Raw genomic sequence first — 1122976 nt, 5'->3', positions numbered from 1 at the left:
CTCCCCCAACACCTGCCTCCGTGCCCACTTCAGCCAACTCCTCTCCCCCAACACCTGCCTCCAATGTGCCCACCTCTTCAGTCTATTCCTCTTCCCCAACACCTGCCTCCAACGTGCCCACTTCTTCAGCCTATTCCTCTCCCCCACCACCTGCCTCCGTGCCCACCACTTCAGCCAACTCCTCTCCCCCAACACGTGCCTCCAATGTGCCCACCTCTTCAGCCTATTCCTCTTCCTAACACCTGCCTCCAACGTGCCCACCTCTTCAGCCTATTCCTCTCCCACAACACCTGCTTCAAGCAAGCCCACCTCTTCAAAATATTCCTCTCCCACACCTGCCTCAAACAAGCTCACCTGTTCAGCCTATTCCTCTCCCACAACACCTGCCTCCAACGTGACCACTTCTTCAGCCTATTGCTCTCCCACAACATCTGCCTCCAACGTGACCACCTCTTCAACCTTTTCCTCTCCACCAGCATTTTCCCAAACACTCTGAGGGGTATATTCAATTGGGCGTGAGGTTTAGCGAGGCTAAAACCTCGCGCCCAGTTTCAGAATCCCGCGGGTATGCGCGCTCCCGATACCCCCGGAATTCAATTAACAAAACAGTGGATGCGGGGTTTTCATCAATGCGTCGCGTAAATACAAAAAAAAAAAAGTCACTTACCTGCTTGGGTCTCTGCGGCTCCCCCTCTTCTCTTCTTACTGGAGAGGGGGCTGCTGGGAGATGTAGTTCTCTCAGCGCCCATTCCGGGGGGGGCCACACACTCACTCATACACACATACAGCACACACACTGACATACTTACCCTGCTGCAGAAGAGCCGGCTCCCGACGCTGGATACAGAAGACAGCGCTGAGGAAGGTGAGTAATTAAGGACTAATTAAGCTAATTGGATACTTTCAATTGCTTAATTAGTCCTCAGGGGGGGTACTGCTGGTGTGTCAGCAAGTCCCGTTTTTTTTTCCTTAAATTGATTTTCGGAAAAAAATCACGCTTGCTCAGGAGATGCGTGAAAAAAAACCTCCTGGTGCGTGCTTTTTAAAAAACCAAGCACCTAATAGAATAGCAAAAAACCCGCACCTGCAGGAAAAACCTTGCAGGTGTGGGTATTTTTTTTGCTATTCTCACACACAATTGAATATGCCCCTTAATGTCTCTCCTATTCTCAAACACTTCTCTTGACCTTATCTGCATTTCTAACTATGACCCAATATCTACCCTCCTCCTCCAAGTTACTTGAGCAACTTGTCTTTTACAGCTTGACCAGCTTTCTCTCCGATAACTCCCACCTTGACCCTTTCCAATATGGCTTCCACCTACACCACTATATACAACCCGCCTAGGCCAAAGGTAAATTATTTCCATCAAGTCCTGAGGTCACTTCTCCATGCTTACAAACCTTAGACCTCTTTGTGGCCTACGACACTGTGGACCACCCTTTTCTACTATGCTCCCTTCACTAGTCATCTCATCTCTCCAACCATTCTTTCATTGTTTTTACATCTGGCTCCCTTTCCCCCCCAACCAATTGGAGTCCTTTGGGGCCTTGGCCTCTTGCTCTTCTCTCTGCATAACTCCTCCCTCAATTAACTTATCAGCTTCCTTCAGTTTGCCAACGTCACCCAACTTACCTCTCCTTCTCCCATATCTTAGGAGTCTGTCTTTCTCCTAATAATCCTGGATGTCCCAATATTTTCGCAAACTCAACATATGCAAAGCTGAAATCAGTATCTTCCCATTCCCTCATCTAGGGTCTCCATTCCTCTCCACCTTTCCATCACTGTTGACAGCATCACTATCTGCTATGTTCCTTGGGTCTGCTGCCTGGGCATCATCCTCGATTTCATTCTCTCCTTCACTTCAGACATCCAGTCCCTCTAAAAGTCATGCTACTTCTATCCATTCCATCCAGTATCACTAGAATTTGAAGATTCCTCCTCCATGATGCCATTACCAATATTATGTGTCTCTCCCTAGACTATTACAAACTCTTCCTGTCTGGCTTATCTCACACCCACTTTTCCATCCCTCCTTAATGGAGTGGCAAGACTGATCTTTCTCTGTTGCTGTTCCTGCATCTCCAATCTTACAAACCCTATGCTGACTCCCTATACCATATAGAACACAATTTAAACTCCTCACTCTCACCTCCCCCACCACATCTCAATCTCCTAGGGTTAGGCTAGGGGAAGGGGGGTTAGGCACCCCCGGGGGAAGGTTAGGGTTAGGCACCCCCCCGAGGGACTTAGGTTTAGGCAGCGGGGAAGGGGGGGATTAGGGTTAGGCACTGTGGGGGAAGGTTAGGGTTAGGCACCCCTAAGGAGGGTTAGGTTAGTTTGTACTTACCTAGGGACGATCGGGATTTCCAGCGCTGTCGGGCTGCCGCTGCCGGGAATCGAACTGCCGGCCATGCGTCAGCCGGTATTTCATACCGATTCCCATAAAAACAATTCTGCCTTAAAATTCTAACACTGAAAAATATTTTTTTATGACATTTATTATTCAGAGGTACTATATTTTTCCGATTATCTTAGAGGTGCTGACAACAGATAGGTATAATTAATAATGACCGGAACAGCCCATGGTGCGTGGCCGATCATTGTGGGGTGCCTGACTGTGTCACAGAGGGAAATGGCCACAACCCATGCCCCTTATCCCCCTCAAATGACAATTTAATTCTCATTGGTGCATGGTGGCACCCACTCACTGCTGCTCTCCTATGTACGGTCAGTGGCTACTGATGGTTCCAGCACTTTCACTGAACTGCTGGAGTCACAGAAAAAATATTGGTGTCCAACCAATTATTATTATTATTCTCCTTTATTTATATGGCGCCATAAGGGTTCCGCAGCGCCTAAAAAAATATAAATAATTGAGCAGTACAAGAGAACAGCGATAGCGTTCCCGCTAGACTGTTTTAACGGGGAGCCGTGCCCTGCCCTATTTCTAAAAGGCAAAAAGCACCATGCCCTCCGGCGTGGCGCCCCACTGAAACACACTGCAGGTGACGTTCCCACCCACGGGTCACAGTGTCCGTGTAGCGGTAACCGCGGGTGAATGGATACATGCGCCCAGCATCCATTCACACTGATAGCTGCGGTTGGGGGCAGCCCGACATGTCCTTAAGTCCCGGGCACGCCCCCAACAGTGATGAAAAGGGGACGTGTCTTAAAGGCACGCCCCTATTCATTGGCCATGCCCCCTTTTCGAGCACACGCAGATGTGCTCTTTCCCTAGAGTGAACACTAAGTGACTTACAGTACAAGACAATGTATAACAAGTACATGGTATATAAACATTGCATTGGTCATAACCCTCAAATAACTGCGCAGGTTACTTGCTGTGACTCTACCTGCCTTGAACGCTTGAGGGGAGGGTAAAGCGAGGAGCCCGCTGTGCGTGGCGCTGTATTAATATGCTGGTTAAATTCAGGCTAAACAAACAGCATAATCTGTTACATGCCCAATTATAATCATGGCAGTTTACCGACATGATCAATCGAACAAACATTTAAATTCTTTATATTCATATTGATTTATACTTATTTAATGTCAATAAAACAGGTTGAAGGGCCCACTGGGGGAATACAGTGACAAGTCCCATGAAATACCGTCTGCGCACATTGCTAAAGGGCGTGGCTTGCCACCAGAAGGGGTGTGACCAGCCACTAGACAGGGACAGAACATGGCTCTCGCCTAGAAAAGGATAGGAGTGTGTATCCCGGTGGACCAGTCCGATCCTGCACATTACTGCCAAACTATGAAGTAGAATTCTGTTTATATTTTATTTTAATATGCATGTTTGCCAATAATACGGATTTGCACCGTGAGGCACACTTGTGACCCACCCTGAATGCCCGGGAGACTCCCTAAAATGGTGGTAATCTCTCCGACTCCTAGCTTGAAGTGGCTAGCAATCTCCCAGAGTCCGGGCGCAACACGGTGATGACGCCATAACTCTCTTCCCATCATGTAGTAAACACTGGGGATAAGAATACGCAGACCGTGTGCTACAAGAAAATGGCCACCACTCTCCAGCATACTGATGGCAATATAAGCGCCTGTGTGTCTAAGGATGTGTGATGAAGTTGTGCTAAGTGTCCACCAATTTCTATAAGTTCTCTTACACAGAAATTCCAATTATTCCTCTTCCATAGATATTATTGTCTTTTATTCTAAATAGGTGACCTTCAAATAACGTTTTTATATCTCAAAAAGACTAAAGATAGAGCCACATAGTATAATATTGTCTTCTATCAAATAACAAATGTATTCAAACAATGCACTCACATTTTAAAGATAAAAATAAACATATATCACCATATCCCAGGTGCATAACACAGGGCCAACGGTCTTTTCACAATCACCCTTCCATGATGGATTTAACTGGAGTAGGTATCCACAAGTCCCGGAAACTTGTTTCCTCACTCCTGGTCAGGTGATTGTCAACACCGATGCCACACAGGGATCCTCAGCTTAACGCGTTCGGACTTTATAGCCCTTCATCAGAAGCATTCATTAGAAGTGATGCTTCTGATGAAGGACTACAAAGTCCGAAACGTGTTAAGCTAATCCCTGTGTGGCATCGGTGTTGACAATATTATCGCCGGTATGTATCTGATAAGAGAGCAGAATGTACAGCATCGGTGTAGTACACTCGCTCTTCAGCGCCGCGCGCATAGGTGTTGCTTTCTCAATATCCCTGAAACCCTCTTTCAAAAGTAGGTAAGTATACAATAATGTCCTGCTCCTGTTTATCCCTATTCATTTTACTCTGCAAAGACCTGGGGCGGGATGTACTAAGTATCGCTTACATCCCCCCCTGAGTCCGGGTACATACCGCAGTTCATTACCGCAGTATGTACCAAGAATTTCACAAGGACAGCTCTCCCGATAAGAGCTGTCCTTTGTGATGCTGCCGGGCAGAGGGACTTCAGGATTGAACACCCAGAAGTCCTTCTGCGCATACGCAGATGGCCGCGTACCACGGGGGCACCGATGTGGTATGTGAGAGAGACAGTAATTAGATAGACAACAGATGTTAGACAGTCAATAGTTAGACAGGGAAAAAAGTTAGACACAAACAAAAGTCAGACACATTAAAGTTAGACATGTAAAATGTTCGACAGGTACAAAAGGTCGTCAGGGTCGAAAGTTCGACATGAAAATGGTCGACAATTATTTGTTTTTAGCCCTAATCTTCACCCTAACCCTCCCCTTGGTGCCTAACCCTCCCTCCTGGTGCCTAACCGTCTGGGTAAGTGCCTAACCCTAACCGTGGGGGTAAGTGCCTAACCCTAACCCTCCAGTAAGTGCTTAACCCTAAAAAAATAATAATACAAAAAAATGTCGACCATTTTTGTGTTGATCTTTTTCATGTCGAACTTTTGACCATCGATCTATTGTACCTGTCGAACTTTTTACATGTCTAAATTTAGTGTGTCTGACTTTTGTCTGTGTCGCACTCTTATCCTTGTCTAATTAACTGTCTAACATCTGGTTTCTATCTAGACATTGTCTAATTAATTACTGACTGTCTATAGTCCGGAACCTGGGGGCTCGTGGGAGGGATCCAGTCGGATCCCTCCCAACCAGGAGCGCCGCGATAAGAAGCCCATAGGCTTCTATTGGGTCACACCACCTGAAGGTGGCGTTACCCAGGGATGCAAAGCATTCTGGTGCATAGTACATTTGAGGAATACGGTAAAACCCCCCAAAACTGCATTTTTGGGGGTTTGACCGCATTTTCCCCTTTAGTACATCCCGCCCCTGGAGTGAGTATATACCAATGAATTGATTCAGCCCAGGGAATTAAAATTCATCAATAATTGGGAACCAGAATGACTGAGCTGATGTGTATATACACTGACTACAGGATATATAATACTACATTGCTAGAAGAAAGGTAAACCCTCCCCAATCACTGTAGTACATATGGCTGTGCTAAATTCAAACGCAATGATGACTGAAGAACTGTTAGGAGTACATTTACTAAAGTGAGAGTTTTAAAAGTTGCCCAGTGATGTTACCCATAGCAACCAATCAGATTGTAGCTATTATGTTCTAGAAGGGGCTAAGTAGAATCTGATTGGTTGCTATGGGCAACATCACTTTTAAAACTCACTTATAAAAACTCTCACTTCAGTATATTTACCCCTTAGAATACTTAACTCAGTGATAATAAGTAATAGAAGCTGCTGGAAGCGGCAGCTAATCCCCAGTGTAGGCCTAAGCCAGGAGAAGTGCTGCTGCACATAGGAGGCCTCTATTAATGATTAATGCCCGGCGACCCCCTGAGTGAGAGCAGCTGCTCGGGTACACAGCGCTGCACACAATGCTGCTGCAGCTGCCTAGAGCGCTGCGCCCGGCCCGGGGATTCTACAGAGCTGCGACCAGCCGGCACATGCACCGGAGCCTGGACATCTCGGGAATCTACCCGCCAATCTCCACACCCTTCACCACCGGCGAGAAGGTGGACTACGGCCGGCTGGAGGAGAACCTGGGCAAGTACGCTGGCGTCCCGTTCCGTGGTATGTATCATCATAGATTGCGAGCTCATCTGCCAAGGCAACACGTGACGTGACTCCTCCGCTGCTGGGGAACAGCTCCACAACAGGATCCCTCCCTCCCCCGCATTAGGGGGTGAATCAGCCTCATCATGCGCCAGAGGAGAGGGAAAGAAAACTTTACATTTATATATTCTACACTACAGTCTGTTATTTGTTTATAATAGTTGTTGTAACTTCTACAAGTTAGGTAACATTGGTGCCTGGTTCAGACTTGTATGCTATGCCGATGTTTACAGAGTTGACTGCGATAATCGAATGACCTGCGACAGATGCTGCGCCTTTGCAGCGGCGACATTAGCCTACAACACCGGATCAAGCCCATATTTCCCCGATTTATTTTTGCATTGGCGAAAAGGGGGCTATTAACGCTTCTCTAAAATGAATTAAAAGGCTGGCGGTGGAGCCGCTCCTTAGGCTTGTGTAAATCACGCCATCCCTGCATAGCCACCTGTGGCGGCGAAGCATTATGGGGCACTTACTAAGCGACTAAAAGCGGAGCTTTTCCCATAACACACTATTCAGACATCCTCACACGTACACAGTTCTCCCGTAATGGGAGCTGGCGTCCTCATCTGTAAGGTATACATTACGTGTAACAATATCCTGTAAAAATATATGCTGTATTGTGACATTTTATGTGGTAACGTTACTTTATAGTGTATATTCCAATTAAAAAGTACGTCATTGTGTGTCATAGTGGTAACGACCACAAGGGCAGGGATGGCCATCACTATAGAGGGTGCTAAACTGCTCCTTATGGGCGAGATGCACTAACATAGTGCTCCACTTACCGCAATTTTACTGACCGCCTATGCACTAACATATGCGATCAGTACAGCAAAGGAAAGCTCTTCCCATAAGAGCTGTCCTTTGCTATCCCTGCTGCCTTGTGGACTTCCGGGTTTATGACCCGGGAGTCCATCTGCGCATGCGCAGTGTGACACAGCGGCCGCGGGGCATGCTGGGAGGGATCCGATCGGATCCCTCATAGCAGCGCGATGCGGTAGAAACACATAGGCTTCTATAGGGTAACACCAGCAAAAGCCCGGCGGCCAGCTGATTGATGCATACGGAAAATGCGGTAAACGGGTTTTACCGCATTTTCCGTTTAGTGCATCCCGGCCAATGGGAGGACCTGAGAAGATTGGGGTGTTCCTTGTTGCACTAATGCACCTTTGATGTTTCTAAATGCAAAACATGAGTTTGGCTGGTGTTCCCGACTAAGGGGCCTATATATTAATAATCGTGGCACCAGTGATCGCGCTGAGCGAAAAAAATTGTGGGTCCCAAGGATAGTTTCTGCTTCCCATCACATATTAGGGGAGGGGAGGGCAGGCAGCAGTTGAGACAGTGCTGAGGGCAGGTAGCAGTTGGGGTAGAGGGGGTTAAGGGCAAGCAGCAGTTTTGGTAGAGCTGGGGGTACAGGCAGGGAGAAGTTGGGGTAGAGCTGGGGGTACAGGCAGGGAGAAGTTGGGGTAGAGCTGGGGGTACAGGCAGGGAGAAGTTGGGGTAGAGCTGGGGTATAGGCAGGGAGAAGTTGGGGTAGAGCTGGGTGTATAGGCAGGGAGAAGTTGGGGTAGAGCTGGGGGTACAGGCAGGGAGAAGTTGGGGTAGAGCTGGGGGCATAGGCAGGGAGAAGTTGGGGTAGAGCTGGGGGTATAGACAGGGAGAAGTTGGGGTAGAGCTGTGGCAAGAAGGGGAGTAAGGAAAGGCAGTGCCACATGTAGGTGAAGACAGCAGCTGTGACAGTGCTGGGGGGCAAGGAGGGAGCTAGGGCAGGCAGTGCTGGGAGTAGGGAGGGGCGGCAAGGGTAGATAGCTGGTGCAGTACTGGGGGGCAAGGAGGGGGTTAGGGGCATGCAGGACTGGGGTTAGGGAGGGGGCAAAGGTAAATAGCAGCTGGGGCAGTACTGGGGCAAGGAAGATGCTAGGGGCAAGCAGTACTGGGGGTAGGGAGGGGGTAAGGGTAGATAGCAGCTTGAGAAGTATTGGGGTGCAAGAAGTGGGTTAAGGGCAGGCAATTCTGGGGGCAGTGCTGGGGGTAGGGAGGGGGTCAGGACAGGAGCTGGGGCAGTACTGGGTGTAGGGAAGGGGGTAAGAGATAGCAGTTGGGGCTGGCTACCTCCTTCCTGATGGTGGCCTCCTGCTTGCAGAGAGCTGGGATGGAGCGCAGATCCGCACTGGGAGAGAGGGGGTCACTGCCCCTCTAGTAGTCGGAGTAGGGGGTTAGGAGATCAGATGGAAGTAAATCTCCTGTTTTGATTGGTGGATGTTGTCTGTGGCTTTATCCTGGCTAGGACATCATTATTAGCTTTTGGTTTTACATCCAGAGATGCCCCCTCTGCTAGTTCTACAGTCATTGCAGGGGAGCACAGCCGAAGCCATTCTGTGACTCACCCCCCCCCCCAAATAAACCCCCCCAGAGATTCCAAGCATGTACAACGCTGTGTAGCTTTTATTCTGGCACTGGCTGCGCTGGCAGGCAGGGAGGGAAGCAGGTGGTGGTCTACGGTCAGTGACAGTGATGGGTGAGACGTTGCCGGCGGCGATTGGTTGAGAGAGAGGGCCAGCAGGACGCGCTGTGTGTATCTGCTATGTCCGCAGCAACCAATCACTGCTGGCAGCGTCTCCCGAACCAATCGCTGCTGGCAGTTATTGGCTGCTGCAGACACAACACACACACACAGCGCGTTCTGCAGGACCCGCTCTGTTTTAAAACTGGGTCCCAACTGCCTGTATCGCGTGAATACGCGCTGTAGCAAGTATTTTGCGATCACTGTGGCACTGCATCCGTACAGTGTCAGTCTTCGGGACTGGCCGGATGTTGCGGGAGAGGGATCTGAAGATTTCTCTCCTGCGAGTAAAGCCTCCATAGGCTTTAAGCTGTTGAACCCCGAAAAACAATGCTTTTCGGAGTTTGGAACATAGGCGTCAGATCGTAGGGGAGGCAATCGGGAAGCCGACTGCCTAAATACCGGCAGCCGGCTTCCCGACTGTCTTATCCCGGCATGGGTGAAATGCCGGGCGTCTAGATATAGACGCCCGCATTTCCCCGACGCTGGGAGACCGGCGCCCGGCATCACGATCGTACTGATGCCGGGCGCCGCGAGCGGACAGTCGCGTGGGGGGAGGGTTAGGTTTAGGGCTCCCGGGGGGGGACTTAGGGTTAGGCACCCCCCCGGGAGGGTTAGGGTTAGGCTAGGGGGAGGGAGGGTTAGGGTTAGGCACCCCCGGGGGGGACCTAGGGTTAGGCACCCCCCCGGGGGACTTAGGTTTAGGCAGCGGGGAAGGGGGTGGTTAGGGTTAGGCACTTAGAGGGGGGAAGTTAGGGTTAGGCACCCCTAAGGAGGGTTAGGTTAGGTTAGTGGATACTTACCTATCCACGATCGGGATTTCCAGCGCTGTCGGGCTTCCGCTGCGTCGCACTCTGCTTTTGTCGGGCTGCCGCTGACGGGAATCGAACCGCCGGCCATGCGGCTGACGGTATTTCATACCAATTCCGATCGTAGTCCCCATAGTTAATAATAGGGGCTGCGATCTGCAGCGTTATTTAGCCTTCTGCAGAAGATTTCTGTAAAATCTCCTGCATTAGGCTATTAGTACTTAACAATTCATAAAATTATGCAGAAACAATAGTTCCTACATCATTTAAGCTTGATAAATAGGCCTCTAAAGGCTTGATTCTGAGTTGGGAATGAAGCAAGAAAGAGCAAGCAACTGTGCACCTTGGTAAAACCATGTTACACTGATTTAGGGGATGGCCATTGACCATTGATGGCTAACAAACATCGATGGTTAACCACCAATGGCTGATGGTTTTGCCACCGAGGGCAGAGATCCGATGGCAGAGAGCCAAGTGATTTTTTTTTTTCTCCATGTTCCGGAACACAGCTTCCCCCTCCCCCGACTTCCTGATTGGCTGGCTGCCTGGCCAGTACTAAAACAAAGATGACCATCGGTGGATGAAGGCATTGATGGCTCACATCTATCTATCTATCTATCTATCTATCTATCTATCTATCTATCTATCTATCTATCTATCTATCACCAACCCATGACATGTCACCTCTCCAACTGCAATGTCACTACAAGTCACAACACATACAGCTGACAAGGTGTGCTGAGACTTGTAGTCTCACTGCTGTTGGGTGGACAGATACAGGGAATTGACACTCTCAGACTTGCAGATCCCCAGTCTGCTCACCTCTACATGCTTCAGCTGCTGACTGGACACGGTCACACAAATGACTTTCATTCCTACAGCTACAGGGCTGGGCTCACATAACCCATGCTCAAATGTGGTGACATGCACCATGCGATGCATGTATAACATGCTGCTGCTGCCTGCCAATAGGGGGAGGAGGCGGGACCCAGGGCGTGTGCAATATTCTCAGCCCTGGCGCCCAGCCGGCCAGACAGTTCGCTGACTCAGGGCCTGATTCAGAGCCGCTCGTAAGCGGCCGCTCGTTCGTTCCGAGCGATGTTTGCCCAACTGCGCATGCGTACGGATCGTAATACGCATGCGCGAACCAGTCAGTGCGGCCGAAAATCGTTTGTTCGCTAAATAGCGAATGCCTGCTATTTTGAGTGACAGGAGGAGGCGTATGTGGGTGGTAACAGGGGAAGGTGCTTGAAAACGGGGAGTGGAGATCAGAACGCAGGCGTGCTTAAAGGTCAAAACGGGCGTTTTATGGGTGTGCATAATTAATACAGCAGCGTCATTGACCACGTCACTGGGTTATTTTATAGTCAGAACTGCTCGCAAGATTGCGGTAGGAAAAACCAACCACAAGAATAGCGAGCAGTTCATACGCTGGTCGATGTACTCGATTAATCTAATAAATAGCGGACATGATGTAGGATACGAGCGGCCAGGGGGCGTAGTTTCCAAAAAAATGACCGCAAGTTTTGTTCGCTCGTTCAGACATAGAGGCGTGAACAGACCGCAAAGAGCGAACGGTTCATTTGAATAGCCACCCCTATTTTCAGGACGAGCGAGCGCAAATAGCGTCCTGCTCTGAATCAGGCCCTCTATCTTTTCAAAGGAATAGGAGGAGAGAGTCTGGGGTGGTCTCTCATTCTGTGTTACACAGCACATGTGAGGACTTATTGCTGACAGCCCGAGCAGCCACAGCACTGAGACCAGCTGCTGCTGGCTATGTGTGAGGTGAAGGTGATGACCTGGGTCACAGTGGGGTCGGACGGGATGACGGCTGTGCCCTGCTTACAGCCGGTGGTTTCAAACCATCAATGCAAACCACCAATAGTACCATCAATGGTTAACCTACCAATGGCCATACCTACACTGACTGCAGGAGGCAGGTTTAAAATGTGCAGAGAGATTTAGATGTGCGAGGTCAAACCAGTCTGAAATCTAAATTGTAGTGTAAAAATAAAGCTGCCCAGCATCTGTGGGCTACATGCAAGAGCAGCCAGTATTTACCCTGCATGCAAAAAAAGTATGTATTTGCCCCCCTTGCAGTGCTACATGGCTTGTCCAGGTGAAAAGTTACTTGCTCATTGCTGCTTTATTCCCAATTCAGAATCTGACCCTAAGTGGGTGACCCCGGACTGTTTTTTTTTTTTCCCTGCATTTTTTCCATCCTAGATATGGGTCTGGCCTATACAGGTCTCCAATATCCAAAATGCTTGGGACCAGGGGTATTTTGGATATCGGAATATTCCGTACTTTGGAATAATTGCATACCATAATGAGATGTCTTGGGAATTGGACCCAAATCTAAACACAGAATGCATTTATGTGTTATATACACCTTATACACACAGCCTGCAGGTCATTATATACACCTTATACACACAGCCTGCAGGTCATTATATACACCTTATACACACAGCCTGCAGGTCATTCTATACACATTATACACACAACCCGCAGGTCATTCTATACACATTATACACACAGCCCGCAGGTCATTCTATACACCTTATACACACAGCCCGCAGGTCATTCTATACACCTTATACACACAGCCCGCAGGTCATTCTATACACCTTATACACACAGCCCGCAGGTCATTCTATACACCTTATACACACAGCCCGCAGGTCATTCTATACACCTTATACACACAGCCCGCAGGTCATTCTATACACCTTATACACACAGCCCGCAGGTCATTCTATACACCTTATACACACAGCCCGCAGGTCATTCTATACACCTTATACACACAGCCCGCAGGTCATTCTATACACCTTATACACACAGCCCGCAGGTCATTCTATACACCTTATACACACAGCCCGCAGGTCATTCTATACACCTTATACACACAGCCCGCAGGTCATTCTATACACCTTATACACACAGCCCGCAGGTCATTCTATACACCTTATACACACAGCCCGCAGGTCATTCTATACACCTTATACACACAGCCCGCAGGTCATTCTATACACCTTATACACACAGCCCGCAGGTCATTCTATACACCTTATACACACAGCCCGCAGGTCATTCTATACACCTTATACACACAGCCCGCAGGTCATTCTATACACCTTATACACACAGCCCGCAGGTCATTCTATACACCTTATACACACAGCCCGCAGGTCATTCTATACACCTTATACACACAGCCCGCAGGTCATTCTATACACCTTATACACACAGCCCGCAGGTCATTCTATACACCTTATACACACAGCCCGCAGGTCATTCTATACACCTTATACACACAGCCCGCAGGTCATTCTATACACCTTATACACACAGCCCGCAGGTCATTCTATACACCTTATACACACAGCCTGCAGGTCATTCTATACACCTTATACACACAGCCTGCAGGTCATTCTATACACCTTATACACACAGCCTGCAGGTCATTCTATACACCTTATACACACAGCCTGCAGGTCATTCTATACACCTTATACACACAGCCTGCAGGTCATTCTATACACCTTATACACACAGCCTGCAGCTCATTCTATACACCTTATACACACAGCCTGCAGCTCATTCTATACACCTTATACACACAGCCTGCAGCTCATTCTATACACCTTATACACACAGCCTGCAGGTCATTCTATACACCTTATACACACAGCCTGCAGGTCATTCTATACACCTTATACACACAGCCTGCAGCTCATTCTATACACCTTATACACACAGCCTGCAGCTCATTCTATACACCTTATACACACAGCCTGCAGGTCATTATATACACCTTATATACACAGCCTGCAGGTCATTCTATACACCTTATACACACAGCCTGCAGGTCATTATTATATACACCTTATACACACAGCCTGCAGGTCATTATTATATACACCTTATACACACAGCCTGCAGCTCATTCTATACACCTTATACACAGCCTGCAGCTCATTCTATACACCTTATACACAGCCTGCAGGTCATTATATACACCTTATACACACAGCCTGCAGGTCATTCTATACACCTTATACACAGCCTGCAGGTCATTCTATACACCTTATACACACAGCCTGCAGGTCATTTTATACACCTTATACACACAGCCTGCAGGTCATTCTATACACACTATACACACAGCCTGCAGGTCATTCTATACACCTTATACACACAGCCTGCAGGTCATTATATACACCTTATACACACACAGCCTGCAGGTCATTCTATACACCTTATACACACAGCCTGCAGGTCATTATATACACCTTATATACACAGCCTGCAGGTCATTCTATACACCTTATACACACAGCCTGCAGGTCATTATTATATACACCTTATACACACAGCCTGCAGGTCATTATTATATACACCTTATACACACAGCCTGCAGCTCATTATATACACCTTATACACAGCCTGCAGCTCATTCTATACACCTTATACACAGCCTGCAGGTCATTCTATACACCTTATACACACAGCCTGCAGGTCATTCTATACACCTTATACACACAGCCTGCAGGTCATTCTATACACCTTATACACACAGCCTGCAGGTCATTATATACACCTTATACACACACAGCCTGCAGGTCATTATATACACCTTATACACACACAGCCTGCAGGTCATTCTATACACCTTATACACACAGCCTGCAGGTCATTATATACACCTTATATACACAGCCTGCAGGTCATTCTATACACCTTATACACACAGCCTGCAGGTCATTATATACACCTTATACACACACAGCCTGCAGGTCATTCTATACACCTTATACACACAGCCTGCAGGTCATTATATACACCTTATATACACAGCCTGCAGGTCATTCTATACACCTTATACACACAGCCTGCAGGTCATTATTATATACACCTTATACACACAGCCTGCAGGTCATTATTATATACACCTTATACACACAGCCTGCAGCTCATTATATACACCTTATACACAGCCTGCAGCTCATTCTATACACCTTATACACAGCCTGCAGGTCATTCTATACACCTTATACACACAGCCTGCAGGTCATTCTATACACCTTATACACACAGCCTGCAGGTCATTCTATACACCTTATACACACAGCCTGCAGGTCATTATATACACCTTATACACACACAGCCTGCAGGTCATTCTATACACCTTATACACACAGCCTGCAGGTCATTATATACACCTTATATACACAGCCTGCAGGTCATTCTATACACCTTATACACACAGCCTGCAGGTCATTATTATATACACCTTATACACACAGCCTGCAGGTCATTATTATATACACCTTATACACACAGCCTGCAGCTCATTATATACACCTTATACACAGCCTGCAGCTCATTCTATACACCTTATACACAGCCTGCAGGTCATTCTATACACCTTATACACACAGCCTGCAGGTCATTCTATACACCTTATACACACAGCCTGCAGGTCATTATATACACCTTATACACACACAGCCTGCAGGTCATTCTATACACCTTATACACACAGCCTGCAGGTCATTATATACACCTTATATACACAGCCTGCAGGTCATTCTATACACCTTATACACACAGCCTGCAGGTCATTATATACACCTTATACACACACAGCCTGCAGGTCATTCTATACACCTTATACACACAGCCTGCAGGTCATTATATACACCTTATATACACAGCCTGCAGGTCATTCTATACACCTTATACACACAGCCTGCAGGTCATTATTATATACACCTTATACACACAGCCTGCAGGTCATTATTATATACACCTTATACACACAGCCTGCAGCTCATTATATACACCTTATACACAGCCTGCAGCTCATTCTATACACCTTATACACAGCCTGCAGGTCATTCTATACACCTTATACACACAGCCTGCAGGTCATTCTATACACCTTATACACACAGCCTGCAGGTCATTCTATACACCTTATACACACAGCCTGCAGGTCATTATATACACCTTATACACACACAGCCTGCAGGTCATTCTATACACCTTATACACACAGCCTGCAGGTCATTATATACACCTTATATACACAGCCTGCAGGTCATTCTATACACCTTATACACACAGCCTGCAGGTCATTATTATATACACCTTATACACACAGCCTGCAGGTCATTATTATATACACCTTATACACACAGCCTGCAGCTCATTATATACACCTTATACACAGCCTGCAGCTCATTCTATACACCTTATACACAGCCTGCAGGTCATTCTATACACCTTATACACACAGCCTGCAGGTCATTATATACACTTTATACACACAGCCTGCAGGTCATTATATACACCTTATACACACACAGCCTGCAGGTCATTCTATACACCTTATACACACAGCCTGCAGGTCATTATATACACCTTATATACACAGCCTGCAGGTCATTCTATACACCTTATACACACAGCCTGCAGGTCATTATTATATACACCTTATACACACAGCCTGCAGGTCATTATTATATACACCTTATTCACACAGCCTGCAGGTCATTTTATACAATATTTTTAATCATTTTGATCCTTAAACAAAGTTTGTGTACATTCAACCATCAAAAAGCGAAGGTGTCACTATCTCAATCATGCTAAAAAAAAATCTGTATTTCGGAATATTTGCATATGGGAGACTCAACCTGTATTTCTTTTGCACCATCCATATGCACATTATATTGGAAGGCGCTTTTACAAACCCACAGTCCCAATGTAAAAGATCAGTGTCTATTTTCAATCCTGCAGCCTGCATGCAATTCAGGACAAAACATTATGGGTCACTAACACAAAAAGTTATTCAATAAATAACCTGCAAAACTAAGGGCCTGATTCAGAGCCGCTCGCTATTTGCGGTCGTTCGTTCTAAAACAAGGGGTGGCTATTCAAATGAACCGTTCGCTAATTGCGGTCTGTTCACGCCTCTAAGTCTGAACGAGCGAGCAAAACTTGCGGTTGTAATTTTGAAAAATACGCCTCCTGGCCGCTCGCATCCTACGTCATGTCCGCTATTTATTAGATTAATCGAGTACATCGAACAGCGTATGAACTGTTCGCTATTCTTGTGGCTGGTTTTTTCAACCGCTATTTTGCGAGCAGTTCGTAGTAAAAAAAAACCAAGTGACGTGGTCAATGACGCTGCTGTATTAATTATGCACACCCTTAAAACGCCCGTTTTGACCTTTAGGCACGCCTGCGATCTAATTCCACTCCCCCGTTTTCAAGCACCTTCCCCTGTTACCACCCACATACGCCTCCCTCTGTCACTCAAAATAGCAGGCATTCGCTATATAGCGAACAAACGATTTTCGGCCGCACTAACTGGTTCGCGCATGCATATTAAAATCCGTACGCATGCGCATATGTGCGAACATTGGTCTGAATGAGCGAGCGGCCGCTTGCGAGCGGCTCTGAATCGGGCCTTAAGTCAGCCATTTGCTTCATAATGTGCGCTAGATTTCTATTTTGTTGATCTGCAAATTTTGTGTGTTTTTTTTTTTTTGATAAGTACCAATCTGATTTGTATTAAATTGGGGCATGTTTTCCTTTCCAGTAATGTAAATGATGTTACAATAGACAGGTACTGGGGATTGATCCCATGTCAGCATGTGAGATTTGGTAATGACTATAATTAGCCATCATTTTAATGAGTGACAAGAAACCACGTACTGTATATTCACATTACCTAATTCAATATGGAATCATGCTGACATGAGGTATTAGCAGTATGGTGTTATCGCATTATCACGTTGCACAAGTACAAATTAGATTTGGGCTTTTGGCCAGGTCTCCTGTGAGCAAGATTTAATATGATAGGTGTTAAACCACCTTCTCTTATAAATATATATTGCAGATCTCGGAAAGATGCATTTTTCAGGTCATTTCCCACTATCCTAGTCCTGGAATACCCAAGTAATATGTTTTAAAAAACAAAATCCCGTAAAGGGGTGCAGCTCGCAGCTCTTTATCTTTTTTTATTTCCCGTCTATTCTAGATAATCTGCTTATTATATGGTGAAATCATAAGCTACCATAAAGCAACAATCCCATGAACAAATGTGTTTTGCTAACATAAATCTTCCTTCGTCCCTTCAGTCTAATATTATCTATAATTTTGCACAGCATCATGTGACCTCCATGGCAACCAGTGACCAGCATGGATGGTGTAATGGTTAGCATTGCTGCCTCACAGCACTGAGATCTTGGGTTCAATTCCCACCATGGGCCTGATTCAGTAAGGATCGCTTTTGCGATCGCAATAGCCATTACGCACGAAGTCTTACTGCGAAAAAATGTTAATGATCGCAGTCACAATGCCGTCGCAGCCAAACATAAGGTCGCCCCTTTACTTTACACACATCCGTAATGCTTAGCAAGACTGCAAAACCATCGGTAACATCGAGTACAATCACAGCCTCACGCACACTTGCACAAGGTCTGACCTTACCCAAGAATTGCTAACCTCATCGCACGCAGTGAAAGCTCAAGCTGTGTATGGCATCGCAGTGGCTAAATTATACACGCCCCTGTAACAGCGTTCAAACGCACTGGCACACCTGCGTTTCGCCGATTACCCCGTCGTCACCCCCCAAACGGTACTTCCTGTCAATCACTCTGCAATTTGTCTGCGCAGTCACGATCGCAGTGAGGGTTTCGCGCACTGCGATGCATGCGTAAAACGCATCAATCGGCCGATTGCATGCGTAATTACAGTTGCAATCGGTAGTGAATCAGGCCGCATGTCCCCAACTGTGTGGAGTTTGTTTATTCTTTCTGTGCTTGCGTGAGTTTTCTTTAGTTGTTCCAGCTTCCTCTCACACTCCAAAAATATACTGGTAGGTAATTGGCTCCTGACAAAAATGAATCCTAGTGTATATGTGTGTGTACATATATAGATTGTAAGCTCCACTGGGGCAGGGACTGATGTGCATGACTGACAAATTCTCTGTAAAGTGTAATATGTGTGCGCTAGATAAATAACTGGTAATAAATAAATGATGTAGTAAGCAGAAAACACTGGGCCTGATTCAGACCCACTCGCGAGCGGCTGTCCGCTCGCAAGTGGGTCGATGTTCTGGACTGAGCATGCGCACGATGGAGGGAGCTCCGTCGTGCGCATGCGCCAGACGCGACGAGCGAAGGAAAGTCCTTTGCTCGTTGTGTCTGATCAAAGGGGGCGTGCTGTCGATGTTGATTGATAGCACGCCCCCTTTGGTAGGCGTGCCGGGGGCGTGCCTCCCATCAGAAGCCGGCCCACTGACATCACTAGTGATGTCAGTGGGAGTGATTTTGGCTCTGATAGAGCCAAAATCACTCCGGAGCTTGCGGTTGAAAACCTCAACCGCAGGCTCCGGCTCGCAGTTTCGATGGTCGCGATGGTCAAGACCATCGCGGCCATCAAACAGCACGCTCGTATAGCCTGTGGGTGGTGACCCACAGCTATACGAGCGTCCAGGAGGACGCTCCATTTTCATGGAGGCCGGCCCTCATTCAGAGCGTGCGCTCTGCTCAGAGCGTACGGCTCTGAATGAGGGCCACTGTACTCTATAAAATTCTCCCCCTCTGCTGTCACATGCCGAAGCCTGTGGTCTTGTGTGTGACTGGCAGCCATACCTTGCACCCTTCCAGAGAGATTTGAAAAGGAGATAATGATTTGTAGGATGACAGTGAAGAAAAATGACTATTGGATGGATGGATGGAAGCTTAAATGGTACTTAACCTGCTTTTAAAGAGAAATAACTATATGTCTGGTATCTGCTTTAAAGGGATTAAAGAGAAACATTATTATGGACTGTTTGTAATGCATGGAGTCTCTGTTTGTGTCTGGAGACTGTAGAATTCCAGGTAACAGCTGCGCCATGGGAGAAGTCTTGAAGACATGAGCAAGAAGAGAGAAGGTTATATGAGTAGAGGAGATTTGGGGGTATATTTACCAAAGAACATTTTTTTTTAAAACCGCCAGTCGTCAAAGGCTGGATTTAATAGGGCAATAGTAATACATGCAAAATCAGGCTAGCTTTGCATGTATTAATATTGTCCTTTTTAATCCAGCCCTCAAAGCTCCCGAGAGTTGGCGGTTTTGAAAATACGATCTTTAGTCAATGTACCCCTTTAACTCTATGGGCTAGATTTTACTAAGTGGCTTAATAACGTTAAATGCAAAATCAGCTTTGCTTTGCTTTGCATGTAATATTTTTTTGCCATTATTAATATCGGGGACAAACGACAGCTGGCAAAAGTCGCAGCAAAATAAATCTTTTCCCAAATGATAATCTACAGTACAATTTATTTATTCTTTCACTCAGTGCGTGGTAGATAGATGATTATTGTATTTAGATGATGAAGCAACAAGACCTGTTTTTACCATCATACACTGTACAGTTTGGTGCCTGTTCCAGTGCTATTGAAGAGATTCTAGGGGTCAGAGGGCAGAGAGCAGGATGTCAATGGAGGTTAGATATAGGATTGATCACCGATTAAGCTCCCAGATGGTCATCCGATCAATAATTATTATTATTTTAGAAATACGATCATGTTCCGCATTTCTGTACGCTATGTTTGATTTTTTGTATTGAGTCACCTTTTGGAACTATAATAAATGAAGGAGTGTCTGCTCATGTACATACTGCACAATAATACTCACCTGTCCTTATTGCAGGAATTGTCGTCCAAGGGTCAACTGGAGAATATGCTTATCTGAGCCGGGAGGAGCGGCTGCAGGTCGTGCGCAAGGTCCGCCAGGTGGTGCCCAAGGAGAAGATTCTTATTGCGGGGTCGGGATGTGAATGTATGTAACATGGTGTATACCGTTATTCTTAAACCATTACTAAGTTATTATGATTAAGAACACTATGGAGGTTATGTAATAGGCTCCGAGATGAAGGGACTGGCTGGTTTTCATCGAGTTTGCGCTGGTTCCTTCATCTTGGAATCTATTGCATATCCCCCTCCATGTATATATGAATAAATGGTCTAGTGTTACTTGGGATTCTATGATCACATTTGGGAGGGTCAAGATGTTTTATATTGTGCCTTTGGATACATAGAACCTGATGATATGTAGTCATGAAGCCGGTGGTCGCAATGCCGACCGCTGGCTTCCCGACAGTGAGATTCCGGCATGGGACTAATGATAGGCGTGTAAATACCGACGCCTATCATTAGCCCCACCGCCGACATACCGATCGTAGGTAAGCTGGGCGTCGGGAGGGGATAGCCGTGTGTTAGGTTTAGGGTCTCCTGGGGGGACTTAGAGTTAGGCACCCCCCAGGAGGGTTAGGATTAGGCTAGGGGATGAGGGGGTTAGAGGCAGACACCCCCGAGGGGAGGTTAGGCACCCCCTTGGGAGGATTAGGTTTAGGGTGCGGAAGGGGGGTTAGGGTTAGGCACCCCTGGGGGGAGGTTAGGGTTAGGCACTAGGTGGAGAGGTTAGGGTTAGGCACCCCTAAGGGAGGGTTGTGGGGGGGAGAGGATTAGGGATAGCCTTTATACTTACCCTGTCGGGATCTCCATATGCCGGCCTCCCGGCGTTGATATTTCATCCGCCGGGCTGACGTCCGATACCGATTCCAACCTGATTCTGTGTCACGCACAAGTGCATGCAGCAGCGTCTATTGGCAGACTTTATGCAAATGCAGCCGAATGTGCAAGGACTGAGACGCCCACGTTTAGCGCCCGTGCATGCTGTACTACCGATTGGTGCATCCTTAGACGCCACATCGGTTGCACCATTGAAAAATGCACCAGCCCCATGGAAGGTGCAGTTTCTCCGTCTGCCCACGGGCCCCCTATGCGTGCGGTTGTACGTCTGGGAACGCAGCCGCTTACACTGACACACTCGCGACACTCCCATAACACGCCCACTGAACCTCCCCACTTGTGCGTGCGCTACTAGCCACCGCCCATCAGTTTTCTGCCACCTTTCTGATGCCGTCTGAATTGATCAGAACAGCGTCTCTGTGCCCGCTCTCTGTGTAAAGCAGGCGTCATAGGAGCGTTCAGAATTGTTCGTCCAGTGCAAATTATCGCTCAGCTGCCGGAACATCGCCGTTGCGTGCGGACTGCGCCCGTCTCTGAATTAGGCTCTTATTTTCTTTGGAGCTAGTGGGTTAAAGAAGGTGTCCCCTCATCTGTACCCTAAGTGCAATCTCCCCTAACAGGGCACAATGAAAGCATTGCTATTAATGTTCTCCTGATGTTGCACTGCATTAATAATCCGTTTCTATCTAGCCTATGGCATGTTTTCCTATGTTTTACATGTTCCTTATTGCAATATTCCAAGCTACACAAGCCACCGTGGAGATGACCGGTGAGATGGCCGAGGCTGGGGCAGATGCCGTTCTTGTGGTGACCCCTTGCTACTATCGGGGCAGAATGACCGGTTCTGCTCTAGTGAATCATTATACTAAGGTAACGCCATATGTATGTACCATTATCTAGTTAGTAACACTCTCCCGTAAACATTGCAAATGGCTAAAGAAGGAGCCTAAAGCCGGCCACACACAGGCAAGCCATAGGATTATTGTAGAGTTTGGCCGCGCTAGGATCGCTCCTGGTTTCATTAGGGGAGAATTCAATTCTTCGACATTGGCGCAATGTGCCACTCTTCAAATGCACATCGCGTCTGCCAGCGGTGCAATTTTTCCCTCTCACCCCAGAGAGATACAAGGTAAACTTGCAATGTAGGTACTACCGTAGCTGCCTGATATATGTGCGGCGGCACTGCGGCAATACCTGGCGGCACAATGCACAGGATTGAGTTCCACCCCTTGCGTCATGTTAGCTGTGTAGGATGACACGCACATGGCCAATAGCCGCCATCTTCTGACTGTATAAGCCATCTTGTTTGTGCTGATGAGGTCATTATCCGGCTTTGCGGTCATATTGGGATCCGCACACTACGATGCCAGTTGAATAATATCATCTGCAGTTTAGCAATTTGTGTGACCGGGATTAGTGTCTCTTTATGTTCATGGGCAGAATTCCAGGTATACTGTATAAAACAATGCTTGCTACACTAAGCCACAAAAACAACATTGTATACACTGTATTAAACTTGGGAGCCAAAAAGTCACTTCTAGTAGTGAGCGGGGGAGTCTAGACATAAACGTCTAACCATCAAATCCAAGTATCCAAAATTGACTAAGAAGAAAACGACAGCAAATTCAAAGCAGTAACAAATACCAAGAATGTGAGCGGTGTCTATAAATAAATACAAAAGACCCCAACTTATTTGGTATGTAATTATAGCTGAATTTATTAGATTTGTTGTTGTTGTACATATCTAATCCGCCCCACCTTTATAACAGAATGTAGTTACCATGCCGACAGGCGGGATTCTGGCGCTCAGAATACCAACCTTAGTCGGAATCCCCGGCGCCAGTATCCTGACCACCAGCATCCCGACGGTAAGTATTAGGGTTCGGGGGAGAGTTAGGTTAGGGGTTAGGCTGTTGGGGGGTGGGGAGGTCGGAGAGAGGACTGTTCCGCTTCATATACAGACTCAGTCGCACACAGATAATATGCAAGTGTCACATATCAAATTAATCAGCACAGTTTCCTGGTGCGCCCTAGTCGCATCGCATGGCAACATAGACGTATTTTCGTCAAAAAAGAAAAAGACGCCCAACGCTAGCACTGGACCTGGCGACTCACTCACAGCTTGGCGCAGGGCCGGACTGGTCATCGGGCACTTCTGGCATATGCCAGAAGAGCCGATGGCCTAAGAACCGACTTGAGGAGGGGGAAAGCAAAAGTCCCCCGCCCACCACCGCACGGCTCCGGATTGACTATAATTTCACAAAGACGGAAGGGGTGGAGGCATGGATGGGCCGGCGGCTGCTGTGCTGGGCCGGAGAGAGACGGGGGCGTGACTCGCAGCCCCCTTGATTAAACCACGCCCCCCTTTACACACGAATTCATGGCCTGATTAAGACCCGCTCGTGAGCGCTCGCAAGCGGGTCGATGCTGGCCCTGTGCGCATGCGCACGACAGAGCCGGCTCCGTCGTGCGCATGCGCGAGACCCGGATAGCGACGGGCAAGCTGTCACTCCGGGTCTCGTACCAAAGGTGTCGATGGTGAGTGACGGCACGCCCACCAAAGGGGGCGTGCTGCCACGGGAACGCCTACCGTCTGGGGCCAGCCCCACTGACATCGCAAGTGATGTCAGTGGGAGTGATTTCGGCTCTGATAGAGCCGAAAGCACTCCAGGGCTTGCGGAAACGAGACCCTACCACAAGGGTCTCGTCGCAAGCCCGATGGTCGCGATGGTCTTGACCATCGCGACCATCTTCCTGGCCGCTCGCATCTTCCTGACCACCCACAGCTATACGAGCAGCTAGGAGGCCGCTCTAAAAATTAAGACGGACGGCCCTGATTCAGAGCGAGTGCTCTGTCAGAGGGTCCGGCTCTGAATCAGGGTCTCAGGGCGGACTGCCAAGGCTGAAATACAACCCCAATCCATCCCTGGCTTGGCGTATTGAGGCTAGGTGTATGAGGACACATCTGTACGTTACTTTTTACATGAATTTCTTAATCGATAGTGACCATCCGCCTGCCTGATATGAGATAAACATGATTTGCTATCGTTTATCCTGGTAGAAGAAACAAATAAATGTAATGTACTGGACTATTTTTGTGTAATAGTTTGTACAGAGGGCCTGATTCAGACCCGGTCGCAAGCGCTGAGCGCTCGCAACCGGGTCCATGGTGGCCCAGAGAGCATGCGCCCGACTGAGCCGGCTCTGTCGCGTGCATGCGCGAGACCTGGATAGCGACGGGCAATCCGTCGCTTCGGGTCTCGCACCAAAGGGGGCGTGCTGTCGATGTTGAGTGACAGCACGCCCCCTTTGGTGGGCGGGCCGGGGGGGGTGGGTGGCTGCCCAGACGGAGGCGTTCCCATGAGAACGCCTACCGTTTGGGGGCGGCCCTATGACATCACAAGTGATGTCAGTGGGAGAGCTTGCGGCCACGAGACCCTATCACAAGGGTCTCGTCGCAGGCCCGATGGTCACGATGGTCTTGACCAACGCGACCATCATCCTGGCTGCTCGCATTAGCTGTGGGTGGTAACCCACAGCAATGCGAGCGGCCGGGAGGCCGCTCCATAAAAAAAAAAAAAGACGCCCTGATTCAGAGCGAGCGCTCTGTCAGAACGTCCGGCTCTAAATCAGGGCCAGAGATTGATCCTGTTCTCTCCTTTAACAACAAATACCGTGACACATACAATACATTTGTGAATCCTATTCCGTGTGAAGAGTGCGATGTGCCACTGCAACGGCTTTAAAACGCAGACAACGGACCGGAACATTGCCCAACTCTACTCTGAATTCGCCAAATTTTGCTCGCAGCCCTATTTCAGCAAAATTTGACGAATCCGGGCTGCCGTAAAGTGCGAGTTCATCCCCCGAAATAGGATTGATCCATAGTATACTGATAAAAAATAACATAAACATTCAGAATAAGTAGAGGACTAATTATCGGGATGGATGTTTGGGTGTACTGAAATCGCCCTGAGCGGTGTATTCTGCAGATATTTAGACGGTTGAGTCATGTGGTTCTGGTTTAGTCACCCACAAGCCAACACAATCTGGGCAAATATTGTAGATATGATATAATTTTGTTGGAAACCACCAAGGGCCTGATTCAGGCCCGCTCGCGAGCGCACAGCGCTTGCAAGCGGGTCGATGTTCCCCCACTGCGCATGCGCCGCCTCCGGCATGCGCATGTGCGAGCCCCAACAAGCGATGGCAGCTCCGGGGCTCACTACAAGACGGTGCGGATGTCGATGTTGATTGACAGCTCGCACCGTTTTGTAGACGGGGAGGGGGGGTGGCTGCACAAACGCAGGAGTTCCCTTAGGAATCCACTCGTGATGTCAGTAGTGGACTTCCTGCTCTATTAGAGCAGGAAGTCCACTCGGGCTTGCGGGAGCCGAGACCCTCCCGCAGGGTCTCGACGCAAGCCCGATGGTCGCGATAATCGCGAACATCGCCAGGCCGCTCGCAGTAGCTGTGGGTAGTCACCCACAGTTTGCGAGCGGCCTGGAGGCCGAAACAAAAAAAATAAAAAATGCCCTGATTCAGAGCGTGCGCTCCCAAACAGCGAGTGCCTCTAAATCAGGCCCCAAGTTTGCGATCTGCAGTGTAGAGTTGGGGGCGAGCTACATTTATTGCAGTAGGTAGTGGTTGCTCTCCAACTGACAGTCCTGATACGGTTTCCTTCCAGGTTGCAGACACCTCTCCGGTGCCCGTTATTCTGTACAGCGTACCCGGGAACACCGGCCTGGATCTGCCCGTGGATGCTGCAGTTACCCTGGCACAGCACCCGAACATCATAGGGATGAAGGACAGCGGGGGAGATGTAAGTCACTCACTGGATAATGGTTCTTGTCTTCTCACATCTTCACATCTGGGACACTGCTCTAATGGTATCTGATGCAGGTCAGAAAACTTACACTGCTGTTATATGACCTCATTAGTCCTGTCCCTTTTACTGATTTACCAATCCGCACTGTACATTATTGCAAAGCACATTGGACAATAAAATTAGCAGGGTTCTTTATCAATGTTTCATATAAATAGGGATTGCCATCGATGATTCATAATCATCGATGGTTTATGGCCAATGTCGAATGTTTTTACCATAGACAGGGAGGGAGCCCAAGAAGGTTTCCCTCGACACCTGCGAAAGTCCCGCCCCCAGGTTCTGATTAGCCCATGGGCCAGTCAGTTAAAGAACAGGGATGAAAATTGGTTGGTGAAGTCATCGATGGTCATCCATTGCATAGTTGCTAACCATCGATGGACACTTTCTCTATAGTAATCGATGGTAACCACACCGATGACCATCCCTTTACTTAAGTGACTGATTAATTGTATAAAAAAAGGTGCTACAGTTCAATTAAAGAGGATTGGTCATCTCTGAGGAAGGTCTTTGTTTACTGGATGCTACTACTCAGCCTAATCCGGCACTCTGATCCACATGCGTTCTACTTACTGGTCCAGAGCACTGAGCAGGGCTAGCTTGCTAGACAGGCTAATTAGTATGCTAACTGCCTGAGCATCCCGCACACAAAGCTGATTTTTTATGATAAGGCTTCGCTTAGCATCTAATTAACAAAATTGCTTCTGACTCAGAGGTTACTGGTCCTCTTAAGTATATATCTGCACATGAATATGGGTCAGATTAATGAGTCAATGGAATATCCCTAAAACTTGAGCCGTGGGTGACTAACATGGACTAGAGTTCAGAAATCCCAAAGTAGCTATGTCATCGATATTCGTTGACCTTAAGATGGTCACACAATTCTTCTGTACCTTAAATATCCTTTATTCCTTTATTACAAGTTATCCTGAGTAGAGCAAGGTAACAAAATCTGTATATCTATTAAGGATACTGAATTTGAACCTCTATACGCTCCTACCTATACCTTCTAAACCCTGCCTATAAACCTCTAAAATTTACGCTATTTGCGTACGCAGTCATACAGTAAAATAAAGACTTTAGACCTTGAACATGTGTTTCCAAAGCACAAAGTATTATTCAAGTAAAGTACAGTCAGTTACACGCTGTGATCTAAGTACAATTTAGTGCAAAGAATTATACAGACCGAAGATACAGTTATACTTACGCACGCGCTCTGGACCAGATACCGGCATCAGCAAGAAACCTCCGTCAATCAGCAATCAGCAAGAAGACTCCAGACTGGGGTCACAACACACACATTTATACCCTTACAGAAACAGAAAACACAATAGAGAGGTTTGTTGCTGATCCCATTGGTTCCCAGTGCGGGTGCATCTGTTACAGGATATTTAGCAGGTTGATTCAAATGGACACAGAACAGCCTCCGACAGCCTATTGTCTCCTCTATTCCCCCTGCATGCAAATCTAAGCTGTTAGTTTCACAAAATACATTTTGGTGCTTTATATCTCTACGGTCCATAAGTTGAGAATGCATATTGCGATCTTCACACCGATGATACCGGAAAGCTGTTGAGAAAGTGCAGATCAGTATAATACCAAACACGGCTTACTTATCACGTATTAAATCTTAGATACCAAAATAGCCTTTATTTCACAGCATTTGTAATAAGTGAATAAAACTTGGATCTTATACTTTAAAGCTATGGAACCTTTTATGTGAGTGTGCATTATGTAAGTATTAGGGGTTTGGGAAAAGACACTAGTTAGGTTTATCTGATTTGGGGCAGATGTGCACGCATGCAGCTAATAAACAGCGTTCGCATGCAGGATATTGCGCATTCGCTAATGTGCGTCATGTTAACAGCGCAACTGTGCGTAATGTGCGGTGTTTATGCATGAGATTCTATTTATGATGGATTTAATAAATATATAATATATTTCTCACTAACATTTTCAAACTGCAATGCAAATGTGTTATGGGCAGTGAGCTTCACTCTCAAACAGGGTGGAGACCCCCAACCGTGCTGGTGCCAGCCTGTCTGACAGTGAGTTTAAAAGAGCAGATTTCTTACCATTGTTCATTCAGTCAAATTCAAGTGTCTGGGCCATATTACAATTGCCACAGCTACACCTGTCCACATGTGGGGTCTCTCCCTTTACATGCAAAAACACCCACAGTTCCTGGTGTATTGTTTTTTTCTAATTCCTTTTCCCAGGGAGCTGTTTTTCTAGTTGCTAACTGATACTGTGTTTGTTTTGGTATATTTCTATGCAAGGTTGTCCCCAGAATGGGCCTGTCATGGCTTCTAAAGGGATTATCAAAAACATTGCCATCTGTACTTAGTTCGTGAGTTGTAACTTAAAATGGCGCTGGTCGCAAAATGGCGTCTTGCAGATTCTTATTTTTAAGATGGAGTCTGGTTGCCATTCGCAAGATGGCGTCGCTTCAAGCTAATTTTTCACTGATTCTGCCTCAGCCACTAAACCAGGTTCGACACTATCTATCTAGACTAGATGGGCCAAGTGATTCTTATCTACCATGAAATTCGATGTTTCTAACTTAATGACTGGTGTAAACAGCTATCGGACAGAAACTATGGGGGAGATGTATCATCGGCGACATCGCCGATGCAGTACATCCCCCCCGACTTCGCGTACATACCGCTGTTAATTACCGTGGTATGTACCAAGAATATCGCAAAGAACAGCTCTCTCGATGAGAGCTGTCCTTTGCGATGCTGCCGGGCAGAGGGACTTCCGGGTTTAACACCCAGAAGTAGTTCTGCGCATGCGTAGAAGGCCGCGGGGGCTCATGGGAGGGATCCGTTCAGATCCCTCCCAGCCCCGAGCGTTGCGCTAAGAAGCCCATAGGCTTCTATTGGGTAACGCCACCTGAAGGTGGCGTTACCTAGCAACGCGAAGCTGCATTCTGCTGCTTAATAAATACGGGGAATGCGGTAAAACCCCCGAAAACTGCATTTTCGGGGGTTTTACCGCATTTTCGCCAATGATACATCTCCCCCTATAGTCCGTCTCAGGCTGAAAAATTGTTTGGATCATTTAGTTTAATTATCAAACCTGTCCGATCCACCCGACCGTTGTTCAGCCAACTTCAGACTGTGACTGGAGATTGCCTCTGTACACCGTGTAGTGTATGGAGCTGCTCCCACCCTTGTGGAGTCGGCTCTTCCCCTACCCCTGCCGGCTGTTCTGCCGCACTTCCTGGGGTATGATCCTAGAGTCAATGCTATGACTGCTTAATATGAAAGCCTTACACTTAGAGGGTATTCCAGGGCCGGATGGATCACAGAAATCAGACAGCTTGGGATCGGCCAAGCCGCAAGCCGGGAACCAGAAGCCGCAATAAGTGACTGTTACACCTGGGCTTTGTGTCGCCAAACCAGTGATAGTGGGCATAGATCTGCCACGCCATTAACCAGCATTGAATAAAAGCTTGGCTGTTCCATTCATAAATAAATATCCTTTAACGCTGGAATTATTCCTGGGAGTTTTTATTAAGTCTGCTGTAAAACTGAAAGTGTTAAGTTTACGAGGTAGAGATTCTTCCTGGCCTATAAATAGGAAAGTCTGAACGGACAACCTGGCTTAATAGACTGTACTCTCAATGTGGACTAGCTATTAACACGATCTTAAAAAGCCTATTACATGTCTCCTTATCACGCTGTGTTGCATAGAAAACATTTCTTAGACTGTCTGCATCTTGTACAAGTCCCGCTGAATAGCAAACGCTCCATCTTCTCTCCTCTGTGTTTATACCATTGTTCTTCTGATGCATTGGAAAATAGTCTTATGTCATTCTTGCAGGGAGAAATTGCTGCCTGTTTTACCTAATCTACCTGGCCATTGTATGTATTCTGATTTTTGTCATGATCCCCTCAATGTGCTGTACAGTGCAATGTAAAATGACAGCGCTTTGTAAATAGCGGATGATGATGATGATGATAAAATAATAGTGATACTTGGCTCAACTTGCAAAACTCATCTTCAGAGCTCTGTTATACGTAAGACACAAGGAATGACCATTATTACCGTTAGACAATCTAGGCAGATGTCTAGAGCGCCAGCATTTTGTGGGTCATAAACGCTGGATGAGTAAAGTTTAGACGTCACCTGGGACGTGGCGTGGGTTTTGCCAGCAAGCGGAAGGAAGAGGGGCGCACAGAGACTGCACACGGGCCTCCTCCTATCTTAATCTGGGTACACCCTTTTCGATATATCGTTCGTTCAATCGACGAACTATATATTGTGGGTGCATCGGCGAGTGTGTACATCCGATATGTCTGTGAATGATGTCGTTCACAATCACATACATATCAGGTCGGCCATGTTTCACAGCTGATGTTGATATATCTTGAAGATATATCGGTACGTCTGACTGTGTGTGCAGGCGACCTGCCAACCGCCCGTAAACTGACTTCAGGGGCCCGCTGACACTGACATCACAACTGGGCGGGGAAATATAAATGTCCGCCAAGTTGTGATGTAAGGCCAGACATATCGAACGGCCAATTAATAAGTGTGTATAGCTTACAAATCGGCCGCTCGGATGGTGGATCGTTCTGCTGACCGATCCATTGTTTAAGTGTGTTCCCAGCATTAGGCTGTCCCTGCGTCCAGGGTGATTAAGTTGACAATGGGGAAGCAGTCAGTCATTATATTCAATCACATTTATTCTCATGTCGGTGTTCCACGTTCTCTATCATCTCTATTAGATTTGGATTGTTGGACAGTTCTAGAGAACAAGGGGATTGTCATTGTAATGCCTTCTAATATTACATGCTGTATACTCTATATGTCTAGACGTAGGGGCTCATGCTGAGTTGGATACATACCTGTGAGCGTAGTGTCAAATAAGCACATTTGTACTGTGCATGGCCACAGAAAGAGGTGAACACCGACCTCTGGGCCTGATTCAGAGCCGCTCGCTCGCTCGCTCTGTGCATTCGCAAGTGGCCCGATGTTCTGCGTACGTGCATGCGCACACTTCGTTCTGCGCGTGCACGAAATACACACTGCGATCGCAACCCTCTCGCTCGCCCAGCAAAGGCAGCCCAGGGTAATGAGTGACATGAGAGGCCGTTTGTGGGTGGTAACAGGGGCAGGACACTAATAACGGGGGGTAGGAGATCCGAACGCAGGCGTGTCTGAGTGTTTCAACGCCGTTTTAGAGGCGTGCATAATTAACAGGCAGCGTCATAGTACACGTCACTTGCCTTTTTTTTTTTTTTACACTGATTTCCTCGCAATGCTTGCGGTAGGGTAAAGCAACCGCAAGCACTGCATTAGCATCCGATGGTGCTCGATGTACCAATGTTTTAATACACTTCCTGGAGATGACGTGTTGCTGGTGGGCGGCTCTGCCTGTGTGATTGGGCGTATGCTCAGAAAAAGTGGCTGCTCGCTAAGGCATGGTGGGCGTGCTTATGCCTTGGCGAGCGTTCGCTTCCCCTGGAGTCACTTTGACAAATTTGCATACACATCCAGCGAGCGTACGCAGATAGTGAGTGGGTCTGAATCAGGTCCTCTGTATGCTGATCTGATGCTTGTGCCTCATTGTGTTTGGAGAGCCGAAACGGGAGGGAAGGGGCCGGCAAACGGAGACTGAGGGGCTGATTCGGCAAGGTACGCAGTTACTAATACGCACGCAATCTTGTTGCGTTATGCGAATGCATTGCAATGCGTGTGCGCAAACCAGTCACTGCGATCGGGACTGCGATCGCAGTGACTACACAGACCCATCGCAGAGTGATTGACAGGAAGTGCCGTTTAGGGTTGGTGACAGGAGGGTGGTCGGCTGAACGCAGGCGTGCCGGTGCGTTTGAACGACGTTGCAGGGCTCTACACAGCCTGAGGCCTGATAGCGTGCGTTGAGATTAGCAATTTCTGAGTAAGGCCAGAACTTGTGCAAGTGTGCGTGAGGCTGCGATGGTTCTCCATGTTACCGATGGTTTCACAGTCTTGCTAAACATTACGGATGTGTGTAAGGTAAAGAGGGCGTCATTATGTAGTGCTGCAGCGGCATAGCGATCGCAATGGATTAGCATACTATCGCAGTTGAACTGCATGCGTAATCACTGTTGCATTCACAGTTGCGATCTGTAGTGAATCAGGCCCTAAGTACGTTACAGAGTATTTGCATTGTGTAACAATCAACTGAGACAGATCCTGCAGTAAAGCCTATACGCTGGTCAGTGGTCGCTTCCTTGCAGGTGCATTTGTGTCCAACTCGGGAGTCCCTTAGTATCCGTCTTCTCATAAACCATTGTACCCAGGAAAGAGAAGATCAGGAACATTTATGTTGGGGGAAAAAAGGATAATTTCTTTTTTATAACTGGACTCTTTTCCGCTTTAGGTCACACGTATAGGGCTCATTATCCACAGAACCCAGCACCTGGGCTTCCAGCTGTTATCCGGGTCTGCAGGCTTCCTGCTGGCTGGTTACTCAGTGGGTAAGTACTGCAGAGAGACTGCTGCGTAGATTGCACCGACTCTGTAATTGTTGATATTGTAATATCAGTTGATGTGTAATACTAAACCAATGCACATACAAGGTCTGTTAGTGTGCAGCCTCTTACTGCCATCTACACTCTCCAATAAACCCGGACACGTTTCCCTGTGGGAATAGCACAATGTGCATCACCTGGTTTTCAGCCTCTGTGACCGCTATGGGCCATATGGCGGGTTTCACACACCGGCTCATTTGTGTCAATGTCATGAGAAACCTAAACCTCATTTTATTTCACTTGCGGTGTTTGCAACATGTATGTACATTAATGCTCATGTGTGCAGATGCCGAATATGGGTATATGTGTGTAAGCGCGGCCCTGGACAACCTTCCCACCAGTTTAGGTCAATGTGTTATGATGGTTAAAATATACATGTTGTATCTTGGAAAACAATGAAAATTGTTGAGATTGTCCCACATACAGGTATTTGTATGGTAAAAAACATTTATATATATATATATATATATATATATATATATATATATATATATATATATATATATATATAGTAGATATGAACAGTTCGGTTTTACTCGGTTACGTTCGGATCTTAAAAACTGCATCTTATTGACTATCCGGCTCTCACATGTTTTGGATAGCCAATAAGATAAACCCTCTGGTTTGGGAAAAAGAACCAAGTAGATTCAAATCGCTCAGCTCTAATGCAAAGCTCTTTGCTGATTGGTTGTCACAGTTTAATGTAAATTTGCACGTTTCTGTAGAATTTTTTATTTTTTTTATTTTATACAGTATGTTTTTCATCTTTTAAAATAAATGATCACAATTCGGATTCAAAATTTTTGCAGCTTTTAGCATGTCGTGTTAAAAACATATTGTCCTATCCTGTCAGAGAGAGGACACGCTGCTCAGGAACTTAGAAGCAGAGGCGTAAAAAGCATTTCACAGCGAGATTCCCCAGTGACTAAACCGTGTTCCAGGGAAATAACAGGACTTGATGTTCCATGACAGGCTCGCTGGGCATGACGACCATCATGGGAATGTCATTGTAGAACTTGGACTTGTGTGTGTCCAGCACAGGACAAGCGATCTGCCTGGATTCCGACAGACACAGTGTCCGAGCTTAGCATGCGGGTATGTTATCCCTGGAATGGAATCTCTGCAGTCATAGTCCGTGTGTATCAGGGTCACCTCTGTACTGACAGGCGCTGGCTGTGCGTATGGACGGCTCTCTGACTTGCCATATTTCGTCAGGGGCACAGTTATCTCTCTTTAAGGATTTAGTTGTACCTAATTTGTTTTGCAGCAGCTAGTGTTGGAGGAAGTTTTGTTGTGACCCCATGGGGGCCCTGGGCAATATACTGGTTTGGATCTCCCACCCTAATCCGTTTATCCAGATATATACACAATAACTGGTTACAGTAATCTGGGCCCCTCGGTGCCCTAAACTGGAGCCGTTGCTGCACAATTGTTCATTCGGCTGTTCGCCCATTCGCTGCATTTAGAACTATGTGACGCTGCTTTCTGCATCATACATGCATTCCTATAGGAGCCTGAGCACAATCCATTTGTAGCCGTGTCGGATGTACCATAGAGGCGCATTACACAGGACTTGTCATGCTGTCCTGCCCCATAGCGGGTACATGGGCTGCTGTGGCTATAGTAAAGTCCTGTATTTTTGCCATTTTGGATTCTGTAGAGAAAGGTCTATGTATAATGCATATTCGTGTTTAGAGGGGTGTCTCTCATCATTCTGCATTGTGATACTATATTATGCCAATATTATGCCTTTTAAACTGGAAACAGGGACAGAAACTGTTAAGACATGCAGGGTTAGCGGCTGTAGTGTAGTGTGTGCAGGGAGCAGGTGCAGGGTTAGCGGCTGTAGTGTAGTGTGTGCAGGGAGCAGGTGCAGGGTTAGCGGCTGTAGTGTAGTGTGTGCAGGGAGCAGGTGCAGGGTTAGCGGCTGTAGTGTAGTGTGTGCAGGGAGCAGGTGCAGGGTTAGTGGCTGTAGTATAGTGTGTGTGCGGGAAGCAGGTGCAGGGTTAGCGGCTGTAGTGTAGTGTGTGCAGGGAGCAGGTGCAGGGTTAGCGGCTGTAGTGTGTGTGCGGGAAGCAGGTGCAGGGTTAGCGGCTGTAGTGTAGTGTGTGCAGGGAGCAGGTGCAGGGTTAGCGGCTGTAGTGTAGTGTGTGCAGGGAGCAGGTGCAGGGTTAGCGGCTGTAGTGTAGTGTGTGCAGGGAGCAGGTGCAGGGTTAGCGGCTGTAGTGTAGTGTGTGCGGGAAGCAGGTGCAGGGTTAGCGGCTGTAGTGTAGTGTGTGCAGGGAGCAGGTGCAGGGTTAGCGGCTGTAGTGTGTGTGCGGGAAGCAGGTGCAGGGTTAGCGGCTGTAGTGTAGTGTGTGCAGGGAGCAGGTGCAGGGTTAGCGGCTGTAGTGTAGTGTGTGCAGGGAGCAGGTGCAGGGTTAGCGGCTGTAGTATAGTGTGTGTGCGGGAAGCAGGTGCAGGGTTAGCGGCTGTAGTGTAGTGTGTGCAGGGAGCAGGTGCAGGGTTAGCGGCTGTAGTGTAGTGTGTGCAGGGAGCAGGTGCAGGGTTAGCGGCTGTAGTGTAGTGTGTGCAGGGAGCAGGTGCAGGGTTAGCGGCTGTAGTGTGTGTGCGGGAAGCAGGTGCAGGGTTAGCGGCTGTAGTGTAGTGTGTGCAGGGAGCAGGTGCAGGGTTAGCGGCTGTAGTGTAGTGTGTGCAGGGAGCAGGTGCAGGGTTAGCGGCTGTAGTATAGTGTGTGTGCGGGAAGCAGGTGCAGGGTTAGCGGCTGTAGTGTAGTGTGTGCAGGGAGCAGGTGCAGGGTTAGCGGCTGTAGTGTAGTGTGTGCAGGGAGCAGGTGCAGGGTTAGCGGCTGTAGTGTAGTGTGTGCAGGGAGCAGGTGCAGGGTTAGCGGCTGTAGTGTAGTGTGTGCAGGGAGCAGGTGCAGGGTTAGCGGCTGTAGTGTAGTGTGTGCAGGGAGCAGGTGCAGGGTTAGTGGCTGTAGTATAGTGTGTGTGCGGGAAGCAGGTGCAGGGTTAGCGGCTGTAGTGTAGTGTGTGCAGGGAGCAGGTGCAGGGTTAGCGGCTGTAGTGTGTGTGCGGGAAGCAGGTGCAGGGTTAGCGGCTGTAGTGTAGTGTGTGCAGGGAGCAGGTGCAGGGTTAGCGGCTGTAGTGTAGTGTGTGCAGGGAGCAGGTGCAGGGTTAGCGGCTGTAGTATAGTGTGTGTGCGGGAAGCAGGTGCAGGGTTAGCGGCTGTAGTGTAGTGTGTGCAGGGAGCAGGTGCAGGGTTAGCGGCTGTAGTGTAGTGTGTGCAGGGAGCAGGTGCAGGGTTAGCGGCTGTAGTGTGTGTGCGGGAAGCAGGTGCAGGGTTAGCGGCTGTAGTGTAGTGTGTGCAGGGAGCAGGTGCAGGGTTAGCGGCTGTAGTGTAGTGTGTGCAGGGAGCAGGTGCAGGGTTAGCGGCTGTAGTATAGTGTGTGTGCGGGAAGCAGGTGCAGGGTTAGCGGCTGTAGTGTAGTGTGTGCAGGGAGCAGGTGCAGGGTTAGCGGCTGTAGTGTGTGTGCGGGAAGCAGGTGCAGGGTTAGCGGCTGTAGTGTAGTGTGTGCAGGGAGCAGGTGCAGGGTTAGCGGCTGTAGTGTAGAGTGTGCAGGGAGCAGGTGCAGGGTTAGCGGCTGTAGTGTAGTGTGTGCAGGGAGCAGGTGCAGGGTTAGCGGCTGTAGTGTGTGTGCGGGAAGCAGGTGCAGGGTTAGCGGCTGTAGTGTAGTGTGTGTGCGGGAAGCAGGTGCAGGGTTAGCGGCTGTAGTGTGTGTGCGGGAAGCAGGTGCAGGGTTAGCGGCTGTAGTGTAGTGTGTGCAGGGAGCGAGTGTAGGGTTAGCGGCTGTAGTGTAGTGTGTGCAGGGAGCAGGTGCAGGGTTAGCGGCTGTAGTGTAGTGTGTGCAGGGAGCAGGTGCAGGGTTAGCGCTGTAGTGTGTGCAGGGAGCAGGTGCAGGGTTAGCGCTGTAGTGTGTGTGCGGGCAGCAGGTGCAGGGTTAGCGCTGTAGTGTGTGTGCGCGGGGAGCAGGTGCAGGGTTAGCGGCTGTAGTGTGTGTGTGCGGGGAGCAGGTGCAGGGTTAGCGGCTGTAGTGTAGCGTGTGTGCAGGGAGCGAGTGTAGGGTTAGCGGCTGTAGAGTAGTGTGTGTGCAGGGAGCAGGTGCAGGGTTAACGGCTGTAGTATAGTGTGTGCACGGTTAGCGGCGGTAGTGTAGTGTGTGCAGGGAGCTGGTGCAGGGTTAGTGGCTGTAGTGTGTGTGCGGGGAGCAGGTGCAGGGTTAGCGGTTGTAGTGTAGTGTGAGCAGGGAGCTGGTGCAGGGTTAGTGGCTGTAGTGTGTGTGCGGGGAGCAGGTGCAGGGTTAGCGGCTGTAGTTGTGTGCGGGGAGCAGGTGCAGGGTTAGCGGCTGTAGTGTGTGTGCGGGGAGCAGGTGCAGGGTTAGCGGCTGTAGTGTGTGTGTGTGCAGGGAGCAGGTGCAGGGTTAGCGGCTGTAGTGTAGCGTGTGTGCAGGGAGCAGGTGCAGGGTTAGCGGCTGTAGTGTAGCGTGTGTGCGGGGAGCAGGTGCAGGGTTAGCGGCTGTAGAGTAGTGTGTGTGCAGGGAGCAGGTGCAGGGTTAACGGCTGTAGTATAGTGTGTGTGCAGGGTTAGCGGCGGTAGTGTAGTGTGTGCAGGGAGCTGGTGCAGGGTTAGTGGCTGTAGTGTGTGTGCGGGGAGCAGGTGCAGGGTTAGCGGCTGTAGTATAGTGTGTGTGCAGAGAGCAGGTGCAGGGTTAGCGGCTGTAGTGTAGTGTGTGCAGGGAGCTGGTGCAGGGTTAGTGGCTGTAGTGTGTGTGCGGGGAGCAGGTGCAGGGTTAGCGGCTGTAGTTGTGTGCGGGGAGCAGGTGCAGGGTTAGCGGCTGTAGTGTGTGTGCGGGGAGCAGGTGCAGGGTTAGCGGCTGTAGTGTGTGTGTGCGGGGAGCAGGTGCAGGGTTAGCGGTGGTAGTGTATGTGTGTGCAGGGAGCAGGTGCAGGGTTAGCGGCGGTAGTGTATGTGTGTGCGGGGAGCAGGTGCAGGGTTAGCGGCTGTAGTGTAGCGTGTGTGCCGGGAGCGAGTGTAGGGTTAGCGGCTGTAGTGTAGTGTGTGCAGGGAGCAGGTGCAGGGTTAGCGGCTGTAGTATAGTGTGTGCAGGGAGCAGGTGCAGGGTTAGCGGCTGTAGTGTAGTGTGTGCAGGGAGCTGGTGCAGGGTTAGTGGCTGTAGTGTGTGTGCGGGGAGCAGGTGCAGGGTTAGCGGCTGTAGTATAGTGTGTGTGCAGGGAGCAGGTGCAGGGTTAGCGGCTGTAGTGTAGCGTGTGTGCGGAGAGCAGGTGCAGGGTTAGCGGCTGTAGAGTAGTGTGTGTGCAGGGAGCAGGTGCAGGGTTAACGGCTGTAGTATAGTGTGTATGCAGGGTTAGCGGCGGTAGTGTAGTGTGTGCAGGGAGCTGGTGCAGGGTTAGTGGCTGTAGTGTGTGTGCGGGGAGCAGGTGCAGGGTTAGCGGCTGTAGTATAGTGTGTGTGCAGAGAGCAGGTGCAGGGTTAGCGGCTGTAGTGTAGTGTGTGCAGGGAGCTGGTGCAGGGTTAGTGGCTGTAGTGTGTGTGCGGGGAGCAGGTGCAGGGTTAGCGGCTGTAGTTGTGTGCGGGGAGCAGGTGCAGGGTTAGCGGCTGTAGTGTGTGTGCGGGGAGCAGGTGCAGGGTTAGCGGCTGTAGTGTGTGTGTGCGGGGAGCAGGTGCAGGGTTAGCGGTGGTAGTGTATGTGTGTGCAGGGAGCAGGTGCAGGGTTAGCGGCGGTAGTGTATGTGTGTGCGGGGAGCAGGTGCAGGGTTAGCGGCTGTAGTGTAGCGTGTGTGCCGGGAGCGAGTGTAGGGTTAGCGGCTGTAGTGTAGTGTGTGCAGGGAGCAGGTGCAGGGTTAGCGGCTGTAGTGTAGTGTGTGCAGGGAGCAGGTGCAGGGTTAGCGGCTGTAGTGTAGTGTGTGCGGGAAGCAGGTGCAGGGTTAGCGGCTGTAGTGTAGTGTGTGCAGGGAGCAGGTGCAGGGTTAGCGGCTGTAGTGTGTGTGCGGGAAGCAGGTGCAGGGTTAGCGGCTGTAGTGTAGTGTGTGCAGGGAGCAGGTGCAGGGTTAGCGGCTGTAGTGTAGTGTGTGCAGGGAGCAGGTGCAGGGTTAGCGGCTGTAGTATAGTGTGTGTGCGGGAAGCAGGTGCAGGGTTAGCGGCTGTAGTGTAGTGTGTGCAGGGAGCAGGTGCAGGGTTAGCGGCTGTAGTGTAGTGTGTGCAGGGAGCAGGTGCAGGGTTAGCGGCTGTAGTGTAGTGTGTGCAGGGAGCAGGTGCAGGGTTAGCGGCTGTAGTGTAGTGTGTGCGGGAAGCAGGTGCAGGGTTAGCGGCTGTAGTGTAGTGTGTGCAGGGAGCAGGTGCAGGGTTAGCGGCTGTAGTGTGTGTGCGGGAAGCAGGTGCAGGGTTAGCGGCTGTAGTGTAGTGTGTGCAGGGAGCAGGTGCAGGGTTAGCGGCTGTAGTGTAGTGTGTGCAGGGAGCAGGTGCAGGGTTAGCGGCTGTAGTATAGTGTGTGTGCGGGAAGCAGGTGCAGGGTTAGCGGCTGTAGTGTAGTGTGTGCAGGGAGCAGGTGCAGGGTTAGCGGCTGTAGTGTAGTGTGTGCAGGGAGCAGGTGCAGGGTTAGCGGCTGTAGTGTAGTGTGTGCAGGGAGCAGGTGCAGGGTTAGCGGCTGTAGTGTGTGTGCGGGAAGCAGGTGCAGGGTTAGCGGCTGTAGTGTAGTGTGTGCAGGGAGCAGGTGCAGGGTTAGCGGCTGTAGTGTAGTGTGTGCAGGGAGCAGGTGCAGGGTTAGCGGCTGTAGTATAGTGTGTGTGCGGGAAGCAGGTGCAGGGTTAGCGGCTGTAGTGTAGTGTGTGCAGGGAGCAGGTGCAGGGTTAGCGGCTGTAGTGTAGTGTGTGCAGGGAGCAGGTGCAGGGTTAGCGGCTGTAGTGTAGTGTGTGCAGGGAGCAGGTGCAGGGTTAGCGGCTGTAGTGTAGTGTGTGCAGGGAGCAGGTGCAGGGTTAGCGGCTGTAGTGTAGTGTGTGCAGGGAGCAGGTGCAGGGTTAGTGGCTGTAGTATAGTGTGTGTGCGGGAAGCAGGTGCAGGGTTAGCGGCTGTAGTGTAGTGTGTGCAGGGAGCAGGTGCAGGGTTAGCGGCTGTAGTGTGTGTGCGGGAAGCAGGTGCAGGGTTAGCGGCTGTAGTGTAGTGTGTGCAGGGAGCAGGTGCAGGGTTAGCGGCTGTAGTGTAGTGTGTGCAGGGAGCAGGTGCAGGGTTAGCGGCTGTAGTATAGTGTGTGTGCGGGAAGCAGGTGCAGGGTTAGCGGCTGTAGTGTAGTGTGTGCAGGGAGCAGGTGCAGGGTTAGCGGCTGTAGTGTAGTGTGTGCAGGGAGCAGGTGCAGGGTTAGCGGCTGTAGTGTGTGTGCGGGAAGCAGGTGCAGGGTTAGCGGCTGTAGTGTAGTGTGTGCAGGGAGCAGGTGCAGGGTTAGCGGCTGTAGTGTAGTGTGTGCAGGGAGCAGGTGCAGGGTTAGCGGCTGTAGTATAGTGTGTGTGCGGGAAGCAGGTGCAGGGTTAGCGGCTGTAGTGTAGTGTGTGCAGGGAGCAGGTGCAGGGTTAGCGGCTGTAGTGTGTGTGCGGGAAGCAGGTGCAGGGTTAGCGGCTGTAGTGTAGTGTGTGCAGGGAGCAGGTGCAGGGTTAGCGGCTGTAGTGTAGAGTGTGCAGGGAGCAGGTGCAGGGTTAGCGGCTGTAGTGTAGTGTGTGCAGGGAGCAGGTGCAGGGTTAGCGGCTGTAGTGTGTGTGCGGGAAGCAGGTGCAGGGTTAGCGGCTGTAGTGTAGTGTGTGTGCGGGAAGCAGGTGCAGGGTTAGCGGCTGTAGTGTGTGTGCGGGAAGCAGGTGCAGGGTTAGCGGCTGTAGTGTAGTGTGTGCAGGGAGCGAGTGTAGGGTTAGCGGCTGTAGTGTAGTGTGTGCAGGGAGCAGGTGCAGGGTTAGCGGCTGTAGTGTAGTGTGTGCAGGGAGCAGGTGCAGGGTTAGCGCTGTAGTGTGTGCAGGGAGCAGGTGCAGGGTTAGCGCTGTAGTGTGTGTGCGGGCAGCAGGTGCAGGGTTAGCGCTGTAGTGTGTGTGCGCGGGGAGCAGGTGCAGGGTTAGCGGCTGTAGTGTGTGTGTGCGGGGAGCAGGTGCAGGGTTAGCGGCTGTAGTGTAGCGTGTGTGCAGGGAGCGAGTGTAGGGTTAGCGGCTGTAGAGTAGTGTGTGTGCAGGGAGCAGGTGCAGGGTTAACGGCTGTAGTATAGTGTGTGCACGGTTAGCGGCGGTAGTGTAGTGTGTGCAGGGAGCTGGTGCAGGGTTAGTGGCTGTAGTGTGTGTGCGGGGAGCAGGTGCAGGGTTAGCGGTTGTAGTGTAGTGTGAGCAGGGAGCTGGTGCAGGGTTAGTGGCTGTAGTGTGTGTGCGGGGAGCAGGTGCAGGGTTAGCGGCTGTAGTTGTGTGCGGGGAGCAGGTGCAGGGTTAGCGGCTGTAGTGTGTGTGCGGGGAGCAGGTGCAGGGTTAGCGGCTGTAGTGTGTGTGTGTGCAGGGAGCAGGTGCAGGGTTAGCGGCTGTAGTGTAGCGTGTGTGCAGGGAGCAGGTGCAGGGTTAGCGGCTGTAGTGTAGCGTGTGTGCGGGGAGCAGGTGCAGGGTTAGCGGCTGTAGAGTAGTGTGTGTGCAGGGAGCAGGTGCAGGGTTAACGGCTGTAGTATAGTGTGTGTGCAGGGTTAGCGGCGGTAGTGTAGTGTGTGCAGGGAGCTGGTGCAGGGTTAGTGGCTGTAGTGTGTGTGCGGGGAGCAGGTGCAGGGTTAGCGGCTGTAGTATAGTGTGTGTGCAGAGAGCAGGTGCAGGGTTAGCGGCTGTAGTGTAGTGTGTGCAGGGAGCTGGTGCAGGGTTAGTGGCTGTAGTGTGTGTGCGGGGAGCAGGTGCAGGGTTAGCGGCTGTAGTTGTGTGCGGGGAGCAGGTGCAGGGTTAGCGGCTGTAGTGTGTGTGCGGGGAGCAGGTGCAGGGTTAGCGGCTGTAGTGTGTGTGTGCGGGGAGCAGGTGCAGGGTTAGCGGTGGTAGTGTATGTGTGTGCAGGGAGCAGGTGCAGGGTTAGCGGCGGTAGTGTATGTGTGTGCGGGGAGCAGGTGCAGGGTTAGCGGCTGTAGTGTAGCGTGTGTGCCGGGAGCGAGTGTAGGGTTAGCGGCTGTAGTGTAGTGTGTGCAGGGAGCAGGTGCAGGGTTAGCGGCTGTAGTATAGTGTGTGCAGGGAGCAGGTGCAGGGTTAGCGGCTGTAGTGTAGTGTGTGCAGGGAGCTGGTGCAGGGTTAGTGGCTGTAGTGTGTGTGCGGGGAGCAGGTGCAGGGTTAGCGGCTGTAGTATAGTGTGTGTGCAGGGAGCAGGTGCAGGGTTAGCGGCTGTAGTGTAGCGTGTGTGCGGAGAGCAGGTGCAGGGTTAGCGGCTGTAGAGTAGTGTGTGTGCAGGGAGCAGGTGCAGGGTTAACGGCTGTAGTATAGTGTGTATGCAGGGTTAGCGGCGGTAGTGTAGTGTGTGCAGGGAGCTGGTGCAGGGTTAGTGGCTGTAGTGTGTGTGCGGGGAGCAGGTGCAGGGTTAGCGGTTGTAGTGTAGTGTGAGCAGGGAGCTGGTGCAGGGTTAGTGGCTGTAGTGTGTGTGCGGGGAGCAGGTGCAGGGTTAGCGGCTGTAGTTGTGTGCGGGGAGCAGGTGCAGGGTTAGCGGCTGTAGTGTGTGTGCGGGGAGCAGGTGCAGGGTTAGCGGCTGTAGTGTGTGTGCAGGGAGCAGGTGCAGGGTTAGCGGCTGTAGTGTAGCGTGTGTGCAGGGAGCAGGTGCAGGGTTAGCGGCTGTAGTGTAGCGTGTGTGCGGGGAGCAGGTGCAGGGTTAGCGGCTGTAGAGTAGTGTGTGTGCAGGGAGCAGGTGCAGGGTTAACGGCTGTAGTATAGTGTGTGTGCAGGGTTAGCGGCGGTAGTGTAGTGTGTGCAGGGAGCTGGTGCAGGGTTAGTGGCTGTAGTGTGTGTGCGGGGAGCAGGTGCAGGGTTAGCGGCTGTAGTATAGTGTGTGTGCAGAGAGCAGGTGCAGGGTTAGCGGCTGTAGTGTAGTGTGTGCAGGGAGCTGGTGCAGGGTTAGTGGCTGTAGTGTGTGTGCGGGGAGCAGGTGCAGGGTTAGCGGCTGTAGTTGTGTGCGGGGAGCAGGTGCAGGGTTAGCGGCTGTAGTGTGTGTGCGGGGAGCAGGTGCAGGGTTAGCGGCTGTAGTGTGTGTGTGCGGGGAGCAGGTGCAGGGTTAGCGGTGGTAGTGTATGTGTGTGCAGGGAGCAGGTGCAGGGTTAGCGGCGGTAGTGTATGTGTGTGCGGGGAGCAGGTGCAGGGTTAGCGGCTGTAGTGTAGCGTGTGTGCCGGGAGCGAGTGTAGGGTTAGCGGCTGTAGTGTAGTGTGTGCAGGGAGCAGGTGCAGGGTTAGCGGCTGTAGTATAGTGTGTGCAGGGAGCAGGTGCAGGGTTAGCGGCTGTAGTGTAGTGTGTGCAGGGAGCTGGTGCAGGGTTAGTGGCTGTAGTGTGTGTGCGGGGAGCAGGTGCAGGGTTAGCGGCTGTAGTATAGTGTGTGTGCAGGGAGCAGGTGCAGGGTTAGCGGCTGTAGTGTAGCGTGTGTGCGGAGAGCAGGTGCAGGGTTAGCGGCTGTAGAGTAGTGTGTGTGCAGGGAGCAGGTGCAGGGTTAACGGCTGTAGTATAGTGTGTATGCAGGGTTAGCGGCGGTAGTGTAGTGTGTGCAGGGAGCTGGTGCAGGGTTAGTGGCTGTAGTGTGTGTGCGGGGAGCAGGTGCAGGGTTAGCGGCTGTAGTATAGTGTGTGTGCAGAGAGCAGGTGCAGGGTTAGCGGCTGTAGTGTAGTGTGTGCAGGGAGCTGGTGCAGGGTTAGTGGCTGTAGTGTGTGTGCGGGGAGCAGGTGCAGGGTTAGCGGCTGTAGTTGTGTGCGGGGAGCAGGTGCAGGGTTAGCGGCTGTAGTGTGTGTGCGGGGAGCAGGTGCAGGGTTAGCGGCTGTAGTGTGTGTGTGCGGGGAGCAGGTGCAGGGTTAGCGGTGGTAGTGTATGTGTGTGCAGGGAGCAGGTGCAGGGTTAGCGGCGGTAGTGTATGTGTGTGCGGGGAGCAGGTGCAGGGTTAGCGGCTGTAGTGTAGCGTGTGTGCCGGGAGCGAGTGTAGGGTTAGCGGCTGTAGTGTAGTGTGTGCAGGGAGCAGGTGCAGGGTTAGCGGCTGTAGTGTAGTGTGTGCAGGGAGCAGGTGCAGGGTTAGCGGCTGTAGTGTAGTGTGTGCAGGGAGCTGGTGCAGGGTTAGTGGCTGTAGTGTGTGTGCGGGGAGCAGGTGCAGGGTTAGCGGCTGTAGTATAGTGTGTGTGCAGGGTGCAGGTGCAGGGTTAGCGGCTGTAGTGTAGTGTGTGCAGGGAGCTGGTGCAGGGTTAGTGGCTGTAGTGTAGTGTGTGCGGGAAGCAGGTGCAGGGTTAGCGGCTGTAGTGTAGTGTGTGCAGGGAGCAGGTGCAGGGTTAGCAGCTGTAGTGTAGTGTGTGCAGGGAGCAGGTGCAGGGTTAGCGGCTGTAGTGTAGTGTAGTGTGTGCGGGAAGCAGGTGCAGGGTTAGCGGCTGTAGTGTAGTGTGTGCAGGGAGCAGGTGCAGGGTTAGCGCTGTAGTGTGTGCAGGGAGCAGGTGCAGGGTTAGCGCTGTAGTGTGTGTGCGGGGAGCAGGTGCAGGGTTAGCGCTGTAGTGTGTGTGTGTGCGGGGAGCAGGTGCAGGGTTAGCGGCTGTAGTGTGTGTGTGCGGGGAGCAGGTGCAGGGTTAGCGGCTGTAGTGTAGCGTGTGTGCAGGGAGCGTGTGTAGGGTTAGCGGCTGTAGAGTAGTGTGTGTGCAGGGAGCAGATGCAGGGTTAACGGCTGTAGTATAGTGTGTGTGCAGGGTTAGCGGTGGTAGTGTAGTGTGTGCAGGGAGCTGGTGCAGGGTTAGTGGCTGTAGTGTGTGTGCAGGGAGCAGGTGCAGGGTTAGCGGCTGTAGTGTAGTGTGTGCAGGGAGCAGGTGCAGGGTTAGCGGCTGTAGTGTGTGTGTGCGGGGAGCAGGTGCAGGGTTAGCGGCTGTAGTGTAGCGTGTGTGCGGGGAGCAGGTGCAGGGTTAGCGGCTGTAGTGTAGCGGGGAGCAGGTGCAGGGTTAACGGCTGTAGTATAGTGTGTGTGCAGAGAGCAGGTGCAGGGTTTGCGGCTGTAGTGTAGTGTGTGCAGGGAGCTGGTGCAGGGTTAGTGGCTGTAGTGTGTGTGCAGGGAGCAGGTGCAGGGTTAGCGGCTGTAGTTGTGTGCGGGGAGCAGGTGCAGGGTTAGCGGCTGTAGTGTGTGTGCGGGGAGCAGGTGCAGGGTTAGCGGCTGTAGTGTGTGTGTGCGGGGAGCAGGTGCAGGGTTAGCGGTGGTAGTGTATGTGTGTGCAGGGAGCAGGTGCAGGGTTAGCGGCGGTAGTGTATGTGTGTGCGGGGAGCAGGTGCAGGGTTAGCGGCTGTAGTGTAGCGTGTGTGCCGGGAGCAGGTGCAGGGTTAGCGGCTGTAGTGTAGTGTGTGTGCAGGGAGCAGGTGCAGGGTTAGCGGCTGTAGTGTAGTGTGTGCAGGGAGCGAGTGTAGGGTTAGCGGCTGTAGTGTAGTGTGTGCAGGGAGCAGGTGCAGGGTTAGCGGCTGTAGTATAGTGTGTGCAGGGAGCAGGTGCAGGGTTAGCGGCTGTAGTGTAGTGTGTGCAGGGAGCTGGTGCAGGGTTAGTGGCTGTAGTGTGTGTGCGGGGAGCAGGTGCAGGGTTAGCGGCTGTAGTTGTGTGCGGGGAGCAGGTGCAGGGTTAGCGGCTGTAGTGTGTGTGCGGGGAGCAGGTGCAGGGTTAGCGGTGGTAGTGTATGTGTGTGCAGGGAGCAGGTGCAGGGTTAGCGGCGGTAGTGTATGTGTGTGCGGGGAGCAGGTGCAGGGTTAGCGGCTGTAGTGTAGCGTGTGTGCCGGGAGCAGGTGCAGGGTTAGCGGCTGTAGTGTAGTGTGTGTGCAGGGAGCAGGTGCAGGGTTAGCGGCTGTAGTGTAGTGTGTGCAGGGAGCGAGTGTAGGGTTAGCGGCTGTAGTGTAGTGTGTGCAGGGAGCAGGTGCAGGGTTAGCGGCTGTAGTATAGTGTGTGCAGGGAGCAGGTGCAGGGTTAGCGGCTGTAGTGTAGTGTGTGCAGGGAGCTGGTGCAGGGTTAGTGGCTGTAGTGTGTGTGCGGGGAGCAGGTGCAGGGTTAGCGGCTGTAGTATAGTGTGTGTGCAGGGAGCAGGTGCAGGGTTAGCGGCTGTAGTGTAGTGTGTGCAGGGAGCTGGTGCAGGGTTAGTGGCTGTAGTGTAGTGTGTGCAGGGAGCAGGTGCAGGGTTAGCGGCTGTAGTTTAGTGTGTGTGCGGGAAGCAGGTGCAGGGTTAGCGGCTGTAGTGTAGTGTGTGCAGGGAGCAGGTGCAGGGTTAGCGGCTGTAGTGTAGTATGTGCAGGGAGCAGGTGCAGGGTTAGCGGCTGTAGTATAGTGTGTGTGCGGGAAGCAGGTGCAGGGTTAGCGGCTGTAGTGTAGTATGTGCAGGGAGCAGGTGCAGGGTTAGCGCTGTAGTGTGTGCAGGGAGCAGGTGCAGGGTTAGCGCTGTAGTGTGTGTGCGGGGAGCAGGTGCAGGGTTAGCGCTGTAGTGTGTGTGTGCGGGGAGCAGGTGCAGGGTTAGCGGCTGTAGTGTGTGTGTGCGGGGAGCAGGGGCAGGGTTAGCGGCTGTAGTGTAGCGTGTGTGCAGGGAGCGTGTGTAGGGTTAGCGGCTGTAGAGTAGTGTGTGTGCAGGGAGCAGGTGCAGGGTTAACGGCTGTAGTATAGTGTGTGTGCAGGGTTAGCGGTGGTAGTGTAGTGTGTGCAGGGAGCTGGTGCAGGGTTAGTGGCTGTAGTGTGTGTGCAGGGAGCAGGTGCAGGGTTAGCGGCTGTAGTGTAGTGTGTGCAGGGAGCTGGTGCAGGGTTAGTGGCTGTAGTGTGTGTGCGGGGAGCAGGTGCAGGGTTAGCGGCTGTAGTTGTGTGCGGGGAGCAGGTGCAGGGTTAGCGGCTGTAGTGTGTGTGCGGGGAGCAGGTGCAGGGTTAGCGGCTGTAGTGTGTGTGTGCGGGGAGCAGGTGCAGGGTTAGCGGCTGTAGTGTAGCGTGTGTGCGGGGAGCAGGTGCAGGGTTAGCGGCTGTAGTGTAGCGTGTGTGCGGGGAGCAGGTGCAGGGTTAGCGGCTGTAGAGTAGTGTGTGTGCAGGGAGCAGGTGCAGGGTTAACGGCTGTAGTATAGTGTGTGTGCAGGGTTAGCGGCGGTAGTGTAGTGTGTGCAGGGAGCTGGTGCAGGGTTAGTGGCTGTAGTGTGTGTGCGGGGAGCAGGTGCAGGGTTAGCGGCTGTAGTATAGTGTGTGTGCAGAGAGCAGGTGCAGGGTTAGCGGCTGTAGTGTAGTGTGTGCAGGGAGCTGGTGCAGGGTTAGCGGCTGTAGTGTAGCGTGTGTGCGGGGAGCAGGTGCAGGGTTAGCGGCTGTAGAGTAGTGTGTGTGCAGGGAGCAGGTGCAGGGTTAACGGCTGTAGTATAGTGTGTGTGCAGGGTTAGCGGCAGTAGTGTAGTGTGTGCAGGGAGCTGGTGCAGGGTTAGTGGCTGTAGTGTGTGTGCGGGGAGCAGGTGCAGGGTTAGCGGCTGTAGTATAGTGTGTGTGCAGAGAGCAGGTGCAGGGTTAGCGGCTGTAGTGTGTGCAGGGAGCTGGTGCAGGGTTAGTGGCTGTAGTGTGTGTGCGGGGAGCAGGTGCAGGGTTAGCGGCTGTAGTGTGTGTGCGGGGAGCAGGTGCAGGGTTAGCGGCTGTAGTGTAGTGTGTGCAGGGAGCAGGTGCAGGGTTAGCGGCGGTAGTGTATGTGTGTGCGGGGAGCAGGTGCAGGGTTAGCGGCTGTAGTGTAGCGTGTGTGCCGGGAGCAGGTGCAGGGTTAGCGGCTGTAGTGTAGTGTGTGTGCTGGAAGCAGGTGCAGGGTTAGCGGCTGTAGTGTAGTGTGTGCAGGGAGCTGGTGCAGGGTTAGTGGCTGTAGTGTGTGTGCGGGGAGCAGGTGCAGGGTTAGCGGCTGTAGTGTAGTGTGTGCAGGGAGCAGGTGCAGGGTTAGCGGCTGTAGTGTAGTGTGTGCAGGGAGCAGGTGCAGGGTTAGCGGCTGTAGTGTAGTGTGTGCGCGAAGCAGGTGCAGGGTTAGCGGCTGTAGTGTAGTGTGTGCAGGGAGCAGGTGCAGGGTTAGCGGCTGTAGTGTAGTGTGTGCAGGGAGCAGGTGCAAGGTTAGCGGCTTTAGTATAGTGTGTGTACGGGAAGCAGGTGCAGGGTTAGCGGCTGTAGTGTAGTGTGTGCAGGGAGCAGGTGCAGGGTTAGCGGCTGTAGTGTAGTGTGTGCAGGGAGCAGGTGCAGGGTTAGCGCTGTAGTGTGTGCAGGGAGCAGGTGCAGGGTTAGCGCTGTAGTGTGTGTGCGGGGAGCAGGTGCAGGGTTAGCGGCTGTAGTTGTGTGCGGGGAGCAGGTGCAGGGTTAGCGGCTGTAGTGTGTGTGCGGTGAGCAGGTGCAGGGTTAGCGGCTGTAGTGTGTGTGTGCGGGGAACAGGTGCAGGGTTAGCGGTGGTAGTCTATGTGTGTGCAGGGAGCAGGTGCAGGGTTAGCGGCGGTAGTGTATGTGTGTGCGGGGAGCAGGTGCAGGGTTAGCGGCTGTATGTGTGTGCGGGGAGCAGGTGCAGGGTTTGCGGCTGTAGTATAGTGTGTGTACGGGAAGAAGGTGCAGGGTTAGCGGCTGTAGTGTAGTGTGTGCAGGGAGCAGGTGCAGGGTTAGCGCTGTAGTGTGTGCAGGGAGCAGGTGCAGGGTTAGCGCTGTAGTGTGTGCGCGGGGAGCAGGTGCAGGGTTAGCGGCTGTAGTGTAGCGTGTGTGCGGGGAGCAGGTGCAGGGTTAGCGGCTGTAGAGTAGTGTGTGTGCAGGGAGCAGGTGCAGGGTTAACGGCTGTAGTATAGTGTGTGTGCAGGGTTAGCGGCAGTAGTGTAGTGTGTGCAGGGAGCTGGTGCAGGGTTAGTGGCTGTAGTGTGTGTGCGGGGAGCAGGTGCAGGGTTAGCGGCTGTAGTATAGTGTGTGTGCAGAGAGCAGGTGCAGGGTTAGCGGCTGTAGTGTAGTGTGTGCAGGGAGCTGGTGCAGGGTTAGCGGCTGTAGTGTGTGTGCGGGGAGCAGGTGCAGGGTTAGCGGCTGTAGTTGTGTGCGTGGAGCAGGTGCAGGGTTAGCGGCTGTAGTGTGTGTGCGGGGAGCAGGTGCAGGGTTAGCGGCTGTAGTGTGTGTGTGCGGGGAGCAGGTGCAGGGTTAGCGGTGGTAGTCTATGTGTGTGCAGGGAGCAGGTGCAGGGTTAGCGGCGGTAGTGTATGTGTGTGCGGGGAGCAGGTGCAGGGTTAGCGGCTGTAGTGTAGCGTGTGTTCCGGGAGCAGGTGCAGGGTTAGCGGCTGTAGTGTAGTGTGTGTGCAGGGAGCAGGTGCAGGGTTAGCTGCTGTAGTATAGTGTGTGCAGGGAGCAGGTGCAGGGTTAGCGGCTGTAGTGTAGTGTGTGCAGGGAGCTGGTGCAGGGTTAGTGGCTGTAGTGTGTGTGCGGGGAGCAGGTGCAGGGTTAGCGGCTGTAGTATAGTGTGTGTGCAGGGAGCAGGTGCAGGGTTAGCGGCTGTAGTGTGTGCAGGGAGCTGGTGCAGGGTTAGTGGCTGTAGTGTAGTGTGTGCAGGGAGCAGGTGCAGGGTTAGCGGCTGTAGTGTAGTGTGTGCAGGGAGCAGGTGCAGGGTTAGCGGCTGTAGTGCAGTGTGTGTGCTGGAAGCAGGTGCAGGGTTAGCGGCTGTAGTGTAGTGTGTGCAGGGAGCAGGTGCAGGGTTAGCGGCTGTAGTGTAGTGTGTGCAGGGAGCAGGTGCAGGGTTAGCGGCTGTAGTATAGTGTGTGTGCGGGAAGCAGGTGCAGGGTTAGCGGCTGTAGTGTAGTGTGTGCAGGGAGCAGGTGCAGGGTTAGCGCTGTAGTGTGTGTGCGGGGAGCAGGTGCAGGGTTAGCGCTGTAGTGTGTGTGTGCGGGGAGCAGGTGTAGGGTTAGCGGCTGTAGTGTGTGTGTGCGGGGAGCAGGTGCAGGGTTAGCGGCTGTAGTGTAGCGTGTGTGCAGGGAGCGAGTATAGGGTTAGCGGCTGTAGAGTAGCGTGTGTGCAGGGAGCAGGTGCAGGGTTAACGGCTGTAGTATAGTTGTGTGCAGGGTTAGCGGCGGTAGTGTAGTGTGTGCAGGGAGCTGGTGCAGGGTTAGTGGCTGTAGTGTAGTGTGTGCAGGGAGCTGGTGCAGGGTTAGTGGCTGTAGTGTGTGTGCGGGAAGCAGGTGCAGGGTTAGCGGCTGTAGTGTGTGTGCGCGGGGAGCAGGTGCAGGGTTAGCGGTGGTAGTCTATGTGTGTGCAGGGAGCAGGTGCAGGGTTAGCGGCGGTAGTGTATGTGTGTGCGGGGAGCAGGTGCAGGGTTAGCGGCTGTAGTGTAGCGTGTGTGCCGGGAGCAGGTGCAGGGTTAGCGGCTGTAGTGTAGTGTGTGTGCAGGGAGCAGGTGCAGGGTTAGCGGCTGTAGTGTAGTGTGTGCAGGGAGCAGGTGCAGGGTTAGCGGCTGTAGTGTAGTGTGTGCAGGGAGCTGGTGCAGGGTTAGTGGCTGTAGTGTGTGTGCTGGAAGCAGGTGCAGGGTTAGCGGCTGTAGTGTAGTGTGTGCAGGGAGCTGGTGCAGGGTTAGTGGCTGTAGTGTGTGTGCGGGGAGCAGGTGCAGGGTTAGCGGCTGTAGTGTAGTGTGTGCAGGGAGCAGGTGCAGGGTTAGCGGCTGTAGTGTGTGCAGGGAGCAGGTGCAGGGTTAGCGGCTGTAGTGTAGTGTGTGCGGGAAGCAGGTGCAGGGTTAGCGGCTGTAGTGTAGTGTGTGCAGGGAGCAGGTGCAGGGTTAGCGGCTGTAGTGTAGTGTGTGCAGGGAGCTGGTGCAAGGTTAGCGGCTGTAGTATAGTGTGTGTACGGGAAGCAGGTGCAGGGTTAGCGGCTGTAGTGTGTGCAGGGAGCAGGTGCAGGGTTAGCGGCTGTAGTGTAGTGTGTGCAGGGAGCAGGTGCAGGGTTAGCGCTGTAGTGTGTGCAGGGAGCAGGTGCAGGGTTAGCGCTGTAGTGTGTGTGCGGGGAGCAGGTGCAGGGTTAGCGCTGTAGTGTGTGTGTGCGGGGAGCAGGTGCAGGGTTAGCGGCTGTAGTGTGTGTGTGCGGGGAGCAGGTGCAGGGTTAGCGGCTGTAGTGTAGTGTGTGCAGGGAGCAGGTGCAGGGTTTGCGGCTGTAGTATAGTGTGTGTACGGGAAGAAGGTGCAGGGTTAGCGGCTGTAGTGTAGTGTGTGCAGGGAGCAGGTGCAGGGTTAGCGGCTGTAGTGTAGTGTGTGCAGGGAGCAGGTGCAGGGTTAGCGCTGTAGTGTGTGCAGGGAGCAGGTGCAGGGTTAGCGCTGTAGTGTGTGCGCGGGGAGCAGGTGCAGGGTTAGCGGCTGTAGTGTAGCGTGTGTGCGGGGAGCAGGTGCAGGGTTAGCGGCTGTAGAGTAGTGTGTGTGCAGGGAGCAGGTGCAGGGTTAACGGCTGTAGTATAGTGTGTGTGCAGGGTTAGCGGCAGTAGTGTAGTGTGTGCAGGGAGCTGGTGCAGGGTTAGTGGCTGTAGTGTGTGTGCGGGGAGCAGGTGCAGGGTTAGCGGCTGTAGTATAGTGTGTGTGCAGAGAGCAGGTGCAGGGTTAGCGGCTGTAGTGTAGTGTGTGCAGGGAGCTGGTGCAGGGTTAGCGGCTGTAGTGTGTGTGCCGGGAGCAGGTGCAGGGTTAGCGGCTGTAGTTGTGTGCGGGGAGCAGGTGCAGGGTTAGCGGCTGTAGTGTGTGTGCGGGGAGCAGGTGCAGGGTTAGCGGCTGTAGTGTGTGTGTGCGGGGAGCAGGTGCAGGGTTAGCGGTGGTAGTCTATGTGTGTGCAGGGAGCAGGTGCAGGGTTAGCGGCGGTAGTGTATGTGTGTGCGGAAGCAGGTGCAGGGTTAGCGGCTGTAGTGTAGCGTGTGTGCCGGGAGCAGGTGCAGGGTTAGCGGCTGTAGTGTAGTGTGTGTGCAGGGAGCAGGTGCAGGGTTAGCGGCTGTAGTATAGTGTGTGCAGGGAGCAGGTGCAGGGTTAGCGGCTGTAGTGTAGTGTGTGCAGGGAGCTGGTGCAGGGTTAGTGGCTGTAGTGTGTGTGCGGGGAGCAGGTGCAGGGTTAGCGGCTGTAGTATAGTGTGTGTGCAGGGAGCAGGTGCAGGGTTAGCGGCTGTAGTGTGTGCAGGGAGCTGGTGCAGGGTTAGTGGCTGTAGTGTAGTGTGTGCAGGGAGCAGGTGCAGGGTTAGCGGCTGTAGTGTAGTGTGTGCAGGCAGCAGGTGCAGGGTTAGCGGCTGTAGTGCAGTGTATGTGCTGGAAGCAGGTGCAGGGTTAGCGACTGTAGTGTAGTGTGTGCAGGGAGCAGGTGCAGGGTTAGCGGCTGTAGTGTAGTGTGTGCAGGGAGCAGGTGCAGGGTTAGCGGCTGTAGTATAGTGTGTGTGCGGGAAGCAGGTGCAGGGTTAGCGGCTGTAGTGTAGTGTGTGCAGGGAGCAGGTGCAGGGTTAGCGGCTGTAGTGTAGTGTGTGCAGGGAGCAGGTGCAGGGTTAGCGCTGTAGTGTGTGTGCGGGGAGCAGGTGTAGGGTTAGCGCTGTAGTGTGTGTGTGCGGGGAGCAGGTGTAGGGTTAGCGGCTGTAGTGTGTGTGTGCGGGGAGCAGGTGCAGGGTTAGCGGCTGTAGTGTAGCGTGTGTGCAGGGAGCGAGTGTAGGGTTAGCGGCTGTAGAGTAGTGTGTGTGCAGGGAGCAGGTGCAGGGTTAACGGCTGTAGTATAGTGTGTGTGCAGGGTTAGCGGCGGTAGTGTAGTGTGTGCAGGGAGCTGGTGCAGGGTTAGTGGCTGTAGTGTGTGCGGGGAGCAGGTGCAGGGTTAGCGGCTGTAGTATAGTGTGTGTGCAGGGAGCAGGTGCAGGGTTAGCGGCTGTAGTGTAGTGTGTGCAGGGAGCTGGTGCAGGGTTAGTGGCTGTAGTGTGTGTGCGGGGAGCAGGTGCAGGGTTAGCGGCTGTAGTTGTGTGCGGGGAGCAGGTGCAGGGTTAGCGGCTGTAGTGTGTGTGCGGGGAGCAGGTGCAGGGTTAGCGGCTGTAGTGTGTGTGTGCGGGGAGCAGGTGCAGGGTTAGCGGCTGTAGTGTAGCGTGTGTGCGGGGAGCAGGTGCAGGGTTAGCGGCTGTAGTGTAGCGTGTGTGCGGGGAGCAGGTGCAGGGTTAGCGGCTGTAGTGTAGCGTGTGTGCGGGGAGCAGGTGCAGGGTTAGCGGCTGTAGAGTAGTGTGTGTGCAGGGAGCAGGTGCAGGGTTAGCGGCGGTTGTGTAGTGTGTGCAGGGAGCTGGTGCAGGGTTAGTGGCTGTAGTGTGTGTGCGGGGAGCAGGTGCAGGGTTAGCGGCTGTAGTATAGTGCGTGTGCAGAGAGCAAGTGCAGGGTTAGCGGCTGTAGTGTAGTGTGTGCAGGGAGCTGGTGCAGGGTTAGTGGCTGTAGTGTGTGTGCGGGGAGCAGGTGCAGGGTTAGCGGCTGTAGTTGTGTGCGGGGAGCAGGTGCAGGGTTAGCGGCTGTAGTGTGTGTGCGGGGAGCAGCTGCAGGGTTAGCGGCTGTAGTGTGTGTGTGCGGGGAGCAGGTGCAGGGTTAGCGGTGGTAGTGTATGTGTGTGCAGGGAGCAGGTGCAGGGTTAGCGGTGGTAGTATATGTGTGTGCAGGGAGCAGGTGCAGGGTTAGCGGCTGTAGTTGTGTGCGGGGAGCAGGTGCAGGGTTTGCGGCTGTAGTGTGTGTGCGGGGAGCAGGTGCAGGTTTAGCGGCTGTAGTATAGTGTGTGCAGGGAGCAGGTGCAGGGTTAGCGGCTGTAGTGTAGTGTGTGCAGGGAGCTGGTGCAGGGTTAGTGGCTGTAGTGTGTGTGCGGGGAGTAGGTGCAGGGTTAGCGGCTGTAGTATAGTGTGTGTGCAGGGAGCAGGTGCAGGGTTAGCGGCTGTAGTGTAGTGTGTGCAGGGAGCTGGTGCAGGGTTAGTGGCTGTAGTGTAGTGTGTGCAGGGAGCAGGTGCAGGGTTAGCGGCTGTAGTGTAGTGTGTGCAGGGAGCAGGTGCAGGGTTAGCGGCTGTAGTGCAGTGTGTGTGCTGGAAGCAGGTGCAGGGTTAGCGGCTGTAGTGTAGTGTGTGCAGGGAGCAGGTGCAGGGTTAGCGGCTGTAGTGTAGTGTGTGCAGGGAGCAGGTGCAGGGTTAGCGGCTGTAGTATAGTGTGTGTGCGGGAAGCAGGTGCAGGGTTAGCGGCTGTAGTGTAGTGTGTGCAGGGAGCAGGTGCAGGGTTAGCGGCTGTAGTGTAGTGTGTGCAGGGAGCAGGTGCAGGGTTAGCGCTGTAGTGTGTGTGCGGGGAGCAGGTGCAGGGTTAGCGCTGTAGTGTGTGTGTGCGGGGAGCAGGTGTAGGGTTAGCGGCTGTAGTGTGTGTGTGCGGGGAGCAGGTGCAGGGTTAGCGGCTGTAGTGTAGCGTGTGTGCAGGGAGCGAGTGTAGGGTTAGCGGCTGTAGAGTAGTGTGTGTGCAGGGAGCAGGTGCAGGGTTAACGGCTGTAGTATAGTGTGTGTGCAGGGTTAGCGGCGGTAGTGTAGTGTGTGCAGGGAGCTAGTGCAGGGTTAGTGGCTGTAGTGTGTGTGCGGGGAGCAGGTGCAGGTTAGCGGCTGTAGTATAGTGTGTGTGCATGCAGGGAGCAGGTTCAGGGTTAGCGGCTGTAGTGTAGTGTGTTCAGGGAGCTGGTGCAGGGTTAGTGGCTGTAGTGTGTGTGCGGGGAGCAGGTGCAGGGTTAGCGGCTGTAGTTGTGTGCGGGGAGCAGGTGCAGGGTTAGCGGCTGTAGTGTGTGTGCGGGGAGCAGGTGCAGGGTTAGCGGCTGTAGTGTAGCGTATGTGCGGGGAGCAGGTGCAGGGTTAGCGGCTGTAGTGTAGCGTGTGTGCGGGGAGCAGGTGCAGGGTTAGCGGCTGTAGAGTAGTGTGTGTGCAGGGAGCAGGTACAGGGTTAACGGCTGTAGTATAGTGTGTGTGCAGGGTTAGCGGCGGTTGTGTAGTGTGTGCAGGGAGCTGGTGCAGGGTTAGTGGCTGTAGTGTGTGTGCGGGGAGCAGGTGCAGGGTTAGCGGCTGTAGTATAGTGCGTGTGCAGAGAGCAGGTGCAGGGTTAGCGGCTGTAGTGTAGTGTGTGCAGGGAGCTGGTGCAGGGTTCGTGGCTGTAGTGTGTGTGCGGGGAGCAGGTGCAGGGTTAGCGGCTGTAGTTGTGTGCGGGGAGCAGGTGCAGGGTTAGCGGCTGTAGTGTGTGTGCGGGGAGCAGCTGCAGGGTTAGCGGCTGTAGTGTGTGTGTGCGGGGAGCAGGTGCAGGGTTAGCGGTGGTAGTGTATGTGTGTGCAGGAAGCAGGTGCAGGGTTAGCGGTGGTAGTATATGTGTGTGCAGGGAGCAGGTGCAGGGTTAGCGGCTGTAGTTGTGTGCGGGGAGCAGGTGCAGGGTTTGCGGCTGTAGTGTGTGTGCGGGGAGCAGGTGCAGGTTTAGCGGCTGTAGTATAGTGTGTGCAGGGAGCAGGTGCAGGGTTAGCGGCTGTAGTGTAGTGTGTGCAGGGAGCTGGTGCAGGGTTAGTGGCTGTAGTGTGTGTGCGGGGAGTAGGTGCAGGGTTAGCGGCTGTAGTATAGTGTGTGTGCAGGGAGCAGGTGCAGGGTTAGCGGCTGTAGTGTAGTGTGTGCAGGGAGCTGGTGCAGGGTTAGTGGCTGTAGTGTAGTGTGTGCAGGGAGCAGGTGCAGGGTTAGCGGCTGTAGTGTAGTGTGTGCAGGGAGCAGGTGCAGGGTTAGCGGCTGTAGTGCAGTGTGTGTGCTGGAAGCAGGTGCAGGGTTAGCGGCTGTAGTGTAGTGTGTGCAGGGAGCAGGTGCAGGGTTAGCGGCTGTAGTGTAGTGTGCGCAGGGAGCAGGTGCAGGGTTAGCGGCTGTAGTATAGTGTGTGTGCGGGAAGCAGGTGCAGGGTTAGCGGCTGTAGTGTAGTGTGTGCAGGGAGCAGGTGCAGGGTTAGCGGCTGTAGTGTAGTGTGTGCAGGGAGCAGGTGCAGGGTTAGCGCTGTAGTGTGTGTGCGGGGAGCAGGTGCAGGGTTAGCGCTGTAGTGTGTGTGTGCGGGGAGCAGGTGTAGGGTTAGCGGCTGTAGTGTGTGTGTGCGGGGAGCAGGTGCAGGGTTAGCGGCTGTAGTGTAGCGTGTGTGCAGGGAGTGAGTGTAGGGTTAGCGGCTGTAGAGTAGTGTGTGTGCAGGGAGCAGGTGCAGGGTTAACGGCTGTAGTATAGTGTGTGTGCAGGGTTAGCGGCGGTAGTGTAGTGTGTGCAGGGAGCTAGTGCAGGGTTAGTGGCTGTAGTGTGTGTGCGGGGAGCAGGTGCAGGGTTAGCGGCTGTAGTATAGTGTGTGTGCATGCAGGGAGCAGGTTCAGGGTTAGCGGCTGTAGTGTAGTGTGTGCAGGGAGCTGGTGCAGGGTTAGTGGCTGTAGTGTGTGTGCGGGGAGCAGGTGCAGGGTTAGCGGCTGTAGTTGTGTGCGGGGAGCAGGTGCAGGGTTAGCGGCTGTAGTGTGTGTGCGGGGAGCAGGTGCAGGGTTAGCGGCTGTAGTGTAGCGTGTGTGCGGGGAGCAGGTGCAGGGTTAGCGGCTGTAGTGTAGCGTGTGTGCGGGGAGCAGGTGCAGGGTTAGCGGCTGTAGTGTAGCGTGTGTGCGGGGAGCAGGTGCAGGGTTAGCGGCTGTAGAGTAGTGTGTGTGCAGGGAGCAGGTGCAGGGTTAACGGCTGTAGTATAGTGTGTGTGCAGGGTTAGCGGCGGTAGTGTAGTTTGTGCAGGGAGCTGGTGCAGGGTTAGTGGCTGTAGTGTGTGTGCGGGGAGCAGGTGCAGGGTTAGCGGCTGTAGTATAGTGCGTGTGCAGAGAGCAGGTGCAGGGTTAGCGGCTGTAGTGTAGTGTGTGCAGGGAGCTGGTGCAGGGTTAGTGGCTGTAGTGTGTGTGCGGGGAGCAGGTGCAGGGTTAGCGGCTGTAGTTGTGTGCGGGGAGCAGGTGCAGGGTTAGCGGCTGTAGTGTGTGTGCGGGGAGCAGCTGCAGGGTTAGCGGCTGTAGTGTGTGTGTGCGGGGAGCAGGTGCAGGGTTAGCGGTGGTAGTGTATGTGTGTGCAGGGAGCAGGTGCAGGGTTAGCGGTGGTAGTGTATGTGTGTGCAGGGAGCAGGTGCAGGGTTAGCGGCTGTAGTGTAGTGTGTGCAGGCAGCAGGTGCAGGGTTAGCGGCTGTAGTGCAGTGTATGTGCTGGAAGCAGGTGCAGGGTTAGCGACTGTAGTGTAGTGTGTGCGGGGAGCAGGTGCAGGGTTAGCGGCTGTAGTGTAGTGTGTGCAGGGAGCAGGTGCAGGGTTTGCGGCTGTAGTATAGTGTGTGTACGGGAAGAAGGTGCAGGGTTAGCGGCTGTAGTGTAGTGTGTGCAGGGAGCAGGTGCAGGGTTAGCGGCTGTAGTGTAGTGTGTGCAGGGAGCAGGTGCAGGGTTAGCGCTGTAGTGTGTGCAGGGAGCAGGTGCAGGGTTAGCGCTGTAGTGTGTGCGCGGGGAGCAGGTGCAGGGTTAGCGGCTGTAGTGTAGCGTGTGTGCGGGGAGCAGGTGCAGGGTTAGCGGCTGTAGAGTAGTGTGTGTGCAGGGAGCAGGTGCAGGGTTAACGGCTGTAGTATAGTGTGTGTGCAGGGTTAGCGGCAGTAGTGTAGTGTGTGCAGGGAGCTGGTGCAGGGTTAGTGGCTGTAGTGTGTGTGCGGGGAGCAGGTGCAGGGTTAGCGGCTGTAGTATAGTGTGTGTGCAGAGAGCAGGTGCAGGGTTAGCGGCTGTAGTGTAGTGTGTGCAGGGAGCTGGTGCAGGGTTAGCGGCTGTAGTGTGTGTGCCGGGAGCAGGTGCAGGGTTAGCGGCTGTAGTTGTGTGCGGGGAGCAGGTGCAGGGTTAGCGGCTGTAGTGTGTGTGCGGGGAGCAGGTGCAGGGTTAGCGGCTGTAGTGTGTGTGTGCGGGGAGCAGGTGCAGGGTTAGCGGTGGTAGTCTATGTGTGTGCAGGGAGCAGGTGCAGGGTTAGCGGCGGTAGTGTATGTGTGTGCGGAAGCAGGTGCAGGGTTAGCGGCTGTAGTGTAGCGTGTGTGCCGGGAGCAGGTGCAGGGTTAGCGGCTGTAGTGTAGTGTGTGTGCAGGGAGCAGGTGCAGGGTTAGCGGCTGTAGTATAGTGTGTGCAGGGAGCAGGTGCAGGGTTAGCGGCTGTAGTGTAGTGTGTGCAGGGAGCTGGTGCAGGGTTAGTGGCTGTAGTGTGTGTGCGGGGAGCAGGTGCAGGGTTAGCGGCTGTAGTATAGTGTGTGTGCAGGGAGCAGGTGCAGGGTTAGCGGCTGTAGTGTGTGCAGGGAGCTGGTGCAGGGTTAGTGGCTGTAGTGTAGTGTGTGCAGGGAGCAGGTGCAGGGTTAGCGGCTGTAGTGTAGTGTGTGCAGGCAGCAGGTGCAGGGTTAGCGGCTGTAGTGCAGTGTATGTGCTGGAAGCAGGTGCAGGGTTAGCGACTGTAGTGTAGTGTGTGCAGGGAGCAGGTGCAGGGTTAGCGGCTGTAGTGTAGTGTGTGCAGGGAGCAGGTGCAGGGTTAGCGGCTGTAGTATAGTGTGTGTGCGGGAAGCAGGTGCAGGGTTAGCGGCTGTAGTGTAGTGTGTGCAGGGAGCAGGTGCAGGGTTAGCGGCTGTAGTGTAGTGTGTGCAGGGAGCAGGTGCAGGGTTAGCGCTGTAGTGTGTGTGCGGGGAGCAGGTGTAGGGTTAGCGCTGTAGTGTGTGTGTGCGGGGAGCAGGTGTAGGGTTAGCGGCTGTAGTGTGTGTGTGCGGGGAGCAGGTGCAGGGTTAGCGGCTGTAGTGTAGCGTGTGTGCAGGGAGCGAGTGTAGGGTTAGCGGCTGTAGAGTAGTGTGTGTGCAGGGAGCAGGTGCAGGGTTAACGGCTGTAGTATAGTGTGTGTGCAGGGTTAGCGGCGGTAGTGTAGTGTGTGCAGGGAGCTGGTGCAGGGTTAGTGGCTGTAGTGTGTGCGGGGAGCAGGTGCAGGGTTAGCGGCTGTAATATAGTGTGTGTGCAGGGAGCAGGTGCAGGGTTAGCGGCTGTAGTGTAGTGTGTGCAGGGAGCTGGTGCAGGGTTAGTGGCTGTAGTGTGTGTGCGGGGAGCAGGTGCAGGGTTAGCGGCTGTAGTTGTGTGCGGGGAGCAGGTGCAGGGTTAGCGGCTGTAGTGTGTGTGCGGGGAGCAGGTGCAGGGTTAGCGGCTGTAGTGTGTGTGTGCGGGGAGCAGGTGCAGGGTTAGCGGCTGTAGTGTAGCGTGTGTGCGGGGAGCAGGTGCAGGGTTAGCGGCTGTAGTGTAGCGTGTGTGCGGGGAGCAGGTGCAGGGTTAGCGGCTGTAGAGTAGTGTGTGTGCAGGGAGCAGGTGCAGGGTTAACGGCTGTAGTATAGTGTGTGTGCAGGGTTAGCGGCGGTTGTGTAGTGTGTGCAGGGAGCTGGTGCAGGGTTAGTGGCTGTAGTGTGTGTGCGGGGAGCAGGTGCAGGGTTAGCGGCTGTAGTATAGTGCGTGTGCAGAGAGCAAGTGCAGGGTTAGCGGCTGTAGTGTAGTGTGTGCAGGGAGCTGGTGCAGGGTTAGTGGCTGTAGTGTGTGTGCGGGGAGCAGGTGCAGGGTTAGCGGCTGTAGTTGTGTGCGGGGAGCAGGTGCAGGGTTAGCGGCTGTAGTGTGTGTGCGGGGAGCAGCTGCAGGGTTAGCGGCTGTAGTGTGTGTGTGCGGGGAGCAGGTGCAGGGTTAGCGGTGGTAGTGTATGTGTGTGCAGGGAGCAGGTGCAGGGTTAGCGGTGGTAGTATATGTGTGTGCAGGGAGCAGGTGCAGGGTTAGCGGCTGTAGTTGTGTGCGGGGAGCAGGTGCAGGGTTTGCGGCTGTAGTGTGTGTGCGGGGAGCAGGTGCAGGTTTAGCGGCTGTAGTATAGTGTGTGCAGGGAGCAGGTGCAGGGTTAGCGGCTGTAGTGTAGTGTGTGCAGGGAGCTGGTGCAGGGTTAGTGGCTGTAGTGTGTGTGCGGGGAGTAGGTGCAGGGTTAGCGGCTGTAGTATAGTGTGTGTGCAGGGAGCAGGTGCAGGGTTAGCGGCTGTAGTGTAGTGTGTGCAGGGAGCTGGTGCAGGGTTAGTGGCTGTAGTGTAGTGTTTGCAGGGAGCAGGTGCAGGGTTAGCGGCTGTAGTGTAGTGTGTGCAGGGAGCAGGTGCAGGGTTAGCGGCTGTAGTGCAGTGTGTGTGCTGGAAGCAGGTGCAGGGTTAGCGGCTGTAGTATAGTGTGTGTGCGGGAAGCAGGTGCAGGGTTAGCGGCTGTAGTGTAGTGTGTGCAGGGAGCAGGTGCAGGGTTAGCGGCTGTAGTGTAGTGTGTGCAGGGAGCAGGTGCAGGGTTAGCGCTGTAGTGTGTGTGCGGGGAGCAGGTGCAGGGTTAGCGCTGTAGTGTGTGTGTGCGGGGAGCAGGTGTAGGGTTAGCGGCTGTAGTGTGTGTGTGCGGGGAGCAGGTGCAGGGTTAGCGGCTGTAGTGTAGCGTGTGTGCAGGGAGCGAGTGTAGGGTTAGCGGCTGTAGAGTAGTGTGTGTGCAGGGAGCAGGTGCAGGGTTAACGGCTGTAGTATAGTGTGTGTGCAGGGTTAGCGGCGGTAGTGTAGTGTGTGCAGGGAGCTAGTGCAGGGTTAGTGGCTGTAGTGTGTGTGCGGGGAGCAGGTGCAGGGTTAGCGGCTGTAGTATAGTGTGTGTGCATGCAGGGAGCAGGTTCAGGGTTAGCGGCTGTAGTGTAGTGTGTGCAGGGAGCTGGTGCAGGGTTAGTGGCTGTAGTGTGTGTGCGGGGAGCAGGTGCAGGGTTAGCGGCTGTAGTTGTGTGCGGGGAGCAGGTGCAGGGTTAGCGGCTGTAGTGTGTGTGCGGGGAGCAGGTGCAGGGTTAGCGGCTGTAGTGTAGCGTGTGTGCGGGGAGCAGGTGCAGGGTTAGCGGCTGTAGTGTAGCGTGTGTGCGGGGAGCAGGTGCAGGGTTAGCGGCTGTAGAGTAGTGTGTGTGCAGGGAGCAGGTGCAGGGTTAACGGCTGTAGTATAGTGTGTGTGCAGGGTTAGCGGCGGTTGTGTAGTGTGTGCAGGGAGCTGGTGCAGGGTTAGTGGCTGTAGTGTGTGTGCGGGGAGCAGGTGCAGGGTTAGCGGCTGTAGTATAGTGCGTGTGCAGAGAGCAGGTGCAGGGTTAGCGGCTGTAGTGTAGTGTGTGCAGGGAGCTGGTGCAGGGTTAGTGGCTGTAGTGTGTGTGCGGGGAGCAGGTGCAGGGTTAGCGGCTGTAGTTGTGTGCGGGGAGCAGGTGCAGGGTTAGCGGCTGTAGTGTGTGTGCGGGGAGCAGCTGCAGGGTTAGCGGCTGTAGTGTGTGTGTGCGGGGAGCAGGTGCAGGGTTAGCGGTGGTAGTGTATGTGTGTGCAGGAAGCAGGTGCAGGGTTAGCGGTGGTAGTATATGTGTGTGCAGGGAGCAGGTGCAGGGTTAGCGGCTGTAGTTGTGTGCGGGGAGCAGGTGCAGGGTTTGCGGCTGTAGTGTGTGTGCGGGGAGCAGGTGCAGGTTTAGCGGCTGTAGTATAGTGTGTGCAGGGAGCAGGTGCAGGGTTAGCGGCTGTAGTGTAGTGTGTGCAGGGAGCTGGTGCAGGGTTAGTGGCTGTAGTGTGTGTGCGGGGAGTAGGTGCAGGGTTAGCGGCTGTAGTATAGTGTGTGTGCAGGGAGCAGGTGCAGGGTTAGCGGCTGTAGTGTAGTGTGTGCAGGGAGCTGGTGCAGGGTTAGTGGCTGTAGTGTAGTGTGTGCAGGGAGCAGGTGCAGGGTTAGCGGCTGTAGTGTAGTGTGTGCAGGGAGCAGGTGCAGGGTTAGCGGCTGTAGTGCAGTGTGTGTGCTGGAAGCAGGTGCAGGGTTAGCGGCTGTAGTGTAGTGTGTGCAGGGAGCAGGTGCAGGGTTAGCGGCTGTAGTGTAGTGTGCGCAGGGAGCAGGTGCAGGGTTAGCGGCTGTAGTATAGTGTGTGTGCGGGAAGCAGGTGCAGGGTTAGCGGCTGTAGTGTAGTGTGTGCAGGGAGCAGGTGCAGGGTTAGCGGCTGTAGTGTAGTGTGTGCAGGGAGCAGGTGCAGGGTTAGCGCTGTAGTGTGTGTGCGGGGAGCAGGTGCAGGGTTAGCGCTGTAGTGTGTGTGTGCGGGGAGCAGGTGTAGGGTTAGCGGCTGTAGTGTGTGTGTGCGGGGAGCAGGTGCAGGGTTAGCGGCTGTAGTGTAGCGTGTGTGCAGGGAGTGAGTGTAGGGTTAGCGGCTGTAGAGTAGTGTGTGTGCAGGGAGCAGGTGCAGGGTTAACGGCTGTAGTATAGTGTGTGTGCAGGGTTAGCGGCGGTAGTGTAGTGTGTGCAGGGAGCTAGTGCAGGGTTAGTGGCTGTAGTGTGTGTGCGGGGAGCAGGTGCAGGGTTAGCGGCTGTAGTATAGTGTGTGTGCATGCAGGGAGCAGGTTCAGGGTTAGCGGCTGTAGTGTAGTGTGTGCAGGGAGCTGGTGCAGGGTTAGTGGCTGTAGTGTGTGTGCGGGGAGCAGGTGCAGGGTTAGCGGCTGTAGTTGTGTGCGGGGAGCAGGTGCAGGGTTAGCGGCTGTAGTGTGTGTGCGGGGAGCAGGTGCAGGGTTAGCGGCTGTAGTGTGTGTGTGCGGGGAGCAGGTGCAGGGTTAGCGGCTGTAGTGTAGCGTGTGTGCGGGGAGCAGGTGCAGGGTTAGCGGCTGTAGTGTAGCGTGTGTGCGGGGAGCAGGTGCAGGGTTAGCGGCTGTAGAGTAGTGTGTGTGCAGGGAGCAGGTGCAGGGTTAACGGCTGTAGTATAGTGTGTGTGCAGGGTTAGCGGCGGTAGTGTAGTTTGTGCAGGGAGCTGGTGCAGGGTTAGTGGCTGTAGTGTGTGTGCGGGGAGCAGGTGCAGGGTTAGCGGCTGTAGTATAGTGCGTGTGCAGAGAGCAGGTGCAGGGTTAGCGGCTGTAGTGTAGTGTGTGCAGGGAGCTGGTGCAGGGTTAGTGGCTGTAGTGTGTGTGCGGGGAGCAGGTGCAGGGTTAGCGGCTGTAGTTGTGTGCGGGGAGCAGGTGCAGGGTTAGCGGCTGTAGTGTGTGTGCGGGGAGCAGCTGCAGGGTTAGCGGCTGTAGTGTGTGTGTGCGGGGAGCAGGTGCAGGGTTAGCGGTGGTAGTGTATGTGTGTGCAGGGAGCAGGTGCAGGGTTAGCGGTGGTAGTGTATGTGTGTGCAGGGAGCAGGTGCAGGGTTAGCGGCTGTAGTTGTGTGCGGGGAGCAGGTGCAGGGTTTGCGGCTGTAGTGTGTGTGCGGGGAGCAGGTGCAGGGTTAGCGGCTGTAGTGTGTGTGTGCGGGGAGCTGGTGCAGGGTTAGCGGTGGTAGTCTATGTGTGTGCAGGGAGCAGGTGCAGGGTTAGCGGCGGTAGTGTATGTGTGTGCAGGGAGCAGGTGCAGGGTTAGCGGCTGTAGTGTAGCGTGTGTGCCGGGAGCAGGTGCAGGGTTAGCGGCTGTAGTGTAGTGTGTGTGCAGGGAGCAGGTGCAGGGTTAGCGGCTGTAGTATAGTGTGCGCAGGGAGCAGGTGCAGGGTTAGCGGCTGTAGTATAGTGTGTGTGCAGGGTTAGCGGCTGTATTGTAGTGTGTGCAGGGAGCTGGTGCAGGGTTAGTGGCTGTAGTGTGTGTGCGGGGAGCAGGTGCAGGGTTAGCGGCTGTAGTTGTGTGCGGGGAGCAGGTGCAGGGTTAGAGGGTTAGCGGCTGTAGTGTGTGTGCGGGGAGCAGGTGCAGGGTTAGCGGCTGTAGTGTGTGTGTGCGGGGAGCAGGTGCAGGGTTAGCGGCTGTAGTGTAGCATGTGTGCGGGGAGCAGGTGCAGGGTTAGCGGCTGTAGTGTAGCGTGTGTGCGGGGAGCAGGTGCAGGGTTAGCGGCTGTAGTGTAGTGTGTGCAGGGAGCAGGTGCAGGGTTAGCGGCTGTAGTATAGTGTGTGTACGGGAAGCAGGTGCAGGGTTTGCGGCTGTAGTGTAGTGTGTGCAGGGAGCAGGTGCAGGGTTAGCGGCTGTAGTGTAGTTTGTGCAGGGAGCAGGTGCAGGGTTAGCGCTGTAGTGTGTGCAGGGAGCAGGTGCAGGGTTAGCGCTGTAGTGTGTGTGCGGGGAGCAGGTGCAGGGTTAGCGCTGTAGTGTGTGTGTGCGGGGAGCAGGTGCAGGGTTAGCGGCTGTAGTGTGTGTGTGCGGGGAGCAGGTGCAGGGTTAGTGGCTGTAGTGTAGTGTGTGTGCAGGGAACGAGTGTAGGGTTAGCGGCTGTAGAGTAGTGTGTGTGCAGGGAGCAGGTGCAGGGTTAACGGCTGTAGTATAGTGTGTGTGCAGGGTTAGCGGCGGTAGTTTAGTGTGTGCAGGGAGCTGGTGCAGGGTTAGTGGCTGTAGTGTGTGTGCGGGGAGCAGGTGCAGGGTTAGCGGCTGTAGTATAGTGTGTGTGCAGGGAGCAGGTGCAGGGTTAGCGGCTGTAGTGTAGTGTGTGCAGGGAGCTGGTGCAGGGTTAGTGGCTGTAGTGTGTGTGCGGGGAGCAGGTGCAGGGTTAGCGGCTGTAGTTGTGTGCGGGGAGCCGGTGCAGGGTTAGCGGCTGTAGTGTAGCGTGTGTGCGGGGAGCAGGTGCAGGGTTAGTGGCTGTAGTGTAGTGTGTGTGCGGGGAGCAGGTGCAGGGTTAGCGGCTGTAGAGTAGTGTGTGTGCAGGGAGCAGGTGCAGGGTTAACGGCTGTAGTATAGTGTGTGTGCAGGGTTAGCGGCGGTAGTGTAGTGTGTGCAGGGAGCTGGTGCAGGGTTAGTGGCTGTAGTGTGTGTGCGGGGAGCAGGTGCAGGGTTAGCGGCTGTAGTATAGTGTGTGTGCAGAGAGCAGGTGCAGGGTTAGCGGCTGTAGTGTAGTGTGTGCAGGGAGCTGGTGCAGGGTTAGTGGCTGTAGTGTGTGTGCGGGGAGCAGGTGCAGGGTTAGCGGCTGTAGTTGTGTGCGGGGAGCAGCTGCAGGGTTAGCGGCTGTAGTGTGTGTGCGGGGAGCAGCTGCAGGGTTAGCGGCTGTAGTGTGTGTGTGCGGGGAGCAGGTGCAGGGTTAGCGGTGGTAGTGTATGTGTGTGCAGGGAGCAGGTGCAGGGTTAGCGGTGGTAGTGTATGTGTGTGCAGGGAGCAGGTGCAGGGTTAGCGGCTGTAATTGTGTGCGGGGAGCAGGTGCAGGGTTTGCGGCTGTAGTGTGTGTGTGCGGGGAGCAGGTGCAGGGTTAGCGGCTGTAGTGTGTGTGTGCGGGGAGCAGGTGCAGGGTTAGCGGTGGTAGTCTATGTGTGTGCAGGGAGCAGGTGCAGGGTTAGCGGCGGTAGTGTATGTGTGTGTGGGGAGCAGGTGCAGGGTTAGCGGCTGTAGTGTAGCGTGTGTGCCGGGAGCAGGTGCAGGGTTAGCGGCTGTAGTGTAGTGTGTGTGCAGGGAGTAGGTGCAGGGTTAGCGGCTGTAGTATAGTGTGTGCAGGGAGCAGGTGCAGGGTTAGCGGCTGTAGTGTAGTGTGTGCAGGGAGCTGGTGCAGGGTTAGTGGCTGTAGTGTGTGTGCGGGGAGCAGGTGCAGTGTTAGCGGCTGTAGTATAGTGTGTGTGCAGGGAGCAGGTGCAGGGTTAGCGGCTGTAGTGTAGTGTGTGCAGGGAGCTGGTGCAGGGTTAGTGGCTGTAGTGTAGTGTGTGCAGGGAGCAGGTGCAGGGTTAGCGGCTGTAGTGTAGTGTGTGCAGGGAGCAGGTGCAGGGTTAGCGGCTGTAGTGCAGTGTGTGCTGGAAGCAGGTGCAGGGTTAGCGGCTGTAGTGTAGTGTGTGCAGGGAGCAGGTGCAGGGTTAGCGGCTGTAGTGTAGTGTGTGCAGGGAGCAGGTGCAGGGTTAGCGACTGTAGTATAGTGTGTGTGCGGGAAGCAGGTGCAGGGTTAGCGGCTGTAGTGTAGTGTGTGCAGGGAGCAGGTGCAGGGTGCTGGTGCAGGGTTAGTGGTTAGCGTGTGTGCAGGGAGCGAGTGTAGGGTTAGCGGCTGTAGAGTAGTGTGTGTGCAGGGAGCAGGTGCAGGGTTAACGGCTGTAGTATAGTGTGTGTGCAGGGTTAGCGGCGGTAGTTTAGTGTGTGCAGGGAGCTGGTGCAGGGTTAGTGGCTGTAGTGTGTGTGCGGGGAGCAGGTGCGGCTGTAGTATAGTGTGTGTGCAGGGAGCAGGTGCAGGGTTAGCGGCTGTAGTGTAGTGTGTGCAGGGAGCTGGTGCAGGGTTAGTGGCTGTAGTGTGTGTGCGGGGAGCAGGTGCAGGGTTAGCGGCTGTAGTTGTGTGCGGGGAGCAGGTGCAGGGTTAGCAGCTGTAGTGTGTGTGCGGGGAGCAGGTGCAGGGTTAGCGGCTGTAGTGTGTATGTGCGGGGAGCAGGTGCAGGGTTAGCGGCTGTAGTGTAGCGTGTGTGCGGGGAGCAGGTGCAGGGTTAGCGGCTGTAGTGTAGCGTGTGTGCGGGGAGCAGGTGCAGGGTTAGCGGCTGTAGAGTAGTGTGTGTGCAGGGAGCAGGTGCAGGGTTAACGGCTGTAGTATAGTGTGTGTGCAGGGTTAGCGGCGGTAGTGTAGTGTGTGCAGGGAGCTGGTGCAGGGTTAGTGGCTGTAGTGTGTGTGCGGGGAGCAGGTGCAGGGTTAGCGGCTGTAGTATAGTGTGTGTGCAGAGAGCAGGTGCAGGGTTAGCGGCTGTAGTGTAGTGTGTGCAGGGAGCTGGTGCAGGGTTAGTGGCTGTAGTGTGTGTGCGGGGAGCAGGTGCAGGGTTAGCGGCTGTAGTTGTGTGCGGGGAGCAGGTGCAGGGTTAGCGGCTGTAGTGTGTGTGCGGGGAGCAGGTGCAGGGTTAGCGGCTGTAGTGTGTGTGTGCGGGGAGCAGGTGCAGGGTTAGCGGTGGTAGTGTATGTGTGTGCGGGGAGCAGGTGCAGGGTTAGCGGTGGTAGTGTATGTGTGTGCAGGGAGCAGGTGCAGGGTTAGTGCCGGTAGTGTAAGTGTGTGCAGGGAGCGAGTGTAGGGTTAGCGGCTGTAGTGTAGTGTGTGCAGGGAGCAGGTGCAGGGTTAGCGGCTGTAGTATAGTGTGTGCAGGGAGCAGGTGCAGGGTTAGCGGCTGTAGTGTAGTGTGTGCAGGGAGCTGGTGCAGGGTTAGTGGCTGTAGTGTGTGTGCGGGGAGCAGGTGCAGGGTTAGCGGCTGTAGTATAGTGTTTGTGCAGGGAGCAGGTGCAGGGTTAGCGGCTGTAGTGTAGTGTGTGCTGGGAGCTGGTGCAGGGTTAGTGGCTGTAGTGTGTGTGCGGGGAGCAGGTGCAGGGTTAGCGGCTGTAGTGTGTGTGCGGGGAGCAGGTGCAGGGTTAGCGGCGGTAGTGTAGTGTGTGCAGGGAGCAGGTGCAGGGTTAGCGGCTGTAGTGTGTGTGCAGGGAGCAGGTGCAGGGTTAGCGGCGGTAGTGTAGTGTGTGTGCAGGGAGCAGGTGCAGCGTTAGCGGCGGTAGTGTGTGTGCAGGGAGCAGGTGCAGGGTTAGCGGCTGTAGTGTAGTGTGTGCGCGGGGAGCAGGTGCAGGGTTAGCGGCGGTAGTGTAGTGTGTGTGCAGGGAGCAGGTGCAGGGTTAGCGGCTGTAGTGTGTGCGGGGAGCAGGTGCAGGGTTAGCGGGTGTAGTGTTGTGTGTGCGGGGAGCAGGTGCAGGGTTAGCGGCTGTAGTGTAGTGTGTGCGGGGAGCAGGTGCAGGGTTAGCGGCTGTAGTGTAGTGTGTGCGGGGAGCAGGTGCAGGGTTAGCGGCTGTAGTGTATGTGTGTGCGGGGAGCAGGTGCAGGGTTAGCGCTTGTAGTGTAGTGTGTGCGGGCAGCAGGTGGAGGGTTAGCGCTTGTAGTGTAGTGTGTGCGGGGAGCAGGTGCAGGGTTAGCGGCTGTAGTGTAGTGTGTGTGCGGGGAGCAGGTGCAGGGTTAGCGCTTGTAGTGTGTGCGGGGAGCAGGTGCAGGGTTAGCGCTTGTAGTGTAGTGTGTGTGGGGAGCAGGTGCAGGGTTAGCGGCTGTAGTGTGTGTGCAGGGTTAGCGGCTGTAGTGTGTGTGCAGGGAGCAGGTGCAGGGTTAGCGGCTGCAGTGTGTGCGGGGAGCAGGTGCAGGGTTAGCGGCTGTCGTGTAGTGTGTGCGGGGAGCAGGTGCAGGGTTAGCGGCGGTAGTGTAGTTTGTGCGGTGAGTGGGTGCAGGGATAGCAGCGGTAGTGTAGTGTGTGTGCGGGGAACAGGTGCAAGGTTAGCGGCTGTAGTGTAGTGTGTGTGCAGGGAGCAGGTGCAGGGTTAGCGGCGGTAGTGTGTGTGCGGGGAGCAGGTGCAGGGTTAGCGGCTGTAGTGTAGTGAGTGCGCGGGGAGCAGGTGCAGGGTTAGCGGCGGTAGTGTAATGTGTGTGCGGGGAGCGAGTGCAGGGTTAGCGGCTGTAGTGTGTGTGCAGGGAGCAGGTGCAGGGTTAGCGGCTGTAGTGTGTACGGGGACCAGGTGCAGGGTTAGCGGCTGTAGTGTAGTGTGTGCAGGGAGCAGGTGCAGGGTTAGCGGCTGTAGTGTAGTGTGTGCGGGGAGCAGGTGCAGGGTTAGCGGCTGTAGTGTAGTGTGTGCGGGGAGCAGGTGCAGGGTTAGCGGCTGTAGTGTGTGCGGGGAGCAGGTGCAGGGTTAGCGACTGTAGTGTGTGTGCAGGGAGCAGGTGCAGGGTTAGCGGCTGTAGTGTAGTGTGTGTGCAGGGTTAGCGGCGGTAGTGTAGTGTGTGTGCGGGGAGCAGGTGCAGGGTTAGCGGCTGTAGTGTAGTTTGTGCAGGGAGCAGGTGCAGGGTTAGCAGCTGTAGTGTAGTGTGTGTGCGGGGAGCAGGTGCAGGGTTAGCAGCTGTAGTGTGTGTGCGGGGAGCAGGTGCAGGGTTAGCGCTTGTAGTGTAGTGTGTGCTGGGAGCAGGTGCAGGGTTAGTGGCTGTAGTGTAGTGTGTGCGGGGAGCAGGTGCAGGGTTAGTGGCTGTAGTGTAGTGTGTGCGGGGAGCAGGTGAAGGGTTAGCGGCGGTAGTGTATGTGTGTGCGGGGAGCAGGTGCAGGGTTAGCGGCTGTAGTGTAGTGTGTGCGGGGAGCAGGTGCAGGGTTAGCGGCTGTAGTGTGTGCGGGGAGCAGGTGCAGGGTTAGCGACTGTAGTGTGTGTGCAGGGAGCAGGTGCAGGGTTAGCGGCTGTAGTGTAGTGTGTGTGCAGGGTTAGCGGCGGTAGTGTAGTGTGTGTGCGGGGAGCGAGTGCAGGGTTAGCGGCTGTAGTGTGTGTGCGGGGAGCAGGTGCAGGGTTAGCGGCTGTAGTGTGTGTGCGGGGAGCAGGTGCAGGGTTAGCCGCTGTAGTGTGTGTGCGGAGAGCGAGTGCAGGGTTAGCGGCTGTAGTGTGTGTGCCAGGGAGCAGGTGCAGGGTTAGTGGCTGTAGTGTAGTGTGTGCAGGGAGCAGGTGCAGGGTTAGCGGCTGTAGTGTAGTGTGTGCAGGGAGCAGGTGCAGGGTTAGCGCTGTAGTGTGTGTGCGGGGAGCAGGTGTAGGGTTAGCGCTGTAGTGTGTGTGTGCGGGGAGCAGGTGTAGGGTTAGAGGCTGTAGTGTGTGTGTGCGGGGAGCAGGTGCAGGGTTAGCGGCTGTAGTGTAGCGTGTGTGCAGGGAGCGAGTGTAGGGTTAGCGGCTGTAGAGTAGTGTGTGTGCAGGGAGCAGGTGCAGGGTTAACGGCTGTAGTATAGTGTGTGTGCAGGGTTAGCGGCGGTAGTGTAGTGTGTGCAGGGAGCTGGTGCAGGGTTAGTGGCTGTAGTGTGTGCGGGGAGCAGGTGCAGGGTTAGCGGCTGTAGTATAGTGTGTGTGCAGGGAGCAGGTGCAGGGTTAGCGGCTGTAGTGTAGTGTGTGCAGGGAGCTGGTGCAGGGTTAGTGGCTGTAGTGTGTGTGCGGGGAGCAGGTGCAGGGTTAGCGGCTGTAGTTGTGTGCGGGGAGCAGGTGCAGGGTTAGCGGCTGTAGTGTGTGTGCGGGGAGCAGGTGCAGGGTTAGCGGCTGTAGTGTGTGTGTGCGGGGAGCAGGTGCAGGGTTAGCGGCTGTAGTGTAGCGTGTGTGCGGGGAGCAGGTGCAGGGTTAGCGGCTGTAGTGTAGCGTGTGTGCGGGGAGCAGGTGCAGGGTTAGCGGCTGTAGAGTAGTGTGTGTGCAGGGAGCAGGTGCAGGGTTAACGGCTGTAGTATAGTGTGTGTGCAGGGTTAGCGGCGGTAGTGTAGTGTGTGCAGGGAGCTGGTGCAGGGTTAGTGGCTGTAGTGTGTGTGCGGGGAGCAGGTGCAGGGTTAGCGGCTGTAGTATAGTGCGTGTGAAGAGAGCAGGTGCAGGGTTAGCGGCTGTAGTGTAGTGTGTGCAGGGAGCTGGTGCAGGGTTAGTGGCTGTAGTGTGTGTGCGGGGAGCAGGTGCAGGGTTAGCGGCTGTAGTTGTGTGCGGGGAGCAGGTGCAGGGTTAGCGGCTGTAGTGTGTGTGCGGGGACCAGCTGCAGGGTTAGCGGCTGTAGTGTGTGTGTGAGGGGAGCAGGTGCAGGGTTAGCGGTGGTAGTGTATGTGTGTGCAGGGAGCAGGTGCAGGGTTAGCGGTGGTAGTATATGTGTGTGCAGGGAGCAGGTGTAGGGTTAGCGGCTGTAGTTGTGTGCGGGGAGCAGGTGCAGGGTTTGCGGCTGTAGTGTGTGTGCGGGGAGCAGGTGCAGGGTTAGCGGCTGTAGTATAGTGTGTGCAGGGAGCAGGTGCAGGGTTAGCGGCTGTAGTGTAGTGTGTGCAGGGAGCTGGTGCAGGGTTAGTGGCTGTAGTGTGTGTGCGGGGAGTAGGTGCAGGGTTAGCGGCTGTAGTATAGTGTGTGTGCAGGGAGCAGGTGCAGGGTTAACGGCTGTAGTGTAGTGTGTGCAGGGAGCTGGTGCAGGGTTAGTGGCTGTAGTGTAGTGTGTGCAGGGAGCAGGTGCAGGGTTAGCGGCTGTAGTGTAGTGTGTGCAGGGAGCAGGTGCAGGGTTAGCGGCTGTAGTGCAGTGTGTGTGCTGGAAGCAGGTTCAGGGTTAGCGGCTGTAGTGTAGTGTGTGCAGGGAGCAGGTGCAGGGTTAGCGGCTGTAGTGTAGTGTGTGCAGGGAGCAGGTGCAGGGTTAGCGGCTGTAGTATAGTGTGTGTGCGGGAAGCAGGTGCAGGGTTAGCGGCTGTAGTGTAGTGTGTGCAGGGAGCAGGTGCAGGGTTAGCGGCTGTAGTGTAGTGTGTGCAGGGAGCAGGTGCAGGGTTAGCGCTGTAGTGTGTGTGCGGGGAGCAGGTGCAGGGTTAGCGCTGTAGTGTGTGTGTGCGGGGAGCAGGTGTAGGGTTAGCGGCTGTAGTGTGTGTGTGCGGGGAGCAGGTGCAGGGTTAGCGGCTGTAGTGTAGCGTGTGTGCAGGGAGCGAGTGTAGGGTTAGCGGCTGTAGAGTAGTGTGTGTGCAGGGAGCAGGTGCAGGGTTAACGGCTGTAGTATAGTGTGTGTGCATGGTTAGCGGCGGTAGTGTAGTGTGTGCAGGGAGCTAGTGCAGGGTTAGTGGCTGTAGTGTGTGTGCAGGGAGCAGGTGCAGGGTTAGCGGCTGTAGTGGAGTGTGTGCAGGGAGCTGGTGCAGGGTTAGTGGCTGTAGTGTGTGTGCGGGGAGCAGGTGCAGGGTTAGCGGCTGTAGTTGTGTGCGGGGAGCAGGTGCAGGGTTAGCGGCTGTAGTGTGTGTGCGGGGAGCAGGTGCAGGGTTAGCGGCTGTAGTGTGTGTGTGCGGGGAGCAGGTGCAGGGTTAGCGGCTGTAGTGTAGCGTGTGTGCGGGGAGCAGGTGCAGGGTTAGCGGCTGTAGTGTAGCGTGTGTGCGGGGAGCAGGTGCAGGGTTAGCGGCTGTAGAGTAGTGTGTGTGCAGGGAGCAGGTGCAGGGTTAACGGCTGTAGTATAGTGTGTGTGCAGGGTTAGCGGCGGTAGTGTAGTTTGTGCAGGGAGCTGGTGCAGGGTTAGTGGCTGTAGTGTGTGTGCGGGGAGCAGGTGCAGGGTTAGCGGCTGTAGTATAGTGCGTGTGCAGAGAGCAGGTGCAGGGTTAGCGGCTGTAGTGTAGTGTGTGCAGGGAGCTGGTGCAGGGTTAGTGGCTGTAGTGTGTGTGCGGGGAGCAGGTGCAGGGTTAGCGGCTGTAGTGTGTGTGTGCGGGGAGCAGGTGCAGGGTTAGCGGTGGTAGTCTATGTGTGTGCAGGGAGCAGGTGCAGGGTTAGCGGCGGTAGTGTATGTGTGTGTGGGGAGCAGGTGCAGGGTTAGCGGCTGTAGTGTAGCGTGTGTGCCGGGAGCAGGTGCAGGGTTAGCGGCTGTAGTGTAGTGTGTGTGCAGGGAGTAGGTGCAGGGTTAGCGGCTGTAGTATAGTGTGTGCAGGGAGCAGGTGCAGGGTTAGCGGCTGTAGTGTAGTGTGTGCAGGGAGCTGGTGCAGGGTTAGTGGCTGTAGTGTGTGTGCGGGGAGCAGGTGCAGTGTTAGCGGCTGTAGTATAGTGTGTGTGCAGGGAGCAGGTGCAGGGTTAGCGGCTGTAGTGTAGTGTGTGCAGGGAGCTGGTGCAGGGTTAGTGGCTGTAGTGTAGTGTGTGCAGGGAGCAGGTGCAGGGTTAGCGGCTGTAGTGTAGTGTGTGCAGGGAGCAGGTGCAGGGTTAGCGGCTGTAGTGCAGTGTGTGCTGGAAGCAGGTGCAGGGTTAGCGGCTGTAGTGTAGTGTGTGCAGGGAGCAGGTGCAGGGTTAGCGGCTGTAGTGTAGTGTGTGCAGGGAGCAGGTGCAGGGTTAGCGACTGTAGTATAGTGTGTGTGCGGGAAGCAGGTGCAGGGTTAGCGGCTGTAGTGTAGTGTGTGCAGGGAGCAGGTGCAGGGAGCTGGTGCAGGGTTAGTGGTTAGCGTGTGTGCAGGGAGCGAGTGTAGGGTTAGCGGTTGTAGAGTAGTGTGTGTGCAGGGAGCAGGTGCAGGGTTAACGGCTGTAGTATAGTGTGTGTGCAGGGTTAGCGGCAGTAGTTTAGTGTGTGCAGGGAGCTGGTGCAGGGTTAGTGGCTGTAGTGTGTGTGCGGGGAGCAGGTGCGGCTGTAGTATAGTGTGTGTGCAGGGAGCAGGTGCAGGGTTAGCGGCTGTAGTGTAGTGTGTGCAGGGAGCTGGTGCAGGGTTAGTGGCTGTAGTGTGTGTGCGGGGAGCAGGTGCAGGGTTAGCGGCTGTAGTTGTGTGCGGGGAGCAGGTGCAGGGTTAGCGGCTGTAGTGTGTGTGCGGGGAGCAGGTGCAGGGTTAGCGGCTGTAGTGTGTGTGTGCGGGGAGCAGGTGCAGGGTTAGCGGCTGTAGTGTAGCGTGTGTGCGGGGAGCAGGTGCAGGGTTAGCGGCTGTAGTGTAGCGTGTGTGCGGGGAGCAGGTGCAGGGTTAGCGGCTGTAGAGTAGTGTGTGTGCAGGGAGCAGGTGCAGGGTTAACGGCTGTAGTATAGTGTGTGTGCAGGGTTAGCGGCGGTAGTGTAGTGTGTGCAGGGAGCTGGTGCAGGGTTAGTGGCTGTAGTGTGTGTGCGGGGAGCAGGTGCAGGGTTAGCGGCTGTAGTATAGTGTGTGTGCAGAGAGCAGGTGCAGGGTTAGCGGCTGTAGTGTAGTGTGTGCAGGGAGCTGGTGCAGGGTTAGTGGCTGTAGTGTGTGTGCGGGGAGCAGGTGCAGGGTTAGCGGCTGTAGTTGTGTGCGGGGAGCAGGTGCAGGGTTAGCGGCTGTAGTGTGTGTGCGGGGAGCAGGTGCAGGGTTAGCGGCTGTAGTGTGTGTGTGCGGGGAGCAGGTGCAGGGTTAGCGGTGGTAGTGTATGTGTGTGCGGGGAGCAGGTGCAGGGTTAGCGGTGGTAGTGTATGTGTGTGCAGGGAGCAGGTGCAGGGTTAGTGCCGGTAGTGTATGTGTGTGCAGGGAGCGAGTGTAGGGTTAGCGGCTGAAGTGTAGTGTGTGCAGGGAGCAGGTGCAGGGTTAGCGGCTGTAGTATAGTGTGTGCAGGGAGCAGGTGCAGGGTTAGCGGCTGTAGTGTAGTGTGTGCAGGGAGCTGGTGCAGGGTTAGTGGCTGTAGTGTGTGTGCGGGGAGCAGGTGCAGGGTTAGCGGCTGTAGTATAGTGTTTGTGCAGGGAGCAGGTGCAGGGTTAGCGGCTGTAGTGTAGTGTGTGCTGGGAGCTGGTGCAGGGTTAGTGGCTGTAGTGTGTGTGCGGGGAGCAGGTGCAGGGTTAGCGGCTGTAGTGTGTGTGCGGGGAGCAGGTGCAGGGTTAGCGGCGGTAGTGTAGTGTGTGCAGGGAGCAGGTGCAGGGTTAGCGGCTGTAGTGTGTGTGCAGGGAGCAGGTGCAGGGTTAGCGGCGGTAGTGTAGTGTGTGTGCAGGGAGCAGGTGCAGCGTTAGCGGCGGTAGTGTGTGTGCGGGGAGCAGGTGCAGGGTTAGCGGCTGTAGTGTAGTGTGTGCGCGGGGAGCAGGTGCAGGGTTAGCGGCGGTAGTGTAGTGTGTGTGCAGGGAGCAGGTGCAGGGTTAGCGGCTGTAGTGTGTGCGGGGAGCAGGTGCAGGGTTAGCGGGTGTAGTGTTGTGTGTGCGGGGAGCAGGTGCAGGGTTAGCGGCTGTAGTGTAGTGTGTGCGGGGAGCAGGTGCAGGGTTAGCGGCTGTAGTGTAGTGTGTGCGGGGAGCAGGTGCAGGGTTAGCGGCTGTAGTGTATGTGTGTGCGGGGAGCAGGTGCAGGGTTAGCGCTTGTAGTGTAGTGTGTGCGGGCAGCAGGTGGAGGGTTAGCGCTTGTAGTGTAGTGTGTGCGGGGAGCAGGTGCAGGGTTAACGGCTGTAGTGTAGTGTGTGTGCGGGGAGCAGGTGCAGGGTTAGCGCTTGTAGTGTGTGCGGGGAGCAGGTGCAGGGTTAGCGCTTGTAGTGTAGTGTGTGTGGGGAGCAGGTGCAGGGTTAGCGGCTGTAGTGTGTGTGCAGGGTTAGCGGCTGTAGTGTAGTGTGTGTGTGCGGGGAACAGGTGCAGGGTTAGCGGCGGTAGTGTAGTGTGTGTGCAGGGAGCAGGTGCAGGGTTAGCGGCGGTAGTGTGTGTGCGGGGAGCAGGTGTAGGGTTAGCGGCTGTAGTGTAGTGTGTGCGCGGGGAGCAGGTGCAGGGTTAGCGGCTGTAGTGTGTGTGCAGGGAGCAGGTGCAGGGTTAGCGGCTGCAGTGTGTGCGGGGAGCAGGTGCAGGGTTAGCGGCTGTCGTGTAGTGTGTGCGGGGAGCAGGTGCAGGGTTAGCGGCGGTAGTGTAGTGTGTGCGGTGAGTGGGTGCAGGGATAGCAGCGGTAGTGTAGTGTGTGTGCGGGGAACAGGTGCAAGGTTAGCGGCTGTAGTGTAGTGTGTGTGCAGGGAGCAGGTGCAGGGTTAGCGGCGGTAGTGTGTGTGCGGGGAGCAGGTGCAGGGTTAGCGGCTGTAGTGTAGTGAGTGCGCGGGGAGCAGGTGCAGGGTTAGCGACGGTAGTGTAATGTGTGTGCGGGGAGCGAGTGCAGGGTTAGCGGCTGTAGTGTGTGTGCAGGGAGCAGGTGCAGGGTTAGCGGCTGTAGTGTGTACGGGGACCAGGTGCAGGGTTAGCGGCTGTAGTGTAGTGTGTGCAGGGAGCAGGTGCAGGGTTAGCGGCTGTAGTGTAGTGTGTGCGGGGAGCAGGTGCAGGGTTAGCGGCTGTAGTGTAGTGTGTGCGGGGAGCAGGTGCAGGGTTAGCGGCTGTAGTGTGTGCGGGGAGCAGGTGCAGGGTTAGCGACTGTAGTGTGTGTGCAGGGAGCAGGTGCAGGGTTAGCGGCTGTAGTGTAGTGTGTGTGCAGGGTTAGCGGCGGTAGTGTAGTGTGTGTGCGGGGAGCAGGTGCAGGGTTAGCGGCTGTAGTGTAGTTTGTGCAGGGAGCAGGTGCAGGGTTAGCAGCTGTAGTGTAGTGTGTGTGCGGGGAGCAGGTGCAGGGTTAGCAGCTGTAGTGTGTGTGCGGGGAGCAGGTGCAGGGTTAGCGCTTGTAGTGTAGTGTGTGCGGGGAGCAGGTGCAGGGTTAGTGGCTGTAGTGTAGTGTGTGCGGGGAGCAGGTGCAGGGTTAGTGGCTGTAGTGTAGTGTGTGCGGGGAGCAGGTGAAGGGTTAGCGGCGGTAGTGTATGTGTGTGCGGGGAGCAGGTGCAGGGTTAGCGCTTGTAGTGTGTGCGGGGAGCAGGTGCAGGGTTAGTGGCTGTAGTGTGTGTGCGGGGAGCAGGTGCAGGGTTAGCGGCTGTAGTATAGTGTGTGCGGGGAGCAGGTGCAGGGTTAGCGGCTGTAGTGTGTGTGCAGGGAGCAGGTGCAGGGTTAGCGGCTGTAGTGTAGTGTGTGTGCAGGGTTAGCGGCGGTAGTGTAGTGTGTGTGCGGGGAGCGAGTGCAGGGTTAGCGGCTGTAGTGTGTGTGCGGGGAGCAGGTGCAGGGTTAGCGGCTGTAGTGTGTGTGCGGGGAGCAGGTGCAGGGTTAGCCGCTGTAGTGTGTGTGCGGGGAGCGAGTGCAGGGTTAGCGGCTGTAGTGTGTGTGCCAGGGAGCAGGTGCAGGGTTAGTGGCTGTAGTGTAGTGTGTGCAGGGAGCAGGTGCAGGGTTAGCGGCTGTAGTGTAGTGTGTGCAGGGAGCAGGTGCAGGGTTAGCGCTGTAGTGTGTGTGCGGGGAGCAGGTGTAGGGTTAGCGCTGTAGTGTGTGTGTGCGGTGAGCAGGTGTAGGGTTAGCGGCTGTAGTGTGTGTGTGCGGGGAGCAGGTGCAGGGTTAGCGGCTGTAGTGTAGCGTGTTTGCAGGGAGCGAGTGTAGGGTTAGCGGCTGTAGAGTAGTGTGTGTGCAGGGAGCAGGTGCAGGGTTAACGGCTGTAGTATAGTGTGTGTGCAGGGTTAGCGGCGGTAGTGTAGTGTGTGCAGGGAGCTGGTGCAGGGTTAGTGGCTGTAGTGTGTGCGGGGAGCAGGTGCAGGGTTAGCGGCTGTAGTATAGTGTGTGTGCAGGGAGCAGGTGCAGGGTTAGCGGCTGTAGTGTAGTGTGTGCAGGGAGCTGGTGCAGGGTTAGTGGCTGTAGTGTGTGTGCGGGGAGCAGGTGCAGGGTTAGCGGCTGTAGTTGTGTGCGGGGAGCAGGTGCAGGGTTAGCGGCTGTAGTGTGTGTGCGGGGAGCAGGTGCAGGGTTAGCGGCTGTAGTGTGTGTGTGCGGGGAGCAGGTGCAGGGTTAGCGGCTGTAGTGTAGCGTGTGTGCGGGGAGCAGGTGCAGGGTTAGCGGCTGTAGTGTAGCGTGTGTGCGGGGAGCAGGTGCAGGGTTAGCGGCTGTAGAGTAGTGTGTGTGCAGGGAGCAGGTGCAGGGTTAACGGCTGTAGTATAGTGTGTGTGCAGGGTTAGCGGCGGTAGTGTAGTGTGTGCAGGGAGCTGGTGCAGGGTTAGTGGCTGTAGTGTGTGTGCGGGGAGCAGGTGCAGGGTTAGCGGCTGTAGTATAGTGCGTGTGAAGAGAGCAGGTGCAGGGTTAGCGGCTGTAGTGTAGTGTGTGCAGGGAGCTGGTGCAGGGTTAATGGCTGTAGTGTGTGTGCGGGGAGCAGGTGCAGGGTTAGCGGCTGTAGTTGTGTGCGGGGAGCAGGTGCAGGGTTAGCGGCTGTAGTGTGTGTGCGGGGAGCAGCTGCAGGGTTAGCGGCTGTAGTGTGTGTGTGAGGGGAGCAGGTGCAGGGTTAGCGGTGGTAGTGTATGTGTGTGCAGGGAGCAGGTGCAGGGTTAGCGGTGGTAGTATATGTGTGTGCAGGGAGCAGGTGTAGGGTTAGCGGCTGTAGTTGTGTGCGGGGAGCAGGTGCAGGGTTTGCGGCTGTAGTGTGTGTGCGGGGAGCAGGTGCAGGGTTAGCGGCTGTAGTATAGTGTGTGCAGGGAGCAGGTGCAGGGTTAGCGGCTGTAGTGTAGTGTGTGCAGGGAGCTGGTGCAGGGTTAGTGGCTGTAGTGTGTGTGCGGGGAGTAGGTGCAGGGTTAGCGGCTGTAGTATAGTGTGTGTGCAGGGAGCAGGTGCAGGGTTAACGGCTGTAGTGTAGTGTGTGCGGGGAGCTGGTGCAGGGTTAGTGGCTGTAGTGTAGTGTGTGCAGGGAGCAGGTGCAGGGTTAGCGGCTGTAGTGTAGTGTGTGCAGGGAGCAGGTGCAGGGTTAGCGGCTGTAGTGCAGTGTGTGTGCTGGAAGCAGGTTCAGGGTTAGCGGCTGTAGTGTAGTGTGTGCAGGGAGCAGGTGCAGGGTTAGCGGCTGTAGTGTAGTGTGTGCAGGGAGCAGGTGCAGGGTTAGCGGCTGTAGTATAGTGTGTGTGCGGGAAGCAGGTGCAGGGTTAGCGGCTGTAGTGTAGTGTGTGCAGGGAGCAGGTGCAGGGTTAGCGGCTGTAGTGTAGTGTGTGCAGGGAGCAGGTGCAGGGTTAGCGCTGTAGTGTGTGTGCGGGGAGCAGGTGCAGGGTTAGCGCTGTAGTGTGTGTGTGCGGGGAGCAGGTGTAGGGTTAGCGGCTGTAGTGTGTGTGTGCGGGGAGCAGGTGCAGGGTTAGCGGCTGTAGTGTAGCGTGTGTGCAGGGAGCGAGTGTAGGGTTAGCGGCTGTAGAGTAGTGTGTGTGCAGGGAGCAGGTGCAGGGTTAACGGCTGTAGTATAGTGTGTGTGCAGGGTTAGCGGCGGTAGTGTAGTGTGTGCAGGGAGCTAGTGCAGGGTTAGTGGCTATAGTGTGTGTGCAGGGAGCAGGTGCAGGGTTAGCGGCTGTAGTGGAGTGTGTGCAGGGAGCTGGTGCAGGGTTAGTGGCTGTAGTGTGTGTGCGGGGAGCAGGTGCAGGGTTAGCGGCTGTAGTTGTGTGCGGGGAGCAGGTGCAGGGTTAGCGGCTGTAGTGTGTGTGCGGGGAGCAGGTGCAGGGTTAGCGGCTGTAGTGTGTGTGTGCGGGGAGCAGGTGCAGGGTTAGCGGCTGTAGTGTAGCGTGTGTGCGGGGAGCAGGTGCAGGGTTCGCGGCTGTAGTGTAGCGTGTGTGCGGGGAGCAGGTGCAGGGTTAGCGGCTGTAGAGTAGTGTGTGTGCAGGGAGCAGGTGCAGGGTTAACGGCTGTAGTATAGTGTGTGTGCAGGGTTAGCGGCGGTAGTGTAGTTTGTGCAGGGAGCTGGTGCAGGGTTAGTGGCTGTAGTGTGTGTGCGGGGAGCAGGTGCAGGGTTAGCGGCTGTAGTATAGTGCGTGTGCAGAGAGCAGGTGCAGGGTTAGCGGCTGTAGTGTAGTGTGTGCAGGGAGCTGGTGCAGGGTTAGTGGCTGTAGTGTGTGTGCGGGGAGCAGGTGCAGGGTTAGCGGCTGTAGTTGTGTGCGGGGAGCAGGTGCAGGGTTAGCGGCTGTAGTGTGTGTGCGGGGAGCAGCTGCAGGGTTAGCGGCTGTAGTGTGTGTGTGCGGGGAGCAGGTGCAGGGTTAGCGGTGGTAGTGTATGTGTGTGCAGGGAGCAGGTGCAGGGTTAGCGGTGGTAGTGTATGTGTGTGCAGGGAGCAGGTGCAGGGTTAGCGGCTGTAGTTGTGTGCGGGGAGCAGGTGCAGGGTTTGCGGCTGTAGTGTGTGTGCGGGGAGCAGGTGCAGGGTTAGCGGCTGTAGTGTGTGTGTGCGGGGAGCAGGTGCAGGGCTAGCGGTGGTAGTCTATGTGTGTGCAGGGAGCAGGTGCAGGGTTAGCGGCGGTAGTGTATGTGTGTGCGGGGAGCAGGTGCAGGGTTAGCGGCTGTAGTGTAGCGTGTGTGCCGGGAGCAGGTGCAGGGTTAGCGGCTGTAGTGTAGTGTGTGTGCAGGGAGCAGGTGCAGGGTTAGCGGCTGTAGTATAGTGTGTGCAGGGAGCAGGTGCAGGGTTAGCGGCTGTAGTGTAGTGTGTGCAGGGAGCTGGTGCAGGGTTAGTGGCTGCAGTGTGTGTGCGGGGAGCAGGTGCAGGGTTAGCGGCTGTAGTATAGTGTGTGTGCAGGGTTAGCGGCTGTAGTGTAGTGTGTGCAGGGAGCTGGTGCAGGGTTAGTGGCTGTAGTGTGTGTGCGGGGAGCAGGTGCAGGGTTAGCGGCTGTAGTTGTGTGCGGGGAGCAGGTGCAGGGTTAGCGGCTGTAGTGTGTGTGCGGGGAGCAGGTGCAGGGTTAGCGGCTGTAGTGTGTGTGTGCGGGGAGCAGGTGCAGGGTTAGCGGCTGTAGTGTAGCATGTGTGCGGGGAGCAGGTGCAGGGTTAGCGGCTGTAGTGTAGCGTGTGTGCGGGGAGCAGGTGCAGGGTTAGCGGCTGTAGTGTAGTGTGTGCAGGGAGCAGGTGCAGGGTTAGCGGCTGTAGTATAGTGTGTGTACGGGAAGCAGGTGCAGGGTTTGCGGCTGTAGTGTAGTGTGTGCAGGGAGCAGGTGCAGGGTTAGCGGCTGTAGTGTAGTGTGTGCAGGGAGCAGGTGCAGGGTTAGCGCTGTAGTGTGTGCAGGTGCAGGGTTAGCGCTGTAGTGTGTGTGCGGGGAGCAGATGCAGGGTTAGCGCTGTAGTGTGTGTGTGCGGGGAGCAGGTGCAGGGTTAGCGGCTGTAGTGTAGCGTGTGTGCGGGGAGCAGGTGCAGGGTTAGCGGCTGTAGTGTAGCGTGTGTGCGGGGAGCAGGTGCAGGGTTAGCGGCTGTAGAGTAGTGTGTGTGCAGGGAGCAGGTGCAGGGTTAACGGCTGTAGTATAGTGTGTGTGCAGGGTTAGCGGCGGTAGTGTAGTTTGTGCAGGGAGCTGGTGCAGGGTTAGTGGCTGTAGTGTGTGTGCGGGGAGCAGGTGCAGGGTAAGCGGCTGTAGTATAGTGCGTGTGCAGAGAGCAGGTGCAGGGTTAGCGGCTGTAGTGTAGTGTGTGCAGGGAGCTGGTGCAGGGTTAGTGGCTGTAGTGTGTGTGCGCGGAGCAGGTGCAGGGTTAGCGGCTGTAGTTGTGTGCGGGGAGCAGGTGCAGGGTTAGCGGCTGTAGTGTGTGTGCGGGGAGCAGCTGCAGGGTTAGCGGCTGTAGTGTGTGTGTGCGGGGAGCAGGTGCAGGGTTAGCGGTGGTAGTGTATGTGTGTGCAGGGAGCAGGTGCAGGGTTAGCGGTGGTAGTGTATGTGTGTGCAGGGAGCAGGTGCAGGGTTAGCGGCTGTAGTTGTGTGCGGGGATCAGGTGCAGGGTTTGCGGCTGTAGTGTGTGTGCGGGGAGCAGGTGCAGGGTTAGCGGCTGTAGTGTGTGTGTGCGGGGAGCAGGTGCAGGGCTAGCGGTGGTAGTCTATGTGTGTGCAGGGAGCAGGTGCAGGGTTAGCGGCGGTAGTGTATGTGTGTGCGGGGAGCAGGTGCAGGGTTAGCGGCTGTAGTGTAGCGTGTGTGCCGGGAGCAGGTGCAGGGTTAGCGGCTGTAGTGTAGTGTGTGTGCAGGGAGCAGGTGCAGGGTTAGCGGCTGTAGTATAGTGTGTGCAGGGAGCAGGTGCAGGGTTAGCGGCTGTAGTGTAGTGTGTGCATGGAGCTGGTGCAGGGTTAGTAGCTGCAGTGTGTGTGCGGGGAGCAGGTGCAGGGTTAGCGGCTGTAGTATAGTGTGTGTGCAGGGTTAGCGGCTGTAGTGTAGTGTGTGCAGGGAGCTGGTGCAGGGTTAGTGGCTGTAGTGTGTGTGCGGGGAGCAGGTGCAGGGTTAGCTGCTGTAGTTGTGTGCGGGGAGCAGGTGCAGGGTTAGCGGCTGTAGTGTGTGTGCGGGGAGCAGGTGCAGGGTTAGCGGCTGTAGTGTGTGTGTGCGGGGAGCAGGTGCAGGGTTAGCGGCTGTAGTGTAGCATGTGTGCGGGGAGCAGGTGCAGGGTTAGCGGCTGTAGTGTAGCGTGTGTGCGGGGAGCAGGTGCAGGGTTAGCGGCTGTAGTGTAGTGTGTGCAGGGAGCAGGTGCAGGGTTAGCGGCTGTAGTATAGTGTGTGTACGGGAAGCAGGTGCAGGGTTTGCGGCTGTAGTGTAGTGTGTGCAGGGAGCAGGTGCAGGGTTAGCGGCTGTAGTGTAGTGTGTGCAGGGAGCAGGTGCAGGGTTAGCGCTGTAGTGTGTGCAGGTGCAGGGTTAGCGCTGTAGTGTGTGTGCGGGGAGCAGGTGCAGGGTTAGCGCTGTAGTGTGTGTGTGCGGCGAGCAGGTGCAGGGTTAGCGGCTGTAGTGTGTGTGTGCGGGGAGCAGGTGCAGGGTTAGCGGCTGTAGTGTAGTGTGTGTGCAGGGAGCGAGTGTAGGGTTAGCGGCTGTAGAGTAGTGTGTGTGCAGGGAGCAGGTGCAGGGTTAACGGCTGTAGTATAGTGTGTGTGCAGGGTTAGCGGCGGTAGTTTAGTGTGTGCAGGGAGCTGGTGCAGGGTTAGTGGCTGTAGTGTGTGTGCGGGGAGCAGGTGCAGGGTTAGCGGCTGTAGTATAGTGTGTGTGCAGGGAGCAGGTGCAGGGTTAGCGGCTGTAGTGTAGTGTGTGCAGGGAGCTGGTGCAGGGTTAGTGGCTGTAGTGTGTGTGCGGGGAGCAGGTGCAGGGTTAGCGGCTGTAGTTGTGTGCGGGGAGCAGGTGCAGGGTTAGCGGCTGTAGTGTGTGTGCGGGGAGCAGGTGCAGGGTTAGCGAGTGTAGTGTGTGCAGGGAGCTGGTGCAGGGTTAGTGGCTGTAGTGTGTGTGCGGGGAGCAGGTGCAGGGTTAGCGGCTGCAGTGTAGTGTGTGTGCAGGGAGTAGGTGCAGGGTTAGCGGCTGTAGTATAGTGTGTGCAGGGAGCAGGTGCAGGGTTAGCGGCTGTAGTGTAGTGTGTACAGGGAGCTGGTGCAGGGTTAGTGGCTGTAGTGTGTGTGCGGGGAGCAGGTGCAGGGTTAGCGGCTGTAGTATAGTGTGTGTGCAGGGAGCAGGTGCAGGGTTAGCGGCTGTAGTGTAGTGTGTGCAGGGAGCTGGTGCAGGGTTAGTGGCTGTAGTGTAGTGTGTGCAGGGAGCAGGTGCAAGGTTAGCGGCTGTAGTGTAGTGTGTGCAGGGAGCAGGTGCAGGGTTAGCGGCTGTAGTGCAGTGTGTGCTGGAAGCAGGTGCAGGGTTAGCGGCTGTAGTGTAGTGTGTGCAGGGAGCAGGTGCAGGGTTAGCGGCTGTAGTGTAGTGTGTGCAGGGAGCAGGTGCAGGGTTAGCGGCTGTAGTATAGTGTGTGTGCGGGAAGCAGGTGCAGGGTTAGCGGCTGTAGTGTAGTGTGTGCAGGGAGCAGGTGCAGGGTTAGCGGCTGTAGTGTAGTGTGTGCAGGGAGCAGGTGCAGGGTTAGCGGCTGTAGTATAGTGTGTGTACGGGAAGCAGGTGCAGGGTTTGCGGCTGTAGTGTAGTGTGTGCAGGGAGCAGGTGCAGGGTTAGCGGCTGTAGTGTAGTGTGTGCAGGGAGCAGGTGCAGGGTTAGCGGCTGTAGTTGTGTGCGGGGAGCAGGTGCAGGGTTAGCGGCTGTAGTGTGTGTGCGGGGAGCAGGTGCAGGGTTAGCGGCTGTAGTGTGTGTGTGCTGGGAGCAGGTGCAGGGTTAGCGGCTGTAGTGTAGCGTGTGTGCGGGGAGCAGGTGCAGGGTTAGCGGCTGTAGTGTAGCGTGTGTGCGGGGAGCAGGTGCAGGGTTAGCGGCTGTAGAGTAGTGTGTGTGCAGGGAGCAGGTGCAGGGTTAACGGCTGTAGTATAGTGTGTGTGCAGGGTTAGCGGCGGTAGTGTAGTGTGTGCAGGGAGCTGGTGCAGGGTTAGTGGCTGTAGTATGTGTGCGGGGAGCAGGTGCAGGGTTAGCGGCTGTAGTATAGTGTGTGTGCAGAGAGCAGGTGCAGGGTTAGCGGCTGTAGTGTAGTGTGTGCAGGGAGCTGGTGCAGGGTTAGTGGCTGTAGTGTGTGTGCGGGGAGCAGGTGCAGGGTTAGCGGCTGTAGTTGTGTGCGGGGAGCAGGTGCAGGGTTAGCGGCTGTAGTGTGTGTGCGGGAGCAGGTGCAGGGTTAGCGGCTGTAGTGTGTGTGTGCGGGGAGCTGGTGCAGGGTTAGCGGTGGTAGTGTATGTGTGTGCAGGGAGCAGGTGCAGGGTTAGCGGTGGTAGTGTATGTGTGTGCAGGGAGCAGGTGCAGGGTTAGTGGCGGTAGTGTATGTGTGTGCAGGGAGCGAGTGTAGGGTTAGCGGCTGTAGTGTAGTGTGTGCAGGGAGCAGGTGCAGGGTTAGCGGCTGTAGTATAGTGTGTGCAGGGAGCAGGTGCAGGGTTAGCGGCTGTAGTGTAGTGTGTGCAGGGAGCTGGTGCAGGGTTAGTGGCTGTAGTGTGTGTGCGGGGAGCAGGTGCAGGGTTAGCGGCTGTAGTATAGTGTGTGTGCAGGGAGCAGGTGCAGGGTTAGCGGCTGTAGTGTAGTGTGTGCTGGGAGCTGGTGCAGGGTTAGTGGCTGTAGTGTGTGTGCGGGGAGCAGGTGCAGGGTTAGCGGCTGTAGTGTGTGTGCGGGGAGCAGGTGCAGGGTTAGCGGCGGTAGTGTAGTGTGTGCAGGGAGCAGGTGCAGGGTTAGCGGCTGTAGTGTGTGTGCAGGGAGCAGGTGCAGGGTTAGCGGCGGTAGTGTAGTGTGTGTGCAGGGAGCAGGTGCAGGGTTAGCGGCGGTAGTGTGTGTGCGGGGAGCAGGTGCAGGGTTAGCGGCTGTAGTGTAGTGTGTGCGCGGGGAGCAGGTGCAGGGTTAGCGGCGGTAGTGTAGTGTGTGTGCAGGGAGCAGGTGCAGGGTTAGCGGCTGTAGTGTGTGCGGGGAGCAGGTGCAGGGTTAGCGGGTGTAGTGTTGTGTGTGCGGGGAGCAGGTGCAGGGTTAGCGGCTGTAGTGTAGTGTGTGCGGGGAGCAGGTGCAGGGTTAGCGGCTGTAGTGTATGTGTGTGCGGGGAGCAGGTGCAGGGTTAGCGCTTGTAGTGTAGTGTGTGCGGGCAGCAGGTGGAGGGTTAGCGCTTGTAGTGTAGTGTGTGCGGGGAGCAGGTGCAGGGTTAGCGGCTGTAGTGTAGTGTGTGTGCGGGGAGCAGGTGCAGGGTTAGCGCTTGTAGTGTAGTGTGTGCGGGGAGCAGGTGCAGGGTTAGCGCTTGTAGTGTAGTGTGTGCGGGGAGCAGGTGCAGGGTTAGCGCTTGTAGTGTAGTGTGTGTGGGGAGCAGGTGCAGGGTTAGCGGCTGTAGTGTGTGTGCAGGGTTAGCGGCTGTAGTGTAGTGTGTGTGTGTGGGGAACAGGTGCAGGGTTAGCGGCGGTAGTGTAGTGTGTGTGCAGGGAGCAGGTGCAGGGTTAGCGGCGGTAGTGTGTGTGCGGGGAGCAGGTGTAGGGTTAGCGGCTGTAGTGTGTGCGCGGGGAGCGAGTGCAGGGTTAGCGGCTGTAGTGTGTGTGCAGGGAGCAGGTGCAGGGTTAGCGGCTGCAGTGTGTGCGGGGAGCAGGTGCAGGGTTAGCGGCTGTCGTGTAGTGTGTGCGGGGAGCAGGTGCAGGGTTAGCGGCGGTAGTGTAGTGTGTGCGGTGAGTGGGTGCAGGGATAGCAGCGGTAGTGTAGTGTGTGTGCGGGGAACAGGTGCAAGGTTAGCGGCTGTAGTGTAGTGTGTGTGCAGGGAGCAGGTGCAGGGTTAGCGGCGGTAGTGTGTGTGCGGGGAGCAGGTGCAGGGTTAGCGGCTGTAGTGTAGTGTGTGCGCGGGGAGCAGGTGCAGGGTTAGCGGCGGTAGTGTAGTGTGTGTGCGGGGAGCGAGTGCAGGGTTAGCGGCTGTAGTGTGTGTGCAGGGAGCAGGTGCAGGGTTAGCGGCTGTAGTATGTACGGGGACCAGGTGCAGGGTTAGCGGCTGTAGTGTAGTGTGTGCAGGGAGCAGGTGCAGGGTTAGCGGCTGTAGTGTAGTGTGTGTGGGGAGCAGGTGCAGGGTTAGCGGCTGTAGTGTAGTGTGTGCGGGGAGCAGGTGCAGGGTTAGCGACTGTAGTGTGTGTGCAGGGAGCAGGTGCAGGGTTAGCGGCTGTAGTGTAGTGTGTGTGCAGGGTTAGCGGCGGTAGTGTAGTGTGTGTGCGGGGAGCAGGTGCAGGGTTAGCGGCTGTAGTGTAGTTTGTGCAGGGAGCAGGTGCAGGGTTAGCAGCTGTAGTGTAGTGTGTGTGCGGGGAGCAGGTGCAGGGTTAGCAGCTGTAGTGTGTGTGCGGGGAGCAGGTGCAGGGTTAGCGCTTGTAGTGTAGTGTGTGCGGGGAGCAGGTGCAGGTTAGTGGCTGTAGTGTAGTGTGTGCGGGGAGCAGGTGCAGGGTTAGTGGCTGTAGTGTAGTGTGTGCGGGGAGCAGGTGAAGGGTTAGCGGCGGTAGTGTATGTGTGTGCGGGGAGCAGGTGCAGGGTTAGCGGCTGTAGTGTAGTGTGTGCGGGGAGCAGGTGCAGAGTTAGCGGCTGTAGTATAGTGTGTGCGGGGAGCAGGTGCAGGGTTAGCGGCTGTAGTGTGTGTGCAGGGAGCAGGTGCAGGGTTAGCGGCTGTAGTGTAGTGTGTGTGCAGGGTTAGCGGCGGTAGTGTAGTGTGTGTGCGGGGAGTGAGTGCAGGGTTAGCGGCTGTAGTGTGTGTGCGGGGAGCAGGTGCAGGGTTAGCGGCTGTAGTGTGTGTGCGGGGAGCAGGTGCAGGGTTAGCGGCTGTAGTGTGTGTGCGGGGAGCGAGTGCAGGGTTAGCGGCTGTAGTGTGTGTGCCAGGGAGCAGGTGCAGGGTTAGTGGCTGTAGTGTAGTGTGTGCGGGGAGCAGGTGCAGGGTTAGCGGCTGTAGTGTGTGTGCAGGGAGCAGGTGCAGGGTTAGCGGCTGTAGTGTGTGTGCAGGGTTAGCGGCGGTAGTGTAGTGTGTGTGCGGGGAGCGAGTGCAGGGTTAGTGGCGGTAGTGTGTGTGCCAGGGAGCAGGTGCAGGGTTAGTGGGTTAGTGGCTGTAGTGTAGTGTGTGTGGAGAGCAGGTGCAGGGTTAGCGCTTGTAGTGTAGTGTGTGTGCAGGGTTAGCGGCGGTAGTGTAGTGTGTGTGCGTGGAGCGAGTGCAGGGTTAGCGGCGGTAGTGTGTGTGCCAGGGAGCAGGTGCAGGGTTAGTGGCTGTAGTGTAGTGTGTGTGGAGAGCAGGTGCAGGGTTAGCGCTTGTAGTGTAGTGTGTGTGCGAGGAGCAGGTGCAGGGTTAGCGGCTGTAGTGTGTGTGCCGGGAGCAGGTGCAGGGATAGCGGTGGTAGTGTAGTGTGTGTGTGCGGGGAGCAGGTGCAGGGTTAGCGCTTGTAGTGTAGTGTGTGTGCAGGGTTAGCGGCGGTAGTGTAGTGTGTGTGCGGGGAGCGAGTGCAGGGTTAGCGGCGGTAGTGTGTGTGCCAGGGAGCAGGTGCAGGGTTAGTGGCTGTAGTGTAGTGTGTGTGGAGAGCAGGTGCAGGGTTAGCGCTTGTAGTGTAGTGTGTGTGCGAGGAGCAGGTGCAGGGTTAGCGGCTGTAGTGTGTGTGCGCCGGGAGCAGGTGCAGGGATAGCGGTGGTAGTGTAGTGTGTGTGTGTGCGGGGAGCAGGTGCAGGGTTTGTGGCTGTAGTGCAGTGTGTGTGGAGAGCAGGTGCAGGGTTAGCGCTTGTAGTGTAGTGTGTGTGCAGGGTTAGCGGCGGTAGTGTAGTGTGTGTGCGGGGAGCGAGTGCAGGGTTAGCGGCGGTAGTGTGTGTGCCAGGGAGCAGGTGCAGGTTTAGTGGCTGTAGTGTAGTGTGTGTGGAGAGCAGGTGCAGGGTTAGCGCTTGTAGTGTAGTGTGTGTGCGAGGAGCAGGTGCAGGGTTAGCGGCTGTAGTGTGTGTGCCGGGAGCAGGTGCAGGGATAGCGGTGGTAGTGTAGTGTGTGTGTGCGGGGAGCAGGTGCAGGGTTGGCGGCGGTAGTGTAGTGTGTGTGCGGGGAGCAGGTGCAGGATTAGCGGCGGTAGTCTAGTGTGTGCGGGGAGCAGGTGCAGGGTTAGCGGCTGTAGTGTAGTGTGTGCGGGGAGCAGGTGCAGGGTTAGCGCTTGTAGTGTAGTGTGTGTGCGGGGAGCAGGTGCAGGGTTAGCGCTTGTAGTGTAGTGTGTGCGGGGAGCAGGTGCAGGGTTAGCGGCTGTAGTGTGTGTGCAGGGAGCAGGTGCAGGGTTAGCGGCTGTAGTGTAGTGTGTGCGGGGAGCAGGTGCAGGGTTAGCGCTTGTAGTGTAGTGTGTGTGCGGGGAGCAGGTGCATGGTTAGCGGCTGTAGTGTAGTGTGTGCGGGGAGCAGGTGCAGGGTTAGCGGCTGTAGTGTAGTGTGTGTGCGGGGAGCAGGTGCAGGGTTAGCGGCTGTAGTGTGTGTGCGGGGAGCAGGTGCAGGGTTAGCGGCTGTAATGTGTGTGCGGGAAGCAGGTGCAGGGTTAGCGCTTGTAGTGTAGTGTGTGCGGGGAGCAGGTGCAGTGTTAGCGGCTGTAGTGTGTGTGCGGGAAGCAGGTGCAGGGTTAGCGCTTGTAGTGTAGTGTGTGCGGGGAGCAGGTGCAGGGTTACAGGCTGTAGTGTAGTGTGTGTGCGGTAAGCAGGTGCAGGGTTAGCGCTTGTAGTGTAGTGTGTGCGGGAAGCAGGTGCAGGGTTAGCGGCTGTAGTGTGTGTGCAGGGAGCAGGTGAAGGGTTAGCGGCTGTAGTGTAGTGTGTGCAGGGAGCAGGTGCAGGGTTAGCGGCTGTAGTGTAGTGTGCGGGGAGCGAGTGCAGGGTTAGCGGCTGTAGTGTGTGTGCCAGGGAGCAGGTGCAGGGTTAGTGGCTGTAGTGTAGTGTGTGTGGAGAGCAGGTGCAGGGTTTGCGGCGGTAGTGTGCACGGGGAGCAGGTGCAGGGTTAGCGTCTGTAGTGTAGTGTGTGCCGGGAGCAGGTGCAGGGATAGTGGTGGTAGTGTAGTGTGTGTGTGCGGGGAGCAGGTGCAGGGTTGGCGGCGGTAGTGTAGTGTGTGTGCGGGCAGCAGGTGCAGGGTTAGCGGCAGTAGTGTAGTGTGTGTGTGCGGGGAGCAGGTGCAGGGATAGCGGCTGTAGTGTTGGTGCAGGGAGCAGGTGCAGGGATAGTGGCTGTAGTGTAGTGTGTGTGCGGGGAGCAGGTGCATGGTTAGCGCTTGTAGTGTAGTGTGTGCGGGGAGCAGGTGCAGGGTTAGCGGCTGTAGTGTGTGTGCAGGGAGCAGGTGCAGGGTTAGCGGCTGTAGTGTAGTGTGTGCGGGGAGCAGGTGCAGGGTTAGCGCTTGTAGTGTAGTGTGTGCGGGGAGCAGGTGCAGGGTTAGCGCTTGTAGTGTAGTGTGTGCGGGGAGCAGGTGCAGTGTTAGCGGCTGTAGTGTGTGTGCAGGGAGCAGGTGCAGGGTTAGCGGCTGTAGTGTAGTGTGTGTGCGGGGAGCAGGTGCAGGGTTAGCGCTTGTAGTGTAGTGTGTGCAGGGTTAGCGGCTGTAGTGTAGTGTGTGTGCGTGGAGCAGGTGCAGGGTTAGCAGCGGTAGTGTGCGGGGAGTGGGTGCAGGGTTAGCGGCTGTAGTGTAGTGTGTGCGTGGAGCAGGTGTAGGGTTAGCAGCGGTAGTGTGCGGGGAGTTGGTGCAGGGTTAGCGGCGGTAGTGTAGGTAGTGTGCGGGGAGTGGGTGCAGGGTTAGCGGCGGTAGTGTGCGGTGAGTGGGTGCAGGGTTAGCGGCTGTAGTGTAGGTAGTGTGTGCAGGGAGTGGGTGCAGGGTTAGCGGCGGTAGTGTAGTGTGTGCGGGGAGTGGGTGCAGGGTTAGCGGCGGTAGTGTAGTGTGTGTGCGGTGAGTGGGTGCAGGGTTAGTGGCGGTAGTGTAGGTAGTGTGTGCGGGGAGTGGGTGCAGGGTTGGCGGCGGTAGTGTGTGTGCGGTGAGTGGGTGCAGGGTTAGCGGCGGTAGTGTAGGTAGTGTGTGCAGTGATTGGGTGCACGGTTAGCAACAGTAGTGTAGCTAGTGTTTGCGGGGAGCAGGTGCAGGGTTAGCGGCGGTAGTGCACGGGGAGTGGGTGCAGGGCTAGCGAAGGTAGTGTAGTGTAGGCAGGGCCGTCCTCAGCGGGGACTGCCGGGACTAGAGTCTCGAGCCCGGACATAAAGGGGACCCGGCCGGCAGTGGAGTAGATAATTTCCGGGGGCATTTCGAAAGCGGCGCCGGCCATGAGCCAATCGTACCTCACGGACCGGCAGCCAATTAGGAGCAGCCACCCTCACCTTGCTCTCTCACTTTTACCCTCTCTCCCACCCTCCCCCTGCTCTCCCACTTTTACCCTCTACCACCCTCCCCTGCTCTCCTATCCTCCCCTGCTCTCCCACTTTTACCCTCTCTCCCACCCTCACCCTGCTCTCCCACTTTTACCCTCCTCTCCCACCCTCCCCCTCCTCTCCCACTTTTACCCTCTTACCCTCCCCCTTCTATCCCACTTTTACCCTGCTCTCCCACCCTCCCCCTCCTCTCCCACTTTTACCCTCTCTCCCACCCTCACCCTGCTCTCCCACTTTTACCCCCTCTCCCACCCTCCCCCTGCTCTCCCACTTTTACCCTCTCTCCCACCCTCCCCCTCCTCTCCCACTTTTACCCTCTCTCCCACCCTCACCCTGCTCTCCCACTTTTACCCCCTCTCCCACCCTCTCCCTGCTCTCCCACTTTTACCCTGCTTTCCCACCCCCACCCTACTCTCCCACTTTTACCCTCTCTCCCACCCTCACCCTACTCTCCCACTTTTACCCTCTCTCTCTCCCACCCTGCTCTCCCACTTTTACCCTCTCTCCCACCCTCCCCCTGCTCTCCCACTTTTACCCTGCTTTCCCACCCTCACCCTACTCTCCCACTTTTACCCTCTCTCTCTCCCTCACCCTGCTTTCCCATTTTTACCCTCTCTCCCACCCTCACCCTGCTCTCCCACTTTTACCCTCTCTCCCACTTTTACCCTGCTCTCCCACCCTCACCCTGCTCTCCCACCCTCACCCTGCTCTCCCACTTTTACCCTCTCTTACCCTCCCCCTGCTCTCCCACTTTTACCCCCTCTTACCCTCCCCCTGCTCTCCCACTTTTACACTCTCTCCCACCCTCACCCTGCTCTCCCACCCTCACCCTGCTCTCCCACTTTTACCCTCTCTTACCCTCCCCCTGCTCTCCCACTTTTACCCCCTCTTACCCTCCCCCTGCTCTCCCACTTTTACACTCTCTCCCACCCTCCCCCTGCTCTCCCACTTTTACCTTCTCTCCCACCCTCCCCCTGCTTTCCCACTTTTTACCCTCTCTCCCACTTTTACCCTGCTCTCCCACCCTCCCCCTGCTCTCCCAATTTTACCCTCTCTCCCACCCTCCCCCTGCTTTCCCACTTTTACCCTCTCTCCCACTTTTACCCTACTCTCCCACCCTCCCCATGCTCTCCCACTTTTACCCTATCCCACCCTCCCCCTGCTCTCCCACTTTTACCCTATCCCACCCTCCCCCTGCTCTCCCACTTTTACCCTCTCTCCCACCCTCACCCTCTCTCCCACTGTTACCCTGCTCTCCCACCCTCACCCTGCTCTCCCACTTTTACCCTCTCTCTTACCCTCTCCCTACTCTCCTACTTTTACCCTGCTCTCCCATCCTCACCCTGCTCTCCCACTTTTACCCTCTTTCCCACTTTTACCCTCTCTCTTACCCTCCCCCTGCTCTCCCACTTATACCCTCTCTCCCACCCTCACCCTGCTCTCCCACTTTTATCCTCTCTCCCACCCTCACCCTGCTCTCCCACTTTTACCCTCTCTCCCACCCTCCCCTGCTCTCCCACTTTTACCCTCTCCCACCCTCACCCTGCTCTCCCACTTTTACCCTCTCTCCCACCCTCACCCTGCTCTCCCATTTTTACCCTCTCTCCCACCCTTCCCCTAGTAGTGTAGTGTAGGTAGTGTGCAGGGAGGGGGTTGCAGGGCTAGCAGCGGTAGTGTAGGCAGTGTGCAGGGAGGGGGTGCAGGGCTAGCAGCGGTAGTGTAGTGTAGATAGTGTGCAGGGAGGGCGTGCAGGGTTAGCAGCGGTAGTGTAGTGTAGGTAGTGTGCAGGGAGGGGGTGCAGGGGTAGCAGCGGTAGTGTAGTGTAGGTAGTGTGCAGGGAGGGGGTGCAGGGGTAGCAGCGGTAGTGTAGGTAGTGTGCAGGGAGGGAGTGCAGGGCTAGGAGTGGTGGTGTAGTGTAGGTAGTGTGCGGTGAGTGGGTGCAGGGTTAGCAGCGGTAGTGTAGTGTAGGTAGTGTGCAGGGAGGGGGTGCAGGGTTAGCAGTGGTAGTGTAGGTAGTGTGCAGGGATAGCAGCGTTAGTGTAGTGTAGGTAGTGTCCAGGGAGGGGGTGCAGGGTTAGCAGCGGTAGTGTAGTGTAGGTAGTGTGCAGGGAGGGGGTGCAGGGCTAGCAGCGGTAGTGTAGTGTAGGTAGTGTGTGGTGAGCGGGCGCAGGGCTAGCAGCGGTAGTGTAGTGTAGGTAGTGTGCAGGGAGGGGGTGCAGGGTTAGCAGCGGTAGTGTAGGTAGTGTGCAGGGAGGGGGTGCAGGGTTAGCAGTGGTAGTGTAGTGTAGGTAGTGTGCAGTGAGTGGGTGCAGGGTTAGCAGCGGTAGTGTAGGTAGTGTGCAGGGAGGGGGTACAGGGTTAGCAGTTGTAGTGTAGTGTAGTGTAGGTAGTGTGCAGGGAGGGAATGCAGGGCTAGCAGCGGTAGTGTAGTGTAGGTAGTGTGCGGTGAGTGGGTGCAGGGCTAGCAGCGGTAGTGTAGTGTAGGTAGTGTGCGGTGAGTGGGTGCAGGGATAGCAGCGCTAGTGTAGTGTAGGTAGTGTGCAGGGAGGGGGTGCAGGGTTAGCAGTGGTAGTGTAGTGTAGGTAATGTGCGGTGAGTGAGTGCAGGGCTAGCAGCGGTAGTGTAGGTAGTGTGCGGTGAGTGGGTGCAGGGTTAGCAGCGGTAGTGTAGTGTAGGTAGTGTGTGGTGAGTGGGTGCAGGGTTAGCAGCGGTAGTGTAGTGTAGGTAGTGTGCAGGGAGGGGGTGCAGGGTTAGCAGTGGTAGTGTAGTGTAGGTTGTGTGCGGTGAGGGGGTGCAGGGCTAGCAGCGGTAGTGTAGTGTAGGTAGTGTGCAGGGAGGGGGTCCAGGGTTAGCAGCGGTAGTGTAGTGTAGGTAGTGTGCAGGGAGGGGGTCCAGGGTTAGCAGCGGTAGTGTAGTGTAGGTAGTGTGCAGGGAGGGGGTGCAGGGTTAGCAGCGGTAGTGTAGTGTAGGTAGTGTGCAGGGAGGGGGTGCAGGGTTAGCAGCGTTAGTGTAGTGTAGGTAGTGTCCAGGGAGGGGGTGCAGGGTTAGCAGCGGTAGTGTAGTGTAGGTAGTGTGCAGGGAGGGGGTGCAGGGTTAACAGTGGTAGTGTAGTGTAGGTAGTGTGCGGTGAGTGGGTGCAGGGTTAGCAGCGGTAGTGTAGTGTAGGTAGTGTGCAGGGAGGGGGTACAGGGTTAGCAGTTGTAGTGTAGTGTAGGTAGTGTGCAGGGAGGGAGTGCAGGGCTAGCAGCGGTAGTGTAGTGTAGGTAGTGTGCGGTGAGTGGGTGCAGGGCTAGCAGCGGTAGTGTAGTGTAGGTAGTGTGCGGTGAGTGGGTGCAGGGATAGCAGCGGTAGTGTGCAGGGAGGGGGTGCAGGGTTAGCAGCGGTAGTGTAGGTAGTGTGCAGGGAGGGGGTGCAGGGTTAGCAGTGGTAGTGTAGTGTAGGTAGTGTGCGGTGAGTGAGTGCAGGGCTAGCAGCGGTAGTGTAGTGTAGGTAGTGTGCGGTGAGTGGGTGCAGGGTTAGCAGCGGTAGTGTAGTGTAGGTAGTGTGCAGGGAGGGGGTGCAGGGTTAGCAGTGGTAGTGTAGGTAGTGTGTGGTGAGTGGGTGCAGGGCTAGTAGCGGTAGTGTAGTGTAGGTAGTGTGCAGGGAGGGGGTGCAGGGTTAGCGGCGGTAGTGTAGTGTAGGTAGTGTGCAGGGAGGGGGTGCAGGGCTAGCAGTGGTAGTGTAGGTAGTGTGCGGTGAGTGGGTGCAGGGCTAGCAGCGGTAGTGTAGGTAGTGTGCGGTGAGTGGTTGCAGGGTTAGCGGCAGTAGTGTAGTGTAGGTAGTGTGCAGGGAGGGGGTGCAGGGTTAGCAGCGGTAGTGTAGTGTAGGTAGTGTGCGGTGAGTGGGTGCAGGGATAGCAGCGGTAGTGTAGTGTAGTGTGCAGGGAGGGGGTGCAGGGTTAGCAGTTGTAGTGTAGTGTAGGTAGTGTGTGGTGAGTGGGTGCAGGGATAGCAGCGGTAGTGTAGGTAGTGTGCGGTGAGTGGGTGCAGGGCTAGCAGCGGTAGTGTGCAGGGAGGGGGTGCAGGGATAGCAGCGGTAGTGTGCAGGGAGGGGGTGCAGGGTTAGCAGCGGTAGTGTAGGTAGTGTGCAGGGAGGGGGTGCAGGGTTAGCAGTTGTAGTGTAGTGTAGGTAGTGTGTGGTGAGTGGGTGCAGGGATAGCAGTGGTAGTGTAGGTAGTGTGCGGTGAGTGGGTGCAGGGCTAGCAGCGGTAGTGTGCGGTGAGTGGTTGCAGGGTTAGCGGCAGTAGTGTAGTGTAATTAGTATGTGTGGGAAGCGGGTGCAGGGTTAGCAGTGGTAGTGTAGTGTAGGTAGTGTGCGGTGAGTGGGTGTAGGGATAGCAGCGGTAGTGTAGTGTAGTGTGCAGGGAGGGGGTGCAGGGTTAGCAGTTGTAGTGTAGTGTAGGTAGTGTGCAGGGAGGGGGTGCAGGGTTAGCAGCGGTAGTGTAGTGTAGGTAGTGTGCAGGGAGGGGGTGCAGGGTTAGCGGCGGTAGTGTAGTGTGGGTAGTGTGCAGGGAGGGGGTGCAGGGTTAGCAGCGTTAGTGTAGTGTAGGTAGTGTCCAGGGAGGGGGTGCAGGGTTAGCAGCGTTAGTGTAGTGTAGGTAGTGTCCAGGGAGGGGGTGCAGGGTTAGCAGTTGTAGTGTGCAGGGAGGGGGTGCAGGGTTAGCAGTTGTAGTGTAGTGTAGGTAGTGTGTGGTGAGTGGGTGCAGGGATAGCAGCGGTAGTGTAGGTAGTGTGCGGTGAGTGGGTGCAGGGCTAGCAGTGGTAGTGTGCAGGGAGGGGGTGCAGGGATAGCAGCGGTAGTGTGCAGGGAGGGGGTGCAGGGTTAGCAGCGGTAGTGTAGGTAGTGTGCAGGGAGGGGGTGCAGGGTTAGCCGTTGTAGTGTAGGTAGTGTGTGGTGAGTGGGTGCAGGGATAGCAGCGGTAGTGTAGTGTAGGTAGTGTGTGGTGAGTGGGTGCAGGGTTAGCAGTGGTTGTGTAGTGAAGGTAGTGTGTGGTGAGTGGGTGCAGGGCTAGCAGCGGTAGTGTGCAGGGAGGGGGTGCAGGGATAGCAGCGGTAGTGTGCAGGGAGGGGGTGCAGGGTTAGCAGCGGTAGTGTAGGTAGTGTGCAGGGAGGGGGTGCAGGGTTAGCCGTTGTAGTGTAGGTAGTGTGTGGTGAGTGGGTGCAGGGCTAGCAGCGGTAGTGTAGTGTAGGTAGTGTGTGGTGAGTGGGTGCAGGGTTAGCAGTGGTTGTGTAGTGTAGGTAGTGTGCGGTGAGTGGGTGCAGGGCTAGCAGCGGTAGTGTAGGTAGTGTGCGGTGAGTGGTTGCAGGGTTAGCGGCAGTAGTGTAGTGTGGTTAGTATGTGTGGGACGCGGGTGCAGGGTTAGCGGCGGTAGTGTAGTGTGGTTAGTATGTGTGGGAAGCGGGTGCAGGGTAGGGGTAGTGATGTGCATGGTTAGTGGTGTCCTGTACCCAACTGGTCCATGGAAGCTGTCTGCGACGCTGTAAGCTGGAAAAGAGACCAGAGGATGAGGACAGCGCTGCAGAATAAATCAATAAAAATCTAGAGCTTGCAAAAAAAATCAAACCCCGCACCCCGTGGGAAGCACATTGCAGGAGCGAGGTTTTTGGTAAACTCTCACAGACTTGAATATGGGGTTGATTCATTACGGATCGCTATTGCGATTGCAGTTACGCATGCAGACCCGCTGCAAAAATATGCTGATGACTGCTATCGCAAATGCCGTCGCAGCCTAACATAAGGACGCCCACATCCCCTTACTCACATCCGTAATACATAGGAAAATAGCAAAACCATCGGTAACATAGAGCACCATCGCAGCCTCACGCACAGTTACACATGGTCTGACCTTACTCAGGAATTGCTAACCTTGCCGCACGCAGTGGCAGCTCAGGCTGCGCATGGCATCACAGTGGCTGATTTATGCATGCCCCTGTGACGGCATTCAAACGCACTGACACGCCTGCGTTTCACCGACCCCCCCCCCCCCCCCGTCAACACCCCCCACCGCTCATTTCCTGTCAATCACTCTGCGATGGGTCTGTGTAGCATCTGCGATCGCAGTGAGACCTTCGCACACGTGCATTTCGATGCATGTGCAGAGCGCAACAATTGTCCGTCTACGTGCGTAATCGCATTTGCGATCGGTAATGAATCAGGCCCTATTTCCCCATCTTTACTAAATAGACCCCTGAATCTCTCCATAGACAGTGATAGCAACACTGACCTCTACAGGCTATAAAGCATATTGCGCAATATAGGGGGCACTAAAGCCTTGCTGTGTTATCACTGTTCCCACACCTATGTATGGGAATTCACCAATCCGCCAATCCTCCCCTCCATCCATGGCAAACCAACCACAGAGGAAGACTGATAGCTAGCATGGCTGAAATATTTAATTCCAGTTATTTCATGTGTATTATTCAATTCTGTAACGCACAACCATTGATTTAAGTGTCAAATATGGGCAGCTAACACAACATTGCCGTCATCATTTCCCATAAAATGCGATGCTAATTGCTGTTCCTTGTAATCGGACATTGTAGCTGAGCCTATTCTGTGCCCATGTGGAGTGATTTGGTTTCTGCAGACAGAGGGAGATTTGTGCAGAATTATCATGGAGGTAAAATATGTGATGTACTTTGTGCCCCGGCAGTAACATTACCACCAGCCTGTCCCTTCAGCCAGACAATTATCTCTAATGGAGTATAGCTAATGACTTGGTCGTCTTCCACAATATATGTTTGCTGTTCCCTTGTGTTATGCTCAGAGAGGCAATAATAGCACCCGCTATATAATGCAGAGAGTCCATTAACTGCATTGTAAATGTTTAAAAGCATTGTGTAGGTTTTGGCCATCTACTGAAAGTCCGTAATGCGTTTTGTACCTTCTGATTCCGTGAGGAGCACACTGGGCCTGATGCTGTGGTCGCACACGTGAAGTCGATGACCCGCGCAAGCGCCCGACGTTTCCGCTCTGCGCGTGCGTCTGGGTTGCTCTGCGCATACGTCTCGTCGGTTAAGTCGCAAAGACGCAGACTGAAATTACGCGCAGATCCGTGCAACTTTCGGTGGGCATTTCTGGGAGGTAACGGCAGGTGGCCAGCAAGAGGCGGGAGTGACTCGGTCAGCGACTGCGTCCAAGAATGCAGGGGCATTATCCTGGGTGGCTGGGAGTAGACAGAACATTGCACCTGCTATAGAGTAGGTGTAATCTGATGGCGTGACCGATGCGTCCAATAGTGCGTCTTAATACGCAGAGTGACGGATGAGCGCCGCAGCCGATTGACGTCCCAGTAGCAAGTCCATCTGCTACTGCATTAGCATAAAGATGCTGTCACAAGCGTCCAACTCCAAACCAGGCCCGCTGGCTGTACACGGTCAAGCCGTTTTAAAAGGGATGGCGAGTCATCGGCGAGCGGTACGCTCTGAGCAACGCATACGGAAATAGCACTGATGCTATCAATCACCTTAATGCTCATTCGGATGGACCAGTTTAATGGATGCTGTCCTACACATTCCCCATGTATGTCATAGACATGTCACAGTCAGGGCCGGCCCTAGCCCAAATTTTTTGGTAAGCGAGTATATTTTTTGGCGCCCCCCTATGCAGTGCCCCTTTTAAAGTGCCACTGGTAGTGGTCCTCCCTGTGCAGTGCCCCCAGTAGTGGTACCCCCTATGTAGTGCCCTTTATATAGTGCCCCCAGTAGTGGTCCCCCCCTTGTAGTGCCCCTAGTAGTAGTCCCCCCTCTTGTAGTGCCCCTAGTAGTAATCCCCCCCCCTTGTAGTGCCCCCAGTAGTAATCCCCCCCCCTTGTAGTGCCTCCAGTAGTATTCCCCCACTGTAGTGCCCCCAGTAGTAATCTGACCTTGTAGTGCCCCCAGTAATAGCCCCCCCTGTAGTGCTCCCAGTAATAGCCCCCCCCCAGTAGTAGCCCCCCCCTTGTAGTAGCCCCCCCTTGTAGTAGCCCCCCCTTGTAGTAGCCCCCCCTGTAGTAGCCCCCCCTTGTGGTGCCCCCAGTAGTAATCCCCCCCTTGTGGTGCCCCCAGTATTAATCCACCTCCCCCCCCGCCCCCCACAGTAGAGAGGTAATAATAAAAAAAAAAAAAAACACTTACCTGAAACCCGCTCCTGGTCCCGCCGCCATTAGCTCCTCCGTCCGCTGCTTTGCATTATGGGAGTGACGTCTCTCCCATTACCCACTGCGGGAGCCGGAAGATGTCCGGCTCCGGCAGTTGGAGCAGCAGCAGCAGATGAGAGTCAGACAGACTCTCATCAGCTGCTAAAGCAAACACACAGCTGCCGGCGCCGGCGGCTGTGTGTTTGTGCCGTGTAGCGCTGACCGAACTCCGTCCGGTTCAGCGCTACACACGCGGTGCAGCTGTGTCACAGAGACACAGTCTGCCCGCGGCCCGCATGGTATGCAGCTGAGGCGCCCTTCACTATGTGGCGCCTTACGCAGCTGCGTACCATGCGTAACGGGAGAACCGGCCCTGGTCACAATTGAGATTTGCCGCTGTGCAAGGCTCTTGTAGAGACCACGTGGACATAGGGGAAGTTATGAGAACGATGCACATGACAGAAGGGCTGTAACATTGCAAGCGGACAAACATTTCTTATTATTTTCTAAACTGCACTAAAACTTTACATTTTATTTGCCTTGCTCAGAATCTGCTCCAGAGTCCCCAATGATGGAGCTGTAAGCTGCTGGCTCAATGTTGGAAGCTTTCTGTGCAAGGAATGTAGCCCCATATGTCTTAAATAAATTAAAAGCACACACATCAAAATTGTTATCAATTACATTTGTCTAAACAAATGTTAGAAGTGTGTAGTTATATACGGATATAATTGGTAACAAATGTCTGAATTTAGGCCCTCATTCAGAGCCGGACGCTCTGAGCAGAGCGCACGCTCTGAATGAGAGCCATCCTCCATAATTATGGAGCGTCCTCCTGGACGCTCGTATAGCTGTGGGTCACCACCCACAGCCTATACGAGCGTGCAGTTTGATGGCCGCGATGGTCTTGACCATCGCGACCATCGCCACTGCGAGCCGGAGCCTGCGGTTGAGTTTCTCAACCGCAAGGCCCGGAGTGATTTTGGCTCTATCAGAGCCAAAATCACTCCTACTGACATCACTAGTGATGTCAGTGGGGCTGGCTTCTGACGGTAGGCGTTCCCTTGAGAACCCCCCCCGTCTGACAGTCACGCCCCCGGCACGCCCAAAAAAGGGGGCGTGCTGTCAATCAACATCGACAGCACGCCCCCTTTGATGAGACACTACGAGCGAAGGAAAGTCCTTCGCTCGTCGCGTCTGGCGCATGCGCACGACGGAGCTCCCTCCGTCGTGCGCATGCGCAGTGCACACCATCGACCCACTTGCGAGCGGACAGCCGCTTGCGAGTGGGTCTGAATCAGGCCCTTAGTGTCTATTTATTATCATCGGGTCTCCTGTAGCCTAGGTAACCTCTACATAAGCAAATAGACCAATAGCTATAAAGTAAAGCTGGGCGGCACACACTATACAATACATCGCTCTCGCCGTACACACTGCATGATCCGGTGTAGGACGGCGCTATATAGCGTTACATGCTGCATGTAGCAGCATAGCGTTGTTCATTGCCTCCTCCCATCCGCTGGATCGAGCGTACTCACTGCACCATCCGTATGATATCTTTTTCTAATCCTCGATGGAACGATATCGTATGAAGGATTGTATAGTGGGCCTGATTCAGCAATGTACGCTAACCCGATGGGTAGCGTACATCTCCGATGGTTTACTGTCTGCGCATGTGCAGAACGGGTCCTGTGAACTCTCCCGCAGACCCCCCCCAAGCTGCAGCATGCTGCGGCATTTGTGGGACAGAGTAGGGCCGTGACTGCTCACTTTTCCCGAAAATGGGGGCGTCGCCCCTCTTTTCTTGGGGGGGACGAGGCCAGGGTAAGCTTCAGCAACTGCAGCCTGGCCAAAGGAGCAACCACGTTGATCGCGGTCGCAACGCTGGGTTTGCAGATGCCGCACGGAGGTGTCTGTTTCCTACAGACACCTTCTGCTGCATTTGCATTTGAGATGGACGCAATTGCGCAGCCGCTATATCCAAAATATAAAATAGATTGATTTTTATTTTTTTACTACAATAATGTCTCTTTAAAGTGCACCACATACACACACAATGAGGTTGTTGGTTCAAGTTGCCAAACACTGAATCAGTCAGCAGTTTGGCAAAATAAATCGCCAAATGGCGCATACCTGGTCATGTGGACACCAGACAAAAAGCGGTTTTATTCCTTAGTGGATTATTGCATATGGCCGGTAGGCGCTACTGCAGTATAATGTAAACCTGTGGAAACTGAGTAACGCTTGTAGAAAACAACATAAATCGTATTATACATTCATCTGCAAGTATTTCTACCTGACAAATTCTAAGTTATTACGTATAAGCCACTTTTGCAAGCGGCTTTCTGCTGGGTCACATAAAAGCTGTACTAGGGAAACCCAGTGTTATAGTGAATAATAGAAAAGCCGCATCGTGGAAAAACTTGACACCAAATAATGGGGGGAGATGTACGAAGCCCAGAAGCGGTATCAGCGCACGTTATGTGCGCTGATACCACTTCTCCCCGATGTATGATCGGGGGTCTGGGCGGTAAATGACAGGGGCGCTATGCGCCCCTGTCATTATCGGCGCTGCTATCTACAAGATAGCAGCGCTGATAGCCTGGGCTATGTACGAACGGTCAGATCGTCTGACCGTTCGGCCGGCTGTAGCTGTCGCTATCGACAGCTACAGTCTGGCGCTAGAATATCCCCACAGCAGGGACAGCGCTGTCCCTGCTGCGGCGGCTACCGGCTCCAGGGCTCCACGCGGGGATCTCGCGATACTTGCGAGATCCCGCGCAAGCTCAGTGTAGCCGGCCGGGAAGAGACACAGCGCATCAGCACTAGGCTGATGCGCTGCTGTCTCTAGCGGGTAGCGCCGGAGGGGGGAGTTAACGCTCCCCCTCTCCGGCCGATGAGATGTTTATACATCTCATCGGTAGTGCTTCCTGCTTCGCCGCTATAATACATCTACCCCAATAACTAATAATAACTCCAAAAAGACAATCTGGGCAGATCACAAGTATGGGAAATGCGATCTGCTTACTAAACTTATGTGAATTGAAGGGATTGGAGTCATTTTTCCTGAAAACTACTCCAATTGCCCTGTAATAAATGTATGTGATACTAAAATAATGTGAAAAGGGTGTGAATACGCCAGTTTTCACATTATTTAAGTAAAATAATGTTAGTAAATATGCCCCAAAGTGTTGTTATAACAACAATGTATGAAGGAAACTACTACATTGATGTAGTGAGCAAAGAGGCTTTAGAATGCCCCCTTGTACGCTACCTATTCTGTACATGGTGATATCCTGTCCCCTCCTTCATGTCTGTCTTGCAGCCATACTTGTTTTCCTTCCTAGGAGATTTTGAAAAGGAGATAAAGATTATTAGGATAGTTTAAAAAAAAAAATGTTTAAAAGTTAATTAGCTTGCTATTTCAGTTTATTTTAAACCTGTGAGACTGCTGCTTTAAGTACTAATGTGCTTTATTATGGTTAATAGTGTTTAATACTAAACGAATGCCTCATATTTTCATTTATTTTATAACCTGCAATAAATGATGTTGTGAAATATTAATAGGGTGACGAGAGGTTATGGAAATCCCTTTCTAGGGAAGGGTGAGATCACCTTTACCTGCTCTTGGTTGGTTTTGTGAAAAGCATGATAAATGTGTATGTAAATATAGATGAAAATCACTTTGTATAACTTAGGTGATGGATCTGTGAACTTTAGAGGCTTCTAAGTAATTCTGCCTGGACCTGGGGTCACCGTGACAAACTGCTAACAGCTGAGGGCAGACTCCAAGGGCTTTATTGTGTTTTACAGTTGCTGAAATAAATACTCCAGGGCCTTGCCCCAGATGAACTTCACTTAGAACTTACTTGACGCTGCAGGGCGATAAGGTTTAAAGCCCAGCAGGGAGTACATCCAGCTGGCTGAGCACTTGTAAAGTCTGAATACCGTGCCTGATCATTTTCCCCTGCGCCTCTCCCATACACTCTAAAGCTTTTTGGTGGCTGGGAAAACGTTTGTGAAGATTCCACCGACAGAGTTTGGGACACATTTATCAGTAATCACATTGCAGTATGTGATTATTGATAGTCCTGCGCGTGTGCAGTCTACAGTACAGGCTCCTGCGCATGTTCAGTCTACAGACCACGCATGCCAGGGACTGTTCTGGATTCTACAGACCTGGGCATTGCCAGGGACGGTTCTGGCGGCTACAGCGGTAGATGGCGTTAGCTGTGGGGGCCAAACTACACATTCCGGCGCTTGGTAAATCTGACCGCTTTGCTTCCCCCATAGAAACCTTTGGGGCTTTAGGCTGCTGTTGGAAATGGAAATATTGCTGCAATCCCTCCATAGTGCATCTGGGGGATAGTTTGTACTTGTGGATATGCCCATATTGCCCACCCCAACGGGGTAAATTTACTAAAGGTTGATTTTAATCGATTAAAAATCAATCAGCATTGCTGCTGTGTTTCAGGTGCTAAATCACACATTTACTAACACTTAAACATCGATAGCAAAAAAATCGTCTGCTAGTGTGTGAAACACAACATCGATGGTTAAGCAATTTGTAATCGATTAAAATTGACCTTTAGTAAATTTACCCCTAATTCTCTGCCCCGCCATGTGTATAATGCATCGCTATATGAAAGATAGTTTATACATCTGTTGTGTAGTTCCTTCCTTATATTCAATACAAACCACTACTAGTGATGTTGTGCCTTTATTATATGGTCTTCAAACTCCTGGATGACTGTGAATTTGCAGTAGAGATGTATTATCCCATACAGGCCCGTACTGAGTGTCTCTCTCTCTCTCTGTCTCTCTCTCTGTCTCTCTCCCTCTCTCTCTCTCCCTCTCTCTCTCTCTCTCTCTCTCTCTCTCTCGTGCCACAGGTGCAGTTGGAGGGATTTGTGCTCTTGCCAATGTACTTGGTGCCCAACTTTGTGAACTGGAGACAATGTGTGTAAATGGCCAGTGGGACAAAGCCAGGGCGTTGCAGTATCGACTAATCGAACCAAACGCTGCCGTAAGTTTTCAGCCTGAAGGTGTCGGGGGCATTTCATGTATGTGTTGTTCTTGTGTTTGTATGTGAAAGTAAGCATGCGGCCTTCTACTGCAACTACAATACCCAGCATGCCTTGTGACTCATCTGAGTTGCACTAAAGTGACAGTGCGCCTGGATCTTGCGGATCTCAGCATACTGCGCATGCTCCAAAGAAAGCAGCAGGTATGCGCACGTGGACTGAGGTCGCTAGTGCGCACAGATTGGTCCTTCCATTGACTGACCACACTATCTGTGAAATGAGCATTTCTAGGCGGGATGTCATACCCAACCCCGGCTCAGAACCGGGGGTTTCGCTGATTTTGATATTTGATTCTTATGGGCCCACTTATTAATAATCGCATTTTGCAATAATGTTAGCGCCCATGATCACATTGCCGGGATGTAACAAAGAGCAGCCAGAGGGACGGGGGTTCTGAAAGGCGCCCGTCCCTGCGATGTGCTTGGGGTGAAGTGACCAAGTCGGCGTTCTCTTCACTCCTGTGCTGGGATTCCAGCCCATGCGCTGTCTACAGACCACCCGTGCACCATGGCCATTGCCAGGGGGGTTACACCGGAAACCATCTCCCGGTAATTTTTGCAATTTGTAGCTCATAGGTTACAGCAGCACAAGGCCTGAAATATAAAATGAATAGCGCTAAGGTATGTAAACTAAGAAATCATAAATGGTGTGTCGTCTAAAACATACATATAGATCTACACAGAAAAATAGCAACATTCCAAAATGCAATAATAAAATATATAGAAAATCTATGCAGCTTGATTCAAAAAGATCATTTTATTTCTATAGAGAGATGCAAATAATGAATAGATAAGCATGAATTCATATTACTAAAATATCCAGCTTGGGATAACCAAGGATGGAAAAAATATATAATATATATGTCTCCAGATAATAAATAAATAAAAATCTTTAAAAATAGTCCTGCAGTGAGCTAAATGGATGTTGGTAACAATGTTCACAGCTATGAAATAATGAAGGTATTAAACAATCTCAGTCCGATGACAATTTGCAAGGGATAACAACAGTCACAATCCTGTGTGAAAAAGGATATTATCCAGCTAAATATTACCAGACTTCATTGGGGTGTCCGCTGCCTGGAAAACATGCAGAAGCTCCTGCACTGGCGTGCTGACGTTAGGACAAGGCTGGACGACAATATGATGGTGCTGGTCCGGAATCAAATTCACACTAAGGGGGTCATTCAGACCCGGTCGCACAGAGCGTGCGGTCGGTCTGAATGAGGGGAGGACCTCTTGAATTTTCAAGATGTCCTCCTTTGCGGTGGTAAGGCTGTGGGTTAACACCCACAGCTTTACGACCGCCTAAGGTGATGGTCGCGATGGTCAAGACCATCGCGACCATCGGGGCTTACAACGAGACCCTAGGGTAAGGTCTCCCTTGTCGTAAGCCCCGGAGAGCTTTCGGCTCTGTCTGAGCCGGAAGCTCTCCACTGACATCACTAGTGATGTCAGTGGGGCCGCCCCCAAACGGTAGGCGTTCCCATAGGCTGCCACCCCCCCGGCCCGCCTTCCAAACGGGACGAGCTGTCAATCAACATCGACAGCTCGCCCCCTTTGGATCAAGACCCGCTACGACTGGCGCTGTTGGTCGTAGCGGGTCTCACGCATGCGCACGACGGTGCCGTCGTGCGGATGCTCTGTGGGGGGCCATCGACCCGGTCCGAGCGCATCGGCGCTAACGACCGGGTCTGAATGCCCCCCTAAGTTCCAAGTGCTGTGTCAAGTGGTATTGGGGTGCTAAACGCGTTTCGCTGTGGTAGGACCCACAGCATCCTCAGCAGCACAAGGCCATCTTTAGATCTTTGGCGTTAGCTGCGGGAGCCTCGCATCCCAGAGCTTAGTAGACCTATGGGGGTTGCGACTGTTTTCGGAAATGGAGGGACAGCAGCAGATATCCGAGGCATCTGGGTACATCTGGGGGATACTTAATGTTTGCGGTTATCCCCTGATAACTGGTGTTTTCAGGGAATATACTGCAAACGTTTAAATGATAATTGGGCCCCTTTAAACAGAGATACCATTGACAGACTTTTCTTTCTTCTCTCTGTGGAAATTGTCACATCTAAATAGACCATGTCCATGTCACACACCATTAAACAAAGTGAGAACACAGCATATTTATGCACTTAATGAACATTTGTTCCGATTATGTCCGGACCAAATAGAATTTTCTTTTTTTTTTCTTTTTTTTTGTAAATGGGAATAACTTTATTTACAATGTATTAATCTACCCAAACAAGATTTATATAATTTTTTGGGGGCGAAGACTCATTTGGTAGCAAATTGGAACTTTTTTTTTCACTATGTCATAAGCAATACATAAGGCGGAAGCAGGAAAGCAGGTAGGATTGTGGGGGAAAAATAGCAACAGCTTTTCCCTTATTATTTCAATACTTACTATGATGTGACTTAGATCAGGCCCAGAGTTTCATTGGCGTTTCTTCTTAATCATGTGTGTCAAACTTGCGGCCCTCCAGCTGCAGTGGAACTACACGTTCCAGCATGCACTGCCACCGTTTTGCTTTTAGGGAATGCTAAAACTGTGGCAAGGCATGCTGGGATATGTAGTCCCAACAGCTGGAGAGCCAGGCGTTTGACACCCCTGTTCTAAATGAATTGAGATCACGTGTGCTTAATTCAGCGTCTGACCTAGTTATGGGGCCCAATCCCAATTCTAGTTATAAACTTTTTTTTTTTGTCTGGTTTAGGGGCAACATTCATTCTGCCTGGCACTCGCACATTATTGTACGTGTTTTTATTCTGCAGGTGTTTCGGAGTGACTTGTTTCACCTCTCTGCTTACTTCTATTTAATGCTCATTGGCAGACCAGGGTATTGTACTCACCTAGCACTTCATTGGGCGGAATTCAATTGATTTCGCGGCCCGCATCTCCTGTCTAAAGTGACAGGAGATCGCGGGCCGCTATGCAATTGTGCCAGCTTTTCACGCTGATCGCGCCCATAGAGGTCAGGTTTAGCCGCGTAAAGCAGCTAAACCTGACCAAAGTGCTGGGCGCGATCGCGAAAAGTGATGTTTGGGCGCCCAAACATGTCACTTTTCGCACATTTCAGCTCTCATCGCCCAGGGGCTGCGAGCTGAAATGTAGCGCTTGGCAGCTAATTGCGCCCGACAGGAGCAAGAATAGAATAGCTCCGTCGGGCGCGATAGGGGCTGGAAAGAATTGAATTCCGCCCATTTTGTTTATTTGTTATGTACCCCGTAATAAATCTTTAAGCATTGGCTCAATTGGGGCTGGATTCTTGCTATGCATTGATTTTGCGCAGATGGGATGCAGTGGTATCCTGGCGGGTTACAGCAGTAGGAGGGCTGCACAGGAAAACTTCCCTAGTGGGACCCAAAGTGTAGGTGGGATCCGCATCACGTATACATATCCGAAAGTGTCAGACACAATAGAGCTGTCAGGAGAAGAGGGTGTGGTATGGACATTCATCATGTCGACATGTTCGAATGTCAACATATCATCCCTGTTGCCCCAGTGGTGACTTATCTGGTCCCAATGGCTGCAGCGACGTCAGTGTGGTGCCCGGGTCCTGGTGGTCATGTCACTGTCACTGTAGTCCCATAATCCCTACCCCTAACCTCCCCTCACAGCCTAAACCTGTTGACACCATGACTGTCGACATTGTGAATGACGACCTAGGACCGTATTCAATTAGACGTGATAAACTGTTTTCCCGCGGAAAAATATCGCGGGTGACGTCATTTCACCAGGCGGAAAAGTATCTCCGTATTCAATTCCAAATACTTTTCGCGGATGCGAAAACGCAATGCAATGTAATAGGCGAAAAAGATTCGCCTATGAATAGGTGGTGAAAAAAAAAGTGCAGAATTGCGGTTTTGGGGTGCAAACGTCGGGAAACCACTCAGCACCCTTGGGACAGCCCCCCAAAGCATAACTGCATAAAAAAAAAAAAAAGGAAGAACACCCCCAAAAAATTACTTTGAAAAAGGGGGCGAAAAAAAAATACTAGCGAAATAAGCTTTTGGGGGATCTGCAAGTATGGGGGAGGTGTTTTTTTGTATTGCAGGTGCTTGCTGAAGGTGCGTTTTTTAAAACTTCACTTTTTTAACCATGTGTGCACCCGTTTTCATGTACCCCAAATTTGCTGGGACTAGTTATTTTCTCCAAAAAAAACCTGCTAAATGCTATTCTCCACCATTTGTGCAAAGACGCTAATTAGCAGCTATTGAGAGCATTTAAGTACCCCGAATACCTTCAGCGGGGCTATTCGGGGGCATCTACATTGATCCCCAATGTTAGTGCATCTTTTGGGGAGTGTCAGGCTGATCTGACAGCACTTTTCGCCTGTTTGCACTTTGCCGGGTCCCATTTTCACGTCCTTCGCAATTGAATAGGGCGAATAGCAGGGCTGCGCACAAAAAGTTTTCGCCTCCAAAACACGCGAAGTTGGTGAAAAGTACGGCAGGCGAAACCTTTCCGACTTTTCTCGTCTAATTGAATACGGCCCCTAATGAATACATCCCGGAGAGGGGATGTGAGACTGAAAAATCAAAACAAACCTTTCTGCGGATATTTCATGATCGTACCCCTTTCTCCTCAGACAGAGTGTTCGGGAAGCCCCTCTGCAGTGACTGTGCGCGACAGTCAAAGATTCAAATAGGAGAGCCGCACCAACTGCCAGTGATGTTTGGGGTGGCAGTTGGTGTGGCTCCCCTATTCGAATTTCGGGCTGCGCGGCGCCATTGACTGTCGCACACTTAGCACACAGTCGCTGCGTAGGGACTTACCAAACACCCTGTAGTTTCAGAGCATTTTATTTTTGTCTTCATCAACCTTAAGACATTTCCATGCTGTGTTGGACCAGGATGGAGCCTGATTGGCAGCGTGATTGGCATTTTGCTAAGTAATGTGCAGCTGTCCCTTTGGCAGCCATCCTGGTAAAATAACGTAGCCGGTGAGTTTTGCTTGTGCAGGGAGATATGACAAACCTGTCGGGGTCATTCAGTCTGCAGAGGAGAAGGAGACAGAATAGGGATTAGCTATCGCTGCAGATAATGGATTTGTCACTGATTTACTACATTTTACATGTGACCTAAAGCGTAGTGTTTATCAAGGGGCTTTCCACCTGCTAATTACTTCTATGCTTGTTTGTACACGCCCTCCTGCACCATACATGTTATATCTTTCTGCTGTGTTCTTCATCAAAGCCTTTATATTCTCCACACAGACTCTGGAATTGTTCTGTAAATGGATTCCGCCCACAATTATAGTCCCGCTCAGTAATATTAATTTCTAAATGAGCGATATAAATGATTATATAGGAACTATAATAATTTTATTAAAAATATATCGCTCGTTTGAAAATCACTATTAGTGACTGGGACTCCACTTCATAAATTACCAGTTGTTACACTTTCTTATGCGTTATTGTAGGGTCTGACCAGCACAAGCTCAGTCTCTTTTTGCCAACTTTCCAGGATCGACATTGACGGACTGTAGATTGGCAAGATTGGGCTACTCTCTCACAGTCTACTGGGTGTGTCTGGTGTCCGAAACACTGTCTACAGTGCCTAATGTGACGTTCGTGGGGGCTTTTACTCTTGGTTCTAATGGGGCATCCCAATATCGCAATGGTTGAGACAATCTTAGACAGTTCAAGCCTCCCAACATTATGGGGAGAGGCCTTTCATATTCCAACATGATATTGATCATTCTGAAGTCGAGATGACGAGAGTGGAGGGACTGGACCTTAATCCAGTGCAACATTGGGATAAACTGTATATGGGCCAGGCCACCTCGCCCAACTTCTATGGGCCATCTCACAGATCCTCTAATGGATTGGCATCAAATTACCCATACAGGTTGTTAGATGCTGTCTACGTTTGTAGACCATATGGTTCCTAGATCATTTTGGAAAAATAGTGGGGTGTGATACAAAAGGTCGACAATGAAAAGGTCGACACCAGAAGGTTGACATGACAAATATTAGACAGGTTCAAATTGTCGACAGGTTAAAAATGACGACATTTTTAATTTTTTTTCTAATCCTAATCTTCACCCTAAGCCTAACCCTCCCCTTGGTGCCTAACCGTTACCATCCTCCTTGGTACCTAAACCTAACCATCCTTTTCGCAGCCTAACCCTAACTCTCCGGTAAGTGCCTAACCAACAGAACAAAAACATGTGTCGACAATTTCCTTGTCGAGCTTTTGAACCTGTCGACCTTCTGTGCTGTCAACCTTCCATGTCGACCAAATTACTGTTGACCTTTTGATTGTCGACTTCTCAGACGAAACCCAAATACTAGATGTTACTAATTGTCTCTAATTATTGGATAAACTTGTATTTTACTTTTTGGTAGTAAAATATCTCCTTTGTATAGTTTCCTTTAAAATGATGGCGCACAACTTAAGCGTCCGTGTAAGCAATAAAATGTCACTGCCATACATGGGCTAGTTAGTATGTAAGGGCAGCTGTTAGCATGTCATGAGCCGTTGTTGAACATGGAGAGAGTTATGTTGCAGCCAGTACGCTGACATTAATATGACAGAAGAACTGACATAATGTACCCTGCTAAAACCTTATCCACATATTCCGCATCCTAAGTCACACATCAATTGTCCAAGTGTATTTATAGGACATGGCTGGCTGTAATTAATGGGAGCAACGTGATGATGTAGAGGCAGCACAGCTGAATAATGCACAGAACTATTTACTACTGTAAATAAATAACTATTACTATAAATAATTTTAATTTGAAGTCTGGGAGTAGATCATGTATATTTACTGACATGTTAAATGCATTTCTTAGGCTAGATTATGGTTTTTTTTTTCTATGCTAACATCACATCATTTGGCTAGTCGATTATCCTTTTAGTATTACCTTACTTCCTTTTCCTTCTTAGGGCCGTATTCAATTTGAGGCGAAAAGTTCAGTTCCGTGTGTTTTTGGCGGAAACTTTTCGACGATGACGTCATTTTCGCCTGTTTGACTTTTACCCCGTATTCAATTTGAAAGACTTATCACCTAGGCGGAAAGTCAATGCAATGTAATAGGCGGAAAAGTTTCGCCTATGAATGGGAGGCGGAAAAAAGTGCAGAATTGGAGTTTTGGGGTGCAAGATTGCGGGAACCCCTGTGCAGCCTTCAGACAGTCCCCCAAAGGTAATCTGTGCCAAAAAAATGTAAAAAACCCCACTTAAGAACACCCCAAAAATGACTTTGAAAAAGGGGGCGAAAAAAATGTTGGGGTACAAACTTAAAACTAGCGAACTTGACTCTGGAGGGGTCCCCAAGTATGCCCCATGTGTTTTTTTATTGCAGGTGCTTGCGACAGGGGGATTTTTCACGATTTTTTCAACTTCACTTAAATATGGTGACCCCCCATTTTCAAGTACCCCAAATTTGCTGGGGTAAGTTATTTTCTTGAAAAAAACCTGATATTCTGCACCACGTATAGAAAAATGCTTTTAACAGCTATTGAGCCCGTTTAAAAACACCAAATACCTTCAGCAAGCCAAATCGGGGGGTACCATAGCTAACCCCCATGTCAGAGCATATTTTGGGGGGTCTCAGGCTGATTTCCCCAAAACTGACAGTACTTTCCGCCTGTTACAGTTTCGCCGGGTCCCGTTTTCGCCTACTTCCATATTGAATACGGGGTAAAACAGGGACGGCCGCGATACTATTCCGCCTGCAAAACACGCGAAGTAAGTGGAAAGTCTGGGCCGCGAAAAAGTATCATGGCTCGGCTCATATTGAATACAGATCTTAGTTATTATAGTTTTATAGTCTTAGCCGGGACACAGAGCAGTGCCTGTGAATGAATGTATCTTGGCCTAATGACCAGAAGCGACTTAGGGGTCTATTTACTAAGCTGTGTTAGGAGATAAAGTGAACGGTGATAAAGTACCAGCCAATCAGCTCCTGTCATTTTTCAAACACAGCCTGTGACATGACAGTTAGGAGCTGATTGGCTGGTACCTTACCTCCGTTCACTTTATCTCCTAACACAGCTTAGTAAATAGACCCCTTAGTTACGGTGTTGTTTATAGCACTGGATGGTAGAAATTGTCATCTTCAGTTAAAATGTTTCCATGGCCTGTTCAATTATGTCTTATAGAGCTGGTATTTTGAGGTTCGCTCAGGGCCGGGTGGAGGCACATTCAACCAGTGCGGTCGAACAGGCGCTCCACCCCATAGAGGGCGCACCCCTCCCAACCATTCCCGATTTCAGCAGGACAGTCCCGTTGTTCGGGCACTGCCACGCTGTTCCACCCGCGGGACGAAGTGTCCCGCGGGAGATTGGGCACCTCCACTGCCGCGGCAGTGCCGGCCCCTATGCAGAAAGAGGACTGGGGGCAGCCCAGCTACTGACATAGTAGTGGGCTCGCCCCCAGCCTGACGTTAACGGGAAGCGTGCCATATGGGCACACCCCCAAATTACAACATTTAGGGGGCATGGCCTATGGTAATTAGGCCACGCCTCCATTTTGACATTTGCATAAATCATAAGCTCCATGCAGTCTTGTGTACGGGGAAGGGAATTCTGTGTCTGACTTATCTTTTGCCCGTAGCACGTGCCAATATTAATGATGGCGGTTGCAGCAGCTGACATAAAATCAATGTGCGCCACGGGTTTCCGATGGCAGGCGTGCGATCCCCTGCATTAGCATAATATAGTAAACTACGGCCATTTCACGTGAGATGCAAAAGTTACTGTAAAAATAAACATTTTAAAAAGTTGCTCATCTCCTTTAGTAAATAGATATGCTTAAAATATTTGTCTTCTGTACAGAATATATTTTATTTGTGTATTTTAATTAAAAAAAACAACATAATAAAAGGACCTCTGGTTTGATGTTTACACTGATCACCTTTGTACATACTGAGCCCATCTCCCCTCTGGCAGGTGACTCGCAGGTTCGGGATCCCAGGCCTGAAGCAGGCAATGGAGTGGTTTGGATACTATGGAGGACACTGCCGTTCCCCACTTGAGCCATTAACAGAACCGGAGCTACAGGAGCTGAGGAAGACCTTCACGGACAACGGCTGGCTGGAGCCCCGCAATTAGTGTATCATCCATTATTTTCATTAAATCAATTCACTTTTTATTTTTTTTATATAATCAACTTATGCAGATCTATGATGAGCATACACTACTGTATACCAAGGCGATGGGAATAAGGAAAATAGGAAATATAAACGGAAAATAAAACAACAAAAAAAAACTGTGTACTGTAATGTTATTTTGGGTAAATGTTGCAAAAAAACATCAATTGTTAAATAAAGGTTGTTGTAAAATGGTGCATACACACGGTCCAACTTAAAAGAACGATATAAACGATAACAATATCGTTTATATCGTTCTTTTTTCAACCCCTCTAACGACCAAACAATGGTCGATGCACGGGCACGGATGATCGATATCGACCAGGTTAGCCTGTTTGTTCTAGGGACACGCGATCATTGATCATGGGAACGTTAAGTCGTTAGGGGGTTGGTGCATGTTGCTGGATGTTCGATATCGAACATGCAGGACAATCAGACAACGATATCTGATCGTTGTCTGATCGACCCGTGTGTACGGGTCAAAAGGGTGGCTCCATCCTCTATTATTTTTTTATTAGCATGCTGCCCTCATGCAATGAAAACCTTTTATAATATAGCTATGTCACTATACCCACAGATGGTCCCTTCCAAAGAGATTGAGGTCAACAGACATTTTATTTTTAGAAGTTTAAATATTTAAGGTTACATAGTATTTAGGCCAGGGGTATTCAATATGCTGCTGTGGAACTACACATCCGAGCATGCCGTGACCCATTTTTAGCATGCCTTAATAGCAAAACTGTGCCAGGGCATGCTGAAATGTGTGGTTCCACAGCAGCTGGATGGTCGTATGTTGAATACCCCTGAATTAGGCTGTCTGGGGTTGCCCTGCAAAATCAGGGGGTTAGAGGCAAAGAGACCACCAGCTCACTCTCCCTTTATGTCAGACACCCTATGACAAACATGCGTGTGACAGAGACACAGAATTTGATACTTAAAGTCGGGGGTGGAGGAAAGGTCAGGTAAGGTCACTTCCCAACATGTGAAAACACAAGAGGGCGGTTTGATGGCCACCGAGGAGACCTGACCTTGATTATTTTCTGCACAGGGGCACTGACAAACACAGCACAGAAGGGAAAGGTGGCTTAGACTGAAATATGAGCCGTGTGGTCAGGGGCAATGTAATGTTTATTACCTCTCCTTGTCTCTCACTGAGTTACATGGCTGTAATCCTGAATTGGGGCTGCAGTCTTACCTGGCTACTTGGTTCTTGTCGTATCTCTGCAAGACTCTAGGGCAGGGATGGCCAACCAGTCCGAAGCAAAGAGCTAAAAAAAAATATCTGTGGTCAAGTTGAAGAGCTGATCGCATGCGCGCGCGCTAAAATGGGGCATTGTCTAGCTGTCACAAGGTCACACCCCATTTTTGTGCGCACGCCTTTGGTATGACATTCACAGGAGCATGACCTCGTGTCACTCCCCCCATTTTTAGTCCCCCTGTAGCTGTGGCCCTTATGCAATACCCCCTGTAGCTGTGCCCATTAAGCAATGCCCCCAGTAGTTGTGCCCCTTCTGCAATGCTCCCTGTAGTCATGTCCCCTAAGCTAGTGCCCTCAGTACTAGCTCCCCCTCCCTGCCCACACCCCTATGAAGAAACGTACGTGTCTGGCCATGCTGGCCCCGTCAACGCCGTTAGGGCTCCAGAGTCCTGCCGTCGCTGCTGCCTGCTGTATCTAACTGGATCCAGCAGGCACACGAGCTCCTAACATGATGTCACCAGCGCACTCCATTACTGGGAACGCTTCAGAGGCTTCTTCAGTCTCTGATCACTTCAGAGACCAACGTTCTAAAGTACTAGTGGAGGCCACCCCTGCTCTAGGTTTATATTTACTAAAAGTCAATTTTGGTTGATTTTGTGTTTCAGGGTTTAAATCACACATTTACGATCATGATTGTTTACATCTTTTTTCTTCTTCAGGGTCCACAGGGCGACATTGGGGTGTTGGTGGGACCTGGAGGACCGGACACCAACAGCAAAGCTTTTCAATCCCAGGATGCTCCAGTCCTTCCTCCACAGCCTGAGGGCACTTCTGTTCCATTGGTGTCCGGCAGGAGCTGGACCACCATTATAACATAGGGCCACAATAAGCAGCCCAATCTTTAATTTTATAATTTCATTTACTTTTTATTTTTTTACCAAATGGGCGAGCAGCACCAGACTGTCCTCCGGACGTCTGTGCTGCCACCCCATACCCCTCTGCGGAGCTGTGACACCAAGCTTGTGCTAGGTACTCCTGGCGGGGCTCCGAGTGGGACTAACTAGCAGGTTCCCTGGACCCCAGACTGCAGCCCGGAATCCAGGGCACAGGTAAGGGGGCATCCCGTTCCGCGTCTTAGTGCAATCTTGTGCTGATGTGGACATTGGCTCGCCCACTACTCCACTAGACCTCCGGGGCATAACGATACTGGCGCAGAGGCATATTATAAAGGCCAGGGGACCCAGTGGTTAACGCTATCCAGAGGATAAGGCGCTCTTCCTGCAGCCCCTCGCCCAGCTCAGGGCGCCTGTCCACTGCTGTCTTGGTGTTCCCTGAGCTGCTCCTCTCTCACCCTCTGCCCCCTCATAGACGCGTGGCAGCCATTTTGGGCAAGCAGGTCTCCGGGAAACGCTGGGTCCAGTCTCCCTGTATACCTCTACAACGGGCCAGGTTATACAGCGCTATATCCTACCAGCCACTGTGGTCAGTGTAGTTGATTTTAGAGCCCATTGCAGACATGTAATGTTTTTTTCTGCATTTGTATGTGGCTTGTGCTAGCGCTAATCTCTATTTTCTATACTGTCAGTTTATACCTGTCCCTTTTGTATACTATACCCTGACATACTAAGGTATTGGGGGTTCATTGTACCTCACATGTGCTACTTAAGTGTGAGGACTATCACAGACTATATAGCGCGGTTGCACACTACACTGTGCCATATAAAGTGTGGTTGCACACTATTGTGCCATATTACACATACTGCAAGGTGTTCATTGCACTGTATCATATTGTGTATACTATTATTCTTGTGACTATGTCTGGCAGAGGAAAGAATAACAAGCAGCCTGATGCTGATCCTTCTACGCTGATATCGGGCTTAGCCACAGAGGATATATGCAAAAGTAGCCACAGAGGACCTCATTCAGGATGGTCTCTGTATTAATTGTTACACAGCCCCAGGCCAATCAGCCCTGGTGTCTCTCCCTCAGGACTCACCCTGGGCTGCCTTTTCACAAATGCTGGCAAAACTTGTGGACCAAATAGCAGTCCCCGTGGTAGCTCCCCCTATGGGATAGCCACAGCAGGTACCTCCTGCAAGTCCTTTGCCTCCCCCATGGGTAGACGTACTGTCTACCTCAGGACAGAGTTTGGCTGACACTTCTAAGGTTTTTCGGCAAATGCTGCAAAAAGATAAACCTTTACCTACTAACGTGCTATGGTATCTTCCCAATCCACACAGTTATCCGATTCTGACATATCATCTGGGGAAGCAGAAGATGCAGATCTTTCTCACTGTGACTCCGTCTCAGGGTAAGAGGAGCCACCCTCTAAACTAAATATACCTGCTCTTGTGAGAGCTGTTAAAACTATTCTACACATAGAAGAGGATGAACCCGCTCCTAAGACAAAACACGCTTCTTTTTAAGTGACAAAAGGTTGTTTTACCAGAGTTTCCTCACTCTGACCAGCTATCTGATCACATGAGTGAAGCTTGGAATGTGCCCGGTAAAAGGTTTCAAATTCCAAAACGATTCAGTTCCTTTTACCCTCTTCCAGCTCCTTATTGTACTAAATGGAAAGTTCCCCCAACGGTGGATTCTCATGTAACACATCTGGTTAAATAGCCACCTTACCCATTCATAATGCAACTTCCTTGAAGGAGACCACAGATAGATGTATAGAAGCTTGTCATAAATCTATATACTCTCTTACAGGAGCTATTATTCGTCTTGCTAGGGCTATGGCCTGGGTGTCAAAAGCCACTGAGAGTTGGGCCCTAGAAGAGACTTTTCCCCCAGATGCTTAGAGGGAACAGCTGTCCTACATATCTCACATTAGAAATGCAGCCTCCTACTTAGGTGAAGCAGCTATGGATACGGCTCTCCTGGCCTCCAGGATATCTGCCACTTTGGTAGAGGCCCGCTGTATTCTTTAGCTACGTTCCTGGATTTAGAATCAAAACGGGTTCTAGAGGCTCTGCCTTATGCAGGAGACGTCCTATTTGGTACATAATTGTATAAAATCATGACTACTTTGGCAACTAACAAGACAGCGTTCCTGCCCTCTGCATATAATACAAAGCCGCAGACGTCATCCTCTCTGTCCTTTCGCCCTCAAAGCCAAAGGTCAGTCCTTTCCACGGCAACAGACATCAGTCAAGGCCTCTGAGCCTAGGGCCAAACAAGCCTGGGCTACTAGATGTGCACCTGCCAAGTCTGAGGACAAGCTTGACAGAGTAATAATTCGGGTCCCCTCCTTACAACAGGGCAAGGGTATTATTCTACCCTTTTCTTAGATCAGAAGCCCAATGGGTCTCATCGGCCTATCCTCACCCCTTTTGGATCCTGGACTGGGCTCCAGGCAGTGTTGCCAATCAATATCCTGGCACTTCGAGCCATCTACAGAGCTCTTACTCTGGCTCAGAATATTCTGAAAAACTGGCCAGTACAAGTACAGGCCGACAACGCTACAGCTGTGGCCTACCTCAAAGGGGGCACTCGAAGTCAGTCAGCAATGACAGAAGTGTCCTGCATTTTCACCTGGGCCGAACGCAATCTCCCAGCCATCTCCACAGTGTTCATCCCGGGGATTCTCAATTGGGAAGCGGATTTCCTCAGCAGTCACGACGTGCATGCAGGAGAATGGTCTCTACATCCATATGTCTTTCAGCTTCTAGTGGATAAATGGAGTCTTCCGGAGGTGGATCTCATGGCCTCCAGACACAACAACAAACTTCCAAGTTATGGAGCCAGTACAAAGGACCCCGACGAGGCCTTCATAGATGCATTGTCGGTGAAATGGAACTTCCATTTGGTACATATCTTCCCTCCAATATCCCTGCTTCCTCGAGTGCTTCGAAAGTTCAGACGGAGGTAGACACAGTCATGTTAATAGCTCCGGCCTGGCCCAGATGTCACTGGTACTCCGATCTTCAAAGGCTCTCCATAAACGTTCCTCTTCAGCTTCCTCTACGAGTAGACCTGTTGTCTCAGGGCCCATGTCTACATCCGGGCCTAGCCCGACTGTCTTTAATAGCTTGGCTCTTGAGACATCCCTCCTAATGGCTAAGGGTTTTTCCAGCTCTGTGGTCCAGGCCATGCTAAAAGCATGTAAACCACCCTCAGCTAGGATTTACCACAGAATATGGCATTCATACTTCCAATGGTGTGCTCCAAGAAACTATGATCCTCAGGTCTTTAAGGTTTCTAGAATTCTTGCCTTTCTTCAAGCTGGACTGGATCTAGGCCTCCACCTAGCATCTCTGAAAGTGCAGGTCTCTGCTTTGTCTATCTGGTTTCAGCGCAGAATTGCTCCTATACCGGATGTTTACACTTTCATGCAGGGTGTTCTACGAATACAACCTCCCTTTGTCCATCCTGTGGCTCCATGGGATCAGTCAGTGGTGCTCCAAGCACTACAGCAACCTCCATTCGAACCTCTGGAATTAGAGGATGTCAAATGGCTCACTGCGAAGACGCTTTCTGCCTGTAGGGTATCGGATTTAGGGGCGCTTTCGTGTCGCTCCCCCTTTTTGATATTTCATCAGGACATGGCTGTTTTTCGAACACGCACAGGCTTCTTTCCCAAGGTGACACAAATTGTATAAAGTGGCGCTTAGTGGACACAAAACAATGTCACAATACAATATCCTGTTTTAATAACAATATCAAACTAAATAAAATACAGACTAAAAATATTAGTTACTCGTGTAAATGTAAAACTTCTAGTCAAATAAAAAGTCTCATGTAAGGCCTGAAAGGTATCTTTGTTGGCACAGAGGTCCTAATTCAGATCCGCTCACAAGCGGGTCGATGTTGGCCCAGTGCGCATGCGCATGAGAGGGCCAGCTCCGTCGTGCGCATGCGCGAAACCCGGATAGCAACGCCCAAGCCGTCGATATGGGTCTCGCTACAAAGGGGGTGTGCTGTCAATGGTGAGTGACAGCACGCCCCCTTTGGTGGGCATGCCGGGGGCGTTGCTGCCCAGACGGAGGCGTTCCCATGGGAACGCCTACCGTCTGGGGCCGGCCCCATTGCCACGAGACCCTACCACAAGGGTCTCGTCGCAAGCCCGATGGTCGCGATGGTCTTGACCATCACGACCATCTTTTTGGCCGCTCGCTATAGCTGTGAGTGGTCACCCACAGCTATGCGAGCGGCCAGGAGGCCGCTCTAAAAAAAGATGGCACTGATTCAGAGCGAGCGCTCTGTCAGAGCATCCGGCTCTGAATCAGGCCCAGAGTTCTGAGCACTCAACACTAATGTGTCAAAATAATAAATGCTTGAAATTGATATAGTAACAATTTGGCTCATGTGTAGCCACATGACAGTGATTAGACATCAATGTTGCAATAGTATTGTTGCACTTTCGATGTTAGGGTTCCAATGAAACAAGTCAAAAGGTGCATGTATGCTATATGACACTAAAATGCCTTTGACACTGTTCCACATTGCAGACTTAAATAAACTGGAAAGCATGGGATTGGATACAAAGATAGTTGAATGGATAAGATCATGGCTGCAAGATAGGAAACAGAGTTGTAGTAAACAGAGTGCAGTCTCAAGAGGGAAATGTTACCAGTGGAGTACCTCAGGGATCTGTACTTGGACCAGTGCTTTTTAAAATCTTTATTTGTGACATTGCAAATGGTATTGAAGGGAAACTATGCCTTTTTGCAGATGACACAAAAGGTATGCAACAGGGTAGACACAGCAGGATGGGTAAAACAAATGATTGATGATCTAGGCAGACTTGAGGAAAGGTCAAGAACGTGGCAACTACAGTTTAATGTCAAAAAATGCAAGATCATGCACTTGGGTCTCAAAAATCCAAAGGCTAAATATAGTATTAATGGCACTATACTGGGAACAAGTGAAGAGGAAAGGGATTTAGGAGTCACTATTTCAGATGACTTAAAGGCAGGTAAGCAATGCACCAAAGCAATGAGGAAGGCAAGTCAGATGCTTGGCTGCATAGGGAGAGGAATCAGTAGCAGAAAGAAAGAAGTGATAATACCACTGTATAGGTCCTTGGTACGGCCTCATCTAGAATACTGTGTTCAGTTCTGGAGGCCATATCTCCAGAAGGATATAAATACATTAGAGACTGTACAAAGAAGGGCAACTATAATGGTGCATGGCCTATATCACAGAACGTACCAGGAAAGACTATAAGATCTTAATATGTATAGTTTGGAGCAGAGAAGAGAAAGGGGGAACGTGACAGAAACTTTCACATATATAAAGGGTTTTAACAAGGTAAAGGAAGGCGACATTCTTCAAAGAAAGAGAGGTATTAGAACAAGAGGACATGTTCTGAAACTGGAGGGTGGTAGGTTCAGGGGAAATTTGAGGAAAAATTACTATACAGAAAGGGTAGTGGACAAGTGGAATAGCCTCCCATCAGAGGTGGTAGAAGCTAAGATAGTACAGCAATTTAAACATGCATGGGATAGACATAAGGATATCCTTCAGAAGTAAGGATCAATAAGGGTTGAGGTAACAATAGGTTTAAAAATGGGGCAGACTAGATGGGCCAAATGGTTCTCATCTGTCTAAAGATCCATATACTCACAGTCCTGGGGAAAAGAAAAAATGTATAGTAGGAGGTACCTCTTACAGCTGATGTTGGAGAAATGAATGTATGGCCATATCAGAGTTGTCTGTATTCCTAAAACAATGTGTAGCTATTTGATAATAGCCTCATTGTGCTCCAGCCGTCTGCAATGCAGGTCCAAAGCCTAGCTCTGTATTGCAAAACCCGGATTGCTCCAGCAATGGACCGGTGTCTGTGGCAGGTGTCAAGAGCAGTGTCCGCGACTGAACCAAACCGCAGTGGCAGATATAGAAAAGGGGTAGTGGCTGATATATGCTGTCTCCATCCTCACCCTCCGCTGCAGGGGCATGTAGCCAACAATTATACAGTTCACGACAAATCAGACACAGGTGAGGGATAGTCCCAGGTAGGAGAGGCTGCGCGTATTCCAATGTAGATGCCCAGCATGTGATACAGAGCAAGCTGATTCCCCGGTCTGATGAGTATCTAATTACCAAGCTCCTTTCTGTGTCCTTTAACGTGTTTCTTCTCACTAGGAGGCTTTTTCAAAAAGGCAGAAATGGCTTGTGGTCTGACTAGAGGTGGCTCCTTGCCAAGGTGCAAAAACAGACAAATCTCAGGTGCACAACTCCAAATTATTAATAATATATAAATGCAATAACATTTTGCAATCAATAGAGGTTTTTAGCATAATCTTGGCCAAGGTTATGGGCCTACCCACCATATCCAGGTAACCTCTGTAGGCTATGTCCCTAACATACTACGATTCAAATCCAGAGTGCAGGACACCCCCAAAGTAGCCCAGCTAAGCCGCCCCAGGGCACCGCCATAGTAAGAAAACTGCAGTGTGAAAGAGATAGTTAAGAGCTATTGCTGCATATAAAGAATGAAAATAAAAACTGAGGTACATATATAATAAACAAACAGTGAAGGGTTAAAATGTGTTAAAAGAAAAAATGTGTTATAATGGGGTGCCATGAAACAGATCAACAAAGGCAATCCAGGGGGACCCACGCCCCAAAGTTGCACTACAGTATATAAAACTTGTAGGACTTACCTAGAATTGTGCCTAATACTAGTGTGCATATTCATTACAAGACTCCATGCTTTTAAACCAATAAGGTTTGGGTGCTAATCCAGACTGAGGGCGTCTCCTTTCCCTCAGGTGTGCTATAAAGCACATTAAATGGAGTATATGGGAAAGATTTCTGGACTGCACACCCTGAATATATATATATATATATATATATATATATATATATATATATATAATGGGAGGTGCTACCTAATGAGACTAATTGCAGGCACAAAAACAGACAAATCTCAGGTGCACAACTCCAAATTATTAATATTCTATAAATGCAATAAAATTTTGCAATCAATAGAGGTTTCCCATATACTCCTTCCCAAGGTGGTTTCTTGTTTCCACATGAATGAGGAAATTGTGGTTCCGGCCTTTAATTCATCAGATCTCTCGGCAGGTGAGGCCTCTTTGGATGTGGTCCATTCTCTAAAGATCTACGTGGACCATACTGCTTCCATCTGGAAATCAGACTCCCTCTTTGTCCTATATGGATTCAACATGAAGTGATGGCCAGCTAACAAACAGACTCTGGCCAGATGGATTTGCATGACTATCTCACAGGCTTACATGCAGACTGGCCTTCTAGTGCCGGCTTCAGCATCTGCTCATTCTACCCGCTCTGTGGGTTCTTCGTGGGCAGCCCGGCGTGGCACCTCAGCTGAACAGCTATGCAAGGCGGCAACCTGGACTTCTGTCCACACCTTTCTTAGGTTTTATGCCTTTTATACATTTGCCTCTCAAGATGCTTCCTTCGGGCTTAGAGTTTTCCCATCCGCTCAGGAGCGTTCCCACCCTTGAACAACTGCTTTGGGTCATCCCCAATGTCTCCACGTGGAGCCCTATGGACCCTGAAGAAGCAAAGGAGAGTTATGGTAAAACTTACCCTTGTTAACTCTTTCTTGGAAGTCCATAGGGTCCACAGGGCACCCGCCCTGATGCACCTAACTTCTATGGGTTTCTTCTCTTGGTCACTTGTTTCCTTCTCTGTGTGAGAGTGTGATTCCTCAGTGTACCAGTCTTCCTTCTCTCCTATCCTGCTCCTGCCTTGGGCTTGTTAACAAAACTGAAATGCCCTCAGGCTGTGGGCGGGGAATAGGGGGAAGAACCGGAGCATCCTGGGATTGAAAAGTTTTGCTGTTGGTGTCCGGTCCTCCAGGTCCCACCTACACCCCAATGTCTCCCTGTGGACCCTATGGACTTCGAAGAAAGAGTTAACAAGTAAGTTGTACCATAACTTTTTACTCTGTTAAAAAAAAAAAAAGTTATGTAAATAAATAATTTTAGTAAATGTGCAATGTAGACCTTGAAATCCAAAAATCAACCTTTAGTAAATATACCCCTAGGTAAACAATTGCATCATAGACCAATGCCCTCTGTGCAAGTAAGAGTTGGCTAATGCAGAGACACTAAGGAAGGGAATTATGCGATAGGTACTGGCTCTCACTGCCACTGAGTCTATTTCCACACAAGACTGCAGAGGGGAAATATTTATAGTCCGAGGATGGCGGCTGCCAGGTCATTACCACATGGTACAGTACCCCTGCATTGCTTCCGGTAAGTACCTGCTAATGATAAAATGGGGTTCTGTAAAATTCATATACTTGCGATGGGCAGGGGTGAGGAGAGACTATCTGCTGGCTGCATTTTATTCACTGGCAATATACAGCCCGCAGGAGCAGCGGCGGGCACTGAGAACTCATCAGGGACTGCGGATGTCCGTATATATGGAACTAAGCAACTAATGAATGCATTATTCTAAGTAACAGAAAAGTAGTTTTGCTGGTAACATTGTGGGCTGCCTATGTGGTGGTCATCACAAGAGCCCGCTCGTACAATGCACCGCAGGGAAAGTAGCTGTACTCTGCGGCGATTAAGTGGTAATAGGGCAGAAAATCAAAGAGAAAAACAAATGCATCTCCCTCACCATCCCCAATTATTCCACTGCCACAGTTATAGCTGGATTCCAATCACAAAATTGTAGTAGGACATGTTGGGATGTGTAGTTCCACAGCAGCTGAGTGCCACACGTTGCCTACCCCAGGTGTGCATCTAGATAATAGGAGTAGAAAACAATAGTAATGAACTTTATCTCTTTGGGGTGACGGGGGAGTGGTTGGAGAAACACAGGCGTTCCAGTCCGTTTGAACGCCGTGGCATGGGCGTGCATAAATTAGCCACTGCAATGGCATATGTGGCTTGAGTACTCAATGCAAGCGACGAGGTTAGCAAATTCAAAGTAAGGTAAGAGCGGTTGTAATTGTGCGCGAGGGGCCGATGTTACTCGGTGTTCCCGATGTATACGCAGGGCTGCAAGGTATTACGGATGTGCGAAAGCGGTAGTGGGTGTCTATATGCTGGCTTTGGGCGTCTCTCTAATAGCTTTGCGATTGCAGTTATTTCCGTATATTCGCAGCAGACCTGCGTGCTTAATCGCAGATGCGATCGCAATAGCAATCCGTAATGAACCTGGCCCATTGTCCACATACAAAGCCAGCTTGTGGTCTACAGGGCCAACCCGGGTTCCCAGCTATATCAGGGCTGTGATGCAGTCTGGCTGCTAGAGGTACCATAGTTAAGGCAAACAAGAGAGGTGGAAGAGACAGCACTCTCGTGCCATTGTGGGTGTTGAAGGGGCAGTGGCTAGAATCGAGGCTGAAGGATTGATACACTGTGAGGCAACTCCACCAGGTATGAAGTCCCCATGGAGAGCTAAGGCTGGAAGAGTCTGGTGCATTAAGATCTTTCTCTGCGTCCAAGGCCACAACCAGAAAAGGACAATTTTTACAGGATTATTTTTAAGGAAAGACCAGGCTAGTTTTGTCTTTAATAAATAAAAAAAAAAAAACTCTTTTAAACCCCACTGCAAAACCAGAGATTTGGCCAGGTCCGAGCTCATACAGGTACCATTTTTCCTCCTGGAGTCCTTAGCAGAAACCCCGCAGAAATCCGAAAACAGGACTGGATTTTGGCTTGCGTGCTGTAATGTGAGTCACAGCAATGTTACACATTCTCATCCATCTCACATGTAGCGTTTTTAATAAACATTTTTTTAGGCAATATAGATGCAGTTTTTTTTGCATTGCCAACTCCCAAGGCGTCATTTGCTCTATACTGACCAGGACACACTCTCTTTGTAGCATGTATGTAGGTTCTCCCCATGTTTCCATGGGTTTGACTCACAAATATTTAATATCCCCCGAATGTATGATAGAGGGACTACTGCAGATATCTCCGATACCAGCTGCGATCCCGCCGCCAGCCGCAACCCATATAGGTTTCTATGGGTGAAGCAATGCTGCCGTATTTACCAACCTTCAGAATGTGATACATTGCGGAGATTGGCCCCCACAGCTACCGCCATCTGAAGATGAGGCTGATGCGGTCACTGCACTCGCGGGAAACATCGCAGGGACAGGCTCATTTTTGAGTCCGTCCCTGCATGTGCTTTTTGTTACATCTGGGTGCTATGATCGCATCCTGCAATGCCCTCATGGGCGCTAGTATTGATCATTACTAAAATGGGCCGCCAAGTACCTGATCTTACACTCGGGATGATGATCACGGATAGGAGGGTAGAATGTCGTGTTTTATGATGGGTGAACCAAGGTGGCAGCATCAATATGCCAGAACCTCGTGGCTCTTTCAGTCCTCGGATACCAACACCAGACTCTAATTTGAGAATGTGAATGAAATGTGAAACAAACTGAAAAGAAGAGTCAGGGAATCCGTTGGGTGCGATATTAGCATTCTCTACATACGTAGCTGTGTCCGGATCAATTCCATGTAAACTAAGGTGTAACGCTTGCATTACAGCCCCATCGCAGTGCCATGAAATCCTCCTAGAATTATCCGTGCCCTTTGGCCAGTGCATACCCTGGATGACTCCTGCCGGCCTGATCTCCCATTAGCATGGTGTATAATCTTACGCATCATGTGGATCCCGCAGGCTGATTTATGCCGTGTTTGTCAGACAGCGACAAAACTATCACTATCCAGGACGTCCCTTCTCCCAGACGTATAACCTACATATATCATTAAAAAGTACCGGGGAGGCTCAGATGATTTTGGTTGATACTATAATTAGTTGCCAGTGATACAACTATAACTGTAAATTGCTCAGATTACTAATATATATTAGCTACAATGCATTTATATAGACACTCCATCGCCCAAACCGATTATGCTGTAACAACGCTGGAGACAATGGGCCTGATTCAGCAAGAATCGCAACTGCAATTACGCACACACAAAACAACCAGTTGTTGCGTTGTGCACATTCATCGCAGTGTGCGATCGCCCAAATGCGATCTGGACTGCGATCTCAGTGACTACGCAGACCCAACACAGAGTGATTGACAGGAAGTACTGTTTGGGGGGTGGTGACGGGGGGGGGATATGGTGGGCGAAATGCAGGCGTGCCAGTGCATTTGAACGCCGTTGCAGTGACGTGCATAAATTATCCACTGCGATGCCATATGCAGGTGGTGTAGGTTACCGATTCCTGAGTAAGGTCAGAGCTTGTGCAAGTGTGCGTGAGGCTGCGATGGTACTCGATGGTTTTGCAGTCTTGCTAAGCATTACGGATGTGTGTAAGGTAAAGTGGGCATCCTTATGGTGCGCTGCGATGGCATAGCGCTCGCAGAGGATTAGCAAACTATCGTAGTGAGACCGTGCGTAATCGCTATTGCATTCGCTGTTGCGATCCTTACTGAATCAGGCCCAATGTTCATTTTACTTAGAGATCTGCACTAAACCACAAAGGTGTGGGATACTGTGGGAGCTGACTGGGGAGAGACTATGGGCATGGACTATTCAAGGGTGAGGCCTGAACAATACTGTGTGGCACATGGGCATCTGTGTGCTGCTCACAGAGCCGTAACTAGGCTTTTTGGTGCCCTGTGCCAGAAAGAGCATTGGCGCCCCCCTCATTTTTTAAAGGGACATAATGCACCCAAAAAAGGGCCATGGCTTCATGGGGAAGGGCCAGGGTAGAGATAGGAGAGGCCAGGAGATGCTGGGGGTGAAATAAGAGGAAGCTACAAGCAGAAATAATAATAAACAGAAATTTGACAGGGCCAAACAGCACCTCCTGCCCTGTGGTGCCCTGTGCGATGGCACCGGCCGCACTACCCTAGCTACGGCCCTGGCTACTCAAGCCATGGATGGGACCCCATTCCATATCCTGGGCCTGCCTCTAAATCGGATGCATCCACAGCCACTTGGCCACACGGCCATGGCAGCCTACATACTTATACTGATGGGAGAATCCGCCCGTGTATACTGGATCCCTGTGCGTCTGTCCATCCTGTTCACAGCTTGTGTCGGCACTGCAGCCATCGTCATTTCGTATCGGGACATGCACTGACCCCCATGCTGGGGGCAGAGGAACAATTAGAAACAGGAGTCCCTTCTGCGTCTGCATCCTAGGCTATCTATCGATGTACACCCCCATAGAGGGTAGAATGCTGGTCATCCAGCTGGGTCGTGAATGAGTTCCACCGACTGCAAATCAGAAGCTTTTCCTGGCACCTGCACAGACGATTCATTTATTAAACGTTACTGAAAGCGCAGCGTTCTATTTTATACCACCCGTAGGCAACCAGTGTCTGTACAGATGTGGTGGTACCACAAGTCTCAGCATGAAAACCGCCAATCCACAGCAGGGAGAGGAACATGTTGCCCAATTCTTCTATATACTGTACATATAGGGAGCAATATAATCACATAACAACATACCGGACGTTACAGAGACACAGAGAGAGAGAGGAGTATTCTGTATGTAACTTTTATTTCAACTTCAATTCAAGTATAGTAGAATTCAGACATGTGACAGCCAAGGCACAATTCTCAATACAGACAGATATTTTAGTGTATTTTAGACATTCATAGACTGTAAGTGGATATTAAACTACGCACATACGTTAAGCAAGGAGGCGATGACCACAGCAAATATCGCATTCTCCTAATGGAGAAAGATCACATTTACATCACAAACGTCTCAATACATTGGTGACCCCATTGATTGGCACACTGCTCCCAAGATATGCCCACTACTCTGAATTGGGGCTATTTCCACCCCGATGTCTATAGCTTTTATTGGTCAGCAGAAACAAATAAAAGATTTTCTAGAAGGTTAAAAAAAAAAAAGAAAAGAATTCAATTAAAATACAGGAAAACCCTGCGCATTAAGGGGGCGACTCAGGTGTGGACGCAGGGAAGCCATCGGCCGCAAGTGTCCGATGGTTTCCCTCTGGGCAGCTGTACAGGCCAAACCGCGCATGAGCTGCAATGGTTACTGCAGAGAGACGCAGATGGAAATTACATGCAGATCCATGCAATTTTGATGGGCGTTTCTAGGTAATGACTGGGGAAGGGGAGGAGGCTGTCAGTAGCAGGCGTGTCGGTGCCAGCGACCACAGACGCGGACACTGGCGGCCATGATCAGTCGGACATTCTGTGGCTGCCATAGGCAACTGCAATGTTCCAAGGTCCGGGCAATGGTCTGCCAATAGTACATCTTTGTACATACATCTATGGAAACGCGCAGCTGCAGGTGGGTGTCTCAATTAGGCACCCATCAGCCTTGGTATTACAATAAAGACGCCGTAGTGACTGCGCCAAAACATACAGCAACTACTGCAATTGTGTCCAACTCCGAATCACCCCCCACATGTTGCAATCTGGTTGTCAGGCACAGCCGGAAGACAACCAGATCAGAGACATGCTCTGGAACCAGAGAGCACTATTGTCTTCTCACTGCTCCATTTTCAAGCCGAACAACCATCCCATACACATGACAGATGCAAGACACGCAACTTTTATCAACAACAATTATCCAGCTTGCGGCTTGTTTTGTCCGGTAATGCATTTGTACACATGATGCTAAGAACCAACTGGGCTAAAGGACCTCTCTGGTGTCACAACCATGTGACCCTCGACGGCAGGGGGAGGGGCAAGTGGTCTAGCAGTTTTACTATCTACGTGGACATCTATTGGGATTAGTAACCTGTGGCGAGCTACCTCGTGGGTACACGTTGGGTCCCATGTTCTGAACTTGAGCCAACCTTGCTCCTCCCCCTGCTGTCGCTGGTCACATGGTTGTGACATCAGAGGTCCTTTAGCCTACTTGAATTGAGACCTAACCGTAGGGCACAACTGCTCTTATTAATAGCTTTGTGATTAAAGTACAAATACAGTTCAACTAATCTGCCCACCAGCATTAGGAGGAATAGCAGCTGTAGGATTAGCGTGGGAACAGTGGTACTCACTATTGGCATGATGCCGAGTACCACGCAACTCGGCCAGAGGTGCACTCGCATAGCGCGCAAGAGGAAAACACAGTATGCAAATTTGTACGCATCTTGTGCCTTCTGCGCTTGGTTTCACAAGTGGAAAGGCAACACAAATGCGCACGATCCTGCATCGCTCGCACTTGGGGCCTGATACAGACCCGTTCTCTAGGATGCGTTCACACGCAGCTATCAGTATGCAAATCCCGCGATCGCTAGCAAGACATTAGTACGCCCACTATGTCTTGTAGTGCGATCGCGGTATGTATTTAGACGCCCACCAGCCTGACACAAGACGCCCACTTTCCCTTAGTAACATACGTCATCTCCAGGAAGTGTATTACACAATCGGTAACATACGCAGCACTTGTGGCTGACCATACCCTACCGCGAGCACTGCGAGTGCTGCTGGGTGTAATTCAGCCATGTGACGTGTACGCGGACGATGCGTCTCCATTATGCACGCCCCTGAAATGATGCTCAGATGCACAGACACGCCTGCGCTCGCACCACCACATCCCCGTTACCATCGACCACCCGTCACCACCCACAAACGGCACGACCTGTCACTCATGCTTGCAGGGCGTCTTGTGTAGAGGGTGCGATCGCTTCGCAATATCATGGACTGTTTTGCGCACTGCGTCTTATACGCATGCGCAGATTGCAAACATCGTCAGGCTACGTGGGAACGCAGCCGAGGGAACGGGTCTGACTCAGGCCCTTGGTTCAAGAGCATGAGCAAAGCGAAAAGATAGAAGATACGCACTGCAATTGGGCATCTGCATCAGCCCCCCATACAGGACGGCCAAGACATCAGACACACCCAGGTACTAGATAGAGGGTGTGGTTACATGTGTAGGCGTGGCTTTGCCCCACTCTGCATACAATTCCCTATGAAGCACCAAATTGGGGCCGATGCTCCACCTCTCAAGCTGACCTGGGCCCCCTAGACAGGCTTGGACCCAGGAAATTTGTACCTACCCCACCCTCCTCTCAGACCCCCTGCCGCTTTGTAAGCAATGGGCTAGAGAAGACGTGATATGTCCCCTTCACACTTACATTACACATAGGTCATGGAATTCATGTATAAGTAAGTACTCTGGCTTGTGGTCATTTGCTATTGAGCTAAAATGCATCCAATGGCTACACAGATCATGCAGCTATAATGTAGCCAAGTCAGACGCAAGTGGAAACACGGCCAGATCTCACAGATCTCGGCACACTGCGCACAGGCTAAAGAAAGTTATCGGATTTTGCACGTGGGCCAGATCAGGATGTGGATTCGCTAGTGCATACGGATTAATCTGTCCGCTGACGGGTCACACAATGCATCAAATGGGTGGGATAGGCCTCCACATGCAGACGCACAGATTCTTAGTGCGCGCGGGAGGATTCTCATATCAGCATCAGGAAGTAAGTAAGCTGCCGCGGCCGAATGGAAGTGTCTCCAACTCAGAATCCGGTTCATTAGGAGTATGCAGCCTGTTATTGGACTGTATTCTCACTTACTATCAGGATGGTCATGAAATTTGGTTCAGCCCACAAAATGGCGGCCGTCACTGCTTTAGACTAAGGACGCATTTCAGTGCTCGAGTGCATACCGGTAACAATATAGTACCGGTACCACTATATGGTTGAATGGACGGGATGTAGATAGTTTGCCGGCGGACGGGATGCTGGCTGTTAAAATCCCGGCGTCTGAATCCCGTGACTTAACATAGGCGTCTAAATCCCGACAGCCGCCATCCCGATTGTAAGTATAGCAGATGGGGGTGGTTAGGCTTTGGCGGGCATAGGTTATGGTTAAGCCCCATTGGAAAGGGGGGGGGGGGGGGACTTTAGGCAGAACTGGGGGGTTAGGCACTAAGGAGGGTTAGGCTTTGGAGGGGGAAGGGGAAGGTTAGGATTAGGCACCACTGGGGGGTTAGGCACTAAGGGGGGACGGTTAGGTTTAGGCACCAAGGGCGGTTAGGGTTAGGCACTAACGGGTAGGGTTAGAGGCATAAGAGGGAGGGTTAGAATACTTACATACCCCCTGTCAGGGATATTGAGCATCGGGATGCTGCTGTCGGCATTTTGACACCTGGTACCAACTGCCGGTATTTCATACCCAACCCGAACGGACTACCCATTCTGCATTGCTAGATCCCCCCAGGAGGCTCAGGAGCCATGCTGCTGACTGCAGGCATGAACGTCTGGTAGTCAGACTCCTCTCACTTCTCGCCAACACTTGGGGAAAACATCATCTGTTAGTAGAACAATGCTGCAGTGTTAATCACACACAAAGCAGATTAGATTTAGTCACACTTTGTTAAACATAAGGCAGATAAACCTAAGGCTGTGTTCACAGGAAAGAGCTCAATGTCGCCTCAGGAGACTCTCAGAATCACATGCAAAAAAAAGAAGACGTGAGATCCAAATTCCACCCGTAACCGATTAAGCCAAACGGCGGCGTTACGGGAAACTGGGGGCTCGATAATGTCATGCTGCCGTGACCTTTGTTTTGCAGGACTCGTGATGCATGTCAGACGCAGCGTGACCTGGCAACACTCTCTGAATTGTAAAGACGTAAATCCAATTGCAATACTTGCCCTCCATAAAACTTTAATAAGCAATGGAAATATAAATGGGACGAATGCGTATGATGCATAGTAAACTGCTGTAATGGCGGTCCCTTGTCTCACTTATGCCATCTCCCCCTTTCCATGTGTAGCTTTCGCTCATTGGATTCAGAATAGCATCTCATTGCTCTATATCATAAATCAGATGTTATTCAATAAACTTTATTGGGCTTATTGAATGACGTAGTGCTATAAAGTACATGCAATGTAATGCACACCTGTCATCTCCTGGCTTTGATTTTCTAGACTGCAGGTGAAAAATGATACCGGCAATCCGATTGGTTACTATGGGTTCCATGCTCACCGCACCAGTGTACTAAATTAGCCGCTTTGCTGGACACAGCCAACTGAAATACAGGCACCAGTCATGTAACTGTACTTTAAAGTATACTAGCACTGCTCGCCCCAAGACTGTAAGTATGCAAACGCTACACATTATTGGGGGGGAATATTAGTTGGACCAGTCTAAGAAATAAAAAAAAAATAAAATAAAAAAATATAAATGTACATATTTAAAAATAAATTAGCACCGTAAAGGATTTAATTAGCGATTTGTTTACGTAAAATTATTTCGCATATTCTGCAACTATACAAGTGGTCTTTGGTCCTTTCCTGCTACTAATTAGGTAATATTTCTGACACTACCAATGATTAGTATGGAGGTACTCGTCGCAAGTGTACCAGATACAGACTTCGCCGACTAGCTTTGCCTTTTTTTTTTTTTAGTGTAACGTTTCACTAATAAACCCTGTGGCATTTCTTCTCCAATGACCCACTATTATTGAACCAATTGCCAGTATCGTAGCTTGTGTGGACAAAAGTAGTGACGGAACGTCGGGTTCTCATTCATTTTGCACACAAATAGCCCATATAGATTTGAACAAGGTAACAGTAGGTTTTGGCAGAGACTAAAGGCATGCAATACAATAAATAGCTTAGTAGCTGTCTTTAAACAATGAGGTGAAATATCTTATCAATACATGTGATACACACAGGACAGTGATGGAATATACATTCAACTTGTCTAACGAACAAGCGTATAATGAGACGATTACACGTCACTCCCACCTGGCGTCTCTTAGCCGATCTGCGCTGTGTACACTGATACAGTTCTCCCCAGAGATGCAAGAATATAGCTCTGCATAACTCCTTTTGTTTTCCTTCTAGAAGTTCCATATACCCTGTATGCATTCCATATACCTTGTATCTGCAGTGATCAATAGAACATTGTCCTGACAGATTTAGGTCAGACATAATCTAGAAATGCGATTTTTTTTTCAGAACTAAACCCTGGCATGTTTCCTAGCAGTAAGACCCTGTTCAGCCAACTCAGCAAATCTGATATTTGGGACCAAAGCCATTTGTAAGGCAATTAACCCTCTGCAGCCATCCATTCATTGGGCGCGAAGCACAAGGCGTCATCACAGCCAAAAATTCTAAATCTTCCTGCCGGTAGCGCCAGAACGAACCACCGAGTAGGTGGTGAGAGGATGTGGTAGAGACTCACATGAACTATGGCAGGCCAGGATATCCAAAAGGCTTCCCCAGTTTCTGCATGTTGCCTAGGGGAAGTTGGGCTTTAACTGGTAGAACAAAATACCAGTATTGAATACTTCTTTAATTTTACCAAACATATCCATCTTCTGATGAACGCTGTGCCTGCAAGCAATTTCTTACAGAAACTGCCACCCCTGACTATCGCACAATTAACCGGGCGCCACTTGGCTAGCAGCCAGTCGGTGATACCTCTTCAGCTGCAGACTTCGTACATTTTTACGGGCCCAGGCGGCATTAGAACATGCGTAATAAAACGTTTGCTATAACTAATACTGTAACATGCCCATTGCTGGCTATCTGTTCCGTTTTTATCAGACCTACATATAATATGGCAACATACAATGATTACCTGAACATTCGTTTGCCTGGACCTACTTGCCGTTTGCATATGGTGGTGTCTTGCTATAGCAAAGCGCACCTGGTTATTGCTCATTAGGTCTCATACTTTGTATCTGTGTAATGGATTCTGATGCAATAAATATTTTATGTCCACGTTTAAGTGAAACTTTAATTAACGGTCTTTAATTTTCTGTATCCCATGGATGCCAGGCTCCGTAAGGGCACATTTGCTCCTCTATTCTGAGAATGACATTGCATTTCGGTTCTTAAAATATAATCTCCATGCTATTAGCTTTATTACTGTATATAAGGGTGCAATAAAGAAAAACCCTAACGTACTCTGTGGAAAGAATTTTAGTGTTGTGGATTTATATATATTAATATCGGAATATACGGTTATCGATTCTTTTCATTACGAGATGCTATGAAGCAAAGGTCGGCTCTTTGTCTGGAGGCACTGTGTAAGTTCCATTGCACTTGGAAGGGCAAAGCGGCAGCTTATCCCTTTCTCTGACGATCATATATGGCGTCGTATACACACACATGCACCGTGGAGAAAAAGAGCTTCTGAAAGCAGCAGTCTGTCTGCTATTACCAGCAAGCAGTGTAAACAAACCAAAAGGAAGAGATGAGTGCACTTGTAGGATGTGACGGGGGGAGGGGGGGGGCGAGCCGGCCCTTGCCAGGCTGACGAGGCCCCTCTACACTTGGTTCACCGCCAGGCAGCAGGACGCTTTGGAGGCACTTACAGCCCGCTGGATCACCGCTTGACATTTCTCTTGTTTTACCAGCTTGTTATTCTCAAAGAGACCCTCGTTCCTCAGAACTCCATGGGAACCATCGGAGAACGTCAGCAGTCCTGTGGGTGGAAATCAGATAATGGAGCAGAGCTTATGCAAAGCACGAGAAAGATGTAGGCTCGCGTTCCGTTTATTTAGCAATGTAAATGATGATGGGGATATAGATTGAAAGAATTACATTAAGAACACTACACTAAACAGACATATCAAACCATAAGGGGTCTATTTATCAAGGGTAAAACCATGTGGAAACTACGCAATGTCGGAAAGGGGTTAAGTGATAATGACTGCTCACCTCTACGCCGGGAAGGGCCGCTCTCCTGGCGAGGGTTTTCGTTACATACCTTAATCACTGCTATATCCGGTGATAAGGAAGGTTCCCTGCCACCAATGATTGGCATCTATATCTGCTAAGGTCTTTCCCGTCTAGAACCTACGCACCCCCTCCAAACGGCTCCAGCTGTAGCCAGTGACGGGACAGACGTTCAGCGTAGAGGACAGAGACCCAGCTGGGAACAGGGAACGTATATGGCTGCGGGAGTGAGGGGGTAGGATGGATCGGGATGGGGTAGGAAGCGGACAGAGTGGTGTGACCCGGCTTATGCCGGGTCCCTTTCCTAGTCTTTAAATAAATCTACAATGAGATAATGTATTGCTAGAATTGTTAACAATAAAATACTTCCAGAATTTCCTGTAACTGGACTTTCAGACTGAAGTCATTACATTTTTTTGAGATAGGTGTTGCAAAATAAAATGATTTTTAGAGTGTTTGTGATAATATTTTAGTCTTGCATTCTACGCCATGTTGTTATCTCTGTTAATGAATGATAAGACTATTTTAACAAAGTAAAAACAGTTGTAGAAAAAACTCTGAAATGAAACAGTTACTAGTGATGGAAGACAGTGGCCAGCAGGTACAAGCCACACATCTCACATCACACGTCTCACTGTAGTGTTATTATTATTCTGCAGTTAGAAGACCAGAAGTTAAGAGCTTGATAAATATCAGACCAGTACAAGGCAAGATCCAGCTTACCATAACCATCAATCCGGCCCCCTTTAAATTCTCCCTCGAACTTCATGCTGTCATAGCGAGTGAATACACCCGTGCCCTGGAATTTTCCCTGAACGAACTCCCCTTCGTACCTTATTAACACAGGAGGAAAAACACAAGATTATTGCGGCATGCAGTATGCGGATTAACACATAAAAATACAAAACAAAAATACTCAACGAAAGCATTAGGAAATTGCGTAAGGGATGAGTCCTCTTTTCATCCCGAAGCAATTATAATTTAAATAGCAACAGCACCACCACCAGGTGCTTTGAAGAACTGATAAATTAAAGTTGACTTTCACAAGTGAACTGCAGAATGTAGGAATTCAATACAATGCTAGACAACGAGAGGCGGTCTATGATGTGCAAGGCAAAGTGGTACCTACAGTGTATTGTTTTCTTTATAACTAGTGGATTAATGAGGATAACTGTATTTGGGTGAACTGCAAACTTCCAAGGCCAACTAGTCCACCATCTCTGCACATCCCTGCCAATGTTAAACAGTAGCCGCTGCAATTTTGTGGGCTTAGCAGATATTCATGAGAGCATAGCCACCAAATCACTAGGAACTGAAGACTTTATAAGCTGTGTGCTCATGCCACATGAGAACTAGTCTGTGCCACAAACTGGCTCCGGCTTCCACTACCAGCAGGTGACGAAAGCACTTTATACAGTATACAACTGTCTCATTATAATTACATTTGTTTTTCCTTTGTACTCTTTCCCTCCAGTGCATTCTGACTCACCTTGAGCCATCTGGAAAGTTCAGGACCCCATAACCACTGAAAAGTCCATTCTCAAACTGTCCTATGTAGAGGGTCCCGTCAGCAAATAGTAACTGTCCAACGCCATGCCTCCGACCTGCAGATAGAGGGCAGCAGAATGCTCATTTCTCTGCTGTACTGTGTCATACCCTACACCTTTGTATGACACCAGCTATTTCTATTAGACATGGGCAAATAAAAGGGCAGCATAACTTATAGGATTCATTTTCATTGCAGATTATATACATGATGGTGAGATGTGGAGTTATAAATAGAGAGTACTGTAGTCACATCAATCATTCCCACATTAAACTATAGCGATATCTCTCTAAACTTTCCACAAGGCACTCTGGACCTCATTCAGAGGCGGTCGTTAGATGCAAGCGGTCGCTTGCATCTGGTAGTGCCACCTCTTGGTCGATCGCTAAGCTGTGAGTTACCACCCACAGCTCTAGCGACCGACCAGGGTGATGGTCGCGATGGTCAAGACCATTGCGACCATCGGGGCTTGCGACGAGATCCTAAGGTTGGGTCTCGGCACTCGCAAGTCCCAGGGAGCTTCCTGCTCTGATCGAGCAGGAAGCTCCCCACTGACATCACTGCTGATATCAGTGGGGCCGCCCCCAAATGGCAAGCGTTCCTTCGGGAACGCCTCCATTTGGCCGGCCACGCCCCCTGCCCGCCTCCCAAACGGGGCGAGCTGTCACTCACCATCGACAGCTCGCCCCCTTTGGTGCGAGACCCGAAGCGACGGAGCGCCCGTCGCTAGCCGGGTCTCGCGCATGCGCACGTCGGAGCCGGCTCCGACGTGCGCATGCCCAGTGGGGAAACATCGACCCGGTTGCGAGCGCTCAGCGCTTGCGACCGGGTCTGAATGAGCCCCCCCTGACACTCCAGGTTTTAAGGGTATCCTTGCTTCAGCACAGACGGTTAAATCAAAATGACTGAGGTACTAATAAAGGACCCGATTCAGAGATGAACGCAAGGGCGATTCCGTACGCAGATTGAGCGACTGTTTGCCATCGCGCATGCATGTAGGCCGCACTGCACGTGACGCTACAATCGCACTGCGATTACGGACGCACATAGGACTACAGTGCACAGTGATTTACAGGTTGTCAGTGTTTGGGGGGTGGTCAAAAAAAAAAATCGGCATGCCTTACCGTTTAAACGCTGTTACATGGGGCATGCATATGCAAAGGCAAGATGGCCGCTCGATGCGAGTCGATGTTACCGATATTTACGCAGGTATGGGGTCGTCGCACGCTGGTAAGGAGGCAGCAGTGGGCGTCCTTATGCTCGGGGTGATCTCTGCACACATTAGCATATTTTCGCGGCTGCGTTGCGTATGAAGACTCAGCTGTCATCGCGTTAGGGTCCGTCTCTAATTCAGGCCCCAAGTCACCTGTACTCAAGCATGGATATTCTTAAACTTGTTAGTGTGCCTGGAGGGCCAAATTTGGGAAACTGTACTAAGGCATCAATAGTTAAATGATTACAGAATAACATGTTGCTGGGGAACCATTCTGCAGAGTCACCAGTACGTCGGATTCATCAGTTACCCCTGTTGTTAAATAGACAATTGCTGGCCGTTCTGAGTGAGTAGCCCATGAGTGTGTATTTCTCACCTTCCCTCCATTCTCCATAGTACTCTTCCCCAGTGGAATAGGTATAAGAGGCTTTAATCAGCGTCATATTGCCAATGGCTTACAGGTGATGGTAAAACCTGCCACGAGAACCAAGGACATAAATGTATTATCCATCAGAAAACCAAAAATATAATAAATTGCAGTATGTTTTTTTTTTTATCTACAACTAAACAAGTCACTGTAAATAGGAATAACCCATGTTTTTGTAACAGAGACACGTGTAAAATTAACAAAAATGTAAAACATCCATTTACCTTCAAGAGTGAGTCTATATAGCGCCACCTGGTGGCTGTACAGTCTCGGTGTTTTTTTTCTAATTAGAGGCTGCAAAACTTACTAATACATTATTGAGCGCTATACCTGACATGTTTGATACTTTATATACAAAGAGCAATTAGGAACATTTGTCAAGTTTAGGTGTACAACTTTTTTTTACACTCTGCTGTGAGTGTGTTGGCTGCAGGTGACATTCTGCAAAATGTGGTGTTAAAACCGGATGCAATAGGATTAGTGAAAAGAAGCATTAGGGGCTCCCCTCCCGTGATCAGGACACATATTGAGAATATCATTCACAACAAATTAAAAAGTCCTTCGAGCCGGAATCGAACCAGCGACCTAAGGATTCCTGCACGGTACAACACTACAGTCCTCCGCTCTACCAGCTGAGCTATCGAAGGCTCTGTACAGCCGCCCTGACTGCAGTCCCCAAGTAGCGGCTACAGCATGTAACACTGTCTTCTGTCTGACCCTCTCTAGTCACCCACCCCAATACGCCCCCCGGCCACTGAGCACATCACGGGCTCTACAGATAATCATCACTGCTGAGCATGAGTCAGAAGAGCAGGCAGTGACACTATCAGTAATGGCAATTCTTGTCCAATACCAGTTTAGCTATCACACAAATGTATATAATAAAAAATAAGTCCACCCATAGTAACAATATAATAATGAAATAGAGTTAAGGGGAAAAAAAAAAAAAGATTTGGAGGATGCGGGCATCGATCCCGCTACCTCTCGCATGCTAAGCGAGCGCTCTACCATCTGAGCTAATCCCCCGGCCAGTGCTGCTCAGCAACACAGCAGCTCTTCAGGGTTTCCTACAGGCAGATCATAGTCTATCCTGTGCAAAGGAGCAGCATCAGCGTGTAACACCTTCTACTGTCTGACACCTCTCTAGTCACTCACCCCAATACACCCTCCTGTCCCCCTAACCTCTGAGCACATCATGGGCTCTACAGATAAAACATGAGCCAGAAGAGCAGGCAGTGACACTTAGTAATGTCAGCTCTTGTCTAAGGTACCAAAATAAATGTATATAATAAAAGAAGTCCTATATCCAACATATACTGTCCATATCTAACATATACTGTCCATATCTAACATATACTGTACATCTCAACATCTGCATATAAATAAGTCAGCTCACATCCAACCATGGGTGAAAGATGTATCATATAAATCCATGTCTCCTGGGAGAACCAGTGTGTGCTGGTCCAGCTGCCCATATGTAGTAACAGTGAAGGTGCCCACACACATACCGATGTCCTCACGATACGATTTTATGGCCAATTTCCTCATGAACTTTCACGGGAGCTCCCTTGCTGTCGTGATCACGATTTGGAGTTAAAAATGTCCAATCTGACTAAAGATCCATCTTGCAGCCAATGCATTGTATCCCAGATTGGCTAATCTGCCCTACAGCATCGGCATCGTGCTCGTGAGTATAAACTCACGATTTGTACCTTTTTTACCCGATTCGTCGTCACGATTCATCGAAATCGGCCAAATCGTGTAAAATGTCGCTATGTGTGTGGGCACCTTAAGATATTCATTGTTTTTAAAACATTTATAAAAATGAAGTCAGCACCTCACTTAGAGGCTGCATTAAAAGACAATTTATGAACACACACACACACACACACACACACAGCGTTCCCGCTAGGCTGTTTTAGCAGGGTGCGGCACCCTGCCCTCCTTCTGGAGGGCAAAAAGCACCCTGCCCTCACAGGCTGCGGGTGCAGTCTTCACCCGCGGGACGCAGTGTCCCGCGGGTGGAGAAAAGTGCGGTGACCCGGTCACCGCCGGAGAATAGATGGGGGTTGTGACAGGGGAGTGGTCGGCGAAACGCAGGCGAACCTGTCCGTTTGAACGCAGTTACTAGGACGTGCATAAATTAGCCACTGCGACGGCATACGCACTGCGTGCGACGAGGTTAGCAAATCCTGAGCACGGTCAGACCTGCTGTAATTGTGCGTGAGGGGCCGATGTTTCTCGGTTAGCGATGTATACGCAGGACTGCAAGGTACTACGGATGTGAGATAGCGGTAGTGGGCTAGTGTTCACTCTAGGTCTGGCGCCAGGCAGGGACCCAAAGAAAAAGCACATCTGCCCAAGGAAAAAGGGGGCAGGTCTGTAAGATGCATCCCCTCTTCGTCAATCTTGGGGGTGTGCCCGGCACTTACTGACATGCTGGGCAGCCGCCAAATGCTATCAATACGAATGGATGCTGGGCACATGCGCCTGGCATACATTCACAGGCGGTGACCACTACACCACAGTTTTCCCCACCCGCAGGACACCTCGACCCACGGGTGGGGACGGCACCCGCAGGCTGTTTCAGGGCATTGCGCGGCGCCCGGCTGAAACATCCTAGCGGGAACGGTAATGGGCGTCTCTATGCTGGCTGTGCGATGGCTTTGTGATTGCATTAATTAGCACATTTTTGCAGCAGACCTGCGTGTGTAATTGCAGCTACGATCGCAATAGCGATGTGTAGTGAATTAGGCCCACCATACAAAGAATCAATAGCTGTAGACAGTGTATCAATAAAAGAGTTTTGTCTATACATTCCTTGTTATAGTCTAATAATTTGCACACCTCTGTATATATTATTGAAAATATAAGTTCTCTAGGAAACAGTAAACATAATCGCAACTAAGTTACTTTGGGGACGACTCAATTCAGCGTGTTGTGGGAAGGAAGCTATTCAATTCAGCGCTCTTTTAAGACCGACTTAGGTCAGAGAATACCGGTTAGCGCGACTAAAGCTGGTTGTCTAGTTGCAAGAACCAGCATTCTCCAACTAAGGTGCCGGCCGCGAGGTTGTTAGCGCCCCGCCAAGACATCAAACAGCCTCGCGGCTGGCACTTTAGTCGGATTCCTCCTCGCGAGGGTGCGAGAAGAAATCCTTTAGTAGGCCTAACAGCACGCTGAAGTTAATAGATCTGGGAACTCCTTGCCGGCGCTATTAACAGCGCGCTTAATTGAATCGCCCCCCTTTGGGTGGTAATTCAATTGTTTCCGCGGTCCGGATCTCCCGTCTAAAGTGACGGGAGATCGCGGGCCGCTATTCAATTGTTCCTGCTTTTCGCGCTGATTGCACCCATAGTGGTCTGGTTTAGCAGCATAAATCGGCTACCCCCGACCAAAGTGCTGGGTGCGATTGCGAAAAGTGCCGTTTGGGCGCCCCAACAGGTAACTTTTCGCCCATTTCAGCTCGCACCCCCCTGGGGCTACGAGCTGAAATGGAGCGCAGGCAGCTGATCGTGCCCGACAGGAGCAACAATTGAATAGCTCCGTCGGGCTGGAAACCATTGAATTCCGCCCGTTGAGTCACACATTTATCTTTCGTTTGATTCTTGATTTTTAAACGTAATCGAAGTAAAGTTAGCCTAGTGCCATGCATACGGACATCTTTTCCACCCTCGCCTTCCTTGCATTGTGGCACAGTGGTCCTAGATTGTGCCCATAACCAGATTAATACAGAACATTTAGGGACGATGTAAGACCGCACGCCTCGGCTTACATCATGCATTTTCCTGCGCACCCCCAGGGGTATATTTAAGTGCGGGTTTTTAGAAGTGGAGATGTTGCCCATAGCAACCAATCAGATTCTAGCCATTATCTTCTCGAAGGTGCTAGACAAATATTAAGTTAAGAATCTGATTGGCTGCTATGGGCAACATCTTCACTTCTAAAGTAAATATGCCCCTTAGTGTTCACTCTAGGTGAACTTTTAGACGTGATGCATCGCTACAGTTACTGTAGTTGTAGCAATACATCAAGTCTACAATTTTGGCCTTCAAAATTAAAATATGCCCCCCTCACTGACCAGCACCCTGCACCTAGAGTGAACACTACACACCTATGAGGCTGAAAGGTATCGGGAACAAGATAGCGTGCGCAACACACCAGGTACTGACATCCCGATCTGGCCGTTGCAGGAGCGTTTGAAGCTGATAATCGGCTAACGCTCCTGCGTACACACTATCCAATTATCGGGTGGATCAGGCTGATCGGATGGATGATTGGATACTATGAGACCCTGTCTGGGGAAGGGGTTTTTAGTCTTGGGATTTAAAACAATAGTCGGATTACAGTGGTAGTATCTGTAGGTCAACATCTTGTAGGTATAGATCAGTGTTTACTGCTCAAATATCCCTCTTAAAAGAGCTTTTATACACCCCTTGTGCTGACACCCACACAACAAACAAGAAGAACACGAGCAAAAGCACTAACTTCTTATTGGATCTATTGGCACCAGTCATCTGATACAGAAATACCAGTGCTGATTGAATATACTGATTTTCTAGGTATATTGTCATTACTTAATGTCTCCATAATCCCAGGTGACTTAAGTTCTGACTATATAACTATATAGTAACTTCTAGATACATGGAATGCTGTTTAGGGTCTGTTTGTTTTAGAATTGTATTACTTTCATTGGTGTGGGTGAGGTTACAGGGGGGTGGGGTGCAATCAGTTACTACACATGTATGCTTCACTATATATTTAGTAGGATACAGGCCGCATGCATACATGCATAGGTATTTATTTCAAAGTGATATTACAGGCGGAATCAGGTTCAAATCCCGACGACGGCAGACTGGCAGTAGTGGAAATTCCGACAGGGGATTTAGGCGAGTATTACTAATACTACCCCCCCACCCCAACCCTCCCTTAGGGGTGCCTAACCCAAAGCTACTCCTCTAGTGCCAAACCCTAAACCCCCCCTAAGTGCCTAAACCTAACCCCCTCTTCCACGCAGCCTAAACATAAGTCTCCCGGGGGGGGGGGGCTAACCCTAACACCCCTTCCCCTAGCCTAACCCTAACCCTCCTGGGGGGTGCCCCCCGGGAGCCCCTAACCTAACCCTCCATCCCCCCGGCGGCTGTTCGCGCCTTCGATCGGTATGCTGGCTATCTGGCTCCCGGCATAGGTATAATGACAGGCGTCGGGATTTCGACATCTTTCATTAGTACCCTGCCGGGATTTGACAGTTGGGAACAGGGGCGGATTTACCGCTAGGCAACCTAAGCAGCCGCCTAGGGCCCAGCAGGTCCCAATGGGCCCGTAGCCGGGCCCCCCTGAAATCTGTGCCTAGAGAGAACCTGGCCCTGCTGCGCTGTTTCGCCCAGCACACACAGGCAGCAGGCAGTTTAGTATCAGCAGCAAAGGGGGGGGGGGGGGGGGGGGGGGGGAGAGGCAGAGTTACATGCCAGGGCAGGGGAATCTAGACACTACCATTGGGCTCACACTATAGCGGGGCGGGTGCAGCGATCAGGCAGTGTTCTGCAGAGAGTCTGAGACTGCCGTAGAGGAGCCACTGAAGAAGAGGTAGTGTCTGGATTCTCTCTGTGGAGAAGAAGAGCATCAGGGAGGGAGAGTGGACACCCTGAGAATGGTAAGGGAGGCTGCCTAGCGGTAAATCTGCCCTTGTTCCCGACTGTCAAATCCCGGCAGGGTACTAATGTAAGTGAGGCTGCTGCGCGGTGTGCTGCTGCTGGGCTGACACGGAAGTGCGTGTGTGCTTCTGCTGGGCTGACACGGAAGTGCGTGTGTGTCTTCTGAAGGAGTCTCTAATGCTCAGGCACGCCCTCTGACTCACACAGGTAGCTCCCCACAGGCTAGGCAATGTCAAAGTTATCAAGGGATCAAGCTGGGCTGAAGGACTTCTTATGTCACAACCATGTGACCCATGACGGCAAGGTGAGGAGTAAGGTCAGTGGGCTACTAGTTTTACTATCCACCTGTTAACTCTGTCCTGTCCACTGTGTTCTGTCCTTTCCCTGTCCCCTCTGTCCTGGCCCTGTCACCTCTATCTCCTGTCCCCTCTGTCCTGGTCCTGTCACCTCTATCTCCTGTCCCCTCTGTCCTGGTCCTGTCACCTCTATCTCCTGTCCCCTCTGTTCTATCCTGGCCCTGTCACCCCAGTTATTTCCCTGTCCTCTCTGTCCTGGCCCTGTCACCTCTATCTCCTGTCCTCTCTGTCCTGTCCACTGTGTTCTGTCCTTTCCCTGTCCCCTCGGTCCTGGTCCTGTCACCTCTATCTCCTGTCCCTTCTGTCCTGGTCCTGTCACCTCTATCTCCTGTCTCCTCTGCTCTATCCTGGCCCTGTCACCCCAGTTCTTTCCATGTCCCATCTGTTCTGGTTCTGTCACCTTTTTCCTGGTCCTGTCAATGCTGTCCTGGGCCTATCACCTCTGTCCTGGCCCTGTTACCTCTGTCCTGGGCCTATCAACTCTGTCCTGGCCCTGTTACCTCTGTCCTCCTGTACCTGCACCCCTCTCTCCTGTCCCTCTGTTCTATCCTGGCCCTGTCACCCCAGTTCTTTCCCTGTCACCTCTGTCCTGATCCTGAAAATATAGTGCTATGGATTGTTTAAGGGAGAAGGGGCCCAAAACCGTTATTTTGCTTAATGCCCTATGAGGTCTTATGGTGCCCACAGACATAGCGATGTTCTCACGATCAGCCGATGTGTACGATTTCCCTTGAAACTCTCCCCGGGGATGCGCATCGCATCGTGAACGTGAGTGGGGACTCACGATTTGGCCATATTTTACATGATCTGTAGTTCCAATGTGTCGGAATCGGCCAGATCGGGTAAAATATCGCTATGTGTGTGGGCAGCTTAAATACGGCTCTGGTTGGGAAGCCGGCGGTCGGCATTTCGACCGTCGGCTTCCCTTACAGGCACAGCATAATTTAAAGAGTAACACAGGAGGACAACAGGTAAAATAGAACTCTTTACAACTTTGAAACAATTTAACTTCTGACCTTCTGGAAATCCTGCTACTCAGCCACCAGCTTTCATTATAACCTGGACACACCTTTATCCAACACCCTGCTTCAGCATTGCAAGCAACTACCAGTTAGTTTGCTCCACTTTACTTTAAATTTTGTATGTATGTTTAAATCATTGCTGTACCACTGTCCATTCATCTCTATAACACTGTAGTATCTACCATTGTGTCACACCTATACATCTTTGAGAATACTTTATCCTAAATTGAAGGTACTGCAACTTTAACAACTACAAACACATGTTGATTATTATATACTACTGTAGTTCAGGCATTTTAACTGTACTGTTCCTGTATCTAACCCTCATCACTACTACGGCTGATCCCCCCCTATTCCCTCACCTACACTATGGGGCATATTCAATTAGACAAAATTTAATGGTGCGCTTGTTTGAAATAAAACACAAAATAATGCTAAAACAGGTTTTAATAAAACAATTTAGCAGGATATATGAATGATACAATATAAAATATAAATATCAGTGCTTAGAAAGTTGCTTTAAAGCTCTTTTATATTAATCCCAGGTTTATACCTTGGTTAATACCAAAAAAAGAGATCAGAAATCTGATAACCACAGTTAACTTGTACGTACAAGATATATTGGTGGGTATAATTATACTCACTATCCAGGTATCTGTGTTAGAATGGATACTAAATATGTCCTCTGCTCTGTTGGAATAAGATGGTTTACCAGAGATAAACGTTATATCTCCAGAGCTGTACACTGATGTATAATGCCTGTCGGAATCACACACTCACCCTAAACACTGTCCTTAGTTTGATCTGGAAAGGGCAGTGCTCTACCACCTGGCAGTGGGAGCGCAATCTCTGGGGGATATTGGCCGTCTAGATGGTCAAGTCTCAATCCTCAGTGCGCTGTCTACCCGCAGGTATGTGCCGGCTGAGTTGTGGATCGGGCACCAGAGCGCAAATCAACGTCCTTGGTATAATCTGTGGGGTGCGGCGCTCTACCGCTTGACAGCGGGAGCGAGGTCTCTGGGTGTGTGAGCTGTCCACGCTATCCGTCTCAGTCCCCAATGTGCTGGCCACCCGCAAGTGTGTGTCGGCTAGGCTGTGGATCGGGAACCAGAGTCCAGAGAGATTTACTGCCGGGGGAGTGTGTTGATGAGGAACAGGGACCCAATGAATGCAGCACTTCCACAGGTGATAATCGGGTAAGTATCCAATATGCAGGCAGTGTATCAGAGCTTTCAAAGCACTCCTTACTCCTTGACGCGTTTCTCCGGGTATTTGGGGCCCGGTTTCTTCAGAAGGTAAAGTATCCACTGAACCAGCATGGGGTTTAAATAGCTGTAATTGCTGCTCATTACTAGTAGATGTTTCTCAGCTGTTTAGCTTCTGTCAGTGGATTCCTATGCACTGTTTAAAACAGCCTCCGTTTTTTGGAGCATAGACCGAACATTGTTAATTGCATGACAAAACGCAGTATAGCACGACATTTTGTACAAGAACATGAGGCCAATCCGGAGTCACTCAGAGCAATAATAATAGAACAAATACCCATAACTCAAAGGGGAGGAGACCGCTATAAAAGGTTATGTAGGAGAGAGGCCTATTGGATCCATGCATTGCACACACTACTTCCATCTGACACCACTGCTCCTGCAGATATCTCCTTTGGGGGCCTCACATTCTTTCACACTCCCTGGCCTGGAGGTTGCACACAGTCTTGGTGTTGGGGAACATCTATCGTCTGGCCCCCCCACCAACTCTTACATACTAAACTCTCCATTTCATTCTCTCCATTTCATTCTCTCCATTTAATGCTCATGACATTCGCTTCTTCCAACTTCCTCGAGTAGATACCTTTCCTCATCCCCCTTAGCTCAAATTTCCTTGAAAAGTTTGTTCCCTGGAACCTAATCTTCAAATGGGCTCTCGAGACCCCTTACTTCCTCAAAGCTTTCCAGCGCTCATCCTAACCCACTACTCCATGTTCCTTCCTCATAATCCAGCCCATTCCTGTCACCCCTGTTTGTTTGCCCCTCCCCTTTAGAATGTAAGCTCCCACGAGCAGGGCCCTCTTCCCTCACGTGCTTCTTCTTCCCTTACTTATATTTTAATTTACAACAGCACCTAACACTTGGTTGCTGACACCCTGAATGCAGCACTTTGTATAGATCCTGTATTTGTCCTGCATTGTTTGTACTGTTAATAACTGTTGTTCTTGTGTGCTCATTTGTTTATGTACTGTGTAAGGCGCTGCGGAGCCCTTGTGGTGCCATATAAATAAAGGATAATAATAAATAATAATAATAAATAGACAATCATTCAAAAGTATATGTCCTGTAAGAATATTAATTAGTGGAAAGAGCCCATTGTGCCCCATATATCAAAGTGTATTTGAGGTAAAAACACCCATTTTCGGGGGTTTACCTCAAATACTAAGTATCCCCCGTATGTATTAAGGAGGGACCGCTGTGATTCCTCCATTACCGCTGGCAGCCACATCCCCCATAGGTTTCTGCCAAATTTACCAATATCCGGAATGTGATGCATTCCGGATATTGGCCCCTGCAGCCAACGCCATCTGAAGGTGGCATTAGTCGCTGTAGCCTATGGGCTACATCACACACTATAAGCTGGCGGAGGGATCCGCCGGAACCCTCCCCGGCTATGGCGGATGTGCAGTCCACGGGACTACGCATGCACAGCACCCCCTGCTCTGGCTGGCAGCTCTCCAGAGACATCGCAGGGACGGGCTCCTTTCAGTGCCCGTGTCCCTGCCTATCCCGTATGATACATCCGGCCGATAGGATCGCTTTTTTGCAATACGATCATGAGTGTTACAGGCATGCCCTGACCGCATTGCAAAAGCCATCATTGATAAATGGGCCCCTTTATGAGGGAAGAGAAAGGGTGGTCACATATTTCTGTTAAAAGACAAAATAATGTAATATATAAAAGGAGTGGGAAGACATAACGACATGCCACAAGCGTCTCCTATAACAGTAACCATGCAATGTATAAATAAAAAGGAGCTGCTGGTTGAACAAAAAAGTACTTAGGTATGATTAAGTCTAGACAGCAGGATCAGATGATTTAATAGTCTAATGGATTCTTCCACCCCTTCCTCACAAATGATGTCAGGCAGTGATTGCCTCAGTACTCCCATGGCACCACTTGTCTTAATAACAGGAAAGAATAAAACATGGGACGACTCCGCCTCTCTCATATTGCATCCCCCCACCCCCCCACCCACCTTCTGACACGGGCTCTGAGTTACATCATACAAAGACAAGTCAGGAACACGGATATTGTGTTTCCTTATAATGCACTCATTTTATAATAATAGATTTACTAAAATCTCCCCAAAATGGTAATATTGGCAACTGGCGATTGCTTATAATCAATCACCCCGCCGCCCAGTCTGGTAAATCAGCGTGCCGGAAGACCAAATCAAAACAGCGTGATCATTATTATTTTGAGTGTTTTGGAGTGCATGGCCATCTTAGGTTTCCTTTACCAAGCAGTAACTTTTGCACAAAGTGTTCTTGATACATTGACACATTTAATTTAACTGTACAAAAGAGATACATAAATTATTTAGCAAATTGTTGTCGCTTAAAGGGGAATCAGCAACTGAAAACTATTAGCTGTAGTGTTTTTGATTGTTTTGCATTAAAACTCCAAACTGAGAGTACACTGAGTGAAAACAAAACAAAGAAAACACTTTGTTTTTTCTCTCTATATTGAGAAAATGCTATGTAAACATTGCCTAAATGAGCCAGCAATTGCCACAAAGTGGAGGCAGACTAAGGCTTGTATTCAATTTGAAGCAAAAAGTCCAGACTTTTCGCCTCCTTCGCCTGTTTTCCAGGCGGAAAACTATCGCCCGCGTGCCCGCTATTCCCCGTATTCAATTCCAAAGTTGGCGAAATCGGGAACCGGCAAAACTTGGATCCGCAAAAAAAAAAAAAAAAAATCACAGGAATTTTCGGGAAATAATTGTAGAACCCCCCGAAAGATGTGCAGACATGGGGGATCACTATGGATACCCCCGTTTTTGCCTGCAGAAGAAAGTCGGATTTTTAAATAGCCGCGGCAGGTGCATAAATGCGGCTTGGAAGAAGGTGATGCAGAAGAGCATTTAGAAGGTTTTTTTGGGGGGGAAAATAACTATGCCCGTCAAATTTGAGGTACTTGAAAATGGGTGCAAGCATATTTTTAAGTCCCTTAAATGATTTTTTAAATTTCTGCAAAAAATGCACCTGCCGCTACTCCCGCAATGAAGAAAACACCTGCCGCATATAAGGGAACCACTCTGGACTCCATTCCACTAATTTAGAAGTGTGTTCCCTATATTTTTTTTTTTAAAACCCAAAATTTTAATACATTTTTTGGGGTGTCCCTAATTTTTTTTTCTTAAATCTTTTTTTAACACTGATCATTTTTAGGGACCATTCCCAATGGTGCAGGCTATTTTTTTTTTAAGCCTGCACCCCTAAACCCCAATTCTGCACTTTTTTTCTGCCTACTAAAGGGAAGCGAAAAATTATCCCCGTCTTTTTACATTGACTTTTCGCACCGGCGAAAAGTCAATGAAATTGAATACAGGGATATTGGAAATAGGCGAAAATGATGTCATCATCACGGAATTTTCGCCCCTTATTGAATATGGCCCATAATTTGTGCTGAACAGATATTAATTGGATTGCACTTTGTCCGTTCACTGGCAGACAGCAACATTACTTAAGCACGGTGCCTCATAATGCTCGGATAGAGCCCTGAAACTCTGCAGTAACTACATTCACATGAAAGAGAAAAACCATCAAATTCTACGATTCCAACATTATCTTTATATATAATGTGCCTACGTATTACACAAACAAACAAACTACATATAATGATATGAGCCAAAAGGTGACAATAACCCTGCCAAAAGGAGCTTACAATATAAGGAGTGTGGGGAACACTTAATTCAATATGTAGCAGAGGATACATGATGTGGAACATATAATTAACCAGTCTCTCACAGTCCACGATATTACAATAATTTAGGAATACATACAGTATGGTACTAAAAGCCAGGGATCCCACCCCCCACGTCAAAAAACACAATTTTCACTGTGTCAAATACATATAAAAACTTTAAGAATATTTTATAGCATGATAAATACATATAATTCAATATAGATGCCAAGCACAGTTCTGTAAATTACAATATTTAACAATTTGGGGCATTTTACTGAAACTTTATTATATAAAATTGCACAAAAAAAAAGTATACCCAAGCAATGTCGACGGGACAGCGGGGACCCAAGCAATGTCGACGGGACAGCGGGGACCCAAGCAATGTCGACGGGACAGCGGGGACCCAAGCAATGTCGACGGGACAGCGGGGACCCAAGCAATGTCGACGGGACAGCGGGGACCCAAGCAATGTCGACGGGACAGCGGGGACCCAAGCAATGTCGACGGGACAGCGGGGACCCAAGCAATGTCGACGGGAAAGCGGGGACCCAAGCAAGGTCTATGGGAAAGCGGGGACCCAAGCAAGGTCTATGGGAAAGCGGGGACCCAAGCAAGGTCTATGGGAAAGCAGAAATACAAGCAATGTCTATGGGAAGGCAGGGACCCAAGCAAGGTCTATGGGAAGGCAGAAATACAAGCAATGTCTATGGGAAAGCAGGAACACAAGCAATGTCTATGGGAAAGCAGGAACACAAGCAATGTCTATGGGAAAGCAGAGATATAAGTAATGTGCATGGGGGAAGAAATCATCAGGTATTTTTAAGCGGCTCACAGACAGTCTCAGCCGCGATACCATTAGTGGGACATCATAGTCGGTAACTAAGAGTCACTTCATTGTAGCAGTAGCAGCCTCGGTAGTGTAATATAATGTAATGGGGCCGTGTCACTCACTGCTCTGTGTCCGGGCCTTTGGGGCTCCCCATAGACAGCGCTCCCTGGCTCGGCGGCTCCCAGCCTTGTGGTCCGACTCCCGGCTCATTCCCTCCAGCACCCGTCTGCAGAGCCCGATGACCGTCGCTATGACAACGTCGATCACCGCCAACTGTTTTTGGCCGGTGCCGGCTCCTCTCTTCTTTACCTCAGACTGGATAGCGAGCGGCCATGTTCACTGTGGGCAAACCGAGTCCGGTGGCCCCTCGTTCTGACGGCCCTATTCTTACTTCCAGAGCGAGCAGAGGGGTGGCGGTTTGGGAAACACATCGATGTATATCGTTTATTACTGGTTTGTAAGCAAATGTCAGTTTGCTGTGGAACGTGCGAGTGAAGGCGCGGCGGCCATGTTGTTAAAGGTTAATCTGCCCTCACCTACTGTATGCGTATTGGTGCAGAAGTCGCAGTGGGCGGAGCTCACTGGCCCACACGCCACGCCCCCACCCCTTGCCATTGGCTCACGGTTCCCGGAAGTGTGTGCTGTAGCAGCGGGTGTGAGTAAGCGGATTGCTGTCAGCGGGCTGTCACCGGGTGTCTGCCCTCACCATGGACGAGAGCAGCCCGCTGGTGTCTCCGGTGCGGGAGCGGCCCGACCCCAGCGTCCCGAACCATCCCTCCCCGGTGTCCCAGGACCAGCCCAGCACCGCCGCCCGCCTCCCGGTGCTGCCCGGTGTGGTGGTGCGGATCCCGCCCTCCTCCCCGCAGTGTGGCCCGGTGCCTTCCCCTCCCGAGTCCCCCACCGAGCAGGAGCGGCAGCCGCTGCTGGATCGCTCTCGCCGCCGGGATAAGAATCGCTTCCCGGACGACCCTGAGTTTGCCGAGGTGGTGCGGAAGGCGGAGCGGGCGATCAGCCGGGGCATCTTCCCGGAGAGGATCTACCAGGGCTCCAGCGGCAGCTACTTCGTCAAAGACGAGCAGGAGGTGAGATGTTCCTTGGGTCCCAGGGAGTGGGGTGACGGGGCCATGGTCTGGGTCTGAGGTGCGGTGATGGGGGCCCTGACAGTGCCTGAAGGTGGGATGATGGAGCCCCTGATAGTGCCTCAGGGGGGCGTGGTTATGGGGCTCCTGACAGTGACAGTAGGTGAAGTGATTGGGCCCCTGACAGTGCTTTAGGGGGGGTGTGGTGATGAGGTCCCTGACAGTGTATGAAGGTAGGGTGATGGGGCCCCTGACAGTGCCTGAGGCTGGGTTTATTGATAGGGCCCCTGAAAGTGCCTGAAGGTGGAATTATGGGGCTACTGACAGTGCCTGAGGATGGGTGTGGTGACGGGGCCCCTAACAGTGCCTGTGGGTGTTTGTGGCCCTTGACAGTGCCCGAGGGTGGATGTCTTGCTAGGCCCCTGACAGTGCCTGAAGATGCGATGACGGGGCCCCCTGACAGTGCCTGGGGGTGGGTGTGGTGACTGGGCCCCTGACAGTGCCTGGGGGTGGGTGTGGTGACTGGGCCCCTGACAGTGCCTGGGGGTGGGTGTGGTGACTGGGCCCCTGACAGTGCCTGGGGGTGGGTGTGGTGACTGGGCCCCTGACAGTGCCTGGGGGTGGGTGTGGTGACTGGGCCCCTGACAGTGCCTGGGGGTGGGTGTGGTGACTGGGCCCCTGACAGTGCCTGGGGGTGGGTGTGGTGACTGGGCCCCTGACAGTGCCTGGGGGTGGGTGTGGTGACTGGGCCCCTGACAGTGCCTGGGGGTGGGTGTGGTGACTGGGCCCCTGACAGTGCCTGGGGGTGGGTGTGGTGACTGGGCCCCTGACAGTGCCTGGGGGTGGGTGTGGTGACTGGGCCCCTGACAGTGCCTGGGGTGGGTGTGGTGACTGGGCCCCTGACAGTGCCTGGGGGCCGGTGTGGTGAAGAGAGCACTGACCGTGGGTGTGTGCAAGTTGGCTGATGGGGGCCCTTGCAGCTCTTTTGGAAGAAGTGATGATGACTCCAGAACTGCATGAAGATGGGGTTACTGAGTTTGCTGACCCTGTCTGAGGATGGGATACTGGGTTGTCTGATAATTTGGCTGGTGCGCTATTGGTGCCTCGGCCCTCAGAATGAGAGTGGTGTTTGGCAATCTGTCACTGCCTCAGATGACGGAGTACTGTACATGGAAGGTCCTGCCTGGGGAGTACCAGTGTTTCCTGCCCCTTGCGATCTGTATCCTGTGCCCATGCGCCTACGCCACTATAACCTGTCATTAGACGGTATATCTAGATGTTGGGAAGTTTACAAATGCTCCATATCACTTCCCCAATGTCACTTCCCTAACCTGGACAAGTGTGTGATGGTGACACTAGGGCTCGTTCACTAACAATGGAAGACGTTTACAAAGTGCAAAAACAGCTTTGCTCCCACCGCGCACCTCCACTTCACACTAGTTTCCGCCAGAGAGCATAGGTTCTCACACTAGAGCAAGTTTTAAACTTGAATGCAGAGTTTATGAAGGAACCATGGTAAATCAGTTTTGCTCATTGAAAAAAAAAAAAGGAAGTTATTGAAAAACACACATTTTTGCCACATGACCTGAAATCACAAATCTGCATTCTTTTACAAGGCAAGAGTTACACTTTATGTGGTATTTTTGTTTTTTTTCCCACTTATTTTTTTTTTCCAACTATTTGCCACCAATACTTGTCCAAAATATAATTGTGTTCTTGTTCCTTTAGAGATCATCCCTGACACTAATATTTGCATATGTTGTATAACCTTATAATAAATCAGTACTGGCTTCCAAAGTATTAAGGGGTCTATGTACTCAGCCTTTGAGAGATAGATAAAGTGGTTGGAGGTAAAGTACCAACCAATCAGCTGCTAACTGTCACTTTACAGGCTGTGTTTGAAAAAATGACAATTGAGAGCTGATTGGTTGTTTCTTTGTCTCTCTCCAAGACTTAATACATAGACCCCTACCTGCAAGACAAAGTGCTCCATTTATCAAGAATACCAAATGCTGACAGCTTATTTAATTTATCATTATTATTTATAATTATTGTAATACTTGCAAATATGCCTCTGGTATTTTAAGTTCAGCTCCACCGTGCAAGGCTACAATCGGACCTGACGCCTAATTTAATTGACCCCCGTGAGTGTAAAGCCAGCTACACACGGTACAATGGTTAGCCGGACATGCGGCACACAATCCGACAGCCGACATTTCAGACGGTCCCCACACACAAAGCGATCCTCTGCTTGACCAGCCGATATGCCGGCCCCCCTCCCCAGCATAGACTAGCATGAAATCGTCCGTCAATTCTCCAGATCTCTTGTGCAGACAGAATGATCTGAAGGAGAGACGGACGACTTCGCGGGTGCGGGCAGTGACCGATTATCATGCCCACACACGGAACGATATATCGCTGCGATATCGTTCCAATCCGTAGGATCGGCTGCTATATATTTCTCAGTGTGTGGGGGCCTTTAGTATTCTCTGCCCTAAAATCTGGATAGAATAATGGCTTATTATTATTATATATTAGTATTATATCAAAGCTGCAGTTTTGGTGTCACTTTAGAATACAAACAGGCAGTAATCAAATGCCAAAGTCTCTGCATAATGAAATGACAGTATAGCACTGTACAATATCCTCACAGATGGTAATGGGAATTATTGTAAAGGGAAGACTTGCATTTCTGACGATGGAAAAGCATTTGGGATTGGTTAACACTTAATTATTTAGTTACAGTGAGAAATGCAATATCTCGCAACTATTTTAAGTCTTGAACATCCATCGTTTTTTACCTCAGGGCACATTATTAATGAGCACTAAACGTACTGTGATGCTAATAGTCTGATAATGGATGTAAGCTAAATGGACACACTCTGACCAATCACGCTGCAGCATTGAAATGCTTTCTATTACGCACATAATATAAGGTCCTTATAGCGTGATATGAACACTAGTTCAAAGTGAGGACAAATTGGATATTTTCCCTGTTGCGTTTAGTAGTTTTAAATACCCTGGCATCTATGCCCTTACATTTATTTTTCAGTACAACCTAATGTGTAGTGTTGTTAAACAAAATAAGTTTATGTACCGTTTGTTGAATAATTAGCGTCTGGGGATTTAATTGATCACTTGTACCCAAGAGACTCATTGCTACAACTTGTATGTTTTGCAAACATGTTGCTGTAGTTGAATATTAGAACAGCAGTCACTTTTGGCACCACTGTGGATAACAATAGGTAGAAACCACAGATCAGTCAGTCCTATGTTGATGCCTCATTTGCAGACAACTTTTATTACCTCAGGCTGACACAGTAACCTAATTAAATGCGGAAGATATATTTTCTCCTTTTTTAAACCTTGGAGTCAAAATAGGTTGGTTGGGACTGATACCGGAGTGATGTCACTAGTACATAATGACCAGTCCAATAGGAGTAGAGATTCATAGTCAGCACTGTCCACACTCTGCCCAATCTGGTTGCTATGGGCAACATCTCCACTTCTAAAAACCCGCACCTCAGTAGACATACTCCGTAGAGTTACTAAGGGGTATGTATACTGAAGTGCTGGTTTTTAGAAGTAGAGATGTTGCCCATAGCAACCAATCAGATTGTAGCTGTATCTTCTAGACCAGGGGTGGGGAACCTTTGTTTCTTCCGAGGGCCCTTTTGATATATATAACATTATTCGCGGGCCCAGTGCAGGCCACGCCCCTCCGTGTGACTAACACGGAGGCAGGTCCACAATCGCCGGTGATTACGGCAATGCCCGGAGCATCCTGAGGATGCTCTGGGGAGCTGTAAGGGCAGCGGTGTGACCGTCTGAAGCCTCCTTAGGACACCCCAGGCGGCACTGCTGCATAGATTCTGGCTGTGTATTTCTAGGCACCCTGCTAGCCAGATGAGGCTAGGAGAAAACTTTGAGGGCCAGACCAAATTATTCCAAGGGCCTTATACGACCCCCGGGCAGGAGGTTCCCCATCCCTGTTCTAGACAGTGCTGGATAAATTAAGTAGAATCTGATTGGTTGCTATGGGCTACAACTCCACTTCTAAAAATCTGCACTTTAGTAAATATACCCCTTTGTCTTACCTGAGGCTACCCATAGATCTTCCTCAGTCCTCTGTTTACTTTTAGACATAATGGGACATCAGTAGCGACGCATCAGCCAGTAAATACAGTACACAAACAAAAGACGTAATTACACAATAGTAGCAGTGTGTGCAACACCACCTGTCAACAATTGAGAATCTTATGATGGACATAAAATACATACAGACATAGGCTCTGATTCAGAGCCGGACGCTCTGACCAGAGCGCTCGCTCTCAATCAGGGCCCACCTCCATTAAAATGGAGCGTCCTCCTGGACGCTCGTATAGCTGTGGGTCACCACCCACAGCATATACGAGCGTCCAACAAGATGGTCGCGATAGTCTTGACCATCGCGACCATCGGACTTGCGAGGGAAACTCTGTGGTCGGGTTTCTCAACCGCAAGCCCTGGAGTGATTTTGGCTCTATCAGAGCCAAAATCACTCCCACTGACATCACTAGTGATGTCAGTGGGGCCGGCTTCAGACGGTAGGCGTTCCCATAGGAACGCCTCCGTCTGGCAGGCACGCCCCCAGCACGCCCACCAAAGGGGGCGTGCTGTCAATCAACATCGACAGCACGCCCCCTTTGGTGCGAGACTCCGAGCGAAGGAAAGTCCTTCGCTCGCCGGGTCTCGCGCATGCGCACGACGGAGCTCCCTCCGTCGTGCGCATGCGCAGTGGGGAACATCGACCCACTTGCGAGCGTACTGCCGCTCGCGAGTGGGTCTGAATGACCCCCATAGTTGACACAATACAACACAAACGGGTTGGATTCAGGATGCCGGGCGTCAAAATTCCAACGCCAGCATCCCGACAGGGTTACGATACCGACACCCGTAGATATCCTTACCCTTCTTCTAACCCTCCTCCCCACAGCCTAAACCTAACCCTCCCCCCCTCCTAATCTTTAACCTTATCCTTCCCTCTAAACCCACTATTTACCTTCGGGATGCCGGCGGTCGTGATTCTGACAAGTGTTGGTATTCTAATCGCCTGTATCCCACTTGCCGGGATTATGACCGTATCCCCACACAAACCGTGTTACGCAGAGTTTGTATGAGACAAGGTATCCAGGAGGCTAAACTCTTATCTGCAAGGTCCTGGCAACCCCCTTTCTGGTCACAATGAGACCACTTTTATATGTTTTCCAGAGTCATGATATTAGTGTGCAAAGTAGACAGTCCTGGGATAATGGTTTCTCTAAGGATTGTTTGACATACCCAGAATTCTCATATCTTATGCCACGTGACTATTTGCTCAGACACAGTACAAGTATCTGGGCTTTCGTGTGAAACCCTGTACAAACGGTTGCGCAGTGAGCAGTCAACTTAAGCAAAGAAACTCATTAATGCTTAATCTGTCTCTGAGGTGTGAACACAATGATCCAGAATTTGACAATAGCCACTTATTCAAGTGCAGATCTGGAATATCATGAGTACGTGCTTAGTGGGTCCAGACGCACACGAGCCGATGCTGCTGTTAGGCCAGAACGCAGAGCAGCAGGGAGACCATGGTCCAATGTGACCATGGGCGTATCCACATTTTTTTGGAAATCCATTCCTTTTATTAGTAGGACCCAGCAATGGTTGGTGACACTTGAGCCCTGCAGAGAGTATGACCACAAACTTGATGATTTTCTGCAGGTGCATACAAAGTAAGCAAGTTACGGGCCGCAGTGGGTGTAGAGCTTTCTTGAGGTCCTGTGCCGCATTTGCAGCGCTGCCCGCCATACAAATCATTATGCTGTGATATACAGTGTGTCATGTATAGACTTATTCCATGCTCCCAGAAACAGATAATCCCAGTGGAGTTTTCACCTGCTGCTAAGTTAAATGTTCTGTAGTGTATTTGTTATACTTAGGGGTATATAGGATCTCTGGTACTGGATGACTATGGTGGTGTGCGGCATTAGAGCCTCAGGACCTCATTCAGACCCGCTCGCTTGTTGCGGCCGCTCGCATCCTGCGAATGCAAATTTTCAAAATTGACGTCATGGGATGCGATCGTTCGCCAAGGCATAAGCACACCCACTTTGGCCGTGCGAGCGATCGCTCTGTGTATGCAGACGCCCATTAGAGTATGCAGAGACGCCCACTAGCTCACGTCATCTCCAGGAAGTGTCTTTAAACATTGGTACATCGAGCACCATCGGTAGCGATCTCAGCGGTTGCCTTACCTTACTGCAAGCACTGAGGACTTCAGTGTAAAAAACAGGCAGGTGACGTGCACTATGACGCTGCCTGTTAATTATGCACGCCTTAAAAACGGCGTTGAAACACTCAGGCACGCCTGCGTTCGCACCTCCACTCACCCATTTTTAATGGACTGACCATGTTGCCAGCCACAAACGGCCTCTCCTGTCACTCACTCTGCTGGACTGTCTTTGCTGGGCGAGCGGGCGGTATGCGATCGCAATGAGTAGTTTGCGCACTGCGATGCGTACGCAGACCATCGGGCCGCTTGCGAGCACACAGCGTTTGCGATCGGGTCTGAATCAGGACCTCTCCCATTGTAGGAGCACTTCTGGCTGCTCTCACATGACTGTCACATGACACTCCCTTGATCGTCACATGATTCAGTCTGCAGAATGTGACTCACATTAGCTTTGTTTTGCTGAAAACATTTTTTTTTTTTTGTCTTCATCATAGATAAGGATGCAGCTTACATCCTTCTGTGTTTTACTACAGACCAGGAGTGTAAAAGCATCAATAGAATCATTGTCACTTTAGATAAAACTAGGAACGATCGATCATTCAGATGAGCCGATTTGGAAATGGTAATGGTTCTAAGCTGGGTGACAGGGTGACTGCAGATGCTGTGCCCCTGTTGTCCTATGGATGCATGCTATATGGCTAACACCAAGGAAATGAACATTTAAGGGCTTATGTAATAGAGTCAGCGATACAGGCATGGGCGCAATTCTGGCGTATTAAATCGCCAAAGCATTTAAAGGCCACAACCAACCTGGTTTTGTCTTTTTAAATGATTGGCGCTTTAAAAATAAAGGCAGACCAAGAGTATTCAATCTGCGGTGGAACTACACATCCCAGCATGCCCCGCCACAGTTTTGCTATTAGGGCATGCTAGAACTGTGGCAGGGCATGCTGGGATGTATAGTTTTACAACTGCTGGAGGCCCGCATGCTGAATACCCCCCACTTTAGCAGGTCTCCCACTCTTGATTCATTTACCGCTAATAGTTAGAAAGTGCGTTGCTCTCTGTAGGACGGTATATATTTCTTGTGAGCGCAGATCCGTCCCTCTGTGCAGTAGTATGGAATAACAGGCTATACGAGCTTCCCTCCCTATCTCACTTTCTCCTATCTGTGGAGCAAGGAGTGAAAACGTTTCTTGTCTCAGATTCCTATCGGGCTTCTTTCTCGGCTGACCCGTCCTCCTGTTTCACCTTTGTGCTGTTATTGTGTCTTATATTATTGTTCATTGATCCGGGCACTATATTATGCCTCTTCAGCTATGACGGGTTCCTGCCTGACGTCTGTTGTCCCGTATTGATTTTGTGGCAGCGCTGACGTTTTGCATTCTCAGTGCCTGGAATATAGATCATCAGTGCCGCAGCTCATGCCTAAAGCGAGGAGAGAGACTTGCGTGTGGGAAACAGAGGGCCTGATTGAGAGCCGGACGCTATTTGTGCTCGCTCGTTCCGAAAATGGGGCCGGATATTTAAATAGAGCGCTCGCTTTTTGCGGTCTGTTGACGCCTCTATGTCTGAACGAGCGAACGAAACATGCGCTCGCTATTTTTTAAAAAACGCCCCCTGGCCGCTCGCATCCTACGTCATCTCCGCTATTTATTAGATTAATCGAGTACATCGAAAGGCGTATGAACTGCTCGCAGTGCTTGTTGTTGGATTTTCCTACCGCAATCATGGGAGCAGTTCAGACTAAGAAACAACCAAGTGACGTGGTCGATGACGCTGCTTTGTTAATTATGCACACCCTTAAAACGCCCGTTTTGACCGTTTGGCACGCCTGCGTTCGGATCTCCACTCCCCGTTTTCTAGCACCTTCCCCTGTTACCACCCACAAACGCCTCATCCTGTCACTCAAATTAGCAGGCCCTCGCTGTTTTGCGAGCACACAATTTCCGACCGCAATGACTGGTTCGCGCATGCGTATTACAACCCATACGCATGCGCAGTTGTGCGAACATCGCTCGGAGCGAACGAGCGGCCCAGGCCCAGAGCTGGGTGTTTTGTATGCTGTCCTGCTGCTTTGTGGACTGTTTAGTTTCCTTGTGATGTTCTTTCCACTTATTTCATCTTTAATGTTGTATAAGTGAGGGGTGCAGGGCTCTCGCCATGCGAACAGGCCAGGCGTAATGGCGCTGCAATTGCCAATCGATATGAGCAATTTTGAATAACCCTTTAGGTGCCCTTGGCCTGCACAGTGATTAGAAATTTTGTGATAGGGTTTATTTGCTCTCATGCGCTGAGGATATGTTGGTAGAGAAAACGATTGTCCTGGGCGATGCTGCACTCTCATCCCAGAGTTGTTGATGGAAAGCCTTACGAATAGATAGTTAAGGATACATTTGTAACGACAAACGTTGACCGTTGCAGAGGGAGAACTGCGCCTGCTGGCATGTGAATTTGTATTGCTCGTGCACGGGACAGTGGGCTCGTACGTATGCGCTCCTGTAGGATTGCATGATTCTGGTACATACGCTGGCCACTTACCGCACGATGGTCATCCATACCAGCCACCCCATCAACTGCTTTGAACGATTATTGTTGAGTGTATGTTACTGGATGATGATCATTCACAACCTCAAAACGGCTGACCAAAAACCGCTCTGGATTGTTCAGTTTGACTGTTTTACTGAGGCTCTAACCGGCCTCAGGGGTCTATTTACTAAGCAGTGTTAGGAGACAGAGTGAAAAGTGATAAGGTGCCAGCCAATCAGCTCCCAACTGTCATCTCACAGGCTGTGTTTGAAAAATGACAGTTGGGAGCTGATTGGCTGGCACCTTATCACTTTTCACTCTGTCTCCTAACACTGCTTATTAAATAGACCCCTTAGTGTGCAAAAAGTTGCACCATCGGTTGGACATCGGCCGTACCATTGGACTTTTGAGCAACCCCATGGTTGCTCTGAATGTTTGACAGAATTTGGCCACCGATGTAAGTGGAACTGCGTGACACCGGCAAGCCTATGACACACTGGCTGACGCAAAGCACATTCCCCCCCCCCCCCCCCTTACCCCGGCATCACCCTGGATAACTATTGGTAGTGCTTGGATCTCCATGCAATTCCAATCTGTGGGCCACGCTGGTAACCATTGGGACACGTGCAGATGTAGAACATCGACTGCTTGCGCCCTATGTTCTACATCCGTCCCCCCCTGAATGAGCTCCTCAGTGTAGTGCGGGTAGATGGGCGAGTGGAAGGCCGACCAAGTACAAATAAAACATGGTATCCCAGCATACATAGGGGCTGAATGCAAATCTGTGTGTGTCTAATGAGCTGCCTATAATCATCCTACAAAAGTTACATGCTCGCAGTGGTTACCTCACCTGGCTCCTTAGGCTTCTCAGGCCGTTGATTGGACTGTGCAGTTTTTAAATGGCTCTTTCACCCGCACTTATTATTGAATGGTCAAGAAAAACTGTAGAGATGCCACATAAATGCCCGGTCACTGGGAACTGTCCCCCCTCAGTTGCCGCGTCCCCCCTCAGTTGCCGCGTCCCCCCTCAGTTGCCGCGTCCCCCCTCAGTTGCCGCGTCCCTGTTCAGCAGTAAAGACAATCTAGATGTAACTTTGTTTTTTTTTTCCACGTTGTGCCATCAAACAGAGAATACTTTTCCCATATATATTTATTAGAGCATACTGAGCGATATGTAATAATGTTAGCTATACTTTAAAGCTGCAATGTCATGAAAAGATGTGGGCTTCCTGCTAGAAGACACATGGTGAGCAATTTATTCAGCATCGATGGCCAAATAGTGACGGAGAACACCGACACCTTCCGGCCACCGACGTTGCAAATTTCCCCTTGCACCCCATTGATGTGTGCAGGGTAATGTGCGCTGTTGTGGTACCAGACTCCTCTGTGATGCGGGCAGCTGCACATTACGACCGCACATTGCCGATAATTGAATTCCTGCTATGGGATGTCTTTTTTTTTTTTTTTGTCTCTTTTTAGTCTATTAATGATTTACCTTTTTAAGTAGAAGATATCAGGGGGTGAAAATGTCCTATACATAGGGGGCTCATTAATTACGCGTGAGCAGCCTCCGCTGTTCATGTAACGAGCAGCCAGCAGAAATCAGCCAGTGACACACATCCTGCAAAACCGGCTCCCTCCAGCATCGCGTGTAATTGTGTCACACTAATACTTATCTATAATGTCAGAATCATTTCATTTTAATATGGTTGAGTTGAATACTAATTAATCATGCAGAGGATTCATATGATCCATTTATCCGGATATTCCTGCGATGAGCTGTATGGTGAGGTATAGGTCCATATTTCAACACCTCTATGAAGTGGAATCTAGACTCCCAAATTCAACTTTAATTGTCCTCTATAAAAGAGAAACTGATATAATTGTATGTGTGGAGTTTGTATGTTTTCCCTGTGTTTGCGTGGGTTTCGTCACACAATCCAAAAACATACTAGTAGGTTAATTGATTTCTGACAAAAGAAACGTAACCCTAGCGTGTATGTGTATGTGTGATAGGGAATAGAGATTGTAAGCCCCACTGAGGTAGCACTGATGCTAGTTACTGATATATTCTCTGTACAGTGCAGCGGAATATGTTTGCGCTATATAAATGACTGGTAATAAACACAATAAATGTACACAGACATCACCTACAACAGGGGTGTGGAACCTTTTTTCTGCCGTGGGCCATTTTTATATATATAACATTATTTGCGGGCATGGTGCAGGCCACGCCCCCTCCATGTGACGTCACACAGGGGTGGGGCCACAATCGCCGGTGATTATAGCAATGTCCGGAGCATCCTGAGGATACTTTGGGGAGCTGTAAGGGCAGCAGTGTGACCATCTGAAGAGTCCTAAGGACACTCCAGGCGGCACTGTTGCATAGATTCTGGCTGCACGGTGCCATTCTTGGCACCCTGCTAGCCAGATGAGGCTAGCAGAAAAAAGCTCAGAAGGCCAGACCAAATGATTCCGAGGGCCTTATATGGCTCCCGGGGAGGAGGTTCCCCATCCCTGAACTAGAGGAGGGGGGAGTGTGCTTCAGGTTAATTCTTGGGCAGTGATAACTGGGACTGACTTAAGGTGTAATTGTAGTTGTGTAGGGAGAACGGAAGGCTTCCTGCAGTATGTGCAGTGAGCGCCTCCTGTAGGGGGAACTGAAGGCTTCCTGCAGCTCCTGTAATTACCTTAGTGGTGGCAGAAATTGGGAATTAATAGTGAGAGATAACAGGGAGTGTAATTACAGACCAGGTGGTTGCTGTTTAGATTAGACCGGTGTCACATCCACGTCACGCACGCTTACGTGCGTACTGATTGTAACGAGTTATTTACAGCAGTCAGAGGGCCTGATTCAGACTTGGGAATAGAGTAAGATAGATCTAGTAACTCTACCTGGACAAACCATGTTACAATGCAAGGGGTGCAAACATAGGCGAAACTGGGGGGTGGTCCGGACCACCCATTAGCCCTGTTCACCCACCCGCGTGAGAGAGGAGGGCCCGGGAGGCAGTGGTGCCTGCTGCAGCCGGGCATGGTGAAAGCGCTGGCGCCCAGACAGAGAGAGGATGGCTCAGGAGGCAGCGATACCGGGCATGGTGAAAGCGCCGGTGGCAATTAAAACTTTGTGCCGGCCTCCGGCCTATCGCAGCTTGCGGAACGGCAGCCAATCAGGAGCGGCCACTCCTGATTGGCTGACGTTTCACGGGCTGTGATTGGCTCGCGTCCGGCAAAAAAGGAGGCAACATACTTAGTATCCTACTGTTTCTCTGCTGCACTTACAGGTATGTCCCCCTGTGCCATCTTTCTTCCCCTTCAAAGTCCACTCTGCCTCCAATCCACTTTCATGTTGCAGTCATCTGCCATCTTCCCCGTCACTTTGTTGCCCTCTCCCCCACTTGTCATCCTCCCTTATGCTGGGTGATTGCCAAACTCCTTTTACCTGTCTTCTTCTTTTGGCCTCTGTCAGTGAGCTTCCCCTCCCACCCATTGCAGCAGTCATTTCCTTCATCTCCTCTTATTCTGAATCTTTTCTAACTCTGATTTTTCAAACTAACCCTCTCTGCTCTTTAACGACACCCTTCTCCAGCCTGTCCCCACTTCCTGCACTGCTCCTGTAACTCCTATCCACATGCGCCCAATAAAATCTGTTCCACACTTGAATCACTCTTGTCATCTTAGAAGTCGGGCTGTCCCTCCTATAACTGCACTCTTTCCTAAGCCCTTGACACAACTGCACCTGCCACCAGTAAACCCCAGCCATGACACCCCAAAATGACTTGTTACACTACGCCTGCCACCACTAAACCCCAGCCATGACACCCCAAAATGACCTGTTACTGACACCAGTCCCCCTTGGAGTGCTGCTAGTAGAAGTCTTCCTTTTACATTTATTTTTCCCACGTTGTTTTATCTTACAGCTGTGCCATTTTGCTCGCTAAACAAATCTTCAAGTCTTTTATTGTCACCCCAATGGCTATTGGCCACCTTCAGCTCTCTTTCCTGCTCAGCCCCTTCTCCTCATCTATCCTGACTTAGAGGTATAATAACCATCTTTCGATTTTGCATTTTGAGTGATTTGGCATTTAGGTATGCAAAAATGTAAAACTTAATTTTTTTTCAAATCGAACATTGGAAAAACATCGGTACTTTTACACAGACCAACACACAAATACCTTATTTACTATCATTCGATTTGAAATCGACCACCAAATCAAACTTCAGATCCCCAAATGAATAGACCTGCTTCATGCTTTCGATTTGAGCATGAGCAGGTCGGATTGACACAGATACATGCATACATCAGTGAGATGCATGCATGTATCTTACTGTAAACAGGTTAGGAAGAGTTAAATGTAAAAAAAAAAGACATGCCCCCCCCCCCCCCCCCCTAAAACGGAACCAGCCCCGGACTTTTCATAGCCAGTCCTGGCTGTCTAAGTACAGGGAAAAAATTACGTAGGGTTCCACTGTACTTATTACAACCAGCACTGGGCTCTGGGAACCAGTCCTGGTTCTGGACTTACAGGGAAAAAATTGCGTAGGATCCCCCTGTAATCTCCAGAACCAGCACCGAACCCTTTCTAGCGGGGGACTGATGCCACAGCCATGGGAGCCCTATCACCGGGCCCCCCCAGCCGCAGCATCAGCACTGACCGCTAGTCAGCCCAGGCCAGGAATCCCTGGGGAGTTGGGGACCCCCCCCAATAAAGAAGTCCCTCCTCTACAGGGCAGCCCTAGGCTAAGCTGATAACCCGGGGCTATCCCTGCCACCCCTGGCGGTGGGTGGCGGGTTGATAGTGTAGGTGTAGTGTAAAAAAAATTATTAAAAACATTCTTTACAGTAGAACTGCAGGTCCCAGCAAGCCTCCCCCGCATGCTGGTACTTGGGGAACCACAAGTACCAGCATGTGGGGCATTAAGGGCCCGCTGAGACCTGTAGTTCACCTGTAAAGAAATGTTTAAATGAACACAATACACACATTTAACTCTTTCTAAGCTAGTTACAGTAAGATACATGCAGGCATCTCACTGATGTCTGCATGTATCTGTGTGAGAACGGACTGCTCATGCTGAAAGTGAAAGTATGTAGCAGTTCGATTCAGAGAGAGATTTGCAGTTCGGTTTGAAGTTGGATTTGCTGCTCAATTTGTACATGAACATGTCAAATCGTACAGCAAATCACTATTCCAAACCGAACCAAATCGAATTCGATTTGAGAAATGCTTCTCAAATCGAATGTTAGTAAATGAGGGATTTGAGCTTTCGATTTGAGTCGGTTTGAGGTGAGCTAAATCGAACTACAAAACGAAAGTCAAATCGACCCTTAGGAAATTTACCCCTCAATACGCATGACTTTGTCACCCACCACCAAAGGCAAAAATGAACCCTAGTGCGTATGTGTGTTCGTGTACATGTGGTAGGGAATATAGATGGCAAGCACAAATGGCGCAGGGACTAATGCGAATGACCAAATATTCTCTGTAAAGCGCTGCGGAATGTGAAAAGGGAGGTGTCTCAGAACCACGCCTCCTGTTTGAGCGGCCATGTCTTTTTTTTTTTTTTTTTTTAAAGCTCCAGCACGTGCAAATGTTCCCTTTTCACTGACAGCCACACTGCCCCCTGAATCACGAGACTATAAATACATAATACGGGATAGAATTATTTTTACAAGAAAGAGTAACGCAATATCTGACACAGTGCTAAAACTGGGACCATCCATTACCAGATCTCTAGTTTCACCTATGTTTTGCATGCAGGGTAAATACTGGCGGCTTTTGCATGTAGCCCATAAAGATTGGACAGCTTTATTTTTACACTGCAACTTAGATCAGTTTGGAGGGGCCCCTCCCAAATCTAATTCTCTCTGCACATGTTACATCTCCCCCACCTGCAGTGCAGCATGGTTTTACTAAGAGGCACAGTAAAGGAACATCGCGATGTAGCAATCCTGCAGCGCAGGATCGCTGAAATCCAACATTTTTGATTTCACAGATATGCCAATCACGATCAAAAAATTATGGTGATTGGCAGATCGGTGAAATTTAACATGTAGAATTTCACCGATCCTGCGACGGATCGCGGAACATTGATGGCCCCGGGCGGCATTTCCGACTGGCGTTTCCGATCCCATCGCGATGATCAGTTGCCATGTATGGGGACCTTTACTTGCCCTATCTTACTCTATTCCCAAATCGGAATCAGGCCCAGAGATTGGAATCTGAGAACCAGTTCTATGACCTCGTTTGTGAAATTGTTTAAAAAAAAAAACAAAAAAACTGTAACGTTAACTAGTATTAAAAATACAATGTCTGTTACTTTTTCTATCCATCTCTAAGTAGACAGCATTGCAGCTCGTGGTAAACTTGTATAGCCCGGCATGTGGTATTTCTCCATAACATGAGTATGTTAATAAATTCTTAGCAAGTTCTTGGAATACCTGTAAACTGAGAGCCTGTATAAGATTGCTGCCCGTGAACTTTTATCTTTTCCTCCTTCCAGGAAATCATTGCGGTCTTCAAACCTAAAACAGAGGAGCCGTACGGTCAGCTGAACCCCAAGTGGACAAAGTGGCTACAGAAGCTGTGCTGTCCCTGCTGCTTCGGAAGAGATTGCCTTGTCCTCAACCAGGGATATCTGTCCGAGGCCGGAGCCAGCCTGGTGGACCAAAAACTAGAGCTGGATATTGTTCCCCGGACGAAGGTATTTCTCTTGCTGTTGACTGCAAGTTAAATACGCCCTGAATGGTATGACCAGGGGTGTATCTAGGGATCCGAGCGCCCCTGGCAAGGTAATGGACTGGCACCCCCTCCCCCCATAATTTCAGGAAGTGCCCCCCAGTAGTAGTCCCCTCTATACAATGCCCCCACTGCCATAGCGGCAGGGCATGCTGGGACGTGTAGTTCCACACCAGCTGGAGGGCCGCATGTTGAAAACCCCTTTTTATAGTTTTTTTTATTATTTCTGAAGTTCAAGTCTCTAGATTTGCCTTCAGTGGGGACTATTATGGAGATGATGGTCCAGCAATATAGTCTGTTGTCCATGGAAAACCATTGGATTCTGTCCCGCGGTTTAGGAGCGGTCGGATTGATGGGCTATATTTTAGAACCACGCTTTTACCTACACTTAAGATATCATAAGTGTCCCCCAGTGTATTAATAATAATCTGGCATCTGTCCGATCATCGTTAATACAGATGTGTCCTCGTACACTGTTGCTGCTCTCGGGGCGGCTTGGCGCATTGCCAGTAGTAATATACGAAGTGCTACGGTGCAGCTGCCGCCATTTTTTTTTTCTCCACGCCAGTCCGTTGTGCTTCATATACTGATTCAGTCACACACAGGTATACAAGTATCGCACATCGAATTAATCAGTGCTGCAGAGTCGTGGTGCGTTTTGGGGGCGAAAAAGCTGCTTGGCACTGGCAAAGTCGCACGGGACCTGGCAGTTTACTTACGCCTGGCGTCTCGCGCCACATGGCGTATTGAGGCTAGATGCACGAAGGCACGTCTGTAGGTTAGACAGTCCAAAATAGCCGACATCCAGTGAGTCTTATGTCAAAGTACTTTTCTCTTTAGCAAATCAGTAGCTCAGACAAGGAAATGTACAATAAATACTTTATCTGTAGAGCAAGTATCTGTTGCCTGCTGCAGTTATAATGACCTGTTCTCTATCAATCTGTTTTTGTTAGACAGAAAATGGTTGAAATATTATCAATGAAACTGTTGCACCCTCTGTATGCTTCAGCCATGCACTAATTTACCCCTACACGGAAAGTTACGTGTACAGGTGTCAGGTGCGGGGCTGCTGGTGCTTACTGAGACCTTTGCTGATTTCTCTGTCATTAATTAATAGTGATAGAAATATATCTTGGTGAGTGTGGGGTTTTCCATATGTCTCTCTTACTTATTAATTCCTGTGTTTGCTTTTTGTGACTTTTTTTTTTTCCCTCTTTGCAGGTCGTATATTTATCCAGTGAAACATTTAATTACAGCGCTATTGACCGGGTAAAATCTCGAGGGAAGCGCCTGGCCCTGGAAAAAGTGCCAAAAGTTGGTCAGCGGTTTAATCGGATAGGATTGCCTCCTAAGGTAAGGTAGGAGAGTCAATATAATAATAATCATATTACTTTACAGAGTCAATGACTCCAGCTTATAGATCAGTGACTTTATATGCGGATGCCCATGTAATTGTCCTTTATATCTATCTAAATATTGAGATATCTATATCTCTGTCTGCTGAGGCCGCAGCCTTGATTATAAAGAACCTACTGGTCTCGTAGCAATTGGCAAATAAGTCACTTGATCTAGAACAACTACACAAGGTACATGTGTTTTAGTAAAAACTATAGGGCTTATGTAATGTTTAAAGCGGCAATCATTTTCAAGGCAAAACCATCTGGTTTTGGCTTTAAAATGATTGCCGCTTTAAAAATATGGGAAGACTCGCAGGAATTCCTGCAGCATCTGCAAATCGCACCGTATACGACAACCTTCTTGGCAGACTGGCCAGGAAATAACTGCACTAGTGTGTACCAGGAACATGTACTTTACCGATTTCCATATAGACCTCAATTGTTGTATCTCAGTCATTTTACTGAGCCCAGGTTAGGTCAGAAGTAAAGATGGGAGCTGGCAAATATGTCCCGGGCACATGGACCAGACTGAATGGAAAACCTACAGTATAAGCAGTATGTAACTAGTGCACTGATAACACTTCTTACCCCCAAGGTGGGCTCCTTCCAGTTGTTCGTTAAAGGCTATAAGGATGCGGATTACTGGCTACGGAGGTTTGAGACGGAACCTCTTCCCGAAAACACAAATCGGCAGCTACAGCTACAGTTTGAGAGGCTGGTGGTGTTAGACTACATCATCCGGAACACAGGTATATACATGGACATTGTAGCACTAATGTCTTTCGAATTGCAGTGGTGTTGAGTCTTGGAACAATTCCAGGGTGATCCCCAAAGCCTCCCTAATCAGACTAGGATCCCTCCTAGACCTTGTCCCCTTACCTGCTGTTAGTGGTGATTATGAAACACTGAGCGGATGTGCACTACTGAATAGAGCATCAAGTAAGTATGGCGTAGACCCCCCGAGGGAGTGCCTAACCCTAACCTCCCCCCCCGGGGGTGCCTAACCTAACCCCCCTTCCCCTAGCCTAACCCTAAGCTCCCAGAGGGGGGTGCCTAACCCCAAATCACCCCCAGGGGTGCCTAACCCTAACCTTCCCTCCCCCTAGCCTAACCCTAACCTCCCGGGGGGTTGCCTAACTCTAAGTCCCCCCCAGGGGTGCCTAACCCTGGACACTGGAGTTCAAGACAGTGGGGTATAGACGGTGGTAGAGCAGAGCCTGGCACTTTAAATAATTCAGAAGTGTGACTGGCTCCTCCCCCTCTATGCCCCATCAGCCCCAGTTTTTAGAATGTGCCCGAGAGAGCCGGTAGCACATCAGGCTGTCTCCAGCCTTTTTTTCATATTTTTTAATGTTTATTTATCAAGCATTGAGGACAGGCAGGCTGCTTACTGTGGCAGTCTGCCTGCTACGTTGGAGCCGCCGGGAGGGCACCACACGGCTACTGCAGCCTGTGTCCGGTGACCCTGAGGAGGGGGCAATAACAAATTGAGTCATCGGACTCTGCGAGGCCACCACTGCTGACACCGGCATGTGTCCGGGTTCCTCGCCGCCCCCTCAGCCCAGCATCCCGGCCGCAGCAGTCCGTAAGTATATCCCACCACTCCTGACTAGCTGGAGTGGTGGGCCAAAAACGCTGGGCTCAGGAACAGCGCAGCGGCTGTTGCAGCCTCATTCCCCCTGTCGGTGAACTGGCGGTGTCGGAGCTGCTTGCGTGACCCGCCGCTGCACTCTGCAGTCAGGTCTCTGCTGGCCACTGGTGCCCCCTCCTGTTTGATGAGGGGAGAACCGTCTGCAGTGGGTCACTGTGAGTGCCTTTGCGTGGAGTGGTTGTGGCCGCGCCGGGGCTTGTGCCGTGGAGGCTCCGGCGACGGCATTGACGGGCGCGCTTGGACGCCGCTTCGGCGCGGCTGTCTGTGGTCTGGCGGCTGCTTGGCGGCTGTCGGTTGTCGAGGCGCCGGTGCTTGCGCAAGCGCCGGCGCCGGGTTGGTCTCCCGCGTGGCTGTTGTGGGCGCGCTTGGACAGAGCCATGTTCTCCCTCCTCTTGTGGAGGAGGAGACGCTGCACCGCTGATCATGAAGCGCTGACAGACCGTCGGGCGCGCAGTAGCCCTCCCAAAATGAAGATGGAGGTGTAGCGCCAAATGCCTGCCATTAGCGGGAACTGTAACGAAGTTAGCGCTATTCCCGGCGGTGCGGAGGCGTGGCTTAGGTCCGGCGGCCATTACTACTCCTGGGGAGCAGATGCCGCAATTGCTTCTAAGCCGCTCGCTTAGTTGGCGCGCAGTACAGCACAGGTTTACACTCTTGGCAGTGCAGAGAGAGGTCTGGGCCCCTGTAGAGGCTACACCCACTGTAACCTTAAATACCAATTCCGCTACTGCAGTTAGTACAAGGTAGCCTAATGTAATATGACATGCCTACATGGGCAAGTATGTGTTTATACATGTATGTATATGCGGGGCCTTCCTGCATATGTGTGTGTGTGTATGTGTATATATATATATATATATATATATGTTATTGCCAGTATTGTCTACTGAATTGATGGTGCAGCGGAATACGCTGTGCAGTGTAGAATCTGTTAAAGGAATAACAAAATGTATATATGTATAACTCCCCTGTGCATAGCAGTAGCATATAGGGGCAGCGGCAGAATCTAGATAGAACCTGGTTTGGTCTCTATAATAGTATACTGCTGGAATAGATTATGCTGAGGCATACTGAGCGAATTACAAACCTACGCACGCAGTGTAGCAGTCTTCCTGCTTACTGAGTTACGCAGCGGCAAGGTCCATATAGAACTTGAATGGTGGTCAGATTCCACAATGAATTGTTAGAAGAGAGAGCACTGCAAAACAGTCGGCCCCATAACTATCCTGATTCCTAACTGCTGCCCTACGTCATTGTGATGTTACTGTGTAGAGGATAGTTATAACCATTTTACGATTGTCTATCTCAAAATGGCTGCAGGAGTCTGTTTGATTAAGTTTTACTCAGTACTCATATTAAAGAGCAGCACCTCTACATATCATGGGTCCCGCCGCCACTATTATAGAGTGAGTGTCCGGGTACCCTGACACTAGCTCAGGGAGGAACATGCCACAGCCTAATACATAGGCTGTGTCCATGTCACTTACCCTCCGCATGATCTGCCGATTGATCTATATCTGTGTCAAATAGACCTGTATACATCAGTATACTGCACTGAGGTCGTCACTTTGATTCCCACTTTGAAAAAGCGGGTTCAACTGGAGCTCAAATGGCTCACCCGATAAGGCGAGTACACCAGTGACAGAAGGGTCCCAGGATCGAAACCAGTCTGGGACATCACGCTGTTAAAATATCCTGCCCCCCTACGCCGTAGCAGAATGACGGCCACACGCGGCACATGAGCAGTCTCCCTGCGTGGAGGTAAGCCACATGTATGTATATATTTGTATTTTATACATAAGCCCTACTTTAGAACATATACATATGTCTGAAGTGAAGTTTGTCCTGGGCTCAACCAAGGTCTTGGCTAAGTTCATTCCATGGCTCTACCTGTTGCTCATGTTAAATATTATTGTCACCTATTGATCTTGATGTAGGTACGCGTATAGTATCGCTTTTTATCCTTACCGTAAAGGCAGAGGAGGATCTGTTAGCAGTTTTGTCTGATACCTAGCATATTTTAAAAGAAGGATCCTGCGATTGGAGACTGGACTCTCCTGATGCGGTAGTTTGGTACAATAACTACATCCATATACCGTATATATAATATGGTGGCTCTATAGACTAGAGTCATGTTCTGCAGCTTACATTGTGATAGTCACAATTCCCTCAGGCATTGCTTCTAGTATGGACCCTATGCATGTCCTGGGGCCTTCTTGTATGTCCACACTTGTATATTGTGGCGCAAACTATAGGACTCTAAGAATGCAAGATGTGCATATATGTATGTATATATAATATAGCATGATAATCTCCTAGTGCAGGAGTCTGACAAGTGTCCTATATTGGTACTAACTCTTCCTTTCAAAGAGATTGCCTTCTCATGCAACTATGGTCTCTGGGTGTACGTGTGGATATATACTGATATATTCACATTCTTTGTATGAATATTTACTAATGATTGGGAAAACCTGTTTTTTAACTCTAAATGGGGTTATCGCTACAGATATATCCTTCTTACTTGGGATAATTAAGGCACTCTGTCTATGTACAGGTGCCTTTCTCAGTATAGGTTCTAGTACTCAAGATTATTGTTTGTCAATATCTCAATTAAATGAGGCTATAAAGTGGCCCCTAGATACACTTCCTATCAGTACATGGGGAATCCAGGTTCTACACCATCCTCAGGACCTAACTGTTTAAATGACAACAGACTGCAGTTACTGCTCCTGTGCCTGAAGGCCTAGGGCCACCCGCCGAATAGGCAGGGTCAGGCCTGGCTTGATTAGCTGGGTGAGTATCAAGTAAATCCTTGGACCTGCGGTTCAATTTTGAATCCTTCCCGTTGTGATCACTATAACTTTCAAGGGTCACTGGTGGGGATCCATCATCAAATATGTAAAATTTCTGTGTGTATCTTTACCGGTACAAGGTCTTATATAAATCCGCCTTTAACTAATATGCACTTCACCATTATAAGTATGAATGTACTGATACACTAGCAGACCGTATTTGGGGTATATGTATAATCTCTATATGTATACACATCGCTAATGTAACAAGCTCAGGTTTAGAGTCCTGTTGTACAACCTTCTTGTCTCCACTAACAATTTGCTAGTTTTCTACAGTATTTCCTAAGACAACATCGTCAGACTGAAGTCCGTGCTGTAGAGCATTGGTTTTTAGCCCACTGAACTACTCTCTATACCTGACGTGACGGGTTGCTGTGAGAGGGAAAGGGTCAGTGACATTCTACATAGCGTCTAGAGGGATTCTGGTTACTCACAGGTAAGCGGTACCTCACTAATTCCTCAGAAGAGGCTACTATTTCATGCAACCTGGCATTACAAGTCTCCCTTCCGCACCCTAGCTGCAGTCCTAGCAGCCATCCGCTCTCGTAATCAGTTGGCTCTACTACACTTTAGAGCTTTCCTGGCGTGTGGGTGCATAGTTCCAACATTGAGAGTGCTCGCTTCGGCAGCACATATTCTAAAGATTGGAACGATACAGAGAAGATTTGCAAGGATGACACGCATTTTCGTGAAGCATTCCATACTTAATTGTCACTTTATTCTACTAGAATTTGTTGGAGTTATAAAGGACTGTAGCACTTCTATGGACTAAGGCACTTCTTTACATTAAAGTGTGCGGTCATTATGTTCTGCACTGGGAGCCTGATTCCTGTTCAGTATCTTTGGATATTTTCATCACACTGAAAGGTTTCTGATGGGTACCTTTATGGTTGTCCTAGTAGCCTTGCTGTATGGGATGCTTCCATATATATTGGTAGCTCTCCCTGGGTGGCTGTTGCATCTGTGCTTTTTAACTGCCAGGGTTTCCGGGTTGTTTTTCATACTATGTTCGGGCCAGCAGTTTGTACTGACTACGCACTTCCATCATGAGGGACGTTGTCTGTTGTTTGGGGTCGTTGCTGTGATTTTCTTTTCAGGCCGGCACAGGGCGTGTGCCGTATAGTCCCCGCCTGAGGTGCCCCATACACGAGTTTGAGACCCGCCCCAAGCGGTAGTGACGTCTCTATAGGCAGGCAACTGATGAGCTGCCAGACACACTGCCAGTGGTCTGGTATGGGGATTTATAACTGCAGGGTTTCCGTTGCTGTTTGATCTTTCTGTTCAGAGTGGTGGTACTGCTGTCTGACCCTCTGAAAGAATTGAGACCACAATTCCTTTAAAAGCCGCCTCTGCCTCATACCCAGTGGGATCTCTATTTGTTGGAGACTTCCTTCTGCTGGTTGACAACCTTGTAGTAGTTGGGCCTCGAGAATGGTCCAGGGCGACTGTTCGGTCTTGACTTTTTCCTCCCTGTATACTCTTGTTAGGAGTCTGTGGACAGGATCAGCTCTGTATCTGTAAATTGGTATTATTATACGTATATCTATATGTATTCTGTCCAGCACTGCTGGAGGTCTGCTGTCGGCGACTGATACAGCTTCCTATGTTCGACTATGGTTCGGACTTGGTCTGTTTTCAGCTGGGTTTACGCTGTTTTTGATGTTTTCATCTGCGGGTGTTCTTTCGCTAGCTGTTGTTCGATTCGCATTACGCTGTAAGTTGTGGAATTTCTGTGGCTGTTTAGCAAGGAGTTTTGATTGTCTCCTCTGCTCTGCGACACTTGATCCTCTGCTCTTGCCTTTCCTTTGGGCCTACGGTTCTTGGCGATCCTGGTTTTTGGTTTTGCCAAAGGGTCTGCAAGTCCTCCGCGCTTCCCACCCGGGAGGTTGGCTTTGGGACGTCCCCACTGTCTTGAACTCCAGTGTCCCCTAGTGGATGAAGGAGAAAACAGGATTTTGGTACTTACCAATAAATCCCTTTCTCCGATTCCACAGGGGACACTGGACGTATGCCCAGCGCTGCGTACCTGCCGTGTTGTTTCGTTCCTTATATGGTTGTGTGACTGCATGTGTTCCCTGCAGTGGGTTCCTCGTTTCTCCTTCAGTCGGTCTTGTTCCGTTCTGTGTTCATCTCCTTCTCCTCATTTTCCTATTGTCCTCCGTCTCCTCTCGGGCTCAGTTCTTAAACTGGGGCTGATGGGGCATAGAGGGGGAGGAGCCAGTCACACTTCTGAATTATTGAAAGTGCCAGGCTCTGCTCTACCACCGTCTATACCCCACTGTCTTGAACTCCAGTGTCCCCTGTGGAATCGGAGAAAGGGATTTATCGGTAAGTACCAAAATCCTGTTTTTTCTCCATTTTTATGGAGAGGTGGCGGCATTGTTAGGTGCATCCACAGTGAGGGGCGTTGGAGCGGGGCCGTGCTGCATTCGGCAGCATGGCATCGCTAGCGATATCCCTAGATTGAGCTGCATGTACGGACGACTGAGGATATCGTTAATGACCCGCGTTAATGACATCGCTCGTCATTAAGTTCATACTTCATACACACTGGACAATTTCAACGGTATGTCGTTCAACGATAACGTTATCGTTCAATCGTCCAGTGTGTATGCGCCTTAGCACTGTACAACATCAAGTGATTTTTTATTTTTTTTTGTCGGGTCCAATAAGAAAACGGGAATTCTAAATACTGAGAATTGTACACCCTATTTGTAATTCCATTTGGCACAGAATACCGCCATTATAGAGTGTTCCAGTTTTGCTTGGCAATGTATATATGGTGAGGGTCTTTAGATTCATTTTACCCCAAGCCCCTAATAATTAGACATGTGGTATAGCCAGGGTCGCTGTTGACACTCTCCCACCAGTATATAGTATAGCTGGCACTGAGCGGTATGTTGCACAGCCCCAATGACCAGTATGCCATACAGTACACAAATATAAGTCACCCCCTTGTGCTGCCTACTCTAACTTACCAGGGATCACTTTGAATTAGCTGTGGACGATCCCTGACTGATAATGGAACAATGAACATTCCACGGGGGGGAGGGGGGGGGGTCTGTACATGTTTGGAGCTCTTACATAATCTCTATACGACGTAACAAAAACCTTGTAGAATGTGATGACAAAGAAATGTCAGTGCAAACAGTAACCGGACACTATATCTGCAATGATCATAGTCTTCTCCTTATATACTGCCTTATATGTTACCAGTAATGTATTCCTATCTTCTTCCATCATCTTAGACCGAGGGAATGATAACTGGCTGATAAAATATGACTATCCCATGGAGAATGCCGCATCCAAGGTTAGTATTGATAGGAGTTGGTCTGTAAAGTACGTTGTGAGACACGTCTCGGAGGTAATGACCAATGCCTCAATCCTTGTGCCCTGTCTTTGCTTAGGATTCAGACTGGGTCTTGGTAAAAGAGCCGATCATCAAGATAGCCGCTATTGACAATGGCTTAGCGTTCCCGCTCAAGCACCCAGATTCCTGGAGAGCCTGTAAGTTTCCTCCTCTAGTCTTGTTGCTCATTAACCTCAGAGCTAATAAACCTTCCGGCAGTTCTGAGTCTGCATGATGGCACTCTGTAACCCAACATCGAAATACAGGCAGAATAGGTCAATTATTAATGACCCTCCCCCCTGTCTGCCATACATCCTTCCCTTTCAGATTGTCACGTCAGCCCCTGTGTTAGTGTTCTATACTGAGCCGCATCCACCGGTGGTGAGTGCAGCATAACTGTCACTGACCCCTATGTAGTATACAGCTATAATGAATGGAGTATAGATGCCTAGTCCTACGGTAATGCTGCATTCAGCGTGAAGTGAATGTAGCTCCCTACGGCTCCTGCAACACACACTCTTTCTCTCTCTCTCTGGGGCTTATTTATCACTAAATATTAGCGGCATATTCCCCGAAAACACCCGTGTGTATGCCCGCAAATATTTAGTATCCCCCAGATGTATTATAGAGTGACAGCCCCAGATATCTGACAGGATTTCCGACAGCAGCACCCTTAGGTTTCTATGGGGGATGCGATGCTGTCAGATTTACTAAGCTCCAGAATGCGAAGAATATGCGATTATTGATAAATGGGTCTCTCTTTTCTCTTTCTATTTCTCTTTCTCGCTCTCTCACTTTCTCTCTACCTCTCTTAGGCACTTACCAGAGGGTTAGGAACTAAAAGGGACGGTTAGGGTTAGGCACTTACCCCAACGGTTAAGGTGCGTATCCACTTGCCGATAGAGGAACGACAGTATGATTACAACATTGTAATCGTACAGTCGTTCCTCATCCTGTAAGTGCCTACACTGAACGACATGTCGCCCAGTGCAGGTACCCTCCCTCATCCCCGAACATGCCCAATCTGTCTTATTGGCAGATTGACCGGCATGTTCAGGCGATGATTGATGTCGAAAACGACCAGCGAGAGCGCGCATCGCTGGTCGTTTGCGACATTATAATGTCCAATTTGCGAATGATTAATGAGCGATTGAACGATAACAATGTCGTTATCGTTCAATCGCTCATTTTAATCACCTAGTGGATACGCGGCTTTAGGGTTAGGCACTTACCGGAGGGTTAGACACTAGAAGGGTTAGACACCAGAAGGGAGGGTTAGGGTTAGACACTAGAAGGGAGGGTTAGGGTTAGACACTAGAAGGGAGGGTTAGGGTTAGACACTAGAAGGGAGGGTTAGGGTTAGACACTAGAATGGTTAGACATTAGAAGGGGAGGGTTACGGTTAGCTACTAGAAGGGAGAGTTAGGGTTAGACACTAGAAGGGTTAGACATTAGAAGGGGAGGGTTACGGTTAGATACTAGAAGGGAAGGTTAGGGTTAGAAAAAAAATAAAAATGTCGACCTATTTTTGTATGGACCTTTTGTTCCTGTCTAAAATCTGTTGTCTATCTAGACATTGTATACCTTATTCTTATCTTTTATACCAAACCCATTTTTATGACCATTTCTATTAACCCTATAAAAGACTGATACTTTGTTGTATTGGTTATTTAATCTGACCTATGTGTGCTGTTGTAACTTCCTACATTAGAGCTGATTACTTTTGGATTTAATGACACTGTCTATGCCTCTCTCCTTCTCAGACCCCTTTTACTGGGCATGGTTAACGCAGGCCAAAGTCCCATTTTCCCAGGAAATCAAAGAGCTCATCCTCCCAAAAATCTCTGACCCCAATTTTGTGAAAGACTTGGAAGAAGATCTCTATGAGCTGTTTAAGGTTAGATGCATTGTAAGATAATAGTTCTACATTGATCTGCATCTGGGTAGTATAGAAAGCCTGGCTGCTTGTTTCATCATTCGTAGTGATGATAATCATATGGCCCTAATACTGGGTATTTTCCAGCGCTATCGGGCAGTACACACTTTGGTATTGTTTTGCTTATGTTTACTGCTTTTTTAAAATTATTATTATTATTATTATTACTACTACTTTTACTTTTGTTTATTATTTCTTGCTTTTCCTTTTTTAATATTTAAAAATAAAAAAAAAGAGCCAAAAAGTGCAAAAAAATGTGGATGGCAGATAATAGCTTGTGCGTTCAGGGCCTTTAAATATCAAAATGTGGGACAGAATGTTTTTTATTGTTTGAAAAAAAATAAAAAATAGTGTTAGTGGTGTCGGTAACAATCGTTGTCTATATCCTCTGCTCGGGTCCCATTTCTTCCTGCACACTGCTACAGTACGATGGGGCATGTTCCTGTATTAGTGATAGTACGGAGTCTTGGCCATTGGTGATTGGAAATGAGAACTAAACTACTTTGTACACAGGATGCAGCACATTCTAAGATTTGTCTCTGTGAAGTGCAGAATGCACCCTTCATGGGTAAATTAGATACTTCAGTAGCCTAAATTTGGCCACGTATGGGTTTCATTTTTCTCATTAACACTTTATTTATATTCAGCCAATGTGGTTATTATTTATTACCAGTTATTTATATAGCGCAGAGCGCTATACAGAGAATATTTGGCCGTTCACTGTAGTCCCTGCCCCAGTGGAGCTTACAATCTATATTCCCTGTGTGTGTGTGTGTATGTATGTATATATATATATATATATATGTGTGTGTGTATATGTTTGTGTGTGTATATATATATATATATATATATATATATATACGTGTGTGTGTGTGTATATGTATGTATGTATATGTATGTGTATATATATATATATATATATATATATATATATATATATATATATATATATATATATATATATATAATATTATATATATATATATATATATATATATAATTACACACACCACAACATTTTTATGTTGGGGGAGGGGGATTTAATTTCATTTTGGTGCCCTTAAAATGCTGAATGTCTCCCCCTTATGGGACATCTGGAGTCGCCCACCACACCACCTACCTGATGAGAGATCAGTAAGCCTAAGCCTGTGGGGTCTTTGCTTTGGCTGATTAGACCTCTGTATGTGGATATCACTGCTCTCTCCCAGTCTCTTTCACTCATAGACACAACACTGACACAGCGCTACCGTGCAGCTCCGGGAACACATGAAGCCATTAGCGCGTCCCTGTACAGACTATTTATCCAACCAGGGCCGGGGAGGAGGTGCAGGGCGGTTACCCGAGTACTGCCAGGAGTTGTAGTTTGGCGCAGGCTTAGTCGCTTATCGCTATGGTACACTGAGCCTCGCTCTAGGACTACAGAGACCATCATGCAACGCAAAGCCGGCTGCTTTCCTAACTTTATCACCACCGCAACAATCAATGAAAGACAGACTAAAAATACCCACTAGGGTTTATTTTTGTTGGGTGCCAATTAACCTACCAGTATATTTTTGGAGTGTGGGAAAAAAAAGGAGTACCCGGAGGAAGCCCACGCAAATCACAGGGAGAATATACAGTCTGTGATTGGCCAGCGAATGTACGTGCCACACACTATTGTATGGCATCGGGCTAGATGGAAATGGCCTGGGTAATTTTACGAAGTGTTCCGCTTAATGCATATCACGGTATATGCCTATTCTCCGCTTGTTCATCCCAGAAAATGTGCCCTTTACTTAGATTTATTTCTGCAGAGCAATACTATTAAAACAATCTTGCAGAGAATAGCAGAAACCAGGTGCACCTGCCCTGTTCTTGGCTATCCTAGCCTGCAGTCACCCGTGCATACATCCCGAAAACCAGGCAGCCTGCGCATAGTGATGAGTATCGCGGTTCTACAGCCGGCTAGAGCAGACGTTTCTGTACTTTGTAAATGACGGTCAGTGCAGTCTGCGTAGGCAGGCCATTCAAAGGAATCATTGTGATCCGGTTCTCCATACACAGAACTGGTTGTGTTGACTGACTGTTGTACAGTGTGTGTGTCCATATATACCCACACAGACTGATCATCCCTGCATCAGCAGCAAGTGTGAGGCCGCTGCAGACTAGTTAATCGGCCACGTTAACTTTTAACTGTATTCACTGAAGGTGTAGTTATGACAACACAGAGTGATCTTTTCTAAGTGAAACTACAAGTCAGTCCCCTCCCTTGACAACTATTCGTATGTAAATACAACCAGTGTCTGTATCCTGAATGTCACCCTGCAAGTGTGGACAACCTCATTCACCTGATAACCTTTCCAGTGTCCTTTTATGATTTTGTAACTTGGCAACTTATGGGAGAACAAACGGTTGGACATTACTGCACTGTACTGGGTTACATTATTCAAATAAACCTGCTTTTATAAATATGAAATAAAAAAAGCCCTCAAATCATAAAGTTCCTTTGTGTTGGAATTGGTATCTATTATTGTAACGCCATGCTTACCCCACGGTAAAACCGCAATGTAATATCCACATCCGTTTTTTTTTACTGCAGAGCGATCCAGGGTTTGACCGAGGACAGTTTCACAAGCAGATTGCAGTTATGAGGGGGCAGGTAAGGTGCTCACCTATCATTTACCTGGTGTAGCTGTCATCTTTTGTGTCTATATACAAGTATTACCTTGTTGCCTGTTAGCATTCCTGTGTTCTTAAGTAACAGTGTCAATAAAGCTATCCGTAACCGCATGGGGTGCTAGACGCGGGATACCCGTGATTTTGCCAGTTGACGGAGCTCTTTCATAGCCAAAATTAAAACTTTTTGATGAAGTTCAAATTGATAAGTCACTGATGCATAGTGACTCCAGCATCAGCGCCAGGGCACAGATAATACCACATAGCATGACGGCGGGACGGGTGATTGCTTGTGAAATGTCAAATGACCGTGTGCCACGTGGCGTCAGCCAGGTAATAAGGCAGATGTAGTGCTGTAACTGGTGTCTCCGTGTTCTCATTGGTTCGTGGGCTCCTCCATTGTGTGAAGGCAACTGGTGTATACTAATAAAACCATTATTGTCATTTGTCTCCTGGTGTTTGCATTAAAAAAAATGTATTTCTTTTTTTAAAACGAAACACAGTAACCGTAAAGCCCCCGACTTGTACGTCTTCTGTGCCAAGTTTCACTTCTTGTATGAAAAGCACAAGCTGTGCAATTCTTGTTGTCATGCTCCAATTATTGTAAAGGAAGTACAGGGCATTGGCCCACTCCCCCCTTCCCCCAACTGCACACACAGAGGGAATTGCACAATCTAATGAGGATTTACATACGTCCTCAACAAATGTGTGTGTGTGTGTGTATATATATGTGTGTGTGTGTGTGTGTGTAAATATATATATATATAATATATATACACGCACACCACACATTTCAATATGTTTTATAAACGCCCCTTTTGGTTATCATTAAGGTGACACTGTTCTCCGTGCATTGGACAGTGGGACAAGTGTGATGGGAAAACCAGGGCTAGTGAGAGCTTTACCATCTAGCGGCAGAGCTGGTATATACACAGAGATCAGATAGGTTTTTGGGACAGTAGTTGAGGGTATATCAATGTGAGTGGTATCGGGTGGGGGACTAAGGCTGACTCTGAAAAAACCCACCTCTGTATCACAGAGTGATTCAAAATGTAAAGGACAGGTGGAGAGTCTGACCCAGGTGTGGTTGGGAATTCCATAAATGGGTAGCGAAGAGGTGGTCAGCAGCAGATCTACGGCAGTGTGAGGGAGAGTATTTTGAGACAAGGGGGTAAATTTACTAAGATGGGAGTTCTATTTAAGAAGTGATGTGGCCCATAGCAACCAATCAGATTCCAGGTATTATCTTCTAGAAGGTGCTAGATAAATGAGAAGTAGAATCTGATTGGTTGTTCTGGGCAACATCACTTCTTAAATAGAACTCCCATCTTAGTTCATTTACCCCAAGGACTGAGATGAATAGAGGCTTTGCAGGTAAGGATGAGCACTTTGAATTGGCATCTTGTGGACCTAGGTCATCTGTATAGGGGCTTGAGGAAGGCAGGGAGGAGGAGGATCAGCCTTTCTGAAGAATGTAGGACTGATCGATATGGGGACAGTTGGGTGAAGGGTTTGAAACATATGAGGGAGGTTGTAGTAGTACAGACGGGAGATGATGGGAAAGTAAAGGGCATATATTTGATAATATCTTCAATGTGGAGGAGAGATTTGGGATGGATGATGGTGTGGGAGATGTGGTTGAAGATGATAAGCTATGTATAAGACATGTTGAGCTTTAGATGGCATTGGGACATCCATGTGAAAATAGCAGAAAGAGTTGGTCGCACAAGATGGTAACAAAGGGATGGGGAAAATTGGAAAATTCCCTTAGTGTGTAAACTGTTAAGGGCAGGGCCCTCCAAACTCTTGTTCCTCCCTTGGACTAGTCAGGCCACTAGTGCTCCACTCCCTTGTCTCCTTCTCCCCTTTTATGTTTATCCTGTACGGTGACGCATACACTTTCTGGCACCTTTATAAATGAAAACTATTAATAATAATAATAATAATACAGAAGGTGAGTGCAATGTATGGAGGCATTTTCGTTTTCTATGTATTAAATGGCTTCATCCCTGTGTTCCCCAGCTCCTAAACTTGGCTCAAGCACTTAAAGATGGAAAGAGTCCGCTGCAGCTCGTCCAAACGCCACCTGTCATTGTGGAGACAGCGAGGTCACATCAGAAGAGCACCAGCGAGTCCTATACACAGAGCTTCCAAAGCCGCAAGCCTTTCTTCTCCTGGTGTTAATGCCGGAGCTCTGCTCGCCGGGGACGAGAGAAGTGCCGCTGTAATGCAGGATCCTGGATCTCAACCAAGTGAGGATACGATCTTCACGGGAAACTGACTAGTGACTTCGCAGTCCGGACAGTTGGGAGCACTATTAATAGTGACTAATTCACTGTCATGGAATGTATGCCCAAACAAAATACTTCTGGAGTGCGTGCATGCGGCATTAGGGAAACCTTCCAAAAAGCGTGACATCTAAACACCAGTTACTCAAGTTAAGAAACGGGCATGAAGCTTTTAATGCATTCTACTCTTTCCCTTAATTAAACTACTGCCTGAACCCTCTTGAAATGTAACAGTGAAAAAACTTCCACACTACCTAATTTTACCCTGGCAGCCAGTCACTCTCTGGTTGTCCTGGAACTCCAAGTCCCAGCAGGGCATGCTGGGGCTTACAGTACCAGGTCCGCTGGAAAGCCACCGTTTCACTGGCCCTGCCAATAAGTTTACTATGAATGACCTAGTCATGCACAACAGCCTTGCGATGAAATCGCTAAAACTGTATGTACTACAGAGGAAATGCGTGCATGTTATAGATTACGCAGTGTTATTCTACAGATTGCCACCTAGTGTATGCCAGGAGGTACTGCATGCACTGCACAGGAGTACCATCATATGAAGGAAAATGGGGAACTTTTAAAGATTTTTTTTTTTTTTTTTCCTTTTCCCAGCATCCTGTTCACGTGAGTATGTGATAATTCTACACATACAAAGACATGCTCATTATCCCTGCATATATTCCAAAGTTTGTTATGAGACCCTCAATGAGGGTTATATTATATTTTTAAGGTGAGTATAGGTATGGTCTGCTCTGTGTAATGCTCTTCAGAAAATCTATCCTCATTTCTGCAAATCTTTGTGGATTTGTTAGGAAAATAAATAGGCTGTTTTTATATGAATGGTATATATTTAACACAAACCTCGTTTCGGATGAACTGTAAAGTGCTCCTACATAAGGAGATATTGCAGCTAATCATGCAATTGGCCTTATGTCCTAGTGTGTGGGGCTCATAATGATTCTCTTAAAATAGGCAGGATCAGGTACCGTGAACCGATAGAAATAGTCAGAAGATGTACCGTCGGTGTGTGCGCGCAGTTCTCTTCAAACCGCGCTGACGTGACAGAAATGATGGAGGATCTGAATGTGCATGGCCAAATTCGCCGATAATATTGCACTTGCCTTTCGGGCCGGGTGTAGCCAGCTTCACCTAGAAACGGCTTTAGCTATATTTACTGCACTAATAGTATATCTAACAAGAATCAGTCCCAGACTAATAATGGATTTTATTTTCTTCCCTGTTATATACCTTATAATGCTCTAAGGCATGAACTCTTGCATGTAAAGAGCTGACCAATAGTCGCTGCTCTTGACTACTATCAGTTTGTTAACCTAGAACACAATCTGGGTAGTGAACAATTTAACAGAGCGGAATGTTCTTGAGCACTTATAACATACGCACTACATTACCCATCCTTCAACCTCTTCCTCTAGGACTCAATGCATGGAGCTAGAACCTCTATAGTCCGTCCTGCAAGCAGCGCCATGTATTCAGTAGTGACCTCACCAAGCAATATCTGGATTTCTGCAATCACACTATATTGCCCTGTTGTAACCACAACTGCCGAATCTGCACCTTATTGCACAGTGTGCATTTGCGTTATTAAGAGTTGATTGTAGGGTTAATAAAATGTTTTACCTATTTTAGACAACTGATGCTTTTATTGCATGGACGCAGGACTCTACAGTCTCTTGCCACATAAGACCAATCATCAACCTGCTATGATGTGCTGGGACCCATAGACCCATCCATCCGGACTGCATTCGAGTAGCGTGCCACTGGCTCCCAAATATTCACGTCAGCCTTAGTCTCTCAGCGGTACCCCCTAGATCAAGAGTCCAATTGAAATACTCTGCAAACATTATTACAACCAAAAATAGTTTGCCATCCTTGGGTTCAGTTACGTGTTTGCTCTTCTGTTTGTCCATTTCGTTCCTGATAGGCAGATGCCAGCACTAGTTCTGCCAATCACCTTGAGCAGAAGAGGGGTAGTGGAAGACCAGGGGATGACGACATGTGATGCAAGAGTACAGTGATTGACGAGAGGGGGAGAGAAGGCGGAACAGATACAGTGGTGGGAGGGATTAGGAGACATACACATACAAATAGGTGGGGAAATAGAGCGCCACACATGGGGAGACCAATGCAAAGATGGTGACTAGATACACAAGATGGGACAAATACATGGGGAGTGGGCCATGGGCTGTGTGAAGGCACTTAGAGACGGAAAAGGGGCTAGCTTACAGACATGTCGACCCTAATCATTTGACTTGAGAAGAGACCACCTGTGACACCCATCGGAGTGCGATTCGGTCACCTCAGGGTGCCGTGGCACACAATTTGCCAACCACTGCAATATGCTGTGCCGTTTTATCGCTACGGGTTGCAGCACATCGTCACCAGTTGCACTGTGCTGTAAAGCTGCAGCCCCCTGCAAACGGCACTGGCAGACAGTTTTGTAGGCTAGACCTAAAGTCATGAGACTGCAGACTATCCGTTCAGTAGGTAATAGTGACCCCAGTGAGAGGCTTCGCATCTCACTAGTGAGTGGAGAGGCTGGAATATTGGGTCAGCTCACAAAATGGTTTTCTCCATTGAATTCCTACGATTGGTGTACTTGAATGAAGGCTGGTAGTCTGCTCCTGCCCAGCATATACTGCAATGCATTTCAACTGCACAACGCCGCTTTGTGCGATATCGCTGTCCTACTGTGATCTGTAAAGATTCCCTTCTCAATCCTACACTTTTGTAATACTGTCCCTTATTGGCCAGCCAAATACCAGTGAATAAAAAAAAAAACAGAAAATTGTGTTTTATGGGCAGTCAACATACAGCGCGCCCATGATTATACCACTGCCCCATGTGATTAGTCATTGCTGTGTATACATAATAGTAGAGTGAATTTTGTGCTCCGTCCAGCGAGCGGCTCATGAAATAAGGTGATGAACGGTACAAGCGCTGTTTTCATACTGAGGGTATTAGCGACAGACCTGCGCCTCCTCTTACAAATTTTAATTTCACATTTTGTTTCAGCAAGTTTGTGTTAAACATTCTGTAAATTTGTGTACATTCATTTATGTATATAACTTTATGAAACGTGTAGAGCAAACTGTTGTTGATCAGAGAAATAAAACAATGTCTTTATGTCTGAGGGTCTCAGAAAAAGTTTGGAGACTGTTCTAGAGCTGGCCACACACTAGACCAACTTTCATCCAACCATCCAATTAGTTGATTGGTTGGAGTGAAAATCTGCTAAGGAATGGGAGTAACTGATGATCAGCAATTTGCTCCTAAATGCCAGAAAACAGATGAAAATGGCGTCCGACAAGTTTGACCTAAACAATTTGTTCAAACAACAGTTTTTGTCCATTTTCCGGCGTTTGGGAGAAAATTGCTGATTGTCATTTGCTTTCATACCTTACCAGATTTTCATTCCAACCAATCAACTAGTTGGCTGGTTGGATGTAAGTTGGTCTAGTGTGTGGCCAGCTTAAGAGTAACAAAGCTAATAATTAGATGTTGGTGAACTTTTTCGTTGCAACTGTTTATATTTTTTGTTTTAATGTTATTCCAGTCTTAATGCTGCGTGAATACAGAGGTCCAGCCTCACTGAGCATCTCACTGTAGAGCAGAGGTTCCCAAACAAGGCTCCCCAACAGTTCAGGTTTTAGAGGTATGCATGGTTGAGCACAGGTGGTTAAATCAAATTGACTGAAGAACTGAATCACCTGTGCTCAACCATGGATCTCTCTAAAACTTGGACTGTTGAGGAGCCTTGAGGACAGTGTTTGGGAACCTCTGCTGTAGGGCTTTCTTTTACCCGGTGTGAGAATCCCATGTCTATGAACACTGCTCAGCCAGGAGGCCGGATCTGCCTCCCCCGTATTATACAATAAGCCCAGGCCAGTCACTGCTGTGGTTGGAGTACAACAAACAGCCACAAATATATATATATTTTTTTTTACCTTTATTTCAGACATGTACACGTTTAATAATGCATTGCTTCTGGCCAGAAACAACTGTCCAGTGTGTCAGCAAATGGTGCGCTCTATGTTTTTTCTAACACCCTAACAGTCCAGGTTTTAAGGCTATCCATGCATAAGCACAGATTTCCTATACCACTTTGACAGAAAAAGGCAAAAAACACGGCATTTGCGTGCTGGGTTGTTTTGCCAGTCCCTGCCTGTACCCCCCCTCAGACAGAAGAGCAAATTACAAGAGCAAATTACCGGGTCATATATTTCTACTCGGTAATTTGCTGATTAACACTGGTATTTCTTCTGTCTGAAAAGGTCAACCCTGGTAAATTCCTGGGTCGAAGACCCGGGAATTTTGACCAGTGTTGACCCTTTCAGACAGAAAAAAAAACCCTGTGTTGATCATCAAATTACCAGGTAGATATGTATGACCCGGTAATTTGGTTTTCAGTCTTGAAGGGGTATTAATAAGTACCTCAGTCAATATGATTTAACCATCTGTGCTCAAACATGGATAGCTGTAAAACCTAGACTGTTAGAAACCAGGGTGTCCCCAAAGTGACTTCTCATCCTGCCCACCCTTATGAAGGATTACTGAATGCTCATTCACCCACCTTCAGTTTTACCAAGAGTGCAGCCAGCTGCCTAATCTCTGCATGGATTACAAATTAGCCATCTCACATTCATTATAATATGTGACACATTACAAGCGTCTAGCCAGTAACTAAAGGTGCAAAAACACATAACGATTTTTTTAACGATTTAACTATAACAACGTCGTTATCGTTCAGTTGCGGAGTTATGATGAACGATAATCGTTCCTGCGCGTTCCCGTTTGTAGTTCTTCGTCCATTTCAGGCTGTCCAACTGAACGATTTTCATTAAGGGAAGGAACATTTTTCGTTCATCGTTGAAAAAAATCGTTCACTTTTTCTATGTAAAAACTGAACGAAAATCGTTCGTGTGTATTAAGGATACTGGATTTCAACCTCTATACGCACCTACCTATAACTTCTAAACCCTGCCTATAAACCTCTATAATTGACGCTATTTGCGTACGCAGTCATACAGTAAAATAAAGACAGTCATGATAGATGTGTAAACGACCAGTGGGAACGCGCATCGCTGGTCGTTTTAGACATTTTTGCAAACGATTGAACGATCGTTATCGTTCAACTTAATAGTCTCGTGGATGGGCACATTTATTCCTGCAGCCTCCTCACACATTCCCTTATGCCAGTCTCAGCATACTCATTCACTCCCGTTCCAGCAGCATCCCCTCTCTCCCCTAATCTGCCAGTCAGCCTCCTCACCCACTCCCCACAGCAGCCAGGCTCCTCTCCCCAGACTCCGGTCTCTAAGTCCTCTCCACCCTCTGCTGGCTTCTCTCCCCGCTCAGCACCTCAATCTGGTCTCCGGTCAGGTGTTGGCGCCTATTTCTCTCAGGCGCGGTGTCTTCCTGGTGATGTGGCTTTCTGGGTGTCTTTACCCGTGGGGGATGCATGGTTGGGCATCCAGACCGCGATACTCATGGTGACCGCGTCTACTTACCTCCCTCCCTCCTAGTGGCTGCATGCCAGTTGCTGCTGCTGGGCTTCTCTACACAAGTCATGTGCATGCAGAGAGCCAATCAAAGATCACCTGCTGTAGGGGGAGCTGGGCTAATCAATCATAGCCGCATAGACTGACAGCCGGCAGCGGCAATATATAGTAAAAAGAATAGAAATTTTCCGCTAGGGCTGACAAGGATCTACTTTACATCCCGGATTATCTGGTCGCCATGTCGACCTGGCCCCCGGGATTTGTCAAGCCCTGGGTTAGAAAATTTTAATTTTACAATTTTAAGTTCCTAATGCCCAAGATCCTGCACCTACAATATCGGAGCTGGGGGAAGTTCCCTCCAGTCAACATCTCTCCAGAGGGCTTCCCGTCCACAGCTGAAATCAATGCCATGTAGAGTTCCTGCACTTTGCCGGGCTAGGGGGGGTCCTACAAGATGCTAGGGGTAAATTTACTAAGACGGGAGTTCTATTAAGAAGTGATGTTGCCCATAGCAACTAATCAGATTCCAGGTATCTTCAGGAAGGTGCTAGATAAATGAGAAGTAAAATCTGATTGGTTGCTATGGGCAACATCACTTCTTAACAGAAGTCCTATCTTAGTAAATTTACCCATAGGCATCTATCCCATGACCTTTGGTACTTCAGTGTATATTGCACAGCAGCTTTCATTATCCTGGCGTTAAACCTTTATGGTTCTCTAAAGAGCAGCACCCAGCATTAGTCATTTGGTACAATGGCCCTCATTCAGAGCCGCTCGCAAGCAGCAGTACGCTCGTTCCGAGCGATATTTGCAAATCTGCGCATGCGTACGGTTTTTAGTACGCATGCGCGAACCAGTCAGTGCGGCCGAAAATCGTTTGTTCGCTATATAGCGAGTGCCTGCTAATTTGAGTGACAGAATGAGGCGTATGTGGGTGGTTAACAGGGGAAGGTGCTTGAAAAGGGGGAGTGGAGATCAGAATGCAGGCGTGCTTAAAGGTCAAAGCGGGCGTTTTATGGGTGTGCATAATTAATACAGCAGCGTCATTCACCACGTCACTGGGTTATTTTATAGTCAGAACTGCTCGCAATATTGTGGTTGAAAAAACCAACCACAAGAATAGCAAGCAGTTCATACGCTGTTCGATGTACTCGATTAATCTAATAAATAGCGGACATGACGTATGATGCGAGCGGCCAGGGGGCGTTTTTATCAAATAAACGAGCGTAAGTTTTGCTCGCTCGTTCAGACATGGAGGCGGCAACAGACCGCAAAGAGCGAACGGTTCATTTGAATAGCCACCCCCTTTTTATGAACGAGCGAGCGCTAATCGCAAGCGGCTCTGAATGAGGGCCAATATCTGTAATATGCAGCATTAGAGGTTTCTGTATGTGCACATGAGACAAGCATATCCCCATACCAGAACTGATCATTATGTAGTGTAACAGTGCTTACAGGTAGAAGGGTAAAACCACTTGAAATGGATGTTTGCCTCTTAAAATCTTCATGCCGGGAATTACATCTTCATTCAGTAATTCAAAAAAGCTTAAACTTCTGTCTGAAAGAAAGTCCACTGTCAGCTAAACTACTGCAAATCAGTCAAATGGCAGCAAGAGTCTGTTTCTCTGATCTCTACAGCGGATTACAGGCGCAAGTTCTATTGCGAATATCAGACTTTACCAAAAAGATGTAGTAACCAGCACAATGATTTTACATAGGCCAAATATAGACCGACTTTATTCATAACTTTAAAAAACAAAAAAATACAGCTTTGGCTTTTTTTTTGTTATTTTAAAAGGTGGTTGGCAGAGGGTAGGCTCATCCAGACATAGGGCGAAAAGTCAGGGCGGAATTTTCGCCATCATCACAGGTTTTTCAGGGATAAAGTATTGGGCGCATGCCCGCTTTATCCCCGTTTTCAATTAGGATCTGGCGGAAAGGAAAGCATCAAAAAATCCAGGGAATTTTCAGGAAGTGTTCCTGGCACCCCTGTAAAGATGTCCAGATATGGGGGATCACTATGGGTACTCCAGTTTTTGCCTGCTGAAGGTAGTCAGGGTTTTTAAATAGCCGCGGCAGGTGCACAAATGCGCCTATGAAGAATAGCACTTTTTAAAAAAAAAAAAAAACACTACTAGCTAATTCCATCAAATTTGGGATACATGAAAATGGGTACAAGCATATTTTTAAGACCCTAAAGTGAATTTTCAAATTTCTTCAAAAAATGCACCAGCCGCTACTACCCGCATTCTTGAAAACACCTGCCTCATAAATGGGGACCCCCCCCATGAAACAATTTCGGTAGTTTAAAGCTTTGTTCCCCTATTTTTCATTTTTTTTTTAAATGAAAGTATATTTTTTGGGGTGTCCTGAGGGTTTTTTTTTTTTCTTTTTTACAGATTACTTTTAGGGGTATGCAGCCGGGAAGCCGGCGGACCTAATCCTGACAGCCGGCTTCCCGACTGTCATATCCCAGCAAGGATCTAAAGACAGGTGTTGATATGCTGACGCCTGTCATTAGACATATGCCAGGAGCCCAAAGCCCGGTATCCCGATCGAAGGGACACCGGGCGTGAATAGCAGGGGGGGGGGGGGGGGGGGGGACACACACTTAGGTTAGGCATCCACCAGGGGGTGCCTAACCCTAAGTCCCCTAAGGTTTAGGCAGCGGGAAAGGGGGGGGGGGGGGGGTAGGTTTAGGCGCTTAGAGAGGGGATTGGGTCTAGGTACTGGAGGGGGGAGGTTAGGGTTAGGCACCCCTAAGGGAGGGTTAGAGGGTAGAATTAGGTTAGATAATACTTACCTGAGGACGATCGGGATTTCCTCTGCTGCTGGGATGCTGGAGTCGGGATTTCAACCGCCGGACATGCGTCTGGTGGTAAATCATACAGATTCCCTTTTAGGGGACATTAAAAAGGCTGCAGACTATTTTTTTTATTCTGCACCCCTAAACACCAATTCTGCATTTTTTTTTCGCCATGTATTACATGGTGAAAACTTATCCCCGTTTTTTTAACAAAGACTTTTCGCACTAGCGAAAAGTCTTCGAAATTTAATTCGGAGATAATTGAAACAGGCGAAAATTACGTCATTGGCAAAACCCATTTTCTCCTCAAATTGAATACAGCCCATAGGAAGATAGGCAAAAAAGAAATGAAAATAAACAAACATAAGAAATATGCAAATTGATCTATGCCTAAATAAATCGGCTTGGGTTTGATCTGAAACAGGTGGCTCCAAGCAGATTCTCAGATACAACTTTTTTTTTTCAAAATCTGCATTTCCATAGATTACCTACAGTATGTTTGCTCGTAACAGAGGACTCTTTATAGCAGTGCCTCCCAAATCCAGTCCATGTTTCAAAGGTCTCCTCCCAAAATTGCAAGTGAACTAATTAGAACCACCTATGGATTTAAAATGTGTCAGTCAGGAATGAATACACCTGTGCTCCAACAAGATATGAAAACATGCACTGTTCTCAACAAGTCATGTTTTGAGCATTTCTGTTTGCGGAAGCAGGTGGGATAAGGACTAAAGGCCCCCATACATCAGAGATCGATTGCAGCAATTGTGCAATTTGCAATCGATTGAAAAATTGAAAGATTTTTATACACAATCGATGGCAAATTGCACGATTGCTGCAATCAATCAATCTCTGATGTATGGGGGCCTTAACCCAGCAAAATAGATTAATTCACCTGTGCAGGATCAAAGAAATCCACAAAACCTGACCTGCTGGAGGTACTTGGGGACTGGAGTTGAGAACCCCTGCTTTATAGGATACAAGACTACTCTTTAGACCAGTATTTATGTAAAAATGAAGAGTCTGTAGCACCAGTGTGTTCTTCCTCTTTATTTATGTTGAGATTCATAGCACAAGCAAAACAAAATTACATTTAACATTTCAAGTATCTCCGTGAAGTTTGTATTGCTGGATAAACAGGAAACTCAGACAACAAATGTAGCTAGCAAAGGTTCTACGTCACAGTATTATCACAACATTTATGTCGTTGTGTAGTGTGCATACTCTTACTAGGTATAAGCAGGTCATTAGAATGCTCACAATATCTCTCCTGTTCATATATACGTATCAGCGACACAGCGGATCCTACTTCCTGGAAGGGATATAAAGGCTTTCATTAAAAAAATAAGTACTCATTATCGGTAATAGCCGTCACAATGTGCAAGTAGTTATTGCTGCCTAATTATTCAACCCATTGTCAGACTAAAATATGAGGGTATTTTGTTTTTATATAAAAGCAGCACAAAGCTTCTTACACGGTCAAATGGCCCCTGCAGAACATGAAACTGTTTTTTTCATCCATGACCCCCACGCTTTTTCCCCCACTCCTGTTGGGAATGTGTGTTCCAGTATCAGAAGCCACATCTCCAACCACTATGCCGGGTTCCTTGAGCGCTCGAGTATTGACGCTGCCAGCAGGGAGGTCACATTATTTATTATTGTTCATTCTAGCACCCTGCATCTGTCACAACCCGTGCAGGTTCCTCTTTCCTACCTGGGGTATCACTCTCTGCTCTGGTGCTTCTAACACACTCAGCTGGTGCAAAAAAAAATTGATACAGACCAGAGTGTGCTAGAAGAACCAGAGCAGAGTGTGACACCCCAGGCAGGGAAAAGGAACTTCACAGGTTGTGACAGGTGCAGGGTGCTAGAATGAAAAACTAGTATTTATAAGCACGATTGTATATACCCCATAACAACTGGAAAGGCCTATGAACAAGACAATGTATATACGTAGTGTTTCACATCTGCCGCCGTCCACTCTCTTTTTTTACTATTTCTATATGTAACAATTTAAATACTGCCAGTTTGGTTATAAAACAGAGTTAACTCATTTAGCTGGGCTAGATTACGTTCTCCAACACGCACTGTAACAATCACTGAACGGGAACGTTTAGGAGTGCTGTCCCCCATCATCCGTAGTGCTGAAACATCCCGGAACTGGCTTGTGAAGAGAAGCGGTGAGTCGTTACAGTAGACGTCTTATTGCAGTGCAGTAGGATTGGTAGGTTGCTACGCGCTTCCCTAATTTTACCAAGTTCATCTCTTTATTTGGTGCAGGTAGCCTGAGATATGTCTCTGCTGCTGCAGACTCCTCAGTTTGTTTTTTGTCCTTGGTGGTCCCGACAGTTTATTTGTTCCACAGAGCGTTGGGGTATCCTGGTCAACGCTGCTGGGCTCGTCGGGGTCCTCCTCTGTGGAAGTACTTCCTCTGTGACCGGTTTCATTAATGCTGTAAAAAAGGTATGGAAAATAGATTATATAGACCTTTATCCTCAGAGATAGTTATACACGTCTGGTAGCAATACATTGTGAGGCCATTCGCCAAGTGTCTGCAGACTTACGCACCCACTCCTGCTGAAATCAGCGTCTTATTGCCGCATTGAAAAGAACAGTTGGCTGTTACAGACTATGGCCCGTATTCAATTTGAGCGGTTCCGCGATACTTTTTCGCCTCCCTGGACTTTTTGCCTACTTCGCCTTATTTGTAGGCGGAAAAGTATCCCACGTATCCCTGTATTCAATTTGAAAGTACGCGAAAATGGGATCCGGCAAAACTTAAAAAAAGAGGAAAATACTGTCAGATTTGGGGAAATCAGCCTGACACCCCCTAAAAAAATGCTCTGACATGGGGATTCACTATGGTACCCCCCGATTTGGCTTGCTGAAGGTATTTGGTGTTTTTAAACGGGCTCAATAGCTGCTAAATAGCGTTTTTCTATACCTGATGCAGAATAGTATTCAGGAGGTTTTTTTGCAGAAAATAACTTATCCCAGCAATTTTGGGGTACTTGAAAATGGAGGTCAGCATATTTTAAAGTTAAGTTGAAAAAAAAAACTGTGAAAAATCCACCTGTCGCAAGCACCTGCAATGAAAAAAAAGAACACTTGGGGCATACTTGGGGACCCCCCAGAGTCAAGTTAGCTAGTTTTTAACTTTGTCCCCCAACATTTTTTTTTTTGCCCCCAAATTCAAAGTGAATTTTTGGGTTGTTCTTAAGTCTTTTTTTAAATTTTTCTTACACACAGTTTACCTTTGGGGGACTGTCTGAAGGCTGCAGGGGGGTTCCCGCAACGTTGCACCCCAAAACCCCAATTCTGCACTTTTTTCCGCCTGCTATCCATAGGTGAATCTTTTTTGCCTATTACATTGCATTGACTTTCCGCCTAGGCGAAAAGTCTTCCAAATTGAATACGGAGTAAAATCAAAAACAGGAGAAAATGATGTCATTGGCGAAAAGTTTCCGCCAAAAACAAGCGAAAATGGTTTTTCGGCTCAAATTGAGTACGGGCCTAAGCAACATGTTACAGCCGGCACAATTAAGTACAGAGTTTAGCTGCTTCATGTTAGGGGTATATTACATATCTTTCCGTGTTTTAGATTATTGCAGGTGGTTTGCATAGAGATCACATAAGACAATAAAAGTTGTATTTTATTTGGCTAGAATTTCAATGACAGTGTGTTTTATCTAACCAGAGTTTATTGAAGTTCTGCATGGTGAGCCCCCCGATCCGGTCACTGCTCAGTTTGGGGGGTGAAGAATGAAGACCTTTGTTCTTTTTCTTTCTTCGGAGCTTGAGCAAAGCTTCTGCGATGCGTCTGTCACCCGCGCAATTGTAAATGATGTGAGCTCGCTCGTCAGCGCATTCGTCCCCACTGGTGCGGAAGAGAGTCTGTATCTGCAGTAGGTCTATGTCTTTAAAGATATTGGCGGAGGCCTTCTTCCTTGCACGTGGCTGTGGGGCCTGCCAAGGGACGGCAGGGGAGCTGATTACAGATGCCGGGGTACCCATCACGTCAAGACTGCAAGGAAAAACATGATGCAACAAACAAATTAATAAACATTTGCACTATGTACATAGATAGCATTCTGTTCCTACTACCGCAATCACATCTATCAAATTCCTGACCGCAACTGGGGTGACTCCCACCGTGATCAGATTAAAGATCCAGGCATATATACCAGAGGGGCCAGCTAAGATAAATAAACACCAACAATCCCAAAACAGCAGTTTGTCAGGGCACTAGGCAAAGCTATTTTCCTAATCGGGAATGCCGGACCTTATACCCTGCACCTGTCACAACCTGTGCAATTCCTATCTCCTGCCTGGTGCTTCTAGTACACTCAGCTGGTGCAGCAAACTGCTGAGATACAGACCAGGGAGCGAAAGGCAGGAATGTGGCATTGCACAGGGTGTGACAGGTGCCGGAATGAAGATAGATAGATGGATAGATAGATAAAGAAATACTCCGACTTACTGTCCAGCACCCTTCTGTGCCAGTGCGTCAGTGGTATGGAGCTTAGCAAAAGCAGTTTAAGCTGAGAATTTCGGTTACCAGCACAGGAAGTTACCCACCCCACAAGCATAACAAACACAATTACTTCCCATTGCTACACAGGGCAGTGACAAACCATCGCATGACTCTGTCACTGGTGAACGATCTGCAGGAGTAATAAAGAGCCTACCTGCCACCACCATCTGCATGCCAAGCCACACATATCCGTCAGACACTTCACAATTTATTGGATTAAGAAACTCTGCACATCATCACAGCTTGGCACCCTGCCAGTCCCACAAACTGGCTCAGCCCACATGACTCACAAATATTACACACACATTATTTATATATACACCATATGTCACTATGGTTGTCTCCCGATTATAGGGTGGTTTAACGAATGCACCAGATCATGTAATAGATATAATACTATATTAGTACTGTACATTGCAATGTCAGTGTGTGGGGGGGATGAGTGGAGCATACAATGTTACAAGAGAGCAAATTCCTATTTTGTCACAGTTTTGTTTTACAGCATATAGAAACACAATGTGGTTTAGCATGTGGTTAGTCAGCATGCAGGGTAATCGGCAGTGCATACGACAGCAATGAGCAGTCATGGGATGAGTGCACCATCTCTGGCTGCAGCACATAATGAACAGTGATATGTCAACATGGGCAGTGGACCAACTCCAGCCTGTGACGTCAATCCAGCAGATAAGGGATGAATAACAGACGTGTGCAGGACACTGCACCCATTTCTATGGCAGTACAGTCATCCTAATGACACATTGCCACCTATATCACTGAACACAGAGAGACAGGTGTACTTCTATATGCCCTTTACTGGGGCACACATGTATAACCCTGCAACACGGACATTACATATTTATATGAGAGAGAGAGAGAGAGAGAGAGAGAGAGAGAGAGATCGAGAGAGAGAGAGATCGAGAGAGAGAGAGATCGAGAGAGAGAGAGATCGAGAGAGAGAGAGATCGAGAGAGAGAGAGATCGAGAGAGAGAGAGATCGATCGATCGAGAGAGATCGAGAGAGAGAGATCGAGAGAGAGAGATCGAGAGAGAGAGATCGAGAGAGAGAGATCGAGAGAGAGAGATCGAGAGAGATCGAGATCTCATTGTTGCCACGTCAGGCATGTAACAAAACTAACTAGGCGGTGCAGTGATATTTTGAGCTACGTGTTTTAAATGTGCTGTTGTTACATGCAGACACTGTTTGCTAACCCTTATTATGATGTGTCTATGTGTGTGAAAGCATGTTGTATGCATAATGGTGAATTTGCTATGTGTAAAAGCATGTTGTATGATATTGAATGATGTGTAAGGACTGTATAATAATAATATTATTACATTTTATTTATAGGGCGCCACAAGAGGTCCGGAGCGCCGTACTACAGCATGTTGTATAAACGGTGGCAAATGTATCATGTGTTTGATAGCATGCTACATGCTTGAGGGAGAAAGGACTGTGAGCCTGATTCATTACAGATCGTGATAGTGTCTGCGATTACGCACGTACTTCTGCTGCGAAAATATGCTAACGTTTGCAACTGCTCAGTGTATACATTGGTAACATCGGACCCTCACACAGAATAGCAGCAGGTCTGCCCTGTCTCAGAAATTGCAAGACAAAGGCACAAATTGGCTAGAGAGGTTGCAGACACAGATTGAAGCATATCGGAGGGATCGAACCTCCTTTAAGAGAAAGAAACTAAATACCGTCTCTTCAGATTATCAAAATCAGACAGTGAACCGATGGTTGGTAGGTGATACTTCCCAATCCAGATTTAGACGGCAAGCTAGAAGTACTAAGCGTAGACCGATCCCTCAATTCCAATTGAAATCCTCATTGTCCACTTCTGACATTGGCGCTAATCAAGATCCTCGAAAATCAGGCGGTCATTTTTTAGATATAGGACGAACCAGGATCACAATCCTCCGGTCGCAGACGAAGAAAACATCGGAGACCGCACCCGAGGCAGGGTGGCCACAAGGAGGAGACGCAGAGGAAGACGGATGTAGATGTGGTATTTAATCTGTCAAGTAAACCACTTGATGAGTCTCAAATCAATTTGTTATCTAAAGGTTTATCCTTTGTGCCCACATACAGACACAGTAGCTTTAAAAGCACGGTTGATATGTACAAGTTTGGAAGAACATTAAGATTAAAAGAATTTTTTTCTACCAAAGGCCAAACCATATCAGAGGTCAAAAGATTTAAAAGACCATCCACATTCGATCCACCCTCCAGTAATGCCAGCCTTAAAACTTATTTGGGGGTTGGTAAATAATGAAGTGGCTTCCATCAGAGCCCCTAGGGTGTATAATAATTTGACCATCGGTGAAAAGAAGGCATTGCAATCCTTGGTTGAGAATCCCAATCTTGTAATCCGCTCCGCAGATAAGGGAGGAGCAACAGTGGTGCAGGATTGGGTGGACTATGACACAGAGATCATGTCACAGTTAAATGATAGCAAGGTATACAGGTGTTCGGCTTCATGGCCGGTAGATATTAAGTTCCAAGTGGACAAAGGGCCTGATTCAGACCTGCTCGCGAGCGCTGAGCGCTCGCAAGCGGGTCAATGTTGCCCAAGTGCGCATGACGGAGGCGGCTCCGTCGTGCGCATGCGCGAGACCCGAATAACAATGGCCAAGCCGTCGTTATGGGTCTCGCACCAAAGGGGGCGCGCTGTCGATGGTGATTGACAGCACGCCCCCTTTGGTGGGCGTGCCGGGGGCGTGGCTGCCCAGACGGAGGCGTTCCCATGGGAACGCCTACCGTTTGGGGCCGGCCCCACTGACATCACTAGTGATGTCAGTGGGAGTGCTTTTGGCTCTGATAGAGCCAAAAGCACTCCAGGGCTTGCAGCAGCGAGACCCTACCGCAGGATCTCGTCGCAAGCCCGATGGTCTTGACCATCGCGACCATCATTTTGGCCGCTCGCTATAGCTGTGGGTGGTCACCCACAGCTATGAGAGCGGCCAGGAAGCCGCTCCAAAAAGGAGCAGGGACGGCCCTGATTCAGAGCGAGCGCTCTGTCAGAGTGTCCGGCTCTGAATCAGGGCCAAAGTTCTTAGTCATGCCCTTGTGCAGAGGTGGATTGATTAGGATGAATTTCAATTCCTTTCTGTTGATAGATCACAATGTCCCATTTTGTATACCTTGCCCAAGATTCACAAAACACTTGTGAAACCACCAAGCAGACCAATTATTTCTGCCTAAAGCTAGCCACACACTAGACCAACTTACATCCAACCAGCCAACTTGTTGATTGGTTGGAATGAAAATCTGGTAACGTATGGGAGTAAATGATGATCAGCAATTTGCTCCTAAATGCCAGAAAACAGATGAAAATGGTCGTCAGACAAGTTTGTTAAATGTTTGATCTAAACTATTTGTTCAAACAACAGTTTTGGTCCATTTTCCAGCATTTGTGAGCAAATTGCTAATTGTATTCCTTACCAGATTTTTATTCCAACCAATCAACTAGTTGGCTGGTTGGACAGATAATCTTTAGATGTGTGGCCAGCTTTAGGGTCTGTACTGCAACCTCTGGCCATTTTTTTAGATAGTTAACTACAACCGTTGGTCTGTCAGCACCCTACCTACCTTAGGGATACAGGACACCTGCTATAGTGTATGAAGGACATTGGAGTTTTGAAAGAAAATAGCATATTAGCAACCATGGATGTGAAGTCACTCTATACTGTGATCCCTCATCAGGAGGGTATAGAATCATTGAGAGAAGCCTTAAAGACAAGGTTCATTAATCGTATTCCTACAGAATTTTTGGTAGACCTTGCCACATTGGTATTATGTAAAAATCATTTTCAATATAAGGACCGCTATTATCTGCAAATCTCAGGGACTGAAATGGGCTCGAATCATGCCCCGTCATACTCTAATCTGTTTATGGCGAAGTATGAGAGTGAACAGATCATTTCTAAATATGGCAATAAGATTAGTTTTTTCCGTTGTTTCATCGATGATATTTTCCTGATTTGGCAAGGTACAGCCGAGGCCTTTGAAGAAAATGGTAGCGGATCTAAACTCATTGGATCAACCGATACGATTCACATATGAAATGAATAGAAGTACGATTAACTTTCTTGATGTTTCCATCAGTTTGAGTGAAGGGATATTATCAACCTCCCTATTTAGGAAATCTACCGATAGGAATTTGGCCCTACTGCCTACTAGCCACCACACGACAACGTTGAAAGATAACCTGCCATTGTCACAATATTTAAGGGTCATGCGCATAACCTCGACTACAGAGAGAAAGGAATCGCAATTGACGGAAATGACAACAAGATTTTTAGATCGGGGTTACAAGCAATCAACCCTGTCCAGGTGTTTACGGAAGGCTAGAGACATCTCTTTGAATGAATCAGATGATCGGATGGGTAATATCCGGAAGGATCCGCGCCTTATATTCACTACTGCCTTTGATGCTAAAGCCAAGATGACTCAAAAATCCCTTACTAAACATTGGCCAATCTTAAAGAGTGATAAGACATTACCTTTTCAGAGTATGGCACCACCTATGATGGCATTTAGGAGAGGGCCCAATCTGAAACAAATATTGATGAGACCGACTCTTTATCCTGGTAAAGCAAGTGACGTATCTGAGATATTGTTGAAGAGACCAGGTAGCTACTCTTGTGGCAATTGTATAACTTGCACCTCCATGTTGGTTGGACCAACCTTCCCACATCCGCATTCGGGTCGTAAGATTAAGATTAAATACAGATTACACTGTGCTCTTGACCATTTGATATATATTCTCATTTGCCCTTGTGGCTTATATTATGTTGGTCTCACGGCCTGAAGATTTCGAGATAGGATGGCTAATCACAGAGCCTCTATTAGGGCGGCGATTCTCATGGGCAAGAGTGACAAACCAGTCGCCAGGCATTTTCTAGAACAAGCACATCCATTGGCATCACTTAGATGTAAATTAATAGATTGGATTCCCTCTAAACAGGGTAAAGATAGGCTTTTATCTCTAAAGAAACAAGAAAGTTTCTGGATACATGAATTAGATAGTTACCCGAAGGGTCTCAATGAATATAACCCATTGGGAATTTTTCTCTAATTACTCTTGTAATGTATATGTGTATACATGTATGTATACATGTGCGTGTGTATATGTGTGTGTATATATATATCGAATTATGTATGTATTTGTGTATGTGATTTGCTATATGCATATATCATTTTCTTAGTTATAATATTTTGAACACTGGGTATCGGAACATAGTTTTGATATAAATTCTGGACAGACTGTAGTATGCATCTGGTAATATTGGTTCTCATCAATGTCAGTATACCGTTTTGTGTAAACCAATTTTATTTGTTGTCCTTATTTCAATCGCCTGTGCATTACAGCAGGGGGGTGGGAACACCACCGTGCTTTTCTGTAAGTTGATCGCTGGCGGTAGCCCGCCCACTCAGTCTCTTAGTCACTATCCGTGGCTTGCGTGTCAAGCTGACACGCGGAAGTACTTTACTTCTGGTCACGTGGTATTTAGCCCGTCTTAAGCTGAGCATGGTGGGTCAGCGTGTCCAGAGCAGGGTTTGGCGGCTACCAGCGGCCGCACGCAGTGCTACCACTCATCTCCTGTCTGCAAGCCTGGCGTTGGACACCTCTAGGTAAGCACCTTGTGTTTAAGTACTGTGGCTATGTTTGGCATAATTAACCAGATTATGTGTATTCATGGATTTATGTCTGTAGGTGTTGCAAGCTGGTTATCTGTCTATTGGCTCGTGTGGAGCGTTGATACCAACATCGCTCGGGTAGTGCTGTTTCTTAGCCCACACCTATTAATAAACTTTTATTTAGTGATATTGAAATATATTTCTCTATTCTTTATAAGCTGTCTGCGTCCCGGTTGGACCCTTGTGCACCAGTTGATTGGACAAATGCTGGGGTTTCTATTCCTCAGGTGACTATGTAAATAACATTTTCAGTTTGTGACATGAGGTGCTTGCTTTTTATAAGGTGTTGGATGCCATGTAGAAGGGTGATGGTAGTGGTTATTACGCACTATGTTGTATGTTATATGGGAGCCTGATAGACAGGTCATAATGTTTTCTTTATTATTTTACAGATATTGTAATTACACTTGGCAATCGATGTTGATTCTTAACATGAGTTTAAGAGGTCTTGAGAAAGGTTCGGATTAGAACCGAAACGTCAGCCGACTATGAACATGTTTTTCCTGATATTCTACTAATGAATAAATTCAATTGATGATTTTAAGTGGAGAGTGCATCCTTCCTTCAGTGGATAGATATAATATATAAATATATATATATATATATATATATTTATTGTTGCCACGTCAGGCATGTAACAAAACTAACTAGACGGTGCAGTGATATTTTGAGTTACATGTTTTAAATGCACTGTTACACGCAGACACTGTTTGCTAACCCTTATTATGATGTGCCTATGTGTGTGAAAGCATGTTGTATGCATAATGGTGAATTTGCTATGTGTGAAAACATGTTGTATGATAATGAAAGGTGTGTAAGGACTGTATTATAACAATAATATTATTACATTTTATGTATAGGGCGCCACAAGAGGTCCGGAGCGCCGTACTACAGCATGTTGTATAAATGGTGGCAAATGTATCATGTGTTTGATAGCATGCTACATGCTTGATGGAGAAAGGACTGTGAGCCTGATTCATTACGGATTGTGATAGCGTCTGCGATTACGCACGCACTTCTGCTGCGAAAATATGCTAACGTTTGCAACTGCTCAGTGTATACATTGGTAACATCGGACCCTCACACAGAATTACAGCAGGTCTGCCCTGTCTCAGAAATTACAAGTCTCGTAGCACGCAGCGAGTACACAAGCTACAAATGCCGTTGCAGTGGCTAATTTATGCACGCCCAGGAAACGGCGTTCAAACGGACAGGCACGCCTGCGTTTCTCCAACCACTCCCCCGTCGCCACCCCCCAAACGCTGACGTCCTGTCACTCACTCTACAATGGCTTTGTATCTGCATGAGTGATCGCAGTGCGATGGCAATGCTAACCTGTGCTGCGCGGTGCATACGCCGTACACACCACAGGCTGATCTGCGTATGCTGTTGCAATTGTGATCCATGATCAATCAGGCCCTGAGTTTGTAAGCATGTTGTATGCATGATAATAATTGGATTGTGTGTGATAGCATATTGCATGATGATGACTGAATCGTGTGTGTAATAGCATGTTGTAAGCATGATGATGAATGGTCCATTTGTATAATAACGTATGTATGGGATAGCATGTTAGCTGTATGAATCGTGTGTGTGTCAGCATGTTGTATAATGTATGCGACAGCATGTTGTATGTGTGTCAGCATGTTGTATAATGTATGCGACAGCATGTTGTATAATGTATGCGACAGCATGTTGTATGTGTGTCAGCATGTTGTATAATGTATGCGACAGCATGTTGTATGTGTGTCAGCATGTTGTATAATGTATGCGACAGGATGTTGTATAATGTATGCGACAGCATGTTGTATGTGCGACAGCATGTTGTATAATGTATGCGACAGCATGTTGTATGTGTGTCAGCATGTTGTATAATGTATGCGACAGCATGTTGTATGTGTGTCAGCATGTTGTATAATGTATGCGACAGCATGTTGTGTGTGTCAGCATGTTGTATAATGTACGCGATAGCATGTTGTATGCGTGACAGCATGTTGTATAATATACGCGATAGCATGTTGTATGCGTGACAGCATGTTGTATAATGTACGCGATAGCATGTATGCGTGACAGCATGTTGTATAATGTATGTGACAGCATGTTGTATGTGTGATAGCATGTTGTATAATGTATGTGATAGCATGTTGTATGTGACAGCATGTTGTATAATGTGTGATAGCATGTTGTATGTGTGACAGCATGTTGTATAATGTGATAGCATGTTGTATGTGTGACAGCATGTTGTATAATGTATGTGATAGCTTGTTGTATAATGTATGTGATAGCATGTTGTATGTGTGATAGCATGTTGTATGTGTGATAGCATGTTGTATAATGTATATCATAGCCTGTTACCTGTATGATGACAGATGTAGAATACAGGAACATGAGACGATGTGGGGAAGCAGCCATGAGACAGACTATGGGGAAGCAGCCGTCCCTCTCATCACGCTGTCTGTCCCGGGCCGCTTCTGTGTCTCTTCCCCCAGGCCAGACGCCCGGGAACTCTCAGTCTCACTCGCTCACAGCCTCATCTCCGCACACACCCGCCCGGCTCTCTCTCCGGCTGCAGCAGAGGTGACGCAAGGACACGGCTCCGCCAATGGGGGAGAGCGGGGGCGTGGTCGTGATGAGCGAAGAGTCACGTGGCGGCTTAGTGTGAGTGACGCCATAAGGTCAGGCTGAGGAGACCGTAGTTTAGGGATGACCATCGGTGGGCTGTCAATCGATGCCATCGGTGACTACCATCGATTGCACTGGCTATCAATTGGGTTTGGACCACTTGATGGCCACCGCTGCTGGGGGACCCGGGGTGTCGCGGGACAATCAAAATAGGGGGCGGGTCTAAGCTCAGTAGCGACGGAAATAAAAAAAACATCGGGTTCTACTCTGCCATCGATTGCAGGTAACCATTGTATATCACCATCGATGGCAACTCGTCGACCATCGGTCGTTAACCATCAATGGTTTATTGCTCTCCATACCGCATACTTACCAACTCTCCCAATTCAACCAGAAGCCTCCTGAATATCGCGGCTCCCTGGAAGAGTAGGCCATCCTTTTTATTGCGTTTTTTTTTCGTTCAGCTTGGGCCACTTCCCAATCACCAGCCAGGAGCACCCATCACTGTGCTGCCCCAGAGATACAGGGGTCTATTTACTAAGCTGTGTTAGGAGATAAAGTGAACGGTGATAAGGTACCAGCCAATCAGCTCCTAACTGCCATGTCACAGGCTGCGTTTGAAAAATGGCAGTTAGGAGCTGATTGGCTGGTACCTTATCACCGTTCACTTTATCTCCTAACACAGCTTAGTAAATAGACCCCACAGTCTGTCCTGATCGCAATAGAATGGTTGAGTGCACACTCTCTGTAACGCCTGCGCCGTAGGGGTTTCCGGTACTTTTAATATTTGCTCAACTACATGAACGTGAGCATTACGTGCACCACTGAATCAGCTCCTCTGTGTGTACTGTGGCCCTGATTGAGAGACGGACGCTCTGAAAGAGCGCTCGCTTTGAATCAGGGCGTCTTGGGTTATTTTGGAGCGGCCTCCTGGCCGCTCGCATAGCTGTGGGTTGCCACCCACAGCTATTGCGAGCAGCCAGGATGATGGTCGCGATGGTCAAGACCATCGCGACCATCGGGCTTGCGACGAGACCCTTGTGGTAGGGTCTCGTGGCCGCAAGCCCGCATGCGCTCATCATCCATTCAGACACCGGCACTGTTTTTTTATTCATGGGCTGACTGCTGGCACTGACAGGCAAGCTGTATGTATGTGGTGGGGTGCGGCACGCTGGCACATTAGTCACACACATACACACACAGCCTGCCTGCCAGTGCCAGCAGCCAGCCTGAGCCCATGATGTGATGGGGGGATGAGCCATGAGTGGCATTGACTTACTGTCTCCTCCGCACCACGGACGCCCTTTTCACCTCGTCCAGGCCTCCAGTGTCAGCGGTAGGGCGAAAGCGCAGCAGCAGCATCAGCGGGGTGGGTGGGCTGAGCAGAGCCCGGCATGACAGTGACAGCCAGGGAAAATGCCGGCAGAAAATCGGCGTGCCCTCTGTAGGTGGAGCCCTTGTGCGGCCACTCAGGTGGAACATGCCTGGAACCGGCCTTGCCTAACCCTAACCCTCCTTTAGGGGTGCCTAACCTTAACCTCCCCCCCCAATGCCTAGCCCTAACCACCCCCCATTAGTGCCTAAACCTAACCCCACCTCCCTGCACCCTAGACCTAACCCTCCCGGGGGGGTCCCTTAACAACCTCCCCCCCTAGTGCCTAAACCTAGCCCCCCCTTTCCCTAGCCTAACCCTCCCGGGGGGGGGGTTGCCTTCCTTAAGCCCCCCCGGGGGGTCCCTAAACCTAACCCCCCATCCCCGGCTACATCGCTACTTACCTCTGGCGCTGGAAGATCGGTCTGGTGTCCTGTCAGGGTCCCAGCATTTGGATTAACATAGGCGTCAGTATTTCGATGCTAAATCCCCTGCCGGGATTCAGGCCCGCCGAGAGCCATGGCGGGCCCGGGTAATAGGGGGCGTGGCCTAATCGTGGGAGGCATGGCCACGCCCCCTTCCCATATTTTTTTTTTGTTGTTGCAAAGCCAGTGGGGGGGGGGGGGCACAATCAGTGTGATCGCTCCCCCCCACAGGCATAGGAGACTGCTGGGCTGCTGTGAGGGAGGGGGGGCCCCGGGTAATCTGTACCCGCTCCCCCCCCTCTTGGCGCCCCTGCCGGGATTGTAGTGTCGATGTTGAGACCGGGGGCTGCCGGTCTCATAACTACATCCCCATAAGAAAAGATGTCGTTAACAACACCAAGTACAAGCTGCATGTCCAGTAAATCTCCACACAAGTACCTAAAATATTTGGTGTTACACAAAATAATTATTATTTATTTTCATATTTGACATACACTACTAGGGCTCATGAAGAGTGTTATGTAAATATCATCCCCTCCCCCATGGCAAAATTTTTCAATTGCACATATGCACCAAAAAGGTTTACGCATCTGTTCTTATGCCGACTGAGTCGCATAACATGATATGCACAGAAGAGTTATGTCAGCGTGGCCAAAATATATTAAGGGAATGAAGCGCTACAAGTTAACCACAGGATAGAAGCAGCGACCTATTACATTGTTACAGTGAGAGTAGCAGTCCTCCAGCCATAGACAATATTTCCATGTTATCTTCTGAATAGGACTGCTGTGTTGTCTGCTTACCTCAATACCGACCCGCTTTTCAGGCACTGTACCGCTGTCCCACACGCAATGGGGAGGGGGGAAGTTGGGAGGACCCTCCGTCCCGTTACTCTGCTTAGCAGAGCAAGCAGTGAATAGATGCCATGCGCATGTACGTGGCATCTATTCAGTGAAGAGAGGAACTTTGCTCACCGGTCCCCTTAGCGCTGGTCATGCCCCCTACATGATGAAAATGGGGGTGTCCGTGGCTCACAGCTACAGCATTTCCCATGAGGCCATGCTTATTGGCGATAGACCGACCACCTCCTTTTTTCACGCACATTCAGTGTCTGCAAGGGTCCCAACTTAATTTCCTAGAAAGTTTGGAGGTATGTTGTGTGAAGTGACCTTGATAAAAACTTGAATTTTCCTTTCATATGGCGAATGTGACTTTGTTATGCATTCACACTGGCTAGTCATGCACTGTATTGTGTAGGTATTGGCGGTGGTTCATTAGAGCGACAATAATATAGGTCGACACCAAATGGTTGACAGTCAGTTGGTCGATGCGGACAAAGAGTCGACACAACTGGTCGACAGGTACAAAAGGTCGTCAGGGTCAAAAGGTTGACATGGGTATGTTCGACACAAAAAATGGTTGAGATTTTTTGTTGTTGTTTTCTAACCCTAATCTTCAACCTAACCTTCCCCTTGATACCTAACCCTAACCGTCCCTCCTAGTGCCTAACCCTCCAGTAAGTGCCTAACCCTAACCGTCCCTCCTAGTGCCTAACCCTCCAGTAAGTGCCTAACCCTAACCGACCCTCCTAGTGCCTAACCCTAACCTTCGGGGTAAGTGCTTAACCCTAACCATCCCTCCTAGTGCTTAACCCTCCGGTAAGTGCCTAAACCTAACTGCCCCTCCTAGTGCCTAACTCTCCAGTAAGTGCCTAACCCTAACCGACCCTCCTAGTGCCTAACCATCAGAGTAATTGCCTAACTCTAACCGACCCTCCTAGTGCCTAACCATCAGAGTAATTGCCTAACTCTACCCCTTAAAAAAAAAAGAAAAGAAACCGACAACCATTTTTGTCGACCATTCCCATGTCGACCGTTTCTACCGGTCGACCTTTGGACATGTCGACCTATATCCACACTGAATTTTTATGTGTCGACCTTTTGTACCTGTCGACCTATTGTTCATGTCGACTTATTGCTTGTAGACCTTCTTTGCTGTCGCCCACAAGCGGAACTGGATGCATCTCGTGTATACGGCCTGCGCTGCACAATAAGCAAATTACGTCAATCGCCTCATGTGCCCCCATATTGGCTTCTTATATTTATTTGAGGTTCTTGTGTGCTGGGCCTGATTCAGTGGAGGACTCAAACTGAACACAATACCGATGTTGGCGGGTTTGAGCGATTATTTTCTATTGCGCATGCGCAAAAAAGTCCTGAAAACCCTGGCGGCGCATGCGTTCACCTGAGTGTATGCAGAGACGCGCTGTTCCGTACACAATCGCTGGCATTAGAACTAACGGAACAAGTCTTAAATGTGAGGCAGCCACAGTATTGTATGCAATCAGTTACCTCCCAGACACCATGTAACACGTTACAGCAGCTCTTACAGTGATTCCTGCCATACGGCTGTGACATCTCTGTGTAAGGTGGTATCATTCTTGCACCTATGTTATTGCATGCCTGTGGTGTCAGAATGTCAGCACTGTCACCTCCAGGGGGTGGATTAGGGGAAATGTTGCAGAACTGTTGCTAAATGTTTACAGTACAGAATAAAAAGTTAAATAAAAACATCCTGCACTAAAGCAGCTGCCACTTCTATAAATCTACTTTACAGTCTATTTGATCTGGAATTGTGTCAGACGCATACTTAATGCTGTGCTAGCACTACTGATCAAATAAATCAAAACTCACCTCTTCACTAAAGTTCTCCTCATAACCCTCTACTATACCCCTCTGACCTCCCCCCCCACCCACTTTCTTTCCTAATTCACCGTCCTGGTTACACCCCCCCATCTTAGATTATAAATCTTCCCTTGTTCTCTCTAACTAGCACTCTCCCTGACACCAGTGCCCTCTGTTCCCCTCCCATCCCCAACCAGTGACTCTGATCCTGTGAGGACACTCGGGTAAATTCACTAAAGTGAGAGTTTTTAGAAGTGATGTTGCCCATAGCAACCAATCAGATTCTAGCTATTATCTTCTAGATGGTGCTAGTTAAATGTTAAGTAGAATCTTGCCAACTGATTACTTCCTCCCACTCCCTATCAGACTCTCCACCTCTCTACAAATCTTCAAACGGGCTCTCAAGGCCCACTACTTCATCAAGGCCTTCCAGCTCTCATCCTAACCCACCTCATGCTTTTTCCTCCCTATCTACCCCATCTGTGTCACACCTGTCTGTCTGCCCCTCCCCTTTAGAATGTAAGCTCTCACAAGCAGGGACCTCTTCCCTCATGTGCTTCTCCTTATACTTTCTTCTACTCCTTACTCCCCATAAGGGCATCTAACACGTGACGGCCAACTCCCGGCAGCTTATTGTGAGTGCTTTAATCGCTATTGCAGCAATGTATATAAGTCGTGTCCTTGTCCTGCACTGTAATGTACTGTAAGTTACTTGTTTCTAGTTCACCTATTAGTTCTATGTACTCTGTAAGGTGCTGCGGATCACTTGTGGCGCCATATAAATAAAGGATAATAATAATAATAATCTGATTGGTTGCTATGGGCAACATCTTCACTTCCAAAAACTCTCACTATACTCTCATTATATATTCTCCCCCCCCCCCAAAAAAAAAAATATTTATTACCTAATGATTCGCTCTATACTTTCCCCATTCCCTACACCCTGCATTTGCTTTATTTTTAATTTGTAATAGTTATTCTATGTACTGTTGCACAATTGTATTGTTAATCCCTGTAGGGCACTGCGTACACTTGTGGTGCCATATACATAATAGAGAATAAGGATATATTTTACTAACCTTCTACCACAGTCTGAAGCTCCAGGGATTGCTCCACGCAGTCTTTCTCTGGGAATCCTCTGTTTATATAATACAGAACTTTACAATGGCAGCAAAAGGGAGCGTGTCTGCTAATTGCAGCTTGTGTTTGGCCCTCCAGCTAACAAATTGATATAGAGTGTAATGCTACCCTGGCCTAAATCGCTGGAGCCCCTTTAAAAATGACTGTATACAGTAGAGCAGCTTCTGGGGTATTAGAATTTATCAAGTAGACGTTAAAACACAAAACGCTGACGTGTCGCAGTCAACGACGCAGTTACACTGATCATTGTGGCCATGTTCAGATGGAAAAGTTGCACCTTGCGTAGGGTAGGCATAGTCTCCGATGGTGTGAGGGTTAAGGGTCTTCATACGCAACCATCGGCTGTTGCATTATATAAAGACGTCATAGCAACTGCGGTAAAAGACCCAGCGTCCACCTCTGAGTCATGCTGACATGTTGCCCTGGCCCATTCGGCGACATAAATAGCATTACATTATGCAGGGTCTTCCTCGCTGACTTCTTAGTGGCCATCACAGGCGCGTGCGCAATGCCCCAGCATCGACCCGCTTGCGAGCACATATCGCTTGCGAGCGGGTCTGAATCAGGCCCTTAGTTTCTTTGCTGTCATCACTATCAGTGCTCACTTGCACCAACCTTATGCCTGGTGCAAGCGATGCGTCTGATAACAGGCGGCATTACGCGAGTGCGCACCTCAGCTTAGTCCTCTGCCCACAATTTCACCGCGCTCCCTGATCTTAGAAAATGTGAGAGCCCCCAGTTTACCCCCCCAGTTACATCCTTCCAGCCGCATGTGGGGATGCAGTGGAGTTGTGTACCACGCTGCACCCCCCAATACTTGTGTACGCTCAGCTCCAGAGCATGCGCAGTGACAAAACACGCAAGTTACACTCGTCAAAACCGACTTGCGTTCCACTCCGCGTAAGCTCCATAGTATTTAGGTAACAAACAACTGCAGGAGCCAAGTCGGCATTTATTTTAATTGTCTATCTTGCTCTAGGATACAAGTTAATTGCTAATTGGCTTCTGAGCTTCAGTGCAAATTTTGTACCTATGTGCCATATTGGAAGATGAGCCCTATATAGGTGGGAACTATTCACCGAGAGATTTCAGCCGCGCATTACACCGGCCAGCCAGAGGCAGGGATTGACCTCAATGTCATTAGCAGAAGGGATTATTGTGACAGGTATTGAAGGATGCAATAATCCACACCTCAGCTCTGTTTGCTGTTAATTCTCTGCCTTTGATAATCTTTGGGTTGGTGAGCGTTATATAAGTTTATAATTTGCATCTTTTAATGTGTATTATTATTATTACTGTTCTCTTTCTGATTTGTTCTTTGGAGGATGCTGTCACAGTTTTGATAGGAAGGATCATCTGCTACATATTTTTGGGCTCATAAGCACCCTAGCCTGACGTCTCTCTATTATCAGAGGTGATACAATATAGTTTGTAGTTATTAGGCAGGAAGATGCTTTTTAGGGGCCCATTACTACTGCTGCTTGAGGGGCAATTTACCTTTGCACCCCATCACCAGACTAGACGTTTTCAATTCTCCATCAGGACCCACAATAGTTAACTCTCCCTCCACCTCTCTGGCTGCCGTTGTCCAGCACTACTGTAGCATTTGGCATTGGGCTTTTACCAGGGGTGGATTTGGAAGTTAAAGTGGGCATAGAAAAAAATCTGAGAGTGGCCTCATTCAAATTTAAAGTGTAGACGCCCCAACACAAACATAAGTGTTGCTAGCAAATAGCCAACTTGACAGCCATACAATACAGAGAGCATCTTTGTGCTACGGGGCCCAGGCTGCCTTTAGGGCCTGACTCTCTGCCTGCACAGAGTTACACTGCCATCTCCTGAGTCCAGGATTTTCTATTCTCACCATAGTGCTGCTGCAGGGCATCTGGGCCCAGAGCTGATCCAAGCTGCAGCCATCTCTAGCAGCTGCCTGCATGTACTGTGATGTCACAATGCAGGTTACAGCCCTATTTAAAGAATGCCCAGCTACTGGCAGCCATTTTGTGGCTATAGCCATCTCTAGCAGCTGCCTGCATGCATTGTGATGTCACAATGCATGTTACAGCACTATATAAAGGATGCCCAGCTACTGGCAGCCATTTTGTGGCTAAAGCCATCTCTAGCAGCTGCCTGCATGTACTGTGATGTCACAATGCAGGTTACAGCACTATATAAAGGATGCCCAGCTACTGGCAGCCATTTTGTGGCTATAGACAGCTCTAGCAGCTGCCTGCATGCATTGTGATGTCACAATGCAGGTTACAGCCCTATATAAAGGATGCCCAGCTACTGGCAGCCATCTTGTGGCTATAGCCATCTCTCGCTGCTGCCTGCATGCACTGTGTGTGCCATTTTGTGGTCCTACATTGATACTCTCTGAGTAGTTCCTGCTTTATTTAACGACTTTGGTTAACGGCTACAGATATGGACTTTGGATTATATCTTCCAATAAGGTCCTGAACAGTAAGCTCTTCAGAAAAAGAATCTGAATAACATCTTCAGGTAAGGACTTTAAAACATATTTTGGCCTGTCATCCTTACCCCTTCAGACACCTCCCTCCATTTTATCTGCAGTTTTTAATCTGGAAACAATGGATAAAGCAATGTATTCATCATGATGCTGCATGACTTAAGATGGATACACACTTGTCCAATCCTCCAGAACAGACTGTTGATACAATCGTACTGGAGACCTGGACGCAGATTCAACACCCAGTATATGCCTACACAGCTGTCCAATTTTATAGGTGTAGATAATGGGGATGCTAAGGGGCCCAGACCACCTCTAAGTTGCTGCAGAGCATCTGCTGTCACCGGCCCTGCTGTCTCTGCCGCCATCTCTCTTCACTGACTGATTAATAAATCAGCCTTCTTATATACCATGTTATATCATAAATGTTTAGGATTAGAGAGACTACATTTTAAAATATATATATTTTTTTTAATTTATAGTGCTTACTGTATACCAATCACCATTCATTTAATCCTGCATGTCAGCTAAGTAGGCAGATAGTGGAAATATTAGATCATTTACAATCAAAATGGATAAACTGCAAAATAATATGCACAGCGTGTGGGAGGGGGGATTTTGCTATAGTTCTTCCTATGCTCCTGATCCCAGTGGACATCATGCAGTACAGAGAGCATCTCAGTCACTGCCACAAGTGTAGAGACCAGCTTGGTTGCCACCATATATTACAGAGATGATTTCAGGGATTACCACACAGTGACTGCACTGGCTACAATGTGACTGGAAGTGGCTTCCCATTGGAAGCCCCACCTGTCAATCACGTACAGGACAGGCAGCCCCAGGGGGAGGTGTCTGCTCCCCTTGGGGCTGCCAGTCCGGGCTGCAGTTAGCAGAGAGCGGCTTAATAGAAACCGCTGCTCTGCCTTTCGGGCAGCCCTACAGGGCTTCTCGACACTGCAAACAATGCAGTCCCCAGAAGCCAGTGTTATGCACATGTGCGGTGCCATTGCTGCACACGCGCTGGTCCCGGCACCTGTCAGATTAATTGCGCAGGTGCCAGGACCCGTCCGGCCATGCACAGACTAGTAACAGCGGCAGCCCCCCTCAGGTAAGAGGGTAGGAGCCGCTGCTGGTTACCACCATGCATCAATGACTAATTCCCATGACCACCATACAGCACTGACGGCATCCCAGTGACTGCCATAATGTACAGACAGCATCCCAGTGACTGCCATAATGTACAGACAGCACTCCATTGAATGTCATACAGTACATTGAGCATCAAGGTGATGCCATACAGTACATAATAATATACATAGCAGCCCAGACTTGTATCTTGATCACTTCTGGATGACAAATTCATGGAACAGCACTCTGGCCATAGCCCGTGTCCCACAGACTGTGTGGAGACCAGCATGTTAGATCGCCATACATGAGTGTCTGTGGACTTGGACCCTTGTTGCCTTGTTACATGTTGGACAAAACAAATTACATACATATACCAGTGAAGCCTACGACCAATCCACCCTGCTGCTGAGGTACACATAGTTCTTCTAGTCTACATCAGTATGTTATGTAATTGTTTCCTATAGATTAGTAAAATTAGCTAGCAGTTTGGTTTAAGTTATTATATAGAGGTATGTTTTCTCATAACTTGCCACTAGTTTGTCACGGCTCGAGGTATTGGAAGGGGTGGACCCGAACTGGGTTGAGATGCAGAGACACCAGGACCAAGAGAGAGTTGGAATTTAGATGGTTTAATGTAAATCCTTTGCATACAGTAAAATGAGGACTAAGGCCCTCATTCAGAGCCGTACGCTCTGAGCAGAGCGCACGCTCTGAATGAGGGCCGCCCTCCATAATTATGGAGCGTCCTCCTGGACGCTCGTATAGCTGTGGGTGACCACCCACAGCCTATACGAGCGTGCAGTTTGATGGCCGCGATGGTCTTGACCATCGCGACCATCGTCACTGCGAGCCGGAGCTTGCGGTTGAGTTTTTCAACCGCAAGGCCCGGAGTGATTTTGGCTCTATCAGAGCCAAAATCACTCCCACTGACATCACTAGTGATGTCAGTGGGCCGGCTTCTGACGGTAGGCGTTCCCTTGGGAACGCCCCCGTCAGGGAGGCACGCCCCCGGCACGCCCACCAAAGGGGGCGTGCTGTCAATCAACATCGATCAGACACAACGAGCGAAGGAAAGTCATTCGCTCGTCGCGTCTGGCGCATGCGCACGACGGAGCTCCCGCCGTCGTGCGCATGCGCAGTGCACAACATCGACCCACTTGCGAGCGGACAGCCGCTTGCGAGTGGGTCTGAATCAGGCCCTAAGCGTGAGACAATAATTATAGTCCTTGGTGCAGAGATGTACAACTGAAGACACTGTAAACAAAAGATAAAAGTCTCTGAGGTTCAGGGGTACTGTGGAGAGGAACTGTAGAATTGATATATGAACTTGAGTCAGACTCCGGGACGGAGTACGCTGAATGGGATGAGCACTTGAGTAGGACTCCGGGATGGAGTGTGCTGGATTGGATGAAGCACTTTGAATAGGACTCCGGGATGGAGTGTGCTGGATTGGGTGAGAACTTTGAATAGGACTCCGGGATGAAGTGTGCTGGATTGGGAGAAGCACTTTGAATAGGACTCCGAGATGGAGTTTGCTGGATTGGGTGAAGCACTTTGAATAGGACTCCGGGATGGAGTGTGCTGGATTGGGTGAAGCACTTTGAATAGGACTCTGGGATGGAGTGTGCGGGATTTTGTGCAGGACTTTGAATAGGACTCCGGGACGGAGTGTGCTGGATTAGGTGCAGGAGTATACAGGAACTTAAAGCAGGCAAATTGGAAAGGAAACCAGCGGAGCTCAGGAACATAGGTCTTGCTGTAGCAAAGAGCACTATTGTACTGGCAATAAAACAGTCAGGGAAGGGCTTTTATACCCCTGGTCAGATGGTGATTGGCTGGAGCAACTGGAGAGTGCTGCTGACTGGATGGATCTGGACCACCTGACTTGATCCAAGATGGCCGCGCCCATGATCCGGAGGTCTGACACACTGAAGTGCATGGGAGTGTGGCTGGGACATCTAGGCAACAGCGGGGATGCAGGAAACCACCTTCAGGCATAGGCCCCACTCTGGATTCCACTGACAGGAGCGACCGGTGACTCAGCAAGGCGCGATGACATAAGCGCATGGGGAGATGCAGAGGTCTCAGCTGGAGGTCTCTAGCACGGTTTGTTACATAGTTAAAGTTAGTATTCTGCAGGCTAGAGTACGAGAATGCCACATTAAGTATCCCTGAGCTAGTTTAGTCACAATTGTATTTTGATTGCTGGCAATCTAAATTGCGTGTGTTTCTGTTAGTTTGATAAAAGGATCTTCATATGTGCACTGAATGTTTATGTAATATTTCCCTCACCCCATTTATGAGAGAGGAGGAGTCAATTAAATGATGAGGAGGGGAGGTCTTGTTGGCTTGGACCTACTCTGTTTATCCCCAGATGTGGGTCCTCTAGCTGGTTGGTCACAGAGTAGACAGGGCTTTCCTCTCTGTGAGGGAGTTTCCCAGCTGCAGTTTCTCCTCCTGTCAGCGGGGCCAGATTAACAATGGGCTGGATGGAGATACAGCTCCAGGTCTCCACATAAAAATAGTCCCATCATCATAGTAGCATGGTGTTGACCAGCTGCATCAAATATTCGGCCATAAATCTTATCTATTAAAATAGTATTTATTTATTTTTCCCACAAAATTCTGCAAGTTTTCTATTTTTATGTATGTAGAGAAAAAGTGAGGCTGATAGTGTAGGGGGTGTACATGCCCACATAGCTCTGGACACATCCAGAGCACTGGCCACAGATTTTCCCACTCTCAATATAGGCCATTGAAAATGTACAGCCCCATACATGGGTGTAACCACCATAGGTGCAAGGGGTGCAGCTGCTATGTGGCCAAGAGCTGAGGGGGGCCCATCTTTCTTGTTAAAGTTGTATCATTCAACCTACCCTCCCAGAAGTGTCAGGGAGCCCCACTGGAAGAGTATCCACATCTCCTGCAGCCCGCCCACTTCCTCCGTGACTCGCGGCTACGTATGGAGGGGGCGGAGCTAAATGACCCAAAAACAGGGGCCTAATGACATAGTAAGCGGTCACCAGTGTTTGCTCCCTGGGAATCTCCCGGGGAGCAGATAAGTAAAGTAGGTAGGTATGAGTTGTACAGTATGTGTCATATATAATTTTCTCCTTTGGGGGGTACACAGGGCCCTTACAAACTTTTGCTATGGGACCTTCAAATACCTAGTTACGCTGACACCAGGCCCTAGGCCAATGTAGCCCTTAATGCAGCCCTGTCAGTCAGCCATGGTTAGGAGAAGCAAGGATGTTTCAGCAGATTATTCTTCAAAGGGGGCCTCTGCCAGTGATGGAACGTCAGCTGGGGACATTTACACAGTACACAGTGCAGACTGTGCTATGCAGCCTATTTGAATGGCTGCACACAGGGGAGTTACACCACTGGGCAGCGTAGAAATATTATTTACAGTATATACAAAATAAAAACACAAAGCAGTACACTGGGAATTACTGGTGAAGCTGTGGCCAATCCGCCCATGCCCTCAGTAGTGAGAGGTCAGGGGGCTGCCCCCAGTGTAGTTACCCCCTTTAGCAGTGAGTGCCCAAGGGGCTGAATGCAGTCTATGATTGCAGACACTACAGAAGTTGGATTATCAGGAGTAGAGGGCACCTAGCTCCAGAGGTGCCTCAAAGCATGACCAAGTCCTGTAAGGGAGAGGGGAACACATGCAACGCAAGACTATACCCTGCCATACTTCCAGTCTGCCTACCTATGTACTTTAAGGGGCCTGTAATGCAATGCTATGAAAGATGCTGCCGACCCCACAGACAACCAGGTGGGTAAACACCCCGCAGCCCCCCAGGTGCTTGCACACCCTGGAGTTCCACAGAGGCACTCACCCAACGGCAGGAAATGCTTGGTGCCCACTGCTGGCTAAGTCATGCCCGGTGATGAATGTGAAGATGGTCTCCAGGGGTCTGCAGGTGGGGGATGCGGAGCAACGGGTGACCTCTGCCGCAGCAACTGGAAGGGGCAGCAACAGCCGCCAATCCCAGCATCCGCAGAATAGATCCACAGACAGGCAGTCAGTGTGTGTGTGTGTGTGTGTGTGTATGCGTGTGTGACCCCGGCTTTGAGACTCTGTCTGTGCCGCTCACCTCACATCCCTACTTTCCAGCACCTGACTCCAGCAGCGGGGAGCCAAGGGAGGGTGAATAGTGGATCAGGAAGAGTTGAACTGATCTGCCAAGCACAACCACATGTGGCTGGTCCCTGGGACAAATCATGTCAGCTTCAGCCATTGATATGCCCATTGGCTGTGGCCAGGTCACATATTTAAAAAAAACACTGGGAAAACTCCCGGTGAGGTCTATGGCCAATCCTGGCTTTTACCAGTGATCCTATAAAGAGGTCCTTGGATACCTCTGTCCAACACTGGTTCTCTACCCCTAAAATGTCCTTAATTATTGCAGTAATCTCATAATTTTGAGTGTAATATCATTATTGAATGGACGGGGAATACAGGACCTAACTGAATAGGTCCAAGCCAACAATTAGCCAATTAGATAAGTCTCATAGGGAGTTAATTAGATGGTTTAGATAGGCTTGCCTGAAGAGGTTAGATTAACATTTTTGAGGCTCCCAGAAAATCTTGTTATATAACGAAGGGAATTCCACAGACTGAGTGCAGCCCTAAATAAGTCTTGTAACTGAGAATTGGATGAGAGAAGACATGGATGCTGGTGTAGTGTTGTTTATGAACTTGCATGATATGGTTGAACCAATTAGAGCACCATGAGGCCGTGTTCGCTTGTGCATGCTGTAACATGTCTTTTATGTAGTTGGGGAACTTGTTTATAAAAAATGACCGGGTACCACTGGTACGCTAGGACAGGGGGGGCACAGCAAGCACTACTGATGGGAATAGCAGCCACAGTGGGCACCTGTAATGGTGCCACTACATACTTCATCTACTGGCAGCAGGAAGTAGAGGGCCGGTGGATGGTAAAGGTGGGAGGAATCTGTGCCGTCCTATATGTGTTCATGATGCTTCCTGAACGCCTCTCATTCCCAACATAAATTCACCTTTCTCATTGATATTATGCCCTGCAGAGGCACAAGGCCTGATACAGAAGTGCATACTAACTGCATATAATGCTGATGCGAGAAACCCCCACGACGCATGCGTTACCATGGCAAGGGGAAACCATGGATGTGCATCTGTGCTGACTGAGTGGTGAGCTGAAGTGAATGCAAGAAAATCTGTCACATGATCTATTACCAGAAGGGTTGTGATGCAGGCAAAGCACGTGGCCGTGTGCTGGGATGCAGGAAGAAGTTGATGCCAGTGAGAAGAGGGCAGTAACCAGGGAGAGCCTAGGACGACTGAAGCCTTTAATCAGTCTCTGCTCCAGCCAATCAGGCAGTCCCTGCACTAGCGCACGCAGCGGGGGTTTCTGAGTACCCAGAAACCCCCTCTGACAGACTGGAGAGTCACCATCTTCCTAAGCCCCTCCCCCTCATGGCAAGATGACGCTATTCACGGGTCACTCAGGAGGAGGCGGAGCCAATATGACGTGATTCCAATAGAATTGCATTATTTCCTCTCGCGACTCCCTGCTTCTCTGCAGCTTACACTTACCTGCCCGGTGATCAGTGCTCTCTCTGGGGCTCCGTTCAACAGGTCTCCGGGCTCCTGCTCTGTGACCCTGGTCAGCTGCTCTGACCTCATCAGAGCACCGATTACTGGTCCCTGGGTGCAGGTTTTTTTTATATATTTTTTTTTAACAGTGATCAGCTTGGGGTCTATTTAGACCACACAGCTGATCACAAGGGCTGGCTCCCGGCTCTGCTCTGCCTGTCAGGGAACCGTGGGGCGGCCTAGATAACGTCAATTCCAAGGGGTGTTATCATCACAGGGCAGGGACGTATTAAGGCTTGTGGAGCCCCAGGGCAACTAAGTTGTGGGGGCGCCATCAATAAAATTGCCACGGCTTCACGCAGCAACTACTACGCCCCTTACCTTGTCTCTGGACCCTCCACTGACAGGCAAGGTCGCAGCGTACTACATCACATCCACGACACTGCTGGGAACAGTCTCCTGGCAGCATAGCAGACATGATCTAGTACACTGCCAGGAGCAAACGCAGGATTTTGATTGGGGATATAGATAGACATTTTCACCTGCAATTGTAAAAATTAAGTTATCAGGCCACTCATCAAGAAGGTAATTCAGGAGATATCACAGATATACACCCCATACACTAGTATCACAGATATCTCCTGCTTACCTTCTTTTGCGGAATGGCCCGCTGTCCCCATACACTAGTATCATTGATATCTCCTACTTACCTTCCTTTTGCAGAATGGCCCTCTGTCCCCATACCCTAGTATCACAGATATCTCCTACTTACCTTCCTCTGGCGGAATGGCCCTCTGTCCCCATACCCTAGTATCACAGATATCTCCTATGTACCTTCCTCTGGTGGAATGGCCCGCTTTCCCCATACACTAGTATCACAGATACTGTATCTCCTACTTACCTTCCTCTGGCGGAATGGCCCGCTGTCCCCATACACTAGTATCACAGATATCTCCTGCTTACCTTCCTCTGGCAGAATGGCCCGCTTTCCCCATACACTAGTATCACAGATACTGTATCTCCTACTTACCTTCCTCTGGCGGAATGGCCTGCTGTCCCCATACACTAGTATCACAGATATCTCCTGCTTACCTTCCTCTGGCGGAGTGGCCCGCTGTCCCCATACACTAGTATCACAGATATCTCCTGCTTACCTTCCTTTTGAGGAATGGCTTGTTGTCCCCATACACTAGTATGGGGACAGAATTCATCAAGCTCCAAAAATATAATATTTTCGGAGCTTGACTGCAAGAGCATTCGCCATATCCGGGCTCGCAACCCGCTCCTTCTCTATGGGAAGGAGGTCCGGGTTGTGAAGATGGACTCTTTTGGATCCCTCCGCCCCTGTCTGGCTTCTTCCGCCAGATGTCGGGGCTCTTGTGCGCATGCATGACCTGAAGGTCGCGCATGCGCAGTCCCGTTACTGCTCCCAAAGGAGCAGTGAAAAGATTCACTGCTCTGAAAAGGAGCAGTGAATCCGCTCGGTGGGACAGCTGATATCGCATCAGCTGTCACCGCGCTGGAGCAATGATGAATTGCTACGGATTCTGCGTCGAGTTAGAATGTTAATTATTGGGGACCCCGATAATCAACATCATGAATAGGCCCCTATGAGTGTTCAAATCTCCTTACAAGTAATCTAGCTTGAGAAACACAACCAAGTTCACACAAAGTTGGTTTACAGCTCCCCCTGTGGGAATTCTGAAGTATCACATGTATGTGTATGATAGGATATGAAAAATGTTGGCTGCAAGTAAGAAACTTACAGTGTAAATATTCTAATATTCTGCGTTATCTCAGTCTGTGAAGAGATTGAGGGATTATTTCATGCAGAAGTGCACAGGCCTGTCCTTAGAAGCCTCATACAGCTTGCTGATCTTCCGTGCAGTTTTCCCATATTGTTCGCTGGCCTCCTGGTATTAGCAGTAGACAGATGCACGTTTATAGTTTATTAGGAGAGTATTAGTAAACCAGATTTATTTCCCTATTCGCAGTACTCAGTGCAGTAGTTTGTGTACGCTAAGCATGGTGCTAAGATTTTCATGTAGTAAAAACAATCTTCAGGTTGCAGACGACTTGATGCAGAGTGTGTACTACAGCGCAATATACCTAGCGTAGTTTATCTCTGCACACGCCCATTTACAGGTGGGGCCGGCCTAGCACCGCTTGCACATGTGCGAACACATGCAGACCAGAGCCTGCAAACGTGCCATGTTCCCCATTATCACTGGGAATATGGCGCAAACCTTGGACAAAAGGTTTGCGCCATTCCAGGATGGGTGCCGATACACTGTATTAGAGAGGATGGAAGTTTTAGCCATGCCTAATCGTGTATGTATATGGCTGAAAACATAGGCGTGCACATTTCAAGTTGTGCAGGGCCGAGCATACGGACAGAAATATACTTTATTAGTGTGCAGGGTTTTTTTTTTTTTTTAAAGCAGAAATTACACCGCATCCGCCGCCAGAATGTTTAGGGGGTTTTGTCGAATCACAAATACAATTTCATACAAGAGGACCTTCTGAAAATATTCCAAATGGGCGAAGCCAAAAAAAAAGTTTCCAAATCTAACTGCGGTAGAGGCAAAAATATTCCCATATTTGGTTCCTTTCCAAATCTTAACTGTTTGTGAGAAGCGGAGGTGTGACCAGGGCCGACCCTAGCCCAAATTTCTTGGTAAGCGAGTATATTTTTTGGCGCCCCCCCTATGCAGTGCCTCTTTTAATAGTGCCCCCGGTAGTGGTCCCCCCTGTGCAGTGCCCCTTGTGCCCCCAGTAGTAAGCCCCTTATATAGTGCCCCCAGTAGTAGTCCCCCTATGCAGTGCCCCCAGTAGTGGTACCCCCTATGCAGTGCCCCTTATATAGTGCCCCCAGTAGTGGTCCCCCCTGTGCAGTGCCCCTTGTGCCCCCAGTAGTAAGCCCCTTATGTAGTGCCCCCAGTAGTAGTCCCCCCATGCAGTGCCCCCAATAGTGGTAACCTTTATGCAGTGCCCTTTAAACAGTGGCCCCAGTTGTAGTTCCCTCCCTATGCAGTACCCCCAGTATTGCCCTTTATGTAGTGCCCCCAGTAGTGGTCCCCCCTCTTGTAGTGCCCCTAGTAGTAGTCCCCCCAGTGGAGGTTCCCCCCCTATGCAGTGCCCCCAGTAGTAGCCCCCCTTTGTAGTGCCCTGAGTAGTAGTCCGCCCCTTGTAGTGCCCCCAGTAGTAATCCCCCCTTGTAGTGCCCCTAGTAGTAATCCCCCCTTGTAGTGCCCCCAGTAGTCGTCCTCCCTTGTAGTGCCCCCGTAGTCCCCCCAGTAGTAGTCCCCCCTTGTAGTGCCTCCAGTAGTAGCCCCCCTTGTAGTACCCCCAGTAGTAGCCCCCATGTATTGCCTCAAATAGTAGCCCCCCCTTGCATTGCCCCCAGTAGTAGCCCCCCCTTGTAGTGCTCCCATTAGTAGCCCCCCTTGTAGAGCCCCCAGTACTAGCCTCCTTGTAGAGCCCCCAGTAGTAATCCCCCCTTGTAGTGCCCCCAGTAGTAGCCCCCCTTGTAGAGCCTCCAGTAGTAATCCCCCCTTGTAGTGCCCCCAGTAGTAGCCCCCCTTGTAGAGCCCCCAGTAGTAATCCCCCCTTGTAGTGCCCCCAGTAGTAGCCCCCCTTGTAGTGCCCCCAGTAGTAATCCCCCCCGCGCAGTAGAGACGCTATCAGCTCCTCTGTCAGTCCTCCGGGCCGCTTTGCATTATGGGAGAGACATCATGACGTCTCTCCCATTACCCACTGCGGGAGTTGGAAGATGCCAGGCTTCGGCAGTGGGAGCAGCAGCTGATGAGAGTCTGTCTGACTCCATCAGCTGCTAAAGCAAACACACAGCTGCCGGCGCCGGTGGCTGTGTGTTTAGCACTGTGTAGTAATGACCGAGCTCTGTCCGGTCAGCGCTACACACGCGGTGCAGCTGTGTCACAGAGACACAGACTGCCCGTGGCCCACATGGTACGCAGCTGAGGCGCTCTCCACTATGTGGCGCCCTACGCAGCTGCGTACCATGCGTAATGGGAGAACCGGCTCTGGGTGTGACCAGTGCTGTGTGACAAACTTGCCTACTCTACCTGAAGGTGTGGGAGACTCACGAATTTTCAGGCAGGAATTTTTGACCCTCCCGCATCCTGCCCACTTCCTGGAGAAGTGGTCACTATGGGGAGAATGATGCAGAGAATTGCGGGTAAATGGGTAGGGGACAGGGCCAATACAATGTGTTTCTATGGGCTCTATTTACTACAATCCACATTTTGACTGCAGATTGTAGTGTGATATTACCAATATCCAATATCAATATCACAGGGATTTACTAAATATCCCTTGCAGGGACAGACCTTGCGATAAAGCTCTGTCCCTGCCAATCCCCTCCGCACACTTATGGTATTTTCTCAAAAAATACCGTGACAAGTGCCCGCGCATGCGCCGACCAGCCGTCGCTAAGCCCGCCCCCGTCGCTAAGCCCCGCCCCACGCGATCGTGACCCCCCCTCACTTAATTGCACTTACCTCCGGTGATCGGGCTCCGGTGATGTCCTCCATGGCTCCAGTCAGCTGATCTCCCATCCTGCACTGGGACCCGGTCACCTGATGACCGGGTCCCAGTGCAGGATGGGAGACCAGCTGACCGGAGGGAGGACATCACCGGAGCACCGATATCCGGTCCCTGGACTCAGGTAAGTTTTTTTTGTTTTTTTTATATTTTTTTTAGCAGTGTAACAGCTGATCACTGGGGCCGGCTCCGGGCTCTGCTCTGCTCTGCCTGTTAGAGCGTAGCAGGAGTCCAGTAACCGGGGAAGACCCTGGATAACGCCACCTCCAGGTGGCGTCTTTATCACAGGGCTTCCCCCTGTATTTTTTTCACAATTTATTTTTAGTAACTACCAGGCAGATCGCATTTCCCATTACAATGATGGGAAATGCGATCTGATTATTAAAAATAAGTGATAATTAGGCGTTGGAGTAGAATTTTATGAATTCTACTCCAATTGCCCCTTAGTAACTTTAGGTGAAACTAAAATAATGTGAAAAGGGTGTGAAAACACCTTTTTTCACTTTATTTTAGTAAAAATAATGATAACAGAGCCGTATGAAACGAACGTCATGTTGGCCCCGCCCCCTCACGAGTAACCTGCCATTCTGTTCAAGGGGCTTAGCGACTCAAGGCACCGCCCCCCACCCCCATCTCCAGTCAGCTGTATCTCTCCTCTGTCTTCTCGCAGAGGAGAGACTGCAAAAGTTAGTAAGTATAATGTGTGGGTGTGGCCAGTGATATGTGGGCGGATACACCATCTGCAAAATCAGCTCCGACGACTTCTTGAATAAATATAAACAGAAAAATTCCGCCATTTTGTGAGGAAAAAGAAATACAATAATAATACTTATGAGTAATGGCCGACAATGTGACAAGCTGTGTGGCTGGTCATCATCATAGTGTCACGATGAGGGGCCTATTTTTATGTGGTGGCCTGGAGCTGTAGTCCCATCAGCCCCATTATTAATCTGGTGAAGTAAATGGCTTTGCAGGCACTGGCTAGTATCAGATCCAGATGTACAGATACATATATGAACCTGTGAGCATTATACAAAAGTGCAGCAGTATATAGTGCTGGAAATGTTACATGTTTTGATGAGGAATGTGTGGAAAAGGTAGACATATCGGCTGGGTGCACATCGTTCAGTGTGTTCCCAGCTTAAAGGATGAAGATGATTTAATAAAAGCTGGAGGGAATAGCGCAGAATAAACACAATATAGGAAAGGAAGATAATTTGGAGCACATGGCATCAAATACTGTGTGCCCAGGGGCCAAACTGGTCTATTTATCAACGATACTTTAACCTTTTCTCCAGCTGACTGCAGTCTTCAAACACCTATTGTGTGGTATTTCTGGATTTACACACATCAATTACTGGCGGCAGTTGCCGTATTATACATCAGTATTTGTGCTTGGATACATCTGCGGCCACACACGTGGAGTCAGCAGTTGTCACTTTGTTTCATCTTTCCGGAGTCTGCATGCTGAGGTGAACTCTCCGCACATTGGCCCTCATTCAGAGCCGTTCGCTATTTGCGGTCGTTCGTTCAAAAACAAGGGGTGGCTATTCAAATGATCCGTTCGCAAATTGCAGTCTGTTCACACCTCTAAGTCTGAACGAGCGAGCAAAACATACGCTCGTTTATTTGTTTAAAACCCCCCTTGGCCGCTCGCACCATACGTCATGTCCGCTATTTATTAGATTAATCGAGTACATCGACCAGCGTATGAACTGCTCGCTATTCTTGTGGTTGGTGTTTGCTACCACAAATTTGCGAGCAGTTCTGGCTATAAAATAACCCAGTGACGTGGTCAATGACGCTGCTGTATTAATTATGCACACCCATAAAACGCCCGTTTTGACCTTTAAGCACGCCTGCGTTCGGATCTCCACTCCCCATTTTCAAGCACCTTCCCCTGTTACCACCCACATACGCCTCATTCTGTCACTCAAAATAGCAGGCACTCGCTATATAGCGTACAAACGATTTTTGGCCGCACTGACTGGTTCGCGCATGCGTACTAAAAACCGTACGCATGCGCAGATGTGCAAACATCGCTCGGAACGAGCGTACTGCCGCTAACGAGCGCCTCTGAATGAGGGCCATTGTCTCATCATCCCTGGCTCCCATAGTCCGGTCGGGAGCCACGGGAGCAGTGCGACACAGCCTTACAGTCTGGTTGGGAGCCACCGGAGCGGCGCGACCCAGCCTCTCAGGTCAGTCGGGAGCCGCCGGAGCGGCGCCACCCTGCCTCTTAGTCCGGTCGGGAGTTGCCGTAGTGGCGCGACCTAGCCACACACATTGGCTGCACCACAATTTTGGGAAACCCTTACAGGGTAAGGATTTGGGGAGATCGTTCCAGCCTACAAACCAGTGGGATTAAGGATTCAATTTGAGGTTGTTAGGAGTATCTCTGGCTCCAGAGTCTGCAACCTTATCAATTTTTATTTTATCAGAGGATTTATTTATCCATTTAAGACATCCCTTCTATGTGCTAGCAGGTTCTGTTTTTGGACACGTTTTTCATCTATTATCAGAATCACTCACTATGCCTTACAGGTGATAACGGATGCTGGGAATATAGATAATTGCCAAATTTCCAGCTACATTTAATCAGATGTCCTATTTACTGCTACAGTGCAATATTGGTATGTCGATTTGGATGCAACAATATATTTAGTCATTTTGTTTCTATATTGTACATTGACAGTATTCAGATATATTTGTTTGTTTTTTTCTTTTTATATGTGTGTATATCTAATTGTAATATTGAACTGCAGTTCATTTATATATTCTTAATATATGTATAAATACATTTTTATGATATATTTATCCAGACATGTGTTTTATGTATTGACATCAGCGCAAACACCTACTGTGTTGTTTATTTAATTTTTGTGTGAGGTCATTCTGCAGGAATTCCTCTGGTGTCAGCTGCAGGTGTTTATACTAGATAGTATCTGAACAAAAAGCGCGCCATATTTTCTTTTACATCTCCAGAGTTAAGGCTCCTCCCTATTTACTAAAGGATCTTGGGTGCACATCAAAATGAGGTAATGAACGACAGAACGATACCTCATTCCGTCCTTCATTACCTGCATTGCAATGTCGTCCGGACGATGTCGCAAACGGCAGCGCGCATATTGGAGTGATGCGGCCGATATGTCGTTCCGATTTGGCCGGAAACGACATATCGTGCCGACATCGTCTCAGTGTGTACTCAGCTTTAAACTCCCCAAGCCTAGTAGTTGTGTTTTATAGCCTTGCACAAACTCATCGGTAATTTTTTTTTGGCACTATTTAATCCATTTCTCTCCAAAAATGCGTTGTGTAAAAAGCTGAACACATGTATGGGACAAATGCTCTGTGCACACCGTCTGCATCAAGAGTTTCAGCGGGCCCTTTGCAGAGCTTAGCAGGTTAGGTATATTTCTCTCCCCAGAGAGGTATTCTGTGTAAGCCACATATCACTCATTAATCACAAACACATATATTCACTGGCTGATTATTATCCCACTTATCTACAGCGCAGGCGCATTTAAAAACCTGCACTGTATGCAGTGTGAGAATGTCTATTATCATTATCGTTGAATTAAGTTGAACTGGTTGGGTGGATAAAAAAGCGCAGCACTTAAGCCAGTCTCCCAGCTTTATTCCTTTGGAATCCTGAGGGCACTGGCGGTTTTATAATTAAACTATTTACAGTGCAATCACTTCTCAAAACTTGTCTCCTTTAGCTTATTCGCCTTGCACGGCTCAGGTAAGAGTACATATGTCTGCCAGTGATCTGGCCATCTACAACCGGTATATTGTGCAGATGTTGGAGCCAGAGGAGGAAGTTGCATATACAGACATAGCTGAGTGATGTCAGCAGCAGGGGGGGGGGGGGGGGGGGGGAGGGGGAGGATCTAGTAATCTGCTCTCAAAAGAAATCTGGAGACCTAGGGGAATAAAGGAAAGCCGCTTCCTCTGCTCCATACAGCTGTGTGTCCCATACATTCACCCAAGGACTCAATCTTTTCTCCCCCGCCCCGTCCATCTGCTGCCTGGAAACGATTGCCATGTCGGCACAAGTCACCAGGAGTTCCCTGAGTGCCAACAAGGATTTCCTGAGCAGTTTCCCGGGAGTGGTGAGAGTCCTGCAACTGGTGTGCGGAGCTGCCCTGTGGATCACCATCGCCTCCAACACTTACAGCGGCCCCGTCCACTTTGCCCTCTTCGTGGCCGTCTTCTTCTGGCTGGTGACCCTGCTCCTCTATTTTATCACCCTGCTGGACAAGCAAGAGCTGGTGCCATTCTTGGGGGGGCGAGCGCTGGCTGTTCACCAACCTGGTGTACGATGCCGCGTCCACCGCCCTGCACGTTGCAGCCACCGTCGTCATGGTGATCAGGACGGACGAATTGTCTTTCTGCAACCTGGACACCTACATGCTGCCGTGCCTGTTCAAGACGTACATGGTGGCTTCTATATTTGCCGGCCTGTGCTGCCTGTTTTACCTCCTCACCGCCATATGCTTCTCGTACAAGAAATGTACGGGGAAAAGCAGTGTGATCTAGGCTTCCTGACATCCGCTCTAATAAGTGACAGTGTTCAACTAACTGACCTCTTCTATAATGTTAGTTCTCATCAGAACTGCAAGAGCGACCTAGTACAGATGTGCCTGGAGAAACGTTTGTGATTATTTTTTTTTAGTTACAGAGAGGTACCTCAACCCCCCCCCCCTTTTTTATTTTAGGTGCACACTTTCTTTATTTTGTGCAAATTGAAAATGTTTTTTAATTTTTTTTACGTGATACTCGTGTATACTTTTAGTTCTCAGTATCATAGATGTATAAACTATCAATATATGACTGTTACATTTTGGTTTTTAGAGAAAATCATTTCTTCTTTAAAAAAAAAATCAAAAAAAAATCTGTGTTTTTCTTTAAAGTTGTAACAATACTGTTTAGTGTTTCGCACATTGGGCCTGTCTGAGGGAGCAATGTAGATTTCTGCCTTTTCAACCTTCATTTTATATGGCAGTGCTTCCCAAATTGGGTGCTCCAGGCACCCTAACAGTCCAGGATTTCCAGATATCCATGCTTGAGCACAGATGGATAAATTAGTAACTCAGTCACTTTAATTTAACCTGCCGTGCTCAAGTGGGAAACCTGGACTGTTAGGGTGCCTTGAGGGCCCGAGTTTTGAAGCACTTTCATATGAAATATGATGATAACAGAGGATTGTGCAGTCTGGGAGAGCCCATATTTGGAGGATCTTCCTATGTGACATAGAATAGCATTGCCTTGGCAGATGGCGGTACAGTATGTCAGCAATGCAATTATATAGGTAGTGGCAAATGCAAGTTACACAGCAGAGGAAGTCACATTCAGGATATATATCCCCCAGGGGAATTGCTGCCATATAGACTGTACTAGCTGATGTCTGCAGGCACTAACCAAGGAAATGTTTTCTTTTGGCAGAATGCAGGAACCAGTAAAGCAAAAGTCTTTCTACTGCTGCTTTATTGTAGTAACCACACACATGTCTAAAGTATTATTTGTTTTACGAAGCAGCATCTTTTGAAAAGTGTTGTATCATGTTTTATGGAAATTTGGGCATTAGGTGGCGCACTTTCATTAAAGTCTATGGCCTGCTTTTTTTTCTCTCTTTACCTATGCCTTACTGTCCTTTGTAGAGTACTATGGGCATGATTCACTACCGCACGCAACTGCGGTTACGCACGCAATCTGCACATTGTTGTTTTCTGCGCATGCATCGCAATGCGCGAACTAGCTATTGTGGTCGGTACTGCAATCGCAGAGGCTACGCAGACCACTCGCAGAGTGATTGACAGGAAGCACCATTTGTGGGTGGTGACGGGGGGGGTTGGCTGGGAAACGCAAGCATGCCAGTGCGTTCGCACGCTGTTGCAGCGGCGTGCATAAATTAGACACTGCGATGCCATACGCAGTGTGAGGTCTCCTAGCGGGCGTGGTTGTTAGCTATTTCTGAGTAAGGTCAGGGCTTGTGCAAGTGTGTGTGAGGGTGCGATGGTACTCGATTGTACCGATGGTTTAGCTATTCTGCTAAGTATTACAGATGTGTGTTTGCATTGCGATTGCAATGTATTAGCATGCTGTCGCAGTTGAACTGTGTGCGTACACAATATTGCGTTCCGTAGTGAATCAGACCCTATATTATTTTGATATTGGACACCATTATTGTATAGCTAATGCTATACTGTACATTAGCCAGACTGTCTAACCACCATTCAGCCCTGACTGCACCAGCTTCAGGCGCTACGCTTTGGCCAGGACCTGTCTATAAGCCTTCCATGTTCCCAGGTTAAGCTTCCCACACATTCCCTTGATTCAGGGTTGCCTACCTTTAACATTCTCTTCCCGGGAGAAGCCGGGGTAAGAGAAGCAGCAGGGGGCTGATGGGGGCGGGGCTTGACGATTTGCGTCATAAAGCCCCGCCCCCTCACGGTAAAATTGTCGCGATTGGGCACAATTTACATAGGGGGCGGGGCCAAATGCTGTGATTCATGCAGAATCACAGCTTAAGCCCCGCCCCCTTCACGGAGACCCGCGATTGCCGCGGGTATTCTCCTAATTCTGCCCACTTCACTAGGAAGTGGGCAGAATGCGGGAGAAATGCCTACCCTTCCGGGGGTGCGGGGGGTTACCCGAAAAATCGGGAGCCTCCCGCGAAAACCGGGAGGGTAGGCATGTATGCCTTGATTCCTAATAGAGAGTAATGTGCTGTACTATTATAGCACATTTCTAGTATAGCTCATTATAATGTATAATCATGTAGCACATTACATTGTGCAATAGGTGTCAGGGGAGCCTTGGAGGCTGTACAGAGCCGTGTACAGGGCAGAGTGTTGGATAGTAGGTATAAGATCAATATGGCTAGTTTATAATCGTAAAAATGACGTAATCAAGAAAGTGGCTTTTAATGAATGCAAACCTGCAGAACATTGCCATTAGCTCCAAAACAGACTATTTATTTATACATGTTTTGGTGAAATTTTTTATTTTTTTTGTTTGAGAAGTGAAATCCCTATTGCTAAGTGGTATATCATTCTGGTAAAATTGTGTGATTATGTAGAATGTGCAATTATTCATTTAGGACTTGGTTAACAATTTGGCCAGCGCATCTCAGCTGCCTCTAGTAATGTGTCTGTATGCTAGAATGTTCCATATAGGTGAATGTATTGTACACTAGTGATATATTTACTAAAGTGCAGGTTTATAGAAGGTGAGTTGTTGCCCATAGCAACCAATCCGATTCTAGCTATTCTCTTCTAGAAGGTGCTAGATAACTTATAAGTAGAACCTGATTGGTTGCTATGGGCAACACCTTCACGTCTATAAACCTGCATTTCAGTAAATATACCTTAGTCGGTGAAATGTTTGCATTTAGCCACCAATAGCTTTGTTGTGAATTTAAATGGTATCCCAGGCCACAGTTTTGGCAGTAAGTAGTATTACAGTCAGGGGTCACTGGTCACATATGCCGTGATATCTGCAGGGTTGTCAGACAGGCGACCAGTGATCATTTATGCCGGGTACACACTAGACATATTGGGCACATCGTCTAGTGTGTACCTGCTATGTCACTGGCGATGCAAAGAGCTCATAGGTTGCTAAGGGCAACTTCTCCATTCTTTAGAACTTTTGATACCTATTTCCTCCATAGACTGGCATGGGTGTGTACTGAGGTAGGCAGGGCTTGTTTATAGCATGTTAGGGCTCACCTTGCAACAGGTGGCAGACTGGCAGCTCTCAGGGAGAATTGTCTAATTTCTAATTCCGGGGTGTGCCCCCCCCCCCCAAATTCAGTAGCCATCCAGACATTCAGGAGGGTTACCCAGCTATGGTGCAGAGTCTGACCCAGTATGCAGTACCTCAGGCTGTATAGCAATTCCGTAAAAAAGCTGGTGAGCCAAAGGCTGCCTAAATTTCCTCTAGCACGGTGTTTGCCAGGCATGGCTGGATGGTCATGAAACTTGCCCAAGTAGTGATGTATTTGCTGTCAGTCTTTATATGAGTATAACCCGCCAGTTTGTGATATGTTTAGCAGTGAGGGAGTTAACGGAGAGGCTGCAATAATGCAGTAAATGAAATTACATGTACTCCGTTCTGTGGTCATCATTACATCTGCTGGAGGACAATAACATTGCCATATGTCATCCTATCTCTCACACTCACTTCAGTTTTCTTTTCACCAGAAATATTGGTGTTTTTAAAGCGTAATTATTTGCTACGTTGGTATATATCTGGGGGAAAACAAACTGGTAATGGTTATTGCATTAGTGGAGTATGAATTGTAATTAGGCACATCGATGACTTTTAAACCTTTGAAGACCAGAGCTATTGTCATGGTTACGCACTACTTTGGTTTTGACAAGATTATTCTTAATTACTTATCTTCCCAACTAAAGTTGTATATACACTACATGGCCAAAGGTATGTGGACACCCCTTCTAATTCGTGTGCTTGCCCATTTTAGCCATAGGTGTGTAATATCAAGCATACAGCTATACAATCTCTATACAGGCCACACAGCTTCAGTAATAAGCCTGAGATCACCATGCGCATTGTCTAACGTCGCCTGGATTGGTGTAAAGCACTCCTGCCATTGGACTCTGGAGCAGTGGAAATGCGTTATCTGGAGTGATGAATCGCGCTTCTGGCAGTCTGACGTGCTCAACGGGAGGTTTGGCAGATGCCAGGAGAAGGTTTTCTGCCCTAATGTATCCTGTTAACTGTAAAGTTTGGTGGAGGAGGAATTTAGCTCTTTTTTCATAGTTTGGTCTCAGCCCCATCAAATGCCATTGGAATGCCTACTGCAGGCCAGGCCTGGTCACATCCAGGCCCAGCCTCACCAATGCTAGTGTGGCTGTATGCATGGGAATTACTGCAGCCATGTTGATCCAAAATCTAGGGGGAAGCCTTCACAAAAGGAGTGTAGGCTGTTGTAGCAGCATTTCCACCTCCATACAAATGCCCATGGTTGTGGAATTCATGTATGTGGGTGTGCTGTTCAGGTGTCCGGTATAAAAGGAGGCGTGGCCCGGCAGATGACACATTTGGGGGAGGAGCATGAGCGTGACAGCGCAATCGCGTCATCGTGGCCCCGGCCCCTCTTCACAATGCCGATAAGGTCAAGTCATGGGCCAGTCTGTCTCTGGGGATCGTCACAGGCAGTACAGCTTCTATCACTACTGCAGCTCTCCTCAGGCACCACATGTGCCCAGAAACTCAGCCTCTGGTCACAGTATACTGCTCCTCTCCCAGTCTTGTGCAGGACTCACTGGGCTTCTCTAGCTCCACCCCCAACAGCCTCTCTCTAGTTTTCTTCCTTAAGGCCCCCATACATCAGCAATTGATTGCAGCAATCGTGCAATTTGCAATCGATTGTGTATAAAAATCTTTCCCTTTTTCAATCGATTGTGGCAATTCTGCAATCGATTGTGTATAAAAATCTTTCCCTTTTTCAATCGATTGCAGAATTGCCACAATCGATTGAAAAAGGGAAAGATTTTTATACACAATCGATTGCAAATTGCATGATTGCTGCAATCATTTGCTGATGTATGGGGGCCTTTAAGGCTGGCAGAACCATCTCCAGGGGATCAGCAGGTTCCTAACACCTAGCCATTAACCCCTACCATGCTGGAGAAAACACTGCTGGTTTGGGGGTATCACACATACTGTATATTCAGGAACAAATTTTATGGGGTCAATCCAATTACCCGTGAATGTATCGCAGGTGCTTGTCAGCTTGGCAGCAGCAGCCGCACTTTATGTCAGCCTGAATTCGCTTAATAGGGCTGCGAGCAAAAATTAGTGAATTTAGGCTGAGAGCAGGCTGCGAGGGGCGCGAGATGCAATGCCATTGCCAGCGTTTTAACGCTGTGGCGACAAGTCGCACACTTTGTGGGCTGTTTTACAAGTATGATAGATTTTCTTTCTCTTCAACATATACATAAAAATGTGCTTTTCACAGTTTATAGCAAATTTAGTCACTCACTTGATTTACAGTCAGTGACTTACTCCACACCAGGAGTCACGAAAAAAAAATACAGAGGTTTTATTTTTGAGATAACATTGCAAAATATTGTGCAAATAAAAAATATGTATTTTTAATAACTTTTTCCAATGGTAAAAAAAAATAAATAAAAATCATCCATCAGTTGAATGAAGAGAAAATATCCTCCTGTGTAAATAATGTCAGCGGGAGTACAGGAAAGTTATGTCCAGTTCTCAGCATTTTGTCTGCATGCCGAGTCCCGGAGTTATGGAGCAGATGCGTTTAGCCATGGTGAGTTCATATGGTTTATTTGACATCTGAATTTTTCATTAGGGACCCTGGCATGGAATGTACAGAGATTTAATATTCGTCATGCTCCGCTAACATTGCAACTGGGCTTTAACCCTGTGGCTACCAGATTTGGTTAGGAAACATACTTTTGTAAATGTCACTGTTGAAATTTATATTGGTTGTTTAACAATGCGACACGAGACAATGGGCCTGATTCAGCAAGGATCGCTATTCTGCTTATATGCACGCAACGCAGTTGCTAATATCAGCGGTGATATGTACATTTTTGCATTCACATTGCGATTGCAGCCTGACAGAGAGACGCCCACTTCCTCTTACTCACATATGTATACTTGGGCAACATAGCTAAACAATCGGTAACATCGGACCCAGGTGCACACTTGCACAAGCCCTGACCTTACTCAGAATTTGCTATCAGTGCTATTTATGGCTGCTTAGAAGCAACCATAGAGGGCAACTAAAATGGTGCAAGGTCTACACCACAAAACGTACCAGGAAAGACTATAATATCTTAGTATGTATAGTTTGGAGCAGAGAAGGGAAAGGGGAGACATGATAGAAACGTTCAAATCAGTGGTGTAACTACAGTCCCTGCAGCCCCCGCAGTGGCTTGGGGGCGGCGAGGAATGAGGGCGGCGCCGGCATCAACGAAGTGAGGGGAGAGCTGCTCTGAGTGCTGTGCCTGCCCTGACACAGCCAGGAGCAGCAGCTGCCCAGCCCTGTATCACCGCTGGCAATCCACCGGCTCCTACGCACCCCATCTGATAGTCACTCTGGTGGCAGCGCAGGATGAATTCCGTCGGGTCCTTATCCAGGGGCGGATTGGGCCGCTCCCTCCGTGGGCCGCTGGGCCGGATGCCGTGATCGGAGCTGAGCTCCGATCAGGCAAAAGCAGACCGTCACAGCTTCAGTTCTGCTTCTGAAGCAAAATAAATATGGCCGACGGCGGAGCTGTCGCAGCAGCACCTCCCATAAGCCTCTGCGGAGCCGTCAGTCACCACTGACGGCTCCGCCTCCAGCCCGTGAGTCACTCACGCGTTCGCAGCCTGCCTACACCTCCCCTGTCCCCTCCGACTGTCACAATGAGCAGCCTGCGGCAGGAAAGAAAAAAGAGGTGCATGGGGCATAAAATGTATTAGGTCATAAAATAAACTAAGGGCCTGATTCAGAGCCGCTCGTTCGCTCCGAGCGATGTTCGCACATCTGCGCATGCGTATGGGTCGTAATGCGCATGCGCCAACCAGTCAGTGCGGTCGGAAATTGAGCGCTCGCAAAAATATGAGATATGGTAAGAACTTACCCTTGTTATCTCTATTTCTACGAAGTCCATAGGGTTCCACAGGATACCTTGGGGTATAGGTGTGACGTCAGTCGCAGGGCACCAAAGAGTTAAGCTTTCAGCCTCCCAGGATGCACTAGGTCCCCCTCCTATACCCCGCCCCCGGGCCAAGGCACCTCAGTTAGTTACCAAGCCATAGGCCGGAGGAGGAGAAGGAAGAGAGAGAACAAAGATCTGGACACATACAAGAATCACATTCTCACCAGAGGGAGACGGAAAACCGGTGACCAGAGCAAAGCCCATCTGCAGCACAGGTGCGACAGGGCGGGAGTCCTGTGGAACCCTATGGACTTCGTAGAAATAGAGATAACAAGGGTAAGTTCTTACCATATCTCATATTTTCTACTTCAGGGTCCATAGGGTATCCACAGGATACCTTGGGGATGTCCCAAAGCAGTATCCTTTAAGGGTGGGGACGCTCCTGTGCAGAAAGGAGAATCCGCCGCCCGAAGGAAGCATCCTGAGAGGCGAAGGTGTCAAACCTGTAATACCTCACGAAGGTATGGACAGAAGACCACGTAGCAGCCTTGCAGATCTGAACTGCCGAGGCACCACGTCGAGCTGCCCACGAAGGACCCACAGACCTAGTGGAATGAGCCTTCAGAGAAGGAGGGACCGGTAGGCCTTCATGAAGATAAGCTTCAGAAATAGCCATACGGATCCAGGCTGCCAAAGTTTGCTTTGAAGCAGGCCAACCCTTTTTACGGAAGCCAAAGAGGACAAACAAAGCGTCCGACTTCCTAAACGAAGAAGTGCGGTCAACATAAGTCCTTAAGGCCCGCACAACATCCAAAGAGGCCTCACCCACGGAAAGACCCGGTGAGTTAAAGGCCGGAACAACTATTTCCTCGTTAATATGAAACTGGGAAACAACTTTGGGAAGAAACTCGGGCCGAGTGCGGAGCACTGCCCTGTTCCCATAAAAAACCAAGAAAGGGGGTCTACAAGAAAGAGCCCCTAACTCAGAAACACGTCTGGCCGAAGCAATGGCCAGAAGGAAAACAGTCTTAGCTGTTAGCCATTTAAGATCCACTGAGCCCAGTGGTTCAAACGGCGGTCCTTGGAGAGCCCTCAGGACCACAGCCAAATCCCAAGGCGCCACAGGTGGAACAAAGGGCGGCTGAATGCGGAGAACACCCTGCATAAAGGTGCGCACATCCGGGATTGTAGCAATCCTACGGTGAAACCAGACAGATAGGGCCGAAACCTGTACCTTCAAAGAAGCAAGGCGAAGCCCATGATCTAGTCCCGCTTGCAGGAAGGCGAGAATCCGAGACAGACGAAACTCCCGCGGTGCATAACCTCTCGGTCGACACCACTGGAAGAACGTATGCCACACGCGATGGTATATCCTCGCGGAAGACGGTTTCCGAGCTCGCAACATGGTACGCACCACAGAGCTGGAAAACCCCCGGGACCTCAGCATGGCCGTCTCAACAGCCACGCCGTCAAAGACAGCCGAGTCAGGTCCGGGTGAAGGCAAGGACCCTGAGACAGAAGGTCCGGTCGTAGCGGCAACCGCAGAGGAATGTCCACGGACAGACCCTGAAGGTCTGAGAACCAGTGCCGTCTGGGCCACGCGGGAGCTATCAACAGGAGCGTCCCTCCTTCCTGTTTGAATTTCCGGATTACCCGTGGAAGAAGGGAGACCGGAGGGAACAGGTATGCGAACCGGAACGTCCACCGGATGGACAGAGCATCCACCAGAGACGCCCCTTCGTCTCTTGTGCGAGACCCGTACACCGGCAACTTGTTGTTGTGCCGGGACGCCATGAGGTCGATTTCTGGAAGACCCCACCTGTCCACCAGTAGTTGAAAAACGTCCGGGTGCAGGGACCATTCCCCCGGATGAACGTCCTGGCGACTTAGAAAGTCCGCCTCCCAATTGAGCACTCCCGGGATGAAGACCGCTGATATGGCCGGAAGATTGCGCTCCGCCCAAACCAGGATCCGAGAGACCTCTACGAGAGCCGCCCGACTGCGAGTTCCTCCTTGCCTGTTTATGTAGGCCACGGTGGTAGCGTTGTCCGACTGGACCTGCACCGGGCGACCCTGGAGAAACCGCTGTGCCTGCTGGAGAGCATTGAAGACCGCACGGAGTTCCAAGATATTTATTGGAAGCTCCGCTTCTGTCGGCGTCCACCTGCCCTGGAACAAGTGTGGACCCGAAACTGCTCCCCAGCCCCGAAGACTGGCGTCCGTTGTCAACAGGACCCAATTTGGAACCCAGAACGGACGTCCCTTGTTGAGGTGGGTCGTCTGTAACCACCACGTAAGGGACAGGCGAACCTCCTGGGTGAGCACAATCGTCTGGGACTTCAGAGACTGAGTCAGCCCGTTCCACTTGGACAGGATCAGGTGCTGCAGAGGTCTGGAGTGAAACTGGGCGTATTCCACCATGTCGAACACCGACACCATGGAGCCCAGTAACCTCATCGCCGAGTGTAAGGACACCCGGCGGCTGTGCAGACAACTGCGCACCCTTGACTGTAAAGCAGAGATCTTGTCCTCCGTCACGAAGATCCTTTGCTGTCCCGAGTCCAATAAGGCTCCAAGATGCAGAATCCTCCGAGACGGGATTAGAGTGGACTTCTGCCAGTTGATTAGCCAGCCGTGCCGTTGCAGCAGTGCAATGGTCAGGTCCAAGTGGCGTAACAGGAGCTCTGGAGATCCTGCCACCAATAACAGGTCGTCCAAATACGGCAACATGCGGACTCCCTGCAGCCGCAGAGAAGCCGCCATGACCGCCATCACCTTGGTGAAAACACGTGGTGCTGTTGCCAGGCCAAAAGGTAACGCCCGAAACTGGAAGTGGTCGCTGCTGATTGCGAACCTGAGGAACTGTTGATGGCGCCAAAGAATAGGGACATGCAGGTAAGCGTCCTGTATGTCCAATGACACCAAGTAGTCCCCAGGTTCCAGCGCCAGAATGATGGACCGTAGGGTCTCCATCCGAAACTTCGGGACCCGCAAAGACTTGTTGAGTGCTTTGAGGTTGAGAGTCGGACGATATGACCCATTGGGTTTCTGTACCAAAAATAGATTTGAATAGAAACCCTGGCCCCTCTGGGAGAATGGAACCGCCACTATAACTCCAGCCTGGAGCATAGTGTGCAATACCTTCCGCAGCTCCGTAGCATTGTTCCGGTCTGATGGGAGACCCGTGGTGAAGAAGCGAGCCGGGGGTCTGTGCCGGAAGGAGAGGGCGTATCCGTGAGAAACCACCTCCAGAACCCAAGTGTCTGTCGTAGTGGTCGACCAACACTGGGCGAACTGTAGCAGGCGGCCTCCCACCCTGGGATCCCCCAAAGGGAGGCCCGGACCGTCAGGCCGCAGGCTTGTCATCTGGCTTGGGGGCCGGACGTCTGGTACTCCATGCCTGCTTTCGGGGCTTGACCGATTTCTTAGGGCCAGCCTGTCGAGGAAACGACTGTGGTTTGGGCCTGCCCTGGGCCCTAGATGACCGAAAGGACGATGGTCCCGAACCAGAAGGAGCAGCGGCCGACGGGAGACAGGCAGATTTGGCTGCCGCCAGCGTGGCCACAATCTTATCCAGATCCGGACCGAAGAGAACTTCTCCGGTAAACGGCAACGCTTCCAGACCTTTCTTGGAATCTGCGTCCGCCTTCCAGGATCGCAGCCACAAGGTGCGACGAGCAGCTACCGCTGCTGAAGAAATTCTAGACACCAGAGTACTAATGTCTAGAGCCGCCTCGTTGATGTAGGTGGCCGAATCACGGAGATTGCCAATCAACTCCGCCTGATCGGCCGGACAATCGGATTCAAAAGAAGCCTCTAATGAATCCGCCCAGCGCTCCATCGCTCTGGCAACCCAGCAAATGGCCATAGCCGGCCGTGCTGCCCCCCCTGCAAGGGAATAAGCGGACTTCAGGCAGATTTCTACCTTGCGGTCCGTAGCATCCTTAAGGGAGGACATGGATGGCATCGGCAATGTGGCACTACGGACAAGACGGGTCACGTGAGAATCCACCTGTGGAGGGGATTCCCACTTCGCAAAATAATTATCCGCGAACGGATAAGCCACCGCCAGGCGTCTCTGCGGCTGGTATCTTTTGCCAGGTTGTTTCCACGCCTCCTCTAAATGGTCCACCAACTGACCCGAAAGAGGAAAGACTGTGGCATCGCCCTTCACATCTTTGAAAAAGGCATACTTAGATTTAGCCGCTGGGGGAACTTCGTCCTCAATCACCAAGGCTGTGCGGACCGCCCGAATAAGTCCAGGAATATATACTTTGGACTTAGCATCAGCGTCCTTAGTATGGAGAGGTTCCTGATCGTAAGGATCTAGAATCTCCCCATCATCAGACGTCCCTTCGTCATCCTCATAAGGAGCGGACAGAGACGCCACCGGCCTTTTATCAGACCGCATCACAGACTCCCCTTGCAACACATCCGACAAGTGCTGTACAGAACTCGTCAGGGAGTTAACCCACGCTGGCTCCTGAGAACCCGGGAGCGGGGAAATAGGGAGACTGTGGGGTACCACCAATTGTCGTGGGAACCCCTGCATGGGTGACGACACCACAGACTGCTGGGACAAACCCATCGGAGTAAACGCGGGCTGCGGAGCTAACTGGCCCACTAAAGCTGTTAACGCCTGAGCGAAACAAGCCCAGGGCGGCTCCTGTACCGGTGCTGTAACCGTAATAGGCCGCGCCATGGACAAACACTGCCGGCAAAGGCCCTCCGCGCTACCCTCCCCCTCCGCTAACGGTACTTTGCACGTGGTACACTGTAGCCGGAGGGGAAAATCACTTTCAGACATGATGGCACCACGTATGTGACCTCTCTCACCAATTAAGTATTAAATAGGCGAGAGACCACCCTGCAGCACCGCACCGCAAGGGCTTTAGCAGAAAGAACAGGGACAGTAATAAAGCTGACAGTTTAGATGAAGAAAAGATTACAGGCAGCAGCGCTAGCACAGTCACATACAATGCAGAGTAATAACAATTCCTGCACTAACAGCGCTGATCACTCAACTACACAGACACAGGGCCTGGTAGGACACAGCGCTGCATACACAGACCTGACCACAGCGGAGGAGAGGTATGCGGGGGGACCCAGACCACGATGCTTCCGTCCAGCGCTTCCAGCAGCGTTCACCATGCGTTCTGGAGAAGATGGCCGCCGAGGAGCAGAGAGGAGGCTGGCCTGGGGGAGGAGCGCTGCCACAGGACCAGTCGGCAGCATGCAGAGAGGGCTGTGTGCAGCGGGGGAGGCGCCGGCTGTGAGACAGGGAAGGCGCGCTCCCCTGGCATGCATTTAACCCCTGGGACGCCGCAGCGCTACCGCTCTGCTGCGGTCCGCTGTCCCAGGGGGTAGTGGAAGCGCAGGTTGGTCGCCTGGCTCCACGCTGCAGCCAGTCCCCAGGGAGCCCGCTGCTTACCTCTGTCCCCCTTGAATCCGGCCATGGTCCGGAGCATCTGGGGTCACCGCTAGCTGTGACCCCAGACGCCCACCAGCATCCCCGGATCAGTACCGGCGTTCTGGTACCGGCGGGGTGTAGGGAAGACAGCATGGACGTCAGGACTGACTGTCCATGCTGTACATCCAGTTGTGCAGCCACAGCTGCATGAAGAATAAGCTTCAGGGGCTCTTCTAGCCCCCACTCCAACAGGTGCACCCGACTCCGGCCGGGCACCAAACTAAACTGAGGTGCCTTGGCCCGGGGGCGGGGTATAGGAGGGGGACCTAGTGCATCCTGGGAGGCTGAAAGCTTAACTCTTTGGTGCCCTGCGACTGACGTCACACCTATACCCCAAGGTATCCTGTGGATACCCTATGGACCCTGAAGTAGAAATAGCGAGTGCCTGCTAATTTGAGTGACAGGATGAGGCGTTTGTGGGTGGTAACGGGAAGGTGCTTGAAAACGGGCAGTGGAGATCCGAACACAGGCGTGCCAAACGGTCAAAACGGGCGTTTTAAGGGTGTGCATAATTAACAAAGCAGTGTAATCGACGACGTCACTTTGTTGTTTCTTAGCCTGAACTGTTCGCATGATTGCGGTAGGAAAATCCAACCACAAGCACTACGAGCAGTTCAGACGCCCTTCGATGTACTCGATTAATCAAATAAATAGCGGAGATGACGTAGGATGGGAGCGACCAGGGGGCGTCTTTACAAAATAGTGAGCGCATGTTTCGTTCGCTCGCTCAGACATAGAGGCGTCAACAGACCGCAAAGAGCGAGCGCTCAATTTAAATAGCCGGCCCCTTTTTCTGAACGAGCGAGCGCAAATAGCGTCCGGCTCTGAATCAGGCCCTAAGTCACTAATGTGGGCATAAAATGAACCAGGGCACTACTATGGGACATAAAATGAATTAGGACACTACTATAGGGCATGATTCAGATAAAATTAATTTCTGCACTATGGGGCATACAATTATCTAGGGCACTACTGTGTGGCTTAAAATGGAGTAGGTGCCTAATTCAGCATAGAGGGTGACTGCAACAACGTGTGCAGATCGATTGATGGTGCATACTGCGCATGCGTATGCAGCGCAGTGCGTGTGCGTGAGTTAACGTTGCGATTGCTTTGCGATCAATCAAGTAGAATACATGCCATCGCAGAGTGAGTGACAGGCTGTGAGCGTTTGGTGGTGGTGACGGGGGACTGGGCGGAGAAACGCAGGCGCGTCTCTCTGTTTGAACGCTGTTTCCTGAACGTGCATAAATTAGCCACTGAGATGGCATACGCAGCTTTAGTGCGCACTGCGTTCAACAAGACTTGCAGTTTCTGCAGCATGTCATACCTGCTGTAATTCTGCATGGGGGCCGATGTTACTCGATGGTACCGATGTATATGCAGGACTGCAAGGTATTATGGTTGTGAGATAGCGGTAGTGGGAGGCAGTGAGCGTCTCTATGCTGGCTGTGTAACTGCTTTGCAATTGCATTCCGTAGCATATCTTCGCAGCAGACCTGCGTGCGATTACTGAACTGCGATCACAATAGCGATACATGCTGAATTAGGCCCTAGGTCACTACTCTGGGGCATAAAGCAAAATAGGGCACTACTATGGGGCATAAAGCAAACTAGAGCTCTACTATGGAGCATAAAGCAAAATAGGGCACTACTATGGGGCATAAAGCAAACTAGGGCACTACTATGGGGCATAAAGTAAACTAGGGCACTACTATGGAGCATAAAGCAAACTAGGGCACTACTATGGGGCATAAAGCAAATTAGAGCTCTACTATGGAGCATAAAGCAAACTAGGGCACTACTATGGGGCATAAAGCAAACTAGGGCACTACTATGGGGCATAAAGCAAACTAGGGCAGTACTATGGGGCATAAAGCAAACTATAGCACTACTATGGAGCATAAAGCACACTAGGGCACTACTATGGGGCATAAAGCAAACTAGGGCTCTACTATGGGGCATAAAGCAAACTAGGGCTCTACTATGGGGCATAAAGCAAACTAGGGCACTATTATGGAGCATAAAGCACACTAGAGCACTACTATGGGGCATAAAGCAAACTAGGGCACTACTATGGGGCATAAAGCAAACTAGGGCACTACAATGTAGCATAAAGCAAACTAGGGCACTACTATGGGGCATAAAGCAAACTAGGGCACTACTATGGTGCATTAAGTAAACTAGGGCACTACTATGGTGCATAAAGTAAACTAGGGCACTACTATGGGGCATAAAGCAAAATAGGGCACTACTATGGGGCATAAAGCATACTAGAGCTCTACTATGGAGCATAAAGCAAACTAGGGCACTACTATGGGGCATAAAGCAAACTAGGGCACTATTATGGGGCATAAAGCAAACTAGAGCTCTACTATGGTGCATAAAGCAAACTAGGGCACTACTATGGGGCATAAAGTAAACTAGGGCACTACTATGGGGCATAAAACAAACTAGGGCACTATTATGGGGCATAAAGCAAAATAGGGCACTACTATGGGGCATAAAGCAAACTAGAGCTCTACTATGGAGCATAAAGCAAACTAGGGCACTACTATGGGGCATAAAGCAAACTAGGGCACTACTATGGGGCATAAAGTAAACTAGGGCACTACTATGGGGCATAAAGCAAACTAGGGCACTACTATGGGGCATAAAGCAAACTAGGGCACTACTATGGAGCATAAAGCACACTAGGGCACTACTATGGAGCATAAAGCAAACTACTGTAGGGCACTACAATGTAGGATAAAGCAAACTAGGGCACTACTATGGGGCATAAAGCAAACTAAGGCACTACTATGGAGCATAAAGCAAACTAGGGCACTACTATGGGGCATAAAGCAAACTAGGGCACTATTATGGGGCATAAAGCAAACTAGGGCACTACTATGGAGCATAAAGCAAACTACTGTAGGGCACTACAATGTAGGATAAAGCAAACTAGGGCACTACTATGGGGCATAAAGCAAATTAGGGCACTACTATGGAGCATAAAGCAAACTAGGGCACTACTATGGGGCATAAAGCAAACTAGAGCTCTACTATGGAGCATAAAGCAAACTAGGGCACTACTATGGGGCATAAAGCAAACTATGGCACTACTATGGAGCATAAAGCAAACTAGGGCACTACTATGGGGCATACAGCAAGCTAGGGCACTACTATGGGGCATAAAGCAAACTAGGGCACTACTATGGAGCATAAAGCACACTAGGGCACTACTATGGAGCATAAAGCAAACTAGGGCACTACTATGGGGCATAAAGCAAACTAGGGCACTACTATGGTGCATAAAGTAAACTAGGGCACTACTATGGGGCATAGAACAAACTAGGGCACTACTATGGGGCATAAAGCAAACTAGGGCACTACTATGGGGCATAAAGCAAACTAGAGCTCTACTATGGAGCATAAAGCAAACTATGGCACTACTATGGGGCATAAAGCAAACTAGGGCACTACTATGGAGCATAAAGCAAACTAGGGCACTACTATGGGGCATAAAGCAAACTAGGGCACTACTATGGGGCATAAAGCAAACTAGGGCACTACTATGGAGCATAAAGCAAACTAGGTCACTACTCTAGAGCATAAAGTAAACTAGGGCACTACTATGGGGCACAAAGCAAACTAGGGCACTACTATGGGGCATAAAGCAAACTAGGGCACTACTATGGGGCATAAAGCAAACTAGGTCACTACTATGGGGCATAAAGTAAACTAAGGCACTACTATGGGGCATAAAACAAACTAGGGCACTATGGGGCATAAAGTAAACTAGGGCACTACTATGGGGCACAAAGCAAACTAGGGCACTACTATGGGGCATAAAGCAAACTAGGGCACTACTATGGGGCATAAAGCAAACTAGGGTGCTACTATGGAGCATAAAGCAAACTAGGGCGCTACTATGGGGCATAAAGCAAACTAGGGTGCTACTATGGGGCATAAAGCAAACTAGGGCGCTACTATGGTGCATAAAGTAAACTAGGGCGCTACTATGTAGCATAAAGCAAACTAGGGCACTACAATGAGCATAAAGCAAATTAGGGCACTACTATTGGGCATACAACAAACTAGGGCACTACTATGGGGCATAAAGTAAACTAGGGCACTACTATGGGGCATAAAGTAAACTAGGGCACTAGTTTGGAGCATAAAGTAAACTAGGGCACTTCTAAGGGGCATAAAGCAAACTAGGGCACTACTACGGAGCATAAACCATACTAGGGCACTACTATGGGGCATAAAGCAAACTAGGGCACTACTATGGAGCATAAAGCAAACTAGGGCACTACTATGGGGCATAAAGCAAACTAGGGCACTACTATGGGGCATAAAGCAAACTAGGGCACTACTATGGGGCATAAAGTAAACTAGGGCAGTACTATAGGGCATACAACAAACTAGGGCACTACTATGGAGTATAAAGCAAACTAGGACACTACTATGGGGCATAAGGAAAACTAGGGCACTACTATGGGGCATAAAACAAACTAGGGCACTACTATGGGGCATAAAGCAAACTAGGGCACTACTATGGGGCATAAAGCAAACTAGGGCACTACTATGGGGCACAAAGCAAACTAGGGCACTACTATGGGGCATAAAGTAAACTAGGGCACTACTATGGGGCATAAAGCAAACTAGGGCACTACTATGGGGCATAAATGGCACTACTATGGGGCATAAAGCAAACTAGTGCACTACTATGGAGCATAAAGCAAACTAGGGCACTACTATGGGGCATAAAGCAAACTAGGGCACTACTATGGGGCATAAAGCAAACTAGGGCTCTACTATTGGGTATAAAGCAAATTAGGGCACTACTATGGAGCATAAAGTGAATTAGGTCACTGCTATAGGTAATTATTTTTATTGGATATTATAATAGGATTAATGACTGGTGAAAGAAGAATATGAATGATATGAGGATGTTAATGCATCAGAATGAGGCAGTAGTAAGCAGCTCTCTGGGCAGTACTAGGTATGCCCAATCCGATGGAGCGCTGCCAGGAAAGAGTCTCTTCAAAATGTTGTTATGGCACCCACAATGTGCTAGTTACGCCCATGATTTCCTGTATTCTGTATTGCGGATGTTAAACTGTTCTGCTCAAAGCACATTTCTGGCTTAGAGTGCAAACCAATTCACCACAACATGACACTAAATCCTGCAGACAGCTTTTAAAGTAACTTGATATTAATGTATAGTCTCATTATTGGACTGGTGCCGGTGAGCCAAGAACCTTACCATATTTACCATCTAAAGGGTTCTAACTGTATTGTAATAGTCATTGTTTTTCTATTGACATTCAAAGTGATCCCTGCCACTTACTGTGTGTTGCATTGTGCATAGTATTCTTCTTCCATTCAGACCTTATCTAATTGCATACTGTTGCTTTTATACTGCTTTGCTCAGTTTGCATTTTTCCCATTTGTATTGTATTGTACTGTACTGTATTTTACTGTACTGTACTGCTTATAGGAGTCAGGTAGGGATTTCCCAAGTCAGCCTCTTGTGGATCATGGAAGAATCAACAATTTGACGAGACAAAGTGATGCAGGTAGAGGCACTGGCTGGAGAAGAATATCGGGTACACATGAGACGACCCTAACTGTGAGGCTTTCCAACCTTCTCCCCTCCAGGTACATTGAGTCGCCCAAAGGCGTCAGTTTGGCCCATATCCACCATATATGGTAACCATCGCAAGTTTTGCTGCGCACCTCCATGGGGTACAAGGAAAATCAAGCAATGTTGTTGGCCACGATCTGCCATTCTGGAATGACATATCGCAACCAAAGCGTTCAATTGAATTGACTACAGAGCTCGTTATAGTCACAATCAATGAGGCGAGGGAGCTGCAAGGAAACAGGTGTACATAGGTGAGGGCCGTTGCACGCAGTACCTTATGCAGCCACATTTAGGGAATGTTAGGAAACTGCCCATGAGCCTTAGCGGTCATACGCACCTTTGGGGGAGATGTACTAACGGCGAAAATGCGGTAAACCCCCGGAAATGCAGTTTTTTGGGGGGTTTTACCGCATTCCCCGTATGTACTAAGCAGCAGAATGCGATGCATTCTAAGTAAGCCTATGGGCTACTTAACGTGAAGCTCCTAGCTGGGAGGGATCTGATCGGATCCCTTACATGAGCCGCCGCGGCCTGCCTGCGCAGAAGGACTTCTGGGTGTTCAACCCGGAAGTCCCTCTGCCCGGCAGCATCGTACAGGATGGCTGTTATCGGGAGAGCTGTCCTTTGCGAAATCCTTTGTATCTACCGCGGTAATGAACCGCGGTATGTATGCAAAGTCAGGGGGGATGTACCGCATCGCGATAGCGATGCTTAGTACATCTCCCCCTTTGTGTCTCTCTGGGCTATTCAGAGTCAGGCAGTTCTCATCCATGTCTCCCCATGCGTGAAATACGAGTTTCATGGTGCCAAACGGCCGCCAACTGAGTGTATGCGCAGAGGAGAACCATCTTATGGGGATCTAGTGGTGGCCAGAGTTGAAGCCTACTATCAATCGCATGTATGCCGGGAGGACACTGATTTCAGACAGATCTCTTGCACCCAGAATAGGGTGGGTGTAAGTGGCGATAACAGCGGCGATGGCTGCATCTGTGAATGGAAAACAGTTGGGCGATGCGTATGCATGAAAGCGTGCCTATGGGGGCTTTAGCATCACGTTAGCAAAATATCTGCATTCCAAATGCAGCCTCTAATGGTACTGTGGGCCTGATTCAGAGCCGCTCGTAAGCGGCTGCTCGTTCGCTCCGAGCGATGTTTGCCCAACTGCGCATGCGTACGGATCGTAATACACATGCGCGAACCAGTCAGTGTGGCCGAAAAATCGTGTGCTCGCAAAATAGCGAATGCCTGCCATTTTGAGTGACAGAATGAGGCGTATGTGGGTGGTAACAGGGGAAGGTGCTTGAAAACGGGGAGTGGAGATCCGAACGCAGGCGTGCTTAAAGGTCAAAACGGGCGTTTTAAGGGTGTGCATAATTAATACAGCAGCGTCATTGACCACGTCACTGGGTTATTTTATAGCCAGAACTGCTCGCAAAATTGTGGTAGCAAAAACCAACCACAAGAATAGCGAGCAGTTCATACCCTGGTTGATGTACTCGATTAATCTAATAAATAGCGGACATGACGTAGGATGTGAGCGGCCAGGGGGCGTATTTTTTCAAAAAACGACCGCAAGTTTTGTTCGCTCGTTCAGACATAGAGGCGTGAACAGACCGCAAAGAGCGAACGGTTCATTTGAATAGCCACCCCTATTTTCTGAACGAGCGAGTGCAAATAGCGTCCGGCTCTGAATCAGGCCCCGTGTGCATACATGTCCATAAATATGAAGGGTAAATATATGGTTACTTTGGAGGTGATGGGGAAGGGTCCAGAAGTAGAAGTGGAGAGGGGGGTTTATTAATTAGGGTAAAGAACCCCTTTTAATTATGCTTAAAATCTAACAGATACAAAAAAATAGTGTTTCCTTGATTGGCTTTTAAGAGTTTTCTATCTATGTACATAAGATACACTGTATACAGAATATCATATGTACAGTATGTATTGTAGGAGCCTGCACGTACATGCTGAATGTGATACTTCTACACGTGATCACTAATCAGACTGAGCTTGTATATGGCAAATTTCTCATGCTACCTAAAAAACTCTCCTTCGGGAACAGAGAATAATAAGTTATATGCCTGTGTCAGTGCCGGGGACCCTCCCAGTGCAGACAGGATTGCACTCTTACACAGACGGGGCCTGTTTAGCATTTGCCTGGGGGCCGGTTGCATATGTAGAACATTGAGTTGAAGGAACGAAGAGCAAAGAGGTTAATGTATTTTCTGTATGTCATTTATATATTTCACATCTATCAGTGTTCTCCCCAGGCTGTTTTTGGCGGGTGCACCACCTGGCAAGAAACCGCCTACCTCCCTGCACTTTGGGAGCCTGCTAGTGGGGTCAGTGGGGGGTCATTCAGAGTCGGTCGCAAGCGCTGAGCGCTCGCAACCAACTCGATGTTGCCCCGCTGGGCATACGTACGACGGAGCTGGCTCCGTCGTGCGCATGCGCAAGACCCGGCTAGCGACGGATGCTCCGTCGCTAGGGGTCTCGCAGCAGACGGGGCGAGCTGTCGATGGTGAGTGACAGCTCACCCCGCTTGGGAGGCGGGCAGGGGGCGTGCCTGCCCAAACGGAGGCGTTCCCGCCGAAACGCTTGCCATTGGGGGCGGCCCCGCTGACATCAGCAATGATGTCAGTGGGGAGCTTCCTGCTCGATCAGAGCAGGAAGCTCCCTGGGGCTTACGAGTGCCCAGACCCAACCTTAGGGTCTGGTCGTAAGCCCCGATGGTCTTGACCATCGCGACCATCACCCATGTCGGTCGCTAGAGCTGTGGGTGTTAACCCACAGCTTCGCAATCGACAAGGAGGCGGTCGTTCAGGATGCAAGCGGCCGCCCTGATTCAGTGCGACCGCTTGCAACTAACGACCGCCTCTGAATGAGGTCCAGTATCTGGAAGCTGAAATAGGACCAGATATTACAGACTTTGCAGCTTTTTCATAATCAATCGACTGGGCCTCTAATAAGAAGAGGAGAATTTATATATAAAATGTTATTTCAAGTTTAAATCATTATAAGGTCAGGTTTAAAACATTTTATTATTGTGAAGGGTCCCCACCCGGCTACTGTTTGATACCACCCGGCTGCAAAAAAATGTCTGGGGAGAACACTGCATCTATGTTGCGTAAAAACCCCTGTGAGATGCTTTGTTCATGGTGTTATGATTCCTGCGCTCATATTCATCAGTTTATCAATATAAAGACACGCCATAGACATCCACGGGCAGTCACATGCCCCCAATGCCCCCAATGCCTCCGGGAGTGCAGGGAAGAGCCATATACTCGGGAGGGAGGACACAATTAAATTTTTTGATGTCCCCACTTTCTCAGGATTTCCAGCCCTGGGTTGACCAGTTTGGTGGCTAGTTAATGTTATGGCAGGAGGACCCCACGCTGTGTGTCACTGTCCCCCTTCTATGGCATTACCACCCCCAGTTGGTTCAGCACGGTGCTGAAAATAGAAATGGTAAATAGGTGGAGGGGGTCCCTATGTCGCCAACAATTTTCCATTACCAAACCAGGTTGAAAGGTCCAGGGCTGGTTATGGATTTAGGAGGGATGCCACACCGTTGGTTTTTTTTTTCTTCTTCTTACTTTAACTATTTATGTTTATTTAAACCTAAGAAGTCTGCACAGATCATGGCAGGTCTATTGTTTGGGTGGTTTGTCTGTCGTATTTGCGATCGATTTAAGGGCCCGATTCAGACCCGCTCGCTATATGCGTTCGCGTGCAGCAAAAGTATGCAAATCCGAGATCGCACAGCAAGGCAAGGCATTAGAACGCCCACTATGTCTTGGCGTGCGATCACAGTGTGTATGCAGACGCCCACCAGCCTGTCTTAAGATGCCCACTTATGCACGTCATGTCCAGGATGTGTATACAACCATTGGTAACATCGAGTACCATCAGAAGCTAACGCAGCACTTGTGGTTGACCATACCCTACCGCAAGCACTGCGAGTGCTTCAGTGTGAAAATCAACCATGTGACGTGTATTATGATGCTGCGTCTTAATTATGCACACCTCTGAAACGCTGTTAAGACGCTCAGACACGCCTGCGTTCGCACCACCACTCCCCTGTTTCCATCTACCATCCCGTCACCATCCACAAACGGCTTCTCCTGTCACTCATTCTAGCGAGGTGGCTATGCGCAGTGAGCTAACGGTTCGCGATCGCATGGACTGGTTAACGCACGCGCACTGGGATGCCTGTGCACAATGCAAACATCGTCAGGCTGCGCGCAAACGCATCCCAACGAGCGGGTCTGAATCTGGCCCTGAGTTCGATAAATAGACCATTAGTAAATCCTGTAGTAAAAATTTTATTTTCGGTTTTGGCCGGGAATCAGTTTTATAGTCTATTTTACAGTCTGTTTTGCCTTTATTAAATCTCCGATTAGTGAAAACGACTAAAAATCGACTACTAATAGAACAAAAACTAAAATCAATCTTTAGTAAATATAACCCATCCTCCCATTGTCACACATTATGCCCCCCTCTAATACACCTCATCACATATATTATCTCCCAACACCCAATCCTATTCTTGTTACAAATTATTATCCCACTAACCCAAGGAGACTGTGGCCCTAATTCAGAGCCGGACACTCTGACAGAGCGCTCGCTCTGAATCAGGGCCGTCCCTCCGACCTTTTGTAACGGCTTCCTGGCCGCTCGCATAGCTGTGGGTGACCACCCACAGCTATAGCGAGCGGCCAAAATAATGGACGCGATGGTCAAGACCATCGCGACCATCGGGCTTGCGATGAGACCCTGCGGTAGGGTCTCGCTGCCGCAAGCCCTGGAGTGCTTTTGGCTCTATCAGAGCCAAAAGCACTCCCACTGACATCACTAGTGATGTCAGTGGGGCCGGCCCCAGATGGTAGGCGTTCCCATGGGAACGTCTCCGTCTGGGCAGCCACGCCCCCGGCATGCCCACCAAAGGGGGCGTGCTGTCAATCACCATTGACAGCATGCCCCCTTGGTGCGAAACCCCTAACGACGGCTTGGCCGTCGTTACTCGGGTCTCGCACATGCGCACGACGGAGCCGGCTCCCTTGTGCGCCTGCGCACTTGGGCAACATCGACCCGCTTGTGAGCGCTCTGCGCTCGCGAGCGGGTCTGAATCAGGCCCTGTGCCCGTATTAGCCATACTGATGACATCATTGGCACACTGCACAAACATGGATCTGCCCTGTGTGAGCTGCTGTGCAGGGCAGCCCTGTGACCCCCTGGCACCAAAGTCACGTAATAGCAGAGGAGGACGGAGCTATTGAAGGCCAGCACAGGCAGACTAATATAGGATTGACCCAGGGGGTAAATGATGCCGAGCTGGACCCACCTCTGTGTTCTGTACATTTATCTATCTTCCTCCTTTCCTGATGTACAAACAATCGCCTTGTTAGTGCTGAACTGTGGCTTGTGGTTCAACACTTATTTATTAGCTTTGGTAGATGACAGATGCTGCTATTATCACCTTAACCGTATAAAGTCATAATAATAGTGCACTGCGCCTTTCTATTGTGACAAGAATGCATGTGTTGTGACGTTGGCAAGGAGACGATAAACGCTGTCATCTTCATGTCATGTTTTCATGATTCACTGCAGAGACCCTTACTAAGAGGTGTGGGGCCCTCTGTTGGCAAGTGCAGTGCATTAGTAGATGCTCCAAGTAATTACTCAATATTATTGTTTTATATTTTACTCTGCCAACTGTGTACTCATTGCTCCACAAGATTATGAGCTAAACCTGGCTCGGTAACAGCACAATTTTCACTCCAGTGCATCGGATAATAGGACCATGAAATTGGTGGATTGCGGAGGAGTAAACTATTTTGCTCACCCTTGAGGAAAACTTGATAATGTGAGAATTTTATATATTCCATGCCAGGCACAAAAATGAAGGGACCTATTCATTATCGGACGATAATTAAGTATCCTACAGATTCCTACTTGCTGCGAGTTGCATCAGTGGGTGCATAACTACCGGACACGGAGCAATTCAGCAACGCCTCAGCATGAGGACAGCTGTCCCCGACCCCGCGATCCCTAACAAAATGAGTAACGGTGCAAAGCTGGCCACACACATAGCGATATTTTACCCCATCTGGTCGATTCTGACACATTGGAACGAAAGATTGTGTAAAATATGGCCAAATCGTGACTAAATCGTGAGTCCCCACTCACGATGCGATGCGCGTCCCCGCTGGTCGCACATCGCATCGTCAGATCTGCCGTGCAGTAGGGCAGATCTGACAATCTAGGAGGCGATGCACTGTGAAAGTCTGGATGCAGGAGAGATCGTATGAAGATTAGACACCAAATCGTGTGCAGATCGTGTGGAGATCGTGTGGAGATCGTGTGCAGAGCTGTCGGGGAGAGTTTCAAGGGAAATCGTACGCAAATCGTACACATCAGCTGATCGTGTGCAGATCGCCATGTGTGTTGCCAGCATTACAGTACAGTGCCACGTCTGCCCAGGTAATGTTAATGCACATGCTAGACTCGAGTTCACGTATGTGCAAATATATATATAACGCTGCCAGTGCGGGGCTCCGGTGTAACGCGCATGCGTGACGGTCCTTCTGAAGACAGAAAGGCACAGCTGGGTCTCTGTTGCCGGCAATGGGTAGCGCATCGCGTCGCGTTCACCATCTAAAAGATAATCTTAGATTACTGCTGTTTGTTAAATCCAGAGAGGGTGGCATAACCCCTTGAGCGAGCGCTAAAGAGGTTATGTTTCGTTATTAAATAGGGGCCTTTGGGCCTGATGCACTATGGATCGCTATTCTGCTATATGCAACACAGTTGCTAATATCAGCGGTGATATGTAAATGTTTACATTCGCATTGCGATCGCAGCCTGACATAAAGACGCTCACTTCCCCTTACATCCGTATACTTGACCAACATAGCGAACAATCATTAACATCGAGTAACATCGGACAGTTACGGAAGCCCAGACATTACTCAGGTATTACTTACTTTTGCGTACGCTATGAGGCCTCAGATGGCATCTGGTATCACAGTGTCTAATTTATGCACGCCCCTGCAACAGCGTTGAAACGCACTGGCACGCCTGTGTTCACCGGACCATCCCCCGAAGACCACCACCAACAAACGTCACTTCCTGTCAATCACAGGACCTCCATGTCTACCTTGGATGCCTACCTGGGCCAAAACCTTGAGAGAGCGCTTCTCTGATCTCACGGTTTTGGCTCGGATGCCAATTTCAAAAGTCCCATTGAAATCAATGGGCTGACCGCTGATTGGCTGAGAGAGCTATCTGTCACGGCTCTCAGCCAATCAGCACTTACCCATAGACTTCAAATGGGGCAAACGGACGCAAGATGGTGGCCCCCACCGCTCTGAGGACACTGCCACCCGCACTGCTGACGCTGCCTGCTATCCCCGCAGTGCTGACACCACAGCACCCTAGCACTGCTGACACCGCCGGCACCCCTGCACTGAGAACACTGCCAGCACTCCCGCACTGAGAACACTGCTGACACCCGAGCAGGGAGAACACCGCCAGAACCCCCGCGCTGCCAACACTGCCTGCACCCCTGAACTGCCAACACCGCCAGCACTCCCACAATAAGGACATCGCTGCCACTCCCGCACGGCTGACACCACAGGCACCCCTCACTGCCGACACCGCTGGCACCCCAGCATGGCGAACATAGCTGGCTCCCCTGCACTGGCGACACCCCTGAACTGCCGACACCACCAGCACTCCCACAATAAGGACATCGCTGCCACTCCCGCACGGCTGACACCCCTGAACTGCCGACACCACCAGAACTCTGCACTGAGGACACCCCCGGACGACCTGCACCACCGCACTGCTGACACCACCGCACTAAGGACAACGCCGGCATCCTCTGTCACAGTAAGTGCACCATTGGTGTATCCTACCTGCACTGTTTTTGACCTGCACTGTAACCCGCGCTGTATCCAACCCGCACTGTATCCGACCCCTGCAACAGCTTTGAAACACACTGCCGCACCTGCGTTCGCCTGACCACCCCTCCCGTCACCACCTACAAATGGCACTACCTGTCATTCACTCTGCCATAGGTCTGCGTACCCTCTGCGATCGCAATTCCTGACGCAGCGCCAAGCTCGCATACGCATGCACAATGCAAATTAAACCGATTGCGTGCGTATAAGCTACTGCATTCTTTGCTGAATCAGGCTCTGTATCCGACCCGCGCTGTATCCGACCCACGTGGTATCTGACCCACACTGTATCCAACCCACACTGTATCCCGCACTGTATGCGACCCGCACTATATCCAACCCGCACTGTAACCTCCACTGTATGCGACCTGCACTGTATGCGACCCGCACTGTAACCTGCACTGTATCCCGCACTGTGGGCCTAATTCAGACCCACTCGCGAGCACTGAGCGCTCGCAAGCGGGTCGATGTTGGGCCAGTGCGCATGCGCGAGACCCGGATAGCGACGGGCAAGCCGTCGCTATGGGCCTCGCTACAAAGGGGGCGTGCTGTCGATGGTGAGTGACAGCACGCCCCCTTTGGTGGGCATGCTAGGGGGGTGGCTGGCCAGACGGAGACGTTCCTATGGGAACGCTTACCGTCTGGGGCCGGCCCCACTCCGATAGAGCCAAGCACTCCAGGGCTTGCGGCAGACGAGACCCTACCACAAGGGTCTCGTCGCAAGCCCGATGGTCGCGATGGTCTTGACCATCGCGACCATCTTTTTGGCCGCTCGCTATAGCTGTGGGTGGTCACCCACAGCTATGCGAGCGGCCAGGAGGCCGCTTTAAAAAAGAGAAGGACGGCCCTGATTCAGAGCGAGCGGCCCTGTATCCAACCCACACTGTAACCTGCACTGTATCCAGCCCGCAGGTACGGAGTGCTGTGTTTATGGTTGGGGAGATTTTGGGGAACTGCTCAACAAAAGGCTGATTGATCACATAATTTGCAAAACATTTTTAAACATAAATAGCTGCCGTGTTTTTGTGCTGCTGCTCTGTTTCTTAGTTTAGCCTGCCAGCTTTTGGCCTATATTGGTGAACACTATTCTGAGCTGTGAGGTGGTCAAAATTTAGTGGAAATGTCTGAAAATTTATGTGATTGAGGTTAATAATACTCTAGAAACAAAAATTATGTGATTTTTTTGTCAAGTTTTGGTAAAAAGCCAAACCCAAAACCGGACGACGAATTAGAACCAATACCAGCAAAAATGGTCCTGCGCACATCTCTAGACTTTGGGGGTCATTCAGACCCACTCGCAAGCGGCAGTACGCTGGCAAGTGGGTCGATGTTCCCCACTGCGCATGCGCACGATGGAGGGAGCTCCGTCGTGCGCATGCGCGAGACCCAGACTGCGACAGCCAAGCTGTCGCTCCGGGTCTCGCACCAAAGGGGGCGTGTTGTCGATGGTGACTGACAGCACGCCCCCTTTGGTGGGCGTGCCGGGGGCGTGGCGGCCAGACAGAGGCGTTCCCATGGGAACGCCTACCGTCTGAAGCCGGCCCCACTGACATCACTAGTGATGTCAGTGGGAGTGATTTTGGCTCTGATAGAGCCAAAATCACTCCAGGGCTTGTGGCTGGGAGACCCTACCGCAGGGTCTCCGTCGCAAGTCCGATGGTCGCGATGGTCAAGACCATCGCGACCATCTTTTTGGACGCTCGTATATGCTGTGGGTGGTGGAGGACGCTCCATTTTAATGGAGGAGGGCCCTGATTCAGAGCGAGCGCTCTGGTCAGAGCGTCCGGCTCTGAATCAGGGCCATTGTTCAGACTTAGGTGGGGCCATGGATAAGGTTGGGTGGTGTGAAAATAGCAGAATTATGGGTCTCTGCCAATTGCTCTACACTGCTATGGTTGTACCCAGCATTAAACACAATTACAAATATTGGGGGTCATTCAGACCCACTCGCGAGCGGCAGTCTGCTCGCAAGTGGGTCGATGTTCCCCACTGCGCATGCGCACGACGGAGGGAGCTCCGTCGTGCGCATGCGCGAGACCCGGCGAGCGAAGGACTTTCCATCGCTCCGGGTCTCGCACCAAAGGGGGCGTGCTGTCGATGTTGATTGACAGCACGCCCCCTTTGGTGGGCGTTCCGGGGGCGTGCCTGCCAGACGGAGGCGTTCCCATGGGAACGCCTACCGTCTGAAGCCGGCCCCACTGACATCACTAGTGATGTCAGTGGGAGTGATTTTGGCTCTGATAGAGCCAAAATCACTCCTGGCCTTGCAGTTGAGAAACCTGACCACAGGGTTTCTCTCGCAAGTCCAATGGTCGCGATGGTCAAGACCATCGCGACCATCTTGTTGGACGCTCCTATATGCTGTGGGTGGTGACCCACAGCTATACGAGCGTCCAGGAGGACGCTCCATTTTAATGGAGGTGGGCCCTGATTCAGAGCGAGCGCTCTGGTCAGAGCGTCCGGCTCTGAATCAGGGCCATTATTTCTCTCCAATTAGTGTAGAATAGGATTAGAGGTGCTGGAAGAAAGATAATTCATGATAATGTAAAATGCTGCCTGCTGCTTAATGGAGGGAGGTGAGTTTGGAGAGATACCTCAGGCACTTTTACCTCATGCCTCACTGTACTAAGCTCTGGAAAGTGATAAATTGGACAGTGATAAACTGCCAACCAGTCAGCTCCTGTCATGTTACAGGCTGTGTTTGAAAAATGACAGTTAGGAGCTGATTGGTTGGTAGTTTATCACTCCGCCAATTTATCACTTTCCAGAGCTTAGTACATCTGCCCTTCTGTGTGAAATGGGTTTTGAAGAAAATGGATGTTTAATGTATGAATGAAAAGCTGTCCATAAGTTGTCAGGCAGGGAAATGACTTAGCGTTGCCAGCTGGGACTTGTAGAGTGTTTGAGCTAATGGTAATAGTGAGAGGCCATGGGGAAAGATAAGTAAGGGAAGCATGGCCGACTCAGAGTGATAGGTCGTTTCCTCTACACTGTAGCCACAGACACAGCATAGAGTACATGATGCTCTCTCCTGCAAGTTGGAATAAACATTTTCTTGCTGACTCTATAGAATCCATCTGCAATGCGCTTTTTACTTTATGCTTAAAACACAAATGGAACTTTGCAAAGCGTACAATGGGCCTGATTCAGATAGGTACGCTAATACAATCTGCGATCCGTCTGCGGGTGCTGTGCGAAAATATGCTAATGCATGCAGACGCCTGAAAATGTATTGAGACGCTCACTGGCGGAACACGCAGAGGCAGTCGCAGTTCCTTCAGCAATCGACCATCTGAGAAATCCTATGGTCGTACAGAATGACAGCTGGAACTGAGACGCTGTTTTCGCCATGTTTTCTGCGTAAGTGACGGCAGTAGTATGCTGAGACACGCCCCAAAGCTGCCTGCATTTGTGCCACCTTTGCACGTAATCGCCCCCAAACGATCCTTGGATGTCAGTTACTATGCAAATAAATTCTTGCGGCAAGCGGCATTGCTAAGGACTCTTGGTGCGTGCGCAGTGCGACCATGACATATGCGCAATCGGCTGGTAATCGCTCAACTGCGTAAGTATTGGCATCTGAATCAAGCCCAAGGTTATAGCTCCAATGTGCAAATAATGAGAGATCGTGTTGATGGCGCACACAAAAGGCCGATGCTGTAAGTCTGTGCATGCATCTGAGTTGCACAGCTCACGCGTCCCGATTGTCACCGCACAGAGCCGCAGTACAGGGTCTGTGGATTTTAGTGGGCGTACTGGGCGCTTTGCTGAAGGCAGCGTTATCCAAAGACCAGGAGGGGGCTGTACTCCGACAGAGAAGCTGCGCCCGCCACCGGGCTGCTGCACATCTCAATTTGGCATTAGCATAAGACGCAGAGGTGACTGCGGTAAAGAGATACAGCCATGGTCACGTCTGCATCCAACTCTGAATCAGGCCCGTAATCTCTTTACGTCTTCACTACTGAGTCTATTTTGGCACTTTTGTGCTGGTCACAGCCCAACATCAATATCAGTAATTATCTATGCAGTACCCAGACAAATGATAGACTTTGGATTTCCTAATGCTGGGTACACACTATACAGATATATCTGCGGATGATGGCTGTTCAGTGTGTACGAACAACCATCATCTGTGTCTGCCTGCAGGTCCCGGCATCTAGGGAGCGTGTCGGAGGCGTGTCCCACCCCCCTCCCATCGGCTGCCGCTCTGTGTGTACGGGCGGTCTGCCGACCGCCCGTACACACCTGCCGATGGACAGATATTGTCTGCAGACATATCTGTCCATCAGCTGTGCAGCACAGCCAATGCGATATGTCAGTGAACCGCGATGTTCACCGACATATCGCAGGTACACACTGCCCGACGGGCAGCAGATACATTGGCCGATCAATTGATCGGCCAATGTATAGGTCAGTGTGTAGTGTACCCAGCTTAAGAATACCATTAGTTTGTCTCCTCTCAGGGCACCACCAATCAGTCCATAATGGCCAATACAGTGCTTTTTTTATTTATGAAACAGCAACAATGTGAACTTCAAAGATAAAAATGTGTGTTATTGTCTTTCCAACCACTATGAAGAAAGACTTCTTGTTTTGGTATTAATCCACCTTTTCAAGTACCAGCTCAGGCTGTGTTAAGCTTCAGCTTCCGCAGCCTGGCCAAAGAAGCCACCGTCCGATGGTGACCCCAGACTGCAACCTCAGTTTCCTACAGACACTTACTGCAGGCTTGCCTACCCTCCCGATTTGGTCGGGAGCCTCCCGAATATCGGGTGCCGCTCCCGTCCCCCCGGAAAGGCAGGCAAGCCTTCCGGCTGCCGCCTACCCCCCTGAACTACTACTAAAAAACCCCGCAGCGGGGGGCCCGATGACGCGATTCGCGCTGAATCGCCTCATCGTGGCTCCGCCCCCTGCTTCACAATGCCTTTTTCCTGGCATTGTGAAGAGGGGGGGGCCACGATGACGCGAACGTGCGGTCACGCCCTTGGCCCCACCCCCAAAACGGCATCATAGCCCGGCCACGCCCCCCACAGAATGCAGGCATTCAGCTCCGTCCCGGAAGGAGGGAGCTGAATGTCGGCAAGTATGACTTACTGCTGCATTTGCTTTTGAGATGGATGGAGTTGCAAAGACGCTTGTGTGTGGCTCTGCAATTCCATCCATCTCTGAATCAGGCCCCCTGTGTCCTAACCTGGGTCACTCTGCTAATAAGTGGAACCTTGTTTTTCTTGTATGTGCATGTATCCTGATGGTGCTCATACAGAGACACAGTACAGATTGTAATGCACAGTGTCTGAAATACATCAGGCAGTCCTGTTCAGCGAGGTAGCAGGGGGGGGGGGGTGTTCTAATCAAACACACGCAGAGGTAGCATTTTATGGGAGTGTTGCAGGTATGTTGTGATTGTGGGCCTGATTCAGCATGGATCGCAATTACAACTGCGTATGTAGAACAGGTGTGACACCGCATAAGGACCCCCAAGTTCTTGAACTTTTATATGTTGCCCTGTGCTGGGGAATGTTCTGGAAGTGCAGTAAGCAGAGACTCTAGGCCCTAGAAGACCAGGCAGTGTGTGCTTCAGTGCAGACCTGAAAGTGAAACTAAGTGAGAGGCTGGAAGCAGCAGGAAAATGGGAGTGTGAGAGAGCTGCAGGAACATGGGCTGTAGTTATCAACAGCTGAGTGTGGAGACTTTGAGCTGGGACACCTTGTAAAGGGACAGACCGGGGAGCTGCACTGCCAGTACCTGGGGTAAGCCAGGAGAGAGACACAGTGGGCCCCAGCCTGTGAAAGGCGCCCAGACAGTGCACCAACGCATGTGCACCAACGACAGCCTGCGCAGGACGAATAGCAAAACTGTGCTCTATATTGATAATTTGCAAATAATGCTTTATACTGAAACACTTGTTTGTGGGACATATTGGGCTCTATTTACTACAATCCGCATTGGTAATGCAGATTGTAGTGTGATATTACCGAGTGGATTCGCATTGCGACTTCAGGCAATATCACAGGGATTTACTACAAATCCCTTGCAGGGACAGAGCTTGCGATAAAGCTCTGTCCCTGCTAATCCCCTTCGGAGCCTTATCACGGTATTTTCGCAAAAAATACCGTGATTAAGTGCCCGCGCATGCGCCGACTGGTCGCCGCTGCTACCCCCCTCCGGCGCTAAGCCCCGCCCCCTGTGATCGCGGACCCCCCGCGACCCCCCTCTCCCTTACTTACACTTACCTGCATGCTCCAGGCCTCCGGTGATGTTCTCCATTCCTCCGGTCACGTGATCTCCCATACTGCACTGGGGCCCGATCATCTGATGACCGGGCAGCAGTGCACTATGGGAGACCAGCTGACCAGAGGGGAGACATCACCGGAGGCCCGATCACCGGTCCCTGGAGTCAGGTAAGTAATATTTTTTTTTACTATTTTTTTTTTCTTTTTTTTTACAGTAATCAGCTTGCGGTCTGTTTAGACCACACAGCTGATTACAGGGACCGACTCCTGGCTCTGCTCTCCCCGTTAGAGCAGGCCAGGAGTCCGTTAACCGGGGGAGACCCTGGATAACGCCACCTCCAGGTGGCGTTATTATCACAGGGCTTCCCCCGATATTTTTTCACAATTTATTTTTAGTAACTCTGGTCGGATCACATTTTCCATTACAGTTATGGGAAATGCGATCTGCTTTACTAAAAATAAGTGATAATTAGGGCTTGGAGTAGAATTTTACGAATTCTACTCCAATTGCCCTGTAATAACTATAGGTGATACTAAAATAATGTGAAAAGGGTGTGAAAACACCCTTTTTCACATTATTTTAGTAAAAATAATGTTGATAAATAGAGCCCATTGTCATGCATAGAAAGTTTATTTGTTAGTTGAGTTTAAAGTACTTGTTTATCAGTTAGTAAACGAGAAGCAAGTATTGTAATATTTTACTGTGATGACTATAGTATGCATTAATGAGGTTTGAAGACAATTCTAGTTACTATGTAAACCTGGTTATTGAATGATTCTTGGATGTTCAAACTTATTCACTACCAGTGTGACAAAGTGCTCCTGCACAATAAAACTAACGTCACTTTCAAAGTGTGTAATTACTCTGCTGGTTTCTGGGGGGTCTCCTGTCTCTCTGCTGTGATAGGAGGAGCCTAAAAGAGGAACTGCACTGATCCATGCCCAAGCAGGTTCCAGAAGAACAGCAGGTACGATCCACTCAGTGACATCCCATCAAATTGGGGGTGTTACACAGGCGAAGGGGCGTACTGTGCATGCGTATACATCACAGTGCATGGAATAGCATTGCGATCGCTCTGCTATCACACACGCAGAAATAAAGCCATCGCAGACTGAGTGACGGGACGTCAGCGTTTGGGGGTGGTGATGTGGGAGTGGTTGGAGAAACGCAGGCGTGTCTGTCCGTTTGAACGCCATTATTTGGGCGTGCATAAATCATCCACTGCGACGGCATACGCAGCTTGTGTACTCACTGCGTGCGACGAGACTTGTCATTTCTGAGACAGGTCAGGGCTGCTGTAATTGTGCGTGTGGGTCCGATGTTACTCCATGTTACTGATGTATACGCAGGTCTGCGAGGTCTTACGGATGTGAGATAGCGGTAGTGGGCGTCTCTATGCTGGCTTTGCCATTGCAAACATTAGCATATTTCGGCAGCAGAACTGCGTGCGTAATCGCAGCAGTGATCGCAATAGCCATCCGTCATGAATCATGCCCTGTGTCTCTGAAACTGGCTGCGTACAGAGACGCTCAACTGCTTTCATAGGAGGCCAAACTCCAATGCAGTAACTGCACCTACCAATGGGCTGGTGCAAAGTTTGAAGGTGGGACTGATGGTGCATTTAAAGATGCTCTAGCAAAGAAGTACATCGTCTCAAGGCATTGCAATGGGGCGTCTCAGTATAGAGAAAATCATCTGCGGCTTTAGCATAAGACACAGGGGCGACTGTGGAAGTTTCGAAGGTATGATCGATTTCAGTGCCTATAGATGCAGCAAGTGGGTGTCTCAGGGGTCTATTTATTAAGCACTGAAAAGCGTGGAGAAGTTGCCCATAGCAACCAATCAGTTCCTAAATATTATTTTACAGACTGTACTTGATAAATGCTACTACAAAGCTGATTGATTGCTACGGGCAACTTCTCCACTGGTGCACTTCTCCACACTTTTCACTGCTTGATAAATAGACCCCTCAGGGGCCTATTCATCAACACTAAAATAACGTTTTTAAGGACATTTTCCTTAAATAACGTTATTTTGGTATTCATGTAGCCACTTAGCACAGGAGGTATCACAGATATCTCCTTGCTAAGTTCCCCTGCGTTAATTTCCACACTCCCCATACATTAGTACATTAGTATGGGGATGTGGAAATTTTGGTATTCATCAAATTCCGAAAATTATCAATTTTCGGAATTTGATGCAGTTACTATTCGCCACTGTGAGGTGGCGAATAGCAGGTGAAACTTACCTGTATCCGCGTGTACAGGTCCCCCGACGAGTCCCTCCGGCGCTCTGCTCCGTCCTCAGGCTCCGGAGGCTGGTCTGTCATGTGTGCTCCCCAGCAGAGCACAAGAGAGTTTAGAAAACGAAAAGAAAAAAAATATTTTTTTCTAATCTGTCATGTTGTCTGCTGGGAAACCACATGACAGACCAGCAGGACGGAGCCGGAGGCTGCTGCGCGGACAGGTAAGTCGGGGCGGGGGGGGGAAGGTGAGCGGAGGGGGTAGGGGGGTAGGAGGGGTCCGGGGGGGGGGGGGGTACGAAACTTAACGCATCTGTAGGCAGTGCTGCGCATGCGCTGCTTTTACAGATGTTACAGCGCATGCGCAGCACTGTTTCCAGATGCGATAAGGTAGTGTAGGCAGGGAAAAGTATCTATTTCCCGAAAAGCTGTTATCGCAAAAATGACAGCTTTTCGGAATAGATACTTATGGAGAGGTGGAATGATGAATTCCTCCGGTAATTAGCTAGAACTCCATGAGAGTTCTAAAGATAATTATCTCCAGAGAATTTTTACGTTTAATGAATAGGCCCCACAGTCTCTGCACACTTGGATGCATAGATGTACACTAACAATGCAGGCCTGTCTGGGCAAAGTTACAGGGGACAATAATATGAAGAGGTTAATTCTTCTGGGGATATAAACTTGAGAAACAAGCTCACCAACTTTTCAGAACCATGGACCCTAATAACTGTATTTAGCTACATGGGTCTTGACAAATGTCAGTTACATGGAATGTGTTGGAGTTCCGGAAACATGTACTAGAGACCAGATGTACGGGATCCCCACCTTTAATAACTTGCCAAGATGGGCAGCCACGAGGACTGACTAATGTTATTATTAAACCGGAAAGTTTATGTCATAGTCCCAATTTATCAAAGAAGGCTCCAAAATTGCCATTGTGGGGGGCTTCCATAATAGTACCATATAAATTTGGGTCTACGAAACCTCAACAAGTATATACGTAACTATAAATCCAACACTTAAATGTAATATACTGTAATAACAAATAAGTATAAATTCAACATGGAATCACTGTGGTCCACTCTGAAGGCCTGATTCACTACCATACGCAACTGTGATTATGAGCGCAATCTGCAGATTGTTTTTCGCACTGCACATGCGTACGCATCGCAGTGCACGTGTGCGAACCGGCCGATGCAATGGGGACTGCGATTGCAGTGACTACGCAGACCCATTGCAGAGTGATTGGCAGGAAGTGCCGTTTATGGGTGGTAATGGGGGGTGGTCGGCCGAACGCAGGCGTGCCAGTGCGTTCGCTCGCCGTTGCAGGGGCGTGCATAAATTATCCACTGCGATGCCATACAGAGTCTGAGGTGGCGTGCGTGGTTGTTAGCAATTTCTGAGTAAGGTCAGAGCTTGTGCAAGTGTGCGTGAGGCTGTGATGGTACTCGTTTGTACCAATGGTTTTGCTATTCTGCTAAGTATTACTGATGTGTGCAATGTAATGTGGTCGTCTTTATGTAATGCTGAGTTTGCATTGCGATCGCAATGGATTAGCATACTATCGCAGTTGAACTGCGTGCGTACGCAATATGGCGTACCGTAGTTATTCAGGCCCTGAATGCAGAAGAAGATTTTGGCAGATCTCAAAGATGCTTATCTTTATGTACCCAGCAAACCTTCACAGCAGAAATTCCTAAGACTCCTGATATTCTCTGTCAGCCTATTCTACGCCCCTAAGTTTGGTTAGTAACATGTTCAGAGATATTTCCATAGTTTGGGGAGAGCCAGAAGGCTGCATAGACGTAGGCTGTATTAGATTCAAAGTGTTAGATTATAAGTGTAATTACAATTTGATAACTAAGTCGTAGTTACGCCGTAGATCTTCTAAGCCATATGCGCACCATGCGAAAAGACTGATGTGACTTCTCCTTCTCTGAAATTCACAGGTAAATTATCACTACTGCTCCCATCAGATACTGTTTTATTGATTGCCTCAGCACAGTTTTGAAAAATTCCTTCTAGGTAAATTATCACTACTACTATATTAAGAGCAATTTCTATAAAGGAAGTTAGGAATACATTGTGAATCTGTGATGGTCCACTCCCTTCTCACATAGGGGGAGATGTATTAACGGCGCCATCGCCGTTGCGGTACATCCCCCCGGACTTCGCGTACATACCGCGGTTCATTACTGCAGTATGTACCAAGGATTTCGCAAAGGACAGCTCTCTCGATGAGAGCTGTCCTTTGTGATGCTGCCGGGCAGAGGGACTTCCGGGTTGAACACCCAGAAGTCCTTCTGCGCATGCGCAGAAGGACACGGGCCGCGGGGGCTCATGGGAGGGATCCGATCCCTCCCAGCCCCGAGCGTCGCGCTAAGAAGCCCATAGGCTTCTATTGGGTAACGCCACCTTCAGCGACGCGAAGCAGCAGAATGCAGCGCCGGGCTGGACTTTTCGCTCCACATCGGAGATTTTCCTGGGATAAAGTATCGGGCGTGCGCCCGCTTTATCCCAGTATTCAATATGAAAGCTACGGAAACAGGACCAGGCGAAGTGGGATTTGCGATAAACTACGAAATTTTCCTGGAAAAAATTGTAGGACCCCCTAAAGTTGTAAAAATATGGGGGATCACTATGGGTACCCCCGTTTTAGCCTGCAAATGAAAGTCGGGGATTTAAATAGCTGCAGCAGGTGTTTTTTTCCCGACATTGAAGAAGTATTGCAGAAGAGCACTTAGGTTATTTTTTTCATTTTTTAAGTGGTCCCATCAAATTTGGGGTACATGAAAATGGGTACTAGCATATTTTATGTCCCTAAAGTAATTTTTTAAAATTCTACAACTATCCACCTGCCGCTAATAGCCTATTCTAGAATACACCTGCCGCATACTTGCAGAATAGCCCCGAACCTATTTCCCTATTTTTAAACACTTTTTTCCCATTTTTTTTTTTCACCCCAATTTTTTAATTCATTTTTTGGGGTGTCCCTTTTTTTTTTTTTTTTTGACACAGTTATTTTTAAAATGTCATTCCCAGGGGTGCAGGCTATTTTTTTAAGCCTGCACCCCTAAACTCCAATTCTGCACTTTTTTCCACCAACTATTCAGTGGTGAAAAGTTATCCCCGTTTTTTTCAAAGACTTTTCGAACCTGCGAAAAGTCTTTGAACTTGAATACAGTGTAAAACTAAAACCTGTGATAATGACGTCATAGGTGCGATATTAACGCAAAAAACTGAGTTTTCGCTCCATATTGAATTCCCCTATTAGACTTTTATTGCATCCCAATTTAGTGTGTTGAGCTCTGGGGGTGGGGTCCCAATCAGTGAGCACACAGAGCCATGTTTGTAACTTTAGTTATCAGTGCTCACTAAGGCTGCATAGACATAGGCTGTGTTAGATGAAAAGTGTGAGATGAAAAGTGTAATTACAATTTGATAACTAAGTCGGAGTTACGCCGGGTTAAACTGGAGGAAAACTGAGGGACAACAAACTCAAAGCCAGAACACTTTCTGAATGACAACAAGCAACATATTTATGTGAATTCCCAAAATCACCATTTTCTGCTTTATGAATATCCAGGAAGCTCCTTACTGCACTCACTGCTTGGACATTACAAGTACTCCCCTATCCGTGTGCTGCTCTTCTTGATTGATCTTTGTTGATCATCATAATACTTGGGACTGGATCGGCTCGGTACATTGTAATTTTTGCCTTCTTACTACATAAATTCTTGTTTGTATTGCCTTTTCCCATTGCGTCACATCTATCCACTTTAATCATTTGTTTAATAACTAATTCCTGCACCCACTACTCACATACCTCTCTTTATATATCAATTTTGGAGCTGCGCTCATACATTAGCAGCGCTGTTCTTTTATCTCTATTTTTTAACATTTAACAACTTTTATCCACACTGTCCCTACATCACACAGCCTCCACATCACACTGTCCCTACATCACACTGTCCCTACATCACACTGTCCCTACATCACACAGCCTCCACATCACACTGTCCCTACATCACACTGTCCCTACATCACACAGCCTCCACATCACACTGTCCCTACATCACACTGTCCCTACATCACACAGCCTCCACATCACACTGTCCATACATCACACAGCCTCCACATCACACTGTCCATACATCACACTGTCTCTACATCACACTGTCCCTACATCACACTGTCCCTACATCACACTGTCCCTACATCACACTGTCCCTACATCACACAGCCTCCACATCACACTGTCCCTACATCACACTGTCCCTACATCACACTGTCCCTACATCACACAGCCTCCACATCACACTGTCCATACATCACACAGCCTCCACATCACACTGTCCATACATCACACTGTCCCTACATCACACAGCCTCCACATCACACTGTCCCTACATCACACAGCCTCCACATCACACTGTCCCTACATCACACTGTCCCTACATCACACAGCCTCCACATCACACTGTCCCTACATCACACAGCCTCCACATCACACTGTCCCTACATCACACTGTCCCTACATCACACAGCCTCCACATCACACTGTCCCTACATCACGCAGCATCCACTAAAGTTTTCATCTCACTTATTACCTCGTCCACAGCATGAACACTCTTACTTCAAACACCTCCCATATTCAGTGCCCTCATAATCCTCTACTTTATCCATCCCTATCCTCCCCCTCTTGTCGGCTACGCTTGCTGTTTCCCCTTCTTTCTCTCATCAGTCTCCCTTCCAACCCTCTGCTTCTTTCCCCCGCCTTTCCTGTTCCTCCACTCTCAGCCACCTCCCTCCCTCCATGGCCTTGTTACCCCACCACTATGCCCACGTGGTTCTGCCTGTCACCTCCAGGGCTGCCAAGAGAAATTCTGGGCCTGGGTACTGCAACATCCTGTGGGACCACATCATGATGGGCATGGCTGCACCCATTTGTGGGTGGGTCTAGTATGCGAGATGCACCCACTCACAGGAGCATGGCATAGCACCCAGCAGCTGGGACTAAAGTATTCACTACTGTATCAGGATGGCGGGACAGTCCCATAATAGCTGCATTTTTATCAGGATGTATTTAGATGCTAAAATGTAACACACAATAATTAAAGCGCTACTACTTTATTTTGTACATCTCTCATGTAAATAACACATAATTAAAATCTATTTTCTGTCATAGAGATAGATGAATGAAGGACTTAATTTTGACATAACATCAGATCATCTTAAACACACACATTCCGCAGCACATATCCTAACCCACTGCTCCATGCTCCTTCCTCACTATCTACCCCTCTGTGTCGCCCCTGTCTGTCTGCCCCTCCCCATTAGAATGTAAGCTCTCACGAGCAGGGCCCTCATGCCTCACGTGCTTCTCCTCCCCCTACTTATAGTATAATTTACTCCTAACTCCCCACAACGGCACCTAACACCTGGTTGCTCATGTCCTGCTGCTTGTGTTATGCAGCTATGTTTATAAACCATGTCCTTGTCCTGTATTGTTTTGTATTACTTTTAACTGTTTTTCTTGTGTGCTCATTTATGTACTTGTAAGGCGCTGCGGAACCTTTGTGGCGCCATATAAATAAAGGATAATAATAATAATAAGACACTAGAATGACCTTCTGTACCTCCTAGCGAAGTCATCTTTCCTTTCTTGACTCAAATGGAAGGGGAGATTAAAGCCTTGGGGGTAAATTTACTAAGATGGGAGTTCTATTGAAGAAGTGATGTTGCCCATAGCAACCAATCAGATTCTACTTCTCATTTATCTAGCACCTTCTAGAAGATAATACCTGGAATCTGATTGGTTGCTATGGGCAACATCACTTCTTAAATAGAACTCCCATCTTAGTAAATTTACCCCTTGGTGTCTGCAGCCAAGGAGCCGATCAAGAAATCACAATTAACAATAATAATAACAACGTGTCGTATATATAAAATAGGGGAGGGGTAGACGTTCTCATAACAAATTAAATTTACACTTAAATTCTGTCAGTTAAAAATACACTGCTGAGGCGGTTATTGAACCCAAGCCTCCAGAACAAGCCAGTAATTATCTGTAATAGCATTTTAAGTACAGCTCTGGTTTAATCTCCACACTGTGTTTCTTATTTATGTTTCATTCTGCTAAGACATGAAAGACTGATGGCAAGGAAGTAATTTTAGATATCCCACTGCGCCTTCTCTCAAATTTCCTCAGATAATTTGTACTATTCAAATTAACAATTTAAAAATCCATAAAACATACACAACGGGAAAGGATAATCCAAAATATAATTTGTTTCCTGTGGTAACTTCATATAAGATGCAGGTGACATTGTGCTGTGTACAGACTAGAAAACTGACAGCCCACCCCATAGACGAATAGCAAAAATGGTAAATAATACATCAGCTCAGTGCACCATTTTTCATGCTGACAACGAACACTGTTGTCAGGGCCCAATTAAGGATTTAGGCTAATGCACTCATAGCACCCACCACCGATGTTTATTTTCAGGGTCGGAACAATGGCAGGCATTTTAAGGACCTACATACAATACAGGGAGCATTCCAGAAACCCATACACAATACAGAGAGCATTCCATAACCATATAATAGAGAACATCTTAAGGAGCGCCATGCAACACACAGCACATCCTAGTGGCCACCAATACAGAGAGCATTCTAGTGGCCGATATACAATACAAAGAGTATTTTAAAGATGTTATGCATACAGAAAGCATTCTGGGGACTCTCATGCAATAGAGAGAGCATCTCAGTGATCACCATATCATGCACAGAGCATACTTATGTGACCACCGTACAATACAGAGAGTATTCTAATGAATGTCATAAAATACGGAGTTCTAGTAATTGCTGTACAATACAGAGAGCATCCTAGTGACTGCCATTTAATGTCTAATGATTCCTTAAATTTAAAATTTTAGGGTTAAGTTGGGTGATCCTTAATTGTAGTACCCAGAAGCCTCAGCGGCGCCCCCAAGGTACCGGCACCATAGCATACAGCCTAATTAGCCTTTAGGTTGATCTGGTGTTACTGTGTGTGTGCCTAGCCCAAAAAGTGTCAAGTTTAAATGGTGTATTTGTCTGCCCATACTGCCTGTCATATCTGGCAGAAATCTGAAAGTTCTTGCGATATCTAAATATAGATTTCATGCCCTGCGCTACATAAGTGGTGTTTTGTGCTTCCCACAAATATCCCTTTTCAGTTCCCCAGCAATTCTGGCAGGGTGTGGCTGAATGGCTATATACAGTATGGGATTTGGCAGGAGAGAAATGAAAGAAAACGCCTCTTATACTTCTCCCAGGACACAAGGAGACTGTTCTAATGGGTTATGAATTCCTGACATGTTCTGTATTTTCTTGTGGATGTTAGAGACAGACTAAGAAAGTGACTAATGGAAATTCCTGGGGGGGAGGGGGAGAAAACAAAATGACAGCATTTTGCTTTGAATGAACTTAATGTTGCAGCTCTTGTTTATTGGATGATAATTGCAGCTCTTGTTTATTGGATGATAATTGGATGTTGTGTTATTGCAGCGATTTGTCAGCTTGTCAGTCAGTGCGGATCTGCCCCAGACATGTACACATTAACATTATCTTGTGTCCATATGTGTTTTAAATGATGCACATATATTAAAGTAGGGCTGGATTGCATATACAATTTCATGTTGGTGTATTACAGAGAAAAAATAAAAGAAAATCCTATTTTCTTGTTTACTTACGTATGCCTAATGCCCATCTAAGGTGCCATGGGCCCGGTGTCTTACTTTGGTGCCAGGGCCCTAGTGCCCAACACAATGGTGTCCCGTGCCTAGCTTCTGACATTGGCGCCATTGGCCTAATGCCTGACTATAGTGTCAGAATAAATTGTAGTGAGTCGGGGTGGACTGACAAATGCGTATGAGCCTTAAGAGTTCTGACTGCCTCCACCTGGGCAAGCAGAGGGTTCTTTTGCAAACTCTTTGCCCCTGCTCCAGGCTTCAACCAGATCATGCACAGCTTCCTCCAGTTCTCAACATGACCCCAGTGTCTTCTCAACAAGACTGTGGCGACTTCTCACCTCGAACATGGCATTATATTTCTTCCAATGCTTCTGCACTTGAGTCTCAGAGTATGTCCTCATTGCAGTGTCACGGGCATCCTCTTCCCTCAGGAGCTCTCCTCTGCATGACCTCAGGTGTCGGACTGAGATAAGCCATTGCTAGGGTATGCTCCAAATCACAATGTTTGTGCCAAGCTCTGATTGGCTTGACGTGCCGATCAATAATTGACCAAAGGTAAATCCATCTAGATCAATTGTTTACAGCACTGGAGAGTCATGCAGATGGCACCATCAAGCCAGGACAGGAACGGGGATGAGTGAATATATGATGTTAACTTACAGACTCTGCCTATGCTGCTGTTGACCACCTGGAGGCACAGACATGCCTCCCAGGACTTTATTTGCATGGCTCTGCCGCTGAATTCCCATCTGTCTGTCTGTGACTCAGTAGACTGTCACTGCGGGTGGAACACAGCCAACCATGATGATGCCCTCTTGGAGTTGCGGTCCTAGTCCCCTTGTGTCACAGTCGTGGGATCTTGAGGCTGTGTTCCCGGGCTGGGTCTTGGACCTGTGCTATTAAACTCAGATGCTCTCTGGAGGAGACTTGGTTTGATAAAGTTCCTACGCATGTAGATGCTAATGAATGCATGTAGAAGGATGGCTGAAAAGCCGGAGACAGCACGGAAGCTGTTCGGTGTGGCTGGGAAGCCGTTAAGAGAACGGTGGCAGCACGGGAGCTACTAGGTGCGGCTGGGTAGCCGTATGATGAGTGGTGGTAGCACGAAAGCTACTTGGAGCGGCTGGGTAGCCGTATGATGAGTGGTAGTAGCACGCAGGGCCGCCATCAGGGGGGGACTGCCGGGACTGGAGTCCCGGGCCCGGACACTGACACAACGGGAGGGGGCCCGTGCCAGCTCCTACCCTATTCTATCGCCAATGTATTTCCCGCACTACCCCCTGGAGTTAAAATAGGGTGGGGTGCTGCTACAGCCTGCCGGCCTGCACTACTCGTGTGCGCGCACCTGCTCCAACCAGAGAGCCCGCTCCCCTCCTCCGATGGACCGATATAATTCCCTTCAAGTTCACGCTGGTTGCAATTGGGGCGGAGCCAATGTGACAAGCCCCGCCCCCGCACAGACGCAAATCGCGTCATCACGCTGGGGGGCGGAGCCTATCGATGCAAGGTGCCCGCCCCCCATTACCAAGCTGCTGTTGCTTCAAAGTGTAAGTTAGAAGTATGTATGTGTTTTAGCATGTGTATGTATGTGTCTGTATGCTTTAGTGTGTATGTGCTAGTGTGTATATATTTATGTGTCTGTTTGTGTTAGTGTGAATATGCTAGTGTGTATATATGTGTTTGTATGTGCTAGTGTGTATATATGTGTCTGTATGTGCTAGAGTGTATGTATGTGTTGGTGTGACTGTGTATGTGCTAGTGTGTTTATATGTGTGTGTATGTTCTAGTGTGTATATATATGTGTATGTATGTTAGTGTGTATATATGTGTATGTACTGTATGTGTTGGTGTGTATGTGCTAGGGTGTATATATGTGTATGCATGTTGCTATATACTGTATATATTATATATATATACATATGTGTGTATATATATATATATATATATATATATATACCAGACCTACGAGGCGGCACTCAGAGACAGTGCAAATGTGATAAAGAAGCAATGTGGTTTATTGTATAGTCATCGTCATCATAAACCACATTTGCACTGTCTCCGAGTGCCGCCTCGTAGGTCTGGTACACAGTGGGGACGCAGTTCTCCTTCAAGGAGGGCATCGGGGCAAGTAATACTGCATTTACTGCATTTGTTTCTTTGTGAGTGCTGGATCAGTGGTGTTTGTGTGTGTGTATACATATATATATATATATATATTTATATACATACATACATACATACATACATACATACATACATACACACAGTATATTAGAACCCCCCTCCCCTCAGAAAATCCTTTGTTTGCCCCTGCTCTTGTTTAATATTTTTTTCTACTTTGCGGTCGGAGCGTGTGACTTCATGACGCCACGCCGCTGGAAAGGAGAGGTCAGAGGAGCCGCGACAGCCAGACCTGAATGAGAAGAAGCCAGAAGAAAGGAGCATTCTTCAAGGCGATAAGGTAAGTCATGTTTAATGAGACTTATAGTGCATACACACGGGACGATTCGCTCCATGAATGAAATCGTCCCGTGTGTCCCTGGCAGATGTGTGCTCAGTGTCATTAACGACACTGAGCACAAACACTGAACAAAATCAAGAACGATTTAGTTCAGTGCCGGCTCCCTCCCTCATCCCCGAACATGTTCAACCTTACAATATTGTCAGGTTGGACGGGAGGTTCGGCCGATGAACGTTAACTACCAACTACAAATGGGAGCGCGCATTGGTAGTTATCGTTCATTGTTTTGGGGCTAAAACTGAACGATTTTTTTGACGACTGAATGATAACGATATCGTTATCATTCAGTCGTCCAAAAAATCACTGCGTGTGTATGCACCTTTAGTGTTAGTGAGGGGATGGGGGCCCAGGGGCCCTGCCTATTTTGTCAGTCCCCGGCCCCACAATTGCTGATGGCAGCCCTGGTAGCACGGAAGCTACTTGGAGCAGCTGGGTAGCCATATGATGAGTGGTGGTAGGACAGAAGCTACTTGGAGCGGCTAGGTAGCCGTAAGGTGAACGGTGGCAGTATGGACTGCTTGGAGCAGCTTAGGAAGCCGTAAGCTGAATGGTGGTAGCACGGGTTACTTGGTGCGGCTGGGAAGCCATAAGGTGAAGTATAAGCTGGATGGTAGCAAATACCTATGGAGCTCAGTGGGAAGGCTCACTTAGTTAGACTAGGAAACTAGCTGCACTGGCAATTTGCTAGTGGGACAGGAGGTCCCTTTATACCAGCTTCTGGATGCTGACTGGCCAGATCCAGAGGGAGAGCTGCTCCATTGGTGGAGACAGCATCATGTGTTCAAGACCAAGATGGCTGCGCCAATCTACACTGGGAGTGCAGCAGGAGCGCTAGTGGATGACAGCCCAGCTGAGGGAGACGGAGTGCAGGCACCGGCGGGGAGTGGAGAAGACAGCGGCCACACGGGAGCAGATGCAGAGACAGCTTTGAACTGCCAGGGAGTCGGAACGCCACGGGACAGCGCCCGGACAGGTAAGCAGCGGGGTCTGATGTGGAGGTCTCCGTGGCGGCTTGTGACACCTTGACTGAATCCCTGCCCTGCCACTCGTGGGTTGGATGCTCTATCTGGGTCCTCTACAGACATATGGTATGGGTCTACACACATAAATAAGTCCCCTACTACACCTAGGACTCCACACTCTACTATGGACTCCACACCTCGTGGACCTCTGCATTGCGGCCTGCTGCATTATGGTCTGTTCAAATTTCAAAGCAAAGCTTTGGACCAGCTTGGATTTGTACCTATCATCTTGCCAAAATCTACTTTTTTTTTTTGGGTGCCCAGCATAACAAACATCAATTCGTGCCTTATATAACCTGGACTTTTCAAACTCCCCCTGCACTGCCCCCTCTTACCTGCTAGAACCTGTTACACATCCTTTATGTTTTGTATGTCGCCCACTGAATATCACTTTTCCAGTAATTGTTACTGGTTTGGTGTATTTCCCCTTTATGGATAACACCTTCGTGTGTTACTTATCCACCCCTTCATTTGTAGGTCAACCAAGATGGCTGACTCATCTGGTAAACTTGTGGGCAGCATGAATTCATGGATGTGATAATTCTGTGGGTAGTAATTATTTATTATCTCACTTTCTGCATTTTGCAGTTCTGCAATGTGTATCCTATTTTTGTATTGTTTATTCTACCCATTGTGACCTATGTAGAGTAGCCCAAGATGGCCGCCTCACCAGGCAATTTTGTGGGTAGGATGGACCATTCTTAATAAAATAGATGATTTTGTGTTTATCTTGCCAGTTGTATACTGTATTTTATCCACTGTATCTCCCCAAAGTGTAGTCAGATCTCCACGTATTGCTTATCCCATCCAGTGTAACCTATGTAATGAGACCAAGATGGCTGCCTCACCTGAACAATTTGTGGATCTGCTATTCTGAGGGAATCTTGTTGTTTATTGTATATTCGTACTTTATATCTGCCCATTGTAATCATAGCTGTTGCTGTTCCCATCCATTGTAACCTATGCAGTGCGCCCAAGATGGTTGCCTAGCTTAGTCATTTTGAGTGTGCAATGAGCAATCCATGGGATTGATGATTGTGTGTGTATCTTGTATTGGAATTTAATTTTTTGGATTTGCCACTGTAACTTCTGTAGTGCCCCCAATATGGTTGCCTCCTTTGTAATATTTTCGTTTTTTTTCTTCTTCTGGAAATGTCCCCCTGGATCCCTAATTGTTTTTTTTTTTTTCTATTTCGCCTTATTTTTCTTTTTATCACTTTTTTTTTTCTCACTTTCTCTGCAGACTTTTATTGGCCAAACAAAGCTTATCAATGCTACATCTAGATTTGATTCTCTTAGATCTTTTGTAAATACCCAAACCAAGATGGGAAGCAGAAGACATTTATCTTGGGTCAAGTTCTGAATATGAATTGACTGTTTTGCCTTTCTGGTAGAGGCACAAACAAAAAGCTATGAGATCAATGCATTAAGGCAAATATGGAGGAGAGACGTCTGCAATTTCATTATACCTTCCATATTTGCCTCATCTCTGCCACTTTTCGTGGAAGACTGCTGACAGGACTGGCTTGTAGAGGAGTGAGGGCAGAGGGCTTGTATTGCGCAAAATACCTACTTAACCTCTAAGGTGTCGATTCATCGAGGGCCGATGTATCTATGACTGTAAACATATTTTCCTATTACTGTAGCCACTACATCACCGATTTTCTTGCTTGCCTCTATAGCTGTGAGACAAATTTGGCAATGTAATGCTGGGTACACACTGGCAGATATATTGGTTGATCAATTGATCGGCCAATATATCGTATGCTCTTCAGTCAGTGTGTACCAGTGTAACACCCCCAGTTTGGTGGGATGTCAGTGCGTGGATCGTATCTGCTCAGTGGCGGAACTAGAGAGTGTTGGGCCCAGGTGCAAGGATATGCTTTGGGCCCCCCTATGCAGTGCCCCCAGTAGTGGTTCCCCTGTGCAGTGCCCCTTATACAGTGCTCCCATAAGTGGTCGCCCCTATGCATTGCCCCCAGTAGTGGTCCCCCTGTGCAGTGCCCCTTATACAGTGCCCCCAGTAGTGGTCCCACTATGCAGTGCCCCTTATGCAGTGCCCCCAGAAGTGGTCCCCCCTATGCAGTGCCCCCAGTTGTAATCCCCCCTATGCATTGCACCCAGTAGTAATCTCCCCTATGCATTGCAACCAGTAGTAGTCCCCCCCTGCAGTGCCCCCAGTAGTAATCCCCCTATGTATTGCCCCCAGTAGTAGTCCCCCTATGCAGTGCCCCCAGTAGTAATCCCCCTATGCAGTGCCCCCAGTAGTAATCCCCCCTAGGCAGTGTCACCAGTAGTAATCCCCCCTATGCATTGCCCCCAGTAGTAATCCCCCCTATGCAGTTGCCCAGTAGTAGTCCCCCTATGCAGTGCCCCCAGTATTAATCCCCCCTATGCATTGCCCCCAGTAGTAGTCCCCCCATACTGTGCCCCCAGTAGTGGCCACCCTCCCCATACAGTGCCTCCATTAGCAGCCCCCCTATACAATGCCCCTAGCAGCGCCTCCCCCTATACAGTGCCCCCAACAGCGGCCACTATTCCCATACAGTGCCCCCAGTAGCGGCCCACCTCATAAAGTGCCCCCAGTAGCGCCCCCCCTATGCTGTACCAGTCTCCGTGCCCCCTTACACACACGGACACAAAAATGCAACTTACCTGATCCCCGCTCCTGCCGACGACTACTGCTGTCCGCTCCTCCGGGCCCGCTCTCGCTCTGCACTATGGGATGGGAGAGAAGTCATCATGGTATCTCTCCCATCATCCTGCTGCGGGGGAGCCGGAAGGCGGAGCTCATGAGTGAGCTCCTGCTGGCTCCCTCCGTGGACGACGCAGCAGCCAATAAGAGAGCCTGTCTAACTCTCATTGGCTGCTATAACAAACACACAGCTGCCGCTGGCTGTGTGTTTGTAAACTGTATAGTGCAGACCGCTACTCACTGCAGTCTGCCCTACACTTGGTGCCCGGGGGACATTAGCGGGGGTGCAGCGGCGGCTATGGGCCCCTGCACCACAGCGGAGCCCAGTGCAATGCATCGGCTGCACCGCCGCTAGTTCCGCCCCTGTATCTCCTGTTCTTCTGGGAGCTGCTTGGGAGCGTATCCAGGATGGATCAGGGCCATTCCTCTTTCAGGCTCCTCCTACCATGACAGAGAGACAGGAGACCCCCCCCAGGACCCAGCACAGTAATGACACACATTGAAGTGACGTTAGTTATTGTGCTGGAGCACTTGGTCACACTGGTAATGTATAACAGTTAGTACATGCGAGAATCATGCTGTGACCATTAATTACATAGTAACTACAATTGTCTTCAAACACTCATTGATGCGTACTATAGTTGTCACAGTATAATATTACAATACTTGCTTCTCGTTTACTGTCACTAACTGATAAATAAGTACCTTAAATTCAACTAATGAACAAACTCTCTAGGGGTGACAATATGATATGTCTCATAAACAATTGTTTTAGTATAAAGCATTATTTGCAAACTATCAATACGGAGCACAATGTTCCTATTCTTCCTGTGCAGGCTGCCATCGGTGCACATGCATTAAAAGGAGACTCAAGGAATTGTCATATACGGAGATTTAAGCACACTGTGAATGTTCAAGTGATACCATGTTGACCACAAACTGGGGTACTGGAGCATACAGTATCTGTAGGCATCAACTGGACAACTTGGAAAATGAACTGGTATAGCACTTTAACTTGTGAAATGTCAACTACACAGACTGTTAATGGGCAGTATCTCCGTGGGCTAGAGGGGCCAATGCTATATCACAACTGAGTACTGTCTTGGAACAGAGCAGGGTGCTGGGTTCAGATCTCACCACCAGATGTGTTGTACTTCTAGTCACAGATGGCTGGGCTCAGTGGGCTGGAGCTTTCTGGGCTGTCTTTCACAGGCTGGGGCTTTCTGTGTCTCTCTCCAAGGCTTACCCCAAATACTGGCAGCACAGCTCGCCCCCGGTCTGTCCCTCTGCAAGGTGTCCCAGCTCAGAGCCTCCTCACTCAGCTGCTAACTACAAACCACGTTCCTGTAGGGATGGCCATCAACCATCGATGTTTTGAAAACATTGATAGTTAATGGCTGATGTCAACTAGTTTTGCCATCGATGGCTGAGAACAAATGATTCTCTCCCATCAATGGATGACTGTGAACTAATGTTTTTTTCCCCTCTGTACAGGAAGGCGCTTAGTCCTGCCCCTGGTGGCCACTAAGCCCTACCCCCATTTTTTGATTGGTCCGGGAATCCCCGGCAGTGGCGGCCATCGAGGGGGTGCAAACCATTGATGATTGACCATAGATGATTTGTGTGTTATTGATGGTTATCACTGATGGGCCCATCGATGGTAACCATTGATGGACACCCCAGATATATCTGCTCATCATGATGTGTGTATGGGCGGTCAGCCGACTTGCTGCAGAGGCCATGGGGTGGGGGGCGCGATGCGACCCCAGGCCAGCAGGACCCACAGCCAGATGACAGATGATGGGTGTTCAGTCTGCAGATATATCTGTTAGGTGTGTACCCAGCTTAAGGCTCCCGCAGTGTGGGTTCTGGAAGGTGATGTATGGCACATCAGCCCTAATTTGATCTCTTCTAAGGTGCTTGAGATCAAATTTGTTTTTTGAGCAGAGCTGTTATAGGTAATAACTAAATATTTCATATGGAGCTGTCATGTGAGAAATACATGCATAGAACCTTCCTGACAGCTCTGGGTTTTGCAAAAGTACTGCTTGACTCTAGGGAGTAAATTTACTAAAGTGAAAGTTTTTAGAAGTTGAGATGTTACCCATAGCATTTAACATTTATCTAGCACCTTCTAAAAGATAATAGCTAGAATCTGATTGGTTGCTATGGGCAACATCTCCACATCTAAAAATATTGGTACATTGGTGGCATCGGCGTAACTACCATAGGTGCAAGGGGTGCAGCTGCTACGGGGCCCAGAGCTTTGAGGGCCTATCTTCCTTATAAAAGTTACATGTGCTTTATATACATCTGGTGGTACATAGGGGCCCTTACAAACTTTTGCTATGGGGCCTTCAATTATCTAGTTACGCTCCTGATTGGTGGTAATGACTGGTAGAGTATTGAGTATACTACATGTCTGGGAGCCATTCTTCTATCTCCTGTTTTGCTTAAATGTGTCACATAATAGCCACTCAATGATTCTGACCAATCTCGGCATTGACAGAACAGGAAATTGCCCCATTACGGGCTAGATGTATGGGCCTCATGACGCAATCCCTTTCTGGTGTCATCAGATGGGTTGGATCTTCCCCCTTTTAGGTTCAGTGTGTAGAACCCTTTCTAGTATTGCAATATAGTTACCGATTGCTGGTCTCCTGTGCGCATACGCACCAGTATCTCTCCGCTCTCTTGACACACTCGGGGACTACCCATTAAGCTGCTCCTGCCCCTACAGCGGATATTTCTTGTCAGTTGAACGGCCCACTGCCAAGTTCCATACTGCTTTAGTAGGCATTGTTATCATAAGCCACTATGGGCCTGATTCATTACGCACGCAATCAGGAGATTGTTGCATTCTGCGCATGCGAATGCATTGCAGTACGCCTGCGCGAAGACTATTGCGTTTGGGACTACGATCGCAGTGGCTACGCAGACCCATCGCAGAGTGATCGACAAGAAGTGCCATGTGTGGGTGGTGATGGGGGAAACGCAGGCGTGCCAGTACTTTTGAACGCGGTTGCAGGGGCGTGCGTAAATTAGCCACTGCAATGCCTTACGTAGCTTGGGTTTCACTGCGTGCGACAAGGTTAGCAATTCACAAATTAGGTCAGAGCTTGTGCAAGTGTGCGTGAGGCTGCGATGGTGCTCAATGTTACCGATGGTTTTGCAGTCTTGCTAAACATTACGGATGTGTGTAAGGGAAGGGGGCGTCCTTATGTTAGACTGCGTATGGCATAGCGATTGCAATAATCAGCATATCTTCGCAGTGAGACTGAGGGCCTGATTCAGACCCGCTCACGAGCGCTGAGCACTCGCAAGCGGGTCGATGTTGGCCCATTGCGCATGCACACGACGGAGGCGGCTCCGTCGTGCGCATGCGCGAGACCCAGATAGCGTCGGGCAAGCCGTCGCACCGGGTTTCGCTACAAAGGGGGCGTGCTGTCGATGTTGAGTGACAGCACGCCCCCTTTGGTGGGCGGGCCGGGGGCGTGGCTGCCCAGACGGAGGCGTTCCCATGGGAACGCCTACCGCCTAGGGCCGGCCCCACTGACATCACAAGTGATGTCAGTGGGAGAGCTTTTGGCTCTGATAAAGCCAAAAGCACTCCAGGGCTTGCGGCAACGAGACCCTACCACAAGGACACCCCCAGCTCAGTTACACTGTAAGACTTTTGTTGCCAAAAAACGCTGTGACTGGTTTGGGATTTTTCAAAAATGTTTACAAAATCCTACAGTATTATTACCCTCAATTACGTTCATTTACAATCATTTCCAGTGAATTTTGACCACCTCACAGCTCACAATATTGTTTTCATCCAGTTTAGGCCAAAAGGTTGCACCGAGCTAGCTGGCAGACTAAGCTAAGTGACACCAGTGGGTGACACACACATGTGGCAGTTCAACTTTAAACATGACACATGGCTCACACTGCGTGGAGTCATAGGGCTTATATATGCACGTGAACTAAGGAGCTCATTCAGACCCGCTCATTAAGATGCATACTCTCACTGCTGCCGATGGTATGTAGTGTGTATGCATTGTGCGCATACCTTAATGAAAGTTCACAATGCGTTCGCTCGCTGCGCATAGACAGCCCAGCAGAGTGAGTGACAGGAGAAGCCGTTTGTAGGTGGTAACAGGGGCTGGGCATTAAAAATGGAGGAGTGGAGGTGCAAACGCAGGCGTGCCTGAGCATCTCAACGGCATTTTTGAGGTGTGCATAATTATAAGACAGCATCGTAATACACGTCACCTGGTTTCTTTTTACACTGAAGTGCTCGCAGTGCTTGCGGCAGGGTATGGTCTACCTCAAGCGCTGCGATAGCATCCGATGTACCAATGGCTGCATACACTTCCTGGACATGACGTGCACAAGTGGTCATTTTAAAACAGGCTTGTGGGTGTCTGCATACACTATGTGATCGCTGTCTAAGAAATACTGGGCGTGCTAATGCATTGCTGTACGGCAGCAGAGCCTACGCAATTTGCATACACATCGTGTGAGCGATCGCATCTATCGAGCGGCTCTGAATCAGGCCCTAAGTGCACCAAACAGTACAATTTAATTGAATTTTTTTATGTCGCAGACGCAGCTATATTCAAACAGCGTGGAGTGGAGTCACAAAGCTTATATATTCACATGAATGTCTTCCTGATGGACACAGCACAGCCAATACAGCAGAGTACAGCACAGCATACAGCAGCGTGCACCCCCTATACACATTGACTAAGAGCAGCACAGCCACTTGTGAGTCTGGACACAGTACAAACTATACAGCAGAGTACAGCATACAACAGCATGCACCCCCTGTATACATTGACGGAGAGCAGCACAGCCACTTGTGAGTCTGGACACAGCACAGCATATACAGTACAGCACAGCATACAGCAGCGTGCACCCACTATACACATTGACTAAGCAGCACAGCCACTTGTGAGTCTGGACACAGCACAGCCTATACAGAAGAGTTAAGCGCAGCATACAGCAGCGTGCACCCCCTATACACGTTGACTAAGAGCAGCATAACCACTTGTGAGTCTGGACACAGCACCATCTATACAGCAGAGTACAGCACCGCATACAGCAGCATGCACCCCCTGTACACATTGACCGAGAGAAGCACAGCCACTTGTTAGTCTGGACACAGCACAGCCTATACAGCAGAGTACACCACAGCATACAGCAGCGTGCACCCACTATACACATTGACTAAGCAGCACAGCCACTTGTGAGTCTGGACACAGCACAGCCTATACAGCAGAGTTCAGCACAGCATACAGCAGCGTGCTCCCACTGTACACGTTGACTAAGAGCAGCACAGCCACTTGTGAGTCTGGACACAGCACAGCCTGTACAGGAGAGTTAAGCGCAGCATACCTGACAAGGAAATGGCGCTGAATCACAGCTCCTTATATAGAATCCAAAACCCGCGAGAATCCAATGTCGTAAGGATTGCGTTTTACCTCGAAGTGGAATCCGAGCCAGACGGGAAGACCAAACAACTGCTGCTCGGATTCCCAATGTTCGAACGGGTTCGGATTCCAAGGAATTCGAACCGGTCATCTCTAATATATTTTTATATTTATTATAGGTTTGACTTGACATGACCTATATTCATCACTATGGGGCCTATTCATCATCGGGGGGCCATCCGAATGTTACATAAAATTGTTGGCATCCAACGTACTGCAAATTGTGGTGGTGGAGACTTAAATACCAGAGCAAATCAGCTGCTACAAAAAGCGGCTATCCCCGCGATCAGTAATGAAGTAGCAGCGATACTAACTGGAGATGTCCCGGCCTTGTGTGTGAGCCTGACCTGAGGTCAGTGGCAAACGCAGGATTTATAGAGAGGGGTTTCCAAATGCTTGATTTTAGAGTGAGTGTGGCCAGTCTATTGTATAATTAGCACTTAACCAGCTATAATATACGTCATGCAAAATATATTGTGTTTCATAATTCCAGCATATACAGGACCAGCGATCACAGTAAGCCATCAAATGTGGCAGTAGGGCCATCCTGCCTGGCTGACACACATTAAAAGATCCACACGTGGTGCTAATTATTTAATTTGTGGTACTGAGAAGAACATGCAGCACTAGTAAAATTCTACTATATTACTATTTCTATTGTTGTCATGGTGTGGGCTGGAAAGGGGGGTTTCCAGGCAACTGGAACCCCCCCTGCGTTTGCCTATGGAGGTCACGCATGGTGCACATCGCAGGGCTTTCACTGTGGAGGCAGCGGAACCCTGGACCTATTGAGCCCCTAATAATGAGTGGGCCCATTATGCTAAATGATGGAAACTAAGGTTTCCGCATGTGTAGTAACGGGCCCAATAGTGATAATGAATAGACCCCTATGTGACAGGGCTTGGAGAGGTATGTCCCAGAGAAAGCAGCAGGATAGTTCAGCAAAACGAGGCGAGGCAAAAGTCATACAAAGGCATTGGGCCTGATTCAGACCCACTCGCGAGCGGCTGTCCGCTCGCAAGTGGGTCGATGTTATGCACTGAGCATGCGCACGACGGAGGGAGCTCCGTCGTGCGCATGCGCCAGACGCGACGAGCGAAGGAAAGTCCTTCGCTCGTTGTGTCCGATCAAAGGGGGCGTGCTGTCAATGTTGATTGACAGCACGCCCCCTTTGGTGGGCGTGCCGGGGGCGTGCCTCCCTGACGGGGGCGTTCCCACGGGAACGCCTCCCGTCAGAAGCCGGCCCACTGACATCACTAGTGATGTCAGTGGGAGTGATTTTGGCTCTGATAGAGCCAAAATCACTCCGGAGCTTGCGGTTGAAAACCTCAACCGCAGGCTCCGGCTCGCAATTTCGATGGTCGCGATGGTCTCGACCATCGCGGCCATCAAAAAGCACGCTCGTATAGCCTGTGGGTGGTGACCCACAGCTATACGAGCGTCCAGGAGGACGCTCCATGAAAATGGAGCCCGGCCCTCATTCAGAGCGTGCGCTCTGCTCAGAGCGTACGGCTCTGAATGAAGGCCATTGTCAGCAAACAAAGGGCTACAATAATAAAACCTAAAAACTATAACAATTTAATAGTAACAACAATAACTATGACATCAGCCCACCTTGCCGTAATGAGGATCCAGCAATCCATCCATAGGCAGGTACGACAATGTGACTTTGTGTAGTAGGAGGGAATGAGGACCGTGTCCCGGCAAGGTGGATGAATATATATACAGAGATAGAAATGTGACTCTTATTGGGTAAAAAGAATTAGATTAGAAAGGAGATCCCCAAAATGTCATGTTGCCCCCTGCTACTCTAGATTCTAATTATCCCTCACAGATCATTATAAAGAATGGAGATTTATGTACAGATGCTCCTCACTCAATGACCTACCTGTTTAATAACCACTCGGATGTACGACCAGTGCACCACGATCACAGCACTGTACCAAGACGCCCCCAGCTCACAAAGCCGCCCACTTCCCACTACATACATCCGCAAGTCAGCGAAAACATTGGCAACATCGAGTAATCCCCCTAAATTGCCCCCAGCAGCGGCCACCCACTATTTCATTGCCCCCGCGCCCCCTTCCCGCAGTGCCAGGCTTACACGCACAGAAAAACAATACAACTTACCTGATCCCCGCTCCTGACACGACCGCCGCTGTCCGCTCTGAGTCCCGGCCCGCTCTTCTGCATGGGAGAGACGTCATGACATCTCTCCCATCACATGTTGCGAGGGGAGCCGGCACAGGGAGCTCATTAGTGAGCTCCAGCCTGCTCCCTCCTCGGACGACGCAGCAGCAAATGAGAGTCTGTCTGACTCTCATTGGCTGGCTGCTAATACAAACACACAGCCACCGCTGGCGGCTGTCTGTTTGTAAACTGTGTACGGCAGACCGCTCTCACTGCGGTCTGCCCTACACTTGCGGGGCCGGGGGACTTGTCCACCCCTTGGCTGCTGGTGGCACTGCCGGATGGCGCCCCCCCCTTTGGTCGGCGCCCTGGCAAGTGCCATCCTTGCCATGGGCAGATACGCCCCCGCGCTGCGTGTCCGATCGCAGTGGCTGGTTGTGCATGCACACTGCGATGCATGCGCATAACGCAAACATCGACCAGTTGCATGCATTCTCAGCCTTACGATCCAACCTGAATCAGGCCCATAGTACAATGACTAAAATGTTACTCTGAATGTATTGTTTTTAGAAGTTTAATTGTACTGTACAGTATGTAAGATTCACGCAAAGTAAAATACAGTTACAGCGTGAAGTATGAGTTTCCTTTAGACCTTTTCTTACCTGTATTAAGTATATGCGGCTCCACGCTTAGCGACCAATTTGTTTAGCTACCTAGTCGCAGGAACGGAACTCGGTCGTTAAGTGAGGAGCATCTGTATTACGTGATGTCTAGCTGGAACCTTGCTCCAAACAAGTTATAATGTATATGCTGTTTCGTTTTTCTCATAGAAATGATCGTGTACATTTTTTATTTTATTTCCTGATTTAAAGCCATTCTCTTCACTGGTTGTTAGTTAGGTTTTTTTTTTTTGTAAAGTCTGTTTATTTCACAGCAGACATACAATATGAAAGTCAAAATAAAACAATGTTTCAATTCAACAGATGTGTACATTGTTCATTTGTGATTCATAATAACATTGCTGTGGTTAAATATAAATATATTACCCAATTTAACAAGAAAATTAAACACAGTAAAGGGTGCAATGAAGTGGGGAAAGGTGTAAAGCGATAGAAAAAGAAAGCTAAAAGATTTATAAAATAAAGTAAATAAATTAAATTAAAAAAAGCCAAAAAGGTTACAATACAAAAAGTAAAGTATTTCAACGCGAGTCACAATATTGACTGTGAGTGACAAAGTTAGGTGAACTCCTATCCTAGGTGCAATACAATGGGACATATGAGGTTGTGAGGATGCAAGGGTGAATAGAGTGAGGTCACAGCCCATGTAGCATAAAACGTTCCATATTCTCATATTCTTTCCAGATATAAGTCTGTGAGGGGCTATTTACTAAGCTGTGTTAGGAGATAAAGTGAACAGTGATAAGGTACCAGCCAATCAGCTCCTAACTGCCATGTCACAGGCTGTTTGAAAAATGGCAGTTAGGAGCTGATTGGCTGGTACCTTATCACCGTTCACTTTATCTCCTAACACAGCTTAGTAAATAGACCCCTGTGTCTGAATTGATAGTTTTTAAAAATATTTTCCTCATTACTTATAACATGTTACGACCCCTTTTTCTGTATCGAAGGTGACCAACCATCGTTCATGGTGCAACAAAGCAATTTTCCATTCCCCTATAGTGGGAGAAGATCAGGATATCCAGTGTCGTAATATAGTTTGTTTGGGTATAGTGACCATAACTGTCAAGAGGGGTACATGTGAACCTAATGATGTATCTTTTTCCCAAGAGGAAAAGTCAGCAAAAAGAAAGGGTTCCACAGTTTTAGGGAGTCTAAGAGGCATATGTATCAAAGCTTGATGTGAGATAAAATTGTGAGATATATATCACCAACCAATCAGCTTCTAACTTACATTTTGCAGGCTGTGTTTAAGAAATGATAGTTTGAAGCTGATTGGTTGGTGATATATATTTCACAATCTTATCTCACATCAAGCTTTGATACATATGCCCCTAAGTCAGAGAGTGGCCTAGTGTTAGTTTTACTTATGTCCGTGATGGGAAAAAATCTAGTAACATCACTTTGCCGCCTGAAAAATAACTCAAATATTATTACCAGGAATGCTGCTATGCCATACAAACACCAGGGGGCAGCATTGTGCCATCTACCAACCATTTTATGTTACGTACGGAATCAGCAATAAGGAAAATAACACTGTTAATTCTGTGAGTGACCTATAAAAGGTTTGTCTCTACCCCACCCCCCCTTTCGTGGTCAAGAAAATTAAATAAGTTATGTGTTACTGTTAGAAGAGACAAAGGCGTTGCTGCTACAATCAGGATGAAGAGCGGTTAAAATAAAGTATAATAAACATCTGTTTTGTAAGAAATAGTCATTTTAGTGAGAAGCTTTAATACATGCGATTTATGCTCCTTATAAATCTGTCTTGTGACTTACGCTTTCTAATCACAAGGTCTCAGAAGGCAGCTCCACCAGGTAGAAGCAGGCACCGCTAAAGAGAGAATTATGATCTCATATAAATTGGAAATAAAATAAGCAAATATTGTTTTTAGAACAACCACTGTGTAAATAATCATAAATTGCCGTTAAAGGAGCAGCAACATTTTCTTGTTATATAGTTCGTTCTGCGGATCCTTTGTGCTCTGGTTGCTGTACAGTCATATTTTGAAGATATTCCCCGTTTACCTGCAAGAACACTTTCACCACAATGACTGCGCCACACCACTGCCATTTTTAAAAAAGGTGCATTTGACCCTTATGTCCCCCAGTTTGGAAATGGAACAACAGATAGCCAATCAGATCATTGAAACATTTACAGCAGCAAAGATTATTTCAGGAAATAAATATCTTTATGGAGGCAGTGACCAGTCTACTCGTGTGATTCCGTACTGCTGGTGACACACAGGTCTGTATATATACATGAGCTACAGATGGCTTTGGAAACACATTTAGACCTTCAGATACAGTTTCTGTCCACATTTACCAACATGATGGTGTTTATATGGTTGGGGTAGTGGTAAACATGACTGCCTCGCAGCCCTGAGGTCATGAGTTCAATTCCTGACCCAGGTGCCACCTGTGTGGAGTTTGTGCTCTCCTGGTTTGCGTTTGTTTACTCCCACACCTCAAAAACATACTGGTAAATTAATTTGCTTTAGTGTGTATGTGTGTCCTGTAAGGGTAAGGAATGTAGATTGTAAGCTCCAGAGACCGATGTGAATGACTGACATATTTTCTGTAAATGCGCTGCAGGAATATGTGTGCCCCAGATAAATAACAGTAAATAAATAAATTAGTTAAAAAAATGTTTTACCGCAAAATGTATTACTGGACAGTCACTTCCTACTTTCATCTTTCTTTTGGCTTCTGGCCCTGATTCAGAGCTGGACGCTCTGACAGAGCGCTCGCTCTGAATCAGGGCGTCTTTTTTTTTTTTTTATGGAGCGGCCTCCTCGCCACTCGCATTGCTGTGGGTTGCCACCCACAGCTAATGCGAGCGGCCAGGATGATGGTCGCGATGGTCAAGACCATCGCGACCAACGGGCTTGCGACGAGACCTTTGTGGTACGGTCTCGTGGCCGCAAGCCCCAGAGAGCTTTCGGCTCAAACAAAGCCAAAAGCTCTCCCATCGTTCTCATGGGAACGCCTCCGTCTGGGCAGCCACCCCCCCGGCCCGCCCACCAAAGGGGGCGAGCTGTCACTCAACATCGACAGCACGCCCCCTTTGGTGCAAGACCCGGAGCGACAAATTGCCCGTCGCTATCCGGGTCTCGCGCATGCGCACGACGGAGCCGGCTCCGTTGTGCATATGCGCTCTGGGCCACCATCGACCCGGTTGCGAGTGCTCAGCGCTTGCGACCGAGTCTGAATGAGGCCCTCTGTGTGATTTTGTCATAAGAACTGAACATTGATGCATTCCGAGGATATTTACAAAGAATGGTGGCAAATATGATGGAGAAGCAACATGGCAATTGATCTGGTGCTGATGCTACCTATTTCTATGGTTGGGACATGTTCTACTGGTGGGCAGAATTTATGAATCGGAGTTTTGAACATTGGAAAATTAATGAAAATTCACTTCCAGAAAGTTCTTTTGAAATAGAAATCCCTCTTTACTTTTGCGAATACGACTATTAAGGGCTGATGTATCAGGATGATGTATCAAGCAGCCCATAGCAACCAATTAGCTTCGAGGTAGCATTTATCAAGTACAATCTACCAAATAATAGTTACAGTAGGAGCTGATTGGTTGCTATAGGCAACTTATCCACTGGCACACTTCTCCATGCTTTTCACTGTTTGTTACATCACCAATATCTTTCAAGAATCACATTGAACTATTTCCTGATCCTTGGCGATGAAGACACCAACTTCTGAAGTGCACTAAGGCTGTTTCTGTTTTTGCAGTCAATACAAATATTTCTCTAACAAGCATAAAGTATCCTGCTAGCTGCAGTACATGATTTGTGGTCCTTGCACCAACTTTTAAATTCAGAGGTGGTTTGAGAGAGCAGAGGGCCCTTATGCAGGCTCCGTGCGGGCCCCACCACTCTCTGGCCTTGTCCCAATTTAGTGTTGAGCTCTGGGGATGGGGTCCCAATCAGTGAGCACACAGAGCCATGTTTGTAACTTTAGTTATTGGTGCTCACTAAGGCTACATAGACATAGGCTGTATTACATGAAAAGTGTTAGATTATAAGTGTAATTACAATTTGATAACTTAGTCGGAGTTACGCCGAAGTTAAACTGGAGGAAAACTGAGGGAAAACAACCTCAAAACCAGAACACTTTCTGAATGACAACAAGCAACATATTTATGTGAATTACCAAAATCACCATTTTCTGCTTTATGATTATCCAGGAAGCTCCTTACTGCACTCACTGCTTGGACATTACAAGTACTCCCCTATCTGTGTGCTGCTCTTCTTGATTGATCTTTGTTGATCATCATAATACTTCGGACTGGATCGGCTCGGTACATTGTAATTTTGCCTTCTTACTACATAAATTCTTGTTTGTATTGCCTTTCCCCATTGCGTCACATCTATCCACTTTAATCATTTGTTTAATAACTAATTCCTGCACCCACTACTCACATACCTCTCTTTATATATCAATTTCGGAGCTGCGCTCATACATTAGCAACACTGTTCTTTTATCTCTATTTTTGAACATATAACAACTTTAATCCACACTGTCTCCACATCACACTGTCCCTACATCACACTGTCCCTACATCACACTGTCCCTACATCACACAGCCTCCACATCACACTGTCCCTACATCACACTGTCCCTACATCACACAGCCTCCACATCACACTGTCCCTACATCACACAGCCTCCACATCACACTGTCCCTACATCACACAGCCTCCACATCACACTGTCCCTACATCACACAGCCTCCACATCACACTGTCCCTACATCACACAGCCTCCATATCACACTGTCCCTACATCACACAGCCTCCACATCACACTGTCCCTACATCACACAGCCTCTACATCACACTGTCCCTACATCATAGAGCCTCCACATCGCACAGCCTCCACATCACACTGTCCCTACATCACACAGCCTCCACATCACACAGCCTCCACATCACACTGTCCCTACATCACACAGCCTCCACATCACACAGCCTCCACATCACACTGTCCCTACATCACACAGCCTCCACATCACACTGTCCCTACATCACACTGTCCCTACATCACACAGCCTCCACATCACACTGTCCCTACATCACACAGCCTCCACATCACACTGTCCCTACATCACACAGCCTCCACATCACACTGTCCCTACATCACACAGCCTCCACATCACACTGTCCCTACATCACACAGCCTCCACATCACACAGCCTCCACATCACACAGCCTCCACATCACACTGTCCCTACATCACACAGCCTCTACGTCACACTGTCCCTACATCATAGAGCCTCCACATCACACTGTCCCTACATCACACAGCCTCCACATCACACAGCCTCCACATCACACAGCCTCCACATCACACTGTCCCTACATCACACAGCCTCCACATCACACAGCCTCCACATCACACTGTCCCTACATCACACAGCCTCCACATCACACTGTCCCTACATCACACTGTCCCTACATCACACAGCTTCCACATCACACTGTCCCTACATCACACAGCCTTCACATCACACTGTCCCTACATCACACTCTCCCTACATCACACAGCCTCCACTCCAGTTTTCATCTCACTTATTACCTCGTCCACAGCATGAACACTCTTACTTCAAACACCCCCCATATTCAGTGCCCTCATAATCCTCTACTTTATCCATCCCTATCCTCCCCCTCATGTCTCCTATGCTTGCTGTTCCCCCTTTTTTCTCTCATCAGTCTGCTTTCCAACCCTCTGTTTCTTTCCCCGCCATTACTGTTCCTCCACTGTCAACCACCTCCCTCCCTCCATGGCCTTGCTACCCCACCACTATGCCCACCTGGTGCTGCCTGTCACCTCCAGGGCTGCCAAGAGAAATTCTGGGCCTGGGTACTGCAACATCCTGTGGGACCACAGCATATTGGGCATGGTTGCACCCATTTGTGGGCGGGTCTAGCATGTGAGATGCACCCACTCACAGGAGCATGGCATAGCACCCAGCAGCTGGGATTAAAGTAGTCACTACTGTATCAGGATGGCGGGACAGTCCCATAATATATCCATTTTTATCAGGATGTATTTAGATGCTAAAATGTAACACACAATAATTAAAGTGCTACAACTTTATTTTGTACATCTCTCATGTAAATAACACATAATCAAAATCTATTTTCTGTCATAGAGATACATGAATGAAGGACTTAATTTTGACATTACATCAGGTCATCTTATACACACACATTCCACAGCACATAACCTAACCCACTGCTCCATGCTCCTTCCTCACTATCTACCCCTCTGTGTCGCCCCTGTCTGTCTGCCCCTCCCCAATAGAATGTAAGCTCTCACGAGCAGGGCCCTCGTCCCTCATGTGCTTCTCCTCCCCCTACTTATAGTATAATTTACTCCTAACTCCTAACTCCCCACAATGACACCTAACACCTGGTTGCTCATGTCCTGCTGCTTGTGTTATGCAACTATGTTTATAAACCATGTCCTCGTCCTGCATTTATTTTGTGTTACTATTAACTGTTTTTCTTGTGTGCTCATTTATGTACTGTGTAAGGCGCTGCGGAACCTTTGTGGCACCATATAAAGGATAATAATAATAATAATAATTTACCCCGGCCCCCAGTACTTCCCATGCCCATGCCGAGGCTCCTCTGTTTGATGGCACTGCTAGTGCGGCGCTGACTGACGTCATGACGTCACGAGCAGCTCCGCAATAAACTAAAAAAACTTTATTGCACCGGCCACCGGCGGTGGCCAGTGCAATAAAGTTTTTCTTCGTTAATTGCGGTGCTGCGCATGACGTCAGCCAGCGCCGCACTGGCAGTGCCATCAAACAGAGGAGCCTCGGCATGGGCATGGGAAGTACTGGGGGCCGGGGCTGCACTGTGGGAGTTAGTTGGCCACCGGAGGGGGCACTTACAGAGGGCTGGCCATTGGAGGGGTACTTACAGGGGGCTGGCCACCGGAAGGACACTGACAGGGGGCTTGCTGCAGAGAAACAGGGATAAGGGGCCCTGCCCTGGAGGGGTAAGCGTAACACCCTGCATACCAATGTTTAAATTGTAGAGACGTACAGCAAAATAACAGCTGCCGAGCAAAACTTGAAGAGGATTGTAAGAGAAGCCGGCACTAGCATGTCATTATCTGACAAGCTGGGATGTGTTTTTATTAGGGATGTGCAGGCTCGGATAGGTTCGAGTTTGCACGTGCAAACTCGAACCTATCCGAGCCTGCACATCCCTAGTTTTTATCTTTCTTTTTTTTTCAAAACAATTTTATTGAAACACTGTACATATTCACATTCAAGAATTTCAAACATATCAATACAGTGTGTTTTTATCTTTCTAACGGGGGTTCATGAACATCAACAGCAGAGGCGTTAGGAGCTATGTTACCAGCACACCCTTCAGCCTGACTATAAGGAGTTAATTATCAGGGAAAATAGCCCTCAGTTACCCAGCTTTTCATGTTTTATCCAACATTCGGGATACATTACTCTGGCTCTTCTTTGATCCCTCTAGGGGAAAACCGTGTTTTTTCCACTCTTGTTTATGATGTTGCTCTGTTACCTGAACTTGGGATACACACACATTTTTATATCACTGAGTTTGTTTTTATTTTGGGATTTCTTTCATGCAATGCTGAAAATGGAGATAATAGAATGCTGGCACCGTGAGGGCGTTGAACTTTTTGAAGATGAAAGTACGGAGGTGGGTAGGGGTGGCAAGTCCAGCCTGCGGCCCATGGCCCATGGCACTGTACTATCAAGGCACACCAATAAAGTGTTAAATGGTGAAAAATAAACATAGGAGGAATGGAAACTCCTATCTAGAAACCTGGGAGTATATTTACTAAACTGAGAGGTTTTAGAAATGGAGCTGTTGCCCCTAGCAACCAATCTGAGTCTACTTAGCATTTATCTAGCACCTACTAGAAGGTAATAGCTAGGATCTGATTGGGCCCACGAATGGCAGACTTTTCCGGGGGCGGGGCCTATATGCATAATAAGTTTGGTCCCGGCCTTTAGTGGCAGCTCTCGAGGCTGTTCCCGGAAAGGATGTCTATAAAGTAGGTAGGTATGGATCACTTACTATGTGCAATAAGTAAAATATAAATGCAATGGTAAAGGTGGCAAAAATATATATAAACAATACATAGAAATGCCCTTCAAATCAAGTCCTGGTGTGCTCTTCCAGAGTTAGGGGTCTAGTTACTAAGCAGTGTTAGGAGACAGAGTGAAAAGTGAAAAGAAAGTGATAAAGTGCCAGCCAATCATCTCCCAACTGTCATGTTTCAAACACAGCCTGTGAGATGACAGTTAGGAGCTGATTGGCTGGCACCTTATCACTTTCTTTTCACTTTTCACTCTGTCTCCTAACACTGCTTAGTAAATAGACCCCTTAGCTACAGCACCTCCTCTCAGGATCCCACCAACAAATCCACAAATCTACAGAAAACAAAACCGAAAAAGTGCGATAAAACCACCTGTGATAAAAGTCATATAAAAAGTACAATGCCCCCGTACAAAAATTTCTCTGAACCAAATGAGGAACTCCACCCAACCGTAGTTATTTGAACATGTTTCCTTATTTCTACTGACAAATCCTCAGAAGCAAATATACAAACACAAAACATAGCCCAATCCAGTTTAAAATTCTACAGATTGTACCTGCAAACATAGGAAATGTACGTACAAATGAAAAAAAAAAAAAGGGGCCCTTATCTGAGCGAGGGATCAATCAGCCGGTCGTTAGAACACTCAACGCAAACCACAATATTCCCAATCTTTGCAGTGGACAGCGTACTGTGTATTAGCAGCATGACAGCAGATGTCCGAATAGCAGCAGGGCCCAGACGGGCAACCGCCAACAGGTAATGCCGCTGTCCTCATGTATCAGACCTACTTCATGTCAAGTTTGTGAACTGTGAACATAAGTGTCCGACTACGGCCCTTATTCAATTAGAAGCGATAAGCCGAGATCCACGAAAAAGTATCGCCCATTGCGACTTTTCGCCTGTCGGAAAGTTATCTCTGTATTCAATTCCATCCGCTTTTTGGCGTACGTGGAAAGTCAATGCAATGTAACTGAGGCAAAAAAGATTCGCCTGGGAATAGCAGGAGAAAAGAAGTGCATTTTTTTTTATTTTGGGGTGCAAAGGTGGGGGAGCCAATCAGAACCCTTGGGACGGCCCCCTGAAGGATAACTGTGTCAAAAAATCCCTAAAAAAAGTGAGGAACACCCCCAAAAAAGTGCTTGGAATTTGGGGGCGAAAAAGCACAAGGTGAGGGGACAAGTTTGCATACTAGCGAAATAAGGTCCTGGGGGTGCTCTGTAAGGGGTCAAGTGTTTTTGGGGTTGCAGGTGCTTTTATGAGGGTGGAATTTCGCATTTTTTAAAACTACACTTTATAGACATTAAAATATGCTAGCACCCATTTTCAGGTACCCCAAATTTGCCAGGACTACTTATTTTCTCCCAAAAATACTGCTTTATGCCATTCTTCACCACTTGCGCAAAGACGCTAATTAGTGGCATTTGTGCGAACTTAAGTACCCCAAATAGTTTTATTAGGACTAATCTGGCACTACTACATTGTTCCCCAATGTTTGTGCATCTTTTGGGGTACTTACTTGGGGGGTTAAGGCTGATTTCCCCAAGTCTGACACCACTTTTCGCCTGTTCTGACTTCGCGTGTCGCCGTTTTCGCTTCTTTTGGAATTGAATAGCGGGTACGCGCAGTACCGGATTACTAATGGGGCTGATGGAGCTACAGACCCAGGCCCACCACCAGAATAGGCCCACAGCAGCATCTGCCGTGTGGGCCGTAACACAGACAGGAAAAAAAAATTCCTGCTTCATTAGCCTGCAGGGTCCAAGGCCACGCCCCCTCAACCCCAGCTGCAACCACCCTCCTTCCCTGCCTTGCTGCTGCGCCGGGAGATTACAAGATGGTACCATAGACAGCGGCGCAGTAGAAGGCTTAATTAGCCTTCCCTGCATCGCTAATGCACAATGACTCAGCACCACCTCCGTGCCGCGTAACGTCACTGCGTGTGACGTCCTAAGATGACGCCCGCCACCACCGCGCCCAGACGTATCCCGGCTGTGTCCAGCAGCACAACCACAGGATCAGCAGACACATATATATATATATACACTGATATAATATGTGTACATATTTATGTATTACAGTATTTGTTTCTATATATGCATATCTATGTATATATAATATATATAATTAACATATGTATGTGTATATAGTATAAATAAATATATATGTGTATATATTATATATAGAATGTATGATTTTTGGATGTTGGAAACAATGGCAAAAAAGAGCACAACATTTGTATGAGATAGGAAGGGGCAGGTGCATGATTAAAATTTTTGTCAGGGTGCATAGAAATTTAGGGACTCATTTATCAACAAGTTTTATTATCTCGTTGCATATGATAAATGGTGCTCCAGCCAATCAGCTCCCAACTATCATTTTTTAAACAGATGACAGTTGGGAGCTGATTGGCTGGAGCACCATTATCATACGCAACAAGTTTTATCACTCTTTGTGAATGATAAAACTCATTGATAAATGAGGCCCTTAATCCTTACCAAGCTTAAATGCCTACACTGCACTTTATGCTAAAGGTAGTTTTCATTCGCCTAATGCAAAAATCTGTGCGCCTGCAAGCAGGAAGCCGCTCCGCCCACTGTTTTTCTGTTCAGAGCCACAAATGTCATCATTAGTACCGGCACCAGGGAGATTGAGATGACTGAAGGTAGGCGGTTAGCTAAGCCCTCCATGGTGCTAGCCACACCCCTCGGCACAGGCCACACACCCCACATCACTGGTCACACCCCCATATCAGAGGCCACACCCCTGCAATGCTGGTCACACCCTTTGCAGCATCACACAATAGGCCCTTCATAAATTTCAGCTCCAGGCCCATGTGGACCTTAATCTGGCACTGGGTACGCGCACGATAAGTTTCCGCGGCTAAAATACGCGATGTAGGCGAAAAGTCCGGCAGGCAAAACTTTATCGCGTACGCCAAACTAATTGAATACGGGACAACGCATTGCTAAAGTCGCTGCAGCACTGAACGCATAGACTTAACATGAAGGAGTTAAAATATAATTAGAGGAAAAATGATTTATGCATTGCACACATCAAAATTAATTTACCAAAGTAGTGTTGCATGAGAGGCATCTGCTTAATTTAGCATTCTATTAAAGAAAGAAATGAAATATAAAATGTGCATGATAGAGCAAAAAATATATATATACCAGACGTGTTGGTTTGGATAAAACTGGTTATTTATTGCAGCCTAAGGGCCTGATTCTGAGAGGTATATTTATTGAAGTGCGGATTTAGAGAAATGGAGATGTTGCCTATAGCAACTAATCAGATTCTACTTATTGGTTAATTAGCACCTTCTAGAAGATAATAGCTAGAACCTGATTGGTTGCTATGGGCAACACCTCCACTTCTATAAACCTGTACTTTAGTAAATATACCCCTAGCTGTATAAATTTATTTTTTATTAACATTTATTTATATAGTGCCAGAGTCTGATGCAAGTCCAAATGCAGATGCATCCCGCGATGATCAGCAGACTGTGCAAGCACCACAGAAAGCGATTGCAGACTGCACAAGCACCACACTATGCATACATACGGACAGAGGATACGAGAGCTGCCGGTTCCCGCTGTGCGCTGCTGTCTGTCTCCGTCTTTGATTGTTTCTGGGCCTTGTGAATACACAGAAATCTTTGGGGTGAAAGAAGGCAAATGGAGAAGGACTATGGGGAGGAGGAGGAGCAGCCAGAAAGGGATGATATCAGTCCAGGCACTGCCCATAGGCAGTAGCTGCACTGCACCCCCTATGGGGAGGCACCCTGTGTGTCCGCACCACTAGAACATCCCTTGTGTCAGCCATGGGTGCTGGGGAAGCAGTGTCTGATTGTTGAAGGGCTCCACACTGTGCAGGAAAAGAGAAATTTGGTCTACGTGACATTGTCTTGTGGCTGTCCTCCTACCTATCTGATCGTTTCTTCTCTGTCTCCTCTCATGACTCCTCTCCTTCCCCCTCCACATCCTCTTACAGTAGGTGTTCCCCAAGGTTCTATTCTTGGACGTCTCCTATTCTCCCTCTATATGTCCTCTCTAGCTGAACTCATCAGCTCTATTGACCTCCAATACCAGCTTTATGCTGATGATGCTCAGATCTACCTTTCCTCACCTGAGCTCTCCCCCGCTCTCCTCACTCATATCTCCAACTGTCTCTCTGCTATCTCTACATGGATGTCCCAGCGCTTTCTTAAACTTAATATGTCTAAGACTGAGCTGATCATCTTCCCACCCTCCCGCATAACCTCACTTCCCATTATTTCATTATAATTGACGGCACAACTATCTCCTCTAGCCCCAAAGTGTGCTGTCTTGGAGTTATCCTGGTCTCCTCCCTCTCCTTCGAACCACACATTCAGCACCTCTCGCAGTCCTGCCATATCCATCTCAAAAATATTTCCAAGATCAGACCCTTTCTCACCCAGGATGTTACTAAAACCCTCATCCACTCACTGGTCATCTCCAGATTGGACTATTGTAACCTCCTCCTATCTGGCCTCCCAGACTCCCAACTCTCTCCACTCCAATCTGTCCTTAGTGCTGCTGCTCAGCTCATCTCCTTCTCCAAATGTTCTACATCCGCCTCCCCTCTCCTACAAGCCCTCCACTGGCTGCCTTCCCCTTCAGAACCTAATTCAAGGTTCTTACACTCACTTACAAAGCCCTCACCCATTCCTCTCCCATTTAAATCTCTGATCTCATCTACCTTCACTCTCCTGCTTGCCCACTTTGCTCAACAAATACACGCCACCTCTCATGCCAACTGATTACTCCCTCCCACTCACGCCTCCAAGATTTTACTCGTGCTGCTCCCTACCTCTTGAACTCTCTCCCTCTTCCCATCAGACTCTCTACAAATTTTTCAATGGGCTCTCAAAACCCACTGCTTCATCAAAGCCTTCCAGCTCCCATCCTAACCCACTGCTGCTTGCTCCTTGTTCTCTGCTTACCCCATCTGTGTCACCCCCGTTTGTCTGCCCCTCCCCTTTAGAATGTAAGCCCTCAAAGCAGGGGGCCCTCTACCCGCTTGTGCTTCTCCTTACTTGTACTGACATCTACTCCTCACTCGGCACTTAACACCTGGTTGCTTACGTCCTGTTGCTTATTTGAGTGTTATGATCACTAATGCAGCAATGTATATAAACCTTGTCTTTGTCCTGCATTGTTCTCTACTGTATGTCACTTGTTGTTTGTTCATTTATTTGTATATTTAGGTGTACTTTGTATAGCGCTGTGGAACACTTGTGGCGCCATATAAATAAAGGATAATAATAATGATAAACTGAGAGATGTAAATGAGGTGTTGGAAGTACATAGATGTCTGGAAAGAGGATCGCGAGTTAATAGTGGCAATTGTGTGGTTCCTAGGATTGGTGGCAGTGTCCAGAGGATGGAGCAGGGTGAGACAGGACCAGCATCAAACACATCAAACACATCTGTGTTTTAAATTTATCTGAAGGCTATATATTTATCCCTGAGGCCTTCATGGGCAAAACCATGTTTGTCACGTCTGCAGTGGGAAGTGGACCCGGACTGGGTGCAGGAAAGTTTTTGTGAGCAGTCCTGATATTGGAACGAGGCTGGATGAAGGGGGTACTTGATCATGAATGTCTCTGCCTTTGCAGGATGATGCAGAGGATGGAGACCCAAGGAAAAGGAAAAGCTTAACCCCACCGGGTATTCAGAGCACAATTCCGGAGTCGCTGAGGTATGGGAACCTGGTACTGGTGCTGACTGGGAATGCTGGTGGAGGAGGCTCTGTAACGTAGTGCAGGTAGCCGTTAGGTTACCGGAACTGAGACGGGCACAGCACTGGCAGTGGCACTATGAAATGGAGCAGGCAGCAAACGAATTCTCCAACTAAGTACTGCAACCGAGACACTAGAGGCAAATGGAGCACAGAGAACTAGCTCACAGACTAGCTGTGTAAGACGTTGCACTGGCAACCTGAAGGGTCTCCCAGGAAGCTCTTAAGTACCCAAGTTTGGAGCTGGATTGGCTGTCAAAGCCCATTGTGAATCATCCAGACTGGATTGGCTCCTTCCTGACATGTGACCATATCCAAGAGGGCGGCGCCCAGCACCTGGCAACGTTTGCACAGACTCCCAGCCACAGCAGCTCCAACATGCCAGAAACCCAGCGCTGCTTCTCAGGGACCTGCCCGCACACCGCGCTAATTGACAGCCGTCTGCACCCCCGCCAGAGCGCCCGGACAGGTAAGTCTTGGACCGCCGCAGACCTCCAGAGTGGCCCGTGACAATGTTTTTGAAAGGAAACATGGCAAATTACTATTTTTGTAAGTGTAACTCTTAACTAGTTATTCCATAAAAAGATGCAAAAAGGCACACACACCTTCTAAAGCAAAGTACTGGGGCCTGATTCATAAGTGGACGCTAATGCAGCTGCGATCGCGTCTTCTCCGCAGTGCGACTGCGTCTTTATGCTAATGCTGCTGCCGATGGGATTCGTACAGAGAGACCTACCGTCAGAGTATTGAGACGCACCACCAGCCGCACATTGGTTGCGCCATCAAATATTGCGCCAGGCCTATAGAGGAGCAGAATGTCCGTCTGAAGATGCTGAAATCAGTGCAACTGCGGAAAGAGCCGCAGTCGCCACCATCCACGTTTGGCTAGCCACCCTGTTACCACCGAGGAATGCACACTGAAATCTTCTTTTTGAATCCAAGTTCGCTCTGCGTCCCCTGGCGGTAACCATCGGGACCAGGGACGGACTGGGGCTGTAGTTCAGCCCTGGCAGTCTGCCCTGTTCACGCACCCTAGGCACGGGCGCTCGCGAATGGGGCATGCAGCGAGTCATGGGGCCCTGGCCTCTTGGCACGCCCCCATCGCTTCCCGGTTCATCAGGGCCGTGGTGGCCCTTCCTACAACCTATATCCGGTGCCGTGGGGTGGAGGACGGGGTCACTTCCGCCCTTATCGTGCCGATTCTGAGGCCATTGGCCCTTCCGGCATTTGCCAGAAGTGCCCGATGGCCAGTCCGGCTCTGATTGGGACGCAGGCGCAGTGTGACTTGGATGCATGCGCACACTTAAAACTAGGGGTGAGCGGGTTCGGATTTCTGAAATCCGAAACCCCCCCGAGCCCCCCTGATCCGAGTCCGATCCGAGTCAGGCTCGACTTTTCCCGCCTGACTCGGATCTGAAATCGAGGCAAAACGTCATCATCCCGCCTTCCGAGTCTCGCGGGTTTTGGATCCTATATAAGGTACCCGCGTCGGCGCCATTTTCTCACGCGGCTGTGGACAGTGAAGAGGGAGGGTGGGAGTTAGGGCTGTGTAGTGTAGTGTAGTGTAGTGCTGCTGTTGTCCACTACTTCAAAGTCCATAGGGGCTGGCTGTGTTGTGCTGTGCTGTGGTTGTTAATAGGGGCTGTGTCCACTACTTCAAAGTCCATAAGGGCTGGCTGGACTGTGTTGTGCAGTCAGTTCTCCATAGGGGCTGTGTCCACTCCAAAGTCCTGTGCAGTGTCCCAGTCCTAAAGGGGTGCTGTAGTGTTGTCCAGGGGGTGCTCTGTCCATCAGGGGTGCTCCCCCCAAGTGAATAAAAAAATAATATATTTTCTGTGTTTGTGAATTGTGTGCGCAGTAGCCGCACGTGCATCAACAAAGTAGTGCCAAGCGTGCGCCTGTGTCATAAGTAAAGGGCCGGCTGGCTTGACCGTTAAAGGGTGCTGTAACCCCCAAAGTACACTCCAGTCCAAACCAAAAAAAAAATTATTTTCTGTGTTTGTGAATTGTGTGCGCAGTAGCCGCACGTGCATCAACAAAGTAGTGCCAAGCGTGCGCCTGTGTCATAAGTAAAGGGCCGGCTGGCTTGACCGTTAAAGGGTGCTGTAACCCCCAAAGTACACTCCAGTCCAAACCAAAAAATAATATATTTTCTGTGTTTGTGAATTGTGTGCGCAGTAGCCGCACGTGCATCAACAAAGTAGTGCCAAGCGTGCGCCTGTGTCATAAGTAAAGGGCCGGCTGGCTTGACCGTTAAAGGGTGCTGTAACCCCCAAAGTACACTCCAAACCAAATAACAAAATATTTTTTCTGTGTTTGTGAATTGTGTGCACTGTGGCTGCACGTGTATCAACAAAGGAGCAGCGCCAAGCATGCGCCTGTGTCCCATAAGTAAAGAGCCGGCTGGCTCATTTCTTAAAGGGTGGTGTAACCCACAAAGTGCACTACTCTCCAGCAAAAATAAAAAATTATTTTCTGTGTTTGTGTGCGCCTTAGCCGCACGTATATATCAAAATAACATAAATGGAGGACCAAACTTTCTCCGATAAAACTAAAATAGGGAAAGATCAAGAACCACTTCCTCCTAGTGCTGAAGCTGCTGCCACTAGTCATGACATAGACGATAACATGCGATCAACGTCGTCTGCCAAGGCCGATGCCCAATGTCATAGTAGAGGCCACATAAATCCCAAATGACAAAGTTCAGGAAAATGACCTTAAAAAAAACATTTAAATCATCTGAAGAGAAACGTAAACTTGCCAATATGCCATTTATGACACGGAGTGGCAAGGAACGGCTAAGGTCTTTCCCTATGTTCATGACTAGTGGTTGAGCTTCACATGATGATGGAAGCCCTCCTCCCACTAAAAAAATCAAACGAGTTAAGCTGGCAAAAGCACAGCGAAGAACTGTGCGTTCTAAGAAGATATTACAAATCCCCAAGGAGAGTCCAAGTGTGGTGGCGGTTGCGATGCCTGACCTTCCCAGCACTGGAATGGAAGAGGTGGCTCTTTCCACCATTTGCACGCCCCCTGCAAGTGCTGAAAGGAGCACCCACAGTCCACTTGCTGATATGCAAATTGAAGATGTCACTGTTGAAGTACAACAGAATGAGGATACTGGTGTAGCTGGCGCTGAGGAGGAAGTTGGCGAGGAGGATTCTGATGGTGAAGTGGTTTGTTTAAATCAGGCTCCGGGGGAGACAGTTGTGGTCCGTGGGATGAAAAAGCCCATCACGGTCATGCCTGGGCAGAAGACCAAACATTCCACCTCTTTGGTCTGGCAATATTTCTATCCAAATCCGGACAACAACTGTCTTGCCATATGTACCATATGTAAAGGTGAAATAAGTAGGGGTAGGGACATTAACCACCTAGGAACATCCTCCCTTATACGTCACCTGCAGCACATTCATAAAAAGTTACTGTCAAGTTCAGGAACTTTGGGTAAGACTGTAAGCAGTCCAGGGACACCTAAATCCCTTTTTCCTGTTTTATCCAAGGAATCGGTGGATGAGGAGGATGAGGATGACATCTTGCCTCCGTAGAGCCAGTTTGTGCAGGGACACATTAATTGCCAGCTTGTTTTGTGGGGGCCCAAACGAACCAATCATTTCAGCCACAGTCATGTGGCAGACCCTGGCGCTGAAATGATTGGTTTGTTAAAGTGTGCATGTCCTATTTATACAACATAAGGGTGGGTGGGAGGGCCCAAGGACAATTCCATCTTGCACCTCTTTTTTCTTTGCAGTATGTACTGTTTGGGGCCTAGTTTTTCAAACTGCCATCCTGTCTGCCACTGCAGTGTCACTCCTAGATGGGCCACGTGTTTGTGCCGCCCACTCGTGTCGCTTAGCATAGTCATCCAGCTACCTCGGTGCAACCTTTTGGCCATAAAAACAATATTGTGAGGTGTGAGGTGTTCAGAATAGACTGGAAATTAGTGGAAATTAAAGTTACTGAGGTTAATAATTGAATAGGAGCATAAAACCCCACAAATTCTGTGATTTTAGCTGTTTTTGTGCCTTTTTAAAAAAAAATACAGATCCAAAACACAAAACCCAGAACCCAAAACATGGAAGGGTGGTTTTGGCAAAACCAATCCAGATCCAAAACACGAAGAAAGATCCAGATCCAAAACCAAAACGCAAAACACGAAAAGTGGCCGGTGCACATCCCTACTTAAAACATTGGCTGCTTGCACCTGACATTGATGCTGCGTCCTCCTCTGAATCAGAGAGGCCATTTGAGAAGCTTATCAAAACCATTGCACCAAAATTTACACATCTCCAAATTGTGGGCTTGATTCGTAGTCGCATACACTGCCGAGGGCTTTGTAGCGGCAATTGCATTAAGTCGCAGACAGGCGATCGCCAGCAGATCAGTCCCTGTGTCTTTGTACATAGTTTTTTGCAAAATTAAACTCTGAATTATGCAGCAATAGGAAAAAAAATAGCCCCAACCACTTCCTGACAATTTGTGAACTTGTACAGCTGTTAAAATATACTTTCTACACTCTCACTGCAAGATTTGCTATAGGGCCTTCCTGGGTCTTCTAGTGTGTGTGTGTGTGTGTGTGTTTGTGTGTGCGGGGAGGCTATAGATAGTAGATTTCCACTGTACAAATCACAGTAGAAGGAATGACATGGACAGTGTGGTGCAGGCCTGTGAAACGTTCTAATTAACACCTGCAGATATTTCTTCTCCTCCTCATACTGTGTGCGCAATCTCATACCCTGAGACTCTATAGCCATCTTCACACATATCACAGGTTGTTATTGCCGTAAAGAATACAAACGTGATTACCGATAAATGGAAAAATAAAAATACTTTTTTTTTCTACAAATGTTTAAATGAAGAGGTATAGGAAGACAACATACGGAAACAGAAATACCATTATAGACAGGAATAGCACTAGCTTACCCAATACCACTTACAGAACAATTAATTGCATTTAAATATAAGGGATATATGGACTGATGCAGAGTCAGTCTTGCGTATAGATCTTTCTTGTTTCCCTCTGTGAATGCTCCGAATAAGAGTGCACTCACTCAGCTATGCATCTCCACTTGAGGCTGAAGGGGCGAAACTTAGTGGTTATGGGGCATTTAGTTGGGGTGTAGACAGAAGGGGCGAGCTATGCAGAGGTGTTGGTGTGTGGAGTTATTGCTGGATGCAGCTCCAGCCCTCCGTTATCAGCTTCCCTTTCTTCATGCCACAGCAGAGAGGCAAGGACTCCTACCCCCAGACACAATAAATGCACAACCAATAATACAAAGGCTTGCTTATTTTATTAATAATGACTCATAAGGACTTCTTTTAGGATGGGTCAAATAAGTCAGAGAAATACTTTTTTTTTTCTTTCTCGTTTCTTTTTTTTAAATTATAAATAATAACAAGGTTTGCAAAGACAACATGCACATAGGTCATGTTCAGCAATATTTAGATGAAAGAAAATTACATGGACTTGTTTAAAATTAAAGCTGGATACACACCTAAAGATTTTCTGTCCAACCATCCAACTAGTTGATTGGTTGGAATGTAAATCTGGTAAGGTATGAAAGCAAATGACAATCAGCAATTTGCTCCCAAACGCCGGAAAATGGACAAAAACTGTTGTTTGAACAAATTGTTTCGATCAAAAATTTAACAAACTTGTCTGACCGACCATTTTCATCTGTTTTCTGGCATTTAGGAGCAAATTGCTGATCATCATTTACTCCCATCCGTTACCAGATTTTCATTCCAACCAATCAACTAGTTGGATGGTTGGACAGAAAATCTTTACGTGTGTATGCAGCTGAAATGTTCACTCCCTGGGCTCTATTTACTACAATCCGCATATTGAAAGCGGATTGTAGTGTGATATTACCGAGTGAATTCGCATTGCGAATTCAGGCAATAGCACAGGGATTTACTATGAATCCCTTGCAGGGACAGAGCTTGCGGTATTTTCGGAAAAAATACGGCGACTAAGAGCCCGCGCATGCGCCGACCCACCGTTGCTGCTGCCCCCCCACTGGCACTAAGCCCCGCCCACAGTGCTAAGCCCCGCCCCGTGATCGCGGACCCCCGCGACCCCCCCTCCCCCCCCCCCACAACCCCCCCTCCCTTCATTACACTTACCTGCATCCTCCTGGTCTCCGGTGATCTTCTCCGGGCTTCCCGATCAGGTGATCTCCCATACTGCACTGGGGCCCGATCACCTGATGACCGGGCAGCAGTGCACTGTGGGAGACCAGCTGACCGGAGAGGAGCCATCACCGGAGGCCCGATCACCGGTCCCTGGATTCAGGTAAGTAAAAAAAAAAATGTTTCATTTATTTTTTTATTTTTTTTACAGCAATCAGCTTGCGGTCTATTTAGACCACATAACTGATTACTGGTACCGGCTCCCGGCTCTGCTCTCCCCGTTAAAGCAGAGTGGGAGCCCGGTAACCGGGGGAGACCCTGGATAACGCCACCTCCAGGTGGCGTTATTATCACAGGGCTTCCCCCGGTATTTTTTTACAATTTATTTTTAGTAACTATGGTCGGATCACATTTCCCATTACAACTATGGGAAATGCGATCTGCTTTACTACAAATCAGTGATACTAGGGGTTGGAGTAGAATTTTACTAATTCTACTCCAATTGCCCTATAGTAACTACAGGTGAAACTAAAATAATGTGAAAAGGGTGTGAAAACACCCTTTTTCACTTTATTTTAGTAAAAATAATGTTAATAAATAGAGCCCCCTATCTTAAATTAAGTAGCTATTTTTAAATAAAAGCAACTTTCAGTGATGCCTGCAAACTAAATAACTATTTATAATTGCAAGCTATCCAGTCAGTGTGGATATATGCATTGCTGTATCAAGAAAGGTGTCCTGCTTTGTTATGTGGATAATTTATATAATTGGGGAAGATCCAGCATTACATGTAGAAAGGGGTGGGGAGAGAGGGTAAGATATATCAGACGGGGATACAGTAGGGTCTGGTGGTTGTGTCTGCCTGAAATGGTGTGTGTGTAACCCTTAATGACGAGTATACACGTGATAAGTGGGTAAAATGAGTTTATTAGTAAATAGCTTGGGAGTCACAGTGCTCTCTCTTTTAGGTGTTATCCTTCGGGGATTTCTCTTAAATTGTATGCCAGAAGGTTACCTGTATACTCCCAACTATTGTGCAGGACCCCTTGATGTGTGGGGGTGCTGGATAATTATTGTAGGGACACCATTAATATGGCTATGGTATATTCCTTTGTTATGTGAATGTTCCACCTGGGAGAGTACGCCCCATGTGGTATTCCCGTGTGAGGGCTCAGTCAGATTACCGCTTTGCAGGCACAGTAAGGGGTGGGGGAGCTAGGGTGATCGGGATACAGGGGCATTTGGGTCCAAGGGGAAGAGAGAAAGGATAAACAGGGATCTGAGGGGGTAGAGGGGAGGAGCATATAAGTGGGAGGGTAGAAGGATGCAGTGCTGGTCCTAGAGGAGGGGCTAGCCCACAGTTGCTAGCCCCACACTGTAGGGGGTCGGAGCTATGTGGAGGGGGGAGGAGGAAGGAGTCGGGCAGAGAAGAGCTGTGGGGAGGTAGGAGGTGGAGCAGCCGGAAAGGGGGTTATCAATGTGCCTGTGGTAACCCTAGACAGCAAAAGTAGCCACAACAAAGATCTCGTGCTACCGTATAAATGACAGTTAGATGCCGATTGGACGATTTAGCCAGTTTTTCTCCAAAGCTTGATACATCTCCCCCACAGTCTATAAAATGACAGTTTTACCCCTTTCAAACTGCTAGCAATAACCCGGGTTATTCCACGTGAACGCACAGGGTTATTGTGCAATGTGAAAGGGCCCAATTGAAATAACCTGGGCCCGAGCAGGCATTTCAACCCGGGTAATGAGCAGGGTTGAACACAGGTACAACCTGGCTCTCGGTGCAGTGCTAATGTGTAAACCTGGTCGATGTGACCCGGGACCCGTTCACAGCATAGGAAGAGCCGATGATTGAGGATGATCTCATCTCCAAGCACCAGCTTGGCACATAATGGTGGAGACGTCATTGACCCGGCAACAAGGCGACCTGCCGGGCGCCTGCTGAGATTCAGTTACCAGTGGGCGCCCGGCAGAGCAGAGCAGAGCAGCCGGAGAGACGGAGGCTCCGGCTCCCGGCTCCCCCAGTGTGCACTATGGGAGGACGTCATGACGTCTTTCCCATAGTGCAGAGGAGCAGCCGAGCGGAGCAGACGCTGGAGCGGGGCTGAAGGTAAGTATTACTGTTTTTTTTTTTATGTGCAGGCAGCCTGGGGACATTACTCTGGGGGCACTTCTGCGGGGGGGAGACACCACTACTGGGGGCACCCGGGCACTACTACTGGGGACATTACTCGGGGGGCACTTCTACTGGGGGCATTGCTTAGGAGGTACCACTACTGGGGGCATTACTCAGGGCCCAGGGGCACTACTACTGGGGGCACTACTACTTGGGGCTTTACTACTTTGGGCACCAGTACAAAGGGAGCATTACTATTGGGGGGACTAATACAGGGGCATTAATACTGGGGACACTATTACAGGGGGCATTACTATTTTGGGCAATACAACTGGGGGACTACTACTGGGGCACTACAGCAGGGACCATTACTATTGGGGGCATTACTGATTGGGGCATGACTACAGGGGGCACTACTAATGGTGGCATGGCATAGGGGGCACCACTCCTGGGGGCACTACTACTGGGTGCACTGTATAAAGGGCACCACTACTGTGGGCTCTGCATAAGTTGCACTACCACTGTGGGCACAGCATAAGGGGCATAAATACAGGGGACACTGCATATGGGGACAACTACAGAGGGCACATGCTGTGTGTCTTTTGTTTAGCTACATATATTTTTCAGCGCTTTGCCCATGACAGGTTAGCCAACCCCTGGGCTCAGTAGTCACAGTGGCTGTCATTCTGTGGTCTTTCAAGATCACACTCCCTTACTGTGATACCACACCCCCTCACGATGAGGCCACGCCCACTCCACAATATTACTGCTTCGAGGGGGGGTGGGGGGCGCATTTTGACTGCTCGCACTGGGAGCCTCAAACCCTAGAAACTGCCCTGGTTGGAGTTCATTTAAAGGCGAAAGCAACCAATACAGCTAATGACAGGAGGAATAGGGAGTTCTGCCAACCCTCAGCACACAGGGGCCTATTCATCAACTCTAAATGGCCCGGTAACCTGGCGGAAATGCTAGTTTCTGATTATTTTCGTTACCGGACCACCTAATATTCAGCAAACTCCATCAAGCGCCATCTTCAGACGAGTTCTGGGGATGCGAAGAGGAATCCGAGCGGATCCCTCCGCCGCCTTCTCACTACCTCCCAGTCGGCTGTGCGCCTTAATGACCTCGAGTCACGCATGCGTAGCAGGGCCGACATGGAGGAGGTAAGTAACGCAGCTACTTCTGTAGCTGCGCTACTAACCATGGGGACAGTTACTTTTCGGAGCAGCTGTCCCCGCACTGGAGCAATGATGAATTGCTCCGGTGTCAAGTCCCCCCCCCCTGCGAGTTGGATACTTAAGTCCATCATCCATACGGCCCCTGATGATGAATACGCCCCCAATTTGCAACACAGCTCTAACATCCATCATCCCTATATCGTTTCTGTCTCAGGATCATTTGGAGGAGGTTGTCTGGCTACAGTGATGAGAGCCTTGCTGTACAAGTAGCTCATGTGAGAGCTGCTGACTGACAGGGAAATGTTACGTCAACAACATTTCCATGAGTGGAATTGATGAAGCCCAACATTTATCGTGATTTCACTGTCAATTAATTAATTAATCAATAAATATGAAAGGTTAACATGCATTAAAAAAACTCAGGTCAACAAATATAAGTTTTACTACAACAGTGATACATTTACATGAGCATACTCTGGAAATGAGGACCCTTGCATGCTGGGGTCTATAGTCTATTCAATCCTTTCTCAGGACTTGGGTGCACATACTGTAGCAAACATTTTGTCTAATAATTGTCAATGCCATTACCTTAAACAATGGGTTGTAATTTAACAATGCTCCAGAGCGCCCTGTGCCGGTGCTGCCCCTGCCTCCTAAGCGCATGACGCCATAAAGTTGCGCAGAGGGGGCAGGGCTGCCAATACTGGGAAGTGTGGCACTGCCTCGAGCATCCTCTGGATGCCATCAGTGGCTGTGCTGACAGTAGGGTGCATTCCCAGAGCATTCAAAGGATGCCGCAATTATACTGGCTGCAAAGTGCTGTTCCAGGCACCCTGTTAGCCAGAAACAAGGGCCGTGGGTTAGCAATGGTGCCATGCTCTCTTTGTAGTTACGGCCCTCACTCTCTCCCTTTTTCTTCCTTTCACTCTCTATCCCTCACACACTGTGGGGTCTATTTACTAAGCAGTGTCAGGAGACAAAGTGAAAGGAGATAAGGTACCAGCCAATCAGCTCCTAACTGTCATTTTCAAACACAGCCTGTGAGATGACAGTTGGGAGCTGATTGGCTGGGTCCTTATCTCATTTCACTTTGTCTCCCAACACTGCTTAGTAAATAGACCCCTCTATCTCTCTTTCTCCAACCCTCCCTCGCTCTTTTTCTGTTAAAACCTAAAACATCAAGGGGTCTATTTACTAAGCAGTGTTAGGAGACAGAGTGAAAAGTGATAAGGTGCCAGCCAATCAGCTCCCAACTGTCATTTTTCAAACACAGCCTGTGAGATGGCAGGTAGAAGCGGATTGGCTGGCACCTCATCACTTGTCATTCTGTCTCCTAACACTGTAAATAGACCTCCAAATGTTTAGGCATTTTACTACAATACATAGTGGACGTCTTAAGGGTTTCATTTTACTGAATTGGGATTTTTCCTTCTATTGTCAAGGTTCTCTTTGAAATGTCATCGTTTCACCTGTTGGTTTCATGTTTTAAATAATGGTGTTATTATTATTATATTATTATTTCCTGACCTTGTGTGAATGGCGTACATCTCATATGTTATTTTTTGATTTTTTTTTGTGTAAACGTACAGGAAGTGGATATAGAGCCTCATAAATCAAATTACAATAGTCCACATTTTTGGAAATGTTGAAACATTAAATATAATATAACGTTGAATATAATATTCATTGTATATCCCTTTGAATCAGTGGATTATAGATACATGTCCACTGAAAACTAACATTTCCTGAGCCCGGGATGTTCTTTAATTTTCTGATATTTCATTTGTAGAATCTGTTTTGTTTTCTGTTGTTTTTGTTTATTTTGACCATTAGTAGAAACTAAGAGAAATGTTTCATTTCTGTCTTACGGGTACATAACTGTTCCTCTTAACAGGTGCGCTCACAAGAACAGATATTTAATAACGACAGTTGGCACATGTACAGGAGATTTAAATGGCACAGACTTAATCACACTGTAATCATGCTCTCAACAAACAAAACTAGAACATAAATTGTTCTATTGCATCGCGCAGGGTAATTTAGGACTAATGGATAGAGCCAAAAGTATCAACCGTAAAAAGCTCTGATACAGAGTGTATGATTGCAGATACAATGTAGGATGCTCCTGGAACACAAGAGAATTCATTTATAGGTGTCAAAAGGATTTTATTTCTTCTCCTACAGCATAGTTGCCTACCTTTTATAATCTCTTCCCGGGAGAAGCCCGGGTAAGAGAAGCAGCAGGGGGCCGATGGGGGCGGGGCCTAACGATTTGCGTCATTAAGCCCCGCCCCCTCGCGGCAAAACTGCCGCGATTGGGTAAAATTTACATAGGGGGCGGGGCCAAATGCTGTGATTCATGCAGAATCACATCTTAAGCCCCGCCCCCTTCACGGAGACCCGCGATCACAGCGGGTATTCTCCTCATTCTGCCCACTTCACTAGGAAGTGGGCAGAATGCGGGAGAAATGCCTACCCTTCCGGGGGTGCGGGGGGTTACCTGAAAAATCGGGAGCCTCCCGCGAAAACCGGGAGGGTAGGCATGTATGTCCTACAGTGGTCCATTAGAGAAAAACCTGCATGACAGAATGGGGGCCAAGGAAGGACCAATACAATGCCTGGAATCCCAATCTAGCCTTTCTCCCAGATGCTACATTTACAGGAAGCATAAATATACAGTAAATATCCATTAGTGGAGATCTGGGATTCTGAAGGGTAAATTTACTAAGAATTGAGTTTGGTCGAGTTTTGTTTTTGTTTTTATCTAGATTTGCATCTCGCAACTTTACTAAGGCTGGGTGCACACATGAACGACTTGTAACCGTTCCGATGTCATATCCAATTTCCCTTGAAGGCAGAACTTCCTAAATTGAGCGTACACACTGTCCAATTTCGCATACGATTTGACGATTTGGTGAATCGTCAAATCGTAAGCGATTTATCGTTGCTACCATACACACTAGAACAACTGTCCATAGGATCCCCTGGAAATTAGAATAATGGGCTGTACAGTGTACAGTGGGCTGTGCTGTAAAAAAGGAAATAGGAAAAATGCCATTTTAGCTGTGCAGTATTGCTCTGTATTTGCTGAGGTTAGGTTATCCTGCTGAAAGCTCTTCATAGCTTACTGCTCTACTTTGTTCTACAAAGTGTTTTTTTTTTGGCTTACAAAGTATGGATAGTTATCGCTATCAAGCTGTGGCTGCCTATGCTGTCATTGTGGCATCACTTCCTGATATCCAGAAGGCTAGCAAGAGGAGTAGAGTGGAGAGGGCCTGCCGGAGTGAGACTCCATGTCTCATATGCCCTTGCTCTCCGAGATTGGGGAGAACAATCCTGATGACTTCAGGAATTTTGTGAGGATGGATGATGACACCTTTGATGAGTTGCTTGCTATGGTGACTCCATATATTGAGAAGCAAGACACCAAGTTCCTCAAGGCCATCACTGCTGAGGAGAGACTGGTGGTAACCCTACGTTTCCTGGCTACAGGCAGGTCCCTGGCAGATCTAAAGTTTGGATCTCTAATATCTCCGCAAGCTTTAGGGATTATCATCCCAGAGACGTGTAAAGCCATCATACATGTGCTAAAACAGCAATACCTCAAGGTAAGTAAAAATAAGGACCGAGTTTTGTTTGTTTTTCATACATTTATTTCAAACTCTGCAATCTGTGTAAACAATGGAGCATATATTAACCATTGCACTGCCAGTGCTCCACATTTTGGATTTTTGGCAAATTAAAAAACAAGGACATTATGTCCAACATAGTATAAACATACATATATTACCAATAAATGCGTTAACAATACCCAAAGTCCTTAAAAATTAAAGCACTATAAAAAGTTGACTGCCTGTGCACAACAATTGGAAAGGCAAAAATGAACTGAAACAGCATTTGCCCCTACATTGTATAACCATAACAGCATTTCTGCAAAAACAGCATGGGCCTATAAAGATGAAAGAAAATCACGTATGCTGAAAATTGGACTGACCATGATTGTCAGCCTGTGACCCATATAGCATACCACTATAAATAGCGGAATGTATGGGAGTAGAGGCACTTGACGTGTTAGCTGCACGTTGTCGATAGTTGCTGAGTAACCCCCGTTCGCCGGCATGGTGGTATAGGCTCCACCGTTCTGACTGGGTCACTTTCTACATTGACGCTTGACACCCCACTTTCTTGTGACAACTCCAAGGCATCCTCAGGTCGTGTCGACAAAGCAGATGGCTGGAAAGGAAAAATAAATATTACATGATTATTTGTTTACATATATATGGCATGAAATTGATCTGTAATAAAAAAAAATGGCAAGCACATCAGAATAACACCATAGGACACAGCCCCTATGGAGAACTGACTGCACAACACAGTCCAGCCAGCCCCTATGGACTTTGAAGTAGTGGACACAGCCCCTATTAACAACAGCAGCACAGCACAACACAGCCAGCCCCTATGGACTTTGAAGTAGTGGACACAGCCCCTATTAACAACAGCAGCACAGCACAACACAGCCAGCCCCTATGGACTTTGAAGTAGTGGACACAGCCCCTATTAACAACAGCAGCACAGCCCAACACAGCCAGCCCCTATGGACCAGAATAACACCACCTCCCAACAGCGGTTCTTATTTTTATAACTATAAAGGCTTCTTTAGCATTGTACTGATGGCTGTGGTCAATGCTAATTATCAGTTATTTATGTCGACATTGGTAATAATGGCCGATCTTCTGACGGTGGCTCCTTTCTTTCAGCAGACATCATTTTATGAAAAACTGATGTCAAACACTTTAAACATATCATAGGGTGAACAAAATAAACATGGATTACCGTTTGTGTTTGTGGCTGATGAGGCATTCAGTCTCCACGAGAATGTTATGGAGCCAGACCCCCAAAGGACACTTACCAGAGAGAGGCGAATTTTTAATTATAGACTATCAAGAACTTGTCGCATTGTGGAGAGTGCTTTTGGGACTCTAAGCAATAAAATCCGCATTTTCCATAGTCCAATTAATTTGAGGGTGGACAAGATAGACTGGGTTGTCATGGCATGCTGTGTGTTGCATAACCTACTATGCTCTAAAAGCCAACAGGAAAGGCCCAATAGAACATTTATGTCTGATCAAATGGATCAACAAGAAGTGGAGGACAGGTGGACATCACTGGGTCTTTCAAGTCTGCAAAAACTCAGTGTTCGAGCAGACACGGGAGGACTACATGACATACTTCAATGGTGTGGGAGCTGTGCTCTGGCAAGAGGAGTTTATTAATTAAATATAAATGTACACCTTTGAATGGCAATTAAAATGTTGTTTTCCCGTTGCGCTGTTTGTTTACTTACCATCTCCATGCCGCTGTTTTCTAAATCCTCTTCCTCGTCCCTGTCTATCAGGTCAATTGAGTTGAGCGATGTTTTTTGTTCCCCTTGATCCAGGGTAAATTTCATCAAATTAAAATACCATAATGTAGGTATATAGATGTCATCAGTGCCAGCCCCAGATCTTTTCGGCGATAAACCTTTTTTGTGTTCCTTTAAGAGAACAGTTTTAAAATTTTGAATTTTCTGCTTAACCCATTTGGGATCTGCTTCACTACGGTACGGCTTGGAAATGGCTATCAATCTCTGAATAGCACTGGCTCGCTTCTCTTTATTACAGTAATCTTTGGACCGTATTTTCTACAGGCATTCATTGTCACCATACCCTTGTATAAATTCTTTGACAAAATCAGCATCTTTCTCCAAAGGCATTTGTACCTTGAAAAAAGGGGGGAAAAAATGTTAAACTACACACACCCAGGCACACACACAAACACACACACATGCATGTATCACACTCACACACACACACACACACACACACACACACACACACACACACACACACACACACACACACATGCAGACACATGCATGTATCACTCACACACTCATGCAGACACACATACATGCAGGCACACACACACACACACACATACAGACCCACGCAGGCACACACACACACATATACAAACACATACTCACACACGTGCAGATACATGCACACACATACTCACACGCAAACATGCAGGCACACACACATGCATCACTCACACACACACATGCATGTATCACTCACACACACTCATGCAGATACTCACACACACACATACAGATACACGCAGGCCCTCGCAGACACACACACATGCATCAATCACATACACACATGCACACACACACATACAGACCCTCGCAGGCACACGCACACATGCAGACACAGGCCCTCATTCAGAGCCGTACGCTCTGAGCAGAGCGCACGCTCTGAATGAGGGCCGCCCTCCATAATTATGGAGCGTCCTCCTGGACGCTCGTATAGCTGTGGGTCACCACCCACAGCCTATACGAGCGTGCAGTTTGATGGCCGCGATGGTCTTGACCATCGCGACCATCGCCACTGCGAGCCGGAGCCTGTGGTTGAGTTTTTCAACCGCAAGGCCCGGAGTGATTTTGGTTCTATCAGAGCCAAAATCACTCCCACTGACATCACTAGTGATGTCAGTGGGCCGGCTTCTGACAGTAGGCGTTCCCTTGGGAACGCCCCCGTCTGGGAGGCACGCCCACCAAAGGGGGCGTGCTGTCAATCAACATCGACAGCACGCCCCCTTTGATCAGACACAACGAGCGAAAGGAAAGTCCTTCGCTCGTCGCGTCTGGCGCATGCGCACGACGGAGCTCCCGCCATCGTGCGCATGCGCAGTGCACAACATCGACCCACTTGCAAGCGGACAGCCGCTTGTGAGTGGGTCTGAATCAGGCCCACAGACACATGCATCAATCACATACACACGCAGACACACACACATACCAGTTGTATAAAGAGGAACTGCAGCGGCTGCAAAATAACTGAAATAGCATCTTCAGGCCCCCAGGGAGCGGACACCATGCCGGAGGAGGCAGAGAACTGTGGGAGGAAATGGGAGTGGCTACACGAAGAAGTCAAATTTGCCCAAATCGGACAACAAATCGTGTGGTCATCCGGTTGGCCATACACACTGTACGATTGGCGCCTTATCGTATGCATTATCTTATGATTGTCTGTGCAGCACAGACAATCAATATGTCGCATACGACCAGTGGGAACGCGCAATTGTGCGTACACACTATGCGATATACACGATTCATTGCGCCAATAAGCCAAATCGTGCCGATATCATCCTGGTGTGTATGCACCCTAAGAAGTGAGTTTAGCCGAAAGTGAGTTTTCCGATGGTGATGCAAATCGAGATATCTCCACTGAGTTGCGAGTTTAGATGAGATTACTCACCCGAGATTGCGGTGTTTTCTCTCTGCAAATCTCTCCTGAGCTAGCAGCCTGCACATATCAGTGAGATATGTGAAGGCTGCTTGTGTGTTAGACCTGTAAAAGAAGGGTTCATTTTTATTAAAAATGACGTAGGGCCCCCCCAAAAGCATCATCAGCCCCGGACTTGTCAGCCAGTTCTGGTTCCGAAAATTAAGGGGAACAAAATGAGTAGGGTTCCACCGTAATTTAGGAACCAGCACCAGGCTGTAGGGCCAGTGCTGGTTTTAAATAAAGGGGGGGAAAAATTGAGTAGGGCTCCTCCTACATTTAAAACCAGCACCAGACCCAAACCGGCTGGGGTGGAATGCCACAGCCAGGAGACCCTATTACTGGCTCTCAATGACCAAAGCATTCTCACCTCAAGCAGGTCAGGCCAGGCCTGGGATCTCAGAGGAGTTGGGGACCCCCACAAGAAGGGGTCCCGCCTCTCCCGAAAACCCAGGCTTGGTCTGAAGCCCGGGGCTCTTCCTCGCAACCCTGGGTTGTGGGTTCGTGGGTAATAAAGTATAAGAAAACTATTGTATTTTACAGTGGAACTGCAGGTGCCAGCATGCCTGCCCCTTGGCACTTGTGGAACTACAAGTGCCAGCAGGCGCCAGCACCCGTACCCCCACTGTAAAATAAATAGTTGAAAAAAAACACAGTACACACACACCGTATCTCGTAAAACTTTATTCCATACACCTAACCCACTCACACATACTTACCTGTACCAGCCGGTCAATCCACTTCTCCCATGTAGAATCCACGGATTTTCCTGGAAAAAAGATCCCATACTCACCTCCATCCTGGCGCCGCTCTCCGTAGCGATCTCAACTGAGTTTTACGAGTGAGAAGAGAGAAATCTCTTTGAAACTCACCAGAGTTTGCCTTTAGTAAATTTGCGAGATGAAAAACATGCCTAAACTCACCCGACCAATCTCGAATCTTAGTAATTTTACCCCTGAGTGTAATCGGTAACTGTTACATACTAATACAACAAATAGTGGCAAAGTCACAAACCCCCTTTATTAAAAACACAAACATATCCTATAACCCGAATAAGAACAAGAATACTGAAAATACAGAGTCTTCAGTGGCAAATGCAGGATTTCTAGAGGGGGGTTTCCAAATGCTCGAAGAGTGTAGAATTGGCACTTAACCAGCTTTAATATGCGTCATAAAAAGTATATTGTGTGTCATACTTCCAGCATATACAGGACCAGCGATCACAGTAAAGCCATTAGGTGCGGCAGTAGGTCCATCCTGCCTGAGCTGAATGTTTTTATTTTAGATATGGGCACCATTCCAAGAACATGCAGCACTATTAAAATTATTTTACTATTTCTATTGTGGTAATGGTGTGGGCTGGGGAGGGGGGTTTCCAGGCAGACAGAAACCCCCCCTGCGTTTGCCTATGGTCTTATAGTTGCTGTATCAGTGACACATATCCAACTAAAACTGCAATTAGCAAGTTTAAGGCCCCCCCCCGTCCTGAGAGCTCTTGATTTTGCTGTTTGCAAACCCCAACTCAGCTATTGAATTGCCCCATGTGCCGACTACTGCCAGTGACCTCTTACTGTTTGGGTCATCTATTACCACTAATTTTGTTAGAATTACTCTCTACTGCTGAACTGTACCTGATGACTATCTCTGGTACTTCATCCTGCTGTCACCATCTGGTGCCTTGGTGTGGTACTGCAGGATAATCACTAACAACACATAGGGGCATATTTATTAAACAATACTTGCGGGATATCCCCTGAAAACACCTGTTTTTTTGGGGGGAGAAGGGGGTACCCACAAATATTTACCATGGAGTGACCACGGCAGGTATCTCTGATACCTGCCGTGGTCCCTCCATTTCCGACTGCAAGCAGCCCCTATAGGTTTCTATCGGGGCTGCTATACATTTGGAATTACCAAGCTCTGGAATGCAAAGCCTACAGTAGCCTATAAACTACTTACCGCAGATTATTTCAGAGATGGATCCTGCAGATCCCTCTCCGATTCCCCCCCACTTGATGCATGGGCCGGGCATTGGCTGTGCATGTGCAGTGATAGCGTAAGTTGACCAGTTTGGGGCTGGTTAATGTTATGGCAGGGGGACCCCCACACGGTGTGTCTTCCTGCTATAAAGTCACCCCCAGCTGGTTCAGAAGATAGTGGAAACCCCACGCCGTTTTTACCCCTAGTTTACAATGCCAGCCCAGGCCCAGAGGTACAGGGCTGCTTATTGCTTTTTCTTTTGGGGGGGGCACACATTTTTTTTTTACATTTTAAACTTTTTCCTTGTAAACAAGGGTTGTCAGCATTATTATCATGGTTTTCAAAACTCCTGCATGAAAAATACATGGTTTCTATTGTATTCTTTTCATGGTCTAACGCAGTGTGTCACGACCATGGCTAGTTTTTCACCTTTTTGCCTTTAGACTTACCCCTGCCAACTGTCCCGTGGATCTGTATGTGTAATTCACCTGGAAGATCTGCTCTAATCATGCTGGCTGCAACACTTTTGTGTATACATTTGGACTATGCTCTCCTTTCCACAGTGATTATTCACCTGGGCCCTTTTCTGTCTGTGAACACTGCTAGCCTTGATTGAAATCACAGGTGTAGTTCTGACTCTCAGTATTGCAGATATGATTGCTTCCTCTGCATTTTGTGCCCTCCACCACTCAGAGTGCTTCTGCCAGACCCCCTGACCGAATCCACCAATTCCTGCCAGACCCAGGGTATAACAATCCTCCTCTGATAGCATTCAGGGCCTGAGCATCTGGTTACTTCCTGTGGTGTACAGATTGTGCTACTTCTGTCTCCCTGTGTACAAGTGTATCCCAGGCTTCTGCTGATTCCCAGACCAGTTCATCCAGTAATCCTGCTGGCAGCTATACCAGTTCATCCAGTCATCCTGCTGGCAGCTAAAACTGGCACATTCAGATATCCTGCTGGTTCCCAGACCAGTTCACTCAGTAATCCAGCTGATACATAGCACATCTGGAAATCCTACTGGTTCTCAGTCCAATTCTGCAAGCCCACCTACTGGTATCCCGTCCAGCTCAGCAAGCCTTCCTGCTGGTCCCAGTTCGGTTCCACTCTAACATTATAAGTTCCCTGTTCTTGTCAGTTATCATCAAAGGCAGTACTCACTGCCATACAATTCATATGCAAATAAAGCTATTTGCGTCATCCATGGTTCCAGTCAAGCCGGTCTCTGCTGAATTCAGTTCAACTCCTGAGACCGGTAACTCTCAAACACCAACCGTGACACAGTGGTTCTCAAACTCGGTCCTCAGGACCCCACACAGTTCACATTTTCCAGTTCTACTCACAGAATCGCAAGTGAAATAATTAGCTCCACCTGTGGATCTTTTAAAATGTGTCAGTGAGTAATGAATACACCTGTGCAGCTGCTGGGTGACCTGCAAAACGTGAGCTTGGTGGGGTCCTGAGGACTGAGTTTGAGAAAAACTGGTCTAAAAAGCAGTGGTTCCCAAACTCGGTCCTCAGGACCACACACAGGACCTAATTCAGACCCGCTCGCAAGCACCTATTCGTGCGCAAGCCCCGGAGCGAGAGAGAAATTCTCTCACTCTGGGGTTCGCTACAAAAGGGGCGGCTGTCGATGTTGATCGACAGCTCGCCCCGTTTTGTAGGCGTGTTGGGGGGGTGGGCAGACAAACGGAGGCGTACCTGAAGGAACGCCTGCCATTTGTAGGCGGCCCTACTGACATCACCAGGGATGTCAGTAGGGTGCACCAGGGATGTCTGTTAGAGCAGGAAGCTGCCTGGGGCTTGCAGTAGACGAGACCCTACCACAAGGGTCTCATCACAAGCCCCGATGGTCACGATGTTCTTGACCATCGCGACCATCAACCTGGCTGCTTAGCAAATGGCCAGGAGGCTGGCTCTTTACAAAGAAGCGGGCGACCTCATTCAGAGCGAGCGCTCGCATTTTGCGAGCGGCTCTGAATGAGGTCCACAGTTCACATTTTCCATGTCACCCAGCAGGGGGCGAAGCACAGGTGTATTCATTACACACTGACACATTTTTAGAAATCCACAGGTGGAGTTAATAATTTCACTTGTGAATCTGTGAGGAGTTTGAGAACCTGTGGTCTAAAGCATTGATGGTGCTTTGATATTCTATTCTATTCTAAAAAGGCTCTTTCTCTGTGGTTTTGCGGCGGTTTAGCCTCAGTAAATCGTCGGGTTGCAAAACCACCTACAAACTGCCAGGATTTACTACCCGCCGCTTAGTAAATTTTACCCCTAATCTCTTACATGGGTTTTGAGCTGTCACAGTCCTCCCACCCATGTCCTCTTTCTATAACAGGTAAAGGCACTTTGCAAGTGAAATCTCCTTCTATTATGCTGCCCACCACTGAGGTGCCACTTTCTGACATGAACACTTCAGTGAAAGGAGCCCTTTGTAAGGAGTGTTTGCAGAGAGGGGAGAAAATATAGGATGTAAGCTCGGTGACAATTATTCCTTTGTTTATGTGCCACTCTTTTGACAATACCCCAGCAGCAGACCTCTTGATAATCAATAACCCAAAATTATAGCTGAGGTTTTTCTTCATTCACTAGCAAGCAGCATACACAATAAAACGAGTCCTTCGTACAGTGAAATGCTTGGTGTGTTCTATAACGATAGGCTGGTGGAAGTATATCTAGGGACTGTGACATCAAACGTTGCTTAGATGTGCAGGGTACAGGGAAATGCATATGTTAGATTGGTGTATGGCATCCTATATACTTCAGGGTCCACGTTAGGTGACCCCCTAACCCTCAGCCGCACATTGCCCTCAATCTCAGTAATAAGCTATACCAATACATGTAATAGCCACTTACAGTATCTGTAATGACATCAGCAGGCATATGAAGCAAGTGTTACAAGCTATAACAAACAAACATGACAAGAAAGCAGGGAGGGAGCTGGGGGCTGCAGGTGAAGGCTGGAGGGCGGCCTGCAGCCCATCACTGATCTAGACACACAGATCCCCTTGGGATTTCTTTGCCTGCAGCAGTTTATTTCTGCCTGTCATCACAACACATGTTTTCAAGTGGTATCATGATAGGAGCCTGGTGAGTACATCTGACATATTTGTCTTTGTAGAAAAACACCCCTAAAAAATGTGGTTACTAATTTTTTTGTTTCCAATTTCCGAACTTGTGCATTTCACAGTATCAAATACATTTTACAAACACATCTGAAAGCATTTTACAGTATACCACATTCACACAACAAGCGTATCTATAATGGGTGCAGGGTGTGCGGTGCACACGTGCCCCTGATTCCAGGTGGGGACCACCCACTGCATACCCTGCACCCATGTTAAATACCTACCTCTCCGCAGTTCCGCGTGGCCTCCATTTTCCCGGTGGGTTGGGCATGCGCAGGAGCCATCTTCCCGGAGACATGCTAGCAGTAGACTCTGGCTAGAGAGAAGGGGGCCCCAGGTGGAGACTGCACACGGGACCCCTCCTCTCTTAATATGCCCCTGCAGTACACCCAAAAACAGTGATGCAATATTAGCATTAAATGGAACATAATACTGTACCGAAGTAGTAGGTAAGGATTAATGCAGACAAGTATTGTAAAGAACATGCAAGAGGTATGATACAGGGACGTAGACAAAATGTCACAAGCCGCTCATGCGAACGCCGGAGGACCAGTTGCTGAACTCCTGCTATCAACTGTCCGTCATCCCTGCTCTGTTCGGGATTGGTTCCTGTGGCTACTTCCTCCTGATGCGAACACTGCTCCGATGCCGGTGATAGCGTTTCACGTGTTTCCGGTTTTGGTGTTGTCTCCTGTTATCCAGTCGAGTACCCAGTCCTGTCAGCTCTTGTTACCTGCCGTTTGTGTCATCTAGGCGGCTCAGTTTGCATATCCATGCTCTGCCATTTGTGTCATCCAGACAGCACACAGAGTCTGCAAGGCTGCATCCAGGTGCTTGTGTCAACCCGGAGGCACATGCCGCACTCCAGCGTCCAGCTGCTTGAGTCAACCCAGCGGCACAGGCCGCAATTCAGCGCCAAAAGTATGCAATCCAGCGTACCACCGCTTGTGTCAACCCGGCGGCACAAGCACAATCCAGCGTCCAAAGTACGCAATCCATACCACCGCCTGTGTCAACCCGCACAAGTTCCTCATCAGATCACCGTTGCCAAGGCTGCTGCATGGCCCAAAGGCTGAATCTTGTTCTATGGCCACAGGCCACAACCTGCCAAGGCTTACTAGCCCCCAAGGCTGCTGCACGGCCCAAAGGTCGCATCTTGTTCTACGGCCCACTGGCCACAGCTTACCAGCCCTCAAGGCTGCTGCAAGGCCTAAAGGCCGCATCTTTTTCTACGGCCCACAGGCCACAGTTTGCCAAGGTTTACCAGCCCTCAAAGCTGCTGCACGGTCCAAAGGCCGCATCTTCTTCTACGGCCCACTGGCCACAGCTTGCCAAGGTTACCAGCCCACAAGGCTGCTGCACGGCCCAAAGGCTGCATCTTATATCACTGCCCTCGGGCCACGACTAGTCCAAGACTTACCAGCCCTCAAGGCTGCTCCACTGCCGCAGCTAGCCAAGTGTTCCAGCCCTCAAGGCTATTGCTGGACTCACTCTCTCTAAAATATACCCGAATCCTAACACAACATGAATGAGTGAGCTGCTCCTGAGGGCGTACAATCTAATGATGATGGGTGAGGCCAAGACAAGAGTAATGGGGCGACACAGAGTGAGCATGAAGGCAGAAGGCAGTCTGGACCAGTGAGAGTGGAGATAGGTGGGAGACTGGTAGTTTTTTATGAACAGCTGGGATTTTTAAGAGGTATTTAAAATTTGGAGGCTGGTGGAGAGTCTGATTGGGTGTGGCAGTGTTTTGTATAGGCGAAGCAAGTATGTGCTTATGTAGGTAAAGTGAGTCTCCTGGAACATCCAGGAGACTCCTTAATCTCTCTCAGACTCTGGGAAGAGCAGACAAGTCTCTCGGCATCTGTTGCTGACTGTCTAGTGGGTGGCCGAGGCGGCTCAGTTTCTGCTGACTCACATACTTGTGGCCCTGCCCCCTGAATTACCAAGCCAAGATTTGCGGACCCTCCTGGAGACCCCTGCAAAGACGTTGGAAAGTATGAGGTGAGGCATAGCAGGGTGGAACACAGCACTAGCCTCCCCCCCTCACCTCCAGGCAGGTAGGAACCTCCCACTTTGGGGCCACTGAGGTATAATATTAACTATAGGTGCCCCATGCTCTAAGATTACTTATCAGTATGACTGTAGTGGTCGTATAAAGGTCATTTGTGATTTATTTGTTTCTATTAAAGAGATCTATAATACCGTGTTTAAGGGACATCAACTTTTCTGACTTCATAACTTAAATGTCAAATAAGAATTCTAATGTGGGACAAAAGTCTCAGCTACCTAAGAATAGAGTTGATAAAACTCGGTCGGATCTGTCTTACCGTGAAATTGGGCATTTCGATGTGGCATCCAGGGGGCAACAATGTGAGCGCCCGAAACCGTCATGACTTGTGGTAGCGTAGTGGGCGTGTAGCTAAATGTGTGCACGCGGGGAAGGGAATCATGTTTCCTACTGGTCTCTTGCACCTAGCATGGGGCTAGTACACGTGCGGATACTCATGATGACTGTTGCGGTGACCGGTGTAATTTTAGTGGACGGCACGGGTTTCCGTTTACAGACGCACAGAACCCCCACTACGGATTCTCAAATAGGTCCTCCTCGGCGGCTCGCAGGTACAGCCAATTTACGTGAAGATCAACCCCAGAATGTACATTTTGTTCTTTATAATGTGGATTGCAACCACTGGTTATTTTACTGTTTGAGTCCATTAATCTATTTTAATTATGCAGGAGACTGCAAGCCAATCTCGATCATCTAGGAAGCTTGAAGCATCTGTTTACTTTTCACTTCCAAATTACAGGGAAACTAAAAACAAGAGCTCCTCTATCTGTTCTCACCTACGCGTCATTTAACCTGTCAGCTTTCGCCAAGAGGATGGAATAGAGAACATTGCGCACAGACTTAATTAACCATAAACACTAATTATTTCAGGCGTAATAGTTAGGTCAGTAACGCACAGACCCAGATATAAAGCAGTGCCCAAATGTGGATTTATCTGTGGTGCAATCATTTATTTGTCCTTATGTACTGGTCTTGGTGTCACTGCATCTGAGAAGAAATGTAGGTCGGTAACTAAACCATCTCTGACAATCGGTGACTAAACCTCATATTACACAGCGCAAGAGAAGCAGTGACGCACGTACCTTATAAAACATACAACACACTCTACTATAGAAGATCAACAATTCACTGTTTGCTAGTGGAATGTTACATTATATATCTGGAAAGCATGTACGCTATGCTGACTTACTGCATTTATCTCCCGTGGATTGGGAATGGTATATGCCTTCAGACTTCATCCAATTTAAAAGCTGGATCCTGCTAAGAAAGGTGAATTCGCAATGCTTCTGTGTTACATCTCTGGCTCTACACGTCTCATGAGGGCTGGAAGTTGTCGGTTTGCTGAAGTAAACTGGAAGCTGTGCACCCAGCGTGGTAGTATCTATGTAGGCACATCGCACAGCGGCCATCCTTGGCGGTGAAGGCTTCTGTCAAATGCCGGGCATCTCATTTAAACTTTCGGTTAATGTACTTTATAGTTCTAAAGTTTTTGAAACTTTAGAATGAACAATACTCCTGCAGTACATTAACTTAATCTGGGGGTTGCCTGGGCTGCTAATAGTTTGGGGGACTAGTTCTGATTACATGAAAATGAAATTTGCGGGGGGAACCTATAGGTTTTGTCTAGAGATGTGTGCGGACCTTCATGTTTTGGTTTTGGAAAAACCATTCTCAAATGTTATGGTTTTGGTTTTGGCAAAACCACCCGCAAGTGTTAGGAATTGTTTTTTTTTTTTTTTTTTTTTTTTGTGACCTGTATTAATGTAATCCAAAGCCTGAGATTTAGTTTTTAAATCCGAGTTCCAAATTTACAGCATACACAAGTCGGGACTCGATTAGACTCAGGGCCTGATTCAGCAAGGAACGCAGGCGCGATTTCGCACGCACCCAGTCGATTGTTTCACACTGCACGTGCATATGCATCACAGTGTGTGAACCGGCCGCTGCGAACAGGTAGCGATCGTAGGGAGCATGTAGTCTCAGCACACATTGATTGACAGGAAGTGACTGTTTGGGGGTGGTGATGGGGGGTAGTCAGAGAAACGCAGGCATGTCGGTGCGTTTGAACGTCGTTACAGGGGCGTGGATAATTAAGCCCCTGCGACTGAAGACACAGCCTGAGCTCTAGATGCACACAGGAAGCGGCCCAAATCCTGAGTGAGGTCAGGTCAACCACTATTATGCTAATGGATGCGATGGTTCTCGATGTTACCGATGTTTTCGCTGTCTAGCGAGGTATTGCGGATACGACTAAAGGGAAATGGGCGGAATTATGTAGTGGTGGGCGTCTGGTTCTTGTGCTGCGGTGTCATTGTGATTGGGTTCATTAGCATATGTTCGCAGCGGTGGGGTGCGTGTGCGTAAGCAGACGCGTTCTGTGCTGAATCAGGCCATCAAAACTGTAAAGTTCCTGTGTGTTTGTTTTTCAGTAAGACCAAACTACTCATCTAGTTTATAGTTTTGTCCCCACGATTTTTCCACTACCAGCATTGCCAGTCTAGGCTTCAATTTCTAGAGCTGGTTATCAATTTTGGGGAAAACCCTCAAACCCATTTTTTTTATTAAATATCTATATAAAAAGAGAGTAAATTTACTAAAGGTCAATTTGGCATTTTGAGTGATTTGGCATGCGATTTTCATTCGATTTGTATTCGATTTTGCATTTGGGTATTTACTAAAGGCCAAATCGAATGTGAAATCGAATTTCAAATTGAATTTTAGTCAAATCGACCTCAAATCGAACATCGGGAAAATATTAGTACTTTTACATAGACCAACACACAAAACCCTTATTTACTATCATTCGATTTGAGCATGAGCAGGTCTAATTAACACAGATACATGTATACATCAGTGAGATGCCTTCATGTATATGACTGTAAAAAGCAAATAAAGAGTTAAATGTTAAAAAACAATGACGTGAGGTACCCCCCCAAAACACAACCAGCCCCGGACTTTGCAAAGGCAGTCCTGGTTGTTTAAGTACAGGGAAAAAATTGCGTAGGGTTCCACTGTAGTTAGGGCCTGATTCAGACCCGCTCGCGAGCGCTGAGCGCTCGCAAGCGGGTCGATGTTGCCCAAGTGCGAATGCGCACAACGGAGACGGCTCCGTCGTGCGCATGTGCGAGACCCGAATAATGACGGCCAAGCCGTCGTTATGGGTCTCGCACCAAAGGGGGCATGCTGTCGATGGTGATTGACAGCACGCCCCCTTTGGCGGGCGTGCCGGGGGCGTGGCTGCCCAGACGGAGGCGTTCCCATGGGAACGCCTACCGTCTGGGGCCGGCCCCACTGACATCACTAGTAGATAGAGCCAAAAGCACTCCAGGGCTTGCGGCAGCGAGACCCTACCGCAAGGGTCTCATCGCAAGCCCGATGGTCACGATTGCTTTTCTACCTCTCTCCGTTAGTAAGACTAGACTGCAAGCTCTAAGGGACAGGGATAGCAGGCTCCCAAAATATGTGCAGCATTCAATAATAATTCTCTTTTTTTTACTTTTCAAATTGGCTTAGACCCGTAATACAGATATGAAACCTGACATATTTGGGTCACTCTACGGTCTGTATGTCTGTTTCTTTCTGTCAGTTCAATCCTGCTTAGCTTGATATTATCCTAGATCTTATTTTCACTATGCCAACCATTCTAAATAATTTACATCAAGTTTAGACAATCTTTTTGGGGTTATGCATTAATTGCAGTTACGGAAAGAATCGTGTTGACATGTCTGCAATTTCCAAGCAAGAATGGAATGTTATACACAAATAATGTTAGACTGGGACATGAAGGGGATACAATTGTAGAGGCCCGTGAAATTAAGCGGTGCCCTGCTGAAGGTGCACGGCCATTCGCCAGAGTGGCTTTGGCCCACTGCTAGAGGGGTCCTCAGGACCCCACAAAGGTCACGTTTTCCAGGTCACCCGGCAGGAGCACAGGTGTAGTCATTACTCACTGACACATTTTAAAAGATCCACAGGTGGAGCTAATTATTCCACTTGTGATTCTGTGATGAGACCTGCCACAGCCACTTTCTGTCTGACTGTTAGGATCCGCGGGTAGCGGATCATCTTGGTGACAGGTTCCAGCCATAGTTGTGACTGAGATACTGCATCTAATCCTGTCTTGTCTGTGTACAGCTCATAGCCTGTCATTCCTGCCTGTCTGTGTACTGATCTCATGTACTCATTAATTAACTAGCTGCTTGTCTGCAGAGCAGGTACACACATGCCTTTGATCAGGAATTACTCTCCAGGAATGGTCTCTGATTGGATCCTGCATCTCATAAGTATACAGCCAGCCCTGCACTAACTGCCGGTTATATCGTCTGACATGCTGTGTTTGTTGGTCTGTTCTCAGAAGTTCTAGCCAGTCTTCCAAGTTTTACAGTTCCTGTTTATGGAGTCATTTTCCCAGCTTCCAAGCTGCACCATTGCACAGACTGTTTCCCAGCTTCCAAGCTGCACCAGTGCACAGACTGTTTCTTGGCTCCCAAGCCACTACATCGGCCTCCGGCCACTACTGGTTCTCCAACCACATCCTCAGCACCTTGCCGCACCAACGGCTCCTAAGCCGCATCATCGGCTCCCTAGCCGCAACTTTGGCCTTCGGCCACTCTACTGGCTCTCCAGCCACATCAATGGCTCCTAAGCCGCATCATCGGCTCCCAAGCCGCAACATCGGCCTCCGGCCACTCTACTGGCTCTCCAGCCACATCAACAGCTCCTAAGCTGCATCATCGGCTCCCAAGCAGCAACATCGGCTCCTTAGCTGCACCATTGGTTCCTTAGCCGCACCATCGGCTCCCTACCCATACCATCGGCGTTCAGCTGCACCGATTGTACTTTGATCTATTCTTTCAAATGTTCTTGCCTGTTTTTTATGACAATAAAGTCAATTATGTTGTTTTCACCCTACGTCTCCTGGTGTCTCACTCCTTAAGGTATTCTGGTTGTCTCGAGCCCCAGACAACCATAACACTGACTCAGAATAAGCCTGTGTATCCAGTTATGTGACGTTGGATACAGCTGTGCATCCGATCAGCCGTGTCGCTTTCCGGATGAAAAGTAAAAAGGTCGACACCAGAAATTCGAACATCAATAAGTCAACAAGGACAATAGGTCAACAGTACAAAAGGTCAACATGGATTTAGGATGACAGGTACAAAGAACGACATGGATATGGTCAACACAAATTTTTTTTTTTTACATTTGCTTTTTTTAGAGTTAGCATTAGGCACTTACCGGAGGGCTAGGCTTAGGCTCTAGGAGGGACCATTAGGGTTAGGCACCAAGGGGAAGGGTTAGGGTGAAGAATAGGATTAGAAAAAAAACATGTGTTGACCATACCCATGTTGACCTTTTGTCCCTGTCAACCTTTTGTGTGTTGACCTTTTGCTCCTGTCAACCTTTTGTCCCAGTCAACCTATTGGCTGTCAACCATTTGGTGTCAACCTATTCACAGTCGACCTTTTTGATGTTGATCTATTGAACCACACACCTCAGAACTTCAACAACTTCAGCAAAAGATAAGGAGAAAGGTGAGAGGTGAAGAAGGAGGAGGAAGTGGAAGAAGGCGGCAGAAGAAGGCACTGAGGCAAGAGGGAAATGTCATCGATTAACAGCCCCTACACAGTGCTTTACAGCTAGGGCAGTGGTAAGCAAAAAGCAAAAATCATCTCCCCACAGTGAACTTGGATATTGCAGAACTACAGCTCTTCATGATGGTGGGAGTGATGGTCCCGTAATAGTTGGTGAGTCCCGGTTGTGCACCACTGTTCTACATAGAATTAATACTAAATGGCACAGTTCCTTTCCACTCGGATCCCTCTTTGCATCCTCGGAGCTCCTAAACATAGGAAGAAGTGGGACAATGAGAACAAGCACCATCTGAAGATGGCGCTTGTTCTCGCAGGCAAACTCCGAAAACGTTCAGTTTGTAGATTTTGCTGAATATCAGGTGGCCATTTAAGTGTTGATGAGTAGGCCCCTAAGGTATGCAGTCGGGAAGCCGGCAGACCTAATCACGACAGCCGGCATCCCGACTGTCATACCCTGGCAAGGGTCTAAAGACAGACGTCGATATGCCGACGTCTGTCATTAGACATATGCCGGGAGCCCGACACCCGGCATCTCGGGCGAAGGGATGCCGGGCGCCGAGCGTGGATAGCCACAGGGGGGAGAAAGGGTTAGGTTTAGGGTTCCCGGGGGGGACTTAGGCACCCCTCTGGGAGGTTAGGTTTAGGCTAGGGGAAGGGGGGTTAGGGATAGGCACCCCCGGGGGGACTTAGGGTTAGGCAGCCCCCCGGGGGACTTAGGTTTAGACGGCGTGGAAGGGGGGATTAGGTTTAGGCACTTAGAGGGGGGATTATGGTTAGGCACTAAGGGAGGGTTATGGTTAGGGGGTAGAAATAGGTTAGTATATATATACTTACCTTTGACGATCGGGATTTCCTCCTCTGCCAGGATGCCGCTGTCGGGATTCCAACCGACGGGCATGGGCCGGCGGTAAATCATACCGATTCTGCCCCTAAGTAGGAGAAAATTAAATAGAGAGAGGAGGAGGAGAGAATGGGTAAGGATAAAAGGGATGGGGGCAGAGAGGATCCCAGATTTACCTGACATGCAAGTGTGACACCCATGAAACGGACACCCCTAGGACTGTGAGGGGTTAATACCACTTTGGGCAAGGAAGGAGTTAATACATGTCTCCCCAGCACGTGTGAAGCAAGGGGACAGCTGGTGCTGATTGGATGAGCCTGTCCTGTCTCTCAAGCGGGGGGTGTGGTCAGGTGCCCGCGAAGAAGAGGGTGAAATATAGAGGGCGTGCCAGGAGCTGAGGAGAAGTGTGGCGTGCAGCACAAGGACAGCGGGCAGAGACCGCCAAGCTGAAAAGCTCTAGTGGAGTGTGGAGCAGCCGAGCCGGGAGCGTGGACGCCGGGGACCCGCGGAAGATAGACCGGGTCAGGTGAGCCACAGCAACGAAGAGCAGCACACCATTAAGGCGTCCAGCGCAGCAGCAAGAGCCGCTCGTGGAGGTACACAGCCACAGTGGCAACACGCAGTACAGGGTAATCATCCCCCCTGCCCCATACCACAGCAGCAGCCATCATAGGGTAACTTCAAAGCACCCTCATTTCAGTTATACTACTTATAAGAGAAGTCGCTGTCCTATTGTGATTTATAACTTTTTCTGCCAACCACAAGATGGCCGCAGACCAACAGCAACAATTGCTTTGAGTTGCCATGCTGCCAACCACAAGATGGCCACCGATTAACTGCAGTATAGACATACAGCTCCAGCAGTGGAAAAGTTACATAGCCTTACACCAGAGGTAGCTACAGGAGTGGTGAGTGGAAGATTGATTGCACCACAGGCAGAGCTGCACTGACACTCAGTAGTACTGGACTTTCTCATACCTTGTTGCAAATAGCAGAACCTCAGTGTTACTTTCACTTTCAGTATATAGGAGTTATCTGCTTCACTGACCAAGCTCACCAATATTTACCCTGCATGTTTTCCGGATCACACCAAGACTGTCCTATTTCACAGCACAGTGATTCTTTGATACTTGAAAGCTGGAATACACTACTGAAAGGAGATAATATAGCCCTTCAACCTGGGATAGAACTGCGGGACACTTTACAGTAACAGTTGTTTAGGAATATTTAATAACCTGATTGCCTGAGAATTGAATGTGCTTATAGAGAGAAAAGTGGAATTAACATTCAGTGACTGAATTGCTATACTGTGTACAGGACTTCCATATACACATTGGCGATTCTTCCCTCCCAGATTTAATACTAACAAATGCTACACTAAGTGGGACTAGTACCATGGTCAACTTAAACTGATCTATAACAGCTCCACCAGCTGCAGCAGCGAAGACGGGTAGGAATACAGTGTTTTGTGTTTAAGGTCATCTGGACATTGAAACTGTTAGTTTAGTACTGACATCATTGCTGAATTGTTTTCTTGTAGTGTGCAACCGTTTGAGATAAGAATGTATGCTCAATACTGAATTCAACTGTGAATAGTAACGTAAAAGTTGCCTTACATTGTATGGTCATACTGCCGAAGTATTATTACACCAATCCGTATGGTGCCGTGCAAATGCCATTGTTTTTATGTGTAATCTCATTATTGATGTTTTTTCCCACTGATGCAATACAAAGGCTGCCTCATTGAGTGAGGTGTGTTATTTATGCAAGTGCCCTGCCGACTCTCAAATAAACCTGTGTTCACAAAATAAAAACCACAAGCTGCCTCGTCACCCCTTCATGTGCTTCCATTACTCTCACCTCTCCGTAAGTCGAGTGAAGATTGAACCACAACACACAAGGTAAACTCTTTACTTACCACGTAAAGTCAAGGTTACCACAAAAGTGCTAAAGTATAAGTAAGAAATATCTTTAAATTCTCAGCAGGTGGAGAAATCAAAACTTGTTCTTGAGTCATTCTGGAAAAGTGAAAATTAATGACTCTGGGGCCAAAATGTAATGACTGTAGGTATATGGGCCTATGGATGTTCCAGGATATGAGTGAACTTGAGGCAATTTAAGCCAATTTAAAGGATCACAGCTGCTGAGGTGAAATCCTGCCAGATGCTTGGTACACATATTTCTTCTAATTATCAGACTCTAAGGGGTAAATTTACTAAGCTCTGTGGGCCTGATTCAGAGCCGGACGCTATTTGCGAACGTTCGTTCCAAAAAAGGGGCCATCTATTTAAATTGAGCGCTCGCTCATTGCTGTTTGTTGATGCCTCTATGTCTGAGCGAGCGTTCGAAAAGTGCGCTCGCTATTTTGTAAAGACGCCCCTTTGCCGTTCGCAACACACGTCATCTCCGGTACTTATTAGATTAATCGGGTACATCGAAAGGCATCTGAACTGCTCGCAGTGCTTGTGGTAGTTTATTTCCTACCGCAATCACTGCGAGCAGTTCAGGCTAAAAGACAACCAAGTGACGTGGTCGATGACGCTCCTTTATGAATTATGCACTCCCATTAAACGCCCTTTTTACCGTTCGGCACGCCTGCGTTCGAATCTCCACTCCCCCGTGTTCAAGCACCTTCCCCTGTTACCACCCACAAACGGTACATTCTGTCAATCAAAATTAGCAGCCCCTTGCTATTTTCCGAGAGCACGATTTCCAACCGCAATGACTGGATTGCGCATACGCATTAGGACCCATACACGTGCAGTTGTGCGAACATCGCACATAGCGAACGAGCGGCCGCTTATGAGCGGCTCTGAATCAGGCCCTGTGTTTGCCCCAGATTGCAATCACGGGAGTAATTTGACATTTTTACAAACACAGGAATTCACTAAGAAAAAAACGGGTGTATTTGCTGTATTTTTAGAGGTGAACACAGCCGATTCCGAAGTTAAAATGCACCTGTAAACACAAATAGAAATGAATACACCATCGTCTGAACACGGCAGTACTTTCCATAGACAGGACTACAACACGGGAATTTACCAAGAATCTTATTTCTAATCACGGGTGTAATAAAAACAAACACGATTAAAAAATAGAACTTTCAAATAGATCCCCTCCTGAGCAGCGTGTCTTGCAGAAACTTACAGAGATCAGTGTGATCCGTTTATGTTTCTGCCTGTAATTAGAAAAATAAAGGGTTACTTGAAATAAAAACATGGCATGGAGGCCCCCCCAAAGCATTACCAGTTCCTGAACCAGTCCTGGTTCTAAAAATACGGGGGAAAAATGTGTAGGGTTCCTCCGTGTTTTATGAACCAGCACTGGGCTCTGCAAGTCAGTCCAGGTTTTAAAAATAGGGGGGAAAATGGCGTGAGGTTACACCTATTTTTAAATCCAGCACCGGACTCAAACTAGCCAGGGTGTAATGTCCCAGCCAGGGGACCTTTCACCGGGTCACCCCGGCCAATGCATTAACATCCCCTGGACCGTGAGAGCTCTGTGTAAGTGTCTGGCGTGAGGGAAGATATTTGCGGCAATAAGTGACATGCAAATCATGTCAGCGATAATGACAGTGGAACCTGCCAACATACCTTCTTGCCATTTTGTTTTTACTTGCGTTCGAATATGTTGTGGTTTTCCAAAATCGTGTTGCACTATTCAATGGTTGTGATTCTGACTCGCCCACAATGCCGATGTTCACGGGACTCAGCTTTTTTTGCTACTGTGCGATGGCGAATATGCCTAAATACTAGTACATGCATTACCCGGTGTGTACGCACAGCGGCGCAGTTGTGAATTGTGATTGAGATGCACAGTATCAGAAGTGGATTGGAAATGTGCCGGGCAATACTGGCCGGTGACCATTCAGATACATGAAAATGGTCCATCTTATGGGCATGCTGTGGGAGGGTCACGGGCGTTTAGCTGGAGTGGTCGCATACGCACACAACGGAGGCCATAGTCTGGCGAAAAAAACTGTACCAGCATGGGGGTGGTGCAAGTTTCAATGGTGCTACTGGTGGTGGTGACTTAAAGATACACCAAGCAGTATTACAGTGCCTAAACTCGCTCAAAGTGGGCATCCCAGTCCACGCACAGTCAGACGCCAGCGGAAGGGCTGATATTAACATTAGCCTAAAGTTGCAGACGTGGTAGCAGCGTACGACTCAGAATCAGTCCCAATGTTTTTAGCACAAGATGATGCATTGAGGTCAGTGAAGTGACCTCCAATGACCACTCAATCTCAAGTAAAAGTGATACGTAATAACTGTAGCCCAAACACTTGTTAACATACTATACAGTTTCAAACAATTGCCAACGGCCCTTAAAGGAATTCTTACTAAGCTACGGGCAAGCACAGTGTAAGTGGCTGCTCTTTATACTGAGAAGCGTGAAATGACTATAAAAGGTTCCTGGAGAGGTCTGGCCTGGTTACAGCTTCTCTCAGTCTGAAATTGAGAAGTAGTGGTAGATATTGTAACTTGGCAACTTTTACAGTTATAGGAAACACATTCTGAAACAAATATAAAAACTGGGAACTGAAAGCTCCATTGGCAGCCAGTCCTTGTTTTTTTTGGATAGAGCACAAGGTAATTCTGTTTAAAAAAAAAAACAGTTGGAGGTGATGTAACACTGAGGGACGCGCAGTACCAAAGATTAGAAATAAGTCATTGTAGAGCAGAGAAGACCATGCGGCTGCAGTGACCAGGTAGGTGGGGGACAGGGAGGTGAGCGGAGGGGAGGGGGTAGAGGGGGGGACGGTTGGGGGACACAGAATTACCGCAGCTGTAGGCAGTGCTGCGCATGCGCTGATTTTGTGAACATAACGGCAAATGCACAGCACTGATTACAGCTGCAGTAAGTTAGAGTAGATAGGGAAAAGTATCTATCTTCTGAAAAAGGAATATAGTTATGGAGAGGAGGAATGATGAATTCCTCCGGTAATTAGGTAGAACTCCGAGTTCTAAACCTAATTACCTCCATCGATTTTTTAGTTATGATGAATACGCCCCATAGCCACATTGCCACAGCCGGGATGTGGTTACAGTACCTGCCATCTGGATGCTGGCTGATGAAATCCCGGGAACCGCAGGCAGAAGACCGGCACCAGGATCCCGACATGAGTGGAGATGGTGACATCCGGCATCCCGATCATAAGTATAACGGGCGCCCTTAGCTGTTAGCCGTGGGGGGGGGGTTTAGGTTTGGGCAACCCGGTGGGGTTAGGGTTCGGCTGCAGGAGTGGGGAGGTTAGGGTTATGCACCACCGGAGGGGGGTTAGGGTTATTAGCCACTAAGGGGGGAGGGTTACGTTTAGGAACTAACCGGGAGGGTTTGGGTGCAGGGTAGGGCGATTTAGGGTTAAGGTGCAGAAAAAGAGGGTTAGGGTCAGAGGGTGAACGTATCCCCTGTCGGGATTCTCAGCATCAGATTGCCGCTGTTGGTCTTTTGACAGCCGGCATCCCGAGTGCCGGGCTCCCATACCCAGGGCAATAACTAGGAGTGCGCAAGCAGTGTGGCCGCACAGAACGCAGCGCTACGTGGGTGGCACTGCCGCTCTCCCACAGCTCCTGCATCTGGCTAGCAGAATCACTGCAGCACTGCCGCCTGGAGCGTCCTAAGGACGCTCAAGCAGTCACAGCCCTGCCCTTAGAGCACTCCGGAGCATCCTGAGGATGCTCCGGGCATTGCAGTAATTGCCCGCTCCCGTGATGTCATGCAGGGGGCGTGGTCTGCACTGGGCGCCGGGAGCACTAGCTATGGCTCTGCGCCCATATCCAACCCGCCACAGCCATCTAGTAGCACTTTAAGAACTTTAAGAACTTCCACCGCAAAACCGCCTCCGGACAGCCAACGCCAACATGTTACACGCAAATTGGGTCTTAATTTTATTCCCTGGCTGTCAATTGAGTGGTGCCTTCCAAGTCCTGGCGCCCAGGGGCGCCAAGAGGGAAGGAAGCGGGTACTAATTACCTGTGCCCTGGTTGCTGCTGATCGCTCCCCCCCCTGGCTTTGCTACGTGGCACTGCAAATAACTTTTTTTTTTATTATAAGGGGGCATGGCCACACCTCCCGTGATTAGATCACGTCCTCTACACCCGGGCCTCTCTACGCCCATGCTGGCACCCTAGGCTGCAGCCTAACCAGCCAAATGGTTGATCAAGCACTAAATTTATATGTACAAGCTAATAGACAGAACAAACGCTACACACACTATACATGGGTATCGTCAGAATGCCAGGCCTATTCCTTTATGCCTGTAGTTGTACTGCAATGTTGCAAGTGGTGTCCTTGTGGGCCAGGTATCATATGCCTATATATAACTACTGTACCCAAAATGTAAAGGCACAAAACTCAACCACAATAGATGCTCGTCACATACTGCAACACACAGAGAACAGCAATAGCCATTGTTCCAATACACAGTAATAGACTAGTGCATGACTCTACCACTCATAGGGCCTGATACAGAGATGGACGCTAATGCCGCTGCTGCAGCTGTATATTTGTATACAGCAGCTGTGTGAAAGTATGCCAATGTCGCTTCCGCCTGTAACTGTCCACACACGGTCCCTGCCTGTCCACCACCACCTGTAACTGTCCACAGACGGTACCTGCCTGTCCACCATCACCTGTAACTGTCCACAGACGGTCCCTGCCTGTCCACCACCACCTGTAACTGTCCACAGACGGTACCTGCCTGTCTACCATCACCTGTAACTGTCCACAGACGGTCCCTGCCTGTCCACCACCACCTGTAACTGTCCACAGACGGTACCTGCCTGTCCACCATCACCTTTAACTGTCCACAGACGGTCCCTGCCTGTCCACCACCACCTGTAGCTGTCCACAGACGGTCCCTGCCGGTCCACCACCACCTGTAACTGTCCACACACGGTCCCTGCCTGTCCACCACCACATAACTGTCCACACACGGGACCTCATTCAGAGTCGGTCGAAGCGGCCGCACGGTCGTATAGAAAAAGGGGCCAGATATGCAAATGATGCACACGCATGTTGCGTCCCTAAGGTCGGATCGTTAGCTGGCCGACCAAGGGGTGGATGCGGTCGGATCGCTAAAAATACGCCCACTTCTCGTACGCATAACACGTCATCTCCGGCTACGTAAGGATTAATCGCGAGCATCGTATGCCATCGGAACTGGTCATAGAGCTAAAGGTTGACCTTACCCTCTCTTTAGCTCTACGATCATGTCAGTGTAAAGCCTCCCCTGTCACGTGTGCCATGACACTACTTTGTTAATTATGCACTCCCTTAAAACGCCGTTCGCATAATGAGGCATGCCTGCGTTCGGATCTCCTCACCCCCGTTTTCAAGCACCTTCCCATGTTACCACCCACAAACGCCGCAATCTGTCACTCAAACTACCGACCTGGCGGTGTTCAAGGAGAGAGAAATTTCTGATCGTAGCCGCTAGTTTGCGCATGCGCATTGCGAACTGTACGCATGCGCAGATCAGCGAACATCGACTGCGTATGACCGTGCGGCCGCTTCGACCGACTCTGAATGAAGTCCACGGTCCCTGCCTGTCCACCACCACCTGTAACTGTCCACACACGGTCCCTGCCTGTCCACAACTCTGCAAATAAATCCTCACTGTGAGCGACAGGGCTAATGAAACTTGATGTATGCTCAGTGTGATTCAGACACATGCGCAGACCCAGGGGTGTTTCTAGAGAGGAGGGGGCCCATGTGCAGAATCCGACATGGGCCCCCTCCTCTCTGTCTGGCAGACGGCAGCACACTGAGCTGTGCACGGCCAGCGCCAGAGTTATAGACTCTGGGCACTAGAGTGCGCCCAGAGTCTATAGAGTATGCGCAGGCCACTGGGAAAATGGCCGTGGCAGCCATCCTCCCTGTACTGCGCATGCGCAAACGATGGGAAAATGGCCACAGCGGCCATTTTACATATATTTTTACAGCGCCGGACCCCCGTGCCGACGTGGGACTCCGGAGAGGTAAGTAATACTATGGATGCAGGGTGTGCGATGCGGGGCCCCCCTGGACCCAGAGGCCTGTGTGCCCCGCACACCATGCACCCATTATAGATACGCCCCTGCGCAGACCACCAAAACACTGTCATTGCGGCTATTCTCTGAGTCAAATTAGGACCCTACGGGCTATATTTACGAAAGTGAGAGTTTTTAGAAGTGGAGATGTTGCCCATAGCATAACTCCCAACCTGACCCTCTCCAGGAGGGACACAAAGCTCTGGTCCTGGACTTCCCTGGTAATTTATGATTGGTGGCGGTTCCAGAGGTGGGGCTGCAGCACAGTCCAACATTCAAATAGGGGAGTCACACCAACTGCCAGTGAGTCCCAGCCAGTGATGTCTGGCAGCGTGTGAAATGACAGTTGGTGTTGCTCCCCTATTTGAATTTTGAACTGCACTGCAGCCCCACCTCTTACCAGGAAAGTCCAGGACCAGAGCATTGTGTCCCTCCTGGAGAGGGTCATGTTGGGAGGTATGCCATAGCAACCAATAAGATTCTACTTAACATTTACCAAATTCTAGTAGATAATAGCTAGAATCTGATTGGTTGCTATGGGCAACATCTCCATTTCTAAATACTTTCACTTTAGTAAATGTACCCCCTACATCTTCCATCATCTGCCAAGTGACGTAAAATGAAGGTGGCCGCATAATCAGTGTTCTCTGATATGTGGCCAGTCATGCAGTAATCTGGGTTCATACCCTCCAACATTTTGCAGGTAAAAACCGGTACATGGGCGTGGCCACATATATCAGGGGCGTGGACACTGGAAAAAGGGGCGTGTCCATGGGTACTGTACATTGGAGCAGCTGGTGCATATTGCATATTGGAGCAGCTGGTGCATATATATATTATATTTACATGATTTATATCACTTGGGGTGTTTATAATTTATTTACATTATTATATGTAAATAGTGGGCGGGCGGGCGGACTACGTACCTCTCTAGGGGAACAAGTGCATTGTGATTGTGCACTGGTTCCCCTACAGCCGCCAAGGAGTTGCAGCAGCCGTAGCTCTCAGCCTCGCAGTGAGTCATTGTCTCGCGGGATGATGACGTCATCATCTCACGAGACTTTGACTGGAGAAGGTCCTCGGCAAGTAACAGCTGAGCTGACTGAGAGAACACAGAGGTAGGAGCCGCCTGTCACTTAGCAGCGCTGCGGGAGTCTGTGTTCCCGCAGCGCTGCTATCTGTGGTCTTTTTACTAAACCGGTACAAACGGTACAGCCCCTGTTTGCCGGTACAGACCGTTAAAAAACGGTACTGTACCGGCTAAATCGGTATAGTTGGAGGGTCTGTGGGTTTAGTCTAAGAAATAGCACCGCTCGTCAAACAATGCAGATTAATCCATTTAGGGCCTGATTCCGAGTCGTGGCCAGACGGAGAAATTGTGCCTACCATAGAGATGGTGCGATTTTCAATGGTGCGACCGATGGTGGCATATAGGGATGCACCCATCTGTATTACAGCGTGGACGGGCGCTAAAAGTGGTTTTGTCAGTCCTTGCACATTCGGTTGCACAGAAGTATGCAAGGGGGAGGAGTTTGTAGGCCATTTGCATAAACTTGCAGACAGGTGACCGCCAATAGACGCTTTTGCGTGTGACTCATAGTCAGGTCCTTAATCTTTACTTACTGTACACTCTTAAAAACTAGATGCAAGGACAGTCACATTGCTGTCAAGTACATTCTCTCTGTCAGTTTGGAAAAATCGTATTAACTTGCTATTCTGTGAGACGGTTAATTGTTACCAAGATGTTGGTTTTATCAGCGTTTTCCTATTTCAGCAGACTCAAGGATGTGATTTCTTATAGTAGCATGTCTTGTATGTCACCTAGACCTAGCGACCCTGCCGTCCATTATATAAAATTACTTCATCACTCTCTTTCCCCTGGAGCTCTGCGTACTGTATGTTACTGTAAGAATCCTTGATACAACAGTTAGTCCTTGAAAGTAAATACATTGCTTTAATGGGTAAATGAAAGGAAAATCAAACATGACTCTAAGGGGCAGATTCAATTAGCGGAGACTTCCGTGGGTTCACTGCAGAAGGCGGATTCTGTTCGCAGTTTATGGAGGTGCCGGCAGAATCTGCCTACCATCATAGCCAGAACCAGTGGCGCCCTGGCAGCGGTACCACTCATCCTCCCCTAGTTATGGCCCTGATGTACATGGTCACATATCACAGACTTACATCACCTTACACCTGGAGAGACGGGATAAAGGAGTGCAGTGATAGACAAGCGTACGCTGAGTACTTAATAGTACTCTAAACGGGGAGTAGTTTAAATCCCAGCTGTCAGGATGCTGGCACTCACAATGCCGGCGTCGGAATCCTGACGGAATCGGTATGATTTACCGCCGGACCCATGCCCGGCGGTTGGAATCCCGACAGCGGCATCCCGGCAGAGGAGGAAATCCCGATCGTCAAAGGTAAGTATATACTAACCTATTTCTATCCCCTAACCCTCTCTTAGGGGTGCCTAACCCTAACCTTCCCCCCCAGTGCCTAACCCTAATCCCCTCTCTAAGTGCCTAAACCTAACCCCCCGTCCCCGCTGCCTAAACCTAAGTCCCCCCCGGGGGTGCCTAACGCTATCCCCCCTTCCCCTAGCCTAAACCTAACTTCCCGGCCGGGTGCCTAACCCTAAGTCCCCCTGGGGACCCTAAACCTAACCCTCCCCCCCCCGCCGGCTATCCGTGCTCGGTGCCCGGCGTCCCTTCAAACGGGATGCTGGGCGTCGGGCACTAGGCTAGGAGGAGGGTTAGGTTTAGGCATTAGGGGGGTAGGGTTAGGTTTAGGCTGTGGGGGGAAGGTTGGGTTTAGGCTGCGGGAGGGAGGGGAGGTTGGGTTTAGGCTACAGGAAGTGAGGGTTAGGGGTAGGATTAGGATACTTACTTACAGGTGTCAGTATCCTAACCCTGTCGAGATGCTAGCCGCCGGGATCCCGAGCGTCGGTTTCCCATACCCAGCCCTTCTAACCGTTAGAATGATGGTTATATTGTATATAGTCACCAGGGCCGGTCCCAGGTCTACGGACACCCTATGCAAGACTTTTTGGAGTGCCCCCTTCCCCATCTATATAAGAAAAATGTTACAATGCCTCACAGTAGTGCCCAGTTAATAACATGCCCCAAAAGAATTGCGTCACTTGATAATATGCCCCACAGTACTGAATGGCACAATTCAGATCCTGCTGCCCCAGCTCACACTGCACAAATACTGCCCCTCATCCCACAATGTACAATGGAACCTTCTTCTAGAACGTAATAATTTTATTGTAATACATTAGCCATACTGGGTATTAATATATTCATAATTAGCAACAAATCCTGCCAAATACATGAAATATAATGGTACTGTGCATGTTAACTATTCTTTCTATTGTTCCCTTAAACATTCCCCTGTAAAACAGATATGAAACGGTGTTCCATAAAACACAACCAATTCCAGCAAAAACTATTGTCATTTATATATATATATATATATATATATATTTATATATAGTCCAATATATATATATATATATATATATATATATACACAATAGCATCTTAAGAGAGGAGGGGGCCCGTGTGCACTCCCTGTGTGGGACCCCCTCCTCTCTTCCCAGTGGCCAGCAGCCCACTGATGCGGCTGGCCAGCTACTGGAGCATTAGTAGACTCCAGGCATAGAGTGTGCCCGGAGTCTACTGCGCAGAACATCGGGAAAATGTGCATTTGGTGTTCTGAGCAGTGCTGACACCCGCCGCGGCATCACTGACAGGTAAGTTTAAAATAATATGGGTGCAGGGTGTGCGGTGCAGGGCAGTCATTTCCCAGTCAATTTTGACCAACTCACAGCTCACAATATTGATTTTTTTCATCTAGTTTAGGGCCAAAAAGGTTGCATCCAGCTAGCTGGCTGACTAAGCTAAGCGACAGCAGTGGGCGGCACTAACATGTGGCAGTTTAGCTTCCAACATGGCAGAGTGCCATTGCAATGGTAGATAGGATGGTAGTTTAATAAACTATATGACCCCTAGGAATTTAAAAAACCAAGAATGTTTTCCTTAACTAGGTCAGAGTCCCAACAGAGTTGGAATATGTTTATGGACTGAAGACAGGGAGAGGACAGAAGGATTGATTCGTTTTTAATTTATATATTTTAATGTTTTTATTGTAAAAAATATTTATGAGGAAAGATCAATCTAGGATCAAGTTCTTCAGTTCCTAAACGACATCTTTGATCTGGAGGAGGTTATTAAATTTTTTATACATCTAATAGAAATGAGGTGGCCTTGCTTGTGGAGGTGCTGCTAAAACATACTGTAAACAGACATTTACTTTGTACTCAGGGAGGTTGTTAGGGATAATGGGACCAAGACTTGCTGTTAACATCAGAGGAAAGCAGCCTGTAGTTCTCTGGCTGAACTAGAACTCCCAGCATATGTGATGTTTGCTGGGCCTACTGGAAGTTATTTGTCAACAACAGGTGGCGTGCTTCAGGTTACCTCAGCCTGCTTTATGCACTGTATGTAATTTGCATTAAACATATTTGCACTTTATTGCATGCATCCTGGCAGGAAGATGCTCTTTGCCCAACCCATCAACTTGGTGGTTCAGATTTATTTATTTTTTTTAAATGAAAGGGACATATAGGAGATGTTGTATGTGGCCATTACAATTGGGCCCTCTCACCCACCCTTATGTTGTATATATGAAACAGGACATTCACAGTTTAACAAACCAATCACTTCAGCGACAGGGACTGCCACTTGTGGCTGAAATGATTGGTTTGTTTGGACCCCCACAAAACAAGCTGCTAATGCGCAGTGGACATTGGTGGCAATGATCCCATACACAAACTGGCTATACAATACATTAGATGTCATCATCATGCCCATCAGTGTTTGCATCCTCCTCTTCTTCACACAATATTAATTCATCCCCGCTGGAATCCACCATTACAGGCGCCTCTGTATTTTTTTTCCTTAATTGCTTGTAAAGGTCTTCCTCGTGGAATTTGTAATTCATTTTGATGAACATCATCTTTTCCACATTTTGGGGAAGTAACCTCCTACGACGATCACTGACAAGGTTCCCGGCTGCGCTGAAAACTCTTTCAGAGTACACACTGGAGGGTGGGCAACTTAAGTAAAGCAAAGGCAGTTTGTGTAAGGGACTCCAAATTGCCTCTTTCACCTGTCAGTAGTGAGACGGACTGTCTTACATACCTATTTGGATGCTATCCCTAAAATAATAATCCACCATTCTCTGAATGGTGACTGTATAAGAAAAAGTCACGGTAGACATGTCACTCATTGTATGCAGTTCTTTCAGACCCAACCAGATGTCATTAGGTTTGCTGACTGATCTGTATCACCACCAGCAATGGGTCTCTTAGGAAAATTTAGTTTTTTCCTGGCAGCTATAGAAAATGAAGGAGGAGATGCTGCCGTGTCACGTGCCGCTTGAGCTGACAATTTTTTCACCAACAGCTCGTTGCATCTCTTCAGATTTATGCCCGTCAGAAGGAAAGACACAAGGTATGACATAAAGCTAGGATCAAGTATGATCGCCAGAATATAGTGATCTGATTTCAAGAGATTGACAAACCTTGGATCCTGGCGAAGCGAATGAAGGGCTTGATCTACAAGTCTGACAAACTTAGCGGAATCACTCCGTTTCAGTTTCTCCCTCAGTTTCTCCAGCTGCTTTTGCAAACGTCTGATTAAGGGAATAACCTGACTCAAGCTGGCAGTGTCTGAACTAACTTCACATGTGGCAAGTTCAAAGGGTTTGAGAACCTTGCACAACACGGAAATTATTCTCCACTGCGCTTGACTAATGTGCATTCCCGCTCCTTTCCCTATATCATAGGCCGTTGTGTAGCCTTGGATGGCCTTTGCTGCTCCTCCATCCGCTGGTACTAGTTACTACCTCTTGCTTCAGCTGCTGGCAGGCCAAATTCAACAGTACTTGCTGGTACTGCAATCTTCGACATGCAGTTGCTGAATGTCGAAAATGTCCCGAAATCTTTCGGGCCACCGAGAGCATCTCCTGCACGCCCCTGCAATTTTTTAAGAAATGTTGCACCACCAAATTGTGTGAGCAAAATATGGGAGTTGTTAGATGCTACTGCTGCTGCTGTTGATTTTTGAACTGTTGGAGGCAATACACCTACACAGGGGACTGTCACAGTCATGTAGTCTTTAGTTTGCCCTGTCCCGCTTGTCCACATATCTGTGGTTAAGTGGACAGTGAGTACAATGGCATTTCGAAGGACACTAATAAGGTTTCTTTTATGCCCTTGTACAGACTGGGAATTGCTGTTCTAGTGAAGTAGAATCTAGTAGGGACATGATAGCGGGGACGCAGAACCTCAATTAACTGTCTAAAATCCACTGCATTAATAGCGGATACTGGACGCGCATCTAATACCAGCATAGCTGTTATGGCGTCAGTAATGCGCTGTGCAACTGGGTGACTGCTGCCATACTTGTTCCCCCTTGCAAAAGATTGTTTGACAGACAGTTGTTTTGTTAAACTACTAAAAGTAGTTTTCTTCCTGGTCCCCTTCTGGGATGAAGATCCATTCACAGCAGCAACAGGCGTAGCACTCAAGGATCCTTCTGAGGAATCACGGATAGGAGAGGAGTCAGTCATGCTTATGAAATTGGATGCAGTAGGACTACTTAGGACTGATTGTTAAGTTTTTAGCCAAAGTTTCTGAATTTTGCAAACACTTTGGAATTTGATGAATGTGCTGCAAGTGGTGTAACAGGGAGGAGGTTCCTAGATGGTTAAGGTCCTTACCTCTACTCACTCTTGCTTGGAAAACGTTACAGATGGCTTGACAACTGTTGTTCCGGATTTGGGTGGATTTTTTTGTCTTTTGCCCCGACATGACAATGGGCTTTTTCATACCATGGGCAACTGTTGCCTGATTTACACAAACAACATCCTCATCATCAACATCCTCATCATCCTTGTTAGCGCCAACTACAGAACTATCCTTATCCTCCTGGTGCAATCACCGAAGCATCCTCGATTTCTTCGTCAGCATGTTGACTTGTGCTGCTCATCCCCACATTTGTAGAGGGCACACAAATGGTGGAAGGAGGATCCTCTTCAAGTACAGTATTAGAAAGGTCAGGCTCACACATGGCAACCGGGGGCACACTTGGACTCTCCTCGGGGATCTGTGACTTTTCTGAGCACACAGTTGGTTCATGTGCCTTAGCGATTTCAATTTTTTTTACACTTTTACAGGGAGAAGGGCTTACATCATCATAAGATGCAGAACCACCAGTCATAAATAAAGTCCAAGGCCTTATCCTTTCCTTGCCACTTTGTGTAGTAAATGGCATATTGCCAATTTTTTGATTCTCTCCAGCTAACTTAGCTTTTAATTTTTTTTTTCTTTAACACGGTAAAACATTGCTTGCTTGATTTTGACTTAAGCCCTTCGTAGATGACGTTGACGGCCTTGCATCGTCATCATGACTGCTGGCAGCAGCTGCAAGACTGGCATGTGGTTCCTGCTCTTCTCTCATTTGATCATCCTCCATATCAACAAACTTACACTGTGGTGTGACCGGTAGTGTCACCGAACAATATTTTTTTTGACACTGGTGAAGAGCAGCACCTTGATGAACAACACAGACAGCATCCCTTTTTTATGGACAACAAAGCACCCCTGCCGAATGCAGGCAGATCACCTGCAGAGTCACAAATACATGGACGATAAACTGCGTTAGTGTCACCGAACAATAATAGCACAGCTAAGTTGCTAACGCACACACACAAAAAAAGCCCTTTTATTGTTTTTGACACTGGGGAAGAGCACCCCTGAATGAGGCATTAGCCCCTTGATGAACAACACAGACAGCATCCCTTTTTTACGGACAACAAAGCACCCCTGCTGAGTGCAGACAGAACACCTGCAGAGTCACAAATACGTGGACGATAAACTGCGGCAGTGTCCCCGAACAATAATAGCGCAGCTAAGTTGCTAACGCGCACACACACACAAAAAAAAGAAAGAAAAGTACTTTGATTTTTTTTTACACTGGGAAAGAGCACCCCTAGGTGACAGAGTACCCCCCCCCCTGGACAACACAGCACCCCTTTATGGACTGCAGCCCTAGCCTGATGGACAAGACAACAACACAGCAGCAGACACAGTTAATTGACAGGACAAGGGACACAGCAGCTGCAGCACCCACTGAAGGAATCCCCCTTTATATACTGCAGCCTAAGCCCCTTTATGGACAACACAGCAGCAGCCTCCAGCCCAAGACCCCGACTGGAAAAACACACTGAGTGATTGACAGTGACTACACGTCTGCTAGCTTCTCTCTCCACAGCCAGAGTGAAAATGACGCAGATCGCAGGGACCTTTTAAATAAGGATGACGCATTTTGCCTCATTTTCGGATCTGGGTCAGACGGGAAGACTCAAGCCGGAGAACCGGACCCGCTCATCTCTAATATAAATATATATATACAGGGCCGGATTATAGGGGGGCGACAGGGGCGGCCGTCCAGGGGGCCCACACACAAGAGAGCAGAGCAGCATATTGCTGCCTGCGCTCCGGTTCTCTTCGGCGGTGGCTCAGCTGTTCCATATACAGCGGCCGCCGTGGAGCTCACTACCCTGTTGTGATCTCGCGAGACTATGTGTGTGGTATACGTTTAGGAAGCCGGCAGCCGCAATACCGACCGCCGGCTTCCCGACTCCTCAATCCCTGCTAATCACAGTCCCCTGCATCTCACCACAGCCCCCTGCATCTCATAACAACCTATGCCATGTAAGCACAGCCCCCTGCATTTCATACCTACCTATGCCATGTATCCACAGTCCCCTGCATTTCATAACTACCTATGCCATGTAACCACAGCCCCATGCATCTCACCACAGCCCCCTGCATTTCATAACAACCTATGCCATGTAATCACAGTCCCCTGCATCTTACCACAGCCCCCTGCATTTCATAAAAACCTAAGCCATGTAACCACAGTCCCCTGCATCTTACCACAGCCCCCTGCATTTCATAAAAACCTAAGCCATGTAACCACAGTCCCCTGCATCTCACCACAGCCGCCTGCATCTCATAACAACTTATGCCATGTAACCACAGCCCCCAGCTTCTCATATCAACCTATGCCATGTCACCACAGCCCCCTGCATCTCACCACAGCCCCCTGCATCTCACCACAGCCCCCTGCATCTTACCACACCCCCCTGCATCTCCTAACAACATATGCCATGTAACCACAGTCCCCTGTATCTCACCACAGCCACCTGCATCTCACCACAGCCTCCTGCATCTCATAACAACTTATGCCATGTAATCACAGCCCCCTGCTTCTCACCACAGCCCCCTGCATCTCACCACAGCCCCCTGCATCTCATAACAACTTATGCCATGTAATCACAGCCCCCTGCATCTCACCACAGCCCCCTGCATCTCACCACAGCCTCCTGCATCTCACCACAGCCCCCTGCATCTCTTAACAACCTATGCCACGTAATCACAGCCTCCTGCATCTCACCACAGCTTCCTGCATTTCATAACAACTTATGCCATGTGACCACAGTCCCCTGCATCTCACCACAGCCCCCTGCATCTCATAACAACCTATGCCACGTAATCACAGCCTCCTGCATCTCACCACAGCCCCCTGCATTTCATAACAACTTATGCCATGTGACCACAGTCCCCTGCATCTCACCACAGCCCCCTGCATCTCATAACAACCTATGCCATGTAATCAAAGCCCCCTGCATCTCACCACAGCTCCCTACTTCTCATAACAACCTATGCAGTCTCACCACAGCCCCCTGCTTCTCACCACAGCCCCCTGCTTCTCATATCAACCTATGCCATGTAACCACAGTCCCCTGCATCTCACCACAGGCCCCTGCATCTCACCACAGTCCCCTGCTTCTCACCACAGCTCCCTGTATCTCACCACAGCCCCCTGCGTCTCATAACAACCTATGCCATGTAACCACAAGGGAAAGAGGCTGAGACACACACTGGGGGGGAGAGGCTGAGACACATTCTGGGGGGGAAAGAGGCTGAGACACATTCTGGGGGGGAAAGAGGCTGAGACACATGCTGGGGGGGGAAAGAGGCTGAGACACACTCTGGGGGGGGAAAGAGGCTGAGACATGCTGGGGGGGAAAGAGGCTGAGACACACTGGGGCTGGGGGGAAGAGTCTGACGTGCCGGGACACACGCTGGGGGGAAGAACAAGGCAGAGACACACTGGGGATGGAGAGAGCATGAGGCTGACACGCTGGGGCTGGGACACATGCTGAGGCTGGGGGAGAGAATGAGGCGGACACGCTGGGGCTGGACAGACTGGATTTACTGACTGGGGGGGCAGTGAGGGGTGGTGAAAAAATGTTGAGGTGCGGTGTGCCAGGAATGAGCGGGGTGGGGGGGGGGGGCAAAGCATATTCTTGCACCTGGGCCCACCACTCTCTAGTTCCACCACTGGTGTGTATGGATGTATGTATATATGTGACCCTGCCTGTATGTGTATGTCTTATGCACACTTAAGAGGTTATTATTGTAAGAGAACCTCACTTTTGCCAGTGTTACATTAGTGTGAGTTCCAATGGAACCTAAGGGTGCCACGCACAGAGAAAGTTTGGAAACCACTGAGTTATGCCCTTGCATGCAAACACTGAGGCTCAGGATTTTAATATGAACTTGCATGAGTTATCAAGCTTGCTCAGACTGAGGTTAAAAAGGATTATTTTGTAGCGTTCTCAAAGGTTTTTGGCAGACTGCCAATTTCCACTAGAGTCAGCCCCAGAACCTGTGTAATTTAACAGTGTCCCCATTTTTATGGATTGTGTAACAGTGTGTGACCTTGACGAAGTTCAAACCTAGGCAAAAACCTAATGCCAGGTACACACTAGATGTTATGTTGTCCGATCTGCTGGATTGGATGACATATCGGGCACATCAGCCAATGTGTACCTGCTATGTTGCTGACGATGCGTGCTCCCGCGCATTGTCAGCGACATTGCCCTTCGGACCTGCTTGCTGCTGAATGCAGCATGGCCTATGCTGTTGCTCCCGGCATTGGCAAGTGTGTACGCACTTGCCAATGCCGACACCCCGTCGCTAATAAGGTACACACTAGACAGGCCCTTAATCCTGGTCAAACTACACCACCATGCCAAATTTGCAGGAGCTAGGTCCAAAACTCTCGCCGTGCATAAAGGACCAGCAGACGGTCAGACAGACAGACACACTTTCTCGCTTATTGTATACTGTAGATAATATCCCCTTGCATAGATAACACAAAATATCACATCATTATTTTTTAAAGTTTGTAGTGGAAAATCTAAATGTCAAACCCAGCAGTATAGAGCACTTTACATAATCTGTTAGCATTCACTGTATCTATGGGCAGGACAGGACTGCAGCGAGAGGCACTTATGTCTGATTATAGAAGATCCAATTATTTGAATGCAATTAATTTTCAGAGGGCATTTGAAATGCCATGGTATGATAGCTGTTACATATAGATTTGTTTATGCTGCAAGCTGTTTTCTCTTATTTATAGCCTTCCTTCCCTATACTAATATTAGTAATATCATTCAGTTTGGCTCCTGTGGAGGAATAACTGTGCATGCATACATTTACATACAATCGGCATCACCTCTAAGGGCAGTTTTGCATTCTAGATGAGGGGAACGGTGCTTTCAGGTAAGAGCGACAGATGCACAGAGGATGGGAGAAAATTGAGGAAGGAGAGAGATTAGAGACAAGAGAGAGGAGAGCAGAGGTGAAGGGCACTCCTATACTGTACTGCTCATTCAGAAAATGAGACATTGATTGATGGGGAAGGAGAATAATACTACAGAGGAGAAAGATGGAAATGATGATGTCACAGTATTAACCTTTTCACTCCCTGTCCTTTGATTCAAGTGTTTGCAATACTGTATATCTGGAAGCAGAACAGAGAATATCTGCAATAAATCAGGGCTAGCAAGTAAAATGTGTTTTTACAGGAAAATACACCCATCCCTCTTGTAATCCCCTGCATACTACGTTTCTGGTACTACCCTACATTGTTACCCTTGCTCTTCGTCTACTTACTGATGCTTTCTTCCCTGACTGCCATGACATTTGCCGGATCTGGACTTCCTGGTTCCTGTGCCTCACTGCTGCTCTCCTCTCTGCTGTGGCAATATCAAGCTAGGTGGTGTTAGTGAGCCATGGATTCTGGGCCTGATTCAGAGCCGCTCGTAAGCGGCCGCTCGTTCGCTCCGAGCGATGTTCGCACATCTGAGCATGCGTATGGGTCGTCGTAATGCGCATGCGCCAACCAGTCATTGCGGTCGGAAATCGAGCACTCGCAAAATAGCGAGTGCCTGCTAATTTGAGTGACAGGATGAGGCGTTTGTGGGTGGCAACAGGGGAAGGTGCTTGAAAACGGGGAGTGGAGATCCGAACGCAGGCGTGCCAAACGGTCAAAACGGGCATTTAATGGGAGTGCATAATTAACAAAGCAGCGTCATCGGCCACGTCACTTGGTTGTCTTTTAGCCTGAACTGCTCGCAGTGATTGTGGGAAGTAAAACCTACCACAAGCACTGCGAGCAGTTCAGACGCCTTTCGATGTACTCGATTAACGGAGATGACGTATGATGCGAACGGCCAGGGGGCGTCTTTACAAAATAGCGAGCGCATGTTTCGTTCGCTCGCTCAGACATAGAGGCGTCCACAGACCGAAAAGAGCGAGCGCTCAATTTAAATAGTCAGCCCCTTTTTCTGAACGACCGTTCGCAAATAGCGTCCGGCTCTGAATCAGGCCCTCTGTGCGGGACTGGAGGGATCCACCCACACAGGAAAGAAAAAGGACGTGTGACCACACCTAAGGGCTGCCTTGTGTACAGAGCCCAGGTGAGGCTAATAAGGCAGACCATTCTAGCTGCCTGTGGATTTAGGGCCTGATTCAGAGCCGGACACTCTGACAAGAGCGCTCGCTCTGAATCAGGGCCGTCCTACCTAATATTGGAGCGGCCTCCTGGCCGCTCGCATAGCTGTGGGTGACCACCCACAGCTTATGCGAGCGGCCAAAAAGATGGTCGCGATGGTCAAGACCATCGCGACCATCGGGCTTGCGACGAGACCCTTGCGGTAGGGTCTCGTCTTCCGCAAGCCCTGTAGTGCATTTGACTCTATCAGAGCCAAAAGCACTCCCACTGACATCACTGGTGATGTCAGTGGGGCCGGCCCCAGACGGTAGGCGTTCCCATGGGAACACCTCCGTCTGGGCAGCCACACCCCCGGCACGCCCACCAAAGGGGGCGTGCTGTCACTCACCATCGACAGCACGCCCCCTTTGGTGCGAGACCCATAGCGACGGCTTGGCCGTCGCTATTCGGGTCTCGCACATGCGCACGACGGAGCTCCCTCCATCGTGCGCATGTGCACTTGGGCAACATCGACCCGCTTGCGAGCGCTCAGCTCTCGCGAGCGGGTCTGAATCAGGCCCTTAGTCCAAGTAGAAATGTGGAAGACCTGTAAGGCAGGAAGGACCACAAATCTCTGAGACTGTGTTTTGTGAAGTTGTCGCAGACAAGCCAGGATAGTGGGTCTTGGAGATGTGAAGGCCAGGAGGCCAAGTCCAGGGATGACCACAAAAGACTGAGACTGTGTTACATTTGCAGACTAGCTGCCCATTATAGTTAGGGTTCAAGCAGTGAGGCAGTGCCCTGAATGAGAGGTAGGCTTTTATTATTTTTGTTGCTGTATGCTGACACCAATAAAGCTCCATTAATTTCATTTAACATGGAAAGCTGCATGTGGACCCTTATTATGCGCCTAGGCACTGCACCACTGACCCCTCTACCAAGCTATATCACCCCAGTGTATTACACTGGCTAGCATCAGTCTCACAAGCTAAGCCATCTTGTCTCCTGTTCCTTACTGCTGCTTTCCATTCTGGCTAGCATCAAACTAGCTGGTTCAACCTTCTTAACTCCTGCTCCTTACTGCTGCTCTCCTCTCTGGAGAGCATTACAGGCCAAACCATCCGGGCTCCTGCTCCTTACTACTGCACTCCTCTCTGGAGAGCATCACAGGCTAAACCATCTGGGTTCCTGCTCCTTACTACTGCTCTCCTCACTGGAGAGCATCACAGGCTAAACCATCCAGGCTCCTGCTCCTTACTACTGCTCTCCTCACTGGAGAGCATCACAGGCTAAACCATCCAGGCTCCTGCTCCTTACTACTGCTCTCCTCACTGGAGAGCATCACAGGCTAAACCATCCGGGCTCCTGCTTCTTACTACTGCTCTCCTCTCTGGAGAGCATCACAGGCTAAACCATCCGAGCTCCTGCTCCTTACTGCTGCTCTCCTCTCTGGAGAGCATCACAGGCTAAACAATCTTAGCTCCTGCTCCCTACTACTGCTCTCCTCACTGGAGAGCATCACAGGCTAAACCATCCGGGCTCCTGCTCCTTACTACTGCTCTCCTCACTGGAGAGCATCACAGGCTAAACCATCCGGGCTCCTGCTCCTTACTACTGCTCTCCTCTCTGGAGAGCATCACAGGCTAAACCATCCGGGCTCCTGCTCCTTACTACTGCTCTCCTCTCTGGAGAGCATCACAGGCTAAACCATCCGGGCTCCTGCTCCTTACTACTGCTCTCCTCTCTGGAGAGCAGCACAGGCTAAACCATCCGGGCTCCTGCTCCTTACTACTGCTCTCCTCTCTGGAGAGCATCACAGGCTAAACCATCTGGGTTCCTGCTACTTACTACTGCTCTCCTCTTTGGCTAGCATCAGACTCACTGACCCCAGTCCTTCTTTCTCTTTCTGCCACCACAAAAATTGCTCTGGCTTATTTGGGTAAAGTAGCTAAAATAAAAATTAGCTACAAAGAAAGTAGCTGAGAAGAAAATAAATTCTGTTGGGAGGACATTAGGTTTAGGTTTTCATAGGAGGTAAGAGTTATTATGTGTAGTTGATTAAGGTTATGGGAGGTTGCTACTTCAGCAGTTGCTCCTATTTAAATTTTAAATGACCAGTAAACAACTGTTTGTGAGAAAATACTCTAAAGAAATGCAAAGCATGCACTTTCCCATTATTTATTTATTTTTCTCTTCTGTCTAGCTACACTTTAGATGGGGCTGGTGGTTCCCTTGTGTTGAAACTTGAAGCCCAAGCAGTTGGCTTCTACCTCCCCAGAGTCTTTTGTACAATTCCTAAATAAAAAGCCAGAACAATATAACATGCTCTGAGATGCATTGCACATGGTGCACAGTGGTGCCTCTGCAGGGCTGTATTTAGAAGCTGCCATAAGAATAATAATTGACTACACCCTCTCAGTTGGTCATTGTGCAATCCAATAGCTCTCAGCCAACTTCCCCCTCCTGCATTATTTTTGCTGGGATAAACAGATGGTGAGTAAAGACCAAATTACAGAGATAAATAAAACAAAAGGAAAAAGTAAATAAAATGAACATAGGGCCTGATTCATTACCGATCGCAACTGCGATTACGCACTCAATCGGCCGATGGTTGCATTCTGCGCATGCGTGTGCATCGCAGTGCGCGAATCGGCCACTGCGATCGGGACTGCGATCGCAGTGGCTACGCTTTCCATCGCAGAGTGATTGACAGGACATATCGTTTGGGGTTGGTGACGGGGGGGTGGCATCTAAATCTAGACGCCTGTCATTTTACCGGCGCCGGGAGACCGGCGCCCGGCATCCCGATCGTAGAGATGCCGGGCGCCGCTGCAGCCGCGGGGGGGAGGGGAGGGTTAGGTTTAGGGCTCCCGGGGGGGACTTAGGGTTAGGCAGCCCCCCGGGAGGTTAGGGAGGCTAGGGGGAGGGAGCGTTAGGGTTAGACACCCCCGGGGGACTTAGGTTTAGGCGGCGGGGAAGGGAGGGTTAGGTTTAGGCACTTAGAGGGGGGATTAGGGTTAGGCACTGGGGGGATGGTTAGGGTTAGGCACCCCTAAAGAGGGTTAGGGTTAGGGGGGGTAGGTTAGTAAATACTTACCTGGGGACGATCTGGATTTTCACCCATTTCGGGCAGCCGCTGACGGCGGTAATTCATACCGATTCTTTGCGGATGTGTGTAAGGTAAAGTGGACGTCCTTATGTTGTGCTGTGACGGCATAGCGATTGCAGTGGATTCGCATATCTTCACAGTGAGACCGCGTCCGTAATCGCTATTGCAATTGTGGTAGCGATCGGTAGTGAATCAAGCCCATAGAACCTTATCTGTGCTGCCCCATGAGCTGTGCTGCCAAGTACATGTGTATAGATGTCCTACATGACGATTAAAGCTCTGATCAGCAAAAATGTCCTTGGAAATTGCATTTGAATATTGGCAGCCACACCAGTGTACAGGCGTAATAATCTCCTAGTGGTCAATGCTATCAAAATCAATGACATGCTGTTGAAATCAATTGCATACATTATGTGAAAAAAAGACAGTATTGATTACATCGCATTGCCTTTACCTCCTGGTGCATCACTTATTGACAGGCGCATTGTGCAACAGCTTTAATGCAGTGTTATTCTAATTTATGTTTCCCCAGGAATCCCACTGACATACTGTATGGATACATGGTCATGCTTGTAAACAGAGGGCAGTATAAGTATGTTATATTTATACACTATTAGAACTGGTTTGCAAAGGAGCAAAAAAGGCAAATATAGTCTTACTGGTGCACTCTTAGTTAAATACAGAAAATGATCAGAAAAAGATAAATAAGTTATGAAAAAATAATACTTAGCCCAGTGGTTGCCAAACTGGGTGCCGTGGCACCCTGGGGCGCCTCAGGGCTTTGCAGGGGTGCCTTGGGTTGGTGGTCCTGGTCCAGTACAAATAAAATAATTTTTATTCAGTGTGATAGGCAAAACCAGTGCTGACTGATGCCAATCAAAAAATATGTGGACAAAAAAAAGTGGGCCCCTGTCACCCACCACGTGACTGAACCTAAAGGTGTGTACGCACACAAGGATTTTTTTCAACGATTTAACTATAACGACGTCGTTATCGTTCAATCGTTCAAAAAATTGTTCAGTGTAAAACGATGAACGATTATCGTTCATGCGCGTTCACTTTTGTCGATTGTAGTTTGTAGTTCAGTCAGACTGGTCAACTGAACGATTTTCAATAGAAGTTGCAACATTTTTCCTTCAACACACAGAAAATCGTTTATTATGTAAAGTAAAACCAACTACTTTGTAAAACGATTTCAAGGGAAAAACTGAACGAAAATCGTTCAACGAAAATCGTTCATTACTTACATCGTTGTATGTGTACGCACCTTTAGGGTGACATGTACAGTATATAAGCACAATTTACTTTATTTAAGTTTTGCTGAATTTCTCAATAAGAAACTTTTGCCCCAGGGGTGCCATGGAAAAAATGCTGACACTCTAGGGGGCGCCGTGATTCTATAAAGTTTGGGAACCACTGACTTAACCTTTAATTAATACATTAATAAAAAGAGTGTATGGAAATTCACTTCTTAATGACTAGGCTCAAAAAAGACACACATATTCATAAGAATTAATATCAAGAATAATACATCAATTGTTATTGTGGCGAAAATTTCTCACTCTAAAGCTAAATCCCCTATGTGAATCATAAATTCCTATTGGATACGTTATTAATGGGGAAATAGAGTAGATACCCACCTAATTATGACGTGCGATACATGAATACTTTCATAAATTCACTAAAATCAGATTATGTTCAATTTTCTCTCATCCCTTGTTCAATACATTTAGACAAGGGAAAGCAGAATTAGTGTAATAAATCTTATCTTATATTTTCTTAAATTCTTTTGACTTATTGATTTAGCCCTGTGATGTCCACCCTAACACTAAGTGGATACAATTATTATCCATTACATGGTGGACCTCATTCAGAGTCGATCGCTTGCTGCAAGCGATCGCTCTGAATGAGGGCGGCCACTTACTTTTTTAAGTGCCGCCTTCTGGTCAATCGCTAGGCTGTGGGTACAGCTCTAGCGACCGACCAGGGTGATGGTCGCAATGGTCAACACCATTGCGACCATCGGGGCTTACGACCAGACCCTAAGGTTTGGTCTGGGCTCTCGTAAGCCCCAGGGAACTTCCTGCTCTGTTTGAGCAGGAAGTTTCCCACTGACATCATCAATGATGTCAGTGGGGCCGCCTCCAAATGGCAAGCGTTCCGACTGGAACGCCTCCGTTTGGCCAGGCACGCCCCCGGCCCGCCCAGCAACGAGACCCCTAGCGACAGCGCGCCCGTCGCTAGCCGGGTCTTGCACATGTGCCGTCATGCGCATGCTCTGTGGGGACCCGGTTGCAAGAGCATCGGCGCTTGCGACCGGGTCTGAATGAGACCCAGTGTCTAATCATCTAAGTATATTTTTTTATCAAATCCTGCAATAATACACAGGAGAATATAATCTACTTCTGAGTACATTTACATATAGGTATTTCTATGTGCTTACTTTGCCTATGAATATATTTGAATATTATACATCAATTTCATCTAGGTCATTATTATGCATATTAGCACAATCTATAACCTAAATATGTCATATGTTGTCCTTACGAGCCATCAATTGTATATGTGTATCCAAACAGGCTCATACATGTGCTTCTCTCTCTAATTTGATCAATACACTTGTGCATTTATTCAGAGCCGGTCCTAGGCATAGGCATTCTAAGCAAATGTCTAGGCCGACTGAAATGCCTTGGGGCATTCCAGGGCTCTGATGCTGCCACTCCCCCAACCCTCCGCAAGGCTGTTCCCCCCCTCCCCCCTCCGTGACGCTGCTCCCACCCCTACCATGACGCTGCCCTCACCTCCTCCTGTTGCTGCCACGATCGGAGCTCAGCTCCGATCAGGCAGTACAGTAGTCAGCCAGTCAGCTGACTCACTGACTGACTGTAAGCCAGGTCAGAATGAGCTTCTGCACAGAAGCTCATTCTGGCTATTGGCCACAGTAGGAGACAAGATGGCCGCGTTGCCCACCGCCCCACCCTTGGACCTGGCGTCAAGAGCGACAGCATTACCTGCATGAAAAACTAAGTGTAACCAGCTTAGACAGGCACTGTGGGGAGAGAGGGTGGCTGAGCTGTGTTATGTGTATATATAGGTATAGGTATGTATATATATATATATATATATATATATAGATATATATGTCCCCAAAAAAACAATGATATCATAGATATGTGTGTATATATATATATATATATATATATATACACTGGTGGCCAAAATTGCGGACACATTTTGAAATTTGAATGTTTATCAACTTCGAATGCTTAGAAAAACTGTTTCACTTCACGCAGTGCAATGATTCATATATCCAATGAAAGGAAATTTAATGCTGAATTCAACACAATAAACAGAGGTCAAATATTTGCATTACAAGGGAAGTTATGCCGTGAAAACAACACTTAGGGTGAAAATCCCTGTGTACTTATGATGTTACTGTCCTATCAGTATTTCGTTGGGTTTCCTTTATTTTTCAAGACAGCAGCACAGCGACGTGATCCAGGATTGTGGTGTTAAGTGAAAATGGTCTTTTGTATGCAGCAATTGCGAGAGAAATTGGTGGGAATGTGACAACATCAGGAGTACGAAAGTTTTGTTTACGCTATCAGGAAACACAATCTATACAAAACAAAGAAGGAAAAGGCCGGAAAAAGTGCACAACAGCTGTTAATGATAGGAGAATAAAATTGATTTGCACCAGGGACAGATGGATGTCATCTGCGGCCATTAGCAGTAACCTGAGTGCAACTGGTGTTTTTGTCAGTGCAAGAACGGAACGGAGAAGACTAACGGAGGTTGGCCTAATAGGTAGGATTCCCCCAAAAAAGCAATTGCTGAATAAAAAGCAGCGGCAGAAACTAATACAATGGGCAAAAGAACACATTACATGGACAGAAGGTCAGTGGCAACAAGTGATATGGAGTGATGAAACTAAGATATCGATATTTGGTAGTGATGGGAGAAAATGTGTGAGACGTCGCATCGGGGAAGAGGTACATCCAGATTTTATTCAAGCGACAACAAAGAATCCCACAAGTGTTATGATCTGGGCATGTATGACAGCAGATGTTGTAGGCCGCCTTTATGTCATAGATGGCACACTGAACAGCAGAAAGTACATTGACATCATCCTACAACCAAAACTTCTACCTTCTATCAGGGATCTTTTTCCAGATAATGCCCCATTTTTTTTCCAGCAGGATTCTGCTCCCTGCCACACTGCACGGATATGCAAAAAGGGGTTCACGGAGGATAACATACAGGTGCTGGGATGGCCAGGAATCAGCCCAGACCTGAACCCCATAGAACATTTGTGGTTCTGTTTGAAAAAACTGGTACATCTGAGGCGTCTATCCAATAAAAGACAATTAATTGAGGCTATAATTGTCTCATGGCACCACATAAAAAAGAAGGAAGAGCTCCAAACATTGGTTGGCTCAATGACACATCGCTGTGCTGCTGTCTTGAAAAATAAAGGATACCCAACAAAATACTGATAGGACAGTAACATCATAAGTACACAGGGATTTTCACCCTAAGTGTTGATTTCACTGCATAACTTCCCTTGTACTGCAAATATTAGACCTCTGTTTATTGTTTGTTGAATTCAGCATTAAATTTCCTTTCACTTGATACATGAATCATTGCACTGCATGAAGTGTAACAGTTTTTATAAGCATTTGAAGTTGAAAAACATTCACATTTCAAAAAGTGTCTGCAATTTTGGGCACCTATATATATATATATATATATATATATATATATATATATATATATATATAGATACAAATGTATATGTCTGGCACTCAGGATGAAATAATTACACACCCGGGTGCCATCCTAAAACAGATGCATATAGAGATCCTTGAGACATGAGTATACACTCAAGTACTGGACAAGCAAGGCGGCACTCCAATAGATGAAAAAATCAATTTGTTTCTGTTATTTAAATACGAATTGATTTTTTCATCTATTGGAGTGCCGCCTTCCTTGTCCAGTACTTGAGTGTATACTCAAGTCTCAAGGATCTCTCTCTCTCTCTCTCTCTCTCTCTCTCTCTCTCTCTCTATATATATATATATGTATACATATCAAATGCAGTAATTGCACCACTCTGTGGACTTCAAGGAAATAACCACAGCACAAGGCTTAATGTTGGTAAAATTATGTATTGTGCTTTGGTCATTTCCTTGAAGACCATGGAGTGCTGCGCTTCTGCGTTTGGGATCCAGCTTTGGTCTCTGGATGTGCACCCTTGCCGTTTATATTTTGTGGTGCTGGCATCTGTCCCTATATATATATATTTTATATATATATATATAATATATACATAGGTGTGTATATATATATATATATACAGTATATGTGTGTGTGTATATATATATATATATATATATATATATATATACAATGGAAGGCGGCACTCGTCAACACACACCAGGTCACAGCCGGTAGATGATTTCAGCGTTTCGAGATCTTTATTGTCTCGTCATCAGGATAAAAAGATACAAACACTGACCTTAAATACCTTCACCATCACCTCGTGCACTGCCGGACAGCGACATCCCCGGAAGACGCTCTCAAGTGACGTCATCCACAGGAGTCACGTTGGCCAGACAACCAAAATCTGTGGCATGACAACAAAAAAGACGCTCGTATTGCACAAAACATTATTACATATATAAAAACAAAAATCGAGGTGCATATCTGGCAAAACATTACAGACAATATCGATAACATCATAAACATATCCATAATGAATTATATATTAAGACTCAAGCCCGGGACCACATTGGCTGTCCCTACTATAGTAAACACTCTAACTCTTGCACTGGCCTATAACACTGCATAAACATGAACAAACCTAACAGGATATACTAATGAAAACAATGTAATCCCATGCTCTCATTCAAACCTCTGGGTGATAAAGTGCCCAATTTGTGAATCCAACGGGATTCACAACGCAACAGTTTACCTGCATGGTCACCCCGTCTAATGGAATCTGGAATGTGGTCAATAAGAATAAAGCGAAAAGTGGACAGACCGTGACCAGCATGCAAAAAATGTCTGGCCACGGGCTGATCACTACGTCCACTCTCTATAGCCAATTTAATGGCCGAGCGATGTATGGCCATCCTCTCTCTGATCGTTCTCTCGGTTTTACCTACATAACTAAGTCCGCAGGGACAGGTTATGAGGTATATTACCAATCTTGTTAAACAAGTCAATCGATGCTTAATCCTAAGACTTTGACCACTTAAAGGATGTCTAAACGTGGACCCGACATTCATATACCTACAGGTTAAACAATTATGGCATCTAAAACAACCCGGTTTAAGGGACAGAAAATTGAGGGGCAAATTCTGTTTAACATTTAAGTTTGTAATGTCGGTGCGCATGATTATATCTTTAATGTTGCGCCCTCTCGTATAGCATGGCATAATACGCTTATCCTGTAACCGTAAAGTACTGTCAGATTGCACAATAGGCCACAGGCTCTTAGTCACCTTATTAATCATGGGGCTCAAAGGGTTGAAATGATTGACCCAGGGCATACAAGATTTCTCATTCATATGTTGTTTTTTCAAAAGTAATCTCTCCCTAGGTATGGACAGAGCATGATTTTTATCCTTAATAAGTCTGTCTAATTGATAGCCCCGCTCTAAAAAAAATTTGACCATAACATCCATCTGGTGATCCGCATCATCGATGTTGCTGCAAATACGTCTAACTCAAATAAACTGGGAGTAAGGAAGCCCATATTTACACGAGTTAGGATGGCAACTGCTAGCATGAAGGAGCGTGTTGCGATCCGTAGATTTCTGAAAAAGGGACGTGGTAAATGTACCTTCATTAAGTGAGACTGCAACGTCCAAAAAGTTAACTCTGTGCCTATCAACATGGAAGGTAAATTTAATAGGGCTGTTCGTCTCATTATGATGTACAATAAACTTCGTAAGTTGATCCCTAGTACCTAACCATACCAGGAAAATATCGTCAATATAACGACAATACATCCTGATCTGGTCACGAATCAACTGCCTACTGAAAAAGATCTCCTTTTCAGCAACAAGCATGTACGCGTTAGCGTACGATGGGGCCACATTGGACCCCATCGCACATCCGGAGACTTGCAGAAAAAACCTGCCATCGTGAAGAAAGTAATTGTGAGTAAGGGTCATTTCTAGTAATTTAATAAACAGATCTATACAAGGACCCTTATAATATTCATTACCCGCAATTAGAGATCTTACTGCCGCTAAGCCCTCGTCATTGGGAATGATAGTTTAGAGATTACAAATATCAATACCGCACAGTAGACAGTTAACAGGTACATCCCTAACAGAAGCCAATCTATTCAAATATACAGTGGTGTCAGAAATAAAACCCAAACTATTACTGATGCAAGGTTGCAACAAAGCATCCAGATAAGTGGACACTGCCTGAAATAAAGAACCCCTGGCCGCTATAATGGGTCGAACCAGGAGGACAAATGATGGACTTACGTGTCTTAGACAGTGTGTACATAACAGGTACTATAGGATTCACAGGGATAAGTGCAGATTTTAACTCTTCTGAAATAATATTAGCACAAACTGCGTTGTCAAGCAGTGTATTTAAATAAGCACAAAACTTAGTAGTGGGATCACCAGAAAGTAATTGATAGACAGAACAGTCGGACAGCTGTCTATCAATCTCAGCTTTATAAGCAAGAGTGTCTTGAACAACAATCGCCCCCCCTTTGTCAGCAGGGCGAAAGATGACATCCGTATAACCAGATAAATCACGGAGAGCCTCACGCTCCAATTTAGATAAATTATTATGTCTACTACTACCATCCTCCTTTATTTGTTTCCGTAATGTATCTACATTATTACCAATCATGCGAGAGAAAGTACGTATGGAGGCATTGTTAGAACAAGGCTCAAAAGTACTCCTTTTCTGAAGACATTTTAATTGTTGTGGTATCTGTGTATCAGGTTGATTGTCTGGTGCTTTATCAATCTTAGCACCTCTAAAATGTTCGTGGAGCTTTAGTTGTCGTGTAAGTTTATATTTCTCCACTTCCCAGGATAGCTCATTGAAACTAGTAGTAGGTACAAAAGACAGTCCCTTACTTAAAACTTTCATCTCTACATCAGTTAAATTGCGTGAGGATAGATTGAATACTAACATATATATATATGTTTTTCATTGGCTCTTAATACCTGTGGTACCTGACACACACACACACACTAAAGGTGCCCACACATATACCGATGTGCTCACGATACGATTTTATGGCCAATTTCCTCATGAATTTTCACGGGAGCTCCCTTGCCGTCGTGATCACGATTTTGGAAAAAAACACCCAATCTGTCTTACGATCTCACGATCTATCGGATTGTACGCATCGTGAGATTGGCCATAACAAATCGTGAGTTGAAAAAAAAAATAAAACAGGCTCTTGACTATTGGAGGGAAATTTAAATAGCCATAACAATGGGAGGGGCTAGCTTGGGAGTATAAAAAAAGCAGGCACCCTAAACTCTGTGTACATTCTGCTCTGCTACTAGATGAGGCTAGGTGTATTCCTGCTGAATCCTGTACATTGCTACTGTACTCTATGTATTTGGCTTGCCTTATACAAAGTTTATTCTACCTGCAAGTGTGTGCTACCTACCTGCATTCTATCCTGTTCCTGAATTCTGTACTGATGCGTCCCTATCAGTATAAAGTGTTGGTCGCTGAAGCCGGGGTCCGGGAGATTAGGAAGAGGGCCCAGCAAAGAAGGACGAGAGCATGCTGGACCAAGGAGTGGCTGCTACAAAGGGATACCCACTCTCACATGTCCCTGCTGATAGAGATCAAGGAGAACAACCCGGAGGACTATCGGAACTACCTGCGCCGCATGGATGACGCCAGCTTCCAAGAATTGCTGCATCTGGTGACCCCCCACATCAAGAGACAGGACACAAGGTGGCGGAGGGCAATCCCTGCTGAAGACAGACTGGTGGCTACCCTAAGATACCTGGCTACAGGAAGGTCACTGGAAGACCTGAAGTTTGGGACACTCATCTCACCTCAGTCCTTGGGCGTCATCATTCCGGAGACCTGCAAAGCCATCATAAAAGTGCTACAGTACCAGTATTGCAAGGTAAGTTAAAAAAAACACCACACATTGGTTTCTTGTGTAAAGAAAATGTTTGTTTTTTTGTTTTTTCTAAAACAAAGAAAAAAATAGCCTTCATTAAGTACAATGTGCACTGGCCTGCAGGCAACTGAAAGTGTGCACTAAACTGTGTGCAAAATACTTTTTTTATTACAACTTTACAAAAGAACATTATCACCAAATTTTATGAATCCCAATAGGTAGCTGGCTGTATCTGATAGGGTGGGTCAGACGCCAGTTTGAACAGGCCAATACACACATGGCACAAGTACACATTGTGGCCCCGGCTTCCAGCAATGTGTACTTGTGCCATGTGCGTAGTGACCTTGTTCAAATGGCGTCATCACCACCCTATCCCATGCAGCAAGCACCGATTGGAATTCATAAAATTTGGTGACATTACAATCAAGAAAAAATTTACATCTGTGTATATTGGGGCGACTCATCTGCTGCATCCAGGAGAGCATTATACAAGGTGGTGCTGGTGCTTGGGGTGCTTGGTGGGGGAGTAATATCTAACTGGGCAGGGAGGGGGCGGACATACCTATTTGGGGCAGGGGAAAATAGCATTGGATCTGCAATGTATGTCGAATTTGAGATATTTTTGCTCATACAGCGACTCAAGAGGGCGTAGTTTAACCTTAAAAAATTTAGTTGGATATCTGCATCCAGATTTCTCAATGTGCTGTTCACATGCGCTGTGAAATCATCAATTGCATCTGGGGGTTTCTGCAGCAGCTGTTCTGCGTTTTGTAAAAAATGGTCCTCTCGTTCTGTAAAATTCTCCTTTCTGCCATTTTTTTTCTTTTTTTGGGGTTGTTGAGAAGATGAGGGTCCAGGTGGAACTTGACTTTCCACTTGTGTGCTATTCTCCGGATCACTGTCGCCACCGAGCAGACTGAGGTCCGGTGTTGATGTTAAATCAGGGTCTTGGGTGGGAGTCTATATAGGAAAAAAAGATATAAAAAATATTATAGTCATGTTTTAACATCTTTTTTACTATTTTTACAGTTTCCTAACACCGTGGAGGAGTGGACCAGCATCGCGGAAGATTTTGAACAACGTTGGAGTTTCCCTAACTGCGGAGGAGCCATTGATGGGAAACACATCCGCATCAACCCACCTGCCAACACCGGATCATATTACTACAACTACAAAGGATTCTTCAGCATCGTTCTCAGTGGTGAATGCCAACTACGAATTTCTATTTGTGGATGTCGGCAAGAATGGGCGTGCTTCGGATGGTGGGTCCTTCAAAAAGACGGCTTTCTACCAGAGACTCGCCAACAAAACCCTCAACCTGCCCTCACTGGACCAAAGCACGGCCTAAATTACGTTTTCGTTGCAGACAAGGCTTTTGCATTACATGAACATGTGATGAAGCCATTTGCACACAGGGGCCTGACCAGAGAGAAAAGGATATGCAACTACCGTCTATCCCGGGCACGGCGCATTGTGGAAAATGCATTTGGAATAATGAGCAACCGCTTCCGCATTTTCCACACCACCATCAATCTACATGTGGAGAAGATAGACTGGGTCGTGATGGCGTGCTGTGTGCTGCACAACTTTCTGCAAAGAAAATCTACTCAACGAGGACCAGTCCCAGCTAGACCAGAAGATGTAGGACCCCTGGAGGACATTGGACATTTTACATCTGTGTCTGCACCACCAACTACAACAACATCCACCGCACATGCCAAAGAAGTGAGGGAGAAGTACATGACCTATTTCAATTGACCAGGTGCTGTACCATGGCAGGAGGACTATCTGTGAACTACTGACTAAATTGGACATTTGGGATTTAACAACAAAAACATTAAGGATTTTGGTTTAAACTGTGTCACTACTTACCAAGACTTCTGCAACCTCCTCATCTCCCTCACGCTCAGACATCAAGGTGATTGATTCCCTTTGAGGCTTTTGTTCACTGATGAATGACATCATTTGGTAGTACCACAGCGCAGGAGTATATATTTCATCTGTAGCCGCTCCTGATTTTTTGAAGTCATCCACCTTCTTTTTTTCTTTGATGTATACTGTCCTGAGATTTTGTATCTTTTGCCGTACAGTTTTCAGGTCTGCATCAGATATGTATTTTTTCATATACACCAAAAGTTCCTCGAGTGCGGCCAACTTCTGCGACTTATTGTGGTACTTCCGAGAATTGATCTTCCACAGACAGTCTTTCGAGTGCAGGATTTCAATGAATCCTGTAACGAATTCACGTTCTGAATCCATGGACATTATCTATGAATAAGAAAAAAAAGGACATTTAAATATTTGTGTATATAGTGTTGTTAAATGTAATGTTGTTATAGTTCACATTTTTAATGTTTTAATATTTTCTTTTTTACAGGTTTTTAAAGGTTTGTTATGGTATTCTAATCATGTTTTCTTTTACAGGAATGTTATGTGTTTATTGCTTGGTAATATAATGTTTTTCTTTGTTTGACAGTATGGGTTTTCCACCTTTGGGCCTGTCGTTGTGGTAGAACTACAGATCCCAGGATGCCCTAAAAACAGTTTCAAAGATGGGTGGCAGGTCATCCTGGGATCTGTAGTTCCACAACAGCTGGAGACCGAAAGATAGAAGACCCCCAGCTTTAAATAATGTGTTTTTAAATGTAATGTATGGTGATTTTTTTGTAAAATACATGTTTATTTATTTATTTATTTATTTGAGGTATTACACACATTGGTGGGCAGTGGGAGCTTAATGCATGACCCAGCCACCGCCCGCCTCAATACGGGGGGCGGTGGCTGGGTCATGCATTTATTACCTGGAGGCATACATTGGTGGGCAGTGGGAGCTTAATGTATGACCCAGCCACCGCCCGCCTCAATACGGCGGGCGGTGGCTGGGTCATGCATTTATTACCTGGGGGCATACATTGGTGGGCAGTGGAAGCTTAATGCATGACCCAGCCACCGCCCGCCTCAATACGGCGGGCGGTGGCTGGGTCATGCAATTATTACCTGGGGGCACACATTGGTAGGCAGTGGGGGAGCTTAATGCATGACCCAGCCACCGCCCGCCTCAATACGGCGGGCGGTGGCTGGGTCATGCATTTATTACCTGGGGGCATATATTGGTGGGCAGTGGGAGCTTAATGCATGACCCAGCCACCGCCCGCCTCAATACGGCGGGCGGTGGCTGGGTCATGCATTTATTACCTGGGGGCACACATTGGTGGGCAGTGGGGGAGCTTAATGCATGACCCAGCCACCGCCCGCCTCAATACGGCGGGCGGTGGCTGGGTCATGCATTTATTACCTGGGGGCATACATTGGTGGCCAGTGGGGGAGCTTAATGCATGACCCAGCCACCGCCCGCCTCAATACGGCGGGCGGTGGCTGGGTCATGCATTTATTACCTGGGGGCACACATTGGTGGGCAGTGGGGAGCACATATTGGTGGTCAGTGTGGTTGTATTAAACTGTACCAATACTCACCAAAACTTGTCCAAAACAAGACTTCAGTGTGCAGGCTCCCAAAGTGCGACTGTCTTGCTCCATACACGATGCTGCACAAGATGGCGATGGGGCGTGTCCAGGCTTCTGTCAGTCAAATTCCGCATTGTGTGATGAATCGTACGATTCATCGTGAGGAAAAAAACCCTCACGATCGGCGTCCATCGTGTTCCTGGTTGGCTAATCTGCCCTACAGCACGGCAGATCAGAAGATGCGATATACGACTAGCGGGGACGCGCAACGGCATCATGCTCGTGAGTATAAACTCACGATTTGAACTTTTTTTTACCCGATTCGTCGTCACGATTCGTCGAAATCGGGCAAATCGTGTAAAATGTCGCTATGTGTGTGGGCACCTTAACACACACTAACACACACACACATATTATATATATATATATATATATATATATATATATATATATAAATGCATATATTTATTTACATATATGACATAGGCGGCACTCCTCAGATTACGAATAAATAAATGCTAATATCAATTTTTCAGATGCTTGTAATTGCACCTTTCGTATATATATATATATATATATATATATATATATATACACACATAAGAAAAATCCGGCACTCACTAATAAGTAGAGATGTAGCTTACCCCATTGCCCTTCGATATAGATACAGAGTCACTGCACCAAATAGACAAAACGCCACGGAACGGCGGCACTCAGGGATTTAGAAATGAAGACAACACACACTAAGTGACAGTCTAAGTCGACGTTTCAATGCGCAAGCATTTTCATCAGGACATATACTGCATATATCTGTATATATATATATCTATATATGCCACTGTAATATTTTTAGCATCCACGTGTAAACACTTAGGGGCCTATTCATCATACCTTAAACTTCTCTGGAGGTAATTAGGTTTAGAACTCGCATGGAGTTCTACCTGATTGCAGGAGGAATTCATCATTCCTCCTCCTCATAACTATCTATTTCGAAAAGCTGTCATTTTTGCGATGACAGCTTTTCAGAAATAGATAGTTATCTCTACACTAACTTACCACAGCTGGAATCCATTCTGCGCATGTTCTGTTACTTTCGTAAAGCCAGTGCATGCGCAGCACTGCCTACAGCGGCGGTAAGTTTGTGTCCCCCCCAGCCCCCTCCCTCCCCGCTCACCTCCCCCCCGTCCCCGCACTTACCTGCCCGCTGCAGTGCCTCCGGCTCCGGTGGCTGTGCTGTCACATATTCTCCCAGCAGCCCACAGTACAATTTAGAAAAAAAAATAAACATTTTCTCTAAACTTTATTGTGTTCTGCTGGGAGAACATGTGACAGCACAGCGCCAGGAGCCAGAGGACGGACCAGAGCGCTGGAGGAAGACGCCGGGGGACCTCACCAGCTGGAAGCAGGTAAGTGTCACCTGCTATTCGCCACTTCACACTGGTGAATAGTACCTCCATCAAATTCTGAAAATACATAATTTTCGGAATTTGATGAATACCATAATTTCCACATCCCCATACTAATGTACTAATGTATGGGGAGTGTGGAAATGAACGCAGGGGGACTTAGCAAGGAGATATCAGTGATATCTACTGTGCTAAATGTGTTCATGAATACTAAAATAACGTTAATTAAGGAAAATGTCCTTAAAAACGTTATTTTAGTGTTGATGAATAGGCCCCCATTTATCGAAGATGGTAAACACCAGCACATTTTTTCATTTAGTATCACTGTGATACAAACTAAAATGTACTGGTATTCACCAATACTTAACCCTCCGGCGAGGTCCTGTGAAATCCTCCTCCTCCACGAGGTTCTCCGCTGGGCTGCTGGCTGCCTAGAGCCAGCGACAGGGCTCTGGTGTTATGCGCATGCGTGACGGTCCAATGCTCATGTGCATAACACGGAGACCCGGCAGTGCCTGGAAAGGCACCGCTGAGTCTCCATTGCCGGCAATGGGGCCCGCATCGCTCTCGCCATCTAAAAGATAGCGAGATCGATGCCTGACAAACAGCGGTGATCTTTGATTACCACTGTTTTTTAACTCCAGAAAAGATGGCATAACCCCTATAGCGAGCGCTAAAGCGGTTATGTTTCAATGATAAATGGGGGCCTTGGATTGGTGGTGGGATTATCTGCTAGGGGCCACCAGTCAAAATTTTGCCTAGGGCACCAAATTGGCTAGGGCCGCCTCTGTGTTTATTTATCTATACCTTCATTGGGATTTATGAAGCTCGTATTCTATCAATAACCTTTTGGAGAGTGATCTGTTAGGTTTGATGCTAATTGGTACAGAACAAGACAAACGATAAACTGTGTCTCTTATTTATTTATGTTTCAAGCTCTGTAGTTTTTAATTATATGCATAAATGCAATATGACGCTGCTTTAATTCTGATGTGTCAAATCTGATTTTAGTGAATTTATGAAAGTATTCATGTATCGCACGTCATAATTAAGTGGGTATCTACTCTATTTCCCCATTATTAACGTATCCAATATTAATTTATGTTTCACATAGGGGATTTAGCTTTAGAGTGAGAAATGTTTGCCAAAATAACAATTGATGTATTATTCTTGCTATTAATTCTTATGAATATGTGTGTCTTTTTTGAGCCTAGACATTAAGAAGTGTATTTCCATATACTTTTTTTATTAATGTATTAATTAAAGGTTAAGTGTTATTTTTTCATAGCTTATTTATCTTTTTCTGATCATTTTCTGTATTTAAATAAGAGTGCACCAGTAAGACTATATTTGTCTTTTTTGCTCCTTTGCAAACCAGTTATAATTGTGACTCTTGCAAATGTTAACTGGTAGTACCACCAACGATAGTGTCTTATGTTGAATTGTTCTAGTTAAGATCAGGATGTTGGTTTAGTTAATTACTTTTTGGTTTACTTTTACTAGTTTATTCTGTATAAATCAAACTGATTTGACTATTGCGGACTCCACAAAACTTCTTTTTACTACATTAATACACTACATATACTTTTTTTTTTATGATAGCAAATAATCTTCTAAATTAAAAGGGATATGATCATTTGAAAAATATTGATTATAAACTGTATATTGTATTGTAGTGGACAATAGGCGGAGTGGTCAGGTCCTTATTCTGTTATCTAATGTTACATAATAATAAGATCTGGAAATGACCAGGGCCGGCACTGCTATTAGGCAGATACGTAGGTAGTCTCTTAAGTGGCCAATGGTTAAGAGGCACCTAAAATGCTGAATGAGTATCATAAGGTCCCCAGCGCACCTCCACAAAGCTGCTAACGTAGAGGAGAGACAGAAAGCTGATTCTTACATATGAAACTGCAAAAGCGGTATAGCAGGGGTGTTCTACATGTGGCTCGCCAGCTGTTGTGGGACTACACATACCAGCTACACTTTTGCTATAAGGGAATGCTAAGAGCATGGCAGAGCATGCTGTGATGTTGGTTGCATAACAGCTAGAGTGCTGCATGTTGAACACCTGTAAACAGTGGGTTAAATAGTTAATCTCTACATAAGTATATAAGTTGTAAGTTGTAACAAACACATATACCCCTTGCTAGGCCTCTTGAGGTTTGAAATGAGATTGTCTTAATACAATTGCAGTCTTTGCATAGAATGGTTAGATAAAACCTTTTGAGGTCAAAGAAGACATAAATTTGAGAGGCCTAGCTCTACCTGCCATTTCTACTACTAGAAGTATAATGAGCCATTCATAGCTTACATGTTCTTATCAGTTAGCTACATTCCATTGGAATTACCATCGTAAGCTGTGTAGAGATGCTAAGCATTATGGGTAATTAACAGTGATGTCCATATTCTACACACAAAGGAGTTTTGAAAGAGGTTCATCTCCATACATACTAGGACACCTCATTACCTATCTCTTTGTCTGAATATCTTAGTGCTTACAGAGCATGTGCAAGTGAGATGTTTGGTCAATGCTATGCTGGACCAATGAGTGCTTGATACCTAGCATTGTATGTAATTAATATGGGCTTAATATCCGGAAAGCCAACACCCCAGACTAGGATATATAAATCAGAGGTACACAAAGGTTTTTTGGCTCGTGGTAGACCTGAGACTGCAGTAGGGTGCTGCCAATGTATATAGACTGAATCAGGCGTTGAAGAAACGAGGGCCCCCTGGTACCATACCCCACGTTAGGAAGAAGATGAAGTACATCTTATGTTGGAGATGAAGAATTACCGGTGTCATCTGAATACATAGACAAAAGTTGAGTATACTGTATACATTGTATGTTGTTTGTTTATTGTTTGTTACTTGTAAATAAAGTGTGTTCATTTGTACTCACTCATATTGGTCACATGTGTGTACTATTTCATTTAGATCAGAACGAAACCCACCGTTATGCACTTGGTGTCAGAAGTGGGATCAGAAGGGTTAATTAGTTTGTGACCAACTGACTGATTCTGTAAAAAAAAAGTGCAAAATTATGTTTTGCTTTTTCTCTGCTGACCTGTATATTGTACTGTGTATGTTTTCTCTGTCTCATTCCTATGAGAAAAAAGGATTGTGATTTAGCTTAAATCACACTGTTTTGTCTTTTCCTTTTTAAAAGAAAAGAAAATTGAGAAAAATGCTTTGCAAATTTTTGAAACATGTGAAAAATGCCAAGCGTAGATTACAGAATAAAAAAAAATAAAAAAAATTGGTAGTTGCTCAGATCAGCTTAATTGCATAACACAGGTGCTTGTAAAGGGCGGGGTTTACACTAAACACAGAAAAAAAGAGATTTGCCCCCCAGCACACTGCAGCAAAAACAATACTTAAATCCTACATGATAATAGAGATTTAGAGGTATTAGTTACATACATTTGCAAATATATGAATAAGCGCCAGGCCAATCATCAAGGCTCCTCTATACTGGCATCCCTAACATTAAGGGGCTCACGTCTGAGAAGCAAGGCACCCCAAAAAAATTTCATCCAAGGGCCATCCCCAGGGCATCACACGAAAAAGGGAAAAAGGTGATAGTGAAGTATAAAGAAAAGATGTGTAAAGATAAATCAATAAGTGTTAATGAAATGATAAAGAATTAAAATTACATAAATAATGTACAAACAAATAGAGAAGTGATAAAAGTATTCTATGTGAATTAAGTGGTGATGCCATGAGAAAGGCCCAGTCAGAACCCCCCCAGGGGCCCCACTCCCAAACGCTCACCCCAAAATAATTATTGCTACATAATGGTAGCACCCACTCTGGGTCATATAATTACAATTGATGTACTGCATGATAACAGTACATATATAAGCTGAGAGCTAACTTACCTTGGAGGTACCCCAAAAAACCTCCACATGGCACTATAAGGATCAGCACCTCCTCCTAATGGTGACTGCCTTCATGCCTCTCCAAACTTGCAAAAGAAAAAATTGGTAGTTGCTCAGATCAGCTTAGTTGCATAACACAGGTGCTTGTAAAGGGCGGGGTTTACACTGAACACAGAAAAAAAGAGATTTGCCCCCCAGCACACTGCAGCCAAAACAATTTTATCTTTATCTTTACACATCTTTTCTTTATACTTCACTATCACCTTTTTCCCTTTTTCGTGTGATGCCCTGGGGATGGCCCTTGGCTGGAATTTTTTTGGGGTGCCTTGCTTCTCGGACATGAGCCCCTTAATGTTAGGGATGCCAGTATAGAGGAGCCTTGATGATTGGCCTGGCACTTATTCATATATTTGCAAATGTATGTAACTAATACCTCTAAATCTCTATTATCATGTAGGATTTAAGTATTGTTTTTGCTGCAGTGTGCTGGGGGGCAAATCTCTTTTTTTCTAGATTACAGAATAAGTTCACGAAATTTCAGAAATGTGTTAAAAAATCTCGGATTAATCCAACATGTTTAGGGATGCCTTTACAATGTAGTGATGTGAGATTTTTAAAAGCAAATGATTTTGCATTAGATGATGAAGTTTTGCAATTATGTGTTCCTGAGATTTCTGCCAGTCTGCCTTTAAAAAATTCCTTAGGGAGGAGGGAATCCTCACAAGCGAGAGTTGAGATGCCAGCTAGCGCAGATATAAGTGCTGATTTATAACATACAGAAAGTGCAGAAATTATTGAGCTTAAAATACAAAGAGGTGTGTGAAGTTACGCAGAAAGAACTTGAAACAGAAATTAAGCAAAGTATTCACACTACAGAAAATTTGTTTGATCAGAGCAGTTATTCTGTGAGGAAAATTTCTGATGATTTCACAAAATGCAAACAAAATGTTGAAATCCATGAATGCAAAGAATATGTCCAGAAATTAGAATCAAAATTGAATGCAAGTGAGGTTTCTGATAACATGCATTGGTTAGTGATACTCTTGAGGTGAATGATGGTATGTCTGACTTGTTCAGGACTGTGCCGTTTGCCATGCAATTTGTAATGATTGAAAAAAAGGCTGTGTCTGCATGGCCATTGAAAGGGGTGTCGCTAAGTGAAGGGGTGGTGATGATGCCTTTTGCCTTGCCCATTGAGACATGGGCATTGCCCAAAGCCAAGAGGTGGGAAATGGGCAGGATTTCAGTTATAGACCATGCCCCTGAGACTGAAGACTCCCCCTGTGACAACATTAAATTTACATGGCATGATCAACGTGTCATTGTTGAATTTAAGTATGCAAAAAGTGAACAAGATGTGTTTTCTGATGAAACATCCATTGCAAATGATGTTCATGGTTTACTTGCTCATTGTGAAGGAGGGGTTGGTGGGTACACACTGACCAACCACAAGGGGCATACATGCAGTACAGACACACTGACTGTAGGTTTGTTTAGTGACAAAGGTGCAGATTTTGTGTTGGGTAATGAAATTCGCATCCCAGTGTATTTACTTACAAAGCCTTACCAGCCAAAGGTTTTGAAGCAGCTGAAAGACACACAGTTGCTAACGACAACGGCAGAAACTCTCATGCTAATTGAGGAGATCAAAGCACTACTTGCTGGCCGAGTGAAATTTAAACCAATGTTTGAACTGTTCATATTGGATTTCTTTATGATCACAGCTCCACGGTGGTGGGAAGATTTCCAAGACAGAGAGCATTATTGGTTCATGGACTATGGTGCTATCTGCACACACACAGGACTTTTGTTGCCCATTGCTGAACCAAAGCAGCTTTCTTTACAAGCTGACAGCCAACAGACAGAAGAAGGGGTTAGCGAACTTGTTGCATCTATGACTGTTATCCAAGTCACTGACAAGACGGGATGCCCTGAAAGTCTTCACACTGAGAAATGGACATTTGACACAAAGTCTATATGCGCTGCTGTCCAAAGCTGGAAGAACGACGTGGGACATGCTGATACACACACCTACAGCTTCAATGGTGTGTGCACAAGTGATCTGAGCACAGAACATGATGTGCAATTCACTGCAAAGACAGCACTCATGGTGCTAGAACTGTTAAGCCATGATGGAGCTGACACTGCATTCAAGCAAGCTCAAATCAAAGGGATTCCTTATATCCAAACCATGGTCAGAAACTTTGCAAAAACCTGTTAGATTTGCCAACAGCTGGAAATGTGGCCTACCTTGCTTGCTACTGAAGGCCTCATGTACTGTGAAATGACTGCACAAGTCTGGCAATTTGAATTCATTGTTTGCCACCAAGAAGATGGAGAACGAGTGCTGTACTGAACAGCTACAGAACACTGTCATTCAGGAGTGAAGTTGTCTCAAGCAGAGTGATACAAGATAAGAGACTTTCCTGAAGTGTGACACAGACTTATTTGTTGATATTATGGGATGTCTGAGAAGATTCAAGCAGACAAAGATGCCCATTTTACAGAAACAACATGGAGTATATTGGGTTTTTCTATGCTTCATACCATTCACAAAACTAACATCAGTATGATTGAATGAATGGATGTGTTGTTTACGAAACAGGAAGGTTCATATATATACAATGTTGGGTTTTTAGAGCAGGCTGTATACAGTACATATATATTTTGATAACCGGAGGGTGGTAAAAGGTTTAACTTTTTAAGTATGATATCTGGTGCACAGACACAAACACTTATGATAAGGTTGTTGTTAAGAAATGTTTAGTAGGAAGAGAATAGAGACAGGTGTAAGAGATATTTGCAGCAGGATAAGTAAATGCTTATTTTATGTTGTTGTTATGGTTTATCTCACACTGTTTATTTGTTTAAGCCAACAGGTTGCTGGTTGGAACAGGAGGTGAGAGAACGTCGCTGGAGATGTGCCTGGAAGACGATGGCCAGAGAGTGATTTCTTATACAGAGGAGAGGGTCCAGGAGGACAACAGAGTTATAGGATCTAATAGCACAACCAATACGTACATCTATGTGCATTGTGCAAAACTGAACTTGTGCCTTATATTGGTTGGATCCACACTCAGCAATATTCTCAAGACTTTTTCAAGATTCCATTGAACTGAACTGAACTTTATTTTACTTTACTGATATTAATTATCTTATAAGTAGCTGATATATTTGATATAATCATATGTATTATTCACTGTTTTATTAGAATATTCACATGATATAAAGGAATATAATGTAGAGAGTTAGAAATGAAACAAGAGTTCAGTGATGCTTATTGCCAGGATTCTGCAATACAGCCAGAGTGGTCAAGTCCTGAATGGAAATGTTGCTTTAGTGATTTTATATTTGTTATATGTAATCATGATATTAACCTTGTTATATTATATATGTTGTTACATTGTGTGTAAGTACAAGTAGTGAAAGTACAATGGAGGTTTAGATTATGCAATGGGGATCATGTTCCTTATATTTGATATGTAGAGATAAGGGTGGAATGTAATCAGTGGGTTAAATAGTTAATCTCTACATAAGTATATAAGTTGTAAGTTGTAACAAACACATATACCCCTTGCTAGGCCTCTTGAGGTTTGAAATGAGATTGTCTTAATACAATTGCAGTCTTTGCATAGAATGGTTAGATAAAACCTTTTGAGGTCAAAGAAGACATAAATTTGAGAGGCCTAGCTCTACCTGCCATTTCTACTACTAGAAGTATAATGAGCCATTCATAGCTTACATGTTCTTATCAGTTAGCTACATTCCATTAGAATTACCATCGTAAACTGTGTAGAGATGCTAAGCATTATGGGTAATTAATTAAGAGAGATAAGTTTGGTCAATGCTATGCTGGACCAATGAGTGCTTGATACCTAGCACTGTATGTAATTAATATGGGCTTAATATCCGGAAAGCCAACACCCCAGACTAGGGTATATAAATCAGAGGTACACAAAGGTTTTTTGGCTCGTGGTAGACCTGAGACTGCAGTAGGGTGCTGCCAATGTATATAGACTGAATCAGGCGTTGAAGAAACGAGGGCTCCCTGGTACCATACCCCATGTTAGGAAGAAGATGAAGTACATCTTATGTTGGAGATGATGAATTACCGGTGTCATCTGAATACATAGACAAAAGTTGAGAATACTATATACGTTGTATGTTGTTTGTTTATTGTTTGTTTGTTACTTGTAAATAAAGTGTGTTAATTTGTACTCACTCATATTGGTCACATGTGTGTATTATTTCATTTCGATCAGAATGAAACCCACCGTTATGCAACACCGCTGCTGTAGAGGCTTTGCAGGCTTTCTTCTGAGTCATGTCCCATTGCACATGGACGGCAGCTGGCTAATTAATTGGAATTTGAGGTAAAAGTTAGTTTTATTTAATAAACAGAGATTTATACAGGTTAAAAGAAAGAGGAACTTGTAATATTTTTTATTTTAGGTATAAGTCCTGTTATATACTGTTGGAAATTATGTGTGTGCAGGTGTTGATATTGCAGCGTTATGTAGGCACACACCAGCGGATGACTCAAACTACAGATGTGTCCTCATACATCTAGCCTCTTTACGCCTCGCAGCGCAAATTGCCTGGTGTGAGAGACCCGCCAGGTCCCGTGCTACTCTGCTAGCATCGGGCATCTAAGTCGCAATGCGATGTTACTAGGACGCCCCAGCAGACTGTGCTGAATAATGTGATATGTGACACTTGTATATCTGTGTGCACTTGAGTCTGTATATGAAGCACAACGGAACTTGCAATGAAATACGCTGCGACCGCTACATTGTAGCACTTCATATACAGATTCAGAGATTCAGTCGCACACAGATATACAAATGTCACATATCAAATTAATCAGCCGGTGCGTCCTAGTCGCATCACATTGCGACTTAGAAGCATTTTCAGCAAAAAAAGATAGGAAAAAGGGGCTTTTTAGTGCGACTGCAGCAATGATGTATAAGGACACATCTGTATGAACAGCCCAGTTATTTAACCGGTGGTGTTGGTTTATTGATTGATAGCAGGTACAGCCGTACTCACTGTTACATGCACACTGGCGATGAAGCAGAGCGGGGTTCTATACAGCTCACCAGCCGGTGAGCTTGAAACCCCATCTCCACAGCGGTAATTATATTAACTGGAAAAACTATTCGTTACTTTGTCGATGTGGATTTACATTGATACTTAATTAACGACTTAGAAGTTGATACATTCTTTCTACTGTATCCCCAGACGTTACCAATTATTTTACTGTGCAATATTTACCGATTCACAGTTTGATTATTTTATTATTGTGGATTGAAGATTGCGGATTGCACCTAATATATAGCACACCTACAGGCGATATAGTATTGCTTATTGGATTTTGTTATGTGTTTTTAGTTTTTCTTTATTTCATCATTCTCTTGTTTAATATTGTTTTATTAAATTATTTAATTGACACATTTGCATCACTTTGTATTATTTACATATTTTTACATTGGGTATCTACCCATTTATTAAGAGACAATTAGATACTCCTTTAGGGCTGTTTTTTTTAAATATTTTTGTTTCCCACCATGTCACTCTACAGTACACAGGGCCTGATTCAGACCCGCTCGCAAGCGCTATGAGCTCGCAAGCGGGTCGATGTTTGGCCACTGCACATGCGCACGCCGGAGCCGGCTCCGATGTGTGCATGCGCGAGACCCGGCTAGCGACGGGCGCTCCGTCGCTACGGGTCTCGCAACAAAGCGGGGCATCTGTCGATTTTGATTGACAGCTTGCCCCGTTTTGGAGGCGGGCAAGGGGTTCCCGAAGGAACACCTGCCGTTTGGGGGCGGCCCCACTGAGATCACGAGTGATGTCAGTGGGTGAGCTTCCGGCTCTAATAGAGCCGAAAGCTCACTAGGGCTTGCGGGAACGAGACCCTACCACAAGGGTCTCGCTGCAAGCCCGATGGTCGAGACCATCGCGACCATCACCTGGCCGCTCGCAATAGCTGTGGATGATCACCCACAGCTAAGCGAGCGGCCAGAAGGCCGCACCAAAAAAAAAAAAAAAAACGCCCTAATTCAGAGCGAGCGCTCTTTCAGAGCGTCCGGCTCTGAATCAGGCCCACAGTAAGGACAAGATGGCCCTTGCACATGCTCAATAGTGAGCTCGGTGGCCATCTTGAGATAGGGCATGATGTCTCCTTGGAGGGACATTAAGACTGGAGTCTGCGCAGTAGTACACTCCTCTTTCTACACCAGTGGTGTCAAACTCGGGCCCTCCAGCCGCAGTGGAACTGCACATCCCAGCATGCAGTGCCACAGTTTTGCTATTAGGGCATGCAAAAAAACTCTGGTAGGGCATGCTGGAATATGTAGTCCCACAAAAGCTGAAGGGCCCGAGTTTGACACCACTGTTCTACACATACAGATATCTAAGTTAAAGATGTGGTATCTTCACCTAAACCTGAAATGGTGCTCATTTACCTCTGCTAGAAGGATTACTATAATAGTACAGACAGCAGAGCATGCACAAAGGAGGAGAAACCGAGCACCCGTGCCGTCATAAAATCGAGTTCAAAAATATATATTTTCGCTCTTAAAGCATAAGCACCTTCATATTTTACATTTTGAAATTCTTTGTTTTATTCAACAACAGCGCGAAGCCTCCGTCAAGACAGGGAATAGCACTTGTCACGTCTAGAGATGTTCAGGCTCGGATCGGTTCAGAGTTTCCCACCACGTTCGGATTTGTCCTGCCAAATTTCGGGTCTCAGAAAGAGGCAAAGCGTCATCTTTTGTCCATGAAAGATGATGTTTGTCCATGAAAGATGACGTTTTGCCACTTTCTGAGACCTGACATTTGTCGGAAGAAATTCAAAACTTGGCGGGAAAATCCAAACGTCTCCGAGCCTGCACATCTCTAGTCACGTCTAGCTCCAGAATAGGCTTTTTTTTGTGAAACGCTTGTAAGAAATAGGTACCATTATCATATCAGGACTAATTAACAAGATATAACACAAAAATGCTGGAAATTGTGAGTAATAAATCTCCATTTTCAAACCAATGTTTTAAACGAGCACTCAGCAGCACCCCTGGGAGAAGGTAATGGCGTGTTCTTTATCTGCTGACATAACCTTGATCGAAAATGATGATGATAAATAAGTGAACAAGAAACTCTAGAGGAAATATAAAAGGCTAAATAACACACTAGCTATCAATTATTCAGCTACACTGCCCTGTTGTGTTGTGCATTGGTGTACACTAGTAAAATGTCAGGTGAACTAAGTGTCCCCCGCATGGGACCTTGTAATACTTATCACAGAACACTCGGGCTCAGTCTAATACTTATTTATATAAAATTTCAAGAGTTTTTTTTAGCAAGATCTGACTCTGGAAGGAAACTGAATGCAGACTGTATGCAGAACACGGTTATTGCTCCCTGGATCTGTGTAGGCCCCTTAAGCTTTAACATGCACATTTGCAATTCTTAATTGGCATATATTTTGCAGAGCCCCGTGGAAGAAGAGCCTTACATATGGATTTGGGGCCTTATTCAGGTTGGATCGCATGGCTGCCGTTCGCATGTGCGATCCGGCTGCTGCGAATGGGAAGCGATCGCAGTGAGCACGCAGTCCAATCGCATAGTGATTGACATGAAGTGACCATTAGGGGGTGGAGAGGGGGGTGGTCAGCAGAACACAGGCGTGCCTGTGCGTTTGAACGCCATTGCAGGGGCGAGTATAATTAAGCCCCTGCCATTGTATACTCTGGCAGAGGTCTAGATGGCGACCGTAAGTTTAGCAGTTTGTGAGGTAGGGTCAGGTCAACCACAACTGTGCGAATGGTTCCATTGTTACTCGATGTTACCGATGTTTTCGCTGACTTGCGGATGCATGTTATGGGAATTGGAGCGGCTTAATACAGTGGTGGGCGTCTTGGTAAAGTGCTGCGGTCGCCATGCGATTGCATTCATTAGCATATTTTCGCAGCTAGTGGGTGCGTGTGAACACAGCCGTGCGATCTGTGCTGAATCAGGCCCTTGGTGCATCCCTCCTATTTTTACTGGGCTATGAAGTCTCACTGAACAGTTTAGATGCTTTTAATAACTTGCATCCCTACAATGGTGTCAGGATTCCATACCTCCCAGCTGTCCTAATTTTTGGCAGGACAGTCCTGCTTTTAGGGGCCTGTCCAGCCATACAACCTGCAATGTCCCATGGGAGCAAAGGTTTAGATGTCCAGCCCCAGTGCTGGGAGATTTTTCTACCCCAGCCTCTCACGTGCATCATCCAAACCCTGTAGAGAGAGTCCAGGGTCAGCCCAACAGTTCGGGGTATGCTGGACACACCCTCAGCTTCACAAGTAATGGTGGCGTGATACACGACCACACCCCCATCATTATGTGTGGCCACGCCCCCTTTCCAGGTGGGGCCTTATAACTTAGAACTAATTAACTTTTGTAACCCTGCAGCTCTCCATTGACTTCAATGGAGGGAGCCGTTCATTGGTTGGGAGAGACGGGACTGATCTCTCTCAGCCAATGAACGCTCAGATACGGCTCTACAAAGGCAGAAGCCGCGTCTGAGCTCTTCATTCGTGAAGTAACAACAGTCGTGGTTGTTGCCTGTTGCGTGGATCATTTTTTTATTTCACCAAGACCATGGATGCCAACCTGGAAGTGGACCAGTCCAGGTAATGTAGGTGAGTATGTGTGTGTGTATGTTTGTATTAAAACTTTACTATCACGGTGTGTGTGTATTGTGTTTATTTAAAACATTTATTAATACTTTACTATCACGGTGTGTGTATTGTGTATATTTAAACATTTCTTTACAGGTGAACTACAGGTACCAGCAGGCCCTGAATGCCCCACATGCTGGTACTTGTGGTTCTCCAAGTGCCAGCATGCGGGGGAGGCTTGCTGGGACCTGCAGTTCTGCTGTAAAGATAATGTTTACACTCTTCTTTTTTACACTACACTTACACTATCAACTTGCCACCCACCGCCCAGTGGTGGCTGGGATAGCCCTGGGCTATCATTCTAGCTAGGCCAGGCAGGGCTGGCTCCAGGGGTCAGAGCACCCTGTGCTGGCCTATCATATGGCGCCCTCTCATCTCGCAAAGCCGCGCGCCCCAAATTTGGGGGTGTGGCCTAATTACCATAGGCCACACCCCCTATGTGACGTTATTTGGAGGCGTGCCCGCATGGCACACCTCCAAATAACGTCAGGCTGGGGGTAAAGCCCAGCAATCCGTCACTGGCTGGGCTTCCCCCAGCCCTCTTCCGTCAGTGAATGGATGCCGGATGAATGGATAACCCACAGCTTAGCTAGCGACCAGGAGGCCACACTTCTAAATACAAGCGGCCGCCCTCATTCAGAACGAGGGCCCTAGTATCTATCTTTAAAAAACTGGCACAAATTGTGGTGGGAAGTGGTAGCTTTGGAGCAGTATCAAGCTGCCCAAGTCGTTCCTAAAGAGTTGAAAATTAACAAACCCCCATCCTTTAATTCCACTGATGATTCTTTTATAAAAGAATGGGAGTCTATTTTAGACACCTGTTCACTTTCTCTAGTTGGTTTAATTATTAGAGAAAGTTGGAGTTCATTGTCCAAATTAAATGAAGAAATTAATGTATTACAAGCTATGATTTATCCTTTTAAAGATTTGGAAGACTTCAGAACATTAGAAAAGGTTCTCTTAGGGAAAATTAATAAAAGTACAAGGGATCTAAGGGATAAAAAACATAAAAAATATAAAAGGGACATTAATCTGTCTATGGGAATAAAAGAGACAAATCTCCCTCACCTATACGGAACAAAAGAAAGAAATTTTCTACTAACACTATTAAGAAAACTCCATTCTGGAGAAAGAAAAATATTAATATACAGCATGATTCAAGCCACTCTTTGAGGCTTGACCCAAGGCATTTGAGATCCCCCATACAGCATAACAAACAAATGCAATGGACGGACAAAAATTATGGTGAAACATCTAGACCAACTAAAGTTTGGGAAACAAGAAAATTCCCTGCATGTAATAAATGGAATTTGAAACAACCTCTTAACACTCATACTGCCAATAGATTTTCTTTACTTGGTGAGGATAATTATGACTCTCCTACATCTGGATATCCTTTTTTAAAATGGAATCTGAGGACACCAAAAAGTAACAGATACTAAGGGCCATATTCAATTAGAGGCCAAAAGTCCGAGCTTCATCAGCATTGGAGGTTTCTGCAGGGATAAAGTATTGGGCGCGTGCCCGCTTATCCCCATATTCAATTTGGATCCAGCGAAAACGGGACCCGGCGGAAAGGTAAGTATGGAAAAGTCCTGTCAATTTTCGGGAAATCATCCTGGCACCCCCCTAAAGATGGTCTGAAATGGGGGATCACTATGGGTACCCCCCAATTTGGCCTGCTGAAGGTATTTGAGGTATTTAAATAGCCACGACAGGTGCATAAATGCACCTGTGAAGAAGGGGTGAAGAACAGAATTTATCTTTTTTTAATTATTATTTTTAAATAACTATGCCCGTCAAATTTGGGGTACATGAAAATGGGTGCAACCATATTTTTAAGTCCCTAAAGTAATTTTTTTAAATTCTTCAAAAATGCACCTGCCGCTACCAGCCGCATTCTAGAAAACACTTGCCGCATACATTGGAACCCCCCCCTGAATCAATTTTGCTAGTTTAAAACTTTGTTCCCCAATATTTATTTTTGAAAGTACATTTTTTTGGGGTGTCTTAAGGACTTTTTTTTAAAATACTTTTAGGAGACAGTCCCAGGGGTGCAGGCTATTTTTTTTAGGTCTGCACCCCAAAACCCCAATTCTGCACTTTTTTCGCCATGTATTACATGGTGAAAACTTAGCCCCATTTTTTAACATAGAGTTTTCGCACCTGCGAAAAGTCTTTGAAATTGAATATGGGGATAAGTGAAACAGGCAAAAATGACTTCTTTTCGCCTCAAATTGAATATGGCCCTAAATAATAAAAGAGTAATTAAGACTTGTAGAGGGAAAAGAGGAGGGACAAAAAAAGCTATTAATCACAGAAAGAGATCTAAAAAATATATATCCCCATGAGAAAAAAATGTGGAGAAAGATTTACAAAATAAAGGAAAAATGTTTAATCTTACAAATGGTTCACATGAACTGAGTGTTTTACAAAAGGGATTAAACTTTGCACCCTCGAATCAACCTAACTCTTTTGAAGTTTTTTTGGACATTCAGAAATATGTCCGGAAATTAACAATTAAACATTTTTTTCTTGAATAAAGAGAAAGAAGAGGGTCTAATTGTGGATTAAGAAACGGATGAGAGATCTATATTCAGACCACCCTCTACCTTTTATCCTACCCATTCAAAAGGAAGCTCTATAGACTGTTTTAGTAAATTAATATGCGTGTGAGTAAAGAAAGTAATTGAAAAAGGGAAAAAGAATAAGAAACTGAATTTAAGTAAGAAAGAATTCGAGGCTGTTAAATCCCTTTAGCGAGGATACAAATTTGGCTATTAAACTGGCAGATAAGGAAGGAGGGGTGGTCCTTATGACTAGGGAAAATTATATGAATGAGATCTACCGACAATTGAATGAGGGTATTACCTACAAGAAGTTGAAACATGATCCTTATTAGGATTGCAAATGCTTTAAGGGACTTAACCACAAAAGCCCTTAACAATAATACCATCACTAAGACCGAGTTTGAATATTTGAATATAAAATATCCATCGATCCATCGATCCCTACAATTTACGTACTTCCAAAAGTACATAAGGACTCCCTCCAGGTAGACCAATTAGCTCGGGCTGTATATAGCCTAACAAGTAACATTTCAGCAATGATTGATTTTTACCTGCAACCTCTTGTACAAAAGACCAAATCATATCTTAGAGACACAAGGGATGTTCTTAAATTTTTTTTAGATTACACTTGGCTGAAGGGGACCTTCTCTGCAGTGCTGATGTCAGTACTTTATACACTATAATTGATAAAGGGCCTAAATGCAACTTCCTATTTTTTTTAGATCAGAGTGATTATGTTTAAATTCTTGAAATAATTATTTTTATTTTGATGGTGCCTTTTATCTACAGATAGTGGGCACAGCCATGAGCACCAGGTTCATCCTCAGTTATGCAAATTTGTTTATGGCATTCTGAGAGGATCATCATACATGGTTGGATGATGACCTGGTGGCGAACCTGGTGTACTGGCAATGTTTCATCGATGATATGCATTTTATTTGGAGGGGGGACGAAGAATCCTTCAACTCTTTTTGTATTGCACTGAATTTGAATTCTTTATCTATTAATTTCACTTTTACCTTTAGAAATAAAGAGGTGTCATTTTTAGATTTGAATATATATTTTGCGCAGAATTCTGTCCATACTAAGCCTTTTAGGAAGCCTACAGATTCTAATAATTTGGAGGTCTGTAAGGAACAAATGAATGAACTATCAGACAGTTTTCAAGCTAAAGGTTATTCATATAGTGTCCTAGAGAAAGCAAAATCAAAAATTGATCAAACTGATAGAACTTACCTATTTAAGCCTAAAATGAAGAATCCTGATATAGGTAATATATTTGAGTGGGCTTTTATTAGTCAAAAGAGGAAAAGGCTGGGCGCTTCAGTAATAATCTGATGTTAAGGATCTCAAAGCAGCTCACCAGACAGGGGTGGCAAACCCCTATAAGAACATAAATAGTTACAAAGGAAACTATTAGTCAATTTAACACCAGTTTTAATGATATTGAGAATGTTTTTTTTAAAAAATTTGTTTTTATTAAAACAAGATCCAATATTAGGAAATGCAAAACTGGATAGACCTGTTTTTATCTATAGGAAAGCTCTGGTTTTAAAAAATAAATTGGTCAGCAGTAGTATTGAAATTGAAAGTAGACAAAGTGAGAGAACCACCGATGTGGAAATTGCCTTATGTGCAGAACAGTGAGATCCAACATTCGTAAAGCGACAGATTTCACTGTTAATGGAAAAACATATCCCATTAGGGAGTTTATAACATGCCACTCCAAGAATGTAATCTATGTACTGGAAAGTGCATGTGGTCTCCCTTATGTTAAGAAAACTAGTAGGTGCTTAAAAGTACGACTTGCTGAACACATCTATAATATTTGGAAAGGGTTAGAAACCCATACAGTGTCAGCCCATTTCAAATCACCATAATGCAAAGGAGTGCTATATTAAAAGTTTCTGGGGTATACAACAGATTCAACCCAAATGGCGAACAAAAGATGTGGATAAGAGGCTTTCCCAAACAGAAATTAAGTGGTTCCATCATTTGGGGACCCTTGTATCCAGGGGGCTCAATTGGGAGTTTGAAATCAAGTGTTTCTTAACATAAATGATCCCCCTCTTCCCCCCTATTTAAAACCCCTATATTCTATTGATTGCACTATTTGCATGTTCTTTGCACACCCTACACTCTATCTGCACTTTTCTGGTATTTGCATATTTTATGACAAATTATATAAATGGATACTGTATTTTCTTTTTGCTAGTTTTTTAACCTTTATGTATTTTTGCCTGTTTGATGTTTTATGACAATTTCATGAGGACTTAATATGAACTGGAGATATCCTGTTATTTATTACTTGCTGACATGGATTGCAGTATGTTTATCTTAGATTACTTCCCAGATGCTGGAATGCATAGGGAATGCAAAAGCAGTTGATTCCGAAGGGTGGAACGCATCTGGAACACAAACGGCAATTCCACTTCCGGCTTCCGGTCTCTGTATGCATGTGCGAGGAATGGGAGACGCCGATTAGCGGCAATCAACAACATATGCTCTGTAATTAGGAGGGGTATATTAGGACTTTCATAGAAGCCAGGACTTATGCTCCTGAGGATGGACCAATTGGTCAGAAACGCGTTAGACAACAAGTTATGGTTTCTATGTGCTGAAGGTCTCAAGTAACCAGACTCTGGGTAATGGTGTGTACCTGTTATTATGGACTTTTTGGTATCCGGAACCATTATCCTACCATCCTTAATCTACATCTTGGGACTGCAGGAATCACCCTCCTGGGAGCTGTGTGCCACTGAGGAGTCACTTATATGCTTTATGTGTCATTTCTTTTGTAAGTGCAATGTGTTATTAAATTCTTATTTTTAGAAAAAGGATTTCTGCACTATTTCCTCTTTATGTGTTTTCCCTGATTATTGGTACTGTGAGGTACAAGGAGAAAGGAGGCACTGTCTTTCAGATTGTGAAGGAATGAAAGAATCAGAGCCAGAGTTACACATACGTATATGATTATGAACCCGAGGGTCCATGTGGGTATTATACAGTACATAGGTGCAGCAGTATAGGAAATTTGGCGAGTGTTGATCAGGGATGTGTGGAAAGGTAGACAGGGGAGGCAGTGCCTCACCAGCCATACACTTTTTACTCCAGAGTTTTGACTATAAAAATAATTAGTATAATACAAAGAAGATATTTATAATATTTTCTTTTATTTTTCTTATCATTTTTATAGTCAAAACTCTGGAGTATATCTAAATATGACAGTAAAGGTTCTGCCTCACCTAAGCGCACATCACTGCTTAAATAGCTCGTTACACATGCGGTTTCCGCATATTTTATGTAACAGGTCATTCACATTATTAGGGGTCCTATAGGACTGACCAGGCTGCTAACATTTTAGGAATCGGTTTTGGTGATTGTACTGAGTGTTTAAAAACAGCTGCATGCTTGGGAGCTAAGCAGCATGACAGAATTGATCTGTATTGTGAAGGAGTCTGCAGCCTATTAATGTGAATATTGATTAATTTTAAGGGTGAACTAGAAACTTCCTAGATCCTGAAAATGCAGAAATATTCAGAGTATAAACAGAAGCAGTCTACATCCTCGGCTTCTCCTCAGCTCGGTAATGAATGCACATGTACATGCCCTGCTTAAACAATGCTCTGCTTCTTCCTCTCAGCTGAAATGATGCAACGTTCTATCTGGTTTTCCCGAAGAAATCTAGTGAAATACAACTGGTAATAAAATAAATACCATTATAATCATTCACTTGCAAAGAAACAATCAGAGGCTGTGATTCTACAGATCTCAAAAATGGTAGATCACTAGTTATAGCGTTCCCGCTAGGCTGTTTTAGCGGGGCGCGGCGCCCTGCCCTCCTTCTGGAAGGCAAAAAGCACCCTGCCCTCCAGAAGGAGGGCAAAAAGCGCCCTGCACTAACAGCCTGCGGGAGCCGTCTTCACCCGCGGGTCGCAGTGTCCCGCGGGTGTAGAAATGTGCGGTGACCCGGTCACCGCCGGAGAATAGACGCCGGGCGCATGCGCCCGGCATCTATTCTCACTGTCTGCAGGGCTTGGGGGCTGCCCGGCATGTCTGTAAGTGCCGGGCACGCCCCCAAGAGCGACGTAAAGGGGATGCGTCTTATAGACACGCCCCCTTTTCAATGACCACGCCCCCTTCTCGGTCGCACGCGCGCAAGATCGTGCCCTCTCTAGCTTCGGCGCCCTGCCTCGCGCCGGAGCTAGAATGAACACTACTAGTTAGTTACATACATAAACTAGGATGCGAACTGGATGTCGGCGGTCAAAATCCCGACGCTGGCATCCCGACAGGGTTAGGATACGACACCTGTCCGTAGGTATCCTAACCCCTCCCCCTCTTCCTACCCCTAACCCTGCCTCTCTGGTGCCTGAACCTAACCTCCCCCCTAGTGCCTAAACCTAACCTCTCCCTCCCCCCTTAGTGCCTAACCATCCCCATAGTGCCTATCCCTAACCCCTAACCCTCCCCCCAACCCTGCTTACCTTCAGGATGCCGGTGGTCGGGATGTCTGTGCCGGGATTCTGACAGGTGTGGGGATTCTGGCGCTGGTATTCTAAGTGCCTTCATCCCCTGTGCCGGGATACTGAACGTATCCCCATAAACCATACTTGCCGACTTTATGTTTTCCCCCCTCCGGGAGAAGGCCAGAGAGGAGATACAGTTGACCATTTTTGGGGTGGAGCCAGACTCTCATTTCAATAAATCCTGTCCCCATCGTACCAAAATGCCACAAATCGTGTGTTCATGGGAAAAGGGCAGGGATTAAATGACACAAATCTATACATCTGCGATTCCCGGTATTATCTCCCTATCCTACCCACTTCAGTAGGAAGTACATGGGACGCGAGAGACCTACCCTGTCTTCCGCGGGTGTGGGGAAGTGCTGGAAAAATCGTCAGTATCCTGCATTTTCCGGAGACTAGGTAAGTATGACATAAACCAAGAAGCATTATATTAGACTGTTGGTGTGTAATCTATGTATTCGTTATATAACTGTATTGCTGTGACTACCATGGTGGGGAAAATGCAATGAAATGTGAGTTTAGTGAAGTGTCGCAATCCCAGCGCGTTTCTGGAGAGTTTCAAGTCACTGTATGTAATATAATGAGCGTACAAGCAAGCTCATCAGAAATGGCCCACTATCAATCTTGGCATAGCCAAACTCAGATTCTCAATTTTTATTATGATAAATATATGTGATAACCCTGCCCTGGACTTTGCAATAAAGGAGGCTGCCAGCAGGTGGAGTTGGAGCAGTGTGCAGAGTGGGGTAACCTTCCGCAGGTGTGCTGTGAGAGACAAGAGACTAGTCAAAGCATTATCGCTGATGTGGTGAGGTGACAGAAGCCGCCGTATATGATAGTCCGCTAAGTGACCGCTACAGAAGTGCCAGATGAGACTGAGGACCTCATTCAGAAGCGGTCGCACAGAGCGATTGGACGTAGCGAGCAATGTTTTTTTCAACTGCGCATGCGTGTACATGGTAGTGCGCGTGCACAAGCCAGTCTTTCCGACCGCAATCCTCTTGCTCGTTAGTCACTACGAGGTCGTAGCTGTGATTGACATTTCGTGCCATTTGTGGGTGGTTACAAGGGAAGGTGCTTGTGAACGGGGGTGTGGTGGTGCGCACGCAGGCGTGGTTGACCTTAAAAAGGGCGTGGATAAATTACTTAGCGAGTCATCACACACGTCATCTCGTTGCAATAGCGATACTACTGCTCGTAGTGCCAAAGGTAGCCCAGGGTCTACCTTAAGCAGTGCGAGTGCAGGCGATGGTTTCTGTCTCAATCGATGTCTGTAGGCAATTAACACTGTAACAGGTGTTAATCGTGCTGACGTTGGTTGCCGCATGCAACCGACTCTGAATTAGGCCGTAGAGATAGGAGGTGTGCTTTCATTGTTGTGGGTGTTTCCGCGCTTACGATGTGCGTTGTGATTGAGCGCTCGTTTTGCATATTCTCGATCACTTTGGGTGCGACCGATCGCTCCCGAGCGACCTCCTCTGAATGAGGGCCTGAGAGCTAAAGACTGTGTGTCAGCACTGGGAGCCTCACCTGAGATCCATGGTGGCTGTGAGTAAAAGGGCCTCTAAGTAAAAGGGAGGCTTCTCTACTATAGGCAAAATTAAGGGGTGGTCCAGGGGTGCACCAGACCACCCATTAGCCAGACGGCCAGAAATTTAATCCAATTACCTTCCGCGTCCTGTCGTAACTACTTTGTAGGAACTCCCGAGCTCTGCCTCTAATAAATGGGCCTTTCACTGTGTACTCGCATGACGTCATTGAACTACTAGACAAAATGTGCCAGTGTAAAGAGCGGCAGCCGTTTTTTGTGAATACTGAGCTGAGTTAAATAGGACTTTGGGACTGAGTTATTGCTACTGTGAAGTTCTGAAGATAATTGGGATATATTGCACGAGGAACTGTGGACCTGATTCAGACCCATTCTCAAAGGCCGCGTTTGCAAGCAGCCATCAGCAGCCAAAGTATGCAAATCTCGCGATCGCTAGCAAGACATTAGCACGCCCACTATGTCTTGCTGTGCGATCGCGGTATGAAGTTAGGCGCCCACCAGCCTGACACAAGATGCCCACTTTCCCTTAGTAAAGTGCTGCTGTGTGTAATTCAGCCATGTGACGTGAATGCTGACAATGCGTCTCAATTATGCACACCCCTGAAATGGCGTTCCAATGTACAGACACGCCTGCGTTCACACCACCACACCTCCGTTACCATGGACCAACCCCTATCACCACCCACAAACGGCACGTCCTGTCACTCATGCTTGCGGAGCATCTGTGTACAGGGTGCGAACGCTTCCTGATTGCATGGACTAGTTTGCGCACATACGGAATCAGAAAATAACACCATTAGATGCAAAGCTTAGTGCTCTTACCAATTATGGATTACAAATAAATGCATGTTATCCGTGTTGCTACTGCTATATATCTGTGTTTTGCAAAGGTTAATGGCCCTGATTCAGAGCCGGACGCTCTGACCAGAGCGCTCGCTCTGAATCAGGGCCCACCTCCATAATTATGGAGCGTCCTCCTGGACGCTCGTATAGCTGTGGGTCACCACCCACAGCATATACGAGCGTGCAGGATGATGGTCGCGATGGTCTTGACCATCGCGACCATCGCCACTGCGAGCCCGAAGCCTGCGGTTGAGTTTGTCAACCGCAAGGCCCGGAGTGATTTTGGCTCTATCAGAGCCAAAATCACTCCCACTGACATCACTAGTGATGTCAGTGGGGCCGGCTTCTGACAGTAGGCGTTCCCTTGGGAACGCCCCCGTCTGGGAGGCACGCCCACCAAAGGGGGCGTGCTGTTAATCAACATCGACAGCACGCCCCCTTTGATCAGACACAACGAGCGAAGGAAAGTCCTTCGCTCGTCACGTCTTGCGCATGCGCACGACGGAGCTCCCGCCATCGTGCGCATGCGCAGTGCACACCATCGACCCACTTGCGAGCGGACAGCCGCTCGCGAGTGGGTCTGAATCAGGCCCAATGTGTAGTATATTGAGACAACCGAGACATTGCATTTTTCCTACTTCTAGTCAAAGAGTAGCTGCAGCAGCAAAGATAAAGAAGATTATTTAACTCAGTGGTTCCCAAACTGGGTGCCGCGGCACCCCGGGGTGCCTCAGGACACTTGCAGGGGTGCCTCAGGTTGGTGGTCCAGCACCAAATAAAATTATTTTAAGTTAGTGTGAGAGGCAAAACCACTGCTAATGGCTGGCAATCAAAAAAATATGTGGACAAAAAGAAGCACAGCCCTGTCACCCATCACATAACTGACCCTATGGGTGACCTATAAGCACAATTTATTTAATTTAATTTTTGCTGAATTTCTCTGTAAGAAACTTTTGGCCCAGGGGCGCTGTGGAAAAGATGCTGATACTCTAGGGTGCCGTGATTCTAAAAAGTTTGGGAACCACTGATTTAACTGTTGGAAAGGGTTATTTCCCATTGCCTATTCACTACTGTACTGCTAACTACCGTGTTGAAATTGCTATATTTCATTTTGTAAAATAAACAGTGATGGTCTGCGCCATAGGTTACCCTGTAACTGCAGCCTAAAGAGAAAACAGGGTTCCCCAGACCCTTATGGGTAAATTGGTTTTGTTTTATGGCTGATGTTATTTTAGTGATGCTCAATTTTTTTAAACATCTACAGTATATTTCTTTTTGTGATGCAATCTCCTGTCATATGTATGGCGATCATTCTTTTCATACAGTGCCTTGCCCTGGCTTTATGTCCTCCTACCCCCCTTTAATAAATCTTCTTGACTATTCTCTTTACCAAGGCTGTCATGTAATTCTACTATGTGCATGGGACTTACCTCTCTGCTACAGCCTGAGGTGGATAATGCTCATAGAGTCATTGCCAAAGGAAAAGCAGAAGAAGATCCACTGGAGCTGCCATCTCAGCTGTAAGGTAACATCTACACCTAACTTATCTGTGTGCACTACAGCACCCAGGGTACCACTCGTACAACTCGCCAGATGCAATGGGTATCGAGTTATTAATATATTTATTTATTAACATTTACGTATATAGCGCCAACATATTCTATTGTGCTTTAGATCTGGGTATAACATAGAAATAGAACAGTAATAAAAAAAAAAGACTAGATAATAAAAGTCAAAGAGGTCAGATGCCCTACTCGCAAGGGAAATAGTAATTGACACACAAAGATAAGTGCAACTTTTTGCATATCGGTCCAGCCAGATTGGTTCTTGGTGGGCTGTATGATCCAGTCACACAATGTTGGTCTGAGATCAATGGGATGTGTGAGTGTAGAAAGAGAACATTCAGATGTTTCCTCATACACTGTGGCTTCAGTCACATCCAATATCCCGTCTCGGTTCGCCAGGTCCCTGGCGACTCAGCCGAGCATCTTTCTTGCTCAAAATGTGCATCTTATTTGCATCTTTAAAACAACTGGGAGGTACAAAACTACTTTTCTGCATTGCACTTATCAATTTGATGTGCACCTCTCGGAGGGTCTCAGTCACGCTAGTAGTCTTGCGCCTCATAGCGAGTAGACGCTAGTGTATAAAGAAAGATCGGTATGCAAAGTTATGTGCGGGATATATAGAGGGTAGGTAAGTAGTACATTGAAAGAATAGCTTATGGAGGTTATGTGGGTGGTTCTGGGACTTGATAAGCTGTCTGAAAAGAGGAGTTTATAGGAATGCTTGAAGGTTTAGAGACTAGAGGAAAGTCTTATTGTGCATGGGAAAACATTCCACTGAGTGGGTGCAGCTGGAAAGAAGTCCTGTAACCATGAAAGGGAGAAGATGATGTGTGTGGATGAGAGACGCAGATCTTGTGTAAAGCGGAGGGGTCGAGCTTGGAGATATTTTAAGATAAGCGAACAGATGTATGTTGGTGTAGTTTTGTAAATAGCCTTATGTGTAAGTAGAAGTATTTTATATTGAATTTGATAAAATATAGGGACTGACAGAGCGGAGCAGCAGAAGATGAACGCTTTGCAAGGAAGATTTGCCTCACAGCTGCATTCAAAATAGATTGTAGAGGTGAAAGTCTGTTTTGGGGAAGATTAGTAAGAAGACTATTACGATAATCAATGTGGGATATAATGAGTACATGAACTAGAGGCCTATTCATCATCCTGTGTTCTTCACATTTTATTTTTTAAGTAATGGGCCCCCAAGTATTCAGCAAACTCTGAAAACTAAAAGTTTTCAGAGTTTGCCTGCGGGAACCAACACCATCTTCAGATGGCATGCGGATCTCTCTGCCGCCTCACTGCGAGACCAGTGGCAATGCTTATGAGTGAACCCAGGTCACACATGTGCAGAAGGCCGGCACCATCTCCGCTAAGTAACACGGCTAGTGAAGTAGCAGCGTTATTGATAACAGGGACAGCTGCTTTTCGGAGAAGCTATCCCCGCAGTGGAGCACTACCGAATTGCTCCGGTAATTAAGTATGAATCGCTGCAACTTGCGGCGATGATGAATAACCCGTTAGAGTTTTTGCAGTGTCTTGAGTAAGATATGGGGGAATTCTGGATATGTGTTTTTAGTTATATGTAACAGGTTTTGGAAACAGGTGGAATGTGGGGTACAAAGGACAGTTCAGAGACGAGGATGACACCTAGGTAAGTTGTAAATTTGCCAGAAACTCACTAAACAATAGACAGGCCTGAGGCCAGCGAGATGTGCTCCTTCTGTTCTTATGATGTATAAAATAAATAATTGATAGGAACAAAATGCATAGGGTTCCCTCCCTCTCTTAGTATAACCAGCTCTAGCACTTCTGCCTAGGCTGCTATTGTAAAAATCAGGGAGCAAAGAGCATGAGGTCCCCCCAGTTTTTCCATTAGTAGCACTAGGTTTAACGAGCCAGGGCTAGTTAGTGGACCCAGGGCATGATTCAGAGATATACAGTCCAAGCAGTGTCTGTAGGAAATAAACATATCCTTGCTGCATCTGTGATCCGAGTGCAGCGTCCGTAGATGGTGCCTCAGATCGCAGTCGTGATGGTTGCTCTTTTGGCCAGGTTGCGCAAGCTGAGACTTCCTGGCAGCGTCCACCGGCGCAGAACCTGGCCTCGTCCCTCTTGGAAAACAGGCTGGCCAGCCACACCTCCGCTCCGCCCCCAAACGCAGCAAGTCACTCAAGCTGCGGCTTAGGGGATCTGCAAGTGAGATCACAGAGACCCGTTCTGCACATGCCAGAATGGGTCCTGCGCTTCCGCAGACACCAAAATATCGCAGATGTACGCAAACCATCAGGTACATCTCTGAGTCAGACGCCCTTTTGAATTTAAAAAATTAATAAATAAGCGGAAAGAAAGTTTTCTATCTTAAATTCGAAAACAGTCTTAATAAATAGACCCCTATGAGGCTTATTTAACTTGCCTGGCATGGCCGTAATCTTCTGACCATACCAGGCAGTTCTTTATCTGTTCTGGACGTAAAATTTCGTCCAGTCAGATAAACATGAGGGCGGCTGCAGTAAGAGAATCTTCCCGCAGCTGCTGCTCTCAGAGGGACCTTCTAGTCCGTCTGCTTGCCAGCACCCTCTCCCCCTCTGTCTGCTGTGCTGCCGATCACTGCTGATCGGTCAGCAAAGCTGGACCCCCTACCCAGCGCCTGCAGAACTGAGCAGCCGCTGGGGAAAACTAAGTTAACCTCCCCCCTCACGGCCCTCAAATTAAACGTCGCAATGTTGCCGATGTTCCGATGGCGGTTCCAATGTTCCGTTATTTGAAGAAAAAAAAAAATTTTTTTTTTACAAATCTTAAAAAAAAAAATATATATATATTTTTTTCTTTTATGAAACCATTTTGGATAAGTTAAAATGGATGCTCCTCACCTAATTCACTCATAAAAAAAAAAAATCATCAGTTAGGTGGTTAATAGTCTGCGAGATGCAGACACGGGCGCAAAGAGAGTCTTCTTGTATTTTTAATGGCAAAACCAACTTGGTTTTGATTTTGGCACTTCACGTAAGGCCCCATATCAGGTCAAAGGGTGAAGACCTATTAATAAAAGGAGTTAATTAGCCGATCAAAGCTGGCATTAAGCCGAATGTTGTTTTTTTATTTTATTTCTAATCGCTGCCTTCCAACATTTGAAAACTAATTAAAATTATTTTAATTAATTACATGTGCTTTAAAATGTTACAGGGTCACCTGGGTGAGTGCACTTTCTCTATTGTTGCAATAGAATATTAATTGGAGCTACCATTCGAACAATGGAAGTAGCAGAGCTGCATCCTGTGTGGTGTATCCGAGATGATGGATTATCGAGAGAGAGCACAATTGTTTCCGCTTTAATTGGTGGCTTTGTCTGCATGGTAATTTCTTTTTATTTTCTTTCTTCAAAGAAAGAAGTAGGAAGTGTAAGTTGGATTTCCCAAGAGGGGTTGTCAGTCCCACTTGGGCATGTGTAGCAGCTGGTTTGTCCAGCGAATTGCTACAGTAGAAACCACCTTGTCACCTTCTGTTTCCATGTAGTACCTTTATTAATTCTGCCTTATGACATCCTGTCAGATGCCGGCCAGGCAGTAAGAGATCTGCAGATAAGAGGGAAACAGTGGAGGACAATGTGGAATATTGTTCTGCAGAATGTAGCAAGAACAGATTCTGTTCCGATAACCGTGTATCAAACATTGTGCAATAGCCAACATTATATATATATATATATATATATATACCCCACTGTGAGGAAAATAAGACGGCACTCCTTCATCTGTGACAAAGGTTTGTATTAAGAAGATCTTCTTAATTCTTAAGTGCCGCCTCTTTTTCCTCGTAGCGGAGTATCAACCTCACGAGGGGGTCAACATAGTTGTAACCTAACCTTGGAAGGCATCCTTAATAGTGAATTTATTCATCCAGAGTGCCAAACCACAACCAAGATATATATTATATATATATATATAGTTATATGCAGATTCAAACAAACAGGTGCACCACAAGTCCCAGCAATATCTGAAACCATTTTGCCAATTTCCAATATTCAATGTTTATGCAGTCAGTTCCACAGGACCCCACCACGAGTCAATTAGTTGAATTTATGCCACACACCCCTGACGAAGTCCGTGTTGATGAAATGCGCTGGGCATGGTTTACGGGAGGATGCAGACTTGCTAACATCGAGTGCCGGGTTCCAGCCAGCCGGAGACCCGGAAGTGTCTCCGTGGTAGTGATTGACTTTGGAGTCAGCATGATCCGGGAGCGAGTGTACGTGAGCATATGTAAAGTGAAGTTGTTTTTATCATAACACTCACGAGGTGCGCCTTTCATCTTTTCTTTTGCATATATATATATATTTATTATATACTGTTTCCTACTGCCCTATGTAGAACTGTTGGCTTATCTGACTGCTGTCCCATCCTGCAACCTGCAAGATGAATTCCTCCCAAAGGCAGGTGCGAAGTCATTCACTTGGCCATACTATATATACAGTACGATTTGGATGTTCCTGCTAAGCCCAATGAAGCTATTAGACTGAATGATTCTTCTGACGTTCGATTTTGCTAAGTTGTACAAGTTAAACTCATCAGTATTCTCTGGACTTGTGCCAAACTGCTCTGCTGTTCACTATATGACGAGAGGGTGATTGTCAGGTGTTTGCAATAAAATCTGTCTCTTACCCTGCTAGGAGGACAGGCTGTAAAGGGACTGACTGATGGATGGTTGCTAATATTTTTTTACCCAGCTGAAACTGTTCACAGTCATTTATAAGCTTCTGACATGTGAAGACATTTTCTGTGGGTAGATAAACATACCCAACTCTGACTACACACCTGGGGAGGTCCAATGTTCTCTCTCCGCCCTAGCTTACTAATCCCTACCTACTTTTGTTTAATATTGAAATGTGCATTTAGACATTTATTTATTTATCCTAGTTCAAGCTTATAAGGCGTGCATTCATTATTGGGATTAACCCTTAATAATCAACCTTATAACTCTAAAATTAAATAAAGAGACGGACAGCCACTGCTTGGTTTAAAGGTCACAGCTTTTATTGATTATGACCGAATTAGAATCTCTCAAAGGTGGCGCTACAAGATCAGCACTAACCAAACTAAATATATCACCATATGAGGGACTACTATAACGCCCCTCCTGAGGACTGCGAAGGACTCACCTCCCCTTACCTGAGCACAGTGACCCACAGGGCTGCCATTAGAAATTATGGGGCTGGGACTGACAAAGTAGGCAAGGCCCCCCCCGCTGGGAAGGGAAGGAAGGGTATGGTAGAGGTGGGCAGAGCTACACCGGGCGTGGTACACCAATTTGTTTAAAAAGTTTCTAAAGCAATGTTGAGTCCTGATTTCTGGGGGGGGGGGGGAGAGGCACATGACAGGGATGGCTATCAGGACTAGGAGGGGGACATGGCAGTAGTGGCTGGCAGGACTAGGAGGGGGACATGGCAGGGGCGGCTGGCAGGACTAGGAGGGGGACATGTAAGGCTGGCTGGACTAGTGGAAAAGCACAGTGCAGAGAAGTCTGGTTGGACTGGGGGGGGTGGGGCAGGACAGGGAAGGCTGGCAGGACTAGGAGGGAGACAGGGCAGGCTGGCTCTGGACTAAGGGGCGAAGTACTGGGCAGGGATGAATGGCTGGCTGGACTGGGGGGGAGCACAGGGCTAACTCAGGGATTATGTTACAATACTGGTAGTGTACCTGTAGAATTTCTTCAGCTGCGCGCCAGCGCAGCCAGCCCACCAGAGTTGCAGCCGGCTGAAGAGAGAGAGCAGAGAGAGAGGGGGCCCGGGTGTGGCTCTGCCAGTAGCGCTGCACCGGCGGCGGCATTCTAATATGGTGCTGGTCGTGAGCCAATCACAGCTCGCGGACCGGCAGCCAATCAGGAGCGGCCGCTCCTGATTGGCTGCCGTTCTGAGAGCTCTAGCTAGCTCGCGGCTGTGCACCATACATGCCGCCGGCGATGTATTGCAAATGTACCTGGCTTCCGTCGCAACACCGCTGCGTCCAGGCCCCCCTCTCTTTCAGCTCTCTCTGGGCCTGGGACTCAAGGCCCGACAGTCCCCCCCTGATGGCGGCCCTGGTGACCCACACCACATTTGGCCGCTGATCTGCAGCGCCCTACCGCCAAAGCCAGGTTTGACAAAAAAAAAAGCAGCCTGCCACCATGACAACAAATAAACTAATCAAAGAATGCAAAAAGATCTTTTATGAACATTCCTAACCCTAAATTTGGCAAATGAACCCCATTAGATCTATAAAATTGGTTGGATTCCAGAACAATCAAAGGATGCCTGACCACTGAACCACCAAAACGTAAAAACTGGGATACTGCTACAGTATATTAACCTTTTTCCTGGCTTTCCCCAGTGCTACTAGATCCCTGGCACCCCTCCAAACCAAATGCGGCACGTGCTCGGACCATAATAGCCGCACAGCTGGCCATCTATCCTGTACACAATTGACATCCGCTCTTATCTTAAGTATGAGATCGATGCCCTTCACCTGACCAACATCGTTACCTCCTAGGTGAAATCCAATCTGGTTTACCCCACTACTGCCCTGATGAAAAATCAAATCCAGCAACGCTGCCCAACGAAGGCTCCTAACGCCAATCCACTTAACTATATGACCCCCCCAACAGCAAAGAGGCCCTTCTGGCCAGCGTATGACTCTCCGCCCATTAAAAATAAGAGTGGCCCACAAACCACACCTCTCCGGATGAAAAATCTTGAGCTGAAAACAGAACAGAACCCTACAGTCAGAATCCTCACCCAAAACCAATAATATGTGAAAAATAACGGGGGAAAGACCTAGCAATGTCTAATGAAATATAGGGAACAACGAACCCAAGTAAAGGAGAAATCTCAAACAAACCTCTGATGGACTTAATATGCATATATATATATATATATATAATATATATATATATATATATATATATATACTGCTCAAAAAAATAAAGGGAAGACTAAAATAACACATCCTAGATCTGAATATAATAGTTGAATGTGCTGACACCAAAATCACACAAAAATTATGATTGAAAATCAAATTTATTAACCCATGGAGGTCTGGTTTTAGAGCCACACTCAAAATTAAAGTGGAAAAACACACTACAGGCTGCTCCAACTTTGATGTAATGTCCTTAAAACAAGTCAAACTGAGGCTCAGTAGTGTGTGTGGCCTCCAAGTGCCTGTATGACCTCCCTACAATGCCTGGGCATGGTCCTGATGAGGTGGCAGATGGACTCCTGAGGGATCTCCTCCCAGACCTGGACTAAAGCATCTGCCAACTCTGGACAGTCTGTGGTGCAACGTGGCATTGGTGGATGCAGCGAGACATGACGTCCCAGATGTGCTCAATTGGATTCAGGTCTGGGGAACGGGTGGGCCAGTCCATAGCATCAATGCCTTCGTCTTGCAGGAACTGCTCACACACTCGAGCCACATGAGGTCTAGCATTGTCTTGCATTAGGAGGAACCCAGGGCCAACCGCACCAGCATATGGTCTCACAAGGGGTCTGAGGATCTCATCTCGGTACCTAATGGCAGTCAGGCTACCTCTAGCGAGCACATGGAGGGCTGTGCGGCCCCCCAAAGAAATGCCACCCCACACCATTACTGACCCACTGCCAAACCTGTCATGCTGGAGGATGTTGCAGGCAGCAGAACGTTCTCCTTGACGTCTCCAGACTCTGTCACGTCTGTCACATGTGCTCAGTGTGAACCTGTTTTCATCTGTGAAGAGCACAGGGCGCCAGTGGCGAATTTGCCAATCTTGGTGTTCTCTGGCAAATGCCAAACGTCCTGCACGGTGTTGGGCTGTAAGCACAATCCCCACCTGTGGACATCGGGCCCTCATACCACCCTCATGGAGTCTGTTTCTGACTGTTTGAGCAGACACATGCACATTTGTGGCCGGCTGGAGGTCATTTTGCAGGGCTCTGGCAGTGCTCCTCCTGTTCCTCCTTGCACAAAGGCGGAGGTAGCGGTCCTGCTGCTGAGTTGTTGCCCTCCTACGGCCTCCTCCTGATGTACTGGCCTGTCTCTTGGTAGCACCTCCATGCTCTGGACACTACGCTGACAAACACAGCAAACCTTCTTGCCACAGCTCCCATTGATGTGCCATCCTGGATGAGTTGCACTACCTGAGCCACTTGTGTGGGTTGTAGACTCCGTCTCATGCTACCACTAGAGTGAAAGCACCGCCAGCATTCAAAAGTGACCAAAACATCAGCCAAAAAGCGTAGGAACTGAGAAGTGGTCTGTGGTCACCACCTGCAGAACCACTCCTTTATTGGGGGTGTCTTGCTAATTGCCTATAATTTCCACCTGCTGTCTATTCCATTTGCACAACAGCATGTGAAATTGATTGTCAATCAATGTTGCTTCCTAAGTGGACAGTTTGATTTCACAGAAGTGTGAATGACTTGGAGTTACATTGTGTTGTTTAAGTGTTCCCTGTATTTCTTTGAGCTGTGTATATATATATATATATATATATATATATATATATATTATACAGTCAGGTGCATAAATATTGAGACATTGACATAATTTTCATATTTTGGCCTCTATTCACCACCGCAATGGCTTTGAAATGAAACAAACAAGATGTGCTTTAACTGGTGACTTTCAGGTTTAATTTGAGGGTAATTACATCCAAATCAGGTGAACGGTGTAGTAATTACAACGGTTTCTATATTTCATGGACAGGTGTGGGCTATTCCCTCGTTATTTCATTATCAATTAAGCAGGTAAAAGGTCTGGAGTTGATTCTAGGTGTGACATTTGCATTTATAATCAGTTGCTGTCGACTCTCAATATGAGATCCAAAGAGCTGTCACTATCAGTGAAGCAAGCCATCATTAGGCTGATAAATCAAAACAAGCCCATCAGAGAGATAGCAAAAACATTAGGTGTGGCCAAATCAACTGTTTGGAACAGAAAGAGCGCACCGGAGAGCTCAGCAACACCAAAAGACCTGGAAGACCACGGAAAACAACTGTGGTGGATGACAGAAGAATTATTTCCCTGGTGAAGAAAAACCCCTTCACAACAGTTGGCCAAATCAAGAACACTCTCCAGGAGGTAGGTGTATATGTGTCAAAGTCAACAATCAAGAGAAGACTTCACAAGAGTGAATATAGAGGGTTCACCACAAGATGTAAACCATTGGTGAGCCACAAAAACAGGAACACTAGATTAGAGTTTGCCAAACAACATCTAAAAAAGCCATTACAGTTCTGGAACAACATCCTATAGACAGATGAGACAAAGATCAACTTGTACCAGAGTGATGGGAAGAGAAGACTATGGAGAAGGAAAGGAACTGCTCATGATCCAAAACATACCACCTCATCCGTGAAGCATGTTGGTGGTAGAGTCATGGCATGGGCATGTATGGCTGCCAATGGAACTGGTTCCCTTGTATTTATTGATGATGTGACTGCTGACAAAAGCAGCAGAATGAATTCTGAAGTGTTTCGGGCAATATTATATGCTCATATTCAGTCAAATGCTTCAGAACTCATTGGACGGTGCTTCACAGTGCAGATGGACAATGACCCGAATCATACTGCAAAAGCAACCAAAGAGTTTTTTAAGGCTAAAATGTTATGCAATGGCCAAGTTAATCCCCTGACATTAATCCGATTGAGCATGCATTTCACTTGATGAAGACAAAACTGAAGGGAAAATTCCCCAAGAACAAGCAGGAACTGAAGACATTTGCAGTAGAGACCTGGCAGAGCATCACCAGGGATGAAACCCAGCATCTGGTGATGTCTATGCGTTCCACACTTCAGGCTGTAATTGCCTGCAAAGGATTTGCAACAAATTATTAAAAAGTGAAAGTTAGATTTAGGATTGTTTAGTTTGTCCCATTACTTGTGGCCCCTTAAAAAGTGGGAGGCACATATAGAAACCGTTGTAATTCCTACACCGTTCACCTGATTTGGATGTAATTACCCTCAAATTAAATCTGAAAGTCTGCAGTTAAAGCACATCTTGTTTGTTTCATTTCAAAGCCATTGTGGTGGTGAATAGAGGCCAAAATATGAAAATTCTGTCAATGTCCCAATATTTATGCACCTGATTGTATATATATATATATATATATATATATATATATATATACAGTATATTACATATAAGCCAGTTGTACTTAGAGGACCCCTCAGAGCAAGCATTTTAAATTCTCTTCACCTCCTGCCGATTTTTTAATACTGATCATTCAAAAACTGGCGTGTAAACAGTGTTTTTGGGTTATGCCAGGAGCGGCAACTTATAACTTATCGCAACGCACATATGCCTTGTAAGCACCTGATTTCCATCTCCCAACTCATTGTATGGCTGACAGAGGCAACCCGCAAGTTGCTGCGCCTGCTCTGAAAGAATGCGTGCCATAGTCCTCTGTCTTAAATCCCAAATGAACCACGCATCACTTAAAAATGGCAGCAAATTAAAATTTTGTGAGTGGAGATATGACCCAACCGTTGCTCGCCTCCCCTGGGATGCAAATCAGAGTAATCTAGAGCAAGTTAGAGAGGGTAAATTGCGCTGTTAGCATGGGCTTTCAATTTACACCACCAGGGCTGCCATCAGAAATTGTGGGGCCCGGGACTGCCAAAATAGGCAGGGCCCCCCCCCCACAACCTCCCCTCCCCCGCTACCTTATTCATATACAATAAAAAAAAATTGTCAAAGACAGAGCATTATACGGCTCCTACGACAGATATTGTAACCCACGTTGTATAGTTCAAATTACCAGTAACCCAAGTTTGGTGTATTATTCGTGTGGGTACCATTATATGAGCATCGTGAAAATATCTAAAATCCACATACTAAAATTCCTATTATTATTGTCAGGAGACCTGGAATATTTTTAATCCCTCCTATCATGGTTTGTGCCTATTCAGTAAATTCCTGGAGGTTCCAGCATATAGGGCTCGATTCAATTCAACGCAAATTGAATAGCACCGGGAATGAGCTCCTAGAGCTATTCAATTCAGCGCACTGCTAAGCCCGACTAAGGATTTCTTCTCGCACAAATCCAACAAAAGTCCAGGCATGATGCTGTTTCCTGCCCTTAGCATGGCGGAAACAGCATCGCTTCGGGAAGTTTAGTCGGAGAATGCCCGTTCTCACGACTAAACACCCTGTTGAAGGTGCGTGGGGCGGGAGAACGCGCATTCCCTGACCTTACAGCGCGCAGAGTTGAATAGCTCTGGGAGCTCCTTTGCGGTGCTATTCAATTCGCATTGAATTGAGCCCATAGTGTGTCTCCTTTTTTATGTATGTGGGGGAAGTGCAGCTGAGCTACTCTTCACACTCCGCATATTTAGTTCAAATTCAACAGCACATACAATATAATCTGTAATTACCAACTGGTAAGGAAAATATAACATGTAAAAAAAAATATACATAAACTTTCTGCAGATATCCTGTCTTTGGATATAAGATGTATCTGCAGGTTTTAGTGATATAACAAACCAGTTATTCTTAATAGGTTTTTCAGAATAATATATATATATTTCAGTTAAAATAGCCTGGCAGCATGGGGAGAATTTCATGGAGCACCAGGAGCAGGGACAGCCTGAAATCAATACTGAATCAATAGCCTGGGTCTGGGACTCTGGGAGAAAAGACAAGCAGTAAGTGAGTGAGTGACACACTTAACTTACCTCGCTTGCTTGCTCTCTTCTTCCGTCTGTCTGTCTGCTCCGGGCAACTCCGAGTCCGCACATCACCCGCCCGCCGCTGGCTCCTCTCTCATTCAGCAGCGCGGCGTGACGTCATGATGTCACGCCGCGCCGGCTTCTGTGGTCTTTACTGAGGGAATGCCGTCGCCGGCCAATGCAGGCATAGTTAAGCTAGGAGGCGGAGTGGGAAGGCGGCTGTGTGAAATGTGACTCACAAGTCTCTTACTCTATTGTGTGCAGCGGCGGGGTCCAGCCGGGGAGACAGTAGTGGGCTGGGCACGGGCAGTGTGCTTGTGGTAGCGGGCCCCCGCCGGGCCAGTCACTGGCCTGTCAGTTGAAATTGTAACTGTGAGGCAGGGGGTGGTAGCGGGCGGGCCCCATGAGAGTCCGGGCCCGGGACTAAAGTCCCGGCAGTCTCCCCCTGATGGCGGCCCTGTACACCACTGTCCCCTACCCATCTGGTCAGCCTTAGAATTATGGCTCATATTCAATTAGAGGCGTAAAGCCGCAATCGGTGAAAAACATTCACCAATGCAATGTTTTCGCCACTTTCCAAAGTATCACCCTATTCAATTCCAGGATGTTTTCGCATGTGTGAAATCTCCATAGGCGAAAAAGTTTCTCCACCCAAAATCAGGAGCAAAGTTGGCAAAATCTCTATTTCTGAGTAAAAATGTGGGGACTTCGTTCAGAACCCTTTGGGCAGCCCCCCTAATGACTAATTCGTTTTTTGGGGTTTTTTTGCCTAACTTAATACCACCTAAAAAAAGGCATGTAATTTTTGGGGTGAAAATTTAGAAAGTGTTTGAAAATAGGTTTTAAGTATTGGGCGGGTATTTTGGGGTGCTGTATGGATGGGTCAGGTGTTTTTAGGATTGCAGGAGGTTGCAGCAGGTGTATTATTATTTTTTTTTAAATCTGCACTTTACAGACACAAAAATATACTAGTACCCATTTACATGTAGCCCCAATTTAACTACAGCAATTATTTTTCACAAAAGACATTGGTTTATATAATTTTTCCACACTTATGCAAATATGCATATTACAGCCCTTTGACTCAATATAAGATCCTTAATTACTTTTATTAGGGCTATTAATACACTTATATATTGATTCCCCAGGTCAGTGAGGCATTTTATGGGGTACAGACTGATTTCCCCAAAAGAACCTGTCCTTTTCGCTAGTTTGCTATTTCCTGCATTCACACATCGGCGTTTTCGCTTGTTTTCCAATTGAATAGGGTGAAGAGCGGGAGCGCGCATTGAGTAAGTAGGCGAAACCTCAAAATAGCCGAATAAGGCTAAAACATTGCGCTTATTGACAATCTTCACTTTTCACCGCTAATTGAATCCGGCCCTATGTATCTTAAAAAGAAAATGCGTATCCTTAATTATTAAATTTTTAAACAATGAACCTGATGTAACTGAACTTTTCCTAGCCGCTAGCCAACTCACTAATTCGAAATGCCCCGAAAAAAGCAAACGAAAAGGCTAATCTGAAAAGATGAGCTTTATAATTGAATGATGCTACAAAGTTAACAACTGCAGCAAGATTTTCCAACATCCCCAAATCAACTGGCTTTCTGGAGTCTGCGCTCTTATAAAACTTCTTGGCCCAACCCTTAAGTGCCCTAGCGAGTACAAACGATTTTGTAGGATCATAAAGGTTGTGCACCTTCGAAAAAAATGAAATACCTGCCAAAGCTGCGGCCATCACCACCTTTGATCTGTCATACTGTTAATGCCCCCAAACAAACGCCAAAAGACATTAATGACTCACCCTTATCTCTAAACCGAGCCAAGAACGATATCCAATCCTGCCAAGCTGCTGTATACATCCTCAGTGTTGCCGGAGCCAACGATTTTAGTGCCAGACCCTCTGTGTCTGATCGATAATCTGCCAGACATGAGGAGGGCAAATCAAACCTTCGGCATTTGCGTCGAGTGCCAAAGCACAAACTTTGCAAAGTTTAACGTGACAAAGCATCAGCTATCGACTTTTCAACTCCAGGCACATGCTTGGCTCTAAAACCTATATTAGCCTGTAAACATCTCAGAACTAAATATCTCAAAAGCTGCAAAGCCTGAGGAGAAGATGACCGCTGGTTATTAAATGCGTGCACAACCCCCCAGTTGGTTAGCCAACCTATCAATCCATGTTTTGGTTAGCCAACCTATCAATCCAACCTATCAATCAATATTTTGGTTAGCCAAACTATCAATCCATAGTTCCACAGCCACAATTATCGCCATGCTAAGCCCCAAAACTCGTGGACTCAAAAAAAAGGGGTTGAGTCTTTCAAATTGCGCAATCCAAAAGCAGCCTATATATAACAATTCCAAAGGATCACACCAAATAATCCTTAATAACAACTATACAAAAAAGAACAAATTGTACATAATGGAGGAAATGTTCCTCAAAGGGAATCCTTCCTCTTCCATATTAAGCGAAGTTTATTTATTTATTATTTGTTTATTACCAGTCATTTATATAGCGCACACATATTCCGCAGCGCTTTACAGAGAGAGTATTTGGCCATTCACATCAGTCCCTGCCCCAGTGGAGCTTACAATCTATATTCCCTACCACATGCTCACACACACACTAGGTTTAATTTTTGTGGGGAACCAATTAACCTAGCAGTATATTTTTGGAGTGTGGGAGAACCCGGAGGAAACCCACGCAAGCACAGGGAGAAAATACAAACTCCACACAGGGCCATGGTGGGAATTGAACCCATGACCTCATTGCTGTGAGGCAGTAACGCTAACCATTACACCGTCTGTGCTGCCCATATGAAGTATATGAAAAGAGAGACATACACAAATACACAGGGGGATATTTGTGTACTTCTCTCTTTCCAAAACCTGTGGAACCAGCAGCATCCGTAAAAAGCTGTAAAGATGCATTGTTCACCGGTCCTAATATGCCAAATTCTTCCTAAATTGAAATTTGTTAAGAATGTTATCCAAATTTGAAGATCATCCTTGATCTCGTTAGAAATCCGCACATGGTGATGAGGTTTAGTTACTCCCGAGGTGGCCCGTTCTAACTTCCTCCAAAATACCCGGCCCATTGGGATAATGCGGCAAGCAAAATTAAATGAGCCTAACAGTGATTGAAGCATACGCAACTTTACTTTCCCTATAACGAAACAGATCCTGATCAAATCCAAAAGTTTTTGGACCTTATCAGGCGGAAGCCTACAGCACCCTTCAGCAGTGTCTATTTCAATGCCCAAATGTGACAAACGGGAACAAGGACCTTCCGTTTTGTCAAGTGCAATGGGCACGCTTAAAACTGTGAACAAAGCCTGTGCTGAATAAAGGGTATTCACGCAAACGTCACTATCCCTTGGACCAATAAACAAAAAATCATCTAAATAGTGCAGAATCCCGGCATGACCTGTGCCAGCCTGTATGCACCAATGTAAAAATGAGCTACATTTTTCAAAACAGGCACAGGACACTGAGCACCCCATAGGCAAGCATTTATCTACATAAAATTGCCCATTGAGCTTACGACCCATAAATCGCATTGATTCTGGGTGCAAAGGGAGCAGTCTAAATGCTGACTCAATATCTAATTTTGCCATTAATGCTCCCTTACGAAATGCCCTTACCATGGCCAACGCATCATCAAAAGACTAGTAACGCACACTGCAGACCTCCTCAGGGATGGCGTTATTAACTGATGCCCCATGAGGAAAAGACAGGTGCTGTATGAATCTGAATTTTCTGGGTTCGTTCTTAGGGACAATGCCCACTGGGGAAATACATAAACCCTTCAACAGAGCTGAAGGAAAAAGGCCACACATGCGCCCTAAACTAATCTCCTGCAAAACAATCCCTGGATACTCCCTAGCAGGTAAACTAAAACCATGCGTAAAACCTTTAAGCAAAAATTGGGGCTCATCCCACAAAGGATACCAACCCAACCACCTCTCTAATTCCCCCACATAAGCCAGCGAATCAGCTTTAAGAAGCGCCCCCTCTGTGGTCCCACTTATTTCCTGGTTCACCTTCCTTACCCCATTTACAATTGTTGGCTGGGTGTCCCCCTCCACAGATACGACATGAGTGTCAAAAATAACAGCCTGCACCCCGAAAACATCAGGAGTCGTAATAGGCAAAACATTTCCCTTTTGCCCCCTGGACTTTTGCCTTAACCGGTCCAGCTACGCTTTCTCCAAAAAACATCTTGTGTGTTCCTCTCCTGCTGGGGGACTTCTAACCAGACTTCCACGTCCTTTAAGCTGAAAGGAATGATAGACCTACTGTACAGTACCATCATGCTTACGATCAAACTTTTTGTCATAATCTTTCCACACTGAACCTTTAGACCTCATAAACATCTCGCACCAAATATAGGTGCTTGATAACATTAATGTGTTCCCCCGGCCTGAATAACACGCAGAGAAAATTAGCATACCCTTAATCCAACCATGATAGCTCCTACAAGCCTCCTCCCCTATACCATCTGCCTTCTTTGCCTTGTCAAAATCCTTCTTTGCCTCCTCTGTAAGAACAAAAAGATCTAAAAAGTTTCCATTAGGAATTTTCTCCTTAACCTTCCTTCTCACACCCCTCGAGATTGCTGTATTCGCGCAATACACCATCTCATCAAAAGACCCCAACTTCTCCTCCGCTTCAGCAACCCTAGCTTTACTACTCCCAGCCTGCCTCTTTAGCTTTATCACAATAAGCTTAGCGAATTTACGCGGCCTATGCGAAGCACTTTAGGAAAAATCACTACTGCTACTAGAAGAATGGGAAGAAGATATAGAAGACAGATCATCCATGAGAGGAACATACTCACCAGCGCCTGATGGCCCCAGAACTTTGTCACCCACTACCGGTGTTGATCCTGCCGCCGACTGACAATGTACTTCTGTATTTGCCCTTGAAGCACTGCCGCTTGCCCCATGCCCACTAGGAATTAAACTTTTATCTGCAACATCCGCTTTGTTAAGCACAGGCATCGGTAAAGTGGTGGAAGGCGTGTGGGGGCTGGGGAGGACAAGGCCGGGTGTCCGGCATCTGGGTAAAGGAGGGGATAGCATGGAAAACTTGAGATGCTGCGCTCCCTAAATGAGAAAATTGGACTGGGTTTGGGTCTGCCGCTGGGTAATTCTGCTACCACGTCTGATAAAAATTGTGGAAGGATTGCGGCAACTGTGTAGGCACTACGGAAAAAAGGGTAGAATTTCAAGCAGGGGATGGCCAGTATGGAAAACCTATGTGCTCACCAGGGAAGGGGGCACCTGGGTAAGGCGTAAAATGGGAGGAATGACTTAACGCAGGTTGGCCAATATATGACCAAGTGGTCTGAGTACTAGTGCATAACACAGGCTGGGAGAAAGCTGCCACACTAGCCTGTGAACTCCCTTGTCCTAGAGGCAGCTTGTGCAATCCATACAGGAGCACTAAAGGTAGGAAAGTTTGCTACACCGGCCCCTCTGTGTGATGCAGCTAACACAGGTTGAGCTGCTGTATGCAAAGTATCTGCAGCCCCAGCTACACTACTCCCTGCATATCTAGCTGAGGTTCTTGCCCCCTAACTAAATGCCCTGCTGTGTTCACATGAGAGGTAAGCGCAGGCTGCACCTCTGCTGGTTCCTGCACCTGTAACCTATCCACTAAAATGGCTGCTGGTCCTAACATGGAGGGTGCCTGCTGCTGCTGTATTAGGAGCTGACCCTCATTCATTTCCGCCACTTCATTGCCAGGAGCCCCCGGGGATGCCCAGTCCCTGCTAAGGCCACCTGGCACATCACCACTGACCGCTGGGACCGGAGCCACGTGACCCGCAAATCAACTGCAGGGCTGCCCAGCGGGCCAGCGGTGCGCTCCCTGGCAGCGTGGAGAACCCTAGAGGAGACGGGGGGCCTGTGACTGCCCGCCGCTGCCTACATAAGGTAGATGATGTAAGGGGGCGAGGAGCTTCAGCCAAACGCCGGAGCTGGGGGGAAGACCTCTTGGGTCGGGGCATAATGTTTTAATGGAACGTCTGGCAAAACAATAGTGAGGAAGAAGGGAGGGTGGGGGTGCTGGGAGAGGAGGAGGGGTAGGCAAAACTTTTTCTGAGGTGAACTAAGAAAAATACGGTGTACGCTGCCTTCCAGTCAGAAAAAAAAGATGGAGCCTGATTTGAAATACCCTAGCTACACAAACTAGCCCCTCCCCCTAACTATGCTATAGGACCGGCAACAACCAATAGTAATAAAATCTCAACTGACAAAACTCCCTAGCAGTTCCTAATCTTAGCCAATCACAAACATATTAATAGGGGTATTCAATATGGAGCGAAAACTCAGTTTCTGCTATGTTTTCGCTCGGATGACGTCATTTTCGCCGCTTTTACTTTTACACCGTATTCAGTTTGAAAACTTTTCGCCGCTGCGAAAAGTATATTGCATTCGACCCTGCAAGGAATGGGTGGCGAAATAAAGTGCAGAATTGGGATTTTTGGGTGCAACATTTCGGAGACCACCCTGCAACTTTCAGACAGTCCCCCAAAGGTAAACTGTGTCAAATTTAAAAAAAAAAAAAATACCTCAGAAGACCCCCAAAAAAGCACTTTCATTTTAGGGGCAAAAAAAAAAATTGGGCGTACAAACTTAAAAACTAGCAAACTACAATCTAGGGGGGTCCCCAAGTATGCCCCAGGTGTATTTTTCATTGCAGGTGTTTGCGGCAGGTGGATTTTTCACGTTTTTTAAAACTTCACTTTAGCAACTTTTAAATATGCTCACCCCTATTTTCAAGTACCCAAAATTTGCTGGGACTACTTATTCTCAGCAAAAAAAAACTTCTAAATACTATTCTTCACCACCATCCCAAATCCCCAAAATAGCAGCTATCGAGCCCGTTTAAAGACCCCAAAAACCTTCAGCAGGGCTAATTGGGGGTATCCAGAGTGATCCCCCATGTCAGAGCATCTTTTTGGGGGTGTTAGGGTGATTTCCCTAAAAATCAGCGAAGTTTTCGCTTATTTCACTTTCGCCGGGTGCCGTTTTCGACGATTTCAAATTGAATACGGGTAAAATCGGGGGCGCGCCCGATACTTTTTCGCTGGCAAAAGCTCCGATGTGCGGCGAAAACTTAGACGGCGAAGTTTACGTTTCAAATTGAATACCCCTCTAAGACTCTTATCTAGTCTCAGGCCTATGCAGCCCTCGCCCACCTTTTTTTTTTTTTACACCAGACAAGATGTAAGCTAATTCATAATGTGAACTCAAAATAAGTAACATAGGTAAAACAGAGAGAACAAATTAATGTTAATTATAACAAATCTAGCAGTTTGGATCCAATATATTTGATGTATGTTTTCAAGAAATGGGTTTCTGGTAAGGTCTGTACATGAATAATCCCAGTTAAGGATTTAAAACTGTTTTTCAAATTTGAACACATAATTTCTATGTGTACTCTGTATTGTGCCTAGGGGGAGGAATCCCATTGGAAGCAGAAATTGAAGCCCTGATTATATTCTTTTGCCACCTGGCATGACTGGGGCCTTAAGTTTAATTTTTTTTTTTTGCAATAATTTTCTAACCAGATCTCTTTCTCCATGCATGTTTCATAACTACAAGTCATACTTCTCCAGGAACCTCAGAAAGACTCCTACATTTTCGGGGAATCCCCCAGGCTCCCAGTAGAATTGGTGGTCCTCCCGTATCAAGGCCACTTCCTAGTGAAGCCATTTAGGTCACGCCCCTCATCACGCTGGGGGCTTGCCCAGTGTTCCGTGAGCTGCTTGGAAGCCCCCAACCTTTCTCAGCACAGTGTGGAAAGAGGACAATGCTTACAATCTATGGGTAAATTTGAGTGTGATACACAAGGTTAAGTGTCACAGAGTGGAAGTGGGCCCAGGTGGTTTGCAAAAGTAAAAAAGTGCTTAGTGGTTCACCTAACATAGACATGCAGGCGTTGGGGTTTGGTGCGTGAGTACAGAGCAGATGTAAGTTTTGCCTGATCTATGTGTAATAGTATGGAGAGGCTAGGAGGTTGGTTCAGGAGTTGGATAAGCTTGCCTGAAGGTGGGAGTTTGCAGAGGAATCTTCAAGGGAACTACCAGGACACTCCTGATTTTAGGGGGGAGGCTCTTGGAAAGGTGAGTCACTCTCCCACACCTACCACTCTCTATCCTGGCCACCCCATTAAGTGGATTGGACAAGGCTCAGCAAAGACGCAATTTGATAAGAATCACATCATTCCAGACCGGCCCACAGTGATGCCTAAGCCGGGAGTCTCGGCAAAACGCCACAGGATGGGGGTGGGGCCACGCTGACACAAACGTGTGGTCAAGACCCCATCTTCCGTCCCCAATGCCGTGCCATGACCCTACCGTGCCCCCACCTTATGCCGTGCCCCCTCTTGACATTTTGAAAATGTCGACATTCAGACTATGTCAACGTTATGGTATCGACCTTCTAAATGCATACTTGCCATAATATTGGCAAGTATGCATTCAGAATGTCGATACCATAACGGCAACATAGTCTGAATGTCGACATGTTTATAATGACCACCTTGTCAAAATGTCGACAACCCTATTTTAGCCTAAAGGCGCATGTCCACTACACAATAACTTGGACTATTTGAAAGATAACGATATTGATATTTTCTGTAGTATCGTGCAGTGGATATGCCATCAACGACCAGCGATGCACGCTCCTGCTGGTAGCTGACACTGTCGCTCATCGCCCGAACCTGCTGTCCAACCTGACGATATTGTCAGGTTGTGCAGGTTTGGGGATGAGGGAGGGTGCTGGCACTGAATGATATATCGTTCAGTGTGGACTCAATGTCCACTGCACAATATAATGAACGACTGAACGATAACAATACCGTTATCGTTCAATCATTTATTATATTGTGTAGTGGATACGCTGCATTACCCTAACAATAATTTCATGTATCGACATTCTAACTGTGAACAATTTGTCGACATTATGCCGGTGTTATCGACCTTAGAGTGTTGACATTCTGACTACATATCCTATCTGTATGTATCACCGTTTATCCTAAATACATAGGTTACAGAAGTGAAATATAAATTTGTTAGTAGTTCATCTATATAAACCAAGTTATATTACACTGGGGAACAGTCAATTTGTTTCCAGGGATTTAAGAGTCGATTTAGTTTAATTTTGTGCTCCTGATCATGAATAAGCCATGCTTATTTTTCAATTGGCTCTAGTTTTGGAGATATGCATATGTCTTTAATATTTATGAAAAATTAAATTAAACAATGTTAAAAATAGTTAAAAATATATTTTTTTTTATTCGGATTACATTTGATTCGTAAAATGTTATAAAAAGACACAGGATAATTACATACATAAGTGTTAGGAAGCTATGAGAACCGATTTTTGTAGGATTTTCTTTTGTATTCTTGTTGCGGGCAGTCCCTCTGCAGACTCCAACAGTAATCGGCCATCATGTGACGATCCCACCTTCTTTGACATCTTTCTTCCATTGTTTGAATATCCTGGTGGAACCGTTCATCCTGTTTTCGCATAAATCTCCTAGATCGGACGGGAAGTGATCTAAATGGCTTTACAAAAAATGTACTTTAATACTCATGTTGGCACCTACTTTCTCAAAACATTTTAGCATGTGGTCTAATTCATGATAGTTGTCTGCTTTGTGATTGCCTAAAACTTTTTGCATGACAGACACATAACTCAGCCATGCTTCAGATTCGGTTTCAGTCATAGATGTGGTAAACTTTGGATCCTTCACCAGTTTCCGTATCTGTGGGCCGTCAAAAATTCCTGCCTTTAATTGTTCAATACTAAGAGATAGAAATGTTCGACAAATATATACGTGAAACAATCGCCTGACTTGTCCATTGCTTTTACAAATTGTTTCATTAAACCCAGTTTGATATGGAGAGGCGGCAGTATGATTTTTTTCCTGTCAATTAAGGGCTATGAATGATGTTGGCTTCTCCTACAGTTATAACTTCTCTAGGAGGCCATACGGTTTGCTGCCAGTGCTTTTGTTTCACACGACTATCCCATAAGCATATGTGACAAAGATACTCTTTGCTGCCCAAGAAGAAAGATTACCATTTTTAAATCGACACAAACAGACCACTGATGCTGAGAATAAGCAATTTTTTCTAAGACTAACTTGATATTTTCATACTGAGGGGCCTATTCATTAAACATAAAAATTCTCTGGAGATAATTAGCTTTAGAACTCTCATGGAGTTCTAGCTAATTATAGGTGGAATTCATCATTCCACCTCTCCATAAGTATCTATTCCGAAAAGCTGTCATTTTTGCGATGACAGCTTTTCGGGAAATAGATACTTTTCCCTGCCTACACTACCTTATCGCATCTGGAAACAGTGCTGCGCATGCGCTGTTACATCTGTAAAACCAGCGCATGCGCAGCACTGCCTACAGATGCGTTAAGTTTCGTACCCCCCCCGACCCCCCCCACCCCCCTCCCCCCTCCGCTCACCTTCCCCCCCCCCCCCCGACTTACCTGTCCGCGCAGCAGCCTCCGGCTCCGTCCTGCTGGTCTGTCATGCGGTTTCCCAGCAGACCACATGACAGATTAGAAAAAAAAAACTTTTTTTTTTCTTTTTCTAAACTTTCTTGTGCTCTGCTGGGGAGCACACATGTCCGACCAGCCTCCGGAGCCTGAGGATGGAGCAGAGCGCCGGAGGGACTCGTCGGGGGACCTGCACACGCGGAAACAGGTAGGTTTCACCTGCTATTCGCCACCTCACAGTGGCGAATAGTAACTGCATCAAATTCCGAAAATTGATAACTTTCGGAATTTGATGAATACCTCAATTTCCACATCCCCATACTAATGTATGGGGAGTGTGGAAATTAACGCAGGGGAACTTAGCAAGGAGATATCTGTGATATCTCCTGTGCTAAGTGGCTACATGAATACCAAAATAACGTTATTTAAGGAAAATGTTCTTAAAAACGTTATTTTAGTGTTGATGAATAGGCCCCTGAATGTGTTATGTGTATCAAACATGACTACCAGCTGCGTTATCACAAATAAAACAAAGTATTGTTATTGTTGAAAGAGGGTAGTTGTTAAGTCGATTCTGTTAAGTAAAGCGGCCTAGACTAGTAAGGTTCTTCAAATGGAGAAAACAATTGAATTTTATAATTTTTAATTAATTTGAAAACTGGAGCCAATTCAGTTACAGCGAAGATCTAATGCAAAAATAGGAACTGAGTACTCTCAAACCGATCTTAAATCCTTGGCAAGAAAAAAAAATTATTTTTATGTTCCCCAGTGTTATAGATTGAATGGTCTTTTAATGCTGGCCACACACATAGCGATATTTTACCCGATCTGGCCGATTCCGACACATTGGAATGACAGATCGTGTAAAATATGACCAAATCCTGAGTAAATCGTGAGTCCCCACTCACGATCACGATGTGATGCGCGTCCCCACTGGTCGCACATCGCATCGTCAGATCTGCCCTGCAGTAGGGCAGATCTGACAATCTAGGAGGCGATGCACTGTGACAGTCTGGATGCAGGAGCGATCGTATGAAGACTGGACACCAAATCGTGTGCATATCGTGTGCAGAGCTGCCGGGGAGAGTTTCAAGGGAAATCGTACACAAATCGTACACATCGGCTGATCGTGTGCAGATCGCCATTGTGTGGCCAGCTTAAGAGTGGTGATTCCTAACCTTTGGGTAAAGTAAGAGCACCGACTGCTGTACAGCTCCTCAATAACTGATTATTTGCGTTAAGTATACAAAACACATGGTCTGATTCAGAGATGGATGTAGAGCCGATATTACGCAGTTGAGCAATGTTTTACTACTGCACATTCGCAAGAAGTCCAGAAAACTCAAATGTCCTATGCCGATTGCAATTGTGTCGGGTATCGTTAACATTTGAGAAGGGGTTTGCGTTCCAAGGGCGTATCAGGGTGGTGACTAGGAGGGGACCTAAAGTGTTCGGAAAAATGCCCCCGCCCCAATTAAATCCACCGCTGACTGGACTGCTGTATGGGCAGCCCCCGAGAGGTAAGAGCCGCCTTTGGTCATGAGTTCCCAAACGCAAATCCAATGCTCCAGAGGCCATGTTTAGTTGGATTACAGCAGAATAACTAGAGTAGACCTTAGACTACCACAAATGTTGATGGTGCGACTGAGTGTTTACTAGTTGCATCGCAATTGCACAGACAACAGAGCTTGAATGTGGGCGTCTCTCCGCTTGTACCCTACCTTCACCGGTGAGTACAAAGGGAAGGCTGAGATTAGCTTTTGCATATTCCCGCAACCTATCAAGAGAGCGGCTCGTGCGATGCTGCATTACCAACATCTCCGAAACAGGACCATAGTCATATTGAGAGATAAGTAAGTGTGCGCAGAGCACTTAATGTTATAGAGCTTCGGAGACTTTGTTCTGCAGTGTATGACTTCTAAAACCTCTGCACAGATCTAGTATCGCTCTCGCCTGCTAGCTTGAATTACAGTTATTTACCAAGGTCTCAAGTTTCTGAAATTCATTCTCAAGGGCACATATTACAGTGAAAGCTTTACAATAATGCAGATAAAATTTCCAAAACCTTGGTCTTAAATCAAAATGAAAAGTTATAGCTGCTGTAGCAATGGGTACAGAAAGAGAACATCATTGAGTTTGTGCTTTACTGTTGCATTATATTACATTGTTGTTGCTGTTTGTATCAGGGGTCGGCAACCTGTGGCACTCCAGCTAAAGTGGAACTACACATCCCAGCATATCTCGCCACAGTTTTAGCATGCCCTACCAGCAAAACTGTGGCAGGGCATGCTTGGAGGTGTAGTTCTATAGAAGGTGGAGTGCCTCGGGTTGCTTACCCCTGGTTTGTAACAAAAGTGTAATCAGATGTATAAAACAAAGGGCCTCATTCAGTACGGATCATGATCGCAGCTGTGAAAATATGCTAATGACTGCCACAGCTCAGCCGGCATAAAGATGCCCACCGCTGCTTTTTCATATCCGTTCAACCTCGCACTTCTGTGTATACTCGGTACCACCGACGCACATCGGCCCGTCACGCATATTTACAGCAGGTCTCACCAGTCGCAGAAACTGAAACTCGTCGCACACAGAGAGCTCTCATGCTGCATATGCCATCGCAGTGCCTAATTTATGCACGCCCATGAAACGGCGTTCAAACAGAACGTGCATAATCGCTATTGTGTACACTGCTGAATCAGGCCCAAAGGTAATTGTCATGGCTATTACAGTATGTGATGGTTATGGGGCCAGATGGCAATGTGTCACATATACAGACTAGTGCAACACTGGCCTAACAATACAAAGGGGGAATGTAATAGAGGGTGGGTTTCCATAGACAATAACCCACCGAGAATTTCTGGCGAGTTTCAGTTGGAACTGAAGTTTGGCCATGGGGCAGCAACTTAAAAGCCACACTCTGCTGGAAACACACTGGTATTTTTAAGAAACAGCTTAGGCTTGTATTGAAAAAAATTTGAGAAAAAAGTGTGTGGATCCCCGCGATTTTTCCTGTACCAGCACTAGGCTATCTCACTGCCCTCTGGGTCATCTATTATACCTCTTTCACACTTGTTGCAACCCGGGTTATTGTGCAGTGTGAAAGGACCAGGTTGAAATAAGCCGGGTCGAGCGACCCGTCATTTCAACCGTAGTAACGAGCAGGCTTCAACACGGGTTCAACACGGCTCGCGATGCAGTGTGAATGGGTAACCCAGACTGATGTGACCCGGGCTCCGTTCACTGCATAGGAAGAGCCGGTGGTGACGTCATCAGCACAGCAATAAGCTGGGTTGAGACACCCGTCCGTCTGAAAGGGGTCTCAGCTGGGTTGCACCCGGGATGGACGCATTAACAAAATCCTGGGTGCAACCCGGCATTGAGAAGTGAAAGCGGATTATTCTGGCCAGTGGTGGAACTAGCGAGTGGTGGGCCCAGGTGCAAGAATATGCTTTGGGCCCACCTATGCAATACCCCCAGTAGTGGTCCCCCTATCTAGTGCCCCATATACAGTGCCCCCAGTAGTGCCCCATATACAGTGCCCTCATATACAGTGTCCCTATGCAGTGCCCCCAGTAATGCCCCTTATACAGTGCCCCCAGAAGTGGTCCCCCCTACACAGAGCCCCCAGTAGTAGTCCCCCTATGCATTGCCCCCAGTAGTTGTCCCCCCTATGCATTGCCCCCAGTAGTAGCCCCCCTATACAGTGCCCCAGTAGCGGCCACCCCCTTTATACAGTGCCCCCAGTAGCAGACACGCCCATACAGTGCCCCTAGTAGCGGCCACCCCCCCTATAGAGTGCCCCCAGTAGTGCCCCCCTATGCAGTGTCAGTGCCCGTGCCCCTTAGACACACACACACACACACACACAAAAAAAACCCACACAACTTACCTTAATCGCTGCAACCGCCGCTGTCCGCTCCTCCCGGCCGCACTGCACTATGGGAGAGACGTCATGATATCTCTCTCATCACCAGCTGCAGGGGGAGCCGGAAGGCAGAGCTCATGAGTGAGCTCCAGCCGACTCCCTCCGTGGACTCAGCAGCCAATGAGAGTCTGTCTGACTCTCATTAGCTGCTACAACAAACACACAGCCGCCGCTGGCAGCAGTGTGTTTGTTACTGTGTAGTGCGGAAGGCTCTCACTGCAGTCTGCACTACACTTAAATACTGTTTGGCCCGAGGGACACTGGCGGCGAGTGCAGTGGCTACGGGCCCCTGCACCACAGCTGGCCCCGGTGCAAGCCGCCGGCTGCACCGCCGCTAGTTCCGCCACTGATTCTGGCACAATTTCAGCCATTTTCAAATGAATACACTATTACTCCCGGGTAGTTGCATCATTAGAAACAATCTGGAGGGTAGATTGTGCTGAGCTGACTATGGTGAGGTCCGTAATCTGGTGAGTTAGACTGATTTTGTCAAAATCGCAACCTATTACATTCCTTCCTAATTGTATAGATGGTTAATTTATTTAATGAGATGCACAAACACTTCAAGCTTCGTGGGTTTTTTTCAGGCGGTTATTATAATGCTATCTGGTCGCATTAGGAGAACCCGCAATGTCCTGTTACCATCTGATATGAAGAACTGTGTGTTTGTTCTTTTACTTAACTGTTAATGTTAATTATCAGGGTCCGAACGCGAGCTGTGTTTGAAAAATGACAGGAGCTGATTGGTTGGTACTTTATCTCTCTCCACTTTATCTCTCTTCAAGGCTTAGTACAGTGGTTCTCATATTCTTCTCAGGACCCCACACAGGTCTCATTTTCCAGGTCACCTAGCTGTTGCACAGGTGTATTCATTACTCACTGACCCATTTAAAAAAAAAAACACAGGTGGAACTAATTATTTCACTTGTGATTCTGTAAGGAGACCTGGAAAACATGCACTGTTTGGGGTCCTGAGGACCGAGTTTGACAACCTGTATACAGGGCCGGATTAAGGGCAGAGCGACAGGGGCGGTCGTCCAGGGGCCCCCACACATAGGGGGCCCCCACACACTGTCCCCGACCCCTGGCCACATGCCCGGTGAAAAGGTTGATCGCGATCTACTGGAAGCTCGCGGAGCTCCCGCCCGTAGAACGCGATCAACTAAGGTAAGTGGGAACGTTGGCCTCTGATTACTGATCGCTTCAGAGGCCATTGTTCCCAGTGATGCATTGCGCAGGTGACGTTATGACGTCACCCGCGCACTGCAGAGGAGAGGAGCCTGCGCGCCTCTACTGGATCCAGTTAGATCCAGCAGACAGCGGCAGCAGCAGTAGCAGTGATGGCGGGACTCGGGAGCCGTGACAGCGTGGAGCAAAGACTGGTAAGTTTTTTAACAGGGGTGTGGGAGGGGAGGGAGAGCTACTGGGGGCACTACTTTACGGAGCACATCTACAGGGGGCATTTAAGAAGAGGCAAAACTACTGGGGGCATTACAAGGGGCACAACTACTGGGGGCATTTAAGAAGAGGCACAACTACTGGGAGCATTGCAAGGGGCACAACTACTGGGGGCATTTAAGAAGAGGCACAACTACTAGGGGCATTGCAAGGTGCACAACTATTGGGGGTATTTCAGAAGAGGCACAACTACTGGGGGCATTGCAAGGGGCACAGCTAGTGGGGGTATTTAAGATGAGGCACAACTACTGGGGGCATTGCAGGGGGCACAACTACTGGAAGCATTGGAGTAGGTGCTCAACTACAAAGGGCATAAAAGAAGGGGCAGAAATACTGGGGGCATTGGAGGAAAGGCACAAATACTTGGGGCATTGCAGAAGGGGCACAAGTACTGGGGGCATTAAAGAAGGGGCACAACTACAGGGGGCATTGAAGGGACACATCTACATGGGGCATTGCAGAAGGGGCACAACTGCTGGGGCATTGCAGAAGGGGCACAACTACAGGGGGCAGGGGCACAACTACAGGGGGCATTGGACATCAGGCAGATAGACCGGTGTGTGTATGTGTGTGTATATATATATATATATGTTAGGGGTGAGCGGGTTCGGATTTCTGAAATCCGAACCCCCCCGAGCCCCCCCGATCCGAGTCCGATCCGAATCAGGCTCGACTTTTCCCGCCTGACTCGGATCTGAAATCGAGGCAAAACGTCATCATCCCGCCTTCCGAGTCTCGCGGGTTTTGGATCCTATATAAGGTACCCACGTCGGCGCCATTTTCTCACTCGGCTGTGGACAGTGAAGAGGGAGGGTGGGAGTTAGGGCTGTGTAGTGTAGTGTAGTGTAGTGCTGCTGTTGTCCACTACTTCAAAGTCCATAGGGGCTGGCTGTGTTGTGCTGTGCTGCTGTTGTTAATAGGGGCTGTGTCCACTACTTCAAAGTCCATAGGGGCTGGCTGGACTGTGTTGTGCAGTCAGTTCTCCATAGGGGCTGTGTCCACTCCAAAGTCCTGTGCAGTGTCCCAGTCCTAAAGAGGTGCTGTAGTGTTGTTCAGGGGGTGCTCTGTCCATCAGGGGTGCTCCCCCCAAGTGCTAAAAAAATAATATATTTTCTGTGTTTGTGAATTGTGTGCGCAGTAGCCGCACGTGCATCAACAAAGTAGTGCCAAGCGTGCGCCTGTGTCATAAGTAAAGGGCCGGCTGGCTTGACCGTTAAAGGGTGCTGTAACCCCCGAAAGTACACTCCAGTCCAAACCAAAAAAAAATTATTTTCTGTGTTTGTGAATTGTGTGCGCAGTAGCCGCACGTGCATCAACAAAGTAGTGCCAAGCGTGCGCCTGTGTCATAAGTAAAGGGCTGGCTGGCTTGACCGTTAAGGGTGCTGTAACCCCCGAAAGTACACTCCAGTCCAAACCAAAAAAAAAATTATTTTCTGTGTTTGTGAATTGTGTGCGCAGTAGCCGCACGTGCATCAACAAAGTAGTGCCAAGCGTGCGCCTGTGTCATAAGTAAAGGGCCGGCTGGCTTGACCGTTAAGGGTGCTGTAACCCCCGAAAGTACACTCCAGTCCAAACCAAAAAAAAAATTATTTTCTGTGTTTGTGAATTGTGTGCGCAGTAGCCGCACGTGCATCAACAAAGTAGTGCCAAGCGTGCGCCTGTGTCATAAGTAAAGGGCCAGCTGGCTTGACCGTTAAGGGTGCTGTAACCCCCGAAAGTACACTCCAGTCCAAACCCCCAAAAAAATTATTTTCTGTGTTTGTGAATTGTGTGCGCAGTAGCCGCACGTGCATCAACAAAGTAGTGCCAAGCGTGCGCCTGTGTCATAAGTAAAGGGCCGGCTGGCTTGACCGTTAAAGGGTGCTGTAACCCCCAAAGTACACTCCAGTCCAAACCAAAAAAAAAATTATTTTCTGTGTTTGTGAATTGTGTGCGCAGTAGCCGCACGTGCATCAACAAAGTAGTGCCAAGCGTGCGCCTGTGTCATAAGTAAAGGGCCAGCTGGCTTGACCGTTAAAGGGTGCTGTAACCCCCAAAGTACACTCCAGTCCAAACCAAAAAAAAATTTATTTTCTGTGTTTGTGAATTGTGTGCGCAGTAGCCGCACGTGCATCAACAAAGTAGTGCCAAGCGTGCGCCTGTGTCATAAGTAAAGGGCCGGCTGGCTTGACCGTTAAAGGGTGCTGTAACCCCCGAAAGTACACTCCAGTCCAAACCAAAAAAAAAATTATTTTCTGTGTTTGTGAATTGTGTGCGCAGTAGCCGCACGTGCATCAACAAAGTAGAGCCAAGCGTGCGCCTGTGTCATAAGTAAAGGGCCGGCTGGCTTGACCGTTAAAGGGTGCTGTAATCCCCAAAGTACACTCCAGTCCAAACCGAAAAAAAATTATTTTCTGTGTTTGTGAATTGTGTGCGCAGTAGCCGCACGTGCATCAACAAAGTAGTGCCAAGTGTGCGCCTGTGTCATAAGTAAAGGGCCGGCTGGCTTGACCGTTAAAGGGTGCTGTAACCCCCGAAAGTACACTCCAGTCCAAACCAAAAAAAAAATTATTTTCTGTGTTTGTGAATTGTGTGCGCAGTAGCCGCACGTGCATCAACAAAGTAGTGCCAAGCGTGCGCCTGTGTCATAAGTAAAGGGCCGGCTGGCTTGACCGTTAAGGGTGCTGTAACCCCCGAAATTACACTCCAGTCCAAACCCCAAAAAAAATTATTTTCTGTGTTTGTGAATTGTGTGCGCAGTAGCCGCACGTGCATCAACAAAGTAGTGCCAAGCGTGCGCCTGTGTCATAAGTAAAGGGCCGGCTGGCTTGACCGTTAAAGGGTTCTGTAACCCCCAAAGTACACTCCAAACCAAAAAAATATATATTTTCTGTGTTTGTGACTTGTGTGCACTGTGGCTGCACGTGCATCAACAAAGGAGCAGCGCCAAGCGTGCGCCTGTGTCCCATAAGTAAAGAGCCGGCTGGCTCATTTCTTAAAGGGTGGTGTAACCCACAAAGTGCACTACTCTCCAGCAAAAAAATATATATTTTCTGTGTTTGTGAATTGTGTGCGCAGTAGCCGCACGTGCATCAACAAAGTAGTGCCAAGCGTGCGCCTGTGTCATAAGTAAAGGGCCGGCTGGCTTGACCGTTAAAGGGTGCTGTAATCCCCAAAGTACACTCCAGTCCAAACCGAAAAAAAATTATTTTCTGTGTTTGTGAATTGTGTGCGCAGTAGCCGCACGTGCATCAACAAAGTAGTGCCAAGTGTGCGCCTGTGTCATAAGTAAAGGGCCGGCTGGCTTGACCGTTAAAGGGTGCTGTAACCCCCGAAAGTACACTCCAGTCCAAACCAAAAAAAAAATTATTTTCTGTGTTTGTGAATTGTGTGCGCAGTAGCCGCACGTGCATCAACAAAGTAGTGCCAAGCGTGCGCCTGTGTCATAAGTAAAGGGCCGGCTGGCTTGACCGTTAAAGGGTGCTGTAACCCCCGAAAGTACACTCCAGTCCAAACCAAAAAAAAAATTATTTTCTGTGTTTGTGAATTGTGTGCGCAGTAGCCGCACGTGCATCAACAAAGTAGAGCCAAGCGTGCGCCTGTGTCATAAGTAAAGGGCCGGCTGGCTTGACCGTTAAAGGGTGCTGTAATCCCCAAAGTACACTCCAGTCCAAACCGAAAAAAAATTATTTTCTGTGTTTGTGAATTGTGTGCGCAGTAGCCGCACGTGCATCAACAAAGTAGTGCCAAGTGTGCGCCTGTGTCATAAGTAAAGGGCCGGCTGGCTTGACCGTTAAAGGGTGCTGTAACCCCCGAAAGTACACTCCAGTCCAAACCAAAAAAAAAATTATTTTCTGTGTTTGTGAATTGTGTGCGCAGTAGCCGCACGTGCATCAACAAAGTAGTGCCAAGCGTGCGCCTGTGTCATAAGTAAAGGGCCGGCTGGCTTGACCGTTAAGGGTGCTGTAACCCCCGAAATTACACTCCAGTCCAAACCCCAAAAAAAATTATTTTCTGTGTTTGTGAATTGTGTGCGCAGTAGCCGCACGTGCATCAACAAAGTAGTGCCAAGCGTGCGCCTGTGTCATAAGTAAAGGGCCGGCTGGCTTGACCGTTAAAGGGTTCTGTAACCCCCAAAGTACACTCCAAACCAAAAAAATATATATTTTCTGTGTTTGTGACTTGTGTGCACTGTGGCTGCACGTGCATCAACAAAGGAGCAGCGCCAAGCGTGCGCCTGTGTCCCATAAGTAAAGAGCCGGCTGGCTCATTTCTTAAAGGGTGGTGTAACCCACAAAGTGCACTACTCTCCAGCAAAAATAAAAAAATATTTTCTGTGTTTGTGTGCGCTTTAGCCGCACGTATATATATCAATATAACATAAATGGAGGACCAAACTTTCTCTGATAAAAATAAAATAGGGAAAGATCAAGAACCACTTCCTACTAGTGCTGTTGCTGCTGCTGGGAGTTGTTCATCATCCCAGAGAGGAAGTAGGAACATCACTACCTTTACTAAACAATTGACCCTCCAACAGTCCCTAGCGATGAGGATGAAGTACGACAGCAGTCATCCTGAAGCAAAACGTATAACTGAGGCCTTGACTGCTATGTTGGTGTTAGACGTGCGTCCGGTATCCGACATTAGTGCAGTGGGATTTAGACAATTGATGGAGGTAGTGTGTCCTCGGTTCCAAATCCCGTCTAGATTCCACCTGCATCCTCAAAGCAGCAGCGACAAGCGTGCGTCTGTCTGTTAAAGGGTGGTGACACCCTCAAAGTGTGCTACACAAACAATTAAAATATTGTTCTTTTTTTTTCTGTCTTTGTGAAATGTGTGGGCTGTAGCCGCACCTGCATCCTTAAAGCAGCAGCGACAAGCGTGCGTCTGTCTGTTAAAGGGTGGTGACACCCTCAAAGTGTGCTACACAAACAATTAAAATATTGTTCTTTTTTTTCCGGTCTTTGTGAAATGTGTGGGCTGTAGCCGCACCTGCATCCTTAAAGCAGCAGCGACAAGCGTGCGTCTGTCTGTTAAAGGGTGGTGACACCCTCAAAGTGTGCTACACAAACAATAAAAATATTCTTCTTCTTTTATCTGTCTATGTGAATTGTGTGGGCTGTAGCCGCACCTGCATCCTTAAAGCAGCAGCGACAAGCGTGCGTCTGTCTGTTAAAGGGTGGTGACACCCTCAAAGTGTTCTACACAAACAATAAAAATATTCTTCTTCTTTTATCTGTCTATGTGAATTGTGTGGGCTGTAGCTGCACCTGCATCCTTAAAGCAGCAGCGACAAGCGTGCGTCTGTCTGTTAAAGGGTGGTGACACCCTCAAAGTGTTCTACACAAACAATTAAAATATTGTTCTTTTTTTTCGGTCTTTGTGAAATGTGTGGGCTGTAGCCGCACCTGCATCCTTAAAGCAGCAGCGACAAGCGTGCATCTGTCTGTTAAAGGGTGGTGACACCCTCAAAGTGTGCTACACAAACAATAAAAATATTCTTCTTCTTTTATCTGTCTATGTGAATTGTGTGGGCTGTAGCCGCACCTGCATCCTTAAAGCAGCAGCGACAAGCGTGCGTCTGTCTGTTAAAGGGTGGTGACACCCTCAAAGTGTTCTACACAAACAATAAAAATATTCTTCTTCTTTTATCTGTCTATGTGAATTGTGTGGGCTGTAGCCGCACCTGCATCCTTAAAGCAGCAGCGACAAGCGTGCGTCTGTCTGTTAAAGGGTGGTGACACCCTCAAAGTGTGCTACACAAACAATTAAAATATTGTTCTTTTTTTTTTGGTCTTTGTGAAATGTGTGGGCTGTAGCCGCACCTGCATCCTTAAAGCAGCAGCGACAAGCGTGCGTCTGTCTGTTAAAGGGTGGTGACACCCTCAAAGTGTGCTACACAAAGAATAAAAATATTCTTCTTCTTTTTTCTGTCTTTGTGAATTGTGTGGGCTGTAGCCGCACTTGCATCCTCAAAGCAGCAGCGACAAGCGTGCGTCTGTCTGTTAGAGGGTGGTGTAACCCTCAAAGTGTGCTCCACAAACAATAAAAATATTCTTTTTTTTTTTCTGTCTTTGTGAATTGTGTGGGCTGTAGCCGCACTTGAATCCTCAAAGCAGCAGCGACAAGCGTGCGTCTGTCTGTTAAAGGATTACATCGGTGACAGCATCCAAGTAGGCATGTCAGACAGTCCGTACCTGTACTGGCAGGAAAAAGAAGCAATTTGGAGGTCCCTGTACAAACTGGCTCTATTTTACCTGAGTTGCCCCCCCTCCAGTGTGTACTCCGAAAGAGTGTTTAGTGCAGCCGGGAACCTTGTTAGCGAAAGGCGTAGGAGGTTGCTTCCACAAAATGTGGAGAAGATGATGTTCATAAAATGAATGATCAACTCTTCCAGGGAGACCAGCCTCCAGAACGTACAGAGGGACCTGTGGTTCCAGCAGGGACGAATTAATACTCTGTGAGGATGAGGATGTACATAACACTGAAGAGGGTGAGGAATCTGTGGATGAGGAGGATGAGGACGACTTCTTGCCTCCGTAGAGCCAGTTTGTGCAGGGACAGATTAATTGCCAGCTTGTTTTGTGGGGGCCCAAACGAACCAATCATTTCAGCCACAGTTGTGTGGCAGACCCTGGCGCTGAAATGATTGGTTTGTTAAAGTGTGCATGTCCTGTTTATACAACATAAGGGTGGGTGGGAGGGCCCAAGGACAATTCCATCTTGCACCTCTTTTTTTTCTTTGCATTATGTACAGTTTGGGGCCTAGTTTTTCAATGCCATCCTGTCTGCCACTGCAGTTTCACGCCTAGATGGGTCACGTGTTTGTGCCGCCCACTCGTGTCGCTTAGCATAGTCATCCAGCTACCTCGGTGCAACCTTTTGGACATAAAAACACTATTGTGAGGTGTGAGGTATTCAGAATAGACTGGAAATGAGTGGAAATTAAGGTTATTGAGGTTAATAATAGCATAGGAGCAGAAAAACCTACAAATTCTGTGATTTTAGCTGTTTTTATGCTTTTTTTCAAAAAAATACAGATCCAAAACACAAAACCCAGAACCCAAAACACGGAAGGGTGGTTTTGGCAAAACCAATCCAGATCCAAAACACGAAGAAAGATCCAGATCCAAAACCAAAACACAAAACACGAAAAGTGGCCGGTGCACACCCCTAATATATGTGTGTATATATATATATATATATATATATATATAGAATATTTATTTATATATATAACTTATTGATGGGGGCCCCCACACGTTTGTTGCCCAGGGGCCCCCACTGACCTTAATACGGCCCTGACTAATACTTTTCCCCAAAAAACAAGTATATTACTGGCTTTTACAACTACATAAATACACTGATTGCTAAACTTAACATCTCTTGAAAATAGGTTTATGCATTCATACATTTTAATTCAGCACAGGTGACCTATGAAAAAGTAACGCTTGCTCTTTTGCTCGAATGCACCCACGTCTAAAATAAAACGCATATACGTGCAGGCCAAGACGGCAATACTGGGATTCCCCTGTGCAAATGTGGGTTAGATGCATACATGCGCCACTTTTTATGTGGCCATAGGGGACCAATCAGAAGCTGCCGCCATGGGGGTTGTGTCTTCCCACTCACACTTTAACGGTTCGCTGGATGCATCTAGAAAAGAATGAAGCTGGGAGAGGACACAGAAGTTTAGTATTCATCTTACGACAACCACTTTACATGCCATGTAAAAAAAAAAAAAGCAGCATTATTTGTAAAGAAAACAATTACTTGCACCTTTTAACCTTGTCAGCCCCATTAGTCTCCCTGGCACAACGCGCTTGGATGTTTGCGACTTCCTGCAACGAGCCGTCCTTTTGAATTTGTCGTGTTATATCTGCTTGAACGTGGGATAGTGTCAGTAGTGAGTGATGTGAAGAGATTGGAGACGGAAGTCGCACCTCACCCTGTGCCTCTGTCTAAAGGCCCCCATCATACATCAGCAATTGATTGCAGCAATTCTGCAATTTGCAATCGATTGTGTATAAAAATCTTTCCCTTTTTCAATCGATTGCAGAATTGCCACAATCGATTGAAATAGGGAAACATTTTTATACACAATCGATTGCAAATTGCAGAATTGCTGCAATCAATTGCTGATGTATGGGGGCCTATAGACAAGTGCCACACAATTACTCATATTCCATTTCTATCTCTGTTTCCCCCATATTGCTCTGAGCCCAGTTTCTACTCTAATAGCACTAAGGCGCTCGTTTTAAGACCCTATTAGCCTTGAGAGCTCACATGTTGAGACTCTGATAAATGTCACCCTTATATGTGGACATGCTTTAATGCAGATGCCTTAAAATAGCAGAGTTAAGTGGCTCTCGCATCTATCGACAGCATAGGCACCAGGGCTTATAAATATAGTCATTTTTATGTATAATTTGGAGCACAGGAAGTGTAAGTAATTTGCAGCTATGATGGAGATGCTGCCTGGATTGCTTCTCTCGGAATTATTCTAAAATCTTCAAATACCACACAATCCTTACAGCAAACAAGCGACGCCTGTGACAGTTCTCGCTCTGCGTCTCATTACAAAGGATGGCGGGGTCTGCTATGTGCTGCCTATTCTTTTATTAATAGCTGAGTCCTGCTTGGTATGGAAAACCAATGAGTTGAGGCTATAGCCCAATTTTCTTGCACCTGTGAGAGCATATGTAACTATTTTACCTACCAGGGGTCTGCAGAAGCAAGCACAATATAATACAATGCTCTGCAGAAAAATGCAGATAGCGCTGACTATAGAACAGTAAGACAGTCAGAATTCGGGTTGCAATGGATACGGAGGGCCTGATTCTGAGTCACACGCAGCAGCGTCTACTGGCGGTTGCCCGTCTGAGGGTCTAGTACATCACGGATCGCAATGGCAACAGGATACGCAGATCGGCCGATGGTGAGATCTGTGTATGCACCACAGTGCGCAGGTTAGGATTGCGATAGCACTGCAATCACGCACTCAGACAGAAAGCCAGAGAGCGTGACGGGACGTCAGCGTTTGGGGGTGGTAACGGGGGAGTGGTTGGAGAAACACAGAAGTGCCTGTCAGTTTGAACGCCGTTTCCTGGGCGTGCATAAATTAGCCACTGTGACGGCATACGTAGCTTGAGTGCTCGTTGTGTGTGGCGAGACTCGCGATTACTGAGACAGGTTAGGGCTGCTCTAATTGTGCGCGAGGATCCGATGTTACTCGATGTTACCGATGTATACACAGGATTGCGAGGTTTTACAGATGTAAGATAGCGGTAGTGGGCAACGCTATGCTGAATGAGCAGTTGCAAACATTAGCATATTTTTCGCAGCAGGACTGCGTGCATTATCGCAGCTGCGATCGTAATAGTGATCCTTAATGTATCAGGCCCTGAGTTTTTATGCAAATACCGATACAAACGCATTCTCTCATGTACATCCATGCAGCTAGGGAGGCCAATCCCGGGAAACCCAGGACAGAGGTCACGCTGCTCAGGCCACCCACCCTCCCAGTGGAGGCTATGGGCAACTTCTCCACTGGTTCACTTCTCCACACTTTTCGCTCCATGATAAATAGACCCCTTAAAGTCAAACTCGCCTACTCTTCCGGAAGGTGCACGAGACTCACAATGTTTCAGGTAGTCCCCTGGACCTCTGGAAGAGTAGGTGGGTCTCCTGCATCCCTCCCACTTCCTAGGGAAGTGGGCAGGACTGGGAATCCAAAGTCTGTAGGCAGAGGTAGTGCTAGAATGACACAAATTTCGTCCACCCTCCCAACGAACCCGCGATTTGAGGCATTTCGCTACTACAGGGGCGGGGCCTAATGACATACCTACCCCGGTCGCTGCCCCCTGAAGTGGTCATGTGCATTTCCTGGAGAGGAGAAACATAAGGTTGGGAAGCATGCTTACAGTGAAACCCATCACAATCCAATCATACTGAAGCTACATTAATGTCCATTAAAACATCAAATAAGAATTTGTTTTAAGACAAAAGATGGTATTCCGTATTCTTAAATACTCACACATGGATCTGAGGGCCTGATTCAGACCCGCTCGCGAGCGCTGAGTGCTCGCAAGCGGGTCGATGTTGGCCAAGTGCGCAAGGCGGCTCCGTCGTGCGCATGCGCGAGACCCGAATAACGACAGCCAAGCCGTCGCTATGGGTCTCGCACCAAAGGGGGCATGCTGTCGATGGTGATTGACAGCACGCCCCCTTTGGTGGGCGTGGCTGCCCAGACGGAGGCGTTCCCATGGGAACGCCTACCGTCTGGGGCCGGCCCCACTGACATCACAAGTGATGTCAGTGGGAGTGCTTTTGGCTCTGATAGAGCCAATAGCACTCCAGGGCTTGCGGCAACGAGACCCTCGTCGCAAGCCCGATGGTCGCGATGGTCTTGCCCATCACGACCATCATTTTGACCGCTCGCTATAGCTGTGGATGGTCACCCACAGCTATGCAAGCGGCCGGGAGGCCGCTCTTAAATTCAGAGGGACGGCCCTGATTCAGAGCGAGCGCTCTGGTCAGTGCGTCCGGCTCTGAATCAGGGCCTGAATCTTTACTTTAAATGTCATCTGGAAAGTGTAGGTCCCGACTTCCAATGTAATAAACTGGCACAGTACTACTTGGCATCTTGCAGGATCTTCACAATACGCAATATAGAAAGTGTTTTATTGCATATACAGATGTGTCCACATACATCTAGCCTCATTGCGCGCTAAACAGCCTTCTAGTCGCACCATTCCGTGACGTGACTAGGTAGCGCAGAGAGCATCTTTTTGTGCAACTTTTTTACCTTCAAATGTGCCTTATTAGCATAGTGATGCGAATAGTTAGCACAAGGAGCTTCTGCTGATTAAAATGATATGCAGCATGCCTATGGGCCTGATTCAGACCCGTTCGCTATATGCGTGCGCTCGCAAGCGGCCCGATGTTCTGTGTACACGCATCGTTCTGCGCGTGCGCGAACTGCTCACTGCGTTCGCATACCGCTCGCTCGCCCTGCAAAGACAGCCCAGTGTAATGAGTGACAGGAGAGGCCGTTTGTGGGTGGTAACAGGGGCAGTCCAGTAAAAACAGGGGATTGGCGATGCGAACACAGGCATGCCTGAGTGTTTCGAAGCCGTTTCAGAGGCGTGCATAATTAACAGGCAGCGTCATAGTACACGTCACTTGGCTTTTTTTTTACACTGAAATGCTCGCAGAGCTTGCGGTAGGGTACGGCTACCACAAGCACTGCGTTCGCATCCGGTGGTCCTCGATGTACCAATGTTTTCATACACTTCCTGGAGATGACGTGTGCCAGTGGGCAACTCTACATACGCTAAGGGGTGTCTGCATACGCAGAGCGATCGTTTGCACAGCCAAAGTGGGTGTACTTATGCCTTGGCGAACGATCGCATCCCATGACGTCAATTTGGAAAATTTGCATTCGCTCAGTGCGAGTGTACACATCTAGCGACCGGGTCTGAATCAGGCCCTATGTTCTCTGAGCGAGTGCGTATCTACAGGCGAAATGCTACATTACAGTGTCAGTGGCTGTAACACTGTAACATAGCATTTTGCATGCGGATACACCCGCAGTCGCTCACAGAACATAGACATGCTGCATTTCATTTTAATCAGCAGAAGCTGATTGTGCTAATTATTTGCATCACAAGGCTAATAAGGCACATTTGAAGGTAAAAAGTTGCACAAAAAGATGCTCTCTGTGCTACTGAGTCACGCGGAGCTCCCGTGTTATGTGTGGCACGACTTGTAGCGCACGGAGGATAGATGTATGTGGACACATCTGTATGTTGGTAACAGTAAACCGTAAACTCATGTGGTAGTGCTGGTCAGAGCCGTAACCAGACATTTCGGTGCCCTGTGCCAGGAAGAACATTGGTGTCTCCACCAACTTACTGTAAACAGGGACAGTGTGCGGCGCAGGTGGGTCCCCCAAAAAAGGGATGTGGTCTTGTGGGGAAAGGGTGTGGCCTCCCTATAGTACCCCCAATTCATATTATGCCACAGAGTAGTGCCCCTTGCATAGTATGCTACACAGTAATGCATTATGCCACACAGTAATGACCCTTACACATTATTTCAACCATTAGTATGGCCCATATACACATTATGCCACACATTAGTAATGCCCTTATACACAATATGCCACACAGTAATGCCCCTTACACATTATTACCTTACACATTATGCCACACATTAGCAGTACCCTTATACACATTATTTCCACACAGTGATGCCCCTTACATATTATGTCAAACAATAGCAGTACCCTTATACATATTATGCCACACAGTGATGCCCCATACACATTATGCAACACATTAGCAGTGCCCTTATACACATTATTCCACACAGTGATGCCCCTTACACACTATGCCACACAGTAATGCCCTTTACACTATATGCCACAAATGATCACCCCCAATCCCCTCCCTATGCCTCAATTAGTAAATCATGATTTAATTAATTCCAGCCCCAGTCCCCATTGTCACTTCCAGCCCCCAGTGGCAATTCCAGCCCCAGCCCAGTGTCCGTGTCTCTTCAAGCCCCCAACACTTGCCTCCCTCTGGCTGCCCGCCAGCAGGTCTGCAGCTCCTCTGCTGGAGACACAACGTCTCTCCCTGCAAACACTGTGGGAGACGGAGTACAGAAGATAGTCACTGCCCACTCCAAAGTATATTAGTAGCGGTGCGCAGTGAAGGAGCGGGGCGCACCGCTTCTGATATGCACTGCAGCAGGCGCTAGGCATTGTGGGCACCCACAGATCACAGTGGTGGTGCCGGAGGCCAGTCCTGTCCACAGGGCATCTGCGTTCTGTGCGGCAGCACCAGCGGCACCACCCTGCCCTGGTGCTGGTAATGTTACGGTATTACAGCGCGGAGCCAGAATATGACCTGAAATTAATCGTGTAATCACTGAGCATGTTGGGAAATGCGGTACTCAAGGGCGTATCTATAATGGGTGCAGGGAGTGCCCTGCACACGGGCCCCCAGGTCCAGGGGGGCTCGCATCGCACACCCTACACCCATACTTTGTATTACTTACCTCTCCAAGTCCCGTGTCGGGTCTCCCAACGCTGTTCAAATGCCGGAAAACGGTCGGCGCGGCCATTTTTTTCCGGCGTTTTGCACATGCGCAGTGAGGAGATAGCCGGGAAAATGGCCGCCGCGCCATTTCCCCAGCGATCTGCGCAATAGACCCTGGGCACACTCTAGTGCCCAGAGAATACTGATTCTGCAGTGGCCGGCCAGCCGCATAAGTCGGCTGCTGGCCACCGGAGTGAGAGGAGGGGACCCGTGTCAGGGGATGCACTCGGGTCTCCTCCTCTCTAAAGACGCCCCTGGCGGTACTGTAGCTCCACTATCCTAAAAGATGAAACTTCATTTATAATAGTAATAAGAAGAAGATGGAAAGCAGGAGACTCAGGACCAGCATTTTACAGCCCTAGAGAGAACCTTTTCTGTTTAATCTAAGCACTAGGGAGGAGTTTCCAAAACACATTAGGTTAGACTGACATGTTCCAGAGGGGAGAGATGGTGATAGGAGAAAACATTTGAAGTACATCAAGGGATTTATTTAATAACATTCAGCAAGTTGTTATCATTCACATGAAGAAAATGAAACTACCTTAGAGATAAACCTTAAACTAAATACAGATAATCAGATGGGCATAATATCAGACGCCCAGCCACACTGCCTACAGACGTGCCCGTAAAACTCATCTCTCCATTGAAGCCCAGCACCCCTCCTCCTAATCTCCAGCCTCTGCAATGCACAGCTCTGCTCCCCTCACCCTTTGTGTGTCCATCCACTTTCCCTCTACATTGTAACCTCTCGTGCAGTTTTGTACAGTAAAATGCCCCGGGACTGTGCATACACCAATATGGGCCATGCGGAGCAGCGTCATATAACGGGGCATACATACTCACAAAGGAAAAGTGCAAAGAGGGTGCGTTGGCGCAGCTGCATGTTAGGCAGAGTTGGACATAAGCGTAAATATTATATGCATCACGAATAGATACAAGTGCGCCCTGAGGATGATGGAGACTTATCAAGCTAAGCGCGCGATACAAGTGCGCCCTGAGGATGATGGAGACTTATCAAGCTAAGCGCGCGATACAAGTGCGCCCTGAGGATGATGAAGACTTATCAAGCCAAGCGCGCAACTCTGAATGTGGGTGACTATACGTATTTCCCATGCACGCCAAGGGAAAAGAGATGCAGCCGGGGTTAGTGTAGGTGGGGAGGGGAGAGGAAGTATTTACCAGATCCAATATACTAGTGTATATATCTATATATCTTTATATATATAATATATATATATATATATATATTTAAAAACATTTTTTAAAAGGACATTTCTATTTAATATGTTCCTTTCACTAAAAAGATGAAATCCTTCTGGGGGTTATTGGAATTAGCACAGATCACACATACAAGTAAACTGATCATGTGCAGTAAATTAAAATGTCAGTTGCCGAATTCACTTAACCTTTCATGTCTACAGTAACTAGTGCACTACGGGCCCCCTCGGCAGTCACATGATTACCCAGTGACTTTCTGTTCAGCGTACCAGTTACTTAGTCACATTAAATTGTCTGGACGATTGGACCATTCAGAAGGAGAGAAGAAAAAAATTCCACAGCCCATGAAAATAATCATACTGAGCAGAAATGGCCATTGCTCCTCCGGACATGGCCTTTGTTATTGCCACAGCCTCATGAGACAAGGCCCAGGCTTTTGATCTAGACCCGTAAGACAGAGCTTGTGTTTTAGGGGCTTATTCATAATCGGGGGTCGGAATATTTAAGTATCCAACTTGCCACTAGTTGCAGCGATGGACACTTGACCACCAGAGCAGATAAGTAGTGCTCCGATTCTTACCGTTCCTGAGCTGTCTGACTGCACATGGGTAACCTGAGTTCATGTGCTTTAAACGGCATTTTATTGGCTATCGCCTATCATGTGTTTTGGATAGCCAATATAATAAATCCGAATTTGCGGTAAAGTGGCGATAAGAACCGAGTAAATCCGAGTAAAACCGAACCCGCTCACCCCTAACATGCACACAGCCGCAGGATACGAGTGGGGAGGTGGCAGAGGGATCAAATATATCTATGCAACCCCGGCCCTCCTTCCTATAGGAAGGAACGGGGCTCCGGAAACTAACGCCATCTGCAGATAGCATTGGTTCCCACAGCCTGTGTTTTAGTGGCCTATTTATCATCGGGGGCCGGATAATTAAGTATCCAACTCGCCGTGAGTTGCACTGGTGCGGGACAGCTGCCTCGGAAACAGTGGCGTCCCTCCCAGCGGTGTCACCTGGTGCGTGGAAGGGGGCATGGCCATGCCAGAAGGGCGAGTGGCCTGAACCCCCGTGCCTATTACTTGGGGGGGGGGCACGGGGGTTCCCTGTGTGGGGTGCTGGCCGGCTCCCTCAGTGACAGGAGCCAAGTGCTGCACTTAATTCTACAGTGCAGCACCCGGCTGGTGTCAGTGAGTCTGCACCTTGGTGTCACCTCTCAGCGGGTTACATCCGGATGCGGACTGCATAGGTTTCGAAAAAAAGTGCAGAATTGGGGTTTAGGGGTGCAGGCTTAAAAAAAATAGCCTGCACCCCTGAGATTGACATTTTAAAAAGAACTGTGTCAAAAAAAGTAAAAAAAAAAAAAAAATAGGGACACCCCAAAAAATAAATTTAAAAATTGGGGTGCAAAAAAAAAAAATTTGGAAAAAATTGTTAAACAATAGGGAAATAGGTTCAGGGCTATTCTGCAAGTATGCGGCGGGTGTTTTCTAGAATAGAATTATAGCGGCAGGTGCACAAAAGCAGAATTTTTTAAAACTTACTTTAGGGACATCAAAATATGCTAGTACCCATTTTCATGTACCCCAAATTTGATGGGACCACTTAAAAAAAACGAAAAAAATAACCTAAGTGCTCTTCTGCAAAAAAACACCTGCTGCGGCTATTTAAAGCCCCGACTTTCAATTAAAGGCTAAAAATGGGGTATCCATAGTGTTCCCCCATGTTTTTACAACTTTAGGGGGGGTCTTACAATTATATTAAGGAAAAATTTGTAACTTTACGCAAATCCAACTTCGGATTTTCCCGTTTTCGTTAATTTGATATTGAATACGGGGATAAGCGGGAGCGCGCACCATACCTTTACGCAGAAAAAAACTCCGATATGAAACGTTAACTTCGCCAGGGAAGTTAACCATTCATATTGAATACCCCTCATAGAGGTCTATTTACCAAGCTGTGTTAGGAGATAAAGTGAACGGTGATAAGGTACCAACCAATCAGCTCCCTAACTGTCATCTCACTGGCTGTGTTTGAAAAATGACAGTTAGGAGGTGATTGGCTGGCACCTTATCACCGTAAACTTTATATCCTAACACAGCTTAGTAAATAGACCCCATAGGGGTTTATGTGGAATCGGTATGAAAAACCGGCGGCTGAATAGCTTTTAAAAAATAGATGACAGAAGCCCGTACGCTGAAGATCTAGACTGGGGAGGTAAGTATACTATCCCTCCCCCTCACCCCCTAGCCCTAACCTCACCCCCTAGTGCCTAACCTTAACCCCCCTTACTGCACCCTAAACCTAACCCTCCCGGGGGGGGGGTGCCTATAACCCTAATCTCTCCCCCCGAAGGTGCCTAAACCTATCGCCCCGGGGAAACAGCGATACTTACCGGGGTCCGGACATTAGAGATGCCAACGCCAGTATTCTGATCTCCTTTGCAATATCGGCGTCAGCATTTTGTCAGGCAGCGGGATTCCAGTGTCGGTGTTTCGACGCCCGGCATCCCGTCCGCCGCCAATTTTACTACATCCCGTTTATGTATCAAGCAGTGAAAAGTGTGGAGAAGTGGACCAGTGGAGAAGTTGCCCATAGCAACCACTCAGCTCCTACCTATTATTTTATAGACTGTACTTGATAGAGACTACTTTAAAGCTGATAGGTTTATGTATCATAGCAACCAATTAGTCCAAGAGCTTCCAAGAGGTTTTTGTTAAAATGCGGTCTATTGTATATGTGCATTCCTCCCAACATGACCCTCTCCAGGAGGGACACAATGCTCTGGTCCTGGACTTCCCTGGTAAGAGGTGAGGCTGCAGGACAATTCAAAAGTCAAATAGGGGAGCCACACCAACTGTCATTTCACACGCTGCCAAACATCACTGGCTGGGACTCACTGGCAGTTGGTGTGACTCCCCTATTTGAATTTTGGACTGTGCTGCAGCCCCACCCCTGGAGCCACCACCAATCATAAATTACCAGGGAAGTCCAGGACCAGAGCATTGTGTCTCTCCTGGAGAGGGTCAGGTTGGGAGGTATCAATGTGTGTTATGAAGTTTAGAGAAAAACGTGTAGTCTTGTGCTGTGGAATGGTTATCTCTCCGTGTGGGAGATTTATCCAGTCTTCCGGGAAGTTATTCATAGCAACCAATCAGCTTCTACCTATCATTTTATTGAATGTTCTTAATACATGGAACATCAGAGCTGATTGGTTGCTATGGGCAACTTCTCCACTGTTTATAAGACTTGATACATCTCCCCCCACTGTTTAGCAGACTTGATACATCTCCCCCACCCCCCTTCCTATGTGTTATATGGAGACCTATTTTTATTATATGCTTATTACAAGCTTTTGAGGCATAATTTAACTGGGTGGGGGTGGAAATAATGTAATGGATTTATGGATTTGTAAATGTGTTGAAATTCCCTCCTTTTCCCAAGTGTTCTTTCTTTACTTCATGTAGATGATTAAAAATGTAGGACTGAATGTTTTTGGCTTTCCTTAGGGTAATATAAATTGGTTATGATAATGAGGAAATGTGTTATAATATAGTCTATGTGCTTTATTGCTCAATTTGGTGTTGTTTAAGTGAAAGCGTATATTTGCTAATCAGAATTGCCATATATTTCTTTTTTTGGGGGGGGTGTTATAAGTGTCTTGGGTGCTTATCCCTGAGAAAATTAGCCGCTTGTAGTGATGCTCTGTAACTTCGCAGCTCAGGTTAATTTCTGCAGGGCACTGAGGCCTTTGGCATTCAGATGTGATTCATACTGCCATTACGTTTGAGTAGGAGAAGAGGCTAAATGGGTTTTGCTAGTTTTATAATGAGAGAGACGTTGTACAAATGAGTTGTTCCTGTTTATTTGCTGTCTTATTACAGATGTCTCAGGGTATATGATTGGACGGGGCTGAAAAACACTCTGAGGGGTAAATTTACTAAAGTGAGAGTTTTTAGAAGTGGTGATGTTGCCCATAGCAACCAATCAGATTCTACTTAACTTTTAACTAGCACCTTCTAGATGATAATAGCTAGAATCTGATTGGTTGCTATGGGCAAAACCTCTGCTTCTAAAAACTCTCACTTTAGTAAATTTACCCCGGAGATTCTTGAAGTAGGGATCAGGGGCCGACACAATTGTATACCGAGGCATTTGACTAAAGACGAGGTAGCTGCCTCGGACCTAGCATTGAACACCGTTACGTGGATATCGTGGCAGTAGGATCCCAGCGGAGTCCCAGCAGAAAGAGTAGATCCGGGCAGGGCCGTGAGTCTTATAAAAAGCATGCATTAATTATTTTCAACTTTTCTACTGCTCTCTGCATAAGTAAACTGTTTGAGAAAAGTGGCTTGCAGTTTGTGTGAACAGCTGTGGCTTGTACTACTAATGGCCATCCTGTGGATAAAAGGAATTTAACACAGGTTGCTACAAATATAATTGGACGAATAAAAGCAGAGCACTTTTTTTGCACTCAGAATTAAGGGCCTGATTCAGAGCCGCTCGTAAGCGGCCGTTCGTTCGCTCCGAGCGATGTTCGCACATCTGCGCATGCGTCGTAATGCGCATGCGCCAACCAGTCATTGCGGTCGGAAATCGTGCGGTTGCAAAACAGCGAGGGCCTGCTAATTTGAGTGACAGAATGAGGCGTTTGTGGGTGGTAACAGGGGAAGGTGCTTGAAAACGGGGAGTTGAGATCCAAACGCAGGCGTGCCAAACGGTCAAAACAGGCGTTTAATGGGTGTGCATAATTAACAAAGCAGCGTCCTCAACCACGTCACTTGGTTGTCTTTTAGCCTGAACTGCTCGCAGTGATTGTGGGAAGGAAAACCTACCACAAGCACTGCGAACAGTTCAGACGCCTTTCGATGTACTCAATTAACCTAATAAATAGCGGAGATGACGTATGATGCGAACGGCCAGGGGGCGTCTTTACAAAATAGCGAGCGCATGTTTCGTTCGCTCGCTCAGACATAGAGGCGTCAACAGACCGCAAAGAGAGAGCGCTCAATTTAAATAGCCGGCCCCTTTTTCTGAACGAGCGAGCGCAAATAGCGTCCGGCTCTGAATCAGGCCCTAAGATATTAAGTATCTGCTCAGTGGAACTAACAACTGGCTGCTGTATCAATATTGCTTTCTTCCTTTGAACCAATTGAAAACAAACCGTTACAACTGATATGGAACATTTGACCACATTGTAGCCCGCAAGCTACCATTATTAGATGCAATATCAACAAATTATGGGCCTGATTCAGACCCACTCGCGAGCGGCTGTCCGCTCGCAAGTGGGTCGATGTTCTGGACTGAGCATGCGCACGACGGAGGGATCTCCGTCGTACGCATGCGCCAGACGCGACGAGCGAAGGAAAGTCCTTCGCTCGTTGTGTCCGATCAAAGGGGGCGTGCTGTCAATGTTGATTGGTAGGCGTGCCGGGGGCGTGCCTCCCTGACGGGGGCGTTCCCACGGGAACGCCTCCCGTCAGAAGCCGGCCCACTGACATCACTAGTGATGTCAGTGGGAGTGATTTTGGCTCTGATAGAGCCAAAATCACTCCGGAGCTTGCGGTTGAAAACCTCAACCGCAGGCTCCGGCTCGCAATTTCGATGGTCGCGATGGTCACGACCATCGCGGCCATCAAAATGCACGCTCGTATAGCCTGTGGGTATAGCCTGCTCAGAGCGTACGGCTCTGAATGAGGGCCTATGTGCACAATTATGTGTGTTTTTTAACGTGTATATATACTAAAGCCAGTCTAATCTTACAGAAAGCAAACTGCTGAATGTACTTAATTTCTTTTTTAGAAGATACAATTTTATGGTATATGTGTTTCACTTTTTTTATTTTATTTTTGTCTATTGATTTAATTTTTATTTATTATCATTTCATATAATTTTTCTTCTCTTAATGTTGTGTATTAAGTTATATAACTGATTTAGCACCTGATAGTGATTTGTGGAGTACCAACCAATCAGCTCCAAACTGTCACTTTACAGGCTGTGTTTGAAAAGTGACAGGAGCTGATTGGTTGGTATTTTATCTCCATCCACTTTATCTCTCTCCAAGGCTTAGTACATAGGGGAGACCCCCATGTCTGACATGCTCAGATTACCTTCTTTTTCCTTCCCTGGGAAGAGGAGATAATTATAAAGTTACACGGAGACTGGGAGCCGTTCAGCAGCTCCAGGATCGTAATCGTCAATACTAACAAGCCATGTACTTAGTGCAGAGCCGCACTACCCTAGTTACGGCCCTGACTTAGTGGGTACAGGGACAGATCATAGACAGGGCGGTCAACCAGGGGCCCCCACACTGCCGTAAATATTGGCCGGTACCTGGCCACTCTGGAGTACTTTCCTTGGCCGCCTGGCTCCCAGCAGCATCACTCATGTAACACAGTCAGTCTGTCACTCACTGTCACTGATGGACCCGACCGTGGCTGCTGATGGAAGCCCCGTCCCTTCGCTGACATAATGCCATGATTCATGGGTGTGTATGGGTAGGGGGCATGGCCTAAAGCCGTGTAGTGCCCACCCCCATCCGAAAGCTGATCTGGTGCTGTGGGTAAAGATAATGTGTTTGCCCTCTCTCTGTCCATTCCTCCATCTCCGTCTCTCCCTTCCTTTCCTCTCTTCCCCCTCCCTCTCTCTGTCTCCTTCCCTCTCACTCCCTCAGTACCTACACTAATAATTTTCTTAGTATACGTAGATGTAATTAAACCTAGCTCTGTCCACACCTCTCCATCTAAAGAGTACTACTGTATAGTGATTGTACTCCTTAAGCCGGGTACACATTTAACGATATGCTCCATGAGTGATATCGTTAAGTGTTTTTCCTTCACTTGGCTCAACAACATTGTGCATATATTACACACTGAACGATATCGATATCGTTCAGTGACGTTACCTGCCTCAACCGTTAACATGCACAACCTGACGATATAGTCGGGTTGCCCTGTATGTTCGGGCGACGGCAGACATCGTTAACGATCTGTTGGAGCGTGCATTATTAACGAAATCGTGCATATACACTGGACAATATTGAAGTTATCGTACATATCATTCAATTTATCGTCTAGCGTGTATGAGCCTTCAGACTGACTGGATAACATGAGCGCACACAAGTACACAGAAAAACAAACTATAAATATATATATATACTGTATGTATGTGTATATATATGTAGCTTTATCTATATCTCTATATTTCTATCTATAAATCTATCTATATAGCTATCTCAGTTTATATATCTACAGTATCTTATGTATCTATATATACCCCCATTCAAAATCCTGCGTTTGCCCCTAGCAGTATATTAGATCATGTCCGTTATGCTGCAGAGAGTCGGTTCCCAGCAGTGTTGCTGACATGATGTAATATGCTGCGACCTTGCCGGTCAGTGGAGAGTCCAGAGGCAAGGGAAGGGGTATAGTAGACACTGCATGAGGCCGTAGAAATGTAATATATGGGGCCCCCACAATTTAGTTGCCCAGGGCCCCCACAAGTCTTAATCCAGCCCTGAGTGGGTATATCCCGGCTAATTTTAAAGTTTATGAATTGATAGCATTAGCCTGACAAAGGATGCGGTATTGATGTTTTCTTATTGATGATGACGCCTTATCTTAATTTTTACTCTCATCTTTTAAAGATGATTATAAAGAAAATTGAAGGGAACACGTCATGAAGCATTTGCCTCATGTCAAGCCGGACCCTGGGCCGAGTATTTTTCAAAAACAAAATACCCAATAATAACAGTGGATGGCCTGTCCTGAGATTGACATGCGTTCCTCGCCGCGGGGGACAGAGTGAAGGGGGAGCTGTGACGAGGCCTGGCGCTGTCTGGAAGATGCCATGGCAATCTTGATTAGATAAATCTGACTGCATTGTTCAACCTGCTCAAAGTAATGTGACAGAATTTATACACTTATTATTACTGGGACAGTTGGGAGACAGACATTGTAATCTCAGAGTACAGCATGAGGCGGGCTAGTTGGGCCGTGTCAAGCAGAGTGGAGCCGTATAGGAGAGTAGGGTCTGATCAGGGATTAGGAAACCGTGAAATGTAAAAATAATCTTCCTATATAAGATACAAAGGGATTCTGTGTGTAGGTTTTTAATAGCTTCTCTCTTACCCTTTACCGTCATGCTTGGAGACATTGCTTTGTGCTCTTTGTTATACATTCCCATCTCTTCCTCCCCGGTCCTTTCATTCTGTCTTTCCTATGCACTTACTAATTTTCTTTTATGCTCTCCCGTACCTTTCCTGTATTCCACTTCCTTTCTATAAGCTTAAGAAGCCGGTGAGGCGGCTAAAGGGCGATTCCGTAGGTAAGGAGGCTTCTATAGTCCCCCATAGCGCGCTCTTATTCCTGCACATGTACATCAAAGAGCGACCATGCCTTCATTCTCCAAAAGCTAAACAGCTAGTGGTACATAGAAATGACATATAGACATATATATAAATGAAGCTTTGAATATACAATATATATAGTTTGTGGATTATCTAAACTAACTACAATTAATTATTGATCAATTAATATAAATTTCAAATACTGCATATTAGATAAATACCTGTAAGTTTAAATGTGACCCCTGTGTTGAACCTATTAAGAAATGAGTGTAGGAGTACTGTAGTTATCCATTCATTCGACTCTGGATATCTTTATGTGCTTAGTTCTGGTGCTCATAAAAACCACTTCTGGAATTTTGGAGCTAATAAAGTATCCTCTTTCCCGGAGATCAGATGCGCTTGGAGATAATTCAGTAGGCAGAAGGCTGTACCATTCCGTCATTTGTTAATTTCCTTCCCAGAACTGAATGTGTCCCTACTGTAGAACCTAGGTTCAACTTGTAGAATTTAGTGGGTGGCTAATTTTAGCAGTCTTAAAAGAAAAAAAAATGCTTGGAAGGGGTCGGGGGATGTTCTCTGTGAAATTGAGAGTGTTTTTAGCTGATTTCTCCTGAATGCAGGGGTGCATTTCATGTATTAGAAGATCAAACAAATCAATCAAATCGATTCTTAGGAGAACAGTTTGGCCGACTTCTGGCAATATTACAATGAAATTGGGAACTTAAAGTGGCCCTGGAGAGTGGCCTCAATCAAATTTAATTTGTAGACGCCCCAACACAAACATAAGTGGTGCTAGCAAACAGCCAACTTGACAGCCATACAATACAGAGAGCATCTTTGTGCCTGCCATACAGTACAAACAGCATCCCAGTCAAGGGCGTAGCTATAGTAGGTACTGCAAGTGGGACCCAGGCTGCCTCTGGGGCTCGACCCTCTCCCTGCACAGAGTTACACTGCCATCTCCTGAGCTATGGCTTTTCTATTCTCACCATAGTGCTGCTGCAGGACATATGGGCCCAGAGCTGATCCAAGCTAGAGCCATCTCTAGCTGCTGCCTGCATGTATTGTGATGTCATAGTGCAGGTCACAGCCCTATATAAAGGATGCCCAGCTACTGGCAGCCATTTTGTGGCTGTAGCCATCTCTAGCAGCTGCCTGCATGAATTGTGATTTCACAATGCAGGTCACAGCCCTATATAAAGGATGTCCAGCCACTGGCAGCCATTTTGTGGTGACATTTTGTCCTACATTGATACTCTCTGAGTAGTTCCTGATTTATTAAAGCGACTTTGGATAACGACTACAGATATGAACTTTGGATTATATCTTCCAATAAGGTCCTGAACAGCAACATCTTGAGAAAAAGAATCCGAATAACATTTTCAGGTAAGGACTTTATAACATATTTTGGCCTGTCACCCTCCCTCACCTCCCTCCATTTTATGTGCAGTTTTTAATTTAGAAACAATGGAAAAAAAAACAAATTATTAATCGGATATGACCAATACACCAAAATATGTAATAGTGGGGTGACTACACTACTACCACTCCAGTGCTAATCAGCACAATCGCCGTGACAATTAACTATGTCTACTAACCCCAACCCATCTATTCTTTCTAACTTTAGTGAGATATTCTTTTTGTCATTAATCTCATTTGTCAGAGATATGTGATGAAATATCAGCTACCGGTATACATTCTCCCCCATCCAGGGTCGGATTAACGGCAGGGCAACAGGGACGGTCGTCCTGGGGCCCCCACACACAAGGGGCCCCCACACAAGATTGCTCTGTGCCACCGATGACCGAGAGCAGCTGCCGTCTCAGACGGTCACTCACAAGGCTGGCGCTGTGATTTTGCAACTGCTGCTGAAGGCACATTATTACCGAGTGGCTCCCGAGTCCCTTAAGCGTGACATCACATCCGCGACGCTTAAGGTACTCGGAAGCTGCTCTGTATGCATTCATAAGCAGCGGCAGCCCGTCCTGGACGTCTGCCTATCATCGGAAGAGCCCGCCACAAAAGGTAAGTACTTGGGGGCTCTGTAGGTGTGGTGTACTGTGGGGATAAAAGTAATACAGCAGGGGCCACTGTGGGCATATACTGGGAGGCATATATATGTTATATATTAATTCTGGAGATGGCACTATGATTTTTAATACTGGGGGCATAATTATATTACAGAAAGCACTGTGGACATAATACTGGGGGTACTTGGGGGGGGAATAATACTGGGGGTATTATATGACATAGTGAAGGCATTGTGTATTATTACTGCGGGACATAATATTAATTCTGGAGGGGGCATAATATTTTTTGCTGGGGGGCATTAAATTATTTCTGGAAAGGGCACAATATTATTACTGGGGGTATTGTGGGGCACAATATTACTGGGTATATTCTGAAGGGGGCACTGTCAGGCATAACATTTAATATTGGGGCACTGCAGAGCATAATAATAATTCTGGAGGGGGCACTGTGGGGCATAATATTAATACTAGAAAAGGCAGTGTGGGCATACTATTAATACTGGAGGCATAATATTAATACTGGGGGCATTGTGTGACATACTATGGGCAGGGTGTGGCATAATATCAAGCCATTGTGTGGCATACTGTGGGGACTGTGTGACAGTGTATGGTATGATGTTTATACTAGCCACTGTGGCATAATGTGCATAATGGGGACACTGTATGGCATAATGTAATTTTATTGATAGGGGCCCCCACAAATTAGTTGCCCTGGGCCCCCACAAATCTTAATCCGGCCCTGCCCCCATCTCTTTCTCTTGTTCCTTGCTTAATATAATAAGGCATAGTAAAATAAAAGTTGAGACATTCATTTAAGATATCAGTGATGGTAATGGTTGAGGTGACCTATAACTATGCTTGGTGATTTTTTTTCCTGTATTCCTTTGTATCCCTTTCATGTTATGTTAGTTCGTATCAAACTTGGCAACTTCAGCCTAATTGATGCACTTGTTACATTCTATCATTTGACTGATATTTTTCCTTTCCTTTACCTATACTCATTTTATATGCTCAATTATTAGTAAAAACTATTATTATTATTATGATGATGTATATGTAATAATTTTCTATTATTTTAGTTTGTTTTATGTTACTATTGAACTTACAAAACAAATATAATCATGTGCAACAGATTAATTAATCAAAGCACTCTGGGCGGAGATCCTGCAGGGTATAAATTCAGTATGTGGACAACTAGTTACTAGTCTTGAAACGCTCCCATTGCATACCTCCCAACATAACCCATTCCAGGAGGGACAAGATGCTCTGCTCCTGGGTTTCCCTCTTACTTTATGATTGTTGTCACCTGTCGACAAACACTTTTCTTATCAATTAACTAGTTCAGCACAGATGACAGTAATCATAAATTAAGAGGGAAGTCCAGGAACAGAGCATTTGCTCCCTCCTGGAATGGGTCATGTTGGAAGGTATGCCATTGTGTTATGGAATGAAACGCATTGACTTTTTGTGTGCACAAGCTCTGCTAAACATCAGTCCGGCATTGTGAGGTGACCCGCTGCCAACACTGGGTGAGTTAAATTTACAAAAATGAGGGGACCAGAAATCCGCTACATTTTATCATCTCTGGTCTGCTACAACTGCTGCTGACGTGCTGAGTACAGATCCAGTATACAGCGCGGAGCCATCTGCCCCCCTGTGTTACCCAAATAGGGCAGATCTACAGTGATTTTAACAGCTAGCACCTCTCCAAGCGAAGCGGCTTCCTGTGTGGAGTGGGACCCCTACCTTTCCAGTTTGTGGGGTCTATTTACTAAGCATACGCAAACGACAGGAAAATGGGCGCCGCAGCCATTTTCCAGTCGTTTTACAGTGCCGGACTCCCGCGCCAACGTGGGACTCCGGAGAGGTAAGTAATATTATGGTTGCAGGGTGTGCAGTGCGGGGCCCCCCTGGACCCAGGGGCCCGTGTTCCCCGCACACCCTGCAACCATTATAGATATGCCACTGTGGGACACCTAACTACCCTTTTTACTATGTATTTATATGCAATAGTGTACATTGAATAGTCGTAACTAGTGTCTTCGGAGCACAGGGCAAGATGATGAACCCATACATATAAGAACTATGTATGCACGCCTTTGGCGCGTGGCAAAACACAGGCATGGCCACATACCAGACGGGGCACAGCCTGAGAAAATGGGGTCTACATGACACACCACCTGTTTCTCATCACTCTGGGAACATTCCTTTCCATTCCATATGCACCTATACGGTAGTTTCTCACAATGTGGAACTTCTGAAGAAATGTATATTTCATGGGAAGACGACGTCTTCAGTCAGTACTCATTATTCATGTAGGTCACATCGTCTGGAAGATGCCTGTTTGTGTAGGAATATTAACAAAGTCATCATCATACAACAGCGGTTCAACCAGACTCGTGCCCCCTGTGTAACTTCCTTCCCCCTACGTCTCTCAGCCACGGGATGTAGTTAGGAGACCTGCGGATGGGAAGCCGCCAGTCGAAATCCCAACGCGGGACTAAAGATAGGCGTGGAAATACTGACGCCTATCTTAATCCCGGCATCGCAATCTAGACAGATGCCATCCTGAACGTGGTATGGTAGGGCGTCTTAGCTGTTAGCCACGGGGGAGAGTGTTAGGTTTAGGCAGCATAGCGGGGTTAGGTTTTGGGGGGCGAGGAGGTTAGGGTTAGGCACCCCTAGGAGGGTTATGCACTAAGGGGGGAGGGTTAGGTTTAGGCATGAAGGGAGGACTCTTAGGTTTAGGCACTAACGGGGAGGCATAGGGTTAGGGTGCGGGGTGGGGAGGGTTAAGGTTAGGCTACAAGAAGGGAGTGTTAGGGGGAGAAGGAGGGAGGGTTAGGTTTAGGCACAAATGGGGAGTCTTAGGATTAGGCAGTATCTGGGAGGTTTATGGGGTGGGGAGGGTTAGGGTGGGGAGGGTTAGGCTACAAGAAGGGAGGGTTAGGGTGAGAAGGGATGAGGGTTAGTATACTTACCTGGCCCCTGTCGGGATACCGACCATCGGGATGCCGCTGTCGGCATTTTGATAGGAGGCATCCCGACTGCCAGTATTTCATACCCATTCCCTCAGCCACACCATCTCCCACCGCTTCGTCCCTCAGCACACCATCGCCTCCCCACCACTTCGTCTCTCAGCACACCATCGCCTCCCCAGCGCTTCGTCTCTCAGCACATTATCGCCTCCCCTTCCTGCGCCATCTCTCAGCTACACCATCAGGACATGTGATTGAGGGACTGAAAAGCTCCAACTGGACAGAGTATCGCTCTGGACAGAGAAAAGTATATAAGAGCGCGTAGTAAATTTCACACCATTTTTGAGCAAATTTTTTTATTTTTTTGGGCTTGTCAAATTTCCACGTGTGTGTATTTAGTAGTGGATAGATCCCCTTCAGTATTTGTACCCTGACATCATCAGTTACTGTCCAACGTCATCCACCTACTATACACGTGGGCATAGAGGGGGAATTAAAACTTGTAGTGAGTGAAGTGAGCCCGCGAGGGGACAAATATCTTATTTTTGTGCCCCCTGTGCTAGTGCCCCTTATGCAATGCCCCCTGCAGTACTGCCCTTTATGCAATGCCCCCTGTAGTGGTGCCCCTTATACAATGCCCCCTGTAGTAGTGCTCATTATGCAATGCCCCCTTATACAGTACCCATTATGCAGGCCCCCTGTGGCAGTGCCCCTTATGCAATGCCCCCTATACTAGTGCCCCTTATGCAATACCACCTGTACTAGTGCTCCTTATTCAATGCCCTCTGTAGTAGTAAAGTAGTGCCCCCTGTAGTTGTGCCCCTTATGCAATGCCCCTTAAAGTAGTTCCCATATGCAGTGCCCCCTGTAGCTGTGCCTATATGTTGTGCCCCTTCAAGTAGTGCCCCCTGTAGTTGTACCCTTTAAAGTAGTGCCTCCTGTAGTCGTGCCCCCTCCCCACCCCAGTACTTACCTGACTCTGCGCATCCTCCGGGCTGTCACTTCTGCTGCCGTGCTGACTGGATCTAAATTGATCCATCAGTTTAGGCCGCGCAGGTTCCCCAGGTCGCAGGTGATGTCATGATGTCACCCGTGCACTGCATTACTGGGAGCGCTGGCCTTTGAAGTGATCGGAGGCTTCCTTAGCCTCCGATCACTTCAGAGGCCAGCGCTCACAGTTGCATTGGCGAAGCTACGGCCTCCGGCACCTCCAAGCCACCGAGGGGGCTGCGGGGGCAGTAGTTACGTCACTGACTTACTTATCATTGTCAGGGAGACTCCCTGATATAGTAGCAATCTCCCTATCTTCCTGAAGATCCTAGCAACCTCCCTGATTGCACTTTACCCCCATTATGAAGCTGTTACAGTCAGGTCCATAAATATTGGGACATTGACAGAATTTTCATATTTTGGCCTCTATTCACCACCACAATGGCTTTGAAATGAAACAAACAAGATGTGCTTTAACTGCAGACTTTCAGATTTAATTTGAGGGTAATTACATCCAAATCAGGTGAACGGTGTAGGAATTACAACGGTTTCTATATGTGCCTCCCACTTTTTAAGTGGCCAAAAGTAATGGGACTATCAACTCAAAAGCTATTTCATGGACAGGTGTGGGCTATTCCCTTGTTATTTCATTATCAATTAAGCAGGTGAAAGGTCTGGAGTTGATTCTAGGTGTGACATTTGCATTTGGAATCAGTTGCTCTCGACTCTCAATATGAGATCCAATGAGCTGTCACGATCAGTGAAGCCAGCCATCATTAGGCTGAAAAATCAAAACAAACCCATCAGAGAGATAGCAAAAACATTAGGTGTGGCCAAATCAACTGTTTGGAACATTATTAAAAAGAAAGAACGCACCGGAGAGCTCAGCAACACCAAAAGACCCGGAAGACCACGGAAAACAACTGTGGTGGATGACAGAAAAATTATTTCCCTGGTGAAGATAAACCCCTTCACAACAGTTGGCCAAATCAAGAACACTCTCCAGGAGGTAGGTGTATATGAGTCAAAGTCAACAATCAAGAGAAGACTTCACAAGAGTGAATATAGAGGGTTCACCACAAGATTTAAACCATTGGTGAGCAACAAAAACAGGAAGACCAGATTAGAGTTTGCCATACAACATCTAAAAAAGCCATTACAGTTCTGGAACAACATCAAAGATCAACTTGTACCAGAGTGATGGGAAGAGAAGAGTATGGAGAAGGAAAGGAACTGCTCATGATCCAAAACATACCATCTCATCAGTGAAGCATGGTGGTGGTAGTGTCATGGCGTGGGCATGTATGGCTGCCAATGGAACTGGTTCCCTTGTATTTATTGATGATGTGACTGCTGACAAAAGCAGCAGAATGAATTCTGAAGTGTTTCGGGCAATATTATATGCTCATATTCAGTCAAATGCTTCAGAACTCATTGGATGGCACTTCACAGTGCAGATGGACAATGACCCGAAGCATACTGCAAAAGCAACCAAAGAGTTTTTTAAGGCTAAAAAGTGGAATGTTATGCAATGGCCAAGTCAATCCCCTGACATGAATCCGATTGAGCATGCATTTCACTTGATGAAGACAAAACTGATAGGAAAATGCCCCAAGAACAAGCAGGAACTAAAGACATTTGCAGTAGAGGCCTGGCAGAGCATCACCAGGGATGAAACCCAGCGTCTGGTGATGTCTATGTGTTCCGGACTTCAGGCTGTAATTGCCTGCAAAGGATTTGCAACAAAGTATTAAAAAGTGAGAGTTAGATTTAGGATTGTTTAGTTTGTCCCATTACTTTTGGCCCCTTAAAAAGTGGGAGGCACATATAGAAACCATTGTAATTCCTACACCGTTCACCTGATTTGGATGTAATTACCCTCAAATTAAATCTGAAAGTCTGCAGTTAAAGCACATCTTGTTTGTTTCATTTCAAAGCCATTGTGGTGGTGAATAGAGGACAAAATATGAAAATTCTGTCAATGTCCCAATATTTATGGACCTGTGTATTAAAATAAACAGAGATATGTACATTCAAATGGGATCATTAGTATAATTTCCCTGCATTGGGTATAAGGCACAATGAACCTGATTCAGACCCACTCGCGAGTGGGTTGATATTAGGCCACTGCGCATGCTCACGCCAGAGCCGGCTCCGAAGTGCGCATGCGCGAGACCCGGCTAGCGACGGGCGCTCCGTCGCTCCAGGTCTTGCACCAAAAGGGGGTGGCTGTCCATTTTGATCGACAGCTTGCACCGTTTTGGAGGCGTGGCGTGGGGGTGGCTTCACAAATGGAGGCGTTCCCATGCAAACGCCCGCTGTTTGTGGGCGGCCCCACTGACATCACCAGTGATGTCAGTGGGAGAGCTTCCGGCTCTATTAGATCCAGAAGCTCTCTGGGGCTTGCGGCCACGAGACCCTACCACAAGGGTCTTGTCGCAAGCCCGATGGTCGCGATGGTCTTGACCATCGTGACCATCATCTTGGCCTCTCGCAAGCATCCGGCTCTGAATCGGGGCCAATGATCCCTATGGCTACATGCATTTTCTGAAAAGTATCAGAGAGTTTTCATTAACAAATAGATCTTACTAACTGCTTTAGGGCTCATTTACATTTGGATGTCAGTATTATGACACGCCCCTCAGATGTAGCAGTACACGCCCACTTTACTGCTGCGCTCATAGGTGCTGCTGTCACAATCTCCCTGACATGCTTAATCAAAAGTAGGCAAGTATGACTGCCACAGATACACACACACACACACACACACACACACTGACACACACACTGACACAGATACACACACACTGACACAGATACACACACACTGACACAGATACACACACTGAGACAGATACTGACACAGATACACACACACACTGACACACACACTGTGACAGATACACAGACAGACACACACACTGACACATACACACACTGACACAGATACACACACTGAAACATTTACTGACACAGATACACACACATACACTGACACAGATACACACTGACACAGATTCTCCCCCGCCCGTCCGGCACCATCCACCGCCCCCCCACCCCGGACCACACACACAAGTACACACCTGCAGTGCGGCTCCAGAGCGCTAGGGAAGGAAAAATCACTAGCTGACACCCAGCGCCGGTGGCAGCTCTCAGCTGAGGTGTAGCATGTGGCCTGCCCAGAGGACGAGCGTGCTACGCCCCCCCCCCCCCAAAAAAAAGTGTATGCTATATAATATAACCATTATATATATATATATATATATATATACCTGACAAGGTCACACATACATACAGGCAGGGTCACACACATACTGTACATACAGGCAGGCAGTGTCACACAGACATGCATACATTCATACATACACACATACAGGCAGGATCACACATACATACAGGCAGGGTCACACATACATACATACATCCATACACATACAGGCAGGGTCACACATACATACAAACATACACACACACAGGCAGGGTCACACACACATACATACAAACATACAGCCATGGTCACACATACATACATACATTCATACATACAGGCATGAAGGGTTATACATACACACATACAGGCAGGAAGGGTCACACACATGGATGCCGAGAGGGGGGGGGGAGCGGATACTATTTACCCAAGCCCGGGCTTGCTGAGGGGCCCGGCGGGGGCATTTCCCAGCTGCTGGACTTGGGGCGGTTGTTCTCCTACTGTCAGCGGGGCCAGATTAACAATAGGCTAGATGGAGTTCCAGCTCCAGGCCTGCACATAAATATAGGCCGATCATCATGGTAACTTGGTGATGACCAGCTGTATCAAATAGTTGGCCATAAATCTATTGATTTCCTAATAGTCGCTAGTCGCTATTTAGCTCTGCAAGTCGCTTAAGAAAGAATTGCTTTCCAGTCCAATCGTGTGGTTGCAAAGCACAAAAAGTTATTTATGTAAAGAAAAAGTAACACGGTGAAAGATTTAACAATTAGAGTAAAAAGCATTCAATAATAGTACAAGCCAATACATACGCATGTGCACTGGTCCCAGTATACAGTCATCAATCCAGAAGTCTGTGATCATCAAACAGGATGTTCCTACACTGGGGTCGGGTCACTGCTTACATACCTTACAGAGTTCTACGTTAACAAAATAACTAGTTGACAGGTTTCCATTGGTTCTTGCTTCAGGATAATCTAGTCATTGGTTGAATCATACGGTGTCATCAGAGGCATGTCTCAGTTCTCCAACGGTCTCTTTGTGTAGTTTCCCGCCGAACAACTGGTTAATACTAGCTACAGCACTGCATATAGATACTAACATTCAATGCAATAACTCCCTAACATCCATAACTAGTGGACGCAAGATGCGACTCCTTTGCCGATAGGAACAGAGTCTGCAAATAAACAGGGATTTAGTATGATACCAAACATGACATGTCCACTATGCTCTAAACCTTAGATCTCATTTAAGTACATATTACATCATAATTATTAGTCAATAATACCTTGTTAATAACACTGGTTATTAACTATAATGTGTGGGAACCATCTTGCACATATGCGTCCGCATATGTGCGTCTGTGTGTTGAAATAGCAACTATATACAAATGAGCATCCATGTGTGAGTATGTGCGTATGCATATGACCGTCCGTGTGTATAAGTATATATACATTTATATGTGTGTGTGTTATGTTCATCAGTTAATGGGTGTTGTGAATATGATGTCGCATAATCTCGACATCAGACTATAGATGACCAGATCGTCAGATAATAATTGTGTGCGATCATATTCAATTATTTGACTTCGACAAATCGTAACTATTAAAATGGTATTTCTGTTTTGTTCTCACAACATTTTGCAATTTTAATGTAGTTACTATTTAGGGAGACAGTGGGGCTGAGAGTGTAGGGGGTGGTCACACCCACACACCACTGGTCACAGATTAGGGAGACAGTGGGGGTGAGAGTGTAGGGGGTGGTCACACCCACACAGCACTGGTCACACCCACACAGCACTGGTCACAGATTAGGGAGACAGTGAGGCTGAGAGTGTAGGGGGTGGTCACACCCACACAGCACCGGTCACACCCACACGGCACTGGTCACAGATTAGGGAGACAGTGGGGGTGAGAGCAGGGCCGGCCCTAGCCCAAATTTTTTGGTAAGCGAGTATTTTTTTGGCGCCCCCCATGCAGCGCCCCTTTTACAGTGCCCCCGGTAGTGGTCCCCCCAGTGCAGTGCCCCTTGTGCCCCCAGTAGTAAGCCCTTTATATAGTGCCCCAGTAGTACCCCCCCATGCAGTGCCCCCAGTAGTATTTTCCCCCTTGTAGTGCCCCCAGTAGTATTCCCCCCCTTGTAGAGCCCCCAGTAGTATTCCCCCCTTGTAGTGCCCCAGTACTTTTCCCCCCCTTGTAGTGCCCCAGTAGTATTCCCCCCCCTTGTAGTGCTCCCATTAGTCCCCCCCCTTGTAGTGCTCCCATTAGTCCCCCCCCTTGTAGTGCCCTCAGTAGTATTCCCCCCCTGTAGTGCTCTCTGTAGTGCTCCCCGTAGCCCCCCCTTGTAGTGCCCCCAGTAGTATTCCCCCCCTGTAGTGCCCCCAGTAGTCCCCCCCTTGTAGTGCCCCCAGTAGTCCCCCCCTTGTAGTGCCCCCAGTAGTATTCCCCCTTGTAGTGCCCCCAGTAGTATTCCCCCCCTTGTAGTGCCCCCAGTAGTATCCCCCCCCCCTTGTAGTGCCCCCAGTAGTAATCCGCCAACCCGCAGTAGAGACATAATAAAAAGAAAACCAAAAAACACTTACCTGACACCCGCTCCTGGTCCCGACGCCGAGATCAGCTCCTCCATCCGCTGCTTTGCATTATGGGAGTGACGCGTCATGGGAGTGACGCCTCACTCCCATTACCCAGTGCGGGAACCGGAAGATGTCCGGCTCCGGCAGTGGGAGCAGCAGCCGATGAGAGTCTGTCAGACTCTCATCAGCTGCTAAAGCAAACACACAGCTGCCGGCTCCGGCGGCTGTGTGTTTGTGCCGTGTAGCGCTGACCGAACTCCGTCCGGTCAGCGCTACACACGCGGTGCGGCTGTGTCACAGAGACACAGTCTACACCGCGGCCCGCATGGTACGCAGCTGAGGCGCCCTTCACTATGTGGCACCTTACGCAGCTGCGTACCATGCGTAACGGGAGAACCGGCCCTGGGTGAGAGTGTAGGGGGTGGTCACACTCACACAGCACTGGTCACACCCACACAGCACTGGTCACAGATTAGGGAGACGGGTAAGAGTGTAGGGGGTGGTCACACCCACACAGCACTGGTCAGACCCACGCAGCACTGGTCACAGATTAGGGAGACAGTGGGGCTGAGAGTGTAGGTGGTGGTCACACCCACACAGCACTGGTCACACCCACACAGCACTGGTCACAGATTAGGGAGACAGTGGGGCTGAGAGTGTAGGTGGTGGTTACACCCACACAGCACTGGTCACAGATTAGGGAGACAGTGAGGCTCAGAGTGTAGGGGGTGGTCACACCCACACAGCACTGGTCACAGATTAAGGAGACAGTGGGGCTGAGAGTGTAGGGTGTGGTCACACCCACACAGCACTGGTCACACCCACACAGCACTGGTCACAGATTAGGGAGACAGTGGGGCTGAGAGTGTAGGTGGTGGTCACACCCACACAGCACTGGTCACAGATTAGGGAGACAGTGGGGCTGAGAGTGTAGGGGGTGGTCACACCCACACAGCACTGGTCACAGATTAGGGAGACAGTGGGGCTGAGAGTGTAGGGGGTGGTCACACCCACACAGCACTGGTCACAGATTAGTAAGACAGTGGGGCTGAGAGTGTAGGTGGTGGTCACACCCACACAGCACTGGTCACACCCACACAGCATTGGTCACAGATTCTCCTCTTCTCAATATAGGCCATTGAACATTTACAGCCCCAGGCCCATGTAGCCCTTAATGCGGCCCTGCCTGTCAGCCATGGTTAGGAGAAGCAAGGCTGTTTCGACAGCTTATTCTCAAAGGGGGCTGGGCAAGTGGTGGAACTTCAGCTTGGGTGCCCGGAGGGGGCAGAGACATTTACACAGTATACAGTAAGTTCAGGCTGTGTTATGCCGCCTATTGGAATGACTGCACACAGTGTAAAAATATTATTTACAGTAAATACAAAATAAAAACACAAAGCAGTACACTGGGAATTACTGGTGAAGCTATGGCCAATCCACCCATGCCCTCAGCAGTGAGTGTACAGGGGCCTAACTCCAGTTTAGTTACCCCCTCAGCAGTGAGTGTCCAGTGTGCTGGCCCCAGTGTAGGTACCCCCTTTAGTAGTGAGTGCCCAGGGGGCTGGTCCCAGTGTAGGTACCCCCTTTAGTAGTGATTGCCCAGGGGGCTGGTTCCAGTGTAGGTACCTCCTTTAGCAGTGAGTGCCCAGGGGGCTGGTCCCAGTGTAGGTACCCCCTTAAGGAAGTGATTGCTCAGGGGGCTGGTCCAGTGTAGGTACCTCCTTTAGCAGTGAGTGCCCAGGGGGCTGGTACCAGTGTAGGTACCTCCTTTAGCAGTGAGTGCCCAGGGGGCTGGTACCAGTGTAGGTACCTCCTTTAGCAGTGAGTACCCAGGGGGCTGAATGCAGTGTAGGTACCCCCTTTAGCAGTGAGTGCCCATGGGGCTGCACTAACAACACAAGTCGCAACTTGTGCACTCGTGTTTGCAGATACTACAGAAGTTGGATTACCAGGAGTAGAGGGCACCCAGCTCCAGAGGTGCCTCAAAGTTTGACCAAGCCCTGTAAGGGCAGAGAGCGGAGCCAATCCCAGCATCCACAGAGTAGATCCACAGGCAGACAGGCAGTCAGTGTGTGTGTGACCCCGGCTTTGAGGCGTTGCCTGTGCTGCTTACCTCACATCCCTACTTTCCAGCACCTGATGCCACCAGCAGGGAGCCAAGGGAGGGTGAGTAGTGTATCAGGAAGGGGTGGGCTGATCTGTGAAACACAGCAATTGGTTCCCTGGGGAGGGGGATAACCACCATGAATAAATAATGTCAGCTTCAGTCATTAATATGCCAGGGCCGACTTCCGTTGGGTGGGTCAGGTCACATTGAAAAGAAAAAAAAAATCAGAAAAAGAATTGTTGTCAGTGGACCCAAAACAGTCCGGCCCACCGGTAAAACTCCCGGTGAGGTCTATGGCCAAACCGCCCCTGTATAAACTCCAACACCATTAGGTGGAATGGGAATCACCATCTCATTTATAGTGTCTTGATGTTTCTTTGGTTCATAATTATAAGCTCTCAACATTTGTAATGATAGTAGCAGCTTTAGAAACTTTGCTGGAGAACTTATATGTGATAGCTGGCTCTTGGGCATATTTATCGCTTTTTGATATTTTTCGCAAAGTGAAGATAAACAACTTCACGCAAATTAACTAAAATCATCTTGCCAGGAGACGCGCTGCGATAAGTGACCGCCCTGGCAAAGAGCTGGGAGCAGTGTGATATCATAAGGATCTCACATTGCTTCCTGATTCTGGTCCCGGATGCACACTGCGCATGTGCCGGCCAACGCGTCACTGGGTGGGGCCACGGAAAAATTGTGAGTTAGTAGCCCGTAGACTATTATAGGGTAACATCATATGGAGATATGGGTTATTTCCTGGGAATATCCTGCAAATATTATTTGATAAATAGGCCCCCTAGTGTAGGAGGCCTGGATTAATGCTTCTAGTCTGGAACTGACTAAAAGAACAATAACAACAGAGCCGCAACTAGGGGGGGGCTAAGGGGGCACGTGCCCCAGGGAGCTGGACTTGACAGGGTGACGAGGAAAGGCTGCCAAGGTGGGGCTGCCCCAGGAAGTTGCACGTGTGGGTGTGGGCCACACGCCGGGAACTGTAGGCAGCCGCCTGCAGCCCGGCCTTGAGAGACACAGCCCAGCCATAAGTCTAATGTGACGCCGGTTGCCAGCCAATCAGAGCTGGCGGAACCAGCAGCCAATCAGCAGTAGCTGCTGGACCGCGAGCTCCAATAGTTTCGCAACCGGGTCCTCTTTAGAGTGAAAGGCGCTGACCGATCCCTGGCATGTGGCATCTCTGTCCCATCCCGCGCCCCCGAGCTCACCCACCACGCAGCCCCGGCAGGTAAAAGGAGGGAGCTGGCTTACTGGCAGATCCCATTTTAATGTGAAAGCCCGATTTTTAATAGTGTGTCATCTGTCAGTTCAGTGGAGGGCTGCTGTCACTGGGGGGCATTATTGTGACATAATGTGTAAGGGTCCTTACTCTTGCCATAAAGTGTAGTAAGGGGCATTACTGTGACATAATGTGTACCCTTAAGGGGCATTACTGTGGCATAATGTGTTGGGGCATTACTGTGGCATAATGTGTTGCAAGGGGCATTACTGTGGCATAAGGTGTTGTAAGCGGCATTACTGTGTCACAGAACCGCACATCCTTATTGTGCTCTATGTTGTTGGTTTGTTTTTTATTGTGGGGGGGGGCGCGCCAAATTACTGTCTTGCCCCGGGTGACAGAAATCCTAGTTTCGGCCCTGATAACAGCCAGTAGCCCAGTGTGCTCTTTCCAGAATGAGCTAAGATTTAGGCCTGTTTATCTAATAATATTTGCGGCCTATCCCCCTGAAAACACCCATTATCGGGCGGTACCAGCAAATATTAATGATCCCTAAATTTCCAACAGCAGAATCAGCAGATTTACCAAGCTCTGGATTGTGAAGCATTCTGACGCTTGGCTCTGGCAGCTGATGCTGTTTCCGAGAGCTGCTGTGGAATATGGGCCTGATTCAGAGCCGCTCGTAAGTGGCCGCTCGGTTGCTATGAGCAATGTTCGCATAATTGCACAGGCATATGGGTCGTAATGCGCAATCCAGTCATTGCGGTCGGAAATCGTGCGCTCGCAAAATAGCGAGGGGCTGCTAATGTGATTGACAGAATGTACCGTTTGTGGGTGGTAACAGGGGAAGGTGCTTGAAAACGGGGGAGTGGAGATCCGAACGCAGGCGTGCCTAACGGTCAAAAGGGCGTTTAATGGGAGTGCATAATTACTAAAGGAGCGTCATCGACCACGTCACTTGGTTGTCTTTTAGCCTGAACTGCTCGCAGTGATTGCGGTAGGAAAAACCTACCACAAGCACTGCGAGCAGTTCAGGTGCCTTTCGATGTTCCCAATTAATCTAATAAATACCGGAGATGACATGTGATACGAACAGCAAAGGGGCGTCTTTACAAAATAGCAAGCACATTTTTCGTTCGCTCGCTCAGACATGGAGGCGTCAACAAACCGCAGAGAGCGAGCGCTCAATTTAAATAGCCGGCCCCCTTTTTGGAACGACAGTCCGCAAATAGCGTCCGGCTCTGAATCAGGCCCTCTATCCGTAAAGCATTGTGTAAGTGCGCTGCGGGGTCACGACAGAGGACTGAAGTGATCAGTAATGCGATCACTTCACTTCTAACACGTCGCAGGGGCGGGCTCCGGTATCTGTGTGAATTTTATTACATCCTTGCAAATGTCAATTTCTTATTGCTGCGAAAAGTGGTGATAAGTAATTATATAATATATATATATACTGTATATAATTATCAAAACTCAATAATTAATACATATGCCCCTAAGTCAGTGGTTCCCAAAACTGTGCGCCGTGGCACCCTGGGGTGCCTCGTAACACTTGCAGGGGGGCCTCAGCTTGGTGGTCCAGCACCAAATCAAATTATTTATGGTCAGTGTAATGTAAATATGTGGACAAACAGAAGCACAAACCTGTCCCCCACCACATCACTGACCCTAAGGATGACAGGTAAACACAATTTATTTTACTACATTTCTGAATTTCTCAATAACAAACTTTTGGGTCAGGGGTGCCGTGAAGATAATGCTGATACTCCTCTTATCGGGGAAAGGCGTGCTTTGCTTAAATGCACATGCATACCGGCGTTACATGATGCATCCCCGCCTAGAGACTGAGGGCCTGATTCAGAGCCGGACGCAATTAGCGCTCGCTCGTCTAGAAAATAGGGCTGGCTATTCAAATCAACTGTTCGCTCTTTGCGGTCTGTTCACGCCTCTAGGTCTGAACGAGCAAACCAAACTTGCGGTCGTTTTTTAAAAAAATACGCCCCCTGGCCGCTCGCATCCTACGTCATGTCCGCTATTTATTAGATTAATCGAGTACATCGACCAGGGTATGAACTGCTCACTATTCTTGGGGTTGGTTTTTCCTACCACAATTTTGCGAGCAGTTCTGACTATAAAATAACCCAGTGACGTGGTCAATGACGCTGCTGTTTTAATTATGCACACCCATAAAATGCCCATTTTGACCCTTAAGCACGCCTGCGGTCGGATCTCCACTCCCCGTTTTCAAGCATCTTCCCCCGTTTTAGCATCCAAATCCATCATCAATTATGGTATTTTTAATGGATGTTTTATTATCAGCCTGGTGTTGTCAGTGACATGGTAGTTGGAAATAAACTATTCCTATTGGCCATCGAGAAAGTAAACCTACAAATAAAGTTTTTCAAACAGATGACAGTTGGGAGCTGATTGGCCCGTGTCCGACATCACCCTCCCTCTTACCTGTCAGCAGCTCAGCACATGCTGTAATTAGGCCACGCCCCCTTCCCCGGGTCGGCTCTCTACACCCCTGTTCAGAGGTTCTGTCTTGTTACTGTGCATCTTGCATTCCAGTCCCTCCTCGCTGTCTTCCAGTGAAACCCAGTGCCTCCTACACAGTTATTTATTTTATTTACACCCAGTTATTTATATAGCGCACACATATTCCGCCTCGCAAATCCCCCACATTCCAATGACAATCTGACATTGTTATCAGGCAGATGCTGGTCTTAGATTATAAGGTTTTGGATTTGGCATTCCTTTAACTCTATTGAAAATGAATATACTAATTGTCAGTAGTGGGAGCTGTTTCTCCTCAATTCAAGGCTACCAAAGGTTACCCAAGTAACTACCAAAGGTGCCCATTTTTAGGGGTCAATCCTGTTAGGTGTGAATTGCGAGGTGTGAGTTGTTATCTTCACTTCGAATTCGCATAGCAAATTCATTTTGCAATCCAATTATCAACTCGCACTGAATCACAACTTTCCACTCGCACCTTCCCAAGGGTGAAAGATGGAAAGGAAAATCTTTAAAATGTCGGGACACTGTGCTGAACCCCTTGGACCCCCCCCAATTACTAATTAGGCATTTGGCAGTTTCCAATTAGCTTAATTAGTCCAATAATTAAATTTTTTTGGGGGGGGGGTAAAAAAAAGTCCTCAAGTTATCCCCAAATAACTTTTTCCATTAGTTTAAGCACCGCAAATTTAATTACAATAATTTTTTAGTTGAAAAATAATTTTTTTTAATATTTATTTTTAACATTTTTCAAGGTGCCCCCAAAGTACCCCAAAATCACACTATTTTTTTGCATTTTTCATTTAATTCATTTGAGATTAAATGAAATTTTTTTTTTTATTTTTTTAATAATTTTATTGCATTTAATAAAAAACCCCACACAAATCAGCCATTTGACATAATTTAAAAACCTACAGTACCTTCCTAATGCCCACAGTCAGCCTTCTATACGGTCCTGCTAACAAAATTATCCATTTTGGGGGGTCCAGGATGGTCACCCCACTATTTAATGCATTTCTCGCAAATCTCATTTGGCAGTCAATTCGCACCCATCCGCGAATGAGCAAATAGGGATCTTTAATTGTATTGCAGAATTCTCGGGAGTGCGCTTCACTGCGAAGTGTGCGAGTTTCAGGAAGCAAACTCACTACTCACCATTCGCACCTAATTGGATTGAGCCTTCGTGTTCCCGAGATCAGCCTGACGTGTATGGAAGAATATTTCAGATCTCTTCCTGTGGTTGAGAGAGATTGCATGGAGCTCAGCCTTTGGTGGATAGACGCATCCCTTCACACCAGGGCCAGATTAACAATGGGGCAGATGGAGCTCCAGCTCCAGGCTTTCACATAAAAATAGGCTCATCATCATGACAGCATGGTAATGACTGGCCATTTGAGGCCTGGTAGAGTAGGGGATATACACGCCCACATGACACAGGCCACACCCACACAGCACTGGTCACACCTCCTCAGCTTCTCACAATAGGACCTTGATCAGTGTCAACCCCAGGTCCATGTGACCCTTATTCCAAACATTTAAAGGGAAAGATTCTCCTGGGAGGTCAATCAAATAAAAAATATATCATCATCATTATTATTATTGTGTATATATGTATGAATGTGTGTGTATGTATGTATGTATTTTTGTATATGTATATTTGTATGTATGTATGTATGTATGTAGCGCCACTATTTTATGAAGTGCTGTATAGAGACTATTTGTCATTCACAATGATCTTTGCTTTTATTGGGGTTTTTCAGTCTAAATTGCCTAACGCACAAGCACAGGCGCACTCATGGGTTGGGTATTGAGAGGGGAGTGTGCTCTGCATTGTCTCTCCCTCTACTGCCGGATCCGGAACGCCGTACCCTAGATGGAGGTGTGCTGACATCACAGCACAACCTCTGGCCGAATGCAGTACTGCGCAGCCTGTCTTCCATCTGAGTCCTCCATTGAAATAAGACGTGTTCCTGAGTGTCTCACTATAACGGAGACTGTTTGCCTACTATATACTACCCAGTGGCCATCACCGCTGGGTAGTATATCATTATACTGCATCTACCACTATAACCACTGGCTACATCTGTATTTGCCTGCTGTATACATCTGTTATATAACTGCATCAACCCTGGAAACTTTCTCTGCCGGTTTCTAAACCAATAAGCCTGGATAAATTATCTGCCGTGTGGACTGACCTCCATTGCACACCGCTGACACCTATCACCCCTATAGGTTCTTCCAATATGAAGATAATACAAACTCCACACAGGTTGGGCCCTTGTTGGGAATTGGAATCATGATGCCCAGTGCTGTAAGACAACAGTGCTAACCACTATTTCACTGTGCTGCCCCATTACGATTCTGTGAACACATCACACAGCTGGAATTTAAAATGTGAACAAGAAAATATGTTTTTAATTAATTACAGGACTTTTTACAGGACAAGGAGCTCATTTAGCCACTTCTAAAACTGGTTTGCCGAGCTAGGGTGTTTATTAATGAACCTGCCTGCTTCTGACATTTACCAAGCCTTTTATCATGACTCTCTTACCTAACTGAGCTCATCAGTAATTAGACAATGTTTTATTAATAGCATCACTGCTATGTGATATACAGGGAGAATCTTAATGTAATATTAGTTCCACTATGTAACTGTCCAGTATGGTGATTGCAAAAATGTATATCTATGGTAAGTTACGTAATGATTATGTAAGATTTGCTCATATCATGCAATGTCTGCATGTATGTTTGCTGTATATATCTCTCCTCTACTATACAGTATATATACTAGCTGACGTACCCGGCATTGCCCGGGTTTAAATCTTCAAGTTATTAAGTTTTATTATGTGATGTCCAAATCCATCCAGTGGAAGGCCCAGAACTGGCTCTCTGGGTCAATGTTCTGCCCGGCGCACTCCGGCGTGAGGGCCGACCAGGACCCCAACCACTCCATTAGGCAACCCAGTACAATTGCCACCCCTCTGTGAAGTTTTCATCCAAATCCATCCAGTGGAAGGCTCAGAACAGGCTCCCCAGGAGTTCTGCCCAGCGTACACCAACGCGAGCTCCGACCTGGACCCTAAGGCCCCTAGTATGTCTTCTGGGATCCAGTGTTACCACTCTGTGAAGTTTTCGTCTAAATTATGCGATGTTGTCCAAATCCATCCAGTGGAAGGACCAGAACAGGCTCCCTGGGTGAAAGTTCTGCCTGGAGCACTCCGCCGTGAGTTTCAACTGGGACCCCAGCCATTCCATTAGGCATCCCAGATCAATTGCCACCCCTCTGTGAAGTTTCCATCCAAATCCATCCAGTAGAAGGCCCAGAACAGGCTCCCTGGATCAAAGTTCTACCCAGCGTACACCAGCGGGAGGTCCGACCGGGACCACAACACCCCAAGTATGCCTTCTGGGATTCAATGTTACAACTCTGTGAAGGTTTTGTCCAAATTATGTGAAGTCGTCCAAATCCTTCCAGTGGAAGGCCCAGAACAGGCTCCCTGGGTCAAAGTTCTGCCTGGGGCACTCCGCCGTGAGTTTCAACTGGGACCCCAGCCATTCCATTAGGCATCCCAGATCAATTGCCACCCCTCTGTGAAGTTTCCATCCAAATCCATCCAGTAGAAGGCCCAGAACAGGCTCCCTGGATCAAAGTTCTACCCAGCGTACACAAGCGGGAGGTCCGACCGGGACCACAACACCCCAAGTATGCCTTCTGGGATTCAATGTTACAACTCTGTGAAGGTTTTGTCCAAATTATGTGAAGTCGTCCAAATCCTTCCAGTGGAAGGCCCAGAACAGGCTCCCTGGGTCAAAGTTCTGCCCGGAGCACTCCGCCGTGAGGTTCAACTGGGACCCCAACCATTCCATTAGGCATCCCAAATCAATTGCCACCACTCTGTGAAGTTTCCATCCAAATCCTTCCAGTGGAAGGCCCAGAACAGGCTCCCCGAGTCATAGTTCTGCCCAGTGTCCCCAGGTCAAATTCTGCGCAACGTACACCAATGTGAGGTCCGACCGGAACTTCAACCTCCTACTATGTTTTCTGGGATCCAATGTTACCACTCTGTGAAGCTTTCGTCCAACTCCATCCAGTGTAAGGCTCAGAACAGGCTCCCCGGGTCAAAGTTCTGCCCAGCGTCCCCAGGTCAAAGTTCTGCCCAGCGTACACCAATGGGAGGTCCAACCGGGACCTCAACCCCCTAATATGTTTTCTGAGATCCAACGTTACCACTCTGTGAAGCTTTCGTCCAAATCCATCCACTGGAAGGCTCAGAACAGGTTCCCCAGGTCTGTTCTGCCCAGCATACACCAACGGAAGGTCCGACCGGGCCCCCAACCCCCCTAAAACCTGGCCAGGATCCAACTGAACCACCTCGCATTGGTTTCATCCCAATTGGTACAGGGGTGTCCAAATGCATAAACAAACAGACCAATTAATTTTATATATATATATATATATAAAAATATATACAGTTTATGTTCTGTAACCTCGCACAGCATGTCAGAGTGTGAATATATGTATATATATATATATATATTGTATACATTATAAGCGAGCCACTGTTATGCTCCACCATGAAGAATATGCAAGTGTTTATCTAGATTTTTGAATAATGCAGGTATTCAGAACAGGCTCTCAGTAATAGCCAATGGCAGCCGGATTCACACAATAGAGCTCTAAGCTGAGAAACATTGATAACCATAAGAGAAATGCAACTGCATGAAACTTGGACTCATATCAAAGCGAAGTTTCGCAGCATAATTATAATCCACACACTGAATAGATAATGCAATTTCTCACTCCCCAATTCAACTAGTTAACCCTTTACAATCTGCATGTCATTTTCCTCTCCTGGCAGTGCATATGTTAATGAGTGATTACTGTACCTGCCACACGCTGCACATTAAGCATGAACTAATATTTATCTACAGCATATACAATTCCACTGTCTGGGCTTCTGAGTGGTTGAATAGATATAATTCTACACCCAGCAATGTATATCACACTGTCCTTATATTATCTCTTTTATACTGTGCAAAGAGCAATTATTGCAACAATTACACATTGCCAGTGCTGCTGCATGTCCTATATATGTATATTTAGTAGATATATATATATAGATGTTAGTAATGTTACAGTATATAGTAGACAGCTCACACATTCACGTGAGACTCTTGTTAACCCTATATCTGCAGTGGATTGATTGCCTGCAGATCCCTGCTGGCTCCCCAGCTGAACAAGTGTGCAAGGCTGCTGAGGTCTCTGGAGGTCTCAGTCAGCCCCCCCAAAAAAACAGGGACATTGGAGAGAGGAAGGAGATGTGAGGAGCTCCTGCAAGCCCAGCTCCCTGTGTGTACATAGACTGAGAGGGGCTGGGAAAGTCATCTCTAAACAACACACACACACTCACACACACACAGTACACACACAGAGCTCGGGCATTTCAACTCATCCCTGAGATGAATCCATCAGATCAGCTCTGAACAACGTGACAGTGCAAAGGAGCAGCCAGCAAGCGGAGTGGCCAGTAGTCCTGCCGGACAGACTATCACACACGGCTTGGATGCATCCAGCTTGTGCTGGGGATCCCATCCAACAGCAGCAGGAGAGGACCTTGATCGGAGTAGCAGGGACGCAGGCAGCAGAGGTAAGTTTCCTGCAGCTCTATGCATCCTTTGTCTAGGGTACAGCAGGCATGATGATCAGCGGGTCACTGCTATCACATGGATGCAGGGAGAGTGTGGCTGTGCCCTGCGATGATGTACTGCCCTAGCAGCATGCAATAGGAAGAAGTGACTGTGTATATAGCTGTAGCAGAGCAGAGCACAGATCTCCTAGAAATGACCCTGACATGCACATCGCCTAACTAATAATAAATCTGTGGCCCCCTCAGTGTGGTGTAGGCAGATGGCGTGCACTGCCTGCCAGGTTATTGGTTTCATTGCATTTGTAAAGGCACTATCTTCTTTTCACCGTCGTTAAAGACCTTTCATCCCAGATGGGACAAGGGAACAAGTCAGCATTGTCAGTGCTGGACAGCTCCAGGAGCAAAGTGCCTTCAGCAGGATGTTTTCCCATGGAAATTAAGGGGGAGAGGGGGGATGCCATGGTTTCCCAAATGTGCCTGGGAACAATTCCCATGCCTAGCGCAGAGCTGGCTCCGACCCATCCCCAGCTACACAAGTTCCCCCAGGCAGACCCTTTTTGTGTGCAAGCAGCTTTCAAACCCAGCTTGTGTGGAAACAGGTGTCTATTTGTTTTGGAGGAAAAGGTGAGAATCTGTGTAATTAGAATTGATTTTATTTTCATAGTGTCAGCTGAATGTGGCTGGCTGGCATGCTGGGATGGAAAGTTTGCACAGTTTATGATATCGATATTCCCGGGGGATCTCTTTTATATTTTTTCGAATTTGCAGCCAGCAATGAAGCGCCAACTTGGATGGCTGTGGTAAGCGGGACTGTCAGAAAGGAAATGCCAGGGAAAGATCTAGTGATTACGGCTTTCTGATTGTCCCTGGTAGTCCCTCAAATGACCCCATGGTGTGTGTTTGTGTATATAATGAGAATACGAACACATGACTGTCTGCAACTTAGATTGTGTGTTTACATCAATCTGTGGGTGTTATATGTGTGTGTTTGTATTTATATATGTGCACACCCATATGGGTATAAGCGATTTCACCTATTATATAAGTTTCGGGTTGAAACAGTTCATCAGGATAATGTCAACATCAGGTAGATGGTCGCGTTACTTTCACTGATTTAGTAAGGATGATAAATGTCATTATTGTAGTGTCAGTGTACTGCACGTGTTCTGTAAATTGGCAGTTTCATATCAGGCACATAACAAGTGTAAAGTATAAGCTGACTAAACTTATATACTTTATGGAACAAGGTCATAGGTCAAGTATATATGTGGGCCTGCACTCAGGCACTTTATATCACAAAGTAATACAGTATTTTGTATTTATACTCTCCCGCTTTTTAGCATTGTGTAAAGGACGTACAGTAGCTGCCTGTAACATGCTCTGATCTGTTTATTGGCTGTCCTAGATTGTCATTTAGGGGGTTAGAGTGGTGCTTGACGACAAGACAGACTTTGGGTAAAATTTAGTAAGCGGCGGTGGCGGTTTTGCTATCCACAGATTTACGAAGGCCAAAATCGCCATCAAAACACATTTTAGAATAGCATAGAACAGTGCTGTCATTTAGAAACCGTCGCCAAACCCCCGGGTTTAGAACTTGTCGTCAAACCGCCACCAAACTGACGGGGTTTAGAACCCGCTGCTTAGTAAATATTGCCCTTTATCTCTGCATTTTTGACAGTAGAAAGACTGCTAGTATTGTTGGATTTGGCATCAGTTTATGCAGAAAAGACTTCTATCCCATTAACTGAAATATATGCATATACCAAATGCTTAGGTCTCCCATGTTCCCAGGAGAATTTGGCTACGCAGTCCTATGTTCTTGACTTGAAATGTTGGTGTTCCTAGAATTCAGGTTCTTGATGCACTTGGTTGGTACAATAATGGTGTTACGACCCTGACAGCGAGCAAGCAATGCTTTTAATGGACTAATTAAACTCCAGGTTACATGGATTTCCTCATCTATAATGTGTTCACACATTAGGACACCATTGTGTTTTCCGTCTTCTGGCTTAATCAGCCATTAAGCCTATTTTATCCATATATATCTCTATATGTCAATACTCCTCCAATGTATGACTTATCTGCATATGTTTTAATAAAACCGCATGAGCAGCTCTGTTTATATGTCTTACATAAGGATTAGACATCTTGGGGTATCTTTACTAAAGTGAGAGTTCTTAAAAATGGAGATGTTGCCCATAGCAACCAATCAGATTCTACTTAACATTTATCTAGCAAATTCTAGAGCAGTGGTGGCGAACCCTGGCACTCCAACTGCTGTGGGACTACATATCCCAGCATGCACTGCCACAGTTTTAGCATTCCCTAATAGCAAAACTCTGGCAGTGCATGCTGGGATATGTAGTCCTGCAATAGCTGGAGTGCCAGGGTTAGAAGATAATAGCTAGAATGTGATTGGTTGCTATGGGCAACATCTCCACTTCTAAAAACTCTCACTTAAGCAAATATACCCCATTAACTCAACTCTTAAAGGCCAAGATTGGCGCAAGTCTGCCTCAAAACTCAGGCGCAAGTTGCATTCATCGAAAAAGGCGCAATTGCCTAAGTGCACAAGGCCGCAACTATCACAAGATAGTTGGGCACCAGCCAGGTTTACACTAGATACACCAATGGCTTTTGATTTGTTTGCAAAATATACATTTGGCATTAGGCATCAATAAAACTTGAAATAATTCTCTAATACAGAAACAACTCCCCGTCCTGTGTACGTGAAATAATAAATAGGGTGAATAAACATGCCCACAACAGTATAAAATATGATGACTAACAAAGAAAGCACCAATCGGTGCCAGCAGAGCATTCCCAAGCATCCAATCACAAGCAGTTAACTAGCTTTGGCTCCTGTCATCATAATATCCTATTTGCACATGGGCATGACCAGCCGCTATTATTATGGCATTCCCAGGTAAATATATATCCTACTGTACTTGGTTTCTGTTAGAAAGCTCCTTCCCTCCACAGTCTCGCATCTCCAGAGGCAGACTGGCGTAAGTGCCAGAATCGGGCAAATCTGCACATGGATGTAATGGCGTATCACTCATTCTGCATCAAGCCCTGGATGTCTAAATGTAAAAATTACTTCTACAGTGTCTATAAAGATCTTCAGTGTAGGTTTCTTGAGCTCCAACTATAAAAGTTTATTGACCTTGACCGTTGCATATTGCCACCTAGGTTTTTTTTGCTGATTAGCGTCCAAGTGTTACAGCGATATGCGAATGCAGGAGTAATGTCATTCAGCGATGCCTCTCGTTATTGCTGGGTGTGCCTAATGCCACGCTGAGATGTCGTTAGCTAGAGGCCAAAAACTTAGCTTGTTAAATTCGCTCCTGCTGTCAGCTCCATCAAGGTCCATGAGGTTGGCCGCAAAGGTGGAAAGAGGTGTTTTTTCAGTTTCTTACCTCTCGATGAGTTGTGGGAACCAGAGATAGGCCTAATAAAGAGACCCCTAAACCGTCTAACACTGAGAGTTTGATTTTAGGAGTCTTTATATACCTAATGTGTATACTCTTGGGGCGCTGCTTATCTTCGTTTCTAGCTGAAGACTTTAAAAGAGCAATAGTACTACATGCAAATATCCCCCTTGCTATTTGGAAAGCTTCTGATTGACAGAAAAAGTCTTGGCTTCATCTATTTAAATTACTGTACTTTTTGATGAGAGACCAGACACCACTTCCGGCGCTCATTTATATTAAACCAGTCATAAACGCATAAGGATAAATTTAACTCCTAGTTTTCTTACTGTTGTTTTTCAGTGATCTCATGATTGTAATGTAAATAGGCTGCGTTACTGGCTAAAACTGTATTGCTTTTTTTTCTCGGTCAATATATATATCATGACTTAATTATCAGTGTCAATCCCAATATTTAATTAGAGAAATAGGTATAATTAGTAGAATACCAGCCATTCACATTACTGCAACTTTCCTGACTGTAGTCGAATAGATTTGTTCACTGCGGTCTATTGTTAATATTGCTCTTCATCGCCTTTCCTAAATTTGAGGAAGGGACGTCACTATACACATGTGCCATCTGGAAATTGAGTATGGTAACTTTTAATCAAACATTGTATATATTTGATGGTATTTGCTAGTATATTGGTCCCAGGATTGAAGGTTCAAAGTGTTGCATTTCATACTATATCATATATGCTATGTGGGGCATGGGTTACTCATGTCGGAATATTCTGAAGATTTACCTGGATAGATTGCTTCTGTGAATGTTTGCAGTCATTTAATGTTGCAGCCGTGACTTACATGCACCAAGTATTAATGGTGGGCAAAGTATGGGCCAAGTTCCTTATTCAAAGATGGACTCAAATCCAGTAACGCAGTGAAAGCAGGGACTATGCAAAAATATGCAAATGTCTTAGCCGCCGGGATTTGTATTGAGACAGCAACCGGTGGCTTCACAAATCCAAGCGCATGAATACAAAGATGCAGCATCGGACGCAGATCAGTCGATGATCGAAGTTCTGAGTAACCCAATGTGTTAATAAAAAATGGCCGTTGGTACTGAGATGCAGGAGCCTTCCCAACTGCGTACCGGATCGCCCCAAAAACCGCCTTAACGCGCCTGCATTTTATTTGCCACCATCCCCACCCCCGTTACAGCCCTCAACTGGTATCTGACTGTCAATCACTTTGCAAATAAATCCTCTCTGCGACCGCCATCACAAGGCCACCGCGGCACATGCGCAATGCAACGCCGACACATGCGCAGTAGAAAAAAACAATAGGTATTTGCGTCCATCTCTGAATCAGGCCCAAATTCCCCACGAAAGATTGAAATAAAAAAATGTTTTATATTTGAAAAAAATCATGCATTTGTAACAGATTTACCGCCATTCTTACGTCCTTTCATGTTATGTCCGGAGAGTTTGATGGACAATGGGGCAGCGTCCAACTTATTTTCGTCTTCGAAAATGTTTTGACTTTTAAAAAGGATCCTACGACTTCAGCTGTATGAGACCGTGAACGTTTGCTTATATGTTTAGTTTGCATTTTTTTTTTACTCTAGTAGCATGTATAACAGAGTTATTTGCACGTTACAGTAGCTGTCTAAATCATTGAGAGAGGTCACTTCTCCAACATGACACGACAGAGTGTAAACCATTGATTGATTAATGCTTTCAAATATTTGATACCTGCCCAGAAGGTGACTCCTAGCACTGAGCCTTCATGCAGACATGAAACAAGTGCAGCTATCTATCTGTAGCAAACTGTAAATAAAACATGTTTATTAGGGGAGTGTTGGACATGTGGATTTAGTCTATGTGCTTTATGTACGGCAGTCAGGTCTCTGAAGTGCACAGTGTTCTTTTTTAATGCCATAGTGCACATGATGACTATTTTTTCACTGTACTGTAAGTTTATTCTTTCAGAACGCACAACATAGACACTTGGGAGGGAGGCAATCGGGAAGCTGACTGCCTAAATACCGGCAGCCGGCTTCCCGACTGTCTTATCCCGGCAAGGGTGAAATGCCAGGCGTCTAGATGTAGACGCCCGCATTTCCCCGACGCCGGGAGACCGGCGCCTGGCATCACGATCGTAGTGATGCCGGGTGCCGCGAGCGGACAGCCGCGCGGGGGGGAGGGGCGGGGGGGGGAGGGTTAGGTTTAGGGCTCCCGGGGGGGACTTAGGGTTAGGCACCCCCCCGGGAGGGTTAGGGTTAGGCTAGGGGGAGGGAGGATTAGGGTTAGGCACCCCGGGGGGGACTTAGGGTTAGGCACCCCCCGGGGGACTTAGGTTTAGGCAGCGGGGAAGGGGGTGGTTAGGGTTAGGCACTTAGAGGGGGGATTAGGGTTAGGCACTTGGGGGGGAAGTTAGGGTTAGGCACCCCTAAGGAGGGTTAGGGTTAGGGGGGTTAGGTTAGTGGATACTTACCTATCCACGATCGGGATTTCCAGCGCTGTCGGGCTTCCGCTGCGTCGCACTCTGCTTCTGTCGGGCTGCCGCTGATGGGAATCGAACCGCCGGCCATGCGGCCGACGGTATTTCATACCAATTCCCGTGAAGGGTGTGCGTTCACATATGGCTTAGGCAGCTTCAACCCCTCCATCCCGGATCTGAGCTGGCTGCCACTAAGGAGGTTGCCTTTTTTTTTTGTTAATCCAAGATGGCAGATGTGAAACCGCTGTATCCGAAGAGAGCAGTTTTTCACATCGATTATCTTGTATTGAAGATGTGGTCGCTTTTCCCAGGGAGCCGGCTGAGCTGCGGCGATGGGTGGACAGGGTGGGTAGCCCTTTGGCCAGATGAGGTGGGTGTGGTGGGGGTTTGAAAGTGAGCATCCTTTGACCCGTCTTGTTGTCGCACACCCCTTGTTCTAAGCTTGAACGCACCTATGACACACATTAATTGCTTTTTCACATTGTAATACATGTACATTACAGTAGGGATGACCATCAATCATTGATGGTTGGCAATCGTCGATGGTTTGCCACAGATGGTCGATTCTTTTGGAGTCCGGAAGTTCTCAGCCAACGATGGCAGAGAAGCCATAATGTTTTCTTTTTCCCCCAGTGTAGGGCCTGATTCAGACCCGCGTCGCTAAGAAGAGTTCGCTCGTAGCTGCCGATGGTTCGCATTGTGCGCGTGTGTATGCATCGTAAGTGCGCGTGTGCGAAAAACTGCGACAGATCACAGCCCACCAGAGTGAGTGACGGGAGAAGCCGTTTGTGGGTAGTAACGGGCTGGCCACTAGAAATGGGGGAGTGGAGGTGCGAATGCAGGTGTGCCTGACCGAAATAACGCAATTTCAGAGGCGTGCATAATTAACAGGAAGCGTCATAGTACACGTCACCTGGTTGTATTTCACACTGAAGTGATCGCAGTGCTTGTGGAAGGGTATAGTCTACCTCAAGCGCTGCGTTCGTTTCCCATGGTACCTGATGTACCGATGGTTGCATACACTTCCTGGAGATGATGTGCGCTGCACACGTGGGTGGCTAAAGACAGGCTGGTGGGCGTCTGCATACACAAAGCGATCGCACGCAAAGACATAGTGGGCGTGCTAATGCCTTGCCGTGCGATCGCCTGCCTTACCGTCACTTAGCAAAATTTGTATACGCTGGGAGCGAGCGTACGCATCTAGCGACAGGGTCTGAATCGAACCCTGCCCCATGTTGCACTGCTTATTCCCGTCTCCTCCTCCCTCCCATGATTGGCTCACAACTGTCACTTGTCAAACAAAAGAGATGCCCATCAATGGTCCGATAGTATCCTGCCACCGATGCTTTCCATTGATGGCACCATTGGTGGATGTTGAGCACTTTGATGGCTATCCCTGGATAATGGCCTGATGCACAGTTGGCCGAAAATGGGGCAGTTGTGCTCCCGCATTGCGTGTACGGAAATAATTGGGCTTATTGGCAGAGCTGTAGACATCTTGCACTGCGCCTGTCCACTATCTGTACGCTTGGTTTGCACCTAGTCAACATCACCAGTGCACACTTGTGGCACCCTGCACTAGGTGCAAATGTTACGTCCAACTCTGCAGAGTATTCATGGCCCGATTCAGACCCGCTCGCTAGGAAGCGTTTGCACGCTGTCAGATGTTTTTTGCATTCTACGCATGCGTATGCATTGCATTCGCGTGCACGAACCAGTCCGAGCAATCAGGAATCGTTCGCTCGCCGCGCATAGACAGTCCAGCTGAATGAGTGACAGGAGAAGCCGTTTGTGGGTGGTGACAGGGGCTGGCCATTAAAACCAGGGGCGTGGAGATACGAACGCAGGCGTGCCTGAGCGGCTCAACAGCGTTTCAGAGGAGTGCATAATTAAGAGGCAGAGTCATAGTACACGTCACTTGGTTGAATATTACACTGAAGTGATCGCAGTGCTCGCGGTATGGTATGGTCCGCCACAAGTGCTGTGTATGGGTCTGATGGTTGCATACACTTCCTGGAGATGACGTGTGCAAGTGGGCGTCTTAAGACAGGCTGGTGAGCGTCTGCATACAAAAAGCGATCGCATGCCAAGACATAGTGGGCGTGCTAATGACTTGCCGTGCGATCGCCTGCATTGCTGTGGGTTTGCCGGATTTGCCTATGTGGGAACACCCAGTTACCCCCCTGCCGTTGAAAATTTAGATGCGATAGAAATGCATATGACTGTGCATCACCCGTACTTGGGTGCGCTCGGTTCCGGAAGATACGCAGTGTAAAAATACAGAAGATACACTCCGCAAACAGGCATATATTCAGCTCTGCCCCTGCTTGTTTTTCCTGTACTGGGCACCCTACACAATAATACAAAGTATATCCTTTCTGTCATAGCACACTGGACCTCATTCAGAGGCGGTCATTAGATGCAAGCGGTCGCACAGAATCAGGGCGGCCGCTTGCATCCTCAATGGCCGCCTCCTTGTCGTTCGTTAAGCTGTGGGTTACCACCCGCAGCTTAACGACCGACCAGGTTGATGGTCGCGATGGTGATCACCATCGCTACCATCGGGGCTTACGACCAGACCCTAGGGCAGGGTCTGGGCACTCGTAAGCCCCAGGGAGCTTTCTGCTCTGATGGAGCAGGAAGCTCCCCACTGACATCAGTGATGCTGTCAGTATGGCCGCCCACAAAACGGTAGGCGTTCGTAAAGGAACGCCTCCGTTTTGGAAACAACCCCCCCGGCCCTCCTACCAAACGGGGGCAGCTGTCGATCAACATCGGCAGCCGCCCCTTTGGTAGCGAGCTCCGGAGCGCAGGCCAAACCATCGAGTCGGTTACGAGCGCATAGGCTCGTAACTCTGAATGAGTTCCACTGTGCTGAACGCTCTCGCATCACTCATTTACTGTAACTGTAGCTGCCTATTCTCTTGGAATGTCCACAGACTCGCGAATTAGGAGAAGACCATCAAGACTCACAAAAGCTCATACCTTTCACAAAACTGGGTAGGGATGGCCATTGTTTGCTTCACCATCGATGGTCTCCATCCACTGTCCCATCGGTGCTTTATAACCATAGATGGGAAACTATCAATAGTTTGCACCACTGATGGCCATCACTGTTTATGAGACATGATGAGCGGTGGGCCAATCAGGGAAGAGGGCAGTGCTAAGTTGTGCATTGGAGGTGTTGCTATGCACTGTGCTCGATGGGCCAATCAGGAAAAGGAGGTGGTGGCTAAGTGGTATGTTGTGAGGGTGAGCTGTGCACAATGCGCACTGGGGGTAAACAAATCGCTGCACTGTCTGCCATCGATGGCGGAGAACCATCGGATGTCTGCAATTAACTGTCTGTGGCAAACCATCGATGATCGTTGGCCATTTCCCGGTTTAGGACATAACATAATTTGATCACAAACCTTTGCAAATGCTGAATGGCAAGGGAACAGTGAATTGGGTCAGTACACCCCTGCCTCTATGTTTTTGCCAAAGTGGGTGGGGATTGATTATGTGAATCACCTCATAAAGCCCTACATACCTCATCTCCACATTTCTGGAAAGCAATAGGAAAAGTAGGGAAGCATTCATTCAGCCCTTTCTTCCCAAGGGGCTAGATTGGTCAAAGTAATTACACTGTGAAAATACTTTCATTGCGGCAGGTCTGACAGTATTGTCCTACGCAGGAGTGGAGGCAGCCATTTTATAGTCTGATGCAATATTCATGAAAATGTCGCCGGACAGTTCACTGAGGCATGAGGTGCACGAGCATGAAAGTACCTCCCAACATTTAGACATGCAAAATTGTGAAAAATAAGACCCACATAACCCAAACAGAAGTGGCCACTTTTTCTGTCAATTCTGTGATCCCGTACGCTAATAACGCGGCACCGGCGTCTCAGTTCAGTTAGACATGCTGCGTAGCCATAGAGTCACTCGAGCGGCCGATTATCGGAGGAACTGCATATGCAGTGAGAATCTGTACGCAATTGTTGTGTCTTTTGCGATTGCTTCAGTGGGCGTCTCTATTCACTTCTGGGCGACTGCTCCACTTGCACACTCTCTCACATCCGCACCCTGCAAAATCACAGCTGCAATCGGCATACCGTGCAACACTATCAGGCCCTATGTCAGCGGTCCGTGAGTGTAGTAGCTGTGCCCACACCTAACAGGTTGGCATAGCCGTGACTAGACTTTTTGGTGCCCTGTGCCAGAGAGAGCATTTGCGCCCCCCCCCCCACCATTTTTTAAATAGAGCCATAAGATAGTGCACCTGTAAAAGGGCCAAGGCCTAATGGGGAGGGCCAGGGAAGAGATAGGGGAGGCCAGGAGATGCTGGGGATAAAGAAGAGGAAGCTACAAGTGAGAATGATAATAAACAGGAAAAGTGACAGGCCCGAACAGCGCCCCCTGCACTGCGGTGCCCTGTGCCATGGCACTGGTCACACTACCCTAGTTACGGCCCTGCAGGTTGCGGTCGCAGTGCTCTCGCGAGCATTTACTATCAGTGCTGCCCTTCTTGCTACTGGGCTAAATATTAGTTCAGTCCACAAAATGGCTGCTTACACCGTGTGATTGGAAGGTCCTGACAACCATGTATAAATATTACTGACATAAAGCTTTACTGAGGTTTTGGGGGAGGTTTGTGAGTGCTAATATATAGTACATTGGCAATCTTCTTATTCTACAGGTAAATTACCTACAGTACTGTATTTTGTGGTACATTTTTTCCTCTAATACCCTGAGCCAGCTGAAACCTAATGTACAGTAATAATCGTGTCCAATTCTTATACTAGTTTAAGGAGATGACACAAATGTTTTCTGCACACACACACGCGCAAGCATACACGCTCACTTATTCACACAGTAATTGTTCAATTAGCAGGCAATATTCCCAGAACAATTATGCCATAACCGTGCCTGCTCAGTTTTTTTGAAAAGGTCAGAAACGTGACACCTTGAGAACAAATAAAAGACAATGCTTAATTCAATATATAATCTGTTTAAATGAGTACGGATTGGAGCCGCTGTGCAGCAGATGGATATTTATGTCACGCAAAGCCAAACGATTACTGTCTTCTATGGTTACTATTGTTATATAGTGCTTATGTACTATCTGTAATAGGTAAACAACCGTGAATTATAACTTAGAACGTTAGACATTGCATAGTTTTCTTTTCATTATATCTCACAGTTGTTGTCAAATTCTATCATATACACATTAAAGCAGAGAGAAAATACTGAAAACATGGTAATAGTAATATTATTATCATGTATAATGCAGTGTGTGTCTGTGTATTCTCCAATAGAAATGCTTTTGCTTTAAGTGAATCTGCATAATCATTTACAGTCCATTTAATCTTTGTGTGATTATGTGTATGTGCAGAGTATGACCTACTATACTCCTTGGAACCAATGCCATTTACCATCGTCTATCCCGTGTACAGGAGACCATGACATACAGGTTCACACAGCGTCACTGTACCAAATGGAGCAAATCCATCTCATCCCAGGACCCAGCACGACATGAGAATTACATAGGTGGGGGGGTGTGTTTTCTATAAAGATGTGTATATATATATATATATATATGAATATATATATATATATATATATATATATAAAACACAGACGCTGACGGATATAAAAACATCATGCCTTGTTGGCTCGGTTCTATATCCCTCACTTACTAAAATTACCTGTAGCCTAAATCTGATTTTTCTATTGCTTATATGGAATCCCTATCTGCAACATCTTTATTCATTACTAATAAATAAATGGACCAGGTCACAGTCCCCTCAGTCACCCCGCCCCCTTCCCCCTCAGCAACGCCCCCTGTCCCCTATCATTATACTTACCCTCTCCCGTAGTGTGCAGTGGGAGCTGGGGCGCGCGCCGTGCTCGTTAGGTGTGACACAGTGTCGTAGCTATAATGGGTGCAGGGTGTGCGGTGAATGGACACACTGCGCACATGTGTTTAAATACTTATCGCTCCGGAGTCCCGCGTCGGCAGAGACAGCGCTGCATAAATGACCGGAAAAATGGCGCCGCGGACATTTTCCCAGCGATTTTCTTGTGCGCAGTAAAAAAAAAATTGCTGGGAAAAAATGCCTGCTGCGCCATTTTCCCGGAAACCTACGCATGTGCAGTAGACTCTGGTGCAGTGAAGCTACTCATTTGTGCCGCCAGTTAGAGAGGAGGGGGCCCAGATGCAGGTTGTACACGGGCCCCCTCCTCTCTTAATACGCCCCTGTGGGGTCTGCATTGCATTGGGAAATGGAGGGACTGCAGCAGATATCGGAGAGGTCCTTCCTTGTTCATTTCAGTTAGACAATTATGGGATGGGGGGTATGCCCACAGGGGTTACAGCCATACTGACCTGCCATGAAATTCTTCTCTCCAGGAGATGTAGCTGACCACTTCTGCTGCATCTGCGTACGACATCGCTATGGCTTGAGACGGCGTCTGCGATCCATGGGTGTTTCAGGGTACAGACTGGGAGGTGACGGGTCATGGGAGTGTCATGGGAGTGACCATGGGCATGTTATGGGAGTGTCATGGGAGTGACCACGGGCGTGTTATGGGAATGTCGTTGGTGTGTTATGGGAGTGACCATGGTTGTGTTATGGGAATGTCGTGGGTGTGTTATGGGAGTGTCATGGGCGTATTATGGGAGCGTCATGGGCGTGTCATGGGAGTGACCATGGGCATGTTATGGGAGTGTCATGGGAGTGACCACGGGCGTGTTATGGGAATGTCGTGGGTGTGTCATGGGAGTGACCATGGGCGTGTTATGGGAGTGTCGTGGGTGTGTCATGGGAGTGACCATGGGCGTGTTATGGGAGTGTCGTGGGTGTGTTATGGGAGTGTCATGGGTGTGTTATGGGAATGTCATGTGCGTGTTTTGCCATGCGCCTGCATTCTCTTTCGCACAGCCACAGTGGCCATATTTTGAGAAAGTTGCAAGGGAGGCTGAGCCAAACAGGCGTTGCTCGAGCAGTCGATATTGCGACTGATGGTGCGTTGCTGGAGTGATCGGATCCATCAGCGCTGTTGAGCATGGCTCACATATGTAAAGTGGGCGTCGCAGGGTTACCTCAGTCCCAAGAGAAATGCTCAAGCTGACATTTGCATATTTTCGTACAGCTCCCGGTCACAGAGGAGCAGGGGCTGGCTGGCAACTTTTAGCCTGGGGGGCAAATGCATGCAGGCGGCCCTGGCAGAGGAGTAGCGTGTAGCCAGGGTACCCGAAGAACGTGCGTGCTATGGCGCCGCCCCCCCTCAAGTGTTTCAGGGAGGAGGCGGGTCCATATGGGATTAATGTTAGGTAAAAATAAAGATTAGGGGCAGCCCCCTGTCGTAGTGCCCATATACAGTGCCCCCGTGTGCCACAGGAGATAACACCCTTATGCAGGCCTCCAGTAGTGCCCCCAGTAGTGATCCCCCCCTATGCAGTGCCCCTTGTGCCCCCAGTAGTGGTCCCCCCTGTTCAGTGCCCCTTGTGCCCCCAGTAGTAAGCCCCTTATATAGTGCCCCCAATAGTGGTACCCCCTATGCAGTGCCCCCAGTAGCAGTCCACCCCCCCATGCAGTGCCCCCAATAGTGGTAACCCTTATGTAATGTCCCTTAAATAGTGGCCCCAGTTGTAGTCTCCCCCCTATGCAGTACCCCCAGTATTGCCCTTTTTATAGAGCCCCCAGCAGTGGTCCCTCGCAGTGCCTCCAGTGGTAGTCCCCTCCCCCCTATGCAGTGCCCCTAGTAGTAGTCCCCTCCCCTGTAGTGCCCCCCTTGTAGTGCCCCCAGTAGTAGTAGTAGTCCCCCCTTGTAGTTCCCCCAGTAGTAGTGGTCCCCCCCCCTTGTAGTGCCCCCAGTAGTAATCCACCCCCCTGGTAGTGCCCCCAGTAGTAATCCCCCGCTGGTAGTGCCACCATAGAAATCCCCCCCCTGGTAGTGCCCCCATAGTAATCCCCCCCTGGTAGTGCCCCCAGTAGAGAGAGAGACTTAATAAAAATAAAAAAAAACACTTACCTGAAACTCCCGCTCCTGGTCCCGACGCTTCCACCGGCTCCTCTGGCCGCTTTGCATTATGGGAGAGACGTCGTCATGACGACGGCTCTCCCATTACCCACTGCAGGAGCCGGAAGATGGCTCCCGCAGTGGGAGCAGCGGCAGCCAATGAGAGTCTGACAGACTCTCAGCGGCTGCTGATTACAGCAAACACACAGCTGCCGGCTCCGGCGGCTGTGTGTTTGTGCTGTGTAGCACTGACCGGACTCCGTCCGGTCAGCGCTACACAAGCGGTGCAGTCTGTGTCACAGTGACACAGACTGCACCGGCCCGCGGCCCGCATGACGCTGCGGCCCGGGGGGCACATGGCACCCTGCCCCCCGGCCCAGCCCGCCACTGCAGAGGAGGAGCCAGCAGTGCAGGAAGAATCTCTGGGGGCAGCCCAGCATCTCCACACTTACAAGAGGAAAGGGGGGGCAGGTACACAAGACCACGGCCCCTCACAGTGAGGCCACACTCCATTTCCGGGCGCGTGCCATGGGTTTACTGGGCGCACTAGGTGTCACCGACCCCTGTTCTGCCAGTGCGTAAGCACGGTGTTGTGGAAATAAGATGACCCTTGAAGGGCAGTGGTTATGGAAGAGGTTCATCCAAGGGCTATTGCCAGGGGGGATAATGGTATTGTTATGGCTGACCTCTTGAGCACAAATCCTGAGTGGTTATTTGCAGAGCTGCGGGCTATCCACACACTTTGGTTAATATGTTGCTACTGCATATACTGTAAATTGTAATCAAGCATTATGGTGATTTGGGGCCCATTTATTAATAATCGCATTTGCACTGCGATCTGGATGCGATATTGGGATACTGGGATGCGATCATAGTGCCCGAATATATCAAAATGCACCTGCAGGGACACGGGCTCCGAAAAGAGCCTATCCCTGCGATGTACTGGGAGTGAAGTGACAGCGTCAGTGGTCTCTTCACTCCTGTGCCGGGAATCCTGCGCATACACGGTCTACAGACCATGCGCGCACCGCGGTCATTGCCTGGGGAGGTTCCTACGGAACTCTCTTCAGGCAACTTTTGCGATGTGTAGCCTGTAGGCTACAGCGGCTTACCGCATCTTCAGATGGCGCAAGCTGCGGGAACCAAGTGCCGGAATGCTTTGCGTTCCGGAACTTGGTAAATGTGCCAGCGTCGCATTTTATGGGGGTTACGGCTGCTGGTGGAAATGGTGGGGCCGCAGCAGATATCTCTCATCCCTCCATAATACCTTCAGGGGATACTACATTTTTGTGAGTATCCCCTCCGAAAAATGGGTGTTTTCAGGGAATATGCCGCAAATATTTAATGATATATAGACCCCAGGATGATAACTACCTGTTTATGCGCTTAAAAAACTCTGTGGACAGTTTTCCGCCAAGCAAGCGTCAGCTCTTGGTGAGAGCGTCATTGACGCTGCAGTTATGTGACACAGTTACTGTCAAACAAGCAGTGTGGAAGCTCCTATTCATATTCATTAAATTAAATGATTAAAGTGGTTAGCTTTATAGAAAAAAATAAAAATAGAAGTAAAAAAAAAAAAATTATTAAAGAAATAAAAATGTAAATATTAACAGCCTTATTTGCCCGGGCGCAGAGTTTGCAGGTGTGAAAAACATATTGTTCTGCCAGGGGCACAAATCCCAAACTTTTTTTGCATACAGCACAAAAACTGGGCAACTCCGTATTTACACTACATTTAGAGAATTCTGATTTTTTTTTTTAATATTTGACACATCCCAGCTAATTTCAACATAATGCTGATCTATTGGGATTATTGGCAGATACTAAACATTTCACCAATGGCGCCTATTGATGAATGGGGGAGCCTGGTTTATTCACTGCCCAGTATCGCGGCGATAGAGCTTTTTATGCCTCTATTTTCTGTGCTCCCAGCTGCAGACCATTTGGATGCTGTGCACAGTTCTGTATAGCAATTGCTGGAGTTTTCATCTTATCTGACAGAATGGCCAGTGTTGTGGGATTAATGCATCTGACTTCTTACACGTGAGCCTGTCCGGCCGCTGTGAGCTACATGACCAATGGCTGCCATGCTCCCACCACATTTTATGCCACGCTCAGTAATGATTATTGATTTTGATAGTGACAATATTAATTTTGTGATCAGTTATGGGTCTCTCCTTAAGCTGAGATTTCACTTCCTAAGGAGATATCGCAATATATTGCACTGAAATGCCCCTATTGCAAATCACATATTTCAGGAACCCCCCTTTCCCCATTGCATGCCCCATATTCCAAAGAAATTACCCCAACTGCCAGCTCTCATTTGCACAGAAACAATTTCTCAGTCTTCACCCCACCCAAAGGGGCTGATTCTGAGTCTTGCAGACCTAGTTGTGCCTGCCACTTTATGCTGATGCTAGTAACAGCCCTGCCCCTGGTGTGCAAGCGTGCGTCTAAGTGTGCAAGGACTGAGACGCCCACTCTTTAGTCGCTATTATCAAACGCAGTGGCGGCTCAAGGCATGGGCTAGCAGGGCCGTCGCCCGCAGCGCCATAACCTAAAGGGCGCAGCCCTTCCCAGCTACAGACAATCCCGCCCCCCGCTGGCGTTATTGGGTATGCGCTCAGGAGGAGGGAGGGAAGGGGTGCCGCTGGGAGCAGAGAAGCCTAGCGCTGGCCCCAATCGGACGCACCATCAAAACTTGCACCAGCCCCCTGCTAGTTGCAGATTCTCACGCAGAGCATACTTACCTACTCAGCCGGAAGTTGCGGGAGGCTCCCGAATTTTCGGGTAGCCCCTCCGCACCCCTGGTAGAATGTCCGGATCATCCGTATCTTGCCCACTTCCTAGTAAAGTGGGCAGGATGGGGAGATAATTGCCGGGAATCGCAGCTCTTTATGAAGGGGCAGGGTTAAATGATGTAAAACCATGTAATTAGCCCCACCTCCTCCTCGTGGTCCTGCAATTTGAGGTAGTTGACGGGACAGGGCCTAATGACATAGGATCTCGTCCCGCCCCCCCGAAGTGGCCAACACCTATGGCAGCGCTAAGTGTCCCAGGTGTTACTAAGAGGAGAGGTCACTTACCGCCAGGTGTCTTCTCCAGCGCTGATACCGCCTCCTGTAGCTGCCGGTATCTTCTTCTCCTCACTGGAGAAGCTGGAAGTGCTTGTTGTCATTTTCAAGTTTGTTGAAAAAAAAAAATGAAAAAGTCACTGCCGCGGATGCCAGCGGGGCCGGTGGCGAGTCACACACAGGCTACCAGGGGAAAGGGGTCTCAGCTGTTACAGCCGAGGGGGTGACTTAGTGGTCACTCTCCTCGGTAGGTCTATTCTTAGTAACAGCTGTGGTAGCCGCCGCCTGCTTCACAGTGGTAGCAGACGAAGCAGAAGTGGCATTAACTCCACGGTATGTGGAGTCTTAGTAAATAGACCTCTAAGTGTCTGAGTTCGTAACCAGTTATGCAACACACCCACAACAGTCCCATAACATGCCCACAATCCATGCACTGTCCGATGTTTTAACTACTTAAGGGGAGATGTACAAAGCCGTGGAGAGATAAAGTACCAACCAATCACTTCCTAACTGTCACTTTAAAGGCTGTGTTTGAAGTATGACAGTCAAGCTGGGTACACACTAGACAATGTGTACCCAGACCGTCCTCGGCAGCGATGGGACCTGGCGGGGGTGCCGGCATCGGCAAGTGCATACACACTTGCCTGTGCGGACAGCGATGGCGGGGGCCATGCTGCATTTGGTAGCATGGCCCTCGCTAATGACATCCCCCGTTGGCTCTGCATGTAGGGCCGACGGAGGATGTCGTTGACGACCCACAGGAGCGCGCCTGGTCAGCGACATAGTGGGTACACACTGGAAAATGTGCCAGATATGCCGCTAGTGTGCACCCAGAATTAGGAGCTGATTGATTAGTACTTTATCTCTATCCAAGGCTTAGTACATCTACTTGTTAGACTCGTGCAGTTTACAAAATATTGACCATTTGTGGGAATATCGGCACTGCATGCAGCCCAGAATCAGGCCCATAGTGCCTCTAGGAGTCTATTTTTCACCCACCCTATCTTGTCCCTGTAAAGTATAATTTCTTATAGCCGAATATCACAGGAATACGAAATGATTTTCCGTCTTAACTTAGTGAGAGCCTGTCCTGGTGAAGAGTCTATAGTGATAGAATTCGCTATCACGTTGCTCCCGGGCTCTCACCTGGCATATTCACTACTACTCACGCGCAGAAATAATTAGTGAGGGGAGGAGCATGTCGCCTGCCGGGAAAGGATCAGATGATCTTCAAATAGGCAAGAACTGCTAACGCCGTCTTGATAAATTGGTTCAGCCCGTAGTCTCTATTGAGAACTATGGGGGCTGCTGTCGTCTGAATAGCCACTTCCGCATGGCATGATAAATAGACCCTTGTGTTGGTTTCAGATGTATTATGCGAAAAGGAATCTCTGCATTCATGAACAGCAGTTTTCTTATACATTCAGTTGCCATTTGATTCTCTTTGTGAAGATGACATTAGCTCTATGGTGTGTGCACAAAGCACTGAAAACCGAAATAGCATCATCAGCCCTGATTAATTGTATCTGGTTGCACTTGTGAGCATTTTAGCATTTATTTTTCTTATGCTGTGCGCTGAATGTAAATCTCAGTATCTTTGGTTACTGTGCATGCGGCTTGATCTAATTTGGTATTATTGAGTGAATTTAAAATAAAGGGAAACTATTTAAAAAAAATGTTCACAGGTCGTGACTTGATGCTTTCTATGCCCGCACAGGGATGAACCTACTGACCCTACTGCACGACCCAAGGGTCAAGCGGCAGGAATATCATATGTAATGGGTGAGATCCAGCTGTTTAGCACCTCAGGATGATTGCTGGAGTATCAATGTCAGGCAGCTGCAACCAAGCTACAGATGTGTCCTCATACATGTGTCCTATCCTCAAATCGAGCTAAATAGCTCTGTTTGGCGCACCACGGCCAGGGCCGGATTGAAGGCCGCATGGTCCTGGAGCTGAAAATGACCAAGGGCCTATTATGAGAAGCAGAGGAGGTGTGGCCAGTGCTGTGTGGGTGTGGCCAGTGCCATGTGGGCGTGTACCTCCCTATACTCTCATCCCCAATGTCTCCCTAAATATGTAGAAGAATAAAAATGCTTCATTTTGTGAGGTAAATAGAAATACAATTTTACTACTTATGATTTATGGCTGACCGTGTGGAGAGAAGATGGCCAGTCAACATCATGTTGTCATGACAATGGGCCTATTTTTATGTGGAGGCCTGGACCTGTAGCTCCATGCCCCCCATTGTTAATCTGGCCCTGACCACTGCACTGCAGACTTTGGGACTAAGCCACGCCATGAGCTGACCTCTGACCTTTTTACATAATATGTGTCTTATTCACATCACTAATAAACAAAAGTTCAATGCACGGGTGCCCTGGCTACCAGCACTGGCCTTGCATGCAGATGCTGTGTGCCACTCAGACGCTAAACTGGATAAAAAGGGCAAAAGACAGAGGGCAGTTAAAAAGGGCAAAAGACAGAGGGCAGTTAAAAAGGGCAAAAGACAGAGGGCAGTTAACAGTGAGCCGTGCCATGCATCACGACGTGCAGCATTGTGCTTAACCTGCAACATAATACCATTTCCTTTGCAACAAAAATACTAATCTTCAATCTGGGTTACACATTAAACGACTTGCAAACGATGCGATGTCGTCAACAATCTCCTCTGAATTTCCCGGAACTCCTGAACTAACGATATAGGGCCTGATTCATCGTAGATCGCAATTGCAACCGCGTACGCAGATTCTGTCGATGGTGCATACAGCGCATGCGTATGCATCGCAGTGCGCGAGTTAGCATTGCGATCGCTCAGCGTTCACTTACGCAGATACAAAGCCATTGCAGCCTGAGTGATGGGACATCAGCGTTTGGGGATGGTGACCGGAGAGTGATCTGAGAAACGCAGGCGTGCATGTCCGCTTGAACGCCGTTGCATGTTACTCGGCATTCCAGATGTAAACGCGGACTGCAAGTTACTATGGATGTGCGAAAGCGATAGCATTCATTAGCATATTTTCGCAGCGGGTCTGCGCTCGTAATCGCAGCTGCGATCGCAATAGCGATCCTTAGCGATATCAGGCCCGTAGTGCATACACACTGTGCAATTTTACCAACGACAAAATGATATATCGCTCTTCGTTAATGATTTCCAAATCGTTAGATCATTAACGATATATCGTTTGCTTGCCAAAACACCTGACGACCATATTAAGGATTTTTGCTAAATTTATATAGGGGGCCGTACTGTGAGACAGAGATGCATGCACAGGTCAGTGAGATACGTGGACTCCCCCCCCCCTAAAAGCACAACCATCCCCGGACTTTTCAGAGCCAGTCCTGGTTGTCTAAATACGGGGGACAACAGACGTAGGGGTCCTCTGTATTTAGCACAACCAGCACTGGGCTCAGCGAGCCGGTCCTGGTTTTGAAATACAGGGGACAAAATGAGTAGAGGTCCCCTGTATGTTCCATAACCAGCAACAGACTCTTTCTTGCGGGTGTATAATACTACAGCCAGGGGAACCCTTTTACCAGGTCGCCATGCCAAAGCATTATATCTGACGGGGACTCCTCCAAAATAGGAAACCCCCTCTCCAGGGCACCCCAGGCATGGACTGATAGCATGGGGCTATCCTCAGCACCCCTGGCCGGTCGGTGCTGGGTTGATTGTGTATAGTGTGGTGTAAAAAAAAGATGAACTAATATTGTCTTTTGCTGGAGAACAACAGGTCCCAGCAAGCCTCCCCCGCATACTGGTACTTGGAGAACCAGGAATACCAGCATGCGGGGCTTAAGGGCCCGCATGTACCTGTGGTTCACCTGCAAAAGAAATACTATGATAAACACAAGACACACATACCGTGAAAGTATAACTCTATTACACTCACACATACTCACCTACAATCCTGGGCACGTCCTCTTCTCCATGTAAGCATCCACCGTCTTCTTAAAATAAAAAAACAAAAAAGTCCTGACCCACTAAGGACCGTAATTTCTGAATTACAGCTCAGCTGCGGGATCTGAGCGTTCATTGGCTGAGCCAATAAATGGTTCCCACCATTGACATCACATCAAGGCATAAGGGGAATCGGTATGAAGTGGCATCCCGATGGTTCAATCCCGACAGGATTACGGTAAGTAATGTTCCCCTGTCCTATTTACCCCCTAACCCTCCTTTCCTGTACCATAATACCATAATACTACCCCGCACCCTAACACTAACTCTCCTGGTAAGTGGTTAAACCTAGCCCTCCCCTCTTAGTGCCTAACCCTAACCCCCTCCCGGGTGGTGACTGAACCTAACCCCCCTGCCTTAAGCCTAATCCTAAACTCTCCCCTGCCCGGAGCTTAACGCTAACTCCCTCCGTGGCGCCAAAACCTAAGTCGCCCCCCCGACGGCGGATACTCACCTTTCTGCGGTGCCCTTACGATCGGGATGCCATCTGTCGGGATCCCGACGTCAGCATCCCGAGTCATGTCTGGATTTTGGCACCGGTGTTATCTCGGCGTTCGGGATTCCAATGCTGGGGTACCGGCAGACAGCATCCCGCTTGTCGGGATCCTCACCGCACCCCATGTAAGGAATGCGCGCCGGGACCGCAGCATCTTGGCAGGAGGGAAGGGGCTGGTTACACCTCCTCTGTACTCCCGGGCCCCTACAGGGGACCAATTACTTAATAAATTGTACCCTCTGCCCTCTCTCAGTGCCCCTGAGCTCCACTCTTCTTGTGCAATCCTGACATTGTGGAACAGCATGTGACAGCTTCACATGTAAGAATACTGGATGAGTGGCATTTTGTTACTCATTGTTTATGTGCCCCATAAACTCCAGGCCTCATTTACCACCAGCAGGTCATGTTTTCTGGATGTCTTTAATCTTGCACAGGTGAGTTAATCTGTTTTGCTGGGTCAGTAATTATCCCACCTGCTTCCATAGACAGAAACCCTAAAAACCAGTTGGGAAAACTTGAGGATTGAGATTGAGGACCACTGCTCTAAATGATGACAACGTAGTGAGTGTAGTGTTGCCATAGGCACCTGTTACCTAATGGTGTCCTGACCATCTATGCCCAGTTACGCTAGGTGTTTCGTGGAGTATTTAAAAATATTTTGGTATTTAAAACATTCTTTAATACTCTATTTTTGAGACAATGGCCCTCATTCAGAGGCGCTCGCAAAATGCGAGCGCTCGTTCTGAATGTGGGCGGCCGCTTCTCTTTTGAAGTGCGGCCTCACGGTCACTAGCTAAGCTGTGGGTTACCACCCACAGCTTTAGAGACCGACCATCGGGGCTTGCGACGAGACCCTAAGGAAGCTCCCCACTGACATCACTGCTGAGGTCAGTGCGGTCCGTTTGTGAACCCCCCCCCCCCCCACCACGCCTACAAAACGAGTCGAGCTGTCGATCAACATCGACAGCTGCCCCTTTTGTAGTGAGCTCCGGAGCAAGAGAATTTCTGTCTTGCTCCGGGGCTTGCGCACGCGCAGTAAGGCCGCTGCGCGTGCGCAGGGCCTTAACATCGACCCGGTTGCGAGCGCTCAGCGCTTGCGAGCAGGTCTGAATGAGGTCCAATATCCCTTAGTGCAGGAAATGAGGACATCGAAAGCAGAGTTCTGTCTCCTATAAGAAGCCACTTTGCCTTTGAACCAGTAATTGTATACGTTCATAGATCCAACGTGCGTGACCTCTAATATCCTCAGAATCCATTAACAAGTGCCTTATACCAGGCATAAAGAAGATAAATCACTCCTTATATATCGTGCCTGCGACACATGTAAAAATATCTCAACGAGTATAGTAAAATATGTAAAGGGGTCACGGACTGAACAAGGTAATCAGCCTGGAAATGCAGTCAGTTCAATGGTTTCTAGCTGCGCAAAAGGAGAGAAATGCAAATCATTTGAATAAATCTTGTATGACGTTCCTCGCTGACTGCAAGAGGATTCTGCCACATGAGGTCTGAGAGTGATGATATAGAAGGGATATACTGTCCAAGCTGTATGTTGCTTCCTGATCTCCTGTGTATCATTGTGATCTCAGGGGACGTCACTTAAGCAAATGAGGTGAGAGGTGTCCCCGGATCTAGCTCATTGTCCCATCAGTTTAAGTTATCCTAGTTCTTCAGAATGGGGCTTATATCCCAGATGGAATCGGTTATCTTAAGCTGGCCATATGCACCGTGCGACGCGACGGGAGATCCGACGGCCGACATATCAAGCTGTCCCCACACACGGTGCGATTTGGCGACCCGAAAAGCCGACCCGCCCCACCTGCATAGCGCTGCTTGGGATCGCACATCACATCCCCAGATCAATTGAACCTGCAGTAAGATCTGGGGGTGCGATGTATGACCACACAGATACGTGCACTATCCGATATCAAACTCCCTGAAATTTGCACCGCACAGAAGGTCATTTGTGCTTTATAAATTATATCCACCTAGCAGGGGCGGATTAAGGGTCTCATTCAGACCCGCTCGCAAGCGCTGAGCGCTCGGAAGCGGGTTGCTGTTGAGGCCCTGTGCACGTGCAGCGGCCGCACTGCGCGTGCGCAAGCCCCGGAGTGAGAGAGAAATTCTCTCGCTCCGGGGCTCACTACAAAAGAGGCGGCTGTCGATGGTGATCGACAGCTCGCACCGTTTTGTAGGCGGGGTGGGGGGGGCGGCTGGCCAAACGGAGGCGTTCCCGAAGGAACGCCTGCCATCACTCGTGATGTCAGTGGTGAGCTTTCGGCTCTATTAGAGCCTAAAGCTCACTGGGGCTTGCGGCAGACGAGACCCTACCACAAGGGTCTTGTCGCAAGCCCCGATGGTCGCGATGGTCTTGACCATCACGACCATCAACCTGGCCGCTCGCTAAAGCTGTGGGTGGTCACCCACAGCTTAGCGAGCAGCCAAGAGGCCGGCTCATTACAGAGAAGCAGCCGCCCTCATTCAGAGCGAGCACTCGCATTTTGCGAGCGGCTCTGAATGAGGTCCTAAGAGAGGAGGGGGGCCCATGTGCAGCTTGCGTGCGTGCCCCCTCCGCTCTCTGCCGTGCAGATGCAAGTAGACTCTGGAGCATACTTACTGACATTCTTCTGGCAACCCCCTCTGGGAGGGTGCTGCCGGGTCGGTGCAGCAGGGAGGGTGGGGAGGGCAGCTTAAGTGGGCAGAGTGGGGGCGTGCCAGCGCATTGAGTCATCACAGCCCCGCCCCCCTGCTTTATAATGCCGATATTGCCGGCAATACAAAGCCGGGGCGGGGCTACGGTGACGCAATTCAGCGCGAATCGCGTCATCGCCCCCCCTCAAACCACCCACTTTCACGTGCGGAGGGTCGCGAGGGGCCAGCGGACAATCCAGGGGACTCGTCTACTCTTGCGAGGTGTCCCGGGAGTATAACCCGATTTTCGGGAGGCTCCCGACAGCCCCGGGAGAAGTATGCTCTGGAGTCTATTGCGTCTGCGCGATCTCCGGTGATTTCTGTACTTGCAATGCACAAATCTACAAGAAATACAGACCACGTAATTTCCCCAGTGATTTGCGCAGCGCTGATGCCTGTGTGCACCGCCCTCCCTGTATCCATTATATAGACACCATTGCCACATAGGTTCTGTACTGCACATACATGCTACTGACATACAGTACTCTCCCAGAATGTCCGGTAGACTCACAACTTTCGGGTAGTTTTTCCCAGCATTCTGACAAATTAGACCACCCCCATGGAGGGCAGGTACAAAGCTTAGGCAAATATAACCAGGGCCGTAACTAGGGTAGTGTGACAGTGCCATGGCGCAGTGCAGGGGGCGCTGTTTGGGCCTGCCAATTTTCCTGTTTATTATCATCCTCACTTATAGCTTCCTCTTCTTTTATCCCCAGCATCTCCTGGCCTCCCCTGTAGTAGTGTCCCATATAATGCCCCTGTAGTAGTGCCCCCATAGTTATGCCTATGTAGTAGTGCCCCCATATAGTGCCCCTGTAGTAGTGCCCCATATAATGCCCCTGTAGTAGTGCCCCTGTAGTAGTGCCCCCATGTTATGCCACTGTAGTAGTGCCCCATATAATGCCCCTGTAGTAGTGTCCCATATAATACCCCTGTAGTAGTGCCCCCATATAATGCCCCTGTAGTAGTGCCCCTGTAGTAGTGCCCCCATATAATTCCCCTGTAGTAGTGCCCCCATAGTTATGCCCCTGTAGTAGTGCCCCCATGTTATGACACTGTAGTAGTGCCCCCATATAATGCCCCTGTAGTGCCGCTTGTACAAAAAACCCCACTTACCTTAATCCCCGCTCCTACATCCGCCGCTGTCCTGTACGCCCGGCTGCTCCTCGGAACTATGGGAGAAAAGTCATGACGTCTCTCCCACAGTGCGCATGGAGAGAGGCGGAAGCTGGAGTTCAGGAAAGAACTCCAGCCTTCGGCTAACGCGGCGCTGCAGGGAAGGAGCCGGGGCGCCCGCTGGTAATAACATCTCAGCGTGCGTCCGGCTTAGAGCCTCTCTGCAGCACAGCCGGGCATGCATATGAATCATTCTATTTTATAGAATGATTCATATGCATGCCCGGCTGTCCGTCCATTACCCCCCGGAATTTCATTTTTACCCCATGTGGGGTAATTTACCCCTATTCCCTGACCACTGCCCTATCTCTTCCCTGGCTCTTCCCCATGAGACCATGGCCCTTTTGCAGGTGCACTATCTTATGGCCCTAGTTAAAAATTGGGCGGGGGTGCACCAATGCTCTCTGTGGCACAGGGCACCAGAAAGTCTAGTTACGGCTCTGAATATGACTATTGCTGTTATAATTGGGGAAGTACTTTGACAACAAGGCCGCTCAGCAAGCAGAAATATTAAGTACAGCTTCTAATATTTCTATTTAAATCCAGCGCTCATTTATAAAATGTTCATGTTAGTTCGCTGTAGGTTAGATTTTTAGTTTTTTTTTTTTTTTAATCTCTTTACCAATCTACTGGCGACAGGTGCGATTCTTCCAGAACATCTTGAGGCGCTCCGAGCTGCTGGAAGTAGACGGACTGAGCCGGCTTCAGCTGTTTTCTTTCCATCATTTCCATCGTCACACAACAGAAGAACTCCAGCACCTGCAGCCTCCGCAGCTCAGGCAGCCCCGCAGATGCCGGGGAATGAGATTATCCGTTTCATTTCATGTCATCAAAGCTGGAATAGCCCACAAGATATTGCTGACATTTTTATACTCCCCTCCAGCTATTTAGTCATTAGGATGCCAATGGTCTGACGGATTCAATATCGCAGGAAACAATAATATCTATGATCTTGTCTATAAAATGTGTGTCCCCCCAGGGTCACTCCCGTATACCCATTTTGAGAAATAAAAACACTGATAATTTTTTTTTTTGCACCAGTGTAAATAACAATCTAATACATATGATTTATTGTACATAAATAAGTTTTTGATTGACCATTGAATTATGTTGGCGAGGGATTGTTTTGCTACTGTATATAGCACCATTTTAACAGAGTGCTGCCCGCATATTTCCACTGCCAAAGTAATCGAATGTTACAATTCCTGGGACACACAAACATCCACACACTTGTCCCTTGTCCCTAGCTGACCCTTGGATTTCAAATGCAGTTTCCAGCAAAGCTCCTGGTGTTATTGTTACGCAGTTGGGGTACTAGGTTATTTATTCTCCTTGTGTTCCCACAGACTGTTTTTTATTTACTGATTCTAACTTTCACCTGTACACAATGGAGGCAGCCTTCTTATGGTGTGAAATAGCATCCACAAGAATGCAGGCAATCAATTCACTAAGGGCCTGATTCAGAGCCGGACGCTCTGACCAGAGCGCTCGCTCTGAATCAGGGCCTTCCTCCATTAAAATGGAGCATCCTCCTGGATGCTCGTATAGCTGTGGGTCACCACCCACGGCATATACGAGCGTCCAAAAAGAGGGTCGCGATGGTCTTGACCAGCACGACCATCGGACTTGCGACGGAGACCCTGCGGTAGGGTCTCCCTGCCACAAGCCCTGGAGTGATTTTGGCTCTATCAGAGCCAAAATCACTCCCACTGACATCACTAGTGATGTCAGTGGGGCCGGCTTCAGACGGTAGGCGTTCCCATGGGAACGCCTCCGTCTGGCAGGCACGCCCACCAAAGGGGGCGTGCTGTCAATCAACATCGACAGCACGCCCCCTTTGGTGCAAGACCCGGAGCGACAGCTTGGCTGTCGCAGTCCGGGTCTTGCGCATGCGCATGACGGAGCTCCCTCCGTCGTGCGCATGCGCAGTGGGAAACATCGACCCACTTGCGAGCGTACTGCCGCTTGCGAGTGGGTCTGAATGACCCCCTAAGATCATGGAGAGATGGCCGAGGGGACTTTTTAAAAATAATCGGTTGCCGCATTATGGTGCTAAAATCGCGCTGTGGCATCTGATCGACACTTTCTACATCACAGTGTCAGTCTAAAGCACAGGTTCTCAAACTCGGTCCTCAGGACCCCGAACAGTGCATGTTTTACAGATCCCCTCACAGCATCACAAGTGAAATAATTAGTTCCACCTGTGGATCTTTTAAAATGTGTCAGTGAGTAATGAATACACCTGTGCACCTGCTGGGTGACATGCAAAACGCGACCTGTGTGGGGTCCTGAGGACCGAGTTTGAGAACCACTGGTCTAAAGGATATACTCACATGTGTGAACAAACTAAAAAAATTTAGAATAGATTTTGTTAAAAAAAACCTAAAAATAGACCAAATATTAACTATTTCTAAGGAGTTCACACTTACAAAATGTGACATTAGCCCCTTCCTGATGAGTCCTGGAGTGGGCTAGTCACTCCAATAAGGTGGGGGGAGGGGGTGGGGGCTGGCACTGCATTTTTATCATCGTTGCTCCTCACCGCTGTTTAAATCTGCTGTTCACTGTATTTTACATGGGGGCAGGGCTATGGTGACGCAATTCAATGTGAATAACATCAACCAACCTCCTGGTTGGATGTTGTGACTGGCCAGTTTTTGTCGGGAGGCCGGGAGTATTCCCTCACTTTGGGACTCTCCCAGACGTTCCGGGAGAGTTGTCAAGTATGGTTACAGCCAAAAATATGGCTGCTTCCACTTGGCGCTTGATTGAGTATAATCGTACTCATTCAATTTATAGCATACTTGCCGACATTCAGCTCCCTCCTTCCGGGAGGGAGCTGAATGCCTGTATGCAGCGGGGGGCGTGGCCGGACAGTGACACTGTATTGGGGGCGGGCCAGGGGAGGGGCCGTGCGATCACGTCAATGTGATCCTGCCCCCTCTTCACAATGCCGAAATTAAGGACATTGTGAAGCAGGGGGCGGTGCCAGGATGACGCGATTCAGACCAAATCGCGTCACTCCCCCCTGCTGCATAGGTTTCTATCATTAGTGCGGAGGGGGGGGGGGGCGGATAGGTCGGCGGCGGTTGGGGGAGGCTTGCCTGCCTTTCCAGTGGGCCAGGAGTGGCATCCGATATTCGGGAGGCTCCCGGCCAAATCAGGAGGGTAGGCAAGCCTGATTTATAGGCGGAATATAGGTATTGATTTGGATCCACAACATTGGTGCCCAGGTAGCACCCTGTAAAAGCCGCATCAGTGTGAAGTTGCTCCCTGCCCTCTCCTTGGGTGAGTGATTTACTCTTAGCTGCAGGGTCGTACCTAGGGTGGTGCGACCTGTACCATGGCACAGGGCACCGCAGGGCAGGGGGCGCTGTTTGGACCTGTCAATTTTCCTGTTTATTATGATTCTCACTTGTAGCTTCCTCTTCTGTTATCCCCAGCATCTCCTGGCCGCCCCTATCTCTTCCCTGGCCCTTCCCCATGAGGCCATGGCCCTTTTTCGGGTGCACTATCTTATGTCCCTATTTTAAAAATGGGGGGGCACCAATTCTTTTTCTGGCACAGGGCACAAAAGTCTAGTTACGGCTCTGCTCAGCTGGCATGTGTTCTTAGGGGAAGAAGGGACAGTTGGTAAGGCTGCCAATGACTCTGCCCACCCATAAGGGGATACAGGTTCGTCAGTCTAGCCGCTCCATGTATGCTCCTATGGGAAGTGATTCGCCTATGTATTTTTCACCAAAAATTACTTTAATAAAAATGTGTCACCAAGTTAGATACATCAGCTGTAAAACAGGCCTCTATTAGCGTGTAAGGATATTGAATTAGAACCTCTATACACTCCTGCCTATACCTTCTGATATTCTTCCTATAAACCTCTAAGGATGACGCTATGTTGCGTACGCAGTTATATAGTAAATAAAGACTCCAGACCTTGAACCTGTGGTTCCAAAGCACAAAGTGATATTTCAAGTAAAAGTGCAGTCGGTTACACGCTATGATCTAAGTACAATTTAGCGCAAAGAATTATACAGACCCAAGTACAGTTATACATACGCAGCACTCTGGACCAGATGTAGGCATCAGCAAGAAACCCCCGTCTATCAGCATTCAGCAAGAAGACTCAGACTGGGGTCACAACACACACATTTATACTCTCACAGAAACAGACAACACAATAGAGAGGCTTGTCGCTGATGCCATTGGTTCCCAAGGAGGATGCATCTGTTACAGAGCATTTAACAGGTTGAATCAAATAGACACAGTCCAGCCTCTAACAACTGGTTGTCTCTGGTTTCCTGCCTCATGCACATCCTAACAGTTGGTCATATAATGTACATTTCGGTGCTTTAAGTCTCTGCGGTCCATAAGTTGAGAATGCATGTTGCGATCTTGACACTGACGATACCAGAATGCTGTTGAAAGAGTGCAGATCAGAATAATATCAAACATGACTTACTTATCATGTATTAAACCTTAGCTACCAAATAACCTTTATTTCACAGCAATTATAATAAATGAACAAACTTGAATCTTATACTTTAAAGCTTATGAGACCTTTTATGTGAATATGTACTGTGTAAGTATTTGGGGTTTGATATAAAGACGCTAGTTAACTTGGGGCAGATGCGTGCGCATGAAGCTAACAAACAGCGTTTTCATACAGGATCTTATGCATTCGCTAATATGTGACTAGTTAACAGCGCAATTGTGCGAATTTATGTGTGTATGAGAAATGGTGTAAGATGCAATTGCATGATGCTAATAGTAACATCGCCATATGTACTTAAGTGTGAGTTTAGCTAAAATGGCGCTGGACGGCCATTCGCAAAATGGCGTTTTGCGATCTGATTTACAAGATGGCGTCTTGTGGCCAGTCGTAAGATGGCGTCGTTACGACCTAATTTTAAGCTGGTCTTGTGTCAGCCAATTATCCAGCTTCGACAGTCCACCCTTTGATAGCGAACAACATGCTATCACAATCTGATTTTTAAAACTTAATTTAGGCTTACATTTATATATTATTTAGTGTTATTATGGGATGGCACAAGGTGGTTCTTAATCCATCAATAATGTGTCTCTGAGTGGGGACATAAAACTACTATTATACGCACACCGCGGATCTTGGACGATCATGTGAAAGGTGTGGGGATACATCAGTCCTATAAAGGCAGTCTTGAAGGGGAATTTGAGAAATTTGAGACTTTACATTATCTGAGGTGTTTTAAAAATAACATTTCAATAATACATTATATGCATGTCTAAATATAATACATTAAATGATGGTATTTCCTAGTTCAGGGTTGTAATGCAGTTCTATATTTACCTCAGTATTCATATTGCCATTACTGACCAACATCATAATTTCGTTCTTTCGTTTTACTCTATTTTTACATTTTCCACACTTCAACACAATAGGAACACACCGGACACAAAGGCCAATTATTATGATGACAATCAGTATAAGGATCAAGAATTTGCCTATGCTGGCGATCACTTCCTGGACCCATTCCCCTAGGCTTGAGAACCATTTCACTGGGTTCAACCATGAGACCCATCCTTCTATCTTCTCCCCTACTTCAGCCACTGAAGCATTATGGTTCTTACGAAACTCCCATTTTAGCTGCAGAATTTCGTCCATCTTCCGGTTTATCACCTCTTTGGGGTCGCTGGTATCATTGGTGACATAGGTGTAACACTTTACTCCAAATTGAGTGGCCAATGTTACGCAATACCCTCCAGTAACAGCAGTTAAATAATTTAACACTAGTCTGTGTTGCACCAGTTCTTTCTTGTACGCTTGCAATTCTCTCCCTGTATACCTGAATGTGTCATCATACATCTCGGTGATATTATCTATCAATTTAGCAAGTTCCTGAATATATCTAAAATTTAATGTACCCCGAGCGATCCTGGTGGGATCCAGTGCGACTAAAACTTGGAAGCCAGTTGTCTCACTAATTAACTGAGTGGCTTTATGCTGGTCGATGTACTCGATTAATCTAATAAATAGCGGACATGACATAGGATGCGAGCGGCCAGGGGGCGTATTTTTTCAAAAAACGACCGCAAGTTTTGTTCACTCGTTCAGACATAGAGGCGTGAACAGACCGCAAAGAGCGAACGGTTCATTTGAATAGCCACCCCTATTTTCTGGACGAGCGAGCGCTAATTGCATCCGGCTCTGAATCAGGCCCTAAGTCCTGTAAAGGCAAGGCCAAAATAGAAAAACCTGGGATCCACATTCCCAAGAAGGTACGAATTTGCTGTTGATTCTGCGGCAGTGTCTTGTTCTGTATGGCCTGTATTCTGTCATTTGTGAGATGTCGTAACCCCTGAGTTAGGCAGTGTCCCAAATATTTTACTCTGGATTGGCACGGCTGTAATTTATCCTCAGCCACCTTGTGTCCTGTATGCGAGAGATGAAGCAACAAAAGTTTAGTATCATTCAAACATGACATAAATGAATCAGAACATAGCAATAAATCATCCACATATTGAATTAGAACAGATCCATTGGCAGGTTGAAAAGATTGTAAGCAGTCGTGCAAGGCCTGGGAGAAGATACTGGGGATGTCTATGAAACCTTGAGGCAACCGTGTCCATGTGTATTGTACACCTCTGTATGTAAATGCGAATAAATACTGACAGTCAGGGTGGAGAGGCACAGAGAAGCAGAACAGAGGTCAATGACAATTAAATGGGTTGCGTTTGTAGGGATCTGCATAAGAATGACAGCTGGATTTGGCACTACGGGAATTGGCTCTCTACTACCTTATTAACACCTCTAAGGTCTTTTACCAGCCTATAACCCCTCCCACCACTGTTCTTCACCGGGAAGGTGGGACTGTTGGCTACACTAGCTGTACGAACTAAAATTTTCTGTTGCAATAATCGGTCAATTATTGGAAAAACCCCTAATTCTACCTCCTGTTTTAGTGGGAACTGGGGAATTTTTGGAGCTTGCCTACCGCCTTTTAAATTTACCATTACGGTGCTTACGTTTGCCATTAATCCAGTATCCTGTCCATCCTTAGTCCAAAGGGAATCTGGAATTTGGGACAACATTTGATCTACCTGAGATGGATTTTCATTTAAACTGGTAGAGTGATACATTATCCTTTGGGGAGTGTCCAACATATCCCGCACCTCGTGCGCAACTCTCTCTTGGATATCTAGAAATACACCATCAGGAGTGCAATATATACACATTCCATCTTACATAACAAATCTCTACCCAGCAGGTTAGTAGGAGCCGCAGCAAACAGAAGGAAAGAATGCCTGGTATGCAGCGGCCCGATAGTAACCCCTGTGGATTTTGTTAAAGGATAATGTTCCACTTTACCTGTTACACCCATTGTTGGTACTGTCTCGTTGGTCACCTGTAAATTAACGGGAGATTTTATCACTGACCTGGTAGCCCCTGTGTCTACAAGAAAATTATATTTAGTACCAGCTACTTCAACCATCATGACCGGTTCTTCCCTAGTACTTCCTGTTAACCTGACTATCTGTAGACTACAGGTATGACCTGACCCCTAGCGTTGGCTTCCATTCTCCAATAAAGCATTAACGGCCACTATTGGAGCTGGTGCCTGTTGGACATTTGCTGGTCTCTGTGCATATCCCTTATGGGGATATGCAGGTTTTCCCTGATTTGGGGGTCCTACCCTTTTTGTTCTGCAGTTTCTACTTACATGTCCTGGCTGGTTACAATTAAAACATGTTCGTGGGTTGGATGAAGACACGGGTTGTTGTGAGGTTTGAGCAGGGGGAAAAGGTGATTGTTATGGGTAGGGATATGGAGGATAAGGGTATTGTGGGGGGTATGAAGTTTGTAAGTAGTATGGAACCTGTGGTTGTGTAGGGTTAGTGGAATAGAGCTGTGTTTGTTGTTGCGTGGGATTAGTGAGGGCATATAACTGTTCAGGTGTAAGTGTGTGTGTAGATGCAAGGGTGTCTGTTGGCTGTGATGTTACCATCATTCTTTCCAGAGCTTGGATACTGACAGCCATTAGTTTTTCGCTCTGGGTCTCTTCTTTGAGATGTTTTTATCATGTTCTATGACAGATTCTATGAGTGTATCTATTGTGACTCCCCTCCAGCCAGGCTGCGAGGTCTGAACCCGGGTCTTTAGGTTCTCTTTAAGACCCTCCATGAGTATGGTGACTATCATTCCCCTGTGGTGAGTGCTATCTTTAATATCCTCTAACCGAGTGTACTGGGTGATAGCCTGCAGACCCGGTCGCAATAATCTTCTGCAGATTCAATTTCCTTTTGCTTTATGGTGAAAATTTTGTTCCAGTTAACTACTACCGGGAAATATATACCCAATTGAGTTACAATGCGGGAAATGATACCTTGGTTTACTTGGTCTTTTAAGAGACCGTCACCATCCAATACACAATACGTGATAAATTTTGTCACGTCGGTATTGCGTGGTAGACAGGCCCTTAACACCACATGCCAATCTTTATTAGTTGGTTCATGAGAACTACCCAAATTCCTCAAAAATCTTTGACATTTGGCTAGTTCCTTTTTGGGATCGGGGAAATCATTTATGATGGAATTTAGTTCTGCTCTTGTCCAAGGACAATGCATTACTGCTTCCCTCGTGGGCACTACACCGTTCGCATCTGCATTTCCATTCAGAACGGTTATTGTCCGAATGGGATGCAGACCGGCAGCGCTGCTACCTTTGACCTTGTTACCTGGCTGGGGGTTTAATCTGTTGCTGCTACGTATGGTATTAACAACTTCCTCCACGGGTGCAGAGGGTGTTAGCACTTCCCTTGCTGTTACCGATGAAGATGGTGGCACCACTCGTGATTGTTGTGGTGCAGCATCTATCATCTGTACAGCATGGGAAATGGCAGACATTACAATAGGCTCATCATCCACATCATGAACATTTTCTTTATGGTTGCTTAAGAGAGGGTACAAATTGCTTGTTACATTTTTATGGGTATTTTTGATAACTGTACTTGCACCTCCATCCACATAAGGTGGAGGTGGTGCGCGTGAACTGCTGGCAATACTTTCCACAACGCTACCTTGCTGCACGTGTGCGCCATTTCGCGGCTCGCCCCCATTGCAATTTAGCGGCGCGGATGTATTCTCTGGCAATGCGCTTGCAATGCTAGTTTGCGTCGCTGGCACATTTTTAAGCCACGCATCCCCTTCATGCTGCCACAACTTTAAACATTCATAATATTTTACCTTTTTCTCTCGGGAGCGAATCAGACTGATGTGGTCCTGGACATTATCTAATACATCCTTATCAAAACTACCAATTCTGGGAAACAGTCTAACACTCTTCATCATCATTTTAAACCATAAATCACAATACCTTATTGCATAAGTTCCGTACTTAGTATGCATAATACGACGGGCCGATCCAAGCGGCGCTTCCATTAGCAGCACATCATTGTCTAACATCTCCACTAGCGCACACAGGGGGGGTTTCTGAGTACTCAGAAACCCCCCCTGACCATCCACAAAAAAAAAATTCTGAGACGGAGACAGCATTGTCTCTCTCTGGCCGTAAGCAGGGTGGCCGCACAGAGCGGAGAATGCTCTGGGGGCAGATCCGGCCACTGCTGCAATTTCTATTTGCCGGGTGCCCGCTGCGATGTATATCAGCGGCGCACCCGGCTGTCCCACTGCTGTGAGGTTTGTGTGTAGATCCCCTTCAGTAGATACATCTACAGAAGGGGATCTATCCACAACCGTGCTGTGAACTCTGCCTTCCCTGGCCCCGCATGGCGCACTGGCTCTAAGGAGAGACGTCACTCAACTGATCCCACAGTGCATGCAGCATAGCCTACAAGGGATCGAGGACGAGGAGCTGTTTGGGCGCGGCGCGGGAAGGCTGAATGGCACTGAGAGGCTGACTGCAGAATCAAGTCAGGTAATGTCTCCTGTTAGCGTTGGCTGGTTAGGTGGTATGTGTGTGCTGTATCTGTGTGATTTGTGTGTGACAATGAAGTCCTGGGGGGGAGGGTGTTTGTGATGTATGTGTGTTAAACATAGGAGTCCCAGTGAAAGGGGGGGGGGCTGTTTGGCACCATGGTTTTATAAAATAATAGTGTCAGTGTGGTCCAATTGGCCAGGTGCTGGAGCATCTGCATCGGGAATGTCCTGGGAGGGTAGGAGGGTGGGATATAGTCATGTAAAATACTAACTGCTCTGGAGTTAGTTTTTCTTTTCTTTGTAAAACAACTCTATCACCATTTCCCTATTTATTTATTTAATGTGAATATTAAGTGGTGAAAAATGATGGGGGAAGGGGGGCAATGTCTAGTTATGGCACTGAAAAAGAGGGAGGATCATCACGGCCACCCGGCAGCAGTAGCCCGGCAAATAGGGTGTGTGAAAGTATGCAATGTGTGTGTGTTTGTAAGTAATATGTTGTGTGTGTATGTTATGTGTGTATGCTGCGTGTGCCTAGTATATATATATATATATATATATATATATATAATATATATATATATATATATAATATATATTATGGAAACCCCCCCCTAAAAATCCTGCGTTTGCCCCTGATCTCTATTGTTTGCGTGGCTCCCATCTTGAGACAACTCCTACGTTTTTCAATAAAGATTTAAACTGGTGAAAGACAGTCAAGATACTTTCACTTACCTGTGGATAATTTAAACGGCAGCGCCCACACACCTGTGAAGATTTGAAGAAGGCTACTCCACACACCCGTATAAGATTTAAGAAGGCAACTTCCACACCTATGGAAGTTTAAGTCGGCTACTTCCACGCACCTCTCTACAACAAAGACAACATGTACACCTGCTACTGTGTATAGAACGGTAAGCTGCTTACCGAGCGGCTAAAACTTAGCCCTTAAAGGTCATACAGTACCTCTAACTTTAGGGAACAAGTTACCCCTAACAACAAGTACTCACTGTTACACACTTTTTTCCTGCGCAGAAAAATACACGTTAACCCAGATATTGATAACAATTGAAAAATGTAAACCTCAAAGTTTAAACACGTGGCAGCACAACCAGAAGTACGTATATGCTATTGTGCGACCAGTCGCATACACAATAATGCGACTACCACACAACCGTATGACAACCTTTAGCTGCGTACACAAAAGTGCATCTTGACTGTGTGCACAACTGCGACTCAATACTGCGGCACCCCTCTAAACATAAGGTTCTATCAACAAAGGAAAACAAACTTTTTCCTCTCTTGTCCCTGGATTCTCGTCAGTGTCCCTGACTCACACGAAAACGGGTAGCGATTTCTCAGCACCGAGCGTTTGCAGGTAAACCCTGCATGTGGCCACTCCACCCTTTGGTGAGATATCGATAACCGTATGTGCCGTGTGAGTAGGTACATGACTTCACTATGAGCCCCCAACTAAGGATATTGAATTAGAACCTCTATACACTCCTGCCTATAAACCTCTAAGGATGACGCTATTTTGCGTACGCAGTTATATAGTAAATAAAGACTCCAGACCTTGAACCTGTGGTTCCAAAGCACAAAGTGATATTTCAAGTAAAAGTACAGTCGGTTACACGCTATGATCTAAGTACAATTTAGCGCAAAGAATTATACAGACCCAAGTACAGTTATACATACGCAGCACTCTGGACCAGATGTAGGCATCAGCAAGAAACCCCCATCTATCAGCATTCAGCAAGAAGACTCAGACTGGGGTCACAACACACACGTTTATACTCTCACAGAAACAGACAACACAATAGAGAGGCTTGTCGCTGATGCCATTGGTTCCCAAGGAGGATGCATCTGTTACAGAGCATTTAACAGGTTGATTCAAATAGACACAGTCCAGCCTCTAACAACTGGTTGTCTCTGGTTTCCTGCCTCATGCACATCCTAACAGTTGGTCATATAATGTACATTTTGGTGCTTTAAGTCTCTGCGGTCCATAAGTTGAGAATGCATGTTGCGATCTTCACACTGACGATACCAGAATGCTGTTGAAAGAGTGCAGATCAGTATAATATCAAACATGACTTACTTATCATGTATTAAACCTTAGCTACCAAATAACCTTTATTTCACAGCAATTATAATAAATGAACAAACTTGAATCTTATACTTTAAAGCTTATGAGACCTTTTATGTGAATATGTACTGTGTAAGTATTTGGGGTTTGATATAAAGACGCTAGTTAACTTGGGGCAGATGCGTGCGCATGAAGCTAACAAACAGCGTTTTCATACAGGATCTTATGCATTCGCTAATATGCAACTAGTTAACAGCACAATTGTGCAAATTTATGTATGTATGAGAAATGGTGTAAGATGCAATTGCATGATGCTAATAGTAACATCACCATATGTACTTAAGTGTGAGTTTAGGTAAAATGGCGCTTGGCGGCCATTCGCAAAATGGCGTTTTGCAATCTGATTTACAAGATGGTGTCTTGCGTCCAGTCGCAAGATGGCGTCGATACGACCTAATTTTAAGCTGGTCTTGTCTCAGCCAATTATCCAGCTTTGACACGTGGTTGGCTGATAATTACATACATCTTGACGCATTACTCTCTGGTTGATGGGTGTGATATATTTTGTCGACAGTAATGACGTCAACATGAGAATGTCAACCTAGTCATAATGTCGACATGCTTGCAGTTTGGACATTGACACCACGTCGACATTTATCACGTTGACACTGTTGAAATGTCGACATGATTTGAATGTCGACAAAATGTCCCTGGTGGTCTAACGGTCGACATCATAACTTTTTTAACTACAGAACATCCCCTGGTTGACTGCAGTTCATCATTGAAGTGCGGCCGTATTTCACTCTCCGCCATCTTTGATGATCAGTGGACCCCACATATTTGTCATTGTATGGCAAATTTGATTTACTTTAAAGGGCTGATTCAGCGTGCAATACTGAACGCAGATTCCCTATCGGAAATCTACGTGTACGCAGGACCCGTCCTGCGTGATCGCATGCAGCTCCCTCTGTCCCTCTGCCTGATTGACAAGCAGATGCATTTTTGGAGCAGGACCGGGCCCGTTTTGGGGGGAGTGGCCCTCGTTTTCCGGCAATGCCAGGATCTGCTTTCACGGATGCAGTTTCCTGGCCTCGCAAGCCGGCCAGCCTGCATGAGCTGAGGCCTACTCAGCTGGCCGGCGCCATCCACCATCGCGACCATCCCAGCATGCCACCTGAATATGCAGCGGGGGGTGCCAGACACCTCCTGTTGCATTTGCATATTTGCCAGGACAGAATTGGCAAAGCTGCTTGCGTGCAGCTTTGCAATTCCATCCACTACTTAATAACCCCCTAAATTGATAAACAGTTTAAAATTGTTGTCCATACACAGGTTTTAGCCAACCGAACCTGGTTGGTGACCAATTGTACAGTGTGTGTCGCAGCCTTAAATAATTGAAATCTAACAATCTAATCTGGGCTCAGCAAATTGCACGCACTTACGGTGCCTATCCACTAGACGATTAAAATGAGCGATTGAACAATATCGATATCGTTCGATCGTTCGATAATTGTTTGAAAATCCTTTGCAGATTGTTTAAAAAAAATTGGTCTTTTAGAAATCTATCATCGTGCAAACATGCTGGACAATGTGACGATAACGTCAGGTTCAGCATGTTAGCAGATGATTGATGAGCCTGCACTGAGCGACTGCTCGTTCAGTGCAGGCTCATCACAGACTGACAAACGACTGCACGATTACAATGTCGTAATCGTGCAGTCTTTTGCCTGTCTTCTAGTGGATGGGCACCTTTACAGGCACAGCAGGGGTTGGGTGGCACTGATATATCATTGTTTTCATTTTTAATACACACTCTTTAAATCCAACAAAAAGTGGTAGGTGGGTGGGGTAGGGTGGGGGGTTGCTGGGTAAAGGAGCACCAACATATGGGTGCAAAATTTCTAATTCAGGGCATATTTATTTTCTCACAATGACTAAACCAGGGAAATTAAACTCTAAATACAGCCCTGGAAGGAATGTTTTAAACCACAGTAAATGGAAACACACAGAAGATTTGGAATACAAGCTCCTTGTGGAAGTAGATTGGGATGTGAATGGTCTCTTTGAAAGCCAGAGTGTGTACTAGAGCAATATAAGAAGAACAGGTGGTTGTGAAATCATCTATCACCCTCTTCTGTTTCTCAATCCCAGAGCCCTGTGCAACTTGCAGAGCCTGATGCTACATACATACATTCTCTCCCCCGAACCCCAGCACAGGGAACGTCAGCGTGAATCTTACGCTTCTTCCCAAAGCTCAGTTTGAAAAATGATTTAAACGTGGTGTAAATAAAGAGTCCTGGGTGGATTAAATAAAACAATTGGTTACAGCCCTGTTCCACTCTCCTGTCTACACTTGCTCTCAGTGTTAGTGTTTTAGCATTTCCATGGCAGTGGTGGGAAACAGCAAAGTTAATTTGCAAAGCAATCGTGGTTGCAAAATGTCATTTCGTATTCATAGTTGCAGCAGTTTGTGCCGGCGTTATCTATATGCAATGCAAATGAGCTTCTGCCCGTATTCCGTATACTCTTGTCAGCCTATTGCCTTGGCCGCCATCATTACCGATTGGGAAAGTTAGAACACAATGGGGGATATTTATCAAACCTTCTAAAGAGGACAAGTATAGATGTTGCCCTTAGCAACCAATCAGATTGTGGCTATCATTGTATAGAATGCATGACAAAAATGATAGCTAGGATTTAATTAGCTGCTATGGGCCACTTGACCTGTTTAGACGGTTTGATAAATGGCCCCCAATAGGTCATGCTGAAATAATGCCCAGGTCATACAAGCAAACCATGCCCATATTGCAGGGATGGGAAACCTCAGGCCCGGGGGATGTATAAGGCCCGTGGAATCATTTGGTCTGGCCCTCTGAGCTTTTTTCTGCTAGCCTCGTCTGGCCGGCAGGGTGCCTAGAATGGAGCGTCCTTAGGATGCTTCAGATGGTCACACCGCTGGTCTTACAGCTTCCTGGAGCATCCTCAGGATGCTCCAGGCATTGCTGTAATCACTGGCGATTGTGGCCCCGCCCTGTGTGACATCACACGCAGGGGGCATGGCCTGCACTAGGCCCACAAACAATTATATATATCAAAATGCAGAAAAAGGGTTCCCCACCCCTGCCATATTGTATACAGCCACTCACTTTCAGTCGCAGAAAATCAAGACCATCTTGTGGATAAAATAGGGCCATTGCCCAAACTGAAGGTTCTTTTTCTGCCCATCCCCTTTCTTCAACCGCCCACTTTCCTTTGTCTCAGTTAGCAGACCCCCCTTTCCCGCCATAAGGTCAGCTATGAGGACTGCTGTTGGAATTTTTTATCTGCTGTGGTAACCCATTCTAAATTGCGACAATCCTCCGAAGACAGACATGGTTGGAATGGGTTTTTAGTTTGATATATAGGCCACCTTCTGTAATCCTGTTATAAACCGATAATGATTTTGCATTTATCCTCAGTCTTGTATTACAATTCAACAGCAGCGTTTACAGAATATTGTCAGTCTTTCCTCACCTGCTGGTATAATGCTGAAACCGTCTCAGGGTTTATACACTCGGGCATAAACCCTTTCAGCCCATATTTAGCCTGCTGTGAGCAAAGCACTAGCAGAGTTTTTAATCTGGATAATTAATCCCAAAATTGAGTGGATAGTCTCTGCGCACACAGAGATGAGACCTAGGATGTGCCATGGGCAGAGTACGGACAGTTTATTTTCTATTTGTTGTGTCATGTTCTCTTTCTCTCTCTCTCTCTCTCTCTCCCCCTCCGCTCTGTTCAGCCTTAGCATTCAGATTATTATTATTTTCTCGAATTTATGACATAGGGTGGAATATATTAACCCCTAAAAATGAAGTCAAACCTTTGAAAACTAACGTTTGCCGCAATCCCCATATGAATTAAAGGGATGCAGTCAGGAAGCCGACGGTCGAAATGCCGACTGCCGGCTTCCCGACTGTCTTAAACAAATATATGTATTCCTCATACTTGCCAACTGTCCCAGGAGGTCCTGGAGAGTCTCAAATTTGGTGGGCCACAACATAGTTGGCCATTCTCCTTGTGCTGCCCACTTCCCACCTGAAGTGGGCGGTGGGTAGGTTGTATGATGCAATTCGCATTGAATCATTGGTCACGGTGGGGTGGACCAGAATGCTGTGTAGCCCCACCCCACGCTGTAAAATGATGCAATCCTCGGCTTTAAACAGTGGGGGGGGGGGCTTACTGAACAGAATGCGGCACTATGTCCTCTGCCCTTTGGATAGGTTGCCTTCTCCCAGAAGGGGTTATTACAAAGCCGGATTGTATGGTTTTCCTACATTTGCTGCTGAGATATTGGGACTCATCTGGCACCAGACAAAACAATGCTTTCCTTGGTGGGAAATAGTGGGCATCCCGGCGCACATAATGCCGGCGGTCAGAACCCACGGCTGTGATCCAGGTGGTTAGTATTAGGGTTAGGCTGAGGCTGCAGGGGAGGAGGGTTAGGCTGCAGGGGAGGAGGGTTAGGCTGCAGGAGGGGAGGGTTAGGCTGCAGAGGGGGTGTTAGGGTTAGGCTGACGGAGGAGGATTAGGCTGCTTGAGGGGAGGGTTAGGCTGCAGGAAAGATTGGTTAAGGGTAGAGGGAAGGGTTAGTATACTTACCTGCATGTGTCTCGATTTCTACCATTGGATTACGTGGCCGGGATTCTGACCGGCGATATTGTCAGAGCGGGGATCGCATACCCAACCCCTTTCCTTTAGTGTAGAGTGCGTAGAGCAAAAATAAGCATCCGATGCTTTTACTGGCATCAGTATGTTTCCTTCTCTGGTGGTCACAAGTGATCAACAGACCATGAATAAAGAAGGGCTCCCTTGTTTGAAAGTAAGGGGTGGGGAATAAATAAATACAAATAAAAAGAGAGGCACCCTAATCTGAAAGAAGGGAGGGATTGGAAGAGTGCCCCCTGGCATTTTGAGGGTTCATTGCTTACAGTGCAAATGCATATTGAGGTGATGCTGCCGGAGGTCTGATCATGTTGGGCGATAGTTGGTGGGTTTCCTTGTAACCCCTTCTTTCCTTGTAACCCCTTTGCAGGGCGAGTGGGACTTCACCTTTTACAGTTTTGGGCCGCATGTGGAGGGATAGTTCCACTCAGGGCCAGATTAACAATGGAGTGGATGGAGCTACAGCTCCAGGCTTCCACATAAAAATAAGCCCATTGTCATGACAACACGATATTGACTGGCCATCCGCTCTCCACACGTTCAGCCATAAGTCATAAGTAGTAAAATTGTATTTCTATTTACCTCACAAAATGAAGCATTTTCTTCTTTTACATATTTAGGGAGATATTGGGGCTGAGAGTATAGCGGTGTATACGCCCACATGACACTGGCCACACCTCTTCTGCTTCTCATAATAGGCCCTTGTTCATTTTCAGCTCCAGGCCCATGTGGCCCTCAATCCGGTCCTGGTTCCACTCACTGTTAGCAGCCAGTAGGTGGAGGAGAGTGGAGAGGGTGATACAAAGGATATTGTTGAAGGATTAACTACACAAGTATTTGGCCACACCTGTTAATGATTGAATTGAGGTGTTTCAATCAGACCCGTTGCCACAGGTGTATAAAATCAAGCACCTAGCCATTCAGTTTCCATTTGCAAACATTTGTCATACAAAATGAGTCAGTCTGATGAGCTCAGTGACTTCAAGCGTGGTACTGTGATAGGAAGTGTGGTACTGTGATAGGAAGTGTGGTCCTGTGATAGGAAGCGTGGTACTATGATAGGAAGTGTGGTCCTGTGATAGGAAGCGTGGTACTGTGATAGGAAGCGTGGTCCCATGATAGGAAGCGTGGTCCTGTGATAGGAAGCGTGGTCCTGTGATAGGAAGCGTGGTCCTGTTATAGGATACCACTTCTGCACTAAGGCAGTTCGTGAAATTTAATTTCTGCTGGATATTCCATGGTCAGCTGGAAGTGATACTCAGCGTTGAAGCGGAAGACCACGTAAAATCACAGAGCGGGGTCAATGACTGCTAAGGCGCATGGTTCGTAAAAGTCGCGAACGCTCTGCTGATTCCATAGCTGAAGTTTTCCAAACTTCCACTGGCATTAATATAAGCAGAAAAAACTGTATGTCGGAAGCTTAATGGATGGAGTGGTGTAAAGCAAGCCAACACTGGACTGTGGAGCCGTGGAAACGTGTTCTGTGGAGTGACGAATCATACTTCTCTATTTGGCAGTCAGATGGGTGAGTCTGGGTTTGGCAGATGCCGGGAGAACGTTACCTGTCTGACTGTATTGTGCCAACTGTGAAGTTTGGTGGGGGAGGGATAATGGTATGGGGCTGTTTTTCAGGGCTTGGGCTAGGCCCCTTATCTCCAGTGAAGAGCAATCATAATGCTTCAGCATACCAAGACATTTTGGACAATGCTATGCTTCCAACTTTGTTGCAACAGTTTGGGGAAGGCCCTTTTCTATTCCAACATGACTGTGCCCCAGTGCACAGAGCAAGGACTATAAAGACATGGGCCCTCATTCAGACCCACTCGCGAGCGGCTGTCCGCTCGCAAGTTGGTCGATGGTCTGCAATGCGCATGCGCACGACGGAGGGAGCTCCGTTGTGCGCATGTGCGAGACGCGACGAGCGAAGGACTTTGCTTCGCTCGTAGTGTCTCATCAAAGGGGGCGTGCTGTCGATGTTGACTGACAGCACGTCCCCTTTGGTGGGCGTGCTGGGGGCGTGCCTGCTAGACGGAGGCGTTCCCAAGGGAACGCCTACCGTCTGAAGCCGGCCCCACTGGCATCATTAGTGATGTCAGTGGGAGTGATTTTGGCTCTGATAGAGCCAAAATCATTCCTGGCCTTGCGGTTGAGAAACTCAACCGCAGGCTTCTGCTCGCAGTTTCGATGGTCGCGATGGTCAAGACCATCGCGACCATCATCCTGCACGCTCGTATATGCTGTGGGTGGTGACCCACAGCTATACGAGTGTCCAGGAGGACGCTCCATATTAATGGAGGTGGGCCCTGATTCAGAGCGAGCGCTCTGGTCAGAGCGTCCGGCTCTGAATCAGGGCCATGGTTTGATGTGTTCGGTGTGGAAGAACTTGACTGGCCCACACAGAGCCCTGACCTCAACCCCATCTAGCACCTTTGGAATGAACTAGACTGGAGATTGTGAGCCAGGTCTTCATTGCCTGACCTCATAAATGCTCTACAAAATGAATGGGCAAAAATTCCCACAGATACACTTCAGACTATTGTGGAAAGCCTACCAAGAAGAGTGGAAGCTGTTATAGCTGCAAAAGGGGGACCAACTCTATATTAAAGTATATGTATTTGTATACAATGTCATTACAGTCTCTGTTGGTGTAATGGTCTGGCATCCGAATACTTTGGTCCACTTAGTGTATCTTGAATGTAACCTCTTTAATAGGAAACAGAGAATAAATTGCATATAAATGATCACTAAAACATTGTTTTCGCGAATCTCTGCTTTCAGAAAAAAATATATTAAAGTTACAGCGATCTTAAAAACAATCTTATTTTGTATTAAAAAAAAAAAAAAAAATGAAATTATCCCACGGTAAATCATTTCCTCAACAGAAGTTCCACCTGGGGGGAAATAGAAATTGCAGTCAGTATTCCTGGTATCAATAATTTAAGAGTCCGGGTAGTTTACAGTAACCTGTCCATCACCAAGCTGTTTATAGACTTTAAGAGGCTGTTTGTTGATTTAAATTGAAGGTTGAATGATAAATGAGCTCTGTGCGACCATCGAACGCATATTAAATAGATTTCCAAGCTCAGGAACAAGACATGGTTTTGCCTACCTACAGGCAGCAATCGAGTTGGTTCTTTGTTCGAAAATTCATGAAAGGATTAGTAGCTCTTCTGCCACAGTACAGGGAACTTATTTACTAAGCGGCAGCTTTACAAAGCTACTGATTATCGGCCTTTTTAGTGCTATGCTGTTTATATTCTCCGGGCAAATATACAGATAAATGGCGGTTTTAAAAATACGCTGTTAAGTCAAGTAAATGAATCATCAGGTCAGAAAACGCGAATTGCACCGATTTAGTGCTAAAGTGTTTTCGATGTGATGCCAATTCTGTACAGAGGGAGGGCCTGGTTCAGAGACTTACATACTGTAACTCAGATGTCCACGTAAATTTCTGTTGATTACAGATCTGCGCATTTGCAGGAGCCGCACAGCGCATGTCTCATGTCAGGTCCTGAAATGTCGCTCGCAGTACAATGTGCTACTGTTGTTTGGGGGCAGCGACGAGCAGCATCCCAGAAAACAGAGGCGTGCTGAAGCCAGTGGCTGCAAGTCTTTAGCGCTGTATAAAACACATAATAAATACCTTTCAGCGGTAGTATATGAATAGGGGGTCACAGGTTGAATTTGCTTCTGCCCTGGTACATCACTGTGTATTGCCACTCTCAAGTCACCCCTGGGGATAAGGCTAGGAGTTAGCAATTGTGCTCTCATTGGAAGCGGGATATATCAATTTTCGGATACAAATTGTAATGGATTCCACACCTCTCTCACCTGCATACCTGCGTCTCTCTGATCAGAATACTCACCTGCAGCATACTTACCTACCTCGATGATTTCCTCGAAGCAGATGGAATGTGATGGGCGGGGCCAGAGGAATCGAGTCATTAGGCCCCACCCTTTCGCTACAACATGACACGATTTGTGCATATTTAAATAGGAGGTGGGGCTAAATGACACGATTATCGTAGAATCGCACCGTTAGGCCCCACCTCCTCCTCGTGGACCCAACCCAGGTAAGTTTCTTTGCATCTTCTCTAGGAAGTGGGTGGGATGCGGGAGGAGTGCCTCCCCCGGCTCTTCCGATATAAGCTGTTCCTTGCAATGTGAACACTTCTGGGTTTATGACCTGGGAATCCTATTGTGCATGTGCAGCCATTGCCTATTGTGCAGAAGCTCCGTAAAGTTTTGTTTTCAGGAGCTTGCTGCATAACAACAGCACATCGCAGCCCCATACAATTCCCCCCTCTAAGTGCCTATCCCTAACCACCCCCTTCCCCGCTGCCTAAACCTAAGTCCCCCGGGGGGTGCCTAACCCTAAGTCCCCCCCGGGGGTGCCTAACCCTAACCCTCCCTCCCCCTAGCCTAACCCTAACCCTCCCGGGGGGGGTGCCTAACCCTAAGTCCCCCCCGGGAGCCCTAAACCTAACCCTCCCCCCCCTGCGGCTGTCCGCTCGCGGCGCCCGGCATCATTACGATCGGGATGCCGGGCGCCGGTCTCCCGGCATCGGGGAAATGCGGGCGTCTACATCTAGATGCCCGTCATTTCACCCTTGCCGGGATATGACAGTCGGGAAGCCGGCTGCCGGTATTTAGGCAGTCGGCTTCCCGATTGCTTCCCACTGGGGGAAAGGTTAGGGTTAGGCACCCCTAAGGAGGGTTAGGGTTTTAGGGGAGGGAATTAGGTTTTTCTATACTTACCTTAGGGACGATCGGGATTTTCACCCATGACGGGCAGCCGCTGTCGGGATTCTAACCGCCGGATTCCCTATTTACTATTTAGCCATTTTATAACTGTTTTATAACTGTTATATTTTAAGTGGTGCAACATAATATTGACCTATGCCATCTATTTAGAGGTAACAAACTAAATTAGCCAATGGCTTGGATGGAAAGCATCATTTAGCATTCCTCTTGCTTTCCTTAGATCGCTTGGACACTTGGCAAGTTGCGGAGCGTGGCTTTAAAATAAAACACGTAAACAATGCCTGATGGTTGACTGACATTTTATGCAAAAGGATTTATTTTTAGTTTATTATTCTCTCAATAATGAGCGAAATGTACTCCCATCATTCTCCTGTGTGTGCGTTTGGCATTGATTGATATATGTCAATGTCAAATGACCTGTTATCCATAAACTATAATGGAATAGCGCCTCTAGTGGCTGTGTGATGAAACGTGCAAGCTTTCCAAACAATGACAGAGTAAAATTAATATCAAACACGTTTCGGAATTCCCAACTCATTGAACAGATTATTTTCAAAGACAGTAATTACTTAGTATCATGTTCCTGTTTAAGCACAGCCTTGCAATGGATGAATACATAACGCATAACGCAGACCGGGGAACAGAAGGTGGAAATAATTGGTACAATACCAAGGTGCGAGGCAATGTAACAGTATGATATACACAATCACTTTTGTGTTAACTGTCCCCCGGTGTGCTGTTTTGTAGGGAAGCATTGCTCAAGCTTCATTGTAATTTAATTTGATTATTTATGAATAAAACCTTTCTCGCTGATTTGCATACATGTATATTCCCACTGATTCTGTCCCTCTGTTTTGAAATTCTCATAGTAATTAGGTTATTTGTGTTGTAGTTACTACAAGAACATGAACTTTCTGAACAACAGCATACCTGGATAAGAGACTTAGGCCCTCATTCAGAGCCGCTCGCTATTTGCGGTCGTTCGTTCTAAAACAAGGGGTGGCTATTCAAATGAACCGTTCGCTCTTTGCGGTCTGTTCACGCCTTTAAGTCTGAACGAGCGAGCAAAACTTGTGGTTGTAATTTTGAAAAATACGCCCCCTTGCCGCTCGCAGCATACGTCATGTCCGCTATTTATTAGATTTATCGAGTACATCGAACAGCGTATGAACTGCTCGCTATTCTTGTGGCTGGTTTTTTCAACCGCTATTTTGCGAGCAGTTCTGAGTAAAAAAAAACCAAGTGACGTGGTCAGTGATGCTGCTGTATTAATTATGCACACCCATAAAATGCCCGTTTTGACCTTTAAGCACGCCTGCGTTCGAATTCCACACCCCCGTTTTCAAGCACCTTCCCGTTACCACCCACATACGCCTCCTTCTGTCACTCAAAATAGCAGGCATTCGCTATATAGCGAACAAACGATTTTCGGCCGCACTGACTGGTTCGCGCATGCGTATTAAAATCCGTACGCATGCGCAGATGTGCGAACATCGGTCAGAACGAACGAGCGGCCGCTTACGAGCGGCTCTGAATCAGGGCCTTATACTGCTTTTATACCTAAATTCTGGGTCTGACCCGGAGGTTGAAACAGGGTTCCAATCCGGATCAGACCCGGAACTTCCCCGGTGCCGACCCACGATATTCCAGAGTCGGCGACGTCATCTTCAAGGGCCACTGAAGCCGGCCAATCGGCAGGCATGCGGCACAATCTGGGTCATCATGACCTGGATCGCGCCGTTTACACTGCAGGGTTTCACGGGTCGTTCCCGTGTTAAACCCTGCAAGTTACTTGGGTTGGATTGCCGGGTCACTCAACTCAGGAATCCAACCCTGTTCCCTTTTAAGCCCAGAAGCAACCTGGGTTAACCCTGCAATTACCTGGGTTTTAGTTCTGGTGTACAAGTGGTACTAAATAGCCTTTGAAACTTGCAATCTAATAAAATGACATTAATAATTCTGAGAGAACCATGTAGGGTTGAACAGATGCACGATTGTGGAGTGAAACTTGTGTATATATTTGCAGTGTGCAGCCCAGAACGGGGAGGTGAAGCGGGTAGGGATGGCTATCGAAAGGTTCACTATCGGTAGTTTCCATCAATGGAAAGAAATCATAGACTAAAAACCATTGATGGTTCGAATCATCAATGGGCATCTCTAGCATGGGACAGACATACAGGAGACGTGGTGCAAAGGATCATCCCATAAGACAAGTAAGTGCGACAGGCCAATTAGGGAAGGGGTGGGGGTGGGGATAAGTGGTGCAGTAGGGTCAGGTCTAAATGTTCTGCACCCTGCAACGGGAGGAAAAAGAGACAAAACATCGCCACATCTCTGCAAATGATGGTGGTGAACCATCGCACCTCCACCATTGATGGCAAAACCATTGGCCATTGGTAGCTAACCATCGATAGACGATGGCCATCCCGTAGGAGGCGGCATGCTCTAATATACAAAGTTCAATGAGGCCATGTTTAAACAAAAATCGCTTCTTACTAGGACCTGGACCCAAGCGAATATACACTTGTTAAGGGGTCTCATTTACATCCAGTTTTTGGCAGGTGCTTGTATTTGCTGATAATACTAACTTGTAGCAAACCAGGCGCATATTTGCTATGGGGGTGATTCTGAGGTGGATGATGGTCTGATGGTTTCCCTCTGTGCATGTGCTGTGATGGTTACCGACATAGATCAAAACTGCATGGGGATCCATGCAATTTGTACGGGCATTTCTGGATGGCAAGTGGGGGAGTGGCTACCAATCGCGGGCATGCCGGTGTCATCGACTGCTTCTAAAGATGCGCTGACAGCGGGAAATATTGTCGGTCGGCCATTTCAGGTGCAGTGTGCAATGGTCCGACCAATGGTGCGGCGATAGTGCGTCGTTGTACGCACATCAGCGGCTTCGCACTGCACCCAGTGGGTTTATCAATAGGACGCTCATCGGATGCAACATTACCATCAATGCGCCAAAAGAATACTGCCACTGCGTCCACCTCTGAATCTCCCCTATATAAACAGATGCAAGGCATCTCCGCATACAAGGCTATTGCGATCGCAGCTCCATAATCGCACGCAGGACTGCTGCGAAAATATGCTAATAAGTGCAATCACAATGCCATCGCACTGCCAGCATAGAGACGCCCCCTGCCTCCCACTACCGATATCTCACATCCGTAATACCTCACTGCCTGTCAATCACTCTGCAATAGCTCTGTGTGGTTTCGGTGATCGCAGTGCCATCACAGCATGCACAGTACGCAACAATCAGCCGTCATGCTAAAAATATTCCGTATTTCGGAATATTCTGTATTCCTGAATATTTGGGTATGGGAGACTCAACGTTTAAACTTATTTTGAAAAATGTACATCTGATGTATTTCCAATTCTGCACCAGGCACGGAGTGCTCACTTACTTCCATCAGAGGAACATTTAAAACCCACTAATGTTTTATTAATAGGCACAATTGTTGATGCAAAATGAGTCGACTGCATCTTTTTTTATTTCTTAATAGTAACCGCATGTTCCAGCTACTGACAGAAACCATCAGCTTTGTGTTTTCATTACATAAAGTACAGCCTGCAAAACAGATTATCGTTATTAGGTTTGCGGTTCATTTCAGCCGACAATGCATCACACGGGGCAAAGGGCAGGCGCACAAGAGCAGACGTTTGTCACCGGAACCCAGTGGTAGCAGTCCTACGTCCGGGGTGAAATTATCTCTATGGCAGATCCAGTACAAGAAAAGCAAAAAAAAAAAAGAAAGATTCCTGTTCTGTTCTTTCATGGGCTACTGGGAGTCATTTGCTTTTTCTTTTCGCTTTTGGCCCATTTTGCTTTCAAGGATGCCGGCTTTCAGGGGTTTGGTTCATTTAACATCGAGTTCAGTGGCAGGGGCTGCTGTGCAGAGGGTCCTCGGGGCTCAGTTTGAAATCGCCTGCAGAAAGCTTGCCGAGAGTAAACCTTTGCATGTTATTAGTTTGCCGTATGTGGTTGCACTTAAGGAGTGACAAATTCAGGTGAACTTGCTAATCGCCCTTCACTCTGTGATGTAGAATGGTTCTTCCCTAGCGGTGGTAATTGTGTAAAAGCTTTTAGTGAAAATGCTTCTTGTATATATGTTTATGAGTGTGTATATAAATATATATATATATAGATATATATAATATATATATACATACTTACATACTGCATTTATATTTAAATGTGTTATATATATATATATATATATATATTAGGGGTGTGCACCGGCCACTTTTCGTGTTTTGTGTTTTGGTTTTGGATCTGGATCTTTCTTCGTGTTTTGGATCTGGATTGGTTTTGCCAAAACCACCCTTCCGTGTTTTGGGCTCTGGGTTTTGTGTTTTGGATCTGTATTTTTTTGAAAAAAAGCATAAAAACAGCTAAAATCACAGAATTTGTAGGTTTTTCTGCTCCTATGCTATTATTAACCTCAATAACCTTAATTTCCACTCATTTCCAGTCTATTCTGAATACCTCACACCTCACAATAGTGTTTTTATGTCCAAAAGGTTGCACCGAGGTAGCTGGATGACTATGCTAAGCGACACGAGTGGGCGGCACAAACACGTGACCCATCTAGGCGTGAAACTGCAGTGGCAGACAGGATGGCATTGAAAAACTAGGCCCCAAACTGTACATAATGCAAAGAAAAAAAAGAGGTGCAAGATGGAATTGTCCTTGGGCCCTCCCACCCACCCTTATGTTGTATAAACAGGACATGCACACTTTAACAAACCAATCATTTCAGCGCCAGGGTCTGCCACACAACTGTGGCTGAAATGATTGGTTCGTTTGGGCCCCCACAAAACAAGCTGGCAATTAATCTGTCCCTGCACAAACTGGCTCTACGGAGGCAAGAAGTCGTCCTCATCCTCCTCATCCACAGATTCCTCACCCTCTTCAGTGTTATGTACATCCTCATCCTCACAGAGTATTAATTCGTCCCTGCTGGAACCACAGGTCCCTCTGTACGTTCTGGAGGCTGGTCTCCCTGGAAGAGTTGATCATTCATTTTATGAACATCATCTTCTCCACATTTTGTGGAAGCAACCTCCTACGCCTTTCGCTAACAAGGTTCCCGGCTGCACTAAACACTCTTTCGGAGTACACACTGGAGGGGGGGCAACTCAGGTAAAATAGAGCCAGTTTGTACAGGGACCTCCAAATTGCTTCTTTTTCCTGCCAGTACAGGTACGGACTGTCTGACATGCCTACTTGGATGCTGTCACCGATGTAATCCTTTAACAGACAGACGCACGCTTGTCGCTGCTGCTTTGAGGATTCAAGTGCGGCTACAGCCCACACAATTCACAAAGACAGAAAAAAAAAAAGAATATTTTTATTGTTTGTGGAGCACACTTTGAGGGTTACACCACCCTCTAACAGACAGACGCACGCTTGTCGCTGCTGCTTTGAGGATGCAAGTGCGGCTACAGCCCACACAATTCACAAAGACAGAAAAAAGAAGAAGAATATTTTTATTCTTTGTGTAGCACACTTTGAGGGTGTCACCACCCTTTAACAGACAGACGCACGCTTGTCGCTGCTGCTTTAAGGATGCAGGTGCGGCTACAGCCCACACATTTCACAAAGACCGAAAAAAAAAGAACAATATTTTAATTGTTTGTGTAGCACACTTTGAGGGTGTCACCACCCTTTAACAGACAGACGCACGCTTGTCGCTGCTGCTTTAAGGATGCAGGTGCGGCTACAGCCCACACAATTCACAAAGACAGAAAAAAGAAGAATATTTTTATTGTTTGTGTAGCACACTTTGAGGGTGTCACCACCCTTTAACAGACAGACGCACGCTTGTCGCTGCTGCTTTGAGGATGCAAGTGCGGCTACATCGCACACAAGTCACAAACACATAAAAAAAATAGTTTTTTATTTTTTGGAGCACTTTGAGAGTTACACCACCCTTTAACAGACAGACGCACGCTTGTCGCTGCTGCTTTAAGGATGCAGGTGCGGCTACAGCCCACACATTTCACAAAGACCGAAAAAAAGAACAATATTTTAATTGTTTGTGTAGAACACTTTGAGGGTGTCACCACCCTTTAACAGACAGACGCACGCTTGTCGCTGCTGCTTTAAGGATGCAGGTGCGGCTACAGCCCACACATTTCACAAAGACCGAAAAAAAAAGAACAATATTTTAATTGTTTGTGTAGCACACTTTGAGGGTGTCACCACCCTTTAACAGACAGACGCACGCTTGTCGCAGCTGCTTTAAGGATGCAGGTGCGGCTACAGCCCACACAATTCACAAAGACAGAAAAAAGAACAATATTTTAATTGTTTGTGTAGCACACTTTGAGGGTGTCACCACCCTTTAACAGACAGACGCACGCTTGTCGCTGCTGCTTTAAGGATGCAGGTGCGGCTACAGCCCACACAATTCACAAAGACAGAAAAAAGAAGAATATTTTTATTGTTTGTGTAGCACACTTTGAGGGTGTCACCACCCTTTAACAGACAGACGCACGCTTGTCGCTGCTGCTTTGAGGATGCAAGTGCGGCTACATCGCACACAAGTCACAAACACATTAAAAAAATAGTTTTTTATTTTTTGGAGCACTTCGTGAGTTACACCACCCTTTAACAGACAGACGCACGCTTGTCGCTGCTGCTTTAAGGATGCAGGTGCGGCTACAGCCCACACAATTCACAAAGACAGAAAAAAGAAGAAGAATATTTTTATTGTTTGTGTAGCACACTTTGAGGGTGTCACCACCCTTTAACAGACAGACGCACGCTTGTCGCTGCTGCTTTGAGGATGCAAGTGTGGCTACATCGCACACAAGTCACAAACACATTAAAAAAATTTTTTTGATTTTTTGGAGCACTTTGAGAGTTACAACACCCTTTAACAGACAGACGCACGCTTGTCGCTGCTGCTTTGAGGATGCAAGTGCGGCTACAGCCCACACAATTCACAAAGACAGAAAAAAAAAGAACAATATTTTAATTGTTTGTGTAGCACACTTTGAGGGTGTCACCACCCTTTAACAGACAGACGCACGCTTGTCGCTGCTGCTTTAAGGATGCAGGTGCGGCTACAGCCCACACATTTCACAAAGACAGAAAAAAAAAGAACAATATTTTAATTGTTTGTGTAGCACACTTTGAGGGTGTCACCACCCTTTAACAGACAGACGCACGCTTGTCGCTGCTGCTTTGAGGATGCAGGTGGAATCTAGACGGGATTTGGAACCGAGGACACACTACCTCCATCAATTGTCTAAATCCCACTGCACTAATGTCGGATACCGGACGCACGTCTAACACCAACATAGCAGTCAAGGCCTCAGTTATACGTTTTGCTTCAGGATGACTGCTGTCGTACTTCATCCTCATCGCTAGGGACTGTTGGAGGGTCAATTGTTTAGTAAAAGTAGTGATGTTCCTACTTCCTCTCTGGGATGATGAACAACTCCCAGCAGCAGCAACAGCACTAGTAGGAAGTGGTTCTTGATCTTTCCCTATTTTATTTTTATCAGAGAAAGTTTGGTCCTCCATTTATGTTATATTGATATATATACGTGCGGCTAAAGCGCACACAAACACAGAAAATATTTTTTTATTTTTGCTGGAGAGTAGTGCACTTTGTGGGTTACACCACCCTTTAAGAAATGAGCCAGCCGGCTCTTTACTTATGGGACACAGGCGCACGCTTGGCGCTGCTCCTTTGTTGATGCACGTGCAGCCACAGTGCACACAAGTCACAAACACAGAAAATATATATTTTTTTGGTTTGGAGTGTACTTTGGGGGTTACAGAACCCTTTAACGGTCAAGCCAGCCGGCCCTTTACTTATGACACAGGCGCACGCTTGGCACTACTTTGTTGATGCACGTGCGGCTACTGCGCACACAATTCACAAACACAGAAAATAATTTTTTTTTTGGTTTGGACTGGAGTGTACTTTCGGGGGTTACAGCACCCTTTAACGGTCAAGCCAGCCGGCCCTTTACTTATGACACAGGCGCACGCTTGGTACTACTTTGTTGATGCACGTGCGGCTACTGCGCACACAATTCACAAACACAGAAAATAATTTTTTTTCGGTTTGGACTGGAGTGTACTTTGGGGGTTACAGCACCCTTTAACGGTCAAGCCAGCCGGCCCTTTACTTATGACACAGGCGCACGCTTGGCACTACTTTGTTGATGCACGTGCGGCTACTGCGCACACAATTCACAAACACAGAAAATCATTTTTTTTTTGGTTTGGACTGGAGTGTACTTTCGGGGGTTACAGCACCCTTTAACGGTCAAGCCAGCCGGCCCTTTACTTATGACACAGGCGCACGCTTGGCACTACTTTGTTGATGCACGTGCGGCTACTGCGCACACAATTCACAAACACAGAAAATAAATTTTTTTTTGGTTTGGACTGGAGTGTACTTTGGGGGTTACAGCACCCTTTAACGGTCAAGCCAGCTGGCCCTTTACTTATGACACAGGCGCACGCTTGGCACTACTTTGTTGATGCACATGCGGCTACTGCGCACACAATTCACAAACACAGAAAATAATTTTTTTTTTGGTTTGGACTGGAGTGTACTTTGGGGGTTACAGCACCCTTTAACGGTCAAGCCAGCCGGCCCTTTACTTATGACACAGGCGCACGCTTGGCACTACTTTGTTGATGCACGTGCGGCTACTGCGCACACAATTCACAAACACAGAAAATAATTTTTTTTTTGGTTTGGACTGGAGTGTACTTTTGGGGGTTACAGCACCCTTAACGGTCAAGCCAGCCGGCCCTTTACTTATGACACAGGCGCTCGCTTGGCACTACTTTGTTGATGCACGTGCGGCTACTGCGCACACAATTCACAAACACAGAAAATAATTTTTTTTTGGTTTGGACTGGAGTGTACTTTCGGGGGTTACAGCACCCTTTAACGGTCAAGCCAGCCGGCCCTTTACTTATGACACAGGCGCACGCTTGGCACTACTTTGTTGATGCACGTGCGGCTACTGCGCACACAATTCACAAACACAGAAAATATATTATTTTTTTAGCACTTGGGGGAGCACCCCTGATGGACAGAGCACCCCCTGGACAACACTACAGCACCTCTTTAGGACTGGGACACTGCACAGGACTTTGGAGTGGACACAGCCCCTATGGAGAACTGACTGCACAACACAGTCCAGCCAGCCCCTATGGACTTTGAAGTAGTGGACACAGCCCCTATTAACAACAGCAGCACAGCACAACACAGCCAGCCCCTATGGACTTTGAAGTAGTGGACAACAGCAGCACTACACTACACTACACTACACAGCCCTAACTCCCACCCTCCCTCTTCACTGTCCACAGCCGAGTGAGAAAATGGCGCCGACGTGGGTACCTTATATAGGATCCAAAACCCGCGAGACTCGGAAGGCGGGAAGATGACGTTTTGCCTCGATTTCAGAATCCGAGTCAGGCGGGAAAAGTCGAGCCTGACTCGGATCGGACTCGGATCGGGGGCCTCGGGGGGGTTCGGATTTCAGAAATCCGAACCCGCTCACCCCTAATATATATATATATATATATATATATATATATCTATCTATCTCAAATCACAATTCCACTTCACAGACTGCTCTCCTTTTGCCAATTCTTCCTTAATGACACTCAGAAATAATACATAAAAAGTCATAGCGTAATCCTAGCTAAACATATAAATATCACCCACAAATAGGAATCATATTTACAATGAGTATAAAATAGCAAGGCTTATTTCAATAAATATTAGGAAGACGTCAGCCAGCTATGCTGTAATCCCAATGCGTTTCGTCCTGGCGCAGATCCGTGGTGTGACTCTGACTATCATATTGCATTCGCCTCCTACTTGCCTATTTTTGAAAAAGCCGTTCAGGGAGATTGTGAACGGTGCATTAAAATGGAGGTGTACTGTTCCGCCTTAGAGGCGTGTCATAAAGTTGACTTACATCCAAATGTAAACGAGCCCCAAAACAGCAGTGGTTGGCTTAGTAAGATCTAATTATTTATGAGAACACACTGATACATCATTATGTTCATTCAATTTGGAGCGAAAAGTCCGTTTCGGCGAAAAAGTGTCGCCGATGACGTCACTTCGCCGGGCGAAAAAGTTTGCCGTATTCCAATTTCAAATACTTTTCGCTGAGATGGAAAGTCTATGCAATGGACCCGACGAAAAAGTTTTGCCTAGGAATAGCAGGCGGAAAAAAGTGCTGAATTGGGGTTTTGGGGTGAAACGTTGCGGGAACCCCCGTGCAGGCTTAAGACAGCCCCCCAAAGATAAACTGTGTCAAAAAAAAGTTTAAAAAATACTTCAGAACACCCCAAAAAAGTACTTTCATTTTGGGGGCGAAAAAGACCAAAGTTGGGGGACACACTTAAAAACTAGCGAAATAGACTCCCGGGGGGTCCCCAAGTATGCCCCAGGTGTTTTTAAGTTTGCAGCTGCTTGCGGCAGGTGGATTTTTAAATTTTCACTTTAGCATGTTTAAAATATGCTCCCCCCCATTTTTAGGTACCCCAAATTTGATGGGACTACTTAATTTCACACAAAAAACCTGCTAAATGCTATTCTTCACTCCTTATGCAAATATGTAAAACAGCACCTATTGAGACCATTTTAAATCCCCAAATACCTTCAGCAGGCCAAATCGGGGGTATCCATAGTGATCCCCCATGTCAGTGCATCTTTTGAGGGTTGTCAGGCTGATGACCCCATTTTGGAGAGGACTTTCCGCCTGTTAAGTTTCGGCTGGTGCCGTTTTCGCCTACTTTCAAATTTAATACGGGGAATCGCAGGGACGCGCGAAAAGTTTTCGCACCCAAAACACGCGATATAGGCGAAAAGACCGGCAGTTGAAAAAGTATCGCGGGTGCGAATCAAATTGAATACGGGCCTATGCCTTATAACCAATGCAGGGAAATGACACTGATGATCCCATTTGAATGTACTGTATATACTGTATATGTATATAACAGCTACATAATGGGGGTAAGATGCAATCAGGGAGATTGCTAGGCTCTTCAGGGAGTCAGGGAGATTGCTGCTATTTCAGGGAGTCTCCCTGACAATGACTGAGAGTTGGCAAGTATGATTCGCTTACCATTTCCATGCCGCCTATTGGCTTTTTTTTAGTATTTTAATTATTCAATGCTCTGAGGGAATCTCCCGACCTTCTCTGCTCTCCAGGATAAGCTCAAACTACCAACCTCTTCTTTTCACCAGTTCCTCCAGATTCGGCATTCCCATCAAACTCACAAGACCAGACTCTCTGCTAGACCCCTCACTTTGAACAGTTTTGTCTCCTTAGCCCCTGGTCTAGCTGGAGTGGGTGACTTGCTGCTGGGCTGGATGGTGATTTGGCCAGGGGTTGACAAATATTTTATTTACATTTGCATTAAAAATAATACATGTATCTCTGGTATCTAGACCTGACCAAATCGCATAAAATATACCCCAACTACTCTCTCCTCGGGGCCTATTTAACATCAAGTTTTATCACATGCAATTTGCGTCATTTAACCACTGCCCTTTCACTAGGAGGTGGGCAGGATGTGGGAGATCTCCCTACACTTCCGGGGGTGCAGGGGGCTATCCGAAAAATCTAGGCAAGTATTTTACAGGGAGATTGTGAAAGCAGCACCTATGAGCGCGCGTTACAGTAGACGTGTACAGCTACATCTGAGAGGTGCGCCATAAAATTGACTTACAGCCAAATGTAAATGAGCCCCATAACAGATCTATTTGTTGATGAAAACACAGATACTTTTTAGAAAATGCTTGTAGCCATCATTGTGCCTTATACCCAGTCCTGGGAAATTATACTAATTATCCCCTTTTGAATGTACATATCTCTGTTTTTTTTAATATAACAGCTTCAAAATGGGGGTAAGGTGCAATCAGGGAGATTGCTGGACTCTTCAGGGAGATTATTACTATTTCAGGGAGTCTCCCTGACAGTGAGGGAGAGCTAGCAAGTATGGATGAACCGTGTGCGCACAGCCAGGATACCTATCTTCTTATAGGGATCAGTAATCCCTGGTCTACCAAGCACCAGGACGAATGACACCTGAATAACAATCTGTTAATGCTAGTTAGTTGGATTATGTTATATCATTTATTCCAGTGATTTCTAAGTGGTGTCACATTAACATTGGTCTCTCAATTACTAGGCTTGTGAATTACACAGGTTCTGTGGCTGATTAAAACCAGATGAAATGGTGACTTGGGGTTATATTTCTAAAGTGCGGGTTTTTAGAAGTGGAGATGTTGCCCATAGCAACCAATCAGATTCTACTTATTATTTATCTTGAACCCTCTAGTAGATAATAGCTAGAATCTGATTGGTTGCTATGGGCAACATCTCCACTTCTTAAAACCCTCACTTTAGTAAATATGCCCCTTGAAATCAGCCAGCAACAGAATCTGTGTAATTCATGTGTCCCGAATGATAGGGATGATCTGGCAAAGTTCAGTTGTTGGGAGTGTCAGCCCAACCCTGGCTACAGTCAGGAGTATAAAGACTTAAGCCCAACCCTGGCTACAGTCAGGAGTATAAAGACTTAAGCCCAACCCTGGCTACAGTCAGGAGTATAAAGACTTAAGCCCAACCCTGGCTACAGTCAGGAGTATAAAGACTTATATCATGGCTGTACTGTACATGAGGTAATGAATCATTATTTCTCTGTCATGAGAGATTTAATATGGTGGAGCAACATAAAACACAGCGCTGCTTAGTTATCAAAGTCCTTACGTCTTCATACCTCCCACCATGACCCTCTCCAGGAGGGACACAATGCTCTGGTCCTGGACTTCCCTGGTAAGAGGTGAGGCTGCAGCACAGTTCAAAATTCAAATAGGGGAGTCACACCAACTGTCATCTCACACGCTGCCAAACATCACTGGCTGGGACTCACTGGCAGTTGGTGTGACTCCCCTATTTGATTTTGGACTATGCTGCAGCCCCACCCCTGGAGCAGGCTTACCTACCCTTCCGATTTGGTCGGGAGCCTCCCGAATATCGGGTGCCGCTCCCGACCCCCCGGAAAGGCAGGCAAGCCTCCCGGCTGCCGCCTACCCCCCCAGACTAATAGTAAAAACCCCCGCTGGCGGGGGGCCCGATGACGTGATTCGCGCTGAATCGCGTCATCGTGGCTCCGCCCCCGCCCCCAAAACGGCATCATAGCCCGGCCACACCCCCCACGCAATGCAGGCATTCAGCTCCCTCCCGGAAGGAGGGAGCTGAATGTGGGCAAGTATGCCCTGGAGCCGCCACCAATCATAAATTACCAGGGAAGTCCAGGACCAGAGCATTGTGTCCCTCCTGGAGAGGGTCACGTTGGGAGGTATGCGTCTTGCACCATTGAGTTGGAAGTTGTAAACTTAAATCCAGCGAGCAAAGAGTTATACGCTGCAAATTAAATGCCACAGATGATTAATTCCTGCAGCTGAATGCTCAGCCCTGGTTCTTTTTTGGAAAATTTCATGTTTCCTTTCCTATTTTATCTGCTTAGTACATTAGGAAGCCACTGATGAACATGTGCCCAGCCTGTTGCGGTGTGAGTAATTGCCCTGAATGCATGTGTACAGATTACACTCACGTCACAACAAAAATAATTGGGTGGGGGGTGATAGTGTAATCAATCTGTAACATAGCCTGTGAAGATCCCCTAGAAGCCAGCTTCCAATGCCATGTCCTTATGTATATGTGTGTAGCCATAAATGGCGCAGGCTACATAGTATCGTCTTAGCTCAGGGGATCTGTAATATTTGACTAAGGCCCTGATTCAGAGCCGGACGCTCTGACAGAGCACTCGCTCTGAATCAGGGCCGTCCCTCTGAATTTTAGAGCGTCCTCCTGGCCGCTCGCATAGCTGTGGGTGACCACCCACAGCTATATTGAGCGGCCAAAAAGATGGTCGCGATGGTCAAGACCATCGTGACCATAGGGCATGCGACGAGACCCTTGTGGTAGGGTCTCGTCTGCCGCAATGCCCTGGAGTGCTTTTGGCTCTATCAGAGCCGAGAGCACTCTCACTGACATCACTTGTGATGTCAGTGGGGCCGGCCCCAGACGGTAGGCGTTCACATGGGAATGCCTCCGTCTGGGCAGCCACGCCCCCGGGACGCCCACCAAAGAGGGCGTGCTGTCACTCATCATCGACAGCACGCCCCCTTTGCAGCGAGACGCCGTCGCTATCCGGGTCTCGCGCATGCGTACTACGGAGCCGCCTCCGTCGTGCGCATGCGCACAGGGCTAACATCGACCCGCAAGCAGGTCTGAATTAGGCCCTAAGTTCCTGTAATTATCCCAAATTGTTTTTACCCCTGTTATGTGGCCGCCAACAGTAATCCCAGGCCCTGAAGCTACCAGTTCTTGGTGCCATTCTATAGCAGTGTGTGTCTGAGTTGATTACCCGCCACCTCCATAATATGCCGCCTCCCTTCTTCCTACATTCTGGGCCTTATAAGTCAATGTCTGTCTAACAGGCCTCTTTATCTTAAATACATTTGAAATGTAATCAAGATGAGTATACTTGCTATTATGGGGATTGTAGTGCACCAAGACCTTCCTAGACATGATCCGGAACTGCAGCAACGGTCATTTGAGACTGGTTTTAACCGGCTTTGAATCGTTCTGTTGCCTTTGGTGCTGCACTCCTGCACGCATACACTACTCATGACCAAGCAGTAGGAAGGCAATGGGCTGGTCTGCTGCACTGGTGTCCCCATTGCTTTTTATGCACTATAAAATACAAAATTGTACAGGAGGGCAGCAATTGCTACCAGTGGGAGAAAGTCTGATATTTATAAAGTCACTATGATTCTGCTATCATACGGTCACTATGGTTTTGTTGGCATAAAATCACTGCGGTACTGCCATAATATGATCATTATGGCCCTGTTGGTATAAAATCACTGTGGCCCTGCTAGCATACGATTACTATGGTCCTGTTGGCATAAAATCACTGTGATCCTTCTAGACTACGGTCACTGTGGTCCTGCTTGCATATGATCACAATGGCCCTACTAGCATATGGTCACTGTGGTCCTAATAGCATATGATCACTAGCATAGGGTTGCTGTAGTCCTGCTAGCAAAGGGGTCACTATGGTCCTGCTAGCACCGGGTCACTATGGTCCTGCTAGCATAGGGTCACTACCATAGGGTCACTGTGGTCCTGCTAGCTTACGGTCACTATGGTCCTGCTAGCATATGGGTCACTGTGGTCCTGCTAGCACCGGGTCACTATGGTGCTCCTAGCATATGGGTCACTGTGGTCCTGCTAGCACCGGGTCACTATGGTCCTGCTGGCATATGATCACTATGGTCCTGCTAGCATACAGAATGGTCACTGTGGTCCTGCTAGCATATGATCAATAGGGTCCTGCTAGCATATGGTTACTATGGTCCTGCTAGCATATGGTTACTATGGTCCTGCTAGCATAGGGTCACTATGGTCCTGCTAGCGTAGGGTCACTCTGGTACTGCTAGCATATGATCACTATGGTCCTGCTAGCATAGTGTCACTATGATCCTGCTAGCGTATGATCACTATTGTCCTGCTAGCATATGGGTCACTGTGGTCCTGCTAGCACTGGGTCACTATGGTCCTGCTAGTATATGATCACTATGGTCCTGCTAGCATACAGAATGGTCACTGTGGTCCTGCTACCATAGGGTCACTATGGTATTGCTAGCATATGATCACTACCATAGGGTCACTGTGGTCCTGCTAGCATACAGTCACTATGGTCCTGCTAGCATTGGGTCACACTGGTACTGCTAGCATATGATCACTATGGTCCTGCTAGCATATGATCACTATGGTCCTGCTAGCATATGATCACTATGGTCCTGCTAGCATATGATCGCTATGGTCCTGCTAGCATAGGGTCACTATGGTCCTGCTAGCATAGGGTCACTATGGTCCTGCTAGCGTAGGGTCACTGTGGTCCTGCTAGCATATGGTCACTATGGTCCTGCTAGCATTGGGTCACTCTGGTACTGCTAGCATATGATCACTGTAGTACTGCTAGCATATGGGTCACTGTGGTCCTGCTAGCACCGGGTCACTATGGTGCTCCTAGCATATGGGTCACTGTGGTCCTGCTAGCATCGGGTCACTATGGTCCTGCTGGCATATGATCACTACGGTCCTGCTAGCATACAGAATTGTCACTGTGGTCCTGCTAGCATATGATCAATAGGGTCCTGCTAGCATATGATCACTGTGGTCCTACTAACATATGGTTACTATGGTCCTGCTAGCATATGGTTACTATGATCCTGCCAGCATAGGGTCACTATGGTCCTGCTAGCATAGGGTCACTCTGGTACTGCTAGCATATGATCACTATGGTCCTGCTAGCATAGGGTCACTATGGTCCTGCTAGCGTATGATCACTATTGTCCTGCTAGCATATGGGTCACTGTGGTCCTGCTAGCACTGGGTCACCATGGTCCTGCTAGCATTGGGTCACCATGGTCCTGCTAGCATATGATCACTATGGTCCTGCTAGCATACAGAATGGTTACTGTGGTCCTGCTAGCATATGATCAATAGGGTCCTGCTAGCATATGATCACTGTGGTCCTGCTAGCATATGGTTACTATGGTCCTGCTAGCATATGGTTACTATGGACCTGCTAGCATAGGGTCACTATGGGACTGCTAGCATTTGGTCACTATGGTGCTGCTACCATATAGGCACTGTAGTCCTGCTAGCATATGGTTACTATGGTCCTGCTAGCATATGGTTACTATGGTCCTGCTAGCATATGGTTACTATGGTCCTGCTACCGTATGGTCACTGTGGCCCAGCTAGTGGTAAATTACTCCAGAGCCTTTATAGAAGTTTTCTCTTTGAAGCCTTTTTTTCCCCCATCATTTTTTTTTCCATTGATTTGCAATATACGGGAGAAGTTACTTTCCATGTCGCAGCTTGTCCTGCTTTTTCATGTTTTCTGCGCAATGTTTTGTCACTTTAATCTGAGGAATAAGAAAAGCTGTCAGAAGTAGTAATGCGGCCAGGTCTGCTGATAAATTGCCTTCAGACTTACGTGATGAAAAAATCTTAAACACAATTGCCAGCATTACTAAAAAATCAGGACATATTAGGCTACACCTCCGATCTGCCCCATTCAGGTCTAGCACACTCCAGTCTGGCCTATCACACCCATTTAGGGAGAGGTCATGCAGCACTTGGATTCCAAATAAAATAAAACCCAGACTGTCCAAGGAACAGATATGTCCAGAAACTTTTATTTGTAAATGAAGTGTTCTCAGAGAAGTGAGTTATACATGAAGTGCTCACACACATTATTTAGGGGCTTATGTACATCAGTGGACTCGTCATCAGTGGGAATGTGTATTGTTCTTCTAACACAAATGCACTGTACAGTACTGTATAATAGTGTAGCATATTTCTACCTACAGTGCATACAACACATACTGTACCTACAGATGTGTCCTTGCTCATCTAGCCTCAATACGCCATGCAGCGCGATATGCCGGGCGTAAGTGACCCGCCAGCTCCTGTGCAACTCTGCTAGAGCCATGCTGATTCATTAGACACGCTACACTTGTCTATCTGTGTTCAACTGAGTCTGTAAAAGGAACTTGGCACAGAGAGATGTGGCCGCTGCATTTTAGCACTTCGTACGCTGAATCAGAGTCCCAGATACTTTTAGAAAATGCTTTTAGAGTGATATGCGGCGCTTAATTTACTATGTGGCGTTTTTCGAAGCCGACACGTCATCAGCACTTTTGCCCCTTGAATTTAAGGGACTTTTATTATATGCAATAAACAAAATTCAGGTGTGCTTTGTATTGAATATACAGTAAGTGCCCAATTAAATGCAGTGTTCGGAACTCGTTAAAAGCGTGGTGTCATCGAAAAGCGACGCATAGTCCATCTCTGCATCAACCAGACGGGTTGGGTATATGAGACCGGCAGTCGGGATGCCGGCTGTCAAAAGACCGGCAGCGGCATCTCGATGCTCAGAATCCCGACAGGGGCTCCGTAAGTATTCTAACCCTACCCTCTTCTCCCCCTAACCCTCCCTTCCGGCGGAATCGGTATGATTTACCTCCGGACCCATGCCCGGCGGTTCAAATCCCGTCAGCGGCAGCCCGACAAGGATAAAAATCCAGATCGCCCCCAGGTAAGTATTCACTACTCAATTCTACCCCCTAACCCTAACCCTCCCTTAGTGGTGCCTAACCCTAATCCCCCCTCTCAGTGCCTAAACCTAACCACCCCTTCCCCGTGCCTAACCCTAAGTCCCCCCCGGGAACCCTAAACCTAACCCTCCCCCCCTGCGGCTATCCACGCTCGGCGCCCCTTCGATCGGGATGCCGGGCGCCCGTCTCCCGGCGTCGGTAAAATGACAGGCGTCTAGATTTAAACGCCTATCATTTAACCCTCGCCGGGATTAAGCAGTCGGGAAGCCGGCTGTCGGGATTAGGTCTGCCAGCTTCCCGACTGCATACCCTTCCGGCATCCTAGCCTTAATCCTCCCTACCCCGCACCCAAACCCAACTCTTCCCCCTTAGTACCTAAACCTAACCCTCCCCACTTTGTACGTAACCCCCTCTCCCCCCTTGGTGCCTAACCCTAACCCTCCTCAGTCCGCAGCCTAACCCCAACCTCCCTAACCTACATTCATCATTTACACCCTTCATTTTTTATATATTTATATTATAGCAGCAATCTTGTATCAATTATTCCAAACAAAAAATGTAGTTTCATGTCCTAACCCTAACCCCCCCTCCTTCTTACCGTGGTGCTTAAATGAGGCTTAATTGAACAGTTTGAATTAATTAATAGTGCATACACACGGTCAGATTTTTCTTCAGATCTGAACGATAACGATTTTAAAAAGCGTTCATATCTGAAAGAAAAATCTGACATGTGTGCACCAATGAACGATGAATGATACGCGTTCCCGTTTGTCAGATAACGATATCTGACATCTGATGTGTTTGCAGTCAGTTTTATACGATTTCCATTCATTTTAATATAGGCTGAAATCGTTCAATCATCCAATTGTTCAGTCGTTCAATCGTTCATCTGACAAAAGCTGCCCATCCACTAGAAGATAGGCAGAAGACTGCACGATTATAGACATTGTAATCGTGCAGTTGTTTGTCAGTCTGTGATGAGCCTGCAGTGAACGAGCAGTCGTAGGAACATCAATCATCTGCTAACATGTTGACCAGCTTGTTTGCACGATGATTGATGGTCTAAAACGACCAGCGGGAGCGCGCATCGCTGGTCGTTTTAGTGAACGATCTTCAAAGATTAATGAAAGATAATGACGTTATCGTTTAATCGCTCAATTTAATCGCCTAGTGGATGGGCACCTATATCTGACCGTATGTAAGCACCTTAAGAGAGTGGTCATAGGAGGAAGTAAGTTTTAATTGACATTTTTACTGTTTCCACCACTTCTTCAGGTTTATTCACAAAGCTTGTCACAACTGATTTTATGGGAGGGTTTCCAAAGACCATGAATGGGGCGTGCCTTAAATATACTGTGGGTAAGGCATGAGCATATATGCACGTAAAAAGACATACTGCTCTACAGTCTGCTCTTTTCGCACGTGTCCCTTAAACTCTGTTTTTTCAATATTGATTGACAGTCTAATGTCACTGTCCTTGTGGTCGGTTGGTAAAGTATATACAGTATGACGCACTGTACAGCAACTGACCAGTGGACTAGTTTAAGAAATCCCTCTTCCTTAAGTATCAACAAGATGCAGACCGTATTCTGGGAATTGCATTCAGTATGTAAGTCAATGAAAGCTGAGTGTCACAGCTACAGACTCTTGAGACTCCTGAGGAGAAACAGGCTTAACAGGTGGTACAAACTGAGGGGGTTTAAGGAATGACCGTCTCATGAAATAGCACCGGAACGCAATGTTAAAAGTAAACAAGATTTATTCAAAGACAAGACTGTGCTGAAAAGTTCTAGATACTTAAGCATAAAGTCTCCATAAAGCAAAGTTCAGATTATCACAGCAAGCAGGTGTCAGGATAGCCACGCAAGAACTAAAGTTCATATAGCACAAAGTTCATATCATACCAACTAACAGGTGCGGAGTTAAACTCCGTGAGGTGACGAAGATCCGATATGGTGGTGAGCCCCAAGACGTGACAAAGATCCAGTATGAAGTGGTGCAGGGTTGAGCCCTGAGATGTAACTGAAAATCCAGTATGGAGCAGTGCGGGGTTGAGCCCCGGGACGTGACTGAAATCTGGTATGGAGTTGAGCCCCAAGGTGCAAAGGAGATCTGGTATGAGGAGGTGCTGGGGTTGAGCCCCAAAACGTGATGGAGGTCTGGTGTGGAAAGGTGCAGGGTTGAGCCCTGAAGTGCAGTGAAGATCCGTTATGGGGTTGTGCCCCAAGACGCGACGGAGGTCCGGAGTGAAGAGGTGCAGGGTTGAGCCCTGAGATGAGGCAGAGGTTCGGAGTGAAGAGGTACAGGGTTGAGCCCTGAGATGAGGCAGAGGTCCGGAGTGAAGAGGTGCAGGGTTGAGCCCTGAGATGAGGCAGAGGTCCGGAGTGAAGAGGTACAGGGTTGAGCCCTGAGATGAGGCAGAGGTCCGGAGTGAAGAGGTGCAGGGTTGAGCCCTGAGATGAGGCAGAGGTCCGGAGTGAAGAGGTGCAGGGTTGAGCCCTGAGATGAGGCAGAGGTCCGGAGTGAATAAACTTTTATGATGCAGTTGACAACTGTTAGTTGAAGATAAACATGAAACAACCATGAAACGGCAGCAAACCTAGGCTAGTAGTACAGCGGAGACTACCAGCAGAGTTAGGTTTAGTATTGCAGCAGAGAGTTCAGTAGCAGCGCTGGGATCTGTAGCGCTGTCAAGCATCTGTAGGAAACCGGACAAAGAGAGTCCACAGCATATATCAAGTACAGCGAGGATCTGGCAGGAGTCCAAGGAAGAACCTGAAGGTAACGTTGCACAGACAACAATGCTCAGTTAGTAACAGACTTTTATACCAGATGCGTGAAATCCATTGGAAGTGTTAAAGCATGTGACCCAGACAGAACAGGTTTAGAAAACCAAGTAATCACAGACCCCAGCAAGCAGACGACGCCCAAGGAATAGAGGATCACTTTAACTCTCTGTATACTCCATGCAATACACGCCAGCAGCTCGGAAGGATACTCCAGCGACCACAACGGAACCTTGGCAAGTGTAGTTTATCTTTAAACAGGGTTACAGTTCGGGTTCTGACACTGAGAAGTTGGTTAGCTGCTGTAACAAGGCATTAAAACATGAGAGCGTCAGTTTATTATTATGAGTTATGTATATAGCGCTTACATACTATCAGAGGTGGCTCCAGAGATGGGGCTGGAGCACAGTCCGAAATTCAAATAGGGGAGCCACACCAACTACCTGTGAATTCTGGGCCTGATTCAGACCCAGTCGCAAGCGCTGAGCGCACGCAACCGGGTCGATGGTGGCCCAGAGCACATGTGCATGACGGAGCTGGCTCCGTCGTGCGCATGCGCGAGACCCGGATAGCGACGGGCAATCCGTCGCTCTGGGTCTCGCACCATAGGGGGCGTGCTGTTGATGTTGAGTGACAGCATGCCCCCTTTGGTGGCTGAGGGGTGGCTGCCCAGACGGAGGTGTTCCCATGAGAACGCCTACCGTCTGGGGGCGGCCCCACTGACATCACAAGTGATGTCAGTGGGAGAGCTTTCGGCTCAAGGGTCTCGTCGCAAGCCCGATGGTCGCGATGGTGGCAACCCACAGCAATGCGAGCAGCGAGGAGGCCGCTCCATTAAAAAAAAAAGACGCCCTGATTCAGAGTGAGCGCTCTGTCAGAGCGTCCGGCTCTGAATCAGGGCCACTGGCCAATGATGTTTGGTAGCGTTTGGAAGGGCAGTTGGTGTCGCTCTCCTATTTGAATTTTGGACTGTGCTGCAGCCCCAACTCTAGAGCCGTCACTGCCTATTCAGCCGTTCAGCTCTTTACATAGAATATTTCAGTCATTCACATCCGTCCCTGCCCCAGTGGAGCTTACAATCTATGGCCCTGATTCAGAGCCGGACGCTCTGACCAGAGCGCTCGCTCTGAATCAGGGCCCACCTCCATTAAAATAGAGCGTCCTCCTGGACGCTCGTAGAGCTGTGGGTCACCACCCACAGCATATACGAGCGTCCAACAAGATGATCGCGATGGTCTTGACCATCGCGACCATCGGACTTGTGAGTGAAACCCTGTGGTCGGGTTTCACAACCGCAAGGCCAGGAGTGATTTTGGCTCTATCAGAGCCAAAATCACTCCCACTGACATCACTAGTGATGTCAGTGGGGCCGACTTCAGACGGTAGGCGTTCCCATAGGAACGCCTCCGTCTGGCAGGCACGCCCCCGGAACGCCCACCAAAGGGGGCGTGCTGTCAATCAACATCGACAGCACGCCCCCTTTGGTGCGAGACCCGGAGCGATGGAAAGTCCTTCGCTCGCTGGGTCTCGCACATGCGCACGACGGAGCTCCCTCCGTTGTGCGCATGCGCAGTGGGGACCATCGACCCACTTGCGAGCGTACTGCCGCTCGCGAGTGGGTCTGAATGACCCCCTATATTCCCTACCACATGGATACAAACACCCAGGGGAAACCCAAACAAACATAACAGGAACATAACATACAAACTCCACACAGATTGAGCCCTGGTTGGAGTTGAACCCATGTCCACAGTCCTGGGAGACAGCAATGCTAATTGCTGCATCACCATGCCGTTTAATATATAATATTATTATTAGTAGTATATGATATTTCTTAAGGCTATTGCAATGTATATCTTCAGTAATAATGTAATACCCTGAGAGGTATTGCCAAGGTTTTATATGATGTTTCCACTCATACCAGATCTGGATGATTCTTTTGGTTCTTCTTGCTATAGCAGAGAGGTAAAGAGGATCATACAGGCATAGTACTAGCTCAAAAACAGAACGATACAGTGTATCCTTAATTATATTTGTCTTTATTCAAATTCAACAGAACTTTTCAATAACAATTGTTTCGAATGATACACACTTTGCACAAAAGAAATATTTATTAAACAGGAATGTTTCTTTGGCTGTACTGTAAGGTTAAAGGTTAGTAACAATATACATGCTCAACAAGATATCAATCCCCAACAAAATACTGTCACTATGTTAAGCATCAGCAATACATAAATTTCAATACAGTTTTAAATTATATGCATATAACCTGACCAAGCCTCTTTCTGTTGGTGCACATTTGAAGAAAACAATGGCCCTCATTCAGACCCACTCGCAAGCGGGCGCACGTACGTTAGGCGTACGTACAAAAATATTTAAATTCAATGGCTCGCTCGTATTTTCGTTCGCATCTAAAATTCCTCCCTAAACTCTGACGACCCCTCCTCTAACTAACGAGCGTACGAAATAGCGAGCGTACATCCCCGAAATGGCTTGAAAGGAACGCACGCACAAGTATAAACAGGAAGTGGCCTTGTCAGATGTCGATTACCTGCTCCTTTATTCTGCCTACCTCCCTCAATCGTATCATGCCAATCAATGTATCAATTAGCTTAATTGTTTGTTTTTTTTCAACACAATGCAAGAAACTTTACTCTTGTCCGTGTTTGTGTTTACCCGCAGAATACGTACGGATGAAACATTCGCTTTTATTGTTCAAAAAACATGTGAACCACAATTAAACAATTGTTCTATTGCTGTGGATCCCCGCATATTTTCCGGGGTTCATTTCTTTATTTAAATTTGCTTACGCATGTCACTGCATCAAGCCTATCATAACTCTCCAGAGATTTCTGGCCCTGTCGAACACATGACTCATACACTAACCAATAAAATTGCTCCTGTTAATTTCCAAAATACATTAGCCAATCAGAAATTTTTTACACACTTTATCAAAAATGATTTTTAAGAAAAACACCATTGCCATCATGAGAGCCTCCGCATTCACCAGGCGCGAGCTGCTGGTGCTTACGGAGGTCATGGATCGCCGGATCACCAGCCAACCTCAACCCATGACCAACCGGCAGAAGCGCTCCGCGTATGCGGAGGCACGGTCCCGCCTGCGGTCCTTCGGCTCCCGCCGCAACATCGGGCAGCTGGAGCGCAGGTGGTCCGACCTGCAACGGCGAACGCCCCGCTTGCTGGCATGCTTTCGCATGCAGATCCTGGAAAGTAAGTGTTATGTATTGTGGTTTTAATGTTTGTGTTTGTGGGGCAAACTGCGTGTGCATGTTTTCCTGTCTGTCCTATTTATTATTTGTACTCATATCTGTGTGTGCATGTTTTCCTGTCTGTCCTATTTATTATTTGTACTCATATCTGCGTGTGCATGTTTTCCTGTCTGTCCTATTTATTATTTGTACTCATATCTGCGTGTGCATGTTTTCCTGTCTGTCCTATTTATTATTTGTACTCATATCTGCGTGTGCATGTTTTCCTGTCTGTCCTATTTATTATTTGTACTCATATCTGCGTGTGCATGTTTTCCTGTCTGTCCTATTTATTATTTGTACTCATCTGCGTGTGCATGTTTTCCCTCTATTTCTGATTTATTAATTCTACTCCTATTTGGCTTATTTTTTGGGTTGTTTTTTTTTTTTAGTTTTGGTCCCCGGATTTGTCCATAAACTAACCGCAATTTCTTTGACATATTTTAGGGGGACAGCCAAGACTCCGCCGTCACCGTCCGTCCAGACGGCGTTCCCGGCCACTATCCCCAACCCCCAGCCAACACTCCACCCCAAATCTTTCCCCTATTCCCCACTCCTCCCCATCCTTCCCAGACCCTCTCCCGGAAATGTCGGGCCTCCTTCCCCTCCGTCCCACTTCCCCCTCTCCTCCACCCACCCCTCTTCCAATTACCCCCTCCCCGGAGTCCATCATAACTCCTCCCCATTCTTTGGGGAATGACGGATCCTCCGAGGAGGATCATGGAGGCATTTCCGGAGCTCCCGTTTTGGCTCCCGGTATGTTTTTATTTTGTTTTTTTTAAAGCACAAACTGTTTGTATGTAATCATGTGTCGTGCCTTTCTTCGTGTTTTTGTGGCTTGACTTTTGGTGATTTTGCAGTTTGCCTTTACCTCTTCCTGGTGATTTCAACATACACATATCACACCTGTGGGAATTTGTACATAGGCCTTGTATTTTTGGCAGCACCCCCTTTTTTTTTTTTTTTAGGTTTAGTAGTGATTTGGTTGTGTTTTTGTTTTTTTAATGTGGATTCCCTATTGTTGTATTAACCCACACACTTTTCTCACCCACAGAGGAACAGAGGCGTCGGCAAGAGGTGGCGGATTGTGTTGGCCAGATGCGGCAACATGTAATCGGCATTCTGGTGGCCCTCGACCGGCTGTCTGGCCTCCTTCGCCAGTAGTTTTTTTTTTTTGTTAACGTTTCTAAATAAATTTATTCAGACAAATATACGTTCTGGCTCATTTTTTAAATCCAAAACCAAGATAGTTTAGCATGACATAAGTAGACTGTTCCTGCAAGGATTTCCCTTTTTTAAAAGTTAGATTGTGTTTTGTCTTTGTATGTCAAACAGACACAAGAAACACATAACAGTAACAATGTCATTTCCCTTTTTGGGTGTAGTGTCAATTACATATTTCTACATTTTACAGGTTCCTAGTTGGTGCGCAAGCTGCTTAGGCCAATCTTACAAATCCCAAGGTTGGGCCAGGCTTCCTTTTGGTGTGGGTTGGGAAGCTGAAAACATATTTCAGTTTAGCTCAACTGGCGTCAGTACTGGATTACCCCTTAGTCAAATGTCACTTGTGTTAACCTGGTTACACTTGCTGTTAACGTCCCAAAAAAGGAAGACCATTTCACTCTCCAAACAGTTATTCACAACATAACAGAGAAAACAAAGTGGTCACTCCCAAAAAAAGAACACAGTGATAAATTCAAATACAACACATACCAAGAAATAATTAAATAAAAACAAAAAATCAAGAACTGGTTGACGAAGGACCATGCCAACATGATTCCACAAACATGGCTTTGCAATATGGGTTCCAGAATATATGCCCTAAAGGACCAGATCCAGGTTTGGTAAGGGTAGCAGGAAGTAGTGAGCGTTGGAGTGCCAAAGATTATGTGAACAAACAGAAGATGGTGAGAAAAAAAACACAAAATTAGATGTTCGCAAACAAACACAAACACATTAGGTATAAACACTGTAGTTTTGTTACAACTTACCTAAAAAATCTGGCCACCACATCATCGCGTATGGCCCCCCCACATACTGACCTCCGACCAACCTCGGGGGGGCCATCCTCAGGTAAGGCATCCTCTGGCTGCATTGGGACACCACTCCTTATGGCAATGTTGTGAAATATCCCACACAGGACCACAATTTTAGACACCATATCCGGCACATACATGAGCTCGCCACCAGAGCGGTGGAGGCATCTGAATCGGCCTTTTAAAAGGCCGATACAGCACTCCACCACTTGCCTGGTGGCTGTAAGTGCGGAATTATACGCACTTTGTGGCCCTGGTGTGGGAGCCAAATAAGGAGTGAGCAGCCAGGACATGCAAGGGTATCCACTGTCTCCTGTGAAAAAAAATAGACAACATCAGGAACACTGTGTATCAAGCTTAACATTGTTATGTACTAAAGGTCTCCACTTACCCAGAAGCCACGCATCACCAGCTTGTAGGTTGGTTAATTTCTGCCATATCCCTGATTGCCGGATGACGAAGGAGTCATGAGCACTTCCTGGTAATTTAGCATTCAGGGACAGGATCTGGAGGGAGGCATCACATACCACCATTACATTCAGGGAGTGATAGTGTTTACGGTTTCTAAATATTGCCTCCAGCCGTGCTGGAGGCTGAAGTGGTATGTGAGTACCATCCACAACCCCTATGATGTGTGGGAAGCCAGCTATTTGGTAAAAATTGGCCTTGGCCACACTAAGGGCACCCATATCCAAAGGCATTTTAATAAAATGATGGAGGTGCTTGAAAAGTGCCTCCATCACTGCCCTCAGGATCCGGGAAAAGGAGGATTGGGAGATGCCCGCCACTATTCCCACCGTTGTTTGAAACGATCCTGAGGCACAGAAATGTAACACCGCCATAAATTGCGTCAGTGGTGGTATTGCTGTTGGACTGTCAATTTGCCGCTCAAGATCACTTTCTATTAATGAGAGAGTGTCTATGATGATTTTGGGAGGTAGACGGTAGCGTCTTAAAACCTCATCATCGGGCATTCCAAAAAGGGTGACACGTGTTCGAAATATCTGGGGCCTTGCATGCCTACGATGCCTACGCCTGGGACGAGTTTGAGGTTGGTCGTCTTCCGGGAGCAGGGCCAGAACAATTCGCCCCAGATCTACCTGAAATTCAAAGTTTACAATGTAAGGCTTTTGAGCCACCCCAAAAGTAACATAAAACAACTTAGCTTTATGATACCATCCATAGCTGCTTACATGCCGGGGTATTGTCATGATACGTATAAACTGTAAAAAAGCCAAAAATGAGACATCAAAAATTTAGAGGGTGATTTTTTGTTTGTCAAATTGGTGCAAGCCAACACATAAAATAGGCGAAACACACATTTGGCCATCGATGAAAACGACATTGCACACCGTACGTCAAATAGGGGTCAAATGGACCCCAAAAATGGAAAAGGGAAAAGCAAAACTGGTTTACATGATGAATAAGCCTCGAAAAATGCGTTAATTAGTTCGCAAATGCAAGTCACTACACCAACAGTCAAAAATGCGTTAATTAGTTCGCAAATGCAAGTCACTACACCAACAGTCAAAAATGCGTTAATTAGTTCGCAAATGCAAGTCACTACACCAACAGTCAAAAATGCGTTAATTAGTTCGCAAATGCAAGAAAAAAAATGGACTTACCCAACTCGAATATATAAGATTTCCAACAAAAAGGTCTTTGGGTCCGAAAGCCAAAACAAACTAAAATAGATGAAATTAGTGTAAAAAAAAATATATAAAACCAAAAACCAGAAGTAGACACCAATTGGCCACAAATTAGACTGCACAAAACTTACCAAATCAGGAAACGATGGAAAAAAATAAACCAAAAAAATGCGAACGGAAAACCAAAACAACTGTAGCAAAACAAAAAAAAATCAAACTCCGCCAAATCCTCCAACCGCAAACAACCAAATCCAACCAACTTAACCGCCAACAATCCAACAACGCAACCTCGACTCCAAACACCAAGCCATAAATAGTGTTTATTTTCCCGCACAAATTAAGGATGAATCATAGGGACGCACAATCAATGATGCGGCCGCAAACTAAGGACGCATGTATAAATACGTCACGAAATCACATTTAATTTCTGGTTGATTTCATTCTGGAAGCAGAGACATGGCTTCAGACCAGGGAAACAATGGCCAAAAATCCGGCGGTAAGGCCTTCATGCATTTTGTCTCAATGATTCTTTTAAAACATAATATTGTGCAAGTTGTGAAGTGGCTAAATCTGCATATTTACCCAAATAGGTGAGGAGGATGACATGGAAGAGACTGCTGGCCCCAGTCAACCCGCCAAAGCTGCCAAAAAAAAAAGGCAGCCACATTTCACAAGCAAGGAGATGGAGGTTTTGATCCAGAAGTGCGTTGACATCCTGCCCCAGGCAGCCAGGAATATGAGCCAAAGCCAGAAGTGGAGAATGTGGGAGGAGGTCGCCGTTGCTGTCAATAGGGTGGGTGATTATGTCCGTCTAGCCCGGGATGTCAAACGGCGGTAAGTAAACACTTTCCCATCCTATAAACAAACCCCATTGTAAAAAAAAGGATAATGGTTCCAATTTCATTCCACAGATGGGCAGACTTCAAATATCGTCTCAAGCAAAAACTTGCCGACAGGGCTAGGCATGCAAGGGGGACAGGTGGGGGTCCCACCCCTGTGTCATTGGAGTTGACAGACTTAGAAGAGCTGGCACAGGGGTGTGTGCAGGCTGTGGAGGTGTTTGGCGTGTCCAACATGGATACGGACATGCCAGACTTTGCGGCTCCTCATGTTGGCCAAGGTAAGTCTTGTGATGTCACCAACTCTGAAATGCTATTGTGCCAATATGTAGATTCTAATGTGAGTCTTTTCGCAATTTTCCTAACAGAGACAGAGGCGGATGAGTCTGCTCCAGAGGGGAGCCTTGGCCGCAGAATTTCTGCTGGCTCTGCAGGGGAGGAACCAGTACATCCGGCTGAGGACCCTGCAGAAGCCAGTCCAGGGCGTGCCCCCTCGCAGGCAGTGGGCCTCCTCACAGAACTCAATTTTAAATCGGATTTCCATACGGAGATTCTGCAGAGGATGGACGCCAGTCTGATACGGGTGGCTGAGGCCCTGGAGCAAAATGCTGCGGCCAACGTGACCATTGCTCAGGCCCTGGCGGAAAATACCAGGGCCAACATCCGCATCGCCGATGCCCTGGAGCAGCTCGTTCGCCAGCACATGGTGGAGCCGACCTCCCTTCCTGCCGGAACATCCGGATCCTCCACCTCTGGCACAACATCAGCCAATCCTCCAAATGTGCCTAGCCCTGTGCCTAGTCCAGAGGCCACAACATCTGCCTCTGGACAGGCCAGCCCAATGGCATCCCGGACCCGGTCTGGCGCCCACCCTCACCCAGCCAAACGGGCGAGAAAACGGTGACAGCAATGGCGACTTTGCCCACACTCCTTCTGTGCTTGGCTCATATTCCTTTCTGGTCAAAACTTCCCTCTCCTTTCTTGTGAAATTTTTTTAAATTTGGTATTTACGTTTATGTTACCAGTTATGGCTTTTTTTTTAATTTTAACAAATATCTTTGCCACAAAAAAAAGGCAACAAAATATTAGGCCAATTTGTTTGTGTTTAAACAATAAATTTAAAACAAAAAACTGACATTGTATTGTGACATTATTGTACAAATGGGTTACATTTAATCCTGGCCCTAAAGGCAAAAACTGACCCTCTTAAAAAAAAAAAAAGCCCTCTTTAAGGAACGTTTAAAAAATCACATAGCGATGCAAATTCCACAGTAAACCCAAAAAAAGGGGAGCTAATTAAAACATGATGACATTATTGTTACAATAGGCCATAACCAACAAATTGTGGCCAAAATAAAACACCCAAAATGTACGCTAATTGATTGTGTAATCATGACATTAGCAGCTCTGATTTCCACCTGCGTACGCTTTTGTGCTATCCCAATAAACTGCTTTCCAAACACATACCAAGCCGGTTTTCAATCCAACACTAATTACTTTACTGACCAGCCGCGATTAATCGCAGCACCATCGTTGAGTCCCGGGACGGAGGAGAAGGCCATCGCCAATGTGGTCGAGTAATCCTGACCCTAAGCTGTGCGAGCATTTTGAAGGGAAAGCGGATGTTCCAGTGACGTATGAGACGGTCCGAACACATTTGACGTTCGCATCTGCTAATGTATGTACGCCCCTAAAACGCCTCGCCACGCCTGCGTTTTTTCATCTCCACCCCCGTCAACACCCAAAAACGCCCTGTTCTGTCAATCACATTTGACATGTCACTTCCTGTACGCTATTTTAGGAACGAGAGAAAAAAAGCTCGCAATCTGCCGTACGCACATGCGCAGTGTAACACCGACGCATGCGCGGTTAGTCAACATCGGAACGCAACGAGCGTACTGTTGTTAACGTGCGGCTCTGAATGAGGGCCAATGTTATCCTTAAAGATGCATACACACACAACCATTTTTTGAACGATTTTTTTAACGATTATCGATAACGATATTGTTTGTCGTTCAATAATTGAAAAAATCGTTCACTTTCTGAGTTAAAACGAATGATTATCGCTCATGCGTGTTCACGTTTGTAGTTCAGTCAGACTGACCAACTCAACGATTTTCATTAAGGGAATATGCAAAAATCGTTTGTAGTTCAAAAAAATCGTTCCTTACACTTTAAAAAATCTGACAGATAATATGACAGATAATCGTTCATAAAATCGCTCATAAATTCGTTGGTAATAAAATCGTAGTGTGTGTATGCAGCTTTAGTGTGAGTAGAGTTACTGGACCTCATTCAGACCCGGTCACAAGCGCTGAGCGCTCGCAACCAGGTCGATGTTTACGCCCTGCGAACGCGAAGCGGCCGCACTGCGCGTGCGCAGTTCCCGGAGCGAGAGAGAAATTCTCTCGCTCCGGAGCTCACTACAAAAGGGGCGGCTGTCAATGTTGATCGACAGATCGACCCGTTTTGTAGGCGTGGCGGGGGGGTGGTTTCACAAATGGAGCAGTGATGTCAGTGGGGAGCTTCCTGCTCGATCAGAGCAGGAAGGTCCCTGGGGCTTGCGGTTGCCGAGACCCAACCTTATGGTCTCGACGCAAGCCACGATGGTCGCGATGGTCTTGACCATCGCGACCATCAACCTGGTCGGTCCCTAAAGCTGTGGGTGGCAACCCACAGCTTAGCTAGCGACCAGGAGGCCGCACTTGAAAAGTCAAGCAGCCGCCCTCATTCAGAGCGAGCGCTCGCTTCTTGTGACCGCCTCTGAATGAGGGCCACTGTGTCTATAATAAACTACTATGACATAATATTGTACCTGTGGCAACTTGGAGTAATTATTCTGTAACTTGGACGGTGCAAGCCCGGGCCTGGAAATGTACTTGTTCTCTTGAATGCTGATGTAGCATTAATTGAAGTATTTATTTATTCTCTGTAACTGCTGGAGTACTAGCGGGGTTTTAAAATATATGATGTTCTCTTCCCTCTCATGCACTTCAATTACCTTAGAATTAACTATAGCTGAGAGGCTGTTCTAGTCCTTGTTTCTGTTGAAGGAGCTATTTATTGAGGGAAAAGTACCTGCTGGTTTACTGAGTCCTTTCCTGAGGTTGAAGCTAACTTGCACACTGTTTAGCCTATCACCAGTAACGTATGCTGGCTGTCATATGGAGTGTAGTGAGGAGGTTTCAGGCCGTGTTTGCTGAATATGACACTACCTTCGTCACCATTTGGCCGCTCTCCTGGGCGGATCCTGCCTTTGTGTCTGTCACCCTCTGCCTGTGAGGTAGGGACAAGAGTCCACCTTACCATCAGCTTCAAGGGAAGACATCCGCTACGCTACGCCTCTGGACCACCTGCTCTCACCGGGTATTATGGAATGGACGCTGGTCCCCACTCTTAGCGCGCTCCCTCAGGACTCATTAACTGTCCTTTATCTCAGGAGATGCCCTCTGTAACTGTAATAACCGTCCCCCTCAGCCTCCTGCAGTTCCTTCCAGCAGCTTCCGGGTCATGTATCTCAGGGCCGGCTCTAGGGTTGTTCGACCTGAGCGGTCGAACAGGGGCGCCACCCATAGAGAGTGCACCCTTCCCCAGCATCCCGATTTCAGCGGGACAGACTGTCCCGTGGGCCAAAGTGGCACATGCACGCGGTATCCATTCAGTGATGGGAGAGGGCTGGGGAAAGCCCAGCTAGTGAGGCTTCCCCCAGCCTGACATTATTTGATGGTGTGCCATGCGGGCACGCCCCTCAGATAACGTCACGTAAGGAGGCGTGGAATATGGTAATTAGGCCACGCCCCCAATTCCGGCTGTGCGCGATAAGAAGTACAGAGCACTCGGCAGGTTACAGGGAGCTATTAGCCCAGGAGCCGGCCCTGATATGACTTGCTGCTGACTCACCACATACTACCTGCACCAGTACATATATTTTGTTTTTATAGGGCTTTTTAAAATCCATTAGTGATACCCACCATAGGCCTAAACACAGTGTTTTGATGGGGTATCACAATCAGATGTACCAGGATGGGACCTTCTATTTTGCTGCAAATGTTCTTTTCTTTATGCTCCCTTCATTTGTGTGCAACTAATTTCCATATTCCCAGCGCATTAAATAGTATCTAATTATGCCTTGAAATATTGATAACGTTTGTGGCTTACAATGGAGCGCAATTAACAAATTGCAGCATTCAGTTGTTTCCCTGAAGTGCACCTCGGAGGGCAATCCTGTTACGGGGAAATTATACCCAAAAATTTTACTTAGTTCTTTTAGTACTTTTTAATGTGGACAGTTCCAGCTTCTTAATTTTTCTTGATTACTGCTAAATATAACACAAAGAGCAGCTCCTTTGCCCAACCTTATTTCAGGTCCTTCGTTATTTACACGGCTAATACAAACACGTAAGGAGGTGCAGAGACACGTACTTATTGTATACCAACTAAAACTTTGGTTTAATTAACACGTTACTAGCATTGTTATCACACAACAGATGGCTATATTAAATGAGAGCTCTACCAAAAAAAAATTAATTAGGCTTATCTGCTTTACTGCCGAGGACAAGTGCAACGTGCTCTTCAAAACTCTCTCAGTTCTGTGAAGATTGAACAGCGAGCGAATGTTCTCTGTAACTATATCATGGTTATTCCGCATGCAAATATAAATTAGCAAACGTGCAGATCAAAAGGGAAAAGTGCCCAGAGAGTCTATGTATTGATTTACAAAGTAATTATGCCCAACGTATTTCTGAGTATATATTTTTTTTTTAAGTATTTGAAGAACAAGTAGAGAGATTGCAGGATTAAAGCGTTGACGTGACTTTCACTGAGTGATGGTTCAAGGGGGAGATAGAATGGTAGGAAATACGTGGATATAGGAAACTGCTGGAGATCCATCAAAGAAGGACTCCTCTCAAAATCGAATTCCCATTATTAGAATGCCCCCGTCTCATCCAGAAGTCTATGGTGGGTCTATAACTTACTATCCTTTCTTTTTCTTACTGTTACCTCTTAATCATGAGAGGGAGATGCCATCTTCTGAGCCTCACAAGAGCTGGAGAGGAGAACTTTGCAGGGTAAGCAGCATCTGTTTGGAACACTGAGGAACATGATTTAAAATGTTCAGTGGATCCAGGTCAGGGCTACTAAGACATTGCAGGCCAGGGCATTGGAGGGATGTGGACATTGGTGGGGGCACAACTCTGATCCGGTTGGGTTTACATACCCATGTTGATCTCCACCTAAACCACAACGATGGGTGTGGTTGCAGCACCACCAGTGAGGGTAGTAATGCCTCATCTGAATTCCTACGGATACCTGGGTAGCTTGTGCCCGTTCTCACTCCCCTCTCGGCACCCCCTCATCCACGCCCACTTCCTCAATAACATAAATGGTCAGGGAGCTTGTTAGTGGGATTCATGGTGAATTGCATTATAGACCTCCAGTGCATTGCATAAAGAGCGGCAGAGCTTAATTATGTGACCCCTCCCCGGTTTTCCCACTTGACCCTTCCCTCAGTGTGTCTCCCAGAGGGGAGGCATAAGTGTGGTGACAGCTATTCAGTGCTGTAGATTATGATTAATTAAGAGGCACATTCTGTACATATCAATGACACACAAGGGCAGAGAGCTTTTTGCTAGAGCTTTCAGTGACTCAGTGGGAAATGCTTACTTTATTGGGTCCATTGGAACAGGGAAGTCTCTGCATAGAAATCTGCTTGCACACTGTTACTTATAGATTCAAAATTGTAGAATTATAAGTCCAATTCCTACAAGGATAACAGTCTGCTCGCACCCTTATTCTACACATGGAACGATATAGCTGACGATCCGACGCATTGGAACGATAAAACAGCTATATCGTTCTGTGTGTACGCACGATATCGTGCATTCCGCGCTCCTGTGGGGCCTTCTGTCGCTTCGCCAGATCTTTCTGCATGTTCAAAAGATCTGGCAAATCATCTGACAATTCCATGCAGCGCTATGGGGAGGGGGGCGGCATATCGGGCGGTCGGGCAACGAATTGCCCTGTGTGTAGGGACTGCCCGATATGTCGGCCCTCGGAAACGTCGGTCGCACCGTTGTTTACACATTTTTTTTTTAGGTACATTGTATGGATCCATCCGAATATAAAGCAAGGACTTCAGTCTCCGAGCTGTTACTTTACATCTCCTGAACTACACCTGGTTACGTGCACTGGGATATGCTGGAACTACTGCTCATTGCACTTATCGCTATATAAAACCTATCATTGCTCTTGGCTTCCAGTATTGTCGAAAAAAAGATAATGCGGTCGCACGCCATAAGCACTAAGGGCCTGATTCAGAGCCGAACGCTCTGACCAGAGCGCTCGCTCTGAATCAGTGCCCTCCATGAAAATGGAGCGGCCTTCTGGCCGCTCGCATAGCTGTGGGTGACCACCCACAGCATATGCGAGTGTCCATGATGATGGTCATGATGGTCTTGACCATCGCGACCATCGGGCTTGCGACGGAGACCCTGCGGTAGGGTCTCGCTGCTGCAAGCCCAGGAGTGATTTTGGCTCTATCAGAGCCAAAATCACTCCCACTGACATCACTAGTGATGTCCGTGGGGCCGGCTTCAGACGGTAGGCGTTCCCATGGGAACGCCTCCGTCTGGCAGGCACGCCCCCGGCACGCCACCAAAGGAGGCATGCTGTCAATCAACATCGACAGCACGCCCCCTTTGGTGTGAGACCCGGAGCGATGGAGAGCCCGTCGCTCGCCGGGTCTCGCGCATGCGCACGACGGAACTCCCTCCGTCGTGCACATGCGCAGTGGGGGAACATCGACCCGCTTGCGAGCGTCCTGCGCTCGCGAGCGGGTCTGAATGACCCCTAAGGCCCCTATTTACTACAATCCGCATTTACAACTCAGTTGTAGTGTGCTATTTTCATCTAAATTTGCATTGTGAATTTAGGAAATATCACTTGGATGCACTAACATCCGCATGCAGGGACAGAGCCTGCGATAAAGCTCCGTCCCTGCAAATCCTCTCTGCACACTTTTGGAAAAAATACATGCAGAATGTGTCTGCACATGCTCCGCTGCCGGATACTGCATAAGCCCCCCCGTGCAACCGGCCCCGCCACCCCGCTCAGCTTACACTTACCTCGATCGGAGCTCCGGTGAGGTCCTCTCTCTGGGGCTCCGGTCAGTTGGTCTCCCAGCTTCTGCACCATGACCATGCTTTATGCAGCAGCTGACCAGGGTCGCAGTGCAGGCAGGGGCTTAGAGACCCATTCCGGGGAAGGGGCGTGGCTAATCGGGGGAGGCGTGGTCATGCCCCCTGAGGATTTGAAAAAAAAACATTTTGCAGTGCTGGGGAGGGGGGGGGGGGGGGGCACTGTGAGCCCATCCGTCCGGTGATAAGCTGGGGGGGCGCAATCAGGGTGATCGCTCCCCCCCACAGTCGGCTGTAAGAGGGAGGGGGGCGGGCAGGCACCGGCTCCCAGCTCTGCTCTGCAGAGCAAGAGTCGGGGAGCTGGGGGAAAGCCCCAATGATGCCATCTCCAGGTGACCTTATTATCACAGGGCTTCCCTGGTAGTGAATTTCAGGCAGATCACATATTTTTATTAAACAGATCGCAGTTCCCGTACTTGTAATGGGAACATTACAAGTACGGGAAATGCGATCTGTTTAATAAAAATATGTGAATTGAAGGTCCTAAAGTAATTTTTCATGAAAACTACTCCAATTGTCCTGTGCAGCAATGTGAATGGGGGGGGGGGAAGTTTGAAAACATCTTTAGTAAATATAATGTTAATAAATATGCCCTTAAGAATTCTGATGATCAAAATATTTATATTAAACTCCAACAATTAACATGTTTTTTTTTTTTTAAATAAGGCTTTCAGTACATGTTTGGGCAAAGATGTTTGCCTACCTACCACGGTGAACCTCAGAAGGTGGGTTCCTAACATCTCTAATACATTAAATAAATGTATCTAGGGCTTTACAATAGAACTACAGGTCTCTGTATGGTAGCACCTATTATTATGTGTAATATTAGGATGTGCAGCCCAGCACCCCCATTGTTCCTCTATGTATGTGTGTATTTAAGGTACATTTGAAGGTGAGACCCCTTCTCTTGGACTAGCACTCCTCCCATGTGATTTTAATTGGAATGGGTTCTTTACATTGCAGTACACACATTTAAATAGGCTCTATTGAAGGTAAGTCCTAGATAAATTTAGCGCAGGTTTGCCTACCCTCCCGATTTGGCCAGGGGCCCCCCGGAAAGGCAGGCAAACCTCCCGGCAGCCAGCAACCCTCCCGACCTCCCCCCAGAATAAACTACAAACCCCCGCAGCGGGAGGGAGGGGGGGGGGGCGGTGACACGATTCGCGCTGAATCGCGTTATCGTGGCCCCGCCCCCTGCTTCTCAATGCCGAAAATAACGACATTGTGAAGAGGGGGCGGGGCCACGCATGCCCTCCGCTGTTAGGGAGGGAGCTGATTGTCGGCAAGTATGACTTAGCGTGGTAGATGGCCAAACATGTACTAAGAACCTTAGTTAAAAAACCATGGCCCTGATTCAGAGCCGCTCGTAAGCGGCTGCTCGTTCGTTCTGACCGATGTTCGCACATCTGCGCATGCGTACGGATTTTAATACGCATGTGCGAACCAGTCAGTGCGGCCGAAAATCGTTTGTTCGCTATATAGCGAATGCCTGCTATTTTGAGTGACAGAAGGAGGCGTATGTGGGTGGTAACAGGGGAAGGTGCTTGAAAACGGAGGTGTGGAATTCGAACTCAGGCGTGCTTAAAGGTAAAAATTGGCGTTTTAAGGGAGTGCATAATTAATACAGCAGCGTCATTGACCACGTCACTTGGTTTTTTTTTACTCAGAACTGCTCGCAAAATAGCGGTTGAAAAAACCAGCCACAAGAATAGCGAGCAGTTCATACGCTGTTCGATGTACTCGATTAATCTAATAGCGGACATGACGTATGCTGCGAGCGGCAAGGGGGCGTATTTTTCAAAATTACGACTGCAAGTTTTGCTCGCTCGTTCAGACTTAGAGGCGTGAACAGACCGCAATTAGCGAACGGTTCATTTGAATAGCCACCCCTTGTTTTAGAACGAACTACCGCAAATAGCGTCCGGGTCTGAATGAGGGCCCATATTAGTTGTTGGAGTTCATTATAAATAATCAGAATTCTTAGTGCTTAGAGCAGCGGTTCCCAAACCTTTTTGAAATCACGGCACCCTAGAGTATCAGCATTGTTTTTATGGCACCCCTACGTTTAAGTTTGTTATTGAGAAATTCAGAAAAAAATGAAGTAAAGTAGTAAAATGAAGTAAATTGTCCTTACCTGTCATCCTTAGGGTCAGTTATGTGGTGGTGGACAGGTTTGCACTACTGTTTGCCCACATATTAACATTACATTGACCATAAATAATTTGATTTGGTGCTGAAGCACCAACCTAAGGGCACCCCTGCAAGTGTCCCGAGGCACCCCAGGGTGCCACAGCGCTCAGTTTGGGAACCACTGGCTTAGAGTGTGCACCTGCATTTTCCTTTTTTACTGCATTAGATCTACAGGTCTCGGGGACCTGATTCACTACGGATCGCTATTCTGCTTATACGCACACAACTGCGTTGCTAATATCAGTAGTGATATGTAAATGTTTGCATTCGCATTGCGAACGCAGCCTGACATAAGGACGCCCACTTCCCCTTACTCACATCTGTATACTTGACCAACATAGTGAAACCATCTAACATCGAGTAACATCGGACAGTTAGAGGAGCCTAGAACTTACTCAGGGATTGCTTACTTATGCGCACGCTATGACGCCTCAGGCGGCCTCTGGTATCTCTGTGGATAATTTATGCACGCCCCTGCAACGGCGTTGAAACGCACTGGCACGCCTTAAGTCGCCTGACTCCACCCCCCCGTCACCACCCACAAAAGGCACTTCCTGTCAGTCACTCTGCCATGGGTCTGCGCACTCTGCTATCACTTGTGCACGCAATTCCTAACGCAGCGCCTAGCTCGCGCACTGCGATGCATACGCATGTGCAGTGCGAATTAATCGACCGATTGCGTGCATATAATAAACTGCGTTCCTTTCTGAATCAGGTCCTCAGTATTGTAGCACCTCCACAATGGAGGATCTAGTGGGGGTCACCATTACAGCAGATTAGTTTTTGGAATTGCCTTGGATAATCACACTCCTTCTGTGCCCCAGAGTTTAGGACACTGGGTAGATATATTTGCTGAATATATATTCATACCTCCCAACATTTAGGAGGGGGGGGATTTGAGACTTCCGAACACGCGCTCACAAAAAACAACGGCGTGTCCACACATTATGCTCTGTTGCGTGTCAAGTTGGGGGCATGACCACACATCACGTACCCATTTCATATCACTTTGTGGTGTGGCCACGTGTCATAACCCCATTTAACGACACGTGCCTAGAACTTCCTAAGCTGCTGGGGTTCCCCGACACCCTCGTGGTGCTATTTAGATGCTGCGCACATGCTATGCAGAGCAGCAGGTGAGAGACTTACCTTTCAGCCTATCTATACCCCCGTCACCGGACAATAACGCCTCGTGGAACGGTTGGACAGTGCCCCAATAACAGGACTGTCTTGCCCAAATCGGAATGGTTGATAGGTGTGTATATTTGGCGCTTAAAGCAGATGACCAAATAAAAAAAAAAGATGTTTTATTTTATTTTATGAATTTTTTAATGATGCCCAAGAAAGCACCTTTGAGCAGAATACTTTACCTCAATCATCTTCGCACTATGGCGCGTCAATCCGCTGAATGGCTTGCTGAGATAATGTGTTCCCAGGTTGTTAGAGGAAGCAGTCACCCTGTATGCAGGCTGGTGCATGTTTCATCCTCACTGCATCCTCCCATCATGTCCATCAATTTAATTGGCAGCCCAGTGCTGTCTCCTGCTGTCAGTGTCTGCGCCGACACTGAATCTCCTCAGTATACGGCATAGTATGGTCATATGTTCTTATTGCCATTATTATTAGTAATATTATGAGAGTAGAGCTGTCAATAACTGATTATAGGTTATTCTTTAACAAGCTCAAGATTAAAAAAAAAAGAGTGATGGCCTATACACCCCAAGGCAGGTCGTGTGTAGAATGTCATTGACATTGTGTCCTCCATTTTGGGATTGTGCAGTGGTGTCAGATTGATGAGCCTATGGCTGTGTGGAGGCGGTGATTGGGTGTGACTTCAGGTTTACAGCGGGGTGTTGGTTTGTGATTGGCCACATTGTTTCCTGAGTCCCTCCTTACCTCTATTTGGTATGCCATTCTGCCGGCTCTTTGAGTGGTGGACGGGAAGGAACGGCAGCCCAGTAGCCATCATTTTATGGGATAGGCTTATTTCACCCTACTGGGGTCAGCATTTTCACCTGGCCAAGTAGGCTTTGCGTGTGTTATTGGTATGGTGGGAGTCAGAGACCTCTCACTTCTCTACTCTTGTAGTTAGGGCAATCTGCCCATGCAAATGTTTGGTGGGATGCAATAAAGCAAGAAATGCGGTCAAACCCCCGGAAGTGCAGTTTTTGGGGGTTTGATTGCATATATCATATGCATTAAGCTCTGCAATGCGATGCAGATCCCTCCCGTCACCTCCCGCGGCACAATTGTTATTCTGCGCATGCGCAGAATGACACCGGAGGGACTTCTGGGTCTAAGACCTGGAAGTCTCTCACTCGCAAAGGACCGCTCTTACCGAGAGAGCTGTCCTTAGCGTTTTTGTTCATGCATACCGGCGTAATTAATGCCGGCATGCATGCGAAGAGTGACGGGATGCTTCCCATCCGGAATGCAATGCCTTATGCATCCTGCCCGTTGTCCGAAGTGAACTTGCATTAAGGGCCTGGTTCAGATTATTGGGAATCTGTGTGCGTACGTAGGATCCGTTCTGCGCAAGTGCAGAGCGGGTCCTGTGTGATCGCATGCCGGCCCCTGTATGCCTCTGCCTGATTGACAGGCAGAGGTGTTTACGTTGTGGTGCGCCCCGCCCATGTGGGTGCGTCCACGGATGCTGAATCCTGGCCTCACATGCCGGCCAGCTGTTGGCTGGCGCCATCCGACCGATGGTGATCTCAGGCTGCAGCCTCGGTCGCAGTGCTGGGATCGCAGATGCAGCAGGAGGTGTCAGACACCTCCTTCTGCATTTGCATTGTAGCAAAGATGGAAATGCAAAGCGGCTTGTGTGCGGCTTGTGTGCGGCTTGTGTGCTGCTTGTGTGCGGCTTGTGTGCGGCTTGTGTGCTTTGCAATCCCGTCCTCTGCTGAATCACCCCCTAAGTCAAGTGTCTCCACTGATCAGTTGCCCATCCTTTCTTCTGCCATCATACTATTTAATAATAAAGCAGACCAATTTTCATGGCACTTATGTCTCATGTTGTTATTTATATTTCTATGTATGCATACCTCCCACCATTGTTTAAGTCTGCAGCGGTACTCCTTGTGTGAGCTGAAGGGAGCGTGGCCTCGTGGAGTCCTAGGCCATGCCTCCTGTTCTATAACATTTTGGGGGTGCTGTCCCCAGCCTCTCCCAGCACTAAATGGATACTGTGTGCTCATCCACTCGCCGCTTCTGAGTACTCTGCAGAGTGTCCCCCAGCCTCCCGAGCGCCCAAAAACAGGGACTGTCCTGCTGAAATCGGGGCGGTTAGGAGCTCTAATGGTTATTCAGTATCCATTTGGAGCAGAAGTGGTCGTCAGCAGCTAGGGCGTTTGAGAGTTATTACAAGCACCTGACATGACCTGCAGATAAACTCTTGTCCCTCTTTTCTGCATTGCAGGCAGGAGGCTGGTAAGCACAAGCCACGCAACGACTTTGCATTTGTCACCAAAATGAAATGAATAAGCAAAATTGAATGAGACCCCATGTTAGCGGCTGCCAGAAATGATCTCACACTTCAAAAAACACCGAAATAGAAACCTCTGGACTGGAAAAATCAAGCGTTGATACTCATGGTAAATTTCACTGATTAGTATTCAATCACAGAAAATTACGTAGTAATTAGTTGCCTAATATCCAGGAACATGATTATTGTTCTTGTGGTAATCAGACGCGGTGCTCATATAATTACTAGTCAACATAAGCAACACAGCAGTGACCCAAAAATACACCAATAGTTTACTCCAATCTGGGAAGATGACTTCAGCTGGATCTATGGCAGCGTTTAAAGGGATAGTTCAGAGAACAGCTTCCTGAGTGACAGCCAAATTTTACCTCTAACTGCAAATATATTAGGAAATATCCCCTCTAAATAATACTTCTGCCGGGATATGCACTGCTTTGTAACGTCTTTTAAGAAGATCAGTAATCTAAAAATGTGATTGAATCCCTCAAAATTAAAGTGCTTTAATTAATTTAATTAAAATGTTTTACAGACCGAAATCATAAGAGGACGTTATAGTTTACAATGGCAAAAGTAATTTATTACAAAGTCCAGCTAACTGCAACTTTAGAGCAATCCCTTTTATACTTTCCAACTTTTTTCTTTTACTGATGGATGACTTTAAATTCATGATGAGAGTGAAAGTAAAGTGAACATCCACTTATAACTGGAATATAATGTATACTTCCCATTTACAATACATGGATGAAATCTAATCTCTTGTAGCTCAAAAGTTTGCAAAAAGTCAAAGGTCTGTTTATTATTCTGCAGTGAGCCAAGACTATGGCTATCACAGGAATTCGATTTACCTGTGCTAGTTCTCTATGGAGAAGTTAGTCTCAGGCTATTTTTAGTAAGGGGCAAATTCAATTAGATGCGAAAAGTCAGAAAGGTATCGCCTACCGTACTTTTCGCCGACTTCGTGTGTTTTGGAGGCGAAAACTTTTCGTGCACGGCCCCGCTATTCGCCCTATTCAATTCCAAAGGACGTGAAAACAGAACCCGGCGAAACTCAGGCGAAAAGTGCTGTCAGATTTGGGGAAATCAGCCCGACACCCCCCCAAAGATGCGCTAACATTGGGGATCAGTGTAGATGCCCCCAAATAGCCCTACTGAAGCTATTTGGGGTACTTAAATGGTCTCATTAGCTGCTAATTAATGTCTTAGCACAAGTGAAGAATAGCATTTAGCTCATTTTTTTGGATAAAATAACTAGTCCCAGCAAATTTGGGGTACATGAAAATGGGTACAAGCATAGTTTAAAATCGCAAAAGTGAAGAATTAAAAAAATCTTAAAAACGCACCTTCAGCAAGCACCTGCAATAAAAAAACACCTCCCCCATACTTGCAGACCCCTCAAAAACTTATTTTGCTACTTTTTAAGTTTGTACCCCAACGTTGTACTTTTTCGCCCCCTTTACAATGCAATTTTTTGGGATGTTCTTCATTTTTTTGACGCAGGTAGCTATACTGTCCCAAGGGTGCAAGGTGGTTTCCCCACCTTTGCACCCCAAAACCGCAATACTGCACTTTTTTCCACCTGGTTTCACAGGCAAATCATTTTCGCCTATACCAATGCATTGAGTTTCCGTGTAGGCGAAAAGTCTTTGGAATTGACTACGGGGATAAGTATTCACCTGGCGCGATGACGTCATTGACAAAACTTTTTCGCAGAAAATGGCTTATCGCGGCTAATTGAATATGCCCTTAAGCGTCAAAAAGCAAATCTATTTGCTAGAATGTAACACCATCTCAGGATGACGTTACTTGCCTTTAACATGGGATCCAATGAAACCTCTGTGCCTATGGCCAGGATGTACTAAGCATCGCATCCGTGATGCCGGACATTCCGACAATTATTGTGTACATAATGGGAACATACCTTTCGGAGCAGTGAAAGTATGACTCGGCAGTGCTAGTCCACCTGTATGAGCATGGCTTCACCCAGGTGCATGAAAATATCTCCTCTAGCCCCAAAGTGCGCTGTCTTGGAGTTATCCTGGACTCCTCCCTCTCCTTCAAACCACATATCCAGAACCTCTCACAGTCCTGTCATTTCCATCTTAAAAATATTTCAAGGATCAGACCCTTTCTCACTCAGGATGCTACTAAGACCTTAATACACTCACTGGTCATCTCCAGATTGGATTACTGTAACCTCCTCCTATCTGGCCTCCCCAAATCCCAACTCTCTCCTCTCCAGTCTGTCCTCAATACTGCTGCTCGGCTTATCTTCCTCTCCAAACTCTCTACATCTGCCTCCCCTCTCTTACAAGCTCTCCACTGGCTCCCCTTCCCCTTCAGAACCCAATTCAAGGTTCTCACACTCGCTTACAAAGCCCTCACACACTCCTCTCCCATTTACATCTCTGACCTCATATCCCTTCACTTTCCTGTCCGCCCTCTTCATTCAACAAATGCACATTGCCGTTCACACCAACTGATTACTTCCTCCCACTCCCGCCTCCAAGACTTTGCATGTGCTGCTCCCCACCTCTGGAACTCTCTCCCTCTCCCCATCAGACTCTCCACCTCTCTACAATTCTTCAAACGGGCTCTCAAGACCCACTACTTCATCAATGCTTTCCAGCTCTCATCCTAACTTGCTGCCTCATGCTCCCTCCTCCCTGTCTTCCCCATCTGTATCATGCCCATCGGTCTGCCCCTCCCCTTGAGAATGTAAGCTCTTGCGAGCAAAGCCCTCTACCCTCTTGTAATTCTCCTTATTTTATGTTCATCTACTTCTTACTCACCACTAGGACACCTAACACTTGGTGCCTATGCTTTGTTGCTTAATTGGGTGTTATGGCCACCTATGTATCAATGTATATTATCCATGTCCTTGTCCTTCATTGTATTGTATTTTATGGTAAGTCACTTTTTGGTTATGTACCTTGTAAGGCGCTGCGGAACACTTGTGGCGCCATATAAATAAACGATAATAATAATAATAATGAAACCCTGGCACCCAGCGGAAAGAGGCGTACTGCGGCAAAGGGATCCAAAAGAACCCCTCTTTGCAACCTGGGACTCGGAGCGGTTATGTGGGAGCAAACATCATCTGAAGATGGCGAATGCTCCCGCAGTCAAACTCCAAAAATATAATGTTTTCGGAGCTTGATGAACTTAAGTGGCTGAAAGGTAAGCAGGAGATATCTGTGATATCTCCTGTGTTACCATTATGATGAAGAGTTCTGAGCCTTCACTTCTACAAATATAGGTGATAAACAGTGGCGTCACGCAGGGGGTGTGGGCCGCACCAGGGTGTCACCCGCTGAGGGGTGACACCAAGGTGCAGACTGACACTCCCCCCCCCCACAGTGACAGGAGCCGGGTGCTGCACTGTAGTATTGAGTGCAGCACCCGGCTCCTGACACTGTGAGGGAGCCGGCACTGCAACACAATGCAGTCAGCACCCCCTGCACCCCCTCCCAGTAATATTAAAAAACAGGACGAGAGGGATCGGGCCACACCCCTTAGCAAGAGGCCACGCCCCTTTTGGGGCGCACGGCTGCGCCGCGCTCACAACGTCCCTCCCCGCACCGGGTGACACCGCGGGGAGGGACACCACTGGTGATAATGAAAATTTTGACCTACTTTTGTAGATATTAAGTGATGATGAATGGACCACACAGAATTGAAATGAACGCAGAGAAAGGGCTGGCCATCATAGATAGACCCTCAAGTTATTAATGTGGAGACAAAAGGGCTGTGTACGCACAAAGCTCGGGACTTCACCATAAAAGTGCCTTCTCCGCCATTTTATTGCTTTTACATACTGTCTAACCCACAGAACAGATTCTTACTATTGCATGCTGATGCTCTTACCTGTACTAGGCTAGGAATGCTTATAGTGTGCTCACAACTACCCATTGGTTGGTGCAAGCCCCACAGACGCCGTTCTTCAGAAATGGGGGAGTCCCTGGGACAATGCTTCTTTGTGCAGCTTCCGAGACGCCATTAGGGGAAAGGTGCAGCCCAAGTTAAGCAGTCATTGTACATTTAAAAGTTTCATATAGAAGGGGATTCGCTAAATTCTTCCAATACACTACGGGGTATATTTAGTAAAGTGCTGGTTTTTAGAAGTGGAGATGTTCCCCATAGCAACCAATCAGATTCTAGCTAATCTTCCTGATGGTGCTAGAGATATGTTAAGATGTTAAGTAGAATCTGATTGGTTGCTGTGGGCAACATCTCCACTTCTAAAAATAGACCCCTATGACTCTTTATACCTGACACAGAGGCATTTTAGAAACTAATGTTTTACCCCCAGCCATTGGACTTTTTGTCTCTTTGCTCTATACATAAAATGTTACTGCTGTCGCCAGGGGTAATGCCAGTCTGCGGTAAGATTTGGTGGCTTTTTGGCTCATCAGGATGTCAGAAACGGAAGGAAATTTTGCAAAAGGCATTAGTATTTGAATAAAGCAGTTTTTGCTTAGTGTTAAATATTTATAAGCTATTTTTCAGCAAGGGGCAGCCCTGACCAATGTCTCGTGAATTTGGTCTGTCTATTAGCAGAATATCCATCACAAGACCCTCTGTCACCACTTCTTACCTGTGTGTTTACCAGTTGAAGATATGATTACATTTCCATCGGATAGAAGACGTTGTTTTATATTTTCGAAACTGATATGAGCTATCACATCGGGTAAGGGTGTGCTATGACTTGTCAACATTATGGTTAATGTGGTTTAAATTTCGACACATTGAGAATGTCAACATTTAACATGTAGACACCAAAATATCAACATATGTTGTTTTGGCAATTTTAGCCTAATCCTCCTAATTATGGGGTCTGTTTACTAGCCTTGAAGAGAGATAAAAGTACCACCCAATCGGCTCCTAACTGCCATGTCACAGGCTGCATTTGAAAGATGACAGTTAGGAACTGGTTGGCTGGTACTTTGTTTCCATTCACTTTATCTTCATCCAAGGCTTAGTAAATAGACCCCCATAACCTTAAGCCTAACCCTAAATGTTGACATAAATTATGCATTGCGGTCTCTTTAGCAGCAGGAGAGCTCACTGTGTGTCAGGAGAGCAGCCGAGTCTGCAGCTGGTCAGACCTGTCTCAGATGAAGAATGGCTGCTCGCTGTACGTCGATGGCACCGATGTTTAGGCTGTTGGACGTTGTCGTACGGATATGAGAGGACAACAGTGGGTGTCCCGATGCATATTTTAGCAACTGCGATCCTAAAGGTTCACACGAGACAATATCTTTGAACGATGTGAACGATAACGATATCGTTCAATGATATATCCTTCATATCGTTCCGTGTGTATGCAATGAACAACCAACGATGCGCACTCTCGCTGGATGATAACGATATCGTCCATCGTCCATGCATGGAGGGCAACCTTGACGATACCGTGCATTTTCCATATGTGAGAATGATCGTTGGTCGTTGATGATATCTTTGGCGTGTGGATGAACAATATCATTCATCCAGTACAGCGAGAATTTCAAGGGAGATTGTTCCGTGTGTACCCAGCATCAGAGTATTTAGTTGCATATGCACAGGGCCGGCTCTGGGGGTGTTCGACCTAAGCGGTCGAACAGGGGTGCCACCCATAGAGGGCGCACCCTTCCCCAGCATCCCGATTTCAGCAGGACAGTACTGTCCCGCTGTTCCTCCAGTGGGCCGAAGTGGCCCGCGGGTGGTCAAATCGGGGGGTTGGGGACCCCCACCACCGCAGCTGTGTGGTGGTGCCGGGACTCAGAGTCTGAATGGATGCTGCATGCATGCGCGCTGCATCCATTTAGTGCCGTGAGAGGGAAGGGGGAAGCCCAGCTAGTGAGGCTCCATCCAGCCTGATGTTATTTGGAGGCGTTCTCGGATAACATCACGTAAGGAGGTGTGGCCTATGGAAATTAGGCCACACCTCCATTTTCGGCCGCGCAAGGGGAGCGCAGAGCACTCGGCCGGCACAGGGCGCTATTAGCCCTGGAGCTGGCACTGCGTATGCATTACTGTCTGTCCCCGAATCAGGCCCCCGGACTGGACATAGTAAAACATGAAATGTAAGCCTTGCCATCAGAAAATCTTTGTTCATAGGAACCAGTTGACTTTATTCCGCCTTTGCATCACATTGGCCGGGAAATGCTGCCATCCATTTTCTCCTTCCATTGTGTGTATCTTGGATGAAGGCTGCACAAACTAATAGCAGTGTTTAGTAACAATCTCTGAACCAGCGGGAGGATGATGGCTCCTTTTCAGATTGTTCCCCACACATCGTTTTGATTGTTTTGCTGCAAAGCGATTTATTGTGTTTCTTGTTAATCTGCTTTCCTTTTAAAATGACATACTTCTAACAGCCATAACTGTTTCACCGTAATGCATTCGCTTTTGTTTATTTCAAGATTGGATTATACAGCTTAATGTGTCAGAAAGGCGAGTACCTAGATAAAGGGACCCTACTCTGTTTTTCTTTATTTGTGCTTGGGGATTAGAAATAGTGTAGCTTATAATGTCAGTATTCAGAATGTCAACATGACAATGTCGTCAGTGACAGAATGTCGACATGACGTAATAGGACTGATGCAGAGGTGCATGCAGCGGCATCCCTATTTGTGTATTTTGCAGCAGTCTAGCCTGCAGCTTCATGCTAATGTGGCTATAAGCGTCCATCGGCATGTGCAAGGACTGAGACGCCCCCCAGCAGTGTCTATGCGCTCTGCACTGCCACCTGGAACGTAAAGCCGCAAACATCAGTTGCACCAGTGATGTGCGGTGAGGTGAGGCAGGTTAGCAGAGCCTTTCCTGTCATACTTAGGTATACTCCAAAGTTTTGACTATAGAAATGATAAGAAAAGAATTAAAGAAATATAATAAATATCTTCTTTTTATTATTCGCATTATTTCTAGTCAAAAATCTGGAGTAAAAAGTGTGTGGCAGGTGAGGCACTGCCTCCCCTGTCTACCTTTTCCGCTCATCGATCAACACTCACCAAATTTCCAGCACTATATACAGCTGCACATTTGTATAATGCCCACATGTACCCTCGGGCTCATATACGTATGTGTTATAACCCTTTCACACCGCTAATGGCATGTCACACCCGGGATTTGTGTACGCGTCGATCCCGGGTGCGACCCGCCCGAGACCCCTTTCAGACTGGCAGCCTGACCCGGCACTAATGCCGGGTCGATGACGTCGCCGCCATCGCTGCTCATCACATCTTGAAGCGCTGGCTCTTCCTACGCAGTGAATGGAACCCGGGTCGCCTCGACCTGGGTTACCCGTTCACACCGCACCGCGTGCCCGGGTTGAACTCGTGCTCAATCCTGCTCGCTACCCGAGAAATGCTGGGTCGCTCGACCTGGGTTATTTCAAGTGGCTCCTTTCACACTGCACAGTAACCCAGATTGCTGCGCGTTCATGTGCATGAAGCCGGGTTATTTTATGGCAGTGTGAAAGGGGTATAAATCTGGCTCTGATACTAGCCAGTGCCTCCCCAGCCATTTACCTCACCGCACGTCACTGAGTTGCACCAACAAAACTTTCACCAGTCCTATGGTAGGTGCCATTTCTCTGTCTGAGTTTGGCCTCCTATGTGAGCAGCTGAGCGTCTCTCTACGCAATCACTTTCAGTGACACCCCTGACTCCCATAACGTGCCCGTGAGACTGACCATTTTTGCATGAAAATAAAAAAATCCGCTCCTACCGAAGACGCAGCGTCCACCTCTGATCAAACCCTGAGTATAGCTTGTGTGCAATATAGCATTTTCAATAGTACCAAATTCATTTTTATTTATTTATTTATTACTAGTTATTTACATAGCGCACACATGTTCCGCAGCGCTTTACAGAGAATATGATGGCCATTCACACCACTGGAGCTTACAACCTATATTCCCTGAACACAGAAAAAAAGAGAGATTTGCCCTCCAGCACACTGCAGCAAAAACAATACTTAAATCCTACATGATAATAGAGATTTAGAGGTATTGGTTACACATATTTGCAAATATATGAATAAGCGCCAGGCCAATCGTCAAGGCTCCTCTATACTGGCGTCCCTAATATTAAGGGGCTCACGTTCGAGAAGCAAGGCACCTCAAAAAAATTCCAACCAAGGGCCATCCCCAGGGCATCACACGAAAAAGGGAAAAAGGTGATAGTGAAGTATGTAGAAAAGATGTGTAAAGATAAATCAATAAGTGTTAATGAAATGATAAAGAATTAAAATGACATATATAATGTACAAACAAATAGAGAAGTGATAAAAGTATTCTATGTGAATTAAGTGGTGATGCCATGAGAAAGGCCCAGTCAGAACCCCCCCGGGGGCCCCACTTCCAAATGCTCACCCCAAAATAATTATTGCTACATAATGGTAGCACCCACTCTGGGTCATATAATTACAATTGATGTACTGCATGATAACAGTACATATGTAAGCTGAGAGCTAACTTACCTTGGAGGTACCCCAAAAAAACCTCCACATGGCACTATAAGCAACAGCACCTCCTCCTAATGCTGACTCCCTTCATGCCTCTCCATATTTACAAAGAAAAATGGTAGTTGCTCAGATCAGCTTGATTGCATAACACAGGTGTTTGTAAAGGGCGGGGTTTACACTGAACACAGAAAAAAAGAGAGATTTGCCCTCCAGCACACTGCAGCAAAAACAATACTTAAATCCTACATGATAATAGAGATTTAGAGGTATTGGTTACACATATTTGCAAACATATGAATAAGCGCCAGGCCAATCGTCAAGGCTCCTCTATACTGGCGTCCCTAATATTAAGGGGCTCACATCCGAGAAGCAAGGCACCCCAAAAAAATTCCAACCAAGGGCCATCCCCAGGGCATCACACGAAAAAGGGAAAAAGGTGATAGTGAAGTATGTAGAAAAGATGTGTAAAGATAAATCAATAAGTGTTAATGAAATGATAAAGAATTAAAATGACACCGTAATGCATTCGCTTTTGTTTATTTCAAGATTGGATTATACAGCTTAATGTGTCAGAAAGGCGAGTACCTAGATAAAGGGACCCTACTCTGTTTTTCTTTATTTGTGCTTGGGGATTAGAAATAGTGTAGCTTATAATGTCAGTATTCAGAATGTCAACATGACAATGTCGTCAGTGACAGAATGTCGACATGACGTAATAGGACTGATGCAGAGGTGCATGCAGCCGCAGCGGCATCCCTATTTGTGTATTTTGCCGCAGTCTAGCCTGCAGCTTCATGCTTATGCGGCTACAAGCGTCCATCGGCATGTGCAAGGACTGAGATGCCCCCCAGCAGTGTCTATGCGCTCTGCACTGCCACCTGGAGCATAAAGCAGCAAACATCAGTTGCACCAGTGATGTGCGGTGAGGTGAGGCAGGTTAGCATAGCCTTTCCTGTCATACTTTAGGTATACTCCAAAGTTTTGACTATAGAAATGATAAGAAAAGAATTAAAGAAATATAATAAATATCTTCTTTTTATTATTCGCATTATTTCTAGTGAAAACTCTGGAGTAAAGAGTGTATGGCAGGTGAGGCACTGCCTCCCCTGTCTACCTTTTCCGCACATCCCTGATCAACACTCACCAAATTTCCAGCACTATATACAGCTGCACATTTGTATAATGCCCACATGTACCCTCGGGCTTTGTGTACGCGTAGATCCCGGGTGCGACCTGTCCGAGACTCCTTTCAGACTGGCAGCCTGACCCGGCACTAATGCCGGGTCGATGACGTCGCCGCCATCGCTGCTCATCTCATCTCGAAGCGATGGCTCTTCCTACGCAGTTAATGGAACCCGGGTCGCCCCGACCTGGGTTACCCGTTCACACCGCACCGCGTGCCCGGGTTGAACTCGTGCTCAATCCTGCTCGCTACCCAAGAAATGCTGGGTCGCTCGACCTGGGTTATTTCAAGTGGCTCCTTTCACACTGCACAGTAACCCGGATTGCTGCGCGTTCATCTGCATGAAGCCGGGTTATTTTATGGCAGTGTGAAAGGGGTATAAATCTGGCTCTGATACTAGCCAGTGCCTCCCCAGCCATTTACCTCACCGCACGTCACTGAGTTGCACCAACAAAACTTTCACCAGTCCTATGGTAGGTGCCATTTCTCTGAGTTTGGCCTCCTACCTGAGCAGCTGAGCGTCTCCCTACGCAATCACTTTCAGTGACACCCCTGAGACACTCCCATAACGCGCCCGTGAGACCGACCATTTTTGCATGAAAATAAAAAAATCCGCTCCTACCGAAGACGCAGCGTCCACCTCTGATCAAACCCTGAGTATAGCTTGTGTGCAATATAGCATTTTCAATAGTACCAAATTCATTTTTATTTATTTATTTATTACTAGTTATTTATATAGCGCACACATGTTCCGCAGCGCTTTACAGAGAATATGACGGCCATTCACACCACTGGAGCTTACAACCTATATTCCCTATAACATGTGCACACAAACATATACACACTAGGGGCCTGATTCAGACCCGCTCGCAAGCGATATGCGCTCGCAAGCGGGTCGATGGCCGGGCAGTGCGCGAGCCCCGGAGCGAGCGAGAAATCACTCGCTCCGGCGCTCGCATCCAAAAGGGGCGGCTGTCGATGTTGATCGACAGCTCGCCCCGTTTGGTAGGTGGGTCGGGGGAGGTGGCTGGCCAAACGGAGGCATTCCCGAAGGAACGCCTGACGTTTGGGGGCGGCCTCACTGACATCACGAGTGATGTCGGTGGTGAGCTTCCGGCTCTATTAGAGCCGGAAGCTAATTGGGGCTTGCGGCAGACGAGACCCTACCACAAGGGTCTCGTCGCAAGCCCGATGGTCGCAACCCTCACCTGGCCACTCGCAAACGCTGTGGGTGGTCATCCACAGCTTAAGAAGCGGCTAGAAGGCCGGACCAAAAAAATAAAAAAAGCCGCCCTTCAGACCTGCGAATGGGTCTGAATCAGGGCCTAGGGTTCATTTTTGTGCCAATAAAACCTACCAGTATATTTTTGGAGAGTGGGAGTAAACTCCCCGCCCACCCCATTCTGTGTCACTCCTGTTTGTCTTCCCCTCCCTTAAAGAATGTAAGCTCTTTCGAGCAGGGCCCTCTACCCTCTTGTGCTTCTCCCTACTGTAATTTAATTTATCTCTTACTGCCCACTAGGGCAACTAACACTTGGCTGCTTATACGAGCGTTAAGCTTGCTAATATAGCAATGTTTATCCATGTCCTGTATTGTATTGTATTGTAAGTCAATGGTTACTTTTTTGTCTATGTACTTTGTAAGGCGCTGCGGAACACTTGTGGCGCCATATAAATAAATGATAATAATAATAATAAACCAGAGCACCCGGAGGAAACCCACGCAAGCACAGGGAGAATATACAAACTCCACACAGGTAGGGCCGTGGTAGGAATCAAACCCACGACCTCAGTGCTATGAGGCAGTAATGCTAACCATTACACTGTCTGTGCTGCCCCAAATGTGTTTAGAATGGGTGGTCTTGCTGATTAATCTTGAAACAAATGTAAAGCCTCCTCCCAACACAAACACAGCCTACAAAATGCATTTTTTTTATATCCCACATTATTCCCCGAAGGCATCCTGTGCATTTGCATATATTTACTATAAATTTCCATTCAATTGACTTTGCTGTAGCGAATTTGCACACGGTCTTTTTCCAAATACTTTAGGATTCTCTCAGCTGTGAAATCAAATGTATTTAATTATTGTGGCAATTCATGTTGTTCTGTTCTTCCAAGGGCACCAGTCGATAACTTTATTCCCAGACTCCTTTGCCATATAAAGCTTTCAGAAAACGAACCAAAAAGTGAACTCCCAGATATAAGCTGACAAATCAGCAGGAGTCAATGTGTGCATCAACGCACAATGAGCAGAAAGGCAATTGAGGGCTTGGGAGATCATTAAAGATTATCCATTGTATTGATCGCCTCTGTTGCAGCTGTGGATTCCTGACAGTAATGTAGTGACGAGAATACAGGCAGTGTCACTATTTCACACTATTACCCGGGTGTGAGAAGCAGCATAGTGTAAAGTGCCATTAGAGTGTTTTTATCATTATTGTATAGTTTATATAGATACCGATATGGGGTTTGATTCAGATATGTTTACTAATGCAATCGCAGCTGCAATGCGATATATGCTAATGCTGTAGCCACCGGGACATGTATTCAAATGCACTCCGGCGGCCTCACACATCCAAGCAATTGCATATAAATACGCAGCAACAGTCACAGATCCTTCGATAAATCGATCATCTGGGTAGCCCTACGATCACGCAGAATGGCCGAGGAAACTGAGGGGAGGGGAGGCATCGCTAACGATATCCCCAGATTGAACTGCACGTACAGCCGACTGGGGATATCGTTAATGACCCGCGGGAGCGCGCATCGTTCCTCGGTGAGTGCATATACACTGGACGATATCATATATATGGTTCGACGATATCGTTATCGTTCACATGGTTCATGGATATTTTCCACTGTGCACTGGCCTTGAGAAGTTCTTATGGCTGGTATTGAGCATATTTCCAGTAAGTGCATCACCGAGGTGGGTTATCTGACTAGACCGCTAAGGACACGGATTAGACCACTAAGGACACGGATTTGACTTTTGTCATTTTATATTTGAGTGCACCATGATAAGACTGATGTTGTGACCACTGTTACCGTTGATGGCAAAATAGCAAGAGACCATCAATGGTAAACAAACAATGCAATGGAAGACCATTGATGGTTTCACCAACCGATAGTCATCCCTGTTCTTTGACTGACTGGCCCGTGGGCCAATCAGACCCGGGGGGCAGGGCTTCGCGGTTGTCGGGAGGCGAAGGCTATTCCTAGCCAGAACAACACTCTTCTTCCTGGGAACAGTCTCCTGGCTGCAGTGGCTGCCAGCTGTGTTCCAGTTTCTGCTTCTGTCCCAGCCTCCAGTGGTCTGCTCTAACAAAGTGTATCTGCTTCTGACTTAGGAGCCTACTCATCATCACTTATTTGTCACAAAAGTATGTGAAAATTAAAATTTTCACATACTTTTGTGAAAAATAAGTGTCAGGGCCATTCATCAAGTTCCGAAAAAGCATTTTTTTTCGAAACTTGATGGTGTTACTGAACGCCACTCCGAGATGGCGTTCAGCCCCAGATATCCTTCACAGGCTGCTGTTTACATGGCAGCCTGTGAAGATTTACAAGGCAGCCACAGCAGAGGGATCTATAAAGATCCCTCCCTGCTGTGTCTGCACTGCCGAGCCCCGGAGCTCTCACTCCGGGGCACTGCAGACATGTGGCCACACTCACCCCCAACGCGATGGAAAAGGTGAGAGCGGATGGGGAGGGGGGCACCGGACACACGCTGGGGGAGCATCGAACACCGCGGGGGGGGACATTGGACACCTGTGGAGGGGCATCGGGCACCCACGGGAAGGGGGCAGGATCAGCCACCGGAGGCGCTGCGGGGGAGGGAGGGGGGGGAGGAGGAGGTGAGCCAGTGGGGGAATTAGAGGGGGGGAGAGCCATGCAGCAGTGAGGAAATCCTTGTGGATACCTCAGCTGCATGGGGAAAAAGTATCACTTTTCCGAAAGCTGACTCCGCAAAAAGAGCAGCTTTTCGGAAGTGATACTTTTTTTTAGGGAGCTTGATGAATGAGGCATGATGAATGCCTCCAAAACATCTTTTAAACTCGCAGCGAGTTTAAAACATAATTATCACTAGTGATAATTGTGTCATGATGAATAGACCCCTTAAGGTGCCCACACACATACCGATGTACTCACGGTCCGACGACGTGTCCAATTTGCCTTGAAACTCTCCCTGGCAGCACTGAACACAATATGCATACAATATGCTGTCCAATCTTTATCCGATCTCCTGCAGCCAGAGGGCCTAATTCAGACCCGCTCGCAAGCGGGTCGATGGTGCCCTAATGCGCATTCGCACGACAGAGGGAGCTCCGTCGTGCGCATGCGCGAGACCCGCATAGCGACAGCCAAGCTGTCGCTATGGGTCTCGCACCAAAGGGGGCGTGGCTGCCCAGACGGAGGCGTTCCCGTCTGGAGCCGGCCCCACTGACATCACTAGTGATGTCAGTGGGAGTGCTTTTGGCTCTGATAGAGCCAAAAACACTCCTGGGCTTGCGGCAGCGAGACCCTACCGCAGGGTCTCGTCGCAAGCCTGATGGTCGCGATGGTCTTGACCATCGCGACCATCTTTTTGGCCGCTCGCATAAGCTGTGGGTGGCCACCCACAGCTATGCGAGCGACCAGGAAGTCGCTCCATTTTTAGGTAGGAGGGCCCTGATTCAGAGCGAGCGCTCTGGTCAGAGCGTCCGACTCTGAATCAGGCCCAGAGTTTTTAACAGTACATTTGTGTCTAGAATTTGAGATCTGCCGATCTGCCATAATCAGCTCCCAACTGTCATCTCACAGGCTGTGTTTGAAAAATGACAGTTGGGAGCTGATTGGCTAGCACCTTATCACTTTCTTATCACTTTTCACTCTGTTTACTAACACTGCTTAGTAAGTAGACCCCTTATTATATCTGTGCAGTCACAAGCTCCCATACACATCCTTCTAGTACTGGTCTGATGAGTAGGAACGATGCATTCCAGAGCTTGGTCCCGATAGATAACGCCATCTCCAGTACAGGATCCCTCCTCGCCAATCTTTACTCTCGTATGTGCGGCCTGCAGACAGCACATGTGCACAAGGGCGCACGGCTCCCAAAAAAAGAAGTGAATTGCCTTAGTGATCCCTTCGCTTCTTACACACTGCAGGGACAGGTTCCTTGAGGAGCCCCTGTCACTGTAGATGACTATTAATACATCCGGACGATCCATCATTTCTTATAGCTGTGAATAGCAACAACAAAAAAAATTATAATTATTGGGTCTAGTACCAATAATAAATATGCCCCTAATAATGTATCATTTCTGCCTACCAGTGTTATGACCACCAGCTATGTCTTTATCCATTAATTTACTCCCTTCACCCATTGGTGTTTATGGTTCAAGGCAGAGTCTACACAGCAAAAGAGACAGTTTGGCTTCATACATTGGAAGGTGTTTTCCATACCCAGTGCTCTAGCTGACAGGCTCCATACAGTAGGTCTAATTTAATGTCAAAGCAATGCTGCTACCACTGCGCTGCCCTATCAGTGAGAGATGGGTAGCAGGCTGGCATGTGAGCTTTTCCATTGGATAGTCATGTAGATGGGGTTGCTGCCATTATAGCAGTAAAAGCTTCACACAACACTTGAGAAGTAGCAGCTAAAAGCCTTGACAGACTGCCACAGGCATTCAGGAAAGATCTCAGTGCACAGTCTAATGGAGAATGTAGAGTGAGTGATCAGACAAAGGCTAATACAATCCAGGCAGGTGAAATCTTACTGTACATAGAACGTAATCGTCTATTTGTATTTGTTTTCAGTAGATATTGCACACAGCCAGCAGTTTGTCACATTCTGTTCCTTCAGTATAAAAGAAGTGACAATCTTGCGAAAGTACAAGTTTATTCAAGGTAAGCACAGCCCAAGTGGCTGTGCCTATGACGATCGCAACCAAAGTGACACCCATACATGAACAAAGCACCTCCTCTGGCTAGCGAGTGATAGCAGTTAGCGATCGAGTCAATCGTTGTCAGTCGCTGTATGTTAATTTTCTTCTGATGGTTGCGGCCGCTTGTGTTGGGTGCAAATTACACCAAAAATTAACAAAAAAACGCATAGAATAAGCCATTCCCATGAAATGTATTTATTCTTATTACTCGATAATGCTAACGCAACTGAATCAATTAAAAGCCAATTATCAGTGTTATTAGCTTCAACAATCGATTATTAGCTGCTTGCATTGTGTGGCACAAAATAGAAACATCAACCATAACATCAGTAACATTCAATAGTATCGATTGTACTCTGGGGCTTGAGAGAGCACGTACCCAACCTCAAGCTGTACGATCAGCCAGGCCTTTATCCTGCTCGCAGAGTGACGTTTTACTACTTCCGGCCTTCTATGTCGGTCATAGCAGTAAATTTATGTACACCCCTGACACGCTCTGAAAACGGTGAGGAACGCCTGCGTTTTTAGACCACCACCCCCGTCAACACCCACAAACGGCCTTTCATGTCAATCAACTCTCGGAACCCACTTCCTGCTCGTAAGCCGTACAATCGACAGCATTTTGGATTGCAAGGTCTCGTACGCACATGCGCACAACTAACCGTACGCATGCGTGGTTTGGAAACATCGGATGCGTACGACCGAGCGGCCTCTTACGACCGACTCTGAATGAGGTCCACAGTTTGCTATCAGAATCATCGGCACACTGTGGATCCCCTTGTCAGTATTCTACTTAGGGATGGCCATCGACCATCACATTTTTCAAAACATCTATGGTTAACAGCCGATGTCAGATAGTTTTACCATCGATAGCATGGGTTATCCACCATCGATGACAGAGAGCCCCCAATGTTTTGTTTTTTTAAAACTTAATACCAGGACACGAAGCTTAGCTCCACCCCCCAATGCACCTGTGAAGCCTTGCCCCTTGGTTCTGATTGGCCAGCAGCCCAGTATCTCATAGAGCAGGAATGACCATCGCTGGTTGAAACCATCAATGATTTCCCTTTGAATGGTTTTATATGTACTGTCAATTATAACCACCGATGGTACCATAGATTGTGACCTACCGATGGCCATGTTGTATGGAATGTGGGGCAGACAGGCAGGCTCCTGTACGTACAGGCAGGGTGGGGCCCGGGTAATGAAGGAGGCCAGCCAGAAAAAAAACTATGGAAAATACTATTTGCTGCGTCCCATGCTAAACAGGGGGGCATCTGTCCCCCTCAGCAGCTGGTCTAGTCAACCCCCAGGAACCCCAGGCCAGGTGATTGGTGCCCCCACGGGATGTGTGGACAGTGACGTGATGCCACCAACCTCATACAATGAGTCTATTGTACTCAGCATGGGGTTGGTGTAAGTCCCAATACTAATTTCGGCTGCAGCTGTAACCAGAAAAGCAATGGACAAAATGGCCATGAAGACTGACGGCTTATTGCCGGATTCTCGTATTAGCGCAAGGTAGTAACCAGGCTGCCGCGGCCAAATAAGCATGTGGCGCAGTTACGTCCAACTCAAAATCAGGCCAAAGTGTTGGCTATTTTCAGTTTTTTGGATGGTTATCACAGACAGTCATCGTGCCAGGCCCCACATGTCCAATCCGGTGATGCCAAACCTAACATGCCCGATGTCACACAGAAACTCTGTGTATTTAACCCAATGTATTCCCTAACATTGGGTTAAATACACAATGGTGGGTGGTGGCATGAAGATGCCAGCAAAAGATGAGTTGGTGGCAGGGTTGGACTGGCCCACAGGAGTACAGGGGAAACCTCCGGTGGGCCCCACTGCCCAAGGGCCCATTCCCTCCTCTTGGGATCAGGTTCTAGACTGTGCACTTGAATTATACATTGTACATGCAGTATGTTATATTGTACTGCGCAGGACTATAGTGTATATTCAACAATATATTGTATGCACTAGTAGTATTTACTAAATATATTTTTAAAGGGACCCAGGTCATGCACTCTGTAATGCAGTGGCGTATCTATAATGGGTGCAGTGTGTATGGGGCCCCCACACCGCACACACTGCACCCATATTTTTTTTTAAACTTACCTGTCCGAGGTCCTGCGTTGGGTGTCACTGCTGTTCAGAACACCGGAAAAATGGCCGCCACAGCCATTTTCCGGTGTTCTGAGCATAAACAGTAGACTCCGGTCACTAGAGTGTGCCCGTTAGTCTACTGCGCATGCACAGAACGCCGGAAAATGGCCGTGGCGGCCATTTTCCGACGTTCTGCGTATGCGCAGTGGACTCCGGGCACACTCTAGTGCCTGGAGTCTACTAATTCTCCGGTGGTGTCAGTCGGCTGCCAGCCACCAGGGAGAGAGGAGGGGGCCCCGCACGAGGAGTGCACATGGGCCCCCTCCTCTCTTATATGGGCCTCATTTATCAATGAGTTTATCACTCAAAACTAGTGATAAATATCACTTTTTATGATAAATGGTGCTCCAGCCAATCAGCTCCCAACTGTCAACTGTTAGAAAAATGACAGTTGGGAGCTGATTGGCTGGAGCACCATTTATCATAAAAAGTTATATTTATCACTAGTTTTGAGTTATAAACTCGTTGATAAATGAGGCTGTTAAAATGCCCCTGCTGTAATGGTTAGCTAGGCCTCTGTGGAAGCTGGCCACACCCCTTCTGGATGCTGACCACATCCCTAAATAAGGGCCCCAACACTGCATTCCCCCGGTGGGCCCTTCATGCTCCAGTCCGACCCTGGTTGGTGGTGTTGGGTAGCAAACTGGAAGATAGTTTAGAGAATTGCAGATACCTGTAGGTACCGGTAACTTATTAAAGTGACGTTGGTGGGGGGATTCTGGTGTTCGGTTGGCGGTGGGAAGACTGTAGTAAAAGAGGAGTTATCTATTAAAAATCATTAAAACCTTTAAGTAACATGTTCTAATAATGCTATACTGCAAATGGGCATGGCTTATATCCAATCAGTAAGGCAGACTTGCAACTCCGGCAAATACAGTGGTTGGAAACAGCATTTGGGTCCCTCAGGATGACATAGAGAAAATGTTATATGGTAATCTGTTTTGGATAAGTCATTTATCAACAAGGATGAGTACTGCAGAAAATTAAAATGTATAATAAGTATTGTTTTAGCGTATGCCGTACATACTATTCTCACGCAGGCGGGCGTTACAAAGGATGGCGATCGTTGGAGAGAATTATTATGGAACTGGCAGTTTTAAAAAAAGCTGCCAAACTAACTGGCAGTGTTGGATCAATCTTCCTTCCCTGAGACTCTCTTGTCTCTCTTAATTTCTGATTTCTCATGCTTAATAATTCAAAATGCAAACTCTGTATTTAAAAAAAACCAAAACATTTATTTTTATTTTTTATGTTCGACCTTGTAGTCATATTACTAAATTGCTCCCTTGCCTTGTTCTTCATATTTTCAGATGAAGTCTGCAGAAGTTGAGGACAGAGCACTGTTTACAGAGACTTACTGCAAAATCTGCAATGCGCAGCTAATATCCGAGTCTCAGAGGGTCGCACATTACGAGGTGAGCACCTGTACTCGCTGACGTCGTGGATGATGGAATGGTTTTATAGTCAGACAGAATGTCATCAATAGTGTTAAGTACTGTGGTTTGTTTGCACTAAACATAACATCCCCTCTTCCGCATGATGCAGTTTTATCTATGTGCTGTTTTGATGTTTCAAGGATAAAAAGAAAAACCTAAATTGAAATGACCAGGTATGAACCATGAAAGTGTTATACACTGGAGGCTCCAGAGGTGGGGCTGCTCAGTCCAGAATTCAAACAAGGGTGCCACAACCAACTGCCACCCCAAACGCTGTCACCTAGGGCTCACTGGCAGTTAGTGTGGCTGCCCCACCTCTGGACCAGTGCGGTATATTGGTTGTATAATAATACTATACTATATTTATATATCTGGATATTTTTATTTTTTTTGCATGGCTCACGAAACAAAAGGCAGATGCATCTATTTTCTCAGAATATTAATATTTTATTACTTTGGGGATTGCAATGACCTTTATTTCTACACATTGCCCATCAGGGGTTCTTCACATACAAGGGAGGGAGAATCCTATTTAATGTCACAACCGAGGAGGGTAACCGCTGATCGTTTATTCACAAAGACCTTGAACTTTTGGCTCTTTCTCCCAGCCATTATTTTTTGTGAAACTGCCTTCAGAGGGAACGTATTCCTCCAAAGTGACAGTGTGAATGTATTTTTCTCACCTTTGCCTGACTTCAAACTAATCATTTTTCTGAACGTTGCCACTAAATGGTACATCTACAGTAACACCTTCTAGGAAATGTGTTATAAAGTAACACATAACACATAAGATGAGTGTCCCTAATGCAGTCTCTCTGCCCAGAGAGCAGAAGGCAAATACATTTCATCGTCAATGAACAAAGATTGGCTTTATCCATTATCTCTTCTATTGCTGTCACTATACCCGACATACTTTCTGTAATGCTTAACGAGAAAAAAAAAAACCAGTTACTTACAGCCAGTTGGGACTAATTACCACCATGTACTTATAGATTATACAGAAATTTAAATGAGCTGATTTTATGGTAAAATAAAGAAATGCACTTAAAATAAAATACCAAATGCACTTTACGTATGATTTATGAATTTTGCTTGGTAGAGAGGTTAGTTAACTTTCTGATGCTCTGATTGGCTACAAGTTGCTGGCACCTTTTGAGATCACAGTTTAATTTTGCCCTATTAAACATATTGGGGAGCATTGATCGCAACTCGCATGTTTAATGTAGGTTTTTAAATTAATATTTTCATATGCATTTATCAATGTTGAGACCAGGGTCGGACTGGCCCACAGGGTACGGGGGAAACCTCCGGTGGGCCCCACTGCCCAAGGGCCCATTCCCTCCTCTAGGCATCAGGTTCTAGACTGTGCACTTGAATTATACATTATACATGCAGTATGTTACATTATACTGCGCAGGACTATGGTGTATATTCAACAATGCATTGCTGTTATTGATCTATTATATATTGTATGCACTAGCAGTATTTACTAAATATATTTTTAAAGGGGTCCAGGTCATGCACTCTGTAATGGTTAGCTAAGCCTCTGTGGAGGCTGGCCACACCCCTTCTGGATGCTGACCACACCCCTAAATAAGGGCCCCAACGCTGCATTCCCCCGGTGGGCCCTTCATGCTCCAGTCCGACACTGGTTGAGGCATCGGACAGGGCTCCCGAGAAAGCCCTGTCCTGGCAAAAGGGCTACAAGCAAAGTGATAGCAAGCGTACAGTGCTACTATGGGCTAACAATGGTGTTAGCTGCTGGGCCCATGCTCTGGAAAGGTTCGCATTTCGGAGCTCAGTAAAATTGACAATATACTGTAGCAGCCTCCTTAGAAACCATGGGGGGCTGCTTTTGTGGTTGGAAATAGAGGAACTGCAGCTCTGCTGCGGAACCCCCTTTCATACATCCTAGGGATGCTTAATTTATGCGGGTATCCCCCAAAAAACAGCCACAAGATTAGTTTAATAAATTTGCCCCTTAGGGGGAACTGTATCAAACCGTCTATAGCGAAAAAGTGGAAAAGTTGCCAATAGCAACCAATCAGCTCCTAACAGTCACTTTGTAGACTGTGCTAGATAAATGATACAGTAGCTACAAGCTAATTGGTTGCTATGGGCAATTTCCTCACTTTTTCTCTTTAGAATGTTTGATACATCTCCCCATTTATGTGCCAGACGCAAGTTGTCTCTAGTCCAGTGATTGGTCTAATGCACCGATTGGCTACAACTTCGTCCCAGCGGCACTGCTGTATACTCAGATGTACATACATACAAATATCACTGGTATCGGAAGTGGGTATAACAGGCGTCTACACCCCTGTATATTAACTAAGTAAGTAAGTACCTCAGTGGTGTCGCTGGTTCCTTGTGGCTTGTTAAGCTGTATTCACATTATTATTGGTTGAATATCTATGTCACATGTGCTATTTAGCTATCCATGTGCTTAATGAAATGCAATTAATTAGTCATTTCTACAGTTATTTATATAGAGCCTACAAATTATGAAGTGTTTAACAGAGAACATTTAATCATTCACATCGGTCCCTGTGGCAAAGGAGCTTACAATCTATATTTCCTACACATTAACTAGGTCCGCAGCCATTTATCCTATCACTTTGTCTATGGAGTATGAGAGGAAACCAGAGAATCCTGTGGAAATCTTTGGTATAATTGGGAGGACATGCAAACTCCAAACAGATAGGACTCTGGACCCGATTCAGACCTGTTCGCTAGTTGCGGCCGCTCGCTCCCAGCGTATGGAAATTCAGCTAATTGACGTCAAGGCAAATTTTGTGTTTATAGACGCCCACCAGCTTGTCTTTAGCCGCCCACTAGCATACATCATCTCCAGGAAGTATATACAACCATCGGTACATCGGGAACCATCGGATCAGACAGCAGCGCTTGTGGTTGACTGTACCCTACCGCAAGCACTGTGAGCAGTTCTGTGTAAAAGTCACCCAGGTGACGTATACTATGACGCTGCCTGCTAATTATGCACGCCTCTGAAACGGCGTCGAAACACTCTGGCACGCCTGTGTCCGCAACTCCACTCCCCCGTTACTACTGCCCTGCCCCCGTTACCACCCACAAACGGCCTCTCCTGTCACTCATTCCACTGGGCTGTCTTGGCAGGGCGAGCGAGCACATTCCGATCGCTCGTACTAGTTTGCGCACGCGCACTGCGAACTATACTCATGCGCACATTAGTGAACATCGTCTGCAACGAGCGGCCGCTTGCTAGCGAACGGGTCTAAATCAGGTCCTCTGTTGGAAATCCAACCCAAAGCTGTGATGCAGCGATGCTAACCTGCCACTGTGCAACCGTGTTGTCATAGAGAAGTGCCAATGAATGAAAAAATATTTTAAAACCTACAGATCTCATTAATATTGCAACCTCTTCACACAGCTGATCATTAAGTCATATTATTACATCTATGAGTCAGCCCCTGGTTAGTCACCATGCAGCAAGTCATTAGACCTCAACTGTCAGCATGCCTTTACTCTATTATACATCAACAGCAGCCATTGCTGTATTGTTTACTGTAAATCATTTTTGGCTCTATTTATTAACATTATTTTTACTAAAATAAAGTGAAAAAGGGTGTTTTCACACCCTTTTCACATTATTTTAGTTTCACCTGTAGTTACTATAGGGCAATTGGAGTAGAATTAGTAAAATTCTACTCCAACCCCCAGTATCACTTATTTTTAGTAAAGCAGATCGCATTTCCCATAATTGTAATGGGAAATGTGATCCTACCATAGTTACTAAAAATAAATTGTAAAAAAATACTGGGGAAAGCCCTGTGATAATAACGCCACCTGGAGGTGGCGTTATCCAGGGTCTCCCCCAGTTACCGGGCTCCCACTCAGCTCTAACGGGGAGAGCAGAGGCGGGAGCCGGTACCAGTAATCAGCTATGTGATCTAAGCAGACCGCAAGCTGATTGCTGTAAAAAAAAAAAAAAAAAAATGAAACATTTTTTTTTTTACTTACCTGAATCCAGGGACCGGTGATCGGGCCTCCGGTGATGGCTCCTCTCCAGTCAGCTGGTCTCCCACAGTGCACTGCTGCCCGGTCATCAGGTGATCGGGCCCCAGTGCAGTATGGGAGATCACCTGATCGGGAAGCCCGGAAAAGATCACCGGAGGCTAGGAGGATGCAGGTAAGTGTAATGAAGGGAGGGGGGGTCGCGGGGGGCCGTGATCGCGGGAGCGGGGCTTAGCGCCGGTGGGGGGGCAGCAGCGACGGTGGGTCGGCGCATGCGCGGGCTCTTAGTTGCGGTATTTTTTCTGAAAATACCGCGACTAGAGTGCGGATGGGATCTGCAGGGACAGAGCTTTATCGCAAGCTCTGTCCCTGCAAGGGATTTATAGTAAATCCCTGTGATATTGCCTGAATTCGCAATGCGAATTCACTCGGTAATATCACACTACAATCCGCATTCAATATGCGGATTGTAGTAAATAGAGCCTTTAGGAGTTGAAAAAAAAAACATGTACTTTATAAATATATGATAATAATAATAATAATAATAATAATAATAATAATAATAAAATAGAAGCTGTGATTAACTATAGCAGTTAATTTCGTTGTTTTTTTTATCTCTGTTTATTAACAAGTATTTGCTAGAGGCCTAAACATTCTCAATATACATAAATGTACACTATAGTTTGCAGAGAAACATGTAATACTTTCTATGAAAACAAGGCCTCAGTACTCAGAAAAAGGCTCAGCAACTAAGAAAAACACACCGGTACTCAGAACAAGGCGGCGTTACTCTGAAAAAGGCACCGTACTCAGAAAAAATATAGTATTATTGACAAGGACATTACTCCAGTTTATTTTCATTATTGTTGGTACATCACTATTTTTTCAAATAGATCCTGTGCATAAATCGGCCCCCCGTTGATGAATGGCCCCGAACACTTAATTTTTACAATTTCAGGTGAAAATATTAATTTTCACCTGCTTTTGTAAAAATTAAGTGATGATGAATAAGCCCCCAAGACAAATAAACAAGTTGGTGCTAAGTAAGAGTTTGCGGTGGCCATTTTGGTAAAGGTAGCTGCTTGGCTTTAATACCACTTTCACATTGCAGTATCGGGTCGCACCCGGGAGTTTGTACATGGGTCCATCCCAGGTGCGACCCGGCTGATACCCCTTTCAGACTGGCGGCCCGACCCGGCTTATTGCCAGGTCAATGATGTCACCGCCATCAGGTGCCGAGCCGGGACTTGGAGATGAGATCACCAGGATGAGATGAGATCATCAGGATCCCGAGCAATATCCCGGGTTGCTGCGCATTCACGTGAAATAACCCGGGTTATTGCTGGCAGAGTGACAGGGTTATTACAGTTACTGCATACTGTTGAGAACCAGCAGAAAAAAACTCTGATTATCATGATAAAGGAAAACGTAATTACTATACATAGTTTCCTGTTTAGAAGAGTGTACTATCGGAGATATCTGCTTCCCAGAGGCCAGCCCTTTCCAGGAGCCGTCCCCATAGGTTTTAATGTGGACGGTGTGTAATAAGTTTTGAAAAGTTTCCCTTTTTGGAGTTTGCTTGTGTAAGCTAATGCCACATTTAAATGGTGTTAACCCGCTAACCTGAATGGAGCAGCCCTGCCGGAGAGGACGGTGGACTGGATTTGTTTGCAATGCCCATGGCAATGTTTTTGGAATGCGCAGCCAGATTGTAGAGCATGTGCATTCGCTGGCGCGGATCCGATCCAGGAAGTAAAGTGAACATATAGGTGGTCGCTTTACTTCTAAATTCCCTAATGGCCTAAGGACCTCATTCAGGGATATATGCAATGACATTTTTTTCTGCAGTGATTGTTTGCTATTGCCAAGCGTGTAAGCCGCACTGCGCACGCTCAGCGATTGTTTTGAGGTTACGTCCGCACAGAGGATCCATTTGCAAAGTGAGTGTCAAGTAGTCAGCATTTGGGAAGGTAACAGGGGGCGGGGGGTTCTAGGCGAACGCAGGCGCGTCTGACCTTTTAAGCGCAGTTTCATGGGCGTGCATAAATTAGCTATTGCAATCTCCTTCGCAGCATGAGAGCTCTCTGCGTGTCATGAGAGCTGCAGTGTTTGCGGCCGGTTAGACTTGTCGCACGTGTTGCATGGCTGCCCAATCTGTATCATTAGCATATTTTTGCAGCTGCGTTCCGTACGAAATCGCAGATCCGATTGCATTAGCGTCCATCTCTGAATCAGGCCCTCAGTCTGAATCTGGTAATTAAAGCCTCCTACTTACCCTAACCTTACGTTATAACCACTTAACCTTATACATTCGAAATACCTTAAATAAAGAGCACCGGATTTACTGTAAATCATGGTGCTCCTATCTTAATAATGGGACACCTATCTTAATCCCGACGCCGGAATACAGAAAGACAGCTGCCCAAACGAGGTAAGTCCGGGTCGCGCTTAGTGTTAACCGCGGGGGGGAGGGTTAGGTTTAGATAGCATAGCGGAGTTAGCAGTAGGTTTAGGGTGGGAGGGTAGGGTTAGGCACCCCTAGGGGAGAGGTTTAGGGTCAGGCACCACTGTGGGGGGGGTTAGGGTTAGGCACTAATGGGGGAGGGTTATGTTTAGGCACTAACGGGGAGGGTTAGGGTGCGGGGTGGGGAGGGTTAGGCTACAAAAAGGGAGGATTAGGGTTAGGGGGAGAAGGTGGGAGGATAAGTATACTTACCCAACCCTTGTCGGGATACCAAACATCGGGAGGCCGCTGTCGGTATTTTGACAGGAGGCATCCCGACAGCCGGCTTTTCATCCCGATTCCGGTCCAGAGCCGTCAGCATCACCGAATTAAACGAGGGCACACCCAACAACGGAATAAAACTACTAAACCTTACATGAGCCGTTCCACACCGCAACACCCAGACCACACCAGGATACACAACCACCAAACCAGATAGAGAGCGTGGGAGTGAAAACTTCGGGATGCAAAGAGGCTGAACCAGGAAAAGCAAAAACCTCAAACTCATCCCCCAAACATCACGTAACCAATAAAACTTATGTTCATAAAATGAACATGGAACTTTAATAACAAGACAAATCTATTTTAACCGCTTGTATCTCCCAGGTTACACACACAAAAATCAGCCTTGGGGTTTAATCTGCCTTATTCTTAATTAATTGTTCAGCTGTTCTTACTGATCACCAGGATGGGATCTTATCAGAGCTTTGTGTACCGGCAACTGAAGCTTCAGACATTGGGGGAGATGTACAAAGCCTTGGAGAGAGATAAAGTGGATGGAGATAAAGTACCAACCAATCAGCTCCTAACTGTCAATTTTTAAAGACAGCCTGTAACATGACAGTTAGGAGCTGATTGGCTGGTACTTTATCTCTCTTCACTTTATCACTCTCCAAGGCTCTCCTTCATTGTTCTATACTTGCCAACTCTCCAGGATCGTCTGGGAAGTCCTGAATACCGATGACTGTGATTGACACGGAATGTGGATGCATGTTACAGTCTTTTTTTCATTGCTACTTTTTTATTTATTTAGCATGCACATCTTTTTGCGACAGATGACCACCTAAAAGGCACAAATACTCCTCTTTGTGGGGACATGACTTGCAGGTAGTCAAATCCTGGTGAAAGTTGCGAGTTGATGATGACGATGGCCCCAGCCTGGCATGCACATATAGTACAGTTGCTGTGGATGCAATCTAAAAACAGAACTACAGTGGGCAGCACACTTGTTTTAAAAAAGTTTTCCCAAAGTATTTTGGGAAGTTTATTTGTTCATTAGTGTGGACTTAAAAAGCGACTTGGGCACAATTTATGTCCTCTTTCCGGCCATTTATTGTAATGTGTATGATTTGTGTACCATGTTTTTGCCCATATTTTGGGCTCACAGTGAAGTTACTTCTCCTGCATCTCATGGGGTTGGGTGCGGGATGCTGACGCTCAGGATCCCTGCGGTTACAATCCCGACGCCTCCAGGTAAGTAAACCTAAACTAACCCCTAATCCTAACCCTCCCTCCCCGCAGCCTAAACCTAACCTCCCCTTCTAGTGCCTGAACCTGACCTCCCCTCCCTGCACCCTAAACCTAACCCTCCCTCCCTGGTGCCTAAACCTAATTCTCCCTCCCCGCAGCCTAAACATAACCTTCCCTTCTAGTGCCTAAACCTGACCTGCCCCCCCCCCCTCTGCACCCTAAACCTAACCCTCCCTCCCTGGTGTCTAAACCTAATTCTCCCTCCCCGCAGCCTAAACATAACCTTCCCTTCTAGTGCCTAAACCTGACCTGCCCCCCCCCCCTCTGCACCCTAAACCTAACCCTCCCTCCCTGCTGCCTAAACCAAACCCTCCCTTCCTGGTGCCTAAAACTAACCCTCCCTCCCTGCAGACTAAATCTGACCCTCCCTCCTTCCCCGCAGCCTAAACCTAACCTCCCCTTCTAGTGCCTAAACCTAACCTCCCCCTCCCTGCATCCTAAACCTAACCCTCCCTCCCTGCATCCTAAACCTAACCTCCCCCTCCCTGCAGCCTAAACCTAACCTCCCCCTCCCTGCAGCCTAAACCTAACCTCCACTCCCTGCATCCTAAACCTAACCCTCCCTCCCTGCAGCCTAAACCTAACTCCCCTCCCTGCAGCCTAAACCTAACCTCCCCTTCTAGTGCCTAAACCTAACCTCCCCCTCCCTGCAGCCTAAACCTAACCTCCCCTCCCTGCAGCCTAAACCTAACCTCCCCTTCTAGTGCCTAAACCTAACCCTCCCTCCCTGCAGCCTAAACCTAACCCTCCCTCCCTGGTGCCTAAACCTAACCTCCCCCTCCCTGCATCCTAAACCTAACCCTCCCTCCCTGCAGCCTAAACCTAACCTCCCCCTCCCTGCATCCTAAACCTAACCCTCCCTACCTGCAGCCTAAACCTAACCTCCCCTTCTAGTGCCTAAACCTAACCTCCCCCTCCCTGCATCCTAAACCTAACCCTCCCTCCCTGCAGCCTAAACCTAAACTCCCCTTCTAGTGCCTAAACCTAACCCTCCCCCTAGTGCTTAACCATAACACTCCCCCTAACTGTTCGGAATCCATGCACTCAGGATTTTGACTGCATCCCATCTCATGTTTGTGGACACCTCTGCATAGTTAGAAAATTATTGATTTTTACCGGGCACATTTTATATTTAGGCTCGGGTGCAAATTGTGTCCAATTCTGTGTAAGGGCCACAATGTCTGGACCCCTTACATCTCAGGGCTCGGGACCCTGCCTGAGACTTCTCTATTACAACTCATCTGTCACGACCAGGGTTTCTCGGAATGGTGGTCGACGGGTATTACCTGTGAGGTCACTGTGGCGGGGGGTGTCTGGCGGTGGCGCTGGTGCTTGGCGAGGGGCATTGGCTGCGCATGGTTCTGTGCAGGCACATTGCCACTCTGGCTGGTGAAGCCTGTTGGTGCTTCCGTTCCGCTCGGCATGGGCGCCGCCATCTTGCCTCCGGCCATGTGATTCAGTTGTCCAATCCTGGTGGGTCATGTGCTCTCTCCAGCCAGTCATGGCACGGCACTTGGTATTTAGGAATGTCCAGAGCCTCCCTTCTTGCAAGTGCAACGTGTTTCTCAGCAGCAGCTGAGATAGAGTTCCTGAGCTTGTTACCTGCCTCCTTGGAAACATTACCTAGCCTGTTACCCTGCCTGCTCCAACCGCTGGACTTTCCCTGCACCCTCCATTTACCTTCCCCCTGCCTGAGTACCTGAGTCTGCTGTCACCCTGCACATTGCCTCCACTTACACTCTGCTGGACTCACTTCAGCCTGCATTCCACTTCAGCCTCACCACACGTGCATACTGGACTATTCCTGCCTGTCACTATATGGACATTCTCCCATTTGCTTCACTACAGTTCTCAAGTGCACTTCAGTGCTATACCTGGACTATTTCTTTTGCCATATCCATGTCTACTAAGTCACTCATTAAAAGTTCCACATTTTCATTTAAATCTGCTTCTGTGTCTGCTCCTGTCACCATCCCGGGTCCACAACAAAACCAGAACCTCACATCCTCACTTCATCCAGCAGTCTTTACTGTGTAGCAATGTGTTATCTGTATTGATTTTAGACTTGACATATGGTTTGTCGGAAATCTTTAATCTGGAAATAAGACTGTGGCTTGGCAGGAATTGCTCCTGGCCTCTGATGTTGCCAGAGGAACCTCTAGCACGCCACTATAGCTGATCTGATGCAATTAAATCATGGGAAACATGACATAATTACTCTAAAAATCACTAAATTGTTAATCATATACTTAGTACTTTTCATTATTTTGCACTTCTGGTATAAATGATGGGCATACCAACTGAGACTGAGCCCATTATTCCTGGAGCAGTACACAGGGCCAATATGTGTAGTTTATTTAGTGTAGTTTAATGTACAGTAGTGGGTGGTGTCATGTATCCTGTTTCCACCATGCACATTGGGCGCAAATGTTGCTGCATCTTTGTCATACATGCCTACTTTCTCAAAAATCGCGGTAGGCTCCCAATTCTTTGGGTAGCCCCCCGCAACCCCAGAAGAGTAGGCATTTCTCCTGCATGCCGCCCTCTTCCTAGTAAAGTGGGCAAATGGGGAGATTTCACCGGGAATTTTTGGGTCCGTGAGTAGGGCGCGGAGCTAAAATCACGTGAATCACATCATTTATCCTAATTACGTATACATTCCAGCCCTGGCCCCCAAACTAATCAACAGAATCTCCTCCCCAGGCTTCTCCCATATATATTGTTGGCAAGTAAGGTCGCGTCCGGCGTGCGCGAGACCCGTCCAGCGACTGCAGCTCAGTCGCTGCGGGGCTCACTACAAGACGGGGCAGCTGTCGATGGTGAGGGACAGCTCCCCCCATTTTGTAGGCGGGGGGGGGGGGGGGGGTGGCTGCACAAACGCAGGCGCTCCCTTAGGAACGCCTGGCGTTTGTGGGAGGCCCTACTGACATCACTAGTGATATCAGCAGCGGACTTCCTGCTCTAATAGACCAGGGAGTCCACACGGCCTTGCGGTAACCGAGACCCTACCACAGGGTCTCGTCGCAAAGCCGATGGTCGCAATTATCGCAACGGCCTCCTGCCCACTCGCACAAGCTGTGGGAGGTCTCCCACAGCTTTGCGAGCGGCCAGACAGGAAAAAAAAAAACGCCCACAGACCCTGCGAGCGGGTCTGAATCAGGGGCCTTTGTACGCAGCAGCTGTGCAAGAATAGGCAAAGGCCGCAGGAGGCGTCTTGTGTAATAAAACGCCCACTGTTAGCTTATCCGAGCTTATCAGCATCTGAGGACACAGCCACTGTTTTCGGAATGCCCAGAAATTTTCTGGAACGTTCCTCATCGCAACCCACAAAACGCCTGCAGCCTGTCAATCAGGCTGCGCTTAACAGGGTTCTGCAACCGGAGCTGCAGCACCATTGCAAGACATTTTATTTCCATAGGTCTGTTGAATGAGCGTGCACCTTATTATTACAGATGAGCAGTTCGGTTTTGCTGAAAACCGAACACACCCGAACTTTGGGGTTCCGAGTCGAACTGAGTCCCGGCTTGGATCACTTTGGGGTTTCTGAGTAGAATCGAGTCCCGGCTTGGATCACTTTGGGGTTCCGAGTAGAACCGGGCTATGACTCGGGTCTTCTCGACAGAGGTGTATCTAGTGTTCCAAGCGCCCCTGGCAATGTAATGGACTGGCGCCCCCCCCCCCTATGCAGTGCCCCCAATAGCAAACCCCCAGTAGTAATCCTCCCTATGCTGCATTGCCCCCAGTAGTAGCCCCCCTATACAGTGCCCCCAGTAGTAGTCCCACCAGTAGTAGACCCCAGTAGTAGTCCCCCCCTATACAGTGCCCCCAGTAGTAGTCCCCCCTATACAGTGCCCCCAGTAGTGGCCACCCACCCCCATAAATTGCCCCCAGTAGTGGCCACTCCTATACAGTGCCCCCCAGTAGCGGGCACCCCCCCATAAAGTGCCCCCAGTAGCGACCACCCCCTATTTCAGTGCCCCCCCCCCCTGTAGTGCCAGGCTTACACACACAAACACACACAAAGAACAAAAAAAAAATTCAACTTACCTGATCCCCGCTCCTGACGCGACCGCCGCTGTCCGCTCTGAGTCCTGGCCGTTCTTCTCCAGGATGGGAGAGACGTCATGACATATGACTTCTCTCCTATCACATGCTGCGGGGGGAGCCGGCACACGGTACTTATTAGTGAGCTCCAGTCGGCTCCCTCCGTGGACGACGCAGCAAAAAATTAGAGTCTGTCTCTCATTAGCTGCCTGCCATTACAAACACACGGCCGCCGACTTGTCCACCCCTTGGCTACTGGTGACACTGCCGGGCGGCGCCCCCCCTTTGGTCGGCGCCCCTGGCGAGTGCCATCTTGGCCAATGGGTAGATACGCCCCTGCTTCTCGACAAGTTCGGAACTCGGATGTAAAAGCCAGATCTTGCGTGTTTTGGATTGCATGTAAATCCCTCCCTCCCTCAGGTGCTGTGAGGTGGTTATAATTGACTGGAAATTAATGTTATTGATGTTAAAAATACTATAGGAACAAAAACAGATCCAAGTTACATGATTTCAGCTGTTTTGATCAATTTTTAAAGAAAACCAAAACACTTGACGGTGGTTTTGCCAAAACCAAAACACAACGATGATTTAGACCCAAAGCACTAGGGTACACGCATAGTAGAAAGCAAATCTTCGGAAGATACTCCTGCATTGCCCGCATAGAAAAATATGCATATATCTCCCCATAGGCAAAGCTGTATCTTTGCATTCCACCCACCCGACACGCACTCACTGAACTTTCCACACGAGGACACCCCTTTACAGCCCAGTGATGCCTCTTCAGTCTCAAGTGGCGATGTCACCGAAATGCGCACGAGTCTGCATCCGCTGTGCTTGCGTATGCCCTGTCCCACGGCGTGCTCAGTGTAAACTGGCATTCGTTGAACTTTGCGTCAGGCTCTGGATATTCGAGCAGGAGCCCTTGCACAAATAAAGAAACTGCGCGGGTCACTATTTTTTTGCAGCTTGTAAGTGAGCCTCATGTTATCACATTGAAATGTGTTTATACAAAGATAGAATAAAATAAAGGGGCCTATTCATTATCCCTTATTCATAAACCCCCTTCTCCCCCCTAGTTCAGCAAACCTCAAAACCCAAACTTTTTCAGAGTTAGCCTGCGGAAATTGTCGCCATTTTCAGACGGCGTCAGTACTCATTGGCCCGCTCCGTCCTATTTTATGGCGTTCTGGAGTGTGACAATCCCTCCGCCTACAGTGACCTTCTCTGAGTGCATGCATGACCTCCTTTTACTCACGTGCACTTACACTGCCCGGCAGTGTAAACTTTATCCCGTAGTAAATTACGGTGTAAAGCTGCATACACACACAACAATTTTTTGAACGATTATCGTTAAACTATATCGTTTAATGATAATCATTTGAAAAAAATCGTTCACTTTCTGAGTCAAACGATGAACGATAATCGTTCATGCGCGTTCACGTTTGTAGTTTGTAGTTCAGTCAGACTTGTCAACTCAACGATTTTCATTAAGGGAATATGCAAAAATCGTTTGTAGTTCAAAGAAATCGTTCATTACACTTTAAAAAATCTGACAGATAACCTGACAGAAAATCGTTTATAAAATCGTTCATAAAATCGTTGGTAACAAAATCGTTGTGTGTGTATGCAGCTTTAGTGTTAGTGATAGAGATCATAGGCCACCTGCCAATAGAACCCTGATAATGAACAAGCCCCAAAGACACTGTATTTCCACATGTACTGGTCAGTACATAACGCACAGAAGTCATCGTCCCTTTTTGTAAGCTTTTTATTTCTTTCCTCCCATACAATCACAGTATAGAGTAATTGTTACTGTACAATTATGGGAAGACAATAGGTTGCCTTCTGTACCTTGGATATGACTGTGCTTGTTGTACTGAGTTTATCCTGCCCTTTCTTCTCTTGGCACCAATACGCTTTTGTTTCTAAGTCACTTTACATCTCACCCCCTTGTTAGATATCAGTCTTCCTTTCATGCCGTATTTTATTCCGAGCACATTTGCTTATTTATTTATGTCTGCTACTTAAGCTTGCAGGCTGCTGTGAGCAAGCACTAATCAGACTTATGTAGCAAGCACTGAGGACATACCACCCGTCAAACAGCGGTCGGCAGCCTCGCAGATCACTGCTCATTATAATAATCCTACTAGTGCTGCTGGCAAGCTCTTGGCCGGAAAAAGGAAATGCTTGTAGCACCACATAGCAAGTTTCATTCCCATGTAGTATTGGGGAGGAACAACATGACACGATCAATCAGCCGCACAGCCTGGGTGGCGGGCCACCGTCAGAGGCCCAGGACTGATGTTCTACCTTAGCCCTGATAAGTTGAATTTCTGGGTGTTCCCAGCACGGCTTCAGAAGTACCTGTTATAGTTTTGTTTTTTGTTTCATGGTTATATGCATCTTAAAACTCATATTTTTTTCTTACAGAGCAAGAAACACGCTAACAAGGTTCGGCTTTATTATATGTTACACCCGGAGGATGGGGGACCTCCGTCCAAAAAGCTACGCCCAGATGACCCAGTAAGTGGTTAAAGATCACTAAACACACCACATTAGGGTATTGCTTAGGGCACATCTGTATTTATGTCACATAATAAGAGACATTGGGTCTGATGCAGGTTTGTGCGCACACCCAATTGTTTACGATGGTTCTGGGTCTTCGCAGGAGCAGGACCAGTTTGGCGCATTTGCAGAGCGGATCTTGCAGATCTCTCGCACTTCCCCCCCTTATCCGCTGCTGCGTTTGGGGGACGGCAACCAGGACCGTTCTACAAAACGGGAGCGTGTTGCCCCCCATTTTGTAGGCATGCAGAGCCCAGGTTGTGCGTTGGCAGATTCAGACTTCCTGGACCCGGCAGAGGGGTTCCTTCGGCCAGGATGAGTGAGCTTCGGCTTACGCAGACTGGCCGTGGGGCGATCCAAAACAGCATCTAAGGACGGTGCACTCGGATTGCAGATGCACGCAGGCGGTATTTATTAACTACAGATGCCTCCTGCTGTATTTGCATTTTACTTGTACGATATTGCACAGCCACTTCCCTGTGGTTCAAGTGTTTTGGTTCAGATTCGGTTTTGGATTCCTTAAAAAAAATCAATAAAACTAGCTCAAATCATGTCATTTACACCTGTTTACATGCAATAAAAAAATCGATAAAACTAGCCCAAATCATGTAATTTACACCTGTTTTACGTGCAATCAAATGTCCGAGTTCGTTTTTTAAATCCGAGTTCCGAACTGACAGCAGACCCGAGCCGGGACTCTGGGCCTGATTCAGAGCCGCTCGTAAGCGGCCGCTCGTTCGCTCCGAGCGATGTTCGCACATCTGCGCATGCGTATGGGTTGTAATGTGCATGCGCCAACCAGTCAGTGCGGTCGGAAATCGTGTGCTCGCAAAATAGCGAATGCCTGCTAATTTGAGTGACAGAATGAGGCGTTTGTGGGTGGTAACAGGGGAAGGTGCTTGAAAACGGGGAGTGGAGATCCGAACGCAGGCGTGCCAAACGGTCAAAACGGGCGTTTTAAGGGTGTGCATAATTAACAAAGCAGCGTCATCGACCACGTCACTTGGTTGTCTTTTAGCCTGAACTGCTCGCATGATTGCGGTAGGAAAATGCTACCACAAGAATAGCGAGCAGTTCATACGCCTTTCGATGTACTCGATTAATCTAATAAATAGCGGAGATGACATATGATGCGAGCGGCCAAGGGGCGTCTTTACAAAATCGCGAGCACATGTTTCGTTCGCTCGCTCAGACATAGAGGCGTCAACAGACCGCAAAGAGCGAGCGCTCTATTTAAATAGCCAGCCCCTTTTTCTGAACGAGCGTCCGCAAATAGCGTCCGGCTCTGAATCAGGCCCTCTGTTCCACTCGGAACCCCAAAGTGATTTCGAACTGGGACTCAATTCGACTTGGAACCCCTTAGTTCGGGTGCGTTTGTATTGCAGGAAAACCGAACCGCACATCTCTAATATATTATACAGTACACATAGGGGTAAATTTACTAAAGTGAGAGTTTTTAGAAGTGAGTTTTAAAAGTGATGTTGCCCATAGCAACCAATCAGATTCTACTTAACATTTAACATGCACCTTCTAGAAGATAATAGCTAGAATCTGATTGGTTGCTATGGGCAACATCACTTTTAAAACTCACTTCTAAAAACTCTCACTTCAGTAAATTTACCCCATAGACTTTTCAAAGGTTACGGTGGCAGGAGCCAGTGATGGTTAGTGATGGTTAGTGATGTGCTAACTACAGTACCGTGCCTGTTCCTCTCTCAGAGACTGTCGGTAAGAGGGATGTGTGTGTAGATAACAGGTAAATAGCTAAAAACAATAAGCGTTTCTGGGAATAAATCCAATTTGCCCTCGTAATCAATGCCTAATTACAGAGCTGTAGTGTATGGATTCACAGTGATTGCAAAACAGGACCTTACCTTTAGATGCAACATTGAGTACACAGCGTACAGACATTTTACAGTTGTGGTGGACTTTGTGGGTCATTTAGACCCGTTCGCGAGCAAAGGACGCTCGCAAACGGGTCGATGTTGCCCCACTGCGAATGCGCACGATGGAGGGAGCTCCGTCGTGCGCATGCGCGAGACCCGGATAGCGATGGGCTCTCCGTCGCTCCAGGTCTCGCACCAAAGGGGGCGTGCTGTCGATGTTGATTGACAGCACGCCCCCTTTGGTGGGCGTGCCGGGGGCATGACTGCCAGATGGAGGCGTTCCCATGGGAACGCCTACCGTCTGAGTCTGGCCCCACTGACATCAGTAATGATGTCAGTGGGAGTGATTTTGGCTCTGATAGAGCCAAAATCACTCCTGGGCTTGCGGCAGCGAGACCCTACCGCAGGGTCTCATCGCAAGCCCGATGGTCGCGATGGTCTTTGACCATCGTGACCATCTTTTTGGCCGCTCGCATAAGCTGTGGGTGGTCACCCACAGCTATGCGAGTGGCCAGGAGGCCGCTCCAAATTTAGCTGGGACGGCCCTGATTCAGAGCGAGCGCTCTGGTCAGAGCGTTCAGCTCTGAATCAGGCCCTTTGTTTATATCCAATCTATAATCATGCTCTGAAATTATTATGTGTTGATATTATTATATAGCTTCCTGACAACAGTTAGCAAAATGTTTGCCAAGCAAACATTTGTGGGAGTGAATGGACTCTTAATCCAAGGAGTATTACACTTTTAGGAGTATTTTGCCCAACTGACCCTCCTTGCCTGGGACAGTGCTGATTGCCATTGTACTTTAGCATTGTCCCACACTCGCCCCCATCACTGCTTAGCGTTTGTCTGGAGCAAGGGAGGTCTGACGCAAGACCTGTGAATGAAAACCGGCTGCTGATTGGTGGAGCTGCCACTAAGCTAAACTGCAGCCGCCCTTCCTTCTCCTCTGCTACATCATATAATACTAGCACATTATTGCTGTAATAAAGCTTAGAAAGATGATAGAAATGCTGTGATCTCGGGAAAACAGCAGGCACCAGAATGTGAACTGATGAATAAAATAACTTCAGGCAAAACTAGGAAAGAGAGAGCCACAGGCAAAAATAATTATAAATGGTGAAATCGGCTGCGATTGTCGTCTGCTCAATTGTAGAAAGAAACATCGTACGCTAAGCGGATGGGTTATACCTTCCCCATAATTTCATTTACAATGAAATAAAGGCTCCCTGCAAACCACTACCAAGCATGTTCCGATATGTAGGGGTCTATTTACTAAGCTTTGTTAAGAGATAAAGAGAACGGAGATAAAGAGCCAGCCAAACAGCTCCTAACTGTCATTTTTCAAACACAGCCTGTGACATGGCAGTTAGGAGCTGATTGGCCGGTACCTTATCTCCGTTCTTTTTATCTTAACAAAGCTTAGTAAATAGACCCCGTAGTCTCCAAAGTGCCTTCACGTAAAAGGATTGTGGGCCCCATTTAACAATGAGTGATGAGTCTTTTATCACTGTTTTTTAATGCTCCGAGGTGCTTAGCCACCGTTTTGGTATCTATGAAGGCAGATACGGCAGTGTGCTTTCTCCCGCTGGCCCATACAAACTGTGCGGGCTTTGTATTCAACAACGAGCGGTGTCTGAGAGTTACCGCTCATTGTGTACCCCCAAGCTCTCCAAACAATGCCGGCCTCTATCACCGTTGCCAAGTGGTAATGCTCCTGCAGGGAAGCGGCATCTTTGAAATTACCCACAATGCACTGCTGCAGCCTCCTCTACTCCACTCCTTCTGTTCCGCTCTCCATCTCTTCCCTCCCGCTCTCTGCCCCTTCCCTCCCGCTCTCTGCCTCCTCCCTCCCGCTCTCCATCTCTTCCCTCCCACTCTCTGCCCCTTCCCTCCCGCTCTCTGCCTCCTCCCTCCCGCTCTCTGCCTCCTCCCTCCCTCCTGCTCTCTGCCTCCTCCCTCCCACTCTCTGCCTCCTCCCTCCCGCTCTACATCTCTTCCCTCCCACTCTCTGCCCCTTCCCTCCCGCTCTCTGCCTCCTCCCTCCCTCCTGCTCTCTGCCTCCTCCCTCCCGCTCTCCATCTCTTCCCTCCCACTCTCTGCCCCTTCCCTCCCGCTCTCTGCCTCCTCCCTCCCTCCTGCTCTCTGCCTCCTCCCTCCCTCCTGCTCTCTGCCTCCTCCCTCCCGCTCTCCATCTCTTCCCTCCCACTCTCTGCCCCTTCTCTCCCGCTCCCTGCCTCCTCCCTCCCGCTCTCCACCCCCTCCCTTCAGCTCTGAAAACACCACTGCCTGGTTATGTAACACTACCGCTCACCAGAGAGCATTGTAGTGTTAATTATACCAGCAGCAAGAGGGAAAATAATCGCTCAACTACGTGAGTATCGGCATTGCGTGCAACTCAGAATCAGGCCCTGAGGCATAGAAAAGTTGTGTGATTGTCAGCCACCGGCACTGATTTTTCCTATCACATCGACCAAAAATCATTTTATTTGGTCCTCGTTCACCAACCTGTGGCACCCCCGCAGGTGCCGCGTGGCACCCAATTTTGGAAACCACTGTAATACAGTATAACAGGTAATATCCGTATTCACAAGTTCTGCAGCAGTGTACTATTTAGGTAACCCAGGCAGGTAACGTATGCATATAATACACCACCACATAATGGAACACCAAGACGGAATTTCTGCCAAAAGGTCCAAGAGCAGCAGTGTACTATTTAGGCAACCCAGGCAGGTAATGTATGCAAATACTGTAACATCCCACCATATAACGGAACACCGATCCAGGTGCATTAGTGTAAATAATAAATGATTCACAGGTTAACCACAACAATGTAAATAATTAACAGTTACAACTGAAATGGAAGAAGCAATCCAAAGTCAAGGGTTCTAGACAGAGAGAGTAATCCAAAACGTTCCAAGGGGCCTATTCATCATCACTTGGCTAAAGTTATGCCAGAAAACACTCGCTGAATAATACCCATTTCACTTCTCAATGCCAGGTTGAGACCCCTTTCAGACGGGTGGCCCAACCCGGCTTATTGCTGGGTCGATGACTTCACCGCCATCACGTGCTGAGTCGACGCTTGGAGATAAGATCTTCCTATGCAGTGAACGGGACCCGGGTCGCATCAACCTGGGTTACCCATTCACACTGCACAACGAGCCAGTTGAACCCGAGTTCATCCCTGCTCGTTACTAGGGTTGAAATGCCGGATCGCTCAACCCGGCTTATTTCAACCTGGACCTTTTAAACTACACAATAACCCGGGGTGCAGCAAGTGTGAAAGAGATACCATAGAGCAGCGAGATAGCCTGGTGCTGCTACAGGAAAAATCGGGGGGTCCACACACTTTTTACCCAAACAATGTTCAATACCAGCCTAGGCTTTTTTTTTTTTTTTTAGAAATACCAGTGTGCTTCCAGCAAAGTGTGGTTTGTAAGTTGCCGCCACATTGCCAAACTTTTATTGAGTTCAAACTGAAACTCACCAAAACTTTTCGTTGGGTTCCAGAGACAATAATTTATTGACTATGGAAACCCGCCCTCTATTACATTCCCCCTTTGTATTGTTAGGCCAGTGTTACACTAGTCTGTATGTGACAGAAGCTATCACATTAAAGACTATGGGGCCTATTCATCATCACTTAATTTTTATAAAAGCAAGTGAAAATGAACATAATCACCCGCAATTGTAAAAATTAAGTTATCAGGCCATTCATCAATAGGGTAAAGCAGGAGATATCACAGATATCTTCTACTTACCTTCCTTTTGTGGAATGGTCTGCGGTCCCCATACACTAGTATGGGGACCGAATTCATCAAGCTCTGAAAATACAATATTTTTGGAGCTTAACTGCACCTGCTCCTTCCCTATGGGAAGGAGGTCCGGGTTGCGAAGAGGTATCCTTTCGGATGTTTGGACCCCGATAATTAACATCATGAATAGGCCCTTAAAAGTCAGGGTATTAAGAACAGAATCAAAGTCATATTGGAATATACGAGGTAAAAACAAATCTATATACTGAATCGGAATCCAGCAATACATGTAGTCACCACTGTAGCCGGAACTATCACCGGCAGAGAGGCTAAGCTGATCCCTGCCTATGTAAACACACAGGAACTATTGAGAACATACCCAATCATAGTGGCTTTAAACAGAAAAGCTTTGAACTCTCTTATTTAAAAAAAGTTTCTGTTATTTTTAACAGAATGAACAGAACTCTTCACCCACTGAATTTTAAGGGCAATAATGCTAAATACAAAATCGCCCTTATTGCCCCCCTTCTGGATACACCAGTGATCCAAGGCTTAGTAAATAGACCCCAATGTATTTATTGACAAACCAGGATTGTTTACCTCTGGCTTCCGGGACTCAGGAGCGTTAAGAATTGGCACAGTACTCTTGGGGAAAAACCTTTCAGCTTTCATAGCAATTGACAGAAGCCTCATCCTCAGATGTTCAGACTAGACCTATTCATCTTGGTGGGCTGCATAATTGTCCTTCTTGTTACATCTAGAGCTTTTATCCAGCTACTTGCTGACCTGACAGAGTGACAGAAGCACACTCCAGTCTTGCACTGGGAATCTGAACTAATTACTCCCTAGGGAAACACATCTTTCACCAGAGAAAATTATTCTCATTTCATCTCTGCCTGTGGCATCCATAAAAATCCATATGGGTGTACCCATTCATTCCTGTGACCCTGCCACTCCATCGTCCAACTGTCTTTACCATTGACCTCTCGCCTGGCATCTCTCCTCCCGAGGACTTGCCAAAATTGGCAATAACGTATCACGTGATTGAGTTGTCAGCAAAGTGCCCTTGAGAAATGGGAAAATTTTGTGATACAGAGGAAATAAGAGTTAAATAATGCTGAAATATATGGGATCTGGGTGAAAGGTCGACAGTCAATAGGTTAACACCAGATGGTCAACAGGTTCAAAAGGTTGACTGACAAAAAGAACAACAGTGAAAACACGTCGACAAGTTTAAAAGTCGACAGGTTCAAATGGCTGACACAAATATGGTCGGCACATTTTTTTCCCCTAACATTTTTAGGGTTAGGCACTTGGGGGAGGGTTAGGGTAAGGCTGCCGGAGGAGTCAGTAAGGGTTAGGCACTACGGGGAGATTTAGGCTACGGAGAGGTTAGTCACTAGGGGGAGGGTTAGAGTTTGGCACCAGGGGGAGGGTTAGGGTTAAGCGCTAGGGGGAGGGTTAGGGTAAGGCTGCCGGAGGGGACAGTAAGGGTTAGGCACTACAGGGAGATTTAGGCTACGGATAGGTTAGTCACTAGGGGGAGGGATAGAGTTAGGCACCAGGGGGAGGGTTAGGGTTAAGCACTATGGGGAGGGTTAGGCACTAGGGGGCGAGTTAGAGTTAGGCTGCTGGAGGGGACAGTTAGGGTTAGGCACTAAGGGGAGGGTTAGGCTACGGTTAGGTTTAGGCACTAAGGGGAAGGCTAGGGTTAGGCACCAGGGGGAGGGTTAGGGTTAGGCACTAGGGAGAGGGTTAAGATTAGGGTTAAAAAAAAATAAAAATCAATGTGTCGACCATTTTTATGTCGATGATATGTGTGTCGACCATTTGAACATATCGACATTTCAACCCTGGCAACTTTTTTGTACTGTCAGTGTTTTGTACCTGTTGACCTTTTGTCCATGTCGACCAACCAGTGTCAACCTATTGACTGTCGACCTTCTTACTGTCGCTCCTGTATACCATACCCCACATATATGTAAAGAAAATAAAAGCATGTAGTAGTTTCCTTCTAGTACAGTATATGTCTAACTCTAAATGCTGGCTGAGTGCATTTGTTTACACTAATCCCCGGCCATGTGAAATACTGAACGTCTTGTAGCAAAGCCAAGTGCTGGAGGCAGCCTATCTCTGCTTTCTGCTGTCCTGTTAATAATGCACTAAGGATCCATTTTATAACAACGTCTAGAGATTATCCCCTGAGGAAGTATGGCCGGAATTTTTTAAACAGTTCAATCAATGTGAGATTCCACAAACAAGAGTAAAATATGCCATGTCTTCAACCAGCGTCCATGAGTCCTCTTCTCAGGCATCCTTGCAGTGCCTGTATTACAGATCTACTGTCTGAATGAGTCAGATGCTAACGAACATACTTGTGAGAGAAACTGAAAGGCCTCACTGTGGGGAGCGTTGAGAACAGAAGTTTAATAAAGAAGACACTAGATACGAAGATGATTTTTATTCACATTTCTACTCTCTCCTGGGAGAAATATAAGCACCTTTTAAAAATGGTTTATAACCTATCTACTTGTGAGCTGTATATTTAATGTGCCATTTATCAACGTAGTTTGAAAATAAGGGTCTGATTCAGAGTTGGGAGCAAAGTTCAAAAAAAAATATGGACAAGTCATGTTGCAATGCAATGGATACAGATGCATTTATTTATATATACTTGTATTTATTTTTGCATGCAGGGTAAATACAGCCGGCTATTGCCTACAAGTCCTGGACAGCTTTATTTTTACACTGCGTTTTAGAATCCAACGAGGAGACGCAGATGCCGGGATCCATGGTTTTGCCAATGTGCAAATTAGCTTTGTTTTTTTGTTGCATTTCTCCCAACTATGAATTAGCCCCATAGTGTGCAAGGCCCTAGCACATTATTGCCTTTCCCCCAAGATCTACTGGAATACTCAGTATTTAGATACTAGTCCCAATGAGTTCATTGGTCACTGCAGCCGCCATCTTTGTTCCTCCTTTGGTAATTTCAGCTGCCTTCTTGGTGGCATCAGAGCTGGTGGATAACCACAAGATGGTTATCCAAGCGCAAAAGCGAAAGCTTTCTCCAGAGTCAGAAGAGGAAGGAGGTTCTGTTAATATGAAGGGGGAAGGAGGGTCATGGTTACCAGCAGAAAGATGTCCTAAGTTCTGAGAAACCGAATGATTAGCATAAGAAAAGAGGTAGTTTAAACCTCTGTAATGGGGGCTGGCATGTATGTAAATCACTTGGTTAGGTAGCCTATAGCAAGCAGGGGCGTGTTTGATAGGGAAAGGTTATATAAGGGGTTAGACCTATGGGCCAAAGCCTCTTTGTATAATAATAAATAATTATTGCTCCAATAAATCGCCATCAAGTTATCTGCCAAATCTACGTGTCTTTGTTTACTTTAGTTTAAGGGTAAGTGGTTTGCACGCATGACACACCTCATCCGATAGAAGGTTTAATACCTTATGCTGGGCATACACTACCAGATAAAATGCCTGTCAGGCCGACAGACATTTTATCTGGCAGCCTGCCAGCCGCAGAAGTCGCCGGCATACACTGTGAGAGAAATCTCGCAGTGTATAGCCCGACATCCGCGCTCCGCCCCCGGAGGAGGAGACATTTCCCTGTTCCTTCCGTAGGAAGGAACACAGGAAATGTCTGTCTGTCGGCTGCGCTGGGCATACAGTGCCCGATGCGGCCGACAGTTTACCCGCTAAATATCGCATCGGACGGGCATGCTGGACAATCCAGCATGCCCGACCGAGCAATATTTAACCCTCAGTCGCCCCCCCCACACGCTACAATTATCGCGGCGATCCGCCGATATCGGGCGGATCGTCCCGATAATTGTAGCGTGCATGGTCAGCATAAGTGATATAAAGATAAATAAATGTGTTATTTTATCTCATTTGTTGCAAAATGTTGTTGCACTTAGCAAAACATTAAACCCTGCAGGGAATCTGAGAGGCTTAATGGTTCTTTCCTCAAATATAAAACAAAATAAAAATGAATTACAATCTGCTTAGACTACTTTAACATCATCAGGGAATATTAAGTTAAAAAACAAACAAACAAACTAGTGGACATGACCATAACTTCACTCATAGGGGAAAATTTACTAAAGTGAGAGCTTGTAGAAGTGGGTTTTAGAAGACATGTTGCCCATAGCAACCAATCAGATTCTAGCTATTATCTCCTAGAAGGTGCTGGTTAAGTAGAATCTCATTGGTTGCTATGGGCAACATCTCTTCTAAAACTCACTTCTAAAACTCTCACTTTAGTAAATTTACCCCCTAACGTAAGTTTTGGTACCCAGCACATTGTTTTCCATTAGGTAAGATCACTTTTCAGTTGGTTTACCCTTCAAACCACAGAGTCTTTCATTAAACGCGCCACAGATCATTACTAGTAGCTCTTATGAAATTGGCTTGCTTGGGGTTATTCTACCATAACCTCAGAGACGACTCTAAAGGTTCACATGCAGAATGTAATTCCCCAAGCCTTCAGGGTGTCTGCTTTGAAACGAGCGTGCACAGAACAGGGAAATCTATATTAATGATGATATAAACTTTTGCTTAGTATCCTGGTATCCTCTTATTATTCTTTCCCCCCCCTCCAGGGCATGACGTGTTATGTGTTTAGTTGCTCGCTGTTTTTCTTCCATTTATAGAAGTGATAATGAGGATATGATAATGTTTTTTTTTTCCTTCAAAGACTCCAGATTATAACAACAAGGAAGCGTTTCTGGTCACGGACAATGAATTTTGCTGAAAACAGTTATTCAAATTTAATTGAGTGTAAATGTGTTGAAAACTTTAAAGGACGCCTGCTTATGAAATATATATTGATCATTGATTTTTTTCATTATGAAGGTACAAAGTGCTTGTTTCACTTGATAAAAAGACACGGCGTGCTACCGGTAATGGGAAACCTCAATTATGCATTGGTGTTAGATTTAAAATGCAAACAATTCTGAAAATAATAAATTGTGCTGGATATATATATATATATATATATATTATATATATATATACGGTAAATGCTTTTTTAATTCTTGTAGCTCTCCTCAGACAACAGTAGATGTGACACATTTCATGACTAGTAGTTTAGATAAAATGCTTGCAATACGTTCTAATACCAACAGAAACTTTGTTATTATACTGTGACTTACGGGTCTATGGGCCTGATTCAGAGCCAGACGCTCTGACCAGAGCGCTCACTCTGAATCAGGGCCCTCCTACCTAAAAATGGAGCGGCCTCTTGGACGCTCGCATAGCTGTGGGTTACCACCCACAGCTATAGCGAGCGTCCATGATGATGGTCGCGTTGGTCAAGACCATCGCGACCATCGGGCTTGCGACGGAGACCCTGCGGTAGGGTTTCGCTGCCGCAAGCCCAGGAGTGATTTTGGCTCTATCAGAGCCAAAATCACTCCCACTGACATCACTAGTGATGTCATTGGGGCCGGACCCAGACGGTAGGCGTTCCCATGGGAACGCCTCCGTCTGGCAGCCACGCCCCCGGCACGCCCACCAAGGATTCCCCGTCGCTCGCCGGGTCTCGCACATGCGCACGACAGAGCTCCCTCCGTCGTGCGCATGCGCACTTCGGCACCATCAACCCGCTTGCGAGCGTCCAGCGCTCGCGAGCGGGTCAGAATCAGGCCCTATGTACTAAGCCTTCGAGAGAGGGAAAAGTGGTTGGAGATAAAGTACCAACCAATCAGCTCCTGTCATTTTTCAAACACAACCTGTAAAATGAGAATTAGGAGCTGATTGGTTGGTATTTTCTATCCGTCCACTTTATCTCTCACCAAGGCTTAGGCCTGATTCAGACCCGCTCGCTAAGCTGCTCTCGCACGCTCTTGCCGATAATCGCACATCTGCGCATGCGTATGGTTCGCAATGCCCGTGCGCAAGTCAGTCACTGAGATCTAGAATCGTGCACTCGTAGTACGCAGACTGGACGCTACTTTGAGTGACAGATAGCGCCGTTGTGGGTGGTAACAGGGGAAGGTGCTTGTGAACAGGGGAGTGGTGCTGCGAACGCAGGCGTGTCTGACCGTCAAAACGGCATTTAATGGGCGTCCATAATTAGCAAAGGTACGTCATGGATGCGTCATATGACGAGGCAGCAGGTGTAATTTTACTTGAAGCACTCGCATTGCTTGCGGTAGGGTAGAGCTCCCACAAGCACTGCGAGTGCTTCCGATGGCTCTTGATGTTCCCGCTGGTTTTAAACACTTCCTGGAGATGACGTTAGCTGCGGGCGGCAAGGGGGCGGCATTACACTATTTTGCGATCGCACAGCCGCCGCTCGCAAAGCCATAGAGGGCATTATGCCTTGCCGCACGATCATGCTATTAGAATACCTGGCCCCTTTTTGATGCGAGCGAGCGCAGCTTAGCGTCCGGGTCTGAATCATGCCCTTAGTGCATAGGCCCATTACTGTAGTATTACCTTCTGTACATCAGGTTTCCTATGTATCTTTGTAGAAACCATGAATTTGTGGCCCATTTGCAGAACTAATATTAAATATGTACTTGGCGGAGAAAAAAGTTTAGGGCAGATTTATCTCTGCAATTTTAATGAGGATTTGATAAATATGTTTCGTGTAAACTTGCAAAGTGAAGATGATATCCCACAGTTCTGTCCATACACCCTCACTGGGCCTACGTGAGAATTCCTGATTACAGCCCAGTTACGCGTCCTAGGTTGGGGAGATGCGATTGGAATGTGTGCAACATTGCATGCCCATAATTACACACACATGGCTCCTGATGTCCATGTATTCTACTTCAGATTTATGTACAAATAAAAATGGAACTTATAGGGCTGATTCTGAGCTAGACGCAGCTGTGTCTGCGTCTATTGGTCGTCGTCCATCTGTGAATTTATGCAGATGCTGCTACAAAAGTCGTTTTCTTTTGTACATCCCTGCGTCCGATTGTGCCAGGACTGAGGCGAGCACTCTCTGCAGACGCTGTAGTACCGCATGTTGCGTCTTTAGCGCCTGATTCAGGGATGTACGCTAATGCGTTCACAGCTACGATTCCCGCACGCAGCTGATGTGCAAAAATGTACTAATGCTGCGGCTTCGCAGATCCAAGCAAGTGCGTACAAATACGCAGCCGCCATCACAGACCATTCGCAAATCGCTATCTGAGCACTCCTATGGTCATGCAGAATGGCCGCCTGGACTGAGCTGTCGGAACCACTTTATCTGCATACGAGATCACAGGCGCAGGCTACAACACGCTTTGAACATGACCGGGACACGGCTGTTTTTTTGCCACCATTTCCCGTTTCCTGCCCCCAAAACGGTTCCTGACTGTCAGTCACTTTGCGAAGAAATCCTCTCTGTGAGCGGAGTTGCAATAGTACATTGTGTGACTGTGATGCATAAATAGTCCACCGATAATCACTCAACTGCGTAAAAATGTGAATAACGTACATCTCTGAATCAGGCCGACGAGCCCCCATTTTCTGTTACGCTGCCTGTCGCCACCCCCAAATGTCAGCAGTATGTCAAACATGCTGCGGCATTTGGAGCACTGCGAGAGCTATCGCACATGCGCAGATCTAAACACATGGGGTTTACTTACATCTCTGAATTAGGCCCTGTGGGCCTGATTCAGAGCCGGACGCTCTGACCAGAGCGCTCGCTCTGAATCAGGGCCCTCCTACCTCATTTTGGAGCGGCCTCATGGACCACCCACAGCTATAGCGAGCGTCCATGATGATGGTCACGATGGTCAAGACTATCGTGACCATCGGGCTTGCGACGAGACCCTGCGGTAGGGTCTCGCTACCGCAAGCCCAGGAGTGATTTTGGCTCTATCAGAGCCAAAATCACTCCCACTGACATCACTACTGATGTCAGTGGGGCCGGACTCAGACGGTAGGTGTTCCCATGGGAACGCCTCCGTCTGGCAGCCACGCCCCCAGTCTGCCCACCAAAGAGGGCGTGCTGTCACTCACCATCGACAGCACGCCCCCTTTGGTGCGAGACCCCGAGCGACGGATTCCCCGTCGCTCGCCGAGTCTCGCGCATGCGCATGACGGAGCTCCCTCTTTGGTGGGCATGCTGTCACTCACCATCGACAGCACGCCCCCTTTGGTGCGAGACCCATAACAACGGCTTGGCCGTCGTTATGTGGGTCTCGCGCATGTGCACGACGGAGCTCCCTCCGTCGTGCGCATGCGCATTAGGGCACCATCGACCCGCTTGCGAGCATCCTGCGCTCGCGAGCGGGTCTGAATTAGGCCCTGTGTACGCAATCACTTTTACCGATACGTCCGTGACACTCCCATAACACGGAACTTCTCCGTGCGTGCGCTAAGTCACCTCCCTCTCACTGCCCAGGAACGCCCAATATATTTTCAACATTTCTAAGACTGCGCACCTCCCGCACGCCTCAATCGCAACTGGGACTCTGTGCGCACTATATCTGGACTCATGCGCTGTGCGACATTTACATATGTGCAGAAGAATAAACGCTCCACTGCGTCCACCACCAGCAGTGCGTGCGACTCAGAATCAGCCACAATATCTCAAATAATGTAACATCAGTCCCGGAGTGGGGATGCACTATTCATAAAAACGTAATTTTGTAGGTTTGACCGCAATATCTGCAATAGTGGGCTCTTACCGCAGATGCACCAAGCTCCGGAATGCGATACATTCCGGGGCTTGGAAACGGTGAGATGGCGTTACCCAATAGAAGCCTATGGCATACTTGCCAACTCTCCCTGATTGTCAGGGAGGCTCCTTGAAATAGCAGCAATCTCCCTGACTTCCTGAAGAGTCTAGCAATCTCCCTGATTACACCTTACCCCCATTATGCAGCTGTTTTATATATATATATATATATATATATATACACATTCACATGGAATCATTAGTATAATTTCTCTGTATTGGTTATATGGCTACATTATTTTTCTGAAAAGTGTCAGTGTGTTTTTATCAACAAGTAGATCTTAGTAACTGCTTTGGGGCAGGCTTGCCGACTTCCTGGCTGCCTCTTCCGGGAGGGAGCAGCCAGATCGGCATCGCAGGGGGGCGTGGCCAGAACAAGGTGACGGGGCCGGCCAGACGATGTGTGTTTGTGTGCGGAGCGGGAGGCGGGACCACACGATCGTGTCATTTTGGCCCCACCCCCGCTGCACAATGCCGATATTACAGGCATTGTGGAGAAGGGGGTGGGGCCAAAATGACGTGATTCAGCCCCCCGCTGTGGGGATTTACAAGGTAATTGCGGGGGGGATAGGAGGGGTGGACAGCAGCCGGGAGGATTGCCTGCATTCCCGGGAGGACGGGAGCGGCACCCGATTTTCGGGAGGCTCCCGACCAAATCGGGAGGGTAGGCAAGTATGCTTTGGGGCTCATTTATATTGCTGTAAATCTGTTTTATGACACGCCTCTCAGATGTAGCAGTACACGCCCACTGTAAAAAGCGGTCATAGGAATTGCTTACACAATCTCCCTGAAATGCTTTTTCAAAAGTAGGGAAGTATGGCCTATGGGCTTCTATTCGGTACTCCTGCTGGGAGGGATCCAATCGGATCCCTCCCGTCACCCCCAAATGCCCGTGCATCACTTGACGCGCGCGCAAAAGGACATCTGGGTCATAAACCCGGAAGTCTTTCTATCACAAAGGACAGAGCTTACTGGGAGAGCTGTCCTTTGTGATTTTATCCATGCATATCGCGTTATTTACGCCGGTATGCATGCTATGAGGTGCGGGATGCGTCCTGCCCCTGGAGTTTATGGATGCTGTAGAAACCTCCGCTGCTCGGTCACCAGCAGCTTTTCTCCAGCCCGGGGGCAGCTTCCTCCACAAATTTTCCGACATATTACTTTCTCTGTATCCAATCTTTTTTTTTTTTTTTTTTACCTTTAGAAGTAAGCTGATGTAGGAGACATTTATCTCAGTTGTAATTGCTAATAGATTGCGGTACGCAGAGTAATGGTGCATACACACGATCAGATTTTTTCTTCAGATATGGACGATAACGATTTAAAAATCGTTCAGTCGTTTATATCTGATGAAAAATCGTTCATATCTGACATGCCTGAACGATGGACGATCAACGATGCGCGTTCCCGTTTGTCAGATAACGATATCTGACATCTGATGGGTTTGCAGTCAGACTTGGACGATTCCATTCATTTTAATGCAGTTAAAAATCGTTCAATCGTTCAAATCGTTCAAATCGTTCAAAACTTTGGTCAAATCGTCCAAATCGTTCAAATCGTTTAATCGTTCAGTCGTTCATCTGACAAATCTGACAAGTCTGACAAATCTGACCGTGTGTACGCTCCATAAGGGTAAGCTCTGTTTATCACTTTGAGTAATTTAAGTACATTTAACTGACTAATGAGAGCTAAGTAAATGGGGTGCATTATTGGGACAGTGATGAAGTTCAGTCACTAAAATCAATAGTTTGGCCTTCCGGGTATAGAATGTAAAATCCCAAATGTATTTTCAGGACGTGTCGCTGATGCAGACAAGCAGGACCTGTTTACACCTTACTGAGTCTAGACATAAATAATGGGGGTTTGTATTCTTCCAATTACACTGTAATTCACGACAAATTACCTGTGATAAATGAGGCCCAGGTGCTGAGCTAGTGGTGGAATGTTCTTTTTTTCCATTGTGACTATTCTGTTTTAAACTGTATGAACCTGCCCCTGGCTTCCTTAGCTAAGCGTTGCCTGTGTGCAGGCTGTGCACCCTACACCTACAGTAGTACAATCATAATTCTCTTAGGGGCTGATCGGAGTCGCATGCTGCTGCAACTGTTTTGGCGCCCTTTGCCGTAGTCGCGTAAGCGTCTCTATGCTAATGCTAGAAAAAGCACTTCCACAGGTGTACAAGTGTGCGTCTGACTGTGCAAGGACTGAGGCTCCCACTTTGAGCATCTTCCGGTGCTGTAAAAATGCCCGGTGCATCTTTAGACACCAACATCGGTCGCACCATGGAAAATTACACCACCCCCATGTAGGTGCAGATTTTCCATAGAGTATGGTCTCCAATGTGAGCAATGAATCGTCTGTGTATGCAAACGCTTCAGTGACGCTCCCGCGACGCTACCATAACACGGCCATAAGATGGACCATCTCAGTGCGTCTGAGTAGACACCTCCCAGTCACCGTCTAGGAACGCCCAGAACATTTCCAAAACATTTATGATACCAAGTGCCACATTCGCAACAGCGCCATTGTGTGTTCACGATGCAGGCGCTGTTAGTTTTTAGTAGAGATGTGCGGATTCGGTTTTATTTGATTTTACTCGTTATGTTCGGATCTAAAAATGGCATCATATTGGCTATCCGGCTAGCCAATAAGATTAATCCGAACTTGCGCTAATTTGGCGAAAAGAAGCGAATAAAACCGAGCTCGCACATCTCTAGTTTTTAGGGTTTATTGCACACACGCAGAAGCACAAAATCGCTTGACTCCTTAAACATCGGTATTGCGTGCGACTCAGGCGCTTAAACTGCACCTGCCATTTTGATGATGAACCAATATTTATGAGGATACTGGAGGGAATTCAATTGTTTTGGCGGCGGCTTTTTTTCCAATTGTTGCTCCGTCAGGGCGCGATATCCGCCGGCGCCGGCATTTCTGCTCGCACCCTCAGGAGGGTCTAAGCAGAAATGTGTGAAAAAAACCCTGGTTAGGGCATGCTAACCGCAGTCAGCGCGCCCTAACCAGAAGTTTAGATGGGTTTAGCCGTTTTACACAGTTGATTTGCAACCTGGGAGCTCATTAATTATCACACCTTAAAAAACAATTGAATCGCCCCCACTGAATCCAATAGGAGCTGAATGACCAGATACAAGGAGGAAGATTTGTATATAGATACCCCTACTAAACAATGATACTATACAAACTGGTACGTCAATATGTAATGACTGACAGTAAGGGGCACACATCTGGGTCACAGGGAGTGATATACACATATAAAACGGAAACACTCACTGCTCTGCTTCCATTTGGGTCCTGCTAGGCAGCATCTAATTGTACTGTAGCACTTAATGTACAAAGTACTTAAAATCAATAGTAGACGGGCCATTCTCAAATTAATTAATTGCATATAAACAAAGAATTGTAATGTGACAGTAGCAGTAAGTAGCGTCAGTGTAACTCAGTTCACACATGCGCACAGAGCGGCCCAGAAAGGTGGGGGAGGGGGATCCGAATGGAACTGCTTCCAATAGATGTTTTCGCGGGATGCTGTCAGGAAGCCGACGGTCGCAATGCCGACCGCTGGCTTCCCGACTGTCAAATCCCGGCAAGGTACTAATGACAGGCGTCGAAATCCCGACACCTGTCTCTAGACCTACAACGGGAGCCCGACGCCCGGCATACCGATCGAAGGTAAGCCACGGAGGGGGGGGAGGGTTAGGGGCTCCCAGGGGGGACTTAAGGTTAGGCAGCCCACCGGGAGGGTTAGGCTAGGGGAAGGGGGGTGGTTAGGGTTAGGCACCCCCCGGGAGACTTAGGTTTAGGCTGCGGGGAAGGGGGGTTAGGTTTAGGCACTTGGGGGGGGTTAGGTACTAGGGGGGAGGTTAGGGTTAGGCACCCCTACAGGAGGGTTAGGGGGTAAAATAGGGTTAGTTTTACTTACCTTTTCAGCTTCAGGATCTTCTCCCCTGCCGTGCTTTCGCTGTCGGGATTTGAACCATGCGGCCGGCGGTATTACATATTGATCCCGTTTTCGCATGTGTAGTGAGTCTGTTGCGCGCTCAGATACGCGCTTGTACACCGGTGATAGGGCTGATACTAGCATCAGCATAAAGTCACAGACCAGCGACTACGACAAAAGGTGCTTTAGGCATTGATCCAGTACACGGGCACTTGGGCAGTGTGCGGGCGAGGTGTGGAAGGGTTAATTGCTATTTCTTGTTTTTCCATTTGAATGAATGGGAGGTTTTGCTGGGATTGGCGCGGGGTAATGTACAGTACTCGATGTTGTCCTTTGCGGTACACCAGGATCCCATGTATGAATGTATATTATATTTATATGGCACTGCCAGGCATGCAGTGCTTTATACATCTGCAAGAATAGAGTACAGGGAGTGATACACAATAGAGGGAGATAAATTTAAGTGTAAGGGAATATATTGATGGGGCTTAAGGCATATAAATTCTAGTATTTAGTGACAGGGCTATATTATTAATTTACGGCTTCTCCGGGAAGGAAATGTGTGTGATCCATCATATTGGAAGTGGGATTTCTCATAAAAAGTTACAATCTGTAGACGGTAGACCTAATGCTTCACTGAAAGCATCATACAGCATTATCCAGACCTGGGCGGAGGGCCGTGGACGTGCTACAAGTCAGGTTTAATTAGATGGCCCCAGCCTGCTTGTTTGCTATAATTTGTGAGCTGTCTTGTATAATAAACATCCTCTCAGCATCTATGTCAGTGTACAAGGTGCTCAGTTCAGGAGCTTCATTTACTTTCCTTATTAATAGCTGATATTTACTATAAATATTTCCACAGAAGCAGAAATGTCATATTATTATTATTTACTGTCCATTAGGGACGTACTGTACACCACATATTTTTATGGTTTTCAATGAAGTATAGCTTAACTCTGTAAGATAGAGAGAGAGACAGACAGACAGAGAGAGAGACAGACAGAGAGAGAGACAGAGAGAGAGAGCTAGTACAATGGGGAATCGGTATGTTATATCGCCGCACGTCAGCCCGGCGGATGAAGATCCCAACAGGGGAGGTAAGTAGGCTATGCCTAACCCTCTCCCCCCCTAACCCTCCCTTAGGGGTGCCTAACCCTAACCTCCCCCCTAGTGCCTAACCCTAACCTCCCCCTTAGTGCCTAAACCTAACCCCCCCTCCCCGCACCCTAAACGTAACCCTCCCGGGGGGGCCTAACCCTAACCACCCCCCGGGTGTGCCTGACCCTAACCCCACCTTCTCCTAGCCTAACCCCCTCCCCCCCTGGGAGGGTTAGGCTAGGAGAAGGGGGGTTAGGGTCAGGCACCCCCAGGGGGTGGATAGACCCTAAACCTAACCCTCACCCCCCACCCCCCTCGGCTATCCGCTCCCGACGCCTGGCTTACCTACGATCGGTATGCCGGGCGTCGGGATTTTGGCGTGAGGCCAATGATAGGCGTCGGTATTTAGACGCCTATCATTACTCCCACGCCGGGATTTCACTGTGGGGAAGCCGGTGGTCGGCATTTCGACCGCCGGCTTCCTGACTACATACCTACACGGGATGGGATGTATAGCAGCATTAGCATAAAGACGCTGCAATTTTCTTTTGATATTATATCATTATATTATATTGGAGCAATTCATTTAATGAGTGTCTGTGCTTATTATATCATGATGCTGGCAGTGCCATATGGGGCCTGGTTCTGAGTCAGATGCAAGCGGGAGTGCGGATGGATCCCGCAGGCGTCAGCATACTGTGTGCGCGCCGTAGGATAAAATCAGCACTGGATCAGGCGTATACACACGGACGCAGATTGATCTATCCGTTGATAGACCAGTCTTACCATAAAACCGGCATCTATGGTCAGTAACGGAGCAGCGACCATGCGATTGCATTGAATCGCTCTGTGTCATGGGAGTGTGGAGTGCGTGTAAGCCGTCTTCTGTGCTGATCGTAATAAGCGAGACTCGCATCATACTATACTGTACATAAATGGCCTGTCACGAATCGCGGTCCTAGCCGACCATATAGGGTTAAACATTAATCATTGCTGTGTCTAAAACCTCACAGACTATCCCAGTGATTAGCGCTCACCTGGTCAGCCTGATCAATTACCTGTTACCACTCCCTATATATTTCCAGGCCTAGGAAAGACTCATTGCCTGAACATCTGTGTTACTTCCTGAGGATCGTTCCAGGCTCAGTGTCTCCTGTGTTTCCAGAGCTTTCTCCTGCGGATATTCTCCCTGTTGAAAACTCAACCATTGCCCACTTGTACCATCGCTGTTTGCCTCTCAGTGCTGCGTCTTCCATGCTGCATACAGATAACCACCGGGACTGTTTACCATCTCCGCTGTATACCATCCCAGCGCCCCGGCTTCCACGCCGCACACAGACCGCTTGCTGTTGTCTGCATTCCATCTACCGCTGTGTATCATCTCTCAGCGCTGCGGCTTCCGCGCCGCACACAGACTGATGATCGTTGTCTGCATTCCATGTACCGCTGTGTACAATCTATCAGCGCTGCGGCTCCCACCCTGCACACAGACCGCTTCCAGCTCCAGTTCTGCCAGTGTACCTGCGGTGCATACCATCTGCTGTTGCCACACATCTTATCACCTGTGTGAATTCCATTCTGCGTTGTGCGGGCATCATCTGGACTGTGTTGCCAGTATCGCTACTCTCTGTGGCTATAGTGGGTTACTGCATAATCTAGGGTGACTATTTTGGTTATCCGGTACTGTGTGCTCTTGTCTTGGGCTGACAGTCAGCGTTGGGGTTCCAGGGCTGGAGGGCACGATCGGGTCACAGTCTTTTAGCATTGAGGTGTTCAGTACTCTGTGTGTCTGAAGTGTCTCTCTATCCTGCGTTCCCCTTCCGGATTATGGTCCAGGTCTTGCGTCAGAGCTATACAAGGGATATAGCTTCAGAAGTTCTTCCCTGGTTACATAAGACTCTGATTCCTAGCTTGGTTCCCAGGTCCAGACTGTCAGTACTATACTGTTTTGAGTTCAGGTTCTTCTTGTCACTGGAGCAGTTCTCTGGCCTGATTGGTCCTTGGACCATTAGGTGGGAGGCTGCCCGGGGGCTGGGGTTCCTGTTCTATGATCCTTGCATTGCTCCGGTCCGTGATTCCTAGTGTCTCTAGCCTGCCAGTACCTGTATTACCTATGAGTCGTGGTATATTGAAGCCTCCCCGTTTCCTGCACTCCTCAGTTACATACCCAGGGCCCTGTGCCAGATATACAGAATACCAGAACCATGATATGGCTATTGCCTCCATTAGCAATCAATTGTAAAACAATATTACCTTTTGTAATATAGAGCCTGATTCTGATATGGCAGCATCTGCAGTTGCTCCTGCGACCAGCAGCGGCAGCCTACTTACTACGTAATATTAATGCGAGTATCAGCTGTCTGTACGGCTATCCGTGCGTTTGCATGCATACAAGTCACTCCAACCACTGTTTTTCCGGCTGCATTCATTCATCATCTTTAGTATCGGTACTTGCACCTACCCCATGTTTGGGGCAAAAGATCCACCTGAAACAGTCACATACCTCCCAACATGATGCTCTGGTCCTGGACTTCCCTGGTAAGAGGTGAGGCTGCAGCACAATTCAAAATTCAAATAGGGGAGTCACACCAACTGCCATTTCACACCATACATGCCTACTCTCCCGATTTGGTCGGGAGCCTCCCGAAAATCGGGTGCCGCTCCCGACCTCCCGGAAAAGTAAGCAGGCCTCCCGGCCCCCCCAGTCCCCCCCGCAATACCAACCGAAACACCCGCAGCTGGTGGGCTGATGACGCGATTCTCGCTGAATCGCGTCATCATGACCCCGCCCTCTGCTCCACTATGCCAGAAATCTCGGCATTGTGTAGCGGGGGCGGGGCCAAAATGATGTGAATGTGAGGCTCCACCCATAACCCCGCCCCCAAACGGCATGTGCCGTCCCGGCCACGCCCCCTTTTGCCGGCCCCGCCCCCCTGTAAGCTGACCTGGCTGCCTCCCTCCCAGAAAAGGCTAAAAGGATATCGGCAAGTATGTTTCACACGCTGCCAAACATCACTGGCTGGGACTCACTGGCAGTTGGTGTGACTCCCCTATTTGAATTTTGGACTGTACTGCAGCCCCACCCCTGGAGCCACCACCAATCATAAATTACCAGGGAAGACCAGGACCAGAGCATTGTGTCCCTCCTGGAGAGGGTCATGTTGGGAGGTATGCAGTCACCCAATATGCATCTGGTTGCATCAAACTAGATGGCAGTCAGACTACCCAGCCACGACACTCCAATGATGCGTAGATGTTCCATGTAACCGCATGTTCGCCCTCCAGATGCAACCCAAGGACGCCATTTTCACAAAAGTCTATATACGCTGGAGATGTGACTCGCACAGAGCAACTTGCTGCTGTGAACGCAGAGCCCGTGCTGTGGACCTCATTCAGAGCCAGATGCTATTTGCGCTCGCTCGTTCAGAAAAAGGGGCTGGGTATTTAAATTGACCGTTCGCTCTTTGCGGTCTGTTGACGCCTCTATGTCTGAACGAGCGAACAAAACTTGCTGTCGTTATTTTGTAAAAAACGCCCCCTGGCCACTTGCATCATACGTCAACTCCGCTATTTATTAGATTAATCGAGTACATCGAAAGGCGTATGAACTGCTCGCTATTCTTGTGGTTGCATTTTCCTACCGCAATCATGCGAGCAGTTCTGGCTAAAAGACACCCAAGTGACGTGGTTGATGACGCTGCTTTGTTAATTATGCACACCCTTAAAACGCCCGTTTTGACCGTTGGGCACGCCTGCGTTCGGATCTCCACTCCCCGTTTTCAAGCACCTTCCCCTGTTACCACCCACAAACGCCTCATCCTGTCACTCAAATTATCAGGCATTCGCTATTTTGCGAGCACACGATTTTCGGCCGCACTGACTGGTTCGCGCATGCGTACTAAAACCCATACGCATGCGCAGATGTGCGAACATCGCTCGGAGCGAACGAGCGCCCGCTTCCGAGCGGCTCTGGATCAGGCCCAGTGTCTCCTAATATAATATTCCCCACTTAATATAATTATACATCAATTCGGTCCTGTAAGTTATTCATAAAGTACTTTTGCACTATAAGATCATTTTTATTTATTTAATGATTTCCCTCCTAATTAATACTGTCAGTGTATTGTGGCTCCTCTTAGACTCATACAGCAAGTAGTCTGAGCTGTCTCGTCTCTCCATCAATGAATGTTTCTTGGTTTTTTTTAGTTTTTTTTTTTAGTTGAGATGGTTTGTCCAACCGCAGCTTGATAAATTTCATGGTTAGTGTTCTAGGGAGAGATGTATCAAACCTTCGAAAGAGATAAAGACAAGAAGATGCCCAGAGCAACCGATCAGCTTCTAACTCTCATTTTATAGACTGTGCTAGGTAAATGACAGTTAGAAGTTGATTGGTTGCTATGGGCGATTTGTGGGAGATGTATCAAGCCTTGGAGAGAGAGAAAATGGAGAGAGATAAAGTACCAACCAATCAGCTCCTAACTCATTACAGGCTGTGTTTGAAAAATAAGTTAGGAGCTGATTGGTTGCTACTTTGGGGTCTATTTACTAAGCGATGGATAAAGCTAAAGTGAACGGAGATAAAGTACCAGCCAATCGGCTCCTAACTGCCATGTCACAGGCTGTTTGAAAAATGACAGGAGCTGATTGGTTGGTACTTTACCTCTGTCCACTTTTAATAGACCCCTTTGTCTCTCTACACTATCTCTCTCCAAGGTTTGATACATCACCCCATACTTACCGACTTTCTGACAGCCCCCCTCTGGGTGGGGGCTGCAAGGTCAGTGCAGCAGGGAAGGTGGGGGAGGCTAAAGTGGGCGGAGGGGGGGGCGTGTCCGCACGATCGCATCATCACTGCCCTACTCCCCGCTTTATAATACTGATATTACCGGCCTTACAAAAAACTAGCGGCGGGGCTACGGTGACACGATTCAGAGCGAATTACGTCATCGCCCCCAAACCGCCCACTTTCACGTGCGCACGGCCGGGGGTAGCGGCAGACAATGCGGGGGACTTGCCTATTCTTGCGGGGTGCCGGGAGCTTAGGCAAGTATGCTTGTTGTAGCAATCGCAAAGCACATTGTATATTTGGATAAGCTGGTATTTTATTGAAAGTCAGGTGATCCGCGGCATACAGTTGCTGTTCCCATTCCCACCCTTAGCACACAATACAGTCATGGCGTCACGTTTTTACAGTACAGAAATATGTATTTCCCCCGTTCTAGCAACGCACGGCTCTCGCCGGCTGCCATTCAGAATATTTTATCATTTTATCTGTTTATCTGTCTGCAGATTTCCTGCTGGGCACCAAATGCTGCTGTCTAAATATTTTTAGTGCCTGTTACATAGAATGGCTTCCTACTGTTATATTGGAGAAAGGAGGCCGCGGCTTTAGGCTAGAGAAGCAAAATGATTTCTTCAGAATGATTTATTCATCAGCAAAGCCCTGTGCGGTGTCACACCACTAACCCTGTGATATCGGACGTGGCAACGTCTGCCCTGACATCTATGAGAGATAAGTATTATCAGCTGAGAAGGCACGGCAACGGACTTCACCCAGGATCATGACTTTGTTTCTTCATCCATCTTGAATCAGTTGACATTTTAGGAAGGGAGATGAATCCAGATCCAAAACCAAAATACAGGGGTCCGCGGACATCTCTACTGAGAATTCTGATATAGGGGATGAATAAAATAAATATGGTAATGCCGCGGGAGGTGCCTGAAGATATAAGATGCCTCCTGCCGGCATCGTAGATCCGAGTGCTGCGTCCAAAGGTGCAGCATCGGATGGCCGCAGTCATCCGCCATTTGAGTAAACCTCAGATTGGCTGCCGGAACTCCTATGTTGGGGCAAGTAAATCTGCGTCGGAAGATGCAGACCCTGGCCTCGTCACGCCTACAAAACAGGGCGACACCCCCCATTTTGTAAAATGGCCCCCCGGGGGGTACTGCGCAATCCTCCGTAACCGTCGGGTTTGCGTATGAATCAGGCCCTAATGCCGGCCATACACGGTGCCATTTCCTAGCATTCAGATGTCTTGTACGATTTCCCTTGAGGTTCCTCCCTTGAAATTCTCTATACGATTTGTCAAATGGTGTACACGATTGTACATACGAGCATACGATACCGATGCATCGTATCAATCCCAAAATGGAGGAGGGGATTGGCCAGGGATTATGCAAGACCTCGTACATCGCGCATCGGATCTTATGCCAGCAAATCGGCATACGATGTGTAACAATTGTACACGATAGGTCGAAATCTTACCGCTTCTCCATAAGATCTACGATGCAGAATTATGACGGCGGGGACGCGCATCGTCATCGTACAAATACCGCACATGATTGGTCGATACGATTGATCTAAATCGGCCATATCGTGCAAAAAATCTCACCGTGTATGGGCCGCATTAGTGCAGTAAATTGCTAGAATGGCTTTTAGCCCTGTAACACCTTAGCAGTGGGGGCGAGATGGACAGTAGCTTTGGGAATGAGAAACTGGGACAGGCTTTGTAATTTTGTGGTGGAACCTAGAAATGTTCCATTGCCAATAGGACAGAAATTCTCACACATGTTGAAGATGATTATATATATATTATATATATATAAAAAATCCTGTGCCCTGCCCTGTGCCAGCCCCATCCTCAAACGTGATGTCATGACGGGGGAAAGTGGGCACGCCAGGTCCTGGAAGAAGCTGAGCGGCTATGTGGCGGCTCTCTAAGCTTCATGGTGCCTTTCCAGGGTCCCTGCAAGCCAAATGCAGGTGCCACAGGGCAACGATGGTGCCACCCCCTATGCCCTGCATACTGGCTGGCGGCATCGCTAGTCCTCCCATAGTTACTGTCCTGCCCATGCAGTATAATATTGATAGTATGTGTTAGTTTTTAAACATTATGGGGTATATAAAATTAGCTGCGGGGTTTACCCCGCGACTAATTGTTGCGCTGGTGGTGAGTCAATTAATGGGGACTCCACACGTGGGTGTCCACGAGACCCCCGCTGTCGTGCTTTACCTCGCACCTCATGTAGGTGCGAGGTAACAGCTACACGAAGCCGCCCTTGTCGGCCTCGCGCGCGTCAGAAAAACACACTGTTTCCGCACTTCTCGCGGAAACAGTGTGTTCCCGCGAGGGAGGGCACATTTACCGGCGCGGGACTTTCGAGCCCCAATTACTCGCGGGAGAAGTCCTGCGGGTAATTGTATATACCCCTATGGTGTCGATTCAGTTAGGTGCTATATGCCATTCATTGCGTTCCAGAGCGGCACATCTCGTAATCCCCTACAACACCGATTACTTTTCGCTCCAATAGAAGTGCGTATAGAAAACTTCCAACCAAGTAGCCACCATTTAGAGGGACACGTAAATGGCATTATACATGCATCACTATATTGCGGTACATTGAACCATCAAATTGCAGGTATTGAATTGACCCCTTAGGAACTGATACATTAATTCACACACAAATGCCGAAGCGATAAGGAATATGGTGGGAAGGAGTCAGCGGTCTCTTCACTCTTATGCCGGGACACCAGCACATGTGCGGTCTACTGATCACACATGCGCCAGTCATTGCTGGCGGATGGTTGCTATAGAATAACGCACAGAGGGCCTGATTCATAGGCGCTCGCTATTTGCATCAGGGCGGATTTTTTTAAAAACAAAATCCGCCTCCAGGCTGCTCGCATAGCTGTGGGTGACCACCCACAGCTTTTGCGAGCCGTCTGGAGATGGTCGCGATTATCGCGACCATCGGGCTTGCGACGAGACCCTTGTGGTAGGGTCTCGGTTCCCACAAGCCCCAGTGAACTTCCTGCTCTAGTAGAGCAGGAAGTTCACTACTGACATCACGAGTGATGTCAGTAGGGCCGCCCACAAATGGCAGGCGTTCCTTCAGGAATGCCTCCGTTTGTCCAGCCACCCCCCCTCCCCGCCTACAAAATGGGGCAAGCTGTTGATCAACATCGACAGCCGCCCCGTTTTGTAGCGAGCCCCGGAGCTAGTGAGAATCTGAGGGCTTTACATATTTCATTGGAATTTCTGAGATTTCTGAGTAAGGTCAGACCTTGTGCAAGTGTGCGTGAGGCTCCGATGGTACTCGATGTTACCGATGGCTTTGCAGACTTGCACAGTATTTCGGATGTGTGTTAGGTAAAGTGGGCGTCCTTATTTTAGGCTGCGACAGCATTGTGATTGCAATCATTAGCATATTTTCGCCGTGAGACTCTGGGCCTGATTCAGACCCGCTCGCAAGTGGGTCGATGGTCGGCCAGTGCGCAATCCGGAGAGAAGTCCAATGTGAAATGTCTAAAGAAGTTACAAGGTCTCCAGGCTCAGCCAAATAAAAGATACCAGAAATCGTGGGTCCAAATAGTATAGTATGTTATTTGTATACAAAAGGGCCGATACATTGTCCCTTCTTTTCTCCCTTCCCCTTTATATTTGATCCACGAACATCTGGATTTACTAAGAGAGAAGTAAAAGAGAATATTGGAGGATTCCTTACAATTGTGTAATGATTTGTATAATGACCCATTGATGTTTTATCAGCGCATATATCTGAGGGCTTTACATATTTCATTGTGACTTATTATATCGGGTGTGTGGTGACACCTTTTAAAGACCTTGTTGATTTAAGCTGCTGAGGTTGCGCTTAGTATCTAGGATCCAATTTATATTTATCTGTATCTTACTCAGAAATTGCTAACCTCATCACACGCAGTGAAAGCCCAGGCTGTGTATGCCATCGCAGTGGCTAATTTATGCATGCCCCTGTAATGGCGTTTAAACGTACTGGCACGTCAGAGTTTTGCTGCCGCCCACCCCAAATGGTCACTTCCTGTCAATCACTCTGCGATGGGTCTGCGTGGTCACTGCGATGGCAGTCCGAAGGCTTTGCGCACTGCGATGCATACACCGGCTGATTACGTACGTAATCACAGTTGCAATCGGTAATGAATCAGGTCCCCAGTACAAGTATATTTCTCTTTTCGGTGATGGTTGAGAAGAATTCACCATTTATTGTTACAAACTAAATAACGCATACATATGTATGATAACAGGATTACACTATTTGTATTTTTTCTATTTATATTTGAGGTTTGAACCAACTGTGAAAAAGATACTACATACACACTGCAAGGAAAGTATTATTTATATACATAAAGTAAAAAATATATAGCGGCATTATACCCATCTTGTGTATGTTATTTTATCCATTGTCAGACACTAGGGTCAGACTGTGGGATGGTAGGGTTAGAGACGGGTTAGGCCCTAAGGAAAGGTCAGGGCTTGGTTACTGGGCACAGGGGTTGGTATAGGCATTGGGGGAGGGGGAGGAATTACGCTTAGGGTGATTAGTGTGACTGCACTTACCAGTACGGCGCTCCGTCAGATGACTCCACCTGAAATGACGGTCAAATGACCGCCAGGACGCCGCTGGAGCCGCTGCAGCTGTTGGGAGCAGGAAAGTAACTGCTTGGCCACCAGGGACGATATGTCCACATTATAACATGTCGACATTTCATCTGTATTTACATGTCAACATAATGAATGTTGACATCATGAATGTCATCCTATAATACACACCCCTCCCATGATAGATATGCCACTATATATAGAGCATATAATACTCTGTTAATAAGTGGATTTTGCCACATACTCCTACGTTACCCATTAACAGAGGAGTCTGTGTTCGGCATCACGGCGGTCTGGGTGACGACGCTCGGCGCCAGCATCCCGACCACCAGGATACCGAAGGTCAGTATCGGGGTGGTGGGGGGAGGTTTGGGTTAGACACTAGAGGGAGGGTTAGGATTAGGCACTAAGGGGGAGGGTTAGGGTTAGGCACCAAAGAGGGGGTTGAGGGTAGGGAGATGGGGAGGGTTAGCATACCGACCAACAAGCGTCTGTATGTTAACCCCTTCGGGATGCCGGCGTCGAGATTCTAACAGCCGGGATCCCGAGTGCCTACATCTCCTACCGATTACCACAGAGGTTTTGGGTCCTGATTCAGTATGGACCGCAACTGCGAATGCAGTAGCGTTTACGCACGCAGTGTCACTACGAAGATATGATAATCCTCTGCGATTGCTATGCCGTCGCAGCACAACATAAGGACGCCCACCTTACCTTACACACATACGTAATCCTTAACAAGACTGCAAAACCATCGGTAACATCGAGTACATCGCAGCCTCACGCATACTTGCACAAGGTCTGACCTTACTCAGGAATTGCTAACCTCCTGGCACACTATGAGTACACAAGCTGCGTATAGCATCGCAGTGGATAATTTATGCAACGGCGTTCAAACGCACTGGCGCATCTGCATTTCGCCGACCACACCCCCCCCCCGTCACCTCCCACAAACAGCACTTCCTGTCAATCACTCTGCGATTGTTATGCGCAGTCACAAATCGTAGTGGAGTATACGCGCACGCACACTGTGACGCATACACATGCGTAGAACGCAACAATCGTCCGATTGCATGCGTAATCGTAGTTACGATCCAAGCTGAATCAGGCCCTGTATCCAGGATGCTGCAAAGCTGCGTACGAGACTGCAATAGGGCAACAGCTGTTTTATGCTGCAATAAAATCTCCTCTCCCAGACAGTGTTTTTTTTACATTCTAAAAGCGATCTGACGTGACTGAAAGATTTACTGTATGTCTGCAAACAGTAAAATACAAACATTTATGTTATACTTTGTGGTTTTCTGCCTCATTTCTCATCATTTCAGATGACTTGTTTATGAAATAAGTGTTCAAGACAAACCCTCAGATCTCTCAGGCAGCCAGTGTATAGTACATCACTGACTCTTCACAGGGTGTCAGAGCTACTGTATTCCTGCACCAGACAACAGGAACGTCAGGATTTATCTACAATTAGGCAAAAGGTTCCAGTCACACCACAACTCCTGTGGAAACTGGGGAGAACTTCGAGTGATTTATTAAGTACCTGCCCTCATGTGTAAGTGACTGCAAATACCGACAGCTTCAGCTGTGTAATTAATATAACCAGGGGCGGATTGGGAATTTAAAGTGGCCCTGGAAAATAATGTGGAAGAGGCCCTATGTGCTCGCGCCTGCGGCGCGTGGGCAGAAAAGTGGGTGTGGCCTAATTACAAGGGGTGTGGTCTAATGAGAAATGCCATGCCCGCAAGCCACTCCCACCATTATTTCATGCTAGGGGTATGCCCACAGCTCCAGGAGCTGACGGCCATGCCACCAATCCCTCTCTTTAGTGAATAAGCACAGCGAGCATGTGAAGGAGTGTTTTCTTACCTTTATGATTTCTCTGCAGCGGGGAACCTATGAAGAAATTGATCCTTCTTGTATAGGCAGTTTCATGAGTCGGTGATCACTATTCATGCAGGAGATCACATGGTCCGGACGCCGCCTGTTTGTGTAGCAATAAAGCCAATGTCATCATCATGCAACAGAGGTTTAACCAGATAATACATAGGGCTCTATTTACTACAATCTGCATATTGAATGCAGATTGTAGTGTGATATTAATGGCAATATCACAGGGATTTACTACAAATCCCTTGCAGGGACAGAGCTTGCGATAAAGCTCTGTCCCTGCGAATCCCCTCCGCACACTAGTCACGGTATTTTCGCAAAAAATACCATGACAAAGTGCATGCCCCGTTCGGTCGGCACTAAGCCCCGCCCTCCGCAATCTCGGCCCCCCTGCGACCCCCCTCCCTTAATTACACTTACCTGCATGATCCGGGCCTCCGGTGATGTTCTCCATGCCTCCGGTCAGGTGATATCCCATACTGCACTGGGACCCGATCACATGATGACCGGGCCGCAGTACACCATGGGAGACCAGGTGACCGGAGGGAGTCATCACCGGAGCCCTGACCACCGGTCCATGGACTCAGGTAAGTAAATTTTTTTTTTTTACTTTATTTTATTTTTTTAGCAGAGATCAGCTTGCGCTCTGTTTAGACCACACAGCTGATCACTGGGACCGGCTCCGGGGGGTCTGCTCTGCCTTTTAGAGCAGAGTAGGAGTCCAGTAACTGGGAGAGACCCTGGATAACGCCACTTCCAGGTGGTGTTATTATCACAGGGCTTTCCCCGGTATTTTTTTACAATTTATTTTTAGTAACTCTGGTCGGATCACATTTCCCATTACAATTATGGGAAATGCGATCTGCTTACTAAAAATAAGTGATACTTAGGGGTTGGAGTAGAATTTTATGAATTCTTCTCCAATTGCCCTGTAATAACTATAGACGATACTAAAATAATGTGAAAAGGGTGTGAAAACACCCTTTTTCACTTTATTTTAGTAAAAATAATGTTAATAAATAGAGCCCATAGAAACAGAAGTTTTGGGAGTTTCCTATATTGAACAATTTAATATTAATAAAATATATTTGCTCATTTGGTACCATTTGCATTAGAATATGGTTTCATTAGAATTGTTATCTTACTGAAGATGACTGTGCCCCAGTGTTTTCTTCTAATAGTACCAGCGTTCCTACCATCCTATATGTGTGCCTCCAGCATCATCGCCTTGGTGTGTCTCCAGCCTATCCCCTTACATGTTTCTTCAGCGCTATCCCCCTGTGCCTCTCTAGTACCTCCCCCAATTCTCTCTGGCACCATCCGCCTGTGTCTCCCCACAGTGCCATATTCCTGCGTTTCCCAGGCGCCACCATCCTGCGCCTCCCCAGTGCCATCATCCTGCATCTCCTCAGTGGCGTCTTCCTGCCCTAGCACAGAATAGCCCTTCTTTGTCACACACAGGTCATCTCCCCTAAGCACAGAATACCCCCCTCCCCACAGATCATCACCTCCCGCACCCCTAGTGTAGCAGAGCCCCCTCCCCACAGACAGGTCATCTCCCCTTAGAACAAAATGGGCCCACACCACCCCACAGACAGATCATCTCAGTATAGCAGCCCTCCTCCCCCACAGAAATATCATCTCCCCTTAGAACAAAATGAGCCCACCCCACAGACAGATCATCTCAATATAGCAGACCCCCCTCCCCTACAGAAAGACCATCTCCCCCCAGTTCAGCAGATCTCCCCCCCCCCTCCGACAGATCATCTCCCCTCACTCCCTCCCCCTTAAACAGATAATTTCCCCTCCCCTTAGACAGATCATCTCCCCTCTGTCAGGGCTCAGCCGGGGATCGGCGCCCGCTTACCGCACCGCCGGCTTCCCCTTTCTTCCTGGGTGGTCGGTCGGCCTGCACAACGGCGGGGGAGAAGCTGAGGATTCTCCCCGCTTGCTGTGGCTTCCTGGAGGGCTGGTGTCCGGCATCTCAAATCTGGACATGGGCGCCGCCATGACAGTCGGCCCATGTGACTGGATCCTTCCTCCTGATTGGCTAACTTCCAGCTGATGCTGTGCACCTGTCTAAGGGTTCCCCTGGGTATAAAACTGTCCCACAGGTTATGGGAAATTGCCTGAACAACGGTTGTCTCCTAGCGTGTCTTAGTGAGTTCCCGGTCCAGGTTCCTATTCATCGTACAGCAGCAGTGATACCACCTTTACCTGTGTGCCTTAACATCTCTGGTGAATACCCGTGCAGCAGTATTACTACCTTTACCTGTGTGCCTTACGTCTCTGGTGAATACCCGTGCAGCAGTGATACCACCTTTACCTGTGTGCCTTACGTCTCTGGTGAATACCCGTGCAGCAGTGATACCACCTTTACCTGTGTGCCTTAACATCTCTGGTGAATACCCGTGCAGCAGTGTTACTACCTTTACCTGTGTGCCTTTACATCTCTGGTGTATACCCGTGCAGCAGTGTGATCATCCCCACCTGTGTGCCTCACGTCTCCCGTGGACATCCGTGCTACAACATTTACCACCTCTACCCGTGTGCCTTCTATCTCTGGTGACGTCTCAAGTAACCGTGAGTCGCTTCCCACTTTGAAAGCCTTATTGACGTTTTTGATCCTCTTGTCAAGTTGTTGTCTATACAGTATTTTCAGGGACTGTGTTGCGCCTAACAGGCATTTCCTCGCTGGGCCACGGGTGTAGTGTCTCTATCCCCGCAGGGCTTGGGTACCTGGTCAAAGGACTGCGACTTGCTCACGGGGTGCAGCTAAGCCCATATCCCAATTGGGGGGGTCACTGGCGAACACCATCCTGTGGGTTAGACTCCGCACCTTTGCCCAGGTCTCGCCAACACTCTAGACCTGTGGATGAGGAGAACGTACATCCAGGCCCCTCGTCTCCGTTTCTTTCCCCAACTGAGGCCCACCACGTCCTCTTCTCCAGTTTCAGACGTGACAGTTTGTTCAGGCCCAATGGAGGCTGCAGGATCCCAAGGTACTGGGTCTCTGCAAGAGTTGACCTCTCAGATGGACAACCAGGAGGCGCAACAACAACAAGTGGCTCAGTACTTACAGGAGCTCTCGAGGCAACTGGTTTCGATCCAAACCACGTTGGCTTCTATTCTCCCGGTTCCCCCGCCTGCGGTTCCTGTACCTTCTCCAGCAGGTCCTCCACCGGTGGTTCCTACTCCCAAACCCCGACTACAGCTTGCCACTCCAGAAAGGTTTTATGGCGACCCCAGGCGGTACCGCGGGTTCATCAACCAATGTGAAATCCAATTCGAATGCCTTCCCCAGAACTTTCCCACGTCTCGGGCCAAAGTAGCATATGTGACTTCATTATTAACAGGAGCAGCATTAGACTGGGTCTCCCCTTTATGGGAACGGGCCAACCCCATCGTATCTACCTACGAGGAATTTGTTTCCGCATTTAAGAGAATTTTTGACGAGCCAGGCCGGTCTGCTTCTGCATCCTCTGACCTCCTCCGAGTGCGACAGGGCACACGGTCCGTGGGGCAGTATGTAGTCCAATTTCAGACCCTGGCATCTGAATTAAAATGGAACGAGGAAGCTCTTAAAGCGTCCTTCCTTCATGGACTCTCTGAGAGGATGAAGGATGAGCTTGCCTCCAGAGATTTGCCAGAATCCTTCGCTGACGTTATCTCTCTCTGTATCAAAATTGACCTTCGCCATCGGGAAAGATGGGCTAGTAGGGGGAGAGGTGAACGTCTACCAGTTCGCTCTTCAGCTGTTAGTCCGCCTATACCCACCCTAGCTAGTGAACACGAACCAATGCAGGTCAACAGAGCCAAACTCACCCCGGCAGAGCGCAATAGACGCTTCCAAAATAAATTGTGTATCTATTGCGCTGCACCTAACCACATTCTGAGGAATTGTCCTTTACTTGCGGGAAATACGAAACCCTGACTGAAGTAAGGAGCATTCAGTTGGGGGTTATTCTCAAGCCATCCCAATTATCCGAAAGTCTTTTAGTAGTGTCGCTTTCCCATAAGTCCAGGACAAGAAAGGTTCACGCTTTAATTGATTCTGGTGCTGCTGGTAATTTTATTGCAGAGAGACTGATTCACACCTTGGGTATTCCAGTCGTTTCCCTACCTAATAAATTGTTACTGTCTGGTCTAGATGGTAAAACTCTGGTGGGGTTACCCATTTCTTCACTCTCTCATCCGGTGTCTGTCCAAATTGGGTGCCTACATCATGAAATGCTGGAATTTTTTGTGTTACCCGAATCCTCCTATGAGCTGGTATTAGGGCTGCCCTGGTTGAGGAAACACAATCCTGTGTTCAACTGGGATGCTATGCAAATCCTATCCTGGGGTTCACAGTGTTTCCAAGATTGTTTGACCAAGGTCATTCCAGTATGTAACCAAGCGTTGATTGCCAACTCGGCTAAGAAATCCCTTCGACCAGAGTCTTCTAAACACCCCCCCCAGCCGGGCTTGCCCGAGGCTTATCAAGACTTCGCTGACGTATTTTGTGAACAAGCCGCAGATAAACTGCCTCCGCATCGACCTTGGGATTGTGCCATTGATTTGCTTCCTGGGAAAAGTCCTCCACGTGGCCGTGTTTACCCTTTGTCCGTACCTGAGACCGCGGCCATGGAGGACATTAAGGAAAACCTTGCCAAAGGATTCATTCGGCCTTCTTCTTCTCCTGCAGGGGCAAGTTTCTTTTTTGTAGGGAAGAAGGATGGTGGACTCCGGCCCTGTGTAGATTATTGAGGGTTGAATCAAATCATCATAAAAAATCGGTACCCGCTACCTTTAATTTCAGAACTGTTTGACAAGGTTCAAGGGGCTCAGGTTTTCATGAAGCTGGATCTACGTGGTGCGTATAATCTGATTCGAATTAAGACTGGGAACGAGTGGAAGACCGCGTTCAATACCAGAGACGGGCACTTTGAGTACCTCGTAATGCCCTTCGGTCTTTGTAATGCACCAGCTATTTTTCAAGGTTACGTCAACGAGGTCTTCCGGGATATTCTTCATAAATTTGTTGTGATTTATCTCGATGATATTTTAATCTTTTCCAGAGATTTACAGAGTCATCGTCTTCATGTACGGGAGGTATTGTTCCGCCTTCGCACTCATCACCTCTTCGGGAAACTTTCCAAATGTATGTTTCACCAAACTTCAGTACCTTTTTTAGGCCATTTTATCTCCGGGGGGACTCTCCAAATGGATCCTGATAAACTAAAGGCAATCTCTGAATGGCCCCTGCCTACGTCATTAAAAAGGTACTCAGTGTTTTCTAGGATTCGCAAACTATTACAGGAGGTTTATTCCACACTATTCTACACTGGTAGCACCCATTACCTTCCTCACAAGGAAAGGAGCCAATCCTTCTAAATGGTCTGTTCCAGCAGTACAAGCCTTTCAAAACCTAAAAGGTGCCTTTTCTCGAGCTCCCATTCTCTGTCAGCCTCAAATAGACAAACCATTCATTGTGGAGGTGGACGCATCCTCCGTTCTGCCGTCTCCCCAGGCTGTGAAATTAAACTTGACACTTCACAGCCTGGGGAGGGAAGAGTAGAGAGGAGACAGACTGCCTGGGCGGCCTCCCATCCCCACCGACGCCACAACTTACTTCCGCCGCTGTCACCCGCAGGCCGCTCCACTTCTTTTCTTCTTCACTCCGCGGCGTGTGACGCAGACGGCATGCTGGGTGGGGCTTAAATAGGCAGTCGAGAGAGGCTCAGGCAAGGCAGAGGTAGAGCTGATAGGCAGCCGGCCCGGGTGCCTGTGAAAAATAGTAAGTCTGTGTCAGGACCCAGCGGCCGCGGATGACGGGGATAAGGGGGCGGGGCCTCAATGGAAATGCGGCCCCACAACCAATCGGCCCACCGAGAGTTTCCCCGCAGAAAGTAACTGCCAATCCGCCCCTGAATATAACTGGCTGCCTCCCTGTTTAAAAAGGATTGTAGCGGACATGTATCTCCGTCTGTTACCATCTTGGGGCATGCCATATAAAAGTAATGTTTTATTTATTTTAATGAAGTTCTTTTTCTAAAAGTCCCCCCCTATTTTCCTATTATAACCAGCACCAGGCTGAACCTGTTGGGGGGAGGGGGGTGATTGCGCTGTAGCAGCGAGACACACAACGTGGGGTCCACCTGCCATAACGTTATCCAGGTCCAAACTGGTCAGCCCGAAAGATGCCCCCCCCCCCCCTCCCAATGGACAACAAGCCCATTGTGCGCAAATCAGGTCCATAATATATAAGGGAGCTTTAAGTTTTACAGTTTTAATTTGTCCTTTACTAAATGAATAGCCTTCATGTGGCGAGATAATGCTGCATATCCAGCTTACAATACATTTTGCTATTTCAACTACTTCAACCATCCAGCCAAACAAGTTCAGTATGACACTGTGAGGAAATCCCCTGCGGCACACGGAGTCTCTGCTGAGATTTATTTCATTCTTGCGGCGGACGCAGCCTCCTCGCAAACACTACACTGCAAGTCTAATTAGCAAACAGCTCTCAGGTCAGAGCGTCACTGGGGCCCAGCTGGTCTGTTTACCGTTATCACTCACTGCTAAATTTCACTGATTCAATTAACTCTTGGCGACTCTCAGAGATTTAATGAACATCCACAGAAAGCACATTACTTCCGTGTAATTACCGCAGGTTGCCGTCCAGTGACATGTGTAGGGGCGGTGTGCCGTGCAACTTGCAGGTAGATTAATTTGACCCGCGTTCCACTAGCAAGTGGGATTGACCACGTGTCCTGCTGTAGCTAGCTGGCTCTCGTAGAGACAAGGCCTCCTATACCAGGGATGTCTTTAAATCTATTTAATCATTTACCAAATCCCTTCCGTCGCAGGACAGCAAATCACATCCTTGATTATAACAAGTGGAACATGCAAGACACATGAGACATACAAGACGCAGTGGGTAAAACAGTCGTCGGTATGTACATTATGCTAATCCGTTACCTGTGTTTTGTTCTTTTATTGTACCGTCATGAATCAGGCAGGGGGCCGAGTGGTAATTAAGGAGAACAGTCATGAAAGACGTGTTTTAGTGTGATGCGGGCAGGCTAAGTACTATTGTGAAATTACTTTTCCATTGACGTAATAAACGATTGAAATGATGAATAAATTAGATGCTAATACATTTTTTTTTGTTTTGTTGTCATTAGCTACAGTAACTGGGATCGCTCTAGTGCTGTATGCCGGAGGCATGGAAAAGGCCTGTGGTGGCAGTTTGAGCAGTGGGTTGGAAATGATGGTCTCTCCTTGGCCAATAAGATGGCTGATCGCCTCTCAGGGCGTCTTTTAGCTGATATGCAGAAAATTGAGGAGGAAAGTGATCTGCAGCAGGATAAAAAGGTTTTAGTTTATGCAAATAATAATAATCCCTTAACGTACTCTGGAAACTGTCAAAAGGAGTCACGTCAAACGCGATTAATACAGTCTCATTCCCTGGTTACTGTGGTCAGATAATGGCCTTAGGAGCTCATTCAGAGCCGCTCGCAAGCGGCTCGATGATTGTGTACTGCGAATGCGCCGCGTCCGGCGTGCGCAAGCCCCGCTGAGCGACTGAAGTTCAGTGGCTACGGGGCTCGCAACAAAACGGGCGACTGTCAATGGTGAGTGACAGCTCGCCCTGTTTTGTGGGCGGTTAGGAGGGGTGGTTGCACAAACGCAGGCGTTCCCTTAGGAACGCCTGGCTTTTGTTGGGTGGTCCAACTGACATCACTTCCTGCTGTTAGAGCAGGAAGTCTACTCGGCCTTGCGGCAGCTAGACCCTACCCCAGAGTCTCGACGCAAGGCCGATGGTCGCGATTATTGCGATGGTCTCCAGCTGGCTCGCACAAGCTGTGTGTGGTCACCCACAGTTTTGCGAGCGGCCGGAGACCAAAAAAAAAAAAACACGCCCACAAGCCCTGCGAGCGGCCGCCAGCACCGAGTGGCTCTAAATCAGGGCCTTAATCCGATTACAAATAACAGGTTGATTTTTTATTATTTTTATTAGTTTCGTGAAATTCTTGATAGAATTTCAAAGGTCAGGAAAGTGTCCGCTCTACACTCGTCAATAGACCCGGATTAGAATTTTCTGTTTGAAGTTTGCTGTCCTTGTGCAGTTCATGTTGAAATTACTATTTTATAGTATTTTATTTTTAAATGCTATTTGTGTCTTGGCGTGCGATCGCTCTGTGTATGCAGACGCCCAACAGCCTGTCTTAAGATGCCCACTTGCGCACATCATCTCCAGGAAGTATATGCAACCATCTGTAGCATCGAGGACCATCGGACCCATAGCAGCACTTGTGGTTGACCATACCCTACCGCAAGCACTGCGAGCGCTTCAGTGTAATATTCAACCAAGTGACGTGTACTATGACGCTGCCTCTGAATTATGCACGCCTCTGAAACGGCGTTGAGACGCTCAGGCACGCCTGCGTTTGCACCTCCACTCCCCCATTTATAATGGCCAGCCCGTTACCACCCACAAACGGCTTCTCCTGTCACTCATTCAGCCGGGCTGTTTATTCGCAGCAAGCGTACGCCTCCCGATCGCTCAGACTGCTTCATGCACTACGATGCGTACGCATGCGCAGGATGCAAAAATCGGCTTGGTGCGTGCGAACCCGGTGATGAGCTGTAAGCAGTGATAGCTACCCCTCAAACTTCGCTTCTTGGTTCCGACCCGTAGAAGGTACTGTGTGTGCATCAGTGGGGGTCATTGTAGAGGGATCCGGAGTATCTGTTTCTGAAAAGATTTGAGTTACCGTAGCCCATAAGCTACTACCGGCTAACGCCACCTGAAGATGCCATAAGCTCCCGGGGCCAAGGTCCTTGGTAAATCTGACCGTTTAGCAGCTCCCATAGAAACTTATGGGGGCTGCTTTTGTGGTCAGAAATGGAGGGAAAACGGCAGAGATCGGAGTTACCTGCTGTGGTCCCTCAATATATCCTGGGGACACTTAGATTTTCTGGATATCTACCAAAAATAGCTGTTGTCAGGATTTCCCGCAATGTAAGTGTCCCTAATATAATGAGAAGTGATTACCCTTTCACATCGCCATGGCGGATCACACCCAGGATTTGTACACGAGTCCATCTTGGGCGCGATTTGCCTGAGACCCCTTTCAGACCAGCGGCCCGACCCGGCAATAATGCCAGGTAGATGATGACACCGTCATCACTGCTGAGCCGGTGCTTCGAGATAATCTCATCTCCAAGAGCCGGCTGTCCCTATGCAGTGAATGGGACCCGGGTCGCCTCGACCCAGGTTACCCGTTCACACCGCACCGAGAGCCGGGTTGTACTCGTGTTCAACCCTGCTCGCTACCCGAGTTGAAATGCCAGGTCGCTTGACTCGGGTTATTTCAACTGGCCCCTTTCACACTGCACAGTAACCCGGGTTGCTGCGTGTTCATGTGCACTACCCCGGGTTATTTTATGGCAGTGTAAAAGGGGTAGTGGCTCCACTGATCTAGTAATAAGGCACCCTCTCCGTCAATAACATATTCATGGCCATTGCATGATGTAAAAAGAAGCAAAGGTTGAGGTAGAGGCACTTTCAGTTATTATATCCAAAATGGTGTTACCCTGAAAAATAGCCTTGTGATTGAAGGAAGGAGAGGGTCTTTCCAGTTTTGCGCTACAACGGCTCGAGCTACAATAAGAATGTGGTCCAACACGTGACCTGGGGTCAATAGAAAATCCGTCAGCGGGTGACCCACACAGTCAGCTGTCTCCAGATCATCCCAAGGTTTAGCACCAATGGGATGAGCCCAATCTAGATTTTGAGCAAGGAGTGAGGCCTCCTGATACTTAAAAGAGGTGGATTGGCGTACCTCAACCTTTTTAATAGGAAGAATCATTATTGAACAAGCAATTTTCTGGGGTCTTGTCTTTCCAAACATAGAAGGACAATACTATACAGACTGATGTCTGGAGATATTTATTGGGCAGGACATAGGGGTTTGTAGGAAATAGGGTCTAGATTTAGAGATTGACATAATTTATATGCCTCTAAGCGGCCCTACTATTTATTTATTTATTTTTAATTTATAGAAAACTGTTTTAATTTTTTTTTTATATTCAGTGAACACTATTGTGTTTACATTTTGCAATTCACGTTTTTTTTTTAGGCTCGTTGTTCGCAAACAAACACATTTAAAATGTCAGCTCCAACCCATAACACATTCAAGCCTGTTAGAACGTGGTAAAAAGTACAGAACTTCCTGCAAATGTTGGAATTAAGAAGCCCATTGTAGATGTTATTGGTATCTCTAACTATTCTTCGTCTTATTATTACTCTCTGCCGTACTTTTATAGCTGGGAGCGGAAACAATAGCAAAGCTAAACTGGGCACACACAAGCTTACAATCTATGGGGCCTATTCATCAACACTAACATAATGGTTTTAAGGACATTTTCCTTAAGGACCGTTATTTTAGTATTCATTAACACACTTAACACAGGAGATATCACTGATATCTCCTGGTTAAGTCCTCCTGCGTTACTTTCCACACTCCCTATATATGGATGAAGTCCTCCTTTAATTAGGTAGACCTCCATGCGAGTTCTAAACCTAATTACCTCCATCGATTTTTTTTTTTTTTGTTATGATGAATAGGCCCCTTTAAGAGAAACATATTGAGGCACAGGATATCTGTCGCCTCAAGATATTCGCATTAACTGCTGACATATTTATTGTACCATACCAAGCCACAGTACATCAATACAATAATATATCTCAGCAATATATCTCTATCATTCTCCGCCCATATCTACTTCTGAAGGGGCGTCTGGACACCCCATTTCACTAGAATCACTATGTGAAGCCGATCTAATTATACAGGTTGAATGATAATCCGATATAACGCACTTTGATCTTCCCGTTACTGGTGTTGCGCCTGCAGTGTGTAACTTGTAGCCTATAAATTATACTAAACTCTTAGAAGGCAAATAGGAAGCTGGATGGTTGTAATGGATTCCTGGGATAGTGAAACGTACACTTGGGATTTAAAGGACTCCAATAGCAAATGGGTATCCAAGTTTCTGTGATTTCAAACTAATGGGAAAGCACTGTGTATAAATAACCCCATGTGCAGGATAACTCACGGCTGTTCCAGACATAATTATTGTACAGTGAGGGGACATTAATAACTGCACTCCATATACAGAATAAAATACAGCTTCTGTATAATAAATGGGGATGCAGAGAGCATTTATAATTACACACCTCTGGAGAAATCAAATGCCAGTAATAATCCATTTATTTCCACTTGTCATCGTGGCCATATAGTGTAGCATCTCAATGCCAGTATAATTCAAGTAAAAATAGGGACTTACACTGGTGTGTCGGACTTGAAAGATTATAATACAAGTAACTCTATGTGAAGCTATCACAGTTTACTACAGGGTTCTATTCATGATCGGTTAGAAACACTAGTTTCCGCATGTTTTAAGTCATAACCTAAATGATAATTTGGGGCCCAATGTGGTTGCCCCTTATTCAGTAGCCTTCAGATGACATTGGTGCCCGGTGCCAAAACGTCTTCCAGTGGGAAACATCGGAATCAGCATGTCACGACCAGGGCTGTGTGCGCTCGGGGGCAGCAGACCTTACCTGTCCGGACGCTATGGCAGGGTTGAGCTGGTGGAGGTGCGGGCACTTGGAGATCTGCGCTGCATGCCAGAGGGTTCCGGAGTCATACTATCCTGATTGCTTGTGGTGAGTCTGGGTCAGGTTTGGCAGTGCTGCAGCGTGACATGTGGGCTGCCATCTTGGATTTCAGCATGTGACAAATTCCAGCCAATCCAGGCAGAGCATTTCGGGACTCCTAGCAACCAATCCTGCACTTCCTCCGGGTATTTAAGGGCTGATCTGCAGTCCTTTCATTGCCAGTGCAATGTTATTCCCAGCTCTTGCTGGGTGCTAGTTGTCTGTGTCCTTTGCTGTGTTTCCAGTCCAGTTTGCTATTACGACTCTGCCTGCTTCAGGATCCAGCTACCATCGTTTACCTCATGTGCAGCAGTGCTTCTCCTGGCTCTCGCTCACAGTTGGGATCCCTGCTAAAGTCCACAACATCAACGTCCCCTCCGGCTATCCAGTTACCTACAGTCGGTACCCAAGTTCCTTTCTGGGTAAACGGCCGTCTGAAACACTCACTATCTAACGGGCCACTCATGAGCAGTACTCCTCTCAAACCAGCGTCCTTCCAGTATCAGAAGACTGTTCTTAAACCCACTCCTGATTCCACTCCTGGTCCAAGTCCACAACCATCCGTGACACAGCAGTGGCAGGTATTGCAGGGACGGCTGGTTTTCAGAGCAGACTCCCCCGCAATATGGAATTGCTCGCAACATTTTAGTATCTACTGAGTTGGATGCTACCACAGCGACCACTTTCAGTTTCGGGCGTTACCTTTTGGCCTGGCGACAGCACCGCGTGTGTTCACCAAGGTGATGGCGGTCATGGCGGCTTCTCTACGGCTGCAGGGAGTCCGCATGTTGCCATACTTGGACGACCTGTTATTAGTGGCAGGATCTCCAGAGCTCCTTCTACGCCACTTGGACCTGACCATTGCGCTGCTGCCGGCACGGCTGGTTAATCAACTGGCAGAAATCCACTCTAATCCCGTCTCGGCGGATTCTGCACCTCGGAGCCTTATTAGACTCGGGACAGCAAAGGATCTTTGTGACGGAGGAAAAGATCTCTGCTTTACAGTCGAGGGTGCGCAGTTGTCTGCACAGCCGCCGGGTGTCTCTACACTCGGCGATGAGGTTACTGGGTTCCATGGTGTCGGTGTTCGATATGGTGGAATATGCCCAGTTTCACTCCAGACCTCTGCAGCACCTGATCCTGTCCAAGTGGAACGGGCTGCCTCAGTCTCTAAAGTCCCAGATGATAGTGCTCACCCCGGAGGTTCGCCTGGCCCTTGCCTGGTGGTTGCAGACGACCCATCTCAGCAAGGGACGTCCGTTCTGGGTACCAAATTGGGTCCTGTTGACAACGGACGCCAGTCTTCGGGGCTGGGGAGCAGTTTCGGGTCCACACTTGTTCCAGGGCAGGTGGACATCGACAGAAGCGGAGCTTCCAATAAATATCTTGGAACTCCGTGCGGTCTTCAATGCTCTCCAGCAGGCACATCGGGTTCTCCAGGGTCGTCCGGTGCAGGTCCAGTTGGACAACGCTACCACCGTGGCCTACATAAACAGGCAAGGAGGAACCCGAAGTCGGGCGGCTCTCGTAGAGGTGTCTCGGATCCTGGTATGGGCAGAGCGCAATCTTCCGGCCATATCAGCGGTCTTCATCCCGGGAGTGCTAAATTGGGAGGCGGACTTTCTAAGTCGCCAGGACGTTCATCCGGGGGAATGGTCCCTGCACCCGGACGTTTTTCAATTGCTGGTGGACAGGTGGGGTCTTCCAGAGATCGACCTCATGGCGTCCCGGCACAACAACAAGTTGCCGGTGTACGGGTCTCGCACAAGAGACGAAGAGGCGTCTCTGGTGGATGCTCTGTCCGTCTGGTGGACATTCTGGTTCACATACCTGTTTCCTCCGGTTTCCCTTCTTCCACGGGTAATCCGGAAATTCAAACAGGAAGGAGGGACGCTCCTGTTGATAGCTCCCGCGTGGCCCAGACGGCACTGGTTCTCAGACCTTCAGGGTCTGTCCGTGGACAGTCCTCTGCGGTTGCCGCTATGACCGGACCTTCTGTCGCAGGGTCCTTGTCTTCACCCGGACCTGGCTCGGCTGTCTTTGACGGCATGGCTGTTGAGACAGCCATGTTGAGGTCCAGGGGGTTTTCCAGCTCTGTGGTGCGTACCATGTTGCGAGCTCAGAAACCGTCGTCCGCGAGGATATACCATCGCGTGTGGCATATGTTCTTCCAATGGTGTCGACCGAGAGGTTATGCACCGCGGGAGTTTCGTCTGTCTAGGATACTTGCCTTCCTACAAGCGGGACTAGATCATGGGCTTCGCCTTGCTTCTTTGATGGTACAGGTTTCGGCCCTGTCTGTCTGGTTTCACCGTAGGATTGCTACAATCCCGGATGTGTGCACCTTTATGCAAGGTGTTCTCCGCATTCAGCCGCTCTTTGTTCCACCTGTGGCGCCTTGGGATTTGGCTGTGGTCCTGAGGGCTCTCCAGGGACCGCCGTTTGAACCACTGGGCTCAGTGGATCTTAAATGGCTAACAGCTAAGACTGTTTTCCTTCTGGCCATAGCTTCGGCCAGACGTGTTTCTGATTTAGAGGCTCTCTCTTGTAGACCCCTTTTCTTGATTTTTCATGGGAACAGGGCAGTGCTCCGCACTCGGCCTGAATTTCTTCCCAAAGTTGTTTCCCAGTTTCATGTTAACGAGGAAATAGTTGTTGCGGCCTTTAACTCACCTGGTCTTTCAGTGGGTGAGGCCACTTTGGATGTTGTGCGGGCCTTAAGGACTTATGTTGACCGCACTTCTTCGTTTAGGAAGTCGGACGCCTTGTTTGTCCTCTATGGCTTCCGTAAAAAGGGTTGGCCTGCTTCAAAGCAAACTTTGGCAGCCTGGATCCGTATGGCTATTTCTGAAGCTTATCTTCATGAAGGTCTGCCGGTTCCTCCTTCTCTGAAGGCTCATTCCACTAGGTCTGTGCGTCCTTCGTGGGCAGCTCGACGTGGTGCCTCTGCAGTCCAGATCTGCAAGGCTGCTACGTGGTCCTCTGTCCATACCTTGGTGAGGTATTACAGGTTTGACACCTTCGCCTCTCAGGATGCTTCCTTCGGGCGGCGGATTCTCCTTTCAGCACAGGAGCGTCCCCACCCTTAAAGGATACTGCTTTGGGACATCCCCAAGGTATCCTGTGGATACCCTATGGACCCTGAAGTAGAAAATATGAGATATGGTAAGAACTTACCTTTGTTATCTCTATTTCTACGAAGTCCATAGGGTTCCACAGGACTCCCGCCCTGTCGCACCTGTGCTGCAGATGGGCTTTGGTCTGGTCACCGGTTTTCCCGTCTCCCTCTGGTGAGAATGTGATTCTTGTGTGTATCCAGATCTTCTTTCTCTCTCTTCCTTCTCCTCCTCCGGCCTATGGCTTGGTAACTAACTGAGGTGCCTTGGCTCGTGGGCGGGGTATAGGAGGGGGACCCTAGTGCATCCTGGGAGGCTGAAAGCTTAACTCTATGGTGCCCGATGACTGACGTCACACCTATACCCCAAGGTATCCTGTGGAACCCTATGGACTTCGTAGAAATAGAGATAACAAAGGTAAGTTCTTACCATATCTCATATTTTTAATATCAAAGTGCCTATTAGTTTATCTAGCAAATACCGATGAGTGTATCTAGAGCTACTTTTTTCCTGAGCATCGACAAAGGACCAGATGGGAAAGGTTCCTCTCTTCTCTCTCCAGTAGAGTTTTCTACTTGGCAACAACCCGCTAGTTAAAGGAATTGGTGCAATTCTGGTGGTTTAGTCCATAGATTTAACCACTTGCCTGGCGTGGTTGCAACCTAAGTGACCGTGTCAGCAGAGGAGCCTGCCGGCAGCTGCTGGAAGATTAGTTTACGGCAGCTGCAGGGCTCAGCTCACCTGGCTGGCCCCTCGGTTGCCATGGCAGCCAGCCCCAACCCCCACCTGCTGGACGGGCTGTGTACAGAAGGGGCTTAATCCCACCCGCAGCTGTAGGAAGATACAGTCTTTCTGCAGCCTGAACTTAGGGAGACCAGGGAAGCCACAGCTTATATATATCTCCGTAAATTTGTGTTTTAACTTTATAAAAGTTTTTTTCCAAAATGTACCCAAAATGATTGATTTTTTAAATAATCGAATTATGTAAATAGCAGCTGCTTATCCCTTATGGAGAGTGCCAGAGCTGCCAGTATACTTTAAGGTGAGTGCCGGTGCTACCAGTGTACCTTATTGTGAGTGCCATGGATGTTATTATATGTTATGGTGAGTGCCAGAGATGCCAGTATACCTTATGGTGAGTGTCATCGCTGTGATTGTACCTTATGGTGAGTGCCAGTGCTGCTAGTGTACCTTATGGTGAGTGCCATGGATGTGATTATACCGTATGGTGAGTGCCAGTGCTGCTAGTGTACCTTATGGTGAGTGCCATGGATGTGATTATACTTTATGGATAGTTCCAGTGCTACCAGTAATCCAGTAAACCTTCTGGTAAATGCCAGGACCTCTCGGCATGCATTTGTCATGTTACTATGACTGGCATAAACAGAGTGTTTTGTCTACTTTAAGTTCTGTGGTTTTTTTTTCGTGGTTGAGGTTAATTCAAAATCGCACAAAAGATTAAGCAGATGCAGGTGTGTGTTTTTACACCCATATTAACTAATTCTATTGAATACTGGGCCTGATTCACTACGGAACGCAACTGCGAATACAACAGCGATTATGCACACAGTCTCACTGCGATTGTATGCTACACAAGGTCGCCCACTTTACCTTACACACATCCGTAATGTTTAGCAAGACTGCAAAACCATCGGTAACAGTGAGTACCATCGCAGCCTCATGCACACTTACACAAGGTCTGACCTCACTCAGGAATTGCTAACTTCATCGCACGCTATGAGGCCTCAGGCTGCGTAGGGCATCGCAGTGGATAATTTATGCACGCCCATGCAACGGCGTTCAAACGCACTGGGAAGCCCCGCTGCCGCCCAACGCTGGCCCCCACTCACCTGCTCTCCGTGATCGCCGGCCCGTGCTCCTCCTGGTTCCTCCGCCTCCTCCTCCTCCTAATCTTCCGGGTGCAGGGAGGAGGAGGAGCCCGAAGCTTCCTGCACAGGTGACCAGCAGGAAGTTCCCGGGGCTCGGAGGGGGCGGGATCCCACGGAGACCCCGTCACCCGGCGTCGGCTGCTTCGCAAAGGGCAGCTCTTATCGCAAGAGCTGTCCTTTGCGATACTAATCGTATATGTTAGTACACATGCGATTAGTAAGGTTGCGGTGACTGGCGGAATGGTCACCGCAACCTTAGTACATCCCGGCCAATTTGTTGATTTTCCATGTATCCTTTCATCTTTTTCGGACCTCTATGTAGGTCATCTACAGTATGTATTGTGTTTCATCCTCTCAATAAAATTTGTCTTTTAAAAAAAAATTAAAAAAATATAACTTTGTCCCATTCAATAAGAGACTTTTGGTGGTTACACACTGGGCGATATTACTGAGCGACTGCACGATTACGACATCGTAATCGTGCAATCGCTCAGTAATCGTGCACAAATCGTGTACTTTTATGTCGGAAACGACCAGCGATGCGCACTCCCGCTGGTCGTTTCCGACATTGTCCATCGCCTGAACATGCAGCACAATCTGACGACCTCGTCAGGTTGCTGCATGTTGGGGAATGGGGGAGAGAGTCCGGCGCTGAACGATATCGTTAATGATATCGTTCAGCGGCTGTGCTCAACGACATTGAGCACAGCCTGCCGGGGATACACTACACGATATCGCTCAGGGAGCATATCGTGTAGTGTGTACGCACCTTTAGGGCCATATTCAATTATGTGCGAAAAGCCGTTTTTGGTGAAAAAGTTTCACCGATGACGTCATTTAGCCAGCGGAAACTTATCCCCGTATGCATTTGTGGAGACTTTTTGACAGTGCCCTCAGGGGCATATTCAATTAGATGCGAAAAGTCAAACTTTTCCGCATTCCGGACTTTTCGCCGTTATCGCTGGTTTTACCTGCGGAAAAGTATCGGGCACATCCCCGCTTTTCCCCGTATTCAATTAGGAATCGGTATTGTGTGTGACTGTGCTCAGCTGAGTACAATGATGGGGATGAGTCATCACCATTACACCCCTCCCCCCTTTTTTTTAAAGTACACTATAGGATTTATATATATAATTGTAGGTGGGGAGTGGACAGGACTGCATTATAGTATAGTATATTACAAGTACCTAACATGAAAATACCATCATCCTGGATTGATGTACTAATAATACTAATAATATCATGATCATCATAACGTATATTACTATATGCTTGTAATATAAGACAGTCCCTGTCCACTTCCCAGACCCCATCTACCATAAAAAATAAATCCTACATAATTCAATCTATATTAGAGTAGTTGAAAAGGGGCCCGTCTAGGGCCCTGCGAGTCAAAAGGGGCCCATCCACGAGCGCCTAGGTTGGCTTGTGGGAAATCCGGGCCTGCCCCTAATATAGCTATTCTGGGTACTTTAGTTTTTCCAAAACTTGCTATTAGCGTCTTTGCATAAGTGGTGAAGAATGGCATTAAGCAATTTTTTTTCAACAAAATAACTAGTTCCAGCACATTTGGGGTACATGAAAATGGGTGCCAGCATATTTAAAAGTTGCTAATGTGAAGTTTCAAAAAACTTAAAAAATCCACCTGCTGCCAGCACCTGCAATCTTAAAAACACCTGGGGCATAAGCGGGGACCCCCACTAGAGTCTATTTTGCTAGTTTTTAAGTTTGTCCCCCAACTTTGGTCTTATTCGCCCCAAAAATGAAAGTGTTTTTTTGGGGTGTTCTTAAATCTTTTTAATCTTTTTGTGACACAGTTTACCTTTGGGGGCTGTCCCAAGGGTGCTGAGTGGTTTCCGGACGTCTGCACCCCAAAACCCCAATTCTGCACATTTTTTCACCTGCTATTCATAGGCGAAACTTTTTCGCCAGGTTCATTGCATTGATATTCCGCACCGGCGAAAAGTCTCCACAGTTGAATACGGGGATAAGTTTCCGCTGGTGAAACTGATGTCATCGGCAAAACTTTTTCACCGAAAAGGGCTTTTCGCACCTAATTGAATGCGTCCCTTAGATGTGCTCTGCTGTAACCCCCCTCCCAATATAAAAATCCCTATTGTGCTAATCTTGCAAATTTGTCTATCCATATATACTCAAGAAGCAGGACATTACTACCTGCACCCTATTTATCATAATCAAAGTGCTGAACCTGGAAAGCAGAGAACCTACTGTACATACCTCTCTATAGGGTCTATTTATTCATCTCTGAAAATAAGGGCATTGTGGACCTCATTCAGAGTCGGTCGAAGCGGCCGCACGGTCGTACGCCACCGATGTTCGCTATACTGCGCATGCGTAAAGTTCGCAATGCGCGTGCGCAAACTAGCTGCTACGATCAGAAATTCCTCTCTCCTTGAACACAGCCAGGTCGGTAGTTTGAGTGACAGAATGAGGCGTTTGTGGGTGGTAACAGGGGAAGGTGCTTGAAAACGGGGGAGTGGAGATCCGAACGCAGGCGTGCCTCATTATGCGAACGGCGTTTTATGGGAGTGCATACGGATTATGGGAGTGCATAGTTAACAGAGTAGCATCATGGCACATGTGACATGGGAGGTTTTTACACTAACATGATCGTAGAGCTTAAGAGAGGGTATGGTCAACCTTAAGCTCTACAACCAGTTCCGATGGTTCCCAATGGTCTCAATTAATCCTTATATGCCCGGAGATGACGTGTAATGCGTACGAGAAGGGGGCGTATTTTTTTGTCTTCCGACCGCTTCCTCCCCTTGGTCGGCCAGCTACCGATCCGAACTTAGGGACGCAACTTGCGAGGGAATCATTTGCATATACGGCCCCTTTTCCCGTACGACCGAGCGGCCGTTTCGACCGACTCTGAATGAGGTCCTGAATATCTTTGGAGGTAACCCTCATGAATAGTGACATTAAATATTGGAAATGTAACAAGTACGTAGAGTTTCCTGATCACGATCACATCTCAGGATGGTGATAGTGGAATACGATGCAGGATATTTTTTTAGTAAAATACAAATGTCCCTCTGAATATGGACCATCGGCGCCAGTGCAACTGCGAAATAAGACCTAGTCGCTCTCCACGACATGCCTGCGTCTAACTAGCCCCCTCCCCGATGGAATGTCCACTGAAGTTGTCTCTCTCTTATTATTATTATCCTTTATTTATTTTATTATTATCCTCTATTTATATGACGCCACAAAGGTTCCGCAGCGCCTTACACAGAACATAAATGAGCACACAAGAAAAACAGTTAATAGTAATAAAAAACAATGTAGGACAAGGACATGGGGCCTGACTCAGAGCCGCTCGCAAAAAGCGAGTGCTCGCTCTGAATCAGGGCGGCCGCTTTGTTTTAAATAACCCGGCCTCCTGGCCGCTCGCTAAGCTGTAGGTGACCACCCACAGCTTTAGCGAGCGGCCAGGAGATGGTCGCGACCATCGTGACTAACGGGCTTGCGACGAGACCCTTGTGGTAGGGTCTCATCTGCCGCAAGCCCCAGTGAGCTTCTGGCTCTAATAGAGCCGGAAGCTCACTATTGACATCACTCGTGATGTCAGTAGGGCCGTCCACAAACGGCAGGCGTTCCTTCAGGAACGCCTCCGTTTGGCCAGCCAACCCCCCTCCCCGCCTACAAAATGGGGCGAGCTGTCGATCAACATCGACAGCCGCCCCGTTTGTAGTGAGCCCCGGAGCGAGAGAGTTTCTCTCTCGCTCCGGGGCTTGCGCACGCCGTGCGTGCGCAATGCCGCACCAGCGACCCGCTTGCGAGTGGGTCTGAATCAGGCTAATGGTATATAAACATAGCTGCATAACACAAGCAGCAGGGCCTCAGCAACCAGGTGTTAGGTGCCGTTGTGGGGAGTTAGGAGTAAATTATACTATAAGTAGGGGGAGGAGAAGCACATGAGGGACGAGGGCCCTGCTCGTGAAAGCCTACATTCTAAAGGGGAGGGGCAGACAGACAGGGGCGACACAGATGGGGTAGATAGTGAGGAAGGAGCATGGAGCAGTGGGTTAGGTTATGTGCTGTGGAATGTGTGTGTATAAGATGACCTGATGTAATGTCAAAATTAAGTCCTTCATTCATCTATCTCTATGACAGAAAATAGATTTTGTTTATGTGTTATTTACATGAGATGTACAAAATAAATTTGTAGCACTTTAATTATTGTGTGTTACATTTTAGCATCTAAATACATCCTGATAAAAATGCAGCTATTATGGGACTGTCCTGCCAGTAGTGACTACTTATAAACATATAAGTAAACAAGAAACCAGTGACTACAGTACAGTACAATACAATGCAAGACAAGGACAAGGTTTATATACATTGCTGCATTAGCGATCATAACACTCACATAAGCAACAGGGCGAAAGAGTTAGGTGCCCTAGTGGGTAAGTAGTAGATGAAAGTTTAAGTAGGGAGAAGCACAAGAGGGTCTACGTCCAAATTCGTCCTGCGCCCACCGGCGGTAACATTGGGACACGTGCACAGTCTAAAAGCTTTTGCCCACTTGCAGCCAAAGCGACACTGCGTCCAGCTCTGAACAAGGGCCCTGATTCAGAGCCGGACGCTCTGACCAGAGCGCTCGCTCTGAATCAGGGCCCTCCTCCATTAAAATGGAGCGTCCTCCTGGACGCTCGTATAGCTGTGGGTCACCACCCACAGCATATACCAGCGTGCAAAAAGATGGTCGCTCTGAATCAGGGCCCTCCTCCATTAAAATGGAGCGTCCTCCTGGACGCTCGTATAGCTGTGGGTCACCACCCACAGCATATACGAACGTGCAAAAAGATGGTCGCGATGGTCTTGACCATCGCGACCATCGGACTTGCGAGGGAAACCCTGCGGTCGGGTTTCCCAGCCGCAAGCCCAGGAGTGATTTTGGCAGAGCCAAAATCACTCCCACTGACATCACTAGTGATGTCAGTGGGGCCGGCTTCAGACGGTAGGCGTTCCCATGGGAACGCCTCCGTCTGGCAGGCACGCCCACCAAAGGGGGCGTGCTGTCAATCAACATCGACAGCACGCCCCCTTTGGTGCGAGATCCCGAGCGATGGAAAGCCCGTCGCTCGCCGGGTCTCGCGCATGCGCACGACGGAGCTCCCTCCGTCGTGCGCATGAGCAGTGGGGAACATTGACCTACTTGCGAGCGTACTGCCGCTCGCGAGTGGGTCTGAATGACCCCCAAGGTCCTCTGCCTGTGTCTGTATGTCAGTCTGTCTGTCTATCTGCTTTGCATTCACTGTTGTTCTGTTATTAATCCCCCTGATGTTCTGCAATTGATCCCTCTCTCGTGCCCAGTTACTGTACATTGTAGCAGTGCTTTGTGTGAATGAAGGAAGCCCTTGTATGCAGGTCTGCACGCGCTGCCGCGCACCTCGCACCCTCTCTTTCATTACAGCACTGACCGGTTTATCACGTGGAAATTATTCCCCAGCTACTAGTGAATTATTCATCGCTAGTTGGGATCAATTGAGTTGGCAGTTTTACAGCCTCACGTAAGTGCTTTATTTCTTTCCACGGTAAATTATGTCGACGTTTTTACGCCAACATTTTGTCAAGATGGATATTTTCCGTGCCAGCCTTGCGGTAATCACTTTTTTTGCTAATTGCAGTCGCCAGGTGGAACATTTTATCATCCCTGTTACACTGCTTATCAGAGTTTCAATATTATGAAACTCCCAGCAGCTTAGAGAGACAAAATGGAACGTGAATGAGCTTTCTCACTGGTATAACTAGGTATTCCATCTACATGTAACCTGGGAATATCATTTAAAATTCATGTCTAGGGGCCCAGAGCTGAATTGTAAATACAACAGTTAGTGCAGTGTTTCTCTAGCACTGTGGTGAGAAGGGACACAAAGATATCTGGGTGGAAGATCTACACTGACTAGATAGGCAGGTCGACACCAGATTTTCGACATGCAATAGGTCGACAGAGTCAAAATGTTGACATGGTCGAATTGTCGATAGATACCAGGTTGACACTGACTAGGTTGACAGGGTCAAATGGTCAAAAGATCGACACAAATGGTCAACACAGAAAAGGTAGACACATGGTTTTTCATGATTTTTAGGGTCAGGGTTAGAATGAGGGTTAGGGTTAAGTACTTGGCAAAGGTTACTTTCCTTTTGGGGGCGAAATAAAAACAAAGTTGGGGAACAAACATAAAAACTAGCAGAATAGACTCCACGGGGGTCCCCCAAGTATGCCCTAGGTGGTCCCCCAAGTATGCCCCAGGTGTTTTTTTTTTATTGCAGGTGATTGCTGAAGGTGCGTTTTTAAACAATTTTTAAAACCTTACTTTAGCGATTTTTAACCATGCTTGCACCCATTTTCATGTACCCCAAATTTGCTGGGACTACTTATTTTTGCCAAAAAAACCTGCTAAATGCTATTCTTCACCACTTGTGCAAAGACGCTAAATAGCAGCAATTGAGAGCATTTAAGCACCCTAAATACCTTCAACAAGGCTAGTCGGGGGTATCCTCCATGGTGATCTCCCATGTCAGTGCATCTTTTGGGGGTGTCAGGATGAATTCCCCAAATCTGACAGCACTTTTCGCCTGTTTGAGTTTCCCCCGAGACGCGTTTTCGCGTCCTTTGGAATTGAATAGGGCGAAAAGCAGTCCAGCGCACTGAAAGTGTTTTCTCCAAAAACACGCGATGTAGGCGGAAAGTCCGTCAGGTGAAAAATCCGGGACTTTTCGCCGGCAATTGAATACGGGCCTTAATGTCTTAGTACAATATGTATTTTTTTTTTTAATTGTAAGCACTATATAAATATAAGTATATTCCTTTTGCTGGCTCATAACTGTTCAAGAATATGCAATTCATTTTATACTGTACCTAAACTTGTGGGTCCCAAAGGAACATACAGTTGGATTTTGCTCATTTTTCATAATATTTAAAATGATGAATCTATCGGATATATTTACTAAAGTGCAGGTTTTTCGCAGTTAGTTATTATCCAAAACAACCAATCAGATTCTACTTCTCATTTATATAGCACCTTCTAGAACAAGGATGGGGAACCTCAAGCCCGGGGGCCATATAAGGCCCGCGGAGTCTTTTGGTCTGGCCCTCGGAGCTCTTGTCTGCTAGCCTCATCTGGATAGCAGGGTGCCTAGAATGGCACCCTGCAGCCAGAATCTATGCAGCAGTGCCGCCTGGATGCTTAGGATACTTCAGACTGTCACATCGCTGCCCTTACAGCTCCTCAGGATGCTCCAGGCATTGCTGTAATCACTGGCGATTGTGGCCCCGCCCAGTGTGACATCACATGGAGGGGGCGTAGTCTGCACCAGGCCCGCAAATAATGTTATATATATATCAAAATGGCCCTTGGCAGGAAAAAGGTTCCCCACTCCTGTTCTAGAAGATAATAGATGGAATTTGATTGGTTGCTATGGGCAACAACTCTACTTCTAGAAACCCGCACTTTAGTAAATATACCTCCTAATAGTCCATATTGCAGTGTTTGGTAAGTAACACATGGCACTGTAAGTTCTCTCCAGCTGACCTACGCAGATCAAGTCAGGAATGAAAGCTGGTTATACCTGGCAGAGTCTCACCCTTGCCAGTAGTTGTGTGGGAAGATGTGCTCACCTGAGGCCTAATCCTGATTCGGCAGCCAGATTTATTACTTTATACTAATGCGCCATCACCAGTGATGTCAGTGGGAGAGCTTCCGACTCTATTAGAGCCAGAAGCTCTCTGGGGCTTGCGGCCACGAGACCCTACCACAAGGGTCTCGTCGCAAGCCCTGATGGTCCCGATGGTCTTGACCATCGCGACCATCATCCTGGCCGCTCGCAGTAGCTGCGGGTGGTCACCCACAGCTATGCGAGCGGCCAGGAGGCCGCACAAAAAAAAAAAAACGCCCTGATTCAGAGCGAGCGCTTTTTGCTTTTTCAGAGCGTCCGTCTCTGAATCAGGCCCAGTGTCCATACTGACCGGCGTTGTGCACTAGAAAAAAATAAATTAAATTTCCAATTAGGGGTTAAAGGACCATTGAATACACCTAGAATTTGATTATGATATAAGTTCTAATCTTTATGTATTGGCAGCTAGGGATGCTCCCTATCTACACTGGCAGTCAAGGACTCATTACTACATGTTCTAGGTACAATGATTGTGCAGTTGCCATTAGTCATCCTACTGAGCTGACTGTAAGCAGGATTTCTAGAGGGGGGGTTTCCAAATGCTTGGTTTTAGAGTGAGTCTGTCCACGGAGAGGGCATAATTAGCACTTATCCAGCTTTAATATGTTACATACAAAGTATATTGTGTGTCATAATTCCAGCATATACAGGACCAGCGATCACAGTAAGCCATTATATGTGGCAGTAGGGCCATCCTGCCTGAGCTGAGTGTTTTTATGTCAGATGTGGGCACAATTCCAGAGCATTGGAGCAAGTTTGGGAGTCTGGGGGAGCGGCAGAAGAACCCAGCACTGCCCTGGATATATAATATATGTATATATCGGTCTCCTTATGTACTGGATAGTGTATTTATATACAGTATTAATAATTAGCCCTATAGATGGTCTATAACAGTGCACCCCTAACAGTGCATGTTTTCCACATCTCCTAGTTGGTGCACAGGTGTATTTATTACTGGCTGACACATTTTAAAAGATCCACAGGTGGTGCTAATTATTTCATTTGTGATACTGAGAACAACATGCAGCACTAGTAACATTCTATTATATTACTATTTCTATTGTGGTCATGGTGTGGGCTGGGGAGGGGGGTTTCCAGGCAGACAGAAACCCCCCCTGCGTTTGCCTATGGTAAGAGCCACCAGCTCCTCTGTATGTGTTTTTAAATTCTCTGAATTAATCAAATGTTAATAAATGTTATTTTTATTTATATATTTAAAACAGGAAAGTGATGAGACTGAAGTGGACAAGAATAAATGCTGCACCCTCTGCAACATGTTCTTCACGTCAGCGATTGTCGCCGAATCTCATTACCAAGGGAAGACTCACGCCAAGAGAGTAAAACTAGTCCTTGGGGAGTCGCCAGACATTCCCGTTCCTGCAGGTGAGAGAAAGCAATTCAAATCTGCATTTAAATTATACATATTCCAATACATATTTGACTGTACTTCACTGATGATGATGATGATGATGATGACAATAATCTGTTTGCATTTTCTTGACTTTGAATAGTTAAATACATCTTTACAAAATCAAGTTCTTAAATGTTCCTCTAGGTGGCGATATTGGAAATTTTTCATGCTTTTACCATTGTCAGAAAATATGGCAGCTCTCATTCATACAGTATGTTTCAGCAGGAATATGTCATCAATACATTACCTGAACACTGTACAGTACACTAATATGTCTTTCTGTTATTTTTTTTTTAAAGACTTAGGGGGAATTGTACTAAGCTTTGGAGAGAGATAAAGTGGAGTGAGTTAAAGTACCAACCAATCAGTGTTTGAAAAATGACAGTTGGGAGTTGATCGGTTGGTACTTTATCTCTTTCCACTTAAATCTCTCTCCAAGGATTAGTACATATACCACTTAGAATGACTTTCCGGCCCAGGGCTGGCAAAAGGGTGTTCCACTAACCCTGAGCCCAGTAAACACCTACGTCTTACCTTAGCAGGTGGAAAGCTGTCCTGCACCATACTCCCATCTCATCACTTACAGTACATTGGTGAACCTCAGCCAGCAGCATCACAACCTTCTGCTCTAGGTCAGAGTACAGATGTCACTGTGTGGACGCAACTGGAACATTGAATAAGTGACATTTCGTAACTCATTGTTTTAGGAGTCCCCTAAACAGGTCACCCTAGGCAACCACCTAGATTTGCCCAGTTCTGCTCCCACCCCCACCCCCCTAAATTCTGGCAAAATAGAAGTCCTTAGGAGCTAACAGTCAAAAGGCAAGACTAAAGGCCAACCTGCTACACTTAGTCTTGGGGATTGCAAAATATGGAATCTTGGTGTTGTCCTGGACTGTGGTTGGACACTTAAACGTCAGGTGTCAGCCGTGATCAAATCTTCATTCTTTCATCTTATGAAAACAGCCAGAATCAAGCACGTTATTTCCGCAGAAGTTTTGCCTTCAGTCATACATGTATCATCACTCTTAAGGCAGGTATCCACTACCCGAATAAACAGAGCGATTGAACGATAACGACATCTTTATTGTTCAGTTGCTCGTTAATCGGGCATGCAAATGTCGGAAACGACCAGCGATGCGCGTTCCCGCTGGTCGTTTGCAACATCAATCATCACCCGAACATGCCGGTCAATCTGCCGATAACGACAGATTGACCATGTTCGGGAATGATGGAGGGTGCCTACACTGAATGACAGATCGTTCAGTGTAGGTACTGCAGGGGATGGGGAACGACGGTACGATTACGATATCATAATGTGCGGCATTAGACTACTGCAATGCCCTCTACCTGGGTCTACCAGCAAAAGAAATGCACTGATTGCAGCTGGTACAAAATGCAGCTGCTAGGTGGCTTCCTAACCAGCCCCATAACATCCATTCTCTATTCCCTTCACTGGCTGCTGGTAAGATGACAAATCTATATCACGATTGGCTTACTGACATTCCACACCCTACATAACCAGGATCCAAAGTACCTGAAGCAGCTTCTGATCCCTTACACCCCACTAGCTTACTTTGATGGCAGTACCTAGAATCTCCCTTACCTAATGTAGCAATAGAGCTTTTATCTTAGCAGCTTCAACTCAGGAGGCCTCCATTCTAGAATCTGTCAAAAACATACTCAAGACTTACCTGTTAACGCGTTTCATAAATGCCTATATATGTTCTAGATGGAAAAAACCAACAACAACCCAAATACTTAGCTCTCTTTTCTATAGCCTGTTAATACTTTAGGTTATTTTGTGTCATGTGTTTGATGATCTGAAAATGTAAAGTACTCTGAGCCCTGTTGGGAGAAATGCGTTGTATACATAACATTATTAGTAATGGCTACATTGTAACAGAGGGTGTTCTATAGTAGAGGAATGTAATAGTTGCCTAAAATTGTCTTTAGTAATGTCCTCCTTTGTACTCCAATATTGTGCTGGCTTTGTTTCCTCAACTTCTGTCTATTCTTATACTAATGAGAAAGAATGAGTGGGCTTAATTAACGTCATTATAAAATGTCACTTATAGAATTCACATGTAGTCATTTTTTACAGCTTTATCCAACGGCTTCATCATTCTACATTTAAAAAGTAGCTAATTATTCCGTTTTAAGAGAATATAGAACAACTGAATTTTACTTTGTTAAGAAAGCACAAGAAAAATCTTATAAAGTATATATAACGACTTTTTTTTGTATTTATTGGAATAATCGTGTAGTTCCCTGAAAGACGTTTTTAAGAACATTTTTAGTAGTCTCTCTCTTCTTCCGCACTGGCCCAGTTGTAGAATTTGGCAGGAAGAACTGTACAGATTTCACTGCAGCCCTTAAATGTAACAGGACTTCTATTACAAGAGAGCCAAGATCTCACTCTCTACGTGCCTAGAGCTATCCAGCTTGCTGAGAAGGAAGATCTTTGGCGTGCCAAGTAGGACATTTGGCCTGGGTTCCCAGTAATTCAGTCAGTACCTGGTACTAGATCAAGCTGCTTATCATTACTAATTCTATTCTAAAATAAGAAGACCTCAAACTTTGATTGCAACATTTTCTTATTTCTCACTGTCATTGAACAAATTCCCCTAAAGCATAGGTCTTCAACGTTTGGCCCTCCAGCTGCTGTGGAACTACAGATCCCAGGATGCCCTGCCACAGATTCAGTATGCTGTTATATTAAAACGGTGGCAGTGCATGCTGGGATGTGTAGTTCCACAGCAGCTGGAGGGCAAAAGGTTGAAGACCCATGCCCTAAAGAGTCAGGAGAATAAAATTATGTAAGTGAAACTTATTTTTGATTCTCTTTTATAGAAAATCACCACGTATCAATAATTATCCTCTTGTTAACCATCTTTTCTTGGTTTATGTATTCAGATTACCGTATATACTCGCGTATAAGTCGACCCGAATATAAGCCGAGGTACCTAATTTTACCACAAAAAACTGGGAAAACTTATTGACTCGAGTATAAGCCTAGGGTGGGAAATGCAGCAGCTACTGGTAGTAATCCCCCCTCTGGTACTGTCCCCAGTAGTAATCCCCCCCTGGTAGTGTCCCCAGTAGTAATCCCCCCCTGGTAGTGCCCCCAGTAGTAATACCCCCCCTGGTAGTGCCCCCAGTAGCAATATCCCCCGCTGGTAGTGCCCCCAGTATTAATCCCCCCCTGGTAGTGCCCCCAGTAGCAACATCCCCCCTGGTAGTGCCCCCAATATTAATCCCCCCCCTGGTAGTGCCCCCAGTGCAATATCCCCCCCTGGTAGTGCCCTCAGTAGCAACATCCCCCCCTGGTAGTGCCCCCAGTATTAATCCCCCCCCTGGTAGTGCCCCCAGTAGCAATATCCCCCCCTGGTAGTGCCCCCAGTATTAACCCCCCCTGGTAGTGCCCCCAGTAGCAACATCCCCCCTGGTAGTGCCCCCAGTATTCCCCCCCTCCCTGGTAGTGCCCCCAGTAGCAACATCCCCCCCTGGTAGTTCCCCCATTATTAATCCTCCCCCTCTGGTAGTGCCCCCAGTAGCGATATCCCCCCTGGTAGTACCCCCCGGTAATAGCCCCCCCAGTAGAAAGAAATGTAAAAAAAAAAAACACTTACCTGTAACCCCACTCTTGGTCCCGACGCTGCTACAGGCTCCTCCGCCGCTTTGCATAATGGGAGAGACGTCGTCATGACGACGTCTCTCCCATTACCCACTGCGGGAGCCGGAAGATGGCTCCCGCAGTGGGAGCAGCAGTAGCCGCTGAGAGTCTGACAGACTCTCAGCGGCTGCTGATTACACCAAACACATAGCTGCCGGCTCCGGCGGCTGTGTGTTTAGCAGTGTGTAGTGCTGACCGAACTCCGTCCAGTCAGCGCTACACACGCGGCGCAGGCTGTGTCGCAGTGACACAGTCTGCACCGCGGCCCGCATGGTACGCTACTCAGCAGCGTACCATGCGGGCATGACTCGAGTATAAGCCGAGGGGGTGCTTTTTCAGCACAAAAAATGTGCTGAAAAACTTGGCTTATACTCGAGTATATACAGTAATAATATTTATAATTCTGTATAGTGTCATGGACTACCATGGGAATCGCAGTCACATGACGCAGAGAGGCTTTGGATTACCTCTCTGAGCTCTGTCTGCTCTGTGCACTGTAGAATCCTCCCCCTCCTTCCTCCCCCTCTGTGTTCACATGACACAAAGATTTGAGCTTGACTGGCAGCTGTATTTTGTGCATTCCAGGGGGATGGTCAAAGACTGTACATATAATTGTGTACTCCTCTTTTAAGGAGACATGTCAGCAGTTATAACAAGGTTTTTATTATTTGCTGGGCTAGATAAAATCTCTCATGTGAGGATATGAATATTTGATGCATTCTCACTGTGTTTGGCCACCTTACAATATAAAGTATGTATCCTGTTTTTTCTCTCCCGCACGTGAACTCACTGTGGATTCTCTGTACTTGTATACATATTCATACTTATAAGAGAACCACTGGTGTGCATCTTATCTTACAATGATTTGCTGTATCCCACATGTTTCCTATAGTTTGCATTTATATTAGCTTGACTGTTTGGGATGACATGAAGTATTTTCTCTAGATTTGTGCCTGCAATGCATTATAGTGTACACGTTTTTCATTAGTTTTGCTTTCAAGCTGGAGACCTTTATATGACCGATTGTTTTAAAATATTAGGATACATTAATTTCTTATATCTGGAAAAAAAAATGTTTATAGGTTCCAGCTCTATGATAATTTTGAGAATTTGAAAGTTGCTCTGTTGGAAGTCTGTTGTCCTAATGGGATTGGCTTATTTCGGATTATCCCTAGTAGTACTACAGCTTAAAGATCTCTCTAAGGGGCCTATTTATCATCGGAAGCCAACGGTATACTTAAGTATCCAACTCGCAGCGGGGGCAACGTGACACCAGAGCAATTCATCATTGCTCCGGTGCGGGGACAGCTGCTCCGAAAACTACAGTAGCTGTCCCCCCGGTTAGTATCACAGCTACAGAAGTAGCTGCGTTACTTAGCTCCTCTCCATCGTCCCGGCTACGCATGCTCACAGCCGCCAGGGAGGTAGTGAGGAGGTGGCGGAGGGATCCACTCGGATTCCTCTTCGCATCCCTGGTACTCCTTCCCATAGGAAGGAGGGGATCCGGTCTAAAGATCTACAGTAAAAAGGTATACAATGTCTAGATAGACACCAGATGTTAGATATTCAATAGGTCGGCAGGGACAAAAGGTCGACACACTAAAGGTCTACAAGTAAGAAGGTCGACATGTACAAATGGTCGCCAGAGAAGAAAAACTAACAGCGCTGCGGGGCACCTTAAATGTACATTAATTTAATAATTCCAGCTATATTGCAATATAATTAAATCTGTTTAATCATATAAAAATGGATTTAATATATAACAAACATTCTTTACTCATAACAACACCCTAAAATATACATATACAAATTAAAAAGCAATCGTATGATGATCAAAATATTGTACTGTGTCTCAGAAGTGTAACACCAAATAATTTATGATAACCAATCAATGTCAATTAATGTTGCAAAATAGCTAACTCTTTAATAAGGTAGCTAATCTATCTCAATCACCACAATACAATGATACAATAAAGCATAAATAAAGATAAAAAAAAGCACTTATTATAATCCACCAGAATAATAATATAGATCTGTCACGATCAACAATCTTTAAGAAGCTTGTGTAAATATTCCCTGCAATAACCCTTAAGCCGCGTCCGGCTGGGGATTAATAGCAGTTCTCCACAATTGGATGGATGTATGGAAAGAATGTAACACTCCATCCTGTATGGACAGTGTAATATCCTTCTCTAATGTCCCGTAAAATATAACAATAGTAAACGGGGAGGCGAACCATGTACAACGTCCGGGCACTCACTGAAAGCACTAGGTCCTATATACCTCGCGGCAAGGCCCACCCTTGAACACCGCTTCTCCTGCTTGTGACCTGTTGTAAATAGCTTGCCAATAGTACTGCCTGGGAATAATTACCCGAGCTGTCTGTGCCTGCGGTCTCTCACTGCCACAGGATAGTGAGGTCTGGAGTCCCAAAAGCACCAGGTCTTGATAACCTCGTGGCAGGGTCCGCCCTTAAACAGCGATTCTCCGGTCTGGTGTCCCTGTGTAACGGTATCCGGTCAATCTCCCCGCATGGTGCGCCTACTGGAAAAGCACCTGTATCATCCCAACCTGTGACATCTTAGCCACAATGGTTGGCTTTAAGTTTGCACTACCCCAAGTCCAATCAAACGGGTACAGCTCAGCGGAGACAAGTGCTGAATCGTAGTATCCACAGTCATGGTCAGATAATGATTGATAAAAGTTTCGCTAATGCGTTTCTTCCCAATAGGGATTTCTTCAGAGGGGTCGACAGGGTCAAAAGGTTGACACGAAAATGGTCAACACATGATTTTTTTTTTTTCAGGGTTAGACACTTACCGGAGTGTTAGGTTTACGCACTTACCCCAATGGTTACGGTTAGGCGCTTACCCCAATGGTTAGGGTTAGGCACTTGCCCCAATGGTTAGGCACTTACCCCAACTGTTATGGTTAGGCACCAGGAAGGAGGGTTAGGCACTTACCTGAGGTTAGGCACTAGAAGGGATGGTTAGGGTCAGGCACCTACCCCGACGGTTAGGGTTAGGCACCAGGAGGAAGGGTTACCGTTAGGCACTAAAGGAAGGGTTAGGAAAAAACAAAACATGTGTTGACCATTTTTGTGTAGACCATCTGCACGGCGACATTTTGACCATGTCGACCATTTGTACATGTCGACCTTATTACATGGCGACCTATAGTGTGTCGACATATTGTCCCTGTCGACCAATTGACTGTCTACCGTTAAATATCATTCCTTATAGCTGCATATTGCATCAGTAAGAAATGGTAATGATATGGGGCTTATAAAATGTATTTTTCCAGGACATAGGCTTCATGATAAGAGCCCGTCTATCACTTTACATCTGGGTATGGACTTGGCGAGGCTAATTGGCATACGTGCACCAGTATCAGCTGACGGGAAATTTTTTTTACATGACAATAGCCCATTGGCTACTATGGGCTAACGCCATATGAAGATGGCTTTAGCTACACTTGGGCCAAGTTCTTTGTAAAGTTTCCTTTACCGCAGACAGCTATGGGGACAGCTTTTGCGAATGATAGAAGAGGGAACCTCATAATACATATCTATAAAAATGGTGACAAGTCTTTGAAAACATCAGTTTAATAAGTATGCCCCTAAGTCTTTAAGCACGCCAGTATTTCAGGTCTGGGTACACTTCCACCAATGGCGTCACTGGGGTTGGAGGAACACAGTGCGTGTACTCACCCTTTCAGCCCCTCCTCTCTGGTCTCCTTGTGCACCAAAGGCGCTTGTCAATGGGCATGGCCTCATGTCAGCGAAGCCACGTCCCACGGTGAATGGCATTTTGGGGGCATGACCGGATGTTACGCCTCTTGTCTTGTCGCGCTGGGGGCTTGCCCATCGCTCCTGGAGCTGCTAGCCAGCCTCCAGCCTGTCCGGACACAGCGTGGATCCGCTATCACCGCAGTTTATTAATGCATCAGTGTCACTAGGGAGGGTGCAGGGGGTGCGGACCACACCGGGTGACACCAAAATGCTGGCTCCTCTTCTGTAACCGCGAGCTGGGTGCTGCACTGTGATGTTATTTGTGCAGCACACCAGCTCCCGGTTGCTGAGAAGGGACCGGCGGTGTAGGGGGGGGAGTCTTTGGGGGCAGATTGGCATCTCTGAGAGTGCGGGGGAACCCCCCCAGGGATGAAACCGGGGGGGGGGGTGTGCTGCAAGCTCATGCCCTTCCCCATGTGGTCATGCCCTTTTCCCCCCATGCACTCCATCGCCACGCGGGGAGCTTGTTTGCCATACTAGATGTCACCGAACCACAGTGATGCCATGATTAATGTTCCAAAACTAAAGTTATACCATTGAGCCGATGAATGTTGTCTAGCAGGTAGCTAGGAACAGGGTCGTCAAGTGCTCTGTTTTCCCGGGTACGATCGGGGGGCCGTGGCCAATTCTGGGGAGACGCATCACACCCACAGTATTTATCGCCTGTATTGCAGACATCACGTTTCTACAGCCGGAGGCGTTTTGATATTTCCCAAGATAGCTTGTTCATAATATTTCAGGGAGCCCTGTGTAAGTTCTGCAAAGTCTGATCTCATTGTATTAAAGTAAATAATGAACTCCTGATTATTCTTGTCACTGTCCCTCATGAGTTGTTGTGTAATTACATTTGGTTTTAGGTTGTGAAACTGCTTTTGACTAACTTTAATATTCAGGTTTCTCACTTGACATCAGACTACAAAGTGCAGCTCAGACTAATGGTGCGTACACATGGTCAGATATAACAGGACGATAATATCGATATATATCGTTATCGATCATATCGTCCTGTTTTTGGGCCCTTCCAACCCCCAAACGATGGTCAATGCGCGGGCACGGATGGTCGATATTGACCATCGTCTGTGCATGCAGGCCAACCTCATCGATATCGACCTGGTTAGCCCGGTTACTATAGGGACCCGCGGGTCGTTGTAGTTGTTTGGGGGTTGGTGCATGTGCTGGATGGTCAATATCGAACATCCAGCTCATGAAGGACGATCAGACAACGATATCTTTATCGTTGTCTGATCACTCCGTGTGTACAGAACTTTAGGGCCGAATTTAATTAGAGGCGAAAAGTCACGATTGGCGAAAAGCGCAATGATTTTGCCTCGTTCGACTGTTTGGACGCAATGTTTTCACCATGCGTGTCCCTGCCTTTCTCCCTATTTCCAAAACATGCAAAAACGCGGATAGGCGAATGTAGTGAAAAGCAAATCTAGAGAAAAGGTCAGCATATTTTTGGGGAAATCAGTCTGTACCCCATAAAAAGCTGAAATTTGAACCTCGGAATCAATATACAAGAGTATAAATATCCCTAATAAGAGTATTTAGGGATCTTACATTGCGTCAAAGGGCTGTTATATGCATATTTGCATAAGTACCGTAGTTAAATTTGGGGTACATGTAAATGGGTACTAGTATATTTTGGTGTCTATAAAGTGAAGATTTAAATAAATCACCTGCTGCAGCCTCCTGCAATCCTAAAAACACCTGTCTAAACCTTATAGCCCACCAAAATACCTGGTCCCCTACTTTTCCCCATTTCCAACACTTTTTACATTTTCGCCCCAAAAATTACATGTCTTTTTAAAAAAAAAAAAATTCCTAATTAGTTATTAGGAGGGATGTCCAAAGGGGATGCAGGCAGGAAGCCGACGGTCGAAATGCCGACTGCCGGCTTCCCGACTGTCTAATCCCAGCAGGGGTCTAATGACAGGCGTTGAAATCCTGACGCCTGTCATTTTACCTGTGCCAGGAGCCCGACTCCCGGCATACCTAACAAAGGTACGCTGTGGGGGGGAGGGATGGTTAGGAGCTCCTGGGGGGACTTAGGGTTAGGCACCCCCCCGGGAGAGTTGGGCTAGGGTAAGGGGGGTTAGGGTTAGGCACCCGCCCTGGGAGACTTAGATTGCAGGGAAGGGGGGGGTAGGTTTAGGCACTTACAGGGGGGGTTAGGCACTTAGGGGTGCCTAACCTCCCCCCAAGGGAGGGTTAGAGGGGGGGGTTGGGTTAGTGAATTCTTAAAATACTTACCTGTCGGAATCTTCACTGTCGGTCTTCCGGCGTCGGGATTTGAATATGCGTCCAGCGGTATTTCATACCCATCTCGTCCAAAGGGTTCTCAATCAAGTCCCCACATTTGTACCCCAAAAAATGGATTTTGCACTTCTTTTCTCCTGCCTTTTGCTGGATAAACTTTTTTGCCTATTTTTGCCTATGGAGTTGTTGCCTAGGAGAAAATACGAAGATACTTTGGGAACGGGCGAATGGTGGCTTTTCACCTTTAATTGATTTCGGCCCTAAAATCGGGTAGCGCTCCCGGCTACCCGGAAGAGTAGGAAGTCTACCACTGGCCCGCACCACCCTCTTTGCTGCCTGCACCCCTTGTGGTTGCCTACTTCCTAAACAAAAGCGGGCAGTACGCTGGGGGGGGTTTGATGACGTGATTCGCACTGAATCGCGTCATTGTAGCTCCGCCCCCCGCTGCACAGTGCCTGTAATATGGGGTCTGTACAAGTTAGGATGTCAACAAATCTTCCCTGGTAACCTGGCGGCTCCAGCAGTGGCTTCCGGGTCATGTGTCTTCTCTGGATCAGACATTTTAACATGGACGCCATGTTCCCGGAGACCTGGGCAAGCGCAGTGGGCTCTGGCACAATCTACTGCGCCACAGAGAGGATGGGGCCCGTTCGGAGTCTGCACACGAGTCCCACCACACCTGTGATATACTGAAGTATTTTTTGTCCAAATCCAAAATAGGAAATATATTAGTGTACAGTATGTATGACATCTTGCAGCCTCACATTCTCCTTAGTGCTGCCAGTACATATACTGCATACTGAGTGTAATTGCCACAAGTCAGTGCTAACTACATGGAGTCAGTTTTATCATCATGCTTTTAAATGTAGGTCACTGATTGTTGTCAATTTAGTTAACGTTTCTCTGTCTGTTGCATTGATTTGCAATCACAGCTTGTGCAGGGTCACTGCAGACAGCACAGCGCTAGGTTGGAGTTTATACTATATCCTGGCCCCCAGTCACTCACAATCAGACTAGACACCACACTAACAGCTAATTAGTCCTGACAATTACATTTGATTTTTTTGCACAAAGTGTTATACACACAACATGGACAGATTTTCCTAAAGACTCTGCTTAAGCAGAAATGACACAATCCCGATGCATATACTTTCTGCCATCTGCTTTGTTCTCCAGGTGTGTAAAATACAATCTGGTAATGTGCATGTGACAGGATGGGCTTATTTCTCCACCCTGTTGGGGAGGTTGGTTTTACAGTTTTGTCTTGGAGTTCCTCATTGCCAGGAACCTGCCTTTACCGACCATTCCTACCAGTGGCAGTTCCTACCATTTTCAGTCCAAGGGGCTGCAGCTCAGGTCAGCGCCAGCCCAGACTCCATAATTACTTGTTGCGTCTGTTGCAGAAAATCTGGCGGCTAGAGACTGCATCGGCTGCAGCCCTTAGAGACCAGGTAACGCTGGCTTTCTAGCAGCCAAAGTCGCTTCACATTGACAATCGCAAGGGGACAGAACACCTTTCCCTAGGACTGACAGTCAGACTTGTGATTAGCAATGTGAAACCAGTGCACAGACTGAGGACTTTCTGGGGGTGGTGGAGTTTACTGGGGGGGGCCTGCTGATCACCCGATATCGGCAGATTGGCCCGATATTTGCATAGGTGTGTATGCAGGAGTATTAGCTGATAAATGGCTTCAGACACTCCTGCAGTGGTTGGATCGGGAGGTCGCATCTTATGAGCTGCTTAAAAATTGAGCTGCCCGACCTCCCTGTCTCATAGTACACACTGTGGGCCTGATTCAGACCCGGTCGCAAGCGCTGAGCACTCGCAACCGGGTCGCTGGTGGCCTACAGCGCATGCGCACGACAGAGCCGTCTCCGTCGTGCGCATGCGCGAGACCTGGCTAGCGACGGGCACTCCATCGCTTCGGTTCTCGCTCCAAAGGGGGCGAGTTTTCGATGTTGAGTGACAGCTCGCCCCGCTTGGTGGGCGGGCCGGGGGGGTGGCTGCCCAAACGGAGGCGTTCCAATGAGAACGCCTGCCGTTTGGGGGCGGCCCCACTGACATCACAAGTGATGTCAGTGGAGAGATTCTGGCTCTGTTAGAGACAAAAGCTCTCTGGGGCTTGCGATGAACGAGACCCTACCACAAGGGTCTCGTCGCAAGCCCGATGGTCGCAATGGTCTTGACCATCGCAACCACCATCATGGCCGCTCGCAATAGCCAAGAGGCCGCTCCAAAAAAAAAAAAGCCCGGCCCTGATTCATAGCGAGCGGCTCTGAATCAGGCCCTGAGACAACAATAGCTTAGTGTGTACGGGGTGCACACTTATCAGATAATTGCTCCTAGAATCAGAGCCGTTTTTTCTCATCAGTGTGTACCCAGGTAACGTGGTAACTCGGCACTCCTCTGTATATTGTTACTGCAATCTGGCCATGTGGCGTGTTTAATTAGCAGAGCTACAGTATTACACACAACCACTTAAAGGTAGTGGAAGTACAGATGTGTCCTTATACTTTTTTGCTGCTGTCGCGCTAAAAAGCCCCTCTTGTCGCGCCAGGTCCCGTGAGACTCTGCTAGTGCTGGGCATCTTTTTTGCATCTTTTTTTTTGCTGAAAATGCATCTAAGGCGTAAATTTACTAAAGTGAGAGTTTTTAGAAGTGAGTATTAGGCCCGTTTTCAATTTGAGGCAAAAAATCCATACTTTTCGCATGCTGGACTTTCGCCTCCTTCGCCTGTTTTCCAGGCGGAAAAGTATCGCGCGCGTACTCGCTGTTCCCCGTATTCAATTCCAAAGGCGGCGAAATCGGGAACCTGCGAAAGTTTGAATGGGCGAAAAAATACGGGAATTTTCGGGGAAATAATTGTGGGACCCCCCTAAAGATGTCCAGACCTGGGGGATCACTATGGGTACCCCCGTTTTTGCAAGCAGAAGAAAGTCGGGTTTTTAAATAGCCGCTGCAGGTGCATAAATGCGGCTTTGAAGAAGGTGATGCAGAAGAGCATTTAGAATTTTTTTTGGCCAAAAATAACTATGCCCATCAAATTTGGGGTACTTGAAAATGGGTGCAAGCATATTTTTAAGTCCCATAAATGATTTTTAAACATTCTGCAAAAATGCACCTACCACTACTCCCGCAATGAAGATAACACCTGCCGCAGACAAGGGAACCCCTCTGCACTCCATTCCGCTAATTTAGAAGTGTGTTCCCTATTTTTTTTTTTAACCCCAAAATTTAACTAATGTTTTGGGGTGTCCCTATTTTTTTTTTTACTTTTTTTCACACAGATCGTTATAAGGGGGCATTCCCAAATGTGCAGGCTATTTTTTTTAAGCCTGCACCCCTAACCCCAATTCTGCACTTTTTTAGCCAGCTAAAGGCTGGGCGAATATTTATCCCCATTTTTTTACATTGACTTTTCGCACCAGCGATAATTGAAGTAGGCAAAAATTGACGTCATCGGCGATAAATTATCAACGATTCGGACATTTCGCCTCAAATTGAATACGAACCTTAGAAGATACGTTGCCCATAGCAACCAATCAGATTCTAGCTATTATCTTCTAGAAGGTGCTAGTTAAGTAGAATCTGATTGGTTGCTATGGGCAGCATCTCTTCCAATACTCACTTCTAAAAACTCTCACCTAAGTCATACCTGCCGACATTCAGCTCCCTCCTTCCGGGAGGGAGCTGAATGTCTGCGTGCAGCAGGGGGCGTGGCCGGGTATTTACGAGGCATTGGCATTGTGAAGCAGGGGGCGGGGCCACGATGACACGATTTGGCGCAAATCACATCACTGCCCCCCCCCCCCCTGCTGTGGGGCTTTCTATGAGGTAGAAGGGGTGGCAGGCGGCAGCTGGGAGGCTTGCCTGCCTTTCCCGGGGGTTGGGAGCGGCACCCGATATTCGGGTGGCTCCCGACCAAACCGGGAGGGTAGGCAAGTCTGAACTAAGTCTCAATGTGATGTGACTAGGATGCACAAGCAGACTGTGCTGATTAATTGGATAAGCAACACTTGCATATCTATGTGCGACTGAGTCTCTGAATCTGTATACGAATGTAGCGGCTGAATCTTTTTCATTCCAAGTTCCGTTGTGGTTCAGACTCCGGTGGCCCCAGATATACAAGTGTCACATATCAAATAAATCGACACAGTCTGCTGGACGCAATTTCGGCAAAAAAGACGACCGATGCTAGCGGAGTAGCACAGGACCTGGCGTCTCAATCATGCCAGGCAAGACGCGCTGAATGGCATAATGAGGCTACATGTATGAGGACACATCATACATGCCTACCCTCACGGTTTTCGCGGGAGGCTCCCGATTTTTCCTAGTGAAGTGGGCAGAATGAGGAGGATACCCGCGGCGATCGCGGGTCTCCATGAAGGGGGCGGGGCTTAAGATGTGATTCTGCATGAATCACAGCATTTGGCCCCGCCCCCTATGTAAATTTTACCCAATAGCGGCAGTTTTTCCGTGAGGGGGCGGGGTTTAATGGCGGGAATCGTTAGGCCCCGCCCCCATCGGCCCCCTGCTGCTTCTCTTACCCGGGCTTCTCCCGGGAAGAGATTATTAAAGGTAGGTAAGTATGGGACACATCTGTACAATACAAACACAATAATACAACAATGTGTTCTCTTTTTATATAGCCAAAATTAATATTTCATAATAAAGGTTGCCATCAGGGTGTAGTTTGGGGCACAGAAAACAATGGGGTGTTTACATTTAGGATTTAAATACATTTTTCATTATTCTTTGGTTCACAAATAACTGCATATGCCTAAACAGTTTTGGTTTACCATTGGGCTAATCTAACCAGAAGCCTCCCACTGTGCACTCAATTACTTAAAATAACGGAATCGGTATGATTTACCGCCGGACCCCTGCCCGGCGGTTGGAATCCCGACGGCGGCATCCCGGCAGAGGAGGAAATCCCGATCGTTGAAGGTAAGTATTCACTAACCTATTTCTAACCCCCTAACCATAACCCTCCCTTTAGGGTGCCTAACCCTAACCTTCCCCCCAGTGCCTAACCCTAATCCTCCCTCTAAGTGCCTAAACCTAACCCCCCCTTCCTCGCCACCTAAACCTAAGTCACCCGGGGTGGTGCCTAACCCTAACCTCTCCTTCCCCTAGCCGAAACCTAACCTCCGGGGGGGTGCCTAACCCTAAGTCCCCCCCAGGGGTGCCTAACCCTCCCTCCCCCTAGCCTAACCCTAACCTCCCGGGGGGGTGCCTAACCCTAAGTCACCCCCGGGGGCCCTAAACCTAACCCCCCCCGCGGCTGTCCGCACCCGGCGCCCGGCATCCCTTCGATTGGGACCCCAGGCACCGGTCTCCCGGCGTCTGTAAAATGACAGGCGTCTAGATTTAGACGCCTGCCATTTATCCCTCGCCGGGATAAAGCAGCCGGGAAGCCGGCTGTCGGGATTAGGTCCGCTGGCTTCCCGACTGCATACCAAAATGACATGGTGGTAAAGGTTACACCATCCACTTCAGGGGCTGGCTGGCAACTTTTAGCCTGGGGGGCAAATGCATGCAGGCGGCCCTGGCAGAGGGGTAGCGTGTAGCCAGGGTGCCCGAAGAACGTGCGTGCTACGGCGCTTGCCCCCCCCTCAAGTGTTCCAGGGAGGAGGCGGGTCCATATGGGATTAATGTAAAGTAAAAATAAAGATTAGGAACAGCCCCATCGTGGTGCCCATATGCAGTGCCCCCCTGTGCCCCAGGAGAGGACCCCCTTATGCAGGCCTCCAGTAGTGACCCCAGTAGTGATCCCCCCTATGCAGTGCCCCTAGTAGTTGTCCCCTCCCCTTGTAGTGCCCCCAGTAGTAGTCCCTCCACTTGTAGTGCCCCCAGTAGTAGTCCCCCCAGTTGTAGTCCCCAGTAGTGGTCCCCCCTTGTAGTGCCCTCCCCCCTGTAGTGCCCCCATCTCCCCCTTGTAGTACCCCTAGTAGAGGTCTCCCTCTTGTAGTGCCCCCAGTAGTAGTCCCTCCCTCTTGTAGTGCCCCCAGTCCAGTAGTGGTTCCCCCTTTGTAGTACCACCAGTAGTCCCCCCCCTTGTAGTGCCCCCTGTAGTAGTAGTCCCCCCTTGTATTGCCCCCATTAGTAGTAGTCCCCCCCTTGCAGTGCCTCCAGTAGTGGTTCCCCCCTTGTGGTGCCCCCAGTAGTGGTCTCCCCCTTGTAGTGCCAGCCTCCCCCCCAATAGACACACGTAGTAAAAAAAAACAAAAAAAAACACTTACCTGAATCCCCGCTCCCGCCGTCGCCATCCGCTCCTCCGTCTGTCCTTCCCGGGCCGGGCCGCTCTGCATTATGGGAGAGACGTCATATGACGTCATGACGCCTCTCCCATTGCCCACTGCGGGAGCCAGAAGATGGAACGGCTACTGCAGTGGGCGCAGCAGCAGCTAATGGGAGTCTGACAGACTGTCATTGGCTGCTGATCAAAACAAACACACAGCTGCCAGAGCCGGCGGCTGTGTGTTTGTCACTTGTGTAGCGCTGACCGCACTCCATCCGGTCAGCGCTACACACGCGGTGCAGTCTGTGTCACAGTGACACAGACTGCCCACGGCCCGCATGACGCTGCGGCCCGGGGGGCACAAGGCACCCTGCCCCCCGGCCCAGCCTGCCACTGACCCACTTATCTGGGTTTTGACCAGAAACTCAATAAACATCCCATATCCGGTGTCACAGAGTCATTCAGTGAAATGACAGTATATGTGCATCCTTCATCAGATAAACATCAGTACATACTTACACTTTCTGCATGTATATTATTGTAAATAGTACCTTTAGTATAAATGATTGTACAGTAAGCAATCATTTATAGCTTCTCATTATACTGTAGTATGGGGGAAGGAGACTAGTGCTTAACTGTAACACACAATAAAACACCCATAAAACACAGGTCTTTTCTGGTAACATTTTCAAACTTTCCAAATCAAAATATATTTTCCGTTGCACAGTTCTCTGAATATTAGGCAATTTCCTTGCTGTCCCTACTAAATGACCCGTTTCCGTAGCACTGGCTAGACCATCACGGAACTAAAGATAGCAGACACTTATAAAAAAATCAGTAATTTTTTTGCATGATGCATCTAACCTACATATTTAAGGACATAGAATTGCGTAGAACATAGCAGGACCGGAACACAGCTGGCAGAGCACATTAGGAGATGTATTCCTACAAACAGCTGAAGAGCCCTTGTGCTAAGGTGTATGGCGTATGGCGTGCGTTCCCAGGACAGCCGGGACTCCACAACCTCAGCTGCTGCTCGGAGGAACACAATGCATCAGAATGCTCCTTGGGGAATTATTGGCATATGGGCAGCATTTGCGCCAGTTTCTGCAAGTGCTTATAAATACAGTAAGATCCGTTCTCAGCCATTATGTAAGCAGGACAATGAAGAACAACTAATTGTGTACTTAAAAATCTAAATCAATTCATGTTTCTGCTATACACAGTTATTCCCAGGTACTTTTCCACAGCTCTACAGGATTGTGATGACACAAGACCCTTAGCCCCTAGGTCCAAGTGATGTAGAGAGTTGAACGCAAACGAGCATTAGATGCTCTCACATTGCGCGTGTGGAAATCAATGCGCATCTTCACCGGTCCCCTATCTGTGCCTTTGGTTTGTTACTCGCCATCGTCACCACCACTTGCGCCAGCCCGTACACTTGGAAACAAGCGTATATATGTTTCCTGTGTTAGAGTGGCTGCCTGCCCTCAGCCTGACCTTCCATGAAAGCATTTAAGTCTTTTTCAAAATTACAGTATGCAGAATAATATCAAGAACATCCCTTATGATGTTAGGGTGGCAGCTTGTCTTTAAGAAAACCCATTTGATCCTAGGATATGGAGAATATTTTCAAGTGTTCCCGATAATTGTTAACAAATGCATGTCCACAGAAGGATAAACGCAGTTCGCAGGGGTGTCCAGCACTTAAGAGGGGGTTACAAGATAAGGAGGTTACCAGCGGTGTATGCGGTCCCTATGAGTTTTGTTCACACTGGACTTCATCACACCTTCTAATATCCTCCAACATCCTAGGAGCCTGGACTCCAAGAGGTACATTTACTGGTCAGCCCAGGGTTGGAATCCCTAGGGAAGGGGGGACCCCACAAAAAATGAGGTCCCCTACCCAAGGACAGCCCAGGGCTGTTCTCCACACCAATGTATTTTCATCATTACGACATTCGTTTTTCATTATTAATTTTGGTTGGTGGTGCTGTTTTTCACTTATATTCCCATTTACCATTTGATTATTTTCTATCCTCTCACTCATATTTCGCCCTTACCAACTATTTCTATAGGTGTACTGTATACCCACCTTTATTCACACATGGACCATGGAGGACTTGTGACATGTGGCGTGGTCCGATGAGTCAGGGTTCCAGTTATTTCGGGCTGATGATATTGTTCAGATGTGGTGCAAACGCCATGAGGCTATGGACCCCAGTTGTCAACCAGGCATCGTGCAGGCTGGTGATGGTCCCATAATGATGAGGGGTGTGTTCATGTGACGTGGGCTGGGTCCAATGGTCCACCTGGACGCGTCATTGACCGGTAACCACTACGTTGCATTGCTTGATGACTATTTGCAGCCCTTCATGAACTTCATGTACCCCCACAACAATGGAATATTCCAGTGGGATAATGTACCGTGTCATGGGTCCCAATTTCTACAGAATGTTACACTGACTCCTGGGGTCCCAGAACAATGGTACACTGACACCTGAGGTCTCACAAAAATGGTACACTGACACCTGATGGTACACTGACACCTGAGGTCTCACAACAATGGTACACTGACACCTGATGGTACACGAACACCTGAGGTCTCACAACAATGGTACACTGACACCTGAGGTCTCTGTACAATGGTACACTGACACCTGAGGTCTCACAACAATGGTATACTGACACCTGAGGTCTCACAACAATGGTACACTGACACCTGATGGTACACGAACACCTGAGGTCTCCCAACAATGGTACACTGACATTTGAGGTCTCAGTACAATGGTACACTGACACCTGAGGTCTCACAACAATGGTACACTGACACCTGATGGTACACGAACACCTGAGGTCTCCCAACAATGGTACACTGACATCTGAGGTCTCAGTACAATGGTACACTGACACCTGAGGTCTCACAACAATGGTACACTGACATCTGAGGTCTCAGTACAATGGTACACTGACACCTGAGGTCTCACAACAATGGTATCTGACACCTGAGGTCTCAGTACAATGGTACACTGACACTTGGGATCCCAGAATAATGGTACACTGACACCTGAGGTCTTAGAACAATAGTACACTGACACCTGGGATCCCAGAAGACATGGTACACTGACACCTGGGGTCTCCGAACAATGGCGCACTGACACTTGGGGTCCCAGAACAATGGCACACTGACACCTGGGATCCCAGAAAAAATGGCACAGCGTCACCTGGGGTCTCAGAACAATGGTACACTGACACTGGGGTCCCAGAACAATAGCACACTGACACTGGGGTCCCAGAACAATAGCACACTGACACCTGGGGTTCTAGAACAATAGCAGACTGATTCCTGGGGTCCCCAGAACAATGGCACCCTGACAGCTGGGGTTCCAGAACAATAGCAGACTGACACTAAGGAGTCTATTCAATTAGGTGTGAGTCGCATTGCGAATTACCTTTGCAATCCATATCCAAACCTGCATTGATTTTTCAAAGGAAATTCACAATTTTTTTGTTAGCACTTCCCTCAGCAGGTAAAATGGTAGGGACAGTCTTTATTTTAAGGTAAAAATGATGGGACACGGTGCAAAACCTCTGATACACCTCTCCCAACGAATTATCATGCGCTTGGATGGATTCGATTAGCAGAATTTGGCCAATAAAGAAATGCCAGTTTTCAAGTGAATTTCATAAAAAAATTCAGTAATGGGTTAAATGTTGTGGGACGAGTATATAGAGGTGTAAATAATGTGGGACAGGTATGTGGAGGCGTAAATGATGTGGGACAGGTATGTGGAGGTGTAAATGATGTGGGACAGGTACGTGAAGGTGTAAATGATGTGAGACAGATACGTGGAGGTGTAAATGATGTGGGACAGGTATGTGAAGGTGTAAATGATGTGGGACAGGTATGTGAAGGTGTAAATGATGTAGGACAGGTATGTGGAGGTGTAAATGATGTGGGACAGGTATGTGAAGGTGTAAATGATGTGAGACAGGTATGTGAAGGTGTAAATGATGTGAGACAGGTACGTGGAGGTGTAAATGATGTGGGACAGGTATGTGAAGGTGTAAATGATGTGGGACAGGTATGTGAAGGTGTAAATCATGTGAGATAGGTACGTGGAGGTGTAAATGATGTGGGACAGGTATGTGAAGGTGTAAATGATGTGAGACAGGTACGTGGAGGTGTAAATGATGTGGGACAGGTATGTGAAGGTGTAAATGATGTGGGACAGGTATGTGAAGGTGTAAATGATGTGGGACAGGTATGTGGAGGTGTAAATTATGTGGGACAGGTATGTGAAGGTGTAAATGATGTGAGACAGGTACGTGGAGGTGTAAATGATGTGGGACAGGTATGTGAAGGTGTAAATGATGTGAGACAGGTACGTGGAGGTGTAAATGATGTGGGACAGATACGTGGAGGTGTAGATGATGTGGGACAACTATGTGGAGGTGTAGATAATGTGGGACAGATACGTGGAGGTGTAAATTATATGGACAGGTATGTGGAGGTGTAAATGAGTTGGGACAGGTATGTGGCAGTGTAAATGATGTAGGACAGGTATGTGGAGGTGTAAATGATGTGGGACAGGTATTTGGAGGTGTGAATGGTGTGGGACAGGTACGTGGAGGTGTAAATGATGTGGGCAGGTATGTGGAGGTGTAAATGATGTGGAACAGGTACGTGGTTGTGTAAATGATGTGAGACATGTATTTGGATGTGGAAATGATGCGAGACAGGTATGTGGAGGTGTAAATGATGTGGGACAGGTATGTGGAGGTGTAAATGATGTAAGGACAGGTATGTGGAGGTGTAAATAATGCAGGACAGGAATGTGGAGGTGTAAATGATGTAGGACAGGTATGTGGAGGTGTAAATGATGTAGGACAGGTATGTGGAGGTGTAAATGATGTGGGACAGGTATGTTGAGGTGTAAAAGATGTGGGACAGGTATTGTGAGGTGTTAATGATGTGGCACAACTACGTGGAGGTGTAAATTATATGGGACAGGTATGTGTAGGTGTAAATGATGTGGGACAGGTATTTGGAGGTGTAAATGATGTAGGACAGGTATGTGGAGGTGTAAATGATGTGGGACAGGTATGTGGAGGTGTGAGTGGTGTGGGACAGGTACGTGGAGGTGTAAATGATGTGGGCTGGTATGTGGAGGTGTAAATGATGTGGAACAGGTACGTGGTTGTGTAAATGATGTGAGACATGTATTTGGATGTGTAAATGATGCGAGACAGGTATGTGGAGGTGTAAATGATGTGGGACAGGTATGTGGAGGTGTAAATGATGTAAGGACAGGTATGTGGAGGTGTAAATGATGCAGGACAGGAATGTGGAGGTGTAAATGATGTAGGACAGGTATGTGGAGGTGTAAATGATGTAGGACAGGTATGTCGAGGTGTAAAAGATGTGGGACAGGTATTGTGAGGTGTTAATGATGTGGCACAACTACGTGGAGGTCTAGATAATGTGGGACAGATACGTGGAGGTGTAAATGATATGGGACAGGTATGTGGAGGTGTAAATGATGTGGGACAGGTATGTGGAGGTGTAAATGCTGTAGGACAGGTATGTGGAGGTGTAAATGATGTGGGACAGGTATTTGGAGGTGTGAATGGTGTGGGACAGGTACGTGGAGGTGTGAATGATGTGGGCAGGTATGTGGAGGTGTAAATGATGTGGGACAGGTATGTGGATTTGTAAATGATGTGGGGCGGGTATGTGGAGCTGTAAATGATGTGGGACAGGTATGGTGAGGTGTAAATGATGTGGGACAGGTATGTGGAGGTGTAAATGATGTGGGACAGGTATGTGGAGGTGTAAATGATGTGGGACAGGTATGAGGTGTAAATGATGTGGGACAGGTACGTGAAGGTGTACATGATGTGAGACAGGTACGTGGAGGTGTAAACGATGTGGGACCGGGATGCCAGGCGCCAGTCTCCCGGCGTCAGTAAAATGACAGGCATCTAGATTTAGACGCCTGTCATTTAACCCTCGCCGGGATTAAGCAGTCGGGAATAGGTCCGCTGGCTTCCCGACTGCATACCGGCATTTCTAATTGAGCCTCGCGCATTCACGTAATATATGCAAGCTTTATAATAAGAACTCACTTTTTCAAACTCGCTCCTATAAATATGCCGGACATCTATAACTATTTATTGAAAGAGGCCACGTTATAGTGTCATTGGGATACTTTGCATGGAATTGAGATGCCGTGAGTAAATTCATTGCGCTTTACCGAAACAGGCAAAAAAAAAGAAATACTTTCATCCTGGACATTTCTATGCTACTGTAATATCACAGGCACTTGCCATTTCCGCCTGTGCTGGCCTCCGGTCTGCAGAACAAACTGCCCAGACATGTCTTTAAATGAAAACCTCGTGCAATAGCGTTACATGACAGTACTTGATTGGTTCACAGATTTAACCTCTGGCTGAGGCACCGTTTCATAAATGAAGTGAAATGACTTGTTAATATGCTAAACAGGCGAGCACGCGTACCGAGGGTCAGGACCCTTCAATTCTTCCCTGTAATAATAAGGGCAGTTCTTAGGCTGCGCCGTGCGGATTCTTGGCCCGTGCCCCTCATCTGAGCTTTTGTTCTATTTCATTTGGGATTCTCATTAGTGATTCATTCCACAAATGCTGAAACATTCAGCGAAAAAATCCAGTCTGAACGGGGTGAAAGCTGAAAGTTGCATGTATTCATATACAAAACACACACACACACACACACACACACACACACACACACACACACACACACACACACACACACACACACACACACACACACACACACAAACATTTAGAAATTTTTATATATATATATATATATATATATATATATAAAACCATAAATAAGAATGTACAATATATGGGATGTAGTTATCCGGTCACAATCCCGACTGCAGAATCCGGCAAAGGATTTATGATAGGCGTCGAAATACCGATGCCAATCATAATCCCGATGCCGGAATCCAGGACGACGCGTGCCCGAACGAGGTAAGTCCAGGGCACCCATCCTGTTAGCCGCGGGGGGAGGGGAGTTAGGTTTAGGGTAGTTAGCGGGGTTAGCGTTAGTTTTTTTTGGGAGGGTTAGGGTTAGGCAACCCTCCGGGTGGGTTAGGTTTAGGGAGTGGTAAGGGGTAAGGGGAGTTAGGGTTAGGCACCCCATGGGGGGAGGCTAGGGTTAAGCACTACCCCAAGGGTTTAGGGTTAGGCACCCCTAAGGGAGGGTTAGAGGGGAGAGGAGAGGGTTAGATGACTTACCTGCCGCTGTCGGAATTTTCTGCTGTCGGGTATGCAGGAATATTGTCGATGACCACTATGTCAACACCAGAATGTCGACATTTATTATGTTGACTGGATTAAAATGTATATGTCATAAGTGTTGACACAATGAAAATGTTGACATGAGGTTTAGGTTTATGTTTAGGGTTAGTGGTTAGGGTTAGCGTTAGGTTCAGGAGTAGACAAAAAGACATGGTCGACATTCTGGCCTTGTTGACCTTTCATCGGTATCGACATGCTGAATGTCGACATCAAATAACAAATCCTGTTATTGTATCCCTTGTAAATAACTTGTACATAAAGAATAGTAAACCATTTGTCGCGTACAGTAGACACACTTTGTGCATGTGAATTGCATGTGATCGTAAGGGGTTTATTAATGTCATCACTCTCCACTGGGGCTACAGAAATTAATAGGATCAGATCCCTTGTGACTTGTCCAGGCTGGAATTGCAGCCTCTTTGCAATGGTGAATTATATTAATGCCCTCGGGCATAACTGCCTACTCTACCTGATATAAGGAGACAATCCCAGGTTTTGAAGATTTATCTTTGGAAATTCTCCCTGTTTTTCAGAATTTACTAAGTGAGCAGCACAATTCCTCTTCTCCTGCACACAAATCCAATGCTGCTATCTATTCCTATTCCCAAGGCTATAGGAGTTAATATTTCTTGCATGTTATTTAAAATATTAAAATTACATTAAAACCGAAGTCAGTAAAAATATCTTGTTAGCGTTTGTAGGACACCATAGTCTGCCTAGACAGTACTGTGATGGATGTGCCGAGATGCTTCTGCTATCAGCAAATTGCCCTTGAAAATTATTTGAAACCATCGGCTACTGTGCTAGCGCCTTAGACCGGGAACACACGACATATGATCCACATCGGCCAGTGTATGCCGACTATGTCGCTGACAATGCGCGCTCTCATGCATCGTCAGCAACATCGCCTGTCGGACCTGCATGCAGGTCCGACGGGCGCTATCGTCATCGGGGGACATGCTGCCGAAAGCAGCATGGCCCCACCGTCACTGCCAGCATTGACAAGTGTGTATACACTTGCCGATGCCAGGACCCCCACCGGGTCCCTTCGCGAACGAGATTGCGCTAGGTACACATCGTTTAATGTGTACCCAGCATCAGGCTGTAAGGGGGAGCAGAACTTTGCTAGTCAAACACAGTGGTGCATGTATGACCTTGGCATGAGACAATATAAACTTGGAGTGATCTGGTTGTATATTATGAACTCATGAAGCTGCTTTTGGTTTTTATGGTAATATCTGTGTTGTGAGGCTACAGAATATATCAGAGGTTCCCAAACGCGGTCCTCAAGGCTCCTCAACAGTTCAGGTTTTAGAGATATCCATGGTTGAGCAAATGCAACTTGTGCCTTAACCATCCATAGATATCTCTAAAACCTGAACGGTTGGGGAGCCTTGAGGACTGTGTTTGGGAACCACTGGACTATATATATTAAAGAACTAGAAGTGATTCAGTGACTGATCATGGAGAATATACTGTAAGTGGGATGGGTTCCCATGGCTTCATCAATACATGCCATGTCCTGCGTGAACAAACAAACATGTAAGATCCAGTGTAGCACTGCCTACCCGTGCCCCTATGGCACGCTCATACTGTACCATTAAATAAATACTTTACTGAATTTGCATCTTTTTCGCACTGCTAATGAGATTAAAGCACAAAGTACTGAACACGTACCCTGTACAACACCATTGGATCTGCGTGCTATAGCTGTTCAACAAGGACGCTAATCTGAGAAAAAAAGCCAAGAGACCAGGGGCCGATATGACTGAGCCTTGCCGTGAGTCCCACCATGCAACATCTTGCAAACCTACACTGCCTCTATTGCAGGAAAGGTACAGATTCTAAGCCCTCAGTACCCTACAATCCTTTTTGCGTGAAGCTGCCATGCAAAAAAAGATGTTACAGTATGAGGTGTGAAAAAATGGTAAAGTCCCAAAATAACTATCTGTGAGTCAGGGACTTGCACTGTATCCAGATTAGCGTAAATTGACAGATTCACCACAAATTGAATGAATGTAAGGTTTAAAGCAATTAATGAAATGTTAGCTCCCAGTTTAGACTAGTGCTGACTTGTTTTATTGCAGGTTGCCCTGCTGAATGAGGGACCCAGGAACGTTGTTGCTATCTATCAGGGAGTGGGCATAATAAAATAGCCTCTGGTCTGATCTCGGTCACCCTACCCATTACCACCTGGTGTTGGTCTGGAAATAAAATATTAATCGTTAGCTTCCTGGTTCCACTTGGTGCTACGTGATACTGGGGTCATTTAAATCGCCCCCAATGCACAAGATGGAGCATTGTGGGATCATGGCAAATCAACAGCCCCCAGTTTAGTGCTTAGAGCTCTACCAGATCTGCTGGAGGTGGTGGCATTGACCATACTCTTCTCCTCTTGAGTTTGGGGTTTACAAGGGAAGCCAATGTTTTACTGACATTCATCATGACATTCATCATGTCGCACCTCCACATGCTTGCTATGTCAACACTGACCAGGTCGTCATTCATGTTGATAGTGACGAAATGTCGACATGATTAGAATGCCTACAAAACATCCATAGTGGTCTAGCAGTGACTTACCTGGGACGGTGGTTCCAGCGTGGTGAACATATCGACATTCTGCACATGCTGACATGTTAAATAGTGACATTTGGACTACACCCCTGCCAATTTGGGACAGGGCAGATTACGACACCTAGCAAACTTCTACATCTACTGGGGAACTACAAGTCCCAATGCGCTCAGGAAAAAATTGTGTTGTCAGTGACATTCTGCTGTAGTGAGCTTGGGAACAAGACAACTTTCTTTTGTTAAGGCACCGAGGTAGGTTCTGTTGAGGCAAATGAAGCCCCAAAATTATAATAATATTGCATTTAATAACGATTCCAGATCGCAGATACTACATCACAGTACAGTTGTGGAGATGCCTTTTCGCATTTAAAATCTAGATGTGGGAATTTGCAGAGATGTGTGGACACGGTACACGGAGCAGATATAATAGCTATAACGTAATTGGAAAAATTTTTACAACACCTTTCTTGGCAAAGGAAAAGTCTTACATAGAAGATGAAGCAAGTTTGCTGCTTTGCATTTGCCACAATACTAGACAGAACACAATAGTTTCACAGCAGTCAAAGAGTAAATTAAACCCTGCTCTGCAGAAAGTGTGAATTGCGCACGAGAACACAGATTTTATGTTAATTCATTCTGCTCCAGCTGGTTTATAACACCTGCAGGTTTAAAACTAAAAGCTGTTTCATTTCACTGCATTGCACTCCAATGTGCGTCCCTTTATGGCAGTGGTGGGCCAGCATTAAGCTCTGTAGCGTTGTCCAACGTCCGCTCCCATGATGCCTAGCGGCACTCTGTAGTGCAAACAGACGCCCATCCATAGTTCAAATGGATTCTCGCCAATGCTCTATTTCATTCACAGACAGTCTCAAAATGAAAAGCGGTGGAAGGTGGAAAATGATGAAGCCTGCAACACCAAGTTACAAACTTTAAACCTCTCTCTAGCAACGTTTGAAGTCAGTATCTCAAACACCCACATTTTATCCCTTTTTTTCCTCAAAGTGCTTCTCCATTTCATTTTGCTTATTGGCTTTTTTTTTTTTGCAAGAGCTTTTTAGTATTTAATTTGCTCTCTGTCACCTCCCCTCTTAATCTTCTTGCCAAATTGCTGACAGAGCTTTCATTAAAATGTGCTGCATTTTCGCTTTCCAAAAAGTTTTAGTGTTGAGCAGTTATGTGGGCATTATGGACACTGCGATAATCAGGGGTCATTCTGGAGCCTCTGCAGACATACCGTAGTCCTAACTTTCGACAGGAATCCAGGTCGAATCATTAAACATGTTTCCTAGGCGTAATATATACATTTGTTGCAATCATTCCTGCAATGTGTCATTGGGAAAACTGTGGTAGACAAAGGTGAGGAAAATACATCTAGGATGCAGAGCTGGCAGCTGAACGCAATCTTTTCTGAGGGGAGTGTGTCTTGGTAAAGTCGGCACTGCCAGAAAAGGAGGTACAATTATATTATAATATGGTGAAAAAAAAAATCTTTGTTGCTGCATCCTGCAAAATGAATGTATTAATTTAGAATAAACCACTTAGGGCCTGATTCAGAGCCGCTCGTAAGCGGCCGCTCGTTCGTTCCAAGCGATGTTTGCCCAACTGCGCATGCGTACGGATCGTAATACGCATGCGCGAACCAGTCAGTGCGGCCGAAAATCGTTTGTTCGCTAAATAGCGAATGCCTGCTATTTTGAGTGACAGGAGGAGGCGTATGTGGGTGGTAACAGGGGAAGGTGCTTGAAAACGGGGAGTGGAGATCAGAACGCAGGCGTGCTTAAAGGTCAAAACGGACGTTTTAAGGGTGTGCATAATTAATACAGCAGCGTCATTGACCACGTCACTGGGTTATTTTTTAGTCAGAACTGCTCGCAAGATTGCGGCAGGAAAAACCAACCACAAGAATAGCGAGCAGTTCATACGCTGGTCGATGTTCTCGATTAATCTAATAAATAGCGGACATAACGTAGGATGCGAGCGGCCAGGGGGCGTAGTTTTCAAAAAAAAACGGCCGCATGTTTTGTTCGCTCGTTCAGACCTAGAGACATGAACAGACCGCAAAGAGCGAATGGTTCATTTGAATAGCCACCCCTTTTTTCTGAACGAGCGAGCGCAAATAGCGTCCGGCTCTGAATGAGGTCCTTAGCGTAGAGTTGATGTGTAGTGCAAGTTGTGTAAAATAGTACAGGAACTTTACATTAGCATGCTGTTTCAGCCACAGTGAGCATCTGAGTAAATTAAAGGCATGCACACAATGGCACATATGATAGTACCCCCACATATATACAGAGTATAAAGTAAAGTCCCTGGTAGGCGACTGTCTGTGTTCGGGCGAATCTCGAGTACCATTGGGCGGATTTTGATGCAGTTTTTTACTACTCTATAGAACAATTTTCGACATTTAGTTGTATGACACATTAATGTATGACAACAGGGAGGCGAGCAGTGACGATTTTAGTGAAGCAAGACAATGAAAAAAACGGACGTCCGATCACTTTCTTGGCTTTCGCTGCCTAACCCGTTAAAGATATATCACATCGATGGACTTTATTGTATACCATGTAGAGCAGTGGTCAGGGAACAGGGGTAAATTACCCCACATAGGGTAAAAAAGAAATTCCTGGGGGTAATGGACGGACAGCCGGGCATGCATATGAATCATTCTATAATATAGAATGATTCATATGCATGCCCGGCTGTGCCGCAGGGAGGCTCTAAACCAGACGCCCGCTGAGGTGTTATTACCAGCGGGCGCCCGGCTCCTTCCCTGCAGCGCCGTGTTAGCCGGAGGCTGGCGTTCTCTTCTGAACTCCAGCTCCTGGCTCTCTCCATGCGCACTATGGGAGAGACGTCACGGCACTACAGGGGCATTATATGGGGGCACTACTACAGGGGCATTATATGGGGGCACTACTACAGGGGAATTATATGGGGGCACTACTACAGGGGCACTATATGGGGGCACTACTACAAGGGCATTATATGGGGGCACTACTACATGATTTCCTTCCTTTCAAATCAAGGGGGTAACGTCGGCATATCTAAATATATTTTGGGGTAAAAGGTAAAAAAGTTCCCTGACCCCTGATGTAGAGATTGATACGTATTTTCCGGTTTCTCCAGAAAAATTGATGTAAGCCCTGCATACTGATACAAAGTTTCGGTTTTCCCTTTTTTTTTTTTTACAGTTCCTATTTTATTTATGTGAAAAACGTTTCTTTCATTTCAATAGAGCCCAGTTCCCAGTAAGAGTCGGCTTTGGCATGGCAATAAATAAAGCCCAGGGACAGACACTTAACGTGGCTGGAGATGACCTAGGTGGAGACTATTTTTCTCATGGGCAACTTCACGTGGCCCTTTTGTGCGCCACATCAAAACTAAATCTTTTCGTGTTGACGTCAAGAGCACAAACGACTAATGTCATCTACAAGGCAATCTTATAAGACCTTGGATAAAAAAAGACTATCCCCATAAATTCAAAATTTCTCCCTTGCAAAGCCGAGGCGGATCGCTAGTGGCCATTATATTGTATACCTCCATATAGCGTCACATGCCGCCACAGCCAGAATTAATCCATGTAGCCTCAGATGCAATCAGATAGCCAGCATACCTCACTATAGTCTCATGCATCGCTACATGAATGGTATCCTTCCATATGGGATGTAGTCAAAAGGTTGACAAAATTAATGTCAACACCACAGTGTTGACATTGCCAAAATGTCGAAACATGCAACGTGTTCACATGCTCACAGTGTCATTGTCAACATATGGAATGTTGACGTTGTCAGAAAGTCAACCGTAGGGTTAGGCTGCGGTGGGAGGAGAAGGTTAGGATAAGCTCTGAATGTTGACATCCAGAATGTCGATAGATAATGTCGACAGTCACAATTTCCACACATGGAATTAGGGTTAGCCTACAATAAGGGTTAGGTTGCAATTAGGCTTAGGGTTAGTTTTAGGCTAAAATATCAGTCGACATTGTAACTGTTGAAATATCTGTCGATATTCAGGAACATGTCGACATCCTATCGACATAATGAACATCAGCATTCAGAAAGTACCATATGGTATTGACATAATGAATGTCGTCATTCTGCATGTCGACATACATGTATCATCCCACTCACCCTGTCCAACACTTCATGCATTGATAGCGGAATTCAGCATGAGAAGGTAGAAGTGCTGCAGTACATGTGTCAACTCAATTAATGACTGGTAATAAATAAATAAGGAAGCGTTAATCTCAGAGGCTATATATTAAGTGTTAGATTCCAGTGAGGAGGGTAGTGAGAGGGGATATAAGTCTGATATAAATCCTTTCCCCCCCTGGACACTATCTCCTTGGTCCATTGGAAGATGTTTGATAAAGTGGACAAGTTGGTTATAACAGCATTCCTCTGATTGTGCCACATTGTACCATTGGAAGGATAATATCCTATGCAGACGTATTAGATCCACCATTGTGATCAAGACATGGTATAACAGGTGGATAATCAGGATTACTCAGGAGAGGTACTCAATTAAAATGTATGGGATCATCACTTAATTTTACAAAAGCAGCCACCTCCCAGGAACACTCATCACTTTTCTGCCACCTTTCTGATACCGTCTATACGGAACGCAGTGGCACTTTTGTGCGTGCACCCCGTGTAATGCATGCGTCGTAGGGGTTTTCAGAAATGTTACCGCTTGCACAGTTCCAAATAGTCGCTCAACTACGTGAACATTTTCATTGCGTGCAGATTGAGGATCAGGCCCTTGATGGGCTTTTGAGAGGCATTAGGTTTGAGTTTTCTCTTTATGGGGCCCATTTATCAATGAGTTTTATCATACCCAACAAGTTTTAGAACTCAGGGAAAGAAGATTCTTTTTTGGGGGCACTCGATATGTATATGAAAATATTAAAATTTTACTTATCCATTCTGTCCATGAAAATGACCAAGGACTGTATCACTGCATAGCCACAGAGAACACCTTTAAGCAAACGATTGCCAAAATCAATTTACCCAGATTTAATGACTCAATTATGAGTGAATGTCTTTCATGATTTCTTCCATCTGCAATTATTGTCCGTATTTAATATTTATATGTTGTGTGTGTAAACCTGGATTTTAGTCCTTATAACTATTAAAAGTTACATTTTAATATTTTCATATGCATATCGAGTGCCCCCAAAAAAGAGTCTTCTATCCCCTTGGCTATATACTATGTTACTCTGACTCTGGGGAGCACCACCAACTGAAATTTACTAACCAATTTCTTAGCTGGTCTCTCAAACTATTTCTTTTACCATACCATCTCTCTGTCAATTTGAAAAATACTAAGGTGGTGTCAAATATAAATTCCACATTTACCCCTTTAGATTTGTCCTGTGCAAACTCCAACAAACACTACTGTACAAGTTTTAGAACTCGTTGGGTATGATAATGGTGTTCCAGCCAATCAGCTCCCAACTGTCATTTTTCAAACAGATGACAGTTTGGAGCTGATTACCTGGAGCACCGTTTATCATACAGTACACAACGAGTTTTAAAACTCGTTGCGTATGGTTAAACTCATTGATAAATGAGGCCATTAATATAAATTTTTTCAGACTGGTCATAAACACAGAGACTGTTCCAGCACCTACATACATGGATAGAGTTGTGAGCTGACCTCTAGCAGAGGTAAGTCTTTTTAAGAAATGTAAGGGGAAAAGATTTGGCGTTAGCCTTTTCCATCAATGTAATTTTGGCTTTGTAGTCTTGACTATGTCAAGTCTTTTACTCTAAGCTCAGAGATGTGTTTGAATAGATTGTCTCAGATGACTGGTTTATGAGCTGCCTATAAATCAGATATAGCTGTTTCATTTATATATATCCAAGCTCTCTGACAACCCCTGCAAGACCGAAGGATGGAAAGGAGGGATTCCTCTAACCAGGGGCATCTTTAGAGAGGAGGGGGCCCGTGTGCATCCCCCCCCATCATGGGCCCCCTCCTCTCACCATGGCGGCCGGCAGCCGACTGACGCGGCTTGCCGGCCACCATAGAATCAGTAGACTCTTGGCACTAGAGCGTGCCCAGAGTCTACTATGCATGCACAGATCGCCAGGGAACTAGCGCAGCTGGCATTTTCTCGGCGATTTTCTCACAGTGCATGAGCAAAATGGTGGAAAAATGGCTGAGGGGGCCATTTTCCGGCGTTTTGAGCAGCGCTGAGAGACCCCACATGGGACCTCAGAGAGGTAAGTTTTAGATAATATGGATGCAGGGTGTGCGGTGCGGGCCCCCCTGGACCCGAGGGCCCATTTGCATCGCACACCCTGCACCAATTATAGATACGCCCTTGCCTCTAACCCTCATTCTGCCTTGGGATGGACAGAGGACCTTTTTGCGGATTGAGGGCCTTATTCAGTAGTGCACTGCTGAACGCAGATTCCAGATGATTGGGAATCTGCACAGACGCCTGACCCGTTCTGCGCATTTGCAGAATGGGTCTGCAATCCCGCACGCATACTGGCAGCAGACTGTCAATGACAGTCTGCTGCCGTTTGTAGGCGGGGAGGGGGCGGCGATGGCCTCCGTTTCCCGAAACGGAGGCGTGTCGCCACCGTTGGGGGAGGTGGAGGGAAGAGACCAGGATCTCCGTCAGCTGATGGATATTTCCTGGACTTTTCCTCTCATTTGCGGCAGCCCATGGATCACCTTAGCTGGCCAATGTTCCCGCAGAGTATCTGATGTTGTGTTGAACAACACAGCTTGGATAAGTGCCTCCTGTGCATTACCATATCTGCAAGGATTGCAATTGCATAGCTGCCTGCATGCATCTTAGCAATTGCGAGCGAACCTGCTGAATCAGGCCCTAAGTTTGACCATACCATAATTAAACCAATTTATAAGGTGGTTGAATGCTTAATAGGTGAAAGATGCTCTAAGAACCATGAGGAGCCAAATAAATCTGATTCTTTATACGTAAGGGAAAGTAATCAACAAGTGTCCTAAATGGGATGTGCCTTAATGAGCTTCCCCAGCACCTGTGTCATATCAGCTCTAACAGATGAATTCATTGTCCTGAGATGATCTACCTTGTAGATGCACATTGCCACTAATGTCCATAATATGAGAGACTATGCCAAAAAATGTCTACCTGGGAGCATAGAGATTAACCGATGTGACAGGTACTGTATTACATTACCATTCAAAAAGAGAGCGCCCATTAGAGTAATAAACAGACTTCTGAAATCAGATGGCCTTTAGTTTTATGGGAATCCGAGGCCTGATACACTAGTGGAAGTGGAATGCAGGGTAAGAACATTTTAGTTCATGGGAACGAATGTACAGTAGTACATTTCCTGCAAGAATTATCATTAGCAGTATTTTGAGAGCTGTTAAGACCCCAAACATTGCGGACTATTAACTTAAGAGCCCAAAAGGGTGGCACTGGAGTGGAGGTAGGGGAAGGAATTGGACATAAGAATGAAGATACATATCCACTGCATATACTGTATCATATGTCAGGGTAGGGTAGTAATAGAGAACCTGAACAAACTTGACTAAAATAGGGAAAGAGAAGACAATATATAAAAAGAATAAAAAAAACAAGAGAGGGGGGACATGGAAGTTAAAGTAAAAATTAGGTAAACTGAGCACCTAAACTAACAAAAGAAAAGAGCACGGTCTACTGTCTTCCACTTTCTTAAACAATAGAAAGTAGGGTATGCAGTCGGGAAGCCGGCGGACCTAATCTCGACAGCCGGCTTCCCGACTGCTTTATCCCGGTGAGGGTTAAATGACAGGTGTCTAAATGTAGATGCCTGTCATTTTACCGACGCCGGGAGACCGGCACCCGGCATCCCGATCGAAGTGATGCCGGGCACCGAGCGCAGACAGCCATGGGGGGGAAGGGTTAGTTTTAGGGCTCCCGGGGGGGGGGACTTAGGGTTAGGCTAGGGGCAGGGAGGGTTATGGTTAGGCACACCTGGGGGGGGATTTAGGGTTAGGCACCCCCCCTGGGGACTTAGGTTTAGGCGGCGGAGAAGAGGGGGATAGGTTTAGGCACTTAGAGGGAGGATTAGGGTTAGGCACTGGGGGAAAGGTTAGGGTTAGGCACCCCTAAGGAGGGTTATACTTAGGGGAGGGAATTAGGTTAGCGAATACTTACCTTAGGGACGATCGGGATTTTCACCCATGTCGGACAGCCGCTGTCGGGATTCCAACCATCCGGCGATAAATCATACCGATTCCGAAAGTAGCTACAGGCTTAAGTAGCAGAGACCGTGGTTATGAAGACCACACATGAAATGAGCAGCGGGGGAACAATACTCAAAGAAAGCAATGCCTGATTTATTCCTACAGGTGCTGCATTAGATGAATCCCAGGGCACAATACAATCCGGTGATTAATGGCAGAATCCGCACAGGAATAGCAATGTCAAAACACATAACAGTGTAGCTTCAAGTTATGAAGGTTGTGGCTTTTAAAAGCTATTGCCTTGATCATTATAACACGTACCTGGATTATATATAATAGATGGCAAAGATACATTTAGATAAATTGCAAGAAGGTAAAGATAGGAAGAAGACAGTGGAGGAGGAGAAGTAAAGGGAGTTTGGGAAAGGAAAAAGAAAGACAAGGAGAGGGGAGGAAAAGGAGGAATGGTGGAAGGGGGAAAAGATGGTGGTGAGGGAGGAAGAGGAAGGAAAAGGAGGAATGGTGAAAGGAAGGGGGAAAAGATGGTGGTGAGGGAGGAAGAGGAAGGAAGGGAAGAGGGGAGGAAAAGGAGGAATGGAGGGAGGAAGGGGGAAAAGATGGTGGTGAGGGAGGAAGAGAAGAGAGGGGAAGAAGTGAGGGGAGGGAAATAAAATATGATGGAGGAACCCTCTGGGGTTTATTATTAATTATTGAAGGGGAATAGAGGAACAGAAGGGGTAAGAGCCAGATGGGGAGTAATGGGGAGGCAATGAATGGAGAAGAGTGGGCAAAGTAGATAAGAAAAGGGGTGGTGGTAAAATTGAAGCTGTGGATATAGATGTAAATAACGAGAACCCCTCTCTATAGTAGCTGATTAAAGGCAGGAATAAAGAATGTTGGATCTCCCCATTATATTGGTGCCAACATAGTAATAAGCAGTGCACTCATTGTTAAAGTGGGTAGTACATCATGAGACTGAGTGCAGATCGAAAACCATTCATGCCACGGGAGAGAGTTACCAATTGGTATCTCCCAGCTCTTGTCTGCCACAAGTTTGGTTGGAGAAGTCGGAGTTATGAATTGGCAATAATAGGAGGAGATACCGCCTTTGGATTTATTGGTATGCGGAAGGGAGACTGTCCACAAAATGAGGCGGGCACTGCACTATTCTGGATCAAGAGTAATGGAGGAGACGATCAAACGACCAGCGGGAGCGCGCATCGTACATCGTTAGAAATAATTACTGCACGATTTGCAAACGATGTTCAAACGATGTTTGAACGATTATCAAACGATTTTATCATTATCGTTCAATCGTTCAACTTTATCGTCTAGTGGATACCCCCCTTTAAGAGCCCGATCTGTTTTAATTGGAGGAAAAACTGCGGTGTGCTACCCCTAAACGTGGCTCCTAGTGAGGTAATGGCCTCTAACATGTAAGATGGATTTTTGAGAAGGTGTATAGATGGATATGGCCATTATATAGGGACATTTCTAGTTTTGTTCCAGGCTTTGATGGAGCAAAATGTGTTGTATAGGAACAAGATAGTGCCTGACCTCTGGAGGGAATCAGAGTAAATCAGGCAGGGAGAAAATTCTGGCAGCCCTTTTCTCCACGTCTACACAGATCATTGATCCTAATGTTAGAGACCACACGTGGATGTGGTCCAGTGTGGCGAAGATACAAGACAGTACAGTATGTAGCAAGACCGGGCAGCATCCATCATTTACATGTGGAGGACCTATTACAGTGGCTTGTGTTTTCTACAGAAGGAATTTAGCAGAGGAAGGATGGGATAGCGCTAAATAAATACATTAGCTACAGAGGGGTTAACAGTGCTACCTTGACAAGTCAAAGGGGAGATGTTCTAAGCCTTGTAGAGAGATACAGTGGACAGAGATAAAGGCCCTGATTCAGAGCCGGACGCTCTGACCAGAGCGCTCACTCTGAATCAGGGCCCACCTCCATAACTATGGAGCGTCCTCCTGGACGCTCGTATAGCTGTGGGTCACCACCGACAGCCTATATGAGCGTGCAGGACCATCGCGACCATCGCCAGTGCGAACAGAAGCCTTCGGTTGAGTTTTTCAACCACAAGGCCAGGAGTGATTTTGGCTCTATCAGAGCCAAAATCACTCCCACTGACATCACTAGTGATGTCAGTGGGGCCGGCCTCTGACGGTAGGCGTTCCCTTGGGAACGCCTCCGTCTGGCAGGCACGCCCCCGGCACGCCCACCAAAGGGGGCGTGCTGTCAATCAACATCGACAGCACGCCCCCTTTGATCAGACACAACGAGCGAAGGAAAGTCCTTCGCTCGTCGCGTCTCGCACATGCGCACGACGGAGCTCCCTCCGTCGTGCGCATGCGCAGTGCACACCATCGACCCACTTGCGAGCGGACAGCCGCTCGCGAGTGGGTCTGAATCAGGCCCAAAGTACCAACCAATCAGTTCTTAACTGTCACTTTACAGGCTGTGTTTGAAAAATGACAGTTAGGAGCTGATTGGTTGGTCCTTTATCTCCGTCCATTATATCTCTCTCCAAGATTTAGTACATATACCCCAAAGTCGTTAAACATCCATGAGTGCAGTTCAGATTTGGTTTGTGTGTCTGTGTGAGTAGAGGAGCTCAGTTCAGTTACCTAAAATTTTAGATTGACAGCATAGACCAGTAAGTTTATGACTGTAGCCCCCTGTGAAGATATTGGGAGAGCTAGCGTGTAAGAGGAGTCTCTGTTATAATGCTATGTTATGGTATGTAAGGTGGGCAACAAAATCTCTGGACCAGTTACAAATAGCATCATCTGCAAATAGGCATATCATGTGGCTAAAGCCATTGATTTTGGCTCTTTAATGGCAGGTTAGTGTGGAAAGATGGCAGCCCTGTCTGTTATCGTTTGTACCTTCGAAGATATCTCATAACCTGTAACTCCATTGAAGAACACTTTAACCAAGGCGGAGAGTATAGTGCCATGATTATATCTAACATCCGTCCCCTGATCCCAAATTTCCTGAGACTATTAAGTATGTAAGAGCTATAGGGGGTAGATTTGGCAATGTGTGTGGTCATTCCATCGCTTAAAAATTGTTATGATTTGAGCCACAGGAAGCTTTTGTTTCTTCACATGTCATAGATTGAACAAAGGTTATGGTAAGACATATTGGGGAAGCTGTCTGGGTCCAGAGAATGCTGTGATAAGTGACTTGATATTTAGTTTAACTCAAAAGGATGGACAGGTCAATGGCAGAAAGGGAAGGCAGTTTAATTTTGTTGAGAAAGGAGTTACTTGGAATAATCACAGATGAATAGAAGATGAGAGACACAGAGAAGCATGCAATGTATTCTGAATGGTTTCGGAAGCCACAGGGTTAAGCAGAGGGTTGTCAATGGGATATCACAGTGAATAATCATAAATCCAAGGATCATTCTATGCACTGGAGGCCACGGGGAATATCACGGAGAGCAGACACTGGAAAATCAAGGGTCATACATAGGACATTTCAGTAGCAGAATAGGTACGGAGGCTGGAGCAAGGTTGTGAGCCCAATACTCTGGTGCCACACTGCTATCTACATGTTCTTTAGTGATGGCTGTAATGTTCTGGTTTGGTTGTGGGCCCGGGGTGGTGACAGGAGCAAACACAGAAGCAGATTTAAATAAAAAGGTAGAATTTTTAATGAGTGGCTTAGAAGACATGGGAATGGCAAAAGCAAAAAGTCCTGGTTTAGTACTAAAGTGCGTTTGATTACTGTAGTGAGGATAATAGGAGAATGTCCAGAAAGTGGCAGATAAGAACAGTCCGGTATGCAGGTTAGTGAGCTGAAATAAATACAGGCAGTGGTGATGAGTCCAGCTGGGAGTGAAACGGAGGCAGGGTGCAGGGTGTCAGCAGGCTCAGGCACTCAGGCAGGGGAAAAGGTAGTGGAGGATGCAGGGTAGTCCAGCAGGTTTTAGGAGTTGACTAGCAGGCTGGCAGGTAGCGTTTACACAGGTAACAAGAGGTGAGCACAGAGAACTCCCTCTCAGCTAGGCTGAGCTACACGTTGCACTGGCAATGAAGGAAGGCTCTGGACCTTCCTAATACCCCGTGCCGCGCTATGACTGGCTGGAGGGAACACATGACTCACCAGGATTGGGCAGTTGAATCACATGGTCAGAAGGCAAGATGGCAGCGCCCATGCCAAATGGAAAAGAAACACCGCCAGGCCTTATCAGCCCTGAATGACAATGTGCCCGCAAAAAACCACGCGCAGCCAAAGCCCCTCGCCAAACACCAACGCCACTGCCAGACACCCCCCACCATAGTGACCTCACAGGTAATACCCGCCAACCACCATGCCGCGAAACCCTGGCCATGACAATGGCTCTATGATTATGCCTAAGGGGTCTATTTACTAAGCAGTGTTAGGAGACAGAGTGAAAAGTGATAAGGTGCCAGCCAATCAGCTCCCAACTGTCATTTTTCAAACACAGCCTGTGAGATGACAGTTGGGAGCTGATTGGCTGGCACCTTATCACTTTTCACTCTGTTTCCTAACACTGCTTAGTAAATAGACCCCTAAGTCTATTAAGCTCTTTGTTTTGTTTTTTTACTTTATCATTCTGTCAATTCTATTAGGCCTTTGGTTTAGCTGTGTGGCCTTCCAGATCTTTCTGCTCTATGAGTTTAGCTTTCTTTAGGTACTGTAGGCCACTATGCGTATTGCTGTATCTCTTAAAAAATGTCTTCAAGATATACAAATTTTGGACCTTTGGTGACTGCTGGTGTGTTAGATGCAAGATTTGCATGTAGTATCATTAAGAGACTATTAACCGAAGACACAGGAAAGTAGGTGGTCACTAAGTAACCAGGTTCTAGGGGCCCCTAGTAGGAAATGGTTACCAGATATACCGCTGACCACAGAGTGGGTAGAATATCTACCTTGTGGATTTCTTTAATTACCCGCTTATCCATTAGAATTAAATATATTGCTAACCCCATGAGTCATGGATGGCAGAAGAGAATGTGCAGTTCTGTTCTGCAAATTGAAGAGCTCACCAAACTTCACATGGGCCTATCAGTTTTCTGAAGTCTGAAGCCAATTTGTAGTCTTTTCTTGTATGAGTAGAAAGAGTTTTTTGTGGAAGGGCATTTCATTGGCGGTTGGGGCAAGTAGGGAGAATGTTGTTACTGTTTGTTCACTAAGTTTGTCTGCTGGAGATGAAAGGTCTGGCCGCCATCCTTATCTAGGAATATGGGTGTACTGTAGTGAAAGGGCAACTTGAACTAAACTGGTTCATCGCTCTGTTACTTCTGATTGGGGAAATTGCCTGTATCTAATATGGGGATGTGTCATTGAATATAACACTGAGCGTGTTTGTGATATATGTGACTGCAGGCCACCACACATTTACCACATGTCAAACCTTACGACATGATGTGCGGAATGGGAGTGTCGAGGAACATTTTTCGTGTAGGCAAAGGGCCTGATTCTAAGCCGCCTTCGGAAATCCGTCTCAGTGCTTCTTTAGACTCCACCATCGGACGCGTCATGGAAACCTGCACCAGTCCTATGGCAGGTGTAATTCCTCCATCTAAATATGGTGTCCTGTGTGAGCGGTTGTCCGCCTGCCGCTGTCAGCGACACGCCCACTAAAAGACTCACTCCCTGCGTCCAAATATGTTCTGACATCTCCGTGCGGCAACCATCGGGAGGCGTGCGCATTGCGTCTTGGACATATGCACAGTACCTACAACATGGAATTTGTTAGGGGAATGAAGGCTTATTGCATTAATAGACAGGACATTTTGGGACAGGGGCACCAGTGGTATGTAGATAACTGCTTGTGAACAGTGGGCTCTCATCAGAGTTCTGTGGGTCCTACACGCCTGGACCACTTCCATTATGTCAAGGATATGGGATTTTTAAAGTGAGGTAGGGATTTTCTAAAGCGGCATTATATACAGGGAGCAGCGGAAGCCAGATTTACTACCTTATACTGATGCAAGTTCCCATAGTGTTAATGCTGGATCTTCAAGCAGGGAACCGCTCCCCCCACTGGTTTTCCGTCCACAGCTGCAAACATCACTATTAACATTGGTACTTGCACCTGCCCCATGCTGGGTGCAAGCAATCCATCAGAATCAGGCTGCCTTTCGCTGTACATGCAGAAGTATAGCTACATGCGCACGCGCGAGCCCCGGAGCGAGCAAGAAATCACTCGCTTCGGGGCTCGCAACAAAACGGGGCGGCTGTTGATGTTGATTGACAGCTCGCCCCGTTTTGTAGGGGGGAGGGGGGGTGGCTTGCCAAACAGAGGCGTTTCCGAAGGAACACCTGCCGTTTGAGGGCGGCCCTACTGACATCACTTGTGATGTCAGTAGTTGAGCTTCCTGCTCTATTAGAGCAGGAAGCTCACTGGGGCTTGCGGTAACGAGACCCTACCACAAGGGTCTGGTCGCAAGCCCGATGGTCGCGACCATCACCTGGCCGCTCGCAAAAGCTGTGGGTAGTCACCAGGGGCGGATTGGACCACCGGGACAGCTGGAGATTTCCCGCTGGGCTGGCCCGGACCTCACTAAATTAAAGAAGAGAACCCTTGTTGGCAGGGCCGCCCGCCGCCGATTAGACTGTCAGTGCAGTGCAGAGATCAACGGCGGCCCTTTCTATCAGAGCCGCAGCCGCGCTCAGTGCATCACTGTGGCCAGCGGCCGCTGCGCAGTCATGCACAGCTTGCCTCAATTAGTGACACAGACAACAAGCAGTCTGGTCTGGTGCGCTAGTATTACCAGACACACTGAGCGCCTGCGCTCGCACAGGCTGCAGGGGAAGAAAGGGGCGGGCCGCATCTCCTATGTGTGAGGAGCAGCAGCTGGAACACTGTGGGAAAGCTGAAGCGCGTGTCCCTATTTCCTCTATCGGCTCCTCCCCCAGCAGGACCCGCTTCCTCTGCTCTGGACGGAGAGGTGGAAGCAGTGATCAGTGAGCACCATGGAGCAGGCTAGCAGCACAGCCAGATGACCTCAGTTCAGCGACAGACGGTGAGTGGGGGTGAAAGGGGCTGGATATATGGATATTTGTAATGTTTGAGGGGGTGTCTGGGTGTTAGTAGTGTAGGAGGGGATGCCTGGGTGTTAGTAGTGTAGGAGGGGGGTGCCTGGGTGTTAGTAGTGTAGGAGGGGGGTGCCTGGGTGTTAGTAGTGTAGGAAGGGGGTGCCTGGGTGTTAGTAGTGTAGGAGGGGATGCCTGGGTGTTAGTAGTGTAGGAGGGGAGTGGCTGGGTGTTAGTAGTGTAGGAGGGGAGTGCCTGGGTGTTAGTAGTGTAGGAGGGGGGTGCCTGGGTGTTAGTAGTGTAGGAGGGGATGCCTGGGTGTTAGTAGTGAAGGAGGGTGGTGCCTGGGTGTTAGTAGTGTAGGAGGGGATGCCTGGGTGTTAGTAGTGAAGGAGGGTGGTGCCTGGGTGTTAGTAGTGTAGGAGGGGGGTGCCTGGGTGTTAGTAGTGTAGGAGGGGATGCCTGGGTGTTAGTAGTGTAGGACGGGGGGTGCCTGGGTATTAGTAGTGTAGGAGGGGGGTGCCTGGGTGTTAGTAGTGTAGGAGGGGGGTGCCTGGGTGTTAGTAGTTTTGGAGGGGATACCTGGGTATTAGTAGTGTAGGAGGGGGGTGCCTGGGTATTAGTAGTGTAGGAGGGGGTTGCCTGGGTGTTAGTAGTGTAGGAGGGGGGTGCCTGGGTGTTAGTAGTGTAGGAGGGGATGTCTGGGTGTTAGTAGTGTATGAGGGGATGCCTGGGTGTTAGTAGTGTAGGAGGGGATGCCTGGGTGTTAGTAGTGTAGGAGGGGGGTTGTCTGGGTGTTAGTAGTGTAGGAGGGGGTGGCTGGGTGTTAGTAGTGTAGGGGGGTGGCTGGGTGTTAGTAGTGTAGGAGGGGATGCCTGGGTGTTAGTAGTGTAGGAGGGGGGGTGCCTGGGTGTTAGTAGTGTAGGAGGGGGGGTGCCTGGGTGTTAGTAGTGTAGGAGGGGGGTGGCTGGGTGTTAGTAGTGTAGGAGGGGAGTGCCTGGGTGTTAGTAGTGTAGGAGGGGGTTGCCTGGGTGTTAGTAGTGTAGGAGGGGGGTGCCTGGGTGTTAGTAGTGTAGGAGGGGGGTGCCTGGGTGTTAGTAGTGTAGGACGGGGGGTGCCTGGGTGTTAGTAGTGCAGGAGGGGGGTGCCTGGGTATTAGTAGTGTAGGAGGGGGGTGCCTGGGTGTTAGTAGTGTAGGAGGGGGGTGCCTGGGTGTTAGTAGTTTTGGAGGGGATGCCTGGGTGTTAGTAGTTTTGGAGGGGATGCCTGGGTGTTAGTAGTGTAGGAGGGGATGTCTGGGTGTTAGTAGTGTAGGAGGGGGGGTGCCTGGGTGTTAGTAGTTTTGGAGGGGATGCCTGGGTGTTAGTAGTGTAGGAGGGGGGTGCCTGGGTATTAGTAGTGTAGGAGGGGGGTGCCTGGGTGTTAGTAGTGTAGGAGGGGGTTGCCTGGGTGTTAGTAGTGTAGGAGGGGGTGCCTGGGTGTTAGTAGTGTAGGAGGGGGATGCCTGGGTGTTAGTAATGTAGGAGGGGGGTGGCTGGGTGTTAGTAGTGTAGGAGGGGATGCCTGGGTGTTAGTAGTGTAGGAGGGGGGTTGTCTGGGTGTTAGTAGTGTAGGAGGGGGTGGCTGGGTGTTAGTAGTGTAGGGGGGTGGCTGGGTGTTAGTAGTGTAGGAGGGGATGCCTGGGTGTTAGTAGTGTAGGAGGGGGGATGCCTGGGTGTTAGTAGTGTAGGAGGGGGGGTGCCTGGGTGTTAGTAGTGTAGGAGGGGGGGTGCCTGGGTGTTAGTAGTGTAGGAGGGGGGGTGCCTGGGTGTTAGTAGTGTAGGAGGGGGGGTGCCTGGGTGTTAGTAGTGTAGGAAGGGGGTGCCTGGGTGTTAGTAGTGTAGGAAGGGGGTGCCTGGGTGTTAGTAGTGTAGGAAGGGGGTGCCTGGGTGTTAGTAGTGTAGGAGGGGATGCCTGGGTGTTAGTAGTGTAGGAGGGGGGTGCCTGGGTGTTAGTTGTGTAGGAGGGGGGTGCCTGGGTGTTAGTTGTGTAGGAGGGGGGTGGCTGGGTGTTAGTAGTGTAGGAGGGGATGCCTGGGTGTTAGTAGTGTAGGAGAGGGGTGCCTGGGTGTTAGTAGTGTAGGAGGGGGATGTCTGGGTGCTGGTGGTGTTGGAGGAGGGTGTCTGGGTGCTGGTGGTGTAGGAGGAGGGTGTCTGGGTGCTGGTGATGTAGGAGGGGGATGTCTGGGTGCTGGTGGTGTAGGAGGAGGGTGTCTGGGTGATGGTGGTGGGTGTAGGAGGAGGGTGTCTGGGTGTTGGTAGTGTATCGAGGGGGGGGTGTCTGAATGCTGCGGAAGTTTTGATAGTAAATGAAAGAGGGTGTCTGGGTGCTGCAGTGCTAGGGTGTCGGTAGTGAATAAAGGGGGTTTCTGAGTGCAGAAGAGATATTAGTAGTGTATGACGTTGGTGCTGCAGGAGTGTTGGTTGTGAATGAAGTGGGCTGTGCATTGGAGGTGAATGTGGGAGGGTGATTGGGTGTTGCTGGGGTGTCATTGGTGAATGAGGGAGGAGGAGAGTCATTGGTGAATGAGGGAAGTGTCTGGGTGCTGATGGGGTGTTGGTAATGAACAAATTAATGAATTAATGCATGTGTGTACAGGTTGGGGGGCACCAGCCTCTATTTTGCCTCTTGATGCCTCTTATGAAATTACGCCTCTGACACTAGTCATCTCCTATTCAATCAGGAACAGAATGTCACCTCAAGCCAGTGCATTGGTTGCCTCTCTTCTCTGACATAATTGCTGCAACTGACCATTAGATGTAAGTACAGGCCTTCTTTATACTTTGTGACAATTACAAATTTACTACACATTTGCCGACTTTCTGCACGATGCGACCAAAACCAGGAGGTTTTGGTCGGAACGTGCAGAAAATTTGATAGTGGACAGCCAGCAAGGACCAGCGATGCGCGTGCACGCTGGGTCCTTGCCGACCCCGACTATCTATCGAACATGCCGGTCAACCTGACGACGGTCGTCAGGTTCGGCATGTTAATTGATAGGGAGATTGGGCTCCTGCACTGAAGACGTTTAGTGAACATCTTTCAGTGCTGTGCCCGCACATAGGCAAACGCAGGGGGGGGGGTTCCGTCTGCCTGGAAACCCCCCTCTCCAGCCCACACCATGACCACAACAGAAACAGTAATATAATGGAATTTTACTAGCGCTGTATGTTCTTCTCAGTATCATAAATGAAATAAATAGCACCACCTGTGGATCTTTTAACATGTATCAGGCAGTAATAAATACACCTGTGCACCAATTAGGAGATTTGGAAAACATGCACTGTTAGGGATGCACTGCTAGAGAGCCCAATATGTACATATATGTCCAGGGCAGTGCTAGGTTCTTCTGCTGCTCCCCCAGACTCCCGGACTTGCTCCCATGCTCTGGAATGGTGCCCACATCTAAAATAAAACCATTCAGCTCAGGCAGGATGACCCTACTGCGGCATCTAATGGCTTACTGTGATCTCTGGTCCTGTATATGCTGGGATTATGACACACAATACACTTTGTATGACACATTTTAAAGCTGGATAAGTGGTAATTATACCCTCTTCATGGACTGTCCACACTCACTCTAAAATCAAGCATTTGGAAACCCCTCTCTAGAAATCCTGCGTTTGCCACTGCCCGCACCTCGGCGATATGAACGTCTGAATGCTGGACGTTCAGACTTTCATATCGTTAAATGGATAGGCCCCTTTACACTGTCATTTTGGTGTTGCAACATATTAATCATATGCAAATTTTACTACTGAATATTAACATGTTGAAGGTGACTGAGCCTTCTCAGCCATTGTTTCACACTCATATAGTTGAAACGTGTATAAAGGTGCCCATCCACTACAAGATCAGGGATAGATGGTACGATTACGACATCGTAATTGTACCGTCGATTCTCTAGGGGGTGCGGTGCCTACACTGAACGATATGTCGCTCAGTGTAGGCACAGTCAATCATCCCCGAACATGGCCAATCTGTCGTTATCGGCAGATGGGCCTGCATGTTCAGGCGATGATCGATGTCATAAACGACCAGCGGGAGCAGGCATCGCTGTTTTTTTCCGCCATTTGGATGCCCGATTTGTGCACAATTGCTGAGTGATTGCACGATTATGATGTCGTAATCCTGCAATCGCTCAGTGTAATCGCCTAGTGGATGGGCACCTTTACTTTGCAAGGTGATAAAAATTGTGCTGAATTTGGCACCTTGTCCATGTCATGTACTGTAAAGTAAACACTATAAGGAAGGATATTCATGCATTTGTCTGGGCAGCTACCAATCAATCAGCCACATCAACATACATTAACTAAGTTATGTCACTGTACACCTACTCTCTGACACTGAATGAGCCACCACTGTGAGAGGAGGAGGATGATGGCGATAGTATGGTGGGGGTGAGAGAGAAGAAGGATGATGGAGGAGAGGATGTGGTGGGGGTGTGATGGAAGGAGGATGATAGAGGAGAGGATGTGGCCAGAGTGTGAGGGAAGGAGGATGATGGAGGAGAGGATGTGGTGGGGGTGTGATGGAAGGAGGATGATGGAGGAGAGGATGTGGCCAGAGTGTGAGGGAAGGAGGATGATGGAGGAGAGGATGTGGTGGGGGTGTGAGGGAAGGAGGAAGATAGTGGAAAGGATATGGTTGAGGTGTGCGGTAAGGAGGATTATGAAGGAGAGGATGTGGCTGGGGTACGAGGGAAGGTGGATGATGCAGTAGAGGATGTGGCCGGAGTGTGAGGGAAGGAGGATGATGGAGGAGGAGAGGATGTGGCCGGGGTGTGAAGGAAGAGGAGGATTAGTAACTGATCAGCCTCTAGGTAGATCAGACTGCAGCCTAGGGCTTAAGTGAGCACCAACCCTCCTTATTGGGGTATAGCCTGAGCAATCTTGGACAACTTTGACATGTACCCAACTTCTCAAAGTACTTTCAGCTTCGTTCCACTATGGAATTGGCACGTCAGTGTAGAGGAGCTGTCATCTGGACTGTAAAGAAGATGCAGGGGTCTATTGACTAAGCCTTGGAGAGAGATAAAGTGGAATGAGATAAGGTACCAACCAATCAGCTCCTAACTGTCATTTTTCAAACAAAGTGACTGGAGCTGATTGGTTGTATCTCCATTCACTTTACCATGGCTTAGTACATAGACCCCGCAGAGTGCATAGGATGGAGTTTTATGTTAAGTAGTTAATACTAATAATAATAAGTATGATGCTATATTGGTTTCGAGAGCTGATGTTTTGAGGTAGATGGGACTGTAGGGGGGGACGTGGGTTGCAGAGCTATAGGATTCATGGTATTGTTATGAGAAGGGACACTTAAGGGTAGCAACCAACCAGATTCTGTTTATAATTTTCTATTATGCAATAGAGAAATGATAGGAGCTGATTGGTTGCTGTGGGCAACACCTCCACAGCACAGGTACTTATAGCAGGAGACAATATAACAGTGAAGTGAACTTGTCCTCAGACCTCACCTCCTCCACAGACTCCACCCCCCATTTAGGGCTGCTTCAGAAATTTCCCGGGCTGGTTTATAATCCCAATCCGCCCATGGTGGTCACAGCTTTAAAAAAAAAAAAAAAAAAAACTCCCTGATTCAGAGCGAGCACTCTGAAAGAGCGTCCGGCTCTGAATCAAGGCCACAGTTCTGTGTGATCACATGGTTGCCACCCAAAAAAAACCTCATTTAGCACAAAGAGATCCGGCAAAGATCTGTCTGACTCACCCGCGGATACTCAGAATTACATTAAAAATAATGCTTCTGCACATTCGGTCTGCGGAAATTCCAGATTTGCACCCATCTAAGGAGCTGCATTGCCCCTTGGAGTCTGATAATGTGTGTAGTGGAGTTACTGTAGAAACAGATGAATTATCTCACCCTTCTGCAGTAACCCTGCTCATCCGTCAGCCACCAGCTCACTTACAGTACCACACACTCCGTTCTGGAGGAAGCCCACCGTCGTCTCCGTGCGTCTTCCCATACACTCCGTTCAGGAGGAAGCCCCCAGTAATCGCTCCAACTGTCACCAGTTACTGCTCCCCGCACAGTGCTGCCCAGGCCATTTGCTTAGTTTCCCAGTGATGAATATTACCCTGACATAACTGGGCCAATCTTTGTCAGTGAGCAGGGAGATAAAAGTAATATGTGATTTACTACATAAATGGAACGTATAGACACAGTTCACTTGGAACATTATTACTTCCATATCATTTGCTGGCATTACTTACTCTGTAATACACGCAGGTCACCCGCGGTGAGCAGTGAGCTCAGAACTACATTAAGGAAAGTGACACCTATTTAACATGAAACATTTTGTAATCTTAATTAAATCCTAATGACTTCTAATCCTTTACCGGTACATTTTCTTTGATGTCTCCAAGCTGAACTATTTATTTTTGTTCATAGTAAGGTAAAGTTAGTATAGATGGTTAGAGGAACAGTATTGCCCTAATTTACTAAATTGAAACTAATGAGTTACATTATAACTACAGTAATTGGGTCTGTTACTGCCAACGGCACCAGTGGTACAAATAAACATGGCTGTTTTTTTCTACTAACAAAGCTTACAGCAGATACTGGTATATCATACTTACCTACATGTACAGTAATTGTACTCCTCTGGGAATTCCTGGAAGGGTAGAACCAGTTTGGATCGGTGCATCTCAGCCCTACCGCCACTGTACAATGCCAAGCCTAATAGCATTGTATAATGAGGGTACAATGATGGCGCAATTCACTGTGAATCTTCCCATCAAGGTCCTGGGCCTGGCACTGGATAAGTAGGCACAATCCGGTAGGCTGGTCTACTCCCTTTTGATTGTAGGACAGCTGTCCAAAGTTCAGGAGTCTCCTAAACATTCCGGGAGAGATGACAAGTGTTTGGTATATCTGATAAGATAACCACAGGTCCATTTCAGTCTCAGACCTTGGGTTGGGTGAAAAACATTATCCCCTTCCCAATTTGCCTTCACACTCTAAACCCCACCTACCTCCCACCAACATGGCTCTGTCCCATCACTCATAACTCCTGTCTGCTCCTGATACCCTATACAACCAGGCTCTTTCTGCTCCCCAGACTCTCAAACTGCTCAGTATGATTTTGCTGTGCTCATGGGCACTGCTGCACCGCCTTCTGTGACTGAACGAGATGTATGTATGCCCAATCCGTGTCTTAAATTCACCAGAAGGCATTTCCGGATAGTTACAGTACGGGGCTTTTTATTTCCGAGTGGTGCATGATATGCAGCATAGATTTTGGTCCAGGTCAATGATCTCTCTGTAAGTACATACCTGCATCAGTAATAAGGGATTAAACAAGGGTGCTACACCACCGCCCCAATACTACTGGTTATAATTCTGTACTGGATTGGAGCCAGTAAAGTTAATCGTCATTCAGGTTCCAGTCTGCTGAAAATACTTTGGGCATGAGTACAACGCATTTGCAGACGCTTTTCCGTGTGACCACAGCAGCCTGCATACCACCTTATGCCAATGCAAGTATCCGTCCATCTATGCGAGTATCCACTGCCATCTTGCGGAAGGCCGGGTCGCCCACTGTTTTTCTGTCTGCAGCTGTCATCGTTACTTTTGAGACTACACCCTCTCCATAACTTTTTGGATCACCCGTCCCGGCTGCATCAGCACGCCTCAAGCAAGCTCAGAAGTTTGCTTACATATACAGGCCAAAGATACTTACTTATATACGCACACTGGGCCTGATTCAGAGCCGGACGCTATTTGCGCTCGATCGTCCAGAAAAAGGGGCTGGCTATTTAAATTAACCGTTCGCTCTTTGCGGTCTGTTCACGCCTCTATGTCTGAACGAGCGAACAAAACATGCGAACGTAATTTTGAATAAAACGCCCCCTGGCCGCTCGCATCCTACGTCATGTCCGCTATTTATTAGATTAATCGAGTACATCGGACGGCGTATGAACTGCTCGCTATTCTTGTGGTTGGTTTTTCCTACCACAATCATGCGAGCAGTTCTGACTATAAAACAACCAAGTGACGAGGTCAATGACGCTGCTTTAGTAATTATGCACACCCTTAAAACGCCCGTCTTGACCGTTTGGCACGCCTGCGTTCTGATCTCCACTCCACGTTTTCAAGCACCTTCCCCTGTCACCACCCACAAACGCCTCATTCTGTCACTCAAAATAGCAGGCATTCGCTATTTAGCGAGCACACGATTTTCGGCCGCACTGACTGGTTCGCGCATGCGTATTAAAATCCGTACGCATGCACAGTTGTGCGAACATCGGTCGGAACGAACGAGCGGCCGCTTACGAGCGGCTCTGAATCAGGCCCACTGTACTTCCATGACAAACCCATTATGGTTTCCTTGCGCTCACTTGATTGCTGTCCAGCTGCTGCTCAGAAACACCCACAAAGAGGGATCTGTCAATGGACGAATCAAACCGCCCGTACTTTTCAGCCTCCTTCCGTGTGTGTACGCATGGTATGGTGTCTGTGCAGTCTGTTAATGCTTTTAGCTCCGCCTGCGCAGTTTGCAGATGTCCTTGGGATCTGTCCACATTTGAATTCGCGCCCGACTCAGAATCACGCTTAGCAAGATGAGTTACAATGATCATTTTGATGACCGTTTGCAAAACTTGTGCGTATAACAATTGTTCCCACAATCATCTCCCTAAACGCCTAATAATGGTGTTAACTTTAAGATGTAATGTTCAGGCTCTGCAACGCAAATTCAGTTACCTGCTGGGGTGATTAATCAGAGCAGCATTCCGTTCCTAATTAGCCACTAACACAAAAGCAGTGGGGAGAAGTACCAGGCCCACAAGGAGGCTCTATGAAATTCAGTTTACTTAAGAAAAGTGATCGCTGGACACTTATAAAACTACTGGAGACGTCTGAGGTCACAGCTGCAGTTTTTAAACTCTGTTATCTAGACAGTCTCATTAAAAAAAAGGTCCTCTCAGCACAAGGCTGAGGGCACGAGCTGCCCAACTTTGTAACTTTTGCAAGCACAGCAAGTCAGTTAACCTCCCAATCAGGTGTTCCATGTACATTTTGATCTTCTTCCCAGGAACTCATTGAAAAGGGACAGAGGAGGTCTCGGACTCACTTCATGAACAATATGAGTTTTAGTAAATGACACAGAGCGACTCCCATTAATTCATGTTTTTTATTCACTTTAGTTTGACTTTTTTTTTTAAACGTTTTTCCCTCTGTGGCTATTTTTGGGGAAATGAATCTATTTGTAATGACAGAAGATGATTGTGAAACTTTGTGAGGTTGCAGTAAGTGTTATGAGCATTTTTATGGTGGTCAGAATTCATAAAGAGCTCTGCGTGAAATGTGCTCTAATGCACAGTGGAGATTGCAAATGGAGGCTGCAGGCTGTTTAGCTTGTAAAAGACGATGTACTGGACCTTTGGTGTTTTGGCACAGAGGTATGCTCTGAGGATAGGTCTGTCTGTTGATTGGTCTACGGGGCAGCCTTATGTATAACCCCTTAGGTCAGTCTAATTGCCTCACACTGTTTGCCCTTAGGTCAGCCTTATGCATCACTGTGTCTGCCGATAGGTCAGCCTTATGTATTACCCTGTCTGCACAAAGGTCAGCCTTATGCATCACCCTGTCTGCCGATAGGACAGCCTTATGTACTACCCTGTCTGCCGATAGGTCAGCCTTGTGTAGTACCCTGTCTGCCCATAGGTCAGCCTTATGCATCACTTTGTCTGCCCATAGGTCAGCCTTATGCATCACCCTGTCTGCCCATAGGTCAGAATTATACGACACCCATTTGTCAATGAGTCAGTTATTGCATCGCCCTGTTTACCCATAGTTCAGTATAATGCATCACCCTGTTTGCCCAAAGGCCAGTCTTATTGCATCACCCTATTTGCCCGTAGGTCATTGCATCACCCTTTCTGCCCGTAGGTCAGTCTTATGTGTCAGCCCTGGCCTTCCTGGTACATCAACGTGAGTTAAAGAAATCACCTAGGTAAATAGTGGGTAAAAGATGCAACTTTTCATTATATATAAATAAATACACACATCATACAATAATAGCAAAAATAAGATAAAACTAGGGGGTTCCTCGCACTGCAAACTACATTCTCATATACCTCACCTGTCTATCTCCATCACACTGATGTGTAATTTACGCTATAGAGCCAAACTTTTCATTATTTGGTAGGGACTGAGCTCAGTGTCACCTGGTTTTGTGAGATGTACAAAGAAAGCACAGTCCGTGGATGTTTTTACCACCACAAAGGCACAATTCTGGACTATTCCAACAGGAACAAAGACTCCTAGCCAGCACTGACCTGGAGAGAGGCCACTCTTACCCTTTCTGCATATTTTAAACCCATCTGACATTTGCACTTACTGCCAGTTGACTCCTCCATATCCTCAGCTCAATTGCAGTGACCCTCCAGGGTGTGGCTCCAGAAGGTCTGCTAAGCAAGGAGATTGAACTCTGAGACGAGTAGGAGATTATTACCAGTTATTTATATAGCGCAAACATATTCCGCAGCACTTTACTGAGCATATTTGGCCATTCACATCAGTCCCTGCCCCAATGGAGCTTACAATCTATATTCCCTATCACATGGACACACTTACACATACACACTAGGGTTAATTTTGCTGGGAGACAATTATGTTCAAGTATATATAAGCATATTTTTTGAGTGTGGGAGGAAACCGGAGTACCGGGAGGAAACTCACGCAAGCACAGGGAGAATATACAAACTCCACACAGTTAGGGCCATAATGGGAATTGAACCCACAACCTCAGTGCTGTGAGGCAGTAATGCTAAACATTACACCGTCTGTGCTGAGATTAATATTAAAAATTATGCTGCAAGGAAGAACACTGGATAATCACGAAATTAACTCTATCTCCGGCAGGCCTAGAGTAAATGACAACATAGAGCTGAATAATATTGGCTAGATTTAGACAATATAGTACACATGTTGGTATATTCTCTTTGAGACAATTGTGGAGAAAAAAAATTGGGTAGTTTAGGTTAGGGCGCTGCAGTAAATGTTTGTATTCTGTACCATTTTAGTATATTCTTTTTGAGACGAATGTGGATAAAAGTTAGTTAAAATGTAAAATGCATACATCAAAGAAGCAGAAACAATAGTATCTGAATACTTCAATATAAAGATACGCTATCAAGTTAAGAATGTGATATGTAATTAAAACTAAAGAGATTGTCGTATGATGGGTGGGAGACCAGACTATATTATTCATCCTTTTAAAGAGTAGACTATATGTATTTTAAATCATTTTGACTTAATTATATTGATTATAATTTTGTTTCAACAAAGTGTATGTACGCAAACTAATAGAGCTAACATTTAAAAATAGTTTGGCGAAATAAAATATACAAAACTAAAAATAATAAATAATGAAGTAGGTTATACATTTTTGTGGTGCTGTGAGAATATGAATAATTATGTAAACAAGTGTTTATGATATTGTGTTTATATAAACAGGGAAATGCTTTTGAATTTATAATCTATATACTGAAATAGGTGTGTCCATTAGAAGAAAACAGAAAGTAAATCAGATGTGTAATTGGTGATTATTACTCTGATGAAACCAAATGCTATCCAGGGCAAATGCGTCAGTCTTAGATCTACACACTGCTGCAGAGTCCAGGGCCTTTGGTGGCTACTACACTTTATTTTATATGCAGGAATACGATTGTGATCTTGAACTTTTCCCTAATATGTTGATAACTATGCTTGCATATACAATAACCATTATTGGGTTTTCCAATAGCATTAAATGGCTGGCTTGTTATATACAATACATCAGACTACCTAATACCGATTGTAGAAACAGTATCAATGCAAAAGAGACGTTTCGTTATAGTGGCCATATTTTATGATTAAGCACAGTGGATTTGTATAGGTTTTAAGGAAAGATGTGCAGAATTGATTTCATATGCAGTGAACGCATATCAGCTATCGTATTGAGAAGATGCAGATAGACTCTAAAATGGTATGTGATTTGCTTATGATATATAGCATACTTTCAAACATTAAAACATGATCTACCATCTGGTAAGCGTGCCCAGATGTATTAATGCAGCTCTGATAATGTCTTTGCACGTTAAACTGTGGAGAGTCTTCATCAAATCACAAGTAGACTTTGTCATACTGCACTAGGCAGTCCAGTGTAAGTGTATACAGATGTTAGGATAGCCGTGGTCACAGTAAATGTAGAGAAGGAGATAATAGGGAATTAGTACCCATAGTTAGCGTCTAGTCCGCAATTACCTTCTTCTTCAGTCCTTGAAGTGTACGGAGTTGCTGCCTAACCAGCGTGTGTAGTGTTAAGGAGGTCTGGGGTGCAATACATAGTTCACACGGGTTCCGTCAAGTATGGTTCCTCCCCCGACACCTGCTGCATGGTATGTAAGAAATGAGGGGCTAAGCAGCGACGCGTTTCGTTTACTACTGTAGACTTTGTCAAGCAGTATCTGTGATTGTGGGCTCTATTTATTAACATTATTTTTACTAAAATAAAGTGAAAAAGGGTGTTATCACACCGTTTTCACATTATTTTAGTATTACCTATAGTTATTACAGGGCAATTCGAGTAGAATTTGTAAAATTCTACTCCAACCCCTAAGTATCACTTATGTTTAGTAAGCAGATCGCATTTCCCATAACTGTAATGGGAAATGTGATCCGACCAAAGTAAGAATACTGGATTTGAACCTCTATACGCTCCTACCTATACCTTCTAAAACCTGCCTATAAACCTCTAAAATTTACGCTATTTGCGTACGCAGTCATACCGTAAAATAAAGACTTTAGACCTTGAACATCTGTTTCCAAAGCACAAAGTATTATTCAAGGAAAGTACAGTCAGTTACACGCTGCGATCTAAGTACAATTTAGCGCAAAGAATTATACAGACCCAAGATACAGTTATACATACGCACGCGCTCTGGACCAGATACCGGCTCAGCAAGAAACCTCCGTCAATCAGCAATCAGCAAGAAGACTCCAGACTGGGGTCACAACACACACATTTATACCCTTACAGAAACAGACAACACAATAGAGAGGTTTGTTGCTGATCCCATTGGTTCCCCATCACGGTGCGTTTGTTACAGGACATTTAACATGTTGATTCAAATGGACACAGGTCAGCCTCCGACAGCCTATTGTCTCCTCTATTCCCCCTGCATGCAAATCTAGGCTGTTGGTTTCACAAAATACATTTTGGTGCTTTATATCTCTATGGTCCATAAGTTGAGAAGGGAGGCAATCGGGAAGCCGACTGCCTAAATACCGGCAGCCGGCTTTCCGACTGTCTTATTCCGGCAAGGGTGAAATGCCGGGCGTCTAGATGTAGACGCCCACATTTCCCCGACGCCGGGAGACCGGCGCCCGACATCACGATCGTAGTGATGCCGGGTGCCGCGAGCGGACAGCCACGGGGGGGGGAGGGTTAGGTTTAGGGCTCCCGGGGGGGACTTAGGGTTAGGCACCCCCCCAGGAGGGTTAGGGTTAGGCTAGGGGGAGGGAGGGTTAGGGTTAGGCACCCCCGGGGGGACTTAGGGTTAGGCACCTCCCCGGGGGACTTAGGTTTAGGCAGCGGGGAAGGGGGTGGTTAGGGTTAGGCACTTAGAGGTGGGATTAGGGTTAGGCACTTGGGGGGGAAGTTAGGGTTAGGCACCCCTAAGGAGGGTTAGGATTAGGGGGGTTAGGTTAGTGGATACTTACCTATCCACGATCGGGATTTCCAGCACTGTCGGGCTTCCGCTGCGTCACACTCTGCTTCTGTCGGGCTGCCGCTGACGGGAATCGAACCGCCGGTCATGCGGCCGACGGTATTTCATACCAATTCCGTTGAGAATGCATGTTGCGATCTTCACACCGATGATATAGGAAGCTGTTAAGAAAGTGCGGATCAGTATAACACCAAACACGGCTTACTTATCACGTATTAAACCTTAGATACCAAAATAGCCTTTATTTCACAGCATTTGTAATAAATTAATTAAACTTGGATCTTATACTTTAAAGCTATGGAACCTTTTATGTGAGTGTGCATTATGTAAGTATTAGGGGTTTGGGAAAAGAAGCTAGTTAGGTTTATCTGATTTGGGGCAGATGTGCACGCATGCAGCTAATAAACAGCGTTCGCATGCAGGATATTGTGCATTCGCTAATGTGCGTCATGTTAACAGCGCAACTGTGCATAATGTGCGGTGTTTATGCATGTGAATCTATTTCTAATAGATTTTTTATATATATATATATATATATATATATATATATCACTTCTTACTAACATTTTTTAAACTGCAATGCAAATGTGTTATGGGCAATGAGCTTCACTCTCAAACAGGGTGGAGACCCCCAACCGTGCTGGTGTCAGCCTGTCTGACAGTGAGTTTAAAAGAGCAGATTTCTTACCATTGTTCATTCAGTCAAATTCAAGTGTCTGGGCCATATTACAATTGCCACAGCTACACCTGTCCACATGTGGGGTCTCTCCCTTTACATGCAAAAACACCCACAGTTCCTGGTGTATTGTTTTTTTCTAATTCCTTTTCCCAGGGAGCTGTTTTTCTAGTTGCTAACTGATACTGTGTTTGTTTTGGTATATTTCTATGCAAGGTTGTCCCCAGAATGGGCCTGTCATGGCTTCTAAAGGGATTACCAAAAACATTGCCATCTGTACTTAGCTCGTGAGTTGTAATTTAAGATGGCGTCGTGCAGATTCTTATTTTTAAGATGGAGTCTGGTTTCCATTCGCAATATGGTGTCGCTCCAAGCTAATTTTACACTGATTCTGTCTCAGCCACTAAACCAGCTTCGACAAAAGTTACTAAAAATAAATTGTAAAAAAATACCGGGGAAAGCCCTGTGATAATAACGCCACCTGGAGGTAGCGTTATCCAGAGTCTCCCCCGGTTACCGGACTCCTGTCCTGCTTTAACGAGGGAGAGCAGAGCCGGGAGTTGGTCCCAGTAATCAACTGTGTGGTCTAAACAGACCACACGCTGATACAGTGTAAAAAAAAGTAAAAAAATTTTTTACGATGGTCTTGGCTCCGGGTAATGTCCTCCCTCTGGTCAGCTGGTCTCCCATGCTGCACTGGGGCCCAGTCATCAGGTGACCGGGCCCCAGTATGGGATATCACCTGACCGGAGGACATGGCAGACATCACCGGAGCCCGGATCATGCAGGTAAGTGTAATTAAGGGGGGGAAGGTCGTGGGGGGTCCGCGATGATGGTGCGGGGCTTAATGACGGGGCGGGGCTTAGCGCTGGGGGCGGTAGCAGCGACGGTCGGCGCATGCATGGGGCACTGGTCACCGTATTTTTTTGCGAAAATACAGTGACTAGTGTACGGAGGGGATTCGCAGGGACAGAGCTTTCTCGCAAGCTCTGTCCCTGCAAGGGATTTGTAGTAAAGCCCTGTGATATTGCCTGAATTCGCAATGCGAATTCAGTCGGTAATATCACACTACAATCTGCATTACCAATGCGGATTGTAGTAAATAGAGCCCCAAATATGCTCTGCACTTATATCCACGGAGTACATTATTTTATTGTGTTTTATGCATATTTCTCTGGATTTTTTTTTTAATAATATTTTGACATTATATTTATATGTATCCCTTTTCGAAAAGATGGCTTTAACTGGTGGGGCATTGCTAAATTTGATAGTTTAGCTTTTGCGGTCGCAAATGGAGGGACCATGGCAGATATCTGACATCTTATATCCTGGGGTCCCCCGAAAATGGCTGTTATCAGGGGATAATCCTTCAAATATTATGTGATAAATAAATCCCTCAGTCCAATATGGTAGTAAAAAGTAGACAACTGTGTCTGAGGTTCTCTCGCAGTTATCTGCAGCAGAGCCAACATGAATCCAGTAATCTGCAGCAGAGCCAACATGAATCCAGTAATCTGCAGCAGAGCCAACATGAATCCAGTAATCTGCAGCAGAGCCAACATGAATCCAGTAATCTGCAGCAGAGCCAACATGAATCCAGTAATCAACTTGCATCCTCGTCCTAAGGAATGCCCAACTTTTACTTACTTTTACCGATACAGACCATGGGCTCTATTTACTACAATCCGCATATTGAATGCGGATTGTAGTGTGATATTACCGAGTGGATTCGCATTGCGAATTCAGGTAATATCACAGGGATTTACTATAAATCCCTTGCAGGGACAGAGCTTGCGATAAAGCTCTGTCCCTGCGGATCCCATCCGCACTCTAGTCGCGGTATTTTCGGAAAAAATACAGCGACTAAGAGCCCGCGCATGCGCCGACCGACCACCGCTACTACCCCCCCACCGACGCTAAGCCCCGCCCCCCAGTGCTAAGCCCCACCCCCGCAATTGCGGCCCCCCCCTCCCCCCCCCCGCGACCCCCCCCTCCCTTCATTACACTTACCTGCATCCTCCTGGCCTCCGGTGGTCTTCTCCGGGCTTCCCGATCAGGTGATCTCCCATACTGCACTGGGGCCCGATCACCTGATCACCGGGCCCCAGTGCACTGTGGGAGACCAGCTGACCGGAGAGGAGCCATCACCGGAGGCCCGATCACCGGTCCCTGGATTCAAGTAAGTGAAAAAAAAAATGTTTAATTTTTTTTTTCTTTTTTTTACAGCAATCAGCTTGCAGTCTGCTTAGACCACATAGCTGATTACTGGTACCGGCTCCCGCCTCTGCTCTCCCCGTTAGAGCAGAGTGGGAGCCCGGTAACCAGGAGAGACCCTGGATAACGCCACCTCCAGGTGGCGTTATTATCACAGGGCTTCCCCCGGTATTTTTTTACAATTTATTTTTAGTAACTTGCACACAGATCACATTTCCCATTACAATTATGGGAAATGCGATCTGCTTTACTAAAAATAAGTGATACTGGGGGTTGGAGTAGAATTTTACTAATTCTACTCCAATTGCCCTGTAATAAATACAGGTGAAACTAAAATAATGTGAAAAGGGTGTGAAAACACCCTTTTTCACTTTATTTTAGTAAAAATAATGTTAATAAATAGAGCCCCATAAGAGAACAATTCACTTTTTAACAACTTTCCGTACCTGTTTATTTAAAAAAAATAAATAAATGCCGGTTATCCCCTTCTTTATGATTTGGGCTGTGAAAGGTATATATTTCTGCGACTAGTCTAAGAGGCTTACATTTGTTATCGTACTGTTCTTTTTTTGGGAGTGGAGGGACGGTTATAAGAAACTCATTTTTAAGGTGTTAACTGTAGTTTAGAACTTTAAATGGATTATTGTGTTTAGACTTTAGAGGCATGTTTACACGAACGAGTAAAATAATCTCAAAGACAGCGTTATCTTTCTTTTCTTTTCTATTTAAACTGCTTTTAAATGTCTGTAACTTGGCGGCGTCTCCTCTGTGAGGTCTGCTGTGCCAGGATCACAAAGCTTTCCAATGTTCTGGCTTTTCCAGATAGGAGAACTTTTAAACTGGAAAAGAAATGTTTCTTTTCATTTATTTTTCTCCCCTGTTGGCAGCTTGTTACTGTACAAAGAGATAGTGAGACAATCATTTGCAATGCAGCGAGAAAGCTGCCTTTAAGCCAAGGTTTCCTTGGCCCGTGAATTCTTAAGCTGCATACACACACGATTTTGTCACCAACGATTTTATGAACGATTTTATGTCAGACTTTTTAAAGTGTAAAGCTGCATACAAACACAACGATTTTGTAAATGTACAATTTTATAGAACCAAAATCGTTTACTAAATGTAATGAACGATTTTTATGAACTACAAACGATTTTTGCATATTCCCTTACTGAAAATCGTTGAGTTGGTCAGTCTGACTGAACTACAAACTACAAATGTGAAAGATAATCGTTCATCGTTTTAACTTAGAAAGTGAACGATTTTTTCAACGATTGAACGATAAACGATATCGTTACCGATAATCGTTAAAGAATCATTGTGTGTGTGTGTATGCACCTTAATGAACGATTTTTTGAACTACAAATGATTTTTGTAACTTCCCTTAATGAAAATCGTTCAGTTGGTCAGTCAGAATGAACTACAAACTACAAACGGGAACGCGCATGAAAGATATTCGTTCATCGTTATAACTCAGAAACTGAATGACTTTTTCAACGATTGAACGATAACGACGTCGTTATAGTTAAATCTTTCTAAAAATCGTTAAGTGTGTATGCACCTTTAAGAATAAAAGTGAAACAAGTGAGTTCAACTGAAAACCTGTTAGATGATGGGGAGGTTACTGATGTGTCACTCAGGCAACGCCAATATTACATGTCAAATTAAAAAGTCATTTATCTTACTGGCCGGGTAGTGAGGGGAACCTTGTAACCCCTCTGGAGACTGCGGAGAGGTAAGTATAACTATATATGTGTGCAACCCATTATAGATACGCCATTGCTTACGCGATCGCATTATTTCCTGCTTCAGACCAGGTTACACTATTACAAGCTCATGGACATCTGTCCGTGCATGTGCAAGCAGGACTCACCTGAATCCCTCAAAAACATTTTGTGAAATGTAGCCCATACAGGGGTTAAAGTGGGCCGTAACGGGGCGGAACTGCGTTCCGTCACTTCTATTTGGAGGCGTAACCAGTTCCGCCTCCTCCGGCCCACCTCAACCCGTTTCCTCAGGGAGGCTCCATTTGCCGGGCGCGCCAGTTGAGATTTTGTTACCAGCGGGCGCCCAGCTCCTTCCCCGCAGCGGCAGCCGGAGGCTGGAGCTCACTCCTGAGCTCCAGCTTCTGGCTCCCACAGTGTGCATGACGTCTCTCCCATAGTTCCGAGGAGCAGACAGGTGGACTGGACGGCAGCTGACACAGCAGCGGGGATTAAGGGAAGTCATTTTCTTTTCTTTTTTGTATGTGCGCGTGGGACTACTACAGGGGGCACTACTGCAGGGGGCATAATTGCAGGGACACTACTACAGGGGGCATAACTGTAGGTGGCACTATTACAACGGGCATTACTACAGGTGGGCATTACCTCTACAGAGGACATTACTATTGGGGGCATTATGGCATTACTTCTAAAGGAGGCATTACTTCTAAAGCGAGCATTACTATTGGGGGCATTACTTCAGGGGACATTTCTAATAGGGGCATTACTACAGGGGGCACTACGTCTACAGGGAGCATTACGGCATTACTACAGGGAGCATTACTGCAGGGGACATTTCTATTGGGGGTATTACTACAGGAGGCATTATTGCAGGGGCATTAGTACTGGGGACATTGCATAGAGGGCACCACTCTTGGGGGCACTGCAAAAGGGTCACCACTACTGTGGGCTCTGCATAAGGGCACTACCACTATGGGCACTGCATTAGGGGCACTACCACTTTGGGCACTGCATAAATGGCACCACTACTGGGGGCCGAGCTGTCGAATAGAAGTGACAGCTTGCCCCATTTGGGAGGCAGGCAGGGGGCGTGGCTGGCCAAACGGAGGCGTTCCCGAAGAAACGCCTGCCGTTTGGGGGCGGCCCCACTGACATCAGCAGTGTTGTCAGTGGGGAGCTTCCTGCTCGATCAGAGCAGGAAGCTCCCTGGGGCTTGCGAGTGCCGAGACCCCACCTTAGGGTCTCGTCGCAAGCCCCGATGGTCGCGATGGTCTTGACCATCGCGACCATCACCCTGGTCGGTTGCTAGAGCTGTGCGTGATAACCCTTAGCTTAGCGATCGACCAAGAGGCGGCACTACAAGATGCAAGCGGCCGCCCTCATTCAGAGCGACCGCTGGTATCTAACGACCGCCTCTGAATGAGGTCCCATGTGTGGTGTAATGTGAATAAGATTGCTACTGTGTGGCGTAATTTGAATTGGAAATACTATTGTGTGACCATGCCCCTTTTTTCGAGACCACGCCCCTTTTCGGCAGTGCCCTTTATTAAAGTATCGCCGTGGGGGAGTGAGTTCCACCACTTCTCTAGGACCACTTTAAGCACTGAGGACCTCATTCAGAGTCGGTCGTTGCGTCCACACGGTCGTACGCCACCGATGTTCGCTAAACTGCGCATGCGTAAAGTTCGCAATGCGCGTGCGCAAACTAGCTGCTACGATCAGAAATTTCTCTCTCCTTGAACACAGCAAGGTCGGTAGTTTGAGTGACAGAATGAGGCGTTTGTGGGTGGTAACAGGGGAAGGTGCTTGAAAACGGGGGAGTGGAGATCCGAACGCAGGCGTCCCTAATTATGCGAACGGCGTTTTATGGGAGTGCATAATTAACAAAGTAGCGTCATGGCACACGTGACATGGGTGGTTTGTAAACTGACCTGATCGTAGTGCTTAAGAGAGGGTATGGTCAACCTTAAGCTCTACGACCAGTTCCGATGGTTACCGATGGTCTCGATTAATCCTTATATGGCCGGAGATGACGTAATGCGTACGAGAAGGGGGCATATTTTTTGTCTTACGGCCGCATCCTCCCCTTGGTCCGCCAGCTAACTATCCGATCTTAAGGACGCAACTTGCGAGTGCATCATTTGCATATCCGGGCCCCTTTTCCCTTACGACCGTGCGGCCGCAACGACCGACTCTGAGGTTCTGAGCCTCTACAGATGTGTCCTCATTAACTATTGCTGCAGTTGCACCAAACAGTTGGCGCCGGATCTCGTGTGATTCTGCTTGCACCGAGTGTATTTTTCACCTGAAAATGTGTCTTAGTTGCAATGTGATGTGACAAAACCGCTTCACGAGAATCCACTGATTAATTTGATGTGCAACACTTCTATATCTGTGTGTGACTGAGACTGAATCTGTATATGAAGTGTTACAATGCAGTGACCGCAGATTTTTTCCACGCCAAGTTCTGTTGCTTTGTATGCAGATACAATGCTGAACGCAGATTACCGATTATTGGGAATCTACGCGTGCGCAGGACCCGTTCTGCTCATGTGCCGAATGGGTCCTGCGTAATCGCACGCAGCCCCTGTTATCCCTGATTGACAGGCAGACGCATTTAAGGTGCGGGGCGGAGACGGCCGGCGTTCCTGTAAACGGGGGCATGTTTCTCGTTTTTTAGGAGTGGCAAGGCCATGATCTGCGACCACGAATCTAGTTTCTGGGCCTCACAAGCTGGCCAGCCTGGGTAAACTGAGGCTTATATAGGAAAACGACTGTGGTGGATGACAGAAGAATTATTTCCCTGGTGAAGAAAAACTCCTTCACAACAGCTGGCCAAATCAAGCAGGGGTGTATCTACCCATTGGCCAGGATGGCACTCGCCAGGAGCACCGACAAAAGGGGGGGCGCCGCCCGGCAGTGCCACCAGTAGCCAAGGGGTGGACAAGTCCCTCGGCCCCACAAGTGTAGGGCAGACCGCAGTGAGAGCGGTCCACCCTACACTATTTACAAACAGACAGCCGCCAGCGGCGGCTGTGTATTTGTAATAGCAGCCAGCTAATGAGAGTCATACAGACTCTCATTAGCTGCTGCGTCGTCCGCAGAGGGAGCCGGCTGGAGCTCACTCATGAGCTCCGTGTTCCGGCTCCGCCCGCAGCATGTGACGGGAGAGATGTCATACGTCATGACGTCTCTCCCATGCAGCAAAAGAGCGGGCCGGGACTCGGACAGCGGCGGTCGCGTCAGGTGTGGGGACCAGGTAAGTTTAATTTTTTTTTTGTTCTTTGTGTGTGCGTATGTGTAACCCTGGCACTACAGGGGGGGGCACTGAAATAGGGGGTGGCCACTACTGGGGGCAATTTATGGGGGCTGGCCACTACTAGGAGCACTGTATAGGGGTGGCCACTACTGGGGGCACTGTATAGGGGGTCTACAACTGGGGGCACTGTATAGGGGACTACTACTTGGGGCACTGTTTAGGGGGACTACTACTGGGGGCAATGTATAGGGGGGACTACTACTGGGGGCACTGTATAGGGGGGACTACTACTGGGTACTATTACTGGGGGCACTGTATAGGGGGGGGGCAACTACTGGGTACTATTACTGGGGGCACTGTATAGGAGGGACTACTACTGGGTACTATTACTGGGGGCACTATAGGGGACTACTACTGGGGTCTACTACTGTTGGCACTGTATAGGGGGGACTACTACTGGGGGCAATGCACCATAGGGGGGATTACTACTGGGGGCACTGTATAGGGGGTGCTACTACTGGGGGCAATGCAGCATAGGGGGGATTACTATTGCGGGCACTGTATAGGGGGCTACTACTGGGGGCAATGCAGCATAGGGGGATTACTACTGGGGTCACTGCATAAGGGGGGTAGGGGGGCACCAGTACATTACATTGCCAGGGGCGCTTGGATCCCTAGATACACCCCTGAAATCAAGAACACTCTCCAGGAGGTAGGTGTATATGTGTCAAAGTGAACAATCAAGAGAAGACTTCACAAGAGTGAATATAGAGGGTTCACCACAAGATGTAAACCATTGGTGAGCCACAAAAACAGGAAGACCAGATTAGAGTTTGCCAAACAACAACTAAAAAAGCCATTACAGTTCTGGAACAACATCCTATGGACAGATGAGACAAAGATCAACTTGTACCAGAGTGATGGGAAGAGAAGAGTATGGAGAAGGAAAGGAACTGCTCATGATCCAAAACATACCACCTCATCAGTGAAGCATGGTGGTGGTAGTGTCATGGCGTGGGCATGTATGGCTGCCAAAGGAACTGGTTCCCTTGTATTTATTGATGATGTGACTGCTGACAAAAGCAGCAGAATGAATTCTGAAGTGTTTTGGGCAATATTATATGCTCATATTCAGTCAAATGCTTCAGAACTCGTTGGACGGCGCTTCACAGTGCAGATGGACAATGACCTGAAGCATACTGCAAAAGCAACCAAAGAGTTTTTTACGGCTAAAAAGTGGAATGTTATGCAATGGCCAACTCAATCCCCTGACCTGAATCCGATTGAGTATGCATTTCACTTGATGAAGACAAAACTGAAGGGAAAATGCCCCAAGAACAAGCAGGAACTGAAGACATTTGCAGTAGAGGCCTGGCAGAGCATCACCAGGGATGAAACCCAGCGTCTGGTGATGTCTATGCGTTCCAGACTTCAGGCTGTAATTGCCTGCAAAGGATTTGCAACAAAGTATTAAAAAGTGAAAGTTAGATTTAGGATTGTTTTAGTTTGTCCCATTACTTTTGGCTCCTTAAAAAGTGGGAGGCACATATAGAAACCGTTGTAATTCCTACACCGTTCATCTGATTTGGATGTAATTACCCTCAAATTAAATCTGAAAGTCTGCAGTTAAAGCACATCTTGTTTGTTTCATTTCAAAGCCATTGTGGTGGTGAATAGAGGCCAAAATATGAAAATTCTGTCAATGTCCCAATATTTATGCACCTGACTGTATATAATGGGAGGTGCTACCTGATGAGACTAATTGCAGGCACAGAAACAGACAAATCTCGGGTGCACAACTCCAAATTATTGATAATATATAAATGCAATAAAATTTTGCAATCAATAGAGGTTTTTAGCATAATCATGGCCAAGGTTATGGGCCTACCCACCATATCCAGGTAACCTCTTTAGGGTAGGTCCCTAACATACTACGGTTCAAATCCAGAGTGCAAAACACCCCCAAACTAGCCCAGCTAAGCCGCCCCAGGCAGTGGCGTAACTAGGGTATTTGGAGCCCAGGGCAAATTTGAAAATGGAGCCCCCCCCTATGTGCGCGCGCCCCTTGTGACCACACCCCTTTCTTGTCACTGGGAACATTTCTTTCCATTTGCACCTTAATGCAGTGCCCCTTACACAGTCCCCCTATGTAGTGCCCCTAGTAATGGTCCCCTTTATATAGTGCCCCCAGTAGTGGTCCCTCTTATGCCGGCCCCCAGTAGTGCCCCTTATACAGTACCCCCAGTAGTGGTCCCACTTATGAAGCCCCTGATTAGTACCCCTTATTCAGGCCCCCAGTAGTGATCCCCCATATGCAGTGCCCCTTACACAGTTCCCCCTGTAGTAGTCCCCCTTATGCAGCCCACCATTAGTTCCCCTTATACAGTGCCCCCAGTAGTGATCCCTCATGTGCAGTGCCCCTTATACAGTGCCCCTAGTAGTTGTCCCCCTTATGCAGGCCCCCAGTAGTTATCCCCCATATGCAGTGCCCCCTGTAGTGGTTCTCCCTTTTCAGTGCCCCCTGTAGTGGTCCCCCCTGTGCAGTGCCCCCAGTAGTAAGCCCATTATATAGTGCCCCCGTAGGAGTCCCCCTTGATGCAGTGCCCCCAATAGTAATCCTCCCCCCAGTAGTGGTCCCCCCAGTAGTAGTCCCCAGTAGTGGTCCCCCCCAATGCAGTGCCCCCAGTAGTAGTCCCCCCAGTAGGAGTCCCCCTTAATGCATTGCCCCCTGTAGTAGACACCAATAGTGGTCCCCCCCAATGCAGTGCCCCGAGTAGTATCCCTCCCAGTAGTAGCCCCCTGTAGTGGTCCCGTCCTCCCCCACAAAGCAGTGCCCCCAGTAGTAGTCCCCTCCTTAGTAATAGTCCCCCCCCGTAGTAGACCCCAGTAGTATCCCCCTCCAGTAGTAGTCCCCCGAAGCAGTGCCCCCAGTAGTAGTCCCCTCCTTAGCTCCCCCCGATAAATACACACTGAAATGAAACAATAAATAAAGGAAAAATTCTTACCTGAATCCATGCTGCCGTCCGCATGTCAGTCCTCCCGGGCTGGCGCGCTCTGCATTATGGGAGAGACGTCATGACATCATGACGTCTCTCCCATTACCCACTGCAGGAGCCGGAAGGGAGCCGGCTCTTGCAGTGGGCGCTGTGGCTACAGCAATCAATGAGAGTCTGTCTGACTCTCATTGGCTGCTGTTTAACACACACATCGCCGCCAGCGATGGCGGTGATGTGCGTGCGTGCAGCAGCAACAGCCAATGAGAGTCTGTCTGACCTCATTGGCTGCTGATTCACACACATCACTGCCGCTCGGCGGTGATGTGTGTGCAGCAGCAGCCAATGAGAGTCGTCTGACTCTCATTGGCTGCTGGTTAACACACACATTGGCGCCAGTGCTGGCAGCGATGTGTGTGTCAGCACAGCCTGAGCCCGCCTGCCACCCTCCTCCTGGCGCTATTGGGCAAGCGCTCAGAGGGAGGGAAGGGGCTCAGCTGTGCAGCACAGGACCGGCGCTGGGAAGCCTTGCGCCGGTCCTGTGTAAATGTGTAGCACTGACCGCACTCACTGCGGTCGGCGCTACACTGGCTAACTCGGGCGGGCCGGTACCGTGGCCGGCGGCGCGTCAGAGGTTTTTTTTCCCCACCGCGCCGCTGGTCCCATGGTGCCCAGGGCACATGCCCCGCTCGCCCTGCCCTAGTTACGCCACAGGGCACCGCCATAGAAAGCAAAATGCAGTGTAAAAGAGATAGTTAAGAGCAGCCACAGCTGCATATAAAGAATGAAAATAAAAAGGTGAAGTACATGTGTAATAAACACACAGTGAAGGGTTAAAATGTGTTATAAAAGAAAAATGTGTTATAATGCGGTGCCCTGAAACAGATCAACCAAAGCAATCCAAGGGGACCCACGCCCCAAAAATGAACCAAAGTTGCACTACAGTATATAACTTGTAGGACTTACCTAGAATTGTGCCTAATACCAGTGCGCATATACATTACCTTATTGGTTATTGGTTTAAAAGACTCCATGCTTTTAAACCAATAAGGAAGGGTGCTAATACAGACCGAAGGCGTCTCCTTTCCCTCAGGTGTGCATTAAAGCACATTAAATGGAGTATATGGGAAAGATTCCTGGACTGCACACCCTGAATATTTATAATGGGAGGTGCTGCCTGATGAGACTAATTGCAGGCACAGAAACAGACAAATCTCAGGTGCACAACTCCAAATTATTAATAATATATAAATGCAATAAAATTTTGCAATCAATAGAGGTTTTTAGCATAATCATGGCCAAGGTTATGGGCCTACCCACCATATCCAGGTAACTTCTGTAGGGTAGGTCCCTAACATACTAGTGTTCAAATCCAGAACGATTGAACTCTACTCAGCTGGCCAGCGCCGTCCACCATCACGGCCGATAATCGTGATGGTTATTTCAGGCTGCGACCTCCATCACAATGCTGGGATCGCAAATGCAGCAGAAGGTGTCAGACACCTCCTGATGCATTTGCATATTTGCGAGGATGAAATTGCAAAGCTGCCTGCGTGCATACATCATATATCTATAGCCTGCGTGCATACATCATATATCTATAGCCTGCGTGCATACATCATATATCTATAGCCTGTGTGCATACATCATATCTATAGCCTGTGTGCATACATCATATATCTATAGCCTGCGTGCATACATCATATATCTATAGCCTGCGTGCATACATCATATATCTATAGCCTGTGTGCATACATCATATATCTATAGCCTGCGTGCATACATCATATATCTATAGCCTGCGTGCAGCTTTGCAATTCCGTCCACTACTGAATCACCCCCTCAGACGCACACAGATATACAAGTATTGCATATCAAATGAATCAGTGCAGTCTCATGTAGCTGTATGTCTCATCCGATTGAGCTTAAGAAGCATTTTTGGCTGAAAAAGATTCTGCACTGCTTGGCGCTGCTCCCTCGCAGCAGCCGCCTCGCGCTGCATGGCGTATAGATGTTAGGTGCATGAGGGCACATCTGTAGGCTTAAATTGCTAACGCCGTATCCTAGCTCAAATCTATATTGCAGTCCAGAATTTGCGGGACTTATTTAAAAGCAGCCAGTATTTACCCTGCATGCATAAAACTTATATTTGCACCCTTTGCATTGGAACACGGTTTGCCCAGGTGCAAAGTTACTCCTCATTTATTGTTCATTGTATGTACAGATGGCAGCCTCCACACAATGTGAACTGAGGTTATTGTACAGTTACTGTAGATTTAAGACGATTATCTGAATTCTGCCCGCGACCTTACATCATGTTACCCTCGGCAGAAGCACTGGAACTGAGTCATGACATTGTGTACAAGTAACCTCATCAACAAGGGGCTTGCGTGGCCTCAGTCGTAAAATTGTTCTAGGGTGGCCTTGTCTGCAGCTACAAAGCAAATCGAAGTGACAGAGTAAATCCCCCGAAGGCCAGAACGGGCTTTCTCTTGTGTTTCCTTAGGAAGGGCAAAATTTAGCTTCACATTTGATTACCTCTCGTAGTCTGAAGCTGATATAGAGTGGCAACCGACTAAGTGAAATCAAATCTGATTAAGACATTCTAAACAATGACTGGGCCTGCGGTTGGGAATACAGAGACACTTCTGAGACTGTGCGGTGATATCAGCAACATTGGGAACTCAGCAGAAATTCCAGCTCCTGCTCTTGTGTAAGAAAAATACAATGTAATAAAGCAAACACAAACGTAATAGTGCGATGACACGCCTTTCTCTATAGGGTGTCTATGGCCACAGGACCTAGATGACTGTGATGGACACTAGTCTGTATGCAACAAACAACATACAACCAGTGAATATTGTAATAGAGAACAGCTTACATTACATTGCTGATTAAGAGTTGCACGCATGTTCGTTTTACGGACAGTTCTTGCTACATTGCCGACAGTTACCACGTCAACATGCCATAATGTTGATATCAGAATATCGACATCTTTCAACATATTAACATTCTCAGAATGCCGATGGTTAGGCGCTGCCTGGGAGAGTTAGGAACTAGGGGGAGGTTAGGGTTAGGCTGTGTGGGATGGCCTAGCAGAGCATACACAACTATGAGCAACTTCGGGTAATGCACAGTTTAGCACAAGTCAGTCGCATTTCCCCTTGTGGTTGAAGAAATATATGGATAAAAGACAAGTGATTCTTTTTTTTTGCAATATATATTTTTTGCTTTAAAAAAAGAGACAGTGATTCTGAGTTGGGAGCAAAGCAATAAAGAACAGAGAACTATGGCCCTCATTCAGAGCCGCACGTTAACAACAGTACGCTCGTTGCGTTCCGATGTTGACTAACCGCGCATGCGTCGGTGTTACACTGCGCATGTGCGTACGGCAGATTGCGAGCTTTTTTTCTCTCGTTCCTAAAATAGCGTACAGGAAGTGACATGTCAAATGTGATTGACAGAACAGGGCGTTTTTGGGTGTTGACGGGGGTGGAGATGAAAAAACGCAGGCGTGGCGAGGCGTTTTTGGGGCGTACATACATTAGCAGATGCGAACGTCAAATGTGTTCGGACCGTCTCATACGTCACTGAAACATCCGCTTTCCCTTCAAAATGCTCGCACAGCTTAGGGTCAGGATTACTCGACCACATTGGCGATGGCCTTCTCCTCCGTCCCGGGACTCCACGATGGTGCAGCGATTAATCGCGGCTGGTCAGTAAAGTAATTAGTGTTGGATTGAAATCCGGCTTGGTATGTGTTTGGAAAGCAGTTTATTGGGATAGCACAAAAGCGTACGCAGGTGGAAATCAGAGCTGCTAATGTCATGATTACACAATCAATTAGCGTACATTTTTGGGGTTTTATTTTGGCCACAATTTGGTGGTTATGGCCTATTGTAACAATAATGTCATCATCTTTTAATTAGCTCCCCTTTTTTTTGGTTTACTGTGGCATTTGCATCGCTATGTGATTTTTTAAACGTTCCTTAAAGAGGCCTTTTTTTTTTTTAAAGAGGGTCAGTTTTTGCGTTTAAGGCCAGGATTAAATGTAACCCATTTGTACAATAATGTCACAATACAATGTCAGTGTTTTGTTTTTAATTTATTGTTTACACACAAACAAATTGGCCTAATATTGTATTGCCTTTTTTTGTGGCCAAGATATTTGATCCAAAAAAAAATATAACATAACTACTAACATAAGCGTAAATACAAAATTTAAAAACATTTCACAAGAAAGGAGAGGGAAGTTTTGACCAGAAAGGAATATGAGCCAAGCACAGAAGGAGTGTGGGAAAAGTCGCCATTGCTGTCACCGTTTTCTCGCCCGTTTGGCTGGGTGAGGGTGGGCGCCAGACCGGGTCCGGGATGCCATCGGGCTGGCCTGTCCAGAGGCAGATGTTGTGGCCTCTGGACTAGGCACAGGGCTAGGCACATTTGGAGGATTGGCTGATGTTGTGCCAGAGGTGGAGGATCCGGATGTTCCGGCAGGAAGGGAGGTCGGCTCCACCATGTGCTGGCGAACGAGCTGCTCCAGGGCATCGGCGATGCGGATGTTGGCCCTGGTATTTTCCGCCAGGGCCTGACCAATGGTCACGTTGGCCGCAGCATTTTGCTCCAGGGCCTCAGCCACCCGTATCAGACTGGCGTCCATCCTCTGCAGAATCTCCGTATGGCAATCCGATTTAAAATTGAGTTCTGTGAGGAGGCCCACTGCCTGCGAGGGGGCACGCCCTGGACTGGCTTCTGCAGGGTCCTCAGCCGGATGTACTGGTTCCTCCCCTGCAGAGCCAGCAGAAATTCTGCGCCCAAGGCTCCCCTCTGGAGCAGACTCATCCGCCTCTGTCTCTGTTAGGAAATTGGAGAAAAGACTCACATTAGAATGTACATATTGGCACAATAGCATTTCAGAGTTGGTGACATCACAAGACTTACCTTGGCCAACATGAGGAGCCGCAAAGTCTGGCATGTCCGTATCCATGTTGGACACGCCAAACACCTCCACAGCCTGCACACACCCCTGTGCCATCTCTTCTAAGTCTGTCAACTCCAATGACACAGGGGTGGGACCCCCACCTGTCCCCCTTGCATGCCTAGCCCTGTCGGCAAGTTTTTGCTTTAGACGATATTTGAAGTCTGCCCATCTGTGGAATGAATTTGGAACCATTATCCTTTTTTTTACAATGGGGTTTGTTTATAGGATGGGAAAGTGTTTACTTACCGCCGTTTGACATCCCGGGCTAGACGGACATAATCACCCACCCTATTGACAGCAACGGCGACCTCCTCCCACATTCTCCACTTCTGGCTTTGGCTCATATTCCTGGCTGCCTGGGGCAGGATGTCAACGCACTTCTGGATCAAAACCTCCATCTCCTTGCTTGTGAAATGTGGCTGCCTTTTTTTTTTGGCAGCTTTGGCGGGTTGACTGGGGCCAGCAGTCTCTTCCATGTCATCCTCCTCACCTATTTGGGTAAATATGCAGATTTAGCCACTTCACAACTTGCACAATATTATGTTTTAAAAGAATCATTGACACAAAATGCATGAAGGCCTTACCGCCGCAATTTTGACCATTGTTTCCCTGGTTTGAAGCCATGTCTCTGCTTCCAGCATGAAATCATCCAGAAATTCTATGTGATTTCGTGACGTATTTATACATGCGTCCTTAGTTTGCGGCCGCATCATTGATTGTGCGTCCCTATGATTCATCCTTAATTTGTGCGGGAAAATAAACACTATTTATGGCTTGGTGTGTGTGGAGTCGAGGTGGGGTTGTTGGAGTGTTGTCGGTTAAGTGGTTTGGATTTGGTTGTTTGCGTTTGGAGGAGTTGGCAGAGTTGGTTTTTTGTTTGTTTTTGCTACATTTCTTTGGTTTTTCCGTTCGCATTTTTTTCATTTTTTCCACATCCTTTCCTGATTTGGTAAGTTTTGTGCATTCAAATTTGTGGCCAATTGGTGTATTCTTCTGTTTTGTGGTTCGTTAATTTGTTTAACACTCATTTCATCTTTTTTAGTTTTTTTTGGTTTTCGGACCCAAAGAAGTTTTTTGTGGCTTGCATTTGCAAATTAATTACCGCATTTGTGACTGTTGGTGTAGTGACTTGCATTTGCGAATTAATTACCGCATTTTTGACTGTTGGTGTAGTGACTTGCATTTGCGAATTAATGACCGCATTTTTGACTGTTGGTGTAGTGACTTGCATTTGCGAATTAATTACCGCATTTTTGACGGCTTATTCATCATATAATCCAGTTTTGCTTTTCCCTTTTCCATTTTTTTGGTCCATTTGAACCCTATTTGACGTACGGTGTGCAATGTCGTTTTCATCGATGGCCAAATGTGTTTTTCCGCTATTTTCTGTGTTGGCTTGCAACAATTTTCAAACCAAAAAAACACCCTCTAAATTTTTGAAGTCTCATTGTTGGCTTTTTTACAGTTTATACGTATCATGACAATACCCCGGCATGTAAGCAGCTATGGATGGTATCAGAAAGCTAAGTTGTTTTTTATTACTTTTGGGGTGGGTCAAAAGCCTTACATTGTAAACTTTGAATTTCAGGTAGATCTGGGGCGAATTGTTCTGGCCCTGCTCCCGGAAGACGACCAACCTCAAACTCGTCCCAGGCGTAGGCATCGTAGGCATGCAAGGCCCCAGATATTTCGAACACGTGTCACCCTTTTTGGAATGCCCGATGATGAGGTTTTAAGACGCTACCGTCTACCTCCCAAAATCATCATAGACACTCTCTCATTAATAGAAAGTGATCTTGAGCGGCAAATTGACAGTCCAACAGCAATACCACCACTGACGCAATTTATGGCGGTGTTACATTTCTGTGCCTCAGGATCATTTCAAACAACGGTGGGAATAGTGGCGGGCATCTCACAATCCTCCTTTTCCAGGATCCTGAGGGCAGTGATGGAGGCACTTTTCAAGCACCTCCATCATTTTATTCAAATGCCTTTGGATATGGGTGCCCTTAGTGTGGCCAAGGCCAATTTTTACCAAATAGCTGGCTTCCCACACATCATAGGGGTTGTGGATGGTACTCACATACCACTTCAGCCTCCAGCACGGCTGGAGGCAATATTTAGAAACAGGAAACACTATCACTCCCTGAATGTAATGGTGGTATGTGATGCCTCCCTCCAGATCCTGTCCCTGAATGCTAAATTACCCGGAAGTGCTCATGACTCCTTCGTCATCCGGCAATCAGGGATATGGCAGAAATTAACCAACCTACAAGCTGGTGATGCGTGGCTTCTGGGTAAGTGGAGACCTTTAGTACATAACAATGTTAAGCTTGATACACAGTGTTCCTGATGTGGTCTATTTTTGTTCACAGGAGACAGTGGATACCCTTGCATGTCCTGGCTGCTCACTCCTTATTTGGCTCCCACACCAGGGCCACAAAGTGCGTATAATTCCGCACTTACAGCCACCAGGCAAGTGGTGGAGCACTGTATCGGCCTTTTAAAAGGCCGATTCAGATGCCTCCACCGCTCTGGTGGCGAGCTCATGTATGTGCCGGATATGGTGTCGAAAATTGTGGTCCTGTGTGGGATATTTCACAACATTGCCATAAGGAGTGGTGTCCCAATGCAGCCAGAGGATGCCTTACCTGAGGATGGCCCCCCCGAGGTTGGTCGAAGGTCAGTATGTGGGGGGGCCATACGCGATGATGTGGTGGCCAGATTTTTTAGGTAAGTTTGAAAAAAACTCCAGTGTTTATACCTAATGTGTTTGTGTTTTTTGGCGAACATCTAATTTATTTTTATTTTTCTCACCATCTTCTGTTTGTTCACATAATCTTTGGCACTCCAACGCTCACTACTTCCTGCTACCCTTACCAAACCTGGATCTGGTCCTTTTGGGCATATATTCTGGAACCCATATCGCAACGCCATGTTTGTGGAATCATGTTGGCATGGTCCTTCGTCAACCAGTTCTTGATTTTGTGTTTTTATTTAATTATTTCTTGGTATGTGTTGTATTTGAATTTATCACTGTGTATTTTTTTTGGGAGTGACCACTTTGTTTTCTCTGTTATGTTGTGAATAAATGTTTGAAGAGTGAAATGGTCTTCCTTTTTTGGGACGTTAACAGCAAGTGTAACCAGGTTAACACAAGTTACATTTGACTAAGGGGTGAACCAGTACTGACGCCAGTTGAGCAAAACTGAAATATGTTTTCAGCTTCCCAATCCACACCAAAAGGAAGCCTGGCCCAACCTTGGGATTTGTAAGATTGGCCTAAGCAGCTTGCGCACCAAGTAGGAACCTGGAAAATGTAGAAATCTGTAATTGACACTACACCCAAAAAGGGAAATGACATTGTTACTGTTATGTGTTTCTGGTGTCTGTTTGACATACAAAGACAAAACACAATCTAACTTTTAAAAAAGGGAAATCCTTGCAGGAACTTATGTCAGGCTAAACTATCTTGGTTTTGGTTTTTAAAAATGAGCCACAACGTATATTTGTCTTAATAAATTTATTTGGAAAATAGAAACAAAAAAAAAATCTAATGCCGAAGGAGGCCAGACAGCCGGTCGAGGGCCACCAGAAGGCCGATTACATTTTGGCGCATCTGCCCCACAACATCCGCCACCTCTTGCCGACGCCTCTGTTCCTCTGTGGGTGAGAAAAGTGTGTGGGTTAATACAACAATAGGGAATCCACAGAAAAACTTAAAAAAAAAACCAAATCACTCCTAAACCCAAAAACAGAAATAAAAAGGGTGGGCTGGCAAAAATACAAGGCCTAGGTACAAATTCCCACAGGTATGATATGTGTATGCTTAAATCACCAGGAAGAGGTAAAGGCAAACCTTCACAATCAACAAAAGTCAAGCCACAAAAACACGAAGAAAGGCACGACACATGATTACATACAAACAGTTTGTGCTTTAAAAAAAAAAAAAAAAAACATACCGGGAGACACATCGGGAGCTCCGGCCAAACCTCCATGATCCTCCTCGGAGGATCCGTCATTCCCCAAAGAATGGGGCGGAGTTATGCTGGACTCCGGGGAGGGGGTAATTGGAAGAGGGGTGGGTGGAGGAGAGGGGGAAGTGGGACGGAGGGGAAGGAGGCCCGACATTTCCGGGAGAGGGTCTGGGAAGGATGGGGAGGAGTGGGGAATAGGGGAAAGATTTGGGGTGGAGTGTTGGCTGGGGGTTGGGGAGAGTGGGCGGGAACGCCGTCTGGATGGACGTTGACGGCGGAGTCTTGGCTGTCCCCCTAAAATATGTCAAAGAAATTGCGTTTAGTTTATGGACAAATCCGGGCAACCAAACCAAAAAAAAATAAAAAATAAAACCAAAAAAAATAGCAGTAGAATTAAAAAATCAGAAATAGAGGGGAAACATGCAGACGCAGATATGAGTACCAATAATAAATAGAACAGACAGGAAAACATGCAGACGCAGATATGAGTACAAATAATAAATAGAACAGACAGGAAAACATGCAGACGCAGATATGAGTACAAATAATAAATAGAACAGACAGGAAAACATGCAGACGCAGATATGAGTACAAATAATAAATAGAACAGACAGGAAAACATGCAGACGCAGATATGAGTACCAATAATAAATAGAACAGACAGGAAAACATGCAGATGCAGATATGAGTACCAATAATAAATAGAACAGACAGGAAAACATGCAGACGCAGATATGAGTACAAATAATAAATAGAACAGACAGGAAAACATGCAGACGCAGATATGAGTACAAATAATAAATAGAACAGACAGGAAAACATGCAGACGCAGATATGAGTACAAATAATAAATAGAACAGACAGGAAAACATGCAGACGCAGATATGAGTACAAATAATAAATAGAACAGACAGGAAAACATGCACACGCAGTTTGCCCCACAAACACAAACATTAAAACCACAATACATAACACTTACTTGCCAGGATCTGCATGCGAAAGCATGCCAGCAAGCGGGGCGTTCGCCGTTGCAGGTCGGACCACCTGCGCTCCAGCTGCCCGATGTTGCGGCGTGAGCCGAAGGACCGCAGGCGGGACCGTACCTCCGCATACGCGGAGCGCTTCTGCCGGTTGGTCATGGGTTGAGGCTGGCTGGTGATCCGGCGATCCATGACCTCCGTAAGCACCAGCAGCTCACGCCTGGTGAATGCGGAGGCTCTCATGATGGCAATGGTGTTTTTCTTAAAAATCATTTTTGATAAAGTGTGTAAAAATTTTCTGATTGGCTAATGTATTTTGGAAATTAACAGGAGCAATTTTATTGGTTAGTGTATGAGTCATGTGTTCGACAGGGCCAGAAATCTCTGGAGAGTTATGATAGGCTTGATGCAGTGACATGCGTAAGCAAATTTAAATAAAGAAATGAACCCAGGGAAATATGCGGGGATCCACAGCAATAGTACAATTGTTTAATTGTGGTTCACATGTTTTTTGAACAATAAAAGCGAATGTTTCATCCGTACGTATTCTGCGGGTAAACACAAACACGGACAAGAGTAAAGTTTCTTGCATTGTGTTGAAAAAAAACAAACAATTAAGCTAATTGATACATTGATTGGCATGATACGATTGATGGAGGTAGGCAGAATAAAGGAGCAGGTAATCGACATCTGACAAGGCCACTTCCTGTTTATACGTGTGCGTGCGTTCCTTTCAAGCCATTTCGGGGATGTACGCTCGCTATTTCGTACGCTCGTTAGTTAGAGGAGGGGTCGTCAGAGTTTAGGGAGGAATTTTAGATGCGAACGAAAATACGAGCGAGCCATTGAATTTAAATATTTTTGTACGTACGCCTAACGTACGTGCGCCCGCTTGCGAGTGGGTCTGAATGAGGGCCTATGCACCTTGGTAAAACCATGCTGCACTGCAGATGGGGCAGATGTAACATGTAGAGAGAATTAGGTTTGGGAGTGGGGTGTCCAAACGGAAATCTAAATTGCAGTGTAACAATAAAACTGTCCAGCATGTGTGGGCTACATGCAAAAATAATACATGCATTTGCCCCCCTTGTCTTCAACATGGTTTGTTCATGTGCACAGTTACCTATTTTATTTTTTTGCTTTACTCCCAACTCAGAATAAGCCCCTATATATTAATATACACCTCAGCTCCCATAATAAATAATGCTTGTTTTATTAAACTTGCAATGCAATTTTTTTTTCTTGCTCCAGTCTCAATGTCTACAATAAGTGACCCAGTAGTTAGGATCTTTGCTATTTACCTTCACACTGTTCAGTTCTCTCATTAGGAGGGGAGATCCTACATGTTGTCTGTAAAGCTTTCAATGATGGAAGCTATATGTGAGAACCCACAAGCTGCTATAGAGTGAGTGGGGGGTTCCCAAGGGGAGGGACTGTGTGGAATGTCCCCCAGGGACGTGGTAAAGGAATCAGGAGCCCCAAACCTCCCTCACGTCTCCTAAAAATACCCTGGCATAGACATACTGTACACAGTAGTGGCAGTTGTGGGCGGTGGGTGAGAGACACCTCCCAACAGTCCTGGCAATTGGGACAAGTCCCTTTGAATTTGGACTATGCCACCTAAAGTGAAAGAGCCGGTTGCCCTCTGAACGGGTACCCGGCAAATTGGGGGTGTGATCCGAGGGCTGGGCATGATTTAGGGCTTTGAGTCTTTGATAATTAGACCTCTAGGAGTCCATCACAGATTTGTGTAGCGTATCCCTCACTGATGGACAGTTATAAGCAGTGTAATTTTTCGGAAAGGAGAGGCAGGAACTCCTATGACGGGCCAGAATGTATTTTTCATAAGATAGGTTTTATTTTAAAGGTTATTTTGAGTGCCTACTTTTCTAAATGCTATATACATATATTTATAAATAATAGATATATAAGTATATATAATGTATATAATTGTTTTTCTATAGCTCCACCTCCAGTAACTCCTCCCTCAGTTCCTCAACCTATTTTTCCAGAAAAATAGCCCTGGTTATAAGATAAAAGATCTAGTGGAAATAAATATAATATATAAAGTAAAATTCCTCCTCTCCCCCCAGCTTTGGTTAGATTTGTATTCTTTTCAAGGAAAGCGACATTATGCAGAATTACTGTCAGTGAGGACCAGGCATTCAGTATGATCAATGTTCTTTATGTGATCATTCATCTCCCCGACAGTCACTTGTATGCACAAGACCTAGGACAGTTTTTATAAATTGCTGGTGACAGTCGGAATTACATAGGCATTCTACAAAGGAATACAGCCGGCCATGATATGCATGATATGCAACAGACAGAATTAGTGGACTGAATCAAAAGCAATCCAATACGTAATGGGTATGAAGTCCCGGGGCTGAATTGCCGCCGGTTTGAATACCGATGCCGGAAACCCGATCATTAGAGATCCCGACAGGGGCACGCACGTATGCACCTAACGTCCCCCCAGGAGTGCCTAACCCTAACGGTCCCCGGGGGGTGCCTAACCCTAAGTCCCCCTGTAGTGCCTAAACTTAACCCCCCCCCCCTCCCGCGGCTACGAGCTAACAGTGCCTGTCTTACCTTCATTTGGATTTTGGAAGCCGTCTGTCGAGATTCTGGTGTTGGGATCTAGACGGGTGTCGGCATTTCGACGGCTTCCTGGCCGTTGGTCTTTTAACTACATCCCATCCAATACACATTAATCCATAACGGTTTATTGTAGATCATCTTTAAATAGACTTTTAATAGGACTAAACCAATAATGAGAATAGTTTCTGTGAGGTACAATATTAATGGTGATGTTGTCCAACAAAATGTTTGGAGCCGCACAAAATGATTGTCTTTGCAAAATGAATGTCTATGATCTCCGACTGAACAACAAACTAGAGACATTTGGCCAAGGTTACCTGAATGGTAACCTTGATTTATTCACTTTAATAATATTGTGTCTCACTCCAAGTATATTTCCATTGCGAATATATACACTCTCACTCCCACATTGCACACAAAGGCTTTCATAGCGGGAGCTCCTTCATCTGTACATGACCTTTCGTTTTCCTCCATGCCTGAAATAGTACTTGAAATCTAGCGTTGCCTCCGACCTCCAGCATCCCTGTCTATATATAGCTTCTCCTGTTTGTAATTCATCTCGCTCGCAGACTTGACCAAGCAGTGAAGGGCAATAATATATGTGTCCTTATACAACTTTGCTGCAGTCATGGTAAAAAGCCCCTCTCGGCGCGACAGGTCCCGTGAGACTCAGCTAGCGACGGGCGTCTTTTTTTCCGTTGAAAATGCGACTCTGTCGCAATGTGATGCGACTAGCAAACACCAGCAGGCAGTGCTGAATAATGTGACGTCTCGGAATCTGTATACGATGTGCTACAATGTAGCAGCTGCAGTTATTTTCATTCCAAGTTCTGTTGTGGTCCGTGAATCAGCGCAGTCTCCCAGTCGCTTTGCATTATCGGTGAAAAAAGACGCCCGATGCTAGCAGATTAGCACGGGACCTGATGGAACACTTGCGCCAGGCAAGTCGCTTTGTGGCTTATTGAGGCTAGATGTGTGAGGACACATCAGTAGTTATCACACAGTAAATATTGTTACAGCTCAGGTACAGTACAACCAAAAATGCACTGAAAAACTGGTCGAAACGCGTTGAAGGTGAGCTGTATTGAGACCAGAGATGCTTCAATCTCCCTACTTGTTCCGGAGGCTGGTATTTTGTTCTTTTACCGGGTTTACAATACATACGCACATTTTGCTTACAAGCCCTGCACTTCTGCTGACTCTGGAAGGAGTCACATTTTTTAACTTAATTCTGTATATGCCATACTGTACCTACAGGGAGCTGGCACTGGGCCAATGTTTTCTTCACCCTGCAAATTTGGAACATTTGGTCTTCCATGCCCAGTCACATGGGTTTATTAAGTTTTTCAACATATTACACGATTTTTCTCCTTTGTGTTTCCCTTTCATGTGCTCATTGAGGAGGAACTTCAACAACGAGAAGATGCATTCTTACATGCTGAAGGGGATTTGCTTGGACTTTTCAGATGATTCCACTTGACATTACTTTGTTATTGTATCGTCCATTGTTATATTTCACACCTTGAGGTCTTCTCAGATCTCATTATTAGTTATCACATCTGAACCCAATGCCGCATATCCACTAAACGATTCGTTCCATGAGCGATATCGTGTAGCGTGTCCCCGGCAGTGGTGTGCTCAATGTCCTCAACGACACTGAGCACACACAATGAACGATATTATTCACGATATTGTTCAATGCCGGCACCCTCCGTCATCCCCGAACCTACACAACCTGAGGACATCGTCAGGTTAGACAGCAGGTTCAGGTGATGAGCAGCGTTGCCAACGACCAGCGGGATCGTGCGTCGCTGGTTGTTGACGGCATATCCACATTATGTAGACCTGTGCCCCCATCCCCCTTCCCTCTAGACTGCAATTGGTTCCTTTAATAACTCAACATGTTTTGCACCTAGTTGGTAGTCCAATTAGTTACCCAGTAACATGCCACCAGTAGAAGGTACACAACAGCAGCCATTGTCCTGTAATATTCTAGCAAAAATACAGTCGTATTGCCAACATTCACAATGTCGACACTGTAATGTTAAATGGTTCAGAATGTCGACATTTAGAATGATGACAACTTTGTCCACAATGTTGACATGTTCATAATCTCTACATTGTCCACATCACGCATGTCTACATAATATGAACATATCAGCGTTAGGCATTGGTGGGTATTCAGTTTGGAGTGAAACGTCCGTGCTCGACTTTTCACTCCACTTCGGCAGTTTTCCAGGGATAAAGTATCGGGCGCGTGCCCGCTTTATCCCCGTATTCAATTAGGAATGTGCGAAAACGGGAGCCGGCAGAAAGGTAAGTTTTGCAAAAAACAGGAATTTTCGGGAATTGTCCCTGGGACCCCCCTAAAGATGTCCAGATATGGGGGATCATAATGGGTACCCCCGTTTTGGCTGCTGAAGGGAAGTCGGGGTTATAAATAGCCGCGGCAGGTGCTTTTTTGCGCTTGTGAAAAAGGGGTGAAGAATAGCACATAGGTTTTTTTTTTTTGCAAAAAAAAAAAATATGCCCATCAAATTTGGGGTAGATTTTTAAGTCCCTAAAGTGCATTTTGATAATTCTTCAAAAATGCACCTGCTGCTACCACCCGCATTCGTTAAAACACATGCCGCATACTTGTGAAGGGCCCCTGAATTAATTTGGCTATTTAAAGACTTGTTCCCCATTTTTTTTTTTACCCCAAAATTGAAATAATTTTTTTGGGTGTCCCTATTTTTTTTGTAAACTTTTTTTGACACAGTTAGTTTTAGGTGCTATTCCCAGGGGTGCAGGCTATTTTTTTTAAAAGCCTGCACCCCTAAACCCCATATCTGCACTTTTTTTTGCGGTTTACATGGCGAAAAAAGTGCAGATTTGGGGTTTAGGGGTTTAGTCTTTCAAAGACTTTTCACACCTTTGAAAAGTCTTTGAAATTGAATATGAATAATTGAAACATGCGAAAATGACTTCGCAGCCTAATTGAATACGGACCTTAGGCTGCCATTAGGCTAGATAGTATTGTCGACATTCTCACTGTTGACATGCATATTGTCGGCACGTTGAACATGTCAACGTTATGTCAGTGTCAACATTGGGAGTGCAAATAATTGTCGACTTTGAAACTCGATCAACAATGTCGGCATTCAGGCCATGTTAACATTGTCACGTCGACATTCGGAATGTCGACCTAGTGATTGTCTAACTCTTATACCACACCCACACAAATATGCTAGCCATTTACCCATATGCCAGCAGTAATGCCCATTAATATTCATAATATGCTAAAAGTGGTAGTGGCCAGGCAGGAATATACTATTAGTAATGTCCAACATTATGCAGAAGCTATAACAGAATGAAATATACCCACCGTAGTTACAGTATGTGCCAGTGGTAATTGCCCAGGAATATACCATCAATAATGTGGAGGGAAATGCCAGTAGCACTAGTTATATGCTTTAATAAATGTGTCAGCAATAGGGCAGCGTCAGTAACGGGACAGCAGCCTCCTGTGTATAATCCTAATGTATCAAGAAATAGAGGCTAAAGCAGCACATCCACTAGGTGACTAGGGAAAGACAGTACGATTGCAACAACGTAATTGTACCGTCGTTCCCCATCCCCTGCAGTGCCTACACTGAACGTTCAGTCCTTCAGTGTAGGCACCCTTCCTCATCTCCGAAAATGGGCAATCTGTCATCATCGTCAGGTTGACCGGCATGTTCGGGTGATGATTGATGTCGGAAATGACCAGCGGCAGCGCGCATCGCTGGTCATTTCCAACATTATAGTGCACGATTTGTGCACGATTAATGAGCGATTGCACGATTACGATGTCGTAATCGTGCAATCGCACATTAATATCGCCTGGTGGATGTGCGCCATAACACAGGGCTGGACAGACAACTCAAGCTAGCTTACTATAAATATATCATTTAACATTCAATTCTGAAATGAAAACTGTCTGAGTGGATAGAGCACATAAAAAATATTTGATTTGCATTAAAAAGAAAAGTACTGTAAAAATTTCATACAAGGATCAAATATTATCAGATCAATATATGTTATCTGTTTACAGTAACAATTATATACTTGGGATTTAGCAATGATTAATCTGTCTCTGAAGCTGGGTACACATTAGATACGATCAGCAAGCGATGCGATGGACGTCCCAATTTCCCTTGAACCCCCGGACAATTGATATGTACACACTGTGCAATCTTACAAACAACTGAACGATATATCATCACGATATATCATCACGCTATTTGCGCTCGCTCATTCAGAAAAAGAGGCCGGCTATTTAAATTGAGCGCTCGCTCTTTGCGGTCTGTTGACGCCTCTATGTCTGAGCAAGCGAACGAAACATGCGCTCGCTATTTTGTAAAGACGCCCCCTGGCCGCTCGCATCCTACGTCATCTCCGCTATTTATTTGATTAATCGAGTACATCGAAAGGCATCCGAACTGCTCGCAGTGCTTGTGGTAGGATTTTCCTACCGCAATCATGCGAACAGTTCAGGCTAAGAAACAACCAAGTGACGTGGTCGATGACGCTGCTTTGTTAATTATGCACACCCTTAAAACGCCCATTTTGACCGTTTGGCACGCCTGCATTCGGATCACCACTCCCCGTTTTCAAGCACCTTCCCCTGTTACCACCCACAAACGCCTCATCCAGTCACTCAAATTAGCAGGCACTCGCTATTTTGCGAGCGCTCGATTTCCGACTGCAATGACTGGTTGGCGCATGCGCATTACGACCCATATGCATGCGCAGTTGTGCAAACATCGCTCAGAACGAACGAGCGGCCGCTTACGAGCGGCTCTGAATCAGGCCCAGTGTGTACAAACTGAATGATTTGAACAATGTGACGTTCCGATCCATTGGAATCGGGTAAACATTTCAAAATAACGTCTAGTGTGTACCCAGCTTCAGACAGGATTGTTGGTAAATCCACAATAAGAACAGCTCACCTTCGCTGACAAGGTGTTGAAATCTATATACAATGATGGGAACAGCCGTTCCAAAAAATACTAATTTCATATATAATATTGGACATGGGCGCAGCTATAGTGGGTGCAAGGGGTGCCATTGTTATGCGGCTCAGAGGTTGAGAGGGGCCCTGGACCCAGGTTATATTCTAAATTATATTACAGTCGGGGGCGTGGCTTGGCGGCCATTTGGAGGAGACGTGCATATCTGCAGCTCCTGTTTAAGGGACCTTAATTACCGCCCTTTCCACCCAGATTCCACTCTCTCTACCCCTAGTGTGCTTCCTTATAGCTCCCAACATCGGAGGGTACCCCTGAGGCAGCGCTACGGAGCCGGGGAAGATCTTCTACCTTCCTGCAGGCTGTGGCCTACTCCCCCTTCCAGAAGCCGGGAGCTAAATTTCATCCACCTGCTCGTGGACCCGCCGGATCGCGGACCCGCCGGCGACGCTACCCGCCTCAGTCAGCCTCCGCTGAATTCCCCCCCGCTGTTGTGACCACCCATCAGTGGAGGGACTTACCTGCACACCCGCCAGTCGGCTTTGTGCGGATGATTAACGCTGATCCGCGCTGACGAGAGGGAGGTGCCCGCCATCTTGGATCCTTAGAAGTGAAGAGACTGAGGTGCAGGCTCTCGGCAACAGATCCCCAGGACCTATTTAGATCCCAGCTACTATGTCCACTCGCCCGGAGGTTGAAGATCCCCGCTGTCGGGCGAGACGTGCCTTCCTGGACCTTCTGACCAGCTGAGGTGGGGTGAGTGAGCCGAATGACGATGCGGAGGGCAGCCAGCGCTACATACCACAGCACTGTTGTCGCTTATTAGCTGGAAGCTCCCTGATCCTCCTATACCCTCAGCTGTTTCCCTTACTTGTGAAGAGCTGAGTTTAAATTGTATACACACCATCTACTGTGGATCAACAGTTACTCTTGATTCTATATCTATTAACAATACCAGCTCATCTAGCTCCCTCTTGTGGTGTAACTTTGGAAACTCATCACAAAGACTTTAAAATATCATCTGGAGACTGTTATACCTCACTCCAAGTGTCTTTCCTACTTGTCATACCCAACATAAATTTAGCTCTTTTTTGATCTTATGAGACCACGTCCGGTCCGGCTCTCTACTATGATGTAACGGTAATCCTGATGGCTGCCTAGGTCCTTGGGAGGGACGGTGCCTGGCAGCGACCCAGATTTTTCTCTTTTTCTCTAGCTGGCCTCACACATGGAATTTGTATACAGATTATTCTTCATGTCACATATTTACACTATCTAAACTCAGAATGGGGAAGGATAAGAAACAAAGGTCTAGATCAGAAGTTGGTGCTAGATCGGATGGCGGATCTCATGAAGATTTACGTCCTAAAGCCCGCTGGTACCAATGCTGCAGATGAAACCTCTGCACCAGCCTCACCTGCTGCCTCTTCTTCTTCAGAAAGAATGTCTCCAGAAGCCACTCATACTTCCTGCCCTCCAGCATCTACCTTCCGGAACGAGATTAGTGAAATTCTCTCGCACGTTAGGTCACTGCCTACGAAACAAGACTTTCAGTCTCTGGAGGCTAAACTTCAGTCCACTATTCGCCAAGAAGTGACCACTATTCAATCGGATATGGCCGATTTGGGGACCAGAATTGATGGTCTGGAAGACTACAAAGAGGTATCTGCAGACACACTTCACCAATTCACAGACATACTCTCTCACCAACAATCTGAGATCCGCCATCTAAAATCACGTATAGATGACTTAGACAATCGCAGCAGACACAACAATATCAGGATACGTGGTCTACCTGAAGGTGTAACACTTCCTAATCTCACAGATGCCCTCACAAAGATATTTGGTGAAATTCTTGGCCTAGACCCCAATAGTGAGATCCTGTTTGATAGGGCGCACCGCGCTCTCTGACCAAGAGGTCTGCCTACTGACAAACCCCGAGACGTTATCTGTCGCCTTCATTACCACACCCAAAAAGAAGCTATCTTGCAGAAGGTTCGACAACTTGAAGAGGTCGATTTTAATGGTGACAAAATTCAACTCTTTCCCAACCTATCATGGTATACCTTGCAACAAAGGAAAGCCCTGAGACCACTCACAGAACAACTCCGTAAACATTCTCTGAGATATCGTTGGGGTTTTCCATTTAATCTACAAGTAACTCATAATGGGAAAACCGTTGTCCTTCATACACCAGATGATCTTCCTTCCTTCTTCATGGCTTTGGGTATAGATCCAGTGGCACTTCCGGATTGGGAGAACCTTCACAGCCCTTTATCGATCCCTTCCTTCTGACGGAGATAGTTGGCAACTAGTTTCAACGTCCAAGCGGAAGACAAGACGTCTACTCTCCCTCCAACCAAGGAAGTGACTTGATCACAGCATATTATATACAAATTTGGCGAGACTGTTCTAGTTTTTCCTATCTACATAGGACTTCGGTCTTAATTCTATATTTAAATGTTTTGATGCAAATGTTTATTCTGACGCACTTTTAGTGCACCTTAACTAATTACTAATTACTGCAGTAATATTTGTGACGCTATATCACAACATGTCTGTAAGTTTCATATTGTAAAGTTATCTGTAAGATTCTTTTAGTAGAATTAATTTAATTCTATCATTGCAAGTTTGGGTTGTTGTTGTTGCTGTCCCTCCGTACCCCCCCAATGCTGCATTTCTTTTTTCACATCCTGGACATGGAGCTGATTTTTGTCTCCTGGTTGTCCAGATGCAGCATTCCAATGTTCCAATATCTACCTATATTCAATACTTCAATTGTTTGCTTAATATTTGCGATTATGTTATTTTCTTCAATTTTTCTTTTTCCTTCCCCTTTTTCCCATCCCTATTCCTTATCCATATTTTCTCCATCCCTCAAAGGTGATATATACAGTGGGGTAACTTATATTTTATCTCGAGGGACAGATTGTTACGCAATTTCCACACTAAGATTTCATGTCTAGTCGTAAACCCGGGTTGCGGATTGTCACCATCAATGCAAAAGGATTGAATATCCCTGAAAAGAGATCCCAAATGCTTCGGTCCTTTCGTACTGATAAAGTGGATATACCTCTGGTGCAGGAAACGCATTTTAAGAAATGGAACGCCCCTTGTTTGAAAAACTATTATTACCCACACACATTCTCTAGTGATAATTCAGTTGGTAAAACCCTAGGTGTTGCTGTCTTGTTCGCTCGTCACTTACCAATATCTGATGTCTCCATACATAGCCTTGAAGAAGTTAGGGGTATTTTAGTTAAATGTACTTTATACCATCAGCGTTTCTCCTTTTTAAATGTGTACACGCCTAATTCTGGTCAAACCTCCTTTATTGCTAATGTGTTAGATAAAGCTGAGACCTTATTGGAGGGGATCATAGTCGTAGGAGGAGATTTAAATTGGCCTCTTGATCCTCTTCGTGACACTTCTAATAAGATATCTCATAGGCCAGGTAAAGAATTTAGACGAGTGAGACGCACCCTTCATGACCACCAACTCGCTGACACCTGGCGTATCGCTCATCCAGCTGAACACGACTTCACATTCTTCTCTTGCCCTCACCACACTTACTCGAGAATTGATTATCTCTTTTTGAGTCACCGACATTTACATCTCGTCTCAAACACCTCAATAGGATCCATCACGTGGTCTGACCACGCTCCAGTTTTCCTTACACTTTCTCTGCCACAACACCCACTCAACCCTTGGTCATGGCGTTTTAACGACCTCTTTTTACAAGATGCCTATTGCAAATCCCAAATCGAGGTTTCTTTAGACTCTTATATTGAACAAAATGATCAAGATGACATTTCTAAGGTAACGGTGTGGGAGGCACATAAATGTGTTTTACAAGGCACTTGCATAAAATTGGGTTCCTACTTAAAAAAACAGAAAACACAGAAAAGAGATGCCCTTTTAGCTTAGATTAAATTCCTGGAATCTTCCCATAAAGCTTCCTTGTCCCCACATTTCTACTCTAAATTGGAGGAAGCTATAGCTGCCCTTCACAAACTCTCCATGTACAAATTAAAGCTATCCTACCGTAAATACCGTAGTCTCTTCTACCAATGGGGAAATAGACTGGGTAAGATGTTGGCTAAGGCATTGCGGGAACAACATGCTATTACATTTATCCAAGCAATAAAAGACGAACATGGTCAGACCCATAATGAAACTACACGAATCGCCTAGTCCTTTCGATCCTATTATGCCAAACTTTACAATCTAAAGAATCCAGATCAGAGCTCGGATATTATTGCTCATCGAGATGCAATTTTGTCCTATTTACGATCGCTTAATTACCCTCAGCTTTCCTCAGAAGAGGCTGATACTCTTGAGACGCCCTTTTCTGTTGAAGAGGTGGATCAGGTAATCTCCTCCTCTCCAGCCGGTAAAAGCCCTGGTCCAGATGGATTTTCTACAGCCTACTACAAGGCTTTTAAAGATAGGTTGGCCCCCCTCATGACTCGTGCTTTTAATTCAATCACCAATAGAACCAGTTTCTCCAAACAATTACTAGAAGCACACATTACCGTCATACCTAAGGAAGGTAAAAGATCCTACCTTATGCCCTAGTTATAGGCCAATCTCACTTCTAAACATTGATCTGAAGATTTTTGCTAAACTCCTAGCCAACCGGTTGAAGATATTCTTACCCAAATTGATACATGATGATCAGGTTGGTTTTGTCTTAGGTCGCTAGGCCTGAGACAACACAACTAAAGTTATCAATTTAATACTCCAAGCCTCTCTCTTGCCCGCCCAGTCTATTATCTTATCGACTGACGCAGAGAAGGCATTCGACAGGGTTGACTGGGAGTTATGTCGGGTCTTTTACAGCATCTGGGATTAGGGCCTACATGTCTGCAGAGAATTTTGGCCTTATATGATGCTCCCACAGCAGGAATTAGGATAAACGGGTCTCTCTCTGACTCATTTGCTATCTCGAATGGTACGAGACAGGAGTGCCCACTCTCCCCACTCTTATTTGTTCTCTGTATGAAAGCTCTAGCTAGGGCCATACGAAGTAATGTGAATATTTCTGGTCTCCACATAGGTGGTCAGGAATATAAACTGGCACTCTTTGCGGTGACCATCTTGCATTGCTTACTAACTCAACTATTTCCCTCCCGAATCTTATATCAGAATTCCAAAAATTTGGTTTGTTCTCAAACTTTAAAATTAATTATTCTAAATCTATGGCAATGAGCCTGACTGCACCCCCGTCTTTGGTGGATTCCTTGAAACAATCTTTTTCCTTTGCTTGGCACCCCACTAGACTTAAATATCTTGGAGTCTATCTGACTAAAGATCTGTCCCAACTGTTCTCAAACTATTTTATTCCATTATTGCAAGCTATCTGTACTGATCTGACTAGATGGCGCACCGCTCGTTTATCCTGGATCGGCAGGATTAATGTGATAAAAATGAATTCTCTACCCAAAATTTTATACTTAATGCAATCCCTTCCAATCCATATCCCTCCAACATGGTTTAAGGAAATGGAACACCTTATTCGTAGGTTTGTCTGGAACAATTCCACACCACGTATTAAACATGCCATCCTATACCGCCGTAAACAAGATGGAGGTTTGCAGCTTCCTCATATCACTAGCTATTATCAGGCCATAATGCTTAATCATGTTCTCGAATGGACCCGATCAAAAGGTTTCAAGCAATGGATCATGTTGGAGGAAAGCAGTCTGGCTCAGCCTATAGAAATTGCCCCATGGCTTCCTAAAGTACCAACTATTAGACATCCCACTATAACACCCACATTACGCTCTTGGCAGAAACTGCGACGTCTCTCCCATATCTCATCTATTGTTTCTTCTCTCACTTCCTTTCTTGGGAATCCGGATTTTCCCCCTGGGCTCTCCACACTGTCCTTTAAAAATTGGTCGTGTGAAGGCCACTTTAGACTAGGTCAGATGGTCTGTTCGTCAGGGGTGCGTCTGTTTACAGAACTTCAGGAATTATGGCACTTTCCCCAAACCGAATTTTGGAAATACCTCCAACTACGACATTTTATTACCTCCTCATGTAAGCTGTCTGATCTCACTAGGACACTCACTTTGTTTGAATCCTTATGTTCCACCTCTCAAACTTTGTTTAAATTACCTCCTCAATTTACTACAGTATGGGAAAAAGAACTCCAGGGTGTGATCCAGGCCATAGACTGGGAGATTGTTTTTAATAACACCTTTGCTAGTTCTTCTTGTATTGCTACTCTTGAAACTCTCTACAAAGTTATATCACGTCGGTATAGACATCCAGTAGTTTTAAATAAAATGTTTCCTCAGGTCCCAAAAACCTGCTGGAGATGTAATTCTGCACCAGGTAGCCTCCTCCACATATGGTGGGACTGCCCCTCCTTGGTCCCTTTTTGATTGAATGTATTTGAGTGTTCTAAGATAATCTTGGGAGGTGAGGTTCCTAGAGATCCTGGTTTCTGGCTTTTAAATATGACCTCATCTTCTACAGCTTCTTACAAGAATTCCTTACTGAGGCACTTAAATAATGCTGCTAAAGCAGTCATCCCTGTCATGTGAAAATCCACCTCACCTCCCTCCATTAGAGACTGGTTTAGGAGGATAGATTATTATATGGATATGGAGGACATAATATCTTTTTCTAAGGGTAGACCTACCGATTTTACTGCTATGTGGTCCCCTTGGCTGCTGTTCAAGGGTTCTACGCAATATTCAATGTTTGATAACTCAAATTCTGCACCTGCGTCTTCCTGATCTCAATATAACCCATTTGATGCTAGGATAGATTATCCCCCTTGATCACCTGCTAATATATCGCTCAATTTCCCTTCTCCCCTCTGACTTTCCTTCCCCCGAACTCCCTTCTATATTGTTTTATTTATTTATTATTATATTTTTTTTATATCTTACTCATTTTGCTTTATTTTATTTTACTTTATTGTATATTTTTTATGTGATCTATCTATACTATATTATGATTCTGACTGTACTATTTGAAATGGAAACACCACCTGCCAATATTTGTATTTACATGTTTTTTCCGCTGTATTCCATCTAAAATGATTGATCTTTTTTTCAATAAAAACAATTTGCATAAAAAATAATAATTTATACAGTCTACCATGTTCCTCAATTTGCCATATGAAATTGGGTCTGTTCCATTTCCCAGGCATAAAAGGGGGACTTGTCAGTGGCGATCTCTGTCTCCCCCTCTCAGTAAAGCTGATATGATCCATCTCCCAGGCTTGCCGACATTTAGCTCCCTCCTTCTGGGAGGGAGCTGTCGGGCTTACTAGGCTGGGGCGTGATGTGGTCAAAGGAGGCAGGGCCCAGCAACAACGCTTCATTGGGGCGGAGCATGGGGGTGTGACAACATGATCGTGTCATTGTGGCTCCGCCACCTCTTCACAATGCCTTCATTAATGGCGTTGTGCAGCCGGGGGTGGAGGCACGATGTCGTGATTCACCACGATGACGCGATTCAGCACAAATCGTGTCACCGCCACCCCCCCCACGCTGCCGGGGTTTTACTTACAACTGTGGGGGGAGGGGTGCGGACACGTCGCCGGGAGGCTTGCCTGCTTTTCCGGGGGGCCAGGAGCTGCACCCGATTTTCTGGAGGCTCCCTGCCAAATCGGGTGGGTAGCCAAGTATGCCATCTCCCACACTCCTGTCTCACAGTCACAGCTGAGCTAGCCAGTAAGCCCAGCACTGTCGGAGAATAGGCTTCTCCTTCTTTACAGCCTTTGTGTATCTGGGGGCAGGGATTCTGCTTCAAGATTAGGACGATCCCAGAAAGGGACAGTGTGACTAAATTAAGAAGATATCTACACAGAGTGGAAGTTCCTGCATTAGGAAGTTTCCCCTTCAAATAGGAGCTGGTTGATCAATGCCCCCCTGTGGGGCATAATGTGAACTGGAGGCACTGTGTGGCATAATGTGAACTGGGGACACTGTGGCATAATGTGAACTGGAGGCACTGTGTGGTATAATGTGAACTGGAGGCACTGTGTGGCATAATGTGAACTGGAGGCACTGTGTGGTATAATGTGAACTGGAGGCACTGTGTGGTATAATGTGAACTGGAGGTACTGTGTGGTATAATGTGAACTGGAGGCACTGTGTGGTATAATGTGAACTGGAGACACTGTGGCATAATGTGAACTGGAGGCAATGTGTTGCATAATGTGAACTGGAGGCACTGTGTGGCATAATGTGAACTGGAGGCACTGTGTGGCATAATGTGAACTGGAGGCACTGTGTGACATAATCTGAGCTGGAGACACTGTGGCATAATGTGAACAGGAGGCACTGTGTTGCATAATGTGAACAGGAGGCACTGTGTTGCATAATGTGTAGAGGCAGCTCTTAAATGTGGCATATTGTAAACTGGGGGGAATACAATTTGGCATCTCATGAACAGGTGACACTTCTATGGGGCATAAAATGAACTAGGGCACAATGATGCTTAAAATGAATTAGGGCAATATTATGGGACATAAAATTAACAACCATAGTGGAGAGAGGTGTCTTTGTAGAAGCATTGTGGAGGGACCCGCAATGTTCTGGCTTCGCCCCTGACTTTGGAGAATTCAATTTGTACAGTATATATTCCCTTTCTACAAGAAAATGCATAGGACACTGCAATAGTATTAACTATGAACAAAGTAAAAGAAGAAAGTTTTGTGAAATGAGGGTATTCTAGGGTGCCCTGATTTCGGAATACTTTCTATTTCTTCTTTGTGTAAATTGTTGAAATGACTCATGAGCTACAGTATGTAGAAATACCATATTCCATAAAGTGCTCTCTCAATATTTTAACAGAGTAATAGGGGGTATCCACTAGACGATAAAGTTGAACGATTGACCGATAATGATAAAATCGTTCGAACATCGTTTGCAAATCGTGCAGTAATTGTTTCTAACGATGTACGATGCGCGCTCCCGCTGGTCGTTTGATCGTCTCCTCCATCGACTGAACATGCTGGTCAATTTCACTTGATTGCTTACAAATCGTTTACACATCGTTCACACTGAACGATCAAACGATGAACCACTATCTGCCCACTATAGCTGAAAGCTCTCAATCACAGATTAAAACAACATAGTTTATTGTTAGATCTTTTGCAAATCGTTTGCATATCTTTTGCAAATCTTTTGCAAATTGTTCAGAGTGGAAGATCATATTTCAAGGGAAACTTCAAGGGAAAATCGTTAAGAGGTTGGACAGGAATAAAATCGTCTAGTGGATGCCCCCTATAAGAATAAAAATCAAATTAAAAACTCACAGGTTAGAAAAAATACTTTGGCCATTGGGTGCCAGATAAATTCAAATCGAGCTTGTAATATGATCTTTGCAATGATCCTCCATCTCATAGCAAAGGTTTCCATTTCAGTGTGATTTCCATCTTATAAAGGGCCTCATTTATCAACGAGTTTTATCATTCACAACGAGTGATAAAACTTGTTGCGTATGATAAATGGTGCTCCAGCCAATCAGCTCCCAACTGTCATTTTTCAAACAGATGACAGTTGGGGGCTGATTGGCTGGAGCACCATTTATCACAGTTTTATTACTCATTGTGAATGATAAAACTCGTCGATTAATGAGGCCCAGTGTATTTCACTCTGTACAATTTCATCAATTCCTCTGAAGAAATTGTCATGAGAGATGAAATGCATAAGCTCTCCTGTTTACTGTTATTTGATTTTTAAGAAGCTCTAGTATACAGATCGCGGTGGCACTGAAATATTTGCAGTGAGACTGATGATCGCTGTAGTTATGTGCCATGAGTAATTTCCTTGAAATATGCCAACACCAGTAGTTATACAGAGTGTGTCACTCGCTATTGGCCCCAAAGTTTTTCTTATAACTTTTAAAGTAATTGATGTAATTTAGTGAAATGTGACACAGACATACCTTGGTCTGTGAGACACATGAGGAAGCCATAGCAAGTGATGAAAGTGTTCGCCATTAGCATCCAGGGCAGCTGTTCACACACGCGGGAAGTTCAAAAATCAAATTGGAGAGCCACACGCCAACTGCCACTGAGGATACAGCCAGTGAGGATGGCAGTTGGTTGCGGTTGCTCTATTTGAATTTTGTACTGCACTACAGCCTCACCTCTGGAGCCACCACTGCTGGTCAGTAGGTATTCCTGCTTCTGACAGTGGTGTTACTGTGTACTGTGGCGTCCATTTTCATAGTGACTGCGTGTTACGTGCCGATATGAACCTATACACAGCTGAACAATGCATATTTTTTGTCTAGACGTTCTGGAAAACTGAGTGGATAAATGCATGCCAAAGACAATTTATTGAGCAGTTTGGAGGATTAGAAACCACCGGCAAAATCCATCATTCAGTATCTGGTGAAAAAACTTTAGGGCCAATAGCAAGTGAAGCACCCTGTATGTCAACAGTAATGCCCGTTAATATACTGTACCAGCTGTCATTTCTTTATGGAGGTGTGAGTGTTTGCTCAGAGATTCAACAATTACTTACCCTATTATCCTCACTCCTAGCACTACTGACACCTCCTCTGATGTATAGCATCTTTGTATTGTGGTGCTTCCCAAAAGGGCAGGGCTGGCTCCAGGAGGAGCCGCGCCCTGTGCATAACGGTACTGAGGCGCCCGTTAATTCTGCGGGCGACTTTGCTGAGTGCAACTAAAAAATGGGACGTGACCTAATTACCATAGGCCACACCCCTTGGATGATGCTATTTCAGGCGTGCTCGTATGGCACGCCTCCCGTTTAACATCAGGCTGGGGGCGAGCCCAGCACACCTTCAGTGGCTGGGCTGCCCCCAGTCATCTTCCTGCAGCTGCGGCGGTGGGGGGGTGCCCAACCTCCTGACCGCCCACGGGACAATTCGGCCCGCGGGTGGCACAGCAGAGCAGTGCCCAAAATACGGGACTGTCCTGCTGAAATCAGGATGGTTGGGAGGGGTGCGCCTTCCATGGCAGAGCCACAAGGCAGGTTACAGAAGCAGAAAGAGGAGGGCAGTGAGACTTCCACAATTAGGAATCTCTGCATCTTACACCCCTTTGCTCTTCACTCGGAACGCTGCCTGGGATAACCTAATTCGTTCACTCTCATTTGCTTTCTTGTGGAAATAATAAAGTAAAAAAAAAAGTGCAACAATCAGTTCAAACAATTTATTTTACAAATCGTTTCCCTGGTAAATCACTATGTAAATATTCATGTTTTCTACATAGTATGAACTAAAATAGCAATAACATTTACACTAACATCCACCCACATCCTAATCACTGAGATATTCATCATAATGTATCTGTGTCACAACAGATTATTCTTTCAATCATCATTTTATACCAGCAAAACATTGGGTCACTCCTGGTAATATGTTATCTTGCATTAATATTCATTTTTTTATTGCTGTAACAAAATAAGAGTACCATCTGTTCAGAAATACCCACTCAGTATGGTTAATGCGTAATTTATTTTTTGATGCTTCAAGGCCTGCATTGAATTTATTCTCTTATTTTTACTCTGTCAGGTAAAATTAAAAAAAAATATATATATATTTTTTTCATTAACTCTTAATAGAGTTTTTAAAAAAAATTAGGATTATGAAATAAAAAGACGCCCTTCCTATACGTTATAGAGAAAGATATACATGTTTATGCATATTATATACGGGATGTGGTTAAAATACTGACATTCGAGATGCCGGCTCTTAGACTGCGGTGACGGAATCCCGACACCTGTCGGTATCCTGGGCGCCAGCGTCTCGACCGCCGGCATCCTGAAGGCAAGTATTGGGGATAGGAGGAGGGTTGGTAGGGTTGTGGTTAGGCTGTGGGGTAGGGGGTTAGGTTTAGGCTGTGGGGGGGGGGTTAGGTTTAGGCTGCGGGGTGTGTTAGGGGTAGGCTTAGAATACTGACCAACAGGATCCTGAGCGCCTGCATCGCGTACACAACCCTTATATACTACAGAAATATAATCATTTACCGCCTAAGCTTTAGATTAGATCTACTAGCAGGATATATAACAAATATTGGCTTTTTTATACCAATTTATTAAGAAGAATTTGCAGCAATCTGCTTTGCCAAAAACCTGGCGTTTGACAAAATTGTCTCAGTGTGCTCCATTATAAGGATCTTACAGCTAGCTCCAGTTTATGGTATAAGATACTAGTACTGGATAATTCCTGCGGAAATGCAGCAGATATTCCTATATGTACTTGCGGCATTAACATAGGTGTGCTGTTTACAATGGTGTGCTGTTTACATAGGTGTGCTGCTTACACTGGTGCGCTGTTTACACTGGTGAATTGTTTACACTGGTGCGCTGTTTACACTGGTGCATTGTTTACACTGGTGTGCTGTTTACAAAGGGTGTGCTATTTAAACTGATATGCTGCTTACACTGGTGTGCTGTTTACACTGGTGAATTGTTTACACTGGTGTGCTGTTTACAAAGGTGTGCTATTTAAACTGATATGCTGCTTACACTGGTGTGCTGTTTACACTGGTGCGCTGTTTACAAAGGTGTGCTGTTTACACTGGTGTGCTGTTTACACTGGTGTGCTGTTTACATAGGTGTGCTGTTTACACTGGTGTGCTGTTTACAATGGTGCGCTGTTTACACTGGTGTGCTGTTTACAAAGGTGTGCTGTTTACACTGGTATGCTGCTTACACTGGTGTGCTGTTTACATAGGTGTGCTGTTTATATTAGGTGTGCTGCTTACACTGGTGTGCTGTTTACACTGTGATGCTGTTTACACTGGTGTGCTGCTTACACTGGTGTGCTGTTTACAAAGGTGTGCTGTTTACAAAGGTGTGCTGTTTACACTGGTATGCTGCTTACACTGGTGTGCTGTTTACATAGGTGTGCTGTTTACAAAGGTGTGCTGTTTACACTGGTATGCTGCTTACACTGGTGTGCTATTTACACTGGTGTGCTGCTTACACTGGTGTGCTGCTTACACTGGTGTGCTGTTTACACTGGTGTGCTGTTTAACATGTGTGTGCTGTTTACATAGGTGTGCTGTTTACACTGGTGTGGAGAGTACATTACGCTCCTGCTATCCTACTCATCCTCTATCCACTCAATGTCACGTTTGCCCAGTGCTCCAGCTTTCCTAATCCTCCTGTCCCCTCTCGCAGTGGCGTCTATGGGTGTGTAACATACAACATTTTTATTCTCCTCTCCAGTAGAAGCCCAAAGAGGAGATGCAGCTGACCCTTTAAGAGGAGGGCCGGGCTCTTTACATCATTTGGTCCCTAGGCTAAAATTATTATCAATTATTTATTTGGCGCCACCAGTGCTCTGCAGCGCCTTACACAGTACATAAACAAATAGGTTGACCAGTGACTTACAGTACGTACAGTACAATACAGGACAAGGATAATATACAATGTTACATTAGCGACCATAACAGCCAGATAAGCAACAGAGCATAAGCAGCCAAGTGTTAGGTGCCCTAGTGGGGAGTAAGAAGTAGATGAAAGTAAAGCAAGGGGAAGCACAAGAGGGTAGAGAGCCCACGCATCATTTTAGCCGTGCCCCCTCCCTACGGACTCATGATTCCCAGGATTATTATGTGCCCAGGGTGACAGCAGAAGGAGGCTCCATCAAAGGAGCAGAATCTGCAGCTAAAATTCTGCATGGTGAGCAGGGAGGGTACTGTAGGCCAGCACACCGTTATCCCCTCCCAGAGGCCGTGCTCTGCAGCAACAGGACATATGGCTCTACCCTAGGGATGGACATCAGCAGCCCAGTATCGAATAGTTGCCGGGCTTCCGACACCAAAACAACTAGCCCACGCATCGCAACAAGTCGATACTATAAAGGCCAGAAAGGGGACGGGACCTACTATGCAGAGCAGGGGTGTGTGCTCCCCCTCCTTAGCCAGTCATTGGATGGGCAAGTGCTTCCATCGAATCGGAAACATCAATGGTTGCTAACCATCGGCTTCCGATGTCCATCCCTGCTCTACCCTGTCTGCCGTGGCATGGTTTCATGTTCTCCTCACTGACAGCAGTGGCCTTGGCAAGACCTGCTTGACAGGCTGCTGCTTGATATTGTGAGAGTTTTTAGAAGAGGAGATGTTGCCCATAGCAACCAATCAGATTCTAGCTATTATCTTCTAGAAGGTGCAAGTTAAATGTTAAGTAGAATCTGATTGGTTGCTATGGACAACATCTCCATTTCTTAAAACTCTCACTTTAGTAAATATACCCCTTCCTGTTTCCTGGTCACTGCTCTGTGGCTGCAACAAGAGATAAACAGAAGATATCACCAACTTGTAAGTTACGGTATAGGTGTTAGGAGGCGGCGTAGCTTATGGTAGGTATTGGTAAGAATAATGGAGTGAGAGGGTTAATGCTTTAACGTGGTTTATGAAGGTTTTTTTTATGAGACAGAGAGGTAATTAGGGGATTTAATGAACATACATAGAATTATTTGATGATGTGGGGCTAATTGATAATGTGGATTATGTAGGTATTTATTGTAAAAGGGTTTATTAATATTAATTACATTGCATAGCATTGTTACGATGATGCTGAAGTAGGGATGGCCAATTAATTAAGAAAATAACCAATTATATGGTGGTCACTGTGATTCTTTCTGCATTTTATTGCAGTCACTGCAATTCTCACTGCAATGCTAAATGTATTGTTTGGTGTTCACTGTGATGTTCCATACATTATGTGGCGGTCACTTTGATGTTCTCTGCATTATATTGCAGTCACTGTGATGCGCTATGTATTGTAGGCTGGTCACCGTGATGTTCTCTGCATTATATGGCAGTCACTGTGATGTTCCCAATCGGGTTAGAATATTGACATATCCAAGTATCCTAACCCTTCCTCTAACCCTCCCTCCAAGCAGCCTAAACCTAACCCTCCCACCCCACAGCCTAAACCTAATGCCCCCCCCCCCCCCTCTGCAGCCTAACCCCAACCCATCCACTAGTGCCTAACCCTAATACTTAACGTCGGATGCCGGTGGTCAGGATTCTGGCGCTGGCATTCTAAGTGCCGGCATCCCCAGACATACTTTGTACCCCCCACTCCTTTTGTCTGTGAGGAGCTGACTACTGTAGTACACTTTATGAGATCTCTGCTCTGTCTATTTTTTAGTGAGATAAGTTATTACCTAAATCACTAGTGGAACTGCTACTTATAGTTTCAATACTGAGAGTACTGCAGCTGCTCCAAAGAAATAAGATATTACATATTTAAAGCCATAAAGCTACTGAAGACAGCTGGGGATTTCTATGCTGGGGAAGAGCGGCCCTTTGGCTGCAGTCAGCCAGACAGTGTTCTGAAGGGATGTGAGTGCCCGCAGCTCTTGGCATCTTCATATTCCTGGTTTGTGACTAGGTACCCAAATCATAAATAAATCCAGACTATCCTCAGAGATTCAGATGAAAGAGATTTACTTAATGGAAATCTCTGAACATGGAGATGAGAGGTATTCTAAGATTTTCAGGTCCAGGCGTATAAATAACACATTTATCTAGGAATCTTTCTGCAAAGAGAGTGATTAATTCCTCAAAAAGATAAATGGTTACAAGTCCGAGATATATGCACTAGTACATTTATTCACTAATAGCACCAAGTGGCCTGTTCTTCAAAGTCTAAAGCAGGGGTATGTTAGGTCGACAATTATCATGCATCAGGTCGAAATGTATAGAATGTCAACAGTGACCATGTCGACATTCATTTTGTCTACACTGGTGACATGTTGCCATGATAGAATGTCGGCCTAATGTCCCCGGTATCCCCCCCTTCCCTATTCCCTAACCCTCCCCTGCCCCTAGTGCTTAACCCTATCCCCCCCTTCTCTAATCCTCCCCCGCTCCTAGTGCTTAACCCTATCCCCTTTCACTAATCCCTAACCCTCCCCCACCTCTAGTGCTTAACCCTATCCCCCCTTCCCTATTCCCTAACCCTCCCCCGCCTCTAGTGCTTAACCCTATCCCCCCTTCCCTATTCCCTAACCCTCCCCCGCCCCTAGTGCTTAACCCTATCCCCCCTTTCCTATTCCCTAACCCTCCCCCGCCCCTAGTGCTTAACCATATCTCCCCTTCCCTAATCCCTAACCCTCCCCCGCCCCTAGTGCTTAACCCTATCCCCCCTTCCCTATTCCCTGACCCTCCCCCGCCCCTAGTGCTTAACGCTATCCCCCCCTACCCTATTCCCTAACCCTCCCCGGCCTCTAGTGTTTAACCCTATCCCCGCTTCCCTAATCCTTCCCCGCTCCTAGTGCTTAACCCTATCCCCCCCTTCCCTAATCCTCCCCCGCTCCTACTGCTTAACCCTATCCCCCTTCACTAATCACTAACCCTCCCCCGCCTCTAGTGTTTAACCCTATCCCCCCCATTCCCTAATCCCTAACCCTCCCCCGCCCCTAGTGCTTAACCCTATCCCCCCCTTCCCTAATCCTCCCCCGCTCCTAGTGCTTAACCCTATCCCCCCTTCACTAATCCCTAACCCTCCCCCGCCTCTAGTGTTTAACCCTATCCCCCCATCCCTATTCCCTAGTCCTCCCTCACCCCTAGTGCTTAACCCTATCCCCCTTCCCTAATCCCTAACCCTCCCCCGCCCCTTGTGCTTAACCCTACCCCCCTTCCCAATTCCCTAACCCTCCCCCGCCCCTAGTGCTTAACCCTATCTCCCCCTTCCCTAACCCTCCCCCGCCTCTAGTGCTTAACCCTATCTCCCCCTTCCCTAATCCTCCCCCACTCGTAGTGCTTAACCATATCCCCCCTTTACTAATCCCTAACCCTCCCCCGCCTCTAGTGTTTAACCCTATCCCCCCTTCACTATTCCCTAACCCTCCCCCACCTCTAATGCTTAACCCTATCCCCCCTTCCCTAATCCGTAACTCTCCCCCGCCCCTAGTGCTTAACTCTATCTTCCCCTTCCCTATTCCCTAACCCTCCCCCGCCCCTAGTGCTTAACCCTATACCCCTTCCCTAATCCCTAACCCTCCCCCGCCCCTAGTGCTTAACCCTATCTCCCCCTACCATATTCCCTAACCCTCCCCCACCTCTAGTGCTTAACCCTATCCCCCCATCCCTAACCCTCCCCCGCCCCTAGTGCTTAACCCTATCTCCCCCTTCCCTATTCCCTAACCCTCCCCTGCCCCTTGTGCTTAACCCTAGCCCCCCTTCCCTATTCCCTAACCGTCCCCCGCCCCTAGTGCTTAACCCTATCCCTCCTTCCCTATTCCCTAATCCTCCTCCGCCCCTAGTGCTTAACCCTATCCCCCCCTTCACTAATTCCTAACCCTCCCCCGCCCCTAGTGCTTAACCCTATCCCCCCTTCCTTAACCCTCCCCCGCCCCGAGTGCTTAAACCTGTCCCCCCTTCCCTATTCCCTAACCCTCCCCCGCCCCTAGTTCTTATCCCTATCCCCCTTCCCTATTCCTTAACCCTTCCCCACCCCTAGTGCTTAACCCTATCCCCCTTCCCTATTCCTTAACCCTTCCCCACCCCTAGTGCTTAACCCTATCCCCCTTCCCTAATCCCTAACCCTCCCCCGCCCCTAGTGCTTAACCATATCCCCCACTTCCCTAATCCCTAACCCTCCCCCGCCCCTAGTGCTTAACCCTATCCCCCCTTCCCTAGTCCCTAACCCTCCCCCGCCCCTAGTGCTTAACCCTATCCCCCCCTTCCCTAGTCCCTAACCCTCCCCTGCCTCTAGTGTTTAACCCTATCCCCCCCTTCACTAATCCCTAACCCTCCCCCGCCCCTAATGTTTAACCCTATCCCCTTCTTCCCTAACCCTCCCCCGCACCTAGTGCTTAACCCTATCCCCCCCTTCCCTAACCCTCCCCCGCCCCTAGTGCTTAACCCTATCCCCCCCTTCCCTAGTCCCTAACCCTCCCCCGCCTCTAGTGTTTATCCCTATCCCCCCTTCCCTAATCCCTAACCCTCCCCCGCCCCTAGCGCTTAACCCTATCCCCCCCTTCCCTAATCCTCCCCCCCCGTAGTGCTTAACCCTATCCCCCCTTCCCTATTCTCTAACCCTCCCCTAGTGCTTAACCCTATCCCCCCTTCCCTAGTCCCTAACCCTCCCCCGCCTCTAGTGTTTAACCCTATCCCCCCCTTCCCTAATCCCTAACCCTCCCCCGCCCCTAGTGTTTAACCCTATCCCCCCCTTCCCTAATCCCTAACCCTCCCCCGCCCCTAGTGCTTAACCCTATCCCCCTTCCCTAGTCCTCCCCCGCCTCTAGTGCTTAACCCTATCCCCCCTTCCTTATTCTCTAACCCACCCCTAGTGCTTAACCCTATCCCCCCTTCCCTATTCCCTAAACTCCTCCACCCCTAGTGCTTAACCCTATCCCCCCCTTCCCTATTCTCTAACCCTCCCCCGCCCCTAGTGCTTAACCCAATCCCCCCCTTCCCTAATCCCAGACCCTCCCCCACCTCTAGTGCTTAACCCTATCCCCCCCTTTCGTATTCCCTAACCCTCCCCCGCTCCTAGTGCTTAACCCTGTCTCCCCTACCCTAACCCTCCCCATCCCTAGTACTTAACCCTGTGCCCCCTTTACCTAATCCTTATCCCTCCCCTGCCCCTAGTGTTTAACCCTATGCCCCCTTCCCTAATCCTTCCCCACCCCTAGTGCTAAACCCTATCCCCCTTCCCTAGCCCTCCCCCGCCCCTAGTGCTTAACACTGTCCCCCCTTCCCTAATCCTCCCCTGCCCTAGTGCTTAACCGTATTCTCCCCCACCCTAATCCTCCCTCGCCCCTAGTGTTTAACCCTATCCCCCCTTCCCTAATCCCTAACCCTCCCCCGCCCCTAGTGCATAACCCAATCCCCACCTTCCTTAATCACTAACCCTCCCCCATCCCTAGCACTTAACCCTATCCCCCGCCTACCTTAATCACTAACCCTCCCCTGCTCCTAGTTCTTATCCCTAGAAGGATCTGTACCGTGTGCCAAATATGTAAGGCACTTTACTGAGTTTGTGGTATAAGCACCGCTGATGAAGCCAAAAAAACGGCCATGGGAGGATGGTAAAGTAATGTGACAATACATGCTGGGATGAGTAGTTCCACAGCGGCTGGATTGCCACATGCGGCCATCCCCTATAGCAACTGGATGTTATGTTGCAATTGGATGTCTCAATTAAAATATAGGCTGTTGCCATCTTGTGAATAGTTCACAAACTAAGTTTAAAAAGGTTAAACAAATTGTTTGTGTAATGTGATCATCATATTTAGTTGTTTTGCCATTAAATTGTGTATCAGGTAACATTGGTCAGTGCGTAGCTCTTAATATTTACAGTCAGGTGCATAAATATTGGGACGTGGACAACATTTTCATATTTTGGCCTCTATTCACCACCACAATGGCTTTGAAATGAAACAAACAAGATGTGCTGAAACTGCAGACTTTCAGATTTAATTTGAGGGTAATTACATCCAAATCAGGTGAACGGTGTAGGAATTACAACGGTTTCTATATGTGTCTCCCACTTTTTAAGGGGCCAAAAGTAATGGGACAAACTAAACAATCCTAAATCTAACTTTCACTTTTTAATACTTTGTTGCAAATCCTTTGCAGGCAATTACAGCCTGAAGTCTGGAACGCATAGACATCACCACTCGCTGGGTTTCATCCCTGGTGATGCTCTGCCAGGCCTCTACTGCAAATGTCTTCAGTTCCTGCTTGTTCTTGGGGCATTTTCCCTTCAGTTTTGTCTTCATCAAGTGAAATGCATGCTCAATCGGATTCAGGTCAGGGGATTGACTTGGCCATTGCATAACATTCCACTTTTTAGCCTTAAAAAACTCTTTGGTTGCTTTTGCAGTATGCTTCGGGTCATTGTCCATCTGCACTGTGAAGCGCCGTCCAATGAGTTCTGAAGCATTTGACTGAATATGAGCATATAATATTAAATATTATATAATGAAATGAGCGCACCAATCCAATGGTGCTGCAGGAAGTGCTAGGGTGGCTGCTTACACCCTATAAACCACAATCAATACAGTACTTGCAATTCCCGCGCTCCTCTGGAGTAACAGTCAGATTCAGGAAAAGTTAATGAATAAGAAAATTTCCCCCGTAATAAATTCCTACGTTGTTCCTTTTCAAACGGTTCAACCAATGAATATGTCAAAATTCCTCAAAAAAAATTAGAAATAGTATATAGTGAAGTACAGTTTATTCAACACATAAATAACATCCATAAACACATAAAAATGGCTGCGTACCAGATATATAGGGGTGTAAGACAATTCACACCCAAAATAGCATATACAGGGATACAAACAGTCACCTCCCGGGGTGGGTTCATGTGGTCCCCCTGGTGTCTATGTGGCAGTGGTATGTCCTCTGACCCCTAATCCTGGTATTCTCAAAGCAGCTCCTTTCCCACCTTTCCCATATAATATTGCCCGAAACACTTCAAAATTCATTCTGCTGCTTTTGTCAGCAGTCACATCATCAATAAATACAAGGGAACCAGTTCCATTGACAGCCATACATGCCCAAGCCATGACACTACCACCACCACGCTTCACTGATGAGGTGGTATGTTTTGGATCATGAGCAGTTCCTTTCCTTCTCCATACTCTTCTCTTCCCATCACTCTGGTACAAGTTGATCTTTGTCTCATCTGTCCATAGGATGTTGTTCCAGAACTGTAATGGCTTTTTTAGATGTTTGGCAAACTCTAATCTGGTCTTCCTGTTTTGTGGCTCACCAATGGTTTACATCTTGTGGTGAACCCTCTATATTCACTCTTGTGAAGTCTTCTCTTTATTGTTTACTTTGACACATATACACCTACCACCATGAGACTGTTCTTGATTTGCCCAACTGTTGTGAAGGGGTTTTTCTTCACCAGGGAAATAATTCTTCTGTCATCCACCACAGTTGTTTTCTGTGGTCTTCCGGGTCTTTTGGTGTTGCTGAGCTCTCCGGTGCGTTCTTTCTTATTAAGAATATTCCAAACAGTTGATTTGGCCACACCTAATGTTTTTGCTATCTCTCTGATTGGTTTGTTTTGATTATTCAGCCTAATGATGGCTTGCTTCACTGATAGTGACAGCTCTTTGAATCTCATATTGAGAGTCGACAGCAACTGATTCCAAATGCAAATGTCACACCTAGAATCAACTCCAGACCTTTTACCTGCTTAATTGATAATGAAATAACGAGTGAATAGCCCACACCTGTCCATGAAATAGCTTTTGAGTTGATAGTCCTATTATTTTTGGCCCCTTAAAAAGTAGGAGGCTCATATAGAAACCGTTGTAATTCCTACACCGTTCACCTGATTTGGATGTAATTACCCTCAAATTAAATCTGAAAGTCTGCAGTTAAAGCACATCTTGTTTGTTTCATTTCAAAGCCATTGTGGTGGTGAATAGAGGCCAAAATATGAAAATTCTGTCAATGTCCCAATATTTATGCACCTGACTGTATATAATAAGCGACGAAGTATGTGTATGTCTGTCTGTTTGTCCTTTATGCACGGCCAGAGTTCTGTACCAAGCTCCACCAAATTTGGCATGGTGGTGTAGGTTGACCAGGATTAGGTTTTTGGCTATGTCTGAAGTTCATTAGAGTCATGGAGGTCTACATGGTGCCCACCAAGTAGGCCGTGGAGTCTCTGATTTGAAATTTTTGTTTAAGCAAGTTCGCTCAGGATGTCTTCCAGTGCCAAAAACTGCACTGATCTGAAGGCACAGGCTTATATTTACCAGTAGGGGGCAGGCAGAGCTGCAACAAAAGAGCAGTGAGTCGGAGGATCAACTGTCACACTGCACCTGCACTGACAGTTACTCATTTCCTCCAAGCATATTTTCATATGCCCTGATCTCCAATGTTGGCCTGCAATGTAATAAATGAAGGCTGCAGATGTACTTCAAGGTCTTCCAACCCGGTCAACGCTGGGTATCCCAGCTTGTTTCTCATAATGTAACAAAATTGGGACAAAATAAGCCCCATTCAGCAATTAGGAATAGGAACAGAAACTATTGACAGTTATAAGTGTTGTAAATACGAATGCTAATTGAAAACAAATGTCAGCGCCTGCTATTGGGTGTAAATTACTGTGATAAAACAAAGTTCTTTCAGGTGATGAGAATTTTGTCTCCTATGTCATATGAAGACCCCATGGCAAATACTGACTTGCGGCTCTAAATTCAGATTGCCACTCTTCTATTGGCTGAGCTTGGATCTGTGAGGATTCAAGCTCGCCAAAGCTTGGAAGCAAGCCACAGGTACGCAATTCACATTCATGTGAGTGTTTTCTCACTTTTGTTGTTGTTTGACACCAAGGGGTCTAGTTACTAAGCAGTGTTAGGAGACTGAGTGAAAAGTGATAAGAAAGTGATAAGGTGCCAGCCAATAAGCTCCCAACTGTCATCTCACAGGCTGTGTTTGAAAAATGACAGTTGGGAGCTGATTGGCTGGCACCTTATCACTTTTCACTCTGTCTCCTAACACTGCTTAATAAATAGACCCCTCAATATTTTTAAATAATTAAATAATTATTTCTTGAACAACAGTTTTTAGATCGGGTTGGGTACGGGATGTGGGCAGTCAGAATCCCGATGCCTGCATCCCGACAGGGTTAAGATACCGACACTTGTCAGTCGGTATCCTAACCCTACCAATAACCATCCCTCCCTGATGCCTAAACCTAATGTCCCCCCCTCACACCCTAAATCTAACCCTCCCCCCTAAGTGCCTAACCTACCCCATAACCCTGCTGCTTACCTACAGGATGCCAGCGCCGGGATTCTGACAGCTCACGTTATTCCGGCGGTCGCTATTATGACAGCATCCGTTTACATCATTCTCTGCAATCGAGACCGAGAGAATTTGACTGGGCTACTCTTAGACATTGGCTGTTGCTTTTGTATATAATTGCTGTAACATGTCTATTGCTGTATACAATTTGCATCAGTGTATTGTTACCTAAACAAGCAAAAGTTTTTGCTTGGTTAATAAATGTTTGCATTAAGTCATTATATTGTTGGACTATAAATCTTCCCCCAAGTCCTAGGTCTACTATATATTTTGCTGCATCTATTTTGCCTTCAATTTTAACAGGTTGCCAGTGCCTAAGGGAGCGACATCCTCATAGCAAACTGTTCCTACTGCTATGCTTCACAGTTGGGCAGTATTCTTGTTCTAATGCCCAGGGTTAGGCCTATACAATCTCTCCTATTTGGCATTCCCCTCACCCATCAGTCCCCGTTTCGATCCATCCTGCAGTAAATGCCATAACAAGACAAATCTTACCGTTCCACATCTGCAACACCACTCCGTAAATCTCTTCATCCTCCAGAATCCCATTCAGATTACTTACCCCCACCAGGGCCGCAACTAGGGGGGGCTGGAGGTGCACGTGCACTGGCGCCAGTGTCCTCCAGCCCGGCGCAGTAGAGAGGCTCCAAGCCAAACGCCCGCTGAGATTTTATTACCAGCTGGCGCCCGGCTCTTTCGCTACAGCGCCACGGTAGCTGGCGGCTGGAGTTCTCTCCTGAACTCCAGCTTCCGGCTCTCCCCACGTCTCGGGCACTATGGGAGAGACGTCATGATGTCTCTCCCATCGTTCCGCGGAGCAGCCGGGTGAACCGGACGGTGGCGGACGCAGGAGCAGCGTTTAAGGTAAGAATTGTTTTTTTCTTTTTGAGTGTGTGTAAAAAGCGGCACTACAGGGGCATTACCACGTGGGCACTACAGGGGCATTACTATGGGGGCATTACCACGTGGGCACTACAGGGGCATTACTATGGGGACACTACTACAGGGGCATTACTATATGGGCACTACTACAGGGGCATTACCTCAGGGGGCGTTACTATAGGTGCACTGATTAAGGGGACATTACTATTGGGGAATTACCAGGGGGGCGCCAAATTACTGTCTTGCCCCAGGTGACAAAAATCCTAGTTTCGGCCCTGCTCCCACCTACAAATCCTTGAACACCACCCCTCCATCGTACATCTCAAACCTCATCTCAGAACACTGTCCCTCATACACTGTATATAAATGTACTCATTGGCTACTCAGTATAAACCGATGGTTCCCACACCGCACCCTGGGGTGCCTCACCTGGTGGTCCAGTACCAAATAAAAAATTTTTAGTCAGTGTGATAGGCAAAACCAGTGCTAATGGCTGCCAATCAATAAATATGTGGGCAAAAAGAAGCACAGCCCTGTCAACCACCACATAACCAAACCTAAGGGTGACCTATAAGCACAATTTGCTTCATTTTTGCTGAATTTCTCAATAAGAAACTTTTGGCCCAGGGGTGCCGTGGAAAAAAATGCTGATACTCTAGGGGGCGCCATGATTCCCAAAAAGTTTGGGGACCACTGGTATAAACACACACAGAGGGTGAGATGTACTATGTCTTGGAGAGCCTGTAAAGTGACAGTAAGGAGCTGATTGGTTGGCACTTTATCTCTCTTCATCTTATCTCTCTGGAAGGCTTAGTACATCTCACCCCCAAGTATTTTAGGGGGTAATGAGCGAACATTTACTATCACATGAAAAGTTAAGGAAACCTTACTACAAATAGCATTATATGGGAGCAAAAGTACTGTTTATGGCTCACAATCTGCATAACAACAATTATACACCTTTTGCTCAGTTGTCAACATTCTGTGGGGGGGATGTATCAAACATTCTAAAGAGGAAAAGTCGAGACGTTGCCCGTAGCAATCCAATCAGCTTCTTGCTATCATTTATAAAGTACATTCAATAAAATGATAGATAGAAGTTGATTGGTTGCTATGCTAAAATCTTCCGCCTGACCCCTTTAGAATGTTTGGTACATCTCCCCCTGTGTTCTTGCAGAGTTAATGACATAGTTTGTGTAAAAGCAGAAGATGAGATGTGTGGTCAGTTGTCAGTCCAGCGTCTGCATACATTCACTGCCTGCCTATTTAACCAGCCCGATAATCTGTTCTAGTTTATAGTAAATCACAACTAAAACCAAAATATTGGAAATAATCAGATTGATTTTCATAGGAACGATGCACTGGATTGTTAGTGCACACACTAAATCTTGTCGCTATACCTTCCTGTTGTAGAACCTGCTCAGGAGACCCCAGATCACACAGAGGACACCCTCCAAGAAGACGACGACACTTTGTGGAGCATCAACATTGGAAGCGAGTCCCGGAAATTCTGCGACCTCTGCCGAGCTTGGTTTAATAACCCAATGATGGCTCAGCAGCACTACGAAGGCAAGAAGCACAAGAAAAACGCAGCGCGGGCGAGGCTCCTGCAGAGACTCGGAGAGACCTTGGACTCGGAGGCACTAGAAGGTTGGTCTTTACAACAACGTGCAATACAAAGAAGGGGTTTATGTATCAAGCAGTGAAAAGCATTGAGACGTAGACCAGTGGAGGTGTTGCCCATAGCAATCAATCAGTTTTGAAGTAGCATTTATCAAGTGCAGTCTATAAAGTAATAGGTAGGAGCTGAACGGTTGCTATGGGCAACTTCTCCACTGGTCCATTTCTCCACGCTTTTCACTGCTTGATACATAAACCAAAGTCTCTAAGACTTGCAGTAACCCTCACACTGATTGCATTGTGTACAACCTAAAATACCGCTTATAAGGTGCATACACACTTAACGATTTTTTGAACGATTTAATTATAACGACGACGTTATTGTTCAATCGTTGAAAAAATCGTTCAGTTTCTGAGTTATAACGATGAACGACTATCGTTCATGCGCGTTCCCGTTTGTAGTTTGTAGTTCATTCTGACTGACCAACTGAACGATTTTCATTAAGGGAAGTTACAAAAATTGTTCATTACACTTTAAAAAATCTGACAGATAATCTGACAGAAAATCGTTCAGAAAATCGTTGGTAACAAAATTGTTACGTGTGCATGCACCTATAGAATAACACAAATGGTTGCGGTGATTAATGCAACAATGCTCCAGATCGGAGGTTCCCAAACGCGGTCCTCAAGACTCCCCAACAGTTCAGGTTTTAGAGATATCCATGGTTGAGCACAGGTGACTTAATTAGTACCTTGCCAATTTGATTTAACCACCTGTGCTCAGCCATGGATAGCTCTAAAACCTGTACTGTTGGGGAGCCTTGAGGACCTCGTTTGGGAACCTCTGCCTCAGATCTAACATTTCAAGACTTTCCCTTTGATATGTGTCATTCGGATTTTTTGGCTAACTGTTGAGCCATTGTTTCTTCTATGGCCCTCATTCAGAGCCGTACGCTCTGAGCAGAGCGCACGCTCTGAATGAGGGCCGGGCTCCATTTTCATGGAGCGTCCTCCTGGACGCTCGTATAGCTGTGGGTCACCACCCACAGGCTATACGAGCGTGCTTTGTGATGGCCGCGATGGTCGAGACCATCGCGACCATCGAAATTACGAGCCGGAGCCTGCGGTTGAGGTTTTCAACCGCAAGCTCCGGAGTGATTTTGGCTCTATCAGAGCCAAAATCACTCCCACTGACATCACTAGTGATGTCAGTGGGCCGGCTTCTGACGGGAGGCGTTCCCGTGGGAACGCCCCCGTCAGGGAGGCACGCCCCCGGCACGCCCACCAAAGGGGGCGTGCTGTCAATCAACATTGACAGCACGCCCCCTTTGATCGGACACAACGAGCGAAGGACTTTCCTTCGCTCGTCGCGTCTGGCGCATGCGCACGACGGAGCTCCCTCCGTCGTGCGCATGCTCAGTCCATAACATCGACCCACTTGCGAGCGGACAGCCGCTCGCGAGTGGGTCTGAATCAGGCCCTATGTTTCTTGACACAGAGATAATGAAACAATATTTGTATTTGTTTTAGGGACATGTTTGGTGCCTGGCTAGCAAGGGAATAAGCAGTGTGTGCAAAGTTCATTTATATATAATTAATATACATGCTGTCATCCACTATCCTAGATAGGTTTTGGAAAAGTTGTGCAAATACCACAGTGTTTAAAATTGAGAGCAGCATGGTGGGCTGAGGGTCCCCTGACACAGTGTTAGCACTGAGTACATACAGTACAGTTGTACCTCTGAGTCCTCGTTTGGTGAAATGTTAAAGAGATGAGAGCAGCTCTAGTTCCCCAGCGTATGCATTCCAGTAACTTTATGGAAGTTATTTATTGTGCTGGTTCTAGTTTAGACGTAATGCTTCATACCAAGGTTACCACATGCAGTGTCATATTGTATATCACGGCTACTTCGTTATTAGTCAACAATAAGTACATTTAACATGATCTCTGCTAAATACAGTGTGTTAGCTTTCACTATTTACAGTAACATAATGTTCTTCATTACCGTACAAAGCAAGCAGCATAGCCAGGGAGTCTAACCAGGGCGCATGCGAGGCCTTGATGGGAAAACTGAAACGAAAATTAGTATGTGTACTGTATAGTAATTATATTCACATGAATGCAGCACATCAATTCAGTAAGAGCTAGGGATATCACCGAGGCACGGGTATGTAGGCACTGTGTATTCTGTTATTAGTCTCTGGGCAGTACACTAACCAGGGCTATAGCAGGGCGAAAATGCCCCCTGTGCCAGCTGCCGGGACCAAGGGGATCCTGGGCGCCCGGAGTGTCCTTAGGCTTTCTAGGCTGCATGCCAGATATAGGTGCCAAGTGGCACCGCTCGCTGACCCCTAATTACAGTCTTGACACTAAGAGCCGTATTCAATTAGAGTCAAGCCGCGATACTTTTTCGCGGCCCGGACTTTTCGCCTACTTCGCCTGTTTTGCAGGCGGAAAAGTATCGCGTGCGTGCCTGCGTATCCCCATATTCAATTTGAATGTACGCAAAAACGGGACCCGGCGAAACTTGAACAGGCAAAAAGTCCTGTCAGAAATGGGGAAATCAGTCTGACACCCCTCAAAAGATGCTCTGACATGGGGGTTCCCTCTGGTACCCCCTGATTTGGCTTGCTGAAGGTATTTGGTGTTTTAAAAACGGGCTCAATAGCTGCTAAATAGCGTTTTTCTATACGTGGTGCAGAATAGTATTCAGGAGTATTTTTCCCAGAAAATAACTTATCCCAGCACATTTGGGGTACTTGAAAATGGGGGTCAGCATATTTTAAAGTTGCAAAAGTGAAGTTGAAAAAATCTTAAAAAATCCACCTTCCGCAAGCACCTGCAATCAAAAAAACACTTGGGGCATACTTGGGGACCCCCCAGAGTCAAGTTCGCTAGTTTTTAACTTTGTACCCCTCAATTTTATTTTTTTTGCCCCCTTTTTCAAAGTAATTTTTTGGGGTGTCAACTGTTTTTTTTTTTTAATTTTTGACATAGTTTACCTTTGGGGGACTGTCTGAAGGCTCCAATGTTGCACCCCAAAACCCCAATTCTGCACTTTTTTCCGCCTGCTATTCATAGGTGAAACTTTTTCGCCTATTATATTGCATTGACTTTCCGCCTAGGCGGAAAGTCTTTCAAATTGAATACGGAGTAAAAGCAAAACAGTTGAAAATGACGTCATCGGCGAAAAAGTATCGCGGATCCGGCCTCAAACTGAATACGGGCCTAACAATGGGTTGTCTCTCCCATAAATAGTACTGGAGATAAAGTATGTATTTGCACCTCCATGCTGTTATAAGCCACAGGTTGTATCCCTAACTCTTCTTATCCACCACTAACTACTGTAGTATAGTCAAATCTAATAAGAGCAAAAACTAATGGGAGGTCAATGGTATAAGGGTGTGACTGTGTACTCAGGCTGTGCAATGCCAGCTCATTTTTTCAAACTCATGATTATCAAGATAACATTCTAAAGGGTTAATTAGATGCGAGCTGAGTCACCCAGCGAGCAAGTGCGTGCATATGCCGCGCTTACAGTAGCCCTGTGCTTGCACATTTTTGTTCGCAGCCCTATAAAAAAATCTGGCGTCATAGAGACGAGCTGATGTGCCGTTTCTGGCGATCCTATGCCATTTTTTTTCAAATCCCACTGGAAATAATGCTGAATGCATGACCTATCCAGCATACAGATGTGTCCTCTTACATCCTTGCCGATCACGCTCCAAACATGCGCACGCATTGCGCCATGTGATTACCCTCAGCCGCGTACATTATGGCGCGCACTGCGATCGCACCATGCAATCTATAGAGTGGCGGGTGCGTACGCAGTGCACATATCCGCTTCGCCAGAGCACGCCTCGCGCCATGCTTATCGCGATTTGCCGCGTAAGTATCAAAGATGTAGCAGGACACATATGTGTCTATAATCCGCTATTAGTACAATTCCTGCAACCGACAACTAATTTAGCAAGCTCCATGATAGGTCCTAGGGTAATTAATACACACCCCTAGGCAGTTTAGTGCCATGTGACTGTCATACTGATAATGGAGCCTGCATCAGTTCATGAAATTTGTTTTCAAGGATTGTGACAACTCTGGGAGTTAGGGGAGTCTGGTGCGATGTGGGAGAGAGGTAATATCCTCAGAAGGGTGCAGCACAAGAGAGGTGAGGAAGTATCTGAAGTTCAGGTAATATAGGGGTCTATTTACTAAGCAGTGTTAGGAGACAAGAGTGAAAAGTGATCAGGTGCCAGCCAATCAGCTCCTAACTGCCATGTCACAGGCTGTGTTTGAAAAATGACAGCTGGGAGCTGATTGGCTGGCTCCTTATCTCCTTTCACTCTGTCTCCTAACACTGCTTAGTAAATAGACCCCGTAATTGCAGATGTATTTGCCTGAATTTGAAGAACAATAGAGCTGAGTTATATGTCCTGTTTGCAATTAGTGATAGTTGGCCGAGGGCACTCACTGTTACCCAATTATGGATGGGCGCGGAATATTAAATATATTCCCATCAAACAGAACACAAGATCTCAATACGAGATTTAAGCAAGAATTTGAGACTTAAATAAGTAGTACTTAATATTTGATGTAGCTGGCTGTCACGAGTGACATATCTGGGATAGTAAAAGCAGAGCATTAGTCATCTGAAAATATATATATATATTAATTTGAAATGACATTATCATCTACTGTACGATATCCTTGGATTACAAGATAGTTACAGAGTGACAAATGATGCTGAATTAAGTTCTCTACATCAGACATCTCCACTACATCATTTCTGTTACATATTATCTGATGCATGTTTTTCTGTAGCTTTCAATTGCGGCCCATAAGTCTTTGTAAATAGTGACATTAACTCTTACCAGGACTGGGAGAAAATATATACTGTATAATTATGTAATCCAACTTTCTGTCAAAAGAATTTTGTTAATATTTTGTTATTTTTTTTTTTTTTACATATTTGGGGGTCTATTCATGATGTTAATTATCGGGACCCCGATAATCTAATTCGATGCGAGCGCCGGAGCAATTCATCAATGCTCCGGCGCGGAGACAGTTGATCGAAAAATCAGCTGTCTTCCCGAAATGTTTCACTGCTCCTTTGGAAGCAGTGACGCTAGTGCGCATATCTGTGATATCTCCTGCTTTACCTTCTTGATGAATGGCCCAAAACCGTAATTTTTACATTTGTAGGTGAAAATGTTCATGGCGATGATGAATAGGCCCCATGATGTGTTAAAACCTTTGCACAATAAAGTGTTGCTTAACATAGTAACATTAGCAATAAATAACCTGCATACTTCCTATAATGTATGTTTTATAGTATTGGGGTATAAATGATATATTGTTTCTTATTAGTTCTAAATGTCTATTTTGTATTTTTCTTGTCTGTGAATTAATTTAATGCGTAAAGTATACACAGATTTACGCTGTATTACTATGACGCCCATTAAGGGCCTGATGCAGATCTGCACGCAGTGCTGATGCCGCACGCAAGCGGCCAAGGTATACAATCTGCGCATGCTTCCCTGATGGTTACCGCCGACAGCTGGGGACTTCAGTGGGCGTTCCTGGGAAGTGACATGGGGGTGGCTAACCAGACGCGGGCAACTGCTTTTAAAGACGCAGTTACACTAACACCAGTGGCCACGTTCAGACAGAGATTCTGCGCCTCCAGTAGGGTTGGTGCAATCTCCGATGGTGCAACTGATGATGCATCTTAATAAGAAAAGCGATGGTATAGCACTGCAGATTGTGGGCATCTCAGTAGGAAGACCATTAGCTGCGGCATTAGCACAAGGACACAGTAGCTAAGGCAAAAGACGCAGGTGCGGCCAGGGCCATCGAGAGCGGGAAGGAGCCCAGGTACTGGTGTGTGTGTCCAAATCCGGGAGGCTTGGCAATGCCCCTTCCCATACTATGAACGTCGCCACTTCGCAAGCTACAATGGGGCACAGAACTGCGTACCTGTGGAGTGGCGGCTCCCGCCCGGCGCGTCCTCTCTGACTCACATCCATGTCACAAGATGATCATGTGACTCGCATCCCCGGCTCTGGGCCAACTAGTCTCAACTTTTTCCATTGGCCCAATCAAACCCGTTTCTGGAATTGCAGGCCGTCGCCACCCCCTTCCCGCCCCAAAATGGCCGCAGCCTGTCAATCAGGCTCGCAGAAGGAGGCCTGCACATGTGCAGTAGACATCCTCCGCATGCACAGTCCACCCATATTGGTAATGTATACAAACCATCGGGTCTGCCAACATCTCTGACTGAGGCCCACAGTTCCAGGGAGGTAGTGTTACTAGTTCACCATCAGACACAACCATGATGCTAGTAGGATCAGCAGGGACGTTATGGCAATTTGAGCCTTTAATGTTTTTACTTACAGTATCTGACCTATGCAGGAATGATTTCATAGCTATAACTAATGTGAGACTCTTGAGTCTGTGAAATTTCCTGCAGCCCAGTAACAATCCAGCAGATATATTTATGCTGCAAAATATAGGCCAAACACTTATTTACCGAACATGCTCAGTTGACAGCATCAACCAGGCTCCCAGTGTGTCTAACGGTCCCAAACCACCGTCCATATTTTCCACTTACTCGACCTGTTTACAACAAACTGATCAGGTGTCAATGACTCCCCCCACCCCCAAATTTTCCATAAAAAAAAATCCTTATTTATCCTGCTTCAATTCATATTTGGTTGCTTCTTATCTGCTCTATTCGGCCATCACCTGTAATGAGTTTCCATTGTGCATTGCATTGTTTAGCATCTTCAGTCCTCACACTGAAGCCACGCCCCCTCAGGCGCATTAGAACCAGGTACCGGAGGGAGCTGCAGCTACACACTAGCGAATGTGACTGACGCTGAATAGGTTACAAAAAATGCAACCATTTCGTATGAAGCATTATGGTACTTCGACTGCGTCCGACTCTGAATACTAAAGCCGGGTACACAGTTGGCCTCACAGATCGGCCGACAGACCTATTTTTTAGTATGCAGTTGTGCTTATGCACTTACCAACCGATATCTCTGGCCGCAGGAACCGGTAGTGGCGTCATTGTCCGTGGTTCCTGCTGCGGGCATATGGGTCGGTCAATCATCCATGCACACAGGCAAATGCGCACAATATATTTGAGAGATATATTGCATCTGCCGTCCTGCACGTCAGACACGATATACGTGATGTATCGTGTGTGTACACAGTGGTCCGTGGCCGGGACGTTATATTGTTCGTGGGCTGTGCAAACAATATATGGGCCAGTGTATACCCAGCATTAGATAGGTCACAAGGCTGGCACACAGTCTCCTGAAATACTCTGTTCTGCGGTGCATATGTAGAATAGTTGGTTAGACTATTGGGAGACACAGACATGGACGAGTTGCAGAATTAAGTCAAAAACTGTATATGAATATTGGGCCCTCACCATAGATTCTGTGCCGCTGTGAAGGGACCATAACATGGCCAAACGATATTGGGGCTGTGGCATGCCCTGATCCCCAGGCAGGTCTGGACCCGGTAGATTAACTCTCTAAAGAGACTTCCCAGTAACTCACTGATGGCCTGCGATAGGCAATGCTTTGCTCGCCAGCTACCACTGAATTATATTTCTTCCGATTATACCCTACGGTTGTATTTCCTAACAGATAACTCTGAACGAGGCTAACAACTCCGTTAATCACTTCTGATGAAATACACTTGGCTGCTGAGATTCACCCAGAAATATTCCTCCTCAGCTACAGACTTTTTAACCCAATAATCAGCTTGGTTGCCTGAGACTGCGGCTAAAATCTAATCAATGCTTTCAATCAAGAGCACAGATCAAAACGTTCACATAAAATTTCAACCTGCAAAAGTGATTTTTTTTTTTCCCTCTGTGAAAATTCCACTTTAGTCGGGAATTGGATATAAAAAAAGAACATCAATAGGAAAATCTATATGGCTTCACAGGGATCAGTAAAGCTTTTAACATTTTTGCTATTTTGTATCAGTTTTCGTCTCTTTCATCCACTCCCTCTCCGGGCAGCCAAGTACAAGCCGTTTTCCATCTGACATAAAGGAAAGATGAACTTTCTGGGGTTTTGAATTCTGTTTGTTTTGATTATGAGCATTTGAAACTATCCAGCTACTAATAGCCGGGGTTGCAGTCATAATTTCGACACAAGAATGTCAACTGTTATGAAAATGTTGGCATCTGCAAAATGTCGACATGCTCGCAGCGACATATTGACATTCTGCAGGGACCAGAGGGTTAGGGTTAGGCTGTGGCAGCGGATAGTTAGGCTACGGGAGGGAAGGGTTAGGCACGAGAGGGAGGGAGGGGCTACGGGAGGGGAAATTAAAGGTTAGACTACGGAAGGGAGGGTTAGACTACGGAAGAGAGGCTTAGCCTACGGGAGGGAAGGATTAGGGTTAAACTACGGGAGTGGAGGGTTAGGATTAGGCTACGTGAGGGGAGTATTAGGCTATGGGAGTTGGCTAGGCTATGGGAGGGGAGGGTTGGGATAGGCAATGGCTTGGGAGGGTTAGGCACAAGAGGGATGGTTACAGTTGGGCTATTTGAGGGGTGATTAGAGTTAGGCACTAAGGAAGAGTTAGGATTAGGCTATGGGAGGGAAGGGTTAGTGTACGGGAGGGGAGGGTTAGGCACTAAGGAAGGATTAGGCTATGGGAGAGGAGGGTTAGGCACTAGAGGGAGGGCTAGGCTATGGGAGGGGGGTTAGGCACAAGAGGGATGGTTACAGTTGGGCTACTTGAGGGGTGATTAGAGTTAGGCACTAGGGAAGATTTAGGATTAGGCTATGGGAGGGGAGGGTTAGGCACAAGGGGAGGGTTAGGATTAGGGATACGAGAGGGGAGGGTTAGGCACTGGAGGGATTGTTAGGCTATGGGAGAGGAGGGTTAGGCACTAGAGGGATGGTTAGGCTACGGGAGGGGAGGGTTACTGTCAGGGTTCAGCCTAGGATTGGCTATCTCTTACCTCCGTGCCGGCTTTCCCTGACTTCCTTGTGGTCAGACGCCTGGTGCAGTGAGGGGTGAGATGCTGAGTATTCTACCTTAGGTGCTTTTGCGGACTTCCATGGTCGGCTGTGTGTTTTGGGGATCGGAGTTCCCATCATGGGCGTCGCCATGACAGTTCCTCTCATGTGACAGTCCTCCTAACCAATGGTAGCATGATCTCAGTCAGCTGACGCTGTGCTCCAATAATCTGCTACCCCTGGGTATAAATTCGCCCCCAGAACTTCAGGAAGATGCTGTTCAACTTCGTTATTCCAAGTGCCTATGTTACTCCCACAGTTGCTCTGTGCTAAATCCTTCAGCGTGTTGCTTCAGCCTGCTCACAGTTTTCCAGTTTCCTGTATTAGCTTCCATGCTAACCCTTACTCTGAGACTTTAGCTTTCTCACAGTACTTCAGTGTTTCATGTCCCTTCCCTGTGTGTCTTTGTATATGTGCTACTAATTCTATTGCAGCTATCCTGTGGCTATTACCCTGTGTCACTGAGGTGTCAGATTACCTGCTAGTACTAATTAGCTCACAGCTGGACCTCCAGCACTCTCCTTGGAATTGCCTTTGTCCAGTACCAGCATTACTAGCTTCCCCAGTTTATTCCTGCCTTCCCTCTGTGTTTTACTGTGTTTATCAGCTCCAGAACCTGTTGCAGTTCCTGTACATTTTCCTGTGTTTCCTGTGGGATTACTACATGTGCCTGTGTCCACTTCTCTCTGTGTCTTGTTTGTGCAGTCAACACCTACATTTATAGCTTTCCAGTGCATGTTGGTGTTCTTTGCTCTGTGTCTTGTCTCTGCAAATCAGCTCTAACATATCTAGCAATTCCCAATATATGCCTCTGTTTTTCTGTGCAATCAGCACTTGATTCTCAGTACACTTTCCAGTATTCCTATGCTAGCCTGTGATTAGGATCCCTAAACAGCGTTTCAATATCTAAGCATCCAGTTTACCTCCTGTGCTCTAGCATTTGCTTCGTTAAATATAGTTTCCGGTCTTCTGCCATTCCCAGGTACCTGTCCAGAGGGCCGCGACCTGCTCACTTGGTGCAGCGGAAAACCAAATCCCAATTGGAGGGGTCACTGGAGAAAACCACCAAGTGAGTTAGACTCCGCGCCTCTGGGCAGGTCTAGCCAAACCTATGTTCGGCCGCAACTAGGAGACCTAGTCCAGTTACTTCCCAGGTCACCCGAACCCCCCGGCTTACCGTCCTCCACAGAGGAACATTTGCATCGGATCGTGACAGTTAGTCTACAGGAGGGGAGGGTTAGACACTAGAGGGAGGGTTAGGCTACGGGAGGGGATGGTTAGGTTACGGGAGGGGAGTGTTAGACACTAGAGGGAATGTTAGGCTACTTCAGGGGAGGCTTAGGCACTAGAGTGAGGGTTAGGTTTAGGCTACTTGAGGGGAGGTTAGAGTTAGGCACAAGGGGGAAGTTAGGGGTTAGGGATACTCACTGCTGAAAGCGCTATAGGATGAGCCAGAAGTCCTCATTAGCTGACTGCTGTATCCAGTAGGCACCACTGAAGCAACCCGACCCAACTAATCAGGTAAGGCACCACTGAACCACTAGGAACGTTTTGTCGACATGCTAATCATGTCAACATTTTAATCAGTGTCAACATGATGAATGTCGTCAAAATATACCACACAGAGATAGGAGAAAAAAAACATTATCATATAATAAGTATAACGTTATGGGTATGTAAGAGGAGGAGTGAAAATTATGTTCTAACTTGTCTTTAACTTTATACTTCCTATTTTATAAAATTACTATTCTTTCACGTTGTTTGGCTGTCTTTTACTGTATGTATTATCCTCAGATCAACAAGCCTATTTCCTATTACATAGCGAAAACAAAGATTTACTTTCACCGCTTATTGCAACGATATAAAACCCGTTATGACAGCGATTTGCTTAGAAAATATCACTAGTGCAGTTGAGTGATACTCATCTGCTCCAAAATAATGGCTGGCCAGGGAAAGAGAAGTCCTACTACGTGGCTGGACTGGCTTAACGCAACTGTGCATATGTGATCTGACTTTGTATGTTCACATATGCGCAGTGGAACTGGAGTTCTGTCTTGGGAACTAAAGTTTAAAATATTAATAATTATTTTAAGTATTCATAACTATTATTATATTTTATTTGTTAGGTGCCACAAGCTGTATGCGGCGCCATACATGGGGTACAGTAACATAAAAACAAATTCAGTAAACAGCATAAATACAATACACAGTTAACCATTACAGGAGTTCAAAGCATATATGCACCATTGAATCTAAGGTACTATAATTAAAAATGCACATACGCATTCACTCCATGACTGTAGAATAAGACAACACATATTAAATATTGTGTATTTACTGTACATGCATACTGTCCGTTCTACTGAAGGCATCTTGAGTTGCATCAAGCTGAAAACAGGAGCATTTACACTCGATGTACAATATGTCAGGCATACAAATGTTTACTACGGCTCATGATATTGCTGCAAAGAGATGTAGATTGACAGTGTTAGTAGTAAATATTTAAGTGTTATTACCCTATTTGTACACAATATAATAATGTGACATTAATTTTCCAATCATGGGTTACCCAGGAACCAAGGAGGAATTTTATGGGCCAAGCTAGAATTTTCACTTAGGGGAGTAAATTACAGCAGCTAATTACCTCGCCCGGGGCTATCCAATTAGCCCCGAAGTTGGCCTGACGACGGCATTTATCATTTTTTTTTTTCCGGGACCTGATGTGTCCTGAAAAAGAATCCACGATAAGTGCCGTTTTTTCACCTGATAAAAAGGCGAAAACACATAGGTCCGTGAGCTTATCGCGGCACCTATGTGTTTTCGTGAGAACTCCTATTATTTCGACCAAAATAATAGGATAGGGTGAAAAAAAACATCGGGGATAATCGGCGAAAAATCTTTCACCAATTGCAGGGGGTCAATTAGCGCCCAATCAATGTTCGGGGCTAATTGGATTCCGCTCTTAGATACTCATTACTAAATATCTTTTTAGTTTTTTTCTTATCCCATCCAGTCAGATCGACCAACAAGCTCTTGGATAGGCTCATTCAACATATTTGTAATGCCACTAGATTGCAGATCACTAGTGACTGAAGAAAGCTTCTCAGCCCTCCGTAACCGTGGTGATAGACAGGATTTGGCATAGCGCTTCCGTGGAAGCCGTCTGCTTGGCAGAGTTAACCATTTTCATGGGCCCCTGGTATGCACATAATGGCAGACGTGTCCTTGCTTATCTAGCCTCAAAACGCCATGCAGCGCAATATGCCTGACGTGAGCGAGCCGCCAGGTCCCGTGCAACTGTGCTAGCTTCAGGCGTGATGCGACTAGGATGCACCAGGAGACTGTGCTGACTCATGTGAAAGGAGACACTTGTTTATCTGTGTGCGACTGAGACTGTAAATGGAACATGGAGGCGAATAAAGCTGCGGCCGCTGGATCGCCGCACTTCGCATGCTGATTGAGAGACTCGGTCGCACACAGATATACAAGTGTCACATTTCAAATGAATCAGCACAGACTCCTGGTGCACCCTAGGTGCATTGCTCTACGATGCATATTCGGCCAAAAAAGACTCAAAATAAACCGCTCAGCCCTAGCAGAGTCTCACAGGACCCGGATCGCCGAGAGGGGATGATTGATACGACGGCAGCAAAGACTAGTGAGGACACATCTGCACATTATTACCCCTTCCCTATTGGTTCTTCTTGTGCCCAGTTTCTATCTTCCTTTATATGTCTATTTTCGGTTGCCTTCCCTGAGAAGTTTATCTTTGCCTCTAGGCCTTCCTCCTTCATCGCCCTCCCTTCTATCGCCCCTTTCCTGGGGTATATTCTTTCCTTTGACATTTGTTGATTTTTCTTACAAATAATAGGAAAAAAGATTTGTGTTGGAAAACTTAGCTCATGTTCTGCTCTTGTATGTACTATACACTGCTTCATTTTCCTCTTTATTGTTTTGTACTATTGCTCTCTTACTACGTTCCTTCCTTATGCTCCTTATATCTGCGTTGTCCAGGGTTATCTCTTTTCCTTTTTTTGTAAATGTTTTTCCCACCTGGCCTGTAACTGGATTAAAAGAAATAAATGGCCCATTCCATAGAAAGTGAAACCAAACTGACAAAAAATAAATTAGCAAAATCACTGCTTTTTTTCAACGTAAATTTGGTGTAAAAAACCATCAGAGTTTCCTATACTGGTGAAGAGATATGGGGCAACACTAGTGTTTCTGTAAATGCTAAGGGGTAAATTTACTAAGAAGGGAGTTCTATTAAGAAGTGATGTTGCCCATGCCAACCAATCAGATTCTACTTCTCATTTATCTAGCACCTTCTAGAAGATAATACCTGGAATCTGATTGGTTGCTATGGGCAACATCACTTCTTAATAGAACTCCCATCTTAGTAAATTTACCCCTAATCCTGAATCTACAGTAGCTACTTTTGGAAACAAATGCACGTGAATTAGCCGAATTTTAAGGAAGTTTAAAAGGTTTGTTATGACTCACTAATAATATAAATGTTGGTACACATACTTTAGTACATTTACTTCTAATTTTTTATATATAATAACTGTGTGACTTACGCATGCTTGCCGACATTTGGCTCCCTCCTTCCGGGAGGGAGCTGTCGGGCTTACAGGGCTGGGGGCGGGGCCCGGCACATGACGCAGCTTTGGGGGCGGAGCATGGGGGCGTGACAGGTTGATCGCGTCATCGTGGCTCTGCCCCCTCTTCACAATGCTGTGATTAATGGCATTGTGCAGCGGGGGCGGAGCCACGATGATGCGATTCAGGGCGAATCACGTCACCGGCCCCCTGCTGCCGGGGTTTGTACCTAAAGGCGCGGGGGGGGGGGGGGCACATCGCCGGGGGCCTGGAGGATTGCCTGCCTTCCCGGGAGGTCGGGAGCGGCACCCGATTTTCGGGAGGCTCCCGACCAAATCGGGAGGGTAGGCAAGTATGGACTTACGTCATGCTACTTTAGACAATGAAAATGACATGTCCCTTTCCGTCACACTGGATGTCCAACTCCGTCACCAACATTTTTTTTTTCTTTACAAAGAACAAATGCACAAATATTTAGATAATTGTATTATTAAACCATTGGGTCTGCTTACCCTGCACATGAAAAATCAGAGCCCAGCCCGGTCTAATTTCACAGAAGTCTAATATTACATTACCTCGGAAGGAGCCCCGTTCCGTCACAAGTACATTGTAGTTTTTTTGTGTAGTTTTTTTTTTTTTTTACTTTTATTTTACTAGAATCAACTTTAAGCTTTAACTTATTTATGATAAAAGAAAGATCTAGATTCACTTTTCAATATTATATTATTTAAATGTATTCCAAATGTCCCATTGCGTCACATGGAATGGCCTAAACAAATCACGTGGAAGAGCGGTGAAGGTTGTCCACTTCGGAGTATTATTGCTTAATAGAACTCTACTTAGGAACCATTGGACACCAATATCAGCGCACCTCAAACTGATGCTAAACTTGTTGCGATGGACATAAAATGTTATTGTGGGTCAGATTCTGTTAAAGACATTGGGAGTGTCTGTGAATGTTTTCAGACTGAGAGCTACAGATAAGACTTGGGGGTCTATGTACTAAGCCTTGGAGAGAGATAAAATACCAACCAATCAGCTCCTAACTGTCACTTTTCAGGCTGTGTTTGATAAATGACAGATAGGAGCCGATTGGTTGGTACTTTATCTCTGTCCACTTTATGTATCTCGGAGCTTAGTACATAAGACCCCCAAGGAGTTTTGTGTCTGACCAATGAGCTGCATGTTCTAAATAATGTATACATGTGTAGTGATCTCACTTCCAAGCGTATAAGGACTCTGGTCTCCAGTTACAGTAACTTTACAGTTACAAACTTATCGCTTGAACATAATTTATTCCAAAATCCTTTTGTGCACCCATGAAATCCTGTTTGTGTGGGAAATAATCCCTCATCAGTCACAGACTTTATAACTTTCCTGCAATGGGCCATATTCAATTAGAAGTGAAAAGCCATTATCCGCGGAAAAGTATCGCCGATCGGGGTGTTTTTTCGCGTGGTCGGAAGTTGTCTCCAAATTCAATTCCAGCCGGCTGTCACCTACGCGGAAAGTCAATGTAACGTAATAGGCGAAAACGATTTGCCTAAGAATAGCAGGAGAAAAGAAGTACAACATTTTTATTTTGGGTTGCAAACATGGGGAAACCACTCAGAACCCTGGGAACAGCCCCCCCAAAGGACAAACTGTGTCAAACAATCCTGGGAAAAATTTTGAAAACATCCCAAAAAAGTACTTTCATTTTGGGGGCGAAAAAGCACAAAGTGGGGGGACAAGCATAAAAAACTAGCGAAATAGACTTCTTGGGGGTCTGCAAGGATGAGTCAGGTGTTTTTGGGATTGCAGGTGCTTGCAGCCGGTCTGTTTTTCACGTTTTTTAAAACTTAACATTAGAGACCTATAAATATGCTAGTACCCATTTTCATGTACCCCAAATTTGACAGGACTACTTATTTTCACCAAAAAATACTGCTTAGGGCCATTCTTCACCACTTGTGCAAAGACGCTAATAAGAAGCTATTGAAACAACGTAAGTACCCCAAATAGTTTTATCAGGGCTATTCGGACACATCTACATTATTCCCCAATGTTAGTGCATCTTTTTGAAGGGTTCAGGCTGATTTCCCCAATTCTGACAGCACTTTCCGCCTGTCCTGCATTCGCCGCTTGTCGTTCTCTCGTGGTTTGTAATTGAATATGACGAATAGCGGCGACGCGCATGATAAGTTTCTGTGTCCAAAACACGTGATGTCGAAGAAAAGTCGGGCAGGCGAAACTTTTCCATGGATGCGAAACTAATTGAATACGGCCCATAGTGGGATATAAGTTCCTGGGAACGTGAGCAAAGATTGGAGATCAGTTTGGTAGCAGAAATATCAGACTGGACAAGAAACGTATCTACAATAGGTACAATGTGGGCATTGTACAAGGGTCCTTGGCATAAGGGGGGCCTACCCTATACCGCGCACCCTGCAACCATTGCATTTACTTACCTGCTTGTCCTGTCCGGTACCTGTGCCATTGTTCTGGCAATTTCTTTGGATATGTGGCACCCCCACCAATATTTTTGAAGATAATGAATGAAACATGGCGCCTGCGCAGTAGACTCTTCTTCTTACAAAATGACTCCATATTTTCATACTTCTGTGCAGCAGTGCCGCCCCTCTCGCTCCCCCCTCCTCCCCCTGAGCGCTTGCCTTTCCATTCAGGAGGTGGAGGGCAGACGGGATCCTTCGCCGTTGTTCTTGGTGCGCCGCACACCACGGCAGGAAGACAGGAAGTGTGTGGTCGGTGATCCTGGAGGATTCCGCCCTGTGCGGAGGCACCGGCCGCAACACCCTCCCTACGGCCCTGCCAGCATATGCCAGGTCACCTCTCTGGCTGCCCCCTCGCTCCGCCCCATCCTGCCCATTCTGCTCCTCCCCCTCATTATCCAGTCTGCATTATCTAACCACTGAATGGGGACAGTATTCAATGATTCTGCAGTGTTATGCTGCCCATCCACTAGCAGACATGAAAACGACTGCACGATTACGACATTGTAATCGTGCAGTTGTTTGTCAGTCTGTGATGAGCCTGCACTGAACGAGCAGCCGTTCAGTGCAGGCTCATCAATCATCTGCAAACATGCTCAACCTGACATTATCGTCAGGTTGACCAGCATGTTTGCACGATGATAGATGTCTAAATGACCAGCGGGAGCGAGCATGACTGGTCGTTTTAGACATTTTTGCAAACGATTTGCAAACGACTGAACAATCGTTATCGTTCAATCGCTCAACTTAATCGTCTAATGCAGCAGTGGCCAACCTGTGGCTCTTGAGCCACATGCGGCTTGGCTTTTTTAGTGTATTTTACGTGGATTCGGCTTTTTCAGTTTATTTTATGTTGATGTGGCTTTTTTCAGTGTATTTTATGTTGATGTGGCTTTTTTCAGTGTATTTTATGTTGATTTTGCTTTTTTTCAGTGTATTTTATGTGGATGTGGCTTTTTCAGTGTATTTTATGTGGTTCTGGCTTTTTCAGTGTATTATTTGTGGATGTGACTTTTTCAGTGTATTTGGTGTGTCTGGCTTGTTTCAGTGTATTTTATGTGGATCTATTTTTTTCAATGTTTTTTTTTTATTGTTCTGGCTTTTTCTTTCCCTTTAATAGTTACGTCCACGGTGATTGAGTGCATGCACTTTTACGTGCTCCTACAAAAAAAATCATACCAGGGGCGTGGCCTAGTGGCACAAGGCCACACCCCTTTTTGCATGTTTGCATGATCTCGGCTCTTTAACATACCTACAGATATTTTTGGGCTCTTTGACTGGTTTGCAACCCTGGTCTAGTGGATGGGCACCTTTATAGTATGGAAGAAATCACCAACTCACATCAGACCAGTCTGTTGATGAAGATCAGCTAAATCATTTTAGTTTCATGTAATGATAACTAAGGTGATGAATGAAGACTGTATAATATCTGTATAACTGGGGAGCGAGATGTGAACAGTATCAAATATCTGCTATTAAAAATGTGTTACTTGTAGTATATTAGGTGTCTCAAGCTGTATAACTTTTGCCCACTGTCAGTTATGTGACATTTAGGAGGACAGGTGATTTTGTTATAATGCAGTGTGGGATGTGACATAATTATAGACTTATTCATGGGTACCAGGAGTTTGCATTGAAATGAAACCAGGTTTTTGGATTTCAGACAGATATTCAAAACATTTGTTTTAGGTGTCAGCCGAAACATTGGACTGTCAATTTTATGTCAGTATTTAGCATATTTACATATTAAAGTGGAATGGACACATGTAATTAACATTTCTTAATGCAGTAGTGCATGAAAACTTTGTACCTCTCATACGGAATCTATTTAACCCAAAACATTTACCCGTAGTCACTCAGCTGTCTCACCTAAACACTTTCCTAGTGTCCCTTCCTTAATGCCGTAGGGCCTGATTCAGAGTTGAACTCAAACCCGATGGTTTACGTACAACTCCGATGTATGGAGATCTGTGCATGCAAAGGATCTGTAATGCACATGTGCAGATCTCCTTCCGCAAGATCACTCGCAGCGCCCGGAGGCTGCAACCTGCTTGACAGGTTGCGGCTATTTGGGGGCGGTGACAGGCAGCTTCCCAGAAAACAGGGGCGTGTCTAGCAAGAGTCTAGCAATCTCCATGAGGCTGGGCGGGAGCAACACAATGATGTCATCACTCTCCGCCCACCATGGAGGAAACATTAGGGAGAAGAATAAGGAGGAATAGTCTACAAAACTTAAATACCTGGTTCAAAGTACAGCCTCCTATCACTTTTGCTCCTTATCAACATTATCTAGGTGTTGCATAACTTCTTACCACTTTGCCTATTATTACTCAGTTTTATTTTATTACTGTTATATTAGATACTAGTACTATAAATATAGATAAAGACATAAATAAAAATAGATATAAAGATATAGATAGATAGATAGATAGCAGACAGGATGAGTTTTATCACCTCAGTAGGCTATATCTGCTGAAACTACATCTCACAGTATAAGGTACAGTAGGTTATTTTAATCTAAATATTTTATGAAAACAATTTTAGTACTGATAGAGTTAGATAATCAATGGTAAAAATGCATGCAGGTTGAGTTTTATCAACTCAATAGGCTAATCATGTGATTGGCTAACATCATTAAAATATTTTGTACTGTTACTTACCTTTTGGTATAAAAGTCACTGCTTGGTATAAAACTGTAATGTATCAGCTTTGTCTGTGATATGACATCTCACAATGTAAGATGAGTTTATTTTAATCTAATTGATAGGTAGATATAGATCAGTTACAAAATACAGGAAGATTCTGATTTATCACTTCAGTAGGCTTGTCGTGACTGGCTTACATAAAAAACTGCACTTGTGATGTCATTACACTTTGGTGTAAATGTCACTGCTTGGTAAAGAACTGTCAGTTGTCAGCTGTATGTGCTGATATGACATCTTAAGGTAAGCTTATTTTAACCTAAATCTTACATAAAATAAATGTTAAATGGATAGTTACTGTAGCTATATAAATATATACAGAGAGTTAAATATCAGTGGTGAAAAGCAAACAGGTTGAGTTTTATCACCTGACCTCAGTAGACTGATCATATTATTGGTTAACATCATAACATTTAGTGTAAAAGTCACTGCTTGGTAAAGAAATTCCAATTATCAGGTCTATCGGCTGATATGTCATCTCATAGTGTAAGTTAAGCTTATTTTAACCTAAATGATAGATTGATATTAGTAATGATTGTAGGTCTATTACATGACTAGCTTACTTCATAAACAGCCTTTGTGATATCACTTTTGACATAAAAATGCATAGAAGTTATTTTCATGATCTCCTATCCAAAACAGGCAAGGATGATACCGATGTATGTAATTTCATTTGACAAAAAAATGTGTTAGTTCCCACCATTACGCCTCTTTCTGGAAACTGCTGTGCATTCTAGTCTTGACTTATAAAGAAACCAATGGTATTTTCTGAAAATTAAAAGTCTTCTAAAAAAAAACCCCAAGATATTATTTACATGTCCAATAAAAGACAACAAACAAACATACCTTTTGGTGCTGATCTTTTTTAGAGTCTTTAATATAATTTCAGTATACTGTAGTGCTACAAATTAGGAGAAGGTTAGACTTCTGTATATAAATATAGAAAGAAAGTGTGCACATTAATATAGATCCTGTACAGTCAGACTTGTCTACTCTCTCAGAATGGCTGGGATGATCCAGATCTCGGGTGGTGATCCCAGCCGCCTGGAAGAGTATTCAAGCCTCCTGGAGCTGCCCATCCCTGCCGCCTCTGCCCTCTTTCCTGAGTGAAGTGGGCATTCGATGACGCGATTCGCGCTGAATTGCATCATTATAGCCCTGCTGTCTCTCTTCAATGATGGTAATCTCTGCATTGCATAGCAGGGACGGGATCACGATGACGTGATTGTGCCTTCACACCACCTGCACCACCCTCCTATGCCACGCCAAACCCCCTGCTGTGCCCGCTTGGTTGCGCCCTCCCGAAGGGGGTAGCCAGAAAGTCTGAAAGTGTGTGTACAGTATACAGTAAGCTGGTAAACGGCAGGTAAATTAGCAGGTGAATGACTGGATAATTCAGAGAGATAAAAACTGTTGAGTAAAATCTTCCTTCTGCCAAATAGCGAGCAATACAAATCACAATCGATGTAACATTAGAAGTCAATTTTATCTGGCTCCTATAATTTCACGAGGGATCACGATTATGCTACATGTGTGTTGTTATTACATACGTGGGTCAGTTTCTGCACTTGTATACTCACATGCAAGAAAAAAAAAATTGGTTTGCCATTAGCTATACAAATTCAAATTGTGCAATATCATTGTTACATTGCCTGCACTTGTGTGTAATACAACTTGTACACACAGCTGTAACCACGCTGCAAACAATAACAATAGCACAAGAATAATAATAACACAGCTGTGCGCCATATTCCGTGCTGTACGGTGAGAAATTCATTAGGAGATGGATGCTCTTGTCGTTCCATGCAGTTGGGTTAGGGAAGCAGGTTATATTTAGAACACAATGGGTGTGGATGTACACAAGAATCAATGCACACAATCAATATGTACATTGATGTATAGAGCAAATGCTTCTGGGATGGCAACTGAAACCTCATTTTTATACGGTTGATACAATCTTATGGGGTTTTTACTGCTTTAATTATTGAATGTGTCACAGAATAAAAGTGGATGTTATTGAATAGAACGTTAATGATATGCATGTATCATCATGTGAAGGTTTAGCTGAAAATATCCGCATAAAGTGGATTTTTCATTATTTCCTCGCAGCCCTGGTTGCATGTGGCTCATATGGGAATACTATTGCAATTTTCTTTAGTACATTAATTGGCTTGTTTGTTTTTTTCCGTCAAGCGGGAATTTGGTTTCACTGTACAAAATGTATAACTTACATGCATATTATTATTATCATTATTATTACCATTTATTTATACGGCGCCACAAGTGTTCCGCAGCGCCTTACACAGTACAAAAACAAATAAGTAACCAGCGACTTACAATACAATACAAAGCAGGACATGGACATGGATAATAAACATTGCTATATTAGCGACCTTTACACCCACATAAGAAGCCGAGTGTTAGTTGCCCTAGTGGGGAGTAAGAGATAAATGAAAATACAGTAGGGAGAAGCACAAGAGGGTAGAGGGCCCTGCTCGAAAGAGCTTACATCCTAAAATATGATATGACTACCGCGTATTGCTTAGGAGACATAATGATAAGTCTAATCGTCTCGCTATGCAGCTGCTACGTGAAAAAGTGTCACAGACACCGTGGAATGTACTGAGACGCCCACCTGCGGCTTTACAAATCCAAGTGTCCGCGTACAAAGCTGCGGTATCGGTCGCCGATCGTTCAATTATTGCAGTTCTGAGTAGTCCTATTGCTACTCAGTATGGCTGCGGGAACTGGGACACCGGAGCCATTTTTCTTGCGTACAGGATCGCAGATGCAAGAGGTGACCCGCCCCCAAAACGGACGCAATACGCCTGCATTCTTTGTCGCCACGCCCAGTTATCTCCCCCCCCACCCAAATGCTCCTTGACTGTCAATCACACTACAAGTAAAAAGCCGGAGCGAGCGGCTACGGTAATGTACCTTGGCGTATGCACAGTGCGACTCCGACACATGCACAGTTTACCGACAATCGCCGAACTCTGTGAATATCGGCTTAGCGTACAGCTCTGATTCCGGTATAGTGTCAGCGAGCAGTGACCATGAGTGAACAATTACATTTAAGGAAGGGCGTTGTAGCCATTAGTGGTAGGAATCACAAACATGACGCGTTTCACAGCTTATTGGAAAAGCTACAAGGGCAATAAGTTAGAGCATCATGTAATAATAACAACATTGCAGGCGCTCTTTCCAGAGCCACTGCGACACCACTGCTAGTATTCAAATACAAAATATAAGCAGTGAAATAAATATGAGATGTGCAGAAACTTGCGGTGGTACCTCCTATAGATATATATATATATATATATATATATACATACATACATATACACAGTATATGTCTCTGGAGACCATCAGCCTCTGATGACCACAGATCAGCATTGAAGGGCTGTAGAAGACAGACCTGTGTCGGTTTGTGGATCTGTGGCTCAGTATTGTTCTCTATCACAGACCTCACACAGAATGAGTATGTGAGAATTAGGAATATCTTAGCCATCATTAATGTAAGCCTGTAACCTGTCGTTACGTGACTGCATCAGTTGATCATTTACTTGCTAAGTGTGTGCAACCTAATCTTTGTTCCCCATGTATCTTACAGTAAATGAGGACAACTGGCGTGACACGTCCATTAGAAGCATATAAAAGTGACACATTGCTCAAGCTGCGGTATCGATTACATATAAAGAAAATGAAAATGACTGTGAATAGATGTACGGTGCAATAATATAGCAATAGATTTTTCCTCCAACCTCCTTCTGCACTGCATTTGTCTTCCTCCTCCCCAAGTGTGAGAGATGCCTCTAATTCTCATCACTCTCATCTTGCTTGGGACCCAGCTGTCTATTTTAATTAAATGTGAACCCCCGGGAGGCTTCTGGATGTTTGACATAAAAGGATATGGATATGATATGGGGACAGAGCTGTGCGGCTGTGATAGGGAAATAGCACTTTTCACCCCCCCCCAAAAAAAAAATATTATATAGATAGATATATTACATCTGATAATGCTGCAGGCACAATTTAATATAAACCACAGAAGGTACAGTATCAATGGGAATCTCCTGCTGTGACAGTAATGGATGTCTGGACCACAGCAGTATGTCAAGAGTCCTAACAGTTTCTATTATAAACCTCGGATTTATTCCTCTGGGTGTCATTAAAGACAGGGAGCACAGTTCTATGGAGATAAAGGAGAAACATCTAGGGACTACGGTTAATGTTGGAGGGAACTGAAAAGTGTTGTACATTCGCATTTAACAGGTTACAAATATGCTTCCTGCTACTCTGCATGACACACAGGAACAAGCAGTTTCCCCTGAGATATCAGGAATCGTCTGCATAGAGGGGGTCATTCAGACCCGATCGTTAGCGCCGATGCGCTCGGACCGGGTCGATGGCCCCCCACAGAGCATGCGCACGACGGCGCCGGCGCCGTCGTGCGCATGCGTGAGACCCGCTATGACCGACAGCGCCGGTCTCGATCCAAAGGGGGCGAGCTGTCGATGTTGATTGACAGCTGGCCCCGTTTGGAAGGCGGGCCGGGGGGGTGGCAGCCCAAATGGGGGCGTTCCCATGGGAACGCCTACCGTTTGGGGGTGGGCCCACTGACATCACTAGTGATGTCAGTGGAGAGCTTCCGGCTCAGACAGAGCCGAAAGCTCTCTGGGGCTTACGACAAGGGAGACCCTACCCGAGGGTCTCGTCGTAAGCCCCGATGGTCGCGATGGTCTTGACCATTGCGACCATCACCTTAGGCGGTCGTAAGGCTGTGGGTGTTAACCCACAGCCTTACCACTGCAAAGGAGGACGTCTTGAAAATTCAAGAGGTCCTCCCCTCATTCAGACCGACCGCACGCACTGTGCGACCGGCTCTGAATGAGGTCCAGAATGTGGTCCCCCGGGTGTTGGCGTGGGCACAGATAACTTAGCTGAAAATGGTACCTTACTGCTCCAGCGGATCTTCCTTCTTCCCTGGCAACGACTTCATGGGCTTAACCACCTCAAGCTGTAGCAGAGAGGTAAGTCCCATGCACACAGTATCATGACATAAGGTGACAGCCTTGGTAAAAAGAATAATCAAGTCGATTTATTAAAGGGGGTAGGAGGATGTGAGTCCAGGGGGGGGAGTGTCACTACATGGTGAAAATAATCATCACCATACATAGTATGACAATCAATTACGGCTCAAAAGGAGAATAGCAAATATATACAGTCGTTTGCAATGCCATGATAACTAGGCAATAGATATCATTCTCTCCAATAACTTAACTTTTCCAGCACCTCTTTGGCTATAACTAGGTAAAATGTAATTGATCAATTTATCTAGTCAAAAGACTAGGGGCCTGATTCAGACCCACTCGCGAGCGGCTGTCTGCTCGCAAGTGGGTCGATGTTCTGGACTGAGCATGCGCACGACGGAGGGAGCTCCGTCGTGCGCATGCGCCAGACGCGACGAGCGAAGGAAAGTCCTTCGCTCAATGTGTCCGATCAAAGGGGGTGTGCTGTCAATGTTGATTGACAGCACGCCCCCTTTGGTAGGCGTGCCGGGGGCGTGCCTCCCTGACGGGGGCGTTCCCGCGGGAACGACTCCCGTCAAAAGCCGGCCCACTGACATCACTAGTGATGTCAGTGGGAGTGATTTTGGCTCTGATAGAGCCAAAATCACTCCGGAGCTTGCGGTTGAAAACCTCAACCGCAGGCTCCGGCTCGCAATTTCGATGGTCGCGATGGTCTCGACCATCACGGCCATCAAAATGCACGCTCGTATAGCCTGTGGGTGGTGACCCACAGCTATACGAGCGTCCAGAAGGACGCTCCATTTTCATGGAGGCCGGCCCTCATTCAGAGCGTGCGCTCTGCTCAGAGCGTACGGCTCTGAATGAGGGCCTAGATTCTAAATGCACAATAACCTTCATAAAGTACACATATAATGAAATAGCAAAACAGATTATTATTTAGCAGACTAGCAAAACCCCAGACTTATCAGTCATTTACTTTAAAGTGAACACAAAGTTCTTTTATTGGAATATTCTCTTGCTGGATGGTCATGGTGCTATAACATGCATGTACAGTGCAGTACTTGTAATCCACAATAGGCAAAAGTTATATGATTAGCATCTATTGTTGGTGTTTCTTGATCCCAGAGAATGCAATAGTTGGACTTTGCAATGATAAGGCACAATAGATACAGTTCCACTTTCAATAGCACAGTTATCGTCTGCACTTCACAGTATCGATAGCTCAGTCCCAAAGTGCTCTTTACTTAGCCTAAGATTCTCTCACAAAATGGTATCTTCTCTTTACACTGTTAGACTCAGTCAATTGTAGTAGTTTAAACAAGACATATATCTAGCTCAGTCTCTTGCACAAGTTAGGGTTACACAGTGCTTTCAATATGTTTCCCAATATACTTTCAGCATCTCTCAGTAAGGCTCAAAAACTCCCAATAGGTCTCAGTAGCTCCCAATAATTTTCAGTAGCTCTCAAAAGGGATGTTTCTCTTTATCAGTGTTTACTCACAGCCTCCACGGATCTCGGCTGAGGCTCCCAGTGCTGACACACTGTCTTCTGTAGTGGTCCTCAGCACACCATCAGCGGGTATTCAGTGGTGGTTGGCACCATTCTAGTGTTGTCACTTGCCTAGAAACTCTTCTTGGATCTGCAGCACCTAACCCCACTCTCCTGCTCTGCTCCTAGGCGGACCTAAATTGCAAGGTCCATTGGCTCCTGTAGAGTCAGGGATATCAAAAGACATTTCCCCTGAGATATTAGAAGTGTTCTGATGGAAGTTTCACTTCGGCTATCAGGAATTCTTGGCATGGAAGTCTCCCCTGAGCCATCAGGAGTCCTCTGCATGGAAGTCTCACCTGAGCCACCAGGAATCCTCTGCATGGAAGTTTCCACTGAGCCATCAGGAATCCTCTGCATGGAAGTTTCATCTGAGTCATCAGGAATCCCCTGCACGGAAGTTTTCCAGGAGCCATCAGGAGCTCTCTGCAAGGAAATCTCACCTGGGCCATCAGGAGTCCTCTGCATGTAAGTCTCACCTGGGCCTTCAGGAGTCCTCTGCATGGAAGTCTCACCTGAACCATCAGGAGTCCTCTGCATGGAAGTCTCACCTGGGCCTTCAGGAGTCCTCTGCATGGAAGTCTCATGTAGGCCTTCAGGAGTCCTCTGCATGGAAGTCTCACCTGAACCATCAAGAGTCTCCTACTAGGTAAATGAGACACATTTAAGAATGCAAAAATAGATGTGCCTGGAGTTCTCCTTTAAGTGGTTGTTTATAATAATTTAATAATAAGCTTATGTTAAAGCAAACAGGGCTTTGATATACAAATGTTAGGCTGCTTATCATAAAAGTCAAAAGGAACCTTAGACTCCCCATTGTCTACTAAACAAATATGTAAATTTTAGAATTATCTGTCTCTTTCGTATCCAGATCATCTATTTTACAATGACATTAACACATAGGCATTTATGAGCATACAGTCTTAGACCAGTTTTATACACAACCCATTACACACATATATAAAACAAATCAACCAACAAATAATTGAAATGCAGTGCTACATTTTGTCCCCTCCCTGCCCCGTCTCTGATGTACCATTATCTCCTTGTTCATCCTCCAACCTGACCCTAGAGCTGTAGAGTGTAGGACAGAGAGATGTGGTTCCAGCTGGTGTAAATAACTGAAACCATGACATCAGGAATTTCTAGAACCTTATTACGCTAACAACTGATCCAGCAACTCACAGACCACAAAGGTTCCTGAGGGGCGATGGACTGAATCATGCTTGAACTTTAAATAAATGGATGTGCATTTTCAGAGTGTTGTGCGCCCCCTTCCCACAGCTTTCCTCAAGTTACCGTCTCTATATTCGCTTTATTCTGCAGTATTTCTTAGTCATTTAAATGATCCAAAAATCATTATCATCACCCACAAACAGGCGGGGTTCTTCCACATAGATTCTACTGGGGTATCTCTCCTCTAGCTGGGCACCAAAGGGGAATCCATATAATGAGCCTTTAATCCTCTCAGATCCATGCTCAGCAGTCTGCACTTGTCACTGAGGGGCAGATTTACTAAGGTTTATCTAGCCACCGATCAGGGGCAGCTTGGACCGATAATTTTAAAACAGCAATAGGAATAAGTGCTAAAGCACGCTTGTTTAGCCTTTATTCCTATTGTCATTTAAAACTATCGGTCGAAACCGCCATTGATCGTCGTCTTTGACCAACTGCTCCTTAGGAAATCTACCCCTGTGAGCTTTGCTTTCTCCCCATTTGCCTCCTACAGAATATATCATTCATTTTTTTTTTTTAGTATTTTAAATATATATGTTTCATTGAACAGTGGGCCTGATTCAGAAGCGCTCGCTCTGAATCAGGGCGTGTTTTTGTTTTTTTCCGGCCTCCAGGCAGCTCGCACAGCTGTGGGGGCGTTTTTCAGAAATTTGTGGGCCTGTGTGCAGTGGCGGATGTACATTTTTGGGGCCCTGAAGCTTGAACTGTTATGGGGGCCCCTTTGCAACCAGCAACAATAGGGCAACATCCAACAAGGTCCAAAGGGCCTTGCTATCCTTGCAAGGACCTTGAGGCCCAAATGACGTAAAAAAAAACCCAGAGAGTGAGAGACTATAGATAGATAGATGACTGTATATTGACGGATAGATACAGCAGATGTAGAACCCCCACAGAGAGTGAGATACTGTAGACACAAATGTAAAAAACCTCCCAGTGAGTGATAAACTGTAGATAGATATATAGATGTAGAAACTCCCCAGAGAGTGAGAGACTGTAGATAGATAAATAGATAGATTTGGAACCCCCCCCCCAGAGAGTGAGAGATGATAGATAGACAGACAGATAGATAGACAGATAGATAGACATAGAAACTCCCCCCCCACCCCCCAGGGAGTGAGAGCCTGTAGATAGATCTAGAAACCCTCTAAAGAGTGAGACACTGTAGACAAATAGAAAATAGATGTAGAACTCCCCCCAGACAGTGAGAGACAATAGATAGTTAGATAGACAGGTAGATAGATAGATAGATAGATAGATAGATAGATAGATAGATAGATGTAGAAATCTCCCAGAGAGTGAAGGTGCATACACATGGTACGATCTGTACCACCAACGACTTGAAAGATATCTTTCAAAAGATGTCTTTCAAAGAAATCTTTCATAGATATTGTTAATAGATTGTTCATAGATTGTTTAAAGATCTTTGAAAGATATCTTTCAGTGAGTCATCCTGCCACATCTCTGAACAGGCTATGGGCCTGATTCAGAGCCGGTCGCTATTAGCGCTCGCTCGTTCAGAAAAAGGGGGTGGCTATTCAAATGAACCGTTCGCTCTTTGCGGTCTGTTGCCGCCTCTATGTCTGAACGAGCGAACAAAACTTGCGGTCTTTTTTTGATAAAAACGCCCCCTGGCCGCTCGCATCATACGTCATGTCCGCTATTTATTAGATTAATTGAGTACATCGACCAGCGTATGAACTGCTCGCTATTCTTGTGGTTGGTTTTTCCTACCACAAATTTGCAAGCAGTTCTGACTATAAAATAACCCAGTGACGTGGTCAATGACGCTGCTGTATTAATTATGCACACCCATAAAACACCCGTTTTGACCTTTAAGCACGCCTGCGTTCGGATCTGGACTCCCCGTTTTCAAGCACCTTCCCCTGTTACCACCCACAAACGCCTCCTCCTGTCACTCATATTAGCAGGCATTCGCTATTTAGCGAACAAACGATTTTCGGCCTCACTGACTGGTTCGCGCATGCGTATTATGATCCATACGCATGCGCAGTTGGGCAAACATCGCTCGGAACGAACGAGCGGCCGCTTACGAGCGGCTCTGAATCAGGCCCAAAGTTGACAATATTGGCCTGCATGTGCGGACGATCATAGATATCGTTATCGTTCATGCGGGAATGCGCATCATTGGTCGTTCACTGAATAAAAAATGACAGATATGAACGATATATATCGTTGAACGATATAGATATCGTTCATATCGTAACGATATATTGTCCCGTGTGTATGCACCTTGAGACGAAAGATAGATTGATAGATAGATGTAGAAACCCCCCAGAGAGAGAGAGAGAGAATGTAGCTCACATACAAAACCAAATCTTACTCACTTCCTCTGTAGGATCCCAGCTATTGATCCTCCTGAGTGGGATCTCCGGAATCTCAGAGTCAGGTCTCTCTCCCACGCTGCATACTCCGGCCTCTGAGCTGCATGCCATTCCTCAGTCAGCTCAGCTTTCAGTTTGTGGTCAGCACTGCAGGGCCGACTTCTGGCAGATGGGACAGCACAAATGGAGATGGGTGCAAGGACCACTAGGGACACCAAACCCTCTTACCCCCCGGTCCTGGCATATGGCTCAGGGTCCCGTGTGTCATACAGCCATTATAACACCACTCCCTTCATTGTTGTCGAGTCTGGATTAGTGGCTGAGACGGAATCAGCGTAAAAATTAGCGTGCGAGACGCCATCTTGCGAATGGCAGCTACGGTAGACTCCATCTTAAAAATAAGAATCTGCAAGACGCCGTTTTGCGACCAGCACCATTTTAAGTTACAACTCACGAGCTAAGTACAGATGGCAATGTTTTTGATTAGAAGCCATGACAGGCACATTCTGTGGGAAACCTTGCATAGAGAAATACCAAAACAACTAGAAAAACAGCCTCCTCAGAAAAGTAAATAGAATAGACAATACACCAGAATACTGTGAGTGTTTTACATACAAATTGGGAATCCCAGTATATAGACAAGTATAGTTGTGGCAATTGTAATATAACCCAGACATTGATCTACACAATTGAATTTGTCTGAATCCTAAACAGGCTTTAGTCTCACTCCCAGACAGAATGGCCCCAGCTTCACAGCTGGGGGTCTCCACCTTGTTTGAGAAGTGAAACTCACTGCCCATAACACATTTGCATTGCAGTTTGAAACTGTTAGTAAGGAATGAAATATGTGTGTGTATATGTATATATGTGTATGTATATATATATATATATATATATATATATTAAATCCATCATAAATAGAATCTCATGCATAAACACCACACATTACACACAGTAGCGAATGCACAATATCCTGCATGCGAACGCTGTTTATTAGCTGCATGCGTGCACATCTGCCCCAAATCAGATAAACCTAACTAGCGTCTTTTCCCATATCCCTAATACTTACATAATGCACACTCACACAAAAGGTTCCATAGCTATAAAGTAAAAGATCCAAGTTTTATTCATTTATTACAAATGCTGTGAAATAAAGACTATTTTGGTATCTAAGGTTTAATACGTGATAAGTAAGCCGTGTTTGATATTATACTGATCCGCACTTTATCCACAGCTTTCCGGTATCATCGGTGTGAAGATCGGAACATACGTTCGCAGCTTATGGACCGTAAAGACATAAAGAACCAAAATGTACTTTGTAAAACCAACAGTCTAGATTTGCATGAGGTGGGAAAACGAAGGAGGCTGGACTGTGGCCATTTGAATCAATCTGTTAAATGCCCTGTAACAAATGCACCCGCACTGGGAACCAATGGGATCAGCAATAAACTCCTCTATTGTGTTGTCTATTTCTGGGGGGTATAAATATGTGTGCTCTGACCCTGGGTTTCTAGTCTATTCTGCTGATTGCTGATTGACGGAGGTCTCTTGCTGATGCCGGAATTTGGGCTCAGAGTGCTTGCGTATGTATGACTGTATCTTGGGTCTGTATAATTCTTTGCGCTAAATTGTACTTAGATCACAGCGTGTAACTGACTGTACTTTACTTGAATAATACTTTGTGCTTTGGAACACATGTTCAAGGTCTAAAGTCTTTATTTTACTGTATGACTGCGTACGCAAATAGCGTAAATTTTAGAGGTTTATAGGCAGGGTTTAGAAGGTATAGGTAGGTGCGTATAGAGGTTGAAATCCAGTAGCCTTATTGTATATTAAGATTTAAGCCCCACCAAATACACAATGGAAATGTGTACTTTATATAGATTCAATAGGTGAGTGTGGTGTAAAAGAGGGGGGATTGTGATGAAGTAAATCACATCACCATAGCTCCATCTATTGCTGCGCAAAAACTTTTCATGAAGGCGCCGCCCACTTCAAAATTCCTGGGCATTCCTGGAGAGCATGCAATTATGTGAAGTAAGTATGGTTTTGACTGAATGAGCAAATTATGAGATGGCTCCCCATTCCCTGCTTCATACTTCCATGCCAAATGTAGCATTTTAGGTGAACCACAGAACGGGCACTCTAGCCACTAGAAAAGGTGGCGTGTCTTTAAGAAGCATCCCCTTTTCATCACTCTTGGGGGCGTGCCCAGCAGTTAGGGACATGCGGTGCTGCCCCCAAGCTCTTCCCTCTCTGTGAATAGATGTCATGCGCACAGCATCCCTTCACTGCCGGTGAGCATTGCACCTCAATTTTTCCCATTCACGGGACACTGCGGCCTTGGGGTGGGGACGCCGCCCGGCATGTCATTTCAGCAGGGTGCCTCCAAAAAGAGCGGGAACGCTACAAATGCCTGTAAGCATTGCCTGTCCTGCACTCTGGTTACCTGTAATAGTAGGATCAGCCAATACTGATAACGTTCTATGAAGCACTTTGACGTGGCCTGATTAACATTTGGGAATAGAGTAAGAAAGAGCAAGTAACTGTGCACCTTGGTGAAACCATGTAGCACTGCAGGTGGGGGACATGCACAATGTACAGAGAGAGTTAGATTTGGGAGGGCGGGTGACTAAACTAATATCTAAATTGCAGTGTAAAAATAAAGCTGTCCAGCATTAATGGGCTACATGCAAAAGCCACCAGTATTTACCCTGCATGCAATTTTTTTTTAATGTATATGCACCCCTTGCATTGCAACATGGTTTGTCCCGGTGCACAGTTACTTTCTCTATCCTGCTTTATTCCCAAATCTGAATCAGACCCAGAATCAGTAGCGAGTAAGTGTCTTTGGCACAGATATAACTCTCAATGTTACTGTAGTTTAATATGAATATACTTTACCACTCAATCAAGTTCTCAGTAAAACAACGTAAGATGTTCTGACACCATGGAACTTAAATACACATTTAAATAAAATGAGAAACTCAAAGCACTTACTCAGCAAAAGTTTGTAAAATCGGCAAAGCAGAATAATTCAATTACTTACACAATATATGCCATTAATAATTAATAGAAAGTCCTATTTAGTAATCTATCTTATTATGTCAGATTTTATACGCTAGTTTCCAACTTTTGTTTTAATGTTCTGGAATAATTATTGGTGAAACGGTAGTCATTTTCAGATTTGCATTTGCTTAGTTTGAAAACCAGACCTACATTTATGTTATAACTTTTAATCTAAATGATACATTTTGACATCTGGTTTATACATTTTATAATTTTCCTCCCACGTCCTCACATAATACTATTTTATATAGTAAGAAATCCGGCAGAACATTGGGTAAAGTTGTCAGTTTATCACGATGTTACGCTCTGTCCTACAGTAGTAAGTGATCGAGTGACTGCATGTGACATTGGCGGACCTTGGGTCGGGAGTGTGGGTATTTAATATTGCAGTGTAGGAATACAACTGATTTTGACTGTAGAGGATAAAGGCCCTCATTTAGAGGCGCTCGCAAGAAGCGAACGCTCGTTCTGAATGAGGGCGCCCGCTTGAATTTTCAAGTGCGGTATCCTGGTCGCTAGCTTACCACCCACAGCTTTAGCGACCAACCAGGTTGATGGTCGCGATGGTCAAGACCATCGTGACCATCGGGGCTTGCTCGAGCAGGAAGCTCCCCACTGATATCACTGCTGATGTCAGTGCGGCCGCCCACAAAATGGCAGGCGTTCCTTAAGGAACGCCTCCGTTTGTGAAACCACCCCCCCCCCCCGCCACGCCTACAAAACGGGCCGAGCTGTCGATCAACATCGACAGCTGGCCCTTTTGTAGTGAGCTCCGGAGCGAGAGTTTCTCTCTCGCTCCGGGGCTTGCGCACGCGCAGTGCGGCCGCTGCATGTGCGCAGGGCCTAAACATCGACCTGGTTGCGAGCACTCAGCGCTTGCGACCGGGTCTGAATGAGGACCAATATTTTCAAAATGAAATCTGGACCAATTCAATATTACGTGTATGCATTGATTGTTGCATAGGTCCAGAATTGCAGAAAATCTCATCTATAGCGCTTAAAGGGAGTGATTCAGTAGTGGACGGAATTGAAAGCTGCACGCAAGCAGCTCTGCAAATTCCATCCTTGCAAATATGCAAATGCAGCAGGAGCAGTGGCAAACGCAGGATTTCTAGAGGGGGGTTTCCAAATGCTTGATTTTAGAGCGAGTGTGGCCAGTCCATGAAGAGGGTAGAATTAGCACTTATCCAGCTTTAATATGTTACATACATATTGTGTGTCATAATTCCAGCATATACAGGACCAGCGATCACAGTAAGCCATTAGATGCGGCAGTAGGGCCATCCTGTCTGAGCTGAATGTTTTTATTTTAGATGTGGGCACCATTCCAGAGCATGGGATGCAAGTCCGGGAGTCTGGGGGAGCAGCAGAAGAACATAGCACTGCCCTGGACATATATGTACATATTGGGCTCTATAGCAGCACATCCCTTACAGTGAATGTTTTCCAGATCTCCTAGTTGGTGCACAGGTTATTTATTACTGACTGATACGTGTTAAAAGATCCACAGGTGGTGCTAATAATTTCATTTGTGATACTGTGAAGCACATGCAGCACTAGTAAAATTACCTTACTATTTCTATTGTGGTCATGGTGTGGGCTGGGGAGGGGGGTTTCCAGGCAGACAGAAACCCCCCCTGCGTTTGCCTATGAGGAGGTGTCTGACACTCCGTGCTGCATTTGCGATCCCAGTACCGAGGTCGCAGGCTGGGATGGTGGCTGGCATTGTCGCGATGGTGGACGGCGCCGGCCAGCTGAGTAAGCTAACATGCCCCCATTTCCAGGGAAAGCCAGCCGTCCCCGCCCCTGCAATGCCCCTTAAATGCATAGCAGGACCCGTTCTGCACACGCAGATTCACGATAATTAGCCCCAAAAGTTTAAACTTTACATTTTAAAATCCACATCCATCTCGACTCCTTGCGCATTAAACAGCTCTTCTAGTAGAGCCATGCCTTAGCGTGACATGGTAGTGCTGAGCATCTTTCCGTGCGACCTTTTGCCTTCAAATGTGTCTTATTCACACAGCGAGATATGCGTGCGTCCTATCTTGCGTCTTTCTATCCTATCTTTCGATACTTGTGTGTGTCCTTGAGAAAGATACACATGCAAGTATCGAAACGCGTTGGAAGGGAAAGGAGGACGCAGGAGGTAGAAGGGTTTGGGACCTAACCTGATGATGGGACGAGTTTTTGCCTGGGGCGCCTTGTGTTCTGTAAACTCTGCGCATTTGTCTACTATTTACATCTGGTAGCTAACACCATTTGGGGAGAGTCCACCTTTTCCTACAGTACCTGTGAAAATTTTAACTTGTTTAATTTTTGTGTAAGAAAAACCGAATGATTAGCATAAGAAAAGAGGTAGTTTAAACTTCTATAATGGGGGCTGGCATGTATGTAAATCACTTGGTTAGGTAGCCTATAGCAAGCGGGGGCGTGTTTGATGGGGAAAGTTTATATAAGGGGTTAGGACTGTGGGCCAAAGCCTCATTGTTTCCAGGTTTCCCACCCTCCCTCCCCTTTGTCATTGTTTCTGTTTTGGATTTGGCTTTAGCGTGGCGGGAAAGAATGGCAGGTCACCAGTCCGGGTGCAATTATTTAGTTGAGGTGCATTCCCTTCGTTGACTGGTAGTTGGCAGGGCTGCCAAGAGAAATCCTGGGCCCCGGTACAGTAACTTCCCGGGGCCCCCCCCTCCCTCTCCCTGGAGGGGGTGTAGAACACTATATACAGTATAGTGTTAACTCTAGCTCCGGCGGCAGGCAGGCCGCCGGAGCTAGAGAGGGCACTTTAACGCGCCGGAGGCGCACGCACCTGAAAAGGGGGTGTGGCTATTGACATATACAGACACGCCGGGCAGCCCCCAAGCGCTGCTGACAGGGAGAATAGATGCTGGGCGCATGCGCCCAGCGTCTATTCACCGGCGGTGACCGGGTCACCGCACATTTCCCCTCCCTACCCGTTGGTGAGACGGCACCTGCAGGCTGTGAGGGCAGGGTGCTTTTTGCCCTCTAGAAGGAGGGCAGGACACCGCACCCCGCTAAAACAGCCTAGCGGGAACGCTACAGCATGTGTGTGTAATATACATTATACACAAATTTTACACATGTTTAGATAAATACTTATTATATAAATATTATATATTCTAGAAATGTATATGTGATATACTTCCCGGGGAGGGCACCCAGGTATTTAAAGTATGTAGATATATATATATATATATATGTAACTTGTGGTTTGGCACTAGCCAAAGGTTTACTTGCTGGTGGGTGCCTTCTCAAATAAGTATATACCGTAGGTATTTCCTTGAGAAGCATGAGCTGCCCCCCGGGAAAGAATGAAGCAGCACTCCACTGGATGAACAAAACGGCAAAGTGTATTAAATCATCATAAATTACACCGTGACAGTCAACGTTTCAAGGCCTCCTCGGACCTTGTCTTCAGGACCAGTGTAGTAAACATACATATTGTATAGTATAGTGTAGTAATCCCCCCCTGGTAGTGCCCCCTGTAGTAATCCCCCCCTGGTAGTTCCCCCAGTGGTAATCCCCCCCCTTTAGTGCCCCCTGTAGTAATCGCCCCCTGGTAGTGCCCCCAGTAGTCCCCCCCCCCCCAGTAGAGAGAAACGTAATAAGAATTTTAAAAAAAATCACTTACCTGAAACTCCCGCTCCTGGTCCCGCCACTAACAGCTCCTTCTTGTGATTTATGCTAGCGCTGCAGGATTCTCTATGGTGATATTTATTCGTGGTATAGGACTACATTCCTGGTATAAGACTACATTCATGGTACTACATTACTACAGGACTACATTTGTGGTACAGGACTACATTCCTGGTATAAGACTACATTCCTGGTACTACATTACTACAGGTACTACAGGACTACATTCCTGGTATAAGACTAAATTCCTGGTACTACAGGACTACATTTGTGGTATAGGACTACATTCCTGGTATAAGACTACATTCCTGGTACTACATTACTACAGGACTACATTTATGGTATAGGACTACATTTCTGGTACTACATTACTACAGGTACTACAGGACTACATTCCTGGTAAAGGACTACATTCCTGGTACTACATTACTACTGGTACTACAGGACTACATTCCTGGTACTACATTACTATATTCCTGATACAGGACTACATTCATGGTGCAGGACTACATTCATGGTACAGGACTACATTCCTAGTACAGGGCTACATTTCTGGTACAGGACTACATTCCTGATACAGGACTACATTCATGATATAGGACTACATTCCTGTTTTAGGACTACATACCTGGTACAGCACTACATTCCTGTTATAGGACTACATACCTGGTACAGGACTACATTTATGGTATAGGACTACATTCCTGTTATAGGACTTCATACCTGGTACAGGACTACATTTATGGTATAGGACTACATTCCTGTTATAGGACTACATACCTGGTACATGACTACATATATGGTATAGGACCACATTCCTGGTACAAGATTACATTCCTTTTATAGGACTACATTACTGGTACAGGACTACATTTATGGTATAGGACTACATTTATGGTACAGGATTATATTTCTGGTATAGGACTACATTCCTGTTATAGGACTACATTTATGGTATAGGACTAAATTTCTGGTACAGGACTACATTCCTGTGATTGGATTACATACCTGGTATAGGACTGCAGTTGAGGATCTATGGAGGAATCTGTCAAGCAGGATGCGGGGTTTGGTCAATGGTCACTGGTTACAGCTACTTTTACAGTACTGCAACACTGTTGGGTATCTTGTTATTATTGTATACTAGCTGGAGTAACCGGCGTTGACCAGGATTTTAAGAATGTTTGTATACAGATCATCTTCCAACAAACCTCTCCTTAGGCAGGCCTCATGAAAAGTGTGACAAACTTCCCCATCAACAGTCCTAAGGTCTTCGAAGGAAGTAGGACCTGTAACGGTGTAAAGTAAACTTCGGAGATTGAAGCATTAAAAATTTGAAGGATGCACAGTGTAAACACGGCCAAGAGCTTCTGTTGCTCTGATACCAGGCTGACCATCTACGGCGACTCCCTGTTTTCTGCGCAGAAAAACTTTTGGAGAAGTATTCCATGTGTAATATTTTGGCAGCTCACAGTACAGCAGGGTCCTTGCAAAGTCATCATTTTGACACAGTTGGAAGAAAGAAGTGAATGTTGTTGCATAATTTGGTATAGTCAGAGAGCTGAGAATGCTGGCAAAGCCTGCTAAAGCTCTCTTCGATAATAAACATTAAGATCATGATAAAACATGACAATACAAAACGCTTGCTCCGAGGCCCTACCCATATGCCGTGAGGCCCCACAATGAGCGTCCAGCAAAAATTGTGGTTTTAATTAAAAATTAACAGTAATTTAATACTTAAAATAATTTAAATTAAACAGTTTTAATACGCTCGTATGTAAAATGTCACGATCTTCGCTTGTAAACTGTGGATTTGTATAGAAAGACAGAAGTACGGAAGGAGAAATGTTCACTTTTATATAGTTGAGAAGATAGAAAATAAAAAATAGTATATAAGCTAAATCCATTTCTAATTCTGTACCTGACCTGTAGTGGGCAAATGCTATGCAAAAATTGTGTTTTTTAATTAATTAAAAATTAACAGTAATTAATTTTGATTTAGTAGAGAAGACAGAAAAGAAAAAATAGTAGATAAGCTAAGTCCTTTTCTAATTCCGTACCTGACCTGTAGAGGGCGAATGCTATGCAAAACTTGTGGTTTTTCATTAATTAAAAATGAACAGTAATTAATTTTGATTTCAAATTTTTTTAGTTGCCTCCGCCGTGTTTTAATACGCTCGTATGTAAAATTTCACGATCATGGCTTGTAAACTGTGGATTTGTATAATACAGAAGAACAGAAGGAAAATTTTTCGCTTTTATATAGTAGATAAAAGCTATAAAGTTGCACATTTTCCCTAATACAGGGCAAAGTGACTTTTAAAGTCCCATAAAACACTCCAAAAAGTGCACATTCATATCTGTGGAGCTATATTTGGGGGCTTCTGCTGTGTACTGCATATTCATTTTTCCATTACTTTATAAACTACGGTGCTATTCACAATGTGTAGCTGCTGCCCCTTTGCGTGCATGACCTGTTCATCTACGATATACACAAAATGTTCTCACAGCTGCAATCACACTTGGTTTGTCGCAGCAGCAGCTGTGTTGGGGTTGTTGTCTTTTCTAGTGGGATTTGCAGCTTCAGTTCTGCTAATGGTCAGGTTTTATACTGTTTACTGACTTTTTGTTTTACCCTTTCACTGCCACCCATTGTAGAACATCTGATTTATGTGGTAAACAAGAGCGGCTGCTGTAGAACATGCTCTGCCACCATCAGGAGGCTGTGCACTGTGATTAGTTACTGGCTCTCCTATATCACCTGTAGGAAATCTCCACTATTTTTGAATATTTAATATTTTGATTTAAAAAAAAAAAAAAAGAACATATATTTGGATATATTTATTAAGCCCCACAAAATAAATTTACCAGCCTGGAGACTGCACAAGAGTCCCTTCCTCTCCTAAGTCGCCCCTGCCTGTGGTGCACTATTTCCCTCCCTCTTTTGGAATATAATGAGAAGAAACTTATGTGAATGAGGCCTTTATTTATATAATTTAGAGGCCTATTCATCATCGGGGGCTGTATGTTATCATCTCACTGTGAGGGATAGTTCAGTATCCAACTCGCAGCGGGGGAAGCTTTACACAGAGCAATTCATCATTGCTCCGGTGCAGGGACAGCTGCTCCGAAAAAAAGCAGCTGTCCCGGCGGTTAGTGGCGCAGCTACAGAAGTAGCTGCTTTACTTACCTCTCCCCCTTTGGCGCGGTTACGTATGTGCGACCCGAGGTAAAGCATGCACAAAGCCACCGAGGAGGTAGTGAGAAGGCGGCGGAGGGATCCGCTCGGATCCCTCTTCGCATCCCTGGAACTCCTTCCCATAGGAAGGAGCGGGGATTGGGGAACAAGCGCCATCTGAAGATGGCGCTTGTTCTCGCAAGCAAACTCCGAAAACTTTCAGTTTTCAAGATTTGCTGAATATCAGGGGGTCCATTTGAGACCTCTGATAATGAATGGCCCCATAACCGAAATATGTGGAAACTAGCATTTCCGCAAGGTTACCGAGCCATTTATCATTTGATGAATAGGCCGCAGATTAGGAGAACAGAGAGATACGGGTTAGGATGTAATATTACCTTTTGCTGCGGTGTTTGCCGTTTTCTTCTTCGGTAAAGCTGTTTTGCATTTCCGCATTCTTCTGTTCCCGTGATACTTCCGCAGCGTCCACAGTCTCCATTGCCGTCTGTGGGAAATCTGTCCTTGTCATATGTACTAAGGTGTTTTTCTTGACAGACTTTGTTTATTTTCAAGTGGCTGTGTAAGGCAGAGGGTGGCTGTGTAAGGCAGAGGGTGGCTGTGTAAGGCAGAGGGTGGCTGGGTAAGGCAGAGGGTGGCTGTGTAAGGCAGAGGGTGGCTGTGTAAGGCAGAGGGTGGCTGTGTAAGGCAGAGGGTGGCTGGGTAAGGCAGAGGGTGGCTGGGTAAGGCAGAGGGTGGCTGGGTAAGGCAGAGGGTGGCTGGGTAAGGCAGAGGGTGGCTGTGTAAGGCAGAGGGTGGCTGTGTAAGGCAGAGGGTGGCTGGGTAAGGCAGAGGATGGCTGGGTAAGGCAGAGGGTGGCTGTGTAAGGCAGAGGGTGACTGTGTAAGACGGGGTGGCTGTGTAAGGCAGAGGACGGCTGTGTAAGGCAGAGGGTGGCTGTGTAAGACGGGGTGGCTGTGTAAGGCAGAGGGCGGCTGTGTAAGGCAGAGGGCGGCTGTGTAAGACAGAGGATGGCTGTGTAAGGCAGAGGGTGGCTGTGTAAGGCAGAGGGCGGCTGTGTAAGGCAGAGGGCGGCTGTGTAAGGCAGAGGATGGCTGTGTAAGGCAGAGGATGGCTGAGGGTGGCTGTGTAAGGCAGAGGGTAGCTGGGTAAGGCAGAGGGTGGCTGTGTAAGGCTGGGTAAGGCAGAGGGTGGCTGGATAAGGCTGAGGGTGGCTGTGTAAGGAAGAGGGTGGCTGTGTAAGGCAGAGGATGGCTGGGTAAGGCAGAGGGTGGCTGGGTAAGGCAGAGGGTGGCTGGATAAGGCTGAGGGTGGCTGGGTAAGGAAGAGGGTGGCTGGGTAAGGCAGGGGTTGGTTGTGTAAGGAAGAGGGTGGCTGTGTAAGGCAGAGGATGGCTGGGTAAGGCAGAGGGTGGCTGTGTAAGGCAGAGGGTGGCTGTGTAAGGCAGAGGGTGGCTGTGTAAGGCAGAGGGTGGCTGGGTAAGGCAGAGGGTGGCTGGGTAAGGCAGAGGGTGGCTGGGTAAGGCAGAGGGTGGCTGGGTAAGGCAGAGGATGGCTATGTAAGGCTGAGAGTGGCTGGGTTAAACGGGATGGCTGGTAAGGCTGTGGGTGGCTGAGTAAAGCTGTGGGTGGCTGTGTAAGACAGGGGGTGGCTGGGTAAGGCTGTGGGTGGCTGGCTAAGGTTGTGGGTGGCTGGGTAAGGCTGTGAGTGGCTGGGTAAGGCTGTGGGTGCCTGGGTAAGGCTGTAGGTGTCTGGCTAAGGCAGAGGATGGCTGGCTAAGGCAGAGGATGGCTGGCTAAGGCTGTGGGTGGCTGGCTAAGGCTGTGGGTGGCTGGCTTAGGCTGTGGGTAGCTGGGTAAGGCTGTGAGTGGCTGTGTTAGGCTGTGGGTGCCTGGGTAAGGCTGTAGGTGGCTGAGTAAGGCTGTGGGTGCCTGGGTAAGGCAGAGAGGGTGGTTGGGTGAGATAGAAGGTGGCTGGGTGAGGTATAGGGTAAGGCAGTAACACATGTCAAACAAAATCGGTGCATGCGCAGAACACAAGGATAGGAAGAAAAGACACCCAGCAGTTACCACATCCACTGCATACGAAAAATAAAAATAGTACATATGGCAAAAATACTGTGGCTAAAAAAAAAATGTCACGAAATCAGCGGGAAAAAAAAATACGTAAAAAAAGAAAAAGCCCAGATAATTAGGACATTCCGCCTACGGAAAGGAAGAGCGCAAAGTGTTGGGTGAGTACAGTAGTATAATATTGTACTTTGAGCAAAAAAAGGTACCTGGTTACATAAGGACAGATAGGAGAAGTGATGGAGGAGGGAGTGGGTGGGTACAGATTAAAAATTCAACAGACAACCTTTTAAGGTGTAAATGAGGAAAGTGTTGACCCATTTTTCTGTAAAAACCAAGAAAACGACTGTATTCTTTTGTTCATTTTTTTTTTATAAACACAGAGTAGCTTTGTCTATTTCCCCACATAGTCACTGCCTTCATTTAAACATTTATCATATATGTCCACGAACTTTAGAATCCCCTTATAGCACTCGGCTGGCTCCAGTCCATTGAACCAGTTGGTGACTGCAAGCTTCACTTCATCACCACTTCCAAAATGTTTCCTGTCCAGGAACTCTTTGAGCCTAGCAAAAAGGTGAAAATCGCTTGGAGCAAATTCCGGACTGTAGGATGGATGATCGAAATCCTTCCACCCATAACTATGGGCTGGTGGATGATCTTCGTCGTGCATGTTTGTTTGTCCATTATCCTCACCAGTGGCGGCTCCAGAGGTGGGGCTGCAGCGCATTCCAAAATTCAAACAGGGGAGCCACACCAACTGCCATTCCAAACGCTGCCAAACATAGACAGCTGGGACTCACTGGCAGTTGGTTCCCCTATTTGAATTTGGGACTGGACTGCAGCCCCACCCCTGGAGCCGCCACTGATCCTCACCATATCACCACACACCTGCTTTAATTGATGATACATTTCGTCAGGTCTCACTTTCTGCACATACAACAATCGAATAACACTCTACACTTCACGGTCAAAGGAAATTTGTATAGTAGGGTTCATTTTAACAACATCGCCAAAAACAACCGTAACAACACGTCACTCACAGATCACCATGAGTTGGGAAGGGTGAGTGAGCTGCACTGTGGGAATACACAAACGGTCTTTACATTCCAGTTTACCCTGGGATATTCAATCATGTTTTCTTTCTTACATTTTGCCAAAACATCATTTTTTTATTTTTTAGTTCAGACTAACCCACTGTCTTTTTGGAACAATAACTTCCTGTGAAGGATTTTGGCTGCCGTAACCCCATGTTGTGTGATCTAGCAGCAAATGGCCAAAGCTGTCCAAAAAGAAAAACAGTCAGTTCAGTGGGTAGACAGTAACGGGCTCATATAAATAATGTATACGTACTGCCTGTGATTCTTCTCACTCGAGTGTAAAACTCCTTTTTAGCAATATGGCTTCCAGCATACTGTATACACATCTATTTCTTCATCGATTATGTCAGTCAGTACCTGCAACCGAGCATCATCAACATTTGTAAAATGCCATATTCCTTATGTAACGGCTCTTTCAGGGCAGTCTCTGATCAATGCCTTGTCTCTCTGAGAAGTTGTCTTATAATCAATGTACAAAGCAGAAAATCACACCCTAAGCCTGGAGCAAGGAGGCCGCTCGGAGCAGCCTCTGTCAGTCGGTTGATGGAGTAATACTGGATTTCATGTCATTAAAGATAAATTACAGGCAGAAAGACGCACCCAGACTGTGTGTCCAGCACGGTCAGAAGTCTCTAGTACTCAAGTGGTCATGTACAGTATGGAGGATGTCCCTCTGTATGAAAAGGGGGAATAAATAATGACTCATCCAGTCAAGTGGAAATAAAATGTGTGGATTAATAAATTATCATTTTTTATCTTTCCATCTTTAAAAGCTGTATGAAAGGTAGATATAAAATCATATTGAGTTAATTCACGTGTAGAGGGAAATTACATTTCTCTGCATGGCCCGAGAAATGTAGGATACCGACACCTGTCGGTCAGTATACTAACCCTCCCCCTCTCCCTACCCCTCCCTCCTCTCTGCCTAAACCTAACCTCCCCCCCTGCACTCTAAATCTCCCCTCCTTAGTACCTCACCCTAACCCATTACCCCAGTACTTACCGTCATGATGCTGGCGTCGGGTTTTTGACAGGTGTCCGGCTTCGGCATTCTAAGTGCCTGCATTCCGTCTGTCGGCATTATAACTGCATCCCAGTATACACCAGTGGATCCCTCTTAGACACAAAACAGCCCGGTGCTTACCCAGTGGGGGTGGTTTGTTTAGCAGTAATGTGGATGTACAGCCGTACTCACAGTTATGCACATAAGAGACTCTTAGCATGGAGCGGAGCTTGAGTGGAGTATACGACCAGCTGGTGACTGCATGTTGGTACTGGTGCAGAATGCAAGCGGTGATTTCTGGTGTGGATGCAGTATATCTCACTGAGCTTAGTGCATCCATGTCCCACTGTGACTGTGGTGCTCCTTCAGTGGTGCCGCACATGAGCAGAAGACCAAGCAGTGGCCATCTTGGTTATGTACTGATGGCTCCCTAAAGGAGCATAATGGAGACTGCACAGTAGCATTCCAGTTTTCAACACGTCTTACCTTATGAAGCAGGAGGTAGGGGAGGCATCCTCTGCTCCCCAGACTGGGAGTGTGGAACCTGGTAGTGAAATCCAAACCAAATGCCTCACCCACAGCATAACAGTAACATGGAGGAGCACCAGTCAGCAGCTACACATGTAAGGATCTGCTGGCTGATCCTCCTTCAGATCAGTGGCCGGTACTCTATTTTGCGAACCGCAGGGGCATTAAATCTCTTATAGATTGTAAGCTTTAATGAGCAGGGTCCTCTTTCCTTATGTGCTTTTCACTCCCTGACCTATACTATCATCCCTTACACATCACCAACAGCAGCACAGAACGTTTGGGCTCGCCTGGAGTTGCTTTTATAGGTGTTAGGGCAGCATATACGGCAATGGTTTTGTATATTGCATCCCATGTTCTGCAATGTTTTGTACTGTATGTCTTTTGCACTTTTTTATTGTTATGTTTGCACTGCTTTCCGTTTATATACTTTGCAGTTTAATAGGGAAGGGGAAGATAGGGAGGGTCTTCAGCACTGTAGATCAACTATACACACATTATTGCATATATTGTTCAAGTTGTGTACATACCCCTATTATCAGAAGCATATAGAACAGGGGTGCTCCCTGGGAGTAATTGATAGCATTGAATGCTCCCTTGATAAAGCTTTAGGCGAAACGCGCATCAGATAGGGGAATCTCCTGTGCGCACAGGGCTTCCCTCATCACAGGCCTATTGTTCAAAGCTCGGACTCCCTGATCCAATCTACAGGTATCTTTTCACAATTTCTCTGCCCTCTCATTGGCTAAACACTGGCACATCTGCTTTCCCTGCTCTGCAAATAGCATCAGGAGACCGGTGTAGCTGTGAGCCGACAGTAGAGACAGTCTGTTTGTATGCTCCCTATGTCATGAAGTGGAGACTCTCATTTCCAGTCCGATACCCATGCGTGACTGGAAAAAGCAGATCTCTGCACTGGTAAGCACATACATTCTGCTTCTCTTTACCTGTATGACGACAACAGAGAGAAGTATTAACTCTTTCAGAAGCCAGCAAACTGAGGGACGCCTCAGTAAAAAAAAAAAAAACAATTAAGTTTATAATTACAAACAATTACAGCAAGGGAAGTGGTGTTTTGATGATATGTTCAAGTATATGTATATTTTCACAACCTATTACTATGTATATGTCTTAATTTAATTTTGCCTGCCCAATTGGTTATGTTATTTTATGGTTCACATTTTGGTTCAATAACTTATCGCTTTTTACACTATTAGTTTAAGTGTACACTTCTAGGGTATTCATACTGAGGTGTTTTCTGTTTTATTTGTGTTTGCTGTGATCAATCACGTTACATTAAATCACAATAATATAATATATGTTTTTGATCATGATTTCTGTCTACCCGATTGGGTAATAATTATATATGAGTCACATACAGTAAGTGGACGTTTTAAGTTTTCTTGCTTATAGTAAAACTGATTTTTCTATGTTCTGGGGTATTTATGCCCAGATTGTTTCAGTCATATGTTACACTGAATTAAAATAAAATAATTTGTATGTTTCTGATTATTATTTCTATCTGACTGATTGGGTAAAAATTGTATATGATTGATATCGGTGGATGTTATTAAGCTTGCTGGTACTTACGCCATTGATTTATTTATACTTTAGGGTACATATACCCAGTTCTGCTCTGGTCAATTATGATTGGCCATATGTTGTATTGGACATAATAATTTCTGATTGAATATATGTGTTCCCCCTGTCAAGCATATACATACCGGTTCACTTTTTATATAATAATAATAATAAAATGTAGTTTTAATCCAATTGAGGAGTGTGTGCCCCAATATAGGAGTTATTTTGTTCTTTTTATTGTGTTGCGTTTATATACTTTGTAAGGTGCTGCAGATCCCTTGTGGCATCATACAATTCAAGGTTAATAATAATAATAATAATAATAATTTAATAATAATAAAAAACAGTGGTTGAGCGTCATCACACCAAGGTGGCTAGGGAAGCCTAACGGTAATGCCAGAGAGGATCACAAAGATATATTTTATGGGCTCTGCTAATATTTGCTCAGGATGATGTGTTGTAGGGTATAGACAATAGACACATGGCAGATTATGCATATAAGGCCTAACCCAAGTTGCACGCAAAGCCACTCTGTGGATGGATCATGTGTTCTTTTTTTTAGCAACTGCGTATACGCTGAGGCATACGCAACTTTGTACAACAATGGGTTACTTAAGGCTCATACACACTTAACGATATGCTCTATGAGCGATATCATCGTGTTATCCCTTGAACTGCCGGGCACCATGTCGGGTACGACATTGAGAATACACACTGAACAATATCGTTAACGATCTCATTCAGTGACCTCACCTGCCACATCCCCGAACTTGCAGTGCCTCATGATATCGTCAGGTTATCCTGCAAGTTCTGGCGATGAAAGACATCGTTAAAGATCCATGGGAGCGCACTTCGTTAACAATATCGTTCATACACACTGGATGATATTGAACGCTATGAACGCTAACGATATCGTTATCGTCCATGTGGTTCAATTTATCGTCAATTTAGTGTCTATGAGCCTTTACTTACTCAGTCAAAGCACATTAATAATTACACACAAACAACTTCACAATTAATTAATCCAATATAGTAATATTTTACTACCGGAATTCTCATATAAGCCTTGGATGGCGAGAAAGTGAACGGAGATAAAGTACCAACCAACCAGTTTCTAACTGTCATTTTTCAAACACAGCTTGTGACATGACAGGAGCTGATTGACTAGTACTTTATCTCAGTTCACTTTATCTCCACCCAAGGCTTAAACGTTTCTTTGAAATTAGTTTTTCGACAAGTGTCAACTACATCCTGTATGAGCTCCTTCTAGACTGGTAAACTGTTAAATTAGAAAACACTAGAATTATTTTAATAACCATAAATAATAAAGGTGCCCAGTAGAGTTTGTTAGGTAAAATATCAGTGATTGGGCGCGGAGCACATTTTGATAGGTGTTTGTGCAGATGATTTATGCAGTTTCCTGATCCATTACATGAAATTATCCTGTGTGAAAAGGGATATGTTTGTGCATTCCAGCGGTCGGGATGCCGATGCTTACTTTACCCACGCCGGAATCCAGCCGATGGTCAGAACCCCGGCGCTGAATACCGAAGGTGAGTAGCGGGATTTATGGTTAGCTTTATGGGGTTAGAGTTAGGCTCTAGGGTTAGGATGCGGGGTTAGGCACTAGGGGGAAGGTTAGGCACTAAGGGGGGAGGGATAGGTTTAGGGTGCGGGGAGGGGGAGGTTAGGTTTAGGCACATGGGGAGGAGGTTAGGCACTAAGGGGGAGTGTTAGGCTCTAGGGTTAGGATGCGGGGTTAGGGTTAGGCACTAGGGGGAAGGTTAGGCACTAGGGGAGGAGGTTAGGTTTAGGGTGCAGAGAGGGGGAGGTTAGGTTTAGGCACTAGGGGAGGAGGTTAGGTTTAGGGTGCAGGGAGGGGGAAGTTAGGTTTAGGCACTAGGGGAGGTTGTTAGGTTTAGGGTGCAGGGAGGGGGAGGTTAGGTTTAGGCACTAGGGGAGGAGGTTAGGTTTAGGGTGCAGGGAGGGGGAAGTTAGGTTTAGGCACTAGGGGAGGAGGTTAGGTTTAGGGTGCAGGGAGGGGGAGGTTAGGTTTAGGCACTAGGGGAGGAGGTTAGGCACTAAGGGGGGAGGGTTAGGCTCTAGGGTTAGGATGCGGGGTTAGGGTTAGGCACTAGGGGGAAGGTTAGGCACTAAGGGGGGAGGTTTAGGTTTAGGGTGCGGGGAGGGGGAAGTTAGGTTTAGGCACTAGGGGAGGAGGTTAGGTTTAGGGTGCAGGGAGGGGGAGGTTAGGTTTAGGCACTAGGGGAGGAGGTTAGGCACTAAGGGGGGAGGGTTAGGCTCTAGGGTTAGGATGCGGGGTTAGGGTTAGCACTAGGGGGAAGGTTAGGCACTAAGGGGGAGGGTTAGGTTTAGGGTGCTGGGAGGGGGAAGTTAGGTTTAGGCACTAGGGGGGGAGGTTAGGTTTAGGGTGCAGGGAGGGGGAGGTTAGGTTTAGGCACTAGGGGAGGAGGTTAGGCACTAAGGGGGGAGGGTTAGGCTCTAGGGTTAGGATGCGGGGTTAGGGTTAGGCACTAGGGGAAGGTTAGGCACTAGGGGAGGAGGTTAGGTTTAGGGTGCAGGGAGGGGGAGATTAGGTTTAGGCACTAGGGGAGGAGGTTAGGCACTAAGGGAGGAGGGTTAGGCTCTGGGGTTAGGATGCGGGGTTAGGGTTAGGCACTAGGGGGAAGGTTAGGCACTAAGGGGGGAGGTTTAGGTTTAGGGTGCGGGGAGGGGAAGTTAGGTTTAGGCACTAGGGGAGGAGGTTAGGCACTAAGGGGGGAGGGTTAGGCTCTAGGGTTAGGATGCGGGGTTAGGGTTAGCACTAGGGGGATGGTTAGGCACTAAGGGGGAGGGTTAGGTTTAGGGTGCTGGGAGGGGGAAGTTAGGTTTAGGCACTAGGGGAGGAGGTTAGGTTTAGGGTGCAGGGAGGGGGAGGTTAGGTTTAGGCACTAGGGGAGGAGGTTAGACACTAAGGGGGGAGGGTTAGGCTCCAAGGTTAGGATGCGGGGTTAGGGTTAGGCACTAGGGGGAAGGTTAGGCACTAAGGGGGGAGGTTTAGGGTGCGGGGAGGGGGAAGTTAGGTTTAGGCACTAGGGGAGGAGGTTAGGCACTAAGGGGGAAGGGTTAGGCTCTAGGGTTAGGATGCGGGGTTAGGGTTAGCACTAGGGGGAAGGTTAGGCACTAAGGGGGAGGGTTAGGTTTAGGGTGCGGGGAGGGGGAAGTTAGGTTTAGACCATACCCTCTCTTAAGCTCTACGATCATGTCAGTGTAAAAACCTCCCATGTCACATGTGCCATGACGCTACTTTGTTAATTATGCACTCCCATAATCCGTATGCACTCCCATAAAACGCCGTTCGCATAATCAGGCGCGCCTGCGTTCGGCTCTCCACTCCCCCGTTTTCAAGCACCTTCCCCTGTTACCACCCACAAACGCCTCCATCTATCACTCAAACTACCGACCTGGCTGTGTTCAAGGAAAGAAATTTCTGATCGTAGCGGCTAGTTTGCGCACGCGCATTGCGAACTTTACGCATGCGCAGTATAGCGAACATCGGTGGCGTACGACCGTGCGGCCGCAACGACCGACTCTGAATGAGGTCCTGTGTCCTTGAGCATAAACACATTCACATCTGACGTGTCAGCCAGATAGGCTGGCAGCCCACAGACATCTTTTACACACTCTGCAAAAGCCATTACAGGTCTCAGCCAGCGTACAGTACATGTCATATCGTCCGGTGTCACCTCGGCTCGTCCTGGCAATAGGCCTGTTGATGCCGTTTGCATCCTATATTTTGGAGACTTTTTATTATTATTTAGAAATGTGCTCACTCGACAGACGTTCCTTTGCATGTTTACCAGACATTTGCCAAACAATTAAAGCCTGTGGACTGATCCCAGCACATGAGAAAAATTATGATTTACATTTATTTTATTGGGATGGCAGAGAGCGATATAACCAATTGATGCTCTAGATGGATGCTGCATATCTGGCAAAATATAGCAAATACATAAAGCTAAGTAGTGATAAAAATGATGTCATCACGTTGGCAGTTAGTGACAGTTGGTGTGAACTCTGCCCCCTCCCATCAGTGTTGGTGATGTCACTTCCTGAGAGTTCCAGCATAAAAAATATCATCAGTCTCTGGGCCTGATTCAGTACGGATTGCAACTGTGATTGCAATGGCGATTACGCACGCAGTCTCGCTACGATTATATGCTGATCCTCAGCGATCGCTATGCCATCGCAGCACAACATAAGGGGATGAATGCTAGTGGGTTTTGCGTATGGTTCTAGGGCGATGCATAGTTGTGCACAGCACAGTCAGATACCCACTTGCACCTGGTGGGACATAAGTGAGTGGTAACAGGCTGCTATGTTCTCATGTAGGTAAAGTCTAGCAAGGCCTTGTCAAGAGCGCTTTCATGGAATTGTGAGCTACTGAATGCAGAGTTGGGTGTACAAAGGGCCTCAGAGACATACGGCAGGCTCGGGAGATACATAGGGGGCATGGGCAAACCTGGGAGGTGTGGCCAGTACGCCCTCAGAAAATGAATGAAAAGTACTATTTGCGCTGCTGCTAAGTGACAGTGGGGCTAATTCAGACCCGCCCGCAAGCGTTATGCTCGCAAGCGTGTCGATGTTTACCCTCTGCGCATGTGCCACCTCCGTGAGACCCGGCCAGCGACGGGCGCTCCGTCGCTACGAGTCTCGCACTAAAACGGGGCGGCTGTCGATTGTGATTTACAGCTCGCCCTGTTTTGGAGGTAGGCAGGGGGGGTTGCTGGACAAACGGAGGCGTTCCTGAGGTAACGCCTTCCGTTTGTGGGCGGCCCTACTGACATCACTAGTGATGTCAGTAGGTGGACTTCCTGCTGTATTAGAGCAGGAAGTCCACTGGGGCTTGCGATGGACGAGACCCTACCACAAGGGTCTCGTCGCAAGCTTGATCGTCGCGACCATCACCTGGCCGCTCGCAAAAGCTGTGGGTGGTCACCCACAGCTTAGCGAGCGGCCAGGAGGCCAGCACAAAAAACAAAAATGCCGTCCTGATTCGGAGCGAGCGCTCTGAAAGAGCGTCCGGCTCTGAATCAAGGCCAGTATGCGCTACGGAGGGGTTTATCCTCTAGAACAAATAGTCCGGGACCCCAATGGACAATCTTCGGTTCAGGATAAAAGTACGTGTCCACCCTCTTTTTGGAGCCCATGGCTATACACAGAGATGGATCTTTTGCTTCAAGTATAGGCACGGTGCAAGTGAACACTGATAACGATGACCGGTATTAAACCAAGCATATGTATAGGGGCTGTGCCGTCACCTAGGTGCGTATAACTTAGCATGCAGGCGAATATCGGCATTTAGTTCCGTGCAAGTAATGCGGGTGTATCTATGGCCGCCTTACATTCAACTCTGCATCAGTTCTAATTTTACCAACGCAAGCCCCTGTCAGGGCTACCAGAGCCTGTAACCCAGCAATTTGCATCATTTTAGTCCCGCACCCTCCCTACCGATCGGTGATTCCCTGTCTTATCTACCCATCCGGCCTACTTCACTAGGAGATCCTCCCACTCTTCTAGGGTTCAGGGAACTACCCAAAACAGGAGTCTCCCACACCTTCTGGGGGAGTAGGTATGATTTGCACTGCCTGTCAACAAACATAAGACCAGCTATATGATACATTGGGGCAGGGTTGCCTACCCTCCCGATTCGGGCGGGAGCCTCCCGATAAACGGGTGCAGCTCCCTCCCCCCCGGAAAGGCAGGGAAGCCTCCTGCCTGCCGCTTATCCCCCTTTGCCCCCCCCAGTACCTGTTAAGCCCCCACAGCGGGGGAGCCGCTGACGCGATTCGCGTAATTTTGTCCCCGCCCCCTGCTTCACAATGCCTGTTTTTTTGGCATTGTGTAGCGGGGGTGGGGCCAAAATGATGCGATCGCGTGGCCCCGCCCCTGTCACACCCGCAAACTGCCCTCAACCCGCCCGGCCACGTCCCCTTTTGCCGGCCACGCCCCCTGTTCTGCCGATCTGGCTGCTCCCTCCCGGAAGGAGCAGCCAGATAGTCGGCAAGTATGCATTGGGGTAGATGCACTAAGCCTTGGAGTACATTTCCCCCAATGCATTGTGAGCAATTGCTACATTCACAGCATGCTTGACTTATAGATTCTTCTCCTCGGGAGCAGCATGGAGAGGAGAACCAGGGGGGTGGAGCCGACAGGGTCGTGTCATTAGGCCCCGCCCCCTAATGAGCTACTGACATTTAAAATAAGGGGCGGGAAATCGTGTCATTAAGCCCCGCCCCCATCTCACAGACCTGGCGCCGTTCCTCAATAATATTCTCCCCATTCTGCCCACTTCACTAGGAAGTGGACAGAATGTGGGAGAAGTGCCTACACTTCCGGGGGTGTGGGGGGGTTACCCGAAAAATCATGAGCCTCCCGCGATTTCCGGGAGGGTAGGCAAGTATGACTCACAGTCAGCCATGAAGTATTTGCATATTTTGTTTTCTACTGTCAGATTTAGACCCCATGGATCACTAAGCAAGATACTGGTTTGTGGCCTCTGCCCCTCCCCATTTGTTTGGGGTAGGCTAATGTGTTCCTGCAGGGTAATCCGTCAAGTCCATGAAAAAAGAGCAACTCTCCAGTAACTCTATAGTCTGCAGTGTGCCATTCCAGGCACTCTGTAAGCCAAATGCAGGTTCCATGGGGCGAGGGACGGTGCCGCCCCCTAGGCCCTGGGTGGCTGCACCACTCACACACACCTAGTTACGGCCCTGCTAGCTCTGATTTTTACTAGTCACCTCTCCACCCCCCTCTTAAAATCGTGATAGTCCTACAATGAAAGTGGCTGTTGGATGCCATGATGTGATTATACAGTGCATAATATGGGATCGGTATGGAATACTGCCGGATACATGTCCGGCGGTTCTAATCCCGATGCTGGAAGACCGGCAGTGAAGATCCCGACAGGTAAGTATTTTAACGATTTAATAACCTAACCCCCCCCTAACCCTAATATCCCCAAGTGCCTAACCCTAACCCCCCCTGTAAGTGCCTAAACCTAACCCCCACTTCCCCGCAGCCTAAACCTAAGTCTCTCGGGGGGGGGAGGGGTGCCTAACCATAACCTACTCCCGGGGGTGCCTAACCTTAACCCCTCCTTCCCCTAAACTAACCCACCCCCCGCGCCCGCTGCCCAGCTTACCTTCGATTGGTATGCCGGGCGTCGGGCTACTGGCGTAGGTAAAATGACAGGCGTCGGGATTTCGACGCCTGTCATTAGACCCCTGCCGGGATTAGGCAGTCGGTAAGCCGGCGGTCGGCATTTCGACCTTCGGTTTCCTGACTGCATCCCCGTAATATTGCGTGGTAATATAGTATAGGGGTTTTAGGCGTGCTCGTGTCCCTTGTATTTTAAATGCCCTGTTAGTGTGTTTAATGATGTTGCCATGAATATATAGTATTACTGTTCATCTAGTGTACAGGAGCAAGTGCTTGTGACTAAACCTCCAACAGCGTCCAGCGTGTGACACATATCCCTGAAAACCATTCCTCTGTGAAACGCGTCTTCCATCACTAGGCCCCCTATTGCGGATCCCTCCTCGCAGGGCATGCAGTCATCTGTGTCCCCAATGCAGAGACTCTTCCTGAGACATGATTATTAGATAAATGCATGCCTTTAGGAGGACATTGTTCTTACATTGCTGCTGTCACAATCTCCAAGGCAGGCTGCCTCTGCTCGCCTTGTAACAGATGTAAGAGGGAGCACAACAAATGGTTATGTGTCACAGCAAACAGCCTCTGATCCTTGGAGAAGCAGCGCGGGTTCAGTTACATGTCCCTGGAATGCACATACTGTACAGACATTGGAAGGATGCTAATGTAAGACATGTCCCCGCCAGCTGTCACCGGCGGATTAGAGCGCACAGCAATTGGAGAGACTCTGTACATGATGTTTGCATAGTCGGTGACATAGATGAGTGTTTGTGTTTTATTCTTTCATTATTTTTTTCTTATTATTAAATCCTCTGAGTCCTGTTAGTTTAAGGCACATGCTACTGACAAATGACATTTCCCAAACATATTCTTGCCTGGATCATCTTGCCAAGCTCAATTTATTTATTAGAGCATGCGCTTATGCCCCCCTGCAAGTTTCACAACACACGTTGCCTTCTCTTATCAGCTTTTTGTTTTCTGTCGTTTTCATGCATGCCTTTATATGATCTGGTAGAGTTGGTGGCCTTTGTTATCACTGGATAGAAGAAACAGATGTGTTCCAGATACAATTGTATCTTATTACACTGGGCACATCCTGCCTGTCCACATGAACACAAAAGGGGATTATGTAGTAGCCTCTGATTTTTAAAAACTGGCGATTTTACGGCGAGCTTCAATTTGCTGTATGTAATAAGAGAGTGGTTCAATAAGGGGTTGGATATGGGAGCTCGGCACTTGGGATGCCAGCTGTCAAACGACAGACAGCGGCATCTCGATGCTGAGAATCCCGACAAGGGCACAGTAAGTACTCTAACCCTTCCTGTATCTTAACCCTAACCCTCCCTACCCCTCCACACCCTAACCCTCCCGGTTAGTGCCTAAACCTAACCATCCCCCTTTAGTGCCTAAACCTAACCCTCCCCCCTTAGTGCCTAACCCCCCCTTCCAGTGGTGCCTAACCCTGACTCGCCCTGTCCTCAGCCTAACCGTAATCTCCCCCCTCCTGCAGCCTAAACCCATGGTGCCTATACCTAACACCCACCGCGGTTAACGGCACCCACTATACATAGGATCGGTATGCCGGCTGTTAGAATTCCGGCATCTCCACTCATGTCGGGATCCCTGCACCTGTCTTGTGGCGCAGTTCGGGATTCCAGTGCTGGGATTTTGGCAGCATGGATCCCGATTGTAGGTCTATTAACTACATCCCTCAATAATTGAGGTAACAAGACCGCTCACGTGTGTAATGTTCTCTATTAATTTCCCGCAGGGACCTGCAGTCAGGGGAGGCAGAGCCTCTCCTGTCATATTCCTGAGATTTGATATAAACATGATTAGAATAATACAAAGAAGATCTTTATAACTTATAAACATCTTCTTTGTTTATTGTAATCCTTTTTATAGTTCACACTCAATAGCTTTGTGGAGCTCCCTGGGACTGCAGGGAGACAAGAGATGAGGCAGCAGCTCAGCCTCACTTCTGTATTGTCAGAGACTTCTTGCAGAGCTGGGGGCGGGGCCACATCATGGGCAGTAAGCTGCACAGAAATAGAGGCATGACTCAGAGTATGGGAGGCATGCCTTGAGCACTGATGGGCACCTTGGATGTGTAATTTGACCAGGAGGTGCACTGCAGTTTTTAGAGATCGGAGCTGAGTCAGCAGCAGCAGCAAGAGAAGACACAGTGATACAGGTAGGAGAATCAATGGACACTGGAGCTTTGTGTAGTGAGAGGAGAGTTACAGTGAGTAGGGGGTGAGACAGGCTCCCAGCACTCAGACTCATCTCCATGTGTGCCTCCCCAGTCACTTTCCTCACTGTACGTCACTGGTTTCCCACCAGGTCAGAGCAGGTAGGCCACTGCTTCCCCTCACAACCTTTAGACTGCGCCTCATATCAGTCATAGTGTCCCAACATCAGCTGTAAGATGGCGGGGCTGGCAGAAACATGGGCAAACATTGAAGTGCATAGTGTGAGCAAAGTTATGCATCTGAAGGGCACATCATCAGCTGAATATCATTGCCAACTTGTCGAGTTGACAGTACAGTCAGGTGCATAAATATTGTGACATTGACAGAATTTTCATATTTTGGCCTCTATTCACCACCACAATGGCTTAGAAATGAAACAAACAAGATGTGCTTTAACTGCAGACTTTCATATTTAATTTGAGGGTAATTACATCCAAATCAGGTGAACGGTGTAGGAATTACAACGGTTTCTATTAGGGGTGTGCACCAGCCACTTTTCGTGTTTTGTGTTTTGGTTTTGGATCTGGATCTTTCTTCGTGTTTTGGATCTGGATTGGTTTTGCCAAAACCACCCTTCCGTGTTCTGGGTTTTGTGTTTTGGATCTGTATTTTTTTTTTAAAAAGCATAAAAACAGCTAAAATCACAGAAATTGTGTGTTTTTCTGCTCCTATGCTATTATTAACCTCAATAACCTTAATTTCCACTCATTTCCAGTCTATTCTGAACACCTCACACCTCACAATAGTATTTTTATATCCAAAAGGTTGCACCGAGGTAGCTGGATGACTATGCTAAGAGATACGAGTGGGCGGCACAAACACGTGGTCCATCTAGGAGTGACACTGCAGTGGCAGACAGGATGGCAGTTTGAAAAACTAGGCCCCAAACAGTACATAATTCAAAGAAAAGAAAGAGGTGCAAGATGGAATTGTCCTTGGGCCCTCCCACCCACCCTTATGTTGTATAAACAGGACATGCACACTTTAACAAACCAAACATTTCAGCGCCAGCGTCTGCCACACGACTGTGGCTGAAATGATTGGTTCGTTTGGGCCCCCACAAAACAAGCTGGCAATTAATCTCTCCCTGCACAAACTGGCTCTACGGAGGCAAGATGTCGTCCTCATCCTCCTCATCCACCGATTCCTCACCCTCTTCAGTGTTGTGTACATCCTCATCCTCACAGAGTATTAATTTGTCCCCACTGGAATCCACAACCACAGGTCCCTCTGTACGTTCTAGTGGCTGGTCTCCCTGGAAGAGTTGATAATTCATTTTATGAACATCATCTTCTCCACATTTTGTGGAAGCAACCTCCTACACCTTTCGCTGACAAGGTTCCCGGCTGCACCAAACACTCTTTCGGAGTACACACTGGAGGGGGGGCAACTCAGGTAAAATAGAGCCAGTTTGTACAGGGACCTCCAAATTGCTTCTTTTTCCTGCCAGTACAGGTACGCACTGTCTGACATGCCTACTTGGATGCTGTCACCGATGTAATCCTTTAACAGACAGACGCACGCTTGTCGCTGCTGCTTTAAGGATGCAGGTGCGGCTACAGCCCACACATTTCACAAAGACAGAAAAAAAAAGAAGAATATTTTTATTGTTTGTGGAGCGCACTTTGAGGGTTACACCACCCTTTAACAGACAGACGCACGCTTGTCGCTGCTGCTTTGAGGACAGTATCATATGCAGTGACAGTAGACTTGTCAGAAATTGTTGGCACGTCCTTCAGTCCGGACCAGATGTCCAAACCGGCCCTTGACTTATGACACAGGTGCACGCTTGGCGCTGCTACTGTGTTGATGCACGTGCGGCTACAACGCACACAAGTCACAAACACATAAAAAAAATATTTTTTTATTTTTTGGAGCACTTTGAGGGTTACACCACCCTTTAACAGACAGACGCACGCTTGTCGCTGCTGCTTTGAGGATGCAAGTGCGGCTACAGCCCACACAATTCACAAAGACAGAAAAAAAAAGAAGAATTTTTTTATTGTTTGTGGAGCGCACTTTGAGGGTTACACCACCCTTTAACAGACAGACGCACGCTTGTCGCTGCTGCTTTAAGGATGCAGGTGCGGCTACAGCCCACACATTTCACACAAAAAAAAAATAGAAGAATTTTTTTATTGTTTGTGGAGCGCACTTTGAGGGTTACACCACCCTTTAACAGACAGACGCACGCTTGTCGCTGCTGCTTTGAGGATGCAGGTGGAATCTAGACGGGATTTGGAACCGGGGACACACTACCTCCATCAATTGTCTAAATCCCACTGCACTAATGGTGGATACCGGACGCACGTCTAACACCAACATAGCAGTCAAGGCCTCAGTTATACGTTTTGCTTCAGGATGACTGCTGTCGTACTTCATCCTCATCGCTAGGGACTGTTGGAGGGTCAATTGTTTAGTAAAAGTAGTGGTGTTCCTACTTCCTCTCTGGGATGATGAACAACTCCCAGCAGCAGCAACAGCACTAGGAGGAAGTGGTTCTTGATCTTTCCCTATTTTATTTTTATCGGAGAAAGTTTGGTCCTCCATTTATGTTATATTGATATATACGTGCGGCTAAGGCGCACACAAACACAGAAAATATTTTTTTATTTTTGCTGGAGAGTAGTGCACTTTGTGGGTTACACCACCCTTTAAGAAATGAGCCAGCCGGCTCTTTACTTATGGGACACAGGCGCACGCTTGACGCTGCTCCTTTGTTGATGCACGTGCAGCCACAGTGCACACAATTCACAAACACAGAAAATATTTTTTTATTTGGTTTGGAGTGTACTTTGGGGGTTACAGCACCCTTTAATGGTCAAGCCAGCCGGCCCTTTACTTATGACACAGGCGCACGCTTGGCACTACTTTGTTGATGCACGTGCGGCTACTGCGCACACAATTCACAAACACAGAAAATATTTTTTTATTTGATTTGGAGTGTACTTTGGGGGTTACAGCACCCTTTAACGGTCAAGCCAGCCGGCCCTTTACTTATGATACAGGCGCACGCTTGGCACTACTTTGTTGATGCATGTGCGGCTACTGCGCACACAATTCACAAACACAGAAAATAATTTTTTTTTCGGTTTGGACTGGAGTGTACTTTGGGGGTTACAGCACCCTTTAATGGTCAAGCCAGCTGGCCCTTTACTTATGACACAGGCGCACGCTTGGCACTACTTTGTTGATGCACGTGCGGCTACTGCGCACACAATTCACAAACACAGAAAATATTTTTTTATTTGGTTTGGAGTGTACTTTGGGGGTTACAGCACCCTTTAACGGTCAAGCCAGCCGGCCCTTTACTTATGACACAGGCGCACGCTTGGCACTACTTTGTTGATGCACGTGCGGCTACTGCGCACACAATTCACAAACACAGAAAATATTTTTTTATTTGGTTTGGAGTGTACTTTGGGGGTTACAGCACCCTTTAACGGTCAAGCCAGCCGGCCCTTTACTTATGACACAGGCGCACGCTTGGCACTACTTTGTTGATGCACGTGCGGCTACTGCGCACACAATTCACAAACACAGAAAATATTTTTTATTTGGTTTGGAGTGTACTTTGGGGGTTACAGCACCCTTTATCGGTCAAGCCAGCCGGCCCTTTACTTATGACACTGGCGCACGCTTGGCACTACTTTGTTGATGCACGTGCGGCTACTGCGCACACAATTCACAAACACAGAAAACATTTTTTTATTTGGTTTGGAGTGTACTTTGGGGGTTACAGCACCCTTTAACGGTCAAGCCAGCCGGCCCTTTACTTATGACACAGCCGCACGCTTGGCACTACTTTGTTGATGCACGTGCGGCTACTGCGCACACAATTCACAAACACAGAAAATATTTTTTTATTTGGTTTGGAGTGTACTTTGGGGGTTACAGCACCCTTTAACGGTCAAGCCAGCCGGCCCTTTACTTATGACACAGGCGCACGCTTGGCACTACTTTGTTGATGCACGTGCGGCTACTGCGCACACAATTCACAAACACAGAAAATATATTTTTATTTGGTTTGGAGTGTACTTTGGGGGTTACAGCACCTTTTAACGGTCAAGCCAGCCAGCCCTTTACTTATGACACAGGCGCACGCTTGGCACTACTTTGTTGATGCACGTGCGGCTACTGCGCACACAATTCACAAACACAGGAAAAATATTATTTTTTTTTAGCACTTGGGGGGAGCACCCCTGATGGACAGAGCACCCCCTGGACAACACTACAGCACCCCTTTAGGACTGGGACACTGCACAGGACTTTGGAGTGGACACAGCCCCTATGGACAACTGACTGCACAACACAGTCCAGCCAGCCCCTATGGACTTTGAAGTAGTGGACACAGCCCCTATTGACAACAGCAGCACAGTACAACACAGCCAGCCCCTATGGACTTTGAAGTAGTGGACACAGCCCCTATGGACAACAGCAGCACAGTGCAGCACAGCACAGCACAGCACAACACTACTCTGCACTACACTACACTACACAGCCCAGCCAGCCCTAACTCCCACCCTCCCTCTTCACTGTCCACAGCCGAGTGAGAAAATGGCGCCGACGCGGGTACCTTATATAGGATAAAAAACCCGCGAGACCCGGAAGGCGGGATGATGACGTCTTGCCTCGATTTCAGATCCGAGTCAGGCGGGAAAAGTCGAGCCTGACTCGGATCGGCCTCGGATCGGGGGGACTCGGGGGGGTTCGGATTTCAGAAATCCGAACCCGCTCACCCCTAGTTTCTATATGTGCATCCCACTTTCTAAGGGACCAAAAGTAATGGGGGCTATCAACTCAAAAGCTATTTCATGGACAGGTCTGGGCTATTCCCTCGTTATTTCATTATCAATTAAGCAGGTAAAAGGTCTGGAGTTGATTCTAGGTGTGACATTTGCATTTGGAATCAGTTGCTGTCGACTCTTAATATGAGATCCAAAGAGCTGTCACTATCAGTGAAGAAAGCCATCATTAGGCTGAAAAATCAAAACAAACCCATCAGAGAGATAGCAAAAACATTAGGTGTGGCCAAATCAACTGTTTGGAACATTCTTAAAAAGAAAGAACGCATCGGAGAGCTCAGCAACACCAAAAGACCCGGAAGACCATGGAAAACAACTGTGATGGATGACAGAAGAATTATTTCACTGGTGAAGAAAAACCCCTTCACAACAGTTGGCCAAATCAAGAACACTCTCCAGGAGGTAGGTGTATATGTGTCAAAGTCAACAATCAAGAGAAGACTTCACAAGAATGAATATAGAGGGTTCACCACAATATGTAAACCATTGGTGAGCCACAAAATCAGGAAGACCAGATTAGAGTTTGCCAAACAACATCTAGAAAAGCCATTACAGTTCTGAAACAACATCCTATGGACAGATGAGTCAAAGATCAACTTGTACCAGAGTGATGGGAAGAGAAGAGTATGGAGAAGTAAAGGAACTGCTCATGATCTAAAACATACCACCTCATCAGTGAAGCATGGTGGTGGTAGTGTCATGGCGTGTGCATGTATGGCTGCCAATGGAACTGGTTCCCTTGTATTTATTGATGATGTGACTGCTGACAAAAGCAGCAGAATGAATTCTGAAGGGTTTCGGGCAATATTATATGCTCATATTTAGTCAAATGCTTCAGAACTCATTGGATGGCGCTTCACAATGCAAATGGACAATGACCCGAAGCATACTGCAAAAGCAACCAAAGAGTTTTATAAGGCTAAAAAGTGGAATGTTATGCAATGGCCAAGTCAATCCACTGACCTGAATCCGATTGAGCATGCATTTCACTTGATGAAGACAAAACTGAAGGGAAAATGCCCCAAGAACAAGCAGGAACTGATGACATTTGCAGTAGAGGCCTGGCAGAGCATCATCAGGGATGAAACCCAGCGTCTGGTGATGTCTATGCGTTCCAGACTTCAGGCTGTAATTGCCTGCAAAGGATTTGCAACAAAGTATTAAAAAGTGAAAGTTAGATTTAGGATTGTTTAGTTTGTCCCATCACTTTTGGCCCCTTAAAAAGTGGGAGGCACATATAGAAACCATTGTAATTCCTACACCGTTCACCTGATTTGGATGTAATTACCCTCAAATTAAATCTGAAAGTCTGCAGTTAAAGCACATCTTGTTTGTTTCATTTCAAAGCCATTGTGGTGGTGAATAGAGGCCCAAATATGAAAATTCTGTCAATGTCCCAATATTTATGCACCTGACTGTACATACGGTGATAACGTCATGTCATGGGAACAGGTTTGGGTTTGGTGCACTTATGTCATATTAGTCATTTTAGTTGGCTCATTTACTTAATCTCTGGAAATAAGTCCACTAGTTTCAGAGATGATTTCTTCCTTGTATGTTCCCAATGACCAGATATGTGATTTCCTCAGATGGCCGCAGCCTCAGACCATCCATGATGATATTAGAATATTAATCAGCTACTTCGAATATTCATTATCCCAAAGTAATCATTTTATAACCAAATTCTGAGAGATGGAGGAAAAATTATTTACATAAAGACACAGTTAATATTTGGGTTTTGCCTGATTCCTTAAACACTCAGTAAGTGATAATTAGAAACAGCATGTGTGAAGTTTTTTCATATGAATATACCTTCGACAGCACCACCATCCCACATCAGGAGATGCACAAGCATGTGCTATTGGAGACCCCTTCTCCTTCCACTATCTAACCTCATTTGTGACTTCAGTGTCTCTCATACCATTATATTGTCTCTATCATATACGGCACTAACACACCACTCATCTTCTGATGCCTCCATTCACTGCCACGCATCATGTCACTGCCCCTGTCACATGCAGCCCTGTCCTCACTCATCTCCTGATATACTCTGTGCTGCTGGGGGACACTGCTCCTTCCACTATATACCTTTCAGTCTCTGGCATCCTGCTGCCTTCATTCACTGCCTCGTATCATGTCACTGCCCTTGTCACATGCAGACACATCACTCATCTCCTGATATACTCTGTGCTGCTGAGGACCCTGCTCCTTCCACTATATACCTCTCAGTCTCTGGCAGCCTGTTGCCTCCATTCCCCTCCTCACATCATGTCACTGCCCCTGTCACATGCAGCACTGTCCTCAATGATGCATCACTCATCTCCGATATACTTTGTGCTGGTGGGGGACCCTGCTCTTTCCACTATATAACTCTGTCTGTGATTCCTTCTGCCTCTATTCCCCTCCTCACATCAATCAGGACAGGGGGAATGGTCTAACAATGATAAGTACTGTGGCTGCACCTTACCTGCCTCTAGTCATCTTCTATCTCCCTTTAATTGCCATGTGCACCAGCTGCAGGGTTGTGTGCCCCCCCCCCCACCGCTTTCTCCAGAAAATTGTAAACCCTGTTTTCTGATACAATATTTAATTTTTTCCTTTTTTTTTTTTGTTATCCGTTCCTATCTCATTTATGTGAATTCCCGGTAAGAGTCGGCCTTGGCATGACAATAAACAAAGCTCAGGGACAGACTCTTAACGTGGCTGGTGCTGACCTGAGTGGAGACTGTTTTCTCATGGACAACTTTATGTGGCCCTCTTGCGCGTCACGTCTTTTCGTGTTGACATCAGGAGGAAAAACGACCAATGTCGTCTACATAGGGCCGGTTTTACATATATACACTGGTTATGCAGCCAATGCCACCTAGAGGAGGTCGCCCTGACACGGCCGCGGCCAGGGACTAGCAAATCAGGCCTCTGGGCAGAGTGTGTCACTGTGACACACTCTGCCCAGGCGCGTCGCAGCGCTCAGGAGGGCGTCTGCCGACATCGCTGCCAGACCAGTCCCCCCCTGCCATAGACACAGATACACATATATAAATATATACATTACTGCTTACTTATGAAACTTCAAAGGCAGCAGCAACAGAAGGGGCGGAGCCAAATATCAGGGGTGGGGCTTAATCGCGGGCTGCGGCTCCGTTAAAAGAAAAAACAATGATCTTGGTCATGGGGCCGAGAACAGTGCGTGGGGGCCTCCTATGGGTGGGAGCCCCCTTTGTGTGGGGGCCCCTGGATGACCGCCCCTGTCGCCCTCCCTATAATCCGGCCGTGGCCCTGCGTCTACAAGGCAATTTTATAAGACTATAGCTGTGAATTCTAAATTGCTCCCGTGCGAAGCCGGTGGGGGGGGGGAGTCGCTAGTAATGCATGGATGGATACATATGGTAAAGATAGATATTGTAAGAATAGATAGATAGATAGATAGATAGATAGATAGATAGATAGATAGATAGATAGATAGATAGATAGATAGATAGATAGAGATTTATTTGTTTTTACTTTTATTTTTGCTATAGACTTAGTAGTATTTTTTGTTAGCAATACTTTGTATTTTTGTGGTGTTTTGGTTAGTGTTTAGATTTCATGTATTTATGGAGCCACTACAGTAATAGGAGTCTTGGGTCTTTTCTGTGCGCTTATGCTGAATGACACCTGCTAGATGACTAAGACTATAGCTATGTCTGGGTCTTCCCTTACTTGCCAGTCAATCAGAAGTCATTTCCCAAGCTGGCCTTACCCATGAGCGCTGAAGAACGGGCATATAAGAAAGTACAGAACTTTGGGCATCATTCAGCTTGGATCGCAAGTCTGCAATCGCACGCACCCACACGTTGCGAAAATATGCAAATGAATGTGATCGCAGCACTATACCAAGACGCCCACCAGCTTATGAAGCCGCCCACTTCCCATTACATACATCCGCAAGTCATCGAAAACATATGCACAGACACGCCTGCGTTGCTTCAACCACCCCCCACTCCACCATCAAACGGCACTTACTGTCAATCATTTCCCTGTGCCACTGCGTATCCGTTGCGTTCACATTTACGATCGCAGCAGCTGGTTCACGCTTGCACACTGCGGTGCATACCCATGCGCGTAACGCAAACATCGACCGGGTGCGTGCGAACGCAGACCTGCGATCCAAGCTGAATGAGGACCTTTATTCTTTGGCCATGATTAGAAATCATATGTTTATTTTACACAAATACCTCTATATATGTATTTATGTGTGTGTGTGTAACTGTGTATGTGAATATATATATATATATATATATACTGTATATATATATATATATATACAGTACTGTATATATCAAAAAATGTATCTCTATAGAAACCAGGAGACAAATGTAATACTAAATGTATGTGTTACACACTGACCTTCAGATTAAATCAAGGTCTTATTTGTTAAAACGCTGCAATCAATAGCCTTGAGGCGACGTACACAGTGGCATTAAAATTCTGTATTCAAGATGAGATTCTAACACATGTTAAGAACATATACTGTAAGTGGTTTTGAAAAGCAATAATCTCTGAACCAAATGAGACGTGACATGTTGTGCTTTATGTGCGTTTAATGGGTGTTGGGCTGAAATGCATTTTTTAACACTTCTTCAGTGCATCTGATACACATTACTACAGCTAAAACATACTTCTTATGGCACTGTCAGTGCATCTGATACACATTACTACAGCTAAAACATACTTCTTATGGCACTGTCCGTGCATCTGATACACATTACTACAGCAGAAAACATACTTCTTATGGCACTGTCAGTGCATCTGATACACATTACTACAGCTAAAACATACTTCTTATGGCACTGTCAGTGCATCTGATACACATTACTACAGCGGAAAACATACTTCTCATGGCACTGTCAGTGCATCTGATACACATTACAACAGCGGAAAACATACTTCTCATGGCACTGTCAGTGCATCTGATACACATTACTACAGCTAAAACATACTTCTTATGGCACTGTCCGTGCATCTGATACACATTACTACAGCGGAAAACATACTTCTCATGGCACTGTCAGTGTATCTGATACACATTACTACAGCGGAAAACATACTTCTTATGGCACTGTCAGTGCATCTGATACACATTACTACAGCTAAAACATACTTCTTATGGCACTGTCAGTGCATCTGATACACATTACTACAGCGGAAAACATACTTCTCATGGCACTGTCAGTGCATCTGATACACATTACCGCAGCAAAAAACATACTTCTCATGTAACTGTCAGTGTATCTGATACACATTACTACAGCGGAAAACATACTTCTCATGGCACTGTCAGTGCATCTGATACACATTACTACAGCGGAAAACATACTTCTCATGGCACTGTCAGTGCATCTGATACACATTAATGCAGCGGAAAACATACTTCTCATGGCACTGTCAGTGCATCTAATACACATTACCGCAGCGGAAAACATAGTTCTCATGGCACTGTCAGTGCATCTGATACACATTACCACAGCGGAGAACATACTTCTCATGGCACTGTCAGTGCATCTGATACACATTACTACAGCGGAAAACATACTTCTCATGGCACTGTCAGTGCATCTGATACACATTACTACAGCGGAAAACATACTTCTCATGGTACTTTCAGTGCATCTGATACACATTACAACAGCGGAAAACATACTTCTCATGGCACTGTCAGTGCATCTGATACACATTACTACAGCGGAAAACATACTTCTCATGGCACTGTCAGTGCATCTGATACACATTACTACAGCGGAAGACATACTTCTCATGGCACTGTCAGTGCATCTGATACACATTACTACAGCGGAAAACATACTTCTCATGGCACTGTCAGTGCATCTGATACACATTACTACAGCGGAAAACATACTTCTCATGGCACTGTCAGTGCATCTGATACACATTAATGCAGCGGAAAACATACTTCTCATGGCACTGTCAGTGCATCTAATACACATTACCGCAGCGGAAAACATAGTTCTCATGGCACTGTCAGTGCATCTGATACACATTACCACAGCGGAGAACATACTTCTCATGGCACTGTCAGTGCATCTGATACACATTACTACAGCGGAAAACATACTTCTCATGGCACTGTCAGTGCATCTGATACACATTACTACAGCGGAAAACATACTTCTCATGGTACTTTCAGTGCATCTGATACACATTACAACAGCGGAAAACATACTTCTCATGGCACTGTCAGTGCATCTGATACACATTACTACAGCGGAAAACATACTTCTCGTGGCACTGTCAGTGCATCTGATACACATTACTACAGCGGAAGACATACTTCTCATGGCACTGTCAGTGCATCTGATACACATTTCCACAGCGGAAAACATACTTCTCTTGGCACTGTCAGTGCATCTGATACACATTACATCAGCGGAAAACATACTTCTCATGGCACTGTCAGTGCATCTGATACACATTACTACAGCGGAAAACATACTTCTCATGGCACTGTCAGTGCATCTGATACACATTACTACAGCGGAAAACATACTTCTCATGGCACTGTCAGTGCATCTGATACACATTACCACAGCGGAAAACATACTTCTCATGGCACTGTCAGTGCATCTGATACACATTAATGCAGTGGAAAACATACTTCTCATGGCACTGTCAGTGCATCTGATACACATTACTACAGCGGAAAACATACTTCTCATGGCACTGTCAGTGCATCTGATACACATTACCGCAGCGGAAAACATACTTCTCATGGCACTGTCAGTGCATCTGATACACATTACCGCAGCGGAAAACATACTTCTCATGGCACTGTCAGTGCATCTGATACGCATTACCGCAGCGGAAAACATAGGCCCTGATTCAGAGCCGCTCGTTAGCGGCAGTACGCTCGTTCCGAGCGATGTTCCCACATCTGCGCATGCGTACGTTTTTTAGTACGCATGCGCGAACCAGTCAGTGCAGCCGAATATCGTTTGTACGCTATATATAGCGAGTGCCTGCTATTTTGAGTGACAGAATGAGGCGTATGTGGGTGGTAACAGGGGAAGGTGCTTGAAAACGGGGGTGTGGAATTCGAACGCAGGCGTGCTTAAAGGTCAAAATTGGCGTTTTAAGGGAGTGCATAATTAATACAGCAGCGTCATTGACCACGTCACTTGTTTTTTTTTAACTCAGAACTGCTCGCAAAATAGCGGTTGAAAAACCAACAACAAGAATAGCGAGCAGTTCATACGCTGTTCGATGTACTCGATTAATCTAATAAATAGCGGACATGACGTATGGTGCGAGCGGCCAGGGGGGCGTTTTTATCAAATAAACGAGCGTATGTTTTGCTCGCTCGTTCAGACTTAGAGGTGTGAACAGACCGCAATGTGCGAACGGATCATTTGAATAGCCACCCCTTGTTTTTGAACGAACGACCGCAAATAGCGAACGGCTCTGAATGAGGGCCATAGTTCTCATAGCACTGTCAGTGCATCTGATACACATTACCACAGCGGAAAACATACTTCTCATGGCCCTGTCAGTGCATCTGATACACATTACCACAGCGGAAAACATACTTCTCATGGCACTGTCAGTGCATCTGATACACATTACTACAGCGGAAAACATACTTCTCATGGCACTGTCAGTGCATCTGATACACATTACAACAGCGGAAAACATACTTCTCATGGCACTGTCAGTGCATCTGATACACATTACTACAGCCGAAAACATACTTCTCATGGTACTTTCAGTGCATCTGATACACATTACAACAGCGGAAAACATACTTCTCATGGCACTGTCAGTGCATCTGATACACATTACTACAGCGGAAAACATACTTCTCATGGCACTGTCAGTGCATCTGATACACATTACTACAGCGGAAAACATACTTCTCATGGCACTGTCAGTGCATCTGATACACATTACCACAGCGGAAAACATACTTCTCATGGCACTGTCAGTGCATCTGATACACATTAATGCAGTGGAAAACATACTTCTCATGGCACTGTCAGTGCATCTGATACACATTACTACAGCGGAAAACATACTTCTCATGGCACTGTCAGTGCATCTGATACACATTACCGCAGCGGAAAACATACTTCTCATGGCACTGTCAGTGCATCTGATACACATTACCGCAGCGGAAAACATACTTCTCATGGTACTGTCAGTGCATCTGATACACATTACCCCAGCAGAAAACATACTTCTCATGGCACTGTCAGTGCATCTGATACACATTACCGCAGCGGAAAACATACTTCTCATGGCACTGTCAGTGCATCTGATACGCATTACCGCAGCGGAAAACATAGGCCCTGATTCAGAGCCGCTCGTTAGCGGCAGTACGCTCGTTCCGAGCGATGTTCCCACATCTGCGCATACGTACGTTTTTTAGTACGCATGCGCGAACCAGTCAGTGCGGCCGAATATCGTTTGTACGCTATATATAGCGAGTGCCTGCTATTTTGAGTGACAGAATGAGGCGTTTGTGGGTGGTAACAGGGGAAGGTGCTTGAAAACGGGGGTGTGGAATTCGAACGCAGGCGTGCTTAAAGGTCAAAATGGGCGTTTTAAGGGAGTGCATAATTAATACAGCAGCGTCATTGACCACGTCACTTGTTTTTTTTTAACTCAGAACTGCTCGCAAAATAGCGGTTGAAAAACCAACAACAAGAATAGCGAGCAGTTCATACGCTGTTCGATGTACTAGATTAATCTAATAAATAGCGGACATGACGTATGGTGCGAGCGGCCAGGGGGGCGTTTTTATCAAATAAACGAGCGTATGTTTTGCTCGCTCGTTCAGACTTAGAGGTGTGAACAGACCGCAATGTGCGAACGGATCATTTGAATAGCCACCCCTTGTTTTTGAACGAACGACCGCAAATAGCGAACGGCTCTGAATGAGGGCCATAGTTCTCATAGCACTGTCAGTGCATCTGATACACATTACCCCAGCGGAAAACATACTTCTCATGGCACTGTCAGTGCATCTGATACACATTACCACAGCGGAAAGCATACTTCTCATGGCACTGTCAGTGCATCTGATACACATTACCACAGCGGAAAACATACTTCTCATGGTACTGTCAGTGCCATGAGATGCGGTGGAGAAGCGTTCCCATACGCGTTGACACATACATTTGGCTTAAACAAGAGGGCACCTTAGGGGCTGATTCACAGTTGTTGGCAATTCCTTCTGCTCATGGATAATATTTAGCAGATGGATCATGCTTCTGGGCCTCCATATGCAACTCAAAGCAAATACCGGCAATTCAAATTCGTACGCTGCTCAGCTGCATGCTCGTTTGTGGCTGAGTGGGTGTTACTGGCCGCAGACCGTTTCAGGAGCGTGTCGCAGACTGCGATTGTGTTCCTGTACGCAGTAAAAATGGCTGTGGCGTCTCAATTCCCGTGGCCATTCTGTGTGACCTTAGAGTTGCTCAGATGGTCGATTATCAAGCAATGTGCGTCCGATGGTTGCATCCCCGTACACCAGTGGCAGACTTGAGAGGCAGTCAGTGGGAGTTTCAATACAAAGCTAGGCAGCTGCGACATTTGCAGCAGCCTAGCATGTGTGGGCTACATGCGAAAACGGCCAGTATTTACCCTGCATGCAAACACAATAAATGTAGTTACACCCCTTACAATCCTCAATTCACCAATCCGTAAAAAAAAATTATCGGAACCGGCGAGTCGGGGATTTTCAAAATGCTGTTTTCCCCGATCTGCTGACAGATCACAGGACATCAATGGCTGCAGTTTTCCATTTTTGATCTTGGCAGAATGGAGAATAGAGGTATGGCCACATAAGGCAAATTTGAAATGTATTAATAACAAAAGGCTCTTCTTTCTTGTGTACAGTATATGACACAGTATTACATTATTTTATTGAGGGTGTAGTTACTGTATAATTCCAACAGTTGGGATGCCGGCGCTAAGAATACCGGCGCCAGAATACCAACACCTGTCAGAATCCTGGCATCCCGATGTTATGTACCGCGGTTAGGGGGAGGGTTAGGGTTAGGCAGCGGGGAGGGTTAGGATACTGACCGACAGGTGTCGGTATACTAACCCTGTCGGGATGCTGGCACTGGGATTCTGACCCCCGGGATCCCGAGCGCCGCCATTCCGTATTCAACCCTATTATTGTGTACAAATTGGGTATTACAACTATCTAATTTATAGCTACAGTAACTAAGTCATGAACATCTAGCTTTCTGGTAGGCTGTTCTAGCGGGGTGCCGCGTCCTGCCTGATTTTAAAAGGGTAGAATACGCTCCCATCCGCGGGTCGCAGTGTCCCGCGGACAGGAAAAATTGCGGTGCAGCACAGGGGGAGCTCGGGAGCAGCCCAGCATGTCCATAAGTGCTGGGCACGCCTCTGTTTCTCGTAGCCTTGCCCCTTTTTTGGGCGGCATAGAGTGCCCTTTTTTCAGTCCGGCGCCCTGCCCCTCGCTGGACCTAGAATTAACACTAAACATCTGCAGTATGCGTTATCTCTGTACTCTGTCTATACTATTATTGGGTATATGTACAGTATTGTATACACACTTATGTCTTTTGACCTACATCGGTCGCCAATGCTAGTGTTGTACAGCTGGACGTGTCTTGAGATGCGTCTGACAAAACAGCTATATGTAAATGCATTTTTCCCTGCGCGCGTCTTTTCCTGCATACTGTACATTCGGGGTACAGATGAGTCCAATTCTACACAAGCCCCTAAATGCATACAAAGATGCTGCAATGTTTATATGATTTTTTACTTGTGGTTTAAATAATGTGCAATAAAAATACAAATGCCAGTCTCTAGGCGTTCTTACACCGAAATATATATAGCTGCCCTTAGAGGGTTTACATCTTTGTGGAGTAATGATGACAAAACACAAAGTGTATCTGACTTATGGCCCCATTTAAGAAAGTACAGTATCTTAATGCCAGCAGCATATTTCATTTAGTATCGCATTGATACCAATGAATATGCCACTGGTATTCATCAATACTTACCTCTCTGGAGTCCAGCAATGATTCCCTTCTCAGCTGCATACTCAAGAGAGGAGGGGGCCCGTGTGCATACGCAGTGCGGGCCCCCTCCTCTCTCTGGCGGTCCCGTGGCGCAGCACTGGCAGTAGATTCTGGCTTAGTGCCAGAATCTACTGCGCATGCGCTGGTCTCCTGGGAAAATGGCGCCTGTGACAGAGTAGCACTTTGGACAGGTAAGTATAAGACTCTATGGGTGCAGGGTGGTGCGGTGTGGGCCCCCTGGACCCAGGGGCCCGTGTGCACCGCACACCTTGTACCCATCATAGATATGCCCTTGGGCATACTCAGTGTAAGTGCGTTAGGGCATATCCTCCTGGGCCTCTCTGCTACTTTTGACACTGCTGATCACCCTTTTGTCCATTGGCCTCTCCATGACACTGAGCCTGATTCAGAGACGGATGCTAATGCAATTTTCACGCAGAGCGAGCGATTGTCTGCCTTTGCGAATGCAGCGCATTACACGTGCACTGAAATCGCATTGCGATCATGCACGCACAGAGGAATCCATCGCTAAGTGAGTGACATAATGTCAGCGTTCGGGGGTAGTAAAGGTGAGTGGTCACATAAACGCAGGGGCGCCTGCCCGTTTAAACGCCGTTACATGGTCGTGCATAAATTAGCCACCGCGATGGCCTACGTAACTCTGCGTGTCAGAAAAGCTCCCAAGGCTGCGACAGGTCAGACCTGCCACAAAGGTAAGATGGCCACCGTTGTGCTTCGATGTTACCAATGTTTACGTAGGTATGCGTCGTCACACGCAGGTAAGTAGGCAGCAGTGGGCGTCTTAATGCTCAGGTGATCTTTGCTGACATCAGCATATTTTCTCTGCTGCGTTGCTTTAGAAAACGCAGTTGCGATCGCATTAGCGTCCGTCTCTGAATCAGGGCCACAGTTCTTTGCCGGTTCACTTCTTAGCTGTCAAACCTTTCCTTCAGCATCTCTGACTCTAGCATATGCTCCCCCTCTCCACTAACTCTTGGGGTCCCACAAGGCTCTGTTATTGGCCCTCACTGTGCTCTTCTTTTGCTTATTCAGCATACAGACACTGACACTTCCTCTCTCCGCCCATGCCCTCTCTCCTTTTTTTACTCTATTCATTAACATTATTTTTATAAAATAAAGTCAAATAGGGTGTTTTCACACCCTTTTCACATTATTTTAGTTTCACCTAAATTTACTAAAGGGCAATTGGAGTAGAATTCGTAAAATTCTACTCCAATCCCTAATTATCACTTGTTTTTAGTAATCATAATTGTAATAGGAAATGCAATATGCCTGGGATTTACTAAAAATGAAACGTGAAAAAATACTGGAGGAAGCCCTGTGATAATAACGCGGTGGCGTTATCCAGGGTCTCCCCCGGTTACCGGACTCCTGCTCCGCTCTAACAGGCAGAGCAGAGCCCGGAGCTGACCCCAGTGACCAGCTGTGTGGTCTAAACAGACCACACGCTGATCTCTGCTAAAAAATAAAAAAAATAAAAAAAGTTAAAAAAAACAAAACTTACCTGAGTCTATGGCCGGTGATCGGGGATCCGGTCATGTTCTCCGTGGCTCCGGTCAGCTGGTCTCCCATCCTGCACTGTGACCCAGTCAACTGACAAGGCCGCGGAGGGGATTCACAGGGACAAAGCTTTATCGCAAGCTTAGTCCCTGCAAGGGATTCTTAATAAATCCCTGTAATAATGCCTGGTAATATCACACTACAATCTGCATTTTAATGCGGATTGTTGTAAATAAGGCCCCTTGTCTTTTGTAACTTACTGTTTCTATGCTATCCTCACATGGATGTTCTAATGCTACCTGAAGCTCAACATGTTCAATACAGTGCTTCCAATGTTTATCCTTAGGCTCCCACGTCCACTGCCTTTATGTTATACGTGACTCCACTTTATTACTCACATTCCAGTTTCTCTCCCAGTTCTATCTCCTCTACCTTCAAACTATTTCTATAATACTCCCTTATATGCCCTTTCTATCCCAATATGTAACCAAAACTCTTATCTCTCGTCATCTCCCACCTAGACTACTGCAACCTCCTCCTATCCGGCATTCTCCTCACCCTCCTATCCCTGCGTCAGTCCTTCCAAAATGGCGTGGCGAACCTGATTTTCTTCTGTCGCTGCCCCACATTTACTGCACCGTTCTGCAGATCCATACACTAGCTCCTTATGTCATCCAGAATCCAATCCAAATTATTTACCTTACTTTTTGGTAAATGTTAATGCTGGCCCATCGTTAAGAGCTTTCAATATTTTGTTTTCCATAATTTGATGTTTCAGATCCATTCCATTCTCAGTTACTGGTCATATCGAAGATTTACTGCACAGGTTCTCAAACTCGGTCCTCAGGACCCCAAACAGTGCATGTTTTCCAGGTTTCCTCAGAATCACAAGTGAAATAATTAGCTCCACCTGGGGATCTTTTAAAATGTGTCAGTGAGTAATGACTACACCTGTGCACCTGCTAGGAGACCTACAAAATGTGAACTGTGTGGGGTCCTGAGGACCGAGTTTGAGAACCACTGATTTACTGTATCGAAGTGTTTGTCCATACATTTGATTTGCTGACATTGTAAGCCAAAGAAAAGCAAAGTTGATTTTCAAAATGTAGTACTTATTGCACCATTTGCCTGGTGTGCTGTGCACCAGTTTTGAAAAAGGTTCCCCTGTACGCGATGTGATCTGCATATGTATACTGCGGCTTATGAAAAGGTCCGAAGGAGGATTTGTGACCAGAAGAAGACTGCCCACATTTTCCGTGTGAGTCAGTAGGATCCACTCAATCAGCCTGGATGCTCTGTTTTCAGTATGTAAGAGTCTTTACAGAAAATTCTGTAATATCCAATAACATTAAAAATGATATAAAGGTGGGTAAGACAAGCGCTAAAACAGTGGTTCCCAAACTGTGCGCTGTGGCACCCTGGGGTGCCTCAGGACACTTGCAGGGGTTCCTTAGGTTGGTGGTCCAGCAAAAAAATCAACTTATTTATGGTCAATGTAATGTAAATAGGTATGTGGGCAAATAGAAGCACAAACCTGTCCCCCACCACATAACTAAACCTTAAGCTGCATACACACACAATGATTTTTTGAACGATTATCGTTAAACGATTTCGTTTGAAAAAATCGTTCACTTTCTGAGTCAAACGATGAACGATATTCGTTCATGCGCGATCACTTTGTAGTTTGTAGTTCAGTCAGACTTGTCAACTGAACGATTTTCATTAAGGGAATATGCAAAAATTGTTTGTAGTTCAAAAAAATCATTCATTACACTTTAAAAAATCTGACAGAAAATCGTTCATAAAATCGTTGGTAACAAAATCGTGTGTGTATGCAGCTTAAGGATGACATTTAAACACAATTTACTTCACTTTACTACTTTATTTCATTTGTTTCTGAATTTATCAATAACAATGTTAAACTTAGGGGTGCCGTGAAAACAATGCTGATACTCTAGGGTGCCATGATTCAAAAAACTTTGGGAACCACTGCGCTAAAATATTATATTGGTGTAATAATTGGTATATCTGACTATGTATAAAAACAAGCAGTGTGAAAATATATATAATTCTATAATGTGATATGCCCATAAAAATAAATGATTAAATAAAGGGTTTAAAAAGGTTAAAACAGTATAAAAAGAAAATAAATCTAGTTCATATATTGATGAGACCTGAAAAGAAAAATTAATTAGTAAATGTTTAAAGCTCGGACGGCGGCTGGACGCGTTGGAGACATAGATACAGAGCCCGGAGGTTATACCCACACCATAGCCGCTAATCTCTGAAAACATCCAGCCCGCTCCGGTGACGTCATTCTCGGCCGTCCGGAGCAGACCCACCGGAGACACGAGCAGCACACAGGCAACCACGGTGGGAGTCTGTGACACACTCCCCAGCCTGCAACTAAGACGATTCAAGTAGCGGTAAGGTAGGGAAAGTTAGTACAGGATTGTACATGATTACCTCCATCGGGACTCTAACCTTTTCTTAAAGGAGCTTTAAACATTTACTAATACATTTTTCTTTTCAGGTCTCATCAATATATGAACTAGATTTCTTCTCTTTTTAACCTGTTTTAACCCCTTTATTTATTCATTTTTTTTTATGGGCATATCACATTACAGAACTATAGACATATATATATATATTTCACAAGCGCGGTTGTACTGACTTTATAAATAGAACATTAAAAATTAAACAAATCATTGCATGCAATTTTTGTGGCAGAACCTGATAAGAGTCACACAGGACTAATTCACAAAAACTTGAAATCCAGCACCCAGCCATATACAGTCAGGTTTCCACAGTGAGCTGTACTGTATGAAGTTGGACAAACTTTCAGGGAATTATACAAGGTGGCTCCTACTCCTGCAGTACATTAGGTCATACTTGGCTTCTTTCCTGGAACGTCTGAATGACTCACACACATTTGAGGAGTTCTCCCTCACTCCATGGAGAGTAGTGCCCTGGGGATGGTTATGCTGTTTGCAGTGAATGACATCATTATGACTTGCCTCATTCGGTATGATGCTATGGTTCACAGCACTACACCACAGAGGGTGGGACCATGATGATGCGAAACGCGTTACCCTGCACTCTGCACTTGCCATGTGGACCTGCCAAATAGCATATATGCATCCGGTTTATTTGTACATTTCATCGGATCATACCAATTACTCAACTACCCAATTACTCTACCCAAGTACTCCGCCCTCCACACAGTTTAAACATAATTTACAAGTGTTCTTACATACTCATATAACTCACTGTCCAGACTAAAATGACTGCCAACATTGCTGTATGAATGGATCACACAGGCCACTAAGCACTTTCTATATGTAGCACATTCTCATGCATCAAATTCCCATTTCCCTATAGATTGTTAGCTGTTGAGCAGGGCCCTCTTTTCGCCCTGTCTGTCCGTTATTATCCAGTGTCTGTAATTTCGCGGTAGAGGTTTATTGCTGTGTTCCCAGTTGTAAAACACAATGGAATATGCAGGTGTTATACTCTATTAATAAATGTGAATAAAGTAAGTAAATAATAATATTACACTGCGCAGAATCAAATAACTTAAAATAATTAACTGAAAAATAGAGATGTGCGGTTCGGTTCTCTAGAAATCCGAATCCACCCGAATTTCGTGAATCCGGGTAAATCCGAGTCGCGGTTCTAATCTCCTGAGGAGATCTGGGTAAATCCGGGTCACGGTTCCGATCTTTTTTTGCGGTTCGGAATTCGGATTTTAAATCCGAATTTCGGGTTTTGGATTGCATAAATGACATGATTTTAGCTGTTTTTAAAACTTTTTATTTAAAAAAATCCAGATCCAAACCCAAAACCAAAACACTTGAGGGTGGTTTGCAAAACCAAATCCAGATCCAAAACCTTGAAGGAGATACAGATCTAAAACCAAAACACAGGGGTTTGCGCACATCCCTACTGAAAAACATGGAAACGCCACTTCCAGTCCTCTTTGTAGCCCATTGCTAGGTCCCAATAGATTAGTTAGTTAGAAAATATTGAGCAAATCTGCTATGCAAGAGTTAAAGCTACAATTTGGCATGCAAGAGCTAATCATGAATCAGGTTTTGGGCAATACAACTTATTTACAGGGTAGAAAAACCCTGTTTGGATTTTAGGTATGTAACGCTATGCAAATATGCAAAATAGATCTTTTAATTACGAACAACAAAAAACCTACAAAACACCATAACGTACACAAGTGACTAATAAGGCGAAATGATAATGAAACCTATTGTGCTTGCACGCAGATAAAATGTTCATGATTGGCAAAGCATTAAGGTTCTAGAGCCATAATGATAATGTTAACAAATTTCAACCTTTACATATTCTTATATTATTGTTTTTTAATGGCTGACTAGTGCTTGGGCACGCAACACTGTGCAGAACTGGTGACATTGGCGCCCTCGTTGGCAGTAAGATAGAAAATACCGTCGGTTCCGTCACCCAGAAGCTGCCGCACAGGCACATTAGGCCCCCCGTTGCTCAGGTTGAAGAATAGTTTTGTGCGCCCGCATTTTATTTACTATAGAACACAAGGTAACAATTTCATGAAGGTACAAAGTCATCGTTTCCCGACTCTTAATGATGCATATTTAAAAAGAACAGGCAAAAACCGGAGTGGCTTTTATTACGGCAATATATGCAGTGTAATATTCCCAGAGTGAACATCTCCTGCTATTTTTCATTCCTTACATTTGTTTTATAATGTTTTGGTGCATACTAATTGGGGCAGGTAGTAGTGTTGCTAACATAGCAAAGATGTTTTATACTGATCTCTCTAAAGTCTTTTTAAAATGTCACTGAACAGAAAATAGTATCACGCCGGAGCGCCACCGAGCTGACAGTTATCTCGTCGTGACAACGGAACAATAGAGAGGTTTCTTTTCCATCTCCTTCTTTTGTCCTCTTGTGCTTGACTCAGAGGTTACCAGATGGGAGATCTCTACAGGGTATTTTACATCCCCGCTGCATTTGTCACCACTCATTAAGGATAGGAGGGGAACAGCCAATATAATTTGCACACACTTTGCAAAGTAATCTGTCCACAGGGCACAATAACTCATTCTGTTTCCCGCGAAGCACTTCTTCTAACTACTGTCCATTTTTACACACTCGTCGTTTTCTCCTATAATGTCACAGGGGGAATTGAGGCACCGTCCGGGTGGTGGGTGACGAGGAAACGTCCTTATCGCATAATGTCACTTATTCTAGCTCTTGTGGGAACAATGGAAATTTCCCACAGACTCAGTATAGCAGACTGGCAGATGGCGCAGTCAGTTGACAGAACCTTGTCCTAAAAATAGGCACCGGTAGCTGAAGAAGCAATATCCCTGTCCACACTAAGAGGAGGGACTTCTCTAGGGGATCTTTATTGAATATACTACAGTCTCCCAAAAACCATTTAGATGTAAGATTTAGGGGTCTATTTACAAATGGGTCTAAAGCCCTTTACACCAAAGGGTCGCAGTAGCCCCAACTGATTCTAAGATCTGTCATTGTAACTCATTTCTCTCCGCCTTCCCCTGTAACTCCATTCCCCGGGTGTGGTATGACTTGGCGAGATTCAGAAGATTGACATTCCGAATGCCAACACCAAAAGGTCGACAGTTTCTGAATATCGACAACAATATGTAGACATGTATTAAGGCCGACAAGGTTAAAATGTCTATATGTTCAGAATGTCGATATTTAACATGTCGACACCAAAATGTCAACATATTTTTTTCTGTTATTTTAGTCTAACCCTAAAGCTAATCCTAAACCTAACACTAACCCCTAAACCTATCTCCTAAACCTAACCTTAGGCATAACCCTAAACCTTACACCTGTAAGTCTAACCCTAATCTCTAAACCTAACCTCAAACTCTAACCCCTATACCTAAACCTACCCCTTACCATAAACCTAAGCATAACCCTAAACCTAACACTAACCCCTAAACTTAACCCCTATACCTAAACCTACCCCTTACCATAAACCTAAGCCCTAAAACTAAGCATAACCCTAAACTTAACCCCTATACCTAAACCTACCCCTTACCATAAACCTAAGCATAACCCTAAACCTAACACTAACCCCTAAACTTAACCCCTATTCCTAAACCTACCCCTTACCATAAACCTAAGCATAACCCTAAACCTAACACTAACCCCTATACCTAAACCTACCCCTTACCATAAACCTAAGCCCTAAAACTAAGCATAACCCTAAACCTAAAACTAACCCCTAAACTTAACCCCTATTCCTAAACCTACCCCTTACCATAAACCTAAGCATAACCCTAAACCTAACACTAACCCCTATACCTAAACCTATCCCTTACCATAAACCTAAGCATAACCCTAAACCTAACATTAACCCCTAAACCTAACCCCTAAACATAACCACTATACCAAACCCTAAACCTAACCAATAAAAATAAACAAAAAAAGTCGACATTTTGGTGTCAACATGTTAAATGTCAACATTCTTAATGTGTCAACAGAATGTCATTCTAAATATACCAATACCAACTGGTCTTACAAGCAAACTAATTTAATAGTTCTCCAGGCAGCAAAATCAATATTAGTCTTGCACACTGGATCTCATAAATAACTTTTCAAGAACTGCTATAGATATCTATCAAGCTGTTTTATAAGAGTAACTCCTTAGTATTAAATAAACGCAACAATTTATATATGGTATACTGTGAATTTTTGATGTTAGCAATAGGTTTTCATTATTATTTTTTTTTATTATGCTGTAATGGGAAACAAAGGCATTTTTGTGAATATGGTCGCCTCAGAATATATGTTGCTACATTATTCAGTGGCTTACCTATTGTAAAAGGAAGTAATACTTGCATTGTGGAGGTAATAGTGAAACAAATAAACCAATGACCATTTTATAACGTTGTGTAGCTAATCTCATTAACCAACCGCAAAGGTAGTTTCCAATTTAACCTAAGAAATAACATTTTATTTGACATTTATTGCAGCAATAGAACAGCTTGTATCACTGCAATCTGAACATACTGCTGGAGCAGCTGAGTGATTATATATATATATATATTTATTATCATCCTACTGAGTCTGTCTGCTCCCAGCTCCTCCTCGTGACAGAAGTCATGATACTGATATGTCTGCGCTGTTGTGGCCGCCGGCTCCTCTCTGATGCTGCAGGAAGCCGGGGGGGGGCGGATTGGACTTTGCTTTGTCAAGCCCACGCAGTATCCAGTAGAGCAGGGATAAGCACACTTCCCTTCCCTTACTCTGCTGATTGGCAGGATTGTGTCCTGGAGCAGGGAAGAGAGTGAGAAACCACACTCTCCTCTCCTTCCTCTTCTGATTGCCCCGGGGTGTGTATGGAGCAGGCGGGAGAGCGGGAAACCACACTCTCCTCACCTTGTTCTGCTGATTGCCCTGGGTGTGTCTGGAGCAGGGGGGAGAGCGGGAAACCACACTCTCCTCTCCTTCCTCTTCTGATTGCCCCGGGGTGTGTATGGAGCAGGCGGGAGAGCGGGAAACCACACTCTCCTCACCTTGTTCTGCTGATTGCCCTGGGTGTGTCTGGAGCAGGGGGGAGAGCGGGAAACCACACTCTCCTCTCCTTCCTCTTCTGATTGCCCCGGGGTGTGTATGGAGCAGGCGGGAGAGCGGGAAACCACACTCTCCTCACCTTGTTCTGCTGATTGCCCTGGGTGTGTCTGGAGCAGGGGGGAGAGCGGGAAACCACACTCTCCTCCCCTTCCTCTGCTGATTGCCCTGAGTGTGTCTGGAGCAGGGGGGAGAGTGGGAAAGAACACTCTCCTCACCTTCCTCTGCTGATTGCCCTGAGTGTGTCTGGAACAGGGAGGAGAGTGGGAAAGAACATTCTTCTCCCCTTCCTCTGCTGATTGCCCTGAGTGTGTCTGGAGCATACTTGCCTACCTTTTAATATCTCTTCCCGGGAGAAGCCCGGGTAAGAGAAGCAGGAGGGTGTTGATGGGGACGGGGCCTGATGATTTGCAACATTAAGCCCCGCCCCCTCACCATAAAAGTACCACGATTGGCTAGAATTTACATAGGGGGTGGGGCCAAACGTGATTCATGTTGAAGCCACCCCCTACACGGAGACCCACGATCGCCGCTGGAATTCTCCTCATTCTGCCCACTTCACTAGGAAGTGGGAAGAATGCGGGAGAAATGCCTACCCTTCCGGTGGCGCTGGGGGCGTTACCCGAAAAATCGTGAGCATCCCGCGAAAACCGGGAGGGTAGGCATGCATGGTCTGGAGCAGGGGGGAGAGTGAGAAAGAACATTCTCCTCCTCATGCTCAGCTGATTGGCCAGAGCATTTCCTGGAGCAGGGGGGTGGGCGGTGTTGGGAAAGAGCATTCTCCTCCCCATGCTCAGCTGATTGGCCAGAACACGTCGTGGAGCAGGGTGGAGAGCGGAAAAGTACACTCTCATCTCCGTGCTCTGCTGATTGGCCAGAGTGTGCCCTGGAGCAGGAGGGAGAGCGGGAAAGCCCACTCTTCTCCCCTTGTTCTGTTGATTGGCTGAACCTCGTTCTGTGGGGGCTCAGCCTTTTTTTCCACCCCATTTTCATTGTGCGTGATACACCAAGGACCCACTGGCAACATACTAAGGTGCCGCGACGCACAGTTTTGAAATGTGCTGCTTTAGAGAACAGTTACTTGCAATACAGACGCCTCAACTTGCTGGATGAAATATTAACTTGCTGCAACCTGTAGTCTCAGAAGAGACTGCCTGCACCCCTACATGAACATAAATCCCTATAAAATACAAAAATAAAGTTGTAGCAGAATGTGATGAACTCTCTCTCGCTCATCACTTTCTCTTAATAAGGATAATTTCCTCACCCCCGCATCGCTCTGCTTAATGATGTTCCTAAACCGGGTATTTTTGTATCTTTCACACACAATTATAATCTGACTTTAGGGAGCGATCACATCACCCGGCTCCTGCTATCTGCCACGGAATAAATCCATGACACATTGCAGATTTCTCAAGGTGAACCTGTGTTTCTTATATAAGTTGTTAGTTAATATACTTGCCATAGTGTAAGGTGATCCTGCATCCGCAGACACTTGTACATTGTTATGAAAAATGGATAATTAGTTTTTCCCATTTCATTATCTTCATACCAATAAAAATAAAAGCTACCCCTCCTCCCTTGAGGACGTTTGGTACTCGTTGTACTTGCGTGTTCTGCAATTTAAAGTAAATGACTAATATAAAAATTTTCTCTACGCATTGATATTAAGAGACTCGCGAGTGGTTTACATTCCATCTCTATGTGAAGGTGCCCCTCAGGTTAGGCTCGTTGTAATCAAAGAGCTGCAGACAAAGGATATATACTGAGCTCTGACCTCTTGCTTCACGGAGAATAAAATAACAATAGGCAGAAGAGTTTATAAAAAGTCCACAGCTCGTACTTTGTCCACTAGAACTGTCTATTCACGACGTAATGCAATCGGTGCTCATTAGCTGGCTGCCTTGGTAACAGGGACAGTATTTCTATAACTGGATTTTAACCGTTGATAAACATATATATCAGAATATTGTCATATAAAAAGGTTTAAGCTGTTGATGAGCCAAAACTCCCAGAATTCTCTGCTTTCCAGTCTCTTCCGTGTGATCATATTTTGTGTATTGATCTTCCCTTCACAAGAAGACTTTGACCTTATCATAACCCTGCAGTGTATACTGTATATTATGGTTACGTTGCCTTACTATGGGGCCTATTCATCAACACTAAAATAACGTTTTTAAGGACATTTTCCTTAAATAACGTTATTTTGGTATTCATGTAGCCACTTAGCACAGGAGATATCACAGATATCTCCTTGCTAAGTTCCCCTGCGTTAATTTCCACACTCCCCATACATTAGTATGGGGATGTGGAAATTGTGGTATTCATCAAATTCCGAAAATTATAAATTTTCGGAATTTGATGCAGTTACTATTCGCCACTGTGAGGTGGCGAATAGCAGGTGAAACTTACCTGTATCCGCGTGTGCAGGTCCCCCGACGAGTCGCTCCGGCGCTCTGCTCCGTCCTCAGGCTCCGGAGGCTGGTCGGACATGTGTGCTCCCCAGCAGAGCACAAGAAAGTTTAGTCAAAAAAAAAAAAGTATTTTTATTCTTCTAATCTGTCATGTGGTCTGCTGGGAAACCACATGACAGACCAGCAGGACGGAGCCGGAGGCTGCTGCGCGGACAGGTAAGTCGGGGGGGGGGGGAGGGGAGGTGGGGGTTTTACAGATGTAACAGCGCATGCGCAGCACTGTTTCCAGATGCGATAAGGTAGTGTAGGTAGGGAAAAGTATCTATTTCCCGAAAAGCTGTCATCGCAAAAATGACAGCTTTTCGGAATAGATACTTATGGAGAGGTGGAATGATGAATTCCACCTATAATTAGCTAGAACTCCATGAGAGTTCTAAAGCTAATTATCTCCAGAGAATTTTTAAGTTTAATGAATAGGCCCCTATATGCGATACAGTGGAAGTGATACGATCTGCCGCTACACTTGTAACCTACTTACAGTTAAGGCAACCAGTGGCGGAACTCTGTGGACTTCTGGAAGATGGGCTGGTTCATCAGGGTGGAACATACATTTTACTTTAGGGCTATAATGTTATGCCCAGAGCATCATGAATTTTATGGGATGAACCAACACTTAGCCTATAAAACGATAGGTTACAGTTAAAAAACAAATGGCTGCTTCCACTATATGTAAATTATGGCAGTAATTCATATGTGTGGGACATTTCCTTACCACCCAGTTTTAGGGCCATGCATGATTGATGCAGTGTCTAAAAACAGATTATAGTGAATTTTGACTTGATACTATAGAGTAGTATACAGCACAGGTTCTCAAACTCGGTCCTTAGGACCCCTCACAGTGCATGTTTTCCAGGTCTCCTCACAGAATTACAAGTGACATAATTAGCTTCACCTGTTGATCTTGTAAAATGTGTCAGTGAGTAATGAATACACCTGTGCACCTGCTGGGTGACCTGTGTGGGGTCCTGAGGACCGAGTTTGAGAACCACTGGTATGAAGAATATAATTATGCAAAATTGGCATACATTGCCCATAAATCACCCTTACAAGTAAGCATACATGTAAGAAACTCCACACGAGACTTGTCCTCATTCACATGTGGGTGATACTTACGGGAGTTGGGACCATACTAAGCCGGGAGAAGATCTTCATAGACCACCATATTCTCCTCATATTCACATCCCCGGGTGGCTACATCATACAGTGACGTTATTACACTATAATGTGTCTCCCATTTATTTTTTATATCGGAGAATTACCATATACCGGAGGACGTGGGACAATTCCTTTGATGGACGTATTGTTGACTTGTTGGAACAATCCAGAGTGCAAGTGAGGTTGATGTGTTTTGTTATGTGCTATTAGATATAAGGTGGTGACTTATTAGTTAACCTCTGCAGCACTGGCGTGCAGCGCCATAGGGTTTGTACATTGTTTGTATTAGGGTTCTGTGTCTCTGCCCGGCACTAGGACCCTGGACTGTCGAATGCGCACACCCTTCAACCTTATGTGTTACTGCGCATTTGTGGTGTGTCCACATGTCTTCTCCATCCACCATCAGTGGCAAACGCAGGAATTCTAGAGAGGGGTTTCCAAATACCTGATTTTAGAGTGAGTGTGGCCAGTCCATGAATAATTAGCACTTAACCAGCTGTAATATGCGTCATACAAAGTGTATTGCGTTTAATAACTCCAGCATATACAGGACCAGCGATCACAGTAAGCTATTAACTACAGAGCCAGCGTGTATACTCGACTGTCACCACTGTATGTACAAACACAGGTGTCACACACCACCTGTGCTCCCCTATACGTTCCTGGCTGGATTTGGTGCATACATTATATACAGCGCTGTGTATCTGTTATACATACCTGCTGCATTAACCCTTCTGCCTGGTTAATACACCTAAGACCTAGTTAAGTAATCTACAGCGTGGACTAACCTCCGTCACACACCGCTGCCACCGTTATCAGATATCTCTGAATGAGGCCCGGAGTCCGGGCACACCACAAGATGCGCCCGCCTCTGCATATACGCAGGAATATACGTATGTCTTTCTCTCGATGCACGCAATGTGGGGTCACTTACAGGCGACCGGTGTACAATAGGCTTCAGGCCCAAAATGCTTTGATGCTTGTAGGATTATGGGCGGCTGCGACTTATGTGGAGCTGCGGCAGGGATAATATGCAAATGCTAATCCCAGCCTTCCCCTTGTGTACTCGTGTGCGCCAGAATGTACTAGTACTGAAATGCACACATTCAGTGCCCGTCATACTTGCCTACACTCTCGATTCGGCCGGGAGCCTCCCGAAAATCGGGTGCCGCTCCCGCCCCCCCCGGAAAGGCAGGCAAGCCTCCGGGCCCCCGGCGATCCCCCTAGCCCCCTCACCCCCGCGGTTTCACGATAAACCCCCTGGCAGCTGAATCGCGTCATCGTGGTGTCTGCTATACATTGCCGTTAATTGATGCATTGTGAAAAGGGGGCGTGGCCACGATGACGCGATTGAGTAACCCCACCCCCTTTTACCACAACACGCCCCCTGCTGTGAAAGACCGACCGCTCCCTCCCGGAAGGTAAGTCGGTAAGTATGGTGCCCATGCATGCTGCTGCTCCAGTGCCGTTGGTTCTGGATACTCCCCCATCGCGTGCACCATTGACACTTGCAACAGCCCCATGGCCAGTGCAGTATCTCAGTCTTAACATGGCCACTGCGGATGCTCAGTAGCAAATAATCGCTCAACTACGCAAGCACCGGCATTACATAGAAACAGAGAATTTGACGGCAGATAAGAACCACTTGGCCCATCTAGTCTGCCATTTGTCATGTATCCTTTAGGCAACTTCAACCCTATTTACTCCTTACGTCTCTCAAGGATATTCTTAGGCCTATCCCAAGCGTGTTTAAATTGTTCCACTGTATTAGCTTCAACCACATCTGATTAGAGGCTATTCCACTTATCCACTACCCTTTCTGTAAAGTAATTTTTCCTCACATTTCCTCTGAGCCTCCCTCCCCCCAGTCTCGGTGCATGTCCTCGTGTTCTTGTACATCTCTTCCTCTGAGCCTCCCTCCCCCCAGTCTCAGTGCATGTCCCCTTGTTCTTGTACATCTCTTCCTCTGAGCCTCCCTCCCTCCAGTCTCAGTGCATGTCCTCGTGTTCTTGTACATCTCTTCCTTTGATGAATGCTTCCCTCCCGTCCCTTGTTAAAACCCTTCATGTATATGAAAGTTTCTATCACGTTCCCCCTTTCCCTTCTCTGCTCCAAACTTTACATATTAAGATCTTTTTAGTCTTTCCTGGTAGGTTTTGTGGTGTAGACCTTGCACCATTTTAGTTGCCCTTCTTTGTACAATCTCTAATGTATTTATATCCTTCTGGAGATATGGCCTCCAGAACTGAACACAGTATTCTAGATGAGGCCGTACCAAGGACCTATACAGTGGTATTATCACTTCTTTTTTCCTGCTACTGATTCCTCTCCCTATGCTACCAAGCATCTGACTTGCCTTCCTCATTGCTTTGGTGCATTGCTTACCTGCCTTCAAGTCATCTGAAATAGTGACTCCTAAATCCCTTTCCTCCTCTGTATTTTCAATTATATATATTATTAAATATATACTATATTTAGCTTTTAGGTTATTGAGACCCAAGGGCACGATCTTGCATTTCTTGACATTAAAATTAAACTGTAGTTGCCATGTTCTTGCCCATTCCTCTAGTCTACCCAGATCCTCAGTCATTTGTTTTACCCCTCCTGGTGTGTCTACCCTGTTGCATACTTTTGTGTCATCTGCAAAAAGGCATACTTTCCCTTTAATATTATTTGCAATATCACCAACATAGATATTAAAAAGCACTGGCCCAAATACAGATCCCTGGGGTACTCCACTGGTTACCTTTCCCTCCCGTGAATACTCTCCATTTACTACAACTCTCTGTTTCCTATCCTGCAACCAAGATCTTATCCATTCAACAGTCATAGAATCCAACAGACAACAGTCATTGCGTGCAGTTAGCGGGCACCTCTGAATCAAGCCCTATATATGTAACGTTTTATTGGGATTATTGTTTATACAGTGCGACCATAGTACGCAGATTTGTCAAGAAGATCTTTAATCATTCGCATCAGTCCCTGCCCCATTGGAGCTTATAGGCTGGCATGGGCTGAAGATACAAGCTTAAAAAAAATAAAATAAACTAGCGCTCCCATTTTCTAAATAAGCAGCTCTCTTAATTCACAAACAAATATGATTGGAAAATAGAGGTTTTGTGGAGAGTGCTATTGTGTATTACCTAAGAATTACAATGAAAAAGCGTCAGCATTAAAAACAAATAAAACTTCATCCAATAAAGAATTGTTTATACTTTATAGCTCTTTTTAGGGTGTTTGTTGAAGTCTTATAATTAGAAAGTATCGCGGGAGTCAATATTATCCCTATCTTACCCTAAGTATGTGGTTCTCCTCCGTTTTCGACCACTGTTTGGTGGTTCACAGTGCAGGTGCGCCGAGTCCGGTGCTTCATCCTACACTGTGGGCCTGATTCAGAGCTGCTCGCTATTTGCACGCTGTGCATCAGGGCGGGGAATATTTTTTTGTCTTGTCCGCTCACTAAGCTGTGGGTGCCCACCCACAGCTAGTGCGAGTGGGCAGGAGATGGTCGCGATTATCGCGACCATCGGCATTGCGAGGAGACCCTAACGTAGGGTCTGAGCACTCGCAATGCCGGAAGTCCACTACTGACATCACGAGTGATGTCAGTAGGGACGCCCACAAACGGCAGGCGTTCCTTCGGGAACGCCTCCGTTTGTTCAGCCACCCCCCTACCTGCCTACAAAACGGGGCGAGCTGTCGATCAACATCGACAGCCGCCCCGTTTTGCTGCGAGCTCCGGAGCATGTGAAGGTCTCACTCGCTACGGGGCTCGCGTGCAGCGTGCACACCGGGCCGCCATTGACCCGCTTGCGAGCGCAATGCGCTTGCGAGCAGGTCTGAATCAGGCCCAGTATCTCCTGCAGTCCGTGGTGGGGAAACTGACTCGGCGGGTCTCAGAAGGGATGGCTACACTGGCCGCCTGACGTCACTGACGCAGTGAATGCCGGGAGAATCCGGTGTAAGCTCTCACCGCATACGCCGCACGCGTTTCAACAAGTAGTTGTCTTTGCGTTGGTAGTATGTGTGTGAGAGCTTACACCGGATTCTCCCGGCATTCACTGCGTCAGTGACTTGGGACAGTGCTCGGAGGAGAGGGCCCAATGCAAACGGGCCCCTCTTGGGTACAAGAAGTAATATAGCTCGGGTTGCCAAAAAGAGGAAGGGGTGGGAGGGGAGTATGAGCAGCTTCCAGAGCAATCATTGTAAACAGTGATAAAGGAAACCTCTAAGCACTTTGATAGCCGCATGTTGGCTTTCTTAGTGTTGTAATATTTAATATGAAATGGGAATGGCTGTGTACACCTGTGTAGATTACACATGGAAATGCTAAAGGAAAAAAAGAAAACCTATTTACTCACATACTATTATAATGTTCCTGTAAAAACCCAAATCTTTGTGTTTACTTGGTATTCCCATGCATTATTTGCAGCAATTTACGCCGAGGAGCTACCTAAATAATCTTCAAGAAGTGCATCAGAAAATAAAGAGCTACAAATATTTAGAAAAAGAGAATTTGAAAAGACGTCACAATTATTAATGACTTCCGAGCCGATGAGAGTATGTACTGCAGGAGCCGGGGAGGATTGCCAGATAAGTGCTGCTCCATCAACAGGCTTAAAAATGTGTCTAATATCCTGGGTATGTGAGAAACAGAGACTCGCATGAATAATAAAATACAGGAGGAGAACTCTAGGTAAAATAAATGCGTCTTCGGAGATTTGTTTACCTCCTGAATGATGAAACGTTTGCAAGCCTTCCGCCTACGTCGGTGTACTGAGTGGGAATGAGACTGTACTATATAGAACCACTGTCTGTTCTCTTCCCGTGTTGGCTGATGTATCGGCTTCTTATCATGTCTAATTTCCAGTCCACAAATTCTATTGGTTGAGCAAATATTGAATTTTAACCTCTCTACCTTTCCAAATGTAAGGTACAGTAACTATCACATACTGACCTCCACGGCGGAGTTCTGTCACTCCTGGGCACAGGGGCTTTTTATCAGAGGAGGGGGCCTGTGCGGAACCTCCACGTCTTCTCTCCACCTTGGAGAAATTGCATTGGCGTATGTGTTAAAAATGTGAAAACTGTGTCAGAGTCTACTGCGCATGCTCAATATCACCGGGAAAATGACACCATACCCATATTTCTGGAGAAAGCGCTGGGAAACTGGTGTCAGGCCAAACGCTGAGTAAATTTAAAGTGTGCAGTGTGGGCCCCCCTTGATTTAGGGGCCCGTGTGAACCACACACTCTGCACCCATTACAGATGTGCCTGGTGATACGCATGCACCTGCATCTCTGCTGGCCTGTAAAAAGGTTCTCAGGCTTGCTGAGCAACAGATGTTCCTACTGACCCGTTCTTGTGCCTGACCACCCCTATTTGCTTGTGACCCAAACCTGGGGCTTTTAGACCAGTGCTTCCTATCCTGACCTTTGTATTGCGATTGTTTCTCGCTCCTTTCCTGCAGGGCCATAACGAGTGCAGTGCAACCTGTGCCCATCCCTAGTTCCTGAACTCTCTCTGCTCCCCCCAACACCGCCGGTCACGTTGCTGTCAGCATAGCGGATTAGCGGGGCGAAACCAGTTGGCATCAAACATGTGGGTGTCACCTAGGTCGGTAGACCAGGAGAAGACCATGGCAGCGGTCTGCAAGAACTGCTACAGCTGATAGATTGAGTTGGGCGCATCTATGCGTCTATTGGCGATCGCCCCTTGCAACTTTATGCAAATGCCACTACAAAGTCCTCATATGTACACCCACGCCTCCAAATGTGCAAGGACTGAGATAAACATGGTCAGCATCCATACACATGGTAATACCGATTGGTGCGCTCTTAGACACACCGTTGGTCATACTACCGAAAATTGCACCAACCCTTTGACAGGTGAAGTTTCTCCATCCTAGTTTGGCTTCTTATGTGAGCGGCTGAGCATCGGTGCATGCTACCACATTCACCGATACACCGCAACACGACCATAAAACGGACCATCTCCGTGCGTGCGCTAAGATGCCTCCCTGTCACTGCCCAGGAATGGCCACTACATTTCTAATGCTCTTCTGCCTGCCTGCATCTACAATGGGTGCGACTTAGGTGCGTGCGCAGTCAGGACCGTAACTAGGGTTGTGCGAGCAGTGCCTTTGTGCAGGGCTCTGTGGGCAGCACCATTACTGCCCCTTGGCCCCTGCATCTGGCTAGTAGGATGCCTGCAATGGCACCCTACAGCCAGTATCGCTGCAGTGCCGCCCGGATCATCTGTGCACCCTGCAGTCTGTACAGTCTCCCGGAGTGTCCTGATGAGGCTCCGGGCAGTGCTTTACTTCCCAATGCTAGTGGCCCCGCCCCCTGAACTCATGACATCATGATACGCCACTGTGTGCAGTAGCCAGAAATGGTTCCACTACATTGGACATCGGCAGTGCATCCACCAGTAAATCAGTCCCATTGTGTTCTTCATAGCACACACAGCTATAAGATTTAGGTTTAGGTACAAAATAACCGTACGCTAGTTATAAAGCTGTGCTTGACAATTTAGTCATTAATACTGCATGAGATCCACTTACTGTAAATTAAAATACTGAGAGAGAAATTATGCCTCTGTGCAGTGGCGCACGCAGGGGGGGTTTGTGAGCATGCAGAAGCCCCTCCCCCCTGACAGACTCTAGAGCAGGAACCATGTTCTTAAGCCCCATCCACCTCAATTCGCAGGTCAATCGGAAGGAGTCGGGACCAATATGACGTGTTTCCATTAGAAGCGCCGTCATTTGGCTCAGTCCCCTCCCGATTGACCCGCCAATCGGGACATTTTACCGCTAGGGGGAGATGTCTAATGACATGGTGCAAGGTAAGTGTGTGTGTAATATATGTGTGACATATACTGTATGTGTGTATATATATGTATGTGTGTGTAAGGTATATATGACATATGTATGTATGTATGTGTATCAGTCAGGTGAGGCAGAGCCTTTCCTGTCATACTTGGGTATACTCCACAGTTTTTACAATGAAAATTATAAGAAAAATGAAAAGAAAATATTATAAATATCTTCTTTGTATTATCTAATCATTTTTGTAGTCAAAACTGTGGAGTAAAAAGTGTATGGCAGGTGAGGCACTGCCTCCCCCGTCTACCTATTCTGCACATCCCTGATCAACACTCATCAAATTTCCAGCACTATATAATGCTGCACCTTTGTACAATGCTCCCCAGCCATTTACCTCACCGCACGTCACTGGTATGTGTATACGTGTGTGTGACTGTGTATATATATATATATATATATATATATATATATATATTGATAGAAGCACTTTTTTCTATTGTTTAATCAGATGCGCTGGCTCTTTTTCTACATATATATATATATATATATATATATATATATATACAGTGTGTGTGTGGGAACCCCCCTGTAAAAATCCTATGTTTGCCCCTGCTTCTGTATATGCAAGCTCCAGAATTATGTATTAATATCCATTTTAACAGTCCTTAAAAGTTTATAAAAGTAGTTTTCGGAGTCAGAACACAGCCCATATTTTTACATAATCATTACTTCATGGTATTAGGGAAAACATATGGTAGATATCACAATGGATTATTAAATCAGGATGAAAAAGGATAAACGAGGTACTTTTGTAGTAAACAAATGTAGAACATAATCCTCAGTGGCACAGACCATAATGCAGGGAGCATCGGTATGCTGTGTGGGGCCTGTTCCTGGCGTCTGACCATTATGTAACAGGGCCCTGGAGACATACACACCTGGGGATGCAAACCGGAGATTAGAATAAGTCTGTAGATGGGGAAACTCTTTTAGCTGCAATAGTTATAGGTATGTTACATTAGTTATGACATAATTACTACAAAGTAGCTTTTATCCTGTGTGTGGAAGCAAAGAGGCAGTTATTCCAGATTACAGGAGAGGTTTTCAGTGTTATTCTGCAGAGAAATGTTATGATTATACATTACTGGGAGGACTGTGTTAGCGAAACATTCACAGATATGTTATAATATAAACCTGGCTCTGATAAGTTGCTTGGCTGAATGAATTGATAAGCCCCTTATCCGTGGATGTCACAAATCATGCGGTTGGTGGAACCTACTGGTACCGATGACCGTGTCCCCAATTGCCCCTGCTCTCAGAAGCAGCTGTGTCTTTTAAATGCTTTTAAGGGTACATTTACTAAGATGGGAGTTCTATTTTAAGAAGTGATGTTGCCCATAGCATCCAATCAGATTCTACTTCTCATTTATCTAGCACCTTCTAGAAGATAATACCTGGAATCTGATTGGTTGCTGTGGGCAACATCACTTCTTAATAGAACTCCCATCTTAGTAAATTTACCCCTTACTCCTTTAGCTTCCATTCATTGAAAGTGAGCATAAGGCGTCAATGGAGCCAGTGCCAAGTGCAGGTGCTGTTTATCTGTGACTGCCTACTCTCCTGGAGCTTCTGGAAGAGTTCACGAATTTGGGGGACTTCTCCTGGAATATACAATCCTCCTGCATCCTGCCTACTTCTCCAGGGACGTGATAATCCTACAGTATTTTTGTGAATAGCATCATGATGATCCCACCTCCTGCAACATACCCACACAAATTGCTGCATTGCATTGTAGGGAAGGAGCCACAATAACACAGGGCCTGATTCAGAGCCGGATGCTATTTGCGCTCGCTCGTTCAGAAAAAGGGGCCGGCTATTTAAATTGAGCGCTCGCTCTTTGCGGTCTGTTGATGCCTCTATGTCTGAGCGAGCGAACTAAACGTGCTCGCTCTTTTGCAAAGACGCCCCCTGGCCGCTCGCATCCTACGTCATCTCCGCTATTTATTAGATTAATCGAGTACATCGAAAGGCGTCTGAACTGCTCGCAGTGCTTGTGGTAGATTTATCCTACCGCAATCATGCGAACAGTTCAGGCTAAGAGACAACCAAGTGACGTGGCCGATGACGCTGCTTTGTTAATTATGCACACCCTTAAAACGCCCGTTTTTACCGTTATGCACGCCTGCGTTCGGATCTCCACTCCCTGTTTTCAAGCACCTGTTACCACCCACAAACGCCTCATCCTGTCACTCAAATTAGCAGGCACTCGCTATTTGGTGAGCGCTCGATTTCCGATCGCACTGACTGGTTGGCGCATGCGCATTATGACCCATACGCATGCGCAGTTGTGCGAACATCGCTCGGAGCGACCGAGCGGCCACTTCCGAGCGGCTCTGAATCAGGCCCACAGTTCATGAAACTACACCCCCACCCATCCCACCAAAATGTTATTTAACATGATATACGTTGTCTTATTCCCCAGCAGATATGTTACCATTTCACAAAAGTTGTGACATGGTTTGATAATGAAATGTTAATACTTGTGGGCTAACGTCCAAATATGGATACAGTATGGGGGGGATGTACTAAACAAAAAAATGTGGTAAAACCCCTAAAGATAATTTTTTGGGGTGTTGACCGCATTTCTCATATGTACTAAGCACTTTAATGCGATATATTATGGTGCTTGGCCCTGGTGGGTAACGCCATCTTCAGCTCCCCCCCACTGCGTGCGCAGAAGGACGCAAGGGGGACTTCTGGGTGTTAAACATAGAAGTCTCTCTATCCGGAGGCATCGCAAAGGACATCTCTTATCGGCAGACCTGTCCTTTTGCGATTTTAATTGCATTTCTTAGTACATATCGGGGTAATTAACCCAGGTATATACCCGATAAGAGGTGGGATGTACCGCATTGCGGATGCGATTCTTAGTACATCCCACCATATATGCTTTACTAGGCATTATGGCATATAAGGGAAAGGTACTCTCAGGCCACCATGCATATGATCAGAACACCCCAATTTCCTGCACATACAGGGGCTGGTTCTGCATCACATACGCTGCTGCACCCTCTTTAGCGTTTTATGCCGTAATAGCATCAGTGGTAAATGCGCGTATCAGCCCCTCCCCTGGCGTACAAGTGTGCGTATTAATGTGCAAGGGCTGAGACGCCCACTTTGAGCGTCTTTAAACGCTGTAACGCCACTTGGTGCATCTTTAGATGCCACCATCGGTCGCACCATCGAAACTTGCACCAGCCCTATAGCAGAAACACGTCTGCGACTATCCCATAATACGCCCATAAGACGCTGCATCTCCGTACATCCATTCAGCCACCTCCCTGTAACCGCCCAGGAGCACCCAACACATTTTCGAGACCTTTCTGAGACCCTGTGACTCAATTGTAACTAATGACGCTGTGCGCACGGGCTCTGGACGCATGCACAGTGCGTTATAGACGTATACACAGAAAATCGCTCAACTGCGTCCAAATTTGCCATAGCATTTGGTTCAGAATCAGCCTTTTGTGTCTGCTCTGGATCCCGACATTGAATTAGTGTCTTGTAGCGTACCATGTTTTCTAGAAAGTAAAAAATCTGTTCATAATACAAATGTGTGTCATCTAGAGCGGGATGCACATACACAGAAGGACGCCAAAGGGACTTCTGGCTGTTACACACGGAAGTCCCTCTTGCTGAGGCTGTCGCAAAGGACCGCTCTTATTTGTGATTTAAATCACATTCCTACGTACATACCGCGGTAATCAACCCCGGTATGTACCCAATATATAACGGAGGTTTGGGCTAGAACCGAGGGTGCATAAACTTCTAGTCAGGGATAGAGGGGTTAATAAAGTTAAAGCTGTTTGTTTTGTTTAACAGTGGGTCGACAGATGTGATAGGGCGAGAGGTTAGGGGGCTTGTTATGTGAGAGGGTGTGGTGATAGGATGAGAGGTTAGGGGGCGTGTTATGTGAGAGGGTGTGGTGATAGGATGAGAGGTTAGGGGGCGTGTAATGTGAGAGGGTGTGGTGATAGGATGAGAGGTTAGGGGGCGTGTCATGTGAGAGGGTGTGGTGATAGGATGAGAGGTTAGGGGGCGTGTCATGTGAGAGGGTGTGGTGATAGGATGAGAGGTTAGGGGGCGTGTCATGTGAGAGGGTGTGGTGATAAGATGAAAGGTTAGGGGGCGTGTCATGTGAGAGGGTGTGGTGATAGTTTGAGAGGTTAGGGGGCGTGTTATGTGAGAGGGTGTGGTGATAGGATGAGAGGTTAGGGGGTGTGTCATGTGAGAGGGTGTGTTGATAGGATGAGAGGTTAGGGGGCTTGTTATGTGATAGGGTGTGGTGATAGGATGAGAGGTTAGGGGGTGTGTCATGTGAGAGGGTGTGGTGATAGGATGAGAGGTTAGGGGGCGTGTTATGTGATAGGGTGTGGGGAATCTGCTGTTGTAAAATCTGCCTCTTTGAATTTGATCTCCCACCCTCCCTCCCCTATTGTGTCTTGTGTCGGCTTTCTTTCATAGCAGGGAATGACCGGCAATATTGAATCGTCCATCTTGCGGCAGTAATAGCGGTGCGCACCCCTTCAATGCACTGGTTAGGCCGACTTCACCCTATTGGGGTCAGCGGCACCTTTCGACCGAGCAGGATGAATGGTGCATTGGCATGGGTGTTGGGGCCGCATCACTTGCTCTGAAAGGGATAGTTGGCCCTTGCACATTTTAAGATCACACTTGCCCTTGTCTGGGATAGTTGGCCCTCGTGAGTTGTGATATCCTTTTGGCCTAAGACAAGTGGACGCTGGTTGTTTGCCGTTCTTTCTTCTGCCACCATACCTACCATTGTAACTAAATAAAGCTGACCACAACTTTTTTTTTAAAACGGCATAACTTGGTCTCGTGTGTTTATTTTAGTTAAATTTAGTTTAAATTTATGGGTCACATCTATCATTTGACAATAGAAAGTTTAATGAAGCGGAATGTAGCGCATCGCGAATGCGATGCTTAGTACATCCCGCTTCCAGCCTCAATACACCATGCGTGATTAAAGCCGTCAAGTCCCGTGCAGATCTGCTTGTGTCGAGCATCTTTTTGTGACGAAACTGCGTGTAAGTCGCAATGCAGTGTGAGTAGGAAGCACCAGAAGACTGTGCTGATTAATTGATATATGACACTTGTATATCTGTGGGCGACTGAGAATGTAATTGGCACTTGGCGTGGAAAAATGCTGCGGCCGCCTATTTTCTAGCAGAGGCTCTCCCGACCAGTCGCGCCACGGGTTGGCATGGAGAGTGGAGATGTAAATGGAGGCAGGCGGTGGATACAAGGGGCATACTTGGGGCAGGGACGGACCCGGGACTTTCTTAAGACAAGTCCAAAACTACTAGTATATACAATATAAAGCTAGAGTCTCAGTAACCAATGGTGTCTTATAAATACCCTGATAAAAGTGAGGCAAGTACATTCAAATAATCTGGCTACAAACACAAGGTCAAGTCTGAAAATGCCACAGTACTGCGCTCCTGCCTATGTGAGACCTCCCACGCTTTTGTTCTGCTCATAAATCAGGCTCACCCAATATACACCTTCTGATATTGTAAGAGCCAAAGGCCAGCAAATCAATGTATTTCTAGACAATAGCAGAAATATTCATATATTCCAGACAGAGCTTACCATACAATTACAGTGACAATATAATGACAGTACGTTCTTGTAATGGTAATTATACACTTATGTTTTATATTGTTACCATGATAATTATGCTATTTTCCACCTCACCACCACCAGTGAGTCTCACATTTCAAAGTGCCATAAAATAATAATTGTTTAGATGTAAAAAAGCCCAATTATTCATTTAATAAATAGGTAGAGCTGTTGACCAGGCTGATAACACTGCGCTGTATTATTAAACCTGTGCCGGAAGCAGTACTGTATGGGTTTGTTTTATTTCTCTTTATATAGATGTGAGAGCTGTGCTAAGAAAACATAGTTGTTACAATTTAACTCTTAGGGGTCCATTCATCATCACTTAAATTATACAAAAGCATGTGAAAATTAACACTTTCACATGCTGTTGTATAAATTAAGTGTAAGTGTAATGTTCAGAAAAAGCATTTGAACAAGAACTTGATGGTGTTACTGAATGCCATCCTCAGATGGCGCACAGCCCCCGATAATTTTCACAGGCTGCAGGTGCACTCTATTTTCACTGCTTCGTGGAGATAGCTGATTTTCGGATTAGCTGTCTCCGCGCCGGAGCAATGATGAATTGCTCCGGACCTCGATAATTAACATAATGAATCGAGCCCTTAGGAGTCTATGGGCCCAATTCAGAGCCGCTCGTTCGCTCCGAGCGATGTTTGCACATCTGCGCATGCGTATGGGTCGTAATGCGCATGCGCCAACCAGTCATTGCGGTCAGAAATCGAGCGCTCGCAAAATAGCGTGTGCCTGCTAATTTGAGTGACAGGATGAGGCGTTTGTGGGTGGTAACAGGGGAAGGTGCTTGAAAACGGGGAGTGGTGATTCGAACGTAGGTGTGCCAAACGGTCAAAACGGGCGTTTTAAGGGTGTGCATAATTGACAAAGCAGCGTCATCGACCACGTCACTTGGTTGTTTCGTAGCCTGAACTGTTCGCATGATTGCAGTAGGATAAACCTACCACAAGCACTGCGAGCAGTTCAGATGCCTTTCGATGTACTCGATTAATCAAATAAATAGTGGAGATGACGTAGGATGCGAGCGGCCAGGGGGCGTCTTTACAAAATAGCGAGCGCAGGTTTCGTTCGCTCGCTCAGACATAGAGGCGTCAACAGACCGCAAAGAGCGAGCGCTCAATTTAAATAGCCGGCCCCTTTTTCTGAACGAGCGAGCGCAAATAGCGCCCGGCTCTGAATCAGGCCCTATATACTAAGCCTTGGAGAGTGATAAAGTGGATGGAGATAAAGTACCAACCAATCAGCTCCTAACTGTTATTTTTCAAACAGTCTATAAAGTGAAAGGAGCCGATTGGTTGGTACTTTATCCCTCCACAAGGCTTAGTACATAGACCCCTTATTCTCTCTAAGGCTTAGTACATAGGGCCTGATTCATTGCGGATCGCAACTGCGATTGCAATAGCGATTACGCACGCAGTCTCACTGCGATAGTATGCTAATCCATTGCGATCGCTATGCCGTCGCCCACCTTACCTTACGCATATCCATAATGCTTAGCAAGACTGCGAAACCATCGGTAACATGGAGCACCATCGCAGCCTCACGCACACTTGCACAAGCCCTGACCTTATTCAGGAATTGCTAACCTCATCGCACGCAGTGAAAGCCCAAGCTACGTATGGCATCGCAATGGCTAATTTATGCACGCCCCTGCAGCGGCGTTCAAACACACTGACATGCCTGCGCTTCGCCGACCCCCCCTAGCACCACCCACAAACGGTACTTCCTGTTAATCACTCTGCGATGGGTCTGCGTAGCACTGTGATGCATGCTCAGAACGCAACAATCAGCCGATTGCATAGGTAATCGCAGTTGCGATCCATGCTAAATCAGGCCCATAGATCTGAATCAGGACCTATGGGACCTATGGGCCTGATTCAGAGCCGGACGCTATTTGCAGTCGTTCGTTCCGAAAAAAGGGGTGGCTATTCAAATGAACCGTTCGCTCTTTGCGGTCTGTTGACGCCTCTATGTCTGAACGAGCGAACAAAACTTGCGGTCGTTTTTTGGATAACTACGCCCCCTGGCCGCTCGCATCCTACGTCATGTCCGCTATTTATTAGATTAATCGAGTACATCGACCAGCGTATGAACTGCTCGCTATTCTTGTGGTTGGTTTTCCCTACCACAAATTTGCGAGCAGTTCTGACTATAAAATAACCCAGTGACGTGGTCAATGATGCTGCTGTATTAATTATGCACACCCATAAAACGCCCGTTTTGACCTTTAAGCACGCCTGCGTTCTGATCTCCACTCCCCGTTTTCAAGCACCTTCCCCTGTTAACACCCACATACGCCTCCTCCTGTCACTCATATTAGCAGGCATTCGCTATTTAGCGAACAAACGATTTTCGGCCGCACTGACTGGTTCGCGCATGCGTATTACGATCCGTACGCATGCGCAGTTGGGCAAACATCGCTCGGAACGAACGAGCGGCCGCTTACGAGCGGCTCTGAATCAGGCCCTATGTGTGCAACTAACATGTTCGTTTTCCAATTTGGAACTGACATCTGGTGACCTTGAAGGAATCCTTTGTGCACATACTATAAACCTGCCCAATATTCTGCTCCATGTCACTCCTGTGCCTGCTAACTGACAACTGCATCTAGCTGTCTCCGTTCTCTTCATCGCCAACATCCCTTGATACAACTTCGCAAGCAGTGTCTAAAAATAGGTTTTCTTATATACTTTTTATATTGTTACGCCCCATCACCAGGATCACCTGCTCGTTACATAAAATATCTAATCATGTGGCAGCAACTCCATTGTGAATTCAGGCAATATCACTGGGATTTACTAAAAATCCCTTGCAGGGACAGAGCTTGCGATAAAGCTCTGTCCCTGCGAATCCCCTCTGCACACTTACCACTGTATTTTTCGCAAAAAATACCTTGACAAGTGCCCGCGCATGCGCTGAGTGGCTGCCGCTAAGCCCCGCCCCGCAATCGCGACCCCCTCCCCTTAATTACACTTACCTCCGGTGATCGGGCTTCAGTGATGTCCTCCGTGGCTTCGGTCAGCTGGTCTCCCATCCTGCACTGTGACCCGGTCAGCTGATGACCGGGTCCCAGTGCAAGATGGGAGAACAGCTGACCAGGGGTGTATCTTCCTATTGGCCAGAATGGCACTCGCCAGGGGCGCCGGCTGGTTGGGGGGCACCGGTTGCCACCCGCGGCCAGTTCTCTCTGCAGGACCGTAACTAAGGGTGGGCACCGTCGCCGCTGCTGCAAACAATATTGCCGGGTGCCTGCTGCGATGTTATGCTAGCGGTGTGCCTGGCTCCTCACCACTTATCTCCAGGCTCCTCTGTAGCAGTGGGACAGCCATCCAGCACTGCAGCGAGCAGCACAACACCTCGGGATTTGTAGTTGCTGAGCTGTCATGCTTCCTAGTGCAGTGCTCCAGGAGACTACAATTCCCAGCATGCAGTGCACCACGAGCTCCTGGGCACCCAGAGTGAGGAAAGTAGCGGTGCCGCTGACAGTCCCTCCCCCCAACAGAGTGTCCTGCCACAGCCAGTGTGTTGCCCAGGGATGGGGCATTCTTGGACAGATACATCTAATTCTCATTGGACCCCAGCGCTCCCCATTATCTCAGCTCCCTACTGCCGTTCATCCTGGTAAGGGGCTAACCTGTCATATACATACAGTATATGGTGAATGAAATAAATAAATATATAGTATGTATATACAAATATGGGGGGCAGGCTGTATATGGCAGTGAAATGGAAATGAAGGCTGTATATGGGGGATACAGGGGGCAGTAATGCTGTGGATGGGGATGTGGATGGTGGAGTGATATCAGTGTCTCCTGTGCTAGGCTGTAGTTGGGGGTACGGGGAGAGATGCAGGCTGTATATGGGGTACAGGTGGGATTCAGGCTATAGAGAGTGGTACAGGGGAGATGTTGGCTGTATAGAGGGATTAGTGCGGAGGAGAAACTGGTGCGCATCTATGGAACGTGACTAATGTCCCTTTTTTTAAAAAATGAGGAGGGGAGAGTGCTGCTACTTTATCTGGCATAGGGCACCAAAATCTAGTTACGGCTCTGTCTGTCTGTTAAAGGTCTGTGCTGCTGCTGATCTCTAAGTCAGAAGCATCAGCGCCGGACAACAAGGGAGGGGAGGTGAGGGGGCGATCGCCCCCTGTACAGCCACCACATTGTCTGTTTACTAACTGCCAACAGGGAGGGGCGCCAGTCCCTTACTTTGTCAGGGGCGCTTGGACCCCTAGATACACCCCTGCAGCTGACCGGAGGCAGGACATCACCGGAGCCCCGATCTCCGGTCCCTGGACTCACGTAAGTATTTATTTATTTTTTTACTATTTTTTTTTTTCTAACAGTGTATCAGCTTGTGGTCTGTTTAGACCACACAGCTGATCACTGGGGCCGGCTCCGGGCTCTGCTCTGCCTGTTAGAGCAGAGCAAGAGTCCGGTAACCGGGAGAGACCCTGGATAACGCCACCTCCAGGTAGTGTTATTATCACAGGGCTTCCCCAGTATTTTTTCACAATTTAGTTTTAGTAACTTGCAGACAGATCACATTTCTCATTACAATTATGGGAAATACGATCTGATTACTAAAAATATGTGATAATTAGGGCTTGGAGTAGTATTTTACAAATTCTACTAAAATTGCCCTTTAGTAAATTTAGGTGATACTAAAATAATGTGAAAAGGGTGTGAAAACACCCTTTTTCACTTTATTTTATTAAAAATAATGATAATAAACAGAGCCCAATGAAACTGTAGGTCCAATTTCCACTGTGCTCCGCATGTTTGAACCAGCCAGCTCAGTCGTGTAGTGTATGTGCATTTCCCCTGAGACGGTAGAAACTCTCACCCAGCATAGGCGGTATTGCCAAGGCAGTGGAATGTCGATCAGCTGCCCCGACAATATTGTATGGATAGAGGAGGGGCGATAGAATATCAGTATTATCACGGCCCAATCACACATAGGAGCTCATTCAGAGTCGGTCGTGAGTGCTGAACGCTCACAACCGACTCGATGTTGCCCCACAGCGCATACGCATGATGGAGCCGGCTCCGTTGTGCGCATGCGCGAGACCTGGCTAACGATGGGCGCTCTATCGTTAGGGGTCTCGTAGTAGACAGGGCGAGCTGTCGATGTTGAGTGACAGCTCACCCCGTTTGCTGGGCGGGCCAGGGGCGTGCCCGACCAAACGGAGGCATCCCAGTCGGAGCGCTTGCCGTTTGGGGGCGGCCCCACTAACATCATTGCTGATGTCAGTGGGGAACTTCCTGCTCACCCTAGGGTCTGGTCGTAAGCCCCGATGGTCGCGATGGTCTTGACCATCGCGACCATCACCCATTTCGGTCGTTAGAGCTGTGGGTGTTAACCCACAGCTTAACGATCGACAAGGAGGCGGCCGTTCAGGATGCAAGTGGCCGCCCTGATTCAGAGCGACCGCTTGCATCTAACGACCACCTCTGAATGAGGCCCATAGGCCCATAATGCCTTTTTGTTTAGGTGATTACTAATAATGCCTCTGTATTCTCTGAGGTAGTAAACTACATTGCAATGAAAGAGCCTCCTTTTAAGTAATCTGCACGGAAGCCTCTCATAAGTGCTGGCCTCTGACCCCTCACACTCATTACTGCACTGAACGGATGCACTGTCATGTGGGACTTTAAGCAGAAGGTAACGCTGTTAGGTACTGTCTCATTCATCTTTTATTATTATATCTTCTTTTAGCTGGCCAAACAGAAAAGCTTTCTCCTTGCCAAACTTTAGCCTACCGTTCTGTAATCAATCGAGGCCAGATGAGGCTCATTTTATTATGTCAGTACGTTACCCACAGCCAGGTAAATTGTGTTTAATCATATTCTGAGGTTGTCGAATAGTAAGACAAAAATGCTACCTGGGATCACTTTGAAAATCAAGAAAACAAAACCTGTAAACATACAGCCTGGAACACCAAGGACACGACTCACAAAAGAAAAAAATCGTAATACTATTTGAACCTTTACGATCAGCAGGTTTTGCAATTCCTGAAAGCTGCTTTGCCTACGATTTGAGGAATTGTCTGTCACACTGCGCAGTGTTCTAGTCTCACGGGTAGGGCTGAGTGGCGGATGGTTTCGGTGATGTCACTAAGCATTAGGCCAGGATGTCGAATTGTTCTCTAAGCTATTTTTATACCAATCTACCAAGCACGGCGATCATGAGTGATCCCTCAAGCGTAAATCTTCTTGTCCTATTATCCAGGAACTTTATTTGATATTATTACCCGGAGCGCAGCAATGGCAAAGTTGCACGGTTCCTTTTCAACTCCTAAAATTGTTATCCTCTGACGTAGTGAACCTTGGCCCACCGTGCCGCCACTCTCTCTGCACAGCGGTGTCTGGCGTAAGCTTGTGTCTCTGCGCTCACGGATAGCTTCCCACAGCCCGGATGGAGCTGTGAATTCTTCACTCTAATACCTGTGTTAAATCTTGATATTTTTTGACTGCTGTTTTATTGCTATGTGTACTTTATTCCCCTAAGTAATTTATATTATTTTTTTTTTCCGCTACCTTGAAGTGTGAAATGATTGGCGTTAAATTGTCACCTGCACCCAAAGGGAACCCATGTGCCAGTTTAAATTAAGAAATATTGCAGCTACTGTCGTTGGGGATTTAAGTGCAGTATTGGAACCATACTCCTGCTTATTTTCCAATGATATAGAAATGATAGCCGTAACCTTTAAACAACTCAGGGACCCGAATAAAGCTGTACAGCAGGCAGCCTGTGTCTTTACAGAAGAATAACTATTAATATTAATAACAATGCTATGGAAAGGATTGTTCTTTAGTTAATGGGCAGTAGATATATGTGATCGCAGTTCAAGAATAAGTTAAAAAGAGCAAAATATATCATTAGAGTAAAAAAAAAAAAGCGAGCTGTAATATACTGACTTTATTGTCGTGGTGTGACTGTGTGTAGAGCACCTGCTGCTCCTTTTTATTGGAAGTCCCAGGGACGAATAACGGATGTGCCAGCACTTCCCAAAATTATTTAATTAGCATGTGGTGCAAACCATAGTTGTCAACACTTGGTTAGAATTCCCAGAGACTCGCTGCGGCCGGTCTACACCAATCACTCGGTGACATCTAGGTGGACGCTGCATGAATGTCACTTCATTGTATATGAAATGCTCCTTTTCACTAAATATTTACTTACAAAGGCCATAGATTAATGACAACACACACTCGTGTAATAAATAAAAGGTACTGTGTAGTTTTCAGACGCTAAAGAAGGATTAGAAGCTTAGTGATAGCGTTCACTATTATTATTATGCTTCAGGATTTGGAGGTCATTAATCATTATAGTCTATAGGTTACTTTCCACAACATTTACCGGGAGAGGGAACCATAGGCTCTCTCCCCTTCCCCACCAATGGTCATTTGCACTAGGGATGGCTATCAATCATCAATGTTTCCAAAACATTAATGGTTACTGGCCGATGTCAACTACTTTTGCCATTGATGGAAGAGAACCAATGGTTCTCTGCCATCGATGGATGAGCAGGAGCTGTTGGCTTTTTTTTTTAGTTGCGTGACGGAGCTTAGCCCCGCCCCCCGATGGCTGCTAAGCCCCAAACCCATTTTTCATTGGCTGCGGCCCGGTGTGCCCGCAGCAGAGGTGACCATCGAGGGGGAGCAGACCATCAATGGTTCACCATAGATGGTTTGTGTGCCATCGATGGTAATCACCGATGATAACCATCGATGTCCACCCCACCGATGGCCTAATACACTATGGGTTTCATTCAGACCCGCTCGCAAGCGCCGAAGCGCTCGCAAGCGGGTTGATGTAGAGGCACTGCACGTGCGCAAGCCCCGGAGCGAGAGAGAAATTCTCTCGCTCCAGGGCTTACTACAAAAGGGGCGGCTGTCGATGGTGATCGACAGCTCGCACCGTTTTGTAGGTGGGGCAGGGGGGTGGCTTGCCAAACGGAGGCGTTCCCGACGGAACGCCTGCCGTTTGGGGGTGGCCCCACTGACATCACTCATGATGTCAGTGGTGAGCTTCCGGCTCTATTAGAGCCGAAAGCTCACTGGGGCTTGCGGCAGACGAGACCCTACCACAAGGGTCTCGTCGCAACCCCGATGGTCGCGATGGTCTTGACCATCGCGACCATCAACCTACCCGCTCGCTAAAGCTGTGGGTGGTCACCCACAGCCTAGCGAGCGGCCAGGAGGCTGGCTCAGAAAATAGATGTGGCTGCCCTCATTCAGAGCGAGCGCTCGCATTCTGCGAGCGCCTCTGAATGAGATCCAATGTCACCCTAATTTGCACATAGGCAGTCTGATAAAGGATGCTTTTGCGCAGCAGTGTGGCTGGCATCAGACGCAGCAAATAAAGGAATTGCATTAGCGATCACTTTACTTTTATACATCGCAGGGATGGGCTCCCATCGGAGCACCTTTCCCTGCGTGTTTCTTAGTACATCTTGGCAAACCTTAATTAGGTATTGCTGCAGTAAGCGGCAATAAGGTATTGGAATTATCAGACGTAAGCCCAGATAATTCATAAAAACGCCCCAGAGACTCTGAAACTTACTGCAACATGAAATGATCTAGAAAACATACTGAGAGGCTAATGAGGTTGTTTTGTCGCTGCTGCTATTACGGTTCTGGTCAGATCGAAGTACAGTCGCTGGAATAATACTCTCACTGGATTACAGCAATTATGTTGAAATTCACCTAAATGTCACAGGCACCATTATTATTATTATTATTATTTTTGTGACTGCTTTCATGTCCAATGTCATTTTGATTAGTTTGATAACCACACACGGTACTGGGAATACGCTCCAGAGCGATGGAGCGGAAAGACTCGAGATAATTGAACAAATAAGTAGAACATTACATTGTGTGTTCCCGGCAGTGGAGAGGAAAGATACCGGGAGCCATTGAACTGAGACAGGATAGAAAGACCATAAGCCCCACAGTTCTAGGGATCTTAGGAGACATTCAGGATGTCCGCAGGCTTCCGTAGGAAAATAAACTCCAGGATAAAACACTTTAAAGCTACCCGAACTCAAATGCTGGCATTAATAGGGCTACAATAAAGCTGCCCGGTATAAAAGTCAGTATTAGAATTGACTAAGGGCCTGATTCGTTTGGATCCCAGTTGCTAATAAGTACGCAATCGGCCAATTGTATGCTTGGCAGTGCACGTGCGCGACCCTGCCTCTGCGATCGGGACCGCAGACCCATCGCAGAGTGATTGACAGGAAGTGCCGTTTGTGGCAGGTGATGGGGGGTGATCTGCAAAACCCAGGCGTGCCAGGGCGTTTGAACGCCGTTGCATGGGCATGCATAATGAATCCACTGTGATGCCCTACGCAGCCTGAGACCTGATAGCGTGTGCTGAAGTTAGCAATTTCTAAGTAAGGTCTGACCTTGTGCAAGTGTGCGTGGGGCTGCGATGGTACTCGATTGTACCAATGTTTTCGCAGACTTGCTAAACATTACGGATGTGTGTAAGGTAAAGTGGGCGTCTTTATGTAGTGCTGCGGCAGCATAGCGATACAGTGTTATGTAATTTGGCTCTCAGGGCCTAATTCAGACCCGCTTGCGAGCACAGGACGCTCCGTCGTGCGCATGCGCGAGACCCGGCGAGCGATGGGGTAGCCGCCGCTCTGGGTCTCGCACCAAAGGGGGCGTGCTGTCGATGGTGACTGACAGCACGCCCCCTTTGGTGGGCGTGCCGGGGGCGTGGCTTCCAGGCGGAGGCGTTCGCATGGGAACGCCTACCGTCTGGGTCCGGCCCCACTGACATCAGTAGTGATGTCAGTGGGAGTGATTTTGGCTCTGATAGAGCCAAATTCACTCCAGGGCTTGCGGCAGCGAGACCCTACCGCAGGGTCTCCATCGCAAGCCCGATGGTCGCGATAGTCTTGACCATCGTGACCATCATCATGGACGCTCGCATAAGCTGTGGGTGGTAACCCACAGCTATGCGAGCGTCCAAGAGGCTGCTCCAAGTTGAGGCAGGAGGGCCCTGATTCAGAGCGAGCGCTCTGGTCAGAGCGTCCGGCTCTGAATCAGGGCCTCAGCTTGTTCTTGGTCAGTGGAACTTGCAGCAAGGACACATGCCTCTTATCTATATAATGATCGGTTCTCAAACCAGTTCAGTGAATAAGTTTGACATTTTGTTGGAATTTCTCAAATTTTAGAACTGATTAATGATTAGAGGAAGTTGAACATGCCTGAGCCCATCCGCACTCATGCCAGCCAGAGATCACATGTGCAGATGGCTCCAATATAGTTTAGTTTATTTATTTGTTAACATTTACTTATATAGCGCCAGTGTATTACTTTGCGCTTTACAATTGGAAGCAAAACAATAATAAAACTAGACATTGGGGGTGTGACCGAAATTGGGGGTGTGGCATCATTACCATAGTCAATGTCCCTATTTGACGTTATTTGGAGGCGTGCTCGCATGGCACGCCTCCAAGTAACGTCAGGCTGGGGGTAAAGCCCAGCCCTCCGTCACTGGCTGGGCTTCCCTCAACCCTCTCCTGTCTTGCATCCATTCACACTCCGGGGGTCCGGCACCGCCGCACAGCTGCGGCGGTGGGGGTCCCCAACCTCCCGGATTTCACCACCCGCGGGCCACTTCAGCCCACCGGTGGAACAGTGGGTCAGTACTGTCCCGCTGAAATTGGGATGTTGGGGAGGGGTGCGCCCTCTATGGGTGGTGCCCCTGTTCGACTGCACTGGTCGAACACCCCTAGAGCCGGCCCTGAGACTATGCATGCCTACCCTCCCGGTTTTCACGGGAGGCTCACGATTTTTCGGGTAACCCCCCGCACCCCCGAAGGGTAGGCACCTCTCCCGCATTCTGCCCACTTCTTAGTGAAGTGGGCAGAATTTCTGTGGCAATCGCGGGTCCCCGTGTAGGGGGTGGGGCTTAATGATGCGATTCTCAATAAATCGCGTCATTTAACCCTGCCCCCTATTTAAATTTGTCAACCACGGCTTCCAGTGGATCCAGTGGCACTTTCAGTGTCCCTAACCACTAACCGTCCCCCTAGTGCCAAACCCTAACCTTCCCTCTCGTAGGCTAACCCTCGCCCTAGTGCCTAACCCTAATATCCTCTCCCATAGCCTAACCCTCCCCTAGTGCCAAACCCTAACATCCCCTCCCGTAGCCTAACCCTCCCCCTAGTATCCAACCCTAACATCCCCTCCTATAGCCTAACCCTCCCCCTAGTGCCTAACCCTAACTTCCCCTCCCGTAGCCTAACCCTCCCCCTAGTGTCAAAACCTAACATCCCCTCCCATAGCCTAACCCTCCCCCTAGTGCCTAACCCTAACTTCCCCTCCCGTAGTCAAACCCTCCCCTAGTGCCTAACCCTAACATCCCCTCCCGTAGCCTAACCCTCCCCCTAATGCCAAACCCTAACATCCCCTCCCGTAGCCTAACCCTCCCCCTAATGTCAAACCCTAACATCCCCTCCTATAGCCTAACCCTCCCCCTAGTGCCTAACCCTAACTTCCCCTCCCGTAGTCAAACCCTCCCCTAGTGCCTAACCCTAACATCCCCTCCCGTAGCCTAACCCTCCCCCTAATGCCAAACCCTAACATCCCCTCCTGTAGCCTAACCCTCCCCCTAGTGCCTAACCCTCCCCCTCTTGTAGCCTAACCCTCCCCCCACCCTAGGGGGTTGGGCTTAATGATGCGAACCGTCAGGCCCCTCCCCGTCACAGCCCATCTGCTTCTCCTACCAAGGCTTCTCCCGGGGAGGAGAAGCCAAAGGTAGGCAATTATGGGTGAGAGGGCACTGCTAGCAGGTTTAGGGGTAAATTGACTAAAATTCGAGTTTGGCCGAGATGGCAATCTCCAGTGAGCTTAGGCATGTTTTTCAACTTGCAAATTTACTAAAGATAAACTCGGGTGAGTTTGGGAGAGAGTTCTCTCTTCTTCCTGGTAAAACTCAGGTGAGATCGCAAACTTGAAACAACTCACCATCGGGCAAACTCATCTCGGGTGAGATTGTAGCAAACTCGCTGATAATTTGAAGTTTCAAATACTCCACCTCCTGAGCTGCGAGTTTGCCAGAAACATACACAGATCAGTGTGATTTGTGTATGCTTCTGCATGCAAGGAGACGAGAGTTCTTAGGTGGCTATGAATAATGGTATGTCACACTCTGTAGGCTGGGGAGTCCGGGAAATATTTTTCAAATTATAACATTTTGCATAGTAAGGAGCAAAATGAGTGGCTGCATCCAGGGAATTATAAACCTTATAGCCTGTCTCAGTAATTGACTGTCAACTTCTATTTTTGCTTGATGACTTCTTAACATTCATGCTAATAGTCTGCTTGCTCTATTACACAATATATAGTATTTTTGGTGTAAGCGAGAAAAAGTTTGGATCTCATTGTATCATCAATAAAATATAATAATAATAAATGTAATAATAATAAGTGTTTATTCAAGCACCCTGCACCTGTCACAACGCGTGTAGTTCCTCTTTCCTGCCTGGGGTGTCCAGGGCCGGCAACAGAAATCTTGGGGCCCGGTACAATGATACCAATGAGGCCTCCCTGTCGGTCAGGAGGCCGGCTCCCCTAAAAAAAAAGCCGCCCTGATTCAGAGTGAGCGCTCTGAAAGAGCGGGATTTAAGCACCAGCAGGCTATAACAATATAAAAATCAATCGGTGAGTCGAGGAGCTGAGCCCTGTCTAGAGAGATGAGACACAAGCCCCTGCGCAGAGTGCCTACTATGGCCTCCAGCAAAACGGTAATAACGAAGGGCGCCAGTATTGTTTCTCATCCAAGGCACCGCAATGTCTAGCTATGGCTGTGGCCACTGGGCCTGATTCAGACCCGCTCGCAAGCGCATAGCACTCGCAAGCGGGTCGATGGTGGCCCAGTGCGCACGCGTGAGCCCCGGAGTGAGCGCAAAAAGCACTTGCTCCGTGGCTCACTACAAAAGGGGCGGCTGTCGATGTTGATTGACAGCTCGCCCCGTTTTGTAGGCGTGGCGGGAGGGTGGCTTCACAAACGGAGGCGTTCCCAAGCGAATGCCTGCTGCTTGTGGGCGGCCCCACTGACATCACCAGTGATGTCAGTGGGAGAGCTTCCGGCTCTATTAGAGCCAGGAGCTCTCTGGGGCTTGCGGCCACGAGACCCTACCACAAGGGTCTCGTCGCAAGCCCCGATGGTCGCGATGGTCTTGACCATCGCGACCATCATCCTGGCCGCTTGCAATAGCTGTGGGAGGCCGCACAAAAAAAAGAAAATGCCCTGATTCAGAGCGAGCGCTCTTTCAGAGCGTCCGTCTCTGAATCAGGCCCACTGCCCCTTACTGCAACCTCCCACTGTCCATCAGTCACTGCTACAGTGATTACCTCACGTTAATATTTAGCTACAGAAAATTATTGCAGCTGTTCAGGCATCTGTAGTACCTGAGGATATCCCGGTTGTGGTCGGACAGACTCTTTTTTCAGTGGCCTAAAGCAATGTGTCGTAACTGAACCAAGGTGTTAACAATGCTGTAAATTTGGATGTTGCTGGGTTGGTCCTTGGCATGGCTGGGCCAATCAGAATGTGGTTTAGGCTGACTGAATGCGAGACGTGGGACTCCGGAGATGTAAGTAATATTATGGGTGCAGGGTGTGCGGTGCGGGGCCCCCCTGGACCCAGGAGTCCGTGTTCCCGTCACACCCTGCACCCATTATAGATACGCCCCTGGCTGCATCTCCGTAACGTTGCATCCATCAGCCTAAAGGGTCGCGGCGGTTCAAGAAGGATCCGTGCTTTCATGTTGTTGTCTCCATGTCCTCACCCTGCCCTCTGCATGGCGTAACTGAGAACGTGATTGGTCAGACCACATGACCTGCTTCCAATCATTTACTGTCCAACTCCTGTGTTCTTGAGTAAACTGGAAGCGTTTCGCCCTATTATCAGCAGATAGCATTGGCGTACGGACACCCGGACCAGCCTTCTGCCTCTGTAGCCCATACAATGTAATGTGTAGCTTACTGTATTTTAAGAAGCCATCTGAACTGGTCCCTGATTCAGATTATCTGTAGTTTGCTGCACTGTTGACCACATTTCTCCCTTTGCTGCATTCCGACGCCTAAGTCAGCACTATGGGCCTGATTCAGCAAGGATCTCAACTGCGAGTATGCACGCAATCGGCCGATTGTTGCGTTCTGCGTATGTGTTGCAGTGCGCGTGCACGAAGACTCCACTACGATCGGGACTGCGATCGCAGTGACTACGCAGACCCATCGCAGAGTGATTGACAGGAAGTGCCGTTTGGCGTGGTGATGGGGGGGTGGCCAGCAAAACGTAGAAGTGCCAGTGCGTTTGAACGCCGTTGTAGGGGCTTGCATAAATTATCCACTGCGATGCCGGACGCAGCGTGGCCTTTCACTGCGTGTGATGAGGTTAGCAATTCCTGAGTAAGGTCAGACCTTGTGCAAGTGTGCGTGAGGCTGCGATTGTACTCGATGCTAGTGATGATCTGGCGGTCTTGCTAAACATTACGGATGTGTGTAAGGTAACATAGAAACATAGAATTTGATGGCAGATAACCACTTGGCCCATCTAGTCTGCCCTTTTAAAGGTAAGGTGGGCATCCCTATGTAGTGCTGCGATGGCATAGCGATCACAATGGATTAGCATATCATCGCAGTGAGACTGCGTGCGTAATCTCAGCCGCGATCGCAGTTGCGATCCGTAGTGAATCAGGCCCCATGTGTGGAATAGCTACTCTGCATAAAATCACCTGGTAATACTGTAATTGTGTGTTACAAACTACAATAAAATACTGGCATACACATGAGGTTATATAGAGGGGCACGTAATATATACAGTACTTTCAGGGGGTCATTCAGGCCCGCTCACGAGCGCAGGCCGCTCGCAAGCGGGTCGGTGGTGCCCTACTGCGCATGACGGAGGGAGCTCCGTCGTGCGCATGCGCGAGACCCGGCTAGCGACGGGATAGCCGTCGCTCTGGGTCTCGCACCAAAGGAGGCGTGCTGTCGATGTTGATTGACAGCACGCCCCCTTTGGTGGGCGTGCCGGGGGCGTGGCTGCCAGACGGAGGGGAACGCCTACCGTCTGAAGCCGGCCCCACTGACATCAGTAGTGATGTCAGTGGGAGTGATTTTGGCTGTGATAGAGCCAAAATCACTCCAGGGCTTGCGGCAGCGAGACCCTACCACAGGGTCTCCGTCGCAAGCCCGATGGTCGCGATGGTCTTGACCATCGCGACCATCATCATGGACGCTCGCTATAGCTGTGGGTGGTCACCCACAGCTATGTGAGCGGCCAGGAGGCCGCTCCATTTTCAGGTAGGAGGGCACTGATTCAGAGCGAGCGCTCTGGTCAGAGCGTCCGGCTCTGAATCAGGCCCTCAATTACTTGCTTCCAGTGACTGCTGTCCATGGCTTGTGACATATTACTATTATTAAGGTAGTTTGCTATATAGTGTACTGCGGTTAGTTTGCTATATAGTGTACTGCGGTTCTCCGGTTTTATTTCTTTAGCGAGTCCATTAATGCCACTGTTCTCACACAGATGTCTTCATCCCTTGTGCATGCATATTTTTTACATGAGAAATTGGGGATGTAGTCAAAATGTCACGTCAGCACGGCATGTCTAAAGTGTCGACATGTGATATGGTGAGATGTTAAACGCCGACATTCTGCACAGACCGGCAGTGGAGAGTTAGGGTTAGGCTGTGGGAGTTGAGGGTAAGGGTTAGTCACTAGGGGGAGGGTTAGGCAACGGGAGGGGAAGTTAGGGTTAGTCACTAGGGCAGTGGTTCCCAAACTGTGTGCCATGGCACCATGAGGTGCCGCGGGACACTTGCAGGGGTGCCTCAGGTTGGTTGTCCAGCACCAAATCAAATTATTTATGGTCAATGTACTGTAACACACAGACGCACAAACCTGTCCACCACCACATAAATGAACCTAAGGATGACATGTAGAACAATTTACTTTACTACATTATTTTCTGAATTTCTCAAACTTAGGTGTGCCATGAAAACAACTCTGATACTCTAGGGCACCATGATTCAAAAAATTTGGGAACCACTGCACTAGGGGGAGGATTAGGGTTAGGCTATGGGAGGGGAAGTTAGGGTTAGGCACTAGGGGAGGGTTAGGCTACGGGAGGGGAAGTTAGGGTTAGGCACTAGGGGGAGGGTTAGGCTATGGGAGGGGATGTTAGGGTTAGGCACTAGGGGAGGGTTAGACTACGGGGGGATGTTAGGGTTAGGCACTAGGGGAGGGTTAGGCTACGGGAGGGGATGTTTGGGTTAGGCACTAGGGGGAGGGTTAGGCTACGGGAGGGGATGTTAGGGTTAGGCACTAGGGGGAGGGTTAAGCTACGGGATTGGATGTTAGGGTTAGGCACTAGGGGAGGATTAGGCTATGGGAGGGGATGTTAAGGTTAGGCACTAGGGGGAAGGTTAGGCTATGGGAGGGGATGTTAAGGTTAGGCACTAGGGGAGAGTTAGGCTATGGGAGGGGATGTTAAGGTTAGGCACTAGGGGGAGGGTTAGGCTACGGGAGGGGATGTTAAGGTTAGGCACTAGGGGGAGAGTTAGGCTATGGGAGGGGATGTTAAGGTTAGGCACTAGGGGGAGGGTTAGGCTACTAGAGGGGATGTTAAGGTTAGGCACTAGGGGGAGGGTTAGGCTACGGGAGGGGATGTTAAGGTTAGGCACTAGGGGGAGAGTTAGGCTATGGGAGGGGATGTTAAGGTTAGGCACTAGGGGGAGGGTTAGGCTACTAGAGGGGATGTTAAGGTTAGGCACTAGGGGAGGATTAGGCTATGGGAGGGGATGTTAAGGTTAGGCACTAGGGGGAGGGTTAGGCTACCAGAGGGGATGTTAAGGTTAGGCACTAGGGGGAGGGTTAGGCTACGGGAGGGGATGTTAAGGTTAGGCACTAGGGGGAGAGTTAGGCTATGGGAGGGGATGTTAAGGTTAGGCACTAGGGGGAGGATTAGGCTACTAGAGGGGATGTTAGGGTTAGGCACTAGGGGAGGATTAGGCTATGGGAGGGGATGTTAAGGTTAGGCACTAGGGGGAGAGTTAGGCTATGGGAGGGGATGTTAAGGTTAGGCACTAGGGGGAGGGTTAGGCTATGGGAGGGGATGTTAAGGTTAGGCACTAGGGGGAGGGTTAGGCTACTAGAGGGGATGTTAGGGTTAGGCACTAGGGGGAGGGTTAGGCTACGGGAGGGGATGTTAAGGTTAGGCACTAGGGGGAGAGTTAGGCTATGGGAGGGGATGTTAAGGTTAGGCACTAGGGGGAGAGTTAGGCTATGGGAGGGGATGTTAAGGTTAGGCACTAGGGGGAGGGTTAGGGTACGGGAGGGGATGTTAAGGTTAGGCACTAGGGGGAGAGTTAGGCTATGGGAGGGGATGTTAAGGTTAGGCACTAGGGGGGGGGTTAGGCTATGGGAGGGGATGTTAAGGTTAGGCACTAGGGGGAGGGTTAGGCTACTAGAGGGGATGTTAGGGTTAGGCACTAGGGGAGGATTAGGCTATGGGAGGGGATGCTAAGGTTAGGCACTAGGGGGAAGGTTAGGCTACGGGAGGGGATGTTAAGGTTAGGCACTAGGGGAGAGTTAGGCTATGGGAGGGGATGTTAAGGTTAGGCACTAGGGGGAGAGTTAGGCTATGGGAGGGGATGTTAAGGTTAGGCACTAGGGGGAGGGTTAGGCTACTAGAGGGGATGTTAGGGTTAGGCACTAGGGGAGAGTTAGGCTATGAGAGGGGATGTTAGGGTTAGGCACTAGGGGAGGGTTAGACTACGGGGGGATGTTAGGGTTAGGCACTAGGGGAGGGTTAGACTATGGGAGGGGATGTTAGGGTCAGGCACTAGAGGAGGGTTAGGCTATGGGAGGGGATGTTAAGGTTAGGCACTAGGGGGAGGGTTAGGCTACGGGAGGGGATGTTAAGGTTAGGCACTAGGGGGAGGGTTAGGCTATGGGAGGGGATGTTAAGGTTAGGCACTAGGGGGAGGGTTAGGCTACTAGAGGGGATGTTAGGGTTAGGCACTAGGGGAGGGTTAGGCTATGGGAGGGGATGTAAAGGTTAGGCACTAGGGGGGGTTAGGCTACGGGAGGGGATGTTAAGGTTAGGCACTAGGGGGAGGGTTAGGCTACAGGAGGGGATGTAAAGGTTTGGCACTAGGGGGGGGTTAGGCTAAGGGAGGGGATGTTAAGGTTAGGCACTAGGGGAGGGTTAGGCTACGGGAGGGAATGTTAAGGTTAGGCACTAGTGGGAGGGTTAGGCTACAGGAGGGGATGTAAAGGTTAGGCACTAGGGGGGGGTTAGGCTATGGGAGGGGATGTTAAGGTTAGGCACTAGGGGAGGGTTAGGCTACAGGAGGGGATGTAAAGGTTAGGCACTAGGGGGGGTTAGGCTAAGGGAGGGGATGTTAAGGTTAGGCACTAGTGGGAGGGATAGGCTACTAGAGGGGATGTTAGGGTTAGGCACTAGGAGGAGGGTTAGGCTATGGGAGGGGATGTTAAGGTTAGGCACTAGGGGGAGGATTAGGCTACGGGAGGGGATGTTAAGGTTAGGCACTAGGGGGAGGGTTAGGCTATGGGAGGGGATGTTAGGGTTAGGCACTAGGGGAGGGTTAGACTATGGGAGGGGATGTTAAGGTCAGGCACTAGAGGAGGGTTAGGCTACTAGAGGGGATGTTAGGGTTAGGCACTAGGGGAGGGTTAGGCTATGGGAGGGGATGTTAAGGTTAGGCACTAGGGGGAGGATTAGGCTACGGGAGGGGATGTTAAGGTTAGGCACTAGGGGGAGGGTTAGGCAACGGGAGGGGATGTTAAGGTTAGGCACTAGGGGAGGGTTAGGCTACGGGAGGGGATGTTAAGGTTAGGCACTAGGGGGAGGGTTAGGCTTTGGGAGGGGATGTTAAGGTTAGGCACTAGGGGGAGGGTTAGGCTATGGGAGGGGATGTTAAGGTTAGGCACTAGGGGGAGGGTTAGGCTACTAGAGGGGATGTTAGGGTTAGGCACTAGGGGAGGGTTAGGCTATGGGAGGGGATGTAAAGGTTAGGCACTAGGGGGGGTTAGGCTACGGGAGGGGATGTTAAGGTTAGGCACTAGGGGGAGGGTTAGGCTACAGGAGGGGATGTAAAGGTTTGGCACTAGGGGGGGGTTAGGCTAAGGGAGGGGATGTTAAGGTTAGGCACTAGGGGAGGGTTAGGCTACGGGAGGGAATGTTAAGGTTAGGCACTAGTGGGAGGGTTAGGCTACAGGAGAGGATGTAAAGGTTAGGCACTAGGGGGGGGTTAGGCTATGGGAGGGGATGTTAAGGTTAGGCACTAGGGGAGGGTTAGGCTACAGGAGGGGATGTAAAGGTTAGGCACTAGGGGGGGGTTAGGCTAAGGGAGGGGATGTTAAGGTTAGGCACTAGTGGGAGGGATAGGCTACTAGAGGGGATGTTAGGGTTAGGCACTAGGAGGAGGGTTAGGCTATGGGAGGGGATGTTAAGGTTAGGCACTAGGGGGAGGATTAGGCTACGGGAGGGGATGTTAAGGTTAGGCACTAGGGGGAGGGTTAGGCTATGGGAGGGGATGTTAGGGTTAGGCACTAGGGGAGGGTTAGACTATGGGAGGGGATGTTAAGGTCAGGCACTAGAGGAGGGTTAGGCTACTAGAGGGGATGTTAGGGTTAGGCACTAGGGGAGGGTTAGGCTATGGGAGGGGATGTTAAGGTTAGGCACTAGGGGGAGGATTAGGCTACGGGAGGGGGATGTTAAGGTTAGGCACTAGGGGGAGGGTTAGGCAACGGGAGGGGATGTTAAGGTTAGGCACTAGGGGAGGGTTAGGCTACGGGAGGGGATGTTAAGGTTAGGCACTAGGGGGAGGGTTAGGCTTTGGGAGGGGATGTTAAGGTTAGGCACTAGGGGGAGGGTTAGGCTATGGGAGGGGATGTTAAGGTTAGGCACTAGGGGGAGGGTTAGGCTACTAGAGGGGATGTTAGGGTTAGGCACTAGGGGAGGGTTAGGCTATGGGAGGGGATGTAAAGGTTAGGCACTAGGGGGGGTTAGGCTACGGGAGGGGATGTTAAGGTTAGGCACTAGGGGGAGGGTTAGGCTACAGGAGGGGATGTAAAGGTTTGGCACTAGGGGGGGGTTAGGCTAAGGGAGGGGATGTTAAGGTTAGGCACTAGGGGAGGGTTAGGCTACGGGAGGGAATGTTAAGGTTAGGCACTAGTGGGAGGGTTAGGCTACAGGAGAGGATGTAAAGGTTAGGCACTAGGGGGGGGTTAGGCTATGGGAGGGGATGTTAAGGTTAGGCACTAGGGGAGGGTTAGGCTACAGGAGGGGATGTAAAGGTTAGGCACTAGGGGGGGGTTAGGCTAAGGGAGGGGATGTTAAGGTTAGGCACTAGGGGGAGGGTTAGGCTTTGGGAGGGGATGTTAAGGTTAGGCACTAGGGGGAGGGTTAGGCTATGGGAGGGGATGTTAAGGTTAGGCACTAGGGGGAGGGTTAGGCTACTAGAGGGGATGTTAGGGTTAGGCACTAGGGGAGGGTTAGGCTATGGGAGGGGATGTAAAGGTTAGGCACTAGGGGGGGTTAGGCTATGGGAGGGGATGTTAAGGTTAGGCACTAGGGGGAGGGTTAGGCTACAGGAGGGGATGTAAAGGTTTGGCACTAGGGGGGGGTTAGGCTAAGGGAGGGGATGTTAAGGTTAGGCACTAGGGGAGGGTTAGGCTACGGGAGGGAATGTTAAGGTTAGGCACTAGTGGGAGGGTTAGGCTACAGGAGAGGATGTAAAGGTTAGGCACTAGGGGGGGGTTAGGCTATGGGAGGGGATGTTAAGGTTAGGCACTAGGGGAGGGTTAGGCTACAGGAGGGGATGTAAAGGTTAGGCACTAGGGGGGGGTTAGGCTAAGGGAGGGGATGTTAAGGTTAGGCACTAGTGGGAGGGATAGGCTACTAGAGGGGATGTTAGGGTTAGGCACTAGGAGGAGGGTTAGGCTATGGGAGGGGATGTTAAGGTTAGGCACTAGGTGGAGGATTAGGCTACGGGAGGGGATGTTAAGGTTAGGCACTAGGGGGAGGGTTAGGCTATGGGAGGGAATGTTAGGGTTAGGCACTAGGGGAGGGTTAGACTATGGGAGGGGATGTTAAGGTCAGGCACTAGAGGAGGGTTAGGCTACTAGAGGGGATGTTAGGGTTAGGCACTAGGGGAGGGTTAGGCTATGGGAGGGGATGTTAAGGTTAGGCACTAGGGGGAGGATTAGGCTACGGGAGGGGATGTTAAGGTTAGGCACTAGGGGAGGGTTAGGCAACGGGAGGGGATGTTAAGGTTAGGCACTAGGGGAGGGTTAGGCTATGGGAGGGGATGTTAAGGTTAGGCACTAGGGGGAGGGTTAGGCTTTGGGAGGGGATGTTAAGGTTAGGCACTAGGGGGAGGGTTAGGCTATGGGAGGGGATTTTAAGGTTAGGCACTAGGGGGAGGGTTAGGCTACTAGAGGGGATGTTAGGGTTAGGCACTAGGGGAGGGTTAGGCTATGGGAGGGGATGTTAAGGTTAGGCACTAGGGGGAGGATTAGGCTACGGGAGGGGATGTTAAGGTTAGGCACTAGGGGGAGGGTTAGGCTACGGGAGAGGATGTTAAGGTTAGGCACTAGGAGGAGGGTTAGACTATGGGAGGGGTTGTTAAGTTTAAGCACTAGGGGGAGAGATAGGCTACTAGAGGGGATGTTAGGGCACACACCAGCGGATGACTCAAACTATGAACAGCCCAGTTACTTAACCAGCGGTGTTGGTTTATTGAAAGATAGTAGATAAAGCCGTACTCACTGTTACATGCACACTGGTAATGGAGCAGGGTCATATACAGCTCACCAGCCGGTGAGTATATGCTACAAACATGCAGCGGTGCAGGGATGCTGTAACAGCTGTATACAGGTAAACACTGGGGTCTCTCTGGAGCTTACACAGTTCTAACATGGCTACAGTCACAAGTGCTGTAGCACATCTGGCTGGAGATCTGACCTCCATGCAGATTCTGGGTCCCAGAGCCCAGCAGGTATGCACATCTTTCTAATACCCTGTTCAACAGAGCTTGCACTCTTAATGAATCCCAGCTACAGAGCGTGCAGGATTTCATATCAGCTAACAGCACTAGAATATTGCTATTTATAGGATTAGTATGTTTCATACTACGAATCAGTATGAAGGGCATGGAGGGGCCTACATGCAGCAGCCCCCCCCTTTGTGCCCTCTCCCCTTGGCTGTTCTGGCAGCACCATTTAGAGGAGATGTAGTAAGCCGTGGAGAGTGATAAAGTGGATGGAGATAAATTACCATCCAATCAGCTCCTAATTGCCATGTTACAGGCTGTGTTTGAAAAATGAGTTAGGAGCTGATTGGTTGGTACTTTATCTCTCTCCACGTTATCACACGCCATGGCTTAGTACATCTCCCCCTCTTTCTCGGAAATATATCACCAGCAAGATGGAGGCTCAGAAGAGAGCGAAGTCTCTGACACAGTGAAGGAGTCCCCTGCGCGGCGCAATCTTTCAGAAAATATCACTGGAAAGCTGATGCCGCCGGATGAGTATAGGGAGGAGGGTCTCATTGGAAGGTGTAGGGTGTGTGGAGAGGGAGCCCTCCTGGACCCATGGGCCCTTGTGCACTGCACATGCTGCACCTATGATAGAGATGCCAGTGGTAGGAGAGTGAAGTGGTTATTAGGGAGGATGACAGGCATTGGTCACTGTAAAATTGGACTGTGTGGGGGCGATTGAAATGTTTTTTTGGGCGTGATATATTATATTATTATATTATATTTGATATTCAATTGTTCTGGGCGCTCATTAATTATCGCCTTCTTCGCCGACTAAAAGACGAGGTTTAGCCATCTAAAACGGCTAAAATTAGAATTTTTAAGAACAAAGGGTAAATTAAAACGGCTAAACCAGTCTTAATTTGTGGTTAGGGTGCGCTATCTGCGGTTAGCTCGCCCTAACCAGGGTGTTTCACACACATTCCTGCTCGCACCTTCCTGATTGCGTGCAGAAATGCCGGCGCCGGCGGCTATCGCGCCCTGACAGAGCAGCAATTGATTTGCTCTGTCGGGCGTCTTAAAAAAAAAAGCCGCCAGCAAAACATGTTAATCGCCCCCTATGACCGTGTAGGTCTATAGCAGTGTCTTCCAAACTCATTCCTCAGGAAGCGCTAACAGTGCATGTTTTACAGGTCTCCTCACAGAACCACAAGTGAAATAATTAGCTCCGTCTTGTAATCTTTTAAACTGTGTCAGCCAGTAATAAATACACCTGTGCACCTGCTGGGAATTATGGAGGCCATGCACTGTGAGTGCTCCCTGAGGAATGAGTTTGGGAAACACTGCTCTATAGAAACGAGTAAAAAGTCTGCTGCTGAATCAGGGCCCTGAGTCCCGTGTCTTACACTGGCCAATCCCTATGTTATTCCAGCCCTGGTCATTGCTCCTGTCTACCAAGAAAAGAAGAATGTCCGGTAGGAAATGTCCGTCACTAGTTCAGTCCCAAGACACGGCTCAAGGGCCTGATTCAGCACGCAATCGGCCAATTGTTGCATTCTGCGTATGCATAACAGTGCGCAAAGGGCCTGATTCAGAGCCACTCGTAAGCGGCCGCTCGTTTGCTCCGAGCGATATTCGCAAATCTGCGCATGCATATGGGTCGTAATGCGCATGCGCCAACCAGTCAGTGCGGTCGAAAAACGTGTGTTCGCAAAATTACGAGTGCCTGCTAATTTGAGTGACAGGATGAGGCGTTTGTGGGTGGTAACAGGGGAAGGTGCTTGAAAACGGGGAGTGGAGATCTGAGCGCAGGCGTGCCAAATGGTCAAAACGGGCGTTTTAAGGGTGTGCATAATTAACAAAGCAGCGTCCTCGACCACGTCACTTGGTTGTTTCTTAGCCTGAACTGTTCGCATGATTGCGGTAGGAAAATCCAACCACAAGCACTGCGAGCAGTTCAGACGCCTTTCGATGTACTCGATTAATCTAATAAATAGCGGAGATGACGTAGGATGCGAGCGGCCAGGGGGCGTCTTTACAAAATAGCGAGCGCATGTTTCGTTCGCTCGCTCAGACATAGAGGCGTCAACAGACTGCAAAGAGCGAGCGCTCAATTTAAATAGCCGGTCTCTTTTTCTGAACGAGCGAGCGCAAATAGCGTCCAGCTCTGAATCAGGCCCAAAGTCTCCACTGCGATCTGGACAGTGAATTCGCAGACCCTTCGCAGAGTGATTGACAGGAAGTACCATTTGGGGGTGGTGACGGGGGGTCGTTGAAACGCACGCATGCCAGTGCGTTTGACCTCCGTTGCATGGGTGTGCATAATGTAGCCACTGCGATGCCCTACGCAGACGGAGGCCTCATAGCGTGCGATGAGGTTAGCAATTCCTGAGTAAGGTCAGAGCTTGTGCAAGTGTGCGTGAGGCTACGATGGTACTCAATGTTACCGGTGGTTTCGCAGTCTTGCTAAGTATTACGGATGTGTGTAAGGGAAGGGGGCGTCCTTATGTTAGACTGCGTATGGTATTGTGATTGCAATCATTAGCATATCTTCTCAGAGAGACTACGTGAGTAATAGCTATTGCGATCGCAATAGCGATCGTTGCTGAATCAGGCCCCATGGGTTTTTTTTTTATATTTACAGTTAGAAGATTTTTTTTATTTCTTCATATATAATTGAAGATTAATGTAGTTATTATTCCTAGTCATGCAATTAAAATGTTCACTCCGTGTTTATCATTTGCTTGTTTGTAATTCATGACTTACAGAGATTTGGGAAACATCCAAGTCACACATTCTGTACTCAGACTAAAACGCTAATTATTATTTTCTGAAAATGTATTTCCCGTTCAGAAATACCAGAATAACTCAGGTGCACAAATGAGATCCACCTATATATAATGAGCAGTTTGATTTAAGGTTCTGCTGCTCTTCTCTACAAGACAACACAAAGGGCCTGATTCAGAGCCGGATGCAATTAGCGCTCGCTCGTCCTGAAAATAGGGGTGGCTATTCAAATGAACCGTTCGCTGTTTGCGGTCTGTTCATGCCTCTAGGTCTGAACGAGCGAACAAAACTTGCGGTCATTTTTTGGGAAACTACGCCCCCTGGCCGCTCGCATCCTACGTCATGTCCGCTATTTATTAGATTAATCGAGTACATCGAACAGGGTATGAGCTGCTCGCTATTCTTGTGGTTGGTTTTTGCTACCACAATTTTGCGAGCAGTTCTGGCTTAAAAAAAAACCTAGTGACGTGGTCAATGACGCTGCTGTTTTAAATATGCACACCCATAAAACGCCCGTTATGACCTTTAAGCACGCCTGCAATCGGATCTCCACTCCCCGTTTTTAAGCACCTTCCCGTTACCATCCACATACGCCTCATTCTGTCACTCAAATTAGCAGGCATTCGCTATTTTGCGAGCACATGAAATTCCGTCCGCACTGACTGGTTCGCGCATGCGTATTACGATCCGTACGCATGCGCAGTTGGGCAAACATCGCTCGGAGCGAACGAGCTACCGCTTACGAGTGGCTCTGAATCAGGCCCAATATCCGCAGCACACAGCTACAGTAATAGAGAATAATACTGTGTGCCCGATTGGTGAAGAGAAATGCAACGGAGTATTTAACCTTAAAGATTAGAAGATAGCATCATATTTGCAGCGTGTACTAGGAAAACTGCCTATGAAACATGTTTGAAAAGACCAGATAACCTCTTGTGGTCAATCCTATTAGCCGCGATGATCTCGCCGGTGCGAGTCATTGCGGCAATGGCCGCACGTTACGGCAGCCTGGATTTGCTGAATTTTGCTCACAGACCCATAGGGCTCAGAGCAAAATTCAGCGATTTCAGGCTCGGGGTGTGCGAGGTGCCAGACTGTTGCCGGCGTTTTAACGCCGTTGCAACGGCAACTTGTACCCTTCGCACATAATAGGATTAACTCCTAATTGTATGTCTATAGACCTATTATTTTATTATTAGTTTTATTATTTATTATCTTATTATTATTATTTTATTATTATTTTTATTATGTATTATTATTATTTTTATTTTATTTTTTTGTATTTATTTTATTGCATTTTTATTAGACCTATTCAATTGTATAGACTGTCTAGGGCTCCCGATTCAGAGGGGGGCACAATGTTAATGACGCACGCAGTTGGTCGATGTTTTAAGTCTGCGTATGCGTTCGCAGAACGAATTTGGGCGCAAGAGCCATCGATTTTACTGGGTGTTCCTGGGAGTTAACAGAGGAGTGGTCAGGCAGATGCAGGCACGTCGCTGATAGCGCAGCAGGGCTGACACAAGATGCCCTGTTCAGATGTAGAAATTGCACATGCAATGGGCTCGTGTAATTTTCGAAGGCACGACCGATGGTGCGTCTAAGGATGCACCGGGACAGATTAGCGCTGCAGAAAATGGGAGTCTAACTATGAACAGGATTGGTAGCTGCATTAACATAAAGATGAAGGCTGCGGCTGCGGGAAAACACAAGACGAGTCTGCGATCACCTCAGCTTCAGCCCCTAGAGGCCTGTATAGGAAGCAAAAAAAGATCCTCCAGCTCAGAGAAATATATATGTATGTAAGACCTGGTGTACACTATTCTCATATCTCATAGGATTTATAATGCTGAATTGTTCCTTAGCGCGTTACATTTAGGGCCTGATTCGGATAGAAGTGTGAATGCGGACGGTTCTTGTGATCGCATGGGAGTGTCATGGGCTTGTTATGCAGATGTCCGATGGCTGTCTGATGTTTACGTAGAGGACCCCATGCTGTGTCTTTGGACGCCACCAGCTGATCACAGAAGCCGGCAGTGGGCATATTTTACCACAAGACGCTTCCTCAGTCACCAGAAGCGTCCATCTATGAACCCGGCCCTCAGTCACCAGTAACATCCATCTATAAACCAGGCCCTCAGTCACCAGTAACATCCATCTATGAACCAGGCCCTCAGTCACCAGTAACATCCATCTATGAACCAGGCCCTCAGTCACCAGTAGCGTCCATCTATGAACCAGGCTCTCAGTCACCAGTAGCATCCATCTATGAACCAGGCCCTCAGTCACCAGTAGCGTCCATCTATGAACCAGGCCCTCAGTCAACAGTAGCATCCATCTATGAACCAGGCCCTCAGTCACCAGTACCATCCATCTATAAGCCATGCCCTGTCACCAGTAGCGTCCATCTATGAAACAGGCCCTCAGTCACCAGTAGCGTCCATCTATGAACCAGGCCCTCAGTCACCAGTAGCGTCCATCTATGAAAGAGGCTCTCAGTCACCAGTACCATCCAACTATAAGCCATGCCCTGTCACCAGTACCATCCATCTATAAGCCATGCCCTGTCACCAGTAGCGTCCATCTATGAAACAGGCCCTCAGTCACCAGTAGCATCCATCTATGAACCAAGCCCTCAGTCACCTGTATCGTCCATCTATGAACCAGGCCCTCAGTCACCTGTAGCGTCTGTATTGTGTTTGAGTTGCTGAAGCATTATGGTCACTCCGCTTGTACAGAAAAATTGTAATTTTGTATTGGTACTGGCATCATGTTGGGGAATGTTGGTTCTATTTTGGGCAATTTTAATTTTAATTTTTGTATGGGAACAGTGGGCCATTCCTCCAGAGGAAGGTAAGTAGGAGATATCTGTGATACTAGTGTATGGGGACAGCGGGCCAGTCCGCCAGAGGAAGGTAAGTAGGAGATATCTGTGATACTAGTGTATGGGGACAGCGGGCCATTCCGCAAGAGGAAGGTAAGTAAGAGATATCTGTGATACTAGTGTATGCAGACAGTGAGCCATTCCGCCAGAGGAAGGTTAGTAGGAGATATCTGTGATACTAGTGTATGGGGACAGCGGGCCATTCCGCAAGAGAAAGGTAAGTAGGAGATATCTGTGATACTAGTGTATGGGGACAGCGGGCCATTCCGCCAGAGGAAGGTAAGTAGGAGATATCTGTGATACTAGTGTATGGGGACAGTGGGCCATTCCGCCAGAGGAAGGTAAGTAGGAGATATCTGTGATACTAGCGTATGGGGACAGTGGGCCATTCCGCCAGAGGAAGGTAAGTAAGAGATATCTGTGATACTAGTGTATGGGGACAGTGGGCCATTCCGCCAGAGGAAGGTAAGTAGGAGATATCTGTGATACTAGTGTATGGGGACAGCGGGCCATTCCGCAAGAGAAAGGTAAGTAGGAGATATCTGTGATACTAGTGTATGGGGACAGCGGGCCATTCCGCTAGAGGAAGGTAAGTAGGAGATATCTGTGATACTAGCGTATGGGGACAGCGGGCCATTCCGCAAGAGAAAGGTGCATTTTCACCTGCTTTTGTAAAAATTAAGTGATGATGAATAGGCCCCATAGTATTCTAATTATGTAATATTATTCTGTCAGTTTACAGCTTTATTAACTTTCTGTGTGTGTTGTATATACTGTATACACATGAGATACTGTAGCACTTGTATATTCATCATGTTACAATTTAGGAACATTGCAGCCGTACTGTATCAGTATGACTCCAAACTCAGCTTCCGGCTGGCTGAGAAATTGCTCTGGAAGGGTGAGCAGATCTATAGGTAAATTACAGATTGTTCATTAATTGTTCAATATTTCTCCGTGAGCGCTAGCATCCGAATGACAGGTTCTAGAATACCAATATGCCTCCATTAATTCTCTATTTATTTTGATGGGTTCATGGCAAGTTAAAATCTCCCTGCTCCTCTCAGAGATCTTTAAGATCCAACCCAATAATAACATTAGAAATCCTATTGTAGATTGAAATATTTATCCAGACAGATAAACTTCCAGCATTAGAATAACTTTACTGAAAGGAGAATAAAGTCACTGCGGGAAATGAAGTCCCTGAATATTTTATCACAGTATAGAAATATATTCTAAAATATTATATGTAGTAAAGTTTTAAAACATGCCAAGATGACGCGATTCAGTGCAAATTCTGTCACGGGTCCCTCCTGCTGCCGGGGTTTATTGTGGAACCGTGGGGGGTGAGGGGTGGGGAAGGTCGTCGAATCGCGAGGGTAGGAAAGTATGGATTGCAGTGACTACACAGACCCATAGCAGAGTAATTAACAGAAAGTGCCTTTTGTGGGTAGGGGGTGGTCAGGCAAACGCAGGTGTGCCAGTGCGTTTCAACGCCATAACAGGGCTGTGCATAAATTAGCCACTGCGATGCCACTGCGATGCCATACGCAGCCTGAGGCCTCATAGCTTGCGATGACGTTAGCAATTTCTAAGGTCAGTGTGCGTGTGGCTGCGATGCTACTCGATTGTACCGATGTTTAGCAAGACTGCGAAGCCATTACAGATGTATGGTAAGCAAAGTGGGCGTCCTCGTGTAGTGCTGCAAGGGAATAGCGATTGCAATGGATTAGCATACTATCGCAGTTGAACCGTGTGCGTAATTTCTATTGCATACGCAGTTGCGTACAGTTGTGAATCAGGCCCAATGAACACAAAGGGCCTGATTGCGAGTCGGACGCAGTTGATTGTATTTCATCTACTGCGCGTGCGTCTAAGTCTCACTGCGCATGGGTCCAGAGTCCGTGGGCGCAGAGACGCATTTGCAATTGGGATAAACAGTTTCATAAATGGCTTGAAAATGTATTGGGCGGTTACTGGGAGGTGGCTAAATGGACGCACAGAGCTGGTCCGTCTTATGGGTGTGTTATGGGAGCGAACTCAAATGCATAATCGCTCACATTGGACGCGATACTCTGACAGACAATTGGCACCTAGCATGGCGGTGGTGCAAGTTGCGATAGTACCACCGATGCTAGCGTCTAAAGATGCGCTTAGTGGGCAACCAGGAAAATATGCAGGCAGGGACTCAGAATCATGCCCAGAACTGGATAAAGAGGATTATGGGGTCTATTTACTAAGCAGTGTTAGGAGATAAAGTGAACAGTGATAAGGTACCAGCCAATCAGCTCCTAACTGCCATTTTTCAAACACAGCCTGTGACATGGCAGTTAGGAGCTGATTGGCTGGTACCTTATCACCGTTCACTTTATCTCCTAACACAGCTTAGTAAATAGACCCCTATGAGACTTTTGAGCACAATACCTCTGTAGAGGGAGTTACATCTCTCACTTCTCTCCTTTATCACAATTGGGTCCTTATCACAATTTCCATTTATAATGCGGTTGCGTTGAGAAATTATAATATGAATTAGTTTGAATTTACCATATGTCTTTTGCTAGTACATGGACTCCAATAAGAGCCTGTCCCAGTGAAGAGCTGGAAACAGAATGATATATTACGCTATCACTTTGCTTCCGGATTCGGACTACCACCCAACATACATCCTGGGGTTATTTGAAATTTGCGGATATCCCCTGAAAACAGCCGATATCCTACAAATTTCTTTTGATAAATATGCCCCTTAAAAAGGCAGAGGGAGGGGGCGAGGTAGCGTAGAGGACGGTACGGTAAGGGCATGTTGCATAACTTGCAGCCTATGTAGAGGTAGTAACCGTTGCATGATCACCCGTTAGAAGGCATAACTTTTGCGGCTGGTCGATCCCTGGTGCACGATTCCTGCCAATGGTGATGATCACTAGCAGGGACCACGCTGGCATGTGATTAAAAAAAAATATCCCCCCCCTTTGATGAAAATAGCACCCAGCGGAAAGCACTTGGGATCATTTATCTGGTGTGGTGGGGGCGGGATAATTACCTTAGGTTAAATAAGAGTAACATTTCTTTTTTAGCTGGTGCACAACTGGCCCCAGCAAACCCTATCGTACTAAGTGCCTGATTCAGAGCCGCTCGTAAGCGGCAGTACACTCGTTCCGAGCGATGTTCGCACTTCTGCGCATGCATGCGGTTTATAATACACATGCGCGAACCAGTCAGTGTGGCCGAAAATCGTTTGTTCGCTCTATAGCGAATGCCTGCTACTTTGAGTGACAGGATGAGGCGTATGTGGGTGGTAACAGGGGAAGGTGCTTGAAAACGGGGAGTGGAGATCAGAACGCAGGCGTGCTTAAAGGTCAAAACGGGCGTTTTATGGGTGTGCATAATTAATACAGCAGCGTCACTGGGTTATTTTATAGTCAGAACTGCTCGCAAATTTGTGGTAGGAAAAACCAACCACAAGAATAGCGAGCAGCTCATACCCTGGTCGATGTACTAGATTAATCTAATAAAAGCGGACATGACGTAGGATGCGAGCGGCCAGGGGGCATAGTTATCCAAAAAACGACCGCAAGTTTTGTTCGCTCGTTCAGACATAGAGGCGTGAACAGACCGCAAAGAGCGAATGGTTCATTTGAATAGCCACCCCTTTTTTCTGAATGACCATCTGCAAATAGCGTCCGGCTCTGAATCAGACCCTAAAACTGTTTAGGTATGCTGACGATTGTGGAAATACAAATACCAGCATAACCATGGCTGGCAGAGCATGCTTTCACTTTTAGATCTACAAGTGCCAAACTGCCTTGTCATCCAGGGGCTGTTCTGACCATTAGTGCACCTGTACAAAATACACCTGAAATAAACACGCACACCTGATTATACCTTTATTACAAATAATCACTCCCCCACCCTCATTGACCATTTTATTCCATAGTAATGATTTTTATTGCTCATCTGAAATCTTGGGCGGGGAACCGCATTGACAATAGCCGTGAAAAGTGCCTATCACTTGTATTTATTACAGTTCAGCTCCCCCATGGTTTCAGGCCAGAGCACACCTCAGCCGGCCACTGCAAGTCATCTGCGCTGAAGTGATACTAGCCACCAATTAAGCTACCTACACACTATACAGTTAGTGTGTATTTGCAAATAATCGGGTGATCAGCCTGATTTATTGTATAGTGTGTATGAACGATCGTTTCAGAGTTTCACCGATAAAATGGTAATAGAACCTCCACAAACTAATTCCTTTGATTATCTGATCTGTTGGTCAAGAACGAAAATCTCTGCCTCAAATTCCCGATATCGAGCAGTGTGTGAGCATCCTCAATAATCTGCCCGTGCTTCCTTTGTTCTCCTGTCACTATGGGGCCTATTCATCATTGGAGGCCGAATGGCCTCTGATGATGAAGTATTGAAACTCGCAGCGGGGGAAACGTGACACCGGAGCAATTCATCATTGCCCTGGTGAGGGGACTGTTGCTCCGAAAAGCAGCTGTCCCCTCGGTTAGTATCGCAACTACAGTTATAGCTGCTTTACTTACCTCCGCCCCGTCGTCCCGGCTACGCATTCGTGACCCAAGGTCACACATGGGCACAGCCGCCGGGGAGGTAGTGAGGAGGCGGCAGCGGAGGGATCGCTCGGATCCCTCTTTGCATCCCCGGAACTCCTTCCCATAGGAAGGAGCGGGGATCCAAGAACAAGTGCTGTTCTCAGAAGCAATCTCCAAAAACTCAGAGGGTCCTTTCCGCATGTTTACCAGGCCATTTAGTGTTGATGAATAGGCCCCTATGTCATTATCCTTGTGGGTGGACATATGCAAAATCAGTGTGGTGAGGTGAAAAATCGCTAGCTTCTATGGAAAAATAGCATAATGTGTAGCACAGGTATTGGGGGTGGCGATTTGCTGAAAAATCGCCCCGTTTCCCGTCCTGAGCAAAAAAATCTGACAGTGTGTAGCTAGCTTTACACTTAGCAGAATATTGCTCACAGCCGTCTGGAGAGACCCAGGTTACATCCAGACGGTTGTACACTGTGCTGCAAGTACATAAATAACTCTACACAAAGTCCACTCTCGAAAACGCCGCCCTGATTTACTGTTTACATTACGCTAACACGATCCGGGTGAATCATTATTACCCAGCTAACACCAAAGCCCCATTTTTAGACTGTACAATACTGAATCACTGTGCTATCTCTCCGCACAGATGGGCACGACACCTGTGGTTTTATTTTTAGTTTCGCCTCCAGCAAATTTACGGTTTAGTATCGGTTTTATGTCATGTTTTCGTGAAATGTTGATGCAGTGCTACTGACTATATGCACAATTCCCACCTAATAGAATTACTTTTGGATTAGGTCCAGAAAACACGTTTCTGTATTAGCAACATGTAGATATTGTGATCTATTTATATAGTACTATTTAATGTCTTAAGACAAAGCCTACCAACATTAGTCTGTCTGCACTGGCTAGTGTGCAAATAATAACAATATAATAATTGTAACACAGCAATATAATAATGTATAATATTACACAGTAATTAAAGGGTACAGTAAGTAAGCAAATACTGCAAACAGCTGAAACAGAAGTGTTGAAATCATTGCTTCCAATGTCGGGAACAAATGTTAGATTTAGTTAGCGATATTTTCTTAATTTACGACCTTTATAACTGACTTTACATACAATCGTTATGTTTTATCCCAAGGCAAGAAAAACCATTCAGTCTCTCCTGATCAGTCCTATTACATCGAGATCTCAACTTAGGCCCTCATTCAGAGCCGTACGCTCTGAGCAGAGCGCACGCTCTGAATGAGGGCCGCCCTCCATAACTATGGAGCGTCCTCCTGGACACTCGTATAGCTGTGGGTCACCACCCACAGCCTATACGAGCGTGCAGTTTGATGGCCGCGATGGTCTTGACCATCGCGACCATCGCCACTGCGAGCCGGAGCCTGCGGTTGAGTTTTTCAACCGCAAGGCCCGGAGTGATTTTGGCTCTATCAGAGCCAAAATCACTCCCACTGACATCACTAGTGATGTCAGTGGGCCGGCTTCTGACGGTAGGCGTTCCCTTGCGAATGCCCCCGTCTGGGAGGCACGCCCCCGGCACGCCCACCAAAGGGGGCGTGCTGTCAATCAACATCGACAGCACGCCCCCTTTGATCAGACACAACGAGCGAAGGAAAATCCTTTGCTCGTCGCGTCTGGCGCATGCGCACGACGGAGCTCCCGCCGTCGTGCGCATGCGCAGTGCACAACATCGACCCACTTGCGAGCGGACAGCCGCTTGCGAGTGGGTCTGAATCAGGCCCTTAGTACTTAAGCTCAAATTTGTTGCTCATTTTGAAAGCGGTACAGTCAGTGAAGACAAATGTACCTGACACTGCAATCACTTTCTGTGAGCAGCCTAGTTCTGGAAATATACAGGGGTCTATGTATCGATAATCTCTGTACTACTGCGATTATTAACAATCCATCTCGCAACTGACTTTTTAATTTTGAGAAACACGCTCCGGCTATGTACTAAATGTAACTCGCAGTAACCTGTCTCTGTTATACCTCTTTTCCACCAAAACCTGGGTCCGATCTGGGTTTTCAGACATGGGGCCTGATTCAGAGCTGCTCGCAAGCGGCTCGATGTTTCCCCCCCTGCGCATGCGCCGTGTCCGGCGTGCGCATGTGTGAGCGACTGAACTTCAGTCGCTGCGGGGCTCGCTACACGACGGGGCGGATGTCGATGGTGAGTGACAGCTCGCCCCGTTTTGTAGGCGGGGGTGGCTGCACAAACGCAGGCATTCCCTTAGGAACGCCTGGCGTTTGTGGGAGGCCCTACTGACATCATTACTGATGTCAGTAGTTGACTTCCTGCTCTATTAGAGCAGTCAGTCCACTCGGCCTTGCGGTAGCTGAGACCCTACCAAAGGGTCTCGTCACAAGGCCGATGGTAGCGATAATCACGACGGCCTCCTGGCCTCTCGCACAAACTGTGGGAGGTCTCCCACAGCTTAGCGAGCGGCCAGTGGAAAAAAAACAAAAAACACGTCCATCAGACCCTGCGATCTGCCTCCGGCAGCCAGCGGGTCTGAATCAGGGCCAAGGTTCCAACCCAGGTCAGACATCATTTACACAGCACCATCGATATGGGTTATTCTCAGGTCAGCCCCGTTCACACTGAACCTGGGTCTGCCCTGCTAAACTTGTGAGGCCATAAAAAGTGAGAGGTGACTGCTCCACAACCACCAATCAGCTCAATTTAGGCATGACCCAGGTCGCATAACCTGGGTTGCGCCGTTTACACTGTACCATTACCCAGGTCCATCCTGGGTTCGACCCTGGTAGCTACCCGGGTTAGATTGCCAGGTCACTTGACCAGGGTTATTTTTCAGGGACCCTTTTACACTGAGCTGCAACCTGGGTAGACCCAGCAAAACCCGAGGTTTTTGCTCTGGTGTAAAAGGGGTATTAGTAACTTTCTCGGCATATTGGAGGATTTTTTCCAATGGAGGTTTAGGTTTAGGGTGCGGGAAGGCGGGGGGGGGTTAAGGGTTAGGCACCCCCTGGGGGGGTTAGGGTTTGGCACCAGCAAGGGAGGGTTAGGGTTAGAGGGGGGGGGAGTGGGAGGTTAGGGTTTGGCACCAGCAAGGCAGGGTTAGGGAGGGGGGAGGTTAGGGTACTTACCTACCGTTGTCGGGATTCTGCACTATGTGGGCTTCCAGTGTCGGGATATCAGCGGCATATCATACCGTTTCCTGAAAATATGCACCTTTAAAGTCCCCTGTAAGTTACCCTTACCTCTTTGGGCCATTATAGCTGAGTATTACTCAGCTGCTTCAGTGATATTTTACTAATACCGTACATTATGGCAATGACTCGCACTGATTGAAAAATTAGCGCTATTGGTAAAGCATATTAGTAAGTAGACCCCTACAGTGAGATCTAAATCTGGGGTTGGGTATGGGATGCCGGCACTCGGGATCCCAGTGGTCAGAATCCCGACGCCTGTCAGATAAGTATCTTAACCCTTCACCTAACCCTCCCTCCCCGATGCCTAAACCTAACTCTCCCCCCACCCAGTGCCTAACATTAACCCTCCCCCCCAATGTCCTAACCCTAAATCTCCCCCCCAGTGCCTAACCCTACCCCTAACCCCACTACTTACTGTCAGGATGCCATCGGTGGGGATGCCAGTGCTGGGATTCTGACTGGTGTCGGGATCCCGGCATTCTGAGTGCCAGCATCCCGCACGCCAGTATTTCAACTGCATCCCCTAAATCTGGTATATTCATTTCTGTTAGTCATTTTAAACTAGGAAATTGTATGTTTGTACACTTTCAGTATTATTCAAATTCACATGCAACATGCTATACTATGCTATACTATAGTATAGTATATTATAGTGTATAGTATAGTGTACAGTAAAGTATAGTATAGTGCAGTGGTTCCCAAACTGTGCGCCGTGGCACCCTGGGGTGCCTTGGGACACTTGCAGGGGTGCCTCAGGTTGGTGGTCCAGCACCAAATCAAATTATTTATGGCCAATGTAGGTATCCTAACCCTCCCCCTCTCCCTGCCCTAACCCTCCCCCTCTCCCTGCCCTAACCCTCCCTCTCCGGTGTCTGATCCTAACCTCCCCGCACCCTAAACCTAACCCTCACCCCTTAGTGCCTAACCCTTCCACCTTAGTGCCTAACCTTACCCTCCCACCTTAGTGCCTAACCTTAACCCTCCCACCTTAGTGCCTAACCTTAACCCTAACCCTCCCACCTTAGTGCCTAACCTTAACCCTAACCCTCCCACCTTAGTGCCTAACCTTAACCCTCCCACCTTAGTGTCTAAGCCTAACCCTCCCACCTTAGTGACTAACCTTAACCCTCCCACCTTAGTGCCTAACCCTAACCCTCCCACCTTAGTGACTAACCTTAACCCTCCCACCTTAGTGCCTAACCCTAACCCTTCCACCTTAGTGCCTAACCTTAACACTAACCCTCCCACCTTAGTGCCTAACCCTAACCTTCCCACCTTAGTGCCTAACCTTAACCCTAACCCTCCCACCTTAGTGACTAACCTTAACCCTCCCACCTTAGTGCCTAACCCTAACCCTTCCACCTTAGTGCCTAACCTTAACACTAACCCTCCCACCTTAGTGCCTAACCCTAACCTTCCCACCTTAGTGCCTAACCTTAACCATAACCCTCCCACCTTAGTGCCTAACGTTAACCCTAACCCTCCCACCTTAGTGCCTAACCTTAACCCTAACCCTCCCACCTTAGTGCCTAACCCTAACCTTCCGACCTTAGTGTCTAACCTTAACCCTAACCCTCCCACCTTAGTGCCTAACCTTAACAATAACCCTCCCACTTTAGTGCCTAACCCTAACCTTCCGACCTTAGTGCCTAACCTTAACCCTAACCCTCCCACCTTAGTGCCTAACCCTAACCCTCCCACCCTAGTGCCTAACCTTAACCCTCCCACCTTAGTGCCTAACCCTAACCCTCCCACCTTAGTGCCTAACCCTTCCACCTTAGTGCCTAACCCTTCCACCTTAGTGCCTAACCCTAACCCTCCCACCTTAGTGCCTAACCCTTCTACCTTAGTGCCTAACCCTCCCACCTTAGTGCCTAACCCTCCCACCTTAGTGCCTAACCCTTCCACCTTAGTGCCTAACCCTCCCACCTTAGTGCCTAACCCTTCCACCTTAGTGCCTAACCCTTCCACCTTAGTGCCTAATCCTCCCACTAGTGCCTAACCCTAACACAGACTTGCCTACCTCCCGGAAGTCGCGAGAGGCTCGAGATTTTTTGGGTAACCCCCCCGCACCCCCAGAAGAGTAGGCACTTCTCCCGCATTCTGCCCACTTCCTAGTGAAGTGGGCAGAATGGGGAGAATATTACCGTGTCTCGGTTGGTCTGCGCGTTGGGGGAGGGACCTAATGATGCAATTCTATGAGAATTGCGTCATTAGGCCCCGCCCCCTCTTGCAAATATCCAGCGGTCGCGGATAATTCCTGCGAAGGGATGGGGCTTAATGACACAACTCGACCACCCCTCCCCCAACTCCACCCACCTGCTTCTCCTCCCCAGGCTTCTCCCTGTCCTAACACTATCCCCTCCCCCTAACCCCGCTACTTCACTTCGGGATTCCAGCGGTCGTGAGGCCAGCACCGGTATTCTTACAAGAGTCGGGATTCCAGCACCTGCATTCTGACCACCGGAATCCCCACGGTTAGGATATTGACCACATTCCATTTTAACCTTTGATTTGCATGTCCCAACATGGCACGACAGCCACTGATGTGTCATGATAAGACATGTAATTCCACCAAAGCTGGTTTATGTATACTGAATAAAGGATTACTGTAGACCATACTGTACTTGCTGACTATTAGGCTAACCCCCCGCGGGCACGTGATTTCGCTCTGATTCGCATCATCGTGGTCCTGCCTCCTACTTTACAAGGCTGGGATTCACGGTATGATTTACCGCAGGACCCGTGCCCGGTGGTTGGAATCCCGGCAGCGGCATCCCGGCAGAGGAGGAAATCCAGATCATCAAAGGTAAGTATATACTAACCTATTTCTACCCCCTAACCCTAACCCTCCCTTAGGGGTGCCTAACACTAACCTTCCCCCCAAGTACCTAACCCTAATCCCCCCTCTAAGTACCTAAACCTAACCCCTCCTTCCCCGCCACCTAACCCTAAGTTCCCCCCAGGGGTGCCTAACGCTAACCCCCCTTCCCCTAGCCTAAACCTAACCTTCTGGGGGGTGCCTAACCCTAAGTCCCCTCTGGGAACCCTAAACCTAACCCTCCCCCCTGCGGCTATCCGCCCTCGGCGCCCGGCGTCCCTTCGATCGGGATGCCGGGCGTCGGGCTCCCGGAGTATGTCTAATGACAGGCGCCGGCTTACTGAGGCTTGTCTTTAGACCCTTGCCGGGATATGACAGTCGGGAAGCCGTCTGTCGGGATTAGGTCCGCCGGCTTCCCGACTGCATACCCCACCTACACCCAACCCTCAGAAAAGAAGTGAAGTATATTCTGAATATGGGCGGAAGTCTGCAGCTATTTCCAGTCACGCCATGCGGTCGCTTTGTGAATCGGGCCCATAGTTGGACTTTGGTGCTGGGCAGATTAGTATAGTTATTGTATATATTCTCAGCTTAATGGAGCGCAGTGTGAAACACAGTGTCAATAATGTCATTATGACAACCAATAATTGCTTTCCACCAGGACAGGGCGTGATAGATGGACCTAGAGATGCAAACGCTAACAACTGTATGCGGATTTATGTCTCTCAGACTGTATGCAGTGTTTTCCCCTTAATCAGCAGATTAATGCTAATAGTGCAATTACATTTTGTTTAATTGGTAAAGCAGATGGATGTTAATGAGAAAATCCTAATCAATGCAGGGAAGGATTAAAGGGCGGGTTTGTGGGAGAGCTATTAAAATTGAATGGGGTGAATTTTGACACTTTATAAAAATGTTTCTCCGGTTTATGATGTTACCATTCGCTTTGTGTATCATCATTGCCATAGGAAATGTACAAGTGCAGTGTTTCTGAGCCATGGAGCTAGTTCTGTGTTGCAGCCACCACCCCTCCAATCATGGTGCGCCCCATGTGTGATACTGTGCTGGAGACATGTGATTGCTGGTTACTCACGTGGGGCAAGCTGAGTAAAGGCCCCCATACATCTGCGACGGATTGTCGCGATGTAGCGATGGGATTGGAAGTGGCGAACAGCAGCCATCGATGTTCCTCGATCCGTCACAGAATTGGTGAAATTCTACATGTTAAATATCACCGATCTGCCAATCACGGTAATTTTTTGATCGTGATCGGCATATCTGTGAAACCCAACATGTTGGATTTCTGCGATCCAGCGATGGCGGGTTGCGGGATCGCTACATCGCGGCAATCCGTCGCTGATGTATTGGGGCCTTTTGTGTCATGTTCTGTAGGCAACAAAATGTGAGGGGACTACAGAGGACCTCACCCTGCAATCCTCTGCTCACCATGGTATATTCTGCGTATCTCATTAGCTCCTCCTCCTACCACCTGGGGTAGTGCGTTTACTTTCATTGTTCACATGCAAAAATTATTTAGGGAGATGGCTTCTTTTTTTTCTTTTAAATTGAGTACATTTTTATTGGTTTATAGAAATATATTAACAAATAACCAAACAAAATAAAATAAAACATATAAATAAATCAAATAAATAAATTTTATATATATATATATATATATATATACACATACATAATCAAATAACAGTATCTGAATATAAAACCTAGAGCTACAAGCTGCATCCCCAGATCCATTTCTTATAAAAAAAAAAAAAATCCAATATTAATCCGTATACCAAAAACAGTAAACAAAAAAAAAAAAAGTAAAATAAAGATACCACACTATACAACTATTTGAATATTGGCAAAACTCATACTTGCCAACTCTCCCTCATTGTGCAGGAAACTCCCCGAAATAGTAGCAATCTCCCTGTCTCCCTGAAGAGTCTAGCAATCTCCCTCATTTCATCCTTACCCCCATTATGAAGCTGTTATATTAAAAAACAGAGATATATACATTCAAATGGGATCATTAGTGTCATTTCCTTGCATTGGTTATTATAAGGCACAATGGGCCTGATTCAGACCCACTCGCGAGCGGCTGTCCGCTCGCAAGTGGGTCGATGGTCTGCACTGAGCATGCGCACGACGGAGGGAGCTCCGTCGTGCGCATGCGCCAGACGCGACGAGCGAAGGACTTTCCTTCGCTCGTTGTGTCTGATCAAAGGGGGTGTGCTGTCGATGTTGATTGACAGCACGCCCCCTTTGGTGGGCATGCCGGGGGCGTGCCTCCCTGACGGGGGCGTTCCCAAGGGACTAGTGATGTCACTAGTGATGTCAGTGGGAGTGATTTTGGCTCTGATAGAGCCAAAATCACTCCGGGCCTCGCGGTTGAAAACCTCAACCGCAGGCTCCGGCTTGCAGTGGCGATGGTCACGACCATCGCGGCCATCAAACTGCACGCTCGTATAGGCTGTGGGTGGTGACCCACAGCTATACGAGCGTCCAGGAGGACGCTCCATAATTGTGGAGGGCGGCCCTCATTCAGAGCGTGCGCTCTGCTCAGAGCGTACGGCTCTGAATGAGGGCCAATGATCCCTATGAATTTCTGAAAAGTATTAGTGTGTTTTCATCTACAAACAGATCTTTTTGGGCTGGTTTACATTTGGATGTAAGTCAGGTTTAAGACACACGTCTCAGATTTGTCAGTACACGCCCACTGTAACACGCGCTCATAGGTGCTGCTTTCACAATCTCCCTGAAATTCTTTTTCAAAAGTAGGTAAGTATGGCAAAACTATCACCTGAAAAATTGGCAAATTCATCTAGATCCCAATAAATTCTTCTCTCTAGGGAGATGTCTTCTCAAGGTTTTTGTTTAAATTCATGTTGTTGAATTGATCATCTGAATCTTTGCAATTGCATGTATCCATTTTTTTTTGCTGAGATTTAAATTTGTGCTGACCACGTGGATGATCGCAGTCTGAGGCTCGAATGTAATAGCCTGCGAGTTGCTGGATTCAAAGCGGCGATTTTTGAAATGGCAGAAAACCAGGTTTTAAATTTAGTGGCTAAATCACCAAATTCTCACTGCTGCCCACAAACTTGGATTTGGGCCTGAATGTCAATCGCAGAGCAGCAAGGCCATTGACGCTCCTCATTGTCCGAAAATGTGTGTCACTGTCCTTATATACAGCTTGGGAGGTGGATAGAGGAAGTGCAGTGTATGCATGAAACATCGGGGGTAGGGAGCACACCTGCAGGGTGGGGGGGTTGGAGGTTGGGATTGAGATTTGCCAGGGCCGTAACTAGAGTGGTGCGACATGTGCCACCGCACAGGGCACCGCAGGCAGGGGGCGCTGTTGGGGCCTGTCAATTTACAATTTTCTGCTTATAATCATTCTCACTTGTAGCTTTCTTTTCCTTTATCCCTGGCATCTCCTGGCCGCCCCTATCACCTCTCCGTCACTGTTTTGCAGTGACACCTGGATAACAGTGGTAAATCTGGATCGGTACCCCTTCTTTATCATACCGGACAAATCAGATTTGTCATGCCCCTTCCCCATGAGGCCACACCCCTTTCTCAGACGAGCATCTTATGTCCCTTTTAAAAAATAAGGGAGGCGCCAGTGCTCTTTCTGGTCCAGGGCACCAAAAAGTCTAGTTACGGCTCTGAGCTTTGCTACAGCTGCAAAACAGTGACCGCCTTCAAGAAGTAAAAAATACCCTACAAGCACTAAAGTCATTTACTGTAGTCACCGGAATTTCAGGGATACTCATGAGTTTGGGGAAGTTTTCCAGGCTCCCTGGCTCCTGGGATAGTGGGCAACTCTCCTGCATGGGGAAAGTGGGTAGTACAAGGGGCTTGATGGCTCAATACGCTATGAATTAATTCAACATGGACCCACCCCTGAGCTGTAATTCCGTGAATCACAAAGTCAAAAATAAAACAAAAAAGTAAATAGCAATGTAAAAAATACAATAATAAACAACAAAGTAAGAAATTCTGTGCCGGATAATAACTAAAAAGCCCCGCCATGCATGGTAAGACAGTGATAAGTAACCTGGTGCGCATCAGGAGCTGCTTTGGGTGTTCCTCAAACCTTCTAAAGTGCCACATACTACCCAAATCTGACAATAGAACAGGAAGGAGCTGGTGGCAACAAGTGAGGCCAGGGGGCCGAATGCTACCCTAGTTGCTCATCGCAGTCATAAGAGATCCATCTACTCTATCCGTGTGCTGAATCTCGCCAACTTAGTGTGTTAAAAAAATTAAGATATATAACATCCCCCCTTACGGGCTGGAATTGTGACGTCTTCCAGAGTGTAAGCATATGGGCAGTAATGATGGGATTTTAATGGTCTACATATAAATGCAATTAAATTACAGCTATAGACTCTGGCTTTTTGACAACCCTTTAATTTTAGATGAAATCACCAAATGTCAGAAGCAGTACTTTGGCATTTCACGGCGGTGACTGGTTTAATGAAAAAATAATGAGCTTAACTCTTACTAAACAGACAGAGTATATAAAATATACCAATTGTTCTTGCTATGAAAGAACAGAACCCGTTTCAAGCTGGTCTTATGGAACGGTTGCAGTTATCTTGGTCTTCTAAATAAAAGGTAGAGGAACTTGCGTTGTACGCCATCTTGGAAAGGTCGCTGTAGAAAGCATTATTTCAGCGGTGCCTGAGACTGAGCTTAAAGTAATATGACATATTGCGTGTTGATGGATGCCATTTTCTAACGTAAAAGTCTTGGAACAATATAATGCCTGCTAAGAATATGTATGTGTATATATATATATATATATATATATACACACACACACACACATATATACTGTATATGTATATCCACAAATGTCCTGCACTCTCATCAGGAGTGTGTTCTATGGGGGTGCACTCCAAGATCAGTCCGAGATCCAAATATATATGAGTGATATGTAGTGTTTCTGGAAGGAGGCACTCAATGGTGAGTGCCTCCTTCCAGAAACTCTGGATATCACACACACATAAATATATATAATAATATTTATACACATACAGCATACTTGCATACCCTCCCGATTTGGTCAGGAGCCTCCCAAAAATTGTGTGCCGCTCCCGACCTCCCGGGAAGGCAGACAATCCTCCCAGCTGCCGCCCACCCCTCCTTGCCCTCCCCCAATTACCTTTAAAGCACCCGCAGTGGGGGGGGGGCGGTGACGCCATTCGTGCGTTTTCCCGCCACCCCCACTCCGCCCACAAATACCCATCGTCTGACCGGCCCTGCCTCCTTTTGCTGGCCACTCCCCCCCTGTCATGCCGATCTGGCTGCCCCCTCCTGGAAGGGGCAGCCAGAAAGTCGGCAAGCCTGACATACAGACAAAAAAAATTGGACACTGACAGCAAATAGATCAACAATATTTTATTGACGTCTGTACTTTCTAGTTCCATCACCTTCAGTGATTACTACAGACACCCTTCATAGCCAACTGTCCACAAGTCCCTGGACAGCAGCAGGCGGTATGTTCTCCCATTCCGCCTTATGTACAGTGATCAGCTGTCACACTGAAGAAGGTTGAATCGGCCTAGAATGCACCCAGCGCTCCAATTCATCCCAGAGGTTCTCAGTAGGACTCTGAGCTGGTCAGTCCATCCTGGTTACCGAATTTTCTGTATACAAGTCCAGTGTCACCCTGGAAACATGACAGGTGACATTGTATTCCTGATAAAAACATTCATTGTTTCCATAGAAACATGGGCCTCCCTACAAAGTGTTCTTGTCAAAATTGCCACATTAGTGGCCATTTGGAACTCGTGTGCAATGGTATGCATGGAACTTGAGCAGGAGTGTCCGATCACTTTTGTCTAGGGGTGTGCACCGGCCACTTTTCGTGTTTTGTGTTTTGGTTTTGGATCTGGATCTTTCTTCGTGTTTTGGATCTGGATTGGTTTTGCCAAAACCACCCTTCCGTGTTTTGGGTTCTGGGTTTTGTGTTTTGGATCTGTATTTTTTTTTAAAAAAGCATAAAAACAGCTAAAATCACAGAATTTGTTGGTTTCTCTGCTCCTATGCTATTATTAACCTCAATAACCTTAATTTCCACTCATTTCCAGTCTATTCTGAACACCTCACACCTCACAATAGTGTTTTCATGTCCAAAAGGTTGCACCGAGGTAGCTGGATGACTATGCTAAGCGACACGAGTGGGCGGCACAAACACGTGACCCATCTAGGAGTGACACTGCAGTGGCAGACAGGATGGCAGTTAGAAAAACTAGGCCCCAAACTGTACATAATGCAAAGAAAAAAAAGAAGTGCAAGATGGAATTGTCCTTGGGCCCTCCCACCCACTCTTATGTTGTATAAACAGGACATGCACACTTTAACAAATCAATCATTTCAGCGCCAGGGTCTGCCACACAACTGTGGCTGAAATGATTGGTTCGTTTGGGCCCCCACAAAACAAGCTGGCAATTAATGTGTCCCTGCACAAACTGGCTCTACGGAGGCAAGATGTCATCCTCATCCTCCTCATCCACCGATTCCTCACCCTCTTCAGTGTGTACATCCTCATCCTCACAAAGTATTAACTCGTCCCCACTTGAATCCACCACCACAGGTCCCTCTGTACCTTCTGGAGGCTGGTCTCCCTGGAAGAGCTGATAATTCATTTTGATGAACATCATCTTCTCCACATTCTGTGGAAGCAACCTCCTACGCCTTTCGCTGACAAGGTTCCCGGCTGCACTAAACACTCTTTCGGAATACACACTGGAGGGGGGGCAACTCAGGTAAAATAGAGCCAGCTTGTACAGGGGCCTCCAAATTGCCTCTTTTTCCTGCCAGTACAGGTATGGACTGTCTGACATGCCTACTTGGATGCTGTCACCGATGTAATCCTCCACCATTCTGTCAATGGTGACAGTATCATATGCAGTGACAGTAGACATGTCAGAAATTGTTGCCAGGTCCTTCAGTCCGGACCAGATGTCCAACCTTGGTCCTGCCTGCCCTGCATCACCGCCAGCGGGTTGCTTAGGATACCTAAGTTTTTTCCTGGCAGCCCCAGTTGCGGGAGAAAATGAAGAAGGAGCCGTTGACGTGTCACGTTCCGCTTCAGCTGACAGTGTGTTCACCAGCAGGTCTTTGCACCTCTGCAGGCTTGTGTCGGCCGGAAAGAGAGACACCACATAGGCTTTAAACCTAGGATCAAGTACGGTGGCCAAAATGTAGTGGTCTGATTTCAACAGATTGACCACCCTGGAATCCTGGCAAAGCGAATGAAGGGCTTCATCCACAAGTCCCACATGCCGAGCGGAATCGCTCCGTCTTAGCTCCTCCTTCACTTTCTCCAGCTGCTTCTGCAAAAGCCTGATGAGGGGAATGACCTGACTCAAGCTGGCTGTGTCTGAACTGACTTCACGTGTGGCAAGTTCGAAGGGCTGGAGAACCTTGCACAACATGGAAATCATTCTCCACTGTGCTTGAGTCAGGTGCATACCCCCTCCTTTGCCTATGTCATAGGTGGATGTATAGGCTTGTATGGCCTTTTGCTGCTCCTCCATCCTCTGAAGCATATAGAGGGTTGAGTTCCACCGCGTCACAACCTCTTGCTTCAGGTGATGGCGGGGTAGGTTCAAGAGTGTTTGCTGGCGCTCCAGTCTTCGGCACGCAGTCGCTGAATGGCGAAAGTGGCCAGAAATTTTTCGGGCCACCCAAAGCGTCTCCTGCACGCCCCTGTCGCTTTTCAGAAAATTCTGCACCACCAAGTTTATTGTGTGAGCAAAACATGGGACGTGCTGGAATTTGCCCAGATGTAATGCCCGCACAATATTGGTGGCGTTGTCAGATATCACAAATCCCCAGGAGAGTCTAAGTGGGGTAAGCCACTGGGCGATGATTTCCCTCAGTTTCTCTAAGAGGTTGTCGGCGGTGTGCCTCTTACTGAAACCGGTGATACACAGCGTAGCCTGCCTTGTAACGAGCTGGCGTTTCTGAGATGCTGCTACTGGTGACGCTGCTGCTGTTGCTGCGTAAGGTGATACATCTACCCAGTGGGCTGTCACAGTCATATAGTCCTTAGTCTGCCCTGTTCCACTTGTCCACATGTCCGTGGTTAAGTGGACATTGTGTACAACGGCATTTTTCAGGACACTGAGGACACTTTTTCTGACGTTTCTGTACAGTCTCGGTATCGCCTGCCTAGTGAAGTGGAATCTAGACGGGATTTGGAACCGGGGACACACTACCTCCATCAATTGTCTAAATCCCACTGCACTAATGGCGGATACCGGACGCACGTCTAACACCAACATAGCAGTCAAGGCCTCAGTTATACGTTTTGCTTCAGGATGACTGCTGTCGTACTTCATCCTCCTCGCTAAGGACTGTTGGAGGGTCAATTGTTTAGTAAAAGTAGTGGTGTTCCTACTTCCTCTCTGGGATGATGAACGACTCCCAGCAGCAGCAACAGCAGCAGCGGCAGCAGTAGGCGTAGCAATGCAGGATCCTCCAGAGGAATCCCGGATAGGAGAGTCAGTCATGCCAGTGACATGGCCTGCAGGACTACTTCCGATCCTGACTAAGGAGGAAATTGACGAGGAGGGAGTTGACGGTGTGGTTTGCAGGCGCTTGGATACAACAGGACAACGGGATTTAGGTGTCCCTGGACTGCTTACGGTCTTAGCCAAAGTTTCTGAACTTGACAGTAACTTTTTATGAACGCGCTGCAGGTGCCGTATAAGGGAGGATGTTCCTAGGTGGTTGACGTCCCTACCCCTACTTATTTCACCTTTACATATGGTACATATGGCAAGACAGTTGTTGTCCGGATTTGGATAGAAATATTGCCAGACCAAAGAGGTGGAATGTTTGGTCTTCTGCCCAGGCATGACCGTGATGGGCTTTTTCATCCCACGGACAACAACTGTCTCCCCCGGAGCCTGATTTAAACAAACCACATCACCATCAGAATCCTCCTCGCCAACTTCCTCCTCAGCGCCAGCTACACCAGTATCCTCATCCTGTTGTACTTCAACAGTGACATCTTCAATTTGCATATCAGCAAGTGGACTGTGGGTGCTCCTTTCAGCACTTGCAGGGGGCGTGCAAATGGTGGAAAGAGCCACCTCTTCCCGTCCAGTGCTGGGAAGGTCAGGCATCGCAACCACCACCACACTTGGACTCTCCTTGGGGATTTGTGATATCTTCTTAGAAAGCACAGTTCTTCGCTGTGCTTTTGCCAGCTTAACTCTTTTGATTTTTTTAGTGGGAGGAGGGCTTCCATCGTCATGTGAAGCTGAACCACTAGTCATGAACATACTAGGGATCGACCTTAACCGTTCCTTGCCACTCCGTGTCGTAAATGGCATATTGGCAAGTTTACGTTTCTCTTCAGCTGATTTAAATGTCTTTTTCAAGGTCATTTTCCTGAACTTTGCCATTTGGGATTGTATGTGCCCTCTACTATGACATTGGGCATCGGCCTTGGCAGACGACGTTGATGGCATGTTATCGTCTATGTCATGACTAGTGGCAGCAGCTTCAGCACTAGGAGGAAGTGGTTCTTGATCTTTCTCTATTTTATTTTTATCGGAGAAAGTTTGGTCCTCCATTTATGTTATATCGATTTGATATATACGTGCGGCTAAACACAGAAAATAATTTTTTTTTTGGTTTGGACTGGAGTGTACTTTCGGGGGTTACAGCACCCTTAACGGTCAAGCCAGCCGGCCCTTTACTTATGACACTTATGTGTGAGGGGATCTGTGCTAAGGGGAATCTGTGAGTGGGGGGGCAGGGGGATTCTGTGTGAGAGGGGAGATCTGTGCAAGTAGTGCCCTACTTGCACAGATTTACCCCTCACACAGATACCCCCCCCACACACACACACACACACAGATCCCCTTAGCAGAGATCGCCACACACATATCTCCCACTAGCACAAAAGATTCATATGTGGGTGTATGATAAGGTTCATGTATGTGTGCGTAAATCTGGCTACAACGCTTTCTGTCTTCATCTGTTGTTTTCTAAGTGGGGAAACCGCCCTGAATCCCACAAAAGATAGCAGAACAGTATAGAAGGCTGTTAGTCCTGGATTTTCCTAAAAGGTGTAAAATGGTCGATGATTACACTTTTCAATAATAATAAATAATATGACACAGCAAATGTATTTCAGCAAATACAAGTCTTTACAATAATTTGGGGTACATGAAATTGGCACTAATGTTATTTTTTATGTTTTAAAAAAACGATTGTTAAAAGTTGAAAAAGACCCATCCATTAAGTTCTCAGCAATTCAGCAACTCAACATACTCAACACACAGGCGCACGCTTGGCACTACTTTGTTGATGCACGTGCGGCTACTGCGCACACAATTCACAAACACAGAAAATAATTTTTTTTTTGGTTTGGACTGGAGTGTACTTTCGGGGGTTACAGCACCCTTAACGGTCAAGCCAGCCGGCCCTTTACTTATGACACAGGCGCACGCTTGGCACTACTTTGTTGATGCACGTGCGGCTACTGCGCACACAATTCACAAACACAGAAAATAATTTTTTTTTTTGTTTGGACTGGAGTGTACTTTCGGGGGTTACAGCACCCTTAACGGTCAAGCCAGCCGGCCCTTTACTTATGACACAGGCGCACGCTTGGCACTACTTTGTTGATGCACGTGCGGCTACTGCGCACACAATTCACAAACACAGAAAATAATTTTTTTTTTGGTTTGGACTGGAGTGTACTTTCGGGGGTTACAGCACCCTTAACGGTCAAGCCAGCCGGCCCTTTACTTATGACACAGGCGCACGCTTGGCACTACTTTGTTGATGCACGTGCGGCTACTGCGCACACAATTCACAAACACAGAAAATAATTTTTTTTTGGTTTGGACTGGAGTGTACTTTCGGGGGTTACAGCACCCTTTAACGGTCAAGCCAGCCGGCCCTTTACTTATGACACAGGCGCACGCTTGGCACTACTTTGTTGATGCACGTGCGGCTACTGCGCACACAATTCACAAACACAGAAAATATATTATTTTTTTAGCACTTGGGGGGAGCACCCCTGATGGACAGAGCACCCCCTGGACAACACTACAGCACTCCTTTAGGACTGGGACACTGCACAGGACTTTGGAGTGGACACAGCCCCTATGGAGAACTGACTGCACAACACAGTCCAGCCAGCCCCTATGGACTTTGAAGTAGTGGACACAGCCCCTATTAACAACAGCAGCACAGCACAACACAGCCAGCCCCTATGGACTTTGAAGTAGTGGACAACAGCAGCACTACACTACACTACACTACACAGCCCTAACTCCCACCCTCCCTCTTCACTGTCCACAGCCGAGTGAGAAAATGGCGCCGACGCGGGTACCTTATATAGGATCCAAAACCCGCGAGACTCGGAAGGCGGGATGATGACGTTTTGCCTCGATTTCAGATCCGAGTCAGGCGGGAAAAGTCGAGCCTGACTCGGATCAGACTCGGATCGGGGGGGTTCGGGGGGGTTCGGATTTCAGAAATCCGAACCCGCTCACCCCTACTTTTGTCTACATAGGGTAATATATATATATATATATATATATATATATATATATATATATATATATAGTGTCAAGAATCACATAGACTGGGTAAAATTCATCTGTAGCTTTAATTGCTCACCACAGGCAGGTACACAGGATATGGCAGTTTTACAGGCAAGATGTCATACAAAGTCTTCCAATACAGCAATATTTATTCAGAGGACTTGCAGGTCCAAGAACCCTAACACTAGTCACCCCCCCAGCCTATAAGCTTAGCGCCTATTTCACCGTCAGGCTCCGTTTCCCCAGTGTCTCTGCAGTTCTTAAACCAACTTCACACAGGTGTCTGTAATCAGTATCCTTTCCAGGCACTGATTGAGGCAACACCTGAACTGGACATTTACACAATCCCAATGCCTTTGCTCTGCCGAACCTGGGAGATCTGGATATTCCACACTTACTTCATGTGGAATTATGCTTACCCTGTCACAATAAATATATATATATATATATATATATACATACATATACACACATATATACACAGGTTGAGTCTCCCATATAAGTGATAATTAGGGTTTGGAGTAGAGTTTACAAATTCTACTCCAATTGCCCTGTAGTAACTTTAGGTGATACTAAAATAATGTGAAAAGGATGTGAAAACACCCTTTTTCACTTTATTTTAGTAAAAATAATGTTAATAAATAGAGCCCCAAGAGGGGAATGTATCAAACTTTCTAGATGACAAATGGAGAAGTTCCCCAAAGTAACCAATCAGCTTCTAGCTATCATTTATCAAGTGTGTTGTATAAAATAGGTACAAGCTGATTGGTTGCTATGGACAATAACTCCTCTATAGAAGGTTTGATACATCTCCCCCAAGTGCCCTTAGAACTGCAGAGAATGCTCACATTTTGCACATATTCCATTCAGACTCTATTGTTGACCTCTCATTTGTTTTGCAGTAATGCAAGCAGCAGGCCGTGAGATCGGAAGCTCAGTCACGCCACTAACAGAAACTAGCTCCATCCATAAATAAATGACTACCAGTCATCATGTCGAATAAAGTCATTCCACCTCTTATTTTCTGTATTTGTGTTGTACTGTAAAATACACGTGGAGGACAGTGATCCTGCTTTCATGCAGGTGTCAGGATTGAGTGGTCCTAGGTGGTTCCCCTATCTCCCTACACCTACCTTCTCCCTGCACTCACGCATCCGCAGATGGTTTTTATAGTTAAGTAAACAAGGTAGTATGGCCGGGGAGTGCGTGGAAGAGGGGCAGAGTAAAGGGCTGGGTAGTAGTATTTATCAAACGCTGTAATTGAGTCATAGTTTAGGTGAGAACCGAAGAGTTACAAAAATAATGTAAAGTAAACTGCAGTCCGTGGGGCCCATTCAATTTGCGGGTGATGCCCGCTATGTGCCATTGCAGTGGCATTGGAATGCCAGCAGCGGCACATTAAATCGCCTGCCCGTTTTCGTCCAAAACTTACGTATGTTTTTCTGCAGCCCCATACGGGGCCGTTCAAAAATATACGTGATTTGGGGGCTACCATAAGTGCAGTATATGCTCGCACTAGACTGCGGGCAAGACCGTCATAGCTGGCATCGCCCAAAGTTGAAACGACCCCTATAAGTTTTCCCTCTAAAAATATATTTTTTTCATCTTTAATTCGCAACCTCAGCGGCCAGATATTCTATATCTGTGTATACTAAAGTGTTACTAAAGGGTTACAGATTATTTTGTGCACCCTCATTGTGTCACGCATAGACATCACGGAGACGAGACTCATCCTAGATGATTATATATTCATTGACACTGAGCCACAAAAACAAAACAAAAAAAAGGCAAAATAAAAAAAATAACACAAGTGGGAATAGCTGACGGCGTTCAAATGTCTCATCTACATTAGTGTGGTCAAACAACTCAAAACAATCCTGTGCGCTTTAGGGAATATTGGGTAGATTTGTAAACCGGAGCATGTCGTTTGGTGCTAGCTAATTGAATTTACAGCAGCACTGACAAATCTTTTTGCAGGATCTGCTCGTTCTAGGGCTGCACACCATCAGCATTTATCTGTAACACTATAGCAAGCCTGTCCTTTTCAAAAACACTCATTGTTTTTCGCAGTGACTAATGGTAATAAAAAAAAAATAATAATAGTTCGCAAACATCAATAGTGATAAAACAATAAGTAAACTTTTTTCCAAAAATTGTCTCCAACAGCACGATAGTGACTCCTTAATCTTCCTCAATCCTTATGGCTTCCATAAGAGATAGGGCCTGATTCAGAAATGTACTCTACGCCGATCTTTTCGCAGTTCAGCGATTATCGTCTGTCCGTGCGTCCACATTATTGTAGTCGCTCACAGTGAGCATATATTCGCAGTGCGATTGACAGGAAGCTCATGGGGTTGGTAACCGGGAGTGTCGACTAAAAACAGCGCGTGGCGACCATTTCGGGGGCGTGTCACATCCTGTGTCAGCGATCCTGTGCGCAGTAAACATGGATCCAGCGTCTCATTTCCCACAGTCATTTTGTGCGGTCATAGAGGACTGCAAACATCTTATACCCCTTTTCCACCAAAATCCCGGGTCTGACCCGGGATGTAGAACACGGTTCCAAGATGGGCCAGACCTGGGATTTACCCCCATTTCCAAAGCGGCGCCAATCACTGGGTAGGCGCCAATCACACTGCCCACGTGTGCAGTGCCGACGCTTGGAGATGATGTTATCACTAAGCGCCAGACATTCCAGCTCTCCCCTGAACGCCGGAGCGGACCTGTGACCAGGGGTAGGGTCCTTCCCGGCTGGGAGTCCTTTCAGGAGACTGTGATGTCACAGCTGTCACCGGGGAGACAGGCAGGAAGAGATTACAGCGGGGATGGAGTAAAAACCAGAACGGTCCGGACCATACGGGAAGGCTGTAATCTCTCCCTCCCCGGTGACAACTGTCGCACAGGCAGCTTCCAAATCCCACCCAGTCAACGTGCTGCAAACTGGTCTCGGGTTGGAAGACCCAGGTAACCCGCTTCCACTGAGCCCGATCAGGGTTTTGCCTGCTAACAACCCTGCTCGATAGCCAGGAAGAAATCCCAGGTCAATCGACCCGGTATTTTTTCCTAGGAGCCTTTTCCGCTGAGCCACTACCCGGGTTGACACGACAATAACCCGGGTATTTTGGGGAGTGGAAAAGGGGTATAACAATCCGCGACTGTTGCTGCGTCTTTGCACGCGGATGCTTGGATTTGCCAAGATACCAGTGGGCATCCAAATACAGGGACGGCTCTTGGGGCGTTCGACCAGTGCGGTACCACCCCATAGAGGGCGCACCGCTACCAATCGTTCCAATTTCAGCGGGACAGTCCTGTTTTTCGGTCACTGTCCCACAGTTCCACCCGCGGGCCAAAGTGTCCCACAGAGCGCGGTGGTGCTGGCAAAGCTGAATGGATGTGTCCATTCAGTGCTGGGGGCAGCCCAGCTGCTGATGGAGTGCTGGGCTTGCCCCCAGCCTGACGTGAAACGGGAGGCGTGCCATACAGGCATGCCCCCAAGTAACATCATGCAGGGGGTGTGGCCTATGTAAATTAAAACACACCCCTTTGGGACGCACACAGTGGGGAGTAACAGGCGCCGTCCTGTTCTTGCACTGGGCGTGGCTCCTCCTGGAGCCGGCCCTGTCTCAATACATATCCCAGCGGCACCGACATTTGCATATATGTGCACAGCAGCTGTATAGTGGATTGCAGCTACGCTGAATCAGGCTGATAGTACAGTAGATGTAAATAATGTAGTCACAGGTGCAATGTACTAGAGTCCGCTATAGCACAAGCAGCAGGAAATGGCACTGTACATTCTCACAGCTGTCGCTGACACTTTTCATTTTTTTTTCAATTATATTTAAAAAGCCCAGAAAATAAGAGCAGATTGTCAGACACATCCATTATATGTAGGATAAGATTCATTTTATTTTTAAGTTAATCTGTACCAGGGGTGGACGTGCAGTTGTTGCAGCTGCTGTGATGCACCAGAAACAGTAGCATTAAAAAATTATATTTAGAAAGACAAATGAAATGAACAGTTTATATCAGTGTTGGCTAACCTTGACACTCCAGCTGTTGTGGAACTATATATCCCAGCATGCCCTGCCACAGTTTTAGCATGCCCTAATAGCAAAAACTGTAGCAGTGCATGCTGGGTTATGTAGTTCCATAACAGCTGGAGTGTCAAGGTTAGCCAACACTGGTTTATATGGTTCTTGTTGGTGTCTCAGCTGGCACTGGTATCCGATTGCACCTGCACTAGTTCCACAATCTCTTGCATTACCATAAGGTAGTAGGCTAAACCAGGGTAATGCCAGGGACATGCAGTCAGGGAGGCAGAGGATGCTCTCATACTCCCTCTCAGACTGCAGAGTTGTGACTATAAAAATGTTTAAAATAATACAAAGAAGATATTTATGCCTTAGAAATATCTTCTGGGTGTGTTATAAGAGACAGACAGTAATTAGTTAGACAATGTCTAGATAGACACCAGATGTTAGACAATCAATAGTTAGACAGGGAAAAAAGTTAGACACAAACAAAAGTTAGGCACATTAAAGTTAGACATGTAAAAAGTTCGACAGGTCTAAAAGGTCGACAGGGTCAAAAGTTCAACATGAAAATGGTCAACACAAAAATGGTCGACAATTATTATTATTTTTTTCTTCGTTTTTTGGCCCTAATCTTCACCATAACCCTACCCTTGGTGCCTAACCCTAATTCTCCCTCCTGGTGCCTAAACCTAACCGTCTGGGTAAGTGCCTAACCGTGGGGTTAAGTGCCTAACCCTAACTCTCCAGTAAGTGCCTAACCCTAACTCTCCAGTAAGTGCCTAACCCTAAAAAAAAAAAATTTTTTTTTAAATGTATCGACCATTTTTGTGTCGATCTTTTTTCATGTCGAACTTTTGACCCTGTTGATCTTTTTACATGTCTAACTTTAGTGTGTCTGACTTTTGTCTGTGTCGAACTTTTATCCTTGTCTAACTATTAACTGTCTAACATCTGGTGCCTATCTAGACATTGTCTAACTAATTACTGTCTAAGTCTATAGTCCGGAACCCAATTGGCATATGCAGGCAGAGGAAACACAAAGAAGAAAAAGGTGAGGAAGGTTCTCTGCTAGGAGGAGATCTGTGTGTGTGTGGGGGGGGGAAATCTTTTGTGCCAGTGGGAGACATGTGTGAGGGGATCTGTGCTAAGGGGAATCTGTGAGTGGGGGGGCAGGGGGATTCTGTGTGAGAGGGGAGATCTGTGCAAGTAGTGCCCTACTTGCACAGATTTACCCCTCACACAGATACCCCCCCCCACACACACACACACACACAGATCCCCTTAGCAGAGATCGCCACACACATATCTCCCACTAGCACAAAAGATTCATATGTGGGTGTATGATAAGGTTCATGTATGTGTGCGTAAATCTGGCTACAACGCTTTCTGTCTTCATCTGTTGTTTTCTAAGTGGGGAAACCGCCCTGAATCCCACAAAAGATAGCAGAACAGTATAGAAGGCTGTTAGTCCTGGATTTTCCTAAAAGGTGTAAAATGGTCGATGATTACACTTTTCAATAATAATAAATAATATGACACAGCAAATGTATTTCAGCAAATACAAGTCTTTACAATAATTTGGGGTACATGAAATTGGCACTAATGTTATTTTTTATGTTTTAAAAAAACGATTGTTAAAAGTTGAAAAAGACCCATCCATTAAGTTCTCAGCAATTCAGCAACTCAACATACTGATACTGATACTGTACATGTCCCTTTGGAAAAAACACAAAACCATTGGCCATATTTTACTAAACCCATACAGATGCATTATCATTCATGGGTTGTGGTGGAGTCCTTAAAATCAGGACTTTTCACCTGCTCATGGAGGTGTGCACAAAACAGTGACGTGCGGTGAGGTAAATGGCTGGGGAGGCACTGGCAGTGACGTGCGGTGAGGTAAATGGCTGGGGAGGCACTGGCAGTGACGTGCGGTGAGGTAAATGGCTGGGGAGGCACTGGCAGTGACGTGCGGTGAGGTAAATGGCTGGGGAGGCACTGGCAGTGACGTGCGGTGAGGTAAATGGCTGGGGAGGCACTGGCAGTGACGTGCGGTGAGGTAAATGGCTGGGGAGGCACTGGCAGTGACGTGCGGTGAGGTAAATGGCTGGGGAGGCACTGGCAGTGACGTGCGGTGAGGTAAATGGCTGGGGAGGCACTGGCAGTGACGTGCGGTGAGGTAAATGGCTGGAGAGGCACTGGCAGTGACGTGCGGTGAGGTAAATGGCTGGGGAGGCACTGGCAGTGACGTGCAGTGAGGTAAATGGCTGGGAAGGCACTGGCTAGTTTCAGAGCCGGATTTACAGATACATATATCAACTGGAGGGTTCATGTGGGCATTATACAAAGGTGCAGCATTATATAGTGTAGTGCTGGAAATTTGGTGAGTTTCGATCAGGGATGTGCGGAATAGGTAGACAGGGGAGGCAGCGCCTCACCTACCATACACTTTGTACACCAGAGTTTTGACTATAAAATGATTAGAATAATACAAATGAGATATTTATAATATTTTCTTTACATTTTTCTTAGAATTTTTATAGTCAAAACTCTGGAGTATACCTAATGGTGCATACGCACGGTCAGATTTGTTGTCAGATATGAACGATAACGATTTAAAAAATCTTTCAATCATCCATATCTGAAAGAAAATCTGACATGTGAACCTGCAACGATGATCAGTGAGCGTCCCCGCATGTCAGATAATGATATCTGACATCGTATGTGTTTGCAGCAGGCTTGCCTACCCTCCCGATTTGGCCGGGAGCCTCCCGATTTTCGGGTACCGCTCCCGGCCCCCAGGAAAGGCAGGCAAGCCTCCCGGAAGCCGGCATCCCTCCCTACCCCCCGCAGAGTTAGTATCAAACCCCCTGCAGCGGGGGGGCCACAGTGTCGCGATTCGCGCTGAATCGCGTCATCATGGCCCCGCCCCCTGCTTCACAATGCCGAAAATGATGGCATTGTGAAGAGGGGGTGGGGCCACGATGACGTGATCATGTGGCTCCGCCCCCAAATGTGATGTCATAGCCGGGCACGCCCACCGCCGTTAGGCGACAATCAGCTCCATCCCGGAAGGAGAGAACTGATTGTCGGCAAGTATGGTTTGCAGTCAGATTTTGACGATTTCATTTATTTTAATACTGTCTGAAATCGATCAAGTCGTTCATCGTACATCTGACAGATCTGAGCGTGTGTATGCACATAAGTATGACAGGAAAGGCTCTACCTCACCTTACCATACATCACTGCCCCCCCCGGTTTTGTAGCGATAATTGTTTGCGAATTGGATTCAACACAAATTTCTAAATCCTAATTGAATTGTCCACTTCGGGCCTGATGGGCAGATTTACACAAACGCACACAAGCAGCGCTGCAAATCCGTCCATCTCAGATGCAAACGCAGAAGGAGGTGTCAGACCCCCCGCATTGGCAAACCCTGCGCGGCGACTGACACCACATGCTGGGGTCACCATCGCTGATGCTTCCCACAGACTGGCCGCCGCCTGGTCACGCAAGAGGCCAGAAATCTGCATCTGCCAACCCATTTTTGAGGCGCGCCGAGACCAGTGCCAGACGCAGCTTCACTGGCCCCGACTGCGTGACTTTCATGGCCATCCCGAGTAACTCGAGGGACACCCAGATGGGCGATGTTCACGCAAGTGATCTGATGGCCGCACACTCGGACGCAGCAGCGGATCACAGAAGCCAGCAGGAGGTCGTCTATTTACACAAGACGCCTCCTACGGCATTAGCTTATCATTGCACAGCCACGGCGTACAAAGTGGCAGCTCCTGCGCAATAGCCCCCGTCATTGGATCAGGCCCAATAACAAGCTCATCTCATACGTATTAGCAAACCGTATTTTTAGCGGCAGCTTCCCTTAAGGGAACGTTATAATTGATCGCGGCTAAAAATAAATGACACAGATCCCTCCCATTATATTGTATGCCGCTGTCATCAAAAAAATAGAGTTGCTTAGTGTTCAGTATCGGCACCCGTGCTAAGGCCGCAATTGCTCTCTCCGTGTAATAGGCAGCCAGAGACTGACAGGAAAAGTAATGTCCTTGGCATCTGCTGTGATTTATACAACAGTGTAATGCAAGCAAAGGCCGCACGTCACTTATTATTTCAGGACAAGATGACAGCTTGGAGAAATGGAGGGAGGAGGCCGCTCTGTGTAATCAATCTGTGCCCATAGTTTGATAGCTGGTGTTTATTTCTTCATCTATTGTTTTCTAAGCTCTAGCTACACAGTGGCATTCTAACCATAGACATATATTACACACACCGTCCATCTTATTTCATCTGCATAAACTTGATGACTGTAATGTGGGAGCTATGCAGTTCTGTTGTTGGAGGGACATGATGCTATATAATGCTGCCATTGCTCAATTAGCCAGTGCATACTGTATATTACTCTTAGGGGTAAATTTATTAAAGTGAGAGTTTTTAGAAGTGGAGATGTTGCCCGTAGCAACCAATCAGATTCTAGCTATTATCTTCTAGAACAGGGGTCAGGGAACTTTTACCCCAAAATATATTTAGATACGCCGACGTTACCCCCTTGATTTGAAAGGAAGGAAATCCTATAGTAGTGTCCCCATATAATGCCCCTGTAGTAGTGCCCCCATAGTTATGCCCCTGTAGCAGTGCCCCCATATAATGCCCCTGTAGTAGTGCCCCCATAGTTATGCCCCTGTAGTAGTGCCCCCATAGTTATGCCCCTGTAGTAGTGCCCCCATAGTTATGCCCGTGTAGTAGTGCCCCTGTAGTAGTGCCCCCCTAGTTATGCCCCTGTAGTAGTGCCCCCCTAGTTATGCCCCTGTAGTAGTGCCACCATATAATGCCCCTGTAGTAGTGCCCCATAGTAATGCCCCCTGTAGTAGTGCCCACATATAATGCCCCTGTAGTTGTGCCACCATATAACGCCCCTGTAGTAGTGCACCCATAGTTATGCCCCCTGTAGTAGTGCCCCCATATAATGCCCCTGTAGTAGTGCCCCCCTAGTTATGCCCCTGTAGTAGTACCACCATATAATGCCCCCGTAGTAGTGCCCCCATATAATGCCCCTGTAGTAGTACCCCCTAGTTATGCCCTTGTAGTAGTGCCCCCATATAATGCCCCTGTAGTAGTGCCCCCATATAGTGTCCCTGTAGTAGTGCCGCCATATAATGCCCCTGTATTAGTGCCCCCATATAGTGTCCCTGTAGTAGTGCCCCCATATAATGCCCCTGTAGTAGTGCCCCCATATAGTGTCCCTATAGTAGTGCCCCCATATAATGCCCCTGCAGTAGTGCCCCCATATAATGCCCCTGTAGTGCTGCTTGTACATCCGCCACCGTCCTGTCCGCCCGGCTGCTCCTCGGAACTATGGGAGACATGTCATGACGTCTCTCCCATAGTGCGCATGGGGAGAGGCGGAAGCTGGAGTTCAGAAGAGAACTCCAGCCTCCGGCGGCGCTGCAGGGAAGGAGCCGGGCGTCAGGTTTAGAGCCTCCCTGCGGCACAGCCGGGCATGCATATGAAGCATGCCCGGCTGTCCGTCCATTACCCCAAGGAATTTTATTTTTACCCCATGTGGGGTAATTTACCCCTGTTCCCCAACCACTGTTCTAGAAGGTGCTAGTAAAATGTCAAGTAGAATCTGATTGGCTGCTATGGGCAACATCTCTATTTCTAAAAACTCTCACTTTGGTAAATATACTCCTTACTGTATTAATCCTTGTTACTGTACATATAAGTACTAAACACACATGCAATCTTTTATTAAAGTAGAAGGTGACATCAAGGTGGAAGGGGCCAGGGGGTGTGGTGCTGCAGATTGTATCATCATAGCCCCACCCACACTATACAATGCTGTAAACTTTGACAGTGTGCAGTAAGGGGTGTGGCCACAATGACATGATTCCCCGCCCCTGAACCGCCCACTGCAAAAGAGTCCAGAAGGCTGCTCTACAGCCATGGCCACAAGTTTTGAGAATGACACTAGTATTGGTTTTCACAAAGTCTGCTGCTACAGTGTTTATGATGGCAATTTGCTTATACTCCAGAATGTCATGAAGAGTGATCAGATGAATTGCAATTAATGCCTCTTTACCATGACAATGAATTTATGACCTGATTCAGACCCGCTCGCTAGATGTGGCTGCTCGCTCCCACGTATGGAAATTCAGCTAAGTGGCGTCAAGGCAGCCTCTAGCACGGCAAGGTATAAGCACGTCCACTATGTATTAGCGAGCGATCACTTTGTGTTACTATTCGCATGCGCAAATTTGTAAACATCGTCGCCAGCAACGAGCAATCGCTTGTTAGCGAGCTGGTCTGAATGAGCTCCTTGATCCCAAAAACAAAATTTCCACTGCATTTCAGCCCTGCCACAAAAGGACCAGCTGACATTATGTCAGTAATTCTCTCGTTAACACAGGTGAGAGTGTTAACGAGGACATGATGATTGAGTTAGAATAACAGACTGGAAGCTTTAAAAGGAGGGTGGAGCTTCAAATCATTGTTCTTCGTCTGTTAACCATGGTTATCTGTAAGGAAACGTGCAGTCATCATTGCTTTGCACAAAGAGGGCTTCACAGGCAAGAATATTGCTGCTAGTAAGATTGCACCTAAATCAACCATTTATCGGATCATCAAGAACTTCAAGGAGAGAGGTTCAATAGTTGTGAAGAAGGCTTCAGGGCGCCCAAGAATGTCCAGCAAGCGCCAGGACCATCTCATAAAGTTGATTCAGCTGCGGGATCGGGGCACCAACAGTGCAGAGCTTGCTCAGGAATGGCAGCAGGCAGCTGTGTGTGCATCTTCACGCACAGTGAGGCGAGGATGGCCTGGTGTCAAGAGGGCAGCAAAGAAGCCACTTCTCTCCAGGAAAAACATCAGGGGCAGACTGATATTCTGCAAAAGGTTGAGGGATTGGACTGTTGAGGTCTGGGGTAAAGTTATTTTCTCTGATGAATCCCCTTTTAGATTGGGGCATCTGGAAAAACGCTTGTCCGGAGAAGAAAAGGTGAGCGCTACCATCAGTCCTGTAACAAGCCAACAGTAAAGCATCCTGAGACAATTCATGTGTGGGGTTGCTTCTCAGCCAAGAGAGTGGGCTCACTCACAATGTTGCCTAAGAACACAGACATGAATAAAGGATGGTACCAAAACATTCTCCAAGAGAAACTTCTCTCAACCATCCAAAAACAGTTTGGTGACGAACAATGCCTTTTACAGCATGATGGAGCACCTTGCCATAAGGCAAAAGTGATAACTAAGTGGCTAGGGGAACAAAACATCGAAAATTGTGGGTCCATGGCCAGGAAACTTCAGACCTTAATCCCATTGAGAACTTATGGTCAATCCTCAAGAGGCGGGTGGACAAACAAAAACCCACAAATTCTGACAAACTCCAAGCATTGATTAGGTAAGAACGGGCGACCATCAGTCAGTATGTGGCCCAGAAGTTGATTGACAGCATGCCAGGGCGAATTGCAGAGGTCTTGAAAAAGAAGGGTCAACACTGCAAATATTGACTCTCGGCATAAACTTAATGTAATTGTCAGTAAAAGCCTATGACACTTATGAAATGCTTGTAATTGTACTTCAGTATACCATAGTAACATCTGACAAAAAGGTCTAAGAACACTGAAGCAGCAAACTTTGTGAAAACCAATACTTGTGTCATTCTCAAAACTTTTGGCCATAGCTCTACAGTCACAGGAGTCAGGGAATTTGGGAGTCTCCCGTATTGTCCCAGAGAGTAGTCAAGATTACTACTAAAAGATGGGTGGGATGCATGACGCATGGCACTAGCAAAGCATTCCGCCGGTCATCACAAGCATTCCGTCGTTGTTAACGTCGGTATGCATGATGATCCCGCAAAGGGCTGCTCTGTCAGTAAGAGCGGCCCTTTGCATTGGAGGGACTTCCGGGTCTACGACACAGAAGCCCCTCCGTCCTTCTGCGCATGCGCAGAAAGACGCACGCGACTCGGGGGCTGCTGGGATGGATCTGATTGGATCCCTCTATCAGCACTCTGCGGAGAGAATCCCATAGGCTTCTATGGGTAACGCCATCAGGAAGATGGCGTTACCCACCGCAGGCGAGATGCATCAAGGGTAAAAATGCGTTACATTTTGTCTAGAGGGCGTGGGGGTACTGTCACACTTTGTGTAGAGGGGATGGGGTACTGTTACACTTTGTGTATGGGGGTGGGGGTACTGTTACACTTTGTGTATGGGGGGTGGGGGGTACTGTTACACTTTGTGTAGAGGGGGTGGGGGTACTGTTACACTTTGTGTAGAGGGAGCGGGGGTACTGTTACACTTTGTAGAGGGGGGCGGGGGAACTGTTACACTTTGTGTAGAGGGGGGCGGGGGAACTGTTACACTTTGTGTAGAGGGGGGGTACTGATACTCTTTGTGTAGAGAGGGTGGGGGTACTGTTACACTTTGTGTAGAGGGGGCGGGAGTACTGTTAAACTTTGTGTAGAGGGGGTGGGGTACTGTTACACTTTGTGTAGAGGGGGTGGGGGTACTGTCACACTTTGTATAGAGGGGGTGGGGGAACTGTTACACTTTGTGTAGAGGGGGCGGGGGTACTGTTACACTTTGTGTAGAGGGGGGGGGTACTGATACTCTTTGTGTAGAGAGGGTGGGGGTACTGTGACACTTTGTGTAGAGGGGGCGGGAGTACTGTTACACTTTGTGTAGAGGGGGTGGGGTACTGTTACACTTTGTGTAGAGGGGGTGGGGTGCTGTCACATTTTGTGTAGAGGGGGGTGGGGTACTGTCACACTTTGTATAGAGGGGGTGGGGTACTGTCACATTTTGTGTATGGGGGGTGGGGGTGTGCATTACTTGTATATGACGGGGGCTATTTCGATCTTAATTTATGTAACTTTAAACAAAAGTTGCACATTTCCATATTGTTATGAGTGTTCATGACATGTTTTTTTTTATATAAAACTGGTCTTTTGATATAAAGATTCACCTTGTGTATTGTCACAGTATTATCCTGAACCTGGGGCATAACTGGGTCACCTTTATCCAATACTCACATCATTTGTAGCTATGTGTCACAGAGCTGGATGTAGTGCCAGGCCCTACATCATTTATCCTCACCTCTTGACTCATTTACATGAAGTTACATTTTCTAATTTTCTCAGCTTTACCTGTCTGCCACCCATAATGCCTATGGCAACATCTGGCCTTATTGGAAATCTTCTGAAAAGAAACCCATAAATCTATTTCTATTCCATATAGAACTAGATTATTACAAACTATACAATTATTATTATCAAGTGTGCCTGGAGTCCGGGACCAATATTTCATCTGAATTTAAATCACGCAATTATCATACATATAAGGGGCTCTCAAATCTATATTCGCTTACCAAAAAATTCAGTCTTGGGCCGGCCCTGATGGTTATGGTCAGGTTGCAAGAGGACAGGGTTAGGGTTAGACTATGGGAGGGGAGGTTAGGTTCAGGCTATGGGAGGGGAGGTTAGGGTCAGGCACTAGGAGGAGGGTTAGGCTATGGGAGGGGAGGTTAAGGTCAGGCACTAGGAGGAGGGATAGGACCAGGGTTAGTTGTAATCACTGCTGGAAGACGCACAGGATTGGCCAGAAGTCATCCTGACATCATTGCCGCACTCGAAAGACACAGCTGGAGCCGCCAAATCCACCGTAACAGGTAAGTCACCACAAGACCACTAGGAACATTTTTGTCTACATTCTAATCATGTGGACAGTTTATCAGTGTCGACGACCATGTTGTCATTCTCATGTCAACAAAATATTTGTTTCTTCCGGTTGTTATTAATGATAAATAGTTATGTAGAGATAATTTGATGTAGTTGAGCAGAGGCGTTTTGGAAATACACTCTTGAGCCTCATCTGCTCTATTGGCTGTAGTATCCCCCATTCTTCTCCAACTCTGCCATCTCATGACATGCTGAGAGCTGTAAATCTGTGCGAGTGTGGTTTTCTGCCATATTTGTCTACCCCCCAGAGATACGACTCTGACTCGTCCGCAGTTGCTCGTAGTTACGTATGTTCTGCCCTGATGCATGCACGTTGTGAAACATTGCAAGATCCGTTTGCAAAACAGATGCGTATTGCATGTTCCTTCAGGAAACTTTAAATTATAATACGCCTACTGTAGATAATATTTAGCTGTGAAGACTTTTTTTTTTTTACATAGCCTTTTTCATATTTCCAGTATATATCATAACTATAAATAGTAATCGACTCCTAGAACCCAATACAAATCCTAAATGGCTGTCTAGCTGTGCTCCAGGAGTGGATGAGTGCAGTAGCGGAGTCTGCAACCCACCTCTGCTCTAGAAACCCTCAAAAACAGACAAGACTTGACAATTTGTTTGCTCAAGCATTTAAGGGGTATTTACCTTCAGGCGTCGGTATTCTGACCGTCGGCATCCCGACCGCTGGGATCCATTACTCAATGGTTAAAAAAACCACCTGCTGCGACCGCGAACACTTGACACATCCGTACCGCCACCCGAAAAATCAGACCCAATACGTCAAAACCATTTTCAACTATTTTTATTTTGCCCAAAATTTGCGCCCGTTTTTCGCTAAAGTAAGCGACTTACGAAATTTTTTTTTGGTTTTTTGGTCATTTATCATTAGAGGGAGTGTCCAAAGGATTCTGAAAGAAATCCCCACGTTTTTAGCCAAAAATAGGGATTTTGCTTTTTTTTTCTCCTGGTCTGGGATGGAGAAAACTTTTTTTCCAGTTTCTTTTTTTCCATTTTCGCCTGTTTTTGGTGAAAATGTTGCAATTTTTTTTCTTTGCGAGAAACAGCCGTTTTCGACAATGCCGAAAAAAACGTCAGGTTTTGCCGCTAATTGAATACGGCCCCCTGTAACAGTTGGGAACTGATTGGTTGGTCGTTTATCACTCTGCACCTTATCACTTTTCATACGTTTGCCCCAAAGTGCTTTACATTTGCATAAAAAAAACCCCCATAAGATACAAAATAAGCGGGTAAAAGTGAGCAGTTTAGGATTTTTTTTCCGGTTATTTATCATTAGGGGGAGTGTCCAAAGGGTTCTGAAAGAAACCCCACATTTTTAGCCAAAAATAGGGATTTTGCAGTTTTTTTGTCTAAAATTTCGCCTTTTTTTTTTTCCGCGTAAAACAGCCATTTTCGACAATGGCAAAAAAACCACCCATTTTTCGACGCTAATTGAATACAGCCCTGTGTTTAAAAAATGACAGTTGGGAGCTGATTGGTTGGTCGTTTAACACTCTGCACTTTATCACTTCTCAGAGCTTCATTCATCTGCCCCGGGCCTGCTTCACTGTTGTACGGTCAGCTGCAGGGAAGCGGCTGTGCTATACCATACAACTTAATTTGCTAATGTAGCAGGAGGTGTCTGGGGTAAATAGAGGCCTCCTCACTGCGTCGCAGATCCGAGTGCTGCGTCCTAGGATGCAGCATCAGATCTCCTGTGATACAATCAGCCACGCGTTGCACTATAACTTAGTAAAACAGAGAATAAACAGGTATTTTAGCCTCTTATTTTTTGTAAAGTTCATAATTGCGTTCTTTTAAATGAGCGGTTTGCTGGAATGTTTGTTGGATATAACAAGCAAAAGTTACTGACTTCTCTCCTCACCCAGACGTGTAACAATGACGCTGGGCCTGAATCAGAGACATGCACTATTCCCATATTTGCTGCAGTTGAGTGATTATCGGTTGACTACGCATGTGCCATAGTTGCACAGCGCAGGCGCCAAGGTACATCTGTGATGCCACTCATATTGAGGTCTCCTTCATAAAGTGACTGACATTCAGAGACCGTTTGGGGGATGTAACAGGGAATGGTGGCAAAAAATTTGGGGGGGGGCATGCCATAGCCTGCGTCTGCAATCCCGTACACAGGTAAAGTGGTTCCGATGTCTCAGTCCAGGTGGCCATTCTGCCTGTGGGCTTCTCAATATATATCCAGGCTAAGAATTCTGCCTAATCCATAGAGGAAGAGCCTGAACCCACAGAGACTGTTATTATGGTGAATTCACCTGAATTATTGCTTTGCCTGAGTTTATTTTGCCACCTTAAGCCTTTATTTTAACAGTGTATATAATACGGCCTATAACAGGTGTGTTTTATGCTCCATTGTGCTCCTGATCTTATTCAGGGAATTACTGATCCATTCCTTGCTGATATTTCCTGAATTTTACAAGATTTATGTATGTTGTTTGTATTACCTTCATTGTGAAGCAGAGGTTCCCAAACGCGATCCTTAAGGCTCCCCAACAGTACAGGTTTTAGAGATATCAGTGGTTGAGCACAGGTGGTTAAATCAATTTGACTGAGGTACTAATTAAGCCACCTGTGTTCATCCATAGCTATCCTTAAAACCTGAACTGTTGGCGAGCCTTGAGGACTGCATTTGAGAACCTGTGATGTAAAGGATAACCCCTGAAGAAGTCTTGTTAGACAAAACGCATAGGGTTACGTTTTTTTTTAACATATTCATTTTGGAGCAAGCAACTGGAAAAATCATGTCCCTAAAAGGGTGAATTTCATTAATGCAAAAGTGAGAAACTGAATGACGCATTGCCAAACTGTATATGATTGTACACTCTGTAAAAGTACTAATTTAATAAACTGTGGTCATAAAAAAGTTTAGTAATTGTTTAAGGGTGTCTATAATAATATACTTGTAGTAATTGTACGCGCTTTTGATACAGACAAATTAGCAAGTAAACCAAGTAAATGATTAAAATGTATTACAATCTTTCAGTTTAATATATATATATATATATATATTTATATATATATATATATTTATATATATATATATATATATATATTTATATATATATTATACAGGTTGAGTCTCCCATATCCAAAATGCTTGGGACCAGAGGTATTTTGGATAACTGAATATTCCGGATTTTGGAATAACTACATACCATAATTATATATCTTGGGAATAGGACCCAAATATACACACAGAATGCATTTATGTGTTATATACATCTTATACACACAGCCTGCATGTAATTTTATACAATATTTTCAATAATTTTGTGGCTCAAACAATGTTTGTGTACAGAAATGAAATTCATTTATGTTACATATATACCTTATACACACAGCCTGAAATTAATTTTATACAATATTTTTAATAATTTGTGCCTTAGACAAAGTTTGTGTAGATCGAACCATCAAAAATCAAAGGTTCATTATCTGAGTCATGCCAAAAAAATTCCGTATTTCGGAATATTTGAGATATATGAGAATATATGAGAGACTCAACCTGTATAACTTTCTTTGCGGACCGGCACTCACCCCAAACAGTCGATGGCTCCGGATATAAATGATGTAGATAACCGTTGAAAGCAAGAGGCGGCACTCAGGAGACTTGTGAAATGACTGATACGTTTATGTAAACTTATTACATGACACCACACCAACGTTTCGGGACACACCCGTCCCTTTGTCAAGGTATAACTGCTGTTACATAAACGTATCAGTTATTTCACAAGTCTCCTGAGTGCCGCCGCTTTTGATGTTAACGGTTATATATATATATATGTGTGTGTGTGTGTATATGTATATATATATATATATATATATATATATACATATATATCCAAAGTTAGGCCGCACTCACATCTTCAATAGATTAAGCAATCACTCAGGTGTCTTCCCAAATCCACTTGCGTAGATAAAACCATGGAGACGAAGAATGGGGCACTATCCAGGTTTCTTCAAGCATATAAAAGTTGCTGTTTATTACTCACATATTGTTAAAGGTGCTATAATGCTCAAATGTTTTCACCCTTCATCAGGAATCACAACCAACACAACGGTGCATGTACAGACACCCAAATCACCTACAACAAGGAAAGTCCAACCCCCTAGTCATATAAGTACCCACATCACACCTGAGATATAAACATGTTTAATGAGGTCATCAACTAGCCACACAGCCCAATCTATCAGTGCCGACAAATGAACACTGTAGAAGTGCACGAAGTACACTGGGGAGTGCAAACTCACCTGGGGAGACCCAAGTCACATCACCTATAGAGACATGCTGACAGTGTGTATCACACCCTGAATTCCGGCGTACACCAGAAACGCTGGATCATATTATATATATAATGTACCTTGACAAAAGAGCCGGAGGGCTCTGAAACGTTGGTGTTTTACAGTAAATTGCTTTTTCTAAGTCCCGGAGTGCCGCTTCAGTCATTCAAGTGGGTGACTACATTGGATATTAGGGGAGATGTATTATAGCGACACGTTAAGTACCGCTATATCGCTTTCTGCTTCGCCTCTTTACCAAGGCGAAGCAGGAGGCACTAACGATGAGATGTATCATTATCATCATTTATTTATATGGTGCCACAAGTGTTCCGCAGCGCCTTACAAAGTACACAAACAAATAAGTAACCAGCGACTTACAATACAATACAAAGCAGGACATGGATAATAAACATAGCTATATTAGCGACCAGGGCTGCCATCAGAAATGGTGGAGCCCAATACTGACAAATTAGGCAGGGCCCCCCGCCCCAGATTATTCGTTCGTAAATTCTGTTACATTACTTGCTGTGCTGACATTTTTATTTGCATGTTTTTAGTTTAATATATCTAAGCACCAGATGTTTTCCGTGTGTGTGTGTGTGTGTGTGTGTGTGTGTGTGTGTGTGTGTGTGTATATATATATATATATATATATATATATATATACACACACACACTGCTCCAAAAAATACAGGGAACACTTAAACAACACAATGTAACTCCAAGTCATTCACACTTCTGTGAAATCAAACTGTCCACTTAGGAAGCAACATTGATTGACAATCAATTTCACATGCTGTTATGCAAATGGAATAGACAGTAGGTGGAAATTATAGGCAATTAGCAAGACACCCCCAATAAAGGAGTGGTTCTGCAGGTGGTGACCACAGACCACTTCTCAGTTCCTATGCTTTTTGGCTGATGTTTTGGTAACTTTTGAATGCTAGCGGTGCTTTCACTCTAGTGGTAGCATGAGACGGAGTCTACAACCCACACAAGTGGCTCAGGTAGTGCAACTCATCCAGGATGGCACATCAATGGGAGCTGTGGCAAGAAGGTTTGCTGTGTCTGTCAGCGTAGTGTCCAGAGCATGGAGGCGCTACCAAGAGACAAGCCAGTACATCAGGAGACGTGGAGGAGGCCGTAGGAGGGCAACAACCCAGCAGCAGGACCGCTACCTCCGCCTTTGTGGAACAGGAGGAGCACTGCCAGAGCCCTGCAAAATGACCTCCAGCAGGCCACAAATGTGCATGTGTCTGCTCAGTCAGAAACAGACTCCATGAGGGTGGTATGAGGGCCCGACGTCCACAGGTGGGGGTTGTGCTTACAGCCCAACACCGTGCAGGACGTTTGGCATTTGCCAGAGAACACCAAGATTGGCAAATTCTCCACTGGCGCCCTGTGCTCTTCACAGATGAAAGCAGGTTCACACTGAGCACATGTGACAGACGTGACAGAGTCTGGAGACGTCAAGGAGAACGTTCTGCTGCCTGCAACATCCTCCAGCATGACCGGTTTGGCAGTGGGTCAGTAATGGTGTGGGGTGGCATTTCTTTGGGGGGCCGCACAGCCCTCCATGTGCTCGCTAGAGGTAGCCTGACTGCCATTAGGTACCGAGATGAGCTCCTCAGACCCCTTGTGAGACCATATGCTGGTGCGGTTGGCCCTGGGTTCCTCCTAATGCAAGACAATGCTAGACCTCATGTGGCTCGAGTGTGTGAGCAGTTCCTGCAAGACGAAGGCATTGATGCTATGGACTGGCCCACCCGTTCCCCAGACCTGAATCCAATTGAACACATCTGGGATGTCATGTCTCGCTCCATTCACCAACGCCACGTTGCACCACAGACTGTCCAGGAGTTGGCAGATGCTTTAGTCCAGGTCTGGGAGGAGATCCCTCAGGAGTCCATCCGCCACCTCAGCAGGAGCATGCCCAGGCGTTGTAGGGAGGTCATACAGGCACGTGGAGGCCACACACACTACTGAGCCTCAGTTTGACTTGTTTTAAGGACATTACATCAAAGTTGGAGCAGCCTGTAGTGTGTTTTTCCACTTTAATTTTGAGTGTGGCTCCAAAACCAGACCTCCATGGGTTAATAAATTTGATTTCCAATCATAATTTTTGTGTGATTTTGGTGTCAGCACATTCAACTATGTAAAGAACAAAGTATTTAATAAGAATATATCATTCATTCAGATCTAGGATGTGTTATTTTAGTCTTCCCTTTTTTATACACACACAAAAAAAGCCTCTGGTGCTTAGCTATATTAAATGAAAAGCATGCAAATGTAAGAGTCAGCACAGCAAGTGATGTAACAGCACTTACCCACATGTATGTGTGTGATTATATATATATATATATATATATATATCTATCTATCTATCTATCTATCTATCTATATATATATATTCCAATTCAGGCACTCCGAATAGATGATATTACAATGCCGGTGCCCAGCTAGGAATCCTCACTCTGTGGATCCCAAATATACCAAACAACAGGCGGCAGTCAGTCAATTAAATGTCACAACACAGCAAAGTATAGTATAGATGCTGTGTAGTGACATCTAATTGACTGAGTGCCGCCTGTTGTTTGGTGTATGTATATGCATATACATACACCAAACATAAATTAGGCACTCCCTCCCTACAACAGAGCCCAAACTTACCTGGACACTCGGCCATCTCCGTGACTGGGAGCTCAGAGGACAGCCAGCGTAGAGTGATGTGCAGTACCGCGTGGAATACACCGCAGCAGCCAGAGAAGAGGAGATGAAGAGTCTCGGTGGAATTTAATACATGGAGATGGTCGCAAGCCAATCACAGCTCGCGGAATGGCAGCCAGCCAATCAGCTGTGATTGGCTTGCGGAACTATAGCCAATCAGCTGCTGATTGGCTGGCTTCCATTCCGCGAGCTGTGATTGGCTCGGTGCCGGCTCCATGTTGTAAATGTCACCAAGTCTCTTTTCTTCTTTGGCTTCCCCCGGATGCATTCCACCAGTGATGTGCGGTACCGCACATCACTGCATTTCACACTGCTACCCGGGCCCCCTCCCTCTCCGGGCCTGGGACTGGAGTCCCCGCAGTCCCACTCTGATGGCGGCCCTGTTAGCGACCTCTACACTCATAAGCAGTCAAGTGTTAGTTGCCCTAGTGGGGAGTAAGATATAAATGAAAATACAGTAAGGAGAAGCACAAGAGGATAGAGGGCCCTGCTCATTACAGCTTACATTCTAAAAGGGAGGGTCAGACAAACAGGAGTGACACAGATGGGGTAGGAGGGGAGGAAGGAAGATATAGCAGCAAGTTAGGATGAGAGCTGGAAGGCTTTAATGAAGTAGTGGGTCTTAAGAGCTTGTTTGAATGATTGTAGTGAGGTGGAGAGTCTGATGGGGAGAGGCAGGGAGTTCCAAAGGTGGGGATCAGCGCCGGCAAAATCTTGGAGGCAGGAGTGGGAGGAAGTAATCAGTTAGCACTAAAAGCGGCGTGTATTAAGTGAACGAAGAGGGCGGGCAGGAGAGTGAAGGGAGATGAGATCAGAGACGTAAATGGGGGAGGAATGGGAGAGGGCTTTGTAAGTGAGTGTGAGAACCTTGAATTGGATGAGATGTATGAACATCTCATCAGCTGGAGAGGGGGAACTTCCCCATGCAGCGATCCCCGCTAGAGACCACAGCGCATCAGCCTAGTGCTGAGGTCTAAGTTGCTTATTCATGTTCGCTGAGCTTATACAAGTATACTGGTCCTTTGATGATCGGACATTTGCCGCTGTGTGTGAGATGTACTTAGTCTTCCTGTTTTCTTGTGTCTCCCCTCTGCAGCATTACGGAACAGCTACTCATGTAACACCTGCAACATGGTGCTAAATTCGGTTGAGCAGTATCACGCACACCTGAAGGGGGCGCGGCATCAAAACAAGTAAGTGACAATTTAAATCCGTATATATACAGAGCAGAGCATAATGCTCACATTGAGCGATATGTCATACAGAATGTTATGGAGGACTGTTCGGAAGCGCACCTTGGATTTCCACCGCCGTGCTTTGGCAAAGTATTACCGTGGCAAAACGTACATCAGGTCACATCCAACAAGCTGGCTTTCTGCTCCTTATTCTCAGGTTAATGTGTGTCTGTTTAGATCGGCTGCTAGCATTGACATTAGTTTATGTTTTATATGTAATGTTATAGCTATAAATTTGTATCCTATTCTACATTACAGTGTAACTATGTGTCTTATATTACAACTTAGCTGAGCAGAGTACACACAATGGGCCAGATTGTGATGTGCACACATCTAGCGAATGTTACCCTAGTGCTTATGTAGCCATCCTGTGTATATCTGCCTGCCTCCGAGCGCACCTCGGACGTTTCTCTCCGCACATGAAATATGCGCTGATGGGCAGCATCTGGGTGGACCTGTCTCGTGCGAGTGTCAGGGGAGTTTTGTGGGTATGTAGCCAGAGTTGCGTCCTATTCCGAGCTGCGCATATGCAGAGGGAACGACTATTTCATACGGATCGTTCACACCAGGCATGCGGTATGTGTAAGTGCCAATACCAATGATGAAGGTTGCTCTATGTACACATTTGGAGACAATAATAAGCACTCCTACTGCAGAGAATAACCAGTCACTATAGCAGTACACTAGTGTGTGTGTGGAGACACTAATAAGCACTCCTACTGCAGAGAATAACCAGTCACTATAGCAGTACACTAGTGTGTGTGTGTGTGGAGACACTAATAAGCACCCCTACTGCAGAGAATAACCAGCCACTATAGCAGTACACTAATGTGTGTGTGGAGACACTAATAAGCACTCCTACTGCAGAGAATAACCAGTCACTATAGCAGTACCCTAGTGTGTGTGTGGAGACACTAATAAGCACTCCTACTGCAGAGAATAACCAGTCACTATAGCAGTACCCTAGTGTGTGTGTGGAGACACTAATAAGCACTCCTACTGCAGAGAATAGCCAGTCACTATAGCAGTACACTAGTGTGTGTGGAGACACTAATAAGCACTCCTACTGCAGAGAATAACCAGCCACTATAGCAGTACACTAGTGCGTGTGGAGACACTAATAAGCACTCCTATTGCAGAGAATAACCAGTCACTATAGCAGTACACTAGTGTGTGTGGAGACACTAATAAGCACTCCTACTGCAGAGAATAACCAGCCACTATAGCAGTACACTAGTGCATGTGGAGACACTAATAAGCACTCCTATTGCAGAGAATAACCAGTCACTATAGCAGTACACTAGTGTGTGTGGAGACACTAATAAGCACTCCTACTGCAGAGAATAACCAGCCACTATAGCAGTACACTAGTGTGTGTGGAGACACTAATAAGCACTCCTACTGCAGAGAATAACCAGTCACTATAGCAGTACCCTAGTGCGTGTGGAGACACTAATCAGCACTCCTACTGCAGAGAATAACCAGTCACTATAGCAGTACACTAGTGCGTGTGGAGACACTACTAAGCACTCCTACTGCAGAGAATAACCAGTCACTATAGCAGTACACTAGTGTGTGTGTGGAGACACTAATAAGCACTCCTACTGCAGAGAATAACCAGTCACTATAGCAGTACACTAGTGTGTGTGTGTGGAGACACTAATAAGCACTCCTACTGCAGAGAATAACCAGTCACTATAGCAGTACACTAGTGCGTGTGTGGAGACACTAATTAGCACTCCTACTGCAGAGAATAACCAGTCACTATAGCAGTACACTAGTGTGTGTGCAGACACTAATAAGCACTCCTACTGCAGAGAATAACCAGTCACTATAGAAGTACACTAGTGCGTGTGGAGACACTAATAAGCACTCCTACTGCAGAGAATAACCAGTCACTATAGCAGTACGCTAGTGTGTGTGTGTGCAGACACTAATAAGCACTCCTACTGCAGGGAATAGCCAGTCACTATAGCAGTACACTAGTGTGTGTGGAGACACTAATAAGCACTCCTACTGCAGAGAATAACCAGTCACTATAGCAGTACACTAGTGTGTGTGTGGAGACACTAATAAGCACTCCTACTGCAGAGAATAACCAGCCACTATAGCAGTACACTAGTGTGTGTGTGTGTGGAGACACTAATAAGTGCTCCTACTGCAGAGAATAGCCAACCACTATAGCAGTACACTAGTGTGTGTGGAGACACTAATAAGCACTCCTACTGCAGAGAATAACCAGTCACTATAGCAGTACACTAGTGTGTGTGTGTGTGGAGACACTAATAAGCACTCCTTCTGCAGAGAATAACCAGCCACTATAGCAGTACAGTAGTGTGTGTGTGGAGACACTAATAAGCACTCCTACTGCAGAGAATATGCAGCCACTATAGCAGTACACTAGTGTGTGTGCGTGGAGACACTAATAAGCACTCCTACTGCAGAGAATAGCCAGTCACTATAGCAGTACACTAGTGTGTGTGGAGACACTAATAAGCACTCCTACTGCAGAGAATAACCAGTCACTATAGCAGTACCCTAGTGCGTGTGGAGACACTAATAAGCACTCCTACTGCAGAGAATATGCAGCCACTATAGCAGTACACTAGTGTGTGTGGAGACACTAATAAGCACTCCTACTGCAGAGAATAACCTGCCACTATAGCACTACACTAGTGCATGTGGAGACACTAATAAGCACTCCTACTTTAGAGAATAAACAGCCACTATAGCAGTACACTAGTGTGTGTGGAGACACTAATAAGCACTCCTACTGCAGAGAATAACCAGCCACTATAGCAGTACACTAGTGTGTGTGTGTGGAGACACTAATAAGCACTCCTACTGCAGAGAATAACCAGTCACTATAGCAGTACACTAGTGTGTGTGTGTGGAGACACTAATAAGCACTCCTACTGCAGAGAATAACCAGCCACTATAGCAGTACACTAGTGTGTGTGTGTGGAGACACTAATAAGCACTCCTACTGCAGAAAATAACCAGTCACTATAGCAGTACACTAGTGTGTGTGTGGAGACACTAATAAGCACTCCTACTGCACAGAATATGCAGCCACTATAGCAGTACACTAGTGCGTGTGGAGACACTAATAAGCACTCCTACTGCAGAGAATAACCAGTCACTATAGCAGTACACTAGTGGTGTGTGGAGACACTAATAAGCACTCCTACTGCAGAGAATAACCAGCCACTATATGCGTACACTAGTGCGTGTGGAGACACTAATAAGCACTCCTACTGCAGAGAATAACCAGCCACTATAGCAGTACACTAGTGTGTGTGGAGACACTAATAAGCACTCCTACTGCAGAGAATAACCAGTCACTATAGCAGTACACTAGTGTGTGTGTGGAGACACTAATAAGCACTCCTACTGCAGAGAATAACCAGCCACTATAGCAGTACACTAGTGTGTGTGTGTGTGGAGACACTAATAAGTGCTCCTACTGCAGAGAATAGCCAACCACTATAGCAGTACACTAGTGTGTGTGGAGACACTAATAAGCACTCCTACTGCAGAGAATAACCAGTCACTATAGCAGTACACTAGTGTGTGTGTGTGTGGAGACACTAATAAGCACTCCTTCTGCAGAGAATAACCAGCCACTATAGCAGTACAGTAGTGTGTGTGTGGAGACACTAATAAGCACTCCTACTGCAGAGAATATGCAGCCACTATAGCAGTACACTAGTGTGTGTGCGTGGAGACACTAATAAGCACTCCTACTGCAGAGAATAGCCAGTCACTATAGCAGTACACTAGTGTGTGTGGAGACACTAATAAGCACTCCTACTGCAGAGAATAACCAGTCACTATAGCAGTACCCTAGTGCGTGTGGAGACACTAATAAGCACTCCTACTGCAGAGAATATGCAGCCACTATAGCAGTACACTAGTGTGTGTGGAGACACTAATAAGCACTCCTACTGCAGAGAATAACCTGCCACTATAGCACTACACTAGTGCATGTGGAGACACTAATAAGCACTCCTACTTTAGAGAATAAACAGCCACTATAGCAGTACACTAGTGTGTGTGGAGACACTAATAAGCACTCCTACTGCAGAGAATAACCAGCCACTATAGCAGTACACTAGTGTGTGTGTGTGGAGACACTAATAAGCACTCCTACTGCAGAGAATAACCAGTCACTATAGCAGTACACTAGTGTGTGTGTGTGGAGACACTAATAAGCACTCCTACTGCAGAGAATAACCAGCCACTATAGCAGTACACTAGTGTGTGTGTGTGGAGACACTAATAAGCACTCCTACTGCAGAGAATAACCAGTCACTATAGCAGTACACTAGTGTGTGTGTGGAGACACTAATAAGCACTCCTACTGCACAGAATATGCAGCCACTATAGCAGTACACTAGTGCGTGTGGAGACACTAATAAGCACTCCTACTGCAGAGAATAACCAGTCACTATAGCAGTACACTAGTGGTGTGTGGAGACACTAATAAGCACTCCTACTGCAGAGAATAACCAGCCACTATATGCGTACACTAGTGCGTGTGGAGACACTAATAAGCACTCCTACTGCAGAGAATAACCAGCCACTATAGCAGTACTCTAGTGCGTGTGGAGACACTAATAAGCACTCCTACTGCAGAGAATAACCAGTCACTATAGCAGTACACTAGTGGTGTGTGGAGACACTAATAAGCACTCCTACTGCAGAGAATAACCAGCCACTATAGCAGTACACTAGTGTGTGTGGAGACACTAATAAGCACTCCTACTGCAGAGAATAACCAGTCACTATAGCAGTACCCTAGTGCGTGTGGAGACACTAATAAGCACTCCTACTGCAGAGAATATGCAGCCACTATAGCAGTACACTAGTGTGTGTGGAGACACTAATAAGCACTCCTACTGCAGAGAATAACCAGTCACTATAGCAGTACACTAGTGTGTGTGCGTGGAGACACTAATAAGCACTCCTACTGCAGAGAATAACCAGTCACTATAGCAGTACACTAGTGTGTGTGCGTGGAGACACTAATAAGCACTCCTACTGCAGAGAATAACCAGTCACTATAGCAGTACACTAGTGTGTGTGGAGACACTAATAAGCACTCCTACTGCAGAGAATAGCCAGTCACTATAGCAGTACCCTAGTGCGTTTGGAGACACTAATAAGCACTCCTACTGCAGAGAATATCCAGCCACTACAGCAGTACACTAGTGTGTGTGTGGAGACACTAATAAGCACTCCTGCTGCAGAGAATAACCAGCCACTATAGCAGTACCCTAGTGTGTGTGTGGAGACACTAATAAGCACTCCTACTGCAGAGAATAACCAGCCACTATAGCAGTACACTAGTGTGTGTGGAGACACTAATAAGCACTCCTACTGCAGAGAATAACCAGTCACTATAGCAGTACACTAGTGTGTGTGTGGAGACACTAATAAGCACTCCTACTGCAGAGAATAACCAGCCACTATAGCAGTACACTAGTGTGTGTGGAGACACTAATAAGCACTCCTACTGCAGAGAATAACCAGTCACTATAGCAGTACACCAGTGTGTGTGTGTGGAGACACTAATAAGCACTCCTACTGCAGAGAATAACCAGGCACTATAGCAGTACACTAGTGTGTGTGTGTGTGGAGACACTAATAAGCACTCCTTCTGCAGAGAATAACCAGCCACTGTAGCAGTACACTAGTGTGTGTGGAGACACTAATAAGCACTCCTACTGCAGAGAATAACCAGCCACTATAGCAGTACACTAGTGCGTGTGTGTGTGGAGACACTAATAAGCACTCCTACTGCAGAGAATATGCAGCCACTATAGCAGTACACTAGTGTGTGTGGAGACACTAATAAGCACTCCTACTGCAGAGAATAACCAGTCACTATAGCAGTACCCTAGTGCGTGTGGAGACACTAATAAGCACTCCTACTGCAGAGAATAACCAGCCACTGTAGCAGTACACTAGTGCGTGTGGAGACACTAATAAGCACTCCTACTGCAGAGAATAACCAGTCACTATAGCAGTACACTAGTGCGTGTGGAGACACTAATAAGCACTCCTACTGCAGAGAATAACCAGCCACTATAGCAGTACCCTAGTGCGTGTGGAGACACTAATAAGCACTCCTACTGCAGAGAATAACCAGTCACTATAGCAGTACACTAGTGCGTGTGGAGACACTAATAAGCACTCCTACTGCAGAGAATAACCAGTCACTATAGCAGTACACTAGTGTGTGTGGAGACACTAATAAGCACTACTACTGCAGAGAATAGCCAGTCACTATAGCAGTACACTAGTGTGTGTGGAGACACTAATAAGCACTCCTACTGCAGAGAATAACCAGTCACTATAGCAGTACACTAGTGCGTGTGGAGACACTAATAAGCACTCCTACTGCAGAGAATAACCAGCCACTATAGCAGTACCCTAGTGCGTGTTGATACACTAATAAGCACTCCTACTGCAGAGAATAACCAGTCACTATAGCAGTACACTAGTGCATGTGGAGACACTAATAAGCACTCCTACTGCAGAGAATAACCAGTCACTATAGCAGTACACTAGTGTGTGTGTGTGTGTGTGTGTGGAGACACTAATAAGCACTCCTACTGCAGAGAATAACCAGCCACTGTAGCAGTACACTAGTGTGTGTGCAGACACTAATAAGCACTCCTTCTGCAGAGAATATCCAGCCACTGTAGCAGTACACTAGTGTGTGTGGAGACACTAATAAGCACTCCTACTGCAGAGAATAGCCAGTCACTATAGCAGTACACTAGTGCGTGTGTGGAGACACTAATAAGCACTCCTACTGCAGAGAATAACCAGTCACTATAGCAGTACACTAGTGAGTGTGGAGACACTAATAAGCACTCCTACTGCAGAGAATAACCAGCCACTATAGCAGTACCCTAGTGCGTGTGGAGACACTAATAAGCACTCCTACTGCAGAGAATAACCAGCCATTATAGCAGTACCCTAGTGCGTGTGGAGACACTAATAAGCACTCCTACTGCAGAGAATAACCAGTCACTATAGCAGTACACTAGTGTGTGTGTGGAGACACTAATAAGCACTCCTACTGCAGAGAATAACCAGTCACTATAGCAGTACACTAGTGTGTGTGGAGACACTAATAAGCACTCCTACTGCAGAGAATAACCAGCCACTATAGCAGTACACTAGTGTGTGTGGAGACACTAATAAGCACTCCTACTGCAGAGAATAACCAGTCACTATAGCAGTACACTAGTGTGTGTGTGTGTGTGTGGAGACACTAATAAGCACTCCTACTGCAGAGAATAACCAGTCACTATAGCAGTACACTAGTGCGTGTGGAGACACTAATAAGCACTCCTACTGCAGAGAATATGCAGCCACTATAGCAGTACACTAGTGTGTGTGGAGACACTAATAAGCACTCCTACTGCAGAGAATAACCAGTCACTATAGCAGTACACTAGTGTGTGTGGAGACACTAATAAGCACTCCTACTGCAGAGAATTACCAGCCACTATAGCAGTACACTAGTGTGTGTGTGTGTGGAGACACTAATAAGCACTCCTACTGTGTGTGGAGCAGTGGCGTAACTAGGGTATTTGGAGCCCAGGGCAAATTTGAAAAGGGAGACCCCCCCCCCTCCGATGTGCGCGCGGCCAAAAAAATGGGCGTGGTCACTTAAAAATGGGGCATGTCAACATGACACACCCCTTTATTTTCTCACTGAACATTCCAATCCATATGCACCTTAACCCCAGTAGTACCCCCTATACAGTACCCCCAGTATGCAGTTGTGGTCCCTCTTATGCAGGCCCATAGTAGTGCCCCTTATACAGTATCCCCAGTAGTGGTCCCCCTCATACAGCCCCCAATTAGTTCCCCTTACTTAGTACCCCCAGTAGTGGCCCCCCCAAATGCAGTGCCCCACGTAGTGTTCCCCCTTATGCAGTGCCCCCAGTAGCAGTACCCACAATGCAGTGCGTCCAGTAGTGGTATCCCCTTATGCAGTGCCCTTTATATAGTGCCCCCAGTAGTAGTCCCCCCCATGCAGTTTTCCCAGTAGTGGTCCCCCTTATCCAGTGCCCCCTGTAGTGGCCCTTCCTATTATTGCTCACAGTAGGGGGACCACTAGTGCAGTGCCTCTAGTAGTAGGCCCCTTTTATAATCCCCCAGTGGTAGTTCCCCCCCCCCCAAGTAGTAGTCCCCAGTAGAGGTTCCCCCTCCCTATTAAGTGCTCCCAGTAGTAGCCCCCCCCAGTAGAGGTCCTCCCAATAATGGTGCCCCCAGTAGTAGCCCCCCCCAGTAGAGGTCCTCACAATAATGGTGCCCCCAGTAGTAGCCCCCCTCAGTAGAGGTCCTCCCAATAATGGTGCCCCCAGTAGTAGCCACCCCTCCCCCGTTGTGCCCCCACCCCCAGTAGAGGTCCCTCCAGTAGTAGCCACCCCCCTCCCCCGTTGTGCCCCCAGTAGTGCAGACAGGTTTAAAACATATATATATAAAAATATACTTACCTGAATCCACGCTGCTCCTGCTCCGGTCCGCGACACCGCTCCCGCCGCCGCCGCCCGCCAGTCCTCCCAGACTGGCGTGCTCAGCATTATGGGAGAGACGTCATGATGTCATGACGTCTGTCCCATTACCCACTGCAGGAGCCGGACGGAAGTCCGGCTCTTGCAGTGGGTGCTGCAGCAGTCAATGAGAGTCTATCTGACTGTCATTGGCTGCTGTTTAACACCCTACATCGCCGCCAGCGCTGTCGGCGATGCGTGTGTTATGCACAACCTGAGCCCGCCTCCTAGCGCTATTGGGCAAGCGCTCAGGGGGAGGGAATGGGCTCAGCTGTGAAGCACAGGACCGGCGCTGGAAGCCTAGCGCCGGTCCTGTGTAAATGTGTAGTGCTGACCGCACTCATTGCGGTCGGCGCTACACTGGCTAACTAGGGCGGGCCAGTACCGTGGCCAGCGGCGCCCCCCCCCCGCGCGCCGCCGGTCCCACGGCGCCCAGGGCACTCGCCCCGCTCGCCCTGCCCAAGTTACGCCACTGGTGTGGAGACACTAATAAGCACTCCTACTGCAGAGAATAGGAAGAAACCTCACAGATAGATAGTGGGTCTGCATTCTGTTATGGTGCAATACAGTATTCTGTGTGGAGGAAATTATTATCACTGGTACATACTGCAGACAACCAGAAGCCTCACTGTCTAAATAACACTAATTACCATCTGAGCAGCTGCTCTGGCCATTCCAGATAATTATTTTATTGCACTGTAGCAGATATATTGTACAGATAGTACAGGAATGGAATACAGACATTATTTCTCATCTGGTAACAGCACTTTACTGGTCAATTGTTTTCACTTTGCATCACCAAATTATCTGATATATTTCCTGGATTTTGATGGATTAATAAAAGTTATCATTTAATGTACAACACCACAAGACGTCCCCGATATATAGGATACTTTGCCCTTTTCTCTTAGTTTCCATTATAACAGGGAAACCACAATCATGGGGACCAGCTACCGTAGGGAAATCCGGTGTGGGGAAACAATGGAAACATGGGTGCAGGGCAGGCCACAAGGTGAGGGGCTGTTATGGGCACCCCTTGGTTCATGCACCTAGGTACACTGCGCGCCCTGCATTCATTGTGTACATGCCATTGGCTACGGGTCCCTATGCCGTTACAAAAATTACTTAAATAAAAAACATTTTTTAGATAAACTTTAATCGACTAAAATACTCCAGACGTACCTCCTTCACCATAAAAGAAAAATAATAATAATTTTTTCATCCAGTATAACCCATATAGAAAAAGAAAATTTCTCATGTATAATCCCAAAACATACAAAGTTGCATTAAAAATAACAAAACCTTGGCCTATAAGGTCCTATTAACCTGAATAGGAAATATGGTACTTTACAACATGTATACAAGGTCAGAGTGACAGGAAAAGTAAAGTAGTGCCGATAGCCAAACTATTAGTGATCAATGGGCTTCTGATAATGGTACTGATTCAGAGGCGCTCGCTATTTGCGAGTGCTCGCTATTTGCGAGCGCTCGCTCTGAATAAGGGCAGATTTTTTTTAAACAAAAATCTGCCTCCAGGCCACTCCCATAGCTGTGGGTGACCACCCACAGCTTATGCGGGCGGCCTGGCGATGGTTGCGATTATCGCGACCATCAGGCTTGCGACGAGACCCTTGTGGTAGGGTCTCGTCCACCGCAATCCCCAGTGAACTTCCTGCTGTAATAGAGCAGGAAGTTGACTACTGACATCACGTGTGATGTCAGTAGGGCCGCCCACAAACGGCAGGCGTTCCTTCGGCAACACCTCCGTTTGTGCAGCCACCCCCCCGACCCGCCTACAAAACGGGGCGAGCTGTCGATCAACATCGACAGCCTCCCCATTTTGCTGCGAGCCCCGAGCGAGTGAAGTTTTCACTTGCTTCGGGGCTCACGCACGCGCCATCGACCCGCTTGAGAGCGCTGTGCACTCGCGAGCGAGTCTGAATCAGGTTCAATGTGCAGAAGAATGTTCCTGATTTTGGGTTACAATCTAAATAGCTTTGCTGGTTTTATGCACACACATATCTTCAAATAGATCCCCTGCAGTTTAAACGGCGCAATCCGGGTCAGGGCGACCTGGATCGTGCTGCATGTCTGCCGATTGGCCAGCTTCAATGGCGCTTGGAGATGACATCATCTCCAAGCATCCACTTCAACGCCAGAAAAGTCGGGGCTCTGCAGCCCCGGCTCCGGTGTGAACGGCGCCTACCTCAGGGTCAGACCCGGTATTTCGGTATAACAGCGGTATTAGATAATACAGTAATTTCTTGCTGAATATTGCATGGAGCCAATCAAAGTCTGTGGGGTATATTTACTAAAGTGAGAGTTTTTAGAAGCAATCAGATTCTAACTATTATTTTCTAGATGATACTAGTTAAGTAGAATCTGGTTGGTTGCTATGGGCAACATCTCCACTTCTAAAAACTCTCACTTTAGTAAATATACCCCCAGAGTGTTTGGAACAGGTATAGGGGCTGCCTCAGAGGTGCACCCAATCCGCACGCAGCGCCGTTGTTCACGTGGTTGAGCGATTAGTGGTGTGGGAGTGTCGTGGGCGTGGCATGGGAGTGTTGGGGGTGTGTCTGTGAGCGCGGCTGGGTTCCCAAATGCACAGCCGCAGCCACAGAGACCATAGTCAGACAGAGACACTGCACCTGCCATAGGACTAGTGCCGGTGGTGCGCCGATGGTGGCATCTAAAGAATCAGTGGCTGTTTTACAGCGCGCAGAGACGCTGAACGTGGAAGTCTCAGGGCGTTTGCTTATTATCACAGCGGCGACTCTGGCAGCTGACCAGCAATGTTCACCTCTGAAGCAGGCCTATAATCTCCTATTTATATACCATCCGTACATACAATGTCAAAACTTATTCGGCTGTGCTATGGTATAGGCAATGCCCTATATAATGATCTGAGGGTCTCATTCAGACCCGCTCGCGAGCGGGTCGATGGTACCCAAATGCGCATGCGCACGACGGAAGGAGCTCCGTCGTGCGCATGCGCGAGACCCGCATAGCGACAGCCAAGCTGTCGCTCCGGGTCTCGCACCAAAGGGGGCGTGCTGTCGATGGTGAGTGACGCCGGGGGCGTGGCTGCCAGACTGAGGCGTTCCCATGGGAACGTCTACCGTCTGGGGCCGGCCCCACTGACATCACTAGTGATATCAGTGGGTGTGATTTTGGCTCTGATAGAGCCAAAATCACTCCAGGGCTTGCGGCAGCGAGACCCTACCGCAGGGTCTCGTCGCAAGCCCGATGGTATCGCGACCATCATCATGGACGCTTGCATAAGCTGTGGGTGGTAACCCACAGCTATGCGAGCGTCCAAAAGGGTGTTCCAAATTTAAATAGGACAGCCCTGATTCAGAGCGAGCACTCTGGTCAGAGCGTCCGGCTCTGAATCAGGGCCAGGGTCTCTACACGGTGATTTCACAGGAATAACACAATGGCCTAGATTTCCCAGAGAGAAGAAATCTCCCTCCATTCATCTCACTTGTGTATTAATTTACCACTACTGAGAATCTAGGCCACGTAGGCTCTATGTCCAAGACTACATGTACATTGTCCTATCCCTGTGCCCACTAATGCTGCCTTCTGCTAATCTTCTCCTGCGTCTGCCCTAGGCCCCATTCTTCTGTTAAGTTACCCAGGTCTCTAGGTTTGTTTATCTAATATATATATATATATATATATATATATATTGTGACACAGTTAGGTTAGGGGGTCCCTCTCCTGGGTAGAGGACTCCTTCCTTTCACACACAGCAGCTGGGAAACAGTACACCAGACTGGATGCAAGTACAAGCTGGTCGGCGCCAGTCTTTATTGTACAATGTCAGAAACAAACATAAAGAAAACATAAACATAAATCCTAGCCCTGTCGGGGCACTAACTTCACAGGTAGTTCCCTCACTACCAGAACCTGGCAGGGCCTAATGCCCTCACCAGCAACAAGGGCACAGCACAACACTTACAGTTAGGTTTTCAAGTGTCTCTGAGCAAACTCCCTGTCTGCTCTCCCAGGTGAAACAATCAGCCCTCAACACACTAGGTTTATATTGGCCACCCTCAGGTGGGAACCCAATCAAGCCTGTTACCAGGCTGCGAGAACCAAAACCTGGAGTGGCCGTGGGTGGAGCCCTCCCTCTCCTCTCACCCACAACCCCCAGGTCCCAAACCGGCTTTTCAAAAAGCCGAGACTCAAGCCTGCTACACTGCAGACTTTCTCCTGGGGATTTTAAACACATAGGACAGGAATCTGGGATAAATGTCCCTGCCACAGACCACTTTACCAGTGATCCTATCACAATATATATATATATATATATATACTGTGTATATAAATATATATATATATATCATAGTTGCTGACTTTCTGGCTGCTCCTTCCAGGAGGGAGCAGCCAGATCGGCAGGACGGGGGGGCGTGCACGGGACAAGGAGGAGTGGCCGGGTGGGTGACAGGCATTTGTGGGTGTGGCAGGGACGGGACCACGCGATCACGTCATTTTGGCCCCACCCCCGCTACACAATGCCGATAATACAGGCATTGTGGAGCAGGGGGCGGGCCAAAATGACGCAATTCAGTTTGAATCGCGTCACTGTCCCCCTTCGCCGTAGGGGGGGGGGTGGTCGGGGGGATCGGCGGCTGCCAGGAGGCTTGTCTGCCTTTCCGGGGGGCTGGGAGCTGCACCTGATTTTCGGGAGGGTAGGCAAGCCTGATAGATATAGATATATATATATATATATATATACAATATTTGAAGTTAGTTTGCTTGTAAAGCTGCCATATCTTACATAGTTATTTAGTATAAGAAAGGTACGCTATTAGACCCCGTAGCGACATTGCAACAATGCGTCAAGGCAAAAGAGCAAATTAATTGGTCCGTTTGTGTGTCTGTCTGTCCGGTTATGCATTCAGACACCCCTGCACTGATCGGGATGAAACCAACGCGAGGTGGTACAGTTGGATCGTGGCCAGGTTTTAGGGGGCCTAGGGTCCTGTTCGGTCCTCCCGTTGGTGTACGCTGGGCAGAACTTTGACCCAGGGAGCCTGTTCTGGGCCTTCCACTGGATGGATTTGGTTGAAAATTTCACAGAGTGATAACATTGGATCCCAGAAGACATACTGGGGGGTTGAGGTCTCTGCACGCTGTCGTTGCAGGGGTGTTTCCGAATTTGTAACCGGACAAACAAACAAACCAATGAATTTTATATATAGTATAAGATTTGTCAGTCACTCTCTCGCTTTGTCGCGTTGTCACTATGTGGTCTAATAGCTGACTTTTTTTTTATACTAAATAACTGTAAGGTTTGACAGCTTTACCTTGAGAGCTGTGGAAGATATTTGCCAACAAACAAACAAACTTCATGTGATGTTGCCCCGCCCATTTTGAGATGGCCACGCCCCATTTTTGAGTCACCTGCACAATTTCTCTAAACTTAAATCCTTATAATCCAGCACTTCTCTTCCTTATAACTGACCAATGCATACTGAGATCAAATATTAGAATTATGGGCTGGAAGTGGCATAGCACTTCTCCTTAATCTTTTATTAGTAGAATAGTTGTTAAACCCGATGTGCTGGTAATAATTATTGGACAGCAAGAGTCTGAGTAGTGTATAATATATCAATTATTATTATTAAAAATGACTTCCATAGCGATAGCATATTCTGTTGCGCTTTGTGTTTCTACTGAATCAGAGGGATCATGTTCACAGAAACATATGAAAAGGAAGGTGTCTGAACTGTCTGCACAAATCTGAGTTATCCATATCTCCAAATATTGTAGGATAATTTGGAACAACATTTTTAATTAGGAAATAGTGGATACGCAACATAAAATAAGTGCATGATTACAGAGTGCAAACATGCGACCTCTACATCGCCATCTGTTGGCAGAATTCTATAATGACTCACACTGCCCATATACTGTAATGCTGGGAACTTGCTATCCCTGCTCGCACAATAAATGCCTGCAGTCACAGTTAATTTGCAAGGAAATGCATTTTTTTTTGTAGCTGAAACCTGGTTTATGTTCTGCAGGTGATTCAGTTCCTACAATAGCCAGAGTTTATTTGTGAAATGACTGCAGTACGCAGTGTAACATGACAGCTGGGGCAGAAGACTACTGCAGAGATATATTATTGGGGTTAGATAGTAAAGGTAAAAGACTTTGTATTGATTTTTCTTTATAATGCTAGAGATTGATGATACAGAGGGAGACACGGGATCACATTTTCTCATATTGATTCCATGATCTGCGCTGCAGCCAGAAAAATGGTTTCTCCTATATTGTACTTTAACCGAAAGACTGGACTATAGAAAACTTTTATCTTGGAATTCTGGTAATGTTGGATTTATTGTATTTGCAAATGAACTTCTGTATTTACAAAAAAAATGCATTACACATTGGATTACTTTTTGCCGAGGCACCCAAAACACAGATGCACTCTGCGCTATCCAGTACCAATAGGCGCGCAATGCCAACGGTCCCCTAGTTGCGCGAATATTTGCAGCTGCGCATGCAGGTGTGTCAATGCAAGCTGCTGCGTTCCCAGACGCACAGCTGCAGGCGTAGGAGGCCGTGGTCAGATGGAGAAATTGCACCTGCCATAGGGCTAGTAGAAGATTTCATGGTGCGACCAATGTTTGCTTCTAAGGATGCACCAATCGGTATTACAGCGTGCGCGGGCCTAAAAGTGGGCATCTCAGGCCTCGGACATTCGGCCGCACAGATGTACACAAGAGAAGGAATTTGTGACGGCATTTACATAACCTCGAAGACGGGCGACTCAGAATCACGTCCAATAGGTCATCAAAAATCCTGAAAGGTATTTACTGGGCAACATGTAAATAACAGCTGTACAAGGCTTCTGTGAACAGTTGCAGCTGCTGGCTGGATGGCGGTGGCAACAGCCAGAAACTGAACCATTGATATTGGTTAAGAAAGATTCCCAGTCTCCCAAATCCCGCTTTAACTCATAGGTCAAACAAATGAAATGGCTGAGATCTCCTGCAAAAGATGCACCCTCTGGGCCGCACAAAATCAAGAGACCCATTCTCTGCAGCTTATCCACATTCTCTCCTGGCAGCAACAGTCAATGGAATCGATCTCCAAACTCAATTAGGTCAACCACAGTTTTTATTCCTGAGCAATCACCAAAATGCTGGAACAGGTCTTTGACTGAATCCATACACCTCTGGGAAACACATGGCCCACCATCAGGAAATCATCCAAACAATGGGCTACTCCCCATTCACCCGTCCCAGCCATGGTGCACTAGTGTAGGATATAACTGAAGTGCTCCTATAAAGCACATGAGATAGAGCACCCCTTAGGCAGATGTAGTAGTCATCAACTGGCCTAAAGCCCATAAACCTGAAGACTTCAGGATGCAAGGACATAAGGCGAAAGGTTGATTCCACACTTATCCCCTAAAGGAAATTCTGCCACCCATGATTGCCAACTGCAAGACCTCATCCAATGACTGACCTCAGCCACACCTCCATGTCCTTGCAGCCAAAGTCAATCATTTCTACCTCATCCTGGTTCCTCCTAAATTGTTCATCATATGTGAGTCACATGTCACCCTTGGACTTTCTAAACTTCAATGGAACAAGATTCATGTACTTTATTACATTTAAGGACTCTCCGGGGCATGTCTCAATGTAACACGCCGTAATTATGAACATGTCGCTCAGCCAGTTCTCCCTGTATCGCCTTCTGGGCTTTGTCTGTGATAGCAAACATGTTCACATAGGGGCTAGCCCATATCTGATATTGTAGCCCTTAGAATATAGCTGTATATTGGCACACTACATCATTGCCTCCCCTGGCTCATGTGTAGACAGGAAGAAAAGAAAGATACAGACAAGACAGTGTAGGGAATCTGTATGATTCACCACCAGCCACATGGCCGGTGGTTCAAATCCCGGCAGCGGCAGACTGACGGAGGAGGAAATCCCGATCATCCCCAGGTAAGTATAAACTAACCTAATTTTACCCCCTAACCCTCCCTTAGGGGTGCCTAACCCTAACATCTCCCCCTGTGCCTAACCCTAATCCCCCCTCTAAGTGTCTAAACCTAGCCCCCCTTCCCCGCCGCCTAAACCTAAGCCCCCCGGGGGGTGACTAACCCTGAGTGCCCCCGGGAGCCCTAAACCTAACCCCCCCCGCGCGGCTCTCTGTGTCCGGCATCTCTTCGATCGGGATGTCGGGTGACGGTCTCCCGGCATCTGTAAAATGATAGGCGTCTAGATTTACCAGTTCCTTTGCGTAACCCAGAGGTTCAAAATCACGGTCCTCAAGGCTCCCCAGCAGTTCAGGTTTTAGAGATATCCATGGTTGAGCACCGGTGATTTAGTTGGTACCAAAGTCACTTTGATATAACTACCTGTGCTCAACCATGGATATCTCTCTCTGAACTGTTGGGGAGCCTTGAGGACAGCGTTTGGGAACATCTGGCGAAACCTCATAGAAAATCAAAGTCTTTTGCCGGTAAAGCTGGAGTACTGTATAAACTGGGGCATAAACTGCTGCTGAATCGCTTCACTGTCAGGAAAAGCAGTATTACATATGTCTACTGACGCGTTTCTCCGCTGATTGCACTTCTCTCAAAGGCAGTCTTGTATGTTTTCACTTTGCGCATGTATTGGAGCTGATCATATGCGAGGGCTGTGTATACAACTCCACTTGTAACTGAATGGGCATGAATAGGTGGTAACGGGGACCTCGCATGCAGGCTAAGTTTAGCAAGGGTGCATATCGATTCGCGAACATTGCTAGGGGATTGCGTGCCGTGCAGAGCTGTGTGTACACATACAGCGCATCCGGAAAGTATTCCCAATGCTTCACTTTTTCCACATTTTGTTATGTTACAGCAAAATGGAATAAATTAAATTTTTGTCCTCAAAATTCTACACCAAATACCCCATAATGACAATGTGTAAAAAGTTTTTTTGAGATTTTTGCAAATTTTATGAATTTAAAAAAAACTAAGAAATCACATGTACATAAGTATTCACAGCCTTTGCTCAATACTTTGTTGATGCACCTTTGGCAGCAATAACACCCTTAAGTCTTTTTGAATATGATGCCACAAGCTTGGCACACCTATCTGTGGGCAGTTTTGACCATTCCTCTTTGCAGCACCTCTCAAGCTCCATCAGGTTGGATGGGAAGCGTCGGTGCACAGCCATTTTCAGATCTCTCCAGAGATGTTCAATTGGAATCAAGTGAATATTAATATTCACTTAATATTGCCCCTTTAATATAATCAATACATATTATAGCTCTCTTAATAAAATGAAATAATAATTTTTCCAATAATTTTGAGATAGTATTTCCCTCATAAGAGAATTATCAATGTAACTGTTTTTGACTTATTTTGCAGTATATATTAATAACTGCCTGCATTATAAGTGTATGATTATTCTGCTCTTTCTGATTGGCCAGATAGCTCAGTCATCAAGCGTTTATAGCCTTCTCGCCTGTCGCAACCACATCTTTTATTTGTGGGGGTTTGTCAGCCGTTTTTCGGAGGTTTCTAAAGCAGACGCTTAGTAAATACGGGGTTTCTATACTTGTAATGTCAAAAACATTGATGATGAGCCGATGTTTTATTCTAGTCTAAAGTGTGTTCATTTTTTGGACGATTTCCAGACAGTTTGAGCTTTAGTAAATCCGCGGATTGTTAAACAGGAGGAAAACCCCAAACTGACGCTTAGTAAATATACCAAGGTAAAGAATTACCCTTTCAAAATGTACGGTTAAAAAATCCTAACGTTAAATTCAACCTAATATAATCTTAGAGTACATTCATTGCTTCACAGGGAACACCCCAAAACTGTCGTTCTATTGGGGAAACACGATACCAGGGGATTAGCATTATCTTTGCAGTGATACTTTGTGCGTAATCGCTATTACTAGAACTGAATCAGGCCCTTTGTGTGATCTGAATGATCAATAATGTTACACGCAGTAGAAAAGCAAATACATTGCAGCATTATTCAGAGTCATATACCATATCCCAAGACATGACGGCTTTCCTCCTCCTTCACCGGCCAGACTGGTTACTTCTAATTAATGGTTCCACCAGGGAGGCCTGGGTTAAGATTTAATTATTGAAACCTTTATACCAAGCAGCTGTTATATAAAAGGTTATTTTATTAGGTAGCTTTCTCTTCCATTGCCTCGTAACTTCTATGCAGAAGGGAATCACTTAAAGTCTTCTGGATTAAGTGTTGGATGAGAGATCTTATTCCAACGAGTGATGTTGTTATTCTAAACCTTGTAACATAGGTCAAGAACATCTGTGTTTTAATCACATATCTGAAAACAATCAATCCTGGGATTTAATGTTGGTAGGATTTCCGGGCCGCACCACCGTACTAGAAATTAGCGTGCGCATCATCTGCCTGTAGGCCGATGTGAGTGATTTCCATGATTGAAGTTTAATCATCTAATTACTCTGCATCCAGTTGAATTTGAAAACGATTCAAAATGATATTTGCACGTTCTGCGAGGATATACTTAGGAGTGGCGGCAGTCTCTTTTAATGCTGCTGTGCTGTAAGGCACCACACATTGTAGCACATCACCAGGGGCGTTTTAAGAGAGGACGGGGCCCGTGTCAGACTCGGTGCGGGCCCCCTCCTCTCTCTAGCGGTGCTGCGGTGGCCGGCAGGTGCAGTAGATTCTGGCTTAGTGCCACAATCTACCGCGCCATGCACGGGTCTCCGGGAAAATGGCGCCCACACCGTTTTCCCGGGAGCAGCAGTACTGCGCATGTGCGAGATGCCAGGAAAATGGGCGCTGCCATTTTCCCAGTGATTTTTGCTGCTCTGCAGTGCAGGCCCATTGCTGCAGAGCAGCACTCTGGAGCCAACGGACAGGTAAGTATAAAGACTATATGGGTGCAGGGTGTGCGGTGTGGCCCCCCGGGACCCAGAGGCCCATGTGCCCAGCACACCCTGTACCCATTATAGATACACCCCTGCACATCACTCTATGTCAGGGCTATTTTTCTAGAAAAATGGGTTCAGGAATGCCCTGCGAGGCGGGGAGTGGGTTCAGGGTATATGTTTAGGAAGCCGGCGGCCGCAATACCGACCGCCGGCTTCCCGACTCCTCAATCCCGGCTAGGGTTACATCTAGAAGCCTACCATTACCCCTACGCCAGGAGACCGGCACCCGGCATTGCGATTGAAGGGATGCCGGGCGCCGCGAGCGGATAGCCGCGCGGGGGGGGGGGGGGTTAGGTTTAGGGCTCCCGGGAGGGACTTAGAGTTAGGCACCCCCCCCCGGGAGGGTCAGGCTAGTGTAAGGGGGGATTAGGGTTAGGCACCCCCGGGGAGAGGTTAGAGTTAGGCCCCCCAGGGGGAGGTTAGGGTTAGGCAACCCCCCTGGGGACTTAGGTTTAGGCAGCGAGGAAGGGGGGTTAGGTTTAGGCACTTAGAGGGGGGTTAGGGTTAGGCACTTGGGGGGGAGGTTAGGGTTAGGCACACCTAAGGGAGGGTTAGGATTAGGGAGGTAGTTTAGGTTAGTTAGTACTTACCTGGGGATGATCAGGATTTCCAGCGCTGTCTGACGTTGCCGGGATTCGAACTGCCAGCCATGCGGCCGGCGGTATTACATACCGATTCTGGGTTCAGAGGGGGTGGGACATCAATTGGTGCTTAAACCAATTTTTTTTTAAATTGCAAAGTTCACGCTGTGCAGGTGGGTGTTATTGCATGTCATATAATAACATGTCAATATATAATATCTTATATACAACTATACAAATACAGAAATATAGGACAGAAAACTGCTGTCAATTCACACACATATCAACAGAAAACCAGATTAAAAACTAAATATATAGGGAATAGTCCAGATCCGTATATAAAATATAAATACATGGAAAAAGCCAGATACACATAAAACAAAAACATTGAAAACGCCAGATCCACATAAAATAAATTTTAAAGAGGCCCCAAATGATGTCAGAAAGAAGGAAAACTGTGCTTACAGTACTTGCCATCTTCTGTTCAGTTATGCGACATAGAACACGGTCTTGTCTCTGTTCACCCAACGCTAATAATGATCGCCAGCCATCAGCCTTTAGTAAGAGGCAAAGCCACAGTTGAGGAGGGCATAGTAAGAGATGGGGATGGGGTCAGAGCCACACATGGGTGGGTGGGGGGTCAGAGGCAAAAATGTGTAGGGGGTCGGGCACACGTGGGAAGGGTATCTCAAAGGCACACATGGGTGAGGGTAAGAGGCACACATGGGTAGGTGGGGTCAGAGACACACATTGTTAGGGGGCCAGAAGCATGGGTAAGAGGAGTCAGGCACACATGGGTAGGGGGTCAGAGAGGCACATGAATAGGGGCTCAGAGGCACACATGGTTAGGGAGGGCTCAGAGGCACAAATGGTTAGGGAGGGCTCAGAGGCACACATGGTTAGGGAGGTTTAGAGGCACACATGGGTAGGGTGGTTCAGCAGAACACGTGGGTAGGTCGGTTCAGCGGCACACATGGGCAGGTGGGTTCAGTGGCACACATGGGTAATCTCTTTTCGGGTGAGATGTACTAAGCTCTAGAAAGTGATAAACTGGAGAGTAATAAACTACCAGCCATTCAGCTCCTAACTGTCATGTTACAGGCTGTGTTTGAAAAATGACAGTTAGGAGCTGATTGGTTGGTAGTTTATCACTGTCCAATTCATCACTTTCCAAAGCTTAGTACATCTCTTGTCAAATGCAAACAACCAGGATCTGATCTCTCTCTCCTCATCACTCAGAGACAGAGGACGGGCCACTTGGGGCGAGGAGCACCCTCCCTGAATGGGTGACACTGTGTCTTGAGGAATCTGGATGGCTGCTCAGGGTCCTGACTGGTTCCTGTAAGGACCCTGAGTCGAAACTACCAACATTACCCTCAAACTGGGTGTCATTTGTAAAATAGCATTGACTAGATATCTGAGGATCCCTGTGCCATGCCGCTTATGTTACCCATATAAATAGTAATGAACAACATGGCATTCCAACATACAGCGTGGCAAAAAAATGGTTCCAAATATGTGGAACTTCGAGACATATCTCCCGTATACTCAGTTCTAAAGATACCTACTGATGTGCTTGTTATACAAATTGTGCAAGGATTGTTTTTGCTGGTAACTCACATGTAAGTTATGTACACTTATGCACGTGCCGTAAGAGAGCGCAGAATTGCCCCAGGCCTGACCCCGCCCCTGACACACGTGATGTCACAGAACAGGTGCAGGAAGATGGGTGCCCTGTACCTTTCTATGTGCTTTTTTATATAGTGGGGTGCCTCAAGGTAGAACAGTATGCCGTCTGGGCAGTGCCCGTGTCGTCTCCTTGGTCTTGCACATTGGGCATCGGGACCCATCGCACACACCTCATTATTATTGATGTAACCTATTTGGGAGGTGGTCACAATAGGTGTCAGACGGAAGGTCTCTTAGACCACACAGAGAGGCCTTACCCAGGATGCATCTGTGCAGCACTGTGACAGTCTACACAGTAAAGATGGTGCCAGCTGCATATAAGCAGTAATCCAGCAGTGATGTCATCTTATAAGAGGCCACGCCTCCCTCTGACTCTGGCTCCTAGCGCTCAGCATGTGTGGTAGAGAGCAGCAGCGGCTCCTGCCCTCTTACCTGAGGGGGGCTGCTGCCGCTGCTGCTGGTCTGGCTGGCACCTGCGCAATAGACCTGGTAGGCGCCAGCGCCGCGCATGACACCAGCTTCTGGGAGGTGCATTCAATGCAGCCCTGAGAAGATGTGTAGGGCTGCCCCGAAAGGCTAGTCGCAGCCCGGACTGGCAGTCCCAGGGGGAGGAGACACATGACTGCGTAACTGGCAGGTGGCACTTCCAATGGGAATCCACCTCCAGTCACAGTGTAGCCAGTGCAATCATAGACTGCAACTGGCTCACTGAGGTGGAGGATTTTACTGGGTGGGGGTGGAGGGGGCTGCAACCCCACAGCCCCTAGGTAAAATCCGCCATTGGTAGAGAGAGAAGACAATGCCGGGGCTCACTGACCCTGCGCGTAAAGTACTGTGCTACATCATCCCCTCAGTGAATAGAGGGCCTGATTCAGAGCCGGACGCTATTTGCACTCGCTTGTTCAGAAAAAGGAGCTGGCTATTTAAATTGAGCGCTCGCTCTTTGCGGTCTGTTGACGGCTCTATGTCTGAGCGAGCGAACGAAAAATGCGCTCGCTATTTTGTAAAGACACTCCTGGCCGCTCGCATCCTACGTCATCTCCGCTATTTATTTGATTAATCGAGTACATCGAAAGGCGTCTGAACTGCTCGCAGTGCTTGTGGTTGGATTTTCCTACCGCAATCATGCAAACAGTTCAGGCTAAGAGACAACCAAGTGACGTGGTCGATGATGCTGCTTTGTTCATTATGCACACCCTTAAAACGCCCGTTTTGACCTTTTGGCACGCCTGCGTTCGGATCACCACTCCCCGTTTTCAAGCACCTTCCCCTGTCACCACCCACAAACATCTCATCCTGTCACTCAAATTAGCAGGCACTCCCTATTTTGCGAGCGCTCGATTTCCGACCGCAATGACTGGTTGGCGCATGCGCATTACGACCCATACGCATGCGCAGATGTGCGAACATCGCTCGGAGCGAACGAGCGGCCGCTTACGAGCGGCTCTGAATCAGGCCCAGAGTTCTGGTAACATTTACAAGACAAATCAAAGAGAAAAGAAAAGGTAAAGTGCAAAAATATAAGTTATTTTTCTAGGCTTAGTTGCAGCAAAGTAGCAAAAACTGAATGGAAGTCTCTATGATACAAGCAATCCACCACGTACGTTGCTGCTGGCAGGGATTTCTACAGTACTCTGATTTTCTCTTCACAGCACTGGCGGCATAGGGATAAAGGACCTCATTCAGAGTCGGTCACGAGCACCGATGCGCTCGTAACTGACTCGATTGTTTTGGCCTGCGCCCGCGCAGCGTGCGCACTACGCGTGCTCAAGCCCCGAAGCGACAGAGAAACTCTGTCGCTCCGGAGCTTGTTACCAAAGGGGCGGCTGTCGATGTTGATCGACAGCTGCTCCCGTTTTTTAGGCGGGCCGGGGGGGTGGTTTCCAAAACGGAGGCGTTCCTTTGCGAACGCCTACCGTTTTGTGGGCGACCGCACTGACATCATTGCTACCCTAGGGTCCGGTCATAAGCCCCGATGGTAGCGATGGTGATCAACATCGCGACCATCAACCTGGTTGGTCGTTAAGCTGTGGGTGGTAACCCACAGCTTAACTAACGATCAGGAGGCCGCACTTCAATAGTGAAGCAGCCGCCCTCATTCAGAACGAGCGGGCGCTTCTTGCGACCGCCTCTGCATGAGGTACAAAGTGCTATAATCCAGGGGTGGAACTAGTGGCGGTGCAGCCGGTCCATTGCATCGGGGCCCACTTTGGTGCAGGGGCCCATAGCCACTCCTGCACCGCTGCCAGTTCCCCGGGCCCCACAAGTGTAGGGCAGACCGCAGTGAGAGCGGTCTGCCCTACACAGTTTACAAACACACAGCTGCCAGTGGAGGCTGTGTGTTTGTAATAGCAGCCGATGAGAGTCAGATAGAATCTCATTGGCTGCTGTGTCGTCCACGGAGGGAGCCGGCTGGAGCTCACTCATGAGCTCCGTCTTCCAGCTCCCTCTGCAGCGGGTGATGGGAGACACATTTCAAAATTACTTTTCTCTCATCCCATGGTGCAGAGCGAGAGCGGGCTGGGAGGAGCGTCCGGACAGCGGCGGTCATCGGCAGGAGCGGGGATCAGGTAAGTTGTGTTTTTTTTTGTTTGTTTGTTTGTGTAAGGAGGCACTTGCACAGCATAAGGGGAGTGGGTGCTACTATGGGGGCATTGGCACAGCATATGAGCTACTGGGGGCACTTTATAGGGTGGGTGGGCGCTACTATGGCCACTGTATAAGGTGGGGCGCTACTGGGGCATTGTATGGGGCTACTACTTGGGCACTGCATAGGGGGGATTACAACTGGGGGCACAGCATAGGGGGGCTACTACTGGGGGCATTGCATAGGGGGATTACTACTGGGTGAACTGCATGGGGGCTACAACTGGGGGCACTACATAGGGGGGGTTACAACTGGGGGGACTACTACTGGGGGCACTGCATAGAGGGGACTATTACTGGGGGCACTGCATAGGGGGGACTACTACTGGGGGCACTGCATAAGGGAGATTACTACTGGGTGAACTGCATGGGGGGGCTACCACTGGGGGCACTGCATAGGGGGGCCCAAAGCATATTCTTGCACCTGGGCCCACCACTCTCTAGGTCTGCAACTGCTCTAATCTAGTTCCTTCCCTGTGAGGATACATTCCATTTCTCAGCAGAAGACAAAGTACATTTTTTTTACACGTATCACTTTATTTCTGGTTGCCTAAGGTTGGGCTGTTCCTGTATTCATCTGTATTGTTCACATATATATAAAACCTGTTTATGTGCATAACACTGAAAGGAGAGCTGATAAATCTGGAAATGACCATGTATAATCCTATGCTGAACAGTACAATGTAAGGATCGGATTCAGAGGTGGAAACTGCTGCGTCCGCCCTTGTTTCTGTGCCAGAGTCACAGCGGCGATAATATGCAAATGCTAATTTCTGCCTTCACCTGGTGCAGTAACCAGCGTCTGAGCGTGCAAGGACTGAGACGCCCACTTTCAGTGTCGCTGCACACTGTAACACCGCCTGTGATTCTTGACAACGCCACCATCGGCTCACCATCAGGCCTACCATCAACTCTGCCGCCTCATAGCTGATACCCTCCGCACCACCGCTTGTGTCAACCCGGCGGCACAGGCCGCTCTCCAGCATCCAAATGCTTGTGTCGACCCGGCGGCACAGGCGCAATCCAGCATCCAAAGTACGCAATCCTGTGTACCACCGTCTGTGTCAACCCAGCGGCACAGGTCCTTCCTCGGACCACCACAACCTGCCAAGGCTGCTACACGGCAAAAAAGCGGCATCATTGTTCTACGGCCCACAGGCCACAACTTGCCTCAATGTCCTCGGGCCCAGACTAGTCAAAAGACTTACCAGCCCTCAAGGATCCTTCACGGCCGCAGCTAGCCAAGTGAGCCTGCCCTCAGGGCTGTTGCAGGACTTTACCTACAAAGGATAATACCCATCCCCTAACAACCACAGCTTGTTATCTTCTCCCCATCTCTGCAGCCGCAGCTGGGAACTCTCCAGATAGTAATGCTGGGGAGGAAGTGAGGGGTACAAAAGTCACTGCTTGTATAAGTGGAATTAATAATAGCCTCTTTAACTTTATTAGATGAGGAAGATCTTCACTATTTCCCTTAATTCCAAAACTGGATGATTGATGGGACAGAAATCACTTAATACTGTATGTGGGTGGATTAGTTGGCTGTACAAATGTCTTCTTTACCACACATCCCAGCTCGGACACGGAACAATATGGTCCAGGTGTAGTATCCCATCTGTTGTGGCCATGCACTCTCAGGTCTTGGTTCTGCATCGCACACATCTAAAATTTAGACACATCCTGCGATTTTTAGCAAACTGTGCATGCACAGCACCATGCATACGCACCTTGAGCGATTGAGCGCAAGGTGAGGTTCCGTGCGCAGCCGGTTGTTGATGTCCATGAAATTGGTGTCTTGAGGACACATGCAAGAAATCAGTTTTGCGGGAGTGTCATGGTCATGTAGACAGATTTCTGAGCTATCCTTAGGCGCGTGTATGACGAAATCACACCTGTTACTGATGGATCTGTTACACACAGCATGAGGTAGGTGAATGTGCCAATACTAAATATTAGAATAAGGTGGTAAATCCGGCTGTCCTCGACACTTCCGCTTTATGTACGACTCAGAATCAGCCCCTCAATGTGGGAAAGTGGTCCAGGACCTATAAATGCATGCCAAGTGTTATCGCTGTAACTAAATGACTGTTGGTTGAAAGGACAGTGGAGCAGCAATCTGTTAACATTGCTAAATGTGTCAGGTCACATTGGAAACAAGCCCCTTCATGGTAACTAATCCCCTTTTTACATACTATACTGATTTCGGAAATGCCAAAACTAATACACTATGCCCTTGCATAGCAATGTTCCCCAATTATACACTCGAGTTCCTTAAAATGCCAGTTGAAGGGGAGGTCCTGCCGTGCCCATCTGGAATCAGAGGCACCGCGACTTTAGAGAAGACACTTGAAACTGCTTGAGAAGCATTGCTTGGTGCTAGCTTGGAATTGTGTTAATTATCCTTCCAGTCTTAGCAGATTTCTGGCTGAGAGCGCTAATGAAGAGTTCGGATGATGGGATCCACGTTAGTGAGACAGTGAAATCTTCCTGCCATGAGCATCTGAGTATTCTGTGGCTCTGGGCCAGGACCCAGGGAACGTTCTGTCTCTGATTTTTCAGAAGTTTGTGTTGTTTTTTTCTTTTCTTTCGGGGACAAATATGTAACAGCGCATCGCCCTGTCCGGAAAATAGGCATGAGATCTGAAAGAACATGTATACCATCTTTATCATTTCTGGATTGCAGAGAACAGATTGGGTGCCATGATATAACCATCGCAGTGAAGATCAGGGCCCTCATTCAGAGCCACTTGCTATTTGCGGTCGTTCGTTCTAAAACAAGGGGTGGCTATTCAAATGAACCGTTCGCTGTTTGCGGTCTGTTCACGCCTCTATGTCTGAACGAGCGAGCAAAACATACGCTCTTTTATTTCTTAAAAACGCCCCCTGGCCGCTCGCACCATACGTCATGTCCGCTATTTATTAGATTAATCGAGTACATCGTACAGCGTATGAACTGCTCACTATTCTTGTGGTTGGTTTTTTCAACCGCTATTTTGCGAGCAGTTCTGAGTTAAAAAAAAACAAGTGACGTGGTCAATGACGCTGCTGTATTAATTATGCACTCCCTTAAAACGCCCGTTTTGACCTTTAAGCACGCCTGCGTTCGAATTCCACTCCCCCGTTTTTAAGCACCTTCCCCTGTTACCACCCACATACGCCTCATTCTGTCACTCAAAATAGCAGGCACTCGCTATATAGCGTACAAACGATTTTCGGCCGCACTGACTGGTTCGCGCATGCATACTAAAAACCGTACGCATGCGCAGATGTGCGAACATCGCTCGGAACGAGCGTACTGCCGCTAGCGAGTGGCTCTGAATCAGGCCCCAAGTTCCTTTTTATTTGCACAGCTCGGGCCTGGTTCTAAGCCCCACATAATGTGGTCGCAATTCCGGGCACCTACTTTGATTGTCCATTGTGACTATCTGCCCGTAATCTGAGTCACACGTATCTATGGGCACACACCGCCACCAACCCCCCCCCCCCCTGGAGAGCAGCCATCATCATCAGTAACAGCACGTACACCCTCCCCGTGCCTGGTGCAGAAGATGCAACTGAAAATAGTGTGCACAATCCACGCACACGCAAAATAGGTCACAACTCTGCCTAGGCACCCACAGGACGCTTCTCTTGTGCGCAAATACCCCTTTGCCACACAGCAATGTCCATTTAGCCGTGGGTGAGAAGCGCCTGAAAAGAGTATGACACTGAATTGCTCATTGCTGCTCTAAGATCATATGGGTGCAGTGTATGCGCAATCGGCAAAACTCAGAAAAAAAGCCCCTAGGGGTCTATTCATTAAGGGAAAAATATCCCCTGATAATTAAGGATTGAACTTGCTGCGAGTTTAATTCATCCCAGTACTGGAGGCATTCATCATGACTCCTATACTTAATTTTTACTTCCGAAAAGCTGCTCCGCGGAGACAGCTTTTTATAATAAGGGGACTTTTCTCCTGCTACACTGTCTCTTTGCAGCCTGTCTTGAGTCCAGTCCCCCCTCCCCCCTGTGCGCTCACCTGCTGGTCTGCTCGCTCCCCCCGGCTCCTCTGCAGCAGGCTGTGTTCTCACCCTTGCTTGCACCTCACTGGAAGAGAGCTCGGAGAGCCGGGAGGCAGCGTCAGTAAGGTAAGGGGACACAGCAGGGAGGGATCTTTTCAGATCCCTCTGCTGTATCGGATGCTGTACGCCATCTCAGGGTGGCGTACAGCATCACTGTCAAGTTCCGAAAAACTCGATGAATTTCATAATTTCATAATTTCCACATGCCCATTCTAAAGTATGGGGACTGTGGAAATTATCGGATGACAATTGTAACCAGGAGATATCAGTGATATCTCCTGCGCTACAGGAATGATGAATTACCCTGGCACTTCATTTCTACAAAAATAGGTGGAAATCTTAATTTCCACCTACTTTTTGTAGAAATTAAGTGATGATGAATAGACCCCTTAGTGTTCTGCAGATATACAGTATATACACTATGTAGACAAAAGTGATTGGACATTGACAGCAAATAGATCTATGAGATTTTATTGACGTTGCAATGGTATGCATTTTGCCTACGCTGGGTTGTCCAATCACTTTTGTCTACATAGTGTATATTGTGCCACCTCTGTCTATACATTGATATGTGTAGATACTGTAGATGTTAACAAACTCAATTTAAATTTGAGGACCAAGATGCTGTCATGTAATTCAACCACGGTCCTGTACGCTGCAGTGTGACTATTAGCGGCATGGTTAGAGGTAGAGCTGTGCCCAGACCCCCGTATTTTGGTTCTAAATAATCATTGTGTTTTGGCAAAATCACTGTAATGTGTTGGGTGGGATGTACTATGCATTACATTTTGGATGCGGTACATACGCCACTTATCGAGCATATATCTGTGTTAATAAGGCCGGTATGTACCTAGAATTGCAATTCAAATCGCATTAAAATCTTCCAAAAAGATCTGTCCTTTGCGATGGTTGAACGTCCAGGTTTATGACCCAGAAGTCCCTCCGTAGCGCCTCTGCGCATATGTCATGTGATGCGCATGCTGCGGGGTACGCTAGTGAACGTTGCTGTGAGAAGCCAATAGGCTTCTTTTAACTGTTCCAAGCTCCAGAAAGTGTTGCATTATGGACCTTGGTACATATGGGGAATATGGTGTTTTGGCTACATTTTGCCTTTAGTACATCCCGCCCTTTGTTTGGCTTTGGTTTTGGATTTCTCTTAAAAAATTATAAAAACTGCGACTTTGACCTTTTTTTTGTTCTTCTAGTGTTATTAACATCAATAGCAGTCATTTCCAGTCATTTCCAGTCAATATTGACCATTTTTGGAACCTGAAATCACAAGGGAGAGACTTACTGTACACGCAATCAAAAACACGTACAGTATGTAAGATCCGTTTCTTTAGGTCCGAGATCCGACTTGCGGGAAGATCTAAGCCGTTACTTGGTTTTACTAGAAACCCCCAAAGTGACCCAAGCCGGGACTTGTTTGGACTCGCAAACCGGGTGTGTTCAGTTTTCAGCAGAACCGAACCGCCCATCTCTAGTTAGAAGTCCATCGACACTGCTGCAAAATCTGAGCAAGGGTGCCCTCCACAAACACATGCTCCCACGTCTTCAGGGATAATGATAAGTGAAAGTGCGACATACAGTGGGGATGTTTTGAAATGTTAGTGAGGATGTCTTGCATTGGGGGGGTGGGGGATGAATATAGGGGCCGCAGCTCCAGGTCCCCATACAGACAAGGAGACCACCATTGCTATGCCACTGTCAGAGCCTGGGAAATAAAACTGTATCTGTGCTGGGTAGCTAGTTATATACCGTAAAATCCATTATTTTACCTTACATCATTGTAGACATAAATGTTGATGGTGTTTTGCAACAATTTTCATCTTGTCTACATCAATCACTAAGTGTACATTCAATTTCAATTCCCTTGTGTAAAAATAATAAATATGGCAGTCACAACAGTAATAAGTTTAGGGCCTGGCGATCCCCAGTGGCCAACCTTCCCTGCACGACACTTGTATAGTTGTCATGGTTATTCCCCATAGAGTTCATAGTAAGGGAATATTTATATCAACTCACCTAACAAGGTTGGAAAATGAAATATTTTCTAGTAAATGAAAAAGGTTTGTTTTACCTCACATAAATGGAATTCTACCTACTGTACCTCACATTACGTCTATAAGACTTTGTATAGTATTTTTGTTTTAGATCGTTTATCAATGACTCATTGATGTTTGAAAGTATCTATAAGTACAACTTCACATTAATAACAGTGTAGATAATGCACCCAGATTCTTTTTCCACTTACAGCGCTGAACTAGTTATGTTACCAAATATCGTCCAAATAAAGACGCTCAGCATGTTTTTATTTTGTGACTTTTACTATTAAGGAACTTAAGCAGACACAAATGGTTAGAGTTACGGCTTGGGAGCTTGCGCCCGGAGACATTTCTTGTAATTATATAGTAGTGCCAGAATATAGGGGCAGCAGCGAGAGATCATTTTCATATAGCATAGCAAGTATATCATTTATATTTAAAGGGGAGAAAAAAAAAATGTTGCCCCCTGCAGGCCTGGGGAGGGTAGGGCATGTAATTTTCATGAGGAGGACGCTAAATAGACTCGGTTGCAATTGACCAATGTTTTTGGATCAGTGCATGCACAGGAGCCACAATGCACATGTGCAGATCTCGTCCTGCGTCGTCGGACACAATGCAGCTGCAGACGTTGGATTCATCGATAATCCGCAGCCATTTGGGGGCGGGGAGGGGGAAGCGTTGAAGAGGTTTTTGGGGCGTGCTGTAACCAGAGACTGCGTCTTCCGATGCAGATTCACTGGCCTCAGTAGATAAGTAGGGGTGGACATTCCGATTAACCTTAACAGTGTTCTCCCCAGAAAATGTTTCCAGCCTGGTGGTATCAAAAAGTAGCCGGGTGGGGGCCTTCACAATAATAAAATGTTTTAAACTCTGACCTTATCATGATTTAAACTTGAAATAACATTTTTATATATTAATTCTCCTCTTATTAGAGGCCCAGTTGTCTGATTATGAAAAGCTGCAAAGTGTGTAGGATCTGGTCCTTTTTATATAGTTCCCAGATACTGTCCCCACTTGCAGGCTCCCAAAGTGCCGGGTGGTGCACCCGCAAAAAACAGCCTGGGGAGAACACTGCCCTCCCTTACCATTCCAGCCCTACAGGTCTCAGGCTGCTCCGCCACTGGCTCTCAGTCAAAAGTGCCCATTATGCAGTGCCCCCTGTAGTTATCCCCATATGCAGTGCCCCCTGTATTTGTGCCCTTTATACAATGCCCCCTATAGTTTTCCCCTTTATGCATTGCCCCTTGTAGTTTTCCTCTTTATACATTGCCCCCTGTAGTTTTCCCCTTTATGCATTGCCTCCTGTAGTTTTGTTTTGCCCCTTATGCAGTGTCCCCAGACTGGCACCTTATGCAGTGTCCTCCGACTGGCCATTATGCAGTGCCCCCAGACTGGCCCCTTGTGCAGTGCCCTCAGACTGGCCCCTATGCAGTACCCCCAGACTGGCCCCTTATGCAGTTCCCCCAGACTGGCCCCTTATGCAGTTCACCCAGATTGGCCCCTTATGCAGTGCCTCCAGACTGGCCCCTTATGCAGTTCCCCCAGACTGGCCCCTTATGCAGTTCACCCAGATTGGCCCCTTATGCAGTGCCTCCAGACTGGCCCCTTATGCAGTTCACCCAGATTGGCCCCTTATGCAGTGCCTCCAGACTGGCCCCTTATGCAGTGCCCTCAGACTGGCCCCATATACAATGCCCCCAGATGGGTCCCAGCCCACCCCAGCCCAGAACTTACCTTAATATGCTGCTCGGCGCTCCCACTCCCACTGCCTCGCTCTGAATGAATCTAACTAGATCCAGCAGGCGCGCAGGGCGGGCTCCTCAAGTCGCGGGTGACTTCACCCGCGCAGTACATCACTGGGAACGCTTGCCTCTGAAGCGATCAGAGGCTTCTTTAGCCTCCTGTCGCTTCAGAAGACAGCATTCCACAGCAGGAGGCGGAACGCGGGGGCGGAGGGTGACCGGGAATGCGGCGGGGGGAAGTGACAGGCGGTAGGCTGTTTCTTTCGGGCGATGCGCCCGCAGAGAACAGCCTGGGGAGAACACTGCTTAAGGTGCTCAGATGTCTGATGCTCACAGCGATAGATCTCATTACTAAAGACGCCACCTCCAGCAATTACATACCTTCCCATATACGCTGCTACTGACAACGCAGCACCGATGTTTGGAAGTCTCTTTGTAATTACTCTCTTATCTGGATAAAATGGACATTATCCATGTCATAATGAGTTATATATATATGTATACACAACCAACAGGAGGTCAAAGTATTGTACAAGAAAATGTATAGAGTACAATCATTTGGAGAGATTCAGGTAAATCAAAATTTTTTTTGTATTTTTCAGTTACAAATTGTCTTCACTGAGTCAGTGGTAAAATAAACTTTTCCCTCATTGTATTCTGTCCTTGCTCTCTCATTACCGGCGTCTTCCGTGACAATGACAAACACTGCTGGCACTGCCCACACACTTTGTGCCCATTAGATAAACGTGCCCTTCACATTGCTGCAGCAGCTGGCTGAACACAATGGCTGGTCTTTTCAGTGACACGTCTCATCTCCACACTCTGTTGTCATGGCTGGGCGGGATAGGTAGCAATTAGCGCGTCTCCCGTCCAAAACGAGCACCAAACGGTTTTAAGGTTGAGTTAAATTTAGATAAAAAGTTGCAATTAGTGCATTGTTTTAGCCAGATACCTTACTGTTAGCGCTTTTCCAGCAAAGCCTATAAATAAAAACACAGCACGAAATGTATGTAACAAATTCTGAAATGAAATCCGCTTGACTCGGTTGTGATGCAAATTAGTAGATCAATGTTTGTGAAGTCGAATAACACTTGTCTGCGTACAGTACAATGAGATGAACCCAGGTGGTTGTCTAGAGTGCCAAATGTTAGGGGGCAACAAAAACATTAAGGAGGAGATTCAGTAAAACCTTCCAAAGAGGACAAGTGAAGGTGTTACCCCTAGCAACCAATTGAGTGATAAATTATAGCATACCCCCAACCGTCCCGACTTTGGCGGGATAGTCTTGCTTTTCGGGCACTGTCCTGCCGTCCCACCTGCGGGCCGCAGTGTTCTGCTGTGGGGGTGGAGGTTGGTAGGTACAGCGTCTATTCAGTGCAGAGAGGGACTGAGGGGCATGTCCAGCAGCTCCCGAAGCCAATTTTATTGGCTCAGAACAGAATGCTTGTTCACCCGGAGACCTCACTCCTTGGCGGAACCAAACAATCCAATTTCCTGATCCAACAGAATAATTTGTGATCATATGAGATGATTATTTGGCCAGCACCTGGTGCTGTATACAGGCCTGTCAAGAGCCGCACTGGGCCCCTGTAAAAAAGGGGCGTGGCCTAATCATGGGAGGCGTGGCCACGCCCCCTTACCTTTTAAAAAAAAGTTTTGCACGGCGCTGCACGCTGGCGAGGGGGGCGCTGTAAACCCCCTCAGCCCGGCGCATAACCAGTGGGGGGCGCGATCAGCTTGATCACTCCCCCCACAGGTATATGAGCTGCTGGGCTGCTGTGTGATGTAAGAGGGGGGGATCGGTGTCGAACCCAGGCTCCTCCAGCAAGCCTGGGCCCGGGTAATTTGTACCCGCTCACCCCCCTCTCCCATGGCTGTATACACTATGAATCCGTGCTCGAAGTGGGAATTTAGAGGTGGGGGTATGGAGATTGAATACCCCCCCTTTGGGCCCCTGCCTGCTTCCATTACACCCCATTGTACGTCTCACCCCCCCCTTCCACTCACACTTCTCCCTGCCTGCTCCCCTCTCTCACACCCTGTCCTTCTCACTTACTGATTCCCCCTCTTTCACCCCCCTACAATACTAACTGCCTGCCTCCCTCTGTCTGCCCCTCTCTCACACCCTCCCCTCTCTCTAATTCCCTCTGACCTGCACTGCTGGAATGGAGCCACCAGGAGCCTCTGTTCCTCATTGCAGTTATCTGGCGCCGATGCGTGCCAATGAGAAGCTGCCATTTGGCAGCTTTTCATTGGCTGGCGGCCGCGAGTCTCGTGATTGGCTGGCGGCCGCGAACCTCCTCATTGGCTGGCGTCCGCGAGCCTCCTCATTGGCTGGCGGCCGCGAGTCTCCTCATTGGCTGGCGGCCGCGAGCCTCCTCATTGGCTGGCGGCCACCCAGTGCGTGGTGGTGGTGCTTCTAGTGCAGCCGGGACCCGGTAATTTGTCCCGGCTACATGCCAGCGCCTCCGCTACCCCGATCGCGATGTGTCCCCTGCGGGACACATCTCTACACATAGCCGCCGCTGTTCCAATGCTGGGATCCCAGCACTGGTACATTCTCATCTGCATTTAAAATGATGTGGGGCCGGGAAGTGGCGGTATGTCATACCACCATATACCGCCCCACTTCGACCACTGCTACGAATACCATTAGTTTTGATAAAAGTGTAATTTCTACATATAAATATATCTAGAAAACACTCTGGGAGCGAGTGATAAACATGTCTTAGAGAGAGCTAGGAGGACATTGCATGCTACTGAGCTCTCTTCTCAGGCCGGCAGTTTATATTAGTATTTTATACTTCATCACATTTCAGTCCTTTATCGGTTTTTGACTTAACCTGCCCGGTCACCGGTGACAGAATGAGCAGCTTTCCGCGCTGCGCGTTCTGTGGCTGCTGCCCCCGATCACTGAACCACAGCGCAATCTGCTGACTGTCCTTTCACACAAATGCTGTGTTAGGGATTAAGCTAAGAGGCTTTAGCTGAAAGTTTTGCATTAACAGGTTGTTTATTCAGTTGTATAAAATTAGTATTGATAGTAAAGCGTAACCGACGGCGCTCTACCAACTACACAATTTGGGATAATCGTAATAAACTTTAGTCCCATCATGCAGCTCCTTGGCACTGTAGAGTCTGACAGTAGTTACCACCTCCCATTCCATTGTTGTTTTTTTTCATGCCCATTGGCAAAGAACGGCACAAATGCAACTACAGTACATATAGGGCCTGATTCTGAGACCAGCCAGGGTTCTGTATGACCACAGCAGCCTACTTTCTGTACTTGTACTAATGCAAGATTCTGCCTGTGTATGACGAATATCCGTGCGTCTGCATGTAGAAGTCCATCCCATCCACCGTTTTTTTACGCCCGCAGCTGCAGCGTTTTTTGCTGCCATTGCTTCTGCGATGTTATGCAAATACCGCTCCAAGCCCTTTCCCTTGTGGACAGCCATGTGTCTGACTGTGTGTTTTCAAATTTCCTTTATAGTTAAACAAAATTCTATATCATTTAGAATTATAGAAATTCAGGCGCTCAAAGTATGATATTTGTATCTAATGTAATTGTATTGGAAAAGCTTCTCCTAAAAGTGAATTGATCTGTAATTCCCACCTGGTATAAAGATATATAAAGCCTGAATATACCGTCAATTTACGTAAGTCTCATGCCATTCATAGGCCAGTGTTAATAGATGAATTATCAACTTTTCAGACAAAGAGCTCTTAGTCTAAAAATGTAACAATTTAATGGCGCAATTAAAATATAAACAGGTAAATAAATAAAAATATAAGGTATAGACACACATATAAAAACCAAACTGGTATACAATTGTAATATTGGCTCATGTGAAAAAAAAGAGAGAATCATCTCTGCAGTAGGTGTCTCTTACATATAAATATAATATATAGCCATTTATGGCTCCAGCTCCACACAGCGATTAGCAGTATCCAATTGGTTTAGTGGGGTCAAATATTTAGACCTTCCTCTGATAAAAAAGACCAAAAAAAAAAACAGTTTCCAGCTATATTCTTAATCAATGTTTAAAAAACTCACTTGATTACTGTTTTAGCTTCATTTAATTACAGTGATGTCCGTAACTTCCATACAGGTCAGTTTGTGGATGATCACCTTGATCTGTTAGATAGGTTGCAACATAATAGCTAATCGGCCTTGGTATTTAGTATCAGAGTCCTCTGTAAGCATACTCGAGATGCATTCAGCTCTCCCCCACTTTATCAAGATATTGGTTGCTTACCCTTAATTACACATTGGTGTGTAGTTAAAAAAAAGAGTTGCGTGATCTGTAACTGTCTTAAGGTTCAATTCACTTACCGAAAACCTGTCTCTATCATACTTCCAAAGTGGCAGTGTGTCCAACAGGGGAACGTATAGGCTACCTCAATGGTTATTGGCAAGGGCCATCTGGACTCTGCATATTGACTAACATATTACTTTACTTTAATATCAACAGAAAGTAAGGGATGGAGAAAGATTCAGCAGTCTTTCTATAGGTTTGAAAAGTAAAGAGGTCGCTTCCCTTCTAACTATGTGAAGATAAAAGCCTATTACATAACTTTTGTTCCATTTCTTACATCTTGAAACATGCAAATACTTCTTTGTAAAGATTTATGTGTAGACGTAGCATCTGTCAGGTCCTGGTTGGCAAATTTTAGGGATAGACAGACTGGGTGGCTGAGTGGCAGAATGCCACCTCCTTAGCTTAGTCATTCAATCATCAGAGAATAAGTAACTACGGGCCTGATTCAGACCCGCTTGCGAACGGCGGGTCGATGGTGGGCCATTGCATACGCGCGTGCCCCAGAGCGAGTGAGAAATCACTCGCTCTGGGGCTCGCTACAAGATGGGGCGGCTGTCGATATTGATCGACAGCTCGCCCCCTTTTGTAGGCGGGGAGGGGGTTGGCTGCACAAACGGAGGCATTCCCGAAGGAACATCTGCCGTTTGTGGGCGGCACTACTGACATCACTAGTGATGTCAGTAGTGGACTTCCTGCTCTATTAGAGCAGGAAGTCCACTCGGGCTTGCGAGACCTGAGACCCTACCACAGGGTCTCCTCGCAAGCCCGATGGTCGCGATAATCGTAACTATCGCCAGGCCGCACGCACACGCTGCGGGTGGTTACCCACAGCTGTGCGAGCGGCCTGGTGCCCAGTAAAAAAAATAAAATAGGGACGCCCTGATTCAGGCCCCAAGCTGTGGAGGGTCATGCCTAGCACCACAGTACCCTCTAACCTTCCCCATCTGCACACCATAAAAAAAGTACCGTACCCTCGTCAACTACACTACAAATGCATACTTTCCAGTCAGTAAATATAGATTTAATATCTCTTGCCTCAAAATGAAAACGTATAATTTTTGTATGTGGGCGCAAACTGAGGTTTATCCCATCTCCAATAATCAGAACAGAGCACATGCTACCATATTCCTGTGCAAACTTCATGCTTATCACTCTTACCCAAAGCATTGGTTGCAATTTTGTGCTATGATCCTTATTACTGCTGTTAGTTCCAAATAGTCAGGAATGATGATCAGGGACAACAAGGAAGGGGGGGGGGTTATGATTACTCAGTCCCTGGTTTGTTGGGGGGGTCAACTGCTGCAGTGCCACGTGGCCACGCTTTCCAGATTTGGCCACAACCACCCAGTACCTGGGCAATATTCTGGTTTTGACGGCCCTAATAATAATAATATGTGGGTGTGTTTTTCATTGGCATGTCTGGGCCCAGGTCGATGACCAGAATGTTTGGTGGATGACAGGGTGGGGGGGGGTATATTTCATATTATTACTCAACTTGATGAGCAGCTATGTACGCTAAATAATCACTGCACGTATGTCTCCTTGAGAGCAGGGAAGTATAAAATGGAGTACATATTTTCCAACTAACTCCATACTCAGGACAAAATCCTGACAGCTGAGATAGTAATAAAGGGACTAACCAAGGAGATTCAGGATAGGTTTCAGGCAGCTCTACTGTATTCTACCTGTTCTTGCAGCTTTGACTTCTTTCTGCTGCTGGTTTGTTTAGCTCAGTTGCTTCTTGCCAAAATTCTAGATCCTTAGAGCTCTGTATGGAGAAGGGATAGGTTCTGGTCACCTCTTGAAAAACTATACAATAGGTGAAGACTCTTCATTCCCCTACCCAAACAGCCCTTGACATTACATCAATAGCACCCTCTTCCTTCCCGTGCCCAACCAGCCCCGACACTAAATCAATAGCACCCTCTTCCTTTCCCTGTCCAAACAACCCTGACACTAAATCAATAGCACCCTCTTCCTCCCCCTGCCCAACCAGCCCAGACACTAAATCAACAGCACCCTCTTCCTCCCACTGCCCAACCAACCCGACACTAAATCAAAAGCACCCTCTTCCTCCCCCTTCCCAACCAGCCCTGACATTAAATCATTAGCACCCTCTTCCTCCCACTGCGCAACCAGCCCCGACATTAAATCAACAGCACCCTCTTCCTTTCCCTGCCAAACCAGCCCGACGCTGAATCAATAGCACCCTCTTCCTCCCACTGCCCAACCAGCCCGACACTAAATCAAAAGCACCCTCTTCCTCCCCCTTCCCACCCAGCCCTGACATTAAATCAATAGCACCCTCTTCCTTCCCTTGCCCAACCAGCCCAGATATTAAATCAATAGCACCCTCTTCCTCCCACTGCCCAACCAGCCGTGACATTAAATCAATAGCACCCTCTTCCTCCCACTGCCCAATCAGCCCCGACATTAAATCAATAGCACCCTCTTCCTCCCCCTGCCCAACCAGCTCTGACATTAAATATATAGCACCCTCTTCCTCCCCCTGCCCAACCAGCCCCGACATTCAATCAATAGCACCCTCTTCCTCCCCCTGCCCAACCAACCCGACAGTAAATCAATAGCACCCTCTTCCTCGACCTGCCCAACCATCCCAGCCATTAAATCAGTATCACCCTTTTCCTCATCCTGGCCAACCAGCCCCAACATTAAATCAACAGCTCTCTCTTCCTTTCCCTGTCCAAACAACCCCGAAACTAAATCAATAGCACCCTCTTCCTCCCCCTGCCCAACCAGCCCTGACATTAAATCAATAGCACCCTCTTCCTTCCCTTGCCCAACCAGCCCAGACACTAAATCAATAGCACCCTCTTCCTCCCCCTTCCCAACCAGCCCTTACATTAAATCAATAGCACCATTTCCTTCCTTCCCTTGCCCAACCAGCCCAGACATTAAATCAATAGCACCCTCTTCCTTCCCTTGCCCAACCAGCCATGACATTAAATCAATAGCACCCTCTTCCTCCCACTGCCCAATCAGCCCTGACATTAAATCAATAGCACCCTCTTCCTCCCACTGCCCAACCAGCCCCGACATTAAATCAACAGCACCCTCTTCCTTTCCCTGCCAAACCAGCCCCGACACTAAATCAATAGCACCCTCTTCCTCCAACTGCCCAACCAGCCCGACACTAAATCAATACCACCTTCTTCCTCCCCCTGCCCAACCGGCCCAGACATTAAATCAGTAGCACCCTTTTCCTCCCCCTGCCCAACCAACCCTGACACTAAATCAATAGCACCCTCTTCTTCCCCCTGCCCAACCAGCCCTGACATTAAATCAATAGCATCCTCTTCCTTCCCTTGCCCAACTGGCCCTAACAATAAATCAATAGCATCATCTTCTTTCCCTTGCCCAACCAGCCCCAACATTAAATCAATATCACCCTCTTCCTCCCACTGCCCAACCAGCCCCGACATTAAATCAACAGCACCCTCTTCCTTTCCCTGCCAAACCAGCCCCGACACTAAATCAATAGCACCCTCTTCCTCCCACTGCCCAACCAGCCCGACACTAAATCAATACCACCTTCTTCCTCCCCCTGCCCAACCGGCCCAGACATTAAATCAGTAGCACCCTTTTCCTCCCCCTGCCCAACCAGCCCAGACACTAAATCAATAGCACCCTCTTCCTCCCCCTTCCCAACCAGCCCCAACATTAAATCAATAGCACCCTCTTCCTCCCCCTGCCCAACCAGCCCCGACATTAAATCAATAGCACCCTCTTCCTCCTACTGCCCCAACCAGCCCTGACATTAAATCAATAGCACCCTCTTCCTCCCACTGCCCAACCAGCACGACATTAAATCAATAGCACCCCCTTCCTTCCCCTGCCCAACCAACCCCGAGATTAAACAATAGCACTCTCTTCCTCCTCCTGCCCATCCAGCCCCAACACTAAATCAATAGCACCCTCTTCCTCCCAATGCCCAACCAGCTCTGACATTAAATCAATAGTACCCTCTTCCTCCCACTGCCCAACCAGCCCCGACATTAAATCAATAGCACCCTCTTCCTCCCACTGCCCACCCAGCCCTGACACTAAATCAATAGCACCCTCTTGCTTTCCCTGCCCAACCAGCCCCAACACTAAATCAATAGCACCCTCTTCCTACCACTGCCCAACCAGCCCCAACATTAAATCAAAAGCACCCTCTTCCTCCCCCTGCTCAACCAGCCCCGAGATTAAACAATAGCACTCTCTTCCTCCTCCTGCCCAACCAGCCCCGACACTAAATCAATAGCACCCTCTTCCTTCCTCTGCCCAACTAGCCCCGAGATTAAACAATAGCACCCTCTTTCTCCCCCTGCCCAACCAGCTCTGACATTAAATAAATAGCACCCTCTTCCTCCCGCTGCCCAACCAGCCCTGACATTAAATCAATAGCACCCTCTTCCTCCCCCTCCACAACCAGCCCCGACATTATATCAATAGCACCCTCTTCCTCTCCCTGCCCAACCAGCCCCGACACTAAATCAATAGTACCCTCTTCCTTCCCCTGCCCAACTAGCCCCGAGATTAAACAGTAGCACCCTCTTTCTCCCCCTGCCCAACCAGCTCTGACATTAAATAAATAGCACCATCTTTCTCCCCCTGCCCAACCAGCCCCGAGATTAAACAGTAGCACCCTCTTTCTCCCCCTGCCCAACCAGCTCTGACATTAAATCAATAGCACCCTCTTCCTCCCACTGCCCAACCAGCCCCGACACTAAATCAATAGCACCCTCTTCCTTTCCCTGCCCAACCAGCCACAACACTAAATCAATAGCACCCTCTTCCTACCACTGCCCAACCAGCCCCAACATTAAATCAATAGCACCCTCTTCCTCCCCCTGCCCAACCAGCCCCGAGATTAAACAATAGCACTCTCTTCCTCCTCCTGCCCAACCTGCCCCGACACTAAATCAATAGCACCCTCTTCCTTCCTCTGCCCAACTAGCCCCGAGATTAAACAATAGCACCCTCTTTCTCCCCCTGCCCAACCAGCTCTGACATTAAATAAATAGCACCCTCTTCCTCCCGCTGCCCAACCAGCCCCGACACTAAATCAATAGCACCCATGTTTAATAATTTGGCCTCTTTTCCCTACTAGCAACATTATATTAACAGCATTCACTTTTAATAACTACAGTAGGAGTCCCTCCTCTCTAATCACCTCTGCCATTAATTAGCTGTCATATCTAGTATTTCCCACTGATAAAATAATTGATGGCATACACCTGTAATACAAAGGCCCCATAATATTATTAGCATTTATTTTTATAGCACCTCATATTACACAGGACTGTATGGAGTATATTTTTCATTCGCGTTAGTCCTGCATTAATAGCCCCACCAACTTTTATTTAGCTTGTACATAATGTCCCAAATAACATTGACCCCCTCCCCACCACACCAGTCCCCACATTACATTACAGCCCCCAACTACTGTGCGTTAAAAAAAAAAATTATAATAATTGTAAAAAATTCTTCATTCTTTCAGGCCCCTGGGCTGCAACATGGTTTGCCCATGCCTGGGACATTAGAATCGGCTAGGGGGCGTATAAGCTGCACATGCGTCGGGTGGCGTGGCCCAACCACCCAACGCATGTGTACTGTAATAGGGTATAATAAGGTTTCATTGTGCTTTTGACCTTGTTTGTCACCTTGGAAACTTTATACTAACTATTACAGCTCCTTGGAACATTCTAAGTTGTTTTGTTTGAACACTGTAGTAGAAGGTAATAGAGATGTACAGCTGACTTACTTGATGTAAAAAGACCTAAACCCTAAAGGAAGGATATAATCACTCAGCCAGTGCCATCTCCGACTCCTGTGCCATCCTGATAAGAACCTAACAAGCTATGAGAGATTCTGCACATTGTGGTACTGTATGAATGATGGATTTTATTATTTCCTCTTATCGCTGTTTGAAGGAAGAGTGGATAAATAAGTGAATTAACTTGAACTGAAGTGAATAAAATAGAATTCAGAGGTACTAGTGGAGTTGAATAAAATAAATTACTTCTCTTGATTCTTTCACTACCCTATACAAAAGCTAAACCTGCCACTTCTAAATCATGTGCTTGATGGTGACAACTGGGAGAAATGTAATGTTAGAATGCGTATTGTTTACACAGTGATGGATGGAAGGAAGTTGTATACAAAGCCTTAATGATCACTTTACATAGATTAACATTAAAGCACAGGTGGTACTATGATTACCAGTTTCTGGCCTTCAGATGGAGCACTACTATTTTAGACTTGCAGTTGTGTCCTCCTTTACATATCCTTTCTGAGCAACATAACTTCAATAAATTGACATGGGGACAAAAAATAAAATAGCAAGTTACATTTTTTGACAAGCATGTAATACTAATTTCAAACCAGTAGATGGCGCATAGTAAATATGTACTGTGCATGTGTGCCTTCTGAATGGCAACTTTCATTTTCTCCATTCAGATTATGACATTTATATGTATATCTGCACGTACAGTATTTAAGCAACATATTGTGTATGGCAGTGTACTGTATCTTCCTCCCAAAATCATTAACAAGTTTGGGGCTAGACATACTGGGCTCATTTGAATATAAAGGGAGACCTCAAGTAGACCTGCTATAGAGAAAACTAGTACCAGTTTGTTCAGCACATGGCAGATGTCTTCCCCCTTCCCAGAAGCTTCCAGATTTGTACTAAAAAGCACATACATACCTGGGCTGTGGTTGCCAATATAATTTACATGATTGGGACCCCTGGAGTAGCAACTGTGCCATCGCAGTTTAATGGATATGGGCACATTATACCAGAAGTGTAAAATTAAATAAAATATACACACACACCCTTGTTCACTACCTTATTAAATACAATCATTGTCATTGGACCTGGTTTTAAGAGATTATGGCCTTCATTCAGAGGCGGCCGTATGGTCTACGACCGCACGGCCGCCTCGATGTTTGTCTAGTGCGCATGCGCATGAGGGAGCCGGCTCCTTCGTGCGCATGCGTGAGACCCGCTACGACCGACAGCATAGGTCGTAGCCAGTCTCTTTCCAAAGGGGGCGAGCTGTCGATGTTGATTGACAGCTCGCCCCGTCTGGAAGGCGGGCCGGGGGGGTGGCAGCCCAAACGGAGGCGTTCCCATGGGAACGCCTGCCGTTTGGGGGAGGCCCCACTGACATCACTAGTGATGTCAGTGGAGAGCTTCCGGCTCTGACAGAGTCAGAAGCTCTCCGGGGCTTACGACAAGTGAGACCCTACCCTAGGGTCTCGTCGTAAGCCCCGATGGTCGCGATGGTTAATGACCATCGCGACCATCACCCTAGCGGTCGTTAGAGCTGTGGGTGTTAACCCACAGCCTAACGACCGAAACAGAGTCGGGTGGTCAGGATGCAAGCTCTGAATGAGGCCCTATAATCTCTAACCATTGTCAGTAACTTGTGACAATCATGACATGGGAATGTCACAGGGCTAATCTAAAAATGCTAATGCTCCCTGATATTTAGCACACTTACTATTGAGTCTCAAGTTCTGCAGCCACCCAGGTTGTTACAGGAGCTACTCACTCCGGATTGGAAGCCTTAAATTCTCTCTACACAACTACAATTAAAGCTTCAGTCAGTCCCAGTTAGCATTACACAAATAATAACCTGGAGAGAAAAGGGAAAGCAAGTACTCTCTTTGTTTGGGGCACAAGTTCTACCAATTAAATTGAAATATAACCTTTAATAGAAAAAGTTAAAATATATCCTACAAAAGGAGGAAAAATGGACAACATGTAGGTTCAAGTACAGACATATACATATAAACACAAAATTAGCCCCAAAATTGGCCAAAATTACAAATTATGTCAGCGATCCACGTATGTATATAAATATATACACGCACTATTCAATGATACTCGAGGGTACTCAAAAATCAAGTAGGGTCACTGAACATACATTGCTAATTGCTAATCAAAATATCAAGGTGAAAATATACCAGTGATTATATAATTATAAGGATATAGGACCTTATTCAGAGTCGGTCGCGAGCGCCGATGCACTCGTAACCGACTCTATGGAGTGCGCAAGCCCTGGAGCGACAGAGAAACTCTGTCGCTCCGGAGCTCGCTACCAAAGGGGAGGCTGTCGATGTTGATCGACAGCTGCCCCCGTTTGGTAGGCGGGCCGTGGGGGTGGTTTCCAAAACGGAGGCGTTCCTTTATGAACGCCTACCGTTTTGTGGGCGGCCGCACTGACATCATCAGTGATGTCAGTCGGGAGCTTCCTGCTCCATCAGAGCAGAAAGTTCCCTGGGGCTTACGAGTGCCCAGACCCAACCTCAGGGTCTGGTCATAAGCCCTGATGGTCTTAATGGTGATCACCATCGCGACCATCAACCGGGTCGGTCGTTAAGCTGTGGGTGGTAACAAGGATCGACAAGGAGGTGGCCATTCAGGATGCAGGCGGCCGCCCTGATTCAGAGCGACCGTTTGCATCTAACGACATCATAATCCTCAATATGTTGGTCTGGACATATGCTAGCTGCCTACAAACGCCCTCTATCCATAGATGTAATGAATTACACATAACCCTGAGACAAACAGATGGTGTGTGCTGTAATTACCATATGTATGAAAATCATAAATGGCATGAGCTCATAGTGCAAGATCAGTAAAAAATGGTCAAGCATAAGAATCAAAACATAAATGGTCAGCATAAAGGATAGTATAAATGATGGAATTGCAATGTGCCAATGATCATTTCACATTCTCATTAAATCAGCAAGGTTGGAAATAAATGTCGGCACAAGTGTCACCAATTAAAGTGCCATTTCCACTAACTGTTGTTATAAGCAGCGTGATGTACACACAAAAAGTAATATCATGTAATTTGACATAAGTTGGAATAACACGCATGAGAAAAACAGTGCATCAATCCTTATATCAATAATAAAAGATAGGCACCAAAAACACCAATCCGCATGTATGTATTGAAAAGTACAACGTCATGATATGGACAGGGTTAATATGTTCTAAGATACAGGTACAGTCTTAAATGTAAAAAGATATATAGTAAGATACCACTCACTGACAGCAAGGGGAAAGGTGGCTGCTATGTCCCATGTACTGTAGGTTTTGAATGGGACATGAGCAGACCCTTCACATATACTATGAGGGTATGCGAAATATAGCGTCAACTATTCTTCCCTATTGCACACCATTGGTCTGACAGATATTAGAAGACTACTAGGTGAGGCAGTATGAGAAAATGAGACTGCCAAAGAAAAAAGGTGAGTAACTGTATAGAGAGGTAGAAAAAGGGTGCTATAGTCAGGTATGTGGGGCAACCCCCAGTGAATGCCTGGCGCGCTCACCTAATTCCCCCTTGAAATGGATAGATAATTAGTACAGTGGGAGGCAGCCTGCTCGCATATTCACACCCACCCCACTGATGTAGAATCACAGTGCAGTGGGAACATTAGATGACGTGGTGCGGGCGGCGTGTCCCAAAAGGAAGGACGGTACCTGGGAGAGGCAGCGTGTGGCAGCGGCAAAGTCCCGACGGAGTCTCATCGTGCACACCGGAGGCTCCTGTCAGCAAAGCAAGACGCACGTTTCACCTAATAGGTTTTTTCAATTCAATAACCTGTAATACAAAATTCACAGGTAAATTAATCAAATTAGAATCACAGAGACCAAGCTTATTGAATGAAGTTTAATATGACAAAATACAATGCTTAAAGGATATAATAAAAATTATATACAAAGATATTCTTAGGCAAATTTTTATTTAGATAACAAAAGGAGCAAATAACAAAGTAGCACACTTACAAGCCTGTTTTCTGTTGACGGGGAGACGTCGAAATGGTAAGATCGCCCCTCAATCTTATAATTGACTTCTTGGGAATGGCACTATCTGTTCTCTGACATAGCTTTTTTATGACTGATTTAGGCTGTCAGATTGTCCCCTTCTCTGGTGTTTGGTGTGAATGAAAATTACGTTTTACGACACTTGCATTCATGATTTAGGACTACTTCAAACATATATGTGTACACAATCACATGTACATTAGAGAAGGATAATATTAGGTTAAAATAGTAGAGCATCTAATTATAAACAAATAGATAGGATACATTAAAGTGGTCTTCATATGTTTTGATTTTATTCTATTTATTTATTTTTCCTAAATGGAATTTGACCTGGCTGGAGGTCTTTTAAATATGATTAGGGCCTGGGACATTTCACAGAACTTCAAGGAATTTGGGGTGTTGATTAACATGTCATGAAAATTGCCATTTATAACCCTAATCATAAAACATCTGTTTCCTGATCTAAGCAGCTGTAACGTACATCTGGATGCTCAACATATTCAAAATGTTGATGCTTTGTTTTGCAAAATGGCTTTTCCTAACCCTCCATGTTTTCCATTGCCGGAAAGAAACGTGTAATGTGATTTGATGCCCATGTTGTGACCTGTGATGGATGGCAGCCCTGAGCAAATGTGCTCCTGCGCTGCCCTCCTCCAGCACTATCCAGGTAGGAGAGAGCCAGACCTCTAACAGGCGCTACTGCGCATGTGCGGCATCTCCTTGCATCTTTACTCCCCAGGTCAGGTCAGGAGACTCTCAACCTAAAGAGCCCTGCAGTGCCCTGCTGTATGCCCGTATACCACCATTATTGTACAATAGACCACCAGTGCTACTATCCACTAGTGTCAGAATCGCAATCACTTTCAGTACACTATAAAGTCCGGCAATACCCTGAGCTCCAGGCCGCCACAATCGGGATGTAGCGGCCGCCGGTCACAATTCTGGTGACAGAATGCTGGCTAGGGATGTATGATAGGCATCGAGATACCGACGCCTATCAAAATCCCAAAGCCGGAATACAGAACGACCCGTCCCGAACAAGGTAAGCGGGGCATGCAACTTCTTAGCCGTGGGGGGGAGGGTTAGGCTAGAGGAAGGGGGGGGGGTTAGGATTAGGCACCCCCCCACAGGAGGATAAGCTTAGGGAGCGGGGAGGGAGGGTTAGGTTTAGGCACCCCTGGGGGGAGGTTAGGTTTAGGCACCCCTAAGGGAGGGTTATGGAGAGGGGAGAATTAGCTTTACTTACCTCCGCTGTCGGCATTTCATCCTTTCGGGCTCACGTTGTCGGGATTTGAACCGGCTAAAAAGCCGCCGGCTTTACAATCCCATTCCGCCACAATTAATATAATACATCTACAGCTGTTACACCTGTGTTATTCCCTGTGTCACCTGTCGTTCTACCTGCTATATAATAAATCTAAGAACTGGTTAAGCATACCGCCACCAGCACCAACTACTGCATTATACATATAATTCTACATCACTCACACACTGGCCAGTTATATTATACTCAGGTATAGCAATTAATCTACTGCTCCCAGCAAATTCCACATGTGCATCATAGTGACAGTGTACACTATTACCGGCTGTCCCCACCATCACTGCTAATAAATCCGTCTTGCACAGCAGCCCCCATAGAAACCTATGGGGGCTGCGTTTGCAGTTGGAAAGGGAGGAACCGCTGCAGATATCAGAGATATATTCTGCAAATTAGCTTTAATAGTCAGGCCCCTAAAGGTTTGGTGCCAAGGGAGGAGTAAAACAGGGAAGAGGGCCCTGCTCGCCAGAGTATACAGTAAATGGGGGAGGGGCAGACAGACAGAGGTGACACCGAGGGCAGAGACAGTGAGGGAGGAGCATGGAGGCAGGGCAGTTTCTGGCCCATTTGGCTCCCAGTGCGAGCATTCAAAATGCCCCCCCCCCCATTATAATATTTTCACTAAAACCTCTGTTGTGTGATTTTGCAGACAGCCTGCACCCCCCCCCCCACTGATATTGCGCAGTGCGCACACACAAGCAGCCTACACCCCCTCCCCCTTCGCGGAGGTTACCTTACCTGGTGTAGCTGCTTGTCCCAGGCCAGCCAGTCCGGACTCCGGAGTGCGGCACTGCGGCAGATGGGAGCGGTCGGACAGCCGGGGCCCCTGCTACCACCATGTGACTCAGTCACTGTGTAGGGCGCTGAGACCTGAATGAGGCGGCGGCCGCGCCCGCCGCGGGAGTCAATCTGAAGCGGCAGGCGGCAGCAGACGGAGCGGAGGCAGAAGCCAGACAGGGCAGGGAAGCGGACCCTCCTTCAGGACTCAGAGTCCGGCTGCGACCCGGGGGGAGTGGTGGAGCGGAGGACGGAGGTCTCTCCCTCTTAGCCGGCGCCCAGAGTGTCAGTGCGGCTGCTGTGAACGCCGAGCGGGAAGAGCGGCTTCCTGTCATGTGACAGTGCCACCCATGACGAGAGTAGGGAGGTGGTGATTGGACGTTGGCCGCGTATGTTGAGATCAGTGACAGGGTGGAGCGCCCCGTGCGATTGCACGGGTCGCCCGCCCCTAGAAACGGCCCTGCATGGAGGATTAGGTTAGGACAAGAGCTGGAAGGCTGTAATAAATAAGTGCGTTTTGAGAGCTGGTTTGGAGCTTTGGAGAAAAGTTTAGTCTAATTGGGGGAGAGAGAGAGGGTTTACGTGTTATAGTTCAAACCAGCCCAGGATTTCCAGCGCCAATGCTAGTTATTTATTTGGGGAGGGCGCTACACTGCAATTTTTTAAGTGATCATTTATAAAAGGCTTATTATTATTATAACACAGTATGTAGTTCAAATAAATACATCTATGCCAACTTCCCCCTTGTTCTTCCCTGTGCAGTATCCTTACCCATAGTTGGTCCTTGTCTTTTGACACTGTTCCCTTGCACATTGGGCAGTAGGCACAATATCATTGAGAGCTGTTCGGTCTTCCCCCTGTAACTCACCATTGCTTGCTCCCAGCAAGTTGCCCTACCCTTCACCCAGTACTCGTCACTCCATGTATGTGGTGTTACTGCCATGTACAGATGTGATGGGGAACTCTCGTGCTTTGTTTTATTGTCAGACTCCAGAGAGATTATACCAGCCTCCCACGGAACTGCATCATCATGGTCCTCCCCACCACTGCTTGATGGCACAAATGGCAGCATTGTGCAGCTCATGCCTGGTCCTCCCATCTGCGATCTCCCAGAGGGCAGAATGGAAATGTTGGAAGGTATTTCCTGTCCGAAGATTTGGTTACCCCCAAGTATGGGGGAGATTAATCAAAGCTTGGTGAAAGAGCTACTTTAACTTTTTTCTTCTTTTACGCTGTGTTTGAGAAATGACAGTCAGAAGCTAATTTTTCTACTTCAGGGTCCATAGGGGGTCCACAGGGTTGACCTTGGGGGTTATAGCTGGAACAGGATCCATGGGCACCACACAGTTAAGCTTTTAGCTCCCAGGATGCACTTGGGTCCTCCTCTATACCCCGCCCCCAAGCCACAGGCACTTCAGTGTAAGCTGGTGCCCGGCCGGAGTCGGTCACCGCGCAGGGGGGCTGCAGGAGCAGCCCCCAGAAGCTTTTTATTTTAAGTTAGATTTTATTTATTTTAATCTTTTTACTACAGACGGCAGCGAAGGGCTGTCTGTACAGACGCCCACGCTGCCGCTCTGATCCCCGACTGGCGCCGCGACGCCAGTACTGATCTGGGGATCGCGGCGGGAGGGCAGAGTCCGTACTAGCCGGACTCTGTCTACCTCCCAGGACTGCTGCCGGAGTCGCCGGGGATTCAGGTAAGCCGCGCGTCGCTGGCTAGCGGCGGCGCGCGGAATGCCTTAAATGCAGTCCTTTAGCCTCCGGTCCTGGGGACAGACCGGAGGCTGCTGGCAGTGGCGGCGGGCCCCCCCCATAACCCATGGGACCACTAGACCACCAGGGATAAAGAGGCAAGCGGGAAGCCAGCATCCCTGGGGTTATGGCCAGCCAGGGGAGGAAGCCTTCCCTGTCAGCGGCTCCTCCCCTCAGCTCAGCGCGCCTTTCAGCACGCAGTCTGGCGTCGCTGAGCTGCAGTTACACGGCCACTCCTCCTCTGAGGTCTCCAGCGGCCATTTTCCCAGTGGCAGCGCAGATCTCAGGGAGCACGCGGACCGGTCCCCCTGTGTACCTCTCCCCTGATTAAGGACAGCGTACACAGCACTATAGCCCTCCCAGACACTGAATCTGGGCAGGTTGATTGTAGTGTAAAGGTGCAGTGAGTATATCTTCCTGCATGGTATGTGACTATTGCTAGTGCTGCCGTCTGTACTTATTTTCTACTTACTGTCAGCTTATACCTATCCCTTTACTTCTCCTACAAGCCCTACAGGTGTGTGGGGGAGGGGCGTTTCTACTGACCTCACTTATATAGATCACGTATTTGTGAGGTCCGTCACATACAGTTGTGTGCTACTCAGTGCCATATTGTGGGCTGTTGTTCAGCACACCGGTGAGTGCGTTTTACGTCTACCCTGGTGCCAGATATATAATATATTATGTCATGTCAGACGAGGAGGTTGAGCGCTCAGTGGCTCCGGTGTTGGCCTCCTGCGGACGCTGTTCTGCAGGAGTAGATAGGGAGCATTTGTCACAGGATGGCCTGTGTAGTCGATGCCAGGTGGCTTGCGGAGTCCTCCTGGGTCTCAATCAGTAGGTCCCTATGCGGGGTTGCCTATGTATATACAGGCTTCCCCTGTGCCGCAGCAGCCTGTGGTACCTTTTCAGGCCCCTATGGCGACTCCTCCACCATGGGTGGATGTGCTCTCCAACTCCGTGCAAAATTTGGCGGCCGCTTCCTCGGCTTTTCAGTCAATGTTGCAGACTGACATGCCTTCTAGGATTTCAAAACGCCCACTCATGACACGGGCTGCTCAGGTATCGGACTCAGAGGGTTCCTCAGATGATGGGGAGGTCCCTGATGACACTGACTCGGACGCCTCGGTCCAGGAAATGGATACCAAGTCGTCCATTAATGTGCGAGCACTAGTTAGGGCGGTGCGAGCTATTCTTCTTATAGAGGATGAGGCACCGGTTCCTAGGTCGAAGTTTCCTAGTTTCAAAAAAACTAAGGTGGCTTCTGCGGTGTTCCCCCTGTCGGATCAGTTGACGGATCATATGGCGGTAGCTTGGCAGGCGCCCAGTAAGAGATTCCTTCCTCAGAAGCGGTTGGCTTCTAATTATCCCTTCCCTGAGGCACATTGTAAAAAATGGGAAACTCCACCGGCGGTGGATTCCCATGTCACCCGTTTAACTCGGGGCGCCACCTTACCATTACCGTCGATATCCTCGCTGAAGGATCCCACGGACAGGAAAGTTGAGACTTGCTTAAAGTCTATTTACTCCCTCTCCGGGGCGGTGGCCCGACCGTCCATGGCCATCTCCTGGGTGGCCAAGGCCATTGAGGGGTGGGCCAATGCATTGGAAGATACCTTCCCAGACGACGCTCCGGATGTCCAGCGGGCGTTGTTGGGACAAATGAGGGACGCTGCTTCTTACATTGGTGAAGCTTCTTTAGATGCTAGTCTGCTGACCTCGCGGGTATCGGCTGCAGCGGTGTCTGGCCGCCGATCCTTGTGGTTGCGGTCCTGGAGAGCGGACTCTGATTCAAAGAAGGGTCTGGAGGCCTTACCTTTCAATGGGGAATTACTATTTGGTCCGGACTTGGACAAAATAGTGGACACCCTGGCTAAATCCAAGTCGGCCTTCCTCCCTTCGGCGGCACTGCCGGCTAAGGTTCGGAGTTCGGCTTTTCGTTCCTTTCGGGTTTAGGGTAAGGCGAAAGGTCAGTCCTTCCCGAGACAGTCTGCGAGTAAGACTGCCTCTAAACCCAAGAAGCAAGCCTGGAGTGCTCGGCGCCCTTCTCCAAGCAGGAAGATAAACCTGCGGCCTGATGGGACGGGCCTCCCTCTGGGGGATCTCAGAGTGGGAGGCCGACTTCTATTTGCCCAGTGCTGGCACAATACCACCACGGATGCCTGGGTTCGAGAAGTGGTCTCCCAGGGGTACGCCCTGTCTTTTCGGCACAGACCACCCCACCAGTTTTTCTGCACAAGTCCTTCTCAGGACAAGACCAAGGCGTTACAGGTTCAGGAGGCTATAGAGTCCTTGCTGAAAGCAGGGGTCATTGTTCCCGTTCCTCTATCACAACGAGGGACGGGGTATTATTCGTCTCTGTTTCTGGTGCAGAAACCCAATGGTTCTCATCGCCCTATCCTCAACTTGAAGTCTCTGAACAAATTCCTCAGAGTTCCCAAGTTCAGGATGGAAACGTTACGTTCCATCATTCTGGCGATGGAACCGGGGGATTACATGGTGTCCCTGGACATCCAGGACGCCTACCTCCATGTTCCGATAGCATTTTCACACCAGCGGTATCTGAGGTTCGCTATCCTTCAACACCACTATCAGTTCCGGGGCGCTACCCTTTGGTCTCTCCACGGCACCAAGGGTGTTCACGAAGATTATGGCGGTCATGGCCTCACATCTTCGGAACCAGAATGTACGGCTGCTGCCGTATCTGGACGACCTCCTGTTGCTGGCGAGCTCCCCGGAGGTACTGCTTCAACATCTCCACCTGACGATCGCTTGCCTGCAAGCACACGGGTGGTTGATAAATTGGAAAAAGTCCTCCCTGATTCCATCACAGCGGATGGTTCATTTGGGAGCCCTGCTGGATTCGCGTCAGCAAAGGATCTTCCTGACTCCGGAGAAGGTCGCCTCCCTACAGCTGCGGATACACAGTTGCCTGAGCCGTTGCCGTCTGTCGGTCCATTCGGCTATGAGAGTTCTGGGGTCCATGGTGTCGACATTCGACATGGTGGAATTTGCCCAGTTCCATTCCCGGCCCCTGCAGGGGCTGATGCTATCAGAATGGAACGGGTTACCTCACCGGATCCGCTCTCAGGTGCTGGTGTTGTCTCCGGACGTTCGGCAATCTTTGGCTTGGTGGCTTCAGACAGCTCATCTGGTCGAGGGGCGCCCATTTTGGATCCCGGACTGGGTCCTGCTTACGACGGATGCCAGTCTCCGGGGTTGGGGGGCAGTGACCGGCTCTTTGTCGCTTCAGGGTCGTTGGTCAGCGGAAGAAGCACTTCTCCCCATCAACATCCTGGAACTGCGGGCAGTATACAGGGCCCTGCAGTCGTCCGGCCCCGCTCTTCACGGAAGGGCGGTACAGGTGCAGTCCGACAATGCCACCACGGTGGCGTATATCAACCACCAAGGCGGAACTCGCAGTCAGGCAGCGATGTCGGAGGTGTCTCGTATCCTGACTTGGGCGGAGGGTCACATTCCGGCGATCTCGGCGGTCTTCATCCCCGGAGTCCTCAATTGGGAGGCGGACTTCCTCAGCCGTCACGACGTGCATCCCGGGGAATGGTCGCTTCACCCAGAGGTGTTTCAGCTACTCGTGGACAGGTGGGGACTGCCGGAGCTGGACTTGATGGCCTCCCGTCACAATCACAAGTTGCCCGTTTACGGGTCAAGGACAAGAGACGCAGGCGCAAGTCTGGTGGACGCGCTGTCGGTGAAATGGACGTTTCACCTGGCGTATCTGTTTCCTCCGCTATCCCTGCTTCCTCGGGTTCTGCGGAAATTCAAGCAGGACGGCGGCATACTCGTGCTGGTAGCTCCGGCGTGGCCCAGACGTCCTTGGTACTCCGATCTCAGGAGCCTCTCCATCGACACTCCGTACCTTCTTCCTCAGCGTCGGGACCTGTTGTCTCAGGGGCCCTGCCTTTACCCGGATCTGGGTCGGCTGTCTTTGACGGCGTGGCTCTTGAGACAGCCGTCTTGAGGTCTCGGGGCTTCTCCAGTTCGGTTATTGGTACCATGCTCAGGGCACGCAAACCTGCTTCAGCACGGATTTATCACAGAGTGTGGCACACTTACTTTCAGTGGTGTGAGTCCAGACATTATGATCCTCAGGTGTTCAGAGTTTCCAGGATCTTGGAATTTCTTCAGTCAGGATTGGATCTCGGCTTACGCCTTGCATCTCTGAAGGTTCATGTGTCCGCCTTGTCCGTGTGGTTTCAACGGCGGATTGCAATACTACCAGACGTTCACACCTTTTTCCAGGGTGTTCTCTGGATTCAGCCTCCCTTTGTGCCTCCTGTGGCTCCTTGGGACTTGGCGGTGGTGCTACGGGTCCTGCAGGGTCCTCCGTTTGAGCCTCTTGAGGCGGTGGAGCTCAAGTGGCTGACATTTAAGACGGTTTTTCTCCTGGCAATTGCTTCGGCCAGGAGGGTGTCTAAATTGGGGGCGCTTTCCTGTCGCCCTCCTTTCCTGATTTTTCACCAGGACAGAGCGGTGCTCCACACTCGTCCTGAGTTTTTGCCCAAAGTGGTCTCGAAGTTCCACATTAATCAGGAACTTGTTGTGCCAGCTTTTCAGTCCCCTGATCTTTCAGCTGGTGAGACTTCCTTAGATGTGGTCCGGGCGCTTAGAATTTATGTAGACCGGACGGCTTCGGTTAGGAAGTCTGATTCCTTGTTTATCCTCTTTGGTTTTCACAAGAGGGGTTGGCCTGCCAACAAACAAACGCTAGCCCGTTGGCTTCGTTCCGTTATTTGTGAGGCTTATGCATAAGAGGGTTTACCTGTGCCAGCCTCTGTTAAGGCTCATTCCACTCGTTCTGTGGGTCCCTCTTGGGCTGCTAGAAGTGGCGCTTCTGCTGTTCAGCTGTGTAAGGCGGCCACTTGGTCTTCTATTCAAACGTTTTTGAGGTTCTATGCGTTTGACACCTTCGCCTCTCAGGATGCTTCCTTTGGGCGCCGGGTGCTCCTTTCAGCACAGGAGCGTCCCCGCCCTTAGTTGAACTGCTTTGGGACATCCCCAAGGTCAACCCTGTGGACCCCCTATGGACCCTGAAGTAGAAAACAGGAGATATGGTAAGAACTTACCTTTGTTATCTCTGTTTCTACGAAGTCCATAGGGTCCACAGGGCGCCCGCCCTGACGCACCTGGCTTCAAATGGGCTGTGTGGCTGGTCACCGGTTTTCCGTCTCCTATTGCTGTGAGTATGGTTTCTTGTGTGTTCCAGTCTTCCTTCTCTCTTCCATATTCTCCTCCGGCCTAGGCTGCTTACCAACTGAGGTGCCTGTGGCTCGGGGGCGGGGTATAGAGGAGGACCCAAGTGCATCCTGGGAGCTAAAAGCTTAACTGTGTGGTGCCCATGGATCCTGTTCCAGCTATAACCCCCAAGGTCAACCCTGTGGACCCTATGGACTTCGTAGAAACAGAGATAACAAAGGTAAGTTCTTACCATATCTCCTGTTGTTGGTACTTTATCTCTCTCCGAGCTTTGATAAATCCCCCCCCCCCCCAATCATTTAGCAACTGTCATTTGTAGTGTGCAGGTGGTCAGGGCCGCCGAGACAGATCTGGGGCTCAGGTACTGAAGGAGATGTGGCTAAATTCAGGCATGGCCACACCCCCTCAAGAAATCAACAAAAGCAAATACTATGCTGCAATGCTGAGAACCAGCGTTGCACATTGCAAATGGGGACATTTGCCCTTCTTAGCAGCTGGCTAGGGCCCCGCTGGATCCCTTAATTTATGTGTGCTGCCCTTTCCCCCCTCCTTGCACCCCTGCAGGTGGGTAATTCTGATGGACCTTAATAGATAGCTGTCCAAAGGCTGCCGTGGGTGGATGCAAACTCAGACGCAGCAAAATCACCCCCAATGAACTTGTGCCGCGTATTGGAGCCTATAACTATCAGTAGACCGATGACAATTTCACATTAATAAAAAATAAAATGTTTAGGATAAAATACAATTGTACATGTTAGACAATTATATAATTATGTGCAAAATAATGTCTAACTGCTGGGTTGTGATGTCCAAGCTCACTGATTGTGCTATTGTGCATGTGAACTCTTTCACTATGCAGTTGTTCTCTTTATCTAGGATTGTGCATTGTAAGGTAATATTACGCTAAGGGCATCAATATCACAACTATAAAACAACAGAAACCATTGTTAGGCTCCTTAGCCCAGATTAGGTACCAGCAAAACATACTGTAGCTCCCAACTGTTCCACTTTAGGTAAGAGAGGATAGATTCAGGACTTTTCTCCCTACTGTCCTACTTTCCTAACGTCCTCTAAAATGTCTCACTTTAGTGTCCTGTATACCGTTTATACGCCCAGCACCAAGTCTTAGAGAGTTCTCATAAAGCTGCATTGCTAGATGCCATCACCGTTGCTTTAGTGCATCTTCATACCATAGAATACCTGGATTGAAAACAGTTTGTGTCCCGAGAGACACATTTCCCCAACATATCACCACTTTGAAGGACTGTACAGGCTTTTTTAGATGTAGAAAGAGGATTTTTCGGAAACTTTACTTAACGATCCTTTGTTTGCATAATGTGAAGTCAATAATTCTGTTTCCCCTTAGACTACGTTGTGCACATTGGGCCTGATTCAGAGCCGCTCATAAGCGGCCGCTCGTTTGTTCCGAGCGATGTTTGCACAACTGCGCATGCATACGGATCGTAATACGCATGCGCGAACCAGTCAGTGCGACCGAAAATCGTTTGTTCGCTAAATAGCGAATGCCTGCTATTTTGAGTGACAGGAGGAGGCGTATGTGGGTGGTAACAGGGGAAGGTGCTTGAAAACGGGGAGTGGAGATCAGAACGCGTGCTTAAAGGTCAAAACGGGCGTTTTATGGGTGTGCATAATTAATACAGCAGCGTCACTGACCACGTCACTGGGTTATATTATAGTCAGAACTGCTCGCAAGATTGTGGTAGGAAAAACCAACCACAAGAATAGCGAGCAGTTCATACACTGGTTGATGTACTCGATTAATCTAATAAATAGCGGACATGACGTAGGATGCGAGCGGCCAGGGGGCGTAGTTTCCCAAAAAACGAACGCAAGTTTTGTTCGTTCGTTCAGACCTAGAGGCGTGAACAGACCGCAAAGAGCGAACGGTTCATTTGAATAGCCACCCCTTTTTTCTGAACGAGCGAGCGCAAATAGCGTCCGGCTCTGAATGAGGGCCATTGTACGTACACTGACTTGTTTTATTTTTCACAAGTCTCTTGGAGAGAGATAAGTTCTAAATTGAACTTTCAGCATATGCTCATCCAACACTGCTGAGATGTCTCTTATCTGCCAGCCACATGCAGGCTGCATAGATGATATGTTTTATCATCCTTCACTAGAACAAATATAGCCTGCAATTGCACTGTAAATGCCTCATACATCGCCTCATGTAAGAGAAATGCGCGTTTGATCGATTTCACATAGCATAGCAAGGTAGGAGAGGCATCGTGACCCAAGGCTGTGAGATCTGTCAGCACCACTGACAGCTCATTACAGGCTTGGAGAGGGCATCCCTTGAGGAAGAAGGGCCGGGGATTGATAGTACCCTTCTGGCGCCTGTGCCCTTGAGTGAAACAAAATTAAATAACTTGGAAGAGAGTGCAATAATATTTCTCCATTACCTTGACTGTGAGAGCCCCTTTTTAGAAAGTGCTATTGCCAAACTGGAGAAAAAGTTCCAATGATGTGATAATGATCTCCTCGATTAATTTTATTACGCTGGGATATTGCCATCCAAACACAGAGCTGTCAGGGCAATTTAAAGAACCTCTGGCCAGAAATATTTGATGTCGCTGCCATTGGCAGCTGAACGATGTTGAAAATTCCTTAAACAATGAATCATTCTTCCAACGACTCACCACATAGTGCTTCAGTCTGTATCTGAAGAAGCTGTGAACTAACATATATATATATATATATATATATATATATGTGTGTGTTTAAAGGTGTGTGTTTGTCTTGAGTGTGCTTTGCAGATTATACCACAGGTTTATTAAGAGCAGCAATCTATCTGATGCAACATGTGACTTTGTCAAGCTTTCAGGATTTCCTTATGATAAGTCAGACTGAGGGGTCTATTTACTAAGCAGTGTTAGGAGACAGAGTGAAAATTGATAAGAAAGTGATAAGGTGCCAGCCAATCAGCTCCCAACTGTCATCTCACAGGCTGTGTTTGAAAAATGACAGTTTGGGAGCTGATTGGCTGGCACCTTATCACTTTCTTATCACTTTTCACTCCTAACACTGCTTAGTAAATTGACCCCTAAGGCCCTGTATTTTGACTGAAGCGTTGTGCTCAATAAATTGATCATCTACTTTGCAAAAAGCTCACTATGGGGAGATGTAAAACCTTGGAGAGAGATAAGCTGGAGAAATTACCCATAGCAACCAATCAGCTTCTGGATATCATTTATGTATAGGCTTGCCACATTGTCCCTTTAAATCGGGATATGAATTACACAGATTCTGTGGCTGGCTGACTTCACCTGGTTTCAATCAGCCACAGAATCTGTGTAATTCACACGTGTCCCAAATTAAAGGGATGATATGGCAAGCCTATTTATGTAGCGTAGTCTATAAGATTACATTTAGATCTCTCCCTGTGCAGTCACTTGTTTGGCCTTTTCATCCTTAAATGGACAGTATACATCACTGTAATATTATCTGAGATACTCCGTCCACTGGAAATAGGAAGACACCGCTCACGTCAGGAAAGTAATGCCTTATGGGGTGAAGACAATAAGTACCATTATGTAGCGACTAGAATGGACCTTGCCATCTAAAGGCCCCCATACATGGCGCGTTGTGCAAACGATTCAATCTCGTTGGCAATTTCCCTTGAATTCCTGAACACTCCTGGTCAAACGATATTGTGACCACACGCGGAACGATTGTAAAAACGATATAGATGGGTCGCTAACAACTGCAAATCATTAACGATATATATCGTTTGGCAGCAAACAACCTCACAATACATCTGCTGGAACATTTAAAAATAGTGGAAGGGAGTGACCAGATCAGTGACGACAAATCATCCATCCTGCACACACAAGAATCTATATCTTTCTGCACGTTCAATTGATCAGTGACAACGATCATCGGCATCGTTATCATCCCAACACACAGAACTTTTTACACAACTGGTCGTTACAATCTATTGAAAACGGCCAAATCGTATAAAAAATCGCATCGTGTGTGAGGCATAATGTACTTGCCTACTTTTGAAAAAGCATTTCAGGGAGACTGTGAATGCAACACCTATGAGCGTGGCGTTAAAGTGGGCGTGTACGGCTACATCTGAGGGGCGTGTCATATAATTGATTTACATTGAATATAAACAAGCCAAAAAGCAGTTAGTAAGATCTACTTGTTGATGAAAACACACTGATACTTTTCAGAAAATACATGTAGCCATTGGGATCATTGTGCCTTATGGGCCTGATTCAGAGCCGCTCGTAAGCGGCCGCTCGTTCGTTCCGAGCGATGTTTGCCCAACTGCGAATGCGTACGGATCGTAATACGCATGCGCGAACCAGTCAGTGCGGGAGGAAATCGTGTGCTCGCTAAATAGCGAATGCCTGCTATTTTGAGTGACATGAGGAGGCGTATGTGGGTGGTAACAGGGGAAGGTGCTTGAAAACGGGGAGTGGAGATCCGAACACAGGCGTGCTTAAAAGTCAAAACGGGCGTTTTATGGGTGTGCATAATTAAAACAGCAGCGTCATTGAGCACGTCACCGGGTTATTTTATAGCCAGAACTGCTCGCAAGATTGCGGTAGGAAAAAGCAACCACAAGAATAGCGAGCAGTTCATACGCTGATCGATGTACTCGATTAATCTAATAAATAGCGGACATGACGTAGGATGCAAGCGGCCAGGGGGCGTAGTTATCCAAAAAACGACCGCAAGTTTTGTTCGCTCGTTCAGATATAGAGGCGTGAACAGACCGCAAAGAGCGAACGGTTTATTTGAATAGCCACCCCTTTTTTCTGAATGAACGAACGCAAATAGCGTCCGGCTCTGATTGAGGTCCTATATCCACTGCAGGGAAATTATACTAATGATCCCATTTGAATGTATATAATATATCTCTATTTTTTTTAATATAACAACGAAATAATGGGGGTAACATGCAATCAGGGAGATTACTACTATTTTCAGGGAGTCTCCCTGACAATGAGGGAGAGTTAGCTAGTATGGAGTGGGGGCCTTTAGGGACTGATTGCACCCAATCCAGGAAAATGTGCTGCACAAGATTACAGAACCAGGAGAATGCTTCACTGCTGGAAACAGGCAGACGGGGTTACAGAAGCACACACCTGCTCGCTATCTGACCATGTCACCTTCAGCTGCTGCTCTGTAGTCTGCTGTCAGGGGTGTATCTAGGGGTCCAAGCGCCCCTGGCAAAGTAAGGGACTGGCGCCCCTCCCTGTTGGCAGTTAGTAAACAGACAATGTGGTGGCTGTACAGGCGGCGATCGCCCCCTCACCTCCCCTCCCTTGTTGTCCGGCGCTGATGCTTCTGACTTAGAGATCAGCAGCAGCACAGACCTTTAACAGACAGACGGAGCCGTAACTAGATTTTGGTGCCCTATGCCAGATAAAGTATCAGCGCTCTCGCCTCCCCATTTTTTTAAAAAAGGGACATTAGTCACGTTCCATAGATGCGCACCAGTTTCTCCTCCGCACTAATCCCTCTATACAGCCAACATCTCCCCTGTACCACTCTCTATAGCCTGAATCCCACCTGTACCCCATATACAGCCTGCATCTCTCCCCGTACCCCCAACTACAGCCTAGCACAGGAGACACTGATATCACTCCACCATCCACATCCCCATCCAAAGCATTACTGCCCCCTGTATCCCCCATATACAGCCTTCATTTCCATTTCACTGCCATATACAGCCTGCCCCCCATATTTGTATATACATATACTATATATTTATTTATTTCATTCACCATATACTGTATGTATATGACAGGTTAGCCCCTTACCAGGATGAACGGCAGTAGGCAGCTGAGATAATGGGGAGCGCTGGGGTCCAATGAGAATTAGATGTATCTGTCCAAGAATGCCCCATCCCTGGGCAACACACTGGCTGTGGCAGGACACTCTGCTGGGGGGAGGGACTGTCAGCGGCACCGCTACTTTCCTCACTCTGGGTGCCCAGGAGCTCGTGGTGCACTGCATGCTGGGAATTGTAGTCTGCTGGAGCACTGCACTAGGAAGCATGACAGCCTCAGCAACTACAAATCCCGAGGTGTTGTGCTGCTCGCTGCAGGGCTGGATGGCTGTCCCACTGCTACAGAGGAGCCTGGAGATAAGTGGTGAGGAGCCAGGCACACCGCTAGCATAACATCGCAGCAGGCACCCGGCAATATTGTTTGCAGCAGCGGCGACGGTGCCCACCCTTAGTTACGGTCCTGCAGAGAGAACTGCCCGCGGGTGGCAACCGGCGCCCCCCTAACCAGCCGGCGCCCCTGGCGAGTGCCATCCTGGCCAATAGGAAGATACACCCCTGTCTGCTGTCCGTGCTTTTTGCACCAATGAAGTTGCTTAGAGTCATTGCCAGACTTGGGGCACGCACTGCCAATGTCGGACGCAGTGGAGCATTGTTTTCTTGTTTTCTTCTGTGTATGCGTCTTGTTCGCCCTTCGCATGCATCCAGATCGCTTGCGCACAGAGTTGTGATTGAGTCGCTGATAGTGGTTGTGTACAGAGACGCACAGCCGCTCACATTGGACGCCACACTCTGACGGAGAAACTGCACCTGTCGTAGGGATGGTGCATATTTCCATGGTGCGACCGATGATGTGCCTAAAGACGCACCAAGCAGTATTTCAGTGTCTATGGACACTGACAGCGGGCGTCTCAGTCCTTCCACACTCGTACGCACGGATGTACACCAGGGAAGGGCTTTGTAGTGGCATTTGCATGATTTTGCATACGTAAGACCGGCGACAGACACAGACAAGGTTTAACTGAGAATCAGCCCCTTTATGAGCAGGATTTGCACTAAAAGTCAGAAGATTCGTCTCCGTGGTCTGTGGGCCCGATTCGTCAAGGAACGCACAGATGCAGACGCACACACCCGGTCGCTGCGAGAACATGCTAATGAATGCATATGCGCGGCACTCATAGAAGAATAAGCAGACGCCCAGCACTACATAATACCACCCACTTCCCTTCACTTGCGTCCTCCATACCAGGCAAGACAGCGGTGACATCGAGAATCATCGGACCCATACGCACAATAGTGGTTGACCTGACCCTTCCGCAGACATAGCGAGACTTCCTGTGTGCAACTAGACCTCAGGCTGCGTCCGCCAACCGCAAGGGCTTAATTATGCACGCCCCTGAAACGCCGTCCAAACGCACAGGCACGCCTGCGTTTGACTGACCACTCCCCCCGTCACCACCCACATACAGCACTTCCTGTCAATCACTTGTCCCTGAGGCTGCGCACTCCCTGCGTACGCATACTTTGCGTGCGTCCGCATCTGTGCGTTCCTTGCTGAATCAGGCCCAGTTTTATTACTGAAGATCAAGTACGAGTTATTGTTCAAGATGGTTTTGCCAAAGTGCAGAACAGCACCTTCAGCTGGATTTACTTCTAACTTTGAGGGGGAGATGTATCAAACTTTTAAAAGAGATAAAGTGGAGAAGTTGCCCATAGCGATCAATCAGCTTCTGTTATTTACTGTATCCAGCACAGTCTATAAAATGACATTTAGAAGCTGATTGGTTGCTATGGGAAACTTCTCCACTTTACTGTATCTCTTTCGAAGGTTTTAGTACATCTTCCCTTACATGTGGTCATGAATGCACGAGGAATATCGCTTTGGTTTTGCACCAGGCTTCACCTCATTTGATCAATCTGGTCAAGCTTTTTAAGCTGTGTGGTGGTCTGGGTGTGCACTGGACCACCCCTTAGTCACATCACGGAAGCAGCGCAGCTCCATCTCCTCCTTTTTCTGTACATGTCATGCCACGTTCATAGTCAATGTGAACTGTTTAGAGAGCTGCTAAAAAGCAGCAGTGATAGGGATGCCCATCGGTGGGATGTCCATCAGTAGTTACCATCAATGGGAAAAAAAAATGTAATGGTGAACCTTCGATAGTTTGCTACCCTCGATGACCACCGCTGCAGGGGGGGCGGGCCAATCAAAAACAGAGGTGGGGCTTAGCGGGTGCCGGGGGCGGGGCAAAGTGCCGTCTAGATAATAAAAACACATCGGCTCCCACTCGTCCATCTAGACTAAGAACCATTGGCTGTCTGCCATCGATGGTAAGAGCATTCGACATCGGCCATAAACCATCTATGATTTCGAATCATCAATGGTCGATGGCCATCGGTAGCCAGCGATAGCTGCGTACAGAAGCACCAGGACGCTGACAGTCAGAGTCTGACTCTACGTGACACACGACAGACTGACACACTGCAGGACAGACGGACTTAAAGCTTAATAAGGTAAGTCATCTGCTTCTGCAGAAATGGGGGGAGGGGTCTTTCTGCCTACAGGGGCATATTTATATTTTTTGTACTAAAATAATATAAACGTGTATTGTCACACCATTTTTACATTATTTTAGTATCACTTAAATGTATGAAATGGCTATTGGAGGAAAATTCCCAAATCTCCTCCAAGCCCTTAACTTAGCATTTTTTTTAGTAAGCAGATCGCATTTCCTATACTTGTAATGGGAAATTTGGTCTGTTTAAATTGACTAATGTAGTAACATTCCAAAATCGATGTACATGCGTATAAAGGTTTCTTTATACGCATGTACATCGATTTTGGAATGTGAGTTGGGGTACGCCCATCCTTTTACGTCATACCTTTTCGGCACTGCATGATGGTGAGAATTAATTAAACGGCAATAGGCACATTGATGATCCGGTTCCTTTGGTAAAGATACCTTTATGGGAGGTGACCGTAGCACTATACTGTGAGTACGGTACGGATACCTTATATATCTATCTTGATGTGATGGAAAGCAGTCTATTGTGAACATCTTACATGAAAGACTAGTCTGGATATACTACACTATTTTTGTGTTCTTCTTTTTTCTATCTCTTTCTGATGAGAATCGATGGAAGAAGATTATTAAGAATACTCAACTCTTGGACCTTCTTCATTTGGATTGAGGACTTCCTTCTCAGTTAGATTTTTAGTGGAGTGCGCAGAGGTTGGGTTTGTCTATATTTTTTTGTCTATTGTCATTGATTTGGAGGTTAGTAATCCCTCCGTTGGCATCCCCTCCATTGCAGCACTCGGCACTGTTGTCCACTGTCTATTATCAGTTTAGCTGATTTACTAAAATGACCCACTTCATACCACTCAAGACATTGCCCCACAGGCTGCTCAATTATTTGTGTGGCACATTTACAGCTCCTGTCACGATTCTAGAGGGCCTTTTGCAAACTTTCCTACAGATTCCGTTAGTTCTTTCATCTGGTTATCATCCGCAGACACATGGTCAAACGGAACGTGCAAACCAAATGCCTAGAGCGGTACCTGCAAATTTCTTCCAATTATTAACAAGACCAGTGGGCAGTACTACCTCCTCTAGTCTAGATGTATTCACTTATGATAATAATGGAATAGATGCTAAAACTAGCCCTTTATTTTGCAATTATTGGTACCATCCACAACCCATTTCTGCTGCCGTAGACGAAACTTTCAGGAAATTAAGACACTTATTAATTTGCAATAATGTCAGGAATCGCCCTAACCCCCACAGTGGCCACCTGCATCGACCCTCCAGGATCTTTTGGAGGGAAGAAAGAATTAGTCGATAAGTATAAGTATAGGGTACCCAAACTCCACCTGCTCAAAGCGGGTGGAAAATTAAAACGTCATTATGCGGCGCGAGAATTGCGGTGCAACCTTCCACAAAGCGAAGAGCAACACAAAATACACCTAGCCCATTTCTTTTAAATCTTGGTGCACCGACGTCGTGCTATTCCATACATGGCTGGAAATGCCATCGTTCCACCCAACCCTTGCTCTCTTGCATCACTGCCTCACATCCCCCATCCCATGTGCTGCAGTGGAAATCTAAGCGCTTGTGCAAATTACATGATTGCCCCTGGAGGACTATGCAAAGGGCTTCACACGTTCTACACTACTTCAACGAGGTCCAGTTTTTAGAATACCAAAGCAAAATGCCATTATAATTGTATATATACAGAGTGTGTTTCATAGGAAAAGAAAATTGTTTTGCTTTATGTCCTGAAACTCATAGACCACATTAGACCCACTATATGAAATGAGAAGAACAACACTTAACTGTTTTACAGGGTTAAGGACTTGTATTTTTGCATTGTTAGTTTAATTAGTTCCTAAGGGATAGTCTCAGGGTAATGTATCTTGATTCTTATTGTGTTTGCAGGTCAGATCTATTTCCCACGTTATATGCTCTTCCTAAAAAGTGATAATATCCCCTTATTATTGTTGTTATGGTAATTACGTTATGCCGAATTGTCTGATTTAAGAAGAAATGTTAAACTGAGACTGGAGTTTTGTTTTCTGTGACCTTACTGGATAAATAAGGTATTTTTTGCAGTGGCTTCCAGAGCGGGTGCTCTTCCTAATGAAGGAGGAGAGGGTACATGAGGTGGGGGGCATTGGATTTTGAATAATGTTAATTGTTAGTGTTTTGTGTTATTATTTTCATCAGTGGGTCAGGGGCACCACTGATCTGCTGTTTATATTCCTTAAGATATACATTGGTTTATTGCTTCTAGCCCTTAACAACCTTGTCTAGCTTATTTAACTGAAACTAATAAATAACGACACAGAAAACAAGAGCTTGGCTAAAAGGTCACAGCTTTTATTTATAATTAATTCATTATTCATTAACCTAACCAGGGTGGCAAGAGACGTTACAGACTCAGTTCTACCTTTTACCTCAATCAAATACTCAGGGAACGACTGAAACGTCCCCCCTCTAGACATGCTAACGCTGCGAGGGTCCCAGTTCCCTCCTGGGCCAATCCGAGATGCTTCCGTACAAAAGCGCCCAGGTTCCCCCGCAGAGAGCAGGACAAATTTGCCAGGTTCATCGATGGCAAGTGCCTACACAACTGTATCTTACGCCACATAAAGCAACTGAGCTGCAGCGTACTCCCGCCAAAGCCAGACTCCAAAGGAAACTGGCCCGTCACCCAAAATGACCTAGCCCCAGAACTACAAATCCTAATTGCATGCACAAACCAAGCCCATATGGAGAATACCAAGTTGAATCGCCAACAAAAGCTATGACACAGAACCAAGCTACCCAGCGACACAGCATACCTGGTTACTGACACACCATGCTTACGCTCCGCTCTCCAAGTCAAAAACGAGGCACCATTTCAGCCACACACTCCTCCCATCTGGCCTTTATTCCAACAAACCTCTCACTACGAACAATCAACTCCACACCTTTCAGCTGCACCACGTCATTGCTCCCACCAGGCAACCCCACTAATCAGTAACACCCAATGTAACCACCAACGACACCAGCAAATCAAGCACAAAACTCGACGCCAAACCACGCACACCCTTCTACTACCTGTCACCCATCAAAACAACAAAACTGCCGCGATACCAAACTATGTCGCTCCAGCCCAAAATTATCAGAGGCCCACACCAAACCATGAGCACCGCACCAAACCCAACCATCCCGACACAACTTTGAGAAGAACACATAGCAACTAACTAGCAGCCACCAACTCTCTCCACCTAAAATGCCCCAAAATTTGCAGCCAAAAAAGGGACAAATGGAAAATAGATGCCTCAATCCCGCCAGAAACCACCTGACCCATAACACAATCAACATTTTTAAAAGCTGCATGTCAATAGGCCTCTGGGGGGCGGCGCGAACGGGGAGCCCCTTCACCCAACTTGTAATAGCGTAACGACAATAAATGACTGGGTTGGGTCATGACTACCTTCAAGCTTACAGAAGAATGAGATCCCCTCTGGTGCCACCACTAGGCGGTCCTTGGACCGACCCTTCCACTAATGGTTCCAAACAAAGGAGCAAAGCAACTATTCTAAGACTTACCCTCTGAAGATGGCTGAGCAGTATAAGCTTGTCAAGCCTGCCAAGCAGACGATTACATCCGGAGTGTCATTGTGACGAGAGACCGCAGCACCAACTGTATGTTAACATCTAACATTTTCGATACCGAAACGCACAAAGATAAATGACGTAGCAATGCAATTTGGTTGTTGATGGTATGAACTAAACTCAATTTTTTCACGCCAGAAATTAACAAGTCGAAAACCCCGTCGCACGGACCAGGGTTCCGTGGTCACGACAATTGGGAAAAGCTCCAATCAGCAACAAATAACTTGGAAGACCTACCTCACGCCAAACCCGAATCCAAGGAGCCGCGCAGAAAAAATAGGGGCCAAAAACCCGGACGAGCCAGCCGCACTGGTGAACAGATTGCCTCGAACAATTTTCCACTGGAGGCCAAGGCCAAATGTGGTCGCCAATAAATTGAACCAGAAACCTGGCCCAACTACGGAGTGCATCATTACCCTCCGCTAACAACGAACATGAGGCTGGCTCTCCCTGGCAGTGGCCCGCTCCCCGCTCTAGATACAACGAACTATGGGAAGATATAGAAAGCTAAATTAAAGGATCCTATCAACTAACTACCCACGTTCACAACAGACTGTGCCAACCGTTAATCAACCCACAATGTGACCAAGCAACTTAACAAACCTAGTCACTCGACAAACGACCTACTACTATCGCGACAATCTGAATCCCCAAACGAATAAACAGTAAACGCGACCCACCATCATGTCATGTGTAAATGGAAACCCCAAAACATGTAAAAGGTGCCTGCGCAGAAAAGAGGAGGTCTGAAACCGACGTCACTCCTTCCTGAAGCTATGAAGAGAAAGTCAACCAGATAATGCGCCATACCAACCTGTCCAGTGCCGGCATGAACACACCATTGCAAAAGAATCTGGATTTCTCTAAATAGGCACAGGAAACCGCACAGCGTGTAGGCAAACCAAACGCCTGAAACCACTGAAACGCCATGCATTGCACGGCCTTGGAGTGCAGAGAACAAACTAAAAACCGACCCAGAATCAAACGTGACCATCAAGGCACCGTAACCCAAACTGCATACTAAAACCAAAATTCGACAAAATGGAGAAACTATTCTGAAGGACCTACGGGGATGGCATAATTAACGGAACTCTACAATGACTAGGATAAATGCTGCATAAACCGAAAACTAAAATGCCACCTGTGGGAACCACCCCATCGGAGAGATACAGAGATCCTGCAAGGGGGGAACAAGAAAAAGGAGCCTCCATCCGCCCCCCGCAACGCCTCCGCTCCAACCTAGGCCCATAAACTCCGTATTAAACACCGACAGAGTGCAAGCTACGGGGTGCCCACATCAGCACAGACTCAACTAACGTCCAGAAGATGAAAAACCTAACAACAACAAAATTCTACCTACCGGGTTAGCTATAATCACAGAAAAAAGAAGCCAAACAACGGTGACCAAGCCTTAACTGGCTTCCGTGAAGCTGATCCCTAAGTCGGGGGCTAAGCCCCAGATTCACGCCGGCAATCCATTGGCCAGGAGCTCGCCTCCGCAGAGGCGACAGGAGAGGTCAAATGACAGGCGACCATCTGCCTCTCGCCACCTCCGTACACCAGGCTTGCCATCAGAATAAGCTCTGCGGGGCGGCCCAGTAACCAAGGGGGGTTGACGGTACTGCGACCAAACCTAATCCTCTTTTACTCCCAAAAGGCATACTACTCTACCGTCGTAGTTCCGCCCAAACTGGGCATCAAACTCACCCCATGCCAAATATGAACTGCACCAAACAGATGTATCGATAAAATACCCATGCTCCTCAGCCCGCTCACCCAATAGCATTCGGCGAAGATGAGCCTGCATTTAAACTGATTACTATAATCAAAAATTTTTGCCCACAATGCTCAATTCCTTAGCCTGATTCCTCCTACAAATTTACCTTTGCGGCTCTTTCCTCGCTGTAGCGCAACTGCGCAGAAAAACTGAATTCACACAATGTACAGTTTCCTTTTCGCTAACCCCTATAACCTGCGTCCTCAGCCTTCCTATATTTATCACCTAACCTCTTGCCATTTTACGCGGGCGCGCCAGGTAACAGAAAATGAGAGTAAGAAATTAAGTCAGAGCAAAAATTGTGACACAATCATACTCGCCAGAACCAGGTGGTCCCAAAACCTCATCCAAAAGCTTTCACGCAGAGGAGCCGCTGGCTCGACCGCCGGGGCCGCCTTGACGGGTACAGAGTCAACAGCCGATCGAGTCACCGAGTCTTCTCCCAACGCTCTTCCCGCAAAAATGGAAACCTGCAACTACAGGAGACAGGTGAGGAAAAGCAAAGGAGGCACTGCTGAGGGAGCAGGGATGTATGGAGGAGTGAGTGGCCGGAACGGGCGATGGAAGTGGAAGACCCGCCCGAGAGAGCGGGCCCCAGAGCGACCGGAAACGGGCGGTGGCCACAGGGGGGGAAGGTAAACCGTGAAGGAGTAAATAAGTGGTAAAGGAGAGGGATGAGAATAAGGGGGGTTGAGGAGAAAGTAAGGGGAAAAAGAGGAAAAATGGTGCGTGTGGTGAGATGGGGAACAAACCTGGAGATAAACGATGCATGTAAGGGAGGATAAACACAAAACACCCCCTGCACTGAAAGAGAAGGGAAGAAAAATGGGGGGGGGGGTACAGAGCCTTGCTGGGGACGGACATGGGATGAAGTGATGCCCGCTGCCTTGTGCATGTGCGACAAGGGGACATATGGGATGTAACAAGGGTGGCCTGATTACTGCCCCTAACGAGCGGTGCTGGGGAACCCCGCTCTACAAAATGGTAGGGCACCGGCACCACCTGAGATGGTGGGGGGCATTGCTGCACTATCTGGGGCTGCGCAACGGCGTTAGCCACCGGAGAAGGCAGGGGGTTGAACAGCAGAGTGCGCAGCGGGAGCCGAGGCAGTGGGAGCTCCTGCTGGCGCAGTGGGGTAAGTGTGCTGATGAGGCTGCACAGGAGAAAGATCGCGCAGCCCGGGGGAAGCCAGAGCAGGTGAAGGGGAAAGAGAGGGGAGCCCATGCAGGACATGTGCTGCCGTGTGTGAAACTGAAGCCGGAAAGGGGGGTCTGGTGGCATGGACAGGTGAGGTGGGATGAAGGGGATGCACAGAGGTTAAAATATACCAAGGGGAGTTTTTTGCCGGCCATAAAGGCTCTCTACTACAAACCTTCAACTATAGTATCAACTAATGACCTCTCCTCACCTTTTTTCGTTTTGGGTAATGGTACGAGACAAGGCTGCCCACTTTCGCCTTTGCTCTAAGCCCTGAGCATAGAACCTCTTGCGGCTAAAATTAGGTATAATCCTGATATTAAGGGGGCGTCTGTGCGGAGCTCGGAATACAAAATATCTTTGTTTGCAGACGACTTACTGCTTACTATGACATCACCAATGACTTCACTCCCTAACTTACAGGATGAATTAAAAGCTTATGGCAATTGCTCGGGGCATAAAGTGAACAGCACCAAATCGGTGGCTTTGGCATTTAACCTCCCTCCTCCATTTCAAAAGCTTTTAGAGACCAATTTTGAATACATTTGGCGGCCTAAATCATTCAGATATCTAGGGATTACTATTACTAAGCAGTATGAACAGTAATTTCAGGCTAATTATATCCCTCTACTGCAATCAATTAAACAGGATCTGTCCAGATGGGCCCCACTTTGTGTCTCATGGACAGGTCGTGTTAATGCAGTCAAAACGATCATTCTTCCTAGGTTACTGTACCTATTTCAAACACTCTCAGTTGTGGTACCGACCTCTTATTTTCGCGAAGTTCAATCAGCATGTGGCTCCTTTGTGTGGTCAGGTAAAAAACCGAGACTTCATAGAACTTGTTTTTCCAAATCAACGATTAATGGGGGTTTGGGCCTTCCCATCTTTGATAGATACTTCTCTGCAACACAACTGAGTCATATTACATCATGGCATTCGGAGGAGGGGAGCAGGAAATGGGTACTACTTGAAAATGAACTGGTGGGCACGCACCTGGCTAGTTACCTTCCTTGGCTACCCCCTAATTTGAGACCAGCCTCGGTTCGAGAAGTCCCTTGTGTAAGAGCTGTCCTAGAAGTTTGGGACAAACTGAATAAACGTCTACAACTGGCACCATACCCATCCCCTTTGACTCCACTATGGTGCCATCCCCACTTCCCATTAGGGTGTGTGTTTACTCTTATATGCATCCTTGGATATCGGCGGGGTTAACTAGATTTATGCACATTCTAGGTGATTTTCCAAAATGTTGCAGACCTGAGCGAAAAATATGGTTTATCCCCTACTCTTCAATTTGCGTGCTTACAGATTTGTAGCTTCATTTGTTCACTCAGTAAACCTCACAAATTGCGAGAACCTACCTTGTTTAAAAGATCCATAACCAAAGAGGCTGACTTCATGCAAACGAGGCAATATATACTGATAATCTGATCACTCCCTCAAGCAACATCATTGGCTCTACCAAACATCTGACCAGCCAGCACTAGAAAATTGCTCAGCAACAAGGCTGTCATAAACAGCCATACAGCAAAAAACCCAGTATTGTTAGATATTCTAATGCTCATCCAGCCTTCGCCTACTATTCTCATGGCCGGATTAAGGCCCACATGGGCTTGGAGCTAAAAATGTTCAAGGGCCTATACTGAGAAGGGGAAGAGCTGTGGCCTGTGCTGTGTGGGTGTGGTCAAAGTCACCTTGGTGTGTACACCCTCCCTAACTACATAGAAATAGAAAAATTGCATAATCTGGGCCTGATTCAGAGCCGCTCGCTCTGACACAGCGCTCGCTCTGAATCAGGGCCGGGCTTTTTTTTTTTTAGATCGGCCCTGTGGGTGACCACCCACAGCTATTGTGAGCAGCCATGATGATGGTCGCGATGGTCAAGACCATCGCGACCATCGGGCTTGCGACGAGACCCTTATCGTAGGGTCTCGTGGCCGCAATCCCCAGAGAGATTTCGGCTCTAACAGAGTCGGAATCTCTCCACTGACATCACTCGTGATGTCAGTGGGACCGCCCCCAAATGGCAGGCGTTGTTTGGGCAGCCACCCCCCCGGCCCGCCCACCAAAGGGGGCGAGCTGTCACTCAACATCGACAGCTCGCCCCCTTTGGTGTGAGACCCGGAGCGACGGATTGCCTGTCGCTAGTCGGGTCTTGCGCAAGCCGGCTCCGTCGTGCGTATGCGCTGTGGACCACCATCGACCCGGTTGCGAGCACTCAGCGCTTGCGACCGGGTCTGAATCAGGCCCTCTGTTTTAGGGGGAAAACTAGAAAAACTATTTATGGCCATTTTGGCAGCTGGTAGTCATGCTGTCATGTTGATGAGCCTATTTTTATGTGGAGGCCTGGAGCTGGAGCTCCATCCACCCCATTGTTAATCTGGCCCTATCCTTTCTGACGATTCTGCGATAAAGGACAATGGCCCTGATTCAGAGCCGGATGTTCTGACCAGAGCGCTCGCTCTGAATCAGGGCCCACCTCCATTAAAATGGAGCGTCCTCCTGGACGCTCGTATAGCTGTGGGTCACCACCCACAGCATATACGAGCGTCCAACAAGATGGTCGCGATGGTCTTGACCATCGCGACCATCGGACTTGCGAGTGAAACCCTGTGGTCGGGTTTCTCAACCGCAAGGCCAGGAGTGATTTTGGCTCTATCAGAGCCCAAATCACTCCCACTGATATCACTAGTGATATCAGTGGGGCCGGCTTCAGACGGTAGGCGTTCCCATGGGAACGCCTCCGTCTGGCAGGCACGCCCCCGGAACGCCCACCAAAGGGGGCGTGCTGTCAATCAACATCGACAGCACGCCCCCTTTGGTGCGAGACCCGGAGCGATGGAAAGTCCTTACTCGCCGGGTCTCGCACATGCGCACGACGGAGCTCCCTCCGTTGTGCGCATGCGCAGTGGGGAACATCGACCCACTTGCGAGCGTACTGCCGCTCGCGAGTGGGTCTGAATGACCCCCAAAGTCCCTCATTCAGAGGTGGTTGCAAGAAGCGATCGCTCTCTCTGAACGAGGGCGGCCGCTTCTTTTTTTTAGTACGGCCTCCTTGTCGCTAGCTAAGCTGTGGGTTACTACGCACAGCTTAGCGACTGACCAGGGTGATGGTCGCGATGATGAAGACCATCGCGACCATCGGGGCTTGCGACGAGACCCTAAGGTTGGGTCTCGGCAAGTGCAAGCCCCAGGGAGCTTCCTGCTCTGATCGAGCAGGAAGCTTCCCACTGACATCATTGCTGATGTCAGTGGGGCAGCCCCCAAACGGCAAGCGTTCCTTCGAGAACGCCTACGTTTGGCAGGCCACCCCCCCTGCCCGCCGCCCAAACGGGGCGAGCTGGCAATCACATTCGACAGCTCGCCCCCTTTGGTGCGAGACCCGTAGCGACGGAGCGCCCGTCGCTAGCCGGGTCTTGTGCATGCGCACGTCGCAGCCGGCACCGACGTGCGCATGCCCAGTGGGAAAACATTGACCCGGTGGCCAGCACTCAGCGCTTGCGACCGGGTCTGAATAATTCCCAATATCCCTCTGTCGTTGCTTTTATACATTACGATGCCAGAACAGTGTTTCCAGAGCTAACATCTCTCAATGCATAATCAATTACTCACACCCTCTGACGACTTGGAGCTGCTGGCTGCTCGATAACCAAATGAGCTCTGCTGATGGCTGTAAATGAATTACTGCAATATTTCAAAACTAAAGCAAACAGTTGTTTTTTAAAATATCTCAGCATAACCACATACAGGGACATGAATATGGGGACATACACACAAAGGGACATTGATGAGAGCCGAAAATGAAGATGCACAGCAGATTAATAGGCACACTTGCTCAAAAATAGGCATGACCCCATTTCAGTTCTTCAGTAATAGCCCCATACATATGGATTGTGCAATCGTGTGCAGGACTGCGGTGATTTATAGGACTGCACATGCCAGCAAAAGGAAATACAGCAATCTACTATCATTTTTATCTCACCCCTACCCAGATTGTTGTCCTTGCACACGGTGGCTGATAAGGGATGTTACTGTAGGTCAGTGTACCGGATTGTCACATAGAATAGTGAGAAAAAATAGATCTCCATTGCATTTCCTCCAGTAGACCCTGTGCGAATATCCTGCTGCTGGATGAGATGGAAGACCGATCGATCCTCTTTCTATAGTTGTGCTGAGTTAAAAGGAATGAACACTGAGCTAGATCAATGTGGCATACCTCACTACTGTCCTGATTTAGGTGGGACAGTCCCTCTGGCTGGAAAGTTATTAGCTATGTAACGTTCGCAGAGCAGCAGTGAATAATTGGCGCGCTAACCAACTACTGGAGCGTGCAGCAGTTAAGGGTTGTGTAGAGGAGAGGCTGTGCGAGTACAGACTAGCGCTTCAAAAGCCACACAAACCGTCATGACCTGTGATGTAACTCCTAGAGGCAAAGGCTTCCCTTAACTATGAGCTACAATTACGCATTTTATGTTGCAGTAGCAGGTTTTTAGCAGTGGAGATGTTGCCCATAGCAACCAATCAGATTTTAGCTATTATCTTCTAGAAGGTACTAGATAAATGATAAGTAGAATTTGATTGGTTGCTATGGGCAACATCTCCACTTATAAAAACCTGCACTTTAGTAAATATACCCCCTAGAGCAGTGGTTCTCAAACTCGGTCCTTAGGACCCCACACAGGTCACGTTTTCCAGGTCAAGCAGAAGGTGCACAGGTTTAGTTATTACTCACTGACACATTTTAAAGGATCCACAGGTAAAGCTACTTATTTAACTTGTGATTCTGTGAGGAGACCTGGAAAACATGCACTGTTTGGGGTCCTGAGAACTGAGGGCCTGATTCAGAGCCAGACGCTATATGCGCTCACTCGTTCAGAAAAAGGGGCCGGATATTTAAATTGAGCGCTCGCTCTTTGCGGTCTGTTGACGCCTCTATGTCTGGGCGAGCGAACGAAACATGCGCTCGCTATTTTGTAAAGACGCCCCTTTGCCGTTCGCATCCTACGTCATCTCCGCTATTTATTAGATTAATCGAGTACAATCATGCGAACAGTTCAGGCTAAGAAACAACCAAGTGACGTGGCCGATGACGCTGCTTTGTTAATTATGCACACCCTTAAAACGCCCGTTTTGACCGTTTGGCACGCCTGCGTTCGGATCTCCACTCCCCGTTTTCAAGCACCTTCCCCTGTTACCACCCACAAACGCCTCATTCTGTCACTCAAATTAGCAGGCACTCGCTATTTTGCGAGCACACAATTTCTGACCGCATTACAACCCATACGCATGCGCAGTTGTGCAAACATCGCTCGGAGCGAATGAGCGGCCGCTTACGAGCGGCTCTAAATCAGGCCCTGAGTTTGAGAACCTGTGCCCTAGAGTACAATTTCATGAATACGCCACTAAATAAGTGCACAAGAGAACTGTTCTAGCTGTCATGGTGGTTAAAAAATCAATCTGTACTGACAATAAAACAAAGTCAGACTGCGCACAAGCTCAGCACCCTTCTCAGCTGTGCTGTTACCGGAATGTACATTTTATTTAGGGACCTATTTATGGAAGGGCACTAAGATTTTTTTCCTGCAAATTGGTGGTTTTCGTCTGTGATTACATTAGTTTTTGATTCACTCTATAAATTAATATCACTGCCATTGTTTTAGCAAGCAGGGAAAAGGATGCCATCAACTGAAAATCTTTAACACCCTTTTCACATTTTTCTAATTTAATCTACTGCAAACGTACTGTATGAAAGTGATTTTGGATGAGATTTCATAGAAAAACTCCTCCAAGCCCTTCAATTTGCCTATTTTTTTAACTAAGCAGATCCCATTTCCCATACTTATATTGGGAAATGCGATCTGCTTCAAATTTACTAATGTTCAATTGTACAAAAAAATTCCCCTACTCCTTTTCTGCTCTGCCTGACATCTGACAGGCAGAGCAGGGCCAGGAGCCGGTACCTGTCATCAGCCTGTTTGTCTAAATAGACCACAGGCTGATGACAGAGGTGTAGGATAGAAAATAAATAAAATAAAATAAAATTCATCTGACCGGTAATCTCCGCTCCGTGACCCGATCAGCTGATGTGTGTAGTCATCTGAGATGCAGTAAAGTACCGGCTGGCAGCTGACTGCAATAATAACATCTTTGTAGTGTCATATGTAGACATTATTCTTATTTTCTGCCCCTGACACCACCCCTGTATACTGGAGCTGGCCTGTATAGCAGCAATGTAAGAGCACGATGAGAGCCCCTTATCCTTCTAGAAATGTATTGCCTTAGAGGTGCTATTTTTTAGTTTGGGTTTTATATGTTGATATGTGCAGTATCTGCTTTAGCTGGCATATGAAATGCCCCATGTCATAAGCATTAGTTGGAGGGATTGCTATTATCTGGGTTAATTATATCCTAGAGGCAGCCATCAGTCTCTCTTCAGATAAGTGTCAGCTGTCCTGAATTGTCAATGCAACCAGCGATTGCTGTTCTGCTCACTAACAGCACAATGATACTGGCAGCGCTTGGCACATAAGTGATTATACAGAGTGCCAGGGACTGGTCTTCCTGTAATAATGCACAATGTTGGTATTTCTCTCGCAGGAGGTACATTCTATAAATAGTGGTTCTTGTGAATTCTTGTTGATGCTGGAAGTCAGTGTTTATTTCTAGTTGTTATGGTCCTGTATTTCCAACCTGCAGTATATGAACTGTAATCTGCATTATGGCGCCCACACAGTAAAAGCAAAAAAATGTACACACTAAGGCAAATCAGGAGGAAAGAGTGTCCCATTCCCTCCTTGGCTTCGCCATATCTACAAACATACTGTTTACAAGAATGAGGAAGTTCGGGTATGGCAGGATATGGATGCATGAGACATCATAAGGGCAAGGTTATGTGCCACAGGGGTGAGATTATCAGCGCTTCTGAAGTGCTGGACGGCCGTCTGCACCAACTGCACACCATGACCATCCCCTATGCTATAAAGTCATGGTGTGCGTGGCTCTTTTTCACAGCTGCCCTACTATGCATGAATGGAACTTACCAGGCCGATCAGGACAATGCCGTATCAGTCAGGATGGTGGGACTGAGCCCTCAAATTGGGACAGTTGACAGGTACGCATCCTCTTTGCATGGCCGCTACTTTGTGCGGCCATCCGACAGGGAGCGTGTCCAGAGCATTAGGAATGGAGAGAGGCTGCACATGTATGGGAATGAGATTAATCATTACCATACAGCCATTCCCTCCTCTCCTACAGCACTGACATTCTCTGTCATCTCTAAGGTGGCCTACTACCGCTGCTATTCAGATTTGTATGTGATAACTAAATATTACATACAGTACACGTGCTGATGTATCAAGCAGTGATAGTGGTGGAGAAGTAGACCAGTGGAGAAGTTGACCATAGCAACCAATCAGCGTCTACCTTTCATTTTATAGAATGCGCTTATAAATGCATCCTCAAAGCTGATTGGTTGCTATGGGCAACTTCTCCACTAGTTTACTCTTTTCTTGGCTTGATACATCACCCCCGCACATTATGGTACAGCTTTGCACAAATAACAGAGCACCAGGACACTATGGGGGTCATTCAGACCCAGTCGTTAGCGCCGATGCGCTCGGACCGGGTCGATGGCCCCCCACAGAGCATGCGCACGACGGGGCCGTCGTGCGTATGCGTGAGACCCGCTACAACCGACAGCGCCGGTCGTAGCGGGTCTCGATCCAAAGGGGGCGAGCTGTCAATGTTGATTGAAATCTTCCGGGTGCAGGGAGGAGGAGGAGGAGCCTCGGACTTCCTGCACAGGTCACCAGCAGGAAGCTCCCTGGGCTCGGAGGGGACAGGGTCCCACGGAGACCCCCTCACCCAGCGTCGGCTGCTTCGCAAAGGGCAGCTCTTATCGAAAGAGCTGTCCTTTGCGATACTAATCACCTTTGTTAGTACAAATGCGATTAGTACGGTTGCGGAGACTGGCGGAATGGTCACCGCAACCTTAGTACATCCCGCCCATAGTTCTAATTTGTGTACATATGCAATTACTGTAGCTGCACAGTACCAGAGCGTCAGTTGTTTTATATCTCGATAGCACAGCAAAACTTCTCTTGATCAACAAAAATTATGTGAAAGGGGTTGGGGGGGCCCCGATCTTGTGCACCACCCATGGGGGCCCCTCATGATCATTTTCACTAGCCACTAGTGGATCATGACCCTGGCTTTCAGCAGGCAGTAACTGGATGGCTGGTGCTAGTGTTTCGTCTGAGTCCCCAGCTCACTTGCTCTCTTCGGAGGGATTGGTAAAATGTCACTGTGCTCGTCTCTACTGACTGGCAGCTCATTAGCCCCAACAGCGCTGAAACTGTCTGAAGGACAGCAACGCAAACCCAAATCTGCCCCGTCAGGCTCACCTGCCTCTGTCCTGCTTTGTGAAATATGATAGAAGAGCAGCCTGTTCTCCTATGTGCCTCTATGAGTGACTGCTTCATTACCAAGTTTTGTTAATCCCCTGTTAAATAAATTACGTTTACAAAATGGATTTGTTTTTTCTTTTTAGAAAACCTGTTCCGTTGTAATTGCTGTGAGTTGGATGAGATTCAAGTTTTTTTTTTTATTAGCCAGATAAATGTGAAGTGTCTCTAATAATAACGCTGTTTGATTGGAATTAGAATTTAATATAAGTCTACAGCTTCCTTTGAAATTTGTGTGTTGCTTTGACGCACTTAGGCTGTGTAAAGAGCCCGAATGGAGATAAACATAAACCCCCTCAAACAGAGCCTTGCTCCATAGGGATACATTTAAATGCACAATTCCTCAAACTGCAGCAATGATACAACTTGACTTCTCTTTAACCTTGAACAGTTCTGGCTTGTTCTCAGGGCTCTGTGCATGGGAGGGAGAAGACGGTGTAAGGAGCAGGGAAGGGATTGCCTAGTGTTAGCAGGACAGCTGAATTCAGCGTCGGGGAGAGCTACCTTATCTATTGGGATGTACAGGGTCTAAGCAACCCACAGGCCAGGCAGCGGAGACTGAAAGATGCATTTCAGAGGCAGACACATTTAGCGGAATCAGTATGATTTACCTCCGGTCGCATGTCAGCGGTAAATCAAAACAGTGGAAGTCCGGCATTGAAGATAGGTAAGTATTTTTTCTATTTACTAACCTAACCTCCCCACCTAACCCTCCCTTAGGGGTACAGCAAAAAGGAGAGGGGGGGGGGGGAGGAGCAGGTGCACACTATAAGCACTAAGAATACAAATGATCAAAATATCTATAATAGACTGCAATAATTAACATGGTTTTAAATGTAAGGTTTCTTAGTACATGTTTGGCCGAAGATGTTTGCCCACCTACCACGTCACGGTGAACCTTATACAGGTGGGTCCCTAACATCTCTAATACTGACAGTATTAGAGATGTTAGGGACCCACCTCCCTTAGGGGTGCCTAATCCTAACCTCCCCCCCAAGTGCCTAACCCTAACCCCCCTCTAGGTGCCTAAAGCTAACCTCCCTTCCCTGCAGCTTAACCCTAAGTCTCCCGGGGGGTGCCTAACCCTAACCTCCCCTTCCCTTAGCCTAACCCTAACCTCCCAGGGGGGTTCCTAACCCTAAGTCGCCCCCCCCCGGGAGCCCCTAACCTCCTATCCCCCCCCCCCCGTGCAGCTGTCCGCACACAGCACCTGATTTACCTACAATCGTTAAGCCGGGTGTCGGGCTTCCAGCATAGGTCTAATGGCATGCGTCGGGACTTCGACGCCAGTCATTAGACACTTGCCGGGTTTAGACAGTCCCCATTTAGGTGCCTATTTACCATTTTAGATGCTCAAAAACCGCTATATTCCGCACTTACGGTACCTCCGGACACGCACATTTTTTGTTCACAGCCTCAAAGTCCTGCAAGCAAAAATGTGTGAGTCGGCATAAGTCCAAGCCACGAGGGGGATGAGCCCCCCTAGTGTGAGATAATCACACCTAGCTGAATTCCCCCCTATATCTGCGGTGATCTCAGAGAAGCCATTCTTATGGTGGGTACACACTACACGATATGCTCCCTGAGCGATATCGTGTAGTGTTGTCCCCGGCAGGCTGTGCTCAATGTCGTTCATGACATTGAGCACAGCCGCTGAACGATATCATTAACGATATCGTTCAGCGCCGGGCTCTCTCCCCCATTCCCTGACATGCAGCAACCTGACGAGCGACCCGCGGGAACGCGCTTCGTCGTCATCGTTCATCTTTTTGGTGTTAAAAATGGACGATAAAGTGGACGACTGAACGATAACGATATCGTTCAGTCGTCCACTTTATCGCCCAGTGTGTACGCACCATTACTGCTCATCAAGGGCATTTCTGAAGATCGCCAGGAGTTTGCACCCCAGAAAATTCCCATTAAGACCCCATTGTAGAGTAGGATGGGCCATGGAATCGCAAAGACCCCAAAAGCCATATCAAGGAATCTACAGTCCTTTGTCAACATGGTAGAGGGTAAAATTTAAGAATCTTCAAACCACAATTAAACCAGTTCAAGGGCTCTATTCATCATGTTAATTATCGGGGTCTGAACGCGAGCGCCAGAGCAATTCATCATTGCTCTGGCGCAGAGACAGCCGTTCCGAAAATCACAAGTTTTTTCACCGCTCCTTTTGGAGCAGTTCTACTGTTTTACTGTCAATTTGTTGTGTTTGCAGCGGATTCTGAAATAGAGTGTTACGGTGCGTACACACTGGGCGATGAGGAAAGACAGTACGATTGCGACATCGTAATCGTATAGTCGATCATCATCCCCTGTAGTGTCGACACTGAACGATCAGTCATTCCTGAACATGGCCTATCTGTTGTTATCGACAGATTGGCCTGCATGTTCAGGCGATGGACAATGTCAGGAACGACCTGCGGGAGCGCCCATCGCTGGTCGTTTCCGACATTATAGTGTGCAATTTGTGCATGATTACTGAGCGACTGCACGATTACTATGTCATAATCATGCAATCACTCAGTAAAATCGCCCAGCGTGTACGCACCATTAGCTGTGAAATGCATGAAAGTAGTTTTGTGAATAAAAGTAACAAAAGAGATTTTTATTTAATTGTATGATTAAGATTATTGTTAATTGTAAGGCACACTGGGTTCTGCAGCACTAGAAAGGAAAACAGGACATAAATAAAACGGACATACCTTACAGTAACAAGGTAGACAAAATAATTGCAGAAACAAAATAATCTTAATTTTGCCTTGTGGCTACTTGTTACCTACTGAATCTGAAAGGATAATTTGACCACTTGTATGTTTTATAATTATATCCCTGAATAAGGGCCTGATTCAGAGCCGGACGCTATTTGCGCTCGCTCGTCCAGAAAAAGGGTCTGGCTATTTAAATTAACCGTTCGCTCTTTGCGGTCTGTTCACGCCTCTATGTCTGAACGAGCGAACAAAACATGCGAACGTAATTTTAAAAAACACGCCCCCTGGCCGCTCGTATCATACGTCATGTCCGCTATTTATTAGATTAATCGAGTACATCGGACGGCGTATAAACCGCTCGCTATTCTTGTGGTTGGTTTTTCCTACCACAATCATGCGAGCAGTTCTGACTATAAAACAACCAAGTGACGTGGTCGATGACGCTGCTTTAGTAATTATGCACACCCTTAAAACGCCCGTTTTGACCTTTAGGCATGCCTGCGTTCGGATCTCCACTCCCCGTTTTCAAGCACCTTCCCCTGTTACCACCCACAAACGCCTCATTCTGTCACTCAAAATAGCAGGCATTCGCTATTTAGCGAGCACACGATTTTTGGCCGCACTGACTGGTTCGCGTATGCGTATTAAAATCCGTACGTATGCGCAGTTGTGCGAACATCGGTCGGAACGGACGAGCGACCGCTTACGAGCGGCTCTGAATCAGGCCCTAAGATCCTACACACGGTGCGATTTGCAAACGATCTAATCTCATTTGCGATTTCCCTTGAATTCCTGTACCCTCCCAGACAAACCATATTGTGCCTACACATGGAGCGATTATACAAACGATCAAACGATATAGATGGGTCGTTACCGATTGCAGATCGTTAACGATATATCGTTTGTAGAAAACAAACTCACAATGCTGGCACAAAATAGGGTAGGGGAGATTCCAGGAAAAGTGACAACATATCGTCCATCGCATCGTTCATCGTGCATACAAACGGAACAGTGGGCCTGATTCAGAGCCGGACGCTCTGACCAGAGCGCTCGCTCTGAATCAGGGCCCTCCTCCATGAAAATGGAGCGGCCTCCTGGCCGCTCGCATAGCTGTGGGTGACCCTGCCACAAGCCCTGGAGTGATTTTGGCTCTATCCATGGGAACGCCTCCGTCTGGCAGGCACACCCCCGGCACGCCCACCAAAGGGGGCGTGCTGTCAATCAACATCGACAGCACGCCCCCTTTGGTGCGATACCCAGAGCGATGGTGAGTCCGTCGCTCGCCGGGTCTCGCGCATGCGCACGACGGAGCTCCCTCCGTCGTGCACATGCGCAGTGGGGAACATCGACCCGCTTGCGAGCGTACTGCCGCACGCGAGCGGGTCTGAATGACCCCCAGTGTGTGCCAAATTGTGAACGATAGGTCGCTATCTTTCTGTAGGTTCAGTTGATCAGCGACTACGATCAACGACAGTGGGAGCGTGCATCGGCATCGATATCATCCCCATACAGGGTTCTTTTTAAATATTTGTCGTTCCAATCGGTCGAAAAGGCCAAATCGTTTAAAAAAATTTGCCATGTATGGGGGCCTTATGGCTAATTGTTTGTTATTGGAGACCCTGCCTATCATTTTTATATTGTTAGATATACTCAGCCCTACATCATGGATATTTAAATCGCCATGACATTGAGCAGATGATGCAATGGTGGGAGCCAGGCGTGTACAGAATATCGTCTCGGCGAAGAAGGCAGTTAACCATCGGATACACTCTGTCAGAGAGTGTATCTAATGATCTAGAAGACAGACAGGAAGATCAGTCATGAAAAATGAACCTGTAATGTAATTAAGTGATACATCTACGGTCCGTGAAATACAGAGTTATCTTTTAAATACCCTAATTTTTCTATCAGCCTCTTTGTTACTGCAAAAGGTCTTGTCACATACTGTAAGCAGCAAACCTATAGCACAATTGTTCACCTCACAGCTCTGGGACTCAGAGGGGCACGCTAAGTCGATGACACGCGCTAGCAGCCGATGTTCTCAGTCTGCGCATACGTCCCAATGGTAACTGCCGAAAAGCCGCAGAATGAATTTAGACGCAGAGAGAGGCAATTTCAGTTGGCATTTCTGGGTGGTGATGGGGGTGGCTAGCCAGACGTGGACATGTCGCCTTCAACCGCAGTTGCACTCATTTTGTTGGGCATGTTCAGACAGATAACCTGGGCCTCCATAGGACTGGTGCAATGTTCGATGGTGAGACCGATTATGCGTCTTAATACGCACAGTGGCGGATTAACGCAACAGCCAGTGGGAGTCTCTGTACAAATACCATCTTCTATATCATTAGCATAAAGACGCAGTTGCGCCCTGGCAAATGACGCATTTGAGGCTGCATTAGCGTGCCCCTCTGTATGAGGTCCTGAGGGTTCTATTCCCACCAGGGCACTATACGTGTCGGACATTTGTATATTCTAGCAGTGGGTTTTGTGCATTTGCTGCCACAATGTGCCTGATTCAGAGGTGCACGCTAACTTCACGCAATGCCGATATGCACTCAGGTGGCCGAGGTTGGTTGCACTGAGCATGCCCCACTATGGTTACAGCAGGGAGATGCAGAGGCAGGGGCTTATTTATAATGGGAGCAGGGTGGGCCAGCACCGCACACCCTGCACCCATTTTATACTTACCTCTCCAGAGTCTCAAGTCGGCGCCAGTGTCTGCTCTGTAAAAAATGGTTTGCGCATGCGCAGTACAGGGTAAATGGCCACCACGTCCATTTAACCCGGTGACCTGCGCATGCGCTATAGACTCTGGGCACACTCTAGTGCCCAGAGTCTATAAGTGCTGCCCTGGAGATGGAGACTGCACACGGGCCCCCTCCTCTCTAGAAACGCCCCTGCGCAGAGGGAATTTGGACACAGGAGCTGGGGATTTCACTGGGTGTTCTTGGGAGGTAAAAGGGGGATGACTAGCCAAATGCGGGCGAGATGTAGTAGCGCTGACACAGGGCGCCTTATTCAGACAAAGAAACTGCTCCTGCCATACAGTAGGGCTACTGCAAGCTTCGATGGTCTAAAGGCGCACCAAGACGGATTAGTGCCGGAATCAGAATTGGCGTTATTAACCCCAGGATGCATGTGATGAGTGGCGAGATGCATGGCATGTAATATGCGATGCTTGATGCATTCCGCCCTATGACTGATGCTATGAGCTCGCTCTATATACCTTCGAGCCAGAGATGTATACAGTATGGGGAGGGGGGGGGGAATTAAAGTACTCTGGGCCTGATTCAGCATGGATCGCTATTGTGATAGCATACGTAGATGCCTGATTGTTGCGTACTGTGTATGCACCGCAGTGCGCGAGTTGGCATTGTGAACGCACTGCGATCACCCATGTGGATACAAAGCCATCGCAAAGTGAGTGACGTCAGGTCAGCATTTGGGGGTGGTGACGGGGGAGTGGTCGGAGAAACGCAGGCGTGCCTGTCCGTTTGAACGCCGTTACTTGGGCATGTGTAAATTAGCCACTGCGACGGCATACGCAGCTTGTGTACTCACTGCGTGCGACGAGGTTAGCAATTTCTGAGTAAGGTCTGACCTGTTGTAATTGTGCGTGAGGGGCCGATGTTACTCGATGTTCCCAATCTATGCACAGGACTGCACTGCATAGTATATTGGCTTAGCATACGACTAGTGCCATAACAGAAATTAGGGGTCTATTTACTAAGCTTTGGATGGAGATAGAGTGAACAGAGATAAAGTACCAGCCAACCAGCTCCAAACTCATTTATTCAAACACAGCCATGACAGTTAGGAGTTGGTTGGCTGGTACTTTATCTCCGTTCACTTTATCTCCATCCAAGGCTTAGTAAATAGACCCTTTAAGCAGCGCTATGCTGGCCCTGCCCCCTAAACCTGAGACATAATGACATCACACCTTGGGGGTGGGGCCGTCAGCTCTCCTCCCTGCTCCGATAAGTAGAGCACTGCCTGGAGAATCCTAAGGACTCTTGTGGCTGCAGGGTGCCTATCTGGAGTGTGCTCCGGGACGGCTCTGCAGTAGCGCTAGTGGCTGCCGTTGCGGGCACCCTGCAAGCCACATGGTGGTGCTGTGGGGGCAGCGACGGTGCCGCCCACAGCGCCCTGTGCTCTGTGCGGCAGCACCGCTTGCATACTCCTGGTTACGACCCTGCGTGAGATTCAGGATGACACCCAGTGTGGGCACAACGTCACAAATATACTGAACAAATTAATTGATTTTCTGCAATCAGAAACGAGCCCCATAATGGTAAACAAACACAATCAAACTTTAGCTCCTTTGTTCCATAGAGAATAAGCATTGAGCCTAGCCTCTGGGCCCACGACTAATTACAGTACACTGCAAGGTCAATGCAGCTCCTACAGCATGTATTGATTTCTGGACTAGTCTACTTACAAAGCCAACACTTGACTTATTCCAAGACCCAGAAATGACTCAGTGTAGAAAGAAACAAACGTTTCAATGGTTAAACGGCCCCAAAACGTGACCGATTAACGTAAGGCGGCCGGACCAGCCTTTAATAAGGTGCAGATGCAAATCTCGCTCGTAGGATAACAATCACCTTCCAGGACTCCGCTGACATGGCAGCACCTATTGTCGTGGCCTCAAGATCATTACTTACTCCGTGTGTATGGAGTACAAACATCGCATCTATCTTCTGGGCCTGACACACGTATGACGTCAGTATTTCAAGATTTGTTCCAGCGGTGCGGACGGGAATAAAAAAAACACCACAGGACAGTTAATAAATGATAAAAAACACAAAAATAAAATAAATGAAATAATAAAAATAGAGATCTTACTACAAGACACTCAATTATTGCAAAATAAGCTGCCGCTATATAAAGACTGATAATGATTATAATAACACTAATGTTTAGGGGCCGAAGCGAAGTTGAATGCACGGCAGTTTTGAGGCTGCATCTTGCAGTGATTAGAACTGTGCATGCTCCAAAGCTACAATGTTCCAGCCAGAGTCATAAGCAGCTCGGTTGCATCTACTCTTTGAGCTGATGGGACATAGCGTCAAACGCGTATTTATAATGGGTGCAGGGTGTGCGGGACACACGGGTCCCTGGGTCCAAGGGGGGCCCACGCCACACACACTGCACCCATATCATACATACCTCTCCGGAGTCCCACGTCGGTGCCGGTGTCTGCATTGTAAAAAAAACGGCTGGAAAATGGGCGGTGGACATTTTCCCATCGTTTGCGCATGCGCAGTACAGGTAAAATGGCCGCCCGGTGACCTGCACATGCGCTATAGACTCTGGGCACATTGTAGTGTCCAGGGTCTATAAGTGCGGCGCTGGTCACGCACCACTCAGTGCACTGCCGGCCGCCGCACGGAGACGAGGGGGCCCGTGACGAAGACTGCACACAGGCCACCTCCTCTCTAGAAACGCCCCTGCGTAGCGTGATGGCAGCTGTATAGAGTTTATAAATTGTGTCTTGACTTAAGCACTAGCTGCGCAGAGTGGGATGTAGTCGGCATCTTGGCGCACACAATGCTGGCGGTCAGAATCCTGGCGACTGCGATCCCAACGGTAAGTATTAGGGTTAGGGTTTGGTTTAGGGTTAGGCTGCGGGAGGAGAGGATTAGGGTCAGTCTGCGGGAGGGAGGGAGGGTTAGACTGTCTGGCACTGGGGTTAGGGGAAAGTTTAGGATACTTACTTCCATGCATGAAGATTTGCAACCTTCAAGATTACTCTGCCGGGTTTCTGACCGGCAACATTATCAGTGCCGGGATCGCGTACCCAACCCGTGCAGAGTTGCCCGTCTGTGATAGGAATCGGTATGAGTTCAAATCCCAACACCGGAAGACCAGCACTAGAAGATCCCGACAGGGTAAGTATTTCTGCTAACCATCCCCCCCCCAACCCGTACCCTCCTTTAGGGGTGCCTAACCCTAACCTCCCCCCGAGAGTGCCTAACCCTAACCCCTCCTTCCCCTAGCCTGACCCTAACCATTCTGGGGGGCTGCCTAACCCTAATTCCCCCCCAGGAGCCCCTAACCTAGCCCTCCCCCTCCGCGGCTATCCTCACCCGGGGTCCCGATGTAGGGATAATGATAGGCATCGGGATTTCGACGCCTATCATTAGTCCCTTGTTGGGATATGATTATAGTCGGGAAGCCGGTGGTCGGCATTTAGACCGTCGGCTTCCTGACTACATACCGTGTGACGAATCGCCTTTTTTCAGACGGATCGCTTTTGATTCATAACAGATTCATTTGCGGTTCGAGCTAATGTGGAATTCAGCTGTCTGAGCAAATTCTCTTCAAATATACAGTACACTGTATATATTCATTTGTATTCATGAATACCTATGGGCGAGCGACCTTAAAAACATTACCTTTGAGTTTAAAATCGAGAAGAGATTAGCCGGGAACAGCAATGCAGCGTGCCGCCGTACTAATGCAAACATGGGAATCTCATTACCCGTGTAATGAATAATGTATAATATAATGTGAATAATTATCGTGCTATGTGTAAATAATATATTTAACTATAGCTATTGATTCGCTTCACAAAGGGAAGAATTACCATTCCCACTACAACACTTTAATATTGTAATTACCAGGAACATTTCATTCTTTTACCACTCAAACCCCATCAGACGGAATTACATAGATTCATATTCGGAAAGTAGACTTGCAGCCTTGTCCGTGTGTGTTTAATATATTAACTGTGGCTACGCGCGATAGAATCTGTTCCCCTAACATAGTAATTGAGTTTTCCTTTTTTGTTATCTCTAGTGCAAACAACATATCAGATGGAACCAAATTAAATGGAGAAGGGAATCTGCAGAATTCCGCTGATGAGCAGAGACAGCCGAGAAGCGCCTTCCTCACCAGGACCAGCGCGCAGAAAAGACTGGCAAAGGACGGTGCGTATCAGCGTTATCTATTGTGTCTTGTTTTCGTTTGATGTTGATATGCAGCTGTTTTGTCAGTACATGGAGAGTAATGGACACAAATACTGCAGGAAATACAGAGCCTGTATATGATATGGCCGGTATCGCAATACCGCACAACTAAAATGCAAATGCAGCAAGAGACCTCTGTAGGATATAGACACTTCCTAGCTGCATCTGCAATCTAAGGGCTGTATCCAAAGACGCAGCATTAGAAAACCACCGCGACCGGTCGCAGCCCTTGGCCAGTCCGCATAAGCCGGAGCTTACTTGTCAGCTGGGCCCAGGAAGTCTGCATCCAGCGACACTGACCATGGGCAAAACGAACACGACTCCCCTCCCCCCGTTTTTTTAGAACGGTCCTGGTGTCCGCCCCCAAATGCCACAGCATGTCAATCATGTTGCGGCTAAGGAGGGACACTGCCAGCAATCACGCAGGACCCTTTTGCACACATGTGCATACCGGATGCGTGCACAGATCCCAAAACATCGGACTTGAACGTAAACCATCGGGTTTGCCTACAAAGGGCCTGATTCAGAGGCACACGCTATTTGCGTGCGCTCGCTCTGAATCAGGGCGTCCCTATAATTTTTTTTTGATTGGCCTCCAGGCCGCTCGCACAGCTGTGGGTGACCACCCACAGCCTGTGCATGCGGCCTGGCGATGGTCGCGATTATCGCGACCATCGGGCTTGCGAGAAGACCCTTGTGGTAGGGTCTCAGGTCTCGCAAGCCCCAGTGAACTTCCTGCTCCAATAGAGCAGTAAGTCCACTACTGACATCACTAGTGATGTCAGTAGGGCCGCCCACAAACGGCAGGCGTTCCTTCGGGAACGCCTCCGTTTGTGCAGCCACCCCCCCTCCCCGCCTACAAAACGAGGCGAGCTGTCGATCAACATCGACAGCTGCCCCATCTTGTAGCGAGCCCCGGAGCGAGTGATATCTCACTCGCTCCGGGGCTCGCGCACACCATACATGCGCAATGGCCCACCATCGACCCGCTTGCGTGCGCAATGCGCTCGCGAGCGGGTCTGAATCAGGCCCAAAATCCGAATCAGGCCCACAGATGGTTGTAGGAACCTCACACCAGCATACTCTACATTCACCTTTTGTTAATGGCACTGACAGCACTATGTCTTAATTTAGTATCTTATGAGTGTAAATATTATAAATATATCCTATGTAACGTATTTCACAGATGCTTCCGCCCACTGCCAGGTTTTCTAAATGTCTCACGGTTTGTGCACAGATATAGAAATGTGTAGGGGGAATGCAGATGAAATCCTATTTTTAAGTGTTTTATTTTTAATGGAATCCTGTTAGGAAACACTTTCATTTCTCACTGGCGGAGACATATTCTCCTTCTCCTCCTGAGCCCACACTACCGGTACAGAAAATGACTCGCTGTAAATTCTCTCGGTGGAGCTACAAATAAATAAAATATTTAAATAGATCGAGAAATTATCATTCAAATATGCGGCATAGGTTAAAAAACAATTAGATAAGATAGACTGGGAAATCCATTTGTAGACCATCCAGAGAATTTTTGACTCATCATTAATTGTCATCTCTGAAATAGCTCCGTATGTATCTACATAGGTAATAGCACATGTAAGTGACACTAGTCTGACGGCTAATTAATAAGAACTGTGCAGAGCGTAGGTGGGTTACAGTGTGATTAATCCAGGGCCAGTTCTTTCATTTCCAAATAATACGTTAGAGATGTGTGGATCCGGTTCTCAGGAAACCGGCAACAACCAAATTTAGGGGTACAGAGTCAAACCAAGTGCCGGTTCGGATCGTCCTGTGGTTCGGAACTCGGGTTTTGGATTGCATGCTAATAGGTCAAAATTACGCCATTTAGCTGTTTATTTATTAAAAAAAAAAAAGAATGCAGATCCAAAACACAAAACACGGAGATGAATCCGGAACCAGAACCAAAACCAAAACCAAAAGTGGTCACCACACATCTCTATAACATGTTAAAAAAAACACGTAAATGTACTTACTCAGTGTATGGTTAGAAAATGCAGTCAAAATCCTAAACGATTGTTTGCGTACTTCTCTGAAATTGCGCAGGACATACCGCTTAGGAAGTGTACCGTGTATGTGCAGGACTCCGTCTGTGTGTTCACTCGCAGTTGCCCCCAAAGCCGCAGATTGACATGCTGCATCCATTTGGGGGAAAGAAGAGGGCGGCTCGTTTTCCCCCCTTTTTTTTAGGCATGCCGAGGCCAGGGTCTGCATCTTCCCACGCAGATTTCCTGCCGCCGACAGGGCAGTCCCGATGCCCATTGTGAGTAAGCTTAAGCTTACTTAGATGGACGATGACTGCAACTGATGACGAGTCTGTGTCTTTAAACGCAGCCTTGGGATGTGCAATGCTGGCAGGAGGTGTCTTTTGTCATCAGACGCCTCCTGACGCAGCGATGCTAGCAGCATCCATCTTTGAATCAGGCCATCAGAACAGTGAAATGGTTAAAAAAAGATAGTAATGTTTAAAGTTTGTGGGGCCTTTTCATCATCGAAGGCCGTATGGCCTCCAATGATGAAGGATTGATCTCTTAAGTATCCAACTCGCAGTGGGGGAAACGTGACAATTCTTCATTGCTCCGGTAAGGGGACAACTGCCCAGAAAAGCAGTTGTCCCTGAGGTTAGTATTGCAGTTAGTTAGGTAGAATAATACTTACCTGCTCCCGTCGTCCCGGCTACGCACGTGTGATCTCGGGCCATGCATGCACAAAGCTGCCGGGGAGGTAGTGAGGAGTCGGCGGAGGGATCCGCTCAGATCCTTCTTAACATCCCCGAAACTACTTCCCATAGGAAGGATGAGGGCTACGAGAGCAATCGCCGTCTGAAGATGACGCTTGTTCTTGGCAGCAAACTCCGAAAACTGAAAGTTTTTGGAGCTTGCTGAACACCAAGGGGTCCTAACGGACCCCTGATGATGAATGGCCCGGTAACTTAAATATGCGTTTCCACATGGTTACCGGGCTATTTATCGTTTGATCAATAGGCACCTGTATTGGCATCACTAGCTCATACAACCTGCTGATAAAATAAAGTGGTTAAAATACAGCAAAGGTATGTCCTGATCAGCTGCACTACATGATAGTCCCGGGCCACTAATCCGAAAATACAAATTATAAAGAAGGATAACTTAACACATTCCCAGATATCTGTAAAAATGTCAGGAGCTTAACTAAGAAACACACTACGATTCCTACTGTAAGGACGGGAAATATAAACCGCTTGACGAGACTCTTCTACTTCCAGACATTGAAAAGAAAAACTAAAGTTAATGGAGTTTTACAATCGGCTTCATTTCATGCCGGAATTATCTCCGTTACAATCTGATTATTTGAAAGTATTATTCTGCATTATCTTTGCCCTGAAACAGTGAGGATAAATGTACCTGCATTTTATTACTAATGGTTGTCAGGCACTCTGACAGATAATTACGGGGTATTGGAATGGCTCGGAGCAGATACAGATCTATCTTTCCGGTAACATCAGTGGAATGTAGAAGTAATAAGTCTTCTAGGTCTGAACATAACGTTTTATCGTATGTAACCAGCTTACATCTGTGGGAAAAAACATTTAAAGAGCATAAAACCAACATATAACGCTATGGAATGCGGGTGTAGGGACTATTATAGTCACTGCAAATCTTGAGGCCTGGTTTTTCAAGTAGTAATACAAATTTAAAACAATAATTAATATACAACCCCAGGGAAAATTGGCCTTGCGCTGATCTGCGTAATGCACGGTCCGAACCAACCAAGACATATTTTTTCCCTTATACATATTCTGATATCTTTGCGACTGCTGAAAGTTGCTTGCCACTGGTTTTGTTGGTTGTTCGCCTGGATCAGTTAAGAATTAAAGTGTATTTCCCCAACCTGCACTTACATGGTCCATTGCAGTAGATAGTTTGGGTATTTTGATCTGTGACTGAGATGTGCAAAAATGATGGCCAACGACAACATAAAGGGGGATCCAATTAGATACGATATTTCCGCTATTCTCCTGATTATTTAGTTTTTGAGGCTATCGTGATAAAACTAATACAGGGTGAGTCTCCCATATCCAAAATGCTTGGGACCGGGGGCATTTTGGATAACGGAATATTCCGTATTTTGGAATATTTGTATATCATAATGAAATATATTGTGAATGGGACCCCAATATACACACAGAATGCATTTATGTGTTATATGAACCTTATACACACAGCCTGCAGGTCATTATATACAATATTTTCAATAATTTTATGGCTCAAGCAAAGTTTGTGTACAGAAATGAAATTCATTTATGTTTCATATACACCTTATACAGAGAGCCTGAAGGTAATTTTGTACAATATTTTTAATAATTTGTGCCTTAGACAAAGTTTGTGTACATTGAACCATCAAAAATCAAAGGTTTCATTATCTCGGTCATGCAAAAATTATTCCGTATTTCGGAATATTTGGATATGGGAGACTCAACCTGTACTTTCGGTTTTGTCGTTTTCACGGTATACAATTGTAAGCAAGCTTCAGTAAAGATCTCCCGTATACAGACCAATCATGCGACTGCGTAGCGAGGACTTATCGCTTTCCCGCCGTTACCTCGCACTATTTAAGGGCTACTGGGGCGTAGTCCTTGCACCATTTTGACCACTGCTTGCCTACACAGTTCACAACATTGCATAATTTTACCTGAGAACGTTTATTCCACTTTAGTACGTTTAGTATGTTTAGTATGTTTAGTATGTATGCACCACTCTTGGATGCTACAGATGAAGTGGCTAGGTAGATTAGTCCTGGCCTTGCCCGCTTGAAGAGTCACAAAGGTGAGGTGGAAATGACAGCGGTCAAATAATGAAAGAAAACAAGTGTTTTCTTGCATAATAAATGTTCTATTTAAATTGGGGGTGCATAAAAATGGATATAAGTGTATATTTGGGTAATTTATTTTTAAGCCACTTTTAAAAAACCTTCAAAATTTGCCTCTAATACCTAACTGCAATCTTAAATACACCTTTACAGCATCCCCATATACATGTCCCATTCATACAGCACCCCCATATTCAGTACCTGTGCCTCTCATACAGCATCCCCATATACATGTCCCATTCATATAGCACCCCCATATACAGTACCTGTGACTCTCATACAGCATCCCCATATACATGTCCCATTCATACAGCACCCCCATATACAGTACCTGTGCCTCTCATACCGCATCCCCATATACCTGTCCCATTCATACAGCATCCCCATATACAGTACCTGTGCCTCTCATACCGCATCCCCATATACCTGTCCCATTCATACAGCACCCCTATATACAGTACCTGTTCCTCTCATACAGCACCCCCATATACAGTACCTGTGGCTCTCATACAGCATCCCCATATACCTGTCCCATTCATACAGCACCCTCATATACATGTCCCATTCATACAGCACCCCCATATACAGTACCTGTGCCTCTCATACAGCATCCCCATATACCTGTCCCATTCATACAGCACCCCCATATACAGTACCTGTGCCTCTCATACAGCACCCTCATATACAGTACCTGTGCCTCTCATACAGCATCCCCATATACCTGTCCCATTCATACAGCACCCCCATATACAGTACCTGTGCCTCTTATACAGCATCCCCATATACCTGTCCCATTCATACAGCACCCCCATATACAGTACCTGTGCCTCTCATACAGCACCCCCATATACAGTACCTGTGCCTCTCATACCGCATCCCCATATACCTGTCCCATTCATACAGCACCCCCATATACAGTACCTGTGCCTCTCATACAGAACCCCCATATACAGTACCTGTGGCTCTCATACCGCATCCCCATATACCTGTCCCATTCATACAGCACCCCCATATACAGTACCTGTGCCTCTCATACAGCATCCCCATATACCTGGCCCATTCATACAGCACCCCCATATACAGTACCTGTGCCTCTCATACAGCATCCCCATATACAGTACCTGTGCCTCTCATACAGCATCCCCATATACCTGTCCCATTCATACAGCACCCCCATATACAGTACCTGTGCCTCTCATACAGCATCCCCATATACCTGTCCCATTCATACAGCACCCCCATATACAGTACCTGTGCCTCTCATACAGCACCCTCATATACAGTACCTGTGCCTCTCATACAGCATCCCCATATACCTGTCCCATTCATACAGCACCCCCATATACAGTACCTGTGCCTCTCATACAGCATCCCCATATACAGTACCTGTGCCTCTTATACAGCATCCCCATATACCTGTCCCATTCATACAGCACCCCCATATACAGTACCTGTGCCTCTCATACAGCATCCCCATATACCTGTCCCATTCATACAGCACCCCCATATACAGTACCTGTGCCTCTCATACAGCATCCCCATATACCTGTCCCATTCATACAGCACCCCCATATACAGTACCTGTGCCTCTCATACAGCACCCTCATATACAGTACCTGTGCCTCTCATACAGCATCCCCATATACCTGTCCCATTCATACAGCACCCCCATATACAGTACCTGTGCCTCTCATACAGCATCCCCATATACAGTACCTGTGCCTCTTATACAGCATCCCCATATACCTGTCCCATTCATACAGCACCCCCATATACAGTACCTGTGCCTCTCATACCGCATCCCCATATACCTGTCCCATTCATACAGCACCCCCATATACAGTACCTGTGCCTCTCATACAGCACCCCCATATACAGTACCTGTGGCTCTCATACCACATCCCCATATACCTGTCCCATTCATACAGCACCCCCATATACAGTACCTGTGCCTCTCATACAGCATCCCCATATACCTGGCCCATTCATACAGCACCCCTATATACAGTACCTGTGCCTCTCATACAGCATCCCCATATACAGTACCTGTGCCTCTCATACAGCATCCCCATATACAGTACATGTGCCTCTCATACAGCATCCCCATATACAGTACCTGTGCCTCTCATACCGCATCCCCATATACCTGTCCCATTTATACAGCACCCCCATATACAGTACCTGTGCCTCTCATACAGCATCCCCATATACAGTACCTGTGCCTCTCATACAGCATCCCCATATACAGTACCTGTGCCTCTCATACAGCATCCCCATATACAGTACCTGTGCCTCTCATACAGCACCCCCATATACAGTACCTGTGCCTCTCATACAGCATCCCCATATACAGTACCTGTGCCTCTCATATAGCATCCCCATATACAGTACATGTGCCTCTCATACAGCATCCCCATATACATGTCTCATTCATACAGCACCCCCATATACAGTACCTGTGCCTCTCATACCGCATCCCCATATACCTGTCCCATTTATACAGCACCCCCATATACAGTACCTGTGCCTCTCATACAGCATCCCCGTATACAGTACCTGTGGCCCTCATACAGCATCCCCATATACAGTACCTGTGCCTCTCATACAGCATCCCCATATACAGTACCTGTGCCTCTCATACAGCACCCCCATATACAGTACCTGTGCCTCTCATACAGCATCCCCATATACAGTACCTGTGCCTCTCATACAGCATCCCCATATACAGTACATGTGCCTCTCATACAGCATCCCCATATACATGTCTCATTCATACAGCACCCCCATATACAGTACCTGTGCCTCTCATACCGCATCCCCATATACCTGTCCCATTTATACAGCACCCCCATATACAGTACCTGTGCCTCTCATACAGCATCCCCATATACAGTACCTGTGCCTCTCATACAGCATCCCCATATACAGTACCTGTGCCTCTCATACAGCATCCCCATATACAGTACCTGTGCCTCTCATACAGCACCCCCATATACAGTACCTGTGCCTCTCATACAGCATCCCCATATACAGTACCTGTGCCTCTCATACAGCATCCCCATATACAGTACCTGTGCCTCTCATACAGCATCCCTATATACATGTCCCATTCATACAGCACCCCCATATACAGTACCTGTGCCTCTCATACCGCATCCCCATATACCTGTCCCATTTATACAGCACCCCCATATACAGTACCTGTGCCTCTCATACAGCATCCCCATATACAGTACCTGTGCTTCTCATACAGCATCCCCATATACAGTACCTGTGTCTCTCATACAGCATCCCCATATACAGTACCAGTGCCTCTCATACAGTACCCCCATATACAGTACCTGTGTCTCTCATACAGCATCCCCATATACCTGTCCCATTCATACAGCACCCCCATATACAGTACCTGTGCCTCTCATACAGCATCCCCATATACCTGTCCCATTCATACAGCACCCCCATATATATGTCCCATTCATACAGCATCCCCATATACAGTACCTGTGCCTCTCATACAGCACCCCCATTTACCTGTCCCATTCATACAGCACCCTCATATACAGTACCTGTGCCTCTCATACAGCATTCCCATATACCTGTCCCATTCATACAGCACCCCCATATACAGTACCTGTGCCTCTCATACAGCATCCCCATATACAGTACCTGTGCCTCTCATACAGCACACCCATATACCTGGCCCGTTCATACAGCACCCCCATATACAGTACCTGTGCCTCTCATACAGCATCCCTATATACCTGTCCCATTCATACAGCACCCCCATATACATGTCCCATTCATGCAGCACCTCCATATACAGTACCTGTTCCTCTCATACAGCACCCCCATATACCTGTCCCATTCATGCAGCACCCCCATATACAGTACCTGTTCCTCTCATACAGCACCCCCATATACAGTACCTGTTCCTCTCATACAGCACCCCCATATACAGTACCTGTGCCTCTCATACAGCATCCCCATATACAGTACCTTTCTACTTCAGGGTCCATAGGGGGTCCACAGGGTTGACCTTGGGGTGTAGCTGGATCTGGATCCACGGGCACCACGCAGTTAAAGCTTACACTGCTCCCAGGATACACTTGGGTCCGTCCTCCTCTATACCCCGCCCCCGAGCCACAGGCACCTCAGTTTTAGTTGGTGCCCGGCCGGAAGATAAATTTTTTTTTTTTTTACACTATCAGAGCAGCAGCATCAGACTGTCCTTTTGGATGTCCACGCTGCTGCTCCTTCTCCCCGCTGGCGCCGCGACGCCAGTACAGATCTGGGGATTGCGGCGGGACCCCAGAGTTTGTACTAGCCGGGCTCTGGGGACTCCCTGTGACTGCTGCCGGATCGCCGGGGATCAGGTAAGCCACGGGTCGCCGCGTGCTGTATCAAGTGGACCGGTCCCCCTGTGTACCTCTCCCCTGCTAAAGGAAAGTGTACACAGCGCTATAGCCCTCCCAGACACTGAATCTGGGCGGTTGATTGTAGCGGAAGGTGCAGTGAGTATAACTTTTCTGCATTGTATGTGACTATTGCTAGTGCTGCCTGTCTGTGACTTATTTCTACTTACTGTCAGCTTATACCTATCCCTTTCCTTCTCCTACGGCCCGGCAGGTGTGTGGGGGAAGGGCGTTTTTCTGATACCCTCACATATAAATCACGTATTTGTGGGGTCAGTCACATATTGTTGTGTGCTACACAGTACCATATCTGGGCTGTTTGTGTTGCATACTGGTGAGTGCGCGGGTGTTAACACCGTTATTCCTCTGGTGATACGTATTTTTTGTGTATTTACAGGATCATGTCTGATGAGGGGACTGAGCACTCCGTGGCTCCTGTGTTGTTTTCCTGCAGACGCTGTGCTGCTGGAATTGATGGGGAGGATTTATCTCAGGATGGTCTGTGCGGGCGGTGCCAGCTGGTACTGGGCCCCTCTAAACCCCCTGTATCACAGGACCCTCCTTGGGCAATGTTTTCACAGGTGCTGGCGTCCATTGCGGACCGGTTATCGGTCCCATCAGCGGTCCCTTCTAGAGTGTTGCCCCAGCCCACCATCCCCCATTCCCCGGGTATTCCGTAAATATTGCAGTCTCCCCCTGGGGCCCAGACTGTGGGTCCTTATTCGGGACTGCCTGTGTATGTCCAGTCTCCTCCTGTGACGCAGCAGTCTGTGGTGCCTTTTCAGAGTTTTCCTCAGACGGTTCCTCCACCTTGGGTGGATGTTCTCTCCAGCTCTGTACAGAGTCTGGCGGCCTCATCCTCGGCGTTTCAGTCGATGTTGCAAAGTGATGTGCCACCAAGGGCGTCCAAGCGTCCTGTCGTGAGTTCACCGGCTGCGCAGTTGTCGGACTCAGAAGTGTCCTCAGATGACGGAGAGATCCACGAGGACTCTGACTCTGATGCCATGGGGCAGGAGGTGGAGGCTAAGTCCTCCATTAATGTTCCAGCATTAGTTAGGGCGGTGCGAGCTATCCTCCATATAGAGGATATGCACCGGCTCCTAGGTCGAAGTTCCCTAATTTTAAAAAAGCCAAGGTAACTTCGAATGTGTTTCCCCTGTCTGATCAATTAACGGATCATATGGCGGCGACCTGGCGATTACCTAGTAAGAGGTTCCTGCCTCAGAAGAGGTTGGCGTCAAATTATCCTTTTCCTGAAGCTCATTGCAGGAAATGGGAGACTCCGCCGGCGGTGGATTCCCACGTCACCCGTTTGATCAAAAGCACAACGCTGCCATTGCCATCTATCTCCTCTTTAAAGGATCCCACGGACAGGAAGGTGGAGACTTGTTTAAAGTCCATTTACTCTCTTTCCGGGGCAGTGGCTCACCCGTCCATGGCTATCTCCTGGGTGGCTAAAGCCATTGAGAACTGGGCCAATGCCTTGGAGGATACCTTTACTGATGATGCTCCGGATATCCAGAGAGCATTAGTGGGACAGATGAGGGATGCAGCTTCCTATATTGGGGAAGCGTCTTTGGATGCCAGTCTGCTAACTTCTAGGGTTTCGGCTGCAGCTGTGTCTGCTCGGCGGTTCCTGTGGTTGAGGTCCTGGAGGGCTGATGCAGACTCTAAAAAGGGTCTAGAGGCCTTGCCTTTTAATGGAGAATTGCTATTTGGTCCAGATTGGACAAGATAGTTGATACCTTGGCTAAGTCCAAGTCGGCTTTCCTCCCTTCAGCCTCTGCGCCGGCTAAAGTGAGGAGCTCTGCTTTTCGGTCCTTTCGGGTTCAGGGTAAGGCCAAGGGTCAGTCCTTCCCGAGACATTCGGCGACCAAGGCCGCACCCAAGCCCAAGAAGCAGGCATGGAGTGCTCGACGCCCTTCTTCCAAGCAGGAGGATAAACCTGCTGCCTGATGGGACGGGCCTCTCTCTGGGGGACCCCAGAGTGGGAGGCCGACTTCTCCAATTCGCCCAGTGTTGGCGCAATACCACCACGGATGCCTGGGTTCGAGAAGTAGTCTCTCAGAGGTACGCCCTGTCTTTTCGGTTCAGGCCACCCCACCTGTTTTTCTGCACGAGTCCTTCTCTGGTCAAGACCAAAGCTGTCCAGATTCAGGGGTCATTGTTCCCTTTCCGCAGTCTCAGCGCGGGACGGGGTACTATTCTATTCTGTTTCTGGTGCAGAAACCCAATGGTTCTCATCGCCCTATCCTGAATTTGAAGTCTCTGAACACATACCTCAGAGTTCCCAAGTTCAGGATGGAAATGTTACGTTCCATCATTCTGGCGATGGAACCCAGGGATTACATGGTCTCCCTCGATATCCAGGACACCTATCTCCATGTGCCCATAGCACTGGCACATCTGCGGTATCTGAGGTTTGCTATCCTGGACCATCACTACCAGTTTCAGGAGTTGCCTTTCGGCCTTTCCACGGCTCTGAGGGTGTTCACCAAGGTGATGGCAGTTATGGCTGCCCACCTTCGGGATCAGGGTATACGGCTGCTGCCGTACCTGGACGATCGTCTACTGCTGGCAAGCTCCCCGGAGGTGCTTCTTCGACATCTCCACCTGACCATTGCTTGTCTTCAAGCACACGGGTGGTTGATAAATTAGAAGAAGTCATCTCTGATCCCATCACAATGGACGGTCCATCTGGGAGCACTTCTGGATTCTTGTCAACAAAGGATTTTCTTGACTCCGGAAAAGGTGTCTTCCCTACAACTGAGGATACACAGTTGCCTGAGCAGCGGCATGGTGTCGGTCCATTAGGCAATGAGAGTCCTGGGGTCCATGGTGTCGACATTCGACATAGTGGAGTTTGCCCAGTTCCATTCCAGGCCCCTGCAGGAGCAGATTCTTTCGGAGTGGAACGGGTTATCTCACCGGATCCGTTCTCAGATGCTGGTCTTGTCCCCGGATGTGCGCCGGCCTCTGGCGTGGTGGCTTCAGTCAGCTCATCTCATCCAGGGTCGCCCCTTTTGGATCCCGGACTGGGTTCTGCTTACAACAGATGCCAGTCTCCGGGGTTGGGAGGCAGTGACCGGCTCGTTGTCTCTTCAGGGCCGTTGGTCGGCGGAGGAAGCCGTCCTTCCCATAAACGTTCTAGAGCTGCGGGTAGTGTACCATGCTCTACTGTCGTCAGGCACCGTTCTTCACGGAAGAGCAGTTCAGGTGCAATCGGACAACGCTACCACAGTGGCGTACATAAATCACCAGGGAGGGACTCGCAGTCGAGCTGCGATGTCGGAGGTGTCTCAGATCCTGGCTTGGGCAGCGTGCCACCTTCCGGCAATCTCGGCAGTCTTCATCCCAGGAGTCCTCAATTGGGAGGCGGACTTCCTCAGCCGTCACGACGTGCATCCCGGGGAATGGTCGCTTCACCCAGAGGTGTTTCAACTTCTCGTGGACAAATGGGGACTGCCGGAGTTGGACTCGATGGCCTCCCGTCACAACTGCAAGTTGCCCATGTACGGCTCAAGGACAAGAGATGCAGGCGCAAGCCTAGTGGACGCGCTGTCTGTGAAATGGACGTTTCACCTAGCGTACCTGTTCCCTCCGATCTCCCTGCTACCTCGGGTACTCAGAAAAATCAAACAGGATGGGGGCACGTTTCTGCTGGTGGCCCCAGCATGGCCCAGACGTCCTTGGTACTCCGACCTCAGGAGCTTGTCCATAGACGCTCCGTTCCTTCTGCCTCAGCGTCGGGACCTGCTGTCTCAGGGGCACTGCCTTTACCCAGATCTGGGTCGGCTGTCTTTGACGGCGTGGCTCTTGAGACAGCCGTCTTAAGGTCCCGGGGTTTTTCTAACTCTGTCATCAGTATCATGCTGAGGGCACGTAAGCCTGCCTCTGCACGGATTTACCACAGAGTGTGGCACACTCACTTTCAGTGGTGTGAGTCCAGAAACTTTGATCCTCAGGTATTCAAGGTTTCTAGGATTTTGGCATTTCTGCAGTCAGGTCTTGATCTGGGCTTACGTCTTGCTTCCCTGAAGGTTCATGTATCGGCTCTGTCTGTATGGTTCCAATGTCGGATCGCTACCTTGCCTGATGTTCACACCTTTTTCCCGGTGTTCTTAGAATTCAACCTCCCTTTGTGCCTCCAGTGGCTCCATGGGACTTGGCGGTGGTTCTTCGGGTCCTGCATGGACCTCCCTTTGAGCCTCTTGAGTCCTTTGACCTCAAGTGGTTAACACTGAAAACTGTGTTTCTCCTGGCAATTGGTTCGGCCAGGAGGGTATCCAAGTTGGGGGCACTTTCCTGTAGTCTCCCCTTCCTAATTTTTCACCAGGACAGGGCTGTGCTTCATACTCGTCCTGAGTTTTTGCCTAAAGTAGTCTCTAAGTTCCACATCAATCAGGAACTTGTGGTACCAGCTTTTCAATCTCCTGATCTTACAGCTGGTGAGGCTTCGTTGGACGTTGTCCGTGCTCTCAGAGTTTATGTTGATCGGACGGCTTCTGTAAGAAAGTCCGATTCCTTGTTTGTCCTCTTTGGTTTTCATAAGAGGGGTTGGCCTGCCAACAAGCGAACGTTAGCCCGTTGGCTTTGTTCTGTTATTAGGGAGGCTTATATACAGGAACATTTACCTGTTCCAGTCTCTGTTAAGGCTCATTCCACTCGGTCTGTGGGTCCTTCTTGGGCTGCTAGACGTGGTGCCTCCGCTGTTCAGCTGTGCAAGGCAGCCACTTGGTCTTCAATTCAGACATTTTTGAGGTTTTATGCGTTTGACACTTTTGCCTCTCAGGATGCATCCTTCGGCCGCAGGATTCTCCTTTCTGCTCAGGAGCGTCCCCGCCCTTAGTTGGACTGCTTTGGGACATCCCCAAGGTCAACCCTGTGGACTCCCTTTGGACCCTGAGGTAGAAAACAAGAGATATGGTAAGAACTTACCTTTGTTATCTCTGTTTCTACGAAGTCCATAGGGTCCACAGGGCCCCCGCCCTGACGCACCTGGCTTCAAATGGGCTGTGTTGCTGGTCACCGGTTTTCCGTCTCCCATTTCTGTGAGTTCTTGTGTGTTCCAGTCTTCCTTCTCTCTGTTTAGTCTCCTCCTCCGGCCTTGGCTGCTTACCAACTGAGGTGCCTGTGGCTCGGGGGCGGGGTATAGAGGAGGATGGACCCAAGTACATCCTGGGAGCAGTGAAAGCTTTAACTGCGTGGTGCCCGTGGATCCAGATCCAGCTATACCCCAAGGTCAACCCTGTGGACCCTATGGACTTCGTAGAAACAGAGATAACAAAGGTAAGTTCTTACCATATCTCTTGTTTTCCCACTCATACAGCACCCCCATATACATGTCCCATTCATACAGCACCCTCATATACAGTACCTGTGCCTCTCATACAGCACCCCCATATACAGTACCTGTTCCTCTCATACAGCACCCCCATATACATGTCCCATTCATACAGCACCCTCATATACAGTACCTGTGCCTCTCATACAGCACCCCCATATACCTGGCCCATTCATACAGCACCCCCATATACAGTACCTGTGCCTCTCATACAGCATCCCCATATACCTGGCCCATGCATACAGCACCCCCATTTACCTGTCCCATTCATACAGCACCCCCATATACAGTACCTGCGCCTCTCATACAGCACCCCCATATACCTGTCCCATTCATACAGCACCCTCATATACATGTCCCATTCATACAGCACCCCCATATACAGTACCAGTGGTTCTGCACCAGTCCAGGCATTTTCAGCCAAAAATTGGGTGGTGAAAAGAAATCGCTGATAAAACCAGCCCAAACCCCCGAAAAATTCTCGCTCGCTTCTAATTGGATAGCTTTTCCGCAAACAGCCAGTGTTTTACTATTCAGATTTCTTTTCTCAAGAAAACGAAAATCGAAGAAAAATTCTCTGGAGGAAAATGACGAAGTTTTCTCTGAATACAGGATATAATAGTATAGGTAGAAACGTTATCTCACGAAAATTGTACCATGTGACCGTGGGTTTACAGGAAAAAAAAAAGGGTTATCGCATCTAATTGGTTACCCCCAATAGTGGTCACCATCGGCTTTACTTGGAGAAACCTGTTTAACAATCCTTGTTCTGCCATCTCACGTGATAACAGAAGAACATCACTGAGAACATGCTTTGTTCTTTGAACACAACTTTTTTTGAATCTTTTTTTTTCTTCAAGTGGAGCTTCAGGTTCGGCTCCATTGCGCCTTTGCGAGGCGCCTAAGTCCAACCATCGCTAATCAGTGCACAAGTCAATAAAAACAGACATAGGGACCTATTCATCATGACATAATTATCACTAGTGACAATTATGTTTTAAACTCGCTGCGATTTTAAAAGATGTTTTGGAGGCATTCATCATAACATAGGTATCACTTCCGAAAAGCTGCTCTTTTTGCGGAGTCAGCTCTTGGAAAAGTGATACTTTTCCCCATGCAGCTGAGGTATCCATAAGGATTTCCTCACTGCTGCATGGCTCCCCCCCCCTCTAATTCCCCTGCTGGCTCACCTCTTACCCCCTGCATCGCCTCTGGTGTCCGATCCGGCCCACCTCCCTCCCGGGTATTTGTTGCACACACCCCCTCCCGCGGATGTCCAATGTCCCCGGCGGCTGTTCGTTGTCGGCTCCCCCCACGGGTGTCCGACCCCCCTCCCCCTGTGGGTGCCCCCCCTTCCCTGCCGCATATCCTCTCACCTTTTGCGTTGCGTTGGTGTCTTCGGCCAGTGAGTGTGGCCACATGTCTGCAGTGCTCCAGGGTGAGAGCTCAGGGGCTTTGCAGTGCAGACACTGTGGCTGCCTTGTACCGTATATACTCGAGTATAAGTCGACCCGAATATAAGCCGAGGTACCTACTTTTACCACAAAAAAATGAGAAAACTGATTGACTGAGTATAAGCCTAGGGTGGGAAATGGCAGCAGCTGGTAGTGCCCCCAGTAGTAATTCCCCCTGGTTGTGCCCCCAGTGGTAATCCCCCCTTTCAGTGCCTCCAGTAGTAATCCCCCCTTTTAGTGCCCCCTGTAGTAATCCCCCCCCTGGTAGTGCCCCCTGTAGTAATCCCCCCCTGGTAGTTCCCCCTGTAGTAATCCCCCCCTGGTAGTTCCCCCAGTGGTAATAATCCCTTTTAGTGCCCCCTGTAGTAATTCCCCCCTGGTAGTACCCCCAGTGGTAATCCTACCTTTTAGTGCCCCCTCTAGTAATCCCCCCCCTAGTAGTTCCCCCAGTGGTAATAACCCCTTTTAGTGCCCCTTGTAGTCCCCCAGTAGAGACGTAGTAAGAATAAAAATAAAAAAATCACTTACCTGAAACTCCCGCTCCTGGTCCCGCCGCTATCCGCTCCTTCGGCCGCTTTGCATGGGAGAGACGTCGTCATGACGACATGTCTCCCATTACCCACTGCGGGAGCCAGAAGATGGCTCCCGCAGTGGGAGCAGCAGCAGCCGCTGAGAGTCTGACAGACTCTCAGCGTCTGCTGATTACAGCAAACACACAGCTGCCGGCTCCGGCAGCTGTGTGTTTGTGCTGTGTAGCGCTGACCGAACTCCGTCCGGTCAGCGCTACACTTCACTCGAGTATAAGCCGAGGGGGTACTTTTTCAGCACAAAAAATGTGCTGAAAAAGTCAGCTTATACTCGAGTATATACGGTAAATCTTCATAGGCTGCCATGTAAACAGCAGCCTGGGGCTGAACGCCATCACAGAGTGGCGTTCAGTACTGACAGTAACACCATCAAGTTCTGAAAAAAATGCTTTTTTGGTACTGGATGAATAACCCTGACACTTATTATTCACAAAAATATGTGAAAATGTTAATTTTCAGAATCTTTTGGAAAAATAAGTGATGATGAATAGTCCCCTTAATCATTAAATAAAAGGCTAAAAGTCCCACATTTTCCAGTTTGGTAAATTACTTCTATTGGAATTGCACGTGCATTATGCTGCGTGTCTCCCTTTGCGTTCCATTTGCCTTGGTAGACAGCCCTGGCACAGTCACTATTAAATATAAGTCAGTTTCACGGATGGATTTGGAGCGTTACACTGCGCTTGCTCTGGAGATTGTCATACACATCTATGGGCGAATGTAAGCAGGAGATATCTGTGATACTAGTGTATGGGGACAGCGGCCATTCCGCCAGAGGAAGGTAAGCAGGAGATATCTGTGATACTAGTGTATGGGGACAGCGGGCCATTCTGCCAGAGGAAGGTAAGCAGGAGATATCTGTGATACTAGTGTATGGGGACAGCGGCCATTCCGCCAGAGGAAGGTAAGCAGGAGATATCTGTGATACTAGTGTATGGGGACAGCGGCCATTCCGCCAGAGGAAAGTAAATAGGAGATATCTGTGATACTAGTGTATGGGGACAGCGGGTCATTCCAGGAGAGGAAGGTAAGTAGGAGATATCTGTGATACTAGTGTATGGGGACAGCGGGCCATTCCAGGAGAGAAAGGTAAGCCGGAGATATCTGTGATACTAGTGTATGGGGACAGCGGGCCATTCCAGGAGAGGAAAGTAAGCAGGAGATATCTGTGATACTAGTGTATGGGAATAGCAGGCCATTTCTGGAGAGGAAGGTTAGCAGGAGATATCTGTGTTAATAGTGTATGGGGACAGCGGGCCATTCCGCCAGAGGAAGGTAAGCAGGAGATATCTGTAATACAAGTGTATGGGGACATCGGGCCATTCCGCCAGAAGAAGGTAAGCTGGATATATCTGTGATACTAGTGTATGGGGACAGCAGGCCATTCTGCCAGAGGAAGGTAAGTAGGAGATATCTGTGATACTAGTGTATGGGGACAGCGGGCCATTCCAGGAGAGAAAGGTAAGCCGGAGATATCTGTGATACTAGTGTATGAGGACAGCGGGCCATTCCAGGAGAGGAAAGTAAGCAGGAGATATCTGTGAAACTAGTGTATGGGGTCGCGGGCCATTCCGGGAGAGGAAGGTAAGCAGGAGATATCTGTGATACTAGTGTATGGGAATAGCGGGCCATTTCGGGAGAGGAAGGTTAGCAGGAGATATCTGTGTTAATAGTGTATGGGGACAGCTGGCCATTCCACCAGAGGAAGGTAAGCAGGAGATATCTGTCATACTAGTGTATGGGGACATCGGGCCATTCCACCAGAAGAAGGTAAGCTGGATATATCTGTGATACTAGTGTATGGGGAGAGCGGGCCATTCCGCCAGAGGAAGGTAAGCAGGAGATATCTGTGATACTAGTGTATGGGGACAGCAGGCCATTCTGCCAGAGGAAGGTAAGCAGGAGATATCTGTGATACTATTGTATGGGGACAGCGAGCCATTCCGCCAGATGAAGGTAAGCAGAAGATATCTGTGATACTAGTGTATGGGGACAGCAGGCCATTCCGCTAGAGGAAGTTAAGCAGGAGATATCTGTGATACTAGTGTATGGGGACAGCGAGCCATTCCGCTAGAGGAAGTTAAGCAGGAGATATCTGTGATACTAGTGTATGGGGACAGCGGGCCATTCCGCCAGAGGAAGGTAAGTAGGAGATATCTGTGATACTAGTGTATTGGGACAGCGGGCCATCCGGGAGAGGAAGGTAAGTAGGAGATATCTGTGATACTAGTGTATGGGGACAGCGGGCCATTCCGCCAGAGGTAGGTAAGTAGGAGATATCTGTGATACTAGTGTATGGGGACAGCGGGCCATTCCGGGAGAGGAAGGTAAGCAGAAGATATCTGTGATACTAGTGTATGGGGACAGCGGGCCATTCCACCAGAGGAGATATCTGTGATACTAGCAGTGGAGGCTCCAGAGGTCCAAAATTCAAATAGGGGAGCTACACCACCTGCCAGTGACTCCTGGCTGGCGATGTTTGGAACAGCAGTTGGTGTGACTCCCCTATTTTAATTTTGGACTGTGCTGCAGCCCCACCTCTGGAGCCTTCACTGGATACCAGCTAACTCACATTTTCCAGTTTGGTGAATGACTTCTATTGGAATTGCACGTGCATCATGCTGTGTGTCTCCCTTTGCTTTCTATTTACCTTGGTAGACAGCCCTGTGTATTTTCACCTGGTTTTGTAAAAGTGAAGTGATGATGAATAGGTCTCATAGCCTGGACTGATTCGGCCGCTGCTGTCCAATGTTTATAATTCTTACTGTGTCTGTACCGTGATACTCAGGGCCGGCTCTAAGCATGTTCCACCTGAGCGGCCGCACAAAGGCGTCACCCTTTTTGGGCGCGCCTATTCCCCTCTGTTCGCCCTGCTGATTTCCCTCCCAGCAGTGAGTCTGTCACAGTCACTAAGTGACAGACTCCGCCTGAATATGCCAGCGCCGGGCAGCCGCGTAACCAAACCACTTCCTGGCATTTAATGTCATCCCTGCCCGTGCATTGCTCTAGTTGGTTGCCTGCGCCAACAACAAAGGAGGAGGAAGACAAAGGCAGAGGAGAACCACAGTCACATGCCTTGCCGACAGGGCCAGACCTCCCATCTGGCAGCTGGGCTGGTCCGGCCGGCGCCGCCGAGGTGGGGAGGGGGGGCAGCATCATTAGTGTACCTGGACACAGCACTCTATACAGGCAGTGCTGTGGCTGCCTGATTGAAACCTGTCCTGCTGTGCAGCGAGCCGCTGCCACCCACCGCCGCACCTCTTATATAGATGTGTACTACACATTGTGTAGTGTAGCTGGCGGCCAGCGCTAGGTAGAGACACAGCCTTCCCCCCTCAGTCCCCATCGAATTGCGCTGGCCGGAATGTGACGACGCAGTGACGTCATTGCGCGTCTGTCATCGTCTTTCCTGCAAAGGAGCTGTTGTGACAAGAGGAAGAGGACCGGACCCACGCGGACGCCAATATCAGTGACAGTGGGGAAGGAGGCATTCTGAGGACGGCATGAGCCTGGAGGTAAGTTGGAAAGAGCTGCTTGAGGGTGGGAAGCCACGTGATGGATAGCAGTGTCAGGGGAAAAACTTTGTGAGGGATAAGCAGTGTCAGAGGAAGAGCTGTGAGGGGGAGAGCTGCGTAAGGGATATGGTTTCATGGCGCATGTAGATGCCCTTCAAAGAGCGGGCATGGTGTCAGGGGGAGAGCTGCATAAAGCATATGGTGTCAGGGCAGCATCTAGATGCCCTTCACAGAGCGGGCATGGTGTCAGGGGGAGAGCTGCTTAAAGCATATGGTGTCAGGGCAGCATCTAGATGCCCTTCACAGAGTGGGCATGGTGTCGGGGAGAGCTGCATAAAGCATATGGTGTCAGGGCAGCATCTAGATGCCCTTCACAGAGTGGGCATGGTGTCAGGGGGAGAGCTGCGTAAGGGATATGGTTTCATGGCGCATGTAGATGCCCTTCAAAGAGCGGGCATGGTGTCAGGGGGAGAGCTGCATAAAGCATATGGTGTCAGGGCAGCATCTAGATGCCCTTCACAGAGCGGGCATGGTGTCAGGGGGAGAGCTGCATAAAGCATATGGTGTCAGGGCAGCATCTAGATGCCCTTCACAGAGCGGGCATGGTGTCAGGGGGAGAGCTGCATAAAGCATATGGTGTCAGGGCAGCATCTAGATGCCCTTCACAGAGCGGGCATGGTGTCAGGGGGAGAGCTGCGTAAGGGATATGGTGTCAGGGCAGCATCTAGATGCCCTTCACAGAGTGGGCATGGTGTCAGGTGGAGAGCTGTTTGAGAGAGATGGTTTGAGGAGGCGAGTTATGTCAGGGGGAAGAGCTGTATGAGGTATATGTTGTCAGGGTGAGAGCTCTGTGGAATAATGTGTAATAAGGGGCATTACTGTGTTTCATAATGTTTATAAGGAGTATTACTGTACTGTGTGGCATAAAGTGAATGGGCTCTAGTGTGTGATGTAACGTGACCAAGGGGCATTACTGTTCTGTACAATGGGACACTACATTGGGGGTACTATTGAGTGGTCATGCCCCTCCCAGTGAGAACGTAACCTGTTTTTTTCTGCACGCGCCTTTGGCGCACTCTCTCAATTCAGTTTTGGATGCTGGCAGCAATGCTTTTTATGTACATGGCACCAAACTGTAAATACGGTTCTGCTTTGGTGGCACAAATGTATCATCCTCTGCGTTTAGCACCCCTGTCCTAAAAAGTTGCTACAGTGATCACTATCTAATCCTCTACAATTGCTAAGCCAGGGCTTGGTCAACTGGGAAAATGCCTTCCCTTTTCTTGTGTGTGTGATGTACACCAATGTAGTGCCAGTTTTACCTTACAGAAACCAATCAAATGTCTGACTATGGCACATGTATGAATACCCTACAGGGTGAACTCTTTCATGTGTATTTTAATGCAGAGAATGATGTATACTTGTATGTTGTTCTAATATTAATTACTTTGGTAAAAGCATACACAAAGTAGGAGGAGTTAGGAATAGTAAGGGGAGGGGTCTATGCCAGGAGCCAGATGCTGACGTGAGGTGGGCCTGTGTGTTTCAAATGCCAGGGCCTATTTGTAGTCCCAGTCTTGCCCTGCTTGCCAACCACGATAAAGCAGCAGCAGCCGGCAGTGAGAAATCTGGACTGTCATTGACAGCCACAGTGCACTGCAGTGAATGGCTCAGAGTCCGGTAGGCAGTGGCTGGTACCTGCAGGGGTTTTGGTGGGAGGAGGACTCGGGACAGGAGTGAACTGCGGTGTTGGCACAGACACAGATGGTACAGCGGTACTGGCAAAGCTGCATGAACTCCTGCAGTGGGGCTGAAATTGAATATTATTGTATTTAATTAATTTGAGCTACAGGTGCTGACACACTGCTGATTGAGGAGGGGGGCCTCTGCTGAAGGGTAAGAGGAGGGGACTGGCTGCTATGCAGCGAGCATTTGCTGAGGGTAGGGGAGGGCTGAACTGTGACTGGGGGGGGCACAATATCTGCATTTGGATCGGGGGAGGGGGGGGGCGCTCCACGATTTCTCGCACAGGGTGCTAGTTGACCTGGAGCCGGCCCTGGCGATACTTGAGAGGCTGCAGCTATTTTTCGGGGGGGAGACGGGGCCGTTGCAGAAAACGGAGGCGTTTTGTCTCTGGAGTGTCAGTGACTGCGTCTTCCAACACAGATTTACTGGCCTCAGCGGTGGAGATTGGTCGGACATACTGAGTAACCTTGGGGTTACGCAGATGGCCGATGCCTGTCGATGGTCGTGATGGTGATCCCACACTGCGTCTTCAGACACAGAAACGGATCACAGAAGCCGGCAGTGGGCGTCTTTTTACACAAGTCGCCTCCTGCGCATACATGCCGACGTTTCACTCCCTCCTTCCGGGAGGGAGCTGTCAGGCTTTCTCGGCGGGGGGCGGGTCGCGGCGAAAAGGGGGCGTGGCCCGGCGGTGACGTGCATTTTGGGGCAAAGCAAGGGGGGTGTCATCGCGATCGCGTCATCGCGGCTCCGCCCCCCCCTCTTTACAATGCCGGTTTTAAAGGCATTGTGAGGCAGGGGGCGGGGCTGTGATGACGCGATTCAGCGCGAATCGCGTCACTGGCCCCTCCGCTGCCGGGATTTTTATAGTAAGTGCAGGGGGGGCCGGACGTGTCGCTGATCGCGGGAGGCTTGCCTGCTTTTCCGGGAGGTCGGGAGCGGCACCCGATTTTCGGGAGGCTCCCGACCAAATCGGGAGGGTAGGCAAGTATGCTCCTGCGGCTTTTGCATATTTTTACACAGCTGGTGCCAGTAGCGTCCATCCCTGTAACAGGCCGGCAGAGCCATGTTAGTTTGTCATGTACGCTAATCCCTGAGACATCATTGCATTTTGATGTAATGATCTGACTTTGCTCGATGCTTTGATCCTGTTTAGAAAGTAATCCAGGATTAGACTTGATTAGATTCCCGCCTTATTTACTTCAGGGCTGATTTACAATTTTTAAACAAAATTTCATTTTCCCCAGATGAAGCTCAACATCTCTTGGCCGCGCAGAATCAATAATAAATGCGCCCGGTTTCCCTTATTTTATCTCAGGAAATGTACATACATTTTGTGTAAATGAATACAGCAGTGATTATTTGTGGCGAATGTCATTTGTAAACATGAGATCATTCCATCTATTACAGGTATAATTTGTGGCGTAAACATCAGTCACTTAGTACATGCGCTTACATACCTGCCAGCAGGGGCGTTTCTAGAGAGGAAGGGGTCCATGTGCAGTCTCCGACACGGGACCCCTCCTCTCTGCCCGGCAGCCGGCAGCGCACTGAGCTGTGCGCGGCCAGTGCCGGAGTTATAGACTCTGGGCACTAGAGTCCACCCATAGTCTATAGACTATGCGCAGGTCACCGGGAAAATGGCCGCGGCAGCCATTTTCCCTGTACTGCGCATGCATAAACGACGGGAAAATGGCCGCAGCGCCGGACCCCGCGCTGACGTGGGACTCCGAAGAGGTAAGTAACCGCATGGGTGCAGGGTGTGCAGTGCGGGGGCCCCCTGGACCCAGGGGCCCGTGTGCCCCGCACACTTGCACCCATTATAGATACGCCCCTGCCTGCCAGCCATCCTACTATTTTCCTTGGTATATTCCCACCTCCATGCTATCAGGCTGTTCAGTCCAGTTTGCTTAAGGTTGGGAGGTATTTCCATAAAAACAGCCTAACAATGGTGTTTTCATGTAGAAAATGCTGACCGTCACCGAACCCCCGGCGTGCTGTAAGCCATGTACCCTGTCTCAAATGATCCTTGGCCGATGTTGGGAGGTGTGTATTTATTCCAACGGGCATGGATCCTAGGACCTCATTCAGACCCGCTCGCTTGATGCATATGAAAATTTGGGAAGGCAGGCAATCGCAGGGCAAGGCATTAGCATGCCCACTATGTTTTGGCGTGCGATCGCTCTGTGTATGCAGACACCCACCAGCCTGTCTTAAGACGCCCACTTGCGCACGTCATCTCCAGGAAGTGTATGCAACCATCGGTACATCGGGTACCATCGGAAGCGATCGCAGCGCTTACTGACCATACCCTACTGCAAGCACTGCGGGCACTTCAGTGTAAAAACCAGCCAGGTGACGTGTACTATGACGCTGCCTGTTATTTATGCACGCCTCTGAAACGGCGTTAAGATGCTCAGGCACGCCTGCGTTCGCATCTCCACTCCCCCGTTTATAATGGCCAGCCCCTGTCACCACCCACAAACGGCTGCTACTGTCACTCACTCTGCTGGGCAGTCTATGCGCAGCGAGCGAACGCTTCTCGATCTCTCGCAATGGTTCGTGCATGCGCACAATGCTAAAATCGTCTGGCTACGAGTGAACGCATCCTAGCGAGCGGGTCTGAATCAGGTGCCTAATACTATACAACACTGAAGACGTATCCGACTTTCCCTGAACTACTGAAGACTCGGGGTATCCGTCATTCCTCAGCACAGCTCACCCTTTACAGCCCCCGCACATTGCCTGCATTTGTAGGGTGTCCAGAGCAGCAATGTAAAGTGAACACACAAAAAACAGATAATAATTCTTTATTTATAGAACGCCTTTCTCCCAGTAGGACAGTGGCGTAACTGCAGGGGGTGCAGTTGCTATGGGGCCCGCCGCTAGGGGGGCCCGAGTTCCAGCAAGCAAATTGCACTTTTCAATATAAAGGTTATTTAATCCAGCCCTGCTGCACCCTCTGTAGTTAAGCCGGCATACTGCCTTCAAGTCCTGTTCTGCTGTGAAGAGCCGCCCAGAGCCGCAACAGGAAGCAGCGCAGGAAGAAGATGCAGCTGGAGAATCTGCTGTCAGCCTAACGCGGTGAGTACAACCCTGTTCCCCGGGCCTCCCTCCCGCAGTGCGGCCAGAGTCTACCCGCCCCCGCTGCTGACGGTCAGTCACAGAAGTACACACTCCGTCCCGTGCCCTGCTGCAGCGTTGCTGATGCCGGCCAGACTGTCCCGCATAATACATTGAACTCCCCTCCCTCGGATGATTGAGGGGAGTCAGTGAGATGCTACAGGGGGAGTGAGGTGCTACGGGGAAGTGAGAGGTACTAAAGGGGGAGTGAGGTGCTACAGGGGGACTGATGGGTGCTACAGGGGGAGTGAGGTGCTACGGGGAAGTGAGAGGTACTATGGGGGAGTGACGGGTGCTACAGGGGGAGTGACGGGTGCTACAGAGGGACTGACGGGTGCTACAGGGGGAGTGAGATGTTACAGGGGGAGTGAAGTGCTACAGGGGGAGTGATAGGTGCTACAGGGGGAGTGAGAGGTACTAAAGGGGGAGTGAGGTACTAAAGGGGGAGTGAGGTGCTACAGGGGCAGTGAGAGGTGCTACAGGGGGAATGACAGGTGTTATAGAGGGAGTGAGGTGTTACAGGGGGAGTGAGGTACTAAAGGGGGAGTGAGGTGCTACAGGGGCAGTGAGAGGTGCTACAGGGGGAATGACAGGTGTTATAGAGGGAGTGAGGTGTTACAGGGGGAGTGAGGTGCTAAAGGGGGAGTGAGGCGCTACAGGGGGAGTGAGGGGTGTGAGATGCTACAAGGTGAGGGGAGTAAGAGGTGCTATGAGGTGTGGTGAGGGGAGTGAGAGGTGCTATGAGGTGAGGGGAGTGAGAGGTGCTATGAGGTGAGGGGAGTGAGAGGTGCTATGAGGTGAGGGGAGTGAGGTGCTACAGGGTGAGGAGAGTGGGGTGCTATGAGATGAGGGGAGCTAATATATATATTTGTATATACATATATATACATTTATATATATGTATACACTCTGGTTGAGACCTGAGTTGTGGGCCCCTTAAGAAGTTTGCTATGGGGCCCACAAAGTTGTAGTTACACCCCTGCAGTAGGACTATCATTACTTTACATTATTGCACAGGGCGAGGCAGCCATCTTGGGAATGCTCAGCTGCTGTTCTATGTAATCAATCACATCAATCCCTGCCCCACTGTAGCTTACCATGTTAATTTCCTACCACACACATGTACACACTAGGGTCCATCTTTGTCAGAAGCCAATTAACCTACCAGTCTGCTTTTGGACTGTATTGAAGAAACTGGAGCACCCGGGTAGGGACCGGACCCATGACCCCATAAATTGCTGCTGCATTACAGTTAGCCTAGAGGTCATGCATCTGCTTTAGTCCTTTATATGTTTTTGGGACATCCGGTAACTGTATTCATTCTTAGGCCCATATTCAATTAGCCGTGATAATTTGGTTGCCGTCGGCGGAATCTACTTTTCGACGACTTTGCCTGTTTTGGAGGCGAAAACTTTACGTGCGCAGCCCCACTTTTTCACCCTATTAAATTCCAAAGGACGCGAAAACGGGCCCTGCAATCAGGCAAAAAGTGCTGTCAGATTTGGGGAAATCAGCCTGACACCCCCAAAAAGATGCACTGACATTGGGGATCAATGTAGATGCCCCCAAATATCCCTGCTGAAGGTATTTGGGGTACTTAAATGCTCTCAATTGCTGCTAATTAGCGTCTTTGCACAAGTGGTAAAGAATAGCATTTAGCAGGTTTTTTTTTAGAAAATAACTAGTCCCAGCAAATTTGGGGTACATGAAAACGGGTGCAAGCATGATTACAAATCGCAAAAGAAGTTTTAAAAAACGTAAAAACTGCACCTTCAGCATGCACCTGCAATCCAAAAAACACCTCCCCCATACTTGCAGACACCCCAAAAGCTTATTTGCTAGTTTTTAAGTTTATACCCAGACTGTTTTTATTTACCCCCTTTTTCAAAGTAATTTTTTTGGGGTGATCTTCATTTTTCTTTTAGGATTTTTTTAGACGCAGTTATGCTTTGTGGGGCTGTCCCAAGGGTGCTGAGTGGTTTCCCGACATTTGCACCCCAAAACTGCAAATCTGCACTTTTTTTCACCACCTATTCATAGGCAAATTTTTTTCGCTTATTACATTGCATTGCGTTTTCGCGTACGCAAAAATCATTTGGAATTGAATACGGCGATACTTTTCCGCCTGGTGAAATGACGTCACCCGCGATACTTCAGTGGAAAACGGCTTATTGCGGCTAATTGAATACGGCCCTTAGGGTGGAGCAGCCTTGGGAATTGTGGAGCATAATAAGTTATGGGTGGTGGCTATCAGTTTTGCAGATGCCCTGAAAGAAGGCTCTGGGTTTATCCCAGTGCTGTGGCTAATACCCTCAGCAGCACGTACTCACACAAAGGGGTCGATCCAATAAGGTGCGAGTTTGTTTCAAGAAACTTGCAGCTTTCGCACGAATGCGCGCACCCGAAATGCCTATTCGCGGTACTCGCAACAGAGGTTTGCAAACTGTCAGCCAAATGCGATGTGAGAGAAGTGCATGAAACAGTGGGGTGACCTTCCTGGACTCCAACAATCTGGCAATTTAGTTTGCAGAATCTTACAGAAGGCTTTTAGTGGGCATAAGGAAAAAGCTGGAAAAAAAGTAGGAAATAAGATGCTTTTTTGAGGTACTTTGAGGCGACTAAAATAATAATAATAATAAAAAAAATAAATCTTAAAGTCTATTTAAAAAAAATAAAATAAAAACTAATGACATTTGGGATGCATAAAGCAACAAAATAGTTGATTTTGGGGTACTTTGCGGCCGTTTTTTTACACCCCGAAAATGACATGTAATTAATGAACTTTAACCCTTAGGGAGGTGCGACCGGAAATATGCGAGTTTACTCTGGTTCAGTGTGAGTTGCTTTTGAATTTGAAAAATGAATGTGCACCTAGTTGGATTGTCCCCAAAGCTATTGTACTGATACTGTTACAGACAGTGTCGGACTGGGGCATGAAGGGCCCACTGGGGGAATGCAGTAACAGGGGCCCATACTTAGGGGTGTGGCCAGCCTCCACAGAGACTTGGCTTACCATCAGAGAGTGCATAGACTGGGACCTTTAAAAATGCATATATAATAAATACTGCTAGTGCTTGTACAGTATGATAATGTACCAGATTAATAACAGCAATGTATTATAGAAAATACACCATGTATAATGTAATATATGTATAATGTATAGTTCAAGTGCACAGTCTTGAACCTGATCCTTAGAGGAGGGGATGGGCCATCAATCAGTGGGGCCCACCGGGGGTTTCCCCTGTACCCCTGTGGGCCAGTCCGACCCTGGTTACAGACACAAAACCCAGCCACACAGCAAACTCACCATGCTCACCAGGGGTAATATTAGATTATGCAGCAGGAGGATATGAATGGCATCCCATCACAATGTACTCTCTCTGTGTTCCTTTTACAAAACACATATTTATATTGTCTTTAAAATAAGTAACATGTCATCATAAACTCCAATATTGTACGAAAGTAAATATCTTTCACTTAAGGTAGTTCTTCTTACAATAATAACATTAATAATATGCTGCTGGACCATTGAAAAACAACCATATTTGTATAGATTATTAAACCTGCCCTTCCGTAAGAGAGAGCCAGAAAGCTGCGCTATACAGTACATTATCAAACCGTGGAAAATTGGCCAACATGTCGTTTTTTAAAATGCCAAATTATTATTATTATTATTATTATTATTAATAATAAAACCTATCAGTGAACTGTCTATAAAGTGCAGTCTAACCTAACCGTCTCTCCTAGTGCCCAACCCTAACCCTCCAGTAAGTGCCTAACCCTAAAAATCTAAAATACCCATGTATCAACCATTTTTGTGTTAACCATTCCCATGTTGACCTCTTTTACCTGTCGACCTAAACACATGTCGACATTTTGTACCCGTCGACCTAGTATGCCCGTCGACCCATTGACTGTCGATTGTCTGGTGTCGACCTATACACTGTCTACCTTCTTACTGTCAACCTTTCAAACGGCACCCGTGCAAAAAGGGGCCAGTATTTAACACGCATGCAAAAACAATAAATATATTTGTATCCCTTGAAGTGTAGCACGGTTTGTCCAGGTACAAAGTTATTTACTTTTTCTTGACATGCTCACAACGCAGAATCACTCCGTAAGATCGATTTTATAGCACGTAGACTGTGATCCATTTGTAAAGGGTTTCATGGACTGGACCTCAATATTATATTAAACTTCTTTTTCCAATTTTCAGGAAAGGACAATGACAGCGGCAGGAGCTCGCTTAGTCCACCCCAAGTGACAGAAGAAACAGGGGAATGTTCTCCGGAAAATAACTACTTCTCCATCATGGTGGGAGAGGAAAGCCACATAAGGTGCTGAGGACGCCACAGTTACCGCTAAGACTTTCTCTTAATGAGTACAGCACAAGAAAGGGCTTTGATTTTATTTCTTAATCGGTGGTTTGGAAGCAGCGGGGAGAAATGAGCATGTATTTATCTCAAGAGCTTCACCCGTCCCTGCCAAAGGCCTCTACCGTGACAGTAGGTTAGGTTCTGTAGGAGGATATTGGCGGATTTTGTGGCTTCACAAATCTTTCGTTCCGCTAAGTTGTCACATTGACGTTTTCAAGCGTCAGTGACGGCGTTGTCAACACAAAACCTTGTGGTGACCTTCAATCCGGTTCCTCCATATCCCTTACACTAGGCCATACAGTACTGCTACAGATCTGGTTCTGAAACTTAAATGACTTCATAGGAAAGTTCACAGTGGAAGTTTAATTTCGCCCAAAGACGACTGGGATAAAGATGTTTGGCCAGGTACTCAATTCACGTCTTGTTTGACCTTTTACCTTCCGCGCACGTTTAACTATCTCCATAAATCACTGTTGAAAGGTCGAAAGCAATCTGATTTCACTCGTGCGCACCTGACATGCCAGAGTATGCTGGGATTTCTACAAGAGTTTTTTTTTAATGCATATCAGGCTCTATAGCATTGCCTGGGATGGAGCCTGACTGTCCTCTGAGGATATAACGGGGTATAATCACAAGACACTTTTAGAATGGATACAAGGCACGCATAGTTCTTATTAGTATTCATTTTCACGACATCAGAAGCTAAAATAAGTCTTTAAGCTGTTGATTGAGACATCTGCAGAGTTAATGATGGATAATGCCACATACAGAGTGTGGATTGTATAGAAACAGTTATATTTTATATTATTTTACATCCTGTTGTTAATTTCAACAGTATTTCTGCTAAAAAAAAAATATTAATAATTATGTGATTGAAATGAGAAATTATTTCCAGTTTTGTTAACCTGTGTTTTTTGACCAAAATTGTTCCTGACCCTTACAAAGTGCGCCTGTGTTTCCTCTGCGCCCGTCCGAAATAATACGACGTTTAGACTCTCTAGTGTGGGAACTGCAGAAAAAATAAGCTGTCGTCTTGCTCACGCAATTTTCCAGTATGTATGTGCTTTGTACTTTTGTCTTATCACGTATTAGTCGAGATCAGTAGTTCTGTGCTTGTAAGACACGTCAGCAAAGCCCTGGCAAACAGGAGATGATCCGTCTTTGTAGTGTCATTCCAGAGTCTACAGGCTACACAGTGCCGGGATAAACAGTTTGGGGCTTGCGTTAATACCAAGCATGGGAAATGCTATTGATATCCGGATATCCGTCCAGTTTTTGAGACGAATTAACGACACCCAGGGGAAATGATCCGGAAGCACTTAGTGAAAACTCCATAAGGACCACTGTAGGGGAGGGGGGCACTTCTGTGCACACAATATAAACAGACAGTGCATATTACGTGCATGAAATCCTTTCACCACAACAGTGCAGACTATTAATTCCAATAGGACCATACTTTTATTGATTAGGAGCTGAATGGTTAGATGGACTGCGCCCCAGGACTGGCAGTGATATATTTCACAGAGAATGAACATAGCCTCTGACACTAAAATAAACTGTAAACACGCCAACGTTCTCAGGTTAATAACACACAGAACATAAATACTCTCCGTGCATCCCTTTCGTCATCCGGTGAGCCAACAATGAAGCCAGACTGCCTAAACACCTAACATAGGATAGGTGATAGGGCTTGACTTTCATTCTTCCTCATAATCATTGGATAGCCCCATATCTACTGACGTACTGCGGTAATAACAGCCCATGCCATGAGCAGGCAAGCAGCGGCAGAGGGTAATAGATAAATTGGTTAGAGAACCAACGGGGAGTTTGGTGTTATGTCATGAAAAGAAGTTGGTTAAAGTCATTGGCTGTATAACATTGAGACTGAAAGTTGTGGAGATCAAGGACCAAACCCATGTGTCATCTCCCTTAACAAGATGGTGTTTTCCCGTGTGCCAGGCAGCGAGCATCAAGATTGGCAGGGAAGTAGTGGCTGACCATCTGTATACAGAGCTATAAACTACATGCAATTTACGGTTGAGACTGGAATAGGGTTCCATTTGTTTTAGGCTTCAGTTAAGCAGTTTCCTTGAGTAATGCTGAGTGTTGGAGCAGTAGAGGTTATTTATTGGGGCGCCCTGTTGCTGGTGAGGTTACACAGTGAGTAATCTGTGTGTACTGGCATCTTTCCTACAAATATGGTATTGCAGATGTCGCGCAGTCAGTCGCAAGTGTCCTGCAACTCAAAGGGCCTTGAAAAAACTTTTAGTCACCTTGATACGGACTTAATAGGCTCAAAAAATTCTCAAATAGAAAGAATGAAAGGACTGAAATGTTTGGAGGCAGAAAAAAAAATGGGGGATTTTTTTTTATTATTATTTGTTTTGCATGTTTCATTTAATACATATGCAAGTAATTCATTAAATGATGTATATAAGGAAAAAATTATTTGCAACATAAAAAAAATGTGCAAATAATCTAGTTGAAATGGTATTAAATAAATCAAGGCCTATAGTGGAAAATGTATTAACGTCTTAGCTGTCAGAGAAGAGGGCCCAGGAAAATAGAACAAAGCACCAAATATACTTATATGGCTAATTGTGGGTTTTCCAAATTTGAAGGCCATAGAAGTTACTCTGCTGTAAGTAATACTGAAAACAAAACTGGTTTAAAAAATTCTAAAGTAGACAGTTTTTTTGAAGACAGTTTTTCGGTGTGTTTATGGGAAGCTAATATAAGGAGAATTGGATTGTGTAAAGCTGGGTACACACCTGCACAACCGTTGGGCCGTTCTTTTGATTTCCAACCCGTTCATGCGATATCTTGAGAGTGTGTATGCCATACATGCCTACCCTCCCGGTTTTCGCGGGAGGCTCCAAATTTTTCGGTTAACCCCCCGCAGACCCGGAAGGGTAGGCATTTCTCACAGAATGAGAATACCTGCGGCGATCGCGGGTCTCCGTGAAGGGGCGGGGCTTAAGAGGTGATTCTGCATGAATCACCGCATTTGGCCCCGCCCCCTATGTAAATTTTACCCAATCACGGCAGTTTTACCACGAGGGGCGGGGCTAAATTACGTAAATCATTAGGCCCCGCCCCCATCGGCCCACTGCTGCTTCTCTTACCCGGGCTTCTTCCGGGAAGAGATTATTAAAGGTAGGTAAGTATGGTGTACGCACACTGGTTGCATCGAGTGATCAGGTTTCTAGACAGATGAGTTTCCTGGATCAGAAGCTAAGCTGCCCACACACATAGCGATATTTTACACAATTTTGGCGATTTCGACGAATCGTGACGACAAATTGTGCAAAATATGGCCAAATCGCTTGTGTCCACTCACGATCACAATGCCAATGCACGCATCCCCGCTCGTCGTACATCGTATCTTCAGATCTGCCATGCTGTAGAGCAGATTTGCCAATCTGGGACACAATGCACTGGATGCACGATAGATCTTAAGTCAGATTGGACATTTTTTACTCCAAATCGTGAGTAAGATTGCCGGGGAGCTGCCGGGGGATAGTTCAAGGGAAATCTCACACATCGTGGGATCGTGTGCAGATTGCCATGTGTGTGGGCACCTTTAGATTGTAAATGTGTGTACTCATGAATCGGTACTTTTATTGGGACTTCCGAATGTTAATTAAATCGAAAGTTTTATTGTACAAGTGTGTACCTAGCTTAGGACAGGGTGGATACAGTATAGTGCTGTACTGTATATTGTACTCAGTACTGACGGATCATAACTACATTGTACAGAGCCATAGGAAAATTCTAAGATACAGAATGTTGCCTTACAAAATAGCAATAGCCAAGTTGTGTGGATGGGCAGGTATCTGAGCCCTACAGATGCCAATGTAAGAGGTGATAATAATGCCTTTACAGAGAGGGTTCTTTTTAGGGTGTCAACAGTTCGACGCACTACTGGGAACCCTTTGAACAAGTCTCAAGGATCAGTATGTCAATAATCCAGCATTTGGAAATAAAATATGTGTGTGCTTTATATGAGAACTTTGTTACTGTCCTTAATTCACCAAATACCTACACGTTATTAACTACTCATAACCATATCTCAGCCAATGCATCACTTTATATATATATGAAGGTTTTCGTCGACTTTGCAGTTAGCCTCGTAACTGTAGTCTCAGCAACCGGCTAACGCAACATAAATACTAATGGGAAAACAGAGTTGCTGGAACAGCATTTGTACTCTATTATATATATTAGTAGATATTGGTACATTGGGTCCGAGACCTGCTATACAGCAAAGGTCACACACGGCTTGTGCTGATGGCCGCTCACATTGTTTTGATAAAGGTTTTATTTTATTATGAGAAAAAATATATGCGTATAATACTTATTATTGCTCCGATTATTGCACAGAGCAGACGAGTTCTGAAAAGGATTCGGGATTATAAGGAGAATGAAATGTTCTACGGAATTCTTGGAGTACCTGTAACATTATCTCTTATAGTCCTATAGGAGTTTCTGCAAATCGAACATTCTAATGACGTAAATAAAGGTTATATTGTTTGAATAATATATTAAATCGTTTTGTGGATTTATGTTCCTTTGTATTCTCCGGTATCTCACGTTCATCATCTCTCAGCACATAACATAGTATTGTTCCACTTATTCTGTATGACACGTTGGAAGCAGATTGTGTAAACTCTGTGTGGTATACACATCCCTCGTGCTTCTAAATACTGTATCTGTGTTTGTGCTAAAGAATTGACAATAAAACAAACACTGAAAATGATGTGCTGTGTTTTGCCTTTATTTAAAAAATAAATAAAAAAAATGCAATTTATGTATCTTTTAACCAAGAATCTGATCTTAATTGTCTTAGCTGTCCTCCGTCAAATCATTATCTCCTTTTCAAAATATCTCTGGAGGGGAGACCAGTATGGCTGCCAGTCACACAAACAGACTCAGACCTCGGACTCTCGGCATCTCATAGGATGGCAAAAGGAGATGAAGGAAACAGTGACAACAAAACTCAGAAGGGTGTTCCAAAGACTCTCTGCTCACTATATCATGTGCCATGTGACTGTGGTTGCCTTGGTAGTCCATTGACACTGTGGAAACTCTGCATTATTAATAACACCATGAAGAAACAAAACAAGAAAACATTGTAGCAGGCTATAAGAATATTGGTTATTACAGTGAGGAGTTGCTGCTCAAAGATTAATTTTAAACAGTGACGTTTCATTTAGTGGGAACATTCAATTATGTTACATCACATGATGGTGCACATACAAAGTGACAGCACAGATAACTGTCTAAGTGAAATAAAAATCCAAACTAACACTAAGGGGTAAATTTACTAAAGTGAGATTTTTTTTTTTAGAAATTGAGATGTTGCCGACAGCAACCCATCAGATTCTAGCCATTATCTTCTAGAAAGTGCTAGTTAAATGTTAAATAGATTCTGATTGGTTGCTATGGGCAATATCTTAATTTACCCTAAGGGGTAATTTACTAAAGGTTGGATTTGGTTTTATACCAAAATGGAATAACACTGACTATTGTCGCCATAGTATAGATGTGCAGAACCGCTTACATTGAAATCCGACGTCAGTGTCAGCCAGTTTTTGCAGCTCTAAATGCCGTTTGTTTGATCTTTCAGCTCAAAACCAATGGCAAATAGAAGTAAGAACAACAGCAAACTCGTAGTGAATGTACTGTAGTGTACACTCGGTACAGTATTAACGTGTAATGGCAGATTATTACCGGTGTAGATGTAGAACAGGGGTCTTCAACCTTGACCCTCCAGCTGCTGTGGAACTACACATCCCAGCATGCACTGCCATAGTTATAGCATGCTGTTATATCAAAAAGGTGGCAGTGCATGCTGGGATGTGTAGTTCCACAGCAGCTGGAGGGCCAAGGTTGAAGACCCCTGATGTAGAATCTTGGAGCCCATATGTTAAGATGGCCCTGTTCACACAGCTCTTCCCCCTCACTCAGATCTCCCCGACCCAGATCTCCTCCCTCACATATCTTTCCTCACCTCACACACATTGATGCCCCTCACATAGCTCTCCCCTCCTCCCACAGACCCCCCTCACACATAGCTCTCCCCACTTAGATACCCACTCACAGCTCTTTCCCACCTCACACAGTTCTCTCCCCCTTATTCAGCTCCCCTTCTCACATAGCCCCCCTCCCCTCAGACAGACACAGTGCTCCACCCTCCACAGATCCCCCACCTCACACAGCTCCTCTCTCCTCACTCAGCTCCCCCACTCACATAGATCCCCCTCCCCCCTCATGCAGATCTCCCCCTCAGTCAGATCTACTCAAAATCTGTGGAAAGTTGACCAAAAACTGAAAACTGACCAGTGTTCTCCCCAGGCTGCTTGTTGCGGGCGCAACGCCTGGCAAGAAACAGCTACCACCCGGCCCAAGTGCCGCGTTCCCTGCCCGGCACTCCCCACAACACCAATGCGCCGCTACTGCCCTGGACCTTGCCCCTGCCCCAGTGCCATGTCTCCTGCCTGACACCCCCCCCACCCCAATGCGCTGCGTCCCCTGTTGCCCGGTCACCGTTAATGTGTCATTGTTGCCACAGACACGGATGCCGGATGTGGCGCCGACGTCACATGTTCTTCACATCGAAGGCTCCGTGTCCGCCGGCAATAAGGACATGTTAGCGAGGGTTCCAGGACGCGGCACATTGGGGCGGGGGGAGTTCCCAGGCAGGGGATGCACCATTGGGATGGGGGAAGGTGCCGGGCAGGTGATGTAACTGCAACAGTGCGGGGGGAAGTTGTCCATCACAGTGCATGGGCGGTGTCAAACTGGAGGGCAAAGATCCCTCCCCCTGTATTAAAGCACAGACGCACTGTTAAGGTGGGAACAGTCGTCTGAACTGATTAAAGAGAGTAGACCTGCGCCCACTCTCTCTGTTGTGGAGCTGGGAAAAAAAAATCTGTGGGGAGAGTATTTGGGAGCCTGCAAGTGGGGGCAGTATCTGTGGAGCTGTATAAAAAATATATTCTATGTAGCCTGCAAGTGGGGGCAGTATCTGTGGAGCTGCTCTATAACAATATATTCTGTGTAGCCTGCAATAGGGGCCAGTATCTGAGGGCTGTTTAAAAAATGGATTTAAAACATTTTATTATTGCGAAGGCCCCAACCCACGGCTACTTCTTGATGCCACCCGGCTGGAAAAATTTTCTGGGGAGAACACTGCCGACCTTTAGTAAATTTACCCCTAAGAGGCAAATGGAATAGCCTGCGACTTGCAGGCTTTGTCAATTCAATTTAATCAGAAAATGACTGAGTTGCACACTGTCATATTTCTCTGAAAGTCCACCCCACATTAGAATTTACTGACAGAACAATAAATAAGCTGCCCTGATCATGGCTATTTATGCTATACCTGCTTCCCATGCTCCTTTACCTGGTATATATTATAACACAAAGCAGAGCATAATAAAATAATCCTGTTACTTTCATAATTGTGCACATGGGCTGTTCTGCAGGTTCCCTAACCTAAATTATTATGCAGACATCAGCCTTCACTATTAATGGGCGGCACCTATAAATTCTGGTCTGAGACCAGTACATTGCAGATATATTTATTTGCCAGTAGCAACTTCCATGATGAATGGTTCATTTAATGTGTAAATGAGGTAGTGCTGTACTGTCATCTGAATAATCCTGCCATACAGTATATGTCACCTAAATTTACCGCTGCCATCAGGTAGATTCCATTATCAGGGCTGAGAACTCTCAATATCTAAAATAATTAAAATGAAATGCATCTGGTTCAGCCAAGCTCATATTCTATCCTAACCGTGACAATAAGAACGTCACATTATATAATAATGTGCCTACAAGCTAACGTGTAGTCTGTTTTATTTGATTCATAAGCAAAAGAAAAGGTAATGACAATAGGAATAATGCATTACCTCCACTTATGCAGAGCACTGTCTGTGATTCCAGTGTAAGATGACATTGTATAGTGGAAGCGGGGTCAGTGATTAGAGGATAATGCGAAGACCAGGGAGTCTCTGAGTAAACAGTATAAGGGCCAGATTCAATTAACCGCAATAAAACGAAAACTTAACATCGGAGAAGTTTTCGCAGTATACGTGTGTTTTAGGTGCGATATTTTCGCGTCTTTTGCCAATGCGCGCTCCTGTTTTTTGCCCTATCCTATGACAAAAGATGCGAAAACGCACACGTGTGAAACCTGTGCATGGCGAAACCAGCGAGCACATTTTGGGGAAATCAGTCTGTACCCCATAAAGAGCCTAACTGACATAGCAACTCAATATAGAAGTGTATTAATAGCCTTAATAAAAGTATTTTGGGTTCTTAATTTGTGTCAAATGGCTGTTATATGCATATTTGCTTAAGTGTTGAAAAATTACAAAAAGCAATATTTTTTGGAGAAAATAATTGCCGTTGTTAAATTGGGGGTACATTAAAATGGGTGCTAGTATAATTTGGTGTCTATAAAGTGCAGTTTAAAAAAAACAAAACACACCTGCTGTAGCCACCTGCAATCCTTAAACACCGTCCCATCCATACAGCTTCCCCAAAGTACCTGACCCAGTATTTTAAATCCATTTTCCACAACTTTTATTTTTTTTCAACCCAAAATTGTCATTTCATTATTGGCCAAATTAAGCTAATTTAAAAAAATATTTTTGACAAATTAGTGAATAGGGGGAGTGTCCAAGGGGTTCTGAACCAAGTCCCCACTTTTTTTTGCCAAAAATAGGGGATTTTGCAAATTTTTTCACCTACTCTGAAATGGTGAAAACTTTTCGCTCGTCTTTGTCTATGGCGTTTTCGCACATGTGAAAACTTCGGCAATGAGATTGCATGATAGGCAGTTTTGTGCGTAAAGTTTGCCCCTGCGAATGCTTTTTGACAAACCACGGCTTTTCATGGCTAATTGAATATGGACCTAAATATTGAAATGCCTGATAGGAATAAAACAAAACCCTCTAATATGTTACTTGCCCCCAAGACATAAAATTGGCTTGAAAAAGAGATATAAAAGAGAGAAAGTGTTTTGAGACACGTTTTGTAGCTACTAATGATGTATATTTTTGTTATACAGTGCCCATATATCCTGCAGCGCTGTACAGTCAGGGAATCATCTTAGTTCACATCAGTCTCTGCCCCAGTGCAGGTTTCTCTACAATGCACGTACACCAGGCTTGCCGACAATCCGGCTGCCTCTTCCGAGAGGAGAAGCCAGCTCGGCACAGCAGGGGGGCATGAAGCGATTTTGAGGGGGCGGGACGAGGGGTGAGACCGTGCGATCGCGTTCCTGTCCCCACTACACATGTCGAGATTACTGGCATTGTGTAGCCCCCACAAAGCCACTCACCCCGGACCGGCCACCGATGCAAGGAGGGAGCAGTCGATGGTGTTTGACAGCATGCCCCGCTTGGTAGGCGGGCAGGGGGGGGTGGCTGGCCAAAAGGAGGCGTTCCCGAAGGAACGCCTGCCGTTTGGGGGCAGCCCCACTGACATCACCAGTGATGTCAGTGGGAGACCTGAAAAAAAATCCTGTACCCTCTTAATAAATGAGACCTCTGATCTATAGGACAAACCAATCATATTACTCACTCACCCTGCAGCCATCAGTCCCTCCATTGCTCTTCCTGCAGACTTCTGAACTCTGATGGTGGATAGCCAGGGCCAGGCCGGACTAACCATCCCGGATCGCAAGGGCTGCTGGGAGCTGTAGTTTATTTTGAGTTTCTTAACTGTAGTGCAGTGCCAGACACCGGGGCCATCAACATTGCCTGCTGCAACGAGTCTCTCGGCCAGACATCGGGAGACTTGCCCACTCTTCCCGGTGCCTGGGAGCATCACCCGATTTTCAGGAACCTATAGGACAATTCTGGGGAGTAGGCAAGTATGGTGGTGGATTGTTCTTTTTTAATATATATTTTTTTCATTATTAGGTGTCTTTGTAGTACTAAAAGTGCCAGCATGCCCAACCATTTAATGGCAGCCTGGGCATGCAGGAGCCGGTAGTTCTCCAGGGGAACTTTTTTATTTCTAACATATTTTTTTACATATATCAATCCCCAAAATACCAGTCTGGGGTGTTGGGAATAGGTCTAGTGTTGGGGAGGGGGAGGTGCATTTTGCATTGCCTAAACCCCTATGATATACTTCCCTTTGCTGACCGCCTAGTTTAGCAAAATGGGGCTAGTGTGGCAAAATGTTGAAGTGCCACCAGCCCTGTTTGGCAAAGCCTAGAGCTGGTTGTCATTTATTTGTAGGGAGGAGGAGGCATTTGTATTCTATTTATTTTTTACTGGTAATGCAACTTCCAAGGAATTCTCACAAGGGGAGAGGAAGACACAACATACACGTAGCTGCAATTACTTCAACTCTGCATTCAGCGTAAGGTGCGATACTGTACCATGCCCTTACTGTACTCACTCTGTGCCAGCCTGTCCTTACTGTACTCACTCTGTGCCAGCCTGTCCTTACTGTACTCACTCTGTGCCAGCCTGCCCTTACTGTACTCACTCTGTGCCAGCCTGCCCCTTCTGAGCCTGGATGCAGGCTGAGATGTGCTACATTTTACTGTAGAAAAAAAACACATTATATAGGGGGAAATTCTGCAGAACACATTTATGTCTAGCCCCTGACCACACGGCGCTCAGAATGGAGATCATTGATCCCTGGCAAATAGTATACACAACAGCTTCCAAAATAAACACTGAATGGACTGCACAGCGGTAGTTGCCATCCTCCCTATGAATCCTCTGTATGTTGCTCCACCAGGATCTACAATTCTGCTTTCAAAAGATATTTGTACGACCACCTGGAACACTATCCGGGCTGAATGTACCACAGATGCTGCAGCCTTACAGCCATAACAAATAAAATCCTGTTAAGGCCGCCTAGAAACAGGAAACTGAATTCTACAGTACCGCTGGCGTCCAATAAATCTACCCCACCAGGGGAGTAACTAGACACATTGTATCTGGGCCCCATTCCGAAACTATGATGGGGTTCTCTAGTCAGCTTCCCGCGCATCGTCAGCAACATCGCAGTCTGACGGGTGACATCGTTAGTGGGGGCCATGCTGCCGAATGTAGCATGGCCCCCGCCTTGCAATGTCGCTCCCGACATTGGCAAGTGTGTATGTACTTGACGATGCCAGGACACCCCGCTGGTCCCGTCGCTTGCGAGATCGTGCTGGGTACACATCATTAAATATGTTCCCAGCATTCGATTGTAAGCTCATATAGGCAAGACTCTTTGGTGTCTATTTACTAAGCAGTGTTAGGAGACAGAGTGAAAAGAGATAAGAAAGTGATAAGGTGCCAGCCAATCAGCTCCCAACTGAAAAATGATAGTTGGGAGCTGATTGGCTGGCACCTTATCACTTTCTTATCACTTTTCACTCTGTCTCCTAACACTGCTTTGTAAATAGACCCCTTTATCTCTTGTTTCACGTCACTTGCTTGTATCATGATCCCCACAATGTGCCGCGCCATGTCATTTGTTGGTACCGTATGAATAAAATATAATAATAATAGTAGGAATAATGAATGTACAGAAGAAGGAGAGTAACAGGAAAGTCCTTCACCTGACAAAGTCAGTCCTGCACTCCAGAGCAGCAACACAATTTTATAATAGATTAGAGAGAAATACGACAATGTTATATAAATGTCTTCCCATGTTTACTTCACTTCCACGGACAATTTTATGTCAAGTTTTATATTTCAATTCCACAGTACATAATATGATCATAAAGCACATCCAATACTCAGCAAATATAATGATAATGTGACCAGAGAAAAGTCTGCTTAAAAGGACAGGCCCCAATGTGAGTGTAATAATGGCGCAGCGACGACATTATCCTTCCTGATACCCGTCCGCTGACGCTCATAGTACTTGTTGTAATGGTCTTTCCTGGTCAGCCTGGCTGGTATGACACAAGAAGGATCACTGGGCAGAAACCCACTACATAGGGATACGTTTAAGATGCCGGCGGTCGCAATCCCGACCGCTGGCATCTAGAATCCTTAATCCCGGCTAGGGTTAAATGACAGGTGTCTATAATACAGACGCCTGTCATTTTCACGACGCCGGCACAACAGCGCCCGGCATCCCGATCGAAGGACAGCCGTGCGCGGGGGGGGAGGGTTAGGTTTAGGTCACCCGGGGGGGGACTTAGGGTTAGGCACCCCCGCGGGTGGGTTAGGCTCGGGGGAGGGAGGGCTAGGGTTAGGCACCCCCCCTGGGATTTAGGTTTAGGCAGTGGGGAAGGGGGGGTTAGGGTTCACATCCGCCGGCTGGTCGTGCGCTTACAGAGTTTGCCGGAAGCTGTGGTCTGCGCCGAATAGCGGCACTTCCGGGTGCTAGAAGGAACCGCCGGGGACAGCTGCAGCCGTGCGGCACAAGCGGCAGTCGGACTGGTGGTTGCTACATCCCCTAGTCCGAGTTACCTGATTGCCTCACTGCTAACCCCCTGCTCACAGCAATTAGGGGCCTATTTATTCACCCACACTACCTGTACCTGTTTATATACAGTGTGTATATGTGTGTGTGTGTATATATATATATATATATAGAAAAATTGGGAACGCACACAGTCACTCAATATTGAAAAGGTGCCAGGTCTGAGAAAATAGATATCCATGGAAGGTCCCAAACACGAATGTAAGGAACCAGACCAGCACACAATGCTTATTCAATCACCATAAAAATATTTAATATATCAGTCTAATGCATAAAGAGGACAATGCAAAAAGGGATCAAAAACAAGCTATAAGACATAATAAGGCAATACTTAGCAGTTCTGATGCATATTAATATGAAAAGACCAGGGAGCTGAGCTCATAACCTGGATCGCATCTCTGTAGGCAGTGCTGCGCATGCGCTGGTTTTACAGATGTAACAGCGCATGCGCAGCACTGTTTCCAGATGCGATAAGGTAGTGTAGGCAGGAAAAGTATCTATTTCCCGAAAAGCTGTCATCACAAAAATGACATCTTTTCGGAATAGATACTTATGGAGAGGTGGAATGATGAATTCCACCTATAATTAGGTAGAACTCCATGAGAGTTCTAAACCTAATTATCTCCATCGAATTTTTAGGTTTAATGAATAGGCCCCTAGGTGACTTATTTATCACAATCTGCATTTTTTATGTAGATGTGATAAATATTTTACGCCCAAATTCGCAATGTGTTAATTAATATTTTTATGCAAATTTACAGAAATCTTCTTTCCAGGAGACAGGCTCCGTTAAGAGCTTGCCCCGGGGTTGGGCTGGAAGCTGTGTGATAGAGTAACGCTATCACACTGCTTTCTGGTTTGGGTCCTCGGCACACACTGTGCATGTGTGGCTCTCGTGGGCCAACAGAAACGGATCCGAGGTAACCCTCTCCAGAAGGAATAGTAGCCTATAGACTACTATAGAGTAATGCCATCTGGAGATGGTGTTACCCAATCAGGGCCAAGCTCCACAATGTGCTGGTAGAAAAGTTGGGGCCACTTGCTTGTGTTTGCCCCCCGGCTAAAAGTTGCCAGCCAGCCGCTGGTAGTAGCCACATTGTGTTTGGTGCTATTCTAAACCACATTTTATTTGCAGATCTCTGGTTCCACCGGCAAGGAGATTGCAACATGCGTCTGCAAGTTATGGATTATAGAGAATTATGTGTTAGAATGTACTTTGTATGTAGTGTCTATTCAGTGGCGGAACTCCCAATGACAATGGAGTCATTCGCCGCCGGGCGTCAGCCCTGAAGGGGGCACCTGGCTCCATTGTCCCCGGGAGCTGCATGGAGAAGGAGCGCCGCTGATCGGCGCTCCACCTCCATTGGCGTAACTACGGAGGGTGCAAGGGGTGCGGTCGCACCCCTGCACCCTCCATTTGCCGGGCGCCCGCTGAGTGTGTTACCAGCGGGCGCCCGGCTCCTATCCTCCTGGCAGTAGCCGGAGGACGGAGCTCCCTCCATCTTTCGGGTCCCGCAGTGTACTATGGGAGTGACGTCATTACGTCACTCCCATAGTGCCGAGGAGCAGACGCCGGGGACGGAGCTCAGGAGTGAGCTCCGTCTTCCGGGTCCCGCAGTGCACTATGGGAGTGACGTAATGACGTCACTCCCATAGTGCCGAGGAGCAGACACCAGGGATGGACGGCAGCAGCACTGGAGCGGGGATAAAGGTAAGTGTTTGTTTTTTTGTGTGTGTGTGTGTGCGCGCGCGGTGGGGACCATCACTACTAGGGGCAACTACAGGGGCCTACTACTGGGGGCAACTACAGGGGCTCACTACTGCGGGCAAGTACAGGGGCCTACTACTGGGGGCAACTACAGGGGCTCACAACTGGGGGCAACTACAGGGGCCTGCTACTGGGGGCAACTACAGGGGCTCACTACTGGGGGCAACTACAGGGGCCTGCTACTGGGGGTAACTACAGGGGCCTCACTACTGGGGGTAACTACAGGGGACTCACTACTGGGGGCAACTACAGGGTGCTCACTACTGGGGCAACTACAGGGGTCTCACTACTGGGGGTATCTACAGGGGCCTCACTACTGGGGGTAACTACAGGGGCCTCACTACTGGGGGTAACTACAGGGTGCTCACTACTGGGGCAACTACAGGGGCCTCACTACTGGGGGCAACTACAGGGGGCTCACTACTGGGGGCAACTACAAGGGGCCTCACTACTGGGGGCAACTACCGGGGGCTCACTACTGGGGGCAACTACAAGGGGCCTCACTACTGGGGGCAACTACCGGGGGCTCACTACTGGATGTACTGCATAGGGGGACCATTACTGGGGAGCACTACATAGGCGGACCACTACTGGGGGCATTATATAAAAGGAACTGCAGAAGGGGGGCGGCGGCAGCTGGGGCTGGCATAGGTGCTGGGGGGTGGTACATTTTAGTTTGGGGGGGGGGCACCAACATTTATCTAGCCTCCGGGCACCTGGGACGAAGTTACGCCACTGTGTCTATTGATTAGTTAAAACACACGCAAAAAGCCATTGGAGGGCTGAACTACCATTGTACCAACTGACCAATGACAGAAGAACCAAAAAGAAGAACCAATAGGATTATGCCAACTCGTTTCTATTGTATTGCCTAATCTCTGCAAGGGTTTATATGCAAGCACCCTGGACCTGTTAGTTAGTCATCATATTCTTTCTGTTGACGGAGGCTTCATCTTTGATGCCGGAAATCTGGATCCAGAGCGCTTGCGTAATATATTTACTGTACCTTGTTTATGTATAATCTTTTGCGCTAATTGTATTTTAGATCAAGGCATGTAACTATCTGCTTTTTGGTGAATAATATCTTTTTGTGCTTTGGAACCACAAAGTCTGGAAAGCAAATATTTCTTGTGTGACTTATAACGCTAAATAGCAACATTTTGGGTATAAAGGTTACTAGGAATTGATAACCCAATAACAAGAAGAATATATACAAGATAGCAGCGCTAGAATCTATAACCATCCAAGGTAGACATTGTGTGTAAATATATTAAAAAATTTATTAAAAAACACAGATGGTTAATTGTACATATGACATAAAATATTAATCAAAAAATAAATAGACTATAAAAAATATTCCAATAAAAATGAGCATTGAATTGAACATATAGCCTCTACCAGAGCCGTAACTAGACTTTTTGGTGCCCTGTGCCAGAAAGCACATTGGCGCCCCGCTCATTTTTCAAAGGGACATAATGCACCCAAAAAAGGGCCATGGCTTCATGGGGAAGGGCCAGGGAAGAGATAGGAGAGGCCAGGAGATGCTGGGGATGAAATAAGAGGAAGCTACAAGCAAGAATGATAAACAGAAATTTGACAGGCCCAAACAGCGCCCCCTGACCTGTGGTGCCCTGTGCGATGGCACCGGCTGCACTACCCTAGCTACGGCCCTGGCCTCTACCAACAATATCATAGGTAGGTATAGCCTGTTCCTTTCCTATATAGATTTCCGGATTTTTTAAAAGAGGATGTTAACAGTCTCAGTCTCAAATGCAAGAAACGTATTGTGTCCAGTGTATAATTACCAGATCCTGACATCAGGTAGAGGGATGGTCCTATTTGCATACAGTCTCGTACGCTGCACTCGGTGCCCTTAGATATCCAAGCTGTAGGTAAGTTTTGTAATCCAGGTATTGTGTACAAGATAGTGCCAAACAAACTGTCCAATGATACCAGAAAGCTGGTCCAGGCTTTGTGTGGTCTCCACTCAGAGGGCACACTAAACTCCCTATCGGCAGATAATACGTGCAACCACAAAGTTATTAAACCAAGCTTAAATAAAATAAAGAGACAGACCAAGTATATATGCGATCAAAAATGTATGGTCAGCTTTATTTATTTTACAATCAGAGTATGGTGGCATAAGAAAGAACGGCCAGTAATCTGACGCCCCACACTTGACTTAGGCAAGGATGTAAAAACACTCACTGAACGGGCCAATATCCCAATTCAAGTGTAATAGTGATATAAAACTTGCAAGGGCCGATATCCCTCTCTGGCAAGTGAGACGGTATCCAGCCCCATCCCAATGCACTATTTTAGCCCTCTCCGACGAAAGGTGCCGCTTACCCCAGTAGGGTAAAATCAGCCTAACCAGTGCATTGAAGGGGGCGCACCGCTCATACTGCAGCAAGGTGGACGCTTTATAGATACTGCCGTTCTTTCCCGCCACGCATGTTCCCAATGATGGAACGTGCCCGCCACCATACAACCTACTCTCTAAAACCTCCCCACACCGAACAAAAAACACTCTATAAATGAAATTTGTCCCTGCTAGGCATCTTGTACCCCATTATAGGGTGATGCTCCACAAATCTACCCCCCCCCAACCATGTACGTACATCACCTAGGAAAGGCTAGCACAATATCGGACAAAATATCACGACATCTGGCCAAAGCCAAGCAACCCACCCAAATCATGAACAAATAGCGTGCCGCAAGTAAATCGACAGCTGCCGGCACAAATCATTCACTCCCAGGTGAATTGCTAAGACCAAAGGAGAACCAAAGTCCTCCACTGACGTCCGTATACAGGGCACTAATGCCTCCCAACCCAAACTAGCAAAGCGAGATGACCTGCCCAAAATATAAACAAGTGTCCGATAAACAAATGAGCTATAATCCTGTAAACCACCTGCAATACATGAAACATACATGAGTACCGTGACTATGGCATATTGCAGAGGGAGGTGATGGGGGGGGGGAGGGAAAGGGGGTAAGGAGGACTTGACCCGAGGTAAAAACCTACAAAAAACCTGCTGGATCTTTTTATTTTCGTTAGTAATGTCATTCTCATATTCATGTTGTTATTTGTCATTCAGTTTAACTATTGGTATTAGCCAAACGTAGTCCTGCGCATGGCAAAAAATAGGGCAAATTCCCTCGAGACCCCCACCGGAAAGGTGGCAAGTTGGCCGAAGCACTCAAGTCCACAAACAAACATAACACATCATAAGTCCACATGAAATAGGCGTTGGACTTCCATCATCATAGAGCCTGTATCCCCTGCCGAGCTGAGACTGCAAGACAGTCTCTCACTGCTGCCACCAAGCCTGATAGACGATCCAAGGACTGAGGAGCCAAGGACAGACATGCAAAAACTCTCCATGACGTCTTGAGGATTGTACGGGGTATCATCTGTGCTGACGACTCCATCCCTGACAACAGAAGCGACAAATCGATCTCTGGGGTGGAGGTAGGAGGGTATCCGGTCGCATCGATGTCTGAAACAAAAAGAGAAAACAGGGGCAGTGTCAAAGTCCAGGGTCCCATGAATTCATGCAATGCGCAAGCACAGCAATGAACAGAGCAAACGAGACACAAGGAGCCACAGCTGCAAATCAAACCTAACTGCTGAATAAGTGGACCCGCGCGTCAACATGGCAGATGTTGGGGAGAGGGTAAAACAATGCCAACCCCCATTGTAAACAGAGCCCCTCGACTGTTGTGACAGCAGGGGCCACAAAGCGCCCCCACAGACACACGCAGAGCAGTGATGGCACCTGAATGGAGGAATGTATAATTCCCCGATACAGGCAACCCCGCATAAAACACTGGCCGAGCCTCACCAAGCCATTAGGAGTCCACAAACCACGGCCTGGGGAAACCTCAGCCAGGCGTGTCCCGATATTACCGAGGGCTGTGTATAAGCTATGGTGTGCTTAAAAAAGTGTTGTATGTGGGGTGGTGGACTCGGGTCAAACCTGTTTCCCGATGACAGATATATATATATATATATATATGTATACATATATATACACATGATTAGGTATATATGAATGGGAATGAGAATGCAATATAATTTGTGTAGCTCCCTAAATTCTATGAACATATATTTGTAAAATAAAAGGGGGGTGCGTATGAGATATGTTGTATTTTGAAGAGCATTGCATGTGGGGGGTGAACTTGGGTCAAAACTGTACCTGTATGTAAGATAAATATATATATGATTAGGTCTCAATTGGAATAGGGATGACACTACAATGCAAACATGTGTATCTTGCCTAACTCCTATGAACAATATTTGGAATATAAAAATTGTCCACACCCACATGTAAAATATAAAACAAATGTTCCCAAAGGTCAGATACTGCGTCTAAGGCATAGTTGCCGACTTTCTGGCTGCTCCTTCCGGAAGGGAGCAGCCAGATCGGCAGGGCAGCGGGGGGCGTGGCCAAAAAGGGGGCTTGTCCGGACGGGTGCCTGGCATTTGTAGGCATCACGGGGGCGGGGTCACACGATCGCGTCATTTTGGCCCGCCCCTGCTACACAATGCCGATAATACAGGCATTGTGAGGCAGGGGCCGCGGCCAAAATGACGCGAATGGCGTCACTGGCTGCCCTCGCAGCGGGGGTTAGGTGTAAATTGCAGGGGGATGTCGGGTGATCGGCGGCCGCCGGGAGGCTTGCCTGCCTTTCCGGGGGGGCAGGAGCTGCACCCGATTATCGGGAGGCTCCCGCCCAAATCGGGAGGGTAGGCAACCCTGGTCTAAGGGGATATGTGCAATCATGCCAGCAGCTATCGCATGAACGTACCTTATGTATGACCTCACAATGTATTAGACAGAGCTGCCAAATTAAAATGGTATGGAAAAAACACCTCCTCATGGGTAAGAAAAAACCAAACCGCGAGCTCCGGCTATAGGAAAAAGGGCCAGAAATCCGTAGGAATAAATGCAATACAACTACTGAAAGTACCAGGGAAAATTATACAGACAAAAGAAAATTGATACACTCATTAAGTGGCACAGCATGCACGAGCACCGGCTACAGGTAAAGAGCATAAATTACTGTACGGGTATCAATACAATTCAGCTACAGAAAGTATAAGGGGAATTCATATGGACAAAAGAAAAATGACGCACCGACACGTGGTGTTCCTATGTATGCACGCTTATAACCAAATGGGTGGTCCAAACAATTTATAACAGATAAAGCGAGTAAACAAGTGAAGAATAACAGAAGAGGAGATGATAGGCTCCTAATACTTGATTTTAGACTATGATCCCGTGATACCATTCACAAGCTGACTCCAACTCGAGCTTATGTTGGGAGGGGGAGCGGCGCACGCTTCAAGTCCCTACGTGGTCATAGGGTCCCAAGACACTCCCAAACTCTATTAAACTCAGTGATACCCATGTAATATAAATTAGTACATTTAAGAAACAGAAAGTATATATTAGAGTGATATTAATAACGCGCAAGAACACATTTGTGATAGCTTAACTTAAGACTACCCTATGATACATATCGTACTTGTATCCGCCACTCTGCAACACTTATTTTCTTATCTATGGGCATGACTAAACACTAAATAATTGCTTGTATTAATATTAAATTAATATATCTTTATTGCGCGTACTGCTTATAATTTTCGAATGTCAACAATGTACATGACTAGACTGTTTGCTGTATTACATGAATGTCATATGACAAAATCTATAAGGCAATAGATCTAATAATAAACCGGACAGAAGAACCGCAAAACAAAGCCGCGGTATCTGACTTGCTGGCTTATGCGAACGTGTGATACAACGCATTCAACGTGTATCGAAATAACTGCATTTTATTTATGAAATAAGTGCTCTGACAATAGTATTGATTAACAAAACTGTTTTTATGACTAAATTAATTAAAACTGGTTTAGCTGACACTGACCAGCCGACTGTGAGTAGACCAAATAAAGAATGTGAGGGGGGTGGGCTGGTAAGCCTACTGAGGAAATGGCCTTGGCCGAGAAACGAGATACGCCACGTATTTGTAGTCGTGGGTTACGTATGAAATGAGCCCTAACAATAAACAAATAACAAGCGAGCGAAAGACCGCCGTCTCCTGACACAGAGACGTGAGGAAACCTCCCTATACTGTAAGTACCTATTCCCAAAGCCCAACCCAGGGGCTGCGTCTGTCATGAGCGCTGGAGACTGCTCTTAGTCTGCAACCAGATAAAACGACCACCGCCTCCCAAATGTTATTATTAATATAATATACTGTAGGCTTACCGATGCATAACTCCCACAGGCGTAACCATATACCATCTACCTAATTAAGGATCAACTTAATAGCACCCTTACCACCATGCGTATCATCTGGCCCTAATTATGAAATGTGCATAAACTACTAAGCACTAAAGAAAAGGCGGAGGGCGAGGCCGACCATATTTTCTTTTTTTTTTTGCTGAGCCCGAGTGACGCATAACGCAGGGAAGCCGAGATGTTAAAACCTACCCCACACCACCAGGCTGCGGAGACCGTGGGGGGGTAAGAGCACCCCCACTGCCCCCAGCTGTCCGGCAATAGTACCAGGATACAGTGCGGCAGCACCATCGCAACCAGCTGTAACTATAAACATTACTAAAATATATTGAAATATAAATAGGCTATCCCTGGGCTTGAACCCTAAACCCTTACCTCATGTTATCTGCATTGTAACTAGCAGCCCCCACACCAGCTGTGAGGGGTATTGTGGCCACCATGTGAAACCCCATGGCAGCAAACATACTTTGCTGTGCTGAGGTGAGCAGGGCTGCCATGAGAAAAAACCCAAGGCAGCAGGCAGACCATGCTGCACCTTTTTGTTTTTTTATTTGTAGCCTGCTATCCCTGGGGAACTATGTTGGCACTACCAAGGATGGGGACAGGGGCTGCTAAGGGGGGTCCCTTGACAGAAGGCAGACCTTGCTGCATTATTTTCCCTTCCCCTGAAACGGGAAGATGGCCGCTGGCCCCTCCCCCCGGGGCCCGAAGACGGCTGTGACACCGCCCCCCGCTGCTGTGAGGGGAGACGGCGCCATGACAGGCACCCGGCTCCCGCACCCCACGACCGCGCCTCATTCCCCCGCCACCCTGCGCCGCAGGCCGGGCACGGCCGGTGGACAGGAGAGTCTTGTAGTGAGGACGCACTGCGCGCGGCTGCGTCAGTGGCACGCGCGGGATTGCGCAGCTGCTGATATACTACTAGCCGGGGCCGCCCAGACGAAGTGTCGGAGGACCGGTGTGGCTGCGGAGTCCCCACAAGGGGAGCGGGGAATAGCGGGTACTACCTAGGGGACATGAACCACGCCCGGCAGCATCAGCCAGCTGGGCAGGGACAGAAAGGGCACGCTGGGTCTAGTACTGCAGGTTAGCTAGAGAGAGCAGAGAGAGAGAAAAAGAAATATGCAGATAGAAAGAGTAGAGAGAGGTGAAGAATAAAGCAGAAAGGAAGAAATAAAAGAAATGCAATAAGAGCTCTACAACCTGCGACTGAACAGCTAGCAGATCAGATTCCAAAGAGGCAGTGTAACATTGCTGACCTACCCACACTCCTATTAACCACACCCCTTACACAACACTCCACCAATCCTAACCTAATGTCAATCTGACCATAAAACACTAACACTCCCCTACCTCCTGTAACTTTATTAACCCCACGCATCCCTGCCTAGGGGTTTATGTGCCATCTGTTCTATCCGAACCTCGGTTATCTTTGTGCTTGCCTCTATCCAACAAGTGTGCCCTCTGAGTGCTGGGATGGATCCAATTTGATCCCTCTATCAGCACTCTCCCGATAGAAGCCCATAGGCTTCTATAGGGTAACGCAAATCATAATTCCGGAGCTTGGTGCATATGCGATGAGCGGCCAAACCTCCCAATACATCATTTTCTGAGGTTTTACCGCAAAAACTGCAATGCTGCGTCCCACCCACAATGTGCGCAGTGTCCAGCTACATTTATTTGCGAAATATACATTCCCTCCCCAGATGTTCTGTTGGTGCGCTGGCTCCATCTTTCCTTCTATTTTCTATCATTTTCAGATCACTTCTGTACAGGGGTCAGTATCTACTGCGGCTGAATATTCTTTGCCATGAATCACCGGCTTCTTCTCTATTACAACTTACTGGTGAGTATGTATCAGAACACTTTTTTATGCCCATTTTCAAGCTAAATATCTAAGGGGACATTGGCCCTCATTCAGAGGTGGTTGTAAGAAGCGAGCGCTTGCTCTGAATGAGGGCGGCCGCTTGTGGTTTGAAGTGCGGCCTCCAGGTCGCTAGCTAAGCTGTGGGTTACCACCCACAGCTTTAGCGACCGACCAGTCAAGACCATCGCGACCATTGGGGCTTGCGACAAGACCCTAAGGTTGGGTCTCGGCAACCGCAAGCCCCAGGGAGCTTCCTGCTCTGATCGAGCAGGAAGCTCCCCACTGGCATCATTGCTGATGTCAGTGCGGCCGCCCACAAACCAGCAGGCGTTCCTTAAGGAAGGCCTCTGTTTGTGAAACCCCCCCCCCCGGCGTAAAGCCTACAAAACGGGTCGAGCTGTCGATCACCAGCCGCCCCTTTTGTAGTGAGCTCCGGAGCAAGAGAATTTCTCTCTCGCTCCGGGGCTTGCGCACGCGCAGTGCGGCCGCTGTGCGTGGCAGGGCTAACCATCAACCAGGTTGCGAGTGCTCAGCGCTTGCGACCGGGTCTGAATGAGGTCCATTGTCTGTTCCATAATAGGTAGTCTATCACCATGTATTACTATTGATCCATTTATGACAACTGCAATACTGTATGTCTAAATAACACACTGTTACATACAGTACCCCCCATGTTTATACTTATTGGACTTGCTATACGCTACAATATGTGTATGTGTGATTTTTTTTGTTGACCTATATGCTATTTTATTTATACAATTTAATGCAATGTAATTCATTTGTATAGCATCTACTTACAGAAGTAATTTTTTTATTTACTTATTCCAATCCACTCAGCACCAGTTTTTTTCTTTCCATTTTTGCAAGGTCTCAGAAAACCCCTAGTACTGGTGAGCTGCTGTATATTGGCTTGTTACTACCTTTTATTTTCACCTCATTATTACTGCCTGATATATTCCTTTGGCATCTGTAGTGAAAGTACTCAAAAGAGATTGTTGTCAGAGCCTGGCCAGTCCCCAGATAGAGCCGTCCAGCGCCTCAGGGCTGCAGCAGAGTGCGCAGAACATGAGAAGTCTTTTAAGCAGAACCTTATTTTTTATTTGTTATTGTTTCCATTGTGGTCAGTTCACACATGATGCCAATCAGTGCTGGTACAAATCAAACGGGTAGATTCAGGGGCATTTCTATAATGGGTGCAGGGTGTGCAGGGCAGGGGCATTTCTAGAGAGGAGGGGACCCCTGTGAAGTCTCCGACACGGGCCCCCTCCTCTCCGCCCGACAGCTGGCAGCACACTTTGCTGTGCGGTGAGCGGCCAGCGCTGGAGTTATAGACTATGGGCACTAGAATGTGCCCAGAGTCTATAGTGTATGCACAGGTTACCGGGAAAATGGCCACGGCGGCCATTTTCCCTGTACTGCGCATGCACAAACAACGGGAAAATGGCCGCCGCGGCCATCTTCCAGTCATTTTACAGCGCCGGACCCCCGCGCCGACGAGGGACTCTGGAGAGGTAAATAATATTATGGGTGCAGGGTGTGCGGTGTGGGGCCCCCCTGTTCCCCGCACACCCTGCACCCATTATAGATACACCCCTGGTCCAGGGGGGTCCACACCGCACCCATATTTTTAATACTTACCACTCTGCCGTCGTATTCCCAAGTCGGCGGTATTAGTGCTGTCAAATTCGCCTGGAAAATGGCAGCCACGGCATTTTCTCAGCGTTTTGCGCGTGTGCACTAGGGAAAGCACCAGTAAAAATGCCCGCGGCGCCATTTTTCTGGTGACCTGCAGAGGAGCTGTAGACTCTGGGCACACTAGTGCCCAGAGTCTACCAGTGCGGCATGCGCTCGGCGTGCAGCCGGCTGGCTGCCTGAGAGAGACTGCACACTGGCCCCCTCCTCCCTTGAAACGCCCCTGGGTACATTTACTAAAGTATCTAAAAATGAAAAGCAGATGTGTTGCCCATAGCAACCAATCAGCTTCTGTCTGTCACCTTCTAGGTTGCAGTAGAGAAATGATAGCTACAATCTGATTGGGTGCTATGGGAAGCACCAACACTTTTAATTTCTAGAAGCTTTAGTAAATCTACCCCAAAGAATGCAGGAAATTACGTAAAGGAGAGAGAGGGAGAGAGAGAGGAGACAGAGGGAGAGGAGAGAGAGAGGAGAGAGGGAGAGAGAGAGATTGAGAGAGAAGAGAGAGGAGAGAGAGAGAGGGAGAGATAGAGGAGAGAGAGAGGGAGAGAGAGAGGAGAGGGAGAGAGAGAGAAGAGATGGAGAGAGAGAGAGAGAGAGGAGCGAGGGAGAGAGAGAGGAGAGAGAGAGAGAGAGAGAGAGAGAGAGAGAGAGAAGTGTGAAAGGTGACTGAAAACGGTTCAGGCTCCGCAGATAGACTGGAGACAGAAAAAAAGCTCTCCTGTCTCAAAATACCTGTGGGGTCGATGTATCAAGCAGTGAAGAAGAGAACCAGTGGAGAAGTTGCTCGTATCAACCAATCAACTTTGAGGTCGTCTTTGTAAAGTATACAGTATGCTATAAAATGATACAGTAGGTAGAGGCTGATTGGTTGCTACCACCTAAATACAAGGGACTTCAGTGTTCTCCCCAGGCTGTTTTTTGCAGGTGCACCACCCGGCACTTTGGAAGCCTGCAAGTGGGGACAGTATCTGGGAACTGTATAAAAAGGACCAGATCCTACAGACTTTGCAGCTTTTTCATAATCCGACAACTGGGCCTTTAATAAAAAGAGGAAAATTAATATATAAATAGTGATTTCAAGTTTAATTAATTCTAAGGTCACGGTTAAAAACTTTTTATTATTGCGAAGGCCCCCACCCGGCTACTTCTTGATGCCACCCGGCTGGAAAAATGTTCTGGGGTGAACACTGGACTTATACTCGGAGTCACACAGGTATAATAAAAATGTACTGGTAGGTTATTTGGCTTCCCTCAAAATTGACCATAGTGTGTATGTTTGCGAGCATGTGGTAGGGAATATAGGGCCAGATTCAGAGCCGCTCGTAAACGGCCGCTCGTTCGCTCTGAGCGATGTTTGCCCAACTGCGCATGCGTACGGATCGTTATACGCATGCGCGAACCAGTCAGTGCGGTCGAAATTCATGTGCTCGCAAAATAGCGAATGCTATTCTGGAGAGGTAAATAATATTATGGGTGCAGGGTGTGCGGTGTGGGGCCCCCCTGTTCCCCGCACACCCTGCACCCATTATAGATACACCCCTGGTCCAGGGGGGTCCACACCGCACCCATATTTTTAATACTTACCACTCTGCCGTCGTATTCCCAAGTCGGCGGTATTAGTGCTGTCAAATTCACCTGGAAAATGGCAGCCACGGCATTTTCTCAGCGTTTTGCGCATGTGCACTAGGGAAAGCACCAGTAAAAATGCCCGCGGCGCCATTTTTCTGGTGACCTGCAGAGGAGCTGTAGACTCTGGGCACACTCTAGTGCCCAGAGTCTACCAGTGCGGCATGCGCTCGGCGTGCAGCCGGCTGGCTGCCTGCGAGAGACTGCACACTGGCCCCCTCCTCCCTTGAAACGCCCCTGGGTACATTTACTAAAGTATCTAAAAATGAAAAGCAGATGTGTTGCCCATAGCAACCAATCAGCTTCTGTCTGTCACCTTCTAGGTTGCAGTAGAGAAATGATAGCTACAATCTGATTGGGTGCTATGGGAAGCACCAACACTTTTAATTTCTAGAAGCTTTAGTAAATCTACCCCAAAGAATGCAGGAAATTACGTAAAGGAGAGAGAGGGAGAGAGAAAGGAGACAGAGGGAGAGGAGAGAGAGAGGAAGAGAGGGAGAGAGGAGAGAGGGAGAGAGAGAGATTGAGAGAGAAGAGAGAGGAGAGAGAGAGAGGGAGAGATAGAGGAGAGAGAGAGGAGAGGGAGAGAGAGAGAAGAGATGGAGAGAGAGAGAGAGAGAGAGGAGAGAGGGAGAGAGAGAGGAGAGAGAGAGAGAGAGAGAGAGAGAGAGAGAGAAGTGTGAAAGGTGACTGAAAACGGGTCAGGCTCCGCAGATAGACTGGAGACAGAAAAAAAGCTCTCCTGTCTCAAAATACCTGTGGGGTCGATGTATCAAGCAGTGAAGAAGAGAACCAGTGGAGAAGTTGCTCATATCAACCAATCAACTTTGAGGTCGTCTTTATAAAGTATACAGTATGCTATAAAATGATACAGTAGGTAGAGGCTGATTGGTTGCTACCACCTAAATACAAGGGACTTCAGTGTTCTCCCCAGGCTGTTTTTTGCAGGTGCACCACCCGGCACTTTGGAAGCCTGCAAGTGGGGACAGTATCTGGGAACTGTATAAAAAGGACCAGATCCTACAGACTTTGCAGCTTTTTCATAATCCGACAACTGGGCCTTTAATAAAAAGAGGAAAATTAATATATAAATAGTGATTTCAAGTTTAATTAATTCTAAGGTCACGGTTAAAAACTTTTTATTATTGTGAAGGCCCCCACCCGGCTACTTCTTGATGCCACCCGGCTGGAAAAATGTTCTGGGGTGAACACTGGACTTATACTCGGAGTCACACAGGTATAATAAAAATGTACTGGTAGGTTATTTGGCTTCCCTCAAAATTGACCATAGTGTGTATGTTTGCGAGCATGTGGTAGGGAATATAGGGCCTGATTCAGAGCCGCTCGTAAACGGCCGCTCGTTCGCTCCGAGCGATGTTTGCCCAACTGCGCATGCATACGGATCGTTATACGCATGCGCGAACCAGTCAGTGCGGTCGAAATTCATGTGCTCGCAAAATAGCGAATGCCTGATAATTTGAGTGACAGATAGAGGCGTATGTGGGTGGTAACGGGGGAAGGTGCTTGAAAACGGGGAGTGGAGATCAGAACGCAGGCGTGCTTAAAGGTCAAAACGGGCGTTTAATGGGTGTGCATATTTAAAACAGCGTCATTGACCACGTCACTGGGTTATTTTATAGCCAGAACTGCTCGCAAAATTGTGGTAGCAAACACCAGCCCCAAGAATAGCGAGCAGTTCATACCCTGGTCGATGTACTCGATTAATCTAATAAATAGCGGACATGACGTAGGATGCGAGCGGCCAGGGGGCGTATTTTTACAAAAAACAACCGCAAGTTTTGTTCGCTCGTTCAGACCTAGAGGCGTCAACAGACCGCAATTAGCGAACGGTTCATTTGAATAGCCACCCCTTTTTTTTGAACGAACGACCGCAAATAGCGAATGGCTCTGAATCAGGCCCATAGATTGTAAGCTCCACTGGGGCAGGGACAGATGTGAATGGTAAGATATGCTCTGTAAAGCGCTGCGGAATATGTGTGCGCTATATAAATAACTGCTAATAAATAAATAATATAATCATTTTTTCCACCTATTCCTCTTAGTAAGAGACTCCATAAAGACTCTAAGGGGTCTATTTACTAAGCAGTGTTAGGAGACAGAGCGAAAAGTGATAAGGTGCCAGCCAATCAGCTCCCAACTGCCATCTCACAGGCTGTGTTTGAAAAATGACAGTTAGGAGCTGATTGGCTGGCACCTCATCACTTTTCGCTCTGTCTCCTAACACTGCTTAGTAAATAGACCCCTATATTATACAGTATGCTGACCTAAATTGATTTACTGCTTGGGATGGACACAGTTTCTTTATACAGAGAAGTGCAGCTGCTGTTATCTATGCTACAGACATACTCTGCCCAATCATCAGCTAATTGATTAACTACTGAAACTGTGCAAATGAAACTGTAATGCTTATGAAATGTATGCATACGTACGTACAGTATAAGACTGGCGCACTGTTAATATGTTTTAGATTGTTTCTTGTGTATGGTGTGATATATATGTAGAGGTTATGGAATACAGTTATACACTGCATTTCTGAGGTATTTTGTTATCTAACAGAATATTGTGCAGGCTAATCTTTGTTACTTTTGTGTTTTTACAGTTAGCCATTTAAATTCTACTGCCTGCAGCAAATTTTCCTTTTGATTAACCAATATAGATTGGCATCACTGCGCCAAGGTAAATGATTGTAGCCTGGACTACAGTTTCGCCAACCAGCCGGAGAAGGTAAGAATTATTATTTTTATTTGACAAAAGTCAAGTGCGTCGGCAATTGGGAAGTTTGTATTAGGGGGAGGAGGGGCGCTAGGTTGACGTCTTGACTTTGGCACCAAGAAACACTGCCCTGACTCGTACAGTGCTGCTGCTAGGACTGTAATGAAAATCAGGAGGATACAATGGGGGTCTATTCATAGAGCAGTGAAAAGTCCTGTTTAGCTGTACACAGAGCTTTTCACTGCTTTTGGCGATTCATAGAGGGTATTCCTTCTCCAGCGGCACCCCCGCTCCGTATATGAATCGCATCACCATACTTTTATATGATGAGTGCAATTCATGAAGGAACGGAAAGCTCAGCTTTCTGTTCTGCTCCTACGGTACAGATTCGCCATCTGAGGATGGCGCAATCTGTACCGCAAGCCGAACATAGCAGGGAGGCGGCATACCACCTTTCTTTCCTCCCACTCCCTCCTTGACTCATTTCAATCTGGCTTCCGATCTCTCCACTCCACGGAAACTGCCCTCACGAAAGTCAGCAACGACCTCCTTGCTGCCAAATCCAAGGGTCACTACTCTCTGCTCATTCTCCTTGACCTCTCTGCTGCATTTGACACTGTAGACCACCCTCTCCTCCTGCAAATCCTTTACTCTCTCGGTTTACGTGAAACTGCCCTCTCCTGGCTTTCCTCCTACCTCTCTGATCGTTCCTTCGCTGTGTCCTCTCATGACTCCTCTTCCCCTCCACTTCCACTAAAGGTAGGAGTTCCCCAAGGTTCTGTTCTTGGACCTCTCCTTTTCTCCCTATATACATCCTCTTTAGGTGAACTCATTAACTCCTTTGACCTCCAATATCATCTCTATGCAGATGATACTCAAATTTACCTTTCCACCCCTGAGCTCACCCCTGAGCTCCTTACCCGTATCTCCAACTGTCTCTCTGCTGTCTCTTCGTGGATGTCCCAGCGCTTTCTTAAACTTAACATGTCTAAGACTGAGCTGATCATCTTCCCACCCTCTTCCACTACATCACTTTCCACAATTTCGTTATCTATTGATGGCACAACTATCTCCTCTAGCCCCAAAGTGCGCTGTCTTGGAGTTATCCTAGACTCCTCCCTCTCCTTTAAACCGCACATTCAGCACATCTCGCAGTCCTGCCGTTTTCACCTAAAAAATATCTCCAGGATTAGACCCTTCCTCACCCAGGATGCCACTAAAACCCTCATCCACTCACTGGTCATATCCAGATTGGACTACTGTAACCTTCTCCTAGCTGGCCTCCCAGTCTCTCACCTCTCTCCACTACAATCTGTTCTCAATGCTGCTGCTCGGCTCATCTTCCTCTCCAGACGTTCTATATCTGCTTCCCCTCTCCTTCAAGCCCTACACTGGCTCCCCTTCCCCTTCAGATGCCAATTCAAGGTTCTTACATTCACCTACAAAGCCCTCACCAAATCCTCTCCCGCATACATTTCTGACCTTCTCTCCCTTCACACTCCCACCCGCCCACTTCGCTCAACTAATGCATGCCGCCTCTCTTGCCAACTGATTACTTCCTCCCACTCCCGCATCCGAGATTTTGCCCGTGCTGCTCCCTACCTTTGGAATGCTCTCCCTCTCCCTATCAGACTCTCCACCTCTCTACAAATCTTCAAACGGGCTCTCAAGACCCACTACTTCATCAAGGCCTTCCAGCACTCCTCCTAACCCACCTCATGCTCTTTCCTTCCTATCTTCCCCTTCTGTGTCACGCCTGTCTGTCTGCCCCTCCCCTTAGAATGTAAGCTCTCATGAGCAGGGACCTCTTCCCTCATGTGCTTCTCTTTACATTTTCTTCTACTCTCTACTCCCCATTAGGGCACCTAACACGGGACCGCCAACTCCCGGCAGCTTATTGTGAGTGCTTTAATCACTATTTCAGCAATGTATATAAGTTGTGTCCCTGTCCTGCACTGTAATGTACTGTAAGTTACTTGTTTCTTGTTCACTTATTAGTTCTATGTACTATGTAAGGCGCTGCGGAACACTTGTGGCGCCATATAAATAAAGGATAATAATAATAATAATAATACTTCCCTGCTGTCTGTCCGACACCTGACGCTGGCTCCTCCCAGCATACTTTGCAGCAGGTCTGAGCTGTCCTACTGCTTTCGGACGCCGGGGGATGCGCAGTGAGGAGCAGGCATATCGGGCTCCCGATATGTCTGTCTCCTCACTGTTTTACAGGATCGCGGAGGGGCCGACAGCGCCCGAAGAGGCCGTAGAGGTAAGTGTACATGAATGGCTACTAAACATCACTATATATCGCATCGATGTGATGCGATATATAGTGATATTTTTTTCAGCAGTCACTTCATGTTCTTCATGAATAGACCCCATTTTATCTTTCAGTAATACTTCCCCCACGCCTCCGATGATTTTGAAGACAGAGGGCATCTACGTATGCAGGTAGGACTTTAAACCCCTAGGCAAATAGGACAGTATTAAGTTAGCTGCATGGAGAGTTGAGGGTTAATCTATTTTCAAGCTAAGCCAATAGCCAAGTTGCTGGAGAATTGTGGGGGTGGGGTAAGGCATTTATAGCACTGCTACTTCCTGTATTCTATCTCTTTTCAGAATTTGCCCCTCCCTTCCCTCCCGAATTTTTGACAAATTTTTGTGTCGCCTTTTTCTCTTTTTTTTTTCTTGGAGTTTTGGCGGGAAAGAACGCCAGCTGGGGGGTCAGTGAATGATTAATTGGCTACTCCCCTGTAATATACCCTTTGGCTGATCGGCCCCACTTGGGCAGCAGTCTTAGTTGGCTTATGGGCGCCGAGAGGGGGGGGGTGGGTACAGTTTACCCGGGCTTGCTAGAGGGGCCCCCCTCCCTCACAGCAGCTCAGCACACAGCTTGTGCTGGGCTGCAGTGTGAGACTGCTTGCGGCTGCTGCAGCAGCCGGAACAGTCTCCTATGGCTGTGGGGGGGAGCGATCACACTGATCGTGCCCTCCCCCCCCCGCTTAGCGCTGGGCTGGGGTTCTTACAGCGCCCCCCTCCCCGGCACTGCAAAGGTTATATATATATTTTTTTTCAAGGGGGCGTGGCCACTCCTCCCACCCGGGCCCGGCCAAGCTCTCTACGGCCCTGGGTTGGCTAACCAGGCTGCAGCGGTATAAGGGAGTATTCATTTCCTATGTGCAGGCTAACTGGGCAATTGGCCCTGCAAGATTTGTAGTTATATCATTTTGATACTGTTTCTTTCAGTCGCCACCATATTTCTAAGAACTGTTTTATTAATAAAAAGGCCGATCGATTTAAACACCACTTACTGTCTCCGTGTCATTATTCATCAGAGTTGTTAAGTTATATTTATTTACTGCTTAAGGTAATAGTGTCAATTGCCGATAGGGCGTTTAAAGTCTTCTCAGAAACACAGCTTCATAATGCTCAATCTACTGACTCCCAAACCTGGCTGCATCACTAAGCACTTTTTTATGTGCCAGGACCAATATGCAGTCTAAAGCTCGGTACACACCATAAGACAGTGTGACCCAGCGATGTAACGATACATCGCTCTCGCCATACACAGGGCCTGATTCAGAGCCGGACGCTCTGACAAGAGCGCTCGCTCTGAATCAGGGCCCTCCTACCTAAAATTGGAGCGGCCTCCTGGCCGCTCGCATAGCTGTGGGTGACCACCCACAGCTTATGCGAGCGGCCAAAAAGATGGTCGCCATGGTCAAGACCATCGCGACCTTTGGGCTTGCGACGAGACCCTGCGGCAGGGTCTCGCTGCCGCAAGCCCAGGAGTGCTTTTGGCTCTATCAGAGCCAAAAGCACTCCCACTGACATCACTAGTGATGTCAGTGGGGCCGGCCCCAGACGGTAGGCGTTCCCATGGGAACGCCTCCGTCTGGGCAGCAACGCCCCCGGCACGCCCACAAAAGGGGGCGTGCTGTCACTCACTATCGACAGCACGCCACCTTTTGTGCGAGACCCATAGCAACGGCTTGGCCGTTGCTATTCGGGTCTCGCAACATGCGCACGACGGAGCTCCCTCCGTCATGCGCATGCGCACTTGGGCACCATCGACCCGCTTGCGAGCGCTCGCGAGCGGGTCTGCATCAGGCCCACAATCCACAGTGCGCCGGCAACATATATCATTACATGCTGCATGGCAGTATGAGTTATTCATAGCATCGTCCTGTCTGACGTGCAGGACATCAGATGGGACAATGCAATGAACAACGTCGGGGAACGATAGTTCCGGCGTACACACATACAATGTATTGTACGATATATATCGTAACGACCTGCGTCAGAACGATATATCATACAATACATCCTATAATGGGCCTGATTCAGAGTTGTACGCAATGCAGATGTTTTTGCAAACAGAGCGATGTTTTGCATCTGAGTCACACTGAGGTATATTACCGTAGTCACAGTCTGCGTGTGATGGACAGACAGGGATCGCTTGGGAGATACAACAGTTAGTAGCGGTTAAAAACGCAGGTGCCTCTTGACCGTTTCGGGGGCGTTTCACATGCTGCATCTGCGATCCCGTACGTAGGAAACATGGCTCCGGCGTCTCAGTTACGGCGCCCATTCTGAGTGACCGTAGACTCACTCAAGGAGTCGATGGTAGCAGGATCAGCATCCGATGCTGAGTAGGTGTACACAGTTGCAGACAGCTGCGATGGCTCCAGGTGGGCGTCTCAGTACAAGTCCCAGCGGCTGTGCTATTAGGATATTTTTGTAAATCCCCAGCTGCAAATTGGGGGGGCGCCAATGCACTTTCTGGCCCAGGGCCCCAAAAAGTCTAGTTACGTCTCTGGGTCACACCCCTAGCATCACACCCTCAGGGTATCACTACCAGCAGCATCACAGGTACTCTAATACGAGATGCCAGCAGTCGGTGCTCAGTGTGAGGGTGCCACAAGGAAAGACACTATGGGCTCTATCCAATTAGGAGTGAATAACTTGCGGCGCAAGTAAGTGCAGTTGTATTCCATACCGTGCCTCATGGCCTGGTAGCGCCATGATGGGGGCGAATTCTACGCCCCCTTTGCTCATTGGCTCGAGCCCTGTGTCACTCATTCTATACTTTCAACTCCATCTAAACTTTGATGTCGTGGTCAACGCGTAATGTAGCGTCAGCAGCTGGTAGCACTCGCCTGGCTCTTATCTCTTTGCCTGACTTTTAATACTCAGTTTTTCATTATTACAAGAATATGCTGGTGGGTTATAGATAAATGTTTAGAGTATAATAATAATAATAATATGTCAGTTTTGCAAATGCGTTTCCGGTAAGAGTAGACATAAGAGCGCTCTGCGTCCCCAGTTCGGGAGTGACCTCAGCAGCTATTGTACATGAAAAGATAAATCATCCAGAGTTGACCAACCTGAGAAATTGGATTAAATCCTTCATCTTTGTACTAAGATTGATTGACAGACGCTGGAACACTACCAGGAATTTAAATCTTCCAGCAGACAGTGGGATCAGCTTTACAGGCATCGCTCTAGAGCCCCGGACAACTCCAGAAGGAGACGTTTTTGATTTATAAATTCTGACCTTGCAAACACAGATCTTTTCCCCAACAAAAACAAGCCCAAACTATTCATCTCAAATTAGAAATAAAGTTTACAAAATCGATTTTTTTCTTTTTAATTTCAGTTAATGAAGTGAACAGCAATATGGAGACACAGGACCTGATTCGCTACCGATCGTAACTGCGATTTGAATAGTGATTACGCACGCAGTTCAACTGCGGTAGTATGCTAATTCCTTGCCATCGATATGCCGCCGCAGCACAACATAAGGACGCCCACTTTACCTTGCAAACATCCGTAATACTTAGCGAGACTGTAAAACCATCGGTAACATCGAGTACCATCGCAGCCTCACGCACACTTGCACAAGGTCTGACCTTACTCAGAAATTGCTAACCTCAGCGCACGCAATGAGGCCTCAGGCTGCGTTGGTCATCACAGTGGAATATTTTATGCACGCCCAAGCAATGGCGTCCAAACGCACTGGCACGCCTGCGTTTCGCTGACCAACCTCCGTCGCCACCCACAAACGGCACTTCCTGTCAATCACTCTGCGATGGGTCTGCATAGTCACTGCGATCGCAGTCACGATCGCAGTGGCTGGCTCGCACACGCGCATTGTGATGCATACGCACGCACAGAACGCAACAATTGGCCGATTGCGTGCGTATTACCAACTGCGATCCAAGCTGAATCAGGTCCATAGGGTGGGATGTACTACACCTCGCATTATGGATGCAATACATCCCGCCAATGATCGCCTGCATAGCAATGTTAATAACGCCGGTATGCATGTAGAATTGCACTTAAAATTGCAAAGGACAGCTCTTCTGATAAGAGTCCTATCTGCACATGCGCGGCTGACGTGTAAGCCGCGGGGTCACTGAGACGGATTTCTCTCACAGAAGAATGCGAAAAGAAGCCCAGATGGCATTGCCTGCCGGGTCCAAGCTCTGGAAAGTATCGCAGAAGTTTGGTACATATGGGAAATCCGACCAAAACTCTGAAACCAGCATTTTTCTGAGTTTGTCCGCATTTTAGAGTTACTGTAGTACATCCTGCCCATAGTAAACAAAAGTGAGTTCAGTAAATGGCTGTTCCATAGAACTTTTTAGACAGCACTTTAGAATATTAGAATAATTGAGCTCATTCAGAGCCGCTTGCTAGATGCAATCGCTCGCATCCAGCATATGCAAATTCGCCATGGCAGGCACTCACTCGGAAAGGCATAAGTACGCCCACTTTGGCTGTGTGAGCGATCGCTCTGTGTATCATACTTGCCGACAATCAGCTCCAGCCTTCCGGGAGGGAGCTGATTGTCGGCTAATAGTGGGGGGGCGGGGCCGGCCATTGGGGGCGGAGCGGCCATTTTGTGACACACTGGGTGTGGAGCCGGGGGCGGGACCGCACGATTGCGTCACCGTGACTCCGCCCCCTCTTCACAATGCCGTGATTTTCGGCATTGTGAAGCAGGGGGCGGGGCCACGATGACGCGATTCTGCGCGAATCGCGTCACCGGGCCCCCCGCTGCGAGTATTTGTTTTTTTTCAGGGGGGAGGTGGGGAAGGTCGGAGACTTCCGGGAGGCTTGCCTACCTTTCCGGGGGGCCGGGAGCGGTACCCGAAAGTCGGGAGGCTCCCGGCCAAATCGGGAGGGTAGGCAAGCCTGCTCTGTATGCAGACACCCATTAGCGTATGTTGAAACGCCCACTAGCGCACGTCATCTCCAGGAAGTGTATTAAAACATTTGTACATCGAGCACCATCGGAAGCTAACGCAGTGCTTGTGGTTTCTTACCCTGCCGCAAGCACTGCGAGGACTTAAGTGTAAAAAACAGGCATGTGACGTGGACTATGACGCTGGCTGTTAATTATGCACGCCTTAAAACGGCATTGAAACACTCAACGTTCGTACCTTCACTAGTGTCCTGCCCCTGTCACCACCCACAAATGGACTCTCCTGTCACTCAATTCACTGGGCTGTCTTTGCTGGGCGAGCGAGCGGGTTTGCGATTGCTCAGAGTAGTTTACGCACGCGCAGAATGAAGCATGCGCATGCGCGGTCGCATAACATCGGCCCGCTTGCGACCGCATCATGCTTGCGAGCGGCTCTGAATGAGCTCCAATATCCCAGGCACTAGGGGGAGGGTTAGGGTTAGGCAATGAGAGGGAGGGTTAGGGTTAGGCACTAAGGGGGGAAGGTTAGGTTTAGGGGGAGAGGAGGCGGAGGTTAAGTTAGGCACCGGGGAGGGAGGGGTAGGGAGAGGGGGAGGTTAGGATAATGATTAGGATACCTATTTTACATACTCCAAGTGACTTGGGTACCTATTACCTGTACTATACAGTAATTGGACCCGATTCTGAATCAGACGTATCTTCGGATTTCTTCCTCGTCTGTTGGCGCATGCGCAGTAGCACAGCTTAGGGGAGAAACGAAACCACCCGTCAACAAAACCTGTTACATAGTTGTTGATTGACAGCGGCAGCTGTGTGTTTGATACAGTAGCCAATGAGAGTCACACAGACTCTCATTGGCTGCTGCACGGAGGGAGCCGGATGGAGCTCACACATGAGCTCCGTCTTCCGGCTCCCTCCTCAGCGTGTGACAGCAGAGCGGACGGCGCGGGAGCGGGGATACAGGTAAGTTTTTTTTTTTTTTTTTACTTGTGTAAGGGCCGGGGGTGCTACTGGGGGGGGTCTGCTACTGGGGGTCCATACTACTGTTGGGGCCTGCTACTGGGGGGGGCTATACTACTGGGGGGGTCTGCTACTGGGGGTGGCTATACTACTGGAGGGGGCTATACTACTGGGGGGGTCTGCTACTAGGGGGGGTCTGCTACTGGGGGTCCATACTACTGGGGGCTATACTACTGGGGGGGCTTACTACTGGGGGGTGGTCTGCTACTGGGGGGGTCTGCTACTGGGGGGCCATACTACTGGGAGGGCCATACTGGGGGGGCATACTACTGGGGGGGCTTACTACTACTGGGGGGGGCATACTACTGGGGGGGCTTACTACTACAGGGGGGGCCATACTACAGGGGGAGCTAATACTGGGGCAGCCTACTACTGGGGGGGGCCTGCTACTGGGGCAGCCTACTACTGGGGGGGGGGCATACTACTAGGGGGGCCATACTATTGGGGGGCATACTACTGGGGGGGCCTGCTAATGGGGGGCATACTACTGGGTGGCATGCTAATGGGGGGCATACTACTGGGGGGGCCTGCTAATGGGGGGCATACTACTGGGTGGCATGCTAATGGGGGGGCCTGCTAATGGGGGGCATACTACTGGGGGGCATTCTACTGGGGGCACTGCATAGGGGACCCTACTACTAAGGGGACTGCATAGGGGGCACCACTGCTGGGGGCATTGTGTAAGGGACACCGCTACTGTGGGCATTGTGTAAAAGGGGCACTACTGTGGGCATTGTGTAAAAGGGGCACTACTGTGTGTCGTAACATAAATAAGAGACACTACTTTATGGTGTAATGTGAATCAGGCCCTATGTGCGGTGTAATGTGAATAAGATTGTACACTGTGACTCCTTGGGCCGTAGCCCACTATGTAAACAAGTACTGTGACTCTGCTGGCCGTACCCACTGGGTGGGTGCACTACTTTTCATTCCTGCCACTGCTGTGTGGCAATGTGTCATAGATGTGCTTTATACTTTGGTGTCTGTGTCGTTGTGCCGCTGCTTTGTCGCTTAGTAACCAGTCAGCTCACTGCAACCTTTGGCCAATAATGTTGAAAACAATATTATAAGCTGTGATATGGTCTAAATTGACTGGAAATTAATGTTATTGAGGTTAATAAGACTCTAGGAAGAAAAAAAAGACCAATTTATGTGATTTTAGCTTTTTTTGTCAATTTTTGTAAAAAAATCCAAATCCAAATCCAAAGCCAGTCACCGCAGTTTGGCAAATCCAAATCCAAAGCCGGACGACGAATTAGAACCAAATCCAAATCCGGCAAAAATGGTCCGGCGCACATCCCTAGTCCCACCTTTATCCCAAGATATAGTGCAGCCTCTCCTGCCTGAGTTGCACTTGGAGTCTGCCAGTGGTTCCAGCACACCTAGTGAGGCGGATGATTGTTTGTCTGTTGTAGCTGAGCCTATACATTCTGCTCCTCCCCCTACATCGCCGCTGCTTTTTTCCGGGTCAACGGCGTCATCTTCTGCACCAGCCCCCAAGGCGCACCTTGGCTTAAGTGGGTCAGGTGTTCCCCCCCCCTTTTTATTCCGCTTTTCCATTTGTACACGGTTTTAATGCTCAAGTGTCTAATATTACCAACCCCACCTTTCCTTTTTGGCCATTTTCTCCTCAAAATATGCAGTCGTCAGCAAGCGGATTTAATCCAGCTGGCATGGGTTTTTTCCCATATTGGTCTCCGCAAACCTGGGGTTTTTCCCCATTTGATTGGCCCGCGCAACCGCAATTGAATTCTTCAATAGCTAACGCTAATGCGGCTCCTACCCCGAACAAAGTTCGGGAGCAAGTTTTAGCATTACAGGAGCAAGTCACACCAACCCCTTCTCCTGTTATGTTACCAACAGCCGCTCCTCCAGTTACATCCTCAATTGCAGCGGTGGACGCTGGATCATCAGTATCAATGGCGACATCCGAAGCAGGTGTGGAGAAGGCGAGGGAGAAGAGTGTCTCACAAGCAGTGGAGCCAGTGGCGGTTACATCTAGTGCCGGTGAGTATGGTCCTATTACACAGACATCAGATCACACTAGCTCTTACACTAGCGATAGTAGTTCTTCTTCGGGCTCGCCTAAGAGGCCGAAGAAAATTATGAAAATTTTAGAAAAACATTTTAAGGAAACGCATAAGAGCGATTCCAGCAAGCATACTGCGCAGACAGTTAGCCATTCTAGCAGTGGTGATTTAGTGCATTGTGCGAATACGGCAATCACAAGGGGTTTGCGCAGAAGCGTAAAAGAAAGGATAGTAAAAGGACGTTTTGTGGATATGTTCAAAATTACGGAGGAAGGAAGAAAAGGTTTGTCAGCAGCAAAGGCATCAGGTGGCATAGGGGAGGAGGCCTATAGATGCTACAATAACTGGCTGAATGGTATGCTTGTTTTTGGGGCATGCTATGCGGAATCTAAGCCCACGGAGTATTTGAACATTCTAAAATACATACATTTGATACATGGTATGTATGTAAAATCTAGGGGCAATATTTGGCGATCTTACGACGAAGAGTTTCGTAAGAAACAGGATGGACATACCATTATGTCTTTTGGATTTAAAGACGTAGAGGTATGGTTAGAAGTCACTCACCAGAAGAAAGGGGGACCGGAGGTAACGATTAGTAAAAAACAGTTTTGGGCAGCTAGAGCGAAGCAAAACACTTTTCAAAAAGGGAAATGTTTTGCTTTCAATGGGGGCCAATGCGATCGGGGGGCGAGCTGTCGTTTTCGACAACTTTGTTCCAATTGTGGGGGAGGGCATTCTGCAAAGGAATGCCAGAGAGGAACGGCAGCAACAACTCCCTCGGCAACAGAATCTCGTAAATGAGTTAAATAGAGCTCCTACCCCAGTGCAATTATCACAATTGTCAAAATGGTTGGGGTGGTAACCAAACAAGTTCGATGCCGAATTTCTTAGGGAAGGTTTTACTGTGGGTTTTAGAATTCCTGTTTGAAGACCAGTGGTTGCCACTGCTTTGCGCAACATTCGTTCCGCCAGGGATTTTCCTGAGGAGGTGCAGGCTAAGTTAGATGTTGGGCTAAAATTAGGTAGGATGGTTGGGCCATTTAACAGCCCACCTATACAAAATTTGTGCATCTCACCTTTGGGTGTTGTACCTAAACAGACGGAAGGAAAATTTTGTTTGATTCAACATCTTTCTTACCCAGCAGGTACTTCAGTAAATGAGGCCATTGATCCTCAGATTGCTAGCGTAAAGTATCAGTCCTTTGAGGAAGCTTTGGCATTAATTAGAAGTTTTGGTCCAGGGGCTATGTTAGCTAAAATTGACATTGAATCGGCTTTTCGCCTGTTGCCTTTACATCCGGAATCCTTCAGGTTGATGGGTTTCAGGTTTAAAGGACAATATTACATTGATCGTTGTTTACCTATGGGTTGCGCAATATCATGTGCTTTTTTTGAAAGGTTTAGTACCTTTTTGCAATGGTGTGTGCAAGCGGGTACAGGTCACACTGGGGTCGCACATTATTTGGACGATTTTCTGGTGGTTGGATCTCAGGATAGTGAGGCATGTAAGAAAACATTGTTTTCAATACAGGCGTTGTTTAAGGTTTTTGGAGTACCCATTGCTCAGGATAAGACGGAGGGTCCTACACCCTGTTTGTCTTACTTAGGTATCAAAATTGATACGGTAATGGGATGCTGCCGTTTACCAATAGACAAGGTACAGCGATTAACAGAAAAGATAAGCGGTTCTTTATCAGGTAACAAGATTGAACTCAAGGAAGTTCAATCCCTTTTAGGTTTAATGCATTTTGCATGCAGGGTAATACCGGTTGGAAAGGTTTTCTGTAGGAAGCTTGAAAGGGCTACAGCTAGGCTCACTTCTCCGCATCATAAAATTAGATTATCTAGGGAAATAAAGGATGATCTGACCATGTGGTTGTCATTCTTAAGGGACTTTAATGGGGTTAGGATTTGGTTGAGTGGGCCCACAGACAGCCCTTGCTTGCAACTGTTTACAGATGCTTCAGGTTCGGTAGGTTTCGGTGCTTACCTAGATGGGGAATGGTGCGCGGAGCAGTGGCCTCAAGCTTGGCATACTGCTGGTTTGACCGCAAACCTACTGCTATTGGAGCTTTTTCCAATAGTTGTGGCAGTTGAATTATGGGCGCAGCAACTTCGCAACCGGAACATTGTGTTATGGTGCGATAACTTAGGGGTGGTACAAGCTATCAATAATCAGAGAGCTGAATCACCTTTGGCGTTGCGTCTTTTATGACATAAATTTCTTTTTTCAGGCAAAACATGTCCCGGGAGTAGACAACTGCATCGCCGACGCGCTTTCACGTTTCCAGTGGTTGAAATTCAGAGCGCTCTCTCCCAAGGCGAATCTCCAAGGTTTAAAATGCCCTTCCTCTGTCTGGCAGATTATCAAGACGGGTTAGAAGGATTAGCTGCCATGGCGTTGGCGTCGTCCACGAGACGGGCCTATTCCAAAGCATGGAAAGATTGGGAGCAGTTTCGGGTTTCTAGTTTATGCGAAGGTAAGACCTGCGAGCAGAGCTTAAGTGCATTTGTTTGGGGGTGTTACAAACAAGGTCGATCTAGAGCATTGACTGCTACAGCATTGGCAGGGATTTCATATTTCTCAAAGATGCATGGTAGAAATGACCCCACAAAATCATTTTTAATTACAAAAGCGATGAAGGGTTGGGCAAAATCGGAAGGAGTAAAGGAGGATAAGAGACGTCCCGTTGACTTGGACTTGCTTAAGGATCTAATTAGTAGTTTGCCCAATGTAGCTTCCAATGAGTTTGAAACAATATTGTTTCAAACCGCATTCTCCATGGCCCTCTTTGGAGCATTTAGGGTTTGTGAACTAGTAGCCGCTTCCAAGCAGTCCATGCAGTCTGGTCTTCTTGGAAAGAATGTGGTACAAAAGCCTAAGGCCCTACTGTGTAAAATTCATAGGTCTAAAACAGATCAGCTAGGTAAGGGAAAATGGGTGACGGTTCCAGCCCAGGTTGTAAGACAGGTTTGCCCGGTAACCTTAGCAGAAAATTACTCAAGAGTACGTCCCAGGGATAGCGAGCATTGGTTGGCGCATGCAGATGGCTCACCGCTTACTAGATTTCAGTTTTCTGCAGTGTTTAAGCGATGCTTAGTATTTTTGGGGTTGGATGTGGCAGTATATGGCACACATTCATTCCGTATAGGGGCGGCCACTTGCGCAGCGGAAGCGGGTTGCTCTGAACCGGCCATTAAAAAACTTGGCAGATGGAAGTCAGCAGCGTATAAGAAGTACATTCGCAGTAAGGCGCAGCGTTAGGCATTATGCGCTCCTTGCGGGGTAAACCCAGGCTTAGTCATTTAACTCGCCACTATTGTGGGGGTACGAAGGGATTTGCCCTAAATTTTTTTCCCTTTAACGAAGGTTTTTTTTCATTATACAGGTTTTACCTTCGTCTGGGTTGCCCGACCTATTGCGCTCCACTCCCCTTCCCCCCCCCATCCCAACCTTTTATGTTTCATGTTGTTTCTGTGAGCATGGGTTGATTGGTTGGATTTATTATTAATTATATATCGGATTGTATTTGTTACAGATGTTTTCCGGACCTCTTCAGAAGTCTGGTTCGTGGGTCACTCATTAATTTATTGGGCGGCCCACTGGACATCGGCCATGGAGGCTACTACATTGCTCAATGGTCGGAGGGTTAGGTGGATAGGTATCAGGGGCCTAAAGTGGGAGGGTATGGATCGTTTAATTGAGGATTCCATAAAAAAATGGGGACCCCCGGGATGCCTAGTCATACATGCAGGGGGTAATGAGCTGTCTCTGCCCAATGGGGGGACCTGGGCTTCTTCATTAAAGTTGGGCCCCAGCAGTGCTAAGCCAATAGATGGGGGAGTTTAGGCCTCCACGGCTCAGTTTGCGTCGGGGGGTGTACAGCCGCCTCCCCCCATTTGATAGTGAAGAATGTTTGGGCTAAAGCTGAGATTAGCAATGCTTTCTTTGGCCACCTTCTTTTCTAATAAAAATTTGATTAGTTAAAATTAAATAATAAAAGTTGTGACCTTATTTAAATAGCAATTTCTGTCTGTCGTCATTTCTAGTTATATAGATATTAGTGAAGTAGGTTAATAATGATTAGAGGTTATCAGACTATAGACAACTTAAGGTAGCTGAAGGCTGCATAAGCCTAAAGCTACATAAGTGTACAGGCTTGGAGCCGACAGTAATAAAAACCAGGTTACATAGTTGTTGATTGACAGGTCAGTAGAACCTGTGTTTTTCTTTGTCCTATCAGAGCATAGGTAGGGCGGGTCTTTAGAATATATAAAGGTTTAAGTGGAAGCTGAGGACTCTTTGCTCCAGGATTCCCAGGATTCCCCGCCCACCCACCCAATTAATTTTATTCAATTTAGTGGTTGTTGCTGTTTGTCTTATGGTCGTTTGTTTGGAATGGATGGTATGTTCTGTCTAATAAATCGAATGAATTATAACAAACATCAAGGCGGGAAAGCATTGCTTCTCAGCGGCCAATAGTGGACGCAAGTTGTAGCTGTTGGGGGCACCTTCCCTTTCACAGGGCGAGCTGTCTCTGCCCAATGGGGGGACCTGGGCTTCTTCATTAAGTTTGGGCCCCAGCAGTGCTAAGCCAATAGATGGGGGAGTTTAGGCCTCCACGGCTCAGTTTGCGTCGGGGGGTGTACAGCTGCCTCCCCCCATTTGATAGTGAAGAATGTTTGGGCTAGAGCTGAGATTAGCAATGCTTTCTTTGGCCACCTTCTTTTCTAATAAAAATTTGATTAGTTAAAATTAAATAATAAAAGTTGTGACCTTATTTAAATAGCTATTTCTGTGTCTGTCATTTCTAGTTATATAGATATTAGTGAAGTAGGTTAATAATGATTAGAGGTTATCAGACTATAGACAACTTATTCATTTGTGAAATGTAATTTTAATGATCTCCCATGCCTCGGTCAGCTCCACATACAACTTTAATTTTTACTAAGCCTGCATATCCAGGGGTAACTCTCTGGTTAACCTAACCAATGTACCCTGGGAACAAGAGGGCTGACCTAAGCCTGTGTGTGGAGTTTGAAGAGTTCCAGAGGTACTGTACTGTAGGTAGTGCCACCATGACAAATTTTGGGCCGCTGTACATACAGATGTGCCCAGTTACATTGTGGCTGATCACGCAACAAATGTGTGCACGCAACCTGCCATGTGCCTCCCCGCGCCTGCATACACTGCGCTATGGTGCTCACTGCTAACGCACCATGCATACCTATGGAGGCACGGTCACGTACGCAGTGTGCGTATCGGCTTGTGGGCATGAGTTTTGCGCCATTCTGAATATCTGGCCCCTCAGCTTGTTTAAAAGAGCTGGGGGCTTGTGTGTAGCCTCCGTGCACCCCCCCTCCCCCTCTCGACGGTGCAGTTGCACAGTAGACCCGTGTGATTTCTGCCGCGCCAGAACTGGACTCTGGAGAGGTGAGTATAATGTACTGTGTGGGTTTAGCGTGTGCGGTGCCTGTATGCACCATACCCATTATAGAGACGCCCACATGGTCCCTTCTGTGACCCCCATTGGCATGCCCGAGTCCCAGACATGGGTCCCCAGTTTGTCTCGGGCTTGAGTACTTTCTTTGTACCCCCCTCTTTATACCTCTGGCTTACACATCCCCAGAGATAGACAGAAAGACAAATGTGTATTGCATGTTTGACAATTAAAGAAAATATCTGACTGGTTATTATTATGATGGCTTTAGTTTAGTGCAGCTTGCCTCCTTTCAGCGGCGTTAGAAAATGACTCAGCCCCGACATGCACTTCTGCCTAACGCTGTTCTTGAATAAGCCGTTGACCCAGCTACTATGTTTAAAATGAGCGTCTATGAAGGAATCTGCAAACAAATGTCCTGTAAATGACTGTAATAGATGGGAAGTAGCATCATTATTAATCCCTGCGATCGATTCAGCGACTGAAACGTACATGTTCTAACGACATCTATTTAATGCGCTGAGAGAACACGGGAGTGGTAATGTTGGTCTTGGGAAATCAGCCCCAGACCCCGTACAATAAGACTGTCAACTCTTGGAGACAGCAAGTAAACAAGCAAGAAAAGAAATAATAAACTTGTCTAGCAGATGCTCTTCTATAGGAAATTGCAGAGACATTTAAGGTCGTGCGATGGTTTTCACAAACTTATTGTTTACAGCGGTTTTTGTCTTCTTCGAAACAGCTTTTACGTCTGTAAAATTACCTGCAGCGATTCAGTAATCAAAGGCCTGACAGGGCTGCTAGACTGGAGCCAGCACGACGGAGCCTTTATTAACTGACAGTCGGAGTTATAACATACGAGACATTGACGGCAGAATAATGTAATGTCACAGGATGTAAGATGCATCGCTGACACATTGCTGTATGTACGCTGATGGTCCATGTAAGGATTTCTGTGCAATCATCCCATGATGTGACAGCAAAGAGATGGATGGAAGGCTAGATTCTTCATAAAGGGCCTTATTCATAGATGTACGCTAATCACGTACCCGCTCTGTGATAATATGCTAATGCCGCAGTAGGAATCCTGTGTAAATAGGCTGTAAAAATGGGATGTACTAAGAGCCAAATTGCATCTTTGGGGATTTTACCGAATTTTGGGCCTGATTCAGACCTGCTCGCGAGCGCATAGCGCTTGCAAGCGGGTCGATGGTCGGCCAGAGTGCAAGCGCGGCGTGCGCAATGCGTGTGTGCGAGCCCCGGAGCTCCAGGGCTCGCTACAAAAGAGGCCGGCTGTCGATGTTGATCGACAGCTCGCCCCATTCTGTAGGCGGGGAGGGGGTGTGGCTGGACAAACGGAGACGTTCCCGAAGGAATGCCTGCCATTTGTGGGCGGCCCTACTGGCATCATTTGTGAGGTCAGCAGTGAACTTACCGCTCTATTAGAGCAGTGAAGTTCACTCGGGCTTGCGGGAACCGAGACCCTACCACAAGGGTCTCGTCGCAAGCCCGATGGTCGCGATAATCGCAACCATCGCCAGGTCACCCACAGCTATGCGAGCGGTCTGGAGGCAGATTTATATTAAAAAAAAATCCGCCCTGATTCAGAGCGAGCGCTCGCAAATAGCGAGCTCCTCTGAATCTGGCCCATTGGCCCTTAGTACATCCCACCCCAACTGAGATGTACGTAAACCATTGGGTTTGTGTAAATATCTCTTAATTGGGCCCAAAGTGTCAGAAACAGAACTTTCTTCCACTATTATATTATTATTACAGAGCTTTGTTCTGCCACCGACATGTTATAAGATCTTCATCTCCATCTGCCAAATTTACCCCACTGGTGCTCTAACCTGCCTGTCACCTCCTGGAGCTAGAGAGGGACCTATCCTGAAGCTGTTCATTAACCTTGGCACGGAAAATAAACTCCCTGTAAGTGATGCCAGTCACAGCGGCCTTTTCTTTAAAATCAACATCAATAGAATATATTTTGCCGGCAATCTCTTGTAAGTGTAACAAATACATTTAAAACCCAAAGCACATCGCAACGGAAGAGCGAATCCATTTTAAATTCAGTGAGGTTGCACGTCTGGGACTGGCCGGTGGCCTCGGATATTTATTTCATTATGGTAAGGTTGCAGGTCAGTGTAATTGAGTGTAACCTTTGCAGCTCTTTTTATGCATATATAATCAAGATAAATGCGTGCAAGATTAACGGCACGACACAATGACAGAGCGGCTCTGCAAACAAATATAATTGCAATCATTACATTGGGCAATGTTTACAGTATATCATTATTAACCAGCAGAAAACATTTTAGTTACCAACAACAAGAATTTTATTGGGTGCTTTGGGATTGGGGCAAAAACCTGTAACTTTTGATATATGTAATATTTGTGTTCACTCCTGTTGCATTAATGTAATAGAACAATGTTTATTACACATTGCATATTGATCCACTCACAGCTTAATAAAAAAATGTCCCACAATGGCGCATCCACAGTATAAATAGTTCAACTTGTTACATAATGTCTTACTCTGAATGATGCAACAGCTGAGGTATTGGACTTTGGGGGCCATTCAGACCCGGACGCTAAGCAGCTCACTTTCGCGTCCAAAAGGGGCTGGGTATGCAAATTGCGTAATCGCACTGTCAAGTGTAAGGACGCCCTCTATGTCTTACAGAGCGACGGCAGAGCGGACGCACGCCAGTCTATAGACGCCCACTTTACTTTCTTAGCACACGTCATCTCCAGGAAGTGTGTGATTAATCAGTAACATCGAGAGCCATCGGAGCTGCATGCAGCGCTTCAGGGAGACCCTACCCCGCCGCAAGCACTGCGATCACTGAAGGCTAAAATACAACCAAGTGATGTGTACAATGACGCTTCCAGGCTAATTATGCACACCCATAAAACGCTGTTTTGACGCCCAGACATGCCTGCGATCGCAGCACCACTCCCCCGTTCACAAGCACCTTCCCTGTTACCATCCACAAACGGCATTATTTGTCACTCAAAGTAGCGTCCAGGTGTCAGCAATGTTGATTTGGTGTCGACCCGCCAGCTGGTTACAGCTGCCGCACTGGCAGGCAGTCATGGAGAGACAGCGCCACCGGTCACGAGTCAAACAGAGCTCGCGGACTGGCAGCCAATCAGCAGTGGCGGCTCCTAATTGGCTGCCAGTCCCCGAAGTACGTTTGGCTCGCAACCGGCGCTACATTCAAATTGCACCAGTGCTGTCTGTCCATGTCTGTCGCTGCCTGTTGGTGCAGGCAGCCCGGCCCCAAATCCACACCTGCTGACACTTCCTCCCAGGAGGAATCCATGAACAGAAGCCCATAGGCTTCCATAAAGTGTCTGATCCCCAGCAAATATACAGTAAAAGACTATGTTATTATTATCATTTATATGGCGCCACAAGTGTTCCGCAGTGCCTTACAAAGTACATAAACAAGTTGTAGACAAGCGATTTACAGAACAATACAATACAATACAATACAGGGCATGGATAATATATATTGCTACATTAGTTACCATATCACACAGATAAGCAACAGAACATAAGCAACCAAGTGTTAGGTGCCCTAGTGGTGAGTAAGAAGTAGATGACACTAAAGGAGAAGCACACGAGGTTAGAGGGCCCTGCTCATAAGAGCTTATATTCTAAAAAGGGAGGGGAAGACAAACAGGGGTGACACAGATGGGGTAGATGGGGAGGAAGGAGCATGGAGCAGTGGGTTAGAATGACAGCTGGAAAGCATTGATGAAGTAGTGGGTCTTGAGAGGACGTTTGAAGGATTGCAAAGAGGTGGAGAGTCTGATGGGGAGTGGGAGAGAGTTCCAGAGGTGGGGAGCAGTGTGGGCAAAATGTTGGAGGCGGGAGTGGGAGGAAGTAATCAGCTGGCATGAAAGGCAGCATGCATTAGTTGAACGAAGAGAGCGGACAGGAGCGTGAAGGGAATTTGTTATAATTTTGTAAATATATTATATTATGACATTTAAAAAAAATGCCATCACACCCCCTGCACATGCCCCTTACATGACATCAGACCCCTGTACATGCTTCCAATGGTGTCATGTCATTGACTGCCATTGTAGGTGATCTTTCCTTAAAGGTAAACAGCTGTCTTTACTGCTTCTGCCCAAAACTTATTATCAAGATTTGAATCACATAAGCATAGTTATGGTTCTCTCACCTATTCATCTGGTGTGTAGCGGGTAAGTTCCACACGACCAATGGAAGACTGAGATGTTGCAAACAAGTTCCAGACTTGAAATGGCAGAGCCAGTGTAATGGCTTCTTACACAAGACAAACAACAGTTCAAGAACATCAATTCAGTTTACATGAGACAACAGTTCAAACGAGCAGAGTATTCACTGCCAAGTGAGGATTCAGGTTGTCCAGCATGGAGAGGGCTGCCAAGGGTGCGACTTCTCCCTCACATTCCCCTTGACTAACTCATCTAACCAGATTTTTATACCTCAGCTGGTCTTAATTGAGGAAATGTTGTGCTTCCTTCCTGGCTACAAGAGGTTAACCCTTTCCTCAGAATGTGGGAGAGATCCACTCTGCCACGTGGTGTATAAGCAATTATTACAGTATCTGATGTTGGATTCCATTTTCATGTACAGTAGGTACTTGGTTACTTCCCTATTCTCGTATTCTTCAGATCTTAGAACTTTCAGTTTCTGACCTGTTTGGTTCTCAATGAGATTCTTGTATACTTTGTTGTTTCTTCTTACTTTACTTTTGCTCTTCAAGAAATAAACGTGTCATCCTTGTAGCATTGTTGATGAGTGTCATGAAGTAATGTCTGGCACTCATGGATTCAACCTCCATTGGTCCCCACACGTCAGTATGTACTAGCTCCAATGGCACTTGTGCTCTGGAAGCAAACTTAAGAAAGGTACAACATATCTGCTTATCCTTCAACTAGCTCTCACATGCTGGTCTTTCAGGATTTTCCTTCGACATCCCAGTTGCCATACCACTGAAGCTTCAGTACTCCATCATAGCCTAGATGCCGCAACCACCTGTGTCACAGTTCCATTGATTGGGTGGAATCATCAGTGACAATTGCACGGAACTACACAGTGTCAAGGGTGTATAGTTGTTGGTACCAGATAGCTCTGCTAAAAATAGTCTCTCTTTGGTTGTACACAATGCAATGATCCTTTGCAAATTGGACTCTGTATTCTCTCTCCTCTAGAACATTGAAATCAATCAGGTTGGTTCCTAGGTTATGTACAAACAGTACATTTTCCACGTCAATGACATCTGCCTTGCTCCACTCTTGGACATAGTGTAATTGTCCCAACATGAGCAGTAAATATGACCTTGCCCCTAATGCTGCAGACTATAGTTGACTCACATGGCCTTAACAAATTGAATCAATTTTTATTACAATTGAAATGCCTTGTGACTCCTGAGTCAATGTACCAGCAGTCTCTATGGTGGCTGTCTGCTACATTCAAGGCTGACCGCTGGCTTCCCGACTGTCAAATCCCAGATTGAGACTAATGATAGGCGTCGGAACCCCGACACCTATCATTATCCACCCGTCGAAATCCCGATGCCCGGCATACCGAATGAAGGTAAGCCGAGCATCGGGAGTGGACAGCCTGGTGGGGGGGGTGAGGGTTAGGGGCACCCGGGGGGGCTTAGGGTTAGGCACCCCCCCGGGAGGGTTAGTCTAGGGGAAGGTGGGGTTAGGGTTAGGCATCCCCCCAGGAGGGTTAGGTTTAGTGTGCGGGGAGTGGGGGTTAGGCACCCCTGGGGGGGAGGCTAGGGTTAGGCACTTGGGGGGGAGGTTAGGTTTAGGCACCCCTAAGAGAGGGTTAGAGTTAAGGGAGGGAGAAGGTTAGGGATAATATAGTTACTCACCTTCACTTATCTTCACTCTTCTGTCTTCCGGCACCGGTATTACATCCGCCGGGCTCACGTCCGGCGGTATGTAATACTGATTCCATTATGTCAATCTCTGTATACACTTTTGGCAATATGTTGGCACAATGTAGATAAATAGTAATAATAACAGTCATAAACCTGATTGCGGTACCACGCGTTATAACTGGATGTCAATGGAATGATTTTTTATAGCTGGGGGTAATAAGCCTGCAAAATGTGTTGACAACATTACACTTGCAATTTGATTTTCTCATTCTCATCACCATAACATTTTATTTTTAATAAAATAAAGAGAGCCCCACATCATACACAAATTGTATCATACAACTCCGCGACAATATCTCTGAAAAAAACACATTTATCCTCATAAAAATAAATTCTGAGAAAATACATTAGGATTATCTACTTCCATGTAAATAAGTGATATATAATTTCCTAAGGAGACAGGAAATTTCCATCCATCCGGTTACAGTTTTTACAGCTTTGCTAGTTTTACTTATTACATCATCAATTTCATTTTGGGAATACGAGTTATATAAACGCCCCAGCGGCTGATGACCGCTTCTGCTCCAAATACAATAGACCTAAACATTACATAAATACAATTCATACAAATTAATATAAATAACGGCACAAGGAAAATGGTCAGCTGTATTATTTAAATATAATAGTACAGTGACGGAGGAAAGAACGGGCAGCTAATAAGTGCAGCCGCCTGACTTAGTGCAAGTTCCCGTCCGACAACATTTGCATGGGCCGATTGCCCTAACAACATGGGTAGATCTCTGACTCCCATACCTCGTGTATCACCCTGCGTCTAAATAAGCAAGTACTGAGACGCCCACTTCCTGCGTCTCTGTGCGCTGTAACAGTGTAGGTGAATCTTAACACACCGCCATCATGCGTCTTTACATGGCCGCTGTATCTGAGAACACCGCAACTTTCACTGACACTCCCATACCATGCCCATGAGGAAGACTTTTCTTTAGGACCATGGATTCCGAGGTGTTTATTTACTTAAGTGCGGGTTTTAGAAGTGGAGTTGTTGCCCATAGCAACCAATCAGATTCTACTTACCATTTATCTAGCACCTTCTAGGTGATAATAGATAGAATCTGATTGGTTGCTTTGGGCAACATCTCCCCTTCTACAAACTCTCACTTTAGGAAATACAACCCTCAGTCACTGCCCAGGAATGCCCATCTGTCCTGATCGGAACATCATCTTTGTGCGTACACCTCTGCATTGCGTTGGAATTGCGTGCACCGCTGAATCAGGCTTAAGGTCAGCCAGATCTGACATCACCCAGTTGTACGGTAAACTGATTTTAATCTGATTTTTATAAGAATTTTTAAAATTAAAAAATTATATCAGCCATACCTTTTGGACATATTTTATTTAAAAAAAATAATAGCTGAAGATCATCGTAAAGTCCCACAATCGGAGCGCTCGGATAGATTGTTTGTATTGTGAGGTTTTATTCATTACTAGTTTTTTTGTTATCAAAGGGACATAATAGGGTTAATATATTGTAACCAGTCAGTGAATCTCCACTGATATCTATATAGAAAAGTGTTCGGTCCCAATAAATCATTCTAAACAAACAAGTCCATTCCCTCTAACCAGTAACAAATGCAGACAGGTTACTATTTAGTGGCTGGGACTCGTGATCATCATACCAGTGACATTATAAAAGGCTTCTGTGACATCGCTCAGCTGGTATAAGAGTCAGTGCTTGCCACAGGCCAGCCAGTCAGTCAGACAGGGGGAGATATATCAAACCTTGGAGAGAGATAGAGATACAAAAAGTACCAACCAATCAGCTCCTAACTGTCATTTTACAGGCTGTGTTTACAAAATGATAGGAGCTAATTAGCTGGTACTTTCTCTCCACTTTATCTCTCTCCAACACTTAGTACATCTCCCCCTCAGTTATCTGTCTACGAATGTGTACTTTATAACCCTCACGGATATCTGCGCACAACGCACGTACCACAGAAAGCGGCGGCAGACTGCGCACGTGCTGTACCATGCACACGCACAAATACATACAGTAGATTGATAGTGCGGACGACTTTATCTGTCCGTTGACGGATCTGTCTTTGTGTGAAATTGGCGTATCTGGGTGTCAGGTGGGCGGTTACTGTGCAGACACACGGAGCATATCAGTGTTATGGGAGTGTCGTAGGCGTGTGGCCCGACTTACCTGCTCAGTGTTGGTGTAAGTCCTGATAATAATACAACACAGGGGACGTTGCGACTTTACACAGGAAGATAGATGGGTATTCGGCATAAATGGATGGGTACTCACATTGGCATAAGGTAGAATCCCTGTAGCACTGACGGATGTAGTGTTAACTATCATTACCTTGGCACAGGGGATCGTACAATACCGTGTTGCAGGGTAACAAGGATCAGGTTCCCACTGCACCCCTGTGTACAAGAACCTAAAAGAAATTACATTGTGTCTCCTCAATATCATAAATGTACTAGAATAATTAGTCAGACACCGATTGGTTGGTATCGGTTACTTCAACTGTTTTGTTGCACCAGTGTCCATAATCGTCTACTGTGGGGGTAGCAGAATATGGAGAAGAGAGATAAAGTGGACGGAGATAAAGTACCAACCAATCAGCTCCTAACTGCCACTTTACAGGCTGTGTTTGAAAAATGCCAGTTAGGAGCTGATTGGTTGGCAATTTATCTCAGTCCACTTTATCTCTCTCCAAGGCTTAATACATAGACCCCTGTATTATCAAAGAATTCAGAACAGTTGTTACATTTAACATAGATACTTCAAGCCGCAAAGGATACCCAGTGACACACGGCCCAGCTCAGATAATCACCCATGCCACCCGCCTCCCGTGCTTATTATAACTTGAAAGCAGTTCGGCCAACAGAAGCTGCAGCTATGCTGTAATACTGATCGTGGTGCCAAAAATAGTTTCTCTCTGGGCCCTATTTACGCTATTGTGACGGATAACCGTCATTGCCCCACCAGCATCTCTTCTCCTGGTTCCTCTGCGGACGTCAGGAAGTTAGTGCGGATAAATCAGAGTAAAGTAGCTGTCAGCCCACTGCAGCTGTGTCCTCGCTTCCTTAATGACATCTCTCTCCCAATTATAATGAGAATAATACATTGACTGAAGGCATGAAATCTAAAATTCTGGCACTAGCTCTCCTTACACAGGGACACCTGTGGAGGACGCAGGAGCAGACACCTGCGGAGAACGCAGGAGCAGGGAATCTTATTTAAACTCCAAATGAATCCTCTTGCTTGAGTGTGACGCCTCTCACAAATCAACTCATTGCCATCCCTTCCTCTAGCACCAGAGCTAGCATTTATTGGGTTACTTCTCGGTGACACTGCGTCTGATTCTAAGTCACATGCAAAAGTGCACGCAGCATCGTCTATTGGCGGTCGCCCGTCTGCGAGTGAATGCATCTGTCTTTTCCTATAACACTACAGATGGTGCCTCCGAGACATATCTCGGGCCTGGGTCCTATGGAGGAGGCATGACCAAGCATGGGGGGAATGTCCCCACCAACTCTGAAAACCATTCTGTCTGAAGATTGGCCCTGATTCAGCAGAGGACAGAATTGCAAATCCACAGACAAGCAGCTCTGCAATTCCGTCCTTGCTAAAATGCAAATGCAGCAGGAAGTGTCTGACACCTGCTGCAACTGCAATCGGTCGGAATGTTGGACGGCATGTGGCCAGCTGAGTGAGCCTCAGCTTACGCAGGTGGCCAGCAGATGAGGCCAGGGATCTGCATCCATGGAAGTAGATTCTGGCCTTGCCACTCAAACGGGCAGCAACGCGCCCCCGTTTCCGGGAATGCAGACTGTCCCCGCCCACAGAACATACAGGGGCCTACGTGCGATCATACAGGACCCATTCTGCACATGCACAGAAAGAGATCTGCGCACGCGCAGATTCCCAACAATAATCGTGAATCTGCGATCAGCAGTGCACTGCTAAATCAGGTACATTGTACGTATTGCTGCGTCTAGGTGGTGCACCAAGGTGGACTTTGCTCTGCCTCTGTGGTTTACGCGGGCTCTCCCAAGGCCCCCCAGACAAGCCCGGCCATGAGTAATTAGTACCAGCCCCTCCTCTTGGTGTCCCTGACTTCGACTTCTCATCATATAGTGAACTCCGATTGGCTACTGTATTTCCTATTCCATATCTTTGCCAGTGATAGAGATTCACTACATGTATGTAGACATGGGTGCTAGGACCCAGCTCTGAGCAATTCTTTGTTTCCTGGTGAATGCCCTATGTGATCAGTTACACTTAACTGTAGTCTATTCACAAGGTCCCATTGTGTCATACCTGGCTTGGAACTGTTACACACCGGCCACCATGGCAACTCTCGGTTTGTAATCTGATATAAGTTCTTCCCAGTCAGTGTCGTATTAATGCATGGGGGAGCCCCTGTGCAGTGGGTTCCCCCGCCTCATTGCAGCATGCCCCCCTTCCCCCAACTCCTTATTTTTTCTGCATGTAGCGCAATCTTTCCAGCAATATTTTTGTGAAGCTGGCGAACAGTGCCAAAGTCTTTGCAAAGATATCAACCGAAAGATGGCACCCCCGGGAGATTATACAGGGGGACTTGTTGTACAGTACACAGTGGAGTCTGCTGGGTGCATGGAGTGCAGTGCACAAACCTTACACCCATTATAGATCATACATACCGACCCCTCCCACATTTACAATAGAATCCCCCGCAGCGGGGACGGGGCGGTGACGCGATTCATGCTGAATCACGTCATTTTGGCCACATTGTGTAGCGGGGGCGGGACCAAAATGATGCACTCCATGGCCACGCCCCCGCTCCACCCCTCAATACCAGCCACGCCCACCTGCAATGCTGATCTGGCTGCCCCCTCCCGGGAGGGGCAGCGAGAAAGTGGGCAACCCTGTTATAGATACGCCACTGCTCCAAGTGTTATCACTGATATATAGCCGGCAAATGCAAGATACCGTTTCAAAATGTCATTTTATAAATGTCATGAATAAGAGGCAAACCGAATAGCAGCTTCAATTGACCATGTAGTACTGCACACCACAGATTTGAGCCTTTAAATCTCAAAATATGGATAAAGTAATAGAATATAGCTGTATTACTGCATTTCTGCTGCTCATTCACATGGTAATCTCTTGTTATATCCACAAACTCACTAACATGTATATTCGTTCTGCTTAATTACTGTCAAGTTTGGAGATGGTCCTATCTGTTATTGTTATGGTTATAGATGTCCCTGTCTAGCCTGGAGCATAGTCAATGTGTAATTATATGTGACTGAAGCATGGTGAGGTCTCTGCAGAGTTGGCAGGGGGCTGTCACAACTGCACGAGTAATAATGTTGGACTTGCAGTGGTCAGAATCAGAAGCTCACATTTATTCCCTTGTTCTGGAAGCTCGTCATTATTTTTAGACTGCATTTATAAAGACAAATGTAGCACATTGGTAGGTAATGTTACTTACAATAGCTATGTTGGGAATTCAGGAACATTCTAAGAGACATCGCAACATTCCAGAATCCCCAGTGGGCCCCACTGCCTACAAGCGCTACCTGAACCTACTTCTCCACTGCTCCTGACCTTTGCTCCGCTCCTCTGAACTAAGCCTATCCAAACATTAGTGCCCCTAGTGGTTGGAGTGTTGTTGTAATGTGCAAGTCTGTGGGATGAGCACGTCCTCGTTCTGCAGGTCCATTTCATAGGCTACTACTTCCTCAGCAGCCTCTTTCGTTGTTTTTCACAGCGGACACCTCATACTGTACCTCAGTCTGACATTTGCAGTGCAACTGAGAGATTGCGCCTTACAATATACTTTGCTGCAAGCATTGGTAGACCTGCTTTAAGCAGCATAATAAAATACTCAAACACAGTGATACATATAAAAACAGCTCCCCTCATTATTGTAAGAGATCCACATGGGATTGTTATGGATCTGGTGTGGTCAATGGCTCGTTTGGCACTGCGTACATTGGTGGCGCAGAGTCTGGTGTAGTAAAGGTATTCATCAGGAACCCTTGCAAGGAGGTATGGGCTTCACTGCTGACACCACTCAGGTTGCTCCCTTCCCCAAGTAAGCACTAATTTGACTGGAAAGGATTTGACAAGGAGTATGTATGATACTGGACAGATAAAGGGGGAGATGTATAAAGATTTAGGGCCCACAAGTTTTATCACTCACAATGGGGCAGATGTATGAAGCTCTGGAAAGTGATAAAGTGGGGAGTGATAAACGACCAACCAATCAGCTCCCAACTGTCAAGTTACAGGCTGTGTTTGAAAAATTATAGCTGATCGGTTGGTCGTTTAGCACTCTCCACTCTATCACTTTCCAGAGCTTAATGAGTGATAAAACTCAGGGCCTGATTCAGACCCGCTCGCGAGTGCTATGCGCTCGCAAGCGGGTCGATGGTGGCCCAGTGCACATGAGCACGACCGAGCCGGCTCCGTTGTGCGCATGCGCGAGACCCGGATAGCGACGGGCAAATCGTCGCTACGGGTCTCATACCAAAGGGGGCGTGCTGTCGATGTTGAGGGACAGCACGCCCCCTTTGGTGGGCGTGGCTGCTCAGACGGAGGCGTTCTCATGGGAACGCCTACCATCTGGGGCCGGCCCCACTGACATCACAAGTGATGTCAGTGGGAGTGCTTTCGGCTCTGTTTGAGCCGAAAGCACTCTAGGGCTTGTGGCAACGACACCCTACCACAAGGGTCTCATCGCAAGCCCGATAGTCGCGTTGGTCTTGACCATCGAGACCATCTTCCTGGCCGCTCTCTATAGCTGTGGGTGGTCAACCACAGTTATACAAGCGGCCGGGAGGCCGCTCTAAAAATCAAGAAGGACGACCCTGATTCAGAGCGAGCGCTCTGTCAGAGCGTCCAGCTCTGAATCAGCCCTCAGTGCGTATGATAATCAGCTCCCAACTGTCATTTTTCAAACAGATCACAGTTGGGAGCTGATTGACTGGAGCATTATTATCATACGCTGCAAGTTTTATCATTAATTGTGAGTGCTAAAACTCGTTGATAAATGAGGCCCCTGGAGAGAGATGGGGTCTATTTACTAAGCCTTGGATGGAGATAAAGTGAACGGAGATAAGGTGCCAGTCAATCAGCTCCTAACTATTAATATTTCAAACACAGCCTGTGACATGACAGTTGGGAGCTGATTGGTTGGTACTTTATTCCAAAGTTTGATACGATACATGTTCCCCAAAGTGAGGTGTGGGGTACTTAGAGGCACTGCGGGCCTGATTCAGAGGCAAAAACTATTTGCATGCGCTCGCTCTGAATCAGGGCGTCCCTATTTTTATTAAATTCCGGCCTCCAGGCCGCTCGCACAACTGTGGGAGAACAACCATAAGGCTTGTACGTGCGGCCTGGCGATGGTCGCGATTATCACGACCATCGGCATTGCGAGGAGACCCTTGTGGTAGGGCCTCAGCACTCGAATTGCTAAGTGGACTTCCAGCCCTAATAGAGCCGGAAGTCCACTACTGACATTACGAGTGATGCCAGTAGAGCCGCCTACAAACGTCAGGCGTTCCTTCGGGATCACCTCCGTTTGTTCAGCCACCCAGCCTACAAAACGGGGCGAGCTGTCGATCAACAACGACAGCCGCCCCGTTTTGCTGCGAGCTCCGGAGCGAGTGAAGGTCTCACTCGCTTTGGGGCTCGCGCACGTCGCGCGTGCGCACTAGGCCACCATCGACCCGCTTGCGAGCGCAATGCGCTTGCGAGCGGGTCTGAATCAGGTCCTGAGTCCTTGAGTAGTTAAAGATGAAATGGTAGACTGGAAGGGGAAATGTCAGAGCAATATACAGTACTGTATACAGTAGATGTGCCGGGTTCCTGGAGATCATTGAATGGCACAGTTTACTGTAGAGTGGCTTTAGGGCACCAGGAGGCCAGAGAATAACAGGGCAAAATGCAATGAAGCACGAGGCACCCATACTATAGGTCTGAGGATAATATAGTGTAATAAGACATGAGCACCAGGAGGCCTACAGACAGTACAGCAGGCTTGCCAACATTTAGCTCCCTCCTTTTGGGAGGGAGCTGTCGGGCTTACACTGCTGGGGGAGTGACGCGGTGAAAGGGGGCGGGGCCCGGCCGGTGACGTATCAATGGGGGCGGAGCATGGGGACATGAACGCATCATCGTGGCTCCGCCCCCTCTTCACAATGCTGTGTTTAATGGAACTGTGCAGCTGGGGGCGGAGCCACGATGACGCGATTCAGCGCAAATCACGTCACCGCCCCCCCGCTGACAGGGTATATACTTACAACCGCAGGGGGGTGTGGACACGTCGCCGGGGGCCGGGAGACTTGCCTGCCTTTCCGGGGGGCTGGGAGCAGCACCCGATTTTCGGGAGGCTCCTGGCCAAATCGGGAGGGTAGGTAAGTATGCAGTACAGTTGACTGTGGTGAAGCACCAGGTCAAAGTGACACCCAGGCTACTGGTCAGACATGTGACAATGATTCATTTAAGATATAAATAAGCGTAAACCAAGCAATATTCAGGAGAAAGCTACATACAGATGTGTCCTCTTACATCCGTGCTGATCGCACTACAAACGTGCACACGCATCGTGCCATGCGGTTACCCGCAGCAACGTACTCTACAGTACGCACTGCGATCGCGCCATGCAACTCTGATGGAGTCGCGGGTGCGAGAGCAGTGCACGTATCCACACGCGGGCATGTGTGGCGTGATTTGCTGTGTACACAGCAAAGATGCGGGAGGACATGTGTACACTTGTACATTTTCCTGTTGCAGGACAATTATAATATCTTTCTTGTTAACTGTTCAAGCGCGAACACTCAAGCATTTATGTTTGCAGATACAGCAAAAGATAATTTGGTGCCCATTTCATCAACACAGAATTACCGCTGCTGTAGTCAGTGCTGCGCATGCCCCGCGTTTGTGAACATAATAGCGCATGCGCAGCACTGATTACAGCTGCGGTAAGTTAGTGTAGAGAGGGAAAAGTATCTATTTTCTGAAAAGCTGTCATCGCAAAAATGACAGCTTTTCGGAACTGACAGTTATGGGGAGGAGGAATGATGAATTCCTCCGGTAATTAGGTAGAACTCCATGTTCTACCTAATCACCTCCATCGATTTTTTAGTAATGATGAATAGGCCCCTCTATGTGGTAATTCTGCCTTTTTATTTTTCTGTCAGATATTAGGATTTTTGTCAGAGTGAGGAAGACAGCTTTGCTGCTTTTCTTCTGATTATTCTCTCTGTGGGCTCTATTTACTACAATCCGCATTTGTAATGCAGATTGTAGTGTGATATTACCGACTGAATTCGCATTGTGTATTCAGGCAATATCACAGGGATTTCCTAAAAATCCCTTGCAGGGACAGAGGGCCTGATTCAGAGCCGAACGCTCTGAATCAGTGCCCTCCTCCCTGAAAATGGAGCGGCCTCCTGGCCGATCGCATAACTGTGGGTGACCACCCACAGCATATGCGAGCGGCCAAAAAGATGGTCGCGATGGTCAAGACCATCGCGACCATCGGGCTTGCGATGAGACCCTGCGGTAGGGTTTCGCTGCCGCAAGCCCAGGAGTGATTTTGGCTCTATCAGAGCCAAAATCACTCCCACTGACATCATTACTGATGTCAGTGGGGCCGGCTTGAGACGGTAGGCATTCCCATGGGGGGTTCCCATGACCCCCTGAGCTTGCGATAAAGCTCTGTCCCTGCGAATCCCTTCTGGAGCCTTATCATGGTATTTTTGCAAAAAATACCGTGACAAGTGCCCTGCACCATGCGCCGACCGGCCGTCGCTGCTTTCCCCCCCATGTTGCCAAGCCCCACCCCCGTCGCTAAGCCTCGCCCTGCACAATCACGGACCCCCCCCCCCCCCCCGCAACCACCCCTCCCCTAATTACACTTACCTGCAGTTATCGGGCCTCCGGTGATGTCCTCTGTCGCTTCAGTCAGCTGACATCCCATAATGCACTAGGACCCTGTCAGGTGACGAACGGGCCCCAGTGCAGCATGGGCATACCTCCCAACTGTCCCGCATTTAGCGGGACAGTCCCGTTTTTCTGGGATGGGCCGCAGTGTCCAGCGGTGGGGGGGAAGTTGGGGGAAGCATACATGCTGCTCTGCTATTAGTGATGTAAACGGGGGGGTGTCATCAGACCATGCCCCCATTACAATTAGGCCACGCCCCCTTTTCAGACGTGCGAAATTTTGGGAGGTATGGCATGGGAGACCAGCTGACCGGAGGGAAGACTTCACCCAGAGCACCGATCACTGGTCCCTGGACTCAGGTAAGTTTGGTTTTTTTTAACTTTTTTTTGCAGTGCATCAGCATGTGATCTGTTTAGACCACACAGCTGATTACTGGGGCTGGCTCCGGGCTCTGCTCTGCACGTTAGAGCGGAGCAGGAGTCCGGTAACCGGGGAGACCCTCGATAACACCACCTCCAGGTGGCGTTATTATCACAGGGCTTTCCCCGGTATTTTTTCACATTTTATTTTTAGTAACTTTGGCCAGATCACATTTCCCATTACAATTATGGGAAATGCGATCTGCTTACTAAAAATAAGTGATACTTAGGGGTTGGAGTAGAATTTTACGAATTCTACTCCAATTGCCCTGTAATAACTACAGGTGATACTAAAATAATGTGAAAAGGATGTGAAAAAACCCTTTTTCACATTATTTTTGTAAAAATAATGTTAATAAATAGAGCCCTGTGAGTGATGCTATTGCTTACACTTGTGGATTGATACTGCAGTGGCTTTGTGATTCGGTCTTAGTCACAGTGGGAAGTAGTTCGGGGGTGTGGTTACGCTGGGAGGTGTGCGGTCATTGGGAAATAATGCATGGTCATGTGATTTTGTAGGTCCAATCGTGATAGTGGGATATCTGTCGTTTTACCACACCATTTTATAATATATCTACTGTATATATAAATAAATATGTACAGAAATAAATATTATTTGTAATCCTCCCATGCGTAATATTAATTTCTTCCATTGTCATCAGTACTGTCCATTTGAGGGTTCGTCTGAAGACCTAGGGTGGCCCACCCACTTCACTTCCACTAAGAATTGCCATGTGCACCAGTGACAGGAAGGGGTAGAGCACGGGGCATGCAGTCGGGAAGTCGGCGGACCTAATCCCGACAGCCGGCTTCCCGACTGCTTAATCCCGGCGAGGGTTAAATGACAGGCGTCTAAATCTAGACAACTGTCACTTTACCGACGCCGGGAGACCAGCGCCCGGCATCCCGATTGAAGTGATGCTGGGCGCCGAGCGCGGACATCCGTGCGGGGGGGGTTAGGATAGGGTTCCCGTGGGGGGATTTACGGTTAGGCACCCCCTCCGGGAGGTTAGGGTTAGGCTAGGGGGAGTTAGAGTTAGGCACCCCCGGGAGGAACTTAGGGTTATGCACCCCCCAGGGGACTTAGGCGGCGGGGAAGGGGGGTTAGGCACTTAGAGGGGGGATTAGGGTTAGGCACTGGGGGGGAAGGTTAGGGTTAGGCACCCCTAAGGGAGGGTTAGGGGGTAGAATAGGTTAGTGAATACTTACTTGGGGACGATCGGATTTTCATCCTTGTCAGGCTGCCGCTGTCGGGATTTGAACCGCCGGGTTTGGGTCCGGTGGTAAATCATACCGATTCCGCGCATGGAGCTGGACGCTCCTTTCCGACGCTCACAGCAAGACGGGAGTCCGAAAATTGGGATTGCACAGACTAAAACAGAACAATTAGTAAGTATGCTGAATTATTCATATTTGATAATATGTTGTGTTGTAGCTTTTGGTTGAGTTTCTGGCTACACCTCACTTTGTGAAGCATTTAATACATCATTTATAAAAATAAGTGATACGCCTTTCTATTTTCTTTTTTTTTTTCTAAATATGTTCCCTGTCCTTCTCTGCAAGAATAAATATAGCTCAGCACTCTTGTCACATTTAGCTATTTATGTCTGGGTGCTGTTTTGTATTTCAGCATAATTATGATACAGTAGTGAGGACTGGGGAGAGAATAACACTGACTTATGGTAATGAATGACTTATGGAAGGATGAGAATAGAAAGCCACTCCAGCTATGGAATCTGCATTTCTTATTTTAGGTCTGTACTTACACATGCTCCCGGCTATATAGCCACATGCTCTACACAGCGCATACAAATATCCAAACCAATTAATATATTAACCTCTTCTACCTAATTTACATAATAAATACAGGGTCTGATTCAGAGCTGAACGCAATGGTGATCTCTACGCAGACTGAGCGATTGTTTGCCATTGTGCAAGTGTATAAGCCGCACTGGGCGTGCGCAGCGATCTCATTGCGATTAAATACGCGCAGAGGAATCCATCGCACAGTGATTGACAAGCTGTCAGCGTTTGGGGAGGTAACGGGGGGAGGGGGGGCAAAAACGCAGGCGTGCTGCGCCTGTTTTCTGGGTGTGCGCTGCCTGCACCTGCGATCCCGTATACAGGAAATATAGCTCTGGCGTCTCACTGCCCACGGCCATTCTGCGGGACCATAGACTCACTTAGGACTTTAGGCCTGATTCAGACGCTCGTAAGTGGGTCAATGGTGGCCCAGTGCACATGCGCACGATGGACCCGGCTCCGTCGTGCGCATGCACGAGACCCGGATAGCGAAGGGCAAACCGTCGCTCCGTGTACCAAAGGGGGCGTGCTGTCGATGTTGAGTGGCAGCACGCCTCCTTTGGTGGGCGGGCCGGGGGAGTGGCTGCCCAAACTGAGGCATTCCCATGGGAACGCCTACCGTCTGGGTCCGGCCCCACTGACATCACAAGTGATGTCAGTGGGAGAGCTTTCAGCTCTGTTAGAGCCGAAAGCACTCTTGGGCTTGCGGCAACGAGACCCTACCACAAGGGTCTCGTCGCAAGCCCGATGGTCGCGATGGTCTTTACCATCGTGACCATCATCATGGCTGCTAGCTGTAACTATGGGTGGTCAACCACAGCTATGCGAGCGGCCAGGAGGCCGTTCTGAAAAACCAGAGGGCCGGCCCTGATTTAGAGCAAGCGCTCGGTCAGAGCGTCCGGCTCTGAGTCAGGCCCTGTGACCGTTGAATGATCTGAGACCCAGAGGTGTCTTAAGAGAGGAGGGGTCCATGTGCATTCCCTGTGCAGGGCCCCCTCCTCTCTCCCCGGTGGATGGCAGCCGACTGACACAGCTGGCCAGCCACCGCTGAAGCAGTAGAACCCAGAGTCTGCTGCACATGCGCAGAGCGCCGGAAAAATGGCAGCGGTGGTCATTTCTGGTGTTCTCTGCAGCACTGACACCCGACTCGGGACCACGGACAGGTGAGTTTTTATATAATATGGGTGCAGGGTGAGTGGTGCGGGCCCCCTTTCACCCGGTGGCCCATGTACCCTCACCCTGCATGCATTATAGATACACCTCTGCTGAGACAGGTGCTGCGATATGTTACGCAGATGCCCGGATTTGCAAAAGTCGCAGTAGGGCGTCTCAATACATCAGCTGGAGGCTGCGCCATTTTCATATTTTCGCATTGCAGCTACGTACACACATGCAGCTGCGATGGCATTAGCGTACTTCCCTGCATCAGGCCCCATGTTGCTCTGCAGAAGGCACAAATGCAGTTCTGTTATGTTTCTCATGCAGGGTAATTACTGCACGCGGCGTTCACATTCTGGCCAGCCCTGTGTTTATACCTCATGTTAAGAGTTGGGCTACGCCGCCCCCTCACATAGGGCTCTATTTACTACAATCCGCATATTGAATGCAGATTGTAGTGTGATATTATCGACTGAATTCGCATTGCGAATTCCGGTACCTGATTCAGATTCAGATGTTGGCCCAGTGCGTATGCGCACGACGGAGCCGGCTCCGTCGTGCGCATGCACGAGACACGGATAGCGACGGGCAAACCGTCGCTCCGGGTCTCGTACCAAAGGGGGCGTGCTGTCGATGTTGAGTGACAGCACGCCCCCTTTGGTGGGCGTGCCAGGGGCGTGGCTGCCCAGACAGAGGCGTTCCCATGGGAACGCCTACCGTCTGGGGCCGGCCCCATTGACATTACAAGTGATGTCAGTGGGAGTGCTTTCGGCTCTGTTTGAGCCGAAAGCACTCCAGGGCTTGCGGCAACGAGACCCTACCACAAGGGTCTCGTTGCAAGCCCGATGGTTGCGATGGTCATGACCACCGCAACGTTCTTCCTGGCTGCTCGCTATAGCTGTGGGTGGTCACCCACAGCTATGCGAGCGGCCAGGAGGCCGCTCTAAAAAACAAGAGGGCTGGCCCTGATTCAGAGTGAGCGCTCTGTCAGAGCGTCCGGCTCTGAATCAGGCCCCCAGGCAATATCACATTGATTTACTACAAATGCCTTGCGATAAAGCTCTGTCCATGTGAATCCCCTCCGCACACTAATCACGGTATTTTTGCAAAAAATACAGTGACAAAGTGCCCGCGCATGCGCCGACAGGCTGCCGCTGCTAACCCCCGGCGCTAAGCCCCGCCCCCCGTGATTGCGGAGCCCCCGCGACCTCCCCCTCCCTTAATTACACTTACCTGCATGATCCGGGCCTCCGGTGTTGACTTCCATGCCTCCGATCAGGTGATCTCCCATACTGCACTGGGACCCAATCACCTGATGACAGGGCCGCAGTGCACTATGGGAGACCAGCTGACCAGAGGGGAGACATCACCGGAGGCCCGATCACCGGTCCCTGGAGTCAGGTAAGTAAAAAAAAAATTTTGACAATTTTTTTTTCTTTTTTTTTACAGTAATCAGCTTGCGGTCTGTTTAAACCACACAGCTGATCACTGGGACCGGCTCCGGGCTCTGCTCTGCCTTTTAGAACAGAGCAGGAGTCCGGTAACTGGGGGAGACCCTGGGTAACGCCACCTCCGGGTGGTGTTATTATCACATGGCCTCCCTAGGTATTTTTTTACAATTATATTTTTAGTAACTCTGGTCGGATCACATTTCCCATTACAATTATGGGAAATGCGAACTGATTACTAAAAATAAGTGATACTTAGGGGTTGGAGTAGAATTTTACGAATTCTACTCCAATTGCCCTGTAATAACTATAGGTGATACTAAAATAATGTGAAAAGGGTGTGAAAACACCCTTTTTCACTTTATTTTAGTCAAAATAATGTTAATAAATAGAGCCCATAGCAACATTACGGGTCTAATTCTGAGTCGCACGTATTGCCATTATGATGGATGTTTTTTAACTGTGCATGCCTCTGAGCCTCTACAAGTCGCATAGCGCATGTATCCCGCAGTGTGTACGCACAGAGTCGCAGTTACAATTGAGACTCGCGGTCTCACAAATGTAGAAATGTATTGGGTGTTCAGGGGCGCAGGCTGGGAGGAGGCTATTCAGTCGTTCGGAGGTATACCGTATCATGGGAGTGTGGCGGGCTTGTAGTGACCCTAGATGCAACCTCAGGCGTATAATTGCATACTGTATATTGGAGATTCTGCATTTAGCACGGTGCTGCAGCAAGTTTCGGTGGTGCGATTGACGATCGCGTCTAAAGATGCACTGCGCGGAATTGTTGCATCTGACGATACATAAAGTGGTCGCCCCAGTCCTTGCACATAAGAGGGCATAAAGTCGCAGGTGCGATTATGGCAAAAAGCGTTGAGGCGGTCACAGCAGCGTGCGACTCTGAATCGCCTGCTAAAATGTTTTTTGTTTTAGTTTCGCTGTGCACATTTTTCACCCAGCAGGATTTGATCCTAGCACTAAATCTACTCCTTTATCAATTGTGAACCATACAAGTTCCAGAGCTAATGAATTGGTGGGAGAACTGGCGTCAGGCACCACTGAAGCGGATCTTACAATGAAGTGTTTATATACTGTATGCAGTGTGCACCGCCATGCGGCGTGGTGGACCGTGGCTCGTTACAATCTTGACCATATCATGGCTCAGGAATTTCATTATACTATACTGTTTTTCTTATTACATAATTATCTTTAGTAAATATTACCTGATCCATAGTTTAACAATATATGAATGGAATTGTATTGAAGAGGCGAGGAAACAACTGTGGGCCTTGTACAGAGAAGTATGTACATGCGATGATGAACGTACATCTCCGATGTTGAGGGGTCTGCGCATGTGCAGAACGGGTCCTGCGATCTCGCTCACAGACCCTCCCAAGCTGCAGCATGATTGACTTGCTATTGAGTTTGGGGGCGTCTCCTGTCACCGTACCCAGAAACAGGGACGTGTCACTCCCGTTTTCTGGGAAGGACGAGGCCAGGGTCTGCGTCGGTGGACGCAGATTCCTGGCCTCTTAAGTGACCAGCACCTGGTCAGGCTGCGGAAAGCTTCAGCTCCTGCAGCCTGACCTCCCTGTATTCTGGCTGATCTACCTCTCCTCGCCTGTAGCTCCTCTAGGGCAGTGCAGGAAGCGGAGTCCGTACAAAGTAAATATTCTATATAATCAGGAGTCTGATATTTTGAGGTCACTGAGTACAGATGTGTCCTTTTATACTGTGGCTTCAGTCATGCCAAAAAACCCCTCTCTGTGTGCCAGATCCCCCACGACTTGGTCACGCGAGAGTCTTTTCACCTCAAAATGTGCGTCTTAGGGCCTGATTCACTACGGATCGCAATTCTGCTTATACGCACGCAGCGCAGTAGCTAATATCAGCGGTGATATGTAAATGTGTGCATTTGCATTGCGATCGCAGCCTGACATAAGGACGCCCACTTCCCCTTACTCACATCCGTGTACTTTGGCAACATAGAGAAACAATCGGTAACATCGAGTAACATCGGAGCCATATGCACAGTTAATGAAGCCCAGACCTTACTCAGGAATTGCTAACTTCCGCGCACGTTATGAGGCCCCAGGGTGCATATGGCATCGCAGTGCCTAAATTATGCATGCCCTTGCAACGCCGTCCCAATGCACTGGTACGCCTGCGTTCACCCGACCACCCCCCCCATCACCACCCACAAACGGCACTTCCTGTCAAACACTCTGCCGTGGGTCTGCGTAGCTTCTGCGATCGTGGTCCCGATCGCAATAGCTAGTTTGCTGATGCGCACTGCGATCTTTGCTGAATCAGGGCCCCTTAGTCTCATAAATAAAACAATTGGATGCCACAGAACTGCATTGCTGGCTTACACTGACCAGTGGGCTGTCTGACATTCGTACATCTGTGTGCGACTGAATCTGAATCTGTGTAAAAAGTGCTCCGAAGTAGCGTCTGTGGCTTTTTCTCACGCGTTGTCCTTCACCCGTGGCTTTGTATCTGTGTGAAACCAAATCCTGCGCGGTTAGAGTTTTAGCCCCGCCTCTTTGGTACACTGTGAGCGGCTTTTCACTGCATCTGCGATGCGACTAAGATACAACATTCTAAGAAAAATACGGTACGCTCCTCCTCACGGAGCATCCAGCCTCAGATGCTAGGCAGGGGCGTATCTATAATGGGTGCAGGGTGTGCGGGGAACACGGGCCCCTGGGTCCAGGGGGGCCCCGCACCGCACACCCTGCGCCCATAATATTACTCACCTCTCCGGAGTCCTACGTCGGCGTGGGGGTCTGGCGCTGTAAAACGACTAAAAAATGGCTGTGGCGGCCATTTTCCCGTTGCTTGCGCATGCGCAGTACAGGGAAAATAGCCGCCCCGGTGACCTGTGCATACATTCTAGACTCTCGGCACACTCTAGCGCCCAGAGTTTATAACTCCAGCTCTGGCCACGCACAGCTCAGTGCGCTACCGGCCCCCGGGCGGAGAGGAGGGGACCCGTGTCGGAGACTGCACATGGGCCCCCTCCTCTCTAGAAACGCCCCTGCCCTGGACACAAGGGCTTGTGTTCCCCCGCACACCCTGCACCCATTATAGAAATGCCCCTGAATCTACCCCTTCGATTTGTACCAGCACTGATTGGCATCATGTGTGAACTGACCACAATCGAAACAATTGCAAATAATGATGCTAGGTGTATGAGAAGACAAAGCAAGATCCATTCTAAGAACTACATTTAAAAAACAACAACATATTATATGTGTTTCTAGCAATGTAACTGATACTGCTTGTGTAATATAAGCATGATTAACTCCTTTGCTGTGGAGAACGAGTCAGACCCATCCCGCAAACACACATTAAAACTGCCTCGGATGAGCCAGACTCGTCCTCCACAGCGTGGGGCTTAGGAAATGAAATACAGTTTCTACCTGCCCAACCAATGGTCCCTGATGACTGGTCAGGACTGCTGTAACCTGCAGCCTTATTCCAGCAAGAATATTATGTGAAATGTTTTTCATGTACATGTATTTTACACTATTGTGAACGATATTGTTGTAATGAGTACCCCCCTCCAGGAAATTAAATGTGATTGGTCAAAGGGGTGAAAAAATCCTTTAAAGGTAACCAGTAAGGGGTAAATTTACTAAGATGGGAGTTCTATTAAGAAGTGATATTGCCCATAGCAACCAATCAGATTCCAAGTATTATCTTCTAGAAGGTGCTAGATAAATGAGAAGTAGAATCTGATTGGTTGCTATGGGCAACATCACTTCTTAATAGAACTCCCATCTTAGTAAATTTAAACCTAAGTATTAACTTGAAAAAGACAATCAGTTGAAACGCGTCAGTGGAAAGAAAGGAGTGCTGTTCTCCAGGAGTACTGCCTCTGGTACTCAGTCACTTTTATTCTTGTTGAATTTGGGGATTAGATTTATATTTATTTTTTCAAATATTAGAATTTTCTTCTAATAAAGCGAACACACTATGCAAAGTATTTCATTGCTTTTAGGATTATTGGATGCTAATCTAATTTCGAAGAAACTATTATGTGAGTAGTTTGGAAGCTTCAAGATTTTTCTTGGTACAGTATTTATACTTTCTGCAAATGTGATTATTCCTGTTCATTTTTGAGGCATCGTGGATGATCAGTGAAAGAACCACGACAAACTGTATTGACTACATGACGTGCTTGAATTATACAAGAAGTGCCACTCTTGACACTACTGAAAGAGCCTTCAACATGGAAGCACCTATATCCTATATACCAATACATTGTAAATTAAATAGTAATTAATAAAACAAAAAACTATTGAAATTATTAGAAAATAAATCAAATGTTTAAAATAAATGTGATGGAAACAAAAGAAAGGACGAAAAATAAAATACATAGCAAGACTCGGACACCTAGGGCACTGGCTCATGTGCCCCAAGTCTAATGGTCACTGAGGTGCAGTGTCAGAACCATTGTGTCTGGCTCCATCCTCTATAGATGAAGAAGAAATGGTGTGCTCAGGAGAGGGTTTGGTGCACTTCTATGTTATGTAACATCTGCCCTGTATTGCCAAGGTCTCGGAGAGGCAGATTGCTGAATACTGTAGTAGCCATGGAAAGTGGGGCAGAGCCAAGGTTTTACTACGGTACGCCTCATCTCATTCACTAAAATGTCTGTGTCCCATATGACTACAGTATAGAATCATAGGCAAATCTACCTCTCAGGAATTTTCTCAGTAAGATTGGATGACCAGTGATGTTCTTGGCAGCATTTTAATTTATTCTTATTTTGCTCAGCAATCCATCCCATCCTGTTCCTAACTCCCCTAATATTTCAACTCACTCCCCAATCTCAACCCTCCCCTTTTAGCACATTGCTGGTACCTACACCACACGTCAGGCAAACAAAGGAGGCTACTCCCACAGCATTCAAAAATTTGTGTTGGGGGGTTAATATAATGGTATTAATAATATGCAAGGTCTGGCAGGAGGGGGGTAATCTATATATATATATATATATATATATACACACACATATATATATATATATATATATATATATATATATATATATAGTCAGGTGCATAAAATGGGACATTGACAGAATTTTCATATTTTGGCCACTATTCACCACCACAATGGCTTTGAAATGAAACAAACAAGATGTGCTTTAACTGCATACTTTCAGATTTAATTTGAGGGTAATTACATCCAAATCAGGTGAACGGTGTAGGAATTACAACGGTTTCTATATGTGCCTCCCACTTTTTAAGGGGCAAAAAGTAATTTCCTCCCCCTTCCCTGTGCAATGTCCTGTCTGACTGTCTCATCGTGGCTGTAGCACAGGTCATATTCAAACACCAACTGTCACCCCAAGTGCTGCCACACATCACTGACAGTTGGTGTGGCTCCCCTATTTAAATAGTGAAGGAGGGGAATGTCAAATGTTTTACTACGGGGTGATGGAAAGGAATGTGTTACAACATGGGCGAGAGAAGGGAATGTGTTACTACAGGGGTGAGCGGGGGTAATGTGTTACTACAGAGGTGAGGGAGGGGAATGTGTTACTCCAGAGGTGAGGGAGGGAATAATATAATATGGGTGTGAGTGAGGGTAATGTGTTACTACAGGTGTGAGGGAGGGATTGTATTTCTACACAGGTGGGGGATGGGAAAGTTGAATGTGTTACAACACAGGTGAGGGAGGGAAATTTGTTACTACAGAGTTGAGCAAGGATATTGTGTTACTACAGAGATGAGGGAGTGAAATGTGCTAGTACACAGGTGTGGGCTGGGGATAATGGCCCTGATTCAGACCCGGACGCAAGTGGCCGTTCGCACGTTCGGCGTACGTGCCGAAAAATGTAAATTCAAGCGCTTGCTCGTAATTTCGAACGCAGCTAATCTTCCGCCCCATAGTCTCACAACCCCTCCTCTAGCTAACGAGCGAGCCAAATTGCGACCGTACATCTCCAATTTTGCATGCAGGGAACACTCGCACAAGTCCAAACCGAAAGTGGGCCTGTCAGATTTCGATTACCTGCTCGTTCATTCTGCATACATCCTTTAATTGTATCATGCCAATCAAGATATCAATTAGCTTAATTGCTCTTCACATGTTTGAAATTCGTTTTTTTTTCATTTTCAATAAACTTTACTCTTGTTCGTGTTTGTTTTTTCATGCAGAATATGTACGGTTTAAACAATGGTTTCCTTTATCCAAAATACATGTTTTTGTCATTTTTCCTATTGTTTTCCGTGTTTTGTCTGACGCATATTTTACTTGTTTCATTTTTTTATTTAAATTAGCTAACGCATGTCACTGCATTAAGCCAATCATAACTCACATTAAATTTTTTTGCCTGTCGAACACATGACTCATACACTAACCAATAGAATGGTTCCTGTTAATTTTCCAAATACATTAGCCAATCAAAATTATTATCTGGTCTTTATTAAAACTGTTTTTTCCAAAATCCACCATTGCCATCATGAGAGCCTCTGCGTTCACCAGGCGGGAGCTTCTTGTACTGACGGAGGTAATGGACTGGCGGATAACCAGCCAGCCTCCCCCCATCAGCAACAGAGAGAAGCGATCCGCCTATGCGGAGGTTCGCCGCCGCCTGCGCTCCTTCGGCTCACGCCGACAGATTGGCCAGCTGGAGCGCAGGTGGTCGGATCTTCAATGCCGCACGCCACGCTTGCTGGCAGGTTTTAGACAGCGTATAGCTGAAAGTAAGACTTTTTTTTTTCGCTTTCCTTTTTTATTTTGTGGCCCTATCTGCGTGTGCATGTTTTCATTCTTGCCCTGTTTGTTTATTTACTACATATCTGCGTGTGCATGTTTTCATTCTTGCCCTGTTTGTTTATTTACTACATATCTGCGTGTGCATGTTTTCCTTTTTTTTGTAAATAATTTTTGAGCATGTTTTCAAGTTAAAAAATTTATCAAAACTTAAATTGTTATCCATCATTTAGGGGCAGAGCGCAGACTACGCCATCATCGGCAGCGACGCCGTCGGCCTCGTCCCCTATCCCCAACTCCCAGCCAATCCTCCTCTCCCCACCCTACCCCTAATTCACCCTCCAATATCCCCAACTCCCAGCCAATCCTCCTCTCCCCACCCTACCCCTAATTCACCCTCCAACCCAGCCTGGCCAGACCCGGATGCCCCTCCCTCTAGGATACTTCCCATCCCTCCAAATTCCCCCTCCCCTCAACCCCCCTCTCTCTTTTCATCACCCTCCCCTCCAACCACCCCTCTCTTTTACACCCCCTCCCCACTTTCAGAAATCACCCCTCCTCCAACAGACCTGCATTGGCCTACCTCCGAGGAGGACGATGGTGGGGCTACAGGTCCAGGCGGCATTGTCAACGGTATGTTTCCCTTTTACCTTTTTTTTTTTTTTTTTGGTGGATGTTATCCTTTGCCTGTGCATTTTTCAAATTTTACTTATTTATAATGTTTGTTATATATATCTTGTTTTAAAAATGTCTATGATGTTTTCCCCTTACACATATCACACATGTCCAAACACTCATACTTGTATCTCTTGTTTACGGTACCCACAAAAGTAGTTTTTCTGCGTTCTTCTCATTTTTTACATTTTTTAGTTTTCTGAGTCATTTTTGGGAATTTACTTGGGCCAAGAATGTTGGCTTGGAATTGTAATGTTTGTCCAAATTGTCACTTTTTGTAAAGTTGAATTTCCTTTGGAAGTTGTTTGTCAAACAAAATTACGTTTTTTTTTTATTAAGCACCTCAATTTTTTAACCCACAGAGGACCAGAGGCGGCTGACGGAGGCAGCAGCGTGTGTGCAGAGGCTGAGGGGCCATGTTATAGGCATGCTGGTGGCCCTCGATCACATGACGGGGATCCTGCGCCATTCATTTTTTTGTTTTGGCCAAATTTTGACATGTTTTCGAAAAAAAAAAAATAAAGTTTCGTTTAAAGTCTCATTCCTTCTCTGTAAATATTATATTGTTTAACCTTACATAAGTCGACTATTGCAGCAAGTATTTTAAAGTAATGTAACTTAGATTGTAGAAAGCTGAATTATGTAAGCTGGCACATTCAACACCTAACAATACCAATAGGTTTGTAGAATATTCTTTTTTTTTGTTGTATTTTTTGGGGGGGTAAGGTAAATATTAAATGAAACCTGTTTAGGCCGAGATTCGAAAACATACTGATTCACCATAATACCTTTGGGTGTTTGTTTTGAGCCACTAAGCATGGTAAAATACTGCAAAATTTAAATCATTACAGGATTAGCCCTTAAGCAAGTTTTCATTTTTGGAACCAGGTTACACTTGCATGTAATTTAGAAAGGGAATGATTTTTTTTAACGTAACCAAAATTTATTTAATCAAAATTAAGAAACACAAAGTGATTAAGGACAATCAATACACACAGTGAAAACACTCTTCAAAAATCAGCCTACACCCAAAATATACAAAAACAAAACAATCAAGAACTGTTTGACGAAGTAGCATGCCAACGTGATTCCACAAATGAGTTGACGACAAATTTGGTCCAGAAGTTAAATCCAATGTGTCTACATGAAGTCAATTTTTACGATCAGGTAGCAGTCATGGTTTTCACAAAAAATATTATGGAATAAAACACACACAAAAAAAAAAAGTTAAAATTGTAAATTACATTATTACATGTCTACATTGTGTCATCTAACTTCATTTGAGACAATAATTACCTAAAAAATCGGGCCACCACATCATCGCGTATGGCCCCCCCACATACTAACCTCCGACCAACCTCGGGGGGGCCATCCTCAGGCAAGGCATCCTCTGGCTGCATTGGGACACCACTCCTTATGGTGATGTTGTGAAATATCCCACACAGGACCACAATTTTCGAAACCATATCCGGCAAATACATGAGCTCGCCACCAGAGCGGTGGAGGCATCTGAATCGGCCTTTTAAAAGGCCGATACAGCGCTCCACCACTTGCCTGGTGGCTGTAAGTGCAGAATTATACTAACTTTGTGGCCCTGGTGTGGGAGCCAAATAAGGAGTGAGCAGCCAGGGCGTGCAAGGGTAGCCACTGTCTCCTGTGAAAAAGAAGTTACAAAATCAGGATCACTGTGTATCAAGCTTTGCATTGGTATCTAAAAAAGGTCTCCACTTACCCAGAAGCCACGCATCACCAGCTTGGAGGTTGTTTCATTTATGCCAAATCCCTGATTGCCGGATGACGAATGAGTCATGTGCACTCCCGGGTAATTTTGCATTCAGGGACAGGATCTGGAGGGAGGCATCACATACCACCATTACATTCAGTGAGTGATAGTGTTTTCGGTTCTGAAAAATGGCCTCCAGCCGTGCTGGAGGCTGAAGTGGTATGTGAGTACCATCCACAACCTCTATGATGTGTGGGAAGCCAGCTATTTGGTAAAAATTGGCCTTCGCCACACTAAGGGAACCCATATCCAAAGGCATTTTAATAAAATGATGGAGGTGCTTGAAAAGGGCCTCCATCACTGCCCTCAGGATCCTTGAAAAGGAGGATTGGGAGATTCCCGCAACTATTCCCACCATGGTTTGAAAGGATCCTGAGGCACAGAAATGTAACACCGCCATAAATTGCATAAGTGGTGGCATTGCTGTAGGACTGTCAATTTGCCGCTCAAGATCACTCTCTATTAATGAGAGAGTGTCTAGGATGATTTGGGGCGGAAGACGGTAGCGCCTTAACACCTCATCATCGGGCATTCCAAAAAGGGTGACACATGTTCTATATATCTGGGGCCTTGCACGCTTACGATGCCTACGCCTGGGACGAGATTGAGGTTGGTCGGCTTCCGGCAGCATGGCCACAATAATACGACCAACATCAACCTGAAATGGTAAGAATTGTAGTTAAGGTATGTTGCCCCCCAAAAAGTCAAAAAAATACTTATCTTTACGATAAAATCCAAAGATGCTTACATGCCGGGGTATTGTCATGATTTCAAAAACCTACATTACAAAATTCCAAACAAAATTTAGAATTTGGGGTGGCCATTTTGTAATCTTGTTTTTTTTTAAAAAGGTCCAAAATAAAGGGGGGGAGCACACATTTCAAACAATAGTAAACCTACATTGAGAGGACTTCCACAATTTGGCCCAAAAAAAACAACCAAAAGTTTGAACGCTAAATGGTTCGCATTTTTACAAGGGGAATAAAGCCTACAAAAGTGCGCTAAATGGGTCGCATTTTTACAAGGGGAATAAAGCCTACAAAAGTGCGTTAAATGGTTCGCATTTTTACAAGGGGAATAAAGCCTACAAAAGTACGGTAAATGGTTCGCATTTTTACAAGGGGAATAAAGCCTACAAAAGTACGGTAAATGGTTCGCATTTTTACAAGGGGAATAAAGCCTACAAAAGTACGGTAAATGGTTCACATTTTTACAAGGGGAATAAAGCCTACAAAAGTACGGTAAATGGGTTGCATTTTTACAAGGGGAATAAAGCCTACAAAAGTACGGTAAATGGTTTGCATTTTTACAAGGAGAATAAAGCCCACAAAAGTGCGCTAAATGGTTCAAATTTTTACAAGGGGAATAAAGCCTACAAAAGTGCGCTAAATGGTTCGCATTTTTACAAGGGGAATAAAGCCTACAAAAGTACGGTAAATGGTTCGCATTTTTTACATCCCAAAAAACCCTAAAAAAAAACTTAATGAGTCCAAAATATGCGAAGAACAATACATGAACATTTTACAATCAAGTTAAAAACAAAACTTACCAATACACGATAAATAAGTCACAGAACAAAAACATCATTGGGGCACAGCCAAAAAAAAGCTACAAACAAAAAAAACAAATATTATTTTTGGACCCAAAAAAAAAAAATGGAGATCCAGATTTTACACAAGGATGACGGGAAAAAAGTTACACAAAAAATACACCACAAATAAAATAACCACACCAAAAAATGCGAACGGAAAGCTGATAAAATAAAAACGTCTCGAACACACTCCAAAAAATGCAACCTCCAACAAACAACACCCGCCACCTCGACTCGAGTCGCCAAAAGCCATAAATAGTGTTTCGTTTCCCGCTCAAATTAAGGATGGATCATAGGAATGCACAATCAATGATGTGGTCGAAAAATAAGGACGCATGTATAAATACGTCACGGAAAAAAACTAACGGTCTGGTGTAGTTCAAGTTTTAAGCAAGCAAAATGGCTACAGACCAGCCAAACAATGTCCAAGAGGCGGCCGGTAAGTATTTCTCTAATTTCTCTTCAAGTATTATTTAGAACCAGAATAGAGTGAAAGATTGACATCTAAATTGCCAAACATTTAATGTAAATAGGTGTTGAGGATGACATGGAAGAGGCTGCTGGGCCCACTATTCCGGCCAAAGCTGGCAAAAAGAAAAGGCAGCCACAATTCACAAGAAAGGAGATGGAGGTTTTGATTCAGAAGTGTGTGGACATCCTGCCACAGGCAGACAGGAATATGGGTGTAAGCCAGAAGTGGAGAATGTGGGAGGAGATAGCCAGTGATGTCAATAGGGTGGGTGATTTTGTCCGTCTAGCCCGGGATGTCAAACGCAGGTAAGTTAAACAAAATAAACTCACAAAAAGAGGATACAGGGCCAAATAATGCAGGAATAATGCCACCCCTGTGTCATTGGAGCTGACTGATTTGGAAGAGCTGGCACAGGGGTGTGTGCAGGCTGTGGAGGTGTTTGGCGTGTCCAACATGGATACGGACATGCCAGACTTTGCGGCTACTCATGTTGTCCCAGGTAAATGTTGTGATATAACCAACTCTGAAATGTTTTTGAGACAATATGTAGATTCTAATGTGACTCTTTTCTCTTTTTTCACATACAGACACAGGCGGATGAGTCCGCTCCAGAGGGGAGCCTTGGCCGCAGAATTTCTGCTGGCTCTGCAGGGGAGGAACCAGTACATCCAGCTGAGGACCCTGCAGAAGCCAGTCCAGGGCAATCCCCCTCGCAGGCAATGGCACTCCTCACAGAACTCAATTTTAAATCGGATTACCATACGGAGATTCTGCAGAGGATGGACGCCAGTCTGCTACGGGTGGCTGAGGCCCTGGAGCAAAATGCTGCGGCCAACGTGACCATTGGTCAGGCCCTGGCTGAAAATACCAGGGCCAACATCAGAATAGCCAATGCCCTGGAGCAGCTCGTTCGCCAGCACATGGTGGAGCCGACCTCCCTTCCTGCCGGAACATCAGGATCCTCCACCTCTGGCACAACAACAGCCATTCCTCCAAATGTGCCTAGCCCTGTGCCTAGTCCAGAGGCCACAACATCTGCCTCTGGACAGGCCAGCCAGAGGACATCCCGGACCCGGTCTGGCGCCCACCCTACCCCAGCCAAACGGGGGAAAAAACGATGACAGCACTGGCTACTTTTCCCACACTCCTTCTGTGCTTGCCCCATATTCCTTTAGGGCCAAAACTTCCCTCTCCTTTCTTGTGAATTGTTTTTAATGTGTTTGTTTAAGTTTGCCAACACTGGTAATATGTTTGTCATAATTATTTCAGTTATTATTGCCTAACACTGCCCAAAAAGTGTATTTGCAAAATGCACCAGAAAACTTTAAAAATGTGTGTATGAAATTAAAAATTTGACAAATGTTTTCCATTGTATTGTGACATTTTTTTAAAAATGATTTAGAGTTAATCCTGGCCCACAAGCCAAAAACGACATCCAAAAAAAAATAAAAATGGGTTTTAAAAAAAAGGGTTCTTTAAGGAACACTTTAAAATTAAAAAAAGGATGCAAATTCTCCTGGCCAAAGCAAAATGGTAAAACACACACAAACATGATGACATTATTGTTCCAATATCCCAAAACCCCCCAAAAAATGGAAAGAACATTCCTACAAATGTACGCTAATTAATTGTGTAATCCTGAAATTAGCAGCTGAGATTTTCACCTGCGTACGGTTTTGTGCTAACCAAAAAAACTATTTTCAAAACACATTACAAGCTGGTTTGCAATTCAAAGTTGATTGTTTTTCTGACAAGCCGTGATAAATCGCTGAAACATCGAGGAGGCCCGGACCGGAGGACAAGGTCATCGCCATTGTGGTCGAGTAATCCACACCCCAAGCTGTGCGAGCAATTTGAACGGAAAGAGGATCAGCCAGTGACGTATGACTTGGTACGAACACATTTGACGTTCGCATCAGAAAATTTATGTACGCCCCAAAAACGCCTCGCCACGCCTGCGTTTTTCCATCTCCACCCACGTCAACGCCCAAAAACGGCCTGTTCTGTCAATCACATTTGACATGTCACTTCCTGTTCGCAATTTGACGAACGTGACAAAAAAAGCTCGCAATCTGCCGTACGCGCATGCGCAGTGTAACACCGGCGCATGCGTGGTTTCACAACATCGGAACGCAACGAGCGTACTGCTGCTAACGAACGGCTCTGAATGAGGGCCAATATCTTACTATAGCAGTGATGCATTACTATACAGGTGAAGGATTAATGTGTTACTGGAGAGGTGAGATGGAAATGGAAACAATATATAAGGTCTACCCAGGTGAAACTGGGTACATCTTTTATTTTATCCAGTTATTTTATGTGGGGGCTGGTGGAAAGGTGTTAAAATATAATGTGGGGGCTGGTGGGAAGAGGTTACTAATATTATATGGAGGCTGGTGGTAGTGGGGTTTCTTAATATTATGTCAGTTCCAGGACCGAAACTAGGATTTTACTCACCCAGGGCAAGACAGTAATTTGGTGCCCCCGCTGGTAATTCCCCCATAGTAATGCCCCCTGCAGCAGTGCCTCTATAGTAATGCCCCCTTCAGCAGTGTACCTATAGTAATGCCCATATAGTAATGCCCCTGTAGTAGTGCCCATATAGAAATGCCCCTGTAGTAGTACCCATATGGTAATGCCCCTGTAGTAGTGACCATATGGCAATGCCCCCATAGTAATGCCCCTGTAGTGCCCATATAGTAATGCCCCTGTAGTAGTGCCCATATGGTAATGCACCCATAGTAATTCCCCTGTAGTAGTGCCCATATAGTAATGCCCCCATAGTAATGCCCCTGTAGTAGTGCCCCTGTAGTTGTGCCCATATGGTAATTCCTCTGTAGTAGTGCCCATATGGTAATGCTCCCATAGTAATGCCCCTATAGTAGTGCCCATATGGTAATGCTCCCATAGTAATGCCACTATCGTAGTGCCCATATAGTAATGCCCCTGTAATAGTGCCCATATAGTAATGCCCTCATAGTATTGCCCCTGTAGTAGTGCCCATATAGTAATGTCCCTGTAGTAGTACCCATATGGTAAAGACCCTGTAGTAGTGCCCATATAGTAATGCCCCCATAGTATTGCCCCTGTAGTAGTGCCCATATAGTAATGCCCCTGTAGTAGTGCCCATATGGTATTGCCCCTGTAGTGCCACTTACACAAAAAAACAACAACAATACTTACCTTAAACCCCGCTCCTACCTCCGCCGCAGTCCAGTCCGCCCGTCTGCTTCTTGGAACTATGGGTGAGACGTGCTGACGTCTCTCCCATAGTGCCCGTGGGGAGAACTGGAAGCTGGAGTTCAGGAGAGAACTCCAGCCTCTGGCTACCGCGGCGCTGCAGGGAAGGAGTCAGGCACTCGCTGGTAATAAAATCTCCTTATTCATTATGCCCCACAGTAGTAGTGCCCCTTATACATTATGCCCCACAGTTTTGCACCTTACAGGAATGTAGTTATATTGCCGGCGGACGGGATGGTGGCTGTCAATATATTGAATGCCGGAATCCCGCTGCCCGCCAAAATGCAGATGTTGCTATCCCCTTAGGGATCAGGATACTGGCGTCGGACCCCGACAGCCGGCATCCCGATCGTAAGATATTAGAGTCAGGTAAGCGTTAGCCGTGGGGGGGAGAGGGTTAGGTTTAGGCACTCCCAGGGAAGACTTAGGGTTAGGCACCCCCCTCCAGGAAGGTTATGTTTTAGGGTGCTGGAGGGGGAAGTAAGGGTTAGGCACCATCGTGGGGGTTGGGGTTAGGCACCCTCCCATGGAGGTTAGGGATAGGCACCACTAAGGGAGAGTTAGGGTTAGTGGGGAAAGAGTTAGTATATTTACATCCACCATTGGGATTCTGTATGGTTGGCCTGCCACTGTTGGGATTTGAACTGGCGGCTACTGAGCCACCGATATTTCATACCCAACTCCCCTTACACATTATGCCACACACAGTAACGCCCCTTATAACACATTATACCCCACAGTAATGCCACACAGAGTATTGCCCCTTACCTAGGCTATTATGCCACCCCCACCCCCTTCCAGTAACTCTCCCTGTGTACCGCTGGGAGCATCTCACCTCCCCCTTGTGTGCTTCCACCAGACTCTATTCTTGTGTGCCCTGGTGAATTTGGTGCCGGCCTGCCAGCACCTGTATGCAGCCGCAGCCATGGAGAAACAGTGCCGGTGTAATTTTTAATTAGGCTGCCGGACGCAAGCCAGTCTGAACTCGTGTATCAGCAGCCAATCTGCAGCGGAGTTCCTATTACATTGGCGCTGTTCCTCAAGAGCTGCCGTGGCTGCATGCAGGTGGTGGTGGCCCCAGGGCTGGCAACAGAAATCTCAGGGCCCGGTACACTGATGTCTTTCAGGGCTCCACCTTCTCACTGTTAGGATCTACAGTTAAGCAGATCATATTGCTTGGAGTTCCAGCCTTAGTTGCTACTGAGACACTGCACTAATTACTGCCTGTCTGGGTGCAGTATCAGGTGCACTAATTGATTCTCCTGTATGTGCACAGCCCAGGTGCACAGTAGTCTGTCGTTAAGAGAGACTTGCTCTGATTGTGCTCTGTCTCTGTTAAATTCCAGCCAGCCCTTCACTCCATGCTGGTAATAGAGTTTTTTGTACTGCCGGTTCCTGTCTCCTGCATTGTCAGTCGAGTTCCTGAGTCTATCTAGCTGTGTTATGTGTGTGCCATTTATTCCATCCAGGCGGCTCCACCTGCACCTCGTCCACATATGCTGCTTGTACCATCTGGGCAGCATGGAGCGCTTCCTACCCCAGAAGCGTCTGTCACTGTCTGGTGGCTTGTGTCAACCCGGGGGCACCAGTCGCAGTTTAGCGTTCCAGGTGCGCAACCTAGCACATCATCGCCAGTGTCATCCCAGCGGCGCTGGTAGCAGCTCTGCGTTCCAGGTGCGCAACCTAGCACACCATTGCCAGTGTCATCCTGGCGGCGCTGGTAGCAGCTCTGCATTCCAGGTGTGCAACCTAGCACACCGTCACCAGTGTCATCCCGGAGGCACTAGTAGCTACTCTGCGTTCCAGGTGCTCAACCTAGCACACCATCGCCAGTGTCATCCCGGCGGCGCTGGTAGCAGCTCTGCATTCCAGGTGCGCAACCTAGCACACCATTGCCAGTGTCATCCCGGCGGCGCTGGTAGCAGCTCAGCGTTCCAGGTGCACAACCTAGCACACCGTTGCCAGTGTCATCCCGGAGGCACTGGTAGCTACTCTGCGTTCCAGGTGCTCAACCAAGTACACTGTCGCCAGTGTCATTCTGGCAGCGCTGGTAGCAGCTCTGCATTCCAGCTGCGCAACTTAGCACACCGTCGCCAATGTCATCCCGGCGGCATTGGTAGCAACTCTGCGTTCCAGGTGCGCAATCTAGCACACCATCACCAGTGTCATCCCGGTGACACTGGTAGCCACTCTGCATTCCAGGTGCGCAAATTAGCCGTCGCCAGTGTCATCCCAGCGGCACTGGTAGCAATTCAGCGTCCAGGTGCACTATTAAGCACACCGTCGCCAGTGTCATCCCGGCAGCACTGGTAGCAGCCCCACGTTCTTGTTGCATACCTCACCTGCATCTCATCAGCCCAAAGGCTGCAACGGTCCTGGAGCCTCAGGTCACTATCAGCTCTCAAGGCTGCTGCAACAGCCCAAAGGCTGCTTCACACCATTAGTCCCTTGGTCATGACTATAAAGGCCACAATCAGCCCCCAAGGCTGCTCCAACAGCCCCAAGGCTGCTTCACACCATCAGTCCCTTGGCCACGACTATAAAGGCCACAACCAGCCCTCAAGGCTGCTCCCACAGCCCACAGTCTGCATCACACCTCTTGCCCACAGCACAACTAGTCAAAGCCAACCAGCCCCAAGGCAGCATCGACAGCCCAACAGCTGCAGCCAAATCCTTAACCCCTGGCCACTACTAGTACAATACATTCCACCCCTCAAGGCTGTCATCAGTTGGCTCTACATTAACACCATTGATTCTCTCCAGGAATCATAACATTATCACCGACCAATAAATTTGTAGAGCCACGGATTGTGATCATGGAGCCCGGTCAGAATCCGGCTCAGATTCTTGCTGCCCAAATACAGGTCCTGACGCAAAAGGTCCAGGAACTATCTCTCCGGTTTGAGGACACACGGGCAGCTCTACCCTCAGCTTCAGTTTCAGCTCCAGTTCAGCCCCCTGAGCCCAAACTCAACCAGCCAGATCGTTTTTCTGGTAACCGTAAATATTTCCTGAACTTCCAAGAAAGCTGCAAACTGTACTGTACTTTACACACTTTATTGTCATCAACAACAAAACAAAACATGTTAGATTGTCAACAAAATGTCAATTACCAACACTTCAGCATATAAAACAAACCAGTAAAACATTCCCATAATACTCAGGTCAGTGCATTTTGACAGCTCAATAGACGAACAACTACCGGAAAGAAGCTATTATGTAACCTCTTTGTACATGTGTGCACACTCCTAAAGCGTACATTTGATGGTAATCTCCCAAAAACCATATAGTTGGAATGACTTGGATCAGCTAAGATGCCTCTAGTCCCCTTTAATACTCTACTCTCATAAAGAACTTGAATTTGGGGTAGTTTTACACCTATTATTTTGCTTGCAGTCTTGACCACCCGCTCAAGAGCACCCCGATCAGCAGCAGTACAATTCCCAAACCATATAATAATCCCATAAATCAGGACACTCTCTCTTATACAACGATAAAAACTTAGGAGCGTCTCCGTACTCAGACAAGCTGCCTTCAATCTCCGCAGGAAAAAAAGGCGTTGCTGCGCCTTTTTTACCACAAATGTAGAGTTCAAAGACCAGGTCAGATCCTTTAAGATATGAACTCCCACAAATTTAAAGGAATCCATCTCCTCAATGATCATATAATCCAAAACCACTGGTAATAAAGGTCCACAACCCACCCTCCTAAAATCAATTATTATCTCTTTAGTTTTTGTGGTATTTAGGAGTAAACAATTTTCCTTACTCCATTCAAGCAAACTTTGCACCTCATACCGATAGGCTTCCACCCCCTCATAACCTATCAGGCCCACAATGGCAATGTCGTCAGCAAACTTCACAATCTTAACAGACTGTGAAGTTGAAACACAGTCATAGGTGAATAGAGAATATAATAGAGGGCTCAAAACACACCCCTGTGGGGAACCAGTTTTCAACAAAATTTCTCCAGAAACACATCCCCCTAACTTAACCACCTGGGGCCTATCTGTCAAAAAATTCAAAACCCAATTGCACATATACCCATTTAAACCTAACTGAAAAAGCTTTGAAACCAAAGATGACGGAATAATAGTATTAAAAGCAGAACTAAAATAAACAAATAAAATTCTAACATAGGACTTCTTTTGCTCTAAGTGGGTCTGCACCGTGTGTAAAACTGTTAAAACAGCATCGTCTGTAGAACGATTTGCCCTTTAAGCAAAATCGCAAGGATCAACTCCAGCAAAGTGGGCTTTAATATGTTTTAGCACTAAACGCTCGAAACATTTCATAACAATGGAAGTTAAAGCAATCGGGCGATAGTCGTTTAGACATTTAGGCACACCTTTTTTGGGACAGAAACAATAGTTGTTTCTTTAAAACATTTTGGGACTTGGCAATATTCAAGGAACACATTAAATATCAATGTAAAAATCCCAGCTAACTCATTACAACAATCTTTTAAAACCCTACCCTGAATCCCATCTGGGCCTGCAGCTTTACCCGGGTTTACATTATGCAAACACTCCCGTACTGATAATTCGTCTAACACTAAGGGTAACTCCTTAGGTTCAATTTCTGGGACCATAACTTTGAACACATTTTCCTTGTTGAACCTAGCATAAAATATATTCAGGTTTTCCACCAAAGCACTGCTAACATCACATAACTCAGTCGCTTTAGTTTTATAATCAGTGATATCACGTAGACTCTGCCACATACTCATTGGTTCCACTTTAGGCTTCGGCCTGTTTCTTCTGGATCCAAGAATCAACAAGTTGGCATTATTATTTCCTTGCTTCAAGGCGACCCCCAGACTTGGGCCTTTGGTCTACCTCTGGCCATTGTGCTCTCCAGACGGTGGATGCTTTCTTTGCCGCTCTAGGCCTTCTCTACAATGACCCAGACAAGGCAGCATTAGCTGAGTCTAAAACTTCGGTCTCTGTCACAAAATCAAAGGGCTGCATAAGATTGCTGCACGGAGTTCCGTAAGTGGGCAAATAACTCAGATAAAGGATATCCTTGTCCAGCATACTGTTCCGGAGACATTGGATGACCTTATGCAGCTAGTTATCCGTATTGACCGCCGCATCCGGGAACGTAGAATGGAGAAGGAGCTTCCTACACCTGCTCCTCGGTCTCCAGTGTGGGTAACTCCACCGGATCCTGGAGAACCTATGCAGTTGGGGCCTATCGACTCTCGGCTGAGGAGAAACAAAGAAGACACTCCCAAGGCCTCTGCTTGTATTGCAGAGGCAAAAGGCATACAGCCTTGAATTGTCCTGTTAAATCGGGCAAAGGCAAGGTCTAGGTGTCTTAGGAGAGCTACACCTAGGCCTTGCCACAAACTCAGTCCTAATCTCCACCATTATTCAGGGAAAAGGTGGCCAAGTTTCTGTTCCAGCACTCCTAGATAGCAGTGCAGCAGGGAACTTTATGGATATCTCCTTCTTCGAATCGTTGGTACTGACATCCGAACCTCTTCTGCAACCCTTCTCAGTAGTTGGACTAAATGGAGAAGAACGTTCCAGAGTAGTCGTTGTCTCCAAAACATCTCCCATCCAGTAGTCCATTGGGGCTGTACATTCTGAGGAGATCATGTTCTTACTGCTCCGGTGCCCGTTGGCTCCATTAGTGTTGGGTCTTCCTTGGCTCAGAAGACATAACCCTGTCATTAATTGGCAAACTGGAGAAATTCTTCAATTGAGTAATGCCTGTTCCTCTACCTGCATCACACTTCCTGTCCGTCTGGCTGCTGCCGTCCAACCTTAATCAGCATCCAGGATTCCAGCTCCTTATCAGGACTTGGCAGAAGTCTTTTCCAAAAGAAAGGCCGATACTCTTCCACCTCACCACTCCTATGACTGCACAATTGAGCTCCTTCCCAGTTCAAAGCTTCTCAAGGGCAGACTATATGCTCTATCCCTTCCTGAAAGCAAGGCTATGGAATAATATTTCCAGGATGCTTTGGAGATAGGATTTATTTGGCCTTCCAAAATGCCGGTCAGAGCAGGCTTCTTTTTTGTGCAGAAGAAGGATGGCTCTCTTCGACCGTGCA

General features: G+C 47.4%; 6 protein-coding genes, 2 non-coding genes and 1 pseudogene across 8 annotated transcripts; 5 read left to right on the top strand and 4 right to left on the bottom strand.

The window, feature by feature from the left end:
* The first annotated feature begins 6153 nt into the window (after nt 1-6153).
* Nucleotides 6154-112646, top strand: HOGA1 (4-hydroxy-2-oxoglutarate aldolase 1). The gene is made up of 7 exons (XM_088449942.1): nt 6154-6533; nt 20670-20798; nt 22293-22420; nt 26238-26372; nt 32812-32908; nt 103258-103391; nt 112346-112646. The coding sequence occupies exons 1-7, from the start codon at nt 6338-6340 to the stop codon at nt 112505-112507; spliced, it is 981 nt and encodes a 326-aa protein (XP_088306068.1). The 5' UTR covers nt 6154-6337; the 3' UTR covers nt 112508-112646.
* A 14516-nt stretch (nt 112647-127162) lies between these two features.
* Nucleotides 127163-150644, bottom strand: MORN4 (MORN repeat containing 4). Its single transcript, XM_088449957.1, has 5 exons — nt 150428-150644; nt 137438-137535; nt 135792-135906; nt 135026-135135; nt 127163-134048 (listed from the first exon to the last, which is right to left on the bottom strand). The coding sequence occupies exons 2-5, from the start codon at nt 137502-137504 to the stop codon at nt 133891-133893; spliced, it is 450 nt and encodes a 149-aa protein (XP_088306083.1). The 5' UTR covers nt 137505-137535; nt 150428-150644; the 3' UTR covers nt 127163-133890.
* Nucleotides 138046-138135, bottom strand: TRNAY-GUA (transfer RNA tyrosine (anticodon GUA)). Its single transcript is given in 2 exon segments — nt 138046-138081; nt 138099-138135. It is a non-coding gene; the product is annotated as a tRNA-Tyr (tRNA).
* Nucleotides 138442-138514, bottom strand: TRNAA-AGC (transfer RNA alanine (anticodon AGC)). The gene has a single exon. It is a non-coding gene; the product is annotated as a tRNA-Ala (tRNA).
* A 296-nt stretch (nt 150645-150940) lies between the features above and the next one.
* Nucleotides 150941-184928, top strand: PI4K2A (phosphatidylinositol 4-kinase type 2 alpha). The gene is made up of 9 exons (XM_088449956.1): nt 150941-151387; nt 166668-166868; nt 168125-168256; nt 168896-169049; nt 176052-176113; nt 176211-176310; nt 177916-178049; nt 180667-180726; nt 182766-184928. Exons 1-9 carry the CDS (start codon nt 151013-151015, stop codon nt 182925-182927), a joined length of 1380 nt encoding a protein of 459 aa, XP_088306082.1. The 5' UTR covers nt 150941-151012; the 3' UTR covers nt 182928-184928.
* Nucleotides 173417-173511, top strand: LOC148501774 (U6 spliceosomal RNA; annotated as a pseudogene).
* Nucleotides 184929-192382: 7454 nt separating the features above from the next.
* AVPI1 (arginine vasopressin induced 1) lies at nt 192383-204219 on the bottom strand. The gene is made up of 3 exons (XM_088449941.1): nt 203944-204219; nt 195042-195371; nt 192383-193799 (listed from the first exon to the last, which is right to left on the bottom strand). The coding sequence occupies exons 2-3, from the start codon at nt 195359-195361 to the stop codon at nt 193607-193609; spliced, it is 513 nt and encodes a 170-aa protein (XP_088306067.1). The 5' UTR covers nt 195362-195371; nt 203944-204219; the 3' UTR covers nt 192383-193606.
* A 23281-nt stretch (nt 204220-227500) lies between these two features.
* Nucleotides 227501-229215, top strand: MARVELD1 (MARVEL domain containing 1). Its single transcript, XM_088449940.1, is given in 2 exon segments — nt 227501-227862; nt 227864-229215. Coding segments are annotated over 2 exon segments (495 nt in total). The 5' UTR covers nt 227501-227622; the 3' UTR covers nt 228119-229215.
* Nucleotides 229216-464312: 235097 nt separating this feature from the next.
* ZMAT4 (zinc finger matrin-type 4) lies at nt 464313-1042305 on the top strand. Its single transcript, XM_088449955.1, has 8 exons — nt 464313-464533; nt 572012-572116; nt 586641-586733; nt 643111-643270; nt 751599-751835; nt 919409-919505; nt 1007966-1008096; nt 1037402-1042305. The coding sequence occupies exons 1-8, from the start codon at nt 464450-464452 to the stop codon at nt 1037527-1037529; spliced, it is 1035 nt and encodes a 344-aa protein (XP_088306081.1). The 5' UTR covers nt 464313-464449; the 3' UTR covers nt 1037530-1042305.
* Nucleotides 1042306-1122976: the final 80671 nt, after the last annotated feature.

This window comes from Taudactylus pleione, unplaced genomic scaffold (genome assembly GCF_031769625.1).
Source record: "Taudactylus pleione unplaced genomic scaffold, aTauple2 ptg000502l, whole genome shotgun sequence".
In the NCBI taxonomy this organism is placed as follows: Eukaryota; Metazoa; Chordata; class Amphibia; order Anura; family Myobatrachidae; genus Taudactylus; species Taudactylus pleione.
Note: the sequence above shows the minus strand (reverse complement) of the source record. Positions and strands in the feature narration are given on the sequence as shown.

Coding starts and splice junctions, on each gene's coding strand:
- HOGA1 (XM_088449942.1), top strand. CDS start 6,338: ATGCTGCTGCAGCTGCCTAGAGCGCTGCGCCCGGCCCGGGGATTCTAC. Junction 26,373..32,811: donor TGAAGGACAGCGGGGGAGAT/GTAAGTCACTCA, acceptor TTTCCGCTTTAG/GTCACACGTATAGGGCTCAT. Junction 32,909..103,257: donor GCTGGCTGGTTACTCAGTGG/GTAAGTACTGCA, acceptor CTCGTGCCACAG/GTGCAGTTGGAGGGATTTGT.
- MORN4 (XM_088449957.1), bottom strand. CDS start 137,504: ATGACGCTGATTAAAGCCTCTTATACCTATTCCACTGGGGAAGAGTAC. Junction 135,136..135,791: donor AACTTTCCAGATGGCTCAAG/GTGAGTCAGAAT, acceptor TGTGTTAATAAG/GTACGAAGGGGAGTTCGTTC. Junction 134,049..135,025: donor GGGCCGGATTGATGGTTATG/GTAAGCTGGATC, acceptor TTCCACCCACAG/GACTGCTGACGTTCTCCGAT.
- PI4K2A (XM_088449956.1), top strand. CDS start 151,013: ATGGACGAGAGCAGCCCGCTGGTGTCTCCGGTGCGGGAGCGGCCCGAC. Junction 166,869..168,124: donor ATATTGTTCCCCGGACGAAG/GTATTTCTCTTG, acceptor CCCTCTTTGCAG/GTCGTATATTTATCCAGTGA. Junction 168,257..168,895: donor GGATAGGATTGCCTCCTAAG/GTAAGGTAGGAG, acceptor CTTACCCCCAAG/GTGGGCTCCTTCCAGTTGTT.
- AVPI1 (XM_088449941.1), bottom strand. CDS start 195,361: ATGGGTACCCCGGCATCTGTAATCAGCTCCCCTGCCGTCCCTTGGCAG. Junction 193,800..195,041: donor CAGAACTTCAATAAACTCTG/GTTAGATAAAAC, acceptor CCTTTTTTACAG/CATTAATGAAACCGGTCACA.
- ZMAT4 (XM_088449955.1), top strand. CDS start 464,450: ATGCATCCAGCTTGTGCTGGGGATCCCATCCAACAGCAGCAGGAGAGG. Junction 572,117..586,640: donor AGAGGGTCGCACATTACGAG/GTGAGCACCTGT, acceptor TTTTTCTTACAG/AGCAAGAAACACGCTAACAA. Junction 586,734..643,110: donor AGCTACGCCCAGATGACCCA/GTAAGTGGTTAA, acceptor TATTTAAAACAG/GAAAGTGATGAGACTGAAGT.